The sequence below is a fragment of the Oryctolagus cuniculus genome, chromosome 4 (genome assembly GCF_051225735.1).
Source record: "Oryctolagus cuniculus isolate XC-2025 breed Fujian yellow rabbit chromosome 4, ASM5122573v1, whole genome shotgun sequence".
NCBI lineage: Eukaryota > Metazoa > Chordata > Mammalia > Lagomorpha > Leporidae > Oryctolagus > Oryctolagus cuniculus.
Genome location: NC_142870.1, coordinates 120,616,169 through 121,769,601, shown reverse-complemented (window position 1 = coordinate 121,769,601; position 1,153,433 = coordinate 120,616,169). Strand labels below are relative to the sequence as shown.

Sequence of the window (1,153,433 nt, the reverse complement as noted above, 5' to 3'; positions counted from 1 at the left end):
CAAGATGTGTGTGTGTGTGTATTGAAATATCACATGGGACTCTATAAATATGTACAACTTTTTAAAAGGTTTATTAGGCTGCACTGTGGCATAACAGGTAAGGCTGCTGCCTGCAGTGCTAGCCTCCCATATGGGTGCCGCTTTGAGTCCTGGAGCACAACTTCCATTCCAGCTCTCTGCTATGGCCTGGGAAAGCAGCAGAGGAAGGTTCAAGTGCTTGGGCCCCTGCACCCATGTGGGAGGCCTGGAAGAAACTCCTGGCTCCTGGCTTCAGATCGGCCCAGCTCTGGCTGTTGCTGGCCACTTGAGGAGTGAACCAGCAGATGGACGACCTCTCTCTCTGCCTCTGCCTCTCTGTGGCTCTGCCTTTCAAATAAATAAATGAATCTTTTAAAAAAAGAATTACTTATTTTATTTGGAAGGCAGAGCTACAGAAAGAGGGAGAGACAGAGATAGAGTTAGATCTTCCATTCACTGGTTCACTTCCTAAATGGCTGCAATGGTCAGGCTGGTCCAGGCTGAATCCAGGAGCTTCATTCAGGTCTCCCAAATGGGTACAGGGGCCCAGGAACTTGGGCATCTTTTACTTTCCCAGGCACATATTAGCAGGAAGCTGGATGGGAAGTGGAGCAGCTGGAACCCATGCTCATGTATGATGATGGTGTTACAAGCAGTGACTTAAAAAGCCGCTACACCACAGTGCCAGCCCCAATATGTACAATTTTTATGTGCCATTGGCAAAATAAATTATTTTAAAAATAAAATGATAACTTGAGTAAAATGGGAGCTGATTTCTCCTTTAGCTTCAAGGGGGACCACTTCAGTCTGTGAAAAGGGCAAACCCACCCTACCTTATCAGAAAAGAAACTTCTACAAGTGGTGTTGGTTACTTTATCTGGATATTCACTGCTGGTATGAAGGTACTTCCAAAAGTTTGTGGAAAATGGAATTAAAAGATAAGTTTCTTTTGGCACATTAAAAAATTGAAATCTATGAATAGATTTTTCATAATACACATTTTTAGGAACTCTTTGGAAACTTCTTCTATGAGTATGTTTCAAGAATTTTGCAGGGGCCGGCATTGTGGAGTAGCGGGTAAAGCTGCCGCCTGCAGTACCAGCATCCCATATGGGCGCCAGTTCGAATCCTGGCTGCTTCACTTCCTGTCCAGCTCTCTGCTATGGCCTGGGAAAGCAGTAGAAGATGGCCCAAGCCCTTTGGCCCCTGCACCCATGTGGGAGACCTGGAAGAAGCTCCTGGCTTTGGATCGGCGCAGCTCTGGCCATTGCAGCCAATTGGGGAAAGTACCAGTAGATGCAAGACCTCTCTCTCTCTCTGCCTCTGCCTCTCCTTCTGTCTCTGTGTAACTCTGACTTTCAAGTAAAATAAATAATTTTTTTATTTGACAGGTAGTTATAGACAGTGAGAAAAGAGACAGAGAGAAAAGTCTTCCTCCCGTTGGTTCACTCCCCTAATGGCTGATACGGCTGGCACTGCGCCTATCTGAAGCCAGGAGCCGGGTGCTTCCTCTTGGTCTCCCATGCGGGTGCAGGGACCCAAGCACTTGGGCCATCCTCCACTGCCTTCCCGGGCCACAGCAGAGAGCTGGACTGGAAGAGGAGCAACCGGAATTCGAACCCAAGGTGCCAGCGGCGCTGGCAGAGGATTAGCCAAGTGAGCCATGGCGCTGGCCCTAAATAAATTGTTTTTTTAAAAAAGAATGTTGCACCAACATAAACTTATATTTTAGTTTTATTTTCTGTTAATCTTTGGAAGTATCCTCATTTCATTAAGGTATTTTTTTTTCCTTTTTTGGCAATCAGAAAATAATCCCAGACATTAATTGGTTGTAGTGGTGCAGCTGCTAGTTCTAAAAATATGCCTGAACACCAGTAACAGAAAAGAAAGGTAGATGTGATAAAACAGAATAGAGAACAAGCACAAGCTATGCCATGCTGTGGTGTTAATTTCAGAGAGAACACATTGTGAAATATTATAAGTAATGCTAAGGGGAGAAAAGACTGCATTAAGGCAAAATATGCTACAATGGTTGTAGATTTATGTGGCAGCATCTTTAGACTTTATATATTTATTCCAGAGGGAAAATTAGTCATGAATTATGCAAGTTTTGATTTATGCAAGGTCTTCAGTAATTTATCCTCTACATGAAATCATCTCCATGATTCAAGTGGTATGCACATTGAAGATAGGAGTTTGAAACTTCTTAATCCTAGTGACATTAGATTTTTTTTATTTTTATAATTTATAGAAAGATTTTTAAGTTAGTTGCCATAATTTTTAAAATATTGGTTTGTTTATTTGACAGGGAAGTGACATATTTTCCATCTGCTGGTCCATTCCCAGCTCCAGGCCCTAGCCAGGAGTCCAGAGTCCCAAATAGGTCTCTCATGGGGTTGGCAAGGGACCAAGCATTTGGGCTGTCTTCTGCTGCCTTCCCAGGTACATTAGCAGGGAGCTGGATTGAAAGTGGATCAGGGCTGGCGCCGCGGCTCACTAGGCTAATCCTAATCCTCCGCCTTGCAGCGCTGGCACACTGGGTTCTAGTCCCGGTCGGGGCACCGGATTATGTCCCGGTTGCCCCTCTTCCAGGCCAGCTCTCTGCTGTGGCCAGGGAGTGCAGTGGAGGATGGCCCAAGTCCTTGGGCCCTGCACCCCATGGGAGATCAGGATAAGTACCTGGCTCCTGCCATCGGATCAGCGCGGTGCGCCAGCCGTGGCGGCCATTGGAGGGTGAACCAATGGCAAAAAGGAAGACCTTTCTCTCTCTCTCTCTCTCTCTCTCTCTCTCTCTCACTGTCCACTCTGCCTGTCAAAAAAAAAAAAAAAAAAAAAAAAGAAAGAAAGAAAGAAAGAAAGAAAGAAAGTGGGTGGATCAGCCAGGACTTGAGCTGGTACCTGAATGGAATGTTATCTTTGCATCCAGTAGTTTAGGTTGCTGTGCCAATAATGCTGGCCCCTAGTATACTTTTCTCAAAGAAATAGTCATTATTTAGGAATTTGCATTTATTGATTACTTTCTTTATATGTGTGAGTGCTATACATAGTAGTTCTGTTTTAATTTGGTTCTGCAGCAACTCTGGAGCTCTCATGACCATGAATTTGTAAAATTTCTTCCCAAGAAAGAGAAAGGTTAAGTTCAAGTCCCTTCCTGGAAGGTGGCAGATCCAGGATTCAGATACCTGTCTACTCCAAAGCCAGTGTTTGGTATGGGATCCCGAGGACTTCTGGGAAGTCAAGAGATGGAACACAGAGGTTCAATACCCCCCAAATTATAAGCATTTTGTTGGCCTGTGTTCATTTCACAGCACACAGCAACTCTAGAGATAGGGTTCTTTCTGCCCCATACTTCCTCTTGATACGTTGAAGGGTAAAGTCTGTCAACCCCAAGAAGAAAACCATGAAGACCCTCATGAGACTGGGTGGGTGTCTAAGAGGTCCTAGAATGGCCTGCAATGTAGCCTGGGGCACCATTCAAACACATGGGACTGCTCAAAGGAAGCCTGTCACGTTCCCTGCTGCCCTTCATGTCTCTCTCTCCTGGCACTTCTCTCACACCATGTTGCTTTAAACTGACTGGGTCTCACCTCTGCAGAGTGGAGGCTTAAAAATGCATGGCTCCCAGAATACCCAGGATCTGGGTGACAGAGACAAAAACACTTGAGTGTCAGATTCCTGGAGCCTTTCTCTGGTGGGCCTGCTTTACCTGCTGCTGTGGGGTGGCTGGCTTCCGGGGTGTGGATGAGGTGATGGGTGGGAGGAGCAGAATGCAAGCAGTAGGATTAGAAGGTCAACCTCACTACCAGTGGGCAAAAGGAAACATCTAAGGTGGTTGGGAAAAAAGAGGTTGGAGTGAGGAAATCAGGCATCATGTCGGTGCAGACTGGAGTGTGAACAGTGAAGCAAGGAGCTGGGAGCTGCTCTGATAGGGGGCTTTGGGAAGAGTTGGCAAAGAAGTCCCATAGCCTTGTTCTATGAGTCTTGGGACCCTCCCACCCCCACCTGCTTGCTCCTATCTGGCTCACAAGGTTATTATTAGTGTTCAAGGCTTTTAGGACCTGCCTTCCCATTTCATGTAAATGTGTAGCCAGGCTTGTCATGAGAGGGAGCATGCAATTGTACCTATCTTTTAAGAGCAGAAGAAATGTTTAGTAGTAGAACCATTGGACAAATTGCTTAGGCTCGGTTTTAGCAATCATGTTTGCAATTTTCCAAATTTAAAACTTTCATTATGGAATGTCATACTTTTTCAGAAAATTTATTTTTTAAAGATTTATTTATTTATTTGAAAGAGAGGGGTCTTCCACCCAGAATTTTACTACCTAAATGGTCTCAATGGTCGGGGTGGAGCCAGACCAAAGCCAGGAGCTTCTGGGTCTGCCGTGTGAGTGGCAGGGGCACTTGGGTCACCTTCTGCTGCTTTCCCAGGCACATTAGCAGGTTGCTGAATGTGAAGTGGAACACCTGAGAGGTGAACCAGCACTCATATGGGATGTCAGCATTGCAGGTGGTGGCTTTACCTGCTACACCACAATGCTGACCCCTTTTCATAAACTTTAAACAATAACGTACTTTGTAAAATAAAAAAAAAAGCCTCCCCCCCTTCCTGTTCTCCTTTTCTCTTCCTGGTCCAGGTAACCCCTGCTAATGATCTGAATTTTCTCATCAAACCACTTCGTACAGCACAGTGTTTGTCTTTCCACAAAAAAATATTTCCCCAGAGTTTGGAGAAGGAAAAAGTCCCCTCTTGAGGAATACGACATCTGAATAGTGATGGCTGTAGAATTTCTTCACCCAGTTTGACCAGAAAAAGCAATTGCTCTTCTGTCACACTCTTGAGACCTTGCGCATCTGCCTTGCAAGAAACCATCTGGGAGCACGGATCCAAGGTTTGAGGATTTGAACTTGGAGTGGCGCATGAAGAAATACCTTCAGGCTTTGTTGCCCTCTCCTGACCACACAGAAATTGCCTTTCCCCACTGCCATTCATTTGGTTAAGCTAGGGCTGCTCTTGTGGCTGCTTTTCCTTTCTTCCTTTTTCTGTTTGACAGCATCCTCTCAGTCAAAACGCCTTAGCAGTGCTTTTCTTTGCTAAGCTCCCAAGGCCATGTCAAATAGGGCACTGGGAACATCTGAAATAAAAACAACATCCGTCATGGAGTGGAGGCGAGCCGTGAGTCAGTGCACTGGTGAGGCATACAAACCGTGGCCCGTGCTCTCCGGGGGCTGCCACACATGGGCCAGACTCCTTACCAAGTGGCACTCCATACATCACCAACACTCTCCCTCTACCCTTTCTAGAAGCCCACATTTGGCTTGGCTGGACTCTTGTTTCAGTTCATGGCCTATGTTCAGGTTCGGTCCTTGAACTTGCCGTGTCCGCCTGAAAAGCCCCTATCTTGCTCTCCGTCCATGTCCCGAACTCTCATCCTCTTGTTACCCAGGAAACTCTTAATCCTCAGGTCGCAACTCAGTGACATTTCCTCACCATATATCCTCCCTCCCCATCATGTTAGGCTGCCTTGGCTGCCCTTGCTCATGCCCATTTTTGTGCTTTATCCAACATATGTTCCACTTACAATTTCTTGGTCAGTGTCACTTTTCACTGCTAAGTAGGGACTTTCATGAGAATCAGGACTGTGTCTCCATCACTGTTATCTTACCTGTAATCTGGTACAGTGGAAATGTCCAGCAGATACATTGTCAAATAATGGAACAAAGTGAGAACAAGGATTCAAATTTGCTTCATCAGAATCTCTTGGAGAAACCTTGTTGAGATGTATGTTTTTGGTTTCCTCTATCCTGGAAATTCTGAAATAACAAGTCTAGAATAATGTCTGGAAATGTGTGTTTTTTTTTTAATTAAAAAAATTTTTTTTTGACAAGCAGAGTGGACAGTGAGAGAGAGAGAGACAGAGAGAAAGGTCTTCCTTTGCCGTTGGTTCACCCCACAATGGCTGCTGTGGCCGGCGCACCGCGCTGATCTGAAGCCTGGAGCCAGGTGCTTCTCTTGGTCTCCCATGCGGGTGCAGAGCCCAAGGACTTGGGCCATCCTCCACTGCACTCCCGGGCCACAGCAGAGAGCTGGCCTGGAAGAGGAGCAACTGGGATAGAATCTGGTGCCCCAACCAGGACTAGAACCTGGTGTGCTGGTGCCGCAGGCGGAGGATTAGCCTAGTGAGCCGTGGTGCCGGCTTGGAAATGTGTGTTTTTAACAAGAACCTCTTGTAATTATTATACTCCAGAAACCTGGAAGGAGAAGAGAGGGGTCAGAGACTGGGTGTCTGAGTATTTGCCACTAGCTAATTTTGTGTGTTCTGGACCACAGAACTTCAGCTTCAGTTTCCTTGGACTTTGTCTCTTCAGTCACAAACACAGAATCATGGATGTGAGAATCTGAAGTTCTTCGAGCTCTGACAGTCTGTTTCTTCCACTCCTGGTGGCCCCCATAAACATGTATGTCTTCTATCCCCATGCTTCTCTCCTGTGGTGCAATAACAGATGAATATGAATATGATTTGAAGATAAGCAGGCCGGTGAGAGGTGTCTGGGAGCTTATGTAATCCACTAAGTTGTGACGGAATCATTGGCCTGGGAGTAAGGAGGATGGTAATACTCTGCATTGATGTACTATGGGGAAACCTTAAGTCTTTCCATAACCCCTGCTTCTTGGTGTTCATGCCCCTGTATAATCCCCTCTTCTCTGGTACAGGTGGGACCCGTGACTTTCTTCTATCCAGGAGCGTATGCAAATGAGATGGGATGTCATTCCTACAATCATATTACATTGTGAAAGATTGTATTTTGCTAGCAAACTCACTCCTGAGTCTTTCTCTTCCTGTTGCTGACCTTGAAGAAGCAAGTGCTGAGCAATCTTACAGTTGGAAGGAAGTTAACTCTATGAACAGGGAGCTTGGTAGTAGACCCTTCCTAGTCAACCTGCAGTGAAAACCTGACCCTGCCTTGGCCCCTTGTTCACAGCCTTGTGAGACACTGTAAAGACAACCCATCTAAGTCATGTATGAATTTCTAACCCACAGAAATTCACTGTGGGACACTAAAAGCATGTTGTTTTAAGAATTAAGTTTATGGGCCGACTCCGCGGCTCAATAGGCTAATCCTCCACCTGCGGCACTGGCACACCGAGTTATAGTCCTAGTCGGGGCACCGGATTCTGTCCCGGTTGCCCCTCTTCCAAGCCAGCTCTCTGCTGTGGCCAGGGAGTGCAGTAGAGGATGGCCCAAGTCCTTGGGCCCTGCACCCCATGGGAGACCAGGAGAAGCACCTGGCTCCTGGCTTCGCATCAGCCAGTGGGCCGGCCACAGCAGCCATTGGAGGGTGAACCAACGGCAAAGGAAGACCTTTCTCTCTGTCTCTCTCTCTCACTGTCCACTTTGCCTGTCAAAAATAAACAAATAAAAAAAAAGAATTAAGTTTATGATAATGTGTTATACAGCATAGAAAGCTAATAGCCATTTTGTATTGGGCATTGCCTAAAATAGTCTCTAACAACGTGGCACCTGGCAGATGATTGGGGGGCGTGTCTGCGGCCGCTGTGGTTAGAGCGCACGAGATCAGACCACTGGCAGGGATAGGTCTGCTTTAGTTCCACGTGGACAGTGCGTGATCCCTATACCTCTCTTAAGGTGGTCCACCTGTGCCTGCGTAACCTTTTCTCTGATTGGCTCCCCTACTGCGCATGTCCTTCGTAAGCTTTATAAGCCTGTACGCTTCCTCAGTAAAGCGGTTCCTGCTTCGACAGAACTCATGGGTGCTTGCTGTGGTGTGCTTGACCCGTCATCTTTTTTTATTTTTATTTTTATTTATTTATTTTTATATTTTTGACAGGCAGAGTGGACAGTGAGAGAGAGAGAGAGAGATGGAGAGAAAGGTCTTCCTTTGCCGTTGGTTCACCCTCCAGTGGCCGCCGCGGCCAGCGTGCTATGGCTGGCACACCGTGCTGATCTGAAGCCAGGAGCCAGGTACTCATCCTGGTCTCCCATGGGGTGCAGGGCCCAAGGACTTGTGCCATCCTCCACTGCACTCCCTGGCCACAGCAGAGAGCTGGCCTGGGAGAGGGGCAACCGGGACAGAATCCGGTACCCCTACTGGGACTAGAACCTGGTGTGCCAGCACCGCAAGGCGGAGGGTTAGCCTAGTGAGCTGCGGCGCTGGCTTGACCCGTCATCTTAACTCTCCTGTTCACCTTGTTGGGGAGTGCTTGTACTGCCCCCTGCTGGTCTGGGGATAGTCTCGGGTTTAAGACCCCCAAAATTTTGCATAATGAATGACCCCAATTCAATGGCATACATTGATAAGCTTTTTTTCTCATGTTTATGCATTGCATCTTTAGGTGTCCTGTGGCTTAGATATCTTAAGCTGGCCTCAAATGTGTTTCTCTCCTGGCTGTGGCTTCTGCTCAGATCTCTTCCACGAATCGTGGTTCCAGTGCCTAGGCCAAAGGGAAGCATATTCTTAGAGGACTCACCATGGCTTAAGAACCAAGCCCAGAAGTGAAAACACATGCAATGCCTTTGCTGATGTCACATCTATGTGGTGACTGTTCCTCGCCACCGCTGGAGAATTAGGCAAGCTGCAGGCAGCTTGCCTTGACCGAGGAGGGGAAGTGTGCCACCCGCCACTCAGCCTTCCCCAAACCCGAGGGACAATCAGGCGTGGTGTGGAGCCCAGTCGAAGCAGGGTCTCACTTTATTGTAAAAGGGAGGTGTGCATATAGCTGAGGTACAGAGGGGATGAGGGGATGGGGGCAAGGGGTAGGGTGTTGTGATGCAAAAAGGTCTTAGCCACTCCTATTATACCACCTTAATGATCCTTAGGCAGAAGCGCCCTGGGGCTGGGGTGTTTGCTACCAGGGATTTGAAACTTAAAGTCAGGTTTTCAAATTCAAGGCAGGCTCAGGAAGTTCCTCTAGGTCTCTCCTCTAGGTCCGTCCCGACACATCTACTAATATTTCATTGGCCTGGGACAGTCACATGGCTAAACCCAACATCAAAGGGAAATATTTTTTTAAGAGTTTAAAAATTCATTTATTTAAAAGGCAGAGTTACAGTGAGAGGGAGAGAAACAGATCTTGCATCCAGTGGTTCACTCCCAAAATGGCTACAATATCCAGAGCTGGGCCAGGACAAAGCCAGGATCTGGAATTTCATGTTGGTCTCACATGGGTGGCAGAACCCCAAGTACTCAAGCCATATTTTGCTGTGCTTTCTCATTATCAGTAAGGAATTGGATAAGCTGGGACTTGAACCAGTGCTCTGATACGGGATGCTGGTGTCACAGGCTTAACCTGCATCACCACAGTGATGGCCCCTGGAAAAGATTATTTTCTGATCAATGATCAAAAGCATCATGATCAGTCTAAACTCTTCATTTTGTTTAAAGTACCCTCATGGGGTGGGCACTTAGCCTAGTGGTTAAGATACCCACATTCAGCCTCAGAGTACCTGGTTTCAATGCCCAGCTCCAGCTCCTGACTCCAGATTCCTGACAGTGAAGACCTTGGTGTAGACAGCAGGTGATGACTCAGCTAGCTGTGTTCCTGTCACCCAGGTAGGAGACCTAGGTAAATTCATGGCTCATGGCTCTTGCTCCAGCTGAACCCTGGCTATTGTAGGCATTTGGGGCATGAACTAGCAGATGGGAGATCTTTCTCCCTGGTCTGTTTCTCTGTCTCTGCCTCTCAAATAAAAATTAAAATGCCCCAATGTTTACCAGCAGGTTCTGTTTCCCCGGAAATCTGATGAGGAAGATTGGAAAGATTAGCTGAGTTTTTCAGTGTCAAACAGACTCACACTCACTCATCTGTTGCTTGAGCTCATGGGTTTGTCCAGAGCTAGGACTGCAACAAATGTTCTACCACGTCCAGTGCTCTTGCCATGGCATGAAGATTTCTCTCTCTCTCTCTCTCTTTTTTTTGACAGGCAGAGTGGACAGTGAGAGAGAGAGACAGAGAGAAAGGTCTTCCTTTTCCATTGGTTCACCCCCCAATGGCTGCTGCGGCCGGCACGCTGCGCTGATGCGAGGGCAGGAGCCAGGTGCTTCTCCTGGTCTCCCATGCAGGTGCAGGGCTCAAGCACTTGGGCCATCCTCTACTGCACTCCTGGGCCACAGCAGTGAGCTGGACAGGAAGAGGAGCGACTGGGACATAATCTGGCGCCCCGACTGGAACTAGAACCCATGGTGCTGGTGCCTCAGGCGGAGGATTAGCCAAGTGAGCCGCGGTGCCGGCCATGAAGCTTTCTCTGATGAAACTGATTTATGTTAATAGTCATAACAACACTCTATTGTAAGTGTTTGAAAGTCCATTTAAATATTTTAAGCCATTTGGCCAGTGCCGCGGCTCACTAGGCTAATCCTCTGCCTGTGGCGCCGGCACACCGGGTTCTAGTCCTGGTCGGGGCGCCGGATTCTGTCCTGGTTGCCCCTCTTCCAGGCCAGCTCTCTGCTGTGGCCCGGGAGTGCAGTGGAGGATGGCCCAAGTCCTTGGGCCCTGCACCCCATGGAAGACCAGGAGAAGTACCTGGCTCCTGCCATTGGATCAGCGCGGTGCTCCGGCCGCAGTGCGCCAGCCGCGGCGGCCATTGGAGGGTGAACCAATGGCAAAGGAAGACCTTTCTGTCTCTCTCACTGTCCACTCTGCCTGTCAAAAAATTTAAAAAAAATAAAAAAAATAAATATTTTAAGCCATTTTGAGGTGCTTCATTTCCCTGAGCACCCCATGGCCTCATCCATGGCCCATGTGTGGCCACTGCCTCTGTCTGTAAAAGATTTCTCTGATCCCTTCTAAACCACCATGCGCTGCCTCCACCAACATCTACTTAGCAACTTGCAGATTTTGTTTAGGTCTTCATTCTTTCTAGAAGCCTTTCTTGACTTGGGTTATTTCACCTTCTCTCTGTGTGCCCTGCATTACTCTTCATTGTGTCAGTTAATCCATGGACTCCCTGGAGGCAAGAGCTAACCTGTGCCTCCCTGTACCCACTGTACCACTCGGCATCTTGACATAGTGGGAACATACTCAGCATTTGTCTACCAGCTGACTAATTGATACCTTCTGTTGGAGGCCTCATGAGCCACAAATGCCACTCTTTATCTATGAGTGATATCCTCCTCTGCTGCCTTGGTCCCACTTGCAGCATCTGGCTTTGTTCCTCCAGTTATTACATGAAACCTGGGTAATTCTTAAGAACTAATGGTGCCAACTAATGATTTTCAAATACTTTATGAAGTCTTTTAGACAAAGAATAATAGAATGATCAGAGGTGGGTGTGGCATGAAGCGTAGCTAACCGAATTCCGTTATATTTTGACTGGAACCGTGACCTTAGGATGGACCCTGAGAATCCTTGAAGATCCTACTCAGAAGTTTAGACTCTAATCTGAGGGCAGTGAAGAGTCATGATGGATAGTCTTAATAGAATAAAAGGTTGGGGAAGGTGAATGAGGAGTTGTCCTGCCAAGAAATCCTGGTGGTTTAAGCAAGGTTATGGTGGTGGGAAAGAAAAGTTGATAGATTCTGGAGACAGTGAAACTCTAGAGCTTGGCAAGATTTTGTCTAGGGCTGTGAAGCCCTTGCCTGCCCATATGGGATTCTTTGAAGAAATAGAGAAGCTGGTCCAGAAATCTGTGACCTATGAACACCCCTAGGATGAAATGCAAAAGGAATGGCCTTTGAAGTCAGAGACTAAGCTGTGTGTCCATGAACAAGTTATTTAACCTCTTTGAATTTCAGAATGCACCATGAGAACTCTGAAACTTCCCTTGAAGTAAAACGAAATATATATGTAAATATGATCAATGGATGGTAACCACATTAAACATTTTGCAGTATCCCTCACTTTGCTTTACACACACCTATACCCCTTGTTTGGATCTATTACTCAAAGAAGTCTGCTTATCCTTCATGGATTAGCTGAGCGTGCCCCCCCTTCCCTCACCACTAGCCACCTGAAGTGGATCCTGTTCCGTGCCTGTGCTGTGCTGTTGCTGCTTGTACCTTGCACGTGGTGTCACTGTGTGCCACTTTGTTTTCAAGAGCATACCGAGTTTATTGTACTCCTCACATCCAGTATTATTGGTCCGAGGGAGACAACTCTCCAGCTATATTCAGTTTTATTTCCCTGCTTCCCGATGTCCTTGTCCCCACCCATCTAGGCAACCTTCCAATGTGTTTAACTTTATACCCTTTTGTTCCTGTTTACTATTGCAGGGTGCCTATTGCTGTTCTGGAAACTCGCATACTGTTAATTTGTATAAAAGAAACTGTCTCATTCTGTTTCTTTCCTTCTCTTCAGGACTGTGTTTGCAAGCTCTAGTCATGTTTCTGTGGTGTGCATCTCATCTATTGCATCTGACAGCTGCTTACTCTTCCATGCTGGGCACCCTCACACTTTCCCTATTTATTTTACTAAGAGCAGTCACCAGGGTGGCTCCAACTCCCCCTTTCACAGATGACACCACAATGAACATTGTCACACATGTTCCCTTATGGCAGTGGTTCTCAGCTGGGTATGATTCTGCAACCCCAGGCACAGTGGGCGATGTCTGGAGACAAGCTTGGTTGTCACAACAGAGGGATGGATACTCCTGGCACCTGGTGGGTAGGAGGCAGGGGAGCTCTGAGCATCCTGCCTGGCCAGGACAGCCTTCATACATCAGAGAGTGATTTGGTCCCACAGATAAATAGTCCTGTGGTTGAGAAACTCTGCCTCAAGGACATCATGAGGATTTCTTGGGACAGAGTCCCAGGAGTGGGGTTTCTAGTCTCTGTTTTGTCTTCCTGATTTGAGTGTGGAGTTGCAGGCTGCTGCCCAGCGTGGCCGCCTCAGCCTCTGCTCCATTGCGGGTCTCAGGCTTCAATACCCACTTCCCTGCCAGTGCCTGGATTACTCAGCTTTGACATTTTTTTGTCATAGAGTATGTTTTAAATGATATTTTTGTTGTTTTATTTTACATTTCTCTGATTATTAATGAGCTGTTGCCTTTTCATAATGGTATGATCACTTCTTAGGAGACCAAAATCACGCATCAAAATTCTTGGAGCATGCTGTTTGCCTTTTATAAAAACTTGGATCAATTACTTGCTGTCTTTGAGTACCAATTATCTATAAAATCTGGAACAAAAATAGTGACTTCCTTAGTTTTCATTATCCCATTTTATCCCGTCATCATAATAGAAAAAATAATAAACATAAAGCATTGGCACATAGTAAACACTAAACAAAAGTGCTGTTGTGATAACATTAAGATGATACTTTTTATCACTAAGTTATATACCTCTAGTATTTAGTACATAAAAGTACTTAAGGTAGGGTTACTGAGCAAAAGGCCAATGGCTGAAAGGAGAAGGGAGACTGGAGGAAAACAAGTATGATTATAACAAGGCCCTCCTTAGAGCTGGTGGTTTATTGCTTCCACAAATGCTATAAATTTCAGGCAGTCAAATTCAAGGCTGTAAGAGACAACTTCATTCCTCTCATTTTTGGATGAGAAACAGCATAAAGACAAAAGATCTTGCATGTCAAGGACACTTTCTATTTGCTATGCCTAGCAAGTTTTAGGCATTTCACATAAAATGTCATTTTATTCTTATGACTGCTGTAGGGTAAATACTGGCGTCTTCATTTCATTGGGAGCTTAGATAACCTGTCCCAGCCACCTGGCCTCCTAAGCAGTGAGAGATTTGAACTTGGGATTTTCTGACTCAGCCACATTCCCTTTGACCCTACACTCAAGCCTGCTCTTTTGAATCATGGAATTGTAGAGATGCCAGGGGTTATAACACACAGAACATGATTGGAAGTGCCTAATATCTCAAGTTATTTAGTTTGCAAACTGATCAGATGTGTCTGAGTGTGTGTAGGGGCGAATCTCCTAGGACAATTGTTCCCTAAAGCCAATGTGGGAGAATCTATGCTTGTTGTGATGGGAACTTCTCTAGAATCTTCACAGAAACAAAGCACTAAACAGCAGCATGGTGTATATCAGAGGCAATGTTTTACTTCTGCTGTGCTTTTGTGGGGCTGTACAAAAGATCTTGAACTTGTTCTTGGATCATCCCAGATTCAAAGCAAATGCAATATATTCAGAAATATATACAAGTATTGCACACGGTTTGTGTTTCTCAGCTTCGAATTCCTTTCTTTAGGACTGGGTTTAAAAAACACCTTTATAATTCTGGTGGTCTATTAGAAATGCTGTTTTTCTGATCTTGATAAAAATTGACTTCCATAAAGGTTAATTCTGGGTTATGAAATAACTAAATCAGTTCCTTAACAAGCTTATTTCCTGCCTAACAAATATAATGAGATAATTAATAAACATGAGCTCAATTTGGCCACCCTTCCTGGAGCCACACGGTCAGACTTTCACCTGGAGAGTTACAAAAGAACAAAGAGAGCCTCATTATTTAGTGCTAAGTGGAGTCACCTTCCTTTGTATGTGGCTTTTTGTAACATTCCTCTTATTAAAGGCCAGAAGCTCAGATGTGACATCTAGCAGGTTGAGAACTTGGCGACAGTACCCAACAGAAAAAGGGATGCTTAACGACTTTCTCTCACTCGCCTGTCCCACAAGGAAAGCAGGCCCCAGGATAGTGACACCCGCACCCTGAAAATGGAGTCTTTGTGCATCTTTTTGAGAGCTATAAAATGCACTGACATGTTTCACTGCAAATTACTTCTTAAACCACCATTAACCATAACCTAATAAAGAGACATTTGACAGAATAAAATGGAAGAGGTTATTTTTGTGTAATGAAAAACATTTATGAGTTGATATAAAAATATAGTTTAAGTGCTAGAACTTAGTCTGCTTCAGATTACAGCATCAATAAAGCAGGCATTAGAATGGATTCAGAATTTTTCAATCTTTTCTAACATTACCCAAGATAAATCATACATTTGGTTTTGGCACAAGATTTTTTTGTGAAAGACCCTAGTAGCAAGGATAGTTCAAGGAATGGTAATGAGGTGATAATGGAAACTTTTCCCACTTCAGAACTGCCAAGAACAGTAGGATCTGGAGCTTGGACCGAACATTTTAGGGCTTCTCGGCAAGATCCTTAGTGGGTAGACATTTGTGAATGCCTGGCCTCCCAAATCCAACACTTCATCAACTGTCTGTAGAGGACAGAGCTCCACGCAGAGGTATTTTGCAGGGCCCCTGGTTTTTATAAATAATTAGATTATGAGACAGTCATGTGTTGCTAAACAACAGGGGTGCATTCTGAGAAATGCATAGTTAGGTGCTGATGCAGAGTGCGCTCACACAGATCTTGATGGTGTAGGTCAATCACTTGGCATGGTGTTATGAGACACAGGAAACATGGATGCCTGAGGCTGAAGCTGGTGTAACTCAGCAGACTGTTTTACAGTAAAGTTTTATTTGTAAGTAGGAGGAGTTTATCTTAAAATAACAATAAAAAGTATAGTATAGTAGATTATATAGTACTATATCATTGATTATTATTTTCAAGTGCTGTCTCCTATAAGTAATTGTGTGTGCTTTGTTTTTCCGTGACTGGCACAGTTGTAGGTTTGTTTATGCCAGCATCACCACAAAAACTTGAGTAATGTGTTGCATATGGTATTAGGGTGGCCGCATGATCAGAAGGTGATAGAAAATTTTCAGCTCCCTTGTAATCTTACGGGGCCATTGTCAAATGTGTGTGGTCTGTGAGTGACTGCAGCACTGTTATGCAGCACGTGACTGGGCGGGTGTGAAATAAGATGGTCTGGCAATGGAGATTTAGATACTGGACAGAGAGGCACTGACTTCTGTGTTGGGTTATCATCGTCTTGGTGAAGACCCTGTGCCTGGGTACCATCTCTTCCTCACGTCCAAGAAACCTTTGTTCTTTACTGTGAAATGTGCTGCTCCCCTCACAACCAGGAAAAGGTAAATATGTTGTTTTTGTGTACTCTGCTGTGGCTCTCACCATCTGTGCGTATTGAAGTCCCCACTGGGGGAGAGGATTAGGTTGGGCATGCTGTGGGCAGATGAGAAGAGTGACCCCACCTGAGTAAGGCCTTGCTGTTCCTCACCTGGTGCAGCAAATTGTACGTGGCTGTCTCTGTAGATAGGCCCAGTGAAGACGTGGATCAGAAGAGCCCTCTGGCCTTGAAGAACAATTGCATTTAAAACCCTTGGAGGAGATGGACACAGCCATCCCCAAAGCACTGCCTGGCACATGCAGTGTGAGTGAGAGCCTATAAGGCTGGGGGTGGCTGGTGTGGAGAGTGGGGAGGTTATTCTGTGTGCCGGCAGTGGGGGTTGTGCAGGGTAGGAGGTCCCTGCTGCCAAATGCTCAATGCTCATGTGTTTAGATGGAGGTGAATTGTACTTGATCTGAACACAGGCTGCCAAGAGCTGAAGCACAAACTTTGTGTGCAACTCCAACTCCATTTTGGTAAATTGTGTTTGTCCAGAAATGTATCCGTTTTTTCCAGACTTTCTAATTGTTGGCATATAGCTGTTCTTAATAATTCCTGATGATTCTTTTTTATTTTTGAGGTATACACTGTAACATCTCCTTTTTCATCTCTGATTTTATTCATTTGGGTCTTCTACCTTTTTTTGGTTAGTTGGTCCAATGATCAATTTTATTTTTTCAAAAGATCTTCTTCATTTCACTGATTTTTTTTTGTAGCTTTTGATGTGAATGGGATGGGTGAGGGAGCGGGAGATGGGATGGTTGAGGGTGGGAGGGAAGTTATGGGGGGGAAAAGCCACTGTAATCCAAAAGCTGTACTTTGGAAATTTATATTTATTAAATAAAAGTAAAAAAAAAAGAAAAAAAATGTTTTGTTTATTCTTCAATTCTTTTAAAAAAGTCTTTATTTGAAAGTCAGAATTATAGAGAGGGAGAGACAGAGAGGGAGAACTTCCATCTGCTAGTTTACTCCCCAGGTGGCCACAATGGTCAGGACTGATTCAGGCCAAATTTTGGAGCCAAGAGCTTAGTCTGAGTCTCCCACATGGGAGGCAGTGGCCCCACCACTCGGGCCATCCTCTGCTGCTTTTCACAGGCCATTAGCATGGAGCTGGATTGGAGCAAAACAGCCAGGATACCAACTGGAGCCCATATGGAATGCCGACATTGCAGGTGGTGGTTCTACCCACTATGCCACACATTGGCCCCATTCTCTAATTTTTATTATTATGTTTCTCCTATTATTTTTGGGATTTGCTTTTTCTTATTTTTCTAGGTTGTTAAGAAGCATTGTTAGCTCATTTGTTTGATACTTTTCCAATTTCTTGTTGTAGGCAGCTTCATCAGGGTCTCCTATATGGGTGCAGGGACCCAAGGACTTGGGCTATCTTCCACTGCTTTCCCAGGGGCATCAGCAGGGAGCTGGATTGGAACTGGAACATCTGGGACTGGAACTGATGCCATATATGATGCTTGTGCTGTAGGAACTCCTAAGACACATATTTGGTCATTTGATGGTGTCCCTTAGATCCTAAACACTGTTTTTGGTTTGTTCACTTTTTTCTATTTTTTTTTTTTTTTTTTTGGTCTGAGGTATTTCAAAAGACTTACCTTCTAGGTCAAATCTTTCTTCTACTTAAATGTGTTTTTAAGGATTTCCACTGTATTTTTTACTTGACATATTTAATTCTTTATGTCTATTTTTATTATCACTGTGTGCAGAATTTCTCGTCCATGTCATACACAGATTCCTTAATTCATCTGTTTCTGTGTTTTTTTTTTTTTTTTTTTGAGTAATCTTAGATCATTCTTTTGAATTCTTTTGCAAGCATGTGGTCAATCTCCTCATCTTCACAGTCCAATGCTGATGTATCATTGTGTTCCTTTTGGAGAATCATACTGCCCTCCTTGTTCATGTTTCTTATATTTTTGTGTTGGCTTTTACTTATCTGCAGAATCACTTGTTAGTATGTCCTCTGAAGAATTTGTTCTTGCGAATGTGCTTCTGTGGGTTGGGGAGTGCCTAAAGCTTACAGCAGATATCCAGTGGTGTGTGCTGAGTAGGCCCAGGGAGCTCTGGCCAGCATTTTTGGGTGGGGCAGGAGTCCAGACTGACACTCAAATTGGGCATGGTAGATTTCTAACTACAGTTAGGAGGGGAGGGGAGGTTGGTGCTAGCTGGCATGTTCACAGCCTCAGCCCTTCTTTGCCCCAAGGTGAACCAGCTAATTCACTGCCTAGAGTGAGCTGTTAGTGCCTGGATACCCCATCCACTAATGCAACAAACCACGTGGAACTCTGTAGTGCCAGGTCCTCTGCAGGATCTCTTCCCAGCATGCAGGAAGTTCTGAGCTTCTGGAGTTATACCTGGTGAGTGCCCAGAAGCCCAACCACACCCCAGTCTTAGCAGTTTCATGGCTGATGCAGAACTCGCAGTCACAGTATTCCCGCACTTGCAGGGTGCAGGAGATCCATCTCTGTCCTGCAAACTGCCTCGTTCCTGGAGTGAGCCACCCACAGAGGTCAGTTTGAGCCCTGACTCAGCAAACTGCATCTGGCGCTTTGGTCAGGGGAAGGGCAGGAAGCAAGCCAGGTGGCCAGACTTCATGGAGTCAACTGGACACCATGCTGCCCCACCAGTTTCTCAGGCCAGACTCAAGATCAGTAGGGACCACTGAATTCTCCCTCTGACAAAATCATCTTTGGTGTTTGGGCTGCCGTAGCTGCCTCCTGCTTTGCTCCAGGGAGGTGGTGTTTCTCTGTTGGCCAGTAGCCGTGGTAGTCACTGGTTATGTGCTGCTGGCTGCTGCATATGTTTACATGGTCCTTGCTACTACATAGAATCTTCATTCTATTCGGTAGGTCCACCACTGAAAATCTCTCTCCAACTATCCCCTGGGAACATGGTCCTTTGTTTTTCTTCTGTCTTCCTGTGACTAAAATAAATGTGTTTTCTCCCTGTTCAGCCATTTTTGTTCCTTGCATAACTTCCTACGTGGGGTGATTATGGGAAAAAGGGATTATAGTATTTCTTTTTGACATGAAATGAAACATTTTTATTGTTTATTAGAATATTTACTGAGTGTTTACTGTGCCAGGTACTGTGCTAGATGCTGAGGAGAGAGCAATGAACAGAAAGTATGGAGTCTATTGGGGAGAATAAATCATAAACACATATTGGCACAAAGAAGTATACACACATAAATTATGATAAGACCTAGGAAGGAAATTTAAGTAGCCACAATGAGTAATGATTGTTGAGTGAGAGACATGGATTTGGGACAGAGAGGAATCCTAGAAGAGAGTGGTAAAATTTGAGACCTAAGGAGTGAATAGATGCAGCTGGCTGAGGAGGAGAGACAAGAGAATTGCTGGCTGGGGCAACTGCAAAGGCCCAGTGGACTGTGGCACTAGAGAGCAATGACAGGACCAGGCGATACAGAGCTTTGGAGGCAAAATGAATATTAAAGCTTTAAGTCCATTGAGAAACTGTTAGATGATTTACAATAGGGAGAAGATTTAAAGTTTTCAAAGATCATGTTTTCTAAGATGTGGAGAATGAATTGAGGTCAATTAATAGTGGCCGGTTAGAAGGCTACTGCTGTAAACTAGACAAAGGGCAATGTTGTTTGGGATGAGAGAGAGAGATGAAGGTGGAGAAAACCAAAGAGTTTAAAAGATATTTTGGGGTAAGTATTGCTGAGACTGGATGAAGTATTGGGCATTTGGAGACTGGCGGAGGTGAATGGGTCATTGGGAACTCTACAATTTGGTCTGAGCAATGGGCTGGGTGAGGGAGTTATTTATTGAAATGAGGACCACTGGAGAAAATTTGATGAGAAGATTTACAAATGTGAGTTCAAGATATCTTTACTTTGATATTTAAAAATACATGTGAGTTATTTTTTCTAATTCAACTTTCTGTATTTTCTAAGCAGCTGCAGAATATATTTATTGAGAAGAGAAATTTACATTTCTAATCCTCATGTTTTGATTTTTAAAGACAAACTTGTCATTGATTATGTTATGCTTCTTAGTAGCTGTGATACAGATTCTGAGACAGAAATATATTCAACACCATATACTCATTCTGTCGCTCTGTGTTGAGACAGGCATGGGGAATCAGCTGCACTTCATAATGAAGGCAAGTCTACTTGGCATCATCTGATGGATATGTTGGCTAGAATTCTCATTCTGTAGGACATAAAGAGCAGTGAAAGTGGAAACCTCTCTGTACCTCCCCAGAGAATAAGGAAGATCATTAAGAGTCATTTATGTTCAACTTCTTTCCCACAGGGGGAGGAAAGGTTGAAGGTAGATTAAGTGTTCAAATCTGTCAGTGTTTTTTTTTTTTTTCAGGTCTTTGTTGAGATTTCATCAGAATATTTCCATATTTGGCATCATTAGGAAAATGCCAGTAGGCCATATTTTTGTAAGGAATATGACACTTATTCCTTTGGCTTAAATGGGGCTAAGATTCAATGTGAATTCTCAGTAAAGAGTTTATTTTGAGGCAGAATGGTTTATTTTAATTTGTAGGCCAATAACCCAGTGCTTATTTACTTGAAAGAGAGAAAAATGTATGTTGCATTTTCATAGATATTTTGAAAATATTTTACTTGAATAAAAACTAATTATATTTGTAGATGGGGACAAAATGATGGATTCAAAGGATATTTTAAAGAGAATCATTTAACATGATTTATTTTCTCTGATCATCTATATCAATGACATTGAAACACAATGCTAATCATACATTTAAATGTCAAAATTGGAAGCCAATCACCAACAATTTCAGTGTCAACAAATTTTGGATCACTTAGGAAGTATATCCCAATTTGCCTGTTTATGGATTATATGTCAAAATACATAGATCAAAATTCAAGCTTACAGTCTATTCTTTGGCTATTATTTATGAAATGAAAAAGTTAAGACATTTGAAAAATATTTCATTAACAATATCCACTAAGAATATGTTTGGAATGTCATGCACATTTAAGATATCGTAAGTTATTTAGCATATGAATATCCATCTGTGTTACTGTTTATGAAAAAAGCTTTTCCTCATTCCTTGGCAGTATTAATTAAGCTTCATTTTCCATGTCAAAGCTCAACAATCATAAAATATAGTGTATATACATAATAAATGTCCTTATGAAAAATACCAGCCCTCATTGGTCAATTAATTATCTTGGAGATACTTTTCCATGGAATTTAGAAAATTTCAGATTTCTAAAAGGCTAATTAATAAAGTTAGGCCAACGTGGATAAGAGTGTAGTTGTTGGGCATAGACCATGGTAAAAACTAGTTTTGCAATTAACCAATCCTTTATTGGGAGTGAACACAGGTGGTTAATTACATTCAGAATGAGAGACAAATTCATTTATTTTCGTTACCTGAATAAATTAATTTCCTAGGGCTTTAGTAACAAAGTACCACAAGCTGAGCTTGAAGCAACAGGCATTTGTTCTCATAGTTCTGGAGTGCAGAAGTCCCAAAATAAGGTCAGCACCTCCTCAAGGATTCCAAGGGAAGATTGAGTCTTCCTTGGCTCTTCTAGCTTCTGTGGTGGCTCTGGGTATTCCTTGACTTGTGGAAACATCAGTCCAACCACTGCTTCTGTCTGCTCATGGCCTTTCCCCTCTGCTTCTCCTCCTCTTTTGTGTCTTCTTTTCTTATAAATCACTTGTTATTGAATTTAGGGTCCACGTGGCTATTCAATATGATCTCATCTTTAACTCCTGTACTTAATTACATCTAGAAAGACTTTTTGCAAATAGACCATATTAACATGTTTAAAGAGTTCAGACTTAGGGATATCTCCTTGGGGCTACAATTCAACATACCACAATTAATTAGCATTGCATGAAAATTAATGTTTTTGATCATTTTACTGTGGGTATCAAAGATGCTATTGTATGAAACGTTTGTGTATTCTTTTTACAACTTTGTAGAAAGTTTAATATTACTTCAAAATAAAAAGCTATAGAAAGAAAGAGGGGCCAGCTTTGTGGCATAGCAGATAAAGCCACTGCCAGTGACACCAGCATCCCATGTGGGTACCAGTTTGTGAACCTGCTGCTCCACTTCCAATTCAGCTCTCTGCTAATGTGCCTTGGAAAGCAGCAGAAGATGGCCCAAGTGCTTGGGCCCCTGCCACCCATGTGGAAGACCTAGATAAAGCTCCCAGCTTCTGCCTGGCTCAGCCCTGGCCAGTGTGGCCATTCGGGAAGTAAGCCAGTGGTGGAAGATTCATTCATTCATATTCTCTTTCTCTCCTTCCCTCTCTCCCTCTCTCTCCCTCCTTTCCTCTCCCTCTCTCACCACTCTCTCCCCCCTCTTCCCTCTCTGTAACATTCAAATAAATAAATAAATCTAAAAATAGAGAAGGAAAGAAAGGTCCTTGAATAAAGCTCATCAAACTTACTCAATCCAAATCTCTAGGCGAGGAGACAGGTAAATTTATTAACAGTATGGAGACTCCAGGTATTCCTTACATTGATTCAGAAATTACAGTTCTCCTTTGAGAGAAAAGAAATGCAGCATCAAGTTAATGTCTTATCTTGTCCTGCATGTTTAAAGGAGAATAATAGATCATAATGGAGAACATGGCTTTTACAAATGAAAGCCTGCGGGATGCTTACACTAAAGTTTGTGTAGTGGCTCTGGATTCTGAGAGGTTTTCCAAAACTAGCACTTCACGTTCAACAACATATTTGAGTTTAATCCCTTCCTGTATTATCAATGATGGAATCTGTACTACAATCCTTTGTTTATTTTGTTTCATGTTGTGACTATTGATGACTTTTTGGATGGGTTTCCTTTTTTAACTTTATTTAATAAATATAAATTCCCAAAGTACAACTTTTGGATTATAGTGGCTTTTTCTCCCCATAACCATCCTCCTACCCACAACCATCCCATCTCCCACTCCCTCACCCATCCCATTCTTCATCAAGATTCATTTTCAATTATCTTTATATACAGAATATCAGTTTAGTATATACTAAGTAAAGATTTCAACATTTTGCACCCACACAGAAACACAAAGTATAAAGTACTGTTTGAGTACTAGTTATACCATTAATTCACATAGTACAACACATTAAGGACAGAGATCCTACATGGGGAGTAAGTGCACAGTGATTCCTGTTGTTGATTTAACAATTGACACTCTTATTTATGACATCAGTAATCACCCCAGGCTCTGTCCACTGTCCACTCTGCCTGTCAAAAAAAAAAAAAAAAAAAAAAAAAAAAAAAAAAAAAAAAAGCTGATTCTGAGGCCAGAGTGCTGTTTAGGGCATCTGCCATTCTATGAGTCTGCTGTGTATCCTGCTTCCCATGTTGGATCGTTCTCTCCTTTTTAATTCTTTCAGTTAGTATTAGCAGACACTAGTCTTGTTTATGTGATCCCTTTGACACTAAATCCTATCATTATGATCAATCATGAACTGAAACTGATCACATTGACTAGTGAGATGGCATTGGTACATGCCACCTTGATGGGATTGAATTGGAATCACCTGGCACATTTCTAACTCTACCATTAGGGATAAGTCCCAGTGAGCATGTGCCAACTGTACATCTCCTCCCTCTCTTATTCCTACTCTTATATTTAACAGGGATCACTTTTCATTTAAATTTAAACACCTAAGAATAGTTGTGTGTTAATTAAAGAGTTCAACCAATGGTATTAAGTAGAAAAAAAAATACTAAAAGGGATAAAGTATTAAGTTGTTTCTCAACAGTCAGGACAAGGGCTGCTCAAGTCACCGTTTCTCATAGTGTCCATTTCACATTAACAGGTTTCCTTTTAGGTGCTCAGTTGTCACTGATCAGGGAGAACCTATGATATTTGTCCCTTTGGGACTGGCTTATTTCACTCAGCATGATGTTTTCCAGATTCCTCCATTATGTTACAAATGACTGGATTTCATTTTTTTTTACTGCTGTATAGTATTCTATAGAGCACATACCCCATAATCTGTTTATCCAGTCTTCTGTTGATGGGCATTTAGATTGATTCCAGGTCTTAGCTATTGTGAATTGAGCTGCCATAAACATTGAGGTGCAGACAGCTCTTTGATTTGCCAATTTAATTTCCTTTGGGTAAATTCCAAGGAGTGGGATGGCTGGTTGAATGGTAGGGTTATATTCAGGTTTCTGAGGAATCTCCAGACTGACTTCCATAGTGGCTTGACCAGTTTGCATTCCCACCAACAGTGGGTTAGTGTCCCTTTTTCCCCACATCCTCGCCAGCATCTGTTGTTGGTAGATTTCTGTATGTGAGCCATTCTCACCGGGGGTGAGGTGAAAGCTCATTGTGGTTTTGATTTGCACTTCTGTGTTGGCTAGTGATCCTGAACATTTTTTCATGTGTCTGTTGGCCATTTGGATTTCCTCTTTTGAAAAATGTCCATTTAGGTCCTTGGCCCATCTCTTAAGTGGGTTGTTTGTTTTGTTGTTGTGCAGTTTCTTGATCTCTTTGTAGATTCTGTTTTCCTGTCTCTGTCTCCTCACTTGCTCCTGTTCCTCCCAGTCCTCTCCAGAGTCTCACCCTCCTTTCTGTTCTGTGACATACACTCTCCTCTCTTCTCTTACAATTGAAATCATTGACAAGATATCCCTTATCCCCCAAAGATTCCCCCCACATTTTCTAGAAGTCCAGAAGAAATCTTTTAACATTCCCAGATAGTGAAAGGATGTAGATTTTTTTTTTGACTGCAGCAAAAGAGGGGAATAAGAACACTTTCACTTCCACATTAAAACAGCTAGCATGTGGATATTTACGCATATGCTCTCCTCCCCACCCCAGTCACACACAGAAAACATGGTAAGGAGCCATGTGAGTTTTGAAAGTAAAGTTCATGAGCACAGAGAGAATGGAGCCAGGGTTAAACAAACCTTCCAGAAGAAAGAAGTCTGGCATATCTGAGGGAGAATTCCAGGTAGGCAATGGGAGTCTTGAATGCCCAGGGATGAGCTCTGGGCAGGCTGTGGTGGATTTCGTGGAGTAACTGGGAAAGGGCTGGATGGCGATTAGCAGTGTCTGTGCAGAGTTCCTGGCTCCAGGTTTTGATCTGCCTTGCTTTGGCTATTGTGGTAATTCAGGGGGTGGACCAGCAAACTGAAAATCTCACTTCCTGTTGTCCACATTTAAGAAAAAAAAGATATGCTAAGGAGTTGTAACTTGACCTTCTAGCAAAGGAGAAACTATTCCCCAAAACTCACAGAAGCACCTCTTCCTGCCCTGGCTCTAAATCAGTCTAGATGTTAATAGCATTCTTCAGCCTCACAATAAATAAGGGATCATCCTGTCAACTTGTGCCCAACCCGAGAAACTAGTGAGAGGCTGTCATGTAGTAAATGAGCCACAAGTCCAACAGGAAAGGCCCTGCCCCTGTTATTCCTCCCAGCTTGTCTAGTGAATCAATACTTGTATATCAACAGAGAGCTAAGAAACAGAAAGAAAGATAAGTTATGGCTGTTGAATAAGATGGAGCCTCTGGGTTTGTGGAGGCCTATGGGGAGAAGCAAGGCCTAATCAGCAGTTCTTATCTTCTGGGCTGCAGCTCCGGTGACGGATGGACAGGGACTGATGGACACCGGTGACAGGCCTGCCGTTCCCACAGTGATGAACTCTCCATCACTGGCACCCAGTCGCTTTTCTGGAAAATGAGGACTTGACTTCATGTTTTCCTTGGTTTTCCTCTTGCTGTCAGATAATACAAACCTCATTTTACAAAAGGATTAAGAGTCATCACTTGTCATGTTGATCAAAAGATTAAGTTTTTAAGATTTTGTTTTAAAGATTTAAGTAATCTATGTAAAATAAAAAGGTTAAAATTTTCCAGGAGAGACATATAAGCATTTAAGTTTTACCCTTTTCAGATATTGCCTGGGGGGATATTTATCCTTTCGGGTCTTACTTTATCTACACAATTTTCATCTCTAAACTGTCCTGCAGGCTCGCAGAGCTGACCGGGTGTATTACTGTGGTGAGGCTGCTATAAATCTCTCCCTATGATGGGCACAGCCAGCGACAGCCCGGGTGAATTATTTTGTATGTGAGCACAAGAATGAACTATGTACTTGAAGGGCACAGATGTTGGGAGTTACCTGAGGGCATTTTGCAAATGGCAAGTGTCTGTAACTGTGATTTCATAAAGGACATCTCGTATAATTAAAGGCAATGGACATCACATTAAAGTTGCAAACCATGTTCTTGGAATTTTGTTTAGAATGCTGATAGAAATGTGTTCTAGAAAGTTTACCAGATGTTTGAATCTGGGTGAGATGCCAAATGCCTATGGATAGGCCTGTTTTTTTTTTTTTTTTAAAGATTTATTCCATTTATTTGAAAGGCAGAATTACAGAGAAGATACACACACACACACACACACACAGGCATACAGCATACAAGGAGGGTGGGGAGGGGGATGGGGTGGTGCTGTGGAGAGTAAATCAGTACATGGAAGACCTCTCTCTTTGTCTCTTCCTCTCTCTGTAACCTCCCATGTGGGGCACTGGTTGTTCCAGGTGCTAGAGAGATGGGCAGGCTAACTGTTGGGACTGAATATGATGATGTAGGAAGTCTAGAGATAGAGAAATGTTGCCGGTTCCTTTCTTTTTGTTCTTTTTTGTCCATTTGTACTTCAGGAACATTAATCCCGCTGGTAACAGATGCCTATCTTGTAATTCATGTAAATTGAATACTGGCCTTGTGGGCCTGGGAAGCGAGGGTCATACTGCCTCCAGTTCTTCCCAAGCAAGATAGGAAAGTGCGCAGGGGACATCATTTCCCCACTGTTCTCATTTAGAATCCCCTGGCCTAGAATCTTACTGCCTGGGCCCACACTTGAGACTTGGACTCCATACTTTTAAGTAGAGGAGGTCTATAAATCTGATTTTTAACCAGACCTTCCAGGTGATTGTTTTCTGATAAAATATACATTGTCATCATTATTTACTATTTATTTATTTTAATTATTTCTAATATATTTCCATGTAACAACAAAATCAGAGTAATGAAACTCCATGCACCTGTCATTCATTGACATTAACAATTATCAATATTTTTCATTTCTTTTTTTTTTTTTTTGACAGGCAGAATGGACAGTGAGAGAGAGAGACAGAGAGAAAGGTCTTCCTTTGCCATTGGTTCACCCTCCAATGGCCACCACAGCCGTCGCGCTGAGGCTGGCGCACTGCGCTAATTCGAAGCCAGGAGCCAGGTGCTTCTCCTGGTCTCCCATGGGGTGCAGGGCCCAAGGACTTGGGCCATCCTCCACTGCACTCCTGGGCCACAGCAGAGAGCTGGCCTGGAAGAGGGGCAACCGGGACAGAATCCGGCGTCCCGACCGGGACTAGAACCCGGTGTGCTGGCGCCGCTAGGTGGAGGATTAGCCTAGTGAGCCACGGAGCCAACCAATATTTTTCATTTCATCTGTTTCCATTTTTTCTTTTGTATTTTAAAGTGAATTCAAACATGAAGTTATTTCATGAATAAGCATTTAAATATATGTCTCCAATAACTTTTTTGTTTTTACAGAACCACTATGGCAAGTAATTCTTTACTGTCAATTTTCTTGATTTAATATTCACATTTCATTGATTATTTCAAAAATCTCTTTTTACAGTTGATTTTTAAAAATCTACCCATACAAAGGTCATTCCCTGCATTTGGATGCGTGGTTTAGAGATGATGTCCCACAAGCAGATGGTGAAGATCAGGCTACTTTTGGGGTATGGTCAAATTGTTTACCACATACTTTATTTTTATCTTTTTTTTAAATTATTTATTTGAAAGGCTGAGTTACAGAGAGAGAGAGAGAGAGAGAGATCTTCCATCTGCTGGTTCACTCCCCAAATGGTCACAATGGCCAGTGCTGGGCCAGGCCAAAACCAGGAGCCAGGAACTTCATCCAGGTCTCCCAAGTGAGTGCAGGGGCCCAAGCACTTGGGCCATCTTCCACTGCTTTCTTGGTGAATTAGCAGGGAGCTGGGTTGGAAGTGGAGCAGCTGGGACAGACCTGTGCCCCTATGGGACGGGGTAGCAGGTGGTGGCCTTACCCACTATGCCACAATGCTGGACCCCACCACAAACTTTCTATTAGGACACGGAAAGACCCCATAACTTGCTCACTTGGTTTCACTTGGGATACCTTAAAGAGAAAGTTCATCCATTCTTGGGGGTGAGAAATCATCCTTGGGTCCATTCTAGATTCAGTCCAATGTGTGGGGAAAAGATGAGTCCTTTCAAAGTAGGAATTTATCTTGCTCTGTGCCTCAGTTCTATCAGCACTTTAGGCATGGGTGTGGGGTGAACACTGGGTGAGCTTTGCAAAATCTATTTGATAAATTCGTGTTTCTCAGGAGCCCATGAGATTTTAAATATGCTTGATTTTTGCAAAAGTGATGAAAAGTTTTATATTTATAAGAAATGATAAGGCTGAAGTTGAGGGATTATAAAATTAATGGATATTGTAGTGTTAGGTAGGAAGTCAGATATGAACTTATGTGTGTGTGACAAAGGCCTCAGGAGACATTTAGGTCCAGCATATGCATCTCAAAGTCATCCCCATAACGTTTCAGGGGCAGCCCAGTATTTGCATCCTGCCCTGCTCCTTCTACCTGATAACCTGCCAGGTGGGGGTCCCCACCCCTTCTGCCTGATAATCTTCCAGATTCAGACCAGTATCTGCACTTCAAATATCCTGCTCCCATCCTGATCCTCCAGGGGGTCTTGCTCATTCTTCCTCTAACTGGGGTGGTGCCAGCCAGGCTTCCTCTTGTCTGATAACTTCAGGGGCAAAACTCAGGTAGGAGTTTTTCTATTTACATCCAAGAAGTCTTTTGTTTCAAGAGGAGCAGAGGTGGGTAGGCAAGACCCATCCCCTTAAAAACCCCTGGCCTCAACCAGACTGTGCGTTTGGCCCTCTGCCTCTGTGCTGAGCTGCCTGCCTGGCCTGCCCAGGTGTATTCTCTCCACTCAACTATGTAACCTCGCTCTTCCCCCAGTCTGAGTGACTGGGCACTCTCTCTCAGGTTCTGTCTGGAGAGGTGCCCATCCATTCTAATGGATGTCCCTTCCCTAGTAAACCTTGCTATTTTACTTTCCTACTCTGTCTCATGCCTGAATTCGTTCTTGCATGAAGACAAGAACCCTGCCATTCACCGGTAACAGTAGTATCTTAGTTTCTTTTTCAAACCTTCAGAAAAACTGTGGTGATTTCACCACTAGAATTTTAAAATAATTTAAGGACTTCTTCTTACCTGCTAGAACGTCACTAACTATCTCAGGCAGACAGAAACTCTCCTAATACAAAAACTCTCAGGAAAGGCTGTAGAGAGGGTTCTTTGTCACATTATCAGAACCAGCTGCAAAAATGTGGGCTAACCACAGGCCGTCAAGCATCTCTCTCCTGCCCACTGGGGTAGTAGTGCTCCTGTTCCCAGATGGGAAGGCTGATCCCACACATCTGCCTTCGGCTAGAGGAGGGAACGTGGATGACAGACCCTTACCAGCAGAAACCTTGTCTTACTCATCTGCATTCCCCGCAGCCATCCCAGAGCTTGGCAAACAGCAGGCACTGTCTGTGAGCCTTCCAAAGGAACCCAGAAAATAATGGTTTCTGTGTAAACACCTGCTGTCTGCTGCTTAGAATCTGTCGGGAAGACTATTTTTAAAAGGCTCATTATATTAGTTTCTGGAACAATCCAGGATTATGCAGAGAAAATCAAATGGACAAAATTAAAACATGGAAACTTTCAAGGCATACAATGTTGGGAAACAAAGGTTCTAATTTGTTCTCAAAGTGCTAAAGTATCATGGAAATAACTGTTCAACAGCTATGTGAAGACTGTAAGAATAATAAAATTTATTTAGTGTTTAAGCAAAATAAAGCAAAACCAAACAATTTTCAAGTGATGAGGCATTGTAGCCTTCTTGGCCTTATATTTAAACATATATATATATGTATATATATATATATTTTAAAAGCTTTCTTGAGATTTAACTCATATGCTGTACAACTTACCCATTTAAAATAGGCAATTCACTGGTTTTTGGTATATGTACAGATGTGCAACCTTCAGCCTTTCAGCACAATAAGTTTTAGAAGATTTTCATCATTGTGTATATAGTATATGTGTGTGTACTGTGTGTGTGTGTATGTATATATATATGCTCATTTAATGTTCACACTAAATGTGGAATATATGAATGACCAAATGCATTCATCACCCCTATCATGCACTGGTCCCTGTGGTGAATGCTATTGACTTAATGGTGAGCCAAAAAGACAAGGTCTTTCCCTTCAGAACCTACAAGTAGAGGGAAGGTGACCTTGTTCAGATAATTCCACCAATAAATGTAAATTACACTGAGGTAGAAGCCATGGGCATGATGTCACACATGTGTACATTAGAGGGTTGCTCTTCTAGGGGTGAAATAACTGAGCTGAGAGTTGATAGGAGAGCTTTGTTAGGGGTAGAGGGGTGAGGTGCCAGAGGCAAGAGCAGGAGCCAGTGCCCTACAGCTAGAGGAAGTAAAGTGAGGTTGAGAAACTGAAAGGTCAGGGGCCAGGAGAATGGATCGCCAGGGGGAGTGTGCACGAGGTGCCAGCCTCACCAAGGAGCCCACTCAGTCGTTTCTTTATTCTGAGAACAATAGGAAGTGGTGGAAAGATTGCAGTTTGTGGGATAGCAGCCAATTTCTGTTCCTCTGGCTGCAGTGCAGGAAACAGAGGGGAAGGTACCTGTGGGAACTGGGAAGAGACTCAGCGAGGAAGTGAAGAGGTTCCAGTTAGGGACAAGGTGGATGGCTGTGCTGGCATGATTCTCTTTGGAAGGCTTGGGCATTTGTCTTGCTAGTCATGCTGTGGGCTGCCTTCCAGGTGCCAGCCTGCATCTGACAGGAAAAATCAATTTCCCAGACACACATGCATCCGACCCAGAGGCACTGACATGGAAAGACTGCGCCCGTCCTGGGTGCTCCTCCACAGTGAGCCCCAGGATGACTGACATGCAGCTCCCCTTCTTTGCGTTTATCCCTCACCACCCTGGTGGTGCCTAACTGCTGATTTCCCTTGATTTCTTTTCCCTTCCCTCTGTCCCCTGGATGTTTCCTTTCTGAACTCTGGCTGCAGAGTTGTAATCTCTTTCAAGTTTGGGCTTTGCAAGATCAGTGCTTAGAGGCTTGACAACAATCATGCCCCCTGTTGTCCCCAGGTAAATGTGTTTTCTTAGGGCCCCATGTTTCCCACAGCTGGGCTCTCCTTCGGGAAGCTGGGAGCCAGGGAGAGCAGCCTCCATTGCCTCTAAATGATACCCAAGCACAGTAGACATGAGGACTACCTAACCTATACATCAGCTTACTCGAAAAATCATTGAATTTAAATACATAGTTATCATGGCCAATGAGAGAGAGAGCTTTTGTGTTTTGGTTTGGTGTTTGTTCTCAGGGCTATAATCCAAGCACCTAGAAGAGTGCCTGGCACATGGTAGTTGCTCAATGAATGTGGCTGAATGGATGCAGGAAGGAAAGAAGAAAAGGAGAAATGACAGAATTGAGCACTTTGTAGATGTTGAGCGCTTTTCTAGGTGCTGAAGTTGAATAACTTATTTCCTTTAAAAATCTTTATTTGAGAAGGGAGGGAGAAAGGGAGAGAGGGAGAGAGGGAGAGAGGGAGAGAGGGAGAGAGGGAGAGAGGGAGAGAGGGAGAGAGGGAGAGAGAGAGAGAGAGAGAGAGAGAGAGAATGAACAAGATCACAAGTCGTCTCTCATTTGCTGGTTTGTGCCCCAAATGCCTACATGGCTGTGGTTGAGCTAAAGCCAGGCCCAGGCTAGTCTGGATCTGAGAGCCAGTTCTGTCTTTCATGTGGGTGAAAGAACATCAGTCACTTGAGCCGTCACACTATCTCCTAGGGACTACATTAGCAGGAAACTGGAATAAGACGCAGAGCCCAGGCAGTCTGATATGGGATGTAGATGTCTTAACTGGTATCTTAACCACTAGGCCAAACACCTGTCTGTTACTTAATTCTTATCATAACCCTAAGAGCTGAGTTTATTTCTATCCCTCAAAGGAAGCAGTAGCCTATAGAAATTTAATGTGAAACAAGTATAGGATTTTAAATTCTATGATACCCATATCATTAGAAGTTTTAAAAACATAAAACTTAATTATATAATATATTTTAACTTATATCTAAAGTATTTAACATCTAAGCAATATAAGAATATTAATAACATTTTACATTTTTTGTATTATCTTTGAAACCTGTGTGTATTTCATAATTGTAGGGCTTCTTAGTTCAAAGTAGCTGCCACCTCTGTTTACTGGCTTCCATATTGGTAAGCAGAGATCTAGATGGCTAGTGTGCCCAGAGTCCCAAGTTCACGAGCAGCAGGCCTGAGATTTATTTGTTTTTTTTTTTAAGATTTATTTATTTATTTGAAAGGCAGAGTTACAGAGAGGCAGAGGCAGAGAGAAAGAGAAAGGTCTTCCATCTGCTGCTTCATGCCCAAATGGTTTCAATGGCTGGAGCAGCGCCAATCCAAAGCCAGGAGCCAGGAGCTTCTTCCGGGTCTCCCACGTAGGTGCAGGGGCCCAAGGACTGGGCCATCTTCTGCTTTCTCAAGGCCTGGGATTTAAACATAGGCCACTAGGCTCTGGAACTGTGATCTGAATCTCCGTACATGTTGCCGCCTAGTAGCTGCAATTCAGAGCAGGCTTAAGAAACTCCTAGATATCATTAGACAACTTCATAATCTTTAATTGCTATCAAGTTTCAGACATTGTAACCCTGTGATTCTCTGAGGCTAGAATAGAAGAGATTTTTCTAGTTTCTGCAGAACCTCTTCTTGGCATCAGCCTCCTCTGGGACTTGTTGCTTGTTCCAGGACTTCAGGCCAGCTTGCTGTCAAAGCCTTTCCAAGGGGATGCCTCTGGCAAGATTTCTCTCTGTGATAGGTACACATATTGCAAATGGCCTGCTCCCTTTGTTCATACCGCTAGAAGAAAGAGAAAGCACGGCTCTTCATCCTGTACATTCCTGACCATGAGATCTCTTTGGCTCCCTGATTGTTTCCAATCAATTGTGATCAAACTAACAGGGAAGCAAACCACACAGTTCCTTTGTGAGTGCCTTTTCCATCAGAATGAAGTCTTTTCCTATTACTTTGAACTTAGAGCTGTGCCATTTCAGCATTTAAACTAAATAATTGCCAACCACTGCAACCTTGGATATGATACTTTATTTTGGATGAAAACTGCTTTTTAAAAGGAAGAATCTGGGGAGGAAGAATAATGCAGTGCTTAACACATTACTTGGGATGCCTGTATCTCAGATTGGTATGCCTGGGTTTAAGTGCTATTCCTGAATCCAGCCTTCTGATAATGTGTACCCTGGAGGCAGCAAGTGATGGCTGTAGTAACTGGGTCCCTGCCACTCATGTAGGAGACCTGGATTGACTTCCAGTTTCCTGGCTTTAGCCTGGCCTACCCCTGGCTGTTGCAGGCATTTGGAAAGTGAACTAGTACATGGAAGCCCACTCTCTGTCTCTCTTTCTCTGGGTCTCTGCCTTTTTTTAAAAAAGATTTATTTATTTATTTAAAAGTCAGAATTACAGGGAGAGAGGAGAGTCAGAGAGAGAGAGAGAGGTCTTCCATCTGATGGTTCACTCCCCAATTGGCTACAATGGCCAGAGCTGCACAGATTGGAAGCCAAGAGCCAGGAGCTTCTTCCAGGTCTCCCACGTGGGTTCAGGGGCCCAAGGACTTTGGCCATCTTCTACTGCTTTCCCAGGCCATAGCAGAGAGCTGGATCGGAAGTGGAACAGCTGGGTCTTGAACCGGCGCTCATATGGGATGCCGGTGTTTCAGGCCAGGGCGTTAACCCTGCTGTACCACAGTGCAGGCTCCTCTGCCTTTTGAATGAATGAAAAAAAAAATTGAAAAGGAGAATCTTATTTTATCTGTTATGAATTAGTGCTTGTATCTTGCAGCTATACGAAGTCATTTTCATTTCTATAGTTTAACACTTGGTCATCGGTTAATTTTTTTATTGCCTGTAAAAAACAATAACCCCAAAATTAAAGGTCTAAGACACCCATTTGGTTTCATTCATGATTTTGTGGGCCAGGGATTTTGGACAGGCACAGCTGGGTGATTCACTAGTAAGCCATGCGGCTGGGGAGGCTGGGGAGGGGCCAGCTAGCAGGACAGCTTCTTCAGTTGTGTCTGGTGCCTCTGTTCTTCTTAACCTCTTCTGCTTTCCACGAGGTATCGCATCCTCTAGGGTCTCTCCAGTGCAGCTTGGGCTCGCAGAAGGGAGATTTCATGGAGACAGCCTTACAGAAGCTTCCCAGCCAGCTAAAGGTTGTTTGGGCCAAGAATTATATTATTATAATTATAAATTTATAATTTGTCCATATTTTTCTTCCTCCCCACTTTATATTTTAAACTTCCAAGGCTGGTGCTGCAGCTCAGTAGGCTAATCCTCTGCCTGCGGCGCCAGCACACTGGGTTCTAGTCCTGGTCGGGGCACCGGATTCTGTCCCGGTTGCCCCTCTTCCAGTCCAGCTCTCTGCTGTGGCCCGGGAGGGCAGTGGAGGATGGGAGAGTGTGGGAGACCAGGAGAAGCACCTGGCTCCTGGCTTCGGATCAGCGTGGTGCGCCGGCCGCAGCAGCCATTGGAGGGTGAACCAACGGCAAAGGAAGACCTTTCTCTCTGTCTCTCTCTCTCACTGTCCACTCTGCCTGTCAAAAACAAAACAAAACAAAACAAACAAACAAAACTTCCGGATATAACAGACCATGTCTAATAATTATTTGTGTTCTGTGTAACCTTTTTCATGATGTAGTATATTAGGGAGTACTCCTGGCTCACAGTGTGTGATAAGCGTTCATCAATTTTGGAGTGGTTTTGTCATTCAGGGATGGCAGGGCCAAGGCCTTCCTGGGTGATTAGGGCAGAAGGATTGATTGCTCAGAGAGATGGAGGTGATTTTTCTTCTGAACCATCATCAAGTGTTGAGTTGACAGTGGATGGAACCCAGTTACCAAATGTCTACTTCAAGGTTGTGAGTTAGGAAGAGACATTTTAGGCCAGCTAAACCCATTTAGACCAATATGTGAAAACACTGGGTTCCTTGAAGCAAATTTTCCCTCAAGTTGAGGCGATTCTGGTTGGTGCACTCTTAGATCCCATGTTTGATTTGTTCGGGTTAATTTTTAAAGCAGCTTGTGTTGAATCACTTATCTGTGTTATGAACCATGGATTTCCTTAAATAAATTATTTGAGTCTGGACTACTGAAGTGAATATGAGATGATTTTTGCTTTGATTTTTGTGACCGTAGTTTAGGGAAAAAAAATCTCTACTGTTGTATTTGAAAGTCTTATTTCAGGGCCACATCTATGATTGTTTATGCTTCAGAATTTTATGGCAAAATGAGATTACTCTGCTAGGGGCCTTACTCCTGTGTTTCCCCCCAAGCAACTGTAACAACTGTAATCTTCCATTTTGTCAACTTAATTTCTCCATAATATTGCTTTCCTGTGTTGAAGAATTTCCAAAGCCTGGCCTTTTCAGTTTCTCCCAAGCTTTTACTTATTTAAAGGAGGGCTGTTTCAAGGCTGGCACTGTAGGTTAATCCTCCGACTACAGTGCTGGCATCTCATATTGGCACCGGTTCTAATCCCAGCGTCTCCTCTTCTGATCCAGCTCTCTGCAATGGACTGAGAAAGCAGCAGAAGATAGCCCAAGGACTTGGGCCCCTGTATCTGTGTGGGAGACCCAGAAGAAGCTCTTTACTCCTGGCTTCAAATCGGCCTACTTTCAGCCATTGCTTACATTTGAGGAGTCTCTCCTCACTGTCTGTAACTCTACCTCTCAAATAAACAAATAAAATCCTTTAAAAAAGATAAAGGAGGGCTAGTTCACCTGAACAGGTAAATTCTTCTAATTTCTGATATTGCTTTCCCCAGCAGATTATGAATTTATATAAAATAATGTTTGTAACCAGTGACGATGTTTGGATAATGGGGATTTCCATGGTATCCTTTCTTTTTGGTTAAGCAAATGCGTTGTTTAATATGTTTGGATTGTCATAAGATGGAAGCCATCAGAATAAAACTTTTTAATTTATTTCTTAGTCATGAATCCTGCCGAGCCATACATGCCATTTAAAGAAGGGTTAAAGACTATAGTAGCATCAATGATAATTGCAAGACCAGTCATCTGAAGGGATTGTGCTATGCTGAGTATCAGAATATGCAGACAAAATTAAAAACTCTAAGCCACATAGCTAAGTATTCCTTGGTATTAAAAGGTACAAATTTAATTATCCATTGCTTAAAGTTGGCAATATTATGGATTGCATTTTGTTTGTTTTCATTTCATTTTAATTACATTTTAACTTGAGAAACTATGTCCATGAAATGAAACTCATTACCAATCGTCATTATCCAATTTTATACAGCTGACTACACAACTGTCCCAGTACCTCTTATTTTTTTCCTGGAAAGCTGATTCGTTTGTGTGTGTGTGTGTGTGTGTTTGCAAATAACTCGAGTGCTTTAGTAATGTTTGATGCTTTCTGATTCTAGGATGTGGTTAAAAATAAATCTAATTTATTAAAAATTTAGAGTACTTGCACAAGTGTTTGTAGATCAAGAATTAATAGTGTATCTTGGGAAGATAAATCATGGAACTGAGGCATAGTCCATGGCTATTTTAAAGTTAAGAAGAGATGCCTTTATAGCTTTAAAAAGTGTCTGAAAATTAAATGTTTGATTTATTAGGGCCGTGTACACAGAGGGCTCAAATTATTCATGTATCATTTGGAAAATGCAAAATGCTTAATGTTCTTACATTATGTGATAATCGCTATTCTAATATATAGTGTCTACTAAATCTTTCTGGAAGTAGGCAAGGGTGGCATTGATATACAGGGGCACATGCTTCATGTGCAAGTAAATCATTCTTCCATTGAATTAAGGCCAAGGAGGGAGCATTGAGTGGAACTTAAAGTGATATTACAGTATCTGGTGCTGTTCTAATCAAGAAATATGTAGCAGTCCTTGTGAAGAATGGGAAGAAATACACAAAAATCCACTAAGGAGAAAGTGCAATCAGAGATTTATCAGGGATGCTTTTTGCAAAGTTTCCAGGAATTGTGGTCATCACTCAGCAGATAGCTTTTCAAGGTTGGTACCATCTGACTTTTCCCTGTGGTGCTGGTCTCCTTCTGATGACATGCGTTAGAATCAGTACCTTTTGTGGGTGCTTATTTAGAAGTATGTTAGAATTCTCCTGGCTGTTACTAGCCAGCTGAGTGGAAATGGGCAAATTACTTCAGTTTCCCATGTGTAAGACTGGAATACAGGTTTTAACAACCCTGTAGGATTAGCAGGAATAAATGAAACAATGAGGTAACACACTTAGCACAGGCCTTGGCACACAGGAATCTCTTACTACTGCTGCTATTGGTATTCACCTCCTGCAGATATCTGCCCTCATTTTTGATAAAGAGTACATTATAAAAGGGACTAGAGAAATAGAAGAGACTACAATATTGGTGATTTTATCCCCCAAATATGGACATATGCAATGGATTATTCAGCAGGCATAGGACTGTAGAAGCCAAATCTAGTGAAAGTAGAAACCAATTGACTAATTGACAACTCTGAGTTGTAGAATCACCAGCTGCACCTTTCAGAATATAGTTTGGCTTGCTTCGAGGAACTCAATTCCTGCCTTTGACAATGTAGAGCTAAATACCAGAGGAAGGACTGTATTTGTAAGCTATAATCACCTCAGTCCTTTCTTCAGGGAGGCAGGCAGGACATTTCAGTTAAGGAAGATGATAAGTGAATGTATATTGGGGGTGTAGGGTGAGGGATGGGAGAGAAAAAATTAGGCTAGTTGCCCTACTAAAAAGTGAGTTTGTTAAGCATCCTCAAGAACCAAATCCATTAGTATTTTACTTTATGAATTATCAATAGTAGAGAAAACCCAAAGACTCATCAAAAATGCATCTCTTTTTTAAAAAATTGTTTGAGAGGCAGAGAGAGAGAGAGAGAGAGAGAGAACAATCGCATGCAAAAGAATGACAGTGCTCGCATACGCTGATTCATTCCCCAAATATACACAATGGCCGCTGATTGGGGCTGAACCTGGGAGCTGGGAACTCAATCCGGTCTCTCATGTGAGTGGCAGGAACCCAACTCCTTGACCCATCACTAGTGCCTACCAGGGAAGCAGGAAGTTGGAATCAGGAGCCTGAGCTAGGGAGAAAAGTCGATGAAACTGGTGCAACTGCTGTGGAAGACAGTATGGAGATACCTCAGGAATTTGAATATAGACCTACCATTTGATTAGCCATCCCACTCCTGGGATTGATCCAAACTAAAAGAAATCCACATATAAAAGAGTTATCTGTACCCCCATGTTCTTTGCAGCACAAGTCACAAAAGCAAGGATATGGAACGAACCCAGATGTTCATCAGCTGTTAACTGGAAAAAGAAATAATGGTAAATATACACTATGGAGAATTACACAATCATAAAAAAAATGAAACCCTGTCTTTCACAACAAGATGGTCACAACTGGAATCCATTATACTTAGTGAAATAAGCCAATACCGAATAGACAGATATCTATGTTTCTCCTGATCCAACGTAGCTAATAGAATACCTGAAATGTATTATTGGACTGAAACGGACACCTTAAGATTTGATGATTATTTATAGCCCTCGTCTCCTCCATGGAGGAACAGTGTTTTCTTTAGTTTTGGACTTTTTTTTCTTTTCCTTCATACTACTTGTTGAGCTACATTACTTAAAATAGAGTTAACTATATGATCACTTAGTATACTGAAAATAGATCATGGTGGTCGGCGCCATGGCTCAATAGGCTAATCCTCTGCCTGCGGCGCCAGCACACTGGGTTCTAGTCCCAGTCGGGGCACCGGATTCTGTCCTGGTTACTCCTCTTCCAGGCCATCTCTCTGCTGTGGCCCGGGAGTGCAGTGGAGGATGGCCCAAGTCCTTGGGCCCTGCACCCCATGGGAGACCAGGAGAAGCACCTGGCTCCTGGCTTCCGATCAGCACAGTGCGCCAGCTGCAGCGGCCATTGGAGGGTGAACCAACGGCAAAGGAAGACCTTTCTCTCTGTCTCTCTCTCTCACTGTCCACTCTGCCTGTCAAAAAAAAAAAAAAAATAGATCATGGTAAAGGTTAAAGAAAAAAGAATGTTTTACTGCTATAGTTTTAATGACCTGCATTATTTTAAAATTTACTGTATACAAGCAAAATGGTCACTTTTCCATTCAATTATTGTTTATAGCTTTTGTCTATATTCCCACTAACCTAGGGTCTTTTTGGTTTTTCTTTGTTAAACTTCTTAATGGGTGAAGTATTAACTCTTTTTACTGTAATGTAATTTTAAAATTTATCTCAAAAACTAAAAAAAAAAGAAGAATAAAAAGGGATGAGAGGAAGAGAGGGAGAGGGAAGGAGGGAGAGAGGAAGGGAATATCATTACGTTCTAGGTATATTATCTACAAATCACATTGTGTCTGTTAAAAACAAATAAAAGTTTAAAAAAAGGTAGATACTTTGATGATGTAGAACACAGACATCTCAATTGCTAGGCTAAATGTCGACCTCACATTTGTTGCTTTTGACAGTCTCTCAATGTAAAGGAAATTCTTAGGACTTCCAGAAGCGAGAAAACACACTCACACATATAATGACCTACCAGTGGATGCATATAAGGAAGATAGTGTCGCTTCTCATATACTGATTTCTTTGTCCTTCCTTCCCTTTGGTACCAGAATTGTTGAAGCTCTGGTATCTTATCACTTTAGGCTGGTGTTGGAAGGAGAGAAACCCCAGATTCCTGTAGAGATAAGGTTAGTAGCAGATTAAATGGTAGTTTTCAACTTTTTATTCTAATGACCCATTTGTACTCTGACGAATTATTGAGGAGTCCAAAGAGCTAATGCTTAAAATTGCTGTGTCTACTGATATTAACCATGTTGGAAATTAAAATGTTATTAATTCATTTAAGAATAATGCTTAAAAACTCATGAATGTAAATCACACATTTTTAATGGTAAGTGATTTGAATGTTTGTGGTCCTCTCAGAATTCATGTTGAAGCTTCAATTTCCAGTGCAACAGTATTAAGAAGTAGTTAGGCAGTGAAAAGTCTGCCCTAATGGATGGGATTAGTGCTTTATGAAAGGGCTGGTGGGCACTAATTAGGCCCCTTTTGCCCTTTTGTCTTCTACTATGTGAGGACAAAGGATCAGGTACTGTCTTGGAGGCAGAGAGAGTAGCCCTCACTAGATACACAATCTACTAGCACCTTGATCTTGGACTTCTCAACTTCTAGATCTTTGAGAAATAAATTTCTATTATTTATAAATTACTCAACTGAGTATTATAGCAGTCTGATAGTACTAAGATAGTTACATTTTTCAAAACAAGAGAATTAGAAGTATTACTACTTTATTCTTGCAAATCTCAATGTTGTAATAACACAGCTGAATTCTCAGATTGGCTAGGGCACTCTGTTGGTGATCTCACATCACAAGTAAGGCTCTGAAGAAAATTCTGTAGACTCTTGAGAGATTGTGGGTGCCAAAAGCAAATACCATCTTAGTACTTACATGAAGATAGCTTTCACCTAGCAGACCTCCTGTGCTGAGCTCTGGAGAATAATACTCCTTTAGCTAATTTTCAAGGAAAAAAGCAAGCAGGTGGGTACTATCAGAAAGTTGGCAGATGGTGTCACAAATTGGAAGTAGGAATGTGGCTCTGGAAGCCAAGCCCTGGTTCTGCCATTTACTTTCTAGTTGTGTGACCTGGCAAGTTAACTCACCTCTTTATGACTCAGTTTTTCCATTTTGAACATGAAATTGAATATAACACCCACATATGACGGATGTTGTGAGGCTTAGTGAGATAATGGAGGCAAAACATTTAGCTGATAGTGAAGATTCAATATTACTTTTGTTTCCTTGGTTATTATCAATACGTCAATCCACTGTCAGCCTCAGTTTCCTCATTTCACACCTAAGGGTGGTCTGAATGGTTCTGAAGTTCTTGCCCAGCTCTAACATTGTGTGATCTGCTCCAATGCTGCCCTTTCCATGCTAGAGGGGGAAGTATGGGAAAAGTGTTTACAATTCTAGTGGTAACAGCAGTATTTATATTTTGTTTGGATTTGGTAATCCCCCCTCAAAAAAAAAAAAAAAAAACTAAAGCTTTCAAGGGCTTTAAAACTTGGTAAAAAATGTTGTTTCCTTTGGAAAAAATTAAATTTAGTTCTTTCAATTGGAACCAGTATAGATATCAAAGTAAACAGAAATTTAAAAATTTGTTTCAAGGTCCCAGGTGGTTTCAGGTCAAAGTCATAATAGGGTTTATCTCATGTCTAAATTTAATTGAAGGGTAAATGAAACTATGTTGAGAGATTTTGCTGACTCCTCAGTTCACAGAAACACACAGAGTAGGTAATAGCCTTTTAATGGAAGAAGAAAGCGAGGAGCCTGGACTTGTGGAACAGGGCTGGAGGAGAGAAAAACAGAGGCTAAAGAACATATTGAAAAGGCAAGTGTTGGACCACAGTGTGATTGAGCACCCAGATCAGAAGAAATCAATACAAATGCTTTGGTTTGTTTTTTTTTCCCTCCATTTTCACTTAAGTACTAGTCTCTAATACAATGAAAAGCAGGCACAAAGCATATTAGAAAGGAAATAAGACAAATGGTTTCAGAAGTAATAGGAAGTGCAGAATGTGTTGCTTGCTGCTTGGCTTAAATTTATTGGAGCTTTGCTACACATCTGTGTGAGAAAGCATGAGGATTTGCATATAAGGACTTCACTGGAGAGATTTGCTTATAGGTAAAAGTGGGCACTATTCTTTGTCATGGGTTCAAGGACATTATAATAACAAGGCTTGACTTTGGTATGAAAATGTACTAAAATCCAAATCCCATAAATTTGTATTAATAGCAAGAAGTAATATGCTGATGGCAAATATAATGGGACAAAGCTAAAATTTTATATTTAGAGATAACTGTCAAGATATGAATAATAGAGTTTAAGGGTAAAATTATTCACCTGATATGAAATTTTATTGGTAATTTTGATAAGACTGACACCTCTAGAGTGATGCTTGGTGTTGACTTTTGAATCAAAAGCCATTAAGATGAAGTAATGGAAAGCATGGGGCCTTGCAGCCTGAGAAATGAGCTCAGATTGAGCCAGACAACTCCTTCTGACAAAGAGGGATGTGTTTGTGCTCAAAGGAAAAGGATTATAGCTATAATCAAGTCACTGGAAAATGAATAATATTTTTCAAAAATGTGCAGATCTGAAGAGCAGAGACTGGTTTGTTGCCATTTACAACCTGCAGCGATTGTCTTGTGCCCTCATGCCATATGGAATTAGAATCCATCCACATGCAGTTTGTTTCATCATTAAAGCTGTGATCTGCCACCTATTTTAGAAAGCAGATGGAGCTCTAACTGGGCACAAGGTCACACATGTACCCTATGGGTCCTTCCTCTTTTTGTGCTGAGCACAATGTGCCTGGTTATGGACTTAAAGAGCTCTCCCTGGTGGGGGGTGCTACAGGTCTGACGGATGCTTTCAGAGCATTGGGAAGGGGGAGGATGGTTATGTGATGCTATAACAGGTATGGGTCCTGAGAACTGTGGGTGTCTAGAATCCAGCCAGGAGCCCATCCAAATGACAAAGAGAGATAAATAGCAAGACAGCAGGAAAAACTTTTACCTCTGAAGGACAGGGTGAGTTAACCCGTGGAGCAGACAGAATTCTGTTGATGCCAGGGGAAAGTGCCCAGCATCCCTCTGGGCATATAACAGGTGCTCAAGTAACGGACAGTACAACTGAGCAGGACACATCCATATAATGTATTCCTCTGATGATTAATTTAGCTGGAAACTGGTTTCATTTTTTCTGTTTATCCATTAGGCAATCTGCTTTAGCAAGAAAATGATGACATTTAAATTCTAACACTGTCTGTCCTTTGTGAAAATTGGTACTTTAGCAAAAATTCTGCTAAAATAGAACAGATTTTAAGGGTGTCCACCTCCCTTATACTTGTGGAGAGAAAGAAAGGAGATGGTTTCCCCATACTGACTTCACTATAGATTTGTGAGTAGAGCTTAACTTTTCTGTTCCTCAATCTTAGTCTTTGAAAGGGGCAGATGCTTCCCTGTGGGAGATATCTCTAATGTTTATTTTTCTATAACCTTGTTGTTTACACCTTTTGGGTTAGTGGAAAGTTTACTCTTTTCACTCCATTTTGCAAGTTGTTGGGAACATGAGACCAGTAATGATGAATAAGTCATGGGCAAAAATAATGTGTGACACTGCCCAACCAGAGCATTCCATTGCTAGTGGGAGACCTCAGGCATTCTCTACCTGTGCTATTGCAACCAGGGCTATTCTGAAAGGTGGAGCCCCCATCAGCCTGGGCACCAGTGGGAAGATGAGGAACAGGGCTCCTCCCCATCTTCACTACCACCACCACCAATGCATGCTGGGTAGGGCATGTGAGTGAAGATTAAAGTTTTGTTTCAGATCCCCAGGGTGTGAAGGCCAGATGTCACTATAAAATAACCAAGTTTATTCTGACCAGTGGATTCCCACTGGTGGATTCTTTGGCCATGGTGTTATTGCACTGGTTTTTACCCCTTTGCAATGCATGAGCCTCTGGTTCTCAGGCTTCTGAATGTATCAGCATCAATTCCTGTTGCTTCATTTTGCAGATTCCCCTGTTTGATTCCCAAAGAATTGGACCTCAGTAGGTTTAGTGTGAGCTCTAGGAAGCTGACTTTAACATTCTTTCTTCCTTTCTCTCTTTAACATGATTTTTATGTGATTTGATTCAAGAGGGAAAACCGTACTTCAAGAGATGTTGTAAATTTGTCGTGTGATAAAGACTCTGGCTATTATTTCTCAAGTTCTTCTGGTCAGACATGCTCAGATATTAGTAAAGGTTAAAGGCATTTAGGGCAAGAGTAAGTGTAATGAATATAAAGTTCAAAAGCTCTGTTTCAAGGCTACATGAAGCAGAGATACAGGGAAGACACAGAATAGGTGATGAATAGATTCAGCCACTTTCTAAATCATTTGGAAATTGCAGTGATGACCTGGAAGACATCAAAACGAAGAAATATCAGTTAAGGAAAGGACTTGAAGGAATGCGAGTAGAGAATGTGAGACCATTCCTTCCCAGTTGATTTGGGAGGGACCTGAGAGAGTAGGAGCCATAGTGATGTTGGTGGACTCTGTGAAGGAGCTGGGGAAAGACTGTTTAACTGTACTTGTAGGTTTGTGACATGCATCTAGAATTCTAGGGTTGACTCAACAGCTTGATCAATTTCCATCATTTGTAACGATTTTTGGGCTTTTATGGATTCAAAAGAGGTGTCATTTCAAACTCCAGATTCTCTAAGTTCACAGAAATTGTGCTCCTCTGAATTCTGAAACAATTTTTTTGGGTAAAGATAATGACTTCTATTCCTTCCTTTTGCTGCCAGTTATCTATTGTTTTTCATAATTGCTAGAGAAACTGTAGATTTCTAAAGTTAGTAGAAGGGCACTAATTCCAGAAATTCTGCTTTTGTGGTGGTATAGGCTCATTTAGGAATCATTCCTTTTGCAGTTTTGTGTTGGTGGTGGGTGACTATTTTGGACTGCTAAAATCAATTGTAGAGGTGGGACATTGTTTCCAGGCAGTACAGTTTATTATAACCCATGGAGTCTACTTGCTTCAGAATGTGTCCAGAGAAGAACCAACACCCATAGTAGGGCCATCCATGAAAAACAGAGGCTTATCAGTGTTGGGGTAGAGCAATGCAGGGGGTAATGCCAAACTGGGGCATTAAGGCAAGGAAAAAGTCTAGCAAGGTAGAAGTGATTCTGCCAGATCTAATTTGAAGTCCTGGAATCATGATCTCACACAGTCAGCCAGCTGTTCTTCCTGTACCTTGCTATCTTCAAGGCAGTTCATATGTTCCTAACCATTTCTGATACATTGCTCAGTCTGTCTTTTCCTTTTCCCCTGCAAGGCCACCTTTGATGTTGCTTGTAAACAAATTTTATTTGTGTAAGCATGCAGGAGAGAAATAGTAAAAATTATGGGCAGAATGATTTCTGGGATTCCATGCTGAATATTGGTGTGGGTGTTTCACTCTACAGCACACCTCTGCCATGACAAGGTTCAGAGGATGCCCTCCCAAATTATGCCACTGTGGCATGAGGATTATTTTGAACTGAAAACAACTGCGAGCAAGGAGACAGAGGATGAGCTCTCTGCTCTTCCCCTATCTATCTAAAGACAAAACATAAATTCCCTTTGAGAATGTGTTCCTTACCTGTCCTCCACTTCCCATACCAGACGACAGTTACAACCTTATCACTGGAGACTAGAACTCACAGGGAAAGACTGTAAACAAACGAACCTTGCTAACTAGGCCTTCTCTGTCATTAGTTTCCCCATTATTTGCCTTCCTACAATGTGCTGCCTCTAGAAGCTAGAAGTCTTTTTCCTTAGTCTTGTTGCTTCTCTTCAAAATTATTTTTCTTTGCTAAGAAGCTATCTAAGCCCAAGTTCTAACCACCCTCTTTGAGTTATTCATAACTGAGTACTCCTATGTGAATGCCCAATGAATGGGTTAATAACATTTCTGTTGTTTTTTCTCTTTTTAGTCTGTCTTTTGTCAGTCTGGTTTACTAAAATCTAATATGGGTAGAGGAAAGCTTTTTCTCTCTCCCTTACAATCTGAAATTCTATTTTTCATATCACAATTTTAATGATTTTTTTTAACTCAGGTAATTTAGAAGGAAGATACTTGTTGCAAGAGAGTGAAAGCTTATGTAGAAAAAAAGTGTGTGAGTGTGTGCATATGTGTGGCGTGTGCATGCATGTGCAGGTGTCACATACCTGAAGACTACAGGAGTACTTGAGTCAGGTATGGCTGGAGCCAAGTACCCAAGTGATGTTGTTAGTTCTTGAATCCTGCTTTTCTCTGAGTTGTTTTTATTCTCAAGCAGATTTCCCTTAAGAGATGGCAAATGTTTTCTTGACTTGAATATTTTTCTCTTCTAGACTAATGAAATTAGAGGAGAGTTAAGCACCTATTCCTCTGGAGTTCCAGGAGAAATTACAGCGCTGATGTTTGTAGACTCTGGCCTGTCTTTGGTCACATCCCATCCTTGAATCAGTTCCTTAGAATGTTCAGGTGGACTAATCTCATTGACCAGGCTGTGATTATGTTTATTGACCCAACCCTAGATATGGCTGATAAACCCTGTCTGAACTATATGAAAGGAGATGAGGGTATGGAGTGGTGCCCCAACAGAAAATCAGAACATTCTTACCAGACAGGGGAGAGATGGTTGTTGGAAGCCAAACCCCAAAACTGCCCACTGCTGAGGTATATGGATGTCTCCTGATTTTCAGTGAAATTTGAAGTTTGCAGGTTCTAACAAACAGTTAACCAAGAGAGGATGAGAATTGCATTAAGTTCTCTCTCATCCACTTCATCAACTAGTTAGCATATGAAATGAAGATCTCCATTTCTCAGGAGTAACAGCCTGTATTTGCTGTTTTAGGAACCATAAAATAATTAGTGTAAGTGTGATTATGTTGCTTCTTATTAGTGCCACACAGTCTAAAGCCCCTCAGGATTTCTATTATAAACCTCCATTTCACTGTAGTGTCCTAACTTGTCATTTTTGTCAATGAGAGGTATATTGACATGTGCACATTTCATCACATATTTCATTATTCATATTTGTGTCTACACTATTTATTGATGTCTATAATGAAAATCACTGGTTGCCATTCCTGTGGATGTGAAGGAGTGTTCACCTTGACACTGAAGCATTTTTGCTGGAAATAAGAACTCCTGGCTTCTGAGGCAGAATCCTTTGTATTCTGAGTGCTTGAAGTTCAGTGGTTAGGAAGGTGACTCTAGTCAAATCCCAGCCCCACTACAGAATGAGCAGAGTGATCCCGAGGTTCCATCCCTTAAGTGGGACAATAAGAGAACCTCTGAGTGTTTTGTGAGTATTAGATAAGTGAATGCATCTGAAGACCTTAGAACACTGCCTGATACATGGTTAGAGTTCAGTAATATGAACTGTGTTACATGCGGGAAGCAGAAGTTCTGAATTGTGAAGCCCTTCACTCAAGTGTCTTATTGGAGAAGTTTATGTGCACGATAAAAGGGGCAGCTGTGGTTTGGTATTGACAGACTAAATGTTTCTGACCTCATTCTTTATAAGCGACAACTCCCAAATCCGCACTGGAATGAAGATTTATCATTTTGGAAATTCTTATTTATTTTATTTGAAACGGGGAGAGAGGAAGGAAGGGAGATAGAGCGAGAGTGAGCTTCTACCTGTTGGTTTACTCCCCAAATAGCCTCAATGACCAGGACTGGGCCCAGTGGAAGCCAAGAGCCCAAAATTCAACGTAGGTCTCCCACAGGGAGCCAAGTACTTTAGCCATCACCTGCTGCCTCCCAGGACGTGCAGTGGCATGAAGCTGTAATTGGAAGCCAAGAGGAACTCAAACCAGACACTCTGGATATGGAGTGCAGGCTTCTCAAGTGGTGTTTTAACAGCTGTTCTAAACGCCTGCCCCCAGAATCAAGTTTTATGTGAAGAAAATTGTAACTTCTAAATGGTTGTAGTTATCATAAGAAAAATAAAGAAAGGTAAAGTAGCTGTAAAATTGTGGAAAAACAAAATTCACTCATTTACTACAAGAAAAAAATGCCTAGGCATTTGAGCAATTGGATAAACCTATCAATAAAAATTTTAAAATACAAAACATTCAAAAACTCACACAGTGTAAACTTCTCATATAAACAGTTATATATGACCATAGAGGTGGTATGCAGAGGAAGAAAGGGAGTGTGAGGTACAGGGGTTAAAATGCAGCTTGGAATTCCTGTAACCCATGTCAGAGGGCTTGGATTCAACTTCTGGCTCCACTCCTGATTTCAGCTTCGTGCTAATGTGCACCCTGGTACAGCAGGTTATGGCTCAAGTAGTTGTTGGGTCCTGCCACCCAGGTGGGGACTATAATCGCATTCCAGGCTCCAGGCTTAGGCCTGGCCAGCCCTGACTGTTGTCAGCATTTGGAGAGTGAACCAGCAGATATGAGGCCTCTGTATGTCTGTCTCTCTCTTTTTTGCCTTGTATATAGGTAGGTAGGTAGGTAGGTACGTAGGTAGGTAGGTAGGTAGATAGATAGATAGAGATCCTGGGATACTAATGTGAGGTCTGGTTAGATCTACTCTGCTGTCTTGTCTTTATTCCAGATTCTACTATCTGGTGTCATGAGGTGGTTGGGCCCAGGTTCTTGTCTCCAAGGCAAGAAAAGAATTCATTGATGAGGCATACATAAAGATCATCAGAGAAGCATGATTATTTACAAGCAAAGTGAAAGTACACACTCAGGAAGGAGCATCTGCATTCTGCATTCAGGTCCAGCACTTTATATAAATTGGAAGCATAAGGATTAGTGTTGGGGGCAGGGCTTAGTTGGATATTCAAAGGGGTCAGAATTTTGGGTGAGGTAGGCAAGGATATAGTAGTACTGAGGCTGCAGGGAGATTCTGGCAAACTCAGCTCCTCGTTGCTCCCTAACTCCCTGCCTGCATCACTCCCTTCCCGTCTCCACTGCCTCTGGGGATTTTTATTCCTTAGTCTTTATGGGAGGTTGAGAGATGAAGATGCATCTTCTATAACTTCCTGCTGTGTCAGGCTGTCATCCCTGCCTAGTTACTAAATGAAAGTCTCTGCTAACTGAATCTCGAGGTTCCATTGGAGGATCTAGAGGTTCGCCAAAAGTCATTGATAATGGCTGGAATTCCTTCATGACCAGTATTCACACATGAAACTGTTGAATTTTTATGGAAGAGACAACCTTGACAGTTAGGATGAGTATATATGAACTGAAAAAGGAACAAGAGCAAGAACTGTGTTGGAGAAGGGAGGGTACTTTTTGCTGCTTTCCAGTTGGTGGAAGCTAATGGACTTCTCTTTTTTTTTTTTTTTTTTGACAGGCAGAGTCGACAGTGAGAGAGAGAGACAGAGAGAAAGGTCTTCCTTTTGCCATTGGTTCACCCTCCAATGGCTGCTGCAGCCGGCGCGCTGCGGCCGGCGCACTGCGCTGATCCGATGGCAGGAGCCGGGTGCTTATCCTGGTCTCCCATGGGGTGCAGGGCCCAAGCACTTGGGCCATCCTCCACTGCACTCCCTGGCCACAGCAGAGGGCTGGCCTGGAAGAGGGGCAACCGGGACAGAATCCGGCGCCCCGACCGGGACTAGAACCCGGTGTGCCGGCACTGCAAGGCGGAGGATTAGCCTAGTGAGCTGTGGCGCCAGCTTATGGACTTCTCTTAACAGAATCACAGAACCACTTGGCTTACTTATAAGTCCTTTTGATATCTTCTTCCATGAGCCAACTATTGTAACTGTAAGTAAAATGGTTTTATTTTTTTTTTTAAACTTTTATTTAATGAATGTAAATTTCCAAAGTACGACTTATGGATTACAATGGCTTTCCCCCCATACCGTCCCTCCCACCCACAACCCTCCCCTTTCCCACTCCCCCTCCCCTTCCATTCACATCAAGATTCATTTTCGATTATCTTAATATACAGAAGATCAGCTTAGTATACATTAAGTATGGATTTCAACAGTTTGCTCCCACACAGAAACATAAAGTGAAAAATAATAGATGATTTTTAAAAATGATGATGAAATCAGAGCAGACCTATTGTCATGTTTAATCCCAGTGAGAGTCAAGTTGGGAATTGATAATTTCTTTTTTTTTTTTTTTTTTTTTTTTTACAGAGGATCAGTTTAGTATGCATTAAGTAAGGATTTCAACAGTTTGCACCCCCATAGAAACACAAAGTGAAATATATTGTTTGAGTACTCGTTATAGCATTAAATCTCAATGTACAGCACATTAAGGATAGAGATCCTACATGAGGAGTAAGTGCACAGTGACTCCTGTTATTGACTTTACCAATTGACACTCCTGTCTATGGCATCAGTAATCTCCCTATGCTCCAGTCATGAGTTTCCAAGGCTATGGAAGCCCTCTGAGTTCTCCGATTCTTATCTTGTTTAGACAAGCTCATAGTCAAAGTGGAGGTTCTCTCCTCCCTTCAGAGAAAGGTACCTCCTTCTTTGATGGCCTGTTCTTTCCACTGGGATCTCACTCGCAGAGATCTTTTGCCAGAGTGTCTTGGCTTTCCATGCCTGAAATACTCTCATGAGCTTTTCAGCTAGCTCCGAATGCCTTTAGGGCTGATTCTGAGGCCAGAGTGCTATTTAGGACATCTGCCATTCTATGAGTCTGCTGAGTATCTCACTTCCCGTGTTGGATCACTCTCCCCTTTATTTACTCCATCAGTTAGCGTTAGCAGGTACTAGACTTGTCTATGTGCTCCCTTTGACTCCCAGTCCCTTCACCATGACCAACTGTGAACTGAAACTGATCACCTGGAACAGTGAGATGGCATTGGTACATGCCACCTCGATGGGATTGAATTGGAATCCCCTGGTATGCTTCCAACTCCACCACTTGGGGCAAGTCAGCCTGAGCATGTCCCAAATTATACATCTCTTCCCTCTCCCATTCCCACCACCATGTTCAACAGGGATCACATTTCAGTTAATTTTCAACACTTAAGAATAACTGTGCATCAATTACAGATCTAAACCAGTCATATTAAGTAGAACAGACAAAAAAAACTACTAAGAGGGATAATGTATTTAGTTGTTCATTAACAGTCAGGGCTATGTTGATCAAGCCACCATTTCCCATAGTGTCCACCTCACTCCAACAGGTTTCCCTCTTGGTGTTCAGTCAGTCGTCACCGATCAGGGAGAACATATGGTATTTGTCCCTTTGGGACTGGCTTATTTCACTCAGCATGATGTGTTCCAGATTCCTCCATTTTGTTGCAAATGACTGGATTTCGTTGTTTCTTACTGCGGTATAGTATTCTAAAGAGTACATATCCCATAATTTCTTTATCCAGTCTATCGTTGATGGGCATTTAGGTTGGTTCCAGGTCTTAGCTATTGTGAATTGAGCTGCAATAAACATTAGGGTGCAGACCTCTTTTTTGTTTGCCAATTTCAATTCCTTTGGGTAAATTCCAAGGAGTGGGATGGCTGGGTCGAACGGTAGGGTTATCTTCAGGTTTCTGAGGAATCTCCAGACTGACTTCCATAGTGGCTTGACCAGTTTGCATTCCCACCAACAGTGGGTTAGTGTCCCTTTTTCCCCACATCCTCGCCAGCATCTGTTGTTGGTAGATTTCTGCATGTGAGCCATTCTAACCGGGGTGAGGTGAAACCTCATTGTGGTTTTGATTTGCATTTCCCTGATTGCTAATGACCTTGAACATTTTTTCATGTGCCTGTTGGCCATTTGGATTTCCTCTTTTGAAAAATGTCTATTGAGGTCCTTGGCCCATCTCTTAAGTGGGTTGTTGGTTTTGTTTTTGTGGAGTTTCTTGATCTCTTTGTAGATTCTGGTTATTAACCCTTTGTCTGTTGCATAGTTTGCAAATATTTTTTCCCATTCTGTCGGTTGTCTTTTCACTCTCCTCACTGTTTCTTTTGCAGTACAGAAACTTCTCAATTTGATGCAATCCCAATAGTTGATTTTGGCTTTGACTGCCTGTGCCTCCCGGGTTTTTTCCAGAAATTCTTTGCCTGTGCCAATATCTTGAAGGGTTTCTCCAATGTTCTCTAGTAACTTGATGGTGTCAGGTCGTAGATTTAGGTCTTTAATCCATGTGGAGTGGATTTTTGTGTAAGGTGTAAGGTAGGGGTCTTGCTTTATGATTCTGCATGTGGAAATCCAATTTTCCCAGCACCATTTATTGAATAGACTGTCCTTGCTCCAGGAATTAGTTTTAGATCCTTGATCAAATATAAGTTGGCTGTAGATGTTTGGGTTGATTTCTGGTGTTTCAATTCTGTTCCATTGGTCTATCCATCTGTTTCTGTACCAGTACCATGCTGTTTTAATTACAACTGCCCTGTAGTATGTCCTGAAATCTGGTATTGTGATGCCTCCGGCTTTGTTTTTGTTGTACAAGATTGCTTTAGCTATTCGAGGTCTCTTGTGCCTCCATATAAATTTCAGCACCATTTTTTCCAGATCTGAGAAGAAGGTCTTCGGTATCTTGATTGGTATTGCATTGAATCTGTAAATTGCTTTTGGGAGAATGGACATTTTGATGATGTTGATTCTTCCAATCCATGAGCATGGAAGATTTTTCCATTTCTTGGTATCCTCTTCTATTTCTTTCTTTAAGGTTTTGTAATTTTCATCGTAGAGATCTTTAACGTCTTTGGTTAAGTTTATTCCAAGGTATTTGATTGTTTTTGTAGCTATTGTGAATGGGATTGATCTTAGAAGTTCTTCCTCAGCCATGGCATTGTCTGTGTATACAAAGGCTGTTGATTTTTGTGCATTGATTTTATACCCTGCTACTTTGCCAAACTCTTCTATGAGTTCCAATAGTCTCTTAGTAGAGTTCTTTGGGTCCTCTAAATAAAGAATCATGTCATCTGCAAAGAGGGATAGTTTGAGCTCTTCCTTCCCAATTTGTATCCCTTTAATTTCTTTTTCTTGCCTAATAGCTCTGGCTAGAACCTCCAGAACTATATTGAATAGCAGTGGTGAGAGTGGGCATCCCTGTCTGGTTCCAGATCTCAGTGGAAATGCTTCCAACTTTTCCCCATTCAATAGGATGTTGGCTGTGGGTTTTTCATAGATTGCTTTGATTGTATTGAGGAATGTTCCTTCCAAACCCAGTTTGCTTAGAGTTTTCATCATGAACGGGTGTTGTATTTTATCAAATGCTTTCTCGGCATCTATTGAGATAATCATATGGTTTTTCTTCTGCAGTCTGTTAATGTGGTGTATCACATTGATTGTCTTGCGCACATTAAACCATCCCTGCATACCAGGGATGAATCCCACTTGGTCTGGGTGGATGATCTTTCTGATGTGTTGTTGCATTCTATTGGCGAGAATTTTATTGAGGATTTTTGCATCTATGTTCATCAGGGATATTGGTCTGTAATTCTCTTTCAGTGCTGCATCTTTTTCCGGCTTAGGAATTAAGGTGATGCTGGCTTCATAGAAAGAATTTGGGAGGACTCCCTCTTCTTCGATTGTTCTGAATAGTTTGAGAAGAATTGGAGTTAGTTCTTCTTTAAACGTCTGGTAGAATTCAGCAGTGAATCCATCTGGTCCTGGGCTTTTCTTTGTTGGGAGGGCCTTTATTACTGTTTCAATTTCTGTCTCAGTTATGGGTCTGTTTAGTTTTTCGATGTCTTCCTGGTTCAATTTAGGCAGGTTGCATGTGTCCAGGAATCTATCCATTTCTGATAGGTTTCCCTGTTTGCTGGCATACAAGTCCTTGTAGTAATTTCTGATGATTCTTTTTATTTCTGTGGTGTCTGTTGTTACATTTCCTTTTTCATCTCTGATTTTATTGATTTGGGTCTTTTCTCTTCTTTTTTTAGTTAGTTGGGCCAATGGGGTGTCAATTTTGTTTATTTTTTCAAAAAACCAGCTCTTCGTTTGGCTGATTTTTTGTAATGTTTTTCTTGATTCAATCCTGTTGATTTCTTCTCTGATTTTAATTATTTCTCTTCTCCTACTAGATTTGGGTCTGATTTGCTGTAGGTTTTCTAGATCCTTGAGGTGAATGGAAAGCTCATCTATTTGGTGTCTTTCTAATTTCTTGATGTAGGCACCTATTGATATAAACTTTCCTCTTAACACTGCTTTTGCTGTGTCCCATAAGTTTTGGTATGTTGTGCTGTTATCCTCATTTACTTCCAGAAAGTTTTTGATTTCTCTTTTGATTTCTTCTATGACCCATTGTTGATTCAGGAGCATGTTGTTCAATCTCCATGTGTTTGTGTATGCTCTAGGGATTCCTGAGTTGGTAATTTCCAACTTCATTCCTTTATGGTCTGAGAAGCTGCATGGTATGATTCTAATTCTTTTGAATTTGCTGAGACTCGCTTTATGGCCTAGTATGTGGTCAATCCTAGAGAAGCTTCCATGTACTGCTGAGAAGAATGTAAAATCTTTAGCTGTAGGATTGAGAGTTCTGTATATATCTGTTAGATCCATTTGGGCTATAGTGTCGTTTAAATCTACTGTATCCTTGTTGATCTTCTGACCGGATGATCTGTCTATTTCTGAGAGTGGAGTATTGAAGTCCCCCAGTACTACTGTATTGGGGTCTAAGTCTCCCTTTAAGTCCGTTAATAAATCTTTTAGATAAACTGGTGCCCTGTAGTTAGGTGCATATACATTGATAATTGTTATATCTTCCTGTTGAATTGATCCCTTAATCATGATATAGTGTCCCTCTTTGTCTCTCTTAACAGTTTTTGTGGTAAAGTTTATGTTGTCCGATATTAAGATGGCTACGCCCGCTCTTTTTTCATTTCTGTTGGCATGGTATATCTTTTTCCAGCCTTTCACTTTCAGTCTGTATGGATCTTTGTTGGAAAGATGTGTTTCTTGTAAGCAGCAAATAGATGGGTTTTGTTCCTTAACCCAATCAGCCAATCGGTGTCTTTTAACTGGACAGTTCAGGCCATTCACGTTCAAAGTGACTAATGATAAGTGGTAACTTTGCCCTGCCATTTGCCAAAGATAAGTTCTAATATATGCTTTGAATTCCCTGTGATCTTTTGCTGTGAGGTTTCCTTCCTTGGTTTCCTTCCTTTACCTTCTTTCATATTGATGACCGTGTTTCTGTGTTTCTGTGTGTAACACATCTTTAAGCATCTTTTGCAGGGCTGGACGAGTGGCAACAAATTCTTTCAATTTCTGTTTGCAATGAAAAGTCTTTATTTCACCTTCATTCACAAATGATAGCTTTGCAGGATATAATATTCTGGGCTGGCAGTTGTTCTCTCTTAGTACCTGGGCTATATCTCGCCATTCCCTCCTAGCTTTTAGAGTTTCTGATGAGAAGTCAGCTGTGAGTCTGATTGGAGATCCTCTGAGAGTAATCTGACGTTTCTCTCTTGCACATTTTAGGATCTTTTCTTTATGTTTCACTGTGGAGAGTTTAATTACAACGTGTCGTGGTGAGGATCTCTTTTGGTCGTGTTTATTAGGGGTTCTGTGGGCTTCCTGTACTAGGATTTCTCTGTCCTTCTCCAAACCTGGGAAATTTTCTGCTAATATCTCACTAAAAAGGCCTTCTAATCCTTTTTCCCTCTCCATGCCTTCAGGAACTCCTAGAACCCGAATGTTGGGTTTTTTAATAGTATCCTGAAGATTCCCGACAATATGTTTCAGATTTCTAATTTCCTTTTCTTTTCTTTGGTCTGACTGTATCCTTTCCTGTTCTCTGTCTTCTAAGTCCGATATTCTCTCTTCTGCTTCACCCATTCTGTTTGTAAGGCTCTCTATTGTGTTTTTCATTTGATCTATTGAATTCTTCACTTCAGTCACTATCACAGTTTCCTGTTGTACTAGTTGTTTCGTTTCATTTTGATTCCTCCTTAATATTTCATTTTCACGAGAGAGATTTTCTATCTTGTCCATTAAGGATTTGTGTAGTTCCAGAATTTGTTTTTGAGAACTTCTTAATGTTCTTATCAATTTTTTGAGATCTGCTTCTTGCATTTCTTCTATGTCATCATCTTCATAATCTTGAATTGGGGTGTCTTTTTCATTTGAGGGCGTCATGGTGACTTCCTTGTTTTTATTACCTCGGTTTTTGCGTTTGTTATTTGGCATATTGGAGATATTTGGTTTCTTCACTGTGGTGCTTTTTCTTGTTATACTATGACTCTAGATTAAGTGGACTATCTGTTTTTGATGGAGCCTTAGGGCTTGAGATGGGTGTGGCCTGAGAGCTCTGTTTGGTGTGCCAAAGGTGACACTCCCAGGTTAGGCGTGGTAAATCTCTCTCTCTCTCTCTTTTTTTTTTTTTTTTGATTCAAAAGGGAAGTAATTCCGCACAGCTGAACGAAGTTGGAGGTAGTTAGCAGGCAAATGATACACCCACAGGAGCCAGAGATCGGAAGCTCTTCCCCAAGATCCCCACAGGGAATCTGTTCGGCCCTCAGAGTGGGCTCAAATTCTCCTTCAGCCTCCCACTGGGTTGCCAAAGTTACGGAATTGTAGCATCTCTGGAGAGTGCTCACATGAATTCCGTGAGTTCTCTCCCCCACCGTCTCTTTTTTCACAGTCTCAGTTCAGTAGCACCACAAATTTACTAGCTCCTAATCTCCTGTTAATTCGCCCCGCCCAGAGTCAGGTTTTTCTGCTAGGCTCAGGGCCGGTGCAGACCTGAGGTCGCTCTGCTTATGACGTATGTCCAAGATGGCGCCTGCTCTTTGTCTTGCTCGCCCTTGAGAGGTGAGCGGAGAGAGAGAAACCCGTGTCCGTACTAGTCACCCTTTTTTCTCTCTCTCTCTCTCTCTTCCAGTTAGCCTGGTGAACTTCCCCACCCCGGGGGTCGTTCCCTCTAGTCTCCTCTCTCCGCTTGCCTGCCGGTGTCTCGGGCTATTGAGGTTCGGCTCACCTCGCGTTCCAGCGCTGGTGTGTTGAGTCTGCCGCTGATGTCCCGAACTGTGGGCTCCCACGCTCTCCACGCAGGTCCGCTGTGAGTCACGCGTTCCGGAAGAGTTTCTTGTGCTGTTTCCTCCCCTACTCTTCCTTGAACCTGCAGTATCTCCACTTTTATTAAACTATCTCTCCCCAGACTATCAGTGTGCTCCCTTCCTATTCCGCCATCTTGCCGGACTCCTAAAATGGTTTTATTAATCACTGCACGAACTCCACCCTGTTCTGCCAGCAGGTAATGGTGAGCTAGTCAGATGTTCATGACCAGTTCAGCTATGGAATCTCAAGAATCTTGTAATTGCTCTAGGACCTGGCCAGTGGTCTGGGCTAAGTCATCCAAAACAGCAGACAGGTTTCTTTCAGTGACTTTATGATATGCAGTAACATTTTATCCTTCTGCCATTTCGGTATAAAAGTTTACCCAGGGGGTTTCATGCCAATGGCAGTTTCCCAAGACAGGAGAAGCAGCAGGAAAGGCATATCAGCTGGGAAGTGCCTGAATGTCACTCCTCTCTCTCCTCTAGGGAGAAGTTTACAGCAAAAGCAAAAATTTTACTCATCTTTTAGTTTTTGAAGATAAATTTGAGATCCTCACCTGGCTCACAGGAGTAGAACTGTCCTCTTAGTGTTCCTGTGAAGACTTAAGGCACAGAGGTTTACTTCTTGACAGATGTTCCCAGCTAGAAATTCCTATTGCTTACCTGCGTGGGAGTGCTCAGTAGCAACAAATAAAGTCCTTTCCAATTATGCTGCAATTGGCCAGAGGGAGGATCTCCTGGGGAGGTAGTTCTTTGTGATTTTTGGAATCTGGCAGTGGGAGAATCTTTTTCCCATATTTTGCAAGAACCTTCTGTACCTGACCTAAATTCACAATGTTTCATTTGATCTTGGGTAATCTCAATCAAAGAGGATGTCCAAGGTGAAGAAAGAACTCCCCTATCAATTAAAAAATCGATGTTCTTACTTCCGGCATTCAGGGTCACACCGGGCTCCATGGTGGGACCCATTTGACTTCCCAGGCCCAGCTGGGCTAATAAGGAAACTGTGAGTCATCCTCTTCCCTTGGAGCTGAGAGTAATCCTAGTTCCTTTGTCTCTCTTGCTTCTATCAGGTGCAGGGGCTGGGTGGACTTTCCAGGTGAGGACATTCCCATGCAGTCAAAGGTGCAGGGTGTGTTGAGGGGCAACCTCAGCTCTTCCTTCCCAGCTATGTCTCTGCCTATATCAATGTCTCTGATCCCAGATTCTACTCCCTAGTTTTGTGGTCTGACTTGATTCCCTAGTGTTTCTTTTTCTTAGTGTCATATGCTGAATTGCTTTTGAGTCTGATTTATTCTTAATACTGTGGACCTATGCCCCAAGTGGATGCTTTAATGCAGGATATAGCCCAGCTGAAAAATGCTGTGTGTACAGTCAATTCGTTGAGGACAAAGAAAGTCTTACGTAGTTCTTGAACTTGACTTTTCAATCTAAGAGAATAGTACAGACTTGGATTTCCAAAAGGAAATAGTCTTATTTGACCAATAGAACCCTAAAAAACAGTGTGCATTAAAAATTCATCTGATAATCAACATAATATCACAAATAAGATGATTATCTTTCTGTTGGTTAGGTAATTAAAGCAGCATGTGTTTAACCAAATTGGCCCAGGCAATGTTTGTTCTTACTTTTTTTCCAACAAGGTCCTGTATTTAACAATTGTGGAATTGCCACAGGAAGAACATTTGCTATCCTGGCATCAATGACCAGATTTCTATAAGATCTATACAAAAGCAGAGCAAAACTCCCAAGTTTGTTAAGATAAAACAATGATCAGCGAGTCTGTAATTCCTTATGTGTAAAAGTGATTCATAATGTAGAACAATATTTCAAAAACTGCCTAATATAATATAATGGACTTTATGATTGATTATTCTTGCTTGTTTTAACGTGGATCAGCTTTGCAAAGAAAGCTTTTCAAAGAGTGTGTGTTTTTGTGCATATTTATTTAGAAAAGTGTTAAAGGTGGAACACTATGAAGCTGCTGAAAGCAATGTACACATTTTGCATATAACATTATAGCTGGATTTAAAAAAAATATTATTTACCTGAATGGAGTGCCTGGTTCCTAAATCTTGTTATCATTTCATGAGTGAACCAGAAGATGGAAAATAAATAAGTAAATCTCCACGTATATCTGTCTGTCTGTCTGTCTGTCTCTCTTCCTTCTCCTTCTCTCTTTCTCCCTCTTTCCTTTCTCTTCTTGAGAGACACAGACATGTTCCATCTGTTTGTTCACTCCCCAAATGCAAACAATAACTGGGACTGGACCAGGCCAACGCCAGAAGTCAGGAACTCAGTCTGGTCTCTCACATGAGTGGAAGGAACACAAGTACTTGAGCCATCACCTGCTGCCTCCCAGTTGCATTAGCAGGAAGCTGGTCTCAAAACAGTACTCTGATGTGGGATAAGGGTGTCCCAAGTGGCAGCCTAACTTGCTGCACTACATCATGTGCCCCAAAGATCTTAATAGAATTCTGGAAGAAAAAAAGTAAAAATTAAATGAACTAATTGTGGAATAAAATACATATACCAAAGTAACAATAGATATTTTATAGCATCACAGAATGGTTTCCTGTGGGAAAGAAATAGAAGTAAGAGGGGAATAAATCGAGCGAACAAGAAGGTGATCGGGGCTGGGATTGTGGATGTGGGCACTGGTTTGAGTCCTGACTGCTCCAATTCTGATCCAGCTCCTTGCTAATGCACCTAGGAGAGCAGAAGATGACCGCTCAAGTGCTTAGGCCCCTGGACTCATGTGGGGAACGTGCAGAAGCATCGGGTTCCTGGCTTCGGCCTGGCCCAGCCCTGGCTTTTGTGGCCATTTGGGGAGTGAACCAGTGGATGCAATATTTCTCTCTCTCTGACTTTCAAATAAATTTTTTAAAAAGTCTTAAAAAATAAAAAACAAAAAGAAATGGTGGTCATATTGTGCTCCTGAGGACTCATACAAATGAAAATAATTTAAATCGAAGCAATACTTACTATAAGAAGATAAATAAAAACACAGTCAATCCACTGTTCCATGAATCATCATTCTCTGCTTTTTTTATCATTCATTTAGTCTTCACTTTTTTTAAAAAAAGATTTATTTATTTATTTTGAAAGTCAGAGTTACACAGAGAGAGGAGAAGCAGAGGCAGAAAGAGAGAGGTCTTCTTTCTGTTGGTTCATTTCCCCAAATGGCCGCAATGGCTGGAGCTGCGCCAATCCAAAGCCAGGAGCCAGGTGCTTCTTCCCAGTTTTCCCATGTTGGTGCAGGGGCCCAAGCACTTGGGCCAACTTCTGCTGTTTCCCAGGCCACAGAGGAGAGCTGGAGTGGAAGTGAAGCAGCCAGGACTTGAACCAGCACCCATATGGGATGCCAGCACTGCAGAAGGCGGCTTTACCTGCTACATCATAGCTCCAGCCGTGTTTTCTTCACTTTTTAAGAGAAAAATCTTGAATGCTGTCTGTATTATTTTCAGAGGCAAACCAAGTATTGACTTGTTCACAGCAGCTTGAAATTTGTGAGCCTATGGAGTGAAGCATCCTTATTCTAGTCCCTGCTTCCACCCCTTCTGATTTACTGAACCCCCTCTCTTCTGCCTGCAGAGCATCTGGGTTGATATGCCCTGGGTGTAGTTGGAAATATGGTCCAGATGTCAGAGAAGGGCCAGGGTGAAAATAATGATGTGGGAGGTGTCAGCTTTTAAAGGCCATTAATTTAGCAAACAGTTATTAAGCACTGGATTGATTAACTAATACAATTAATTAGTTCTACAGTTATTTATTGAGAGTTAACAATGCGCCCAGCATTACATTAGTAGAGGGGACTAGGAGACAATTAACACTTCTCTAATTGGTTGATTCTTCGTATTTATTGTGTTCATGCCATGTGCAGCATAGCCAACTAACTTGTAATTTTGTATTTCAAGGTAAAATATTTGCAAGTAGAGTAAATATAAAGTGAGTCTTCTTGCTAGGAGGGAGGCTGTCCTGATGCAGCAGTTTTCTTCTGAGCTTGAAACCGGTCAGGCTCACACAGGTGGGTGATTGAATCTCCTCAAAGGCTCGTGTATACTTGCTTCTTTGCTTAAACTATGAAGACAGGGTGAGTTAAGAAAAAATTTACCCGTGTGCAAAATGATGAGGAAACATTTAAAGCTACCGATGGCATTTCCAAGCATCTTCGTGGATCTTTCAGTTATCTTCAGTACCGTGCAGAATGTGTTGTATGGAAATACCTGACATTTATTATGCAAGAGACGTAGGAGAGAGGGCCATTTCCCCACAGATCCTCATCATCAGCTTGGGGGAAGAAGAAACAGATAACCACGTAATTAGAAAACAATGCAATAGGGAACATTGAAATCTGGAAGAGCATAGAGAAAAGAACTTTACTACATTCAGTGCAAAATATTCCTGTCTACCCATTAAAGAATTTCCCCCAAAGACCTTCAATCTGTGGATTTCTCATCCATCCCAAGGTATGACAGATACCTGCATGCTGATGACTCAAGTTCTTGTCCTAAGGCTGAGAACCCAATTTCCACTTCTAGATTGAACATCACATCCTTGATGTCTTGCAGGTACATTGTAGTCTTGTTCTGGTCATCTTACACATTTAACAATAAAATGTATGAATTTTATTCCTTCAAAAGGTGGAATGATTTACCTCTCCATCAAATCCTGATTGAATTTCTGCCTTAAAAAAATCACTGCTCTTTTTCTTCCAAAAGTCATTCTTGTAACTTTATGATGCTTATATAATATAGAATAAAAATAAAAAGAAATAATTTTGAGCTCATTTTGTGATTGCCATATTTTTAAAGTTCGATCAGATGTGAACTATTATTCATATATGATATGTAGAATTTCTGCAAGACGATTAGTATAAATTTCCTGTGACTTCCAGGTAATCACTTTTACTATCCTAGAAAGATTTTGCTAGAGTAAATGTTTCACTATTTTAAAAGCTGGCAAGAGTTGTTGATCATAAAACAGTATATGTAACTCTATAATTCTAAAGTTAGACTTCAATTTTGAATCTTATCCTTAATTTATTTTAGGTATTGAACATTCATCTTGCACATCCATTTAATAATTGATTTTGGATTGCATTATTCTTCCAGGGAGACCAAAACAGAGCAGATAAGTTGGATTGTTCCAGTGCATAAGTGCTTTCCTGTGAATATATTAGATGTTCAGAATCTATACAAATACTTTCTATAAGGCTGCTTATTATTCATAGATGATGATAAAAATGATGATGGCTAACAGTTATGTGTTTTTTATAGTTTAGAAAGTGCTTTTGCATACATTATTTTATTTTATCCCCATAGAAACCCTGTGAACTAGGCATTGTTACCAACATCATTTCCACTTCATAAATGAGGGCATAGAAGCAGGGAGTTTAAATGACTTGCCCAAGGTCACTGAATACATGTTGGGATTTAACCCAAGCCTGCCAGCTGCAGTCTGTGTGCCCTTCTCAACAACTGGTACATTACCTCTCATCACATTCAGTCCATGAGTTAGCTTTCCTTTAGTTGTTAGCAACTGCAAGTCACACGAAAAAAAATCACATGTGATAGCCTGCAAAGGCTTCTCACATGGAGAAGTTGACTCATGTCATTCATGGGAGAATTTGGGTTATTAATGTGGAAGAAATGGATCCTGAATACATCAGTGGAGTTGCTTAGTTTCTGGTACATGGTCCTGTGTTTTCTGATCGGAAAAGCTCAATCAATCTAGGATACACTTAATCCTTTGTTTCTTAGTTCAACACTTTCTTCCACTGTCCTTCTAAATTTCCAGGGGTGTCTAAACTTTGACAAATGGTAGGCCTGTATTCAGATTTCTGAGGTATCTCCATACTGTCTTCCATAGCGGCTTTACATTCCCACCGGCAGTGGATAAGGGTGCCTTTTTCTCCATATCCTTGCTGGCATTTGTTGTTTGTTAATTTCTGTATGAAAGCCATTCTAACGGAGATGAGGTGAAGCCCCAATATGTTTTGATGGCATTTCCCTGATGGCTGGTGATCCTGAGCATTTTTTCATGTGTCTTTTGGCCATTTGGATTTCCTCCTTTTTTTTAAACTTTTATTTAGTAAATATAAATTTCCAAAGTACAGTTTATGGATTACAATTGCCCCCCACCATAATTGCCCTCCCACTCACACCCCTCCCATCTCTTGCTCCCTCTCCCATTCCATTCACATCAAGATTCATTTTCAATTCTCTTTATATACAGAAGATCAATTTAGTATATACTAAGTAAAGATTTCATCAGTTTGCACCCACACAGAAACACAAAGTGTAAAATACTGTTTCAGTACTAGTTATAGCATTACTTCACATTGGACAACACATTAAGTACAGATCCCACATGAGGAGTAAGTACACAGTGACTCCTGTTGTTGACTTAACAATTTGACACTCTTGTTTATAGCGTCAGTAATCTCCCTAGGCTCTGGTCATGAGTTGCCAAGGCTATGGAAACCTTTTGAGTTTGCCGACTTCGATCTTATTCTTACTGGGTCATAGTCAAAGTGGAAGTTCTCTCCTCCCTTCAGAGAAAGGTACCTCCTTCTTTGATGGCCTGGTTCTTTCTACTGGGATCTCACTCACAGAGATCTTTCATTTAGGTCTTCTTTTTTTTTTTTTTTCCAGAGTGTCTTGGCTTTCCATGCCTAAAATACTCTCATGGGCTCTTCAGCCAGATCTGAATGCCTTAAGGGCTGATTCTGAGGCCAGAGTGCTATTTAGGATATCTGCCATTCTATGGGTCTGCTGTGTATCTTGCTTCCCATGTTGGATCGTTCTCTCCCTTTTTGATTATATCAGTTAGTATTAGCAGACACTAGTCTTGTTTGTGTGATCCCTTGACTCTTAGACCTATCAGTGTGATCAATTTTGAACTGAAACTGATCACTTTGACTAGTGAGATGGCATTGGTACATGCCACCTTGATGGATTTGTATTGGAATCCCCTGGCACGTTTCTATCTCCACCATTTGAGGCAAGTCCTACTGAGCATGTCCCAAATTGTACATCTCCTCCCTCTCTTGTTCCCACTCTTATATTTAACAGGGATCACTTTTCAGTTAAATTTAAACACCTAAGAATAATTGTGTGTTATTTACAGAGTTCAACCAGTAGTACTAGAACAAAAAAAAATACTAAAAGGGATAAAGTGATCAAGTCACTGTTTCTCATAGTGTCCATTTCACTTCAACAGGTTTCCCCTTTGGTGCTCAGCTAGTTGTCCCCGATCAGGGAGAACATATGATATTTGTCCTTTTGGGACTGGCTTAATTCACTCAGCATAATGTTTTCCAGATTCCTCCATTTTGTTGCAAATGACAGGATTTCATTGTTTTTGACTGCTGTATAGTATTCTATAGAGTACATGTCCCATAATTTCTTTATCCAGTCTACTGTTGATGGGCATTTGGGTTGGTTCCAGGTCTTAGCTATTGTGAATTGAGGTGCCATAAACATTAAGGTGCAGACAGATTTTTTGATTTGCCAATTTAATTTCCTTTGGGTAAATTTCAAGGAGTGGGATGGCTGGTTGAATGGTAGGGTTATATTCAGGTTTCTGAGGAATCTCCAGACTGACTTCCATAGTGGCTTTACCAGTTTGCATTCCCAGTTTGCATTCCCACCAACAGTGGGTTAGTGTCCCTTTTTCCCCACATCCTAGCCAGCATCTATTGTGGGTAGATTTTTGAATGTGAGCCATTCTCACCGGGGGTGAGGTGAAACCTCATTGTGGTTTTGATTTGCATTTCCCTGATTGATAGTGATCTTGCACAATGTTTCATGTGTGTGTTGGCCATTTGGATTTCCTCTTTAGAAAAAATGTCCATTTAGGTCCTTGGCTCATTGCTTAAGTGAGTTGTTTGTTTTGTTGTTGTGGAGTTTCTTGATCTCTTTGTAGATTCTGGTTATTAATCCTTAATCGGTTGCATAGTTTGCAAATATTTTTTCTCATTCTGTTGGTTGCCTCTTCACTTTTCTGACTGTTTCTTTTGAAGTACAGAAACTTCTCAATTTGACGTAATCCAAATTGTTAAATTAGGCTTTGACTGCCTGTGCCTCTAGGGTCTTTTCCCAGAAGTTTTTGCCTGTGCATATATCTTGCAGGGTTTCTCCGATGTTCTCTAATAATTTGATGGTGTCAGGTCATGGATGTGGATCTTTAATCCATGTTGAGTGGATTTTTGTGTAAGGTGTAAGGTAGGGGTCTTGCTTCATTCTTCTGCATGTGGAAATCCTGTATTCCCAGCACCATTTGTTGAATAGACTGTCCTTGCTCCAGGAATTGGTTTTAGATCCTTGATCAAATATGAGTTGGCTGTAGATGTTTGGATTGACTTTTGGTGTTTCTATTCTGTTCCATTGGTCTATCCATCTGTTTCTGTACCAGTACCATGCTGTTTTGATTACAACTGCCCTGTAGCATATCCTGATATCTGGTATCATGATGCCTCCAGCTTTGTTTTTGTTGTGCAAGATTGCTTTAGCTATTTGAGGCCTTTGCCTCCATATGAATTTCAGCATCAGTTTTCCAGATCTGAGAAAAATGTCTGTTATTTTGATTTGTATCACATTGAATCTATAAGCTGCTTTTGGGAGAATGGACATTTTGATGATATTGATTCTTCCAATCCATGAGAACAGAAGATCTTTCCATTTTTTGGTAACCTCTTCTATTTCTTTCTTTAAGATTTTATAATTCTCATCGTAGAGATCTTTGACGTCCTTGGTTAAGTTTATTCCAAGGTATTTGATTGTTTTTGACATATTGTGAATGGGATTGATCTTAGAAGTTCGTTCTCAGCCATTGCATTGTCTGTGTATACAAAGGCTGTTGATTTTTGTGCATTGATTTTATATCCTGCTACTTTGCCAAACTCTTCTATGAGTTCCAATAGTCTCTTAGTAGAATTCTTTGGATCCCGTACGTAAAGAATCATCTCATCTGCAAAGAGGGATAGTTTGACCTCTTGCTTCCCAATTTGTATCCCTTTGATTTCTTTTTTCTTGCCTAAAGGCTCTGGCTAGAACTTCCAGAACTATATTGAATAGCAGTGGTAAGAGTGGGCATCTCTGTCTGGTACCAGATCTCAGTAGAAATGCTTCCATTCAATAGGATGTGGCCGTGGGTTTTTGATAAATTGCTTTGATTGTATTGAGGAATGTTCCTTCTATACCCAATTTGCTTAGAGTTTTCATCATGAAAGGGTGTTGTATTTTATTGAATGCTTTCTCTGCATCTATTGAGATAATCATATGGTTTTTCTTCTGCAGTCTGTTAATGTGGTGTATCACATCGTTTGATTTGCGAACACTGAACCATTCCTGTATACCAGGGATAAATCCCCCTTGATATGGGTGGATGATCTTTCTGATGTGTTGTTGCATTCTATTGGCCAGAATTTTATGGAGGATCTTTGGATCTGTTTATCAGGGAAATTGATCTGTAATTCTCTTTCAATGCTGCATCTTTTTCAGGTTTAGGAATTAAGGTGATGCTGGCTTCATAGAAAGAATTCGGGAGGATTCCCTCTTTTTGGATTGTTCTGACTAGTTTGAGAAGAATTGGAGTTAGTTCTTTAAATGTCTCATAGAATTCAGCAGTGAATCCATCTGGTCCTGGGCTTTTCTTTGTTTGGAGGGCCTCTATTACTGATTCAATTTCTGTCTCAGTTATGGGTCTGTTTTTGGGAAATAGTCCTATGTTTACTTGGGATTTCCTTTGTACTTTTACTGGGAAATTTTCTGCTTTCACCTTTCATGGTGATTACCGTGTTTCTGTGTTAGCACATCTTTAATCATCTTTTGTAAGGCTGGATGGTTAGTGAAAATTCTTTAAATTTCTGTTTGTTATGGATAGTTTTTACTTCACCTTTATTCATAAATGAGAGCTTCAGGGTACAATATTCTGGTTTTACAGTTTTTTCTCTTAAGACTCGGAATATATCTCACCATTCTCTCCTAGCTTGTAGGATTTCTGATGAGAAGTCCACTGTGAATCTAATTGGAGATATTCTGAAAGTAATCTGGCATTTCTCTCATGTGCATTTTAGCATCTTTTCTTTATTTTTTATGGTAGAGAGTTTGACTACAATGTTTCATGAAGAAGATCTTTCCTGGTCATGTCTATTAGGAGTTCTGTGTGCTCTCTCTACCTGAATGTCCTTTTCATTCTCCAAATTAGGGAAGTTTTCTGTTATTGTTTCATTTGATAGTATCTTGTAGATCTCCAGCAGTGTTTTTTAATTTTCGTATTTCTTCTTCTTGTTTTTGGTCTGACTGTAAAATTTCCTGCAATTTGTCTTCTAACTTGGATATTCTCTCTTCTGCTTCACTGATTCTGTTGTTAAGGTTTGCCACTACATTTTTTATTTATTCTATTGAATTCTTCATTTCCAAGATTTCATTGTGATTTCTTTTTAAGATGTCAATTTCATGGGCTAAATTTTGTTTTATCTCATGTATGGATATCATTAGTTCGTGGGTTTACTTCTAAGTAATTCTATGATCAATTTTTTTTGAATTCCATTTTTGGCATTTCTTCAGTCTTTTTCATGTTCACCTTCTGGTATTGAAGTGTTGTGTTCTTTTGGGAGTGTCATGTGGTCTTCTTTATTGTTTCTTGAACTGCTGTGTTTATTATTCGGCAATTGTGGAGATATTTATTGGTATCTCTTTGTTTTTTCCCTGTGATGGCTTTAATCTTTGGACTATGCCTCTGTGGATTAGTGAAATGTCTGCTTTTTCAATGAATACCTATAGGCATGTTGTAGGTGTTACCATGGAGCTCTGTTTAGTGCTCCAGGGTGAAGAGGGTGTCCAAGATAATACCCAGGTTGGGTGTGATAAATCTCCTCTTTTTTTTTTTTTAATAGAGGGGAGGTTTGTTCTGCTCTTCTGGGGAAGTCTCAGCTCAACTCCTCTCCTCAAAGGAGACCAGTGCCTGGGTGCTAACCCTAGTGAGTATAGTATTTGTCTACACTGCCACAAGAACCACACAAAGGATCATTGCAGTCCTTGGTGTAATTACAGAATCCATAACAATGACTCTCAGCAGGGAATCAAGGAGCCCTCCAGGTGTGGCGCCTCCCCCAGTGACTGCCCAAAGTCCCAGCCACACCACTGTGCAGTCACAGTCCCAGCATACAAACCTCCCACAGTCACGAGCACCCAGCCCCCTGTCCGTTCTCCCCACCAGACTCAGGCATCTCTGCTTGTCTGGTTGCTGGGCATGCTGCAGCTCTTATGTATGTCCAAAATGGTGTTCTCCCTCTATTGGTTTGTTACAGGATGCCAATTGTGGGGTGATGAGGGAGAGAGAAATGAGTCCCCTCTGTTTTTTCCCTCTAGTTTGCAGGTACACTGTTCTCCCACAGGGCACCTAGCTGAATTCCCACCAGGCTTTTCCCACAGCTTTATTGCCAGTGGCGTATGCTGTTGCAGACTGGTCTCACCTCACCCCAGAACTGGTACTGAGGTTCTCGGCTGCTGGGGTTTTGAATTGTGCATGTCCACACCCTCCAAATAGGTCCACAGTGTCCCTCTAATTTGTGTGGAGTTTCTCTGCCATTTTCCTCCTAACTCTTCCCTGGGAATGCACTCTCTCCACTTTTTTTTTTTCTTTTTAATTGACAGGCAGAGTTAGACAGTGTGAGAGAGAGAGAGAGAGAGAGAGAGAGAGAGAAAGGTCTTCTTTCCGTTGGTTCACTCCCCAAATGGCTGCCACGGCCAGTGCACTGTGACAATCCAAAGCCAGGAGCCAGGTGCTTCCTCCTGGTCTCCCACATGGGTGCAGGGGCCCAAGCACTTGGGTCATCCTCCACTGCCCTTCTGGGCCACAGCAGAGAGCTGGACTGGAAGAGGAGCAACCAGGACTAGAACCCGGTGCCGATATGGGATGGCGGCGCCACAGGCAGAGGATTAACCAAGTGAGCCATGGCACCGGCCCTCTCTCCACTTTTTAAAAACTATCTTCACATAGGCGAGAGCAATAAGCTCCCTCCCTGTTCCACCATCTTAATCCCCTCACTGGTTTATTCATTTTAAATAGCTATCAAGGACTTCGTATTAGACAAGTGCTAGTGAAAAACTCAGCACCAAGTTGTGTCTAATCTTGAGGGTTTCACTGTCGTTGGGTATCACATTGACTGTGAGAAGAACAAGTAGCCTGTCCCAAATCCCAATCCAGGAGGTGAAAGTGTTTTTAGGATGGCATTGCCCAGCTTCAGTGGAGATGAGATGCTGTTGCTGCAGATATGTAAATCCTTGCTCTGCAGAATCTCTGTAGGTCAGTTCCTCTGGAGCTCCCACTCCTGACAGGGAAGGAAGCCAGCTAGTCCTAGAGTGATTCAGTCCTGGCTTACATGAAGGTAAAACATTCCAAGAATCAGCAAGAAATTAAAGAGGTGTGGTGTGTATATACATATTCTTCATCAAACCAAGTTGTAGCGATGCTAAGCTCAAACCTTGAAAGCTGTGAACTTTTGGAGTCGAGCATATTATCACTGTGCTGCTGTGCATAACATTGCAAGGAGAAATGTAATTGGATTTTTCAATTCCTTCAATGGTTAATCATTTTGGCCTTAGTTTCTGGCTGTCAGTATCTGGGCAGCTGTGTGTGTATGGTCAGTATTTGGTTCTTCTGTCTCCTTTAATGTTAACCTGCAGTAAATGAATGGCCAGAAAGGCAGAAAGGAAAAATTCCTACAAAAACAAAGTATGTACATACCCATAACCTCATAATACTAAGAGATGGAATTTGAATGGGGGTCCTGATGAGAGGCAAATGATGCTAACATATGGTGAAAATAGGCCTAGGCTGTTTTTTTTTAATTGTTTTTTTAAAGAGTTACAGAGAGACAGAAATCTTCAAGTCACTGATTTTCTCCCCAAATGGCTTCAAAGGACAGAATTGGCCAGGCAGAAATCAGGAGCCCAGAACTCCTGCCTCTCCCAGGTGAGAACAGGGGTTGTCTTCCACTGTTTTCCCAGGGACATTAGCAGGGAGCAGCATTAGAAGTGGAGCAACCATGACTCAAACTGGAGCCCATATGGAATGCCAGCATCACAGGTGGTATCTTTACCTGCTGCACCACAGTGTAGGCACCAGAACTGTTTTATCTGTAGCCCATCTAGCTTCACTCCCCTTGTCTTGAAAGGATTCTTTCCTCACTGTTCTCCCTGCCTCTGGGGTCCTTCTGACCCCTCCTAACATTCTATGTGCCTGCACTCAGGCACTGCTTAGACACTTGGTAGACCACACCTTCAAAAACCAAGCTGCTTTATCCTTCTGTTCTAGAAGGTTAATTTATATTATTATCTTAGGAAATAGAATGCAGAAGGCTTAGTGTCTGTAATTTGATTTGCATAAAACTCAATCACTTAGGCATTTCTGAGATATTATATTCTAGTAAAAAAAAAGTACAGTTTCTATCTGGGAGTGCAGGATGGTTCCTGTAATAAGTTTTGGAATTTCTTGAGAAATTCAATTGTAAGGCCATCTGGTCCAGGGGGTTTATGTCCTTGTCATGAAGTAATTTTATTACCCATACATCAGCAGTGATATCCCCCTTAGCTAAATGAGTGATCTTACAAGTTCAGAAAATATCTTGATTTGACTTTTTTTTTTTTTTTATAAAGGAGTGACAATATTAACCTTGGAAACCTATGCAAGAGCACAGGCCGTATATCCATGAAACCAGCCCCATTCTTTTTTTTTTTTTTTTTTTTTGACAGGTAGAGATAGTGAGAGAGAGAGACAGAGAGAAAGGTCTTCCTTCCATTGGTTCACCCCTCAAATGGCCACTGCAGCCGGTGCTGCACTGATCCGAAGCCAGGAGCCAGGAGCCAGGAGCCAGGTGCCTCTTCCTGGTCTCCCACATGGGTGCAGGTGCCCAAGCACTTGGGCCATCCTCCACTGCCTTCCTGGGCCACAGCAGAGAGCTGGACTGGAAGAGGAGCAACCGGGACTAGAACCCGGTGCCCATATGGGATGCCAGCACCTCAGGTGGAGGATTAGCCAAGTGAGCTACAGTGCTGGCCCCCAACCTTTATTTTTAATTAAAGGAGTAGAGCGATATAAATGTATTAAGAAAAGCTTTAATATATACTCTGTTCTGGTGTCGTTGTTTTAAATAGAGAGCTAAGAGGAAGGTTTCTCTGGATTTTTGTTGTTGTTCTCCTTCCTCAAGTGTGATCTCATGGAAATTTTGGTAGGGAAATAGACACAGCAGAAATGCAAATTGGTGAATAGTGACCGTGGTGAAATGGATTCTGTCTTTGTAAATTTATAGATGGAATTAATGACGGTAAAACCCAGGAGAATGTTAGGGTGGGCTGCCTTTCAGGTATTTGCGGTACTACAAGGATAGTAAAAGGGCAAGTTGGCACTTACAGAGGTGGTGACTGAGAGAAGCACAGCCCATAATAGACAAAGGCAAGGAAGGAAGGCATGAGGGAAGCAAATGAGACAGGGAGTGAGAGTGAAAATTAGGAGAGGGTAACATGTGAGGCTCAAGCCTAACACAAAAGGAGAAAAAGTCCTATAACAATTATAATATTGTGGAGATTTTTAATTCCATGCTTGTAATTTGCTATGGGTGAATGCAGAAACAGCAAGTGTAAACTTGAGAAGGAAATGACCTAGAGGAGACCTAGAGCAATTCTCTGGCAGCTTTTCTGAAGGAAATGCTGCTATGGCCTCGTTCACATGAAAACCAGTGACCTGGAGTCTGGAGCTATTGCATCTTATTAGCAATTTTTTCTTTCATCTTAAAAAAGGAAATGAAGGCAAGTGAACATGATTCAGAATAACCTGAGACAATGAAGTGAATGGGAAAGCGACTGAGAAACCTGATCTCTGGAAACAGCAAACACCGCATGTGTTTTCCTCCAAGAGGTGCAGCTTTGGCAAGAGAAGGGCTAGTGGGGCCTGGACAGCTTGTTTTGGTAGAGTTACTAAGTTCTATTATCCTACACAATTTCAAAGAGTTTCACTTGTTTTCTCTCTCCCTTCTCTAACCTTCTATGTTGGGTTTTACGATTTGCAAACGCTCTCTATAAATACGAAATTCAGAACAATTCTGTTTCTATCATTTTATTGACAAACTCACATTCAGGCAAATATGCGATATGTCCATCTTTGTAGCTTTACCTGTAATAGCAAAACAGAAAAAAAAAGTCTATCACCCAGGTACACGTCAAAGGAGGAGGTCTTTAGAAAATCATTACTGTGCTTTCCTCTCTTTTCTTCCTGTATCCATGAGTGTCTCCAGTTAGTCCAAGAAGCCTGTCTGCCTGGGAGCCAAGCAGAATCATTTTCAGAATGAAAAGTAGCAAGGTGACATCCTCCAAAGCTGGGATCTTGTCTGGAGGGAGGATTTTGCCATTATCACTCCTTCCCTCCCTGCACATAGGAAGGGTAAAGAAATGACAGTCCTACCTGTGACAGCTGAACTTGTGTCTACACCCTTCAGAGTAGAAGGAACCTCTAGAGGAAGGGAAATAAGAGAAAAAACATACCTTTTTCTACCTTGAGAGAGATGAGGGAAAAGAAGGAACAGAAGGATGTTAGTGGGATAAAATCTGTGAGATCATATGATCTCATCTGTGTGCCAGCTTCCCCCTTTCCTGATTTTTCTAAGTGGGAATCAGAACCTTTGGAAAGGGAGGCCATCCCTAAGAATGCTATGCTTGCCCTCATCATGTAGGGTATGGAGAGATCTCCTGCAGGTCCAGGCCCTCATACACCTGGCCGAGGCTACAGTACCTTGATAGCACATTTCCAGCTTTTACACGGTTTTGAGAAACAGGACAAAAAGAATTGGAGGAGTTCCCTGCCCCCCGTTTATTATTGTTTCTTCTGTATTTGAGACAGAGAAAGAGAGAAAGAAGAGAAAAAGAGAGAAAGAGAGAGAGAGAGAGAGAAATAGCTCCTATCATCTGGTTCACTCCCCAGATGGCTGCAATGGCTACTGGTGGGCCAAGCTGAAGCCAGAAACTCAATCTGGATCTTTTACATAGGTGTCAAGAACCCAATTACTTTAGCCAACACCTGGTGTCTCCCAGCGTGCACATTAGCATGAAGGTGGAGTTAGGAGCTGGAGCTGGAAATGGAACCCAGGCACAATAAAATGCCTGCTCCCCACCCTCACCCCCTGTTTCTTTTCAGAAGAACCCCTTGGTGAAAGCAGAGTTCAGTGCTATCATTCCTATCTAAATGCATCCTTCTCTATGATCAATGCAGCTCCACTTAAGTAACTGACTACTGATGTGAAATTCTACAAAGAAACAGCACAGCATCCAACCCTTATTAGTGAAGATCAAGGTTGTTTACCTACAGTTAACAGGATTATCAAACAGATACGGGCAAACTACCTCCTTTATCATTCAATATGTGTGGGAGGAAGCGGGGAGAAACAGTGGTTTCAAACTATTCATTTTGTTAGTCCTGCTCAGCCTCAGTTTGTCCCGGGGTACCCTTCCCCTGGCTAGGACTCCTGCCCACTCAAAGCAGACAGCGCTGTGTCAGGAGAATGAAGATAAGTCACCACTTAGAACATTCCAGCTACTTAGAGCACCACGATTCCTACTAACTAAAAGGTTTACACTTAGAAATAAGCAGTAGTTTATCTTCATTTTTTTGGCTGTGGGATGGCACCAGCACACAGCCTGACAGCAGCTGCACACCACACGCCTGGACCCAGGAGTCTCTGAGAACTGGGCTCAGTGCCCAGAAAAGTACAGGCAAGAAAAATGAAAACACACCGAAGAAAGTTGGGCAGAAAACAGCCCTGCTCAGAATTAATGAGCCCCAGCAATCCCCTCTCCTAACAGGGGGATTCATGTCTGCTGTGTCTGGAGGTTGATTTTGTTTTTATACAAAATCCAGAACTGTTTTAAAGAAGGCGTGCAGACATTTCTGATAGTTCTGAATCCGGTAGCAAATTCTAGCTCCCAATTCCTTCTTTTTTCCTCTCCTTATTTTTAATTATATTTTAGAAATGCACATAACCCCTCCCCCTCCGGTTGAATATGTTTATCATAAACATTTCACTGACAAGTAGACTGAAGTTCTATTTGTGAATTTCGTATTACCTCATCTTGTGACCTTGAGCAAGCCTCATAACCTCTCTGGTATTCAGTTGCCTCACATAAGAATGGGAGTGGGTTTTGATGACCTTAATTAAGACTCCTTCCAGGTCTGTGAGCCAGTGTACACACACACACACACACACACACACACACACACACACATACCTTCTCTGTCCAAGACGCTCTCAAGCCTTGGGGACATTTTCTTTTCTTCACAGACTTTCCAAAGCCTTAGGCTTACAACCTTTCCAGACCCCCGCTCTTTCCATTGCCAGTTTTTCCTATTCCCACTTTGCCCTTTCCCACTTGATCTCAGCTGGCTGAGGAAGCCAGAAAGCACCTGAATGTTGATGACTCTGGATAGCTGGAGTACTTACGTATTTTGATTCAGGAAAGTGCAGTTTCTTTCCTTGAACTTTTGGCAGCTGTCACCGGTTGGAGCCTTCTCTTTCTTGGATTGTTTACTTGATGAACGCCTGCCTCTCTCACAAATACAAGCCTCAGTGGGCAGATAGCAGGTTTCTGTTGCTTACCATGCATCTGCAGTGCCCAGCACAGTGTCTGGCACATGGTAGTTGTGTCCAGAGTTCTTGGTGTGGATGAATATGTGAGTGTGTCCTTCATAGGAACATACTCTACATCACATTTAGCAGGCAGATCAAGGTCGACCTTGCTGGAATCCTCACTATTTAATGTATGTTCAGCCTGATGCCCCTGAAACAACCACCAGTCTCCTTCCCTCCCTCCCAGCCCTGCCTACCCACCCTTGAACTTTCTCCATTCTTTTATCTTGCCTTCCTTTATTCCCCTGCCCTTAAACCACCTGCATATTTGTATTCCTAGGTTTTGTCTCTCTCCTTCTCTCCTGTAAGCTTTGTGAGGGTAGGCACCTTGTTTACCTTACTCAACACTGTATCTGCAGCAGCTGGAATAGTACCCCAGTAGAGTAAGCTGTTAGTAAATGTTGGTTAGCTGAATGAATGAGAAATGATTTAGTGCTGATAGCCGATGCACACGGCATGGACTCTCTTCCTTGTAGGATCCCAGGCTGTTACCAGGTAATAGCCTCCCTGCTCCCAAAAGCACATTAAGCAGTCGTGTTTTTATGGTTTTTCTCCACAAATCCAGGACATAAGGCAAGTTCTTGAAGGGCAATCAGTTTAGAATAGGCTGCCCTCCGCTTCCCTTGCTTGCTTCGCTCTCTGTCTTTGTTTTTAATTTTCCAGAGCTGTGAGGAGAAAGAACAGAGACTTGAACAGAGTGCACCAACCTTCTATGCAGGACCATTTCACTCACTGGTAGGCAGGCATGCATGGTACCAGACCCCCCTGGTGGCCCAGAAACATCTGCTCTAACCAAGCCTGATGGCTTGCAAAACTCTGAAGGCTGCTCACTGCCTCCAGCACAGTACCCTGGGTACCTTCCCTACCTGCTGTTGCTACTGCCTATTGAGTGCTTGCCTTTCTCATCCTTTTGTGCCTTTGGGTGTGTGATTTTTGTTATCTACAGAGCCTTTGAGCTTTCTTATTGTAAAAGCCAAAAAGAGGAGCTGGATTAACAGATGTTTTTGTTTTGCTGTACAGAGGAGAATTACGTGTTCTCTAGTCAATAAAGAATATTTCCATACTGTTAAATATGCTCCTGTTAATTATGTTTTAAGGTGAAAAGTGTGTGTGTGTGTGTGTGCGTGCATGCCTGTAGATATCAAGGGAAAAGCGGCATAAAGGGTGGGTTGGAGCAGGCACAGTGGAATATTTGAAGCCATTTGTGAGGGAAAGGCTTCCTGGCCTCTTAAGGATATTATAAGCATGTTTCTCCATGCTTTTAACAGAATGTTATGTTTTTGTAACAGGCACCAACAACCTGAATTTAACCCAATCTGGCTGCGAGATTGACACATCTTGCTCCCCCAAACATTGGTAAATAAAAATGGACAAGAATAGAAAATGCTCATGTTGTAAAGTGTGTATCTGAGAATTTAAAAAATGAGAGGTCACTTCCTGACTGCTATTCATATCATGGTTATCTTTGGTACCATCTTTCTAGGGTTGAAGTCACATTTAGTTTTGAAAAACATTCCGTTTATTAAGTACATTTTATTTTCATGAAGGTTTTTCTTTGGTAAAATGGGTTATTCTTAATAATAAAGTGCGTATTGAAGATAATTTCTCATACATATGATGTAAATTTGATAAAAATGAATGATGTCTGTATACAGTAACACCTTTAAAAACTATTGTTTAACCTATTTCCTGTCCTGCTTTGTATTGGAGTCATACCTTACAAATTATTCCCACTGAGGGTGTGCTGTTTCGTATGGCTTTATTGTTAGCCTTCTCCTCCACATTTCTTCTATAGCTAATTTAGCAAAACTGCATTTAAATCAGTCCCTGATGAGAGGACCTGGAGTTCACATTTTTGCTTTTAATAGACACATTAGTCTTCCTACATGGTTAAGATTTCATAAATGGCTTCTTACTCTTTTCTTGGGAGATAGCTATTATATATCACTCAGTGCATTTCTTGTCTTACCTTAGGGAATTTACAGGCAATGTCATTGCTTTGGCTTCAACTGAAACACAGGATGTTTTAAATTGGATTCTGTGTCTATGTTCAGGATGGGTAAAACCCTTTGTATACATCTCAGTGAGAGTCTTTTAAAGGTTATATTAGCTAAAATAATTTGAATCACCATGCATTACTTCAATGCTTGGTTACTTGTTGGTTGCTTTTTCACTCTCAGTGAGGAGAGGAGGTAAAGGAGTGAGCCCATTGGCAGGGTGTTTTGCATGTTGGCGTCGGGGCATTGATTAGGGTGGCTCTGAGCCAGGTGTTATCCTGCCCAGGGAGAAGATTGTTTTTGTATTTTCATTTGAGAGGCAAAAAGGTCGAGACACAGATAGATGAACAGACAGACAGAGCACCCTTCCGCTGGTTCATTCCCCAACGGTCAGGGCTGAGTGAAGGTGGGAGCTAGGATCTAGGCTCCAGGAACCCAATCTAGGTCTCCCAAGTGGGTTGCAGGAACTCAGCTATTTCAGCCATCATGATCTCCTCCCAGGGTCTGCACTGGTGGGAATCCGGTGCTGGGAAATGAACCTAGGCATTCTGACGTGGACCGCAGGTGTCGTCACTGCTACACTGAACACTCACTCCACAGCCATGTGTTTTAGTGAACATTTTATTTTAAAATATTACACAATTTAGTTCATGTTATATTAGGCAGACAGACAATACAAATGAACAAAAGAAGAAAAAAAGATCATCCATACTTCTACCATCCAGAGGAAACTACTGTTAAAATTTGGGGCATATCTTTTTACAGTTTTCTTTTGTATTTATGCTCATCTTTTAAACAAAAATGAGAGCTTCTAGTTAGTAAATAGTGCTAATGGGAACATATTCTTTATCAATGAATAACCTTTGCCTACGCCTCATTAAAAAGACTGTTTTCAGTTGGAACAAAGGAATAAATTCCAGTGTTCTATAGTTCAATGGGATGCCTCTAGTTCCCAGTGACCCGTGATATAGTTTATGAACAAACGGAAGAAAGGAACCCAAAGTTTCCAAATGTGAAGTAACAATAAGGAGAGGGAAGCAAGCAGCCATTGACTGATTTAATCAGCACATTTTATACATTTGTTGAAATATCTTAAATTTTTGTTAATCAAAATAATTTTTGAATGGTTAAGGAGATGGAAATGCTAACATGCTTGATTTGATCACCACAGAAAATACCCATAAATATGTAGAATTAAAACTATTTTTCTAAGAAGATAGTATTTGCTAAAAGAATAGCATAGCTAGCACCCCACGTGACCCATTCCCTCACCGACTGGTCTGAGATGAATTGGATGAGCACATGGAGACTCCCAAGAACTTTCAGAAGACAGTAAAATCATGCAAACGCTGCTTTAGTAAGGTCTTTAGTTATAACAAAACCAAAACATCTTGGTTATACGTGTTCAGGAGTCACACAGCAGGAATGGGACATTTACATCAAGACTCAGACTAAATGTTTTGATGGGAGGAGGGGTGGCATGTGACGGGATGTATGACTCTTACCCATTTACTTGCCATTTGTGAAGAACTAGAAACATCCCGAGGTTTTTATCCTGTGTGCAAGCTGACGACTGAGTCTGCTATTGTTTTATGTGTCAGCAAAACCTCTACCACAAAAGAAGTTTGGATAAACAGGCAGGCTTTATTTCAGCAAGAAGTTTGCAAACCAGGGAGAAGCAGCCTTTGGTACAGAACAAAAGTGCACTGGGGAGCAAAGGAGCAAAGAGAGAGGCTATTTTAGATGAAGTTCCCCCAGCTTCCTACTCCTGGTCTACTCTGCAAATGAGGGCTGCCGGTTTCCAGGCCAGCACTCCATCCAACTGGTTGTTTGAAAACTGCAGAAACTAGAAGTTCAGCCTAGCAATTCAGATTCTGGGAGGCTGCAGTGAGGGCTCAGGTGACTGGGTCACTGCCACCCATATCGCAGACCTGGATCGAGTTCCGGGTTCTGGACTTCAGCCCTGTTGTGGGTACTTGGAGAGTAAACTAGTGGATGGGAGCTAGCTCACATGTGCTCTCTCTCAAATATAATATAAATCAATGAATCTGTCTATGTATTCATTTGACTGCAGGTCAGAGTTCACTGGTCAGGTTCAGGTGCTCGTCAGGCTGGTGCCTGCGGCACTGGTGGCAGGAAGTGCATTTCCCCCTGTTGCTGCTCTTGCACATCAGGCTCTATGTTCTTCAGCTTTAGGCTCTAGCACTTGTATCAGTGTCCTCGCAGGATCGCAATCCTTAGGCCTCAGACTCGAGGCTGCTCTACCAATCTCCTTGGTTCTGGGGTTTCTGGCTTCTTCGAGTCATTGCTAACCTTGTATGTGTTCAGTTTGCTGATGGCCACTGTGATCATGTTTTCAATAGAATGTTCTATTATGTTTTATATTCTCTTATGATCTTTTTCTGGAAAACCCTAACAAAATGTGTAATTATTTAATTGCTGTAAAAGTGAACACATTTTATGTATTTAGTAACTATTTGTATTTTTTTTAGCAATTATTAGTTCACTCCTTAGCTTACTTTTTTTCAATAATGTGGTTCATGTATACTAAACTGATCCTCTGTAAAAAAAAAAAAAAAGAAAAAAGAAATTATCAACTCCCAACTTGACTCTCACTGGGATTAAACATGACAATAGGTCTGATCTGATTTCATCATCACTTAAAAAAAATCATCTATTATTTTTCACTTTATGTTTCTGTGTGAGAGCAAACTGTTGAAATCCTTACTTAATGTATACTAAGCTGATCTTCTGTATATTAAGTTAATCGAAAATGAATCTTGATGTGAATGGAAGGGGAGAGGGAGTGGGAAAGGGGAGGGTAGTGGATGGGAGGGACGGTATGTGGGGGAAGCCATTGTAATCCATAAATCGTACTTTGGAAATTTATATTCATTAAATAAAAGTTAAAAAAAAAGAAAAAAAAATAAAAAGGAGAGAATGATCTAGGATGGGAAGCAGGATACACAGCAGACTCATTGAATGGCAAATTCCCTAAACAGCACTCTGGCCTTGGTATCAGTCCTTAAGGCAATCGGATATGGCTAAAAAGCACATGAGAGTTTCTCAGGCATGGAAAGCCAAGAAAGACACTGTGCAAAAAAAAAATGACCTAAATGAAAGATCTCTGTGAGTGAGAAAGAATGGGCCATAAAAGAAGGCGGTACCTTTCTCTGAAGGGAGGAGAGAACTTCCACTTTGATTATGACATTGTCTAAATAAGGTCAGAGTTTGTGAACTCGAGGCTTCCATAGCCTTGGCAGCTCATGACAAGAGCCTCGGGTGATTACTGATGTCATAAATAAGAGGGTCAGTTGTTAACAGGAGGAGTCACTGTGCACTTACTCCCTTTGCGGATCTCTGTCCTTAATGTGTTGTACTATGTGAATTAATGGCATAACTAGTACTCAAACAGTACTGTACACTTTGTGTGTCTGTTTGGGTGCAATCTGTTGAAATCTTTACTTAGTATATACTAAGTTGATCCTATGTGTATAAAGATAATTGAAAATCATGATGAAGAATGGGAGGGGAGAGGGAATGGGGGATGGGATGGTTTGTGGGTGGGAGGGTGGTTATGGGATGAAAAACTGCTATAATCCAAAAGTTGTACTTTGGAAATTCGTATTTATTAAATAAAAGTTTTCTAAAAAAAAAAAATAATGTGGTTTACTTTTTGAACTGCAGGTATATTGAGTTGAGCTCATTGTACTCATCATCATTATGGCCAAATGAGACTTTCAGAGACTGTTTATTTCACCAGCTGAAATGGGTATCTGTCTGAGCAAGGGACGTGAAGTTCAGCTTGTGTTTTTTTCTAGGGGCACAGTGGAGAGCAGAGCTGAGGTATAGCCTCTGGTCCACAAATGGCTGTTCAGCTCCATTTTGAGCATTATGTCCAATTGGCCATGCACCATCCAACCTGAAGGTTCAGCTTGCCTGAGGTTCACACTTGGATGCTGGTAGAAGACACAAGGTGCCTGGATCAGAGACAAGGACTTTTGAACTCATGACACAGCAAAATGCATGATCTTAATATTTGAAAGAATTCCCTTTGTCTCTCAAGTCCTTTGAGGAGCCCAGTTGGATATCATCTTTGGAAACTAAGGTAACTCTTTTGGTTTCCACACCATGGATGTCTCCTGACACTCTGTGTCTTTTCACACATGTTCCCACACAGCATGATTCCTGCTCTGTGTCCTTGAATCAATGCAGTTAGTGCAAGCCTGATTCTGGTGACTGGGTGGTACCCCTACGTGATGGGTAGAATACTACAGAAAAGTTTGATGTAAAAAATTAATCTCCAGGGTGTTAGCTGTTTTATTTCTTGGAGTCTAAACACTTTTCTCTAGATCAAGAACATTAGTAGGACAATAACATTGTATCACTTGACATTAGATATTGATAAAAAGATTTAGCAAGAAGATACAACAATCATATATATATATATATATATATATATGCACCCCACACAAGACCACCCAGATACAAACAGCAAATACTATTAGACCTAAAGGGAGAGATAGATTTTAATATGATAATGTGGGGGACTTCAACATCCCCCTGTCATCAATAGATCATCCAGTTAGAAAATCGACAAAGCTGCATCAGAGTCAAAACAGACTATTGAGAAAATGGAACTAACAGACATTTACAGGACATTTCATCCCACAGCTAAAGAACAGACATTCTTCTCATCAGCACATGGAATAGTCTCTGGGATAGACCATATATTAGGCCACAAGTCAGGCTTCCTTAGGGGATTAAGGGTGAACGATTTTGCCGATTGAAGTTGGGGCTGTGACATGCGTGATCAGCTTGTGCCCAGGTTCCTAGTTGGTCAGCAATGCTGGTGGCCATTTTCCGGCTGGTCTGTGATGCCATGCTCCTCACGGAAAGTCTGATATCTGGGTAGGATTCAGCTGGTCTTGGGGCTATGTGCAGGTGGCAGTTACATTCTGTGGGGACCTGGAGTTTCCTTGTACAAACCACCCCAGGACAATACTGGCCACCAAAGTTCGTCTCTATTGGAGAAGCAAATGACTCTGAGTCTAGCAATTGGGATCTCACAGGGTCAGTTAGGCTTCTCTTTCAACTTGATGGATTCCTTTTGGTGAAGGACAGGCTAGGATACCTTGAGCTAAGGGACACAGAGAAGAGGCTGGGCCTGGCTTTACATTATATGGGTTCAGTCTGAAAACCAAATCCAAAATTATCAGGAGGGAGCAAATAATAAGGATCAGAGCAGAAATAAATGAAATTTGGGGCCGGCACCGTGGCACACTTGGTTAATGCTCTGCCTGCAGCGCTGGCATTCCATATGGGCTCCAGTTCTAGTCCCAGCTGCTCCTCTTCCAATCCAGCTCTCTGCTGTGGCCTGGGAAAGCAGTAGAAGATGGCCCAAGTGCTTGGGACCCTGCATCCTCATGGGAGACCAGGAAGAAGCACCTGGCTCCTGGCTTTGGATTGGCACAGTTCTGGCCATAGCAGCCATTTGGGGAGTGAACCAATGGAAGGAAGACCTTTCTCTCTGTCTCTCTCTCTCTCTCACTGTTTGTAATTCTACCTGTTAAATAAATAAATAAAAATCTTTAAAAAAAAGGAAATAAATGAAATTGAAACTAAAAAAATTCAAAAGATCAACAAAACAAAAAGCTGCTTTTTTGAGAAGATAAAGAAAATAGACAAATCCTTAGCAAGAGAAAAGTAAAAAATAAAGTTAGAGATAGAAATGAAGACACTACAACTAACGCAACTAGAATACAAAGGATCATAAGAAACTACGATTGACTTTCAAACTACAGTCTACTACTCTCTACTCTTTTTTTTAAAAAAAAATTCATTTATTTGAAAAGCAGAGTTACAGAGAGGCAGACACAGAGCGGGAGAGGTCTTCCATCCAGGGGCTCACTCTTCAGATGGCTGCAATGGCCAGCGCTGTGCCTATCCGAAACCAGGAGCCAAGAGCTTCTTCCGGGTGCCCCACAGGAATGCAGGGATCCAAGGACTTTGGGTATCCTCTACGGCTTTCCTAGGCCATAGCAGAGAGCTGGATTGGAAGTGGAACAGCCGGAACTTGAACCAGTGCCCACATGGGATGCACTGCAGGTGGCAGTTCTACCCACTATGCCACAGCCCAGCCCCAGTCGTCTACTATTTTAAACTATTCTTTCCCAATCTTCTTTCTAGAAGGTAAGGAATTCCAGGTCTTAGCTATTGTGAATTGAGCTGCAATAAACATTAGGCTGCAGACCGCTTTTTTGTTTGCCAATTTAAATTCCTTTGGGTAAATTCCAAGGAGTGGGATGGCTGGGTCGAACGGTAGGGTTATCTTCAGGTTTCTGAGGAATCTCCAGACTGACTTCCATAGTGGCTTGACCAGTTTGCATTCCCACCAACAGTGGGTTAGTGTCCCTTTTTCCCCACATCCTCGCCAGCATCTGTTGTTGGTAGATTTCTGAATGTGAGCCTTTCTAACCGGGGTGAGGTGAAACTTCATTGTGGTTTTGATTTGCATTTCCCTGATTGCTAGTGACCTTGAACATTTTTTCATGTGCCTGTTGGCCATTTGGATTTCCTCTTTTGAAAAATGTCTATTGAGGTCCTTGGCCCATCTCTTAAGTGGGTTGTTGGTTTTGTTTTTGTGGAGTTTCTTGATCTCTTTGTAGATTCTGGTTATTAACCCTTTATCTGTTGCATAGTTTGCAAATATTTTTTCCCATTCTGTCGGTTGTCTCTTCACTCTCCTGACTGTTTCTTTTGCAGTACAGAAACTTCTCAATTTGATGCAATCCCAATAGTTAATTTTGGCTTTGACTGCCTGTGCCTCCCGGGTCTTTTCCAGAAATTCTTTGCCTGTGCCAATATCTTGAAGGGTTTCTCCAATGTTCTCTAGTAACTTAATGGTGTCAGGTCGTAGATTTAGGTCTTTAATCCATGTTGAGTGGATTTTTGTGTAAGGTGTAAGGTAGGGGTCTTGCTTCATGCTTCTGCACGTGGAAATCCAGTTTTCCCAGCACCATTTATTGAATAGACTGTCCTTGCTCCAGGAATTGGTTTTAGATCCTTGATCAAATATAAGTTGGCTGTAGATGTTTGGGTTGATTTCTGGTGTTTCAATTCTGTTCCATTGGTCTATCCATCTGTTTCTGTACCAGTACCATGCTGTTTTGATTACAACTGCCCTGTAGTATGTCCTGAAATCTGGTATTGTGATGCCTCCGGCTTTGTTTTTGTTGTACAAGATTGCTTTAGCTATTCGAGGTCTCTTGTGCCTCCATATAAATTTCAGCACCAATTTTTCCAGATCTGAGAAGAAGGTCTTCGGTATCTTGATTGGTATTGCATTGAATTTATAAATTGCTTTTGGGAGAATGGACATTTTGATGATATTGATTCTTCCAATCCATGAGCATGGAAAATTTTTCCCTTTCTTGGTATCCTCTTCTATTTCTTTCTTTAAGGTTTTGTAATTTTCATCGTAGAGATCTTTAACGTCCTTGGTTAAGTTTATTCCAAGGTATTTGATTGTTTTTGTAGCTATTGTGAATGGGATTGATCTTAGAAGTTCGTTCTCAGCCATTGGCATTGTCTGTGTATACAAAGGCTGTTGATTTTTGTGCATTGATTTTATACCCTGCTACTTTGCCAAAATCTTCTATGAGTTCCAATAGTCTCTTAGTAGAGTTCTTTGGGTCCCCTAAATAAAGAATCATGTCATCTGCAAAGAGGGATAGTTTGAGTTCTTCCTTCCCAATTTGTATCCCTTTAATTTCTTTTTTCTTGCCTAATAGCTCTGGCTAGAACCTCCAGAACTATATTGAATAGCAGTGGTGAGAGTGGACATCCCTGTCTGGTCCCAGATCTCAGTGGAAATGCTTCCAACTTTTCCCCATTCAATAGGATGTTGGCTGTGGGTTTTTCATAGATTGCTTTGATTGTATTGAGGAATGTTCCTTCCAAACCCAGTTTGCTTAGAGTTTTCATCATGAACGGGTGTTGTATTTTATCAAATGCTTTGAAATCCAGTGATTTGCAACAAAATGGAGGAATCTGGAACACATCATGCTGAGTGAAATAAGCCAGTCCCAAAGGGACAAATACCATATGTTCTCCCTGATCGGTGACAACTGACTGAACACCAAAAAGGAAACCTCCTGAAGGGAAACGGACTCTATGGGAAACGGTGACTTGATCAGCATAGCCCTGACTGTTAATGAACAACTTAATACATTATCCCTCTTAGTAGTTTTTTTGTCTGTTCTACTTAATATGACTGGTTTAATCCTGTAATTAATACACAGTTATTCTTAAGTGTTAAAAATTAACTGAAATGTGATCCCTGTTAAACATAAGAGTGAGAATAAGAGAGGGAAGAGATGTATAATTTGGGACATGCTCAAGCTGACTTGCCCCAAATGGTAGAGTTAAAAACATACCAGGGGATTCCAATTCAATCCCATCAAGGTGGCATGTACTAATGCCATCTCACTAGTCCAAGTGATCAATTTCAGTTCACAATTGATCATAATGAAAGGACTAAGAGTCAAAGGGAGCACATAAACAAGTCTAGTACCTGCTAACACTAACCGATGGAATAAATAAAGGGGAGAGTGATCCAACATGGGAAGTGAGATACTCAGCAGACTCATAGAATGGCAGATGTCCTAAATAGCACTCTGGCCTCAGAATCAGCCCTAAAGGCATTCCGATCTGGCTGAAAAGCCCATGAGACTATTTCAGGCATGGAAAGCCAAGACACTCTGGCAAAAGATCTCTGCGAGTGAGATCCCAGTGGAAAGAACAGGTCTTCAAAGAAGGAGGTACCTTTCTCTGAAGGGAGGAGAGAACCTCCACTTTGACTATGACCTTGTCTAAACAAGATAAGAATCGGAGAACTCAGAGGGCTTCCATAGCCTTGGAAACTCATGACTGGAGCATAGGGAGACTACTGATGCCATAGACAGGAGTGTCAATTGGTAAAGTCAACAACAGGAGTCACTGTGCACTTACTCCTCATGTAGGATCTCTGTCCTTAATGTGCTGTGTATTGAGATTTAATGCTATAACGAGTACTCAAATAATATATTTCACTTTGTGTTTCTATGGGGGTGCAAACTGTTGAAATCTTTACTTAATGCATACTAAACTGATCCTCTGTAAAAAAAAAAAAAAAAAAAAAAAAAAAAAGAAAGAAATTATCAACTCCCAACTTGACTCTCACTGGGATTAAACATGACAATAGGTCTGATCTGATTTCATCATCATTTAAAAAAAAATCATCTATTATTTTTCACTTTATGTTTCTGTGTGAGAGCAAACTGTTGAAATCCTTACTTAATGTATACTAAGCTGATCTTCTATATTAAGATAATCGAAAATGAATCTTGATGTGAATGGAAGGGGAGAGGGAGTGGGAAAGGGGAGGGTAGTGGGTGGGAGGGACGGTATGTGGGGGAAGCCATTGTAATCCATAAATCGTACTTTGGAAATTTATATTCATTAAATAAAAGTTAAAAAAAAAAGAAAAAAAAAAAAGAAGGCAAGGAATTCTAGCCTTGGCAGCTGAGTTTACTCAGTAATGTTACTGACACTTTATCAAGTAACCTTCCCAATTTTTATGTTGTATTTCTCCTGTGGGATATTAGAATTCAAGGAAAGACAACAGTAAAGAATTAATAACAGACAAATTTTGTACCAAACTGGGCCTTTGTTCTCTAAATGAAGCATGGGTTGAGTGTTGACCATTCCATTCTTACTCCTTACTCCTTTAAGAATTCCTAAGGCTTGCTACAAAGAAACAAATAAAAAGGAAGAATTTCATTTGTATTAACTTGCTAAATTATATACTAATATCATTTCTTCATATTGAAGACTATCACTACTCAGTTCTCCTGTTCTTTTTTTTTAATATTTTATTTATTTATTTGAGAGGTAGAGTTACAGACAGTGAGAGGAAGAGACAGAGAGAGAATTCTCCCAATTGTTGGTTCACTCCCAAATGGCTGCAAAGACTGGAGCTGTGCCAATCTGAAGCCAGAAGCCAGGTGCTTCTTCCTGGTCTCCCATGAGGATGCAGGGTCCCAAGCACTTGGGCCGTCTTCTACTGCTTTCCCAGGCCACAGCAGAGAGCTGGATTGGAAGAGGAGCAGCTGGGACTAGAACCGGGGCCCATATGGGATGCCGGTGCTGCAGGCAGAGGATTAACCTGCGCCATGATGCTGGCCCCCGGATCTCCTGTTCTTTTCTTTTTCTTTTTCTTTTTCTTTTTTTTTTTTTTTTTTTTTTTTTGACAGGCAGAGTGGATAGTGAGAGAGAGAGAGAGACAGAGAGAAAGGTCTTCCTTTGCCGTTGGTTCACCCTCCAATGGCCGCTGTGGCTGGCGCATCGTGCTGATCGGAAGCCAGGAGCCAGGTGCTTCTCCTGGTCTCCCACACAGGTGCAGGGCCCAAGCACTTGTGCCATCCTCCACTGCACTCCCAAGCCACAGCAGAGAGCTGGCCTGGAAGAGGGGCAACTGGGACAGAATCTGGCGCCCCGACCAGGACTAGCACCTGGTGTGCTGGTGCCGCAGGTGGAGGATTAGCTTATTGAGCCGTGGTGCCGGCCCGGTTCTCCTGTTCTAAGAGTCACTATTCCCTCTTCCTCTGCAACACTTAAGTATTTTAAGAAATACCTTATGATGATTCTCATAGACTTCTGCCAGCAACTGGGTAGAGATGTGAGCTGGAACAGATCTGCCAAGGCTTGGGGCCCATGTGGACTGAGCTTAGGCAATATCTACTCTGGCAATTATCACCAAAGCTGAACTCTAGGATCTGATAGCATCACCCTCTATTGAATTGTTACTTGAATTCCTATCTTTAGTTGTGTATTCAAATCCCCTCTAAAAGGATGATACTGGGGCTGGAGCCATGGCTTACTTGGTTAATCTGCCTGCAGCGCCAGCATCCCATATGGGTGCCGGGTTCTAGTCCCGGTTGCTCCTCTTCCAGTCCAGCTCTCTGCTGTGGCCCAGGAAGGCAGTGGAAGATGGCGCAAGTGCTTGGGACCCTGCACCTGCATGGGAGACCAGGAAGAAACACCTGGCTCCTGGCTTTGGATTGGCACAGTGCTGGCCGTAGCAGCCATCTGGGGGGTGAACCAATGGAAGGAAGATCTCTCCCTCTCTCTCCCTCTCCCTCTCCCTCTCCCTCTCTCTCTCTCTCTAACTCTACCTGTCAAATAAAAAAAAGGATGATACCATGATGCAGTATTGTAGGCAAGCATTAACAGACACCAGAATTTGCTTTTGCAGAACCAGCCAGTAATATTGAAGGCTATGAAATCAGCCAAATGCCCAATTCCAGGCAGCAGGATTTTCAAAGGATGGGATTATTTGCCTTCCTGCACACCTATTTCTGAAACATATGTAGTTGACTTTCAAAGGAAGCTGCTTAGTTCTACATCAAACACACTATTTGAAGTTAGATGAACACATTTGTTATTCATATTGTGTCACTTATTTTGAGCCTGTATCCTTATATCTGAGATTCTGAATCACTTTTAGCCATTTTCTCTTTGTTATGCTTAGTTTCAGGAGGACATGCTAATTTTTATAAGCTAGCCCAAGATTTTGAGTTCTTTACCTCATTTAAGCTTTAGCATGTAATTTTTCCTGGTCTTTTGCATAAAATCATGGGCTTTGTTGGGTAATATTTGTTAAGACTTTTAAAACATTTAAGCTTATTTATAACTGGCATACATCAAGGGATACATTTTTTTTTTAAGAAAGGCAGAGTTACAGAGAGAGAGAGAGAGAGAGAGAGAGAGCAAGCACTTCCATCTGCCAGTTTACTCCCCCAAAATGGCCACAATGGCCAGAGCTGGGCTAATCCAAAGCCAGGAGCTTCTTCCAGGTCTCCCACATGGGTGCAGGGGTCAAGTACTTGGGTGAGCTGTTGCTTTCCCAGGTCCATTTAGCAGGGAGCTGGATCAGAAGTGAAGCAGCCAGGACAAAAACCAGGACCCATATGGGATGCCAGTGCCACAGGCAGTGGCTTTACCTGCTATACTATAATTCCAGCTCCAAGGACACCAATATTAAGTGTATAGTTGGTGGTTTATACATGTGAATATTCCTGTACAAAAACCACCCAGATTAAGGAATAGAATCCCTGAAGGATTCTTCAAGTTCCCTTTTACTCTTGTACCCACCTACTCTTCCTCCGTAAGATAATTTCTATTCTGATCTTTACCATCACAGATTCTTGTGGTCACTTAAATTTAAGGAACTCAACAACATTGAGAAGTAGAGTGGCATGCAGTATTGGTAGTTCTATGTTCTTGTTTTATTAGTTTCATAGCTTCTAGTTCCTTCCTCTGCCTAGTCACCTTCATATTATATAGGAAGAAAAAGAATGGAGGATTCTTGTTTATAGAGGTTTCAGGGACTGCTTCAGCAGTGGAATTTACGCTCTTATTTAGTTCATGATGCCTGAAAACAAGTCAGTGAAATTTCCAGTAAAATAGCTTGTTCCCACATGGCAGTCTTATTGGGGCATCATTGTAAAACAACCACTCCACGTTCTTTTTCATATCACAGCTGGGCAAAAGGACTGGACAAGGGAAAGATGAGGGAAAATTCATTTATTTAGAGAACAGGAGCTGGACAACAACTAACTCTTAGCTACCCTTCTTCCCAGTCATACCTCCTTGCCTCCCATCCATACTATCTTGGCTTCGTGTCTTTCTCGGGCAGTGAACACCTTCTGTTCTTTGATTTTACAATGGTTTCAGTCCTTGTGAGCTCTTTAATATCTAATGCTTCTGTGTTCAGCTACACAGGGCTTGGAATGGCTCACCAGGACTACCAAAGAGGACTGTGGCTGGTGACTTGTAATCATTCTATTCACAACATTTGTCAGAATCGTTGGGGTACAGAGATGGTTGGGATGTTACTACTGGCAGTGGGACATGATTTGAGACGACATTCTTGCTCTTCAGCCAAAAGGATCCATTCTGTTTAGGGAGGATGTTTTAGCATTATTTCTGACCTATATTCTGCCTTATAGAGCCTAGGAAGAATGTAACTCCTTTCTCACTTGTGTCACTGGGCATTTCAAGGTCAGTTTATCTGTGGTTATGGCTGCTGTTTGCTGGGTGAAGGGCTAAGAAAAATTTAAAATGCATTCCTGCTTCTTAATATACTATTTCCCATCACATTATTTTTCCTTGTGAAATCTCATTAAAATTAAAATTAAAAATAACTGAAGCAAAAAAGGAAGGTACCTCAAAAAGGTTTCAGGCAGCCTGGGACTTTGCATGTGAGAGGAAAAGGAAGGGAATATTCAGGCTCCCCAGCATCCTACTTGTATTGATTATGTGAACACGAACACCTCAAGTCTTACTCTTTATGGTCAAGTCCTTACTATTTTCTTTTGTCTTGTTCCTGAAGACTCATGGAAGTTACATATGCCAGTTTGAATAGTCACAGTAGCCTTATTCTGAACTTGAGAAGAATAAGAGTGAGGCAAGAAGATCAATTCAAAGCCTACCCTAACAGACTCAGATGAGAATGGATGGTGTCTTGTACAGGGTAGTTGTAATGGGGATGGAGTCAAGTAGATAACTCTGCGTGTATTTTGGAGGTAAGATTCCACAGGTTTGCTCATGGCTTGGAGAATGTTGGAAAGAATGGAAAGGGAAAAATAAGTGATAACCCCAACACATTGGCTTGAACAACAACTAGGTGGGTGTTAGTTATTTAGAAAGAAAAGATAAGCCTCTTTGTGTGTAGGGGACTATAGGTACAGTGTACAGAAAGCAAGAGTTTCATTTTAGTTGTAAGTGTGAGATGTCTATTAGACATTAAGTGTCTATTTTGAAATAGCAAGTTGGCGTTGGACCCAGGATTTGGAGCTTAGTGGAGACACTGATATGGATGGTAGACATTTGGGAATCATTGCCATGTAGATGATATGTTCAGCCACTGGAATGGATGTGGTCATGTGATGTAGAGGGAGGGGAAAACACAGATGGTGTCTGAGCTCCAGCACTGAGAGGTCAGGCAGAGGAGAAGGAGCTGAGAGGGCTCAGCGAGAAGGGCAAAAACAATACTCACCCTCACACGTGGCATGCAGTCATGGTAGATACTATTACAACCACTGCTCATAAAAGCTAAAATATCATTTGATAAAAGCTAAAATATATAGAAAATCTCTGTTTTCATTTTGTCTTGTAGACATTATTATACAGTGTAGACTTTCATTATACAGTGCCAGAATTTCAAGCATGTTCTTTAATTTCCTTATTTGCCTTCACAGTTGAAGACACAGGCAACTGGCTTCAGTCCATTGAGCTTCCAATTGAGCCCAAAGATTCACTGTTTTCAGCACACATAGTGATTTCCAAGTTTGTACTGATTACATTAACTTTGTAAGGACTGTGCTGCTTATCACTGGTGTCTGCACTTTCATTTTTATATTTTCCACTCATAAACCATTAAAAGTTGAAATATTCATACAATTGCATAAATTGCTATATAAAGATGATGACTGCCAAAGTGGTATAAATGTTTAAAACATTTAAACATTAAAACATCAGGTGAGGTAAGAAAATATGCACATGAAACCAGTTTTTAAGAGGCCTATGTGTCATCTACAAATGCATTTTCCCTGCAGAAGTCAAATATGTGAAAGACAAGATCCAGTGTTGTTTGCTTACCATCAGGTAGACCATTTTCTCTTTTATACACCTCTCTGGTCCCTTCCTTCACAGAAGCTCAGGATCAAGAAATATGACTCCCATTTGTAGCACTGGTGCTTGATTCAGTCATCAATAGTTCAACCATCGTTTAGTGCAATAGTCATATTCCTTAATAAGGAGTTAGAGATTGGCTAACAGAAGATATCACAGATGGTAAGAAGCAGACTTGAAGGGAGCTTTGCCAGCCTCTAATTACTAAGACACATTTGGAGAGCAATGGTACTTGTTTTAACCTACAAGTGAGAGCTTCCATTGCTCCAGGCTTCCTTCCATTTCCACAACATTTGAGGCCTGGTTTAAAACTGAATGTTTGAGCAATTGGCTTGACTTTCCAAATAGCAGGCCAATTTTAATTTTAAAAAATAATCTTTCTTCTTCCACAAGAGATTAAATATTAAAATAATCTTTCTTATTCCACGAGAGAGAAATTAAACTAAATTTCATTAGTTACTCTAAGAACTCAGTTCCCTCAACTTTGATTTATTTGCCTGTATATGAATATGTATATATAGAAGTGGCATGTATACACACACATGTATCTCCCCAAGCAGTGGTTATTGACTGATGTGCAGACTTTTAGACTCCTCTAGTATTTACATTGGTGAAAGAAGTCCTCAAATTTACATAGTGATCCATTTGTGAAAGCTGATCATTCACCCAGGTTATTCCATTTTATATATTTTGCCAGATTTGATAGTATTTATTTACAAGGAGGCAGTATGTGGAGATGATATATTAGTGCTTCAAAAATATAAATTAAAAATGTACATTATAAAACACAGTAACTAACCTAACATTCATGGGTCTGTTCCCTAAGAATGAGAAGTTCACCCATGCTATTGAAGTTTCCTGTATGCTCTTTTTCATCCCAGTCTCTGCTGCCCTCCAGATGGTAGCCACTTTTTTGAATGCTGCATTTTTCATTTCTTTGCTTTTTCATTTTAAATGTAAAAAACATATGTATTTCTGAACAATATGTTGTTCAGTGTTGCTTTATTGTGCATTATAAGAAATGGCATCGTATTGAATGTATCTTTGCATATCTCTTCGACTCAGTATTATATTTTTAAGATTTACTCATGTTGTATCCAGCTAATATGCATTTCTGTTCACTGCTATATGATAGACCATTGTGGAAATATACCATGACTTGCTATATATTTTCTCACCTATAGATATTTAGATGACCCCAGTTGCTTGCTTTAATGAACAAGGCTGTTCTGGAGAATTCTGTACAGAGTCCTTATGGAGCACTTATGTAAGTATTGCCCTGGGCAACGTTCCTAGCACTGCTGTACCATAGAATATATATTTATGTTCACCTTAATAAGGTGATGCCAATTTGTTTTTACTAAGTGATTGTGCAATGCATACTCTTAGCAGGAGGGTACATGAGTTCCTGTGACTCTTCATCTCAGCAGATACTTCATTTGTTAAAGTGTAAAATGAGAATGCAATTTTGATTTTATCATTCATATACATTAGGACATATTAAACAATCTACTTGTGGGCCATTTATGTTTACTCTTCTGGGAATTGCCTGTTTATTTCATTCTATTTTTTATCTATTTTTTTTAATTTGTAATTCTTTAAAAATAGTAATTATTTGTCCTTTCATTATTGTAAATGTCTTTTCCCACTTGTGGCTTCTTTTTTGAACATTTTTGTGATGTTGTTTGTGTGAACAGAAGTTCTTAATCTTATCTCACTGAATTTACAGCTGTTTGTATCTTTCAAAGAAATCCTTCTGCCTACTGTAATCATAAAGCTATTCTAGGTACTGATGTAGTGGCATAGTGGGTTAATCCACTATGCTTGCTATGCCCACATCTCAAATCAGAGTGCTGGTTTGAGTCTCATCTGTTCCACTTCCAATCTAGCTCCTTTCTCATGTGCCTGGGAAAGCAGCATAATATGACCCAAGTTCATGGGCCACTGCCATTCATGTGGGAGACTAGTATAATTATTAACCCATGGATTTTTATGTGTTTAATAGGTTTCAAGCAGTTGCAATCAAAATTCTTTCTAATGCTCACATTGTCGGACAATAGGAGTCCCTTTATGGCAACTCCTGTGACCTGTGGTTAATATAGCATTATTAGTCCCTGGCAGCTTGTGCATTTCCTGCCCCAGGCCTCTAATAACCCAGTCCTCTAAGACGTCTTCATTCCTACTAATGGGAATAATATTTAATTATGATAATCTAGACATTAGGAATTATCATTTACTTAGTCCTTTTCTATGGCCAGAGCTAGGACACAGGTATTTTTTTAAAGAGAAAGATATTTCCAATTAAAATTTAACTCTAAATTTTTACTTATTTTATATTTTTATTCCTACTCTAGGACATTAAATCTTTGCTCCGGAAACCATTAACAAAAATTATTTTGTCCAGGAAAATAATTGAAATAATTTGCAAATATTAATGTCAGTATTACTAATAAGATGCCTACTCTATAAAATTTCTTTGCAGCTCTATTTTTTATTGCAGTATATTCCACTATGGAGGTACATTTATTTATTTAGATAGATTTATTTATTTTGGAAGACAATTACAGAAAGAGATGGCAGTACCTTTAAATGTTGAAGTCACTAAAATAATTGTGCCCTCTGTTTCGGTATGCCACCATCTTGATACTCTGCTAGGGTTAGTTTATTCCTTTTTTTTAAGTTTTGGAGGTTTTTTTTTTAAAGATTTATTTATTTATTTATTTGAAAGAGTTAAACAGAGAGAGAAGAGAGGCAGAGAGAGAAAGAGTTCTTCCATCCGCTGGCTCACTCTCCAATTTGCCACAATGGCCGGAGCTGCCGATTTGAAGCCAGGAGCCAGGAGCTTTCTCTGAGTCTTCCCACGTGGGTGCAGGGGCCCAAGGATTTGGGCCATCTCCTACTGCTTTCCCAGGCCATAGCAGAATGCTGTACCAGAAGTGTAGCAGCCGGATCTCGAACCAGTGCCCATATGGGATGCCAGCACTGCAGGCGGCGGCTTTACTTGCTGTGCCACAGAGCCAGCCCTGAGTTTTCAAGGGATTTAAGGTTGTATCTCACTTTTCTATAATTTGTATGATTCCAAGGTTGACACTAACATTGAAGTATTTATACCAGTCTTTTTTTTTTTTTTATTTTTTTTTTAACTTTTATTTAATGAATATACGTTTCCAAAGTACGAATAATGGATTACTATGGCTTCCCCCCCATACTGTCCCTCCCACCCACACCCTCCCCTTTCCCACTCCCTCTCCCCTTCCATTCACATCAAGATTCATTTTCGATTATCTTAATATACAGAAGATCAGCTTAGTATACATTAAGTAAGGATTTCAACAGTTTGCTCCCACACAGAAACATAAAGTGAAAAATAATAGATGATTTTTTTTAATGATGATGAAATCAGATCAGACCTATTGTCATGTTTAATCCCAGTGAGAGTCAAGTTGGGAGTTGATAGTTTCTTTTCTTTTCTTTTTTTTTTTTTTTTTTTTTTACAGAGGATCAGTTTAGTATGCATTAAGTAAAGATTTCAACAGTTTGCACCCCCATAGAAACACAAAGTGAAATATATTATTTGAGTACTCGTTATAGCATTAAATCTCAATGCACAGCACATTAAGGACAGAGATCCTACATGAGGAGTAAGTGCACAGTGACTCCTGTTGTTGACTTTACCAATTGACACTCCTGTCTATGGCATCAGTAATCTCCCTATGCTCCAGTCATGAGTTTCCAAGGCTATGGAAGCCCCTTGAGTTCTCCGACTCTTATCTTGTTTAGACAAGGTCATAGTCAAAGTGGAGGTTCTCTCCTCCCTTCAGAGAAAGGTACCTCCTTCTTTGAAGACCTGTTCTTTCCACTGAGATCTCACTCACAGAGATCTTTTGCCAGAGTGTCTTGGCTTTCCATGCCTGAAATACTCTCATGGGCTTTTCAGCCAGATCTGAATGCCTTTAGGGCTGATTCTGAGGCCAGAGTGCTATTTAGGGCATCTGCCATTCTATGAGTCTGCTGAGTATCTCACTTCCCATGTTGGACCACTCTCCCCTTATTTACATCTCTATCCCTTCAACTGTGTCCCTTCTTCATTTGTTTAATCATTAAAAAATGGTTTTGGTTTCTTTTCCAATGTTCATTTTTAAAAAAATATAAATATATGTACAAATTCATATCCTCTTCTTTCTTATATGAAAAAAATAACTATATATATATATATATGGTAGTTAGCATAGTACACAATGGCTATATACACTTGAAACAACAAAATTACATAAACATCTATTACCAGATTGTCTGTTTTCTTTTTTACTTTTTTCTCTTCCTCTCTTCTCTCCTCTCTCCACTGCTCCGTCTACTCTCCTCATCTCTATCCCTCTCTCTGTATTTGTTTGGGAAGGTATATGTGTGTGTGTTTGTAGGTAATGAGATTTACTTATTTATTTGGAAGGCAGAGTTACAGAAGGAGAGAGGGAGAGAGAGATTTTCCATCCACTAGTTCACTCTCCAAATGGCTACTATAACTGAGGCTGTGCCAGGCCAAATCCAGGAGCCAGGAGCTTCTTCTGGGCCTTCCACAAGTGGCTGCAGGGGCATAAGCACTTGAACCATCTCCCCTTGCTTTCCCAGGCCGTTAGTAGGGAGCTGGATTGAAAGTGAAGCAGCTGGGGCTTGAACTGGTGTCCATAAGGGATGCTGGCATCTTAGATGGTGGCTTTACCCACTACGCCACAATGCTGGCTCCAAAAGGTTTATATTTTTGTGTTAAGAGTAACCTTTATAGAAATACATTTAAGAAACACATTTTGTATCGTTGTCCTTCATCTATTAAGAGTTGTTACCCAGCATGAGCTACGCTGACGTTATATGCTGATGGATTTTTCCTTTCCCTTTTTTTTTCCACTATCAGTTTTACTCACTGATGAGTTGTTTTAATGTTAATATTTGTAATTTTAATTTTAATTATGTGTATATTTTTTTAGATTTATTTATTTGAAAGTCAGAGTTACACAGAGAGAGGAGAGGCAGAGAGAGAGAGGGAGAGAGAGAGAGAGGTCCTACATTGGATGGTTCATGCTCCAGATGGCCACAATGGCCAGAGCTGTGCCGATCCAAAGCCAGGAGCCAGAAGCTTCTTCCGTGTCTCCCACATGGGTGCATGGGCCCAAGGACTTGGGCCATCTTCTACTGCTCTCCCGGGCCATAGCAGAGAGCTGGACAGGAAGCAGAGCAGCCGGGTCTTGAACCACATGGAATACCCATGCTTCAGGCCAGGGTGTTAACCCACTGCATCACAGCACCGGCCCCAATTATGTGTAAGTTTTTAGTATATGACTCGTCAGCTCTAAGGCTTATGAAGCCATCAGTAATCTTATTCTACTTTCTGTTTGCTTTCTCTCCTTTCCAGTGTTTTCAGCTGTATTATTTTTACATTGTTAGAGCATGTACTTTTTTTTTGCTCTATCTTCGTGTTTACTCTTAGTTCTACACTTATATACATACAGTGTATGTACAGTGTAACCAAATATAGTTGGCTAGGCTAAATTTTTCCAATAATTTTTTTTGACAGGCAGAGTGGACAGTGAGAGAGACAGAAAGAAAGGTCTTCCTTTTCCGTTGGTTCACCCCCCAATGGCCGCTGCGGCCAGCGCACAGTGCTGATCCAATGGCAGGAGCCAGGTGCTTCTTCTGGTCTCCCATGCAGGTGCAGGGCCCAACCGGGACAGAATCCAGTGCCCCAACCAGGACTAGAACCCGGTGTGCTGGTGCTGCAGGTGCAGGAGTAGCCTATTGAGCTGCGGCACCGGCCATCCAATAATTTCTTACTTGTTCAAACTCATGGAATCAATACCCATGATGTTTTACAAATTCAAAATTGTGTAATTGAGGTATTTATGATGGAAGGCAGTAAAGTTCTTGCCTTATATTTTCTTCTCTTGGGTATCTCTTAGGTATCACTGTTTCAGTATTTTCTATCATTATTTCAATTTAAATTAAAAAAATGTGTTTGAGAGGCAGACAGACCAAGGGCTTCCATTTGCTGGTTCACTCCCCCAAATGCCTCTGATGGCCAGGGCTGAGCAGAGCTAAAGCTGGGAGCTGGGAACTCAACTCGAGTCTCCTGTATGGGTCACAGGGACCGAACCGCTTGAGCTATCACTGCTGCCTATACCCAGAGTCAATCTGTCAATTTGGTTTTATGTCCCCTATATGTGACCTGATGTTTTTGTTTAATGCCCAAATAACTCAATTTTCCTTTTCTACAAAGTCTAGTTGTTTTCCTAGAGAGTACTTGGTGTTAACTACTTTGAAATAATTTTTCTGATATACTATTATCTATTTTGTACGAATATGTCTTATTTCAAGCATTTTTTGAATAATTTTTATTTATTTTTATTTGCAAGTCAGAGAGGGAGAGAGAGAGAGGGCATGTACTTTTATTGCTGGTTTACTCTTTAAATGACTACTACTGCCAGGGCTGGGCCAGGTTGAAGCCAGGAGCCTGGAATTCTGTCTAGGTCTCCTACGTGGGTGGCAGGGGACAATTACTTGAAACATCCCCTGCTGCCTCCTAGGCTCTGTATTAGCAGGAAGTTGGATCAGAAGCAGAGACTTGAGTTCATGCACTATAATATGGGATGTCCGAGTCCCATGTGAAGTTATAACTACTGCACCCAGTGCCTGCCCCATCAAGCATGTTTCCATGAATTTTTACTTTAAAAATATTTTTCTTCTGGCCGGCGCAGCGGCTCACTAGGCTAATCCTCCGCCTTGCAGCACCAGCACACCAGGTTCTAGTCCTGGTTGGGGCGCCGGATTCTGTCCTGGTTGCCCCTCTTCCAGGCCAGCTCTCTGCTGTGGCCAGGGAGTGCAGTGGAGGATGGCCCAAGTGCTTGGGCCCTGCACCCCACGGGAGACCAGGAGAAGCACCTGGCTCCTGCCATCGGATTAGCGCGGTGCACCAGCCACAGCGCGCTGGCCGCAGTGGCCATTGGAGGGTGAACCAACGGCAAAGGAAGACCTTTCTCTCTGTCTCTCTCTCTCACTGTCCACTCTGCCTGTCAAAAAATTTTTTTTTTCTTCTGTCCCATTGCTTCAGTTTTCTTTTTTGAGAATTAAAAAATACAGTATATGCATATGTTGGGACTTTTTTGCCTTATTTTCTTTTAATTAGATTTTTTATTGCTTTCTCTACTTATGTTTGCTTTCCTTTATATTTTCTATTATGTTGCGTTTGTTGGTCCCTTGGTTTTAATGGGATCTATGAAGGGGCTTCAAAAAGTTCATGAAAATATGGAAATAAAAAGGTAATATGAGTTTGAAGCCCAATTGTCTTATTTATTTAATTTTAATTATTTATTTAATTTCTAATTTTTTTGGAGTCCTGACAGATTTTAAATCTTATTCACCCCTATAAGAGGTGAATTTAAAATACCATGTTATTTATAAGCACATTGATTTCTACTGTGCCTTTTAAAAACTATCTGTTTTTAAGTTTTCTTTTAGTTGATTTTTGAAATATGGTCATTTTCATTTGTTGGAGTCTACATTTTCCTGGTTCTCATTGTCTATTGGGATATTTTGTGGCTCATATTTATCTTTCTTGCAATAATTTTGTATGGAATTTGCGAATGTATTCCTCTTCCCGGCTTCTGTTGAGGGAGCTAGCTGTCCTGGGCTAATAGGAGTACGTTTCAGGCTTACAGCTTAAAGGCTTCTTCTGTTGTTCCCATGAGACACTGAGTATACAGCATTTGTGTATAGCTGCATTTCTCTGTCTCAGAGTACAGCCTACTTACAGAGGGTTTTCTGCCTTTAACACTGTTTTTCCTGGAGCTTTAGATAGAGACTTTGTCTTCAAAAGATGAGCTGTTGCCCTGAGATGTAGCATTTTTACAGTTGTACTTTCTAGGTTCTGTTCCATTTGTAACCTCTCTCTCTGGAGTATCTGAAAGTTTTCTCTGCATTACCCACTGTGTCCTGCCTATTCTATTGGTTTTTCTTTTTTATTTCCTGCAGTTTTTCCTTAGATGAGACTCTGTCTTTATAGAAGAGAATTTACTTCCTTAAAGTCTCTCATCCTTTACTGATATAAGTGGAGGCACCTTGGTACCAGCATAATATATCCTATTTGTTTAAAATAATTTTTATTTGTATAAAAGCAACCAATTTCATATGTTTCATATACACAGTTTTGAGGGCATAATTATACATCCTACCCCTTTTCTTCCCTCTCTCTCTCACTTGCTTTCACCTTTCCTTTTCTTTTCCTTCTCATTTTCCTTATACTTTTTACAATGACATACTGTCAGTTTTCTTTATAATCACAAGCTTAACTCTCCACAAAATGAAAAAAATTCAACAAGTAGTAAATAGAAAACCCATCATCCCTCAAGAGTATAGACCAGGGCTATAAACGCTAATTGAATCTCAAAATGTCAATTTCACTTATATATTACATTTTTTGTACTCTGTATATAACAACAAATCAGCAAAAACATATTTGTGTTTTTTGGACTGGCTAATTTCACTAAGTATGATGGTCTCCAGTTGCATCCATCTTGTTGCAAAAGACAGAATTTTGTTCCTTTTTAATGGATGAGTAGCATTCTGTCATGTATATATATTCCATTTTCATTATTTAGTGATCAGTTGATGGACATCTGGGTTGATATATCTAAGCTGTTGTGAACTAATCAGCTAGAAATACGGGGATACATAGGCTTATTTCATTTTGTTTGGGTAAATTCCAAGGAGTGGAATGACTGGTTCATATGGTAGATTGATTTTCAGATTTCTAAGGAATCTCCACACTGTCTTCCATATAGATGTACTAGTTTACATTTCCTCCAACAGTGTATTAGGCTATCTTTTCCCCCACATCCTTCCCAGCATTTTGATTTTTGGATAATTGGAGTGAGGTAAAACCTTATGGTGGTTTTCATTTGCATGTCCCTGAAGGCTGGTGATCCTGAACATTTTTTCATGTGTCTGTTGGCCATTTGTAGTTCATCCTTTGAAAAATACCTGTTCATCTCCTTAGTAAATTTTTTACCTGGATTTTTTTGTTTTGTTGTGAAGTTCTTGAGTTCCTTATGTATCCTGGATATTAATCCTTTATCATATATGTAATTTGCAAATATTTTCTCCATTTTGTCGACTGCCTCATTACTTTGCTGAGTGTTTCCTTTGCTGTGCAGAAGTGTCTTAGCTTGATGCAGTCCCATTTGTCTATTTTGGCCTTTATTCCCTGTGCTTCTGGAGTTTTAGCTAAGGTACATGTGTCAACATCTTGTGGTGTTGCCCCCATATTTTCCTCTAGTAATTTGATGGTTTGGTTTCAGGTCTTAGATTTAGATCCTGATCCATTGAGTTGGTTATTGTATAAGGTCTAAGATAGGGGTCTTTTTTCATACTTCTGCATGCAGAGGTCCAATTTTCCAAGCACAGTTTGTTGAAGAGACTGTCCTTCCTCCAGGAAATGATATTAGCTTGTTTGTCAAGGATTAGTAGCTTATAGTTGTGTGGATTCATTTCTGGGGTCTCTAGTCCATACCATTCATTGACAATGTCTGTTCTGCCAGTACCAAGCCTTTTTGATTATAACAGCCCTGTAATATGTTTTTAAGTCAGGTATTGTGATGCCTCCAGCTTTATTTTTATTTTTTAGAATTGTTTTAGCTATTTGGGGTCTCTTGTGATTCCATATAAATTTTAGGGTCATTTTTTTCCAGATCTGAGAAGAACATCTTTGATATTTTATTTGGGATCACATTGAATCAGTAAATTGCTTTGAGTAGTATGGACATTTTAATTATATTATTTCTTTAAATCCATGAACATGGAAGATTTTTCCATTTTTTGTGTCTTCTGTTTCTTTCCTTAATGTTTTGTAATTTTCATTGTAGAGATCTTTAACATTTTTTAGCTATTGTGAATGAGACTGATCGTGCAAGTTTTTTCTCAGCCATGGCATTGTTTGTACAAAGGCTATTATTGTTTGTGTATTGATTTTATATGCTACATCTTTGCCAAAATCTCTTATGTCTTCCTATAATCTCTGTAGTCTCAATTCTCCTTTTTATAGGATCATTTAATCTGAAAACAGGGATAATTTGATGACCTCCTTTCCCATTTGTAGCCCTTTCATTTCTTTTCTTTGTCTAATAGCTCTAAAATTTCCAGAACTGCACTGAATTGCAATGGTGAGAGTGGGCATCTTTGGTTCTGATTCTTAGGGGAAATGCTAGCAGATTTTCCCCACTGAATGTGATGCTGCGTATGGCTTTGTCATGTATTGCCTTGATTATATTGAGGTATGTTCCTCCTATGCTCAGTTTTCTTAAAATTTTTAATCATGAAATGACATTATGTTTTATGAAATGCTTTCTCTCTATCTACTAACATAATCATGTGGTTTTATTATTTAGTTTGTTAATGGATGTATCACATTTATTGGTTTGCTATATATTAAATAATCCCTGCATACCAGGGATAAATCCAATTTGATCCAGGTAAGTGATCTTTTTGATGTGTTATTGGATTCTATTAGCTAGTATTTTGTTGAGGATTTGTGCATCTGTGTTCATCAGGGATATTGATCTATAGTTCTATTTCTTTGCTGTATCTTTTTCTGATTTTGAAATTAGGGTGATCCTCACTTCATAGAAGGACTTTGGAAGGATTACGTCTCTTCCAATTATTTTGACTAACTTGAGAAGAATTGGAATTACTTCTTTTTTAAGAGTTTGGTAGAATTTAACAGTGAAGCCATTGGTCCTGGGTTTTTGTTTGTTGAGAGGATATTCTGCATCTTGGTTATTTGTCTTTTTAGGTTCTCTATGTCTTCACAATTCAATTTTAGTAGATGGCGTATATCCAAAAATCCATTTTGTCTAGATTTTCCAATTTGTTGGCATATAACTTTTAGTAGTAATTCCTAGAAGTTCTTTGCATTTCTATCAAACCCATTGTAACATCTCCTTTTTCATCTCTGATTATTAATTTGGGTCCTCTTGCTTATTATTTAATAAATATAAATTTCCAAAGTACAACTTTTGAATTATAGTGGATTTCCCCCCCATAACCTCCCTCCCACCCACAACCATCCCATCTCCCACTTCCTCTCCCACCCCATTCTTCATCATGATTCATTTTCAATTATCTTTATATACAGAAGATCAACTTAGTATATACTAAGTAAAGATTTCAACAATTTACACCCACACAGAAACACCAAGTATAAAGCACTGTTTGGGTACTAGTTATACCATTAATTCACATAGTACAACACATTAAGGACAGAGGTCCTACATGGGGGAGCAGGTGCACAGTGACTCCCATTGTTGATTTAACAATTGACACTCTTATTCATGACATCATTAATCACCCGAGGCTCTTGTCATGAGCTGCCAAGGCTATGGAAGCCTTTTGAGTTTGTCAACTCCAATCTTGTTTAGACAAGACCATATTTAAAGTGGAAGCACTCTCCTCCCTTCAGAGAAAGGTACTGCCATCTTTGATGGCCCGTTATTTCTGCTGGAATCTCATTCACAGAGATCTTTCATTTAGGGTTTTTTTTTTTTTTTTTTTTTTTTTTTTTTTTTTTTGCCACAGTGTCTTGGCTTTCCATGCCTGAAATACTCTCATGGGCTTTTCGGTTGGATCTGAATGCCTTAAGGGCTGATTCTGAGGCCAGAGTGCTGTTTAGGGCATTGAGTTTAGGGCATGAGTCTGCTGTGTATCCTGTTTCCCATATAGGATCATTCTCTCCTTTTTGATTATATCAATTATTATTTGCAGACACTGGTCTTATTTATGTAATCCCTTTGACACTTAATCCTATCTTTTTGATCAATTATGAACTGAAACTGATCATATTAACAAGTAAGATGGAATTGGTACATGCTACCTTGATGGGATTGAATTGGAATCCCCTGGCACGTTTCTAGCTCTACCATTAGGGGTAAGTCCTAGTGAGCATGTGCCGAACTGTACATCTCTTCCCTCTCTCATTCCCACTCTTATATTTAATAGGGATCACTTTTCAGTTAAATTTAAACGACTAAGAATAATTGTGTGTTAATTAATGAGTTCAACCAATAGTATTAAGTAGAACAAAAAATACTAAAAGGAATAAAACAGCAAGTTATTCCTCGACAATTAGGACAAGAGCTGATCAAGATGTTGTTTCACATAGTGTCCATTTCACTTCAACAGGTTTCCTTTTAGGTGCTCAGTTAGTTGTCATCGATCAGGGAGAACATATGATATTTGTCCCTTTGGGATTGGCTTATTTCACTCAGCATGATGTTTTCCAGATTCCTCCATTTTGTTGCAAATGACCAGATTTCATTTTTTTTACTGCTGTATAGTATTCTATAGAATACATATTCCATAATTTCTTTATTCAGTCTTCTATTGATGGGCATTTAGGTTGATTCCAGATCTTAGCTATTGTGAATTGAGTTTTGTTTATTCTCTAATTCTTATTTCGTTCCTCCTACTAATTTTGGGTTTGGTTCTTGTTTTTCTAGATTCTAGAAATGCATTGCTAGATCATGTATTTAATACCTTTCCAAATTCTTGATGTAGGCAGTAATTGCTATAAAGTTTCTTCTTAACACTGTTTTTGCTGTATCCTATAAGTTTTAATATGTTGTGTTGTCATCTTCATCCATTTCTATGAATTTTTATTGTCTTTTTTATTTCTTTCATGACACACTGTTCATTCAGGACCATGTTGTTCAGTCTCCATGTGTTTGCATATTTCTAGTTTCTTAAGTTGTTAATTTCCAGTTTCATTCCACTTTTAAAAAAGATACATGGAATTATTTCAGATTTTTTTATTTCGTTGTAACTCATTTATGGCCTAGCCTAGAGAAAGTTCCATGCACTGATGAAAAGAATATGTATTCAGCTGTGGAATGAAATGTATTATAAATATCACTTAGGTCCATTGGCTCATAGTTAATAGGTTAGCTATGTTTTTTCTTTGTTGATTTTTTTGTCTATTTGATATGTCCATTGATGAAAGTGGGTTTTTGAAGTCCCCCATTACTATTATATTGGAGCCTATGTACCCCTTTAGATTCATTAACATTTGTTTTAAATATCCAGGTACCTTAGCATTGTATGCATATACATAAACTATAGTTGCATCTTCCTGTTGAATTAAGCCTTTAATATTACATGATGCCATTATTTGTCTCTTTTAATAGTTTTTGTATTAAAGTCTGTTTTGTGTGATATTAGGTTGGCTCTCCCTTCTCATTTTTGCTTTCTGTTACTATGGAATATCTTTTCCCATTCTTTCACTTTCAGTCTGTGTGTGTCTTTGTTGGTGATGTGTGTCTCTTATAGACAGCAATTAGATGAATGTTGTGTTTTAATCCATTCAGCAAATCTGTGTCTGTTAAGTAGAGAATTTGGGCCAGTTATATTCAGGTTTATTATTGATACATAAAGACTTATTCTTGTCATTTTCCCATAAAAATTCCTATTGTTTGTTTTGTATTTCCTTTTTACTTTTACTAGGAAACTTTCTGCCTTCACATGTTATGATGTGGCTTATCTTCCCCTGTTTCTTTGTATCCTCAAGTATCATTTATAAGGCTGGATGAATGATGAAAATTTTGTTCAATTTCTCTTTTGGAGGGCCTTTAATTCAACTGTATTTATAAATGAGAGCTTTGCAGGGTACAGTATTCTGGGTTGACAGTTATTTTTCTCCTTTAGAGTTGGGACTATATCTCTCTTCTCTCCTAGCCTGTAGGGTTTCTAATGATAAATCAGCTATTAATCTATTTGGAGATCTTTGGAAGGTAATCTGGCATTTCTCTCAGGTACATTTTAGGATCTTTTCTTTACATTTTACTTTAGAAAGTTTGACTATAATGTGTTGTGGTGAAGATTTTTTTCTGATCATATCTATTAGGAGTTCTGTGTGCTTCCTGTTCTTAAATGTCCCTATTTTTCTCCAAATTAGGGAAGTTTTCTGTTATTATTTCACTGAATAGGTTTTCTAATCCATTTCTCATACCACACCTTCAGGAAATCCTAAGACACATAAATTTGGTTGTTTAATAGTATTGTATAAATCTTGAATGCTACTTTTTGGTTTTTCTAATTTTTCCCTTTTTTTCTGACTAAGAAATTTTCAAGGATTTGTCTTCTAGCTTGGAGATTCTTTCTTCTGCCTCACTGAGTCTTTTGTTAAGGCTTTTCACTGTACTTTTTATGTGATGTATTGAATTCTTCATTTCTAATATTTCAGTTTGATTTCTCTTTGATATCTCTATCTCCTGGCAGAATTTCTCATTCACATCATGCATGAATTTCTTTAACTCATGTATTTGCTTCTCTGTGTTTTTGAGTAATCTTATTTTTTTAAAAAATTATTTTATTTATTTGAAGGGCAGAGTTATAGGGAGAGGTAGAGCCAGAGAGAGAGAGAGACATTTTCCATTCCACTAGGTCACTCCACAAATGACCAAAATGACCAGAGCTGAGCTGATCCAAAACCTGGAGCCAGGAGCTTCTTCTAGGTCTTCTATGTGGTTGCAGGGGCCCAAGGAATTGGGCCATCTTCTACTGCTTTTCCAGGCCATGGCAGAGAGCTGGATTGGAAAAGAAGCAGCCAGGACTTGAACCAGCGCCCATATGGGATGCTGGCGCTTTAGCCTGGGGCTTTAAACCACTGCGCCACAGCACCAGCTCCTTGAGTAATCTTATGATCATTGTTTTGTATTCACTTTCAAGCATTTCATCAGTCTCTTCATCTTTACATCCCAATTTTGAAGTGTTTTTTTTTTTTTCCTTTAGGGGAGTCAAATTGTCTTCCTTGTTCATGTTTCTTGTATTTTTAGGCATTTGGGGAAACACTTGGTGGTTTTCTCCTCTAAGGTTTTTTATGTTTGAAATATGCCCCTATGGCTTAGTAGAGTATCTGCTCCTTCAGCAAGCATCCAGAGCCGTGTGCTGAATGGGGCCGGGAGCTCTGGTCTGTGCTTTAGGATGGAGTAAGAGTCCAGAGTGACACCAAGTAGGCACAGTAAATCTCCTTTATGGTTATCTGGGTGGAGGGTATGATTTCATTGACTGATGTGATCACAGCCTCACTCTCTCTGTGCCAAGGTGAACCAGCTGACCAGAAGGCCCACACTGACTACACACTCCATCCAAGCAGGCACATAACCCAACAGCACATTTGTACACCGCTCTGTGTGAGCACAGAATCCTCTGTAATGACCCACCCCAGGCACTTGGGGAACTCCGAGCCTCTGATGCCAGACATAATATTTTCCCAAAGACCCGGCAGCACCCAATGCCCTGTTGCACGGTCACAAAATCCCCATGGTTATAGTGTGCAGGGCTTCCATAATCACAGTGAGCCTGTGATCCACTCTCAGTCCCACAAGCCTCCTACATTCACAGAGAGCTATGGTGTTCCCAGAGCCAGCTGCCTGCCTGATAGAAATTGGTAAGTGCTCCTCCTTGGCAATTTGAGACTGGGTGCCCTGATAGAGTGAGGGGAGGGAAGCGCTTCATAGGCCTAAGAGTGTGCCCTGCCCCTCTCTCTACCCTCCAGGCCAGACTCAAGTCACTGGTGGCCCTGGACTTATCCCTCTGATAAAACCCCCAAGTCATGTGTGAACCACAGCAGCCTTACTCATTAAGGTGGCACTTCCTCCCTGCTGGTCACTGGGCACCTTTGTGAGGGGAACGGAGGAAAGCAATGTGCTCTCCCTTCACGTGGTTAGATGGGCACCTTGCCCTCCACTAGCACTTTGGGCTGGTCTTAAGGTCAGTGGGGACAGCGAGCTTCTCCCTCAGGCAATATCACCAGTGATGGGCTGCCACAGGTTTCTTTCACCTCTCTGCAGCCACTGGCTGTGTGAGTTGCTGGGGTGTCTCTCGCTGCTGCATGGTTGTACTGTCCCTGCTGCTCCGCAGCACCTCTTTACTTTCTGTAGAATTTCCACTGCAAACTTCTCTGTAACTGTCCCCTGGAAATGCAGTTTCTCCACTTTTTCTGTTATATTCCAGTGGTCAAAATCAGCATGTCTTTCCCCTATTCAGCCATCTTGGATCCCTCCAAAATATCCCATTTCCACCTTACTGTAGACTTCTCTTTCAGCTATGTATGATATCAACAGGTTATAGTTAATTTTTCTGTTGCAGTTAGACAGCTGGCAAGGTAATTTGCTTTCATTATTTTATTACTGGTAATACCTGGTACTGTTTTAACTATTTTACTATTTTCTATAAAGTTTCTTGTACACAGCTTCTGTTTTGTCTATGCTATTTTCCCCTTGATACTTCTTTTAGTGAATGTTTTCCTGTTACATTTTTTTTCCTCCATATGTGTTTGAGCTTATATGCTATAATCTACCTTTTCTCCTCTTTTAATTATTTATTTTTACTTATTTGAAAGGCAGTAAGGCACACAGAGAGAAAGAGAGAAACAGACAGAGATGGATTTTCTATCTGTTGGTTCACTCCCCAAATGCCTGCCATAGCTGATGCTGAGCTGGGTGTGAAACTCAATCCAGGTCTCCCATGTGCTGGAAGAGACCCAGGTACTTAAGTCACCACTTGCTACTGCCCAGATTGTGATCCAGCAAAAAGCTAAATTGGCAATGGAGCTGAGACTTCACCCAGGCACTCTGATTTGGAATGTGGACATCCCAAGCAGCATCTTAACTGCTGCACAAAACACCCTCTCCTGTAGTCCACTCTTTTCATTTTTTTTTTTTAATTAAAATCTTGCTCCGGATGTTTTACAATTGAGCAAAGTTCATTAGTATGTCAATCCCCAAACAATAGTCAAACATGGGGGGCCGGTGCCATGGCACAGAGCGATAAAGCCCTGGCCTGAAGTGCCAGCATCTCATGTGGGCGCCAGTTCTAGTCCTGGCTGCTCCTCTTCCAATCCAGCTCTATGCTATGGCCTAGGAAAGCGGTAGAGGATGGCCCAAGTGCTTGGGCCCCTGCACCCATGTGGGAGACCCAGAGGAAGCTCCTAGCTCCTGGCTCCTGGCTTCGGATCGGTACAGCTCCGGCCGTTGTGGCCATATGGGGGAGTGAACCAGAGGATGGAAGACCTCTCTCTCTGCCTTTACCTCTCTCTGTAACTCTGTCTTTCTCTGAATTTAATATTGAAATTTGTGAAAACTCAGAAGGCAAAGATATGATATTTTCAATTAATAAAAATGTTATGTCTCCAACAATGTAGGGGTAGAAAAGTAAGATAACTGTCTGCACCCATTATAAGGACTTGGCCAATACCCTCAGTAAAAAACAAATTAGCAAAACACAAGTATAACTCACTTATTTAATCAAAGTTTTGCATGATGTGGGAGACTTCAGAAACAAAGACCCAGGGAAAAATGTCAATTTTTGTGCTTGGGTTTGAAGAGGAGTGAACCCCCATGCAGAAATATCACTGGGACAAGATAGGTGTGATCTAAGCTAATAGATTGAGTGCAGAAGCCAGCAAGGTCTGTCTGTGCAGATTCCTCCTGGCCTCTCTCTGCAGCATTCCTTCCTCCTTCGTATGGGAAATATCAGTATGTTCCTAAATCTATACATGTGAAATGCATGAAATTTGTATACTTTAAATTAAATTAAGTATAGAAATAAAAGAAAATGAGGGTCCTGTGATCTACTCGTTAGAGAGGTCAGGGAATTTCTTTATGGTTGGCTGTTACAGAGAAAGGTGGAGAAAGGTTAATGTTTCTAGGCCTTATGGCTGGTTGTGGAGGAGAGGACCTCTGGTTTCTATGGCTTTCCTTGGGAAAAGAGGGTTTCTAGGCTCTATGGCTTGCTTTGGGGAAGAGAGAGGAGCAGGAAAAAGAGGGGGAGGAAAAGCTCATAAAGATACCTTGCTTTTGAGGCCTTTCCAATGTCCTGTTCAAAGTCCTCAGCATGCCAATGTGCCATACGTCAAGGTGTCATTTACTGAGTCCCAGTACCAACACCACATTCTTCTCTTTGCACCTGTCTTCTAGCATTCCAGGGGTTAATTTATATTTCCAGAGCAGTTGATTTGCCAATTATATCTAGGCATCATTCTATTAAAACATCTGGTTTCTAAATCTTTTTTGAAAATATATTTTTACATACATTAAAGCAAAAAAAAAAAAAGGAAAGAAAAGGAAAAACTACCTGTTACTCTGCCTCTTTGAGCTGAGCCATTCATAGAACAATGATGGCAATGAGGTAAAAACCCTTACCCCAACCACAGGTCAGTTTGCAGGAGCAAGCAAGAACAGCGCACATTCCAGGAGGCCTGGAAGAAGAAAAATCAGGAACGATGCAGAGAAGAAAACATGGTTTTCTTGACTTTTGGGGACCAAGAAATTCTGTTTAGAATGTCTGCTCCTGAACTCTGTCCCAGACCTGATAATCAAGATCTGAGTTTTTGACAAAGTCCCTGAGTGACAGTTGCTCACAATGAAGTTATACAACCACTGACTTAAAGATTCTCACCAATTTCTTCAAAGAAACTAGATGTTAACATAAGAGTCCCACAAAGTGTGATTTTGATTATTATTAATTCTAATTAACTATGCCCAAGATAGTATAGGCTCAGTGTTATGTAGTTCTCATTCAATTTTGGGTTCTGTCATGCTTAGAAACACTGTTTTACACATAAGTCTCAAAGAATCTTCATGTAAATTTAGTTTTTAATTATGATTTAACTTTATAATGAGGAAAATAAGTCATGGTTTTCTTACCCATTCCTGCATTTTTGTACACTTGAGCCATTTCTAACTTTTCGCTATAATATATAATACTGCAATAAATTTGTATGTGCACAGACTATATTTTTGTTTTATGATTTTTTTCTTTACACTTACTTATATTTGGAATTACTGGAAAGAAAGGCATGAATACATTTAAGACTTTTGATGAGATTGCCAAATTACTTTCCAAAAATTTATACTACTTCAAACTGCTGCCAACAGTGTGAGATATTTCAGAGCAGCCCAGCCAGCTCTGGGCATTATCATTTATCTATTAGACAATTAGAGTTCTTATTGATTTTTAATTTTCTACTGTTGGAGTCCACTGAATCTACTTAATGAGTCATCAGAAAGGGCCAGGCTGAGTAAAGAGTGAGGAGATGTAGGGCAAAGGGCATCTATTTGTTTGAACATCTGTTATAGAATCTAACTGACATCTGTCCCCTCTTGATACATCAAAGTGCTGGTCACTTAAGTTTTTCAACCTCTGTTTTTGCATTCATGCAATGAAGATGTGGAGTTAGTGGCCTCCAAAGATTCTATTTGGCTTTCTAGTTCTGATGCATTCCTTGTCGTGAATCTGACATTTAAGATCTGCAGATTTCTCTGGGTATTTTGCCAATAGATGCCAGAATTTGTCTACCATGCAAATTACTTCCTTTTCTTTGGTGTCCTCAGTAGGGTGTAATTCAGAACTTATTCCTCCTATGCTGTTCCCTCTCCCTTTTGAAAATTCTGATTTCAAAAAATGCAAATATGGTATATGAATATTTAAAATGTGATTTGCATTTAACAAATTACACATGATCACATAATTCCCAGTGCGACTTTGCATCAGGGAAGAAGTGAGAATATGTATTTTATATTAAATGCATAGCATTTAAATACTTTAATACAAACAAACTGTATCTGAATAATATTAATCTTGCCCTAAAAGACTTTGCAAGGAACATTAAATATTTAGAACTTTTCCTTGCCACAAAGTTCCTGAATCCCTTGAACATTTCCACTTTGCTGTGTTTATTTGTAAGTTTGAAGAATCTTCCTATTTTTTAAGCATAATTTGAATGCTGAATCTCTACTTCTGAAGCTTTATTTCCTCCCCAGGGAGGAGGGGTGAATGGACAGGCCACGTCCCTCAGGGCAGGGAATACTAACCCATAGTGATAAATATGACAGCAAGGAGAGCTGAGCATGTGGTAAGCAGAAGGAATTTGTACAGTATGAGAGTGCTTCAAAATGTCCACAGAGAAATAGAATTTAAAAACATTTATTTTGTTTTTTTTGAAAAACATTTTTGAAATCCATGCAGTTTTTTAACAATGGGCACTTTATATACTTTCTTTCTTTCTTTCTTTCTTTCTTTCTTTCTTTCTTTCTTTCTTTCTTTCTTTCTTTCTTTCTTTCTTTCTTTCTTTCTTTCTTTCTTTCTTTCTTTTTGACAGGCAGAGTGGACAGTGAGAGAGACAGAGAGAAAGGTCTTCCTTTACCGTTGGTTCACCCTCCAATTGCCGCTGCAGCTGGTGCACTGAGGCCGGCGCACCGCGCTGATCAGAAACCAGGAGCCAGGTGGCTTCCTCCTGGTCTCCCATGCAGGTGCAGGGCCCAAGGACTTGGGCCATCCTCCACTGCACTCCCTGGCCACAGCAGAGAGCTGGCCTGGAAGAGGGGCAACCGGGACAGAATCCAGTGCCCCAACCAGGACTAGAACCCGGTGTGCTGGCGCCGCAGGTGGAGGATTAGCCTAGTGAGCCCCAGCGCCGGCCTACATACACTTTTTCAAGACCTTTTGTATTTATGGATTTCAATTTTTTTGTACCATATAAATATTTTTTAATTTCACTGTCATGAACTTTTTGAATTATCTTCATATATGATGTTCTACCTAATAGAAGCATAAGTCCTTTTATTGGTCATGACCTAGGAAGCTGTTAGTCAGATCACCTACCTAACACAAAGTCCAGAAACCAGATCCATGGGTGGTTCATCAGCCAATTAGTTCTTAGCTTCTCAAAAGCCGGCCCTACCTAGGCAGAATTCATTTTGATGATATTCTTACTTACCTTGAGTCCAGTTCTACCGCTCTGTGAATCAGTAATCTTAGTTTATTCTTCTGGAGCAATTACATGGGATTAAGTAACTCCTAAAGTGATGTTGCATAAAATAATTGTTTATAGGCATGTTTGCTGTTCTTAATGATGATTAGATGTAAGTTTCATGAAAAGGAATGCTTTTTCGAAGTATATACTGAGGGAATTGATTTTTAAAAACAAGAATGATCAATGGTAATAGCAGCAAAACCTCTAGCATGGAGTATTTCTTCTGTAGCCCGCACTGCTCTGCATTTTTTCCACTCTTGGTCTCATTTCATCCTCATGACCTCCTATGAGGTGTGCACGATTCTCTTCATTACATTTGAGGAAACTGAGGCCCAAAGAAGTTGCATTATTAGTCAGGGTTCTCCAGATAAGCAGAGTAAATTATCTATTATCATCTCTATTTATCTATCATTTATGCACTATTTTATATATAATAGAAAGTGCCATTAGGTATAGATATTAGAAAGGGCCATGAGATATTGGCCCATGGGTTGTGGAGGCTGTCAGCAAGCTGGGGACTCAAGAAGGTGTATGGTAAAGGTTGAATGCATGGGAACCAGAGAATTGATATGGGTCACAGCCCGGGTCTGAAGGCTTCAGAACCAGGAGCACCCAAGGGCAGCCCAACCTCCATCTTTTTAAACGCAGCCTTCATCATTTTTTATTTATTATTTTTTTTGTTCTATTCACTAGATTGAATGATTCCTAGCTTCACTGGAGAGGGCCATCTGCTTTACTCACTTGACTAATTCCAGTGCTCTTCTGAAAACACTGACAGACACACCCAGGAGTAATGTTTAACCTGTTATCTGGGCATCCTAAGGTCCAGTCAGGTTGACATAAAATTAATTATCACAGAAGTTAAATAACTTTCCCAAATTATTCCCAGATAGCTAGCAAACAGTGATTGGTTTTAGACTCAACACTTGGCTCCAGAGTTTGGGTTCTAACATTGTACACTAGACTTAGAGTCACCATTTATCATTCAAATCCAGGCAGTTTTTAAAAAAGGTTTATTATATTTATTTGAAAGGCAGAGTTACAAATAGAAAAAAAGAGAGATCCTCCATCTGCTGGTTCATTCCCCAAATGGCCACAACTGCCAAGGCAGGGTCAGAGCAAAGCCAGGAGACAGTAACTTCCTCTGGGTCTCCCGTAGGTGCAGGGGTTCAAGCACTTGGGCCATCCTCTGCTGACTTCCCAGGCTTATTAGCAGGATCTGAATTGAAAATGGAGCAGCTGGGACTAGAACTGGCATCCATAAGGGATGCTGGCATCTCAAGTGGCTTTACTCACTATGTCATGATGCCAGCACACCCAGTCATTTTTGAGACTGAAAAGGGGTGCTGTTAATAACTATTCCCAAATGCCAAAACAGCTATATATGTGTGTCGAATGACAGGCTGATAAAAACACATTCAATAGCAATGGGGAGAGCAGGCATCCTTATCTGGTTCCTGATCTCAGTGGTAATGCTTCCAACTTTTCCATATTTAGTATGATGCTGCTGTGGATTTGTCATAAATTGCCTTGATTGTGTTGAGGAATGTTCCTTCTATATATAGTTTGCTTAAGGTTTCATCATGAAAGGATGTTGTATTTTATCAAATGATTTCTCTGTATCTATTGAGATAACCATATGGTTTTTGTTCTTCAGCTTGTTAATGTGATGTATCACAATAATTGATTTGAGGATGTTGAACCATCCCTGTATACCAGAGATCAACTCCACTTGGTCTGGGTAATTAATCTTTCTGATGTGTTAACAGTCAAATTTGATTAGCTAATATTTTGTTGAGAAATTTTGCATCTATGTTCATCAGGGATATTTGTCTGTAGTTCTCTTTCTCTATTGTATATTTTTCTGACCTAGGAATTAAAGTGATGCAGGCTTCATAGAAGGAGTTTGGGAGGATTCCCTCCCTTTCAGTTGTTTCAAATAGCTTGAGAAGAATTGGAGTTAGTTCTTTGAATGTCTGGTAGAATTTAGCAGTGAAGCCATCTGGCCCTGGGCTTTTCCTTATTGGGAGAGTCTTTATTACTGATTCAATTTCCATCTTGTTATTGGTCTGTTTGGGTTTTCTATGTCTTCATGACTCAATTTTGGTAGATTGTATGTGTCTAGGGATCTATCCATTTCTTCTAGGCTTCCCAATTTGTTGGAATACAGCTCTTTGTAGTAATTTCTGGTGATTCTTTTTTATTTCTGTGGTATCTGTTGTTACATTTCCTTTTCCATCTCTGATTTTCTTGATTTGAGTATTCTCCCTCTTTTTTTTTTTTTGGTTAGTTGCACCAATGGTATATCATTTTTTTTTCCTTCAAAAAAAAAAACAACAGCTCTTCATTTCATTGATCTTTTTCTCTTTTGTGTTTTTTTTTTGGTTTCAATTTTGTTGATTTATTCTTTAATTTTAATTATTTCTTTCCTCCTACTAAATTTGGGTTTGGTTTGTTATTGTCTAGGTTTTTGAGATGCATTGGTAGCTAATTTTTTGGTACCTTCCCAATTTCTTCATGTAGGCAATAATTGCTATAAAATTAACTCTTAACACTGCTTTTCCTGTCTCCATAAGTTTTGTTATGTTGTATTATCATCTTTATTTGTTTGCATAATTTTTTGGTTTCTCTTTTGATTTCTTCAATGATCCACTGTTTATACAGGAGCATGTTGTTCAGTTTCCATGTTTTTGTATATGATCTAGAGATTCTTGAGTTGTTTGTCTCCAGCTTCATTCCATTGTGGTCAGAGAAGATTCATGGTGTAGTTTCAATTTTTTTGAATTTGCTGAGACTTGTTTTACGGCCTAGCATATGGTATATCCTAAATAAAGTTCTATGCACTGATGAGAAGAATATGTATTTTGCAACTGGGGTGTGAAAAGTTCTGTAGATATCAGTTTGATCCATTTGGCCCATAGTATTGATTAGCACTGTTGATTTTCTTTCTAGTTGATCTGTCAGTTGATGAAAGTCAGGTGTTGAAGTCCTCTGTTACTATTGTATTGGAGTCTATGTCTCTCTTTAGATCCATTAACATTTCCTTTAAATAGCCAGGCACTCTGTAATTGGGTGCATGTACGTTTATTATAGTCACATCTCCCTGTTGAATTGATCCTTTAATAATTACCTAGTGCCCTTCTTTGTCTCTTTTAACAGTTTTTATGTTAAAATCTATTTTGTCTGATATTATGATAGCAACACTTGCCATTTTTAGTTTTCTATTAGCATGGAATATCTTTTTACATCCTTTCACTTTCAGTCTGCATGTATCTTTGTTGGTGAGATATGTTTCTTATAAACGGCAAATAGATGGGTCTTCCTTTTTAAAACATTCTTTTAACTGGAGAATTGAGGCCGTTTATATTAGTGGTGACTATTGATAAGTAGTGACTTGGCCTTGCCATTTTCCCATAAATATTCCTATTGTTTACTTTGGATTTTTTTCGCTTTTACTATGGGACTTTCTACCTTCACATTCTTTCAAATGATGGTTATCTTTCTGTGTTCCTGTGTGTAGCACGCCCTTAAGCATCTTTTGTAAGTCTAGATGAATGGCAACAAATTCTTTCAATTTCTGTTGTTTGTGAAAGGTCTTTATTTCACCTTCATTCATAAGAAATCAACAAATGACAAATGCTGTCAAGGATGTGGGGAAAAGGGCACCCTGGTCCACTATTGGTGGGAATGTAAACTGGTAAAGCCACTGTGCAAGACTGTATGGAGATACCTCAGAAATCTGAATAGAGGCCTACCATATGATTCAGCCATCCCACTCCTGGGAATTTACTCAAATCAAAATAAATCAGTATTAGAAAGAGTTATCTGTATCTCCATGTTCACTGCAGCACAATTCACAGTAGCTAAGATATGGAATAAGCCCAGATGGCCATCAACTGTTGACTGGATAAAAAATTATGGTACATATGCTCTATGGAGTACTTCTTTTGCAACAAGATGGACACAACTGGAAACTATTATACTTAGTGAAATAAGCCAGTCCCAAAAAGATGGCTATCATATGTTTTCCCTCATTCGAGGTAACTAATAAAGTACCTGAAATGTAAAATATCGGAGTGAAATAGACATTTTGAGGTTCAATGATTGTTTATAGCCTTTGTCTCATATGTTGAGGAATAGTGTTTTTTTTTTTTCCTCTTCGATCTATTTGTTGAACTCTTTTACTTAGAGTGGGGTTAGCTATACAATCATTAAGTAAACTGAAAATAGATCTTTGTAAGATTAATAGTGGGAATGCAAGAGGGAGAGGGCAGAAGTGTTGGAGTGTGGGTGGGTGGGGAGAGTGTCACTATGTTCATAAATCTGTATATATGAAATATATGAAACTTTTATAACTTAAATAAAAATTTTTAAAAAAGAAAACTTTAAAAAAAGAACAAAAGGGCTCAATATCACCATGAAGGGCAGATCCAAGTTTTCTGTAGCCTGCATATTATACAATTTTGAGGATCCTCTTATATATAAAAAGGATATGAGGCTATGAATGTATTAAATACCAAAGTGATTTTTTTAGAATGAGAAATAAATCATGACAAAGTAGTGCAAACTTGGGGACTAAAGTTCCTTTCTTCCGAGATCTATTTGAGAAATTTGTCAAAAAGTCTTGATTCCAACCTAGTTTCCCTCCTCGCATGGAACATTTTATAGCTCCCGTCTTTCACAGGGATGGTGAAAAATTAAGGGCCTTGAAGCTTCAGTTTCATTAGCTTCCTAGTAGATCTGCCTCCGCTAACTATTTTCAGGACAATTACAGAGTAAGTTGAGCAGCTAGAGTGTTTGAGGTGCTCGCTACTTGATAAGATGAAATAGCATCTAAAATACCTGTCAAAAGATTACAGCAGGTATATATAAATGACCACATTACATTGGTCCTAGTAAGGCATCTTTAGATCCTTTGGAGCTTACAAGGATAGTGCTTGCCCCAGAAGGTGGTCTGGTGACTTGCTAGGAGCTGGTTGAACTTCTCAGCCCAAGTTTTTGGTATGGATTCAGCACTGGCAAGTGTATTATTTTGTCATAACCTTTTCTTTTCATGCTATTAATCTTTGACCCTCTTTCTCAGGTCAAAGATAACTCCATAATCTCAGATCCCTAGCCAAAGAAAAACCCATTCCTGTACAGAAGTATTTGTGATTCTTTTGCAAGATATTGTGCCCCTGATATCCCAGAATCTCATGGTACCCTGTGCATTAGTAACATTAGATTATAACTAGTCAGCGATGATATAGGAAAGGGCTTACTGCAAAATGATCATCTATTAGGAGTTATGTATGGATTTGAATGCTGTCAGAGACTTAAATTATTTTCACTGTTCCCCTCTGCAATGCCAACTCCATTCTTCTTCCTTTCTTCTCTTCTGTTTCAGTCCTCCCTCACCTATACGTTCCCATTGTCTCTTCCCTCTGCCTGAATCGTCCAGGACAGCAGTTCAGGACCTTGGATTCGAGAAGATCAAAATACATTTTGCCTTCTTTTTCTTTCTTTTAATGATGAAGGGAGACACAATGGCACTGATATCCCTGCAGAAAAGAGTATTAAAATAGGAATTGAAGATATCCCACCTTACTATCCTAATAAAAATTTCCCAGGAAGTATGAAATCTGAGGCTAGCTACTGCCTGTCAACCCAAGTTGTTCATTATATTCTTGTTTGTCTTGTTTAGATTATACATCCCTTGGGCAAGAGGCCAGGTGGTTTTTATTACAGTACCCGTTGCTCTGTCAACACCATCTAAATTAAAGCAAACACTCCTCTTGAATGGCACCTTTTGATCATGCTTCCCTGTGCCCAGACTGCTTAGGACTGAGAGGTTGAGTTAGCTCTGACACTGTTAAAAGGGACTGAACTCAAAATGACTGGGATGTTCTTGAGAAAATTCATTTTCTCATCCTGACATGGGATGCAGAAGACACATTGAAGCTGTAAAACACAGCTTGGAAACGACTAGCCTAATTTTAGAATCCGTTTACACAGCTGCTCCACTGAAAAGCCGACTTTCATTGTAATTCTTGCTCTGGGAGGGCTTGCCTTTTTATTTAATTAAAAATGATCGACAAGACAGGCTTTTGATACAGCAAGGTCCACAGTAAAACAGCAAGGCAAGTGTCATTGCAGGAGCTGTCTGACATCCTGCTTTATTAGATGTCAGTTTATAATTAAAAGTTTGAGTGACAGAAATCTGAGTACCCAGAAAAATGGTTTTGAGGATCTTGATTATTTCCAGCCATCTTCCTGGAAAATATATGAGACTGTGAGATCTGACATGGAGAGAGACACGTGGCATCACCCAAACATTCCCTATAACACACACACACACACACACACACACACACAGAGAGAGAGAGAGAGAGAGAGAGAGAGAGAAAGGAGAGAGAGAGAGAGAAACAGAGAGAGAGAGAGAGAAAGGAGAGAGAGAGAGGAAATACTCTAGGGTTAGAACCTGGAGAGGGAAACTCATTCTAAAATGAGTTTCTCAACTGTTGGCTGCTAGTTGAGGGAGTTACATGTTTAAAGCAATAGATAGTAGAAGCAAAACAAAGGGAGCCCGGTATCCTAGGGAAAGGCCCAAGTCTTGATTATGAAGCTGATTAGAAAAGTGAAAGTGCTTTTCCTTTCCAGCTATGCTTGTTTTTACTAGTGCCATAATATTCATTTTATAGGAATGTTTTATAGGAATATCTAGATTTTGTGACAAAACGTTTTGAGATACTTTTCCATTTGTGCAAACTAATCCAACAATTCACTGAAATTTGGGAGTCATCAAATGCTCTTTTGTTTTTTTTGACAACAGGAGCCCAGAATTGAATTAATCCCAGTCATCAGATGTTTTTCTCATAAAAGCTATTTATACTTCTGAAACCTTAACATTTGAAAAGTGAGCTAGTTAGGAATTTCTGGGGAACCAACCAGCTGAATAGTTAATTTGCAAATTACATAAGATAATTATCACATGAACTTTATATTAATAGACTCAAGGCTACTTGTAATTTACTATGAGATTGCTACCTTCAGTATTACTGCATTTTAAAGATCGAGTCATGTTTAACAATACAAATAGCAACAAAGTGCCATTGAATTTATGTCAAGGCTATTTTAATGGGTCAAAGATGAGGTTCAGGGGCTTTATTACTCCTTTGTTATCTAGTATTATTTAATATAAGAGGCTGATTGATTAGTTCATAATGTAGAAACAATGTAAAGATAGATTATACATACCAAATGACAGTAGACCTGTCCCATGGTTTGCAGTCTTTGAATCTTGTTTCCAGAAGGAAATGGTAGCAAGCAAAGGAAAAGCAGCCATTGTCAATTGCCATCATATTACAAATGGCTGAAATTTTTGCAAACTGAATTTGAAAGCTCAGTTCAGAAAATATTAAACCAGGCTAATTTCGAACAACCACAAATTGGCACATTTTTAGAACTGTCTGATAAATTCAAAAGTGAGAGGTAATTTATGGTTTTAAATGAATACATGTGGTGCTTGGAGATGACTTTTTTTCTTATGCATGTCCCTCACTAATTAGCTCCCAGGAGGTGAGTGAAGAGTTTTTGTTGTTCTTTTACATTGAGTTTTAAACAAAGTGAACTAGCAAAGTTAACTATGGACTAGCGTTGAGATATTGTTTAAAATTCTCCCCCATTCCTCTCCCAACCAAATTAAAAAAAAAAAAAAAGAATATGTCTCATAGAAGATGACCTAGCTCTGGACACAGAATATATGTTAAAAATACTGTTTTTATTTCATTTTCTCCATTTTAAGGCTTTTAGAATCATAAAGTTAAATAAAGTGTGTTTTCTTTGAAAAAAAATCTGGCATGAACTTTCAGAATTCTTCAGACTGAGAGTAAGTCCCAGCGGCACTGTGTTTCGGGAAATAAGCTCTGGGAGTCAGAAGAGGTTTTATAAAGTCTGAAGAGAGTGTTCAACACATGATGCAGAGCCTCTCAGCCGCTGTTAGAGAACAATGTCCCTCATTAAGCCCTTATCCAAATTCAGCACTGTCCTCCCCAGTTTGGTTAAGTCCCTCTCATCAGGTTAATCAGCAACATTGGGAAAAAATAAAGGGCTACTGAAGAAATTATCTTCTACAGTGTGTGCATGAAAAACCAGATCTGGCTTCAGAATTCTTGGCAGACAGTAATAATATTCTGTTCAATCTCCTGCTCTTATTTCTCCTCTTTTTTTGTTGGATGCACATTATGTGTTTTTAACTTTACTTCTTTCAATTCCATAAAAATAATTCTCAAGCCCTATTGGGGATGAATAAATCCTCCTTTTCCTTTTAATTTTAATGAGTGTGCATTTTAGTGCATCCACTTAAAGGAGTTACACTGTGTATTAATCAGTATAAAGTACAGTTCCTGCCTTTTAAGGGTACAATGTGGCAGGAAAAGACCTGGAAATAGATTGACACTGCAATGTAAGTAGTGTTAAAATAACAAGACAATGCAGGACACTTAGTAGACTGAAGTGACTACAGTAGGCACTGACATGTAGAATGTTAATCTAATCCCCAGACAAAACCAGTATAGTATGTACCATTATTAACCCCGTTTACCATGGAAGAAGCTGAAGCAAAAGTGGTGAGGCAACTTGTCTGATGTGATACAGCCAGCAAGCTGCTGACCTAGACCTCCTTGTCTCCATTTTGAACCTCTTGATTTAGTGTGCCTCAAATCTTTCCCAACTCCCACACTAACACCTGCAGTAGGACTTCACTCCACAAGACCTGTAGGGGCAAGTTCTGGACTTCACAGCTCTTCTTGCCTGGCCTGGTTTTGGCTAGACCCATGCCTTTTTCCTTCTGATTTTGTACTGCAAGAACTGGTCCAATAAATTAAAATCTTATAAGATGGAAACAAGATAAGCTTGGAACATCAACCTTACAGTTTCTCTCTTGGAGAAAGAAAGCTAATGTGCACGGTAGCAGTAAAATACCACTTTTGGACTTTCAAATAGTACTGGAGTGCGGTTTTGGTGGAACTTGAGATCTGAGCCAAGGACTGAAGAAGTTTATCTTTCTACCATACCTAAGGACTATGAACTGTTTCTAATATAAATTGGAAAATGTGGGGCCGGTGCCGTGGCTCACTTGGTTAATCCTCCACCTGCAGTGCCAGCATCCCATATGGGCACCGGGTTCTAGTCCTGGTTGCTCCTCTTCCAGTCCAGCTCTCTGCTGTGGCCTGGGAAGGCAGTGGAAGATGGCCCAAGTGCTTGGGCCCCTGTACCTGCGTGGGAGACCAGGAAGAAGCACCTGGATCCTGGCTTAGGATCGGCGTAGCTCTGGCCATAGCAGCCATTTGGGAGGTGAATCAACGGAAGGAAGATCTTTCTGTCTCTCTCTCTCTCTCTCTCACTGTCTAATTCTATCAAATAAATAAATAAATAAGTACAAATTTTTGAATTTGTAATTTGCATACTATTTGGTTCTATATACACTTTCAGTATTGTATAAAATCTGCTTTGATTATTGAACATATACCTCAACATAGTTAAAAGTCTGATGGAGAAAGAAATCATGTTCCTGATCAACTTGGGAATATGACTTTCAGAATTACCTTTTCAAAAATGGGAATGTTGTTGGCTTCATATGTATTCTTTGTTTCCTTTCGTATCTTTTATAGGCCTTTTAGAAAATTTAAAAGGAGATGCAGTTGTTTCTGGAAATGTAAACAGTTCTCAATAATTATCCTCAAATGAGTTGCTGGAGTTGTGCTAGCTTCCTCCCTTGACTGAAACTGTTTCTAAGTTTTGGCTTTAAGTTCCAGATTCTTTTTAGGTTTAGAAACATCTATATATTAAAGAAGCAAGGGTCCATTTATTCAGTCATGATACATTAAAGACACACACACACACACACACACACACTGCTTTCTGTCTTTAGGCAATTGACTGTTTATTATGGGAAAACAAGACATGTTTACATTAATTCAACAATAGAACAAATTCCGGGAGTTATCTTAGCAACTAAGTGGAATTGACAGCGTACAAAAATGTTGTTCTGATAATACAAGTAAAATTTCTGATCATCAGTTTATAGAATGGGCAAGGATTATAGAAATAATTTGATTCATAATTTTTCAAACTTGAAGTCAGTGGGTATTGCCTTTTCGAGATTTTTTTCTAATATTTGTGTAATCAGTTAATAGCTTTCTTTATATGAACTTCCTGTTTTTATTTAAATAGCCATATTGTTCCATAAATGAAAAGAAACCTATCTTGTATGCTATGAATAAAGTCAAATGCAATAAGCATACAACAATATTTAAATTCTAGTTAGAGACTTTGCCTGTGGAAGGTCCTGAACTTTAAAGCCTACCCTCTCTTTGTTAAGAAGGAGATTTGCTGTTGGTAAGGAGGTGTGAAAGCTACACTAGCACCAAGCTGAGAATTTCTCCTTGATCTTCACAGAAAAGTTAAAAAGATCATTGAAAAGGAAATAATTTTCTTCCTTTGAGACTCAAATGTTATTTAACACTTTTTACCAACTGGGCTTCTACCCCCCACAAATATAGATCCCAAACTTTGGGACAAGTTAGCTTAATCTCCTTTGTTTCAACACTAGAAAACCTAGGTTCACAGAGCTCAATATTGGGTAAGACAACACCAGAACTTGGGTCTCCTGATCCCACATCTCATCCCTGCACCCTCTCCCTATAATAAAAACACAGAAGTTGGATGCTTTTCACACACTAGCTGTCCACATTGGGCATTGCCAAACTGACCTCTTTCTTGCAAGCAGTAATTTGGTAGTGGATCCCTTTATTATTCCCTTTCCATACCTGCTTGCTTGGTTGTAGTTAAACATAGTATATGTTTAATTAGAATTGTGGAATTCCTTGAAATTAAGATAGTTGATTCAACTTCAGCAAATCAGTGACAAGGCAAAGTACAATCACTTTCCTCCCAGACACTCTACACTGCATGGGAAGTGAAGAACAGGTGGACTTCCCTTGTTAGTCTGGGAACTGTTTATTTCAACCTTGTCACAGTCTACCTGCTTGCTATTCCTAGTATGCTACCTCTCCTCATCAGAGAACTTCAAGCAAATATTCACATTATGCTCTTTAATTTTAAAGCTCAAGTAGGAATTAAGCCTACACGAAAGTAATACACCAGGGAAAGGGGTGGGCCAAGGCTTAGTACCGTTTTCTCTGAGACAATTCTCATCATACTTTTCCTAAGGTATCTCATCATACTTTTCCTAAGGTACTTCACACTTCTCTTGCTGTGAAAGACAAAGAGCCAGGCAGCAGCCCAAGAGGGTACAATTTAAAGTCACAGAAAAGCTTTGAATTTAAAGTCTTTTTTTTTTTTATCTCCAGGAAATAAATACTATCCTCATTGGATCGTCTCCGTGTTATTGTAGCTTTTATTATTCTTTTTCACTTGTTTTCTTGATGTACAGTTTTATTTCCTTTTTTTACAAAGCAAATTTGCTTTTTTTGAAAAAGTGATTAATATCAAGTAAATAGTGGTCTGAAGGCTTTGAAATGTTTGGCCTTTGAATTAGTTTTCTATTGCTGCTATAAAATGTTACCTCACTCTCAGTGTCTTAAAGCTATATAAATTTACTTTCTTACATTTCCGGAGGTCAGAAGTTGGGCACAGTCTCACTGGCTAAAGTCAAGGTGTCAGCAAGACTACATTTCTCTCTCGAGACTTGGGGCAAGAATCCACTTTCCCGATCATTCCTGCTTCTCGGATGAAGCTATCCACATCCCTTGGCTTGGGGCCCTCTACCTCCAAGTTCATAAGCCCTCAGCGGCTGGTGGAGCCTCCCTCACATTGCATCATTCTGACATGAATTCTTCCTCCTTCCACTTTTAAAAGCCCTCATGATTTCATTAAGCCTACTTGAGTTATCCTGGAAACTCTCCCTATCTGAAAGTCAGTTGATTAACAAACATAATTCCGCCTGCACCATTAGCTCTTTGCTGTTTTATGTAACACATGCACAGTATCTATGGACTAGGATGTCCACATTTTTGAGGTGCCTTTATTCTGCCTAGTATAATATTTTCTTTAAAGCTATCTCTTTATATTTTTACTAATATATATCTTGAACAAAATATGAATTATAGCTGATTATAGATCAGTTTTTAAATCAAATATACCTCATACAGATTAATATTTTCTGAATATAATATATTTGTATTACAAATGTTTGAATCTTTATGAAAAATCACATTTTTTATAGTTAGGAAGCTAGCATTAAAATATTTTTTAACTGATTATTCTGTCTTAATCTTTTATATGTGTTTGGTATTTATTTGGATGTGAGGTTCACAGAGATATTAGCTGACCCTTTGGTATGTGAAATTTATGAAGTTTGGTTGTGATGTTCAATCCACTGGTGTTTCCTTCTGATCTGCATCCATCGTTTCTATGTTGTCTCTGCATTTCCTTCTACTGAAAACTTTTCAGCATGTAATTACTGATCTCAACCCTTCCAATAGAGGGGCCCCAGATCCTCATTGTCGGGAAACAATTGTATTCTAACTTGGTCTGGCTTAATTTAAATTTGTCTGGCCTAATCTAAAAGAATTCAGATTCTGAATTAATTCACTGCGCCAACAGATATTACAATTTGTTGTCTACTGTTCACAAAATAACTTTCAAAGAAGTTAAAACATGTTCTCTATGGATTTTCTTAATATTAAGGAAGCAAGATGAAAAATTAAACCAGCATAAGAATAATGTATTAATACAGATCGACAAGACTAGAAATGTCACAGACAGCACATGTATAATGATTAATTTGGAAATCATTGGAACAGAAAATAAATACCATGAGTTCTGAGAAAGGATCACTGCCTTTGGGCTTGGTGTACCTCGTGTCCACATATGACCCATTACCACGTAATTAACTCCATGAAATACGTCCCAAAAGCTCTGAGAATTCCTTATATCATTATTAACCTGTCCTTTTAAAAGGAAAATTTTGGTACCGTATTTAATAAGATTATCAAGTTCAAGCCCAGATTTGGAGGGATGATGACTGTTTTCAGTTATCAGGGTTAACAGGGTCACTGGAAGGAGGTGTTCAGTGTAAAATATTCACAGTGAGTACAAAGCAAATACTGAAATGAAATGATATGGACTCAGCTCTTATTATTTTTTTCAAGTTGATACTTGCCTAAGTTTTGATGTTTACTGTTTAAATAACTTATACATTTATACATTTATTTTATTTGTACAACATTTTCTGACTATTAATGACTATTCAACAAAAATCAGCCTAGTAGTATATTAAGTAATATTTTCTGTAAAAGAAGTATTTGGACTACTTTTATTCATGCCAGACATAATTTTATATTTATCCAGGACATTGTTATTATTGTAGATGTCTGCAAGGGTTCATTTGGCCTCTAGATAATTTTAGCCCATCCTAGAAAATTTAAAACTAGAGAAGATCACTTTTGAAAAGCTGTTTTGGTTGTTAGTTCAGGTTGAAATGTTAAAGTTTTTAAACCACAGGCGTTGTTTATTATTTATTATTTACATCCTGAACTATCCTCTACTAATTATGTTCTTGTTAGATGTATATTGCTTTGGGAAGTTTTAATTGCACTGTCTTTGACATCTAAAGACTTTTTATAGGGCAATCAAATTTCATTGTCTGACTCCTATTTCTTACTTCCCTTAGACTGGTGTTTTCTTTCCATTATCTATAATGGAATTTTATATCAATGATACCTCTGTTTTTTATGTGTAGTCTCTAAATGGTCATTAAAATAATCTTGCTGATGTGAAATGATGGAGTGAGACAATCAGAGAACAACTGATTAGTGGCTTACAGTCAGGTCTTGTGACCCAGTGGAGAAGTGGGCTCTGCCTTGATTTTCTACCTGTGCTCTCTTTCTTCCCCGTCATACCTTTTCTCTGTTTACTTTTTATTTCCATTTTATTTGAACGAGAGGTGACAGGATATCTTCTATGTTCTGGCTCACTCCCCAGATGCCCACAGAAGCCAAGGCTGCACCAGGCCAAAGCCAGGAGCCTGAACTTAGGGTCTTCCGTGAGAGAGACAGGGACCCAAGTCCTTGAGCCATCACCTGCTACCTCTTGGAATGTAGATTAGCAGGAAGCTGGAATTTGAAGCAGAGCCAAGATTCAAACTCACACGCTCTGATATGGGATGCGGGTGTTGTTTCAAGAGGAATCCCAACCACTGTACCAGATATCTGCTCCCTAGATACTGTTTTAAATTACGATTTTCTATATATAAGGTCATGTTGTTTGCAACAGAGATAATTTTATTTCTTCCTTTCTTCCTTTTTGATCTATTAACTCTTTTTTTAAAAACTTGTTTTTTCTTTCTTTTTTTTTTTTTTTTTTTTTTGACAGGCAGAGTGGACAGTGAGAGAGAGAGACAGAGAGAAAGGTCTTCCTTTTCCGTTGGTTCACCCCGCAATGGCCACTGCGGCTGGTGCATCGCGCTGATCCGAAGCCAGGAGCCAGGTGTTTCCTCCTGGTCTCCCATGCGGGTGCAGGGCCCAAGGACCTGGGCCATCCTCCACTGCACTCCTGGGCCACAGCAGAGAGCTGGACTGGAAGAGGGGCAACCAGGACAGAATCTGGCGCCCCGACTGGGACTAGAACCTGGTGTGCTGGCACTGCAGGCACCGGCTGAATCTATTAACTCTTGTAACAACAACAAAATAACACAATCATCAAGCAACCTACCTATTTATTTGGCATCCAGTAAAGTATCTATTGAACAACTGTCTGAATCAGGCGTCCTTGAATGGCCCAATATCTATTAAAGATTATATTTCCTAATTCAAGAATTCATAATCAATGGTGAAAAATTAAATATAATAAAATCAATTTTAAATATACAAAAGCCATATAATCTTTGTCTAGATTGTATTGTCAAATATTTCAGAATTCTAAAGAGTATATCAGTGTTTTATATATATATAAGAATTCTGAAAATGTAATTTCATTTGATTACTCTGCAAAGTCTACTGTTTTTACCTATTCTATAGGGATGGGAATAGTGTATATGGGGCTGGAATGGAAGCTTCCCAAGGCCAGAATCATATATCTCTGATTTACCTATATCTTTTGTCTCTGGCACCTGGCAAACCTTCTGACACAGTAGTGAGGCATATTCTTTTAAAAAATAAGAATGAGTGGAAAAACGTCTCTGTTGGGGCAGTTGACGTTGGAACACACATTTGCTTGAATCTAAGGTCTGTGCTTTCTTCACTTTCTGAGGATGGCAGACATCCTCACTGTGGCACTGTGACCTCCCGACCCCGATCCTGAGAGCAGACTGTTGCTTTTTTCCGTCCTCTCTGGTACTCATGTCTAGAGTTTTTTCATTTCTCAGGCTTCGCCGAGCCATGACCTCAGTACAGAGGCCATTCCTGAAGCCTTGGTTTGGAGGGCAGCAACAGCCCTCTCCAGTTATTCTGTATGCATCATCTGCTCACTGCCTTCATTACTCCTATAGAACAGGCCACTATGTAAAATTAGCTTGTTTGTTTTCTTTTTAGTTGTTTCCCTAGCCTACTGTGTATAAGCTCCATGAGGAGAGTGACTTACCCTACCTTTATTCTGTCTATAGTGCCTGGTGCATAGTTGATGCTCAATACATATTTGTAGCATAAATCAATGAATCGTAGAATAATTTGATCACCTTTGATATTCCCTCTGCCTGTGTTCATGGCCAACATCACTTATCAATCATATCTTTCTCTCCTGCTAAATCCAACCTCATATTCAGAAAAATTTGCAATACGGCCCTCTAGATACGTTGTAGTCAAAGTGTGACCCATTAACCAAGCACCAAAGAACTCATTATATATGCAAATTCCAGGGTGTAATTAAGACCTATTGGAACAGAACACACATTTTGACGGGATCCCTTCTGATTCTTATGCCCATCAAAGTATGAGACATATGACTGTAGGAATTTAAGACTTGTCTAGTCCTTTGGGCTGGGTGAATTACAAGGAGCTCCTTTTACCATCTCTGTGTTCTCCTTCATTTCTTTCATGCAGAGATAGAGCCCCAGCTTGGCATTTTGATGTATTAGTTGGATTGACCAGATATTAGTGGAGCTATGTGGAAAAGCTTTTAGAAAAGAAGGGCTGCAAGGGCTTAAAAATAAGAAATTTGGCTTGCTGTAAAGCTGGACAGAAGCTATCCCATGTCAAAATGAGCAGGTGAAATTGAGATAATCTAACTGTGGAAACAGGTCAATGTGTGTGCATCGAGTTGGAAGGATCCCTGGTCCAGAGCAGAACTTAACCTCAATAGAATGGATAGGAAGGAGAGAAAGACAGAGGAACCAGAATCAGGCTTGAAGGCTCATATGGGCGGAATAAGGCTACACTGGATCTAGGTGAAGATTTACATTAGCAGTTAAATTCAGAAAAAAAAAAAAAAAAAACAAAGAAAATCTGCCTTAAAATTGAACAGAGCAATTGAATTTCATAAGAAGGAAGTTATCAGTGTTTTCTGTGAAAAATAATTTTACTAGGTAGTAAGGAAACATAAAAATTTCAGAAACAAGGGCTTTTACAAAGAGGTTTGATAAATAGCCCATGAGGTAGTTAACTTGTTCAAATTTTGCCATCAGGAAATCACAGAGAAGAGCATTTAGCTGAAAGGGTGCAGGACTCAAGAAGGCCCTCCTTAGACCCTGGCAACCAAGGGTCCCTGTCACGCTTTGAGCCCCAGGGACTAGTTTGTGTGTATCTCTTGTTACACCCTTCCTTTTGGGGTGAATAATCCAAAAGAACCAGGGAGACATGCCCACTGGGAATGTGCAAAGTGACATAAAGTTGTTTCCAAAGCCTATGATGATCTCTCCCTAGTCTACAATCTTGGGGGCAGAACGTAGCCAGGCTGAGGGACGTGCAAAGGGGATGTCTGGGCGTGGAGTCATGATCTGAGTGGAGACTTAGGTCTTGTCTTCTGGCTTAGCCCACACACAAGCATTGGATGCCCCAGATAGTACTGGATGGAGGTTTGGGAACAGGGAATGAGCCTAAGAGGAGGCTGGGAAACTCCAATTACATGATTGCTCTGGGGCTGGTTCCGGACTCATTGATGTTGTTGTCAGTCAATTCTGTATTCCACAAATCTTTTTCCCCCTTAGGAGAAAAGATGTCTCCATAACTTATGAATTTAATTAATTTTACTTTAATCTTCAATTAAGGAAGTTGAATGATACACAGCTGAATGCAATATATTTACTGATTCTTCAAACGTGCAGGAGGCACCAATAAATATTTGCACTCCCATGGCAGATGTGAGACTAATCAGAGGGCTATATGTGAAAATATAGATTAGACTCAGCCCCTGTTCTTAATGTACTTTTTTTATAAATGTACTTTCATTTTTAAAAAATATCTTTTATCACGAGAGGCTTCCTAGGATACTAAAATTAACCACCGTGTGATTGTAGCGTTTACAGTAACATCATGCTTGCATCTGGCATCTGTGTTTGTCTCCTTGTTAATTCCTCAACCTTTCCATTTATTTTTCATGTTCACAAAGGTTAATTGACATCGACTACTGTTTATGTGAGGAATTCCTTGGTGAGTCTTAGTGGCGGCCACTCTGCAAGGTTTCAGTTCACTTGAGCAAGAACTTTGATAGTCAATCTGCAAGGCTCTCTGGAAGCCTAGCACTTAATTGGAGTACTACCACTGACTGGGCTGTATTGTCAGGCTTGGGGAGAAGGTTGATTTTCTTGTCTCACTTTTTCCTGTAGCTTAATCTTGTATGCACTGACTGCCTCTTAGAGTTCTTATAGGCCTAGTCCTCTTTTGCTAAGACATTATGCTGATAAACCAGTAGTGATGTATTAGTGATAACTCTAATACGTTGGGCTGCAGCCTGAAAATATGGCCACGATACATTTGTGTGCTGTTGTTCATTTCACATGGAAATTGGTGTGAATAGGTGGTTTTTCACACAACAATGCTGTGAAGTAGGTAGAGCATCACTTCCTCCTATGCTGGTCCCCTCTACATGGTGAGAGACTTGAGGCTAAGATCCTATGCTAGGTGATGGAGCAGCAGCTGAGACCCTTCCATCCAGTGCTGCTCACTGCACCAGACGGCACACGGGCCGTGCAGTGGAAGCCTCCCTTGCTCTATTTGCGTATCAGCAACCTCATGGATGTCACGCTTTGGGTTGGTAATTGACTCCTAGTCACTCACTTTCCATGCCTAAGATTTCTGTGGCTGGTGCTTGTACGTTGTTCTCATGCAAGTCCACTGACTGACATTTCAAAGCTTGCCAGGATTGGCACCTGCTGCTGTCACTCTAAGCAAAAATACATTTGCCTTATAGCAAATATATAACAATAAATATAGAATGATAAATGTGTATGTGCATGTATTAATCTCGTGATTTTATATCAACTGTCACTGTCTAGAATTGATGTAAAATGACAGATTGGAAGAATTTAACCTAATGTTGATGGTTTGCCTGGCAGGAGATGTGAGGGAATCAGATCAGATTTCCCTTAGATGAATAAGTGCTCAGGGTCAAATGTCTGTTACTCTCTTATAACCTTTGCCCTTTGAATCCAGAGGAGTGACATCTACATGTTAGGGAAGTGGGACTCAATCCCAGCACCGCAGCTTCCCGTTCCAGGCCAGCATAGTGGCCGAGGCTTCACTGCAGGCCCGTGGCAATCTGCCTCTCATTTGTCTCTCAGCTCTCTGGGCCAGGGAGACATCTGTCATTGCTGGCCTGATGGCTGTGCCATAGTCTCTGGGGATGGGTAGAATAGCAGCCTCTGAGCTTCCAGGCCTTCTGTCCGAGATGGCCTGCCCGCTCCAAACAGGTCTGCCCTTCAAGCCTCCCTTTCATGGGCTCAAAATAGGCCCGAGCATGGGTGCACACTGACAAGGGTGTGGGCTTTCATGGCTCTGGAGGAACCTGGGCGGCTGAGGTACTCACTTCCTGCTGCCTCTGACTGGCTTGATGAGTGGGGAATGTGAGGGAGGAGCCAAGCAGTGAGCATGAATTTACAAAAAAACAAAACCCACAGGTGCGATCATCTTGCCAAACTGCCATCTATGCCACTGGGGCTTTGAGAATAGATGCAGTTAGCACTGAAGGTGCTGGCAGGGAGTTGCAGCAGCCCACGTGGCCCCTCTGGATTTAGGTGCGTGCTAGCCAGCTGCCCATCAGCATGTATGGAAGTTCAATTTATGTCTAACGCTGTTTTCTGGGAGTCTTGAAGCCAAAACCTATTAAATCAAAGAGAATCATCAGGGAGAACAAAAGGTAATCTCCTACCCTTAAGAGACAAGCCCTAATGTTGTTCCATTAACTGTCTGCCTTAAACATCTGAATGGTTTAAGTAACTGGAGTGCATTTGTCTCCTTGTCTCTGTTTTATTAGGCAGGATGAACATCAGACACACACAAGAGTGCATACACACACACACACACACACACACATACACACGTGAGGGTATAGCCCATGTCACTATTTATCATTCATCATAGTATATGAGATCTCTGTTATGAAATGTTCTGTCTCCAAAAACAGATACTGATTTTCTTTTAGAAAAATATCCTTGGCTAGATCCGTAGATCTTTAATTAAAATTCCAGTTGCTCTTTAAAAAAAAAGGTTACTGCATTTTAGACAGCTTGGGTATAAAACAGTGAGACCAGGAACCAGAATGTTTTGCAGTGGTTTGGAAGAAACTGTAAGGACAGATCAAAGGGCTTCCTGGGCTAGCCTGATGGGTCTCAGGGGGTGGCTCATGGGGTGAGACCTGCCACATAATGAGGGCCAACCCATCAGCCCCAAGTCCCCAGGTTTGAAGGTAATTATCTGAAGCACTCACAGATTTTCTTGCTTTTGTGCCATTGACATTGTCTGAGTTCTTATGAACAAAAAAAAATGAGAAGGTTGTTATTAACTAGTTAATTAATTCATGTATGTTTTTGGTTATTCATGGCACTATAATTGTCATGTTCCTCACTAGACTGAGCCACATGAAGGCAAGGGGCCACATCTGTCTTGTTTACTTCTGTGCCCTTGACGCCTATCCCAGATGTTCAATACAAGCTCATGGAATGAATGTGGAGGCCTGTGGCATACTGGACACAAGGGATAGGAAAGTGACAGAGACAGTTCCTGTCCTTAAGGGGCTCACAGGCTAATGGAGGTACCAAAGGCCACTGGAACTTTTGATTATTTTAACACGAGGTCCTCTTTCTTGGGTGACTTATCAAATGCCAGGCACTTTTCAGACGTTTAACTTTCAGAATAACTTGATAAAGTAGATAATTTTTTTCCAGGGCAGGAAACACTATAAAGGGATTTAGGTGGCTCACTCAAAGATACGTAGCTACTAGCCGAAGAATCCTGCCAATTCAGATCTGTCTCTACATATTCTGCAGTATTACCATCGCTAAACATGTCCACCTCCTTTTTTTCCTTTTATATCTTTGTGCTTCCAGGTCAAGATTTTCTGATGTCATTGATGGAAAACTAGGAGAGATAGACAAAATTATTTTTTCCAAGAATATTACACAAGACAGTTTATATTTTAGTGGGTCATCTGAGTTCTGTCTTCAAACTGCACGTCAAGGTCCCATTCTTTCTGATTTAATTGACTGCAGAACAATGGGGAGAGGTAGAGGGGACTCTTCCGGTCTTCTGTGCTGACAGTTGGTAGAGGGAGGGGCACACCAGCATCTGAGGATGGCACGGCTGTCTTCTCTCTCACATCTCTGAGGAGTGGCACAAATATCCTCCACCATGAGAGCTTTGGGCACAGAGACAGGGGAGCTGCCTTGTGGGCTCTGAACTTACCTCCTTAGGTTTCCACCTGTTCTCGGCGCATCTGCTGTGGCAGGACCGAGTGGCTTCTAGTTGTGTCACCGCTGGTTTGATAGTTCCAGGAGCTGCCACAGAGGGCTTCTGGGGGGCAGTGGAGGCAGCTTCTGTGGAAAGATGGAAGGAGTTGACAGAGTGAACTTTCCTCATGCTGTGGCTTCCTTGGTAGTCTTTCCATGGAGAAGTATAGAAGGACAAGCCTGTGAAAGCTGGCCTGAAGGTTCCCCCACCAGGCTTCATTTGCTGGACAGGTACTTTAAGCAATGAGAAAACAGAAATCAGGAAGACTGAGTCTACATCTCAGCTCTCCCCTGCTCACGTGCCTGTGGGGTATAGAACTGGAAGTATTTTGGCAGACTAATCAGAGACTAAAGCCTTCCCTGCCCTCCAATTCTAGAGGTAAGAAAACAGAGGCCCAGAGAGGTCATGGGAATAAACTAAAATATTTGGGCTTTCTTCTACCTTCAGGTTTGGCTTCCAAATCCATCTAGAAGCTATGGTCTCAGGCTTTGTGTCAAACTAGTTTAAGTAGAGGCATTTCCTACGGTGGGTCAGCCCACAGATATCCAAAATTGGTTGTCAGTTGGAGGTGCTGTGTTGCTATAGTCTGAAGGCAGTGACTGATGGGCTGCCTTCCTCCCTCAGTGACTTGAAGACATCGTGACAATGGTCTTGAATTTCAGGTGATCCTAGGGAGAGAGGGAGAGGACTTGGCCAGAGTCACCTGGGGAGATTGCTCAACCCACACATGCAAGCTTTGCTGCCTCAAGCCATTGAGGATTAATGCAAAATGAAAGACGTGATGGTGGTGAGCAAGGGTATATAAAGTAATTGTGATGTGCCAATCCCCTACTGAACCTGCAGCGGTACTGTTGGGCGGTCATATGCACCTTGAAAAACAGTCTTAAGTGTCATTATGTTCTGGGTAGCATCACGTGCCTAATTCAGTAGATACTGAAATTGAATGAGTGAAGCAAATGCCACCGGAGAGAGAGAAACAAACCTAGACTGAAAGGACCAATGACCGCAATGTGAGGAAGACTATAGTCTTCTCAGTACAGGTTTACTGAGTCTGCTTGAAGGTGAGCCTGGCCTTCTTTAGCATTCTTCCCATTGACTCTCTCTCAATAAAAATAAATACTGTTTTGCCCTTGACCTTAAGAGTTAAAATAACGAATAGCTTAATTGGACATCATTAATTCCACTTTGAATTTATTATAGGTAAGTGTGGCCTTGGAAAGAATTATGCCTACGCTCAGCCCAGGGATTTTAACCCTGAGCCTCCCAAAAGTATGCCTAGAGTAAAACAAATTCGGTGGGCCTCCCACCTCCTCCCTGCCATGGAGATCACACTTGCTGTTGAGTCCAGGCAAATAGCTATTTGCAGGGTTGGATGGGGAGTTAAGTCACATAGGCACAATGTAATAGGACAACATCCTTCACGGTGATATTGTCCTTCTCCTCATTGCATTTGAATATGGATTGCCAGTGTGCAATGCCTGCCAACCTCATGCTCTGTTTGTAAGGTTTCAGAGTTCTTCAGACAATGTGAAGTTCACATGTGCTCCCCAGAAATTATTAGCCTATTTGTAAACCTAAACAACAAAAAAACCAGCTATTGTCTCTAAGAACTGAATTTGCCAAAGCCTTTTTCCTCCTCCTCCTCTTAATTATGTATGTATTTATAGACTTGAGCCACCTGCCTGCTCAATGCTTGCTTATAGCTGTATCTCTTCCATGCCTGCCTCTTAATGGCTCAGGGCTCTTCCTTTATACTCACTTGGCTTCAAACTCTATATTTAAATATCAGGACTCAACTAAGCTTCTGAGTATTAAAACATTTTTTTAACTTCACTTTCTTGAAAAGCTGTGAACAAGCCTTTTAGCATTTTATCTGGACCAAACAGTAGTGGTTTTACATGAAAAACGAGAACTCTGTAAGTAAATCTGTGTATTTATATGTCTAAAGTGTGTTATAAAAAGAAGCAATAAATCCAGTTTTCTACATAAAAAGAATTAGATTTTCCAGTTTACCTCTGCACTGGGATTAATAAAATGTGCAACAAATAGCTGGTGGAATGATCCATTTGAAGTTTGTAAAGCATCTGGGGAAGCTAGCTGGAGTAGCCTTTTTATTTTTTCAGAAAAGATGCCTGCTAATTTTTTGATTCAGTCTCGTTCCTGAATGACTGTTTAAAAACGAGCTGTGAGAGACTGTTACCTGCCCATTTCTGCATGGCTGAGCAAATTCAGCCGCAAATCCAAGTTTCTCTTCATTTCCATCACTATACGTCTCCAAATGACAGAGAATTCATTCCTGAGCTGGAGAGGAGCCAGAAGTTTCTCATCTAGCTGTCTGCGGGCTGCCTTTTTCTTTCCCCTCTTTGAGGCTTTCTGATGCCTAGAGTGAGCTCAACTCAAAGGTTTCCAGCCTCACACTCCCTCACATTCCCCCACGGTCACATCGAGCTCTGTGATTCGGAGGAATATCGCGTGCCAGCATCCGGCTTGCAGGCTCCTTTTACCTGCAGGTGTTCCAGAAACTTCAAAATGCGTCTGGTAATGTATTTGCTCCTCTAAACATGCCACTTTGGTGTGCATTGTATGCAGCTGCTTATTATGTTTTAAACATGTGTCTTCTGAATGACATGCATGCAAAAGCAGATGGCAAAGGGGCTTTGCAGAACGGTGTGGCTTAATTACTGGCTGAGGTGCGTGTGTGCATGTGTCCTTGTTAATGTAGGCACGTGTGTGTAAATATTTATTATTTATGTGCACATAGGTCCATGCCGACAGATTTCACTAAAGGAATTTCATTGAAAGCTCGACTTTTTATGTACATCCAGGTTTCCTAATCAGATCCGTAAACATCTTACACATCAGCAGCAAGTAGAGGAAAAATACATTTTTCAAATCCATGCAAACAGCATGTTGTAGACACCCATTTAAAAATCCCTCCTTTATTAAAAAGAAATGTATATATGTATGTGGGGTGTGTGTGTGTGTGTGTGTGTGTGGTTGGTGTAGGAGGTATGGGTTTTGAAAATTTGGAGAGAAGAGTTATCTTGCTGCTGCATGAGCATTTCTACCCCGCGTTACCTTCCTTCTTAAAAGTCAGTAATCACTGAGGGAAGAGATGTGGTTCTGCTTTGGAGGAACCCCAGGGGATGCTGAGCCGCAGTGTTCAGCAGGCATCTTAGGTATTCTAAATATTAGTGCTTGAATGATAAGTAGGTGGGGTAGGTTTCCCACTGCCGAGCCCTGCTGCGTTTTCTCACTTGGAGGAACTGTGTTCCCACTGCACATTTAGCATGTGCCTGTGTTGATTGAACTCTGGTAAAGCAACACCAGAGTGCAGGCTCATAAATCACACTATTTATTTGCTAGGGCTGGGTGCTAGATTCCAAAATTAAGAAATTACTTAGCAATTAATAATAAACCCAGCATCCCTTGTCTCATTGGGTGAGATTTACGTCCCCGGGACTGGCTCTTCTAGTTACAAAGACGAATGATTTAAGGTTCAGACTTAATTGCTATTTCCAATCCTTAAGCTACAAAGATGCTTGCAATACTTTATTTAAAAGACTTATTTTGAAAAATGTGTACGTGTATTTCTCACTTTGGTGGTGAGCTAATTATGGCTATAATGTGCTGTGTTCTTAAGAAGAACAACTTGTCTTGATTATTGCTCATTTGTTATAGAAACTTGCTTCTTCATAATAATTCTTGCACTGTGTTATGCCTTTGCTTTTGAGATCAATAATTATTAATTGTTGTAAAGATGATAAAATAATGTAGCAAGTCAGAATTCACAAAGAAAAGTAGATTGAAATAGTGATTTTCTAAGAAATTAAATAAAATTGATTTTCACTAGTGGGTTTTCTAAATGTACAGTAGATATTGATATTTGAAAACAGAAGCATCTTAAATATTCACTTACTAAGGGGATCAGAGTAGGATAGTATTAATGCTCTAAGTTTCTTGCTACATTTAAAAAGATGTAGTAAGTAGACTAATTATTTTAAATTGGCCAATAATTTTTTCTTCATTGTATTGATTATGAAGCACACAGTTGGTGTTGATTTTATTTGAATTAGAGATGACTGTGAACTTTGGTAAGATACTTTACTGAGTGTAACAATAAAAGTGAATATTCTTAAAAGTCAATGTGAAAAATACTTTTCCTTTTTTTGTTCAAGATTTAATACTTTATTTCTTATAGAACCTTATACTTAGAGGATTATGTATATGTCAAAAATTATTTAACTATCAATATTTATTTTATCAATCATCTTCAATTCATAATTACTCAAAGTAGTGCAATAAAAACACATCTCAGTGTGTAGAGATGATTCCTTGAAAGGGCATATTATATTAGGAGCCATTAAAAACATGTGTAGGCTATTAATGTCATCTATTGCTGTATGGAACTGATTTTTATTTTAAGTGTGTTTCATTTCCAGTGTTACAAATGTATCTAAGATCCTGTCCTATTCAGTATGAGAGTCTGGTCTTTGAATGTAAACATACTGGTGAAGGTTTCAAATTGAATGTTGAATGATGTGGGATGACTGAAGACTTAGTAACATTTTTTGGATGTATTACAATATGTATTAATGCGTATCAAAAATATTAAGCTATGTAAAAGCATTCCCGACATTCAACCACATTAGAAAACATTTTCGCCTCACTTTTGAAGTTGTTGGTGATCGTATTTGCAGTCAGTTTCATAGCTGTAAAAACAGGCTTTATTTTTCTGAACTTATATGGAAAACATTTGGTGCCATTTTGTAGCATATATTGTATGTACTAAACAGTAGGAATGTCACACTTGCCATCTGTCCCTAATTAGTATTTCCTACCAGGTTGTAGATATATTATAGACCAGACCTTTATTTTATAAAACAGATTTATATGACCCTAAATACCTAAATTGATTGTAAAACACTCCCCTACCTAATAGTTTCCCCATTATATGACTGAGATTGTCTCAGCAAACATTTCATTTTTTATGACTTACATACAATATGAGGACTTTAAAAGTATAATTTGTAGAGTGACCATGCACCCACTGCTGAAAACATCATCCTTTAAGCATCATGTTGTCAAGCTGTCTCCCTTCCTTAAGGTGAAGGGTAGTTAAGGAAGGATAGGTTCTGTCTAAGGAAACTGGAGATACTGTTCCTGCTGTTTTGTCATTGACAATTGTGTTTGGAAGTGTAAATATCATCAACATGGTTTAAAAATTGTGTTATTCTTTTGTTATTCTTTTGTTTTTCAAGATGTCACAATCCTTTGCATTTGTTGGTGGAGATGAACAATTACATTTTTGATGGGGGAGCAGACTGGAGAAGAAATATTGTCCAGAGAAAGCATATTCTTAACCAAGTTATGAATGAATTGACAGGGAGGACAAAATGCATTTGGGTAAATGGAAAAGAAAGATGGGAAGAAACGGATCATGCAAGATCCAAGAAAGGAGAAGAGAAAGTAATGGGAAATCAAATTGAAAGAAAAAAATTATAGCATAGAGTTTTAAATTTTATTTATTTATTTATTTATTTCAGACTCTTTCTCACTCTCCCTCTACCCAATTAACAAAGCAATAAAGATAATTTATTCAACAAAAACAGAAAAAAAGACAAAATATGTTTGCAAATAAAGATCCATATACTATATGATTGTGACATATAATTGAAAACCCAATTTTCAATGAAAGGAAAATAATAGTAAAAAAGTTGATGCTAAATAAGTTTAGGCACAAAAAGGAATAGAAAGTTTTATATTTGCAATGCTTTATGAGGAGCTCAAGGCAAATATTTAATTGCCCTTAAAACTGAACAAGATATAATCATCTAATTTACATATTGTTCCAGGCTGATTTGTTTTACTATAGAGTACAGGAAAACATTTGTAGTAATATCACGTTAGCATCCATAGTGTCAAAAAAAGCAAACTTTCAAGAGCTAATGAAATTAACCTACAAAGCCTGCTAAATAAAACCATATACACAGACGTATGCTTAAAACTCTGTAGCAATCAAAAGATAAGCTCTGGTAACATGTTGTTTGTTTTGTGACAGTGATAACATAAATTTGATGCCCCATTCATAACTAGGGATGCCAGACACAGAAATACAGGATTTGCTCTCTGACCTCCAGAGAATGGAGGATTCGTAAGCCAGTGAGTAGAAATCCCCTTCTTGGTTCCAGACTTAGGTGCTGCACAGTTTTCCTGATTGCATCAAAACACAAAAGGAATGAGATGCTGAGCCATGAAAGGGAGAGCACCTGGCTCTGCGGGCTTTGGTGACTTTGTGCTTTGCCTTCAAACTTCAAGGCAGTGATCTAAAGCAGACATAACCCCTCATGACAGACTGAGGAAATAGGTACCATTGATTATTACCCATTTTACACATGAGGATACTGTGGTAAACATCCTAGGGACCAAGCCCACGGTTACTACCCTGGTCTTGGTGGTGTGAGCAGAAGGAGTGATTAATGGGGACTTCCCACGTAGAAGCCTTTCTCTGAAACTCTTCTTCATACAACCCTTTTTCACCCCTTATGTCCTTGACTCTTTCTTTATTCAATAAAGAAATACAGTGGTAAGTTCAGGAACCAGCGCCAAACTTTTTTTTTTTGATGGACTGATAATGAATTCCTCACTGGGATTAGAATTATGATGCTACCATATTCTAATGGCATATATCTCGGCAGGGTGGAAATCTACCTGCGCATTCTCACCTATGTCATTATTTCTATACTGGCTTTGTTGATATGTTGAATTAGGAAAAAATAAGTCTGCATTCAGTTTTGGTACACACTGGACACTTTGAGGTGACACTTTATGGGAGGCAGCCAATTGCCACATGCATTTGATTAAGGAAACAAGAACATTCTCATTGTACATAACTCTGATGAAGTGAAAATAGGGTGTGCTCTGTTTGGTGACAGCAACAATCTCCATGTTGCCACCTCATACGTCTCCTGAAGTCTCAGTTTCCTCATCTGTAAATGACATGTAGCTCCTATAAGAAAGCACACTGCAGTAGAATAATTCAACAGATGATGCTCTGGATCAGATGTCCCTGGATACAACTCCTCGGCCTCTCACTTTGGAAGCCACATTAACATCTCTGTGGAATGGGAGAATAGTCCCTTGTGTTGCTGTGAGGGTGAAATTGTGCGTGTGTCATTCCTGGCACAGAGTAGCAACACAGGCTAAATGCGTGAGTGTCTAAACACCTGACTCTGGACCCAGACTCCCTAGGTCCAAATAGGAACTCTATCACTAATCTTCTAAGGGATCACGGGGAATTTACTCAACTTCTTTGTGGCTTAACTTCATATCTAAAATGCAAGCTATAAAAGTACCTTCCCTATCGTCATTGGAATAGGCACCTTAATGCCTGTGAAGCACTCCGAACCGTGCCTAGCACACAGAAAGCACTTCATGACTGTTGATTCCTTCTTTATGGGATTCAGTTTACCTTGACAGTGTTTCTTCTCAGAGTGCGGAGCCTCACATCCACCTGAGGGCAGACATTTCCAGGTTCCTGTTATCTAAGACTTAAAATATCTGTTGTAATCCAGTGTCCACTGAATCATAGAGAGTATGCACTTCTGTTTCATAGTTTCTTCTAAAGTCTGTGCTCATCATTGGCGGAGGTGTGGCTCTCCTCAACCAGTGGTTGGGGGAGAGCAAATGAGCCTAACCACCTCGGGGGGCCATTTTCAGTATCTGTCCACATTTTCAATTCATAGCTCTTTTGGTTTATCAATTTTACTTCTAAGAATTTTCCTAAAGATATGCTCACATAATTGAACATGTGGTTAAGTTGGCTGCAGCATCATTTGTGATGCATAAAAAAAAACTATGAACAACTAAATATCCACTGAGCGAAAACTGTCTAAATAATTTACGGTATATTCATGCAATGCAATGCAGCAGAGGGGTTTAAAACTGCTAGAGCCACACATGTGGATTTGAAAAACCACACAAACAATGTTTTATGAGAAAAAAAGCATTTTTTTCAGTGTAGCTTATAGTATGAATGATACTATTAAAATAGATATATATTTATATCCATTTTTTGAAATGGAAAATTTATCAAAATATATATGTGAGATTATTGGGAATGTTTACAAATTGCAAGTGGCTATGTCTGTAGAGTGGGTGCTTTTGTCTTTGACTTTGTGTATACTGTTCGAATTTTTAAACATGGTCATGTATTTTTACAATTTTAAAGAGTGCTTTTTAAAAATGGCCAAGAAAAAATTTTTTCTCCCTACCCATAGAAACTAGTTTTTTTTTTTTTTGAGCAATTACTCCTTCATGCAAGTATAATCCTAAAGCTGGGTGTAGTATTTTTGGATAATTGAGCCAACTATCATTTTAAGTTAAAACAGAATGTGTATCAACTCTCTGCCAAAGCTCCAATTTGCTCCTAGGGAACAGAAACCAAGAAGACTAAGGAGATTTCTTTAACATTAAGTCACAGGAGAGTCTTAATTCCTGTGGCAAAATTCCTCCTGTTCAAAAGTTCACGCACCTTGAGAGGAAATATTAAATCAAAAGCAGGGGATGGGAGAAAGGAACACTGTGTCCATGCCTTTTCCTCAGGACTTATTAATGTGAAATGCGGGGAAACATTACACATGGGACTTTTTACATTAAGGTTTCTCTGTATTTCTAAAACTTCTGGCTCAGTCTTTTGCAAAATGCTATATAAAAGTTACTTTGCTTTTGGATTTTGAGGGCAGGAGTAATTTATATGCATGGGGTAATCAAGATTTCTTGGCCCTTTGTGCTTTTAAAAATGCTTGCATATACACTGGCTCTTCTGATACTCACAAATGAGGTATTTAGGTGACATATTATCAAGCTCATTTTCTGCACAGGGATCTGAGGTTTGGAAAGGTTAAGTGACAAGCAAGTCAGAGTGGAGCTAAACACCCAAGGCTCCTTGGTTATGTTTTGGCTGTCCTTACTACCAGCAGCCAAGGACACACTGTAGAGCAGAAATACTCCTAGGGTTGAAAAGTGGCTTAGTATGCTCTTGGAATCATTTTCACCCTGATCTGGGAATACCCAGAAATGGCCAGTTGATCTTTCTCCCCAGGTAAATTATAAACACCCTCATTTAACTGATTAAGTGATCCCCAGTAAAATCCAGGTGTATTTAGGTTCCCATTTTGAGTCTGTCCCTTACTAGCTATGCAATTTGAGCACATTGTTCCTCCATCTTTAAAATGGGAATGTGATAGCTTTAATCATCCAGGGCTGCTGTGCAGAGTTTAAGTGAAATAATGTAGAGTGTGCTTACGTGAAAGTGCTTGGCAGGTGCACGGCACATAGCAGAGGGTCAGGGACAATGGTCATTATTCATAGCTATAAATGAATCAGTCCTGGTTGGTGCAGCAGGCAAGACTCTGACAGAGGCCAGAGCTTTGGTTCACCTGGAGGCGACTGCCAGGAGGCATAGCACACAGAAGACACTGATCAGCTTCTTCCCTTTTGAAGAAAACTTACCTAGAATCAACTAATCAGAGGCAGAAGGGTTTTCTGAAACTTTTCTGCACCTCAGTGCAGAGGCTTGGGTACCCCCGACTGAAGAGGCCACCATTAGTTTGAGACAGAGCCCCCTAGTTTGCTAGTTAATAGTGGCGCAAGCTGGGCGAGAAAGGCCAAGTCACCCAGGGATTTCTGACTAGGGAGAAATCACCACCCGTGAGAGCAACTCTGAAATTTCCTTGTCCTCAGAGTTTCTCTTTACCTTCCACAATCTCAACTCCCTAAATCAGAGTTTGGGTGAAGTCTGACAAGCCAGAGCTCAAAATCTATGTGATAATAATAAAGGGGTCTATTTGCTATTTAGCTTAAAATACTTTACTAATTCCTTCTTTGCATTTTAAAGTGAATTTTCTGTCTTATACAATTAATTCATGCTTATCACAGAAAATAGGCAGAATCAAAACAGATAAAACTAAAATCCTTAGGAAAAAGCATTGTTCATATCATTCCATGTCGATAAATATTTTTCTAAAATTCCATTTTCAATAGCTGGATGGTATTCCATTGTGTGGACATTCCATAATTCAATTATTTTTACAATCTTAGTGCTTAGTTTTTTTTCTTGCCTGCAAGAAAAATCCTCTTAAATACATTGTACAAATAATTCATTCTTTACTTAAATAATTCCTAGATGTATAATTTCAAGATCAAAGTATAAATGTATTACTAAGGCTTTTGGTGTTAAATTGTCTCCTAGTTAAATTTTATTATTAAAATGAGCATTCAATTAGATGAATAATTATTTAAGAAAATATGAATTCTACTTACTTATGGTAAATAATAAGCAATTGTCTTTCCTACTATACCAACAATACATAGTACTTTCTATTAATACAATCCATAGTACTTCTTGTTAATTCCAGCTCCTGTTTTTTTATACTTCAAACATAGTATTCTCCTTAAGATAGTGTGTAAATTATATTTGGGAGGTTGGTAATGATTATCAGTAGAACACGTTTAGCTTTGGTAGGGTGTGACAGAAAATGTGAACATAATTTGGAGGAGAAGTTAGTACAATCACACTTCCCTGGAGTCCATTAATTCCACCCACATCCCCTTTTTAAGGTGTGAGAATAAAACAATCAAGGGCACATAAACCCTTCCACTGTGGTTATCATCACATCAATTTTCTCCAGGGCTGGAAGTAACCCTGCCTGATCCCTTCTGCACCATGTGAGCCGTCACAGTAGAAACGTTCAGATTGGAAGCTTTTCAGCAGAAATTACTCTTGATGACACCAGCCCTGCTGTCAGAGTCATTCCTGCTGGAAAGAAAGCATTGGAATTAATGGTCTAATAAACCCAGTTAGTGTTTCATCTTGGCAAAGGACTAATTAGGGGAAGAGAAACTAACATTTATTTGGCTTCCTACTTGACAGACCCTTTATTATTACATTATTACACTTAATCCTTCCCATCCACCTATGAAGGAGGTGTAACTATGGGCATTTTACAAGGAACTGAAGTTCAGTGAAATAAAGTACTTCGCCCAAGGCCACACAGCTGGGGCGCTGCAAAGGTGAGATCTGAACCTAGTTCTCTGCTTCTGTAGTCTGTACTCTTTATACTGCTCCTTTGTTAGTCAACTAAACTTCAGGTTTCCTCGTAAAAATCAATCTGTCGGACTTAGAGTCTCAATCTAAATGCTGTGTCATTTAAGATATGTTTGTAGGCCAGAAACTGAAAATCCACTACATTGGCCAGACAAGAAAGGGTTTATTATCTTCACTAACAAGAAACCATGAGACAGTGTGATTCCTAATGCTTTTCCAGAGGCTGAGGGATTTCATCAGGCACCTGGAGCCTGCCTGCCATTCTCAGTGCAGGCTGTAGGTGACTTTTATGGTTGTGTGATCATTTCAAGAGTTCTGGGCACATCTTCATAAAACAGGATCTAGAGACAGGACAATGCACTGACTCCCTTTCTTTACAGAGCAACACAAACTTCCCAGGGGATCCTCTTCATGCCTTGTTTCCTAGAACTGTGTCCTGGAGGCCCCTTCCTATCTCAAACATTGGCATTGGGAATGGCTTAGGCCAAGATTCACTCCCTGAGACTGGAGACTATTGAACCCCCAAACCAAAGCCAGACTTTGTGGTAGGAAGGGGCAGTCAAAATGCTGCCTGCCAACACAGCTTTTGAGAGTTTTGAGGTTTCTTTTTATTCTTAATTGTGCATATTTATAAGGTTTTTTACTGATATAAAAGTGCACTGTTGCTTTTCTAACAGTTTTATTTTTATATAACCACATCTACGATTGAATATACTGTTTTTTTCTTTGTGATCCAGCGAATCTTGACCATTTCCATCAATTCTAATAGATTTTGATTTTTATTCTTTACTCAAATGGCCATCTCTCCCAATTCTTCTTTATTAGTTCTTCTTGAAATAACTTACTCCAAAAATATGGTGATGTAAGCCTTTAAAGGAAAGTGAAGAGGGTCCCAATAGTGCCTGTCTACAGAGTCAGCACATTTTTTTTGCTGTTTTAAAAAGAAAGGTCTTGTCTTATTGAAGATTTCTAAATAGAAGAAACTTACTTTTTCATCTTGAATAAACATTCTAATTATCTTTTATTTCAGCAAGTGAGTTAATCTTCATACTTACAGTAACACATCATTCTGAGGCCAGAGTTCTGTTTAGGACATCTGCAATTCTATGGGTCTGCTGTGTATCTCACTTCCCATGTTGGATCGTTCTCTCCCTTTTTTTTATTCTATCGGTTAGTATTTGCAGACACTATTCTTGTTTATGTGATACCTTTGGTTCTTAGTCCTATCATTATGATCAATTGTGAACAGAAATTGATCACTGGGACTAGTGAGATGACATTGGTACATGCCACCTTGATGGGATTGAATTGGCATCCCCTGGTATGTTTCTAACTCTACCGTTTAGGGTAAGTCAGCTTGAGCATGTCCCGAATTGCACATCTCTTCCCTCTCTTATTCCCACTCTTATATTTAACAGTGATCACTTTTCAGTTAAGTTTCAGCACTTAAGAATAATTGTGTATTGATTACAGTATTCATCCAAAAGTATTAAGTAGAACAAACAAACAAAAATACTAAGAGGGATAACATATTAAGTTGCTCATCAACAACTAACTGAGCACCAAAAAGGAAACCTGTTAGAGTGAAATGAACACTATGAGAAATGGTGACTTGATCAGCCCTCACCCTGACTGTTGATGAGCAACTTAATATTTATTTATTTATTTGAAAGTCAGAGTTACACAGAGAGAGGAGAAGCAGAGAGAGAGCGAGGTCTTCCATCCTATGTCTCACTCCCCAGTTGGCTGCAACGGCCCAAGCTGTGCCGATCCAAAGCCAGGAGCCAGGAGCTTCTTCAGGGTCTCCACACAGGTGCAGGGGCCTAAGGACTTGGGCCATCTTGTACTGCCTTTCCAGGCCATAGCAAGGATCTGGATCGGAAATGGAGCATCCAGGTTTCGAACCGGCACCTATATGGGATGCCGGCACTTCAGGCCAGGACATTAACCCACTGTGCCACAGCGCCAGCCCCCAAAAGTGTATTTCTGCTTACTGTTGGAAATTTTGATAAACATGCATTCCTGGTGACTTCTTTGTTTCTACAACAAAGATAGACCCAGCAGAGCATGAAAAGAGCAAATATCAGACCTCAATGCTATCCCTCCTGTCATTGTTGTGTGCACACCTACAAAACAGAGAGAGCCAAATGCATCACCCTAGGATGGGTTCACTGAGGAGCAGACTGACAGGGAATCCTTGTGAATTCCTTAGAATCCTTAGGACAGGAAGTTGAGATTGAAGCTATCAAAAGATATCTGATCTCTGTCAGGGCTTAACTTCATGAGGATGAGTTTTGAGAAATAGGCTTTGATCTAGGATGGGTCCAATCATGAATGATGTTTTAAAGCCATCTTCTTTATTATCCATTGGTTGATGTAATTCATTTTCACAGAACCAAGTTGATATTCATCTAGAATGTGCCTGTATCAATAGCTATACTATTGAAATTATTCCATGTCACTCGGTAATAACCATTGCCCCCAGGGAACCCTCACCTCCACTCTCCCAGTATCTTTTCCAGGACTGGTTTCTCCACCTAGTACCCACATCCAGCTGAACTGAAGGATTCATCCTTGGCACAGCAAGGAAATTGATTGTTCCATATTATGATTATCCCCAACCCATTTTAAAAAGATTTTTTTTATTTATTTGAGGTAGAGTTGCAGAAAGAGAGAGCCAGAGACAGAGAGAGAGAGAGATCTTCCATCTGCTGGATCACTCCTCAAATAGCTGCAATGGCCATAGCTGAGCCAATCCCAAACCAGGAGCCAAGAGCTTCTTCCAAGTCTCCCATGTAGCTGCAGGGGCCCAAGCACTTAGACCATCTTCCACTGGTTTCCCAGGCCACAAGCAGAGAGCTGGATTGGAAGAGTAGTTGGGACTTGAACTATGACACATATGGGATGCTGGTGTCACAGGCGGAGGCTTAGCCTACTATGCCACAGCACTGGGCTCATGATTATCCCCCTTTGCCCAGTTATTATTATAGTTCCCAATTTTTTTACAATTATTATACAGTTCTAACTTTAAAGTACTCTCATTTCTAATCAGTGGGGAAAATCTGGTCTGCGGGCCATGGAAGGCCTGGAAAATTATTTAGTCTGGCATTGCCAAGACAACTGCAGGTGGAAATCAAAATTCAATAAATCTATAGCAGGCTCATTTTTGAGTTATCATTTAGTATGGCCCACAAATTATAAGTCTTCAAGTGGCCCTTGGCAGAATAAAAAGGTTCCCCACCTCTACCTTAGAACCTGGCAAACTAAATACTAAAGCTACATTTCAAATTCATGACATCAAGTGAAAACTCTGTTTCATGGTTTATACTTAAAGTAGTGAAGGTAAGTACATTGAGAATGTCCTTATCCATGAATGTTTGCTCTAGAAGCTGCTACTTTTTGGAGTATAGCAGACAATAAAGAATCGAGAGAAATTTAAATGAAGTCAAGCACAGTATGGGCTGGCACACTGGAGGTACTTTCTGCATTTTGAGGGTTTGTCCTGTTGGAAGCAAGATTGCTTTGTGGGGAGGACAGAGCTGATCAGTGAGCCCCGGCAATTATTCTGATGTGTTTTGTTAAAATGGCAACATTCCAGGGCAGGCATTATGGCATGATGGGTTGGGCCACCACCTGTAATGCCAGCATCCCATATGGGCACTGGTTTGTGTCCCAGCTGCTCTGCTTCCTATTCAGCTAAAGCACTTGGGAAAGCAGTGGAACATGGGCCAGGTCCTAGGGTCTTTGCATGCATGTGAGAGACCCAGATGAAGCTCCTGGCTCCTGGCCTTAGTCTGGCCCAGCCCCAGGCATTGTGTCCTTTTGGAGAGTGAACCAGAAGATGGAAGATACTTCTTTCCCTCCCTCTCTCTCTCTCTCTCTCTTTCAAATAAATAAAATGTTAAAAAAATAATAATGGCAACATTCATGGTCATTAGCTTCATCTACTGATTGTCCCAGGAGATGGCCTTAGTTGTCTTCCAGAAACTATCTCTTGAATCACAGACTCAAGTTCATTTTCTGACTTGCAGACTTTGCTTTGACTTGTGTTGTCTTCAGGTTTCACCAGAATCACCAGCTACAACCCCAAGTCCTTCTGGGTTCAACACTTTCTTAGTGTCAAGAGTCCTCGGCCTTGGTTCATGTTCAGTTAAAGATCATTTTTCCGAAGTGTAGGAAAGGCTAAACTCCTTGAATTGTTTCACGGTTGAAATGAAAATATTTCCATATGAGTCTCTATGAGAGTATTCTTCTGCCTACAATTTCATTTGTTTTCTATTTACACATAGCAGCTGCCCATTTTTAGCTGCTATGGGGTTTGACTACCTTATAGATTCAGGAAAAAAATAATCCCAGCTGATATTGGATGTGCAGAATGACTGTCTTGAACTGGATTTTCTCTTGTTCTTTGGCTATAATATCATTTTGATAGCTGGTCAAAAGCATGTTCACGTTTAATGATTCTTTTTACAAACAAGAAACCTGACTTTGAGTGCTATACCTCTGTTGCCAAGCTAATAAGATAATCCACTTTTCATTTCAATGTCTATAATCTTAAAACAGAAGTCTCCTCTCTTTTCATTGCAGCAGTCATTGGAAAAACATTCTGTTGCTATAATCCTATTAAAATGCATTCACTTTTGCAGTACACATTGATGATAGTATTTATCCTTCTGAGCACCTAGGGAGGAGAGTGAAAAAAACAAATCTATTCAAAATTTTAGGAAGAAAATAGATACAGAGATTTAACAGTTACAGTAAAAGCTTAGAAGTGAATAGCAACTAATAGCCACAGCAGGAAAGAATAAACATTAGTTCATCAATTAGGCTTTTATTTAAGCTCTGATTGGGAAAGAGTAATTTTCTCCCAGAAATGTCCCATACTGATCACATATGTCCACACAGGTGAATGTTAGCTAAACTGAATTTCCTGAGCACTGAAATAATTACCAATACTCACCTGTGGCATTTCTAATACACTACCCTTTATTGGCACTAATGGCTTTGAAGTTGTAATTCCATTAAAAAATAAATAATTAGCAAAATGATTAACATTGATGAGATGTGCAAACAGAGCTTTAATTCATTAATTGACTCTCATGAGAAAATTAGGTTTTACTTATTCTTTTAGTTGGTATAGATATTAAGTTCTCATTTTGTACAGGAGCCATTAAAATTCATGGTTATTTCTGGCATTTCTACTTTAAGTGAGGGGATCTCTGTCTCTCTTTCTCCCTCTTCCTCTCCCTCTCCCTCTCCCTCTCCCTTTCCCTCTTTCTTCCTCTCTCTCCCCCTCCCTTTCCCCCACTACTTTTCCCTCCCCCTCTCCATCTCTAAGGGAAACCAAAGTTTAGTTTTCTATTCCTTATACAATTATTCTATATTTCTATATTGATTCAACTTCATTTAAGTAAAAACTGAATAATAAAACCTGCAGTTTCCACAGACTTTCCTCAACTTTTTTTGCTTTAATTTGAAATGCATTTTTAAGCATCTCAGTATCTTAACTGGCCTCTGGAACAAGGCTTTTCATTTGTTTTTGTACCAGAGGTCAGGGTGTTGTGCATTAATGGTCTACAAGATTTCAGATATGTTCATAGTTCCTATCATGGAGAAAATATCCCCTTATGTTCACAATGATTTCTCCTGAAGCTTACTTACCAATGGTTGCAAAATAAGTGTATAATGGTTGAGCATTTTTTTAAAGATTAATCTATTATTTACTTGAAAGTCAGAGGTACAAGGAGAGAGAAGGAAAGGCAGAGAGAGAGAGAGAGAGGTTTTCCATCCATTGGTTCACTCCCCAATTGGTCGCAATGGCTGGAGCTGTGCTGATCTGAAGCCAGGAGACAGGAGCCTCCTCCCACACGGTGCAGGGGCCCAAGGACTTGGGTCATCCTCCACCACCCTCCCAGGTCACAGCAGAGAGCTGGATTGGAAGTGGAACAGCTGGGTCTCGAACCAGCGCCCATATGGGATGCCAATGCTACAGGCCAGGGCGTTAACCCACTGCACCACAGCACCAACCCCAGTTGAGAATTTTTTTAAGATTTATTTATTTATGTGAAAGGCAAAGTTACAAAGGCGGGGAGGGGGAGATCTTCCATCTTCTGGTTCACTCCCCAGATGGCTGCAATAGCCAGGGCTGGACCAGGCCAAAGTCAAACTGGTGCCCATATGGGGTGCTGGTGTCACAGACAGCAGTTTAACACACTTTGCCACAATGCTGGCCCCCAGGAGCTGAGTATTTGAAAAAAACCTATGCAATGTCCATTTTAGGTTTTTGGAAACCTGAATTACTTTTTCGTAGTTTACTTTCCTTTTTTAGGCACCCCCATACAATATGAGACATGTATGAGGCTTTCTAGAATTGGTCATATCCATGCAAACTGGTGTTGTAATAGCTCATGGCTTGATGTAACGTGTTAGAACTCACATTCTCCTCAACTAAAGAGCAATCTTGTTTTATAGGGCAATTTAGGACAAAAAGTCTAAACCACAGCTCACCGTTTTGTAATAAAATATTTATAAAACAAATTTTGTATTTTTGTGGCCTAAGTCTAGAATTCCATAATGCAGGAGGCATTTTTACACAGAAACTTATGGGGACTCTTCCCAGGGCCCACATTCAAGTACCCTCTTGTCTGTGGTGAATGACAACAAAGTTGCTGGTGTGCTGAGAAGGAAGCAGCGTTCACTTCCCTTGACATCAGAAAGAGGCACTTGAACTTCCTAGTAGATGGTGAGGCTTAAATCTGGAATAGATGTGTATTTTTTTTTGAGGTTGACCAATGCTATGTAGTTTGAGTTTACCACTTTTGAAATGGAAATGATCATTGATTTAATTTAACACATTTTCAAATTGCATCCACATATTTGGATACCTTTGTTTTGTTTCAAAACTCTAGCTGGTGAGGCAGAGAGAGCTGCCATCCAGTCTATGTGCTTCACAGGCCACAGTGAGACAGGTTGGTGACGTGTGAGCAGTTCAAACATGAGCAAAGTTGATGTGGGCTGTGATCTCAGGAGCAGTATCAGCTGGACAGGACCATTTGCTCCTCCCCAAAGGGACTTACGTGCTCTTTCCTTGGACTCTTAGCCTCCATGCTTCTCCTACTCCACTGCTCCAATTTTTCCTCCTCTTTGTACCTGGAGTCAGAATCAAGTGAAGTCGCTCCTCAGTTCATTGCACATGTTCACCACAGTCCATGCTGATGTTTTATCAATGCATGCTCCTCCTAATCCCTGATGACCACTCTCATCCCTCCTACTCAAGGCATCCCCTCAAATGTGTTTGATATGAATATGCTATGTGTCATTCTGCATAAAAGCATGCAGTTATTGTGTGTGTTTAAATTTGTGTAAAGTGGAATTGTGCTATAATTCTCATTCTTTCTTGTCTTTCCCATTTGATACATTTAAAGTCTCTATCCATGTACTAAAGCTAGTTCATGATTTATGCTGCGGGGTTGTTCTGGAATAACTGTACCATGCATTACTCATCATTGTTCTTGAGCTAATGACCCCCTCAGTGGTGCACTTTTCCACTATTTGTCTATATCCTGCATCCTTGCTACGTTGACTTCTTTACATTCTGTTAAAGTAGCAGAAGGTCCTTTCAACTCCTCTTTGGCATCCATGCCCACAACCTGAAGAATGCTGTTTTTATATTTCCTTTAGATTTCTCCGTAAATATAATTTAATTCAAGAAGGCTTTCCTGATCTCTCTTACAGAATATGTTTAGGCCCTCATCTGTGTTTAGTACACAGTACTTGTTGAAACCAAGATCATACTTTACTGTAATGCCATAGTAGCCAACAAACTCCCAAGAGCCTGGCTTATGTCTGCTTTGCTCACTGCTGAATGGTTGACTTCTCAGTTAGTTGTCAGATGTTTAGACCAAAATAGGTAAACAATATTTTGTTAATTGAATGAACAAACCTATGAATGAAACCAAAACATAGCCACTGAATCCAAGAAATTCTTAATGCTCCCAATGACACATTCAGTAAGCAATAGCATCCCCATCTTACTGAAGTAGAAGGTGAAGCTTAGAAATATGAAATTAATTGTAAAAGTCAAGCAGATAAATTTTGGAGTTGAAATTTGAACATATGTTTATCTAACGCTGTATGGTAGTATTTTAGATTCAGAAACCTTTTGAACTGATGCATGACTTTATCATGGATGATTGTGCTATAATCACCTCTCTCCTAACTTCTGCTATGTTATGTCACCCATCTCCTCTGCAGCAGTAGGCTGAAAGGCAAGATAACAGATTAAGATATTAGAGCAACTACTACATTCTTGGTATTGTTTTAGGGGTTGAAAACATAGTGAAATAGGTAACACATAAAATTTCTTTTCTAGTAGAGCTTGAATTCTCGTGGGGCACACCATGAACAAGATGTACTTTCAGCTGGTGTTAAAAGACATGAGAGTGATCCTGTGGTGGTCTGGGAGAACCTAAATTGGATGATCAAAACATTTATACGACTGGTTTAGTTCTGTAATTGATGCACAGTTATTCTTAAGTGTTGAAAATTAACTGAAATGTGATCCCTGTTGAACATGGGAGTGGGAATGGGAGAGGGAAGAGATGTATAATTTGGGACATGCTCAGGCTAACTTGCCCCAAGTGGTGGAGTTGGAAGCATACCAGGGGATTCCAATTCAATCCCATCGAGGTGGCATGTACCAATGCCATCTCACTGTTCCAGGTGATCAGTTTCAGTTCACAGTTGGTCATGGTGGAGGGACTGGGAGTCAAAGGGAGCACATAGACAAGTCTAGTACCTGCTAACGCTAACCAATGGAGTAAATAAAGGGGAGAGTGATCCAACATGGGAAGTGAGATACTCAGCAGACTCATAGAATGGCAGATGTCCTAAATAGCACTCTGGCCTCAGAATCAGCCCTAAAGGCATTCGGAGCTGGCTGAAAAGCTCATGAGAGTATTTCAGGCATGGAAAGCCAAGACACTCTGGCAAAAGATCTCTGCGAGTGAGATCCCAGTGGAAAGAACAGGTCTTCAAAGAAGGAGGTATCTTTCTCTGAAGGAAGGAGAGAACCTCCACTTTGACTATGACCTTGTCTAAACAAGATAAGAGTCGGAGAACTCAGAGGGCTTCCATAGCCTTGGAAACTCATGACTGGAGCATAGGGAGATTACTGATGCCATAGACAGGAGTGTCAATTGGTAAAGTCAACAACAGGAGTCACTGTGCACTTACTCCTCGTGTAGGATCTCTATCCTTAATGTGCTGTACATTGAGATTTAATGCTATAACGAGTACTCAAACAATATATTTCACTTTGTGTTTCTATGGGGGTGCAAACTGTTGAAATCCTTACTTAATGCATACTAAAATGATCCTCTGTAAAAAAAAAAATAAAAAGAAATTATCAATTCCCAACTTGACTCTCACTGGGATTAAACATGACAATAGGTCTGCTCTGATTTCATCATCATTTAAAAAAAATCATCTATTATTTTTCACTTTATGTTTCTGTGTGGGAGCAAACTGTTGAAATCCATACTTGATGTATACTAAGCTGATCTTCTGTATATTAAGATAATCGAAAATGAATCTTGATGTGAATGGAAGGGGAGAGGGAGTGGGAAAGGGGAGGGTTGTGGGTGGGAGGGACGGTATGGGGGGGAAGCCATTGTAATCCATAAGTCGTACTTTGGAAATTTATATTCATTAAATAAAAGTTAAAAAAAACATTTATAAAGGTGTAAATGAGAAATAGCCATTCATGGAAAAATTCAAGACGAGTTATCCAGGCAAAACACTGGGGATGGGGAAAGAATCTTGGTAGTTTGAGGAGCAACAAAAAGAACATTGATGTTGCATCTTAGTAAACAAGTAGGACAGTAGAGAAAATGAGATAGATGGGTAGGTAGGTGACATATCAAACAGAGTCATGGAGGGCACGATGACAACTTTGAAAAGCATTGTGATGACAGAGAAACCACTGGAAGGTTTTAAGCCAGAAGGTATGTGTTTTTTTTTTAAGCTTTTATTTAGTAAATATAAATTTCCAAAGTGCAGTTTATGGATTACAATGGCTTCCCCCCCCCATAACTTCCCTCCCACCTGCACTCCTCCCATCTCCTGCTCCCTCTCCCGTTCCATTCACATCAAGATTCAGTTTCAATTATCTTTATATACAGAAGAGCACTTTAGCTTATATTAAGTAAAGATTTCATCAGTTTGCTCCCACACAGAACATAAAGTGTAAAATACTGTTTCAGTACTAGTTATAGCATTAATTCACATTGGACAACACATTAAGGACAGAGATCCCACATGAGGAGTAAGTACACAGTGACTCCTGTTGTTGGCTTAACAATTTGACACTCTTGTTTATGGTGTCAGTAATCTCCCTAGACTCTAGTCATGAGTTGCCAAGGCTATGGAAGCCTTTTGAGTTCGCTGACTTTGATCTTATTTAGACAAGGTCATAGTCAAAGTGGAAGTTCTGTCCTCCCTTCAGAGAAAGGTACCTCCTACTTTGATGGCCCCATTCTTTCCACTGGGATCTCACTTGCAGAAATCTTTCATTTAGATTTTTTTTTTTTTGCCGGAGTGTCTTGGCTTTCCATGCCTAAAATACTCTCATGGGCTCTTCAGCCAGATCTGAATGCCTTAAGGGCTGATTCTGAGGCCAGAGTGCTATTTAGGACATCTGCCATTCTATGAGTCTGCTGTGTATCTCGTTTTCCATGTTGGATCGTTCTCTCCCTTTTTGATTCTATCAGTTAGTATTAGCAGACACCAGTCTTGTTTATGTGATCCCTTTGACTCTTAGACCTATCAGTGTGATCAATTGTGAACTGAAATTGATCACTTGGACTAGTGAGATGGCATTGGTACATGCAACCTAAGGTATGTGTTATGATTTATGCTTTTGAAAAGACCAGGTTATCTTAGTATAGGGGCAAAAGAATAGAGAAATCAGTTAGGAGACTATTGCAATAGCCCAAGTTTGTAGCCATAAGAATTGTGAGAAGAGGTCACATCTAGATATAGCTCAAAAGTACAGCAAATAGGATATGCTTATTCATTGAATGGGTATAAAGAGGAAGAAGGAAGAATGGAGCTGAGGAGGTGAGAGAAAGAAATTAAGGAACCATTAACTTAGATGGGAAATACTGAGGTGGAGAGATTTCAGTCCAGGAGCTCTGTCAGTAGGAAGTTGGATTAACAACCCAGGATTCAGAGGAAAGGTTAGATATTGAGATATAAATGTCAGGGTCATCTGTGTGTATGGCCCTTGGAGGAGGTCATCTAAGAGTGGGAGGAGGAGGACAAGAGAGTCAAGAGCTTACCCCCAGAATACCTCAGCTCTTAGAAGTCGGGAATGTGAGGAGCAACCAGCAAAAGACTGAAAAGGAGCAGTCAGTGAAGTGAGAAGAAAATGTGCATATGCGTGTGTGTGAATGGAGGGGTGGAGTTTACTACAGTTTATATCAGCTTTCACCTGTTGAACCCTTCTATGCCAAATATTTTGGTTCTTTCCTTATCCAACAACCAATTATCCAATGCTGAAACATGAACTAGATTTACTATGGTTTAATTCAATTCTAACACTGTATCTGCAGTTGGCATTGAATTCACAAGGATTCAGTTGCACAAGACTGCCCCCAATTCAGATGCCAATAGATCTTTGGGCCACCTGCCTTCTGACTGTTTAACTATAAACAAAGGTTTTCATGATCACTTCCTTGGGTTTGCTGATTTTCTAGAATGGCTCATAATACTTTGAAAAATAGTTTATGATTACAAATTTATTGTAAAGGCTGTAACTCAAGAACAGCCAAGTGGAAGAGATTTGTAGAGCAAAGTGTGGAGGTGATAGTAGGAGGAGCTTCTGTGCTTTCTCTTGTGGCTCCACCATCACAAAACTTCCGTGTGTCCACCAAACACAAACCTTTAGGGTTTTTATGGAAGTTGCATTATACCGGCACAATTGATCAAGTCATCAACCATTGGTGATTAGTTCAGTCACTAGCCCCTCTCCTCAGATGGGTTGGGCTGAAAGTTCTAAACTTCTAATCATGTCTTGGATTTCTGGCAACCACTGCCTACCTTAAGCTTTCTATCATTAACTCTGGTTTGGTGGAAAGGGACTTATAAATGACAGAAGATAGTTCTGTTACCTCTAGCACTCAGGAATTGACAAGAATTTTGGGAACTCTATGCCAGTAAATCATAGATGAATCACAGTGTTAAGTGTTCAAGAAGGTGAGTAGTCAGCTGTGCCATATATTACCAAGAGATTATATAAGAAGAAAATAGTTACTGGATTTGGCAAAAGCTGAGCTCATCAGTGACCTTCCTAAGACCAAAGACCCATACTGTGCTGAAAATCTACTGTATTGGTTTGTTGTTGTTTGTATTTTTATAAATCAAGTTCTGCTTTATAGACATCCAGAAGTACTATTGTTAGAAAGACTTTTCAGAAGAGATTCCTTTTGTGAAGTTGAATATTTTGTTGTTCTGCCATTTATCACCTCTATCTTTTCTAGGAGTTGTGATTCATATATCAGGTGTTCTTTCTTTCTCAAGTGAAAGTTTCATCCCTTTACCTGATCTACCTGCAATGGTCTCAATGTTGGTGTCCTACCCAAATTCACAGATTGAAGTCTTAACCCCAAAGTCTATGGTACTGACAAGTGGGGCCTTTGGGAAGGTGATTGTGTCACAAGAGCAGATCCCTCGTGAATTATTGCCCATATGAAAGAGACCACAGGGAGCTATCCTTCATCTACTCATGGACACAGCGAGAAGATGCTGTCTGTGACCCAAGAAGTTGCTTTTACCAGTCACCAAATCTGCCAGCCCCTTGGCCTTGGACTTCCCAGGCTCCAGAACTGTGAGAAATATATTTCTTTTGATTACAGCTAGCCAGTACATGGTATTTTATAACAGCCTGAATGGACTAAGATACTATCTGTTTAATGTGCTTAAAATCTTCACATTTCTTTTTAGAAATGTGATTATCCAGTTTGTTTTAGGACAGTATGACCAAGTCTGAGAGTAATATTGTTAGGAATTCAATCACGATTTAGCTGGTGCTAGGCATTGTACTAACTCTGTACATCAGTTAACTAATATACTCCTCACAACAGTCTATGAGCTGAGTCCTGTTTTCACTCCATTTTATAGATGAGGAAACTGGAGAATTGAGAGGGTTAGTAAATTAGACATCCAGTAAGCGAAGGGGCTGAGCGCCCAGAGCCTGAGCTTTCTCACCACCCAGATTGTCTGCATTTGCTCATTTATTGTGCTAGAGGTGTTGGGCGCTGACAATGGAGAAGGGTAGAAGCAGGCAGCTTCTGTACCTAAGAACTCAACTGCCTTCCCCACTTCCTGCTTGGGGTTTCCCCAACATACCTGTGTGACGTGAGACTGCATGTTACACCTGCAGACTCCCAGGCAATTTTCTAGAAAATAAACAATGAGCATAAAAAGAACTTTGATATATGGGTGGCAAAGAGGCACTACTCTCTAGCTTAAATGCATGAGGAGAGAACTTGCATAATGTAAGTGGCCATCCAGGAGTCTTGGGAAGCTGTCACTGTGCTTGCTGTTTTCTTTAGAGACTGGAAATATTGATAAATTGAGATTAAATGTCCCAGCTCCCCTTTTCTGTCAGCAGTAAGGGCATTGAGATTTGGATAAAATTAATTACTTGATTTGCATTTATTTTGTTTATCACTCATTTCTCACAAACCTGAATGTTTTCCCATCTTGCATAATACAATAAAACATAAAGATTACAGCAACACTAGAAGAAATAAAAGCTTAAATCTTTAAGTATTTCGCTTGCTTAGAAGTAGAGTTAATCTTTGGTTCTTAGGTATTAACTTTTTGGATTGAAGGAGAGCGTCCCTATCTTACATAGGATAGGTAATGAGGAAAGAAAAGAAGAAAAAGGGTTTGTCAGTAAAAATACCTTGCACCCTATTGTTAAATCTCTCTTTAAAAAAAGACTCAAGGAGTGATTTACATAGCTGTATTAGCTGTGAAACGGTGGCAGTAATTTATTGGTGAATTTCATCACCCAAGATGGGGCTCAGCAGTAAATCCCCATCATCTTGATACTTCTATCCGCCTACCACTTAGTCACAGGAGTGCCTGTTTGAAGTTTCCAAAACATCAAACGATTATGCTATAAATGCCTTGTGTTTTATTGTTTTTATTTTTGTCTTCAGGTGTCTAGGAAACGACTATAATGAAAAGCGGCACACTCCACCAGATGGTAGAGGAGGGAGTGGGGTTATGTGGGGAAGAGTCTGGGACCAACCCACACTGAATGCCTCATGGGCCCGGGACAGTGCTCTGCACTTTAATCACCTTATCTGATTTAATCTTCCAAACACCCCTGCAAGGAAGATATAATTGCTCTTAATTTCCAAAGACAAGCACTGAGCTCAAAAGGGTTAGTAATGTCCTCACCCAGGAAGCTTAAGCCATGGGGTCCCCAGTCCTACGGCAGCCTTGAGGGGAGTGGAACCAGGTTGAAGGAATCTTGTACCCAGCACTGACAGGGCTGGTTGATGGCAAGTTGTTTCCACGCCTGCTGATTTTGTTATGATTTTTCCCTTTTTTCAGGGCAGAAGGGATTAGCTCCCCTACAAGGCCTTTCTCCAGCTGTGGTGGTTTGAATAGTAACCCCCGCCCCTTCTGTGGAGCTGTCTTGAGCAGTGTAGAGCATTTATAACACAGAAGGAAATGCTCACACAGCCTGCAGGCGTTAACTCCTCGTTTACTAAAGGGCCTGAGTTAATGATATCCACATTCTCTCAACTTGGGAGGCGCTCCACTTGAACTCTCATGTAGCCAATAAGGCTAAGAAGACAGATTTTTGCACTGTGTTAACCAAAAGAACACACCAGTTGGTGTCATTTTGTTTTACTGTGTCAACTAAATGCTCCACTTGTCCAGGAATAAATAATCATATCCTCAATTATTTTACTGATTTCTGCAGAGAGCCTTGGGGTGATTCTATGAATGATGTAGCTGATGCGTATGTGTGTGTGCACATCTTGTATGCATAAGTGGGAATGTGTGTTTGTGCTGTTTTCTGAACCTGTGGTTGGAACCCGAAGACTAATAAAGGTTTTGTCTGATTTGTGAATTCATTTACAGTTGAACAGCTTATAAAGTTATACATATCCACTTCAGTATTTAAAACAGTAAATAAGCAAAGTCCCACCTTCCCTGAGAAGAATGAAAAAAAGAACTGGTATCATAAGAGTCTCTGTTATGTATAAACATTAATAACATGGTTTATGGATGAAGCATCGCCCTAACCGTTGAAGCATTTGAATGGATTTTGCTGTGTTTAATCGTCACATATGTAAGTGTTGATAGCAATGTAGTATGCTAGCGATCAGCTGAGGTTTTACTCTACCTTTGACTTCATGCTTTAGCAATATCAGACTATTTATAGCTTTCTGAATGGTAGCGCAGAGAGGTGGAAAATGTAGACTACAGAGACCTTGTTCCCAGTGTGACCTGGACACTGCTGCTTATTAACTGCAGGTTCTGTCTAAGGCTCACATTTTTCATCAGTAGAAATGGGGATAATCAGTGGGGAAGATTAAATGATCCAGCATCCACAGTGTTCAGCACAGAGCCTGGCACACAGATTCTCTCAATAGAGGTTGTCACCAGTACCATCATCTTTTTTATTTTAAAGATTTTATCTATTTGTTTGAGAGGTAGAGTTATAGACAATGAGAGGGAGAGACAGAGAGAAAGGTCTTCCTTCCATTGGTTCACTCCCCAAATGGCCGCAACAGCTGGCGCTGCACTGATCCAAAGCCAGGAGCCGGGGCCAGGAGCTTCTTCCTGGTCTCCCATGTGGGTGCAGGGGCCCAAGCACTTGATCCATCTTCTACTGCTTTCCCAGACCACAGTAGAGAGCTGGATTTGGAAGAGGAACAGCTGGGACTAGAACCAGCGCCCATATGGGATGCTGGTGCTGCAGGTGGAGGATTAACCTACTGCGCCATGGCGCCGGCCCAGCAGCACCATCATCTTACAGTGTTTTAGACTCATCTATCGCCTCTGCATCTTCTCCCATGCAATCAACAATGTCACTTCTAGAAAGCCTTCCCTCGTGTCCAACCCAGACATGCTTTGTTGTCCTACGTCAGTGCCCCTTCCCCACCTTGCCCTTGGTTCTTCTGTGGCATCACACACCTTGCTGTGTTGTTTCCTGGGCTGCCCTCTCCGTGTGGCCTGTGGTCCTCCTGAGGATGCCAGTACTGCAGGTGGCGGCCTTACCCACAACGCCACAGTGCTGGCCCTAACACAGTTGGGTTTCTAGCAGACGCAGGCCGTGCTGCCTGTGACATGAAAGGGCCCATGGACTGTAAATCTGGGAGTCAGGGATGTTTCACAATAGCCATGCCCCTCTCTCCACCTGCTGCCTCAGGTTGAGGTCTGTTGCCGTACTGCAAAAGTCAGTCTCAGATTGTGGTTCATGGAAAGTCAGCACAGCATTGTACACAATAGAGAGTAAAAGAAAATGAGCTGCATGGGAAGATGATTAGGCTCTTTGTAGTAACAGGAGAGGTGTGCAGCAAAACTTGCTGCTGTGGCTCTGTAGGTTACAGTGTCAAGTATTTGCCTGGGCCTCACTGCTCCTGCTGCAGGTCTCCACTGCTGATGTTCTCACCTTGCATGGTAGGCCCTCAATGTGGAATTCATTTAATTACCACACTGTTTTGATTTACATTTATGATTTTTAAATTCTCAAAGGGCTTTAGAAGCCAGTCTGTATGAATATACAGGATATCCCCTAATCTCTTCACAGGAAATGGGTGGAGCTCATTTTCTGATAGGGGATAAGGTTCAGATATTAAAATATACTCTCATTGGAATAATAGAAAACTACAGAAAACTACCAATGAAACTCTTTTGTCTTAATCATATTATGTTGAATATATTTATATTTGTACTAGCTTTCTGCCCTTTTATTATATGATATTAAATGAAAAATGATGAAATAGTAAATAGATTAGTAGCTCTCATACTGGTCTGGTGCTCTATTCTTAGAGCTTTAAAGTAAAATACTTTGGTTTTATAAAGATATATATACATACATGTATATATGTATGTACACACGTTTATACATACATGAATGTAAGTATATATGTGTGTGCACTCGTGTATGTATATACATGTATGTATATATGTACATATACATATATAAAGGTTTATTTTATTTGAAAGTCAGGGCCACAGAAAATGAGAGATACATAAAGAGATCTTCCATCTGTTGGTTCACTCCCCAAATAGCTGCAACAGCCAGGACTGGACTGGGTCAAATCCAGGAGATCATAACTCTATCTAGGTCTGCCACATGGATGGCAGGGGCCCAAATACTTGGACCATTCTCTACTGCCCTCCCAGATGTACCAGCAAGGAGATGGACCAGAAGAGGAACAGCCAGGACTTGAACCAGTACTCTGACATGGGAAGCTGGCATCACAGGTGGCAGTTCAACTCACTGTGACATAACTCTGGCTCTAGGCTTTTGTTTCAATGAGAGTGTGAAAATTAATCTAAATATTTCCTCAAATATCCTGTAACTGAACATAGGGCTTGCATTCTGTTCATATTGGTTCCAATTGATCCCAGCTTTCCAATGTGGAGGGAAGACTAGAAGCTGGTCACGTGACCGCCCTCTCAGAGTGGAATGGGTCTGCTCAGTGTCCAAGACCTGCACCTTAGCACTGAACACCATGTTCCCATTAACAAAGGTGATTCAGTTGCAGGAAAACCACAGGAATTTGTCATGTTAAAATAATGCTATTAATTGGATTGTATTGGTTTTATAATTTTATTTGCATTTAATCTGAAAATTTGTTCCATGTTGATAGTTGCTTATAAGAACAATAAGCACAAAGGATTTAATTTTACATTTACACATGTGTTTAAAAAGTGTTTTTTTTTTATGTAAGGGAACATTATGTCTTGGATTCTGGACACCCCAATCCTGTGAAAGCAAACCATATTATTAGCCCATTATAGGAAATGCTATATGTAGTCCCACTTATGGTGCTGATTTTTCTAGAAGATTCTGTCAGTGACTTAAGCACTCTTTGGGTGGTACACTGCAAGCCACAGGCACATACTCAATGTTTGGCAACATGAGGAGAACCATCAGCTACTTATTGTACAGCTCTCCGCAAGTGCTAATCTATCTGACCAAACTGGTACTTGTAATTAATGCTCTCTTCAGCTCCTTCCATCTCTACAATTTGAGTCTACAAATGCCACAGATTTCTGCCATTTGTTTACTTTTCTGCCACATAGTGTTACCCAGCCTGACCCATAAAATTGGATTCTTTTATTTTCGCCTTCTTGGGTATCAGTGAAAACTATGCCATGTTTGAGTTCAATCAGTTTTCTTGAAACATGAGCTCACCTGTCTTGTTGGAAGTTTAAAGTCTTTTTCCCCCCTTTGAAAGCAAAGAAATAAAAAGAAAGCACTTAACCTGAACCTTCGGACATATAGAACTAATGCAGCCCATTGCAGAGAACCATAGTGTCTCAGACCAAAGCTGCTGGACAGAAGACTGAAGAATGTGATGATGCCTCCCTGAGGCCACTGGTTTTCTCAGCTGGTGTGAAATCTCCCCAGCAGTGTGACAGACTGATCCCTTGCGTTGGGGCTGTGGGAGAACGGAAGCAGCCAGCTATGATTGGCACAAGGCACATTGCTCGATGAGTGGGAAAGCTTGTTATTGCAACCTTAATGTAGAACTTACCTGCAGAACTGGAGGGAAAATAAGAAAGAGAAAGAGAAGTAGTTCACCAGAGAGTGCCTGCCTCTGAAATGGTCAACCAGCCCCAACTAGAGGCCAAAATCAACCTCAGAAGTTCCCAAAGATATGGCCCATTTAAGAAAACTCACCTCTAATGGGTGATTAATTCGGGCCACTGTGTGCTGGATGGCAGGGCGGAAAAGGGGAATGTAATCTTATAATAACTTTTTGGTTTATGGGCTGTAGGTAAACTCGTTTGATTTGAAGCAAAAATCCATGGCATGAAGAAAAATGTTTTTGGTTGCCATTTGGTTTAAAGAGCCCTGGGGCACCCATCTTTGTTATGAAATATAGTCTTAGAGCAAAAATATTTAGCTGTGTTTCTGTAAATTAAAATCTAGTTTCTCCATAGGCTTATGATTTGAAGTCAAGTTTCTGACCGAAATGAGATAATTAAAAGGAAAACAGAAGCAAGAGGATGACAGATGTGACCCACAGCCTGGGCATACAGAGAGGCCCCATCTATTTTCCTTCTGCTCAGTGTAGACTGAAGATTTATCATCGAGATGACAAACATATTCAAGGGGAGGGAAAGAAAGAAGTTACACACAAGCCTCATGACAGCATCTGTCATGGAGGAGCAAATGAATATTCTTATACAGATATTCCATCCAAAGAACTGTTTTTTAATTTTCCTTTGAGTCACTTTATGTTCATTTAATAAGCAACGCCAAATTCAAAGAAAGCTCTGTCCTTACAACATTCACAGTAGGAAGTGATATTCTTGGAACCTCAGTACAATAGGCTGAGATAGTAATTACATCATCAGTACCTGTCACAAGCCAGGTCAAGTGAGTAGAGGGACTGGGTGGAGGAGGTGTTTAGTGATGGAAGACTCCAGACTCTAATTAACTGCTGCTTACTCAATGATCTCTGACGATATAAATTGTACTGACTCTATGGAGCCTGAAGTCATGAACAAGATGAATGGTACTATAATGGGAAGAAAGGCCCCCAAACATTTCATTTCTACATTGAAAAATTAAAATGCAGTGATAGTTTAAGAACAGATGCAAATATTTGACAGCATAAGCTTGCTAGAAACAATAGAAAGTCAAATAGCAGTTCTGGCTGATTATTCCTTTCAGCTTCAAACTAGGCTGCCAAGAGTAATTTTGTTATTATTTTCTTCTCCTTCTCTCTACCATGAAGAAAAAGAAGAATTGGTTGGAGGTTTATGTAAGATTAACACTGGTTAATTTTCTGACCTCATTTTTGGAGTTGAAGAGTGGGAGAAGCAGAGCCCACATTCTCTGTATGCATTGGGTGTCCAGACAGTCTTCCCATAGAAACAGTAGCTATATTTTCTGGGGTTCTTTGGTGTGTGCATAATTCTTTTGTATTTCACACTTATCAGTAACATAGGTTTAATTTCACGCAAGACTTCTTGTTTCTAAATGGTTTTAAGGCATTCTTTGGGCTGACTTTTGAGCTCCTTCGCACCCTCAGTCTAATGAAAGAGCAACCAGGGAGCTGGGGAGAAAGCCACATCTGCTCTGGAGCTCTGGGTGCTTCTACCAGTAGACGCCGGAGATGGCCAAGTTACTCCTGGTTTCCAAACTGCCACAAAACAACATCACTTTTCTTAGTGTCACCATTTCCTCTCCTCTTTCCCCTCCTCCTGATCTGTTCCTGGAGCCCCAAGATGAAGAGATTTGGCAGTAAAATCAAGCAGAGTTCAGTGGTCATATCTCACTGCCCCTCTCCTCCTGAAGGAATGGCCAATGTGTAGTTCATGCCTTTAAACACAAACTCCATTTGGAGCCAAGAGCTCCATGCAGCGCCTGCAAGATCTTCCGCTTCCCAGTGCTAGAAAGCCCAACCTGTGGGTTTTATTTCATGGCTGGCCAGAAAGTGCTTTTCAGCCACCTTCCTGGGACAGTGTATTAGGGTAGGAAAGGTGCTGGTTGACAGTGGTTACAGTCCATTATTGGTTTTTTAACCATCATGGATCTGCTTCCTCTTGTGGAACTCTATTATCTTCCAGACCTCTCCCTCCGTTAGCACTTAGATGGTGAAAAAGAGCACAGAGGATTGTGTGGTGAGTTTAGAAGCAAGTCCTAGAAGAGGGATATATAATTTCTGCTCAATTATCATGAGCCAAACTTGGTGATGGGGCCCCAAACTACAGGGGCAGCTGGGGAGCCTGCTGTGTGCCCAAGAAAGACATAAGCCGCAGTGAACTTCTGCCATAGGTGGCAATATTTGACATCAGTCTTATGTTCCTAATGAGGAGGATCCGGAGTAATTGGAAGTCATGGTAACAAAGACCTGCACTGCCTTCTTGTCTGACAAGTAACATGTTCTTTGTCCTATTTCATTCTGCTAGTACCCAGTTTTCTGCAATTCACAATGGTTTCATGCAATCGCCTTGTGTTTAGTGGCACTATAATAAACAAACCTTTAAAACACACACAGGGCTCCGGTGGCAAAAAACACAGGCTTTGCTTGTCTAGCACTGTCCACTTTGGAAAGGTCGGTGGGAGAAATGCAAGAAATGGGAACTTTTTCTCAGCAGACATTGTATTTTCAGCTCAGGAAGATTGTGGATCTCCTGAGTGAGTCTGTTTCCCTTTCTGCTATTGCCACTTTAAGGCTCAAAATTCCAACTGAGATCACCTGTGGAACCTGGGAACATGTATTGCCACATTCCTCTGTTCTATCTTAGCTTCCCACTGGTATATACACCCTTCATGCATATTTGCTCATCTGTTCATTTTTGTCTTGAACATCTTGAACATTTTAAATGTGTAAATATTTCTGTAAATCTTTACAGATCTTTTGTGGAGTTGGAAAGGGGTAAAAATACATAAAACCAGCCTGCACAAACACACCACATGGAGATATCTGAGTCTTAAAAGTCTCTTTCTGGGCTCTCTGTTTTATGTAGAGCTGCTGCAGGAAAGGACTGCTGCTCACAACCAGGCCCTGAAAAAGAATTAGCAAAAATACAAAAATGAAATTTGTTCATCCCTTAATTGAAGAGGACCAGCAGTTAGCTACAGAAACAATAATCAATATCATAGGCATTCTCAATTGGTTCTGCCAAGGGGATAGAAGGAAGAAATATCAGAGTCTCCAAAACACTGGAGTTTATATATTAAGGAATTGTTTCCTGTGAATTAATTAATTTTATTTTATTGTTCTGCTAAATACACTGGAGGGCTATTAGCTTCTTACTAACTTCACTTGCCTTGCATTCTCTAATTGCTTAACTCTTGGCACATCCTTCGACTAAAACTTCATGAATGTTGCTGTCATTTCTTTAGTCACTGCATTTCATGGTTTTTGTTTACAAATACACACATTTTTGAAGCTCTCTTCTTCCTCCTTTCTCTCTGTTGCTGCAGATGTTTTGAGAGGAAGGGAGGCAACTGTTGGTTATGATGTTTCAGGTAGAATTCTTGTGTCAGGGAAGGATTGTGCCTCCTAACCCAGATCTCTTAGATTCCTTCTGATACTAAGCTCTTCTATGGTTTTTCTACCCAGCACTTTTTGTCTTATTTTCTGTTTACTTCATTCACTTATTTATTCATTTAATAACACATTGAGTCCTTTGTATGTGCAAAGTATATACTAGCAACTCTGGGGCACATGAAGTAAGTAGAGTTTTGTAAAGAAGAATCCTGGCAATAGTGAAAAAGGCTTTTAAATTGGGTTCTGGCCCTGGATCTTCCAATCAGGAATTTTGCTGTATTAGAAAGTCAATTATCAGTTCACTCACTCAACAAACATGAGACATTTTCAAAAAGTTCACAGAGAATGCATACTTTGAAAAAACTGTGCAAGGATTTCAAAACAGTTTTGCACCAAAATAAACTAACTTATTACTAACTTGTTACAACAATCTGAACAGGATCTAGTTTGGAGCACACAAAGACATCAGTAAGACATCCGTGGAAGGACTCCTATCAGAGAAACATGAATTCTGCTGAAACTGAAGCAAGAATGAACATCCAATTTAGGATGAAGAGTGGGTAGGAAAATGCTAAAATAATTGATGCTTTAAATAAAAGTTTATGGGGGCCGGCGCCGTGGCTCAATAGGCTAATCCTCCGCCTGCGGCGCCGGTACACCGGGTTCTAGTCCCGGTCGGGGCGCCGGATTCCTTCCCGGTTGCCCCTCTTCCAGGCCAGCTCTCTGCTATGGCCCGGGAGTGCAGTGGAGGATGGTCCAAGTGCTTGGGCTCTGCACCCCGTGGGAGACCAGGAAAAGCACCTGGCTCCTGGCTTCGGATCAGCGCGATGCGCCGGCTCAGTGCTCCAGCCACGGCGGCCATTGGAGGATGAACCAACGGAAGAAAGGAAGACCTTTCTCTCTGTCTCTCTCTCTCTCTCACTGTCCACTCTGCCTGTCAAAAAAAAAGTGTATGGGGACAATGCTTCAAAGAAATTAGCAGTTTACAAATGGAAGGAATATAAGATGAGGTTGATATAATCCCACAGCAGCAAATCATGCACATCAGTTTGCCAGCGAAAAATGAAATTTGTTCACCCCTTAATTGAAGAGGACCAGCAGTTAACTACAGAAACAATAATCAATATCATAGGCATTCTCAATTGGTTCTGCCCACACAATTCTGATTGAAAAATCAATGTTGAGAAGGTTTCCTACTTCATGAGCATCAACATTGTCTGCATCAGCTGCAGACAAGACCAGAGGTTTCAATGGAAATGTTCAACAAGTGGGATTGAGATGTGAAGCATTTTCCCAAGAATTGTAACAGGAATGAAATGCCAGTGTGCTAGTATGATCTTGAAGATAAATCACAATCAAACAATAGTTACCAAGAGGTGGAAGTGGTTCAATCAGAGCAAAAGCAGTTGGTGAAGTGCAACAGCTTTTGGAATGCTCAAGGCATTTTGCTTGCTGGCTTTCTACATGGCCAAACAAGAAGAACATCTGCTGACTATGAGAGTGTTTTGAGCAAGTTAGCCAAGGGTTTAGCAAAAAACACCCAGGAAAGCTTCACCAGAGCGTTGTCTCTACCATAACAATGCTCCTGCTCATGCTTTCATCAAATAAGGGCAATTTTGCAAGTTTTGATGCAAAATCAGTCATCCACCTTACATCGCTGATTTGATTCTTGACTTCTTGTTTCCTAATCTTAAAAATTCTTTAAAAAGCACCCATTTTTCTTCAGTTAGTAATGTAGAAAAGACTACATTGATGTAGTTAAATTTCCAGGATCCAGTGCTCTGGGGACTGACTAAATAGCTGGAATCATCACTTAGAATCATGTCTTGAGTGGCATGTACCAATGCCGTCTCACTAGTCCCAGTGATCAATTTCTGTTCACAATTGATCATAATGATAGGACTAAGAACCAAAGGGATCATAAAAACAAGAATAGTGTCTGCAAATACTAGCTGATAGAATAAAAAAGGGAGAGAACGATCCAACATGGGAAGTGAGATACACAGCAGACCATAGAATGGCAGATGTCCTAAACAGCACTCTGGCCTCAGAATCAGCCCTTAAGGCATGCAGATCCAGCTGAAAAGCCCATGAGAGTATTTCAGGCATGGAAAGCCAAGACACTCTGGGGAAACAAACAAACAAACAAACAAAAAAACAAACAAACAAAAAAAACACAAAACCTAAGTGAAAGATCTCTGTGAGTGAGATCCCAGTGGAAAGAACGGGTCATCAAAGAAGGAGGTACCTTTCTCTGAAGGGAGGAGAGAACTTCCACTTTGACCATGGCCTTGTCTAAATATGATCAGAGTCGGTGAACTCAGGGGGCTTCCATAGCCTTGGCAGCTCATGACAAGAGCCTAGGGTGACTACTGAGGCCATAAACAAGAGTGTCAATTTGTAAAGTCAACAACAGGAGTCACTGTGCACTTACTACTCATGTAGGATCTCTGTCCTTAGTGTGCTGTACATTGAGATTTAATGCTATAACTAGTACTCAAAGAGTATTTTTCACTTTGTGTTTCTGTGTGGGAGCAAACTGTTGAAATCTTTACTTAATGTATGCTAAACTGATCTTCTGTATATAAAGAGAATCGAAAATGAATCTTGATGTGAATGGGAAGGGGAGAGGGAGTGGGAAAGGGGAGGGTTGCGGGTGGGAGGGAAGTTATAGGGGGGGAAGCCATTGTAATCCATAAGCTGTACTTTGGAAATTTATATTCATTAAATAAAAGTTAAAAAAAAGAAAAAAAAAGAATCATGTCTTGAATTTGATGAAGCTTATGTTGAGAAGTAAAGTTTATATTTTATTTTTTAAATTCCATTTCCCATGAACCTATTGAAGTCCTCTTGTGCTTATGAGGTGTCTAATATGTGCCTGGTATCAGGCTAGGGCTGGCGATAACGTGCTGAACAAAAGGGAATGAGTCCCTGACTTCAGGGAGCTATAGTCCATCAGAGAAGGCAGTCATTAAATATGAGAGTATGGACTGCTAATTAAAAAACGAAATGAAACAGATTTTGCAATGTTCAAGAATTACCCTGTACCAAATGTACTAGCCACTGTTCTAAAGGCCTCCATACATATAATCACTTGACTTTCCCAGTTACTGTGTGATGTGCTGTTATCTCCCATCCCTGCCTTGAGATGACCAAAGAGAGGAGCAAAGCGATTTCAAATAATTCTTTTGTTGAAAAGATAAAGAGTGATGTTATTCATTTACTCGAAAGCATTGCTTAAATGTATTAATTTTCCTAAAGAAAAACAGCAAGTCTTTTGTCTTGCATTATATAATAGCAGCAATCATAACATGGAATTTTTAGGCACCCAAATCAATTGATATGACTAGGGGTGGGAAAGAGGGCAAAAGAGGGAAGCAGTGAGGGGTTAGAGGGAAGGAGGAGATGGCTTTCAAAGCTTCCTGCAAGAAGTGAGAAGACATCCTGGGGGAGAACCAAGGCAGAACCATCAGTGGGTGCCCCTAAAGTACTTGTGCTTGATCCAGACAGAATTGGGGGTCTGTTGAAGGCTTTCTGAGCTTTTCCAAGACCTTCCATTTCTATAAAACTTCCACGATGACCATGACTTTAATTTGTATTTATAATTGATTACTACCTTCTGGATATTGTTCTGAATATCTTACAAGTATTAGCTTATATAATCACCAAAAACAAAAGAGTATAAAAGTTATTATCATCAATCCTATTTCTTAATTTTGAAAGCAAGTTTCAGAGATGTAAAGTGACTTGCCCAAGGTCACACAGCTGGTGAGTGGCAGATTGAAGATTTGAATCTATCCACTTGTGTCCCAAGGCTGGGTTTTTAATGACTAATCATGTTGTCTTACCCCAACCCCAGCTTCTGTGTTGGTCTATGAATATAAACCATACACAAACAGCACACTGCTTCCGCTGACCTGATCCTAGGTAATCATGGCATATCAACGTGTCAGTAACATCTCTGGCATCTTATATTGTAAATGTCTTGAATAAGAGAATGAAAAGTAGGGCCAGCATTGTAGCATAAGGGGTTAAGCTGCTTCCTGCAATGCCAGCATCCCAAATGGGCTCTGGTTTGAGCCCCAGTTGCTCCATTTCCCATCCAGCTCCCTGATAATGCACCTGGGAAAGCGGTGGGAGATGGGCCAAGTCCTAGGGCCCCTGCAGCCATGTGGGAGACCTGGATGAAGCTCCTGGCTTTAGCCTGACCCAGCTCTGGCTGTTGCAGCCATTTGGGGAGTACACTAGCAGATGGAAAGTCTCTCTCTCTCTCTCTCTCTCTCTCTCTCTCTCTCTTTTCCCCCAACCCCGTAACTCTGCTTTTGAAATAAATTAATTTTTTTTTAAAAAAGAGAATGATAAGCAGAGCCTACCCAATCTATAACACCAAAGGAACATTCATAGCCCTTAATAAGGACCATGATCAAGAGAAACCAATCAGACAACAGCCTTGCTTCCCAGTGAACACTCTGGAACATGTCCTTAAAGCAGAGGAGGAGAGAGAATCTGCAGAGAATTCCCAGGATGTCAGAGACTAGACGGCTGCATTTGTTCCATGTTTTACACAAAAGCAGAACACTCAGCTCTTGTTTGCTACTGTGGCAGAGGGTTGACCACCTTGCTAGAATGTTCCCTGATTTCAAAATCACGACCTTGGAATAATCAGCCTGGAGTGGGAGGCTTCTCAAGGTGGACTTGATTCCTCACAAATGGCAGAGGGCCGTGGAGCCGGGTGCTGAGGATTCCTCTGTGCACCATGGACCTTGCCCTCCTAGTCCTGTAAAGCCACTACCTTTACTGTTTTGCCTGACACAGGACAGAGCAACGAAGCTTGAAATCAAAGATGCAGGATAAGTCCTGGTTTAAATACTCTTAGATGGTGAACATGATGTTCTGTCCGTATCTTCTTTAGGATCATTTAAAAATTACATCAATGACTCACCTTTATCACACATGATTTGAAGGCGCTTAGCACAGAAGATACACTCCATGAAGAAGTAAAATTGCACAGTAGGAGAGATTTGGAAAACTAAAGCCAAGAAAAAGGAGCTAGAGATATGTTAACTTTAAGGGTTGTTAGAATGGCATCAACACTGCTTTGCTCCATAGGTTCTATAAAGCCTGCTTCTAAAACATTAAGCAATATAATTCTCCTTTTAAATGAAATTTTATGCAAAACACAGTACTGAATCTGGCCTCCTTTCCCAGGGGAGCCTCATTCATTAGGGGATAGGGAAGAGATGGGTGGGGCTTTGGGCTCCCCGACCCACACCAAACAGAGAACTGCCCCACCCACCACCTGCTTTCTGTGTAGGCCTCACTTGGAAATTCTCCTTTAAAGAATGAGTGTTGTGGCCTAAAATGTTTAAAACTTACTGTCTTGAACATGGGTACTCTTAGGATATTTACAAAATTCTTTCGAGCATACCTTCCGTATTTTCATTTTTTTATATACATCTATCAGTTTGCTAACATAGTATGTGCATTATTAAATGGTCAAAAATGCATTCAATTCATTTTAAAATGAGGCTAAGTAGCAGTTGTAGGATTTTCTCCCTGGATACCCTCTGCAGCGCTTGGTCTCCACTTTGGTGACCTTGCAATACTTCTGTGTGTAGTAAGCTAACTTCAAAATCTTAGTGATGTAACTTGTGTGTCTCCTTGTGTGTCTGTGTCCAGTTTCTGCTGGTGCTAGGCTCTGCTCCATAATTCAGGGACCTGGGCTTGTTCCTTTCTGTGGCTCTGTTATTCGTGTGGCTTGTCCTCCACATTCAGTTGGAGAATCAGAAACAAGCTACTATGAGGAATCTAGGAGGAGCGTTTTATGCATTAAAACTGCAAAAAGCATAGGTCACTTCCTTCCCTTTTTCCTTGGCTAGAACATGGCCTTATCTGGGAAACGCTATGGCACGTACTGACCTGTGGGCCCAGGAGTTGAGGAAACAAAGCAGGGTGAGCAAGGAGCATTAATTCTGTCACAAGCATAAATGTTATGTTGATGGAGAGGTTCTCTTCTCCCAGTCTCCTTGGATACACAGTCTTACTTGTTAAATGTGGAATTTGGAGAGGTATGCTACTTTTTCTGATAGAGACTGTGTTCTGTTGATTATAACAAAAATCCATCCAGAGTGGTTATTTCATTTTATTAAAAAAAATCATAAGAAGTGCTGGGGTGGGTGGTCTAAAAAATTTGAAATTGTATACATGAAGCGACTTCGAGAGTTCATGAAAAATTCACATTGCGATAAAACATGCATGGCTTTCAAATTCTTTGCATCAAAATCAATACGTTTTAATTATATTTCCCACAAACATTTTGAAGTGACCTTGTATGACCTTTCTAGTTTTTTTTCCTTTGCACTGTCTGCTAGGAAACCCAGAGCCACTTTAGTGCTCACACAAACAGTTTCAGACTCTTGATAAAATTGCTTCCTTTTTTTCCTTTAAAAAGTTTCTGACATCTTTTTCTTAACTTCACTTTTAACTATATTCCATGGTATATGGATTTTTATTGTAAGATGCATTTTAAAATATAGGTGAGGAGAATTGATAAATAAATAAGCGAAAATACAGGAGAAGAGTCCAGATTGTTTATCAATGTCCTATTCGACCACAGTTGTTTCCTTTGGTGGGAGTCATTTAGGCTGCTGCCAGATTTGTCTTCAAGTCTTTAGGTGGCAGAACAGCTTTTTGACTTTGGAAGTAAATAAATAAGCTACATTCTTTCATCTGTTCATCTTTCTGCATGTTAACTAGAGTTTAAATCTTGAGAGGGTTTGGCATGAATGGGTAATTACTACCAAGATGAATGGTGATGATGTTTATTATGATGGTGCTTTTTCTTTTATTTGAACTTTCAGAGGAAAGCAGCATTTATCACAGTCAGTCATTGAATTCGGCAAGGTAGAGGCACTAGATTCTCCCCTTCCTTCAAAGTAGCAAATTTAAATGTGACAGGCAGTAAATATGTTATGCTCAAGGTAACACAACAGAGGCGCTAATGGGGAATGTAATTGAAATTAAAAAAGCACCAGGTGGGACAACATTGTGTTTCAGCAAAATATTTCTTCTGCTCCAAGACTGCAAATTGGGCTTAATATCCAAAATACCAGATGACTTACATCACAATTTAAAACAGCCACCTAGGAGCAGGTGTTTGTTACAGGGGTTATGTTGCAGTTGGAATAACCACATTCCATATTGGAGTGCCTGGGTTCAAGTCCCATCTCCATTCCTGATTGCAGCTTCCAGCTAATGCACAACCTGAGAGGTAGTAATTGAGTCCCTGCCACCCATATGTGAGATCCAGACTGAGTTCCCACCTTCTGGCCTCAGCCTAGCCCAGCTTGAACTGTTGAGGCTTTGAGGAGTGAACCAGCAAGTAGAGATCTGTCTCTCTCCCCTTGTCTGTCTCTCACTTAAACAAAACAAAAAGGAAAACACGTAAAATAGCCATCTAAAGTGAGTTCTGTCCTCAAACCTCAGTGGTAGGGTCTCTCCTGGGCCACCTGTTTGACTCTTGCTCTGCCTCTGTTGTGGCTGTGGCCCTCCCCTTGGTAGAATAGTTTACAGTGCCAACCTGGAATGCACATCCCACTTACAGATTTTACAGCAGAGGCTCAGGACCCTGAACACGCTAGCCCAATCAGCTTCTAGGATCTAGCCCAATCAGCTTCTAGGATCTAGGTAGAGTGGCCACAGAATGGCTGCTTTTCCTGGGGGTGGTTTGGAGTTTGACTGGGTGTTGACCTGCACTTGAGGCACCTCTTGGCACAGGGGGGTGGGACCAACAGGGCAGAGGTTGGGGACCAGTCACTAGGGCTAGATCTCCCCAGACCTCCACATTCACATTCCCCGGAGTCTTAGAACCTCTGTACAGTATATCTTTACAGCTTCAGCTTCCTCAAAGAATCTGACAGGACAATGCTGACGGGGTGAGGACCTGTAGCATCTCTGAAGATAGAGGCTGCCTGTTTTTGACTTGATGGAGTGAGGAAAAGCTGCAAAGTGTGTGGAACTGGGAACTCTAGATTCTTGCCCTTAGCCATGAGACTATTAGGGACAGGGCTGCTTAAAATGTCCCTTTACTCTGGATCATACTGTATAAACTCCAGACTCCTTCAGGTGGCCTTCAAGGTCTGACCTCTCTTTACTCTCTTGCACCTATGTCCCTTTGTATGCAACCTGTGTCCCACTCCTGTTGTATATTTTACGGTCCCACTTCCCCTAAGGAGCCCTACCTGCCTTCTAATTCCTGAAGACAGACAAGATGCACCATCCTTCAGTTCTGGCTCCCTCATCTCTCACTCCCAGTCTGCCACCAAGTGCTCTAGAGCCCTTCCATTTCTCCTTTCTTCCTGGCCAAGTATCTGGTGCAGTTACCTTGATCTCTACATGGACCACTGCAGTTGCTTTCGTCCTCACCACATCTGCTCTGACTCCATCCAGTGCTGATCCATTTCATGGCCAGAGTAATCTTTCTGAGACCAATCATATGACTCCTTGCTTCAGTGTACACAATGGAAACTATGGATAAATACCCAGAGTGTGGTCTATAGCCTCTCCCTGGCCTGGCGTCTGACTACCTTTCCAACTTCCCCTTGCTCTACTCTCCACCTCACTCTCTGCTCCTTGTGCATTGCCCTTGTTACAGGTGCTCCCCAAGTCAAGTGTTCCCAAGGGCTCATCCCTTGTCTGCCAGCTCATGTCACATCTTCAAGGAAGAAATAGGCAGTTTTCCCTGGGAGCACCCCACAGAGCACCCCACAGAGCACCATGGGACTTTTCATCACGGCATAGCTCACTGTTGGGAAGCATATGCTTATTTGTGTGATGACCTCATTAATCTCATTCTCTCTCCTGCTAGACTGTTCTATAAGGTCAGGGACCGAATTTATTTTTGCTCACCACCGTACCACCAGAATTTAACACTGTGCCCAGCCAGACTAGATGCTCAGAACACATTTGTTGAATGGGTGAATAAATGGATAGATGACTATCTCAATATTTTTTTTTTCACAAAGAAAATGCACAAAAGGAACATAACAGGGGCTGGCATTGTTGTGCAGCAAGTTAAGCTGCTGCTTGCAAGACCAGCATCCCATACTGGAGTGTTGGTTTGAGTCCCAAGTGCTCTGTTTCTGATTCTGCTTCCTGCCTACACACAAGGGAAGGCAGCAGAAGGTGGCCCAAGTACTTGGGTCCCTGCCAACCCATGTAGGATACCAGGATGGAGTTTGTGGCCTCATCCCCAATCTGCTGTTGTGCCACTCAGTGAATGAACCAACAATTGCAAGATCTCTCTCTCTCTCACTCTGCCTTTCAAATATATAAATAAATAAATCTCTTTAAAAAAAATAAAGGAAGATGGGGCCGGCGCCGTGGCTCACTTGGTGAATCCTGCGCCTGCAGCACCGGGATCCCATTATAGGCACCAGGTTCTAGACCTGGCTGCTCCTCTTCCAGTCCAGTTCTCTGCTGTGGCCCGGGAGGGCAGTGGAGGATGGCCCAAGTGCTTGGGCCCTGCACCCACATGGGAGACCAGGAGGAAGCACCTGGCTCCTGACTTCAGATCGGCGTAGCTCTGGCCAGAGTGGCCATTTGGGGGGGGGCGGTGAACCAACTGAAGGAAGACCTTTTTCTCTGTCTCTCTCTCACTGTTTATAACTCTACCGTCAAATAAAAATAAAATAAAATAAAATAAAATAAAGGAATATAACAATAAGAGGTATTGACAGTGATTATTCTGTGCTTCTCACTTATTAACTCAATAAACAAAACATGCCCCAAGGTCCATGCCTTTCTTATCATCCCATTGGCTACAGATGAGGGAACTAAGGCACGAAAAGGCAAGGTACCCATTCCTTAAATGTGGGCTGAGTATAGTGACTTTGTTACAAAAATTCTAGTACGGAGAGAAGAGAAAGGAAAAACTTTACAGTGAGTGGAAGCTGACAAATACCACCCCAGCCAAGTGTCTGGGGCTGACACCAAGGCGGGTGAGGCACCTGGTAGTCTGAAGGTGCTTCTAAACTTCCATTGAAAAACAGAATTGGAAAGTGAACTTGGCGCAGGCAATTATCCTAGAAGTTAAACTGTTGGTTGGGTTCCAGTTTTGGCTCTGCACTTGATTCCAGTTTCCTGCTAATGTGTGCCCTGAGAGGCAACAGGTGATAGCTCAAGTAGTTGGGTCCCTGCCTCCTACATGGGATACCCGAGATTGAGTTCCCAGTTCCTGGCATAAGAGAAGTAAACCAGCAGATGGGAGCACACACAAACACACACACACTCTCTCTCTCTGCCTATTAAATAGATGAGATAGAGGGGTTAGAACTATTTTGGTACAAAAATATTTGAAATCTTTGCATCATTTTTTCTTTTCTTTTCTTTCTTTTCTTTTTTTTAAAAAATGTTTCCTAGTCAGGGAAGCCTGGTTAGATGAAACAGAACTGCTTTTTGTTGAGTTTGTACCAGCCAAAACCAGCCAATGAAAAGTTGCTCTAGCATTCCTATTTTTCTAAGATGTATTTTATTTATTTGACAGAATTACAGAGACAAGCAGACACAGAGAGGGAGAGAGAGAAGGAGAGAGAAAGAGAAAGAGAAAGGTCTTCCATCCACTGGTTCACTCCCCAAATGACTGCAATGGCTAGAGTTGAGCCAATCCGAAACCAGGAACCTCTTCCAGGTCTCCTAAGGACTTGGGCCATCTTCCACTGCTTTCCCAGGCCCTAGCAGAGAGCTAGATTGGAAGTGGAGCAGCAGGGACTCGAACCAGCACCCACATGGGGTGCTGGCACTGTAGGCCGGGGGTTTAACCTGCTGCACCACAGTGCCAGCCCCCATTTTTTCATAGTACACATTTTCCATGAACTTTATGAAGTCTCCTTCTATGTGCCCTTGATATGCTGTGATGAAAATGGCACTTAACTCATAGAGACAGCAGGTAGAGTAGAGATTACCAGGGACTGGCAGAGGGTGAAGAAATAGGCAGTTATTTGCTGATTTGGATGGAAGTTTTAAGGAATGAAAAAAGTGTTCTGAAAATGGATAATGGTGATAGTTGTAACAGCACTATGAATGTACTCAATGCCATTGGATGGCACACTTTAAACTGGTTAAAATGATAAAGCTTTTTAAAATATTTGTTTATTTATATGAAAGAGTGACTCAGAGAAAGAGACCTCCCATCTGCTGGTTCACTCCCCAAAGGGCCACAACAGCTAGGAATGGGCCAGGCCCGGGCAGGCTGAAGCAGGTGGCAGGGGCCCAAGCTTGGGCCATTCATCTTCCACTGCCTTACCAATTGCATTAGCAGGAAGCTGGATCAGAAATGGAGCAATCAGGACTCAAAACCGGTGCAGTGGCTTAATCCCCTGTACCACAGTGCCAGCCCCCAAATGGTAAATTGTAGATGATGTTTATTTTACCATAATAAGACAGAACAAACAACAATGGCAATGGTATCACATGTGATATCAAAAATAAAAGAAAATGGCACTTTACTTCCCTGATCTTTCTCCTCAAAACATTTATCTAGTCATGAGAAAACACGAAATCACAACTGGGGAACATCTCACAAGCCACCTGACCAGCGCTCGCTCCTCACAACTGGCAAGGTCATCCAAGGCAAGGAAAGTTTGAGAAACAATTGCAGCCACAAGCAGCCTCAGGAGATGGAATGATTAAATGTACTGTGGTTTTCTGGATGGGATTCTGGGACAGAAAAAGAGAATTAGGCAAAACTAAGGGAATCCAAATGAAGTATAGACTTTGGATAGGTGAATGTGCAATAGTAGTTTTATTAATTGCAACAAATGAAGCAAACTAGTGTTAAGAAGCAAATGAGAGGGGAAAGTGGGTGTGGGCAATCTAGGAACCCTGTATACTATTTTTGCATTCTTTTGCAACTGAAGTTTATTTAGAAACAACGAAGAGACCCATAGCTGGTATTAGACATAGCCAAGATTTAGTGCCCTGTCATCTGCCAATCACTTGCCCCTAACCTCTGTACCACATGAGGTTTTCCTTAGGACTACCTTTGGAAGATATAGCAGTATTCCATATTCCAGTGTTCAAATTTGGTCCAGTCCAAATGTGAACCCAATCATGGCAGGACTGATGCCTGCAGGGGACCATGTGGGATACTTCGAGGGAGGGACAGCCTTCTAACCAGGCTAGAGCAATGTTGTAGGCAGTGGCTAATAGAGAAAGCAAGGTACAGCAACTTCCACAGCAAGTTATGGTGAGAACAGGGAGGGTCACCCTTGAGTATCTAGATGACCTTTTTCTCAAACTCCTTCTCTGTTGAATCCCATGCTGAGCTCTAAAACACATATTGTCCATGAAGCCTTCTCTGATCCTCCTTGGAAAAGTTAACCCTGGCAGTGCGAAGTCAGCTGTGGAAGCATGTAGCTTTAGAGTGTATGTCAGAGGTTGGGGGTGGAAGTGGGAATTGTCTTTGTCAGTCATGAGCATGTGATGCCAAGCCTGGTGTCCTACCTCTGAGAGCCTCAATATGGTCACTAAAAATGGGTACAGAAGTTTTTACCTCTTAGAGTTATTGTGAAGGAAGGACAGGGAAAGGTGAATATGAAAGGACCCAGGTCAGCGCATAATAGATGCTAACTAAGATTTAGTTCTGTTGTTTCCTTACTGTTTCCCTCTCTGGAATCACAACACATTTCTCATGCCATTCTTCATCACTGGCATCAGTCTCTCCTATTACTTATAAACATGACTGTGTCCCCACAAGACCAAAGACTCATTGAATGGGAGGACCTTGTTTAATTCATCTCTTTATTTCCAGCACTTGAAAAAAAACAGGGTAAATTTTGAATGAATCATCAATTGAACTGAATTGAATTGACTTGAATTAAACTGAATTGAAAGGATGGGTGTTTTTCAAAAGACGCTGCTTCTTATGGAATCAGAGGTGGATAAAAGCACACCTGATGACCCCTGAGAGTGCCTGAGGCTTTCTGTCATCCCAGGTAGGGGGTGATGGGTCTAGTAGCACAGTGACATTTGCTTATATTTGTTGCTAGGGGACTTTGATCAACATCATCTGGTGATACAGTGCTTCCAACTGAAGGGAAATCAGCTCACTGTCACTTCACTGCACCCGTCTTCACTCTGGCCTGATCATGCTTGAAGGGCAGACAACTGGGGCAAGCCCAACAGCAGTGATTAACACAGGTGAGTCGGCCAGCAGTTAATGTCCCCTGGCCCAAAGCTCTGGGCAGAGTCAGTTGGCTACTAGCCATACTGGGCACCAACACTGTGTTTTTTTTTTTAAACTCATGCGTGGCATGTATTAGAGGGCTCAGAGGTGAGACAAATGGACGTAATGTTAACATGCTTCTGTGAATTTAGTAACAAGGAATTTTTTGCAGTTAGAAGCGTGTTTTGGATGCCTGCTGTTGGCAGAGCATCGTCGTAGCCAAGTGGATGCCATATCACTTGAGCCATGGTTCGGCTAGAGCCTAATTGCCTTCTTCATTCATCCAGTAAGTGCACAAAATTTCCACCAGATAAGAGGGAGTTGGTGGGTTATGAAAAGGAAACAGGCTTTGGGATTCAGACTTCACTGACCGGGTGTGGGAACGTGGGCCAAGTGCTTGGTTTCTCCTCCTCCCAGCTTTATAGCTCTGTGCAGTGGGCTGATTGCAGTTTGCAGCGACCACTCACGACAGTGCTCACAAAGGCTCCTAGCATGGTGCTTGGTACAAAAGGAAGAGCTCAGGGAGCTGTGACTGCTTCTAATCTTGGCTGGCCTTTTTCTCTTAGCCATAAAACAAAGTGTTTGTGTTTCAAGACTCAACTTCCTAGTTGTACGTTATTCTCAGGGTGAACATCAACTTCACAAGACTGGTGTTTATTAAACCCTACAAATGGAAAGTCTGATTGTTCTGGGGCAGAGAAGTGTACTTTGAGTGTGTCAGTTGAGAAGAGTAGGACAATTAGAGAATTTTATCAAATGTATTATCAGTAATTACAAACTATACCTTGCACTGTTATGATCAAATCTTTAAAGGAAAGTCATGTTATTGATAGTATGCTTATTATCTCAGCAGGAATGACACTTAATTAAAAACCAGTGGGGGGCTGCCTTTGGGTTTCTGCACAACGTGTACAAAAGATTTTGCTGCAATGCAGAAATGTAATAAATGCTTCTCATTTAATCTGAAGTTCTATAAGTCCACAGTGCTTATTTATGTGATAAACGATTATCATTGATCTCTCGTAAGTTATTTCTGCTGTCTATTTAAAAAGAGACCTCGGTCACTTTTATTATAGTGTATTTGAAAGGCTGTGGAGAGAAATATCTGAAATCACTGCTTCCTGACTACCATCTTCATAAACCTATAAACCAATGCAGAATTTTTTTTCCATTTCATTTTGGCTTAATAAACTACAGTCTACAGAGATGGTTTTGTTTTATTATCATGCAGAAATAAGTGTTAAAATTCATGGGACATGAGCTGAAATATCAGAGAATATATTCATAAAAGAAATTTGGGAGGCTGTGAATGTGAAGTACATTCTAGGACTAAAAATTAGTAATAATAGATATTAGAATTGGTTTTGGATGTATCTATATATGAGCCAGAGGAATGGATAAAATTCAGACATCAGGAATTAACTTTAGGTGGCTATGTCATTTCACCTAGTGCAGACAAGACTCTTTATCTGATAATGAAACAGAAGTCTAAAATACATTTCCCTCTCTTGTTATCTAGGAATGTACAGGCAGAGTTCACAAATACTTTTCTAGTCATGTCTTTTGGATTCACCCTCAAGTCTCGTCTGTAACTGCCACATGCTTTGTGGTGTTGTCACATGTGTCTCCCATGTCTAGACTCACCTGCCGTCCTTGTCATGTTTTGCTTGGACTCTGGCAGGAGTGGGCTCTTACTGCCAGCCACACTCATCTTCTAGTTCACAAACAGACCAACCTGTCCTGTCAATGTGCCCAGAGCAGGGTCCCTAGGATTTGCTCTTAAAGTAGCACCTCCATTCCATCTCTCAAAATGTAAACCATCCTTTCTCGCCATAGTGCTTTAGAGAAACTTTCTCTCCTTGAAAAGGGCTTGATTCATGTTTGCCCACCTGTTGCACAATCCTTGCCCACTCCTTTTTCTAGCCAAAGCAAGGTACACTGGACAGGGAGCACCTTGTTTCCTGAACACACTTCACCTTCGCTTCATTGTCTCAGTGCCTTTGCTTTTCCTGTTTTTTTTTTTTTTTTCCAGTTTAGAATACTCTCCTTCTGATCTCTATGTCTGTCTGCTAAAATCCTATCCATGGTTAAAAACAACCACAGATATCGCCTCATCACATGATCAACAAGCACCACAACATATTTTCGCTCTGATTAAAAAGGAGTTATAACAGTGTTACCTATAATTTGGGAAATAGAGGAGACATAAACCCCAAGTCTCTGATGTTAATTATTATTTCCCCTTTACACGTGAGGAAACAAAGTCCCTAAGATATTAAATAACTTGCCTGAGGTCACATGTCTTATAGCTTATAGAAGGTTGGGGTTATAACCAGTCTACACCCAAACTGCACTGGTTGATGAGATAAGACACACTTCTTAAGTCTGTCCTTTTGCTTTTACTTTGTACCTTTTGGAGGCTTAGTCCTACAGAACCAGCCATTTCCTCATAAGTATCATTATGATTTGCAAATCTGATTGCACCTGAAAATATGTCATGTCATTTGTAGATCTGTGCCTCCTGAGGACCCCTGCAGATTGACAGGAGACAGGGTTCTTTGTTTGCTCAGCACCATCCTAAACAGCTGAGCATCTCTGGTGTAGAAGCTGGAAAAGGTCAGATTTCTCTGCATAATAGAAGGCAGAGGGATATAACATATAATCTCAGAGGACAGGGCGAGCCAAAAGACAAAGCACTGAATGGAGGAATATGGTATGAGAGAAAAGGCTCATGATGAAGAAGGTGTTACCATATAGAGACAGTGAAAAAGTTTCATTTTGAGATAATTACAGATTCATGTGTAATTGTTAGAAATAATAGAACAATCCCATATACCTTTCATTCCGTTTTCTTCTATGGTAATGTCTTGCCATAATAATGTAAGTGTAGTTCAGTATCATAACCAAGAAATAGATACTGATAAAATCCAATGACCTTATTCAGATGGCACCAGTTTTATGTGCCCTCATGGGCATGTGTGTACATATGTATCCATGACCATGTGTCTTTAGCCCCATACAGTTTTATCACGTGTGTAGACTGGGGTGACCAACACCACAGTCAAGGAGCAGACAGTTCTATCACATTCTGTCACAGGGTCTCTAGTGTTGTATTTCTGTAGCCAACACCCCTCCTCCCCTTCCTTTGCTTCTGGGAACCACTAGTTTGTTCTCCAGCTTGATAATTTTGTCATCTCAAGAATGTTATGTGAATGGAATCATACAATAAACATAAACTTGTAATAGGAATGACTTTATCTACTTGCTGGGAAGTTTTGTAATATAAACACCCCATCAGTCTTCCTAATAGTATCTTCAGGATCGTATTTGTCATGCAGACAGGTGGGATGGAATGAAAGTCCTGGGTGAGGGCAGGAGGTTTAGGGAGAGCTTTGACTTTCAAAGACAATAGACTTGGTATAACTGTGAGCTGGTAATATCTGGATCTCTGAGGGGCCAAAGGGGCATGATTCACATTGCATTTGAAAATAGTTGGCATAGAGTGACTGGAGATATGAGTGCATCCTGGGTAAGTTCAGCTTCCTCATATATAAAATGGGGATGACATCATGGGGTCAATCTGAGGACGCAGTAACACATGTTGTGTGTCTTGCGTAGCATACAGAATTTGATACAGATTTTGAATAGATTTACTTTACAAGTACATATAGAATCTGCTATATACCTACAAAGTGCCAGGTTGGATAAAAAGGTGAGAAAAAGTAGCTGGATCTCTAAGACGCATCTATTTGTAGTTAAGTGGGGTATGGTTAAGATAATATACAGACCATAATCTAGTTTGATCTACTTTTCTACAGATATTGGGAGTTTTATTTTTTAACAGTAGATCCATACTTCTGGTTAATGACATTTTTGTAAATTAAAATTATTCCTTCTTTGTCTCAATTTAGCAATCTCTTCCATTTTGTTAAGTGACAAAGATTGCAAGCCCATTCTCCTAAGGAGCTAGAGAAATGGGAATGATTTTGCAACCTGCTTTTTGGGTCAAATCTCCAGCTTTACTGGGTGATCTTTTCTTGGAGGTATGCCATTCAAATAGCAACACTCAATCAGCTAGATATTAATCCTTGTCTTTGTTTATAAATTCATACAGAAAGAGAATTAGACTAATGATGACAGACATAAACAAGCATAATAAGGATTATCATATTAAATACCTGTTAGTGCCTTTCTCATTTTAAATTTTAAATTTCATCAAATTTGTGCTTCATCTTTTCTGTCTTGATAATTTAGGCAACCGGCAGGTCCCTACCCTCTATTACCTGATACTTTCTGCTATTTGATCAAAGCCATTAATTATCACGTACCTTTTAGAAGAAAAGTGTTAATTACTTTTTTGATCCTTAATTCCTTTATCTGTAAGATAGAACTAAAATCTTTCTTACCCCTCAAGGTATTCCAGGGAACAGAATTGGTAAATAGTAAAGGGCTTGCAAGCTAATGTACAGCGCATGAGAGTGGCAGAGAGGAAGGGACACAGGCTTGGAGGTAGAAGACTGGGTTCCAACCCCAGCTCAGCCACATTGTGCTGGTGGTGGGACCTGGAGAAACTAATTTAACTTCTCTGAGCCTCAGTGTCATGCCCTGTCAACTAGGGATGACATTGCCCATGATGTCATGGGAAAGGAGGTTAGTGCCTCTCACAAGGATGTGTTCCGTGAATGCTCCCTCACCCCTTCCTCCCACCACAGCCCCTTCTCTGTTTTCCTCTGTGCTGATCCTTATGAATGGTTGTTGATGTCTCTCAAAGAATCACCCAGGCTCCCTGGTCAGGTGGTTACAAGTTGAGTTTGTTCGGTAGAACATGAGAGGTGATCTTGGCTCCCTCCCTGCTTCAGGGCCTCATGTCTGGCAGGATTGTGCCCATCCTTGGCCTTGGCCCCATGCTGGCCTGTCCTCCTGCAGTGCAACTCTCTGTAGGCTCCACTGTATTTTCCTCTTAACAGCTCCATGCTGTTGCTAGTCTCTGGGTGACTGGCCATCCATTCCCCGTTTCCTTAACCCTCCATGCACCTCTGCACTTCATTAAGGTCTGTTCCTTTGAACTGGCTATGCTGAGATCCCAGCTGGTACAGATGGAAATGGATTAAATTTAAATATAAATGAACATTATTTAACATTGGCTCTGGCACAAAATAATAAATAGGGATTCTCAGGCTTTTATTTGTCTACATGATTTTGCTTAATTTTTGTTGCAGAGTAGCTTCTTATTCCTTGAAGCTTCCACCAAATATCCTCTTATTACTCTAAGCACAGACAGAGTGAGCCTGCTCCCCCACAGAGAGATTACTGTCTGCCAGCCCCTCCAGCCAACCTGTGGCTGCTGAACGCTGTGTTTGTAAACTATACACTTTTTGTGCTAAATTCTGAAGAGCATGAGCTAGTTTTCAGAGCTTCTCCTGGAATTTTTATAACCTATTTTTTTTTTTCAGATGAGAATATTTTGTTGTTGTATTTAAGATTTAGGCTCAAAACTGAAAGTTGCCATGATACCATCTCCTTCAGCTTCCCTACTATACATAAATCAACCCCCTTCAATTTCTAGTTAATAAGGAAATACACTTTGGAAAAGAAAATATAAAAAGAAATTAACCTCCTTTCCTATGATATGCAGTCATGGATTAAGATGCTGTCATTTGAAGACCAATCTGGTTAGGTTTCTCTTCTTCCTCTAAGTCATTAAGCAAAAATAGTTAATTTTACAATATTTCCTTTGGTAATCACAATTTTTATTAATCATATAATTACAGAGGGAGTTAGATTGGCAAATAATGCCCAGAGATAAATGCATGCCCAGAGATAAATGATGTGATTGCCGGTATTTAGGATCTAATTCAAATATATTTCCTGCTGTTGGCTGCTCAGATCCCTGGGATTTTAGAGACAGAAGGAGGCTTATTGAGCCCCAGTCAATTCCTCCTGCTTCCAGATAAAGCAGTTGCCGTTGAGTGATGCTCAAAGTTATGGTCTGACTTGATCAATTGGAAAGTTGTTGTTTCTAGTTTTTAGGGATAATGAAATCAAAAGCATAATCTAGGTGTTGCTATTAACCTCAGGAAAATGTTATCCTCTTCATTGACTCTTTTGGAAGGAAAAAAATAACTTGAGAAATCTAATCATATGATTCTCAGTTTAAAATTAAGAAAATCCTGTATGTGTTTGTTTATGTGCGGATATGTAAATGTGTTTATGGGAGGTGGTTGCATGTGCATGTGTGTGTGAACACAAGTTTGGAAGGGTATGCATTTGCATACATGCTTGTTTGCTTTCTTTGTTTTTGTGTTTTGCTAATGGGTTTTGAGAAATATAATCTTTGCCTTTAGTTTTTCCTGCATTTTCATGTGTTCATTCTTTCATTTTTTTCTCTTTTCTCCAATAGTGCTGCCTTTGACCTATGCATGACATTTGCTTGTGTGAAAAATTATAAATTTAATAAGAAAAGAAGTATGCAAAAAAGTAGGTTCCTTTGATTCGTCAGGTATTATTGGCACAAAGCCCAGGACATACAAGGTTCTTTGGCGGAAACAGAACAGACTGAGATCTGAATAAGAAATCGTTGAACCCAAAATTCTTAACCCTTCAAAAATGAAATTAATAAATATTTAATTAAGCATCCCCCAAAATAACATTATGTCAGCTTCATTAATTGTTCCATTTAGTATTTATGAAAATTTTATTACCTTGGACAACATCTGAAGGTGAGATGTTCTCCTTGTGCAAATTCCCAAGTGTGCATGATAATTGCTTAGAAATCATTGACATTCTAAGTTAAATGAGCTTTTGAGCCAACTCAAATTTTTCAATAATTTTCAAGGCAAAATTGTAAATAAAAATTCTCATTTAAATTTTCCAGCAGAGAGAATTATATTTAATATGCAGCATGGGTGAAAATGATGGTATTTATGCAATGTGGGCTGAGGCTTCCAAGCGGAAGGTACATGGGGCCTTTGTGCCCCTTGAAGACCTGTCCAGAGGATGAGGGGGAGTGGGAGAAACATTTTATAGTCTGCTAAAATGGGACTGTGCATCAGTGTGCTACTAATGAAATAAGAGCAACATTGCAAGAGCAACATTGGTAAGGAATAAGTCCTGGTGGTCTGTGTTTCTGTTAGCAGACTGTGTTAGTTATCTACAGATGGGTAATAAAGTACAGAATACTTAGCAGCTTAGAACTACACATGTATTGTCTCACAGTTTTTGTGAATCTAGAGTAAATGTACAGCTTAAATACACCTTCTGCTTAGAGTCTCCCAAGCTGCAGTCATGGTTCTACAGGGCTGTGTTCTCATCTGGAGGCTTGACCTGGGAAAAAATCACTTCTGAGATTATTTGTGTTATTGGTAGCAGTGATTCACCTGTGGTTTTAGGAGAGAACTGAGGGTCCAGTCCTTTTGCTGGCTTTTAGCTAGATGCTTCCTGCTCTCTCAGAGGCTGCCTGAAGCTCCTGGCTGTGCTGGCTGTCTCTTTATGGCTTCCTACTTTGTCAAGCTAGCAAGGATTGTTGCCAGAATAAATCCAATAGCAAGATGCAGCCTTATTGGCCTGGTAAGGGTATCCCACCACCTTTGCCATATTTCATAGGCTAGAAGCAAGTTTAGGTCCCTTCCATTCAAGGGGAGATGATTACACAAAGATGTTAACACCAGATGATGATCATGTAGAAGCCACTTGTAAATTTCTCCAAAGATCAGATAATTCTAAGGCCTATTCATTCACATGGGTTGGTTCAGCTGTTTTGAATCAGCATTTGAAATGTTCTACTTGAGGACAAATTGTCATGGGGTAAATCCAAGGGTGGCTAGACCACACTAGTGTAAAACAACTATACATCTTCCTTTAGGTGGCCTTTCCTGTCTTCTAGGAACTCTGAGCAGATCACTTGCTAACACCCAGCTGGCTAGTGTTTCTCCAAAACTGACCTATCCAAACCTACCTTTCTCAGTGGCTGTCCATATAGAACACAAGCCCCTTCCCATTATCAAAAATTACCACACCATGTTCCATTCCTTTGGATCCCTGACACTTAAGAAGATGTTTGAACATATAATACTGGATGACAGTCCTAGAAAATTACTCATTGTGACAATCTGTTTATGTTGCTGAACACAGGAACTCTGGCCACAAAAGGAGGTTACCTTCTAGTGATGGTTTGAAGCCAGTGTATCTGGTGCTTGTCCTATGCTCCAGATAGCTGGGCCAACAGCAGCCATCTTTTTTTTTTTTTTTGACAGGCAGAGTTAGACAGTGAGAGAGAGACAGAGAGAAAGGTCTTCCTTTGCCGTTGGTTCATCCCAAAATGGCTGCTATGGCCGGCACGCTGCACTGATCCGAAGCCAGGAGCCAGGTGCTTCCTCATGGTCTCCCATGCAGGTGCAGGGCCCAAGCACCTGGGCCATCCTCCACTGCCTTCCCGGGCCACTGCAGAGAGCTGGCCTGGAAGAGGAGCAACCCGGACAGAATCCAGCGCCCCGACCAGGACTAGAACCCAGGGTGCCGGCGCCGCAGGTGGAGGATTAGCCTTGTGAACCGCGGTGCCGGCAAGCAGCCATCTTTTAACTCACCCCTTCTCCTAGAGTGTTGTGCTTACCCTTTGTGTTTGATGTTCCTTGCAAGGCTAACTTGGTATCTGCCTCTGGCCTGCTCATTACTCTGATTTCCTTCCTGGATAAGGCTGTTCTGTGCACCGATGCTCTCCCGACATCTAGGCCCAACCCAGCCTCGACTGTGACTCAGCCAGCCATCTCCCCTTGGTGACTTCACCTCCTTAAGCAGCTCTGTGCAAGATATAGGGAATAGTGTGGTTGAGACAGTATTGGTAACTGCTGTGATAAAATCTCCGGAGCTTAACACAAGAAGAGTTTATTTCTCACTGGTGTGAAAAAATAATGCAGGTTTTCCTGGCCAAGCAGCTCCCCTGCAGACTCAGTGTTGCTGGGACCCAGACTCCTTCCATCTTGTGTCTCTGCGGTCTCTAATGCTTGACTTCCCCCATCACGGTGTTTACCTGACTTGGGCACTAGGGAGCAGATCATGGAAGATTGTGCAGGGAAGGTTTTCTGGTTCAGCTTGGAGTAATGACATCTCTTCTCACTTTCATCGGCTACACCCAAATACAAGAGAGTCTGCAGAATATATGTGATAATGAAGAAGGGGAAATTTAACTGGTTCTGCTGCTTGGAAACTTTTGTCAGCCATGAGGCTGTAATCACATGCACGTTGGGCCTCTTTGGTGGGCAACACCTTCGAGGAAAAGGATTGGTAACTCATGATTTATTTACTGAACATTAATGCAGAATTTATTCCAAATATTCTCTAAAAGCTACTTATTTATTTGAGAGGCACACACATACACACACACATACTCACAAGGGAGTGTGGGGCTTGGTACTGCTCGCTGATTCTCCCCCAGATGCCTACAATGGCCAGGCCTGATCCAGGAGCCAGGAACTCAATCCAGGTCTTCCATGTGGGTAGCAGTGGCCCAGCTACTTGGGGTATCACCAGAACCTCTCAGGGTCAGCATTAGCAGAAAGCTGGAATTGGGAGCAGAGCTGGGCCTTGAATCCAGGCACTCTGACATGAGATACAGGCCTTTTAACTGCTAGGCCGAAGGTTTCACCACCTCCAAATACTTTTGAAATTTAATATTTACAAAACTAACAGAGTGGCTACTGTTATTATCCTCACTGGGAAACTCAGGCAGAGAGTGATTAAATAGATTGCTCAACACAACAGTACAGGAAGTGAAAACTTAAACCCAGGCCCCCTGGCTTAGGAATCTGCACTTCATATTTGTGCAGTATGGACATTTCCAACTTTATCAGAAGCATCACTCTGATCAGAATAGGGTCTGGTGAGGAAATCAGGTATCTTAGTACACATTCCTGAGGCACCATGAAATTATGCCCATTTGTATACACAGTGTAGTCCACAGAAGTAGATAGATCTCAAGAGGAATTCCACTTGGCCACTGAGCAGCTTGATGAAGCTTTGAGTGTGCTCCCCTTTAAACACCATTTTGGTGCTTCTTATGTAGGCAAAATAAGAATATATTTTCAGAGGCAGAAGATGCATATCTAAATCTGTTTGACATGCTGTAGGAAAATACCAGAAATGGGGTAGCTTTATAAACAACAAAACTTTATCTCTCAGAGTTCTGGAGGCTGGAAAGTCCAAGATCAAGGTACCAAGAGTTTCAGTTTCTGGGGGGCACCAGGTTCCTAGAAAGCTGTCTTCTCTGTGTGTCCTTAAGTGATGGAAGGGGAGAGGGAGCTCTCCAAGGTCCCCTTACAGGGGCACTAGTCCCATTCTTGAGGGCTATGTCTGTGTCACTTACCTCCGAAGACGCTACCTCCTGCCACCATCATCGTGGAGGTTAGTATTTAAACATATACATTTTGTGGGGACATAAACATTCAGATTATAGCAACTCATTTAGTCCATGGAGCACAGTGCAAGACTATGAATTAATTTCAGATGTCATTACCTCCAAACTGTTACAGGGGTCTTAAGCTTAGTGTGAATTGACAGAGCAAATGCAAAGGGCATTGCTCTGTCAGGTGATGCCAGCCACCACGGGTATTAAGAAGTACAGTAAGCTTTAGAAAATCCTTCACATGATTCAAGTTTACTTATTGTTGAAAATAATACATAAAGCTATTGATGTGACCTTTATGCTTCTTTATGAGTGAAGATTACAAAGAATATTAAAGAATATTTCACAGCGAGTGATCTGACCTTTATACTTTGTGTATCCATCTATAAAAAATACTTTAAGTCTGTCTTTTAAACTTTTACCTTGAATTTTCAGATTCATAGTTGAACAATGGTGTCTTTAAAAACATAGAATGGAAATATTGGGGCAATATCTCTGCTGTGACATTTTTCTTCCTTTTATTAAATAATTCTTAAATTTTAGTTCTTTAGTTTTGACTTATTGACCTTTTTATTTAAGTTCCATGACCACATATACCTGATTCCTTTAGGTTAAGTCACATGGATGTATAGTGCCTGTTTTATGAGTAACATGTTTCTAGCCTCAATAAAGAATGACTCTGCTTCAGGAAATCTTATTTTTTTAAGATTTTTGTTTATTTATTTAACAGGTAGAGTTACAGAGAGAGAGAGGGGGAAAGAGAGAGAGAGAGAGAGAGAGAGAGAGAGAAAAGGTCTTCCTTCTATTGGTTCACCCCAAGATGGCCGCTACGGCAGGAGCTACGCCGATCCAAAGCCAGGAGCCAGGAGCCTCCTCCTGGTCTCCCATGCAGGTGCAGGTGCCCAAGCACTTGGGCCATCCTCCACTGCCTTCCCTGGCCACAGCAGAGAGCTGGACTGGAAGAGGAGCAACCGGGACTAGAACCCGGCACCCTTATGGGATGCCGGCACCACAGGCAGAGGATTAACCAAGTGAGCCATGGTGCCGGCCCCGAAAATCTTATTTTTTAAAAATTTTATTTATTTATTTGAGAGGTAGAGTTACAGAGAGAGAGAAAGGTCTTCCATCTGCTGGTTCATTCCCCAATGAAGCCAGAGCTGAGTCAATCTGAACTCAGGAGCCAGGAGCTTCTTTGGGTCTCCCATACAGGTGCAGGGGCCCAAGCACTTGGGCCATCTTCCCTGCTTTCCCAGGCCATAAGCAGAGAGCTGGCTCAGAAGAGGAGCAGCCAGGACACAAACTAGTCCCCATATGGGATGCCAGCACTGCAGATAGAAGTTTAGCTTACTATGCCACAGCACTAGCCCATAGAGAAATCTATTTTTTATTGTTAATACTCCCAATATAGAAAGTATAATGAATCTCTAAAAACAAGCAGGGTTTTTGTTAAACTTACAAGATTTTTTTAAAAATTTTATTTAAGAAATAGAAACTTCATGCATTTCATATATACAAATTTAGGAAGATAGTGATTCTTTCTATTCTACCCTCTCTCTCCTCCATACTCCCACCCTTCTTCTTCCTCTCTCCCCTATTCCCATTTTCTTTTACAAAGATCTATTTTCAGTTAACTTTATACTCATAAAATTAACCCTTCACTGAGTTAAGAGTTCAACAAATAGTATCAAGATTAAAAAAAAAAAAAACAAAACTGTTCCTTAACAGTCAAGTCAAGGACTATTCAGAATCATAGCATCTCAAAGTGTCAATTTCTCTTCCACAGAGTACATTTTAGGTACTCTGTTAGTTACTATGGATCAGTGAGAACATGTGGTATTTGTCTTTTTGGGACGGGCTTATTTCACTAAGTATAATGGTTTCCTGTTGCATCCATTTTATTGCAAATGACAGGATTTCATTTTTATTTTACCTCTGTGTTGTATTCCATAGTGTATATATACCATAATTTCTTTATCCAGCCTTCAGTTGATGGACATATGGGTTGATTCCATATTTTAGCTACTGTTAATTGAGCTGCAATAAGTATGAATATCACCACTGAAACACTTTCCATCAGAATCAGCAAATGAGGGCAGGGCCTGTTGCATGTTCTCAGAAATCTGCTGGACACCTAGGCCTCTTCATAAAAAAGTTCATAGTAATCATTTGGAGTTCATATCCTTCTTCTTATATAACACAAAAAAAGATTATAAGACGTATCCAAGAGTTCATGGTTAATACCTGTAAAATCAAAATTTAGGTCTCTTCTATATCAAGTATATCAAGTGTGTGGTTTTCTGTTTTTCTTCCAAACTAAATCTTTAGCTGTGAATACTCTGTGTGTGCTCAGGCCTACCTGTACTCAGTGAAACAGCGAGCCTCTGCTCCTGGCTTAGGGCCTGACCAGTTGCTGAGTGGGGTCATCGGTCGTGTTACCCACATGTGTGGCATTGTGTTACCTGCAAGCATGATTTGATGGAGTAGACTTGTGTGCCTGGATTATGCTTCCTTAGTCCTGGTGTCTAAGCTTGCCTGGTGTAGGTGCCAGTGCTTTCTGAAGAGATAATTTCCTTTCAAAATTGAGATGGACACTTTTAACCTGGTATTTCATGCCATTTTTGTATGCATATTTATTTGTTGAGCTCTTTAATGAGAAGCAATTCGTAGATTGTGTCATAAAGTAGTGATTGATTTTTATATGAAAGGCAGTTAATTGTTTCCAACAGTGAGATTCTGAAGATGGGACCTAGAATCTATTTGTCACATGGCTGAAAGTCAATCATCTTTTCTCTGGTGCTTTGACACAAATGCCTTTATTTCCCTTAGAAACAAACTCTTGTTTAAGTAAATCTATACATTCATATTCATATCATTATAAAATGGATTTTCTAGAGCAAGGAAATGATATGAAAGCAAGGAATGTTTTGTCTTCCTTGGATTCTGTGTGGTAAAGTTGCTAGATTTTTATTTACACTTGTACACTGACATACTGATGAAAAAAATGAATCCTGTGTTAGTTCTGTCAACACATTGGTCCTGAAGTAACAAATTTTAAATAGAAATGAATTAGTTATTTTTGTGTTTGTTTCCTTTTTCATAGAACTGTATTTGAAAACAGCTTTATTTAGAAAATTATGTTTGGCGTGATGACATATTGTTAGCCCTTTTACTGTGAGACTGCATGACGTGGATGTGTCCCAACTTCTCTCGCCTGTGTTATGGACATCACCCCTCCCACCCTCACAACAAATCCCAGCATTATTTACAAGCTTCTTTACTGCAGAGGCCAAATGGTCCTCTTTCATGAGTCCTGGCTCACTGCACTTTCTCCCAAGCTGAAGTCTCTTGCCAAGGACCTGCTTGACTGGGATGGCCAAACTCAGGAGTCAGGGGCGATAAAAGTTTGCCAATTGTTGGGGCCATTGGCATGAAGACTGGCTGGAGAAAGGTGTCATGGCTTGCTAAGGAGCTTCTGGAACCAGTGCAGTAGGGCTGGGACCTTTACTGGTGATGCTGCCTAACACAAAGATCCTCCTAGCCCTCCATGCCCGATGTGAAGCACCTAGCAGTGAGGTGGGCCTAGGAAAAGTATTTATTGAGAAATTAAAGTCTGTACCAGACCCTGTGTGCTATGACGTGATTAGATCTAGGATTCAATGTAACGCCCATTTTCCTACTGCACAGACCACAGCAAGGATGTGCTGCTGGAAGTCTCAGCTCCAGTGATGAGCAGGGCCAGAACCCAAATACAGCTCTTCTGACTGAGCCTACTAAAGCCACTGAATACAGCAGCCTATACGTTTTTTCTTTAAAAAAAAATAGACTGTTATTTTTAAATCATTTTTAGGTAAACAGCAAAATTGAGCAGAAACTACATAGTTCCCATACAGTCACACCCCCCCCCCCCAACACACACACAGGCCATCTCGCACTGTCAACATCCCACACCACAGTGCTATATTTGCTAGAATTAATGAACCTATACAGAGACATCATTAGTACCCCAGGCCCATGGTTTACATTAAGGTTCACAATTGGGGTTAAACAGTCAATGTGTTTTGACAAATGTATGGTGATGTAAACCCACCATGATATTTTCATGTAGAATAGTTCCACTGCATATGTTTAAGGCTGCAGTGAGAAAGGTCTTCTGGCTCCAGGTCTCCTGACGTTTCAATGTGCCTATGACTACCCTAGCAACCTCAGGAGAAGGAGAGGAAGGCCCAGAGATGAGCAACTTTGGATGGAGCACAATAGAGAAGCCATGTGTACAGGACAGTGGGACACACTGGGCTGGTGACAAGCCTTTGGGACATTCCTGCTTCTATATAGTACTATTTGTAAGATACTGTACTTTGTAAAATTATTTGTTTATTTTTTTAACTTGGCATATAAAATTGCACATATATATGGAATGCCATGTACTATTTTGATAAATAAATTGTGAAATATTCAAATCAGAGTAAACATATCCCCTCAAAAATGTATTAGGGCTGGTGCAGTGGCACAGTAGGTTAAGCCTCTGCCTGCAGTGCTAGCATCCCATATGAGCACCGGTTCCAGTGCTGGGTGCCCCACTTCGGATCCAGTTCCCTGCTAATGGCCTGGGGAAGCAGTTGAAGATGACCCAAATGCTTGGGCCCCTGTACACATGTGGGAGATCTGGAAGAAGCTCCTGGATCCTGACTTCAGATTGGTTCAGCTCCAGCTATTGCGGCCATTTGAGAAGTGAACCAGCAGATGGAAGGCCTCCTTCTCTGTCTCTCCCTTTCTCTGTCTATAACTCCGCCTCTCAACTAAATAAATCTTTAAAAAAAAAAAAGGTATCATTTCTTTGTGGCAAAAATACTCAAAACCTCTCCTCTAGCTTTTTTTTTGGGGGGGGGTGGGATATCCTGTATATGATCATCTTCTATAGTCACCTTACTGTGAGTAGAATACCTAAATTTATTTCTCCTCCCTAACTGTGACGTCGTACCTGCCAGCCGATCTTTCCTGATTCCTCCTTCCCTTCTACTGCTCCCAGCCTATGGTTACCACTATCCGGCTCTTGCCTTCCATGAAATCTATTGTTTTGGATTCCACGCATGAGTGAGATCATACAGTATTTGTCTTTCTGTGCCTAGTTTATATCACCTAACTTAATGTCCTCTGGGTATGTCCATGTGGTTGCACACTGCAGATTTTCATCATTTTGTGGCTGGATAAAATATTCTATTGTGCATATGTATCTTGTTTTCTTTAACCGTTCATCAGTTGATGGACACTTAGACTGATGCCATATCTTGGCTAGTGTGAATTGTGCTGAAATAAACTGGAGAGTGGAGATGCCTCTTTGACATGCTGATTTCACTTCATTTGATTCATGCCTAGTAGTGGGATTGCTAGGTCATATAGTAGTCATATTTTCAGATCAGTATGCTGTTTCCCATCATGGCTGCACTACCCGGCATTCTCACCAGCAGTGTGCATGGATTCCCTTTCCACATTCTTGCCAGCCCTTGTTATCTTTTGTCTTTTTGCTAATAGCCATTCTAACTGGAATGTGGTGATATCTGACAGTGGTTCTGATTTGTATTTCCATGTTGATTAGTGATATTGAACATTCTATTTGTATATTTTCTTCGGGACAATGGGTCCTTTGCCCATTTGTAAACTAAGATAACACACTTTTTTTTTTTTTTTTTTGACAGGCAGAGTGGACAGTGAGAGAGAGACAGAGAGAAAGGTCTTCCTTTTGCCGTTGGTTCACTTTTAAAGTTTTATTCTCAACTACACGCTAAATCATTAGGCAGACCAAAGAGGAAAGTGAAGCCAAGAGTTAAACACAGGGGCAAGATTACGCATGGGTTCCAGTGCAGGCTTTGGGACAACAGTACCAACAAAAGCCATGCTTTTCTTCCAAATCAACCAAGGATTATGAGTCAAGGCAACCAAGGAAGATGAGTGCCGAAGACTTAAAGTTAAGACTCATTCATTACATTCTACCCACTTGGGCTTTAATTTTATTGAATCATGAATTTATCCACTTTGATACAACTGCTTATGTTGACATATTAGAACATGTCCCATTGTCCTTTGATTATTGAACATGCAAATTAATTGGCTCCAGTTGAATCTCTTTATGCTAAGGAAATAAAAATAAAGGCTTAGTGTTCTCCTTTAGCCTGCCTGTGTTTTGGATGGTTGGAGTAATCATGGAGTAATCACTTACCTTGTGTTTTGTGAAGGGTCCTGTTCAGTTCTGCCTCTGTAGACTAACTACATTAGTGTTCTGTTTCCTCCACTCGGACAACACAGTTCTCTGGACTGGAGGAGAAGCATCTGTCTCAATTTTGTTTTTAGTTTGTAGTCATAGTCAAAAACTATGACAGACTCCTGAACTGACTCCAGTTCAATCTACTTCCTGAAGACTCTCAAGGATTGTTCTGAGGTGAAAAATCTGTGTTGTTTATACCCCAAGAAAACATGGGCTCTTGTGTTTTTCACAGCAGGTTTCAAAGGCAATCAATGAGAGAGTGCTGTTGTGTAGATACGGATGGTGGTCAATGCTGGACCAGCAGGTTGTCAACTAGAGGCCATGCACTGAAGGGAGTAGAGAATTTATTTCATTTTTGGAAGGTGTTACCAAATAATGGCCAAAACATTGTAATTTTGGCTTTGTCACCTCCCACTGAGTCTTTATATCCCTAATAATTTGGCCATTACAGCTATTTTTTTTTTAAGTTATGGGAGATATAGCCTGAGGGAGCTATATCTGAGTGCACTTTGAAAATGGATTTAAAAGATAGGTTTATTTTGGTGCAAAGATATCTTTAAATCCAGGCATAATATTTTCATTTACAGAATTTCCATAAGCCATTTGAAGTTCCCTTATATAAGCTTTTGATATATATATGTATAGATAGATATATATATTCCTATAATTGATAGTAAATCTTCATAGTTTTAATGGACAGTTTGTCATCATCAGGTCCAAAACGATTTTTGTGGAAACACAATTCAATCACATTTGGACAAACTGCATTAGCTACTTTGTTACATTTGTTAATCAAGAGATTTACATAGTTATACCCATACATCAACTCTTGAGAAGGAAAAATTAAGTTTTGGGAATAAAACATTGCAGTCACCATTTCATAGTCCCATAGGCAATGTTGAGTTGTGAAGAAGTCACTCATAACACCTCTGGTGTGCAAGGCTTAGGAAGTTCTGACTCATGTGGCCCAGATTAGTACCAAATGTAAAGGGTCAGGGCCCAGGTAAGTAAAATCTTTATCTGGATTTCTCCCATTGAAGGAGATCTAAGCACTGGTCCACACAAGTTCCTAGCATTCTTTCTTCTCTCAAGGAGTCTAAGCCTTTCAGCAGCTTCTTACCCTGTTACTCCGAGTCTCCTTTCTTGTTTACACTGACCTTCCACTTTATCATTCAGTTCTTCCTCCTTTCATGGCTGTTTCCTGGGTGATGCCTCACACTATGTTAAGTTCTTGCCTCATTGTAATGCACCATGGACTCAGCACTTATTCTTTTGGTTATAGTTGACAAATTCTTTCTCACTGGACCTCACAGTAACCCTGTAAGGTAAGTGGAAAGCTATTATTAGTCTTTTTTCACTAATGCAAAAATTGAGGACCAGAGATATAAAGTGGCCCATTCACATGGGTGGGTAAATGAACTATGACTAATCCCAGATCTTCTGACTTCTGGTCTAATTTTTATTCCTTGTTTCTATATTCTGTCTATAGATAGACAGATACACACACACACATATAATTTCTGTTCCATTTAAAATCATAGCATAAAATGGGACGTTGCAGGCCGGCACCACAGCTCACTAGGCTAATCCTCCGCCTGTGGCGCCGGCACCCCGGGTTCTAGTCCCTGTCGGGGTGCCAGATTCTGTCCCAGTTGCTCCTCTTCCAGTCCAGCTCTCTGCTGTGGCCTGGGAAGGCAGTGGAGGATGGCCCAAGTGCTTGGGCCCTGCACCCGCATGGGAGACCAGGAGGAAGCACCTGACTCCTGGCTTCGGATTGGCACAGCGCGCTGGCTGTAGCGGCCATTTGGGGGGTGAACCAACAGAAGGAAGAGCTTTCTCTGTCTCTCTCTCTCTCACTCTCTAACTCTGCCTGTCAAAAAAAAAAAAAAAAAAAAAAAAGAGGACGCTGCAAGTTCTTGGTTTTTAACTAGAAATGACAATCTCAATACTTACAGGAGGAATTAAATCAATGTCTCATCATTAAAAAGAAATTTCTTATTCTTGAGAATCTGTTATAAAGAAAGGGCTTCATTTTAAGTAGATAAAATATTCACCCCTTTTAGTTTGCTTCAATTGTTTCCACCTTTTCTTCCAGCCCTGATCACAGATGGTTAAAATCTCTGAGGAATCAGAGTCCCCCCCACCCCACCCCCACGTTTTTTGCCGCTGTCTCACTCTGAGCTTGAAGCGATGAGATCACCTTCTGCTTCCTTTCATTGGTGTTATTCAGGTTAGCAGAAAATTCTGCCTCCTTCATCTGTCAGGAGCTTCAGTATTTTGCTTTCTTTGAAATCTGACCTCTGAACAAGACTGTAACATCCAGAAAATAGTAGCTGAATTGATTTATTTCAGATTGTTGCTATGGTGATTTCCTACCAATATGGACAGAAAATGAAGAGGGGAAAAGAGCCTGTTGAAGAGAGTGATAGAGTAGGGGGTCAGCCCCAGGAAAAAGCATGGGAGGCTGTGAGGTGTTTATGGTGCAAATACCCATGGGCAGAGTTTACTATTAATTCATTCACAGAGACCTCAAACAATCCATTTGCATTTTGAGAAGTAGTGAAGTGTTTTTATCACATGAGCAGCAAAATGTATCATAAGTAGCCTTAACAGTCCCAATTTTTTTTCACAAGAATAATAACTAAGAATGGTGAAATAAATTTTTGTGACCAGAAACATTTTGATGCTTAAAATAGCTACCCTATATTATGCTTTATTGAAGAGATTATTTGAAAGCATAGGAGAAAGTCTTATCTGGAGAAAATGTGAATAACTCAATCCATTTTTATGCATTTGATCATTTATTCATTTCTCCAAATTTCCATCCATCCTTTCATTCAACAAATAGTTACTGATACCAAGATCCAAATATCCATTGATCAATTCAATAAATAGTAACAAATTTAACAAATGTTTCTTGGGTATTGACTAACACAACATACAGGTAAAGCAACACTCAGGTCAACGTGGGATGCAGAGCTGAGAAGGGTCTCTGTCCTCAGAGTTGACTCTGATCTGAAACAGGACAGGGAGTTTAGATCCACAGTCACCACAGAACAAATGCCATGCCAGTGGTGTCAGAGTCATTTCTGCCCAAAAGAATATGCTATATGTAGGAGATTTAGGAGAAAACAGAAGGGCAAATAAGATTTTGATAGGCACAGCAAGGTGGGATGGAGGGAAGAGAATCAGAAAAAACAGAGCTGTGATGGGAGCAGAGCAAATACGTTGACCACCTTTACGCCTTGGAGACTGACGACACCTGGAAAGCCTCAGCGCTCTGCCTTCACATCATTGGTTTTTGGGAGGCAGGAGCTCACCTTGATAGTCAGCAGTTCCCACTTGAAGATATGGCGAATTGATGTGTTGGTTTGGGTGGAGGTGAGGTTGGAAAGGCTTTGGAGCTTCTCTAAATCAAAGTGCAACCAAAAGAGGAGGCAGAGGACATGCAACAGAATGGAGTATCAAGTGGGGTATGGTCACGGGCTTTTCTGGGCCTTCTTCCCCTCCTGTGGCCTTCAAAACTTACTTTAGATTTTAGCCACAGGAAAGAATTAGGAAAAAGAATCCTTCACTTCATAATTCAGTCTTCCTTTGTCTCTGCCCTCGTAAAGGATTAGTGCTATAGATGAAGGATTAGTGCCATAGATGGTGAGGGGCAGGAATCAAGGGGACACTAATGTCTCCATCCTGACGTTGATATGACTCTGTGTTCAACCTCAGATATATCCTTTAACTTCTATGGACCTCAGATTTTTCATCTGTCAAGACCAAACAACCTCTAAGCCCAAATATTTACAACAATATGATATCAGAATTGGAGAGGACTGTAATGGTTTCATATGTGTGTGTGTTAATATATATGTTAATATTTATTTATTTATTTGAAATTCAGAGTTCAAGATACAGAGGGACAGACCGATCTTCTATCCTCTGGTTAACTACTCACATGGCCACAACAGCCAGGACTGGGATGGCTGAAGCCAGGAGCCAGGAACTCCATCTGAGTCTTCCACATGAGTGACAGGAAACCAAGCACTTAGGCCATCTTCCACTGCTTTTCCAGGCCATTAGCAGAGAGCTGGATCAGAAATGGAATAGCCATGACATGAACCAGCACACATATGGGATGCTGGCTTTTCAGGCAGTGGATTTACCCACTATGCCATGGTGCTGGCCCTGGCTTAAATAAATTTGAAGCATGTAAAAAAAAAGCCACAGAAATGCTCATGATAAAAACATTGTATCAGAATTTGTGATTTTATCACATTTTTTTAGCCAAGGTTAAATAATTGAGGGCTGTCAGGTGGGCCCAACTTCCTAACACTTTGTTACCATTAAATATATACTTTGAAGAATTATTGTAAATAATTAAAATCAATATCAGTCATTAAAATAGTTGAACAAAGATTGTATCATTGTTATATGAAGTCTTTTTTTTAAACATCTATGAATTAAGTCACACTCTCCATTCAATGCCAGGGTTTAGCCTTGAGCATTTTATATTCATTTTTCACATTTGTGTAATTTCTCTCTAATATGTCAATGTAAAATTTATGCTAATTTTTACTAGAGTCAAGCATTCATATCAAAATGAGGCCTCATTTGAGCTTTTAATTTAAGAATGGGGAAACATTCGAAGTGCTTATTTATTGGAAAGGAAAATTATTTATTTATTTGCTCCTGGAATTTGGACTGAGTTTAAATATTCTTTCTGGCATAAAAGCTATCATTTTCAGCAGATTGAGTGAAATGTGATCAGCTAACACCTAGGCTTTGCTTGTCCTCTTCCTCGTGGTTCTACCTTGAGACAGAATCATAAGCAATGTTCTCACACTAAGGCAGGACACAGGACCTCTGAAGATCAAATGCCAGTCTCTTTGAGGTATCTTTCTTCTTTCTCAGAACATTATATTCTTAAAGTGCTGAGTTTGACCTCGTTACTGAAACATCCTGCAAACTGACTGTGACTTTAGACAAATCTCAGGGAAACTTCAACAACTGTCTTTTCTGGGGAAGGTTAGGTTGGTGTAGGGAGGCTTAAGAAGAGGGAAGTAAATAACAGCAAATGTTGCGAAGTAATTACTATTACTGAGGTTTTTTTTTTATCAGTAGTTTTGGTGTACTGAGAGATAAGTAATATATGAATTTTGTGTGGTTATCTTGCCTACATAATTTTTTTTATCCAGATCTCTCTCTCTGAAACTGACTTAAAATACATGGCAAAGTTTCCAGGGTTGCTTACTACAGTAGGAGAACTGTAGAATCATGAACCTCATTACTGGTCAATCTGCTAAGAAATCCATTTACACCAATGGTTCTCCAAGTGTGGTCCTTGAACCAGCAGCATTAACAGCACCTGGGAAATCGTTCAAAATGCTAATTTGAGGGCATCCCAGAACTTTGAAATCAGAATCTCTGGGGCTAGGACCCATCAATCTATCCTTTGCCAAGCACTTTAGTCTACTCAGATAAATATGAAATACAGCTTGAGAACCACTAACTTCCAGCCTGGTGTATGTTTTGGTAGGTTCACCTGTTGAATTAAGATTGGACACTAAGAAAGTAGCTTACCTGGGTTTATATATTTTTAAAGATGTATTTATTTGAAAGGCAGAGAGAGAAAGATAGCGATCAATGTTCCATCCTCTGGTTCACTCCACAAGTGTCTACAACAGCCAGGTGTGGCTGGACTAAAGCGAGGAACCAGGAACTCTGAGCTGGTCTCCAACACAAGTAGCAGGGGCCCAATTACTTGTGCCATCATTCAGTGCCTCCCCAGGTGCATTAGCAGGTAGCTGGGTTGGAAGCAAAGCTGCTGGGACATGAACTGGTGTTCAGGTAGGGGATGTCAGCGTCACAAGCAGTTGCTTAATCATTCGCTGCTCTGCAATACCGGCCCCACCTATATTGTTATATTTACTTTCACTTCCTATTTTGTTTCCTGTATATTCTGTGCATCTTATAATCATGTTTTCTTCTTTATTGGAAGAAATTTGAGGCCTTGTACAAGATTTTATTGTCTCTTTCCTGGCTATCATTTTATTTTCCACTCTATTTTCCCTTTGTCCCAATTTCCCCCCTTGCAATTATGTTATCCTGTAAATATTTTGAAAGATGTTGCATTAAGTAAGAAACCTTATTCATTCATGCAAGTAATAAATGAATACCCCTGATACTATTTCCTGGTGTCTGTTCTCAATTTGTTTATTTTATACTCAAAGTGAAAATTTCACTTGGGATATTCTTGAGAGCATCTGTAAGATATATATTTAAATATCCGGGCTCATTTCTTCTGATAGCTCCCACATACTGACATCTTTCTAGAACAAAGTGATCCGTTCACTTTAGCACATTGACTAGAAAAGTCCTACTTACCTCTCATAGGTATCATTTTTTCCCAATGGCTGCAGGATTTTTCATCAAGGATTCCCTTGCTGTCAAAGTCACTGCTTTTGATGCTGCAAAATCAACACTACCTAATGGCTTTAACACATGGTGAGCCAAATGGGACTGGAAAAGATTTCTCTTACTAGTGCTTCTATTTAAGATGAATAATGACAAAGGATATGTACAATTTCAGCTCTCAAGGAAACTCAAATGTCTAGTACCTACCTCTCCTGGTGGCTCTGCCATTTTGGCAGTGATGCCCTGATTAACAAAGCCAGGGTGGAGCCAGCGGTGTGCCGGCTGCATCATCCGGGTGACCAAAGCCCTGTTTGGTTTAACTTATGGAAAGCGTCCATAGCAGTTCTTAATTACGTCATGTCTGTACAGCACGCTCAGATATTTAGGGTAAGATTCACCCTTCTGCGTGCTTTGTAATGAAGCTTGTGAGCCCACTGAATAATTAAAATAAACAAATGAAGACTAATTTGCTTACTTTTAATTTTTGCCCAATCCACATTAGTTAATAATTTACAAGGTAAAAATGAATAGAAGATCAAAATGATTTCTCCTGCAGCTCTCACATGGGCATGATCGCGGGCAGATTCTGCCTTATTGACTGCTCATTTGTACTAGAAATAACCCCAGAGAAAACAGTGCTCGATGTGAACCCGGCTTTAATAAAAGGAGCAGCAGACTCTGGAGGTTTTTTTTTCTATTTCCATATAATCCCAGGATCATTTGTCTGGAGCTGTTTTTGAATTATTCATACTGACGGTGGCTCTTTCGGATATTGGATGAGAACAGCTTCTATCGTACAGTCTCACAGGCAGCATCTTTTTTGCTGGTGTTTTAAAAATAGAACTTTTTTTTCTATTCCAGGTTGCTCTCAGATTGTTCTGGGTGGGGTTATATTAACAAAGCATTAAGAGGCTGTTTGGGGATAACATGAAGACGTTCTCCAAGTAAAAAGAAGGGAACAGAGAACTATAATAGGAATATTATATTCTTGGGAAAGCATTCATTTTGACTCAGCGTTTGAAAATCTCGGCACAGATTCCAGGCATAAGCATTGTTTAGAAGATGAGAGCTAACATTTGTTCTCATTCATTGCGATCTTAACACAAGTAAATTGGATTGAAGGGATTTACTCTGCTGATCCGGTTGTTCTTATGCCCCATTTGACACCAAGCATTGCGTCTGTTTTCAACCTCCAGGAGGAAAATCTGGCTCTTGAGGGAGGACTCCAAGGGCAGGGATATGTGGCCTCTCCGTACTCATCTCTCCCTGCCCCACCGCACTCTTCACACCCCACTGTGCCAATGTCCTTCATGTTCTCCCATCCTTCTGGAAGGTTCTTGTCACTTTTCCTTGCACCGTCTTTGTTTCAAATGCCCAGCAAGCCCATCCACCAGCACTCCATTCTTCCTGCTTTTATCTCCTCCTTCTTCCTTTCAACTCAGAGTAGTGCTCATGGCCCTGCCCCCAAGTGGTTGTTGATTGCCTGGGTTAAAAGTGCTTCCCTGAGCCAGCATGTGAATGCACATAATTTCTGGGGAAATGCTTCTGAAAAGTGCTGCTTGGGAAGAGGGGAAGAAAGAGAGAAAAGTGATGGATGCAACGCAAGGTGGATTCTGTTGTAGGCTTGAACCTGCTGGGGAAGTCTGGAGACTAGGTTGCCCAAGAAGGAGCAAGCTGAAGTAGGAAAGGTCTTCAAAATCTTCAGGGAAGATGCGCATTGTCTTTCAATTCTATTTTCCATGACCTTTTGAAATACTGCTGCATATGTTCCAGTTCGTATCTGTCGTTGGCTGGGAACCGAGTGCTGCTCCTGGAGGTGGTGAATGAATCCTGAGAGTCTGACCTGTGCATAGACTGGTGGAGAATTGCAGATGGATTCAGTAGGACCCAGAGCCAGGCCCCAAGGCCATTAGAGCCAACAGGCTACGTCTGGAATGCATGTGGTGTCTGTTGCTTCATTCCAACACACACACACACACACACACACACACGTACCCCTCCCAGGTGTTGTGCTGATCTATGTCAAGGGTAAGAGACTTCTTCTTGTCCATCTCTGCCAGCCGCATCCCAACGTGGTACCTGCACACAGTCACCAGCCAATGAACATTTGCTGAAGCAGCAAGTGTGGAATGATTGAGTGACCCGCCCTGAGTTTTGGTTTCTGATGACTCCTCTGAAGCACAACTGCCAATCATTTGTGCACCCTCCTCCTCCTTCCTTCCTATTCAGCTCTCAGGGTTCAGAGTCACATCATGTTTCCAAATGACTACCCTGGCACCTTTGTGTCTCCACTCACAGAGGAGTTCTGCAGCCTGTACCATCTCCAACTCTCTGAGCACCCATTCTTCCAGGACTTTTCAAGTCCAGTTCATCAGTAGCAAGGGCTGGGTGGAACATGCAAGCAGGAAGGAGGTGGGAGTGAGTGGCTTTGTGTCTGGGTTTTAGTCCCTATTTCACCTTCATTGGTAACACATTGTGCTGGATGGCAGACCTGGATCCTGCTTTTGGAAGGAACAAAACCTCTCTTTAATCAGGAAGTTTGCTCAATCTAAGGCAACAAGTAGAGAGCCCCTTTCTAGAAACAATAACCTAGGCCACCAGTAGAGGGGGCTGCTGAGCTCAGCCCAGTCAGCCCCACCTTCCGTGAGGGCCCTCCTAGATGCCAGCCAGCTTCTGCATCAGGAGGCCAGGGTGCCCTCAGGAGGCCAGGGTGCCCTGCTTGGGCCTGGGGGACCCAGCCCACTTTGCATTCATGATTCAGCTCTGTCCTCAGATTTCTTTCTTTCTTTTTTTTTTTTTTTTTTTTTTTTTTTTACAGGCAGAGTGGACAGTGAGAGAGAGAGTCAGAGAGAAAGGTCTTCCTTTGCCGTTGGTTCACCCTCCAATGGCCACCGCGGCCGGTGCACCGCGCTGATCCGATGGCAGGAGCCAGGTACTAATCCTGGTCTCCCATGGGGTGCAGGGCCCAAGCACCTGGGCCATCCTCCACTGCCTTCCTGGGCCACAGCAGAGAGCTGGCCTGGAAGAGGGGCAACCGGGACAGAATCCGGAGCCCCGACTGGGACTAGAACCCAGTGTGCCGGCGTCGCAGGCGGAAGATTAGCCTATTGAGCCATGGCACCGGCCTATGCTCAGAATTTCTAAAGCCACTCCCTCATGTCCTCTCTGACCAAGTTCTCCCACCACCGTTGCCACCATAGCCACCAGTCTTTGTCTCCTTGGCCTGCCTCCCACCTGCCTCCTCTCTGCCCTGGCTATGTTCTGTGGAACTGCCCCACCTGTGGCTGGGGCAAGGGAGAGCTCAGTCATTTTCCTGCTCTGATCTCTTTCCTTACCAAACCACACCTAACAATCAGGGCAAGTCACACGAGATGAGCTTACCTCCTTCCAGGTCTCAGGTTCAAATTCTGTGAAGTGAGTCTGGTCTGGTCCCCCTAGCCCTCCCAGCCACAGATACCTCATTTCTAGGTCAGGGACCCATGCTCAGTTGGATGAACTCTGAATTGAACAAAGGCCTCCACTGGGTAGAGGGGTGGGCTGGGTGGGCACAATGGTGTGATTCCTGCCTCCAGGATCCACCATCTGATTGGAGACATGGTCCGGGAAGAGCTGTTCATCAGACCATTCGGTAGCAATACCTGTGAGGCCACGTGCTCTCAGCCTTAGCCAGCGCTTCTGCAGTTCTGGGAGCAATGTGGAGCTGACAGGCACTGTTCATCAGGCTACTTGAGGCCGTGATTTCCCTGCTCCGAGATCCCAGCCTCCACTGTCACATGGTGTGAAGGCCTTGTCCATAACTCTGCAGGGCATTCTGACATAGGTTACAGTGTGTGCGGACTAGGAGAGACCCTGGTTATGAAAGTCAGACTAAAGCCTGGGGTGAAACGCCAATTCAGCCACTCACAGAATGTATAACTTGGACCTCTCTGAATGGCTCTTTCCTCACTTGGAACTCTGCAGAGTTGTATGAGCATTAATTTCATAAGCAATGATTGAGTCCTTGCTGTGGTTGGGTTACTGTGTTAAGCTTGGGGGGTGGGATACGGAGAAACATTATAGTTAGTCTTTACCCCACCCCCAATTTATATTCCAGGAAGAGAGACAGAAATGAAAACAATTGCAACATAATCTGGTAAATGTAACCATAGATTGAGTGAATTAATAAATCACTAGGAAATAGCATGTCTCAGGAAAATTTATTTTCCTTTTCCTGCCTTAAGGAAGAATCTACTGCAAAAGGAGGGATGAGGTTGGACTCACAGGTTGCCCGGCTCTGCACACCTGGAAGGGCTATTTCACATAAAGGCAAATGGTACTCACACTTCACACCAGAAGGAATTATTTCGAGTCCCATATTAATATGTCATATTAATAACCTTGAGTCATTAAGAAAAGGATAATTAGTGTCAGGTAAGTATAGAACAGAGTTTAGAGGAATTTCTATCTCAGCATTAAAAACATATTTTGGTGATCACTTTTCAGTTAAGTTTCAACACTTAAGAATAACTGTGTATTAATTACAGAATTCAACCAATAGTATTAAGTAGAACAAACAAACAAAATACTAAGAGGGATAACGTATTAAGTTGTTCATCAACAGTCAGGGCAAGGGCTAATCAAGTCACCATTTCTCATAGTGTTCATTTCACTTTAACAGGTTTCCTTTTTGGTGCTCGGTTAGTTGTCACCAATCAGGGAGAACGTATGATATTTGTCCCTTTGGGACTGGCTTATTTCACTCAGCATAATGTTTTCCAGATTCCTCCATTTTGTTTCAGATGACTGGATTTCATTGTTTTTGACTGCTGTATAGTATTCTATAGAATACATGTCCCATAATTTCTTTATCCAGTCTACTGTTGATGGGCATTTAGGTTGATTCCAGGTCTTAGCTATTGTGAATTGAGCTGCAATAAACATTAAGGTGCAGATCATTTTTTTTGTTTCATCAAAGAAGGAGGTACCTTTCTCTGAAGGGAGGAGAGAACTTCCACTTTGACTACGACCTTGTCTAAATATGATCAGAGTCGGTGAACTCAAAAGGCTTCCATAGCCTCGGCAACTCATGACAAGAGCCTGGGGTGATTACTGATGCCATAAACAAGAGTGTCAATTTGTTAAGTCAACAACAGGAGTCACTGTGCACTTACTCCTCATGTAGGATCTCTGTCCTTAGTGTGCTGTACATTGAGATTTAATGCTATAACTAGTACTCAAACAGTATTTTTCACTTTGTGTTTCTATGTGGGTGCAAACTGTTGAAATCTTTACTTAATATATGCTAAACTGATCTTCTGTATATAAAGAGAATTGAAACTGAATCTTGATGTGAATGGAAGGGGAGAGGGAGCGGGAAAGGGGAGAGTTGCAGGTGGGAGGGAAGTTACGGGGGGGGAAGCCATTGTAATCCATGAGCTGTACTTTGGAAATTTATATTAATTAAATAAAAGTTAAAAAAATTTTGAAAATTTTAATATTAATTTTAATTTTTAAAAAGTTTATTTTATTTGAAAGGCAGAGACATAGAGAGGAGAGACAGAGAAAGAGATTTTTCATTAGCTGGTTTACTCCCTAAATGGTCACAGTGGTCCAAGCTGGGCCAGGCTGAAGTCAAGAACTCGGAGCTCTATCCAGGTCTCCTACATGGATGGCAGGGGCCCAAGCACTTGGGCCATCTTTTGATGCTTTCTCAGGTGCATTAGCCAGGAGCTGTATTGGAAGTGGAACAGCTGGGACTCAAACCAGTGCTCATATGGGATGCTGATATTTCCGACTGTGGCTTTTATCCACTATATCACAGTGCCAGCCCCTAATTTTTAATTTTTAAAGACAGTGTTTGGCTCATCTGATGAAGCTATGAAAATTATGTAAAAATATATATAAATGTAAGAAAAATAAAATCATTATTTGAGCAGGCATTTCTATGTCAGATTAAGAAAATTGTCTGTTGAAGATCTCCTGGGGTTTCCTGTGTGGCGTAGTAGGCTAAACCTCTGCCTGCAGTGCTGGAATCCCATATGAGGGCCAGTGCCTGGCTGTTCCTCTTCCCATTCAGCTCTATGCTTATGGCCTGGGAAAGCAGTGGAAGATGACCCAAGTGCTTGAGCTCCTGTACCTACATGGGAGACATAGAAGAGGCTCCTGGCTCCAGGCTCCTGGCTTCAGATCGTCTCAGCTCTGTCTGTTGCAGCCATTTAGGGAGTGAACAAGCAGATGGAAGATCTTTGTCTCTCCCTCTCTTTATCTGTAACTACCTCTCAAAAAGAAAAAAAAAAATCTCCTGGGCAACTTTCCCTTAATCAACTCCCCCAAATAATCGGTGCTCCCCATTCTGTCTACAAAATATCGTGGCCAGGCACCCACGGCACAGTGAAGGCTCAGGATTACTGTACCTATGAATGTCTGCTACCACTAGCTGGGTAGTGCGCTTGTCTACAGGGCTGGTTCTCATATCTACTCATTCCGGTTCATTCCTTTATTCAACAAGCATTTCTTTGATCACATATTTTATATTCGACCTTGCTTTAGGTACTGGAGATATGACAGTAACCAATGCCTATTGTATTCTAGCTATATTTAATTTTGTAATTATGCAATTTAGTTAAATATTCTATCAACAAGTTAATGGGCAATAAGCGTGAAAGGACAGTTGCAGTCTTCTACGAACATTTAAAGTCACAGGGGGATTTCCCAGGACCTTTAAATTTCTTCTCCAAGTCTAAAGCTTCCATTTCCCTTGCAGCCTAGGGGCATGAGTCAGATGCCCCTGTGACCGTGCATGGGACTGGGAGAGGGAACGCCTATTTTAGTAACTCCAAGAGTACAGGAACAAGAGCAGAGACTCTAAAACAGGTTACTGGCTTGGGCTTGCTTTCCAGAAGATATTTCCAGGATGTTCATCTTGCACCATTGTATTCAGAAGGATCAGACCCATCTGCATCAGAATTTTGAACACCCAGTGAATGAGGATGTGTGTGGCTTGAGCAGAAAGGGCTGGCCCACTCCCCCTTTCTACATCCAGGACAGTCCCCTAATACTTGTGACCAAAAGCCCCGGCAAAGGGACAGAAAGAGACAGACACAGAGAAAGCTCCCATCTACTGGTTCACTACCAACAGGCCCTCAACAGCCTGGGACTGGGATGGGCTGAAGCTGGAGCCAGAACTCAATCGAGGTCTGCCACATAGGTGGCAGGGACCCAACTGCTTGAGGTATCACTGCTGCCCCCTAGGGTCTGCATGAGCAGGAAGCTGGAATCAGGAGCCCGGCACTATGATATGAGATGTTTGCATTTCAGCCTGCGACTTAACAGCTGGGACAACCACCTTCCCCTCGAGAAAGCCCTTTTAAACTCAAATATGATTTTTCAGCCCTGATTTCTTTGGTGGATTCCAAGCCAAGCCTCTTTGGCTGGAAACCTCTCTGAAATCGTTGTGAATTTGAGTCAGGGTGTCCTTGTGCATTGTAGTCACACTGTCTGGTTGTCTCCCTTGTAACCAGTGACTGTGTTGAACACTGTTTTCTAACTTACACAAACATTTAGCTTCTTGTTTCCTCCACAGTTTTTCTTTCTGTTGTTCTTCCCTCTCCTGTCTCTCCCTTCTCTCTTCTGTATCCCCGCCTCCTTTTCAATCTCTCCATCCTTCTTCTCCAACCCCACTTCCACACTTACCACTTCTGGCCCATTGAGCCTGAGATCCTGGTAAGAAATGAAGCAGAAATTGCCTTCATTGACCACACGGGTGCAGTTTCTCTGGTGAGCTTTGCTAAATGATGTGTCTGGAGATCTTCAGTGAAGGTCAGTGACAAGTCAGCCGTTTATTCTTGTCACACCCTTAGATGGCACTTGTCACGCAACCCTAAGAACTTTACAGATGACCACACTCATTGCCTCTAAAATATTAACACTGTCATCATCTAGTCTTTCAGAGGATCAGACAAGAAAAAAGTTGATTATTAAAAATTTTTAAACAAGATGATTTTTACCTCCTTTGACATGAGAAAGCAATTCTGATGGTGGATTTCTAATCATTAATTTTAATATGCAGACTTTAATTTGTGGAAACAAGCTGGAATCAAGAACCAAGAGTCATAAGACTTAAAAAATATACAAGGAAAATAGCCAATAATTTAGGCAGAAAACACCACTCTTGGGCTGGTATTTTTCAAAAATATTTATTACTTGGATAACCAAATCAACGACATTGCAAACATCAGATGGGAACTCAGTGAGCTTTTATTAAGTATTCTTTATTAAGAATTCTGGATATTTCCAAGGTAGTGAAATTTGACTTTTCTGGCTAGTGTTAAAATTAAGCAACCCAATTGGAAAACTGAACTGTAGTCAGAATATCGATACCTGAAAGCAATGTCAGAGACACTGAACACATGCCATCTCATTTTTAATGCACACACACACTTAGCACTCTGTTTATTTTAATAGCATCCTGTTAAATCTAATTCCTACTTGTTTTCATTTAATATGCCTTAAGCCTTGCTATGTGACAGATCTTGGAAATGAGAGAAACCTAAAACAAATTGAACCTGTTATGGAGGAGATCCTAAGTTTATTGGGAAGACAGAATTGTGTTTATAAAGTGAGGAATACAATGAGGTACAAAGAAGAAAGAGCTAACCAGGAAGATTGCCTGGAGGACATAGTGATTGACTGGGGTCCTGGTCTGGGTTAGGAGGTAGAGAAGGACTCATGAGGAGTGGAGGGAAGGTAGATGGCCCTTCTGGTGAAGGAGCAGAACAGAAGGGAGAGGCTGTCTGATCAGATGGAAGAGGCTGCGCAGTTTGTGTTTGGAGCATCGAACATGAAGAATCAGTGCAGAGAAAGGTCAAAAGTTTGATGAAATAAGAATCTGATTCTGGAGAGCCTTTAATGCCAGGATGAGCAGTTTGATCCAGACCAGAGTTTTTAAAAAAACAAACAAACAAAGAAACCAACTTGTTACAGCATTAGATTTCTCCTGGAGGCTGCTTTAGGCACTTGGTAAGGAGAAAAGGTAGGTAGACAGAGCAGTGGTTGTCCTACATTTTGCTTTGGATGCTTTTGAGTTCATGCATAAAATTTTCTTTAGAAGAAGGTTTCTAGTGCTAAGGTAAAAGTCCAAAAGCCAGAGTCATAAGTCAATGAAAAGACATTAAAGATGTCTTAGTCCATCTGGGGCTTAGTAACTTATAGAGACTCACGTCTCAACTCAGATACCAAAAAGAGGCCAGCCTGGGCCTATTAGAGCCTTTCCAGTCTCTTAAGTCTTTACACTCTGCACGTGGTTATTTTAACCAATGGACTTGGCATTTCAAAGTATCCGATCAGCTTTGCACTATGCTGGATAATCTTTTGACTAGCAGATTTACTTTCTTAATTGTGTTTTAGTTGAATACTGAAATTTGCATTCCATGAGCACAAAAGGGCTTGAATTAGAGGGATTAGGAGGAGATTGAGGAGCAAAAATGTAAAAGTACAAAAGGGTTGTTGTCCAGGGAAGCTGACTCAGGTTTGGGAATTTGGCACATATACTTGCTCTATGGACAATCCTCTCACAGGTTAATTATATAATCAATCACGTGTGGTCAACTGACCAGGGTTGCTTGACATGTGGTGGTCAGTCTGCTGAACACCAATGTGTTTGTAAGTGACTCCCTTTAAAATTCATGAGTGTAAGCTTCACAGTTCATGCCTCTGCCTACAAATGCTTGTTTCTGGTAATTGCCTTTATCTTCTTCAGAAAACAAAAACAAAAACAAAAACCTTCAATAATACTTCTGGTCAGAGGAATCTGTGGGCAATATTGTCTGGTAAACAAACATTTATCTTTATACAATGTAGTAATGAACTCTTTCTGACCTACAAAGAGTAGGCATGAGAGAAAACCAAGAAGGTATTCTCCTAACAACATGTTTAATAGGTGTTCCAGCCGTATGGTCTTAGTTTAAATATATAGATGGAGGTCTAGATATGTATGAAGGTTAAGGTCAACAACTTCCCCCCTGCCCATGTGACTCCCCTGGCTCCACATACAAATAACCAGCTAGTTCCTTGTACTTTTTCTACCTTCTCTATGCATATACAAGTGTATCTTTCAGTTCCTCTTATTCACACAGCAGGAAATGCACTGTGAATATGTTTTTATGCTTGTTTTTTCACATACCATGTCTTGAAAATGTTTCCACTTCAGTGCATAGCCAACCTCCTTCATTTTGAAAAATCCGAATAGTATTCCCATATGGAAAGACAAGAGTTTATTTAACCACTCTTGAATGATTGACTTTTGGGCTGTTTCCAGTCCTTTTCTATGACAAGTAATGCAACAATAAATATTTTTGTGCACCAGTCCAAGTAGGTATGAAAATACATTCTCAGAAATAGAATTGCTGAGTCAAAGTATATGTTTACTTATAATTTTAATGTAAATTACCTTGTATTTGCACATATCATTTTCTCTTAAATGAGTTTTCTGTTTAAAAAATGTTTAAAAGTTAAAAGCTACAAGGTTTTATAAAAAGATGTATTTATTTGAAAGGCAGAGTTACAGAGAAAGAGAGAGAGCAAGAGCGCGTGCTTGCATCTGCATTTCACTCCCCAAATGGCTTCAATGGCTGGAGCTGGGCCAGATGGAAGCCAGGATCCAGGAGTTTCTTCCAGGTTTAACACATGGGTGCAGGAGCCCAAGCACGTGGACCATCCTCTGCTGCTTTCTCAAGTGCATTAGCAGGGAGCTGGATGGAAAGTGGAGCAGCTGGGACTCAAACCAGCACCCAAATGAGATGCCAGCATGGCTGACGGTGGCTTAGCCCATTGCACACACAGCCAGGCCTCTGTAAGTCTTTTCAGAATTAATTTTGAGACTCTGCCTTCCAAGCCCCAATTCTGGAAGATGCAGAGCTGATGGATCTTAGAAAGCTTTTTTGTCAGAGTCCAGTGACAGCTGCAAGGATAATACTGGAAACCCTGTAGGAGGAAGAGCAGAGCAGTTTGAGAAAGAGGGAAAGCGTCTCCCTTCTGATTATGAACAATTTCTGAGCAGTCTTGTGAGTTTGGGTGGTAAATCTCCATGGTGATGTCATTTGCCTTCGTTCCTTGGTGGATGACAGGAAGGGAAGTTTCAGGAGTTCTACATACCCACATCAGACCTGGGAAAGCCACCAGCTTTGTGATCAGCACAGAATCAGTTTAAGGAGTTTTTAACCTGGGATTCACTGACTCTGAAATTCAGAATTGGGGAACTTGAATGGGAAAACATATTTTTTCCTTAAAGATTTATTTACTTACATGAGAGGCAGAGTTATAGACAGAGAAGGATAGATAGAAAGGTCTTCCATCTGCTGGTTCACTCCCCAAATGGCCACAATGGAGCTGGGCCAGTATGAAGCCAGGAGCTTCTTCCAGGTCTCCCACGTGGGTGCAGGGTCCCAAGCACTTGGGCCACTCCACTGCTTTCCCAGGCCATAGCAGTGCTGGATCAGAAGAGGAGCAGCTGGGACTTGAACCCGCATCCATATGGGATACTAACGCCATAGGTAGAGGCTAAGCCCACTATGCTAAAACAGCAGCCCCAAAAATATATTTTTTCTAAACTTTGTCTGCAATGAAACATTTTATTCAATTGCAGATGAAGTAAACTGTAGTAGAATTAGGGCTGGCGCTGTGGCGTAGTGGGTAAAGCCTCCACCTGCAGTGCCAGCATCCCATATGAGCACTGGGTCGAGTCATGGCTGCACCACTTCCCATCCAACTCCCTGCTAATGCACCTGGGAAAGCAGCAGAGAGTGGCCCAAGTGCTTGGGCTCCTGCACCCATGTGGGAGACTTAGAGGAAGCTCCTGACTCCTGGGTTTGGATAGGCCCATTTCTGTGTGGCTATTTGGGGAGTGAACCAGCAGATGGAAGATCTCTCTATCACTCCCTCTCTCTTTCTGTAACTCTGCCTTTCAAATGAATAAATACATATTTTAAAAAAGTAATAAGATTGTCAGTACATGGGACTTTGTCACTAAAGATATCACAGATACAGTTATGCCGCATTATAGTTATTGCAAATATTCCCCCAAAACCATTTACACTCATCATTAATTATGTCAAAATGGTGAAATTGTTATACCGACTGCTAGTATGTTAAGGTTTGTGTTTGAGATTTGTTTCCATCAGGCATGGTAAAACAGACATCCATGGAAATTATTCTTAGGAAGGAAGTTTGTACTCCCAGATCTCTCAAAACAGGAGCCGTGCACGACCATGGGGGGACGCACCAGGGGATCAGCAGGCAGAAGAAGAGAAGGGCAGAGCATGGCTCTCAGCCTTTATTTCATGGGAAGGAAAACGTGAGGCCAGGTAGATGCTGAGTTCCGGACTAGAAGTTTGGATAATTATGGCAAACTCTGGACTGTAATGGTGGTTTATAATTGACTGGCACCTGGCTGTGGAATGACTTAAAGGGCAAGTAGGATGTTGGCTTGATAAGTCACTTTGATAACGTGGATACTGGGGATATGAGCTCTGGATTAGTCTCTGGTTTATATTTCAAGGTCGTGTTTGTAGGGAAATCATTTGATTTTTCTAGGATTAAGATAAAACTTTTGAAATCTATGCATCACTTTTCATAATATGCATTTTCATTAACTTTTGGGATGTTCCCTTAATGCATGGATTTCTATTTTTTTTGCACTAAAATAGCTTCTTTTTATTCCATTTCCCATTAACTTTTAAAGTACCCTCAAGCAATCAATAGATAGACATTTATTATTTAATGTGTTCACAAATAAATTGTATGTTTAAGAATATTTTATAACTAGTTTCCAATATAGTTAGCTTGTTTTGTAATTGATGTACTTATTTATCATTATCCTGAGAGAGATACTATGATGTTCACCAGACTGCCAGTTGGTTGATGGCTCAAATGATACTGAGTTCTGAAGAGTGACCCAGTTTCTTGCTTGAGTAACTCTTCTCTATTTTCTGTTTTCCTCTCTTTGGACTAAAGTTCAGCAAAACTTAGGACAGGATCAAGAGACTACAAGGAAAGCTGCCCTAGTCCTACCACAGCTCTCACATTCACCTGCTCTTCACCTTTGGTACCTGACCTGCGCAGGGTGGAAGAAATAATCATTATGGTCAGGATCTATCGAGCACTTACCACACACCCGACACAATTCTGTATGAATTTTGTGTGTTGCCTCATTTGGTTGTGTAACAATTCTGTTTACAGGTAAATTAATTGATAAATTAAATTCACCCAAATGATAACCTCTTTAAGCTTACTTTATGCAACTTACAAGCTACCATAAAACCCAGAAGTAACAGAGTTATATAAAAATCCTGTCCCTGGGTGTTCTGCCAAGCCATGGTCATTACTTGCTGTTCTGTTACAATAAGGAAACCTCGTCTTAGGCTAAACCTCTTGCTTTTTTAGTGATCAGCCTTATACAGTATTGAATATGTATAAATCAGATGTTCATAAAGTAAGGGATGGCCTTTTCTTCTTTGTTACTAAAGTTCAGATATGTCACTTTGTTGTTTTTAAAGTATAGGGGAAAATGTGCTTACTAACCTCAGTGAAGCTTTGCTTTATTGTATATCCTACTATAATCACTATTAGGTTCATCTGCATATGACAGAAAACTCAGATACTACACAGGCTTGTTTTTCTCTAGTGACTTCAGAGCTGTTTTGGAAGGTGTGTCATGATTAGGTATCTTTTGGAATCTTAGTTCTGCTATCCTAAGATTTGGCCCTTGACTTCATGGTCCAATATAGCTGCTAGAGCTCCAGCAATCACAGCCTCATTTCAAAATACTGAATGGAGAAAGAGAAAACAAAAACAAAAACAAGAAATGTAACCTAGGCCAGCGCCGTGGCTCACTAGGCTAATCCTCCGCCTAGTGGTGCCGGCACACCGGGTTCTAGTCCCGGGTGGGGCGCCGGATTCTGTCCCGGTTGCCCCTCTTCCAGGCCAGCCCTCTGCTGTGGCCAGGGAGTGCAGTGGAGGATGGCCCAAGTGCTTGGGCCCTGCACCCCATGGGAGACCAGGAAAAGCACCTGGCTCCTGGCTCCTGGCTCCTGCCATCGGATCAGCGCGGTGCACTGGCCGCAGCGCGCCAGCTGCGGCAGCCATTGGAGGGTGAACCAACGGCAAAGGAAGACCTTTCTCTCTGTCTCTCTCTCACTGTCCACTCTGCCTGTTAAAAAAAAAAAAAAAAGAAAAAAAAAAAAAAAAAAGAAAAAGGAAATGTAACCTAACAGTGTTTTCAAAGAAGTTTTATTGCTACACAATACCTGTATTTACATTTTGTTATCTAAAATTAGGCACATGGCCATATCTAGCTAAGAAAGACAGAAATGTACCAAACCAAGAAGTGGGGGTTTTATTGATATGGAAAAAGGGTAAAATGGATGTGGACCTACAATTAACAACCTTCACCACAGGAACTGTGTGACATCTTAATTATGAGTGAAATACCTCCAAGACAGTATACCCTACACTCAAACTGCCTTGTGTGGTGACCGTGATACCTACAAGCCCAAATCTAGTGTATTAGCAAGCACACAGAACCAGGTGTTAGTGGTAGCCCTCCCAGGGGGCACAGCTGAGTCTTCTGAATGCAAACGCTCAGCTCAGAGATGCCTCCCAGGGTGCCAACTTCAGGTTCTATGTGTCAGTGGCTCCGGAAGGGCAGGGCCCTGGTTTCTCCCTCTGATTACATCACACAGGCAACTACATATTCTTTTTTTTTTTTAATTTCTTTAATTTTTATTCTCTTTTTTAAAACTTTCATTTAATAAATATAAACTTCCAAAGTACACCTTATGGATTACAGTGGCTTTTTCCCCCCATAACCTCCCTCCCACCCGCAACCCTCCCATCTCCCACTCCCTCTCCCATCCCATTCACATCAATATTCATTTGCAATTATCTTTATATACAGAAGATCAATTTAGCATATATTAAATAAAGCTTTCAACAGTTTGCACCCACACAGAAATACAAAGTGTAAAGTACTGTTTGAGTACTAGTTATACCGTTAATTCACATAGTACAACACATTAAGGACAGAGATCCTACATGGGGAGTAAATGCACAGTGACTCCTGTTGTTGATTTAACAATTGACACTGTTATTTATGATGTCAATAATCACCCGAGGCTCTTGCCATGAGCTGCCAAGGCTATGGAAGCCTCTTGAGTTCACAGACTCCAGTCTTACTTAGACTAGGCCATGGTCAAAGTGGAAGTTCTCTCCTCCCTTCAGAGGAAGTATCTCCTTCTTTGATGGCCCCTTCTTTCCACTAGGATCTCACTCACAGAGATCTTTCATTTAGGTCATTTTTTTTTTTTTTGCCACAGTGTCTTGGCTTTCCATGCCTGAAATACTCTTACATATTCTTTTTGAACACGAAACTGTGTATTTGCAGTTACAACAGAAAAAATAATGAAACTTGAAATTTCTTTTTTGTGGAGCCTGAGGTATTTTAATATTTTGTTGAAGTATCTTTTGGAAAATATTAACATTGTTTTTATAAAAAAGTAAATGTATACATGCCTTTGGAAACGTTTGGAATCTCGCAAGTATATTGTACACCCATTCAAGTCACTGGCTCATTTTCCTATTTTTTGCTGATGTTCAAAGAAATAATTTCATTGATTTTTTTCTCCAACAGGTGGAAGTCATAACAGAATCATGCAATGCAGGATGGAGTTGCTTAGCAACCATTTTTAGTGTTGAATAAAGAAAAATCCAAGCAAATCTTCCTTTTAAATATCATCAGCAAGTGAGAAACTAGATAACTATCCATCCAACTTTAAATGAGCTTTTATATTTAAAAAAATTTGCATCATTCTTTCCCTCTTCCTACTCTGTTCTAACTACCATCAACAGTGTCACACTCTTCAATCATGCAGTTTTAGACCTGGGTCAAGCTAACCGTGAAACACAGTAAAGGCACTTAGAATTCCTGCACCACTCTCAATTATGGCTTTGCCAATCTGACATCCACTGACGCGAGCATTCTTGTAATCTGGATTTGATGATGTTGGATTTAAAGTTATGTCAGGACAATCTTGGTTGCTTCAGAAGGCCAATGGGCCCTGGGGAGAGGGATTATGCTGGACTTGAGTCTGTTAGTGGCTGAAGAAGCTTCTTTTAAAAAGTCCATTAGAACAGGAACCCTTAATAAACACAGATACCATGTAAATCTTGTTACTTGCAAAATTATAAGCAATCAACAGTCTTTAAACCTTTTGTTAGTTGTACATGTAAATTCGTATATTAAATGGTCAACGAAATACAATTGTGGCTCTCGCTCTACCACAACTGCCACAATGAAATGATAGTCGTCATAGCTGATTAGACCTAAGTTTTCCAAAATTCCACACCGAATGTCAGCAGGCAGCGAAGTGACTGATGTCTTCACTGACTCCCATGAGAACTTGTTATCATATCCACAGGTTCTAATAGTAGAAGGTTCTGCCTTTCTACCTCTCATTGCTTCATGAAACAGTTCATTCCTAACGCTGATGATGAGTACTTGTGTAACTAATGGTTTGATTTGTCCTCATGGAATATCCCACAACATTTATTACCATTAGTGACTTTTGTTGAAACAAAATACCTTGAAGCCATATCTGCAGGGTCCCTGGCTCCAGCTTAGATCACTTGATGGCAGTGCTACTCCTGGAACTTGCGGGTTAAATGGGGGGTGTCACATTCTGAGGTTGTGCCAAGGCAGGACTATAAGGTGGAGAGGGAGCCCCAAAGAGTTTATCCATCTTCTTTTTTTAAGATTTATTTATTTGAGAGGTAGAGTTATAGACAATGAGAGGGAGATACAGAAAGGTCTTCCCTCCGTTGGTTCACTCTCCAAAAGGCCACAATGACTGGAACTGTGCCGATCCTGAAGCCAAGAGCCAGGAGCTTCTTCCCAGTCTCCCACGTGGGCCCAGGGGCCCAGGAACTTGGGCCATCCTCCACTGCCCTTCCAGGCCACAGCAGAGGGCTGGATTGGAAGAAGAGCAGCCAGGACTAGAACCAGTGCCCATATGAGATGCTGGCACTGCAGGCGGAGGATTAACCAACCGCCACAGTGCCAACCCCCATCCATTTTCTAATGTGCTTCCAAGATGGTTTAGAGAAGGTGAGGTGTGAAAATCCAGACCAGATTTGTGTCCATCCAACCTCAGACCTCCACATTGTGCCACTCAACACTGCAGGTCATACTTACAAACAGACTGTCTCCTACCCATGTCTGGAATTGACCTGAATGTACTCTGGTGACTTGGTGTCAGGAAGGTTACCATCCCTAGTTCAGCAGTTAGTAGCCTTTCTTGGTGCACAGATATCTTTGCTCATCTGATAGAAGCTATAATCTTGCTCAGAAAAAATAATATTCAACACATCAGCAAACAACTTCGTATTCACAATTTTAAAGGTTTATTGCTTCTAAAGTCTGTCCCCATATGCACTGAGGGATCAAGGAACCCAAGTTAGAAAGTAATATCCAGGGACATTGAGTGTTAGGTAATTTTTCCAGTATTTTTTCAAGATTATAAAGTATATTGGAAAGAGAGGGAGAGAGAAGGAAGGAAGAAAATAAGTCACAAGGAATCAAACAACCCAAACTCCCTCTCCCTTTTTCCAGCTAGAATTCTCTTCCCCGCCACACACACCCCTGTAAGATTTGTCTAATTGGGATGGTTAAAAAAAAAAACTAGAAAGGACACTAATGTCCAGTTCCAGCCAATTTTCTGCCTTGAAATGAGAATTGAGACAATGAGCTTTTCCTTTATACTGTTTAGTGAAGCACCCCAGACTCTAATAAGTAACAAGACCTTGGAAGATGAAATGCCACACCCCCTCCTGCTCTCAGACCAGTATTCTTTGACTGCCTCTAGCTCTTCACTCCTCCCTTTCTTCAATTTTGCTTGTATTTGTGCTGGTTAGTGTCAGAGATCATCTCAGCTGGGATCATGAGCTGTGGCTAGTCCTTGCCACCACAGGTGAGGGAAGAAGTGACTTCAGCCTTCACATATAATGGGTGTATTGGAAACTCAGTCCTAAAGCTTTTTACTGTGGATTTTTCTCTCCAAACCCAGGTTTAAAAAAGGGCAGTGAAGTCATCTGTCATTTGAGTATCATCTAATATTAGCTTCTCACTTCCAGCTAATTAAGGTGCAGTGTTTTCTTTAGTCATTCTCTTAGGCATGATTATATTTAAATAACTTTTGCAGTCTCACGTCATGCTTGTGGAAAGTTTGGTCTCATTTTTCATAAGCTAGTAAATTAGAAATCAACCAATTCTTTAAAGCAAAATCCTATAGCTCAAAACCACCAAACTTTATTTACCTTTGAAGTCATTATTCTTAAAAATCAGTAGGTGAATGGAAGGGGAGAGGGAGTGGGAAAGGGGAGGGTTGCAGGTGGGAGGGACGTTATGGGGGGGGGGGGAAGCCATTGTAATCCATAAGCTGTACTTTGGAAATTTATATTCATTAAATAAAAGTTTAAAAAATAAATAAACAACAGCAACAACAACAAAAAATCAGTAGGTGGAGATGGCTAAGATGCCTGAATCCCACTTTACAGTGCCTGGGCTTGCTCTCTGGCCAGTTCCTGAGTCCAGCTTCCTGCTGATGGAGACTTAGGAGGCAGCAGTGCTGGCCAAGAGAGTTGGGTCCCTGCAACCCATATGGATACTTGGATTGAGCTCCCAACTCTGGCTTCCACCTGGCCCACTCCCAGCTGTTGTGGGCATTTAGGGAGTTAACCAGTAATAGTTGTTCTCAATCTGTGTGTGTGTGTGTGTGTGTCTACCTGTTAAGATAAAAAAGAAAATTATTTGAAAGGAAGAGTTATGGGGTGGGTGGGGGGGAGAGAAAGAGAAACAAAGAGAGAGAGATCAGTCTTCCATCCACTCGTTCACTTCCCAAATGGCCACAACAGCCAGGGCTGACCCAAGCAAAGCCTGGAAGCTGGAACTCTATCCAGATCTCCCACATGGGTACAGGGGCCCAAGGACTTGAACCATTCTCAGCTGCTTTCCCAGGCCCATTAGCAGGGAGCTGGATTGGAAGTGGAGCAACTAGGACTCGAACTGGCACCCATATGAGATGCCAGCACCTCAGTTGGTGACTTAACCTGCTACATCACAGAGCTGGCCCTTATCAAACACATTTTTAAAATAAAAAATAAAAGTGAGAGCCAAAGCCTTTATACCAGTGATTCTAAGACTTGAGCATATGTCAGCACCTCCTGGAGGGCTTGGTCAACACAGATTTCTGGGCCCTGTCCCCAGAGAGTCTGATTCAGCGCATTTGGAGCTGACCTTTCTCTTCTGACACTTCCCAGGTGATGCCAGTGCTTCTCGTATTTTGAGAGACACTGCTTTCAAGTTTAGGTCCTCATGAGTGTGTTGGCAGACTGGATCTTGATACATCGGTGATGTTGCATCATTTTTTGCAAATATTATTGCAATATATACTAAGAATAATCAGTACCTTCATCCTGTTGATCTGGTAATTCCACTTAGGGGAACTTATCTGAAGAAAATAAACTAGATATGGAAAACTGCTTAAGATTGAAGTTCATGGAACCGATTTTATAGCTTAAAATGTCCATGAGTAGCTGATTGGTTTAATAATTCATGGCACATCCTCATAATGGTGTAGTCATTAAAAATGATAGCTGTGAAAGTTAGCAACATGGTAAAGTGTTTATTATTTGAACCTGAATAAAAATGTATAAATGCTATATGATTACAACCCTGAAAGAGAAAAATACTAGAAGGAAATAAAACACAACAAGAAATGTCATGTTAACATTATGAGATTAGGTTTGTTTCTTTGTTTTTAATTACTAAACTTTCTATGGTTATGTCTATCAAATTTGTAATTAGATATCTATGCCATGTATGCATATACTTGGCCCCAAATTATTCATTACCATTTCTTGTATTTTAGTTTACAGTAGAATTTCTAAAGCTTTGTATTTCCTAAAGATCCTAATTGTGACTTTTCCTGAGTGACAGCTCATGCTCTCTCCACCACAGTTCCTGCTCAGATATTTTCTGAGTGATGCTAATTACCTCAGAGATGACATGGAAAGAACTTAAAGGTTCCTGTTAGGGAGGGAACAGCCAAAGGAAGAGGGGGCCAGGGAGGGGCATGCTGGCATATGATGCATGATAGGGCACACAAATGAGACTCATCTCTCTTCAAGATGCCTGCTGTGTCTAAAGGATTTATAAGGAAGTCCAATTATACCCTAGTTCTGTGTTGGTTCACCAGAGGCACTGAGAGGTATTTTTCCAAGTCACTGTGTAAAACAATATATAACAGATCACATTCCATGACCAGAAATATCATCTCAGGAGATTGCTCACTATAATTAAAATAGATCCAAGACCTAGATGGCCTGGGGTGATATTGCTTTGCAGACCTTGTTAAGACTAGATTTCCTGCCCTGAGTACCCTCTCCAGCTTTCACCCTGCCATCCATAGGACCTGAATGCCACACAGAGCTTATACTGGCCAAAATGTGTATATTCCGACATTTAGTTTTTAAACATTCCTTAATGCTAAGTTCCTTTTAAAAAGTGTACCTGTCATTTTAATAGTTTATTTTCTGAGCTGTTGACATTATTGTTTGGAAATGAGCTGTCCTCAGAATTCAGAATATTTTTCTCTTTTTGGGTGAAGTGTTCTCTGCATTTATGGGGGTGTGTTTTCTCTTATGATTCATGCTAGAAACATCCTTATATTTATAAACAAGTTTTACCCATTTGTTTGCTAACTGTTTTTTCCTTTATCCCACTATTACCTTCAAGGATCATTTCCTTTCTTATTGCAATATATCCCTTCATGGTATTCTTTCAGAGATTTATGAGTGACAATCCTCTCTTGTGCACCTGGGAACATCATTATTTCCACTCACTGTAATTAGTTAGAGAGTTCTAGATTTTCCTTCCACATTTTGGAGATACTTTCTACTTTTTTCTTTGTTTTTGCTTCTCATTGCTGTAGAAGGCTGCGTGCCAACTGATCATCTTTCCTTGTGTTATTTTCTCTTTCCTTCTCTAGCTCTTTTCCTTGACAATTGTACTACTAAAGAAGCATTTTAAATTTTACCTGTCCTACCTATTGTATCATGCACTTGTTTTTTGAGAACTTAGATTTTTCTCTACTTCTGGAAAATTCTTAGTCATTATTCTTTCTGAAACTTCTGTCAGACGTCCATGCCTTGGGATGTCTCAGTATCTCCTACAAGTATTTTAATTCTCTTTTACAATTTCCATACCTCTATTGTTTTCTCATGCATTATCTGAGACTTCCTCAATTCTAGCTTTTACTTCATCAATTCTCTCATTACATGTGTTTTCAGTCAACTCATCTACTGAGGTACTTAAATAATTTCAATTACCATATTTTTTATTTTTAAAATGTATATATTTATTTGAGAGACAGCTGTATGTATAGAGAGAGCTGTTATCTGCTGTTTCACTCTTTGAATGCCCACAATGGCTAGGGGTGGGCCAGGGCTGAAGTCAGGAGACAGGAATTTAATCTAGGTCACCCTCATGTGTGCCAGGAACCCAATCTCTTGTGCCATCACCCCTGCCTCCCAGGGTCTGCGTTAGCAGGAAGCTGCAGTTAGGATTAAAGCCAGGCATTGAGCACAGGGACTGTGACGTGGACCACAGGCATCTTCACTGACATCTGAGCTGCAAGGCCAAATGCCTACCCCTCTGAAGCTTTTTAAAACATCTGCTAGGGGTGGCCGGCACCGCGGCTCACTAGGCTAATCCTCCGCCTTGCGGCGCCGGCACACCGCGTTCTAGTCCCGGTCGGGGCTCCGGATTCTGTCCTGGTTGCTCCTCTTCCAGGCCAGCTCTCTGCTGTGGCCAGGGAGTGCAGTGGAGGATGGCACAAGTGCTTGGACCCTGCACCCCATGGGAGACCAGGAGAAGCACCTGGCTCCTGCCTTCGGATCAGCGCGGTGCGCCGGCTGCAGCTGCCATTGGAGGGTGAACCAATGGCAAAAGGAAGACCTTTCTCTCTGTCTCTCTGTCCACTCTGCCTGTCAAAACAAAACAAAACAAAAAATCTGCTAGGTGTAGGTTTATGTTCTCTTATTTGTATTTCATAAGTTCCTGTTCTTGAGATCTTTGAAGATTTTGAACAATAAAATACTTTTCTGATTGCTCAAATATGAGAGGTCTTTGAAAATGGAAATGCATATTATGCATATGCGTAATAAAAGAACTATGAAAGCTTTTCACAAATTTAGGGCACCAAAATAAACTTACCTTTCAATTACATTTTCCATGAATTTTATGGCATATCCTTGTATTTCTCTATCCTTCAGTGTAAAGTATTCTTTTGGTTACTATTTTTAACCTATATTTTTGTGGTTAAAATAATATTTGAAATTATTTTTTATTTAATAAATGAAATATATCCAATGACTACAATCATTTTCCATTACCAAAAATAATAAGTGTTAAATTTTGTCATAAATATTTTTTGTATTCCTTGCAATTAACTTTTTTCCCCCCAGGAAAAAAAGGTATACAAACTTCATGCGTTTCATAAATACAACTTAGGAACATAGTGATTTTTCCCACCATACCTGCCCTCGAACCCACACTCCCACCCCTCTCCCTCCTCCCACTCCTATTCCTATTCTTACTTTTTACTAAGATCTATTTTCATTTAACTTCATACACATACAATTAACTCTATACTAAGTAAAGAGTTCAGCAAATAGTATGAAAAAAAAAAACAGTTCCTCAACAGTCGAGACAAGGGCTGTTCAAAGTCATTGCATCTCAAAGTATCAATTTCACTTCTATAGATTACTGTTTAGGTGCTCTATTAGTTACCATAGATCAGGAAGAACATATGGTATTTGTCCTTTTAGGACTGACTTATTTTACTAAGTATGATGTTTTCCAGTTTAATGCATTTTGTTGCAAATGACAGGATTTCATTTTTTTAACACTGTGTAGTATTCCATGGTCTACATACCCCATAATTTCTTTATCCAGTCTTCAGTTGACAGATATTTGGATTGATTTCATATCTTAGCTTTTGTGAATTAAACTGCAATAAACATGGGGGTATAAATAACTCATAAAATCATTTTTAGAGTAGAAAAAATTATAAATAAGCCTAAAATATACTTATTTATCCTTGACTTCATTCTCCTAACTCATAAGGGATGACCTCTACCCTAAAGTTATAGATTATATTCTTTATCCACATTTATCCATATTTGTGTATATATATTTCACATGTATGTACCATTATGTTTAATATTTAATAATATCCATTTGCCAGCAATGTAGATTTTTCAAACTGTCATTGATACCTGCATTGCTGATTTTTCTTTTTTTTTACCTTTTATATTTCTTTAATTTTTAAAATAAATTTTATTTTATATATTCAAAGTATATAATGTAATGTTATGGAACACATATAGACAGTAGTTACTATGATTCACTATAGTTACTATAGTGAAGCAAATTAGCATATTCCTCATTTCATTTAACCATTTGTTTTGGTTTTATTGAGATATAGTTTACATATGATTGATGTATTACAGTATCTTACAATTTTTTTAAAAGATTTGTTTATTTGTTTGAAAGAGCTACAGAGAGAAAGAGAGGGAGAGACAGAGAGAGTGATCTTCCATCCATTGGTTCACTCCCTAGATGGCTGCAGCAGCCAAGACTGGGCCAGGCTGAAGCCAGGAGCCTCTTCTGGGTCTCCCACAGTGTGGGTAGGGCCCCAAGGACCCAGCCCATCCTCTGCTGCCCCTCCCAGGCCATTACCAGGGAGCTGGATCCCAAGCAGAGCAGCTGGAACATGGACCAGCGCCCGTATAAGATGTTGCTGTTGCAGGTGGGAGTTTCAATCTCTACACCACAATACCGGTCCCTAGATCACATTAACTTTTATGAATGATTCTTTAACAAGTATTTATAGTTATATAACTGCTGCCACTGCTAGGTTAAAGACATTCCCATCACCTCAAAAGGATCTCTCATGTCCCTTTTCAGTCAATTTTAGCCCCCACTCCTGGGCCCTAGTAATCATTGGTCTGCTTTCAGTCACTGGAGTTCGCACTTTACTAGAATTTTGCTTAGCATAACACCTTTGAGATTCATCCAGAGTGTGCAGGAATCGGAGTTTGTGTTTTTGTTTGTTTTTTGTTTTTTATTTCTAAGGAGTATTCTATAAAGATATTCTACAGTATGCTTTCCCATAAGCATTGATGGACATTTAGTTTGGTTCTGGTTTCAGGTTATTATGAATAGAGCAACTATTCAGCTGCCAGTCTTTATGCAGATTAGATGAATACATTATTAGAACTAAAATAGCTGAGTTGCATAGTAAGTATTTGCTTAATATATAAGAAACTGTGAGCTTTTTCTAAAGTATCTCTACCATCAGTTATCCAGATTTCAAGCTGCTCCACAGCTTTGCCAACACTGGAAGAAGTGCAGTCTTCTCAACTGTAGCAATTTTAGTTGGTGTGTGCATTTCTCTAGTGAGTCATGATGCTGAACATCTTCTCATGTCCTTATTTACCACTCATGTAAGCTTTTGGGTGAAATTTTTGTTCAAATCTTTTGCCCATTTTTAACCAAATTGCTTGTTTTTTTAATACTCAATTATAAGAGCTCTTTACAGGTTCTGAATAAAAACCTTTAATAAGATATATATTTTGTAAATATTTTCTCCCAGTATCTGGTTTATCTTTTGATTTCTTCATAGTACCTTTTAAAGTGCTAAAGTTGTGTTTTGATTTTTCTGTTTTTAACATTTTATCATTTTTATTTTTACTGTTTTGATTTTATTATATATCTTATTTTAAGCATCTTTTTCTGTAAAAGTGATATATTCTTTTAGAATGCTGATACAGAATGAATGTGTTTTTTAAAAAGCCAGTGCTTAATTATTGAATATCTAACTTATCTTACTATACCTAATAATGGTGTATATTTATGTAAAAGTAACATTTGATTTTGGAACACTCACATATCTTGTAAGTATGGCTAAAATTTAACTATTTAGTAGCAGTTCCATTTTTCAGAGTCATGTTTTTTAGTAGAAATATATGAAAAAATACAGATAAAAATTTCTAGTATGCTACATTGAACATTTTTAATAGGTAAAAATAATAACATTTAATTTAGCCCAATGTGTCAACAATATTATCATTTCAATGTGTACTCAATATAAAAAAATCAATGAAATATTTCTCATTCATACACTGGTTCAGTTTAAAATTTTAAAATGTAGCACCAGCCACATCTCAATTGCTCAACGGCCATATGTGACTAGGGTGTGCTACCTTGGCCAGTGCAGTTCTAGAGGAAAGGCAAACTTAATTTGAATTGAGTAAGTTCCTCCTGTGTACAGAATACTGTACAAAGTGGTGATAAAATATATTAGATTCAACTGTGTAGCCCAGAGAATATCAAAAAGCAATTTCAGCTTTGAAGATTTCTTGGCAACACTATTGCGTAGTTCATTAAAACTCTCTTTGTTTATTACATGCTGGAAAATGGATGTTGGTTTCCAAAGATCTTGCTAGTGACAACAACACTTTCTACATTCAACAGAGAGCAAGGTAGGGGACATCGGATCAGAAACCCCACACCCAGGTTTCTTACTCCAGGCAAGAGAATTAGTAGTTTAGCAATGTTATTGTTCAATGATCCATTTCAACAGAGCTGTTCTGTTTTGTCTTTGTTGCTTTAATTATCACAAAATCCTGTATACTATAAGAATCTGCATGTGTTCTCTTTTTTGTTCTCCCCCTGCTCAACAACCCACATATAAAAAGTTCCTAGGTCACTGAATGCCTAATAGAATGATGAAAAAGAATAAATGACCAACAGACAAGTCCAAGTACTGGCAAGGTTGTGGAGCAATTGGAACTCTCATACATTGCTGGTTGAAAGAGAAAATGGCACTGCCACTCTGAAAAACAGTTTTGCAGTGTGTTGTAAGGGATGTTAGTGAAGCCAACACATTAAGCGTGTATTTACCATACAACCCAGCAATCCCACACCTGTGCATTTACAGAGGTGAAATGAACACTTAAGTTCAAATAAATCAGGACTCATGGTGAGGAGGATTGACCAAGACCAAGCACGGAGGGGTTTCAGGTGAAAGAATTCTTCTTTATCTTGACTACATTGCCAGGCACATGTTTGTAGGCATTTGCCAAAACTCATTGATCTGTACATTAAAAGGGACAACTTCTACTGCAAATGTTACTCTTTTTTTAAAGCTTAAAAATTGTATTAGGTCCTATTAAATGGTAGAATCAAAAGACTGGAGGGAAGATAAGACAGTCTAAAAGTGAATACAATACCACTTTATACAAGTAATGGGATTTAACTTGGAAATCAGTATTGCCTCAACTTAATTCAGCTCAAGGAATGCATTTTGGATGCCTATCTTGCATTAGGCTCTTGCTTGGTTCAGGGCTGGATGGCAAGAAAAACACCATTTCTGACTTCCAGGAGCAGTGTTCCTTTCTGTGAGACCAATGGGGGCATGAGGAACATTTTTGTAACTTTCCCTTCTCTAAAGCAAAGCAAATGCAGCTCTAACCAACCATGTTTGATGCTTTAAAGCAAACTCAAGAAAGTTCTTCTGAGGGGACACCGTGTAGTGACAGCGTTTGAAGATTTATTTCTGTCCTTACTCGCGTTGGGATGCCATCACCTGCAGAGGGGCTTCACTGGAAGGTGGGTGACAGGAAGCAATAGTCAAGGTTTGCTCCTGGCAGCAATAGTCAGAAGGGGTCCATCGTGGGGCAAGAGCATGCTAGGAAATAACACACATCTCTGGTGCTGATAGTTCCTGACATACTTGGACTTGACTGACAACCCCTTAAGCTTGGGTGAATGACTCCTTACCTGGTAATGAAACCACTCACTCTGATGACTGAAGCTGCTACTCTCCTGCAATCAGCTCAGAAAAGTCATTCCAGGTGGGAATACCTGGGGAGTCCTGCACGTGAATATTCAGAGAGCTAAAAAAATAAGAACTGTGATCATATTCAGAGAGCTTAGAAAAATAAGAACTGTTATCTCAGAAGGAAGCATGCTTTGTGGGGCTGGAGGTCATCCACAAATGACCTTTGCATCAATACCCTTTTTTCTTTTTAGCCCCACAATGTTGCACCTCCATGTTATTTGCTATCACCCCTTCTCACTGTATTCTTCTCAGGAAGTGTATGCTCTGTTGGCATAGTGCTTGATAGGTGTAGAGCATCTTATCCTTAAACAGCACTACACAGTGGACAGGGGCAGTATGATTGTCTCAGAGAAGAAAAAGAGGTCTATGGGGGAGTTTTGGTTTTCCAAGTTTCCCAAAAAGAAAGAGATGCATGCAATAGGTTCTTTTTTCTTTACAATATTTACTTATTTATTTGAAAAGTGGAGTTACAGAGACAGAGGGAGAGGGAGAGAAGGGTAGAAAGAGGGAGAGAGAGAGAGAGAGAGGGAGAGAGAGAGAGAGAGGAAGAGCAAGCGAGTGAGCGCTTCCATCTGCTGGTTCGTTCCCCAGATGGCTGCAACAACCACAAGGCTGGTCCAGGCTGAGGCCAGAAGCCTGGAACACCATCCTGGTCTGCTGCGTGGGTGGCAGAGGCACAAGTACTTGGGCCATCTTCAACTGCCATCCCAGGCACATGAGCAGGGAACTGGATTGGAAACTGGGCAACCAGGACTCAAATTGGCACTCCAACATGGGGTGCTGGTGTTGCAGGTGGCAGCGTAGCTCACTGCACCACAGTGCCAGCCTCCTTCCATGATCTGCCCCACGCTGTCAGCTCCAGAGCCATACCAGGCTCAATGGAAATCACAACAGAAAGATGGCTGCTCTGAATCCTGACTCCTAATAACCAGAAAATGATTTAGGATACTGGGACTTGTATCTGAGTTGACACAAAAATCCACAGGCCTCCACAGCTGTGGAGCTGTGCTAGTGGAAGCTTGAGAAGAAGGCTTTTCCTTGCCTGACCCTTCCTTATCTCACAGCAACACAATCTGAGGGGTGGAATCCAAATTACATTGGGAACGCAAGCTGCCAGGAGTTCCAGAAACGTGGTCGGCAGTACAGGAGGTCTTCCTAGAAGATGCTTTAAAAGGATCCTGAGTCCCAACCCACTATTTTCATAAAACCTGTGGTTGTCAGGAAGTCATCCTATTAGTCATCTATTGCTGTGTAACAAATTCTCCCAAAAATTTTACTTAGAACAATAAACTGTTATGTCTTAGATTCTCAGGTCCAGAGATTCAGAAACAGGTTAGCCAGTGGCTCTGGCTCAACATCTCTCAAGAGGCAGCAGCCAAGATATTAGTTGGGGCTGTAGTCACTGGGGCTGGAGAATCCACTTCCAAATTGGTATCCACATGACTATTTGCAGGATTCAGTTCTTTGCTGGCTTTTAGCAGGAGGTTTCAGGTGCTTGTGGCCCCCACTCCATGGTAGCTGGTTTCCCCTAGAGCAGGGGTTCCCGGAAGGGGGCAGCTGGAGGTGGTCACAAGGTTTGTGATGCCTCTTCTTGGAAGTCACGTACTGTCACTTCTGCCCAATTTTATTGGTTTGAAGCAAGTCACTAACTCCAGTCTATTCTCAAGATGAGGAGAATTAGACTATATTTAAAAGGGAGAAAAATCAAAGTTTGTAGATATTTTAAAGCCGCCAGAGTGAACTTTACCCACCAAGTGTTGATATGGCCGGGGCTAGTCAGAACAGAAATAATACTACCATGATGGTTGACTCAGTGAGGGCTGAACTTCTTGGCTACGGTATAGATCTGATGGATCTAGTTCATCCTGAGTCGTTGGATATCCCCAGCACCCAGCCCACTGTGAATGCTGTGACGCATGGCAGACACTAGGAATACAGAATGAATAAAGCAAGGAAAGAAGGCTGATAGCATAGGCAGATGTTGGCTGCATGAAAAAAAAAATCACAATTTGTATGATTCCCAACCATAATTAAACTAATCTTTAAAATATGGTTATTCACCTGGTAAGTCTGGTTGCATTTGGATCTGTGAGTTCCTTCTTCAAAAATAAGACAATACATTTCAAAGCTGTGGGGAGCAACTGGGAGCAGCTCGGACTAGACTAAGTTACTGGAATTAAGACTTATTCTATGCATCTGCTCTCCCACAATATGGCGCTGAGAAGGGAGAAGCAGCTTCTACACAGCTGCCTCCAGTTCAACCAATAAACTGTAGGACCTGCTCCTGATTGGAGGAGAGCAGCGTACTCGGCATGTGGGCAGCCAAGTTGGGATTGGCGGAAGAGGACTATAAAGGAGGAGAGAGACAACATGCACCAGGAACATCTATCTGAAGGAACACCTGTGCAGCCCCCAAGAGAGCTGGCCGGCGGTGTGCCGCTCCCCCGCGGAAGTGGGGAAAGTGGCAGGGGGAACCGCCCTTCCACGGAGGTGGAAGGGACGGTAGCCAACCCGGGAAGAACCAGCAGCAAACCCGGGGAGGGCCGAGCAGACAAAAGAACAGCGCAGGGTCCTGTGTCGTTCCTCCACGAAGACGGGGAGCGACAAAAGCAGTACACAAAATCCAAACCCTGTGGAAGGCTAGTCTGAACCCCTCATGCGTCTGTGGTTTGGAATCCCTCATGCATCTGTGGTTTGGGATTTGTAACAGCAATAGGAGCTGTAGTCAAGAGCAGGCTAATAACCCCACATGCTCTGGATATTAAGAAGACAGTCATAGCTTTTGAGCAGAAACAAAATGTGCTCACCCTCTTGGCTCAGCAAATGCAGATGGGAGGAAAGGTTACTGTTACTGTTCTATCTTACTTTCTTTTTTCAACAGCCTGAATTGCTTGCAATTTTTGAAAAGTTGCTTCCTGTCTAGGAAGATGCAGTTAATGACAGAGCAGCAAGTTTCTCACTCATCAGTCTGAGACAGCAAGTCTACACTAGCACAGCACTTTTGAGTGCGCTGCTGGTGAAAGAAAATGAACTGTCACACTGGTCATCTCAAAAATGCTTTCTTGAATCATTTAGCTGGGTTTCTGAAGAGGGAAGAGCAAGCCTTAGGGTGAGACCACTCTATCCAGGCGAAGAGTCCTGAAAAATCCACCGAGTTCTAAATGTTGATATTGGGTATCCAGTCTGGCGATTTGCCTCCAAGTTTCTGGTTTGAAGACACTGGGTTAGATGTGCTGTTATAACAGTTTTTTAATCTAGAGAATTTATTCTACAACTAAACAAGGATATTATGACATTTATTTTATTCAACACGTATTTATTGAGCTCTTAGACACTTACTGGTGTGCTAAGTTATGTGGATGAAGGTGAACGTGGAAGAAATGATTCCTGCCTCAACGGCTATTAAAAGCCCACAGTTTTATTCCTAACTGAGAGCTCAAAGTGGAACCCAAATAAGGTCTTAACCTTTTGACCTCTACTTGGTCTGCCTCAGAATTGGAAGATAACTTGCTTTTGGTACACTCTTTGGAATGAAAAACAGAGGGGCCCACTACCTGACATTCCCTATATCTTGTGGTTCTGAGAGTTGTGGCCATGGGTGTCCCTTTCAGTGAACTGGGCTCTGCCACAGGGACCTGTGACCTCAGCAAAGCCTGGCTTCTCTTCAGCCATGTCCTTCTCTGCTCAGTCAGGTGGCCACAGGTAACATGTAAGTCCCTAAGCTGAGTTAGAAGTCTTCATGCTGGGGCCGGTGCCATGGCTCACTAGGCTAATCTGGTTGGGGCGCCAGATTCTGTCCCGGTTGCCCTTCTTCCAGTCCAGCTCTCTGCTGTGGCCCAGAAAGGCAGTGGAGGATGGCCCAGGTCCTTGGGCCCTGCACCCGCATGGGAGACCAGGAGAAGCACCTGGCTCCTGGCTTCGGATCAGTGCCGGCCACAACGCGCCGGCCGCAACGCGCCAGCCGCAGCAGCCACTTGGGGGGTGGGTGAACCAATGGAAAAAGGAAGACCTTTCTCTCTGTCTCTCTCTCTCTCTCACTGTCTAACTCTGCCTATCAAAAAAGTAAACAAATTAAAAAAAGAAGTCTTCATGCTAGATGTCCCACTGTCCTCAGGAATGGTCATTGTCAGGGATGCTCACATAGCACCACAATGACCCTTTTCTCAGCTTTGTTGCCTTTGGGTGTGTCTCCCGCTGTCCTTCTCATTCTCTTCATGGTAATGTGATCAAAAGACAGCCGTCTTCCTTGTCTGCAGCCTCAAACACCCACACTCTAGTCCAGAGGAAGAAGGAAAGCTTTTCCGTCCTAAGTCCTCAAGCAGCTCCTGGACTCTCACTGTTTTGATTGGTCACGCGCCGAGTTTTGGGCCAATCACCAGCCTGGGGTGAGTGGAATACACTACTTAGCTTAAACCAATGAGAGTTCTTCACCAGAGCTGGGCATGGCTAGGGGAGAGGCAATGTCACCATTGTCAGGAAAAGGTAGAATTGTAGATGTCTCTGCCACTGACTTCGGTCTACTCAGGCTTTCTTTTCTCTTCTTCCCTCCCCTTCCTTCCCCTCCCTCCACCCCCCTCCCCTTTCCCTCCCTTTCCCCTCCCCCAGTCTTCTTTCTTTTCTTTCAAACACAGACTTTATAGTTTAGAATAGTTTTAGATTTACAGAAAAACTGGTTCAGATAGCACAGAGTTCTCATATGCCTCAGTCCCAATTTCCCCTATTATTGCACCTTACATTATATGTTATTTTTGCTACAATTCATGAGGTGATATTGCAACATTAAGTTAGGCCCTACTTTATTCATATTTTCTTATTATTGTCTAATGTGCTTTTTCGGTTCCTGGATCCCATTCTGCTACTACATGACTGGCATAGCTCTGAACTGTTCCTCTGGGTTGTGGCAGAGATAAGTTTCTTATCTTTTTGGTATCTTTCTCTTCCTTGTGACTTAAAAATCAAAAATTACTTTTACTAAACTAATGTGTCTAGCTCATAGAAGTTAATGAAATTATTTATATAGATAGTTGAATTTAAAAAAAAACTTCAGGTTCTGAGTTCATTTTGAGGTTTTAGGAATTTTCTGCCCAAGGGGATTTACATCTTAAACCAGTGTCTGAGTGGAACCACAGGGGATGAAGCTCACAGTGTGAAATTACAGGTTCAGTTTGGGGTGACAGTTGGTAGTGGGCTTGAGGAAATGGCACATCTGGATTCACACTACAGAGGCAAGCCTAGGGAAAGACTCATGTCATAATTAGAACTTTGACATAATGTAGCATAGGGTGCAGAAGACAGTAGCTATGGTGGGATGTTTGGGAAGGAAAATTATACTCAGAGAAATAACAAAAGCTCCAGGTAACTTGTTCTATCCCATAAAGGAAAGGTGCATTTGAAAGGGAAGGTTTCTCTCTCATATTCTTTCTCTCTCTCTGTTCTCTCCCTCTCTCTCTCTCTCTAGCCTGGTTCCATGTCCTAGTTGTTCTTTTGCAATATGTTATCAGTGCTTAATTTTGATTTCTTCCTCTGTAAGCACAGGGTTTTATGGTGAGGGTCTCATAATCTGTCATATCCCTTTAAAAACCCATTCTTTAGAAAGGGGCTCTAAAACAAACCCATTTGCACTGAGATATGAGCAACTGGAAATGGTCAATTTTTGTCAAGAGGTGAGCTCTTAATTCTAGAATTTCAGGAATCAGATGATGGTGGCTAGGGCATGGAGGATAGACGCAGTTTTAGGTAAGATCTCTTCCATCTCAATGCTCCTGAAAGATGGCCAGTCCTGACTCTGGTTTTCATGCTGCATGTGGCCGGAGATGGGCACTGGAGTTGGGATTAGCACCCTGCTCAGCTGCAGTAGATGGAGAAGGCCTCTCCTTTCCTCTACCTGGACTCTTCTTGGAATGTGCCATCTTTTCTCGATCCTGGAGCCTTGCGGAGCTCTCCACACACTGTCAAGGAAAGCAGCCACTTGTCTCCCTGCTGTGCATTTCATGTGTAAGTGGTCAACAGACATTTCCTGGGCACCTACTTCAGTCAGATCATCTGAAGCTCTGGGCTATGTAAGGTACGGCTGACTCTCCAGACTTGCAGGGCCTTCAAGTCATCTGTTCAGAGCTCCAGTAAGACCATTAGTGAGTGCATTCTGGTCAGGGATGTACAAGTGAAGGGTAGAACGAGGCCAGGAGTGGAGGGGTGGGTCTAGGCTGCTTCAGATGCAGCTGGAAGTTCAGCAGTGCCTTGCTGGATTTAGTCAGAAGGTATGGAGGACAGGAAAGTCATTCCTGAAAGTAAGACTAGCCATGTGGTGGATGATATGCTGAAGCAAGGCACAGGAATGGAAAGGGAAATGTTTGGAAACAGCATCCTGAAGCTGGTAAGAGTGGAACACACACACCTGGGTTCCAATTTTCTTCCCACGCTTACCTGTGACTCGTGGCATTTTGCTAGGCTTTTCTGTGCCTTATTTTCTCATCTTCAAAATGGAGAATTAAGAGTAGTTCTCTGGTAGGCCTGATGTCTGGATTAATGGAGATATCTAAGATAAATGCTTAGAAAAGTTCCTGGCTCATAGCAATAGCTCCAAAAATGTTGCTGTCTCATTAAGGTAACACCAGATGTTGCATCAAATGAACCTCAGTGCTTAATGTAATACACATCTATTTGTCACTCCCATAGCTGTCCTATGCAGATGTTCCTATTCCCAGGGGTCCTTCCACTCAGTGACTTTACCAGCCCCTGTAACCCCAGAGCTCTTGGCATTTATTCAGTAGATGGGAGTTGGAAAAATCCAACTTTTAACCTTCACCCAGACCTGAAAGCATCACAGATTTGGTAAGAATAGATCCCATAGGCCCACTGGATGCACAAGGAGTGAGGAACACAGTTTCCTGACTGATAGCTGTTTTATAGGCCAAGGAAAGGCACGAGGAGCCTGGGTTTTGGGTTACAGCTAGCCATCCTTCCTCTGTTAAGAAGATGGTGAAGATGAGGAGGAAGAGGATGGGAGCATCTTGGTTCCCAGATTAAGGATCTCAGATGATTTTACCCCAAAACATTGAGGTTTTGGGGTCAGCAATAGTACAGCTCATTAGACACCACCTGAAATTCACTGCTCAGTTCCTCTTTCTCCCTAGGGTGGGACCACGTAGCAAGTGGTCATCTTGTTTTCCCTGTCATTGCTGAAATGAAGTGTGCGATGGGATTTATAGCTTATCTGAGACTTTTGAGTCAGTTTATTAGAGCGAGTTCATGCAGAGGGTTAGCCAAATACCCCTCAGAGTTGAAAAATAATAACACTGTAGCTTTATCTCTGCTTTTATCTGAGGAACTACAAAGCACTTTGCAGAGGTTGACAGCATCCCCCTGAGGTAACTAATATTATAGCTATTTTAACAGGGAGATTTTATCTCTGTTATGAGTTAGTATAAAGCCATTCTGAAAACATCCTGACCAAGGTTAAAAATTCTATTCAGGAAACAGAGGCAGCTGGACACAGCTCTGTTTCCCTCTCTCCCCAACAGGGAGTACAGAGAGATGTATACTTTGCCATTATAATGATTTTCTTGTTGTTTTTCCATGCAGAAGACCAGTGGGGCCATTGAAACTCCCTTATACATTTCAGAAGAAAATGATGTCCCTCAGGAAACTGGCCATTCCTCCCCAGAAAAATAACACTGTGCCCTGTATGTCCAGGAAGGCAACAGCAAAATCTATCCCTCTTAGCAAAGCTCACATGTGAGTTTACACTGAAAGCTTCAGTGAGAGTTTGCTGGCCAAAGTTTCTTTGCAGATGAGCTCATTTGGAAAATTAGAATGTGACTCCTTTAGACATACCCTTTCTGGTCTCCCTGTATGTATTTCTAGTGATCATAATTTCACACTGTAGAGACAAACATACTTCCAGGCATTACCACTACCATCAAGGGCAAAATTAGGGTAGAGGAAGATTATTTATCCACTAAGTACAAAATCCTTTTTTCTTGTGCCATAGGCCTACTCCCACAGACTCTGAAATGTATTTTCACATGCAGGGAATTTATGGGGGTGTGGTCATCTGCATAAGAGAGTGAGAGGGGAGGACTGGGTAAAGGTCCGAGTTGAACTGTGAAGCTTTTGTGACAAAGGCCTCAATCAATCCCACTAGGAACTACAGAGCTAGAAAGGGCCTTGAGAGTCACCCAGGGCTGCAGGAAGAGATGCCTGGCTTTTGTACCTTTGCACTGCCATCCATTGGAAGTTGACTACCTACAGGGAGTGGTATGTAGAGCAAGGAAGCCCTCTTCAGCCGCATGTGATGGCAGGTGGGGGCTGCAGGAGGAAAGGGTTGCTGTGCATCATCAGGGCCCAACACCCAGTATCTGGAGGAAAGGGTGCATCTGTTCTGAAGCGCATCCTGGAAAGTACGTTGCAGCATCTACTACGTTCACTCCTTGCACGCCCAGATCTTCTGTCTTCAAATATTAAGTTCACTTGTTTGGGGAGAGGTTGTCAAGTATTCTAATTAGCCTCTTTCCTGGAGAAGTGTATAAGAAGCAGATCAGAAAATGAATCCCAGCCCTGGGCCACAGCTGATACTTGTTCCCTCCTCTACTCTCTACTCAAGTTTGCCCTCTCCATCAGCTAGCACTTTTGTATGTCAAAGTGGCTTGTCTTATATGGAAACCTAGTCCCTAACCCCTGAGAATTCTGAATCCCTGACCACCGTCCTTGGTCAAGGACTGCTGCATTTCACCTTCAAAATGGGGTAGAAGAGAACTATGAGATACCCCAGTGAGAAAGAAATCGTTCCTCTCTGTGAGCCAGGACCAACAGGCCTAAAGAGCCTAGAGTTGTGACAATGAGACACAATTTCCCCCAAGTAGGTCGCTAGATGTGATGAGAGTTGGACCAGTCCTCCTCCCACCCATCCGTTCCAGATCCATGTATTCTAACCATAGTACCACACTGTCCTATAAGGGTGTCATCTCCAAGCAGATGCCTCACTGAACTTTCCAATGATCAGCTGGGTTATGCAGCTTCTTGGTTGTTCACTATGTGATAGGACCAGGAATCCCATGCTCAAGTATCCTTTGCTGTACCTTATTTGCTCAAAGTATATTTCTTGGTTCATTACAAAGTTATGTGAGCAGTCTTTAAACCCTCCTGTGGTGATATTGGCTAAGACCCTATGACTGGGTGGGGAACATTCAACTGGTGACTATGAAATCACTGATCTTGCCCTGCCAAGGCAATTGCAGGTGAGACTCAAAATTCTATAAATGTATAGCAGGTAAATTGTAAGTTGATAATTTTATATGCCCTATGAATTATGCAGGAAATATCCAAATGACCCCTTGGCCAATGAGCAGAGAAAACAAATCTGTACCCAGAATGTGTGTCAACTCTAGTCAAGATGGATCACTGTCCATTGCAATTAGGAGGGGTACAATGGAATCAATTTGTCACCAGGTAGATGTTTGTTCTTCTCAAGGGAGGGTGCCATATGTGGGATCATCGATCTTTTTTATTAATAGGTAGGAAATTTGTCAGTGGCAAAAATCTCAGTAAGACATATTACAAGGTATCCCATGTGGTTGGATCCATGTGTACTCTCCATCCCTGCCACTATGGATACTTCTTCATATGGCTGTTGTGCTAAAACTTATATGGCCAGTGACAGAGGCTGGCTGACATTGAGTGCCTGTCTATTTGGTTGTCAAGAGATATCCATGTGGGGCTGGCGCCATGGCACAGTAGGTTAATCCTCCGCCTGCAGCACCAGCATCCCATACGGATGTCCCAGCTGCTCCACTTCCAATCCAGCTATCTGCTATGGCCTAGGAAAGCAGTAGAAGATGGCCCAAGTCCCTGGGCACCTGCACACACGTGGGAGACTGGGAAGAAGCGCCTGGCTCCTGGCTTCAGATTGGCGCAGCTTTAGCTGTTGCAACCATTTGGGGAGTGAACCAACAGAAGGAAACCTCTTCTCTCTGTCTCTCCCTCTTATTGTCTATATCTCTACCTCTCAAATAAACTAAATAAAATTCTAGAGAGATATATCATGTTCAAAATATTTTAATATTCCTTATTCCTCTGTGTATGGTTACCTGACTAAATGGTCATAAGGAAAAGTCCTTTGTTGGAGGACTAAGGAAATCACTTTTACTGTGATGTTTCAGAATCCCTTCTCTTAGTAGCTCAGCTTCTCCTTCAGTTGATGGGGTCTAGGTCTGAACTTGCTCAGATATCAAAATTGTTCAAAGGATTTTTATTTTAATTTTTATCGGTGAGTTATTCTGGACCTCTTGATGGTCCATCCATAATTCATTTTCATTTTATGGATTATGCTATACCCTGGTTGCCTGCACATCTGTCTTGCCCCTGGGGATGCTGGGTTCTATTAATCATTTCTATAGCTCCTTGTATGTTAAGTGCCCCTCATAACTACTATGACTTTTCAATTTACTAATGATAATTGTACTCACCTAGTTTCTGATAGTTAATTTCCCCTTCATGGCCTTTATAATGTTGGAATGCTGTCACTTCCATTGCTGTAAGGAAACCCAGTTCTATAACAATGTCTACCATTAGCCCTAGACTGCAGAAAATGGCCACCATTGAGTTTCTTTTTATTTCTTTTTCTTTTAATTTTTATTTTAAAAGTCAGAGTTACACAAGAGAGGAGAATCAGAGAGAGAGAGAGAAAGGTGTTCCATCTGCTGGTTCACTCCCCAGATGGCTGCAGCAGCTGGAGCTGTGCCGATTCAAAGCCAGGAGCCAGGAGCTTCTTCCAGGTCTCCCATGTGTACGCAGTGGCCCAAAGACTTGAGCCATCTTCCACTGCTTTCCCAGGCCATAGCAGAGAGCTTGATTGGAAGTGGAACAGCCAGGTCTCAAACTGGCACCCATATGGGATGCCGGCGCTTCAGGCCAGGGTGTTAACCCATTCAGTGCGCCATAGCGCAGGCCCTGAGTTTCTTTTTATTTCTAAGACTTATTTACCTATCTGAAAGAGTTGCAGAGAAGGGAGAGAGATAGAGAGAGAGATCTTCCATCTGCTGGTTCACTCCCCCAGATGGCTGCAAAACCCAGGGCTGGGCCAGGCCAAAGTCAGGATCCGGGAGTTTCAACTGGTCTCCCACATATGTGGCAGAGACCCAAAAACTTGGGCCATCCTCCACTGCTTTTCCCAGGTCATTAGCAGGGAGCTGAAATGGAAGTGGAGCAGCTGGGACATGAATCAGCACCCTTTGGGATGCTGGTGTCACAGGCAGCAGCTTTACCACTATGCCACAATGCTGGCCCCACTATCGAGCTTCTTGATAATGCTTGCACACCTATCAGGAGCATATTCCTTATCACTTTGGATACTCAAAGTGTTCGCTGAGCCTTTGGAGTTCACTGAATGTAGTTGACTAATGAAGTTTCCAGTCCTATATATACTCTTGTTTTATGATCCTACTTCTCTCAACTCTTTGAACTTTTCTTCTGTCTTCTACTATGGCTGGCAATTATGGTATGACTTAGTGTGAGTTTCAGGCTTCCAAGAGCCATACTACCAGTGTATCAACATTAACTCCTAGGGTCCTTGTCAGGGTTTTAAATTCTATTTCACTGAGGCATGTTCCAATAGCTATAAACTCTCCCCTATACAACCTTATTTTCTGTTCCTTAATGCACCTTCTTGATCCAGTCCTGCATATTCTCCTGACCCTGCTGATACACATGGCCAGGTCCTGCAGCTCCTTCAGACCTCTCCTCCTACAGGCAGCCCAGCACTTTGGTGGCCAGTGTAGGGGTAGACTCTGAGGATGCACAAGTCAAAGTTCTCTGTTGTATTGTTATCACTCCCTGGGGGTTGTGGTACCTTTAACAGGGAGAAATGGGTCTCTTCTGTGAGTCCGGATGGTTTAGGAGGGCCTGGGGTTTTCAAGATCTTCAGGGATGTGTGCCAGATGCCTCTCTTCCAAGTCTCAGAGTCCCATTCTTTCTGAAATAGGACCTGAATCTTTCATTCTGAACTTGATAGGGTACTGAATTAAGCCTTTTTTGGACTTTACTACCTTTATGATTAAGCTCCCAGCCTGATCTTTGGATTTTTTATGACTTCTCTCTTCCTTTCCCCTCCCCACCTCCAGTTTTTTAAATCCTGCCAAGAAGAACCTCTGAATTGTACACTTTTCTTTAAATTAATAGCTTGTCACCCTCAGCCATTCTCCAAGTATTGATCATATCCAGCAATATATTGATCCAATGTGCTGATCACACCCATACAATTTAATTGTTCTTGTAAATGATTCCCTTCCTAGCATATCTCAAATGCGTCATATATGAGTCTGCCAGTACATTCACTTCCACTGATATCCCTTCCTGGTTTGCTACTGGTTTTAACAATTGGGCTGGGGGCCGGTACTGTGGTGCAGTAGGTTAATCCTCTGCCTGCGGCACCAGCATTCCATAAGGGCGCTAGTTCTAGTCCCAGCTGCACCTCTTTCAATCCAGCTCTCTGCTGTGGCCTGGGAAAGCAGTAGAAGATGGCCCAAGTGCTTGGGCCCCTGCACCCACATTGGAGATCAGGAAAGCACCTGGCTCCTGGCTAAAGATCGGCACAGATCCACTGTTGTGGCCATTTGGGGAGTGAACCAACAGAAGGAAGACCTTTCTCTCTGTCTCTCCCTCTCACTGTAACTCTACCTCTCAAATAAATAAATAAAAAATCTTTAAAAATCTTTAAAAAAAAACAATTGGACTGATGGAACTTGTCAGGGACTATTCATTCTTCCTCCTACAAGTGATGGAAATTTTCATTGCAGGTGGCCAGTGATGACCCCTCTCCAAAATCTTTTAAGAGCCTCCAAGGTTGGGTCTCTCCTACATCAATGTTTAGGTCAGATTTCCAGGTAAAAAAAAATGGAGATTCTTTTGTACATAAAAATGTATTTGGTTGTGCTTTTTACAAATGATGCCTATGGTGGCCAGCGTTGTGATGCTGCGAATTAAGCTGCTTTCTGGAATGTTGGCATCCCTTATGGGCATTGGTTTGAGTCCTTGCTCATTTCCAATAAAGCTCCCTGCCAATGTGCCTGGGAAAGTGGAAGATGGTCTAAATGCTTGGACCGCTGCCTCACATGTAGGGGAAGTGGATGAAATTCCAGGTTTCTGGATTCGGCCTGTCTCAACTGAGGTTGTTACAGCCATTTAGTGAGTGAACCAGTGGATGGAAGATCCTTCTCTCTCTGTCTCTCCCCTCTTTCTAAGTCTGCATTTCAAGCAAATGAATTAATCTTAAAGAAAAGAAATGATGCCCTTGAAGGAGTCATGAAAACAGGTCTGGACAGAAGAGACAGGTAGAACACTGAAAACAGTGAAAGGCCTCCAGTGATCCCTCTGGGAACCCCGGAGTGCTGATGTCCCAACAGAGATGTCTTAAATTTGAGCAACGGAATCATGGCTGTGGATCTCCACATTGACCAGTCATTCGGTGGCCCCAGGAAAGAGGTGTGATTTGGGGGTGAAAACCATTCCTTTTAGCCAATGGCAAGTCATGTGGAGGACTACAGCTGTGAGTCATCAAAAGCTAACCACTCCTGGATACAGGGAAATGAGTGCTTAGTCCAGAAAGGGCACCCTAGGCACATACTACAGCATTCACTACACCTATTTGGACCTGGGACAGACAGGTTGTCATCCTCAGAGTGCAAATGAGCACAAGACTCATAAATCAAAGGTCTATCAAACCAACTCTTGAGAGGAAAAGGGAAAATTAATCTTCATTTTTTTTGGTTGAGTCTTCAGTAGGAGGATGATAAGATAGTAGTTTGATCTCTCAGTAAGTCATCCTGTCACTTATAAAGTACATTGTGTACTGTTTGACAAGGGATAAATCTCAATAACTTCAGTAAGTAAAACTTTATTAGGTGTTTATGCCAGCACACTTCTAAGTTCTTTTCACATTCTAATGCATATTTCCCTTACAGGTAGTCCTGTGAAGGTAGCATTATAATCCCCATTTTACAGATGTGAGAAATAAAGCATGGAGAGACAAGTAAAAACAACTTTCTTACTTAACTTTCTCAAATGGTGACACTGTGGTTTGAATCCAAACCTAATTCAAGAGCCCATGTTCATAATCACTACATTATTTTACTCTGATTGCTAGTAAATGGTAGCTATTATTTTTATTGTAACTTCTAACAAGTCCTTGACATGATAATGTTATAAAAAAAAAACTTTGTGGGATTTACATGTTGATGTTTCAAGCCCAATTTAAAGAAATAACCATGGATCTTTGTGTCTTCTAAGGATGTGGTTCTCAAAGCTGACTGTATGTTGGAGTCACCTAGATAACTGTTAAATTGTCCAGCACTCTGGCCACATGCCAGAACAATTCAATCAGAATCTCTGGGGCGGAGACCTAGACATCAATAGTTTTTGGATGCTCTCCAGGTGATTACAATATGCAGTCACATTTGAGAACTGCTGTTCCAAGATCCCATCCGCTGCTCTGCCTCACAGCAGGGCTCTGCACTTGGCTCTCTTCCCTCTCCGTAGGGTCTCCCCAAAAGAGCACATTCATTATCTATGTATGAGTTGGCTCATGTATCTTGCTCTAGTCCCAAACTCTTTCTTGCACTACTCTTATGACAAAAGAAAAATTGTTATTTGCTATTTTTCAGAGGAAATCAAGGCACTGAGAAGTTCAGTAACTTACAGAGTAGTAGAGCTAGAATTCAAATCAAACCCAGACTTTCTGATCCTAGGGTCTGTGTAATTGACCATGAAATTATATCACTACTTACTTACCATTGGTTGAATCTTATCTGCTCCCAAATCTTGATTTCTACCACTTTATTCACCCCCCCAAAAAAAAAGGACAAATATTGCCTGTTCTCCTGCATTCCTTTTCTTCATTAAAGGCACCATGTGGTTTTCCCTCCTACAATTTTAGATTTGTCTCTGATTCTTCCACTTCTTTTGTTGATACATAGGCAAATTATTAGGATTCTAGGCAGAGAGAAAAAATGTTAGCTGTACAGTCTGACTGAAGTGGGCATGAGGATGTAGAAATTTCTGTAAAACCTTTATGGGAGAGTTGAAGGGTAAGAAAAGAGTAAAATACAATCAGCTATTACTTCCAATTGATTCTGCTACCTGAGTATCTACATCTGTCATTTTTCCATTGCTGCTACTATTGTCCTAGCTCAAAGAATCATTCCCTCTCTTCTAAACTGTTGATACTGTCTTTTATCTGTTCTCTCCTTTGCCTAATCTATCTTTGCTTTAGATAAAGCTGGCTGAGACACAGGTCCAGTCATGGAATCTGTGCCCATCCTGGGTCAGCTGGAAAATGTATGAATGGCTTACATAGAATATTAGAAAACTTAGAATATAATGAGAATTCAATAGATTTTTCTCCTGAAGGAATAGGAACTCAGCAAGTAAGAAACCTAGGTATACCTTACAGGACACTGGATCCAGGACAAGGGTCATAAACAGGAGATGGGCTATGTCTGGTGAAACTGAGACAAACTGAGAGTCTGCCCTGTGCTAAGGTCGTGTAGCTGTTCTCAAGTGGGCCCATCACTGCCTTATGGCTCTGTGAACCCAGTTTGGCCAGGTTTTTCATCCCCATTAGAAGACAGAAATACAAATTTAATGTGACATCTTCTGTATTTTAAACCAAAGCAAATGTTCTCCTATTATAGCACAGACACAGCATGCCTATTTCTTTCTAATGTGCTGCGTGCCCTCTCTTTTGCATCCTCTGGTTTGCAACCAGTGGTCCAGACAAGGTTGTTTTCTCCTCGCTGTACTCCCACTCTCTTGTTGCCTTGTAGCTGCCCCAAGGCCGTGGATTTTAAAAGCGGGTTCTGTAAGTCCTAATGAAAAGTGCTCTCCAGCAATTTCTAAAATGAGCTTGAGCCTGTTAAACAGAGACTATGCACCAGAAATGGAGAGGTTTCCTCACTGGCCACAGGGTGATTAGATGGAGTGTGAAATTTCAATGGAGTAGAGAAACGTGTGTACCGCAGTTTTTTCTGCATCACCATTTCCTCACAGAGGCGTTTTTTCTGATTCTAAACAGCTGGTAAAGAGAAAGAGGAAAGAGTGGTAACTAACATTACTGGACATCTAGTATATGTTAAACATGCTGATAGGTAGACTACAGATGGCATTTAATTCTCTCTATAATCTTGAAAATGGTAGCTGAGGGAGCTTTTACTTCCTCTGAGTGTATACTCTGCATAAGTAATAGATGGACATTATGATATAAAAAAACAAGTGATGAGAAGCCATTAGTTAGCGCTTCCATTGAAATATTCATGGCTCAGTTGTGAAATAAATGGAAAAGGGGATCATTTTCTTCCTTGAAAAAAAAAAGAATTAAAAAATCATAACTCCCCATAAATTATAACTAGAAGGGGATGAGTTCAGGATTCAAATCCAGCTCTCTGGAATGCCAAAAGACTGTCCTTTCCATGGCATCCCCACTTTTAATGAGAGGAGTCTGAGAGTTGGGCAATACTATTGTGAAATCATTGATATGAAGAATACCAAAGGCAGTTATGGGTTCTTCAAACCCATGAGGAATCATAACTCTAGTTGTCTTCTGCTACCTTCTAGTACAGAGTGGAGCAAATGGCGCAGTCACCCCTGCCTCTCCCTTAGTGAGCAGACAAGGCCACCAAAGTCCACATTTGCCCCTTTTTCAGAAACAAAACAGTAGACCTGTGTGGTGACAGGACTGAGTTTTAACCATAGAATGTGAGCTGCACTGAGAAAAGTATACCATTTCTGGGCCCCCCAAAAGTTGAAATGTAGCTATAGTCTATATGTGCTCCTTGTCCCTTTCTTGGCTGGATATCAGTGATGGCAATTAGGAGTGGTGATCACAGAGCCACAAGATGGAACAGAAGAGCCCAGGTCACTGAATTACCTCATGAAAGAAAGCCACCTTCCACTGGGAAAAACCCACATTGGCAGGAATTAACTTCAGTTGTGTAGAAGACCTCATATCCATGGAGATCTATTTGATACTCTAATATAGAAATTGATACCATGAAGTCAACTACTACCATAGTAAAATTCTAAGGTATACAGTTCTACACTTGGAATCAGGCTATAAGGAAATAGATAAAATGAGCCTTCAAAAACTTGATGGAAAAATATCCATTATGAGAAAATTTATGTGTGGATTTCAACTTCTTGGCATCAAAACAAGCCATCTTTTAGCTCCATTTTCCATGTGAGTCCCCTTATATTTCAGGCTGAAAAGTTGGAGATCCAGTGGCAGAACATTTGGATGGTTTCACCTCTAACTTGGAAGGCAGACTGCGTGCCTTCTTAGACTGTAGTGCTAAAGGCAGTGGCTGGAAAAAGCCCTCTAGTGTGCCTTGGCTTCTTCTAGCTGTTTTAAAACAAGATACTCAAGAAAAAGTTGGCTAGCTTGCAATTTAACATGAAAAGGAATCCAGAAATTTGGGACTTCACTGGGCTTGAAGGGCCAACTGCTTATGGATTTAAATAATAAAAAGACTGAAGAGTGCATTGAACAATAAAAGCATATAAAATCTTCGCAGTTTAACCAGATGTCTAACTTGCAATGTTCCCTTCTTCTGCCTCCATTTATCTGGTAGTCATTGGGAGGATTAGATCCTTTAAGTAATAATCACTAGAGTGTTTCATTAAATAAGGAGTTCCTCTCCCTATTTCTGAACTTATTTTCCACTGTTGTAGTAGGCTTAACTGTTGTACATTCAGACAATGTAGATGAAAGAATAATGGTATCCCAAATGTTTCTATATCTTGATCTTTGTAATCCATGAAAATGTTATTTTACAAGGCCAGAGGGACTTGGTGGATGTGATTAAGGACCTCAAAATGGGGAGATTATTCTGGATCATTCAGACAAGCCCTAAATAGAATGATGAGGTTTCTTAAAAGTATTATAGATGGGTTCTGGCATTGTGGCATACCAGGTAAAGCCACCTGTGACACTGGCATCCCATATGGGTGCTGGTTCATGTCCCAGCTACTACACTTCCAATCCAGTTCCCTGCTAATGGCTTGGGGAAAACAGCAAAAGATGACCCAAGTGTTTGAGCCTCTGCCACCCACATGGGAGACCCAAATGAAGCTCCTGGTTCCTGGTTTCAGCCCTGCCCCACTCTGGTCTTTGCAGCTGTCTGGAGTTTAAATCAGAGGATGGAAGATACTCATTCATATTCTCTCTCTCTCTCTCTCTCTCTCTCTCTCTCTCTCTCTCTCCATGTCTCTCTGTAACTCTGATTTTCAAGCAAATCTTTAAAAAAAAGTATGAGGGATGGTGTGAAGACAAAAGCATAATGTCAGAATCAGACAAAGACTTGAAGGTGCCACAGTATTGGCTTTGAAGTTGGAGGAAGGGGCCCTGGGCTGAGGAATACAGGCTGCCCCTTCAAACCAGAAAAGACGAGGAAACAGATTCCTCCATGCTGCCTCCAGAAGAAGAACCTTTATTTTAGCTCAGTGAGACCTATTCAGGCTTCAGAACTCCAGAACTGTAAGAGCATAAATCTGCTGTTTCAAGCCATTAAGTTTGGGACAATTTGTCCTAACACTCACAGGAATAAATATAGTTAAGGTGACGATCACTAATGTGGAAAGAAAGCTTTTCTTTCTTGATTAAATGGGTTCTGATGGCATCACTCAAAAGAAACATACTTGTGGAGCTGAGGATCAAGGCCTCGCAAAAAGCGATAAAGCTTCAGGCAATCCCATGTGAAGAGCAGTCCTGAACCTATGATAGGGCGTCATATGGTTCTACAGTTACAGTATACGTCTCTTCCAAACACAGACTTAGTATCCTTAAAGGAGTATAAGCATGACTTAGAATGATACCGAGACCCTTAGGGGCAGAATGGTATAGTGGCTATGAAATACCCTTAAGCCAGATTCCTGAGTTCAGTCTACTTCCTGGCTGTGTGATTTTGAACAAGATACGTAAACTCTCTGTACCTCAACTTTCCATCTAAAAAATGAGACTAACTGTGATTTATTCATGAGAGTTCTGTTGGGAGTAACTAATGACATATTTGAAGCACTTGGCACAATACCTGGCATGTAGGCTGGCATTACCACTTATCACATACAAGTGAATGGCATGGAGCACAGCCAGGGTCAATACCCAAAGGTCTTGCTTCTTGGTTCAGGGATTTTTTTCTCCTCTGTGGACAGAGTGACCTGCTGGGATAGGTTGGCAGAAAAGAATCAGGAAATGACTGTGAATGTGCCATCAGAAAAGGAATGGAATGGCCTAGCCTGCTCTCTGAATTTCTTCAAGAACCCATTGGAAATCTTTGGTTACAATCACAGATGCTACTTGAGTTAAGTGTGAGAGAACTGACTATCAGGATTTGGGGGAAAGGATCTCAGGGTTGATGCAGAAGGCTGGAGACCTGGGAAGCAGGAGCCCCAGCCCACCGATCTCTTGAACAGGAAGGGTCAGGTTAGGGCACAATCACTGTATGAATCTGAATCTTCTTCTCTTGTGCCCTTTGGTCAAGATTCAAAGTCTTGGAAGAGAACTTCTACTTCATGAAGCTCTGGCTTTTCTGGGGCAGAGAAGAAAATGATCTGTCTGGCCTCTGGCCTCCCTGTAACATCAATACTAAAGTCAGAACTTCACCCTATCTTTGCTGATTTCTAAAAATGCTCATGAATAGGTGAGGGGAAAAAACTAAAGGTGTGTGTATGGTGGTGGTAGTGGGGTGCTCCTACATATGACAGAGTTAAATGATGTGGAAGTGTGCTGGGTGTGTAGAGGGTTGGTTACAGAAGGAAGTGGAGGGAGTTCTGCATTCTGGTAAGAAGCTACCATGGTTTAATGACATTTGTGGAATCTGAGAGTGGAAAGAAGGACAAGAGTAAGGAACAAGTGAAGAAGGAATGAAATCAAAGCTAAGGGAAATTCAACAATCACAAGGAGGCTTTGAAATTGACCTGGTTGAGGCATGAAATGAAAAGGTAGAAAACATTGCTTTTCCAAGAAGAAAAGACACTAATAGAAACTGAAGAGTAACAAAGTGATTGCATTTAGTAATTATATGAGGACCTGTGTTTTATGAATAAATACCCACATAAGTTAAAATAATTGTAACATGGTTTAGTAATTCTACTTACAACAGAGGCTATTCCTATAATTCTTCTGAAAGTGAAGATTTGGGATTTATATAGTAGTGTTATTTTGAGAAATTCAAAGATATTCTGTAAATAATTAAGTGTATTTGTGGGAACAAAATGGGATTTAGAAAAAAATAACCTTATGATTAAAATACAATTGTATGATATTTTTAAGGTCTGCATATCTATGTAAGCATCCCTGAGTAAATCTTTGTTGATATGTGTATGTACATGTGGACATAAATCATTTGTTTTGCTACAAGTTGAATAGACATTCAAATCTGCCAAGAATTGGAAGTATTAAATACTATTATAAAAATAAAACGTTTGCCTGCACCCCATGGGAGACCAGGAAAAGCACCTGGCTCCTGGCTCCTGCCAGGATCAGCGCGGTGCGCCGGCTGCAGCGGCGGCCATTGGAGGGTGAACCAACGGCAAAAGGAAGACCTTTCTCTCTCTGTCTCTCTCTTTCACTGTCCACTCTGCCTGTAAAAAAAAAAAAAAAAAAAAAACAACGTTTGATGATGATTTTTAATCTGTTTTTACTTGTCATATTTTTTTGTCTTTTCTCCATTGGGTAGTTAATGAGTCATGTATTTTTGGGGCACTTGGGTGCAAGGGTGATGACAAGCCATGCCTTTATAGAGCTTGGTTGACTCACTTGGAAAGCCTGTTTTCTTCCAATGGGTACAATATGGAAGCATGAAATTCCCTACATTAGAAGAAAGGAGACCTGGTCCTGTCTACATAGTGTGTGGCCCTCACTTTACTTTTAAGATCCTATTGACGCATAGGTTACCTGAAACTGCACTCAAAATTCCTGTGCTTCTATATCTACATGTTGTCCTGGGGGACAGCGTCCAGGTCCCATTAGTCTCTCAAACATAAACTTTAAAGTCTTTTTAAATCTAAGATTCTGGTGGCTCAAATGTCCTCATTCATAAACCCATCTTCCTTTTAGAATGTTCCAAAACAAGAGTAATTGCTAGTCTGAAAGCTGGAAGGAAGGGAAAAATCATTTGGTGGATCAGCATCATTTTCTGAACATGAAAACCAAGGGCCAGATGGTTCATCGCACAGAAGCAAATAGAAATATGAAGACGTGACTGCACAGCAGGTTCCTCACATTTATTTCCTGCGAGTCTTCCCTGTTTCCCAGAGCCTCCTGTGTATCCCTTCACAATCTTTCTGACAGGGCCCACGTTGATTCTCTCTTGAGGCAGGTAAGGGTGAAGTGGTGGCCACTCTCTCATGATCTTGATCCTGTTGTCTCTCCCCAGTATATACATCTAGTACCAGCACATAGGGAGGCATTGGGGCAGCAAGCTAAGCAAATTTTAAATGCCCAATCACTCCGCTTGTTCTGGGGCTAAGTAGCAGGGGAGCATAATTGTGCAGATTGCTGCCTGTGCCTTTGGAGGAAAGGAGGGAACCAACTCAGTCAGCTTTCTTTCCAGCTCGGTGATCACAGCTGAGCCCATACACAAGTAACACAGATCCTTTTTGATAAGGTACAGTGGGTTTTTAATCGACTCTAACATTTCTAACTGCTTTTTGACCCATATCTGATAACTGTTATTGGTTCTAGCATTCCTAGAAATGTGTCATTAGCTAAATGTCTTTGTGCTGACTATTTATTTTTACCAGAAATAAAATAACTACTGATAGCTTTTGAAGTCTTCTTCCTCCTTTATTCAAGAGGTAAACTTGCAGTGTCACTGAATGAGCTGACAGTGGGTTCTACACTCTTCTCATAGGTCATGTTGGAAGGGACACAGGGAATGGATCCGAGCATGTCAACCACTGCTTTGGAATGTGTGTGGTCTGTCAGGGAGATTGTGCCCACTTTCAAGATGAGGAAATTGTAGGTTTGTGAATTGAGTGGTGTTCAGAGCTCAAGTACATAGCAGTAACGTGGGATGGATAGTCTGTTCTTTGTTCTTCTGGTTCAATCTATATCCCTTCTGTCACAATACAACCCCAAATATTCTCAGCTCCTCTCCTTTGCCTGGCAGTCTTCCCCCTCCTCACTTAAGAGGTCTGAAATATCTGTTACTAGAAGAAGTGACTTATGCATAAGACTCCAAATGCAGACTGACTTGTGGTCTCTATAAGACCAGTGCCAAGTTAAAGTTGTAGTTGAGATATAAAGTGCAAACAGGGGCTACTGGATGTGTGTGTGTGTGTGTGTGAGAGAGAGAGAGAGAGAGAGAGAGTGCGCGCAACAGACAAGAGACTTCTGAGGACAGATTACCAAAATGAACACCACTGTCCAAGTGTGTGAAAGGGGTATCTAGGTGTGTGAGAATGCTGAATCCTTGGGTAAGAAAGAATTCTGTCCTTGTGTGTAAGTCCAGGGGAGTTTCTTGTGGGTATAAGAAGGGCATACCCCTGTGTGAGGGCAGGCTCTTAAGGTGAGAGGACTGAATTCTTGTGTATATAGCAGGCTTTTGAAGGTCCCCCAGGTCATGGATCCGTGTGATGAGAGAGACCCAGTTCCTCCCCCCACACATCTAAACATGAGAAATTAGACACCCAGGGGTATAAAAGAGCTGGGTCTCCATGTCTGGAAGGCCAGACCCCCATTTATGAGGGAGTATTACAATGCTCTGCTGTATAACAAACTTCCTGAAACTCAGCAGCATAAAGAAATGGTGGTTTCATTATATTGCAGTTTTTTTGGTTAGAACTCTGAGCAGGGCACAAGAAAAATAGCTTCTCTCTGCTTGTCTTTGACGGCAGTCTCAGCTGGGATGGCTCAGATGATAGTAGATAGTTGCAATGGCTCACCTGGCACCATATGTCTACCCTCTCAGTTCTGGCATCTCCTTGGTTCTTCTCTAGATTGCATCTACTGAAGCTGGAGTGATTAGCAGGGCTGCTTCTCATGTTTGGTGCCTGGGCTCAGATGATGGAAGCAGTTGAGGTTGACCTGTCATATTTTTAAATGGCTACCTTGAACTTCTTATTTGATAGCTGATATCCCTCAGAGGTAATGCTGCAGGAAAGGAGAAATAGAAACTTTTTTTCAAAGATTTATTTATTTATTTGAAAATCAGAGTTACACAGAGAGAGGAGAGACAGAGAGAAAGAGAGAGAGAGAAGTCTTCCATCCAATGGTTCATTCCTCAATTTGCCGCAACGGCTGGAGCTGCACTGATCTGAAGCCAGGAGCCAGGAGCTTCTTCCAGGTCTCCCATGCGGGTGCAGGGGCCCAAGCACATGGTCTATTTTCTACTGCTATCCCAGGCCACAGCAGAGAGCTGGATCGGAAGTGGAGCAGCCGGGCCTTGAACCGGTGCCCATAAGGGATGCCGGTGCTTCAGGCCTGGGCATTAACCCACTGCGCCACAGTGCCAGCCCCAAGAAATAGAAACTCAATTTGTTAAGGCCTGAGTCCAAAAAAATTTCACAACATCATTTTAGGTGCATTGTCTTTAACCAAAGCAGTCACAGTGGCTACCAACTGAAAGGAACATAGGTCCTATCCTTCATGTGGGGAATGTAAAAGAATTTGTGGCCATTACTTTAATGGTCTGTCACATGGATGCATCTCTTTGTAAACAACAGGGCTGAGTCTTTAGGTAACCTAGAGGACAGGACCTGTGGTGTGAGAGAAGACCCCTCTTCTCTCTATCCTATTGAGCGACCTGTGATAAAGATAGGAGAGCAGACAGAACACAGAAACCTCTGAATTGGACTAAATGAATGCTGCACCTCTGCATTGTACATGTTACTTTTTTGCACTTTTCACTTCCTGTCTCCTTGCATGGCCCACTGTTATTCTGAAGGGTTGGCAAGATGGTGTTGTTCTACTGGGGGATTTCAGATTGAACCTCATCAGATGGCAGATCCTCCTCCGTTTATACTCTGTACCTGTTCCTGCTGGTCTCACAGATTTGTTTTTTTTTTTTTTTAACTTTTATTTAATGAATATAAATTTCCAAAGCACAGCTTATGGATTACAATGGTTTCCCGCCCCCCATAACTTCCCTCCCACCTGCAACCCTCCCCTTTCCCGCTCCTCTCCCCTTCCATTCACATCAAGATTCATTTTCAATTCTCTTTATATGCAGAAGATCAGTTTAGCATACATTAAGTAAAGATTTCAACAGTTTGCACCCACACAGAAACACAAAGTGAAAAATACTGTTTGAGTACTCGTTATAGCATTAAATCACAATGTACACCACATTAAGGACAGAGATCCTACATGAGGAGTAAGTGCACAGTGACTCCTGTTGTTGACTTAACAAATTGACACTCTTGTTTATGGCACCAGTAATCACCCTAGGCTCTTGTCATGAGTTGCCAAGGCTGTGGAAGCCTTTTGAGTTCACTGACTCTGATCATATTTAGACAAGGTCGTAGTCAAAGTGGAAGTTCTCTCCTCCCTTCAGAGAAAGGTACCTCCTTCTTTGATGCCCTGTTCTTTCCACCGGGATCTCACTCACGGAGATCTTTCATTTAGGTCATTTTTTTTTTTTTTTGCCAGAGTGTTTTGACTTTCCATGCCTGAAATACTCTCATGGGCTTTTCAGCCAGATCTGCATGCCTTAAGGGCTGATTCTGAGGCCAGAGTGCTGTTTAGGACATCTGCCATTCTATGAGTCTGCTGTGTACCTCGCTTCCCATGTTGGATCGTTCTCTCCCTTTTTTATTCTATCAATTAGTATTTGCAGACACTAGTCTTGTTTATGTGATCCCTTTGACTCTTAGTCCTATCATTATGATCAATTGTGAACAGAAATTGATCACTTGGACTAGTTGATCAGCCCTTGCCCTGACTGTTGATGAACAACTTAATACGTTATCCCTCTTAGTAATTTTTTTGTTTGTTCTGCTTTTTTTTTTTTTTTGACAGGTAGAGTGGACAGTGAGAGAGAGAGACAGAGAGAAAGGTCTTCCTTTGCCGTTGGTTCACCCTCCAATGGCTGCCGCAGCTGGCATGCTGCGGCCAGTGCACCGCGCTGATCTGATGGCCAGAGCCAGGTGCTTCTCCTGGTCTCCCATGGGGTGCAGGGCCCAAGTACTCGGGCCATCCTCCACTGCACTCCCTGGCCACAGCAGAGAGCTGGCCTGGAAGAGGGGCAACCGGGACAGAATCCGGCGCCCCGACCGGGACTAGAACCCGGTGTGCCGGCGCCGCAAGGCGGAGAAGTAGCCTAGTGAGCCGCGGCGCCGGCCTTGTTTGTTCTGCTTAATACTATTGGTTGAGTTTTGTAATGTATACACAGTTATCCTTAAGTTTTGAAACTTAACTGAAAAGTGATTCCTGTTAAATATAAGAGTCAGAATAAGAGAGGGAGGAGATGTACAATTTGGGACATGCTCAAGCTGACTTGCCCCAAACGGTAGAGTTAGAAGCATACCAGGGGATTCCAATTAGGTCTCACAGATTTGTTTCTAGGTTGACAAGCAGCAACCAGTCCTGCACTGTGTAGTGTTTCTTTGCAAGGAGTCTGTCTAACTACAAAGATAGAAGGACCCATGTATTCACTTCACATCTCACACCTCCTATAAGTTTGGGGATTTCCTACAACTACGTTCAATTTCAATAATTTACTAGAAAGAGTTACAAAATCACTGAAAACTCTTACACTCATAGTTGTGGGAAGGATCCACATAGAGGGCAAGTCAGGAAGTTGAGATATGGAGCTCCCTATCCTAGGAGCCTAGGACCCATGTGTGGCAATATACATTGACTTGCCAACCTGGAAAGCTCATCCAAGCCTCAATGTGTAGCATTTTTACTGGGATTCTGTTATGTTGGTAGCATATGACAGCATATGATTGCTGTCATTCTCCTGGTAGGGTATGATCCAAAGCTATCATCTTCAGTAACAATGCTGGCCTTTTGGGAGTGGCCATCCCCTACCCTTAATAATGTTGTTACTTATTAAGTGAGCTCAGGGACCTCAGCCAAACAAAGATTGCCTCATGAGAGCCAAGGACAAAGGCCAGATATCTTTTTCAGTAAGGTTAAATTATTGATCATATAATCTTGTAAAGAGGCAGCCAGATGGGTTTTTTCTCATGTGAATACTCTTGGTGACATCTGAGAATTAAGATGACATATTTCTCTGTAGCATGAGAATTCTAGCAATTTGAATACTTCTGCTTCCAGATTGTAAGATATTTCAGTTCTCCTTCTGCTCCTCCCCTTTCCCATTCCATCTCCCTTCCTCCTCTCCTCCCCCTCCTCTTCCTCATCCCTCATCCTCTCCCACCCTCTTCCTCCTTCTCCATCCTTCTCCTTCTTAGTGCCCTCTGTCATCCCCTCCATAACTTTGAGCACCCATTTCACTGGTTAGAATTGTCAAGAAACAAGCTGAGTAGATGGTGCCACAGCTTCTCTCTGCCACAAGACTTTCCTTCTCTCCTTTGCCTTCTCTTTTCTTCGATTCCTGACTCACAGATGGAGGTATTGGCCTGGGCCAGACCCTCCACTCCTGGAATTCTGTCTTCCACCCATTCCTAGAATTCTTCATCCCCAGTTTTTCCCTGTTCTCAATGTCAGTTTCTCCCTCTTCATTTGAATGTGCTCAGACTCACTAATTCTTCTAGCCCTCATTTTCTATATTTCTCTACCTTCTATTTGTGAACTAAGCCATTCTACCTCTTCCTTTCTTCTCAACTTTTTCCACCCACAGGAGAAAAAGAATTGAAACTAGTACTTATATCGTGCTGTGTACTTAGCCAACACTATTGTGTCTCTCTCCCTTTCTTTGGGTAATCACATCCTACTTTTACAAAACAACATCTTTCCATTTGGGACTTAAAATCTTGCTGGAACTGTCAATGAAAATGCCTTACCAAGGGCTTGTTGTATGATCCTGGCCTTTGGTCAGGCACTCTTTCCCAGGAACAGGCAGCTTAACTAAGGAATATGAAGGACTTAAAAAGATTTGTGAAAAAAAAATTATATCGAAAGATGTTTATTTTAGTGCAAAAAATTAGAAATATGAGCATAGTTTTTTTGTAATACTTATTTTCCTTGGACTTTTTGGAGATGCCCCATATGCATGAATTTAAATCTCTTTTGCTCCAAATAGGAATCTCTTATTTCATTTTTCCATGGACTTTTGGAAGTCTCCTCATACAGGATGGCAAGTGGTCAGTGTGTGTTCACCCTTGTGACTCTGATGGAATGGGCACCTATTAGATTCTGCTACTTACATCCTCTTAACTTTGGATCATGTCTGTTCCCAAGACTTGAGTCATGTCCTTTTCTAAGACTCAGTTATTCTACTTTTAATTCCATATCCTGATACAGTCTCCCTTTTCCTCTAAGTTGGCCAGTCAGCTTCTTTGCTAACAATTAAAGCACTCTGGTGGCACCCTTTATTTGATTCTCTATTAATCTTATAAGGTACACGAAAGGAAGAAAACTGGTTTTTGCTGAGTATATTTTACAGTTTAACCAGTTGAAGTAAATTCAAATTCAAAAAGGTTATGTACATTTTCTAATGTCCCATATGGTTTTGTCACTCCCAAATTTCTTGAGATGTCTGTTACTTACTGACTCCATTATCTACTTCCATCTTGATTGGTTTCTGTATCTTACTCTCCTCTGAAATCCCAGGAGATTATTATTCAGTGCCCAATGTCATAATAGGTTTCTACTAAATTTTAGAATTACTGTACAAAGCCACTGAGTACAGCAGCCTGGAGGCCACATGCAGTACCACAGGAAGTCATATACTTTATAACTCCTTTTTATTTTCATTCCATAGAACTAAACAGCTAGCTTCCTAGTTAATATTCTGTGATTTTATTCTTGCTTCAGAATCTTGCTCCAAAACCCTAGTGATTTCAGCATTCAACTGTGTATAGACATGAAAAACTGTAGACAAGAGCTTTATTGTTTTATTTTCCATCAACTTTTTTTCTTATTAATAAAATATGAAAGTTAAAAGCTATGGCATTTCAAAACGAAGAACTATGGGGAAATTCAAGATACCATAAAGTGATCAAAGAGAAAAATAAATGTTCAGTATACTATTTCGAAAAAAAGAAAGACATGACTTTGAAAATCACTTGACTGTTGCATTGATGGGTTTCAGAACTATTGCTGCTTGCTGTCTTGTGGGTAAGCAGTCCTAAAGGAATCACATTCTCACTCACAGAAGTTGTAAATAAGTTTTCTGATCATTCATCAAAAGCTGATAAGGGAAGTTCAGTGTTTGAGGAATATAGCAGAATAAGGCTAGGATGTGGTTTTTGAAAAGATCTTGTCTTTGGGGGAAAATCTGTTAACAGTTATTAGAAAGTTTGCTCCATCTGGTTGGTATTGGGAGGAGTAATAACTAACTTCATCCCAAACCTTTAGGGCACTAGAAAATTGCACTGATTTTTCCAGTAAGCTTCGCTAGCTGAACAAGTGGAAAAACAAATGCAACTAGATCTCCTGATTTCTACTAAGAAAGCAAGCAGGCAGTAGTTTGGAGGCAATTAGAGTTGTGGTGCAGAGCACCATTATTTTAGAATTTACCCCTTAGCACAGTTGTGACAAGATAATGAATGTGCATTTGCTAGTGTGGGAGTGGAGCAACCTAGAAGGGAGGAAAAATGAGCTCACTGAGTCTTCATGGACCATCAAGCCCAGAGACCTTTCAGAGTGAAAGAGCCCTTTGTTAGTACTTCTCGGGAGCCCCTGACAGATGATAGAAAAGAGTTCAGACTATTCCTAAGGAAAAGCCATTCCCAGAATACCTGTGCTGTGCTCAGCCTGTGCTCCTAACCTCACCCCAGCCCAGCCAGTCCAACAGAACACTCTATCCTCTTCCCTCTGTCATGAAAGGGAGCAGGTCAGCAAACCTCTGCCCCAGTTTGTGTGCCTGCAAGGTCCACAAATTGTCCTGTCCACACTCTGCCTTCCATCAGTATTCTTTGTGGCCCACAGTCTCCCATAGCTCTGCCCTGAAGGGAGGCCAGACACAAACCCGGCCTCTTGGTTCTTGGCATCTTGGGATTCTGATATTTTCCAACCTCCTTTCAGAGCACTTGCCCCCATGCAGAAATCTTGAACAATGAACTGGAGATCTACGTAATTACTTAATTTTCATTTTGTAAAGAGGGTTTTCCTATTTTCTAAATTCTCATTTGTGAGAGGTTCTTTGAATGACTTAATACTATGTTAGAATGCGGCAGGTTAAATAATGGCTCCCAAAAAGAAATGTCCATATCCTAATTCCAGGAACCTGTGTATATGACCATTTTTGGAAATAAAATCTCTACAGATGTAATTTGGGATCTCGAGATCTCTTGAGATGTGACCACCCTGGATTAGAGAGTGTCTTAAATTCAGTGACAGGTATCTTTATAAAAGAAAACACAGGACCAATGTTGAGGTGCAGTGGGTTAAGCCACTGATGGCAACACCTGCATTTCATATCAGAGCATTTGTCCAAGTCCCACTGAGACTGTTTCCAATCCAAATTCCTGCTAATGCTCCTGCGAAGGCAGTGGAAGATGACCCTCTCCCTGTCACTCTGCCTTTAAATCATTCTATAGCTCTCTATCTATCTGTCTATCTTCTAAAAAAGGAAAAGACAAGACATACACGGGGATGAAAAACACAGAGAGAAGGCCATGTGAAGACAGAGGTGGAAATTGGATTTGTGCAGACACAAACCGAGAGACGCTTACAGCTAAAGAGTAAGAAAGGATTCTCAATTGGAGGGATGAGATCCTACTGAGACCACCCTGGGGTAGAGAAAGATGCATCTGTCCCCACCCTTCAGGAGTTCACATTCTGGTTGACAGGGCCTAAATTCAGTTTTAAATGTCATGGTGTTATCTAAGTTAACTATGAGGAGGGACGCAAGGACACTCAGTAGCTGTGAGGACACACAACATAATAACCGGAGAATGCTGAGGAAAATGGAAGCTGTGAAGCCAGAGTAAGGAGAAGCTGGGTGAGCTGAAGGCATTACGATGAGCTTGTGGGATTAGAGTTCAACCAAGTGCGGAGCAGTGCAAGCACTGTGCCCGGTGCAGACAATGAGGGATGATAGATCATTGGCAGGGAATTTTAAAAAATGAATACAGCCAACCAAAATTTAATCTGCTTTTATTTATTTTTTTTATCTCCAAGGGTCATCAACTCAAAACAATGTCAAGAATAAAATACCTCTCCCCACAAATCTTTTACTGATATAAGTTTTAAGTGATTGCTGCAATAGTACTGTGCTTTAACGCTATATTTAAGTCTCAAGTTAAAACCTTTTTGTTATTTTGCCTTCAATAAGCATTGCATTCTAAATATAGAAGTTCATTTAATTTATATGAGTGGTCCCTGATATGTACAGACAAGTTATAGGTTCTTGTCTTAGGAGAAAATGAATAAGGGACAGTAAGTGTTTGCTAATCCTGTGTCTGACCCCTTTGGTGCTCGTATTCCTGTGTGTCATCAATACTTGATGCATAGCCTAAGAAGCAATTATCACCAATGGCTTCCTTTTTTTTGGCGATGCAAAATTAATTTATTATGATATAGTTTAAAACAATGGATTCTGAAAACAAAGAAGCACTTTAAGGGGCTTGTATTGTGATACAGAGGGTTAAACTGCTGTGTAAGACACCCATATCCTATATCAGAATGCTGGTTCAAGTCTTGGCTGCTCTGCTTCTGATCTAGTTCCCTGCTAATGTGCCTGGGAAAGCAGTGGAAGATGGTTCAAGTGCTTGAGTCCCTGCCACCCATGTGAGAGACCCCATGGAGGCCCTGGCTCCTGGTTTCGGTCTGCCCAACCCTGACCATTATGGCCATTTGAGGAGTGAAACCTAGTTTGTAAGATCTCTTCCTCTATCTCTGCTTCTCTAACTCTGTCACTCTGCCTTTCAAATTTTAAAAATCTTAAAAAAAAAACACAATAATTTGAGTGACTTCAATTCTACCACTCTATGCAATCTCTTTAAATTCTTATTTGTGACTCAGTTTGGAAACTGTACTATTTCTTATTTTATTTTTAATAGATGAAACAAGTTACTGAATTTTAATATCTGAAAAATTTAAATGAGTTATTTTAAAATTATTGCTTGAAAACAAAGAATACATCATGAAAATATGAGTATGACTGAATATCAAATGGTTATTTCTGAAAATAATTTTGTTTCACAGGAGGATTAAAAGATGATCCATTCTGGGTGTCAAATATGTGAGACTTGCTATTATGTGGATAAGAAATCAGAATGTGAGGAATGAATGGGGGGGTCTTAGATGCATTCCTCCAAATTTAAAACTGTTGCTTAAAATAAATCAGTTTGAACACTATTTTAACAAAAAATCCGTTAAAATATTTTGATAACTGGGGAGACCACACATCCTGGTTTTCCTGGGACGACTCCTTTTTAAGCGAGTTTCCCAGTGACATTCTTACTAGAACTCCCACTCTCTAAATTGTCCCATTGGTCACCCTTTTAGAAGAGGGGCAAGTTGTACCCATACAGAATAAAGCTCAGAATCTGAAATACTGTTTTTGGTTCTAAATACATGGACATTAAAGAGCATTTATTAATAAGAATGGCAACTGAGCACTTTACTGTCAATTGTGACTTATAAATATTGAATAACCAGTGAACAGTGAAGGGAGATTATGAGTCTATTCAAATGGCAATAAATTGCAACTCTTTTCATTGGTTGGACTTGCAGATGAGTAGTTTTGAAGGAAAGCACTCGTGTGGATCATCAAGTTTCTATTTCTTTGCCTGACAGTTTTAGAAAAATGACAGAGTGATAATACATGATCAAGACAGAAGAGAGCTTTGGGAGTGAAATTTGAAAATTATCAAAGCTGAGGTCGAATCAGGGAGACCAGGTAAGGTACTGAGGGAGGTAAAGAAGTTCATGTTTTAGACAGTGTGTGTAAAGGCAGCCGAAGTCCAGCAGAGGAGTGTCATTGAAAAACCAAATCTATAACCTGAATTTAAAATAAAAACACAGAATGCATTTGATAGCAGATGAAACTAGGGTGATGTAAGCGTTTCCCCCCCCAGGAAGTTGAGAATGAAATCCACCATAACCATGACTTGTTCTTCCATGCTTTCTTGTCTTAGTGCCTGCCCTTTATTGATTAGGAAACCCCATCTCATTTCATCCACTGAGTGAATTCTGAGCTATCTTTTAAAAGGCAGTGTTTTATGAGGGTCTGAAATATGAACTTAGGAAACAGAATTCCTGGGTTCAAATCCTAGCAATATTCTATCCCTGTCCTGGGCAAGTCAATCTCTGTGCCTCCGTTTGGATCATGTATTGATTACTTGTTGAGTGAAGGTAATTTGTTTGTGAAGACAAAATGAGCTAAATGTTTAGTACTTAGAATGAAACCTTAGAATGAAATAATGTTGGCAATTATTGAAGACTTTGTCAACAAATCAGTTCCTCTTGGGAGTATTTCCTGACCCAATTTCCAGGCTATTAGAATCAGTCATTCCAAAAGACCCTATAGACAGCTTGCCTTATATCATTATTATTTATTTCATATTTTATTTTTCCTCTTAGTTTAAACTCCTTCTGTTAAAGAGTAGGTCTCATGGATTCCCACATTTCACTGCCTAATAGAGTTCTTTGCAGTAATGGTTGATTGAATGGGTTAATAAATAAATGCTGGTGATTCATCTCTCCAGAACTTTGTCTTGAAAGGGATAATATTCTTTAAGAAAATGCTAAGCCAATTTTTATGGTAGAAGGCTCTGGAAAGAAATTTGTTCTCTAACCACTGCAATATGACTTTTTCCCTTAATGTATGATCAGATCAGAAGTGTGACCCTTGTTATCCCCACAAACAGCTTCCTACTTGCGAAGCCCAAAGCCCAGTTTCCAATTCTCAGTGTCTTTATCATTTGTGATCTCTCCTTGGAGGTAAAAGTAACTTCCTTCATAGAGGGAGAGAGAAGTCAACTGAACCTGTACTAGATAGTAACAAGTTTGGATGTCTGTGGGCAAAGATTATTTTGGATTGCTACCAGTTTTCTATTTGCAGATGTATAAAATAACTCAAAGGCAATGGATAACTAGATCCAGATAACCCAGAAAGATACGCTGAATGTAGACAAGGCATAGTTTTTCAGTGAAGCACAGTTTCCTCCTACACTATACTGCCATTTGTTTCATGTCTGTTTCCTCTGGAAGATCAAGTTGCTCTCAAGAATAGGGGCAGGTCCAAGTCACATTGTACACCCCTAGTGTTACTTGGAAGCATCTCACTTACTGCACATTGCATGAATGAGTATATGAATGTAAAGGTCTTACAGAGAAGCTGCAGGATTTTCTCCTCTACCTTGCTAAGGAAAAAGTTTGAGGGCAAAAAAGTGTGTGTGCATGTGTGTGTGTGTGTGTGTGTGTATGTGTGTATGTAGGTACTTCAAAAAGTTCATGGAAAACCAGAAATAAAAGATAAATTTATTTCTGGTGCAAACAAATTTTAAAATGCATACCATTTTTTTGAGCATACACATATTCCATGAACTTTCTGTATATGACACAAAAGGAACTGAGAAACTTTTCCCTTCCTGTTCTTCCTCCTGCTGCCACCAGGAATCCCATAAGTTTGCTACTGAACCCTTTGTGTTACCATGCCATCCATGTATCATACTGTTGTAGGTAAACAGCAAATAATGATCCTTCTTAAATTATCTCTCAACCAGGTCTAACTTCTTAAGACATATTTGCTGGACCATCTTTCTTTTGATAAATAATGCTATTGCTCCTCCTGGAATACACATAAAGAAAATTCTTAATTACTTTCTTTTCAGATGTGTCCACGTCTAAATTGCTTAATGGCTGCTGCCCCTTAGGTCCTGCCTTATCAGGGGGATCTTAGAGGCCTTGCCAGCAACACCATCAGTCAGGTAATTTGCATGACTAGTTCTTTAATAAACATCCAGCCCCCTTATCACCGTTCCCTGCAGGATCCTCATTAGTCAGTAACCTAATTCAAGCTTGAAAGATTTCCATTATGGTGCCCTTTGTTTCCTGCCCTTGCCTAATTTTCTGTTCAGCAGGGTATTTTTCTGCAGCCTGTGACTTGTTTCTTGACTGACACACATGCATTTTTATTTTAGAATAAATGAGTACATAGCAGGACACAGTCCATTTCCCATTAATGGTATGTTCGCATTGCCAATAAAATAAAGTGTCAGAGGGCTATTATCAAAACAACCCCTAAAGTTATCTTTAAAAAACAAAATAGAAGTGACTTAAAAAACAGAAGTCAATAACTTGACTTATTTGTATACATGAAAGTGAAAAGATAATTCAAACCACAAAATCAATTTAATCATTGAAACAGTAGCTCCCATTTTACTAATTTAGGAGCTTATTTATTTCTCCATTTTAGACCAATAAATTTGAGTTGAAACAGTAATCTGAATTGGGAAAGAACATTTAATAGAACAATTTAGAATATTTGAAAACCCTTGAAGTCTTACGATAATGTGAAGCCAGTAATTTTCACCCCTGGCTGCACATTACCATTACCTAGGAAACTCTTAAAACATGCTGAACTGGTCCCATCCATGGATTTTTTTTTATTTAATTGGTTTGGGATGAAACTTGGGCAGAGGTAATTTTGATAGCTTTCTAGGTAATTCTTTTTTGAAAGGCAGAATTAGAGAGAGAGAAAGAGAGAGAGAGAAAGTGAGAGAGAAAGAAAGAGAGAGAGAAAGAGGAAGAGGAAGAGGAAGATATCTTCCATCCTCTGGTTCACTCCCCCAAATGGCCGCTTCGGCTGGAGATGGGCTGTTCTGAAGCCAGAGCCAGGAGCTTCTTCCAGGTCTCCCACGTGGGTGCACTTGATCCATGCTCCAGTGGTTTCCCAGGAGCATTAGCAGGGAGGTGGATAGGAATCTGAGCAGCCAGGACTTGAACCAGCAGTGCAGGCTGCAGCTTTACCTGCTATACCACACCACAGGCCCCTCTAGGTAATTCTTTTTTTTTTTCTTTTTTGACAGGCAGAGTGGACAGTGAGAGAGAGAGAGACAGAGAAAGGTCTTCCTTTGCTGTTGGTTCACCCTCCAATGGCCACCGCGGCCGGCACGCTGAGGCCAGCGCATCGCGTTGATCCAAAGCCAGGAGCCAGGTGCTTCTCCTGGTCTCCCATGGGGTGCAGGGCCCAAGCACCTGGGCCATCCTCCACTGCACTCCCAGGCCATAGCAGAGAGCTGGCCTGGAAGAGGGGCAACCGGGACAGAATCTGGTGCCCCAACCGGGACTAGAACCCGGTGTGCCGGTGCCGCTGAATTTTCATGTACTGAAAACAAAATCGAATTTGCAGGGTTCTGGTAAATTAAGAGGGAGTTATTTCTTACACTGGATCCTCAATCTTCATGTTCACCTCATGTCTCTCCTTCAGAAAATATCCTACTTCATTCCCACTGCATACAACATTCTTGTTCTTCTTCATGTCTGCTCCATGTCATTCTTCCTCCACCCCCTCCATCTGCCTGGCCAGCTCCTTTCGTTTCCCGGGTTCTAGCTGTGAAATTACCTTCCTTAAGCAGTCTTACCTGACTGTCCTCCTCCTCCATCCCCACGGTGTTCTGCATCTACCGGTGCGCTCCCGGGCCCTGGTCCTCCGTGAATGGAGACAGTTACCTCCAGTTACTCTGGCCTCTTTGGTTGCCTGAATTTCCTGCTTGAAAGAAAGCTCTTTGAAGATGGGGGCTGTGTTCTCTTCCTTACTGCAGTTTCAGTGATTGTCACACAGTAGTTACACAATAATAACAAACAAAAAATAAAAAGAGCTAACATTTATGCGGTACCTACTACATGATAGTCATAGTTCTAAGTACTTTATATTATCTGATAATACAAGTCTCAGAAATAACCCTACATAGCAATCATTGCTATTCTTTCCATTTTAAACTTGATGAAATGAGGAAAAATTAATTAAATTGAATATTCAAAGTCCTACAGCTAGCAAGGAAAGAGTCTTGGATTTAAACCCAGGCAATCTTGCTGCAGAGTCCATAGGTTCTTAATAAATATTGTCAACTAAACAAGTATATATGTGTGAGGGAGTGAAGGGTTGCAGGGGCTTAGTGGCTCCCATGTTGGAATGCCTCAGCAATTATGCTGAAATTGAAGGACAATGATATTCACAGTTTTCCAAAAGAGAAAGATGCGTATGTTGGGAGGGAAGCGGTGGGTAAGAGAAAAAGGCATCATCAGAAGCTCAAACACAGAGACAGACCAAGATCCTGACTAGTCAATCAGTATGTTTGAGATGGGCCCCGAGGTTACATCAGAAAGGTAAAAATCGCAATACTGTGTCTCAAGTATTTTGAATGAGCAAGAAGAGAGGACACGAAGTAGTGTTAGAATTTACCTGGGCCTTACTTAGAGCATTTGAAACCGCCGAGGTGACCTGGCCACTGGAAAAGGAGTTGCCGGTTGCAAAATCTCGTAATCATTTGCATCCTCAGTGGAGAAAAACAGAGAGCAGGCAGAATCCTCTATCGCACACTGTGTGGGGGGACTGTGTGGAGTAAAGCTGTCTTCCTTTCCCTATTGCTGCTGTAGCAGATTGCCACACATTTAGCTGCTTAAACCAGCACACGTATCATCTCATAATTCTGAAAGAAGTCGGAAAGGGGTTTCACTGGGCTAATATCAAGGTGTGTGAGGGCTGTGTTCCTTCGGGAAGCGCTAGGAGAAAATCTGGACCCTTGCCTTTCCACCCTTGCTTGGCTTGTGGCCCCCTCCCCCACCTTCAAAGCCAGCAGAAAGCATCCTCAGGTCTCTCCCTCACTCGGATCTCTCTGCTTCCCTCGTGTGATGACCCTTGAGATTATATTAGGCCAAGAGAATGCTCCTAGCTCAAGATCCTTAGCTTAATCTTATTCTCAAAGTCTGTTTTGCCATGGAAAGTAATACATTCACAGTTCCAGAGATATCTTTAGGAACTGTTTTTCTTTCTATTAGACCTTCCTTCAAAAGCCTGTAAGAAAAACATACTGATCAAAGTACATTCTGATACATTGTGTCTATTTGGGAGGGGGGTACTGTGGAAAATCAAATTATTGACTCGGAAACTTTTTCACTCTTAGAATTTAAAAGGAAAATGCTGAGGGTGGGTGTTGTAGTGCAGTGGGTTAATCTGCCACTTGGGTTGCCCACACTGTATATCAGAGTGCCTGGAATTGAGTCTTGCCTCCACTTCCTATCCAGCTTCCTGCTAATGTGCCTAGGAAGGTAGCAGAAAATGGCCCAAGTGCCATCCAATGGGAGACATGGATGGAGTTCCAGGCTCCTGACTTTGGCCTGACCCAGCCCCAGCTATTGCTGGCATTTGGGGAGTAAACCAATGGGTAGAAACACATACTCTCTCTGTCACTCACTTTTCAAAGAAAGAAAGAAAGAAATCTTTTTTTTAAAAAAATCACAAAGGAAACTGCTCTTTATAAGAATGTTGTTACAAGACAGATAGAGAGGAGTCTTCCTTAGCCAGAGACTGGGAAATAGCACACTTCAATACTTCAATTCCATAATATAACAAAGTGACAGCCAGCTTCTATATATGAGCATAGTGCAGGGTCCATTCTGAGCCTTGGTCTGTGGCCAGCAGAGAGGACAACCTAATGGCCCTTAGGAGAGATAAGACCATTTTACGCTCAGCAGAGGAAGCCAAGGTAAATTTTTTCATAAATTGTCAAGGTTCAAAAAGGATACTTGAAGAGAGAGCCAATTCCAGATCTTTCAAAAGGGCCACAATGCTTTGATAGTAAAGTATCAACGATCTCTCCTTTGCTTTTTTTTTTAATATTTGTTTATTTTATTTGAAATTCAGAGTTATAAAGAGGGAGAGGCAGACGTGGAGAGAGAGAGAGAAAGCAAGCTTCTATCTACTGGTTCACTCCCCAGTGGCCACAATGGCCACAATGGGCCAGGACAAAGCCAGGAGCCAGGAGTTTCATCCAGGTCTCCCACATGGGTGCAGGGGCCCAAGGTTGTGGGCCATCTTCTGTTGCTTTCCCAGGCACATTAGTAAGGAGCTGGTCTGGAAGTGGAGCAGCTAGGACTTGAACCTGAGTCCATATGGGATGCCAGCAATGCAAGCAGCAACTTTACCTGCTTTGCCACAGCGCCAGTGCCTCCTTTGCTGGGCTTAATGTTTGGCTTCTGTCTGTATTGCAGCCTTGCCTAAATAATACAAAGGGGCTGGTCTCCTGTCAGGAACCACATGTTAGCTCACTCCTGATTCTATACTGAGCAGTGGATTCTGGTCCGGGCTAAAAAAGATTCTTCATGACTCCCCTCACAGCCTAGGTGCGATGCTCTCTCAATGCCCCTCTGTCCGCATGGGGCCCTGGGTGAGTAAGGGTGGGAGCCTACTTAAACAAGATGCTTTCCTGTGCGCTCAAAGTTTTCTCTGGACAAGCTCCACAGGCTTCTCTTTGCTTTTGATGTTTTTAAAATTTTTCTCACTTGAGGCATGGAAACAAACAAAAAACCCTAATGGACAAAGGATGGGTCTGCCAGCACTGTGCTTCCATTCTCCCTGTGAGTGTATCTCAGATTTCTATGACATGTATTCCCTTAAGAGTCTTTGATAATTCCTTTTTCATTCTCACTTACCAGACTTTAAACGGCAGCTTCTGCAGCAGGTTAAAAATAGGAGGAGCTGGGGGGCATGAGTGTAGAGCTGATGCATGCTTCTGTGGCCTCTGAGATGGACTGAAAGGGGTCCCAAATTCATATGTTGAGGCACAAACCCTCAGTACCTTAGACTGTGACTGTATTTGGAGGTGGGACTTTAAAAGAAGTAATGGAAGTTAAGTGAGGTCAAGGGGTGGGCTTCAATCCAGTAAAACTGGCATCCCAATAGAAAGAGGAAGAGAAGTTCTTGCTAAGAGGAAAGGCCCTATGAAGATGCAGCAATTGGGCAGGCATTTGCAAGTCAAGGAAAAAGGACTCGAAATCAGCCTTGATCTTGGTCTATCCACGCTTCAAAGCTATGAGTAAATAGATGTCTATTATTGGTATTTTGCTATGGTAGCCAGAAGCAAACTAATGCAGTCACTTCTTTCTTTTGCTATGGGGACTGGAAACACTGCAGACGGGAGCGCACCATTGTGCTGGGTTCCAGCATCAGCACAACCAAGACACAGTGCCCAGTGATGACTCCAGGATGAACATGGAACTTGAGCAGACATTAACCTTGCGGGGGTGGGGGGGGGGTGCTAAAGATTTATTTTTATTTAAAAGGCAGAATGACAGAGAGGAAGAGCCAGACAGAGAGATCTCCCATCCAGTAGTTCATTCCCCAAATGGCCACAACAGCTAAGACTGAGCCAGGCTGAAGCCAGGAGCCAGGAACTCCATCTGGGTCTTCCATATGGGGGCATGGACTCAAGTACTTGTGTTATGGGCTAGGTGGGGGTCTAAATTCCCATTCTAGGCTCTTGCCTCTTACTTAGAGAAGCATTCTAAATATAGGCACAAAAACAACATACAAAGTGATAAAGTTTATTAAAAGGTGAGGGAGTCACATATACACACGGGCCATGCTCAGGAATAGAGTGGGCTGGAAGGGAAAAGATGAGAGAGATTTCAGTGCCCTGCTTCCTCTGAGTCCATGGGAAGAGAGCAAGTCATCCAGTTGCCAGGCTTCTTATGAGCTTGGAAAAGGGAGTGGTCACATAGTACCACCCCCAGGTCAAGGGAGGTACATCCTGGGGAAGGGAACATTTGATCAACAGGTGGTCAGACAGTATCACATGGGGCAAGAGAGGTGTGGCATCAGGCTCATGGCCCTAATCTAGCTACCTCCCTTATCCCATATCACGTGGGCCATTTGCTGCTGCTTTCCCAAGCACAACAGCAGTAAATTGGGTAAGAAGTGGAACAGCTGGGACTTGAACTGCCACCAGGCCCAACCTTGTGGTTTTCTAACAGTAAAGACTTGAAGACTGCTTAGGGTAGCTGCCTGTGAGGGTTTTGTTGTTATTTTTGTCTTACAAATTAGAAAACCAGCTGCCAGTTCAGGTTACATGCCCAAGGTCTTCTGCATTCTGGACTCCGGCTTCCTTACAGCTCTGAGCTTCTTCCACACCAGTTGTCATTGACATGTTTGGGAATTTCAGAAGTTGAGTCAGAGAAAATATAACACAGAGAAAGTATATGTGTTCTGGAGAGAATAGCAGGCTGTCAGCATTTGAAAAATAACACTATAAAACAGCAGAGAGCAGGTAATTTAGGAAGTTCAGAATAACAACAACACCTTTTTTGTTTTTAAATTCAAGCAGACATTTGTGGTCATGAAATTTAAATAGGGTAGAATTGTGTGATCCATTTATACTGTTGTATAAACCTAGGCAAGTACTAAGCCTCTTGGAGTTTTAATTTCTTCTCCTTTAAAATAATGATGATTAAAGCTCATTTTTCCATGGGATTTAGTAACATAATAAACCTAAGGTGCCTGCCCCCCAGGAGACCCTCCATCGTTCCCAGACCCCCATCCCTAAAAGGGCAGATGCTGAATAGGGACCTTCAAAGGTTAAGGAAAGCTTTTCTGAGTTGCTCTTAAACTGATCACTGCTGTAGTCCTTGAATTCTGAAGGGAAGGGCTGAGGGCGATTGTCCCTGAGTGTTTTCCTGCAGAGAATAAAGTCATTATAAATTACAACAATTTTCTTTAAGTAGAGGCAAACCTCAGTGCTTCAAGGGGCATGTAATGACCTGCTCAGCATCTCAAAGGTGGCCTGGTGATTTGACTGTGGGCCACCTGTCAGCTTTCTGCTTCATTCCCCAGGGTCCAAATTCTTCAAAGTTACAACACAAGCCCCTGCTGTCTGAGCCCTTAAGCTGGACCAAAAAGTTTTAAAGAAGTAATTTTTAAAAGCAGTTTCAATGCCATTCCCTCTCTTCCAATGTATTGGGTTTATCCTGGATTCAGCCTCTCAGCCAGGGAGGTAATAGAACCAAGAAAGATTTTAAAATGAAAGAAAGAAAACCATTTTGGAATTGAACACTAAACCCGAATACACACAAGAGTGAGTAGGCACACAAGGAGTACCTTAAAAGAAATAAAAAGCGTGAAGATGGAACATGCTTAAAATCACAGGAAAATAAAGAGAAAATTGAGAACATGACAAATATTGGAAATAAAGAAGTGAGGAAAATCTAACATATTCAATGCCTGAAAAAGACAATCAAAGCGGAAACAAATACTAAAATCATTTCCCACTGAAAGAAGCCAGGGCTTCATGCAGCAATGGCTACTTTGGGGTTTGTGGCAGGAAATGTGTAGGCCTGGACCATTTTGTCAGGGTGTAGCCAGGAAATTATCAGAGATAAGGGTTGTGTCAGAAGTACTCAGGACTAAATTGAAAGGGCTCTCACTGCCTCCCAAAACAATAATAATTAGATATACCCAATATTTCAATACTTTAATAATAAGGAAAGAAGCATCAAATTTGTTTGCACTCATGAATTCCTAGTGGTGCGGGATGACAAAATGTCACAGGGGAGGCCAGTTTGCCTCAATTGCTTTTTGCTGACCATGCAATAAAGTATAGCTTAGAGATATGGACATAGAGTTAGTAAAGCAAAAATTTACTGAGGTGCAGTATGTTCCTAGTGAGGGACGGGCCCCGTAGAGAACACATACCCTCCTCCGTAGGAGCAGTAACGTGAAGTGTGTTAGAGTACAGAAAGTCCCAAGGCAGGAAGGGGCCAGCTGAGAGAGCACATGAGGAACACAGGGCAACCTTTCTTCCTGGTTTGGGGTTTTAATTTGCAAAGTGTGGGGTGCCTTCACTAGTGGTATGACCTTCAAGCTCATCATTAGCATTTATTGGATTCCTTTGGCCTGTCTTTGCCTGTGTCGACAAACTAGACTTTTCTTGTTTGGCTGAACTTCCATTTTAGCAGGATACTTTAACCACAAGTTAAAGCACAAAAAGTGGGGGCAGACTTAGGTGGGTCCTGGCAAAGTGCAGGGTTCCTGGTCCCTCCCCTGAATAAGGGACCTATCCACCTGATTAAAGAACCACTTCATTTTGGAAATTGGTAAAGAAAATAATCAAGATATATCCTTTATCTTCTGTATGAATTATTCTGTATGAATGTGAAGTATTATTAGGTTAGCAAATAGTAGATAAAGGAAAGTTTCTTGATAAAATTATTTCACATGGCCAGCGCCGTGGCTCAATAGGCTAATCCTCTGCCTGAGGCGCCGGCACACCAGGTTCTAGTCCCGGTCAGGGCGCCAGATTCTGTCCCGGTTGCTCCTCTTCCAGTCCAGCTCTCTGCTGTGGCCCGGGAGGGCAGTGGAGGATGGCCCAAGTCCTTGGCCCTGCACCCACATGGGAGACCAGGGGAAACACCTGGCTCCTGGCTTCAGATCAGCGCAGTGTGCCGGCCGCAGCAGCCATTGGGGGGTGAACCAACGGAAAAGGAAGATCTTTCTGACTCTCTCTCACTGTCCACTTTGCCTGTCAAAAAAAAAGTTATTTCACATAACAATTATAATAAGCATATACCACTGAGAACAACTGCTCCTGAAAAGTTTGCAAAGCGTTCAAAAGATACACTTACTGGCCGGCGCCGTGGCTCACTAGGCTAATCCTCCACCTTGCGGCGCCGGCACACCGGGTTCTAGACCCGGTTGGGGCGCCGGATTCTGTCCCGGTTGCCCCTCTTCCAGGCCAGCTCTCTGCTATGGCCAGGGAGTGCAGTGGAGGATGGCCCAGGTGCTTGGGCCCTGCACCCCATGGGAGACCAGGAAAAAAGCACCTGGACCCTGGCTCCTGCCATCGGATCAGCGCGGTGCGCCGGCTGCAGCGGCGGCCATTGGAGGGTGAACCAACGGCAAAGGAAGACCTTTCTCTCTGTCTCTCTCTCTCACTGTCCACTCTGCCTGTCAAAAAAAAAAAAAAAAAAAAAAAAAAAAAAAAAAAAAGATACACTTACTGAGACTAACTGAGACTTACTGAGACTTTTCTCACAAGTGTCGGGCAGCACTACTAATCTTATCTACCAGGTGAATTTGTCTTGGGTGATAGCATACAAGTTCTGTTTCATCTTAACCATCATGAGCAAACTTGAGCAATCCTTTGTCCTTTACTTATCTGTCTTATCTATTGTCAAAAGTGCCCTCCTTAAAATTAATCAGTAGCCTCCTTTTCAGTAACCAAATTTCAGAGACAATATCCTGTCTCTAAAGATGTTTAAAGGCAATCATATTCTAAAGAAAATGATCTCCAACCTGTGAGAAATTCAGCCCCACTTGCCTAGGCCTGCATTTTGGGCCAAATCAATATATGCTCACTGGGTGACGATAAATGGAAACTTACTGTCATGGAATACATAACTTCTGACTAGAATTTAACCAATTTTGGAACACTTCCCAAGACTCATCAAAAGTCACTGGACTTGGATCTCCTGGGCCTAGGTCATTTATTTTCTGCCCTGAACAAACCTTATACTAATCTTTTATAGAAACCTGATTATTTCTGTTGGCATAATTAACACATAACTATTTTTGCAATACCCCTAAATTATTGTATTTAGGGCCTGAGCTTAAATGACTTTTACAGATATAGAGACCCCCAGGCCACCACAGGCTTCCTGATGAAAGAACACACAACCACCTAAAGTCTTACCAAAGAAACAAAGCTGATCAAACCCCTGGACCCAGCTGTTTGTTGAATTTCGCCATGGATACTCAAAAAATTTCAAATTGGGAGACTGTACACTTCAGCCGGTTCTTCAGCAAACACAGGAAAAGAAAAAGATAGAGGGAGAGTTTATAAATTAAAGGGAATTTAATATTTATTAAACTATTTCAAATGGGAAACACAAAATACTGGCAAGCATGTGTGACTGAACCGACATGAATCTGTTTGTTCCTGTGCATTGAAAGGCCAGAAACAGCGGCTGAGATCTTTTGCAGAGAGAATGGATCAAATTAATCACAAGGATCCAATTAAGGAGTCAGAAGAAATGCCCAAATCTGACTCTTGTCAGGGATCCTGGGTAGGTTTTTATGGATTGGGTAGGAGGGCGCTAATATGCAGAAATGCTGATGAGGCAAGTTCTGATTGGAGTGCTTAAGAAAGTAGAATTACTGGAGAAGCAAAGGGTCCTTGTCTTTGCACAAGAAAGAATTCAGGCGTGAAACAGAGCAGTGGAAAGCAAAATAGCAAGGTTTATAAGGGTAGGGACATCCGTAAGAATGCATGGGCACCTCTCCAGACAGAACCTGAGAGAGAGTGCACAGTTTATATTTAGGCTGGGGTTTTTAAGGGGAAGGGTCTTGACTTCCTGCTTTTTCTCTCCCCCTCTTCTTCTCCCGAACAAAGGATTTGTTGGATGTACATACAAAAAAATTCCTTTCTGAGTTTTTCCCCCTGAAGTTATCAGACAGGGGAAGCCTGGCTGGCATGGCCCCACCTTAGAGGAAGGATGTTTACCAGGCCTGGTAGAAGGGTCAGGACTCCCTGGAAGGTCATCAGGATCTGGGTAGGACTTTGAAGTGCAAGTGCAAGTGCAAGATGCTGGGCTTCTAGAGCTTCCACAGTGGGTGCTGGTCTTCAGGCCTTTCTCATACACACATAGGCTCAATTTCTGACTTTCTACCTAACACTAGGAACTTTAAGATTACATATGATTAGACCCACTTATTAAGGCATAAACAGGGGAAATTGCAAGAAAAGAATGGTGAAATATAAAGAGAGATTTTCGAGTTTGGAGCATCAAGGGGAAGCCTGGTAAGGGGAGGAGAATATCCCAACTGGATGTCAGATGCAGAGAAACAGTGTCACTCATGATTGCTGGTGGGATTGTAAAATAGAACATTCACTCTGGAAAATATTTTGATGATTTCATATAAAATTAAAAATGCACTAGCCATTGCAACACTGAAATGCCACTCTTTGCAAACCTCAGAGAAAAAAAAAAAGCTATGTTGATACAGAAATCTTTATTGAATGTTCACAACAGTTTCATTATGATAGCCAACATTGCAAACACCTAAGTTTTCTTCAATGAGTAATGATTAAATAAACTATGATACTTCTGTATCATGGATTACTACTCAATAATAAAAGTAAACCATACTGTTGATACATACAATGTGAATGAACCTCCTGGAAACTACATTAAGGGAAAAAGAGACACTCTCAAAAAGTTATATGGCATATAAATTTACGCTTGAATGTTTTTCAGTGATGAAATAATAGAGATGAAAGATTAATGGTTGGTAGGGGTTAGGGTTTGGGAGAAGTGGGGTGGCTGTGATTCTAAACAGGAAGTAGAGTGATCCTGGGGTAAAGGGGTAGTTCTGTTTCTTTATTGCGGTATCTACCCAAGGCCAGCCATAATAGATAAAAATTGCCTAGCACTATAAACCCATGCTGACATATACCCACACACACCTACACACATGACTGATGATAGTCAATAAGCTTTCTGAAATGCATCAATGTCAACTTAATGGTTTTAACAGTGTACTACTAAAGAGAAAATTAAACTTTTTTCTCTATACTTACATTTGTAACTCCATATGTGTGCATTTTTTCCCACAGAAAGTGCAGAGTATACCATGATTCAATTCAATTCTGACCTCTCTATCTGGAATTGGCATCAGATCCTACCAGTTAAAAGGTTCAGTTCCACAAGGCTGCCCTCACTTACGTTGTCATTTATAAGTCCTTAGCTGCCACCTATACTTATGATTGGCTACAAATTGAGGGTTCCCATGACATCCTCCTCATACCTGAATATTTGCTATAATGGCTCACAGAACTGAGGGAAACACTTTCCTTAAAATTAATGGTTTATTGTAAAGGATACAACTCAGGAACAGCCAAATAGAAGAGATACATAGGGCAGGGTATGCGAGAAAGTATGTGGAGCTTTCAAGGCCTCTCCAGGTGTGCCACCCTCCCAACATCTCCATGTGCTCACCTGTTCTTTCAGTCCCATTGTTTAGGGGTTTATAGAGGCTCATCACATAGGCATGATTGATTCTATCAATGACCAGTGGGGTTGAGCTCAATCTCCAGTTATTTTCCCCTCTTGGGATATTAAAGTGTAGGATTAAAAGATTCAACCCTAGGGGCCAGTGGTGTAGTAGGCTAAGCCTCCACCTGCAGTGCCAATATCCCTTAGGGGTGCTGGTTCATGTCCCAGCCTCTCCTCTTTTGAGCCAACTCTCTGCCTATGGCCTGGGAAGGCAATGGAAGATGGCCCAATTGCTTGGGTCCCTGCACCTATGTGGGAGACCTGGCTTTGGATCTTCCCAGCTCCAGCTGTTGTGGCATTTTTGGGGAATGGATCAGAGGATGGAAGACCTTCCTCTCTTTCACTCTCTCTGTCTGTAGGTCTACTTCTCAAATAAAAATAAAAATAAGATTCAACACTCTAATCACATGGCTGTTTCTTCTGGAAACTGACACCCTCTTGAAGCCATAGAGGGGCCTGGCTTCCAGTCGCCTCATTAACATTAGAAATACACTCTTTTAATTGGAGATATAAAAGTTCTTAGAAGCTTTGTGCCAGGAGTCAAAGACTAAGACCAAATATAAGAAAAGCTGCTCTTATCACCCCTATCACTCGGGGAAATTATAAGGATTGTCTAAAAGTCTAAAAGTCAGGAACCAAGGTGTAGAGACCAAATATGTACATACACATTACTCACTATGTCACAACTATAGTTTCACAAGATGCTAACATTAGAGGAGGAGGAATGACAAATACATGGAGCCATGCTGTATGGTTTGTTTTTTTTTTTTTTTTTTTTTTTGAGCTTTCTGTGAATCTCTAATTATTTCAAGATAAAGAGTTTTAGAGGTGGGCAAGGCTAAACAATAGTAGTTAAGAGCATGAAAATGGATGAGGAAGCCACAGAGAAATGAAGGAGTTATTATATATGTTGTGATGGCGGTTAGCCCTGGAGGGAAGGAGGGAGTTGTAATCAGGATGGGATGTAAGGAGGGGATTCTGGTATGTTTGGCCAAGTTCTGCTTCTTAACTTGAGTGATGGTTACAGGAGTTGCTTTATAATTCACCAAGCTACACGTGTTGCATATTGAGTGTGCGTGTGCATGTATGTGTACATTCTCTGGGTTTGCTTTTGTTAGTAGAGCAGAGGTAAAGAGGGTATTTAGATTGCTTTCAGCTGATACCAGACAGCTGCTGAAATCAGGGGGCTTAATGAGATGGTGCAGTTCTCTTAGGTTTATGTCTTTGCATTAACAAGGAAAACCTCCAAATGATCCAAGCTTAAGTAATGAAATGCATTCTGAATTGTTAAAATTAGACGATTTGGGTAGCAATGAACATAGAAAAATGCCATGCTTCACCTTGAGAATGCATGTTTTTAAAGATAACAGGAAATCCATAGAGTTGACATTGGTGAAATATAATCTAATGAATTTGCAATTACTATAAATTATTTAGCCACCACAAAATTGCAGCTAATTGGATCCCAAGGTCTACTAAAGCTTATAACCACTTATATTGATATTTTTGAGACCTACTTACCTAGAGTGAGCATCTTTATTATTTTGTGTGTGAAATATCAAGATTGTTTCCCTTTATGGAATGTTCCAGAATGTGTTTAAACCTCACTCAATTTGCATCAGAGTAAAGGCTGGAAGATGTTAGGATAGCCTCTAAATGTGACATTATGGATTCCATGGCTATCTCCCCACCTCAACACTTCAAAGCTGCTTATGGAAGCAGATGGCTAGATCTGGAATAGATCTCAACCAAGGCTACCTGGTTCTGTGTATTATGTTTGCATCATATTTCTCTTGCTGATTCAGGCTGGAACATTCCTCAAAGAGAAACCATTATCCAGAGCCTGTACTGAAGGTGTTTTATGGAAGAAGGATGGCAGTTTCAGAAGAGCTGTCCAACATAGGTGAGAATGTGGATCTTACAGAACAGGCAGTGAAAAGTCGAAGAACCGAGTCACCAGAGAATTCAGGGTGCAGTCCTCATTTACAGACAGTGAGAGGGATGATTTCATGTTGAGTAGAGAGGGGGAAGAGATAGGGAGTAACGTAATTTAATGTGAACAGTGTGGGGAGAGAAGAGTGGTCCCCAGGCTGGCGATAGAGCTACAGTGAGCTATGCACTTACCACTCCTGGACTTAGGCAATCCTGAATGGTAGACACACCGTTCCATGTTTGGTTCCTATGATGTCTGATTCCATATTCTCTCTCCTTCTTTATCCTCCACCTTTGAAAATCACCTCTTTCCCCCGCACCATGTATATTTCCACTTGCTTTTTAGGTAACTATTGTGCCATTATCTTGAGCACATAGAGATTATGTGTCCAAAAGCTATAACAGTAGTTTCAATAGCAGAGAATCCCACTGAGACTTAATTTCCTCTTTAGGGATTCAGGCATTCTTTCTGAACATACTGCAATAGCAGGCTGGAGGAAAAATTCTACAGATACCGGTTTAGCATAATATAGTTCTTAACAAGATTGTTTATCTACTTGTTATGAAGCAACTTGGAAGCAATCACTAAGATCAAGAAATATAGTGGTGTATTTATGCACAATTTTCATTTGAACAGAATGAAGTCATCTCATTGAAAGCTTCTACTTGGTTTTAAAAAGTGGTGATCTATTTATATAAACCTAATACGAGTGGTTTTTCCCTTTTGTGTGTGCTTCTCTATTTTTAAAAGTTGGTAACTCTTTTGAGATGAATGAATACATAGAGGAAAGACCTTGACTTCCGCACTAGGCACAGTTTGTATTCAACTGCTGTTAATACGTAAAAATATGAAGGGTGTACATGGACGGTCTCATTTCTAATGGTGTTACAACTTAACCTATGACAAAGCACGTTTGGACATGCTGTTTTCCTATCTGCTTTGCCTCTGTGTCTGTCAACAAATGTAATTCTTACTGAATAAGCCCCTTATCTAAACCTTGGAATTTTACATTTCAACTTTAGTGCACTTCAATCATCCTTACCATATCCTACACATGGACACACTGAGGAGAACTGTCCTACTGTGAGCACATGGGGCCACCCACCTTGGTGTGACTCTCTGGATCTCAATTTTCAAGTTCTTGTCACTCTCAGAAGAGTCAGCATTATTTGACTTATCTGGATTCTGTACTGAATGTCAGTTTTTAAAATTGGAGATGCAGACAGACACTAAGCTTCCATTCCTTGGAGTCCCCACCTTGTCTCCAAATGCCTGCACTGGCCAAGGATGAGAGCCAGGGACACTATTTAAGTCTCCCACATGGGTGAGCCATCACCACTGCCTCCCAGTCTGCACTGACAGGAAGCAGGAGTCAGGAGATGGAGCTAGGAAAGGAAGCAAGGCACTCCAGGGTGGGACACAGGCATCTTAAATGCTAGACTCAATGTCTTCTTCTAATGGCAAAACTTTTTTTTTGGACTCTTTTTTTTATTTAGTAAATATAAATTTCCAAAGTACAGTTTATGGATTACATTGGCTTTCCCCACCCATAATTTCCCTCCCACTCGCACCCCTCCCATCTCCCGCTTCCTCTCCCATTCCATTCACATCAAGATTCATTTTCAATTCTCTTTATATACAGAAGATTGATTTAGTATATACTAAGTAAAGACTTCATCAGTTTGCACCCACACAGAACACAAAGTGTAAAATACTGTTGCAGTACTAGTTATAACATTACTTCACATTGGACAACACATTAAGGACAGATCCCACATGAGAAGTAAGTACACAGTGACTCCTGTTGTTGACTTAACAATTTGACACTCTTGTTTATGGCATCAGTAATTTCCCTAGGCTCTAGTCATGAGTTGCCAAGGCTATGGAAGCCTTTTGGGTTCACTGACTTCGATCTTATTCCGCCAGGGTCATAGTCAAAGTGGAAGTTCTCTCCTCCCTTCAGAGAAAGGTACCTCCTTTTTTTTTTAACTTTTATTTAATGAATGTAAATTTATAATGGATCCCCCCCATAACTATCCTCCCACCCTCAACGCTCCCCTTTCCCTCTGCCTCCCCCCTTCCATTCACATCAAGATTCATTTTCAATTCTCTTTATATACAGAAGATCAGTTTAGCATATATTAAGTAAAGATTTCAACAGTTTGCACCCACACAGAAACACAAAGTGAAAAATACTGTTTGAGTACTAGTTATAGCATTAAATCACAATGTACAGCACATTAAGGACAGAGATCCCACATGAGAAGTAAGTGCACAGTGACTCCTGTTGTTGACTTAACAAATTGACACTCTTGTTTATGGCATCAGTAATCACCCTAGGCTCTTGTCATGAGTTGCCAAGGCTGTGGAAGCCTTTTGAGTTCACCGACTCTGATCATATTTAGACAAGGTCGTAGTCAAAGTGGAAGTTCTCTCCTCCCTTCAGAGAAAGGTACCTCCTTCTTTGATGACCTGTTCCTTTCACTGGGATCTCACTCACGGAGATCTTTCATTTAGGTCATTTTTTTTTTTTTTTGCCAGAGTGTTTTGACTTTCCATGCCTGAAATACTCTCATGGGCTTTTCAGCCAGATCTGCATGCCTTAAGGGCTGATTCTGAGGCCAGAGTGCTGTTTAGGACATCTGCCATTCTATGAGTCTGCTGTGTATCCCGCTTCCCATGTTGGATCGTTCTCTCCCTTTTTTTATTCTATCGGTTAGTATTAGCAGACACTAGTCTTGTTTATGTGCTCCCTTTGGCTCTTAGTCCTATCATTATGATCAATTGTGAACAGAAATTGATCACTGGGACTAGTGAGATGGCATTGGTACATGCCACCTTGATGGGATTGAATTCGAATCCCCTGGTATGTTTCTAACTCTACCGTTTGAGGTAAGTCAGCTTGAGCATGTCCCGAATTGCACATCTCTTCTCTCTTTTATTCCCACTCTTATATTTAACAATGATCACTTTTCAGTTAAGTTTCAACACTTGAGAATAACTATGTATTGATTATAGAATTCAACCAAAAGTATTAAGTAGAACAAAGAAAAAAAATACTAAGAGGGATAACGTATTAAGTTGTTCATCAACAGTCAGGGCAAGGGCTGATCAAGTCACTGTTTCTCATAGTGTTCATTTCACTTTAACAGGTTTCCTTTTTGGTGCTCAGTTAGTTGTCACCGATCAGGGAGAACATATGGTATTTGTCCCTTTGGGACTGGCTTATTTCACTCAGCATAATGCTTTCCAAATTCCTAATAGGGATCACTTTTCAGTTAAAATTTAAACACCTAAGAATAATTGTGTGTTAATTACAGAGATCAACCAATAGTACTAGAACAAAAAAATACTAAAATGAATAAAGTATTACATTGTACATCAATCGTCAGGACAAGAGCTGATCAAGTCACTGTTTCTCATAGTGTCAATTTTACTTCAACAGGTTTCCCCTTTGGTGCTCAGTTAGTTGTCGCCAATCAGGGAGAACATATGATATTTGCCCCTTTGGGACTGGCTTAATTCACTCAGCATGGTGTTTTCCAAATTCCTCCATCTTGTTGCAAATGACCGGGTTTCATTGTTTTTGACTGCTGTATAGTATTTGGTAGAGCACATGTTCCATAATTTCTTTATCCAGTCTACTGTTGATGGGCATTTGGGTTGGTTCCAGGTCTTAGCTATTGTGAATTGAGCTGCAATAAACATTAAGGTGCAGACAGCTTTTTTGTTTGCAAATTTCATTTCCTTTGGGTAAATTCCAAGGAGTGGGATGGCTGGGTCGAACGGTAGGGTTATCTTCAGGTTTCTGAGGAATCTCCAGACTGACTTCCATAGTGGCTTAACCAGTTTGCATTCCCACCAACAGTGGGTTAGTATCCCTTTTTCCCCACATCCTCGCCAGCATCTATTGTTGGTAGATTTCTGAATGTGAGCCATTCCTACTGGGGTGAGGTGAAACCTCATTGTGGTTTTGATTTGCATTTCCCTAATTGCTAGTGATCTTGAACATTTTTTCACGTGTCTGTTGGCCATTTGGATTTCCTCTTTTGAAAAATGTCTATTGAGGTCCTTGGCCCATCTCTTAAGTGGGTTGTTTGTTTTGATGTTGTGGAGTTTCTTGATTTCTTTGTAGATTCTGGTTATCAATCCTTTATCTGTTGCATAGTTTGCAAATATTTTTTCCCATTCTGTCGGTTGCCTCTTCACTCTCCTGACTGTTTCTTTTGAAGTACGGAAACTTCTCAATTTGATGCAATCCCAAATGATAATTTTGGCTTTGACTGCCTGTGCTTCTGGGGTATTTTCCAAGAAGTCTTTGCCGGTACCTATATCTTGCAGGGTTTTTCCAATGCTCTCTAATAATTTGATGGTGTCAGGTCGTGGATCTAAGTCTTTAATCCATGTTGAGTGAATTTTTGTGTAAGGTGAAAGGTAGGGGTCTTGCTTCATGATTCTGCATGTGGAAACCCAGTTTTCCCAGCACCATTTATTGAATAGACTGTCCTTACTCCAGGGATTGGTTTTGTATCCTTGATCAAATATGAGTTAGCTGTAGATGTTTGGATTGATTTCTGGTGTTTCAATTCTGTTCCATTGGTCTATCCATCTGTTTCTGTACCAGTACCATGCTGTTTTGATTACAACTGCCCTGTAGTATGTCCTGAAATCTGGTATTGTGATGCCTCTGGCTTTGTTTTTGTTGTACAAGATTGCTTTAGCTATTCGAGGTCTCTTGTGTCTCCATATGAATTTCAGCATCATTTTTTCCAGATCTGAGAAGAAGGTCTTCGGTATCTTGATTGGTATCGCATTGAATCTGTAAATTGCTTTTGGGAGAATGGACATTTTGGTGATATTGATTCTTCCAATCCATGAGCATGGAAGATTTTTTTTCCATTTTTTGGTATCCTCTTCTATTTCTTTCTTTAAGGTTTTGTAATTTTCATCATAGAGATCTTTAACGTCCTTGGTTAAGTTTATTCCAAGGTATTTGATTGTTTTTGTAGCTATTGTGAATGGAATTGATCTTAGAAGTTCTTTCTCAGCCATGGTATTGCCTGTGTATACAAAGGCTGTTGATTTTTGTGCATTGATTTTATATCCTGCTACTTTGTTAATGGCAAAACTTTAAAACCAGTTATTGAATAAAAATGGTCTTCAAAAGTAACTGCTTGACTACCTGAACCTCATCTTTCACAGCTGCAGAAGTTCAAGGACTGCCTGCTTATCTTCTCCCCTCCCCAGATTGGATCTTCTTGCCTAGCACAATGCCTAGCATTTGATGATATTTTTGTTAAATAGTGAATGAAGCAGTGATTAAAAGTCTAAGAGAAAGCTTTCTGGCTTGCAACACTTTTTGATGTTCTTTCTCAAGTTCATTTTCAAGCTCATGCATTCTGTGTTGTGGCCTCCATTCAATCTCTATAGTGTCTCTTTGTTCTTTTGATGCACTTTTATTGAGCATTCTTAACACCCTAGGTATTGCTTGGTATTGTGTGCAGAGAATTATGCTGCATGCTGAAATGTATGATGCTGAATGTGCCCGTGACGACATAGTCCAAGCTCAAAAAGTATAACATCCACTGGGGCTGGTGAGCAAACAGGTATAGAAGTGAGCTTTCCATTTCCTAAATAAAGTGATGTCTGCATCATGCACTCTCATCCTGGAGGAAGGCACTAGATGTGGACAAATCTTACCTTCTCCCCTTGAAACCCCTGAATGCCTTAAGAGAAAGATAGATAAAAGACTGTGGCATGTAAAAGAAGAATGTTAACCTTATTAGTATTTTTTTTTACTTTGTCCATTATTGATAGGAGTTGTGCTATCACATCCTTCCAACCCATCATATTTAAAAAGTGCATGCTATTCAAGTTCTATCTTAACTAGAGCAGTGATTATCTAATTTTCCACCAAGAAATATCACAGACAGACAGTAATGGCTTTGGATGTTATTTTTGGGGGTGGGGGTGGGGTGGGGGGATAGCCATATACAAATCTAAACTTTATTTGCAGCCTCCTGATTTAGCTCTGAAATAAAGTCAATCTTTGTATTCCACTTTAAAATCATGTTTTTGCCATCCAGGCAGTAATAACAATAGTTCCAAGAAATGACATGGAATTTGCTGCAGAAGGAAATACTAAAATATGTAAAATCATATTTGAAATTAACTTTGAAGGATTTTAGAAGGTATTTGTAAGAGGAGCAATACTTGAGATAGAGAGGTAAGAGTACTTAAAAATGAGTTTACTTAGAGAGAGAGAAAGAGAGAGAGAGAGACAGAGAGAAAGAAATATCTTCCATCCTCTGGTTCATTCACCAAATGCCTGCAACAGCCAGCTAGGGTACTGGGCCAGGCTGAAGCCAGTAGTCTGGAACTCAGTCCAGGTCCCCCATATGGGGAGCAGGTACCCAAAGACTTGAATCATCTCCCTCTGCCTCCTAGGGAGCACAGTGGCAGGAAGCTGGAATAGAAGAGAACCCAGGACTCAGCTGGAGGCACTCCAATACGGGGTACAGGTGTGTCGTAAGCAATGTCTTAACTGCTAGGCCAAATGCCCACTGTTACTGCCTTTTAAAAATTTTCAAATGTTTATTTTATGTACTTGAGAAGCAGAAAGATAGGGGAAAGGTAGAGAGAGAGGAGGGAGGATGAGAGAGAGAGAGACAGAGTGACAGAGAGAGAGAGAGAACAGACAGTAGTTAGAAGTATTTTTAATCCTGAAGATTATTTTAGCTTAGGCTGGCAGCAGGGTTTGCGTAGGAGAGTTCAATTATTGGAAATTTACTTAAAGCAAAGCAATTAGGCAGCCCAATGCAGAAGTCCTGGAGAGAGCTAACAAGGTCCTGAACTGGGGGGGGGGTGGGGGGGGCGGCTGGAGGGGATGAGACAGAGCTGAGGGGCTGCAGGAAGACTCTTCCAAGCATGCATTTGAGTTGCTCCTCACAGCCTCACTCAATGAATACATAAGAAATATGGGGCTGGTGCTGTGGCATAGCGGGTAAAACTGCCACCTGCAGTGCCAGCATTCCATGTGGGTGCCGGTTCGAGTCTTGGCTGCTCCACTTCTGATCCAGCTCTCTGCTATGGTCTGGGAAAGCAGTAGAAGATGGCCCAGATCCTTGGGCCCCTGCACCCGTGTGGGAGACCTGGAAGAAGCTCCTGGCTTCAGATCAGTACAGCTCTGGCTGTTGTGGCCATGTATGGAGTGAACCAGTGGATGGAATAACATCTCTCTCTCTCTCCCTCTCTCTCTCTCTGCTTCTCTGTAACTCTGCCTTTCAAATAAATAAATCTTAAAAAAAAAAAGAAATATGGACTCATTTTCCAAGTGGAATAAGCAGAAAATTCTAATCTGGGGCTTGTTTTCTACTCTACAAAGCACTGCATTTTGGAATCTGTTATGAATGATTTGGGAGCTGCATGTTTTTCTGATTCCTCCACTTTGTTTATTGTCCTTTGGCACAGGGCACCTGAAGTTGGTGCACGGGTTCACTTATCCACATTTGCTGTTCTGCATACATTTTCAGAAGTGTTTATTCACTCAGCTGTGTGCTTATTTGGATTTGACTTCTCAGCTTGAAGCCTGGTCTCTAAGATTTTCTTTTATTCAGAATGCAGAAATATGTAATATGCAAAAATATACCCTCCCTGGTGTCTCTACCTAGTATTTCAACCTCAGTTGCCTTTTTATAGTTGTCCTGCTGTTGAGCTAAATTAACTTTGAGCAGAGTGAACACTTTAAAAATTGTTACTAATAGTGTTCCCGTGTCTTGTATCCTAGATTTCATGAAAGCAGTTAAACTTTGGAATGAGCTGGATCTACATTCCATAATGCTGACTTTAGAATGTCAGTGATCTAGAACTAGTAAAAGTCCCTGAGACCATGTTCTATCTTAGGGAAAAGATGGGGTTGGGGGTTGGAGGGGACATGCAAGTTGAAGAGTTTTGTTCAAAATGACCTTGGGCTGGCTCAGCTTGTCTGACAAGCCTGGATTGGCTGCAGCTGGGAGCAAGGGCTGGCCTGGGTGATCTGGCTGTTGGTGTACACTCCCAGAAGAACCCCTTAACTCTAGGAGAATTTGACGGACTGAAACCATCCACTTGGCCTCTGTCCAAAGGAGTTCAGGGGCCTGACACTCCAGCATTTGGCAATCAAAAGCTTCTGTGTCCTGATGTCTATGAACATGGCTTCACTGGTCAAACAAAAGTAAAATGACCCATCACAATTCTCACCATCATCTCATGTCTGTAAGTGTCTATGTATAAGGCAGCAATTAATGCCATTGTGAAGAAGCATAGTGAGGCCCAAGACTACCTCACTCAGTGGTTATTGCCGTAAAAGCCCTGCCCCTCTGCATTTCATGGGACGTCCAAAATGCCCTTAATAGGTTAGAAACAGGCAAATCTCTCTTTAAGTCTGTTGCATCCTATATGCCTCATTCTTTACCCAAATGAATCCTTTAAATGAGCTGTTGATGTCCTAATAGCCATTTTTCCCTCCCAAAGAAATTCATGTTCAGCTGCAAGGTAACGTCCCTGTGTGAAATTTACAGGTCTGCCAGCCATAAAAACATTAATGCATAATACATAAACAAAATGTATGTTCTCTTTGGAAAAATTGGAGAGAAAGAACTTTAGTCTTTGCTTTCCAAAGGGAGCAGACATGAGTCTTGCATTTTATTTTTAATGCCTTTTTGCCTTTAAATATATGAGATGACTATTAATGTCCACCTTCACAGCAGGGGTGGGAAGGAAATGGCAGTAAATTGTAAAGCACATTTACATTATAACAAGGCCCATGGAAGCATTGTAATTCACACAGTTATTTCAACAGGGGTTTGGACTCCCTCCAATTTAATTTTCTGAAGTTGGGCTATGCAGCTGGGTCATTCCTGGTCTAATCTGGGAAATGTATCTCTTAAGGCTGCGGATCAGACTGCCGGCCTCCCAGCTGTCACCAAGTAGCATCATTTACAGCCACCAAGGTCTGAGGGCAAAGCATCAGAATCACTTTATGTGGACACAGCAGCCTAGCTAGCTTCATAAATCTGTTGCAAAGAGCAATAATCAATATTTCATGTTTAATGATGCAGACCTAAAATTAGTATAGATTTTATGTCTTCTACTTTGCCAAATTATGCAAACATTAGTAACCCCTTTTTTAGTGCCTTTATTACACTTTCATTCAAAAAAGGGGGTTTCTGTGTGAGGGGGATGTGAGATGAGGAAGCCTGGTAATAACTGAATGATTGACTAGTCATATACTTCAAAAGTAATTTTGGTTTGTAAGTTCTGTTAAATAGTTACCCTTAGATTAATGCAAGGTTACTCTCAACACTAAAAAGTGATTTATGTAGGTGGCACAGGTTTTGTCACCCCTAGCTACACAGTGATGTAAATTGCAGATTGTTTTCAAATTTTAAGTTCCCTTAAATGCTCTGGGATATGCTGGAAGTAAAACGGTTTGGGTAAGAGAAGTTAAAGGGTTGGCATTTAGCCATAAGTACACATTACAGAAAAAGCAATTTTGAGTGGATTTCTGATTTCAAACCTTTCCAGAGTACATATCCTATTTGTTCAGAAAGTAGAAGTGGCAGGGGCAGAAAAAAAACAAGACCAGCGTGCTCTTCCTGGGTTGGTCAAGGGGCCACAGGCATGTGCTCATCTGACTGCTTCACCATATTGCACCATTGGTGCCAGGAGAGCCATCTGCATATTTAAAGTGGAGAGCAAAGCCAGCCACCCAGGGTCCACCATTCCTTCTAATGATCCACACCTAGGTTGCTTTAGAGCAACCCATGACAATCAGATGTACTCAATTAGTCACCGGAACAGCCCAGCTCAAATTTCCTTGCCACTCATTACACAGATTTCACGTGGAGAAATGGGATTAAGGAATTTGGAATGCTGTGAAAATGGGTTCTACCTGAATAATTCAACTTGTGCATGCTTTGCAGGGGAGCTTAGCCCTACAATTTAAAAAAGAAGCAAATTAAAGCATGATAGAAATTGTCCCATTATCTACTGAGAGTCAAACTTAGCCAGAAAGTCGAGTTTAGGCTCTTGGGTGGGGACAACATCAGAGAGACATGTTCTTCTGTTAATTAATACAATTACCACTATTAATTGAATTTGTTGGATTATAGAAAAGTAATGCTAAGAATCTGACAAACCAACAACATAGGGTTCCCAAGGCCCAGCAGTCAGGATCCAGGGGGAGACAGATGAGTCACTGGGAAAGGGCAATGGAAAGAGGTGAATGAAGTGGATGTGGAGAGGGTGCAGAGGAAGACACAGGGATGGGGAAGTCTCTGGAGCTATTAGTAGTTGGATGGGGCAAAGCAGGGGCAAAGAAGTAGACGGGGGGGGGGAGTAAATAGTAGGGAGAATTTGTGGGAATATGACAGGGACTACCACACAGGAGAAGCCACTTTAGGGGAGCTGTGGCCTTCAGTTAAGGCCAGTCCAAGCTCCAGTCAGAGAGGGAAGTGGACAAATTCTGCAACTTCTCTCTTCTACCACCCTCTGATCTGCTAGTACCTCCCACTGCTCACACCCTCTCACGAACCACAGAACAAAGGGACCTGATGGATAAAGTCCAAAGTTAGGACACTCTCAGGGCACAGAGAAGAGAATGTTGGGGGCAAAAGGCAGAGCATCATCAGCAGAGGGTATAAAACTTTAAGGGATTGTTTGGGCCATTAAGTTCTTTTTTTTTTTTAAAGGCAGAGTGGACAGTGAGAGAGAGAGACAGAAAGAAAGGTCTTCCTTTGCTGTTGGTTCACCCTCCAATGGCCGCCACGGCCAGCGTGCTGGGGCCGGCGCACTGCGCTGATCGGAAGCCAGGAGCCAGGTGCTTCTCCTGGTCTCCCATGGGGTACAGGGCCAAAGCACTTGGGCCATCCTCCACTGCACTCCCAGGCCACAGCAGAGAGCTGGCCTGGAAGAGGGGCAACCGGGACAGAATCCGGCGCCCCGACTGGGACTAGAACCCGGTGTGCCGGCGCCACTAGGTGGAGGATTAGCCTATTGAGCCACAGGGCTGGCCTACCATTAAGTTCTTAAAGTTTCTGTCCATCTTAGAACAATATGATCATTTCATTTATTCAACAGGTAGTATTTTAGCATCTTTTAAATGCTTCGTTTTGGGAATGAGCACATGCAGATAAGTAAGTCTTCACCCCTGACCTGGTGGGTCTTGGTTAGGGAGCCAGGTAAGGAGGAAATGCTAAAACAGGAACCAGTGCAGGTTGTTCAGGAAGTAGGACCTCCTGCGGGGTTGGGACAGTCGACGGAGGAGTGCGAAGTTGTCATTTGGCCAGATCTAGAGAAAGAGGTGTGCAGCAGCACACGAACAGGAGCAGAGAAGACAAATGAGACTTTGCCACACAAGACCTTGGCTAGGAAGTATGGAATTGGTCCTGGAAGCAACAGGGAACCATGGATGGTTTCTAGTAGTAAGATGGCATTGCCAGGTACAAAATCAGAGACAAATAGGACTAGTGGGAAAAACCAATGATGAGAGAGTCCAATTTGTGTATGTTTTTAATGATAAAGCACAGCTTTCCCCTAGATGAAATTCTGAATGAAGACAAGTTGAGCAAACGGACTTCCATATCCATCTCTGAGAAAATGAGGAAATAGTTTGCAACTTCCAGGCCAATTGAGTTGAAGTGTCTTTGTATAGTTAGCTTAAATAACCAAATGATGAAATCAATCCTCCAAATTGTCAGCAGAGCAGCTGTTCAGAAAGCTCTTGTTAGTCATTGACCTTATGTTTAATATGATTTCCTAGAACGTGCATAGTCAAATTGAATAAAGTACTGCATCAAAGCTCCTCCCAGCCTACAAGCTCCCTGCGATGAAAGAACCACGGAAGAGAAGGTGGCTGGCACGGAGACAAAACCCCTCTTCTCCCTGCCCCCCAGTTTCTCAGGGAAAAAGGAAAGAAGAAAGGGGCCTTTAAGACATCTCTCAGAAGAGAAAATGCCAGGACTACAATCAGCTCAATCTCCTTTCTAATCTGAATGCAGGGGGTAACAAGGAAAAAGTTCATACCATCAAAATTCACTTCTGTTTTTTGAGAATATTTCAGATTTCTCACTCAAGCCAGTTCCTTCCTATATCAAAAGTCTGACCCTCTATATGACCTAGATTTAACGTGTATGCCAGTGAGGGTGGGATGGTATATGGCAAAGGATTAGGTTGGAGGGCTGGGGGGTGGGAAATACAGGATGGCTGTTAAGGCTTAGTTTTAGATTAAGAAACCAGGGTCTAGCATGCTGCAGAGGAAGTGTAAGGTTGAAAATGATGTTCTGTCTGTCTATCTACCTAACTACCTATCAATCATCTATCATCTCTGGCTTCCTACCTATTCATCATTTATGCTCTGCCTATTTGCTTCCACTTACTGTGAAAAGCCCAAATGTATTAAGAGAGTTATATAAAAACAAAGATGTTCACATCATGGAGTGAAAGAGAGGGAAAATAATTGCACTAACAGCCTGGAAAGAATACTTACGGCAATTGAATATTTAATTTAGCTTAAGCTCTGGCAGCCAAGACAAAATAAATGTCTTCTGTGAGATTTATGAGATGTTATTGTTGATGAAAAAAATGTACGATTATATCAAAAGGAGTAAATATCACCTAATACTGAATTCTAAAATGAATTTCCCTTTTACTCTTTTATACACAAGAGATCCAGCAGCAACATGAATAGTGCATAAGAATACAACAATTTTTCAGAAGATGCAGAAATGTTCTTCACATGAAATTTGTTACCAACGTTTGGTATAAAATCAGCAGCCTTTAATAAAAAGGGATTGGAGACCATGAACTGCTTTATCCATTAGTCTTCTGATAAGATATTTTTTAGACATTGCCAAAATAAGACAAGCAAACAGCAGCAACCAGCATTCAGTTCTGAACTTTTCATTTCCATGGCTCATCTTAGCATGTGTATTCAGCAGTCCTGGGTTATGGCTCACACTATCACTTCCCAAGTAGGATTCTAACAATGGTTGAAAAACAGCAGAAATTGCAACTGAAAGTGTTTTGGGCAAATGAGAGTATCTTTGACACACAAAGCTAACGTCCACCAAGATCTGATTATTTAAATTTATTTATATGAAAAGCAGAGAGACAAGCAGATTCTCATCCACTGGTTTACTCCCCAAATACCCAAAAGAGCTGTGGCTTGGCCAGACCAAAGATGGGAAGAGGAAACTCAAATCCAAGTCTCACAAGTGGGTGTCAGACACATAACTACTTGATCCCTCATGTGCTATCTACCTCCAAGCTATGCACTAGCAGGAAGCTGGAATGGAGCACAGAGCTGGGACTCAAGACCAGGCACTCTTATAAAGGCTGTGGGCTTCCCAATGGCAGCTTAACCTTGCGCTAAATGAACCTCCCTACCCCTGCCTCCCACTACCAACAGCTGGTTTCAGGTTCTAGTTTGATCCAGAAGTTCTAAGCATCACCAGGACTTTGACCCCTTTGTCCTGATTTCTTTTGTTTTATTTTCTTTGCAGTGTTACCCTTTTCTTTCAGTTAGGACCTGCCACAGCATCAAATACTTCAGTTCAACAAACACTACAATTCAAGAGTTACTCATATCTTGAGGTCCAGATAGAGAAATTCTCCAAATCTTAAAGTTTAAATGATTAAATTTGACTGAGTATTACATACTCGGCACTATTCTACACACTGAGAGTCTAGTGGAGCATGTGACAGAAACCTTGCAGCTTACAGTCTAGAGAAGGGGGACAAATAACACATATATAGTGTATAAATAAGTGATAAAGAGCATAAAGAAAGGAACAAAAACATAAATCATGGTGTGTGTATAGCCAGTGATGGGTGCCATCTTAGGAAGTTCAATCAAGGAAGGCTTCTCTGAGGAGGCAGTGTCTGAGCAGACACCTGGATAACATGAGGGAGTGGGAGCCCTGTAGGGGTGTGGGGATCAGTATTCTGTGCAAGGTTGAATGATTTGAGGAGGGAGCAGGCACTGCTGTTTCTGAAATGCCACAAGACCAAGGTTGCTGGAGGGCAGTGAACTGTGTGTATGGAGGGTGGCAGGAGATGAGGTCAGAGAGAGGATGGAGCTCATATTCTGCAGGGCTCTGTAGGCCCCCGTGATGAGGTTGGATTTTATTTCCTAAGTGGTGGAAAACCACTGGGGAGTTATGAACAGAGAATTGCATATTGCTTGTCTCTGTTCACCCATCATGGGTGAATAAATTAGCAGATTAATCATCTTTCATGACAAAGTGTTCAAATGGTGGAAGATCAGAGTTGAGGCAGCAGCACCAGCACCATATTTTCTTCCTTTCTTCCTTTCTTCATTTTTTTTTGGACAGGCAGAGTTAGAGAGTGAGAGAGAGAGAGACAGACAGACAGACAGAGAAAGGTCTTCCTTTCCATTGGTTCACCCCCCAAATGGCTGCTATGGCCAGCGCGCTGCGCCGATCTGAAGCCAGGAGCCAGGTGCTTCCTCCTGGTCTCCCATGTGGGTGCAGGGCCCAAGCACTTGGGCCATCCTCCACTGCACTCCTGGGCCACAGCAGACAGTTGGACTGGAAGAGGAGCAACCGGGACAGAATCTGGCACCCCAACTGGGACTAGAACCCGGGGTGCTGGCGTCGCAGGCGGAGGATTAGCCTAGTGAGCCGCAGTGCCAGCCACTTCCAGCACCATAATTTCATCAGGTCCTCAAGGTGCCTTCTATCTTTCTATTCTATTGTCTTTAATGTGTGTTTTTCCTCCTCATGGGTACAATGGATTCTGCCCAAAGGATCTCATTACTATAGTTCTGGCAAGATGAAGAGATAGAAGCTGTGCACCAGGTGAATCTGTCCCTCTTGCCAAAAAATGATTCAGTAGGTCCGTGATTCACATTCATATCCAGATGAGAAAGAATGAATCCCAGTCCCTACTTCACAACCTGTTAGGACCAACCAACTGCAGATGGAGGACATTCAGAGAAAAGTTGTATCTGGGCTGAAAATGTGCAGACTTTACTGGGGGGAATCACTATTCCCTAAACAATATAGTATGGTAAGTGTTTACATGGTATTTACATTGTATTAGGTATTATAAGTGATCTAGAGGCGATTTAATGTATATAAGAATATGTATATAGGTTGTATACACATACTACACCATTTCGTATAAGTAACTTGAGCATCCTTGGATTTTTGTATCCATGGAGATTCTAGAGTCAATTGCTCCCATAGACCAAGGGACACCTGCAATTCAAACTGTGGCTTCCTCTTGAGAATGAGTGCTTTAGCAGGTTCTGGTGGTGAGGGAAGTGGTGTGGCCTTGGATCCTGGTGGTCATCCCAGGAACAGGGTTTGTGCACTCTCTTGAAATCCTTTGTGATTGACAAGACCAGGGACAAGTAGTCTCAGCAGGAACCTGAGCCAACTTCCCTCACATCCTTGTGGCCAGGGAACTGGAATTACAGACACTACTGATACCTGAAATTTAAGTGTGTGTGTGTTTGAGAGAGGTGGGGGCGGGGAGAGAAAGAGAATATGACTGCACACTTGGCCTACAAGAAAGAGGTTACCAAGAGATAAGAGGGGATGTTGGCTGAATGACTGAACCCAGTCCAGCATCGTCATTCAAGCCTCTTATCCCGCAGCCAGCAAACTGTCAACAGAATTAATTTGGACAGAGTATGGGTGGATTCATATAAACATATCTCTGCTCGGGAAAGTAAAAGGAAGCATTCTCTTTGGTGATTAAAAAAAATCATGAATTTAAGTTATAGTATAGATTCTAATTTGATAAGGACTCGACTGTATTGTGTGTTTAGACATTTAACCATCACAAGATCTATAACTCTTAATGGTGAGTTATTTGAATTTCCCTAACAATTGCCCTCAAATAATATTACCCAGGGGTTATGCTATGGATTTGTAAGATACTTTTTTTTTCCTTTTTTATAGGAAGAACTGAAAAGATTACAGAATCCATTAGAGCAAGTTAATGATGGGAAATATTTGCTTGAAAAGTAAGTAAAAATATTTTAAAAAGTTAAATCATTGGCTATTTTTAAGAAAAAGAAGTTTATTTTCTATTTATTTGAAAGGCAGACACACACACACGCACACACACACACAGAGGTAGGAAAATCTCCCATTTGTTTGTTCATTCCTCAAATGTCCACAATAGCCAGGGGCAGGGCCAGGCCAAAGCCAGAAGCCAGAAACTCCATCTAGGTCTCCTTTGTGGATGACAGATACAAAACCACTTGAGCCATTACCTTCTGCCTCCCAGGGTGCACATTAGCAGGTAACTGAGTAGGGAGTGAAGGCAGGACTCAGCCCATTCTAGACACTTCAATTTGTGATGTGGATGCCCCAGGTGGCAACACTGTACCACAGTGTCCTCCCCTATTTGCTAAGTGTTTAATAAAGCTTGAATGGAAGATAAACTTCTTGGAAAGGCAAAAATGAATAAGGAAGTATCACGGTTTCTTATGTATTCACTGTGGTCAGCATGCAGCAATGTGGCTGATTTGAGATACAGTTCAATTTAAGGGTAATTGAGTGACAACGCACAAGCTCTACTGATGAAGAGTAATATGACGCCTGGAGGTGTCTCTGGTGGTGTTCTGAGGGCTTGAAACTTAAACCTGCCCCGTCTTTGGCTTTTCATCAGGGACTTTATTAGAAGGCAGGCATTCATTCTGCAGAAAGTAACAAGGCTAACACGGAGACCAACAGAGCAGATGTACAAAAATACCAAAGAATAGAACAAAACTGAGCTTCAAAAATAAAAAAGAAATGAAATTAGATGAAGTCTTCCACTTGGAGTTCTAAAAAGTTGTACAATTAGAACATGTGAGGGATACATCCTAATTTCAAATTGTGAATAAATGCTTGAAGACTCTGACATTAATAGAGCTCATGATCTTATGTGCCTCCTAAAAATATTAGCATAATGTTAGACTGATAGGCACACATTGTCAGGATATGAGAAGAAAAAAAGAACTACCATTTATTGAGCATTGACAGTGAACTCTGTGCTATTGAATGTTTATAGACATTTCCTCATCAAATTCTGGCTACAGCCTTTTGGGGTAGGCATTGTTATTTCTATGCTATACATGAGGAAAGAGACTCTAGGAGAATTCATTATCTGTCCAAGTGCACTCAGCTGGTGAGTGGTAAATACGGGAATCAAACCTAGGTTTGGATTCTTACTGAGCCTTTGCTCTCAGCTTCCACTTAAGTCCCAATATATTCTGGACCAGTCAATGAAACCTATGTGGCTGCCATGCTGAGCTCTGGGTACCACTTTTAAAAAGCAAACCAGCATCCCCCAGAGGACCAGAGGAAGGAAATTAAAACTGTGAGAGTTCTAGAAACATGTGAAATGACTCCAGAGAGCTGAAGATGTGTGGATCAGAGAGAAGTCTGAGAAGTATCCAAACAGCCATCCTTACATATTTGAAGGAATATTCCTTTAAAAGAGGACCTGTATTGCTCTCCTTGATCTAGAGAACAGAGCGAGGATCAATGAGTGGGATGCATGCAGAGTTAAGTGACTTGGAGAAACGATGACTCATTGTCTAGAAATGAGCTGATAGACCCCAGAAGTGCCCAAGAAGATGTAAATGAGCAACTGAGGTGTTGTTAAAAATATTCCTGAAACTGGAAGACCTTCAGGCGGATTCTTCTTTCTGCCTTTCTCTAGTTCTGGGAGCCTGGACAGACTATGTAGCCACCCTGAGGCCCTGGTTCCTGATCTTTAAACTGAAGATGATAGTATTGACTTGACAGTCTTCCTGGGGGCATTCAGTGAGACAACCCAGGACAGCAGATCCCTTCACTGCCGCCTCCCTTCCTTCTCCTCCTGGGTGGCAGCCTGGACAGCTTCTCAGGTTCATTCTTTCTCCATGATCCCAAGACCCTGCCGTGTGACCACACTGAAGGGCACCTTCACTCAAAGCTCAAGTGTAGTCCTGGGATAGCTCTGAATTTAATTAGTCCCCATTATACCTGTTCTCTGTAATACAAATGAGTAGAGATCAGATAGTTCAACCACCCCCTCCCCCATCACTAGCCATATGTAGTTAATAACAACGAAAGTGTTTTTAGCTGACATTAGAAAGATTTTTCTTCTGTGGAGGCTGGTGTTTTAATGACATTAGGTCTAGATCAGGGATTCTTCACCCTAACTGCACTTAAAATCACCCAGGAAGCTTAGTAAAAATGCCCTGGCTTGCGTCTCACCCCAGACAAATGGAAACTGCATCCCTGGGGAAGAGGCCAGAGAACAAGGGCTTCCTAACAGCTTCTTGCAGGTGATTCTTTAGAGGAGCTGGGGTTGAGCCCCAGTGCTACGCATGCAACTTAGATTTCTTCCAGGTACTCAGCAATCTCACGCAGCTGAATTCTCTGAGGACGCTCTTGCTCTGTGAAGTTCAGCCCATTTAGTTCTTATACTTGCATATGCTGGTTTTTCGTTATTGATTTTCATGTAGGAAGTGAACTGCAAAAGTTTTTCTTTTCCTGCTAATTGACCACGACTCTATATTAAACCTCTCACTGCTGCCAGCAGGCATCTTTCCCAGCTCCCTGCTCCTGGGAAGATGTGTGAAAATAAATGGGGTATATGTGGGCCTCTGCCTCCCCACCCCCCACACTGCCCGCCTTTTGCCAGCCACAGGCCTGGTAGGCAAGACCCTTCTAGAAGTGACCGGTCTGTTTTTCAAGTCATGGTTGAGGGATTGCAGGGATGGGGACTAAAGTCTGTCCTTAGTACACAAAGGCAGTGGGGTTGGGGGTAACATTTCCTGTCCTGCTGTCCAGGCAAGATGGTCACAAGCCTTGGCCACCGGCCCTAGTAACTTCCACCCATTTGCCTGAATACGCAAAGTTTTCCTGGCCTGCTTTAGAACAGGGCTATGTCCTTGAAAGCTGTCAAATTTGATTGAAAAATGGATGTACTTGGAGTGAACAGATTAGGCATTTCATTAGCGCCACGGCTGACTTAGGCGTTGATGTAAATCATCTCAGCTACTTGAAATGACCGTCAGTTAAGTGATAGTGGTGTCACGGCAGTTGATGGGTTACTCCCCCTTGGAACATTACATTTATTCTGAATGCTTAACAGCATTTTGTGGTAGGCTGTGTGAGGGGAGGAAACGCTGTGACGCCATATTATCTGAGCTCATATGTAGGGCCAGCCTGTATATTTGCTCACACAGGCACACACACACAGAAACCTGCAGGAACAAGCCAGTGCCTTTGTATTTGCCCACACACACAGAGACATGCAGTTCCAATCCAGTGTGTGTGTATACACACACACACACACACACATGCAGAGTCAATCCACGGCATTTGAGTGCACATACACACATGCAGGGCCAATCCAGTGTTTTTGGGTACATACGCACACACATGTATTCAAGGAAACTTGGCAAGTGCCCCAAAACAATTTGTAAGGCTATTACTTAGGCAGCATACAATGCTATTGTTTATGATAACCACTTATTAACTTAAGTAAGTCTTTAGGCTGACTGCCATTTTTTTTTTTAAATAACTATTGCATCAGACTGGGTCTCTGGTAAGAGCTGTGTGCAAGTCGCATATTCTGATATAGAATCACTTTATTACTTGCAGGCAATTATTGATGAAATGCACTAAAGATATCCAATTTAAACCAACAGGTGTCTGAGTTTCTGGGCTGTTGGTATATAAATTATGCTCACAAAATAGAAAGTTTTCTTCTCTTTATGGAAATGTTAGTGATAAGGCGGGAGTTTATTTGTTCATTTCTAAAGATGAGAAAATGCATTTGTGATCCTAGAGATACCTCCAGCACAATTTCTTATCAATGCCTTTCTTTACAATTCCCTTCACACTGTCTGCCACAAAATGCTGTTAAGCATTCAGAATAAATGTAATGTTCCAAGAAGGAGTAGCCAATCAACTCCATATCTATAGCCTCTACAACACAATCACTCTCTCTCTATTATCCAGTTTACAAATTTGCAGGATTAATGGGTGGTTTAATTACTAGGATCTTAGTCATCCAGTCATGAGGCTGCTGTCCCTCCAAACCACAGAACTACAAACATGAGATTTTTCATGCCCATCTACACTGAATTCTTTCTCTGTATTTCCCCTTTAGTGACACCCAATTACTTGTTTAATGTGCATTTTCTCCAAGAATCCAAGGTCACAATGGCATGTCTAATATTTTCACCATTTTTTCCATGTTTTGCATCATCCTTGGCATGTAAAAAAAGTAATCATTATATTTATAGAACAAGAAAATAATGGACCCTTAATGAACAATAATGGACCCTTAATATGAGTGGCACAGATTCAACCAGAGTGTTTCTTAGCCCCTCAACCACCAGGCTGAACAGCCACAGAGCTATCTTGAGCTGATGGCACCACCTAGTGACAAGGAGAGAAATTATTTGTTATACTGTGTTTTTCCTACCTCTTGATTTTTGTTCATTTCTAAAGATGAGAAAATGCATTTGTGATCCTTGAGATACCTCCAGCACAATTTCTTATCAATGCCTTTCTTCACAACTCCACATTCCTGGTCCTTGATGTCTGACTGATTTGAAGGAACGTAATTAATTTTCCTTTACTCTACTTGCTCACTCCCACCATAGACCATCCTGGAACATCCCATTCATCCTATATCCTGTTTTCAGATGCTTTTTGTTTTCCTGTAGCATTGTTTGTCACACTTTAGGTCACAACCCATTGATAGTTTGTTAATCAACATTGTGGATCACCATTAAAAATATGAAATATAAAAAAGTATATCGTGGGGCCGGTGCCGTGGCTCACTAGGTTAATCCTCCACCTGCGGCACTTGCATCCCATATGGGTGCCAGGTTCTGGTCCCAGTTGCTCCTCTTTCAGTCCAGCTCTCTGCTGTGGTCAGGGAAGGCAATAGAGGATGGCCCAAGTGCTTGGGCCCTGCACCCGCATGGGATACCAGGAAGAAGCAACTGGCTCCTCGCTTCGGATAGGCACAGCTCCGGCCGTGTTGGCCACTTGGGGAGTGATCCAACAGAAGGAATACTTTTCTCTCTGTCTCTCTTTCACTGTCTGTAACTATACTTATCAAATAAAAAAAAAAGAGAGAGAGAGGAAAAAAAAGTATATCACATGTAATTACAGAAATAATGTTTCAAACATACATACACACACACACACACACACCTTACCACGTGGCTGTCTACTGGATCAGGATGTAATGGTATATAACCTATGAAACTGCAGTGAGTAGGATGAAGTCTAATAAGGCTGCTACTAAAACCCTTCAACTAGTAAGTACCTCGTGGTGGAGAGAGTGGTAAGACCTGAGTTTTAGTGTGATTCCTCCTGTATAGTATGTTGAACAAAATCTCTCTGGACTTTGGATTTCTCAGCTGTATAATGGGGAAAGTGATACCTAGCTGGTGGAGGCTACTGTAATAACTAAGTGAGATAAGACATGCCAAATGCCTATGACAGTGTTTTGTACATAATCTGCCACCAATAACTATTAGTTTTTTGTTTGTCCAAACTTATTTCCTCTTAACCTCTTACTTTCACCATTCACTTATACCAAATCACTCTATTTTGCAAAAAAAAAAAAAAAAAACAAAACAAAAACAAAGAGCCCTTCACTTTTTCACCTCCACTTTTGTTTTACTGTCTCTCTTAATACAAGTTCCGTTTTATTCTCCACTTTTCTACCTCCTGTCCATTCTGCCAAGCCCAGCCAAGTGCCGTCACCTCCGTAACCATAGCAGTGTCCCATGCGAGGTTCCCAGTGGGAGCTCTGATAAAGCTTACAGATAAAGGGGAAGGGTGGCTTGGCAGCAACACCATCACTTTACTAGTTGGCTGGTATCAGAGGATCTGTAACCTACATGTTTTCCTCCCTCAGGGGTGGTCCAATGTTTTGTTTTCCTTTTTTTGTTTTTTAAAGGAAGGGATATTAATGCCTTAGCCATCAATGTTTAAGTTGAGTTGTAGAGATAAAAAGGACAGCCAAGATTGAAAGCAAAGCAACTTTTCCTCTGGTGTATGATTGTTTATCTACCACTCATGAATAAGACCTTCCAGGACTCAGGGGGCTTCCATAGCCTTGGCAGCTCATGACAAGAGCCTAGGGTGATTACTGATGCCATAAACAAGAGTGTCAATTTGTTAAGTCAACAACAGGAGTCACTGTGCACTTACTCCTCATGTAGGATCTTTGTCCTTAGTGTGCTGTACATTGAGATTTAATGCTATAACTAGTACTCAAACAGTATTTTTCACTTTGTGTTTCTGTGTGGATGCAAACTGTTGAAATCTTTACTTAATGTATGCTAAACTGATCTTCTGTATATAAAGAGAAATGAAAATGAATCTTGATGTGAATGGAAGGGGAGAGGGAGTGGGAAAGGGGAGGGTTGCAGGTGGGAGGGACGTTATGGGGGGCAAGCCATTGTAATCCATAAGCTGTACTTTGGAAATTTAAATTCATTAAATAAAAGTTTAAAAAATACATTAAAATGAATAAAATTATATCTATTTCTGCTTTTTTAAAAATAAATGTGAATTAGCTAAATTGTTGCTATCAATGGTAACTGTCTGGATTGAGCTATATTGAGACATTGTTTCTGCTTCTAGTCACCAGCTGGCCATGGCTATGGATGTGGAGAATAACATTGAAAAATATCCCCTCAATCTGCAGCCCTTGGAGTCAAAGGTGAAAATGTAAGTTATTTCAAAGTTTATATTACATAGTTATGACTATAATTCTTGTGCTATGAACTTTTGAATGGACTCTGGAATTTTGAGTACTAGAAACATGCATTTCTTTATTTCCATTTATGTGCTACACACACCCCTAGTCTAAGCAGCAACAAAGCTGCTTTGGGTACACAGCACCATCTACTGGATAGTTTGGGAAATTATTTGATTGCCCTCCGCTGAATTTTTTCCTTTCAGGTTGAGTATTGTTCTTAAACTTCCAGTAGCATTTCCACTGTCTTTCATCTTACCGACTTGGCTAGTTCTACTTCAGAGTAACTTGGTTATTTCTGCTTCAACCCATCTCTTTCTTTCACACAGATGCACACATGTGCACTCACACATGCACACATAGCCTGCTTTTTACCTTCTTCATATTTCCATTCCAGCTCTTACCCAATTATTTTAGAAAAATATCTTCTCAACTCTTCTCTTTTTTCTCATTTACTATCCTTCTCTTTCTGTATTTTTTTTCAAAATTCCATTTGTTTGTTTGAAAGGCAGAGTGAGAGAAAAAGGGAGAGAGAAAGAGGGAGAGAGAGAGAGATTCCATCTACTGATTCATTCCCCAAATGGCCCTAATAGCCAGGCCGGTCTAGGCTAAAGTCAGGAGCCCAGAACTCCACTTAGGTCTCCCACGTGGGTGGCAGGGGCTCAAACACTTTGGCCATCTGCTGCTGCCTTCCCATGTGCATCCACAGGGAGCTAGACTGGAAGCAGAGTAGCTGGTGAATGAACCAGTTCTTGTGGGATGCCACATCTCAGGCAAGAGCCTAGCTCAGCACGCCACAGTGCTGACCTCTCTTAGTGTGTTTTGATAAAGCCAAATGTGAGCTCCCTTGCCCTGGTACAAATGGTAGAGTAGTAAGATCTAAAGTGAGATAGGTTCTATCATAGAACAAAATATCCAGGTTCTATCATAGAACAAAATATCCATCTTCAGAAACAAACCCCTTTGTACATAGAATCTCTGTGGAGGTGCTTTCAAGCTGTTCATGACTGCTTTGTGGAAGCCTGTCCTGTTTCCTCCAGCAGGGCATTCAAGAAGTACCAGCAGGCAGGTTTTATGGTGTAGTGGGTTAAGCCAACACCTGCAATGCCAACATCCCATATGGGCACTGGTTCATGTTTTGGCTGTTCCATTTATAATTCAGCTCCCCACTGAAGGCCTGAGAGAAGCAGAAGATGGCTCAAGTGTTTGGGCCCCTGCCAACCAGGTGGAAGACCTGGATGAAGCTCTTGGCTCCTGGTTTGGGCCTGGCCCAGCCCTGGCCATTGCAGCCATCTGGGGAGTGAACCAGCAAACAGAAGATCTCTGTCTCTCTCCCTGTCTCTCTGTAACTCTGTATTTTAAATAAATAAATAAATATTAGAGAGAAAGAGAGAGAGAGAGGGAGGGAGAGAGAGTTAGTTAGTTAGTTAGTTACAGAGAGAGGGAGAGACAGAGACAAAGGTCTTCCGTGCACTAGTTCACTCCCCAAATGGCTGCAACAGCTGGAGCTGGGCCGATTGGAAGCCAGGAACCTGGAGTTTCCTCCAAGTCTCCCACATGGATGCAGGGGCCCAAGCACTTGAGCCATCTTCAACTGCTTTCCCAGGCCATAGCAGAGAGCTGGATTGGAAGAGGAGCAGCCAGGACATGAACTGGCACCCACATAGGATGCCAGTGCTGCAGACAGAGGCTTAGCCTATTATGCCACAGCGCTGGCCCCAGTAAATAAATCTTTAGGGAAAAAAAAAAGAGTTGCCAGCAAGGTACATATAATTATCACACATACACACATGTGCACATCTGCACACACATGTGCTCACACAAAGAGACCTTAATGCTCCAAGAGATATTCATTCACGAATGTAAACATGTCTGAGTAAGCTTGGCCAGACTCACTGATCATTGGCAAAGCAAACTCAAGGAGGACGCTTGAAAAAAAAAAAAAAAAAGAAGTCACCTGAAAAAGGTGCCTTGAGATGTCTAACTTTGGAGAATAATTGAAGTTGAAACAAAAATGACACAGATATATACCATCCTGCTGGATAAAATCCAGATATTACCACCCTCCCCACTCCCCCAGCCCACCACAGTTCCTATCTGTTACTTGTGCCCCTGAGGAACAAGCTCACCTCCACCTGAGTACACAGGCTGCCTCTCCAGATAAAGTCGAAACTTGGCTTCTGAGCCAACGGGCTCCCTTGCTGGCGAGCTCTGGAGCCCACTCGCTAATGCATAATGAATCCAGCTATCAGATGGCTTTATGTAAGCAGTGTGTCAGCTTCACTACACAAGACATTTGCTTGCAAACATAGGTTGCCTTATCACTAGGAATTTCTCATTAAGATAAGGTCCTGGTAAATGAAAAAGTACTGGAAAGGAAAGCGGGTGTGTGAAAAATTGGACGGTTTAATTTGTATGCTGAAATTACGCTAGGAAATCTCCCTGGTCTGTTTTAGTCTCCATCATCCTCAGTATGTAGAAGCAGATGGGCAGGTGCCAGGAAGAGAGGCGAAGCCAACGACCCTGTGCCCGAGATTCCTGGCAGCGTGGGGGCAAGTGCTTTGTGTCTGCTGGTTTGCTAGAGGAGGCTCAGCTCAGTGAGGTGCAAAGGAATGTTTTCTGTCTCTCCAAATAATTCTGAACCCCTTTCCACTCGCTGGAGGGCATGAAGGAGAGAAAACTTAATCTTCCCCAATAATGGAATTTGAGTCTCATCGGAGAATTTAGTCCAGTTCAGTGACTTTTGTCTAATCTGGCTATTAAATTCTTAACTCTCACGGTAGCTTGTACATCTCCCTTCCACCCACATGTGGCCTTTCTACAGCTGTGTTGTGGGCCTTCCCGTTCCTTCTCTTTATCCTCTTCCCTTCCCCACTGCCTCCCCTCCCTTTCTCCATTGGTGGGTCCTCTCCCACCTCCCATGAGCAAAGCACCTAGGCTGCACGGGATACTTAGCAATGGCAAACACTTGAACTTCAAGGTAGTCATTCCCTTAAAATATCCCTAGGGCTCCTGACCTGGGGCAGTGGGTTCACTGGGTCTCCCGTCAGCCACCCACCACTGGTATTGGCTGTACCTCCTCACTGGCCTGTACCCTTGATGTGCTGACGTTGTCTCCTGTGATACCCCAGCAATCCCTTCCCCAGCTGACCTCAACACCCTCAAAGGGGAAGACCCCCCACCTCTGCTTCCCATGGGAACTTCTTTAGAATGGCAGAGCATTGGATATGCAAGATGGGCCCATGTCCCAGATTGCAGGGTCATACTCCGAGGCCACAGGCTTTCTCTTGGGGGTCTTCTGACTGCTCTTGGTCTGAACATCCAGCTGAACATCTCCCTCTCCCTGGGGACAGAGAAACTTGAGGGTCACTGCACAGCAAAGTCTACTGTCCCGAAGACTCCCCACCCAGGACTGCTGAGGAGAGACAAGTGGGTCTCAGTGCAGGGTTTCAGGGCAGTGCAGCTCCTGCAAGCCCTGGCACATGTGGTGGGTGCTTCAGCAGGCCAGTCTCTGAGGGGGAAAGAGGGCATGAAGAGAAGTGCTCTCAGGGATGGGCTGCCTCCGCTGGGTACCTGAGTGGGTGGGAGCCCCAGGGTGGGCAGTAGAGTGGCTCAGTTGGCTCCTCACATGCAGGACAACATGAAAAAGGAGAGTTTAATAAGAAAACATAAACCTGTATGTGATATCACAAAGTATCAATGCAAGGAAGTAGAGGCCTGTGGGAAAGCATGACTCAGTGGAAGAATACGCATGTGTGTGCATGTGTGTGTCTAAGTGCATGTGTGTAGAGGCAGTGCCAGGAAGGGTACAACACCCAGCTCACAAATGCAACTGTTCAGAGGTTATTTTGAGTATTAGACATGGGGGAGCCAAGGACTGTGTCTGAAGGGCAAAAGCCAAAAGAATCGCATGGCTATTAATAGAAATGCATTCGGGGAAGGTGAGATACTAACCATGAATTACAGGACTGTCATGAGCTTCCAATGAGAAAATCCAAGGAAAACGTCTAGCCCTATAGGGTACCTTTTCCATGTAAATGTATCTCTTTCCAACATCAACTTAGACTATCAAAATATCACCAATAAAGACACCCAGGAAACTAGCTTATCGTATCAATGGATATGATCTATGCATGTTACTTAAAAATACTTGAAGGCATTTGAATATGTTTTTAGTAGTTACAGTGACTTATCTAGGAGCTTTATTGGTTGACTTTGGGGCCAAATGATGACATACATTAGTCTTGACTTCTTGCATAAGTTACAGAGAAGTTATTGTTATTCCTATTTTGTCAATAAGCAACATGTAAGTCAGCATGATTAGTGTTTTGCCTGAAGCCACAGCTAATGAGAGGTAAAACCAGGCAAGAATTCTGTCACTCTACACAAAATTCCTTGTGAGGTAAAACTTCTTCTCGGAGCTATTTCTGGCACATAGTGTTAGAAGAATGCATTTTCTACTCATCCCCTCACCATGGTCCGTGGGACTGAAGTGACGATGATGCACAGATGTCATCACTGCCCACAAGGGCTTGACAATCTGGTAGAGAAGGCGGACTTCTAGGAATAGAGGTGTTCAGACAGGCCTGACTGGGTTCTCTTCTGCTTGGGGGCCACTGTGCTCTTTCTTAGACTCACTGGCCACCCTCTTCCCATGGACATTATTTCTGAGGGGCCTCCTCAGTCCTCCTGACAGGGGATGTTATATATCTGGGACCCTCCCTGCCTGAATGCTCCTCTGTGAGGAGCTGGGGTTATTAAATGTAAAGGTGGTCATAGACGTGGGTGAAGCTGCCTGCATAAAGATCTAGAAATGTTAAGTCTGTGATGCACAGGACTTGCACATCTATCAAAGTAGAAAGGAAAGTCAAGGGTGACAGAGTGGCGGTGGGAGGGCAGGCCTTTGACATAGTGCTTAAGTCTACAGTTAGGACCTCTCCATCTTGTATCAAGACGCATGGGTTTGGGTCCCAGCTCCACTCTTCATTGCAGCTTCCCACTAATGTGCATCCTGGGAGTCAGCAGTTGATGGCTCGGGTAATTTGGTACCTGTCATCCACCTTGGAATCCCAGATTGAATTCCTGGCTCCTGGCTTTGGCCTGGCCCAGCTCCAGCTATTGTGGGCATTTAGGGAGTGAACCAGAAGATGAGAGCATTCTCTCTTTCTCTGTCTCTCTGCTTTTCAAATATAAATGAACAAATCATATTTTTACAAATAATTATGAACTGGGCAGATGCTGGAGTGGAGGGAAGCAGACTGGAGAGGTGGGGCAAAGCTGTGAGAAACCTACCTATTGCATAGAGTAGCCTTACTGGAGCAGGTTTGCATCAGGACACAAGTTTGGGGCAGACACCAAGTAATGAAAATGTGTAGTTTACCTTACATAAAATTTAAAAATTAAAGAAAAACCTGCAGTGTATGTTAGGATAGCTTTTAGTGCATGTACAGAATTCAATGAACAAGCTTAAGAAAAGGGATTCTACTTACCCACTCAGAGTCAGCATGTGACAGGCCCAAGTGTCACATGTCACACTGTGTGTGAGGACATCCACTGGTATCCAAAGCTTCACCGGCTGTGAGGGCGCCTCATGCACTGAAAAGCAAGCAGGCATGTATAGAGGCCAATAATGCCCTCTCATGTGTGAGAGAAGGTAACTAGGAATTCACCTAACCAACCAAAGATTACAAATTGTACCCTCCCCTGGTTTAGAAGGAATCCCATGTGCTTTATTTATAATTCGAAATATAGCAGCACACAAAGCATATGCCCTCACTTCAACTGGCCTTGAAAGAATTATAGTGATAGTATCATTCAATTTAAAATATGAGTATCAGGGTAATCTGTTGTTCACTCTGCACAAAGAAGACCTGTGAGTTGGAATTATGGTGATTCCAGGATGAGAAGGCTGAAAAGTGATTGCTCATGTCTGCAGGGCAAGGTGCTTCTAGATTTTGTTTTAATTTCCTTTTAGAGTCAAATATCAGTGGGAGATGGTTTTACGAGACTTCTACATTACAACAGTCTAATCTCTGAAGGCTGTGTTGTCAGTGTGATGGCGAGGGAATAATGTGCAATGTAAACATTTTGCTATGATACAGGCAGCACTAGTAACACGGTCCTACCATTTACAAAGAAGCAATGGAGCCATTTGATATGATGCCACTGGCCTGCCGTTTTTGTCCCCTGATGCTAGTTTAACTACATTGTCCAGTCTATCATGCAGTCCTTAAACTTGGGGAAAGCAGTGTAATATGGCTCAAGTGTTTGGGCCCCTGACATCTATGTGGAGAATCGGATGAAGCTCCTGGCCCAGTGCTGCCCATTGCAGCCATCTGGGGAGTGAACAAGTGGATGGAAGATCTCTCTCTCTCTTTTTCTCTCCCTCTGCACCACCCTGTTCCCTCTCTCCATAACTCTTTCAAAATCAATAAATCTCTTTAAAAAAACTGTCGTTATGAAGGACAAGTAGAACATAAAAAATGGAGATCTCTATGTATTTTTACTAAGTCTGAAAAAGGGTAAGATAGTGCAACATGTTTTCAAATAAATTGTTTCTGTGTATGTGGACATTGACTACAATATGCCGCAGCTCACTTGGCTAATCCTCCGCCTGCGGTGCCAGCACCCCAGGGTTCTAGTCCCGGTTGGGGCGCCAGATTCTGTCCCAGTTGCTTCTCTTCCAGTCCAGCTCTCTGCTGTGGCCCAGGAAGGCAGTGGAGGATGGTCCAAGTCCTTAGGCCCTGCACCCACATTGGAGACCAGAAGGAAGCACCTGGCTCCTGTCTTCGGATCGGTGCAGCGCGCCTGCCGTAGTGGCCATTTTGGGGGTGAACCAACAGAAGGGAGATCTTTCTCTCTGTCTCTCCCTCTCACTGTCTAACTCTGCCTGTCAAAAAAATATTCAAAAATAAAAGTTCTTTTATTAAGGTAGCCAGTGTACATAAAATTGTTCAAAGACACATTTTTCTAGTTTTTACTATTGACACATTATCTTTTTTTAACTTTTATTTAGTAAATATAAATTTCCAAAGTACAGCTTTTGGATTACAGTGGCTCACCCCCATAACTTCTCTCCCACCTGCATCCCTCCCATCTCCCGCTCCCTCTCCCCTTCCATTCACATCAAGATTCATTTTCAATTGTCTTTATCTACAGAAGATCAATCTAGTATATACTAAGTAAAGATTTCAACAGTTTGCACCCACACAGAAACACAAAGTGAAAAATACTGTTTGAGTGCTAGTTATACATTAATTTACATTGTACAACATGTTAAGGACAGATCCTACATGAGGAGTAAGTGCACAGTGTCTCCTGTTTTTGACTTAACAATTGACACTTTTGTTTATGGAGTCAGTAATCACCCCAGGCTCTCATCATGGGTTGCCAAGGCTATGGAAGCCTTTTGAGTTTGCCAACTCTGATCATATTTAGACAAGGCCATAGTCAAAGTGGAAGTTCTCTCCTCCCTTCAGAGAAAGGTACCTCCTTCTTTGATGGCCTTTTCTTTCCGCTGGCATAACAATTACAGAGATCTTTCATTTAGCTTTTTTTTTTTTTTTTTTTTTTTTTGCTACAGTTTCTTGGCTCTCCATGCCTGAAATACTCTCATGGGCATTTCAGCCAGATCCGAATGCCTTAAGGGCTGATTCTGAGGCCAGAGTGCTGTTTAGGGCATCTGCCATTCTATGAGTCTGCTGTGTATCCCGCTTCCCATGTTGGATCGTTCTCTCCTTTTTAATTCTTTCAGTTAGTATTAGCAGACACTAGTCTTGCTTATGTGATCCCTTTGACTCTTAATCCTTTCATTATGATAAATTGTGAACTGAAACTGATCACTTTGACTAGTGAGATGGCATTGGTACATGCCACCTTGATGGGATTGAATTGGAATCCCCTGGCACGTTTCTAACTCTACCTTTTGGGGCAAGTCCGATTGAGCATGTCCCAAATGGTACATCTCCTCCCTCTCTCATTCCCACTCTTATATTTAACAGGGATCACTTTTCAGTTAAATTTAAACACCTAAGAATAATTGACACATTATCTTAAGAGTTAAAAAAGATGTCTTTCCATTTGAAAGAAAAAAATTCTTTTCTTATTCTCTGACTTAAGGAAAACTGTATTATGTCATTTTCCAAATTCCATAGAACTAGGAGGGAAGGAGAAGGGACCACTTAAACAAGTTCACCTGTGTAAACCTCACATCGGTTTTGGCAAATGTGGTTTGGTTCTTTAAAGGTGTCACACTGCCCTCTGCTGTTCAACAAGCTAAAAAGTAGCACTACCTCAAATGGCCACTACATTTTCTGAATCATGAAGGCAATTAAAAGAAAGGGGGAAAAAGATGGCCTACAATACCTAAAGGTTTTACTTATTTCTAGATATTCTATAGGTTGTTAATATTTTATAATTTTTAACTTTTATTTAGTAAATATAAATTTCCAAAGTACAGTTTATGGATTACAATGGCTTTTCCCCCCATAACTTCCCTCCCACCCGCAACCCTCCATTTGTTTATTTATTTGAAAGTCAGAGTTATACAGAGAGAGGAGAGGCAGAGAGAGAGAGAGGTCTTCCATCTGCTGCTTTACTCTCCAATTAGCCACAACAGCCAGAGTTGTGCTGATCTGAAGCCAGGAGCCAGGAGCTTCTTCTGGGTCTCCCACATGCGTGCAGGGGCCCAAGGACTTGGGCCATGTTGTACTGCTTTCCCAGGCCATGGCAGAGAGCTGGATCGGAAGTGGAGCAGCCGGGACTTGAACCCATGCCCATATGGGAGGCTGGTGCTGCAGACGGCAGCTTTACCCACTATGCCACAGCTCTGGTCCCAATATTCTCTATTGCTTAGTCTGCCTTAAAATGATGGGCAAATTTACTGATGTGGTACTGTCAAGAGGCAAAACTTGTTAGCTGGGTTCTGGGAGACCATGAAAACTTCAGGTGGTATGGAAGTCACTCACAGCCTCCACAAGTTCATGACTCCCTAATAAAACAGATCCTCAACACACAAGTCTCACAAGCTCAGATAGGTACTCTTACAGGACTTGCTTTGAAAGTCAGATGGAAATTGGAAAAGTAAATAAGGATGTACTTTTAGCAAGCATTGCATAATAAAATGGTGACCAAATACAATTCAAAGTAGGGTCAAATCTCACTTTCATAGAGTTTAAAGTTTTAAAGTATATAGAATTTGGAGAGCCTTTTAAAAAGCTGTTAGAAAAATCTTTTACAATTTCATGCAGGCCAGGATATCCGAAGAGACGCCTGGCCTCTAAGAGCTCCTGAAACTTAAGGTTTCTTAGGTTCAGAGAATTGACCTTTGACTCAAATCAAACAGATTGTTTTCCATGCTATTTGTTTATGTATCCTTGACCCTTGTTGTTCACAGGCTTTAATAAATTAGGGAAATTTACAGATATCAATAATATGGTAGTGTTTCTATATTCTTTATATCCAGTGATTACTGAGGATTGATGGTCTTTGAACCATTCCAGCCAAATGAAGACAAATTAGTTTGTTTACACAGAAATAACTTGAATGGTGTGGGATATGTGTAAGTTACAGATCAAACACATTCAGGGGTCTAGAAGAAACAGTGATGGAATTGATGCAACTATTTTAAAAGGCAAAAGATTTATATGATCTGAAGAGAAGCCAGAGTACAATGCAACTATTTTAGACTATTCTGAAAGGCTGAATCCTGACAATTGGCCTGCATGCCAGGTTTACCCTCAAGGAGAGGTGAGATTTTGCTCACTGACTACCTGTGCAAATCTACATGTTGCTGTCAAAGACTAGAAAGCAGTCTGTGGGAGACAAGTCATTCGCTCTCACACACAAGAGGATTCTCTTGTTCAAAGCAGAAGATGACTGTTCTGATACTAATCACAGCACCCAGAGGAATTCTTTGGGTGAAATCTTAGGTAGCCACCTAATCATAGTCTGTCTTTGTTGACCATGACTTGTTTCCTCCAAAGCATGTAAAACAGTGAGCACATGCTGTCCCCAGAGTAGAGCCTTGGCAGTTGGCCATCCAGATTGCACTGTGCTTTGTCACCTTGAGGTCTTTGCACAAGCTGTGCACTGTACAATCTGTGTTCAGAGCTTGTGGCTAACCTTGACACAGAGGGTCCCTCAGCAATGATCCTTTGAATGGGTGCATGAATAATAGTCGACCTATTCATTATTCTTCATTCGAAACATAAGATGAGAGACTGAAATATTTTGGTTCCTGCAAATGAAAGAACATTTGCATGTGCATATTCATTTGACTTTGATTGATGACTCTTTCTGACTAAATTGATTCTTTTGAGCAGATTCAGCCAAGTCAAGTCTGTGAAAGTCACATCAGTAAAAGACCGTGTCAGTAGCTGAAACAGGGTCAGAGTCCAGGTCTTGGGACTTGCGGAGACACCTTGTATACATCGCACTGTCCGTGTCTCCTCAGATTGCCCATGCTTGTCTGTGTCTGGGGGCTATGACCTGGGACTAACAGTGTGTGCTGGGCTTTCTCACAGCATCCAGCGTGCGTGGCGTGAGCACCTGCAGCGGCAGGACCCCCTGGAGAAGAGGAGCCCATCCCCGCCCTCGGTCTCCTCAGACAAGCTGAGCAGCTCTGTCAGCATGAACACCTTCTCTGACAGCAGCACGCCCGTGAGTGCCCCTTTCCATTTGCATGGCTTGACTTGCCGCTCAACCGAAAGCCTGGGCTTTGGCTCTGAGAGAGAGGAATCGTAATGCGAGCGCATCATTTGTGACAAGGGAGGGTCTGTGTTGCTTGTGTGCTGCTTGGGAACACATGGGGAGGTTTTGTCATCCCCAAACCAAGAAATTTCTTAAACACAAAGAGAAGTTTCTTAAGCCTGGAGAGCACTGAAACCAACCTAAACTACTTATTTGTGAGTTCTCATTGCCTTGTTCCTGGGGTTCTCTTCTTGATAACAGCACGCTGCTTTCGGTATTTTCTCTGGTAGTGCTATGTGGTGCTAATAATAAGCTTAGCTTAGTTAAAAGGATTAGAAAGAGAACTTTTCTAGGAAGAACTGGAAATGGTCACAAACTCAGGGATTGCGACTTCAGTGCATACAGGGGCCAGGTAAGTAACACGTGTGACACAGGTGGGCTGAGTTATACTTGTGACTGATGAGACAGGATTCAACCTGAGAGGGGGGCACCCACTCAGCTCCTGGAAATGTGTGGCCATGTGTGGCTGTGGCAGAGGCTGCCTAATGTAACTTTACTCAGGAGATGCCAGAAATCCAGACCTTTAAATGCAGCAACCACTGAGAAAGTATAAAAGGAAAGCAAGCCATGCCTATAGACCACATGGCCCATAGGCCACCAGTTTAATAAACTTGGGGTACAGGATTAAGGAATCAGTTGAAAGTCTGTCTTTTCAACTATACCAAATGTGGTGGGAAATCACTGGGTACTTATACATGCGAGTTCTGTGGATTTAACCATTGTGATCATTTATCACCAATATCATTGAAATGCTGAAAAGTTCAGGAAGAGAAATGAAGCAATTGTACAAGTTTATTGGTTTCAAAATAGCTTCCTTTGTGACTTTTTCAGGTTTATTCAGTTGTGGAAAGGTTTCCCAACACTTAAAACAATATATTTAGATTGGGATCAACACAAGTTATTTTTTGAAATGTTGTCATATGGCTCTGTTTAGTTGTTGACAAATGATTTTTAGCTAGATATGGGTTTTAAAGAAAGGGGATAAGTTGACTTCATAGAAGTGGCAGAAGAACTGTTTTTAACTGATAGTAGCAATGGAATAGTGAATCCTGTGGACAGTTTCTGGTGGGAAAGGATGTGACCTCAGTGTCGCTAGAGGGCGCCGATGAACCACATTGGAAAATGCTGGGACCAACAGTTTGCATACAACTCAGAATTTGTGAGCAAATAATAAAATGAAGATCAACTGTTTAGGGTCCCTTCGTTGAAAGCTGATAGAAAGTGTAAATTAAAGGATTTTTAAAGATTTGATTTGAGTGGTGGTAACTGAATATCATAAATAACTTTTTGAATTAAAGATTGGGATTTACTTCCATTGTACTTCTCTCACAGTCCTAATTCTAGAAAATGATCAACTGCTGCTGAGCCCGGCAATATGTGATGATTTTAGTGTTGGTTCTGGTTACTTTTGGCTTTTATTGAAATCCTTGAAGAATATATCTTGACTTTATATATATGGATCTTGATGTGAGCACTTCAAATGCTTTGTGTGTAAATGCATGTTCTCATTCACGGGCCATCACATATATTTTTATCTTTGCATAGCTTTGCTAACAACTCTACCTTATGTTACTCAGCCTAGCATCCACGTCCCCTGATGATGCCTAGCAGAGGGGATTTCCTCCTCAACAGGGTCCCTAACAGTCAGGTTTCCAATGGGTGTGTCAGATGGAATTGGGCACCGCCTCCTGCTGCTGAGCTTGTGGGATAAGCATGCCTTTATGCAGATGAGGACCCACTACTGAATGCCTACAAAAAGCAAGAATCAAGATGGAGTTTTCAAAAGGCATTATTTGTATTAGCTGTCAGAAAACAAGCAGACCCTTCCCAGAATTCTAGTAGAGGTAATTGATTGGTAATAATGACTTTGTGATTGGTGATAGTAGTGATATGACAGTATATGTTTGAAATAAAGCAAGAAAATATAAGGTTCTGGGGATTTTCCTACTCTCAGTTTGTCAGGTGGGTTTAAAATATCTGTTAGAATTTTGGAAAGTTTATAAGCATTTGTTTGCAGTTGGTATAGTTCACTTTATCTGCCATGATCAATCATTCCTTTGTCAGGGTCCCTTTCAGGAAAGTTCATGCTTGCATCTGCTGGCACTTGCAGAGAGGCCGGTGATTCTGCTCCACCCTGACCAGCCTGCCAGGCCCATGGGGCTCATACATCTCAGGGAGCATAGACAGGAAGATTTAGTTTTCTTGCCCTCCAGTGAGTGGTTCTTGAGTTTAGAGAGGGAACGGGATGAGCCCCAGCCCACACTGACTGAACCTGTGGTGACGTGAGCCTCCTCTAACAACTGGAAGTCCATTGGGAACTTCAGTGTTAGAAGCCTTCAGTCCTCTAAACAGCCTGGCACGCGATCTGTTAATTACACACACAATAAATCCTTCAGTCAAAGGTAAATGATGTCCAAGAGGCGTTTCCTAAGGAGCCCAGAGGTCCTGGACACCAGCTTGTTCTCTTGTAGCTGGGTGAACCTCAGCCCTCTTTCTCTGGGTTTGCTCTATTGCTGTTGCTGCTAGACCTGTCTGTCTTCTAGAATATCATAAACTGCCTGCCTTATCTCATGTTCCTGCCTTCTAGCCTGGCCACTACTGGATCCCCTCCTCCCCCCAGTTCTTGAGTCTTTCCAGCTGCTCCCCAGCTCTTAAGCTTCTCTAACTTCGATTGCCACCTACCCTAGCTTTCTGTTCCAGGCATGTACCACATGACAGACCAGTTTGCTGATCTGACTGAGTCTCTCTCCTGATCTGAGAGTGGCACTGCTGCAATTCTTCCTCTCCAATGTTTTGGCTTAGAATATTTCTGCTTTAAAACTATGTGACAATGACAACAATAAGGTTTAAGTATGAACTCTCAGATTAATTGTCTTCATAAGAGCCAAGCATTTTACAATGCTTTCCGTGGATTACTTGGTTTAATTCTCTCAATGACTGTATGAAGGAGGAACTGTTATTGTCCCCATTTTGCAGGTGATGAAAATGAGGCTTAAAGAGGTGACTTACTTGCCTCAAGTGACACAAGGGTATGGTGCTGCATGCTTCAGTCTTCCATTTAACTGGACCCCTGGAAAAGGAGCCTTTAAGGAGCCCTTCAAGACGGTCAAGTTAGAGGGCTTGCAATCTGCTAGTGCATTTTAAGACTAACCTACACTTGGGAAGGGATAAACAGTGGATGAAACAATTGAAAAAAATACCATTTGATTTTATAAATTGCCTCATTCCATGCTCTTTGATTAAAACCTCAAACCTCAGCTGCTCAGCACCAAATTAAAGAGCAACAGGAGGGAAGATAATATTAAGTTATGTTGGCAATTTGCATATTAAGTGCCCTTATACCACAGTGTATCATGTGGTAACAGAAAAAAAAATGCTTTAGAGGAATTAGGATAGCAGCTGTTTTTGGTGAAGGGAACTTGTGGGTATCAAAGGGGGGAAAAGTAACTTTTTACCTTATGTTATTGCACAGAAGACAACAGTGGAAAATGCTTTGTGTATTTTTGATTAATTTCATAAGGATAAAGTACTTAAGCTTTTAGTTACCAGCTCCCAGTGATCTATAATTTATCTAAAAAGATATCATAGAGACGAACTATGGAATGGTGTACTCAAAACCATGAGGTTAATAACCTTTCCAGAAAGAATTACCATATCCTTGCTGGTAAATGCAGAAAAATGTTTGGGTTTGATTGCAGACTTTCTCAGTCTCATTTGGCTTGAATTTGTTCCACCTGCCTGGGCCTGCCTCCATGGTCACGCCGGCAGTTTCCATATTGTTATGGTCTGGCCTGCAGAGGGCAGTGCAGCTCCTGGAATGAGGCTCTGGCATGGTACATGAGCACAATTTTAAAATGGCAGCTCTTATCTGAGTACCTGGTTTGATACCTGCCTCCTGCCTCTGCTACAATACCACCTTCTTGCTGATGTGAACTATGGGTAGCATCAGGTGATGGCTCAAGTCCTTGGATTACTGCCACCTATGGGCTTGAGTTCCCAACTCTTGTCTTTAGGGCCATTGAGGGCATTTGGGGACTGAGCCAATGGCTGGGATCTCTCTCACAGCTCTCAAAAAAAAAAAAAAAAAAAAAAAAAACTTACAAAATAATGACAGCTCTGAGCTCTGTCCCTATTCCTGAGCGTCTAAGACATCACGCAAGAGGTTATTCCTTTTCAGAAACTGGAAGAAGAGCCACCTCAGAGACAGACTGGTGGGAAGCTTAAATGACATTACAGATGCAAAACTCAGCCCCTGGCCTGGTCCCCTGAAGGCTCTCAGATAATGTTCAGTCTATTCTGAACCTGCTCTTGAAAACACTCCAAGGGCTTCATCAATGCTGTGCAAGACTTGTGGAGAGCAGAGGTAGATTTTTTTTATTTTGATCCCAATTAGTGGCCTGTTTGTGATTCCTGAGTGAATCTAGGAGAGTCAACTTGTGTCCCGGCTGAATTTATGTATTTAGACTTCGAGATTGGAGCTGTGCATTTCAAAATGAATAAACCAAGCATTTATTTTAGTTGTGCCCTTTAAAGACTAATTTCCAAGTTCCAAAGATGAAACCAGGTTTAATTACTTCTGACTCTTCTGAGATCACACCCATTCATGTAGTATCCCAAGAGCAAGTCTGGATCATTCTCCTTTTCAGACCTGGCACACTGGGACAGATAAGATTAAGCCACCATTACGGCAGCTGCACAAGCCCAATGGGCAGGCCTTGGGCCACTCCTGGTCTAGAAGCACCACAATTCTGAGCAAGTTCAACAGCAATGGTCTGGGCTAGCTGAAGAATGAATTACCTCAATTGTCCTGGAAAGAATGCCATGGGACCCCAAGATTAATGGTACCACTTGAGTGATCCCAATTTTTAGCAAGAATGGCTGAGTAATCAGCTAGATGACTCACCAAATCTATCCAAATAAACTACTAAAAGCCAGTTCTAGCCTGGCTGCCCAAGATGACCTTGGTATAAGGCTCTTTTGTACTTTCCTTTTATAAATAAGAAATCTCCAGTGTTGGTGAGGGGAGGTAGTTATTCAGATCTCTAGATTAGGTCTGCATCCTTCATTCTTCCATTCAACAAACATCTGAGCGAGTGCCTAGTTTATGCCAGGCCTTCCTTTGCTAGGCATGGGGGTACAGTGATCACCCAAATGCACACAACCTCTGCTCTTGCAGTTTACATAGTTTCCTGCACCTACATTCAGACTGCTTCATCACCTTCGAGTTCAAGTTTCATTTCCCTTTTTAGATATACAGCCTCCAGGCTTTAAATACCTCAGGAGAAAGCTAATGACCACAGGAAGAAAGTCTTGTTACAAAATCACAGTAGTTCTGGGAGGTATCTCAGCTCTAAAAGAGGATTTCCAGAACCCCCTTCCAATGCAATGCGGAGAGCTGTGAAATTATACAGAACTGAAACCCTGTGCTTCTTAATAATTTAATAACCTAGATTTTCCAGGTCAGGGGCAAGGTATAACATTGTGTCCAGCTATTATAAATTAGATTCTCTGTGTTCTACTGCTTTAGCACCCAAACTGTGGCTTCCATTCTACCAAAGAACACAAACTTCATTAGTCCAATTGTCTTAGATTTGGGTTCAGAGAATATAGTAATAATATATCAGAAAAAGAAGAGTTCTTGTTCTTGATATTAACATGGAAGCATTTATGCTTTTGTTTTCAAACCAGAGTCAGAATATTCATGTTTTCTTTTTCAAAAGTTTAGGAATTATGTAATCATTTATGAAAGTGTGCATAAATATATTTTTGTATAAAAATAGTGTCTGTACCACAATCTCTTTTTCCTTTTACATCCTTGAATATTGGCTGATAACAGAGATTCCAGTTCCTGAATTATCCTTTTCACTTCATGGTTGGAGGTTATTTTTTCTGTACAAGTTTAAAAATGAGCATGTTGTTTTGGTTTTGGGATTTCAAAGATCTTTTTAGAAGACTGCTAACATTCAATACTGCCTGGATTCAATTTTGTGCAAAATTGACCACTCATTGATCACTGGCTCATTCCTCTCTGGTAACCTAATAAATCCTCCTTAGCAGTCTCTGGGCTTATTGACCTGTGAGTGTAGATGCAAAATCCTTGGATGGCATGCACCTTTCTTTGGATAAAGTCTGCTGGGCATGAGCTTGTTTTCTTTGCCGTTTATTTCAAGTCCAGCCTTGACATTTGTGCTCATGTAGATTTCCTCCTTGTGCTATAGTTTACAAGAGACAAGCATTGGATCTCTAATTTAGATCCTAGTGCACCCCTCTCAGAGTCCAGTATCATCCAGTATCATTTCCCTCATTGGATAAGCATGAAAGATGCATTAGGTGTAAGGAGAAATCGGGTGTTTTGGAACAGGAGATGAGCCATTATTATAACACCCCCTACTGCCCCCCTCCCCATTTTCTGGAAAGCTCCTTGTGTAAGGCTCTGTTGGGCTTTCCTTTTACAAATAAGAAATCTCTGTGGGAGGCAGTTATTCATATCGCTGGATGAAGTTTGCATCATTCATTCATTTGTTCAACAATTATCTGAATGCCTAGTATATGCCAAGCTTTTGCAGGTACTGGGTATACAATGATTATCCAAATGCACACAACCTCTGCTTTTAACAGTTAAGATAGTTTCCTACCATGGCTGCAATTGTTGTAACAGAAGCACTGATAACTTATAGGAGATACTCATTAACTGTTTGTTGATTATCTATACAGAAGTCTTGGGTATTATTAACAAACATACGACTGTTGAAACATCTTAGAGCTGAATTTCCCAGAGTATGGTACCCAGCTGATTAGTTTTTAGATGGTCAATAAATGTTAATTGGAAAAGAGATGAAACAAACCAATTCATTTATTCCAGAATGCCTTAGAGCAAATTTAAATTAATACACATTTTGAGCCTGCAGGAAGAGGTACTGTTTTCATATTTCCCAAACTCCCTTGACCAGGCAGTCCAATATGACACACATTATTGTATTATTAATCCATGGAACATATGTTGAGAAAAACCATTCTAGAGTTAGTAGTTACTGAAGAAAAATTCTAAGAGCTGCAATTTCTTTGACTCCATAATAAAATTAATATGAATTGAACAGTGCATTTTATAAAACTTCCAGTTAAAATTTTACACATGACATCCCCTTTTTTAGTGTAGAAATGTATTATGCAGATGGAAATGTTATTAAGTCAGCTCACATATAAACCTTATTACATTAGCTGGCTTGCAGGATGTGTGTGTGTGTATATATATATATATCTGTATATATATATATATTACACTCAGCAAAACAACAGTATTTGGAATATGAAGTTTTATGAAGTCAGTAAGTAACTCCTTTTTTCTTCTTGGACTAGGAACTAATTTTTATAGACGAGATTTAAGCAGAAGGAGATCAAAATCTCAGCTTTATTTCCCATCCAGGTTGGATTTATGGGTGCAATTCTGACTGTGGCCACACTGGGCCACCTGCTTCCTAAGTGTGGAATCAGATAAGCTTAGCAGCCACAGGAGGCACCGAACTCCGTTGGCCTCAACCCAGGGCAAGGCTGCACTGGATTCTGTAGAGGGAGGCCGATTCTGCAGAAAAACAGATGGAGGGTGAACCTGGGCTGCAGATACTTGATTGTTTTGCTTAATTCTTCAGTCAGTGAGTGAGGAAAGGAAATCACAGGCTGGAGGCCTTTAGGAAAAGAATTCCTCGTGGAAACCTGAGGAAGTGAAAGAAGGAAGTTCCCAATATCAGCCACTTCATGTAGCACCAAGTTGGCTTTTTATCATGATTACCATCATACTATCTTCTATTTACTTTGGTCTTTAGGTGATTATGTGTATTACAGTATATTAATTGTTAGTGATTTCAAGTAAGAATTACTTGGGGACTTTAAAAAAAAAAAAAGGTTGTCAAAACTGTAGCAGATTTATGTTCGAGAAGGGACTTTGTCATTGTTAAACTGTAGAAAACACCAAGTTGTAGAAACTAGGAAAAAAAAGAAATCCGTTTTGCTTAGAAAACTAACATGACTAAGACATCCAGGTAATCATTTTTTTTTCCTTTATTTTTGTTTGGATGCTTTAGCATTGCATAGATATAGTTTGAGGAGGTACTGAAGTAAATTTTTCCTGGTCTCAAGTCAAAATCACTATTACTTTATAGAATTTGCCCAGTAACACTGATTGTGTGAAAAACTGTTTTCTCTTCCTCATACTTATAATTCTCTCTTAAAACCTAACAGACTACTATGCTTTTTAGAGAAGGTTTCTGTTGTTTGGACTATTTTGGTTTTAATTAAAAGAGAGAATACATTAATAGTGATGATTAGACTCATTCCAAGTCAGCTTCATTTTGGCTATAAAGATTATTTATTTGTCTTGTAAAGGAATGAGATGATTTAACTATTAGCTTAAAAGAATATCAATGACAGCTGAAAATCCTTTTTTTAAAAAAAATCCTACATTACAACATGTGACTAAATGTAACTCACTAAATACATCACGTGGTAGTGCTCATTACATAGTCTAAAGTAATACCCATATGTCATATCTATCAGGTAGTTGTATAGAATAATTATAATACAGCTTTGGGGTGGGCGTTTGGTACAGAGGTTATAATGTTGCTTGGTTTGCCCAAATTCAGAATGAAAGTTCCTGAATTTTGATCTTGGCTCTGCTTCTGATTATAGCTACCTGCAGATGTATGCTCTGGGAAGCAACGGGTGATGGCTCAAGGGTTTGAGTCCCTGACACTCACATGGGGAACCTGGATAGAGTTCTGGGCTTTTGGTTCCAGCCTGGCTGTTGTGGGCATTCGAGGAGTGACCCAGTGAATCAGAGGTCTCTGACTCTCTCTACCTCTTAAATGAATATAATAAATCTAGTATAGCTAAAATTTTGTTACTTTATTCAGAGCTGAAAACCTCTAAAAATAATGTTGTAGACAATTTCCCACCAATGTTTGAAAACATTCTAAAATTCTTTCAGAGATAGTAAGATTCATTTGTTTAAATTATTTTATTCCATTAAATAAAGTGTTGTTAGGAACTGAAGACAGTTTGTCAACTTCATGGGTTGATTTCAAAAAGAATAACTTTTAAACATACCAAAAATTCTGAGAGGCATATAAGGGGATCCTATATCTTTTGAGGTCTTCTAATCTAATTCCACTGTATCTCCTCAAGAGGAAAGTTCTGCTTCGCTGTATTCCCCACAAGTTCATTACAAGTATTCATTTCTGAGAACAGTACCATGAGCTGATCCTAGCTCAGAGACTCTGCTTTGCATCTGAGCAGAAAATTGATTTTCTCTTTGTGGTACTGTATTGATAGGGTTAAGTATATTGGTAGAAGACCAAGCAAAATCTAATGCAAGTAGATTTTCAAGAAAATCACGATGCTAAATACTTAATAGAAGGACTTCATCTACATACAGCAGCAACTGTGACCTGCTTTAGAGATGACATCATTGGGTGTCATGTGGCTCTTTATACGATTCAGCCTCAGAAAGAGATAATCTGTGAAAGGCACGAGAGCCTGATTTCTGCTGTGATAGTCTTCAGCAGACAGAGGCTGGGCTACAACGAGCAGACCTGCTTTTGCAGTGTGTGTAGTGCCTTGTGGAATTCTGAGTGTTATTTCAACTGTTTTTATTTATTTTTTATCAAAAAGTAGATGTAATGATAGGGTGGAATGAATTGGCTGCTTTGAACTAACAGGAGCTTGTTTTCTGCATTAAGATCAAGAACTTTTCTGGAATTCTCTGTTTTTTGAGTAGCCTTGTCTTTGTACGTGTGTTTTTTTCAATTTGAAGAGCATAAACTTCATCTCCCAAAGAACTCTCACTCCTTTTTGTCAATATGTGAAGCTTTCTGCTCTGAAATCTACTTTGAGCTGCGTGAGTGTGGTTGTTAATCACTGAAGGGCAAAAGCAGCGTCTTTGTAGTATGTGTTACAGAGATTCTTCAGATCACTTTACTTGCTAACATAGGTGGCCCTTGATGGATTTCTTTCAAAACAACACCTCTTCCCTCTCAAATGGGCAAGAGTAACTCTTCAGCACCATGGAGAGGTCTGGGCAGCATGTGGCATCGTGGGACTGCAACCAGGGCAAGCGAACTGAAGTAAGTTTTCCAAATGCCTGTCATCTATTTTAAATGTCTTGGAGTTTTACACAAGGAGAGAAGAGACTTCAAAATCTAACCGAGTCAAGTTAAATTTAAGCAATAGAAAGTGATGGGCTTTACTGCCCCCAAACTCAGGATTAACTGCTTAAAATATTATATCCTGGAGCGTTGGCATATTAATTTGAAAAAATTACTTTCTCTTTGTCCTGTTTGGTGCCTTGAAATTTTGAGCATTTGAAAACATTTTTATTCACCATAGGTTAAGTATGCTATACCTAGACAAACCAATTGCTTTGGAAATCACATTTCTATTTAAAAGGGTACTTCAAAAAGTTCATGGAAAAGTGGAGTTTAAGATATAGTTTTATGTGGTGCAAAAAAACTTGAAATCCATGCATAGATTTTTCACACTGTGCATATTCTGTGATCTTTCTGAAGACCCCTCACACACAAGGTGAATAATCCCAGATGTGAAATTTATTGCCCTCTGTAAGCACAAGACTCTCTATAGAAAATTGTTTCTGATTTGAACTCGTTTTGAAAAACAATTGAACTTTTGATTGTATATTATGCTTTCAATGCCCAAAAAAGCAAATGTCTAGGTGTTTTAATTTGAGACACGTGGGGGATAGTTGGTGATTTATAAAATTTTATATGTATTGGTATTAAATGTATGCAATAAAAGTCCGTGGTGAGTAGAAAGTACAGATTTTCTCATAAAATGATTACATATGAGCCACTGACATGGTACTATGAATATAGCAGTCCAATTTAACTGTTCAGACAAGAATTTAAAAATATGGTTTCTTCAAAAATAGTTTTTAACATCCTCCTTGAAAACATCACAGATGTATCTGTAATATTCTGATATCAAACAGCCAATGAAAAAATGATATTTGAATCACTACCTAGAATGATCCAACAGATATTTTTACTAACTACTTAAATTTGTTTAGGAGAACATAATGTCATAAAAAAAAATTTAACAACTAATTTTCTTTTCTCTGGCTAGCTAAGTGTAGTTTAAAAGATTTAGTCATGCTAAAGCATTTATTTCAAAGCCTAATAAAGTTATCTTTTTATGTTATTGAAATATAAAATGTATTTCCTTCAGTAGTTCTCCTTATATTTAGAAAATTGGTACTAAATGCAATTATTTAGCTAAACTCCTAATTCATATATAACTAATTCTTTCTGTTATGGATAGTTTCCAAGTGAATTGCTGTTGCTTCTTCACTGTTCGGCAATTTGGCATTTGATTTTCGGATAAATGGTACTTACATTTTAACAGTATATTAAGTGCATAATTTTAAGGGGTGTAACAATTTTATACTAAGGAGATCTTGTAAATTTTTTTGTTAGCTTTACCAAATGGGTCCCTGATGATTTCCTGATTGATATTAATATTTAAAAGCAATATTTTGAAGTAAAAAGTAGATGTATGACTCCAGTTCCTTTAGTTTCATTTATCCAAATTTTATAATTCAGCTTTGATTTTATAGGTGAGAAAACAGTGCCTTTTACCTGCTGTTTGATGTATCTCTATGGTTTTAAACTCTGATTATTTCCCTGTGAAAAAACTGTATCCATTCTCTACTGGTAGTAGATTTGGAGGAGTCAGGCTGTAACACTCTAATTCAAGAGGACATGAGGCCCATGTTATAACACACATGTGCTTTAAGCTCTTAAATGGGTCATGGGGGGAGTTGGTACCTGATTCAGAAATTAATTCTGTGTCTCTTTTTAAGGATATATTCCCTTATGATGTTGTCAGAAGTGTATTTTATACTTGCTGCTTTTTTGTGAACATTTTAGTGATATATTTCTAACTACTACTCACATACACGTTTGTAGTTAAGATACCGTTGCCTTTGTATTTATTTAACCAGAAATTGTTACCACATGACAAACCACAAACACGGACTGGCTTCTGTTTTGATAGCCTTTCAATCATTATTGATGTAGCATAAATCACCTGAGCAGTAGAAAAATGTCCAGGGCTGTTTAGATTGTGAGCTCTCCACATCTATTTCTTCTTCTTCTTCTTCTTCTTCTTCTTCTTCTTTTTTTTTTATAACATTCTGGTGGTAGCAGATGTGTGTGAACAATCTTAACTTTAGTCGAGTGACATTTTGTTTTTCTCCCAATGTAAAAATATGTTCACAGATCTTTTTTTTTTTTCATGGCCCATCCACCCTTGCAAGGGATTTATAACCTTTGGCTACAAAAGATTTAGGGGCATATTTACTTAGTGAAAACCACCCTAGTTGGAGTGCACTGCAAGATGGTTGAACATAGAGGAGCTGATTAATTGAATTGGGTGTTTCTTAATGATGATTTCAACCCTACTGGCAAGAGAAGAGAAATTGATTTTGGAACTAGTTTTCACACCCAAGGTACATGTAGACTTGTTTCTATTGCCTCGGTCTTCTCCACCACAGCTTCCTCCAGAAGCAGGTCCTCTAGCTATAGCCCTGTGCAGACTTGTTCTAGCAGGGGAGATCCTGTGAATGCACTGTTTTACAAGAAGGTGCCAGAAGGTTGCTTCTTAGGCGAACTTGGGAGTCATTTGAGTTCTTTTGGGGAGCAAGGTGCTGATTCTTTCCAGTGGGTTCCAACGTTGTTTGGAGTCTTCCCAGTGTTGTATGTAGCACTCAGTGGACATCAGGGGTCTAAGCGAAGAACTCCAGCTTCCCAATCATCTGTGTTAATGCTTCTGTGTCAAGCTTTCTAATAAGTGAAAGTTTGTCGTTGGTTACTCTGTTTTAGTGTTGATTGGTCCTTCCCTGTTCCAAATATATTCATGAGACATTCCTATTTTATATTTCATCATGGGCCAAAGTAGATATGCCCTGACTGATTTGAGATTTATATTAAATACTACTAGGAATTGTGGAGTAATTTAAACTGCTTTAAATGACTGAATTCTTTGACTTTACACAGAATACATCCACATAGGTAAAGGACCAGAAATACCCTCCATAGTGAAATAAGTGTAGATACCATGATTCTCAGTTTAATTTGTCTTTCAAATCCCAGACCCCTTGGGTGAACCTTGCTCCCTTATGTAAATCAACTTAAGCCCAAGCACAAGCACATTTCCAGGAAGCCAATCGTTGGGAGCAACTCAGGCCATTTCTATCTTGCCTTATTCAACCTATGCTCCTTACTTGCTTTTTGTCACTATCACATCTCCACTTCTTGACTTGACATACTACGTCACACAATGCCTGACTCTCCATTACTAAGACTCATCTTGATGCAATACTCATTCTGAATCCAATATTCTGCAGTGACCTCAGCATCAAGCTTCTTCAGAATGTTGGTTGATGTTTGTCTCTGACCCCTGTGCCTGATCATGGCAAGAAAGAAACAGCTCTCCACTGGGGTTTCATTCTGAGTGTGAGGAAGTGACAGAATTGTACTGGACAGAATAGGGTGTGCACACAGAAAGTATGTGTTTTGGTAACCCATAACAAATTAAATACCTGTATAGTTCTAAAAATGTTCAAAGACTCAGGCTAATGATTTGATAGTTAGAAAAGAAAATCAGGCCTTAACATTTTAGAGCTAGTCATGTATTTACATGTTTAATCTTTGTTGGGATTACTACTAGATTATAAATATAGCCATTGTACATAGACTTTAGTATATTTTTAAAGATTTTTTTTCTGATGTCTTTGTGGAGAAGGTAAAGACCTGTAAATGAAAAAACAATGCAAAGAGATACATTCTTTGCTGATTAAATAACTACACCAAAGTAGTGTTAACAGTGAATCAGTTAGTTTTCAATAAAGTCTCTAGTGCTGTGTAGTATGTTCCTGTTACACACATCATTTTTATTGGTGATCTTCTGTTCAGGAGAGGAAAACAACACATCGCCTCAGATCTGATAGCTGGTCAGCTTCAAGCTGCTTACTGACACCTGGGCCAGGCAATTTCTTATGGGATGTGTGACCACCAGAGAAACCCAAAGTTGAACTATCAGTAGAAATTAATGGAGAATTTTTAAAAAAATTTAGGTATAATTTAACCTTCAGAACTATCTTTCAGTGGTACAGGCTTTCTCATAAGACAGTGAGTTTCCCATCACAGAAGTAAACATGCACAGACCAGAAGACACACAGCAGAGATGCTATAGAGGGGAATTCTCTAACTGGGGTGTGTGGCCATTGCACTGAATGGTCTGTGAGGTCTTTTCCAAGTCAAATATGGAGAGGAGACATCAGTGCAATGTTGTCGCATTAAATAGAGGAAGTAAGGGTAATTTCTTTATTCAGCAAACATTTACTGGGTACATACTCAGGGCATTGTGTGAGCCTAAGAACTGATGTGATTAGCAAAACCTCTCCTAGCCCCCTGAGATGCCATGTACTTAAGGAATAAGAAAGGGTGGTGGTGGTGGTGGTGGGGAGTGTAGATTGTAAAATGAGTTAAAATTTAAAAAAAAACCTCAGGGATGTTTTATTATAAACCTTAGGAGTTGAGGAAAGCCCCAAGAAGGGAGAGTAAGATGTGCCACTTGGATCTATTTGGGATGGGAAAACATGGTTAAAGGGGGGAAAACAGAATGACCATTTCTCCCTTCATTATTCTTAGCATAGAGATCCTACAATACACAGAAAAGAAACTAAAATTTAGAATTTATTGACACCCAATTAATTCTCTGATTCTATCCAGGATTGTTAAATATCTAATTGCTGTTTGGCTTTTGTGCCTAGATCCTTCAACCTATACAGCTATAGCCGCCTAAAACACTCAGAGATTCTGTACCAGTTCTCATCTGTTCTTCTTTAATTGGGAAAAATTCTAAGGCCATACACCATTGATTCAAAGGCTCAACATCAAGTCTGCCTTGCTACTATCCCTGCTCTGAATTTGAATCTTTTATTGATCAACTAGGTTTTTACTATACATGGTATATTTAGACTATACACTAACAAATATGTTTTCACACATATAATAGCTCAATAGAGCATAAGTTATTTCTTTTAAAAATAATTTTTACTCTTAAATTTTATTCTATTTGAAATAGAGCAAAAGTGAGAAAGAGAGAGAGAGATCTGCCATCTGTTGGTTTACTCCCCCAGATGCTTCCAACAGCCAGGACTGGGCCAGGCTGAAGTCAGGAGCAGAAACTCAATCAAGATCACCCATATTGGTGGCAAAGACACAAATATTGGAGCCATCATCTGTTTTCTCCTAGGGTTCACCTTAGCAGGAAGCTTGATCCGAAGTGAAGAAGTTGAAACTCAAACCAGGTACTCTGAAGAGGCATGCAAGTATCCCAAGCAGCATTCTAACAGCAGTGCCAAACTCCCAACCCCATTTTAATTTAATTTAATTGTTGATTAGGTGTCAGTACTAGACAGGTGAGCAATTCAGCGGGGTAACTCATCTTCATGTAGTCAAAGAACCCAGAATCATGGGATTCTGCCATCTTCAACACATCATTTTCAAGGCCACCTTACAAACGTCTCCATTCCAGCAAACCAGAAAGGGAAAAGAGGGTGGAACAGCACACATTGGACATTTTATTGGGCCAGATCTGAAAGAGGCAGATATCACTGAACTCATATTCTTCTGACTGCGCCCAAACTATGTGCCATATTTAATTGCAAGGGCAGACTGGGAAATATAGTCTTACAGTATACATGGAAATAGAAATGAAAATGGAGTTTAGAACACTAAGTAGTTTCCCCCATCCCTAGACTTCTGTGATGTGAAGAGTTCTTCCTCCAAATCTAGTTGTTATTACTACAAACATGGCATCAAGCTCCTGGTTCTGCCTGATACTAGCATCTATAGTCTTGGCCACTGCCTATTTCAGGTATTTTCTAGGCTGGAAACTGCAGAACCTGAGACTAGTTAATTTCAGCTAAAAAAAAAAAAACCAATTTATTAGAATTATGCTGACTAGCTCACTGAATCAACAGGAAGGTTAGACAACAAGGGTGGGAAAGTAAGGAACTAAGGGAAATGAGTGGACCAGAGCCCTACACAAAAGCACACCTACAGGACAACATTGTTGCAATGCTACTTACCTCACTGGATATGGGATGAGATGGCTACAAAATTTTAAAATGTTCCTTGCTCCTGGAAGATACTTCCTCAGGATGATTTTAGATCATGTGTTTAAAGCTAGGCCAATTATTTCTGTAGTGTTTAGGAGTAAAATACATTGTTTATCATAATTTCCAAACCATGGGTTCTGTAATTATGAGAAGGGGAATCAGATGCATGAAAGGAGAGAGAGAGAGAGAGAGAGAAGAAAGGAAGAGAGACAGCAGTCACTGTATCTACTGTTGTGAGCCTCCCCTAAAGCCACATTAGATCTCCTGATGGCCCATTCTGGTTCTCATTGATTCCAGCCAGCTACGTGCCTAGACTACTTTCTTGATAAGCCTTGTTGCCTCTCCTGGGATGTGTTTTGATCTCTTTTGCCAGTTTATTACCCTAATTCGTCTAGTGTCCTATGTGTCCTGCTCTGGCCCTTTTTGATACTAGCTGAATTTTTCAGGTCCTTCCCTGTGACACGTGACCTTGTTTTGAGAACTTAATTCAGACCTGGACCCTATGTGTTAACTACATATGGTCATTGTCCAGACATTTGACCCAGCTCCTGTGGGGCCTTCTCATCTGCAAAATGAGTATCGGCTCATTTCCCACTACACTCAAAGGGATGCCCAGGCTGAACAAGCTGGTGTGGAAGATATTTGGAACACAGGGTGGCATTATCACATTATTATTTTCACAAGCTGTTAACCTGAAGGGGGAAAATAAAGAGTGGAAATTTAATGCCAGAGAGGTTTTTGGCACTTTGTCAATTTGACATTAGCTTTGAGGGCTTTTGGAATTTTGCCTGAAATTTTCAGCACCAAGCAGCTAAAAGCTGTGTTTTTCTGGGCTCGTGATCTTCCTGTCCCCAGGGATGGCATTAAGCATTTGTGAGAGATGAACTGTGCCAGCCCCATCTTCCAATGTCCCACCAACAGACACAAAAAGGCAACACACATTCTGTGAATTGCTGCTCGTACCCACATTTCACACTTGGAACAGCACCTCTGATTTGTGCCAGTAGGAAAAGGGATTGGGAACAAGTAATCCACACGCTCTTGTTAAGTAAGTTCCCCCACGTGAAGCGCAGGCCATTTGTGGCCGGGCAGCTTCTGTGCAGTGATCAGATACACCTGCTGAAGGTCACAAACCCTTTTAAGATCTTGCAGCAAATTCCACATCACTGTATTTCTTGAAAGCGAGCAATTGGTTATGCAAATGTTACCTTTGCCAATAAAACCAGAGTGGCTAATTGGAAGATAGGGAGGAGAAGCACATCCTGTGGAATTTCATTTTAATGAGTCTGGAAGGAAGAGAATGGCCAGGAAAATGCTGGAAACCAGGAAAGTATTTATTCTTAGAATGGTTCTAAATGACTTCTTCTATTTGGACAAGAATCCTTTTCAAATACATAGGCTTCCACATACAAGCCTAAAAGACATATTTACATGTTTTTAAAATAGAAGAATGCTGTTCACATATAAGAATAAAAGATGTTAATTGTTCACTGTCATGAAAGAGCCAAAAAGTACAGTTTTGAACCTGCTTACTCTTATGTACATGCGTTTGGTATCTTCATAAAGGCCAACACATCTGTGGAGGAAGGGAACAATTTACATGTTACAACAGAGACTAGTGACCACTCACTTATCTGAAACTGTTAGGAAACGAAGCTTCTACATAGATGAAATCTATCCACATTGGCAGGTTACTTTTTTTTCCCCCAGTGAATGCATTTTTTAAAAAGACTTATTTATGTATTAGAAAGAGTTACAGCCGGCACCGTGGCACACTAGGCTAATCCTCCGCCTTCGGAGCCAGTACCCCGGGTTCTAGACCCGGTTGGGGCGCCAGATTCTGTCCTGGTTGCTCCTCTTCCAGTTCAGCTCTCTGCTGTGGCCTGGGAGTGCAGTGGAGGATGGCCCAAGTGCTTGGGCCCTGCACCCCATGGGAGACCAGGAGGAAGCACCTGGCTCCTGGCTTCGGATCGGCGCAGCGCGCCGGCCGTAGTGGCCATTTGGGGAGTGAACCAACAGAAGGAAGACCTTTCTCTCTGTCTCTCTCTCTCACTGTCTAACTCTGCCTGTCAAAAAAAAAAAAAAAGTTACAGAGAAGGAGGGAGACACACACACACACACACACACACACACACAGAGGGGGAGAGATAGAGAGAGAGAGAGAGGTCTATTATCTGCTGGTTCACTCCCCAAATGACCGCATCAGCCAGGGTTGGGCCAGGCCAAAGCCAGGAACCGTGAGCTTCTTTTAGATCTCCCACATGAGTGGCAGGAGCACAAGCACTTTGGCCATCTTTCACTGCTTTTTCTGTCCATCAGTAGGGAGCCGGATCAGAAGTGGAACAGCTGGGATTTGAACCAGTGTGCATATGGGATGTCAGTGTTGCAGGCAGTGACTTTACCTGCTATGCCACAATGCTGGCCCCCCAGTCAATACATTTTAAATGACATTTCCAAATTGTGCTATAAAACTCCCAATCTCAATTTATAGCCATGTTACTTATTTTTAATTATAATATGTGTCTGTGTCATTTAGAAAATATGACAAAGTTTAAAAATATATTTCACCCTTCATTGAACAGAGAGCACTCTTGTTAATATTTGAGTGAGTTTCTTTGGAATTATGCCATTCACTAGAAATGAATGTAAATATATATACATATACACATACCTCTTAAAATATTTATAATGTTTTCAACTTTGCCTTTTAAAATCAATATTTCAATTCCAATGTCATTAAATTTTTTCAGTCTTTTGGTATATATGTATTTATATAAATATTAAGTCATATAGATATATGTGATATAATTCATTGAACCATGCTATGGCTGTTATCAGTGTTTATGTTGGAGGTATTTATGTATTTGCACATTTGTTTCCTTACAAGACAGCACCATAAGTAGAATAAACTTTAATAAAGTTTTGTAAGGGCATTGATACAAATTTTTACATTTCTGGAACTGTTCTGCGAGTACCATTAGTTTGATAGACTGAATGTAGTCTGGTTTAAAATCTGAATTTCTTTTTAGTTATTGAGCTTTAACATTTTCACTAGTTTTGTGGCCATTTTAATTTACTCTGGTAAGTGTCTGACCTTTATTTTTATCTATTACCTTACTTCTTTTTTTTCTGAATTATTTGTAGAGGCTCTTTAAGTATTATGTGTATTAAGTTTTTGCTTTATTTGTGGGAAATATTTTCTTAGGTTGTATGTTTATCCTGTTTCAATCTATAGAACTTTAAAAGAGTTAATTTTATAAAATAAAATCTACTTAGTATCCCTTTTCATCTCTATTTTTCTTTATGGTTTTTTCCTTAACGTTTGTCTCAAAGTTCATCTGAAATTTTTATGTACGGCTGGAAGAGAAGTAATAGTCTTATTTTATTCCAAGAAGTTAATTAATTACTTCAGCAATGTTTATTGGCCAGTCCTTTGTTTTCCACAGTTTGTGGCTTGGTCTTTATCACATGTCAAAAAGCTATTAGAATGTCTCTCTGAGCTACTTTCCTGGTTTCACATGTCCACTCTAATCCCTTTATTGCACTGTCTTAAATATTATATCTTTATGATAGATCTTACTATCTACTAGGGATATTCTCTATTTCTTTTCATGTTGTTGGCTAGCCACACTCAACTCAGATCCACTTTGAAATTGTGCAGATAGGGGCTGGTATTGCAGCATTCCACATGGGTACTGGCTGGAGTCCCTGCTGCTCTAATTCCTATCCAGTTCCCTGCTAGTGCACCTGAGAAAGTAGCAGATGTCCCAAGTACTTGGACCTCTGCCATCCGTGTGGGGGACCTGGATGAAATGCCAGGCCCCTGGTTTAGGCCTGACCTAGCCCTAGTCCTTATGGCCATTTGGGGAGTGAAGCTCCATTTGGATGGAAGATATCTCTGTGTCTTTGCCCAACTCCACTCTGTAACTCTGCCTTTCAAATAAACAATCAAACAAATAAGTCTTTTAAAAAATTGTGCAGTTAACTTCCAGAAGAAATCATTTGGAAACTAATTGGAATTCTTCCAGATCTGTAAAGTGATATAAGAATTGATATCTTTATAATATTTATAATATTTTTCCCATCTAGGAACATAGATAGATGCAGGCATATAGATGGATATGAATATAGGTAGATATATCAGGAAATATTTGAAATTTAATTATATAAACTTTAACTTTTTTATTAAGATTGTTCCCATGCAAATTGATTCTTTCCTTCCTGTTTGCAGCTCCAACTGGTTATCATGAGAATAAAGTAAGAAATGTATTTTTTGTTATGTTGATTTGTATCTTTTTACCCTGTTAAATCTTTTATTTGTACTTAACAGTTTCTTTTTACAGATTTATTTTATTTATTTGAAAGAAAGACAGAATAGCAGAGAGAGAGAGGGAGAGACATAGGGATCTTCTATCTGCTGGTTCACTACCCAGATAGTTGCAACAGCTAGGGCTGAGGCAGAACAAAGCCAGGAGCTAAGAGCTCCTGGCAGCTCTCCCTTACGCACGCAGGGGCCCAAGCACTTGGGCAATCTTCCACTGCTTTCCCTGGCACATTAGCAGGGAGCTGGAACAGCTGGGACTTGTACTGGTACCCACATGGGATGCTGGTATTGCAGGCGGTGGCTTTACCTGATATAACACAATATTGGCTCCTATACTTAACAATATTTTAATTAATTATTTGGAGGTTTATAAATATGTAATATCTTCAACAACAAATAATAGTATATGTGCCTCCTCCTTTCTAATCATCTTAGTGCATTGACTTGAAAATCCAACCTGAATGATATAGATTGTCTTGTTATCCCTACTTCATGTATTGAGTTATATTCACACTACAAAACATTCCTGCATTACGATATAATTGCAGTTTAGTTTTAACGGGTAATTTCTTTATAAGCTTTTTATTTCTATTGTATTTTTATGCTATTTAAGTGTTAACATCACTACTTCTAAGATGAAATTCATTTGTAGTTTGAGATATTTTTGTCAAGTTTTGAATCAGAGTTTTGCCAGCTTCATAAAATGAGAAGCTTTCCAGATTTTCCTTTGGTCTCTAGTTTTACATAGAATGGTAATTACACACTCCTTGAAACTTTGAAAAAGACTTCTTAATAAAGCTCTTCCTCTACAAAGTCTTTTCTTACAGGTATTTTAAAATTACATGCTCATTTCTTTAGTGGTTATTTGATATTGTTATACTAATAAGATATATATATATATTCTAGAGCTTATTTTCTGAGATGTATCAGTGAATAGTTTCAGATTAGGTCACATATTTTATTTAAAATTTTCTTTATATATGTTCTTTGACTACTTTTAATATTTTGAATTTTATCATTTTCTTTTCATAACAATCAGTGCTGTTATATTTTCTATGAATACATTTCAATGTTTACATTTAATATTTATTTTGCCTCTTAACCTTAGTCATATTTTATTGGTCAATTTATTAGTCATATTTTATTGGTCAATTTATTATTACTTTAATATGTAGTTTGTCTATTTAAATAAATCAATAATCTAAATAAAAAATTAAGGTTTCAAATTTTCTTTCCATTAAGTTTTGTCCTAAGTCTAATAAGCAGTATCCTCATTTTCTTTATCTTCTTAAGATTATATATTTTTATTTACGTTGACTACTTAGAAAAGCATTTCATAATTTTATATAGTGAGAATTATAAAAATATTAAATATGAAAACAGTAATTACTTATCTTATTAAATCAAGGCCATAAAGAATATCCTTTATAGTTTTTGCTTTGGGGATGGAGTGTTGGTTTCAAAAGCTGGTATGGTTTGCTTTTGTCAACATTCCCTGAGTGCTTGGAAAGAAGTTGTCATCTTCATTTTTATGAAACAAAGTTTCTGTAGTAATTAATCACATATTTCATATTTTATTTTTGTGTTTCATGTTTATTTTTGTGTTTCCCAGATAACTAACAATCAAAATTTGTCTCAACATTTCTTAGTCTTTTTAAGTGGTCACTTTAAAAGTTGTATGTAATTGAGTTTTATTTTAGACAGAAATACAAGAATTTTTATTTAAGCAAGGGATCATTATAATAACAAACTATTATTAACTTTGATTTTCTCTTGCCTTGTTTTTGCTTTGTATTTCTCATATTTCATTACTGTTTCCCTGGCTTTCTCTCATTTTACAAGAGAATTCTGTTTTATTTTATATTCTATTAAATATATATATACACACATATATATCTGATTTTAAAAATAGAAACTGAAATAGAATTTTTGATTTATTATTCTGAAATATTTGAATAAATGTTCATTCATTCAGCAATTATTTATTGAGAATCTACTCCATGCTTGATATTGTTGATCTAAGATTGGGAATACACTAGAAACTAGGATGTATACGATTTCTATTCTCTTTAGCTTATTCCCTCATTAACCTCTCCCCTACTTCTCAGTCTTTACTTATTTATCTATTTGTTATTTATAGGCTAGCTCTCTCTTTTAATTTTTGTTCTTCAAATAATGCTAAGGAATTTTATGGCAACATTTCCAGCAACTTATGTAAACGTATTTCTTCAAAAATAGAAATTCAGAATAACTGAACATGGAAAGAAAAAATTTGAAATAGCCGCGTTTGGATGGTGATTTTTTTTACCCAATAAGAATTTTAATAAATAAAAAGCAAAAAGATTTTGGCTTAGTGGGAATATAGGCAATGGCTATAAACAATAATTGAATGAAAAAAAGACAATTTCACTCATATACAGTATATTTTAAATATCATTTAAAACTGTAGTAGTATAGCATTCTTAACCATTGGGTTGACAAAGGAATAAAGGAAAGTTTAACAAAACTATATCTGCAGCAATATCATTACACAGATATTTCTTTTTTTTTTCTTTTCTTTAAAATTTTTAGCTCTCACATGTAAAGGGGAACATGTGGTATTTGTCTTTCTGGGTTTGGCTTATTCACTCAACCTGATATCCTCTAGTTGTGTCTATTTTGATTCATTTAAAGAAGAAATAAGGGCACAATAGTGTATTTTTTTCAGAAAATAGAAAATGATAAAGAAATACTTTCCAACGCATTTTAAGAGACCAAAATAAACTCTGCCATCAAATCCAATGAGTATAAGAAAGAAAAATTGTGGAATTGTTGTCCTTATCAATAAAGGTGAAAGAAACACAAGATAAAACCTCCCAAAAATCATAGAAAGGAATACCTAACAATCAAAACTAACCAAGATGTTTAAGCCTATATGTAGATATAGGAGACATGGTAGAGTGGACAGTTTTCAAAATGAATCCCCTTTGAATACACCTTGTTTTCGGGTTTGCACATGGAATAAAACATATTAAGAGAATAAAACTGAATACGACTGAAAAGGCAATCCCTGAAAATGTAGAATTAGCAGAAATGAAATTTAATTGGAAGTGCCATAAGTAAGTAGAGAAAGTAATCATTTCAAGTGACTCTAGAACATAATGTTTTGACCATTCATCTATACAGAGATGTTACCTAAGGACACATAATGATTCAAGGAAATCTTGAGCTCTACTCATTTACAATATAGGCAGTAAGCATAAGAATTACTTTATGGTGTTTTAACATAGTTAGTTATACAAGGTAATTAATCATTTTTCCTATTGTAAGAAATCAAGATTTTTAGATATAGGAAAAGGAAGTCTGTATAAAGCCAAATATCTTAAGCTAATCTAGATGTAAAATCATGCATTATTACATTTAAAATGTAGCAGTATAAACCTAAAATTGTATGTTTCTTTTAAAAAAATGTAGATTTTCTAGTTCTATTCAGTGAAGTGAAAAGTCACAGAAGCAATAATAACCTAACAGATATGAGTAAGGCTACATTGTGGTCTCCAAATACCATTAACTCTGGAAGGAACCAGGGTTACTTTGAGAAAAAACTGATTCTATGTCTGAGGCAGAAAACGCACAAGATGCTCAGGGAAGAGTCTCAAAACCAACAGAATTGTGTCACAGACACAGAGGCTCCCACTGGCCAAAGATAGTAGAGGGGCATGAAAAGGATAATAAAATCCAATTATTGGAGACAGAATAAATACGTAAAAGCCTATGAAAGCCTATAAGTTCATAACAAAACCAAGAAGAGAAATTATTGAGCATTGCTGCAATAAGTAGAGCAACAACACTACTCTGAAAATTGGTAATTAATTTGAAAAAAATAAGCAGATATTTGTTTTTTCTAGTCTGAGTTATACTTTTGGGCAACCAAATAAGCCTAACTAATAAGGAAAATGTCTTTTTTACAAAATTCTCAACAAAAAAATGTTAAAAATGATATAATTAGAAAACCACATTCTGCAGTTCCAGTAAAGTAACAGATCATGGTCTAATATGACCATGAATGGATGAAACCACAACAAATACTGAAGGAAATTACACCAAGTAGGCATCTGAATCCAAAGACTGATCAATGCCAGTAGCACAGATTGTGTCCTTTTGATATAATTTGCCCTAACATACCCAGCACCACCTGTGACATTTCCCCATGAAACTAGCAGGAGGAATTTACTCTATATTAAATGAGATATAAGGGATATAACAATCAAATACAATGTGTGGCCCTTTTCGACTCTCAAATAACCAGAAAAAGTAGAAGCCTGATAAGTATTAGATGACACCAAAAATATTATTTTTACTTTTCTCAGTTCTAGTATGACATTGTATCTATGCCAAAATTATTTTTAAAAAGCTTCCATGTTATTTTCTAGATAAGTTGAAATTCCAGGTATAAGACGACCTAATATCTGGGATTTACTTTAAAATAATTGAAGGCTAAGGCAGGTGTTTGGCATAATGATTAAGACCGTAAGATGCTTTCATCTCATATTGGAGTGCCTGCGTCAATTCTTGCCTCCACTTCTGATTCCAGCTTCTTGCTAATGTACAACCTGGGAGGCTGCAAGTGATGGCTAAGTACATGGGTTCCTGTTACCCAGGTAGAAGACCTGGATTGAGTTCTTTTTTTTTTTTTTATCAGCACTCATATTTGTTAGAGGTAATACATATATCTTGCAAAAATTTATTATGTGTAATGCAATATACACAGAAAAGAAAATCATCATAATCCTACTACCCCAAGGCAAATAACTTTTCAAAATCCTCCTGTTAGTTATAAATGATAAGTACAGATATTCAGAATGAGATCACAGCTATATTTTTTTTAAATTAAGAAAGAAAAAAATTTATCCGTTGAAATTTTGCCAAAGCAGTCAGTCCCTTAAATAATAATAACAAAGAGTGCTGGAGAAAGGGGAGTTTGAGGAGCCTGGTAGGCAGCTCCCAGCATTGGTACTGATAATCTTCTTGATGCCAATTAGGTGGAGGTTCCTTTGACATAAAGCCTGGTTGTTTGCAGCTGGTAGTTACAGATTCTTGACCAGGTGGTGATGTCAAATAAAAGTAGGCTTGGTGTGGCAAATTTCTTCAGGTGAGATCTACCATTCCAGCCATTTCCATGCAGTTAACCCTTGGAATTCTTAAGTAGGCCTTATTTTATCTGTAGAGCAAACATTCTGGTTAGTCACAAGATCATCAGTTAGAGAAAGAAAGATGTTCATTAGAGTTACAGAAGGTGCCTGAAAAATGTGTGCTCCATCCAGAGGGATGATTCCTCCGTAGGTTTGGCCCAACTCTGGCTATTGTGAGCATTTGGGGAATGAATGAGCAGATAGAAGATAGATTCTCATATTCATTCTATCTCTTTCTCTCAAATAAATTTAAATTAAAAAATAAAATTTAAGAATAATTTACTAAATAAGCAATTTATAAGGACTAAAGTGAATGAGAGAGAGAAATAGGGAAGAGAAAGATATAGAGAAGTGGTTAGAAAGAGAGATGATACATAGGGAAATCTTGAGAATAGTTAAATATGGGTAATGGATACATGGAGTTTATTGTAATACTCATATTTTTGCATGTTTAAAATTTTTCAGAAAAATAAGGATATTGATTTATAAACTGATGAACAAAATAGTGTCTTGGTTAGTTGCCTAGTCAACTGAGACAAATATTTTCTATCAGTTTGAATGATATATGTTGTTGTTGTCTTTGGCCAGTCATTCCATATAAAGTTGTTAGGCCCATAGTTCTTTTAAAAGAACAGTGACTAACTACCAAGAAAGGGAAGAATTGCTTTGCTTAAACTTAGGAGAGGAGGGAAACCCGGAGTATAGACCACAGCATTTAAGACAGTACATTCTTCATAGGACATCATGAAGACTAATAGGTATCACATGGTTGTGGCAATGCCTGGGACATGTGTGAGTGCTAAATACTAAAATAAATGTTTAACATGTTTCTGACTACTATGTTAGGTGTATGTTTTTAGTTTTGTTTTACTTTCAATTTCATTGTTATAATACAACATACAGACATTCTTCAGTATTGGTGTCATATTTCAGTTTGGCTTAACTTTGGAGAATCATGCAAAGAATATAGGATTTCTTTTTGTAAGAACACTAGTCTTCTTTAGGCTGTGCAGATTTTCTCATCCTGCCTGTAGCTTCCTCTTTGGATTCTTTCCATAGTTGGTTGTCAATAACGGGCCATATCTGAATGACCATTTCATCTGATGATTTTTTCTACACAATATAATGATGGCCATAATCAAAATCCCTTTGTATGTAATGGAAATAATAACTGCTAAGGCCACTTTTCATCAGGGTCAATTGATAGCCAAAACTAAGAAATTTTTCTTGTTCGGTTGGCTGTTTTCTAGATATCATTTATGCTAAATGTATGCACTTTCCAGATATGCTAGAATAAATTCTAGAATTACTTTGAATGCATTGTGAGAATATTTGCTATGTATTCTTTAATAGAGAGAATGACCTCACATACTCTGTCTAGTCATTCTGCACATGAGTATGGTACCAAATCAGAAGGAAAGCATGTCTTCTAAAAAGACTGATCAAGCATCGAAGAGTGTCCTTGAGGCCTCTATGAACTCATTTGGGCAACCAGACATGCTCCATTCATTCATCTTGATGAGCATCAGTGCTCATAGAGATCAGATGGTGGGTTAAAGGGAAGTAGGTGCTGTAGATGTCATAATTTTGTTTCTTGCTTTGGCTTTTACCTGTTCCAATTGGTGGTTAGAAACTAACTGCCACTCTGATGGGAATTGCTGACTATACCAAGTAACAGACTTTCTGGAAGAATTATAAATGAGGCAAAGAGTAGGTGGTTAATGAAAAAGGAATCTCAGACAAATAGGAGGCATAAGTCTTTCCTCTATACTTCCTTTACTCTATTTATTGCTCTAGTATCAAATTAGCTCCTGGAGCTTGAAAGCCTATTATTCTTGGGTTGTCTTTCAGACTATTAACTCAATAGTTATCATTGAAAATAATTGTTTCTTTCTCTGACCACCCCATCCTCTTTGAGGTAAGGAGATGCGAGGGAATGGGGATGAGAAAGAAACCCCCCTGAGATAATTATTTTCTTTAGAGGAAAATTATAGTAATATAGGAGAAATTCAAGAACCAAGGGGCCTAGTTATTGGTGTGAGATTCATGCTTAGAAATTCAGGTCAGAAACTCCAGGGCAAGATGATTATGGACCCATTCTACCTGCAAAGACAGAACTCTGTAGGTATCAGGCCTTTGGAGCCATGTGATTACCCATTTTGAATGGATCAGCTGGTGCTAGGCAGTGTGGAGAAGTTATTTGACCACTTTAGGACTCTATTCCACATTTACATGTTAAGGAGCTTGATAAAATACTCATTAGAATCTTTGGGAAGTGCTACTCTGATGGCTCCACATGCTAGAGTTAGTGGCATGCTCACAAAACCCACACACATTTGCTTTAGCAGCAAAAGAAAAATATGGATCCTACCATCTTCCCAGTGGCAGAATGTGCATGTATTTCCATTTCTGCATCAACAATGAATGATAAATACGAATATTGTTTAGCTGATTTGGAGTTTTCCATGAGTGCTCTACTAGGAACTGCTAACGAGATATTTTAAAAATATCTCCCTTTGTGTGGCAAAACAACTTTGGGAGTAACTTGAGAATATGTAGGTATTTATTTATGGCCCACCTTTTGGCCAAGATTTGAGATGACATTTTTCTTTACACAAAACTCTCAAATGGCACACCATGATTTATAATTTTATTTGGCTATTCTCTGCATATGCTGCGAAGGTTCAAAAATTATTCAAATCCTGACAACTCTGCTTACAGTTATTTTTCTATTCAGATGTCTTCCTTCAAAACATTTTAAAACATTCATATAGAATCTAGATTGGAGTTTTCAGAGAAGGAAAATGTTAATGAGAGAGACAAAGTTTTTGTCTTTATTCAGAGAAGCCTGAAATAGGCCCAGTCTCTTCCTGTAGGTATTTCACACCTATGTCTGGCTGGTCCTTACTAATTAGAAGTATTTCTTCTAAGCATCTTAGAATAGATCAAAGCAGATCATTACCAGGGAGATAAAGGGAACTTTCTCCTGTGTCCTTACCTTATCAGATTGACTTTTGTCACCTGACTTGGAATTCAGGCTATGGAAACAGAACTGGTGTGTCTCTATAGCATTTCATCCTACATGATTCAAGGTCAAAGTCCAAACTCCACATTAAAAGAGAAGGAAGTTTACAACTGTCCCCAGAATCCTTGTTCTATTCCATTTAAGTCCTGATTTAAAAATAACTGTTATTTTCCTGTTCTAAAATATCATCCTTAGCAGCCTCTACTCTCCTGCCTCCCTCAGGTTCTTCCTCAGGATACTCCTTGTTTGGTTTCTGCCTCCAGCAGGGGTCTGTGTTCATCCCTGTTGAATTAACTACCTATGGAATCCTTCTCCCAGCAACACTGGCCCACTTCCTGTTCCTACCACTCAGCCTCGGAGCCACAGCACATTAACTTCTGCTGTTATTATGGCATTTACGTTACAAGTCTCTGCTCTCATTGCCACCGCCCTGTGTTAGAACTACACATGCTGAACTGTTCCTTATGGACTACAGTTTCAAAGGGAACTTTCTCTCTCCCTCCCCCTCTCCCTCCCCCTCTCTCTCCCATTATCCTTACATTCTGCCTTTCAAATAAATAAATAAGTAAATAAATCTTAAAAGAAACGATTATCTACATATGCCAATGATAAGAGGAAAAGATAAAATGAGGTTTAAATATGAAGAGGAAAATGTGAAGGGTAGAAATTTCAGAGATTATCAGTTTGCTTTTGTATCAGATTGCACAGTTAAGTTTCATTGCCCCAAACTTCAGGTTTTTTTTTTTTTTTTTTTTTTTGACAGGCAGAGTTAGACAGTGAGAGAGAGAGACAGAGACAGAAAGAAAGGTCTTCCTTCCATTGGTTCATTCCCCAAATGGCCGCTACGGCCAGCGCTGCGCTGATCTGAAGCCAGGAGCCAGGTGCTTCTCCTGGTCTCCCATGCGGGTGCAGGGCCCAAGCACTTAGGCCATCTTCCACTGCCTTTCCAGGCCACAGTAGAGAGCTGGACTGGAAGAGGAGCAACCGGGACTAGAACCCGGCACCCTAATCAGGACTAGAACCTGGGGTACCGGTGCCGTAGGCGGAGGATTAGCCTAGTGAGCTGTGGCGCCGGCCCACAAACTTCAGTTTCTAAAACAACCAAGATTTGAGTCAGTAGGAACTATACTTGGTGCCTTTCCTCTTAAAATAATTAAAATACCTTTATGTGTGAAAACACTTGAGGCAAAATTATTTTGCATATTAACACAAAAAAATAGAATTGAGATTATCCTTCATTTAGCAGACTTTGTTTTGAACTTTCCAAGTACTGCAGAACATGTAAACAGACTATTATCTTTTAAAATATGTATCTGACAAATAAAAATGATATGTATTCAAAATGTTCAACATAATGATTTGTTACACGTGAACACATATATTGTGTGCTGATTACCACAGTGAAATTAATGAACACATCCATCACCAGCCACAGCTACCAGTTTTGTGTTTTTGTGTGTTGAGGACACTTAAAATCTGCTCTTAAAATTTTTCAAGAAAACAGTGTAGTGTTATTAACTATAGTCACTGCACCATATATTATTCATCTTATAACTAAAGTCTGTATCCTTTGGCCAACATCTCGCAGTCTCCCCTACTTACTGACCTTTGGAAAACCATCATCCTACTCTGTTTCTATACTTCTTGACTTTTTTAGATTGAACATATAAATGAAATCATATAGTATTTGTCTTCCTGTGTCTGGCTTATTTCACTTAGCATAATATCTTCTTCTGTTTTAAAGATTTATTTATTTGAAAGGTAAGGTTATGGAGAGAGAGAGAAGGAGAGACAGAAAAATCTTCCATCTGCTGGTTCATTTCCCAAATGGCAGCAATGGCTGGGAATGGACTAGGAGCCAGGAGCTTCCTCCAGGACTTCCATGTGGGTGCAGGGGCCCACGTACTTGTGTCATCCTCTGCTGCTTTCCCAGGTGCATTACCAGGGAGCTGAATTGGAAGTGGAGCAGCTGGGACTCGAACCTGTGCCTGTATGGGACAGCAACACTGCAGGCGGATGCTTAACCTTTAATGCCACAGTGCTGGTTCCAGCATAATATTCTTTAAACTCATTCAGGTTGTTGTAAATGGCAAGAGGTCCTTCTTTTTTAAGGCTGAGTTATATTCCATTGTATGTATATTTATCACAAGTTGGTTTTCCATTTATCCATTGACAGACACATATATTACTCCCATATCTTGACTATTGTGAATAATACTGCATTGAATATGGGAGGGCAGATATCTCTTCAACAAACAGATTTCATTTGCTTTGGATAGAAACCTGGGTTGCTGAATTATATGGTAGTTCTACTTTTAATTTCTTTAAGAAAACTCCACAATGTTTTCCATGATGGCTATGTTCTTTACATATCCATCAGCAGTTGTACTTGGTGCTCTAAGACTGGCATTGCCATCCTGCTTTTAGGGGAGGTTAACTTACTTGCTCTGCTGAAAGTCAGTGAGGGCTGGAACCAGAATCTGGACTCAGGGCCAAGGAGGCTAAAGGCGTGGCTCTTCCATCACACCGTTTTGCTTTCCTAAACAATGACTCTAAGATGCTTTAAAACAATTGTGCAGCCATACCATCATCAGTCTCGCTTTCTTTAATAGGTCTGCTTCCATATTGAAAGGGCACTAATTCACTGTAAATTCTGATAGGGTAGGATTTGTCATTTCCAATCAACTCACCCTGAGGTTTTTCACCTTTTCTGTACCCAGAATTATTTTTCCATAAGTAACAGTACCCTCACCCTATCACCCCCTCGAGGTCTTCGCTTTAATGTCCCCTCATTGGAAAGACATTACCTGAGCACCTCTTGTAAATCAGTGACGGCATCCCCATGTGCCAAGCTCTCTCTCTCCAGGCTGTAGTTTTCCTTGGAGCATTCGTCCTCTCTGACACAGGACACGCTTGCTTGTTTACTTGTGTGGCACCTGTCTTTTCATTGGAATGTTTGTAAGCTCGGGAAGTTGGTGACTTTTCTCTGGTGTGTTCAAAATGTATCTCTAGCCTCCGGAAGAGTGGCCAGCACGTGGAGACTCCCAAGTTCTTGTTGAATAGATGAACAAACCAAGAACAGTTCACTTAGCTGATTCAAAACTAGTATTGCTGACAATTCCCCAATGAGTAGAAGATCTGGAGTGTTTTTTTCCTCTGCAATTTATATTCTTGTAGTCAAGAGTTTCCTGCCCCTGATAATTCTACTACGTCCCAAAGAACTTCCTACAACTTCTTCCTTGTTTTTGCCACAGGCAATTTTTATCACAAGTCACCCACATCAACCTAGAGGTGTTAATACTTGCAAAATTTTTTGCAGCAAAATATACATGTCACCCATGGGCTTCCCATGTCTTGATATTACTGTGTAGAACTCAGTAGGCAATTTTGAGATTTTAAAAAGAGTGTTTTATTGCAGATTCCCTCCCATTGCTACTTCACTACTCTGATCAAGCTTATGCTGGAAGCATTTACTAAAAGCCCTTTAAGTTAAAGCCAGTAGAATAATTAAAGAAGCAGATGCTTTCTCATTCTTTGTAGAACTCTCAGTCCTAGTTCTGTGGACCAAATCTGTAACTTCAGCCTCCAGAGAACTTCACACCCAAAGCCAAGAGCTGCAGAAGCTGCTGCGGGGAACAATGTAGCAGTGCTTGTAAAGGACTGTTGAAAGGCAGGCAGCAGAAACTGAAGGAGGGCAGGCATTTGGCTCAGCTGTTAAGACCTTGCTTGGGATGCCCATGTGCCAAATTGGAATGCTTGGATTCAAGCCCAGCTCTGTTCCCAATCCCAGCTTCCTGCTAATACACAACCTTGGAGGTAGCAGGTTATGGGTCAAGTAATTAGGTCCTGCTACCCAGGATTGAGTTCCTGGCTTTGGCTGGCCCAGCCTTATCTATCGTGGGCTTTGGAGGAGTGAACCCTTGGATGGGCAATATCTCTCTTTGAGTGTCCATCTCTTTCTGTCTCTATCTCTATTGTCTATGCCTTTCAAACAAATGAAATAAATATTGAAGGAGACTAAAGATATAAAACCTAAAGAATATACATGGTTCTTTTAGGATAAGCCTGATTAACCTATGTCACATTTCTTTTGGAGTTAATCTAGATAAACATTTAGTACAGTTTTTTATGTATATTTTATAATGATTCCTTGTTCATCTACCCCAGCCCTCATTGCATCTCAGTCAATGCCACCACCAGCATCTACCAGATACTTCAGCCAGAAACCTAGGTGTCTCTGCCTCTCTCTTCTGCATCTAATTACCAAATCTCATATTTCTTTTTCGTTTGCTTAGCCTATACCCTTGGCAAACCCTGAACTACTGTGATAACCTCCAATTTGGTGTTCTCTGGCATAATACAAACTTACAAGCTGTCTTGTGGCCCCTTTAAAGTTTTGGAGTCCTAACTCCCATGCTTAGGAATGTGGACTCTTTAGGAAATAGTGTCTTTGCAGATGATCCAGTTAAGATGAACTCATTAGAGTGGCCAGTACCATTGGTTTACTTATAAGAAGGGGAAATTTGGAGGCAGATATATCGGGAGAAGGCTATGTGAATGTGAAGGTAGAGATCAGGGCGGTGCCTCTGCTAGCCAGGGAACACCAGAAGTTGCCAGAAAGCTACTAGAAGGGTGAGAGGCACAGAAAGATGATCCCCAAAACCTCTGGAGGAGCTAACCTTGCTCGAACCTTGACTTCACTTCTAGCCTCTGGCACTGGGAGACAGAACATTTCTTCTGTTTAAGCCACATAGTTTGTAAGACGTTGTTATGGCAGTTTCAAATAATTCATCTTCTGTTATCTCAATCCCTTCATCAATTTTAAAACATTACACAAGTAACACATACACATTTTTATTAAAAATTCTAACAATCGAGTATAATACCTAGCATTATAGATAGCTGGTTCTGTGAGCCAGAAACTAAAAGTTTCATCTATTATTATTTCATTTAGTCTTTATAGTGCTATATTAGAACCATCATCCTACAGATGAGAAAATGGGAAGGGCAAGAAATGGAAGGGTTTATCTGGGATGGCATAGCTATAAAGATACAGGGCAGGGGTGCCGGCACTGTGGTGTAGTGGGTAAAGCCGCTGCCTGCAGTGCTGGCATCCCATGTGGGTGCCAGTTTGAGTCCTGGCTACTCCAGTTTCTATCCAGCTCTCTGCTATGGCCTGGGAAAGCAGTAGAAGATGGTCCAAGTTCTTGAGCCCCTAAACCTGCATGGGAGACCCAGATGAAGCTCCTGGCTCCTGGCTTCAGATCAGCTCAGCTCCGGCCATTGCAGCCATTTGGGGAGTGAATTAGCAGATGGAAGACCTCTCTTTTTGTCTGCCCCTGCAATTCTGGAACTCTGCCTTTCAAATAAATAAATAAATAAATAAATCTTTAAAAAAATATAGGGCAGGATTACAAATTATAGTCTGGGGCTGGGTCCTGAATTCTCAAATGCCATGGCTTATCCTGCTTTAAACATCACTTGCAAGCATGGTGCCCTCCTCAGTCTGCTCAGAGTAAACACCATCAGTCTTAGTATGTGATGTGCTGCATCTACATGTATGAATATATATGTGGAGATTTGCATCTCTATAAGAAGTATGCAAACTTCAAAATTCCTAAAAGGATCATACATATCTTTCTGTAATTTGCTTTTTTCTTGTAATTTATCTTTAATGTTACCCATCCTAATAATCTTACATATACTTTCTGTTTAGTAGTCTATTAAGACTTTTATATCACAATGCTTAGTTAGCTTTGTCTTTTTTTTTTTTTTTTTTGGACAGGCAGAGTTAGTGAGAGAGAGAGAGAGACAGAGAGAAGCTTTGTCTTCTAAGCTGGGGGCAACAGCTTCCCACCGCTATGCAATGCCCTCTATACAGTATCTGGGACAGGAACATACATCTCAATGTGTATGTGGTGGGGGCAGGGTCTGAGGAATGTAAGTGGCACCCCACACCCAGCTTATATGGCTATAGGTTCCTTCAGGGTCAGCTTCTGTTCAAATGAGACTTCAGGAATAAACAGAATATGGCTCTGGAAATCTCAGTGTTTGGGGTCCATGTTCAAGTTCTCTGAATTTTATGTATTACTTTAGGGAAAAATAGATGTAATAGTTCCTGTCCTTCCTTGTCACAGGATTTATTGGAAGAAAAATAAAATTAACTATAAATATGACTTGTGAATACGATTGTTCTCATGGTTATTACTTTCACACTGTTTCTAGATACTAGATATTAAAAATGTCTCTTTGAGTCATTGGAATGGAAGTCTAACTTTTTGGGATGGTTTTTAGTGCCTTTATGGGGTTGTTGTGAGGATTCAACCGGGTGATGCATGTGAGAAGGCCTCAGCACCGTGTCTGCTGTGTGAGAGGCCCTGGTGGGATCTAAGTTCCTTCTCTTCTGTCTGCTTTGCTTTATATCCTCACCGCGTGAGTGTCTTTACCACCTAAACTTTGCTGAAAATTCTTGGGTCTTCCTTCTCATATTTCTGGAAGTTTATATGGAGTCAAAATCTCTCCCAAACCTTTAACATAGAGAACTTCAAATCATTATTTAATTTTAAAACACACAGTTATCTGAGGTTGTCATTGATTTTTACAAACAAGATTATTTGACTGACTGCATGTATGCATGTGTGTGTGTGAGTGTGTGTGTGTACTTTACTATCCCAAATGGCCAAGCTGTCTGCACAGGGAGATACTCCCATTCTGTTCCAGTTATTCAAGTGTCCTTATTTCTGATAGTCTGAGCTTCAGTACAACCTGTTTTATACTTTTACCAACATGAACATTATGGAGCCTGCACGGGTGCTGCTTTGAGTAATAGAATTTACAACAGATCTCACCTCTGTTCTACTACACTGAAAGAAGGATGCAGATGGCTCTTTGAACACAACAGAAATGAAGGCAAGAGAATAGAATTTGGGGGCTACCGCTGTGGCCTAGTGGGTAAAAGCTGCCACCTGCAGGGCCAGCATCCTATGTGGGCATGGCTTCAAATCAGGCTGCCCCAATTCTGATCTACCTCCCTGCTAATGGGCCTGGGAAAGCAGCAGAAGATGGTTCAAGTGCTTGGGTCCCTGCACCCATGTGGGAGACCTGGAAGAAGCTCCTGGCTTCTGCAGTGGCCCAGCTTTGACTGTTGCAGCCATTTGGAGAGTGAACCAGCAAATGGAAGGTCTCTCTTTCTACCTCTCCCTGCCTCCGTAATTCTGCCTTTCAAATAAATAAATCTTTTAAAAAAATTAATAGAATTTGGATAATCTGAAGAAATGCCATTTACATCATGGCAATGGCTCCATGGAGGTATTTACTGTACCAAATAGTTCCTTTAGGTTTATTGCCATTGCTTAAGAGAAATGTGTACCTCTCCTTTCCCTAGCTCTGCAGCTTACCTCTCTGAGATCTGTTAGGGTTCCCATTGCATTATTTTCCATATGACAATGTGTGACCTGGATGGTAGGGTCCCTTTCTGGGTAGGTCATTCCCAGGGGTGAGGGTCCTCACAGTGATCTTATGTCATCTGCAGGCCGCTCTGGCCCTCTACAATGTGTTTCTGGTGCCCACAAATGGCCATGGAATTAGTTCTTCCCTGATGTGGCCTTGGCTACCATGTCAGGGAGTGATGTCCTCCATATTGGACCAGAAGGAAGGTCCAAATTTACACTTATGGGTCCTGATGATAATTGCAAACCCATAAGGTAAGTAGGAGAACAATAATTTGCTGCATCTACTGCCACCGTTTCTTTGTACCTTACAGTGAAGGAAGACCTTGGGGAGGTGGAGGGGATGCAGGGGCTTTAGAATGTGACTCTAGAGTCTGTTTGCTTTCCTTGGGTCACTGCCCTTGGCTTTCTTTCCTTGCAACCTTCCCATTTTCATTTGAAGATCTTGTCTCCCTGTTAAGAAATCTATGCCAAGTTTTTTAAAAAAATTTCGTTTTACTTCTAAACCCAGTCAGTTGCAACAAGATGGAGGAATTTGGAAAACATCATGCTAAGTGAATTAAGCCAGTCCCAAAGGGACAAATATCATATGTTCTCCATGATCGGTGACTACTAACTGAGCACCAAACGGGAAACTTGTTGAAGTGAAATGGACACTATGAGAAACAGTGACTTGATCAGCTCTTGTCCTGACAGTTGATGTACAATGTAATACTTTATCCATTTTAGTATTTTTTTTTTGTTCTAGTACCATTGGTTGAACTCTGTAATTAACACACAATTATTCTCAGGTGTTTAAATTTTAACTGAAAAGTGATCCCTGTTAGGAATTTGGAAAACATTATGTTGAGTGAAATAAGCCAATCCCAAAGGGACAAATACCACTTGTTCTCCCTGATAGGTGACAACTAACTGAGCACCAAAAAGGAAACCTGTTAAAGTGAAATGAACACTATGAGAAACGGTGACTTGATCAGCCCTCACCCTGACTGTTCATGAGCAGCTTAATATGTTATCCCTCTTAGTATTTTTTTTGTTTGTTCTACTTAATACTTTTGGTTGAATACTGTAATCAATACACAATTCTTCTTAAGTGCTGAAACTTAACTGAAAAGTGATTGCTGTTAAATATAAGAGTGGGAATAAGAGAGAGAAGAGATGTGCAATTCGGGACATGCTGAAGCTGACTTACCTCAAACAGTAGAGTTAGAAATACCAGGGGATTCCAATTCAATCCCATCGAGGTGGCATATAACAATGCCATCTCACTAGTCCCAGTGATCAATTTCTGTTCACAATTGATCATAATGATAGGACTAAGAACCAAAGGTATCACATAAACAAGAATAGTGTCTGCAACTACTAGCTGATAGAATAAAAAAGGGAGAGAATGATCCAACATGGGAAGTGAGATACACAGCAGACCCATAGAATGGCAAATGTCCTAAACAGCACTCTGGCCTCAGAATCAGCCCTTAAGGCATGCGGATCCGGCTGAAATGCCCATGAGAGTATTTCAGGCATGGAAAGCCAAGACACTCTGGGGGAAAAAAAAAACCTGAATGAAAGATCTCCACGAGTGAGATCCCAGTGGAAAGAATGGGTCATCAAAGAAGGAGGTACTTTTCTCTGAAGGGAGGAGAGAACTTCCACTTTGACCATGGCCTTGTCTAAAAATGATCAGAGTCAGTGAACTCAGGGGGCTTCCATAGCCTTGGCAGCTCATGACAAGAGCCTAGGGTGATTACTGATGCCATAAACAAGAGTGTCAATTTGTTAAGTCAACAACAGGAGTCACAGTGCACTTACTCTTCATGTAGGATCTTTGTCCTTAGTGTGCTGTACATTGAGATTTAATGCTATAACTAGTACTCAAACAGTATTTTTCACTTTGTGTTTCTGTGTGGGAGCAAACTGTTGAAATCTTTACTTAATGTATGCTAAACTGATCTTCTGTATATAAAGAGAATCGAAAATGAATCTTGATGTGAATGGATGGGGAGAGGGAGTGGATAAGGGGAGGGTTGCAGGTTGGAGGGACGTTATGGGGGGGAAGCCATTGTAATCCATAAGCTGTACTTTGGAAATTTATATTCATTAAATTAAAGTTAAAAAAAAAGAATTTAAAAAAAATTTCGTTTTACTTGAGAGGCAGAGAGACAGCGACAGAGATGTTACATCTCCTGGTTTACTCACTAAATACCAGGGCTGAGTCAGGCCAAAGCCAGACTCCTGGAACTCCATCGAGGTCTCCCATGTGGATGGCAGGGACCAACTACCTGAGCCATCATCTACTACCTTCAAGGGTGTGCATTAGCAGGAAAGTTGATCAGAATTGGAACTGAGACTCAAACCCGGGCACCCCAGGATGGAATGTGGATATTCTAACTATATATGCCAAAGGTCCACACAGAGATCTGATTTTAAACAAAAAATTTAAAGGTTCTAAGGCCAAGACTCTGAGGATGCCATGTAACACACTTGGAGAAATGCTGGCCTATATAATAATACCATGTTACTTATCTTGTTTCCATGGACTTTGCAGCCACCTCCTGTCCTCTTGCCACCTTCCTCTGCCCTTCCTCTGCACACCTTCCATCCATCTATCCACAACTCATTGCAGTTATCCTTTGGCCCAAACTGAACTCTTACCATTTCACAAACATGAAGAGATGCATCCAGATTCCAAGCGTTCACACCAACCAGCATGGCCTCTTCTCAGCATCGGGCCTTGCAAAGCCCTGCTTATCATTCTGAGGGAGTCTGTGAAGAGCCACTCTGTGCCACGATGCTTCATTGGTACCCTCTTTGCTCCTATATGTCCCAGCTGCCTGCCTTCTCACACCAAAATTCTTCACCCTTTCTTCTGCTGTGTGTACTTTGCTCCTGCTTCTCATATTGTCCTGATGATACCCTACAGACCACCCAATTCACCTTTTCCTTGAAACTTTCCCAATATCATGATATCTGCTCTCCTTCTTAATTGTCTTTTGCATGTCTTCTTTTTTAAAAAATATTTATTTATTTATTTATTTATTTGAAAAGTAGCGTTACAGAGAGGGAGAGATAGTGGCAGAGACAGTGGTCTTCCATCCACTGAGTCACTCCTCCAATGGCTGCAAGGCTAGAGCTGTGCCAATCCAAAGCCAGGAGTCAGGAGCTTCTTCTGGGTCTCCCATGTGGGTGCAGGGGCACAAGTACTTGAGCCATTTTTCTGCTGCTTTTCCAGGCACATTAGCAGGGAGCTTTTTGCAAAGTGGAGCAGCTGGGTCTTGAATTGGTGCCCATATTGGATGCCAAAGCTACAGGCAGTGACTTAACCCACTATACAACAGTGCCAGCCCCTGCGTGTCTTCTTAACTTGCCTGATGTTACCTGGTAGATCCAATCTTTAATTTTAATACACCCACACGAATAGCACTTGCTATATGCAGACCTCATTCCAAGCACTATGGAAGGTAGCTCACTTAAGCCTGTGCCATTGGAAGTAGGTGCTGTTGTAACCCCATTTCACAGATGAGGAAATGAAAACCACAGACTGACTTCTCCAGTGGTACCATTACTAAGTGGCTAAATCATAGTTCAAACTTAGTTTTTCTGGATCCAGATACCATGCTCCTGACAGTTACACTACTAAGCTTCTCTTTATGCATTATAATTTTGTGATTATTTGTGCGCTTTTCTTATGATTTTTTTTACCATCTTGGCATCCCAGTGGTTCCTAACATATGGTAGGCACTCTCCAAACACTTGGAGAATGATACTGTATAAAATGACTTTATTTGTAGGACGTCATAGAATTCTAGATTTTTAGAAACTTCGGAAAAAAAAAAACCTTCCAATATAGCCCAGAGTGCAATTTCTGGTGGTGGTTAAAGACAAAGAATAAATTGCTTTTGAAAGTTATCATTTTCTCGTGATTATTCTTCTCCTGCATGCCTCCCCAAGTAGTTTCTCTTTCATTTGTTTGGCGTTTTCCTAAGATATATTCGCACTTATATTTTAAATGATGGAAAGAAAAAGATCACTGGCAAATGCCAACTAGGAAGAGTATTAATTTTAAACAATGCTGTTCCGGTGTACCAGCTGCTGTTACTATGCTTACATATTGGTTGCTAGGGGTAGTGAGAACGGTTATGCTTATGACGTCAAGATGATAAGCTGCTTCCATCCCAGGTTCTATTGGTTAGGATTCTTCTGAGATGAGGAATATTCAACCCCAAGCAATTAGAAAGCTGCTTGCTTTCAACTTGCAAAAATTATTTAAACTACAGAGATAAATACATTACAATCTAGTAATTTTCTAAGGGTAAGAGGAAATTTGACAGTTAATATGGCATCAGTGATTTTAGGTTTCAGAATTTGGATAAGAGTTTTTAAGTTTACATCTCCCCAGAGGATGATGTGACCATTATAGAAGGCTAATAAGTATTGCATGTCTATCAAGGATCTACTGCACAATTTCCTTATCCACTGTGCTCTGTTGATATTTCATTATGCTTTCCTTTCACAAATGAAATTGAGGTGATAGCTTCATGCTTACATTTTGTTACACAGTCTAAGTAGTTCTTAAATGGGCTTTAGATCTTGTGTTTTCTTAGCTACCATGTGATTATGAAGCAACAAATTTCGTTTTTCACATAAACATATCATGCTAACATAGCTAAATGTGTATTGTCTCCTTTAAAGAAACAAAAAGTGTTCCCTTGGAAAAGTACTTACTAATGTCTACATTAGTACATTACTAATGTCAACATTTCTAATAGCTTTGATCTTTTGTATCTGTTTCCTTCTTCATAAATATTCCAGATACCTCTCCAGTCACCTGGAAAAATCAGCCTTGTATCATGTCCATATACTTGACTCCTATTATTCAGCCATTTGACTGCCTGCTTTAGAGGACTGATATGGTTGGAATGATTTGACCCCCCAAATTCATGCAAGGATTTAAACCCCAAAGTCCTAAATTGATGATACTAAGAGGGTGAAAACTTAATCTGAGGTGTTTAGAATTGGGAACTTTGGCAAGAGAATAGTATTAGATTAGGTCATGAGGATGGAGCCTCTACGGTTGGATTCTGATGTCTGTAAGGACAGAGAAAAAACCCATCGCAGACTGATAGAGATATTAACAGATGTGTGTATTGAAATCTTTACTTAGTATATAGTAAATTGATCTTCTGTATATAAAGATAATTGAAAATGAATCTTAATGTGAATGGGATGGGAGAGGGAGCAGGAGATGGGATGGTTGTGGGTGGGAGGGAGGTTATGGGGGGAAAAAGCCACTGTCATCCAAAAGCTGTACTTTGGAAATTTATATTTAGTAAATAAAAGTTAAAAAAAAAAACAGATGTGTGAGCACATTTTGTGTCTCTTGTCATGTGATGACCTATGTATGCCTCCTTTTAGCCCTGCCAGTAAGAATGACAAAGATGGATCCGGGGGCCCATCTGATTGTACACTTTGGACTTCTAGAACCACAAACTTAATGATCTTATTTCCTTGATAAATTAGGCTGCCTCCTGTGCTTTGCTGTAGAACTGAAAAACTGGTAGATACAAGGACTCAGCTGTACATAACACTGTGACACAAACACCTGTTATTACCCAAAATACTTTCACCTCAGAAACTCCTGCCTCTGCTCCCAGCTTCTGACAGCAGCCCACACCTTTGTGTCTCTGATACTCTTATCCTTCCATGGTCACTGCTTTTTGAGGTCATTGAGATCAATGGTTTCCAGACTCCTCTTATTTCTTTGCGTCTTTACAGTAGCTCTTGACTTCCGTATTTTTCTCTCTTGTACTCATCACTTCATCTCTTCTTACAGTGCCCCATTTCCCGCCACCTCTTTCCACTACCCCTATCCTACTGTTTCTGGTTCCTGGACCTGTCCAGCTGTGTGCCTTTTTGCTTCTATACCTGAGCCACAGCTTTACTGGGTTGCATACTTGAGGGGCACCTTACAGATGCGATCTCTTAGCCAAGCTCTGTCCTCAGGGCTGCTCAGCAGTTCTTTCCTTGTAAGGAAGGAGGTGAATGCTTAATCACTGCTCTTTGAGTGAAAATTCTTACCAGTTATGTTTGCAAATTTCGTTCCCTGCTTTAAAAGTCATTTTTCAATTTTTGATTAATATGCACTATTTGTAAATATGCAACATTCCAACAGATCTAAACAGTGTAAACCAGTCGACCAGGCAACTACCCCTTCTATTCCTTATCTTTTTCTTGTGTTTTAAGCCTAACAGCGCCTCTCTTCCAGTCTTTATACAGATTATAATATGTTTTTGTGAGCTATAGCCACCTCAGTGTGCTATGGAAGACTAGAACTTGCTAATTTTATCTGATGTATTTTGGTACCTGTTATCCAACTTCATGTTCTCTCCTACTTTCCTTTCTACTCTCCCTATTTTAAAGCTTCCAAATTTCCACTTATGAGAGTAAACAAGCAGAATTTGTCTTTCTGTGTCTCGCTTACTTCACTTAATGTGATGTCCTCCATTCATTTCCATCCATTTCGCTATAAATGACAAAATTTCATTCCTTTTTATGGTTGAATACTATTCCCAAAACATTACATTTTCTTTTGCTAATTTCTCTAGTGTGAATACTCTTACCATGTATTTAATAATGAGTGTGTTTAACAACCTTCTTGCAAAAATTTCTCAGTATTTAGTAATTACAAGACTTTCCTAGTTGCCTCCAGCCCACCATTAAATTAGCTAACAATTTTTGAATGTACAATAAGTGCTTGCATTTTTATAAGAAGTATTATCTCATTTAATCCTATGATACATTTTTATCCATTTTATGGATGAGGAAACAAAGATTAAACAAAATTTCCCAATGGCATTCTGTTTAGTGTGGGAGCTGGGAGTGTACAGCTATTTAAAAATACTACTTTCCTTTACCAGAAGCTACTAAAACACCTCTCTAGCCTTCCTTATTTCTAATAATTCAAAAGAATCTGGTTTGATTTTGTCATAAAATAACTTAAGAAGAAGATACATATTTAAAATGAGTAATTTTCTGCCTTAGTAGAATAAAGTACAAGGAAATCAGGAGTCCTCTGATGGTTAATTTTTAAACAATTTTTTAAAAAAACAATTCCAAAGGCAGAGTGAAAGAGAGAAAGGGAGAAGAGGGAGAGAAGTCTTCCATCCACTGATTCACTTCCCAGATAGCTGTGGCAGTCAGAGCTGCACCAAGCTGAAGTCAGGAACCAAGGACTCTGTTCAGGTCTCCCACATGGGTGACTGGGGTACAAACACTTGGGCTATCAACCACTGCCTTTTCAGGCCCATTAGCAGAGTGCTGGATCAGAAACAGAGTATCTAGGACTTGAACTGGCATTCCATATGGGATGCTGGCATTGCAAGCAGCATCTTAACCCATTGTGCCACCTGATTTTTTCTACATGTAACATTTATTTCACTTCCCAGCATGTAACAACAGCTTATAAGGATGTTGAAAGAATGTAATATAACAATTCTTGTCCCTTTATTCAAAGTCCTCTAAAACCTTTATGTGATATTTTAATGTATTTAAAATAATTGAATATTTTTTATTTATATTGAAAAAACACTATTACTCTTGGCAACTAATTTGATAGAAAGAAGAAGAAAACAGCATTATGCAAGAAAATGTTAATCGTAATTGTAGCTATGTCAGCAGAGAAATGAGACGTACAAGAATAGTGAATTAACAACATATGTCTTCAAGAGAATTGGGTCAGCCAATAATAAAGACAAGAAACTCATTTAAGCGAGATGGAAGAATAAAGCTGGATATTCATGACTTGATCATGTCACACAGGTGACTATGTTGTAGGGGCAGAGTACGAATCTTAAATTTGGGACAAGAAGAATGGGTTCCAGGATCTTTAGACTTGTCATGCAACCTATGGCTTGGGGCTTAGCTTTCTTTCCCTTTAAAATGGGAACAACACTCCAGAGTGACTCCAGAGTCACTGTGGGGATTAAATGAGCAAATATGGGCAGGTGCTCAGAGTAGCACCTGGCACATGGACCTGTTGTATATGCCCAAGGCAAAGACAGACAGGAACGTGCACAAGGAAAAACAATTGATGCTTTGGGCTTAGCAGGAGTGAATGTTGAAAAGGCTTTTGTAAATTCTACAACATATGTGAAGCAAATAATAACTAGTGGAAAACCAAAATAGCTCTTAAAATAGCCTACAAATTAGGTTTACCTCCAATTTAAACTCCCATCAACCAAACCAGTATAGGCACCCCATTAGAGCATTGCGGCCACTCTCAAGGCAGTCACAGGCAAGACTGACACTTCTGTGTGTCCTGCTATTCAGCAGTTGTTGAGGATTCTGCCACCATTCTCTGCTCACCCAGTGTCTGCCAAACAGATGTGGAATTAGCCTCATTTTCATGCTAAAAGAGTACATGTAGAGTCATGCTCATATGATACAAAGGTGTTGTCTGGTGCTTTGATCTCCTGCTCACGTGTGGACAGTGTCACACACCACTGCCTCTCTTCTTCCTCCTTGTTCATCTTCCTCTTCTGAGACGAAAATGGATAAAGATGAATTAAAGGTGGTTCCATTATTATCCCTTGACCTGGAAACAACTAATAACTTCTTGGAATGTTCTAAGACCAAAACTTTCATTCTAATAAACTTTATTTAGGTGAATACCTTGTGAAGATCAAAGTGTAATATATGGATCACAATTTAATGAAACTTAAGACATTGAGGGCTTAATATATCTGAATTCAGTACAATAGAGTTGCATACACCAAGAACCACTAGTAATTATCTCAGTGCAAATCATTTTCATTCTTTAGGGCCTCAAGACTTGAAGCAATTTTTAGAGAGAATAGTTTTCTGAGTCTTCAGCTCAAGCAAACAGAAAATCCGGAGTGCACTGTAAGCTCAAGGCTGTCACCACCTGCTCAGATGTGCAAGTTGGTGCTTGAGGCATGCTCAGATATGCTTAGCTGCTGCTTATTAGTGGGGGCATTTAATTAAACCAAGATAGTCTTTCTGCCTGACCAGGGCAACTACTGATGAGAATAAAATTGATGGGAGATGAACAGTTAACAGCAGGAGATACATGGGAACAAGAAATAAAAGAGCCATAGTCAAACTGAAGAATATTGCTGTAGTATATTATATTTGACATTTACTGCTGTGTCTCATAATGCATCCCTTACTTCTCTCCAGCAGCCATGTTACTTCATTATTTTAAATTTTGGAAGCTTTTGTTTTTGAAAAATGACAAAATTCTCAGTTATCCATTCCTCATTAGGGTGCATATTTAATTGTATTCTGTTCACTGTAGTTGAATGTTGCAATTCAGCCAGAGGAACACTGGCAACAACCATGTAAGTGGCTATGCCTGGCTTTTTCCAAGGTATTTAAAATTCTATCATTGTTTCCATAAGCCACAGAGAGGGGTTATTTTTCATGGACAGACAGTGCATTCTTCTCTTGGGGTTTTTATGGACAGACTGTATAAAATGATAACACAATGAATGGGGGACCAGCTTTACTATATCAAGGGCTTAAATCAGCTATTTCAGACAGAAACTCAATGTGGGAGAGCACGTTTCAAATAGGTTTGCAGGTAAAGGCTATAACACAAAATTTCAGCATCTTTTGTGATTAATTCTCATGAAAGGTTAATGACTGTTTTATAATAAATTAGCGCTTAGGTGAGAGCGATTTCGGTAATATAGGTTCAGGTAGCAACCTGAGCAAAATCAATAACATTTGCATGTCAGAATTAAAATAGAGATATGATCCACCTACAGAATGGCAGGAGATGTGTTACTGTGAAAGGTACAGAAAAGGTGAATCTTCTACTGACCTAGTCATGGTTTTTATGATTTTAAAATGCCATATTCACTAAAGTTCATCCCCTGACTTCCACATCCTTCTGAAAAAGAAGTTTCTTTACTGTCATTGTTTAACAAGAAGTTATCTTAAGGTTAATTTATAATTAACCCTGACTGAATCATAGTCATTTGGAGCTCCCTTTGTATTTTCTCTTTTTTAAACCTGTGGTGAAAAAATGGTCTAAACTAAAGTGATTTTTTAAAACTGCCTCTAAGGAATATGAATTTATGTCTATTTGCAATTATTGAAGTAGAAAATCAAGAATTACACCCTATTTTTGAATGAAGCTTTTTTAACAAGTTTTAAAATCATTTTAATGGAAAAATTTTATATTGAATCAATTTTTATTCATAGACTTTAATGCAAACTTAAATTCTCAGCAACTCAGGTGTGATATGTGACCCAGATCTCTTTTCTAGTTGTACTTATTATAGATTAAGTTTGTATATGGATTTTCTTTATTCAAAACTATAATGGCCACAGTTTTATAATTATATATATATATATTTAATAACCAGACTCATTACTTAATATCTTGCAATTAGATGTTCTGCAACATACACCAAAAGAATGTGTGTGAAATATTGAGTATATTTGTGCCTTATATTCTCCAGGCTTTCCGTTCAGTCTTTTTCTAATCATTACAATTGATACACTTGTAAAGAAATGATATTTTATTATACAATACACTGGAGAGAAAGTGCCATATTTTTGGATATTTAAAAAATAATAGGGAAAATTCAACTTCAAATACTCACAAAAATGTGCTCTTCGTGATAAATGTATTTTATTCATTCTTTCACTTATGCCTTATCCACCTCTAAAAAGGAGATAAGGTTGTTTATCATTAGAGTGAGCATGTGATTTTAACCCAAACCCAGAAAAGTCAAAGGGTTAATCCTAGCAATCATATTAAGGTAACAGAAAAACTAGCCCTGTCGCAAAAAGACTGAAACACAGTCGTACCACTTACTAACAACTTAAATGCAATAAAGTCATAGCTTAAATAACATAAGACAAAAGGACAAGGAAGGAGTGAGAAAGAAGAGATACTGGAAAAACACTCCATCATGTCTTTCTGACTTCAGTCTATCTAGATTCAGCATATATCACTTATCAGGTTGACAGATGGGAATCTCTTGTATCACTGTGTCTTAAATCACCAGGAATACTATATTAGTTGAGGTAAGCTAATGGCTATAAAAAAAGAACTCCAAAATCTCAGTGACATAAAATAATAAATGTTTACTTCTCACTCATATCACAGTCCATCACAGAGGGATAAGGAAGTAGTGATGTGGGCCATGGCTCAGAAACCTAGGCATACAGAGGCTCCCTTTTCTTGAACTTGAGACAAACAAGGTAGCCTTAGTGTAAATAGTAATAGTGTAAATAATAGTAAATAGTGTAAATAAATACACTTAGGTGTAAATATCCAGCCAAAAGATAGAAGAAAGAGCACGTGGAGGATTGCATAGAACTTTTGTCATGTGCTAATTCTGCAAAGATCACACATTGCTTTCTCCCACATTCTGTGCCCAAAACTCAATTTTATGAGCCATCTAACTCTAAGAGAGCCTGCAGACTGAGGTCTGGTTGTCAACCCGTGCAGAAGTGGAAATGAGGTTTGGTTAACAGAAACATATCGATTACTCTGCACCTCTCCACTGTTGTGATAACTAAGATCTCATCACTCCGCTTCCCACACATAGAATGAGGAAGTCTGAGTCTGCGTGGGAGCCCAATGTCCAAAATCTCTGCAAGGTGCCCCATCCTCTTTAATCCCTTCACGTGTGGCTTCTTAGGGTCTGATAACCTACGAGTTAGGAAGGCGAATGATCATCTCCCCACCGTCCTCCAGACATTTCAGTACACCTTGATGGAATAAGGATAAATGCCGCCGTTGACAATTTCTGTAGGGAAAAGCAGATCATCAGTAGTCAGCTAGAAAGTCTTTTTCTTCCCTTTAGTTTTGCTGAATCTTGCATTATTCTTTAGCTTCAATCACAAATGTCATCTCCTTTTCTCCTTGCTTTTATTCCTCTTGAGAAATCACCAAAGTATTTGTACCATATTAAGAACCTATTAAATCTGTTTGCTCTCATAGTTCAGATTATCTACTGTGAAGCTACTTAGTAAAATCCTCTACAATTCTTATTATTCGAAGCATATAATGGAGTTAACAAAAAAACTTCTTTATCAGTGATTATAAGGATTATAGAAAAAGATTTATGAGCTTTAAAAGAGTTGAGAAAATTACTTCTGAGACAAGATATACAGGAATAGAGAAAATAGTATAACAGCAAAGTGATTTGGCTTCATGACATTCAAATTACTGTTAGCTGCCTCCCTAATCTTGCGTGCTTTCTGGCTGCCTGTGTCTATGTGTAGTGCCAGAGAACCATAATGATACTTACTTCATTTTGTTGGCAAAAATACCAGAGATCTGGGAAAAATTAGTAACATTTTGATATTTATGAAATATTTAAAGTCCTGAAATACAAATAAAATAAGAAGTAAATAGCTTTATTCTTAATTTTATTATTTTCAAAATAATTTCAGAGTTACAAATGAGAGGCAACTGTAGAAGAGAAGAGTCCTATACACCCCAGCGCCACTCACTTTCTTCTCATGTTAACATCCAACATTACCATGGTACAGTTTTCAAAGTAAGAAATTAAATCGGCACAATGCTATAAACCAAACTACAGGCTTTGTTTTGATCTCACCTTTTTCCCCACTGATATACCTTTTCTGTTCCAGAAGCTGATCCCACGTTCCATTTACTGTCATCTCTCCTTATTCTCCTACAATTTGTGACTTCTCCCTATTATTTGCTTGTCTTCTATCACTTAATCCTTCGAATACTACCCAGAACATTTTTAGGATGTCCCATAATTTCAGAAGAAGAATACTGCAGAGGTCTAATAAATTGTGTCATAGAGGAATGATAGCAACCTGACTTATAACTAGTGATGTTATCTTTGATCATCTGAGGAAGTGGTACCCATCAGTTTCCACCATTGAAAGGATACTATTTTTTATTTGCCTTTCATAGATATTGAGGGGTAGATAATTTGGGTCAGTGCTTACATCTTGTCTCTCTTGTGGATACCTGCTTCTCTAGATTCTGGATAGTGGTGGCCCTGCAACCTTAGCACTTTGTGAACTTGCTTTTTTGTTCATAAATTTTCTTATCTGTTTGAAAACAGCACTGTTTCCTAGTCTCAGAAGAAATTGGAAGTCCAATATTTGAGGGTTTAAATAAATACTCTTACTAATAATAGTTACTGTTAGTTTTTATGGTGGTCAATACTCCCTTCCATTCTGAAAGATCAGTCTGAGTCAGATTTCATCATCCCATTTCTCCTGCTAGCGACTTGTTTTGGAGTGGCATAAGCTGATGTTTGGCTATTGAGATATAAAGAAAATGTGTTGTTGTCTTCTTAATGAAAACTTCTTTTCTCCTAATTGGGGGAAGTAAGGAAAAGATTGTTCACCTTCTTCTACCTCTTGACATAGCTAAATCTGAATATAGTACTTGAAACTATGGCAATCATAGTTTCTAAAATGAAAACGAAAACAACACTAAGACATCAGGGTGAAAACATGAAAGAACCCAGTCCTTGATGCATGTCTAAGCTGTTGTTCCAATCAGCCATGGAACTGAGCTTAAAAGTGGATTTGTAGTAATTGGCAATAGAACACTTCTTTATTAAGTTAATTTGAGCCTTGTTACTTCAGTAATTTAGATCCAGTGACTTATAGTAGATAGTACCACTTTAAGTAAAGTATGAGTTTTGCACAAATACAATGCAATGTATTTACCCATTCTACTCTTGCTGGGCATTCAGATTGTGTCTAGTTTTAGGAATGGTGCTTCTATGAATATTCTAGTAAATGTCTAGTAAATGTCCCTTTTATATGTACACCCAGTAATAAAATTGCTCAATTATAAATCGTGTTTATGTTCGGCTTTAACAAATACTACTGAATTTTTTCTAAATGGGTTATTTCAATATATACTCCTACCAGAAATGAGTTACAGTTGTTCTATGTCCTTGTTAATGCTTGATGTTATCAGTATTTTCATTTAAACATTCTGAAGCATGTGCATTTGTAGTAGTATCACACTATGATTAATGATGCCTATATATGTATATTCAGATTTATATTTCTATTCATTCTAAATAAATTTCTATGTATTTAATAGCTTTAAAATCATAGGCTAGGTATATATTGTTGGGAAACCACCAAACTAAAGCCATGTAAACTAAAGACCTTCATGCTATATGTTTTAAAAAGTGTAACACAAGATAAAACAAAATTCAGAAGCCGTAACAACTTATTCCAAGTGAGAAATGAAATATACTAAATAGTAGGAGAGACATAAAAAGGTACAGTAGAAAGAAGGGACTTCATCAAGTCACTCTTTTTGAACTCATCTGTATAGAATGGAGTTATATGATGTCCTCATTTTCTTTACATTCTTTTAAGCCAAATATTGGCTGTCATCCACACCAGATCCTGAGACCACTTTTGAGGTTAGGACAATGGTCAGGGGAGCTCCCTGAATTTAAGTGTTCTCCCATGAACCCTAGAGAGCAGGTGCCTTCATGGTAGGATCACGTTGGTTCACATCTGATTGTGGGAGGAGGTGATATGAGATGCAAATGCTTTCCTGGAATAAAAGTTTCATTTTCTCCTTATGCTGAAACTCAAACCAGTGACTAGTAATAAAGGTCAGTGTTGCGAAGTTGGAACATAAAAAGCTGTAGTTGTTGGTTTTGAGCCATCAAAGCTCACCAAAGGACAAGAAACTATTTGAGCCTAACAACTGGCAAATACCTATCTGCACATAGGTATTAAATACCTGCTATAAGTGTCTATGCAAGTCTGCATATTTATGGATGGTGTTACTTTACTGAGAACTGAACCATAACATTTATCTAGTTTAAATGCTAATGTTCTATTAAAATATCAATGGAAGCCACATTTTTCTGGGCAGTGATATTAACATTAATAAAGTCTTGTTGAATAAGCAGGTAATTTCTCTGATATTAAGGGTTCATTTTCTGTTTGAAATTTGTTTGTTTTTTTTTTTTTTTTTTGAAACACCAATTCACTTCTAGTGAATTTTTGGTTCTAGTGTCCAAGTATAATTAGAGATAAAAGTATTTCCTTCTCTTTCATAATCATGATTGCTTCTTCATTTGAATCTGTCAAACCCATGGAAGCATGGGTTTGCCTGGTGCTCGGGCTGAATGCTTGCACCTTCCAATTCATATGTTGAAATCTAATCACCAATGTGATGATATTAGGAGGTGGGACCTTTGGGATATGATTGGGTCATGAGTCTAGAACCTTCATGAATGAGGTTAGTGTTCTTATAAATAAGGCCCCAGGGAGATGCCTTGCCCTTTACATCACAGAAAGACATAGCAAGAAGTCAACAGTCTGCACCCAAAACAGGGCCCTCAACAAAACTCAACTTTCCTGGCTCCCCAGTTCTGGGCTTCCATATTCCAGAACTGTGAGAAATAAATTTCTATTGTTTATAAGACAGTTGGTCTATAATATTTTGTTATAGTGGCCTGAAATGACTAAGATGCTCTGCTACCTATTTCCAGTGGTGGTTCACCTCTGATCATCACTCAAATGCTGGTTCAGAGCTTCTTGGCATTTTGTCCTTAAGGGGCATTTGTCTCAGACATGTGGTAGTGAGTTCTCCTTTTTCTGTTAGGAATAGTGGAGTCTTAGCTGGTTGAATCATGGCTATCTGTTTGCATAAAGCACATTGTTGTTTATAGAATACTTCCTTAATTTCTAGAGTTTCCAAAAATATGCAAAGGACTGGGTGGAATGAGTGTGAATTGTGGAGTTGTACAGCTGTGCTTCTGATGCTAGCTCCCTTACTTACCAATCAAGTGGCTTTTGGAAATTTATTTCATCTTCCACTGCCAGCTGAAAAAAGTAAAAATGGTGGCATCTACTCAGGAAAATTTTGAAGATTTAGATATAATAAACTGAAAGTACTTGGTACAAAAAGAACTCTCCATATTGGGTGATTCTTTTTGATTACAAGAAACACCCTTCTTCCCCATGCATCACTGTGTCCTTAGTGACAAGACCCTCCATCTTTCTGTAATCTTACATAATCTCTGTATTTCAATTGGTTCAATAACTGGAAATCTGAAAAATAAAGACTTCTGATATTCCCAGATGGCTGAATATGAAGATATGTTTTCCTTGTTTTATAAAACAGATTCTGTTAAAATATATACTTAAATGTGAAGAAATTATGCCAATGGTTTATTCTTTCAGGCAAGAATTGCAGTTGAAATGGAATACAGTGTATTTTAATTTTATTTAGTTAAAGATTTTATTTATTTTCATTTTATTTGAAACACTGAGACACACACACATGCACGCACACACACACACAGAGATCTTCTATCCACAGGTTCACTCCCCAAATGCCTGCAACAGCCAAGGCTGGGCCAGGTAGAATCCTGGAGCCAGAAACTCAATCTGGGTTTCTCACATGGGTGTCAGGGACCCAAGTGCATGAGCTATTACCCACTGCCTCCAAGACTGAGCATTAGAACGAAGCTGAATCAGAAACAGATGAGCCAAGATTGTAGCCAGGCTCTCTGATGTGGTATGCAGACATCCTAAGCAGCAACTTAACCTCTGTGCCAAACACTTACCCCTGGGTTTCTATTTACAAATGAAACTGCTCTTCTAATTGGTTTTTAATTTTATTTCTCAAGAAGTTTGTATTATTTATAAAGCCATTATCTATTCAGATAAAATAAAAAAGGACATATTTAAAGTTTTCTAGACAGTGGTGTGCATCCTAAACATTCTTATCTAATGATAATAATTTCGAATCTTGACCTACAGTAGAGTGATTTCAACATTACATTTACTGATTCCTTTTGACAGCAGTGAGTTTCTCTTTTGAAGCAGTATTTGAGTTATGAATACATCAGTGACATTTGCTTTCAGTCCATTTTATCTGTGTTAAAAGAGTTATTTTTGGCTACACCTTTGCCAATAGCTCATATCATTTGGCCCAAGCAGAAGCCACTAAAGTTGTGTAGCATTTGGGGCAGAATTAGAGGATTAGATTTTAGTAATTAGTTGGTAGAACCTAAGTCCAACTTCCTAAACTTGTGTGTGAGACCCTAGAGCTCCTGAATTGTCTAATTTATATCACACACCCATTATGTGGTAAACCACACATAGAATTTTCAGTAGTATTGGTCAGCAAAACAGACCAAAATCCCTCTCCTGCAGAGCTGGATTCTGGTGTGCGGACTGTCTTTCAAATTTATTTGTAGCGAGAACAGTATACACTCACCGTGTCTGGGGGGAAGCAAGCACTGACATCTTAATATGGCCTCTGTTTCTTTCTTTTTTTTTTTTTCTTTTTTTTTTTGTTTCTTTTTTTTTTTTTTTTTTTTTTTTTTGACAGGCAGAGTGGACAGTGAGAGAGAGAGACAGAGAGAAAGGTCTTCCTTTGCCGTTGGTTCACCCTCCAATGGCCGCCGCGGGCGGCGCGCTGAGGCCGGCACACCGCGCTGATCCGATGGCAGGAGCCAGGAGCCAGGTGCTTTTCCTGGTCTCCCATGGGGTGCAGGGCCCAAGCACCTGGGCCATCCTCCACTGCACTCCCTGGCCACAGCGGAGAGCTGGCCTGGAAGAGGGACAACCGGGACAGAATCCTGCGCCCCAACCGGGACTAGAACCCCGTGTGCCGGCGCCGCTAGGCGGAGGATTAGCCTAGTGAGCCGCGGCGCCGGCTTGGCCTCTGTTTCTAACCTCATGAAATTTCCTGGAAGCCCTGGGATCTCCTGTCTGTTTTGCTGCCTTGTCTTATAACCCGCTTCTGGTTGTTAGAGTCCAAAGAGCCAATGCTGCACCCCAGCACCCACCTGGAGTGCTGAACATCACTGGGGGCATGACTGAGCCTGTGTCCAAAGTGAACATGCCTTCCACTAGGGTCTTGCTGATTCCCAGATGAGCTCCTTCCCTACTGGAGGAGGGTGCAGAAGGCGAGGTGCCTCCACTGAGCAGAATTTAGGAGTGCTAGTGCTTGGTAAATGCTGCCTGGGGCAGAGATCTGTACCTTCAACAACACTCTCTGTAGTGCCCCACCTTTACCAAGATGTAGTGCATCTTTATAGGTCCTTGAAAAATACCATGAGCTCTGCTGTTCCCTGGAGTAAGGGGGAAAGCCTGGTAAAGTGACAAAGTCAGTCTGTCTGTCTGTCTCTCTCTTTCTCTCTATTTTAAATTTTGGGTTTTTATCAAATACTTGTACCTTTTTTTTTTGCAGGATGTAGTACACTATTTCCACAGATACACACAGCATGAACGAATCATAACTGGCAATTAGCCCTTCCATTTCTTTTGTTGGGAACTGTAGTTAAGCTACTATGCTGTGGAATACCAGAATCCACAAAGTTATGTACAATAATGTGCTTGTTACTGAACAGATACAGGACTATGGAGCTCTATTGGGAATTAAAAAATTAGGAAAACCGGGGATTTCTGTGTGGGACTCCCAGCATCTCAGTGATTGCCAGAGTTAACCTGGGCAGTGTCCCCTTTGTCACCCACTGCCCCAGCTGTAATCACCCTGACCCTGAAGCAGTGGGAAATATGCTGCCCTCAATTAGCATGGTTTCCTTACTCAAAGGATTAGCATTGATACTGCTTTTGTAATCCACTGCCATATTTTAAAAATCTTGATATTAATTTGAAAAGTGGAGTGCCACAGAGAGATCTTCTATCCCCCTGGTTTACTCTCCAGGGCCAGCCAGGAGCCTTGATCTCCATCCAAGCCTCCCACATGAGCGATAGGGCTCCAAGTACTGGAATTATGAACCGTGGCCTCCCAAGGTGTGCATTAGTAGGAAACTGTATGGTAGACAGAAGGAGGGACTGGACCCCAGGCACTCCAGTATGGGATACAGGTGTCCCAAGAGGCAGTTTATCCCACTGTCACAATGCCCAGACGTTGCCATATTTTTAATGTGAAAAATTATGTATTGGCCGGCCCCGCGGATCAATAGGCTAATCCTCCGCCTGTGGTGCCAGTACTCCGGGTTCTAGTCCCGGTCGGGGCGCCAGATTCTGTCCCGGTTGCTCCTCTTCCAGTTCAGCTCTCTGCTGTGGCCCAGGAGTGCAGTGGAGGATGGCCCAAGTCCTTGGGCCCTGCACCTGCATGGGAGACCAGGAGAAGCACCTGGCTTTGGATCAGTGTGGTGCACCAGCTGCGGCAGCCATTGGAGGGTGAACCAACGGCAAAGGAAGACCTTTCTCTCTGTCTCTCTCTCTCACTGTCCACTCTGCCTGTTAAAAAAAAGAAATTATGTATTGATTCAAGTGTCTTAAAGGGTAAATGGCCACTCTCCTTTTACTCTGGATATTATAGAAGTTAACTTTTTAAGAAAATTACTTAATTTAATACTTTGTTTTCCTTTTTTATTAAAATTAAAATGTTTTATTATTATAAAGAGAACAGATTTCATGCATTTAATAGATACAGTTCCAAAAGACAACCATATTTCCCCCACTCCGCTGTTCTCCTCAATCTCTCCCCATCCCTCCCCTCTCTTCATCAGTTTTTGCAAAACCATAGTTTTAATCCACTCTATATTCACAGGCTTAATTCACCACTAATCATAATACTCAACAAGTAAAAAGGAGGAAGACCACAGTTCCACAGGCATATAAACAAGGGCTAAAAGTGACAATCAGATCCCAAAATGTCCAATTCATTCCTATATATTTTTTGCATTATATATTAACTGCCAGATATCAGAGAAAACATTTTGAGCAACAAAAATCCTCTCCCCCAAAATTTCAAAATTCAAAGGAAAGAACAGATACAGATACATTTTGCATATAATCTTTATATCTTGATCATTTAATTAATCTCCCCTGAACACCTATCTTTACCACTTTGTTATGAATTATTTTGTAATATATAGTTGTATACTATATTCATTGTTTTGCACCATTTTATTTTTGGAGTTTTATGTGTGTGTATTTGATGTAGTATGGTGATTAGCTCATATTTATACATATTCATCTACTTCTTGTTAATAGTTGGATAGGATTCCATCTATGGATGAACCAGTCTGAAATTGATAGCCATTTGAGTTGTCTTCTGTCTTTTGATATATTAAGCAATCATTGAATAAATGTCATGGTACATGAAGCTTTCTACCCTTGGAAATAAATGAAGACTAACCAAATGAGAAAAGTAAAAGCTATTTACTCAAAGCTTGCTATAGAATAGGAGTCAGCTACTGTCACTCATGCTTGTCAGAGAATCAGAGGCTTGCAGAGGGGAGGAGAATGTTGGGCAGGCTCAGGAATAAAGGCTGATTGGAAGCAGTTGGCATGAGGATGCTGTGGGTGGATTAACTAGAAGTAGGACATCCTTTGTGATTGGTTAAAAGTACATATTTAGCTTTCTCGGTCCCAACTTGGAAACAGGGACAAAAATTAGAGAGTATCAGTTATTAATTTATAACTGGACATTTTGGGCCAATTGTTGCATAGGTCATTGCTTACCTTGCTAGGTTATTACTAAAGATAGCAATCTGGTTTCCTGAAAGTCTGATTTATAGCAAGGTGGCTTCCTGGGTTGTTTGTTGTGGATAAGAGGTTTGTTTCCTGGGTAGATTGTAGTCAGAGCCCTTTTTATTCACATATTGTATAGTCATTGTCCATTTGTATTTTCAATCTCACAGAAATGTAAGTATATCTATCAGATAAACTCCTAGAAGTGGAATTGTTGAATCAGTCAGTCTTTGATAGTTGCTTCTCTCTCTTTCTCTCTCTCTCTTTCCCTCTCTCCGTCCCTCCCTCCCTTTCATCTCTTCCCCTCCCGTCCTATCCCCTCCCCTCCAGATGTCTTTCCCAGACAACTTTTAAAATAGATTATTTGTTTTACCAGTCTGAGAAAGTAAGCTTTATGAGCAAATTGAAAGGTAGAATTGCTATAATCCTGTGTTTTGATGCTCTTCTAATTTAAAAATCTGTATCAGCCATGTATGTATGATTATAATAAATACACTGTCTACTTGATTTGCGAACAACATTAATAATTATATTTTTCTTTGTACTCATCATTTTTCCTTTTTCCTTGTCATTAGCTCAAGAATTTCTGTTCTTCTTTAATCATTAATTCATTCCCAGTGCACCTGCGACTGGTTATAGGAAGGTTGAATTGTTTTCCAAGCCACTGTTTGCATTTGTTCCTTCATTGTTTCCAGTTTTGAGAGAAAAAGCATATTGCTCCTAAAATGTTAATAACAACAATAGGTTTATGTCTTGAAAAGTTTGGATAACTACAGTTCTGGACTTTCACAGCTGAAAACCCATACTGGTCAATCTTTGTTATTTATGATAGAGAACACCATTACACTCATTGTTTCAAGAGACTTACATGCATGAATTCATTTGCTCATCACAGTAATCCTATTTGTTATGTAATATTATTCCCACTTTGTAGATTACAAGGTTGAGACAGAAAGAGATTAAGTAGCCTGCCCAAGCTAAATGGTGAGACTAGGATAAAAATTAATGAAGAATACTTTTTGACTACTATTCTGATTCACTTCTTTAATCACCATTCTTTCTTGTGAAAAGCAGTTTAATTTGATAACCATACCTCATCTAACACTCAGAGACATGGTCAATTAAATACTATCTATTGATGATCAATACTGGGCTCAATATTATTCTAAGTACTTGTATTCTATAGGCTAAAATAACTATTCTAAAAGCACATGAACTACAGTGGACCTATGTGGAAGGTGAGGATGCACACAACTTAGGACTCCAGCAGCTGAGAGCCTCCATACCAGCATTGGAGAGTGAAGTGAGAGCAGACAGAAGCAGCCCAAGCTACTGGTGAAAAAGCTGCAGGAAGAGCATAGAGGGAATCCAGCTTGGAGCTCCATGGGGGATAGTGTACCTGCCAAAGCAGAGGAGAAAAAACAAAGCAGGGAACATGTTTTCTCTCTCCCCAATCATCGTGCAAAGATGTCCTGTAACAAGTTGACAGAGAGCAGGCACCATTTTGGACATATGGAACAGGTTTACCAGCTTATGTCCGTGGCCAGCAATGAGCCAAGCAGAGACTCCTGAGTCTGGTGGGGAGAACAGACAGGGGGCTGGGTGCTTAGAACTGTTGGGAGATTGTGTGCCAGGACTATGAAAATACTGAGGCTGCATGAAAGGACTCAGGGTGTGGCTGGGCTATGGGGCAGTCACTGTGGGAGGCTCCATACAATCAGGGCTTCCTGGTGACCTGGATGGGGACATTGCTGGGAAATCTGAGCTTACACTGAGGACTGCATAGAACCTTTGTGTGATCCTTGTGGCAGAGAAGACGAATAATATACTCACTGGGGCTAGCACCCTAACATTGGTCTCCTTCAAGGAGAGGAGCGCAGCTGTGTCTACACCAACAGACAAGAAGAAACCTCCCCTCTGATTAAAAAAACCTCCCCTCTGATTTGCCATGACAAAGCTGAGTGTGTCATCTCAGATGCACCCTCCACATTGGAGCAATGAACAGAGCTCCCTGGCCACACCCATCACATGGTTCTAGTATTCCCTGAAAGCAGATGCCCCACTACTCCACTCAGACATAGTCTGCAGATACAAGACAACACAGCGAAGAAAAAAAAAAAGAAGAAGAAGAAGAAGAAACCAACAAATATCTCCACAAACGCTGATTAGCAAATGCATCAATTCAAGAAACAAGAATAAGGAAGACAACGTGACACCCCCAAAAGAACACAACACCTCAAAACTAGATTGTGAAGATGATGAGATTGAAGAAATGCCAGAAATGGAATTCAAAAATTGACCATAGGAGTACTTAGAAGTAATCAGAAGCAGGCCAGCGCTGCGGCTCACTTGGCTAATCCTCCGCCTTGCGGCGCCGGCACACCGGGTTCTAGTCCCGGTTGCAGCGCCAGATTCTGTCCCAGTCGTCCTCTTCCAGTCCAGCTCTCTGCTGTGGCCTGGGAGTGCAGTGGAGGATGGCCCAAGTGCTTGGGCCCTGCACCCGCATGGGAGACCAGGAGGAAGCACCTGGCTCCTGGCTTCGGATCGACGCAGCGCGCCGGCCGGAGCAGCCATTTGGGGGGTGAACCAACGGAAGGAAGACATTTCCCTCTGTCTGTCTCTCTCTCTCTCTCACTGTCTAAGTCTGTCAAAAAAAAAAAAAAAAGAATAAGAAGAAGTAATCAGAAGCAAATACACAAACTAATGAAATCCACACATGACATGAAGGAAAATTCTCCCATGGCATTGAGATCTTAAAGAGAAATCAAAATGAAATCTTGGAAATGAAGAATTCAGTAGAACAAATAAAAAATACAGTGGAAAGCCTTAACAACAGAATTGGTGAAGCAGAAGAAAGAATATCTAACTTAGAAGACAAAGCATAGGAAATTATGCAGTCAGAACAAAAAGAAGAAGAAATCAGAAAACTAAAAATACTGTTGGGAATCTACAGGATACTATCAAATGACCCAACATATGGATCCTAGGAGTTCCTGAAGGTGTGGAAAGAGAGAAAGGATTAGAAGGCCTTTTTAGCAGAATAATAACAGAAAATTTTCCCAATTTGGAGAAAGAAAGGGACATCCAAGTATAGGAAGCACATAGAACTCCTAATAGACATGACCAGAAAAGATTTTCACCGTGACACATTGTAATCAAACTCTCCACTGTAAAACATAAAGATTATAAAATGTGCATTGAGAGAACTGCCATATTACTTTCAGAAGATCTCCAATTAGACTTACAGCAGACTTCTCATCAGAAACCCTACAGGTTAGGAGAGAATGGTGAGATATATTCCAAGACTTAAGAGAAAAAACTGTCAACTCAGAATACTATCACTGGGAAAGCTCTCATTTATGAACGAAGGTGAAATAAAGACTTCCATGACAAACAGAAATGGAAAGAATTTGTCACCACCCTTCCAGCACTGCAGAAAACATTGTTATTTCTGCACAACAACATTGTTATCACTATGGAAGAAGGTAAAGGAAGGAAATATCCTAGTAAAAGTACAAAGGAAATCCAAAGTACAGAATAGGAATAATTATAGAAAAATGACAGGGCAAAGTCATTACTGATCGATAGTCACCTTGAATGTAAATGGCCTCAGCTCTCCAGTTAAAAGTTACAGACTAGCTGAATGTATTAGAAAATAAAACCCATCTATTTGCTGCCTACAAGAAAAACATCACTAACAAAGATGCATGGAGACTGAAAGTGAAAGGATAGAAAAAGATACTCCATGCTAACAGAAACCAAAAAAGAGCTGGTGTAGCCATTTTAATATCAGACAAAATAGACTTTAACACAAAAACTGTTCAAAGAGACAAAGAAGGACACTATTTAATGATTAAAGTATCAATTCAACAGGAAGATGTGACTATTATAAACATATATCCACCTAACTATAGGCAACCTGGCTATTTAAAAGAAATATTAAAAGATCTAAAAGGAGACATAGACTCAAATACAATAGTAATGGGGTTTCAATATCCCGATTTCAGCAATGGATAGATCAACCAGACACAAAATCAGCAAGGAAACAGCAGAGTTAATCAATACTATAGGACAAATGGACCTAACAGATATCTATAGAACTTTTCATCCCACAGTTGCAGAACACACATTCTCACCAGTGCATGGAACCTTCGATAGGATTGACCACAAACTAGGCCATAAAGCAAGATTCAGTGAATTCAAAAAACTTGAAATCATATCATGGATCTTCTCAGATTACAATGCAATAAAGCTCAAAATCAGCAGCTCAGGAATCTAGAACATATGCAAACACTTGGAGACTGAACAACATGTTCCTGAATGAACAGTGGGTCATAGAAGAAATCGAAAGAGAATTAAAAGATTTCTGAAAACAAATGAAGATGACAACACAACATATCAAAACATTTGAGATGCAGCAAAAGTAGTGTTAAGAGGAAAGTTTATAGCAATTTGTGCCTATATAAAGAAATTGGAAAGGCACTAAATAAAAGAGCTATCAATGCATATCAAGGATCTAAAAAAACAACAGCAAACCAAACCCAAAACTAGTAGGAGAAAACAAATAATTAAAATTAATGAAGAAATCAACAAAACTGAAACCAAAAAAAATGCAAAAGATAAGCAAAAATGAAGAGGTTTATTTTTGAAAAAAAATGAATAAAATTTACACACCATTGGCCCAACTAACCAAAAAATGGAAAGAGAAGACCCAAATCAATAAAATTAGAGATGAAGAAAGGAAATGTAACAACAGACACCACAGAAATAAAAAAGAATCATCAGAAATTATTACCAAGAGCTGTATGCCAACAAACTGGGAAACCTAGAAGAAATGGATAGATTCCTGGCCACATACAAGCTATGTAAATAGAGCCATGAAGACACAGATAACCTAAAGAGACCCATTACCAAGACGGAAATTGAATTACTAATAAAGACTCTTCCAACAAAGAAAAGCCCAGGACCAGATGGTTTCACTGATGAATTCTACCAGAACAGAATAGAAACACCAGAAATTAATCCAAACATCTACAACCAACTTTTATTTGATGAAGAAGCTAAAACCAATCCCTGAAGCAAGCACAATCTCTTCAACAAATGGTGCTGGGAAAACTGGATTTCCACATGGAGAAGTATGAAGCAAGACCCCTACCTTACACCTTATACAGAAATCCATTCAAAATGGATTAAAGACCAAAATCTATGACTTAATACCATCGAATTATTAGAGTGCATTGGGGAAAACCTGCAAGACATTGGCAGAGGCAAAGAGTTCTTGGAAAAGATCCGAGAGGCACAGGCAGTGAAAGCCAAAATTTAAAAATGGGATTATATCAAATTGAGAAGCTTCTGTATTACAAAAGAAACACTCAGGAAAGTGAAGAAGCAACTGACAGAATGGGAGAAATTATTTGCAAACAATGTAATTGATAAAGGATTAATAACCAGAATATACAAAGAGATCAAGAAACTCCACAACAACAAAACAAACAACCCAGTTACAAAACGGGCAAAAGATCTGAACAGACATTTTTCAAAAGAGGAAATCCAAATTGCCAATAGGCATATTAAAAAATGTTCAGGATCACTAGCCATCAGGGAAATGCAAATCAAAGCCACAATGAGGTTAAGCTCACCCTAGTTAGAATTACTTTCATACAGAAATCAACAAACAACAAATGCTGGTGAGAATGTAGGTACACCAATCCACTTTTGGTTGGAATGTAAACTGGTAAAACCACTATGGAAGTCAGTTTGGAGATACCTCCAAAATCTGAATATAGACCTACCATATGACCCAGCCATCCCATTCCTCGGAATTTATCCAAGGGAAATGAAATCAGCAAATAAAAGAGTTATCTGGACTCCCATGTTTATTGCAGCTCAATTCACAATAGCTAATACATGGAATCAACCTAAATGCCTGTCAACTGAAGATTGGATAAAGAAATTATGAGATATGTACTCTATGGAATACTATATAGTGGTAAAAAAAAAGATGAAATCCCGTCATTTGCAACAAAATAGATGAATCTGGAAACCACCATGCTTAGTGAAATAAACCAGTCCCAAAGGAATAAATACCATATGTTTCCCCTTATCTGTGATAACTGAGTACCTAAAAGGAAATCTGTAAAGTGAAATTGACACTTTGAGAAGCGATGAGTTGAACAGCCCTTGTCTTTACTGTTGAGGAACAGTTTTTTTTTTTTTTTCATAATGGAGAATGGGACTAGTAATGGGAGAGGGAGGAGGTAGTGTGGGAGTAGGGGTGGGAAGAATCACTATATTCCTAAAGTTGTACTTATGATATTTGTACTCATTAAATAAAAGTTTTCTTTGGGGAAAAAACATTAACTAGGAAACTATGAAACTCATTCTTCTCCTCCCTAATTTATTTCTTCCTGACTTTAATCATTACAATTTCATTCAGATTTTATATGATGGCATAAGTTCTCCCTTTTCCCTATCTTTCTATCCCACCCTTGCTAAGGGTCATCTATGTTTTGAGTCTAATATTTTAGTGTGATAAGAACACACCTTACTTTTATTATTTACATATATTAATATCAGAAATTATGAAGAAATAATATATTTAGTTCTTTTTTCCTGTGCATATTATATTCATTTGATTTTCATTCAACCACCCCCACATAGTACCCATTATTATTTTCATTATTGTGTGAATGACAATGGTGAGAAAGAGGAACATGAGGTATCCCAAACCAATATTTGATTAAGTCTATGTTTGTACTGATTAAATTTATAGTTAGTTCTGGATCATTTCTACAAAAGCATTGGTTGATTGCAGTAAAACTCTAAGTCCAATTGCATTAAGGCACAAGCAGGTCCAGATAATATTCTCAAGTTCCAAAGTTTTATCCTTGATGTGATTATAGAGATCTTGGAGAAGTTTACGAATCAAACTTCTTAGAGAAATGTAGAGGTAGTTAGGATCATTTAATCTGAGGATAATTAACCTAAAAGATAGCTTCAAAAGCGTGAATTATGATGATGATGGTTTTATATGGAAGAAAAACGTGATCCCATGTAAAATTTCCCTAGTAAAGAAGAACTAACACCTGGACTCTTGGCTGAAATCTTTGAGAGCCAGAGAGGTAAAGGGGAAAAGACATACTCCAGGGGCTGGGCAACAATGGCTGTGTGACCAGCTCAGCTGCTCTTGCATCTTGGGGATAGCAGTAACCTTTCTCATCCTCCTCTTCACCATAGTGAAATGGAACTATCAGCACCTACTCAAAGGTTCTTAATGCTGGGGGGTTAATTTTAGTACAGTGCCTGGATTGCAGTGAGAGCCTAGTAATTGTTGGCATGTGTTCTTGAATTGGGTATCTTGAGGACTTTCTATCCACTGGAAACCTAGGCAATACTGAGAATACTGGCAAATAGTTCAAGTCAAATCCTCATGAACATGAGTCACAGACCCCAAAGCTTTGCAACTTGGCAGGATTTCTTTAATTAAAGAGTCCCAGTGTTATGGTGGCTGGGGGGATGGGAGTTGTGGCAGACGTGTGTGGCATAATTTTGTTGTGAATGCAAATTAGTTTTCCTGTCATTTGCTAGCAAGCCCAATGTTTATAATAACTGTTCATAATGAATCAGGCTGATATTTTGTTCATATATTTTCCCTTGAGGCTTTAATAATTCTGCTTCCATGTTTTATGGTTACATGTTGCGAAATGAGACTCTGTTGGAAATACAATCCTGTTTTATCGCCTCTGTAGTAATGAGAGGCACAAAAAAAGAATAGGAAAGGAAGCAAATTAGTGGTCAGAAAGCTTCCAAGACAGAGAGGGGTCTCCTTCAGCAGACTTAGTGAGTAGGTAAGAAAAATGAAGGATGGTCCAGAAGGCTCCGTCAGTGAAGTGGGTCAACAGAATTAAAACGAAAGCAGATTCTTGGGCTTAGTTAGGAGAAAACCTTGTGACCTGAACTGAATGAGTCCTGTCAATTTCAGTAAAGTACCTACCATGTTCCAATTCTTTTATAAACCCTGTAACTGCATCATTCAATATTGCAACCATCAGCTACATGTACCTATTTGAACTTAAGTTACTTAAAATTAAATAAAAAATCCAGTTTCTATTTCATGGTAGCCACATCTCAAGTTCCTAACGCACAAAACTGATGGCTGGTTACTACTGCATTTGCCAATCTAGAAGAGCATTTGCTTCATTCTAGAAAGTTCTCTCAGTAAGTAGTGCCCAGAGGTAAATAAAAACATGGCCAAGACCTGTCTAGGAAGGTAGAAGAAGTTAGCTGCTGGGATTGTGAGAGAAGCCTGTCAGCACACTGTTGTGTGGGTGCCGAAAGAGTGAAGGGGCATCCAGGAGACAGTGGTCAAATATTGTAGGATGCAGTAAGGAGAGGGTCTCACAAAAGGCTTCCTAGAGAGAGGAAACTTGATCTGAGCTGTAACAGGTAAGTAGCTTTTCCCCAAGGGCAAAAGAGTGGAGGAGAACATTATAAGCTTAAGTAGAGGAGCAAATTAAGGAGGGTGAAATGCATGCTGTATCCATGGAAGGCCTGGAAGAGTGAGGTTGGAATATGTAGCCAGAGCTAAGCCCAGATAGGTGGGCGGGGCTAGACCGGGGGCGGAGAGTGAGGGCACCACACCAGGCAGGATGTACAGTGAGTAGTGGTTTTAAACAGAAGAGTGAATCGTGATCATATTTGTATGAATTGGAATGGAGAAAGAGCTTTTTGGGCAGTGGGATTATGTTTTGAATGCTATCCATTTCACTGTGTCTTCAGGCTAGGATTTTAACCCTTCTGAGGTTTTTCATCTGTAAAAGGAGGCTTATATTACCTCATAGGGCTAATATGGGGACGGAATAATATTGGTAAAGCAGCCAGCACAGTCCTTGGCGCACAGTAGGTATCCAGCACATCTTTGAGCCTTTCCTTTTGTCCTTACTGTTACAAGGAGACAAATGAATAAGGCCCCTATGCCCTCACATCAGTGGGACTGCTGGTGTGAACAGGTAAGTCAAGGACAAAAGTAACAGCGCACACACACACACACCCTACCACAGATGCACACATGAACCCACACATGCCCCCACACAGTCTCTCCTGTCCTGCAATGAAATATTGTAAGCTATGAAGGAGGCTATGGCATCAGGTAACCCGTGCAAGGATTAGGTTTCAATGAGGCAATGAGTGCTTAAAATCAGACAACAGATGGAACCAAGGAGGAAGTCATGTTGCTGTGAGCAAGAGAGGAGATGTGGTCATGAGATAGGGAGAGTTGGAATCTACAGGGAGCCACCTCGCAACCTCCCTCCTCGACAAGAGGCTGCTGGGGCACTGTGGCTTCGAGGGAATGTGTAGGAAGGGCTCAATGGGGTGGACCTCTGTGGAATGGGTGAGTCTAACATAAGGAGCACTGGCTGTATAGTTAGATAGATTTCCTGTTTATTTATATAAAAGCCTCTGCATTCTGATTTTGAATAAAATCCTGATTGTTTTTCTATGGCTATCATCTCACTTCCATTTTTGTTTCCAATATGTCTTGTTTGCTCTTAACAACAGAAAATTATATTTACATCATGCACTGGAACTCTAGTTCTGGTTGTAAATCTACTGCAGTGTTTCCCAAATGGAAAATTCTCAACTCCCACAGGATAGGGGAGTAAAAGTGAGGACAGGGACACATGCATACCCAGTATTTAAAAATTAAAACAAACTTTAGATAGTGTTCAATCAAGCTAGGGTGGTGACAATGGTTATGTTGTATTCACTTAAAGCTCTGAGTAGCATTTATTTATCTCCTATAATAAAACATTGGAAACCTAACTGTGAGTGTGCACAGTTTAATGATCTTTCAAAATATCTGGTCCACAGATGGGGATTAAAAGGAGCATTAGAAAATGAGTGGACTCTGACTTACTGGCCGATAAGACTATTGAGATGCGCAGAAGCAGCCACGTCATCTTTTATTTTGGATTATTAAAAATCAACCCCAGTGATATATATGCCTCCTGATTTTTAGGATGAGTTGTTTTCAGAGTGTGCACGGATCAAGAATTCCTTTGTCCATTTCTATGTGTTACTTAGAAATGTAACTGGGGAGATGGCATCCTGTACCATTGCACAGGATTTGTCAAGAGAAATAGAGTGAGAATGGCAGGTAAATTTTTAACATTTTATATATGTATAAAGATATATATGACCTGTGCAGCCTTAGAATTCTAGAATTAAACTTCCTTCAATTCAAATTAATATTTTGTTTCTTCTTGTGCAGCAGTTGAGCTATTTCAATAAATATTCTACTTAGAACATTTCACTTAAAATTTTTAATCTTTGTAGATTTATAGTATTGCAATTCCACTGTCAAAATGACAGATACTGACATGTATTTTAAGGTAATCTTATATGATTATTTTTCAGTGCACTGTATCAATCAATGCCCTGACAAGCCATAAAATGTTACAGCTCATAAAGAACTAGTAAATACTCAATATTCCAGGTACAGCAGCAGAACTATAAATTAAATCGATTATATAACTATAAAATAATTAGTCCAGTGTTGCCAGACAACTTTGAGAACTTCTCTGTTACAGGTTTTTGCTTCCAAAAAGGAACAGGTGCCTATTGAGTTTCAAGTCTTCACAGTGTACTTGAAATTTTTCCTCTTGTGCTTTATGGTCCAGTGGCTCCCTTGTACAGCCTTCCTCAAGGTGAGCTCATTCCCTCTTCTGGCTTTGGCTGTTCCCATATGTGGGAATTTCTAAATTCCCACATATGTCTCCTCCCCAGACACCTTTTCCAAACACAGATCCATATGCTCCAATGCCCACTGGGTGTGTCTTGGATGGGATTTCCCCCTAAGCTGCGAAACAAGGGCTTGAGTTCCAGTGGTTAGTTTGTGGAGGTATCCCAGACAGCTCCAGGAAGGGAGTAACAAGTCACAGGTGCATCCTGAAGTAGAATTTCATGGTGCACAACTGGGGCTTGGTCCCCATGGAGAACTCTGGGAGACAGCACTACAGACACCTTCTATTTTTTCTGCCACAGAGGGATGGGGGACCTGACATATTTATGCTCCATCTGTGATTGCACAAAGATTGCTTCCGATGGTGTTCATTCACCATCACTTTCATTGGGTGTCCCTTCAACACAGGGGAATGAAAACCCTCAAGTGGAAAGTCGCAAGTATGTACACTGACAAGCTGAGGGCCAAAGCCACATGAAAAGTGCATCAGTGCCTTAGACGTAAATATCACACAGATTCTCTAAGCTATGCATATCCAAACCTGGCTCTACCACTTCCTGGGGAATGTGCTTCTTTGTATTCCTTGATCTGGGCTGAAATGGCTCACCACCTCCACTCCCTCTACTTCCTCACAGGGACTGACTCTTATCAATTTAACGTCCTCAGGGGCTCCTGCGTCTGTCTCACTGCTGTCACTTAGTACATCATTTTAGACCCATGTTATTTTCCCCACTTCTCTGCCTTAGTCCTCTATTGTTTCTGTGCCTCCAGGATGCCATGTATAAGCCTTTCTTCCTCCACCCAATTATTTTTCTCAATTGCAGATATGACCTTGTCCCTTCCCTGCTGAAAAATCATTAGTAACAGTGCAGTGTATAGTGTATGAAGCCCTTCATGGTACCACCATTCCCATCCCATGTCACATTCACTACTTCATTGTGTACCATAAGAGTAGCCCTGGGCTCTGCACAGGTTCCACCTGGTCTCAGCTCATCTGTGAGAGTTTAGTTCAGTGTCACCCCCAAGAATGTTTTCACTCTTCAACTCTCCCCTCCTAAGGTTGGCAGTATGTGATCCAGTCACTTAGCATGCCTGGATGTTATTGTCTGCTTATTTGTGCAACTTCTCAAGGGTGCTCTAAATTTTCTAAAGGCAGTGAGTGACTATTAACCTCAAATCTCTAGCATCTAGCACAGTACCTGTTCACAATAGGTGCTCATTAAATACTTGTTAGGTTAGTTGATCTACATTTTCTTCTCTAATCCTTAAGCAGTCCTATAAGATAGATACCATGTTTACTTGAACAAAATTTTAGATGTCAGATTGGCTAAGATTACAACCAATAAATGTTCAAATCAGGATTTGAACTCAAATCTATCTCCAAAGTCCATGTTCTTTCCATTAATTTTTATATTGTGAAGCACTTAATGCTTCTGTTATTTCACCCTTTAAGAAATAAATGAACATGTTTCTAGAAATGAATGTGTTCACAGGTGGCTTCTTCTGGAAATGAAGCTCTCAGCCACCAGGAATCTGACACCTGCAAGGTTTGGTGTACAGCTTGCTGAGAGGAACCTGTAACTCGTTGTGGAACCTTCACGTGTGGGTGTTGGATCATCAGAATGAATATCCAGGTTTAGATTGTGATATAAGCACCGATCACTTTGACAAGAAGATATATATGAGGACCTGGGGGGTTGGGCAGAGGAAAGAGACTTGGAAGTACAAGCAGTAAATTTTCATACATCACTGGTTGTGGAAGTGAAGTGATTATCCATCAGTTACAAAGCGCTTACATGGATGTGTTTCTGGGTTCTTACTGCATTGTTTATGCACCCAAATCTCCTGGAAGAGCTACGCACTCACCATAACCCTTGCTTGAGCATCAGCATCAGTTGCAGGGGGTTGCTGGAGAAATAGAATAGTGTTTGGATTTAGAAACAAATAAATGACAAGAGAAAGGCATGATATTGAAATACAGTTATTTTTTAAATAAACTATGAGCCTGGGAAATTATAAGAAATACTCCTCATGTAGGATCTTCGTCCTTAGTGTGCTGTACATTGAGATTTAATGCTATAACTAGTACTCAAACAGTATTTTTCACTTTGTGTTTCTGTGTGGGAGCAAACTGTTGAAATCTTTACTTAATGTATGCTAAACTGATCTTCTGTATATAAAGAGAAATGAAAATGAATCTTGATGTGAATGGAAGGGGGGAGAGAGAGGGAAAGGGGAGGGTTGCGGGTGGGAGGGACGTTATGGGGGGGAAGGCATTGTAATCCATAAGCTGTACCTTGGAAATTTATATTCATTAATTAAAAGTTAAAAAAAAGGAAACAATTTCCAAGATAAAGTTATTTCATTCTCACAGGAATTTATTTTTTTAATGTATGGAGCTCAAAAGATTATAAGAATTTACTTATTTACCAAAGTCATTAAATTGTCTGTAAATCCAGAGTTACAAAATATATTTTTTTAGCATGCATCCATTTAAACTCTCATGATAGTTAGATCCTTGGTACAAAAAATAAGACATGAAAGATTCAATTATTGGGCAATAATTTAGAGGCTGAATAAAGGAGAAAATAAATGTAAGACATTTAATATAATTTCTGGAATAACCAGCCAATAAATGTTTGAGACCATTACCATTATAAGAAAATTCCATCACTGAATGAATTGTTCTTCTGTTGTGTTAAAATTAATGAATGTCCATTTATTAGCAAGCTTTCTCTCCCCTCCATCTCTCTGTCTCTCTCTCGACAACTTTTTTCTACGAGATTGAAATTAAAACACACAATTTATTAGGTGCTCACATGTTCACCTTCAAATATCGAAGCATACACAAATGACAAATAGATAATACTAAAGACTATTACTACATGTATGAGCCTTCTTATGATCTATTTCAGAGGCATTTGCTTGAAGCTAACCTTTAGGTTGATTTTTGCATTAGTGTGATATCATCAAAACATAATAAGATCCCTTTTCCATCAACTCTGTGAAAAAGTGTTTCATTTTAAACTGTGGCCAGAAATTGCTTCAAATAAACATTGAAATTTAGAAAGTGATTTAGTCCTGAAGAGCTGAACCCATGGTCCAAATAACTAATTTTGAATTCTAAAAGTGAATAATATAATCCCTGTTGAGTAAAATAAAAGATAATTAATAGAAAAGACAGCAAGCATGAAATACATATCTACTTTTAAAAAAGACATGTATCTCAATAACTTAGTCAAATATATTGTTAAAAATCATGATCTGTGAAGAAAATAACAAAACAATAATACATACCCTTAGACTTGTTAAGCCACAAGAGAATGTACTGTGAAAGAATTAAGTGTATGAAAAGCCACTAGTGTTTTAAGCAGGGAAGTGTTAGGATAGGACTAGCTCTGTCTTCTATGCAGAGCATAATGTTGGGGCCAGGAATGGGTGAAAAAAGACCAGGATGGAGGCTACTGTAGTAATCCTGGCAAGAGACAATGGGGACTTAGGTCAGGGTGGTGGCCAATGGTCATAGGAATCCAATCAAGCTGAAAGAAGATGCTTTATCTGAATATTCTGACAATGTATTAAATGTGATGGTTGATTTTAAAACTCATTTTCAACATACTGGAATGTTACCAATAATTGGATTTTATCAAATATAAAAGGTTGTGCTTGTAGACTGCACCTTTGCATATTGCAATTCCAAGCAAAAGAAGCTACAACACTATAGAAGCTTGAATCCACATACTCCAGAAAATGCTACAGCTGTAACTTTTAACTGAGGAAGAAACCTTGAAATATGGTTTTTCAATGTGGTGACATACTCCATCCCTGGAATTGAGGACATTGCTCCTATCATTTCACAGTCAATCGTATGAATTCATATTCTCCATGGTCATTCACAGGCAGCCTGGTGTACAATCCACTAAAGCTAACTCCAGGTTTTTATTTCAAGATCTGTGCATGCCTGTAACATCAAATAATTATTATATTATGAGCCCCTTTCAGAAACTACAAAGGCCTCTCACATATTCAAAATGATGAACCAACGGCAAAAGGAAGACCTTTCTCTCTGTCTCTCTCTCTCACTGTCCACTCTGCCTGTAAAAAAAAAAAAAAAAAAAAAAAAAAAAATGATGAAAAACCATTTTTGCCAAGCATAACAAAATTAGAAAAAAAAAATACAAAAAAAAAAAAAACTCTTGGTGTTCTTCACTTACGTGGCAGCACTGTGATTTTTCATCCTATATGTGTTTTTTCTTCTTTTATTATGGTAAAGGAAAAATCTCCTTCTTTCCATATCTGAAAGCACTGATGCTAGTCTCTGCCAAAAGGCTTGAAAGAAATCTTGTTCAAGGTCACAAGCATTGCTTTCTTCTTCATAGCCACTTTTTCCAAGAAGTTTCAAGAAGTGGGAGCAGAATATGGAGTTTTCTTCCTACATAGAAGTTCTCTTTCTCCCAGAATATTGAATATTGAAACATGGAAACTATTTTAGGCAGCCATTTCAGTTAATTATGAAGAATGCCCCTTTTTGGTCACAGTTGGACAGAGCAGCCTGCATGCATGCATTGACTCATTCAGTAACTGTTATAAGCCCATGACATTCACATTAGAGAAAAACAAAAGACTTCTTTTTTTTGGGGGGGGGGGGAGCATTGATAGAATTCAATGGTCAAAAACTACAAGAATTTCCTTATTTCTCTAGAAGTAATCTGCTTGATAATATACACATTCAGATTATTTATCCTTTTCCATTTCCACTTGTATAACTTCCCTTCTTTCACTTGCACCTCAAATTTAATATACTGCTCTTGCCAAAGTATAAAAGCCTCTAAGACATAAAATATTGATGCTGATTTTGAGAAAGGGACTGGTTTAGTGACTAGACAACAAATTGTTTTGCAAGTCAGATAGTTTCCAATTCTTTGCTTTTTAGTGAAATTGAGAGGACCTAATCCACCTGTCAGCTGACAGATCATTAACTATAATGTTTGAAAACAGACACTACTTTTGAGTTTAACTATGAAGAACTTTAGAGACTTGAACAACATTACTACAACTGAATTCCTATCCATTCTCATCTATATATTTGTATAAATAAGATTTCTCAAATTTACTTAAATGATAAGTAGGAATAGATTGATGGAAAAATCCTTTCATCCTGTTAAAAGGTAGGACTAATTTATAGACAGATGAACTATAGAAAAATGACTTGATTCATCTTATTAAATGATACAATTCCAATAAAAATAGTTATCTTTAGTAATCATCTATCAAAATTTGTAGTTATTTTAACTACATACTACCAAAAATTGGAAGAATAAAAGTTATTTTACAGCTAGTAGAAGTGCTAAATACTGGAAGTCTTATAGTCATGAGAAGTAAGGTTTTTTTTATTTTTTTAAACTTTTATTTAATGAATATAAATTTTCAAAGTACAGCTTATGGATTACAATGGCTTGCCCCCCATAACGTCCCTCCCACCCGCAACCCTCCCCTTTCCCACTCCCTCTCCCCTTCCATTCACATCAAGATTCATTTTCGTTTCTCTTTATATACAGAAGATCAGTTTAGCATACATTAAGTAAAGATTTCAACAGTTTGCTCCCACACAGAAACATAAAGTGAAAAATACTGTTTGAGTACTAGTTATAGCATTAAATCTCAATGTACAGCACACTAAGGACAAAGTAAGTTTTTAAAAGTATATTCACATTTTATGAGTAGTCAGTCAAAGACTCAGGCATAAAATTTACATTAAATTCAGATAAAGTTCTATTAGTGGAGTAAAATGTCAGATTCCTCGTTTGTTCTCTCACCTGTATTCTAGATCTTTTAACATTTTTTGTTAGTGATTTTCACCTGTCTTCAAAAATTCCGACCTCTGAGCCATCCTGGAATTTGTTCCTATTGTTTCCTGTCTGGATCATGGGTCACACTTTCTTGTTTTTTTGTATGCATTGTAGCTCTTTAAATTTTTTTAAGATTTATTTTTATTTACTTGAAAGAGTCACTCCCCAATTTGGTCGCAATGGCTGAAGCTGAGCCAATCCAAAGTCAGGAGCCAGGAGCTTCTTCCGGGTCCCCCATGCAGGTGCAGGGACCCAAGGACTTGGGCCATCTTCTACTGCTTTCCCAGGCCATAGCAGAGAGCTGGATCAGAAGAGGAGCAGCTGACACTTGAACCTGTGCCCAAATGGGATCCCAGTGCCTCAGGCTGGGGCTTAAACCTGCTGTTCCACAGCCCGGCCCCTATAACTCTTTTTAGGATGAATATTTTGTGTAAGAGTCAAGTCGAGACTGAAGAAAATGATATTTACCTCTGAGTAGGAGAACACCTCTATCAAGTGTCCAGGGCAGAGCTCTGTTACTCTGAACTGTACTGAACAGATATTTGGACTCTTTTGCACTGGTTGTTGCTTTGGTTCATTGTTGGCTTCAGATATATCAAGGAAATGATCCAAACTTCCCTTTAACCAGGGCCTAGTAGCAAGCACTGGAAAGATTCCAGAAACCTCCCTGCACTTTAGAGTTCAGCTGCCACATTTGGGAACTGGAATTGAGATCTCTCTCTACAGCCCAGCTGGCATAATTTCAGGTCACTGGGGAGTTTTCTCTCCTATCTAGTCCTGCCACCTTGCTTTCTGCAACTTGGGAGATATCTTCCAGCCTGGTTGGTTTTTTCCCATGGCTTTTAGAATGTTGCTGGCTTGTGCTCTGTGGAGACCTAGAATGCTCTGGAAGGAGTTCCCTAGGGTCTCCTGCCCAGTTGTGAGTGTTTGGTGGTTGAGTTTGGAGGGCCTGTGATGTATTCTTCTCATCTCCATGGCAGCAGCCCCCAACACTCCCTACTTTTGAGGGGAATTTCCCTTGAGAAAATCTCTGTGAACCTCAAAGGGAACTCCTTGTTATCTTTCCTTCTCTGATCCCCTTGCTTTGGGGAAATCTCTCCATACTCAGTAAAGACCTGTGACCAACAGCGGGTAGGCGCATGCATATTCACTGGGGATGCAATCCACTGTGCCAGCTCCCCGCAGCTGTTCAGTATGTGTTTCTAGTTTGCTGCCGGCTTCTTACCCCTCTGTGGGAGGGGCCATGACTCTCTTCCCCTTTGTGAAGGACTTGCCACTTTCTGGAACTTAGTGTCTTTTGATATCTTTGTATCTCTATCAAGCGTTTTGTATGAGTCTTTTTGTTGTTGTTGGTAGCTTATTTTTAAAATTTCTATATTTAAAATTTTTGCTTTTTAGGTTAAGGGTAATATCTTTTGTGACTTTCTTCTTGCAAACCAGAATTCTATTCAAATGTGTGTTAAAACTGATGATTGTGGATACAAAACCATTTGCTATTTAAATTGCATTAGTTCTACTTAAAAGTGATGTTTCAACTTAAGTTTTAAATATTAATATATACTTTATGCCAAGAATTACATCTTTCAAAACTATTTAAATTTATGATGAAAACTTTCAGATCTCAAAAATACATAAGGGAATACATAGTTTTTTTTGTTTGTTTGTTTGTTTGTTTTGACAGGCAGAGTGGACAGTGAGAGAGAGAGACAGAGAGAAAGGTCTTCCTTTGCCATTGGTTCACCCTCCAATGGCCGCCGCGGCCGGCATGCTGCAGCCGGCGCACCACGCTGATCCGATGGCAGGAGCCAGGTACTTATCCTGGTCTCCCATGGGGTGCAGGGCCCAAGGACTTAGGCCATCCTCCACTGCACTCCCTGGCCACAGCAGAGAGCTGGCCTGGAAGAGGTGCAACCGGGACAGAATCCGGCGCCCTGACCGGGACTAGAACCCGGTGTGCAGGCACCGCAAGGCGGAGGATTAGCCTAGTGAGCCGCGGCGCCGGCCCGGGAATACATAGTTTTTTAATATTCTGTTAGAGGCATGTGATTGAACTCAAACCTGATGATAAGGATGATATCTTTATTCCTTCTGGATGCTGGAGTGTGTCGTGACCAGCCTGGCTTCACTTCACGCTGCGGGTCCTCTGGCTTTGGCTCCGGCACTTTCTCAGGCTAGCAAGGATATGAGGGCCACAGCCTTGTCAACCTCTTTCTAGATAGGAATTGCAGACATTTCAACCTAAAGTGCTTTTGAAGAATAAATATTAAAAACTATTACTTTTAAAAGTTTTCATTATGTAACAATCACTCTGACATTTTATCCAATCAGAAATAAAGTTAAGAAACTTATATATTTATTTTATATATTTGAGCGAGAGAGGGAGAGGTAGAGGGAGGAAAGGCAAGCGAGCACTCCCATCTGCTAGTTTACCTCCCAAAGGTACACAAGGCCTGGAGCTAGGTCAGGTTAGAGCCAGGAGCAAAAAACCTAATTCAGGTCTCCCAAGTGACAGGGATCCAGCTAACTAAGCTGTCACCTGCTGCCTCTCAGAGCACACATGAGCAGGATGTGTTTGGCTTCAGGGTTACAATTGGGCCTAGTTCACCTCCTACTGACATCTTCCTTTAGTGTAGTATGTTTTCCATGACTAAGAAGCCAAAATGAATACATTTTTATCAGCTAAAGTCTTATATTTTATTAAAATTTTCTTATTTTTACCTAACTTACTTTCCTTCTATTCCAGGATTTCACATTACATTGAGTTATCATGTCTCCTTAGACTCCTCTCGACTGTGACAGATTGTTGGGCTTTCCTCATTTTTGATGAGCTTGACAGTTTTGAGAATTGCTGGTCAGATTTTGTGTCAAATGCCCCTCAGTTGAGATGTGTCTAATATTAGATATGTGATTAGACTGGGAGGAAGATATGTGATTAGATTTTGGGAGGAAGATTGCAGACGTGTTACTTCATCACATCTCAACACATCAATAGCGCATACTACAAAATGACATCACTTTTTATTTTGAATCTCTTTAAATTTTTGCTTCTTTTAAATTTCATTTCTGAGAGAGAGAGATAGAGAGAGAGCACTCCCATCTGTTGGTACACTCCCCAAATGCTTACAGTGATTGGGGCTGGGCCAGGGCTGGAGTCATATCGGGATGTATTGAAATTCTGTATGTATTCAGTTTTCTGCAGATATACAACTGTTCTAAAATTTAAAAAAATACTTAATAAAATATTAAACAATATTGATATAAAGAAACATAATGTAAAATAAACTAAAAAATAAAACCAAATATTAGTGAAAAATTTAAAGAAAATTGCAGTGGTACTAAATATTTATGGCAGTTGGGAAAACCAATAAAAGCTAAAAACTATGTGATTATTGCTAAATTTGTCTCATATGATCATTACTTTTTTACCTTTAAACATTTAGATTTAGGTGTCCTGAAGGAATTGCCCAGAGACTCCCTAGGGTCAAGCCAGGAAGGTTCAAATGTCAATCTTAATGGAATGGAAAGCTCAATTTATTTGCCAGCAATCCTCTCTCTCTCTCTCTCTCTCTCTCTCTCTCTCTGTGTGTGTGTGTGTGTGTGTGTGTGAATTTACACTGTAGTTTCTTGTTTTCTCCTTCTTCTTCTGGTGCCCGTCTCTCCCCCTTGCTCTGCCCTATCCTCCTGTTGACACTCCTGGCTATCTAACATAAATCAGGCGTCATGGTATCTTCCAGTTAAGAGTGTAGACAGGAAAGGGCCCAAAGGAGAGCCTCAGCAATGAGGATACGTCTTGGAACATCCCAGGGTCACCACAATGAGGCTGAACAGCTGAAAACTTTTCCGTAACCATTGGTAGTACAGAATGAATGGAGACCTCCATTAGCTGCATCAGGAAACTGAGGAGTAAACATTCTTTCATTGCTTTCTGAAAACAGTGAAACATTTGAGAAATGATTTGGTTGGATTTTAACATAGCTGAAATGGCTCTGTTCTATATTTTACTGTTTTTCTTGAAAGAAATCATGACATCCCATTTCAGGTTCATATGTTTTAGAAAAAAATGAAAGCATATTGTCAGTCATGTAATTGATATACTGTGCTTCTTGACATGTCTATTTTTAATTAAAACACATTTTAATTAAAAAAGGAGAGAGCAATTTTAAGGAGAGACGCTCTCTGCCAGATGGTGATTCCTAATTTACCTCAAATGTGTTGGGAGCCACATGATTCATTTTGGATTAGCTTGAGTCTATGCACTGTAGAGAATAGTAATTTTGTTATAAAAAATAATCAACCACAGTACCCCTTCTAAGTAAGGTAAGTAGGTGTATGGAGGTGTGGCCATTGAAATTAGTAGGTGTGTTTTACAAATATTCACCCAGGAATTCTAATGGCATGATCAAGATTTTTGTGTAAAACTTTGATACATGCACTCTCAGAAAAAGAAATAGACTTAACGCTTCTTTGTTAGTAAGTAAGATCCCTGGGATATCCACGTCAGGTTGACAAATGCAAGACGACATCTGAGTGCTAGGCCTCTGAGCCGGGAGCTGCTGTTGGGCAGGGGTCCGTTCACAGTGGTGGCCAGGGCCTCCAAGGAGTCAGGGGAGAGGACATGCACAGTTCCGTCTTTGTTTCTTCCACAGCTTCACACCTCACTGCTACAAGGCCAAATCTGAATTTCTCAAAAATGCTGGGCTCTACAGTTCTCTAGCGTGGCACCACAAACTATACTCTAGCAAGTGTGGTTCTACATTTGTGGACCACAAAGAGTAAACAATGCAGACCAGAGGATAGTGTTTGGTCCTACTGGATAAAGGGAGAAGAGTAAAACTAACATGAAAACATTCCAAATCACAATTTCAGCAAATGGTTCAGCCAAACCTTAATTATCAAAATTTAAGTATTATGAAAGAAATTGAACACTAGTCTTCCTTGGATGTGTGATGTGGGTGAACCATTTAACTTCAAAGATCCTATTTCCCCAGCTGTGAAATGGAATAGTAACACCTGCCTGCTATAGTAGTTGCAAAGAGAGAGTGGAATGACAGCTATGAAAGGATTTTGCCTTGGTCAAGATGTAATATGCTTTATTCATAGTGAATACAGAAATACCGTCTGTCAGGTGTGTAGGATTTGAATATTTTACTGGCTGCAAAATATAATTCAGTAGTGTTGATGCTGTTTATTGGTTTTGTTGTTTGGTGTTTGTTTTTAAGTATGTATTTGATGGGGATGGCAGTCGGGGGGAGGGCAGTGTGGGGAGAGAGCAAGCATAGTATTGTAACTTGTTCACACGCCCAGTGCCTGCTATAGCCAGGCACCTGACTGAGCTGAGAACTCAGTCCAGGTCTCTCACGTGAGTGGCAGGAATCCATCCCTAAACCATCACTGCTGCTCCATAAGAAAGTCAGAATCAGAAGCCAGAAGTGGGTACCAAACTGTTACTCTAATGTGGGACATGGGCATCTTACCAGCAGCTTGATCACAAGGCCAAATGCTAGCTTTTGTTGTTGCCTCTTCTTTAAGACTAAGGAGGAATGAGACAAAAGAAGAAAAGCTCGTGGTGTTTTAGAAACTTAAATAAGCCAAAGCTATTATTTCTAATCAAGCTTTGGGATTATAATTTTAATCATTCTGAAGAATCTTACAGTTTCCTTTTATTTTTTTTTTTAATCTGGATCCAATTCCCGAGTCACAATTAGTGTTAACATAGTTTTTAAAAGGAGGATACAAATTGACAGTATTGTCAAGAACAATCATGTCTTTCAAAACAAGATGCCATTGTATTCAAACTCCCAGGATGAAATAAATCCCAATTTTAAGATAAGAAATTGCTCACTGAACTCAGTGAACAGATTGTGCTTTCTAGTGCTGTTTAAAGAACGCTTTGCAGAGGGCTGGTGCTGTGGATAGTAGGTTAAGCATCTGCAGCACTGGCATCCCATAGGGGCACTGGTTCAAATCCTGGCTGCTCTACTTACAATCCAGCTCCCTGCTGATGGTATGGGAAAGCAATAGAAGATGGCCCAAGTGCTTGGACCCCTGCACCCACATGGAAGATCTGGAAGAAGCTCCTCACTCCTGACTTCAGGTCAGTGCAGCTCTGACCATTGTGGCCATTTCAGGAGTTAACCAGAGGATGGAAGACTCTCTGTCTCTCCCTCTCTCTGTCTGTAACTATGCCTTTTAAGTAAATAAATGAATCTTTAAAAAAAAAGAATGTTTTACTGCTTAAACAATGAGTTTCTGACCACAAGTTTAAGAAATGACAGGATTAGAATACAGTATTGATTCCTACAAGGTACTATAATGTAGAGAAATAAAACTGATTCCACAAGTTTTAAAAACTTAACAAATTCCAGGCCTGATGATATTTAATAATAATAAAACTTCAGTTTTCTTGAAACTCAAACATGTTTGTGACACACACCTCAAATTTTTCACTTAGTTTAGGATGCAGTAAATGTGTCACAAACCCTACATCACAGAATATATCAATGAGAAAAATTAGGGAGAGAAAATGGCATAAGAAAGCATCCATCTTTAGAAGTCAGATATTTGACAGATGTCATATATATCTTGAAGTTAGTTAATGTTACTCTTACCAAAGCACGATTTTACTTCTGAATATTAAAGTGTATTTACACAAAGGGGATAAAGACATGGCTCATTACTTTTACCAAAATACAGTTGATATGGCACTGCTGTAATTTATCTAACTCCTATTTTTTATATTAGTTTACTTTGCACTGGCATGATTTCTAGAGTGTTCAGATCTTTTAAATTTGCATTTCAAAGTAGCTATAAAATATGTATTCCATTGCAAAACATTAGCATAAAGCGATTCGATATTATATATTCTGTCGGAAATGCCAGGAAGAATTCCACAACTATTGCATTTCCATCTGGCGGCATCTTCCTGCACTGAATATTTGCATAAATATTTCAGCAATAAAGTAAAATTATGAAACATAAACTCTTTAGGTTATATTCCAAATTGATAACCTCTTCAAAATTTAATAAGCAAAGGAACTATGCAATTGCAAGGAAATTGCTATAGTGCCTTCCACCTATTTTGAACTGTCCTGGGGAAATAGTTCCTTCTTCAACGCATATTTCATTCAGATCTTACCTTTTCTGTCCATAAGGAATGAGAAGTTCAGTAGTTGAAAAGATGAATTCCTGCTCAATATAGGTATGAATGTTTAAGTAGTCTAGTTGCCTTTTCTAGAACATTATTCAGCCTGAATGAGAGTTATGTGCTGAGTTAATGACAGGTGACTATCCTGGAATTGGGATATTATAGAGTGAGAATCCTCCATTTTATTTAAATGAATGCCATGAAGGTTGGTTTTTTTTTTTTTTTTTTTTTTTTTTCAGCGCAAAGATAACATTCATCCTCAGAGATACAGTTTTCAAGATTGGTGATGATTGGTGTGCTAACCAAATATTCAGAAACCATTTTATTTTTCACCAGTGCTAACAGACAGCACCTATTTTGCCTGTGTTCTACAGGGCATGTTCATAGTTCTAGGTGTAAGTGAGGATAGATATAGCTGAGGTACTTTGATGTAACTTTATTTCTTACTTTGTGAGTATCATCATGCTTTAGGAGGTACCTAAGAGTCCTACACTGGAGTCAGGTAGATCTGGATCATCAAAATATTCCAGCCTGTTTTCCTCTCTGACTCTGTGAAGTGAGTCAGTATGTGATGAGCCCAAACTCTACCCCTATCAGAGTTTAAATGATCCTGTGGACAACACTCAGCACTCTTTCAGATTGCCAGGAAAACTTAGGACTGTTGCATCAGGCTTCCCTTAAAGACTACCTGTTTTTCCAAACTGTTTTTGTTTAGTAAGTAAATAAACCTAGTCAGATAATATAATCTTTAGGTAGAGTGTGGACCAGCCAGTTTGCTTGAATAGTTTTACTTCTGTGTGAGTGAGTTTGGTATCTCACAATTACCAAGAAGGAGCCAATTTCCTGAAGGGTGCTTTAGTGACACAAGTTTATATAGCAAAAAAAAAAAAAAAAGTGAATAATATGGGGATTGTGTCATGCTGCACAGGTTAAGCCATGGCTTAGGACACCCATATCCCTGATCAGAATGCCTCTTTTGAGTCCCATTGCCATGTCAGCCTCTGCTTCTGATCCAGCTTCCTGCAAATGTGCCTGGGAGACAGCAGATGATGGCTCGAGTATTGAGTTCCTGACACCCATATGTGAGACCCAGATGGATTTCCTGCCTCTTGGCTTAGCCCTGGCCCAGCCCTGGCTATGGAAGGCTTTTGCAGGAGTGAACTAATAAATGGAAGACTGTCCTATCCCTCTCTGTCACTCTGCCTTTTAGATAAGTTAAAATGAATAAAAACATTTTTAAAAGGTAAATAACTTAAAATTTCTTTGCCAGTCTTTAATTGTTGAAGATGTTCACAAAGTAGACTGGGTCAGGGAGCTGATTGTCAGGCAGGCTTTGACTTGATAATGGCATTGTTTGGGAAGGAACCCTGTAGTCTAAACGTCATGTCCTCCAAAGGGACACTTGCTGTGTGAGAAGGGGAGTTGGGTCTGGTGGACTGGAACAGATAATTTCTATTTATCATCATTATTACTATTTTAGATTGCCTGATCATAGAATATACTTTAGGACTATAATGTTATATACACATAAATATGACATTGTCACCCCTTTCTTCTACTATGTATAGTTATTTTTTGTCAAGTATTTTTGCCATTTTGTCAACCAGGGAGCTCTGAACATCATTATTGCATTATTTGCTAACATTTATTTGCCAACTATTGTGTTCCCATCACTGTATGTAACACAGGCTATATGCTTTATATGTTATTATTATTTAATAATATTCCAAAACTCTGAAAAGTACATTATCCCATTTTACAATAAAACATGTGGAAATTCTGAAGGCAAAACCAACTTGTCTAAAAATGTTCACCACTCGAATAAAGGTCTGTTGAATTCTAGAGTTCTTGATTATGTCGCATGGCTGCTCAAGCTCCGGCATTTTTAAAGCAGTTTGTGCTTGACTTCTACATGTTTTACATATATTATTTAATATCATCTCATTTGAATTTCACAGCACCTCTACAATTAGGAAACTGAAACTCAGAGAAACAAAGTGAGAAACTTGAGATTAAAACCCAAGTCCTTTTGACATAAGAGCTCCAATTTCTTCTGTCAGTGTTATGCCCTCTGGGGTAAGCCTTATTCCTTTTTTTAAAAAATGAATTTATACAACACTTGATGGAAATTTTGTGTGCAAAAACATTGGAACTGTTATTAAAAAGGACTTGTTTCATAAATATTTATCCTAAAATGTGAAAATGGGATTATTACACTTGATAGTCTGAAAATAATTAGAAAATGGCTTTTTTTCTCACATTTAATTAGTAATGATGATGGTTAAATAGGAACTGGAAAAAACTGACAGTTTCCTTTTAATGAACTTGTGGTATTTATTTTTTATATTATTTATTTGTAGTATTTATTTTCAAAATTGCTAGTAAGACTGCCTGATGTTTTTATCTGGGATTTTCTGGGAAAAACTGATGAATACTTTTAAGTTCCTTTTCATTTTTTAAAGCACAAAATCATAAATTATACTACTCTTAGTAGAGATCAATATAAAGATAAAAGCAATTAAAAATACACCCGTACAGTAGTTCAGAATTAGTTGTCTATGTAAAGCAGCACCTTGGCAGTTCTTTAGACTCTCTACAGGGATTCTCAGACCACTGCAGGGCTTGCCATCTCCACTTTTCCCTTGTAGAGAACCTGAGACCTTCCTGACCTAACAGCTCTTTAGATCTGAGATTATACAGATTTTTGAGGATTTTGCCCCGATTCAATATGACTTTCTAGGCAGTGTTGTAGTTTACCAGTGATTCAGCTGTGTGGGTATGAATATGCCCATTTTACAGATGAGTAAAGGTCAGCTTTTGGAATGGTAAAGTGACTTACCAAAATTCTTAGGACTGGTAAGTAACAGAGCCAGGGATCAGACCTAGATCTCTTAAATCCAATTCCAGTCTTTTTTCCCACATGTGCTAGGTATTCCTGCAAAAATCCAATACAGTTATGTTTTCAAATATGTATATAGTTGGGGGAAATGATCAGCATTCATTCTGTGTCCTTGATGGTGCAATCGCCAGAGCGTAACCATAGGAATTAAAGTTATAGTGCTACTGCTATAGGAGTTGATGCATTTCACCACATACATTAGCAAGCAGGAGAGAACTGTCAGATAGTTTCTTGCATCAATTGTGTTCCAATTTCTCCCATTGTTTTCTGTTACGATGAGTGGACAACACAATGGGTGGAGAAACCAGACCACAGGAGTTGGAAAGAACCTTAGAATTTGCAAAACTCTTCCTTATATAAAAAGGGAAAATTGAATCCTCAGACTTGAAGGGAGGGGCCCCAGGATACACTGCTTGCCTAGGGCAGAGTGAGTTGAGAACTCATCTAGTGTCTCCAACAGTATGCGGTGCAGACCATCACCAGCACACTGTATAACTTGGGATGCTACTTAGATGAGAATTTTTAAAAAATTATTAATATATTTATTTGTTTTTCTCACTGTAGAAAAAGGGATTGAAGAATAAAAGTTGTTTTCGTGGTAGTTAGCCAAGTCCTGCTTCATCTGGCTCTGGGCAGCTTCAAGAAATCATTAGGGGGTTTTGTATTGTGGTGTTGGGACCCAGGGTTCCGGTGGATATGACAGTGATTGTACCCCTCACCTGTTTTGGGACATACCTCAAGAATCCCAGATTCTTACAACTCCTTATCTGCTCTGTTTTCCAAAGCCCCTGCAAGACTCCTTCAGTTCCTTAAGTATAGCAAGTTCTCTCTGGCACCAGGCTTGTTGCTAATGTGATTTTCCTCTGCCTGTAATGATTTTACATAGCTAGACTTCTTCATCCACTTCAGATTTTAGGTTAAATGCAGGATTGTCAGACAAAATACAGGACCCACAGCTGGCTTAAGTCTCAGAAAACAACCATCTCTTTAGTTTAGATATGTCCAAAATATTGCATGGGACATACTTATATTAAAAACTGCCTGGCGCTTATCTACAACTCAAATTTAACTGGGGACCCTGCATATTTTTAACATCTTATGTTGGCATACTTGTAGGTTCACATTCAGTGAAATAATATTACAGAGCAACCTTGCATGTCCTTTACCTAGCTTTCCCCAGTGGTAACATCTGGCATCTCTATAATACAACATCACAACCAGGAAAGTGACAGTGATATGATCCAACAACTGTAATCAGTTTCACTAATTTAGCAAGGAGTGTGTGTGTGTGTGTGTGTGTGTGTTCAGTTGATGCAATTTTGTCATTTGAATCTGTAGAACCCTCATAAGCATAGCATAGAGCAGCCCTTTCATAAGGCCCCCTCTTTTTACATTTTTTAGCATTTACCTTTCTCTCCTTTTCCTCCCCCAAACCCTGACAACCATCTCTATCATATTCATTAAGAGATGAACATTTTTAATAGATATGTTTTTATTTCACTGTTTTAGGAAAAAATTAGCACTTCAAAATCATGATTTCAAAATACTACGTAAGATCAAGGTAGTTTAGAAAAGGGACAATTTAAAAAACATAGTAAGAAAACAGTAATTCATGTGGTGCATGACTTTGATAAACAATCGTGAAAGTGATAGATAATGTGTTTGGGAGATAGCAAGTTGAGCAGGATAGAAGAATTCTAAACAGAACCCTTAAATGTGCCTGAATATTCCAAGCCAACACTTCTAGAACAGTGTTCAGGATTCAGCTATAAATTCAGCTAGTTGTTCCCAAACATTTGGGCAACCATGGTAGATTCAGTACAAGAGGGTTTAAGGATACCTTGGCTGATTTACTAGTGGAAAAGTACCAGGTAACAGCTATAATTTGTATTTTATTAAGTTCAGAATTTATTTGGAAATTGAGAGAAATGCACAGGAATGTGAGGGCTTTATTAAGGGCAAGTGGGTTCAGAAAGAGCAAATGGGGTGTTCCATACCAGCCTTTTCCAGGGAGAGCCTGCAAGTGAGAGGGCTCACAGGTGGGAGAGTGCAGGCAGCATGGGACCACAGGCACGAGAAGTGGCAAAACCAGGGACGGTTCAGTGTGCTCCAGCCACTTACCCACTTCTGAAAGGGGAGTAGTTACACAGTCTGATTGGCAGGTGGGTGAGATCACTTAGGTGGCAGAAGGTGTGGTCTCCAGCTCTTGAGCCTAATTCTATGTCCCTGATTGGTCCCACATCATTCCCCACTCAGAGATTCCAGACTCTTAATCTTTAGTGGATACTGAAGGATGTAGACTCATCATATCTTCTATATCTACTTCCTGCCAATCAGGAACCTAGGCCCTGCCTGTCCTGGGTCCAGGACATATTACATCTCATCTAATGAATTAATTTAATGAGCTGGAGAACTTTCAGTCACTGCCAATGGCTGTGTCCCCTGCGTGGTCATCATTAATCTTAGAAGTCGATTGATACAATTTTATCAATCAGCATAAGCAAAACTGGAACAAAACAGATTACAGGTGGAGTGCCCTTTAAAATGGAAAGAACATATTTTATAGTCTCCTATATAGTGGGTGGTGATAGGTTATCCTTATGTGGATTATAAAACCATTTCACTTGAGCATAGACATTTTTAATGTCTCTTTCAGTGAACATACTACTGTTAGAATAAAGGTGGCAGATACCATCAATCACTTCATATGTTACTCCTTGTTCTATTAGTATATATTCCAAGGCCTGTCTATGGTCCATAACTACCTTGGACAGAGTGTCTATAGGCATAACTACTTGCTGTAGAAGCTGGCCTGAAGTGTACACCAGATTGCTTAAAGCAGTGGTCAGGTTTTTTAAGTCAGCTTCAGGATCTTCTGTCTTTATAAAGGAAGAACCCACTAAGGAGTTTTCCTGCCAGTAACAGATCCCAGAGAGAATCCAAAGAAGAGGTAGGTATAACGTGCCTGCCTTAAAGTGCAGCAGCTCTGATATGACAAAAACAAAAGCTTTACTTACATTTTTGCTTTCTGAAGAGGTACTTAAGATCTTCGATTGGCTCACAGGAGTAAGCAAACATGTCTTTCAAGTTCACCTGTGAAATCTCAGGAGGTAGAAGTTTAATCTTTGAGAGATATACCCAGCTTGGGATGCCCTGTAATTTCACTGAGGTAGGCGTGCTCAGTAACACCTGGTAAGGTCCCTCCATTTCATCTGCAGCTGGTCTGAAGGAGTTCCTTCCTTCCAAGTTTTTAATAAAACTAAATCTCCTAGGGAAAATAGGCAATGGTTTAAGCCATGTTTCTGAGGTCACTTGGCAAAGTGTAGCTAGAATTTTCTTAATACCTTGATTATTCATCCAAATCCTGGAATCCATATTCTACAGAATCCTGCCATTCCTAGAAATGTTATTAGCTACTTTTTTCATCTGTAATGGCCCTATACATGGATACTTCATTTCTCTAGGCTTCAAAGAGCCTAGAGAATAATGGACCAAAACTGGGTCCATTATTTTACCCAGCCTACTGAGAGGGGCTCCCAATTTTTTTCCTATATTTTTAAGCCAGCATAAAGGTTAAAACACCATACCAGAATAAAAATAAAATGCTGTCTGGTCTGGGAAACACCATCCCAGAAGGCCAAAGAGAAAACTACCTGGTCCGAGACGAAATCTCATAAGGCCTACTGTGCCTGGGATACCAAACTCCAGGAGACCACTGCCATGCCTGGAGAACGGAATCCCAGGACACCAAAGAGAACCAATGTAAAACTAAAATAAAAACCTAAAAAAAAAAAAGAAAAACAGTAATCCAAGAGGGAGCTGACACATAGCCAAAAAGGATAAGGGAGCCAGTGCAGAGTCAAAATGATTAAAAAAAAAAAAAAAAAAAAAAAACCACCCAAACCCAGGAAATCCAAGAGGTCCAGCAAAAAGCCAAAGTAAAAAGCTAAAATAATAAAAAGTCACCCCACTAATCAGGCATGCAGCATGTGGCTGGCAATAGGGGCCACCATCTCGGGAGTGGAGTCTCTTGCCCACTTTCCGGTAAGGGTGGAAGTCCCCATGAGGGCCACCACCTTGGCAACCACATGTTTTTAGTGGATGCTGCCATCTTTGCAAATGTGTTTCTGATGGAGGCTGCCATCTTGGCAAACACATGTTTCTAATGGAGGCCGCCATCTTGGTGCTATCAGCTACTAGGCAACAGAAACTGGTTCCACCACCAGAAATAAAAGCATGCCTGATTTGAAAATCAAAGAACCTGAGGCCAACCAAAGGTTTTGGTATCGTTAAAACCACCTGTGAAACTTTTTAACGTTCAAGTTTTCCCCTTAGAAAATACATGAATTGTCCTCAAAAACACGTCACAAATAACTTGGAAACTTCTATATATTGGCAAATGCTCATGAACTAACTGCTTTCTCCTACCTTTTCTCCTTAATTCCATTACTGCCAACATTTTTTATCAGCTTTTGCTTTCCTGACGCTACCAAAATTAGGAATGCAAAAAAGATCAAAATCTGCATCTTTACAGTCTCTTCCTAAATCATAAGCACTGAGAGAAAACCAAAAACCATCTGAGGCAAAACCACCATGCATTTGCTCAGGCTCCTTTCCTGAGAGAGAGACAAAACCGTGTGTTTGCTAATAAAACACGTTTAACTGCAAGAGCTGAGAGTAGAGACTGGGAGAAAGAAAGATTTTCAGGACTTAAAAGCTGGGTGAAACTGTTACCATGTTGCTGGTTTTTAAACAGATTTCTAGTCCCATCTGGGTTGCCATTATGTTATGGTTTACCTTAAGCCAAAATTTAATATTTCGAGTTCTTGCCATTTACTTAGATAAGAATTCTAAGCACTGGCCCATACAAAACAGACAACATGGTAAAGTTCAGGATTTATTTGGAAAGTGAGAGAAATACCCAGGAACGTGAGGGCTTTATTAAGGGAAAGCAGGTCAGAAAGAGTAAACGTGGAGTTCCACACCAGCCTTTTCCGGGGAGCAGTCCAGAGACTGTAAGCGAGAGAGAGCACACAGGAGGAGGGTGCAGGCGGTGCGGGAGAGCAGGCATGAGAAGGCAAAACAGGCTAGTTTGTATTTTTTTAAGTTTGCATTGAAAATAGTTTTGCTTTCCCACATGTAATCCATCCTTACTGATTATTAAATCAAAGGGGAAAATAAGGTAGGCATTAGAATACCTGAGCGAACTTGAACTTACTCCACCTAGAAATCAAAGAGAATAATGTGTTTGCTACTGAGGAGTTATGAGTTTACACAACTTGATTACACCATCATACTAAAAAAGGGGAAGGAGAATTAGGCTGAAACATGTGATTCTATAGGTCTAAGATATTACTATTGTTGCATTATCTTGTAGGTGTGATAGTAATGAAAATCCAAAATTTTTTTTAAAAAGAGCTATGTACTGATGTTTAAAAATTTTATTCCTGAAGGTAGCCCTTGTAGAAATGAGAATAGATTCTTTATCCCAAGGTGTATGCATTTGTTTTCTGTTTTGGAAACTGGAACCACCATAGGGGAAACTGAAGGAACTTTTGGTGTAGACAAAATGCAACATCATTCCCATTAAACACTACCTTCTCCTCTGCTGTACACACAGTAGGCATTCAATAACTCTCTGTTGCCCACTTCAATGGTTTAATTTAGGATGAGTGTTACTAGTTTAAGAGTGAATCTAAAAGTTATAGTTTCATTTCCTAGTGAAATGCAAACTACATTTCTTGAAAACTTACCGAGAGTTATTTTTTTATTTGTGTTTTCATTTTCTATGAAGTTCTAGACAATAACAACAAAATTGAATGAAAATTTCTGTTACTTACTGACTTACAACACTAAAAACAAATCTGTTATTTCAATGAGATTCACTCCATGATTTTATTACATTCTAAAAAAGCATAAATGTAGTCAGCTTCAACTGAAAATACACGATGGTAATGGGTTGGTGCTAGAGTTAGTGTAATCTTTAACACAAGTTATTCTAATTCTGGCTCTTAATATAAAAGAACCATTCTGTGTTTGGGAACCTTGGTGCATCTTAATTAGAAACATTATGTTACTATATATCCAGAGGCTATATCTGTAATATTTATCACTGCATTAATTCATAGGAATTTCCCCCTGAATGTTATGAAGAGTGGTAATGTGTATTCACTTTCAGAAAGACGCATGTGGAGAACTTCAATGGTTATTTTTGGGATACAAAAAAGCTTTATGTTATACTCTAAGTTTTATAAGTCAGGCCTGTATAACCTTCTTATTAGAACCCTGAAGAATATAAAGTGATTATTCCCCTGAGGAAAGAATATCGGTGATATTGGCTTACTGGTAATTTAAAATTGTATCAATCAAGGACTGATGATGCCAGAGCAGCTGTTACTTCCAATTCTGATGGAGGGAAAAGGGAAAACTATACAAAGAAAACTAATAATATAAGCATTTTTAAAAACTGTATGCCTGGTGAGCCCAGTAGCTATTTATAACAAACAAACCTATAGCATTCATTTAACATCCAGATTAATACTATGTGAGGTAGGGAAATGCAAATATGACTGTGTTTTGATTCTTTCTGGTGGAATTAAAAGAATAGCACAGGAAGAAATGAATTCCATTGGAAGGATGTCATGCCTTTTCTGTCCTATGAAGTTGCTAAATGCAGACAGATTGACAAGACTGAATATGTACCCTCCAAGGCTGGGTTTTTTTTTTTTAAGATTTATTTATTTATTTGAAAGAGTTACACAGAGAGAGGAGAGGCAGAGAGAGAGAGAGGAGAGAGAGAGGAGAGAGAGAGAGAGGTGTCTTCCATCTGATGCTTTACTCCCCAATAGACTACAATGGCCGGAGATGTGCCAATTTGAAGCTAGGAGCAACGAGCTTTTTCCAGGTCTCCCATACAGGTGCAGAGGTCCAAGGACCTTGGCCATCCTCTACCTCTTTCCCAGGCCATAGCAGAGAGCTGGATTAGAAGTGGAGCAGCCGGGTCTTGAACTGGCACCCACCTGGGATGCCAGCAATTCAGGCCAGGGTGTTAGCCCACTGTGCCATACCACTGGCCCCAAGACTGGTTTGAGTTGTCAGCTTTGTTTGTTGGCAAAGTGTTAGCTAAGGCTTTGAAAAAGTCTGCCACAGCCATGCCCAGCTTACAGATAAAAGGAGATTTTGAGTGACATCTACAGCTGTCTGGCATTGCCGTTCCTTGCAGACATTTCCACACTCCAGTCTGGGCAGTCCGTCTAGGTGCTCTTTCACAAACACACTAACACATGCTCACACACATACCCCAACCCACCTGCGGGGAAGAGTTGGAAGAAACTGAAGAAATACTCAGAAAGGACAAAAGGGACTTATAATTTACTCTCTGGAAGTCTGTCAGAGGGCATCCATCAATGACACTCGTCTAAATACCATGTCCCTCTTACACTGAGTGCCCAACAGTACTACCATGCTAAAGCAAAAGCCAGGAAATGACTAGCTCAAAACAGCCAGGCCTGAGGACATGCGTCTCAGTCATTAGTGCAGGAGAAGGTGACATTACATGAGATCAGATAGCTGTGTACTCAGAAATCTGAAAATCAATTTCCTCAGATGCATGAAATAGAAACTTGATAAGCATCTCTTGCATTTCTGGTGCTCAGTAGCAATCCTGGAATCAAAATTATGTTCCGTTTCTTGGAGAAAGACTTTCTTCCTCTAAAATCCTGATTCCTCCCAGTCCAACCTTTCTTCTGGAACCCTCCAACCCAACCCACCCACAGCCTCATCCAAAGGATCCCAAATCTTTGCCATTTCACACCTTATTATATTGTTCCTGGTGAGGGTAAAATTTTTTTGGCAGAGTTAGACAGTGAGAGAGAGAGACAGAGAAAAAGGTCTTCCTTCTGTTGGTCCCCCCCACCCTCAAATGGCCACTAAGGCCGGAGCTAAGCTGATCTGAAGCCAGGAGCCAGGTGCTTCCTCCTGGTCTCCCATGAGGGTGCAGATGTCCAAGCACAGGGCCATCCTCCACTGCCCTTTGGGGCCACAGCAGAGAGCTGGACTGGATGAGGAGCAACCGTGACTAGAACTGGCGCCCATATGGGATGCCAGTGCTGCAGGCGGAGGATTAGCTAAATGAACCAAGGCACTGACCCCGGTGAGGGTAAATTTGACCTGAACAATTTAAATCAGAATTTCTTTAGGGGAATTGTAAACCACAGTGAGTGTGGGTTACTGCTCTTTTTATGAATGTTTAAGAAGTCATTTTCCCCCATTGCTTTGTTTTTTAAATTAGCAGTGGTAGTTTAATTCAAAATTCTTGAGTGGAGACTGGTCCTTTTCATAAGAAAAATTCCTCTGACCCTTGAGTTGTACTGTTGTTTAGTCCTATGTGATACCTTGAATATAATCTTGTTGGCAATGAAAACACTCAACATATCTAGTATACTGCATGTCCATTTTGATAATGCCAATCTTCCTTCTTTCTGCACTTAAACCATAGTTTATTCATCCAGAATAATAGCTCATATGTAGACTTTGGTGGAAAAGGTTTTTGCTTTGTCTTGGAGGATGCAGATCTGCTATTTGGCAGGTCCCTGTTTCTACTTCTATCTTGAGAGCAGTAGACAGAGAAACTTAAAACATTGTTTCAATTTTGTTTCTAGAGTCTGAATTAGGCATTTGAATATGGAAAAAATTAGTCTGAAGAGATCTGAACTTAACTCCTCCTCATTAGCTAATTAGACAATTTTGACGGTAGAATCAAGTTTCTTGAATCATTAGCAACTTTCAAAATAATAATAATAAAAAAGAAGTCTTTGGGCCTGAAAGAGTTAAGCATCAAAAGATGCCTAATTTACTCCCTAGGACTAGCTTGGGCCCTGGGAGAATTTTCACTCATTATAGTTTTTAACTTTCTGTCTGAAGGAGCAATTCTCATGGAGGCAGACAGACAGAGCAGAGTGTTCATTAAAGCAGAAGTATGCATTGTGAGCCCCCTTTATGTCTCGCAGAGACGATGCAGACGAGAGAGTGCTCTAAATTATACTTCTCACAATGCTTCCCAAAGAGAACGTGGCAAATGAATTCAATTCTTTTCAACTAAATTGAACATCTGAAGAAAAATATACCTGAACAACCAACCTACTTTTATGCGTTCCTCTCCCATAATTTCCCTGCATTCCCATTATTTGAATTGGATTAGATCAAATTTAAGATAAAACACCTTAACACAAATTTGTGGAATGAGTTTCTAAAAGATAGAGCACGCGTTTTGTTTCAGGATGGAGAGATAGCTTTCCTATAATTGAATGTCACTTGTATTCATAATGTTTCACTGTCCAGTGATGCTGGGCTTTGTTATTAAAATAAAGCTAAGAAAATCTAAGTTTAAGAGAGAGACCTTACAGAACCTAAGGTTATTACAGGCATCCAAATATAAAACACAAAGGAGACTAAGCAGAAAGCTCTTTTTAAATGTATTTCAGATTGCTGATAATAATTGAAATTCTAGGGTGATATGCATTTTTCAAATAACAGACTTGGCACAAAAACAGCATGCACACACACAGACAGAATGAACATATGTACATACACACATACATACACAAGCTGGACAACCAGTCAAGACAGAACTCAAGTGAGTTTTACCAGTGAGAGGACAATAACTACTTTTCTTTTAAATAGATTGTTTGAGGGGGAACATTACTGTGTAGAATAGATGACTCAAATATCTAACCAAACAACATAAATGATTTCTGATAGGGGATTTTCTGATATAAAAAGTTGCATTTATTCTGTTTCTGGAATCAGCATATTTATTTCATTGACATTTTATTCCTCCTCTACTATATCAATATATGTGTACAGTTATCATAAGAGGAAGATTTGACTACTTATTAAAGCAGGAAACACTTATTGAGGGTTTGCTAAGCACTAGCTAGCAAGCACCTGCGGAAAATGTGCATAAATATAACACAGACACAGTCTTTGGAATCTTACCAGCCAGCGGGCTGTGAGCTGCAGTGAAATGTGGGGTAAATGTAAGCAGCACTGCGAGGGATGCTGTGCAGAAGGTCACAGAAACTCAGATTAAAGCACAACTGATTCTTCCCTCATGGGGCAGGCAAAGGGGAAAGCTGCCATGGAGGTGAGAGGGTGGGGGTGGAAGCATTTGAACCACATTTGAAGGATGAGGTTTAACATCTGGGAAATGTTGATGCATGAAGAGCAACCAACAGACATGTTTGAAGGCTTTGATTTAGAGCCCCTCACAGCAGTGGTGTAATGGAAGCAAACACAGAGCCTAAAGGGAGGGAGGTAAAGTGGATGACAGAGGGGTAAGTGGTAGGATTGGATTAGAGATTTCTACTGGGGGCTGGTGTTGTGGTACAGCAGGTTAAACTGCCACTTTTGACACCAAGTATTCCATATCAGAGTGCCAGTTGGAGTCCTGGTTGCTCTGCTTCTAGTCCAGCTCTCTGCTAATGTGCCTGGTAAATCAGTGGAAGGTGGCCCAAATACTTGGACCCTTGCTGCCTACACAGGAGACCTGGGTGGAGTTCCAGGCTCCTGGCTTCAGCCTGGCCTAGCCTTGCCCCAGCTGTTGCAACTATTTGAGGGAATGAACCAGTGGATGAACGATTCTCATTCATTCATTCTCTCTCTCTCTCTATCTCTCTGTCACACACACACACACACACACACACACTCACATCTTTCATATCAATCAATCAATATCTATCTTTAAACAACAACAAGAGAAAAGAAATTTTGTTGGATGTGCCTGGCTACTCCAGTGTCTTTTGTTAGTCTCACAATATAGCAGAGTTATTCCCAACCCCAAAGACCCTCATAAAGGATAGGGCAAAGAACATGATTATATACTGATAGATTTCAGAGTCAATCAAATATTAACAGAAATGAGGATTACTGAGCTCTTGCTGTTAATGGTAATCTAGTCCTCATTCTGCTTCTCTGGTGGGTCATGTGACCTTAAGAAAGTTACTTCACCACTTCTGATCTCTAACTGTTTATTTTCAACACAGAAATAAAACCACCTGCATGTCAACTTAATTGATTATTTGGGGAATGAAAAGATGTATCAATGCATCACAGGTAAAAGTGTTTGGTATACTGTAAGATCCATGTTAAAGTCATGGTGTTATCAAAATGGTTAATATTTTAACTTTCCAAGGTAGAGTTTATTTGAAAATGAGAAATACATCATGTAAACTGGGAATTTGAGTAGAACAAAAAATGCAACTAGCTTATGCAATAATCAGAAAGTTGGACGCTATCGTAAGAAAATATCCTCCTGTAAAAGAGCAACTCCTATAAATCATGAGCAGACAACTGTTCCAAAGTTAAGTAGATCCAGCCACATGCAGTTACTGAGAACAGCAGGCCTGTTGTGAAAACAGAGACCCACAGGCATGACTTTTGTGTACTTCCCCTGTTTGTTAGCTGACAACAGAAATGCAAAGGTGACAGGGCAGGGTAGGTTTAATAAATGACACCTTAGAGAAAACATACCCAGAACTTTTCACTGCCAAACAGTGCATGACTGGACAAATGTAAATGTCTGGACCCAGAGGAGCCCTCCATGGTTGTCTAAAGATGCTCAGTGCAAACATCATAAAGAGTCCAGGGACCATTAAGCTTCCACTTTTTTTCCTCAAATTTATAAGCATGTCGCTTTGCAGTGTGCATTCTAACAGAGCATCAGCAGTATCTTGCAAGTGGAGAATGTCATTTTAAAAAATTTACATATGGTAGTACTAACTTTCTGGTGCACAGTTCTCTGACTTTTAACACATGCATAGGTTTTGGTAGCCATTACTGCAAACAGGAAACAGACCAGCCCTAACACCCTCAGAGAATTAGCTCATGCTGATCCTTTGTTATTGGAGTCTTCCATTTTCCCTAAGCCTGGCAATCACTGATTTGCCCTCCCTCCCTCCCCCCTTCCCTCTCTCCATTCCTCCCTTCCTCCCTTCAGTGCAGACTATGATTCAATCATCTTAAGGCAGAGCCTGAGATTCTTCATTTCTTTTAAATTTATTTACTTGAGCGGCAGAAAGACACATAGACAGGTATCTCCTGCCACTAATTAACTCTATAAATACCAGTGATGGTTGCGGCCAAGCCTTTTCCAGAAAATCATATAAATGGAATTATTTAGTATACATTTTTTTGCTAGGTTAGGTTTGGGGTCATGACAAGGTATTATAAAAGCACACCTAGACTAGACTATCAAAAGAGAGGTAAACTAGATTCAGTTGGAGACAGAATTACTTGTGAACCAAATGTTAGTCCTTCATTCTTTCTTGCATGAGGTTGACAGGATTATGTTCTCATGAATATTTTTTGCATTATTACTTTCTTCTTAAGTGCATCAGTAGCTGTTTTAAAAAGATTTTTATTTATTTATTTGAAAGAGTCTTGAGATGGAGAGGGAGGGAGTGAGGAAAGAAGAGAGAGAGAGAGAAGGAGGGAGGGAGAGGGAGAGGGAGATTTTCTATCTGCTAGTTCACTTCCCAGATGGCTGCCAGAGCCAGGGCTGGGCCAGGCAAAATCCAGCAATCTGAAGCTTTATCTAGATCTCCCACATGGGTGGCATGGGCCCAAATACTTGGTCCTCCTTCTACTACTTTTCCTAGGCCATTAGCAGGGAGCTGGATCAGAAGTGGAGCAGCTGGGACATGAACTAGCACCTGTATGAGATGCTGGATTCACACGTGGTGCCACCACATCATAACGTGGGCTCTAAATTTTTTTGTGTTTGGTTAAAAAAGACTTATTTATTTATTTTGAAATTCAGAGTTATACCGTGATGGAAAAACAGAAAGAAAGAGATTTTCCATCCACTGGTTCACTCACCAGATGACTGCAGTGCCTGCACAGAGGTAGGCTAAAACCAGGAGCCAGGAGCTTCTTCCAGGTCTCCCACGTGGATGTCAGGGTCCCAAACACTTTAACTTTCTGCTGCTGCTTTTCCTAGGCCAGTATCATGGAGCTGGCTAGGAAGTAGATTCTGGATAAATTTCTGAGGTAGATCTAGCATGAATCTCCAACTAGTTGGATTGTAGGTTGTGATTTTTTATTAACATATACAACAACGAATTCATTTATTTTTGGGCCAAGGAGCTAGAAACCCAAATTGCCCATCAGATGAAATAAGGAAGACCTGCATGTTATGATTTCAAGAGACAGGATAAGGGCATCTGGGATGGGTATTAGATATCCTGGAGACTGGAGTTTTATCTGGATTTGGGGATTGAAGTAGAAGCTAGAGACCCAAGTGTAAATGTGAGAGTTCTTGGTGTGTAAATGCTATGCATATAAGTCACAAGCCTGGGCCAGATCATATAAGACATGAGGCAAACAGAAAGGAGTAGAGGACCAAGAACTTCCCTTAGCGCCCTCCAACATTCAGAATTTGAGGAAAGGGAGGACCTAGCTGAACATAACCAGAAGGATGGTGATAGAGGTAGGGAAAAAACAATCCAAGAGAAGGTGTTTCCTGAACCCCAGTACGGGATGCCTATCAAGGCACAGAGAATGACCAGTCCTTTCCAATGCTGAGCTTAAGTCAGGGGAGGACTGAGCATAACCCAGTAGTCTTGATGATGTGGAAGTTTTCAAGTCTTTGACAAAGGCAGTTTGTGTGGAGGGAGGGAGGCAAAAGCCTGATTGTAGTGTGTTCAAGAGAGAATAGAAGGAGAGGAATTAGAGCCAGTGAGCATAGACAACTCTTTGAAGGAGTTTTGTTGCCAAGGGAAGCACTTGGCCATTGGCCTTGCTGTCTCTTCCCCCATTCAGCTTCTGGATCATCCCTGTCATCCTCCGCCAGCCCTTCCTTGACAACTCAGCCCCTCAAAGAAGCTTTACCTGGCTAACCTGAGCCAACATGGGTCACTTTTGACTTTTTTAGCTTTACTAGGGAAGCCACAGAAATTGACCAAAACAAACAAACAAACAAACAAAAAAGAAAAACTTCTTACTAAAACGACCTCACAAGGTTGGTGTTATAGCATAGCAGGTTAAACCTCCACCTGCAATGTAGGCCTTCCATATGGGTGCCTGTTCATGTCCCACCTGTTCTGCTTCCTATCTGTCTCCCTGCTAATGTGTCTGGGAAAGCAGAAGATGCTCCAAGTACTTGGGCCCCTACACCCACATGAAAGACCTGGACGAAGCTTCTGGCCCAATCCCTGGCATTAAGGCCATCTAGGGAGTGAATCAGCAGATAGAAGATCTCTTTGTGTCTGTCTCTCCCTCTCTGTTTCTGTAAGTCTGCCTTTCAAACAGAAGAAAAGACTTACCTTCCACTAAGCATAACTAGACTAAAAATGCCCCCAAAGTGACTATTAGGGCAAATGCAATTACTATGAAAGAGAAAGCATTTATGCTTCAGATCTACTCCTGATGAAACATTCTTGTCAAGAGAAGAATGGGATCCTTGAAAATACTGAACCAAGAAAGAGAACTTGACCAGTAAAAATCCTAAAAAGTAGTGAGAGGGAATATGGAGCATGTTGCCAATTTCTTTGTGTCCAGTGTACCATGAAGACAGGTGTTTAATATTTGTCATATAGATCACTGGATCCGGATGGATGATAGATGGGTGGAATTTGGGCCCCTCTACCCTCTGCTCATCAATACAGGGGATGCAGTTGCCTTACATTTTCTGTTGCCCTCACAAGGGCTTATCTGTGTGCTCATTTGTGTGTTAGCACAAACTTATCAGCTTGTCTGACAGTTGGTACCATTCTCTCATCGCATCCCATCTTTTTTCTCCTTCTCTCCCAGGAGACTCCTTGGCTTTCCCCTAGCCTGATATGATTTCCCAGATGCAAAGGTCTGTGCCATTGCCATTTCTTCCTGGATGACAGGAGTATTTAGTACCTGCAGACCAGTGGTTGAGGTCCACAGTGAGCTCATGACCTCGCTGGTTGTAGCAGGCCAGTTGTAGACTTTATTTGTACATTTGGAATTCTTGTGCGTTCTTATTTTCTATAGAATGGGTTGAGCCTTCTGTAGCAAATCTGGCAACTCAGCCACCATTTATAGGATTGTTTATATGGAAAATACTTTCTGAGTTACAAACATCCAGCAGATGTTTTAACCAGGATTCTGATAAGCCAAAGTTTCCTTGTATGTTGTTTCAGCATTGTCATTTTAAAATGAGTTATATTTTCCAAATATTTCTAGTTGCTTATCTCTCAATCCAGGGACCACATTTTCTTTTGGTTCTGTATTTTTTTTTTTTAGCATCTAAAAGGTGATACACACAGAGAAGGTACCAGATTATCTGCCTGTCTTGGATATCATAGCTGAACAAAATTAAAAACCTGAGACAAGATGGGGAGTTTCATTCTCTTATATATTCTGTGTCTCCTGTAGTTATGTTTCTATATCTCTGGTTGGTGATGCTACCTTCCTTTCCCTTCTCCCCTCTCCTCCTTCCTCCCTATTTTCTTCTCTCTCTCTCCAACAATTCCTTTACATCCATCCCCACTACCAACAACCTCCATTCAAAGGAAAGGAAGAAGAATAGAAAAAGGGAAGGGGAAGGAGTAAAGTAGAAGAGAGATTTTTTGGTACTGCTGATAATTGATCATATAATTACATTTCTCCTGTTTCCACAATGAAATACTTGTCAGTCCCTAAATATATATGTGTATCAGTTAATCTGGAAGATGATTTTAAGTTATGCAATTGTCTAAAGAGCCAATGAGAAAAAAATGGACAGTTTTTCTTTCATTCCTTAAATGTGTTTCCAAAAACGATTTTCTAAAAGAAATTATTTGAGAGGAACACACACATACACACACACACACAGAGATTGGGGGTTGGGACAGAGAGAGAGAGAGAGAGAGAGAGAGAGAGAGAGAGAACAAGAGCGCTCTCATCCTCTGGTTCCCTCCCCAAATGCCTGCATTGGTACCTGAGGGGGCTTGAAGCCAGACATGAGCCCAATATAGATCTTCCAAGTGGCTGGCAGGAACTCAGTCACTGATCCATTACCACCCAAACCCCGAGTCTCCATTAATAGAAAGCTAACATGAGAAGTAAAGCTGGATATTAACCCTAGGTACCCCAATAATGGGCACGGACATACCAACCTGTTTCTTAGTCACCAGCAAAATGCCTACCCCAGCTTCCGAAGTTTATTGAAGATGGTGTAGAATTTTCTAGTCTTGGTTGTGAGGGTGAAGACAGTCAGTGATATTAAGTCTTTTGTATAGCTGCTTATTTTCACCGCACTTTCTAATTCTCAAGGGTTTGATCTATTATAATTGGCCAACAGGGCTAAGATTCAGAAATAAGGCAGTCTTTCCATAATGTGACACATTATTAGTTATTTCTCCAAGAACAAGTTTTTCTTCCCCTGAAACCAAATCAGCATTGCAATGGAGTTGGAAATTATGTGAACGTCCCTACATTCGCCTTTCTCTTGTATCTAACCTCTCTCAGCTCTACCTCAGCTGCCCACAGGAGAAGTAGGCAGGCTCAGGAGCAGCCCACTCCCCTGGCTCCCCGTCCCAGAGCAAAGCCCAGGGTTTCCACCTCTGACCATGAGCTTCCCACACCCAACACTGAGTGTGGGCCTCAGTCAGGGGTCACTCTTAACTTTTCTTCTTTCTCCCTGTTTCACGGCCTGTTTTGGAACTGCTCTCTGCATGCAGCTGCTTACTGCTCTCTACATACATTCCAAGAGATTGCCTGTCAGTACATCCACTTCTATATTCCCTGCCAGGCAGCCACCATTCTTGGATGATTGATGTCATGACCTTCTCCTGTACCAGGGTAACTGGACTCTTATGGAAAAAACTACACAAACACAGAGTTAAAAGAGCCTCAGTCACACTTATTTCCCACTTCCTTTCTCTGTTTCCCACATCCAAACATTCCCAATGAAAACCCTTTGAAAATAAATTTGTATTTGCTCTTCTTCCTATTCCAATGCATGTAGTTAGTAATGACAAAGTTCTGGTTTAGGGAGGGTTAACAAGGAAAATAAATAGCCACAGTTGAATTATGTTCACTTTAAAAAGTGAAGAAAGTAGCATACAAGGATTTTTTAAAAAAAAGAAAATCTGGTTAATAAGTAAGTAAATCACTTTAATAAGTAAGTTATTTTTATGTGGTATATAATAAAATATAAAATAATAAATGACCTTGAGTTTAGATAGTAATCAAACTTTCTGCTTTCATAAAGAGCCAAGTGAACTCTGTATAGAGATGACAAATGAGTACAGCAGCTGCCACATTGTGTTGGAAGCCAGTAATGTAATAGTAATGAGACCAAAGGAAGATGGGCCCTCACCGTTTTGCCCAATAGAGAAATATGGAAAAAATACAACAGCAATTGCTCCTCCTCACCAGACAGATACACATCTGTGCACGTAGCCATCTGGCCGGCTTTGGTAGATAAAACTGTCATGCTTCATTATCTGGGTTTCTGTGAGACCCCTATCAAAAAACCCACCAGCCCCTATCGTCCTCCAAACAACTATTTTTATGTGAAAACAGGATGATTACCTGGCGTCTTTGCACTACAGACTGTAATGCTTGGTCACGCATTCCCAACTCATTCCAAGAGAGTAGTGTTTGGAATGACAATTGACATTGTCTTGTTGAAGGTCATTTGTTTGATGTGGTTTAGCCCTGTTCTGCCAGAAAAATACATTATGGTTTCTATATTGATAATGAGTTCTGCTTTTACAAGGTACCTGATAGGGAAGAATAAAAAAGAAACTCAGAATATGCCTGAAGCCAACAGGAAAAAAAAAATCTATAGAAACTCTTCCATATTTTTTAGTGAAAACTATTCATTTCTTCAGACAAGCTAATTATAAGATAGCCAACTTTGTCTCTTCATGTTTCTCACAATGTTGCATGCCTGTTTTGCACATTGCTGGTTCCAATAATGTAATAATGGTATAATACAGAATTTGAAACCTTTGCAAAGGAGGATATTTCCCAATTTCTTTTAATAAATAGCACATCACGCTATCAACACCCTGACTTCTTTTTATTGATCTCAAGATAAGAATTGCTTATTAGTAAATCTGGGACACATGAACTTGAAGTTTAATGCAGTCTTCAAAATGGTCAATAAAACATAAATTGTGAAAATGTTACTTTCACTGGGCTAATCCTCCGCCTGCAGCGCTGGCACCCCGGGTTCTAGTCCCGGTCGGGGTGCCGGATTCTGTCCCAGTTGCTTTCTTCCAGCCCAGCTCTAGTGCAGTGGAGGATGGCCCAGGTCCTTGGGCCCTGCACCCGCACGGGAGACCAGGAGAAGCACTTGGCACCTGGTTCCTGGCTTTGGATCAGTGCGGTGCGATGGCTGCAGCGTGCCAGCTGCAGCGGCCACTGCGGGGTGAACCATCGGCAAAGGAAGACCTTTCTCTCTGTCTCTCTCTCTCTCTCACTGTCCACTCTCCTGTCAAAAAAAAAAAAAAAAAGAAAGAAAATGTTACTTTCTCAAGTTGTGCATGTAGTAGATACTCCTTAAAAATACTTCTTGACTAAACAGGAAAGACTCTACTGCCTTGAAGATGTGGATTTCCTAGCACAGCACAGTATAGAAATTAAAAGAGCATATAATTAATCAATAGTGATAAAATCAAGAATCACAGAGAAAGGAGTCTTTGCTTGTGTTCTTTACACTGCAGAGAAGTTTGCCACTTCAGGACTTTGTTTCTCCGATGCAGTAGGTGTGCCATGAACATTTGTTGGATGGACCTGTGGCAGAAAATGTTTATAGTATTCTCCCTCCAACTTCTTCAGAGGCAGTAAGCCCTCAACCCTACTGTTAGAGATGTAAAAGTACTTTGCGGGGTTTGGACTTGAAAGAAATTGAAAGCTGTCTCCTCTGCAAGTCTGGGCAGAACTAGGGGGCACCACAAGTACTGGGAATTGGGAAGAGCAATGTGAATGAGACTCGAGGCTTCCAAGTTCAGATAAATCCTCTTGTTTACTAAGTAATCTCTGAGTCATCTACTGAGTGTGTGTGTGTGTGTGTGTGCGCACACACGCTCCTTTTCCATCACAGTGAAGCAGAACTGAGGTGAAGCTTGTCCAATTCATGGTCTGTCATCACCTACTGTTCTAGCTAATATTTGTGTATATATGCAGGATTGAAGGAGGAAGTATCCATTCATTACCTTAGATGTTCTCAGTTTGTTGATAATGTTTCTGAACTATTTTAGTGCAAAACAAAGTTCCTAGTAGGCTTAGAGTTAAAGCACCCTCTGCACACTGGCTCTTTTTTAAAAGATTTATTTATTTAGTGTAAATTGAGAGTTACAGAGAGAGAGGAGAGACGGAGAAAGAGAGATCTTCATCCACTGGTTCACGCCCCAAATGGCTACAATGGTCAAGGAACTTCATCTGGGTCTCCCACATGGGTGGTAGGTGCCCAAGCACTTGGGCCTTCTTCCACTGCTTTTCCATACCATAAGCAGGAAGCTGGATTGTAAATGGAGCAGCCAGGTCATGAACTGGTGCCCATATGGAATGCTGATGTCACAGGCAGCGGCTTATCCTACTAGACCACAGTGCTGGCCCTCTCAACACTGGTTCTTAAATCTGACATTTAGAATTGTGGCAAAAATTATGGCAAAAATTGAGCCTGACAGTGATGTCATGGAGTGGTGTCTGTATCATGCTGAATTCATGACCGTCTCCACACCCCAGAGAGAGAAGTAGAGGGGCAGGGACCTGAGAGATGGCAGTTCTGACAGGACTGCCTTCTGATATGAGATATAATCATATTGGCCTGCCTCTATTGATATTTCTCTGTAGACAGATATTCCACTTTTAGAATATTCTATAACAGACACTGAATGTCACAAGCTATCGCATGCTATTGCTCTGTGATGAGCTGGTGCATTGTTATATGCTACATTTCTCCTTGAAAGAAAGAGGTGAGTGGCAGCAGTGTATGATGCACATCACCACTAAGTGTCAGAGATGGCACCCATTCTGTTCTCCACCCTTTATCTTGACCACTTCCCCATATTATATATACTTATTGTTTTTGTCCCTACTTCACACTAGAGTGTACATTCCACAGGATGTGTTAGTTTGTCTGCTTGTCCACCACTCTACCTTGGTGTCTTGAACAGCACTTGACATACCATAAATACTCAAAATATTTGACACATGCATTAGTGACATACTCTGATAGTCCTAGGTCTGAGCTTGTTTGCTTTAATTTCTTTCTCTGTGCAGTGCTTCCAATAGGTTGCTCTGATCTCACCTCATGCGTTGCAATCCAGTGGTGGAATTTGGTTGGATCATTCATCCTCTCTTTCTCTCATGCCACAGAAAAGCCATAAAGTGTCCACTGCCCTTGCCTCTAGTGACCCTAGTGTGGCCAAAGGTGATTTCTCCTGTGCATTGGCTTCCTCTCTCCATGAACAGAGTGAATTATTATTGTGTCCTAATTGTCACCCTATTTTTCTATATTAGTCTTCCTGGCAGGCCTTTTTGTACTGAAGCATTTTTTAAAAAAGATTTATTTGTTTATTTGAAAGTCAAAGTTACAGTGAGAGAGGGGGAGACAAGGAGATTTTCCATCTCCTGGTTCACTCCCCAGATGGCAGCAATGATTAATGCTGGGCCAGGTCTAAGCCAAGAGCCAGGAGATTTATCTGGGTCTCACACATGGTTTCAGGGGTCCAAGCACTTGGGCCATCTTCTACTGCCTTTCCAGGAACATTAGCAGGGAGCTGGATTGGAAATGGAACATGCAGAACTTGAACCGTGCCCATAAGGGATGCCAGTGCTACACTGGCAGCTTAACCTGCTCTGTCACTGTGCCAGGCTACATGCACTCAAGCTTTTCAACAACAACCTAAACACTAACAAAAGTCAATAAGCACCGTGAATGAATAAGAACAGTGAATTTGAGTAAATCATTTTAAAGGATTTATTTATTTATTTGGTAGTCAGAGTTACACAGAGAGAGGAGAGGCAGAGAGAGAGAGAGGTCTTCCATCCGATGGTTCATTCCCCAATTGGCCACAACGGCTGGAGCTGCGCTGATCCAAAGCCAGGAGCCAGGAGCTTCTTCAGGGTCTCCCACATGGGTGCAGGGGCCCAAGCACATGGGCCATTCTCTACTGCTTTCCCAGGCCTAGCAGAGAGCTGGATTGGAAGTGGAGCGGCCGGGTCTCGAACGTGCACCCCTATGGGATGCTGGTGCTTCAGGCCAGGGCGTTAACCTGCTGTGCCACAGCGCTGGCCCTGAGTAAATCTACATTCAAATCTTTATGTTAGCATTTACCAGTTTGTGCCCTTGAAGAAGTGCCTCATTCTCCCTAACGGTTCCCTTATCTGTAAAAATGAGTTCATGGTGATATCTACCTCATATAGTGGCACAGAGCAGGCATTCACTAAACATGGCCTGTTCATGTAGGAATAATCTGTGTCTAGACATATCTCTCCAGATTCCATCACTTGTGGACTCCCCAGACCCATCTCTCACAGTCTCCACTGGATTTAAAGTTAAGAATCATGTAGGAAAAGCTGAGCCACATCCTCCGCCTGTGCACACCCACAATGATGTCCGTGAACTGAGGGGAGTCCTGCCCGAACACTGACCGGGACAAAAACGTTTTCCAAGACACTTTTTAATAGGGAAAGTGTTTATATCTTAGGAACGCTAGCTTTTGTTTGACAAATAATGTCATTTTAAAAATATCAATTTCTACTATCACCATGATTTAATTAAAATATGTCAAAATTCCCCAAACCTAGAAAGGACTTCTCATTGGAATACAAAACAACAAGCCCTTCTCAAAAAGAATATTTAGCAACTATACTATCTATCTATACTTTGCTATCTGTGAATCCATATATTTGTCTATTAAATTGCCTTTGTTTTTCTCATTTCACGGGAAATCTCTGAAAACATGATACAGACAAGCATTGGTCCACAGACTGCCGTTTGAAAACCCTTGCCTATCCTGTGTCAAGTTTTCTCTGAAATACTCCAAGGAAGATTCTGGAGCCTCCTTTGAGAGCTACTACTAATGTCCAGTCTTTCTCCCTGTCAGGAATCTCAGTCAACATTACAATGTGCGTGCTGTGGATTGTGACTTGCTTTATCTCCTTTATATCTCCTCACTGCTAACAAATAATGGATCCATGCCAATGTATCAGGCACTATGCTTGTATAACCTGTATAGAGTTGGGCCATATAAGCTATGCTGGATATTCCAAAGTCCACCCTTGAATCATTTTTTTCCTCTCACAACTGTGATACTTTGCTTCTACTAGTTGGCTTCACCCACAGTGCCCTTACCTCAGAACTTCAGGAAGAGAAAAGACATAATTAAATAAAAAATTAAATAATGCAAGAGGCAATAACCATTCCAACAACCACATGAAAAACAGCACAAGACAGCATATGAGGGGACAGTGTTATGATGCAGTGGGTTAAGCGGCCACTTGCAACCACTTGTATCCTATATCAGAGTGCCAAGTCTCTGTTGCTTTACTTTCCAATCCAGCTCCCTGCTAAAGTACCTGGGAAGGCAGCAGGAGATGACACATGTGCTTGGGCTCCTACTGTCCATGTGGAAGACCTGGATGGAATTCCTTCTGGCTCCTGACTTTGACGTGGCTCAGACCTGACTATTATGATCCTTCGGAGAGTGAACCAGTGGATGAACGATCTCTCTCTCTTCCTCTTACCCTTCCCTTCCTTTTCCTCTCCTCTCCCTGTGGTTCCCCTCTCCCAAACATCACACTGCCTGTAAAATAAATAAAAACATACATAAATCTTTTTTAAAGATTTATTTAATTATTTAAAAAGCAGAATTACAGAGAGGCAGAGAGAAAGAGAGAGAGAGAGAGAGAGAGAGAGAGATCTTCCATCCACTGGCTCATTCCCCAAATAGCTGCAACTGGAGGAGGTGGGCCCATCCAAAGCCAGGAGCCAGGACCTTCTTCCGGGTCTCCCACATGGGTGCAGAGGCTCAAGAATTTGGGCCATCTTTCACTGCCTTACCAGGCCATAGCAGAGAGCTGGATCCAAAGAGGAGCAGCCGGATCTCAAACTTGTGCCCTTGTGGGATGCTGGCATTGCAGGTGGCAGCTTTATCTGCTATGCCACAGCACTGGCCCCGTAATTCTTTTTAAAAGACAGCATGATTAATTGCCAAACAAATGGCATTGAAAATCTATTCTTTACTAACCCAGAATTAAGCACTGTTGATTGGTGTGTGGAACATTTCTGTTAACTTTTTTGTTCATAAGATGGCTTGATCCCCTCCATTTTTTAAACCACTTATTTGTTCTGGTTTCAAAAAAAAAATAGCCTACATTTTTCAGACAAATCTCTTTGTTTTTATTCCAATTTTCTGATTTTTATCTAACTAATGGTCTTAGCATGAATCTTTCTATTCACTGCCCCCCAGCATCAACTCTTTTTTTTTTTCCTGTCTTAAGTCCTTTCAACTCCTCTGATCAAACTTCTCTGATTCTTTAGTGTACCCAAAACAATGACTTCTATCCATTACTACGTTATTATGTCTACCATATCCTCTGTAATTTTTCACAGACTCCCCACTGGCTCCCCTATTGGCCCTTGCATAGCTGGTTTGGTGCTACCATTGAATGTTGCCTCTTTCTCCTTAACTAAATGTGTCTCAGCAAGTCTAACCCCATCTCCAAGTTCCCCCAGCCTCTACCGTGTTTATTTTTTCATTTCACATGTCTCATCAGGTTAACTTTCAGTTACCAGCCTATTGTGTTTATATATATATACACACATATGTGTATACCTATGAATAGAACTAAATTGAACAAACTGCAATTCTTAGCACTGGCTCGGGATTCTGAAGACAAGTCTTAGTTCCTGAAAAGTTCTATTCTGGCTACCTTTGAACAAGTCTCTAAACCAGGAGTGGCCAAGAGTGAAATGATAATATCAGATATTGGTACTTTAAATAAAATATTGGCAATCCCATAAAGTAGGCTTTGACCCTAGCAGTAGAAAAAAAAAAAAAAAAACAAAAAACACAAGACAAAACAAGCCTGGTTTTTGGACATGTGACAAGGTCAAATACACCACAGGTTAGCAGACAGGAGAATATGTGGGTTGAAGGGGTGTGGCTCTGATCAGGTGATGTTTAACTTTAAATCCAGGGAGGCCTGTGGGAGATGGGCTGGAGAGCCAGTGAGTAGCTAAGCTTGGAAAAGCATATGTAGCTACAAAATACTCATTACAGTATCAGGTAAGTTATTCAAAGTAGCCAAATTGATAAATCAACAAAGGAGAAAATGTACGTGCCTACATTTTATAAAGTCTGAGCTGTACACAAATAAGTCAGTACAATGCTCTGCAGCTGATGAAATCCTACTTATATGCCATCCATGTACTTGGTGCTTTTGGAGATGGAATGGAGATGAATATGGGCACCTGAGCCTAGGTCATGGGCCTATCCCTAACCCACTGGAGGGCTTCTCCTCTCTCACAGTTTATGTTCTTACTTTAAAAAAGGAGGAGCCCTTTGTTCTGGTTTCAATTAACATTCAATGTTTTAGTCCATTGTCTTCAACAAAAGCATATCTAGTAGTTGCACCTTTTCTTCTGTATGGTACCACTTAATATTTCTCTCAATAATTCATTTAACCATTATCCATAATATCCTTTTTTCCAATGAAGTGATGGGTTACATGAACGTGCTTCTCAGGAATTTCATTTCAATAAAGTTAATTTAGAAGTACAATACTGCTAATGCCTCACTGTGTTGTGTATTCTGTCAGCTGTACAAGTGGATATTCTGTCTCAGTTTAAGATTAGAGATGGAATTTCAGAGATAAGTGAACAACATTATATCTAAGTTTAACATCAGGCTGACCATCTGTAGCTAAAGGATCCTAATTTGGGGAGAAAAAATAAACCAAATTTTTAAATATTACTCATTGCAAAGATGTTGATTTTTTTGAAAGAAATGAATGGTATGTATCTTTCAAATTCATGGATAACTGCCCTCAAGTGATAGTTGTCATGAATATAAATAAAATCGAAGAGGCCAATTTGTTACATAAATAACCCAAGGGCAACCAAATGAAAAGTGAACAATTCAGCTTCACATCCAAATGTTTTGTTTGGACAATGACAAACTCATGCACATTTTAAATGTCTGACATGTGTTGAATGTTAGGGTTATCCAGTTAAAATATCAGGATTGATTGATTTCTTTTGATTTTCCTTGAGGGTAATCAACTGGCCCTAGATGTAATCAATGAGCAATTTACAAGGAAACTAAATCATTCCTTTCAACCATATTCACATCCCTGAGAACTATTTCTGGGGGAACAATTTATATAAAAGAATATGTAGGCCAGGAAGCCTGAGTTCTGGTGCATTATTTTCTAAGTAGCAAGTGTGTGACCTTGGACAAAATGCTTTCTTCTTTATGCATCGGTTTCTGCACGTGCACATTCCTTTGATGAATGTAATCTTACTGAAATCTAAATCAAGTATGTCACCACACAGAACCCTCTAATGGTTTGGGGAACGCACCCGTATTTGCAAAACACTTTGAACTTGTATCTCTGGCTCTCCATTTTTCCTCCTCCCGCCAATGTATAGATTCTTACTTGCTGTCTCCATCCCAGCTAATCTGGCCCCCAAGAGACCATGCACACTGCCTCCCTCTTTCCTCTGCTTTTCCATGAGGGTGATTCACTTTCTGTCTTTCATAATTCTTTACTTAAATTTCACATTCTCAATGATGCAATGCCATCCCAACACTGCATAAGCCCTTCCCTTCTCAGTTTTTCTCCTTGGCATTTACAATCATCAACCGTAGGTCAAAATTTACTGGCTTTAATGGTAGTTTTATGTCAAGTTAACATCCTTGGTCTAATGGTTAATTTTATATGTCAACTTGACATTCTGTGGGAAGGATTGCCCACATCACTGATAGAACATTATTTCTAAGTGTGTCTGTGAGGGTGTTTCTGGAAGAAGCATTTGAATTAGTAGACTGAAAAAAAAGATCCTACTTTATGAATGCATCATCTAATCCATTATAGGTGCAGATAGAACCAACAAGCAGAGGAATGGTGAATTCTCTCTCTCCCTCTTCTTGAGCTGGGATATTCATCTTCTGTCCTTTGATCCTGAAGCACCTGGTTCCTGGGCCTTCATACTTCAGATGTAAATCAGTGCCTTTTCCTCCAGCCACTTTCTCTATTATCTGGCCTTCAATTTAGGACTGGGAGTTCTACCACTGGCTTCTGTGTTTCTCCTGCCTTTAGGTGGTTTTTATTTTTTTAAATTATTTTTAAAAAGATTTATTTATTTTATTTGAAAGAGTTACACAGAGAGAAGGAGAGACAGATAGAAATTTTCCATCCATTGGTTCATTCCCCAAATGGCCACAACTGCCAGGGCTGTGCCAAGCTGATGCCAGGAGTCAAGGACTTCTGAATCGCCCAGTGGGTACAGCGGTGCAAGCACTTGGGACATCTTCCTCTGTCTTCCCAGGTGCATTAGCAGGGATCTGGATCAGAAGTGGAGCAATTGGGACATGAACCAGCTCCCATCTGGGATGCTGGCATCACAGGCGGTGGCTTTACCTGCTACACCACAGCACCAGCCCCTTAGATTGTTTTTAGACCAGTTTTCATAGTTCATCTGCTTACAGACTGCATGTGTTAGATTATCATAGCCTCCATAATCATATAAGCCAATTTTTCTTAAATAGCTATGTATCTGTATCTATATAGCCTATTCTGTTTTTATGGAGAAGTCTGTCAAACATACTGGCATTTCTTGTCTAGTGTCTGTGGGAGCATCTAGCTTTTCTAGAAGAGACTGGGGAAAGCTTCAGGTTGGGCTTTGTAGCATTTTATCAATTGGACAAGGCCAGAAGTACCAAAAGGAGAGAGAGATTAGGGGTAAAAGTATTCCTTAAATCACAGAGTTCTAAAACTTAAAAGAAGCACTGTACATGCAGGTGTTCTGAAAATAATGCAAGGGCTGGTGTAGCAGGTAAAGCTGTCACCTGCAGCACTGGCAACCAATATGGGCTCCAGTTCGTGTCCTAGCTACTCCACTTCCAATCCAGCTCCCTGCTAATGTGCCTGGGAAAGCAGCAGAGGATGGCTCAAATACTTGGGCCAGTGCACCCATGTGGGAGACCTGGAAGAAACTCCTGACTCCTGGGTTTGATCTGACCCAGCCTTAGTCATTGCGGCCATTTGAGGAGTGACCAGTGGATGGAAGGTTCTCTCTCTCTCTCTCTCTCTCTCTTCTTCTCTCTTTGTAACTCTTTCAAATGAATAAAATTAGTCTTAAAAAAGAAAAAAATTTATTAATATTTACCTGTGTTAAGTTTTCTTTTCCCATTGGAGTCATCTTCACAAAACATTCCATGATTTAACTTTACGACAAAGGATTATATACATTTCAATTCTAATGGAATAGATTATCAAAACTGAGATATTAGTATTGGTCAAAGAATATGTATTAAGGTATATATGAACGATTTAGCATGCCTTAGCATTTTAGACCTGTTTTTCAGTAATTAAAAGCTGTTATCTCTAATTTCTCAGGCTGAGTACAAATTAAGTAGGACATTGTGAAAAAAATTAGTCTTAAAATAAGCCATGCTATATTTCTCAAGTGTACAAATTGTTAATTAGGAATGGGAAGTGAACAGAAGGGGCTTAAAATAAAGACCTTCAATTTCAAATTAAAACTGAAAGTGAACTATGTTTGGCACAGGCATTTATAAAAAGCTAAGAATTACATGGCCCAATACAAAACTTGAGAATTTCTGAAATGCTTAAATAATTTTGATTTACCTTTATATCTATTGACTGAAATGTACATTTTGTCTTTTATTTTGTATATAATTTTGAACATTTTAGAACTGATAGCAAAGATGAGAAACTATTTTTATATCATTACATTTACTTCAATTTCCACTTTTTGTAGCATAGTCAAACCTTGTACACATTGAAATCCATTTCTTGTTTTTTAGTCGTTGAGATCAGTCATCAGCAATTTTTGTTCTGCAGCACAAATTTTAAAACATGCAAAAACTTGGATTCCTTTGTACTAAACCTAAAATGACTATAATTCTCTCAATATCCTCTACATGACTTTTTAATTTTATTTTTAATTATAAATTAACAAGTTATAATTGGATCTACTTCTGATGGGCAAAACAATGTTATGATTTATGAATACAGTGTGTCATAATTAAATCAAGCTAATTAATATATCCACCACTTCAAATATTTATCAGTTGTGAGGATGAAACATTTTAAATTTTCTCTCTTAGATATGCACAATACATTATTATTTACTGTATCTGCTGTGCTGTGTAATAGATCTGAAATAACAGCAATTACAACAACAATGACTTATTCCTCTTGTCTGAGGCTTTGTACCTGTTTACTCTCATCTTCCTATTCCTTCCTACCCTCCCCTCGTTCGGGGGAAATGTGGGCAGAGAATACAGCATACACAATGGGACTGCAGTTTGCAATGGCATGTCATGTTTAGGAAACTATTAATAGTTTAATATATTTAAAGCTAAGATATGTTTGTGGGAATGGGAGAAGTCAAGTCAGATATAGAAAGCAACCACCAACGAAGGGCTTTGAAAGTCAGACATTAAGAGCAGCTTAGAAAAAATTTAGATCTGGCCTTACATCTAAAAATATGCTATCTTCCAATTGTGTTGAAGAAGCACTTAAAATTTTGTGGTAAACCTTTTCCAAAATAGCATATTGTGAATTTTAGAAGTGATATTGATTAGTTCTAAACATTTGTTCCATGAATTAACTGATTTACAGCTAGGTGACCAGATAAGGAGTGCCTATGATATTTTTGTATGGCATTTAAGATGTAAATAATACAAGGCTGGCACTGTGATGAGGTGCCTGTGTCCTATATGGATGCCAGTTCAAGTCCTGGCTGCTCCACTTCCTATCCAGCTCCCTGCTAATGCGCCTGGGAAAGCAGTGAAAGATGGCCCAAGTGCTTGGGCCTCTGTACCCACATGGGAGACTCGGAGGAAGCTCCTTGCTTTGGCCTGGCCCAGCTCCAGCCTTTATGGCCATGTGAGGAGCAAACCAGCTGATTGAAGATCTCTCTCTCTGTCTATCTCTGTTTCTCTCTATATATAACTCTGAGTTTCAAATAAATATATGAATCTTTAAAAAAATGTAATAATGCTTAGAAAGTCCCAAAGGCCCTGTTAGCACACAATGACAACAATAAAGTGGTTTTCCAGAGGATTTAAAAATTACTTGGACAAAGGCTTAAACTTGCTAATTATTTATGCAAAAAGGCGATAATATTCCACCAACAGCTTTCCATACTTAATGTAATCCTCACGAGAAAGATTCAAATGAACATAACCATCAAAGACTTTGTAGACAAAGTCGGGATTCTGGGCCAGTTCTGTGCTGGGAGGGGGTCAACCTGGCCCGACTGCTGCCTGGCTGCTGGCTGTGGTGTCCTCTTCCAACAGCAACGAGCACCCAACTCCCAAACAATCTTTACCTCCATCCTGCAATCAGTTCATTCCTAAGTAAGAAACACTGTAAGGAACTGTACTTTAGCATATTACTTGAATCAGTATCACTTCACATTTTTTCCTACAGTCCTGGGAAAAGTGCTTTGATAAAGCACTTTTGGAAGGTAATCATGAAGTGAACAGCCGGGTCCCAGCCATTCTCTCTCATCTTCTCCAAGAGCTGCATCTCATGGATATGACTGGACTTTCTCCCCTTTCTGCTTCTCTATGCCTGTCCTCCTCCACTAAGTATACCATGATGCTGGGATATGCACCACCTCTGAGCCACTGTAACAATGTATGGACCTGGATGCCTGCTATGTTCATATCAGTGGCCCTAATTTTAAATTCTACATTGAAAATGCTTGCTGACAAGAGCACACTCTAAGAAGCCAGGGAAGCACTTGGCTTCCATTAAAACGGCTATTCTTGACCCTCGCTGTTACAGTTTTTAGATGTGGTAGCTGATTAATTTTATGAGTTTGGACTTTCTCTTCAAAGGCTTAACTACTCCATTGTAACACCAAGATTAAGGCTTTAAAGGAAGCTGAACTCTTCAATTCTCACTCTATTCTTTTGTGATTCCTTAATTCTCTTGAACCAAAAAGTACTCTTGATTGCTGGAGGTTGGAGGTAAACTAGCAAATTGTTTAACTGGATAGTGGAAAATGGAATGAATAGTTTTGAAAACCAAGCACCCTTGCTAACACAAATAGCCCATTTTTTACACATGCTTCTTAACTTGGTTTCCAACCAAGACTAGCTGGAGAACTTTAGCCCATCATAAAAGAGCCCAGTGTCTGGTCCTGGCCCTTATTCATCAAAAAACAGCATGGCAAGGACAGGCATTTGGACTAGTAGTCAAGATGCCCATATCCCATTTTGAAGCATCTGGGTTCAATGCCTGCCTCTACTCCTGACTCCACCTTCCTGCTAATATAGACTCTGAAAGGCACTGGTGATGGCTCTAGCGACTGAGTTTCCAGCTTCCAGCTTCAGCCCCAGTTAGAGGCCATTGTGGCCAGTGAAAGGAATCTCCCTTCTTCTCCACCACACCCCCAGCTTCTCAAAAAAAAAAAGAAAAAAAAAAAAAGAGTAAATAAAGTTAGAAAACCAGCATAGCTGAATCACTTAATTCCAAGTGCTTTATTTGTCATTATACCCTGAGTTTCATGGGTTTACCCCAGGCAAAAACTAGACCTGCTTTCCTTTCTCTTTTGCAGATGATTTGTTGTTGCCTCAGACCTTTGTCCTGCAATCATAGAGAAAATAAATAAGAAGGAGAGGACATTGGGAATATATAGCTTTGTTCAGACCTGGGCTGTCAGTGGCTGGCTCAATTACCTTTTTAGTAGTCATTTGACATACTGAGTGACTCAACGAAGTAACGGCTTTTAGATAAGAAAGGAAGAATATCTCTTTTAGGGATAATGAGTCATTTACATTGGAGCAATTTTTATTTTTTAATTTAGAACTAAATAATGCAAAGTCAGTTTTGTATTTTTAGCCTGTCATCATCTCATGATATTTAAACACTTTTCAAAAGTATGTTATTAAATGTTCTGCTTCTTAGGAGAAATCTTACTGATTTAGAATTTGTGATCCAAAGGAAGTGCTGTGGGAATCACAAAGACCATGTAGAGGAAAGATAGGAGCAACCATGCCCATCCCGACTCAAGGAAGATGGACGCATGATGTATCTTCTGCTCCTCTTCTTCAGGCATTGTCTTTGGTCAGCTTGTTGCAAGGACCTGCCAAGCGGGTGCAGCATAGAGCCAGGAAGTAATGTAGGCTTTGGCACAATTCCAAACACATGAAAGCAGAGTCAATGACTCTCCTTTGAAAATAGGATTCAGCCCTAACAATAATGAAGCGGTATTTTTTTAGACAACTTCAGACTGGAAAAGAAAACTGTCTTCAGCAGCCCTGTACTTCTGCATTCTTATTGTCTGACTAGGGAAGCAGCCCAGGCAGTACTGAAGGTTAATCTCAGGATTTGTGTGGCATCAGTAATTCACTCTGTAGAGCTGGACCTGTGCTCAGGTTCACAGCACACACAATCAGTTGCACCCACAGAAAACAGTACGCTGAAATGTCCGAACAAAAAGAATAATTTCTTCTTGGGACTGAGGTCTTGTTTTTCAAGGATCTTGTCTTTGAGGTATAACACCAAACAGATCATTGACTCTTGGGGTGTTTTAGTTTTTATTTTTAAGTTTAGAAACATTTGGGAACAGATTCATCCCATCCTTGACCCAGTTGTAGAGACAAACGGTCTGCAAGGAAGGAGAGGTGGCGAATCTGCATCTTGCTGTTGTTTGTGATTGCCTCAGCTGGGGTCAGGCCATGGGCTGTGGTCTCCCTGATTTCATGTCGCCCTTACACTGCGCGCTTTGAACCTCCATGCACACTCTCGGGAAACCGCTGAGCTCTGTCAGGCAGTAAAACAGGTCATCAGAAGCAGCTCTGCAAGCTGGATCTGTTTACCATCATCAGTTATTATCACCTAGACACAGCCTCCTGTGAAGGTTTTGTATCTTCTGTTTTGAGTGAAAGGATTTTAATTACACGATGCTTGGGAGCACAAAGCTTCATCTCCCTGGCACCAGACAATGGAGGCTGGGGATGGAAGACCATTAAACCTTCATTGAGGCTGTTGACGCATTTGTAATGGTGCCTGTGGTCCTCTCTGATAGCACAGACAATAAATCAAAACCTTAGGATGTTCTTTTCATTAGCCAATGATTTTATAGCCTGTGGTGGCTTTTTAACCATCCATGTGTAAAATGGAGTGGTATAATTTGTAATTACGGGAAATAACTAGTTTTAATTCCCCCAATCGATACATAGGGCTTTCACATGATTCTGAAGATTCAAGTTGTGCATTGCTAGTCTCCCGTTAGTGGGCACGATCCACTGTGCTCCCTGGGAACTAGCCCAGGTTTTTCCCTCTGCCCTTTAGTGGGGTTCCACTACTCCTGGAACTCATAGTTGCAGTATGGATCCCAACCTGATGACCAACAGGAAGTCTAGTTGGTCTCCTGGACAAAAGAGGGGGTGGGAAGAATTGATGGGGCAGTGCCTTCCCCTTTGAGGAGAAGTACAGAGAGTTAAATCTCTGGAGAAGTAGAACTCTGCATTCTCCCTCTTGCTCTACCCTGGGCCAAGTGTGTGGACCCGGCTTTTTATCTAATTGCTCCCAGTCTCAGTTGCACTATCTGTAAAATGAAAGTCCTAGCACCTGCCTGTTCAGAGGACTAATGAGACCATGTCTGTCACAGTGTTATTCCACATTCCTGGTTCAGGAAAAGATGCTCAGTAAGTCTAGACACCTTGATTTGCTCATGCACCTGTGGCCCGTGCCAGAGTGGTCTGACTTTCTTATCTCTTCCCAGAGAACTGCATGAAAAGCCAGGAATGCTATGGCTCACTTGATGTTCTCAGATACTTTTTGTTTTCTGATAGGGAGTCACAAATAAAAATTTAATCTCATAGTCCTAGTTTGCTATGTGGAATATGAATTTATTTTTTTTTATTTTTTTTAATCTTTTATTTAATGAATATAAATTTCCAAAGTACGACTCATGTGTTACAATGGCTTCCCCCCCCATACCGTCCCTCCCACCCACAACCCTCCCCTTTCCCACTCCCTCTCCCCTTCCATTCACATCAAGATTCATTTTCGATTATCTTAATATACAGAAGATCAGCTTAGTATACCTTAAGTAAGTATTTCAACAGTTTGCTCCCACACAAAAACATAAAGTGAAAAATAATAGATGATTTTTTTTAAATGATGATGAAATCAGATCAGACCTATTGTCATGTTTAATCCCAGTGAGAGTCAAGTTGGGAATTGATAATTTCTTTCTTTTTTTTTTTTTACAGAAGATCAGTTTAGTGTACATTAAGTAAAGATTTCAGTCGTTTGCACCCCCATAGAAACACAAAGTGAAATATACTGTTTGAGTACTCGTTATAGCATTAAGCCTCAGTGTACAGCACGTTAAGGACAGAGATCCTACATGAGGAGTAAGTGCACAGTGACTCCTGTTGTTGACTTTACCAATTGACACTCCTGTTTATGGCATCAGTAATCTCCCTATGCACCAGTTATGAGTTTCCAAGGCTATGGAAGCCCCTTGAGTTCTCCGACTCTTATCTTGTTTAGACACGGTCATAGTCAAAGTGGAGGTTCTCTCCTCCCTTCAGAGAAAGGCACCTCCCTCTTTGAAGACCTGTTCTTTCCACTGGGATCTCACTCACAGAGATCTTTTTGCCAGAGTGTCATGAGAGTATTTCAGGCATGGAAAGCCAAGACACTCTGGAATATGAATTTAATTTGAACTCAGCTCCCAGTGTTAGAGAAAATATGGCAGCAAGGACAAGTGTTAAAGCTATGTTTACTTTGAAGTGCTGAGTGAGTAGCCTTGATTGTCAGAAGGTTTCTGGAAATATCTGTGAAATTCTTTCATTGGAAGACACTGTGACTCATGAAGACAGGAAGTCCTTTAATCCCACTGGGGTGAATGATGGCATAAATCCCATTTCCAGGAGGACTTCTGGCAGTGCAATCTGTCCTGTCTTCTTGTTCTTACAGTCTTACTACTGCATCGGGAAAACAGCTGTTGGTGGCCTTATTTTCCATCAACTGTTTGACATGTTCAAGGCTGACACATTTTCAATTTGTGTATCTCCTTTTCATCAGTGCCACTAGCAATATATGAGCTACCAAAACTATAGACATGACATGGCCTATTAAAGCTTATTTCTTCAGATAAGCAGAGTAGGATTAATTCCACATTGAGTCTGCCTTATGTCATTGCTACATTATTAGTTATTATCATATTAATACAAAGGGCTTATTAAAACAAATATTAAAATACAGTAATTTTGTATAATATGCAATAGTTTTAATTGCATGTTATAATAACATCAATTTGCTCAGCACCCACCAAGTGTCACGCTTTAGGTATCTTCCCAACATCTACGCAAGATGGAAATTGTTGTCTCAAAGTTAGCAATAAGGAAAATGAGCAAAGCTCAGAGAAGTTTAGCAACTCTTTCAGTGTCATATAGCTAACAATGAGCAAAGGTAAGACACAAATCCAGTATGGTTTGACTCTAAAGCCAAGAGGTTTTCACCATATCCTGCTGCACCTCTTGAGCAGTGGATCAGGCGCCAGTGAAAGATGTGCTGTATATGGAATAAAAGAGCCTACAGCAGTTCATAACAGAGCTTAAAGAGCAGTAGCTATTTTAGTCTCTATTAATGCTGTAAATGTGCCAAATAAGTGTCACTTTCATGTGGGAAAATTCTAACTACTTCATGAACTACATTTACAAGGAGTTGCTTAACTTACTACAGTTTGTTTATGAGTGCTCTTGTGTGAGATGAATCATTTAGGGCAGTTTATTTCCAGAGTTATACCAGAAGAAGATTCATAAAATACAAACAAGAAATTCAAGGCAACTCAGCTGCACTAGGTGGACAGAAGATCACGAGTGCCGGCTGCCCTTAGAACTGAAAAGGGGCTGATTCCTGTTTGAACCAGATGCGCAGGTTGTTACCAACTCAACACTTGAAATACAGGCCAGTGTTCAACTTTTATGCTTGAACATAAAAGAAACAACATGGCAGAAAGAGGTTCCACCAACTGGCTCTCAGGAGTTGAACAGGAGTTTTTTTGGGTAGAGGAGGACTACCTGCTCCCTCTGGGTCTCCGGCTTGTCTCTGCAGCGCACAGCACTAGGCTCAATGTTCTGTTCAGGCGCTGCTGTTCATTGCTGCCTCCCCAGGAAGAGAATATATTGGCTGGGCTACTAGCTACTGGGATAATAGCTACTGGGCTATTCTGTGTAAGCGCCTGGGTTAGGGATGTCACTAATAGAGCAGAAGGGGATCTTGTGCTGTTAAGTTCTGGATGCTCATTGCTTCTGATTGGTTTGGGACTGCGTAGAGCAGCCTGTGGTCAGAGAACATGTGCTCGGGCCAGAAGGAGCTTGCTTTTGTGGGTCCTGTTTCTATACTGTCTCAAGATACCTAACATGTTTCACAAGGCTAAGTGATCTTGAAGCTTTTTCTTTAGAAACTCTGAGCTGAATCTTTATGCTACAGGTTTGCTTTCTTCTAAAAAGATTTTGTTACCATATTTAATTTAGGTCGAAATACTATGAGTCATTCTTGACACCTTTGTCTCATATCCGTGCCTAACCCATGCTCACCTTAAAGATATGAGAATATGAGCGCCTGTTCCCACCTAGGCACCTGGTCTCAGCCACCGTCATTTCTTGCTGAATTTCTGCAATAGCCTCTGAGCTGGTCACCTTGCTTCACCCTTGTCCCCTTGGTCTGTTCTCTACACGACAGAGTGGTCACCTAAAACCTTAGTTAGCAAGTTACTCCTCTGCTTGTACCCTTCACTGTGTCCCATGTCTCTCAAGGCAAAGTCCTGCACAACCTATGGACTCTTCTCTCTCCTTTGCCTCTCTGACCTGTTTTCCCCCTACATTTCTTACTCCCTGATGTCTTCTTTGGGTACCCTGGGCATACCTTTGCATTCGTGGTTACAGCCATCTGAAAGACTCTTCCCCCGGTTATCTGCTTATCCAGTGATAGCACGTCACTCAAGTTTTGACTCCAATGTCACCTGTTCTTATTTAATATTACAACCTGCCCCCTCACTCTGTTCCAATGCTTCCTTTTTACAGTGTATGTTAACTTACTTATTGTGTTCATTGGCAGACTCCCCCTGTAGGAAAACTACAGGAAAGCAGCTACCTTTGTTTCATTTACTGATCTATCCCAAGGCCTATAAAAATCCATGGTATAAAGTAAATGATCAATAGATGTCGCAAAATATTGAATAGATAAGGCGAGTGCCAACATAGGGAAAGAAAAAGTGTGGTTTTGCCTTATGTTTTAATATTTGGCAGAGATTTTATAAATATTGTGTATGATTATGCAAGTGGATAATTTCATATTAGACAATGGTTGCACTTGGCTGACATTTTGGACTAAAGTGGCATTAGAATCCTTGCCTAGTCTCTGACACAAAGGACCATTCAAAGCATATAATAGGTTTTGGCTCTTTCCAGGTGAGAGAGGACTGGCTTTCTAGCTGAACACATGGACAGCTTTGTACTTTCCAAGAATTAAATGATGTTCAAAGGAAACAGTTCCCATTCTGTTTGCTCCCTTTTCTACTCTTCTCTGCCTGTAGTAACAGGAGCTCCTCAAAGCAACAGTACTGTGAAATCACCATGACAGTATCAGCAGACATCATAGTTACTCCTTAACCAAGATATAGTCAAATAAAAGTTGTGGAGATTAGCAGCAAACAACTTAGTCATAGAGCTATTCTAGAAAGGCAATGGTGATGGGGCCGGCACTGGTATAGCAGGTCAAGCTGCAACCTGCAACACCAGCATCCCATGTGGGCACTGGTTCTTGTCGCAGCTGTTTCACTTCTGATCCAACCCCATGCTTACGCACCTGGGAGAAGCAGTGGAAGATGGCCCAAGTGCTTGCAACCCTGCACACACATGGGAGTCCCAGATGAAGCTCCTGGCTCCTGGCTTCAGCATGGCCCAGCCCTAGCCATTGTGGCCATTTAGAGTGAACCAGTGGATAGAAGTGATCTGTGTCTCTCTGTCTTTCTCTCTAGAAACTCTGCTTTTCAAATAAATAAAATAAATATTTTTAAAATGGTAACAGAGATCACTGTCTATAGCTAATCAGTTCTAAAAGACAAAAAAAGCAAACTAAAACAAAAAAACCCAAGCAGTGGACCATAGTCTGGGCCTTGTATACTTCGTATATATAGTATGTATAGTCAGTTGTGTCTTCCTCTCTTCATTTTGTCAAACTGAGTCAATCAGTTTAGCCAATTTGACTCAATATTCAGAAATTTATGCCTATATTATTGCACCCCACCCATTTCTTTCTTTTTTAAAGATTTGTTTAACATATTATTTTAAAACATCTACCCCCAAATTTACCCTCTATTATTTTATTATTTTTCACATTTTCTAAAGTTGTTACTTATATTTTTTTAATCAAAAAATACCTCAGCTTCCATAGGTTTGTGTTTTGTTTTGGTTTCATTTGTTGTTGTTGTTGTTACTTTTTTTTTGCCTTCTGCTTTTTTCATTTGTGTTGTGTTGTTTTATATTTTACTGAGTCAGTACTTTTGAAATCAATCTGTTCCTTTTTGTTTGTTTTTAATATCTTTAGAAATAGGTTTAGTAGGGGCCAGCGCTGTGGCACTGCAGGTTAAAGTGCTGGCCTGCAGCACTGGCATCCCATATGGGCACCAGTTCGAGTCCCGGCTGCTCCACTTCTGATCTGGCTCTCTGCTATGGCCTGGGAAAGCAGTAGAAGACGGCCCAAGTCTTTGGGCCCCTGAGCCTGCATGGGAGACTAGGAAGAAGCTCCTGGCTCCCGGCTTCAGATCAGCTCAGCTCTGGCCATTATGGTCATTTGGGCACTGAACCAGTGGATAGAAGACCTCTCTCTCTGTCTCTGGCTCCACCTTTCTCTGTAACTCTGTTTTTCAAATAAATAAAATAAATCTTAAAAAAAGGAAATAGTTTTTCTACTACTAGAAACTAGAAACTAGTTTCTAGTAGTAGAAAAACTATTTCCTTTTTTTAAGATTTATTTTATATACCATATGTTCTCCCTGATCGGTGACGACTGACTGAACACCAAGAGGGAAACCTGTTGGAGTGAGATGGACACTATGGGAAATGGTGGCTTGATCAGCATAGCCCTGACTGTTAATGAACAACTAAATACATTATACCTCTTAGTAGTTTTTTTATCTGTTCTACTTAATATGACTGGTTTAGATCTGTAATTGATGCACAGTTATTCTTAAGTGTTGAAAATTAACTGAAATGTGATCCCTGTTGAACATGGTGGTGGGAATGGGAGAGGGAAGAGATGTATAATTTGGGACATGCTCAGGCTGACTTGCCCCAAGTGGTGGAGTTGGAAGCATACCAGGGGATTCCAATTCAATCCCATCGAGGTGGCATGTACCAATGCCATCTCACTGTTCCAGGTGATCAGTTTCAGTTCACAGTTGGTCATGGTGAAGGGACTGGGAGTCAAAGGGAGCACATAGACAAGTCTAGTACCTGCTAACGCTAACTGATGGAGTAAATAAAGGGGAGAGTGATCCAACATGGGAAGTGAGATACTCAGCAGACTCATAGAATGGCAGATGTCCTAAATAGCACTCTGGCCTCAGAATCAGCCCTAAAGGCATTCGGAGCTGGCTGAAAAGCTCATGAGAGTATTTCAGGCATGGAAAGCCAAGACACTCTGGCAAAAGATCTCTGCGAGTGAGATCCCAGTGGAAAGAACAGCCCATCAAAGAAGGAGGTACCTTTCTCTGAAGGGAGGAGAGAACCTCCACTTTGACTATGACCTTGTCTAAACAAGATAAGAGTCGGAGAACTCAGAGGGCTTCCATAGCCTTGGAAACTCATGACTGGAGCATAGGGGGATTGCTGATGCCATAGACAGGAGTGTCAATTGGTAAAGTCAGCAACAGGAGTCACTGTGCACTTACTCCTCATGTAGGATCTCTATCCTTAATGTGCTGTGCATTGGGATTTAATGCTATAACGAGTACTCAAACAATATATTTCACTTTGTGTTTCTATGGGGGTGCAAACTGTTGAAATCCTTACTTAATGCATACTAAACTGATCCTCTGTAAAAAAAAAAAAAAAGGAAAGAAATTATCAATTCCCAACTTGACTCTCACTGGGATTAAACATGACAATAGGTCTAATCTGATTTCATCATCATTTTAAAAAATCATCTATTATTTTTCACTTTATGTTTCTGTGTGGGAGCAAACTGTTGAAATCCATACTTAATGTATACTAAGCTGATCTTCTGTATATTAAGATAATCGAAAATGAATCTTGATGTGAATGGAAGGGGAGAGGGAGTGGGAAAGGGGAGGGTTGTGGGTGGGAGGGACGGTATGGGGGGAAAGCCATTGTAATCCATAAGTCGTACTTTGGAAATTTATATGCATTAAATAAAAGTAAAAAAAAAAAAAAAAAAAAGGAAATAGTTGTAGTAGTTCTTCTTTAGCAGCGTATAATCTCAAAACCTCAGTGTCATAATATGAGGCAACTTCAAGATATTCATAGAGAAATGGAATTAAAAGGTAAGATATTGATAAAAAATGAAACAATGCATCGTTTTTCATAAACACATTTCCATGAAATTTTTGAAGACCCCCTCATACAGCATGTTTATTTCTTGCTCATGTTATACATCCAGTATGGTTTGTGAGCTGCCTCTGCCTCAAATTTATCTAGCTTCAGCCCAGGCAGACTGGTTTCACCATCTCTTTTCCATAGACTGTTTTTTATCCTATCAGCAAGGGAAATCTATTCACAAGCAGCAGAAAACTGAAGGCGAAATATGAAAGTACAAAACCAGTTCTCACACATCAACATCTCAGTTAAGCCAATACTCAGAAGTCCAGCACTGTGGAGCATTGAAGAAGTGACCTTGATACTAAAGACTTTTGAGCATAACAATTATCATGTACCTCTACCATAAAATTACTTAAATAATGAATTTTGAATGAGACTGGTTTCACCAGGCTGACTTGTTAAAAATGAAACTTTGCGTGATAAAAAAAAAGTAGAAACGAAATGTTCAAAGTTAGTTATCTGGCAAGCAGTAGTTACCAAAATGAAAAATACAAAATTAGCTTTCTGAATGAAGGATACCTTTAGAGCATTCTTGAACAAGGAAGTCAGATGCTCCTTAATGACATCGCCAAATGATCTGATACATGAAAGGCTGGCAAACGTTCTCGGTGAGAGGCCAGATGGTAAATATATTAGAGTTTGGAACCTATGTGATCCTTGTTGTGACTATTTAATTCTGCCATTGTAGTGAAAGACAATCAAACACAATATGTAAATAAGTAGGCATGTGTTCCAATGAACCTATATTCAGAAGACAGGTGGTGAAATGGTATTGGCCTATGGCTGACTATAGTTTGCCAACACCTTCGTTACATAATCAACATAACCGTGCTTTCTCTAACACCGAATGATTATGGTGTAGATTTTAAAGGAAATGCACAGGAGAGGCAACAATGGTGGCCATGTTTTTTCCCCTTTGTAATCCAGTTCTGAAGGAAGAAGAACTATTAGAAACATAAAAATAATTAAATTAATGGGAAAATATTAGAATTGTTTCTATAGCATCAAAGCAATAAATTTGAAATGAATGCAATATCCTACATTATTCAGTGATGTTTTGAGAATTTCAGCCCAAGGAAATAGGAAAGAAAAGAATGCAGTAAAGATATTGGAAAGGAAACTCATCATTATTTATAAGTAATATGGATCTCTACCTGGAATATCTAAGGAGAATCAACTGAAAAGCTCATAGAATTAGATAAATAGCCTATAAAGTAAATATAAAAAGATTAATTGCTGTGCCAAATACCAGAAATTGCAATTAGAAAATGTAAGAGAAAAAACTTTCACACACAATATGTCAGAAATTAAAATTGCCAAGGTGTAAACTTACAAAGAAATGTGCAAATCCTAAATAAAGGGACTAAAAACTTTTCTAAATGGCATATAATATCAGTTTCTCCCTAAGTATATTTATAAATTCAATATAAACTCTCTGAAAGTCTCTACAGGCCATTTGTAAATCTGTACACAATTTGCTCTCAGTGGGGAGAGCAAATGTGAAGGCAGGATTAATTAAAACATGAAAAAAAGAAGAACACATAAGGATACTGGCCTTTTCAAATATTAAAACTTCTTAATCCTACAGTAATTGTGTTTTATAATTTTGAAAAATAGACAATAGATCAATGGTACAGAATTTTCACTTCAAAGGTAAACTCATAAAAAGAAATGTATAATAAAAGTAGTATTGCAAATTGGTTAGGAACAGATAAACTATTTGATAAGTTATCTTAAAATAAGAAGCTTACCCATATGAGTTCTTAAACATTAAATATCATCCTCTCCTCACACCATACATGAAAGAAATCTAAGTATGTAAAATTTATAAAAGTATTAGAACATAGTTTATAAGCTTGGACAGAATACCACAAAATCTTGTATGAAAGGAAAAACACTGAGATATTTGATTTGAATGTATGTGTGTGTGTTATATTTTATATGTTTATATTTATAAATATGTGTGTATATACAAATACACGCATAAATGCACAGTGTATCTTGTATGAAAGCTTAATATTTCTAATGTAGAAAGAGCTCCCCAAATTAATTAAAAATCAAAATCATTTTTTAAAAGAAAATAAAGCCTAAACAGATTGAATTTTATGTAACAAGGGCTGTTTTAAGGGGTTTACTTATGTAATCCTCACAACAATATGTTCTATGATATGTTTTCCCCTAATGTTACTAATTTTCGTAAAAGACATGTTAAAACAAAAATTTTCCTCTCTATGACAGAATTTTTCAAGATTCTAATATTAAGTGTTAGCAAGGTCTGGGTATAGAGTGCCTTCCATACACCTTTAAGTGGGAGTAAAACTAGCAAAGTGTTTTTGAAGGACAATTTGGCTGTTTGGCCACTCTTTAAGTGGTCATGCAATTCCACTTAGTGATTGTGTACCTGGCAATTTCACTGATAGAAGCACTCCTATATAAATGCTAGCATATTTGTACTGAAATATATGCAAAATAATAACCAATGATGTATGATTTCTAATAGGAAAAAGTATTGGGACAATCTAAACGTTGCTGTGTATTACTGTTCTCAAACAAGAATAAGTGTAATTATGCATAAATTATTGGGAAAAATTGCACAAGAGTTGGGAATAGGCCAGTGAGATTACTGGGTATTCTTTCAATGAAGGGTAGACATTGCTGAATAGAGTCTACAGATTATCTAATTCTGTAACGCATCAGCACCTTTTTATTTCTGTTTGCTAGGATATTTTGTAATTCTGAAAGGGTGGAAGTTGTAGAAAATGAATATTAATGCAAATGATCCTTGTCCATAGGAATGCAAATGAATTATATTCCATAGAAATAAAACTGACTTCTGCCCAATAGAAAAGGATACCACCAAATACAATATTTAATTTTCTTATGGAATATTAACCACTTTTGCATCTATTAACAAATTTACTTTGCCATTCCCGATTATCCACACTCATGTGTATGTGTATAAAATGTCATTTCTTCAAGAGGGTTGATGTTTGGTGCAGCAGTTGAGTTGATGCTTGGACTTCCATATCCCTAATTAAAGTGCCTGGGTTAAAGTCCTGACTCCATTTCTGATACCAGCTGCTGCTAATAAAACCCTGGGATTGGCTCGAATACTTTGGTCCTGGCCACCTATGTGAGAAACCTGGATTAAATTTCTTGCTCCTGGCTTCAGCCAGGCCCAGCCCCTACTATTGGGGGCATTTGGGGTGTGAACTAATAGATGCAAGATCTCTGTATCTCAAATAATGAATAAAAATAAATTTGAAAAGCCTTTTTAAAAAAAATGTGTTTCGGGTTCCTCATTGCACTAGTCTTTTTTTTTTAAAGATTTATTTTATTTATTTGAAAGACATAGTTACAGAGTGAGGTAGACACACACACACACACACAGAGGTCTTCCATCCACTGGTTACCTCCCCAAATGACTGCAACGGCCAGAGCTGAGCTGATCTGAAGCCAGGAGCCAGGTGCTTCTTCCAGGTCTCCCATGTGGGTGCAGGAGCCCAAGGACTTGGGCCATCTTATACTGCTTTCCCAGGCCTTAGCAGAGAGCAGGATCAGAAGTGGAGCAGCCGGGACACGAACCAGCGCCCATATGGGATGCCAGTGCTGCAGGCCATGGCTTTAACCTGCTGTGCCACAACACCAGCCCCTGCACTAGTCTTAAGATGTTACTGATTTCCTAATTTATGAATCAAAAATAATCTTTGACATGGACATTTAATACTTGCATAAGAGCCAGGATTGCAATTTTTTGAAAATTATATCTCAGCATAATATTCAAGCAGTTGCTTTTTTATGAGACAAGAAGTTCTTTAATGCATAGTCTTTTCAGTAGTTTAACCATCTGTTCTTATTCAAAATCAAATGAACTTTGCTATGCCCTGGACAAGAACAAGATTTTATTTAGTGATTCAGTTGCACTCTTTGTTGGGACAATGATGTAGCACATCTGTTGTATGTGAAAACAAGATGAGCCAGAAAAGGAACTGGTAGTTTTGATTGTCTTACCCCAAGGTCCTTCAACACAGACCGAAGATAAAATTTATACTAAAGGAGAAGGGGACTATAGAAACCAAGAGTGTAAGGCATTGTATTAAACCCATTTAAAAAAAAAAACACTCTTTTTTTTTTAATTTTTATTTAATGAATATAAATTTCCAAAGTACAATGGCTCCCCCCCCCCCCCATGCGGGTGGGAGAGACGAAAAAAAACACTCTTTAGCTCTTTTGAAAATTAACATATTAAGGCTAGACCCTGAAAGAAAAGAATGTCATCCTTGCTGTTTTTCCCCTATGCCAAGATAAAGCAATTTGGGTATTATACTTCAACAAAAGAGAGCTGTGCACTTTCTAACCCATTTGGCCAGACACGGGATGCTGACACTGGTGTTTGTCCAGGTAGCAGTAGGGTCACCACAGCAAAGAGTTTGTCACACGACCCTCTCCTTTTTGCCACATAAGCAATGCTTTGGGGAGGAAAAAAAAAACTCAGGGTGCTTCTGGAGCAAAAAAATAAATAAATAAAACAGGAGCAAGAACTCAATCTATAGAGCTGGTGAAGTGCCACTTGCTTCTTTTCTTCACACAATCAGTTAATCACCTGATGCCGAAATTGTCAGGGCCTGAGCTGAAACAGCGAATTCAATTTTTTTCTCTCCTTTAAATGTCTCCTTCTCAGTTATACAGTATTTTATGAAAAATTGATGTCTTGCTAGTCAACATGATGAATGTTGGAACATGCAGGGAATAGTCTGAAGAGTTTGTTTTAACAGTTATGCATTTAAATTGTCCCATTATAGTGGACATGTATCTGCTGCCAACAAAAAGTCAGTTCTTAAAGGTCCAGTTCTCCTAGAATTTTTTTTGCTGCTTTCAATCATTTTGATGGCAATCCTGATGAATTCATGAATTAAAATTATTTCATCCAAATGTTAGATTTCAAGGTGGTAGTCTGGGGCCTCTTTTCTTTTATTTCAGGGCTTTCATACATAATACTGAAGATATTGAGAGTGTAAAAATATGATACATTCTCTAAGGAAAACCTTTAGATACCTAGGCTCAATGGGGCATTTGCCTGAAAGCAATTAAGCTGTGCAATGTACATCTGTATAAAAATCATTTCTGCAACTCACTGGACTTTTGTTTAAATTCTGTTCTTAGGTCAAGGTCCTATCTATGGATCTTTGCTCATAGACGATACTTGATAAATATTTATTGAATGAAAGTGCACAGAAAAAATATCATCCATTACTTCATTGCATTGGTGGGAAAATAAAAGAAAATTTTCTTTCCCCTTTCTCCTCTTTAGTTACTTATCCCTAAATCATGGATTTATAGGGTAACATATCTACACCTTAGGAGCCATTAAAACCAATTTCTACATCTTACACAGGAAGTGACTGAAGTCTGGAGTTCTGGAATAGCTTGCCCATGGCTACACTGCAAGGTAATGGCATGGCAGACACATGGCAAACGCAGGCCTGCCAGCTGTAAATCCAATGACGCTCATGCCAGATTCAGCAAAGGATAAAGTGAAACGGGCAACCTGGCCAGGCCTTTTGTCTTTTTTCCCTTCTGGAAGAAGAGAGATATCTCAAAAGACACTTGGGGTTTTTTTCTGTAAGTGCCTATACCTTTGGAAGCCCTACAGAGCTGGCAAACATCTCTTTTGTTACTTGTCATGAGCTCTTACTTATTTCATTTTACAGCAAGCAGAGTCATTTCTGAGCCCTCTCAACAAATCAGCATTAGTGGCAGCACAGTCAGACCAGAGGTACTGTTCTGATGAACACATGTAAACACGATTGAGACTTAAGAAAATGTCCTTGGCAGAACAAAGGTCTTTAGAGCAATGATGAGGGTTCTTGTAGGTCAAGGTTGAATGAGGAGACTATTAATTTAGAGAATGAGACATCGGAGTGGCTCTTTCAAGGGAGTAACCTTGGAAAAGCATCCATGACTGTAATGTGGTGGCATGGCAGCAAGACGGGATGCAGAATAAGAAACTAGGGCACAAACATTTTGATCCTGGTGATTTTATAGGTGACTTGACTCTGAGTTCATGGAAATGTATAAAAATGAAAGGACTTGAGAGGTGTTTGGGGGTAGGATAGTCAGGACTTGGTGATTACTTGAATGTGGTTAAGGGGAGAATGAGAGTTCCAGGAGACTCAAAGATGACTCCGTTTCTGGTTTGGTTGATAGGTAGATACGCCATTTGGAGGCATGAAGAAGTTAGAAGGGGCAGGAGGTGATATGCTAAATTTTGGTTCTTTTTGAGTTTGAGTACCTTATGATTCTCAGGTGGAAATGTCCCATAGGCAGTCAGAAATAGGGGATCCTTTAAAAAGTTCATGGAAAATGGAATTAAAATATATGTTTATTTTTGTGAAAAATGTTTGAAACTTATGCACATGAAGAATTTTCAAAAAGTTTATGATAAAAATGAATATTTAAAAAACCATGAATGGGTTTAAAAATTTTTTGCAATGAAATAAACTTATGTTTAATTCTATTTTCCTATTTTTGACATATCTGCATACTACTTGGAACTTAGATATGAAGATTCTTCAAACAAGGTGAGCAGTAGGCTCAGGCTACAGCACAACTCATAGCACCTATTCCTCCCTAACCTCACATCCTGTGCTCACCCCACCCCACCCCACCCCACTCCAACTACCTTGGCTTCATTGACGTGGCTCTAACACATTAGGCACACTCTGGCCTGAAGGCCTTTTCAGCGGCTATTCTCTCTGCTTGTAATGTTCTTCTCTCCAAATCAGCTTACTTAACTGCATTACCTCCTTCAAGGCTTTGTTCAGTCTCCTCCCCTTTTAACCTTACCAAAACCATACTATTTAAAATTGTAATTCCACGGGTCCAGTGCTGTGGCATAGCAGGTATAGCCACCACCTGTGGTGCGGCATCCCATATGGGCGCCAGTTCAAGTCCCGGCTGCTCTACTTCCAATCCAGCTCTCTGCTGTGGCCTGGGAAAATGGCAGAAGATGGCCCAAGTCCTTGGGCCCCTGTACCCTCATGGGAGACCTGGAGGAAGCTCCTGGCTCCTGGCTTCAAATGAGCCCAGCTCCAGCTGTTACAGCCATCTGGGGAGTGAACCAGTGGATGAAAGACCTCTCTCTCTCTCTCTCTCTCTCTCTCTTTCTCTCTCTGCCTCTGTCTCTCCATAACTCTGCCTTACAAATAAATAGGTAAATCTTTTAAAAAAATTGTAATTCCAATCATTCCTTACTCCTTTTTCTCTTTCCTCTTATCATCTTGTATTAGATCATGTATTTACTCATTATCTCTATTATTTATTATCTCTCCCCTCTGCAGGAATGGAACCCACACAGGAGCGAGGGTCTTTATCTGTTCGGATACCAAGTGTCAGAATAGTGCCTGACACACAGGAGACCCTCAATAAATGTTTGTTAACTGAACGAATGTTTGCTTAGCCCTGAGGTACTCTATTATCTTAGTGAAGCACCATAATCTCCATATAGGAGCCTCCATTTTTCACTACTCTTTGCACATTAATCCAATGTAACAGATCCCTGAATAGTGATTCTCAAACTTAGACACAATCAAGAATTACCTGCAGATCTTGTTAAAATGCAGATTATGATACAATCAGTGAATATGACAGTTTAGATTCTGCATTTTGATCAAGCTTCTAGTAATGCCTATGCTGGTGGTCTAAGGACCAAACTTTGATAACAAATAACTTAAGGAGCATTTAACTAGTGGTTAACACCTGCTAAAAGTCTCAGATACTTTCCTGCACATTAGGAGCCTGGAATTTCTATGGAGGAAAAATACCCAAGCATGATAGAAATCCATGGTCCAGGAAATTTTATGCTCTGACAAGTAAGTTATAGAAGCAATAATGGACCTGGTATTTACATATTGGAGTTAAAGAAACAGAGAGATCTGTGTGGCCCCTAAGAGTTGGAGATGAGAAGATTAGGATGGACTTGAAGAGAGAAACTAGTTGGTAGGTATAAGTGGGGGCACATTTTGGAGGGGAGAATACTATTATGTTTGTGATAACTCATTGAGAAACAACTGGTTAAGAATTATTTTGTTTAGTTCCCATCAGAGAACAGAATGGTGTATCGAGTAGTTAAAATGTTTGTTAAATAATATCTAAAATAAACTCAACGCTATTATATGCCAGGTACTTTGTATCTATTATCCTAATGGCCCAATCATCTGTAAAATAGTATTATTGTCTATTTTTGACAAAGGATATAATTGTCACTCAAAAGACTTAAATAACTGGATTCTGAGTATACAGCCAGTAAATGATTTCCAATGTGGGTCTGTCCAGCCTCAAAGCTCCCTCTCTTTCCACTTCATTATCATGCATTCAGAATTAAATTACTAGAAATGCCTGGTTCCCTGTAGCCTCTGAGTAATTTGAAGTGAGCCTAACATGGGCTCTGGAAAGAGTATTTGGTGACTGATCACTTAATCCCTTCACTTCTCATCTCTCCTTTGTTCTGCCCTAAACTACTCTTTAATTCAGTGTCCTAGCAAGTATTTTAAAGATTGATTGATTGATTTGAAAGGCAAAGCAACAGGGATAAGAGAACAGAAAGGGTGAGAGATTTCAATCTGCTGGATCACTTTCCGAATGGCCACCACAGCCAGGTCTGAGGTAGGCTGAAACATGAGCCAGGAACCCCATCCAGTCTTTCATATGGGTGGCAGGAGACCGTGTACCTGGAGCATTTTTCACCATCTTCTGAAGCTCATTAGCTGGAAGCTGGAATGGGAGTGAAGCAGCCAGGACTCGAATCTATGCTCTGAAATGGGATGTGGACATTGCAAGCAGTGGTTTAGTCCTCTACACTACAATGCCAATCCTGAGATTCCCATGTTTGAGACAGAAGCACATGGAACTCATCTCCAGGGTATCGGTGATAAGAACAGGCCCTAGATATCTAGGTCTGCCCAAACTCTGTGTCTTTAGGCCAGTTGTTTGACCTCTCTAGAACTGGATAGCCTCATTTATTAAGTGAACATAATACTATTTACTAATATGGCTGTTAGTATCCCAAGTGATTATGTACACAGATCTACTGAACTTGTACTTGATATATAGTTTTAAAAAATGAATTCCAGCCAGTCCTCTAGTATCTAGTCTGTCACTAGTCATGAACAATTTGAAAGCATGACGTGTAAGATCTTAATTTTTATATCTTCAAACAATATTACACAAATAAGTTCATGCTTGATAGGAAGTAAACTGACTGTAATTCCACTGAGTCTAGTAAGTATCCAGGTTTTTAGTATATACTTAGCCTGCATTTTATGGGAAGGGATGTACAAAGTTGAAAATCTAAACCAAGTGAATATCAAGTAGGGTATACTTCTAACATAAACCAATATTGAATGACATATATTTGTTGAGTTAAATAATTTTAAGTAACAATGACTACCATTTTTTATACTCTTGCTATTTGTCTGGCATATGTATAATTTCATTTAATCCTAACACCAACCCAAATTTCAGGTAATAAAATCAGTACTCAAATCCATATTCTTTTTATCTTCCTGTATACTCGCATTGTGAATTACTTTTGGAAACATCACCTCAAATTTTAAACACTTGTGAGCTGTGAGGCCCCACATGGATCCTATTGTACCCAAACTGAGGAATCTATGAAGAACACAGAGGGCTGGCATTGTGGTTGGTGGGTTATGCTGCCACCTCAATGCTGGTGTTCTATATGGGCACTAGTTTAAATCTTGGCTGCTCCACTTCCAATCCAGCTCCCTGTAAATGGCTTGAGAAAAGCAGCAGAAGATGGCCCAAATATTTGGGCCCCTGTACCCATGTGAAAAACCAGATGAAGCTCTTGTCTTTGGTCTGGCCCACCTGTGACCGTTGTAGCCATTTGGTGAGTGAATCAGTGGATGGAAGATCTTTCTTTCTCTCTGTAACTCTGCCTTTCAATATAAAAAAGAATCTTAAAAAAAGGAAGAACACAAACCAGGGGTTTTCAAACTGACAGAAGCTCATTTACAAAGGTCAAGATCCCACACCTGCTTACTCTTATTTATTCATTACTGGACAAACAGAATGTAGGGATAATCTATACATGTCTCCATTTAAGTAAACATAAGGGCAATTAGACATAAGGCTATCATATCAATAAGAGTATGGATAAATCCTACTTGAACTGCAGCACATACATTTTAAAGAATATCAATTAAAAAATAACAGGTCAAAAATTAGGTTGATGCACAAATGTATAGTGAAGGATTAACTAAATTATCCAATAAATAAATAAGTCATAGCCCTTAAAAAAACAATCATAAGAAACCCTTAAATCTTCATTGAACTGAAGCTTATGGAACTGAATATCATTTATCCACAATAATAAAATAAAACATCTTCATGTTTGAACCAGTTCTTAGGCCATTATCAAGACCCTCATGACTTGACACCAGGTCACAGATCAGTCACTGAAAACTATGCTCATGTAACCTTGTAAAAGCAATTAGACTTGGAATTTGTGTTCACCCCACCTGAAAGTTGCTTTGCAAAGCTCACAATCTTGACTCAGGCATTCATTAGGCATGAAGACCAAGGATGATACATTCTATTATAAGGAAACCATAACATAAGCATGGGGAAAAGCTCTGAGTTGAAATGGAAGATCAAAATCAAGCCAAGAACAAGTCCATTTATCACTTAATGCTGCTATCAATATATTGTTATTATTGAAGGTAATGATTACCAACTGATTATTACACAGCAGGGAATGTGCTAACCATATATTATCTTGTTTAAGCCACCAAACAAACCAAGGAGATGTTAATGTTGTCCATCCCAGGACTACAGCTGAAGAACTGAGGTTTAGTAAAGTTAAGCAACTTCTCTCAAAATCACTTAGTTAATAAGTGGCAAAGTCAGAATCTGTGTGTGTGTGTGTTTTTTTTTTTTTTTTTTTTTTGGACAGGCAGAGTGGACAGTGAGAGAGAGACAGAGAGAAAGGTCTTCCTTTGCCGTTGGTTCACCCTCCAATGGCCGCCGCGGCCCGCGCGCTGCGGCCAGCGCACCGCGCTGATCCGATGGCAGGAGCCAGGTACTTCTCCTGGTCTCCCATGGGGTGCAGGGCCCAAGCACTTGGGCCATCCTCCACTGCACTCCCTGGCCACAGCAGAGAGCTGGCCTGGAAGAGGGGCAACCGGGACAGAATCCGGCGCCCCGACCAGGACTAGAACTCGGTGTGCCGGTGCCGCAAGGAGGAGGATTAGCCTAGTGAGCCACGGCGCCAGCTTGCAAAGCCAGAATCTGAACTTAAAGCACATGTTTTTAAGTTTTATTTATTTATTTATTTGAAAGACAAGGGTAGAGAGAAAGAAAGAGAGAGAGAGGGAGGGAGGGAGAGAATGACTATCTTCCATCTGTTGGTTCACTCCCCAAATGGCTGCAACAGCAAGGTATGGGCCAGGCCAAAGCCAGGAGCCAGGAGCCTCCTTCAGGTCTCCCACGTGAATGGCAAGAGCCCAAGCACTTGGGCCATCTTCTGTTGCTTTCCCAGGTGCATTAACAGGGAGCTGGATAGGAAGTGGAGCAGCTGGGACTTGAATAGGCACCCATTTGTGATGCCGGCTTCGCAGGCAATGGCTTAACCCACTATGCCACAACACCAGTCCCTCCATGTTCTTAGTTACTAACCAATTGCAGAACTTTAGTGCAAATTTATTGTCCTATCAAAGATCAGACTGTATCTTATAAGGATTATCATTCAAACTGAGATTAATTTGATAGTAAAATGGGACACTATTAGCAATTTTATTGGGCATTCACCAGGACTTTTCCAGGCAAGTAATAAGTACTTAGCGTATTTAACATCTTTCCAATCCACATCCTGACATGATACATAGATAGCACAGTTCAAACACTGGTTTGTAATTGTAATTGGGTACACAAACTGAGGTGGTATACCACAAACACCCACAGGGTAGCCATTATGATATATAGCGATGTGTTAAGAGCTCTCTAGTGCACTTGGAGAAAATATATTTTCTTGACTTGAAAAGGACCAGTCAATTTTATGGGTCCAAAATGGTGCTTTGGGGCTATGTGGATCCAGATTACACTATGAAATTTCAGAGACAAGAACCCTTATATTATGATGAAAGACTGGTGCCTCCTTACAAAGCTAGTTCCCAATGGCCCTGGCCCAGCAGGAGAGCAGTTCTACTAAACAGGTGGCAGGCACAGCTGCAGCATCTGGATCTACTGCCTGGGTTCAGCTGCATCAGGCTGTTGGAGCTGGCCAGAGAAAACAATACAGTCGAGGAGGAGAGGCTGGGTAGGGGAACGCTGAGTGAAAGAGGCTATGGAACTGGACAGAGTCATCCTCAATGGTAATTAGCAGCTAGATATTGACCTTTTTATGGGAATTCATTATTTTTATGAACTAAAAAATAAAAAAAGCACTTTCAAAATCCTTCTAATCAGGTAATCTTTCAAAACATAAGGCCTGGAACATTTGTCTCAGCTGAGGATTCCTACATTGATTCAACAAGCATTTATTAAGAGCGGGCGGGAGGGAAGTTATGGGAGGGAAAAAGCCATTGTAATCCATAAACTGTACTTTGGAAATGTATATTTGCTAAATAAAAGTTTAAAAAAAAGAGTCTGCTAAGTGTTGCAGGAAGTCTTCCGGGTACCAGGGATGTAAAGGTGAACATGATAAATTCTCAGATCTCATTCTTGAGCATTTCTAAATGCTCTGTGAAAAATGACACTTTAAAAACTACTTGTATAAACAGCTGTTTCCAAGTCATGAAAACTATTCTATCCTGTAGTTTTCAGTTCCCCCAAGTTCAAAATAAGTACACTGACCTGGATACCTCCCCAGGCATGTCCCAGCCCTAAAATCCTGTGACCCTCTTATCACTTGCATCAGGTTGGGGGAAGGACAGTACCCTTCATTATTCAACTTCCCTATTCTTAGTGCTAAAAATGAAATCTTAAATCAGTTTCTGACAATTTTCCATGCACAAAACTCATAAGTCAACTGAAGAACAAACCAAGAGGTATGGTTAGGGGACCCAAGTGTAGTCATTCCTTCTAGCAGCCCCCTGAAGAAGCTACAACAGAAAACACCCTGCTTTGTGGGGCTTGTGTGAACCCCTGTTCCAGACAAACCATGCAGTGGCATGGCACCATGGGAAAAGAAGGAGTTCTGTGTCCCTTCCTATTATTCTTGGGTCACCAGTAGAGAAATAGACTCCAAACATTTTGTTTCTTTTCAGAAGAAAAATTTTCACCATTTCACTGTCAGGACTGGTAATCTAAAGTAGGGAGGGGAGAAAAAAGCACATATTAATGCTCTCATTCTCTGTGTCAACACTATGTAGTGGCTTAGGGACGTGACCTTGAAGCCCCACAAGAAATCTATCTGGTAAACATTGTTATCTTCCACTTACATAGGAATGGGGGAAGAAAAGTACTTTACAAATGATTAAGTAGATAGGAAATGGCCAAGTTGAGATGTTCTTTGAATCCAGGGCATGGGAAGCCAGATGCTCCTCTTTTGGGACTATTCCAACGTGTTTGGTCCAGTTTAAAGACACCAAATTTAATTATATACTCACAGTTTTAACTGCTGCTTCTTCATATTTAGCCTGCTGATCTTATTATATTAGAGACAGCATGTACTGTGGCAGGACTTCTGACTGAAGAGAATGCCTTCAAAGTCTTTGTCAGATAATTCTGACATCAGTGCTACATTGTTACTGGCATCCAGTGATTGTCTTTTTCCACATGAAAAGATGATTTTTTCAAGTAATTTTGGATTATACCCTGGGTATTTGAGCACTGTGTTTTGAAGTTCTGTGTCCTTTTTAAGTTTTGCAGGGAGTGTTTTAAAATTTTTCTATTTTTAATTTTTTATCAGTTTTTAACAGATTCAATGTGATTTGTAGATACAATTCTAAGAACATAATGATATTCCATTCCTCCTTCCCTCCCTGACCCTCTCTGCCTCCCAATCTTTACTTCTCCCTTTCTTTTTTTAGTTTTTAATATAACATATTTTAAAATTACATTATAGTAAAAAGGTTTAATACTTCACCAAATAAGAAGTTTAACAACTAAAATGCAAAAAGGCCCTAGTTTAGTGAGAATATAGATAATAATTGAATATAGACAATAATTGACCATTTCACTTATATACAGTAAATTTTAAAGTAATCACAAATCATTAAACTGTAATGGTATAGCATTCTTAATCATTGGTTTGACAAACTTATAACACAAAATTTTACCAAACTACATTTGCAACAATACTGATACACACAGATCTTTCTTTCTTCTCTCTTTTTCATTTGATTTTTACCTGAGTAAAGTTTAAATTTGGGTTGACTCCACATTTAAAATCTTGATTTAGTGTTTTTTCATGTAGAAGAATCTAATGAAAGTAGGAAGGTATTAATTGTACAACTTCTTGGCATCTGACACATGCATGTGGTATAGCTACATGGGGCTCCTAGACAAGGCATTAAATTATATGACAGTAACAGAACACCAAAAACACACCTGAGTCTGCCTCCAATAGGATGCAGTTTTTTCCAGGACCATTTGTTGAAGAGATTACCCTTACTCCACTGTATGGTCTGAGCACTTTTGTCAAAAATCAGTTGGTTGTGCTTACATGGATTAATATCTGAGCTCTCTATTCTGTTCCATTGATCTATCTATCAGTTTTTACACTGGTATCAAGCTGTTTTAATTACTATAGCTTTTGTAATATTCTTTGAAATCAGATATTGTGATGCCTCCAGCTTGGTTTTTCTTGCTCATGATCACTTTGACTATTCAGGGTCTTTTGTGTTTCCATATGAATTTTAGGATTTTTTCTAACTCTGTAAAGAACGCCATTGATATTTTGATAGGGATTCTGTTAATCTGTAAATTGCTTTAGGTAGTATAGACATTTTGATGACACTGATTATTGTGATCCATGAGCAAGGAATATTTTTTCATTTCTTTGTGTACTTGATTTCTTTCATCAGTGTTTGATAATTTTTATTGTAGAAATTTTTTACTTCTTTGTTTAAATATATTCCCAAATATTTGATTTTTTGTGGCTATTGCAAATGGGATTTCTTTCTTGGCTTCTCTTTCTGTGAGGCCATCATTAGCATACAAAAAGCTATTATTTTTGTATGTTTATTTTGTAACCTGCTCTTTGCTGAATTGGTTTATCAATTCTAACAGCTTTTTGGTGGAGTGTTTAGGTTTCTCCATGTACAGCGTCTTGTCATGTGCAAACATGGATAATTTAATTTCCTCTTTTCTAATTTTGATGCCCTTTAAATCTTTCTCTTCCCTAGTTGCTCTTGCTAACACTTCCAGTACTATATTAAATAAGAGTGGTAAAAGCGGGCGTCTTTTGGTTTTTCCCCATTCAGTATGACATTGGCTGTTGGTTTGTGATATACAGCCTATATAATTTGGGAGGATGTTCCTTCTATATCTAATTTGTGGAGGGCTTTTATCATGAAGTGGTGTTAAATCTTACCAAATGCTTTCTCTGCATCAATTGAGATGACCATATGGTTTTTGTTCTTCATTCTGTTGGTGTGATTAATGACATTTATTGACTTGTGAATGTTGAACCACCCTTGCATCTCTGGGACAAATACCCCTTGCTCATGATGTATGATCTTTTTGATGTGGTTTTAAATTTGATTTGCTAGTAGTTTGTTGAGAATCTTTGCATCTGTGTTCATTAAGGATATAGGTCTGTAGTTTTCTTTCCATGTTGTCTTTGGTTTTGGTATCAAAGTAATGCTGGTCTCATAAAAAAGAGTTTGGTAGAGTTACATCCTGTTCAATAGTTTGAAATAGTTTGTTGAGTATTGGAGTTACTTCCTCTTTGAATATTTTATAAAATTGTGTAGTAAAGCCATCAGGTCCTGGACTTTTCCTTGATGGAAGACTTTTGATTATTGCTTCAATATCATTGTTTGCTATGGATCTGTTTATGTTGTCTATATTTTCTTGATTTAATATTGATAGGTTATATGAATCCAGGAATTCATACATTTATTCGAAATTTTCCAGTTTATTAGCATATGGTTCTTCACAGTAGTATTTTATCCTTTGTATTTCAGTGGTATCAGTTGTAATGTCTTCTTTTTCATCTCTAATTTTACTTAGTTGAGTTTTTCTCTTTTTTTCTTTGTTAGTCTGGCTAGAAGATAATCTATTTTATTTATCTACTCAGAAAATCAACTTTTTGTTTTGTTGATCTTTTGTGTGTTTTTTTTTTTTTTAGTTGCAATTTCATTTATTTCTACCCTCATTATTTCTCATCTTCTACTGATTTGGGTTTTGGTTTGTTCTTGTTTTTCTAAGTCTTCAAGATGCAGTAATAGATCTGTAATTTGAGACATTTCTCTTTTTTATTGTAAGCACATAATGCTAAAACAAAAGCATAGCTGAAACTCAAACTTGGGCACTCCAATAGGGCATGCAGGCATCCCAAGCAGGATCTTAACAACTGAACCAAATACCCACCCAGGTGGCTTTTCATTACTACAACTAAAACACCTGAGAGAAGCAAATTTATAAAGAAAAGGTTCAGGGGCTGGTACTGTGCCATAGCTGGTTAAGCTGGTTAAGCTGGTTAAGCTGCTTGGGATGCCTGCATGCCATATTGGAGTGCCCAAGTTTGAGTTCTGGCTCTGCTTCTGATTCCAGCTTGCTTGGAGGCAGCAGATGATAGCTGAAGTACATGGGTCCCTGCTACTCACGTAGGAGACTTATGGAGTTCTGGGCTCCTGGCTTTGGCCTGTTCTAACCCTTGCTGTTATGGGCATTTGAGGAATGACCTGTTAAATGGAAAATTTCTGTCTTCCTTTCAAATAAATTGGAAAAAAAATGTTGATTAACACAGGTTAGTTGGGGAAGGCCTTAAGAAAAAGTTGGAATTTGCACATTTAAGATTAGTGAGGATCATTAAATAGAGTGTGGAAGAGAAAAATGACATTCCAGGTAGTAGAAGAAAAAAAATTGATGGTTCCTGTAATTGAAGATCCTGAAATCCTCCAAAACTTAGAAACATTTTATAATTGTCTGTATTTGATATTGTAGGTAAAATGTCTTAAAATTTTAAAGTATTTGTACACAGTATTTACCTTTTTTTTCTTAAAATCAAAGCTGTATAATGTTTTTGGAAAAATTACCTTTATTGATTGCTTGGCATCATGACTTGAATCTTAACAGTAATCATATTTTCTTTTTTTAAAAAAATATTTATTTTTATTTACTTAGAGAGAGAGAGAGAGAGAGAGAGAGAGAGATTTTCCATTTGCTTATTCACTCCCCAAAATTGCCACAACTGATTGGGCTGGGTCAGGCTGAAGCCAGGAGCCAAGAACTCCATCTGGGTCTCTTACATGGGTGGCAGGGGCCCAAGTACTTGGGCCATCTTCCATTGCTTTTCCAGGCACATTAACAGGGAGTTGGATTGGAAGTGGAGCAGCCGGGAATTGAATAGGTGCCTATTTGGGATGACGGCATTGCAGACTGGTGCTTGACACCAGCCTTCAAATTTGTATCTAAAAAGACATTTAAGGCCGGTGTCGCGGCTCAATAAGCTAATCCTCCGCCTAGCGGCGCCAGCACACTGGGTTCTAGTCACAGTCGGGGCACCGGATTCTGTCCCGGTTGCCCCTCTTCCAGGCCAGCTCTCTGCTATGGCCCGGGAGTGCAGTGGAGGATGGCCCAAGTGCTTGGGCCCTGCACCCACATGGGAGACCAGGAGAAGCACCTGGCTCCTGGCTTCCGATCAGCGCGGTTTGCCGGCCACGGCGGCCATTGGAGGGTGAACCAACAGCAAAAGGAAGACCTTTCTCTCTGTCTCTCTCTCTCACTGTCCACTCTGCCTGTCAAAAAATAAATAAATAAAATAAAAAGACATTTAAACACTTACATATGCCTGTACACACAAATATACACAGATGTTTGTGGTTTTTGTTTGTTTGTTTTTTACATACTCTGGAAGTAACTAGTTCTGTAGGCAGGGCTGGCTTCATAGGTATGACCAGTACAATCCTATGGGACATGATTATCAGCAGAACTTTGCTTTTTAGCTTCAATGTCTACAGTCTCATATTAAAAATATTAATAATTATAAAAAAAGCATAGTTGAATTGGCACCAGCGTGTTCATGCAGAAGGAATAGTCTGTGGATTCAAAGGCTAATTGTATGTTTATTGAATGCCCATGTGGGCATTTAATAGCAAGGAGATTTGGGGAGAAGGACTCCTTTCCCCCGAGTCTCTATTTAATCCTCTTTAAAGCAAAAATTAAGAATACATTCCTGAGTATGTCTGACTACCAGGTAAAAATTTAAAAATTAAATATTGAAATTAAAATATACAAAACTAGTACAGTCTTGGTACATAGTAATTACTCAATAAATGTTTTTATTAACTTAAGATAACACAGAGTTCTGCAATGGAGAACTTAGTAAAATGAAAGAACAGTGACATTTTTATTACACATGCCAAAAATCGACTTTTGAGTTGTTTTGCTTTGATTTACAGCTCTGTTGACATTAGTGAAGCAAGCTGATGGGATTGCAATATAAAGGGCTAACTCCTGGTCGAGGGCAAACATCAAACTAATGATATCCAGGATTTCACATGATCTAGTACCTTCCTCCTGTCTCCCTGACCTTATTTAATACCACTGCCATTTCATTTACTATTCTTTGGCCTTTCTTTCTCTTTTTAAGGCAGAGCAATATGGAGAGAGACAGAGATATCTTCCACTGCTGATTCACTCCACATATGCCTACAATAGCTGAGATGGGGCAAGGGTGAAGCCAGGAGCCAAGAACTCTTCCTAGGTGTCCCATATGGGTGGCATATACTTTAACCATCATCTTCTAACCCTCAAGAGTGCACATCAGCTGGAAGCTGGATTAGAACTGAAGGGGGCTTGAGCCCAGGCACTCTGATATGGAATTCAGGTATCCCAAGTGGCAGCTTAACCTGCTGTACCACAACGCCTGACTTTCTTTGACATTCTTGGTCTCTTTAAATTCTCCAAAACCAAGACCTTTGCATCAGCTGTACTGTCCTCAAATCTTCCTGTGGCTGGTGCATTCTCATTGTTTGGGTCTTATATTACATATGATCTCTATAGAGATCGTATCCATGACCATCCATCTTGGGTCACGGCCTCACCTCTACCCATAACCATCCATCCTATTTTCTCAGTTTTATTCACAGCATTTATCACTATCTAAAATTATTTTTGCATTTATTTGGTTTCTTGTTTATTGTCAGTTTTCACCTGATAAAATATCAACTCTGTGTAGTAGATGTCATTTAATTCTTATTGTGATATCTCTAGAGTCTAGAACAGTATCTGGGGTAGAACAGGCTTTTAACTATCTTTTGAGTGAATGGATAACCAAGCTTCCATTTTGCTACACTTTCTTGAATTGTTTTATTCTACTCGAAGAAAATCCATAAATATTTTGTGTTTTTTAATTGGCTTTTTTCATTTTCTGGTCCCCCAAAATTCAATAATTCATCAAAATACCTGAGTAAAGTTGAAATTTGGATTGATTCCACATTTAAAATCTTGATTTAGTGTTTCTAATGAAAGTAGGAAGGTATTAATTGTACAACTTCTTGGCATCTGACACATGCATGTGGTATAGCTACATGGTGCTCCTAGACAAGGCATTAAATTATATGACAGTAACAGAACACCAAAACACACCTGAGTCTGCCTCCAACAGGATGATATGTGTGTATGCGGTTGGGGCTGCTGCTTACTTTGTCAGGGCCAATGTGGGTCCCCGACAGGAAAGGGTAGCCAGACATAATCACATTTAAGAAATAAAAACTCAGATGATTTGAGTCAACTTCAGTCTGTAACATGACTGAAAATGAAGAGCCACTGGGTGTTCAATTTCAGGATGAAAGAGCTTTCTCAGTGTAGGCTATTATATGTGTCATATTTCAATCCTTTTGAGCCACTTCCTTTGGAAAAATTTGCTGAAGACAGGTCTGTGGTGATTTATGCTCACTAATGAGTTCTTCCTCCAACAGAGCAGTTGTTCCCAAGCTGGGCTCTGAATCACTGGCAGAAAGTTCTGGAAGACCATTCAGAGCTTGACAGAAGGAATATGAGGTTCTAAGTCATCCAGTTGTGGAGAGTCCCATAATCACTGAATCTCATGAGTTCTGATACCACAATAAAAAGATATTCTATTTAAAAATTAATATTCTTATGTTGGGTATTTGGCATCATGGTAAAGACAATTCTTGGGATGCCCACATCCCATAGTGGAGTGCCTGAGTTTGTGTACCAGCTCCACCCCCAATTCCAACTTCCTGTGAATGCACACTCTGGGAGGCAGCAGGTGATGCTTAAGTTATTGGGTCCTTGACAACCACGTGGGAGACCAACATGACTTCAGCCCAGCTTAGCCCCAGCTTAGCCCCAGCTTTGCCCCAGTTTTTGCAGACATCTGGGGATGGAACAGCTGATAGGAGATCTCTATCTTTCTCTCTGTATTTTGAATGAATATGTGAATATGATTTTTAAGCAATGTTTGTTCATGATAATCACGCAAATTATTATTAGAAAATGCATTTAAAAACCTATCCCACCCACTTCCACAAGCCCACATTCCTGAGATAACAACTATTATAAGTTTTGTTGCCATCCTTTTAAAAATGTCCTAGGTATTTATAAACATAGGTCTATGCTTATGCATAGGTAAATAGATGATAGCTGGATAGTAATAGGATCAAAGAATGTGATTCCTCAACTTCTATACTGTAGCTGATTTTAAGGATGGTCTGAGTGTTCATTCTTTCCTATAACTTTATATTACCCTCCTACCAAGGGTAGTTGACCTGCCCCATCACTTGACACTGGGCTCAGCTAAGTCACTTGCTTTGGTTAATTGGTAAATGAGCAGATTTGAGAGAGTAGATTTTCAAATAGGGTTGTGCTCACTTGAACCTCTGCAATCATCTTAAGATTTTGTCTGGGCTGGCTTATCATGGAACAGTTGAGTTGTCCCAGTCTTCCCAGCACAACACAGCTTGGGTCAGCCAACTACCCAGCAACCCTCAGATATATGGTTGAACCAACCAATATCCTTCTAGTTCCCTCTCATACACAACCCATTTGAAACAAGATGCTAGGTGAGTGAACATTTACTATTATAAGGCTACTAATGTTGGTATTTATTTATTAAATAATGTTACTGTGACAATAGTAACTGAAACATATGTCTTGGAGCTGTTTCCATAATGGCATATAAAGACCAACCTCTTCGGTTTGAACTAACTGTAGAATATTCCATTGTATTCAAGCACTCTGATTTATTTAATGCATCCTCTACCTCTCTCTTTAAAGATTTATTTATTCATTTGAAAGTCAGAATTAGAGATTTCATCTGCTGGTTCACTTCCCAAATGGATGCAGTGGCCAGGGCTGTTCCAGGCAGAAGCCAAGAGCCCAGAGCTCCATCTGGATCTCCCATGTGCGTGCAGGGGCCCAAGTACTTGGGCCATCCTCCGCTGCTTTCCCAGGCTTATCAGCAAGGAACTGGATCAGAACTGGAACAGCTGGGTCTTGAACTGGCCCCATATGGGATGCAGCACTATAGATGTCTGCTTAACCCACTGAGCCATGGTGCTAGGCCCAATGCATCTCCTTTCAACAGACATCTAGATTGTGTCCACATTTTCACTAGCCAAACAACACTGCCAAGAATGTACACAGATTGATGCCTTTGTATACTTGCATATTGATACAATGGATGAATTCCTAGAGGTAGAATTGCTAGGTCAAAGAATATGTGCATTTCAAAATCTGCTAGCTATTGCCATTAAAACTTGCTTCTAAATTGTCTGTGCTTGGATATAATCTTATTTTTAAGGATGAATATAATGCCTCTTTCTAAAAGTATTTTATAAGAATTTCATATTATTAACTTTAGCTTATATTATTTTCCTTCAAATTATACAAAATACTGACTATTGCAATCATTATTTATGTTTCTATATAGAGAGCATTTTATTTTTAAATCAAGAATTCATATCCTTAGGTGAAGACTTCATTTGTTCAGCTGGTGTGACCTGGCAAATTTCTATAACGGACATGGAGCCCTTGGCTTTGTTTCTGGGACTCAGTGATGGCTTAAAGCCTCAGAGGAAGTTGATGTCAGAGCTCTGTGGCTGCCAACATTGCATCTCCCCCTCTAAGATTCTCAGCTCTTAGTGTTGGCAATGGAAAGCATGAGAACTTGGGAGTTCACCAGGATTCAGTCTGAGTTGGGGTTTTGTCCTTCAAGTTCTTTGTGATTGTGGACACAAATCCATGGGCCTCTTTTTCCTCACCTCTGTAAGAAAATGAAGTGTTGTTTATTTTGTGGACCCTGGTTCACTTCTCATATCCATTTCACCTACTGAACAAACAAAAACATGAGGCAGCTACACCCCAGGGATAAGGAAGCACATTGAAGGGGAAATGCACCAACAAGCCTGAATTTAAATACTGAGCACACCTCTTCCTGGCTGAGCGACCTTGAACGTGGCCAGTTCATCTCTCTGCACTTTATTTCTGCCATTATAAATGGAGATAGGGAACCTAGGTTGCAGTGCTGGCCTGAGGGGTGGAGGTACTGTGGGTGAAGCACCTAGTACCAGGACTGCCACACAACAGGCCTGCAATAGTGGTACTTAATACTTGTGTTTGGGTGGCACTCATGACCATAGTGAATGGCTGTCATTTTACCTCTCTCTTTTCTCCTGCCATGTTTTATCTGATTTAGGGAATGTATTCTTTCCTCACATTCTCATAACTCTAAACATGGTGTGTGGTTTCAAAACAATGATATTTTCTAGTGCAGACAGCCAGGTACAGTCATAGCGTCACGGTCACTGCCTGGGCCTGCAGGTACTAGGTAGCTGATGGGACAAGTGGAGGTCCTAGATCACAGACTACATAAGGACCATCGCAAGGAGAACTGGGATTCTTGCTTATTGTCTGAAGACCAGTTCTCTCTACTACTGCTACTGCTACTGCTACCACTACTACTACTGCTGCTACTACTACTGCTTTCATTGCTGTTAGTTATAGATCTAAGAAGTTATGTGATCTGCACTAAGACCCAGTAGCACAAAAGCCCCAGGAGGGCACAGAAAGAAAAGAAGTCAACTTATGTTGGGTGCCAAGCAATAGTGCAGATAGTACACAAGGATAAATGCTACAGGAGGTGAAGAAAAAAGAAATCACTAGAAGAGTGAGGGGTCAGAACTGGCCTCTCAAAGAAGGAAAAATATCTTGAGGCTTTGGAATGAGAGGATTTATAGTACAAAGGAGGTTTTGTGGGCTAGGGGATGGATGGAACAAAGGAGCAATGGAGAAAATGCACAAAGGGTATGAAAAAGTAGAAGTAGCCTCTTTAGATGGAAACATCAGGTTCACCAGGTGAAAAGAATAAAGTGTTAAAGAAGGCCAGAGGGTTGGGGACAGCTGGATTGTGACCTTCCAAGTCGTGCATGTCTCTCCTTAGTTGTTATTCCTAAGTTAATGATGTGAATGCCTGCGGATGATTGCCATGTAGGCCGTGGAGAACAGGAGGGAAGTTTCTTCTTCATGGGTGATTTGATCTGATTGTTCAGAAGTAGAAGAGGTCTCAAAAGACAATTTGTCCTGCTATCTGACTGTTACTGGAAACAATGGCATAATTATCAACTGCTCGAAAATGGAGAGCATTATTTTTGGCAGATGTCTTTTAAATGTAATTGGTCCAATTTGATAGCCCCAGGAAGCAAGTTGATTCATTTACTTACTGAGAAAACACTATTGTGCCATTTCTATGGCCATGGTGGGCATTTGCTAAGACCTGCTTTGAAGATCACACAAACCACTGTTATCCTAGTCATATGGTGTGCAACTTTTAAGATATAAGCAATTATTTGTTTGTGTAGTAGATCCAGGCCAATTTTCAAGACAAGCCTGGCTGATGCTGAGAAAGGGAATCCATTGACCCAAGTGAGAGCTCACCTCTTTAGAGTTGTCAGCGTCTATCAAAAATGAGATGGAAGATCTCTTTGTCTCTCCGTCTCTATATATAACTCTGTCTTTCAGATAAATAAATAAATCTTAAGAAAAACATGAAACTCACCTTTTCAGTGAAACCTGAGACCTTGAGCAATCTAATGAAAATTTCAACTTGCTCCGTTTCTCACTGTGACCCTGCAATCTCTAGACCCCTTGCCTGCTGTATTTTTTGTTTCATTGCATAGAGTTTGTCACATTCTAACATATCAAGGTACTTCAAAACGTTCATGGAAAATGGAATGAAATGATGTCTGTTTTATGCAAAAATGTTTGAGATCTATGCATAGGTTTTTCATAATGTGCATTTTCTACACAGTATTTGCAGACCTCTTACATGTAGGGATCTGTAGATGCTGTATATGGTGTGCTCTCAACCCAGCCTGTGTGCATAGTAATATGTGAAGCAGAAATCTGAGGGCTCCTTCTTTCATTTCTCCACTGACTGTCAGCAAGGGAATGGGAAGGTTTGAAGCAGGTTGCCTACATATCTTCTGACTTAGGGTTTTTAAAAAATTCTTGAATTTTATAAAAATATCAGCCAGGTTATATTATTTTCCAGATATACCTAACAAATACTTTGCTATACTTTAAGATATAAGCCAGAAATAATAGGTACCTGGTACCGTAAAACTCAAGCTAATCTAATACTAGTGGGATAATCAGTACTTTTTTAAATTAAATCTTTTATTGACATGTGTTACTTATAAACTACAGTGGGGCAGATGTCTGGCCCAGTGATTAAGGTAGCACATCCCACAACAGAATACCTAGGTTCAATTCCCAGCTCTGGTGCCTGATTCCAGCTTCCTACCAAGGTACTCAAGTAACTGAGTTCTTGGCACCCACCTGTGAAACCTGGATCATGTTCCTGGCTTCAGCTCCATCTCGGCCTAGAATGTTTAAGACATTTGGGGAGTGAATCAGCAGATGGGAATTCATTCTCTCTCTCTCTTTTTCTCTCTGTCTCTCCTTTCTGTCTCTCTCATTTTTTTTTAAAAAAAAGATGTATTTTATTTATTTGAAAGGTAGAGTTACAGGGAGAGAGGGAGATGGAGAAAGAGAAAGAGAGAGATTGTCCACCCGCTGATTTGCTCCCTAAATGTCTACAGTGACCAGGGCTGGGCCAGGCCAAAATTAGGAGCCTGGAACTCCGTCTGAGTCTCCCACAGGGGTGCAGGTACCTAAGTACTTAGACAATCTTTCTCTGCCTTCTCAGGTGAATTAGCAGGGAGCTGTTTTGGAAGTGGAGAAGCCAGACTAAAACCAGTGCTCTATTATGGGATGTCAGTGTCAGAGGTGGCAGCTTAATCCACTGTACCACTTACTGGTCCCATGCCTCTCAAATCTTTAAAAAGTACACAGCTCGGTGAACTGTTGCAACCTGAGCACACCTGTGTTACAGCATCCAGATCAGTAGACAGAACATTGTAAGCTGTTCCAAAGCCACCCCGGCCACTGTGAGGCCTTCCAATCACTAGACCACTCCAAGGGGAGCCACTGTGCCTGGTAATGGCAGTGGGGATTAGTTCTTCCTACTTCTTAGTTCTTTGTATAAATGGAATCATACGGTGTGTCCTCTTTGTGTGTGTTTGGCTTCTTTCATTTTTCATTATGTTTGTGAGTCAGACATTTTGCACTGGATTTACTTACAGATCAGCCAATCTCATAGCTGTACAGTGTTCCCTTGTGTGAATATATCACAATTTATTCATCTTTTCAATTCTCAACGGGTGTTTGGCCAGGTTCCAGTGTAGGGCTATTATGAATAATGTTGCCATGAACACTGTACTACATGGAATAATGGTGGAAACATGGAGGCAATTCTGGGAGCTGTATACCTAAGAGTGGCATTCCAGGTTCTAATGCCCTTCTGTGCGTAAACAGACGGTGCTCCCAAAAGGAAAATATACACTGGCAGAGCGTAAATGATGGCAGTAGAATCCAGTAATAGCCATGAGCTCTTGACAATTTCATAAGAGAACTGCAATGTTTTTGTAGGGTCTCCCACTTTTGGTTCCATGAAGAAGACAAATCCCATATCTCCCAAAGAGGAGTGGGGTGGGCAGTAAATGCTGCCTTCCACAGAGCAACCCACAGAGAACATCACTGTAGAAGCTCAGAGCTGCAAAGTGATAAGTGAGACCATTGCTTCTCATTCCAAGAAATTATCCTATTTGTCTCTGCCTCTCTAGCAAGTGCCAGGGAGAGCAGGGAACCATCATGAAAATCCACAGTTGCATCTTGCTCTCCATCTGCAAAGCACTTCATAGATATTAACTAATTAATCCCCTCTTCTCTCCTGCTCTCCCACCATGAAGCAGGTGGCATCTCCATATAATATTGCTCATTTGCAAAAAGATAAACACAGGAGCAGGTTATGCCATATCTTCAATGAGGTCCAGGAGTGTAAAATAAATACTTGCCTGCCTAGGGCTTTTGTGAAATAAAATTACCACACACTTTAGGTCTGGAGACCTAAATTGCATTAATTAAGCCTCTGAAGGACTTTTGTCACATGTGTCAGGAAAGATGAATTCAGTGTTGGGTTTGTTTACTAAACTGTCACGGTGGCTGCTCCTGAATACCAATGATGTACTAGCTCCTGGGAAGGCCAGGGAGGAACCATAAGGAGACAACAACAACAACAACAACAACAACAGCAACAACAACTAAATGCTTTTGAACATGGGGCAGAGCAAAAGCTATTAATGTGGCTAGTCTGGGCTTCCCACCACCCAGACCAAAGAGAAAAGAAAATTTGATTTCTTAGAAAAGAAACCATTGAGTGAAATGACACTTATATTAGCCAATACAGAGGGGACACAAAAGTGGGGTCTGTTTCTTCATGTGTTTTTGATTTGAATTGGGAATCCTCTGTTTCTTCTGAGTTTTGAGAAAATAACAAATCCCCTGTACATTCCAGTTGTCTCTGTTCAAGTATTAACCACTCCTTAAGCTCAGTTTTAGTTGTTGCTTTCTAAAATGTAGAGTCCTAGCCCTGTGGAAAATTCCCATCATTTTATATTTACAGTATAAAAAAATGCACTTTAATTTTAGACACAACCTACATTTGTAAAATCAGGATCCAGAGAAGTAATCAAGCTTAGTGATTTCACTGGATGGAAACAATTCTTCCTGAGGCTACATTCTGCTCTGGTTCTAGGCTCGCAGCTCAATCTGGTTTCCCAAGAATTGTTTGTGCATATAGGGGCCACTGAAGGCTGCTTAGGGCATTGAATGGGAGAAAATAAGGGGAGGGGTATCAAACAGCTATTAGGCTGAATAAGTTTATTCAATAAAGAAATTAAGATGGTGCATATTAGAATTTTTTTATGATCTGGTAGAGATGGAGTGAAAGCGCTCAACAGAAACCACCAGTTTGGGCAAGCATTTGGCCTGTTGCTTAAGACACGGTTTAAGATGCCTACACCTCACATCTGAGTGCCTGGGTTTGATGCCTGACTCTGGCGCCCAACTCCAGCTTTCTGCTAATGCAGACCCTGAGAGGCAATAGTGATTGGATCCTTGCCACACACATGAGATACCTGGTTTGAGTGACTGCCTTCTGGCTTCAACCCATTGCAGGCATTTAGAGAGTGAACCAGCGAATGGAAGTTCTCTCTCTGTTTCTGCCTCTGTGCAACTCTAATAAATATTTTTTATAGAGAAAACTACTAGAGAATCATAAAACGAAATCACTGGCCTCAGGACTTACAGACAGTGGCAGGGATAAGTCTGATGGATGAGATGGACTGAGAGGACTTTCAGGAGGACCTGCAACTCTGTATCCTTTACTATATAAAAGTGCCCCCCAATAATAGCATATCCAGTAAAAAGACAAGGCAGTGCTCCCAGCAAACAAGGGGTATCTTGAGATTCCAGAAATGAAGAGGAAAGCCGGAGCTACAACAGTAAGTGGAAGTTGAAACCACAAGATCTGAGGAGGAAAATCTACCTTTGTGACAGGGCTTTCAACACCAATTTGAGGTCTATGGTGAGCTTCTCCTAAGGAAAGGGGCTCTTACACGTTTAAAGAGAGTTTAAGGAGCAGCACATTTCATTCAAACAGGAAAACTACAAGAAGTGAAAGCACAAGGAGGAAGCAGCACCAGTGGTGAGGTGGGCAAAGCAGACAGAGCCAGCAGGGAACGTGGCAAGAACGGGGCAGAGTCGCCACAAAGGGCAGGGAGGTGAAGTCTATGAGGCCATTGGAAGTCTCACCGGTGATGCTCAGGAGCGTGGTTTCTGAGGGTGTGGGGTGAGGCACGAGCGGCTAGGTAGTCTCAAAAGTGAGTGGGCCATGAGCGAATAGCGGCAGCTGAGACAGAGGAGGAGTAGAAAGTGAGAGGGAAAAGACAGAAAGGTGAAGAAATAGCCAAACTGAATAAGAAGTCTCATTTGTTGGTAGTCATTTTTATTGCTTGAAGATAAAAGAAATCATTATATAATTATGAGCAAAAGAGAGAAAGGGATATAGATACAGGGAGAGAAAGATTGAAATGAGAATGATGGGACCTATGACACGTGGAGCAAACATGAGGTAGAGGATTGTTGGGCTCAAATGTCAGACTCTTAAAAAGGTAGGTAAAGGCCGGCACTGTGGCTCACTAGGCTAATCCTCCACCTGCTGCACTGGCACCTAGGTTCTAGTCCCAGTTGGGGTGCCGGTTCTGTCCTGGTTGCTCCTCTTCCAGGCCAGCTCTCTGCTGTGGCCCAGGAGGGCAGTGGAGGATGGCCCAAGTGCTTGGGCCCTGCACCTGCATGGGAGACCAGGAGGAAGCACCTGGCTCCTGGCTTCAGATCAGTGCAACACACCGGCCTTAGCGGGTACATGGGGGGTGAACCAATGGAAAAAGGAAGACCTTTCTCTCTGTCTCTCTCTTTCACTCTCTAACTCTGCCTGTCAAAAAAAATAATAAAATAAAAAGGTAGGTAAAAACAATAGCAAAAAGTTATCACTTCATGGTATTGAATTATCTCTGTTTTTAAAAATTTTATTTTTTTAACTTTTTACTATTTTTAAATTTTGAGACAACATATTTTAAATTTACATTATGGTCAAAGGCTTAATGCTCTACTAAGTGAAGGGTCCAACAAATAAGAATTAAGAGACCATAGTTCAATAGGACTATAGGCAAGGTCTATAAACAATAATCAAATGAAAAATAGATGTCTATTTCATTCATATACTGTATTAGGAACTCCACATGAGCCTCTCCATACAACTGCTTGAGTGTCCTAATGACATATAACTGGCTTCCTTTAGAGTAATGATGAAAGACACACACAGAATGAGGGAGTGGTGGAATTCTAAATCTTTCATGATTTGGACTTGGAAATGACATACCTTCACTTCTACCAAATTTGGTTCAGTTAGAAATAAGTTCCTGTAGAGTCCAAATCAAAGAGTATGGATCCTACTTTTTAAGTGAGGAATATCAAAGTATGTGTAAACATCTTTTTAAACTATAGTGACAGGCCGGCGCCACGGCTCAATAGGCTAATCCTCAACCTGCAGCGCCGGCACACCGGATTCTGTCCCGGTTGCCCCTCTTCCAGTCCAGCTCTCTGCTATGGCCCGGGAGTGCAGTGAAGGATGGCCCAAGTCCTTGGGCCCTGCACCTGCATGGGAGACCAAGAGAAGCACCTGGCTACTGGCTTTGGATCAGCCTGGTGCGCTGGCTGCAGTGGGCTGGCCACAGCGGCCACTGTGGGGTGAACCAATGGAAAAAGGCAAACCTTTCTCTCTGTCTCTCTCTCTCTCTCTCACTGTCCACTCAGTCTGTCAAAAAAAAAATATATAGTGACAACTCATATTTGAGATGGACACAATTGAGAAGTTTGGAAAAATCTCACATTGGAGATACCTAATACACTCAGATGATCCTAGATTTCTTAGGTATGAAGTAATGAAGTATATTAGTACCATGTCGCATATACCTGCCTCAGAAGGTTTGTGTAACTCTGAGCATATTATCACTCAGTTGCATCTGCTGAGGTTTCCAAGACAGCACGGAGATGCTTACATTGATGATGGAATGAGAAAAGGGAGGGAGTTGATGGCTCTATGGCTCCATGTGTTCCTTTATTACTATGCAGACTTCCTTCATGTATGCTCTTTCATGCAATATTTCATGGGAGAAACAATGATGTTAGCTACAGAGTTCCTGTAGGGTTTGACCTTGGTTGTCTAGCTGGTTGGGGCAGGGCAGCCCTTGTAAGAATGGAAAGAGTCAGATCTGAGGTGAAGCTTCTAACACAGACTCACAAAAAAGAAGAATCTGCCCCCAGTTTTGTTACTATTTTCCTTCAGTGTACTTGGAAGGAAGAAGGAATTAATGAGACTCATTGTGTATGCAAGGGTAAGCACAGTTTGTGTTGAGCTAAGTCTAGCAGAAGCTGAAAAAAGCATATCTGGCACAGCTAAGTAATTAGACTTCACATCTCTCACATTTTGTAAGGAAAAAATGCCTTAGTGGAAAATGTCTTTAAACTCATTTTGCACAGATAGAAAAGAGACATTCTCAGACCGACCCCAGGGTTGGTCCTTTGCTGGCCACATTTATAATGAAGGTGGAAATCAATGTGGTCATGTTTTAGGTTATTTGTGTGCTCCACAAGAAATTGAAGAACAGAATTGTTGCCTGATTCTTGGATAGAATTAAAATCCAGCAAAATATATGTCCAGATCAAACGCAAGAAGCAGAGAAATGACAAAAGGATTTTTTCCATTCTCCTCAAATGATTGGGAATACCAATAGAACAGTGAATGTGACTTAGGAAGACTGATTAAAATAAGGACTTTTGAACCAGTTTGGCTGAGTCCAATTCTCACTCTGCCACTTACTAGCTGTGTGACACGGGATAAATTAACTTCATCTTCCTCTGTCTCAGTTTCCCCATAATAGCTACTTCCTAGGGATGGGCTGTTGTGAAGAAAAGTCTTTAAAAAAGTACTAGTCACAAAAGGAGTGACTGGTGCATTCTAAGCACTGCAAAGCTTAGCTAAGTTTATAATGAATATAAATTATTATTAAGAAGCCGGCGCCGTGGCTCAATAGGCTAATCCTCCACCTTGCGGCGCCGGCACACCGGGTTCTAGTCCCGGTCGGGGCGCCGGATTCTGTCCCGGTTGCCCCTCTTCCAGGCCAGCCCTCTGCTATGGCCAGGGAGTGCAGTGGAGGATGGCCCAGGTGCTTGGGCCCTGCACCCCATGGGAGACCAGGAAAAAGCACCTGGATCCTGGCTCCTGCCATCGGATCAGCGCGGTGCGCCGGCTGCAGCGGCGGCCATTGGAGGGTGAACCAACGGCAAAGGAAGACCTTTCTCTCTGTCTCTCTCTCTCTCTGTCCACTCTGCCTATCAAAAAAAAAAAAAAATTATTATTAAGAACAGTGCCATGCACACAATAGATGCTGAGTAAATATTTGCTGTCTGAACTGGACACCAGCACTGATAAATAGAGTGATGTCTGTTGGGAGGGTTTTTTCTTTCATCTTCACCTGCCTCCATTACAGCATTGGCTACTCCATACTCCCTACCCCATGAACCATTTCATGTTACAGAACTTTCTTGCTGCTAAAGTAGTTCTCACACTGCATCATCGTTGTTTGAACATGTCTGCCTCCCCTACTTGAACTGTGAGCATATTAAGGGTAGAATGCAAGTCTTATTTCTTTATCCCAGCATCCACCTCAGTGCCTGTCATATAACAGAGGTGCACAGTGAATGTTTGTGGTTGAGTGATTAAACTTATCAACAAATGTTTATTAAATATCTGCTTTGCTAGGTGAAGAATACAGCAATGACCAAGACAGAAGCCATCCTTGCCCTAATGGAATGTACAATTGAGTAGAGCTGTTTTCAGAATCCTGGATCCTTTGACCCTGAGACACACACAGAGAGAGACAGAGGGAGAGAGAGAGAGAGAGAGGGAGGGAGGGAGGGAGGGAGGGAGGCAGTGGATGGTGCTTGCTGATTTCTATTCCATGTCAGTTAGGGTGCATTAGAGAGCAGACATCAGAAACTCCAACTAGCAGTGACCTAAACATCAAGGACATTTATTGCTCAAGGAACCAAAACCTGAATTAGATGGTTCTGAAGACAGTTTTTTAGTTCCCTGATGTCAGGGTGATAGGTTAGTGTATCATCAGTTCCACTGGGCTTCTTTTCAAGATATCAAGAAAGTTACCAAAGCTCCAGGCATCATATCCTCACCCCCCTGTTTCCAAAGGCAGGGAGTATGAGAGGATTCCATGTGCTTCTCTCCTTTCAACAGGGAGGGATTTTTTTTCTCCCAAAACCTCTCCAGTATATCTATCATACATGTCCAAGATAGAACTACATGGCATTCCTACCTTCAAGGGGTAGCTGGGAAATTAAGTTTCTGATTTTCTTAGCCTATAGTGTGGAGCAGGCAGAGCAAAAGGTGGTTGGGAATGGCTTTGGGGTAGTCAAACAACAGTGTGTGTCACTCTCTGGCTTCCTCTACTTTGCTCATTTCCTGTAACTGTTAGCACAAAAATATATGAGCAGGCACTTTGTGATACACTGCACCTCAACCTTGTCCTATTCTGCACCTGTAAAATGTGGAGACAGAGCAGATGTTCCTTAAAGGTACATTTGGCTTTACTCTCCTAGAATCACTTCATCCACGACCATAGATGATGGAAGGCAAAATGCCATCAACCAGCATGTACTTCTGTGTGCAGTTAACTTTATACTCGTTAGAACACAATATTTGGAATCAGTATGTCTAGATTCTAGTCAGGCCTTGGATTTTGGCAAGATACATGTTTTCTCTAAGCCTCAGAGTTCTCATCGCTAAAATGGAGATAAACAAATACTCAACAGCAAGGTTACTATCTGGATTAAATGAGATATTCTGTGCAATGTGCATTTTGTTTGTTTATACCCTGCTTGGTTTCACAGAGGATTTGAGGCAAATGTTCTTTGTACGCTGTTGCTATTATTACATCTTTGTATAACTATGTCAACAGAGTCTCATCAAAGCAACAGAACACTCAAACAAACCCTAAATGCCTCCCACTGCAGCTCCAGGGACAAGTGTTGCCCTGCGTGTGAAGTCTTAGGGTCATGGCCAGCAGAGGTTTCAGTTCTCTGATGACAGGTGCTAGCATGTGAGTTCTTGTTTTAGTATGCCCCCTTGGACTTCTGGGATCTTCAAAATGATTCAGTGTGAACCCAGAGAGACAGGTGAAGAGCTTTGCCTTAGGCACTTCACAATTTCAAGGTTTGTTCATAACTGAAGCTACATTCTTTCAGACACTGTGCATGTAAATATAGTCTTGATCTAGCTTAGTATTCAAAACATGCTAATAAGAAGACTATGTTCTGTTAGGATAAGTTTGTGGAAATGCCACACTGCATGACGTCATCTCCCAGGCATAGTATGTGATGCTCCCCACCATCCCACTAAGCAGGTGTAAGTTTCTCCCAAATTCTTGGAAATATTTGAGGGTAAATAAAGGTATAAAAATTCCATAAAATCTAACTCAGTTTCATTGAGAACTCAGCTTATTGAATGATATCACCCAGCAGGAGATACAGACAGCCATTCCAGACTGAAGAAGGGCAGATTAGTCCTGTTTGCATGATAAGAACCTCCGAAGCCAACATCTTAACTGATGATATCTGACAGCCCAGCCTGAAAGCTTCAGTGGAAAACAAAAAGCTGATAAAAATGCTCCACAGGTGTGGTCACCCAATGAACCTTCACAATATTACAAGTGATTTAATCAGCACCACTCTCCAAATTATCATGCTGAAATTTTCCACACATCTATGCTCACTCTTGAATACAATTTCCTTAACTGTTTGCTACCTTTTAAGATAAACTATTCATGGGAAATAGTACTGAAAACTTTACAGTCAAAAGACTTGGGCTCCGATCCCGTTAGCACCTACTTATTAAAACATATTTATATCTTTGTTTTTTGTTTTTTGGTTTTTTTTTTGTTGTTGTTGTTGTTGTTGTTTTTTGACAGGCAGAGTTAGACAGTGAGAGAGAGAGAGAGACAGAGAGAAAGGTCTTCCTTTTGCCATTGGTTCACCCTCCACCTCGGCCGGTGTGCTGCAGCCAGTGCATCGCACTGATTCGAAGCCAGGAGCCAGGTGTTTCTCCTGGTCTCCCATGGGGTGCAGGGCCCAGGCACTCGAGCCATCCTCCACTGCACTCCCAGGCCATAGCAGAGAGCTGGCCTGGAAGAGGGGCAACCGGGACAGAATCCTGCACCCCGACCGGGACTAGAACCCGGTGTGCCGGCGCCACAGGCGGAGGATTAGCCTAGTGAGCCACAGCGCCAGCCCATATTTATATCTTTGTTAAAAAAAAAGTTTATTTATTTGTTTGAGAAGCAGAGTTAAGAGAGAGGGAGAGACAAAGAGAGAGGTCTCCCTTCTGCTGGTTCACTCCCCCAAATGGCCACAACAGCCAGAGCTGGACTGATCCGAAGCCATGAACCAGGAGCTTCTTTAAGGTCTCCCACATGGGTGCAGGGGCCTAGGCAGTTGGGTCATCTTCCATTGCTTTCCTAGGTGTGTTAGCATTAAGCTGGATCAGAAATGGAGCATGGGGACTTGAACTGGTGCCCATATGAGATGCTGGCACTGCAAGTGGAGGCTTATTCTTTTTTTTTGTTTGTTTGTTTGTTTTTTTTTTTTTTTTTTTTGACAGATACAGTTAGACAGTGAGAAAGAGAGACAGAGAGAAAGGTCTTCCTTCCATTGGTTCACCCCCCCAAATGGCCACCACGGCTGGCGCACTGCGTCGATCCAAAGCCAGGAGCCAGGTACTTCCTCCTGGTCTCCCATGCGGGTGCAGGGCCCAAGCACTTGGGCCATCCTCCACTGCCCTCCCGGGCCACAGCAGAGAGCTGGACTGGAAGAGGAGCAACTGGGACTAGAACCCAGCGTGGCGCCCATATGGGATGCCAGCACCACAGGCAGAGAATTAACCAAGTGAGCCACAACGCTGACCCCAGAGGCTTAATCTTGTGTACCATAGTACCAGCCCCATATTTATATTTCTGTGTTCCATTTTCTCACCTGTGTAATGGAAGACTATGTATTTCATCAAGTTGCTTTGAACATTAAGAGAAATGAACCCCAAGAGGGAATCTGGTAGAGAGTCTCTCTATCGTAAAGTGATCAGTCCTGGGTCCGTCCTTTCCCTTTACTCTGGGACTAGAGGAGCTCCATGCCTTTTCTCGACTGTGCTCTCTTTCCTTTTCCAAATACTAATGGCTAAAATAATTGATTTTTGACAAAGGTAGTGAACACCCCAGATATTTAATTGAGTCTTAAACTTGAAGTATAGAATCCTATTTTGATCACAGAAGATAAAGCATGTTTGGGACCAAAGGTTACCTGAAAGTTATCTGCAAAAGGAATTAAACATTAAGAGTGCAAGTGGCACATTCAATATGTGAGCAGCAATGGTCTCAGCCAGGTCCAATTGAGCTTTAGTGAGACTGAGGTTTCTCAGCTGAGATGTTGGTTTGCCTCCTACTCTGTGTGTGCCAGGATTCGAATCTTCAGGGGGCTCTGCATCTATCAGGTGCTTTATTAGTCCTCCATGCAGTTCTAAGGAACTATCATGTAGAATGAATCATGGTGAGCATGACCCACTCCTTCCAGTTCTTAGCCTTGAGTATAGACGTCCAACTGCCATTGATTAATTGGCAATAGTAACACTGTTAATCCTTTCCACTTCTAATTTGTGTGGTCTTTTGCTAGGTCCACATGGTAATTCATTGGACTCCGTATTGTCTTAAGGAAACAAAACAATCTCTTTAGTGTGTGAGATCTTCCCTCACCAAGTTTTACTGTTCTCCACAACCATCTTCACTAATGTCCTTGGTGCCCCCACGCTTCCAGTCATGTCAATTACTTGAAGATGCCAGAAATACTGTGCTCTTATCTACATGCCTTTGAAAGTGCTCCACCACCATTAGCCAAAAGTGGCCTCCCTGCTTCATTTGGCCATATCTTCCTGTACTCAGCCTGTAGTAAATCTCCCTCAGCCTCGTCCACCTGACTAAATCCTTCGGTTCCATTCTGTAGCACGTAAAACATCCTCCTTTAGGATTCTTTCTTGCCTCTCAGCCCCAAGGATCCTTGGGCTCTTCTTACTGACACACCATCCTGGCTTATGGCTGCCTCAGGTCACATTCTGTGAATTAAAGACATTCATTTTCTCTAGACTCTGAGGTCTTTTGCATTAGGAAATGGAACTTCAATTCTGTTACCTCCACTGCTTAGTTTGGTTCCTGGCCTTTGACAATCAGTAAATAGGAAATAAAAGAAAGAAACAGTAGGGAAGAAAAGTCAATCCCAGTTTGTCTTTCAAAAGTCTACTTCCTGCTAAGGAAAGCCAAAGGCATTCTTTTGCCCACCCATAGCTAAAGGGCAAAAAACCTAAATTCTTGTGCAAAGCAAACCATGTAGTAGAAAGTGTGTGGATACCAAGATTAGTTTGATGAGACCAGGTTTGTGTTTAAAGATGAGACTGAGTTTCTGATACTGCAATTATACAATCTTTCAGAGGGAAGTCGAGAAGTAATATGACATAGGTTTAAGAACATCAATCAGATTGCACTATTGTGGCATGGCAGGTTAAGCTACCCCTTGTGAGCTGCCATCCTATATCAAAGTACCAGTTCGAGTCTTGGCTGCTCTGCTTATTATTCAGCTTTCTGCTAATGCACCTGGGAAGGAGTAGAGGCTAGCCAAGTACTTGGGCCTCTGCTCCCCATGTGGGAGATCAGAAAGCAATTACTGGCGTCTGGTTTCAACCTGACCCAACTCTGGCTGTTGTGGCCTTTAGGAACTGAATAGTGGATGTAAGATCCTCCATCTTCCTCTCTATGTTGATCTGCCTTTCAAATACACAAATAAATATTTTTTTTAAAAAAGTTTATAAAACAAAAGGACATCAATTATGGAGCCAGATTGCCTTGGTTTAATCCTAACTCTGCCTCTTGCAAACTTTATTAATTTGGGTCAATTGCTTAACAGCTCAGTTTCTCCAGCAATAAAATGGGAGGTAATAATATTACTTCTTTGAGGTTGTGAGAGTAAAGTGATTTGATAAATGTAAAGTGCTTAGCAAAGAGCCTGGCACATGGAAAATACCACATGCAGGTTTGGTCCCATGGTTATCTAGACCATAATTGTCCTAAATATTTAGTGGCAATCTTACTCAGAAGTAATATATAAAACCTATACATTCACAGCTGACTTGTGGAGATGAAAGGACTGGGAGGAAGCTACTCCTGAGTGCTCCTTTGGAACCTAAGAGCTGTAGGAGCCTGATTGAGAAGCTCTGATCCCATCACAAAGACCCTCATTTTCTAGGAGGACTGAAACTGTGTCTTGGCCTGAATTGTCCAAGGGCCTATGAGAATGCCCCTCGAGGAGCAGGTCTGCTCCTAGGTCCTGGCCACCTGCTCCTCATTCCAGGGCAATCTCCCTCAAAGGCATCCTCCCACTCCCAGACATGGTATTCAGAACCAAAATGGGCTGAGAAGCAGCACATAGGTTCTCTGCTTTTCCCCTACAACTCTGCCTGATGATATGTTGCACAGCCTTATCTTCTGTAGACTCCAGGATTTTTATCTGGGCCCTTAGAAAAAGGAGGAAAACAGATAAATATGTGATTTTGTATAATTTTCTCTGCTCTTGTTCATAAATTTAGAACTAGAATTGAATCTTTTCTTCTGCCAAGTGTCTTAGGATTTTCTATCTCTAACTTCATCCCCAAGCATATTTTTATGCCTGATTTGCTATCGTTTGACATTCACACTGTCTCCCAACAGAGCATGACCATATTATTTATATCTATACTGTAATTAAATCAAAAGTTTATCTTATTGCAGACATAGGCACACTCATAAACCAACCTAGTCTTTCCTGTAGTTCCCATGGCTCACTTGGTTGGCTCAGTCTTAATGCTCAGAACAGGTTATCATCCTTACTCAACAGTTCATTTGCTAGTAACTAAAGCTCACTTTTATGAGGAAGGCAATGTATCTTCATTTCCCAGAGCACAACCCTTCTGACTGGCTATGCACTGTGGCGTTATATAGGCTATTTTCTCAGGAGACAAGAGTTGTTATCCAGTATGGCTGGGCCTGGAGAACTATAATCACCATGCTTGCAGGGCAGGCACTTCCAACTTCTGTGTTGCATGTGAGATAATGTGAGTTGATCACAGAAGGGCAGTCTTTCCTGCTAGTTTATTTTGCTAGACTCTGACCAGAGGAGAAACCTTCAAATAGCGCACACATGCGTGATCACATGGACACACACACATTTACATTCCTTGGAATGTGTGCTTCTTATTACCCTTAAGTGACTCTCCATGTTTCATTTATAGGTTACTTGTTTTCATCACGTTCCTGGAGGAAGCCTGAAACTGTTTAGCTATTCTTTCAGTGAACTCTTATTGAGCCCTTGGTGGTGATGAGGACTGTCTCCAGACTCTCTTTTGGCTTTACAAACTCCTGTAAAGTAGTCACTATTATCTCCATTTTTAGGTGAAATGATGTAGAAACCCAAAGTAATTTGCACAAAACCAAGCAGTTGGTCACTGGGGTCGGTGGGCCAAGGAGAGCTGGGTTTTGGACCCAGGCATATGAGACTTCAAATCAGTACTCATACTCATTTTTGACTTTTTAAACAATAACTGTGCATATTTATGTGCTACAGTGTGATATTACAGGACATGAATACAATGTGTATGATCAAAATGAGTTAATCAACATTTCTCCTTCTTTGACTTTACTTTATGAATGGAGGCTTGGAGTTTCTTTCTTCTATTTGTTCATACAATATATAACAGGTTATTGTGAGCTATAGTCTCCCCACTGTGCCATGTAACACATATTCCTTCCATATAGTTCTGATTTGGTACTCATTATGCAAACTCCTTCTGTCCCCTCCACCCCTCCCAGCATCTGGTAATCATCATTCTGTACTAAGATTGAATTTTTATTTTATTGTTAGCCCCCATATGTGAGAGACAATATGCAGTATTTGTCTTTCTATGTCTGGCTTATTTCATTTAACATGATGTCCTCCAGTTCTATCTATTTTGTTGAAAATGACAGGATTTCATTTTTTATGGTGCAATAGTATTCTATTCTATATGTGCCACATTTTCCTAATCCATTAATCTGATGATGGACACTCTTGAATGATTTCCTAACTTGGGCATTGTGAAGAGTATTGCAATAAACATGGTACAGCAGGTATCTCTTCGATATAATTATTTCATTATTTGGAATGTATACCAAGGAGTGGGATTGCAGAATCATATGCCAGGTATATTTCTAGATTTTTGAAACTTTTCTGTGCTGCTTTTCATAGGGGCTATACAAATTTGCATTCCTTCCAACAGTTTATTAATCCTTTGTTGGATAAGTAGTTTGCAAATATTTTCCTCTCATCAGATGTCGGTTCACTCTATTAATTGCTCCATTTACTGTTTAGAAGCTTCTGAGTTTGGTATAAGCTCGTTTCTGTAGTGTTGATTTTGTTGTCTGCACATTTAGGGTCTTATAATAAATCATTGCTTGTAGCAATGTCTTGTAGTGTGTCCTTTATGTTTTCTTCTATCAGTGACCTAGTTCCAGGTCCCACATTTAGGTCTTGCTCTATCTTAAAGCTATATTTCTACATCATGAGAAAGAGGACTCCTAATTTCCTTCTTCTAGATATGTGTATCCGATTTTGCTATCACCGCTTATTGAAAAGATTATCTCAAATGCATATTTTGGCACCTTTATTAAAAAGCACTTGGCTACATGTATATGCATCAGTTTTTGGGTTCTTTTTCTGTTCCATTGATCTATGTGTTGGTTTTTAAGCTAGTACCATATTGTTTTAAATATTATAGCTTTGTGGTATGCTTTGTAGTAAGTTTTGAAATTAAGTATTGTGATGTCTTCAGTAGGATTGACATCTTCCACTATTATTGTATTAGAGTATACCTCTCCCTTTAAGTCTACTAATATTTGCTTTACATATTTTGGTAGTCTTGTGTGGGGTATATGTATTTATGACTGCTTTGTTTTCTTGCTGAATTGATCCTCTCATCAACAGATAATGTGCATCCTTATCTCTTTGTACAGTATTTTTAGTTATGCTTTAGTTCATCTGAGTGTAGCTGTTCCAGCTTCTTATCCATTTACGTGCTATTTCTTTTTCCAACCCTTCATTTACAGTCTATATGGATCTTTACCTATAAAGTTTCTTAAGAGCAGTATGTAAAGTTCCTTAAGGGCAGAATGTAGTTGGGTATTTTCTATTTTTATTAAAGATTTATTTAATGATTTGAGAGGCAAAATAATAGAGAGAGAGAGAGACATAGAGAGGGGTCTTCCATCTGCTTGTTCGCTCCCCAAATAACCACAATGACTGAATCTGAGCCAATCTGAATCTATGAGCCAGAAGCTTCTTCCAGGTCTCCCAGGTAAAGGGGCCCAAGCACTTGGGCCACCTTCTACTGCTTTCCCAGGTCATCAGCAGGAATACTGGATTGGAAGAGGAACAGTCGAGACTCAAACCGGTGCCCATAAGGGATGCTGACACCGCAGATGGAGGCCTAAGAAGGCTTAACCTACTACACTATGGCACTGGCCCCTTTTTGCATTTTTAAATCTTCTTGGCCAAGCCCAGTTTTGTGTAGTGGGTAAAGCCGCAGCACCAGCATCCCATATGGGCACCGTTCAAGTCCTGACTGCTCTACTTCCGATCCAGCTCCCTGCTGATGCACCTGGGAAAGCAGCAGAGAATAACCCAAGTTTGGACTCCTGCACTCACATTGGATACCTAGAGGAATCTCCTGGCTCCTGGCTTTGGATCAGCCCAGCTCTGGCCATTGTGGCCATTTGGGGAGTGAAAGAGCAGTTGGAGGATTTCTCTCTCTCTCTGCCTAACTCTTTCTCTGTAGCTCTGCCTTTCAAATAAATAAATAAATCTTTTTAAAAGTCTATTTGGCCAATATCTGTCTTTTGACTGGGGAATTTAATCCATTTGCATTCAAGTTTAATACTGATAAGGACAAATCTCTGGCATTATGTTGGTTGCTTATTGCTTATTTTATTTATTCTTTGTGTTTTTTTTTAAAGATTTATTTATTTATTTGAGAGGCAGAGTTACAGAGAAAGGGAGGAAGAGACAGAGAGAAAGGTCTTCCATTTGCTGGTTCACTTCCCACATGGCTGCAATGGCCAGAGCTGGGCCCATCCAAAGCCAGTTGCCACTAGCTCCTTCTGAGTCTCTCACATGGGTTCAGGGACCTAAGCAGTTGGGTCATCTTTCACTGCTTTCCCAGGCCATTAGCAGGGAGCTGGATTGGAAGTATAGCAGCTGGGATTCAAACCAGCACTCATATGGGATGCTGGCTTCGCAGGCAAAGACTTAACCTAATACACTACAGCACTGGACCCCCTCTTTCTACCTCTCATTATTTTTTTTGCTTTGTTTTGTTTTTAAAATTTTTCCCACAATTTGGAACAATTTCTCTCTCTCTCTCTCTCTTTCTCTCTCTCTCTCTCTTACCTAGAAACCTTTTATTTAAGGTATGCAAACTTTATGCTTTTCATATATACAAATTTAGAAATATAGTAATTTTCCCAAACTATTTTCCCTCTAACCTGCAATCCAACTATCTTACTCCTCTTTACCTATTCCATTCTTATTTTATACAAAGATCTATTTTCAGTTAATTTTATTTTAATTTTTTTATTTAAGGTAAACAAATTTCATGTATTTCATATAAACAGATTAAGGAAAATAGTGACACTTCCCACCCTACCCTCCATTCTGCCCATGATCCCACCCTTCCTCCTCCTTCCTCTCTTATTCACTCTCTTAATTTTTACAAGGATCAACTTTCAGTTTATTTTATACTCCTAATATTAAACCTACACTAACTAAAAAATTCAACAAATAGTAAGAAGAAAAAAACACTGTTCATCAACAGTAGGGACAAGCACTATAAACAATCATTGAATCACAAAATGTCAATTTCACTCCTATACATTACATTTTTGGTACCCTATTTGTTACCACAGATCAGGGAAAACATATGGGATATGTCTTTTGGGGACTGGCTTTTTTTAACTAAGTATAATAGTTTCCAATTTCATTAATTTTGTTGCAAAAGACCATATTTCATTCTTTTTTGTGGCTGATTAGTACTCCATAGTGTATCTAAACCACATCTGGGTTGATATCATATCTTAGCTATTGTGAATTATCAGAAATAAACATGGGGTACAGATAGCTCCATCATATGTGGATTTCCTTTCCTTTGGGTAAATCCCCAGGAGTTAAATTGTTGGGTCATATTGAATATCTATTTTCAGTTTTTCTGAGGTATCTTCATTTTGTCTTCCACAATGGCTGTACTACCTTGCATTCACACCAACAGTAGATTAGGGTACTTTTTCTCCACATCCTCACCAGCATTTATTATTTATTGATTTCTGTATTTGAGCCATTTTAACTGGGGTGAGGTGAAACCTCACTGTGGTTTTGATTTACATTTCCCTGATGGCTAGTTATCCTGAACATTTTTCCCTGTGTCTGTTGACGATTGGAATTTCCTCTTTTGAAAAATGCCTGTTCAGCCATCAAAGAAGGAGGCACCTTTCTCTGAAGGTAGGAGAGAACTTCCACTTTGACTATGACCCTGTCGAAATAAGATCAAAGTTGGCGAACTCAAAAGGCTTCCATAGCCTTGGCAACTCATGACTAGAGCCTAGGGAGATTACTGATGCCATAAACAACAGTGTCAAATTGTTAAGTCAACAATAGGAGTAACTGTGTACTTACTTCTCATGTGGGATTTGTCCTTAATGTGTTGTCCAATGTGAATTGGACACATTTGAGTACTATAACTAGTACTCAAACAGTATTTTACACTTTGTGTTTCTGTGTGGGTGCAAACTGATGAAATCTTTACTTAATATATACTGAATTGATCTTCTGTATATAAAGATAATTGAAAAATGAATCTTGATGTGAATGGAACGGGAGAGGGAGTGGGAGATGGGAGGGGTGCGAGTGGGAGGGAAATTATGGGGGGGGGCATTGTAATCCATAAACTGTACTTTGGAAATTTATATTTACTAAATAAAAAAAATTAAGAAAAAAAAGAAAAATGCCTGTTCAAGTCCTTTGCCCATTTCTTAACTGAATTGATTGTTTTGTTGTTGTTGAGTTTCTTGAACTCTTTATAAGCTCTGGTTACTAATCCTTTATCCCTTGCATAGTTTGCAAATGTTTTCTCCCATTCTGTAGGTTGCCTTTTCACTTCACTGAGTGCTTTCTTTCTAGTACAAAAGCTTCTCAGTTTAATGTAATCCCGTTTATCTATTTTTGCTTTGATTGACTGTGCCTTTGGAGTCTTTTCCAAGAAGACTTTGCCTATGCCAATGTCTTCCAGTTTCTCTGGAAACTAGCAATTTGATGGTATCAGGTCATAGATTAAGGTCCTTGGTCATTTTGTTTTGATTTTTGTTTAAGGTATAAAGCAGGAGTCTTGTTTCTTCTGTGCATGGAATTCCAATTTTCCCAGCAACATTTGTTAAACAGACTGTCCTTGCTCCTTCTGAGTTTAGCTCCTTTTTCAATCATTGGTTGTTTATACATGTGTGGATTGATTTCTGGGGTTTCTATTCTGTTCCATTGGTCTACTTTTGTACCACTACCAGGCTGTTTTGATTATCACTTCCCTATAGTATGTCTTGAAAGCTGGTATTGTGATGTCTTTGACTTTGTTTTTGTTGTATAAAATTGCTGTAGCTATTGGCATCATTTTTCTAGATCTGAGAATATCATTTGTATTTTGATTGGGATAACACACAATTAAATTGCTTTCAAAAGTATAGACATTTTTGATGATATTGATTTTTCAATCCATTAACATGGAAGATTTTCCCATTTTTGTCTTCTTTTATTTCTTTCTTTAATGTTTTATAACTTTCATTGTAGAGATCTTTGATGTCCTTGGTAAGATGTGTTCCAAGATATTTAACACTTTTTTAGTTTTTGTGAATGGGATTGATCTTAAAAGTTCTTTCTTGTCCTTGGCATTGTCTGTGTATATAAAGACTATTGATTTTTCTGCATTGATTTTATATCCTGCTGCTTTACCAAACTCTTTTATGATTTCCATTAGTCTTTCATCAGAGACTTTTGGTTCCCCTTTATATAGAATCATGTTATCTGCAAATAGGGATAGTTTGACTTTGTCCTTACCAATTTGTATCCCTTTGATTTCTTTTTCTTGTCTAATGGCTCTGGCTAAAATTTGCAAGACTATATTGAATAGCAGTGGTGAGATGAGCATCTTTGGTTCCAGAACTTAGGGTGAATGCTTACAACTTTTCCCCATTCAATAAAATGCTGGCCCTCGGTTTGTCATAAACTGCCTTGATTGTGTTGAGGAAAGTTCCTTCTAGCCCCAGCTTGCTTAGAGTTTTCATCATGAAAGGGTGCTGTATTTCATCAAATGCTTTCTCTGCATCTATTGAAATAACCATATGGATTTTGTTCTTCATTTAATTAATATGATCTATCACATTGATTGATGTGCGAATGTTGAACTTTCCCTGTATACCAGGGATAAATCCCACTTTGTCCAGATGAATGATCTTTCTGATATATTTTGGGGTTTAATTAGTTAGTATTTTGCTGAGGGTTTTTAAGTCTATGTTCGTCAGAGTTATTGGTCTGTACTTCACATTCTCTGTTGTATCTTTTTCTGGTTTAGGAATTAAGGAGTAAAAGGCTTCATAGAAGGTGTTTGAGAGGATTCCCTCCATTTCAATTGTTTTGAATAGCTTTAAAGGAATTGGAATTATTTCTTCCTTAAATGTCTGGTAAAATTCAGCAGTGAACCCATCCAGTCCTTAGTCTTTCTTTGTTGGAAGGGTCTTTATTACTGATTCAATTTTGTCTTGGTTATTGGTCTTTCAGGTTTTCCATGTATTCAAGACTCAATTTAGATAGATTGTATGTGTCCAGAAATCTATCCATTCCTTCTAGGTATCCCAATTTGTTGGCATACAGCTCTTTGAAGTAATTTCTGGTGATTCTTTTTATTTTCTTTTTTTTAACTTTTATTTAATGAATATAAATTTCCAAAGTACAGCTTATGGATTACAATGGCTTCCCTCCCATAACTTCCCTCCCACCTACAACCCTCCTCTTTCCCGCTCCCTCTTCCCTTCCATTCACATCAAGATTCATTTTCAATTCTCTTTATATACAGAAGATCAGTTTAGCATATATTAAGTAAAGATTTTAACAGTTTGCACCCACATAGAAACACAAAGTGAAAAATACTGTTTGAGTACTAGTTATAGCATTAAATCACACTGTACAGCACATTAAGGACAGAGATCCTACATGAGGAGTAAGTGCATAGTGACTCCTGTTGTTGACTTAACAAATTGACACTACAATTTTTTTTATTTTCATGGTATCTGTTGTTAAATTTCCTTTTTAATTTCTGACTTTATTAATTTGGTATTCTCCCTCATTTTTGGTTAGTTGGACCAATGGTGTATCAAGTTTGTTATTTTTACAAACAACCAGTTCCTTGTTTCACTGATCATTTGTACTTTTTTGTTTCAATTTTGTTTATTTCTTCTTTAATTTTAATTATTTATTTTCTCCTACTAATTTTGGGTTTCATTTGTTGTTTTTTCTAGGTCCTTGAGATGCATTGATAGCTCATTTATTTGGTGCCTTTCTAATTTCTTGATGTAGGTACCAATTGCTATAAACTTCCCTCTTAACACTGTTTATTCTGTATTCCATAAGTTTAATTGTTGTATTGCCATCTTCTTTTGTTTCCAGAACTTTTTTGATTTCTCTTTTTATTTCTTCTATAACCTAATGCTCCTTCAGGAGCATTTGTTCAGTCTCCATGTGTTTTCATATGTTCTCAAGGTTCTTGAGTTGTTTATTTCCAGCTTTATTCCATTGTGGTCACAAAACATGCATGCTATTATTTCCATTTCTTTGAATTTTCTGAGACTTGCTTTATGGCCTAGCATATGATCTATCCTAGAGAAAGTTCCATGCACTGATGAGAATAATGTGTATTCTGCAACTGTGGGATGAAAGGTTCTGTAGATATCAGTTAGGTCTATGTTTTTTTGTTGTTGTTGTTGATTTTCTGTGTAGTTGATCTGTACATTGAAGTCCCCAGTACTATTTGACTGGAGTCTGTGTCTCCCTTTAGATCCATTAACACTGGTGTTAAATAGCCAGTAACACTGGCATTGGATGCATATACATTTATTATAGTCACATCTTCTTGTTGAATTGATCCCTTAATCATTACATAGTACCTTTCTGTGTCTCTTTTGCTAAAGTCTATTTTGTCTTGGCTAGCACTGTGGCATAGTAGCAAAGCCACTGCCTGCAGTGCCAGGATACCATATGGGTGCTGGTTTGAGTCCCAGCTGCTTCACTTCTGATCCAGCTCTCTGCTATGGTGGGGAAAGCAGTAGAAGTTGGCCCAATTCCTTGGACCCCTGCATCCGCATGGGAGACATGGAGGAAGCTCCAGGTTCCTGGCTTCAGATTGGCCCAGCTGCAACCATTGTGGCCATTTGAGGAGTGAACCAGTGGATAGAAGACCTTACTCTATGCCCCGCCTCTCTGTAACTCTGCCTTTCAAATAAATAAATAAATGAATAAATAAATAATTTTTAAAAAGTCTATTTTGTCCGATATTACAATGACTATACCTGTTCATTTCTGCTTTCTGTTAGCGTGGAATATCTTTTTCCATCCTTTCACTTCCAGTCTGCATGTATCTTTGATGGTGACGTGTGCTTCCTGTAGGCAGCAAATAGATAAGTCTTATTTTTTAATCCATTCAGCCAACCTGTATCTTTTAATTGGAGAGTTGAGACCATTTATATTCAAGGTTACTATTGATAAGTAGTGACTTGGCCCTGCCATTTTTCAATAAATATTTTTATTGTTTGCTTTGGATTTCCTTTATACTTTTACTGGGAGATTTTCTGCCTTCACATTCTTTCATAGTGATGACTATCTTTCTGTGTTTCTGTGTTTAGCACATCCTTAAGCATTTTTGGTAAGGCTATTGATGACAAATTATTTCAATTTCTATTTGTTATGGAAGGTCTTTATTTCACTTTCATTCATAAATAAGAGGTTTGCAGGGTACAATATTCTGGGTTGACAGTTTTTTCTCTTAAAAGTTGCACTCTGTCTCTCCATTATCTCCCAGCCTATAGAATTTCTGATGGGAGTCAGCTCTGAGTCTAATTGGATATCATTGAAAGTAATGTGTAATTTCTCTCATGCACATTATAAAATTGTTTCTCTATGTTTTACTGTTGTTATTTAACTACAATGTGTTGTGGTGAAGATCTTTTCTGGTCATATATATTACGTGTTCTAATTGCTTCCTGTACTTGGGTATCCCTTTCTTTGTTCAAATTGGGGAAGTTTTCTGTAATTATTTCATTAAATAGGCCTTCTAATCTATTCTCTCTTTCTATCTCTTCAGGAACTAGTATGTTGGGTCATTTGATAGTATCCTATAAATCTCCAACAATGTGTTTAATTTTTCTAATTTCTTCTCTACCTTTTTTTTTTTTTTTTTTTTTGGTCTGACTGAAAAAGTTCCAAATATTTGCCTTCTATCTTGGATGTTATTCCTTCTGCCTCACTGAGTCTGTTGTTAAGTCTCCCACTGTGTAGTTTATTTGGCTTGTTGAATTCTTCATGTCTATTATTTCATTTTGATTTTTCTTCAGAATATCAACTTCATGGGAAAATTCCTCATTCATATCATACATAGATTCCTTTAATTTGTGAATTTGCTTCCCTTTGCTTCTGAGTAATCCCATGATTAATCTTTTGAATTCCATATCAGGCATTTCATCAATACCTTCACATTCTAATATTGATGTTTTTCTTCCTTTGGGGGTCATGTTGTCATTCTTATTTCTTGTATTTCTGCATTTATTTTTAAGCATTTATGGAAATATTGGGGTTTATTTTCCTCTCATGGCTTTTATCTTTAAACTATGCCTCTGTGGCTTAGTGGGATGTCTGCTGTTTCAATTAATACCCAGAAGCATGTGCTGAGTATGGCCAGGGAGCTCTGGTCAGTGCTCCAGGGTAGGGTGGATATCCAAGATGCAACCCAAGTTGGGCATGGTAGATCTCCTCTTTTTAGCAGAAAGGAGTGTATGATCACCTCTGTTGGCATAATCACACCCTCACCTCCACTCTTCCAAGTTGATTAATTCCCAGGTATTTCCCATATTGGGTGCAATACTCATCCATGCTGCCCTACGAACTGCACAAAGGATCTGTGCTGTCCTCAGTGTGAACACAGATCCTATTACAATTCCCACCCCAGGCAATCAGGAAACTCTGAGCATCTGGAGCCACTCACAGTGATTGCTGAGAGAACCAGCTATACCCTGTGCCTTTTCATGCAGTGACAGAGATCCCACAATCTCAGCACACAAGGATCCCACAGACATGAAGTACAGAGGAGGCACCCTACTCCACTAGCCTGCCCTGTCCACAGAGTCAGATATCCTCAGTGCCAACTGCTCCACCTAGGTGGTTTGAGCCCAAGAGCCTGTGATAAGTTGAGAAGCTGGGCACACCTCACAGTCCTATGTGGGTGCCCATCCCCTATCAATCCTTCCAGCTAGAGTCAAAGTCAATGGGGAACACAGATTTTTCCCTCTGGTAAAACTCCTGGATCATATGCTTGCACCAGAGCCACTGGTTGCAGCCCCTACACATTTCACAATGCTTCCTTTTCCTCGCTGTTTGCTGGGAACCTGCACTTCAGCTGCTGCCACCACTACTGCTGACAATATGGCATCTTGTCCCAGCTGCAGCTGCTACTTAAGTCCAAAATCACGCTCACCCTCTCTCAGGCAGTTGTCAGGCACCATTGTGTGGGGGATAGAAAGAGAAACCTCTTTTTTTTTTTTTTTGGCTGTGTTAGTAGATACCCCATGGCCCTAAGGACTCCAGGACAGACTCACAGCAAGCTCTTCCTCTGGCTAGATCACCAATGACACAGCTGCTGCAGTTTGACCGCAGTGAACTCTCCAAAGCTGCTGCTTTCTCCAGCTCTCAGATGCTGGGGTTTCGTGTTGTGTCCATGCTTGTGCTGCACTTCTGCCCGCTCTCTTCTTCCTCACAAATATTTGTTTAATGGTATCTTAAATGTCCAATTGCTTTCTTTATTGTTGTAATTCTTTTATTTTTCTTCTTATTATTTTTGTCTGGTTGGACTATTTCAAGTCTTGTCCTTAAGAACAAAAATTCTTTCCTATGCTTGATCTATTCTGTTATTGAAGCTCTCAATTATATTTTTTATTTCAGTAATAAAAGTTTGCAGCTCCAAAATTGATCATTGATTTTTAATGATTTCTCTTTCTGCTAATTTTCTCATTCATATCAGGTATTTTTTTTCTGATTTCTTTGAATTAGCTATCTTACTTTCATGTATATTGAATTTTCTTAGGGACATTATTTTTTAATTCTTTTTCTGGCATTTCAGGGATTTCCTTCGCATTAGGATCAGTTTCTGGAAAACTTTATTTTTCTTTTGGAGATATCTTAGTTCATTACTTCTTCATGTTTCCTGTGTCCCTACTTTGATGTCTGCACATCTGGTTATAACAATTCCTTCTTCTTTATGCTGTAGATTTTGTTGGAAAAGACTTTTTTATTTTTACTTTTATTTAGTAAATATAAATATCCAAAGTACAGTTTATGGGTTACAATGGCTTCCCCCCCCCCATAATTTTCCTCCCACTCGCACCCCTCCCATCTCCCACTCCCTCTCCTATTCCATTCACATCAAGATTCATTTTCAATTACTTTATATAAGGAAGAATGATTTAGTATATATTAAGTAAAGATTTCATCAGTTTGCACCCACACAGAAACACAAAGTGTAAAATATTGTTTCAGTACTAGTTATAGCATTAATTCACATTGGACAACACATTAAGGACAGATCCCATATGAGGAGTAAGTACACAGTGACTCCTGTTGTTGACGTAACAATTTGACACTCTTGTTGATGGCGTCAGTAATCTCCCTAGGCTCTAGTCATGAGTTTCCAAGGCTATGGAATCCTTTTGAGCTTACTGACTTCGATCTTATTCTGACAGGGTTATAGTCAAAGTGGAAGTTCTCTCCTCCCTTCAGAGAAAGGTACCTCCTTCTTTGATGGTCCTGTTCTTTCCTCTGGGATCTCACTCACAGAGATCTTTCATTTAGGTCTTCTTTTTCTTTTCCAGAGTGTCTTGGATTTCCATGCCTAAAATACTCTCATGGGCTCTTCAGCCAGATCTGAATTCCTTAAGGGCTGATTCTGAGGCCAGAGTGCTATTTAGGACATCTGCCATTCTATGAGTCTGCTGTGTATCCCGCTTCCCATGTTGGATCGTTCTTTCCCTTTTTGATTCTATCAGTTAGTATTAGCAGACACTAGTCTTGTTTGTGTGATCCCTTTGACTCTTAGACCTATCAGTGTGATCAATTGTGAACTGAAATTGATCACTTGGACTAGTGAAATGGCATTGGTACATGCCACCTTGATGGGATTGTATTGGAATCCCCTGGCACGTTTCTAACTCCACCATTTGGGGCAAGTCCGATTGAGCATGTTCCAAATTGTACATCTCCTCTCTCTCTTATTCCCACTCTTGTATTTAACAGGGATCACTTTTCAGTTAAATTTAAACACCTAAGAATAATTGTGTGTTAATTACAGAGTTCAACCAATGGTACTAGAACAAAAAAAATACTAAAAGGGATAAAGTTTTACATTGTACATCAACAGTCAGGACAAGGGCAAATCAAGTCACTGTTTCTCATAGTGTCCATTTCACTTCAACAGGTTTCCTCTTTGGAAAACCTGTTGTCGCCAATCAGGGAGAACATATGATATTTGTCCCTTTGGGACTGGCTCAATTCACTCAGCATGATGTTTTCCAGATTCCTCCATTTTGTTGCAAATGACTGGATTTCATTGTTTTTGACTGCTGTATAGTATTCTATAGAGTACATATCCCATAATTTCTTTATTCGGTCTACTGTTGATGGGCATTTGGGTTGGTTCCAGGTCTTAGCTATTGTGAATTGAGCTGCAATAAACACTAAGGTGCAGACCGCTTTTTTGTTTGCCAATTTAAATTCCTTTGGGTAAATTCCAAGGAGTGGGATGGCTGGGTTGAATGGTAGGGTCATATTCAGGTTTCTGAGGAATCTCCAAACTGACTTCCATAGTGGCTTAACCAGTTTACATTCCCACCAACAGTGGGTTAGTGTCACCTTTTCCCCACATCCTCTTCAGCATCTGTTGTTGGTAGATTTCTGAATGTGAGTCATTCTAACTGGGGCAAGGTGAAACCTCATTGTGGTTTTGATTTGCATTTCCCTGATTGCTAGTGATCTTGAACATTTTTTCATGTGTCTGTTGGCCATTTGGATTTCCTCTTTTGAAAAAATGTCTATTGAGGTCCTTGGCCCATCTCTTAAGTGGGTTGTTTGTTTTGATGTTGTGGAGTTTCTTGATTTCTTTGTAGATTCTGGTTATCAACCCTTTATCTGTTGCATAGTTTGCAAATATTTTTTCCCATTCTGTCGGTTGCCTCTTCACTTTCGTGACAGTTATTTTTGAAGTACAGAAACTTCTCAATTTGATGCAATCCCAAATGTTAATTTTGGCTTTGACTGCCTGTGCTTCTGGGGTATTTTCCAAGAAGTCTTTGCCAGTAGCTATATCTTGCAGGGTTTCTCCAATGTTCTCTAATAATTTGATGGTGTCACATCATAGATTTAAGTCTTTCATCCATGTTGAGTGAATTTTTGTGTAAGGTGAAAGGTAGGGGTCTTGCTTCATGATTCTGCACGTGGAAATCCAATTTTCCCAGCACCATTTATTGAATAGACTGTCCTTACTCCAGGGATTGGTTTTGGATCCTTGATCAAATATAAGTTGGCTGTAGATGTTTGGATCGATTTCTGGTGTTTCAATTCTGTTCCATTGGTCTATCCATCTGTTTCTGTACCAGTACCATGCTGTTTTGATAACAACTGCCCTGTAGTATGTCCTGAAATGTGGTATTGTGATGCCTCCAGCTTTGTTTTTGTTGTACAAGATTGCTTTAGCTATTCAAGGTCTCCTGTGTCTCCATATGAATTTCAGCATCATTTTTTCAAAATCTGAGAAGAATGACTTCGGTATCTTGATTGGTATCGCATTGAATCTATAAATTGCTTTTGGGAGTATGGACATTTTGATGATATTGATTCCTCCAATCCATGAGCATGGAAGATTTTTCCAGTTTTTGGTATCTTCTTCTATTTCTTTCTTTAAGGTTTTGTAATTTTCACCATAGAGATCTTTAATGTCCTTAGTTAAGTTTATTCCAAGGTATTTGATTGTTTTGTAGCTATTGTGAATGGGATTGATCTTAGAAGCTCTTCCTCAGCGGTGGCATTGCCTGTGTATACAAAGGCTGTTGATTTTTGTGCATTGATTTTATACCCTGCTACTTTGCCAAACTCTTCTATGAGTTCCAATAGTCTCTTAGTAGAGTTCTTTGGATCCCCTAAATAAAGAATCATTTCATCTGCAAAGAGGGATAGTTTGAGTTCTTCCTTCCCAATTTGTATCCCTTTAAGTTTTTTTTCTTGCCTAATAGCTCTGGCTAAAACTTCCAGAACTATATTGAATAGCAGTGGTGAGAGTGGGCATCCATGTCTGGTACCAGATCTCAGTGGAAATGCTTCCAACTTTTCCCCATTCAATAGGATGCTGGCCGTGGGTTTTTCATAAATTGCTTTGATTGTATTGAGGAATGTTCCTTCCATACCCAGTTTGCTTAGAGTTTTCATCATGAACGGGTGTTGTATTTTATCAAATGCTTTCTTGGCGTCTATTGGGATAATCATATGGTTTTTCTTCTGCAGTCTGTTAATGTGGTGTATCACATTGATTGTTTTGTGCTCATTGAACCATCCCTGCATACCAGGGATAAATCCCACTTGGTCTATGTGGATGATCTTTCTGATGTGTTGTTGCATTCTATTGGCCAGAATTTTATTGAGGATTTTTGCATCTATGTTCATCAGGTATATTGGTCTATAATACTCTTTCAATGCTGCATCTTTTTCCAGCTTAGGAATTAAGGTGACGCTGGCTTCATAGAAAGAATTTGGGAGGATTCCCTCTTTTTCAATTGTTATGAATAATTTGAGAAGAATTGGATTTAGTTCTTCTTTAAATGTCTGGTAGAATTCAGCAGTGAATCCATCTGGTCCTGGGCTTTTCTTTGTTGGGAGGGCCTTTATTACTGTTTCAATTTCTGTTTCAGTTATGGGTCTATTTAGGTTTTCTATGTCTTCCTGGTTCAATTTAGGTAGGTTGCATGTGTCCAGGAATCTATCCATTTCTGATAGCTTTCCCTGTTTGCTGGCATACAAGTCCTTGTAGTAATTTCTGATGATTTTTTTATTTCTGTGGTGTCTGTTGTTACATTTCCTTTTTCATCTCTGATTTTATTGATTTGGGTCTTTCTCTTCTTTTTTTAGTTAGTTGGGCCAATGGGGTGTCAATTTTGTTTATTTTTTCAAAAAAACAGCTCCTTGTTTGCTGATTTTTTGTAATTTTTTTTTGGATTCAATCCTATTGATTTCTTCTCTGATTTTAATTATTTCTCTTCTCCTACTAGATTTGGGTCTGGTTTGCTGCAGATTTTCTAGATCCTTGAGATGAATTGAAAGCTCATTTATTTGGTGACTTTCCAAATTCTTGATGTAGGCACCTATTGATATAAACTTCCTCTTAACACTGCTTTTGCTGTATCCAATAAGTTTTGGTATGTTGTACTGTTATCCTCATTTACTCCCAGAAAGTTTTTGATTTCTCTTTTGATTTCTTCTATGACCCATTGTTTATTCAGGAGCATGTTGTTCAATCTCCATGTGTTTGTATATGCTCTAGGGATTCCTGGGTTGCTAATTTCCAACTTCATTCCTCTATGGTCTGAGAAGATGCATTGTATGATTCTAATTCTTTTGAATTTGCTGAGACTTGCTTTATGGCCTAGTCTGTGGTCAGTCCTAGAGAAGGTTCCATGTACTGCTGAGAAGAATGTAAATGCTTTCTGTGTAGGATGAAAGGCTCTGTAGATATCTGTTAGATCCATTTGGGCTATAGTGTCATTTAAATCTACTGTCTCCTTGTTGATCTTCTGTCCTGTTGATCTGTCTATTTCTGAGAGTGGAGTATTGAAGTCCCCCAATACTATTGTATTGGAGTCTAAGTCTCCCTTTAAGTGCCTTAACAAATCTTTTAAATAAACTGGTACCCTGTAATTAGGTGCATAAACATTGAGAATCGTTATATCTTCCTGTTGAATTGATCCCTTAATCATGATATAGTGTCCCTCTTTGTCTCTCAACAGTTTTTGTGTTAAAGTTTATGTTGTCTGATTTTTTTTTTAAACTTTTATTTAATGCATATAATTTTCCAAAGTACGACTTATGGATTACAATGGCTTCCCCCCCATACCGTCCCTCCCACCCACAACCCTCCCCTTTCCCACTCCCTCTCCCCTTCCATTCACATCAAGATTCATTTTCGATTATCTTAATATACAGAAGATCAGCTTAGTATACATTAAGTATGGATTTCAACAGTTTGCTCCCACACAGAAACATAAAGTGAAAAATAATAGATGATTTTTTTTTAATGATGATGAAATCAGAGCAGACCTATTGTCATGTTTAATCCCAGTGAGAGTCAAGTTGGGAATTGATAATTTCTTTTTTTTTTTTTTACAGAGGATCAGTTTAGTATGCATTAAGTAAAGATTTCAACAGTTTGCACCCCCATAGAAACACAAGGTGAAATATATTGTTTGAGTACTCGTTATAGCATTAAATCTCAATGTACAGCACATTAAGGATAGAGATCCTACATGAGGAGTAAGTGCACAGTGACTCCTGTTGTTGACTTTACCAATTGACACTCCTGTCTATGGCATCAGTAATCTCCCTATGCTCCAGTCATGAGTTTCCAAGGCTATGGAAGCCCTCTGAGTTCTCCGACTCTTATCTTGTTTAGACAAGGTCATAGTCAAAGTGGAAGTTCTCTCCTCCCTTCAGAGAAAGGTACCTCCTTCTTTGATGACCTGTTCTTTCCACTGGGATCTCACTCGCAGAGATCTTTTGCCAGAGTGTCTTGGCTTTCCATGCCTGAAATACTCTCATGAGCTTTTCAGCCAGCTCCGAATGCCTTTAGGGCTGATTCTGAGGCCAGAGTGCTATTTAGGACATCTGCCATTCTATGAGTCTGCTGAGTATCTCACTTCCCATGTTGGATCACTCTCCCCTTTATTTACTCCATCAGTTAGCGTTAGCAGGTACTAGACTTGTCTATGTGCTCCCTTTGACTCCCAGTCCCTCCACCATGACCAACTGTGAACTCAAATTGATCACCTGGAACAGTGAGATGGCATTGGTACATGCCACCTCGATGGGATTGAATTGGAATCCCCTTAAGATGGCTACGCCCTTTTTTTTTTTTACATGCAGAGTGGACAGTGAGAGAGAGAGAGACAGAGAGAAAGGTCTTCCTTTGCCGTTGGTTCACCCTCCAATCGCCGCCGTGGCTGGCGCGCTGTGGCCAGTGCACAGCGCTGATCCGAAAGTGGGAGCCAGGTGCTTCTCCTGGTCTCTCATGGGGTGCAGGGCCCAAGGACTTGGGCCATCCTCCACTGCACTCCCTGGCCACAACAGAGGCTGGCCTGGAAGAGGGGCAACCGGGACAGAATCCAGTGCCCCGACCAGGACTAGAACCTGGTGTGCAGGTGCCGCTGGGCGGAGGATTAGCCTATTGAGCCATGGCACCGGCCAACGCCCGCTCTTTTTTCATCTCTGTTGGCATGGAATATCTTTTTCCAGCCTTTCATTTTCAATCTGTATGCATCTTTGTTGGAAAGATGTGTTTCTTGTAAGCAGCAAATAGATGGGTTTTGTTCCTTAACCCAATCAGCCAATCTGTGTCTTTTAACTGGACAGTTCAGGCCATTAACATTCAATGTGACTATTGATAAGTAGTAACTTTGTCCTGCCATTTGCCAAAGATATTTTCTAATATATGCTTTGAACTCCCTGTGATCTTTTGCTGTGAGGTTTCCTTCCTTTACCTTCTTTCATATTGATGACCGTGTTTCTGTGTTTCTGTGTGCAACACATCTATAAGCATCTTTTGCAGGGCTGGACGAGTGGCAACAAATTCTTTCAATTTCTGTTTGCTATGAAAGGTCTTTATTTCACCTTCATTCACAAATGAGAGCTTTGCAGGATATATTCTGGGCTGGCAATTTTTCTCTCTTAGTACCTGGGCTATGTCTCGCCATCCCCTTCTAGCCTGTAGGGTTTCTGATGAAAAGTCTGCTGTGAGTCTAATTGGAGATCCTCTGAGAGTAATCTGACCTTTCTCTCTTGCACATTTTAGAATCTTTTCTTTATGTTTCACTGTGGTGAGTTTGATTACAACGTGCCGTGGTGAGGATCTCTTTTGGTCATGTTTACTAGGGGTTCTATGAGCTTCCTGTACTAGAATGTCTCTGTCCTTCTCCAAATCCGGGAAGTTCTCTGCAAGTAACTCACTAAAAAGGCCTTCTAATCTTTTCTCTCTCTCCATGCCTTCAGGAATTCCTAGAACCCAAATGTTGGGTTTTTAAATAGTATCCTGTAGATTCCCAACAATATTTTTTAGATTTCTAATTTCCTCTTCTTTTCTTTGGTTTGACTGTATACTTTCCTGTGCTCTGTCTTCTAAGTCCAATATTCTCTCTTCTGTTTCACTGACTCTGTTTTTAAGGCTCTCTAATGTGTTTGTCATTTGATCTTTTGAGTTCTTCATTTCATTTTGATTTCTCTTCACTATCACACTTTCCTGTTCTACTAGTTTCTGCATTTCATTTTGATTCCTCCTTAAGATTTCATTTTCTCAAAGGAGATTTTCTATCCTGTCCAGTAAGGATTTTCGTAGCTCTTAACTCTTTTTTTTTTTTTAACTTTTATTTAATGAATATACGTTTCCAAAGTACGAATAATGGATTACTATGGCTTCCCCCCCATACCGTCCCTCCCACCCACAACCCTCCCCTTTCCCACTCCCTCTCCCCTTCCATTCACATCAAGATTCATTTTCGATTATCTTAATATACAGAAGATCAGCTTAGTATACATTAAGTAAGGATTTCAACAGTTTGCTCCCACACAGAAACATAAAGTGAAAAATAATAGATGATTTTTTTTAATGATGATGAAATCAGATCAGACCTATTGTCATGTTTAATCCCAGTGAGAGTCAAGTTGGGAGTTGATAGTTTCTATTCTTTTTTTTTTTTTTTTACAGAGGATCAGTTTAGTATGCATTAAGTAAAGATTTCAACAGTTTGCACCCCCATAGAAACACAAAGTGAAATATATTATTTGAGTACTCGTTATAGCATTAAATCTCAATGCACAGCACATTAATGACAGAGATCCTACATGAGGAGTAAGTGCACAGTGACTCCTGTTGTTGACTTTACCAATTGACACTCCTGTCTATGGCATCAGTAATCTCCCTATGCTCCAGTCATGAGTTTCCAAGGCTATGGAAGCCCCTTGAGTTCTCCGACTCTTATCTTGTTTAGACAAGGTCATAGTCAAAGTGGAGGTTCTCTCCTCCCTTCAGAGAAAGGTACCTCCTTCTTTGAAGACCTGTTCTTTTCACTGAGATCTCCGTAGCTCAAGCATTTGTTTTTGAAAACTCCTAATTGTTCTTATAAATTTTTTAAAATTGGTATCTTGCATTTCTTCCATCTCATCATCTTCATAATCTTGGCTTGGGGTGTCTTGTTCATTTGGAGGTGTCATAATGTCTTCCTTGTTCTTGTTTCCTCAGTTTCTGTGTTTTTTGCTAGGCATTGTGGAGATATCCTTTGGATTCTTCTTCCCTTGCTGTGGTGTTTTTCTTGTTATACTATGACTGTATTAAATGGTCTGTCTGCTTTTGATGGAGCCTTAGAGGCTTGAGATGGGTGTGGCCTGAGAGCTCTATTTGGTTCCTCAGGGTTAAGGGTGTGCCAAAGGTGACACTCCCAGGTTAGGCATGGTAAGTCAATTTTTCTTTCTTTCTTTCCTTCTTTCTTTCTTTCTTTCTTTCTTTCTTTCTTTCTTTCTTTCTTTCTTTCTTTCTTTCTTTCTTTCTTTCTTTCTTTTGATTCAAAAGGGAAGTAATTCCACACAGCTGAGTGGAATTGAAGGTAGTTAGCAGGCGAATGATATACCCACAGGAGCCAGAGATTGGAAGCTCTTTCCCAAAGAACACACAGGGAATCTGTTCTGCCCTCAGAGTGGGCTCAAATTCTCCTGCAGTCTCCCACTGGGTTGCCAAGTTTACCAAATTGCAGTGTCTCTAGAGAGTACTCACGTGAATTCCATGAGTTCTCTCACCCCACCGTCTCTTTCCACAATCTCAGTTCATTAGCTCCACACATTCACTAGGTCCTAATCTCCTGTTATTTCACGCACCCCAGAGTCAGGTTTTTCTGCTTGGCTGAGGGTGGGTGCAGTCCTGAGGTTGCCCTGCTTATGACGTATGTCCAAAATGGCACCTGCTCTTTGTCTTGCTCACCTTTGAGAGGTGAGCAGAGAGAGAGAAACTCGTGTCCATATCGGTCACTTTTTTTTTCCTCTCTCTTCTAGTTAGCCTGGTGATCTTTTCCCCACATGGTTTCAAGCCTCGTTCCCTCTAGTCTCCTCTTTCCACTTGCCCGCCAGTGTCTCGGGCTATTGAGGTTCGGCTCACCTCGCGTTCCAGTGCTGGTGCGTTGATTCTGCCACTGGTGTCCCGAAATGTGGGCTCCCACGCTCTCCATGCAGGTCCACTGTGAATCACTAGTTCCGGAAGAGTTTTCTCTGCTGTTTCTTCCCCTACTCTTCCTTGAACCTGCAGTATCAACACTTTTATTTAACTGTCTCCTCCCAGACTATCAGTGTGCTCCCTTCCTATTCCGCCATCTTGCTGCTCCCTGGAAAAGATTTTTTTAGATGGATTCAGAATATCAGTTGGGTTGTTGCTTTGGCTGAATGATGCTGGAGTATACAACATCAATATCACTAGTTTCACCACTGGGGATTTGAACTGACCCCTGCCACAGTTCCACAAGGTTGTGCTGGAGATTGTGCACTTGTAGGTATCAGAACAGAGCAGTGAAGGGCAGGTAGGGTCTTCTGTAGATCCCACAGGGTGGTTTCCAATAACGTTGAGAAATTTGCACTAATAACCACAGTCCCAGAGCTGCAGAGCAAGAACAGTAGCTTGTCTACATCCCACAGGAACTGAAGAGGAGGAAGAGTACCTGGTCTACGTTATGCTGGATATTATGCACTGGTAACCATGGACCTGAAGCAGTAGATGAAAGAGTGTGTTCCCCAGGTCCCAAAGGACAAGTGCAGCTGTTCCTGGGATTTATAGAGCTCACAGTCACAGTCCTAGAGCTGCAGGATGCACTGGACACCTTACCCAGGTCTTACGTTTTACATGCAGACCCAGAGCTGCAGATTGCTGTGGAGTACCTACCCAGATCCCTTTGGGTGAACTCAGGTGACTTGAATATAACCACAAAATTCACATCCTAGAGCTACAAGACTTGGAGAGTACTTTACCCAGGTCCCACCCAATGGTCACAAGTTCCTTTGGGAATTGTTCACTAGCAGGTGCAGTCCTGCAGCAGAGGCGTGCAGACTGGGTCTTGCCCAGGGACTGCAGGGGAGCACAGGTGTCCCTAGGATTTATGGAACCAACAGTCATAGTCTCAGAGCTGCAGGATGCAATGGAGTCTTTACCCATGTCTCACAAGATGAGCAACAGTTATGCTGCAGATCATGAACCGAGCCAGAAGCAGAGGAAAGCAGACAGGGCCTTCTACGTCCCACAGATGTCTGTGAGTTATTCCAGGAATTGTAGCATCAGTATCCATAGTCCCAGAACTTCAGGACAACAACAGGTACTGCCCCCAGTTCCCACAGCATGCACAAAGTGATGCTAGGGTTTGTATCCTAGCCACTCAACACCCTGCGCTAAGAGATGCATAGAGGACTTCCCCTGGTCCTCTCCTCTGGGCTTGTACATTTGCTAATGCTGGTGCTGAACATCAAGAAGCAGAGGGGAATGTTTCTAGGTTGCACAGAGTAAGTGAGTTTGACTCTGGGGCTTGTGCCCACCAGTCCTGCAGCTGCGAGATGTGGAGGGGCCTGCTCTGTCATATGAAGCACCTTAGCTCCAGTTCTGGGGGCTTCTGTATGGCTACATGTCCTGTCCAGGGGGTGGTGATTAGTCTGGAGTGGATAGGGTACAATATGAACATGGGACAATGGGAAGGAACTGTGACTGTAAGTGAGGCTTTAGCCTGAAGGCAGTGGTGAGCTTCATCAGCCTAGTTCCTTACTATATGCAATGGATACTGACTGTTTAGCTATCGTGAACTCAAGGGCATACAATGGGCTTTTAGGAAGCCCATAGGAAGGCTGGAGAATAGCTTTGGAGACTTGCAGGCATTGCTTGGAGAGCAGTACCTCCTGTTGGTGAAGCAAGAGCAATGCTAGGAGTGAGCCCGGCAGGAAGGGTCAGGATAGGAGAGCACCAGTCTTCATTTCTGGCCTCTATCTCATGCTGAAAATTTCGAGTTCTGGAAGCCTACAACCAACTGGCTGAGGTGGAGTCCTCTGTGCTCCCTGGGCTTGAGAGGAGAGGACTGCAGGGAGAATATGCAAATGCCCTCTCAGCTTTTTTAAAGTATTTATTTGAAAGGCAGAATTACAGAGAGACAGAGAGGGAGAAAGATATCTTCCATCTGCTGGCTCACAGCCCCAAATGGCCACAATGGCTGGGGCTGAGCCAACCCAAAGCCAGGAGCCTGGAACTCTACCCAGGTCTCCCACCTGGGTGTCAAGGGCCCAGGTACATGTATTATCTTCCACTGCTTTCCCACATGCATTAGCAAGGAGCTGGATCAGAAGTAGAGAATCTAGGATTTGAGCCTACGCTTGTCTGGGATGCTGGCACTGCAGGCTGTGACCTAACCCTGCTATTTCACAACACTAGCCTCCCTTTCAGCTTTTCACACACACAAAAATTTTCTGGTGCTGGGGGAAGAATCAATACAGGATGAGTTAACAAAAAATAAATAACTTCCCCTATAAAGACTGTGAAAATTTTCCGAACAGAGTAATGACACCATCAGTCCCTCTGGCTGGCTGGACCATGACATGCGGTTTGGAGAGGCTGGAAGAGGGCAGTGGTTTTGGTAGTGGGCCACTGTGTGGGTCTACTTGAGAACTACTGAATGAGCCTGGGGACAAAGATGGAGATAAACTCACAGGGTGGTAACAGTGGCTCTCCACTGCCGTGGTGAACTGCAACATCCCTCCCTTGGCCAGGGTTATGTTTATTTGAGGAGAATATTATTGATCTAATGAGGGATTATCCCAAGGCTTATGATTTTATAAATGAGAAAATAACCCACACTCCAGGGAGACTTAGCTGTTACATTAACAATTAATAGGAAAATCTGACAAAGCCACGGCTTGGAAGTCATGCTTATCATGAATAATATAGAGCTAGGAGAGTTGGTCTGAACCCAAATACATTCAGAATCATTTTCCATAAACCTGCCACCTCTAGTTTGAAAATATTTCATGTGTGAGACTGCGATTTTATCTGACAAGCTGGGATAGGAAGAAGAGGAAGTTGGGACAGCAAATTGCTCTTTTTGAATGGTAAAAATGTCATTACTGTGAAGATCATTAATCTTACTGATCTGCTATTATATCTTCAGAGATTCTGGTTCTGTACTCCTCAGCATTATAAGCAGTCATGTTTGAGAACTCCTCACGATATGATAACTGGTTTTATTTTATTATCCAAACAGTAATAGGTGTATTTTTTTTTTCAAGTTGTTCAGTGCAGCCCATCACTTTTATTAACACTGAAAACAGCAGTATTTCAAAGTGAAGCTAGTGTGCTAACACTCTGCCCACTGCCTCAGCTAACTCCGATGGGCCCATTGAGCTTGTGCCCTACTGGTCCTGCTGCCTCTCTTGTACCCTCTGGAACACCCTACCTGTTAGGATCTACTTGAGGGAATGAGGCCAGTGTCTGAGTCTGTCAGTTCATTCACTGGATTCCATGATCTAATCCCAGGTACCACTTAGCCAAGATTTGCTTCTTATTACCAAAGAAGAGAAAGACTGAAAGTTATCTTAGTTTGGGTCTTACAACTACAGGTGCTGAGCTAATGATTTTGGAGCAGGTAGTTTGTTTAGGGAGCACTGAGAAGGGGAGGTAAAGTGAGAATAGGAAGGGAGGAAGACCATGAAGAGTGGGTTAGTGAGCAGTACAGCTGTGGGTGTTAGAAGCTCAGTTCTCCCAGGGCCCTCACCACCTGCAAGAAACCTCCCAGGATAGGCCTGAGTGTGACAAGCCATGACTAGCAGTTGGTAGAAAATGAACTGGAGGGGCCAGTGTTGTGGCATAGTGTGTAAAATCACTACCTGCAATGCTGGCATCCAAGGTGGGTACCAGTTTGTGTCCCAGCTGCTCCTCTTCTGATCCAGCTTTCTACTATTGGCCTGGGCAAAGCAACAGAACATGGCCCAGGTGTTTGTGTATCTGCCATTCACATGGGAGAACTGGCTGAAGCTCTTGGCTCAGACTTGGCTGTTAACAGCCATCTGGGCAGTGAAACAGTAGATGGAAGATCAATCTATCGCTGTCTCTCCATCTCTCGGGGTAACTCTGACTTTCAAGTAAATAAATAAATAATTTAAAACTGATCTGAAAAAAGTAAACTGTTGTACCTTAAAATAAAATCAGTGTCCTTAGAGAGAGTTCCAGTGTGTTAGATGAAGGACTGAATTTCTCTGAGGGAAATAGTCAAAATAGATAGTCAGCCACCAATCATACTTTACATACTACAACTTGATGAGGGGGTTAAGATACATTTCCAACTAAGTCTAATATAAGAGGCTACTGGTGATGGGAATGTAACAAATCAAATGCAAAGTGAGACCTCTGGGTAGGAAGGGAAAGACTAAGAGAATTCCATGGAAAGGCAGTGTTTGGCTTTTACATTCCGAGGTGAGCAGGGCAGACATACCGTGCAGAGGAAACACATTCACCTAAGATGTGGAGATTGGAAAGCCAGGGCCAAGGTTTGGGACAATTTAACCTGACCTTAGGGAACTGAAGGTAAACAGTTGAGGAAGATTAGAAAGTTCTATTGGACCCAAATTGTGAAGACTTTTAAATACCAGGCTCTGGATGTTGGCCTTTGACATTTGTGTACCAAGCACACAGTGGGGGACATCAATACTTACAGCTGTACTACTGCTTTTTTTAAAAAAAGAAATTTTCTGTGGCAGATACACTGTGCGTACTGATGTGATGATAAATCTTAGGCAAAACAAGCAGGTCATATGTCATAGTGGGGATAGGATGTGAGAAATCTTTTTAAAAATCACAAAAATGTATATTGCAAAAAATTATGTATGGATTTCAAAAATATGTTACACAAAAATAAACTAATCTTTAATTCCTTTGTTTTCACAAACTTTTTGAAGTACCCTGGACAATCTGCAAAGATCACATAGAAAGTGGTGGAATAGAATAGCAAGACAATGTTCACTGCAAGCTGGAGAATGCTGCCATGAGTGTATTTACATAAGCACAGGCAGGGCAACGGAATTATCTCAAATACATCTCACATGCAAAAGGCACCCAAGTCAGTAGTTGAATTACTGTGGATCTAATCCACTCCGTACATTCAACTGGGAACCTGCCCTCCCAATTTTCACATTTTTAAATGTGCCAAGAAATTTAAAAAAAATTGTTAATAATTTTAAGGCAATGGAGAACCACCACAAAGATTTTAGAACAGAGTATACTCTGAACATATTTACCCCCAAAAGTTATCATATGAATAAGAGGTTTAGAATTTGTTGTATAAATGTGAAGTTTTCTTGGGATCCCTTTCTTTAGCCACCAACTACCCACATTTTGACTTTTTCTTTTGCGCTCATTTTCAAGCATGTAAAAAGTCGGAATTACTAGGGCCTTGGGGCTATGTGATTACCCTTTCCAGAAGGGAATTAAGTTCTTGTGGTATGCAGTGAAAGAAAGAACATGGGAATCCAGGTAAGGCAGAGAGGGAAATAGAGTTTAAGGGATTGGAAAACTAATCCCTGACTCCATTGGGGCTGTCATGAATATCAACCTTTCTGTGTCAAAGCCCCAAGTGAGGCTATTGATTCCCTTCTTGACTACCTGATGACAACATTACAAGGATCAAATGAGTTTATCAGTGTGTAGCGGCTTGACAAATGTTGGACATTGCCTTCTGTTGTCCTCTTATGAATCACATTCGAGAAGGTTGTTCAGGGTGGGCCATCGGAGTGGGAATACCTGTCTGATGGAGGTGCTGTGAACTGATTGAGTTATATACATTTAAAATTTACCATTAGGGCTAGCATTGTGGTGCAGCAGATTAAGTCACCCCTACAATGCCAGCATCCCATATGGGTACTGGTTTGAATTCCAACACTCTACTTCTGATCTAGCTGTCTGCTAATATGCCTGGGAAAGCAGCAAAAAATGGCCCAAGTACTTGGGCCCTTGCAACCCATGTAGGAGACCTGGAGTTCCAGGCTCCTTATTTTGGCCTGTCGCAGCTCTAGCAGTTATAGCTATCTGGAGAGCAAACCAACAGATACTCCTTGCCCCACTCCTCTCTCTCTCTCCACCACCCCCCCCAACCCCGTTCTTCCCTCTCCCTCTCCATCTTCCTCCCCCTCCTACTTGTGGACTCACAAGGTCCTCACAATAGCATTATGAAATGGTCCAAGAGGGGAGTTGCTTTCACAGTCTTACTCACTCGTGCCTGGTCAGCAGCAGAGTCAGGAATTGGATCTGGATCATTATGACTCCATATATAACCTTCTTAATTTCCTTGTCTATCCCTATTTAAAAATATAATTTAATTTAGGTTCTGAAACTATAATGGGAATGAGAAAGAAAGCAGAAATCAAAATACCAGGTCTTTCCCCCAAATCTTCAGCTGAGTGCCAGAGATTGCACACCCTGGCCTCAGCTGCCTTTGGCTTGCACAATCATGCCCAGCTTTAATCATTGCGTAGGCACAGCCTTACCTGCAGCTAATGTGATGCCCTTCTGCTTTGGCCAAATGGTAGAAGGGACAGATTTACACTTAAATCAATATTTAATCTAATGTACCTCTCTTGACTCGATTTGTAAAATGGTGTGTAGATCTTGGATAAGAACACAAACTTGCAAGCTGAATCAAAGCTTTTTGCAAGGCAGTAAACCAAAGAAGGGGATGTGGTAATAAATGCAGAAGGAGATGGGAGTGTTCCTTGGCAATGTGCTATATTTTCTTACTCTCCCCTCTTTTTATTAAAGATATGGAAAACAGGGTCAATAGTGACTTAATTGTGCCCTATTGCAAACAAGACTTGGGATTTCAATAGGCCCCAAGGTATTAACAATTATGAAGAAAAAATACTCTAATAACACGAGTAGGAATTCTTCCCAGTCGTATATCATAATAGTTCACAGGAGATTTTCATTATTTGGAGAATAAAAGGCTCCATGTTGGTCATTTTTCCATATCATAAAATAAGAAACAAACACATGGAGAGTAAATTTAACATAAACCTAAATATGTCCTTAATTATCTAGAGCCTGAAATCTGTGGGTACCTGTAATGTGCCCCTGATACGAAATGATTTGTCCAAGGCCATTTAGACTGTTACTTTCAAGCTCAAAATGGAATTTTTCACCTGATCTTTCAGAAATAGGTTGAAATTCAATTTTCCAGTCTGGGGAATAAATTGTTGTGTGTGGAATGCAGATGGTGCAGCAAGTGAACTTGAACTATGAAGGGAGAAAGAAAGGAGGAAAGAATGGGAGAGAAATGAGAGAAAGGGAAGGAAGAGGGAAGAAGGAGAGGGAAGGAGGGAAAAAAGGAGCTTCAAATGATCTGAAAGGATCAAAGTCTCTTAAGAGTGATCTTTCATATTGGCAATATCAGACTCATCTTTAACGAACAGAGTTCAGGTTTTTTTTTTAAGTTCAAGGAATTGATCTAGTTAATATAGAAGCATTTTCATTCTCTCTATGCTTATACATTGTTCTCAAGACCCTGTTTTTGATTGACAGTAAAATCATAGTAAGAGATTCATGCCATTAAATTCACAATTAAGTGACTCTATGAGGCATATGAAATGAGCAACATTTCATCAATGAATTCTGTTGCTTGCATCTAAGCATCAACAAAGTGCCTCTAACTTCTGGATGCCTTAAAAATCACATGTTATATTGACAGAAAACTTTGGTTATATGCTTCTAAATGCATACTATGAATTAGCAGTGAAACCACTCATAGCTACTATTTTAATATTACTCATGGTAATTAGAGTTTTTGGAAGTCAAGTCAGGTTCAGGTCAAGGTGTGCATTTTGAAGCTATATCTGCAACAAAGCATGAAATTTGGATTTCTATCATAACCTTCTTTGGCCCCTGTACCCAAAGCCTCCTCAAATAGACGTGATCATTACAGGAGCATGGTGCTTTTTCCTCTTCAATATAATCACTTCCCCTAGTCCCGTATATATCAAGATTTTTGGAATCTCTAAAGTGGGCATTTGGATTAGTGGCTAAGACACTGGTTAAGATGCCTACATCCCATATCAAAGTGGCCAGGTTTGATATCTACCTGTGGTTCTTAACTCCAGTTTCCTGCTAATGCAGACCCTGGGAGGCAGTGGCAATGGCTCAAATAATTAGGCTCCTGCCACCTATGAGAGAGAATTGGATTATTTTTCTGGCTCCTAACTTTGGATTCAGCTCAGCCCTGGCCATTGGCCATTGTGAGCATATGGGAAGTGAATCAGTGGATGGGAGTGCTTTCTCTCCACCCTCTCCCTCTCTCCCTCTCTCTCTCTCTCTCTCTCATGCTCTCTTGCTCTCTCTCCATGTGTGTGTATGTGTTTGTGTGTGTATGTGTTTCTATGCCTCTAAGAAAATGGAGGCTTTACTAGAACAAAATCATTACATTTGAAAATGTACAAAATATCTAACTTTGAATGCATAGTACCCTTGTAATAGCTGAGATTTTAAACTACTTCTGTTAATTCACTGTAATGGCACTGCGATTTTATAGAGCAATGCAATTGGAACACCATTCTGTGTTTGAAAGGCATATGTTAAAGTACACATGGGGATTATTTTTTCTATGTGAGTGATTTTGCATCCCTCTTAACCCTGCTGACACCTGTCTGGTTACATGAATGGCAAGAGAGTGTTAGGCTAAGCCACCGTGGTCAATGTAAAGAGAGGGCAAATAGGTAGACTACAAAGGAATCACATTCACTTAGCTATTTCCTCTTCAAGAGCACACATTACCACTGTGAAAATCTGATAATAATATTTACTTTGTCATTTTAGGTTTAACTAAAAAGATAATCAATTAGGAAAGCATAAACCAGCTTTAACTGACCTTCAGTGTAAATTAGAGTATACATTTTCTGTTGTATACAGCTGAACAGATTAAATCAATACCTTTTGAAATGAATGATTGAAATTCCATGTCCAAGAATTTTTAGTTGTTGTCTGAATTTTTATAATTATTCAACCTTTTGGTCAACACTTGTTCATTGAGTGCTGCTATGGAGGAAGCACAGAAGGAGACTGTCTCTGTCCTTGTGGAGTTCATGCTCTAGAAAGGAAAACATAGCACAGAGAGATTCTGCTCTAATGTGGACTGTGCTAGAAGGGTGCTATCACCAGATGTTGTGAATCTGAGAAGGGTCTGCCTGAAGCCTGGGGAGATCAAAGGGGCGCTGAGGAACAGATAGGATTAGAGCTGATTCTAAAAAGAAGGGTGGATTTTGACCTCCAAATAAATTTACTGTTTTCCTCTTCCAGACAGGGGAATCCAGTTTTCCAAATCTTTACTGTGAAGATTACATTAATTATATATTTAAGAAATTGAATCACATGAGCCAAGGGGTCTGTGTTGTATGTAATTATTTCACCTAACTTTATTAGCCATGACAACAAAGCCAAAATGTCTCAAAAACATTGCTTACAACAGATTTTCTTCAAGGCCAATATAAGAGCCATTTTTAATACAAAAATAGAGTTAACAAACTATTAGGCAATGATAGGTAAATTGCTGGAATTCGGCTCAGCTTAGAAAACTGAACTTCCCTCTGTAAACCATACCAAATGGAGCTGGCTTCTGAGTCAATCCAAGGACAAAAACGTCAAAAAGACTACTGAGTCCTGTCATTGTAGGGATGTCCCAGGAAGTGGCTGCTTTCCCTTCATTGCTGTTCACTCCAGAGGATACTCCGAGCCAATCCGAATTCAGATGCAAGAGAAGCCACATCTGGAGCCAGCCTGAGACCATGAAAGGGAGTGGCCTCCTGGACCTGCATTGGAGGCTCTGCTTTTCAACCAGCTGGACAAGCCATGTCTTGTCTCTGGGTCTCAGTTCTCATCTGCAAAATGCCATGCCTATGTCATAGGGTTGTTGTGACTATCCAGTGAGGCAAGCTACCTAAGATTGCTATGTAAAATGCTGCCTAAATATCAGTGAGTGTCTGTTAACACCATCACATGTGGCAGTTGATTTCTGCCTAAGTTGATTTCTCCCTTCCTGAAGTGAAGTGTTTTAACTTTGTGGTTAAGACCTTCCTTATTGCTGCTTCCGCTTAACTTGTGTGACCTCAGACAAGCCGCTGAATCTTTCTGAACCTCATTTTTCTCATCTACAAAATGGGCATTGTAGTTATTCCTATACTGCATGTTTTTGAGATTTACTATAATAATTAAACAATGTGAAGGGATATAAAACCAAGTTGTAAACAAAAACACACTATGAAAATTGTTATGGCCATACACTGGCTCCTCCTGGCCCCCGATCCAGACTCCTTGATTGAGGGCTTGGCCCTTGTTCAAACCCCCTTCCTGGATGTAGCTTGTCAGCACTCTGACCTTCAAGCTTTAGGCTCACCCTTCAAGTCTTGTTCTAGCCCACTGAGCGCTGACACAGCGCTTGCTTCTCCCCTGATACAGAACGTGCTGTGCTCACTCTACCCTGATCAGCATTTCATGAATCCTGTTTCAGAACCAAGGTCCTTCTGCTTCATGGCCTTGGTGCTCCCTTTGCTGGACAAGAAAAGAATCCTCATAAGTTTGCAAGGTCAGATTTTAGCTTTTTCTGGTTTGTGCACATCTACAAATTTGGATCCACTTTGAGCCCAGGAAGTCTTGTCTTCCCCATGTCCAAGGTCTTTACTAAATAATCAGAGTTGAAGGTAGGAGGAGCTGCAAAGGCCAAGCTTTTCATTTCAAACAGGAGGAAACTGGGGCCAGAGACAATGGCTCGTCCAAGTTCACACAGCAGTTTGGAGGCAGAGTTAACAATAGAGCACAGATCTCCTGCCACTGTCCAGTAAGGGTCATGGAACTGGCTTGGATATTTAAGCTGTGAAGTCCAGAACCATATGGAAAATGATCTTAAAAGAGATTTTATTCAGAAACATTTTGATAGTGCAGATTTTTAAAAAACTCTCCTTTTTGAGATTATAGAGCAAAATACTTGTTAAGAGCAGGATCTCAGCAGGTGAGAATAGGGAAAAAGAGAAAATGAATCTGAATATATCCTTAGATTTATTTTTTCAGATAGCTGGAAATTAACTGGTCAAATTTTCCTAATATGCTTTCTCAGTGATTTCTGGGATAGGGGAAGTCCCTGCTTGTGATGCCTTTTTTATCTAGAGCTGGGGGATTAGTTCCTATAAGATCTCCATGACATCAGATACTAACTAAACAGGTGGAGAGTATTTCCATCTAAGTGAATGTTAGGCGAAGGGTAAGTCACCAGGAGACCCATATCCCATGAAGTCTTTGGCTACACAAGTCTGAGTTGAGAATTTACCTACAGACCCAGATGGCTGGGCAAGACAAAGGCACGAATAATCATATATGGCATACACTTTATTTAAATTGCAAAACACGTTATAGGTATAGTCACATGTTAGAAAATTATATAAGTTGGGAAGGGGTTACAAATAAGTAGAAACAAATTAAACTATTTTAGGAGACAGGGACAATACAACCAAATGCTATATGATTACCCTGTGATTCACAAATCCCACTTCATAGGTGTCAAAACTAAGTTCAGCAAGATCATGTGATTGTCAAGGAGACTCAAGAATAATAAGTCAGATCCTAACGACCCAGTTTCTTATTTCACATCCAAAGTCTGCTTTACATTTGCCTCATAACAAAGAATTTGTATCAGTCTGCTTTGGGTCACTTTAACTAAAATATCCAAGAAGAACTTCTTGGGAAGGAAAAGGTTTATTTCAGCTTACCCATTGGAGATTCTGGTTCAAAATTGGGCAGCCCCATAGTCTAGCATCTCAGATAGGCTGGTCATGATGGGTGTGGAGGAACAATCACACAGTGAGCCAGGGAGCAGAGAGAGCACTAGACAGAACTGAAATCTTCACTCATCTCTTGAGAGTCACCCTCCAAGGGTACACCCCCAGTGCTAAGTACCTCCCATCTCCCACCAGACCCACCTCTCAGATGCCATAATTAGATCAATTACCCTTTAATCCATCAAGCCTTAATATTAAGACTTCAGAGTTTAAACATCTGCATGAATTCTGGGGACACAAGTCCTACCTAACCCATAACACAAATATAGCCAGAGATGAGAAAGCAGGAAGCCAGAGTTGACGAGAATAGTACCAAGAAGTAGGTTTGGTGAGCCCAGTTGGAGGCCACCTGCGACCCACTGTGGCTAGGAGATAGTAAGTGGCTGCAGTTAGGGCATGGCCCAAGGATGCACTCAGTCTCAAGGGAAGCAGAGCTGCCTGGTTGAGTGTTTCTGAACTGTGCGCATACGCAAGCTGTACTTGTACTGAAGGCATCAGAGCCAGCTGAGCAATAGTAAGCCTCTCTCTGCAATGACCACTCAGATATAGCCTCGACCTACTAAAATAACTTAATGGAATTTTTCACTCTGATCAAATGGTTTCAGGCCCAGTTTAGGATGACGGATCACATTCTTTCTGCTGCTCTCTCTTCCTCTCTTTGCTGGAACTGGCCGGATTGGCTGGTGACAGGATTTGACTGATGTTGCCTTAGGGTTTGTGTCTCTTTTTAACTTGAATGAATATTCTGGGACTTACATAAATTATTTAACATAAAAGAAATGAAAGTATTTCTATGCCTTATCTCTAAGATGGGAAAATAGTAAAGTAGAATAATAGACTTCATTTTAGAAGAAAACCAGATAAATTGATCTTTTCATTTGTATGGATGCTGGGAGCTTTCATACTTTGATTTGGAAAGATGAGCCGAAGTAATAGCCAACTAAATGCCTTATGCACTAGAAGAATTTCTTCCATGAAAATGAGATCTTAAAAGAAATCTAGGGGCCGGCGCTGTTGCGTAGTGAGCTAAGCCTCTGCCTGTGGTGCCAGCATCCCATATGGGCATTGGTTCGAGTCCCAGCTGCTCTACTTCCAATCCAGCTCTCTGCTATGGCCTGGGAAAAAAGTAGAAGATTGCCCAGGCCCTTGTGCCCCTGCACCCGGGTGGGAGACCCAGAAGAAGCTCCTGGTTCCTGGCTTCAGATTGGCACAGCTCTGGCAGTTGTGGCCAATTTGGGAGTAAACCAACAGATGGAAGATCTCTCTATCTCTCTGCCTCTCCTTCTCTCTCTGTGTAACTCTGACTTTCAAATAAATAAATATATCTTTTAAAAAAAGAAATCTAACCACTCTTGCTCTCCTGCAAAGTTTGTTATCTTTCCTCACATCTTAAGTGATATGTTTGGGGCTCTAGATCACTTGGGGGTCAGGGAGAATAAGGCAAAAGAGTTCTTACAAGTATAAGGAAATTATCAGAGGTATTCAAATTGAGAAGATTTGGCTGCAACACCATATGAGACTTCTACTTCAGAAAATAATTCAGTATAATCTTAATGGTCATTTTTCTATCCCAAAATCCTTGGACACTCTGATCAGAACTTCTGAATATCAAAGAGTCTTAAAATCACACATAGTAATCCTGAATAGGTGCATATACTCATAAAACTGGCAGAAAATATAAATATAATGATTTTTCATGAAATATTACTTTGTAGAAGCATACAACAATGCCAGGAGGAGTTGTTATAAACAAAATAATGTTGTCTTCATACAGGATGCATTTATTGGCATGATTTTATATATTTAAAGTGGCAAAATAAAACCTTCAATATAATTATTATTTTGGATTTTTAGAAAACTTGTTTATTTGCAAGAGATGGAGAGGAAGGTAGAGATGGAGAGGTAGGGTGAGAAGGAGGAAAGAAGGAGTCCAAGAAAAAGAGAGAGAGAAACACTCCCACCCACTCATTCACTGCTCACAATGGCCTCAGTTGGAGGCAGAGCTAGGACCTGGGAACACAATCCAGTTCTCCCATGTAAGTGGTAGGGACCCAATCATTTGATCTTTATGTTGGTGTTGGGAGCCAGAGATGGGAATCAAACTCAGGAGTTCTGTTGTGGATGTAGTGGTCTTAACTGCTAGGCTAAACATCTATTCCTGGAATTTTTTTAAATAATAATGTCTGCCAAAAATTAAATAAGCTAGTAGGCACCACTACTTCTTTTGTTTCTACAAAATAATATATATTCACTTATGCATGATATTTTTATAATGAGAAATTCTAGATATGGGCATTGACAACCATGCCTGTCATTAGCTCAAATTCCTCGTTAGGAAATGCTGCTTTTAAAAAGTAGGAGGTTTCCAAGAATAACAGCTCATATAATTGAAGATCATTATCAACAGATTAGCATGTATTTGTGAGTTGTGCTAATGATGCATTTTAAATGAATGAAGTGATATTTGGATGTAAAAGTATGGTGACTATCTTTGCCCTCATTCTTAGTAGTGACTGTTTTGTATTATGTTTGTGTTGTTTCTGCATTTTTAGATGTATATGTCATTTAGGGAGTAGAGAAGTTGCAAAATTGATGCTGTACTTTGGGGCATTTTTTGTAGTATGTAGGTATCAATTGGATTGGATAAACAAGAAACAATAGTACTGCAAGATACCTTGATGAAGTTAGGGGAAGAGGCTATAAAAAGAATGCTGTTTATTAAACTCTGGTTTCAACTATCATATATTACATGTTGATTCAGCAAAATATACCATTAATAAAAATATGACATGTCAAAGGAAAGTGTATTTTTCAAGAATGTTGGCAAATATATATTAAACTTCAAAATAGGTATAGCAATTAATACAATTTCTGAGATTGTCTTCTATGCAGAAAATTTAAAGCACTGTGTCCTGTATATGTTTGCCAAGTGCTGCAGAGTTCTGAAGAAATAATCCAAAAGAAACTTAAAAGAATAATATGTGGGTAGTCATTTTGGCACAGTGGTTAAGTCAACCCCTTAGATGCCTGCATCCTGTATCAAAGTGTCTGACTGGAGTCCTAGCTGCTCTACCACCAATCCAGCTTCCTGTTGATGCATATCCTGGAAGGCAATAGTCCCTATCATCCATGTGAGGACCCAGATGGAATTTTAGGCTCCTGGTTACAGCCTGGCCCAATGTTGCAAGCATTTGTGGAGTGAACCAGCGGATGGAAGATTCTCTCTCTCTCTCTCGCTCTCGCTCTCACTCTCGCTCTGTGTGTGCGTGCGTGTGTGTGTGTGTGTTTGTGCACATGTGCACTCATGCATGTATGTGGATGAGTCTCAATCTGTCTTTCAAATGGATGGATGGATGATAGATATATAGGAGAGAGTTCAGTTAAAAACAATTAAAATTATGTTTCACAAAGATTATGAAATCATCATTGGTGATATCCATGATACAAAGGTGTCCATCTGTATGTCTGTATGGCACTGATCCAGTAACACACCCCTGTCTTGCCCAGTGCTTGTCCTTTCTCAGGAGCGAGTGTCCAAGCCTGCCCCACCATATATATCCTTCTCTTAAAAAAGCCCCGCCTCTCCCCAGGCCTCCCTCTAACCCCTGAATCTTCTCCAGGAGGAGTTTTTTTAGATATACCCTTTCCAAAACCAAATTAAAAGCCCAGGAGGGTGATTCTGGCAGGCAGCAGGTATCAGAAGGTGTTCAGGGCACAAACATTGCCTCTCAGCTTCTTTTCTTCTTGACTCCTAAAAACAGTAAAAGAAAAAGTGGACTCAGTGTGGGTAATTGTCAGTAGTTATACGTTTAGTTCAGCGTCATAACAGTGAACTGACTTTTTAAAAATGCTAATGGTTTGGGCTGGTTATAATAGCTCATAGTAATAGGTGGTAAAGGAGTTTTCTGGATTGAAGCCAAACTCACCTTTGAGGGAAAAGCCCAGGAAGGTAATTGCTTAGAGAACCTGAAGAAGAACAGTTCACGACATTGTAACATGATAAATAGTGGTGAAATGCCACTAGGGAATTAATGTTTAACCCCTGTGAGCTAGAAAGCAGAGAAAGAGAGAGGGAGAGAGAGACAGTGAGTGCTAAAACTATTCTTTTATCTGCTTCAGAATGAAAAACCAGAGTCTTGGGGGAGCTATATTATCCCCCAGAAAGGGCAGACTTTTCTGAGCTTGTGCTCCAATGAAACAGGAGTTTTTATAAAATGCACTTTAACACATGCCTTCCCACGCACGTCTGAGTTTTTACTGAATAACTCTATGCTATTTCTGTAAGTATATTATTCATTGTTCTGAACTTTGTCATTTCAAGTTATGCATAGATTTGACAATTCGAGGAATATAGTTGTAAGTTTCTCTTCTCTCTTTTGTGTTATACAAAATGTAAGGAAGGCACATTTCCTATTTCTGTATACATGATACCCAATAATGTTGCTGTCATTCAAGTTCTTCATCTCAGGAGTTTCCATCTTCTGATGGAGGAACTTTGTCTCCTGGGACCTTTGATGGTTTTATCATCCTGGAATCAAAGTTCAGGGATTTAATTGCAGCCACTTGCAGGTTAAGGCTTAGAAAATACTAATCAAAAAATTAATAAAAGAAGATCGAGGGCAGCCTTGCTCTCCCAGGCTCCTTGCTCATAACCGTAATCAGTCTTCATTCATTGGACAGTTATCCTTGAGTACCCATGTGTCAGGGCATGTGTAAGGAGACATGGTGATGTGCACAAGTACTTTCCTGAAGAAGTCTACACACCGTCTAATGCAGTAGGTTGACATCCAAGCAAGTTGTTATGGTACCATGTGAAAAATGCTATAGAACAAAAAAGTCATAGGCCTGTTTCAGACAGGAATATTCCAATGCAAATGACACAAAGGAAAACTCAGTGTGGCCCAAACAGCAGAGCCAATTTATTAGCTTACCTAATGACACAGAAATATTTTTCATCCTCGGCACCCTCCAGCCCCTGGAAGAAGACTCAAAGGACAATCCAAATAAAGGAAAACAGCAGATGTGAGGGCACAGAGTACAAAAGGGCCTGCTGTACTTGGTGGGGAGATTAACCCATACAAGATTGACTAGTACTTACTGGGTTTAGAACTCGAAGAGCCACATCCTGAAAATGCCTCAGGTCTGGGGAGATAAGAGCAAGACTTATAGAAGAAAGTGGTAGAGATAATACTGGAAATATTGGTTGAGATGAATTGCAAAGGGTCTTCCATGCACAAAACACTAGCTTAGACTAGGAAGAAAATCTGTAGTGTTCCTCCACCATGTTGAAAGTTAGTAGGATTTTATTCTACAGTGGTAGAGGTACTCTGGTTAATCATCTGAATTCCATGCACATGTTGAAACTTGACACTTTGGGGAAGTTCAGGAACTTGAGGGTCATCTGGCATGTGGGAGCAGCAGAAAGTTTCAGACTCAGAGGCACTGACCTGTGCAGTGACATCAGGAAGCAGTGGAATACCAACTGATTCTTGCTTAACAGGCTTTCCTAAGAAATATTTTTCTCACTTTTGAAAAAATTTATTTGAGAGGCAGAGAGGCAGAGAAATAGAGATAGAGAGAGACAGACAAAGAGAGCTCCCATCCTTTGGTTTATTGTCCAACAGCCAGGACTGTGCTGGCTGAGGCTTGGAACCAGAACTGAATCCAGGTTCCCAAGTGCATGTCCAGAACTCAGTCACTTGAGCCATCCTCACTGCCTCCCAGGGTCTGTGTTAGCAGGAAGGTGATGTCGGTCACCAGAGCTAGGTATCAAATCCATGCACTTTGATAGGGAACCTGGGCATCTTAGCCATCTTAAACAGCATCTTAACCAGTGCCTTAACTGCCAGTCTAACCATCCTACCCACTTCTTCACTATCAACTGTCCTAAATTCTTATCTTTTTTAAAAAGATTTATTTATTTATTTGAAATTCAGAGTTACACAGAGAGAGGAGAGGCAGAGAGAGAGAGAGAGAGAGGTCTTCTATCCGATGGTTCACTCCCCAGATGGCAGCAATGGCCAGAGCTGCGCCGATCTGAAGCCAGGAGCCAGGAGCCTTCTCCAGGTCTCCCCCGAGGGTTCGGGGGCCCAAGGACCTGGGCCATCCTCCACCAGTTTCCCAGGCCATAGCAGAGAGCTGGATTGGAAGTGGAGCAGCCGGGTCTCCAATCAGTGCCCACATGGGATGCTGGCACTTCAGGCCAGGGCGTTAACCCGCTGCGCCACAGCACTGGCCCCCTAAATTCTTATCTTAGCTGTATCTCTTTTTTCTTTTTTCTTCAACCCCCCTATTTATGCTTAAATGCTTGCTGTCTCTCCAGTATCTGCCTATTGCCTTCCGCTGTTGAGAATGCTGCCATTCTCCAGTTCTGCCCAAGCACAGCCAGGGACCACATCACAGCCATGGAAATGAAGGGGCCAAAGAAACAGAGTTGGTGTCTATTTGCTGTTGTTATAACCATTTCTGAGACTGGGTAATTTATATAAAGAAAAGAACTTTACTTCTTAATATTCTAGAGGCCAGAAGTCTGAGGACAAGGGGCCATAGCTTGGGCTATTCTTCTTACTGGTGGCAGCTCTCTGTAGACCTCAAGGCAGTGCAGGGCATCACATGGTGAGAGGGATCACAAGAGATGACCAAAATGAACTTTTATAAAAGACCTATTTTCCTGATAACCCATCTTCTCCCTTGATAACCCATCAATCCATTCATCCATGAATGAATGAACTAATTTCTGAGGGCAGAGCCACCATAATCCAATCACTTCTCAAGGATCCTACCTCCAAACATCAGTAAGTTTCTAATACATTATTTCTGTGGGACCAATAGTCAAAATAGCAATTGTAAACAAGAGATTTTTAGAATGGTCTTGTGTTTATAAATATGATATATACAGGTATTTTTATTTATTTTTTATTTTTTTGACAGGCAGAGTGGACAGTGAGAGAGAGAGACAGAGAGAAAGGTCTTCCTTTGCCGTTGGTTCACCTTCCGATGGCTGCCCCGGCCGGCGCGCTGCGGCCAGCACACCGCGCTGATCCGATGGCAGGAGCCAGGGACTTATCCTGGTCTCCCATGGGGTGCAGGGCCCAAGTACTTGGGCCATCCTCCACTGCACTCCCTGGCCACAGCAGAGAGCTGGCCTGGAAGGGGGGCAACCGGGACAGAATCCGGCGCCCCAACCGGGACTAGAACCTGGTGTGCTGGCGCCACAAGGTGAAGGATTAGCCGAGTGAGCCTCGGCGCCGGCCTTATAGGTATTTTTATATATAGGAAAAGCCTTTGGAAGCACATGCACCAAACTCAAAAGTTATTGTCTTGGAGGTGTCTGATGGGAAACAGAAGGGAATATTTTTAGTTTACATACACTTTATTGTTTAAACTTTTTAAGAATAAGCATATAGAAAATTTCCAAGAAAAGATAATTCATGTTCATTATAGAAGATGAAATTTGTAGATAAACATAAAGAACATTGTTAAATAACCTGAAATGTCCCCAGGAGAGGTACCACTCTTGCAGTCTGGGGATGTCTGTCGGGCCTTCCTCTGGGCAACAGGGCTACTGTAGATGCAGACTCCCTGAAGGACTGCCCAGCCTGCCTCCCGGCCCCCCCATTGCTCCTGCAGATGCAAGGTCTCTGGAATCTGTCCCTCTCCATTTCCATTGCCCTCACTCCTGTTTACCTCTCCCCTGCTCTGCAGCAATAGCCTTGTAACTGGCTCATTTCTTTCTCCTCTCCCTCCTTACATCCAATCTCCCCTCAGCCTCCAAATTAATCATCCCAAAGCTGAGCTCTCTTCATGTTATTGCCTTGTTCAGACACCTTCAGTGACTCCCCTACCACCTATAAAAGAAGTGCCAAACTCCATGATCTGGACTGAAACAAAACTTTTCATTGCTCCCTTGGCAACTTTTCCTCCCCTCTGTTCTTGTTCATAGTGTTTTCTCTGAAAGGAACACCATCTCATCCAACCATTTCCATTCACTGAAGTCCTTTCTCCGGATATTGCACTAGAGTAAGAAGATATTTGCACAAGGAGGTTCATTGCAGTAAAATCTATGGTGGGGGAAAAGGAAAGGCAACTGAAATGTGCACCCATAAGGGATGATTAGTAAATTACAATCCATGCATATAGCCAGTGGAATGCAACTATTAAAAGTGACATAGGTGTTATCTTACCATATTGACATGGGGAAAAGTCTATGGAATATTTCCAATCAACTTAGTACTTGATTTCCAATCAACTTAGTTACTTGATTGCAAATATGTCTTCAAAGGACACGCAATAGGGCTTTATGGAGAGACATAAAATTATTAGAATGGTAAAGTTTACATGGTCACATTTAGTTGATATTACTTCTTGTTGGTACATTTCTTTTTTTTTATTTTTTTTAACTTTTATTTAATGAATATAAATTTCCAAAATACGGCTTATGGATTACAATGGCTTCCCCCCCATAACGTCCCTCCCACCTACAACCCTCCCCTTTCCCACTCCCTCTCCCCTTCCATTCACATCAAGATTCATTTTCGATTATCTTAATATACAGAAGATCAGCTTAGTATACCTTAAGTAAGGATTTCAACAGTTTGCTCCCACACAGAAACATAAAGTGAAAAATAATAGATGATTTTTTTAAATGATGATGAAATCAGATCAGACCTATTGTCATGTTTAATCCCAGTGAGAGTCAAGTTGGGAGTTGATAATTTCTTTTTTTTTTTTTTTTTTTTTTTTTACAGAGGATCAGTTTAGTATACATTAAGTAAAGATTTCAACAGTTTGCACCCCCATAGAAACACAAAGTGAACTATATTGTTTGAGTACTCGTTATAGCATTAAATCTCAATGCACAGCACATTAAGGACAGTGATCCTACATGAGGAGTAAGTGCACAGTGACTCCTGTTGTTGACTTTACCAATTGAGACTCCTGTCTATGGCATCAGTAATCTCCCTATGCTCCAGTCATGAGTTTCCAAGGCTATGGAAGCCCTCTGAGTTCTCCAATTCTTATCTTGTTTAGACAAGGTCATAGTCAAAGTGGAGGTTCTCTCCTCCCTTCAGAGAAAGGTACCTCCTTCTTTGAAGACCTGTTCTTTCCACTGGGATCTCACTCACAGAGATCTTTTGCCAGCGTGTCTTGGCTTTCCATGCCTGAAATACTCTCATGGGCTTTTCAGCCAGCTCCGAATGCCTTTAGGGCTGATTCTGAGGCCAGAGTGCTATTTAGGACATCTGCCATTCTATGAGTCTGCTGAGTATCTCACTTCCCATGTTGGATCACTCTCCCCCTTATTTATTCTATCGGTTAGTGTTAGCAGGTACTAGACTTGTTTATGTGCTCCCTTTGACTCTTAGTCCTTTCATTATGATCAATTGTGAACTCAAATTGATCACTTGGAATAGTGAGATGGCATTGGTACATGCCACCTTGATGGGATTGAATTGGAATCCCCTGGTATGTTTCTAACTCTACCATTTGGGGCAAGTCAGCTTGAGCATGTCCCAAATTGTACATCTCTTCCCTCTCTTATTCCCACTCTTATGTTTAACAGGGATCACATTTCAGTTAATTTTCAACACTTAAGAATAACTGTGTATTAATTACAGAATTAAACCAGTCATATTAAGTAGAACAGACCAAAAAACTACTAAAAGGGATAATGTATTAAGTTGTTCATTAACAGTCAGGGCTATGCTGATCAAGTCACCATTTCCCATAGTGTCCATTTCACTTCAGGAGGTTTCCTTTTTGGTGTTGAGTCAGTTGTCACCGATCAGGGAGAACATATGGTATTTGTCCCTTTGGGATTGGCTTATTTCACTCAGCATGATGTGTTCCAGATTCCTCCATTTTGTTGCAAATGACTGGATTTCGTTGTTTCTTACTGCAGTATAGTATTCTAAAGAGTACATATCCCATAATTTCTTTATCCAGTCTACCGTTGATGGGCATTTAGGTTGGTTCCAGGTCTTAGCTATTGTGAATTGAGCTGCAATAAACATTAGGCTGCAGACCGCTTTTTTGTTTGCCAATTTAAATTCCTTTGGGTAAATTCCAAGGAGTGGGATGGCTGGGTCGAACGGTAGGGTTATCTTCAGGTTTCTGAGGAATCTCCAGACTGACTTCCATAGTGGCTTGACCAGATTGCATTCCCACCAACAGTGGGTTAGTGTCCCTTTTTCCCCACATCCTCGCCAGCATCTGTTGTTGGTAGATTTCTGAATGTGAGCCATTCTAACCGGGGTGAGGTGGAACCTCATTGTGGTTTTGATTTGCATTTCCCTGATTGCTAGTGACCTTGAACATTTTTTCATGTGCATTTCTTTTTAATTTAAAATTTTATAAACAGTAAAGAGGTTACGTTCATTGAGAACTATTTGCCAATTGTTCTTGGTGTTTTAACTATAATTTAGTTCAGCTTTTATATCAAAACTTTAAAGGTGGTGGCTTTAGCCACTACTCCACAATGCTGACCCCTCCAGGTTTTCCAAGGCTAAACTTAATTGCTCTGTTCCTTAAAACCATCCCCTGTTCTTGTATCCAGACATATGACTTGGTAGGAAGATGAGAGTAGAGTTAGAGATATGTAAGATAGCCACAAGGAAGCACATAGAAATGTCTTTTTTAAAAATATATAAATAGCAGCATTCTATATATTTTCTATAAATTGGTTGTTTATATGTATAAGTGTATCTTGGGCATAGTTATGTCTGCATGTGTTGATATCCTCAATTTTCTTGTAAATGGTTTAATTGGGATCTGTTGAATAGATGTTCTATCCTCAATTATCACATCCACCATGGGTAGCCATTTATATTGTTTGTAAATTCTGCTATTCTAAGCAACACCAGAATGAACATCCTAATCTAACTTTATGTCTGTACAATTATGAAGCTGTTTATGCAAGATGGTTTCCCAGAAATGGAATTTCTGGATTTAAAAAATGGGCCTTTTCCTGTACCAGAATTTCTGAAAGTGTGAACATCAGTAAGAGACTCTGATCTAGGAACCAGCTGGTTGTACCCTTTTGTGTCCTCATTTTTCACTCAGCATCATCATGCAATGGCAACTGTCTATACACTTGTTATTCTAGCATCTCCAAATTGTTTCACAGAGAAAAATTAACACAGGACTGTGAATTGCATGAGTTCTGGTGAATTCTTGGCTGACAAGTTGCTGTGCAACCTTCAGCAATAATTGAAATCTCTGATGACTTCTTTTTTCTTCTACAAAGAAGAAGAGTAACATTCAGTATTTCTTAACTCTAAAGACAAAAATAACATTTACTATTCTGACTTAGATTTTGAAAAATAATATGCATTTTGTAAAGAGTTATCTTGCCTCATCAAAGGTTCAAGATATGATGACAAGACCGTATTAAAAGCATTTATAAAAGTACACGGTAAAGAGTTCATTATGTTTCATTAAATTCCCTCACGCTTTTATCCACTTTAGTTACTGTATTTCCTGTAAATAGGATTTATGCCAGGGCTCCGTTAACACCATTTCACATTCTGCTGTGCTATTACCCACACTGAGCTTGAATCAATTGAATGAAAGAGGCCTTTTCGAGTGTATTGATTTTCATTTATCCAAACTCATCTGTTTGCTTTGCTGCATGTTCATACATGAGAAGAGGGCACAGCTAGCCTCCACAGTGTTGCTTTCTTCCATTTAGCCTTTACTACTGGAATAGGCATATGGTATACCCATTGTACAACATTCACTGAAAATACACTGTCTTATGGCTATGGAAGGGCCTGGATCTCTTTTTTATGTCAGAAACTGTGCTGCCTACAGTAAGATACCACAGCCTCTCTCCCTGCATGGAGGCACCATTTTTGCACCCCCACAACCCCAGCCTGTGGGGCCTCTGTCCAATCATCCTGTTCCCTTTCCCCCAGAAACTAGAATAGGACTGTGATCTGGACTGTGACTCAAATGTTGACTCACTGTCAGGAAGCTCAGTTTTCTACTGCTCTCTTCCAAAGAAACAGCCCTGTTTCTTTGGCCACAGATGGAGCTGAAAACCTGGACAAAAGGAAATGTGCAATAGAGAGACAAACACTTTTTCAATGCACTTTTCCTGCATTCCCATTGTGGGGTGTGTGTGTGTGTGTGTGTGTGTGTGTGTGAGACAGAGAGAGAGAGAGAGAGAAAGGGAAAATGACAACCATTCATTTTGACCCATGGATAGTATTTTGGAGGCGGAGAACATTTTAACTTCATTGATTGAATTGTTATGTTATTCACTGGATAACATGTGGCCGTGTAGTGTAGAATTAAGTGAGATGTCCTAGGCTCCTAGTAAATAGATCTTGACTTCTGTTCAGGGAAATGCGGAAATTTATTTGCCTGGGAAATAAATACTGGGTAAGACAAAGCCAAGGTCAGTGTTTCCTTTGAATTGCAATAAATATTTCTATACTCTGAAATAAGATTTTATGTTACAGCTAATGATTAAACATTATCCAATGCCATAGCAGAAAATAAGACTCTCAGGCTAGTTCTAAGCATCTTTCTTCAAGGCTTAAAGCTGTAAAGGATAATCACTGTCGGTTTAATTAAGATCTGATGGTAGATGTTGGCATAAAGGTTGGCTGAACCTAAGTCCTTACTGTGAAATAGAAGATGAATAAAATTCATCTATGAAAAGCTCAAGAAAGTCAAATATGCCGAAGAGTGGATTTTATTGACCTAAATAAAATGAATAAGTAACAAACATTTGAATATGACCCTGATTCAAGACTAAGCTATTTTTCCCAAAGTATCTCCACATCATTACAGTGTTGTATAATTTGTGAGACATGATTTATAGGAATAGTTTTTGGAAAAAAACTTTCCTTTCAAAAATCATGTCATAGTAAATAAAAAATATTTGACTGTCAGGAATGAGAGAAGGTATGAAAATGTGTCCTTCAGTTTATAATATCACTGGGAGAACAGCAGATACATGCAAATATGAGGGTACTTCAAAAAGTTCGTGGAAAATGGAGTGAAAAGGTAAGTTTAATTTGATGCAAAAAATTAAAAATCCATGCAGTTTTTCTCACAATACACATTTCCACTGATTTTTTTCTGAAGACCCCTGGTACAGTATTGTGCTGTTAATTGAGAAACTGAGACTTGAAATCTTAATAAGTTTGAAACCCAGCTCTGCCATTTGACTTCTGAAAAACTGTTCTAAGCCTTCGTTTCCTAATGTTGTACACATGGAATAGTAACATTTAGCTTATAGCATTATCGTAACTACTCAAGGTCTAGAAAGTTCTGAAAATGTGCCTCTCAAGAGGAGAAGCCTCTATAAGTATGTTAATGCTTATTAAATATGGTAGTTTAAATGTATTGCCTAAGAAACAGATAAAAACACTCTTAGAGATGACTTGAAGAGATATACAACTCCTGGATTTGGAATGAAACAGATTATTTATGTCTTAATTTCAGAGCGCAGAGCTCTCCCAAGTATACTGCATGGTCTGTCAGCTCTTGACAGAAGAGGTAGGATTTGAACTAGAGGTTGACAGAGGTATAGGGTTTCATGAGTTGTAATGCTCTTACAACTGCCAGTGGAATAGCAGTCACCAATTCAGCGAAGGCCCTGAGCATACCCTCCTTCTTAATTCTCTCTCCTGGGTTAATGACCACACTGGCATTTGCTCCAGGTTTCCCCAATATTTCCCAACCATTTCTTCTGGTCCCCTTTGTTGGCACTTAGTTGCCTGTTTTCTGTACTCTCCTATACGAGAAGCTTTTCTGTACCCACCCAGCCCCTTCATTTATCTCTGTCTCTACACACACACACAAACACACACACATTTGTCTAGTCTCATTGTTTCACTCAAAAGTATTACAGGATGCCATAAATACCCTTCTGTGTCAAAGAACCACTCTCTTTAATTTAACTGAGCCCCTCATATTGGACTGTAGAAATATTATCACAGTAATAATAATTTGTATAGACATTTTACTTGTTTCCAGTTTTTCTATCACAGTGCCACAGTGACCATTCTTATACATTAATTTTGCTCCCCTCATTCTGATCAACTCCTTAACAAAAATTCATAGAATTGTGTTAGAGGGACTAAATGTACATTTGCAATCTTGGTAGTTAGAAGCGGAAATGACAAGTAAAATCACCATATTTTTATATTAGAACACTTTTTATTAAAAAGAACTGACCCCAGGCCTAAGTGTCATGAATACATAAAATAACCCTTTTAAAATTAATGCTTCAAAGTTAAACTTGAGAAATAGGAATATATAATTAGAAATAGCCTAACAGTGTTAGTATATATGTAGCAAGGTCTTGACAACAGAAAAAATGATGAGGAGAAAACAAATGATCAAAAAAGGCTTTTGTCATAGGAAGTCTTGCCAATTAAACTAACCAAACTTTTTAATTTAAATGTCTGGCTATGCAATTAAACTAATTGAATTTGTAGCACAGTGGTCTGACATTTTGATGATTCATTGTGGAATGCTGAACTAAACTGAATCCTTGTATAGAGGACCTGAGAACTACACTAATTTGACTAATTCTATGAGCTCTCCTCTCTTCTCATTTCTCCTAAGAATATACTGAATAATTTCTCTTACTCAGCAGTTATCTTGTCACATTCGCATGAGAAGCTTCCTGTCACTGTGACCAAGGTTGCTTTAAGTGTGGCTTCTTGGTATGAAGTGCTTGGTTTTCTTGGCTTATTAGTATTAGCTGACTTTGATAAATTTGCTTGATTTTTCTGAATCTATATAGTTTTTTGATGTAATACTTAGCTTTATCATACTAGACTGGATTTGATGATTCTGTCCTGTTAGAATGTGTGGCCCTATTGTATGAATCTGATTCTTAAATCCTTTAGTTGCCTTATATAACACTGTAAATGTTTTCAGGGAGACAAATTCTGATCCATCCTTTCCCACAGTCTGGTCTTCAATGTACATATGCCCCCATGTTATCCAGAGCAGATATGTAAATGACTAGATATAAATAAATCTGGGAGACCTTGGATGAGCAGCAAGTCTTGTTACTGTTACATTCATAAATCCCACATGTGCTAAAAATCTTGTAATTCTTATTGTATGTTCATTCACAGAATGATTTTACCTTGAAATTCATATTTATAAAGTATTTATTAAAATAGTATTTGTTTCATGCATTCTCCTCATTTTACATATAAGGAAACAGAGCCAGATTAACCTCAAAGTCAAAAAATCCATATATTTTTCATTTCATTTTTCATTTAAAATAAACAGTGTTATATTAAATTGACTGAAGTTATTGCATGTTGAATATAAACTACCAGCCAATAGAGAAATCTTGATCATTTTCATTAGGAAAAAAACAAATTACTAACAACTGCAGTCTAGGCACTCACAAACAATACCGATTATAGAAATTCACAACCCCTGAAAGTCCATATAATTGGAAAAGACATTTAACAGTAAACCAAAATGCAAAAATATAAAGAATTACATACATAAAACACAAACAAGGAGTTAGAAGAGGGGAATTTGCAACCCTACATGTTTAGGATGTTGATGACAAATGGTGTGATGGAGAAAATAATCTGGATGGGAATTCCAGTGCCAACACTGGGGAGCTACAGCTAGGCCTGCATCCTAGTCTCAATGTAATTACCAGTTGAATTCAAAGCAACCTTGAGAAATTTCTTTATCTTTATGAGCTTTCTTTTTTCACATTTTATTTCAAAATAGTTTTAAATTGATAAAACAAAAATCGTGAGGTAGCCATACGAAGAGTCCCCACATATCCCTTACCCCATTCCACCTACTAGTATCTCAGATTAGTGTCTTTAGAACAGGTAGTGAACCACACTCAGCTTCTCCTTTTTTTTTTTTTTAAAGATTCATTTCCTATTTTGTTTTATCCAAACTCTTTTAAGCCTCCCCACCCCTTCCAGCTTCTAGTAACTAACATTCAGGTTTAGTTTTTATTTTCTTCCTTTTCACAGGAGTACCAACAATAGTCTAACAAAGTATTTGTAAGAATATAATGAGATAGTTACTATCACAATTATTAATACTCATTAAATAACTTTGTTTCCTTTCTTGGAGACATAAATGTGTGGGGGCAGGCAGGCCTTAGTGGAAGCTCACCCTGAGCAAAGGGGAACAAGGATATTGGGGAAAACAGCACTGTGAAAAAGTCAGGGGTTATGTATCCCAGGACTCTCTCTCCCTCAAATCAATCCTGAGAAAGCTCCTGGATAAACCCCTGATGAATTCTGTTATTTAGTCAAAGACAGGTAATTGCTACATTACCATAAAATGTTCCACATTCTGAAACAGCTACCCCATACAAACCGTGAAGTAATATAACTGGATAACACAAAATGTGTCACAAAAATTTAAACCAATCCCCCTTATTACCATAAATGTTAAAATGTTAAATACTAGACAAAAGAATTTAACATTTAGTCAAATAATAACCCAACATGATCAAGTAGGTTTTATTCTAGCAAATTAAGGATAATTCCATATAATGAAATATTTACATATAATGCTTCAGCAACTTGTTAAGCATAAAAAACACATGATCAACAATAAACAAAGATAATTTTTTCTTTTTTAATTTATTTTTTATTTATTTATTTTTTATTTTTGACAGGCAGAGTGGACAGTGAGAGAGAGAGACAAAGAGAAAGGTCTTCCTTTGCCGTTGGTTCACCCTCCAATGGCCACTGCGGCCGGCGTGCTGCGGCCGGCACACCGCGCTGATCGGATGGCAGGAGCCAGGTACTTATCCTGGTCTCCCATGGGGTGCAGGGCCCAAGGACTTGGGCCATCCTCCACTGCACTCCCTGGCCACAGCAGAGAGCTGGCCTGGAAGAGGGGCAACTGGGACAGAATCCGGCTCCCCGACCAGGACTAGAACCCGGTGTGCCGGCACCGCAAGGCAGAGGATTAGCCTAGAGAGCCGCGGCACCGGTCAAAGATAAAATTTAACACCATTGTCCCTATGAACATTGAAAAGTAGTAATAAAAATACTTAAATGATATTTTACAAACTACCAATCAGTACCATATTTTTTTTTAAAGATTTTACTTATTTATTTGAGAGATAGAAGCAGAATTACAGACAATGAGAAGAGACAGAGAGAAAAGTCTTCCATCCACTGATTCACGCCTCAAATGGCCACAACGGCAGGAGATGGGCCAAAGCCAGGAGCCAGGAGCTTCTTCCAGATCTCCCACATGGGTGCAGAGGCCCAAGTACTTGGGCCATCTTCTATTGCTTTCCCAGTCCATAGCAGAGAGCTGGATTGGAAGAGGAGCGGCCGGGACTAGAACTAGGACCCGTACGGGATGCTATAGCTGCAGATAAAAGATTAACCCACTGTGTCACAGTGCTGGCCCTAGTATTATATATATATATATATAAATATATATATATATATATATATTTTGACAGGCAGAGTTAGACAGTGAGAGAGAGAGAGAGAGAGAGAGACAGAGAGAAAGGTCTTCCTTTGCCGTTGGTTCACCCTCAAGTGGCCACTGTGGCCGGCGCACTGCGCCGATCCAAAGCCAGGAGCCAGGTGCTTCCTCCTGGTCTCCCATGCAAGTGCAGGGCCCAAGGACCTGGGCCATCCTCCACTCCACTCCCGGGCCACAGCAGAGAGCTGGACTGAAAGAGGAGCAACCAGGACAGAATCTGGCACCCTAACTGGGACTAGAACCCGGTGTGCTGGCGCCGCAGGCGGAGGATTAGCCTAGTGAGCCGCGGCGCTGGCCCCTAGTATTATATTTAATCATAATCTACCAGCATCATTTTCACTAAAATCAGAAACAAAAATGGTTTCAGTCATCATTATTGCACTGAACAAATTCCCAAATTAATATTAAAAGACATGAAAGAGAAATAGCAGTTTTATAAATTTAAGAAAAGTGCTATAACATATATACAGACAACTCAAAGAAATAAACAACTATTTGGCATGATCAATGGTTCAGACAAGTAGCTGCCTATAAGATGAATATCCAATAATTGTATTCTGTATCCTGACAATAATTATTTGAAAATGTCATTTTAAAATATCTTGTTCATATTAATAGCAGAATTATAACATATCTAATACTAATCTTAGCTTTAAAATGTATATCCTATTTGAAGAAAACTGGATGCATATACACACATATACACAAGATAAAATAAAAATTTGAGAAATAGAACAGCCCTGATTATTTACTTTACTGATTGAGAAGACTAGATGCCAAAAGATATTTTTCTGCCCCTCATTTATATAGTGTAATCCCAATCAAATTCCTAATAGGATACTTCTTTGAATTGGATAATATGCTTTGATAATTCATCTGAGAAAACAAAAGACAATACAAAAAAGTATAGTTTTCTATATAGAACCCAGAGTACAAATGTTTATGGAAACATTATTCTTAATTCCCCAAAGCTGTAACAACCCAGATGTCCAATTGTTTGTGAATGTGAATAAACAAACTGTGGTACATCAGTAAAATGCAAATACTACTCATCAATAAAAAAGGTAGAAATCTGGTGCATAAGAGTATTACAACATGGACATAATTCAAATGCATTATTTTTTGCTTTATTCATGTATTTATTTGAAAGGCAGAGCAACACTCCCCCAAGTCCCAAAGCAACAGGGTTGGCCAGGCCCAAACCAGGAACTAAGAGCTCCATCCAGGTCTCCTACATGGGTGGCAGGAATCCAAGTACTTGGGTCATCGTGTGCTACCTACCAGAAATATTAGCAGGAAGGTGATTTGAAAGCAGAAATGAGCTCACCATCCCAGGCCCTCCAGTATGGGATGCAGCTGTTCCAAGCAGTGACTTAATTTACTGTGCATGCCCACCTTACTGCGCATGCCTTAGTTTTATGCTAAGATTGAGAAGCTAGACTTAAAAGGCTACCTAACATGATTTCATTTATATAGCATTCTGGAAAAGGTGAAACTGTGGGTTGGGGGATCAAATAAGTGGTTGACTGGAGTAGATTGGGGCCGGGGGAAGAAACTGACTACCAAAAAGCACAAGACAGTTATTTGAGATGTTGGTTATATGACTCAAAGTTTGTCTACAGTGGCTCATTTACAGTGCAGAGATGTCACTAGGACAGAAGATGTGAGCATGAAGCCAGCCCCATCCTGCATGGCAGTTAAATACATAGTAAAAAGAGTTGTTGGGGCCAGCATTGTGGTGCAGCGGGTTAAGCCACTGCTTAACTAAACTCGGATCCCATATCACTGCACAGGTTCAAGTCCCAGCTGCTCCACCTGCAATCCAGATGATGGCCCAAATGCTTGGCCCCTGCCACCCACATGAGAGACCTGGATGGAGTTAGGCACTCCTGACTTAGGCCTGGCCCATCCCTGGTTGTTGCAGCCATTTAGGGAGTGAACCTATGGCTAGAAGGTCTCTCTCTGTCTCACCCTCTCTCTTTCTGTCACTCTGCCTTTTAAATAAATACAAATCTTTAGGAAAAAAAGAGATATCACCAAAATAATGGAAAAGAGAAAACTTCTTCAGTAATTTGTTGTAGAATACTAACTAATGAGCAGTTTTCCATTTAAATTTACATCTAACATCATACAGAAAAATTAATTTCATGTGATTTTAGATAAAAATATAAAATAATCTTAAAAATTATATACTTTTATAGGAATATTAAAAAACAAATAATAAAAATAGGTTCAGCTGTCTAAAATATACATTCTGATATAAATAAAATTAAAAGAATAAAGAAGAACAATGAGGAGAAGATTGAAGTCCCAGCAAAGGCAACAAAAAATAGCTGTGATTGCTGGTCCAAAATAAAATATAATTAATAAAAAAATATTAAGACTGCAATAGATAGTTGGGCAGAATACTTAACAACCACAACAATGTAAGCCAACTAGGAAACTAAACTTATTTTAACATATTTATTTTAACATGATATTTAATTTATGAATATTTTAACATGATAAATATAAAAGTGCTCATTATTTTCATCAGAACAGGTTATCTATGATATGTTCAGTGTCACTGATGGAATCTGTTCTTATTGCTAATAGTAAATATTTGTACATCTTATTCTGAAAGTCACATCCAAAACTTAAAAGTGTTCCCTCCTCTGGTCATTTTTAAAGCTTTATTATTTTGAATAAAGGAAAACCATTCACATAAAGATCTTCATTGTAGCACTGTTTATAGCAGCAGGAAAGTGAAATCAACTTGAATGTTAACTCTTATACTAGATAGAAGAGTATGCAGTCATTGCAATTTTAATTATGCAAACTATAAAACAGCATGGGAAACAATTGTTATGTTCTTGAATGAAATAAGCATAACACAAATTGTATGCATATTATCTGCTCACCCATGTTTTTAAAGAGTCATGCTTAGAGAGAAAGACAGAAAATACTTCCTAGGAACAAAGGCAAATGCTTGTGTGTGTACAATGTGCCAAGCCCTGTTTCAAATCTTCCTGTAGCTGAGTTCTCTGAACCTTACAACACCACCACTCCTATTTTGTCAGGAATTAGACTGCAGAGAGGTTAAGGAGCCTGCTCAGGGTCACACCGTGTAATTGCTGATATAAGAATACAGCAGTCTCTTAAGTATGTTACTATATTGCCGCGGGATACCATGCTCTCTGAAACAGAGAAGCAAATGGAGTTACCTCAGGCTGTACTTATCTTCATACTATCTGTGACTTCTATTTTCCAATCTTTCTTTAATATTCCACACTAAACATGTACTTTAGAAATGTTTGAGTGGCAGCCATTTAAGAGCCTCAGGAATGGAAAGTGTGAAAGACAATGGAGAAATCACTACCCCTAGGCTATTGTAAGGAAATTGGCCTGTGTGTTCCCTGACTTGACCAATTGGGAAGCTGATTGGTACCCCATGTTAGTGTATGCGGGGGGTGTGATGGAACCAAATGGGCTACCTGCTTTGTGACAGGATCTCTCTCAAGTTAAAATTGAGTAGAAGTATTAAGAGTATCTGTGAAATCACTCAGTGAGTTGGGATGCAGTTAAGTACAATGCTGGATCCTTGCTCATTTACTTGGTCTCATTGCTATCTAAACCCAATGGGTTCAAGAATCTTGAAATACATTGTATAGTCATTATTTTGGATCATACAGAAAAAAATCATCAAAACTACTAGATAAGGTTCAGTTTTTTCAATGAACTCAATAAAGGAACATGTTGCCCGGGTTTATATGAAATAGTTATCCTAATTGTACATACAGCCATATTGCTATAAGCTAAATTACTTATTAAGGTCCATTGGAACAGTATTGACTAGGATTGTGTAATTTATCTCCAGTTATTGAAAATGAGAAGACAATACCAATGCTTCAGGCTGTCACTGGGGAAAGATAAGAATTGTAAAAAATTGTCCATATCTTTAAAAATACCACTAGGAGAAAAAGCATTGACTCTATTACTTTGTCATCTAAATATAAAGCATGTTTCTTTTCTGGCAGAAAAGCCAGCAATTCCTGTAATAAAAGTTACCCTGGAGGATATATAAGAATAAGCTTAGAAAAACATGAATAAAAGAAATCATAAAGAATTACTTGGAGCTAAAGTTGTTGATCATGAGGATTATGTTTGACAGGAAAATATATCCTTTGGGAAATCGTATTAATCCTTAAAAGCAAATTTTTGCTACACTCTGTACAATTGTTGCAATGTGGCTGATGCTGAAACCTATTTTTTACTAAATTTGGAAAACAGGGGTTTCTAATGCCCTGAAATCTACTCTACGGGAAATGAGACTACAGGATTCTAAACGTGCAGACAAAAGGAAAAGCCAAAAGCAGAAAGCAAAACACAGGCAAGTGAAAAACCCATGGAAACATCGAATGTCTAAAAATACATTAACGTTGGATAGATAAAGCTTCTAGATTCTCAGACATTTCACTTTCGATTGATCCACATACTGAGTTTAAGAAATGCTTAAAATCAAGAGGAAATTGCTATGGTGTGTTTTAAATGTTGAGTAGTTTATATGACGTATTTTGAATAGACTACCTTCTTTGTGAATAGTTTGGTTTCCTCTTTCTTTCCCATTCCAATTGTCTTTCGATTTCCAGCGCAGATGGTTTCCCATTCTAAAATGTATGTCAAGATTGTCTAAATTAAAACTGTCTGATTTCTGCTGGGTACTGAGTCACTCTAAATATTAGCTATTTCTTGTCTTCTTATTAAGTGTATTGATCTCCTTTGAATCATGTTCTGCAGTCATTATTCCCCACTGTCTGTCTGAAATCCTAAAGTCCTGTTATTACAGATAGGAAACCAAAATAGTCCAGTTTGTAAAGGACCTCCAATACCTCAAGCAGTGTCTTGATTTGTTAAATGTGATTTCTATTTTGCCTTGTTTCTTACAATTTCATAGACTCTGTCAGACCATGGAGTCTTTAGACAAACAGATTTCTTACAGCAATGCAATTAGGGAAGATAGAGTGTGTCTACCAGGTAATGTTCCTGTTGGTCATTGGTCAGTGGGCTTTGACAATCCCAAAAAGATCTAATGCACCAAAGTCTACCTTACAGGAAATGTGACTAGAGGCTTCTAAACACTGGAGAAGAAATTTTATATTATTAATTCAATGCAACACCCTACAAATTTGTTATTAAGTAAAATTTTGCATTTTAGAAAGCTTAGTGCCTCAAAATTCTTATTTCAATAATCATTCTAAACTGTATCCAGATTCATTGTTCTTCATAACAATAGGCTAAAAAGACATCAGATACAGAAATGGGAAGTATAAACATCTCACACTTGCCTACAGGGGCCAGACCAAAAAAAAAAAAAAAAAAAAAAAAAAATCTGGTTCCTGAGGAATACTGTTCTGAGGCTTCCAGAGCAGGTCGTCAAACTGAATATACTCTGTACCTACTTGCGGATGCCTTTGGCAGTTGCTTTAACAACCAAGCCTTCGCCACAATGAGAAACCGCTTTGTATCCCATAGGATGCTGCAATAAAAATGATAGATAGAAACAAATGTTGGTAAAGATGCAGAAAAACTGGAGCCCTTATACATTTCGGATGCAAATGTAAAACAGTTTGACAGTTCCTCAGGAAGTTAAATATAGATTTATCATATCAGCCAGAAATTCCCAGGGGTATACCCAAGAGAATTAAAAAATATACATCCATTCAAAAACTTGTATTTGAATGTTCTTTGCAGTATTATTCATGGACAAGACATGGAAATAGCCTAATGCCTGCCAACTGCCAAATAGAAAACCAAAATGTGGTATATTGATATAATGAAACACTATTCAGGCCGGCACCGTGGCTCACTAGGCTAATCCTCCACCTTGCAGCGCCGGCACACCGGGTTCTAGTCTCGGTAGGGGCGCCGGATTCTGTCCCGGTTGCCCCTCTTCCAGGCCAGCTCTCTGCTGTGGCCTGGGAGTGCAGTGGAGGATGGCCCAAGTGCTTGGGCCCTGCACCCCATGGGAGACCAGGAGAAGCACCTGGCTCCTGCCTTCAGATCAGTGCGGTGCACCAGCTGCAGTGCGCTGGCCACGGCGGACATTGGAGGGTGAACCAATGGCAAAAGGAAGACCTTTCTCTCTGTCCCTCTCTCTCACTGTCCACTCTGCCTGTCAAAAAAAAAAAAATGAAGCACTATTCAGACATAACAGAGAAATGAAATACTCTTTTCATTTGTGGACATATGCCACCACATGGTGAGCTTTCAAAGTGTTATGCTCTGTGAACGAAGTGGGACACAGAAAACCACATGTTGTATGGCTCCACTGACATGAAATATCCAGAATAGGCGAATCGATAGAGACATAAGCTAGATTAGTTAACATTAGGAAATGGGTAAATAGAGGAATGGGAAATAATTGCCAATGGCTACAGGAGAGAAAGAGAATGTCCTAGTATTAGATAGCAATAATGGTTGCACAGCTCTGACCTTACTAAATGCCACTGAATTGTGCACTTTAAAAGAGAATTTTATAGTTTTTAAGTCACATCTTTTAAAAAAAGATCATTTATTTATTCACTTCTTTCTTTGTCTGAAAGTCAGAGTTATAGACAAAGAGGGAGAGACAGCAAGAGAGAAAGAGAGAGAGAGAGAGATATTCCATTCACTGGTTCATTCCTCAGATGACCACAACAGCTGGGACTAAGCCAGTAGCCAGGAGAGAATGAGTGCAGGGGCCTAAACACTCAGACCATCGTTTGCTGCTATTCTCAGGCCATTAGCAGAGGGATGGATTGGAAGTGGAGCTGCCAGAACTCAAATCGGCACCCATAGGATATGTCGGCCTCACAGGCTGCAGATTAAACTGCAATGCCATGACATGAGCCCCTGTATCTTAATAAAAGAAAATTTTGATATGAATTTATTTACCTGTACTTATTGATTTTATTTTCCCCTAAAGCTTCATGCTCTAAACAGAACACTTTTTTTTTTCATTATTTTTAACTTTTATTTAATGAATATAAATCTCCAAAGTACAGCTTATGGATTACAATGGCTTCCCCCCTCCAATAACTTCCCTCCCACCCGCAACCCTCCCCTTATCCACTCCCTCTCCCCTTCCATTCACATCAAGATTCATTTTCGATTCTCTTTATATACAGAAGATCAGTTTAGCATACATTAAGTAAAGATTTCAACAGTTTGCTCCCACACAGAAACATCAAGTGAAAAATACTGTTTGAGGACTAGTTATAGCATTAAATCTCAATGTACAGCACACTAAGGACAAAGATCCTACATGAGGAGTAAGTGCACAGTGACTCCTGTAGTTGACTTAACAAATTGACACTCTTGTTTATGGCCTCAGTAATCACCCTAAGCTCTTGTCATGAGCTGCCAAGGCTATGGAAGCCCCCTGAGTTCACTGACTCTGATCATATTTAGACAAGGCCATGGTCAAAGTGGAAGTTCTCTCCTCCCTTCAGAGAAAGGTACCTCCTTCTTTGATGACCCATTCTTTCCACTGGGATTTCACTCGTGGAGATCTTTCATTTAGGTTTTTTTTTTTTTTTTCCCCCAGAGTGTCTTGGTTTTCCATGCCTAAAATACTCTCATGGGCATTTCAGCCAGATCCGCATGCCTTAAGGGCTGATTCTGAGGCCAGAGTGCTGTTAGGACATTTGCCATTCTATGGGTCTGCTGTGTATCTCACTTCCCATGTTGGATCGTTCTCTCCCTTTTTTATTCTATCAGCTAGTATTTGCAGACACTATTCTTGTTTATGTGATCCCTTTGGTTCTTAGTCCTATCATTATGATCAATTGTGAACAGAAATTGATCACTGGGACTAGTGAGATGGCATTGGTACATGCCACCTTGATGGGATTGAATTGGAATCCTCTGGTATGTTTCTAACTCTACCGTTTGAGGTAAGTCAGCTTGAGCATGTCCCAAATTGCACATCTCTTCCTTCTCTTATTCCCACTCTTATATTTTACAATGATCACTTTTCAGTTAAGTTTCAGCACTTAAGAAGAATTGTGCATTGATTACAGTATTCAACCAAAAGTATTAAGTAGAACAAACAAAAAAAATCCTAAGAGGGATAACATATTAAGCTGCTCATCAACAGTCAGGGTGAGGGCTGATCAAGTCACTGTTTCTCATAGTGTTCATTTCACTTTAACAGGTTTCCTTTTTGGTGCTCAGTTAGTTGTCACCTATCAAGGAGAACAAGTGGTATTTGTCCCTTTGGGATTGGCTTATTTCACTCAACATAATGTTTTCCAAATTCCTAACAGGGAACACTTTTCAGTTAAAATTTAAACACCTAAGAATAATTGTGTGTTAATTACAGAGTTCAACCAATGGTACTAGAACAAAAAAAATACTAAAATGGATAAAGTATTACATTGTACATCAACCGTCAGGACAAGAGCTGATCAAGTCACTGTTTCTCATAGTGTCCATTTGACTTCAACAAGTTCCCCCTTTGGTGCTCAGTTAGTTGTCGCCAATCAGGGAGAACATATGATATTTGTCCCTTTGGGACTATTTGCTTATTTATTTGAAAGGCAGAGTTACAGAGATGCAGAGGCAGAGAGAGGGAGAAAGGTCTTCAATCCACTGGTTCACTCATCACATGGCTGTAACATCCAGAGCTACACCAATCTGAAGCCAGGAGCTTCTTCCAGGTCCCCCATGCAGGTGCAGGGGTCTAAGGACTTGAGCTATCTTCTACTGCTTTCCCAGGCCAGAGCAGAGTGCTGGATCAGAAGTGGAGCAGCAGGGACTTGAACCAGTGCCCAAATGGGATGTGGGCACTGCAAAGCAGGGCTTTAACCCCCTGCACCACAATGCTGCCCCAACAGGACACATTGAACCCCAAATTTATTACCCATCTGAGAATTTCTTGTTCGTAAATTTTTCATGTACACAGTCTCATTTTTTAATCTCTCTTCTAGAACGTTGTTGCATTATCTGAGAATCACTCCAGTTGGAAGTAATTAAGAAAAAAAAAAGAATCCGAAAACTGGAAATAGAAATAGAAAGTAAGGAAAATGATATGGGGAGGGTTTAAGCTTTTCTTTTGAGGTTGTGAGGGAAATAGAGGAATTTGTCGGCAAGGAAACCATGCCTGCGGGAAGTCAGACGCTGAGCTGTATAAACCAGAGGGCGGGGAGCTGTGTCTTGAAGTTGCCCTGTGGGGCCTGGGCAAGATACTGAAGTCTCTCAAAGTCATCACTTACAGATGGGGAAACCGAATGGCTTCTTGGATGGAGAGTCCCTCAGAACAGCTATGGGCAGTTCATCTGTGACAACTCAAACAGGCTTCTCAAGCATCTCAAAGAGACTGCCAGGGAGAATCTAAGATGTTTCAAAGTAGTTAAAGGCTGGTAAATCAAATTTGGTTGTATTTCAATCACTAGCACTACTTTATGATGTATAGCATGCCATTGACTTGATCCCCAGGCAATAGGGAGTTGAATTTGTTGTTCTCAATATTTGTAATGCCTTTAATCTTCACTCCAGCCCTATTTTTTATAATGTCTTAAATTCCTCAGCTTTAGTTTGCCATAGAGATTTTCATTTTTACAACTGGGGAAGAAGTTGCTGCATTTGGCTAAAAAGGTTCAAAGCAGTTGGATATATCAATGTTTTATAAGAGCAGATTCAATTATTATAATGTTTTTAAACTATGAATTTGCATTATTATGCATAGACTATACCACCAACATAAAAACAAAAGAAAACTAGATCTTTTATGAAAATATATGAATGATGGTAAATTTATTTAAAAGAATGTTATATAGCAATTTTATTTTATTGACAAATCACAATTACATACATTAAGGGGTACAATATGAAATTTTGACATATTCAACAATTTGGAATGGTTAAATCAAGCAAATTGACATATCCATCACCTCTCTTACCTATTATATTTATGGTGAGACATTTGAAATTTATTTTCTAGTTACTCTCAGTGTATGTCTCTTAAAATTATGCAGTGCATTTTCACTACTGACGTTATCCTGCTGTGCAATGGATCTCCAACTTATTTCTCTAGTCCATGTGAAACCTCACGTCTTTTGATCACAATTCCCCTTCTCTCCCTCCTTCACTTCAAGCCTGTGGTAATCATTCTTTCTACTTTTAGGAGTTCAGTGTGTGTTAGATTCCACATATAAGTGAATGTAGTGTTTGTCTTTCTGTGCCTGGCTTATTTCATTTAGGATAATGTCCTCCAAAGGGGTCGTCAACATTATTACAAATGACAGAATCTCTTCTCTTTTTGTTCAACTATTCATTCACTCTGTACTCGTGTATATTTTAACAATCTTATGTAGTGTGCGTGTGTGTGTGTGTGTGTGTGTGGTTAGGTACTAGTGAAACAAAGATGATATCTCTGTGTCTCTGTGTCATTTAAGTTATAAGCAATATAAACTTGAATAATACCCCCACTGTGTTTCCTGTCGTATTTTTTTAGCCATTTATCCATTGCTGAACACTTAGGTTGATTCCATGTCTTGACTATTGCGAATAATGCTGCAACAAACAAGGAAATGAAGACATCCCTTTGACATTTGATTTCACTTACTTTGGATATACACACAGAAGTAGGATTGCTATTTTTGTTTTTTTGAGAAACCACCATACTGTTTTAAAAAATGACTATACTAATTTACATTTCCATGAACAACATACAATAGTTCCCTTTTTTCAGCATCCTCAACAACACTTGTTATCTTTCACCTTTTCAATAAAAGTCATTCTATCAGGTATAAAGTGACAATAGCATTGTGGTTTTGTTAGCATTTCCGTAATGATTAGTGAAGTTGGCCATTTTTCCATGTACCTATTGCACATAAGTATGTCTTCTTTCGAGCAATGTCTGTTGATATCCTTTGTCCGTTTTACAGTCAGGTAATTTGTTTTCTTGATGTTGCGCTGTTTGAGTTCCTTATGTATTTTGATATTAACCCCCGATCAGGTGTATGGATTACAAATATTTCCTTCCAGTCTGCTGTTGTCTCTTCACTTTGGTGTTTCCTTTGTTGTCAGAAGTATTTAGTTTAAAACCATCCCACTTGTCTGTTTTTAATATGTTGCCTGTGCCTTCAAGATGGTTTCTTTAATCGAACCAATTTTGTGAAGTTTTTCTCCTGTATTCACTTCTAGTAGTTTTACAATTTTGGTCTTATAGTTTAGTCCTTAATCTATTTTATAGTTTAGTCTTTAGCTGACTTTTGTATATTGTATGAGATAGCAATCTACTTTCATTCTTCTGATGTGGATAATCAGTTTTCTCAGCACTGTTTTTAAATTTATTTGAAAGACAGAGAGAGAGAATGAGAAACACACAAATCTCCCATCTGCTGGTTCACTCCTCAAATATCTGCAATATCCAGAGTTGGCCAGGGAGAACCCAGGAACCTGGAGTTCAATCCAGGCCACGATGTGGATGGCAGGGATGCAACCATATGAGCCATTTCTCACTGCTGTCCAGGGTCTTCATTAACAGGAAGCTGGAATCAGAAGTGGAGGTGGGACGAGAAGCCAGACATTGCAATGTGAAATGTGGAATATTACAAGTGACATCTCATCTTCCAAGGCGAATGTCTGTCTCCCTACACACTATTTGTTTAAGAGACAGTCCTTTCCCCAAATTATGTGTTCTTGGTATCTTTATCAAAAATAAATCCCTGTAAATGCATGGATTTATTTCTGGACTTCCTATCTTCTTCCATTGGTTAATAGGTCTGTTTTTATGCCCCTATCATGCTATTTTGATTACAATCACTCTATATTTTTAAATCAGGGAGTGTAATGCCCCCAGCTTTGTCTTTTTTGCTCAAGATTGCTTTGGCTAATCAAGTTCAGTTCTTTTGTGATTCCAAACTAATTTAAGGGTTGTTTTTATATTTCTGTATGCAGTAACCTTGTAGGGGGCTGGTGCTATGGTGTAGTAGGCTAAGCCTCTGCCTCCAGTGATGCCAGCATCCCATATGGATGCTGGTTCATGTCTTGGCTGCCTTTACTTCAATCCAGCTCTCTGCTATGGCTTGGGAAGGCAGTGGAAGATGGCCCTGATCCATGTGGGAGATCCAAAAGAAGCTCCTGGCTCTTGGCTTCGGATCAGCCCAGTTCCAGTCATTGCAGACTTTTGGAGAGTGAACCAGCAGATAGAAGACCTTTCTGTCCATCTCTCCCTCTCTCTGAAACTCAGACTCTCAAATAAATAAATAAATCTTTTAAAAAAAGAAATAACATTGTAGTTTTGATATGGGGATTGTTGAATCTGGAGATTGTTTTGGGTGATAAGAACGTGTTTATGATACTCATTCTTCCCTATTTATCTTTCCATTTATTTGTATCTTCTTAAATTTCTTTCATTAGTGTTTCATAGTTTTCAGTAGAAAAGACTTCACCTCATTTTGTTTAAAGTAACGTTAAACATTTTAATTGTTTTGTTGCTGTTGTCATTGGGATTATTTTCCTAAATTCCTTTTCAGATTCATTATTGGTATTTAGAAGTACTACTGATTTGTTGTGTTGATATTGTATTCTTCAACCTTACTGAATTCACTTATAAATTCTAACAGAGTCCCTTGGGTTTTCTGTATAGATAAGATCATGTCATCTGCAAATAGAGACAATTTCACCTCTTCCTTTCCTGTCGGGATGCCTTTTCTTTCTTTCTCTCACCTAACATGCACAAATTTTTAAAATGATACTCTCAAAGGTTTTAAAATGCACAAGGAAATCCATACAACATAATATTAAGCTAGAAAATAGAATGTCAAATTCTATATCTCATGTGAAATTAATAACAGAAAAACTCGAGAATAAAGATCTGAATTTCATGTTGAAGTCTTAACAATTATTATCTCTAGAGAGTAAGATTACTATCATTATTATGTTATATTTTATGTTTATCTGAGTTTTATAGATTTTTCTTATTTTCTTTTTAACTCAGGAAAATAAACTTAAATGTTTGATAAAATAAATTAGATACAATCTAAAAGCTGGGTCTTAGACTTTTGGGTTTTCCAGCTGCCAATTTATGCAGCAGAGCATATACAAAAAGGATAAGATATCATGATTCTGTATTCAGGATGTCACAAGTTTCACAATACTCCAGGAAGATTTCTCCTTTACATATATATGGTCAGACTTGGCTGGCGCTGCGGTTCACTTGGCCAATCCTCCACCTGCGGCGCTGGTACCCTGGGTTCTAGCCCCGGTTAGGGGGCCAGATTCTGTCCTGGTTGCTCCTCTTCCAGTCCAGTTCTCTGCTGTGGCCTGGAAGGCAGTGGAGGATGGCCCAAGTGCTTGGGCCCTGCACCCGCATGGGAGACCAGGAGGAAGTACCTGGCTCCTGGCTTTGGATCGGCACAGTGCACCTGCCGTAGCAACCATTAGGGGAGTGAACCAACGGAAGGAAGACCTTTCTCTCTCTCTCACTGTCTAACTCTGCCTGTCAAAAAAAAAAAAAAAAAAAAAACCATATATATGGTCAGACTGAAACTTGATACAGTTAGATAAGTTGCTTAGTTTGTAAATAATCATCATTTATTTTTCATAATTATAAGCAACTCACAACTAAGTCTTTTTAAAATTCACTTTGTGCTGAATATTTAAACATATGAGCCATATCTTAAGAGAAGGATTTCCCTGAGTGAAAGGCCAAATCTCTACCTCTTTCCACTCACGTTTTATTGATGAGAAAAATTGAGACTCAAGGAAATTAAACAATCTGTTTCAGGGCAAAAGCTGATTACTATGAAAACCAAGGCTGGAACCCAGGAGCCCTAACTTGGCAACTGACAAAATTTACAGAGCAAAAGATGACGACAGACAACAAATGATTAGCATAATTTAAAAGTTAGTGTTTCTTTTCATTGGAGATTGTTTAAACTAACTTTAGGTTTTCTGGCAATTAAAACAAATGCCCACAGAAAATGTTAAGTATTTTTGGTCAGAGAACAACCAAAGAAAGAAGAGTCTCGGCACCATGACAAGCATGTGGAAACCAAAAGTGAGAGCAAGCAACTTCGAGGTCCAAGTCCTCCCAATGGATCTGTTGCCTGTTGTCCACATAAGCTTATATGCGTTGAGCATCTATTCTTTTTTTTAACTTTTATTTAATGAATATAAATCTCCAAAGTACAGCTTATGGATTACAATGGCTTCCCCCCTCCAATAACTTCCCTCCCACCCGCAACCCTCCCCTTTTCCACTCTCTCTCCCCTTCCATTCACATCAAGATTCATTTTCGATTCTCTTTATATACAGAAGATCAGTTTAGCATACATTAAGTAAAGATTTCAACAGTTTGCTCCCACACAGAAATATAAAGTGAAAAATACTGTTTGAGTACTAGTTATAGCATTAAAGCTCAATGTACAGAACACTAAGGACAAAGATCCTACATGAGGAGTAAGTGCACAGTGACTCCTGTAGTTGACTTAACAAATTGACACTCTTGTTTATGGCCTCAGTAATCACCCTAAGCTCTTGTCATGAGCTGCCAAGGCTATGGAAGCCCCCTGAGTTCACTGACTCTGATCATATTTAGACAAGGCCATGGTCAAAGTGGAAGTTCTCTCCTCCCTTCAGAGAAAGGTACCTCCTTCTTTGATGACCCGTTCTTTCCACTGGGATCTCACTCACGGAGATCTTTCATTTAGTTTTTTTTTTGTTTTTTTTTGTTTGTTTGTTTGTTTGTTTTTTCCCCCAGAGTGTCTTGGTTTTCCATGCCTGAAATACTCTCATGGGCTTTTCAGCTGGATCCGCATGCCTTAAGGGCTGATTCTGAGGCCAGAGTGCTGTTTAGGACATCTGCCATTCTATGGGTCTGCTGTGTATCTCACTTCCCATGTTAGATCGTTCTCTCCCTTTTTTATTCTATCAGCTAGTATTTGCAGACACTATTCTTGTTTATGTGATCCCTTTGGTTCTTAGTCCTATCATTATGATCAATTGTGAACAGAAATTGATCACTGGGACTAGTGAGATGGCATTGATACATGCCACTTTGATAGGATTGAATTGGAATCCCCTGGTATGTTTCTAACTCTACCGTTTGAGGTAAGTCAGCTTGAGCATGTCCCGACTTGCACATCTCTTCCCTCACCCTGACTGTTGATGAGCGACTTAATATGTTATCCCTCTTAGTATTTTTTTGTTTGTTTGTTCTACTTAATACTTTTGGTTGAATACTGTAATCAATACACAATTATTCTTAAGTGCTGAAACTTAACTGAAAAGTGATCGCTGTTAAATATAAGAGTGAGAATAAGAGAGGGAAGAGCATCTATTCTATGAAGCACTGTGCAAGGCTCTTTTTCTTATTCTGCCTGGGCATGGTACCATCACAACCATGCTGTGAGGAAAATGTTATTACCATCCATGCTTTGGAGTTGGGTGAATTGATTAGGCTCAGACGTTATAAGAATTTCTTCTACTAATAGCCAAAGCAGAATGTTCATTTTTCCCACATAACTCCAACGATGACACCACCTTAACAGAGAGGACGGCAGGTCCCATGGATGGAGCTCATGGCTGTCTATCACCACCACCCTCAGCTTGGCACCTTTTTCCCACTTGGTAGCTACTTCAGTGGGTCATGGACAGAATCCATTTTTTAAGACTTTTCAAAGAAATCAGAATGAAAGATGGATATTTCCTGTCTGCATCGTATATGAGTCTATGTGTACAATTATCTCCTGCCCTACTTTACTCACAAACTTTTAGAGACTATGTCCATTGGAATATGCCAGCACTGCTTCATGCTGTGTGTGTTCCCTTAGTACCAAAACACTGTGTGATAAATCAGATTTTCTTCCTCTAGGTCCAGATAGAATCCAATTTGAATGATGGGCTGTTGAGAGGGGTAAAATGAATGATGGTTTAGGAGAAGTTGGCCTTATTTCTGTCTGAAATACAATGTCTTTGGGAATTTTTTTTTCTGTTCCTTATTGCTTATTCTCTGAGTACTTGTCATCTATATCCCTCCGTGCAGGTACAAAGAACATCAGTCTCTCATAGAGCAGGAAGTGCTTTAAATGTTATCCCCTTCCCCTTTCTCATTTTCTTCTTTGGCTAAGTCAAACTCGTTAGTGGTGAAAACCCAACTCAGGGCGACCTGTGCTACAAGGCTCACCTTGCTGTCATGAGGACCTGCAGCATCCACACCTCCTGGGATTGTATTAGAACTCAGGGTCTCGCACCTCCCCTCTAACCTGCTGAATGAGAAATGCTGGAGTTGCAGTTTCATTCAACTGGGTGTTTAAGTGGTCAACCAATGATTCTGATGTGCCCTGAAACTTAGGAACCACATTTATAGAAATGAGATCCCTTAGACAAATGTTGTAAGTGGTATAGACCAGAGCTCTAAACAGATCAGATAGACAGAGTGAATCTGGTAATGTAGTCCTTAAATGTTCACTTGCTAGGGCTGACAGATGAAAATACAAAACACCCAGTGAAATTGGAATTGCAAATCAATCACAGATTCTTAGAATGAGTATGTCCTATACAATATTTGGGATGCACTGAAAGAAAACATGTTGTTTATTTGAAATTTCAGTTTAATTGAGTCTCCTGTATCTTTACTTGTTAAATCTGGCAACCCTATCACTAACCCATTCTTTCATAAACAGATTCTGAGAGGAAGAAGTAGCTGTCCTTTGGTGGGATCAAGTGGCCTCTTTTGTTTTGATGCCACAGCAGAGCAAGTTGGAAGAAAGCACCATGTAATTTATGTTTGTGCTTTTTATAAGCACTTTGCTGCATGCTGTGATTTGGGAAAACAGTAATTACTATACTTAACATTACTTGTTTATTTTGTATCATGGAAAAATAGAGTATCTCTTCTACCCTTTTTAACCTTAATAGGAAAGCACAAAATTCCTCTTCATTTGTCCTTCTAGAGAATGTCAGAAAATCATTTTCGAAATGGCAAAAAGCGGTCACCAAGCTAGGGCTAAGTGTTTGGCCAAGGAAGAAGGGGCATGTATATATAGGTGTGTGCTTGGAGGGAGGAAGCCATAAGAAATTAGGAGGCCGGCGCTGCGGCTCACTTGACCAATCCTCCACCTGCGGCGCTGATACCCAGGGTTCTAGTCCCAGTCGGAGTGCCGGATTCTGTCTCAGTTGCCCCTCTTCCAGTCCAGCTCTCTGCTGTGGCCTGGGAAGGCAGTGGAGGATGGCCCAGGTGCTTGGGCCTTGCACCCGCATGGGAGACCAGGAGGAAGCACCTGGCTCTGGCTTTGGATCAGCACGGTACGCCAGCCACAGCAGCCATTGAGGGGTGAACCAACGGAAAAGGAAGACCTTTCTCCCTGTCTCTCTCTCTCTGTCCACGCTGCCTGTTTAAAAAAAAGAAATTAGGAAACAAATACTGTATATCCAATGTGTCAGACATTGTGTATGATGTTTTGTATAATATATATTTAATGTTGAAGCTATAGCAAAGACATTCTTGGGAAAAGTGTTTTAGAGACAAGATGGTTTGGCATGGATGGCATTACTTTTCCCAAAAGTGCATGTCCTTCTTTGTGAACTCATTGTCTCTGTGTGCTGACTTCAGGAAGAAAATATACCCACCTGTACTTAACTCCCATGCCTTTCCTTCAAGGAGACACATGCATATTTGTTTTTGTTAATTTAAAAGGCAAAAAGAGAGCTTCATTTTCTGGGTCACTCCCTAAATGCCTGCCACAACCAGAGCTAAGCTGAGACATTTCAGATCTCCCACATGGGTAGCAGTCACCCAAATACTTGAGCCATCACCAGGGTACACATTAGCAAGAAGCTGGGTGGAAATGGAAGAGCCAAGCACCTGTCTCACATGAACTCAAATATTTATTTAACTAAGTTATTTATTTGAAAGGCAAAGGCAAAGACAGAGATATAGAGATCTTTCATCCATTGGTTCACTCCCTAAATCATTGCAACAGCCAGGGCTAGGCCAGGCTGAAGCCTGGAGGCAGGAACTCCATCCTGGTCTCCCACATGGATGGAAAGAGCCCAGATACTTGAACCATCTTCTTCTGCCTTTCCTGGATCAAAAGTAGAGCCCCCGGGTCTTGAACTGATTCTGTTATATGTGATTCCTGTGTCACAGGAGGTGGCGTAACAGGTTGCACCACAGTGCTTTCCATGCATGAATGTTTCCAGAAAGGACAACCTGGCAAACTGCAAGGAGTTAAATTCTGAGCTTTCCCTGAAGATTCTCCTAACCACAGGCTACTGACGCCTTCAATGATTCTCTGAGATAAAATGCAAGTAAAGAGATACTCCCCTGAGAGTGGTTCATGAATTTGATAACCCTGTTGAATATGCTGACCTACAGGTACTAATTACAAAACACTGTGAAAATTACAGTGCCTGTGTTTCTTATTAAATACTTTACATAAATACATATTTTAACCAGTAACAGAAATACTCATATTTTGAATTTGCTTTTCTTTTACACATACCATTTATCTACTAGGAATTGAGAGTGTGCAGGCATTTGGTTCAGTGATTAAGTTGCCATCTAGGACATTTGTATCGTGTATCAGAGTGCCTGATTCGAGTCCTGACTCCACTGTTCCTGTTCAGCTTCCTGTTATATGGACTCTGGGAGGCAGCCGATGATGTCTCAAGTACTTGAGTCCCTGCCACCCATGTAGAAGACTTGGACTGAGTTTCCCACTACTGACTTTGGCCTGGCCCAGTTCTGCTGGCTGTTGCAGGCATTTAGGTGAATAAACCAGAGGATGGAAAATCTGTCTCTGCCTACATGTATCTTTCTCTCTCTCTCTCTCTTTCTCTCTCTCTCTCTCAAATAAAATTAAAATAAATAATAAATTTTTAAGAATTAAGAAGAAAAAAATTGTCAGCCAAATGTCCACCCCATCTTCTACCTCTAAAATGCAAGAGGAATGACCCGTGGGCTCACACAGAACCCAAGTAGCCTCCTCAACCCTCCAACCACCATCTCAGGGCAGGGGTGACAGTGGAAAAGAGCCTGCAGTCATGCTGACTGTCCTGACAATTTTTAGTCTATTTTTGTTGAGTGACAAGTGAACTAATGGCTAGGTAGTGGGATCAGGAGTGATGGGAAAACAAAAAGTTGTAAGAAAGGGTGGGCAGGCTTCAGGCCTTGGGGAGTCTAGACCGCCTTGTTTTGATTTAAGAAAGGACTGGTCAGGGCTCCTAACACCACTTACAACTCTCCATAAAATTTAACCGATATATTTTGTCTGTCTTCAAAGCAGCCTCCCAAGCAATTAGTTTAACTGCAATTTGGGGATGCTGACATAGCTCCCACAGTTTTTCACTAGCCATTAACCAAGCAGCTGTTTGGGGGGAGCTTTTTTTTTATTTTTATTTTTCTAAACCAATTCAAATTTAAGAATCTCTTTTATGGGCACTCAAATTGCTTTTGTTATTTCTCCTTGCCTACCAAAGATGCAGTTTTTGTGATTTCTAACAAAAAAAAAAAAAAAAACAGAGGATTGCTTGACAGAATAATTCCATTTGCTTTCCTAGCTCTGGATAAGGTTGTTTAATCTGCAGAAAGCAGTGGCAGAAGTGAGAACAATCGAGAGACGGGAAAGTGTGTCCTGTGTCCACTCTGCAGTATGGACGCTAACTGTTAGTGTATCACATTGTGACTCTGCGGACATCCCTGATATTTGTAGAGTGTTTTATTAAGCCAGGTGTTGAAACTGGTGATGAAGAAGGAGCTCCTGATAAAACCAACAAGATATGCAGGTCAGCCATTGTGACACGAGAGGACTTTTCATTTGGGGATGCTCCATAAACTTGCAGCTTATCAAATATAACTTAGTTCGTAATTTCCTGCATTTCACTAAATCAAGGCCCACTAATATTTAGAACTGGGAATGCACTTTGTGGTAAGATTGATAGTGTTTTTCACTTTTGTATATTTGTCCTCTGTATCAGCGACAACCTTGAAGAACTACTTATGCATGGCCGTATATAGGCTTGTAAGTGCCTATTAATGCATGTAAATAGGTATGCATATTTATAGGGGAGTACTTTTAAAAGTTCATGGAAATGGAATTAAAAGATAAGCTGAGTTTGCAAAAATTTTGAAATCTGTTCTTAGTGTTTTCATCATATGCATTTTCCATTAATTCTTCAAAGACCTGCGTATGTTTGTAATTTTCTGGTACATTGAAGTTGCTTAATAAATAGCAACCATTGATACCAATTACAGCAAAACTCCATAATGATGTGGTATATGGAAGCCAAAAAAAACCACCAACAGTGGGGTAGGGTCACTTTGTTTTTACAGTGAATCAAAAGGAAATAAACAAACAAGCAAAAACCTAGTATGTTCAACCAACTATAATGTCTTTTAAAAGACCAGTAGATAAAATAAAAAGAATAAAACTTCTATTATGCCTAAAGACTATACTGTTAACTAATCCTGTCCTAACATCCTTCCTGTGCATTTAAAAATGCAGAAGTGGGCTTGAGGAGTAACTAGAGCCAATCGTCAATTGCATGGCCTGTGACCAGGCATCATCATTGGGCTTCAGTTGTATTCTGCAGTTGCAAATTGTTTCATGCATGTTGTATGTTGGCTGGTGAATATTCAACTAACTGATCATCTCATTCTCAAACATCTAATTCAAATACAAAAATTATTTTTATGATTTTATTAAAATCACATTCTAATTTGTGCCCCTAAGCTGTATCAACAGGACATCATAAAAGCTGTCAAAATTAATGATAAATTTAGTAAGAGAGAAAAACAATGTTTTCAGGCAATCAGTGTTGTTCAAGTACAATAGCCTGCATAGTTATAGACAGAGATGAATTTGTTAAAATAGTTAGCATACTCCAAAAATCAAAAGTCTGTTGCATAAATGCATTCATCAGTAGATACCAAGTTTTTCTAATCCAGAATCAGAATTGGGTAGGTATTGGGTAAGCATTGTGACACAGTGGTTAAGCCCCTGCTTGGGTAACATGCATCCCATATTACAGTGCCCACAATCAAGTTCTGCCTCTGCTTGCAATCCAGCTTTCTGCTAATGCACCGGAAAGGCAGCGGATGATGGCCCAAGTATGCCATGTGGGAAACCAGGATTACGTTCCTGGCTCCTGGCTTCAGCCTGATTGTTGTGGGCATTAGGGGGAATGAAGCAGTGGAAGGAAAATCAATTGATCAATCTCTCTCTCTCTCTCTCTCTCTCTCTCTCTTTCTCTCACTGTACGTGAGTGAGAAAGAAAGACTCTGCCTTTCCAATAAATAAAATGAATTAAAAAGTAAAAGAATTAGGTAGGAATGTTATCAAGCAACAAGAATTTCCTCTATATTTTATTGATAAAGATAGCTTGAAGAAAAGTTTTTGTTTTAATAAACATAGGGATTTATCAAGAAATCAGCTGAGAGGCTCTGCTTAAATGTCACTCATATTGCAGCTTCTGTGAGGAAAAGAACCTGCATAAACAATTTCCTAGACTAGTTAAAATCACATATTATATACACATTGAAACTATTGACTATTTAAAGGAATGACTACAAAGCTTTACAATGCATTGGCACAGAATTCCATGTTTTCTGCCTGAGCCAAGGAAAAATGATTCGTTTCTACAGTTCATTAATTTCCAAGCTGGGTTATTAAAGGTGGTAATGCTTAGTTCTTCAATGTGTTGTCTTCTCTTCTCTCTTATTGATTTTTAAGGAGTAAAAATGGGCCATTTCATATCCAGGAAGTGAATAGTCACTTTATGGCCCTGTGTTTCATACCTTATATTGGGGGAAATTGAGGTTCTTAAAAAAAATTCTTGGAAATACATATCATGAAAAAAAAAGACAAATAGATTTCAAAATTTTTGCACCAAAATTAGTTTATCTTTTAAATCCACTTTCTCATGAGCTTTTTCAAATATTTTCATATATTTGACCATGAGGAACAAGATTTTTGCCTTTCCTCTTGGCCAAATAGAAGCAGAATTTTCAAAAATCATCCTTTGGTTCCAAGGAAATTTCAGGAAATGTTTTCTCCTTTGCTTCCTTGGACTTTCTGGGCAGCCAACCTTGCCTCCACATTATCTTTTAATGGCTTCATAGTGTCTAAGGGATGATGAGGATGAGACAGACTCAGGAGTCAGTCTGCTGGGTTCACGTTCCCACTACCCTTGTAAATCTTTGATTGACTGAGTAATCACTTGCTCTCTGAGGTTCAGTTCTCTCATCTGTTAAATAGCAATAACACAATAGGACCAAGGCAACTAGTTAGAACTTAATAAATATTAGCATAGAAAAACATTCTGGAATTTGGAAGGACTGCCTCTTGGTAGAAAGGCCCTGTTTTTGGAATCTAAAGTGCTTGATTGTGTGATATTAGACCATTAACTAAACATCTCAGAGCACTTTCTCCTGGGTAAAATGCTGAACATAATCACTTTGTGGGCTTCTTATGAAGATGAAATAAAGTAATATTGGGAACCACTGTTGAAGTTGCACTGACTTTGGCATCCAATGGGAGATTTGAATCTCAACCCTTTTATTCACTAGCTTTGTGATCTTGAACAAGGTTGTTCTTTCTACCACTTTATTTGTAAAAGAGGAAGCATAATATCTCCATTGCAGTATCATGAGAATCTGCAGGTAATTTCTCTACAGTCCTTTAATGCATTGTAGGGACTTCATAAATGGAAGATGCATTGTTTTGTGAAATATGTTGACATCTGTATCACTCTACATGGATATTAGCTGCCTACCTCATCATCACTACTTTTGTTCTTCTGGAAGATGGGCCAACAAAACTCTTTCCCCCAATCCCTACTTGCAGACTGGAAGAACCTTTAGCAGTTACTGCTTCCCAAAATGCCAGGTGTATATGCCATAAACTTTCAAACAGAAACATCTCATAACATCTAAATAAGTATTTCCATTTTTATTGAAATTGTATATATTTAAGGTATACAGTGTGATGTTTAGATATACATATATATATAATCAATTTATTATTTCAGTTAAGTTACTTAACACATCCATCTATTTACATAGTTACCATTTGTGTGTGTGTGTGTGTTAAAATTTACCCTTTTAGAAAGGTTAACGCCACAGCCTGTAGCATCAGCATCCCCTATTGGCACCGGTTTGAGTCCCAGCTGTGCTGCTTCCAATCCAATTCCCTGCTAATGTGCCTGAGAAAGCAGCATAAGATGCTCAAGTTCTTGGGCCACTACAACCACCTGGGAGATCTGGAAGAAACTCCTGGCTCTTGACTTTAGCCTGGCTGAATCTTGGTCATTGCAGCCATTTGGGTAGTGAACCAGTGGATGGAGGGTCTCTCTCTCTCTCTCTCTCCCTCTCTCTCCCTCTCTCTGTCTCTCTCTGTCTCTCCTCTCTATCTATTTAACTTTGCCTTTCAAGTAGATAAATAAATCTTCATTAAAAAAAGAAAATTTCAAGTACATAATATAGTACTATTAGCTATAGATCCCATTAGAATGTGTATTAGAATTCTAGAACTTATTGTACATAACTGAAACTTTGTATCCTTTGACCAACATCTTTCCATTTCCCCCAAAATCTCTGTCCTGGTAAGCACCATTCTGCTCATTCTACTCTACTTCTACAAATTCAACTTTTTTAGATTCCACATAGAACTGATATCATGTTTTATTTGTCTTTGTATGACTGCCTTATTCCAATTAGCATAATGTCTTTCAGGTGCATCCAAGTTGTTGCAAATGGAAGGATTTCTTTATCTTTTAAAATTGAATAATATTACATTGTGCATGTGTGTGTGCCTTAACTTCCTTAACCATTCCCCTATTGTTGGACACTTTGGCCGTTTGCACAACTTGACTATTGTGAACACTGCTGCAATAAACATAGGCGGTACACATCTCTTCAAGTTACTGACCTCTTTTCTTTAGGACAGAAACCCAGAAGAGGGTTAAGTGAATCACTGGAAGCTGTATTTTTAATTTTTTTAGGAACTTCCAAATTATTGTCTATAATGGTTACACCAATTTACATTCCCCACAACAGTGTGCAAGGGTTCCCTGCAGGGTTCCCCTTCAGACTTTTTGATAATAGTGATCCTAATAGATAAGAGATGATATGACATTGTTTTGATTTGCATTTCCCTAATGATCAGTGATATTGAGCACCTTTTCAAATCCATTGGCCATTTGTATGTCTTCTTTGGAAAAATGTCTATTCAAATCCCTTGCACATTTTTAATCATGCTATTTTGTTTATTTACTATTGAGTTATATGAGTACTTGAATATTTTGGACATTAACCACTTATCAGACATATGACTTCAAATATTTTCTCCCATTCTGTGGATTATCTTTTCATTTTGTTGAGTATTTCCTTTCCTGTGCAGAACCATTTCAGTTTGATGTAATACCGTTAATTTATTTTTTGCTTTTATTACATGTGCTTTTGATGCCATATTCAAAAATTCAATGACAAGATCAATGTCAATAAACTTGTTCCATATGTTTTCTTCTAAGAGCTTTATGGTTTCAGGTCTCATGACTTTTGAGGTTTGAAACTGCACGAATTTTTTATGGTGCCAATAGAAGGCATTGCCTTAGAAAATGGCTCTGTCAGTGATATGCTTTCTACAGCATGTATCAGAAATACAGATTAAACACATAGAGACTTACCCACGGAGACAGAAGAAGCTGCAGGAAAAGCAATCCAGGACTGGTTCCATGGCTCAACAGTGCCCTCAGCATTGGCTCTTTCTCTCTATCTGCCATTTCTTTCTCAGCGTGTAACTTTTGTCTTTATGGACCTGGTGGAAACAGACTCCGAGAAGGAAGAGGTAGATGGGGCAGCAACTTCTACTTCTATCCCGTTGGCCAGCTCTGGGTCACCTGGCTACAAGGGAATCTGGAGGAAAGGTTTACTTGACATGTTGTTGCTTCAAATGAGATTGGGATTCCAATATCAGGGTGGAAGGGGAGGACAGATAGCATTTGGAAGCTGGCTGGCACTGCCTGCCACAGTATTCTAACACTTAAAGGGGAGGTAATAGACAATGAGCTGGTGCTCCCTGCAGTGGAGCCAAGGTCTGTCGAGGTTGCATCAAAATATCACTTCATACTGAAAAGTTCAATAATTCTAAAATTCAACCTGTCTTCTATTATAAGGTACAGTTTGCTCTTCGTGCTTTGCTCACAGGAAACATGGATATACAATTGAGAGAACTAGTTAATGTCTGTGGTAGCTGTTTGGTTGTGATGCAGTTGGTTTGGATTTGGTTTGATTTAATCATTTTGTTTTTGTGAGATGTGCAATGGCCTTGGACATCTAAGCAAAAATGCTTGTATATCCCATGGCCCAAGGCTGGAGCTACATCTCCCCAAATTAATATGTGAGCATTCTCCAAAACAATTCGGAACCTCTATGGGGATATAACAGCTTGTTGCAACCCGGCTAGTCAGAGCACAGCATGGGCAGCACAATAAGCACCAGTCCTGCATTTCATGACTGGAGCTTTCCTGGAGGTGAAGAGGGGAGCACTTGGCTGAAATATAAATTCTACTCAAAATAAGCTTGACCTAACTACACATGGACGTGAGATGAGATGTTGCGATGAATTCTCTTCCTTAGAAAGGAAGATAAATCAAATACATAAAATCTAGATTGGAGATGTAAATACCAAAAATAAGTCAATGTCTGTAACAAGCCCATATGATATAAGTCAACCCAAGGAAAGTGTCTGCTCTTATTTGTCAGAGGGGATCTTAAAGGGGCTAGAACAATTCACCCCATTGATATGACATTGTCCCTCTCCAGGAGGGAAAACTAAAATATTTCTCCAATGACCTGACCCAGTAGCTAAAGTTTTTATGTTACTTATCAAGTCTTAAATTTTGGATGCTATAGAGGAAAGGAAGATATTAATTTGACTTTACCTCCTATAATAATTGATGTGAATTAAGTTATCAAACTAACTCTAAAAAATTCTATGAAGTTGAAATTTTTCTAGGAATAGTAATTGTGCTTTCCTCCTCCACAAAAGTACCCGTGTGATGCTAGGCACAAGGCAGGTGTCAATGGATGTTGTCTGAAGTTAACAGAGAGAATGACTCATGGGAAAGAAGGAGGGAAGATCTGAGGAGAGCAGAGCTGAAGAAGCCGGTAGACCTCTAGGCAGAAGGATAAGCATTGGGAGCCAAGGGGAAACTACACATCTGGGGAAAAAGGAACAGAAAGAAGGCCAGAGTGGCTCCATGGAAAATACGCATGCCATCTTGTGAATTTGGAAAGAATTATGCTGTCCCTTGGCACCATCATAGTGGATACCAGGAACCAACTGTGCAATGTCACAGAAAAAAAAAATGAAGACGATAAATATTTGTCACCAGGTCCAGTTCTGGCATCTGCTTTGGATTTATTTTTAAATAAAGCAGGTCTTATTAAAGTAATTAGCCTAGCTGTGACAATTTTGCCCCTAATTCTGGAGTTCCCAAGATAATAGACCACATGTTGAATAAAAAGAGAATTCTAAGCCTCCATGTTTCTCCAGGGTCCTTTTTCAGGACATGCTTATTGCCCAAATTCATAAGTGTTGAGCTAATGGAATGTTTTAATTGCTCATGTTCCTCTGTAGGCAGTGCTAGAATGCAAGCCATAACACTGATTAATTTCACATTTTGATTAAATGTTATAAAAGTCCTTCCCATCTTGTATTTTAATCCTTCAGTACTTTTAGAATATGTCCTTTAAAATTAGGCTTAGAATGAGGGGCTAATATGTTTTTGATGAATAGTAAAATGTTTGCCCTCTTTTTCCTCCTCCTATGTCAACTCCTTCTATCTCTGTGATAGTATCCTCCTAAATGAGACCACTGAGTCAGAAACATTTATTTATTTAAGAAGATTTTCATTATTAGTATGATACTTTTAAAATTCTATACCCTGTGTTAACTCATTTCACTACACAGACACACACACACACACACACACAATCACTGAATTTATCTCGTCACACTTGGGATGAAGAAATTAAAATCCATCTTTGTCTTTAGAATTGAAATGCTTCACTCTGGTATTCTAAACATTACTGGCAAGGATATAAATAGTTGACAAATCCTTTTGGGAAAACAATATGTATGAAAATTGTAAGTGGGCTTGTTGTTTGACCAGTATCCATGTCTCAAAATCTGTCCAACTGAAACACTTGCATATTTGAATAACAGTGAATATTTCATACTGCAGTATAGCTTATAAGGACCAAGAATTAGGAAGAAAATATAAATGTTTTCATGAGCAGAATGATTGAATAAACTACAAAACAGCCACCTTTGGGATTCTATACCCATTTAAAAAGATGATTAATATGTAAAGAAATAGTAAAAAGGTGCTGTTCAAACAGTACATATTGGATGATAGTTGTATACTTTTATGTATGTGTGCCATTCTGTAGAAAGTGGATTGGAAATATGTACCCTCAATTGTCAGCTCTGGCTATTCATGGAGAGCACAGGGATTGAGCATGAAGAAGACCCTCATAATTTTGCTGAGATTTTTTTTTATTATATAATTTGAATGTTTTACAACGGAAATGTGTTTATGTGCAAGGGAACTCAAAAAAGTTTGTGGAAATACGGAGTTCAGTCAGTGGCCATCCCACCCTGAATGTGCCTGATCCCATCTGATCTTGGAAGCTAAGTAGGGTTAGGCTCGGTTAGTACTTGGATGGGAAATGTGGAGTTCAAAGTTAAGCTTATTTTGATGCAATAAAATTTTGATATACATGCATATTTTTATATAGTATGCATTTTCCATGAAGTTCTTGAAGATTCCTCATATTTGTTGAGTAATTTTTAAAAATGTCTTATATAGTAATACCAGGAAGATAAAATGAGAGTAATTGAGTGAGTGTTAACAACTTGATATTTTGTTACTAAATAGCACAAATGTACAAGCACACAAACACTGATATACACATTCAACTTCAGTCACTTATCCAACTGATAAGTGTACTTACAACTTGTACAGTGCTAAGATAAATGGACAAGACTTTATGTACAATATAAAAGTGGAGAAATGATAAAACTAAGAATGAGTCAATGTACTATTAAAGTTCTACCAAAGTCATATGGGAGAAAATGAATTATAAGATTTGCACAGAAAACTCCATAGGAGGCCATTTGGGGTTATCCATGTGAAGTTACAGGAATTAATGTTTATGTTTCTACCTCTACGATAACCAAAAAAATGGCTGATTATACAGAGAGATGTCAAGAAAGGAAGGGGTATTAACTCAATAAGTGGGTATACCTCTGTACCAGGAAGATTAGAATCCGATTTCCTTTAAAGATTCATTTTATGTTTGAAAATCAGAATGATAGAGAGGGAGAGAAGAAAAAAAGAGAGATGTAAAGATATTTTCCATCTGCTCCCTCACTCCCCAAATGGCCCCAATAGCCAGGTCTAGGTCAAGCCAAAGCCAGGAGTCTGGAACCCCATCCAGGTCTCCTATGTGGGTAGCAAAGACCCAAATACTTGGGCCATCTTCCGCTTTCCCAGGTTCATTACCAGAGAACTAGGTTGCAAGCAGAGCAGCCAGGACTCAAATCAGCACTTTGTTATGGCATGCTAGCTAGCATCACAAAGGTTGCTTAACCCACTGGGACATAGTGCTATCCCCTAGAATCTGATTTTTAAGTTGCTTGTCAGCTTTAACAAGTAAAATACTGGCTTGAGTTTCAATTTTAGAGTCCACTCAATAATAATGAATCACATTTGATTTGCAAGCTTATGAACTTAATAAAATGACAAGTAGTATGGAAGTGGACATTTTGCAAGTCCTGAGCAAGCAAGAAGAGGGAGCACTGTCAGCGCAGAGCTACACACTGAAGATGTTAGACTTACCAAGATGTCCACATTTCAAGTGGAAACTACAGATTGATAGAGGACTCATAAATGCTCTATCACAACTTCACAGTTATTCATTGAGGGCCTAATATGTGCCTAAGCCATACCAGTTATTTTACATAGACTGTGTTACTTAATTTTTTTTTTTTTTTTGACAGGCAGAGTGGACAGTGAGAGAGAGAGACAGAGAGAAAGGTCTTCCTTTGCCGTTGGTTCACCCTCCAATGGCCGATGTAGCCGGCGCACCGCGCTGATCCGATGGCAGGAGCCAGGAGCCAGGTGCTTCTCCTGGTCTCCCGTGGGGTGCAGGGCCCAAGTACTTGGGCCATCCTCCACTGCACTCCCTGGCCACAGCAGAGAGCTGGCCTGGAAGAGGGGCAACCGGGACAGAATCCGGCGCCCTGACCGGGACTAGAACCTGGTGTGCCTGCACCGCAAGGCAGAGGATTAGCCTAGTGAGCCGCGGCGCCGGCAATGTGTTACTTAATTTTCCAAATTGCCCTGAACATATGTATGAGGGGACTTCACAGCAAGAGCAGAATTACAAGATAAGTTTATTTTTGGTGAAAAATGCTGTAATCTCTGCATAGATTTTTTTCACTATAAGAGTTTTCCATGGTCTTTTTGAATACCCATCCTATTATTGCCACATTAATCTGGAGAAAATGGGGCCCTAAAGTGTTAGGCAAAGTACAAGTATTGTCATTGAGCAGAGTTAGGATGCCAGGAACATTCATCTCATTTTGAAACCAGTATACTATCTCCTAAAAGAAAATGAAGAGAAAGAGCAGGAGGAGGAAACAGTGGCAGTAGCAGCAGAGGGAGGAGAATACAAACAAGAATAGATTCTCACAGAACCCAGCAATCCCACTAGAAATGAAGACAGCATATGAAGGAGGTACCTACATGACCATATTCACCACTGCAGCATTCACAATAGCCAAGCTATGCAATCAACCTAGTTGTCCATCAATGGTTGAATGGATAAAGCAAATGTGGTATCCATGCACAGTGGAATATTATCCCATCATACAAAGAATGAAATCCCGACATTTGCAGCAAAACAGATAGAACTGGAGAACATTATTTTAAGCAAAATAAGACATAGACAAATTCCACATGTCTCTTTCATATTTGGAAGCTAAATACATACATATATACATACATATATACAAGTGTAGCCATGTATGCACATGTGCATGTTCAACTGAATTTAAAATAGTCATTATAGAGGCTGGGAAGGGAGGAGGAAGTGGAATGGGGAGGTTGAATAACAGGGATCATAATGGATTCTGTTGTTTCAGCACAGTGGGTGACTGTGGCTCCTGATGATGCGTTATATTCTGTATAAAGAACTGGAATGGAAGAGCTGGGAGGTTTTAAACACAAAGAAAAGATAAGGAAATAGAAAAGCTTGTTGACTGGGATGGTTAGTTTAAGCTGTGTATGTGTTAAAAGATTGCATTGTACCCCTTAAAAATGTACAAGTAGGGGCCGGCGCTGTGGCATAGTGGGTAAAACCAGCACCTGCAGTGCCGGCATCCCATGTGGGTGCCGGTTCGTGTCTCAGCTGCTTCACTTCCAATCTAGCTCTCTGCTATGGCCTGGGAAAGCAGTAGAAGATGGTTCAAATCCTCAGGCTGCTGCACCCATGTGGGAGACCTGAAAGAAGCTCCTGGCTCCTGGCTTTGGATAGGCACAGCTCCAGCCATTGAGGCCAACTGGGGAGTGAACCAGCAAATGGAGGACCTCTCTCGCTCTCGCTCTCGCTCTCGCTCTCGCTCTCGCTCTCTCTGTGTCTCTCCTTCTCTCTCTGTGTAACTCTGACTTTCAAATAAATAAATATTTTAAAAAGTACAATTATTACATGTTAATCCAAATTTTCAAAAATATTATTCAAAAAGATGTGTAAGGAAGGAAGGAATAAAGAAAAGAGAAGAGAAAAAAAGAAAATGGAAGAGGCACTATTATCAATGACATAATTTTTCATGTCTAAAATTGAGGACCAAGAGGTGGGTTGAGATTGCACAGATCTCAGCTGGGAAGTGGAAAAATCCAGATCAAAGCTTATGTTGTCTAAATACCTTCCCACTGTGCAACTGCTGACTGTGCAATGTCAGAAAATTAAACCACAGTAAATCTAACAATTCATTATGTACTCATTTTATATCTCTATACTTTCTCTAAACCAATACTGTAAAGGTAGAAAAGTTATTCAAAAATATTTTTTCTTTCTCCCTAATAAAAATAGTTTTTTTCTCAATCAAGCTGTAATAGAGAATTGAACAAACTATGTATTATACATTCAGATTACACAGAACAATAAATAATTCTCAAAGGAAATAAGCAATGATTTCCAAAAATTCAATTGACATCCCAAATTAGATCTACATAAAAAGATCAGCCAATTAACTCAGCCAACAGCTCTTTCTATTTTGCTATTCTCACTTGCATTCTAAAATTTTGTTTATATAATTACTTCAGAACCATAGGGGAAGTAAACTCATTTCGATCTTTTAGGCAATAATTGTCTTATTCAAAGGACAGCAATTTATCCATGAATGTGAAAAATATACAAAAGAATAATAACCAAGAATTCCTTATACTATGAGAGGAGAAAATTGTGTCAAATCGCCAAAGAAAGAAAAGGTTAGGAAGATTAACTAAAATAACCTAATCATTTTATTTGGATAAATGGCAGAAGAAATAGAATTGGTCTCTGTTTTCTCCTTTCTAAAGCCATCACCCACAGAGCAGGGTGGACAAAGAGCTGGCCATGTTATGGATTCTTGATGTGGAAATTCAAGAGTATCCGTCCTTTTACTTTGTAAGAGACAGTACTCTGCTCCCACCTACAGATCTTCAAAATCTCCTTTCTTCAGCACTGTTTTGCCAAATCAATAGTGTTATTGGAAATATGTGTATAGCAAAATGCTCATAACAGTCCTATTTGTATTATCCTCAACTGAAAGTTACGAATAAGGAGATTATCACGAATAAATCATGATTCAAGGAAAGACCATAGTTCTTTGATCTTTAGATGCCATTAGATGCTACTGATTGCAAGATGTAAAATTATATGACAGGCTACTTTGAGGAAAAAGACACACTATATCAAATATTCATTGATTTTTTTGTGATTTTTGACTTTTTATTATCTATTTTTATTAATTTAAATTTATAAAACAAAAATTGTGAGAAAACAATACAATGAATACCCATATACACTTCACCCCTTTTCCCCTATTAACATCTCATATTAGCATATTTGTCACAATTATTTTTGATTAATTGATAATCTCATTTAGTTGTATAATTACAGACCCCTACAGTTGAAGTTGGAATCTTCTTTATGTATTCTCTGGTGTAAACTTTTATCTAAGACCTTTGGCTATTGTTCAGTTTGTGTAGCTCAGTTAGGATGGGCTGCCTACCTAACCTAGACCCTGATAGCAACTCCCACCCCATTCATGTCTGTGATTAACCACTTAATTTCTAAGAATTTGAAAGACTACCAGAGTTCTGTCAACATTTCCTCTTGGTTAAACTCATAGTACTTTATTCCACTGAATCACTAATACAATACATTAAAGCATTTCTCTTCAGAGTAATCTGGAAGCTTTTGATGGAGATATTTAATGCCTGAGTGACAGGCCATCACAGTGCATGATCACTCACATCTATTCTCCCAGCTTTGAAATACTACCATGGCCTATTCTCAAGAGCTTGGCAATTTCTACTGTCTCAAATTTCATTGCTTAGAGTTGAGCAGGATTTCTTCTACATGCACCATAACCTTTTCTTTCAAAGCCTCATCATACTGTGATCTTACTGAAGGCATTTAAGAAATCATTAGGAATCCACATTTAAGTTAAAATTCAAATGTATTTGGGATTGTCAAGTCAACTGAGATCATCAAAAGGGAAGATATTCTATACACTTAGTTCAGATCACATAGACTCAGCTATGAATATTTACAGTGTTATCTGCATTTTCCTCTGGCATTTTTTTATTTTTTTAAACTTTTATTTAATACATATAAATTTCCAAAGTACAGCTTTTGAATTATAGCAGCTTTTCCCCCTCATAACATCCCTCCAACCCTCAACCATCCCATTTCTCACTCCCTCTCCCATCACATTCACATCAAGATCCATTTTCAATTATCTTTATATACAGAAGATCAATTTAGTATATATTAAGTAAAGATTTCAACAGTTTGCACCCACACAGACACACAAAGTGTAAAGTACTGTTTGATTACTAGTTATACCATTGATTCACATAGTATAACACATTAAGGACAGAGATCCTACATGGGGAGTAAGTGCACAGTGATTCCTGTTGTTGATTTAACAATTGACACTTTTTATTTATAGCATCAGTAATCACCGAGGCTGCCAAGGCTCTGGAAGCCTCTTGAGTTCTCCAACTCTGATCTTATTTAGACAAGGCCATAGTCAAAGTGAAAGTTCTGGCTGGCGCCGCGGCTCACTAGGCTAATCCTCCACCTAGCGGCACCGGCACACCGGGTTCTAGTCCCGGTCAGGGCGCCGGATTCTTTCCTGGTTGCCCCTCTTCCAGGCCAGCTCTCTGCTGTGGCCCGGGAAGGCAGTGGAGGATGGCCCAAGTGCTTGGGCCCTGCACCCCATGGGAGACCAGGAGAAGCACCTGGCTCCTGCCTTCGGATCAGCGCGGTGCGCCGGCCACAGCGCACCAGCCGCGGCGGCCATTGGAGGGTGAACCAATGGCAAAAGGAAGACCTTTCTCTCTGTCTCTCTCTCTCACTATCCACTCTGCCTGTCAAAAAAAAAAAAAAAGTGGAAGTTCTCTCCTCCCTTCAGAGAAAGGTACCTCCTTCTTAGATGACCCATTCTTTCCACTGGGATCTCACTCAGAGATCTTTCATTTAGGTCATTTTTTTTTGGTCACAGTGTCTTGTCTTTCCATGCCTGAAATACTCTCATGGGCTTTTTAGCCAGATCCAAATGCCTTTGGCATTTATTTTATACCACGTAATTTCAAAAACATTAAAATGAATATTATGAATTCTCAGAAAATGAAAAATCTCAGCAACAGAATCGAAACAGTTTTAGATAGGTTTAAAGAATTTTCAGACAAGTGAAAGTACTCACTTATTAGCTGTTGGATGTGGAATGAGTTCCTGTTGAAATAACATCTATATCAAAGGCCTTCATTGAAGATTAAGTGAAGTGGTACAGGGGCTCTGAGCTCTGGTCCTGGGCTAGTATCATCAGCATCCCTTGGGAATTTGTTAGAAATGCACATTCCCTATCTCCACTCATAGGTGATTCTGATGTGCGCTAAAGTTTATGAGCCACTGGAATAAAGCATTCAAAACATCAGCACATAGTATTGATTATAGATGCTGTCTTTTAAATCTAGAGCCTGTGAACCTTATACTATTTGTTTTGCATACCTAATCTTCCTTAATTGTCACAGTGACCCCATCAGCCATCACTGCATCTATTTTACAGCTGAGGCTTGTTCAGTAGTGTCAAGTGCCTCCTTTTGAAACATCAGTGTAATGGGCTGCAGATTCCATCCCTTGGTCAATCACATGCTTCTTGGTTTCATTTAGTTCATCCTCTCGTTTTACAGACTTAAAAAACAAAAGATGATTTGCAAAAGAAAGTGACTTGCCAAGAGTCAAATCATTATCAGGAGACCCTAAAGTAGAACTGAAATCTTGAAGCTTTCAGCCTGAGATATTTTCATCACCCCACATTGGCCCTAAGTCCATTTCAAAGACTCTGACTTTAAAGTAATAATTGGTATACATGAAAAGTCCTTCTCAGTGTGTGTGTGTGTGTGTGTGTGTGTGTGTGTGTGTTTCTTTTTCAGAATACTTAAGAGCTTAAGTTTTGCCCCAGAGCATTTCAAACTATTTTTCCCAGCACCAACTTGTTTTTAGATTTATATTCTTGGTATTCCTGAAGTAGTTAACTTGGTTACTACATCAGAACTTCCTTGTTTCTTCCAAAACAAGCATTAGTATTTCACACTTTCAAAAATGAAGTACCTAAAGAGTTATTAACCCCAGTATCTCCTGATAAGTTTAAAGCTGTTGGCTGGCACCTGTTTGGTAGTAGCATATCCACCTAAGAACCAAACTGTTATCTCGGGATTCCCTCAATCCTAATTTTCATAGTTTTAGCATATTATCCTCATCTATTGAATTGTCTATTTGCCAGTTAAAAGCTAACTCCTTATGCTGGCTCTCCCAGTTCCCAACCACAAATTAAGTCCTTTGTTTTTGTAGTAAGTTTTAGTTGATAAGTTGTTAATGATATTATTGAGACATACAACAGAAGTTATTATCATAAAAAGTTGGAGACTTGACAGAAATTAATTGCTCATAATTAATGTTTTCCTGAACATTTTTGAAAAACTGGATGGGGGTGGGATTGGAGCTGGCACGGTGGCAGAGTTACAGAGGGAGGGAAATAGAAAGAGAGAGAGACAGGTCTTCCATCCTCTGGTTCACTCCCCAAGTGGCCACAATGGCCAGAGCTGGAATGATCTAAAGTCACAAGCCAGGAGCTTCTTCCAGGTCTCCTATGGGAGTGAAAGGGCCCAAGCGCTTAGGCCATCTTCTGCTACTCTCCCAGGCACATTAGCAGGGAACTGTATTCAAAGTGGAACAGCTAGATTTAAACCAGCACCCATGTGGGATGCTGACACCACAGATGGTGGCTTTACCTGCTACACCACAGCACCAGCCCATAAAATAATTCTTTAAAAAGAAAAAAACTGAACCTGGGGGTAAAGTGTTATTTTGCACTTGAATTGGAAAGGAAGCTATGTTGTATGTTCAGTTTTCAAGCTAGAAACTCAAGGACTATGCAGTCTACTTTGGGCTGTGTTCTCACCTTTTGCTGTGACTTCTCACAGCCAACAGGCCCTCAACCCTTCCATATGACATTCAGATTATTTAGTTATGTGAGTAGATACAATGGAATGACTATCAAGTAAAAAAGGATAATTGACAATTTTAGTTAATGAACTTCTGTTTGACCAAATGACACCAATTATACCCTTTCAATATTCAATTAAGAACCATGACATTCTCAATTCTGTGGCACCAACATTGTTCAGAATTTAGAGTAGCCTCCCTAGGTGGCATGAAAGTAATTCCCTTGACATTCAATGACTCACCTCTGGGTTCCAGGATCATAGAGAAAAGGGGAATGACTCAGGCTTGCAACCTCTCATGAACTCATATTCTACAAAGAGAGAGAAGGCAAATAACTATGATGCAAAGTAAGATATGGTGAAGGAAAAAAAAGTTGGTACAAGAAATAAAGGACCTTCATTATTGCACTAAAAGTCTGCGCTTGGTCATTTAGCCACGAGCTGCTCCTCAGGGGCTACTGAGGAAAGAGGAGAAAGGTAACTGTTCAGATCTGAATGATGGGACTCTAAGTCTAGGGTCATGGAGAACAAATGACAGAGGGTACTGGAAGGAGCAAAAAGCAGTAATTTGAGGAAATGACAGGGGCCCAGATTCAGGCAATGAAAATATGAAACTGCCACTCCCATCATTTTAGAGTCCAGCTATAGAAAACACGAAGTTCTGCACTAGAGATGAGAAGTGATGTGAAGAAATAATGAAAGGGACTAACCAGAAATTGGTCAAAATTTGTCTTCTGAATATCTTACCTCAGAAGCCAGGAACAATTCTTACCTACAATGGAATTAGAGGTTTTTGTAATTTCAACAGATCATTTCAGAGATTACTGAAAACATCAATGGAATTATTTTAAGGTATACTTACATTTAAAATATCAAAAATGATAATAAAACAGCATACATTTAATAGAAAACTGATTCTAATTCTAAAAAACTAGTTTTACACATTAGCACTTTATATGCTTATCCTAAATACAGTAATTCTTACATTCTGCTGTGTACTATAATTTATAGAAGTAAGTTAGAGTCTAAGCTCTCTCTCTGAAGGGCTTGTTCAGGTTTTTGTATCCCTGGTCTTCCAAACTGCCTGCCATAGAAGTTTGCTCCTAGCAGAGCATCTGCATTCCCATATGTATCAATATTCTTTATTGAGAACCAACAAGATGCTAGGTGCTCATCAGTGTGAGAGAAACTTCTGTAAACATTATACAATAATCGCTGCCCTCACTGATCTGACAATCCTTAGGGAACATAGGACGTCCCATTCCATGGGGGAAAAAATCTTATGACGGGAGAGGTAAGGGATGCAAAGGATGCCCAGAGTTCAGTATCTAACTCAGAGAAGCACAAAAACCTTCTCAAGGAAGATTTGAAAGCACTAGGAATTAGAGTTGAAGAGGGAATCAAGAGTGCAGCAGACAAAGGGAGGAGCATCTGTGAAGACCAACAGGACAGACGAGGACATGCTACTAGGAAAGAGTTCCAATGGCTCTGGTACAGAGAGAGCCAGATGTGCATGCAGAGGATGGAGGCGTGATCAGCCAGGCCAGGAACATAACGATTCTTTGTGATTTCAGCACAGGGCCTGGCACAAAGTAAGCAAAACTATTGGATATAAGAACATGCATCACGGCCAGCGCCATGGCTCACTAGGCTAATCCTCCGCCTTGCGACGCCGGCACACTGGGTTCTAGTCCCAGTCGGGGTGCCGGATTCTGTCCTGGTTGCCCCTCTTCCAGGTCAGCTCTCTGCTGTGGCCTGGGAGTGCAGTGGAGGATGGCCCAAATACTTGGGCCCTGCACCCCATGGGAGACCAGGAAAAGTACCTGGCTCCTGCCATCGGATCAGCGCGGTGCGCCAGCTGCAGCGGCCATTGGAGGGTGAACCAACGGCTAAAGGAAGAGCTTTCTCTCTGTCTCTCTCTCTCACTATCCACTCTGCCTGTCAAAAACAAAACAAAACAAACGAACAAAAAACAAAACAAAACAAAAGAACATGCATCAGCTGTTTTAACATACTCTCCTTCTAACCAATCAGTCTGAATTCAACGCAATCCAATGGAAACCTGAACACAGTTTTCCAAATAGTTTGGCAAGGTGATTTGAAAATTTTGACAGAAAAGAAGGAAAGCACAGTAGATAACACAATTATTAATGACAGCAAGGCTAACAGACATGTGAGATCTGAAATCAAATCCTATTATTAAGCTGTAATAATTTTAACAGAGTGGTTTCAATATACTGATAGAGAAATAGATAAGCTGAACAAAATGGAGAGGTTCAAATCAGACCTATGTCTGCATATGGATGTGGCATTGGACAAAGCCTGCATTGCAAATCAGAAAAATGAGAGAACATTTTTGTTGAGACTATTGGTTTTCTATAATGAAAATAAAACAGATCTTTTTATCTGATCATACACACAAAATCAATTATAGATGAGTTAAAAATCAAACATGAAATTCAAAACCAAATCTTTTATTAAAACATGTGCTTGATGCAGGGGTGGCATTGTGGTGCAGTGAGTTAAACCACCAGCTGTAACACCAGCATCCTATATCAGAGGGCCAATTTGAGTACTAGCTACTCCACTTCCAATTCAGCTTCCTGCTGATGTACCTGGGAAAGCACCAGAAGATGGCTCAATAGTTGGACTCCTACCACACACACAGGAGACCAAGATAAAGGTTCCATGCCCCTGACTTTGGCCTGGCCCAACTCAGGACAGACAAAACAGATTTATATATTTATTTGAAAGGCAGAGTTAGAGAGAGAGAAGGAGACACAGATAGATCTTCTATTCACTGGTTTACTCTTGAAATGTGCACAATGGCTGAAGATGGGCCAAGCTGAAACCATGAGCCAAGAATTCCATCCAGGCTTCCCATTTGGGTGGCAGGATCCCAAGAACTTGGATTATCTTCCACTGATATTTCTATGTACATTATTAGGGAGCTGGATCAGAAGTGGAGCATCCAAGACTCAAACTAGCAATCAAATGGAATGGTGGTATAGCAGGTGGAGGCTTAACCTACTGCACCACAACACTGGCCCTTAAATAAATCTTTTTATAACATGTGGTTGAATGTACTTTATGAAGTAGGACTAGAAAAAATTATTAAATAACATGAAGAAAAAAATTGATAAATTTGTGTAAAAATATTAAATTCTGTGCATCAAAACCCACCTTTAAAAACGTGGAAATGCTTGAAGGGTGGGCGTTTGGCTCAATGGATAAGTTGCCACTCAGGATGCCTATATCTGATGCCTAGTAACATATTGATGTCCAGAATACAGAAAGAACTCCTATAGATCAATATCAATTACAAATACATTGAAAAATAATGAAGGGAAGAGAAAGAGAAGGAAAAAAAGAGGAGTGGGGATGACAGGGATGGAGAGAGGGGAAAGGACAGAAGAGGCAAAAAATGATAATTTTACTAATCAAGAAAGTAAAGGTTAAAACCATCATGAGGTAACACTTAACACCCATCAGACTAGCAACAGTTTACAATTCTGACAATACCAAGGGTTGGTGAAAGTTTGAGGCATCTAAATACCACTACAAGTGATATAAATTGTATCATCACTTTGCAAAACAATTTCAATTAAAAAATACTTGCAAATGTGCAGATCCCATAGACCAGTAATGTGACCACCTCCTGGTCAGTGGGAGGCATGGAAAAGATCGTTATTGAAGTAGTACTTGTAGTGCAAAGAAATAGCGTGGATAAATTGAGATTTAGTCATACAGTAGAATACACATGTAGCAGTCTAATGGATGAATTACCTTTAAGTGTCAAACTGTATAACTCTCAACATATATTGTTGGACAAGACAGTAAGTTTCAAAGCCATTCAATTAGATATGATTTGTTTAAACGTAAAGTATGTAAAGTAGTATATATTATTTGCATTATTTAGACGACACTTTTAGAAATACAAATTGAATGGGCAAACTAAATTCATAGTTAGTTATCTTACGCTGATGGTCTGTTGGGGATCTGGTGGGAGAAATAGGCAGCTTCTACTGTATCTTTACTGCTTTATTGTCATGCTGTAGTACATGCTTGTGTGCAATATTATCCTTGATACCTTTTTATATGCTTCAAATATTTCATTATTTTTCTTTAAGAAAAATCTCATAAACTTGATTCAAGTATTCTATTTGAATCATAGGTTGCCTTAACCATAATTATTAGCATTTCACACAAGAAGAATTTTCACATTTTTTATTCCGTTTTGCCTTCCCAGTAACATTAGTCTAGATAGAGGACAGAGCTGAGACTTAGATTAAGTGACTCTCCCAAACCAACTAATTGAATGACAGAAACAGGACTGGAACCAGATGCTTGGCCTCACCATGGCTTCCTCCAGCCAGGCTGCCACTCAGTGTCAGGGAAAGAGCTGGTGCCATGGAGATAGCCTGAAATGGCTTGATTTAAGGGAGAAAAGGGTTCCAAATTGCTCCAAATAGTACTCTCCAGACAGAGCAGAAGAGCTAGCCTGTTTCCATAGCAGATGCTGGCGGCCAGTAGAGTGGGACTGCGTGCTGCTGGCTCGGGCAGTTGCAGAAATGCATTCACAGTTGCACGGCCAGGGGATGCCTGGTCACCCCTCCTCTTTTCACATATTCAGGCACTAATGGGACCAATCTTTGTCAACAAGCATTGCAATGTCCAAATCCCCACTCAGAGCATGATTAAAGATTGGCTTCTCTGGGTATAAAATATTATTTCCATTTGAAAATAGCATCCCATAAAAACAAATTAGGTGATCTTAATTGTAATTCAGGTACAAAATGTGAAATGAATCTGGCATTAGGCAGAATGACACAATAATCATTTCAAAGTGGAGTTAACTTGTGGGCACCTGGAAAGCTTCCCTCTTGTCCAGCCCTAGTACCTTCCACAGGCAAACCAGCTCCCCTCACTGGCAGGCTCAATGTACAAGGGACCAGAAAACTGCTACCATGATGGAAAACTCCAAATGTGTTAGAGAAGCCTTTCCATTTTTGTTTAGCAAAGAAAATTGCCATACACAAAAAAATCAATTGATGATACACTGAAATTCTTGTTTGCTGATACATTTTCATAACCATTAGGCTTCTGGAATTAGTCACTATAATGCATTTAGCTAGTTCAAATGAACTGCTGAAAGGAATTAGTAGCTATTTATACAGTAATTTATAATGAACTATTAACAAGCTTCAGCTCAGTGCACACATGGTTTATTAACACACTGAGATGCTCCTTCATAGAACAGGGTTGGCATGGTACCATTCTGTACCATTTTGAATAAATGGACTCATCAATGTCATTGCCGACAAAGAAGTTCAATGAAGCTGTGACTCATTCTTCTTACTTGATTTCTCTGAGTTGTCACCATGAGTAAAGATGAGGAAAGTCAGAATGCTTTCATGTGTTCATTGCTTCTAAATACAGTTGTAGTTTCAACCTTCAGCTTAGCTTCAAATACAACTCAGGGAGACTGTTCCCTTGAACTCCAGGCTGGAGTATCCAGTGGCCCCTCAGCATTTCCATTAGGGTGTTATTTAACAACTCACTATGACTGTGTCCACCTTCTACTCAAAGACAACTTCCTTCAGGGTCTTCTCTCTGTATCAACTTTGCAAAAAGTCCATCCTTCTCATTGTTCCAGCCAACAACCTTGACACTGTCCTGATACATTTATCAAGAGCTAGACTATATCTCTGCACCTCCAACACTGTGACACTGTCTTAATCCACCATCTTTTATTTAAAGATTTTTTTATTTGAAAGTCAGAATTAGAGATAGGCAGAGACACAGAGAGTTTCCACAGAGAGTTTCACTTCCCAGATGGCTGCAGAGGTGAGCTGCGCTGGGGCTGAGTCAGGCCAAAGTTAGGAGCCAGAAGCTTCATCAGGGTCTCCCATGTGTGTGGCTGAGGACCAAGCACTTGGGCCATATCTTCTGCTTTTCCAGGCACATTAACAGGTATCTGGATTGAAAGTGGAGCAGCCAGAACATGAACTGGCCCATATGGTGCCCATATGGAGTGCTGGCTTCACAGGCATCAGCTTTACCTGCTTTGGCATAATACCAGCCCCAATCCACATCTTGCCTGGATTACTTTAGTAGCCTCAAAACTTCTGCTGTCCTGTCTACCTTTGTTTTCCTTTAGTTTATTCTAAAAAATGTAGTCCAAATGTTTCTTTAAAAAAGCAGATCATGGAACTCCACTGTGCAAAACCCATTAATGGTTTCCTGTTGCATTTAGCACTCAAGGCAGATTTGGGCCCCAACTAGCCTCCATCTATTTCCATCTTAGCCTCTCCCTGGCCCCCTTGAATAAATTCAATTCTGTTTCTGGGCCACAAGGTTAGCATGATCCTGTAGGAAAAGCACAGGGCCAAGTTTAAGATCCAGATCAACCAGCTAATAGTTTATGTTCCTGAACTACTTAATTTCTTGGTTTCCTTATTTGTAAAATGGTGATAATGCATATAGTGGTTATGAAATGAAACCAGCTTTACAAACTGCCTATTATATATTTCACAATCAGTATAAGGGAGGTATTTTTATTATGATTTCTTTTTATTTAATGGAGATACTGGCTTGTCACAACACAGTTCTGAGACTTACATCGGGCAAAAACTTTTTGGAAATAGCCAAATAGCAGCAGTGAACACTATTGAACAATTGACCCATCATGATGTCAGAACACTTTGTTAGTTCTCTTACTCATATGGCAAGAATTCGTTGAGCACTTAGTATGTGTAGGGTACAATTCTAAGCACAGAAAATGGGGTAGTGAGCAAAACAGACAAAGATCAGTGCTCTCTTAAAGTTTGAATATTAGAACAGAACAATAGAAAATAAAATAAATGAGGAAAACATACAGTATATGGGATAAATGCCAAATGAGAAATACAAAGCTGACAAGGGGGAAATAAGGTGGTGGGGCAAAATCCTAGAGTCAGACGGCCACACCTTCTACCTCTAAGACCGTTCCTGGATCCCTGTGGTGGCTCCTGTCTTTCCAGAATTTTAGACACCAGCAGCCCTCCTCTCCAGCTCCCTGAGCCCTCTGTGGGTGGTTTCAGGACACATTTGTCAGCTTAATTTATTTCCTCCAAGAGATAAGCTTCCACATCCTCACCTGGCCGGGGCAGACGCCTTCTCCCTTCTCTCTTGAACATCCCTGAATAGACTTGGAGATTTCATGAGTCTGGAAAGAGCTCATTCACCCACTCCTTTTGCCCAGGTTTCCCCATGACCCTGCCCAGTTAGCATAGATACCACGATCCAGCAGGCCTCCAAAGCTTGACCCCTCAGTGGACTTCAGTCTCTTCCCCTGCTTCACCTGTCTTAGAGAATCAGATATGCAGCTGTCAGACCTGCATCCAAGCAAATCTCACAGTTCCTTCCCCACCTCCTCCTTCTGTTTTATCCATTTATACATTTACTTGCACAGGAAACTGCCTGATGAATCCCTTTGTCTCCATCCCCTACACATCCTCTTTTCTACTCAGCTACCAGAGGAATTTCTTAAAAGTAGAGTTTGTATCATACCCTTATCTGACCCAATATCTTCTCCTTTGGCCTTTAATGTAACCACTGGACCTGGCAATAAGCACTCTCCACAGTCTGCCTCTAATCTTCCTTTCCATTTTATCTCACAAGTCTACAACCCTCTCCTTGCTTTTAAGTCCTCTATTGTGGTCTTCCCTCCATTCCAGCTGAGCTGAGTTCCTGCCCCAAATGCCTACAGCCCGTAAAGCTCTTGCCTAGGCTTACAGTCTTTTCTCTACATCATTTTAGCCAGTGGTCCCCACAGTGAGGGGTATGCGCTACAGGAGATGTCCAAGATAATCCATCAGGGAGCACAGCTCTAAGAGAAAAGTCCGTTTCTGTTTACTTTTTTATACTGAGATATAAGTAACAAACTGATGCTAGTACTCAGGTAGTCTTGGACAGGAGGTGTTCTGAAGGTAAAAACATAGTCTGAAAACAATGAATGAGAACTCCATTATGGTTTCATATACTGAGTACATTTTAGTCTAAAGTGCCAGTTAACTGGCTTTATAGATTATGGTATCAGAAAAAAGGAGGATTTTATTATCCTTACACTGAGATGGGTAATGATCATGAAGTCTTTTCATCATATAAAAGGTCAGCACAGAGTTGGCAAACATAAAGCTGAGTTGGCATTTTTTTCTTTCAGAAAAGTTTTCTGAAATCTCTGGCCTTTTCCATAAGGAAAAGTAGCTATTGGAACCCTGTTGCTTAGCAGATATTGTAAAACACAGAAATAAAGCACACCTTCAAAATCAGGTGATATTTGGATCATGGATGAAAAACTAGCTATTTGTCTGAATCAATTTTTCTATGTAGAGATTATTTTGAGAATGTCAATGTAGGAATCTTTGCATTGTTAAAAGATGCTGTTACTGATATGATGTATATAACCTATTAAAATACCAAATCTGTGTTTTAAAAAATTGGAATTAAATTTCATTTTTTTTTCTTTTTATTATTTTTTTTGGTTTTAAAATTTGACCATTTTTAAACATTTTGCCACATGCACCTTAAATGTAGACATAATATACATACACATTTATCTCCTTAACAACAGAGATATTAATATCATAAAATGAGGGATTCATGAAAGTGATCATAACATGGGGAAAGAAGGGAATGTCATTATTTACAAGATACGATTCAATGAAGTAGTATTTCCAACTATATACTAAATGATATAACCTCTTTAAATATATTCTGTTATGTGTGTATATATAAATATTGTGCACAAAGGGACTTTAAAAAACTTCATGGAAAATGGAAATAAGATGGTTTTTTGGGTTGAAAAGATATTTTGAAATATATGCATAATTTCTGCATAAAGATTTTCTCTAAACATTTTAAAGACCCCTTGTATATAGACAAGTATCAATCTCCCTTTCTCTCTCTCCATATAAATGTATTTATTATATATTCACTTATATTTATACTTTATAGCAAAACCTTTTTAGCAGTATCCAAGAATAACTGATTGACATCCAGTTAAGGTACATATTTAGAGAAGATAACCAATATTTTTTTAAAAAACAAAATAAAGAAGCTTAGCCTAACTAGTGCGAGAGATTAAAAGAAGACTAAATAAGTTTAGGTATCAATGCATTTCTTCTCTCTGGAACTATGCAGCTTTGGGCAAATGCTCAATGGGGCACTGTTGGTAATCATAGAAAAGCTGGATTTACCTAAACATCTATCACTATAGAAATGGATACATAAATTGCTGTCCATCCATACAATGTAATTCTACACAAGTGCAAAAATTAGGAACTAAGAGCTAAATACAATTCCTTGGATAATTTTCAAAAACATCTTTGTGCCAAAAATGTAGTCAGTTGCAGAAAGACATATTAAGGCTGAATCCATTTATGTGTCATTTAGGAACATTAACAAAAAATCTTGAGGTTCTTATTTTAGTACATCCAGGTGTAATGAAAATTAAAACAAGAATGGACATGAAACACGCTTAATGGTTCTTCCTGGAAGATGGAAGAAAGAATGAAATCCAGGAGAGCATCACAAGAGTTAAATGGCTATATTCATGTTTGATGACTCATGTCTGGTGGTGGATACATGGATTTTCCTTTTAGTATTCTCTGTGCCCCTGAAATATTTCATAATAAAATATTTTCTGCTATTGAACTTTAAAAAATCACTTAGAGGAAATCACAGCAGTGACAAATGTGTGGAGTTGTATCTGTGGCAAAGACACCCTGAGGTGCTCTGTTAACTTTAGAGAGCAGTCATGGAAGTGCTATGGATTTGGAAAGTCTATGTTCTTCTGTTTCTCTAACCATGGCAGAAACTCCCTCAAGGTTGAATATAAAATACTGGATATCAGAGCAACCTGGAGAGTTACAATCTGTAGAGCATACAAGCAGGTAAAAACATAGACGACAGGCGTGCAAGCAAGTCAGTATTCTCCACTTTGGACTGTAAGCATCTTTCTGTATTTCTCCAACAATTCCCAGTACCACATGTCTTTCAGATGCATAACAAAATCAAATAAAACTATGTTAATGAAGACAGAACAAATGGGGCCATCACTGTGGCATAGTGGGTTAAGCCACCGCCTACAGTGCCAGCATCCCATATAGGTGCCGGTTCGAGTCCCGGCTGCTCCACTTCCAATCCAGCTCTCTGCTATGGCCTGGTAAAGCAGTAGAAGATGGCCCAAGTCCTTGGGCCCCTGCATCCATAAGCGAGACCTGGAGGAAGCTCCTGGCCTGTGGCTTTGGATTGGCATAGCTCTGGCCATTGTGGTCAATTGGGAAGTCAATCAGCAGATAGAAGACCTCTCTCTCTCTCTCTCTCTCTCTCTGCCTCCCAGGGTGTATAAATCTGACATTCAAATAAATAAATAAATCTTAAAAAAAAAAAAAAAGAACAAGCTATCATCATCAAATTGTTGCAAGGTTGATCTCAGAGAAGACTTAGGGTTTTGGTAGAAAGCCCACATGTCTAAGCCAAGATAACAAAAGATTTCTGACTCTTTAACTTAGAGAAGTAAATAAAAGGAATCAAAATATTCCTTCTTAATTTATTTAATAAGTAACTTTCATTTAAAAAACAAACTCTAATATATTCATAATGGATATCTTAGCACTCTAAAAACAGTATTTAATAAAACACAGCATTACCAACTTTACAGAGGTAGTCTAAGTTCAAAGGCTTGTAATGAAATTTCCCATCTAATGATGAAGTGAAAAATTAATAAATTCTGGACCCAAAGTTTAGGAAAGTTGTATTGGCCATTTTTAAATAAAAGAAGAGAAACAATTTAAGAAAGCTGTAGGTGAGGTTATTTGTGGAGAAGATTTGTGGTTACACTATCCAACAATATTCATGATTTGGATAAATCATTTTAACTTTGTGCAGTTTAGCTCCCCTTACTTGTAAAATAAGAAAAAATATTATTTTGAGGATAATATAAAAGCCTGATATGTGACTTCATTATTATATGCCAGTACTTGATGTTTTCGATTGCCATGTTCCTTAAATGTCTAAGAGATCCCAACATATGAAATTTAAAAGATCCCAACAAGAACTTGTAGCCATTTTCCAAGTTGCTGCGCAAATCTCTTAAGTTTTTTGTTTGTTTGTTTGTTTGTTTTTGACAGGCAGAGTGGACAATGAGAGAGAGAGACAGAAAGGTCTTCCTTTTTTTGCCGTTGGTTCACCCTCCAATGGCTGCCGCGGCCGGCACACCGCGCTGATCCGATGGCAGGAGCCAGGTGCTTCTCCTGGTCTCCCGTGGGGTGCAGGGCCCAGGTACCTGGGCCATCCTCCACTGCACTCCCTGGCCACAGCAGAGAGCTGGCCTGGAAGAGGGGCAACCGGGACAGAATCCGGCGCCCCGACCGGGACTAGAACCCCGTGTGCCGGCACCGCAAGACGGAGGATTAGCCTAGTGAGCTGAGGCACCGGCCAAATCTCTAAAGTTCTAAGGATAAACATAACAGATGATTCAGTTTGAATAGATAAAATACAAACTTCTAATTCTAGCTTCCTGCTAATCTGTACACACCCTGGGAGGCACTAGTGATGGTTCAGCGCTTGGGTCCCTGTCACCCATTTGAGAAACCTAAATTGAGTTTCCTGTCTCCTGGCTTCAGCCTGGCCCACCCCAGCTGTTGTGGGTATTTGAGGAAAAACCCAGCAGAAAGGAGATCCATTTCTTTCTCACTTTCTCCCTCCCCCCCCCACCCTTTGTTTCAAATAAAAATGAGTAAATAAGTAAATAAATACAAACACCATATGCATACAGTTCAGCTGGGACATAGCACACTTCTGGATGGCACAGTTCCCAGAATAGTAGGCAAAGTATGCAGATAGTCACTTTTGTTGGTTACCAGATACTGTACTACTGCCAGGATACACGTGTGGAAGACACAATATCCCTCATCAAAAAAGCTTCCAGCTCAGTGGAGAAGGCAGAATCATAAGCAGACAATGGTAAAAGAAGTTGTGAGTATGAGGACAGGAGTTGTGGTACAGAAGACAACCTGACACAGCTTAGGGAAAGGGACTCAGCTAAGGGTTTATGGAGAGACTTTGCCCAGGTTAAACCTAAAAAATTAGTAACAGCTAATGGACAGAAGGTGGGACAGGGGCTTCCCAGGCAGGTAGGTGGAGCTACAGAGACAAAAAAGCAGCCTAGTGTATCCAGGGAGCTGCTGTGACTACTTATAAAGCCAGATTAGACCTGTGTGATGTGGTCTGGCATTAAGCTCCAGACACAACCACCAGCTTTGGAAGAGCTGAATTAAGTCCTGTCTTCCATATGTGTCCTTTCTATCCTTTGATTAACATGGAGCTTGATGTTCTGCTTATAACATTTTGTCCTTTAGCATGTATTCCATTAGATGTGTTTTTTCTACTAATTACTTTCTGTTCCTAGGTTTACCTGCACAGTATCCGTGGATTCCACATTCATAGATTCAACCAAGATGGGATGGAAAATATTGCATCCATATTGGACATGTGCAGACATTGTTCTTGTCTATTCCCTAAACAATACAATAAAAACCATCTACGTAAGCACTTAGATTAGATTAGGTATCATATGTCATCTAGAGAGGATTTAAAGTATTAGGAGGACATTTGTAGGTTATATGCAAATCCTACATCATTCATATAGGGGACTTGAGGATCCACAGGCTTTGGACCTCAGAAAGATCTGGGACCAATCCCATGGATGCTGAGGAAGCGCTGCACTTCCTTGCATCACGTGCCACTGTCAGCTTTCAACCAAGTCTACCTCCTAATGATTTAGACCTAGCGCTCCCGTATGCTGTTGAACAACATGCCTTCAGTTGAAGACATCTTCCATTTAAAATCTGGTTTTATAAATAATAAAATGATATGCTTAATTACAGAGATGAACACATCATACAGAAATGATTATTTCATAGTTTAAGCAACTTCCTATTGTTAGACATTTTTGTTATTTCAATATTTACTGCCAAGGATAATACTGAGATAAACAATCTTATATAAATCTATGTGATTTTTGAACCTGCATATCTAATATCTGTGATTTCCTCATAAAAACATATTTATAGAAGTGTAATTGTTGAAATAAAGGATATTGAAATAAAATCTTTTGCATATATCAGTAAATTGCTCTCTATAAAAGTTGTTCTGATCTGTGAGGAAAGTGTCTGATTCCCAACCTTCTTAGCTATTTTTTAATAGGAGAGTCTTATAGAGAGAGACAGGGCTCCAATCTTCCAGTTCATTCCCCCCAGAAGCCCTCAACAGCAAGGAGGCCAAAACTGGGAGCTGGGATCTCAGCCTAGGTGCCAGGAGCTCAACTACTTGAGTCATTGCCTGTTGCCTCACAGAGTCCACCTTAATAGGAAACTGAATTCATGAGCGGAGTTGGGACTTGAACCTAGTTATTCTGATACAGGATGCAGACATCTTAACTGATAGGCTGAACATTTACCCCTTCCTACCTATTTTCAATTCATAATCTAGACTGAGTCTATGAAGTGGCATCATGTCTTTCTTTGGCATGTATAGTAATCATGTTGAGATCCTATGAGATGATTAGTGGACATATATTCTCATCCTGATTAAAAAAATAGACACGTGCATTGAATAGTGAAGGAAGTTGTTGAAATTCTAGAGTAGTGGTTGGAGGCAAAATCTTTCTAGTGCTAAGTTAATTTTCCTCCATGCGGATAGTAGGTCTGGTTTCCTTGGCCCACATTTTAAAATAAGAAGATTTAACATAAACATCTTGATTCTTGACTTCTTCAGAAAGATTGAAACATCGAGAAGCATTATACACACCAGGTACAACTGACCAGGGCTAACAAATGTTGCCTTGTCAGACAGCTGGTACCTCCAGGTGCTCACATGTTGCTTCTAGCTGCCTTTACTCTCTTATGTTACCTGCCTGACACTGTCAGCTTTAGGTTGCAAATTGGACTATCAAAATATGCTTCTTCACTGGAATATTGGTGAAACTTCCTGGAATAGAATTAAGACATGGATTTCAATATTTAGCAGATCAAATCAGGACCTCCAAAATACAGCAGCAGTAACAGCAGGCTTGGATCTGAGTTGGTGGATTCTAATCCAGTTCTATATTATTAAAAGATTTTTACCATAATATGTTTACATTAATCTATAAATAATTCATGTGTGAAATATGCATAGCTAGAAATAATATAATTGCTAATCCATTATTAGAAATAAGTGTAACAATAGATTTCAAATATGGAATGCAAGAATTTTGTTCACACATACTTACTCAACCTCAAACGGCATCAAGCACACTTGGAAAAATAATAGCCAATTAAAAATTTTAAATATCTAGCTTGTGATCAGAGGACAGAATTATATTTATTTCATGAAGTTCAAAAGTGTAATTAAACATATATCTGTGCATGGTGTCAGAATTCTGCAGGCACTTAGCTATGCAAGACTGCATTGGAATGAAAGCACATGAAGTAGGCACATGCTGTCTTCAATGGCAACATAAATACAGTCATGCAGAATAAATATGGAAAAGGCCTCAGGAGAAAACTGAACAAATGATAAGGGGATAAGCACATATCTTTGTTAGGAGAAATAGGCCTATAGTTTTATTTTACTAAATCTTAGTCAAACATATCAAGAAGATTTATGCTAAGGCTTGCAAGTAATACAGAATTCTTTTAATGCAAGAGGTATGGGTCTTAAGATGTCCTATATAAAATGATTTACATGACAAGCAAGAAAGGAATGTTTTCAAGGCCCATTTTATGTAAATTACTTTTAAGATAAAAATGAATGCTTTCTTCACCAAGGTATCAATGCCCTGAGAGTGTGCATGCACAGTAATAATAGGTCAGATGAATGAACAATTTAGAAGGGTGCCCAATGTGATGAACTGAAAGCACCACCATATCTGCTATTCCAGTTGTCTAAATTTTCATGTCTAATTTAGCTTGTTTAGTATTTTAATATTTATCAAAATTTCCAAAAAAATACCAAAACAGAGTAGCATCTTTGCACATGCCTATTACTCAGCTTCAACAATCATTAAATTTTGATCCAAATTGTCACAACCATATCACCCAATCACCCTCACCCCTTTTGCATTAACTTGAATTATATTCTAGATATCATTATGTCATCCACAAACATTGCAGAATGCATGTCTAAAATATAAGGACTCTCTTTTTTCTTAAATGTAACCATACTACTATTATAACACTTGGGGAAAAAAAACTTTCCTCAATATTATCAAACATCCTATTAGCATTCAACTTCCAATTGTCTTATAAGTGGTATAATTCTTTCAGCTAATTTTTTAAAATCAGGTTTCAAATAAGGTACTCACATTATAATTGGTGGTTTTTTTGTTTATGTTGCTTTAAAATAATACCTCAATGTTTTTTATGAAATTCATTTCTTAAAGTAAATTGGATTATTAATTTAAAAGCTATATGAAATAAAGTTCAGAGTTTCTGTTTTTCATTACATTAGTATCTGATTAAAATGGGAGAAAGTAATCAACGAAGGGTAGCATATGTATGTAAATGGGTATGTACATGTGTATATATATATGTATAGTAGAACACCCTTTTTAGAAACGTTTTGGTAACAATGTGATAACTCATTTATTCATGGATACATTATTTGTTTGTCCATCCATCTGCATCCATCAATCCACTAACACTCTCTGACCACTCTGCAGCATGCAGCATTCCTCCTACAAATAGGACCTATCAAGTAAAATAAGACCTTGTTTGCTCCCTGCCCTCTTGTTGCTACCTAGGAGTCAGAACTTGAAAGAAATTCAATTCTCAGAATCTACAAATGTCCCTACAGCCCAATTACACAGGGAAGAAACAACTGTCTCCATCTCCATTTCTGAAGCTATGCTTCATTGCTGAATCCCCTAGTAATCTGTGTCCACATAGGTATTTTATGCCTTGATGACTATTTACAGCTCCTACTCAGCATATCCTGGTATAGGAATATCAACATCCTCTTTTTTCTTTTTCTTTGTTAAGTTCAGCATAGGAACCTCCAGAGTTCTATCATGAACTTTTTATTTTTTTATTTAAGGTATACAAATCTCATGTATTTCAAATATACAGATTCAGGAACATAACAATACTTTCTACCTTACCCTCCCTCGTGCCCATGTTCTCACCCTTCTTCCTCATGCTTCTCCTATTCCCGTTCTTATTTTTCACAAAGATACATTTTCAGTTAGCTTTACACTCATAAGATTAAGTAAGTACATACACTAAGTAAAGAGTTCATTAAATAATATGAAGAGAAAAAAAAACTGCTCCTTAACAGTAGAGACAGGGACCATTCAAAATTGGTTGTAATTGCCCTGTAGTATGACTTGAAATCTGGTATTATAATGCCTCTGGCTTTATTTTTGCTGTAAAAGATTGCTTTAGTTATTCAAGGTCTCTTTTGTTTCAATTTGAATTTTAGCATCTTTTTTTTTTTTCTAGATCTGAGAATGTCCTTGGTATTTTGATTGAGATCATCTTGAATCTGTAAATTTTTTCAGTAGTATGGACACTTTGATGATATTGATTCTTCCAACCCATGAACATGAAAGATTTTTACATTTTTTGTCTTCTTCTATGTCTCTATTTAGTGTTTTGTAATTTTCACTGTAGGGATTTTTTACATCCTTGGTTAAATTTATTCCAATGTGTTTAATTCTTTATGTAACTATTGTGAATGGGATTGATCTTAGAAATTCTTTCTCAGCCAAGACATTGTCTGTGTATACAAAAGCTATCGATTTTTGTGCTTTAATTTTGTATCCTGCCACTTTACCAAACTCTTTTATGAGTTCCAATAGTCTTTTAGTGGAGTCTTTTCATTCTGTGACATATAGAATCATGTCATGTATTGAGAAAACCATATGGGTTTTGTTCTTCAGCTTGTTAATGTGATGTATCACATTCATTGATTGGCAAATGTTGAATGATCCCTACATACAGGGGTAAATCCCACTTGTTCCTAGTGAATGATCTTTCTGATGTGTTGTGGTATCAATTAGCTAGTATTTTGTTGAGAATTTTTTTTAACTTTTATTTAATGAATATAAATTTCCAAAGTACAGCTTATGGATTACAATGGCTTCCCCCCTATAACGTCCCTCCCACCCGCAACCCTCCCCTTTCCCACTCCCTCTCCCCTTCCATTCACATCATGATTCATTTTCAATTCTCTTTATATACAGAAAATCAGTATAGCATACATTAAGTAAAGATTTCAACAGTTTGCTCCCACACAGAAACATAAAGTGAAAAATACTGTTTGAGTACTAGTTATAGCATTAAATCTCAATGTACAGCACACTAAGGACAAAGATCCTACATGAGGAGTAAGTGCACAGTGACTCCTGTTGTTGACTTAACAAATTGACACTCTTGTTTATGGCCTCAGTAATCACCCTAGGCTCTTGTCATGAGCTGCCAAGGCTAGGGAAGCCCCCTGAGTTCACCGACTCTGATCATATTTAGACAAGGCCATGGTCAAAGTGGAAGTTCTCTCCTCCCTTCAGAGAAAGGTACCTCCTTCTTTGATGACCCATTCTTTCCACTGGGATCTCACTCGCGGAGATCTTTCATTTAGGTTTTATTTTCCCCAGAGTGTCTTGGCTTTCCATGCCTGAAATACTCTCATGGGCTATAGTTCGATTTCTCAGATGTTTCTTTTTCTAGTTTAGGAATTAAGATGATGCAGGCTTCATAGGAGTTTGGGAGGACTCCTTCCCTTTCAGTTCTTTTGAATAAATTGAGAAGAATTGGAATTATTTCTTCTTTAAATGTCTAGTAGAATTCAGGAGTAAAGCCAATGGGCTTTTCTTTGTAGGGAGGGTCTTTATTACTGATTTAATCTGTCTTAGTTACTGTTCTGTTTAGGTTTTCTATGTCTTCATGACTCAACTTTGTTAAATTTTTATATGTCCAGGAATCTATTCCTTTCTTCTAGGCTTCCCAATTTGTTGGCATATTGCAATTTATAATAATTCCTGATTTTTTTTATTTCTGAGGTTACCTGTTGTTACATTTCCTTTTTCATTTCTGAGTTTATTGATTTGGGTCTTCTCCCTCTCTTTTTTGGTTAGTTGGTCCAATGGTATATCAATTTTGTTTTTATTTTGTAAAAATTAGCTCTTCATTTTACTGACATTTTGTATTTTTTTTCAAATTTGTCTACTTCTTCTCTAATTTTAATTAATTCTTTCATCCTACTAATTTTGAGCTTGATTTGTTGCTGTTTTCCTAAGTATTTGAGATGCACTGATAGTTCATTTATTTGGTACCTTTCCATACCGGTACCTGGTGTGCCAGCACTGCAAGGTGGAGGATTAGCCTATTGAGCCACGACGCCGGCTTGTTATGAGAGGTTTTCATGTCACCTTCATTCATTAATGAGAGCTTTGCAGGGTACAGTATTCTGAGGTGACAGGTTTTTTTTTTTTTTTTTTTTTCAGCCAAGACTTGGACTATTTCTCTCCATTCTCTACTAGCATGTAGAATTTCTGATAAGAAGTCAACTGTGAGTCTAATTGAAGATCCTCTGAAAGTAATCTGGTGTTTATCTCATGTGCATTTTAGAGTCTTTTCTCTATGGTTTACCTTGGAATGTTGGTTACCATGTGTTGTGGTGAAGATTTTTTTCTAGTCATGTCTATTAGTAGTTCTGTGCACTTCCTGTACTTGGACATCCCTTTCTCCAAATTTAGAAAGTTTTATTAATTATTTCACTAAATAGGACTTCTAACTCATTCTCTGTTTTCACCCCTTTGGGAAATCCTAGGACCTATATGATGGATTGTTTGATAGTATCCCATAAATCCCCAACACTGCTTTTAATTTTTCTAATTATTTCTTCTCCCCTTCTCCTTTTCCTTCTTCTCCTCCTCTTCTTCTTCTTCTTCTTCCTCCTCCTCCTCTTCTTCTTCTTCTTCCTCCTCCTCTTCTTCTTCTTCTTCTTCTTCCTCCTCCTCCTCTTCTTCTTCTTCTTCTTCTTCCTCCTCCTCTTCTTCTTCTTCTTCTTCTTCTTCTTCTTCCTCCTCCTCCTCTTCTTCTTCCTCCTCCTCTTCTTCTTCTTCCTCCTCTTCTTCTTCTTCTTCTTCTTCTTCTTCTTCTTCTTCTTCTTCTTCTTCTTCTTCTTCTTCCTCCTCCTCCTCCTCCTCCTCTTCTTCTTCTTCTTCTTCTTCTTCTTCTTCTTCTTCTCCTCCTCCTCCTCCTCTTCTTCTTTCTTCTTCTTCTCCTCCTCCTCCTCCTCCTTCTCTTCATTCTCCTCCTCCTCCTCTTCCTCATTCTCCTCCTCTTCCTTCTCCTCCTTACTCTCCTCCCCCTTTTCCTCTTCCTCTTCCTCATCCTCTTCCTCCTTCTCCTTCTTCTTTTTGTCTGACTGAAATATTTTCATAGATTTGCCTTCTGGTTCAGATATCCTTTCTTCTGCCTCACCAAGTCTATTGTTAAGGCTTTCCAGTGCACTATATATTTGACATATTGAATTGTTTATTTCTAATTTTTGATTTTGATTTTTCTTTAAAATTTCAATATCATGGGAAAAATATTCATTCATGTCATGCATGGGTTTCTCTAATTTGTGGATTTGGCTGTCATTGCTTCTGAGTAATCCTATGGTTAATATTTTGAATTCTATTTCAGACATTTCATCAATCTCTTCATCTTCACATTCTAATATTGAAGTGTTATGTTCCTTTGGAGTGGAGCAGGGAGGGGTCACATTGTTTTCCTTATTCTTATTTCTTGACTTTCTGCATTTATTTTTAGGCACTTTTGGGGATAGTTGTTTTTTTTTTTCTCTAATAGCTTTTATCTTTGAACTATTTCTCTGTGATTTAGTGGAATGTCTGCCCTTCCAGTGAATACCCAGAAGTGTGTGCTTGGGGTGGCTAGGGATCTTAGTTCAGTGCCCTAGTGTGGAGAGAGTATCCAGGGTGACACCCAAGTTGGGCCGGTAGATCTCTTCTTGTTAACAGAAGAGAGGATGTGTTTACTTCTGTTGGCGTAATCACCCCCTCACCTCCTCTCTTCCAAGGTGAGCAGTGCTCGGTTGTTAGCCCTTAGTGGGTGCAACACCCATCCATGCTTCTGCATGAAGTGCACAAAGGGATCTTTGCAGTCTCAGCATCAGAAAAGGATCCCACTGCAATGACCCACCCTAGGCAATCATGGAGCTCTGAGCATGTGGAGCCACACACAGTGACCCAGAGACCCAGCTACACCCTGTCCCCTCTCATGTGGTCACAGAATTCCCAAAGTCTCAGCACTCAGGGCTCCCACAGTCATGGAGTACAGAGGATCCACTGTGCCCCACTAACCTATCCCACCCACAGAGTGTCTGTTATGTTCCAGAACCAGCTGCCTCTGGGTGCTCTGCCTGGGTAGTTTGAGTCCTGGTGCCCCGAAGCCTGTGACATGCTGAGACGCTGGGGGGACCTCTTAGTCAAATATAAATGCCCAGCCTTCTGTCAGTCCTCCCATCCAGACTCAAAGTCAGTGGAGATCATGGATTTTTCCCTTTGGTAAAACCCCCGGATCATACACATTCACAATACCCACTGTCCGCAGCCCTACTCATTTCTTAGTCATGCTGGGCATGTACAAGAGTCTCTGCAGCTGGTACTAATGTCAATATGGCTCCTTCTCCCCACCCACTTCCTCATTGTGCATAGAGAGCTGCTGCATTTGCCTCTGCTGACATAGAGGCAACTGTCCCTGCCAGTTGCTGGGTGTGCACACAAGACCTGCAGCAGTTGCTTCCTACTTATGCCCAAAATGGTGCCTGCCCTCTCTCAGCCAAATTCTGGGCTGAGAGAAGGGAGGGAGACCTTCCCCTTTTCTTTTTCCTGTGGGTGAGTATGCACCTGTTCTCCTTAGGGCTCTGGGCCAGATTCAAAGACAGTTTAGTCCGCCAGGCTCTCCCTCCAACAGTGGCAAGGGCCACTGCAGTCTGATATCACCTTGCTCTCCAAAGCTGGCCCTTTCTCTGGCCTGGGGCTGCTGGGGTCATTTGTTGTATCCATGCATGTTGCTGTGACGTCTGCACCTTCCACAAAATCCACGAGTCTCACTTCCTTCCACAGAATCTCCACTGCAGTTTTCCTTCCAACTCTCCCACTGAGAATACCCTTTCTCTCATTTTTTCTCTACTATTTTTGCCTAGCCTAGAGCATACAGCCCTGTCACTATTCCACCATCTTAGCATCCTCCAACATCTTCTTATTATACAACTTCTGTTTTCCATAGTCACTAATCACAGTCTCATCTTCACCTGCCTACATTATCATTTCAACAGTTAATTCCAATCTTTCTGAAGCATTCATTGAGATCTAGCTCACTTTGCTCCACATTGAAATGTCCAGCTGCTGCACTAGTTGAGAACAGGTTGTCATTGTACTTGAACAGTGCCATGTGTGACTTGTCTATGCTCTTAGAAGATACTTGGCCATGTCCTCAAAACAAAGGTTTTGTTTTATAGTGTTGACACCATGAAAAAAATTACAAGCCTCCTCTCCCTGGGTCTATTCCAAAGCTGTGTGTAAGCCTTTCCAATAGATCACACCTAATGTTGAGGCCACCTTGTCAAGTCAAGAAAGCCTTGTAGTCAGATCAAACTTGCCATGGCTCCATTCCCATATCTCAGCATAGCTCCAATTCAGAGAAGTACAATCAGCTGCAATTGTTTCTCTGATATCTGCTACAGACCTGTCTCAGTATATCCAACCACCTAGCATTCTCCTCCAGGAGCCCTGAAGTTGCTACCTTCCTAAAGCATCATGCCCCATTGATATCCAAACCATCCTTCGCAGAAGATGATTGGAGTCTGGAGTGAGACTCTGAAGCGTGGTTTTAGGAACTCTAAATAAGAGAGAGCTAAGCCCAAAGAAGGACTGGGTCTCAGGCAACCCAAGGTATGCAGTGAAAGGAGGTACAAGAGGCTGGGGAAGTTCGGTGAGCTGGTGAGTTATCCACTCTATGCAGAGCTGTTCTTCCCCTCGCACTCCATATCCAACAGTTACAAATCTCTGGGATCTTCCTTCAGAGTATTTCCAGAACCTGACCATTCCTCACCCCCACTAAAAACTCCACCCTATATACCATTTTCTATCACCTAGATCAGTGCTGCAGCCTCTTGTCTATCTCCCTTCTATACCAGGCACCTTCCCACCTTCAGACCTCTGCACTTGCAGTTCCCTCTCTAGGAAGTATTTCCTTCAGATGCCTGCTGTCCGCTCTCCCAAGGACATGTGCTACTCCAAATGTCACTTTTTTTTTAGTGAAACCTCTTTGGATTCTCCTTACTTAAAATTATAGCACTCACATGCTAACACCAGTTGTCCCTATGTAGTTTCCTGTTCATTTTTCTCCACTTTCAAATCTGCTTCTTTCTTTGTTTATTATCCATCTCATTTCCCATCTCTAGAAGGTATGTTCTACAAGAACAAGGGTTCTGTCCATTTTTTTCACTGCTGTATCTTTAGCGTCTGAAACAGTTCCTGGTACATAGCAGGTACTTGATAAATACTTGTTGAATGAATGAATGAATGTATGAATGAGTGACTTCCTCTGCCAAAAAATGAGGAAGCCTTCTGTGTGACACCAAATTAGACATAACTCTTGCCCTTGAGGTACAGAAACACACATGGATATTTTAATAATGATTGCAAAGTCATAATTGTGAGAGTACTTCAAAAAGCCCACAGGAAAATGGAATTAACAGACAACATACCTCTTCCATGAATTTTTGGAAGTACCCTCACAATACTGTCATTGAACTGAATTTAGAGTGTTGATATGTAGGAAGGGGCTTGGTGAACCGAGAGTAGTTGGCTAATATTCTCAGTGTAGTAAAAATGCTCAAACACAGAGTAAGAGGAAGATGCTGGATGGGAGGCAGGCACAATTAAATGCCAATTGCAGTTTTCTTTGCTTTGAAATATGTATGGAGTGAAGAAGTGCTAGGACCTCAGGACAGTGTCAGGTGGTAGAGTAGCCCAGCTGTCCTTATGAATATGCCCTGGGCAAACTAGAACAAATGGGGTGCCTGGCTAGTCTGGTGAGGCAATGACCCCCCTGCATTAAATATGATTTTTTTCCACATATGTTTGATCAACATCCATTTGATGAGCACTTGGGAAAATATTTTCTATTAATAAAAATTGCAAAGCCTTTTGTTCAAATTCAATGTGAGGTATTTATTTTGTTCCTCGTTATAAACACCATATTTTAACATATTTGAAAATGCTTCACTTCACAGTTTTTCTGTCACTCATAGCTACAGTTAGTCATCAAACTCTCTGAAAATAGGCCTCACTCACATGGGTGTACTCAAGATATATTTAAATTGTCTTTTCTTCCAGTCTTCATGTTGGCAAAATATTTCCAAGTATTCTCCATTTGACTTTTCCATATTCATTCCAATGAGAAAACTTCTTGTAGATCACTGGATCTACAGGTGACTAAATAAACTAAATCACTTACTACTAAGCCTTTGCTGGCTTCTGTTTGAGCTGACTGCCAGTTCTTAACTATGCAACTGTCAAATGGTAGGTTATAGAATTATTGTTACAGGTGTATATCTTCAACATGCACAGCAGACATAGGTTTGTATGATGGGGAGGACTTTTTTCCGAGAACTTAGAATATTGTTCTCCAGCTGCAGTGGGGACCAGCTGAGGTCTTGCCAGTATTGAATAATGCAGCATATGGAAACAACCTCCTCGAGAAAAGCACACATTCTAAACAGCCCTGGTCTCTTTTGCTGTGGCCAGAACTGCAGCTGTGCAGTGCAGACTGGCAGTCCAAGACAGTCAGATGTTGTCTTATAGCTTTTCAGGGTAGAAGAGGGAGCAAAAGGAGCTCTCCACTGGACATCACTCAGGCTTGATCACTTACACCACCATTCTCCTAGGTCCCACCCACTGCCACACACTCATTTTTTCCCAACACTGGGTTTCTCCTTCTGCCTAGATTCGTAGGAATGGGGGACCTTTTTCCTTCCAAGAGCCACTTGGATACTTATAACACCATTTGCGGGCCACACAAAATTATTAACTTAAACATGAGCCTGAATTTTGAATGCTACCTGCATTTGCCCTGGCAGGGAGTGATTCCAGGCCTCATACAGCCCTTGGGCCGGACATTCCACACCCCTGGATGTTGCTAGAACTGGCCCTTTTGTTCATATGCCCTCTTTCTTAAGGTAATTTCCTTTAATAACGCTGAACTTTTTAAAGAAATGACTCTCTGTCAGGGCCACCTCCTTGCAAGAGGAATGCTGAGCCTCACAACCGAAGGCATCAAAATCATAACTCTTCTCTTCCAGATCTCCCAGTCCTGGTGCGAATTTTCCTAGCTCTTCCTTGCCAGTGTGTGATCCTCACAACCAAAGTGGGGGAAACAGTGCCTCTGTGAGGCCAACAAATGTCTGCTTACACTAATACCTACAACAGAAACTCCTGGCTTTCAAGACCAGATCTAAGTCTACACCTGTGGGATCCTTCAACAGAGAACATCTCTGCCCAAGGTGACACTGACAGCCCAATCCTCTTGGCTATGAGCATTTCTGGATTTAGTGTTGCAAATTCCCCTTAAATTAAACAGCTTGTTACTGAACGTTCTTTAGTGTGCCTATTTTAGAAAACTATCAGATGTTCTATCTTTGACTTAGTGTCAACCAACTATTAATAAAGAATTTTTTTCAGGCAAGAACTGGAGTTCAGGGATGGCCAGTTTTTGCCCATCTTAGCTAGACCAGAAAATCTGTTTAACTACTTTATATTTGGGTGAGGAAGATCTTTTAATAAATGGGCTGTGAATTGAGTGGGTTTTAATTGGGAAGGTAAGTAATGTCCAGTGAGATCGATCTTATTAAAAGGATAAATCTTTCATGCATGAAGTTTTAATATTTCAGCCATGAGATTAGCACCATTATGTTGCAAATCTCATTTAAATTGTTTGCCAAGGACTTGAATTAAAAACAGTCTGTGATAATACAAAGTCACCACAGCCGTAAAGCAATGACAGATAACTTTTAGTGGGTTTCAGAATAATTGTTCATTCAACAAAATGATTGCCAAGTCAAATTTGCTACATCTGTTAAAGAAAATGCTTAGTGATGTGCTAATTACCTTCAGTAGTGTACTACTTTTAAAAAAGTGTTAAAATTAGTTGTATCTAGAAAAGAACTCCAATTCCTTTGTTGCAATGAATAATGCAAAGGTTTGTTTAAATTCATGCAGTCCTATTTATGAAAGAACACCTGGGTAGCTTTATTTTGAGCTTAGAACAAAACATAAAATTGTTGAGAACATGCTATTTAGATGTACTCATTTACATTCTTACCAAGATCAGTGGGGGCGGGAAGTGGAGTAGGAGGTTGGGGGTGGGGTGGGAATAGCTTAGCTGAGGACATGCAAATCAGGATCAGCAATGTTCTAACCACCAGTAGCCTTCCAAGTTGGGACAGAGGAAAAGAATACAATCACCAAGATTCCAGTATGGATACTTTCCCACCATGGAAGGAAAAGAAGCCCCATGCTGCTCCTGTTAGTGGCGAAAGAAAAAGAACAACTGGCAGCAGTGCCTCGTTTGTACTGGCTCCTACTCTGCTTTCTGTCTCTCTCCTTTCCCTTATTCCTGGCTTAAATGGACCCCCTCCCACAGCTCCTTCACCCCCTCTATACCTCACTCACACACCCTTAAAATCTTCTTCCAAAGTTCTTTTCCCACATTTAAAAAGATTTTTTTTTTAGTTTAATTGAAAGAGAGGGAGACAGACAATGGAAAGAGAGGAAGAGAGAGAGAGAGAGAGAGAGAGAGAGAGAAAGAGAGAGAGTTCTTCCATTTGCTGTTTCACTCCCCAACGTCCACAATAGCTGAGTAAGTGAGGAGCTGGGACCTCAATCCAGGTCTCACATGGATGGCAGGGACCCAACTGCTTGAGTTATCATTGCTGCCTCCCAGGGTGTGCACTAGCAGGAAACTAAGCTCAGAAGTGGAGCCAGGACTCAAATCCAGATACGTGAAATGAGATGTAGGCACCCCAAGTGGCATCTTAACTGCTACACCAAACCTCTGGCCTGTCTTTCCACATTTTTGGAAACAGTTTCATGAACCACTCCAGCCTCAGAATGCCTTATTCCCTTAGCTGCATCAAAAGGTAGCAGAGCTAGCCCGCTGCCTGGATGGATCACCATGGAATTCATGTGCATCTGATACATTTCCTAACCCATAAAGTCCAGTGTGGTCCTGTCCCCCAAAGAATAGAGACTTTAGAGAAATGTAGAAAATGAAATATAAATTCTCATGCAAACACTCCAACCGCTGTTAAGTAAATTTTCTTTGTGCAAATAACAATTTCATATTCAGGATAGATCATCAATGTGAGACTAACTACCTAATAGCCTCTGGTGTTAGTCATTGGAGTCAATTAAAATCCAGACACTGAATATTGCCTGTTGAAGAAATAAGTCTTAACAATCACATTTGTGCACATTCTTGCCATTATTATAGAGTACTAGTACAAACCACTAAACAGCTATGTGTGATAGAAAAACTATGAAAACAAAAAGAAGTCCAAATGACAAAAAATGGTGGCACTTCATAATCCTTCATTACAGAGTATTATTTTATTAATAGAAAATCACTTTCTCCCCTCTTTAAATTTTGAACAAATACTGAATAATATGAAGTTGACGGCAAATTAAATCAATGGCTAGGGTGAATGGCTGAGGCACAAATTAGAAATTAGGTTGGAAGGAAAGATGTGATAACTGAGCTACTTAAAAAACACCACCATCAAAAAAACCAACAAAACAAAAAACACCACAACACCCACATTTGCCTTCCTCTCGGCCTTCCAAGTAAGATCCCACTCCCAAATCATCTGATGGCCTGGCATTTGTCTCCCCAAATTTTCCTCCATGATGCCTGGTCCCGAGCCTCAATTTCAGGCCTGAGAGGAAACTGCTGAAAAAACCTCCTGCATGTTTGACTGTCATCTTAGACTTGACACCAGCAGCCTTCTCCCCACCCAGCTGTCACTCAGGATTGGGGTGTCTGTCCCTCTGCTCCCTCACCCATACTCCAGCAAAAGCCCAGCCTTCTCCATTCTGCAGTCTCTTCCACCAGCACCCCTTCCACCGTGTCTTCCCATTCAGGGTGCCACTTCCCCAGGGTATGTAACAAGTAGATGAATGCAGCCTTGAACTTCTCCCTACTATGCATCCTTGGAGTGTTCAGTGGAAGTCAGAGAACAGAATCAGCAGCAGGTGCTAACGGAAACCTGCTTCCTACTGCCTTAAATGTATCCACCTGCACAAAATCCACATTCTCACAGTGCCACTTGCTGTGTGCACCCTGACAGGGAGGCCCTTACTGCCTCTGTCCTGCACAGAATATTTTCAGGTTCCACTTACAAAAGGACAGGAGGTTGAAATTCACATGCAAAGTGTCCTGAGTACATATCTGTGTTACCCAGGGAGCAACAGTTTTTAGTCTAATAGGAGCAGTCACATTTCTGCCTATAAAAATCCCCTGAAGTCAAATCCTCCTCTCACAGTCCACTGCCCACATCCAGAACCTCGTCAAAATTAAAACTTTATACTGATTTGTGGCACATAGCACATGCATTTATCCAAGAGATTCTGAAAGAATTCTCACTTATAATGGAGGTTGGATATTTTTAATTAGTATTGCTTTTATGGAATGATTTTTAACTAACACTCATGAGAATCAACACTACTTATAATGATAAATTATCATTAAAATGCAAAGTGTGCAGACATACTAGAGAATAACTACATTAATTACTCACTGGAGCCTTTAAAGTGAATCCTAGACTACACGAAGTCTCCACCACCTGGGGATGCTGCTCTGCTCTCCCTCTCAAATGATAAGTCCATGATGCCCTGAGAAACCCAGCTCAAATCTCACCTTTTACAATAAGCCTTCTTTTTCCAGCCCTGCCATCACACACCTGCACATAGCTTGCTTTGTGACTAAGTTCTTTGGGGATGACATCATCTCTTTGCTTGCTTTTCCTGTGGAGCTTAGTTAAATATGTACCTCGAACACAAAAGAGTAAACACCTCCTGAAATCCAACCTGCCACACCTAGAAAACTGATATGCCAATGAGTAAATGATCAAGGAAACAAATCCATCCGTTAATCAGTCAGTGCAAAGGTATCTAAAATTGGGAACCTGATCCCTAAAACTTAAGTTTATCAAATGATACCATTGTTGCCTTAAAGGAAAGATTCAGATTTGGAGTGATAAGATATGAGTTCAACTCTGACTATTTAACCAAACATTAGATAAGTTATTTTACATGTCTTAGAAATTGTTTTTCTCAGTTTCTTAAGAGTATAATACCAAATCAAGTGAGAGGATGAATGAGCAAAAGCGTCATAAATGATGTAAACATTTGTAATCACCAGTATTATTTCAATGAAGAGGTGGGAAATTAGGCATAGGAAAAATCTATGCAGTAGACTAGATCAACCTGGAGATTCTGAAATATGCACTTGGAAACAGAATATTTGAGTGAAACAAAAGTACTGTTTTTCTCCTAAATATTCAGCATGCTTGTGTTCTCTAGCTTCTTGTTTTATAATTGATAGCAAAGCAGTAAATGACTTTGGGGATTGTTGCATATCTCACATATTGCTTTGCCATAGAGGAGCATAATCAAGTGGAAATGGATAAATTTTTTGTCAAAGATTTCTTTCTGTAGGCAAGATGATGCTTTTTTTCCCTCAGTATCTTTTAGCTATTGACTTTTTACAATAATTGGCATAAATATAAAATGGTAAACAGTGTTTATTGTTTGCATACAAGTGAGTTTGAATTGGGGTCTTTTACTGCCAGTCGTTCCCAGCACAATCTCAAGAATGTAATAGGCAATCAGATGGTGATTTATCTGACCCATTATTGAGAAAAACCAAGAAAAATCTAAACATCATTTGGTTCACTCATGTGCACAATGCAAACACAAAGTGAATTATCCGAGTTTTGTCATTATATTCAATGCCATAAACATATTTAGAATTTGAAAATTTGCTCTTATTACTGTCCTTAATTTTTCTTTGTTCAATCATAGGAAGAAATATAGAAGTAAAGTAAATGTAATAGAGTTTCATAAAGGAAAGTTCTCTATAACAACCAAAACAATGGATGTACCAGAAAAATAATTCTCTGGATTTTCTTTGAGTGTTGTGTATTATTCCAGTGTAACGACTGCATTCCCACTAATGTAATCATTTCATTCGGCTGCTTACAGGAAATGCTTCCTGTGATTTTAGCTAGCTACCAGCCCATCATTCTTCCATCAGTGGAACCGATAGGTAAAGGGTTCTGCTGAACAAGTGCCATGTGGTTGTATGGCAAGGGAACATAAAGTAGGGCTGAGCATTGAGTCCTAAACCCAAAGCAACTCCATATCAGAATGTGTACTTTTAATTATTTCTGAGTATGATCAACAATTATGTTTTGAAGTTAACTTGAAAAAACAATTCAGAGTGTTACACCCCAAATTATGCACTTTGTTTATTGATTTAGAAGTACTCTCATCTCTGCCTCATGGAGTCATAGTTAAGTGAATAAAATGGATGTTTTCCAGGTAACGACACAAGTGCATGCACAGACCACATGCAGAGAGAAGTATGGTGAGACAGCACCTGGCAAAGGAAACCAACCAAGCTTAGGGGTTGAGACTGGAGGGAGAGAGGCAGTGGGGACAAGGCAGAGATTGAGGAAGGAGACAGGCTGCTGTAGTTGTACAGTCACCACAGTGAGAGAGAACACAGCGCACTGGGGGAGGCTGGGGTCACCGTGATGCACAGGTCAAGGGGAGTCATATGTGCAAAGTAAAGTGGGCTGTCAGCATGAGCAGACCATACCCTATAGGCTTGTCCGTATTTCTGGAAGTGCTTTAATATATGGCATTGCTTTTCATCTCTCAGCAACTGATAAGGCAGACAAGTTCCCCTTTGGGTATTAAGGGATCAGACTTAATAACCTGCCCGAGCTCACAACTAACATGTGGCAGGGGAATAATTCACACCTTAGTTGGCCTAGCTCCCAAGTTGTTGTCTATCTCTGTTCTTCATATTTGAAAACTGCAGCAATGTGTGGAGTTGCTCTCACATAGTTCCAAGGAAACTTGGAAAACTACACTTTCAAATCATTGATAGAGTCTTAACACTGCCATTTTAATCTCATGGTTTTTAGTAGACAGCTTTGAGGCCAATTGAAATATACCCATAATTCTGGCATTTTCTAACTAGGCAGAGAATAAAGGCGGTAACCTTAAATTTTTTTAGCATCTTGAATAAGAATTGGCCGTAGAAAAAACATTGGACCGCATTTTAACAAAACCGTGTGTTTAGCAATAGTGCTAAACCTAGATTTGCAGAGTGCCACCAAAATTTCATGTACGGAAGCCAACGTCTGTTCTTCCCTGTGAGTAAAATTGGCTTGCCAATCTTCATTCTTTGATGATCCACAGTTAAATATAAATCCCACACTGTTAAAGTCAATTGGATGCCAATATCAAAGACTTACTGTTTTTCAAAACAATGTGCATGGTTTATTTCATTCAAAAACTCTATTCTTTAAATACATTACCTTTTCTAGAGGTCTCTAGATTGTTGTAGGATTCAGTCAATGGTCAGTATATTTCCAGAACAAAACTCTCTGGTCCTACCCCTGAAGTTTCTCCACGTGAAAGCACTGAATTTATTCATCCTAATTCATAAACTGAATAAAGGTTTGTGGTAACGATATTGAAATGGAACGGAGGGAAGCTTGGGGGAGAGAGGGATTTGTTAAGGTAATATTGGCTGCTATTGGAAATAAAATCTGAAATCTCAATAGAAGTTAATTCCTTGACCTCAAAATCCTCACAGTGGCAGGAGGAGAGTTCCATGCATCAATCAGAGACCCAAGGCCCTGGAGGCTCTGCCATCTCAAGGTTGCCCTGGGTATCAATATCCAACCAGCAGGTGGGAAGACAGGAATTGAAGAATTGCATGGACAAGCCTGAAAGTGGGTTATGTGACTTCCTGCCACGTTCTGTTGACCAGTACTCAGTCACAACCATACCTCGCTAGCAAGAGAAAATGTTATGTGGGTTTATATGGTCCCAGCTGTGTGCCGTGGGAAATCAAGTTGTCAATCTCTGCATTACAAGAATTTTCTTTTCTAAAATCTGTGTTCAGTCCCATAATTTGGGATCTGAAGAAAACATAATTCGCACCTTGACACTAAAGTCAGCTTTGTATGTCTGTGAAGGCCTCCCTGTTCATCCATAAGTAGTGGGGTTGTGATCAGGAGAAATGAAGCAGTGAGCTTACAAATTTGACTTTCATTTCAAGTTATTTATTTTGTGATGATCTGGGCTCTTGATAGAAAGGAGCCTTTGACACCTCCCTTCTAAATCAGAGTCTTGTACTTTTGGTGCTATCCAAGCTTTGTGCAATTTCTAACATTGGTTCAAAAAGTAAACACCAAGACGCCTCCAACCACACATAGCAAATAGAAGGAAAATGAGGAATCCCAGCTCTGTCTATTAACATCCCCATCACAAAAGAGACTGTTATGAGAGAGAAAGCAGGATATTAGAGAAGACACTCCCTCCAAAAGCAGCAGGAAAAGAACAAAGAGGGAGGACAGGGCAGAGAAGCAAGGGAGGGCAGTTCAAGGAACTTCTACTGGCTTGTGAGAGCTGACTGTGGAGTTCTCAGGAATTTTGTTAGCCTATTGGTAAACACATTACTTAAAAACAAATTATAGAAACCTATGATTAAGTAAATTATGTTCAAAGTAAAGGTAATAAGTACATAATACTCATCTCTTTATGCTTATTTTACTACACTTAACTCTCACCTATTTCCAGAGGACATTTCCACCTACTATACATATGTGGTAGAAATACTATACTCATTATGGCTTGGTGCTTCACATCTCTTCCCAATTCTACATTCAAGGATGTCATGTTGGTGGTTTGAAATTGACCATAGTGGCTTATTTTATTTTTACCTAGAGAGTCATTTGTTAAACATTTACCAGAACACATTGCTCCTGTACAATCCAGAAAAAAAGAAATGCAGGGTATTAGAGAGCTGCAAGACTTCAAGGAAGAGAAAAGGATTCAGAGGAAGGAAGTATGAATTTCTGTGCCTGCACACTTCTGCTTCTAAAGTTGAGTGCTGGCTGGAATACACCCCAGTTCCAAAGGAGCATCTCTCCAATCAGAATTGCTCCTGCACCTTGACCCATCCTGCCTCAATGGCTTTCAGCCAGGACACATATTGCTAGGTCTCCTGAGCGCCAAATATCTATCTTTTGAGGCCTCTGCCAATTCCTTGTGTTTGACTTTCCTTCACTCTTTGCACCATCATTGAATGGATAGCACATTATGTATCTTGCTTCAAAAATAGCTAATAATATTTGCCTGCCTCTAGTTTTGCTTCTCTGGAGTAATCTCCCTCAGAGCATCTTCCTGATCACACATTCTCTCAATTCCTAGACGAGGAGGCACTTTGTCTTGTCTGAAAGCCTGGTACTCTGATCCTACCCCTCCTGCTCTGGACAGTCCTTCTGATGCTCTTTCCATGTCTCTTTCCAATGCCTGGGTACAGCTGTGAAACCATAAACATGGCTTCCATGGAAAGGAGGAGAGAGTCAGTCTACATACAAAGATCCTGAATGGTGATCACGATGATCTTTTATAGCTGCATTTACACTTGTAAAAAGAATCTTTATGAAAATAGAATGGAATTTCAAGGGGCTTAGAAGAAATTAGCTGTTATAAGTTTTAAACAACCTAGTCTAAATATAGTTATAAATAGCACAAATGAATATATGTATTCTAATAAAGGTAATTCACAGAAGATTAAATTAAAGTGATGAATAGTACAGTAGCCAACAGGCACAAACTCATTTAACTCTTGACACAAATTATTAAACATCATTGTTCTTTTGTGACCTGATCTGTGCACTGTCATGGATCAGGGGAGATTAACCACATTGCCCAAGTGCGGAGTCAGATGTCTCCATTCTGAAGGAAACCGCGAAAGCAGAGCACATCACTCACATGTAATTAAGATTGCAATGACAGCTGCTGGACTCATAGAGAAAAGCCATGTGATACCAGAAGTCTCCACTTTAAGCAAGATAATCCAAACACTAACCAAGATTGTTGAGAAAAGGGAGGAAACTTTTAGGTTACAGCCATAAGTGACTCAAATAGTGAAAAAGAACTATAATAGCAAGCGGGTGCTGAGGAGGCTGTATTTGATGGAATGTTTTACTATCTTTCTCCACTAGTGCTTTAAGAAATTGACTTCTATTCCCTTGTTATTTTCCCTCCTTATAAATTGCTTTTAAATAATAATTAGCTTAGTAAAAGGTATTTTATGTTCCCTTTCAATTCTTTCGTATTGAACCGAGACCTGAGAACTTTTTAAGGAACAGTTTTTGTTTCTAAGCACTTAACACCTTCTTTTGTGTGACAGTGGCAATAATTTTCTGTAAATAATACCTTACATTAGCCAAGAAACTACAGAAATATTTCATAGCTTCAACGCTGACACAATGAAAGCCCAGCCGTGAGAAGATAAAAGGAGCATTCCAGTAGCCTTAGGTGTTAAGTTCTAGGATGCACTGGCTTTGCATGTCTGAAACTACTGTCTTTATAAAAACATTGTGTTTTGGCCCCATCCTTGAATGCAACCATTTTGTATAACTGCTACAGCTTTATTCATTGACTAGATGATTCAATGAAAAGTCGAGATTTTGTTCTTGTTGGGTTCCTTTTGCCTAACTTGAAATGGCATCCAGTGAGCAGATATTTGATCCTTCATTTTGTATTTCTTTCTTTTTTTTAAAATAATCACTGGCATGTATGCTACCTGAGCCCCTATAAAATAATGCTATATCCAAACAAAGTAATTTCACAGACAAGACCTCTGTCTGCCTTCAATCTGGTATACTAAGTAACACTCTTTCCCCCCTCATCCCTGGATGCTAAGGTGTAGATACATGCTCACTCTAGATGGTATGTATCGCTACAAAAGCCTGGTACTGAGAAGTGCCTTAGGTTTAGGCATCAGGATAAAAAAATCACTCACCTGTAATGCATTTGCAATGCCAGCATCCCATCTGGGCACCAGTTTGAGCCCTGGCTTCTCTACTTCTAATCCAGATCCCTTGTTGTAATGCAGCAGAAAATGGCCCATCTTCTTGGTCCTTTGCCATCCATATGAGAACCCAAATGAGGGCTGGTGCTGTGGCTCAGCGGGTTAAAGCCCCAGCCTACTGTGCCAGCATCCTATATGGTCACTGGTTCGAGTCCAGGCTGTTTCTTTTCCAATCCAGCTCTCTGCTATGGCCTGGGAAAGCAGTAGAAAATGGCCCAACTTCTTGGGCTGCAGCACCCACGTGAGAGACCAGAAGAGACTCCTGGCTCCTGGCTTTGGATGAGCTCAGCTGTAGCCATTGCAGTCATTTGGGAGCAAACCAGCAGAATGGAAGACCTCTCTCTCTGGTTCTGCCTTTCTCTGTAACTCTGTCTTACAAATAAATAAAAAATAATTCTAAAACAAAAAAGAACAACCCAGATGGAGGTCCAGGCTCTTGACTTTAACCTGGCTCAGACCCGCCCATTGCAGCAATTTTGAGAGTGAACCAAAGGATAGAAAGTCTCTCTGTTTCTCCCTCTCTTTGTAACTCTGCCTTTCAAAGAAATAAATACATTATATATATATTTAAAATATACACATACATATATATATACACATACCACATTGTGGGGAGCAATCCGGACTAGACTAAGTTACTCGAATTAGGACTTAGTCTATGCATCTGCTCTCCCACAATATGGCGCTGGGAGAGAAGTAGGCAGCTTCCGCACAGCTGCCTCCAGTTCAACTAATAAACTGTAGGACTTGCTCCTGATTGGAGAGCGGCGTACTCGGCGTGTGGGCAGCCGAGTTGGGATTGGCGGAGGAGGACTATAAAGGAGGAGAGAGACGGCATGCACGGGGAACATCTATGGGGAACATCTAAGGGAACCCGTGCAGCCCCCGAAGAAAGCCGGCCGGCGGTGTGCCGCTCCCCTGCGGAAGTGGGGAATGCGGCCAGGGGGAACTGCCCTTCCACGGAGGTGGAAGGGATAGTAGCCAACCCGGGAAGAACCAGCAGCAAACCCGGGGAGGGCCGAGCAGACAAAAGAACAGCGCAGGGTCCTGTGTCGTTCCTCCACGAAGAGGGGGAGCGACATAATGGTGCCGTGACTCGGATAGGAAACCTAGCTCGGATAGGAAACCTAGGACGGATAGCAAACTTAGGAGGGAAGAAACGGGAAGAAACGGGAAGAATTGGGAAAATATCGGAGAGAGAGACTAGCAAACAGCCTAGGGAAAAGCCGGACGAAAAAGGAGCCGGAGGAAGCTGTTGAAAGCCTAGGCATAGACTCAGATACGGACTACGGGGGGAAGCTGGGAGAAATCTCTAAGGTCAAAAGCGAAAGTGAAAGCTAGAACAAACAGACTCGGATGCGGACTGTGGGGAGAGGCCAGGAGAAATGAGGGAGGAATATTGTTGGAGGAAAGCTTGGGGAAACATACCGGGTAGAGAAAAATGTTAGGGAAATTGAAGCCACGGGGGGCAGGCCGAGGCGGAAACGAAAGCCACTTTGGGGTTCTCAAGTTAGCCTGGGAATAGGGGGCGAGAAGTTGAAACCAGAAGCTGAGACGTAAGCCAGATTGGGATCCGTCTGATTAGCCCGGGGAGCAAAGGACGGGAAGCCAAATCGTGGGGCGGAGACGTACGCTGGGTTGAATTCGCCAGGCTAGCCCGGGGAACTTAGATTGAATCCTAGTGGCGGAGACGCAAGCTACGCTGTGTTACTCGCGGAAGCCGCCGCGTGCAGAGAGAGCACGGGGCGTGAATAGATAGGGAACGCTGGCGTAGGCCGTGGTTCAGACGCGAAAGGGTTAAGCGTGGAGACCGCGGAGCGCGCAAAGCCGAGCCGCGCAAAGCCGGGAAGCTGCGCAAAGCCGGGAAGCTGCGCAGATGAGAGAGGCGCGCAGGCTGAAGCGGCGAGGTGCCGGGAAGCTGCGGGGATAAGAGAAACAGAAGTTTGGAAGTGAAGTAAAAGAGAAATGGGAATGCTGGAAGATAGAAGTGAAATGGGAGAGGTAGGAATGCCCGGAGATAGAGAAATAGAGAAAAATAAGGCCTCCCCTCAACATGCCAATTAGAAGGCTTGGATTCGGTCTGCCCGATTAGTGAGGCCATGAGCACCTGGGCGGCTAGCCGCAGGTCACCGAAGACAGGCACGAATTAACATCAGTAAAGCTTCCCCACAATACCGCAATTAGGAGGCTTGGATTCGGTCTGCCTGATTTAAGGCGGTAAGCGCCAGCAAAGCTCGACCAGAGTATGAGCTGCAGGTCACCGAAGATAGGCACGAACCAACACTAATAAGTCTCCCCCACAATAAGGCAATGAGAAGGCTTGGATTCGGTTTGCCTGATAGGTCTTGTAAGTCCCCTGCGGGCAGAGCAGAGCATGCGCTGCAGGGCACCGAACACAGGCACGCATCAGCGCCTAAAAACCTCCTCACAATGGCGAAGAGAGGACCCGGATTCGGTTTTCCTGATTGATAGGACTTGTAAGAGCCTGTGGCAACTCTAGCAAGTAGAGCAGAGTGTGTGCCGCGGGACACCGAAGACAGGCGCGTATCAACGCTAAAAAATAAAAAGAAAGGGGAATCTGTGGGGAGCAATCCGGACTAGACTAAGTTACTCGAATTAGGACTTATTCTATGCATCTGCTCTCCCACAATATGGCGCTGGGAGAGAAGTAGGCAGCTTCCGCACAGCTGCCTCCAGTTCAACTAATAAACTGTAGGACTTGCTCCTGATTGGAGAGCGGCGTACTCGGCGTGTGGGCAGCCGAGTTGGGATTGGCGGAGGAGGACTATAAAGGAGGAGAGAGACGGCATGCACGGGGAACATCTATGGGGAACATCTAAGGGAACCCGTGCAGCCCCCGAAGAAAGCCGGCCGGCGGTGTGCCGCTCCCCTGCGGAAGTGGGGAATGCGGCCAGGGGGAACTGCCCTTCCACGGAGGTGGAAGGGATAGTAGCCAACCCGGGAAGAACCAGCAGCAAACCCGGGGAGGGCCGAGCAGACAAAAGAACAGCGCAGGGTCCTGTGTCGTTCCTCCACGAAGAGGGGGAGCGACACCACATCAACAAAATTTATATTTTCAATTTTGCACACTTTTTGAAGTACCCTCATATAATTCTATATTACTATATACATGGGGTCTTTAAAAAAGTTCAGGGAAAATGTGAGTTATGAAAAAACTATGCATGGATTTCAAAATTTTTACCACCAACACAATCTTATCTTTCAATCTCATTCTCCATGATCTTTTTGAAGTACCCCCCACCGTGTGTGTGTGTATGTATGTGCGCACACACATTATAAATATTACAGTGTACTCCAGAAAGTAAAGAAATGCTTACTTTTTGGGAAACATGATCATTTATGATATTCTAAAATCTAAGATTTTCTTTAAAGTTAGAACTGCATGTAAGTCTCTATTTTCCTCCCTAAAATTCAGTGCCTTAGTTTAAATACAGATTTGTCTGTATCCATGTGCGTTCTCTCCTCTCCCTTTCCCTTTGAGATTTCTGAAGTAGAGAAATAAAACACTATTTCAAAGAAGAAACTCTTAGTAGCAGCATATTCACCGCCTTTCCTAATGTCACCTCTGGCTCTCCATTCCTTGAATTTCAATGCTGTCTGTGCTATAAAATAAGGTATTTCTCAAAAGAGTACAGAATAACCCATTTCTCTCCACGAACTGTCAGTGGTTGGCTACATTTCCTTCTCATCATTTTAAGAATGTATGAGAAGTCTTCTTACCCACAGGAATTTCCTATCTGCTACCTGAAATAAGGTAATTAAAGGTTAGGCTCTCCTAGGAACACGTGAAGGGATCTTTAAACTCTTTGAAAATTGGATCCACATTCAGTTACCAACTTTAGTCCCCCTTCCATTTTGCCCCCTTCCTCAATATAACTTGAGTTCATTTCAATGAAGTCCCCAAAACACTGCACTACTCTCAAAACTGATCTAGGGGAAGTGGACTGTGATCTTATTTTCCAAATCTTTTCAAGAACAAAATACATATTACCTTGGTGAAGGAGAATTTTAAATTCAAATGAAAGAGATGAGCAAATTTTTCATTAAAAATGAGAGGAAGGCCAGGACCATCAAAGGTCTTTGCTGGGGCTGGCACTGTGGCACAGAGGGGTAAAGCTGCTGCCTGCAGTGCTGGCATCCCATACGGGTGCCAGTTCGAGTTCCAGCTGCTCCACTTCCAATCCAGCTCGCTGCTATGGCCTGGGAAAGCAGTACAAGATGGCCCTGGACCTCGGGCCCCTGCACCCATGTGGGAGACCCAGAAGACAGTCCTGGCTCCTAGCTTCAGATCAGCCCAGCTCTGGCATTGTGGCCATTTGGGAAGTGAACCAGCAGATGGAAGACTTTCTCTGTCTCTCTCTCCATCTGTAACTCTACCTCTTAAACAAATAAATAAATCTTAAAAGGGGTGTGTGTAGGGGAGTCTTTTTTGTTGTACCTGGATATAAATGGCCTAATGCTGCGGTTTTTGTTTTTCATTCAATGGGTGGCTAGAACAGGCTTGGGCATCTTGCAAGGTTCATCACAAGCTGAAAGATAAACTTTAAACTGCCTTAGACACTGCCTGCTGAAGAACCTGAACTTTGACTTAACTACTAGAACAGAACTGGTAAGTTCAAACTAGAAAAAACATTTGTTCCATCTGATTTCTTGAGAAAAGCTCTCCATAGTTCTGCAAGTGACTCCAGCTACATCTGTAAACTATGTATGACGTATCTTGCCTATTGTGAGTAGTGCTGCAAAAACACATGGGAACCCCAATATCTCATTGGTACACTGATTTCGTTTTCTTTGCATATATATTCAGTATGGGGATAACTGGACTGTACGATAGGTATATGTTTAGTTTTTTGATGAACCTCCATACTGTTTTCCCTAATGCAGTACTGATTTACATGCCCACCCACAGTGTATGAGAGTTCCTCTTTCTCTGCATCCTTGTCGGCTTTTTTGTTTTTTGTCTTTTGCTTATAGCCATTCTACCTTGGGTGACATGATAGCTCATTGTGGTTTTGCTTTGCATTTCCCTGATGATTAGTGATGTTCAACATTTTTAATGAGCATGGTGGCCATTCTTTTGAGATGTCCATTAAGAAAGTTTTGTGTCTGTTTTTTCCTTCTCTTCCTCACATCTCCCTTTCTCCTTCTCACCCTGTGTCCTTTCCAGTCTCCGCTCTTTCCTCCCTCACTTTTACTCCTGGTTGATCATTCTATTGCATTTGCATCCATCCTTCTTCAGAGAGGAGGAGAGGTTCACCTTTTGTCCAAAGCCGAGGCCTGATGTTTTAACAGAAAGAGTTATTTATTCCCAGGTTTTTTATTTTTTTGACAGACAGAGTTAGAGAGACAGAGAAAAAGGTCTTCCTTCCATTGGTTTACCCCCAAATGGCCACTACAGCCGGTGCGCTGCGGCGATCTGAAGCCAGGAGCCAGGTGCTTCCTCCTGGTCTCCCATGCTGGTGCAGGGTCCAAGCACTTGGGCCATCCTCCACTGCCTTCCTGGGCCACAGAAGAGAGCTGGACTGGAAAAGGAGCAACCGGGACAGAATCCAATGCCCTAACTGGAACTAGAACCCAGGGTGCTGGTGCCGTAGGCGGAAGCTTAGCCAAGTGAGCCATGGCGCTCTCCGAGTTATTTATTCCAAGCAAACCCAATAGTTGGTGAGGCCCAGAAATGTACTTTCTCTCTTCAAATCTGGAAATTTTCACTGTAGGAAGGGCTATTTAGTGCATTTCTCCACCAGTGTAACTAAAAGAGGCCAATGCATCTTTACCATTTATAATGAACAAAATTTGGTGCCAAAATGTGAGGTTGTGATAAAAATATTTTCAACATATTTAGTTTACTTAACCCCATATGTGTCCTTTGTACCAAGGGAGGCAGATTTTCTAAATGGACTAGCTGATTTTCAGAAACTACAGACAGCACATAAATCACTCAGGAAGACCACGCGGTGCCATTTGGGCTCAGCTGTATCTCCTGTTTCTCTTAGTCTCTGACAACATGGCCCATAAAGCATTAGAAGAGAATTGTTCACTAAGATTTTCCTTTACTTACATATAAGGTGCAGGTGTAGATGACTGAATGAAAAAAAAAAAAGGAAATATACTTTGGGTAAACATTTACATTTTAATTTTCTCGAGGCCCATTATGTGTTTATCAAGGTGTGTAACAGCTTTAAGTTAACAATGCAACAATGCATCATTAAATGTACACCAGATGTTCCTGTTCTAGCACCTATTACTGAGAGCCCTCCACTTGCCTGTCAAGAGGAGGGAAAAAAATGTGTGTTCTCCTTTAATAACTAACACTAAGCCATCAAAACAAGAAGCAATAACAGAAAGACTCTGACACATTGCTTTGATAAAATACTGCCTAGAAACTCATTAGTGTAATAGGCTGCAGAGGAGCCAGCATACCCACTCCTCAGCCCCATTCTTGAGAAGCTGAGTCATAAAGATGCTCAACAGAAGGTTAAGCCTAGGGATGGCACTGCTGGTGCGGTTCCAAATGATGGGCACATTGCTTGCCCTTGTGAATCACAAAGATGGAGGATTTGGGAATTAGAGGAAATCGACAGCACAGAGTATCAGCAAGTCCATTCAGAAAACGGGTAATAAGTGTTTTGGAGGATCATAAACTAAAACGATACAAAAAAAGTTGGAGCAGATGGCTACAGGGGCATAAACATGCTAAAAAAATTTTTAAGGGAGCTTTTTATGGGAGATGTGCGCTTGGATCCTGCGATGGATTAAAAGTGGGGGAGGTCTAACTAGTTCTTGGCTTTTTCTTCTGTCTGATTAATTTACCTCCCAGAGAGCAGTTACTTAAATGGGCTTTCATAGATCCACTGTAGCAAATCCTGCAAAAAGATGATACATTTCCCCCGTGGCTGATAGATTTATGGATATCTCTCCACATCAAATCTCAGTCTGGGGGAAGGGAGGGAGGGAAAGTGGCTAGGAATAAATGTACACACAAAACTCGCGTCCTCCCTTAATTGAACACAATTAAAATAAACATACATTCCTGTTTCTCAGGCCATTGTAATGACTTTTGGACTGCCACTGTTTTCAAAGTAAAGTAGAAGCAAAACCTTCTCAAATGTTAAAATATTCTAAGCAGTTTGCCCTCTATGAGGAAAAATGTTCCCTTTTACCTAAACTGATAAACTCAAGGTTTATTCAGGGAGGAAAAAAAAAGAAATAATAAAGTTTAAAGGAGCTGTAAAATTGCTCTGAAATATGGAGAGCACATATTTCCAAGGCTGAAGCTCTGCCCAGCTACAATTTATGGGTGAAGGTCAGATCTCTGTGATGCTACAGCATGCAAATGGCATCCTGGGACCTTGGGGGTAGAGTATTTGAGATTTCATTTCTCTTCAATTCTCCATTCTTCCTATGTACCCTTATCAATGAAAACATTATCTTAATATCACATTAGTGAATTGAAGCTCTAAGCTCAGCAGTGAAATATGTTTGGACAATGTCCGAAAGTCATTTACACAGCTTTTCAGAGGATACTCCAAGTGCCACTGGGCCTTCTTTTGAAAGGAGCCCAGGATCTGAGTTTGTATGTCAGGAATCACCCACCCACAGGTCTGTTCAGCATGAGGTTGCTAGGATGCTTAATGATAAGTTCCGTAATCCCACAAAGGAATGTCTGAACCTACCAATCGACAGCTATGTCACTGAGCTATGAATCCTGTAATTGAGGGCATGGGGTTCTGCTTCCCACTGAGTGATCTCTTGATCTTTCACTACTGAGAGCAAAATAAAGAAATTAACGTAAATAGTGCAGATGACAAGTGGAATTGTTTCTAAAACAAAATTAATAAAAGCAACTAGCCCAGGTGTTCTGAGAGCTTTTCCAAATTCTGTTGGTTTGAATATATTATTATTCTAAGCACTAGGAACTAGGATGCTAAAAGAATGGCTTTGACTAAAATGAGTTCAAACCATCATATATCTGTGTGTGTGCATGTGCATGTGTGTATGTATATATTTCAATATACTTTTTTTTATTTGACAGGTAGAGTTATAGACAGTGAGGGAGAGAGACAGAGAGAAAGGTCTTCCTTCCGTTGGTTCACTCCCCAAATGGCTGCCACGGCTGGCGCTACACTGATCCAAAGCCAGGAGCCAGGTGCTTCTTCCTGGTCTCCATGCAGGTACAGGGGCCCAAGCACCTGGGCCATCCTCCACTGCTCTCCTGGGCCACAGCAGAGAGCTGGACTGGAAGAGGAGCAGCCGAGACTAGAACCCGGCACCCGTATGGGATGCCAGTGCCGCAGGTGGAGGATTAACCAAGTGAGCCACGGCGCCGGCCCTCAGTAAACTTTAAAAATCATAGATCACAAGTAACAGTTTGATGAATAAAATGAACACAATCATGCAACCACCAATTAGGTGTAGAAATAGAACACTCTGGCATTCAAGCAGCTCTATTTGGTCACTTTCCAGTCACTACACTCATCTTACCCATCAAATTCCATAATAATAGATGAATGTTTTCAGCTTTATACAACTACCATCATGCATCATATATTATTGTGTGTGTATGTATGAGCTAATGTAGTCCACAATGTATCCATGAGATTCCTCCATACAATAGTTTTTCATTTTCATTGCTGTGTAAGTGCCATTGGATGAAATAGAGTTGTGTGTTCTTAAAATTGGGGATACATTCTGAGAAATAAGATACTAGGCAATTTTGTTATTGTGCAAACCTCACAGAGTGTACTTGCACATACCTAAATGATATGGTTCAGGTCAATCAACTGACACAGCCTCTAATGTCATCCAGAACAGCAGTGAACATGGGATAGGTGGGACTGCTGCTGGACCAGCACAATGGACTGTTTGCAATAAACATCTCTTATAAGTAGAAGGACTATACCTTAAAATAACTGAGAAGTGAGAGTATAGTAAATAGATAAGCCAGTAACATGTTCATTTGTTATTATCAAATATTATGAACTGTACATGATTGTATGGGCTATTCATTTATACAACTACAGCATGGTTGGTTTGTTTACATCGGCATCAGAGCAAACACTGAGTAATATGTTATACTGTTACATTACAATATCATTACAATAGGCAATTCGAATTTTTCAGCTCCATTATAATCTTACTGGACTACTGTCTGTCACATAGGTGGTCTGTCAGTGACTAAAATATTGTGGTGTGGTGCATGACATACTACAGTTTATTTATCCATTCTAATGGTTAAGGATATTTGGGGTGTTTCCAGAGTTAAGGTGTTACGAGCAGTGCTTCATATTGGATATATACCTAGGAGCAGAATTGCTGAGTGACAAGGTATGAAAATGTTCACCTTTAGTAGATAAGGCCAAACAGTTTTACAATGTGGGTTATACCAAATGACCATCAGTATAGGAACTCCTCTTGCTCAACCTCATTGTATGGTCAGATTGCCTAAGTGTTAGCCCAACTGACAGGGACGGGGTGATATTGCTTTATTTTCTCTATTGACTGCCCACGTTCTGCATCATTTATATTAACTGAAATTTTAATATTATCTTTTATGTACTCTACTTAAATTCTTGTCAATTTTTTAAAATTTCATTTTAAAAAATTTTATTACTGATGAGTAGAAAATCATTATGTATTTTCTATGTGCCTGTTGTTACTTAAATACATTGTAGATACCTTTTCCCATCATGTAGATTGCCTTTTCCTTCCTAAATGTGTTTTTAATGAATAAAAAGTCTTAATTTTAATGTAATCAATGCTTCTATTTTTTCAGAAAGATTTATATTCCTTTGTCTCCTTTTAAAGAAATACTTAGAGCCGGTGCCGCGGCTCACAAGGCTAATCCTCCACCTTGTGGCACCGGCACACCAGGTTCTAGTCCCGGTCAGGGCGCTGGATTCTGTCCCGGTTGCCCCTCTTCCAGGCCAGCTCTCTGCTGTAGCCAGGGAGTGCAGTGGAGGATGGCCCAAGTCCTTGGGCCCTGCACCCCATGGGAGACCAGGATAAGTACCTGTCTCCTGCCATCGGATCAGCATGGTGCGCCAGCCGCGGCGCGCTGGCCACAGTGACCATTGGAGGGTGAACCAACAGCAAAAGGAAGACCTTTCTCTCTGTCTCTCTCTCTCACTGTCCACTCTGCCTGTCCAAAAAAAAAAAAAAAAAAAAAAAAAAAAAAAAAAAAAAAACAATAATAAAGAAAGAAAGAAAGAAAGAAAGAAATACTTGCTTACCCCAAGATTAGAAAGATATTCTCCTGTTATATTCTAAAAGCTTGATCATTGCAGTTTCCTGTTTAAATCAGTAATTCACCTGACTGAGGTTTGTGGATGAGCAGGAGACCTGTTTTCTTATGCAGCTATCAAATTGGCTTGATGACTGGAGATAATGTCTTTTAGATACTTTCTCATAAGTGCTCACTTGCACATAGATATGTTGGGATATTGAAATGGCTGAAAAGCCCATGAGACTATTTCAGGCATGGAAAGCCAAGACACTCTGCGGAAAATAAAACCTAAATGAAAGATCTCTGCGAGTGAGATCCCAGTGAAAAGAATGGGTCATCAAAGAAGGAGGTACCTTTCTCTGAAGGGAGGAGAGAACTTCCACTTTGACCATGGCCTTGTCTAAATATGATCAGAGTCAGTGAACTCAGGGGGCTTCCATAGCCTTGGCAACTCATGACAAGAGCCTAGGGTGATTACTGAGGCCATAAACAAGAGTGTCAATTTGTTAAATCAACTACAGGAGTCACTGTGCACTTACCCCCTATGTAGGATCTTTGTCCTTAGTGTGCTGTACATTGAGATTTAATGCTATAACTAGTACTCAAACAGTATTTACAGTATTTTTCACTTTATGTTTCTGTGTGGGAGCAAACTGTTGAAATCTTTACTTAATGTATGCTATACTGATTTTCTGTATATAAAGAGAATTGAAAATGAATCTTGATGTGAATGGAAGGGGAGAGGGAGTGGAAAAGGGGAGGGTTGCGGGTGGGAGGGACATTATAGGGGGAAGCCATTGTAATCCATAAGCTGTACTTTGGAGATTTATATTCATTAAATAAAAGTTAAAAAAATAAAAAAATCTAAAAAAAAAAAGAAAAAAGAAATGGCTTTAATCTATAAATTAGTTTGGGAACAATTAACACTTTCAAGATATTGAAAACCCCAATCCACTAACTGAAAATATTTTTCTCAAAACTATTTTTTAGTTCTTTTTATTAGAGATCTTATACATATTTACAAGACTTGTTTCTGGGTATTTGATATTTCTACTCTTGTAAAATTTTTTTTGTTTTATCTCATGTTTGTGGCACATATAGAGAGCAACCTTGGTAAAATCACTTTTTTAAAAGATGTATTTATTGATTTGAAAGGCAGAGCTACAGAGAGGCAGAGGCAGGGGCAGAGAGGGATAAACCTTCCATCTGCTGGTTCACTCCCCAAATGGCTGCAGTGGCTGGAGCTGAGCCAATCTGAAGCCAGGAGCCAGGAGCCTCTTCCAGGTCTCCCATGTAGATTAGGGGCTCAAGGTCTCGGGCCATCTTCTACTGCTTTCCCAAGCCATAGCAGAGAGCGGCATTGGAACTGGAGCAGTCGGATTCGAACCAGCACCCATATGGAATGCCAGCACTGCAGGCAGCAGCTTTACCTGCTATACTACAGCACTGGCCCCAAAATCACTTTATAATTCTGATGGCTAATATGAAAGCCATTTGTATTTTCTGTATATGCAACCACATCATTACTGAATAATAATAATTATAAATTTATCCTTTATTTTGGGAATCCACCACATTTTATTTTTATTACCTCATTCTACCTCTAGCGAAAGTTTAAATGTTAGTGGTAATGGTGGAACAATTGTGTTGTTCCAATTCCTGAGGGATAAATGAAGAGGAAGGGGAGGATATATGTAAGATTATAATAGTAATTACGAAGTGTTCTGTTGTTTCTATTTATCTCTAGAAATAATCATATGATTTTTCTCAATTATTCTGTTATGTTAATTGATTTTTAATGTTAAACCAACCTTGTATTCCTTGAATAAGTTCATCTTTGCTGTGATTATCAATTATCCCTTTTGCATATCTGTGATTTCCTAATACTTTGTTGAGACTTTACATTTATGTTAATGAGTGAGATTGGCCAGAAATTACCTTTTCTATTGCAATTTTAATGTTTTATATGGTTTAAAGATTAAGCTGGCCCCTAAAACAAAACATATTGGGGGGGCAGCACTGTGGCATAGACGGTGAAGCTGCCATCTGGAGTGCTGGCATCCCATATGAGCGCCAGTTCGAGACTCAGCTGCTCCACTTCCAATACAGCTCTCTGCTACGGCCTGGGAAAGCTGTGGAGGATGGCCCAAGTCCTTGGCCCCCTGCACTCACGTGGGAGACCCAGAAGAAGCTCCTGGCTCCTGGCTTCAGATCGGCACAGCTCCGGCTATTGTGGCCATCTGGGCAGTGAACCAGCGGATAGAAGTCTTCTTTCTCTCTACCTCTACATCTACCTCTACCTCTCTCTCTGCCTCTGCCTCTGCCTCTGCCTCTGCCTCTGCCTCTCTGTAACTCTGCCTTTCAAAAAAATAAATAAATCTTAAAAAAAAAAAAAACATATTGGAGGGACCGGCATTGTTAAGCTGCTACCTTTGACACTGGCATCGCATATGGATGCCAGTTCATGTCCCGGCTAGTCTATTTCAAACCCATTTCCCTGCTAATGTGCCTGGTAAGGCAACAGAAGATGGCCCAAATGCTTGGGCCCCTGACACCCACATGGAAGACTCAGATGGAGTTTCAGGCTCCTGATTTTGGCCTGACCCAAGCCTAGCCACTGTAACCCTTGGGGAATGAACCAACAGATGGAAGACCTCTCTGGGTATATCTCTCCCTTTCTTTGTGTAACTCTGCCTTACAAATGAAACAAATAAATCCTTAAAAAAAATCCCTCTTTTATCCTCTTTTATTATGCTTTGAAAGAGTTGTGGAGAACTGGTTTTGTTTATTCCTTACATGCTTGAAAAAAATGTTAAAAAAAAAATCCATGTTGGCCCTTAAGACATTCGAATCCTGTTAAAAAGCCCATGAGAGTTCCTCAGGCATGGAAAGCCAAGACACTGTGGCAAAGAAAAAAAAAAAAGACCTGAATAAAAGATCTCTGTGCGTGAGATCCCAGCGGAAAGAATGGGCCATCAAATAATGAGGTACCTTTCTCTGAAGGGAGGAGAGAACTTCCACTTTGATTATGGCCTTATTTAAATAAGGTCAGAATTTGTGAACTCAGGAGCCTTGGCAGCTCATGATGAGAGCTTTGGGTGATTACTGACATCATAAATAAGTGTGTCAATTGTTAAATCAACAACAGGAATCCCTGTGCACCTGCTCCCCATGTAGGACCTCTGTCCTTAATGTGTTGTACTATGAGAATTAATGGTAAAACTAGTATTCAAGCAGTACTTTATACTTTGTGTGTCTGGTGGGTGCAATCTGTTGAAATCTTTACTTAATATATACTATGTTGATCTGTATATAAAGATAATTGAAAATGAATCTTGATGAAGAATGGGATGGGAGAGGGAGAGGGAGTGGGAGATGGGATGGTTGAGGGTGGGAGGGAGGTTATGGGAGAAAAAGCTGCTATAATTCAAAAGTTGTACTTTGGAAATTTACATTAATTAAATAACAGTTTTAAAAAAAATCCATGTTGGGGTCAGCGCTGTGGCACAGTAGGTTAAGCCTATGCCTGCGGCACCTGCCAGTCCATATCCTAGCTGCTCCTCTTCCAATTCAGCTCTCTGTTATGGCCTGGGAAAGCTGTAGTCCCCTGCACCCACATGGGAGACCCGGAAGAAACTCCTGGCTCCTGGTTTCTGATCGGCCCAGCTCCAGCAGTTGCAGCCATTTGGGGAGTGAAATAGTGGATGGAAGACCTTTCTCTCTGTCTCTCCCTCTCTCTGTCTGTAACTCTGCCTTTCAAACAAATAAATTAAAAAAGCCATCTTATCATGAAGTTTTTAAAGATTTTATTACATATTTGAAGCATTTTATTTCTTTAGCACTTAGAGTACTATACATATATTTACTATTTCTTGTGTATTTTAATTTTTCAAAATCATTATTTTAAAATTGCTTATAACTTCTGTTCATCCTGTTTGTTAGCAATAATAGAATCTATATTAATAATCAACTTTTATGCCTATACTGGCTCTTTCTCTTGCTCTCGCTCTCTCTATCTCTCTCTCTCTCTCTTGCTTTCCCCTACCAAAGATCAATTTTTTTTAACCCATTCTCTATCTCCTTTTGGAATTCCATTGATAGATATCTTAGATTTCAGATATTGTCCAACAGGTCTTTGAAGCTCTATTTATATTTTTAAAACATTTTTTCTAGCTCTTTGTATGATACTATTTCTATTGAGCTCTCTCTAAGTTTATTTACACTTTCATATGTTATTTCTTTTCTAGTTTAAGTATATCCTTTTCAAAATTATTTATTTTTATTTTAAAAAGAGAGATCTTCCATTGGCTGGTTCACACCTCAAGTTCTGGCAGGACTAGGGCTGAGCGAGGCTGAAGCTAGGAGCCAGGAACTCAGTCCAGCAGGTAGTAGGGACCCCACTAGTTGAATCACCACCTGCTGCCTCCCAGTATGCACGTTGCCAAGAAGCTGGAATCAGAAGTGGGGCTGGGACAAGAAGCAGGCATCTGTCTTGTACATGGTTGTCCTAAGCGGTTCACCTGCTACACTCAACACTGCCCCATGCACCCATTTTTAAAATTTAATTCTAGAATTTTATCTATTTATTTATAATTTCTATTTTTATCACTGAGATTACTTTATTCATTGTGGATATAGTCCCTTTTTATCCTTGAGCAGAAACACTGCTCTAAAATCAGATGTTGACAGTTTCAACATCTGAGTTACCTTTAGTTTAGTCTTTTTTTTAATTTCCTCTTGAGAATATTTAGTTTAGTCTTTTTTTTTTTTTTTTTTTTTTTTTTGACAGGCAGAGTGGACCATGAGAGAGAGAGAGAGACAGAGAGAAAGGTCTTCCTTTTGCCGTTGGTTCACCCTCCAATAGCTGCCGCTGCAAGCGCGCTGCGGCCAGAGCATCCCGCTGATCTGAAGCCAGGAGCCAGGTGCTTCTCCTGGTCTCCCATGGGGTGCAGGGCCCAAGCACTTGGGCCATCCTCCACTGCACTCCCGGGCCACATCAGAGAGCTGGCCTGCAAGAGGGGCAACTGGGACAGAATCCGGTGCCCTGACCGGGACTAGAACCTGGTGTGCCTGCGCCGCAAGGCGGAGGATTAGCCTATTGAGCCGCGGCGCCAGCCTACTTTAGTCTTAATTTTTTTCCTCTCTTGAGAATGGGTAAGATTCCCTATCTCTTGCTACATTGAGGCATTTTTGAATTACATTCTGGACACTGTGATTGTTATGGTGTGAGTCCTGGGATTCTGTTATGCTCCTTAGATTATTGATATTTTCATTCTAGCAGGCATTTAGCTTTTACTCCGCTGAAATTTTAAACTCAATCTCTTTGTTTGTAACTCAAAGTTCAGTTCACGTCTTTTCATTCTTTTTTTTTTTTTTTTTTTTTTTTTTTTTGACAGGCAGAGTTAGACAGCGAGAGAGAGAGGTCTTCCTTTTTCTGTTGGTTCACCCCGCAAGTGGCCGCTATGGCTGGTGCATTGCGGCCCGCGCGCTGCGCCAATCCAAACCCAGGAGCCAGGTGCTTCCTCCTGGTCTCCCATGCGAGTGCAGGGCCCGAGGACCTGGGCCATCCTCCACTGTACTCCCGGGCCACAGCAGAGAGCTGGACTGGAAGAGGAGCAACCAGGACAGAATTGGCGCCCCAACCGGGCCTAGAACCCGGTGTGCCGGCACCACAGGCGGAGGATTAGCTTAGTGAGCCTCTGCGCTGGCCAAGTTCACTTTTTAATCCTTGGCTGGAGCCTGTCCCATGTATGCCTGACCAAGTAATCAGCTAGAAATGTAGCAAAGTTTATTCAGTCTTTCCCACTCAGGCATTCTCCTTTCTGGGTTTCCCTCACTCAATTGCTAATAACTGCAGATGTATTTAATTCTGTCTTCTGGTATTTCAGGCCAAAGCTGTGGGCTTTCCATTAGAATTATAGCTACCCTGATTGCTATTTGTGTCCCCACATAATTCATATCTTATAACAGTATTTGGAGACGGAGCCTTTAAGGAAGATTAAATAAGATTATAGGGTGGCATCCTTATCCCATAGGATTAGCGTACATACAAGAAGTGACACTGGAAAGTTAGCCTGCTCTCCCTTCCACATGCACAAAGAAGACACCCCAGCATTCAGTAAAATGGCAGCCATTTGCAACCCAGAGGAAAGCTCTCACCCGACACCAATCCTGCTACCACCTTGATCTTGGACTTCCAGTCCCTAGAACTGTGAAAAAAATACATATCTGTTGTTTAAGCCACCAGTCTGCATATTTTAATATAACAAGCTGAGCAGACTAATACACCCATAGAACCCTGATTTGCTTGTTCTCAGGCTAACAGCCTTTTAAAACCAGGCAAATCATACTAATCAGCCTGTTTTTGCTCACCCTCCAATGACTTCAAGTTCATGGTTTTTGTATTTTTATCCCAAGTTTACACTTGTTATCTGGGAAAAGGTCAAAGCTGGCACAACTTTACTTGGCCATGTTTATCAATTTTATTTGTATTTTCAAAGAATTCTCTCTGTCAGTTTCCTGCATGATACATTTGTTTTCAGTTTCATTAATTTCTGTTTTTATCTTAGGTAAAATATCTTAAGAAAACAAACTATCTAAATCATGCTCCCTTTTATGTATATATGGGAGACTTAACTTACTAAGCTTTTTCCCACCATCCTGATAAAATGGACTTAGATCACTGATTTTTTTCTTGGCCTTTAAAAAATAATACATAGGTTAAAAAATACATTGATAATGTTAGTTGTGCTTTTCTAATCTCTTTATTGTTTATTAATTTTTGATAGTTTGCTCTATTACTTACTGAATGAAGTTGTTAAAATCTCACACTATGCCAATAGAAATGTCTATTTCATCTTTTAATTCTGATTTTTTGTTTCATATATTTTTCAGTATGTTATTAGATTTAGTTGTTCTGCATCTTAATTGTATCATATTTTAGAAAATAGTCTTTATAAATGTGTCACTTTAAAATCATAATGTTTGATAGTCTCATAAATAACTGAGTTTCCTTGTTTTAGTGTTTGAATGATCTTTTTCCATTCTATTTCCATACGGAAAGTCAAAGCTTTCTGTTTCCTTATATTTAAGTCTTTGTTGAAAATAAATAGGATAAAGCTAGGTTTTATATTTGTATTCAAATTTATGTCCAGCCTGACCATCTTCATCTCGCAATTGGAATACTAAGGTAAAATCATAGCAAAATCAATGGAACCCCATTCTTTACTTAAGAAAACCATAAATAAGCACAGTTATAAAGGCAGACTTAACTATGGCAAGAAAATCTATGCTACAAGAAATGGCAGCCTGGCAGACCTCAGCATGTAGATGCACATCAGAGTGAAGCCAAATCTTAGTAATTAAAGGAGAGAAATATCAACTAGATCTATAAATCATCAGAAGTTAATATCATCCCACCATATAATATTGCAACTTATAAATAATTACTAAATATTGGAAGTTAACTTTATCTTCCATAAACAATACTTGCTTATTCTCAGTTAGATCCTGCTGTGTTCATAAAGTCCCTTGTTAAGAACCACCCCCACCTTATCTAACCACCAGAGTGTGTTAACTTGAGGTCCAAAGACCCCTTTATCAGTAGCTGCCAGCTACAAAGGAGTTGAAACTTTATACCAAATTTTATGTCAGTAGGTGGCTAAATATTTTTCTGACAAGAAAGTCTAGAGCTTTTACTATGTTTCTTGAAAGAGTCCATGACCCTAAATGTTAAGGACCACCACCATCCCATCAGAGTACAAACTCAGGTGCCCGCAGTGAATGTGACGGAGCCTTGGCACGGCTTGCTTTTAAGAGTATGCCGAACTATACAAGGGGTTCTACACCTCATCTGAACTACTATTTTAATCAAACCACCTTCAGTGGCCTGCCTTGTAACAGGTTTTTTTTATGAATGTGGATTACTTTCCTCACTTAAGTCACCAAATTTAGTGCCCTTGACAAAGAAAACCAAAACCCAAAGATGGTGATCATGAAGGATTATGAACAAATTTCTTCCAGGAGAATCAATATCTATAAAAATTATTCTTCCATTGCTGACTTAACCAAAAGAATTCTTTGTTTTTAAAGCTTAGAGGATTTTCAGTAGAAATGTTTAAAGCTTGTATATATTTTTCAAATATGATGTTTGTTAAATTTTACCACCTTGGAGATTTTATCTTGATACTGCTACTAAAGTGTTGTTTGCGATGTTCTATTCTATTAAAAAAATTTAACAAATTTGAATAAAGTTGGCTAAAAGTAGTCATGAGGTGAATTGAGTGGCACTATGTTTGTACAAGAAACACTTTAGAGATGCCAGAATTCAGAATGGACACAAGTTATGCATAGTTGATGTTACTATTTTATGGCATTAAAATTATTTACAAAATTAACTATTAGCTAGATATTTTGTAATATTTATAAAAGGAGCAAAATGTCATTACCTAATTTGCACTTATATTTGGTATAGTAATTTCACATGTCTCTTAAGGTTGCCATTTGCATTTTTTTTAAAGATTTATTTTATATATTTGAAAAACAGAGTTGCAGAGAGAGGTAAAGACAGAGAGAGAGGTCTTCCATCCACTGGTTCACTACCTAGATGGCCACAAAGGCCAGAGCTGCCCTGATCCGAAGCCAGAAGCCAGGAGCTTCTTCCAGGTCTCCCACATGGGTGTAGGGGCCCAAAGTCTTGGGCCATCTTCTACTGCTTTCTCAGGCCATAGCAGAGAGCTGGATCGGAAGAGGATCAGCTGGGACTAAAACTGGCGCCCATATGGGAGGCAGGCGTTTCAGGCCAGGGCTTTAACCCGTTGTGCCACAGCGACAGCTCCAACCACATTGCATTTTAATTGGAATCCTTCATTTTTGGTCAAGGACCTCAGAATAACTAGATTGACCTTGAGTTTCTTAATCATCACTTCCTAGTAATGAATGGATCAACAGAAGAGAATAGCTCAAGTTTCCAGCTCTATATCTAAATGTGCTATTGCTTCCATGTTTAATTGCAGTCCACTCAGTTCAAAAAAGGACTATTCTGCACAACAGCTGGGGATTTGAATAGACTAGACACATGCTGTGTGTGTAGTTAATGTGTCCCTGAAAACAAACACTGGAACATAGGTTTATATGATCAGCATATTTAAAAGCACTTAATCTATCCTTCTTACCTTTCAGTTATTTTTAAAGGAATATTACTTTGCTAAAAATAAACAGACACAGACCTAGAAATATTTGAGACAAAATTATAACATTAAAATTAAACCTATAATCAAACTGCAGCCCCTTATATAACCTTACCATTGATTTGAAGAACTTCCTTTATTACCTGACAAGCTTGCTCATTCTAGACATTTATTTCGATTTTGTTGGGCTTTCAGCCATGCCTATAATGTTGCTGAGGAGTAAAATATCTTTTTATAACCAGAATCATAAATCTTTCTTATAACCATGAGACTTTATCTTTATGGCCATAGATCATTTTGGTTACTGTCAAAAAGTGCCATCATTTCACATTACAAATTAGAGAACTGAAAGACACTGTGGCTGACAATACCTATTAAGTGCGAGCAGGAAAGTAATTTTCCTTTCTGATAAACCAGCATTTCCAATCACAAATATTTTACACAAATAGAAATATTTAGACATGTGCTTTAGCCAAGTTTTGGAAGCACAGCCTGGTTAATGTAAGCAAAGTGGATATATGTATAAAAAAGTGCTCACCCGAATGCAGAAGGTGAAAACAGATGTTGAAAAGAAGAGAATTGATCCTTTTGTTTTTGTGAGATACACAAGAAAGGGTTATTTTTTATCTCAGTTGTACACACAAAGATTTTGTTCTGATTCAAAATGAGATAACTTTTGAGCTCTTCGTGGAAAAAACTGATTGCCTAGATGTTCAATATATGACCTTTATTGATATTTTGAATGTGAGGCCATTATTGGTACTCTTTTTGGGAAGAGAAAATAGACATTTTGCCGTAGAACTTTTAAATTTTGATTAATAGATTATCCTTCCAACATGTGTTTTATTTAAAATTTTCTCTTATTCTCAGCTTTAGGTAACAGTAATTATAGTTTTAAATCAACTTGCTTCCTTAGAATCCGTCCCATTGACTCGACACAAATAATGCTGTTTCCAATGAGAACAAGATGCCATAAAACCACAGAAGAGAGTTAGTCATGGCATTTCTTGTATTGAGCTGGTCTCCCCTAACATATCTCTTCATGGAATAGCTTTGGTATAAACTGGGCCTTCAAATAAGAGCAGTGGACTCACCAAAGCTTTTGCACTCTTTGTCTCTTTGTCTTTGCATACATCTATCACCATCCCCTGCGTTGCCCTGCATGACTGGGGTACCAAATCTAGAAAATCCTTCTAAGAAGGTTCTTTTGCCATCTGACTTTCAGGTAGGTTTAGCCAATGAGAGATACTGGAAAGAGATAGGATGCAAAAGATAGGGAGAAGCCTGGGTATTTCTCCTTCTCTCATCCTGCTTCGACAGCTCCCCTAGCAATAGGTGCTCCCCTTCCATGGTTGCTGCTTCCCTTAGTCAAATCCACTATGGTTCTGGCCTCACCTGAGTGGCCTCTGCCCCAGGCTTCCCTGCATAAGGCTTTCTTCCAGCCCGAGAAGTTGTGTTGGCTTTCTGAAGCTGCTCATGGCTGAGCTGCCTCACATCACTGCTTCCTTTTTAGTTCCTCTACCACCTATATAGCTAGGACACCTCCAGTTATTTCCTAAATTTCTGTGAAAATATTGGGCAATTTCTGTCTGCACATTCCCACCTCTAAGTCTCCTTATTGCATCAAAAGGAGTTTACAATCCTAGGACACAGAAAAGAGGAAATGAGAGGATCCAAATGTATATGTTACATGAAAATTTTTTGAAAAGAGGAATCAAAGCAAAGCTGAGACTACCAGCAACACACGCATATACACACAACATTAATTGAATAAAACTGGCACTTAGTCTTCTCAACCTAATTGGTCTTTCCTGATCCTTACTCTATTTTAAATCAAAAGCTCAAGTACATGGATTCAGAATAGTACTGTATCACCATTTTCCATTGAGATCCATGACTATTACAAATTCCCTTCTCTGGCTACCAAAAGATACAAGGTAGACCGACTATTGATAGTGACTCTGGCTCTGGTTGCAGTAGAAGGATAAAGAAGCTGAGGACATGTGCTTAGAGAGTCTGAAACTCCCACTGAGAATTAATTTTGTTTGCCCATTTCCTAATGATCTTTGTCATCATGAGACTTCCTGCTGTTTGGCAGTGCAATGTTATTTTCTTTTTACTTTTGGCTTTGATAGAGCTGAAAGCATGACTTCGAATGGTCACAGTGTGCAAGAACTGGGCAGTCTGTAAAGCAAATGTCATTTGGTGCATATTATACTGTGTAATTCAGAACCAAAATAACATGTTTCTTTTTTAAAAATATAATTTTTTATTTACTAGAAAGGCAGAAAAAGAGAGATAAACATGGATAAAGAAGGGAGGGTAGGAAGCAGAGAGAGAGAGAAAGAGAGCGTTCATCAACTGCTTCATTCCCCAAATACCTGCAACAGCTAGGACTGAGCCAGGCTGAACTCAGCCCAAGTCTCTTACATAAGTGGCAGACACCCAAGTACTTGGACCATTGGCAGCAGCCTACCAGGAGGTATCAGCATGAAGCTTCATCAGAAGCAAAGTAGCCAGGATTCAACCACGCACTCTGATGCAGGATGCAGGCATCCCAGTGGTTGCTTAACTCACTGTACCAGAATACTCACCCCTGTTATTTCTTGATGAACATATTGGAGTGTGTGTGTACAGACATGTGGGGAGTATACATGTATGTATGAAGGTATTTTTAAAAATTTGTAAGAAAAAATAAATCAGGGTCGGCGCCGCGGCTCAATAGGCTAATCATCCGCCTGCGGCACCAGCACCCAGGGTTCTAGTCCGGTCAGGGTGCCAGATTCTGTCCCGGTTGCTCCTCTTCCCATACAGCTCTCTGCTGTGGCCCGGGAGTGCAGTGGAGGATGGCGCAAGTGCTTGGGCCCTGCACCCCATGGGAGACCAGGAGAAGCACCTGGCTCCTGGCTTTGGATCAGTGTGGTGCGCCGGCCGCAGCGCACCGGCCGCAGTGGCCATTGCAGGGTAAACCAACGGAAAAGGAAGACCTTTCTCTCTGTCTCTCTCTCTCACTTTCCACTCTGCCTGTCAAAAAAAAAAAATTGTAATTTAATTTAAAAAAAGAAAAATAAATCAGAAGGTAAGCTTATTTGTTGCAAAAAAATTTGAAATCTGTACATAGTTTTTTCATAATATACATTTTTCATGAACTTTTTGAAGTTCCCTCATTTTACTAGAAGTGAGAGTCAATACTGATTTTTCAAATTGGGTTTTCATTCTCTATTGGAAGGAGTGAATTGACCTAAAATTCATAACCCTCCTTATAAGAGGAAAAAAGTATCCTACTCTTTTAACAGGGATCACTTTCAGTTAAATTTAAATGACTAATAATAATTGTGTTAATTAAAGAGTTCAACCAGTGGTATTAAATAGAACAAAAAAAATACTAAAACGAATAAAATAGTAAGAAATAGTAAGTTGTTCCTTGACGGCCAGGACAAGGGCTGATCAAGCCATTGTTTCTCATAGTGTCCATTTCACTTCTACAGGTATCCTTTTAGGTGCTCAGTTATTTGTCACAGATCAGGGAGAACATATGATATTTGTGCCTTTGTGACTGGCTTATTTCACTCAGCATGATGTTTTCCAGATTCCTCCATTTTGTTGCCAATGACCGGATTTCATTGGTTTTTGTTTTGTTTTGTTTTGTTTTGTTTTGTTTTGTTTTGTTTTGTTTTGTTTTACTGCTGTATAGTATTCTATAGAGTACATATCTCATAATTTCTTTATCCAGTTTTCTGTTGATGGGCATTTAGGTTGATTCCAGGTCTTAGCTATTGTGAATTGAGCTGCAATAAACATGGAGGTGCAGATAGCTCTCTTATTTGCCAATTTAATTTCCTTTGGGTAAATTCCAAGGAGTAGGATGGCTGGGTCCTGTGGTAGTGCTATATTCAGGTTTCTGAGGACTCTCCAAACTGTCTTCCATAGTGGCTTTACTAGTTTGCATTCCCACCAACAGTGGATTAGTGCCCTTTTTCCCCACATCCTCACCAGCATCTGTTGTTAGTTGATTTCTGTATGTAAGCCATTCTAACCGGGGTGAGATGAAACCTCATTGTGGTTTTGATTCGCATTTCCCTGATGGCTAGTGATGCTGAACATTTTTTCATGTGCCTGTTGGCCATTTGGATATCTTCTTTTGAAAAATATCTATTTAGGTCCTTAGCCCATCTCTTAAGTGGGTTGCTTGTTTTTTTTGTTGTTGAATTTCTTGATCTCTTTGTAGATTCTGGTTATTAATCCTTTATTGGTTGCATAATTTGCAAATACTTTTTCCCATTCTGTTGATTGCTTCTTCACTTTCCTGTTTCCTTTTTTTTGTTGTAATTCAAATGAGAAAACCAAGCACATGTTGTTGTAATCTGGGCTATGAATTTCTATTTCTATAGGGTTTGTATTTTCCAAACTGAGATCTGGGATATCTGTTATGGCAAAGAATTTCTCTTAAGATGTTCTTAAATCTTAGATAATCATTCTTAAAAGGTTATAAAGTATAATCATGTATTATGCACATTTCACAGTTATATTTTTGAAAAGAATAAAAATTTTTAAGAGTTAGTCTTTAGAAACACCATGACATTTACTCAAATGGTGCCTTCTTATTCTAAGGATTGATTCTTTCTGTTTGTTGGACTTGTTGAATAATCCACAATGGAATGGTCATTGGATTATCCACAAAAATGATAAAAAGTCTTTGATGACATCACTGAAATAGTGGGCATTTAAGCTAGAAGCTGAGGATCAGATTACTAGAACACTCCCCTTGTTCAGAACTGCAGTAATAGGCTCCCAAGAGTTAAGAAAAACAATCATAGCAGAATGAAAAGAGAGATAAACTAGACTTTCCTCAAAACCAGTTTAAAATCAATGCAGAGAAAGAAGGCAAGTACAATCCATGCTTTTTTTTTTTTTCACAAACATGTCTTCCAAGTTAAAAGTGTAAGGAGGCAGCTTTTCAATGAAATATGTAGGAAAGCTGTTGAGAAGGAATTCACTGGTCCAGAATCCTCGGATTGCAACCAGTTGTGTAAGAACAACATGAAAGGTAGACATGTGACACAGAGTTTAAGTTGTCACTTGGGACACCCGCATCCCATGTGAGAGCACCTGGTTTGAGTCCCAGCTCCTCCACTTCTAACCCCAGCTTTAGACTACCAAGCACTCTGGGAGGCAGCAGATGATGGCTGAAGTACATAAGTCCCTGCCAGCTACGGAGGAGACCCGAATTGAGTTCGGGTTGACCAGCCCTAGCTGTTGCGGGCATCTGGGGAGTGAATCGACAGATGGAAGCTGGCTTTCTGTCTTTCCTGTCTTTCTCTCTCTCTCTGCCTTTCAAATACAATTAATTTTTGAAAGATTTATTTATTTATTTGAAAGAGTTACACATAGAGAGGAGAGGCAGAGAAAGAGAGAGAGAGAGAGAGAGAGAGAGAGAGAGAGAGAGTCTTCCATCTGCTGGTTCACTCCCCAATTGGCTGCAATGGCCGGAGCTGCACTGATCCAAAGCCAGGAGCCACGTGCTTCTTCCTGGTCTCCCAAGCGGATGCAGGGGCCCAAGGACTTGGGCCATCTTCTACTGCTTTCCCAGGCCAAAGCAGAGAGCTGGATTGGAAGTGGAGCGGCCATGTCTTGAACCAGCACCCACTGCAGCACTGCAGGCCAGGGTGTTAACCTGCTGCGCCACAGTGCCGGCCCCCAAATATTTTTTTAGTGTGAGCCTCAGTGAGTTGCTCCCTATAAGCTTTTTGCACCTTTGTTTGGGATGCCCTTACAGGAAAGAGCTTCTGGAACAAAGTGTTAGGAGTCAGGAGAAGACAAGCATCAAAGCCACAAGGAGGTCTGAGGAACTCTGCTTTAGGAATAAGCATAGAAGTTACTTCCCTGTGCTTCTGAACGTAGCTAGAAAGAAAACAGAAAATATGCTTTAGAAACTTTGAGCATATTTTACTTAAACCTTTGTAGCTTCTCCATGCCTATTAGTTTTATCTGCTTTCCTGATCATAGATAACAGCAAACCCCTAAAAGGAAATCCTGCTGCTTCTTGTTTCTAGGACACTAGGAAAAAGACTTTGGAGAAACTACATCTAACTTGGTATCCTAGCTTGGAGGAAAAAGAATTCTGAGCAGTGTCAGAGTCAGATCCTGGTCCTTAAAAAACGGGTCAGCTCCATGACATGTGTCTTACCACAATGTCAAGCTTTATTAACGATTAACAAATTAATTTAACTATGAACTAAGCAGGCTTCAATGAGTAAGCAATGACCTCTGTACTCCCTGTTTCACTCAGTAGTCATTGGATGGAATTGGTGAGGCACAGGCAGTCATGGCAATAGAATAATATCCACAATGATATAGTAATATAATGTATCATTAATGCAGTGGTTAGCAATTGCAATCGCACTATTCGGTGAAGAGCAATAGGAAGAGAGAGAGAGAGAGAGAGAGAGAGAGAGAGAGAGAGAGAGAATGTATGAATGTATTGGGGTTAATGAACCAATGTCAGAGTCCTAAGGTGTGGTCCAGACATAAGCCCCCATCTTGCAGTTGCAAGTTGCAAGGAAGTTCAAACAGAGCCTGCCTGCCGGTAGTTGCCAAGGTGACACTGATTGACAAAGCAATTTGCAAAGCACGCCCAGCAGACAAAGAGAGCTGCAAGCTGGAAAGGTCCTCTCTTTCTGGTGTTTCGGTTTGGACGTTTCCAGTTACACGAGAATTCGAATGCGCATTGTTCTCCCCCTGGCTCTGTCCTAGGAAGCAGTCTGGATTCTGGTTGGCTGTCGCTGAGGTGATTCTCACTGGTCTGGTAAACATGTTGTTTTGAAGACTTGGGGACCTTGTTTGCTTCAGAGATGTCTGTTCTCAAAATGAAGTGAGTCTGTACAATTAGAGTACAATAGGATCATCAGTCCTTAGAGTTTGAGCAAAGGTGCTAGGACTTGGGAAAGAGAGGAAACCTTGAAGTTAAGCATCTGGAAGTGGGCACCTTCCCTCTGTGGGGACCTTGTCAGGAACCACTTACACGATCGCTTTCAAACCTCCCTGACTCCACAAACACAGCAAAGCCAGCACAGTCCTATCAGTGCATTGGTCACCACATCATTCAATCTTGCTTTTTTTTTTTTTTTTTTGGTTTTTTGTTTGTTTGTTTGTTTGTATTGACAGGTAGAGTGGACAGTAAGAGAGAGAGAGAGACCGAGAGAAAGGTCTTCCTTTTTTTTTCCCGTTGGTTCACCCTCCAATGGCCACTGCGGCCGGCGCCCTGCAGCCAGCGTAAGGGGTTGATCTGAAGCCAGGAGCCAGGTGCTTATCCTCATCTCCCATGGGGTACAGGGCCCAAGGACTTGGGCCATCCTCCACTGCACTCCCGGGCCACACCAGAGAGCTGGCCTGGAAGAGGGGCAACCGGGACAGAATCCGGCGCCCCGACCGGGACTAGAACCCGGGGTGCCGGCGTCACAGGCGGAGGACTAACCTATTGAGCCGTGGAGCCTGCCTCAATCTTGCTTTCTTATACACTCCCCCCACCCCCTTCCTTTTTAATCTCATTATGAGCAAAAACTGCCCCATTTCATCATTCCGTTCTCAGCAGTAACTGGCAAAGGAATGTCCCAAGGAACAGCAGAACAATATGGGGCAAAATGGATTGGGATAGCAATGCTCGGTAAAATTTTCAAAAAGGAATTTCTCTCTCAAAATCAAAGTAACTTCTCCAGAGTTACTCCCAGAGGGACAACTGTTTGTGTCTCTAATTCACACTCAAGGCCCAGGTCTCAGATCAATTTTCTTTCATACTAAACTACAGTTATCTTCAGTACAAAGTCATTTTCAAGGTAAGAGTATTTTCTTAACTCTAACATTTTGTTATGAAAAATTTCTTTTTTCTTGTTTATGTTATATGAAAGAGTTGGAGAGAGAGAGAGAGAAGAGAGAGAGAGAGACAGAGAGATTTTTCCATCCACTAGTTTACTCCCTAAATGGCTTCAACAGCCAGAGTTGGGCTAGTTGGAAGCCAGGAGCATCTTCTGGGTCTCTCACGTGGGTGCAGGGGACCAAGCACTTGGGCCATCCTCTGCTGCTTTCCCAGGCACATTAGCAGGAAGCTGGTTTGGGAGTGGAGCAGCCAGGAGTCGAACCAGCATCCATATGGGATGCTGGCCCCGCAGGCTGCAGCTTTACATGCTATACCATGGTGCTGGTCCCTGTGAAGAATTCCAAATGTACCACAAAGTTAGGTCAGATTGTGCACCCTTACGCCCACCATCTGAATTTTATCACGAGTCTATTACTGTGCTTGCTTTGTCATAGATCTTTCCGTCTATGCATACTACAAGTCCTCAAGAAACCACTGTTGTGTGACTCAACCTCCAAACATCAAACCACTTCCCCCTCAACACTTCCGAATACATATAAATAAATAGAAAATAATTTTTTACAAATTTTAATTCAAAATTTACATATAATTAAATGTACAAATGTGAAATCTGTATCTGCTGAGTTTCTTTCATTTGCTGAATTTTCACAAATATCTATATCTATGTGATTAAGATGCAGTATTCTATATTATAAAAAGTTCTCTCTGCATTATCAGCCTCCCAGAGAGGACGCTCAGGCTCTTTCCTGTGAACCCCCACCCTCCCATCCCTGTCAGCTGCATCAGCTCTTCTGAATCTTCCTCCAAGATGAGGGTATGTTCATGCTTGGCAAAGTCACGCCAGTAATGGTTTTAGTGATGAACCTTTGTGGTCAAACTTCTAGGATATTTGGCCATAACCCAAGAAAAATTCATCATTTCTAAATGATTGATTGATTATCTTAGATAAATGAGCAAAAGGAGAATCATTCTATTGCCTCATCCTCACCTCCTGCCCATTCATATCTAATCACCTGAATAAGAAATAAAGTACACATTTTCCCTGCTTGGTGAGTCAGCAGTTTCTCTCATCTCATAATGGAGGGTCAAGCGGAAGCTCTTTTTCTGCATATGGGCCCCGTGTGATTACTGGCCTCAGAATAGGGGAGAAAAGAGAACAAAGTTGAATACCACCAACAAGCTCATTTTGCCACAGTTGTACTTCCTCACCACTAACATCGATAGCATAAAGAGAAGTGTAAACATAAAAATCACATCTTGCCAAAGTAATAACCCCTCCTGGGTGCAAATTACAGACGATGAAAAGTGGATTTCTTCTCCCAAGCCAAGGGGGAAGGTGAGTCGGGAGCTGCTGTTGCTTTGTTGTTGCCTTATGCTCAGGAACTGTACCTCATGCTTTTTGTTCCAAAGATTTATTAATATACTCGAAAGCTGAGTTGAGAGAGAGAGAGAGAGAGAGGATATTCCATCTGTTGGTTCACTCTGCAAATGGCCACAACAGCCAGGGCTAGGTCAGGCCCAAACTTGGGCCATCTTCCACCATAAGGGGAGCAACCTTGACTCAAAGCCAGTGCCACGTGTGGTAGTTCAAACCACTGTGCCACAACTGCCATGCCACAGCCGCTGGCCCCTGTGCCTGATCTTGAGAGCATGAATTCTACTCTTAAAATGGCAGCTGCCTGTAGGAAGTAGCATTCTGATTCATTGCTCTGCGAAATTAAGGGGAAACTTTCTGACCCTTGTGACATCTTTACATCTAACACTGGTCTTTGCTGAGGTGTTGAATTGGGTTCATTGATGGCTAATATCATTCCTACCCGTGGTCCTACTGAATCACCGTTCTCTCTGGTTCATCTTCACTAATCCTTTCCCCCAACCCCTTTCAAATTTCCTTTCCCTTGCATCATTTCATGCCTTATTCCCATGATTGAACTTGCTGCTTCTTAATGTGAATTCCCACCCCTCCCATTCGCCACCATTGTGCTCTGGTCCCCAACCCCCCTTCATTTATGATCCTTTTGTTTCTCTTTCCTGCTGCTTAATGATATTTCCTGCTGAGAAGCTGTGCTCAAAATGCTGAGAGGCCTGCAGCACTTGCAAGCTGGTTCCCTGGGCTTCTCTCAGGGCAAGCGCTCCCCAGCAGATGGAAGTAGGACTCCAGACATGCTCATCGCAGGACAGCTCTGTTGTGATGTGTCACTCTTTTCCACCCTTTCACTTTGTTGGTTAATGAGCCTAGACAAATATGCTTTTTCTACTTATTTCCTTGTTTCAAATTCCGTGTTTGATACTTCAGAAAATATATTTCTGTTGAAAATTTGTCTTTGGTGCCATATTTTGGAAACAGAAGCAGACATGATGTTCATTCACTTCATGCACTAGAATGAATGCGCGTTTTTGCTTGATTCTCAGTGGGAGGGTGCAATAGTAATAACTACTGATATTTGTATCACACTCTTCTTTGTAACGTGCTCTCTCACACAGTGTCCCATTTGAGTCTGATATCAACTCTAGTCATTATTTTTATGACTCTCATTTTAAGTCAAAAAGGTCCCCAAGCATTCATTAGAGTGAGAGAGTGCCTCAGAAAAAGGATACTTAATTGGTCAGCACAGAAGCTAAGCAGGGGAATATCTGTTCACACAAGGCTAATGCAAAATTTGCCTTCCTCCTTCCCCACTGAGCTTCCCCCGACTGAATCAGCCATTATACAGTTTCCTAAGAGACTGGTGTTTTTCTTAAAACACCCAGCAGTGGTCAGAAAGCTACTGCTCCAATCATTGTTATGCTAGAACACTGAGCCACATCAACAACCGTCATGAATACACAGGCATTCCGCTCTTGACCCTGAAGATGTACTCCTAGAGAAATTGTATGGGGATCAAATTGTACATGAAATTGTATTATAAAACACACCAGAGTAATTTTCTCTTTTAAAATAAACCCAATAGTATCTTCGCACAAAGAATTCTTTCATCATGCAAATGATCCGTACTTGTAAATTTAGGGCTGTAGCCATGAGTTTGTGGGAAATGAAGGACGCATCAATTTTCATGGACTTAAGTAGACAGTGGTCTGAGATTCACTTTTTTGCACTACTCAGGGGATCCCCAGCAACTGTTCAGTGAAACAAAGGGACAAATTAGTCCCTCTGGAACAACAGAACTCTGCCATTATTCTTAATATGAGTTGATATGAGAAAAGGCGGCCCTTCCCTCTCCACAGTGGCTTCACCTTTCCCAGTAATTGTTTCCTTGGAGTAAACTCGAGCTTTATATTTGTGAAAAGCACTAGGAATTGTTTTTTTAACAAACCACATGAGCATCCAATATCCTTGAACAAAGCACACAAGGATACGGAAGTGCTTTCCCTGCATTTCCTGAGATGCGGTTCAAAATGTTACCTGTGTGTCTCCAGATACACCTTAAGCAGGCTTCGCAATTCCTAATTTATGTCCTTGGAATCAACTCTAAATTCCCATAATCCTTTGTTTTCATTCTCAGTTCATGGACACACACACACGCACTATGCCTTTGGGTTATTGACTCCACCTCTGTTTACATCAGTGTGTGCCATATTCCACATTCATTGAAGAATTCTATATGTAAATAACAATCACCATCCTTGATAAGAAAGGTATTTCTGAAATGCTCATGGCTGAGAAAGTATAAGGTAGAGCCAAAACCTATTCCAGAGGGTTGACCAATGTCCACTTCAGGCAAATATCTCAAGAACTTGAGAACTATTGTTCTTGAGGGAGGAACTGATTACCCATCAGTTGTATACAGAAACAATTGCGGATGGTGTGAATTTGTCTCATTTACCAGGATCTTTGCATCTAAGTCCTCTGGTTTCTGCAGCAAAACAGAACAAGACAGACCACTGAGCGCCCAGGTATTTATTGGCTATGTAGAGTTGTACCCCAAGATGCGAGAGGTCAGTAATGTCCTAGTTCATAACCAGAGAGGATTTTATTAAACATTTTTATGAATTCATAACCTTTAATGATTTCACAAGTCAGTTCCCAATTTTTCCATACCAAACACAACTATGTGGGAGAAGATATGAAAATTATACTGGAAAAGACAAAATTGATGAACTTGGCGGTACAATTTCTGTAATTTTTACCTTTTTTCCCCAGGAGGTCCCTTATTTAAAAAAATTAAAAAAAAAATTTATTCTATATTAACTGCCACATATCAGAAAAACATATGATGATATGATTTTTGGTTTTAGCCCTTGTTTGTGCTCCTGTAGAACTATGGTTTTCCTACTTTTTCTTGTTGAATATTATAATTGTCACTCCCCGTCTTCGTGGAGAAACGACACAGGACCCTGCGCTGTTCTTTTGTCTGCTCGGCCCTCCCCGGGTTTGCTGCTGGTTCTTCCCAGGTTGGCTACCGTTCCTTCCACCTCCGTGGAAGGGCGGTTCCCCCTAGCCACTTTCCCCACTTCCGCAGGGGAGCGGCACACCGCCGGCCGACTCTCTTGGGGGCTGCACAGGTGTTCCCTCAGATGTTCCCCTTAGATGTTCCTGGTGCATGTTGTCTCTCTCCTCCTTTATAGTCCTCTTCCACCAATCCCAACTCTGCTACCCACACGCCGAGTACGCTGCCCTCCTCCAATCAGGAGCAGGTCCTGCTGTTTATTGGTTGAACTGGAGGCAGCTGTGTAGAAGCTGTTTCTCCCTTCTCAGCGCCATATTGTGGGAGAGCAGATGCATAGAATAAGTCTTAATTCCAGTAACTTAGTCTAGTCCGAGTTGCTCCCCACAGATCCCCCTTTCTTTTTATTTTTGGCGTTGATACGCACCTGTCTTCGGTGCCCCGCGGCACACACTCTGCTCTGCTTGCTAGAGTTGCCCACAGGTGCTTACAAGCCCTATCAATCAGGCAAACCGAATCCGGGTCCTCTCTTCGCCATGTTGTGAGGAGGTTTTTAGGCGCTGATGCATGCCTGTGTTTGGTGCCCTGCAGCGCATGCTCTGCTCTGCTAGAACTGCCTGCAGGTGCTTACAAGCCCTAGCAATCAGGCAAACTGAATCCAAGCCTTCTCATTGCCGTATTGTGGGGAGACTTATGTTGATAACGTGCCTGTCTTCGGTGACCTGCGGCGCATAAGCTGCTAGCCGCCCGCAGGTGCTCACCACCTCCCTAATCAGGCAGACCAAATCCAAGCTCTCTCATTGCCATGTTGAGGGGAGGCCTTACTTTTCTCTATTTCTCTACCTCCGGGCATTCCTATCTCTCCTATTTTACTTCTATCTGCCAGCATTCCTATTTCTCTCATTTTACTTCTAGACTTCTGTTTCTCTTATCCCTGCGGCTTCCCGGCGCCCGCCCCGAGGCTGCTTCTCGGCGGCTTCCCGGCTCTGAGCCACTTCAGCCCGCGCTTCTCTCATCTGCGCGGCTTCCCGGCGCCCGCCCTGCGGCGAGCTCCCAGCTCTGCGCGGCTCGGCTTCGCGCGCACACTCCACGGTCTCCACGCCCTTCGCGCCCGCACCACGGCCTCGCGCCGGCCCCGCATTCCCTATCTATTCACGCCCCGTGCTCTCTCTGCATGAGGCAGCTTCCGCGAATCACACAGCGTAGCTCACGTTTCCGCCGCCGGCATTCAGTCCAAGTTCCCCGGACTAACCTGGCGAATTCCAACCTGGCAGCCCACGTCTCTGCCTCTGGTTCCAGATTTTCGCCTTTTGCTCCCCGGGCTGACTTGAAGAATTCCAAGCTGGCTTACGTCTCCGCCTCGGCCTGCACTCGCGGCTTCAATTTCCCTAACATTTTTCTCTACCCGGTATGTTTCCCTAACTTTTCTTCCAACAACAATATTCCCCTCTCATTTCTCCCGGTTTCTCCCCACAGTCCGCATCCGAGTCCAAGCCTCCTCCAGGTTTCACTTTCGCTTTCAATCTCCTAGCTTCCCCGCCATAGTCCGCATCCGAGTCTATGAAAGCTTTCACTTTCAATCCTAACTTGTTTCCCACAGTCCATATCCGAGTCTATGCCTAGGCTTTTGATAGCTTCTTCCGGCACCTTTTCCTTCCGGCTTTTCCCTAGGCTCTTTGCTAGTCTCTCTCTCCGGTATTTTCCCACTTCTTCCCGCTTCTTCCCTCCTGGGTTTCCTATCCGAGTCACGGCACCATTATGTCACTCCCCCTCTTCGTGGAGGAACGACACAGGACCCTGCGCTGTTCTTTTGTCTGCTCGGCCCTCCCCGGGTTTGCTGCTGGTTCTTCCCAGGTTGGCTACCGTTCCTTCCACCTCCGTGGAAGGGCGGTTCCCCCTAGCCACTTTCCCCACTTCCGCAGGGGAGCGGCACACCGCCGGCCGACTCTCTTGGGGGCTGCACAGGTGTTCCCTCAGATGTTCCCCTTAGATGTTCCTGGTGCATGTTGTCTCTCTCCTCCTTTATAGTCCTCTTCCACCAATCCCAACTCTGCTACCCACACGCCGAGTACGCTGCCCTCCTCCAATCAGGAGCAGGTCCTGTTGTTTATTGGTTGAACTGGAGGCAGCTGTGTAGAAGCTGTTTCTCCCTTCTCAGCGCCATATTGTGGGAGAGCAGATGCATAGAATAAGTCTTAATTCCAGTAACTTAGTCTAGTCCGAGTTGCTCCCCACAATAATTAGTGGTGAATTGTGATTATGGAGTGTATTGAAACTATGTCTTTGCAAAAATTAAAGAGGAAAAAAGGAAAAATGGAAAGTGGGCAAATGAGGGAGGTAGAGAGAGATGGAAGGAAGTATGGTTATCTTCTTAGAACTGTACCTCTGAAATACATGAATTCTGTTCTCTTTATTAATAAAAATATATAAAATAATTTTGGAAATTATTTTGTATTCATGTGGACACAGAAAAACAGAAAGAAAGAGAGACAGAGGGCCGGCACTGTGGCTTATCAGGTAAAGCAACCACCTGCAATGCCAGCATCCCATATTGGCGCTGGTTCTAGTTCCGGCTGCTCCTATTCCAATCCAGCTCTCTGCTATGGCCTGGTAAAACAGTGGAAGATGGCCCAAGTGCTTGGGTCCCTGCACCCGCGTGGGAGACCAGAAGAAGCTCCGGGCTCCTGGCTTCGGATCAGCACAGCTCCAGCTGTTGCAGCCATTTGGAGCTGTTGCAGCTGGATGGGTCTTCTTGTCATGTATCATCACTGGATTTCTGCCTCCACAAGGCACTGGCTGCATTCTATCCACCTCATTTCTCCCATTCCTACTGGACAACACACATATTCCTGTCATCCTTAAGCTACTCCCATTTCTCAGCCAAATTATATGCTTTGCTAATCTTCATCCTCAACTGAAAATTTGCATTCTTCAATAAGTGTTCCTCCATTGGTCTCAACCCCAAATTCACTTTGTCAAGCTTCTATGCTCTGCACTCACATTTATTTGCCTTTATGTTGCTTTTTAAGATAAGCATTTTATTGAAGTAAAATGTACACATAGGCAAGCGCATGAGTCCAAAGTGTGCAGGTGGATGCATTTTTGCAAAGTGAAAGCCACATCAAGGGCACCAGCAGCACCCAGGGGATCTCATGGTGCTCCAGGACCATAGCTTACCTCCCAACCCACCAAGAACCACTGGTTTGAATTTTAACACCATAGATTGCTTTTGCCTCAATAGTATATACTCTTGTATGTCTGGCTTCTTTCATTCACCATTATGATTGTAAGAATAATCTACATTGTACTTTAGGGCAGTACTTTGTTTTCATTGCTATATAGCATTCCATCAGATGATTATTCCTCCCCATTTTCATTTTGATGGACATTTGGTTTATTTTCAGTTAGGGACTATTTTAAGTAGTGCTGCTGTGACTGTTCTTACATATGTCTTTTGGTGAATATAAGAACACGGTTCTCTGAGGTAACCATAGAGGAGTGGAATTGCTGGATCATGTGTATGCATATGCTAAGCTGTAAAAAATCTCAAGTAGCTTTTCAAACGTATGATGTTGTTTTTGAACGTTTTCTTAATCCGGAGTTCCCTGCTGGTCAGTTGTGATGAGAAAGTCAACCTTGACCCCAACCTGACTGACATCCACATTCACACCTGACTCCAGTGCATCCCAAGGGTGACTTAGAAGAGTCTACCTCATCTTTTAACCCTTGTGAGTGAAAGACAAGTCATTTTTGTCTACTCAGAACCACCCATAAACACCTAGAGAGCAAAACCCATGCATTATTTAAGCTTTTAGAAGTTCTAAACCCATCCACACCTCAGTCTATCTGCTTCAAAGATCAGTTTTAAGTATATATAGTGTGACATTGACACCTAACTGTGGACTTTCACCTGGGGCATTATCAGCACATTCCCTACCTTTCTAGCAGTGCATATTCCTATCTACTGCCATGATATCAGTGTGTCAGTCCTTTTTCTCCTCCCTTCTCTACAAAAAGAAGCAACAGTTGTGAATACCAGTGGATAGTATCCACATTTTACACTAAGGGGACTCTTCAGCTTTGTGTGCACTCACAAGTTCTATGGACATTAGTGGCTATTAGGTATTTTTCTTTTTAAAAGATTTTATTTATTTATTTGACAGGTTGAGTTACAGACAGTGAGAGAGAGAGAGACAGAGAGAAAGGTCTTCCTACCGTTGGTTCACTCCCCAAATGGCCACTATGGCCAGAGCTGCGCTGATCCGAAGCCAGGAGCCAGGTGCTTCTCTTGGTCTCCCATGCGGGTGCAGGTGCCCAAGCACTTGGGCCATCCTCCACTGCTCTCCCGGGCCACAGCAGAGAGCTGGACTGGAAGAGGAGCAACCGGGACTAGAACTGGCGCCCATATAGGATGCGGGCACTGCAGGTGGAGGATTAACCTAGTGCACCACAGCGCCAGCCCCCATTAGGTATTTTTCAAAGTTTGTTTGAATGGCAGAATGACAGAAAAAGAGGGAGAGACAGGAAGAGGGAGATCTTCCATCTGCTGGTTTATTCTCCAAACAGCTATAACTCAAGCACTAGTCTAGGTCAAAGTTAGGAGCCAGGAACTCCATCTGAGTCTCCCACAGAGGTGGCAGAGGCCCAAGTACTTGGTTCATTATCCACTGCTTAGCAGGTAGCTGAATCAGTAGCCTGTACTCAAACCAGTGCTCCTTTATAGGGTGCCGGTGTAACTCACTCTACCACAATGCCAGTGCTATTCATTACATATTTTCATGGAGTATGAAAGCCTCTACAGTTTGTAACGAAAAGCTAAATTGAATCTTCCTTTAAATGCATATTTTTTCTTTCCTTGATTTTAGGTTTAAGCATAACATGAAATGATACCAGAATAGTGGTTATAGGAAATGCGTGTGTACCACATTTGTATTCCCTGCATCTTTCACATGCCTCCCATAATGAGCATCTTACTATAAATGTACTCACTAGCAAAGCTCACGGTAGGGTAACTACTTCCCCATATGGGTGAGCACAAGCATGACTAAGGCTTTTCCATTTGATTTTGCTTGCAGCAATTCTTATTTATGAAATAAATAGAGGAATTCTCTCCAAAGTAAAGCATTTTCTAGGAGATTGCATAATATTTAGGTGAATAAACTGATTTTCCATTCTAACATTTTTCTTCCTAGGACATTTTAAATGTAGAAAACATTCAAGACAGAGATAAGGCAGCTTTATTACATACTTGAAACTGCTGGGTACATGTTCCAGGATTTCAGGCAAGCTCCTTAACCCTCCATATCTCAGTTCCCTCTTAGTGTGCAAATGGGAATGTTCCATGCCTTACCCTAATTTACAAAGCCCTGGAAAGATCACAAATATGCTATGAAAACATTTTTATGCATGTTTATTCATATAACAAAAGATTACTGAACATCTATGTAAAATGTTCTAGATTTTGTTCTATATACTAGGTATTGTTCTAGATACTAGAGAACAAAACAACTCAAAATTCTGCCTTAATGAATTTATATTCCATAAAAATAAATAAAATGTTAGTGATAGTGCCAACATATGAACAATGTACTCCCTTGAAGAGGAGTAGATGAGGGAAATACCTTGAGGAGGAACAGGAGAGGCAGAAGAAACAGCAAGTGCAAAGATCTGGAGGCAGAAGTGTTCCTGGGAATGAGGAAGCCAGTGTGGCTGAGGCAGACCAAGTAAGAGGAAGAACAGTAGATAATAACATCACAGAGGTAACGTAGGTGCAAACCACATGGGCCCTGGCTCCTGGAATGCACCATCCGTGTCTTCAGGGTCCATCCCCAGGAGTGGTAGTGCTGCATTATAAGACAGGAGCATCTACAGTTTGACTGGATACTGCCAGCTGCTCCTAAGTATACATTTTTACACTTTCACGAATTTTTATTTAGGTTCATGTTGTTCCATACTTTCTAATTCTTGTTTTTTTCAGACTTGTAAGTCTTTGGCAGATAAGAAATGCTTGTATTATGGTTTTGAGATACTTTGGCTGGCCCTAAGATGCTATTCACTGGGTATTAGTATTGTGGGTATTTCTTCCTCCAGAAACGTGTTACATTCCAATTTCCTATCATATTTATTTTCCTATTGATATGGATATCTTTATAGTTTCCCACTATTAATCACTGTCAGTTAAATGCACTATTAGTATACTTTCCAAGCCGGTGCCTTGTATTCTTTGTTCTTATGTGTTTATAGATCCACTGAAGTTTTAAATTTTTTATTTTTTGCCAGGCAGAGTTAGACAGTGAGAGAGAGAGAGACAAAGAGAGAGTTATAGACAGTGAGAGACAGAGAGAGAGTTATAGACAGTGAGAGAGAGAGAGACAGAGTTATAGACAGTGAGAGGTAGACAGAAAGGTCTTCCTTCCGTTGGTTCACCCCCCCAGTGAAGTATTAAATTTTAATGTACTCTGGCCGGCGCCGCGGCTCACTAGGCTAATCCTCCACCTAGCGGCGCCGGCACACCGGGTTCTAGTCCCGGTCGGGGCGCCGGATTCTGTCCCGGTTGCCCCTCTTCCAAGCCAGCCCTCTGCTGTGGCCAGGGAGTTCAGTGGAGGATGGCCCAGGTGCTTGGGCCCTGCACCCCATGGGAGACCAGGAAAAGCACCTGGCTCCTGGCTCCTGGCTCCTGCCATCGGATCAGCGTGGTGCACCGGCCGCAGCGCGCTGGCCGCGGCGGCCATTGGAGGGTGAACCAACGGCAAAGGAAGACCTTTCTCTCTGTCTCTCTCTCTCACTGTCCACTCTGCCTGTCAAAAAAAAAAATTTTAATGTACTCAAATGCATCAATATTTTTTTGTGATCTTATTTAAGAAATCCTTTATTATACACAATAAATTTACTATATTTTTTAAAATTGTCTAAAAATTTTAGTTTTTAGACAATTTTAGTTTTTATATTTAGGAATTGTATATCCCTTGAGTGATGTGAATCAGGGATTTTTGTTCTAGATGGCGAACAAGCTGTCCTAGTACCACTCTCCTCTTTGGAGAAATATAAGCTTTATAGTTAAGTTTTAATATGTGTATGGGTAATTTTCTGGGTTCTTTAACCTCTCCCATCATACCAATTTTCTTTCCCTATAATAATATCACTGTATCCTGACTGTTAATGCTTCGTAATAAATATTGAAATATGTACAACTTTTTTTAAAGTTATAATGGAAAAATAGAATCAAAAGTGAGTTTATGGGGGGATTTCAAATTGATGCAATTTTTCATAATATACATTGTCTATGAACTTTTGGCTATAGAATTTTATTGTACTTTATTTGAAAGATATTCAGGAACAGACAGCTCCCATCTGCTGATTCACACCGCAATTGCCTGCAATGAATGGGGTCAGCCTAAGGCCAGGGCAAGGAGCCAGAAGCACAATCTAGGTCTTCTATGTAGGTGGCAGGAACCCAATCACTTGAGCCATCACAAGAGGCAGAATGGGAATTGAACCCAGGTACTCCAGTGCAAGATGTGGGTATCTTAACTGCTAGACTAAATGGCCACCCTTCTATGAACTTTTTGAAGACATCTTGTAAACAAGTAGACAGTTTCCTCTTATTCTTCCTCAAAGTTGTCTTGGCTATTTTTGACACTTTGAACTCTCATGTAAATTTTATATCCATTTTTTTCAAGTTCCATGTGAAAATCTTTTGGGACTTTTACTGGAACTGCTTTGAATTTAGGGGTATTAATGTCTTTATGATGAGGTTTTATTTATTCATCTTATTTACAAAGGCACCATAACATTCATTTGTTTAGCTATTTTTAATGTTAGTCATTAAAGTTTTATGATTTTCACCATGTACTTCATACACATCTTTTGTTGGATTGTTTTCCTCAGAGACATTTTTGCTGTTGTCTTTATAGATGGTGCCTCTTTTTATGTTTTTGTATTTTGTCTCTATGTGTTCTTTGTGAATAACGAATGCAATTTTTTAATATTGATCTAATATCCAGTAAGCTTGCTGAGCACTCTTATAAATCCTAATCACTTCACTGTAGATTCTCTTGGGTTTTACATGTAGAAGATCATATCATCTGAGAATAAGAACAATTTTATTTATTCCTCTGTGATTCATATGCAGTTTATTTCTTTATCTCATTTTAATTCATTGACTAGGCCCTCAGTATAATCTTAAAGCAGAGATGGAGCATTTTTGTCTTGTTCCTCATTTTAGAAGAAATGAGTCTAACATTTCTCTGTTATGTACTTACCATGAAGGTTTTTATTGATATCTTTCATAAACTTAATGAAATTCTTTTCTATTCCTAGTTCAGTAAGATTTTTTTTTCATAAATAGATACTGAGTTTTATCAAATGACTCTTCTTCTTTTATTGAGATGACCGTGTTTTTCAGTTCCTAAATTTGTTAAATTTCATTAATGAGTTTGTTAATTATCATAATACATTTCTAATAGATTGCTAGAATTGATTTATTGATACTCTGGGTGAAATTACTTTTTAATATTCTTTTTTGTTTGAGAAAATAATATGTGTTTTCTGTTTGGTGAGTGAAAGTATGTGTGTGTGTTTGTGCAATAGACCAAAGTGGTTAATGCATGGCTAAAATTATCTGCCTCATTACCAAATATTCACCCTCATCTATCAATTACTTAGAGTGATACATTCAAATCTTCTTCAACAATTGTGGATTTGCCAATTTCTCCTTATAAGTGTGCAAATTTTACCTCTAAATATCTTATTAGGCATGTAAAAGTTAGAATTGTTATAACTTTGCAGTGGAGTGAATCATTTATCATTATGTGAGTATTATGCTTTTCTTTAGCTCTGACAAGGCTTTTTCTCCCAAAAAACTATTTTATTTAATATTTATTTAGCAATAAAAGCTCCCTTTGATTAGATTCACCAGTGTTTTCTTTTGCGTCTTTTTGTTTTCAGCGTTGCTGTACCCCTGTGTTGTAGAGGGGTTCCTCATAAGCAGAAGCAAAGTAAATTTCTTATAATCCAATAAAACCCTTTAGCTAGTAAGCTTAGACATGTAATATCTTTTAATTTTCATTCAATTCTATCATAGTTTCTTTGTTCTTTTTTCCCCTATATTCTCTACTTGATTGGAAGTTACACACTGTTAATTTTTTAAAAGCTATCTTTAAAATGTTGGGTTTTAAAGTCCAAGTTGAGCAATAGTTCTACACTTTCTGAACAATAATCAACTCTGATCTTCCTCTTATTTTTTCATATGTCACTGATTTTCACTATTGTCTGCAACCTTTCTCATCACAAATTGGTCACATATCATTTTGGTTACTGATTTATGCAATTATCATTTGCTTCACTTTAACCTGGTGTGCAGTCATCATTAATTACGTGTTTGGGATTTGTTGTTGTTCTTGATTTTGAGTCCAACTGTCCATCAGTTGTGAATGCTATCCATCAATATCATCTTAAATGCTAACCCTCTTGCATTCTCTTCATTTGCTCCTTCCAGTACTCCACTTGGAGGCTTTGTTACCTCCTTTTGCCAATAGACAGAAGTTTTTAGTCTACTCTTTCTTTATGGGATCCTAGCTTTATGAAGAGGCCTCAGTCTCAATTCCTAATATGGGGCACTCCCAGGGTTCTCAATCTTTTCCCCTCACTACCTCGCCCACTGCAGGTATCTCTGGAAGCACACATTCTCATTTGCTGACATAAGCAAATACCCTGAGAGCACCCCTAGCTTCCTGCGTACTCACCATTTTATTTCTTACTTTTGCTCCTGTGATCCTGGGTACCTTTTTAAGAAGATATTTTTCACACTGTATTCAGCATGACTACATGTTTTATAACTGAAAGGTACTCATGTAAAACCTAGGTTGCAATAGGACAAAAACAGAACTCTACATCATTAAATAACACAATTTTCTTTATGCTTATGCACTTTTCAGGTCTTAAAGATATTATAGGACTTGCTTGTCTTTGCTGACAGCAGAGAATTCATTTCCCAACTGCTCAACAAAAGGAACAAAAAAAAAATGAATCAATGAATCAATGAAACGCAAAATTTCCATCCAAAGGATGAAGAGTGATCCTTATAAGATTTATATTCTGGGGCCAGCATTGTGGCATGGTGGGTAAAGCCATTGCCTGCAATGCTAGCATTCAATGCAAGCTCCAGTTCGAGTCCTGGCTGTTCCACTTCTGATCCAGCTCCCTGCTCTTGTGCCTGGGAAAGCAGCAGAGGATGGCCCAAGTGTTTGGGCCCTTGCCACCTTTTTGGGACACTTGCAGAAGAGGCCCCTGGCTCCTGGCTTCAGTTTTGCCCAGTCTTTGGCCTGGCCCAGCCACAGCCATCGCAGCTATCTAGAGAGTGAGCCAGCTGATGGAAGATTTCTTTCTGTCTCTCTCTCTCTGTTTCCTCACCCTACTCTGTAACTCTGACTTTCAATAAAGAAAGCGAATTTACATTCTACTTTATTAATCTTGCCCAGTTGCTGAAGTTCACCTGAGGTTTTAAATGGCATTAATTTGATCAGATAATTCTAACATTTTCTAACCATCTAGATTTATTGTACCCAGTTTGCTGGTGAGTGATCTGGTTCAAAGTGTGAATATCATAAAATTCCAGAGAAAAGATACCAAACTAAGGAAAAAGACATATTAGTATTCACCATTCCACCCTACAGGTAGTCAGAAGGGAGATCAAATTTTGGTCATTTGTAGGTAATTACAGTCCTGTGTGGGTGATGTCTACACCAGTGGTGTTTCACTATGCAACCAGATGAACAGCAGAATTCTCTACAGAAAATCCTAAACTGTCCCATCAATGGTTAACGTTTTGCAAAGAAATCACCATAAAATGTTGATCATTTGAAAAAGAAATGATTGGAGGAAAATATTTAAGCAACTTTTATGTGGAGAACGCAGGCAAATGAGAGAAAGAGAGATTTATCCAATATCTGGAGAAGTCTTTTTAAAATTTAATGTGCATAGGAATCACCCAAGGTTCTTGTTAAAGTGAAAATTCAACTTCTGTAACTTAGTGCTGAGGTTTCAATTAACAAACTGACAGGTGATACTGACACTGCCAAAGAACCTCACTTTGAGTGGCAGGCCCCAAAAGACTCAGTAAATGGGTATACTTGAAAAACTTTAAATCAGGGCTATCCAGTATAGTAGCCACCAGCCACTTGTGGCAACAGAGGACTTCTGATTTCTGCACAAATTCAGTGTAATACAGATAGATTTGGTGGTTGTAAATACTAGTATTGCAAACATCCAAAAATCCAGATTCTTCTAATCGAGAGATTTTCATGGACTTCCATTAATTTGCTCTATTAATTAGCAAATAATGGTTAAAGCATAAAAGATTAATGGATATAAAGTATAGGCAGATAAGATAAAATATGCTTGTGTACTATGTTGAAAAGACAGTATCTTTGGGGGCCGATTCATCTTGTAAATTATAAATTTTTTCAACAAATATTTAGGGGGCACTCTCATGTACAGGGCATAGTATGGAGACTCTAGATTCTCATAATCTAGCAATGAAAGAAGACATGAATGTCAATGACAGGTGATAGAAAATGAAGAATACCCCTGTGTGGTGGTGATGATAGGGAGTTGAAAAGACAGCATCTGTAGTCTCGTATGGTCCCCTGGGATGAAAATGACTGTGATCTGGAACATTAAGATGGAAATGAATCAGGATACTTTAAGTGTGGAGACCAACAATTTTCTTATATTTTGTTTAAAGGGTACGTTTTTGAGTGGTAGACTTGATACCACTGTGTTGGCCTTTTTTTTTTTTTTTTTTTTTTTTTTTTTTTTTTTTTTTTACTTTCCATTTCTTAAACTTAACCTTGGAGTTTAGATCAATAGAGGAAGTGAAGGACATGGAAAATGAGGGCAGGGAGAAAAAAAGAAGAAATGGAAATTATTGCAGGCTTTTTCCCCACATGCTTCCTATCTTCATTACAAAATAACTTTTGTTTAGATTTGAGAAATGCAGCCATAAACCAGCTTTCAAAATCACAGAAACTATCCGATTTTCAGGACATTGAAAGTACATGCTCTAACTATACATTTCAAAACATTTAAAATTCAGAGATGGTCTAAATATACCATCCTTGCAGCAAAATTTCCATATTCATAAATTATACATAGACTCACATTATCCTACTATCTATGTATTCATCCATCCATCTATTAAATAGCAACTTTATCCTGAGGGCTCCACCAGCTTTCCAATTTGAGGAATCTGTGGGGGACAGCCTGAAAATCCAAGGTCCTATTTTGTCCTGGTTATTAATTAAGCATCTCTAAGTGCCAGGCATTTCCAGAGTGTGCACAGACATAGTGCCTCACACTTTGGCTTGCACTGGAGCTCGTGTAGGGAAGGACAGAAACTTGTCCCAACTGGAGGGAGAGGCAGGTAAGGACAGTGTGTGTGCAGAGCCCAGAGGGTGAATGCTGACCCTAAGTGTTGGAGCTGCTTCAGACAATCCAGACTAGAATAAATACCATATGTTTACAAGGCTATTGAAATACTTCATAAAATATTTATCGGATGAAGTACAGACTATGCCACAAATGGCATCAAATATTTTTAAAACAAAAATGAAATAAGGCTAAAGGAGAAAATGACTCATGCCCATGGAAATTCAGTTTTGTCAGGATACAGCCTCAGCAGGATCTGGGCACCCTCTTGAGGTGCAGAGACAGAAGTTGTAAGTGCCCAGTGCTCTCCACACGCCTTCTTCAATGGCTTAGCATAGGCTGGGCCTCCCTAAGAGATGATTGTCTTTTCTAGATAGAATCAAGAGGGAGCTGAAGAGAGTCAAAGCCAGGCCTCCTTCCTAAACACCTTCCATGATCCATGGAACTTCTCAGCAAGGGATCGTCAACTTCACGTGCATGCTGCATCTGGTGGCCAGGGTTGGCAGAGCATTCTGAAGACATGTTTCTTTTCAGAACTTCAGCCTGTGCTCTGAAAATCCTCTTAGGTGTATGCCTCACCTCCTCTTTTTCACCTCCACTTAACAAATTATAGTGAAAGCTAAGCTATGTTGATAGCACTTTCTTGGAGATATGTATGAAAGTTTGCAAGAGGCAGGATTGTGCTATTGAGAATATGGGAGACTTGTGGATTTGTCCCTATTCCTCTCTATAAGTGCAACTGGAATCCCGGGACGTTGTCCATCATCAGAGAAAAGAAGGCAGCATGACTGGGAACCTCAGGTCCCACAGAACGAGTGTTAGATTTCCTGGGTTTTCTCTAGTTTCATATGTCCCAGCCTTGGGGCTGAAAATGGCAGCAATCCAGAAACAGCAATATGTGTAAAATAAAAAAGCCTCAACAAGAGCTTGTTCTCTCTCATCAAAGGCACAGTGAGGAGACATCTCTAAGTCAGGAAACATTTAGACCATTACTGTTGTACTGCAGCCTAACACTGCTGAAAAACACCGTGACCCTATGCACACCCACACCAGCACAGACCAAGAGAGGAGCCTAGACTTCCACCTTCTCAGACCCAATACCTCACCCCCAGTGGCAGGATGGTGTTTGAAAGAAAGCCGTGTAAGGTGCAGAAACTCCAGTTCCCTGAGTGGACAAATGGGGTCACTTTGCTTGCAGTGCCACCAAATAGCCTTAATCAGCTGTTGCTCAGAGAAAAGCCTTATTTACTTGTGACATAGAAAGGAGAAGGTAGAGTTCCCTAAGGAAACTGCCTCCCAGAGAAGCAGTTTGTCCAGGCTTTTATGGCTGTGGTTGGGGGCATGTCCAGGATGTGGAAAAGGGGGAGCAGTATGCATCTTTATGCATTGCATGTCCAAAATCTGACTCAAAACTGGACTCCTGCAGCATTCATGGTCCCTTGTTTACGATGGGCTTGCCCCCTCTGAGCACAGTGGTGCAAGATAAGCTTCCCTGGAGCCTCCTCTGAAAAACAAGCTCATGAGAGTAAACTTCCCTGTTCTCTGTCCCTGTTCTGGTGCCTGTGTTTGCCTAAACCTTCTCTAGCTTTACAATGCTTTCCAAGTGGTAACCAGAACCCCCTACCCCCATGATATCCTAGGACACCAGACACGGAGGCGAGACTCCCACTCCCATCTGGAGATAATTCTAAAATTTATATGGAAAGAGAAAGGAACTCAAATATCTAAAACAGCGTTTAAAAGGAAAAATAAAATCTACCCAAATCCAAGACTTAATATATAACTACAATACTCAAGACTTTCTGATATTGGCATAACTTTAGACTTACAGATCAACAAATGTAAATCCACAATTATCGCAAAAGGTTTAACTTTTGGAAAGTATTTGTGCTACAACCAACTTCATAAAGTAGTAGTACAAAATCTTCACAAGTTGGAGAAATAATTATTTTGGTATAGACATTAAAACTGAATTGTAAGTCATGTTTAATTAAAACTTAGCCTTATGCTTTTAAAATACTTTGAGTATAATTTATCAAGTCAAAATCCAGATGTAAAGCCAGAATTCAATTGGTGATTTAGATACTTATAGTTGAAACTAGGCTAGATAACCTAGATAATTTTGTAGTATGACCAAATATGAAGAATTTGTAAATTTAGAAATAGAGCTTCTATTTATAACTGTACTCTGAAAGTTAATTTATTAGCTTAAGTAAAACCCTGACTCTAAACTACCTGTGTCAAGAAATAATAAGGGGAGCCAGCGCCATGGCTCACTTGGTTAATCCTCCGCCTGCAGCACCAGCATCCCATATGGGCGCCAGTTCTAGTCCCGGTTGCTCCTCTTCCAGGCCAGCTCTCTGCTTTGGCCCGGGAGGGCAGTGGAGGATGGCCCAAGTGCTTGAGCCCTGCACCCTCATGGGAGACCAGGAGGAAGCACCTGGCTCCTGGCTAACTATCTGTCAAATAAAAAATAAATTAATAAAGAGCTAGCATTGTGGGATAGCAGATAAAGCTGCTGCCTGCAATGCCAGTATCCCATATGGGCATCAGTTCATGTCCCGGCTGCTCCATTTTCAATCTAGTTTCCTGCTAATGGTCTGGGAAAAGCAGGGGAAGATGGCCCAAGTTCTTGTTCTGCCACCCACTGGGAAGACCTGGGAGACTTGGAGGAGGCTCTTTTTTTTTTTAATTTTTATTTTTTGACAGGCAGAGTGGACAGTGAGAGAGAGAGAGACAGAGAGAAAGGTCTTCCTTTGCCGTTGGTTCACTCTCCAATGGCCACCGCGGCCGGCGCGCTGGGGCCGGCGCACCACACCACACTGATCTGACGGCAGGAGCCAGGTTCTTATCCTGGTCTCCCATGGGGTGCAGGGCCCAAGCAATTGGGCCATCCTCCACTGCACTCCCGGGCCACAGCAGAGAGCTGGCCTGGAAGAGGGGCAACCGGGACAGAATCTGGCGCCCTGACCGGAACTAGAACCTGGTGTGCTGGCGCCGCAAGGCAGAGGATTAGCCTAGTGAGCCACGGCGCCAGCCTTGGAGGAGGGTCTTAACTCCTGGCTTCAGCTTAGCCCAGCTCTGGCCATTGCAGTCATCAATGGAGTGAGCCAACAGATGGAGGATCTCTCTTTTTGTCTCCCCTTCTCTCTGTGACATTGACTTTTAAATAAACAGATAAATCTTAAAAAAAAAAAAAAAGAAAAGAAAACGTAAGATTTGGATGGCCAGAATCATATTGTAAAACACGCATACATGTAATATATACAAATGTGGCAAACTATTCTTAAAAATATTAAAAGCATACTCACAAGTTTCACAGCTATTATTCTTTTAATTTATTTATTTGAGGGACAGGACTCCCATCTGTTAGTTCACTCCCCAAATGCCTGTGAAAACCAGGGATGGGCCAGTCCAAAGCAAGGGTCAGAACTCAATCCAGGTTTCCCATGTGGTTGGAAAGAAGCCAATTACTTGAGCCATCACCTGTTGCCTCTGCAGATCTGCATTGGCAGAAGCTGGAGTGAGGAGTCAGAGTGGAGAATTGAACTCAGGCACTCTGATATGGGAAGCTGGCTTTTTGTTTGTTTGTTTACGACTTATTTATTTATTTGAAAGAGCTACAGAGAGAGAGGTAGAATTACAAAGAGAGAGAGAGAGAGATCATCCAGCCACCAGTTCATCCCCCAAATGGCTGCAACAGCCAGGGCTGGGCCAGGAGCCAGGAGCTTCTTCAAGGTCTTCTAGGTGCGTGGCAGGGGCCCATGCACTTAGGCCATCTTCTGTTGCTTTCCCAGGCACATTAGCAGGGGACTGAAACAGAATTGGAGTAGCTGGGACATGAATGAGTGCCCATTTGGGATTCTGGCATCACAGGTGACAGCTTTACCCATTACACCACAACACTGGCCTGGAAACTCACATTTTAATCAGCTCTTAACCACTAGGCTACATGCCCACCCCCTTAACTATTATTGTTAACTATGGGAATTAATTTTAACTCAGAAAAGCTTGCCAAATGCAAATTACTGTTAATTAATATAGCTGATAATTATTCTTTTCTGATACAGGGACCTATATTCAAGTTTAATCAGTTTTGTATCTTTCAGCAATATTTCAGAAAAACTATAAAAGTTATGATCCTCAAATGTTGATAACACTAATATCAAATATTTGTATAGCACTGCAGGATTTAAAAACACATTAAAATGAGTTAGTTGTGTTTGACCTTTCAGCAAACCCTTGACTGAAATCCAGGGTCTGTAAGGGACCTTCCCAAGGCTATGCAGCAAAGACTCACCCAGTTGTCAGGTCCAGCGCTTTTCTCAACTGCCAACCTGGCTTCCTATTAGTGAATATTTCAGACCCAGAAAGTGCTCCAGCCCATTGAATAATTCTTTAGTTAGAAATTGATACTCCCATGGCAATGCCTCCACAAAAGACAAATAATTCTATTTTAAAAGTAACGCTCGACTATTTCTTTTGATGAGGACAATACCAGCCCAACATTATTGATGTCAGAGCTGTGAGCTTATCTGAAATGAATAGAGTTTAGTTGCCTGACTTCAGCTAGGAAAGGAGAACTATCTCCAAGTCCAGAGCAGAGCAGAGAAAAATGAAGAGAAACACATATTTGAGAAGGACTTGGTAATTGCTTCAAAATATGAGTCACTGCTTTATAATTTAACTCTCCGTGAGGCCTGGCATTCCTTAATCAGTCATGCTCGGAAATCAGTATCCAAGTCAATGAATGCTTTTGGCTGCTCCTGCTTCTCCAAGGTAGGAGCAGTAAGTGTCATAAGGAAATGATTACATCAGTTCCGTGCATGTTTTAAATCATGGCCCGGTTGCCCTCTCTTGCCCACTGGAGCATGTCTGTGTCCTCATTATTTGCATGCTTAACATGCCAATTGCCTCTTTATCCTCTCGCTGAGTACCTCTTCTTGGAGGTGTCCCGGTAATGCATAATTACCCATGTCCAGCCTATAGATCAAACTCCAATCTAATTTGCAAAACCAAGGAAATACAAAGGAGGCTGCACATAATTCAGACCTCATGTGGCAATGATTAAGTTATCTGATTCTTGCTTTCACATTTTCCTGTTTGCCACTTAATATTCTCCCCACTATCTTTTCACAACAAACACTTGATAGGTCATTTTGTTTGTGCTACTTGGGCTTCTTTAAAAAAAAGAGTCCCACAGAGCCTTGTTACATAGAAGTCTCAGGGTTTGGATGCCTCCTTTCCCTTAACTTCCCAGCACAATCCTGACCAGAGTGCGTTGTGGCACTGCAGATCCTCCATCTCCCCATCTTGAGACGTGAACAGGGCCATGTCTTATTTTTAGAAGGTAATAAGTCAGGCCAATTATGTGCTCTGTGGAAAGGCTTTTAGTGATTCAGAACACTATCTTTCAAGAGGCCCAAATTTGCTTTGTGAATTCCTCTTCAGTGAGCAGAACCAAATACATTTATGGCAGGGCTGAAGAGCCACTGTTATGGCCAAGAACTGAAATTTAAAATGTTATCAGAAGTTCTTCTAGCCTAATCTGAGTTCAAATTATCAGGCTCCCCATGTGGCTGGAAAGATGAGACAGGACACAAGGCCATCAGAGTGGTCTATGTGGAAGGATGCAGTCTAACGTGCCCTAGAACCAGGATACCTAAATGGGGCTCTAAGATGGACTTTTGGAGCCCAGGAACTTCATCTAAACAAGTAAAGAGAGCAGGGCTTTGGTGCAGTGGTTAAGACACTGCTTGAGACACTGGCATGCTGCATCAGAGCACCTGGGTTCTCGTCCTGGCTTCACTCCCAATTCTAACTTCTTGCGAATTTGCGCCCTGGGAGGCAGCAGATAATGGCTCAAGGACTTGGGTTCCTGCCACCTACCTGGGAGACCCAGATTGAGTTCTGAGCTCTGGGCTTCAACCTGGCTCTGCCCTGGCTGTTGTGAGCATTCGGGGAGTGATTCAGCAAATGAAATCCATCTCTCTCCTATTCTCTTCCCCCTCCATCCTCCCTTGTCCTATCCCTCTCCCTCTTGCTCTCCCCACCTTTCAAATAAATAACTAAATAATATCTTAAGAACGATATGTAAAATAGTGTGCCTTTGCAGCATCGATATCACCTGGGAATTTGTTAGAAATGCTGGAAGCTCTGGGAATGAGGCCAACACCTCCTGTGTTGGCATGAGCCCTGATGCTGAAGTTGGGAATCACTGCACCATAGAAAGGGTGGCCAGCTTTCCTCTCATGGCCCTCGCTTGTCTCCTCCCACTACCTGCCTTGTTCAGCTCCAGCCACACTGACCTGGCAGCACCCTGGGCATGCTCCACCTTGGTACACTGGCACTGCGAGGATCCATCTAACTCATTCTCCTTCAGATATACAAGGGTTCTTTGAAAATTTCACAGAAAAAAAAAGATTCATTTATTTTGATATAAAACATTTGTAAGGTCATGCAGAGCTTTTTCATAGTAGGCTTGTTCCATGAACTACGTGGAGTACCCTCAAATGTGTGGCCAACTACCTGGCCTTCACATCCCTGCCCAAATGTTACCTTCTCATTAAGCTCTGCCCTATTGTACAGGACGCACTGCCCCAGCCCACGCCACCAGCATCCCTGACCCTGTTCTATGGCTCTCCTCCATTTCTCTAAGGCATGACACCTTAAGCAATTAACTTGTGTGTGAAACTCTTTGCTTATTGTCTGCTTCTCTTGTCTCCTAGAATATAAGATCCACAAGGACAGCAGCCTTTGCTTTGTTCCCTGAGTGCCTAGAATAATGTTTAGCACATAGTGGGTTCTCACTAGGTAACTATAAAATCAATAATGAATACTTAAATGAATCCAGGTCTGACAAGGGAGAAAAGCTTTCTTTAGAAGCAAATTTGTCATCTTCTATCCTAAGGGAATTCTTTCTGACAACCACATTGCTTCCACTGCCTCCACTGTTATGTGGTTCTAGGAGTGCACATGTGGAGAAGGATGGGGTGGAAAGTGTGGGAGAGGCTCAGGACTGAGGCTGGGCAGAAGGGAGAAATGCTTGTGCAAAGTCCCGCTTGATTATATTTTTGCCTTTCATGTTATGATTTCTGAGTTTTTATAATGAATATGTATTAACTCATTTAATCCTTGTATGAAATTTATCAAGGTAGAAATCTCATTTATCCTTTTATAAATGAGAAATTTGGGCATAGAAAGGTTAATATTTTGACCCAGTTTACACAAAAGAGGTAGGACTTGAACATAGGAATCTTTGTAGTATGACTGTTAACAGCTATACTATATTTAACCATTCCAAAGTCAATGACTTATAACTTTATGTTAACATTCAGAAAATGTTATTACAATTTTCCATTATTATCTTTTCCCAACTAGGCTGCAAAAATCTTAAAAGAAGTACCATATCTAATTTATCATCACTACCTACCCAAGGCCCTGCGTGATGTTGATGGATGGATGGATGAATGAATGGATGGGCAGATGAAATTATGGATGGATGGAGGGGTGGATGGATGGTGCATGGATGGATAGATGGACACACAGATGGACAAGGGTATAAATTTCAAGCTGGCTGATCCATTCAGCTCTAAGATAACTAAACAGCCCCTTGAACTCCAGAAATGAGTTAATAAGCTTTGGTTTTTTTCTCAGCTTAAATCTGTCAAATGAGCCTGAGGTTTTGTAATTGAAAAAGTATGTAGGGGATCAGATAAGGAAAAGTGAATTATAAGGAAGTTTGTTTCTAGGTACTTTTGGCCACAGGAAGATCAATTTCCCCAGCTAACCTGCTTCCTTCCCCTGCAGATAAAGAGCAGTCACAGAAGGGGAAACAAAAGGACTCTGGGCTGTGCCCTTTTCCTCTGCGCAGGGCTGGAAAGATGAACCTGCTTAGCCTTGATGACTGGACCTTAATTTCCAAGAGTAATCACGACCCAGTGATAAAAGTAAATTAAAAAGAAAAACTTTCTAGAGGAGAAGGAATGCTGAAAGAATGTAAATTGTACTGTGGCTCCCTGACTATGCTCATGAGTCCTTTAACCCTATTCTTCCTTCCTTCTCTGGCTCTATTTACTAAATAAACACAATTTTCAGAAGACATTCGTTGATGCTTAAGCATAAGTTCTTACAAATGGATGGCAGCTTAGTAGAGGCCCTGATGATGTTATCAGGCTCAGCCTCCCTCTTACCCAGGAAACTTTCAACTTCCTTCATCTCCTGCCTCTGCTCCTGGTATGGCTGGAACAAGGAATGATCCCATTTCCACATGGGCCTGAGGATGGTCCAAGCCCTTCCTCTGCAGCCCCCATGGCTGCTGCCCTCAGCTGGAATAATAAGGCTCGGAGCCCTTGTCAAAGACATCAGTGCCCCCTTAAAATAAGCACAGAAGCCCAGCTTGACACTCTGCACACTTTGGAAGCTTCCCTTGCATCAGGTAGCTTTAGAAAGGAAGTTGTTGATCTCATCAGGACATCACATGCATTATCAGCAGTGCGTGGGAGCTTCTCTCTACACCATGGGAATCAGAACCTGCAGGCACTGTTTGTTTCTGTTTCCCCAGTCCCAAATTCTAATCCAAGGGCAGTTATCACTTGGGCTCCATAAGAACCACCTTTTAAGTTTTCAAAAAATACTGATATTTGAACCCAATCTAGAGATTCTGATGCACTAGGATGGAGGTGAAATTCAGGAAGCCATCTGTAATTTTTAGGAGCTCGTGAAGTGAATTTGACAAACAACCAATTTCAGAAAATACTAGTAAGAGTTTTTAATCAGGTGTCATCTTACATTATCATTGACTTTTTTAAATGAAGGTATCTTTAAATTTATTACGAGATGTTAAATTCTCCTGTTAGCACTTCATCAATCTAGAAAAATAAATAAGAAACTATCATCCCATAGTCTTATTACCAAGAAGTAACTATTGTTAACATTTTGGGGAGTATTTTTCTGAACAATTCACCTTGCAAATATACATCATTTTAAGCATATGTCAGCTTTCTAAATAAACTTTACACACACATAATAATCATTCTATTAATCAAACATGTATCATAATGACAGGCTTTGGCAAAAATTTTGTAGAAAATTGGAAATAATATAGGAGATTGCATAGGAACTCAGACAGAAGGGGATATTTTGTGAAAAATTATTAGACAGTTCATGTTTACTAAGTGATATTCTTTTTAAAAATATTTATTTATTTATTTGAAAGAGTTAGAGAGAGAGAGAGAGATCTTCCATCTGTTGATTCACTCCCCAGATGGCTGTAATGGCCAGGGCTGGGCCAGGCTGAAGCCAGGAGCTTATTCCAAGTTTCCCACATGGGTAGCAGGGGCCCAAGCACTTGGACCATCTTCCACTGCTTTTCCCATTACATTAGCAGGGAGCTGGATCAGAGGTGGGACAGCCAAGACATGAACCAGCACCCATATGGGATGCCAGCATTGCAGGCAGAGGCTTTACCTGCTACACCACAATAAGAGCCCTACTAAGTGATAGTCTATCTCATCCCATGTTAGAAGTTTTTGGGTTAGTGCCAGCCAAAATTCCAGCAAATGAAACAAAAGCCTTCATAGAAGTGTATAGGAGCCATAGAAGGAAGTGAACACAAGTATTAGGTAAAATATAGGGCAAGTGAAAGAGTAGAGTTGGCAGATATAATACAGGATTTCAAATGTCAATTTCAGATAAATAATTATTTAACAGTAAATATATTTTAATTTGTTTACCTGAAATTCAGGTGTAAATAGCAATCTATGTTTTTCTGCTAAATATGGCAACCCTAGGAGGAGGGAATCTATACCTTTGCTGGGACAGGACTAAACCATGGTAGGCAAATATGCAGCCAGACTCCAGGTCAAGAACAAATTCAGCACAAAGGTTCATTTCCCTGATCTGTCCCAGAATCTGACACAGCTCTGACACAACACAAAATCAATCCCTAACCCACCCCGTACATCCTATGCTGTCCAGTTCAGTGCAAGAAATAGGCAAACCAATGGAACCTATCATGAATCTAATGCAGTCATCCTTTAACCTGCACTCCCTCCTTTGCTCATGTGGTGAGTCTCCCTCTTGCAGCTTCTTACCTAAATCCCTGTTTCGATCAGGAAAGTTTCCTTTAAAAATGACTTTGATTATTCATTTATTACTATTTCTTATGCTTCCTTTCTCAAAACAAAACTTAGAAATTTTAGGTGGGAGATCTGCTTACTATCCATTTTCTCTATCATGATTTTTATCTTTACGCCTTCCCCTTGCACCTTGAATAAGTTTCTCAAGTTTGTCCAGGACTTGATTTTATTGTTTCAATTCTGATTTTACTGTACCCGAGATGGATTTTCATCTTGCTATGACATTCTTATTCTCCCTGCAGTCCTGACTTACCTTACTCATACCACTTCTCATCTCACCCTGTCTCTTTCTTAATGTAACCCTTTCTTATGGTTTTTGTCTTGTTTCTTGGAGGCTATACCATTTGTACCCTAATAAAGACCACAAATGGCATTGTAAGACTTCTTGTTTCTAAAGCCTAGTCTAATATTTGCCAATAGAAATTAAGTGTGGGTTGCACTTAGCCCAGAATTTTGTCAGCTTGGAGTCTGACTAAATTCCTTTCTCATAGCTATAGCAAAAGCAGGTAGGTACCTATCTGCTGCCCCAATATTCTCAGCATCAGGTATCATAACCTCAGCATTTTGTCATCTTTTCATCACTATAATTTAAATGCCTAAGAGAAACTAACTCATAAAAGAGAAGGTTTGATTTTTCTTATGGTTTTGGAGGTTCCCAGCCCAAGATCATGTGTCCCCATTGATCTGGCATCTGATGAGGGTGGTGGATAGCAAAACACAAGCAGAGGAAGGTTCCCGTGGTGAACCAGGAATCAGAGAGACAGAGAGTGCACTCAGCCTGTCTGTGTGATATATCTTTATAAAGCCACCATGATTTGATTATTATGATTGTGCTCCTCTAAGTGGAAAAAATATTCCCTACCGACCCCTTGATCTGGAATAGGCGAAAAAGTGAACAAAAGCAACTCGTAGTTATTGGGTGTTACTCTACAAGCACTCCCCTGGAATGGGGAAAAGAGAGGCCCAAGTTCTATTACGTTTTAACTGTGTGCCCTTGAGCAAGATTCTTCCCGGTATAAGTCCCAGTTTTCTCACCTGAAGGAGAATAATAATAGCAATGTTTTAAAGATTACTGTGAAAATTAAAGGCAGTATTGTAGAGCACTTAGAAGTCTTGGCAAATAGCAAATGTTCAATAAAAATTAACTGTTAATCAATTGGAGAAGAGAGACAAGTTCAATATTTGTGGGTGTCTAAGTGAAATTGCAGAACTTTGGAGCTGAGGGACAACGTGCCAGAGGAGTCTCAGTGTTGCAGTGCCCTCCTAGACAACCGGGCTGCTCTCCTTGTGGGACACTTCCCTCTGGACCAGCCTGCCCAGAAGACTAATCTAATTTGGGCCCTCACTCCCTAGGGATCCATTGCCTCAGCCTCAAACATCCCAGGCCTAGAACAAGAGCTAGCGATTCTGGAGAAAGCTCCCTCCAACACTAATCTGGGGAAGCAGTTCAACCTCTCTCTGGGTTTCCAGGGCCTCTTCTGTGATGCTTCTGGTAGTAAGAAATAATGATACCATGAGAAGTTCCCATGGGGCCACCCTTAGATCAGGTGACCCAATTTAAAGAACAGGTAAATGAGGACTGTTTTGGAGAGATGGTTCCTGACAGTTTGCTGTACTTCCTTATCTGGATGAAAGAGTTGTAAGAGAAGGAGGCCATGTTTGGAAATGGAAAATGCTGTGCCCTTCTCAGTAAAAGTCAGAATAGAAAAGCAGGCGAGGTTTCATAGAATGGATTTGGGGTAAGTCACCCATTCTTTCCTTCTAAGATGTTTCTCTCTGAAGTAGCTATGGCAGCATCCTGAGCTGCTGGCTTGGCTGGGCTGATGTACTTCTCTCCTGACTGCCTCTGTAGCCATCTCTCCTACTGGCCCACCATCACCTGCATAGCAGAGAATGCTCCAGGATCACTCACAGATTCATTCTGGAGCTGCTCAAGACATTGCCCTCTGCTGACCTTTGGCTACCCTGTACCCTGTGTGGAGTAAGGACCCTGAAACATGTCCAGAAGACAGAAGAAGCTCAGAATGCAGATGCTTCAATCTCTCTGTCAAAGTGGAGATTAGAATGATTCTCTGGCCTCCTGTATCTACAAGGCTGAAAAAAAAATGGCAACTGATAAAAATGAAAAGTGGCTACCCAAAGCTGTATGCAGGCTTTGATGGCTGGGAAATTAATTAAGAAGGGAAAATCACCAAGTAATTTTTCCCGAGTGTGTTTGCTTTGTCTTTGAACATTTTTTTCTTGTGTTATGTCATTGGGTTAATTGCCTTCTGACACTGAGTGACAATAAGACATGTTCACCTGCTAAGATAAAGCAAAGTTAATTGAAGGAAGTTAGTAATGAAAATATTGGACTCAATCCATTCCCAGTAGCATACAACACTTGAAGTTATAGCCAAAGTGATTCTTTCACTCTCACATAATATTTCTAAGAGGCTGGTTCCCAATAAAACAGCTATCAGTCATCCAGGGCTCTGTGTCCATCACAGATGACGCAGGAATCTATAAACCATGAATCATGAGCATCACTGGAATACAGAAAGCTATGGTGCTCATCTCTAGAAAATGCATTAGCAACATCTTCAGCATAGATGGAAGCCAATTGTTTCTATGTTTATCCATAATTTTATTTCTGAACATAGACTCAGATGGCTGAGTGCATTCATTTCTGAAATATGTTTACCCCAAATACACAAATTGTTTAGTTTGCTAAGTCCTTCAGTGATGGAAACAGCGCCTGATAAAGCATGAAGCCTAGTTGTTGGCTTAATTGGTTGTTTTGTTGTTAGATCTGTAAAGATGAAAAATGAGGAGGATGCCAGGCCTCCAACTTTGCGTAAACCCAGAGCCTCATTCTCTTAAAATACCAAAAATATCCCAACTTCTGAGGTACTCTTTGGCTAGCATCTGTCACAAATTCAAAGGAAAATGTTACAATCACCTAGTCAATGGCAAAGCACACGAGATTCAGTTAAATGACTGCAACAGTCTGCTAGTGGCGAAAACTGCATGCATGCAGGAGCTTCTGTAAATGCTGGTCCAGGAAGGGCAGACCCTGCACTGCTGATCAGGTGTACTTCTGCCGCAGATGCAGAGCAATCCTCCTGTCTCTGAGCTGCTGCCCTTCCAACTGTCCTCAAGAAGCAACAGATGTCTGTGTTTCTCAAATCAGGAACAGGAGAGTGGCAATCTATATCAACTGTATAAACTGTCATGGATGTTCTCTATTTATTCAGTAAGGATTATTCCTGCCTCAACAGCGAAGCCAATGACAGACCAAGCAGACAGTGTTCCACTTTATTTTCCTCGGGGCATTATTTAAGCTTCTTCAGTTTCTAAGGGATCCATAGATTTGTTCTAATACCTGAAATTTAGATTAGACTAAAACCTTTAGTTTATAATCAAAAGCAAAATGTAAAAGGTTAAAGTTAAAAGGAGACTAGTATAAAAAATGACATCTATTTTATGTATGCAAGGCATTCTGTATATCTATATCTATATATTCCATATATCTCACAAGTATCTTCTCATGCAAGTATCACAGCATATAGGAAGTAGATGGTACATTTATGAAAAGAGGACTTTGATAAAGGTATTATTTCCAAATTTGTGGAGCAAGATTTAGGAAAACTAAAAAGTTTAGTATCCTGGGTCTGGTAAAACCAAATGCACCCTCAGTTCTAGGCCAGAAGGCCAAGAGTGGAAAGTAGTTTGTAGAACCCGAAGAGTATGGCCATAAAGACAAGGGATATGACCTGGTATAGAGGACAGATTTGTGGCCAACCAGGAGAGCTTAATGGACAACAAATACCCACACTTCTCTGCCCCAACCCCCCAGCACCTGCCAATGCTCTCCATTGGCCAAACCTAACCAGAGGCTGGAGGTCAGGGACGCCTATGGATGCACACCCCTCAGGCAGGGTGGAGAACTGAAGAGAACATCTTGAGGAAAACGTGGACATGCCCAGTACCTGAGGTGTGAAATTATCCCCATTTTACAGAGGAAGTCTCTGGGGCCTGGACACAAAAATGTCCACAGTCACACCACCAGGATCCAAATTATAGCTACAAGAGTCCACGGGAGCCACTGGGCCACTGAGTAAAATAGACAAGTTCCGAGTGAGTTGAAGGACAGAAAAGATCACACTAAACCCCTCTACACCTGATGGTGAGAGTGGAGGGGAAGACAAGCAGGTGCTAAAGAATAATAGGAAGGAGGGAGTTGGAGCCATGGAGGGCAGGGAAGATAAGAAAGGGAAGGCCAGGGGCCCTGGGCAGGCAAACCGCCAAGGCCTGGCCCTAAAAAGGACCCTTTCCTCCAGGAGCCATGCAAACCTGGTTCTCAGGGCACAGGACAGCCATCATAATTCCACCATCAGACCCATGGCCAACTGGATCCCTGAGATAAAATCTTTAGATGTCTAAGCCAACACATTATTCCCCAAATTTGCCCCTGTTTGAGGACAGAATACAAGGTGTAAAAAAAGAAGCTTCTTTGGTCCCAGCCAAAAGAGGAGTCTAAATGAGAGTCCTCTGTAGTGAGGTCAGTATGTGTCATGAAAATGCCTGACACTCATTGTCCTTGGTACAAACCAAACCTACCACAAGCCAGAATCTAGGAAGTTGGGGTCCATGGAAGAGTAAAAATGAGCCCTCAGCTTGAATTTAGGAACTTGAGTTGAGGTCTTGATAAGTCATTTTCCAGCCTACCTCAGTTCTTCGTGCCACCATCAATTCAGTTTCTTTTTATACAAAATGGTGTAATCATGGGCCAGCCCACAAATGCCATATAAATTTATTGTGAAAATCAAGCAGCATAGGCATAATTATAAACTATAAAATATATGAAACACAAAACGTATTTATATTACTCAAACCTGATTTAAAAGTAAAATTTTTTTAAAAAATTAGCCCAAAAATGAAACCCAGGGATTGAGATGGAAAGTATATCTATCTTGTTTTCAGAAGTCTCCTGATTATTGAATCATTTCCAGTCCTACCATCTCTCACCCCATGACCTAGTAGAGGGTTGAAAGGGAAAAAATTACATAAAATGTAAATGTGACCGTGACTCACTTCTTGGCAATTTTCCTGAGTGAAATATAATAATAAACTAACATCTGTCTTTGTCTTTCCTCTGCAATGTGCCTTTCTCTAATCCCATGTTCCTAGTGAAGTTCTAGGCAGCTTGCGAATTCCAGGCACATTCTTTGGTAGGGATCATAGCATCTCTTTTGAATGGGTATGTTCTTGGGACCCAAGAAAACCAGTGTAAAAAACTGGATCCATACTTTCCTTCTTCTGCTGTACCTTTGTGCCAATAAGATAGGCACAGATGGACAGAGGATGATTCAGGCACCAAGAGTGAGGTCACTCACTTAACCAGCTTTACTGAGTGGTTCCTCAGTGCCAGGCACTGTGCCCAAGGGCTGAGGAAAATGAGATAAGTGAAAGCAGATGACAGTGCCCTGCCCAAGCTCATTCACAGGTTAGTGGGGAAGCTGTTCAAGTTAACCATCAATCGAGGTTCATTGTGATCTTTCCATGAAAAACTCAAAGCAGGCAAATAAATCTACATTTGAAGGCTTTCACCATCTAAACAGGACTACAATGTAAAATTTGATACCTTGTCAGTACATTTTGCTTATGTCAGATATTTCTTATCATCAGAATATTTGACATGACATGAATTCAAGTTGAAATCCTCAGATCTGGATTTTTACAGTAAATTATCTGTGAAGTTATTTGAAGATGGTTTGGGCACAACTCAAACACTTAAGTCCCCATGGATAATCAACAGTAACTACAAACCATAAAAATGACCAAATTGTGAAACAAAAACAGGATCCTCCTTGGTCTGGGGAATTTCCAGTGACATTGGTGACAGAAGCACTGATTTAATTAAAATTTGTCTCTTATTGGAGAAAATCAATCGAAGGGCACAGGATGAACAGAACATGTGCCCATCAAGGCTGCTGCAGAATAACAACTAGAGAGTTCAGGGTAGAGGAGTCAATATTTATATGAGGCCAAAACCTTGTGTTCTATAATCAAAGATGAGAGTTCTATAATCAGAGGGAAAAAGGACTGGAAGGAGGATAGGAACAATGAATATAGGGCTTCAGGATGCAACCTCCTTTAGAAAAGGAGTTCAATCTCATATGTTATTAATCTGCCAAATTGCCTTTCACAGTGACACATGACATGCATTAAAATGTTGTCAAAAAATGAATTAAAATCTCACTAATTAATTTATGCATTCCAACTGGTTTTGAACTCCTGGATGAACTCAGAGATGGGCAGATTGATTACAGACTTTCAGAACTGGAAGAAAATGTAGACATCTTTTCTGGCTAACCTCATCACCCTCTCAGGTGAGGAAACTGAGTTTCTAAGGAGTTAAGGGACTTGGACAAGGTCAACCAGATAGTTGATAGCAGGGCTACATCTAGAAAACAGGGCCTACATTTGAGGATGATCATAAAAGCCTAACAAACCAGGATAGGAAATGACAGCTGGCCCACTCACACAATCAAATGTGTCGGAAAAACTAGCTTTCATTATGCTAAAGTTTGAAGAAGTACAGTTAACCACGCAAATTAAGGTCCATTTTAATAATCAACTACAATCCTTTCATTGAAGACAACCACTCTTGTCAATTCTGATCGTATAAAGAAATTACATGATGAGTAGGTAGCTACAGAGTCCCAGAGGGACAAAAAAGCAGCCTACGTTGAAGGCTGTGGCAACTCATTCTCCAGGAAAAGCAGCAAGAGTAAATCTGCCCCATTTCCCTACCACAGGTTTTTAGGAAATTCAGATACAAGTCCTACCCTACAGAGCTCTTCTCTGGGAATCTCCAGATTTCAGTCCTGGCCTTTCATGTGAAAAACACAGAGCTAGAATGCAGCTGCCTCATCTACCAGGGAAATGTTAGAGCTGTGACATTTGGGGTAGAGTGTTCTTACATGCATGTCCCTAGGCAATTTTGTTCATGAAATACTACAGAACTGGCAGTCTTTGTAAATGTCTTTCTGGGAGAATTGATTCATAAACACTATCGGCGGCATAGAGTACAATGGTCCCTCAGCTTTTGGATTTTACAGACTAGTAAGTTTTCAAATACATTCAGGCTTCTCACTAGTAACTTTCTAGTTTGCTAAGTAAGGACATTTTTTAAAAACACATCTAGATCATAAAAGAAGGATCATTTAAGTCTCAACAAGTAGCAAGGATATGTATACTCAAAAAATGTGGTACTGTAAGTTGAACCAGTTCAACTTTATGAAAACCTATATTGCCTTTATTTTTAAAATTTCACACTGGGGCAGTGAAAACTTTGACATGGTTATTTTCAGTGAGTCCACAGACAGCATTTGGAAACCATGATCTTACTCTATCAGAAAATACCTCTGTCACCACAGATATTTTTTTGGACTAGCTACTAGCTGATTTAACAGGAAATAGATTCTGAATACAATGGTTTGAGAGATTTTACCCATGGGACTACTCAGAGGGCTGTGGGCAGAGTCAAGGAAACAATGAGGATGGTGAGACACCTAAGACAAGCACCTCCAGGAAGCTGTTAGCACCCAAGGCCCAAGGGCCATGAGCAGGAAACAGTGTTGACAGATCGCAGGAGAGCTTAGGCCACAGAAGAACCATCAGGAAGCCCTTGTAGTCATGCAGTAATCCAGCTACTTTCAAAAAATACCATTCAGAGTAAGGAAGGAGCCAGTAAAATATATCTTGACACCTCTCACCTCTTGTCCCCCACATTCTTGTTGGACCCTCCATTGGCTGCACCAAACTAGAATCCAGGAGGCAAGGGAACTCAGGTGATGTGACCTACAGGGGTCATCCTCCTGGGGCTAAAGCAGCTAAAAAGAGAGAGAAGAATGGGTCTGGTGATAAGCGTAGGGAGGGGTTGGAGAGTAGCCAATACAAAACAACTAATTACAGAGTTATAATAAGTGGTCGTTCTACATGGGGGCACAAAGTTGTTAGAAATATAAAATCCTTTCTTTAGGCTAGACATCAAAAGAACAGGCTGGAAAATATTTTCATATGTTTACCCTTCTTATACCACTGTTTTCTTTCTGGTGCCATTTTCCTGTTGAAGATTTCAGTACCCAAATTAAAGTCAAGGTACACATAAACTTTGTTCTCTAAAACTTTCCTGCCCTAAATATGTTTGGGATTTATAACTATTAGTCATTCAGTTCTGATTATTGTTTATATACTTGTTTTCTTAATTTTGTTTAAAAATTATACAAGGGTTCTTCAAAAGTTGAAAGAAAATTGAATTAGAGCATTTTATTTTGACATAAAGAATTCTTAAATTCTGAACATAGTTTTCTCATGTATTTTCCATGAACTTTTGAAGTACTTCATATGTATTAATCTAGAGGAAATTTTCATATAAATTAGACCCGATTTGATCCACTTCTAAGGAGGAAAGAGGTCAGTAGCATAATTTGTATCAGTAGAAAACGAAGTCCCAAAATCACGACCGAGCCTGATGAGGGTGCAGTTAAGGAGATACTCCACTGTCAAAGCCCCTATCAATTGTTCTTACTCTAAAAAGTGGAATATCTTTCTTTGCTAAGATCATTAATTAGGTTCTGTGTATACAGAAGGAGACACATGGGCACAAAGAATGGATACAAAATTGCTTAGCATAAGAATGTGAAAAAAAACTGACTGTCCAGAAGGTGTCAAGGGTCAGAAAAAAGAGGAAAGAGAGATAGGAACCCCCACTCAGAGGGAACAAGCAATATAGCATGAAGCTAGAGACCATGTGGTACAGTAGCCACCTGTGACAGGAGGGCTCAAGGGCTTTGATGAACAGGTAAGTGGTATGTGGTATTTAGTGGCTTTGTAATTCATGTTGTAATGTTTCTCCACAGACTTCAGTAAAGTCTGATATATACGTAATGTATACAAAAGGAAAAAAAAAAGAGCTGAGTTCCGCTTATAGGCTGAGTATGAGCAGAAACACAGCAGTGGTAGGAAGAGAGACACTGGCACAGTTGGGAATCCAGAAGCAGAAGGCACTAGGGCTATAAAGAACTGAGACAAGAAGAGCCATCAAGAATTCACAGGACTCTTGAAGAAGCCATTGGGTTGCCTTTAGAATATCAGACAGTCACTCAAGTCAATGTTATATAGTACATGTGAATTAAACACTAAGTTGAGAGAGCCATTGATCACTGAGACTTTGGGGACTCCAAGTACTACTGTTATCCAATTGAAGTAGAATCTAAATTCATTGATGGAGTGTTTCATGCTGCCTCTACTTCTGATACTTCACATTTTATAAACACATCATGTAAAATGTATATTTGCCAGAAATTAGCCCTCAAAATATATGGATGGAAATAGTCATAAGTAAAAAGAAAAAGTAACAGGTGTTTCAGTTTTTAGGCCACTACTAAAATCTTTGGACAGAGAGCTACTGTTTTACTACCCACAAGACACTAATTGTTCTCTTTTACTCTCTCTTTGAAACAATAGTGTGTCATGCTATGGTTTAGTCTTAGAGTCTTGTAAACTTTCTTAAGGTTTTCAAAATGCTTTAAGATAAACCCATCCAACCTCAGTATCAGAATGTTAAATGTTTTGTTATTTGCAGTTGCACATAACATTCTTTTTAGAGCAATGGAATATAATGGAAATAGTCCTATAAAAGAAGTCTGGAGACCTCAGCAAGAGTCTAGCTTTGTTTTGAAGTCTTGGATGACTACAGATTTGCCTTTCAAGACTTTAACTTCTCTCTCCTAAAATGAACAGATTAAGTAGTTTGATGGCTAAAGACAATGAGTAAAAGTTGGCTAGCATTCTAAATAAGCCCATAAATTCATTGGATTACCTTTCCCTTTTAATTCTTCTGTGCACCTGCCCTATCAATTTACCAGCAATGATTGGAGAACTCAGTGATCAGCCACCTTAGTGTTTATAGCAGTCAATGTGGAATCATTGACTTTACTACACTACTTTTATTTAAACATCACTCATACATCAAATCTAGATCAAATATGAGATTGGCAAATATTGGTTTTTAGGAATTCAAAATAAGAATAAAATATAACTCCTACTCTTGAGGAGTTTCCATCCAAGTGAGAAGATGGATCTGTAAACAAAGCCATATGATCAAGTTATATAAAAAGCCCAAGGGAAGATAAGTGCATTGGCTGAATATTCCAAAAGAGTAGGGACATTGAAAAGGGCTCCACAAAGACGGAGTGGGAGCCCATAGCAGTGGGAGAGGAGCAGCCCACACACAAAGGTATTTGGGAGAGCAAACAGGTGATGTGTTTGGAAACTAGTACCTAGTGCAGCATGAAAAACTGTGAGATAAGTAGATGGGAAGGAAAGTGAAATAAAGTTGCAATGGTAGGTAGAAGAATGATCCACTGTGGTCGAGGCTGATAACTCAGAAACAACCAGAGTTTCTGTGGTAGCCGAGTATGTGGCCACTCAGCTAAAGATTATATCTGCCATTGGCCTTTCTGCCAGAGTGGTGTAGTCTGTGACTAAGTTCTAGCCAATGAGATTGTAAGTGATAAATGCCACTAAAAAGCCTGATGTGAATTCTTCTGACCCTGTCCCCTTCCCACTGGATGGAAAAGGGAAATAACAAAAGTAGCTTCTTAACCTAGAGATGATAGAATTGCCCTACTGTACGTGGACCACTCATACCTCTGAATGTTACGTGAAAGATGAGTACTGCATGAGAGGTAGACAATCCTATGTAAGTCATGGTATTTTAAGTCTTTTTGTTGTAGCACTGATAACTAATTGGAACAACCACAGCAGGCAAAGAGGTGAATGGCCTGACTAGGCACTTGTGAGACAAGGGAAGACATGAAGGAAAGAGCCTGAAAAACAGAAAGCAATGAAGCACCGATGAGGGAACATCATAAAGTTTACAGAAAATGGAATTAAACGATAATGCACATTTCCATAAACTTTTTGAAGCTCTCTCCAACTGAGAGAGGCTCTGAAAAGAACTTTGTCTCATGTAATCCTCACAACTACTTTGGAGATATTATTATTTGCATATAAGAGATGAGGGATTTCCCACTTACCTAATTTAGGTGTGCTCAGGGTCTCGCAGCCAGTAAGCAGCAAAGTTGGGATGCGAATTTAGTTTAGTCTGTCTTTAAAGCTGGTGTTTTCCAGGGCCTGCCTTCCACCTAAGTACTAGACAATCTGGAGTAGGGGTGGAGTTGACCACACTGAGGTAGGGTGAAGTGGTAAACAGACTGCAAATGAGGCAGAACTGACGGGAACTGATGACTGACAGAGTGTCTCGGAAGACAAGAAGAATTGCTTATTCACTTATTCATTATCCGGGAATGAATCCAAGATTTTGTGGCGTGTGATGGGTTGTCACTGACCTGTTTTTGTTTTTTCCTAAGTGGGATTCACTATTTTATTTTTTTTTCCTTGTTCTTGTCAAGGCTCATTCAGTTTCTGTTCACACTTTGCATGCCAACTGTGGTTCAAAGACACTTGCAAGGAGTGTCTCCAAAGGCTTCTGCACTTCCGTTAGGGTGTCCTTGATTTCTTTTCCACATCAAACATGGGAGATTAACCAAATCTGTTGGTGGATGCTGTGCAAAGCGGGAAGACTGTTTCTATCACTCCTGGCCATCATTACCACGGCATTTCATCTTTTGCTTGAATCAGTGGTCTAATATGGAATGGCAGTTAAAAATTGCTGCTCATTGCTTGTAGAGAAAATGGTTTAACTGAAATGTGTTATCTAAATAGTACAGTAACATTGAGACAGAAAATTGTGGTCATTGTTCAGCAAAGATCTCATGGAAACAGCCAAAAACAGTTTGGAAATCAAATTGACCTTTCAGGGAAGGTGTACACAGTGACATCTTACTTTTATCTTTGTATTAGTTTCTTTACTACAGTGAAATACCTGAGACAAGCTGCCTATGAAGGAAAGAGGTTTATTAAGCTCACAGGTTTGAAGGTTCAAGTCTAATATCTGATGGCCACATGGGTTGGGGGTGTGGCGAGGGCAGTGGAGGGCAGTGAAGGAGCACTTGAGAGGAAGGAGTGCATGGCAGGCAAGAAACAGATTGATCGCTGGCTCAGGCTTTTCTAATGAACCCTCCTGAGAGAACTAGCCAAACCCCTAATCATCTAAGAACCTCTCACTAGGCCCTCCTAAAACCATAATTGGACTACATTTCTACCTGTGTAGTATCATTTACTTATTACTTTGGGGTTTAAATTCTTGCATGAATTTGGGAGCAAAGTCATTTTCAAACTATAGCAATCTAGCACAGATTTCAAAGCAATTCTGTATTTATTGCGAACTTTTCCCTCTGAAGTACTGTAGGTAGCAGGCCAGGTAATGGCAGGTAGGAAGATAGAAATCAGCCCGTGTGTGTGAGAAGGTCCTAAGGAAAACAAAGACTGTAGAAATGTAGCAGTCTTGGAAGCCTGACTTCAAACAAGACTTACCCACACCCCAGTAACTTTGTAGGCTTTCCCCCAAGGAAAGCACCCCAGGGAATCCTCTCTGCCTGGTGCCAAGAGGGCTACCAACTCTGAGACTACTGAATAATTTCACAGGAAGCAGGAAGACCTGGACCCCTTGCCCTTTCCAAGCCCCAGTCTAGATGCACACTGTGCTCTCCGCTTTCAGTTCTTTGCTGAGATGAGTGGCTAGCCTGTCAGGTGTATCCTCTCTATTAAACTTTGTAACCTTGCTTGCTCCAGTCTGAACGGTGGGGCACTCTCTCAGATCCTTCTAGAGAGGTGCTTATCCATTCTGACAAATGCACCACCTCATTAAACATTGCTGCCTTGCTTACCACTACTCTCTGTCTCACATCTAAAATTCTTTTCTTACTGGAAGAAAAGAATTTCTACTGCAGCTATGTCTGCTAACAGGAAGAAATATCATCTCCGCTTACAGGATTAGGATCAAGCAGTTAGGTGTCTTGCCCAAACTGTCTGAGCTTCTGTGGCCTTAGAACTCACAGTAAGTAAAGTATGACTTTAAAACCTGTCACAACTATATAACAATATGTGATAATGTCAGCAAAACAGTAGAATCTTCTATTTCATGACAGTCTCTGCTTTCTAGAATTTGTTCTCTTTCAAATATCCTCCATCATTTTGCAAAATAATTATAATACTGATGATGATGTTATTCTCAAAGAAATGAAAGCACTGACAATGTTAGAGAAATGCTCTCATGGAAACTCAAAGTTTTTTTCAGATCATGAAAAGGTTGTTTCCAGGGCTCATGTTTCTCCTTACAGAAGCTGATGACTAGGGAAGAAACTTCAGCAACTGTCTAGGGCACATGTGGTATCAAGAATGTGTAGACAGATCGGAGATGAAATTCAAAAGTTAAATGCTCCTTCAAATTTCAACTACTGGGTAGTAATCTCATAAACTTCTGAAAGCCATATCAACTCCCTCAGCACTGTCCAGTCCTGGGAGCCAAGCTCACAGTGCCAGTTCTTGTGTATGTCAGACATCAGGCAATTGACAAACTGTAGGGCACACTCAGAGTACAAGCCTTAGATGCTGCTAGGTCACTCCAGAGCACAGACGCTGTCTTATTCATCTTCGGATTTCTAATGCATAGGATACTCATTAAATGTTTGTGGGATTATAAGTAATCCAGATGAAAAATACAAAGTCTGCCAATATTTTGCCGAGGTAGTATAATAGGTGAATCTACTTCTATTTTTACATATGGCCCCAGCAGTGCACTGGAGAGGGTGTTTATCAAAGTACCAGAAGGGCCCCTGCTTCTGTCTCCCCCTACCTCTCTGGGTCTCACTCTGCTGTAGTCTCTTTTTCTATGCTTTTTTCCTTAACTCTTTGTATTTCTAAATGTTTCTGTCCTTTTCCTCTCTCTCTTCCTATCCCCCAGTAAAGTCCCTTACAATTCCATGGGTTATCTAAGAAATAAACACAAATTGTAAGTCACGAATTACCTAAGAAAAAACACAACTTATAAATCATGGTAAAATTCTTTATGAATTATTCTGAGTAGGAATGATCAATATTACTGTTAGAATCAAAATTTTATAAGTACTAAAACTGTACTCCATAAAACTTGCTAACAAGAATTAGTGAAAACAGAAAATACTCCAGAGAGTATGTAGCTAGGAAAAAGCTAGCCCAAGAAAACTTCACTTTGTAGAAAAAACATCCATAGGAGAAAAACTCATTATGGCCCAAGCTATAATCATTTTTTACAATAACTTAGCAGTGCCAAAAATGAATACTGGCATAAATTAACTGAAAAAATTAATCTTAGTGAAAATAATTTTAGTAAAATAAAAATGAAAATGGAAAGAATATTGAGAACTATTAAATGAACTCTATAGAAAATTAATCAGGGAATTAAATTGGCTAAATGGTCTGTATTCCAGAAATTGGTTTCATGAACCAAATTATTCAATATTGGAATAATTCTGACTGCAGTTTTTTATTAAATATATTCTTGGAGTCAAAATAATAAGTTCAAAACAGTGGACCCTAAAATTCTCTACCAATAATATCAGAAATTTGAAATCCCACAAATTATTTCCTTAGCTAAGAAAATCTGTTCTTTGAATATGAGTTTTCATGTCTTTCAGGTAAAGGGATGGTAATAGATTATTTTCCCGTGTTTATTTAATTATTGATTACCCAGATATAGTTTCCATTGTTTCTATAATTGTAATTTTATAATTATTATTGTTTCTAATGTTTTAAAAACTAAATTTCAAGTCAGTATAAATGAAATCAGATCCAGGCAAAAAAAATATTATTTTGGGTCACATAAGATAAAGTCTTAGATAATTAAACCTATAAATGACATAGTTAGAACCATATAAAAAATGTTCTCACTTTGAGAAATAAGAAATTGTCTCACTTTACAAACTGAAACAGAAATTTCCATCTTTTCATTTCTGAGATTCTGTAAGATACTGTCCGAGACATCACAGAATCTCTATGAATAGTGGAGTTTGAAGTAAAGTCCTCAAAGGCAAATTTTTAAATTTTATACATCCTGCTTTGGAGAGTATTTAAATTACACATCATTATGATACACTTCATTCAGTGCAATCATAAGAAAATAAAACACAGTAAGTCAATGAGCAAACAAGATTAATCAGATAATCAGTGTAAAATTGGATTAAGTAAATAATCAAAAGGTTTATGAATTTGTGTCAAAAATTTTTTCCTCTGACTTTAGTATGTATATTTGATTTCACTTAAAATATTAAACATTGTTAAAAATATTTCTATGTAAAAGCATTTTCATGAATTTCCATTTTCTGTGTGCGATTGGCATGATCCATACGTTGACCTTAAAGTGCATCTTAACAGCCCTTACAAAATACACTAGAAACTCATTCAAAAGTCACTGTTGTGCCACAAATGGTTAGAGCAGCCAACAAGGCTACTACTTGGTTCCCATTATTATTAGCCAATCTTCCCACTTCCATGTATAGATCATCAAAAAGAAGTTAACAAAAAATGACAATTTTTGCTCATTTTCCTGCATATATAATATCTTAATCATATAAAACAAACCCATCAAGCAAAAATTTGGATTTCATGCAGAATCATGTATAAAAGAAAAAAAAAAGATTCAGAGACCACTGAAGCATTGTTCCTTGGCAAACTTTAACTTATGACATTCAAATAATGATAAAAATGACAATAACAATATCACCATAATAAATAGGAAATAACAATATATTAACACCAGCTAACACTGAGGCACTCACTATTCTAAGCATGTGTGTATCAAAGTTTTACTAAAAGCGGTAGAATAGGTGCCACTGTTGTCTCTGCTTTAAAGATGATGTCTTCAGAGAGGTCATATAACCTGCTACATTCACACAACGAGGGAATGTCCACCCAGGACCTGAGTACAGCTGGTGTAGCACCAAAGTCTTTGCAGTTCAGCCTCCCCAGATTAGTATGTGTTTGGAGAGAAGGATGATTGCATACAGAAACTAAAATTCCATTTCTATAGCAATTGCTTGTGAACTTCAGACATAAAAGTTTCCATTTAACAGGAAAGGCAACTCCCTTAGAACTGTAAACTGAAGACTGTGAACTCTTTGGCCAAATCCTAAGAGTAATGTCCTACCCTACATGGGAATTTATTGTCTCATCTTAAAATTTTCCTTCCCTATTTGACTACAACCTGCTTGCCCTTCAGAGTTTAGTCCCTCAAGAATTCTGGGTGAATGTCTTTATCTTGTTTTCTTCATTGCATTTGTGGGTCACAGCTGCCTTATCTCTTTAAACCTAACACCCACCATGGTGTTGGTTTCCATTTGCATTTTGAAAGGATCATGTGAGACAAGGAATGGAATAATACCAGCATTCTCAATTATGGTTCCCTCATCCTAACACCTCTCAACTCTACCCCTCACAACTCTAACAAGTTCAGCCAGGCAGTTGTGCAGTCGAAACCACTTTGTGTAAATGAAAAAGTGAGGAGGAAGCTGAAAATTAAAATATATCCAATTAATGTTAACTTTCACTAGAGAATCAAGCATTTACTGCCTAAAAGTAACATGGAGCAGCCTTCACTCATTTACTGCACAGATGTCTCGGGAGAGTCTGATGTGCAGGGGACACAACGTGAAAAGGGCCTGGCAGACTCTGCCTTGAGGAGTTCACAGTTCAGGCAGGAGATTCCAACAGGAAGGCAAGGGAGAGAATTAAAAACCCAGAGGTGCGGAGATGCCGTGGCAGCGAGGTGCGAAAGGGGAAGAAATGTCAATTCTCCTTGTTGATGGGCAGGAAGAGCTTCATGGAAGCTAGGATGCTGTGGCTAAGTCTCCAAGGAAGCGATCCTAAGGCAGTGCAAGCAGGTGGTGGAGGCAGGAGCATCCCAGGCAGAAAGTGCAGGACAGAGCTCTACAGACTTAAAACACAGCGCCCTCTGAGGGGTCTGCACGGAGTTCAGAGGCTCCAGTGTCCTTCAGCCTGAGCAGCAGTGTGCAGGGAGGGGTGAGGCCGGCGAGGCCTCGCAGGCCCCATGTACACCTGTGTGCTTTCTCTCTGGGAGCAGCATGGACAGGAGGGGACAGGCACAGAGATTGCTAGCTGATTAGGAGGTTGTTTCCTGAGTGAAAGATGCTGAAGTTAAACAAAGGCATTGAGAGAGACTCAGTTGGCCTCGCTGGCACCTCTATGGGATTTAGAAGAACCCCACTCTGAGTTCTGCAGCCCCCCTGGCTGGGATGCAGCTGGCCCTCACCACCTTCTGCCAGGTACCTTTGCACAGTGCACAAGACGCCTAGCCCATAAAGTGGCCTTGGCAGCGGTGTGGGGCAAAGAGGAAAGGACTTCACGATTGAATGGAGTGTGGGAGGTGAGAAAAAGACAAGCCTAGGATGACTCCCAGATGCCTAATTTGGAGGAATATGTGAGTGGTGGCACCATTTACTAAGAAAGAAAATTGATAAAAATAGATTTGTAAGAACAGAGAACCAGGTGACAATGAACGCTTTGAATGGACAGTTGCTGGAGAATCAAAACCTAATTGTCTACCCAGGGGAAGCCTCTCTTTGATCAGCAGTACCTAATTCTGCTAGGACATTGCTTCCTTTGCACTGCTACAACTGCCCTGCGGCTGCAGAGTCTTCAGCTGAGGCCTGCAGTGGCTTGTCTGCTTCCAGTCTCATGGTGGGAACCTAAAGGACAGGTCCTCTCAGAGAGCCAACCATGCACGATGAGAGCTGACCTGGGACACTGGGAGCTGACTCTGGGCTTCCCCAGCCCTGGGGCCAGGAAGAATTTCTGAGGCTTTCTCTGTGCCTATTTTTCTCTGACATGGTATAATAACCACACCAGCAGTTACCAAGCAGACCATCAGTCCCATCATGGTTAGACAATTCCTTCCAGGAGCTCCAGGACTAGACACAAGTGTCATATAGAGGGGTGCCCAGGGATCATTATTGCTGATTGATACTGGACTCTTGTGAAAGTAACAATATCTTCCTCAGGACAGTGTATCCATCAAGATAGGCTAAGCCATGCAATGGGAACAAATAACCCCCAAACCTCAAAGGCTTGGAGAACAGAGGTTTGCTTCTCAAGGAGGCAGGTTAGCTGCAGAGCATTGTCTCCACTCCTGGATTCCAGCTGATAGGCAGCCATCATCTAAAACTGTGCTGCCCATTAATGTAGTCCCTAACCGCATGTGACTACTTGCATTCATTAAAATGCAGTAAAGTTAGCAATTCAGTTTCTCAGTTGCCCTAGTCACACTGCAAGAGCTCAACATCACCTGTGGCCAGTGGCTACTCTATTGGGTGGTATAGAGAACATTTCCATTATTACAGGATGTTGTTCTGGTCGTGCCAAGTTACAGCACTGGGGCTTTGGAATTCTCCCACCAGCAGTTAGATAGCATGCGTTCCATCCAATGTTAGGATACTAAGAATGAATTCTTCCTTGTGCCCTGCAGACAGAAAACCAGAAATATTTGGTGAACAGCGTTTTTGTTCATGATTCCCAAAGAGATCACCACCCTTCCTTTGTCATCATCCAGGACAGGAGCAAGGAAAGCAGGACTCGTAATTTGGACCTGTGAAAAGAATAGAAAAAATTCATCACTTGATTTGCTCTAGGATGTCACAAGTAGGTTGTAAGTTGAGCATTTAAAGAGTAACAATGACAGCAATGACATTTCTCTGAGCTCTTCTTCTGCCTTGTGAGCCTTATCTTCAAAATGACCCTGTGTAGGTCTATTGTAATCCCCACTTCAAGTAGGAGGCAACTGGGGCTCAGAGAGGATGAGTGATTTAACCAGAAATAGTCTACCTGACTTCCAAACAACTGCCATGTTCTAGACAGAGATGGGAGTTGTGTATGTCAGTTCCATAATGATGACTTCAATCCTAACTTCTAATTCTACACAAAGACCTGCTGTGCTTTGAATATGGTTGGTCCTCTCTGAAATCCATGGTGAATTTTAATCTCTATTATGCCACATTAAGAGGTGGGGCCACACAGAACCTTTGAGAAGTAATTAGAGCTTTGCCCTCCTGGAAGGATTAATTCATTCATGGATTAATGAATTTGTGGAGTAATGAGTTAACTGGAAAGTGAGTCTGCTATAAAAGCCAGTTCAACTAGGGTTCTCATGTGCTCTGTGATGCCCTGAGCTACCTCTGGATTCTGATAGCCAGAAAGCCATCACTGGATGTGGTCTTTGACCCTGACAAACGCTGTGAGTCAAAGTAAACTTCTTTTCTTTATAATTTACCTTGTCTGTGCAATTGTGTTATGAGCAGCAGAAAATAGCCTGAAACCAGTCTAAATGTGCTAGATAAATACTTTTGGCTTAGTTACAAAACTATGCCATTAAAAGTATCTGTGGCCGGTGGGTATTTGGCCTAGTGGTTAAGATAGCTGTTAGAACTACACTCACGGCCAGCGCCGTGGCTCACTAGGCTAATCCTCCGCCTTGCGGCGCCGGCACACCAGGTTCTAGTCATGGTCGGGGCGCCGGATTCTGTCCCGGTTGCCCCTCTTCCAGGCCAGCTCTCTGCTGTGGCCAGGGAGTGCAGTGGAGGATGGCCCAAGTACTTGGGCCCTGCACCCCATGGGAGACCAGGATAAGTACCTGGCTCCAGCCATTGGATCAGCGCGGTGCGCCGGCCGCTGCAGCCATTATAGGGTGAACCAACGGCAAAAGGAAGACCTTTCTCTCTGTCTCTCTCTCTCTCACTGTCTACCCTGCCTGTCAAAAAAATAAATAAAAAAAAAAAAAGAACTACACTCAAGTCCCGCTTTGGAGTACTAAGATTCTATTCCCAGTTCTGGCTCCTGACTTACTTCCTGCTAATGCAGACTCTGAGAGGCAACAATGATGGCTCAAGTAATTTTTTTTTTTACAGCCATGCTGATTTCCCAGATCCCAGATTTGCCCTCCCTCACCCCAACTGTTGTAGGATTTAGGTAGTGGATGTCTCTCCTCTCCTCTCCTCTCCTCTCCTCTCCTCTCCTCTCCTCTCCTCTCCTCTCCTCTCCCCTCCCCTCCCCTCCTCTCCTCTCCTCTTTTCTTCTCTTTTCTCCTCTTCTTTCCTCTTCTCTTCTCTTCTTCTCTCTTTTCCTCTCTTCTCTCTTCTCTTTTCTTTTCTTCTCTCTCCCCATATCAAATAAATACATAAATAAGTAATATGTGAGTAAGAACTGTCATAAACATATCAATATGAAATAGTAGTCTATTTTATACTTTGGCTTGTAAAAAGCATATATGTACACATATATGTAATTGATTCGTGTGTGGTTAAGCCTCTTGGAAGTACTGTAAATCTAGGAAAAGAATGTTTAAATTTTGTTATTTGAAAGGCAGAATGACATAAGAAGAAACAAAGGGAGAGAGAGGGAGAGAGAGAGAGAAAAAGAAAATGAGAGAGAGCATGCTATCCACTAGTTTGCTCACCAGATGGCAACAACATCCATGTCTGGGCCTGGCTGAAGTCCAGAGCCAGGAACTCCACCCAGTCTCCGACATGGGTGGCAGGAGACCAAGCACTTGGACCGTCCTCTGCTCCTTCCCAGGTGCATTGGTAGGAAGCTAGATCAGAAGTTGAACAGCCAGAACTCACACCTGCACTCTCATATGGGATGCCCACTTTGCAAGCTGTGCCACTGTGACCAGCCCCCAAGAAAACAATTTTGTAACAAGTGTTCAACTATTAGGTATGCAACATCCTTCTCTTCCTACTTATTTCTTAACATTGTCCTGTGCCAACTTCCCCTCGCTCAGAGGCAAAGTGGCAGTCCACACAGTTCCTAAATATGTGCTTAGCCTTGAGGTTGGAATGTAGGTATCTGCATAGAGCTGGGGAAGCCGCAGCTGTGCCCCCCCCGCCCCGCAGTGTCCTGCTTGCTAGCAATGAGCTCTCTGGCCGGCCACCCCGGTCTCCGGAGTCCTGCTGCTGCTGGTGGCCTGCAGATGGCATTTCCAAAGCGGCAAGACCTAGGCTGGCCATCCCTCTGATTGGCCAGATAAATCACACCCTCCCCTGGTGCTCCTCTTCCCCCTCCTCAGCATTCCTTAGCAGGGTAAACAGCGCCGTTTCAGCAATTTTAAAGGTGACTTGCAATAAAATATGTATGTAGATTTACTTCAGGGCTCATAGGCTGGGCAATAAATTCATACCAGGTCAACCATGGAAAGCCCTTCAATTAAAAAAGAAGAAAGAAAATACAGAAAGTAAAGTTTCCATCAGCATTTATCTTTGGATGAAAAGAAAAAAAAAATGAATGTCTTTCTTCTCTCCTCTTTTGTAATGGAAAAGAGAAAAATACCCGCGGAGTATTTCAATAGCCTGCTTCATAAACCTCTCTCGGAATGCCTAGAAATAACAAACAATCCTCAGTGTCACCAACCTTCGCGGCCCATCCTCCCCTGGGCTGTGGGCCTCAGAAGTGCACGCCTGACAGGTCTCACCTCTTGGGTGCAAATCTGAAGCTTTGCTTTGGTTTTCTCCCCCTTCCCTATGAAAACTGAGGGATTAGTAGAGCCAGACACGGAACCCCGCTGATCCACCCCCATTGGCGGCTCACCAGCTTTCTCCTAACGCCAGTGAGAGCCCTTCCAACTCTCAGTACCCCTGGCTTTCGAGAAAAACTGTCTTCAATCCCCATAAAAGGGTACCCTTCGACCTCTGCCGAACAAAGGCTGCGATTGCTTCATACTTTTTATTTGCCAAGAATTTATTGGGACCCATCAAACAAAGTTCTATAGCTGGAGAAACTGTACCCTTTTTGTCGTTATTGTTGTTTTTAATCTAGGCTGTGGTCCAAGAGTTTGCAGCATGAGTGAACTGTTAAGCTCTGCTTTCTAGTTTTATTTGGCTTGGGAAAAACAAACACATGGCAGTGCTTTGTGTAACATCATATAGTAGAGGTTTCTAGTGGTTGGTATTTGCTTTAACATCTTCAGAATAAAATCCTAAAAAGAAGCTACTAAAACATTAAGTCCCTCATGGATAAAGTAGTTCTTTGGCAAGTGGGAAATATGTTAATAAAATCAAATTTATCTTCATAAAAACAGTGTCTAGGTACATGGAAGAAACTTTTTATGTACTCAGTGTAGGACCCATCTCATTCTAAGGTCACTCACCGTAAGATCACAAAAGCAGCTAGGGTGGAGCAGTGTCACCACTCCAGAAAGCTCCCTCTTTGTGCTCATATACTGCTGGCAGTGTGTTGGAGACTAATTTAATTTTGAAACATAATATTGCATGCAAAAGCCACCATAGAAAACTTTGTGATGATGCCCCTGTTGATTTTACAACTATTAAAATATATCCCTGATGCCACTGAGATTTCCATCTTAATCGGAACTTTTGTTTTTAGTCCATAATAGGAAATGGGTAACAAAGAAGATGGGAAAAAATGACCCTGAGAGCTGCAATGATAGGCAGTGCCTACTTATTTCTATAGCATAGCCCGTTGCTTTGAAGATTAAATTCACCTGGTAATTATGGCATGCATAAAACTCTGTTTGCACTGGACAAGGAAACAGGCAATGACATTCATCCAAAGTTTATGTGGCTGGAAAGACATCTCTTCTATCCCTCCATGCCCCAGCACTTCAAGGGACCCTGCAATTCTTAAGAAATAATATACGTTGTGGGAGATTGTGAGGAAGGACAATTGGAAGTGGAATAGATGCTGTGGACTGCGTCCTTCTCAGCCCTGTCCTCACACCTGGCACATGCTGCGTGATCATATGTATGTGATTCTGCTGTGTGGTTTGTTAGATGTAGAGACTGGCTACCCATATCAAGAAAGTAACAGAAGCAGGAGGAGCATGAGTAAAACCTTTCCCTTTCCCTAATTGTGGTATCAGAATTGACCCCCTAAAATATATACAAAAGTGTGGCCCCTTAAAGTTCCCCAGAGGTCGAGTCTGGGGTGCCACACGATATCACCATATGCTTATTAATAAATCCCCAATATTAATAAGCCCAAGTGGGTTCTTGCCTAATATTTAGAGAAGAATTCTAAATGCCAGCATAAATGAACAAGGCAGCATGGTACATTTCAAGCTTTTATTTAGTGAGAAAGATGCACAGGAGAGTGAGAGCTTTATCTATGAGAGAGGTAGATCTGGGTTCATACCAAGTACCAGGAACCAGCCATGTGGAGGAGTATCTAGGCCAGGAAGCCTCGGGCAGGGGGGCCGGGAAGGCCATGCACCCTAGAGGCACAGGGCTGCAGCCAGCCCCCTCCTGGCTAGAGGCCAGGGAAAAGAAGAGGCCAGACATACTATGTCCCAGGCTTTTAACCCACTTCCAAAGGGGAGTAGTTAATTAACCTGATTGGCCGGTGAGCACTCAGGTGTGGCTAGGTAGGGACATGAGGTCACACAGGGGCGTGGCAAAGGTATCAGGTAGAGCATGAGGTCACACAGGGGCGTGGCAAAGGCATGATCTTCCAGCTCACAAACCTAATCAATTTTAACCTGTATGCCTACCTACTTCAATTGTAGCATCAGGCTTTGTTTAAATTGTTTTTTAAAAATCTTGTTAGGATGGGCATTTGGTCCAGCCACTAAGATGCCATGTAAGATGGCCATGTACCATATTAGAGTGCCTGGGTTTGATTCCCGTTTCCAGATACCAGCTCTAGCTGCTTGTGGTCTCTGAGAGGCAGCAGTGATGGCTCAAGTAATTGGGTTCCTGCCACCTACACTGGAGACCTGGATTGAGTTCCCGGCTCCTGATTATGACATCACCCCAACCATAGTCATTGCAGGTATTTGGGACTGTGAATAAATAAATAAATAAATAAATATTTCTTTCAAAATTTCTTTTCATAGCATCCCTTAAGATATCTAACAGTGGAATTAGCCTGACAATCAGCTTATACTTCAAAGCTTGTGTTTTCTATTTGCACAAATATGTTAGACTTATAAAATGTGTGACATTTTAGCATTCTCTTTAAGTAAGGAAATGTGCAAGACCTTTCTGACATCCCAGCTGAGTCATTGATCACACATTATGCCTAGAAGAAAAGCTTAGGCATGCCAAGGGATGATGTGTCCCATCACATTCCTTGCTGGTATATGCATGTTGTCACCTGGAACTCGGCAATTCGAGGGATGGAGAAATATGGGCAGATTGGGAAGGCAATGAGAAGACAGAACTTACAAGAGTTATATGTGCTGCAAAGAAGCACAGCTGTGTCTATACCAAGTGCACCATTACTACTGTCATGGGAGGAAATTTGACAATTTCAAGTTTTCAACACTACTTCTTTTTCTGAGTCCTTAGCTAAAAGAATTCAGTGTTTCTGAGGGGCAGAAAAATTATTCCAAGGCACTGAAAGTTCCTAATCTTCTACAATTCCAATATAATTCAACTTGCTGTTTCTCTCATGTTATTCCCAACTTGGAGTGAAAGCATTGTGTTGCCCAGAGGCTGCTAAATCTGTGATTTTCTACCAAGCCAATGACAATCTTTGCTTCTTTTTAGAAAAGCAGCCTAAGAAGGGTTGTGTGCATGTCTCTTAATAAGGACATCAATCTCTCAGTAGCACAACCCCTAGTGCAGCCTCTGACCCTTTTCTCCATCATAGCACTGCCCTGTTTTATCTCAGAAGTGAAGAAATAAAGTTTCAGAAATTCAAAGATGACACAAAGCAGCTCTGTTCTCAATCTTCCCAGACACCGCTAGCTTCAGGCTTGGGCCTAGCAAGCTGAAGCTGTGCCTCCTAAGCAGGCAGAGAGCCACCAGAACACATGGGCAGGGGCACAGCTGACCAGGAACTAATGGACCACTTGAGGTGCAAGTCCAAGACAGCAGTATCAATACATCTGCCAGCCTGGAACAGTCCCACTCCAGGTTAAAGGGTTCTGCCAATTTCAGACTAACATAATTATATAAACAAATAGCATCTGTAGGCATCGGTGAGGTGCATGATCTGAAAGAAAATCTATTTGTTTCTGATGAGTTTTCCTGGAAGCTGGACATAGTTTTATTTCAGAGTAATATGCTAGTCTGTAGAATAGCTAGAGTTCTCTTTATCCCAAGATCTTAAAGACCTTCACAATCTCATTAATTCTCACAAAATGAGTGCTCAAAAATATTGGCTTCTATATAAATGTTCCCAGTCTCTGACTTAATAAACCTAATTGTAAGAAAGCTTTGTAAGGAAATAATCCACTGGGAGACACATATGTGCACATAGATGTGTGTAATGTACACCTGCATATATAAAATGTATTTTGTATGCACATAGACATTTATTGAAGAATCATCTATAATATTAGGAATATGAATTCCTTCTATTAGAAAATCATTGACTGAACCATGAAGAATTCTCTCCATTGAATAATATTGAAGCATTATGAAGAATACATTTGAAGCTCTTGATAGACATTTAAAATTTTTTATTAATATAAAGAGAACAGACTTTATGCATTCCATAGACACAGTTCCAAAAAGACAACCACACTTCCCTCACTCCCCTGCTCTCCCCATCCCCTCCCTCCCTCATCTTTCTTCATCAGTTTTTGCAAAGCCATAATTTTAATCCACTCTGTGTTCGCAGGTTTAATTTGCAACTAATCATAATACTCAACAAGTAAAAAGTAGGAAGACCACAGTTCCACAGGCGTATAAACAAGGGCTAAAAATGACAATCATATCCCCAAATCATTTAATTCCTATACATTTTTGGTATTCTATATTAATTGCCATGCATCAGAGAAAATATATGATACTTGCCTTTTTGAGACTGAATTATTTCACTAAGCATAATGGTCTCCAATTGAATACCTTTTGTTGCAAAAGACAGGATTTCATTCTTTTTTATGACTGAGTAGTATCACATAGTGTATATATACCACATTTTCTTTTTTAAAAATTTTATCTCAGTTATACAGGTCATGTATTTCATATATACAGATTTAGGAAGATAGTGATACATCCCCCTCCTGCCCACACTCCAAGTATTCTTCATCTCCCTCTCCTATTCCTACTCTTAATTTTTATAAATTTCCATTGAAGTTTACTTAATGATTGTAAGGTAACCCTACACTAAGTAAAAAAGTACAGCAAATAGTATGAAAAAAAAAATTCGGCAATAAAAGACAAGGACTGTAAACAATCATTGAATCTCAAAATGTCTATTTCACTCCAATACATTACATTTCAGGTACTCTATTAGTTCTATCAGATTGGGGAAAACATATGATATCTGTCTAGAGGGGACAGGCTTATTTCATGAAGTACAATGTTTTCCAGTTGCATCCATCATGTTGCAAAGGACAGAATTTCATTTTTTTTACAGCTGAGTAGTACTCCATAGTGTGTGTGTGCATGTGTATACACCATAGTTTCTTTATCCAGTCAGTAGTTGATGGACATCTGGGCTGATTCCATACCTTAGTTATTGTGAATTGTGCTACAGTGAACATGAGGGTACAGATAACTCTTTCATATACTAATTTCTTTTGGTTTGAGTAAATTCCCAGGAGTAGGGTGACTGGATCATATGGTAGCTCTACACACAGATTTCTGAGGTATCTCCATATTGTCTTCCACAATGGCTGCATCAGTTTACATTCACACCAACAGTGGGCCAAGGTACCTTTTTCCCCACATCATCGACAGGACAGCATTTGTCATTTGTTGATTTCTATATGAAAGCCATTCTAATGGGAGTGAGATGAAAACTCGTTGCAGTTTTGATTTGCATTCCCTGATGGCATTTTCTCAAGTATCTGTTGGCCCTCTGAATTTCCTCTCTTGAAAAATGCCTGTTCAAATAATTAAGGGAAACAGTGTTGGAATGCCCAAGAAGTGAGAAGATGGAAATTGAGGTGATCATGTTGAAAGAAAGATACATTTGCAACTAACCTGAGTATGTCTGAAATAATCTGAAACATCTTCCTGTGGAGTACCTTTAATTTGTAGATCTGCATTGTAAGTAATAGGTGATGACTGAAAAGAAGCTATGCCACCAGTTTTCAGCAGAAACATTTGGTCTTCAAAATGCAAGGCGACTGGTGCCTAATGTGTGTTGCAGTGGAAACTCCTTGCAGATCAGAAAAAGTGGACTTTTTTTACAAGTGACCTAAAAGATTTCATTGAAGAGAACATTCACTAGACATAATTATTGTTCTCATTATTACTGTTGGACTGAATCAAAGGATCTGGAAAGTCAGAGAAGCTCAGAGAAACTCTGGATGATGGAATTACAAGGGTTTCATCTGAGTGCTTCCATAAGTATGAAGTGCATGTGTTTATAATTATCAGTTACCACAGAGTGAACTCATTCTATCTCAAAGGAGATAGAATTTTATGGAATGTAGTATTTTTATACCTTATAAGTGTTTGCTTTCTTTATAATTCTACTCCCCAGTGATATCTACTATTGATGAGTTTTGTGCATATCATTTGGGAGTTTAATTTTTTTAACTTTTATTTAATGAATATAAATTTCCAAAGTGCAGCTTATGGATTACAATGGCTTTTTGGGAGTTTAATTTTTTGCATGAGCTGTGTATTAGCTACAGAGTTCCTATGTAGGGAGCAGTCTCAATTTTTATGTGTTGCAATTTCCAGGGCTAAACATATACAGCATCTATATTTAAGTGGTTTTCTAATTGGAGACAGTCCAATTGTGTGTATACATGTATATAAATGTATATGTACATTTCCTAAAATTATGTATGTATATATGCATAGATATAGATATCAATATTTTAATAATAATGCATCATAACTATTTTCTTGTCATATTAATGTTGAGCGAGGTCATCTTCATACAGCCTTATTTTCTTTGATGTGAATTGTAAGGGTTCATTTGTGTTTAAGTATGTTAACATTTTGGCATTCATTACAAATGAAATAACATGCTTTTCCCTTTTATTTCAATGTAGTGTTACTTTTGATTGATGGAATTTATGTATTGAAAATACAACCATGTTTCTATTGTGGTTTTATGAGTTTTATTTTTCTTTGAAATCATGTTTATGTTTGTATCATTTTTTTCATTTTCTCATTTATTTTTGTCATTTTCTCAGTGATTGCTGTAGTATTAATGAATTCAATATTATTATTCATCTTGAAAAGAAAAAAAAGAAAAATGCCTGTTCAAGTCCTTTGCCCCTTTCTTACCTAGACTGTTTGTTTCGTTGCAACATTTCTTGAGATCTTTATAGATTCTGGATGTTAACCCTTTATCACTTGTGTTCTTTGCAAATATTTTCTTCCATTCTGTCAGTTGCCTCTTCACTTTGCGGAGCATTTCTTTTGCAGTGCAGAAGCTTCTCAGCTTGCTACAATTCCATTTGTTAATCTTGACTTTGATTGCCTGTACCTCTGGGTTCTTTTCCAAGAACTCTTACTTTATAAAGAATTTATTTATTTATTTGAGAGGTAGAGTTATAGAGAGTGAGAGGGAGAGACAGATAGAAAGGCCTTCTGCCAGGTGGTTCACTCCCCAAATGGCCACAATGGCTGGAGCTGAGCTGATCTGAAGCCAGGAGCCACTTCTTCATATCTCCCATGCAGTGCAGAGGCTCAAGCACCTGGGCCATCTTCTACTGCTTTCCCAGACCATCACAGAGAGCTATTAAAAGAGGAGCAGCCGGGACTACAACCAGCACCCATTTGGGATTCTAGTGCTGCAGGTGGAGGATTAACCCACTGTGCCACAGGGCCACCCCTTTTCCAAGAAATCTTTGACTATGCCAATATCTTGCAGGGTTTCCTCAATGTTCTCTAATAATTTGATAGTATCAGGTCATAGATTTAAGTCTTTAATCCATTTAGAATGAATTTTTGCATAAGTTTTAAGGTAGCACTCCTGCTTCATACTTCTACATGTAGAAATCCAGTTTTCTCATCACAATTTGTTAAAGAGATTTTCATTGCTCCAGGGATTGATTTTAAATCCTTGGTCAAATGTAAGTTGGTTGTAGATGCTTGGGTTGATTTCTGGCATTTCTATTCTGTCCTATTGGTCCATCCATATATTTTTGTACCAATTCCAGGCTGTCTTGATTATAACTGCGCTGTAGTATCTTGAAATCAGATTTGTGATGCCTCTGGTTTTGTTTTTGTTGTACAAGATTGCTTTAGCTATTCAAGGTATCCTGTGTTTCATATGAAGTTTAGTATCATTTTTTCTAGATATGCAAGAATGTCATTGATATTTTGATGGGGCTCACATTGAATCTGTAAACTACTTTTGGTTGTATGGATATTTTGATTATGTTTACTCTACCAATCCATGAACATGAAGGATTTTTCTATTTTTTGATGTCATCTTCTATTTCTTTCTTTATTTTTGTAATTTTCTCTTTTTTAACTTTTATTTAGTAAATATAAATTTCCAAAGTACAGTTTATGGATTACAATGGCTTTCCCCACCCATAACTTCCCTCCCACTCGCACCCCTCCCATCTCCCACTCCCTCTCCCATTCCATTCACATCAAGATTCATTATTTTTTTTTTTATTTTTTGACAGGCAGAGTGGACAGTGAGAGAGAGAGAGAGAGCGCCGTGGCTGGTGCGCTGCGGCCAGTGCACCACGCTGATCTGAAGGCAGGAGCCAGGTGCTTCTCCTGGTCTCCTATGGGGTGCAGGGCCCAAGCACTTGAGCCATCCTCCACTGCACTCCCTGGCCACAGCAGAGAGCTGGCCTGGAAGAGGGGCAACCAGGATAGAATCCGGCACCCCGACCAGGACTAGAACCCAGTGTGCCAGCGCTGCAAGGCGGAGGATTAGCCTAATGAGCCACGGCGCCAGCCAAGATTCATTTTCAATTATCTTTATATACAGAAGATCAATTCAGTATATATTAAGTAAAGATTTCATCAGTTTGCACCCACACAGAAACACAAAGTGTAAAATACTGTTTCAGTACTAGTTATAGCATTACGTAACATTGGACAACACATAAGGACAGATCCCACATGAGGAGTAAATACACAGTGACTCCTGTTGTTGACTTAACAATTTGACACTCTTGTTTATGGCGTCAGTAATCTTCCTAGGCTCTAGTCATGAGTTGCCAAGGCTATGGAAGCCTTTTGAGATCGCTGAGTTTGATCCCATTCCAACAGGGTCATAGTCAAAGTGGAGTTCTCACCTCCCTTCAGAGAAAGGTACCTCCTTCTTTGATGGCCCCGTTCTTTCCACTGGGATCTCACTTGCAGAGATCTTTCATTTAGGTCTTCTTTTTTTTTTTCCCCAGAGTGTCTTGGCTTTCATTGCCTAAAATACTCTCATGGGCTCTTCAGCCAGATCCGAATGCCTTAAGGGCTGATTCTGAGGCCAGAGTGCTATTTAGGACATCTGCCATTCTATGACTCTGCTGTGTAACCTGCTTCCCATGTTGGATCGTTCTCTCCCTTTTTGATTCTATCAGTTAGTATTAGCAGACACTAGTCTTGTTTGTGTGATCCCTTTGACTCTTAGACCTATCAGTGTGATCAATTGTGAACTGAAATTGATCACTTGGACTAGTGAGATGGCATTGGTACAAGCAACCTTGATGAGATTGTATTGCAATCCACTGGCACGTTTCTAACTCCACCAATTGGGGCAAGTCAACTTGAGCATGTCCCAAATTATACATCTCCTCCCTCTCTTATTCCCACTCTTGTATTTAACAGGGATCACTTTTCAGTTAAATTTAAACACCTAAGAATAATTGTGTGTTAATTACAGAGTTATACCAGAACTACTAGAACTACTAAAACAAAAAAATACTAAAAGGGATAAAGTATTAAATTATACATCAACAGTCAGGACAAGGGCTGATCAAGTCACTGTTTCTCATAGTGTCCATTTCACTTCAACAGGTTTCCCCTTTGGTGCTCAGTTAGTTGTCGCCAATTAGGGAGAACATATGATATTTGTCCTTTTGGGACTGGCTTAATTCACTCAGCATAATGTTTTCCAGATTTCTCCATTTTGTTGCAAATGACCAGATTTCATTGTTTTTGACTGCTGTATAATACTCTATAGAGTACATGTCCCATAATTTCTTTTTTTTTTTTTTTTTTTTTTGACAGGCAGAGTGGACAGTGAGAGAGAGAGACAGAGAGAAAGGTCTTCCTTTGCCGTTGGTTCACCCTCCAATGGCCGCCGCGGCCGGCACGCTGCGGCCAGCGCACCGCGCTGATCCGGTGGCAGGAGCCAGGAGCCAGGTGCTTTTCCTGGTCTCCCATGGGGTGCAGGGCCCAAGCACTTGGGCCATCCTCCACTGCACTCCCTGGCCACAGCAGAGGGCTGGCCTGGAAGAGGGGCAACCGGGACAGAATCTGGCGCCCCGACCGGGACTAGAACCCGGTGTGCCGGCGCCGCAAGGTGGAGGATTAGCCTAGTGAGCCGCGGCGCTGGCCCATAATTTCTTTATCCAGTCTACTGTTGATGGGAATTTGGGTTGGTTCCAGGTCTTAGCTATTGTGAATTGAGCTGCAATAAACATTAATGTGCAGACAGCTTGTTTGTTTGCCAGTTTCATTTCCCTTGGGTAAATTCCAAGGAGTGGGATGGCTGGGTTGTATGGTGGGTTTATATTCAGGTTTCTGAGGAATCTCCAGACTGCCTTCCATAGTGGCTTAACCAGTTTGCATTCCCACCAACAGTGGATTAGTGTCCCTTTTTCCCCACATCCTCGCCAGCATCTATTGTTGGTAGATTTCTGAATGTGAGCCATTCTAACCTAGGTGAGGTGAAACCTCATTGTAGTTTTGATTTGCATTTCCCTGATTGCTAGTGATCTTGAACATTTTTTCATGTGTCTGTTGGCCATTTGGATTTCCTCTTTTGAAAAATGTCTATTGAGGTCCTTGACCCATCTCTTAAGTGGGTTGCTTATTTTTTTTTTTTTGTGGAGTTTCTTGATTTCTTTGTAGATTCTGGTTATCAACCTTTTACCTGTTGCATAGTTTGCAAATATTTTTTCCCATTTTGTTGGTTGCCTCTTCACTTTCCTGACTGTTTCTTTTGAAGTACAGAAACTTCTCAATCTGATACAATCCCAAATGTTAATTTTGGCTTTGACTGCCTGTTCCTCTGGGGTATTTTCCAGGAAGTCTTTGCCAGTACCTATATCCTGCAGGGTTTCTCCAATGTTCTCTAGTAACTTGATGGTGTCAGGTCGTAGATTTAAGTCTTTAATCCATGTTGAGTGAATTTTTGTGTAAGGTGAAAGGTAGGGGTCTTGCTTCATGATTCTGCACGTGGAAATCCAGTTTTCCCAGCACCATTTATTGAATAGACTGTCTTTACTCCAGGGATTGGTTTTGGATCCTTGATCAAATATGAGTTGGCGGTAGATGTTTGGGTTGATTTCTGGTGTTTCTATTCTGTTCCATTGGTCTATCCATCTGTTTCTGTACCAGTACCATGCTGTTTTGATAACAACTGCCCTGTAGTATGTCCTGAAATTTGGTATTGTGATGCCTCCAGCTTTGTTTTTGTTGTACAAGATTGCTTTAGCTATTCGAGGTCTCCTGTGCCTCCATATGAATTTCAGCACCATTTTTTCCAGATCTGAGAAGAATGTCTTTGGTATCTTGATTGGTATCGCATTGAATCTATATAAATTGCTTTTGGGAGTATGGACATTTTGATGATATTGATTCTTCAAATCCATGAGCATGGAAGATTTTTCCATTTTTTGGTATCCTCTTCTATTTCTTTCTTTAAGGTTTTGTAATTTTCATCGTAGAGATCTTTAACATCCTTGGTTAAGTTTATTCCAAGGTATTTGATTGTTTTTGTAGCTACTGTAAATGGGATTGACCTTAGAAGTTCTTTCTCAGCCATGGCATTGCCTGTGTATACAAAGGCTGTTGATTTTTGTGCATTGATTTTACACCCTGCTACTTTGCCAAACTCTTCGATGAGTTCCAATAGTCTCTTAGTAGAGTTCTTTGGATCCCCTAAATCAAGACTCATATCATCTGCAAAGAGGGATAGTTTGAGTTCTTCCTTCCCAATTTGTATCCCTTTAATGTCTTTTTCTTGCCTAATAGCTCTGGCTAAAACTTCCAGAACTATATTGAATAGCAGTGGTGAGAGTGGGCATCCCTGTCTGGTGCCAGATCTCAGTGGAAATGCTTCCAACTTTTTGTAATTTTCATCATAAATATCATTGGCATTCTTTGTTAAATTTATTCCAAGGTATTTGATTCTTTTTGGAACTATTGTGAATTGGACTGATCAGATAAGTTCTTTCTCAGCCATGACATTATCTGTATATACGAAGGCTATTGGTTTTTCCATGTTGATTTTATATCTTGCCACTTTACCAAACTTTGTATGAGTTCCAATAGTCTCTCAGTGGAGTCTTTTGGATCCCCTATATATAGGATCATATCATCTGCAAATAGGATTAGTTTGAGTTCCTCCTTTCAAATTTGTATTCCTTAGATTTATTTTTCTTGCATAATGGCTCTGGCTTCCAGGACTATATTGACCAGCAATGGTGAGAGTGGGCATCCTTGTCTGATTCTGGATCTTGGTGGGAAGCTTCCAGCTTTTCCCCATTCAAAAGGATGTTGGCTGTGGTTTTGTCAAAAATTGCCGAGGGGCCAGTGCTGCAGCCCAGGGGGTTGAAGTCCCAGCCTGCAATGCTGGCATCTCATATGGGCACTGGTTCAAGTCCTGGTTGGTCTATTCAATTCAGCTCTCTGCTAATGTGACTGGGAAAACAGCAGAGGATGGCCAAAGTCTTTGGGCCCCTGCATCCATGTGAGAGACCCATAAGAGTCTCCAGGCTCCAGGCTTCAGATCGGCTCAGCTCCAGCTGTTGTGCCCATTTGGGGGATGAATCAGTAGATGGAAGACCTACTCTCTGTCTCTACCTCTATCAGGAACTCTGTGTTCCAAATAAAATAAATCTTTAAAAACATTGCCTTGATTGTGTTGAGGAATGCTCCTTCTATACCCAATTTGCTTAATGTTCTCTCTCATCAAATGCTTTCTCTGTATCTGTTGAGATAACCATATGATTTTTGTTCTTCAGTTTGTTAATGTGATGTATCACATTGATTGATTTCCAAATATTGTACCATCCTTGCATATAAGGGATAAATCACACTTGGTCAAGGTGATCCAACAACTTGATGTGTTGTTGGATTCCATTAGCTAATATTTTGTTGAGGATTTTTGCATCTATATTCATCAGGGATATTGGTATTTAGTCCACTTTCTCTATTGTATCTTTTTCTGGCTTAGGAATTAATGTGACGCAGGCTTCACAGAAGGACATTGGGAGATTCCCTCCTTTTCAATTGTTTTGAATAGCTTGAGAAGAAATATGGCTCTTCTTTAAATCTCTGGTAAAATTCAGCAGTGAAGCCATCCAGCCCTGAGCTATTCTTTTTTGGGAGAATATTTTTTACTGATTCAATTTCCATCTCAGTTATTGGTTTGTTTAGATTTTCTATATCTTCATGACTCAATTTTAGTAGACTATATGTGTCTAGGAATCTATCCATTTCTTCTAAGTTTCCCAGTTTGTAGGAATACAGCTATTTGTCGTAATTCCTGATGATTCCTTTTTATTTCTGTGCTATTTGTTGTTAGATTTCCTCTTTCATCTCTGAGTTTATTGATTTAAGTCTTTTCCCTCTTTTTTTGGTTAGTTGGACCAATGGTATTGCATTTTTTTTTGACAGGCAGAGTTATACAGTGAGAGAAAGAGACAGAGAGAAAGGTCTTCCTTCCATTGGTTCACTCCCCAAATGGCCGCTATGGCCAGTGCACTGCAGCCAGCGTGCCACCCCGATTCAAAGCCAGGAGCCAGGTGCTTCTTCCTAGTCTCCCATGCAGATACAGGGCCCAAGCACTTGGGCCATCCTCCACTGCCTTCCTGGGCCACAACAGAGAGCTTGGACTGGAGGAGGAGCAAGCGGGACAGAATCTGGCACCCCAATCGGGACTAGAACCCGGTGTGCCGGCACCACAGGCATAGGATTAGCCTAGTGAGCCACAGCGCCGGCTGGTATTTCATTTTTTTTTTTTCAAGAAACCAGCTCTTTGTTTTGCTAATCTTTTGTATTTTTTTGTTTCAATTTTGTTTATTTCTTTTTTAATTTTAATTATTTCCTCCTACTAATTTGGGCTTTGATTTGTTATTTTTCTGGGTCTCTGAGATGCACTGATAGCTCATTTATTTGGAAGCTTTCCATTTTCTTGAAGTTAGACTCAAATTGATATAAACATCCTTCATGACGCTGCTTTTGCTGTATCCCATAAATTTTGATATAATGCATTGTCATCTTCATTCACTTCCAGACATTTTTTATTTCCTTTTTGATTTCTTCTATGACCCACTGTTCATTCAGGATCATGTTGTTCAATCTCCGTGTGTTTCCATATGTTCTAGAGATTCCTGATTTCCAGCTTCATTGCATTGTGGCTCCATCTAGATGTCTTGATTCTGGGAGGCTCCAGGTGCCCCACCATCCTTCCTGGTTGCCTGTGTTTTGTTTCTTTTTTTTTTTTTTTTTTTTTTTTTGGACAGGTAGAGTGGACAGTGAGAGAGAGAGAGAAAGAAAGATCTTCCTTTTCTGTTGGTTCACCCTCCAATGGCCGCAGCAGCAGGCGCGCTGTGGCCAGCGCATCGCACTGATCTGAAGGCAGGAGCCAGGTGCTTCTCCTGGTCTCCCATGCAGGTGCAGGGCCCAAGCACTTGGGCCATCCTCCACTGCACTCCTGGGCCACAGCAGAGAGCTGGACTGGAAGAGGGGCAACCGGGACAGAATGCGGCGCCCCGACCAGGACTAGAACCTGGAGTGCCAGCACCGCAGGCGGAGGATTAACCTAGTGATCCACGGTGCCAGCCCCCTCCTAGGCTCAAAGTCAGTGGGGACTACACGTTGTTTCCTCTGCTAGACTCTCTGGGTCATACATCTAGAAAAGAGCCACTGGCTGAATGTTGCTCTCTCTCTGCTACTGCTGCCAGTACTACTGAGAAGATGGCATCCTGTCTGAGCCAGTTACTATGTGCATGCAAACCTAAAATGTCTTCCACCAAAATCCAAAATGGCACCCACCCTTTCTGAGCTGGGGAGTGCATACTGTTGTTGGAAAGAGCGGATGAGATAAACATGCCCCCTCTACTTCCACTGGGTCTGCAGGAAACTGGTAGCAATCACTAGCCCCAGAGCTCCAGTCCAGACTCATGCCACACTCCTCCTCTAGCTGTATCACCACAGGTTGCTAAGTGCAGTCTCACCTCTGTCTCCAAGCTGCCACCTGCTCCTGCTCTCAGCTGCTGCAATTGTGCTTGTGTTTGAGTTCATGCTGCATGTCTGCACCCTCCACACAGATCCACAGTGTTCATCATCCTCTTGTAGGATTTCCAATGTGGTTTTCTCTCCAATTCTCCCCTGAGAGTATACTTTTTTTTTACTATTTATCCCTACCTAGTGCAGTATGTCCTTCCCTGATCTGCCATCCTGGAATCTGACCACATTTTTTTATCCGGTCACAATTGCTGGGCATCTGAGTTGATTCCTTATCTTTTTTTTTTTTTTTTTAAGGCAAAGGGTTTATTGGGGAACACCCTACAGACTGGAGTGAAGGGGCGGCGAAGGAAAAAGAGAGAGAAGAGAATGTAAGAGAGAAACAGAGAGGAGAGGAGCTAGCAAGGAGAGAAGAGAGCAGAGAGCAGGAGAGGGGAGCTAAGAGAGAAGAACCGAGAGCCAAGAGAGCACGTGTTCCGGAACAGGCCCTTTTAAAACTTCGCCTGAGGGCGGGCAGTGAATTGAGCTGCAATAAACATGGAAATACAAATAATTCATATACTGATTTCATTTCATTTGGATAAATTCTCAGAAGTGGAATGGCTGGGTCACATGGTAGACATCTGTTCAGATCTCTGAGGAGTCCCATATTGGCTTTCATAATGTTTGGACTAGTTTATATTCCCAGCAACTTCAGATTAGGCTACCTTTAACCCCACATCTTTGCTAGCATTTATGTTTTTTTTTGTTTTGTTTTGGTTTTTTTTTTTTTTTTTTTTTTTTTTTGGATAATAGCCATTCTAACAGGTGAGATAACATCCCATTCTGGTTTTTATTTTCATTTCCCTGATGGCTAGTGATCCTGAACATTTTTCATGTGTCTGTTGGCCATTTATATTTCATCCTTTGAAAATTGCCTCTTTATATCCTTTACCCATTTCTTAACTGGGTTGTTTGTTTTGTTATTTTCGAGTTTCTTCATCTCTTTATAGATTCTAGATATTAATCCTTGTCAGTTGCACAGTTTGTAAGTAGTTTCTCCCATTCTGTCAGTTGCCTCTTCACTTTGTTGAATGTTTTCTTTGCAGTGCAGAACTTCTTGATGTAATCCCATTTGTCCATTTTTGCTTTGATTGCCTGTTCTTCTGGGATCTTTTCCAAAGTGTCTTTGCCTATGCCAATGTCTTGCAGAGTTTCCTCTATGTTTTCTTTTAATAATTGGATGGTATCAGGTTGCAGATTTAGTTCCTTGATCTACTTTGAGTTAATTTTTGTATAACGTGTAAGGTAGGGGTCTTGTTTCACATTTCCACATGCATAGATCAAATTTTCTCTCCACCATTTGTTGAAGAGACAGTCCTTTCTCCAGGGATTGATTTCAGCTTGTTTGTCAAAAATGAGTAGATTATAGAAATCTGAATTAATTTCTGAGATTTCTATTCTGTTCCATTGGTCTACATGTCTACTTTTGTGCCATTACCAGGCTGTTTTGTATTATTCCCTGTAGTATGTCTTGAAATCTGGAATTGTGATGTCTGTCTGTCTGTTGTATAGATTGCTTTAGCTAATCAGGGTCTCTTGTGTTTCTGTATGGATTTTACTACCACTTTTTCTTTTTCTTTTTTTTTTTTTTTAAGATTTATTATATGTATTTGAAAGGCAGAGTTACAGAAAGGCAGAGAGAGAAAGAGAGAGACAGAGGTCTTCCATCCACTTGTTCACTCCCCAGATGGCCGCAACAGCTGGAGCTGTGCCGATCTGAAGCCAGGGGCCAGGAACTTCCTCCAGGTCTCCCACATGGGTGCAAGGGCCCAAGGACTTGGGCCATCTTATACTGCTTTCCCAGGCCATAGCAGAGAGCTGGATTTGAAGTGGAGCAGCTGGGACTCGAACTGGCACCCATATGGGATGCCGGACTGCACATGGGGGCTTTACCTGCTACGCCACAGAACCAGCCTACCATCACCATCACTTTTTCTAGATCTGAGAAGAATGTCATTGGTATTTTTATTGGGGTTACGTTGAATCTGTAAATTGCTTTTGGTAGTATGGACGTTTTGATGATATTAATTCTTCCAATCCACAAACATGGAAGATTTTCTCATGTTTTCGTGTCTTTGTCTATTCCTTTCTTTAATGTTTTGTAATTTTCCTTATAGAGATCTTTCACCTCATTGATTAAATTTATTCCAAGATATTTAAGTTTTAAGTTTTTTGTAGCTATTTTGAATAGTACTGATCTTAGGAGTTCTTTCTCAGACACAGCAATTGTCTGTATATGCAAAGACTATTGATTATTTTTATGTGTGTGTTGATATTCTGCAACTTTACCAAGCTTTTTTATAAGTTCTAATAGTATCTTAGTGGATTCTTCACGTTCTGCTATTTATAAAATTGTATCATCTGCAAACAAGGATAATAGACTTTCTCCTTTCCAATTTGTATCCTTTTGGTTTCTTTTTCTTGCTTAATGTTTCTGGCTAAAATGTTCACAACTATATTTAATAGCAATAGTGAAAATGGGAATCCTCATCTGGTTCTAGATCTTAGCAGAAATGCTTCCAACTTTTCCCAGTTTAATGCAATGCTGGCAGTAGGTTCATCATATATTGCCTTGATTGTGTTGAGAAATGTTACTTCTGTACTCAGTTTGGTTAAGGTTTTTATTGTAAAAGGATGTTGTATTTTATCATATGCTTTCTCTGCATCTATTGAGATAATCATATAGGTTTTATTCTTCAGCTTGTTAATGTAATATATCACATTGATTGATTCACATATGTTGAGCCCTCCCTGCATACCAGGGATAAATCCCACTTGTTCCATGGGAATGATCTTTCTGATGTGTTGTGCGATTAATTAAACAGTATTTTGTTGAGGATTTTTGCATCTATGTTTATCAGGAACATTGGTTTTTCATTCTCTTTCTTTGTTGTATCATTTTCTGGTTTTGGAATTAAGGTGATGCTGGCCTTCTAGAAGGATTTGGGAGAATTCCCTCACTTTCAAATGTTTTGAATTGTTTGAGAAGAATTGGAATTAATTCTTCTTCAAAAGTCTGGTAGAAGTCAGCAGTGAAGCCATACAGTCCTGAGCTTTTCTTTGTTGGGAGGTCTTTATTACTGATTCACCTCTGTGTTGGTTATTAGTCTATTTAGGTTTTCTACATCTTCATGACTTGATTTTGCTAGATTGTAGGTGTCCAGAAATCCATCCATTTCTTCTAGATTTCCCAATTTTTGGCATTTAGCTACTTGTAGTAATTCTTCATGAATTTTTTTTTTGTGGTATCTGTTGTTACAACTCCTTTTTCATCTATGATTTCATTGACTTGAGTCTTTTGTTGTTGTTGTTAATTAGGCCAATGATGTATCAATTTTGTTTACTTTTAAAAAAACCAGCTCTTCACTGATCTTTTGTATCCTCTGTTTTGTTTGTTTCAATTTTGTTTCTTCTCTAATTTTAATTATTTCTTTCTTCCTACTAATTTTGGTTTAGTTTGAGATGCATTGATAGATTATTTAATTGATGCCTTTCCAATTTCTTAATGTAGGCACTGACCGCTAAAAACTTCCCTCTTACCACTGCTTTTGCTGTATACCATAAGTTTGATGTATTGTATTGTCATCTTCATTTGCTTCCTGGAATTTTTAGATTCCCTTTTTGATTTCTTCTATGGCCTACTGTTCATTAAAGACCATTTGTTCAGTCTCCATGTGTTTGTATATTTTCTATAGATTTTTAAGTTGTTAATTTCTATTTTATTTCTACTGCCATCAAAAAAAGATATATAGGATAATTTCAAATTTTTTGAATTTTCTGAGACTTGCTTCCCGGTCTAGAATATGGTCTATCCTAGAGAAGGTTTTATACACTGATAAGAATGTGTGTTCTGCAACTGTGGGATGAAGTGTTCTATGGATATTAATTAGGTCCATTTGATCCATAGTGTAGATTAGCTCTCTTGTTTCTTTGTTAATTTTTTTGTCTAGTTGATATATTGATTAAAGTGAGGTGTTGATGTTCCCCATTATTCTGTTGGAGTCTGTATCTCCCTTTAGATTCATTAACATTTATTTTAAATAGTCAGGTACCTGACGTGGCATACATATACATTTATGATCATCACATCTTTCTGTTGAATTAATCCCTTAATCATTACATAATGCCCTTTTTGTCTCTTTTTATAGTTTTTGAATTAAAGTCTTTTTTGTCTGATATTAGGATAGCTACACCTGCTGGTGTGTGCTGTACATTAGCATGAAATATCTTTTTCCTTCATTTCACTTTCAATCTTCATGTATCTTTGATGGTTAGATATGTTCTTGCAGCAGATAGATGGATCTTATTTTTTAATCCATTTAGCCAGTCTGTAACTTTTAATTAGAGAATTTAGGCCACTTACATTCAAGGTTATTATTGATAAGTAACCACTTGGTCCTAGTATTTTTCCATAAATATTCCTATCATATGCTTTGGACTTCCTTTGTATTTTTACTAGGAGATTTGTTGGTATGCTTTTAAATGCTCATGATATAGTAAGTTTTTTTTTTAAAGTAAAATGCAAAATTATGCTTTTGTTATATATAATTGTAAAAAATAATAATAAACGCATATGAACTAAACCTGGAAAGAAATATGAAAAAGTGGGGAGAAAATCTTCATAGGCGTAGGAAACTTGAAAGGGTATAATGATTTTAAGTATTTATTTAATGTCGACACAATTTTATTTGAGTAACAAAATGTGAAAATCAGAACAATGATATTTCACTTTATGTGCAACTGCTTTCCACGTTATCTCTAGTGGGAGAAGTAAAGGTTCAGGTGCAGGCTCTAGGATGCTTGTGTGAAACTTGGAAAGTTTTACACTGAAAGAATCCTGCAGAGAGAATACATGTATAATATCTCTCAGAAAACCCTACTTGGGATGCCTTTAAGCTCTGCCTTGATCAAAAAAGGATCGCTCTTCTACCCACACTCACTATCACACAGAACAGGACAACTCCAGAATACTGGCTCAATAATAAATGTCTTCCCCCTACTCTTACCCTTGCAGCTTCCCTGCCTTGTGATTTTAAGAGTGGCTGAATATTCCTATCTAACATTTCCAAGTTCAGGTACAAGCAGCCAATCAAAGCACAAATGGTTACTGATCATCTCATGTATAAAAAGCATCTTGGCCAGCACCGCGGCTCACTTGGCTAATCCTCTGCCTGTGGTGCCGGTTCTAGTCCCGATTGAAGCACTAGATTCTGTCCTGGTTTCTCCTCTTCCAGTCCAGCTCTCTGCTGTGGCCTGGGAAGGCAGTGGAGGATGGCCCAAGTGCTTGGGCCCTGCACCCGCATGGGAGACCAGGAGGAAGTACCAGGCTCCTGGTTTCAGATCGGTACAGTGCACTGGCCATAGCGGCCATTTGGGGGGTGAACCAACGGAAAAGGAAGACCTCTCTCTCTCTCTCTCTCTCTCTCTCACTGTCTAACTCTGCCTGTCAAAAAAAGAGCATCTTATAAAATAGTATGTATAGTGCTACATCCAAAGAAGCTTTATTTTGATGGTTAAACCTTGTGTTAAGCATTAGTCATGTGTTATCACATTTGATCCTCACTGCAAGCCTTGTATAGTTCCATATTACAGATAAGAACATAAAAATTTAAATATGAATTACCTGTTCAATTAAACCAAAGTAAAGTAACCAAATTACTGTAAGATCATATTCTGGTGACCTATGTTTGCCTTTCCTCATAATCATTCAGGTACTTTTTAGCTTCTTCCAATATTCAAGCCCTCTAGGTTTTCCTTAAGCCAGTGGATTATTTTGCCTGGCAGAAGTGTAATATGCACCATGGATTCAGGACACTCTAGAACAGGGTACAAATTCTCCTAATGTGGAAGTGACCTGTATCCAGTTCACAAAATGCTTGGAGGTGGAGAAACACATGGTAATTAGAGAAAACTACCCAGCAAAACAAGCTTGCAGAAGGTGGAATAATGGCTGGGCCTGGAGGTGTGTGGTTTACCCCAAATTCACCGACTATGGACTCTTCCTTCCCCTCTCCAAAAGAAACCATTTATTTAAGGAATACAGATCCTCAATCCAGCTTCCTGCCGATGCAGTCTCTGTCTGTGTGTGTGTGTGTGTGTGTGTTTGTGTGTGTCTGCCTCTAAAATAAAGTAAATTGAACATATAAAAGAATGTACACAGGGGAAGCTATGAGCTTTGCTAAAGTTCCATATTTTGATCCAGACCCTCAGGGGCTGTGACTTGAACATTTTTGCTTGAAGTCTTTTATAGCCCTTCCTTGGGACCTTAAAATTCTATATAGCAAATTCCATGCATTTCGTAAGTACAACTTTAGGAATATAGTGATTCTTCTCACCATACCTAGCAGTCAAGACAAGAGCTGTTCAAAGTCAGTACATCTTCAAGTTAATTTCACTTCTTTTTTTTAGAAACTTAATTAACTTTAAAGAAGCACCCAAGAATGATACACCTTTTGCAAGCACTTAGACATAATTGTAGTACAACTCTTTGAGGACAGAGATCCTGCATGAGAAATTAGTGCACAGTGACACTTGTTCTTAATTTAACAATTAACCCTCTTATGTATGATATCAGTAATCACCCGAGGCTTTTGAGATGAGCTGCCTAGGCTATGGAAGCCTTTTGAATCCACAAACTCCATCAGTATTTAGATAAGGCCATAAGCAAAGTGGAAGTTCTCTCCTCCCTTCAGAGAAAAGTACCTCCTTCTTTGATGATCACTTCTTTCCACTGGGATCTCAGCCACCGAGGTCCTTCATGTAGGACATTTTTTGTCACAGTGTCTTGGCTTTCCATGACTGAAATGCTCTCGTGGGCTTTTTAGCCAGAGCAGACTGCCTTTAGGGCTGATTCTGAGGACAGTGAACTCTTTCTTAAAAAGTGATGCCTAAACTGATCTTCTGTAAAAAAAAAAAAAAAAAAAAAAAAAGAAATTATCAATTCCCAACTTGACTCTCACTGGGATTAAACATGACAATAGGTCTGATCTGATTTCATCATCATTTAAAAAAAAATCATCTATTATTTTTCACTTTATGTTTCTGTGTGGGAACAAACTGTTGAAATCCTTACTTAAGGTATACTAAGCTGATCTTCTGTATATTAAGATAATCGAAAATGAATCTTGATGTGAATGGAAGGGGAGAGGGAGTGGGAAAGGGGAGGGTTGTGGGTGGGAGGGACGGTATGGGGGGGAAAGCCATTGTAACCCATGAGTCGTACTTTGGAAATTTATATTCATTAAATAAAAGATAAAAAAAAAAGTGATGCCTAAAGCCATGGAGATTGTGGGTAAAAGGCAGGTAGGTTTCTCCCTACCTGGAGATTAGAATCCTAGCTACATACAATGACTCAGTTTGACCCAATGAAGTAACCTTGAGCTAAGGTAATAAGAAGAACCACGATATAGAATTTTAAGGTCCCAAGGAAGGGCTATAAAAGACTTCAAGCAAAAATGTTCAAGTCACAGCCCCTTAGGGCCTAGATCAATATATGGAACTTTAGCAAAGCTCATAGCCTCCCCTGTGTACATACTTTTGTATCTTCAATTTGCTTTACTTTAGAGACAGACACACAGAGAGACAGAAAAATAGAGAAACTGAGAGCAAGAGAGAGAGACTGCATTGACAGGAAGATAGATTGAGGAACTAGAGCCAGAAATGTAGTCTGTATACTGAGATGTGGAATGTGTACATCTTTAACCACTAGAGTAAATGCCTGCTTCTGGGTGTAAGGTTTGGACCTTCTAAAACCTTCACACTGGGATGAAACTTCACAGTACACTTGTTCAATTCTATGTTTTGGACTTTGGAATAAAAGGAGAGAATGAGGACATTAGAGAAAGCAAAATGGAGGAGCAGGGGTTCCTCTGAGTGGAAGTAATGAATGGGAAACTCAAGACAATTCAGTGACATCCTGGGTGCTGGACCTTTGCCTGGAGTCCCAGTGGAATGAGGAGTTTGTGCATGACTGTGTGGTGAACTAGGCATGAGCTGAATCTCCTACTTCCCATCTCTATGAACTTAAGGAATTTACTGAAAATATCTTAACCTGCATTTCTTCATCTGGAAGAAAGACTCATCATGTGAATCTGTGAGGTTGCTGTGAGGCATGAGTGGCATAAGTTTCAGCAAACCTGACACACAATAAATACTCAACAAATGTAGATTTCCCTCTTGCCTGCTGAAAGTCACTCTTTTTCACCATAGATGCAGTTGGACCAGTCAGAGTAGCATTACATTTCAAACACAGAGTCCAAGAATCCAGTGTAACAGTATGCTTCTTTAATCATCTTTCTCAAAAAATATTAAAGGTGATTAAAATTCTAAATCATCTTTTTCATCTTTATTTCCTTTCCAGTTAATGGTATGCTGAATTTTTCTAGGTGGTTCACTTCATATTGCTAGCTCACAATCAGCTGTAGTGGGAATATTTTCACTAGGGAACTCATCAAATGCTACAAATCAGGGCACCTTTTGATTCCAGAGAGCTGGCTTATCAGCTGCTGCAAACCACAGCTACTCTAAAACCCTTCTTAACACCCAATGTATCCCCACCTTCCTAGCCCTGAATAAACTCTTCTTCCTCTCTCAAGCTGCACAGCTCCTCCCCTTTCTACAATCCCCTTTCTTCTATCTCAGCACATTAATGTGTACACCAACAAGGATTCCCTCTAGATGTAGAAGGCAGATGGGAAATCCACAGCTATCTGGTAGAATAGGAGAGAGATGATAATAAAAACCATATCCAGGTTAATAGTAGTTAACCCTCAGAAGGACTTGACATGAACAGAAATCATAGTTACTCTTTTATAATTAGGTTTTTTTTAAATTCTTAAGGTACAAATATTTGATGTATTTCATATGTACAGATCTAGGAATATAGTGATACTTCCCATCCTACACTCTCTTCTGCCCATTTTCCCACACTTCCACCTCCTGCCTCTCTTAATTTTTTTTTAAAGGGAAGAGTTTATTGGGAAAACGTAGCAGACTGGAGGGGTGGCAAAGGGAGGAAAAAAAAGGGGAGACTGTAAGAGAGAGAGAGGAGCTACTGAGGAAAGAAGAGAGAGAAGAGAGACGAGAGGGGGAGAGGAGAGCAGATGAGAGGAGCCAAGAGAGCAGGAGAGAAGAGCCAAGAGAGCAACATGTTTAGGATCAGGTCCTTTTAAAACTTTGCCAGAGGCGGGCCAGGAAGCAGGTGCAGCGAATCCCATTAGGATGGGGGTGGAGCTTGACTACAGCGGTTAGGCCATGTGGCCACCTGGCTTCTAGCAATGGCCATGGGGGCTAGAGCCTAGGATGTAAATCAGGGTGTAGCTGGCACCATAGATAAAACTGCACCAGTTTCCTAACATTCCCTCCTTTTGTTTTTTATAAAGCAGGAGTGGTATGGAATTACATTAGTCCCAAAAGTCCAGGAGGGGTAGAGGGACGATGATCTGTCTTTAGAGCTACTTCCTGCTGACATGGGGCAACGAGGTACTCTTGGCTGGCATGGGACGATGTCTCAAGCCACTGTCTCCTGGGTGTGGAGCCTAGTATATCCCTGTAGCAGCATTTGGTTTACTGCCTGGTTGCTGAAAGCCTTCGTTTTTCCATTGTTACCTGCTGTAAACACTTAAACAGACACTGTAGTATAAAAGACAGGGTGAGAATAGTAACCAATGATCCAAAGAGTAGCATTAACCAGGCAATGAGAGGATTTCATAGAGGGGAGGAAATAGGGGGGGGGGGGGTTCTCTGGACCCTTGTGGGGACAGTTTTATGGATGTGGCTTAAAGCTGATCCCAGCCAAGACTGGGAGAAAAGCCACTCAACTTTTGCAGGTAGAGGGGTTTGTCTGTAGAGAAATTCTGAATAGTCATACAACATTAAGTGTGGGAGAGGACCATCAGTACACACATATTGGGAGTAAAGCCATTGATGTTAGAGTAGAGGTTATGATTACAAAGGAATGAGACCCAGGAGTGGGCTAAACAGGATCTAGAACAAAGGACAGAGTCATTATTAGAGGAGCTAAGAAAGGTGCTGTCTAAGCTACGAATACGTTTTCTGATTGAGTGCCTCTCAGTTTTTACAATGATCTGCATTCAGTTTATTTTATGCTCATAAGATTAACCTTAAACTAACTAAAAAGTTCAACAAATTGTAAGAAGAAGAAAAACTTGTTCCTCAACAGTAAAGACAAGGCTGTAAACAATCATCAAATCTCAAAATGTCAATTCCACTCCTATACATTACACTTTTGGGTACTCTATTAGTTACTACAGATCAGGGAAAACATATGGTATTTGTCTTTTGGGTACTGGCTTATTTCACTAAGTATAATGGTTTCCAGTTGCATCCTTTTTTTTTTTTTTTTTGCAAAAGACAGGATTTCATTCTTTTTTATGGCTAAGTAGTAGTCTATGCTATATGTATGCCACAATTTCTTTACCCAGTCATCAGTTGATGGACATCTGGATTGATTCCATGTCTTAGCTATTGTGAATTGAGCTGTAATAAATATGGGGGTACAGATAACTCTTTCATATGCTGATTTCATTTTGTTTGGATAAATGCCAAGGAGTGAGATTGCTGGGTCATATGGTATATCTATTTTCAACTTTCTGAGGTACCGAGGTACCAAACCTGTGGAAACTTCTAAAACTAAGACTGAATTGTTCCCAACTCTGTATCCAAGGTCATATACTTTATCTATAAAAAAAGAAGAAGAAGATTAGTATTAGCAAAGTGTCCCATGCAAGACAGCTGCCACTCAGCTGTCATTTGTTGGATGTGTGTGTTGGGGGAGGAGGGTTGCCATTTTTAGTGAAATTACAGACCATGGGCTTCACAGAGTTACTGTGGGAACAAAGAATCATCAAAGTTATCCTAAAAGGCTTATTAAAATCTTTGTGGGTTTACCGTTTTTTGTTTTTGTTTTTGTTTTTGTCAAACTGCATGGTAAGGGAGATATATTTTTTCCTCAGGGATGGCCTTAGACGAAGGAAGGGAAGGAAAGTAACAGTTACATGTCAGTCACTCTCTGCCAGGCTCTGTTCTCTTTTTTTAAGTTTTCATTTAATATATTACAACTCATTAAGGACAGAGGTCCTACATGGGGAGTAAGTGCACAGTGACTTCTGTTGTTCCTTTAACAACTAACACTCTTATCTATGACATCAGTGATCTCCTGAGGCTCTTGCGATGGGCTGCCAAAGCTATGGAAGCCTTTTGTGACCATAGACTCCATCAGTATCTGGACACAGCCATAAGCAAAGTGGATGTTCTCTCCTCCTTCAGAGAAAAGTACATCCTTCTTTGATGGCCCTTTCTTTCCACTGAGGTCTCAACAGAGATGCTCTGTAGGATCAGGCTCTATTCTAGATTTAGTATCTCATTTAATCCCAATCCTACAAGTAACGTACTATTATAAGTCCCATTTTTAAAGACAAATCAGGGCTCAAAGGTGTAAAGTAGGAGTTGAGCTAGGATTTCCACCTAGGTCCCTTTGGCACAGAGACCCATATCTTCTCACACAGTTCATCTACTGAGATAGCCTGGCTGGATAGAGCCTATAATGGAGAAGAAGCTCACCTGGAGAACAACTAAAAAAGCTGAATAGAGATATTTTTAGAAAAGATGTTGGAGAGTTTCTGAGACTAGGACTTGAAGGCCATGATCCTGAAGAGAAGAAAAATTCCCTGAGGTAATCCCAACATTGTGTGCTTTGGTTTACTCCTGTGGTATTTACTAATTCTTAAACAGCTTAGGACAGAAGACAGCTTATAAAATGTGGGTAAATCCACATAGCTTTTCATAACCTTACGGGGCTAGAAGAAGAAGTTTGGGCTTACTTAAAGCAGCCAGAAATTAAGGGACCAAGATCTTAAGAAATTAGGATGAAATAGAAAGTGAACTCAACATTCTATGTAAATTTCGATCTTGAGGTATTTGCTAATTCTTAAGCTTTACAGAGCCAAAGGCTAAGACTGCAAACAGAAACTGAATGCACTGGGAGACAAATAGTGTTCAAGGCTCACAAAGAAGGGCTTTATTAACCCTCTAAACAGAGAACTACACTGGAGAACTATATTCAACAAGTATGTATGTGTTCAGAGGAGGAAAACCTCACAAAGTTTAAAACCAGTCTTAAACTGTTGATTGTGGAGATTTGATTCTGCCTACTGGAGTATAGAGAATTTTTGAAGAAATTAAACATTTTCCAAAGTTTCTACAACACTTCATATGCAATGTCTAACATTCAATCAAAAATCATTGGGCACATTAAGAATAGGATCAAGAGGAGGAAAACAGACAATGGAAACTGAAGCAAAAGTAGTACATATATGGATTTTTCAGACATATTCTTTAAAATAATCATGGTTATTAGGCTCATGAAAACATACAACAAGATATGGAATCTCACCAGAAAACTGGAGTATTTTTTAAAAATCATATGAAAATTCTATAAATGAATAAATTAAGAATGGAATCAAAGATGTACTATTTATTTAACACCAGAGTTTAAGAAAAATCAACAACACATGTGGACACATGGATATTAACAGGCATTTTCTATGTATAAAACAAGAGGAATAAAATAATGTTAAAAATAAAAAATCACATAAATGACCTCATAACATGGATATAAAATCTGAAATGTTAAAAATATCAAAACAGCACCTGATTATTATCAACATTTTGGCAGATTATTTTATTATTATTATTTATATTAATTATTATATGTTATATTAATTATTATATTATTTATTATTATATATTATTTATTATTATTATTAAAAGAATTTCTTCTTTTAAAGAACTTCTTCTTCTTCTTTTTAGCTAATTCTCTGCTTATTTCAGAGATTCACTTTTCCAGAGAATGGTTCAGTTTACTCTGTACAGAGACTTTCACCATATCTTTGAGCTTCTGGATTAGCATCTTATTCTCACTGTTCAATTTGTTCAGGAGTGAGGCAGTTAGCTGCAAGTATAAATCAAGCCTATCAGCAGGCATGGTGCTTAGAGCTGGCAGCAAATTGTGATTGACAGGAGAGTGCTTTGCTGCAGAACAGCACAAGCAGCTGTGTAACTTGGGGCCAATCACAGCCTCCCTGAGACTCTGTTTCTGGAAAGAGGGCCCAAGTCACCCCCCTTTGCAAGGTCCATGTGCAAACCAAGCAAAATAAAGCATGTGAAAATCCTTTGCAACCACAAAGCCTTTTTCAATGGTTATTTATGTATAACTACTTTTGTTCCCTGGTCCATACATATAAAGGGATACTTTAGCATTTTTATGGTTATTTTAAAATTCTATATTTGTTAAACAAAGTCCCACATTCCCTTTACTCAACTTACATTTTGTAAATAATTTATTTTCCAGGATCCCAGAGAGGCACTTCAGATGCAAAGACCAATAAGGCATCTACTATGCTCTCATGAACCAGACATCCCTGAAGGGAATACAGCCCCCGTAGATGAAATACTGCAATGCAATGTGCTAAGTGGTGAAATGAAACAGAGTTCTCAGTTATATTCCAAAATTCAATGAAGGCTAGGTTTTGAAGTATAGGTAGGAGATAAGACAGATGAAGAGAACTGGGAAGACTATTATAGAGTGGATGTGCAAAGATCCTGGGGCATGAAAAAGGATCATATATTTATGAAATGAGGATGTTTCAATTTCCCTTTTATTAAAATATGATGTACATGTTAGAAATATTAAAAATGAGGCAGAGACAAAATCTTGGTCATTGACCTTCAGGGGTTCTGTCTGATGGAAGGGAAAAAAGCACACATACAAGTAATCTCATTGGTTGTATACACAATTAAGAAACTAAATTACATACTGTTTGATCTTATCTACGGAATTTTTAAAAACTATGTAAAAATGATTGGAAGCAAGCAAAAGTAAAACAGACAATTAAAAAATAGACAAAGGACTTGAATAGACATTTCTCCAAAGAAAATACACAAAAACCAGGATGAGTACCTGGCTCCTGCCATCGAATCAGCGCAGTGCGCCAGCCGCAGCGCACCAGCTGTGGTGGCCATTGGAGAGTGACCCAATGGCAAAAGGAACACCTTTCTCTCTGTCTCTCTCTCTCACTGTCCACTCTGCCTGTCAAAAAAATAAATAAAAATAAATAAAAAATAAATAAATAAAAAACAAATGTCAAAGAAACACACGAAAGTAGTGAGGAGCTGATGTTGAGGTACAGTGGGTTCAGCCATCGCTTGGGATGCCTGCATCCCACACCAGAATGCCAGTTCAAATCCCAGCTACTCTACTTCCAACACAGCTTCTAGCTCATGCCCCTGCCAGGCAGCAGATGAAAGCCCAAGCACCAGGGTTCCTGTCACCCAGGTGTGAGACCTGAATGGAGTTCCTGGCCCCTGGCTTCAGCCTGGCCCAGCCCTCACTGTTATTGGCACATTTGCAGAGTGAACCAGCAGATGAAAGATCTTTCTCTGTTTTTCTGTTACTATGCCTTTCAAATTAATAAGTATATAAATCTTTTTTTGAAAAAAAGAAAGAAAAAAATGATTAGGGAAATGCAAATCAAAGCCAGTGACATAGCACTTCCCACTTACAGGATGGCATTTAAAATATATAGAAAATAAGAGTGTTGGAAATGACATAGAAAAATCAGAACATTTATGCACTGCTTGTAGAAATATTAAACGGTGTAGCTTCTTTGGAAAACAGTGGTGATTTCTTACAAAGGTAAATGTGGGATTGCCATATAACCCACTAGTTCTGTTCCTAAGTATGAACACAAAATAATTTAAAGCAACAACTCAAACACAAACTTGAAGACCAATATTCACAGATGGTCATTTGACTGACAACAGTCACACCATGGAAAGAAATCAAGTATACATCAGCAGATGAATGGGTAAACAAATGTAAATACATGCAATAGACCATTATTGAACCATAAAAATGGATTAAATTCTGATACATGCCACAACATGAATAAACTTTGAAAATATCATGCTAAGTCACACACACACAAAGAAAACGGATCTTGTGTGATTCCTCTTATGTTAGCTGTTTAGAATAGAAAAATTTACAGACAGAATAGAGGTTGCCAAGGCCTGCAGGAAATGCAGGACAGTGAGTTATTGCCCAGTGGTTAGGGCTTCTGTTTAGGACAAAAAATTTCCAGATGTAGTAGTCATGGTTGTACAACTCCGTGAATGTACTTAACACCACTGAGGTGTACACTTAAGCTTGATTAAAATTATAAATGTTATATTATGTGCTTTCTACCACAATAAAAATATTTTAAAAAATAAGCAGTGAGAAAAGAATAATTTTTCCCATCTCTAATTGTCAAAATGGTTTTCTCTGGGTGGTCTCTCTCTCTCTCTCTCTCTCTCATTGTCTCTATTTTCTCTGTTTTCCTTAATGCATTTATATTTTATAATTTTTAAGTATCTATAGATTTCACTTCTCAAAACACAGAGGGGCACAAATTTGGTCAGATAAAAATCTGTGTTTCATCTGTGCACAAAGCACTTTGGGAATGCAGAAGACATCCTCTGGATTGTACCAGGCCTGCCAACAACTTTGCAGCCAGCTTGTTTGGAGCCTCATAAAATGTGACCTAGGAAACCTCTCTTGGAAAGGAATAAACCCTGGGTCCTAATTATTCTGATCCTTCTGCAGAGCGTCAGCATGTGCAAAACCCCATACAGGGTAAGACATCCACAGCCTCCAACTTCAAAGACGTCCTTCTCCCCAGCAGTGCCACTGCCCTGCTGGTCTGGAGATCTCCGCAGAGATTAGACGATCCAAAAAGAAACTTCAACAGAGAGGAGGACAGACGCAAGCAGCAGCCAGATTTTCCTAGTTCTCCCTCTCTCGGGATACAGGCATCTACTGTGCAGGAGTAAACACCTGGCAATGAAGCCTTTCCCCTTTACAGGGATGGACAGGAGATAACATAGCTTTGTTGTCTTCTCAACTGACCTCTGCTGCCCTTCCTTGTGTCAGAGAGAAAATGTGAATGGTGTTATAACCCTGTCTCAAACTTGGAACAAGTGGTTGTGGAACTGGGTCCTGTCAGGCAAGGACCTGGAGTACTGCTGGTTCACTCAGAGTTCTGCTGTGACTTGGTTTGAACTGCTGGGGAAGAGGGACTTGTGAAGAGCTCTCAGCAGATCTGTCCATTGTGCTGCCGATGCTCAGGATATGTCAAAGGAAGATGCATTTAAGCCACAAGTCAAGGAGATGTGTACTCTTAATTTAAAGGCCCTTCATCTGTTAAGGTTAACTTCTGCAAAAGGTGCTGACGATGAAAATTGCCTTTTCTTCTGGGTTTTGCCAGAAGGTTGACCCTGACTTTAGTTCAGTCATCCAGTATAGCTGAAGAGAAGAAGCACCAACAGCGAAACCCTCTCTGGCATCTGAGAAAACTCCTGGCCACACCCTGGAATTTCATTTTTTTCATTTAAACCCTTAGGTCCTGTGATTTTAGAATTAAACTAATAGTTGGGACACAGGAGGTTTTAATGCTAAATATAATTTTCCACGCATTTTTCTCCTTTGAGATATTGAAGATATTGCAAGAGCAATGACCTATGCAGAGACATTGTACAAGTATTTAGAAGTTGGTTCTCTAGGGAAACTCAAGTGGAGATTCTTCAGACTCAGGACCTAGTGGCATGGTAGAGACAGCTCATCAGGGTTTGTAAGATCCACTTGTGCAAATCTCTTCCCCTGTGAACATTCATGTCGCATTGGTGGCTCACAGTCAGCCCTGGGAGAGCACTACAGCACAGAAAGCAGCAGAACCTATGAGTGAGAGTTTGTTGGCTTCCTGGTTTGTTTAGGGGACCAAGTAGAAATCTCAAAACTAAAGATAATCTTGTTAAAGTAAGTTAAAAATAGTTACATTAGAGTGAGCATATTTATGGTAGTGGCCTCAAACCAACCTCTTCCCATTTCCCAGAACTTAGAAGGCAGTGACCCCACCAGGTGGGGATTAGAAGTATATTTCTGGAAAGCCAAATGGCCCATAGTTATTGTCATTTAGGACTCCCTTAACAAACAAATAAAAGCTGATGTGTCACTGATAGTCCATAAGTACTATGGAACTTTTAAAGTTGCTTTTTAGTATCTTGTTTAATTTTGAATGTTCATACATATTTTATTTTTTGCTTGTTTGTTTGTTTTTGACAGGCAGAGTGCACAGTAAGAGAGAGAAACAGAGAGAAAGGTCTTCCTTTGCCATTGGTTCACCCTCCAATGGCCGCCACGGCTGGCTCGCTGCGGCCAGCGCACTGCATTTATCCAATGGCAGGAGCCAGGTACTTATCCTGGTCTCCTATGGGGTGCAGGGCCCAAGCACTTGGGCCATCCTCCACTGCACTCCCTGGCCACAGCAGAGAGCTGGCCTGGAAGAGGGGCAACCGGGACAGAATCCAGCACCCCGACCGGGACTAGAACCCGGTGTGCTGGCGCCACAAGGTGGAGGATTAGCCTAGTGATCCGCGGTGCCGGCCACATACATATTTTGTTGACTGAAGCAAGTCACAGGACCTGCTGGAGTTCAACTGGAGGAGTTTGTGTAGAGCATGGCTCACTGGGGTCACCATAGGCTATGTATACAACACCTGCTATGGAAGTCAGAGAATGAGAAAGATCCTAAAACATAAGATGTTAGTAATAGAAGGTCTCAAAAGGGAAAACAGGAAAAAAAGAGGGAGAAAATTTATCAAAGATGTAATGCAGGAAAACCTAACAGACCTGGAAGGCACAGATCTAGAGACTGAAAGGTGCCACTGATGCCGAACACAGTAAATGGAAGAGACAGAGAAAGAAAGGGAACAAAAGGGCCCAGGCAACATCAAAGCAGGCTGTCTCATGAAATTTCAGAACACAAGGAGTAGAGAGAAATCCCGAATGGTTTTCAGAGAGGAAAAATAGAGATGATAGAAAGGATTAAAAGTTAAAATGGGAGATGGGCATTTTTTGCACTGCTTGGGAGGCCGGATTCCATATTAGAGTGTCTGGGTCCAAGACCAGACTCCACTTCCTCTTCCAGCTTCCTGCTAATGCACACCTGGGAGGCAACGGATGATGGTTCAAATAATTGGGTCCCTGCCATACATGTGGGAGACCTGGATTGAGTTTTAGGCTTCCGGTTTCAGCCTAGTCTAGCCCTAACTGTTGCAGGCATTTAGGGAGTGAACCAATGGATAGGATTCTCTCTCTCCCTCACTCTCTTGCTCTGCCTTGCAAATAAAGAAATAATTACCTTTAAAAAGTGTTAAGTTGGCAGCAGGCGCTGTGGCTCACTAGGCTAATCCTCCACCTTGCGGCACCAGCACACCAGGTTCTAGTCCTGGTCCAGGCGCCGGATTCTGTCCCGGTTGCCCCTCTTCCAGGCCAGCTCTCTGCTGTGGCCAGGGAGTGCAGTGGAGGATGGCCCAAGTGCTTGGGCCCTGCACCCCATGGGAGACCAGGAGAAGTACCTGGCTCCTGCCATCAGGTCAGCTTGGTGCACTGGCTGCAGCGCGCCAGCCGCGGTGGCCATTATAGGGTGAACCAACGGCAAAAGGAAGACCTTTCTCTCTGTCTCTCTCTCTCACTGTCCACTCTGCCTGTCAAAAAAAAAAGGAAAAAAAAAAGTGTTAAGTTGGCAACTTCATTTTACAAGACAAAAAGGGCGTCAAACTTTTCAATGGTCACACTGAAAGAAGAAAATATAGCAATTCCTTTAGAATCCTTAGGGAAGTCATTTCAATATGAAATTTCATACCAGATATACCAAAACTCAAGTGTGAGGGCAAGAAAAAGATATTTTTCTATATACAAAAGCCAAAAACATTTTTAAAATATTTTCTGTACCTGCATGTATTGGAAGTATATTGAGAATTCATTTTTGGCAATGCCAGGGGATAAACCAGAAAACGGAGGGCACATGGGATGGAAGAAATGAGAAATCCTAGTCAAAAGAAAGACTTAGGGAAGTCCCAGACATTAGCATATATAGGCCAGCAGGGAAACAGTCGGGTTTGGAAAAACAAAATAGAGGGCCATGGGAGAAAAGTTTCAATAAAAAAGATTTAGAACAATCAGAGTATTTGCTATTGCTGAATATTTAAGAAAACATTTGTGGTAGGCATCTGACAACTCTGTTGAAAAGTTTGGAGTGAGAAGAATGTGAGGGGACTTCAAAAAGGTTGTGGAAAGATGAAATCAAATAATAAATTTATTTTGGTACAAAACATTTCAACACTCAAGCACATTTTTCATAACACATTTTTCCCTGCAAGTTTTGAACACCTCTTAGTAACACATGCCTGGACTTATTCAGTAAGGGGAAGAAGCAATTGTTAATTGCTGGGAAAAGATCTGTAATCTAGAATACTACTTTTCTTAGTAGTAATACTTAATTACAAAATATAAAGATTGACATAGAGCTTAACCAAATATGAGCTATGAAAAAAAAGTTATGAAAAAGCTATGCATGGGCCAGCGCCGCGGCTCAATAGGCTAATCCTCTGCCTTGCGGCGCCGGCACACCAGGTGCTAGTCCCAGTCGGGGCACTGGATTCTGTCCCGGTTGCTCCTCTTCCAGGCCAGCTCTCTGCTGTGGCCAGGGAGTGCAGTGGAGGATGGCCCAAGTTCTTGGGCCCTGCACCCATGTGGGAGACCAGGAGGAAGCACCTGGCTCCTGGCTTCGGATCGGCCCAGCTCCGTCCATTGAGGCCATTTGGGGAGTGAACCAACAGAAGGAAGACCTTTCTCTCTTCCTTTCTCTCATTGTCTGTAATTCTACCTGTCAATTAAATAAATAAAAATCTTTTAAAAAATAATATAGAGTTGAAATCAGCTACCTCTGAGAAGTAGCAATGAAGTAGGAGAGTGACCTGGTTTACCTTTAGTACTGTTCGAAACAGTAAAAATCATAGAAAACTATTTAACTAGTTTATTTGCTTATTTATTTGTATATTTTTTGTTTAAAAATGCTTTTTTAACTATCATATCATATTTCATCAAAATCTATAAGAATCAAAGTTTTTCCAGACAGAAGAAACAAACAGGAAATGCTGAACCATTCAAGACCCACCCCTGTCCAAGTATTCTTGATTTTACAAAGACAAACAAACCAAATTTATCTTCCTTTTGTTATGACTTCCACACTGATTTTGACAGATCTCCCTGAGTGCCTGGGCTCCGCTGCAGATTAGTTATTTTTCTGAGTCACTCTTGTGTGGATCACAGGAGCGGCCCCTGTGCGGTTCGGGCTGATGGGGATTGCAGGTTCTGCTCAGACTTCTTTGTGCAGAACTTCCTGCCTTGCCGCAAGTATGCATTATATGTGAATGAGGCTCGTCACAGCTCCATGTAATTACCGCATTTGGAACTATTCTTCTCTTCAGAGATTTTCCCCTCCTTCTTCTTTTGATTTCTTATATTTTGCAGCAACCGTCATCGTTATTTTGATGCTACGGTTTAATAGCGCCTTCAAATGCAAATTTGACAACACGAGCTGAAAATTACAGGTGCCAAACAAAGGAACTAAACTTCCATTTCTGTGTTTGAGAGCTCCACCTGATCCATACAAGCACACATGTTTGGGAAGTAAGCCCTGCACACAGCCTTGGTTTTTGTATCACAAGAAAAGCCAGAATTGTCTGAAGACAATCTCCAAACCCGGGTTCCCAAATGGACTCACATCATTTCCTGTTACTCTGTAGATGGCTGAGATACAGTTGGAGATGATGTTTCCCAGTAAAGCTGTTCTCCTTATAGTATCTGTTCAGTAGTGACAAGGAGAATATTTCACAACAGAACAATCCAGGCAACTGCCAGTCAGAGTCGCAGCACGGCTGGTTTTCCCTGCTCTTAGTTGCTGGACCATGGGAGAAGTGGTAAGGAGGTGTCTTGGCCAGTGACTGAGGGGCAGTGTTGGGTAGGGAAGGGTTCTTGGCAGACCTGGAAAACAGCTACAAGTCAATATGGAAGCATTTAGATGTTGGAACCTGGACCCCATCTGCATGTACCAAGATGTCCTGCTACCATGATTCCTGTCCTGTTTATAATGTACTTATATTTGAAGATAATTTAGCCTCTTCTTCTTCTATCTGATAAATTCTATAAGGGGGGTTGAAAATCAGATTCTTTTCTATGACAGTGCTTCCAGTAGATGACTGGATGAATGAGTAAACAAATGACAAATGATTTCTTCTCCTAAGTCTGGCTTCTCTACTCTCATTTGAAAACATTTCAGTGTTTCAAGTTAGCCTGGTTTCCACTTTTCAGCTTAACTTTCATTTGAAAACATGTTGACACTTAGGTAAGAAAGAATTTTCAGCACCACAAACACAGCCCTTTGTGAAGACGAAAGGACTTACTAATAAATATGCAGGAATCAGACTATCTTCTTTTCCAGAAAAAAGTTATCATTGGCATATTGAATGTTTGGGAGAAAGATCAAAGTATGTTCCTTGTAGTTTGCTAGTTTTGTCGTTGAATGTGCAGTGCAATGAAAAAGATTTCATGCTAAATCTTTTCATTTTGAAGAACAATGGAGACGTCATTGGTGGTGTTTTAATTCTGTATACTTTAGGTTTAAATTAATACAAGTGAATCGAATCATAAGCACCACATTGGCAACCCTTAGACTTTGCCACTGAGGGTGATTGAAGGACTGAAAGGAAGGGAACCCCATAAATAGTATGGAAGAAATGAGATTTTTAAAAATCACTTCTCAAGACCTAAGAAATTATCAAGCTCCATTGACAAGGGATTATAAAAGAATATGATTTTTATCTAGGTCATACAATTTACCACTGTTTTCTTCCCCTCATTTAAATGTAGAAGTGATAGGCATCTACAACGTGCCAGCCCAGCAGGCTCTGAAACATGGATTCATAGGTTAAAACATTTATTTGTCACCCAGAATAAAATTGGCATGAAATAGATTTATCAAGGGAGTACACTTTTAAAGCATGCATTGCATGGCTACCTAGCACAAAAAGGGAATTCCAGTATATTAAAGTAATAATTCCTTTTGAACTACAACTATTAATGTAAGATGATAGAAACAGACCAAAACAAATAATTTTCAAAGAAGAGACTGAGGCCATGGTATCACCTTGCTTCTCTGATACTTTATGAGTTGTCATTTTAGGTGCTTGTGTTCTCAAAAGATAATTACCTAGAATTCTCTCAGCTCAATATGAAGCTTTGAGCAGAGGCAATTGATTGATATCACACTATTGATATTAATCAAATGCAGGATGCTTTGTTCCAAGTGGCTGAATGGTTTATTTAATGTGAGAGCAGTTGATCATTTGAAGTAAATAGTAAATTTCTATAACCAGTCCACAGTAGACTTCAGGATATTTTCAGTTGTGCTTTAGTACGGTTCTAGAATTCGTGTTTCTCTAATAACACATATCAGGAACTACTGTGTTAGACCATTGCTAGACACTGAAAATATAAAAGTAAAGAAGATACAAACTCTGTTAGCCTCAGTGACAGGCTGACAGGCTCAGTATAGACAAGACAATTCCATAGGTAATTTCAGCAGAGCCTGAGCTTAATTATAGAAGTACCTCCATCCCCAAAATAAACACCAAATGGAATCTCCTCCTCTCTGCTAAGGGTTGGAGACAGGAGTAGCCAAGGGAAGTTCTCTTGAACAACCCTTGAGGTAAGTCTGCAAGGAAAGGGAGACATTATCCAGTCAGGGGGAATGGAAACTTCAGAAACCTGTGTGGAACTGCAGAAGCATGAACTCACACTGACAGTCCTTATAGGAAACCTAGTATTTAAATTAATGGGAGTCACTTTTCTTCTAGAAAAGTCATGGAGAGTAAAACAATTAACATTTTCCTTTTGAGAGTTATCATTGCATTATGCTCTCAGCTGCTTTCCATAAAAAATAAGGAAAATTGCATAAGTATTAACTATAAAAAAAGCTTGGAAAAATTCCAGCATTGGCCATAATGAGTTACTTCTATAATATTTAAAATTTCTGTCCCTGAGAGGGTAAATAAAACACTGAATGGCTCATGCCCATGGAATTAAGAGTGAGATTTGCTGTGTTTGGATCTCTGTAGAAGAGTTACATGCACAATAGACATTCATGTACAATGTAGACTCCTCAAAATTGTCTCCCCACAAGTCTCCCCACACAAATGGAGAAAGAAAATGTTAAAGGGAATCATTGTTTACATTCCTTACAAAGTAAAATGTGTTCATGTCCTCACATACCAAGTCCTCCTTCTGAACTCAGCTAGGACCGGGCTGTCCTCGCCTCCTACATTAATGAGATATACTTATTCTGACTCCAAGGACTTGCTTTTGTTTACTATACACCGAGAGGATGGGTCCCATGACCTCTGAGGTCTCTCAGCTCTAACAGTCATTACACAAATGTATTTCATGCTCCACATCCTAATGACTTTCCCAGCACCAGTCAATGAAACCACTTCTTCAGCAAGAGTCCCAGCCATGAAGATCAAAGGGCTTATATGATGTAGCCTGCTTTGTCTTGCTTGGGTCATAATCTTCTTTCTCTACCCGCGAGGGGAGCACATTAAATGGGTACTCTTCTTCTGGGCTTTCACCCAGCCAGGGTGGCTCATTCAACTGCATCAATTTAAGTCCAAGTCACAGTGCACAAAGGATAGGAAAGAATCCAAGGTGATAAATACTCAAAGCTTTAAAAAGCTTTCTCCGGACTACCTCCTATGACTGTATTATGGACAAAACCAGTCATCAAGAGGAGGTGCTGCCTCTGCCACTTGATAGCATTGTCTGGATACTGAGCCTGCCCCACTTAGTCTCTCCCGGAATGGGTCTGCAGCAGCGGTCCACAGATTTTGACATACACCACCTCACAGGTTAAGATATACAGATATATCATTTTCATATTCTTATAATTATGCATTATATAAAATATTTATGAGTAATATTCACATAATATTGAATTAATAGGTAATATGGATTACAAAATATGAACAGAAGTAGAATCTTTAAAAGCCAGAGGTTTTTTTTTTAAAGATTTGTTTATTTATTTGAAAGGCAGAGATACAGAGAGGCAGAGAGAGAGAGTTAGTTCTTCCATCCGCTGTTCACTCCCCAGATGGCAATGGCCACAACAACTGGAGCTGTGCTGATCCAAAGCCAGGAGCCAGGAGCTTCTTCCAGGTCTCCCACGCGGGTGCAGGGGCCCAAGGACTTGAGCCATTTTCTGTTGCTTTCCCAGGCCATAGCAGAGAGCTGGATCAGAAGTGGAGCAGCCAGGACTCAAACTGGCACCCATATGGGATGCTGGCAATGCAGGTGGCAGCTTTACCTGCTACGCCACAGCACCAGCCCCAAAGACCGAGATTTCAGTAAGTTAATATAAATGGAAGTTGCGCTGCTCTGTCTGAACTCTTGTGGGTTATCTTGAGTGCCGCCCTGGAGACTGTCGATTTAAAATGTTAACTCTTTGGAACAACCTAAACATTTACCCATACAGCATTAAGCTGTTCATCTCTAATCTTTGTAATTCTTAAGTACTTCTTATTTAAAATTTTAAAATATTTGAATATTTTTATAAATCCTTGAATTTTAAGATTTTTGTGAAAGGCAGTTGATTTTGCCTTTTGCAGTGAATAAAAGAGGAGCTGAGGTCAAGTTCATAAGGCACATAATATCAGATGCAGTCATTACCAGTAAGATCATTGACCCATCTGGGCTTCCAAAGTTTCACCCTCAGCACTCATTTTTCTCTATTAGTCACTGGATCTTGAATGTGGTTTCCTTCTTATTGGAAACTCCTTCTTTGCATGCATTTGAGGTATGACAGTAAGGTGGTAATGCTGGTTCAGGCAAACATTCCAGGAAGGATATAATTGCATTTTCATTATTTTATGATCACACTTTATTTTTCCTTTTTAATTTTGTTACCCAGCTCAATGGCTCAATGCATTTACTGGATTCAGCCACTAATCATTTTTTATCATTTCCCCAAATTAGACTCATACAAAAGATATGTTTTATGTGTGGAGATTAAAGATCAAAAATTTACTGACCCCAAGGCTGTTGAAAGCTGTGTGTCCTGGAGTTCCTATAGTAAATCCAAAGAGATTGACATGCTTATAATCAGTATGCAAACAATGTGTGCATTAAATAAACCTATGAATCCATGATTTATTTTATTTTATTTTTAATGTGAATTTTTTTTTTAATTTAGGAAGCAGAAAGACAGAAAGCTCCTATCGTTTGTTTCACTTCCCAAATACCCACAATAGCTAGGAGACCAAAGTTGGCAGGCTAGATCTCAATCCAGGTCTCCACAAGAGTGGCATGAACCCAAGTACTTGAGCCATCATGCTCCTTCCTGGAGTCTGCATTAGCAGGAAGCTGGATTTGGGAGCCAGAGCCAGGACCTGAAGCCGGGTTCTCATGGATTGATACCAGCATCTTCACTGGCATCTCACTCACTAGCTCGAACATCCATTCCCAGCCCATGGTTTTTAAAAAACTGTTTTACTTCATTGTCGATCTTGCTTATGAATAGTAGCCTCTCCACCCAAATTGGGAAGCCTTGTGGTATGCTGCACAGAGCTGTTGGAGGACTTTAAATCAGTGTTCCAGTCTCCACTCCATCATTAACTGTGTGACCTTGAACACTTGAATTTCTTAACCTCTATCAGTTTCTTTCTCTGTGAAATATGACACTATCTACCCCTTAACCTTTTGTAAACACATAGTACTTATAAAGCTCTTAGTTCAGTGCCCAGATCATAGCAGGTACCCATTAAATGGCAAATAATTTTGCTCTTTTTTAAACCCCTTAAAGATTCTGATTTGTATCTTTTGCCTTCCCATTTAGTGCCTAGCAAGTATTTTATGTAGAATTAATGTTCAATATTTTTTGTGGACTAATACAGGTATCTCCCACCCTTTGATAATTTTATTTAACCTCATAGATGTAAGTATTGCACTGATACATCTTATATTTGGAGATTAAAGATAAAATAGTCAGACAACCAGATATAACAATAGCAACAAAAAACCTATTTTTGCAGTCTTGTCTGCTCTTCTAGCACATGGACCATCGATTCTCAGGGTATAAAGTTATCTGAGTTTTGAAGTACAAATGAGAAATTGAGGTGCTCTAATCCTGATTCTACCAACAACTGTGTGTGATAGATCCACAAATCCTTTCTCAGGGTCAGTTCCACAATGTAGGTCTCTGTGTCTAGGGGTCAAGTTTAATCCTCTCCATTTGGTGATTTGGGTAATCCTCTCACCTCCATCTTTGGGGATAAACCTTATCTCATTCCTGGGAGGGAAGCAGGTAAGGATGGCTTCTCTGTCTATATATGGCCAGTTAGATTCTTTATGTGAGTGGCTTTGCAGAAACCGCAAATGGAGTCTTCTGTGTCTGCCTTACCCTGTGAGAAGCCTGGTGCTTTAATTGTTACCCCCCAAACAAGAAGGCAGATTCTGAAAACTTTCAGACTGAAAGAAGGCACAGCCTCACGGTCGAAAAGCAGAGGTACTGACCCGGCTAACCTATCTCTGTTGATTTCATCACCGCTGAATGGTCAGGAAAACTGTACTCCATGCCCCCGTGGGGACTGATCAATGCTGTGAAAAGATTAGCTTATCTGGCTGATGGCTCCCTCTGAACAGAAATGCATGGTAGTTAAATTAGTTTTGAGACAGTTCTTGCCAATGTGAGAGCAATGATGGTTAAATCTGCGTATTTGGAAAGTGGCAGGTCACAATGGGTAGGCTTTTTTTAATTAATTACTTAGTTTATTTAGTTGAAAGGCAGAGTTACAGAGAGAGAGAAAGATCTTCCATTAGCTGGTTCATTGTCCAAATGGTCTCAATGACAACCGGGGCTGAGCCAGGCCAAAGCCAGGAGCTACAAGCTCCCACATGAGTGCAGGAGACCAAGCACTTTGAACATCTTCTGCTGCTTTCCCAGGCACATTAGCAGGGAGCTGAATCAGAAGTAGAGCAGCCAGGACTGAAACCAGAGCCCATATGGGATACCAGCACCGCAGGCCATGGCTTTAACTCACTGCACCACAGCACCAGCCCCTGGATAGACTTTTTAAATTTTTATTGATTTATTTATTTATTGAGAAGCAGAGAGAGAGAGAGAGAGAGAGAGAGAGAACCAGATGGAATGAACTCCCATCTGTTGGTTCACTACCCAAATGACTACAATGGTCAGGGCTGGCCTGAGACTGAAGCCAGAAGTTAGGAACTCAATCCAGGTCTTCATGTGCATGATGGGACCCAATGCCTGAGCCATCACTGTTGCCTCCCAGGTTCCCCATTAGAAGGAAATTGGAATCAGGAGCCAGAGCCAAGAGTTGGACACGGGTACTCCAACGTGGGACACAGGCATTTGAAAAGATAGGCCAATCACCCCAGACAGACATTTCTGACTGAGAATCAAATCACTAATTTAGTGAGTGAGATTCTGATTTTTTTTTTTATTGACAGAGTAGGACAGTGAGAGAGAGAGACAGAAAGGTCTTCCTTCCATTGGTTCACCCCCTAAATGGCCACCACGGCCAGAGCTAGGCCGATCTGAAGCCAGGAGCCAGGTGCTTCCTCCTGGTCTCCCATGCGGGTGCAGGGGCCCAAGCACTTGAGCCATCCTCCACTGCCCTCCCGGGCCACAGCAGAGAGCTGGACTGGAAGAGGAGCAACCAGGACTAGAACTCAGCACCCATATGGGATGCCGGCACCATAGGCGGAGGATTAACCAAGTGAGCCACAGCACCCGCCCTAGAATTCTGATTTTGTTTTCACTCTCAATTTATATAAGCTTGAAAATGATGTATAAAATAAGAGTCCAACTTTCCAATATGTACAATAGGGGAACTAATAGCTACTTCATAAATTTGTTGGGAAAGCTGATTGAAAGAAAAAGTACAAAAAATTGCTTAGACTGTACCTACACACTGTGGCCATTCATGAGGTGTTGTTAAATCTGCATTAGAAGTGAAGTTCCTGGTTTTGGTTTATATTCCTATATCTAGTTCATTCCTCCAACCTGGAAACTTGACAAAAATATCAAGTTCTGCTTTTATAACCATTTATCATTGATTTGAATTTATGTTCTCTTGGATAATTAATTAGTCAACATTAATGATTTTTACTGCATCAAAGATAGGTTTTGAAGATTTACTTCTGTATGAATTGTAATAATTATAACATTTGCCCATATCTGTGTAGAGCTATGTGCTGCAGAAGGCTTTCCTGTCTATTTTCTCATTTGTTCAAGAGTTAGTACAGTTATGCTCTTAAATTTTAACTTCAATTTCATGGAGATAGAGTTTAAATGGGTTTCTCTGGCTGGATACGAATAGGGCTTTTTATTTTCAAATCTTCATTTGAAAATGGTAACCATATCCCATAACCTACTGAGCAATGACACTCAAATAGGGTAGTGTTTCAAAGGAAATTCAGAAAGATTGCAAGTGTGGATTACGGAATGAATGTCTGACATTTGCCTTGGCTCCTAAGTGAGTGTAATTCACCCGAATGGGTGGCACGTGTACAGTTTACAGCACATGGGGAAATACCCAAAAGCCTGCTCTCCACAGTCGATAACCTGCCAGGGAAGAAAAACAAATGGCAGCCTCTAAGAAAATAAAATATTGATGCTAAATTCTTTATGGGCATTTTATTGTAGCACAAAGGAAGTCCACATTAAAGCAGAAGGAAATGATTTTGTTATACTTTTACATTAAATGATTTTTATCACTTGTGATCTCTACTTCAGCTGGATCTCCAAACAGAACTCATTTTGCAGCCTTATTGTGTAAGCAGTGCAGCGGAGGGAAAAGGTGGAGGAAGAGATTTAGAGCCAGAGGACTCGGTTTTAAATCCTACTCCTGCCATTTACTTGCTCTGTGATCAGTGACTTTTAACTTTTTGGAACTTCTGTTTCCCCGTATGTAAAATGGCAAATGCACAATAAAGATTCTTTCAGTGTTTACTAGGGGGGCTAAATGAGATAATACTTGTAAGTAGTCCTCGATACACCATTAAGATCTAGATAGTGACGCGACGCCGCGGCTCACTAGGCTAATCCTCCGCCTAGCGGCGCCGGCACACCGGGTTCTAGTCCCGGTCGGGGCGCCGGATTCTGTCCCGGTTGCCCCTCTTCCAGGCCAGCCCTCTGCTGTGGCCAGGGAGTGCAGTGGAGGATGGCCCAGGTGCTTGGGCCCTGCACCCCATGGGAGACCAGGAAAAGCACCTGGCTCCTGCCATCGGATCAGCGCGGTGCGCCGGCCGTGGTGGCCATTGGAGGGTGAACCAACGGCAAAGGAAGACCTTTCTCTCTGTCTCTCTCTCTCACTGTCCACTCTGCCTGTAAAAAAAAAATTTAAAAAAAATAAATAAATAAAAAAAAGGAAGACCTTTCTCTCTATCTCTCACTGTCCACTCTGCCTGTCCAAAAAAAAAAAAAAAAAAAAAATCTAGATAGTGACAATAGCCATACCAATACCAAGGTCTATGCACTGTCCTGTTCTGAGGAAGTTTCACTTTATCTAATCCTTGTCCCCTGCCTCCACATTTAGATCCACCTCTGACTCCAGGATTCTTCTGTCTACCTCTGCCTCAGGTTCAATGCATAGCAAGTGTTCCCTATTCACATGGCATAACACCCAATGTGTGATCACTCCTGCAACATCTCTCTATGGCTTCTCAGCTCTGTTTAACTGTCTCCAAAATGGTAACAGATTACCCACACGGCATTATTAATTTATTCAGTCGATGAACAAACGTTTGGTGATGGGTTATTCTGTGGAGGTCACCACAGCACCAGATCACCTTTTCCAGGCAAGCAAATGTTCAGAATCTGCTCCAAGAGGCAGGTCAGAAATAACCAAACACATCTGGGGATATAAAACGTTGAGTTGGACTCAGGGGCAGAATACAGCTTGCCTGTGAATTGCAGGCTATAGAACCAGTAGGAGAGATGGTCTCTTGACCCATTTTACAGTAGTAGTCAGAAAAACCAAGGTTGCTTGACAAATGGAAGAAACTGTGAAAGACACAGGATCAGAAATGGGGATGAGTATGCGGTGTGCAGCGTAAAAGTAGAAGGAGCCTCGAGAGCTGGCTGCAACGCCCTGTGAGCTGACTGTTCTCAGGCAGGGGTGGGAGACTGCTGAGGAAGGAGCTACTTCTGCTTGCTTCAACAGGGAAGGGAGGTGGGAGGGAAAAGTAAGTAGACACTGAAACGGTGAAAAGTGGTAGTCAGGTCCCAGATGGTTAGGGCTGGGCTATTGGTTGGTTGGTGAAACTTACATGTGCTGATCTTGTAAATGATGCGAAGGAAAATCCAATTTAGTTCCTTCAGGAAGTCAGGATTTAGAGAAGCAATATCTAAGAATCAAATGACAACCTTCCACAGGTGTTCACAAGACGTTTATTGTTCTGATTTCCAGAAGTCAGAGTGAGATTGTCCAAGTAGAGCACTGGCTGTTTCCCAAGAACTCTCAACGAGGTAGAATTTGTTACTGCAGTGAAATGACCATGATCCAGTGTTTGTGGCTCAGCTCTGTAATTTCTAAAAGTAGGTTCTGTAAGCACAGCAAGAGTGGTCTGACCCTCTGGGGCACATTCCCATTAGCCAACCTATGAGATACAGAATACCAACAGACTCATTTACAAAGGGAGCCATTACTGTCACATATCCCAGAGTCCTCAGCACAAGCAAGCGTTCTGTCCCTGTTGGCCAGCCTGTGCGGAGAATCAATTTGTAACCAGAAGACAGGTTGGTGAGCACAGAATCACGACACAAGGAGAAAGATGATTTGAATGTTTAATGGCGTCAGGCTATAGTAGCTGATTGTGTCTTTAATTATAATAGAAATATCCTTTACTATCTACAAAACTCCATAGCTTTATGTCCCTTCTTCCTTGAACTGGGTTTAGCTAGGCATGACTGACCATTTTCTCCACGATTCATTATTTCCTGTATGCCACCTCTTTAATTGGAGTTTTCTTCCTTCTTTGTTTAATGCTTAGTCAATCTATCATAGAATCTCTCCCTTAACAGCCAGTTTTGATGTTTTGACTCTAGAAAGTCAATTGTATATCCCTAGTTTCTCAATCTGAGAGCAAATGTTAAGCAGACAGGGCAGAGAGTACATCTTACCAGAGCCCCTTTTACAATAAGTCACAGTGAATGTGAATATACATCTTTACTTCCCCACTCAGCATCAGAACATTTCTATGTTGTAAATGTCTGTCTTGGAAACCCACACCATACACACAACATTCCAGGCATGATGTGATGGACTCACAGAAGCTACAGCCTGTCCACTCACTTTTCTCAGGTTCTAGACTTCTAGTAATATATATAAGTTAGAATTTATGTTCTCAAGAAAGGAAAAAGGAAGAAGGAGGGAGAGAGGGAAAGAGGGAGAGAAAGAGAGAAGAGGGAGAAATGGATTATCATTATGATCTTCAAATTATATCTACAAATCACATTGAATCTGGTAAAAACTAGTTAATTTAAAAAAAATAATATAATAGATAAACTGAAAATTTTAGTAATCTAAGAAATATGACTAAACATTAAATAAAAATCTTTTGCAGGCCTAGATCATTAGAATCTTGAAAAAATTAATTAAAATGCATACCTGACTAACTAGAATATATTTCATATATTTTAAACACAGAGAAGGTATCATGATTTTAATCACAGTATTGCCTTTTTAGATTGACAGTAGTGATACATAAATAATTTATGGGGAAAGTGCATAAATAAAATATATATTTAAAGATAGGTTTCCACCATTAGTCATTCATTCAATTGTTTGCAAAGACTATATCTTATTCACTGATGCTTAAGATTTGGTTCTTTCGTGTTCATCATTATGTCATTTTTCCATTGTATTTTTCTGAAGATATGTAAGCCTGCAGTATGTTCCCTCAATACCATCCTCAATGAACATGTCTTAGTGAAATAAGACAGTCACAGAGAAATGCCACATGTTCTCATTATAGGTGGAAACTAAAATAGTTGATCTTATGGACAGAATATAAAACAGAGGTCAGCAGAAACCTTGTATATACCTGGGTACGTATTGTAGACTGATTTGTACAAGTGATTATTTGCTCTAATTTTCCCAGGCTGTCGATAACTCCAGGGTAATATAAATGACTCAACCACATTTCTTCTTGACCTTTTTCTCCTTATCCATTTGGACATTGTATGAGCCATTTTTCTTTTGCACTGGTGACCACAGGAGGGTTGAAACAAGATTAGCTAAAATGCTCATCTCACACTGATCAATAAACAGGGCTGTAAAAGTACTTATTGCTCTGAAAGCAAACTAGATGGGACACAATTATGCATATTGAGTAATGTCCACTAAACTCAAATTAAAAGCTAACTTCATTATTTTACAAAATCACAAGGTTATCAGTTTTCCTTACTTTTTCAAGTTCAATGCTTATCTTCAGGCTTATCTAAAACAAGAAACTGCCTATTATACTTATCAACATACCTAAGTTCTAACACCTTGGTAAGTCAAATAATGCCCTTTTCATTGATTTCTGCAAAAACATTGGCTTGACTCTTGACTTACATCTACATCATCAGAAGGGACAGCCCAAAGCTTCTAAGCTTCTTCCCAGAATAAAATGAGAGGCTACTGTCCCAGTCAGATCCATTTGACATTAGAGAATGGAAAGGCTGTTTGCAACACCAGAATTATTGTTCTAGTCTTTCAGCAATTTACAGATTCTGCCTCCACCAGGTACCCACATCTCATTCTGGCTGTCGTGGAGAATGACTGGGGGAGCCTTTCCTGGAGGCCAAGACCAGTGAGGGAGCCATTGCCATAATCCAGCAAGAAGATGGTGATGTAGTGTCTGTGTCTGGAGGATTGGAGAGGAGAGATGGATCTGAGAAATGTTAATGAGCGAAGAGACAAGACTGGGTCATGTATTGATATGTAGACCAAGGTGAGAAAAAAAATCAAAGATGGTGCTCAGCTTGCAGGCTTGGGTGACTGGGTGGAGGAGGTACCACTTACTATGGAGAAGGGAAAGTCTAGATAAAGAAACAATGTGCTCAGTTTTGCTATGCTTGTGTAAGCAGATCCTGTAGAATATGAGAATGGATTTGTCCATATCTTAGATTTGGGTGTTTAAAGTATTTTGTAAGTCAAGAATCTGTGTGTAAGTGATTTGTAACAGAAGTTCACCCAGTAGAGATCAGCAAGAGACTGGGACAAGCAGGACAGGGAAGGGGTAGAAGCCAACCAAGAATGTGATCGTGAGCAAAAGTTCCACATAGCACAGGCTGTTATCATATTATCTCATGGCTCCCTTGCAGAGCCATGGAACAAGTAGCTCCCTTCAAGGGACAGCTTCCGTAAGATGCAATTAGCTATTAGCAGTTAGCTATTGGTGCTTTCAGCCTCGCTTCTAGCTGAGACCACATGCTTTCCAGATGCCTCTAACCAACAACTAAGCACAGAAGCAGCTTAATGACTCACCATTTCTGCAGCTCCTCTACAAGCAGTCTTTGCCTTGGGGCACCGCATTGGACTGGCTGACTTTCTCAGAGCTGAACTACAGTTTGAGGCTTATTCTACCAGCCCTCCTTTCTTCTTCATCTTCCTCACAGGTATCAGACCTGTGTCATGGCCCAAAGCTTTCTCTGCCTACTCTTTCTCTCCTCTCCCTTTAACCTTCCACAGGCGTTACTCCCAATAAGATAGTAATAAGGTAAAGTCTAACTCCATGCCAGCATCTGCTTCCTGGCAAACACAACATACCCCTCAATGCAAGGGAGCTGGTCCTTTATCTCCTGTACTAAACAGTCACTGACTAAGAGTTGACAATGACAGTCATCAAGATTCCACTTGAAAAGCCCACATCTCCTATCAGAGTGCCAGGGTTCAAACCCCAGCTCCACTTGCAATTCCAGTTTCTTGCTAATGATCATCCTGAGAAGCAGCAGGTGATGGATCAAGTTGTTGGGTCCCTGCTATCCCATCTGGGAGAACTAGATTGTGAACTGCCGGCTTCATGACATTTGGAAGTGAACCAGCAGATGTGATCTCTCTCTCTCTCCATTCTTCACAAGTAAATTAAGTACATATTTAAGACAAACGACTTGATAATGGGGAAGAGTGCATAGACTTTAAGAAATGTACAAGTCTCTGTGGGTGTCATGTATGTAGGCAAAGATGTTCCAGCAATCTGAGGATAACCCTCAGGAAAGAAAAATCTGCACATGCAGGCCTTGGGGGTCGAGTGGAGAACTGTGGCACAGGAATAGCAAACAGGAATCCTAGAAGGTCTGGAAAGAGCTCTAGCATTATCTGCTGCATCCAGCAAGGAAGAAAGGAAGCTGGGTACCAATACTGTCCTGGAACAGAGGAGAGAGATCTGGACTAGAGATAAGAAGTCATTGGTGTGTGTGTGTGTGTGTGTGTGTGTGTGTGTGTTGGGTGAAAACCAGGAGAAGTAATTAAGACTGAATACATATAGGGTGCCAAGAGAGCAGAGACAAATGCCTAGGAGAAAATCAGAAAGTAGGTAAATCAGCACTTTCAGGACATAAAGAGATAAAAGAAATTAGTGCAAAGGAGAAAGGCAGAAGGAAAATAAGAGAGTGTTGCCAGATAAAAGCCAAGAGGCAAGAACAATCCATAAATAAGGGAGTGGTGGACAATGAGAAATGCTTCCATGGGCTAGCAAGGTTGATACAGTGTGTGGGGAGGCAGGCAGAGGGTTGAGTGGGCAATGAGATGGGGACCCAAACTCCCCAGTGCTCTTTCAGGAGCCGTGTCACTGAACTGAAGGCCAGAGACAGGACTGGGGCACCGTAGATCCTCCTTCAGTTCTTTGTGGCTGGAGGGACACAATGTGCTTGTGAGAATGTCTGAAATGGCTATGAACTTCACAGGGAGAAAGAACTCACCAAGCAAACGGTATCCCCGCGCTCAGGGCTGGCCCACAGTGTCCGTCAGGACAAATGACTGCACTAATTGTGCGCCTTTAGAGTCACTGCCCTTTGCCCTGGAAAGCCATTATAGCTAATGTGCTGGTGCTGTTTACTACTCTTACCCACTGGACTGGTCCCAGCTAATATTGTTCAGCACTGTTCATTTTCCTCTGTGCTGTCTGGAAGCTTAATTGCATGTAGTTGCTGACAGAAACAAAAATAGGAAGCCCTGAAAGCTAAATCGGAAATTCTCCTCATTTGTTTTGTTTGGGTGGGTTGGGGAGCAGGACAGATTTTGAAATATTCAGAAACATTTTATGTTTCTTCAAGATGCTCTCCTCAACATGCAGGCCTTGTGTGCTACAGGGGCATGAGGAATGGAATCACCTAAGGTCAGGGCCAGAGGAAGGCCATGAGGCCAGGAAGAGGCAAACTGCTCGGTCACTCAGTCCCACAAGACAAACAAAATGCATTTGCCCATGACCCAGGCTTGTTAGAAAGTGGCCACAAGCTGGCACTGAGGATGGAGGATGCAGGAGCCTCCTGGAAGGAACAGAAAAGGAAAATGGTTGACTGGGGTTGGTGTTGTGACAAAATAGGTTAAGCCACTGCCTGCAACACTGGCATTCCATATGGGCACCGGTTTGAGTCTTGGCTGCTCCACTTCTGATCCGTTTCCCTGCCAATGACCCTGAGAAAGCCGCAAAAGATGGCCCAAGTGTTTGCATACCCAAGTAGGAGACCCAGATGGAATTCCAGGATCCTGGCTTAGGCCTGGCCCAGCCCCGCCCCAGCCGTTACAGCCATTTGGGGAGTGAACCAGCAGATGGAAGATCTCTCTTTCTCTCCCCCATCTCTCTACCTTCCAAATAAATAAATAAATTTTGGAGGTTAAAAATGAAGGGAGGAAGGAAGGAAGCATGAAAAGAAGGAAAGAAGGAAACCTGAAAGGAAGAAAGAGAGAAAAGGGAAAACAAACTGACACATGACTCCAGCTGCAAACTGCTGGCCTGAAGCCATGCACTCCTGCTTGACCTACACACAGGAAGTAGCATCCTGATTGACAGCAAGACTGGAGTCAGGCTGACCTTGTTTAGAGCTCTGTCTCTGCCTCTTGCTGTATTAAGTATCAAGTGACTGTACATTTGTCAGCCTTAGCTCCTATTTCTGAAATAAGAACCATGTGCATACTTACCAGATGGTCAGGAGGACTCAGTGAGCTAGGCACATAGCTTTCAACCAAGGGTGGCTAATAGTTTTATTATAGAAACTGCTAATTTTCTTAAGGATTCCATTGTGTATCATCTCACCTTGTTGCTAAGGCTTTTCACATCTCCTTTCCTTCTGAGGGTGCGTAGCTGCCAAGTGCACACATTCCCAGGGCCCATTCTCTGTCCTTCTCTGTGCCCAAAAATCTGAGCCTCATGGACAGCTTGAGCTATGCTCCCTTTCTCTCAGTCTCAGTGATGTCCAGATTCCTTTAATAGAATATATCACAGTTCAGAGAGGAAGATGAGAGAAAGGCCCGAAGTTTTACCCCCCTTCTTTCTTGGTCTTCACAAGACAGTTCTGGGTGTGGCTGGGTCCCTATCTTGGTCTGCATCGACTTCAGCAATGTGAAGCAGGACATGTGGGTTCTGCTATTTTGACCACAAGGGAGTTTGCCTCCAGTACTTTCTGCAGACGGGTGGCCAAACCCCTCTATACACTCAAACACTCAGCAATAATTCGTCAGAGCTGCCACAGTCTCTCCCGACACTTATCTCTCAGCCCCTACTGTCTATTGCACACTCTTTCTCTCTATCACAAAAGTGCTTACACTTTTACCATGGATAAATGCAAACCATTGGTCTTTCATTCAAACTCATAGTAAGCAATGAATCCTGCTGTTTGAAAGATCAATACAAAACTCACAATCACTAAAAATGAACATTGTGAAATTAACATTGAATAAAAATGACAAAACAGCCAAATCATCTTAACAAAATTTAGACCTGCAAAAGTAGATCAAAGGAACAAACAGAAATATACCATCAAAAAATACTGGAAGATAGAATCTGTTAAACAATATTCCACAGTTAGAAAACTAATTGGTGAATCAAATCTGTAAAATTTAGATGGAAAAAAATTAAACCTAATGCAAATAACTTCAATACACTAAAAATGTAAATTAAACAAAATAGATATGTCAGTACATCATATAGAAAATTGATCAACAGGTTTATGATGGCTTATGTAATTATATCTAAGGATTGGTTTTCTCAGTGAAAATTCATCAATATTGTTATAATCCTAACTAAACTATGTACATTGAAGCTATCCTTTAAGTCAAAATAATAGGACCAGTTGGTTGCTGGCATTTAACCTATCAAAACCATGTGCCGAATCAAAGTACCTGGGTTTGATTCCCAGCTCTGGCTCCTGAGTCCAGCTTCCTGCCAGTGCATTCCCTGGGAGGCAGCAGCTGGGGCTTAAGTAGTTGACTTCCTGCCACCCACACAGGAGACCTGCAATGCATTCCTAGCTCCTGTCTGATACAGACATTTGGGGAGTGAACCAATGGATAGAATGTTTGTGTTCACTCACCTTCTCTCTCAAAAAAAAAAAAAAAATTGAAAAGAACTTTAATTAAAAAAAAAAGCCATGGTGGAAGGGGATAGTGTGGCCCCTAAAATAAACCCTCCACATAGGTCTAATTTAAGCTGCATTTCCAGAGGCTTCAAGGTATGGGTGAACTCTGCTTGTTTTAATGGCATAGCTACAATTTTTTATAGAATCACGCGCGAGCCCTATAAAAGCCAAGCCAGCATCCTGGAGTTTGTAGCTTGATTTTTTAAAATTCATATTCTCAAAGAATCATTGAGCTGGAAGGGACTTTGAGACATCATCTGGTATAAACTCTCCAGGACAGATGGTGGTCTGTCCCCTCTTGGTCCTCCCTGGAGTGTGAGAGTGATGGACAAGAATGAATAATAAGAAATGAACACTGCTGCCAAGGAAAAATGGAAACACTTAAAATCATGAGAAGGGGGGAATGCCAAACTGCTGTTTTTAATTCTACCATTACATTGTTTTACTTGTGTTTATGTCATCACTTTACGACTAGCCCACACATGTTTTCTCAGAAACACGACATAATATCAAAAGCCATAATACAGCAGCATGTTATGAAAGTTGCATATTCACAAAATTACTTTTATTCAAAATATCGAGTAGTGAACAAAGACCTAGAGGAACATTAGAATATCAGTGCTCTGATTCCTCTTGGAACCAAATACCTCTTGGTGCAGCTATAAATTCCCACAACATTCAGGGAGGATAAGCTGGTAGCATTTGTTAAGATGTAAAGTGTATGTATTCTTTGACCCCAAAAGTCCTATAGTGAGAAAACTAGAAGTGCCAGTGCATAGGGATTTATGCACAAGGCTGATCGTTATATCATTGTTTGAAATAGCAAGCGATCAGAAATGGTTTACGTGCTCATCAGAGGACAGAAGGGAACAAAGAAAGGTGTGTATGATTGAAGGTGAAGCAGGTGTACAGAACCATGTCTCAGATCTGTTGGAAAATGATCAGTAGCTTTTTATTAGGTATGTGTGAACATTATGGGAAACACAAGACATAATCCATTCTGTGTAGCTCAACCAGAAAAGCTAAGTGTGAGAGACAGTGTAGTAATTAAGATTACTTACATTTGAATGTTATGCCTATCATTACCTGTGTGAACTTTGACAAATAATTTGATCTCTCTGTACCTCAACTTCCTAATCTATAAAATGGGATGAATACTGGTACTAATCTCATATGTATACAAATAGCATAAAATACTTGTATATCATGTCCTGTAAAAACACCTGGTATATTCTAAGCACTACACAAGTGTATTTTACTATTACTTTTGTTATAATGTTTATGCTTATATAAGCAAAAGAGAAAACTAGGAATTTATAACCTAAACATCTAGCATCAATTAGAAGAAACAAGAGAATTAAAGGAGGAAGGGAAGACTACAAATTCTAAAGAGATCCTTTGTTTTTGTTTGAACTATTGCAACAAATGTCTTACTTTTGCAATTCAGACACTGCAGATGCTGAAACTTTTAAAAACAAAAAATAGAGATATTTTAAAATAAAGTGTATCAGATAAATGTAGACGTGTCAGCAGCACTTGAGCCTGCCTTCAGTGAACAGTACAGACAGATGAATTCCTGGGAGCCTTTTTATAACAAAAGATGGTGGCCATCATTTCTCCCACTTCTAAGAGTGCAACATCTTCAGCAGTTTCACTCCCATTATCACTAACAATATAGTTGTTTGATGATTGCCTCAACCACATTAAAATGCATTTTTGTTTCTATAAGTGTACTGGAGATTTGACAATTTCCATTAGCACCTCTGTAGAGAGCAGTTGCAAAATAAAAGGCCAGTTGTATAATTATGAAAGCATTAGACTTGATTTTTCTTATCATTTTCTATTACATTTTGGTAAGTAAATTTTATTTTACTAAAAACTCTAACATAAAATAAGTTTGAAAGCTTACAGCATGTTATTGTTAAACTATACAAAATATTAGAAATTTAACAAAATTAGACATCAAGCAATTTAAGAGTCTAGGTAAAATGTACTTTTGCTACTTATTTGACTCATATTTACTGTCTATAAACAGTTTAGTCATTATTCAAGCTACTGTCTTTATTAAGATCTCCTAGAACATCCTCAAGGTATTTATTAAGCATTATGGAAAGAAAATATATTTATTTTTGCTAGTGATTTTTTTGCTACTTCTATTATTTTTTGCTAAGAAAATTATTGGGGCTGGGGTGCTGCTGAGATAGCCCAATTCAAGAGGTATATAGTCACTACTCATGGTCAAGTTTGGAAAAATTAGCTTTACCTGAGTGACTGTGTGAATCCAGATGTGCACTGTGCCTGCTGGATGCCTACCCCGCTGGGTGGTCCCTGACCTAGTGGATGCCCATACCAAAGGGAGAGAAGTGGCCAATGTCAAGTGTCGCTAAGGATTTATGGGGGATGAAACAAGGGAAAATGGTCACAGAGACAGGATGACTGAGGGGTGACTCTCGGATCTTTCAGAGGAAATGACATTTGAGCAAAGCAAGAAGGATTGAGCCACATGAAAGGGTGAGAAATCAAAAAAGGAGGCCGGTGCCGCGGCCCAGTAAGCTAATCCTCCACCTAGCAGTGCTGGCACACCGGGTTCTAGTCCCAGTCGGGGCCCCGGATTCTTTCCTGGTTGCCCCTCTTCCAGACCAGCTCTCTGCTGTGGCCAGGGAAGGCAGTGGAGGATGGCCCAAGTGCTTGGGCCCTGCACCCCATGGGAGACCAGGAGAAGCACCTGGCTCCTGCCTTCAGATCAGCGCGGTGCGCCGGCCGCAGTGCGCCAGCCGTGGTGGCCATTGGAGGGTGAACCAACGGCAAAGGGAAGACCTTTCTCTCTGTCTCTCTCTCTCACTGTCCACTCTGCCTGTCAAAAAAAAAAAAAAAAAAAAAGGAGAGGAGAAAACAAGGGTGAGGTGATCTTTAAAATGAACCACATTAGGTTAGCTTCTAATCGTTATGCCTTCTCACCTCTATAAAAATGATCAAGGGTCATGTCTCCAGTTTTGCTAAAACACACCTTCTGGAGAAATTGCTTTCAATACTTGATGTCAACTACTACTCCCTGCTTCTTTTCTTTCTTAGAGAATTTCATTCTTTTGATCACTCACTTATAAATGATTAGGAAGCTAGGAGTATTCACTTGCAAGTCACATAGCTATGTCGGAGAAACTCCCCAGCCCAGCTTCATAAATTCTTCTTTGAGTTAGGGAATTGAATGAACCCCCTTTGGCTGTCTGGCCCCACACTCTTGTCCTACCGCAGCCTCACTCACTTGTCCTCCTGTTCACAGTTCATTTCCCCTACTCTTGCTCAGAGTCCACATTCACTTTTCTTTTATCCCATTGAATTTGCTGAGATACCTTAGACCTCTGCTTTCTCATCTATAAAATCATATAACTGGTCTAGATTGTCCCTAGAATCTCTTTCAGTTCTAGCATTTTATGGTCCACAATTCCTATCTACAACCCTCTGCCCCCACTCCTGTTACCCATCGTCTCTCTATCACCTTACTTTCTGAGCACAGAGGCCTCTGTGTGATCTTTGTGCCTGTAGTCAGAACACAGGTCTGTAGGAAGGCGGAGCTTGAAAGCAAGTGGGGGCCGGCGCTGTGGCTCACTAGGCTAATCCTCCGCCTTGCGGTGCCGACACACCAGGCTCTAGTCCCGGTCGGGGCACCGGATTCTGTCCCGGTTGCCCCTCTTCCAGGCCAGCTCTCTGCTGTGGCCCGGGAGTGCAGTGGAGGATGGCCCAAGTACTTGGACCCTGCACCCTATGGGAGACCAGGAGAAGTACCTGGCTCCTGCCATCGGATCAGTGCGGTGCGCCGGCTGCAGCGCGCCAGCCACGGCAGCCATTGGAGGGTGAACCAACAGCAAAAGGAAGACCTTTCTCTCTGTCTCTCTCTCTCTCTCTCTTTCACTGTCCACTCTGCCTGTCAAAAAAAAGAAAAAGAAAGAAAAGAAAAGAAAGGAAAGGAAAGAAAGCAAGTGGGTAGGTGTGTTGAGTGTATGTGAGCTCCGCAGAGGTAAGAGGGCACGTAAGGGCCCACGTGGAGGGGGGAAGTGAGCATGGTAGAGTTACAGGATGCTTCCATTTCAACCACTCTCTCATTGAAAAGTGAAGAATGCTTCATATATATATATATATATATATGTATATATATGTATACATATATATATTATTTGAGAGGCAGAGAGAGACAGACACAGAGGATGAGCTCCTATTAGTTTATCCTCAGTTGGTCACAATGACCAGAACTGTGCCAGGGCAAGAGCTAGGAGACAAGAATGCAATCCAAGTCTCCCAAGTGGGAAGCTGGGACCCAATTTCTTGAGCCATAACCACTGTCTCCCCGTGTCTGCATTGGCAGGAAACTGGAACCTGGAGCTAGGAGCTGAAATTGAACCCAGATACTCCAGTGTGGGGTGTGCCTGGATGTCTTAACCGCTAGCTTAAATGCCTACTCCTAAAGCTATTTTACAACATAGTCTATGACTTTAAGCAACAAAATTCATCATAAATCATGCAAAGGCAATCTGTACACATTCAAAGTGACACACAATTTGTCACCAAGGAGTTGACAGTGAACAGTGCTGACCAGCAGTGATGGGAATGGACACTCCCCACAGGCACTTCCTGTCAGCTGAGAGCCTGCCACTCATGAACTGCCTCCCTTTCAGAAGCCAGGAGGGCAGTGTTGCCTGTCTCTTATAGTTCTGCTCAGCACAGTACAGAACTGTAGTGCAAAGGATGGATTCTGGTTCCAGTCCTGATTCCACAACTTATTTGTTGTGTGAACTTGGGCAAGTCACTTGAACTCTCTGAACCTACTTCATAGATTTTCTGAAAATCAAATAAAAAGCATCTGGCATGTAGTAAGTGCTAAATTCACCTTATGAGGATAAAGTAGACTGAAAATAGGTCTTTGTAAAAATTAAGAGACTAGGAGAGGGAGGAGGAAGAAGGGTTGAAGCATGGGCTGGAGGGAGGGTAGGGTGGGAAGTATCACTATGTTCCTAAATCTGTATACATGAAATACAGGAAACATATACCATAAATAAAATTTAATTAAAAAATACTATTAGCTATTATTATTGTGTAATAGTTGGACTTTGCTATGAATTCATTTGCATTTGCATCTCCAAATGTGATGTGAAAGTTTGTGAAGTACTTTCAGATGTCAAATGGTGGGTGGAAAGATATCTTGGGGTAGAAGATCCTGAAGCTCGTGGCCATGGTGGCAGTCCCACAAATAACAACCACTCCCACTTCCTAGGTGGGAGGCCAGCCACTGCGCCCGGTTTGAGGGCTCAGTTCCATCAGATAAGGCAACAAGAGGTCCCTAGATCTTTCTCAGGATCAGTGATGATCTGCCAGGAGCTGGACACAGGAACATCACTGAGAGAGGAGGGAAGACAGACCCATGGAGGGAGAGGCCGAAAGGCAGCAGGGGAGGGCTTTAACAGATGGTTGGTGGACTGGGGCATGGAGGAGGAACAAGAGGCTCTCAGAAGGCAGAGTGGGGGAGGAAATTTGGTAGCAAAGAGAACAGCAGGCTCAATGCATAAGGCTGTGGGCTCCTGGCTACTCCGGAAAGGCCCTGTGTTTTCTTGTGTGGCGGGGACAGCAGACACATGAGGACAGAACTGGTGTGATGAGTTTTCTATGCTGTGCAGAGTGGGAGGGAGTGGAATTTACCAGGAATCAGCCCCTACTCCCTACCGTCTTTCAGGTGCTCTGGGCACTCCACGTACATGATCTCATCTGATCCCCAGACATCCCTATGAGGGAGGACTCATCCTCTCTCTTTCGCAGATGAGGAAACCAAGTTTAATAAAGCTTAACTTCCCAGGATCCATGGATTTGTAGTGAACCCCTGCTATTTCTGACACTTAAGCCAGGGTTCTTCCAGATACCACCGTGGTGTCCTCCCACCCCCTGGAGAGATCCTGAAACAAGGAGGGCCCTCCTAACTCAGCCTGTGCTGCCCAGGCTCCTGCACCTCCAGGGTGACAGCCAGATCATCTGTTAGTACTAATGCCAGTGATGCTGGCACCCTTAGCTATCCCAGTCAACAGATGGCACTCTCTAGATGACGAAGCTCTTTGGTGTGTGACTTTCAGCAAGTGACTCAACCACTCCGTGCCTCAGTTTCTTCATCTGGATTGCATGCCTCCCCCTACAGGTAAAATGCTTAGAAAGCTCCTGTCCATAAGAGTCAATCAAGTATTACTTGTGGATGGCCAACCATTTCTTTAGCTCATTCAAGCTTATATGTAAAGCTATGATCTCCATTTTATAGATGATGAAACAGGCTCAGAGGAATTTGTCAACTATCCAATCACACACTTCGGAGTGACAGGGACAAGATCCCAAGTCCAATCCTCTGCCTGCAGGGCCGCCTCTCTTCCACAGCCCCATATCTGGTGGCGATGTGCGCCCACAGGCTCAACTGCTTCCTTCAAGTGGCCCCTGGGGGGCCTGTGGACACATGCCTACCCAGTGACCCTTGAGGTTTGTCTGTATGAGCACGGGAGCTGTTTATGACAAGGCTACCCAGACTACAAGGGTAAGAAACAGCCAGCCAGTCATTTTCACTTAAATAAGCTTCAAGGAGCAATGGAGTCACTGCAAAAGAAATGCAAGTGACCGGCTTCAAGCAGAGGCGGTGCTAACGGATGGTGCAGGACATGGAGCAGAGAGCTCTTCAATCACCCCAGCCCCGCTACTGCAAGGGCCGGGTCAGCTGCCAAAGAACACTCAGGGATCTCTTTGGACTCGTGCATGGCAGTGGCTGTAATGTTCATTTAGTTTCGCCTTTCCATAATTAGCCCACAGGTATTATTAGGTGGTAATAATGCACACGTACCCCATGCTCCGTTTACAGACTTGTAGTTAAGGCTGTTAGTCACGCTGCCTGTGACTACAACCAAATCCGTCACCGAGTCTAAACTGACCAATAAATCTGTGTCAAGTGGAGAGAATAATTTAAGTGATAATAAAAGGCACCCGGTACAGATTTTGATTTTATTGGCAGAAGTTCCCTGCTGCCTGAATGTCATTTAATTCTTCAGGAAACAGAGAGGAGGGCCTTGAACCTTCCAGGCATAAGTGTAACAGTGGGGATTAAAAGAGATATTAGCCTCCTGAAGACAAGCTAATTGTTAGATCTGATTTTGAATTAACAAGTGTCGTCAAAGGAGGAGAAGCGACAGAAAGGAGCTGAGGGGCACTTGGTGGTGCATTATGTGGATGCAGTTGCTATGGTGATGCATTTGCTCTCCCAGAGACAGAAGCTGGAAAACAGGATGCTTGGAACCAGGGAGTCATTGTCCACATGAAGCCCTTCGCCCCAGCTCACAGCTATGAAGCTTCCAGGGTCCCGCCAAAGGCCATTTTACTTCCATCATTGGCCTGGGATCTGGCAGAGGCAGCAGCCATGGGCGGAGGCTGTTGAAGCCTGGCAAATGTTCCAGAAGCTGCGCCTGGCCCACTTCCTCCCACAGTTAGTCATCAGAAAGGGCAGCAAACCACCTGTGAATGTGAAAGGAGAGGAACAGGAACCCTGACATCACGCGAGGAGGTGTATGAATTCATGTCACGAAACTCCGCACTTCCTGAGACTGAAATTCTTTCTAATTCTCAGAAAAACACGGCATCTGGCTTTTTCACCAGTCTCCATTCTGTGACTATGATATCCAGAAGACAATAGCGTGCAGTGATTTCCAAAGCTGAGGAGTGGGGGCTAGACTCTCGAATCAGTGAGAAAGATAAAAATGGCAAATATTAAAAATAATGGAGGGAGTGACGCTGTGGCTCAGCAGGTTAAGCCACTGTCTGTGGCACCAGCATCCCATATAGGCACCAGTTCGATTCCTGGCTGTTCCACTTCTAATTGAGCTCCCTGCTAATGGCCTGGGAAAACACTGGAAGATGGTCCAAGTCCTCGGGCCCCTACACCCACATGGAAGACCTGGAAGAAACTCCTGGCTTTAGCTGGCTCAGTCCTGGCCATTGCAGCCATTTGGGGAGTGAACCAGCAGACAGAAGATATTCTCTCTCTCTCTCTCTCTCTCTCTCTCTCTCTCCCTTTGCTCTCCCTCTCCCTCTCCCTCTCTTTCTCTCTGTAACTCTGCCTTCCCAATAAATAAAAAATAAATCTTTTTAAATAATGATAGTAAGAAACTCCTTAAAATGGAAATCAAGTACTGTGTGCCCAGTGTTATACATGCTGATCATATATTCTTATGTGTATTAGAGTCTGAGGGAATCTGATAGACTACAGAAAGGCCTGAGACTTTGTCTTCACTTGCTTCCAGATTTCCTACCCTGATAGCCCTACTTGCTCCTTCTAACTGACTCCCCGGTCTTCTAAGTTGGATCATCTCCAGGTCAGTCATTGAGCCTGTGTTCTCATCTGTTCAAACTCACTCTCCTTGCAGATCTAATGCAATCTCGTGGCTTTAAATCCATCCATGTGCTGACTTCTTTCAAACAGGCATCCTAAGCCTGGACATCCCATTTGAACCCTAGATTTATGTATCTAACTGCTTACTCAACGCTTCTATTTGAATCGTGATCTGGAATATTAGGCAAGCCCAAAACAGGATTTCTAATCTTTCTCCCACCAAACTGTTCTTACACCCTTCTCCATCTCATTAAATAGTTATACTTTAGTTGTTAGAGTCAAAACTTTGAGGTAATTCTCAACTCTTGTGTCCCACATCTAATCCATCAGCAAATGCCACTGACTCTTTTACTTTGCAAAATATATCAACATGCATAATTGATGCCCCAACAATTCACACCCCAGGTGCTTACCTCTCCAGTGTAAGATAGTAATAGGTGCATTTGTGCCGGCGCCACGGCTCACTAGGCTAATCCTCCGCCTTGCGGCGCCAGCACACCGGGTTCTAGTCCCGGTCGGGGTGCCGGATTCTGTCCCGGTTGCCCCTCTTCCAGGCCAGCTCTCTGCTGTGGCCCAGGAGTGCAGTGGAGGATGGCCCAAGTGCTTGGGCCCTGCACCCCATGGGAGACCAGGAGAAGCACCTGGCTCCTGCCTTCAGATCAGCGCGGTGCACGGGCCACAGCACGCCGGCCGCGGCGGCCATTGGAGGGTGAACCAATGGCAAAGGAAGACCTTTCTCTCTGTCTCTCTCTCTCTCACTGTCCACTCTGCCTGTCAAATAAATAAATAAATAAATAAATAAAAAGATATTAATAGGTGCATTTGTTATGTTGTGGGTTAACTGAGGTTGTGTTTGCGGAAGGTTTATAGGACACAGCATGTAGTATGTACTCAATAAATATTGACTGGATTTGAATCTAAAGTTTGCTTGATTAGATACACAACTATCCATAGTCTTTGTGAAAAGCTACCAAGAAGCCCTGATCCTGTTTGTTGTTCCTAGTGGGCATGCCTACAGCCTTGTTTCCAGAACACCTGATGGTATGGTGACTGAGTCGATCATGGGAACTCTATGGGGTCAGAGACTTTGCCTACCTTTCTGTCTGTCAGGGCTGTACAAAGCTTACCCCACTGTGGGCACATAAGAGGCACATGAGAGAAAGCAGATTGCTAGTGAATGAGGGAAAGCATCACTAGGATTAGACTGGGCCCTCAGCCTGTTGGAATAATGCAATTTTTCCTGATGTTTGTGAGACTGCAGCAGGTAGATGAGATATTTATGCACATAGCACTACTCCATTCATTGTCAAACCATGTGGATTCATATCAAAGTGCCATCATGAGTCAGGTAGGATTGCTCACAACAGCCCCTAAAGGTGAACAATTTTCACTGCCTACCTCATCAAACATTCAGTACTTCTAAAATCATGCTAAGAAGACTAAGAATAGTCAACTAAGAATATAAAAATAATATTCTTGTTAATGACTCATAATGCTTTTTTGTAGTGCTTCATGGTTTTAAAAAAATCTGAGAAAGCTAGATGAAGGAAAGTCATGACATATTAATGATTTCAGATGTGTGCTGGAATTGGCAGAACAGAAAGTGGCATGAATAATTCAAATAAGACACCATTTTTTTTTCTTCTTGCAAAAGGTTGAAGCATGGAAAATGGGGGAGGGGGATGGCTGGAAAGATAAGTGCACACATTGTGTTGCCCAGAGATCTTGCGTCTCAGGAGCTAACATGAGTTCAAGCAACATAGGACACCACCTAGTCGTTTTGAATGGATTACCTTGAAGTCTTTTGACACCATGTTCAGTTCCTTCTGACTCTGGCAGCTGCTGGAGAGTTAAGACTGAATGTTTGATGCCCATTGAATTATACTTCATTTTTGAACTCAAATCTCCAAATCCTGAAGGAATGGTCCCTGAGAAGAAAGACAAGCCGGAAAACGGCTTTGGGACAGTTGTTGTGGGGCACCCTCTCCTTATCTCTACCATGCAAACAACAATTGGGAGTGGGACCTGCAATGGCCTGAAAGGAAGCTCTGAGGACAGAGGGTGACCGTGAGCAGGCCAGGAATAAAAGCCAACAGGGCTACCACTCTGCTTTAACGTTTTTTCTTTCCTTAGCATACTTTTGAAAATATAACTTTAGTGTTCCAAAGAAAATCAGAATCTATTTTACCTGTCCATAGATTGTCAAAGGTTAATATATATGCATAAGATTGAGTTTCTATAATATCTATATATTATATGTTCCTACATTGTTTAGATAAGACATGCATGAGTGTATATACACACATATCAGCACAAACACACACACACATACACATACACACATGAGTATCCTTCAGAAAGTTTGTACAAGAGGAAATGAAAAGATAGTGCCAAAAAATGTGAATTCATACATAGTTTTTTCATAAGGCACATTCCCATGAGCTTTTTGAAGACCTCTCACATGCAGGAGGTTCAAAATTTTTTACAACAAAATAAACTTTTCTTAAATCCATTTTCCATGAGATTTTTAACATAGACATACACATAATGAGTATGTGTTTCAAGTACAGGAAATTTTAAAGCAAAATTGCTTTGAGTTAACTCAAGGTTCAAATTAAGGATTTAAGTGATTAGGGCAAAGACTAAACCTCAGGAAGACCATGAATTTAAATTTCTCTTTCAGAGGTTCAGTAGAGAAGATAAATCAATAGTTACATGAGTCATTCCATAAATTATCTGCTGCAAGTTTGTCTCTTAGAAGGAGGCCCAAAGAGTTTAGAACAAAGGGAAAAGTAGAGAAATCAGCCCTCAGAATCAGGCAGCAGTTTGCAGCCAGAGAAAGGGCACTTGGCTCACTCATCCATCATCCATCCATCTGTCCATTCATTTACATACTGGTAAGAACTGGCATAAATGACTATTTTTCCATCTCAGTCACAACTATGTATAAATTATAGGAATAAATTTATTTATTTATTTATTTATTTATTTTTTATTTTTTGACAGGCAGAGTGGACAGTGAGAGAGAGAGAGACAGAGAGAAAGGTCTTCCTTTGCCGTTGGTTCACCCTCCAATGGCCGCCGCGGCCAGCGCTCTGCGGCCGGCGCACCGCACTGATCCGATGGCAGGAGCCAGGAGCCAGGTGCTTTTCCTGGTCTCCCATGGGGTGCAGGGCCCAAGCACCTGGGCCATCCTCCACTGCACTCCCTGGCCACAGCAGAGAGCTGGCCTGGAAGAGGGGCAACCGGGACAGAATCCGGCGCCCCGACCGGGACTAGAACCCGGTGTGCCGGCGCCGCTAGGCGGAGGATTAGCCTAGTGAGCCGCGGCGCCGGCTATAAATTTTGTTAAATACCTCATACATTATTTAAAAATTGACCATGCTCACAATCAAATACTACTTGTAGATTTATTTGAGCACCTATTATGTGCCAAGCCTGGTGCTAGGAAGTTAGGATCTTCCCATCAGAATATATGTTACAGCTGATATCTTAGTTACTAAAAGCCTGCAACCTAATACACGTGACAAATATTGTTATCTAGAAAGAAATTAAAGATTACCTAATTCAGAGTGGCTTGCAAGTGAAATATGTCCAACCTTTTTGACTAACACATGGTTTTCCTTAGTTTATTTGGACGTTTGCTGTAAGTATTTACAAGGAGGTAGAGAGTAAGGCTCCATGTCTATTATTTCCCAGGCCATCCACCCACAGCCTAGTCCCGAAGACTTTGAGTTAATGATCCCTGAATCCTGATACAAGAAAATGATGCCCAGGGAAATTGATCTGCTTCCCAAAGTCGAGACTCAATGGTCCTTGCCCTCAAGGACTTTGGTGAGCAGAGTTGTCTCTGAACCCAGCTCCACATAAGCTGCTTCTGTTTATTTGTTTTCTGTAAGTGTTTTCTGAATGAGTGCCCTCTGCATTTTATTGGGGGAAGCATAATATATGCACTATTTTTTAAAATCAAACCATTGAAAGGGATATACAATCAAAATTCCTAGTCTTCTATCCTTTAGACCGCATCCACTAATAATTGCTTTATATCCATCTGTAAATTTTCCATGTTTAAAGAAGCAAATATGAGGGCACTTCAGAAAGTTTGTGGAAAATGCATTTTGTGAGAAACTAGGCATGGTTTAAAAATTATTTGCACCAAGATTAACTTATCTTTTAATTCCATTTTCCATAAATTTCATATATATATATATATATATATATATATGAGTCTGCTCAGTTCCTTAAACACAAATGGCACAATGTTTTTCTTCATACTATATTTTGTGGATTATAAGAACTGGTAATAAGACTTTATGGGGGACCGGCGCTGTGGCAAAGTAGGTAAAGCTGCTGCTTGCACTGCTGGCATCCATATGGGTGCCAGTTCTAGTCCCAGCTGCTCCACTTCTGATCCAGCTCTCTGCTATAGCCTGAGAAAGCAGTAGAAGATGGGCCAAGTCATTGGGCCCATGAACCCACATGGGAGACCCATGGGAGGCTCCTGTCTCCTGGTTTCGGACTGGCACAGCTCCAGCTGTTGTGGTCATCTGGGGAGTGAAACGCAGATGGAATACCCCCCTCTCCCTCTCTCTCTCTCTCTCTCTCTCTCTCTCTGCCTCTCCTCTGTCTGTGTAACTCTGACTTTCATATAAATAAATAAATCTTTAAAAAAAAAGACTTTATGAAAGTACACATGGATTTACTCTTTTAATTGCTACAGAGTATTTCACTTATTGAAATTTGCATAATATATTCAATATACACATTGAATACCATGCACAATATACATATTGACCATAAATTAAATAAAATTATATAGACATAATTAATATGTTTAATATAAATATATTTACAATATCCTATTGATAGTTATTTTTAGTCTTTCATTATTACAAATACCTTCCTAATGTATCTTTATCCTTATCATATTTGTAAGTGTTAGTGGAAAAAATCAGAATGTCTGAATCAGAGAAAATATATTTTTTTAATTTTGACAGATTTCTTTTTTAAAAAAAAGATTTATTTTATTTATTTGAAAGAGTTACAGAGAGAGGTAGAGACAGAGAGAGAGGTCCTCCATCTGCTGGTTCTCCCCAGACGGCTGCAATGGCTGAAGCTGCGCTGATCCAAAGCCAGGAACCAGGAACTTCTTCCGGGTCTCCCACGTGGGTGCAGGGGCCCAAGGACTTGAAGCATCTTCTACTGCTTTCCCAAGCCATAGCAGAGAGCTGGATCGGAAGAGGAGCAGCTAGGACTAGAACAAGCACCCATATGGGATGCAGGTGCTTCAGGCCAGGGGTTTGACTCACTGCGCCACAGCGCCAGCCCTGACAGAGATTTCTTAATTGGCTAAAACTGGAATGGTGGAGCCAGCTTGTCTAAAACCTAACTGTTAATATTTAAGAATTTTGTGAATTTTTTGAGCCAGTTGTAAAACTGCTGGTAACTCGAAATCAGCCATAATAAAGGTATTAATAGGGTGAAAGTCTAGACTTTCAAGTTGCTTTGGTTTTTTGTTTTGGTTTTTGTTTTTGTTTTGCAAACCAGTTTACCAGCATGCCACTACCTATAAAGCTAATTAACACTCATTTTGGGGGTGTTTTTAAAAATTCACATTGTGGGGTCTACTGTGGACCCATAGCATCAGAGCATCTGGGGTGGAAATGGAGAGCCTAGATGCATAGTCTCTCGTATGTGTCCAGAGTAGCCCAGCTGGAACCAAGAGTGAGGGCCTCCCTGTAGTGTTCAGAGAGGGGGTGAAAGTGGTCAGAGGGTACTTTTAGGAACAAATACAAATTAGGGTTGAGGACTATTGTGGAGTTGTACACACAGTGGATCCTGGAGGGAGACACCCTGGTGCAAAATATGTTTGCTCAGCTGTATACAAAAACTTCTGGGAAACTGAGGTCAGGTGTGGGGACACAGAGCATCACCCTGAACCCCTCCTCACCTGTCCTATCAACAGGCAGTGTCACTGTGCGTGGCTTAAGTTTTTCCTTCTCTCTGCCTTCAAAATTCTATGTCTGACCTTTGTGGGTTAAATTTGAGTGAATGCCTTCAAGGATATTAATTGATGTTTACGCCATGAGAAGTTATCTCTATACCCTAGTCCTAAGCTGCACTTATCCATAGAGACCTAGAATTCTTGAAGGTCAGATAGGACCTTTCTTACCAAGAGCACCAGAGTGACAGAGGAAACTCCCTCCCAGTTCCTGCCTTCCCAAAGGTCAGAGGGAATGCTCAGCTGAGAGGCTACAAGGACGTCCCTAGCCAGGACACACACCCTCCATAGAGCAGCCCCAGTGGTGCTTTAGCTGCAGTGCAAAGCAGATGTAAGTAGAAGCAACACAACACAGTGAAAAGTGAAAATTCTATTGTCCAGACAATTCTACCATCTTCTCATTAAGTTATTATTTGGAGAAACAGATAAAGATGGCCCAGGTGGCAACTTAGAATGGCAACGTAGCACCTAGACTCTAAAGATGGGCTGTGCCCATCAGCTGTGCCACATATGACTGTGTGACAGCTGTGCCACACATTCGCTGCGTGACATTTTAACTACATGATGCGTTGCCCAACCTCTGTGCACTTCCATTTCCTCCAGTGCAAATAGGGAGAATAATAGTGCCCACCTCACAGTGTTAACAGTGTTTTGTGAAGCTGAAATACAATTACGTATACACATATGCACTATATATGTGACATCCACATGTATCAGAACAATGAATGATATTAACAATGGCTGTGTACAATCACTATTTTCATTGTTCAAAGTCAAATATTAGCTTTCCATTTCACATTGTTTTTCCTAGATGGCCAAATTCTAGGATAGGAAAATTAAAGCCAATTTTATTGTAACAGGAGAGGTATAACATAGATAGATAGATAGATAGATAGATAGATAGATAGATAGATAGATAGGAAAAAAGTGATTAAAGCATTTTATCTTAGTTCATTGCTCATAACAAGCACATCCATTTTTTTTTTCATTTAAATAAGCAGTAGTGAGATATAAAGTGCAGAAATAATAGCTTTAGACGATAGTTTTGACAGACCTTGGAAATGTTTTACTTGCTTTCAAAATCATTAAGTCAGTGAGGGGAAAAAAAGCAAAGTCTAGGGCCGGCGCCGCGGCTCACTAGGCTAATCCTCCGCCTAGCGGCGCCGGCACACCGGGTTCTAGTCCCGGTCGGGGCGCCGGATTCTGTCCCGGTTGCTCCTCTTCCAGGCCAGCCCTCTGCTGTGGCCCGGGAGTGCAGTGGAGGATGGCCCAAGTGCTTGGGCCCTGCACCCCATGGGAGACCAGGAAAAGCACCTGGCTCCTGGCTCCTGCCATCGGATCAGCGCGGTGCGCCGGCCGCAGCGTGCCGGCCGCGGCGGCCATTGGAGGGTGAACCAACGGCAAAGGAAGACCTTTCTCTCTGTCTCTCTCTCTCACTGTCCACTCTGCCTGTCAAAAAATAAAAAAATAAAAATAAAAATAAAGCAAAGTCTGAATTGAACAGTAGCTCATATTCTATCATTTGATAGGCTTGTGTCTCTCTTTCTATTGGCCCTCGAGATGAGAGACAACGAAAGCAATGAGGTCCAACGAGGATTATACAGCACTAACTGACCAGGAAAGCTTGCACAAGAAACTGCAGGGCAAGGGGGCTTTTCCTTCATCTCTTCCCTACTCAGCGCTGGGCCTCTCCCCAGAGGCAAAGCCACTGCAACAGAAAGGAGTCTCTGGCTAGGCAAGACTGCAAACTATTTTATGTTTACTTTTACGATACATAGTCACCTGATGTCATATCTGATTTCATTATTAATAATTTGGCAGTTCTATTCTCTTATTTATCTAATTTACAAATTATGAATTTTCTGAAAGGCATATAGTGATATTTTACTTTGTGTCAATGTTTTATAGAAGAGTATTTCAAAAAGGTGCATTGAAATTGGAATGAAAAGACAAGTCTTTTATTTATTTATTTATTAAGATTTATTTCTTTATTTGAAAGTCAGAGTTACAGAGAGAGGAGAGACAGAGAGATATTCCATTCACAGGTTCCATTCACAAAATCAAAACTCAGCCAGGCTGGAGCCAGGAGCCAGGAGCTTCATCCAATTCTCCCAAGTAGGTAGTAGGGGACCAAACACTTGGGCCATCTTCCATTGCTTTCTACAGGCCATTAGCAGAGAGCTGGCTCAGAAGCAGAGTAGCCAGGACATAAACTGGTGGCATGCTCGCTCCCAGATGTTTATTTTTATTTTTATTTGTTTTATTATATGAAAGCCTGAGAGACAGACAAGGACGAAAATAGAGATCTTCCTTCCACTGGTTTACTCCCTACATGCCTGTAAGAAGCAGAACTGGAACAGGCTAAAGCCGGTAGTCTGGGATCCAGTCTGGGTCTCTGTCTCCGACAAGGGTGGCAGAGACCCAAATACTTGAGCCATCACCAGCTGCTTCCCAGGGTGCACATTAGCAGAAAGATGAAATCAGAAGCAGAGCTGGAACTAGAACCCAAGCACTAGGATATGGAATGCAGACATTCAAAGTTACATCTTAACTACTGAGCCAAACACAAGTTTATTGTGGTACCAAAAAAAAAAAAAAAGAAAAGAAAAAAAGAAATCTGTGGACTTCAAAAATGCATGGAAAATGCATATTATGAAAAGAAGTGCATGGATTTCAAAATGTTGGCACCAAAATAAGCCTTTCTTTTATTTCCACTTTTCTGCAAGTGTCTGGAAGTACCCTCACACACATCATCTCTCTCAAGGTCTGTCTCATGAGGCAGTATTATCATGATCCTATTTTCCTGTAGCACCAGATTGAGACACAATGTGTGCAACAGTAGGACTCAGACTCACTGTTTGCCTAAAGCAGAGCCAATTCTAGAATAATTTTTCTTCAGTGGAGTTTTTTTTTACCTTCATATAATTTCCAGGAAAAATAAACGTTTTCAGAGCAATTCATTATAATCCCAGCAAAATTGTAGCGGTCAGTGCTCAGCAATCAAGTCTGGACTTGGCCCCTTCCCTCCCAGAGCACAGCCCCACAGTCCCCAACCCTTTCCCAACAGCAGGTCTCAAAACAGTCTGTGTTCCTATTTTGCATTGGCCAAATGTATCATATGTATATATGGTGTTACATATATTTATACGTATCTTTTTAAGGCCATACGTTCAACTCTTTATAAAATCACTGCCTGGTGGGCCCCAGGGAGGGGCAGCCTGGTTTCACAGGACTTGCCCTGTAGCTGATAGCCACACAAACAAGTGCCCCAACGTGAGGCTCTGGAGAAGAAGTAGCGGGGGATGCCCACAGTCTGAAAAGGGATCTCATTCCATCGCAGCTGCCCAGTCTTAACTGGAACCTTCTTTCCTTTCTAGTGAGAAAACAGACTCTGCGAAGGGGCAGGCATTTACAATTAGTGCCTGAAATCAAGTCAGAAGGAGCTCAGGAGAGCTTCTGGGATGATTGATTGTCTGCTCAGTGTAGCATCTCCCTCCTCCTCCTCCTCCTCCTCCTCCTCCTCCTCCTCCTCTTCCTCCTCTGGCCTCCCACCCTCCTTGCTACCGTACAGAGGAAAAGGGGTGGGGGGAGGGAGCTGCCCTCATCACACACATTAATCCAGGGCAGAATAGCTATGCCTAGAAAGATAAACAGAAACAATGGAATAACACCCTGCCCCACAACAACCACCTTCAAACAGCAGTCAGCAATTACTGAAAAGCAGAGAATGGTAGAAGCTCAATGAAACCCTCCATGCTACTACATACAACTCTGTAGATTGCACACTGAGCAATTGCATGGTTTCAGTGTGAGTATCCTTCCATGGAGTTGTGCAGCACACAATCTGCATACCCATGACGTGACAATCTTGGCAACCATGCCTGAGACTTGGCCAAAGAAAACAGTAAAACACAATACTGCACACACACTGCTTCTGAAGCAAAAGTGTAGAAGACCTTGCTGGACATAATTTTCTATAATGATGTTGGTAAGATTCCTTTTAAGTAATTCAAAGGCTCACCTGCCCAAGGAAATTAGGTATCTTTCTGAAAAAAAATAGAATGTTTATTTATTTCTTCCTTGTTGCAAATTCGAAGTAATTTAGAGCTCCTTTAGTACCAGGAGCCTACAAAAATTTGTAGAAAATGGAATTAGGACATAAAAGCATAAATTTCAATTCTCAACATAAGCCCCATCAAGGTCAGGATCCACTTTTATAAGTGATGATACCTGTTAGTTAGTCCACACCTTTAAAATGAAGGTCCTGCCAAGACACTCTGGCAAAAAGATCTCTGTGAGTGAGATCCCAGTGGAAAGAACAGGTCTTCAAAGAGGGAGGTGCCTTTCTCTGAAGGGAGGCGAGAACCTCCACTTTGACTATGACCGTGTCTAAACAAGATAAGAGTCGGAGAACTCAAGGGGCTTCCATAGCCTTGGAAACTCATGACTGGTGCATAGGGAGATTACTGATGCCATAAACAGGAGTGTCAATTTGTAAAGTCAACAACAGGAGTCACTGTGCACTTACTCCTCATGTAGGATCTCTGTCCTTAATGTGCTGTACACTGAGGCTTAATGCTATAACGAGTACTCAGACAGTATATTTCACTTTGTGTTTCTATGGGGGTGCAAACAATTGAAATCTTTACTTAATGTACACTAAACTGATCTTCTGTAAAAAAAAAAAAAAAGAAATTATCAATTCCCAACTTGACTCTCACTGGGATTAAACATGACAATAGGTCTGATCTGATTTCATCATCATTTAAAAAAAATTATCTATTATTTTTCACTTTATGTTTCTGTGTGGGAGCAAACTGTTGAAATCCTTACTTGATGTATACTAAGCTGATCTTCTGTATATTAAGATAATCGAAAATGAATCTTGATGTGAATGGAAGGGGAGAGGGAGTGGGAAAGGGAAGGGTTGTGGGTGGGAGGGACGGTATGGGGGGGGGAAGCCATTGTAACCCATGAGTCGTACTTTGGAAATTTATATTCATTAAATAAAAGATAAAAAAAATAAAAATAAAAATAAAATGAAGGTCCTGGGAATTTCACCATGTCAGCGCGGTCTTTTTTACATCATTAGCTGAAAAAAAATGGATGTTCTTTAAAGATTCTTTAAGATTAGGAAATAAAGAAAAAAGAAAAAAGAAATCGGAAGGAACATTATCGGGACTCTAAGGTGGAGTCCTAACAATTTCCCATAAATCTCTCCCCAAACTGCCGTTGTTTAACGAGAACAATGAGCAGGAACATTGTCATGCTGGAGAAAACTCTCTGGGAAGCTTTCCCAAGCATTTTTTTAATAAGATCTTAGATAACTTTCTCAAAACACTCGCGTAACAACTTTCTGGCCCTCCTGAAAGTCAACAGCAAAATGCCTTGAGCTTCAAAAAATAAAATAACAAAAACAACTATTGCTATGACCTTTGCTTTGACTTTTTTTTTTTTTTTTTTTTTTGACAGGCAGAGTGGACAGTGAGAGAGAGAGAGACAGACAGAGAGAGAAAGGTCTTCCTTTTGCCATTGGTTCACCCTCCAATGGCTGCTGCAGCCGGCGCACCGCGCTGATCCAAAGCCAGGAGCCAGGTGCTTCTCCTGGTCTCCCATGGGGTGCAGGGCCCAAGGACTTGGGCCATCCTCCACTGCACTCCCGGGCCACAGCAGAGAGCTGGCCTGGAAGAGGGGCAACCGGGACAGAATCTGGCGCCCCAACTGGGACCAGAACCCAGTGTGCCGGCGCCGCAAGGCGGAGGATTAGCCTAGTGAGCCACGGCGACAGATGCTTTGACTTTTGCCACCTCTTGGTAGCCACTGCTTTGTGCTTTGTCTTCCTAATCATACTGGCAAAGCCATGCTTCATATCCTGGAAGAATTCTTGGAAGAAAGCTTCAGGTCTTGACACTTCTGGTTTAAAATTTCCATTGAAAGCTCTGTTCTTGACTGTAGCTGATCTGGGCACAACAATTTGGGTACCCATTAAACAAGAAGTGTATTTCACTGTCAGTTTCACTCCGAATCCTGTAAACTGAACCAGTGGAGAGAGGGATGGTGTTCACTTTTGTTTCTGCTAGTAATCATCAGTCCTCATCTGTTCGGGCGTAAACAAGATTCTCTGCAAGTTGATGTGGCTGGTCCGCTGCTGTGAACTTCATCTGCAACATCATCTCTTCCCTTCCAAAATAAGTTATCCAGCTTTTTTCAAAAAGTTGTATTTCATTATTTGGATGTCAGAGTTACAGAGAGAGAAGGAGATACAGAAAGAGATGTCTTCCATCTGATGGTTCACTCCACGTGGCCGCAATGGCTAGGACTAGGCCAGGCCAAAGCCAAGACAGGAGCAAAGAGCTTCTTCCAGGTCTGCCAAATGGGTGACAGGGGCCCACCAACACTTGAGCCATCTTCCACTGCTTTTCTCAGGCCACTAGCAGGGATCTGGATTGTAGGTGGAGCAGCTGGGACACGTACTGGTGCCCATATGGAATGCTGGCATTGCAGGCAGTTTCTTTAACCCACTACACCAAAATGCCAGCCCCAAATTGCTGCTTTCTTTGGAACCGTGTCCTCATAAACTTTTGTACAGCATCAATGATTTCACCATTCTTCCACTCAAGCTTCACCATCAATTTGATATTAAACAGTCGCTTAATTTTTACCAAAAATCATGTTGCTCTAATTCTTTTCAGACTGATATCTTATCCTTACCCTTCTTAGTGCCTCAAACTAAATCCTGTTCAGTCATGTTATAAAAAGTTAGTACAGGTTTATTTTGGTGTAAAAAAAAATTGCAATCCATCCACAATTTTTCATAAAACATATTTCCCATTAAATTTTGAAGACTCCTTATCTATGTACATATATCCACATAAATAGAATTGAAATATTGAAGGAATGAAATTATGCCAGCCACAAAATTAACACACTTACTATAAATATTATGTTCAAATCTTATTCTGAGCCTCCTAGAAGCCAAGGCAAAATAGGGAAATGTACCATTCATAGAGTGAAACTCTTCTTCTTAAATCCCAATCTCTAAAGAAATGAATTAGGATGAAGCTAATGTACTCTCCCATCCATTTCTGCCAGGCAGAAATGTTGAGACAGGTGTGGGAAGGCAGAACTTTGATACCTTCAGACAACAAAACCTGCCTGGCGTAGTGCTCAAGGTTGCAGGCCTACAAACCAGCCAGCCAAACTAAAGGCTATTTAGTGGGGCTCCAGTTTCTTTGTCTATAAAATCAGGGTAAGATGTTACCCCCTTCATGGGCTGGCTGTGAGAGTAAGTGGAATAATAGCCACAGTGTGGTGCTAACACAGTGTGTGGCTCATGGTGAGCCCTCAGTGAATGTCTGCTCTCTAGAAAGAAGCCCAGCACAGTAGGAAGGCAGATGGTACTTGTGGCTGGGCTCAGATGCCAGAGTTACACACTGAGGTGCCTAAACCAGTAACATCTCAATATCAGTGGATGCCTGAGCAGACAGGTCAGTGAAGCCAGGGTGAGCAACCTTCCAAAGAAATCCCGAAAGATGTGCAGCCTTTTTTTTTCTCCTCCAGTCATCACAGGGCCTGGTTTCTACCCTTCAGAAAAGCTTTGTTTTCCTTAAAAGTATGACTCTCTGCAACCAGTGGACGACATTGAAAAACAAAGGAGCAACGCTTGGGCTGCAAATTCAGAAGGAACCGGACTATAGAGTTGGTACCAGAATCATCCTACGTGTGCTCAGGATACCTGGTGATGTGGCCACCTGTAGTCTCAGGGCATAGACCCACGTGTGTAATGGATGGCAGGGTGAGGGCTGGGCTGGCACAGGTAGTGAGTATGAGGTACACGGCAACCAAAGTCCTCATCGTGAATCAGTTGGCCTCTAGAAGGAAGGAAAGTTGAATTCAAGGAGCAGTCACATCAAATGACCCCCAAAGAGATGTGTCTATAGTGGAGCGTCACTAGAAAAGAATATTTGGGGCAGTGGTAGGAAGACTCCCTCCATGGAGTACTTTGCAAACTTTTCAGATCGTGGCACATAGTGAGAAATACATTTTACATCCCCCAAGGACACACACATACTTACAATTAAACAAAATTTCACCAACTGGCTCTTGCTCTCGCCCCAGCATTTGGAATTCCTCTTTCAAGTGATGAAGTCTCAGTTCTTCCCTCAGGCCTTCTTCCAGTGCTCCCAGAGGACCTGAGCTTTACCTCTGGATGTTCCCATCCTCAAGAGGAGAGAGAGCCAAAGACCAGTATTCTCATTTCTGGAAGGGCTACAGTGGATGTTGGTACAAACTGAGCCTAACCTCCAGCTCTACCCCCTGAGGCAAGTTACTGAACTTTCTGACATCCCATTTCTTCTGGTAAGCTAGGAGAATAATAACTAGCTTGCAATGCTCTTGTACAGGTGAGAAGCAATGTATGTCAAACAACAGAGAGTGAGAGGCAAGTAGAGGTGCTAGACAGTGTGCAGTCCAAGTGGTGGACTTACTAGTCAGTCATCATTGTAATAAGTTTCTTAGGCGAACCCAGGGCAAGTCAGACTTATTTTGACTGCAACAAAATAGAAAACGGAGCACGATTATCCCCACCATTGCTCAATATTTATGAGGAAACCTTTGGCTCCCAACACTATATAAACAATGTGAGACCCAGTGACTATCCAGTAGGAAGGTCTTTAAAGTGGGTAGCATGGATGTGAAGTGAGAGTAGTGCATGTCGTAATGTGGAATGAGCAGTTTACAGGAAGCAGGAATTACGCAGCTGGCTTCACTGGTAGAGATTTTATGCATAGATCTTCTCTCTTCTGCCAGATTAACAATCCTCCCTCTCCATGTCCTCTTCTCATTTGTCTTCAAATTCTTCCCACCTTTTCACCTCACTCTGCTCCATGTCCATAGAAGGTATTTGGCAAAGACAAGTTAGGTCAATAAACACAAGGTGAGTTTACACAATTCTATGCCACTACATTTGATACCCATACTGCATTCTTGATGGCAGGTTATAAAGAGCAGGTGCTGAGACCCATATTGGGAGTAACTGCCTATGTTCTGTTCACAAGCCATAGAAGGAAGCAGTGGAGTGAACCTTTTCAATTCAGAGCTGGTAAGAGGCGCACGTGAGGAAGACGATGCCAGAGCCTATCATGAAAGAGCCTGTATGAGCCAGTATCTACGATGGGCAGTGAGTCTCTTGGTTAGGGGCTCTCTAGGGAAGAGAGGTTTATCAGGCCATGAATTCTGGATGGTAAAAGCAGCATTCACTTTGAGGGACAATGTCAACCAAAACTCTAAGAAGTAATGATTTCATTTGGGTGAAGTTTGTGTCTGGAAAAGGGACTCTATGCTCTGCTTATGGGAAAAATCTTGCTAATATAAATACATGTCTGTGTTTTGGCTGGATTAGGCCATCAAGGAATTGGGATCATTATATCTGCTTTAAGATCAGCTGAATATACAAACACACCACAAAGAAGCTCAAATGGTTTCTTCTCAATAATTTTCAACAGCATCCCACTCAGATCTCAGAGCCTGAGGGCTGCTTTGTTTTCAATTAGTTGTCTTTCAACTAATCACGAGTGAAAGAGCACCTTCCTTTGCTCTTTTGCTAAGTGTCCAGTGTTGGATTTATACAGTGCAGAAAATTCTCTGAACTGAAGAGAGACCAACAAGGACAAGGTGACTGCTTCCTTGTGCTGTCCAAAAGAGTTGGAAAAAAATTATCACAGACTGTGTTTCTTCCATTCCAGAGCACACCTTTCTTTTCAATACAAAATTTAATGTTGCTTGAATCAACATTGGTCAGATATTCTATATGGACAGTTAATGTATTTTTTCTATTAAAAAAGAGGTGTCCTCTAAGTCAATGGATTATCATATTTGATGATATCTTAGAATTATAAAAATAGGGCTCTTCATTGTGTTCCTCTAAGAATTCCAAGTATGATGTCTTGTGCATAAAACTCGAATTACAAATGAGCTACCTCCCAAACAATCCTATCCTCCCCAGGGTTCTGGAGTAATATAGACACAAAAGACCTCAAAGGCATATCAAGATAGGGTTCCTGACCAAAGCCAGCTATATATTTTGCAGAAACCAGTGCCAAATGAAAATGCGGGTCCCCTTGCTCAATATTTATTAAGAATTTCCAGATGGCAATAGCAGAGCATGAAACCAAGCATGAGGGCCTTCCAAGAGCCGCCCCTGTACAATTGCACAGGTCACATGTCTGTGAACCTGGCCCTATGTGTTGTGCTGAGCTTGCAACATCATAAGATCTCACATTTCCAGTTCTTCCTTACTCACACGTGAAGCTCTCCCCAATCCTATGCCCCAGCTGAATCCCATGAACTCTTGCACAGCCTATTAATTCTACATATGCTCAATTGACCAATTCTGCCTTATGGAAGGGTGAGTGAGTGAGTAGGCATACTGAAGCTTCAGAGATTTCCCAGCATGATTTGGGTTATTTAACAAACACATGTACATGCACATGTATGCACGTATGCCTACACATGCACACCAAGATCTAGCCAACTTTGGCTTCTTTTTTTCATCCATTCTTTGCCTCTTTGTCTCTCTTCTTACTAGTCCCAGTCTTCTGCTTTAGAACCATAATCCCTGCCCTGCTCTCTTAGTATCTTTTTTCTCCCCCTCCCTTGTTCAAATCATTGTTCCCATAGAGCAGCTCCAATTGTATATTCAATAAATATTTCTGGCATGATTAATTGCTATGTAAGTAGAAATTCTTCTCTATGTGAACCATAGATTATAATTGAGTTCATTATCTAGTTATTAGGACTACTTCTGAAGCAGTCTATGATTTATGTGGAGCATGGTGTCCATGCTTAAGCTATCTTCTTATGCTGGCACTGGACTTGAATTTCTCCCCCCTGAATTGATCACTCTTGAGGCATTGGCTTAAGTCCAACTAGTGAGTTTATAATCACAGTTTCCCCCAGGACTGTGACTTTAATTTAGAAAATACTTTCAAAACCAAAACACTTCTTCAAAGAGACCATGTAAGAGAATCAAGCATCTAAGAAGGTGCAAGAAGCCAGTTTTGAGCTGATCCCACTTACCCAGTAGACTCCATTCACATCCCCCCAAGAGGAGAAGACATGTTTTTCCAGACCAGAAGAGTGTCTGGTGCCAAAAAGGATGCGTGATCCTATCAATTAAGTGATTGGCTCCATGAAAATTGTTCAGAACCATCCGCTTTTTGACAGCTCAAGTTTAACCAGATATAATCCAGAGTTGGGGATAATTGGAACCTCAGATATCACTAAAATCTGATCTCTTACCAGGATTTCAGACTTGAACTTTGAAAATGTATTAGCCATTACAGACCCTCTCCTGCTGCTACAGTGGCAAAATTTCCTTTTCTGAATCTACTTTCTGATACTTTGAGGCTGCTGACATATCATTCCTCACAAGCTTGTGGAGATGATCACATAAGCAAATGAGTGTCAAGTGCTTAGTTAAATTCTTGAACCATAGTACCACTCGGTAAGTGTTAGCAATTATTGTATTCTCATTTATTTTGAAACTAATTGGTATGGCAATGAGAGTATATCAAATCATTCTTCTGTTGTCAAGGTGGTTTTTTTCACATGAATGTGTCTGTTCCCAAGTCTCTTTAGTTTCTGGCTAAGGGAAGAGTTGACTTGGAAGACAAACAAATTGCACTCATAATCCAGGTCATTTATTCCATGTCCAGTGGTTCTTAACTTGGGGCCATTTTGCATCCCTCCACTAGGGGTATGTGGCAATATCTGGAGACATTTTTGATCTTCATACTGGTGGAGTTCTACTGGTATCTACTACATAGAGTCCAGGAAAACCACTGGACATACTACAATATACAGGTCAGCTCTTTGCCTCTCAAAAAAAAAAAAAAAAAAAAAAAAAGAGGATCATTTGTGCCAAGATTAAGAAAATCTGCTCTGGGGTGGGCAGCAGGTTAATTCACTGCCTGGGAAGCCAGCATCCCATTTGGGTGCCTGTTCAAGATCCAACTGCTCCAATTCTGGTCCAGCTCCTTGCTAATGTGCCTGGGAAAGCAGTGAAAACGCCCAAATACTTGGAACCCTGCCAATCACGTAGGAAACCCTAATGAAGCTCCTGGCCCCTGGCTTCAACCTGGCCCAGCCCTAGCCATTGCAACCACTTGGGGAGTGAACTAGCAAAAGAAGATCACTTTCTTCTCTCTGTCTCTCCCTCTCTCTCTAACTCTGCCTTTTAAATAAATAAACAAATCCAGAAATTAAAAAAAAATCTGCTCTATGAGAGACCTTGTAGGGATATTTTAACCCACTCCTCAGTTTTCCTCATCTCTATAAAGGAAAAGAAATAGCATCCTGTTTGCAAAGCTGTTATAAATAAATAAAAATAAATAGCAATGGCAAAAAAAAGCACAATAGAATCTTGGCACAGGGCCAACCCTGACATTGACCCCCAGCAGTAACTGGAAGGAGTGGTCATAGCTTTTTATGCAAAAGGCTCCAATTCACACATGGATGAACAGAGAGAGGATTAGATATCATGTATACTTTTCTGTCATCTGTTAAGAAAAATACCATAGAAATCTGCTTCTCTCCTTTTGCTTATTGTTCAGGTTGTTCAGAGGTATCTAGAAAAGCTCCTCTCTGCTCACTGTTTCCACTGCTTCTCAATACAAAACCCCAAGTTATCCAGTGGTTTGGTCTTGCAAGCATTTCACTCTGATATTAGTACCTTAGTTATTATCTGCCTCAAGACAGTCAAAACTTTTCAGAAAAAATGATGTGTTTGAGAGCATATGCTTGGGTACAATAAGGTGCAGCAGCTCCACTGGTTCAGAACAGCTGAGCCCAATGTGAGTTTTCTGCATGTCCCAGCTCCTCAAAACTAGTGCACTATACTCCTTCACCCTGCCAGCTAAGAAACATGTCTGTGGCTCCTTGATCCTGCTACAGACTATTTCCTAATTTTCATATGCAGATATCATCATTGTTTTGGGATTTAGTGATTGAATTGATCAAAAAGACATAAGCAGGGCTGATTTGCCAATTTTCCCACCGGATTCTTTGTCTCTTATCAAAAATGTTAGTCAACTAATAGATTTATACAAGAAAGAACTTCATAAAGTTCTCATGTGGACGACTCTGCAGGCCCCGGGGGACAGGATTTTCTGCTGGGAGGCAAATGAGCCTTATCGTAAATCCTTCTAGATCCCCCAAAGAGAACGAGGCATATCTTCATAAATGCATAAGCCAGTTTGCCCTGTATCAGAGGAGAGAGCTGGGGAGAAACTTACTTACCATCTAATATGCTGTTTCCCGCTGGGAAATGGCTTAGCATGTAACACACCATGCACAGGCCTCATTTAACACTCATTCAATGAAAAACCCATTTGCCAAATGTTGACCATGTCAGGGCATTGTATTGGGCCAACCTACCTGAAATAGCACTTTTTATATTTGGATCAAAATGCTTCCTTTGTTCCGCATCTAACTCATCTAGGGGTAGTGTGTGTTCTCAATTCATCTCACATTTTCCTTCTCTTCATCAGCCCCTTTCTATTCTCTTCATATGAAAACAAAGCATAACTTAGAAATTCATGTAACCTCAGGCTTATTTATGTTATGAATTAGCCACAATGCCTAATTGCTGATTCCTAATAACCAGGAGCTGTAAAGGTCAGGGAGAGGAGTACCAAACAGAGTTCCACTGACTGGTTGGAGAAGGCCTGAAGAGGACTGGCCCAGTTATAGAAAAAAGGTAGCTGGGCAGCCCAGGTAGACTGTCAAAGGGCCTAATTGCCACTGTGTATTTCTGGTCTATCCAGCAGATGAAATAGATGCAGCAACTGGGAATCCAGGCTGCCTGTGAAAGTTCAAGGACAGACTCAAAACACTTGGAGGAGACCTATTTATGCACAACAGGACCCTTATCAACTGTCCTTAGGTACTGGGTCAGAATCCACACTTCCAGAAAGCATTGAGGAGAGCTGGCTCTAGGAAAACAGATTTGAATTGCGAGCAGCATGATGAGAAAGGAATGGTGTATTTAAGCCAGGCTGCTTATCAGTGAATGAGAATCTAGAAAAAATGAAATCCCAAGAGGTGGACCAGCTCTGCCTACTGTACTATTCAAGGTGACCTGGACACCTTTGGAATACAGGTCCATATAATCCCCAGTAATTCACAAGGTCCGAGCAGGAGCAGGAAAAGATAGTACAGAGTCCCACAGTGACAGCAGAGTCTGCAGAGCTCCAGTGTGGAAGCAACTTTGTTCCAACACCAGCAGGAGGGAAGAAGAGGATGCTGTTGAGATACCTCCTACATCATACCAGACTGGCTCGGAAGGGAGCCCAGGCCACAGACAAGGGTTTGTGCTGAAGAAAACTCGCCTGCCTGCCTTCAGAGCTTGGCAAGTGCAGATGTTGAGGTGGAGAAAACAGTGGGCAGGTAGCTGATTTGTGTGTCTTCAGATGTGATGAGGCAGAAAGGTTGACCTTGGTTTGACATGCTTGTGTAGCTCTTGATCCAAATTGAAAGACTCTTAACATTACAGGACACAACTTCTCTAGGTTCTGCAAATGCCATGTTTGCCTTGGCCGGTGGTAATGTTAAGCAGGACTGTAGCATATATTAAAGTACATAGTCCCTGGAAATTAAGAAAGACAGCACAGACATATTGCAGTGCTGCCCCAGAACACTGACATCTGAGTGGATGAACATAGCAAAGGCTGACACTACCTACAACTGAGTGTGAGGAGTGAATTAGCTTAAGGGCTTGTCAAATCACGACCTTCATTTCTCACATCCGAATAGTCACAGTAAGTAGAAGATGCAGTGAGCGTCACTGTGCAGTCTTAGGACACTGTGCTATGCAAAGTCCAAAAGCCCTCTGGATGCACATAGATTTGGTCCGCAGCTTGGGTTTGGCCAGGACCGTGTATCTGAGCAGCCTCAGTGAGGGCAAGTCAAGAACACCCACTATTCTGAATAGCTGTGTTCATTACATAGTGCCTGTTTTCATGAAAATCCTCCCTAGAACACCTAAGTAAAAGACAAAATCACTCCCACTTGGAAATTAGTACCTGTGCAAAAAGAATCAGTGATGCTTCCCCATCTTGCCCATGGCAAGAAAACCTGGAATCAGAGCTGAGTTCAGAAACATAGGTCAATATTTACATAAGGAATTTACTGACTTCTTTAGATAGAGGTTTCGTTTTTGTTTTTCTTTGTTTGTTAATTTGTTTTTGACAGGCAGAGTGTGAGAGAGAGAGAGACAGAGAGAAAGGTCTTCCTTTTTCCATTGGTTCACCCCCACAAGTGGCCGCTGTGGCTGGCGTGCTGCACAAATCTGAAGCCAGGAGCCAGGTGCTTCTCCTGGTCCCCCATGCGGGTGCAGGGCCCAAGAACCTCAAGAACCTGGGCCATCCTCCACTGCATTCCCAGGCCACAGCAGAGAGCTGGACAGTAAGAGGAGCAACCGGGACAGAATCCGGTGCCCCGACCAGGACTAGAACTCCGGGGTGCCAGCGCCACAGGCAGAGGATTAGCCTAGTGAGCCATGGTGCCGGCCATGGGTATTGGCTTCTAGGAGAGTTTCCCCTTCATAGTTCTTCCTGTCAAAATATTTTTCCTTAAAATGCAGATGGTAGCTCCCTGTGTCTCCATCAAAGTTCGAGAGCAATCAATTACTCCGATTATGCTGAATAGAAACACTGCTACTCTTTTCAGTTCTTGAAATAATCTCCTATTTAAATCATAGCTAATTACTATTTAGCAAATTAAACCTGTCGAGGACTTCAGAGACATCTATTTCACCATCAGAATAAGGCTTTAGGGATCCCCTGTTGTGAGGAGTGTTGCTTGTTAAGTAGAGTATTATCAAGTTGATGGAATCTGCAACCAAGAGGTTTTTTTCAAGTCCCTTAAAACAAACAACACAAAGCATCTTGGGAACTTAAAGTCTTCAGGTAGACATTCCTTTAGCACATGGAGTTTCCTTAGCAAGCAGAAGACCTTGCCACTGGCTCTAGCTGTGGCACATAGCAGGTGCGGAAGGACTGGCCTGGGAGGAGTGGGATGCTTGCGGAAAGGTGCCACCCACTGGCTGGAGGAGAGGACAGGAAACACGCTCCCAGAAGGCTGCTGCCTGGGCTCTATGCTTCAAGCTCCACGATCATTCAGTCACCCGGCTTCCCCACAACCCAAAGGAAGTTTGTCAATTCAAGATTTTGCAAAGATGGTAATGATTCCTTGAGAAGAACTGAATCTACATTATGGAATGAAGTCCATTTATTAAATAATTGCCATGTATAAGGCAAATGCATCATACACACAGCAGACGCAGGACTGCAGTGGGATCATGCCTGCCACCAGCACCACCCTTAGACCCTAACAAAAAGGGCTATGTGCTTTAGCGATCTGTTTCTGGCCATCCTTTTGTCACATTCCCAGCCACATCTCTCACCTCCCAATCAAGGTGTCTTATTTACCCAGGACACCATCCCTCCTTTCTAAGCCATCAGACCCTAGAATTCCCTGCTCAAATGATTCCAAGATAACAGCTCTTCCTACACAGCCCCTACCCCACGTCATTTCTCTCAAGGTCAGATTGAATCAGTTGTGTACACACGTGAGGATCAAGGAGTGGTTGAAAGGGGTTGGAGGGGGAGGAGTGCTTCTTACATGGAATGTGAATGGAGCTCAGACGTGTAGTAAGGGGTTGGGAGTGTCCACACACATACACACAAGGCCTACAGTGCAGACATGGGAAGAGAAGGGATGTAGACTGCAGTCTGAGGGCCAGGGAACCAGCCACACTCTTGTTGGTGCTAAACTCCAAAAATTCCTAAATCTGAGCCCAATCTTTCATCTGTTTATAAAGGTGTATTTGTGAGGGTGGGAGTCTAGCATATATGTATGTAACACTTCATCAGCTTAATTGAAAACTTGTAAATGTTTACTTTTGCTTATTTTATTTTTAACTGGACTCCTAAAAATTTTATAGATATTATGTGATGTTTCTATACATGTATACACTGTACAGTCCAATCAGAGTAAATACTTCTATCTCCTGAACATTTTAATATTTCTTTATAGTGAAAACATTCAAAATCCTTTTTCCTAGTTTTTTTTAGAGAAAACAATAATACATTAGAAATAACTATGGTCCCCCTACTGTGCAATAGAATACTAGAACTTCTTACTCCCATATAACTATAACCTGGTTCCCATTTATCAACCTTTTCCCATCTCTCCCTTCCCAGCCTCTTGTAATCAACATTAAACTTTCAATTTCTATGAGATCACCTTTTTCTTTATTCCAGATACGAGTAAGATAATGTAATCTTTGTCTTTCTGTGCGTGGGTGTTTCACATATTGTAATGACCTCCAGTTCTATCGTGTTGTTGTAAATGACAAAAATACATATATTTTTGTGACTTAGGAGTATTCCATTGTGTACATGGACCACACTTTCTTTATGCAGTCATCAGTGGAGGGACACTTGGGTTGTTTCCTTTTCTCAGCTATTGCAATAAACATGGAAGTGCAGATGTCTCTTCCAGAGGGCTTCCATTTCCTTGGCTATATAGCCAAGAGTGAGATTGCTGCGTCGTATGATATTGCTGTTTCTCATTTCCTGATGAACCTTCACACTATGTTTCCACATGGTTGTACTAATTTGCAGTCCCAGCAACAGTGTGCAAGGGTTCCTTTTTTTCACATCCTCACCAGCACTTTTATCTGTGGTCTTTTTGATAATGGCCAGTATAAATGGAGTGAGGTGATTTTTCATTGTGGTTTTGATTTTTATTCCGTGATGATTAATGGTGTTGAGCATCTGTTTGTGAACCTATTTTCATGATCCTATCTTTTCATGAACCGGCTTTTTTGTCTTCCTTTGAGAAATGTCTGTTTAAATTTATTGTCCACTTTTAAACTGGATTTTTGGGGTTTTATTATTGAGTTGTTTGAGTCCCTCATATGTTCTGGTTATCAACCTCTTGTCAAGCAAATAACTTGCAAATGTTTCCTCCAATTCTGAAGGTTGTCTCTTCACTCTTTTGTTTCCTTTAACTATGCAAAAGTTCTTTAACTTGGTGCAATTCCTTTTGTCTATTTTGTTTTTATTTCCAGTTCCTTGAAAATATATTCCAAAATATTGTTGCCCATTCCAATATCCTGAAGCACCCCTGTATTTTTTTCTAGTAGTTTCAAAGTTTTAGGTCTTACCTTTAGGCCATTAATCTTTCTTGAGTTGATTTTTATACACTTTTTTTCATATTAAGGTACAGTCTTTGTATGCTTAATTTGTTCAGAATTTTTATCAGGAAGAGACATTGGATTTTATCAAGTGTCTGCTATAAATAACATTTTCACCCAAAACAGAAGTCCAATAGGATGTTCTAGTCTCCCCTTCACATTCAAAGTCCTATTTCTTCATTGATGATTTCATCCAAGTGAAAGAAAAGCAGGGTGCAGAGACTCATTAACATTAAAGTGTGAGTGATTGATAGCCACCTTTTTATTTCAAGTACAAATTGACCACTTCAAAAAGCTTTGGTAAGGTAGCATTGTGGGATAACAGGTTAAGCTGCTCTTGGGATGCCCACATGTCATATCAGAGCACTATTTCAAGTCTTACTTGTTCCATTTTTGATCTAGCTTCCTGCAAATACATCCCGGCTCGAGTGTTTGGGCCCCTGCAACCCATGTAGGAAACCCAAATTAAGTTCTAGACTGCTTGTTTTATGAGATCCCATGAGATACTGACAGGTGCACTTCCCTTCTTGAAGGGAATCCTTCTTCTTAACATGTATTTGGGGAAATCTGTACAAGGGAACTTCAAATTTTCTTTAAAAATTAAGTTAAAAGAAAAGTTTATATTGGTACAAAAATTAGAAATAGTTTTTCATAATAAGCATTTTCCATGAACCTTTTGATAACGCCACATATTTGATGTTTGTAAAACTTATTCTCTCTGGGGCTTGGTTTCCTCTTCTTCCCTCCAGATGAGATAACATATTTAGAATACCCAGCACTTGGTAAGCAGTCAGTAAATATTAGTTTCTTCCCTGTCCCTTTTCCTTTTGTATTTTAAGTAAATCTAAAAGGGACAACTGCTAAGACTCAGTATTTGCTGCCAGAAAAGCCAAATGAGCATGGGATGACTCTACAGGACAGGCCTCAGCTCCAGCTAAGTAACATGGGAAAGTGGCTGCTGCTCCTCCTCAAAGTTCAGCTGTTTGTTTTCATTATGCCTGTTTACATGCTGGTTACTATGAGGTTGGTAAACTCTAAATTTCAAGAAGATTTTAGATGAGTGGATGATAAATTCAATATGGAAGATTATTTGGTACATGCTGAATCTCAAAAAAAAAAAAAAAACCTAAATATTAGAGAGAAACTATGTACTTCTTCACATCATCATGGAAAAATTACTGGAATTGCAAGTCCATCCAGTGTCCTAAGCCTACCCAACAAAGCTTGGCAGCCAAGCTTTGTCCTACTTGAACTTGAACTTGATCCTTGGCAACTGAAGCTGTTTCTACCAACATGTTTCGTTTCTTTTCTTTTCTTTTCTTTTCTTTTCTTTTCTTTTCTTTTCTTTTCTTTTCTTTTTTTTTTTTTTTTTGACAGGCAGAGTGGACAGAGAGAGAGAGAGACAGAGAGAAAGGTCTTCCTTTTGCCATTGGTTCACCCTCCAGTGGCCACCGCGGCTGGCGCGCTGTGGCCGGCACACCGTGCCTATCCAAAGGCAGGAGCCAGGTGCTTCTCCTGGTCTCCCATGGGGTGCAGGGCCCAAGCACTTGGGCCATCCTCCACTGTCTTCCCGGGCCACAGCAGAGAGCTGCTCTGGAAGAGGGGCAACCGGGACAGAATCCGGCGCCCTGACCAGGACTAGAACCCGGTGTGCCGGCGCTGCAAGGCGGAGGATTAGCCTAGTGAGCCGTGGCGCCGGCCACCAACATGTTTCATTTGGGATCAGATTTCACAACTTACATTCAAACCTTTGTTTCATTTGTATATTGACTTCTTAATGCAGTGTTGACTTAAGGAGTTTCTCCTAATTCCTGATAAGCTTTTAACTATAAAATTGACAAGAAGGATGACAGTAGAAGTGAGAAATACATAGCTGCAACAGTATTTCACTACATTTGTCCTTTAAAACCTCTTACATCAGAATTATCAAGGATGTTTGTTAAAATTTAAATTCCTGAGCTTCATCTCAAGCCTACTGATGAAGAGTTCCTGGCAGTAGGATAAGGGACTCTGCATTTTAAATAAGCTACTCAGATAATTCACATGAACATTAAAGTTCAGACCATCACAGCTCCTGCCAGAGTCCTTGGTGGTGTCCGTGTGCTCTGGAGTCTTCCTCCATTCACTTTTGAAATACTTATTTTCAGGTTCAAGATTTTCCTTGTCATTGCTTCAATGAGAATTTAGCATTGCTTCTTCCAGTCACCTCATTATAGTTGGGCCTGTCCATTGAGAGTGAAAGCCTTTCTCTCTGCCTCCCAGTGCCATCTCATTAGCCTGTCCCTAACTCATCTTCTACCCAGTTGTCCACTTGGGTTAGTCTGTAGAAGGCAGAAAGAAGACGGGGTCTAGAGCCCTTCATTTCTGCCCCAACCAGAGCTCTAGTTTTGCTTCTTCATGAAGAAAATTTCAAGGTATGACTCTGGGGGATAGCATAATTTTTTTAAGAAAACACTATCCTAAGTTAAATTTCCTATGTTCCTTTCTTGTCTGTAAAATTTGATTTGATTTGCGTTAAACTCCTTCCCTCTGGATTAATCATAGTTTTCATTTTCTGTATGTTATGATGCCTTGACATCTTAAAAATCTTGTAGATCTGGGAGAAAATTCCATCAAAATCCTTAGGGATAACCAGAGGCTCAGTCGGGCATTTCTTTTTATTTATTTTTAAAAATGTACTTATTTATTTGAAAGGCAGAGATACAGAGAGGAAAGAGAGACAATGAGAGAGATCTTCCATCTGTTGATCACTCCCCAAATGGCTGCCAACATCCTGGCTGGGCCAGACTGAAGCCTGGAGCTTCTACACAGATGCAGGGGCCCAAGTATTGGGCCATCTTCTGCTGCTTTCCCAGATGCATTATCAAGGAGCTGGATCAGAAATGGAGCAGCCAGGACTCAAACCAGTGTCCATTTGAAATGCCAGCACTGCAGGTGGAAGCTTATCCTTCTATACTACAGCACTGGCTCCAGCAGGGCCTTTCATAGGCAAACCAAGTAACCTGTGTCTACTGACCCAAACTCAACCCCAAACCTAAGGCTCATGAATCAAGCCAGTATTTCTCTGCCGCTAACTCATGTCAGAACCCAAGTAGAGCCCAGAGCCCATTGGAGAAACCTAAATGTTTGCTCGTTCGCGCGCGCTCTCTCTCTCTCTCTCTCTCACACACACACACACACCAGTAAAGACTCTAGCCCAGGCTCTCCCCTTGCTCATTTCTGCTTGCTGATCACACTGGTGCTTTCCCCTTGTGGCCAGGTGTGGTATGGCACTCCCTCTTCTCTGCATTAGCCTCTCTATGCTGCACTCAGTGACACTTTTATAAATTAGATCTCTCTCTAACTTTGAGGTTTCCTTGTCAATATCCCATGGTCACCCATTGAACTTCAGAATCTTCCTCAAGATACAGTGGGGTCCTACCTAACATGCCAGCCTAACGGTGGATCTGAACATGCTGAGCTCAGGTGCACTCAGTGTAGGAGGGGCCCATTTCATTCCCAATGTATTGAATTATACTTGGCTCAATTATTTTATTTATTCAACAGATATTTATTGTACCACTACCAGATACTAGGACCTGCAGCAGGCCCCAGAAATGCAGTACTGAACAAATCACAGACAAAAATTCCCACTCACCCTAAATGAACTTACATTTTTGTGTGCATGTCTTCCCCAAAGAAAATGTACATCTCACAATAGAAATTCAGTCTCCTACATTTTTTACATAAATAGGGTTTAGTAAAAATAATTATATCCGTTATAGAAAACATAACACAAAATCCATGAGAAAGATGTTCCATGGCTCTATGTTAAAACCCAGAGTAAAAAGTTTTTTTATTTTTCTGATTATTTAAAAAATAATTACCAGTGATAGCTTATTTAGATTTTTCCTTCCTGTGTTTCAGATTCTGACTGGAATCAAAGACCTAAAATTTAGGGGTGAAAATAAATACTTATTTACAACTCTTTACAGAAGTGACAGTGTGACACCATTACATTTTTTTTCACACTTTGTTCTTAAATAGCTCCAATACCCTTTTAAGAAGAGCTTGCTTAAATTCCCAGATTTACTCAACAATTCATTTCACTTTCAAAAACTGCAAAAGCATGGGACCCAGCACTGTGGTATAGCAGATTAAGCCTCTGTCTGCAGCGCCAGCATTGCATATGAGCACTGGTTCAAGTCTTGGCTGCTCCACTTCTAACCCAGCTCCCTACCTAATGGGCTGAGAAAAGCAGCAGAGGATGGTCCAAGTGCTTAGGCCCTACACCCATGTGGGAGACCCAGATGAAACTCCTGACTTCAGATCAGCCCAGCTCCAGCTGTTGCAAACATTTGGGGAGTAAACCAGCAGATGGAGGATCTCTCATTCTCTGTCTCTTCTCTCTCTCTGTAACCCTAACTTTCAAATAAATAAACAAGTCTTTAAAAAATAGCTACAAGAGCTTTAAAAGATGGAAATTATATTCTGTCATCTCCTTCTTTCCATTCTGAGTTTGGAACAGTATTTTTTTTTCTTACCTCACCATAGATAGAATGGCATTAATTCTATCCACATATAATTCAGGTATGACTTTTTGATGTTCAGGAATGATGAGCTAATTTATTCAGACCAATCTTCTCAATGAAGATTCCTAAAAATACCTAATAAAATATAGCTTAACTTTTTCTAAAAACATCCATAAGCTAAAGGATATTAAGGCATTGATTATAAGGACAAAACTGAGAATAAATGAGAATACAGAAAAATGGGTCAACTTCTGAAAGATGGTTTTGTGCCAAGGACATGTATTTGTCTATTTGGACTATGAAACTGAGCTAAGGGTTCCACGGATTCCTGAGGTGAGGCAGATGAAAATCAAATTCCAAGGCCCACCAGAGATGGAGGAGCCCATATTAAACTGGAAGAGGCTACACCAGGAGCAATTTCTTCCCCTTGCATCATCCTCAGAGAGTCACAGGAAGAATTGCTGTAGTACAACACAAAGCAAGGCAGGAGGGGGAAAAATGGAAACCTACCTCTGAGCAGCTGTAGCCATAGGAATTTTTGAAGTCCAAAGATGCAGCCCCAAGATGTCACTGGCAAAAATTAAAGTTCATAATGTTACCAAATTGATATTGTACCTAAGTGCCAAAAGAAGAAAATGCAAACTCTCAGCAGAGGAAGTTACCCTCATTTTATTGGGCCTTTGAGAGTTTTCAGAAATACAGCACAGAATCAACAATAACTGAGCACATAAAGAAACAAGGCACCATGCACAAGAATCAGCAGAAAGAACAGACAGTAAGTGTCGCCTCCCGTCTTCGTGGAGGAACGACACAGGACCCTGTGCTATTCTTTTGTCTGCTCGGCCCTCGCTGGGTTTGCTGCTGGTTCTTCCCTGGTTGGCTACCGTCCCTTCCACCTCCGTGGAAGGGCGGTTCCCCCTGCCACTTTCCCCACTTCCGGGGGGGAGCGGCACACCGCCGGCCAGCTCTCTCGGGGGCTGCACAGGTGTTCCTTCAGATAGATGTTCCCCTTAGATGTTCCTCGTGCATGTTGTCTCTCTCCTCCTTTATAGTCCTCTTCCACCAATCCCAACTCTGCTACCCACACGCCGAGTACGCTGCTCTCCTCCAATCAGGAGCAGGTCCTGCTGTTTATTGGTAGAACTGGAGGCAGCTGTGTAGAAGCTGTTTCTCCCTTCTCAGCGCCATATTGTGGGAGAGCAGATGCATAGAATAAGTCTTAATTCCAGTAACTTAGTCTAGTCCGAGTTGCTCCCCACAAGTAAGATCCGACACTTACAGACTTGAGATATTAAAATTACCATATGTAGATTATTAAAGCAAAAATGCTTATAATATTTAAAGAAAGCCTGAAGATACGAGAATGATATAATAATCCACAAAATTTGTGAAAGCAAATAGTATCTCTAGAAATTAAATATATACTAATCAATGTAAAAGTATATTTCTGCAGCTGATGAAAATTTCACATGTATTCCTGATTAAAGGTAACTCAGTCACCTCCAGGTTCAATCAGCCTCTTGCGTGTAGATATTCTGTACTCAGTAACTTGGAACTGAGTCCCAGGGTCTGGCACATAATAGGATAGTGGTTTGATCTGTGAGATCTTCTGTCCTTTGCTGAGTATTATCTTACTTCCCCTACCCATAGGCATTCATTGGCCTCTCTCCTCACTGCCTCCACTATAGAAGTGCCCACTCCCCTCTCTGCACTCTGATCTCCTGGGCAGCTCCTGCTCACCCCAGCCACAAAGCTTATTTAAGTCGAGTGACCTGCACCTAGTTGTAGTCTGTGCCTCTAGAAAACCTGGAATATTTCCAACTGCTGGGCTGCCCTCTGGGCCACATGATCTCTCTGGGACTGTCTCAGCTCTTTGTCTAAAATACGATCTGGGAAGCTCTATTTTCCCAGACGGAAAGTGGGATTCTTCTATAATCAGATCTGCAAACTTATCTGGATGTATTTTCTCTTGCCCTTTTTTCCTCCCTGTCCAGATTCAATCAGAATGAGAAAGGGAACACCCCTTTTCTCCTCTCCATCTCTGTCAAGCCTTTCACACACCCCACAAATGGTTCTGTCTCTCTACAGTGCAAGGAAACGCTATGTTTATTGAATGATTCTTCTTGTTTTATGTTTATTGAATAAAGTATACTCTGAGAACTCCAGACTTTGTGCTAATCGTCAAGTTTTTGAAGTTAAGAAACCATTTTTTTTATTGGGGCCAGTATTGCAGCATAGCAGGTGAAGCTGCCACTTGCAATACTGGCATCCTGTGTGGGCATGTCTCTGATTTTCAAATAAATAAGTAAATCTCTAAAAAATATCTTTTGGGGTGGTGCTGTGGCATAGAAAATTAAGCCTCTGCCTGCAACTCCAGCATCCTGTATGGGTGCCAGTTCATGTCCCGGCTGCTCCACTTTCAATCCAGCTCCCTGCTAAGCAGTGGAAGATGGCCCAAGTAGTTGGGCCTCTATACCCACGTGTGAGACCCAAAAGAAGCTCCTGGCTCCTGGCTTCAGCCTGGCCCAGTCTCATGGCCATTTGAGGAGTGAACTGATGGATGGAAGATTCTCTCTTTCTCTCTCTCTCTAGCTCTTGCTCTCACTCTCACTCTGTCTTCCCTTCTCTCTATCTCTGCCTTTCAAATAAATAAATCTTTAAAAAAAAACTTTTATCCAAAATTTTGCTCTCCAAAGTGGAAAGAGCTGGCTTTGAAGACTCTCTTTTAAAACCCAAAGCTAAGAGGAGGCCTCTGTCCTCCTCCGGCCTCTTTGTATTCTCTGTTCTGTGAAGGAAGGGTTTCTCTCAGACTAATGGCAAAGGGAAAGTACTAAGAAGGGCAAACACATCCAGTGATATTTCAAAACATTCTGTTGCATGCACAGCCTTTCTTATAAAGATAAAGCACATTTTAAAATGAACTTGATATAACCAAATTATCTTGTCACATAAAAAGTGTGTGGAGATCACAGAGTTCAGATAAGAATTTGATCAGTCTGTAGGTTTCAAGAACAGGCCACTGGAAGAGTGTATTATTGAGTGTATTATTAACCATATATTCTTACAACATAGTTCAGAAATAGTGCTATTGAGATAGTTGAATATTTGCAACAAAGAGATACTTACTTTTGCTGGTAGAATGAAACTTTATAATCTCAAAATTAAGAGTACTATACCAGTAGGGATAATTATGTCATCCTGAATATCAGTAAGGAGGAGTTATTTTTAATGAGAGTTGACGCTATGAATTGACAGTTCAAACATGACTATTCATCACCTATGAATATCATAATATCTAACATTATTATAAGATTTGGGGGTTTCATTGAAGCAGAAACTGTTTTCATACAAAGGGATGGAAATTCTAAGATCTGCCTTTCCTTCAATAAGAAGAGAGACAAAGAGAGAGAGGGAGAGAGAGGGGGAGAGAGAGAGAGAGAGAAAGAGAGAGAGAGAGAGGAGAGATGATTGAATCTCTGTACTTTATATTTGGAAAGAAATTCAGAGATGATTTTCCTGCCAGCAGTCTTGGTTGCAGACCAAGTAAATAAAGTTATCAGGAAGGATTAATTGGATCCCAATCCATGCACGAGAGCTGCCACTTTTGGAATGCTGGCTATTAATGTTTTAGACGCAGGAGTACAGTGTGTCTTTCAGCTAGAATTGAAATGTCTGCAGAGACAAACTGAAAAGCGATGAGACTATGCTGAGGCCTCCATGATTTTGTTTGCGTCTTCCTGATCATGACTTCAGGTGGAGTCCACGTTCTGTACAACTGCATTGAAGCAAATGACAACAAAGAGGCTCCAATTTTCAGGGGTTTAGAGAGTCAGAAAAATTCATCTGGTGCTGAAATTTACAAAAATAAAACACAGAGCTTTTCCATCTCTTACAATTTCGGTTAATAAGTTTTAGAAAGTATCTCAAAAATTGAATCCATCCATTATTAAGTCATTTACAGAATGTTAGTGCTAAGGGCAGGCATGTCAGGGAGATCAGTACTATGGTTTCCACAGCAACTACAGCTCTGTCTGCTTGTGACCTCACTTTGTGCTTTATTCATCCTGTGCTAGCAATTTTAGGTCCATGTAGAATACACGTGAGTGTGGATGCACACACAGCTATCTGTAAATAGGGTATTTTTCCATAAGAACTGGGGTTTCCTTTTCATCATGTCATGGTCTACTTAACCTTTAAAGTTATAATCCACAGAACCTTTTCAGGGCTTGCAAATCCCATGCAATGTACCAAAATATTTTTGTAATAAAATGATGACCAACTGCACATTGGAAAACCAAATGATCCCATGTTGGAATAACCTAGGGCCTTAAGTTTACAAGAGCAACAGGCCTGTCACCGATTCAACAGAGAAAACTTTTCTCTTGAGCCCACTGCTAATTCTAGAAATGGGGCTGATGGAACAAGGGGATATTCTGGCTCAATATGCCTTGAAACCAGATATCTGGGGCTCATAAAACAGCATTTCAGTCCCTTCCAACTGAGCTTCTCAATTGTTCTGTGATTCTCAATAAATTGGTTGATTGGGCGCAGTGTGTCTAACACGCCAGGTCTCAGAGCTTGGCTGACTGCTGTGTGGCACAATTAGCCTACCAAGTTATTTAGAAGGCTTATCCTCGACAACAAGTCCCAGCCCCATGACTCTAGAGCTTCTTGTTCCACTGTTTTTTTGGTTATGAGCTTTCCTCCTAAATGAAGTCACTGTTTGCATGTCTGTTGTTCATATGTTAATATGTCCAACAAATATTTGCAGAGAGTCTGCCATGAAATGAGGGGCTGGGCTGGGCACTAGAGGTCCTGTGCTGACCCTTAACCAAGCACTTTCCATGGCGTCTAGTAAGGACCCATTGCATAATAAACAGTGCTAAAGAAGGTTCTCACTCAGCCACCGAACCCTTTAAATTAATTTTAAAAGGCTCCTGCCATGTTTTCCTCTTCCATTACAGGGTTTCCTCTTCCACTTCAAGGTACTCCGACCTGGTCCTCCCTTTTCTCCTTGTGCATTTTTTTTTTTGACAGGCAGAGTGGCCAGTGAGAGAGAGAGACAGAGAGAAAGGTCTTCCTTTGCCGTTGGTTCACCCTCCAATGGCCGCCGCGGCCAGTGCACTGCGCTGATCTGATGGCAGGAACCAGGTATTTATCCTGGTCTCCCATGGGGTACAGGGCTCAAGCACTTGGGCCATCCTCCTCCACTGCACTCCCGGGCCACAGCAGAGAGCTGGCCTGGAAGAGGGGCAACCGGGACAGAATCCAGCGCCCCTACCGGGACTAGAACCTGGTGTGCCGGCGCCGCAAGGTGGAGGATTAGCCTAGTGAGCCGCGGCGCCGGCTCTCTTTGTGCATTTCTGTCACCAACTGAATTGCCATTTGATTCTCACTCTCACCCCAATGCTACTCTCTACCTTCTGGCTCTTAGAACCACACAGGTACGCTCGCTTGCTCATTCTCTCTCTCTCTCTCTCTCTCTCTCTCTCTCTCTCTCTCACAGACACACACACACACACACACACACACACACCTGATTTCCTTTCCTTCTACCCTTATCTCTCTTCTCTCTGAGAATTTTTGAAACATTCAAGACACAGGAAGACTCAGATACCACGTGGCTTTTGTCTCCAAGAGTACAGGGCTTGATGGGGGTACAAACAACAAATCTGGTGCTTAGATTGGAACCTTCCTGGTTACTGGGTACGTTGGCTCTGTGTCCCATTGTGTCTATAGGTGAATGTCCCTGTGTTCCATACAATCCATTCATCTTCGGATCTTCCCTGCAGACTCTGAAATCTCAAGGAGGAGACACCGCAATAATCACCTGCGCCAGAATCCTGAAAATGACCCAAGACCTTCCCTGCACGCTAGCTGTTCCTTATCCACTCCATCACCAAGTCCTGTGGGTTTAACCTCACTGCCACTGCTGTATCACTTTGGGCCTGAATTACCATCCTACCTCCCTTATTGAGTAGTCAAAACTACCACCACCTATCTCCAAAAATTATACTGCTTCCCTAGTTCCACCCATCAAATTGACAATGCCCCTCTACCATGAAACCACAGTATTTTTTTTTTCAAAACATATGTCACTTCATGTCCTGAATCCCCATAACCTTCAGAATAATGTTCAAACTGCTTGGCTTACGGCACATTGTTCACGGTCAGGTCCCACCTACATTCATGGCTTCCTTTCCCACCAACCTGCTGTAGAACAATGCATCCTTCGTTGTTCCCACATAGAACAGTGCATAGCTCCTGTGACCCCTCCGGCAGAGTCCCACCTCCATCATTTCCTGCATGCTGTTTTCTCTACATGGAAGGCCTTCTTCACAAGAATAATAAAGCTAACTCTTAGTGGTTTTATTGATCATTCAAACGTGTTTCCCGTGTTTTGTACTATTCCAAAAGTAGTACGCATGTCCCTTGAACTCCAACTTTAATTGGATGCCTCTCATTGGGAGTCCATAGCACCCTGAATAACTCTATCAAGGCAACTATCATAGATAACATTTATTTTGTCAGTCTCACCCATTTATTCAAATAATACTTATAACTATGTGTCTTATAATAGTGGCCAACCTAGACAAGTTTTCTATTTGTAGTAAATGTCTTTCAATTTCCTGAAGAGGAGCCACATGCCTGTGCTTTCTCATTTCTTGGTCTTTTCTGGGCTGCTCCCTTTTCCTGGAACATGTCTCAGACTACACTGAGGGATGGCTCCCTTGGGAAACCCTCTGGACCTCCTGGGTTGTGTTACTACAAATGGAAAAGGGCAAAAGAGATGAAAAAACCTAGAGGTCAGAGGTAGTGGCTAGTGGAAGGCTGTGGAAGCCTTATATGAAAGTTTACTTCCTTCTACAAAACAATGGGAAGGCCGCTGAGCAATGTTAAGAAGCAGAATGACAAGACCAGGTGCCTTTTGGAAAGGTCACTGTGGCTGCCCTTAAGAGAGACAGGGAAACCAATCAGGACCCTGTCACTGATCCCAGTCAAAGACGGCAGCAGAGCAGATAATGCTGGTGAGAATGAAGAAATGTGGACATACTTTAGGGCTGCTTAGGAGGTAGAATTGACAGCTTTTATTAACCTATTAGAAAAAAAAAACACTCTAGAGGAAAGAAAGAGTCAAGGACATTCCCAAATTTCTGGATTCAGGAGGTTGTGGATGCCATTGCTGTTAGCTGGGACTGTTTGGATGTAGAGGCAGTTTTGAAAGGAAGAGAATAAGCTCAGTTTGAGACAAGTTGATTTTGAAATGCCTTTAAAACAAACAGGTAGGGACAGGCATTTCCTCTAGCAATTAAGATGCCATTAGGATGCCCACATTCTACCTCAGAATACCTGGGTTTACTACCCACCTCTGCCTTTGATTCCTGCTTCCTGCTAAAGCAGACCCTGGGAGGCAGCACATGATGGCTCAAGTAACTGGGCTCCTGCCACCCTGTGGGAGACCTGAACTGAGTTCCCAGTTCCCAGCTTCAGCCTCCAGCCTCAGCCATGGTGGGCATTTGGAGAGTGAACCAACAGACACGTGTGCTCTCTTTCCCCTTCTCCCTCTCTCTTCTTCTTCCTTACTCTCAAATAAATAAAAAACTGTAAAAATAAAATTAAAAAGAAACAAACAGAGTTTTCCAGTAGGTATCTGAATATGCATAGATCTAGAATACAAAGGAAAGGATGGAAACAGCTCTGGAAATTTGAAAATCATTATCATATAGGTTGTAATTAAGGCCAAGGAGAAAGATATAATCCTTTAGACTGTAGGGCTAAGGAGGTAAGGACCATACATCAAGACCTCTGTATGTCCAGAGCCTAATAATATGCCTGGAAAAGAGTGGGTGCCTTGGGAATTTTATTGAAAAAAAATGAATGAATGTTGATTAGTTAATTAATTAAGTGAAATAAAGTCATTTTATTTTTAGAACTTCCAGAACACAAAGTATTGAAACATAAAAATCAATATGGTATTGATATGTATCCAACGACTTTTTAAAAAAAGAGTACAAGAATGGTAATCTTACCAAAAAAGTTGTATAGAACGATAAGTATTTTGAAGACAAATGAAATGTATTCCATTTGTACAAATTAAGACACAGTAACAGTCCAAAAATTACCAAAGCAGAATTGCAAATGCTATTTTATTATCATGTTTACAGTGTCTGATGTGTAATTAAAATTTGATAATCATATTTATCTATGCATAATAATCAGCAAGAGACAGAGATTAAAAGGAGAGCTAAATTGAAATCAACAATGAGCAACCTTTAAGCCATGCATTTGGCACCACACAAACCTGCTCACAGCAATGCCTGTCCTGGTGACTTGATTTCCATTTTTCACCTGTTCCTTCATGGAGCTTAAATTTGGGGAGGCAACAAACCTCCTCTTGTGTATTATCATGTAAAGAAAACTCTGGAAGATTTCTGTTCCTTTATTGAATAGAACATTTAGATGTAGGAATACATTCTCTAGCACCAAACAGCGTCTACTCTGATGGAGTGGATAGCAGCTCCACTGCACAAAGAAGCACTTTGTAAGCAAGTTTCTTTTTTTCTATTCTTGATCAAATTACTCTTGACTTTTTCATTTCATTGGATAATCCAGAAGGTACAACTCAGAGAATTCTTTTTTCAATTTTTTCAGATGATCCCAGTCATTAGTGGAAGACTAAAAGATAAATCTCGGCCGGCGCCGCAGCTCACTAGGCTAATCCTCCGCCTAGCGGCGCCGGCACACCGGGTTCTAGTCCCGGTCGGGGCGCCGGATTCTGTCCCGGTTGCCCCTCTTCCAGGTCAGCTCTCTGCTGTGGCCAGGGAGTGCAGTGGAGGATGGCCCAAGTGCTTGGGCCCTGCACCCCATGGGAGGCTAGGTTAAGTACCTGGCCCCTGCCATCGGATCAGCGCGGTGCACTGGCCGCAGCGTGCCGGCTGCAGCGGCCATTGGAGGGTGAACCAACGGCAAAGGAAGACCTTTCTCTCTGTCTCTCTCTCACTGTCCACTCTGCCTGTAAAAAAAAAAAAAAAAAGATAAATCTCTCCCATGAGAGTATTTTAGGCATGGAAAGCCAAGACACTCTGGGCAAAAAAAAAAAAAAAAAAAAAAAAAAAAAAATGACCTAAATGAAAGATCTCTGCGAGTGAGATCCCAGTAGAAAGAACGGGGCCATCAAAGAAGGAGGTACCTTTCTCTGAAGGAAGGAGAGAACTTCCACTTTGACTATGACCCTGTCGGAATAAGATCGACATCGGTGAACTCAAAAGGCTTCCATAGCCTTGGAAACTCATGACAAGAGCCTAGGGAGATTTCTGACGCCATAAACAAGAGTGTCAATTTGTTAAGTCAACAACAGGAGCCACTGTGTACTTACTTCTTATGTGGGATCTCTGTCCTTAATGTGTTGTCCAGTGTGAATTAATGCTATAACTAGTACTGAAACAGTATTTTACACTTTGTGTTTCTGTGTGGGTGCAAACTGATGAAATCTTTACTTAATATATACTAAATCGATCTTCTGTATATAAAGAGAATTGAAAATGAATCTTGATGTGAATGGAATGGGAGAGGGAGTGGGAGATGGGAGGGGTGCGAGTGGGAGGGAAGTTATGGGGGGAAAAAGCCATTGTAATCCATAAACTGTACTTTGGAAAATTATATTTACTAAATAAAAAATTTTAAAAAAAAGATAAACCTCAAGGGAGTCATTATCAGCAGAACATTGTGGAGGAAAACATCCTGGCCAAAGCCAGATATGAGCTAACACTGTAATGAACCTGCTGGGTGGACAGAAGATCTTATAGAAAATCCTACAACAGATCTGGGCCTCATTGTCTCAAAAATTGAGGGATTGGATTGACTACTTATAAAACCCATCCTAGTTCTATATTTTTGTTCTATCTTCAGGAATATTTTATTCTATAAACTATGTTTTATAAAATTTTATTTTATTATGGTTGCTCTCCATTAAATACCAATTTTATTAATATGAGAACAGATTTCAGATCTCATGTATTTCATAGGTACAGTTCTAAGAAGATAACTATACTTCACTCCCTTCCTTCCTTCTTCCCTAATTCCCCCTCATTCCTTGCCCTCTTTTCTTCTTTAATTTTTGCAAGGTCATGTTTTCAGTCCACTCTATAATAAATCAAAACTAGCCATATATTCAACAAGTAAAAAGGAAGACTACAGTAACACAGAAATAAAAACAAGGGCTACAAACAACAATCATATCACAAGATGTCCATTTCATTCCTATACACTTTTTTATTCTATATTAACTGTCACATTTCAGAGGAAACATGATATTCATCTTTTTGGGGCTGGCTTATTTCACTGAGTATAATGGGTTCCAGTTGTGTTCATTTTGTTCTAGAAGACAGGATTTCATTCTTTTTATGGCTGAATAGTATTCCATAGTGTGTGTGTGTGTGTGTATACACCATATTTTCTTCATCCAATCATCAGTTGATGGACATCTGGATTGATTCCATACCTTAGTTACTGTGAATTGAGCTGTAATAAACATGGAGATACAGGTAACCCTTTCATATACTGATTTCAAGTTTGTTTGTGTAAATTCCCAGGGGTAGGATGGCTGGGTCATATAACAGATCTATTTTCAGATAATAAATCCCACTTTTTTATATACTCTGTCTTCATACCCAACAGAAACTGAAGGGGTAGAGACATAGCATGAACATGGGAGGATGGTGCCACCAATAATGCTTGCATTCTTTGGGCATTCACAGTCCAGGTATTGGCCTAGACATGTGCTCTATCTCATTTAATCTTCACAACAACCATATATAGTAAGTACTATTATTCTCATTTAATTAAAAAATGAAACTGACTTGTGTATGTTGGAAAATTGACAGCTAGGAATTGCTATAGCTGAATGTCTATCCCTTCCCCCATGGTCTGTGTTTTCAAGCACTGTGTCATATCTGGATTTCTATATATGTCCCACTTTGAGGGTTGGAATGAATCAACCGTAGGCAGGTAACACCTAGGGAGAAGTGTTAAAGGGAGCCATCAGGAAAGTTTACATATAAAATGTAGTCTTGAGAGGAGAGCAAGGAAGGGAAAACAAAACTGTGCTGCAGAGATGCTCAGATTGTGGTGTAACCCTGGATGAAGCGTCACATCCAAGGCAAGACATGGAAAGTGAGCTACGGCCTTGGTAACCTGCAGAAGCCTTAGCAGAATTCTCTCCAAACGGTCCTCCCCAGAGTACAACGGGGTCACATAGAAATTCTCCTTCAAACAGTACCTAGTGGTGCTATAAGGAAATACAAGATTTTCTGTAAGACCATGGAAATAGATGCCAGGAAACAGCTAGCAAATAGTTCATGCTGGAGTACACCAAACAGGCTCTCCAGATTGGTCAAAGAGGAAAAGGAGAGGTGGAGAATGCATACTAGGAAGAGATCCCATGTGCCTGATACTTAAAATTAAGATGACATAACAAGTGCATTTGCTGCTGCCATTCGATAATGCCAGGCCATTTGTTTCACCTGCTGCAGACCTCAGAGGCAACCATGCTGACCATTTAGAAAGTTTTTGATCTTAATGAATGTTGACATTGAAATATCAGAAGTGGATTGCCTTCATCATACATAATTGGCTCTTATGAAGAAAGGATTATGTTGAACCTACTCAAACCTTTATATTAACTACCAGTTTATTGTATATACAGGGGATAAAGAAGCAAATGATATCAAAAGGAAGCTACAGCCAAATCCTATATTCTCTGAGACAAGTAATACAATTTCTGCAACTACAAGTGACCCCGTTTCTCCAACAAATTAGTGGCATGAAATAAGGAAAGATTGATACAGCATAAAAGATACTTAATAGATAGTAACATTTAAAAATTGGTGTAATAATACAACTTCTAGTAATTTCTCCTGAGTATATAATTGGACAAGAGAGTATGGATATTGTATTGTGTATTCAGTGTGTGTTTCTTTCTAATGGTAGAAATATTAAGTATTATGGAAAGAGATGCAATATCAAGACAGGAAACATATTAAGAGAGAAAGGACAGCAGGTTACAGGCATTGGCTACTAATGGAATGGTATAGTAATCAGAAAACCTAGATTTTAATGCAAAGACTACTTCCTACTATTGGCTCTTAGACAAATTAACTTTCCTTAGACTTGGTTTCTTTATCTTAAAATGAAGATGATTAAAGTTCATATTCCATAGGGATGCTATGAGATGAAATACAATAATATGAAGCGCAGGACCTGACAGAGGAACGGTGTGATATATCCTCCTCGAATATACACCAGACTTTTTAAGAGAAGAAATTAGGGAAAGACTTTTTCCCCTTCTCTTTTGGATAGACTTTTATTATCATTCAACTCTAAAAGTTTTGTAATTTTAATTGTGGGTATATTTTTAATTAATAAATTTTATTTTCAATTTATTTTTATATTTACTTATCTGTAATAAAATTGTACATGTTTATGAATACCATATGATTTGTCTTCATACACATACATAATGTGTAATGTTCAACTCAAGGTAAGTATCTCTTCTCTTCAAACATTTATCATTTCTTTGTGGTGAAAACATTCCAAATCCTTTCTTACATCTGTTTATGAGATTATAATATATTATCATTATCTACTGTCACCCTATGGTGACTCATTTCTCCTATTGAACTATGCCTTGGTATCTATTGACCATACTTTCCCTTTCCTCCCTTTCCCCTTTTCCCCAGTCTTTGGTGACCACTATTCTTTATTTTTTTTGACAGGCAGAGTGGACAGTGAAAGAGAGAGAGAGAGAGATAGAGAGAAAGGTCTTCCTTTGCCATTGGTTCACCCTCCAATGGCCGCCATGGCCGGCGCACTGCGGCCGGCGCACCGCGCTGATCTGATGGCAGGAGCCAGGTACTTATCCTGGTCTCCCATGGGGTGCAGGGCCCAAGCACTTGGGCCATCCTCCACTGCACTCCCTGGCCACAGCAGAGAGCTGGCCTGGAAGGGGAGGCAACCGGGACAGAATCCAACGCCCCGACCAGGACTAGAACCCGGTGTGCCGGTGCCACAAGGCGGAGGATTAGCCTAGTGAGCCGCGGCGCCTGCCTGGTGACCACTATTCTATTCTAAATTTATTTGAGATCAACCGTCAAAAAAAAGATTTTATTTATTTTAAAGGAAAAGTTAGAGAAAGAAATCTTCCTTCTGTTGGTTCACTCCCCAAATGGTTGCAACACCTGGGTCTGGACCAGGCCAAAGCCAGGAACCTGGAAATCCATCTGGGTCTCCCACTTGGTGGCAGAGGTCCAAATTCTTGGGCCATCTTCCATTGCATTCCCAGGTGCCCTAGTGGGGGGCTGAATTGTAAGTAAAGCTGGGACTTGAACTGGTGCTCATGTGAGATGCCAGCAACAGAGGGAGAAGCTTAGCCCACTGCAACACAATGTTGTCCCTGAAATCAACTTTATTAGATTCCACATTTGAATTAGATCATATGGTAATTAATTGTATTTCTGCACCTCGCTTAGTTCAGCTACCATAATGATGTCAGTTCCTTTGACAGTGTTGCAAATGACAGGACTTCATCTTTTTCATGACTGAATAGTATTTCATTATGTATTATTACCTAAATTTCTTTATCCATTCATTCAGTGCTTGGGCACTTAGATTGTTTGCATTTCTTTACTTTTGTGATTAGTTCTGCAACAAGCATGGGAGTGCAGATGTCTCTTAAACAGAATGACTTCCTTCCTTTTGGATATAAATCCAGTAGTGAAATGGCTGGATCATATGGTAGTTCTATGTTTAATATTTTGAGTAAACTTCATACTGTTTTCCACAATGGCTACACAAGAGTTCCAACTAGTGTGCAAGGGTTCTGTTTTCTCCCCATCCTCACCAGCACTAGTTATCATTATCTTTTTAATAATAGTCATCCTTACTGGCATGAGATGATATGCCATTTTGGTTTTAACTTGAATTTCCCTAATGATTAGTGATGACTTTTTCATATACCTTTTGATCATTTGTGTGTATACTTTTGAGAAATGTCTACCTGAGTCTACTGCCCATTTAAAATCAGATAATTGGAGATTTTTTTCTGCTGAGTTGAGTTCCTTGTATATTCTGGATATTAGTCCTTTTTCGAATGCATCACTTGCACATACTCTCTCCCAGTCTGTTGGTTGTCCCTTCATTTTGTTATTTCTTTTGCAGGGAAGGAACTTTTTAGTTTGATTGCAATTCCATTTGTCTATTTTTGCTTTTGTTTCCTGTTTATTTGGGGACTTATTTTTTTTTAATTGTTGCCTATTCCAGTGTCCTGAAGCATTTCCACCATGATTTCTTCCAGTACAATAAACTTCACTTTTAGAGGAGTTTTCTGTTCATGACGAAACTAAACAGAAAGAAAAGAGTTCCATTATATCCCCATCCACACACAAGCACAACTTTCTCTACTATCAACAGTGTATCCTTTCCAACCATGAGCTATTTGGGGGTGTAATTAAATTTTCAAGTAAAGGAGTATTTAAAACTACTAATTTTATATTTAATTGCACAGTCATCAGATGTAATTTGTATAATCTTGATTCTTTAAGAATTTACAAACATTCATTTTCCAATGCAGCCTAATACATGATAAATATTTGAAAAGGAACTGTATTGTCTGAATGCAAGGATCTTAGATTTTCTATGTGAGCTACAATTTTGGATATAGACTCATATTTTAAAATCTCCCACTGTGATGCTGGACTTGTCCATTTTTCCTATTGTTTTCTTGTATTTTCAATGGCTCTTTTCTTTTTTCCCAAAGAAACCTTTCATTTAAGAAGTACAAATTTCATAAGAACAACTTTATGAATATAGTGATTCACCCCACCATATCTGCCCTCCCACCCTAATCCAAACCCACCTCCTCCTCCCTCTGCCATTCCCAGTCCTATTCTCCATTAACATTCTTTTTTCTTTAATAAATCTTTTTTCTTTTTTTTTCTTTTTCTTTCTTTCTTTTTTTTTTTTTTTGACAGGCAGAGTGCAGAGTGGACAGTGAGAGAGAGAGACAGAGAGAAAGGTCTTCCTTTGCCGTTGGTTCACCCTCCAATGGCCGCCACAGCCGGCACGCTGCGGCCAGTGCGCCGCGCTAATCCGAAGGCAGGAGCCAGGTACTTCTCCTGGTCTCCCATGGGGTGCAGGGCCCAAGGACTTGGGCCATCCTCCACTGCACTCCCGGGCCACAGCAGAGAGCTGGCCTGGAAGAGGGGCAACCGGGACAGAATCCAGTGCCCCAACCGGGACTAGAACCCGGTGTGCTGGCGCCACAAGGCGGAGGATTAGCCTAGTGAGCCACGGCGCCGGCCTCCATTAACATTCATTTTCAATTAACTTTATACAAAGAAGATCAACTATTTACTAAGTAAAGATTTCAACAATTTACACACACACACACATAAACTGTTTGAGAACAAGTTTTAAAGTTAATTCTCATAATACAACTCATTGAGGACAGAGGTCCTGCATGGGAAGTAAGTACACAGTGATTCTTGTTAATTTAACAATTAACACTCTTATGTATGACATCAGTGATCACCTGAGGCTCTTGACATAAGCTGCCAAAACTATGGAAGCCTTTTGAATCCATAATCTCCATCAGTATTTAGAAAAGGCCATAAGCAAAATGGAAGTTCTCACCTCCCTTGAGAGAAAAGTATATCCTTCTGTAATGGCCACTTCTTTCCACTGGGTTCTCACTCACAGAGATCCTTCGTGTTGGACATTTTTTTTGCCACAATGTCTTGGCTTTCCATGCCTGACATGCTCTCATGGGCTTTTCAGCCAGACCAGAATGCTTTAAGGGCTGATTCTGAGGTCAGAGTGCTATTTAAAGTGATTGTCATTCTATGAGTTGCTGTGTGCACTGCTTCCCATGTTGGAACATTCCCTCTTTAAAAAAAAAAAATTGTATCCATTAATTACCAGACACTTGATCATATTTATATGATAACTTTAACACTTAATGCTATCTATATGTTCACTTTAACACTAACATGATCACTTTAACATGTAAGATGGAAATTTTACCACCAGCTTAATGGGATTTGGGGTCTCATGGCAAATTTTTAAACTGTACCCTTAGAAGTAAGTCCAGCCGGCGCCGCGGCTCACTAGGCTAATCCTTCGCCTAGCGGCGCCGGCACACCGGGTTCTAGTCCTGGTCGGGGCGCCGGATTCTGTCCCGGTTGCCCCTCTTCCAGGCCAGCTCTCTGCTATGGCCAGGGAGTGCAGTGGAGGATGGCCCAAGTCCTTGGGCCCTGCACCCCATGGGAGACCAGGATAAGTACCTGGCTCCTGCCATCGGATCAGCGCGGTGCACTGGCCGCAGCGTGCCGGCTGCAGCGGCCATTGGAGGGTGAACCAACGGCAAAGGAAGACCTTTCTCTCTGTCTCTCTCTCTCACTGTCCACTCTGCCTGTCAAAAAAAAAAAAAGAAGAAGAAGAAGAAGTCCATAGAAATGTACGTAGAACTATACAGCTTTACAGTAACAAACTTCCTCCTCCCTCTCTTATTCCGACTCTTATTTTTTACTGAGATTTATTTTCAATTGACTTTATACACATATGATTAACTCTATGTTAAGTAAGGAGTTCAACAAATATTATGAAGAAGAAAAAAAAAACTGTTCCTCAACAGTCAAGACAAGGGCTCTTCAAGTCATTGCTTCTCAAAGTGTCAATTTCACTTCTACAGATTTCCTTTTAGGTGCTCTATTAGTTCTCACATATCAGTGAGAACATATGGTATTTGTCCCTTTGGGACTACTTATTTCACTAAGTATAATGTTTTCCAGAGTCATCCATTTTGTTGCAAATGACCAGATTTCATTTTTCTTGCCTCTGTGTAGCATTCCATTGAGCACATATCCTGTAATTTTTTTATCCAGTCTTTGGTTGACAGCCATTTAGGTTGATTCCATGTCTTAGCTATTTTGAATTGAGCTGCAATAAACATGGAGGTGAAAATAACTCTTTTATTTGCTGATTTCATTTCCCTTGGGTAAATTCCCAGGAGTAGGATGGCTGGGTCATAAGGTAGGTCTGTATTCAGATTTATGAGGTATCACTGTACTATCTCCCATAGTGGTTTTATCAGTTTACATTCCCACCAACAGTGGATTAGGTTACCTTTTTCCCACATCCGCACCAGCATTTGTTGTTTGTTGATTTCTGTAGGAAAGCCATACTAACTGGGGTGAGGTAAAACCTCACTGTGGTTTTGATATGCATTTCCATGATGCCTAGTGATCATGAACATTTTTTCATGTGTCTGTTGGCCATTTGGATTTCACTTTTGAAAAATATCTGTTTAAGTCTTTTGCCCATTTTGTAACTGGGTTGTTTGTTTTGTTGTGTGGAGTTTCTTGATCTCTTTATATATTCTTATTATTAATCCTTTATCAGTTTCATAATCTGTAAATAATTTCTCCCATCCTGGTTGTCTCTTCACTTTGCTGAGTGTTTCTTTTGCAGTACAGAAGCATCTCAATTTGATGTAATCCCATTTGTTAATTTTGGCTTTGATTTACTATGCCTCTTTGGTATTTTCCAAGAAGCCATTGCCTGTGCCAATATTTTGCAGGGTTTACCTAATTTCCTCTAATAATTTGATAGTACCAGGTAATAGATTTAGGTCTTTAATACATTTTGAATGGATTTGTGTTTAAGGAATAAGGTAGGGGTCCAGCTTCATACTGCTGCACTTGGAAATCCAGTTTTCCCAGCACCATTTGTTGAAGAGATTGTCCTTGCTCCAGGGAATTGATTTAGCTCCTAGGTCAAATATAAGTCAGTTGTAGATGCTTGGATTGATTTCTGGCATTTCTATTCTGGCCCATTGGTCTACCCATCTGTTTTTGTGCCAGTACCAGGCTGTTTTGATTATAACTGCCTTGTAGTATGTCTTGAAATCTGGTATTGTCCTTTCCACACCACCCTGCAAGGAGTCCATATGGTGTTGTTCTTGAGTCCTGGCTTAACTTAAGGGGAAGCTGTCATGATGTCCAGAGCCCTTGATGTCCTGAAAATGAAGGAGGAGGATGTCCTCGAGTTCATTGCAGCAGGAACCCACTTAGGTGGCATCAACCTTGACTTCCAAGTGGAACAATACATCTACAAATGGAAAAGTGATGGCATCTACATCATAAATCTGAATAGGACCTGGGAGAAACTTCTGTTGGCAGCTCGTGCTATTGTGGCCATAGAAAACTCTGCTAATGTCAGTGTGATATCCTCCAGAAACACTGGCCAGAGGGCTGTGCTGAAGTTGCTGCTGGCACTGGAGCTACTGCTATTGCTGGCCCCCTTCACACCTGGAAACTTCACTAACCAGATCCAGGCAGCCTTCTGAGAAACATGGCTTCTGGTGGTTGCTGATCCTAGGGCTTACCACCAGCCTCTCACAGAGGCAACTTATGTGAACCTGCCTACCATTGCTCTGTGTAACACAGATGCTCCTCTGCACTATGCAGACATTGCCATCCCATGCAGCAACAAGGGTCTGATGTGGTGGATGCTGGCCCAGGAGGTTCTGTGCATACATGGTACCATCTCCCGTGAACACCCTTGGGAGGTCATGCATGATATCTACTTCTACAGAGATCCTGAAGAGACTGAAAAAGAAGAGCAAGCTGCCACTGAAAAAGCTGTGAGCAAGGAGGAGTTTAAGGGTGAATGGGTGGATGGCCCAACACCTGAGTTCATTTCTACTCAGCCTGAGGTTACAGACTGGTCTGAAGGTGTGCAGGTGCCCTCTGGGCCTATTCAACAGTTCCCCACTGAAGACTGGAGTGCTCAGCCTACCAGTGAATATGGGTCTGCAGTGCCCACTGCTCAGGCCATGGAGTGGGTAGGAACAACCACTGAGTGGTCTTAAGCTGCTTTTCATGGTCTCTGAAGCAAGCATGAAAATGAGATTGATGGAAAATATACACCAGTTTATACAGAAATAAAAATCCCATATGCGCACCAGGTTCTAGTTCTGGTTGCTCCTCTTCCAGTCCAGCTCTCTGCTGTGGCCTGGGAGGGCAGTGGAGGATGGCCCAAGTGCTTGGGCCCCTGCACTCACATGGGAGACCAGGAGGGAGCACCTGGCTCCTGACTTCAGATCGGCATAGTGCCAACCGTAGCAGCCATTTAAGGAGTGAACCAACAGAAGGACTACCTTTATCTCTGTCTCTTTCTCTCTCACTGTCTATAACTCTACCTGTCAAATAAATTTAAAAAAAAAGATGGCCAAAGAAAGAAAGAAAGAAAGAAATGTCCCATTACTATTGTATTGGAGTCTATGTCTCCCTTTAGATCTCTTAACATTTTTTTAAATAGCCAAGTGCCCTGTAATTAGGTGCATATACATTTACAATAGTTACATCTTCTTGAATTGGTCCCTTAATCATTGCATAGTGCCCTTCTTTGTCTCTTTTAACAGATTTTGTGTTAAAGACTATTCTACGTGATATTAGGATGGCTATACCAGGTCTTTTTTGGTTTCTGTTCACATGGAATACCTTTTTCCATCCTTTCACATTCAGTACGTGTGCATTTTTGTTGGAGAAATGTGTTTCTTGTAGGCAACAAATAGATGAGTTTTGGTTTTTATATCATTCAGCCAGTCTGTACCTTTTAACTGGAGAGTTGAGGCCATTTACATTCAAGCTGACTATTGATAAGTAATAACTTTGCCCTGCCATTTTCCCATAAATAATCCAATTTTTACATTGGATTTCCTTTGTACTTTTACTGGCAGATTTTCTTCCTTTACCTTCTTTCCTAGTGATAACCATGTTTCTGTGTTTCTGTGTGCAGCATATCCTTAAGCATCTTCTGCAGGAATGGATGGGTGATGACAAATTCTTTCAATTTCTATTTGTCATTGAATGTCTTGTTCATAAATCAGAGTTTTGCATGGTATTGTATTCTGGGTTGACAATTCTTTTCTCTTAAGTCTTGGAATATATCTCACCATTCTCTCCTAGCCTGTGGGTTTTTGATGAGAAGTCTGCTGTGAGTCTGATTGGCATTTCTCTCATGCATGTTTGGAATCTTTTCTTTTTGTTTTATTGTGGAGAATTTGATCACAATGTGTCATGGTGAAGATGTTTTCTGTCATGTCTATTAGGAGTTCTGTGTGCTTCCTGTACTTGGATGTCTGTTATTATTTCACTAAAAAGGCCTTCTAATCCTTTCTCTTTCCACACCTTCAGCTACTCTTAGAACCTGTATGTTGAGTTTGATAGTATCCTATAGATTACCAACAGTGTTTTTTTTAGTTTTCTAATTTCTTGTTCTTGTGTTTGGTCTGATTGTATAATTTCCTGTTCTTGTCTTTGAAGTTTGATATTCTTCTTCTGATTCACTGATTCTGTTGTTAGTGTTTTCCACTGCATTTTTATTTGTTCTATTGAATTCTTCATTTCCAAGATTTCATTTTGATTTCTCTTTGAGATCTCAGTTTCATGGGGGAAATTTTCTTTCATGTCTTGTATGGATTTCATTAGTTCATGTGTTTGCTTCTGATTACTTCTAAGTAATCCTATGATCAATTTTTTGAATTTGATTTCTGAAATTTCTTCAGTGTCATCAGCTTCACAATCTAGTGTTGAAGTGTTGTGTACTTTTGGGGGCATCATGTTGTCTTCTTTATTTTTGTTTCTTGAGTTGGTTCATTTGTTATTCAGCATTTGTATAGATACTTGTTGCCCTCCACGTAGGTTCACTGTGTCCCTCCAATTTGTGTAGAGTTTCCTCTGCTGTCTTCTCCCTAACTCTTCCCTGAGATTGCACTCTCTCCACTTTTTTTAAACTACCTTCTCCCAGACTAGAGCAGCAAGCTCCCTCCCTACTCTGCCATCTTAATCCAATCTGGCCTTTTTAATATTTAATATTTTTCACCATATATGCAGTTTTCCTACCTAAAGTGTTTGTATAAGGTATCACAATGGAAGGAATAATGGAACAGATTGGAAGACTGCAAGCAATGTGAGAGGACAGTGTAGTGGTTCCTAGCATGCCTTTTTAATAAAAACTGATCCATGCTCTGAAGGTGATTACCTCTAAAGGTCAATTTATTCATCTGTAAAGTGGGGATGATGACAAAAATAGTATCAACCCAGATCCAAATCCACATCTTTGAGGTCATTTGGAGTAAAGGTCAGGATGTAGCAGAACCTTGACAAGTTTCCTGAAAGTCCTAACTGGGAAATAAATCAATGCTGCTTTTGAATAATACATAGATTTGAGAGAGTTCACTTACTTGTAGGAAGGTAAAGGAAATTGTAAAACACATTTTCCTAGCTGAAATCCCCAGGTGGTCATTGTAGTGTTATATTAGTCTGTGTTCCTGAATCATTGGTTCATCACCCCAGTGTTCAGAGGCACAGGAGTAGCCATGGATAAAGCAGAAAGTCTCCAAATTCTTCATGTCATTACCTGTTCCAAAAGTAAATGGAAATCTTTCCTCAATTATCTTGTGAGTTCCAACAAAAACAAAGTAATTCATTAATTCAGTCATAATATTGCTAACATCCCAAGAACTTAGACAAAATGACAGCACAATCTTATTTCATGTCTGTTCTGTTCACTTCTTACATAAATTAAGAACTTTTTCCATCTCTTTTTCCACAAAAGTTCATGAAACCAAACCTAATCTTCCCATAACAAAATATATCCCAAGAAGTGAGCCTCAAAGTCTGAAGATGGCTAAAGGAACACACTGCCCAGACTGAACAAAAGTTATAAGAATTAACTCTCTGAAGAATCCAAAAATATTTAATAGACTTGTGTAGCTCTTAAAATCTGCCTTCAAGGTGAGCATTGTGGACAATGGGTTAAACCACCACTTGGGATGCCTGCATGCTGTATCAGAGGGATGAGTGTTGCCCCGCTTCCTATCCACCTTCCTGCTAGTGCACACTCTGGGAGGCAGCAGGGATGGCTTTAGTGCTTGAGGCCCACATGAGTGTCTAAGATAGAGTTCCAAGCCCCTGGCTTTGATTTGTCCCATTCCTGACTGTTTTGGGCCTTTGGGGAGTGAATCAGTGGATGGAAGATCTTTTTCTCTTTCACTTTTGAGCAGATGAAAATAGATAAACTTAAAAAATAAAAATAAAAAGCATCCTGCTTTGACCACGATTTATCCAGAGCTCAGTTCAGTTGAATAACAATTGTGTGTGCCTCTGCTATGAGCCAGAAAGTGTTCTAGAATTTGGGGAAACCAAAATTGGTAAGACATGGTCCATAGTGAAGGAAATCCTAATCTGTTTAAAAATATGTTAATCAATAAGTGCAATTGAAAGCAGAGAGCCTCCAGGTGTTTGATGCACATGGCAGGTTTATTTTTAATCCAGAGACTTCAAATAGAAACATGACTTTGCAGGTTCTCCCAAAGACTCAGCAGTACTCAAAGTGCAATGTTTTAGAGCTATATTCCCATATGGCTGCAGTGCTTAGAAGAAAGTTCTGTTCTCCTTTGATGGCACAGGAATTCTTCAAGTGGCCCTGGTCAGCAGCCAGCTGGGCTCACACACTAAGACTATCTTTGTGGCTGCTGTGGGATCAGAACCTGTGACAATTGTCCTAATCAAATCATCACAAGCAAGATGGTTTTCTAAATAATTCATGTTCATGTTCACAGTACTTAACAGCATGTGTCTTGACCCTTCCCTGTATCTGAAGGCAAGATCTAAACAACATTATTTTAATAAATACAAAAACCCATGCAACATGGGCTGCAGGAGACCTTAGGGCAGCAAGGAGAGTTAGTTTCTTTAGTTAGGGAGAAAATGTACTAAGTATGGGAATCTGTCTATAGTGAGCTGGATAAAACAGCAGGTCATGAACTGATTTTTTTTTCATAATGGCAAACCTATATGTTTATAATTTTTAATCCTTTCAGCAAATAACCTGTAAGAATGAAAGGGAAAAATTTGCTATTAAACAGAGAACATCTATGAAGTGATTGCCCATAGTCATATCCTAGCTTCAAATTTGTGATATGGTGTTCTCTATATTGGGAAAGTGGGAAAGAGTAAGAAGCCAAACTGAATTCTAGGAAGGAAGAAAATGCAGTTTGAAAATAAATTGTTCAGAGTCCTCCTAACAAGTGAATATGGAACCTGATGTTAGTTTCTGATTGAAATTTCCAGAAAATGAGTAAAGCATTTGAAACTTCAAATACATTCATGCTCTTAATTTCCAAGGTTCAACTACATCAGTTTATCGCACATGGATTTTAGATTTCAAACCTTGAAAAATATTCTTCCTAGGTTCATGGAAGGGTTTAGTTTCAAAACCGTGGCACAGAGGGTTTCTGATTACCTTTCGAAACAAATAGCCTTATTGGTTCAAAACAATCAAGGGTCTCCCTTTATTTGCATTTCCATTTATAGAAATAAAAATTCTTCCTTAAACAAATTTCAGTGTAACTACTGAACATATGCATTTCTTCCTTATTTTTTTTGTCATCCTCTGAGTACTGGGGTATAAAGGAGACTATTATATGGGAGCTTGAGCTGAATTCGTGGCTTTGATGTTAATTTATCCAATGATTAGAACCCAGTGTGCTACCTTTCTGCTAGGAATGAAGCAGAAAAGAAGGGTTAATTGCACTGTACCTACAAATATGCACAATGGGAACCATAATAAACAAAAGCATATGAACTGCATGGTGCTGTCAAGTTCCAGGACACTTAGAGTACATGAATAAAAACTTTATTCCATCAACTATTTACATTGTTAAGAACCTGGTTTTTCAAATTGTCCTCCATGAATGTTCACCTTCCAAAATTATTCCCTTTTATTAACCCAGCAACACATAGTAAAAGAAAACTTGAGTTAAAGCTTGACGGTAAGTGATATTTACCAACAACCTGGGAGGGATTTAGCCCAAGATTTGTAGCTGACCTACCATAGAGATAAAGGTAAAAGATGTCACAAAAGAAAACTACAGGGTTGAGGTGGAGGTCCTGCAACAGGACATACCACAGTGTTTTATAGAAATTGGATCTCTAAGAAACCTTGCTACTGGAGCAAACCCCTGACACTTCTCTGCCTTCCCGTGCCCTGAAATATTTCTGAGGTACCAGTGTTTCTCAGCATAATACAGTTCATCCATACCAGCATGCATTTGGATGGCATCCAATTACACTGTCAAGTTTGTATTCTTGTTAAGAAGGAAGAAACACAGGAAGTCAGAGAATTTGAATTCTTTCTTATGTGTTGAACTGTGTTTGGACAAAAGCCATCTTCCTTGGCCTAAATCCATGCAATTTGTCATTCTACAAGCGTATGCCTCACTCTCTTGCATCTATGTTTTGCAAGTTCTGGAATCTCCATCCCATGTTTCCCCTGTTGATAAACTCCCACTCATCCCCACAAATAAAGCCCAAGGCTCACTTCTTCTGAGAAGTCCCCCCTGATTCCCTTTCTTATGGCTTCGTTTATCTGTATCATATAACTTTACAAACATAATTGTTGACATGTGTGCTTATCTGTCTACTACCAAATGAGTGCAGGTGCCTTGTCTTTCCTGGGCTGAGTGCCCAAGGTTGATCTGGGGCTTAGAAAACATGTTGAATAAATGAAAGTATATATTCGTACTAAAATTGCACTGGAATGTTAGCTTATGAGAAGAGAGACTAACTTGTTCATTATCAAAGAGTAGGTTAATAGCTATGATTTCTAGGTACATTTTCTTTAAATAACTAAAGTAGATAGATGAATGTCCTGGCACCTAACAATAACAATAAATACTTCATGATGGATTGTACTTTTAAAAATAAAATATTTCTTGTATTAGGCAATTCTGTTGGAAATTAAAATGGGAATTTCCTTTTAAAAAAATACCCAATCCTTTCAACAACATAAAGACTTCCATTATAAAGTATTTGGATCCTTGTTCTTGAGGCCAAAAGAATTCATGGCACAAGTACAGTTACACTTAGCAGAAATCCAATTGTAACAAGATAATATCTTTAAAAATTAATTTTGTGCTTTCCTTTTCCCAGCTTCCTTTTATGTGACCACATTGTCTAAAGGAAAGTAGGATGATTAGATTGAGAATAAAAGAAAATATATCCTATGTCTTCAGTTCTCTGACTCTGAAACAGGCTTCTGAGAATCAAAGAGACATTTTGAGGAAGCCCAAAAATTGTGACATAGAAATAGAATAAGATTAGATGAAGGGCCAAGTCACCCACCCTACCCCTCCCAATAAGGACGAGCAGATACAGAGATGGAAGAGCTCTTGGGTCAGAGGATGGAAGAGAAGAGGACCCATTCTGATATACCACAGGGAAGAGACTTGGTATAGGAGAGAATGGCCAACATTAGAGGACCATCCAGAACTGTGGGGGTTCAATGTCAGCAGGAAAACTGTGGTCATCAGTCATCAACTGAAAGAGCAATGTACACAACATCAGTGGAAGAGCTATTTTACTATTCCTTCTGTCAACATATATTTTCATGCTACTTGTGATTTTTCTCAGCCTAAGAATATTCCCTTGTATTCCAAGACTTTTCTGAACTCTGTGAATGGCCCCCATTTTTCCATTATCCAAACTAGCCTTATACCTTTAACCAGCTCTTTAAGTAAAGTGAGAATCCTTGATGTCCAATGTGGCAAATGGAATAGAGTGGTATGAAGGAGAGAAGCCAATAGAGGTATGGGAAACACTGAACACTGGATAAGGATCAAATTTATATGTATACATACAAATATACATTTATTTATTTAAATGGAAGTTGTCATTGTCTGAAAACTCTTTGTGAAGCAGTAGTGAATTAAATTAGCAGATATCAGAATTAAATGAACCTGGTCAGATCCTACCTAATAATCAGATATTTTTGTGTTTAGTATTGAACACAGGAGCACATGTTAAGAATATGCACAGGAGGATCATATTAGATAGTCTAAGGCACTGGGGTGGAGGACTGGAAGACATACAACCTAAAGACGAGGCTTAGGACAGAAAAACGGAAGAGCACTCAAGATTATCTGTGACCTTCCCAAAAAATGGCTGACATTAACAGAGTGGTCCAAATATAGAGTGTTCATGATCAGCAGGTTGATGAGTTGGTTAGAGTGATGACAAAGGCCTTCTGATGAATGAGTGGGACACTGAGCAGCTGGGGTGACTTCTGATTCTGTGAGTCTCTTACTTTATGAAACAAGGATAATGATTAATTCAATCAGTTAACAAGTACGTATTGCATAGTCATTATGTATCAAGCACTGTGTCAAGTGCTGGAGATGTAACACAGAAGAGTCAAATAAGAGCTGTCTCATACAACTTACGATCTACAAGACAGATATCACATAAGCAAACATGAATTTCAAATATTGCTAAGGGGAAATCTAGTACTATGAGAACTTTTATTAGAGGTATACCTGGGCAGGAATATGAGGATGGGTCTTTCAAGATATATAACTCTTTATCAAAGATGCAAGGGGAAAGGGAAGAGAAACCAAGGCTATTGGATGGCACAGTCCTCTCTTTCCATTTCCAGGTGAAAAACTATATGCCTAATTGAGAGGCAGTGTAATCTAATCATTTGAACATAGAATTGAATTCAATACTTTCCACTTGTGTGTTATGTGTCCTCATACAAATTATTTAAACTCTGTGACCTAAAGGTTATTATCTTTAAAATTAGGAAACTATCACAGGGTTGTTAGCTAAGATAAATGGGTGTAAAAGATTACTCCCCAAACCTAATATATAGTGTTTATTAAACTCCATGTGTAAACCAGAAATGGATACGGCATGACAATCACTACTTATTTACTGAAGAAAGAACACAAGCCTTTTGGGGGGGGGGGGGGGACAGGTAGAGTTATAGACAGTGAGAGAGAGAGAGAGAGAGAGAGACAAAGAGAAAGGTCTTCCCTCCCTAAATGGCCACTGCAGCTGGTGCTGTGCCAATCTGAAGCCAGGAGCCAGGTGTTTCTTCCTGGTCTCCCATGAGGGTACAGGGGCCCAAGCACTTAGGCCATTCTCCACTGTCCTCCCGGGCAACAGCAGAGAACTGGACTGGAAGAGGTGCAACTGGGACTAGAACCCAGCGCCCATATAGGATGCCAGCGCTGCAGGCGGAGGATTAACCAAGTGAGCCACGGCACCAGCCCCAGAACACAAGCCTTTTAAACTGTAAACTCACAGATTTCAGGTCACTGAGTATCCTAGCATTAAGGCTGTGAGCACCAACCCATTAATGGTAAGGAGTGTGAACCATAGTCCACAGATTTATTATGAAAAAAAGTTCCATGATTCTTCACTCTTTTTTGGTTAACATTCTTTTTTAAAGATTTACTTATTTATTTGGAAGCTGGAGTTACAGAGAGAGAGGGAGAGATAGAGATATCGTCCATATGCTGTTTTCACTCCCCAAATGGCTGCAACAGCCAGGACTGAGCCAGAATGAAGCCAGGAGCCAGGAGCTTCTTCTGGGACTCCCACGTAGGTATCAGGGGCCTAAACACTTGGGCTATTCTCCACTGCCTTTCCCAGGCTATTAGCAAGGAACTGAATCAGAAGTAGAACATCCAGCACACAAACCAGCACCTGTACGGGATGCTGGTGTCACAGGCAGTGGTTTTACCTGCCATGCCAAAATGCCAGCCTTTCATTTTTCTTTACATCTAATTGAATCTTACTTTGACCTAGATTAAGAATTTTCTTTCCTAGATTAAAGAATTTGATCTCAGTTTTTTACTAGATTTCTTCATCTTCCCTGATCTTCAGTCTATCAAGATCATTACTGATAAAGTAATTATCCAAGATATATTCATGCCTTAATGGTAGGCAACTCAACTGGCCAAAGTCTCTGTTTCTTCATCTGGAGCACTCTCCTCCTCCTGCTGTTCCTCCTCCTTTCTCTTACACTCTCTTTCTCTCTCTCTCTCTCTCTCTCTGTCTCTCTCTCTCTCCATCTTTTTCTCTCTCTCTTCCCCCTATCACCTTCCACTGTTCCTCTTCAAAACATCCTTGTCTCTCTCCATCTTCTGGAACACAAAGCCAGTGTCTTTGGTGGCCCAAGCTAGACTATCCCTACTGAGTCAGAGGACACAAAAGGCCCTGCTTCATTCTGGGAAAGGGGAGAATGGAAAGTACAGAAATCAAGCACATGACAATAGTTCAACATATAACCCATGTACTCATTCAAATGTAGGTAACTGTGGAGAAACATATTTGTCGTGTATTCAAGGTGAGTCTCCAGAGACAACTTATTGGACCCTTTCCTCCAGGACAAGGAAGGAGGTGGTTAAACAAAAGGAGCAAATATCCCCAAATTACCTAACTGTAGCATTTAGAATTGGGCCAGTGGTCAAGAAGATGAGAACATGAAGACAGATGGAGACAGAGCAAACTAGAGATAATGAATACAAATGAATGGTTGGATGGATGGAAATTGCAGAAATGAAAAGTTTCTAGCTCTTAAAAACTGTAAACCAAAGGATTTCAAATAAATCCTTAGTGACTCCACCAATGAGATCTTGGCAAGAAAAGATGGCTCACTCAAAGAGCTAGGTTGAAGAAGGCTTCGTGAAACCCTCACACATCTGTAGAAGTGTGGGCAAGGCTAAAGAAATTAACCTAGAATTTCAGGGTACCCAGAAACTAGCAAGAATGAGGAAGCTGGTAGGATCCTTCCACCTGAAAGGAAATTAACCACATAGCAGGAACCTACAGAGAACCTCAAGTTGTGGAAATAGCACTTCCTAACTAACGACAACCTTTGCACACAGTGACTGCAGCCAGTGTCAAAACTGTGGTGAGAAATTGGGCAGAAGAGTGCATAGGGGGATGCACACTGCTGCTTCTTTCTTCTTCTACTCCATCTTCCTTCTGCCAGTACCTCCAATGGCTGAGCCTAACTGGAAGTCAGAGAATAAGGGAGACTGTGTGATGCAGGCCTCAAAGCTCAGTCTTCTCAGCACAGTGTAGGGCAGTGAGGGAGAGCAAATAATGGATCAAAGGTCTGAGGGTGGTGGCAAATGTAGTATAGCCACCTGCAATGAATATTTATGCTATCAAAAGAGACTAATTCATTCTTGAAATGAAAAGCAAAGCAGATATGAAGAAAGATTAGTGGTTCCAGGAACTAAGGATGGGAAGGGGTTGAAAGGGAAGGGGGTGTGCCTATGAAAGGACAGCATGAAATACCCTTCTGAAATATCCAGCATCCTGACTATATCATTGTCAATGTCAGAGCTGTGATATTGTACTATACTTTTGTAAGATAGCTCTTTGGGGAAACTAGGTAAAACCTAAACAAGATCTCACACAATTCTTACAACGGCACGTGAATTATAATTACCTCAAAAAGTGTTGCTTAAAAAAGAAACAGGTTAACTTAAGATCAGATGCTGGATTTTTCCTGGTCTTATTATATCATCAAATGAAGTAAAATTATTCACTTCCCAAAAACACTGAGTCTTCCATTTGATTTACACAGAAATCTATAGCTGTGTGAATTTATATTTAATAATAATAACTGAACAAATCAATTTTTGCTGAAACTTCATCACTTTTTTACTTGATCACTTTTTAAAGATATATTTATTTATATGAAAGGCAGTTACAGAGAGACGGATAAATGGTGGGACACACACACTCAGAGAGAAAGAGAGAGAGAGAGGGAGGGAGAGATCTTCCCCAAATGACTGCAATGGCCAGAGCTGGGCCAGGGAGAAACCAAGAGCCTAGAACTCCCTCTGGGTCTCTCACATGGGTGACAGGCGTCCAAACACTGGGACCATCTTCCATTGCTTTTCCCAGATACACTAGCAGGGAGCTGGACTAGAAGTGGAGCAACCAGGACTCAAACCAGCCCCTGTATGGGATGCCAGTGTCGCAGGAGGCAGCTTAACCCTCTGGGCCACAATGCCAGTCTCAACTTGCCCACTTATTTAGAATGTTTACACAGTACTGAACATAGCCATGAATAGCCCTGGTCTGTTCAGACCCTGGACAGAACACACCTGAGCACAGGAAAGCAGAGCAAATTGAGGAATGGATGGATACCTGTTAGACAGGAAAAAAGGAATAGAGCAGTGACAGGATTTATTCGTTCTCTATCATTACAGTAAGATTTAATATGATTTCACAAGTGCGAATACAATACGACCTGTTCAAATGGCTATTATCAGAAAAAAATAAAAGAAAGCAAGTTTTGATGAGGATGTAGAAAAAAGGGATCCCTTGCATACCATAAGTGGGAGTGTAAATTAGTATAGCCATTTGGGAAAGCAATATGGAGTTTCCTCAAAAACTAAAAGTGAAATTACCATGTGATCTATCAAACATATTTCTGGGTATATGAGGGGCCTTCAAAAAGTTCATGGGAAATACATATTATGAAAAAAAAGACACATGATTTCAAAAATTCCTTGCATGAACATTTTGAAATATCTGCTTCTATTCAAAGGAAGTGAAATCAGCATGTCCAAGAGATGTCTGCACTCTTGTGTTCATTGCTGCATCAGTCACAGTGGCCAAGTTATGGAATCAGCTTAAGTGCCATCAACAGAAAAATGGTAGATGTACATAATAGGGTACTTCTCTGAATGGAATGGAATAAAATTATGTCATTTGTAATGACATGGGTGCAGCTAAAGGACAGTATGCCAAGAGAAATAGTCAGGCACACGAAGACAACATGATCTCACATATATGTAGAATCTAAAACTTCAGACTTGCAGAAGTAAAGAGTAGAATGGTGGTTCCCAGAGGCTGGGGGTGGGGAAGAGGAAATGTTTGTGAAAGTGCTCAAAGATTCAGTTAGACAGGAAAAGTAAGTGCTGCTGATCCATTGCATAGCAATGTCACTGCAGTGAATAATAATACATATTTCAAAACGGCTAAAAGAGCAGATTTTAAATGCTCTCCCCACAAACAAGCGGTAATTATGAAAAGTCGGGGATACGTTAAGTAGTCTGATGGGCTTATTCTACAGTGTACCTATGTGTAAGGATATCAAGTAGTAACCCACAAATATATACAATTGTTTGTCAATTAAAATTAAAGAAAGAAAATAGATTAAAGACTTAAATAAGACCTGAAACTGTAAACCTAAGGCCAAAAAAAAGATGGTACAATAGAAATTTACTTATTTTTTAAGATTTATTTATTTATTTAAAGGCAGAGTTATAGAGAGAGAGAAAGACAGAGAGAGGTCTTCCATCTGCTGATTCACTCCCCAAATGGCCACAATGGCCGGAGCTGGGCCAATCTGAAGCCAGGAGCCTGGAGCTTCTTCTGGGTCTCCCACAGGGGTGCAAGGACCCCAGGACTTAGACCATCTTCCGCTGCTTCCCCAAGCATATTAGCAGGGAGCTGGATGAGAAGAGGAGCAACCAGGACTCAAACCAGCACCCCGTATGGGATGCTAGCACTGCAGGCAGTGGATTTACCCACTATGCCACAGTGCCAGCCCCTAGAAATTTACTTCTAAGTGAAAATCACATCAGGGCAACAACCAGAAGACATAGTGAGGAGGAAAGTTAGGATAGAATGTGTAAGTATAGAGTCATATACAGTTGGAGAAGTCAACCACTCCACTGGATTTTGGCCCTTCCTAACAGAAAATGCAAAAAGCAAACTGTGTTGTATTACGTGGTTATAAAGACTTGAAAGAAACCTCATTTTTCTGTCCTCATAGACATGACATTAGTTTTCTCGACAACATCATTAAGGAAACATAATTCTAACAGAGATGTTAACAATGTAGTTTAGGTATACAGCTTTCTGGCTTTGATTTGGGGATATTATGGGGAATATGTTCAAAACAGAAGAATTCCATCCTCAAAGAAAAAAAAAATTTCAGCCACCTTTGTATGATTATCAGTGGGGTGACAAAGTCAAATCCCTTTAGGGTTCAAGAAGGTAAAATAAGAGAAGTGGGATGTATTTAAAAAAAAAAAAAAAACAGAAATACTACAAATGCAATGAAAAAATGACATTTGACCAGTGGCCTCCACAGGGGGTACTGTGAGGCACAGCAGGACCCTGTGAGCCAGAGCCCACCGCTCAGTTCCAGCACACTGTTCTGGTAACTGACTTAGGAGCCAGATGCCTCCAGATCTTTTATTTTTCCTGTGTATTAGTCACAGTTCTGTTAGAGAAAACAGAAACCACTCTAGCTATTTTAGGCATAAAGGGCAAAGGGCTTCAACCCAGGGAATTAAGTGCTGACAATGTGTGGAGGTGGTGCCTCCAAAGCTGACCACCAGAACAATAGAGAGCCAGGCTCTGAGGAAGCGGCCAGCCCTGCCTCAATCAGAAGCTGAGAAGCCAGGAAGCTTGCCCTGCACTCCTAGCTGTCTTGGCTCCGGGAGCAACCTACTGCTTCCTGCTACTCTTCTGTTGGCTCCGGAACCAGTCCTTACCTCCAGAACCAGGTCTGTAAGAAGAGCAGCAAAAAGATGCTGCTGACTTCACCTGTTGACCCACACAAAGCAAGGGACAAGAGCACTGCTCCCTAAAAACCCCAGTGTCCTTGGTCTGATCACTGCTGCCACCTGGCGCACCTGGGACTGTTACCCTTAAATTTCACTTCAAGACGTCTCATTGGTCAAAGACAAAGCTAAGCTGCACCTGAATGCTGGGCTTTAGAAATGTCATTTTTTGGCTGCCCAGTCTCTGGGGAACAGAGGGAGTGGGAAGGCAGCGTACAGAATGCGTGCCAAGTCATAATCTATTTTATTCATCACATTGCATTTTTATGCAAAACCCATCTGAGCTTTTTATTGCTGATCATCTTACTCTGTTTTCTGTTGCTAAAGGCACAATACCACAGACTGGGTACGTTATATAGAAAAGGGGTTAATTTTGGCTCACAGTTCTGGTTCAAAGTCAAGGGGCTACCTCTGGCAATGGCCTTCCTGATAGCAGAGTTCTGAGGAAGCACAGGGCATCACATGGTGAGGGAGGGACCTAACCAAACTGTAAACTGGCCTTTATGCAGACCCACTCTTTTTTTCCCCAGAAACCTTTTATTTAAGGTGTACAAACTTCATGCATTTCATAAATACAACTTTATGAACACTTTGATTCTTCCCAATGTACCCGCCCTCCCACCTGCACTCCTACCTTTCTTCCTCCTCTCTCTCTCCTATTCCCATTCTTATTTTTTACTAAGATCTAATTTCAATTAACTTTATAAGCATACGATTAACTGTATACTAAATAAAGAGTTCAACAAATAGTATGAAAAGAAAAATTTCTTCAACATTCAAGACAAGGGCTATTATAATCATTGCATCTCAAAGTGTCAACTTCACTTCGATGGATTACCATTTAGGTGTTCTATTAGTTACCATAGATCAGGGAGACCATATGGTATTGGTCTTTTTGTGACTGGCTTACTTCACTAAGTAAAATGGTTTTCAGTTTCATTCATTTTATTGCAAATGAGAGGATTTCATTTTTTTCACTGCTGTGTAGTGTTCCATAGTATAAAATCCCATAATTTCTTTATCCATTCTTCATGGGATGGATATTTGGGTTGATTCTATATCTTAACTATTATGGATTGTGCTGCAATAAACACAGGGGAACAGATAATTCTTTCATATGCTGATTTCATTTCCCTTGGGTAAATTCCCAGGAGTGGGATGCCTGGGTTATATGGTAGGACTATCTTCAGATTTCTGAAGTACCTCTATACTGTCTTCCACAGTGGCTGCACCAGTTTACATTCCCACCAACAGTGCATTAGGGTACCATTTTCCCTACAACCTCACCAGCGTTTGTTGTTTGTTGATTTCTCTATGAAAGCCACTCTAGCAGGGGTGAGGTAAAACCTCACTGTGGTTTTGATGTGTATTTCCCTGATGGCTAGTGAGCCTGAGCATTTTTTCATGTATCTGTTGGCCACTTAGATTTTCTCTTTTGAAAAATGCCTGGCTAAGTCCTTTGCCCATTTAATAACTGGGTCATTTATTTTGTTGTTGTTGAGTTTCTTGATCTCTTTATTGCCTGTGTCTCTGGGGTCTTTTCCAAGAACTCTGCCTATGCAAATGTCTTGCAGGGTTTCCCCAGTGTTCCCTAATAATTTAATGGTGTCAGGTTGTAGATTTAGGTTTTTAATCCACTTTGATTGGCTTTTTGTGTAAGATGTAAGCTAAGGGTCTTGCTTCTTACTTCTGCATGTGGAGATCAAGTTTTCCCAGCACCATTTTTTAAAAAGCTTGTCCTTGCTCTGGGGATTGGTTTTTAGCTCCTTTGTCAAAGATAAATTGCTTGTAGATGTGTGGATTGATTTCTGGTGTTTATATTCTGTTCCATTGGTCTAACCATCTGTTTTTGTACCAGTACCAGGCTGTTTTGATTATAACTGCCCTGTAGTATATCTTGAAATCTGGTATTGTGGTGCCTCTGATTTTGTTTTGTTGTATAAAAGTGTTTTAGCTATTTGGGGTTTCCTTTGTTCCCATATGAATTTTGGCATCATTTTTTCTATATCTGAGATGAATGTCCCTTTTATTTTGTTTGGTATCACATTGAATCTGTAAATTGCTTTTGGTAGTACTGATTTTGATGATATTGATTCTTCCAGTCCATGAACATGGAAGATTTTTTCATTTTTCTGTGTCTTCTTCTATTTCATTCTTTAATGTTTTGTAATTCTCATCGTAGAGATCTTTGATGTTCTTGTTTAAATTTATTCCAAGGTATTGATTTTTTTGTAGCTATTGTGAATGGGATTGATCTTAGAAGTTTTTTCTCAGCATAGCATTGTCTGTGTATACAAAGGCCATTGATTTTTGTGTGATGATTTTATATCCTGCTATTATCCAAACTTTTCTATGAGTTCCAATAGCCTTTGGATCCCCTATATAATCTTGTTATCTACAAATAGGAATAATTTGACCTCCTCCTTCCCAGTTTGTATCCCTTTGATTTCTTTTTCTTTTCTGATGGCACTGGCTAAAACTTTCAGGACTGTATTGAATAGCAATGGTGAGAGTGGGCATCCTTGTCTGGTTCTGGATCTCAGTGGGAATGCTTCCAACTTTTCCCCCATTCAATAGGATGCTGGCTGTGGGTTTATCATAAAATTGCTTTGATTTTGTTGAGGAATGTTCCTTCTATACCAAATTTGCTTAAAATTTTCATTATGAAAGGATGTTGTATTTTACCAAATGCCTTCCCTGCATCTAATGAGATAATCATGGTTTTTGTTCTTCAGTTTGTTAATGTGACGTATCACATTGATGGATTTGTGAACGTTAATCCATTCCTACAAACTCAACTTGGTCCCACTTGGTCCAGGTGAATGATCATAATGATGTGATTTTGAATTTGATGACCAGTATTTTGTTTAGGATTTTTGAATCTACGTTCATCAGGGAAAATGATATGTAGTTCTTTTTCTTTGTTGTATCTTTCAGGTTTAGGAATTAAGGTGATGCAGGCTTCATGCATGGAGTTTGGGAGGATTCCCTCCTTTTGATTGTTTTGAATAGCTTGAGAAGAATGGGAAATGGGAGTTAGTTCTCCTTTAAATGTCTGATAGAATTCAGCAGTGAAGCCACCCAGTCCTGCACTTTTCTTTATTGGGTGGGTCTATATTACTGATTCAACTTCCATCTTGGTTATTGATCTGTTTAGGTTTTCTGTGTCTTCGTGGCCCAAATTAGGTAGGTTGTAAGTGTCTAGGAATCTATCCATTTCTAGGTTTCCTGATTTGTTGGTACAGCTCTCAAGTAATTTCTGATGATTCTTTTTATTTCCATAGTATCTATTGTTCTTTCCTTTTTCATCTCTGATTTTATTGATTTGGGCCTCCCCCCCTCCTTTTTTTTATTACTTGGACCAATGGTATGTCAATTTTTTTTTTTTTTCAAAAAAACACCTCTCTGTTTTGCTGATCTTTTGGGGTTTTTTGGTTTCAATTTTATTTATTTATTTTGTATTTTTAATTGTTCCCTTTCTCCTACTAGCTTTGGGTTTGGTTTGCAGATGTTTTTCTAAGTATTTGAGATGCATTGATAGCTCATTTATTTGGTGCCTTTTCAATTTCTTTTTTAAAAAATATTTATTTACTTATTTGAAAGGCAGAGTTACAGAGAGGCTAAGGCAGAGGTAGAGGCAGAGGCAGAGAGAGAGAAGTCTTCCATCTGCTTATTCACTCCCCAGATGGCTGCAATGGCCAGAGCTTTGCTGATCCGAAGCCAGGAGACAGGAGCTTCTTCCAGGTTTCCCATGTGGGTGAAGGGGCCTAAGGACTTGGGCCATCTTCTACTACTTTCCCAGGCACAGCTGAATTGGAAGTGGAGCAGCTGGGATTCGAGCCAGCACCCATACAGGATGCCAGCATGGCAGGTGGCAGTTTCACCCACTATGCCACAGCAGCAGACCCTCAAATTTCTTGATGTAGGCACCAATTACTATAAACTTTCCTCTTAACACTGCTTTTGCTGGCTCCCATAAGTTTTGATGTTATATTGTTGTTTCATTCTTTTCCAGAAATTTTTTTATTTCTCTTTGATTTTTCAGTGGCTTACTGCTCATTCAGTAGCATATTGTTCAGTCCCCATGTGTTAGCATATGATCTAGAGATTCTTGAGTTGTTGATTTTGAGCTTTATTCCTTTGTGGTCAGAGAAGATGGATGGTATGATTTCGATTTTTTTTTAATTTGCTGAGACTTGCTCTATGGCCTAGCATGTGGTCTATCATAGAGAAAATTCCATGCACTGGTGAGAAAAATGTATATTCTTCAACTCCAGGATGAAAAGTTCTGTAGATATAAGTCAGGTCCATTTGGTTAATGGTGTCAATTAACTCTATTGTGTCCTTGCTGACTTTCTGTCTGATTGATCTGTCTATTTCTGAAAGTGGGGTATTGAGACCCCCATTACTATTATATTGGAGTCTATGTCTCCCTTTAGATCTCTTAACATTTCTTTTAAATAGCCAAGTGCCCTGTAACTAGGTGCATTACATTTATAATAGTTACATCTTCCCATTGAATTGATCCCTTAATCATTGCCTAGTGCCCTTCTTTGTCTCTTTTAACAGATTTTGTGTTAAAGACTATTCTGCGTGATATTAGGATGGCTATACCAGGTCTTTTTTGGTTTCTGTTCACATGGAATATCTTTTTCCATCCTTTCACTTTCAGTCTGAGTGCATCTTTGGTGGTGAGATGTGTTTCTTGTAGGCAGCAAATAGATGGGTTTTGTTTTTTTATCCATTCAGCCAGCCTGTGTCTTTTAACTGGAGAGTTGAGGCTATTTAAATTCAAGCTGACTATTGATAAGTAATAACTTTGCCCTGCCATTTTCCCATAAATATTCCTATTGTTTACTTTGTAGAAGTACTTGTGTTTTTTTTCTCTGTGCTGGCTTTTATCTTTGGACTCTGCCTCTGTGGCCTACTGATGTGTCTGCTCTTTCAGGAATACCCATAGGCATGTGCTGGCTGTGGACAGGGAGCTCTGTTCAGTACTCCAGGGTGAGTGTCCAAGGTGATACCTAAGTTGGGTGTGTTAAATCTCCTCTTTTTTTTTTGTTCAATCAGAGGTGAGGTTTGATCAGCTCTGTTGGGGTAGTCTCACACCGACCCCCTCTCATCCAAGGAGACCAATGCCTGGGCGCTAGCCCCAGTGGGTACAATATCAATCCACACTGCCACAAGAACCACAGAAAGGATCTGTGTTGTCCTTGGTGTGAGTAGAGATCAGGGCCCAAGCATGTGGAGCTGGCCAGTGACTTCCCAAAGACCGAGCCATACCCTGCACCCTCCCATGCAGCCACAGCATTTTCACAGTCCCATCAATGAGGCTCCTACAGTCACAAGCACTCAGCCCCCGTCAATGCTCCCAGCCAGACTCAGGCATTTGTTCTTAGCTGCTTGCTGGGCACATGCACACGTGCTGGCACATCTGTTATTTATGTCCAAAATGGCACCTGCCCTCTCTTAGCTAGTTATAGGATGCTGGTGCTGGGAGGTCAGAGAGAAACCTTCCCTTTATTTTCCTCTAAAGGGCTCCAAGCCAAACTCACTCCAGGCTCTTCCCACAGTTTTATTGCCAGGGTTTGGGCTCCAGTAATCTGATTTTACCACACTCTCCAAAGCTGGTGCTGAGGCTCTCAGCTGCTGAGGTCCTGAGTTGTGCATGTCTGCACCCTCCATGAAGATACAGTGTCCCTCTAATTTGCATGGAATTTCCTCTGCCATTTTCTCCTTAACTCTTCCCTGAGATTGCACTTTCTCCACTTTTTTTAAAACTATATTCCCCTAGACTGGCATAGTAAGCTCTCTCCCTATTCTGTCATCTTCAATCCCCAGACACACTTTTGAGATAACCAATTGACTTGCATCAATCCATTAATCACATAAATATGCTCATACATTCCTGAGGGCAGAATCCTAACCACTGCTTGAAAGTTCTACCTACTCTCACCTCTTAATATCTCACAGTGGGGATTAAATTTCAACATGAATTTCAAAGGGGAGCAATCATATTTAAACAATAACACTAACAATTCATTTATTTAAAAAAATAAGGAAAAGGCCAATGATGTGGAAACTGAAAAAATACATCTATGTACATAATCAGCTTCATGACAAGTAATTGGAGGGTCCTTTTTGGTTAATTTCAGCACAAGGAGGAAGAGAAGACCAAGCCCTGTCCACTAGCCTTTATGTGAATAACAATCTGTATAGTGCCAAGCTATTTTCAAAGCACAGGTAGTAAATGCTTTATGTAATAACACTCCAAAATCACAAAGGTGCACACAAGTTAGTTTCTCTCACTACCCACCACCACTCCCCAGATGTAACCTCAAATAACACTGTGAAAGAAACTGAACTTATGTGTTTAAAGGCAAATATTCTGGAAGCACACTTCATCTAGAGCCCAAAAATCTGATCAATTAAAAAACTCACCCAGTATATATGATGCAGGGGTTAATGTGGACTGCGGTGTGCACTAGTTCTCCAAAGTGGAGAGTTCATAGCCAACCTGGGAACAGATAGAATTTCTTAAAACATATTTTACAGCCAAGCAAGCAAATACAATTTCCTGTATCAGAAATGTTTTACAAGCTTTGTGGTCCTCTCAGATGTTGTAGTGAATGGTCATGTATATTGTTAATATTTGAATATCTTACAGAATGCCTTTCCCACCTTAGTAAATATTATAAGAAAGGAACTACAATTTATTATATTCTGAGACATTGTGGGCAAATATTTAAATTTAAATAAGACCTTTATTCCCCTAGTTTGTCTTTCAACAATGTTCCTTATTTGTTGTGCTCCTGTTTTCACCAGAAAGTAAATATTTTTAAGCTTCTCTTTCTTAACTTATGGAGAAGGGTAATAATAAATACTTCTCAAAGTACTTGAGTCAACAAGACATTTCCTTCTTAATGTATCTCATAAAATCCACAGTGATGTATAATTTCATTTACATTTAGCCAAGGTCAAATCAAGGGTTTAAGCTGCTAATTTTTTCCCAGCAGTTATTTGATGTATATATTTGATTACGTTTTGTGTGTGTGTGTGTGTGTGTAGACATATCATTTTTTAAGATTTTTTTTTATTTATTTTAGAGGTAGAGTTACAGACAGAGAGAGGGAGAGAGAGGAGAAAGGTCTTCCACCTGCTGGTTCACTCCCCAAATGACTGCAATGGCTGGAGTTAAGCTGATCTGTAGCCAGGAGCCAGGAGCCTCTTCCAAGTCTCCCACTTGGGTGCAGGGGCCCAAGCACTTTGGCCATCTTCCACTGCTTTCCCAGGCCATAGCAGAGAGCTGGATCAGAAGAGGAGCAGCCGGGACACAAACTGCTGCCCATATGGGATGCTGACACCACAGACAGAGGCTTAGCCTACTACACCACAGCGCCAGCCCCAGATATATCATTTTTTTCAAGCACTTTTATCTCATTCAATTTCACAACCACTATATGCAGAAACAGGTTCCCTATTATTTCCATTCTATTTAGGCTCAAAAGGTTTTAGTGGCTTTATTAAGATAATCTAACCAGTAAAACATCAGATCTCAGAATTTCTGAGTCCAGTTCTCATCCCTAAAATGCATAGCTTCATATAGAATCATAAAGCTGCAGGGCTTTAGCGTTCTGGAGGAAAGTGATGAGCAGAGCAAGTAGGTGAGGGATTCGTCTCCGCAGTGCCTCCTCTCCTGCCAGTGGTGGCAATGTGAGCAGCTGCTGCTCAGGACCAGAGCCCAGGTGTGCCCAGTGCTCCAGGATTTGGGTGCTTTGCAGCCCCTCAGCTGTCTCTGACTAGAATCTTCAGAGCTTGGGTTTTCTTTGTTTCTCTTCAGTCCTCTTAGGGTTTGGAAACTACTACTGAATGTGAATGTGTTTTTCTTATCAAAATACTTTTTTATGTTAACTCTAATTAATTTTGAAAAGAATGGTTTCATAAAGATAGGAAATTAGAAATCAATAGTAATCCCAGCATCCAAATATTTCTACCATTACAGTTTTGCTATATACCTTACTTTTTTTTTTTTTTTTTTTTGACAGGTAGAGTTATAAACAGTAAGAAAGACAGAGAGAAAGGCCTTCCTTCTGTTGGTTTACTCCCCAAATGGCTGTCACGGAAAGCGCTGCACCGATCCGAAGCTAGGAGCCAGGTGCTTCTCCTGGTCTCCCAAGCGGGTGCACTCCCGAGCCAAAGTGCCAGCCCCCTTACTTTCTTTTATCAGTATGAACATTCCAAAAATAAAATGATAGTGCATTTCTCTTTTTTCCAATTTAATTTTGAAGTGATATCTCCTTATCTTAGTTTGCATATCTATGATCTCTGAGTAATGGAGAACATCCATTTGTATTTCTTCTTCTTTTTTTTTTTTTTTTTTTTTTTTGACAGGCAGAGTGGACAGTGAGAGAGAGAGACAGAGAAAGGTCTTCCTTTTCCCTTGGTTCACCCCACATGGCCACTGCAGCTGGTGCGCTGTGGCCGGGACACCGCGCTGATCTGAAGCCAGGAGCCAGGTGCTTCTTCCTGGTCTCCCATGCGGGTGCAGGGCCCAAGCACTTGGGCCATCCTCCACTGCACTCCCGGGCCACAGCAGAGAGCTGGCCTGGAAGGGGGGCAACCGGGACAGAATCCGGCGCCCCGACCGGGACTAGAACCTGGTGTGCCGGCGCCGCAAGGCGGAGGATTAGCCTAGTGAGCCGCGGCGCCGGCCCTGTATTTCTTCTTTAAAAAAAAAAAAAGATTTATTTTATTTATTTGAAAGCCAGAATTACAGAGAGAAGTAGACACAGAGAAAGACACAGGGCTATGGCAAGCCGAAGCCAGGAGCCAGGAGCTTCTTCTGAGCCTCCCACATGGCTACAGGGGCCCAAGGACTTGGGCCATCCTCCACTGCTTTCCCATGTGCATTCGCACGGAGCTGGATCGGAAATGGAGCAGCTGGGACTCAAACCGGCACTCATATAGGATGCTGGTGCCACAGGCCAGGGCTTTAACCCACTACACCACAGCAGTAGCCCCCAAATTGTATTTTTGGACAGTTTTAGGAACTTTCTTTCACCTTCATTTGCCTATCTTTCCCTGTTGGAATAACAGTTTTCTCATTTACTTAAAATAACTCCTTATATGTTACGTATTATAATTTTTTAAAGATTTATTTATTTGAAAGGTACAATGACAGAGAAAGTGGGAGAGTCTGAAAAAGAGAGATCTTCTACGCGATGGTTCACTCCCCAAATGGCCAAACCAGGCAGGGCTGAGTCAGGCTGAGTCCAGGAGCCAGGAATTCCACCCTTGTCTCCCACGTGGGTGGCCAGGGCCCACGTAATTTAGGCATCTTCTGCTGCCTTTCCAGGTGCATTAGCAGGAAGCTGGATAGGAAGCAGAGCAGCCAGGCCTCAGACTGGCTCTCTGATACAGGTCACTGGGTCACAAGTGGCAGTTTAACCTGCTGGACCACAAAGCTGGCCCCCATGGATTTTACTCTTGATCTTCTTACCTGTGAGCTGGTGAGAGCTAGAAGGAAGGACAAGAAATGATGGAGCAAAGGTTTGGGTAAAGTTCTGCAGCCAAGAGAGGATCAGATCAGGAGACACTTCCACTCCTGCCTCATCCGCCTCTTCCCCAGACCAGCACCTTGAATATGGGGTCCAATACCGGTGGAAATTCACAGAGACTTTCAGAGAATATGTATTGACATAGACATTTATAAGGGAGTTAATTTCTAGATTTCATATAACTTGTTTCTAAATTGACTGCCTAAGAAGTTCTTTCCTACCTCCCTTTCCAACAGTGTTTTCCCTATTTTACACAATCTTGCTATGGTAATTTGCCTTGGGGTGGAAAACACTATGGAGCTCTAAATAAAAGAATAATTTGAAATATGGGTAAGGATGTTGAGAAAATGAATGATTCTAATGCCTGAGTAACAATTTGCTTTGCAAGTTAAGTGCTGCTAAATCTTTGCCTTCAATAAAATTGAAAAGGGACCCAATTCCTTGTATAATTTAAATAAAATTTTTAAAAACTATTATAAAAAGGAAAGGGACCCAATTCAGTTGCCAGTTGATAGATTATTAAAATTTTTGATTATAGATCACTATGTGAATGTAACACAATGGGAATTGAGTGACATTGCTATAACTACCTTCACTCCCATCCACGTGAATACAACTTCTCAATGTTTTTATTAGAGATGTATTTTCAAGAATTTAAAAATTTTTAGCCTTGATAACTACCTATGAAAAGTTGGAATGTGTCCATTTTTTATTGTTAATTATGCCTGTATTGGGGCCAGCACTGTGGCATAGCAGTGCTGGCATCCCATATGGGTGCCGGTTCAAGTACTGGCTGCTCCACTTCCCATTCCAGCTCCCTGCTGTGGCTTGAGAAAGCAGTGGAGGATGGCCCCTGCATCCACGTGGGATACCTGAAAGAAACTCCTGGCTCCTGGTTTCAGATCAGTGCAGCTCCAGCTGTTGCAGCCAACTGGGGAGTAAACCAGAGAATGGAAGATCTCTCTCTCTCTGCCTCTGCCTCTCTATAACTCTGCCTTTCAAATAAATAAATAAATAAATAAATCTTTTTTAAAAAATGCCTGTATTAATCAGCATAGTATGAGCTACCTTTCTGTAACCAATAAACCAATAATAATAAATAAACCTAAAATAAACCAATAAACCTAAACCAGTCATTTGGCCTGGTAATTAAGATGCTGGTTGAGGTACCTGCATCCCATATCAGAGTGCCTGGGTTCAAGTCCCGGCTCTACTCCCAAATCCAGCTTTTTGCTAATGTGCACCCTGAGAGGCAGCAGTGATGGCTCAAGTAGTTGGGTCCCAAACAGTTCCCAGCTCCCAGCTTCCACCTGGCCAAGCCCCAGCCTTTGCAGGTATTTGGGGAGCAAATCAGCTGTTAGGAGCTGATTCTCATTCTCATTCTCACTCTCTCACCCTCCCTGTCAAATATAAGTACAAATTTTAAAATAAAAAGAAATAAGAAAGTAAGAAAAAACTCAAATGGATCAACATGACAAAAGTGTATTGCTCAGGGTCTGGTGCAGATGAGCCTACCTGGGAGCTGTTCCCAGGGGCTCCTAGACAGCTCTGCTTCTGCCTTGCATCTCTGCCATCTCAGTATTCCTAGTGTCCAACTGGGAAGGTGGGAAAGAGACTCAGGCCACTCCAGCTGCCTAGCACAGGGAACAATGCCTCATTTCTTCTCACATTCCCATGGAAAAGTGAGAACTATAAACTTCCTGGACCTCCAGGGAGAAAAAAGGCTGTAATGCATACAGAGCATTGTCTCTGCCATGGTACTTCCTGTCCCTTCATTTCTTTGACATCTTAATCTTGGAAAACCATACTAAGGTAAATAATTAATTTCCTGACACACAAAAAAATGCATTTTATTGGATAAAATTCTATAAAGGAATGAAAATAAGAATTCAAGGAGTAAAAAAGAAATTATGTAAAATCCCCAACGTTTCCCTAGTGGATGATAGTAGGTGTGAGGTTACTGACCCATTTATATTCCATTGAAGACACTATAACAAGTTGGGTAAACATATTGTTTAAAGTCAATATTTATAACAGACAATAAATTATATCCTTTGCAACTATTTAAGATTTTGATGAAATGTTTTAGATTTCATCATAAAACTGAAGGAGGGTACATAGTTTTTCAAAATTCCTTTAGGACATACTAAACAAAAATGTTGAACTCAGTGCCTTTAGGGAAATACTCATCTAGTTTGATTTCATTATTAAAAAAAAAAAAAAACTAGAAAAAAAAGGAAATCAATTGTTTGTGGGATTGCTTCTGCAGTGCAGGATTTGCATGCCTATGGACTGCAAACCAGAGCCCTTTAGCATGGCAGCTTTCGAAGAAGGCCAGGGACAGGGAGTTCCAGGTACAGAGATGCTCCTTGTCTTGATGGTGTGCACGTGTAATGGTAACTGTTAGTCCACAGTCTGCCACACCCTGCTTAGCTTTGCAGTCGAGGTATCTCAGGCTGTAAGTCTTCCACTCTGAAGTCAGTGAATTCTTACTGCCTTACTTACACTGAACCACTGGTTCATACTGAACCCCTCTCCCAGCTAAGTAAACGTCCTACCACTTTCCAGAAGACTCTACAGCAGCCCGTCTTTTTGACTGCCGAATATGGCAGCTTCAGAGAGGGGTCCAGCTCGCCTCCCTAAAAAGGCCCATTGACCTTTATTGCAAGTGAAATAGCTTATGGGAAGAGTAAATGGCTAACCTGACTGAACCGTAAAATAGAGCTCCTTGCAGCCTCGCCTCCCTGCGCTGCGGAGGAGCCTGTAATAGCATCCCTCGTAAAAGCCTCCATGCCATTTCCCAGGTGCAAGTCTTTACCAAAGTACAGCGAGGGAGTTTCCAAAATTGCTTGCAGGGAAGATTGTCTAAAGATAATGCTAACTATTTAGCAGGTGTTTCTTGCCTGGAATTTGAGATCACTTTATTTTTACATTTGATCTTTCATGACTCGTCCAAGTGACACCTGCCAAGGGGCTGGAAATGTAGGAGAGGAAGCTTATGTTGAAAGTCCATGGAGAGCATCGTCTGATGGAGACATAAAAGACAAATCAAAAGACAAAACCAATGAAGTTAAAAGCCACACAAAAGAAACTTTTGTCAGGTTTCAAAGAAGTTTTATAAATGATTCTACAGGATTGCAAGGTGAACTAGTTGGTAGTTGCTGCAGAAGCTAGGAAGAAAGATGTGATCAGGTTAAAATCTGGAATTCAGAGAGGTCTTTCCTGCCCAGTACCCAATCACCCCCTGCATGTAGCCTATTTCACCTTCATCGCAGCATTTTTGACTACCTGACATTTGCTTCCATTTACATTTTGGTTTATCGCCCCACAAGAACATAAGCTCCAGAAACATTGGGATCTTGCCTATTTTGTCCATGCTGCCTCCCCAGGGTTCCAAACAGAGCTCAGCTTGTACATTTTCTACAAGTCTTGTCAAAAGAAGGAATAAATCCCTGTCTTAGGAAGGGACATCGACTCATAAGGGGCAGAAAATGAAACCCCAAACATTAACAGTATTCATGCATGTATTTATTCAGTAGCAAAGGTCAAATAAAGCAAGAAGGCACTTGGAGAATTGAAGGATTTTATTTCACAGAATGAGTGAAGTTGCCTGGAGGAAGTGGCTAAGTTGGACTTCAATTTCCTTTGCTAGTGTGGAGCTGAGAGACAAGGAAACATGTAGATGACACAGAGGAAATATACAAGGTTTGGTTCCATGCCTGTAACTTTACATGAAATAAGGGCTTGTTAGCAGAGCCATCTGAAGGTTCAGTGTCTCTAGCCTGCATCATGCACTGGTCAGTGCCTCCCTCCCCCAAAAAGGTGACCAGATGATTCCTTGTTCTGCCCTCGTGGCACCCATGACATCACCAAATTTAAAACTCCAGTCTCTAAGGAGAAGGCAGTCTGTAATCTAACAGGAACTGGACTAGATCTGGACCTGTGTTTCCTCCTAGGAGCCTAATAAAAATATGTCATCTCTGTGATGTCAGACCATGCTGTGATTGTCTCGCTGGTGCTGTGGAAGAAGAGCATATGCCTGTGGATGGGCAGATAAGTACTTTCTAGAAAGAAATGGGTCTTTCCACTCTCTCTCTCTGGGAGTTGATACATCCTACGCAGGAAATAAAGACCAAGTAAATAGGCCTTACACTTGTCAGAGGGTTTCTTTCTCCCCTCCTTGAGTGGATGCTCCATATCACGAGAGCTCTAAGAAGTAAAGGTTCACTTGGCTTCTGGAGGTGGAGGAAGAATGAGGCGGATAACCAGCCCTAGAGGGACCTTGCAGTCAGACTGCGATGTGCTGGACTATTCGTCTTCTATCCACTTCCCACTTTGAGTATTACCTTGTCCAGGTTATCTCAGCATTAGCTGTCTCACAAGATAAAGGAGAGAATCCATCTCACAATGGTTGGGGTGACAAGAAGTAAAGGAGCGTCCCTTTCTTTCCTATCCTCAGTGAGGCTGGCGTGGACAAGTGTAGGACTGCAATGGCCAGGGGCAGAAGATCCCTAGGCTCCAAAGCATCCCTGGGTCACTTGCAGTGGTGGCAGCAGAGCAGAGAGAGCAAGGAGGTGGTGCTTGACCTGAGTGTGGTTAAGTGACTCCCTGGAGACAGTGAGGGACAGGTAGAGGGAGAATGGTCCCAGAAAGGCAGGTCGGGAGTCTGAGTCATCATGGCTAGTCATTAAAAATACATGTGTTCCACAGGCACTCTCCTGATCTAACACTGGCATTTCATACATCAGTAATTTTTATTGTGGTTGTGGTAAGGAATTACCTACATATTCTTGTTTTTCCAAGGCAGCATCTTGATTAATGCTGAAATACAAAAAAAAAGCTTCCTATTAAAGTGAGAAAAAGCCAGAATTATTTAACATATTTAAGTAGTAGTGTTTAAGTATTACCCAATTAGATGAGAGAAAAAATGTACAAAACGTTGAAAAGCCAAAATGGTAATTATTTATAGATGAAATAATCACATAACTAAAAAAGAGTCACATAGAAAACCACTGGAAATGCTAATATAATTCAGTCGAGAAGCTAGCTATAAAATGTAAAACCTAATAACCAGTAGCAATTTTATATAAATGCAAGTAAGAAAATGTAATAAAACATTTTCATTTTAAAAAGCTTCCAGAATAATAAAATGCATGGGAATAAGAAAAATAATAAACATGCATGATACATGATGGAATCTTGAAAACATGAAGTGACATTCTCTATGTTCAGATATAAAGACTAGATCTAAAGATGTCAACTTTCCCTAAATTATTAATTGGAGAATAGGTATTAGCCAGTAGTTAAGACACCAGTGTCCACCACTGGAATGCCTGGGTGGTGTTCCCTGCTACGGCTCCTGATTCTGGCTTCCTGCCATTGCAGACCCTAAGAGGCAGTGGTGCTGACCCAAGTAATTGTATTCCTGTCCCACGTTGGGAATGAATCAGTAGATGGGATATTTCTCTCTCTCTCTCTCAAGAAAAATTAATAAGATAAAATTAGTGGAATAAAAATATCTCCTGTCATATTTTATTTTTAAAAGTAGAAATAAAATTGAGCAAACTTTTGGTGCCACAGTTAAGTTGCTGCTTGAGTTGCCTACATCCCATATCAGAATGCCTGGCTCAAGCCCTTGCTACTCCACTTTTGATCCAGCTTCCTGCTAATGCATCCCGAGAGGCAGCAGGTGATGGTTCAAGTATATGAGTCCCTGTCACCATCATGGTAGGCCTAGTTGGAGTTCTTGGCTCCTGTCTTCAGGCTGTCCCAGCTGTGGCTATTACAGGCACTTGGGGAGTGAACCAACAAAAAGAAGATTTCTCTGTCCTCTGTCTCTTTCCCTTTCTTCCTTTCAAGTGAAAGATATTAATTGACTGTAACACCAAAAAATATGCCAAATCACATGTAGCCAACAAAGATATTCATCACACAATTATTCAGCTGCAAAAGACTAATAATAATCTGAATGTACATCAATAGAAAACAGGCTAAATTATGGTTCATTTCTGGCAGATAATATTATGATATTCTGCTATAAAAAATAAGGGAGATGCAGGCCTGGATATAGAATATTTTGAAGATATGTTGTTAAATGAAAAGATCCAAGTACAGAACAATATATAAGGGGTCTTCAAAAATTTCATAAAAAAGTATATTATGAAAACAGTATGCATGAATTTTTTTCATTCCATCATTCCCTGAACATTTTAAAGTACTCTCAAAATGACATGATATATCTATATATGCGCATATAGAGACATTTTTATATAATTTGTGAACACACACACACACATACACTTTGTAGGGCACCAAGAAACTGCCACTGGTGCTGAATAATGTAGGATAAAGTGACAAAGACTGCTTTTACCATATGTCTTCTTTATGCCACTCAGTATTTTTATCATGTGTGTGTCTTAGCTGCTCAAAAAAGTTGCTTTTAAGCAACAAAACGAATAAAAAGCATAGACCTGAAAAAGAATACTTGCTCAGCTTAACAGTGTCTATTACAACATATGTAGGAATTCTCATGTACCTGGCTAGTCAACTTCCAGTCACAGCCTGGAGAAGTCCTTGCCCAAGTGCACAAGTAGTCGTGTGGCATGGAGGCAAACAGCTAAAGCAACTTCTTCCTATTTAGGACATACTATTTATAGTACTCATATTTACAATATCAAAAAAGTGAAAATACATATCCATCAGCAGGGGATGTTGGTACAGGTAAATATCCCACAGTCCTTCAAAGGAATGCAACAAATCCCTATGTAACATGAAAAGATATCCATGTTATAATGTTAAATGATAAAAACAAACCATAAAACAATATATGTAGAACAGTATATTATCATTTTTTGATATAAGCATACATAGTATATAAAAGGAATCATAGTAAGTGCCTGAGAAAGGCCTCATTTTACGCAGTTTGACCAAGCCACGCCTGCTTCTCCCCATTGCCTTCCAAGCCACCTGCTAAGAGAAGGGATTTCTGATCTGGCCCAGGAATGCTAGTGAGCTGAGACCATAATGCAGCTTTGGTCTTTGTCGCTCCCCGTCTTCGTGGGGGAACGACACAGGACCCTGCACTGTTCTTTTGTCTGCTTGGCCCTCCCCGGGTTTGCTGCTGGTTCTTCCCTGGTTGGCTACTGTCCCTTCCACCTCCGTGGAAGGGCGGTTCCCCCTGCCACTTTCCCCACTTCCGGGGGGGAGCGGCACACCGCTGGCTGGCTCTCTCGGGGGCTACACAGGTGTTCCTTCAGATAGATGTTCCCCTTAGATGTTCCTGGTGCATGTTGTCTCTCTCCTCCTTTATAGTCCTCTTCCACCAATCCCAACTCTGCTACCCACACGCCGAGTACGCTGCTCTCCCGCAATCAGGAGCAGGTCCTGCTGTTTATTGGTTGAACTGGAGGCAGCTGTGCATAAGCTGTTTCTCCCTTCTCAGCGCCATATTGTGGGAGAGCAGATGCATAGAATAAGTCTTAATTCCAGTAACTTAGTCTAGTCTGAGTTGCTCCCCACAGTCTTTGGCAGCTTTGGATGCAGAGCTCACTTACAGCCACTGGCAGCATTGGTCCCTGGTTCCTAATGTGCCTCTCCTTGTGGATCTTGGCTCCTGGAGAATTTTTCATGAGGGAGAAATGATGAGACTATGTGCCCCAGTGGCCTGATTGTGATGTCATCAAAACGTCATGGAAGCCCCACTACGACTGCTAACATGTTCCTCCAGGTCCTTCCAGGAGGAACGTTCTCATTGCCTCTTTCTCTGCCTTCACCATTGGTATGTGTGTAGTTTTTGGAAAACAATTTCTAAAACAGCAAAATAAGTGTAAATGTGCAAAAAAAAAAGTTAATACCAAAGAGTGAAATTAACCTGAAGCATGGCATAAAAATAATGCATGTAAGATGGTTCGCCTTTACTGACGCCTTCTCGTAGCATCCACAATCCTATGTGAGCATAAGGGGATTAATAACAACTCCACCCAATCTGATGTTTAGCTTATTTTGTTTGCTAGTCTCATTTCTTTTTGTTTTCCAAAATGGCTAATAAACTATTACATGATATGCATTCAGTTAAGAATAATATGAAATAGATTGTCTCACCTTATATCTTTACTAGATGCAGTTTACATTATTAATTTTTTTAAATTTTATTTATTCATATGAGAGGCAGACAGGAAGAAATCATATCCGCTGGTTCCCTCCCCAGATGCCCTCAATGGCTGGGGCCGAGCTAGGCTGAAGACAGAGCCAGAAACTGAATCTAGCTCTCCCATGTAAGTGGCAAGAACCCAAGTACTTGAGCCATTATCACTGCCTCCCACTGCATGCATTAGCTGGAAGCTGAAGCCAGGAGCCAGAGCCAGGTATTGAACCTGGGTACATCTGATATGTGACACAGAAGTCTTAGCTGCTAGGCTAAACATCCTCCCATCCTCCCATCCTCCCATCCTCCCAATGCTGTTAACATTTTATCAGAAAAAAACCTACCACTTTCCTGCTTTTCATCACATTTTGAAAACAATTTTTTTTAAAAATCTTAGTTTTTTTACTCATTCATCTGGAATCATGTGGTATCATCTCCCTTTCCTTTTTCTCCCCCAGTGAGAGAAAAATCTCTGAAATAATTTTAGAAAACATGGTTATTGGAGTCAAAGACCATAAATACCTCCTGACACAAGATTTCAGTTTGCTTTTATAGCTTACCCTCTTAGATTTTGTAATCCTCACAAGATATAAATGCATTAATTTCTCACCACCCTCAACAGAATTAAGCATTACACATAATATTTAATTGCTAGTTAATTTACATCACCGAAGTCTTCCCCCTTATTCATAAAATAACTTCATCTTCTGAAATGCACCTGTTCTTTGATAAATATTTTTAGATATAGAATCCCTTATTCCACCCTACATAAGGAAAATTTTTGGAGGCCCTTTCCTTAAACATCACTGTCACATAATGTCTTATCCTTACTGGGCTTACAAAATAATAAAATGTCAAGTGAAAATGGACAATGGATGTCCCTTTGATAACAGTCAACTTCAGGGCGAATGAATGGCAGTTCTGGTGTGCAGTCTGTTCTTCTGTGCAGCCCCCCAAACCCTGTTACTGTTAGCCACTCAGCAGAGATACCCACCCCTTCTGATGATACCATCACTCACTGAGCTAGCCCAAGAGCATCAGCAAGACGGACAAGCCAGAAGCAGTAAGAATGTCAATGTCAAAGTTTTGTAGCAAGAATGGTTTTTATTAAGATGAATTTAAAAATGAAAATGGCAAAAAATGAAAATAATTTTAGAGAAAGTCATAGCCCAACACTGTTTTATTTCTTTCAGTTTAATATAACATCTTCCGTTCTTTGGTCATAGATTTTTAGATAGGCGCAATCATAGCTATTTTATACTCTGCTTCTCGCTGCCGGCTTCATGTCATAAGCAGTTCCCACATCTGTATACAGAACCCATAGTGGTTATTTTTAAGAGAAGCACAAAGGCTGAGCCCTTTTTGTGTATCCTTGGTGCTTGTTATAATGCTTAGTAAATCTAGATGAGCACATAGAATGATGCTAAGACTACAAGTACTGATGACATAATACCCAATTCAATTTTAAGTTTCTTAACCTTTGTGCCTTAGTTTTCTAGCCTGTAAAAAGGGGATGATGACAATTCCTACCTCACAGATTTGTCCTGCAAACATTCAGTGAGTTAAACTATGTGCAGTTCTCAGAGCAGTGCTTGGTACATGGTGCTTAATCAATAAACATGAACTATGCTATGCATTGAATATGGTTTAGTTCCTGAACTCATGCAGACATTTAAACTCCAAAGTCAGGAGTTAATGGTGGAAACCTAATCTAGTGAAGGTGTTTGGAGAGCGGATCTTTGAGAGGTGATTGGGATGGATTGGGTCGTTAGGGGCAATCCTCCATAATTCAACCCTGGAGGCCATTTAGGAGACTGCAGAGACAGAAACACACCTTCCCTTTTACCACGTGTTGCTCTGTGCTGCCGTACTGGGACACTGCAACAGGCCCTGACAATTTTGGATTATGAACCTCCAAAACTAATCTCTCCTTTGTAAGAAGCTAGGCTCAGATATTTCATTGTAGCATCAAAAATCTAACTAATACAAGCTACTGGTGTTGATGCATAACACGACCTTGGGGCCTTTAAGTCGTTTATTGTTTTTGCTGTTACAGAGAGCAGTAGAATGAGCATCTCTACTTGTATAGTGTTTTGCTTCTAATTATTTCCTTAGCTTATTCCTTAAGTCCTTAGATTAAACTCCTGGAAATCAGATTGCTAGATAAAAAATTGTTATAATTTTAAGAAATCTCTTACCCACACACCTCTGCCCTTGAGGAAACTCTGGTGATATGGAAAATAAATACTCGTTGGTATAAGAGATAGTAAAGCAAGTCATGTAGTTATTTGAGAACAAAAATAATGATGTAGAAAACACCCATAAAACTATGTAAATTTCATACAAAATACCTAGACTCCAGTCAACTAAGTTCATCCCATAAGTTATTACCCAGTCACATGCTTGTTCTGTACTAGGTATTTATCAGTAGAAAGGAATAGGAAGTAAAATGTCCAAATTGATAGAAGACAGGAAGAAGTGAAGGTACTCTGAGCCCACACCATTAGGTGCCAAATAAAATTTTTAAAGAATCCCAAATGTATGATGCAGACACTATTAGGCAACGTTCGCTGAGCAATAAAGAGTAGGTGCTGGCCAGCGCAACCTGGCAGATTTCAAAGCATTTTCACAGACTATCTCCAGTTGGCAGCAAAGAAAGAAGCATGCAACCATCCAAGAGATGACTAAATTAAGCTCTACTTTCTTCTTAAAACCTAACATTTCATAACTGCTTTTAATCCACCCCACACCAACAGGACAACTTTGCAGTTAAATATCATCAACAGAAAACGTTTGCTCTTGCTAAAGAGCAAACACATGGTCATCCCTGCCATTTGGAAGCAGACGCAAACTTCAGCTGTGGCCTTTAGCCAAGGGAGCCCACGAGGAGTGCTCAGGGACAGGAGTGGCCTGTGGGTGGCCTCGGGAAGAGCCCACATGTTGTCTATTTAGGGGAAGGAACACACCTGCCAGCTGAGGGGGCGACATCGCTCAGGTTCAGGTGCACGGCCAGTGTGTCACCATCAAAGCCTCACGTGTCACAAGCTGCACCACTTCTCAGTCTTCTCCCTTTCGCCTCTATGTCAGGAGGAAGGGTTCAACCAGCCTCGTGGAAGGTATGCGAGACCTCTGGTTTTAGGAGCCAAGCCCGAGACAGAAGCAGAAACCCCTTCACAGAATTGAGGAGGACTCCTAGTTACCAGAAACCCTGTTTTTGTAAGGAGACAAGCCCAGTAGAAAGGGATTTCTGGCCTTTAAAATCATCAGCCAAACATCATTCTTGTGCCTTCTCCAACCATTATTAAGCTGCCTACTACAGAAATCCTCAGGAGCTGACAGGTTCCAGAATCCCCCAGAAGGCATAAGCCTCCACAACCTCAAAAGAGGGAGTTGCTTTGCCCATACAGGCTCAGAAGCAGCAAGTGAAGCTGTCTTCCTTATATGGTGAAAAGCGCCCCTGTCCCTTTAAGGCCAAGAGATTCAGCTGCAGACAATCCCTGGGAAGTTTGCAGGCAGCCCCATCCTGTGTCGGATCCACGCTGCTGTGCAGGTGAGTTCCCCAACCTTCTCTCCCCAATTTGCCCTCTATCATTGCTCTCTGGGCTGGAAAACACTGCTAAGATAGGGTCAGAGAATTTCAGGGTCAGCCGGGATGGTGTTGTTTAGAGAAGTTTGAGGTGAAGGAAAAAAACAAGGTTATTAGGGAAGTGTGCAGTAATGCAGCCACTGAGGATGCATCTAACTTCCAGCAGGGAGGAAGCAGCAAGGTTACAGCAGGCCCTGAGGCACTTCCAGAACAGAGCAGGGCAAACAAATTCACTGGAGGAAGAGGGACAGATTCTAGGTGAGACCCTGCAGGGCTAAGTTTAGACTCCTGAGGTATAACCCAGTGAACTGCAAGTTTAAGCCAAACAGGGCTGGGAGGAAACAATGCTTCTGCAAGGGCTGAAGGCTTTGCAGGAGCAGCAGCTACAGCTACAGGACTGACTGCAGAGGAGAAAGTACAGGGGAAGGTTTGCAACAGCCTGCAGGCATGGGAGGCTGCAGCCTTAACCCTTTGTGCAGCCTGGCAGGTTAGCAGGTAGGCTTTGGCTGCCACCAAGTGTGGGATGGGGGTGCATGTATGGAGTATTGCAGTAGGAGACTACATAAATGAGCAAGACGACTACTTTGAAAATGTCTCTCTGGTATTCCCAAAGTAACACTTAGAAGAGAGAGTCTCTAAGCTCAGAAATTGTGTAGTCTACAGCAAAAGGCAAAAAGTCACATGAAGACTGTTTACTGCTCCATCATTTAGTAAGTCTGATTCATGATCCCTCCCCCCTAATTGTGGTCTGCAGTCTCCTGAGATATTAATTTGAAATTAACTAACCTGGGACCAGCCTTGTGGGGTAGCTAGTTAGGCCACCACCTGCAATGCCAGTACCCCTGCTCCACTTCTGATCCAGCTTCCCACTAATGTGTCTGGGAAAGCAGTGGGAGATGGCCCGAGTACTTTGGCCCCTGCACTCACGTGCGAGACCTGGATTGGGTTCCAGGCTCCCAGCTTCTGCCTGGCCAGCCCAGTCCAGGCCATTGTGGCCATTTATGGGATGAATGGGGGATAAATGGAATCTCTCTCTCTCTCTCCCCTCTTTCTGTAACCCTGCCTTTCAAATAAATAAATATTTTTTAAAAAGAACTTACCTAATAGAAATTGCTAATAGCAGATTTCCTAACAGAAGTGTATGTTTATGAAAGACTGAGATGCATATGGTTGGGACTGAGATTTTTGTTGATAGAATAAATATTAGTGGGTGTGGTGTGGGAGAAGAAACACTTGATGGTCATTTTACATTGTCTCCAAAGCCCTTTAACTAGGCCCATTCATCAGCCACAGCCAAAAATGAAGTCCTCCCAGGAATTTAAACAGAGAGAGGCTAAATCACAGAGCTTGGGTCTTCTTCCTTCCTGATTGGGGGTGGGTCCAGTCATCTGTCAGAGACCAGTGATTTCTCTACAGTTGTTGTGTGGGGGAGTAGACACAGGCAAGATTAAAATTCCTTACATACTCCATGTCTTTTAAAAATATTCATTCATCTGAGTAGTGACTCAGGAATTCTTTTTATTATTAACTAACAAGTGCTCTATCCACTTGTTGGTGTTTAAAAAAGACAGAATGTTCTTGAAAAAATAAGTTTGTTTTATCAACAGAGATTTGGTAGTGCAAGGGTTCCCTTTCTCTCACTTCTGATGGGTGGGCAATGTAGTGATTATTGCTTGCTGAATGGAAAGATCTGTTCTTGACTCAAAAATCATGAAGGAGTCCACTCGGGCCTTACTTATTCAGAGATGCAGGTGTTCTGAGCACAAAAGTCAACGTATGCAGTCACAGTGTGGAAGAGAGCTGAGTGCCTGGCAATAGATTTGCTTCATTTTGTATGACACTAAATGGAGAAAGCAGTGTCACATATACTGCTTTCAAATATTAACTCTGCCAAGGAAAATAAAATCCCACCCCAAAGCTGGAAAAATCTCTAAAAGTAATATACTGTGACCTTATATAAATTACATCAAGGCATTGGAAAGCAAAAAAAGAGACACATATTTGGCTGATTAAGATGCCTTGTCCCATACTGGGGTACCTGGGATTGAGTCCTGACTCTGGCTTCTTATTTAGCTTCCTGCCAATGTGGATCCTGTGAGGCAGCAGGTGATGGCTCAAGTAGTTGGGTCCCTTGCACCCACATAAGAAGATCTGGATTGCACCTCGCCATTACAGGTGTTTGGGGAATGAACCAGTGGATGGGAGCACTCGTTGCCTGCCTCTCTCTTTTTCTGTCTCTTTGCCTCTTGAATAAATTTTTAAAAAATAGTTTAGGGTCAGGCATTGTGATATAGGCCACCATTTGGGGACCTCATTGTCCCACATTTGGTGTGCCAGCTGGAGTCCCAGCTACTGATTCTGATCTGGCTTCCTGCTAATGAACAGACAATGACTCAGATGTTTGGGGCACAGGTTGGGTTCTTTGCTCCTGGCTTCAGCCTGCCCCAGCCCTGACTGTTGCAGGCATGTGGGAAATAAACCAGCAATTGGAATCTGAGTTAAAGTTTCAGTCCCTTCACTTACTCTATAACCTTAGGCAAGTTACTCAGCCAGTCTGAGCCTCAGTTTCCTTATTTGTAAAGAGAGCAAATAACTAGCAAGTGGTTAGGATTAGAAGAGGCCAGTACCCAGCAGAGGTTCCATAACTGTAATTTCTCATCTTGTTTCTGTGACTTGGGAAACTATTGTGTTCCTTGGCAGAGGAAATGAGTCTTAGAAACAGAAGCCAGTTCTGTGGCACAACTTGAACAGCAACACAGTTCATCTTTACCTCCCCACACTCTCGTCAACACCCTCCACCCATCCCCCAGAAAACCCATTCTCAGTTATTAACCAGGCTCATTTGTTGGAAGTTCCTTGGAAAGCAAACCCACTACCACTTATTTTACGTTCAGAGACATGAAGAATAGTTAGTATTTTTTCTTTGGCATAAGATCTCATATTCTGCAAGGGCAAGTCAAAAAGTTCATGCCAAAATGGAATTAAAAGATAACATGCATTGTCCATAAACTTTTTGCAGGCCCCTTGTATATACCTGAAGAACAGTATATCAAGAACATTTTGAAATATCTGTGAAAGTGGGCTTTTCTAAAAGTAAGCTTAAAAAGCATTTGGGAAGGAACGTTTATTGTTATTCTCACAAGCGTTTCAATAATAACCAATTTCTACTTATCTATAACATATCCTAATACATTCACAAAGCTGTCTTTGAGAACACGATTATAGTAAATTTTGTCAATGTTTAACAGTATATTTGCTTTACTTGCAGTGGGACTGTATGTGACACTTCTAAATGGAAAACATTCTTCCCACCAGCTTTGAAAGGTCCTGACCAATGTCAGTAGCAGAAACAATACTGAAAGTCTTTAAAAAGTTCATGGAAATCCATATTATAAAAAATTTGCATGAGTTTCAAAAATTTCAGACAAAACTAAACGTATTTATTTCCATTTTCCATGAACCTTTTTGAAGTCCTCTGATACATTAATTAGGAAACGAGACTCATCAATTCTAAATAAAGTAAGGACGGATCACACACACAGCTGATCTTCTAAGCAGATTAACATCATCTCCGTCAGGAGATTGGCATTAAGCACCTGAACTTGACTATTTGAAACAGCTGTGGACTAAGGGCTGGTTCCTTTCTGTGCTTGACCCTCAGTTCTAGGGTCTACATAATGGGATGATAATAACACATATGCACATGAGTGGGGCAAAGGCATGAAACCTGAGTGAACAGGTGTTCCATAATGATGTTGACTCGGAATGCCTAATAATCTCTAACAAAATCTTTGCACCTCAACAATAAGATCCTGGTCCTGAATCTTAGGTACACACTGTACAACAATCTTCAATATGCTAGGTGTCTAAGAATCTCTAAATTCAATTTTTAGCCAAGATAAAGGTTTTTAATTAGGTGGAACCAAAGAGATCATAGATCTGCTACAGGGATTAATGCAGGAAACACCTTGCCCATGCAGACCTGATTTAAGAGCTGCTTGGTCTCCAAGGATTTTGGACAGATTATGTCCTTTAAAAATGTTTTTCAACTTTTGACCCCAGCAGAAGTATATCTGTGCCTGGTACACTGGCAGACAGAGTTGGGATGAGGAAATGAGCAAATGAGCTGCACTGAAGTTCAGAGATCCTGATGGGAGTGCATCTCTAAACACATCTTTGACTCTGCTCCTCCCCACCCTCTAACTATTCATGTCCAGCTTGTTTGATGTCATTCATTCATTCATGAAACCACCAAGCTGGAGAAGCTTGCAGAAGTGTCTTGCCCAGCTTCTTGCCTTCAGATAAAGCTGCACTCAAAACAGTCGGGAACAAAGGCCACCTTCTTCTTCCCAGGGAAAGAGACTGAAGCTCAGTGTGTTGTCTGCCTGCCCTGGGACTCCATCTGGGACTTCTGTCTACACCTAACCTTGTAATCCAAGCCCATGTCCTCCAGGTCCACGTTCCCTTAGTGTGCCCTGTCTGTCCTCGGTGTTTGTGGACGGCCAAACCCCTGCCTATGGGAAATGCTCTTGGGGAGGGGAGTGCTGCCTTGGCCTGGCTTCCTGGTTTCCTCCCTTATTAGCTGTCAGGTGAGCAGTCTTCTCCCCTGACTCCAGCACTTCTATTCTGCTTCCAGCTTCCCTGTCTGTTGTGGCAGCTCCCAGGCCAGAAGAGAGCCTGGGAGGTGTGCTAGGAAACAATTTGCTGGGGCCCATCCCCAGAGTTTCTGATCTGTAGGTCTGGGCTGGGGCCTAAATATTTACAATTGCTTCACGTTCACAGGTGCACTGGGAGCCACACTTTGGGAACCACTCCTCTAGTGCAACACTGAGTCTCCCTTTGGTATTCCCAGGAACCTGTATCTCCTGCCAGTTCTGGGATAATACTTCTTCCAGTCTTGGGGGTCAAGCACAGCCTTCTCCTTACCACAGCTCCATATTAACTTTTTATTGCATCCTAACCTTAACAAGCACTGTACTACATACATTACAGTATTATTTGTAATTCTCCCAACAACCCTACCAGTTTGGGGTCATGAAACAAACAGAAAGAGATTAAGTAATCAAGATCTGACAAGCGCCGGAAGACAGAGATGGTCTTCAACTCGTATTTGTCTGGAAAGTTAATACTCTCCATTATTCCAGGGCTGGCAAATAGATTTCCAACTTGTCAGTGCTGATTCTTTGGTAGCAGCTGCCGGGAGCACTGGGTTGAAGAGTTCCAGGTGGAATGGGTGCTCAGCAGGAGGCATTCTAGGCTGGGTGAGCTCTACCTGCAAGGGGCAGGAGTGGAGGAGTGGCCACGCTGAGTGCCATGTATTTGACATCTCCACACTGTGTCTTGCCTTGTGCGTGATTCAGTTTGGTTAGGACATAGAATCAGATGAGAAATGTGTATTCAGATTATTTCCATAAGGAACAATAAAGCTTCCTTCCTTTTTCTCTCCCTTTCTCTGAAGGATGAATCTAAGTTTTGGGGCCCAAGTTTGAGACAGTGTAATAAACTGGAAAGAAAAAGGAAATTCAACTAGCATTTAGATAGAAGTACCTGTGAGGGACATTTTGCCATCACACTGTGGGGACACAAGAATTATAGAACTTGTAGTCTATGCATGTTAATATTCTATGCCTTTCACTGTGACCTAATGGATTGCCTTATAGTGAAACAATCAGCGGTGACTTAATAAGGAGCTAATGACATTTTTAGTTTTGTTCCTCTGACCATCATTAATATTTTCAGTAGGGGATTTATTTTTAGTGTCGTAGTCCTTTATATATGAAAAATGAATTTGGGAATGCTCTTCTGCTTCATCCTAACATTCATCATGATGAATGTGGTAAGGTGCCACATAACTTAATGGTGTCTATTTTACTCAATCAGCAAATATTTATAAAAATGTATCCCCACACATTAGGGGCATAGCAGCAAATAAAACAGCTTGATCTCATGGAACACACATTCTGTAGACAAGAGACAGTAAACAAAGAAGAAAAGCATGTACAGTAATAAGGTATACAGTGAAAGAGAACACGTGTGTGACTGTGTGAGAGTTTTGCCATTTTCAGCCAAGGAAGGGCTCTCTGATGAGGTAACACTGAATGTGGAAAAGAAACCAACATGAGTAGGTGTGGGAGTAGAGCACTTCAGGCTGTGAGAATCGGCAGTGCAAAGATCCTGAGGTTGAAGGGAGGCAGGGGCCTGATTAAGTAGGCTAATAAGAGTTTTTAGCTGCAGGTGATGCAAACCTTCTCCTTCTGTCTAGAGCGAGCTTGAAAATATGCAGGTGGTGATGTGGATGCAAAAGGCTAGAGTTGAGGGCAGAGCACTATTAGCTTCCAGTAGGCGGGGACAGAGCTGTTGGACATCTTCCCCTGCTTTGGATAGATTCACATCAGACTTGTGTGGCTCCTGGGCTCCTGCAAAACTCGTCTCAATTGAGAAATCCTGAAGCACATCTTGGGCTGGGGTAAGACTTCTGACATGTATCCTAAGTACAGCGGAAAGCTATTGGACAGCTGCAAGCTTTAAAAGATGAGCTGTATAAGATCACTGTAGCTACTGAGAGGAGAGTGACCCATAAGGAGATACAGGTGAAAGAAGGGACATTCAACAGGAAGCTTTGCAGTCCAAAACAGAGTGACGGTGGCCTGGACAAGGGGAATGTGGAGAAGGTTATGAGAAGTATTTTTACCTCCAAAAAGGCTACTAAATAAATATAAAATGTGGTTCATATGATTTCCTTATGTTATTTTTTCTGTTTTTGAGAGAGAGATTTCAGTTTCAGAATCAGCTGGCTTCCTCTACATTCATTTAAGAGACTTTTGCAGCACCAAATTACAGAAGACCTTGCTCTTTCAAATGCAAGTCCTTATCCTCTTGCTCTTTACCCTTGCGTATGTATCTGCATTTCAAGTTGCTCATTGCCCAGAAAGGTAATCTATTTGATTTGAGCTTGTAAAAAGAGATAAAATTACGTGTGCTTCCTGAATAACAATATGTGATTTCTTTCTCTGAAGGGTCAATAGGAATTAGCCTACATATATCATTTTACAAGACCGGTGCCTAATCACATGAGTCACAGGGACCAAGCCTACATTTATTCTGCTGAAAGAGTAGCACTAAGTGAGCATCAAAATCTCTTGAAGAGATTACAGGCATTTCAGTACTGATTTTTCTTGGGTATTAAAGCTTTGCAAACAGTTTCCAGGTGCACCAGCACCTCCTCCACAAAGGCAATTCGACTTCCCAGATGGGGAGAATCCTCCTTAGTGCAGTGCTCACTCTTCTTTCTGCACCCCTACTGCAAGGAGTCTCTAGACTGCCCCGAAGTAGCCCCCCAAATACAGTGCAAAGATCCTGAGGTTGAAGGGAGGCAGGGGCAAGATTAAGTAGGCTAATAAGAGTTTTTAGCTGCAGGTGATGTAACCCTCCTTCTTCTGTCTAGAGGGAGCTTGAAAATATGCAGGTGGTGATGTGGATGCTAAAGACTCCACTCCAAATACAGAGATGCACAAAGCAACACAATGGGAACCTGTCAGTTCACCTGTAAGACAATCCACTCTCCCTTGGAGCCAGGAACATTCTGTCCTCAGGCGGAGTAGAAAGAAGAAGGAGGGGGCAGCTGGCTTCAGCTTGCCCTTGTGGTGGTGCCTGGGTCCCCTGAGTAGTGACTGCCTATGCAGCCAGGACATAGGCCTTCCTCATCAGAGTCCAGTGTACTGAGAGCAGAGGGGTGCAGTGACCACAGGAGCACCTGGGTAGATGCCAGGCAGGTGGAATAACATAGGCTGATGGGACAACAGCCCACCTCCTGCCTGGCAGTTTCCAGGGGAAACAGAAGAAGAGAAACAGAGAGGCGGTAATGATTCTGATTCCCCCAGAAAAATTAAATCTTCTTTAACTTAAATCCATGACCCAGTCTACACAAGCCAACCTCCTCCCAAGAATTTAAAAAGCTAGTGTCCTCACTTTGCTATAAAATTCAGTGAAGAAGAAGCTGTGCTTCCATCTCAGGACCACACAACAGCCTGGCAAGAGACAAGCCACTCACTACCTAACCAAAAAAAGGGAAGAAGCCAGTATTGTGATTTAGAAAGGAAAGAGTGAATGTCTTCTGTTAAGAAATCCTGATTTGTGTTTGCTTTTGGTTTTGAGAGGCAAAGAAATAGCTCCAATCTGTTCAGTTCCCAAGCACCTACAACAGCTTGGCGGAGGCAGGGCCAGGCCAAAGCCAAAAAATGGGAACTCAACCCATGTGGGTAGCAGGGACCTAAGTACTTCTGCTATGGGGTGCTGCCTCCCAGATGTTCATTAGCAGAAACTTGGAATTGAGGCTGGGGCTTGAATCTGGGTACTTGGATGTGAGACCCAGGCATCCCAATCAGCCAAATGCCCACCCCAGGAAATCTTAAGTAACTAGCTTTACAGATTTGGACAAGGTCACCTTCTATGGCTTCAGAAATAAGGGTTTGATCAAAAGACCCTGATTTGTTCCAAAATATTCATAATTAAATTCAAGATCTCCCCTGCTTCCCTATAGCTCATGCAAACCAAACCAAACAGTCCGCCTCACCCAACTGCCATCTTTGATCTACTGCATTCCCTTCTCTTTGCAGCTGCATCTGCCTCTACTAGCTCTTAGGTTCCCCTGAAGGAAGGAAGTACCAATGTCATGGCTTTTTCCTTTGAAACACCAGTGCTTAGCACTGGATCTGACACTTATTAGCTGTTCGATACATGTTTGTTGCTGAATGGATAGGGAAGATATAAAAATGGAGAAGAATGAGCCCATACCAGTTCAATGCCCAAAAGCCAGCTTTTGCTAAAAACCATATATTCTGCCCAAGAGATCTGGACTTCTCAGAATTAAAAAAGGAGAGAACAGAGGTAGTTTTAGATATTATAGCAATAATTTTCAGACATTACAGTTTCTAATACCTATGTCTCCACTGAGATGCACCAGCTTCACAGGATTTTAGAAATACTAGAGTTTTACCTTGCTGCTATGCAATGTTTTATGTGTACAAAGAGCTAGAATAAAAGTGCTGAGTAGAAATTTTCAGATCCCTTCATGACTTCATGCCTCTTTAAGCTCTACCCGCAAAAATAAATCAGAAATTTAAAAACTCCCTGCATCTTCTCTACATAAGCTTTGATCCTTTCATTTATTTAAAATGTGTAACCACCAAGGCCTCATAATTAGAATTGCTAAAGACCATAGGGAAGGCAACGTGGGACCTTGGCCTGTCTGGCCACATTACCAAAAATGGTAAATCCTTGTCAGTGTGCTGCTGGGAATCGGGAGGGGTTGGTATGGCAAACCCGTACCAGGTCCTGTTCCAGGAGTTGGGTGTGAGGGGACCAAGCTAGGGCAGCACTCTGTGCCAGAGGCCAGTTGTCTGAGTCCTGGAATAATCAGACAGGACCATGCCTGAGTGACTCCAGCCTCAGGAAAAAGACCAGAAGGAAAAGGAAGCACAGCTAATTGTGCTTCTTCCTTGTTCCCAGCCCTCTGCTGAGCGGATGCTGACACGGGCGTGCCAGCAGGGCTGGGGCAGGAATAGATGCCTTCAAAAGTGTGGAACCTCCGATGGTGTCCCCAAGTGATAATGAATGAGCATTTCTTCCAAAATAGTGTTGACAAGGCAAAGAGGGGTGAGCAGCTCTGCTTCATCACCAAGATGTACCAGGCATGGCTCATGCATTCATTTTTCTAAGCTCTCTTTGCCCTGTAAGTAGCAGACATCATGAATTGAATTGCATTTAATTTTCCTGTCCACTGTATGAAGAAGTTAGCTTCTTGGACTCTTATTATTTAAAATATTTCTTTATCTGTTTGAAAGGTAGAGTGACAGAGAAGGTAGAGAGAGAGAGAGAGAGAGAGAGAGAGAAAGAGAGAGAGAGAGATCTGCTGGTTCACTCCCCAAATAGATGCAATGGCCAGGGCTGTGCCAGGCTGAAGCCAGGAGCCTGGAACTCCATCTGGGTCTTCCACATGGGTGACAGGGACCCAAGCACTTCACCTTCTGCTGCCTTTCCAGGCTCATTAACAGGGACATGGATTGGAAGTTGAGCAGCCAGGACTTGAACCAGCACTCATATTGGATACATTGGCCTAATCCACTGTGCCACAAAACCAGCCCCATGCCTTTGGGTTTTAATCCGTCCCTTCTTAGCCTTCTTTGCCCCCAGGCCAGATGGGTTCTTAGTCTTTGCCTGAAAGGTAGTCTGGACTCTGATTTTGTTCATTTATTTGATTTACAAAATCTGGACTACAGACAGAAAATTAAGACATTTATGATGTCCATACACATGAACAGTACCATTATGTGTTTTAAAAATAAGGAGCCTAGGAGGCACTTGGTTTAGCAGTTAAGACTCTGGATTAGATGCCCACATTCCACACCAGAGTGCCTGGGTTTGAGTCCTGGCTCTGCTCCCCATTCCTATTTCTTATGGACGATGTGGATGGAATTCCTGCAGTGGCTGGTTGGGGATGCATGACAGATGGGAGCTCCCTGTCTCTCTCTCTCTCTCTCTCTCTCTCTCTCTCTCCTCTCTCTGAATCAGTGAATGAACAAATGAATATTAAAGAGGCTGCCAAAACCTGGCAAGTGCCCAGATGTCCTTTGGTGGGTGCTGTGGTGCAGCCACCACGTGGAGCACCACTGGGCAGTGAAGAGGTGTGAACTATTCACTCGAACAACAACCTGGGTGAATGTTGTGCCTGCTTCAGCAGCACATATACTAAAATTGGTAAAGTGAATGTCTCCGGAGGACGACGCTGAGAAAAGCTACCCAGAAATTTCCCAGTTTTAATCCACTGGCATCTCATTCCTGAAATGACAAATTACAAAACCAAGGAACAGATGAGGGGTTGCCGGGGGTTGAGAAGAGACTGGGGGAAAGAAGGAAGTGGTGTGGCAGTGAGAGACAAGAGAGGGACCCCTGCTTGTTCCCTGGGCAGTGTCAATGCCCGGGTCTGGTAGCCCACTGCACTTTTACAAGATGCTACCATGAGTGGGAAACTGGACAGAGGGCGCGAGGACCTCTGTATCCTTTCTCAAAACTGCCAATGAATGGACAATGACCTCCAAATAAAAAGTTTAAAAAGTAATTAGCTAAACAAATGGACATAAATGAATCTCTAAATCATGGTTTCATAAAAAGAAAAAAAATGTAACTATGTATACTAGACCTCATATAGTAAATCTATAAAGAAAGGCAAAGAAGCAAACCAAATTTTAGGACAGCATTGAGAGGGAAGAGGTGGAGAAAAAGATATTCATTACAGTGAGACACCCCAAAGCCCCTCAAAGGTGTCAGAATATTCTGATATAAGATGGAGAGCTAGGAAATGCTGGAGTTCATTTAACCATTATCCTTTAAACTGTGCACATGTTTTTATGCCTTGCTTTGTATGTATGATTTATTTTAAAATACATAGATATATTTGAACTCCTTCCAAAATATGTAAGATCCAGGATCTGAAAGAAACTAGTTAACAACTTTAAAAAGTTGCCAAAATAGCAATAAGATCTTCAGCAAAAACTTAAAACATAGCACAAAAAATGAGAATAGGAAACACCCACTAGCTCTTCCCCTCCTTCCCTCACTCCCTCCCTCCCTCTCCAAAACCTCGCTGATGGTGAGGGTGGTCTTTACAGGAGTGAGGAGCCTTAGAACTCGCCCTCTGTGCATGCTGCTCTAGCTCGCTTTCTCTTACAAAGCCCAAAGCTTGAAAAGCACGCCCACCTCTCTGGAAGCCCACCTTCTAACCCAGGGCAGCTGCTGTACGGAAGCCTGTTGAACACCAGAAATGTATACAACCTGGGGCCAAATGGGCCGCCTGCCTCTCCCTGCGTTTTCCTTCATCCTAGAGCTGCTCATTATCCTCTACTCTTTACCTGCCTCAAATAGCTCATTTTCCCCAGCCCTTGCTTAGCCAAGTTCCCTGCATTGGATTTCTTTGATCCCTCCGTGGAAATCAATCTCTTCCTCTAATTATTTTCTGGTTCACATCTTTGAACCCCTTCCAGTTGCCTCCATTTCTCAAGCAACCAGGTGTTTAATAAAGAATCTGGACGAGGTTCAGGCAGAATGGGGAGAGGCAGCTGCTTGCCCCCAGTGTCATGAGTTGACTCCTCTTGAAGCAGGAACGGTGGATTATGAAGGCCTGTGACACCCCAGCACCAGGCTGGCACAGGGCGGGTGTGCAGTCATTACCAAACAGCCCATATTCCAGCTTGCACTAAGTTGGCTTCCCCTCCCACCCTCTTTCTGCTTCCAGGCTTTTTTTTTTTTTCACCCCAGTCCAGTAGTTATTCCATAGCTTATTTCTTTGATGCTTCGGTGTACACATTTTTAATTGAATTTCCTTTTATTTTCTGCTCATTTATTTAACCTCATTAGTTTAACTTGTGCATAGGATTTTGCTTGTAACCTTGTTTACCAAATTAGCATTATTTGTAAATTATTCTATTTTATTCCTTTCTCTAAATGACTCATAATCTCATTAATGCCATTTTCTTTTTTATTTTTCTTGATTAGAGAGTAGACTTTCTGCCCGTATATTTGTTAATTTTCAGTGTGTTCCTAATTATCCACAGGGCAAGGCCCGCGGTGGCTTGTGATCCTGACAAGGTTTGGGCTGAGAAGCATAAAGATCATTGTTTTAAAGAGACATGATATCTTGGACATGCTTCAAAGTAACCTAGGGAGGGAAGTAGGAGGCTATAGGTGAAACAAGATTGCTATGCCTTGATATTTGCTGGGATTGAGTGACAGGGACGTGGGGGTTCATTTTACTATTCAATTATGTAAATGATTTAAATATTTCCATGATAAAAGGAAGGTTAAAATTAAACATTATTTTTTAAAGCAAGGAATGTAGGTATATAGTCATAAAACTGACCCCAGTGAATCTGCTGAGGATTTACATCCCATTATCCCCTTGCTGTTCCTGTCTTTGTCAATTGGTGGTCCAGCCATTCACTGAGAGGTTTAGCACTTGCTCCTCCTCTTCCTTTTTTTCCCCAGTCTCTGGTTCTCATGTGGGAAACGACATTGTCCTGTATGTGGCTTATCCAGCACCTCACATTCACATCCTCAACACTAATTGTCTGCACTTCCACTCCCTGCCAGCAACCACAATCTCTTGATTCTACCCTAAGTTATTTTAAAAATTTTATATATTTATTTACTTTTATTTGAGAAGCAGACAGACAGACAGCTCCTATCTGCTGGTTTATTCCCCAAACACCTGAAATAGCCAGAACTGGGCCAGGGTGAACAAGGGAACAGAGAACTCAATCCAGGACTCCGCCATGGGTGGCAGGGATTCAACTGTTCAAGCCATCACTGCTGCCTCCTGGGTTTGCATTAGCAGGAAGTTGCAGCCAGGGACAGAGCTGGGTATAAAACTCAGTCTGATAAGGGGCACAGACATCTTAACTGTGTCTTAACTGCTAGGTCAAACACCTGCCCCTAAATCATTTTTTAAATGATGCAGCTCTTTATATGCTAGCTGTTTAGCACTCTGGCCAAGGCCTTCAGGTTACATAGATTTTTTTGATGCAAAATGTACTTTTGTCAACATCATTCAACACATAAGCCATATGTAGTCCAGCCATGCCTGGCTTCATGTCACCTGTAAATTCAAGTTCAATATCCTTCACATCCATCCATGCTTTCTTGCCACTTCCAGCCTCTCTCCTGAAGCCCTCCAATGCTCACTCTCTTTCCAGCTACACAAAAATCCTTTTATCTGGGCTCAGAGACCGTGCTTTCCTCCATCGCCAAGCCTTTGGATGTACTGTTCCCCCAGAATGGAATGTCCTCCTGTCATTAGCTTCTGGGGAACTTCAGCAACTTTTGCTTATTTCCCAAGGCTCAATTCAAAATCACTCTCTCTGGAAGCCTTCCCTGATCTGTCCACATTGAATTGAATCCCATTCCAATACCTTTTTCAAAGCACTCGGACTATTGCCCACCCTAATATTTTGAAAACCAACTGTAATTTCTGGTATTCTTTGTTTTCTTTTTAGACCATAAGCTCTTTGACCTCTTTCAACTCTATCTCCCGAGAACCCAACCCAGTGCATGACACGTGGTAGGTATTGGATGAATGAGTAACTGAGTAAACAGAGGAATGGATGACTGAATACTGTGTAGCTCCTCAAGGCAGCACCTGCCCACACAGTAGCCTTCTCTAGTGGTTGGGGTCACTGCTTTGGTTATGGGAAGTCCCTCTAGACTTTGCCTCTTAAGTGCACCCCTTAACCCAGCTGACCCACCTGGCTCCACCCATAACCCAGTTGTCCCTGCCTCTGCTGAGTCCTTCCTATTGTGTTTCCCAGAAAGTGCTACACAGTAATTTTTAGGTGATACTCAGATGCCTTTGATTGTATTTCTGTTCATTTATAGTTACACATAAAACCTGTGATTCACAGAGAATATTGTTTAGGATAAGACAAATGTAGACAGTGCCATGGGAATCAGTCTTACCCAGACTTCCTAAGTCAGGGGCAGAATGCTCAGGCATCATCATAATTATGCCAAGCCCTCAATAATTGAAACTTGGCCATGCCTTTGCAAGCATAGAAAGCCAGGATCACGGACAGGGAGGGACGCCCGTGCCCTGAATCCCACAGGCTTCTCTGTTTCATTTAGGGGATATGCTGAAATGTCTCTTCCGGAAGTGTCACAGAGTATACATGTACATTTAATTATAACAGATGAAACGGTTCACTATCTTTTGAGCTGTCTAACCACATCCTCATGTGAACTCAGATCTTGAGAAAAAGTGACAGATGTGTCTCATTGATGTACATCCTCATCATTGTCTGAACTTACCCAGTAAAATACTGAGCTATTTTGATCACAAAGTTCTGTCCTTGAAGTGAGAAACTTGCCTTTAGCCATACATTTGAGTCAATTTAATTTATTCTGTTTTTTCATTTGATATTTTTACTCTTTGTTTTTAAAAGTTTAATTACATGGTTCTTACTGAATTACTATATTTCATCAAATCAAACACACCACTGATATATAAAACATTGTATTATTTTAAGTCCTATTAAGAACCGAGGAGTGGATATTTGGTGCAGTGGTTAATGTGCCAGATGCCTCTTAGGTTGCCCGCATCCTATATCAGAGTGGGTTCCAGCTCTGTTTCAAATTCCAGCTTTCTTGGAGGCAGCTGATGATGGCTCAAGTACTTGGGTCCCTGCCACATGTGTGGGAGTCCCAGATTGAGTTCCTGGCTCCTGGCTTCAGCCTGGCCCAGACCCAGCTGTTGCTGGCATCTGGGAAGTAAATCAGCATATCAAAGATCCTCTCTTTTTGTCTCTCTACCCTTCAAATACATAGATTTTTTAAAAATGTTTGAGACCGTAATTGTTGCCAACTATAATTGCAAGATGCCATTGATTATAAGACCCATCCCAATTTTAGAGATATTGAAATTATTTTAAAAGATTATGTTAAAATTGAAGAAATTAGGTACACTGTTTGTAGAAGATGATGCTTGTATTCCATTGACAACAGTGACAAATTTTCCTTTTTGAATGAATTTAATTTAGAAATGAGTAGATTTAAAGAAAAATACCCAGTAAATAGTAGAGGTAGGGTATAAATAATAAAATCCTGGAGGGGGCAGCAGGTGACAGTGCCTGGGCCTGACTGTGTAGGCCCAGGTATACCAGTTGGCCCCATGTGCCAGCACAGGCCAGTCTGCCCCTCCTTTAGCACTGTGTACAGCTCTTCCCTGAGACAGGACATGATTACCTGATAGTTTTATCTGGTAATAATTATAGCGGTGATAATTTTCATCTCTCTGAAACTGAGCTATGTCTTGTAGTCAATAGCATCTTGCAATTATAACTGGCAGCATTTCAGTTGCTCTTAGTGACACATAAAATGTGTTTTACACATCACTGGTATGTGAAATTTGATGAACCAGTGTAAATTCTACAAATACAATGTTATCAAACTTTTAAGAACAAGGAGTGAAAACAGCAAGCCAAAAAAAAAGCCAGAATAAATCAGAGACTTGTAAAATATACGGCTTTGGGGCCTACCTTGAGCATGGGTGAGGGGTTTGGCTGTGCCAGTGCTCAGGTTGGGGAGTATGCCAGTAACTCCCTCAGTTTATTTTCTGAGAGAAGAAAATTCCTGGGAAACTGACTCATAAAAGGCATTGGAATAATCTGGATTCGCATCTATTAAAACCACAGCTTGGCAGGCGCCGCGGCTCAATAGGCTAATCCTCCACCTTGCGGCGCCAGCACACCTGGTTCTAGTCCCGGTTGGGGTGCCAGATTCTGTTCCCGTTGCCCCTCTTCCAGGCCAGCTCTCTGCTGTGGCCCGGGAAGGCAGTGGAGGATGGCCCAAGTGCTTGGGCCCTGCACCCCATGGGAGACCAGGAGAAGCACCTGGCTCCTGCCATCGGATCAGCGCGGTGTGCCAGCCGCAGTGCGCCAGCCATGGCGGCCATTGGAGGGTGAACCAACGGCAAAAGGAAGACCTTTCTCTCTGTCTCTCTCTCTCACTATCCACTCTGCCTGTCAAAAAAAAAAAAAAAAAAAAAAAAAACCACAGCTTACTTAGAGATTTCTTTATAGTTGCTGTTTTGTTTTGTTTTGTTTTGAATTTGTTCTGCAAGAAGTAAAGAGAAAAAACAGAGTTCTGATTATCTGTTGCTGTTAAACTGTTTACTAATAATGGCTAACTAAACACTCTGTTTCAGTGACTAGCAAACCCAAAAGTAGTATGTTTTATTTTTCCTAGTAGATTTAAGAGTTGAAAATGATTATAAGTAACTTGGAGCAAATGTATTGGCATAAGAAATTATGAGAAGTAGTTAATTTCTTATTTCCCGAAAAAGAAAACCAAAGAAAGAATCACTTTACATGGAGTCCAGGAGAACTATGCTTCCATTGGGAAAACATTGTTTGTTCCTGACATACGATTTGTGATCCTGCTGCTTCTAGCTCCAACCCTGGTCAGGCTTCAGACTGCTGGGCACTGTGTGCAACATTTCCCGGATAGCCTTGCAGAATGCTTTGATTTACTGGTGCTTTTTCTTGAAGGTTATTGTGAATCATTAACCGGAATGCAATAGAGCAGGAGGTCACAAGTCATATAGGTTCTGCTGCTTGCCCACATAGCCTGTTTTTGCAAACTTAATTTTGAAGGTTTTAATACAAGTGTAATTGAGACGATGAATTGAACACACATGCATATCCTAATAATAGTATGCTTTGGAGTCAGCAAATATTCACATCATATTAAGCATCAATGAATCTATTACAGTATAATAAAATGGAAAGGTCTTATAACAGAAGATTATAGGCTATTATTTATTAGTGTAATTTTAAAATGTAATCAGTAACAATTAGCAAAATTGATAATATCAGATCTGCAGCTGTTTTCAGTCACTAGTGCTAATAATACTAGCAATAATTCTATATTGTGATGTCATTTGAAAGCTATACCTCTTCTAAAGTCTTTGATCTTTATCCTTATGGTTGTTCTTGTTCATCAAATTTGCTGCATAACTTTACAAGAACTATTTCCTGTTACACATAAAAGTTATTGACATTACACATTAAATTTTCAAGTTTATTCATAGAATAGAATAAAATTACAAGAGTCCCCCAGTCCATTATCCTTTCTCTGAACAGATGTACTAACAATAATACATTTAGAAGGTATAATCCTTGAGACTCAGTGTTTTATGCTGGGTTCCCCAGAAGCAAAGCATGCACAGAGATTTGAGTGCAGATAGTTTATGGAAGGATAAACTTATAGGAGAGTGAATGAAGTAGAATAGGGCACGGGGAAATCCAAACAGGAAGTGGAATCACATCACCTATCCTTGACCTGAGGAAGACATAGAGGACAGCTGAGTCCTTGCATCAAACCCAGCAGCTGGAGGGTGGGTATGGAGGCCAAGAACAGAGACCTGCTTGGACTAAGTTTGGTGATGGGGCCGGGGAGACAGGACAGGGAAGAGGCTCCCAAATGTGTGGCATGAATCACTGAATCAATTCTTGTGGATAACAACAACACTCCCCTCAAAATACCCAAGTGTTGAGTGTTTTTGTGTAAGGTGAGCCCTACCCTCATGAACTCATCTAACCCTAGTCACCTCCAAAGGCACCACCTCCAACTATCGTTCAACATATGAATTTAGGGGTTAAGTGTTCAATGCATGAACTGTTGGAGAACATATTCAAACCATGGAGCCTAGCTACAATCTCAATATTTCATTAGCTTTTATTTAGAAGTAGTTAGGCATTGTTCTTATGTGTTCATCCTTTAGTCTGAAGGTCAGCAAACTATGGCTAAGGGGCCAGATCCAGGTAGTAGCCTGTTTTTGCATGACCTTGGAGCTAAGAGTTTTTCCATTTCTAAAATGCTGCTTTAATTTATATGCATTTTAATTTAATTAAAATGATTTATTTATTATTGAAATTATAATTTCAATTTAATTAATTGTATGTGTTAATTTTATAAATCAATGTATATTAATCTTTAATTAATATATATCACAGACAATATGGTCCATAAAGCTAAAAGTACTTACTATCTTGTCCTTTATAGAAGAAGTTTGCCAACCCCATCTTCAGTTCATTATGATCCTGCAGATCTTTTCAGAAGTGTGTTTCTGAAAAATACAAAAGTATTTTGAAAGAAATTGACACTCAGAAACTCCAAATTAGCAGGTGATTTATAGAAACATAAAATTTAATTATAAAAGAACTCATCACAGAATTCATAAAAATTAACTATACCTTTTCTGAAAACTATTTTTAAATGGAGTTCCTCAACAAATTTCAGAATCACTTATTTTAACTAAAATAAATATGCATACTTTCCCTTTGTTTTATAAAATGTTGCCATCCATTTTGTAATTACTGTAAAGAAGTAGAATACAAATAATGCAAAGGTTAAAAAACCACCTACAATCCTTTTTTTTTTTTTTTTTTTTTTTTTTTTTTGACAGGCAGAGTGGACAGTGAGAGAGAGAAACAGAGAGAAAGGTCTTCCTTTTGCCATTGGTTCATCCTCCAATGGCCGCCACGGCTGGCGTGCTGCGGCCGGCGCACCGCACTGATCCGAAGCCAGGAGCCAGGTGCTTCTCCTGGTCTCCCATAGGGTGCAGGGCCCAAGGACTTGGGCCATCCTCCACTGCCTTCCCGGGCCATAGCAGAGAGCTGGCCTGGAAGAGGGGCAACTGGGACAGAATCCGGCGCCCCAACCGGGACTAGAACCAAGTGTGCCGGCGCCGCAAGGTGGAGGATTAGCCTAGTGAGCCGCGGCACTGGCCACCACCTACAATCTTACCACTCATAGTTACCCCTCCCACTGTTAACATTCAGCTACATATTTTCCTGAGAATATAACCATTTACTTTATTGGTCACTATATGCATAATATTACTCTCACTTTTACTCATTTAACATAATTTTCAAAAACATCTGATTTGACTGCATTTATTCCTCAGAATGAGTACGTCAAAAATTTCCTTAAACAACTTCCTGTTTGACATTTAAGTCGAAGCCTGTTTTTTCAGTATACTGTAAATGTTCCAGTGAGCACCTTGGGTCATGCATGTCCTTAGGCTAGATTGTTAGCAGAGTCACTAGGTCCCCTCCCTGTCTCTGTCTCTGCTCTCCTAACAGACATGTGCTCCTTCCCTTGTTCCGTAAAGGATGGAGCTCCTCAAGGCTTGAGGCGTGGCCTTCTCTTCTCTATCTGGCTCCACACCATGTCACCCATGCACAAGCTTTCAAATGCCGTCTCTCTGCTCTGACTCTCATATTTCTGTCTCTAGCCCCAGGTCTCTTGTGTAAGCTCCAGTTATACATTTCCACAGATCTACTTGTCATGTCCATCTGTGTGTCTTATGACAGCTCAAGTACAGAATATCGAGAAAGGATTCAAGGTTTTCTCTCTTTTTCTTCACCACCGAAACCCCTCCTCATTCCCCATTTCAGGAAAGTGACAGCAGTTTTCCACTAAGTTGCTTATAAAACAAACCTGGAACCATCAATGATATCTCTTTCCCCCTAACCACTGTGTCCAGGCAGTCACCTGGCTCTGTTGTTCCTACTTCCTATGTATTTTATTTTTATTTGACAGGTAGAGTTATAGACAGTGAGAGAGAGACAGAGAGAAAGGTCTTCCTTCCGTTGGTTCACTCCCCAAATGGCCGCTACAGCCAGCTCTGCACCAATTCGATGCCAGGAGCCAGGCACTTCTTCCTGGTCTCCATGCTTGGGCCATCCTCCACTGCCTTCCTGGGCCACAGCAGAGAGCTGGACTGGAAGAGGAGCAACTGGGACTAGAACCCGGTGCCCGTATGGGATGCCGGCGTTGCAGGCGGAGGATTAACCAAGTGAGCCATGGTGCTGGCTCTGTATTTTTAATATTTAGATTTCTCTCAATCACCCTAACCCCCACCTCAGCTGCCATTCTGTCCCTCCTGGGCTGCTGAAGGTGCTTCCTAATTGGTCTCTTCCCATCCACCCTTATCCTGCCCTTTCTATCCCCTTATCAATTCTTTACCAAGCACAGAGTTTCTGAACATGCCAGTCTGCTTTTCCAACCCTTGAGTGCTGTTAGGATAAAATTCTTAATGCAACCCCTCCTCACCTTCCACGCTCATCTTGCCCTTTCCCCTTGACTCTCCTGCTCCGATCTCATTCCTTCCAGTTATATGATTGGCCTAAGCTTCTTCCAGCCTCAAAACTGACAGCCGAGCTGCTGCCTCTGCCTGTAGTGCGCTTCCCTTCCTCATCAGGTGGTCACTCCTCCCCCGACCCATACCCCGACGCTCACAGACCTATGTGGTCTCTCAGCGGCCTCCGGATCTACTCTAGGGGAACTTGTTATTGACTGTAATCTACATTTTTGGGTACTTTATCCCTGTAATGTCTGCTTCTCCACTAGACTGCAGTTCCATTCTGAGCCAATAGCATTTCGTGTCTCTCACCCCTGTAGTCCCCAATGCCTGGCAGGTAATGTAAGTGCTCAATAAATACTTATTGACCTAAAAACAGGTCATAAGTGTAAACTTTGTAAAGGCTCTTAAAGTATATTCTCACATAGCATTCCAGAAAGTTTGTATCAACAAACTTATAAACCTACCAGAAATAATTGAGGGTGTTCTTTTAGTCATACCTAGCCTAACACTGAGTATATTAGGTTGTTTTTTATGATTGGATTCAGTTTATTCTTCAAAACTTTTATTAAGTGGATGTAAGTACATTGCCAAAACATTGGCACAGTATTTTCCTAGAAGGCTTTTATTTAAGGAATACAACTTCATGCTTTCCATAAACACAACTTTAGGAATATAGTGATTCTTCCCACTGCACCTGCCCTCCCTCCAACACTCCCACCCTTCTTCCTCCTCCCTCTTCTATTCCCATTCTTATTTTTTACCAAGATCTATTTTCAAATAACTTTATATACATATGATCAATTCTATACTAAAGAGTTCCACAAATTATACGGGAAAAAAAAAAAACTGTCCTTCAATAGTCGAGACAAGAGATGTTCAAAGCCATTGCATCTTAAAGTGCTAATTTCACTTCTATAGATTACCTTTTGGGTGCTCTATTAGTTATCACAGATCAGGGAGAACGGATGGTATTGGTCCCTTTGGGACTGGCTTATTTCACTTAGTATGATGTTTTCCGGTTTCAGACATTTTATTGCAAATGAGAGGATTTTATTTTTTTATTGCTGTGTAGTATTCCATGGTATATATATCCTATAATTTCTTTATCTTTCATCAGGTGATGGACATCTGGGTTGATTCCATATTTTAGCTATTGTGAATTGAGCTGTAATAAACATGGGGGTATAGATAACTGTTTCAGATGCTGATTTCATTTCCCTTGGGTAAATTTCCAGGAGTGGGATGGCTGGAGCATATAGTAGGAGTATATTTAGATTTCTGAGGTATCTTCATACTGTCTTCCACAGTGGCTGCACCAGTTTACATTCCCACCAACAGTGGATTAGGGTACCTCTTTCCCACTTCCTCGCCAGCATTTGTTGTTTGTTGATTTCTGTATCAGAGACATTATAACGGAGGGTGGGGGGAGGTAAAACCTCATTGTGGTTTTGATTTGCATTTCCCTGATGGCTAGTGATCCTGAGCATTTTTTCATGTATCTGTTGGCCATTTGGATTTCCTCTTTTGAAAAATACCTGTTTAAGTCCTTTGCCCATTTCGTAACTGGGTTGTTTGTTTTGTTGTGGTAGAGTTTTTTGATCTCTTTATATATTCTGATAATTAATCCTTTATCAGTTGCATAATTTGCAAATAATTTCTCCCACTCTGTTGGTTGCCTCTTCCACTTTGCTGAGTGTTTCTTTTGCAGTGCAGAAGCTTCTCAATTTGATGCGATCCCATTTGTCAATTTTGGCTTTGATTGCCTGTGCCTCTGGGATCTTTTCCAAGAACTATTTGCCTATTCTAATGTCTTGAAGGGTTTCCCCAATGTTCTCTAATAATTTGATGTATCAGGCTATAGATTTAGGTCTTTAATCCATTTTGAGTGTTTTTATGTAAGGTGTAAAATAGCAGTCTTGCTTCATACTTCTGCATTCAAAGATCCAATTTTCCCTGCACCACTTGTTGAAGAGGCTGTCCTTGCTCCAGGGATTGATTTTAGCTCCTTTGTCAAAGATAAGTTGGTCATAGATGTGTGGTTTCATTTCTGGAGTTCCTATTCTGTTTCATTGGTCTATCCATCTATTTTTTATGCTAGTACTAGCACACAAGCCTCCCAGTCACAAGCACTCAGCCCCCTGTCAATTCACCCAGCCAGACTCAGGCATCTGCTCTGGGCTGGTTGTTGGGCACGTGGACACAAGCTGGCACAGCTGTTACGTATGTCCAAAAGGATGCCTGCCCTCTCTTGGCTTGTTACAGGATGCCAGTGCAGGGTGGCTGGGGATAGAGAAACCTGCCCCTTTTATTTTCTCCTCTAGGTTGGCAGGTACACTGTTCCCAACAGGGCTCCAAGCCGAGCTCATTCAGGGCTCTTTCCTAAGTTTTATTGCCAGTGGCTTGGGCTACTGCAGTCTGGTCTCACTGCACTCTCCAAAGCTGGTGCTGAGGCTCTCAGCTGCTGAGGTCCTGAGTTGTGCACGTCTACACCCTCCATGTAGGGCCATGGTGTCCCTCTAATTTGCACGGAGTTTCCTCTGCCATTTTCTCCCTAATTCTTCCCTGAAACTGCACTCTCTCCACTTTTTAGAAACTATCTTCCCCTAGACTAGAGCAGGAAGCTCTTTCCCTAATCCACCGTCTTGACTCTCTTGAGTATATCAAATACTTTGACAGGCAAAATGTTATCTCATTATTATTGAAATTGCATATCTTTGATTACCAGTGAAATTAAACAATTTTCACATATTGATAGCCTTTCATATATTCCCTGTGAGTTTTGAATTCATGACATACTGATTTTATTCAATCACTTTGATTGATATATGTTGTAAACTTATTTCTTTTAAAGACTTATTTATTTGAAAGGCAGACTGACAAAGGAAGAGACAGAGAAAGCTTCTATCCACTGTTTGACTCCCCAGATGGCTGTAAATGGCTGGGGCTAGGCCAGGCTGAAGCCAAGAGCCAGGAATTCCATGTGAGTCTCCCACGTGGGTGCAGGGACCCAAGCACTTGGGTTATCTTCCACTGCTTTCCCCGTCCATTAGCAGGGAGCTGGCTCAGAAATGGAGCAGCTGGGTCTCAAATAGGAAGTCTGTATATGGGATGCTGGCATTACAGATGGTGGCTTAACCTATAGATTATCTTTTTTTAAAAAAGATTTATTTATTTATTTGAGAGGCATAGTACAAGGACAAGGAGACAAAGAAGTTTTCCATCTGCTTGTTCACTCCCCAAATGGCCACAATGGTTGGAGCTGGGCCCATCTGAGGCCAAAAGTCAGGAGCTTCTTCCTTGTCTCCCATGTATGTATAGGGGCTCTAGCACTTGGGCCATCTTCCACTGCTTTCCCAGGCTATAAGCAGAGAGCTGGATTGGAAGAAGAGCAGCCTGGACATGAACTGGCACTCACATTAGATTAACTTACTACACCACAGCGCCAGCCTTGATTATCTTTTTTTAAAAAAAGATTTATTTATTTTCTGATAGGCAGAGTTACAGAGAGAGAGAGGAGAGAGAGAGAGAGAGATCTTCCATTCGGTGGTTCACTCCCCAAATGGCTGCAATGACCAGGGTTGGCCAGGCCAAAGCCAGGAGCCAAGAGCATTTTTTGGATCTCTCAATTGTGTGCAGGGGCCCAGGGATGTGACATCCTCTGCTGCTTTCCCAGGTGCATTAGCAGGGAGCTGGATCAGAAGTGGAGCAGCCAGGACTCGAGCCAGCACCCATATGAGATGCCAGTGCTGCAGGCTGCAGCTTAACATCCTATGCTGTAAGTGCCAGCCCCAGATTAGTTACCTTTTTACTCACAGAACAATGCCACCAAACCTACCTAACTTCATCAATGGCATGGCAGATTTGGATAAATGAACCACCTCTGAAGGTATATGTCTTGTCATTGATTCCTCCTTATTTCACCTGATCATAAGCTTACCATGGAAACCAGGACAGTTTTGAGAATGAAGGAGGGCACCATTAGTAATTAAGCCAGGACAATGGGTGTAAAAAGCAGAACCATCCTGCACAAGTCAAAAGCTGTGGTCTCCCCAGTTCTTCCATTTTTCATGTGGACTCAGAAGCCTGGGGATCTAGAACTGGGAGTGAAGGTCCAGGTGGTGACCCAGTGGCAAAGTCAGAATCAACTGTCTTCAGCTTTCCTGTGGACGCCTTTCTGTTATGCTGTGCTATGCAGTGACTCAGACTTGGCCCTGGTACCCACCTCACTCATTTTCCTAGCTCTTGAAGGTATCTGAGGAACAGCCCATCTAACTCTGGCAGCTAGGAAGACTCGGGCAGTGTCACACAACTCTCCTTTAACGATGAGGCCATTGGCCCGCTGAGCACCAGGACTGCCTCAGCCATTGATTAGAGCTACTCACAAGCAGAGCCAAGTCACTCACCAGGGTTCTCTCTTGTTCCACCAAGGTACCTCCACTCCTCCTGCTAGCATTGCGCTGACAACGCCAGCAGTGATTTCCTAAAGCTTCCGAAGCCAGGAAGTGGCCAGAACAGTTTTCACTTCCTAGAGCACCTTGTGAGCATGTAACTCTTTGACAGGCATAACATATCAAAGTACCAGGCGTGCACTCTCTCAGGCACTTCGTGTTGGACCGAATTCCTTGCCTATCACTTAGGTTGCTTTTCTGAGCTCTTGCAGAAAGTGTCTACAAACTTCCCCAACTTTCCCTATGAGCCATTTTATGTACTATATACCTGCAAGGAAGCTCAAAAAAATAAACTCACAGTTGCTTAGAGGTTGGCATTTATTTCCTAGAATTGCTGGCAAAAATCTTCTGGAGAAGGCCAAAGGAGTTTTGATAATTGGATTTTTGTCATTGCCATCCAGTCTGAGGTAGGACCATATTAGTTAAAGAACAACAGGTTCCCTGCTCAAAACTCATCACTAGAGAACAAATTTCCTACAAACTGAATCCCAACAGAGCCCCTGTGTACCACTGTGCAGGTTGTACATTGCACAACTCCAGAGGGCTCCATTCACAAGTGGTCTGTCCTGGCGGGGGCCTCCTGTGCTGTTCACAACCCGGCACTGTACAGGACACAACCCATGTTGCCATCTGCTGAGGTCCTGACTGACACCTCTGTGTGACTTTTCTCTGATAAAGACACCACCTTCTGCCAGAGTTAGCACTGCTTCCCTTCCCAGGATTAATCTTCACTTCAAACATACAGTCCCTGCATTTCTGTAAGCACTGTGATATTTGGCAAGCTGGGTGTCCAGGTTTTGGATTTGGAAAAGAGCTCACTGGAGCTATCTTTTAAGTACTATTTCACCATTTTATTTTTATTAAGGAAAATGTAGGAAACATACACAATGTATGGTTTGCTAGACTATCACAACATACAGAAAATCATTTTAGGTGTATAGAGGATCTATCTCTAAAATATATACACATACCAACTGGGAAGTTAAGATCAAGTCATTGGCCCTACAAAAATGAAGGGGCAGGCCGGCGCCATGGTTCAATAGGCTAATCCTCCACCTAGCAGTGCCCGCACACCGGGTTCTAGTCCCGGTTGCCCCCCTTCCAGGCCAGCTCTCTGCTATGGCCAGGGAGTGCAGTGGAGGATGGCCCAAATGCTTGGGCCCTGCACCCCATGGGAGACCAGGAGAAGCACCTGGCTCCTGGCTTCGGATCAGCGTGGTGCGCCGGCCGCGGCGGCCATTGGAAGGTGAACCAACAGCAAAAGGAAGACCTTTCTCTCTGTCTCTCTCTCTCACTGTCCACTCTGCCTGTCAAAAAATAAATAAATAAATAAATGAAGGGGCTATGATACCCACCCAAGAGGGCCCACCTGCCTAACAAGATAGACCTTTGTGGATTTAATTTTTTTAAATGAATTTTTTCATTTGAAAGGCAGAGTTTTCAGAGAGACAGAGGAAGTGGGGGGTGGGGGAGAGATTGAATCTTCCATCCACTGGTTCACTCTCCAGATGGCCCCAAGGGCCAGGTCTGTAGACCTTGATTTTGAATTAGTAGAGGAAATAACTGTACCTCCTGACAGGGAAGGTGATGAAAAGATGCAGAGGCATTTTATACTATATTCCCCATACTCTGTAGGATGAAATCTATAAGTTCTTTAGGCTGGAAGAAGCCTTTTAGTTCATTAACTTATTCATTCATTTAATTTATTCTATTTACCAACCACCATGATTATGCAGTCTAGCCCCCTTATGAGAAAACTGTGGTCATAAAGTGAGCTAGAGACAGGGCCAAAACAAAGCCCAGATGTTTCATAGCCAGGACACTTCACCCCGCAGGGCTGTTAAATATCCCCTTGCAGTTACACTCAGGTGATGAAATAGGAAAGCATCTGTGTACTGCATGTGACTTGCATGTAATTCATGCAATAAAGATGAAATACAAACCCTCTGCCAGCCATGTCTTTATTACTCTAAATGCCACAAGAGAAAGAAGGTTCAGTGTCAGGGCTAATAATTTGAGAATTAGTTTGGGGTTTTTGCAAGTAAATCTTTTCCTACCTATTTACAGTCTTTATGACTCAAATATTTCAATCATGCCCTTTCTCAATTGTTGCCTTTACAGATTAAAATCTATAAATAGCACTGAGCCCTGAACACAATGTTTTTATCCCTACCCTTGGCCCTCGAAATAGTAATCCAGACAGTGTTCTATGGATGATAGAGTGCATACCCCAATCTCACAGTGGCTTCCTTCTTAAAGGATTTGTTTGGCAGGGGTGAGGGCGGGTTCTGAAATTGTGCTGTTTCATTTCTTGATGGGTCCATTCCCTTCCTTTGCACCACGGCATTGCCCAAGTTGCTGAATTGGGTGGTGGCTGAGCAAGTCCAGCACATGTGAGCAAAGGAGAACAGCTGCTCTTGCCAGCTGCCTTCTCTTCTGTATAGGCACAGATAACACACACGGAGCCTATGTGGTGCAGGAGACTGACGTCTTGTCTGAGGCTGCTGTAAGCAGACCCTCCGTGACATTTTTGCTTGGCAACCCATCTATGTGCGGCAAGACCAGGAGTTACTGAGCCACTTAGTCACTTAACTGAGTGACTAAGAATAAGAATTCTGAGTCCAAACTACCCAGGTTCAAATTCCTGCTCTGCCACCTCCTACCCTCCCAGTTTTCAGACATTTGGCAAATTTCTTAACCCCACTGTTCTCAGCCTTCTTACCTGTAAATGGAGATAAAAATGATTTCTGTACAGGGTTCTTGAAGATTAGATGAGTTAGATATAATTAATTCCAGCAAGAAATATCTACTAAGCTTCTATTCCATTGCAGTTACTATGAACAAGAGGGAAATGGCCCATCACTACATGAAATTTAGAGTGTTTTTTCACGGGGAGCCCTGACCTATTTAAGGGTTATAAAGTCAATGTAGTGAAGTATGACCAGATTTCATTTTATTTATCTTTTAAGTTTTTATTTATTTTCATTTTATTTGAAAGGGAGAGAGACAGAGAGAGAGAGAGAGAGAGAGAATCTTCTATGTATTGATTCATTTCCTAAATGCCTACAACAGCCAAAGCTGGGCCAGACTAAATTTAGGAGCTAGGGACTCAAACTGGGTCTCCCACATAGGTGGCAGGAACCAAGTACTTGAACCATTACCTGCTGGAAGTTGGAATTGGAAGCAGAGCCAGGACTCCAACCTAGGTACTCTGATATGGGATGCCGGTGTCCTAAGCACTCTCTTAATTGCTGTGTCTAAAGCTTATCCCCACGTTTAATTTTTTTTGTTGTTTTAAATGAATTAGAATAGGATTTTACAAAAAAGTTTCATACACCTTTTTCTTTCTCAGTTACATATATTTGCATAATATATGTGTGACCTGGGTCTTCAGATAAAATAGATTTCTTACTATGAGTCTAGAAGGGAAGAGAAGCAATTAAATAGCAATCTCAGTACAATGCAGCGAGTGTCATGGGCACACAGGAAGGTTGCCTGATCCAGTTGGGTAGGAACAGAGAATCAGCCGAGCCTCCCAGGAAGAAGTGACTTTTAAGCAGACTTATAGGATAGGTTAAACATTGTCAAAATCACCTAGGGATGACTGGGAAGCAGGTCCTATAAGGGCAATGAGGGAGAGGCTGATAAAGCAAGCGAGAGACTTGTTCAGATTCCCGTTTTTGTAAGGCCACTCTGGCTGCAAAGAGGAGAATGGGCAGGGATTCATTGGGAAATGATTTAGTAATTTCAGGACACAGTGGCCTAGACTAGGGTAAGGATGGTGAGTCTTTGAGAGATGGAATTGACAGGTCTTTAACAATTGATGGAAGGTGGTGCAACAGGGGTCTGGGATGACTGCCACTTGTCTCACACTGCTGATGTCTAACTTACAAAGGTTTCAGAAGGCTGTATTAGTTAGCTCTGAAACATTATAACAAGGCTTGGGCCCCTGCCACCCATGTGGGAGACCCAGATGGAGCTCTTGGCTCCTGGCTTCAGCCCGGCCCAGCCTTGGCTGTTGTAGCTATCTAGGGAATGAACCCGTGGATAGAAGATTTCTCTCTGTGTGTCTCTTCTCTGTGACTCTGTCATTGTAATAAATAAATACTTCTACAAAAATAATAAAGTGTTACAACAAAATATCTGAAACCAGCTACTTATGAAGCAAAGAGGTTTGTTTTCATTCATGGTTCTGGAGGTTCACAGTCCAAGATCAGCCAGCCACATTTGTGTGGCATGTGATGAGGATAGTGGATGGCAACAGGGCGGGGGCGGGGGCAGGGGCGGGGATCGCAGGGCAGAGACAGAGACTGAGCCCCACTCAGCCTTTACACTCTTGGGAGAACTGCCTTCTGAGGACACACTTCCAGTACCCAGAGGACTTCCCCCTGGACCCATCTCCTAAACACCATAACTGGATGAGTGCAGTTTAAATGCCTGTATGAGTTCAGGAGCCAAATCGCATTCAATCCATAGCAGGGACAAAGTTCCAAGGCCCTAACTTGAGGACATACTCCTGTAAACAGTAAGACAGGACCTTTCAATCACTTTGCAAATCATCCTTTCATTCTGCTGGACGTATTTGCAGACTGTTGCTGGCCTAGAAGTTGGCAGGGCTTCTTGTTCCAAAGTGGGAGGGTTCTTGGCATGAGATGGCAGGCTGGAAACAAGGGTGGAAAATGAGCTAGCCAAACACCTTGCAGAGAAAAGGAAAAGGGAAACCTGGTACTTTCTTATCTGATCCAGAATATCTGGTCAGAAAATAATTTAAAAGTACAGATAATTCAAAGATGTTTATATTTGGCTTTGAAATGCCATGCATTTTTGGCAGTGGGTTTACCCTGCCAAATGTTTTTCTTAGGCCTTATTTTGCATTTCCTGAGCACAGACCATCTGGACAGCAGGGGGATAAGCTGGAGCCCAGGAGGGAGTCTGGGTGGCTAGCTGGGGAGGCCCCAGAGTTTAAAAATTGAATTGGGACCACAACTCTCCTTTATGCCCTAGTTGGTCAACACTTATCTACCTGTGTCCTGCCCAGAGCAGGAAGCTACTTCTGACCTAAGCCTTGCCAGGTCACACAAGGATCTCAGAACTAGCTGCCTTGTTCCCAGCATGCGCTGCTTCCTACCCACACCTTTGCCAACTCCACCTGCTACCTTCCACCCCTCCCACCCCCCATCCAGGGTGGCAGCCAGGGCTCCAGAGCAACCTCAGAACCAAGCCAGATTTGGAGATGATGCAAGCTGTTTGCAGATGTTACCATAAACCAAGGACACTTTAAGTCACCATGGTCTGGTCCTGTTATGCAGAACTGACCAGACCAGAAAGCCTCTTTTCCTGCTATTCATGAGACTGTTGCCTGCAGACACTTAAGAGGTTAGCTTATCTTCCCTGTCTCAGCCCTACTTAAAGGAGGAAAGAAAGGCCTCATCGGAATGACTTGAACAAAGGGTCTCTGCACCAAATCCCTGCTAGGGCCTGGAAGAATTGTCAGGGTGGCAGTCACTCCCCACTGAGGAATCCCAAGCATTCCCCTGTGCCTCTGTCTGGAGTGTGCCAAGCAGGGTGGTGGCTTGGTTCCAGCTAGAAAGTACTGGGAATAACTACTAACAGGCCCACTCCGGCTGTTCCTCTAACTGCCTTTCCTCACAGTGTAAGGTGGGGTCTATTCTATGTAATCGCTGCAGAAGAGGAGGGCATTTCCCATTTCCCAGCGTCCCAGTCTCTCAGGTGAAACTCCATCCCAGAAAACGCTTCATTTTTCAAAGGCGTCCTGTTGATCCTTCCGCGTTTTCCAAGCCTTGGTGTCTTTTCACTTCACGCAAACTCAGGCAAACCCGCGTGTGCTGTTGAAAAACCCAGCACAGGGTCCTTGACTCAGTACCTAGGAAAAAAAAAAAAAAAGGAAGCAAAGCCCGCGAGTGTGCCAGGAGCACCGGGATATTCGCCTCTTCCCCTCCCTCAAGGTTTCCATGGCAGGTGGTGGAAGACCTCCACCGCCCTGCCGACCAGCCGCCTCGAACATTTCTCTCTCCTCGCCCCAAACACGCACCTCTCTGAGGTCATCCTCAGCGTGCAGTCCGGAGGGAGGATGGAGACCTGAGCTAAAGCAACAGGTCCCACCCACAGTGTAAACTTGGAAAAGGGATCGGCGAGGCGACTGGAGCCGGGCGGTGGAGGGGAGGAAGAAGGTGGGAGGGAAATGATGGTGCTTGACCATCGAGCCCACGTCACTCGGGCTCCCGCCTGGGCAGTGTATGTGTACGGGGGCGGAAGGTCCTTTAGGAGGTCACCCGGGCACGGCCGCGTGGGTTAGGAGGCGCCGGGCCCCGCGCTTCGGGGTGCCAGGAGCGGCCGCCGGGTAAATGAGCCCTGCAGAGAGGCCTTGAGGCGCGGCCAGCGAACGGGAGTGTCTGGGGCGGAAACGCACCACCCTCCCCAAGGGACAGCCCTGGCGAAGTGGCTGTGTCTACTCCGCAAGCAGCCCGGCCCCCTGCCGGCCGGCCTTTCCCCGGCCTCTCCAGCCCATGCCAGCCCGGCTTCCAGCTCCAGCCGGCGACCGCGAAATCCGGGATCGGACTGCGCCGCGCCCGGCAGCCTCTGGGCATGCTCGGTGGCGGGACCGGCTCCGCCGCTCGGCAGGCAGGCGCGTCCTCCCTCCCCCAGGGCGGCGGCGGCGGCCGCGGCGCCTGCAGGGCTCCGGGCACGCGGGCCGACACACCTCCGGGGGAGGCGAAGCGGGGGACCACCCGCCCCGCGCGGCCCCCACCCGAGGCTCGGGGCGGGCAGGAGGCGGGGCCGGCGGGGCGGCGCGGAGGCGGGAGGGAGCCCGCTGGTGCCTGCGGCTCCTTAGAAAGTAAAGCTCGCCGAGCCGGCTCCCCGCGGCCGCGGGGCGGGGCGGGGCGGGGCCAGGTGGGGGTGGTCGCGGAGCCGAGAGCGAGGTGCGAAATTAGTAGCCGCCCACCATCTTCTGGGTTCCCGCCTTCTCCCCCCCCCCCCACCCCGCACCGGGAATTCGGATTCTCTGGGAAAGTGTCTGATTCTCGGAGAATCCTCGGGGCGGGGTGCAGGGGCGCGCCTGGCGCAAAATGGTTAAAACAAAGTCCGCGCGCGCGCCGGGATTCCGCGTATGAAAAGTGTGCGCGCCGTGGCTGGGCTCCCCTTGGCTAATTTGAGGGTTAGTTTCCCGCAGGAAGTCTGGGTGTGGGAGGGGAGGCCGGGCAGCAGGGACGCTTCGGGCTGGTGCGGTCTCCCGCTCCCAGGCCTCCCGGGAGGACGCACCTTGGACCAGGCGGGCGCGGGGCCCGGGGCGTTCGCGGCGGGCGGCGGGCGGCCGGAGCAGGCTCGGCCCGGCGGCTCACTCTCTGCCTCCTCCCCCCAGGATTACCGAGAGGATGGGATGGATCTAGGCAGTGACGCCGGCAGCAGCAGCAGCAGCAGCCGCGCCAGTTCGCAGTCCAACTCCACCAAAGTGACCCCTTGCTCCGAGTGCAAATCCTCGTCGTCGCCGGGGGGCAGTCTGGACTTGGTGTCTGCCCTGGAGGACTATGAGGAGCCCTTTCCGGTCTACCAGAAGAAGGTGATTGATGAGTGGGCGCCGGAGGAGGACGTGGAGGAGGAGGAAGAGGAGGACGAGCGAGGGTACCGGGATGACCGCTGTCCGGCCCGGGAGCCGGGGGACGTGAGCGCCAGGACCGGCGGCGGCGGCGGCTGCGGGGGCAGGAGCGCCACCACCGCAATGCCGCCCCCGATGCCCAACGGCAACCTCCACGCGCACGACCCTCAGGACCTCAGGCACAATGGCAACGTGGTGGTGGCCAGCCGGCTGAGCGGCTCCCGGGGCCCCCGCCGGGCTATCCAGAAACCCCAGCCGGCAGGGGGCCGGCGCGGCGGCCGGGGCCCAGCGGCGGGGGGGCTTTGCGGCCAGCCTCCGGACAGCGGGACCTGCGTCCCCGAAGAGCCCCCGGTGCCCCCTATGGACTGGGAGGCGCTGGAGAAGCATCTGGCGGGGTTGCAGTTCCGGGAGCAGGAGGTGCGGAACCAGAGCCAGGCAAGGACCAACTCCACCTCCGTAAGTTGGCCGGGGTGCGTGCCCACGCGCGCGCTCGCGCACACGCCCCGCGCGCAGCTCGCGGCCCCATTCATCCTTCCCCCCCGGGGGAGGGCGGGAAGCCTGCCTTCGGCGCCCCTGGGGTACGCTGTCTCGGTCTGGGAGCTGTCTGGCTTGGCAGGATGGGTGGGGAGGAGGGAGGGACAGCCCAGAGGGCAGCGGAAAGTCGGGCTAGTGGAAGCGGCGACTCATTTTGATGGAATTACTTGTGGAGACGAGGTTGTGAGTCACTTGCCTGAAAATAAATCCGGGGAGATTTTGGCACGGAAGCCAGCGCCTGCGTGGGAGATTTCCAGTCGTAATAGTTGTGGCTTTGTCGATCGTGGTGGCTCTCCCTTCCTTGCCGCTGATGTCTCGCCCATAGCTAGGCTGCCCCTGTGCACACGCACGCAGTCGCCTGCTCGCACCTCCGCTCTGGCCCCAAGATTTGCTCCATGTCGCGTTTGAGCGGCTGCTCCTGTCTTTGGATGGATTGACCGCCCTCCCCTAAGACTTCCCTTCCTGCGGAACCTGGGCTATTGTTGACCCTGGGGGAGCTGGATGAACTGGGCTGCCAGGATGAGGGACGGGGTCCCTGCTGGTGTCGCCTGACTCACTCCCTCCTTGATAACGGAGCCACTTACAGTTCCTTCCTGGAGGCTACTGCCTCGGTTCAGGAGTGCCAGACGGTGCGGGGACGAAGGGCTGCATCCCTAATAAGAAGCCCTGGCAGGTTCCTTCTTGTCTCGAGATCTTTTTTTGCCCCGGAGAGGAAAGCAGATAAATGACTTAAAAGCATCACGAGTGTAGCTCCCTCATTTATCATTGTTTGGAGATAAAGCAACAGTTGTAGTTTGAAGTCGTTAATGATGTTCCTAAATGGGGCCTGGGGGCACGGTTTAAATGAGCGGTGCTGGGTGTGGGACAGCTGTGCAGCAGGATGGGAAAATGCTTGCCTTGCAGGTGTAATTTTTCCCTGGCTCCGCGGCCCCAGGGCTCCTGGAAATTGGGTGCGTGCACTTCTGACTTTAAGGGTGAGGATGGTAACTGCGTTTTTACAAGAAATTGGCTTGGCTTCTCTGGGAGCCCTTGGCTGGCGAGCCCACTGGTTAGTGTCCCTGGAGAAACTACCTGTTAAATTAACGCATTCATTTTAATCCCAGCTGTTGGAAGTTTACCATGGCCATGAACAGACATAGAATCTTTCCATTATAGCCACTGTGATGTCTTGTATGTACCTTGTGATAGAAAAAACATCCTTTTCCTCTGTACTGCCTGAGAAAAATACCTCCTTAACCTCCCTGGACCTGACACAGGACTTCCTCTCCACGGCCTTTCCACATTCCAAGAAAGTGCAGTAATTGCCCATACAAGTCTGTGCAAAGTTAGGCTTTGTCATGGTGACAAAAGTTAGGAAGGGAAACATTCAGGAAGAGAAACATTCACTTGTTACCCCCTGTGGTTCTCAGGGCAGCAGTTACTCCTGTGTCCCTGTGGGTCCTCACTCTGGTGAGGGGAGGTGGGAATACAGGCGGCCTCTCCTCCCGGACCTTAAAGGCAACGACTTCCCTGAGAGACCCCTGCCAGCCCCTCACCACACACACACACACACACACACACACACACCTCTTCTCTTGTTATTGTGAAGAAAGGACTCTTTCCTTTTTTGGTCAGTCTTCCTCACCTACTGAACCGTTAGCATGTTTGGATTTCTTCCTCCCACCCCACCCCACTCCGGATGTTTCTTCCACAGGTTCCGTAGCTTTTTTTTTTTTTTTTTAAAAGATTTATATATTGGGGCCAGCACTGTGGTGCAGTGGGTTACCACCCTGGCCTGAAGCACCAGCATCCCATGTGGATGCCGGTCCAAGACCTGGCTGCTCCACTTCTGATCAGGCTCTCTGCTGTGGCCTGGGAAGGCAGTGGAAGATGGCCCAAGTCCTTGGGCCCCTGCACCTGCATGGAAGACCTGGAGGAAGCTCCTGGCTCCTGGCTCCTGGCTTCGGATCAGAACAGCTCCAGCTATTGCGGCCATTGGGGAGTGAACCAGCAGATGGAAGGCCTCTCTCTCTCTCATTCTCTCTCTCTCTCTCTCTCTTTCTGTTTAACTTTCAAATTGAATAATTTTATTTGAAAGGCAGAGTTACTGAGAGGCTGAGGCAGAGAGAGAGAGAGAGAGAGAGAGAGGCCTTCCATCTGCTGGTTCACTCCCCAGATGGCCACAATGATTGGAGCTGCGCCAATCCAAAGCCAGGAGCCAGGAGCTTCTCCAGGGTCTTCCATGCAGGGATCTGGGCCATCCTCCACTGCCTTCCCACACCACAGCAGAGAGCTGGATCGGAAGTGGAGCAGCCGGTACTCGAACTGGCACCTGTATGGGATGCCAGCACTGCAAGTGGCACCTTTACCCTCTACACCACAGTGCCAACCCTGTTCCATGGCTTTAAAGCAAGTCTGTGAATAGGAAAATGGGGGCAGTTAATATCAAACTTTCCCATATTTGAGTTTGTGTCTGAATGAAACTGCTAGTCTACATTGGTTTAAAATGTGTGTTTCAGACTTCAGTTACCTGTGAAATCACCTTAGCATTTAAGGTAGAGAAATAAGAGTGGGCTACCATACTACCATGTCTGCCACCTGGTCACGATAAGCTTGGTGGATTTTTAAAAATTTATTATTTTTTTAATATAAAGAAAACAGGTTTAATGTAGTTCAATACAGATTTCTAAGACTATAGTGATACTTTCCTTCCTTGAGCGTGGCGGTTTTGTTTTGGGTCACAATATGAAGTTTAATTCTCACTATGGAGTGCTGTCAGAAAAGTTTGAAAACCACTGATTTAAAAAAAAAGGACGGGAGATTGTACAATGATGAGTGCAGAAAATCTGAGGCTAGCGAAGGAGCCGTGTAGAAGACAAGGCCTGTCTTGAGGGCATTGTTAAAGCACATGTGTTTTTTGCTGTTCTTTAAAATGGTGTGTATAAATACACCTAGGAGGCTGTCATGCATACCAGGAGGAGGGGGAGAGCAGATGAAGGGGTAGTTTTTCTTCATCAAGAGAACTTCTCCGCCCCCTCCACCTTAGGGCTTTTGCGCTTGATGTTAACTGTGCTTGCCATCTCTGCCTTGCAGATCAGCTCACCTCTTGCCAGCTCAGAGAGGTTGCTTCTGGCCTGGTAAAGTACCAGCACTCCACCCCAGACCAGGACTCCTGTGTGTTGTCTTCCTAGTGCTTGTCACCCCCTGACATTGGCTTGCGCCATTCTCCTTGTTTGCGGTCTTTCTGAAATTGAGGTGAAGGGATCTTGCCTGTCTTTTCATTGCTACAGTCTAGTGCCTGGAAAGTAGTAGACTTTCAGATGTGTGGGGAAGGGAGGAAAGAGGAGCAAGGGAGAGAGGGAGTTTTGTAAGTCGCACACGCCCCATTTTCAATCTGGCCCCCTTGTTTTATAGTTGAGAAAACAGGTCCAGGAAGGGTAAGTGATTTGCCCAAGAGCTCAGTGAAAAAGCAATGGAAAGGGTTTTGACCTTGCTTCTGGCACAAGAACATGTGTTTTTCTCTCTTTAGTGGTAAAACAACTTGAAGTGAGAAGTAGGAGCGCCCACTTTCCTGAAATAACAAAGGATTTCCTGATGACCGGTTCCTTAGGATGAAGCAGAGAGGCACTGGGGCGGGATTGAAATCCCAGGACTGCCTCTGCTCACGGGCAGCTTTGTTTTGTTTTCCATAGCACAGCGCTGAGTTCCGCGGAGCACGGGGCCCACTCTTCCTCACCACTGCCATGTCACTCTCCAAAGGAAGACTGAGGCCTCAACCGTGTCAGATGTCAGCTGGCCCTAATCCAGGCAGAGTGAGGCAAAGATTGAAAATCCACAGTGAGTGGGTGGGATTTAAAACCTCAGGCCAGGCCAGCGCCGGGCTCAATAGGCTAATCCTCCGCCTGCGGCGCCGGCACACCGGGTTCTAGTCCTGGTCGGGGAACTGGATTCTGTCCCGGTTGCCCCTCTTCCAGGCCAGCTCTCTACTATGGCCCGGGAGTGCAGTAGAGGATGGCCCAAGTGCCCGGGAGTGCAGTGGAGGATGGCCCAAGTGCTTGGGTCCTGCACCCCATGGGAGACCAGGAGAAGCACCTGGCTCCTGCCTTTGGATCAGTGCGGTGCGCAAGCCGTGGTGGCCATTGGAGGGTGAACCAACGGCAAAGGCAAAGGAAGACCTTTCTCTCTGTCTCTCTCTCTCTCTCACTGTCCACTCTGCCTGTCAATAAATAAATAAATAAATAAACCTCAGGCCAACCTCTACCTTGTGATGAGTTTGAGCAACTTAATCTCTCCTTTGGAGCCCAGATGCTGTCTGGAACTGTCAGAGCTCAGAGGGGACCCGAGGAGCCCTGAAGCACACACTCTGGTGACTCCATTCCATGCTGCCTTCTCTGGGGGCACCGTGACAGGCCTGTGTCACCCCAGGTGGCCCAACCCCCAGAGCAGCAGGTCTGTGCAACTCACAGTAACTCACATTGTGCCTGGCACAAATGCTTGGCTTATGCAGAGAGGGTGAGAGGTTCCACCCACTAAGCCAGACTACTGCCAGAGACACCCTCCTCCAGGTGGGTGGCCCTGCTCCTGGGCATCCTGCCCTGTCCAGTGTCCCTGTGAACAGTCCTGCTCACGGGCCATCCACAGAGGGAAGAAAGATTCTGCATATCAGGGCCTTTGATGTCTTTGTTCAGACGCAATTCCTACCTCCTTGCTTACTCAGACTCTGGTGAGCTGGCTTGGATTGTCTTGGGGAAAACCAGGAGCTTCTGTTCAAGTTTCCCTGTTTGGCCCCCAACAGTAGACTTTCTCTTCTCTTCTGCTTCTCTAAGACCTTGGTGTTTCCCTGCATCACAATCCCTCCTGTTCCTGGGACTTCTTTAAGTAGAATTGGAGAACTCCCTGCCTCAGTGTCCTCCTTTTCCTAAGTGGAATACTGTTTCACCTCTTTTTCTCCATGGTTTTTCTTTTAATTAAATTGAAATATTTTTTAAATTTATTTGAAAGGCAGAGTTACAGAGAGAGAGAGAGAGAGAGAGAGAGAGAGAGACAGACCAGGGAAAGGTCTTCTATCCGTTGGTTCAGTCCCCAAATGGTCTCAACACAGGGGCTGTGTCAGACTGAAGCCAGGAGCTTCTTCCAGGTCTCCCATGTGGATGCAGGAGCCCAAGCACTCGGGCCATCTTCTGCTGCTTTCCCAGGTGCATTAGCAGGGAGCTGGATCGGAAGTGGAGCATTCCCTGCTGCCTTCTCAAAGAACTGGTGCTCATATGGGATGTCGGCTTTTGCAAGAAGCTGCTTAACTTACAATGCCATGTCACAGGCTCTGCATGGTTTTTCTGAGGGCTCTTCTTCTGCTCCTCCATGCTTAGCCTATTCTGTCAGTCTCTGGGAACTCAGTCCCTTTTTTTCTCTTTGTGACTCTTTTCTTTAAATATAGTTGCATTGAAGTATAATTGGCATACTATCAACTGAAATCAATTATATTTTGATAAGTTTTGACTAATGTGAGTCATATGTATGGCATATGCATGAATTTTGAGATGCCCGTGAAACCATCACCTAAATGCAGATAATGAACATACCCAGCACCCCCAAAAGTATTCTCACATCCCTTTGTTATGCCCCCATCTTGCCTCTGCTCAATCATTGATCTGGTTTTTATACTGTAGATTATCTTACACTCTCTAAAATTAACATGGAGTAGAGTCATACAGTATATATTCATTTTTGTCTGACTTCTTTCATTCAACAGGTGATTATTTTGAGAGTTACTACGCATGTTATGATATTGATCTTGTCCTTTCAGTGGTGGAGTAGCCTTCCATTTCATGGATATACCTTATTCACTGGCTGATGGATGCTTGGATTGTTTCTAGATGAGGGCCATAACAAATAAAAGCACTATGAACATTCACCAAGCCTTTGCGTGGAAGTACCCACTTCATTTCTCTTGGGTAAATATCTAGGAGTAGGGCAGCAGCATCCTGTGGCAGGTGTGTGTTTAGCTTCATAAGAAGCTGCCTCACTGTCTTCCAAAGAAGCCGTGCTTTCTGTTGCCATTGCCATGACTCTTAGTGCACGGACTAGAACCTCGGCCCCCCTCCCTTCTGTCTCTCTGTTCCCTCAGCATCTTTGGTGCTCTGCAGCATGTCTCCCTTCAGGTGACTGGAGTAGCTGTTCCCCTCCCTCTTAATGACCGCACTAGAGAAACAGCAATAGGATCACATGTTGTACCCAACCAAAGTCATTAAACCAGTTGTTTGAAAACAAAAAGAAATCATTTTAAAATTATAGATGAGTTCTGCTTGTAAACCTGACACATTTTAAGTGTTGTTTTATTATATTTTAGTGCCCCGGACAGGTGCATTTTCCTCACTTAATGAGAAGATGAGAATAATTTTAATTGACACGTTAATTGAAAGCAAATTCTCCTGATGAAGTTACTTCCAAAACGCTTGAAAATAATTTGTCTTTTTATTTGTTTATACTATTAGCGAGTAGCAAACTTTAAACTACCTACATTTCGTCCTAGAATGATACTAATTACAGGTTATTTTCCATGTATTATTCTGTAAGAATTACAGCCTGGTTACTCCTTCCCTGTCAACGGCAGCACTAAACAAGCTTGAATGGCTGAATAGTTTGTTTCCCTAGTTACTTGGGCTATGTTTAAATTACGTGAATTCCTGCTTTTATAGCCAGAATAAAGATGTCTTTAGTATTCCTGCAAAATATAGTGTGGTTTATAAGTTTAATAAGTTACGTGACCCGGCAGCCTAGGACGTGACATTGCAGACATTCTCTGTGCTACGCAGCTGTCACTTGTTCCTGGTAGAGGGCACACCGTGTGGTAGGTTTTTACTGAAACTAGAAATTTCCCAGGCTAAATGTATTCTGTACTACAGCCTTTTCCCTTCAAGTATCTTTACCAGAAGGAAGAGTTCTTTGCCTACTTTTCTAATGTAGGCTGATTTTTTTATTTTTCATTAGCATATACTCAAGATTTCTGAACAGAGATGGTTGGGCTTTTAAAAAAATAGGTTGCAGGTAAAACACAACTGAACAGTTTTCCAAATTTTAACAATAGCATATTTGTCCTGGGGCTATGTGTGTGTGTGTGTATGTGTGTGCGTGCAGTTAAGCTGCCATTGAAGGGTACATCATACTGTAGAACTGCCTTTTGAAATGTTGTAGTTGGATTAAAAGAAATCTTCACCTATTAGTTGGTTTACACATTATTATCCTTTTTTTTTTTTTTTTTTTAATTCATTTGAGAGGCAGAGAGACAAAGAAAGCTATCCAATCCCCTGGCATTCCCCAAATGCCCCAGTGGCTCCTGCTGGACCAGGTTGAAGCGGGGAGCTAATAACTCCATCTAGGTCTCCCACATGGATTACAGGGACCTAACTACTTGAGCTATCACCTGCTACCTCCCAGGGTACACATTAGCAGGAACCTAGAATCAGGGTAGAGTTGCAACTTGAGCCCAACCAATCCAGTATATGCCAGATGTTTGCCTCAACAGTCAGTGGACCTTTTAAACATCCCAAGAAGAAACTTCAGGGTGTACATCTGAAAGTCATATGTTGTCATCATGCACTTGTTGAGTTCTTTGAACATCTTACCACAAGCATCGTGTTGTCTTCCTCCTTCTCTTTCCGACTTTGCCTGTATCTTCAACTCTAGCTCCGTTGCTCTCTGGCATTCCCTAGTTCCTCACTCATTGGAAGCCCCAATAGTAGCTCAGTAGCAGGTCCACCACCTGCTGTCCACCTCATTGCCCATCACTGGGCTTCCCTGTGGCCCACCTCTTTGGGACTTAAGACCCCACCTTTGGGAAAGCTTGGCCAGATCATCTCAACTTTGAACAGGCTCTCTTTCTTTCAAACATCTTACTCCATGTTTACTTGTACATGCATTTTAAAAGGCTTTCAGAAAACTGAACAAGGCAGTTACAATTCCATTTCTGTTTTAGAAATGAGAAAACTGAGCCCAGCAAGGTTCAGGGTCTTGCCTACAGTCTCCTGCCTGACAGAGGTCTGCCTCTGCTTCCAGCTTCCTTGGGGGACATCACAAGCATTCGTTGGCTTGTATTCTCAGTTACCTGCCCATGGGTGATCTCTGTTCTTTGAAGCTGTGTGCAGTCCCTTGTCCCTGTCAAACACCTGTACACACATACTACAGTCACATTCCCTTGAGAACCTGGGTCAAACTGCTTAATACATTTTGTACCAGCCTTTCTGTTTAGTTCTTTAACTCACTCAAAGCTTTTACACTGTTAACTTTCTTATTAGTGCCCATAATAGTAATTTCAGGTGCTTTCTTAAAAGTTTATCTAGGGGCTGCCGTGGTGGCATGGCCGGTAAAGCTGCTGCCTGAGGTGCCGGCATCCCATATGGGCACTGGTTCAAGTCCATACTGTTCCACTTCCAATCCAGCTCTCTGCTATGGCCTGGAAAGCAGTAGAAGATGGCCCAAGTCCTTGGGCCCCTGCACCCATGTGGGAGACCCAGAAGAAGCTCCTGGCTCCTGGCTTCAGATCGGCCCAGCTCCAGCCATTGTGTCCATTTGGGGAGTGAACCAGAGAATGGAAGACCTTTTTCTCTGTCTCTCCCTCTCACTGTCTGTAACTCTACTTCTCAAATAAATAAATAAAATCTTAAAAAAGAAAAAGCTTATCTAAACATGATGGCATTGCATTTGCATGGAAAAACAGAAATGTGTTTATGCTCCTGGACCTCTTCCCCTGAAGAAATGAATGATGTTGTTTTCTTATTTTCAAAGTGGTCTTACCAAACAGTCTTTTCCAAATGCCTTTTCTTCCCTGCTTTGTGCCACTTGAGCTGTGAGGACAGGTGACACTTTTTCCTGTCATTTCCTGGGAGTCTCTTCTGTGCCCAACTTCTGTGGACAGGAGTATTTCCCATGGAAAAGCAGTAGGATTTCAGAGAGAGAAAGCATCTGGGAAGTCACGATCAAACCTTCCCTGTGCTCTAACGAGGAAGCCTGCGCTGCTCCCTCTGCCCAGGCCTGCCCCAGCCTGCCCCCGTGCCAGGCCCCGAATCCCACTCAATTCCCACTTTTAGTGAACTCTGCCCTTCTTGGCTGGTGGTGCCACTTTTTTTTTTTCTTTGTTTTAATAACAGGTGTTTCCAAAACCAAGTTCGGAGGACAGCTCCAATCTCAGCATTTAAGATCTTCCAAAACAGGGAAGTAGATTCTAATTTTCATCCCTTGATAGGAAAATTTTCATTTACTGTTTCTTCTTTTTTCTTTGTTCGAAATGGACGCTGTCAGGAACGGTTGAGAAAATCGCTTTCTTCTCTTCCTTCCTTGGGGCTTCAGCTCATCACTGTGCATATTTCTACCAGCAGAGCAGGGCTCCCTGGCCTGGCATTTCTCTCCCCCGTGGCGCCTTTCCTTTTCCAGCTGTCAGCACCTTGGCTGAGCTGGACAGCCCCCTCCTTTCTCAGCATTGGGCAACTCAACAGGGGCTTAGGGACGACTGAGACTGGACTTTGCAAGGAACCCAAAAGTTGCAGGGGGCAGAGGAGGGAGCACAGAGGGTTCGAGTCACCTCTCTGCTTGTCGCCTCCATTTACAAAAGCCCATCACGACACTCAGGGTTGGGGGGTCCTGGAATCAGAGCAGGGGAAGAGAATGTCCCTGTGTGGCTCCTCCCACAAGTGCAGGCTTACTGTGTTCCTTCCAGAGTGTTAACTGGATATTTTGTTGTACCCCAAGAAAAATAGCAAAAGCAAAGAAGGACTAGAAGCCAAGTATTTGTGGGGTTCATGAAATAGTCTAAATTCGGACACACCTAGCATGTTTAGAATACGGCTGGAAGTGAGGAATAGAAAAGGAAACGTAAAGACAAGGAGATGTGTTTGGGTGTTTTTTCGCCTGTGGGATGTTTCTGGGGTTCCCAGTTCCATTTGTAGGGTTCAGCCCTTACTAATTCTTCTTGTCGGGTCTGGGGTGGCTTAGCTGTTACTCTCCCTTCAAGTTGTTTCAGATACTCGCGGCTCATTGGGTTTTTTGCTTTGCTTTGCTTTGCTTTGGGCTGCTACTTCCCTTTTGTGAATAATTGCCATTTTCTGTATATATTTGTTGTAATTTTGTCAAGAATATTTTATCACCAGTCTTTAACACCTGTCATTATCTTCTAGTTCATGCATACACTTCACCTAATTTTAGTCTCTCCACCTGACCTGGTTTTCAATACTTGTATCAGTGTAGGTTATTCCTATTTTTTTCTAGTGTGGTGATATTTTCTTCATCAAATATCAGTAATTCAAAAAGATGAAGGCTTAGGCTAGGAAATACCCAGGTGCCAGGATTGAGCTCCACCAGTGTTTGTACAGCCCAGGTTTATAGTTCTTTTAAAGTCCTGTAAACCTATTTTTTATTTACATCTGATAGGAGGTTATAAGAAAGCAAAACTTACTGGAAGCTACAGGGGTATCAATTCTGTTCAACCTAGGGGTGGGCATTGTGGCATAGCAGGTAAAGCCGCTGCCTGTGATGCCCTGGCATCCCTTGTGGGCACTGGTTTGTGCTCTGGCTGCTCCACTTCCAATCCAGCTCCCTGCTAATGGCCTGGGAAAGCAATGGAAGATGGCCCAAGTCCTTGGGCCCCTGTACCCACATGGGAGACCCAGATGAAGCTCCTGGTTCCTGGCTTCAGCCTGGCCATTGTGGCCACCTAGGGAGTAAACCAGCGGATGGAAGAACTCTTCCCCTCCCTCTCTCTCCCCTTCTGTAAATCTGTAAGTCAAATAAAGAAATAAATGCATCTTTAAATTTTTTTTCCTTCAACCTAGTTGTGTATATCAAATTTCCTAATAATTGCAACTTGTATCTGCACATTTTACTGATACCCATGCATCTGCACCCAAAGAGCTTATATTTATTTGTAACTGAATGCCCTTTTTGGTACATCCATCATCAGCAATATCACATTCATCTTTTTCTTTCTTCCATCCCTCAAAGCCCCTTAGTATTTATGGTTCATGACAGGGACTGTGAATCTTTCTTCCTTGAGACATTAGCATGATACACCAAAAAAAAGAGAAAGCTTCCATTTTTATGGATTACAAGAAGCAGCATATTAGTCAGCAGCTGATTTCTGCAAATTTGTCAATTCCAGAGGGTTTTATTGCCCATGTCCTAATAGGGATGATTGATCCCTCCAAAATGTCCTTGTAGAACTAAATGTCTTAGTTATTTATGGAGTTTTTTTTTTTTTTAACAAGATATTACAAAAAGCTGCAAAGTGTGGGTTGGGCCTCCTTCTCCAGATGGAGGGACAGTGATGCTGCATTATCCTCGGGTGGGTTCCTGGATGTTCAGAGCAGAGCACCCGGCCTCCAGTGAGTGCCTCCTGCATAGGCCTCAGCTGAGCAGAGCACTGCCGCCCCTCTGCAGAGCGTACCCACTGCTTCCTCCTCTAGAGTCCCGCCTGCCTGCTCATGAGCCCGAGTGTTTGCCCTTCTGTGTGTACACGGGACCAGCTGAGTCCCTAGGAAAGCGTCTCTTCTAGTGCTGGGCACCTCTGGTGGCCAGGCCCTTTCCTGCTCTGAGGATGCAGAGAGGAAGCCAGGCCCCCTCCCTGGCCGGCCGGTGGTGGTCAGGGTGCACTTGCTCACCACTGGTCTGTGCGCGTGCCTGGACAAAACCAAGGTAAGTCACGGCAGCCGCTGAACTCCTGTAACTTGACGCTGCTTTCTTCTTGGTTTGCCTTATATGGAGAGAAATTTGCTGTCTGGGAAAGTTTAAAGGGATTGAAATAATTTCCTCATAATTCCTAAGATCTCCGGCAGTGTTACAAATTTAGATTTGAGATCACAACATTATAAAATAAAGCAAAAACAGAGAGGTTGCTATGTCATAAAATGCCTGGGATATTTTTAATGTCAAGCTCAGCAGCGTAAAAGCTCGTACCCTTTTTACTCACCCAAAGGAAGAATAGTGTTAAATTTATTTCCAAAATAAGAAGGGGCTAACCCTCTGGGAGACTGGTGCAGTATCTTCTTAGAAAAGAACTGAGAGGCTTAATCTACACTCTTCTAAAAATAACGTGTTTTCAAATAGTTTCAAAACCAATTTAGTCTGCCTGTGTTTCTGTTCGTGGCACCAGTAGCTAAAAGCTATCCTACTTAGGAATATTGCAGACAGTTTTTTTCCCTTTGTGCACTGTTATGTAATTTTGGGTCCATTTTGACCTTGTCTGACACTTGATGAGCAACTACATCGCACATGCTCTGTCCTTTGTGTTTTTCGCTTCAAAATCAGTTCTGTGGGGAATAAGAGAATGGAGCACTGGGATTTTATTTTTGAACACTTAAGTTATATAACCAGTGATCTGAGTCCTGTCTGGCCCACAGTGGCCCCATAGTCTGACCCAAATAGCCCTTAAAATAAGATCTCATTCTAGAAGGACAACTTTAGGCAGCATCAATTTTAAAACCTTTGGGACCCCTGCTCTGCTATGATGTAGTGATTTAAATGTTAGCTTTATTTTCCTTGAGTTTCATACAGAGACTCTCAGAGTTAACGTACCATTGTTGTGCCTGTAGTGACACATGAAAACCCCCTGTAGAAGTCCCACTGTGCGAGAAGCTGCATCGGAGCTCTGCCTCATTAGTAAACAGTCACCCTGGGAGTCAGTATATGAGAGCTGGAAGGGACTCCCGAGCAAGGGTGGCAAACTCACAAGCTTTTGTCGCCATGCCAGAGCAGAGTCAGCATTCTGATAGGGGGAAGTCCATGACCCGGCAGTGGATGAGAACCATCGTGGCTGTTAAACATTGGCAAGTAACTTTAAATGCATGCAGACATTTGTGGGGCTAACTGGTCTGTGGTTGAAAAGACAGCTTTTAGGGTACTAGGTTCCCAGCGCACACCTCACCCGACCTCCAGTCACCTTACAGATGAGGAAGCTGAGACCCAGAGAGGTGAAGCGCCTCTCCTGAAGTGGGGGTGAGGTGGAGCAAGGCGGGGTTGGTGACATTCTGGAAGGGAGCGCTCTTCGGGCGGAAAACCCACCAGAGTGTTGTTCCTGTTCATTGACAGCAGGGTAGCTTTTTTTTCCCTTTCCATCAGTGCTTAAAATAATTAAAAATAATAACATCCAGGGGAAAACACAAGAGGTACTGCACACCTATCTCTCTTTCATTGATTTTTTTATACACATCCCATTAGCATTTACTTTTCTCTTTCATCTTCAAAGCAGTTCAAAAGCTAATTTATCATTTGGACTCGGGGAAGTGTATCATGACTTATTTTTCATTATTTATGAGTAATGAAAAGGGAAGCACTCTTTAAGACCAGGTTATCTTAATGTAAACACACACACACACACAGAGACACACACACTGACTGCAGGAAATGTGTGTGGCCTCAGCCCTTTTGTCTACTGGAAGCTTGTCTGAGAGCATTTAATTCCAAAAGTGGTGGTAATGAGTTTTGACAAAATTGCTGTTACTCAGAGTCCAATAAAACTTCATTGCTGCATTGTATTGAGATTTTATTTCATTGCCCCATTACTGCAAAATATTGAGGAGGGCCCATTGAAAGTATGGAGTTTGGGACTTTTTTCCTGCCTAGAGCCTACTGGCTTTAAGTTAAAAAGTCATCATAGATTTCAAGTAAGCCGTTCAAGTTTGGGATATTTATTCGCTTTTCTTTAGGAAAGTAGGAAGCATACCTCATATTAACGTTATTAAAAACGTTATTTTGGCATAGTTTTAGATTTATAGAAAAGTTACAAAGATAGTAAAGAAAGTTCCTGAATACTCTTCACCAGATTCCCTGAATGTTAAAATCTTACAGAACTATGGTACAGTTGTCAGCACTAAGACATGAATGTTGGCATGATACTGCTGCTTCAACTGCAGACTTTATTCAGATTTATGTTGAATCTTATTTTTAAAAAAAATTATTTATTTTGAAAGAGAGAGGGAGAGACATTCTATCTGCTTGTTATTCCCCAGATGGCCTCAATGGCTAGCGCTGGGCCAGCCTGAAGCCAGGAGCTTCTTTTAGGTCTCCCATGTGGGTGCAGAGACCCAAACACTTGCCCAGGCACATCCACACATAGCTGGATCAGAAGTGGAGCAGCCTAGACACAAACCAGTGCCCATGTGGGATGCCGGTGTCCCAGGCTGTGGCTTAACCCGCTGTGCCACAGTGCCAGCTCCTATGTTGGATTTTAAAGTTAATAAGTCTGTGTTAAACTGTTCAACAAGCCGGTGCCGCTGCTCAATAGGCTAATCCTCCGCCTGCGGTGCCAGCACACCGGGTTCTAGTCCTGGTCAGGGTGCCGGATTCTGTCCCAGTTGCTCCTCTTCCAGTCCATCTCTCTGCTGTGGCCCGGGAAGGCAGTGGAGGATGGCCCAGTGCTTGGGCCCTGCACCCACATGGGAGAACAGGAGAAGCACCTGGCTCCTGGCTTCGGATCAGTGCGGTGTGCCGGCCACAGCGGCCATTGGGGGGTGAACTAATGGAAAAAGGAAGATCTTTCTCTCTGTCTCTCTCACTGGCCATTCTGCCTGTCCAAAAAAAAAAAAAAAAAAAAAAAAAAAAGCTGTTCAACAAAAGTAATAAATAGTATATCCTTGTAGCTGTGACTTGAAATGGGCAGAGTTGGGTCCCTCCATATTTTGCATCACCTCTCCCCAAAGTCGTCTCAAGCAAGTGTGAAGTCTAAGTAAAAGCATGCTGGTGTATTTGCTTTGCAAATGCCTCTTGAAGAGGAGTCTGTAATCCCATCTCCCACCAGGCTGCCTTGCCTGGAACTCTGCAGCTGCCTGCTGGAGAAGACAAATGTTAGGAGGAGCGAGTCCAGAGAGGAACGCACCCTCCCTGCCTCCTCAGGCTTCACCTGTGCCGCAAGTTCCCAGGACCGGAAGTAAGCCCCGCCAGTCCACTGCCACCGGTGTCGCTGTTTGGAATGTTACCTGGCACCCCAACATCCAAGCCTTTGGGCAACAGCTTTGGCCTTTGGAATGGGTTTCTTGAACATTAAGTTTCTGGTGGGATTGGGAAGGCTGTGAGTGTGTAGGTGAAAGGTGTGGCAGAGGGGCCAGGGGACCGTTGACTGACAGATGGATAAACTGCCTGTGGAATGCTTGCTACCTGCTGTCAATGAAGTCTTGAGGATGTGTTGGGAGCTCTCTCTCGAAGAGCAGGAATGGTGGGGAAAGAGGTGTGAGACTCCAGCAGCGGGGGAACAGGTCAGGAAATCACCCCATTGGGATGTCCAGTGTTTGTTGACTGAGGGGATGACCCGGATTTCCAAAACCAAAGGACCAGTGGGCACGAGGCATCATTTTGTTGCCAAGAGAGGAGAGCCCCAACTCAGTGAATTCTCGGACAGAGGCTCTTCTAGTTCCTCACTCTCTGCCTTTGGATGTCCTGGTGGGGCTGACAGGATCGGGGGTTTCCTCCTGAGGATGCTTGGACTTCTTTTACTGATTACACGTTGAACGTTTTGTGGAGTATGGTAGCGCCAACTAAACATTTCTGTCTCCAGAACTCTGTTTTCTAGACCAGGAAGTTTTGAGTCCTGTGCTCTCTTGAGGTTCATCAGGTGCTGATTGAGGGCAGGGCACGCCGGCACCACAGCCTCCCTATGCTCAGGTTCTCCCTCCTAGAGCGGATGTGCATGTTTTTTGTGCCCAGCATGAGTTATCCTTCCTAATAACTCCCAGCCACCTGTTAGGCCCTCTTCCTGGTGGTGCGTGTTTTAGGTGGGAGGGCACTCATCGCTGGCCAGCTCGTGTCCTGGGAACCTCACCCCAGCTCCTCCTTGCCTGGCCCTGCTCCAGGTGAAAGAGCCCCCGGGGGACTTTTAAGTGTAGGACTCTGTGCCAGGTCCCGAGGGACAGTAGAGGCCCTTGCAGTGGTGACTGCTGCTAACTGCGTGACATAAAGTGTGGCCCTGACTTCTGCTGCCTGACTTGCCCTTGGTTTCTTCTGCTTCCAAGATAGCTGCTGCGCTGTCCACCTCCTGTTGATTTTTGGGTTGCAGTTGGTGCTGGTTGTATCACTTGCAAATCAGGGACCAGAGCAGTAACAGCAAGCAGTCTCTGACTCAGAACCCAAGTTGAGATCTGCAGAAGTGATGTTCAGGGTGTCATTAGTGGATCTTGCCACATCGACATCCTGCCCCAGGGAATCTTGTCCACATAATCCCTCCTTGACCCCCGCAGTCCCCACCCTGCCCATTTATGGGGTGGTAAGCCAAAGCAAGGGAAGGCAGCAATAACCTTGGGAAGGACGAAAGCCTAACTGACCTATGTAGGGATTCAGTCTCTGGATAGGGTAGTGTTGACACCTGGATACAAACACGGAGCCGACATAGTGCTTTCAGCTGAAGTTGCAGATGTACCCAGTACTCTGATTTTGTTCCAGACACATGCTCTTGACGCAGCTGAGACTTTGTACACAGACGTCATTATCTACAGGCTCTGGAATGGAGACAGCAGCCTCTTTATGTTTATTAAGGTAAACTGGCTAGCATTAGGATATAAATCTTGTATTTTAAATTATTTATTCCGTTGAGAGATACAAAGACCTCCCTTTTGCTGGTTCGCTCCCCAGATGTCTACGTCAGCCAGGACTGGGCTGGGACTGAAGCTGGGAGCTGGGAGCTCACACAGGTCTCCCATGTGGCTAGTAGGAACCCAACTACTTCAGGCATTACCTGCTGCCCCCGAGGTCTGCATTATTAAGAAGCTGGAATCGGGCTAGAGCTGAGAATTGAGCCCAGGCACTCCGATGTGGCATGTGGGCACCTTACCCCATGTTTTACCTCTAGGCCACAAGCATACCCTACAGCTTGTATTTTTAATGTGAAATAAATTTGTGGAAACTTTGTATTTTACGTGTAGCGAGTCCCTGAATTCTGAAGGGGTAAATGTTCTGAATCCATTTTGGAGCAAGAGTTAAAATATTTCAAAATTGCGTATATGAAGTTTTTCAACAAAGCATAGTTTGCAAGATGATGTCTGCCAACAATTTCCTTAATGTATGTCATTATCTTTTCTTCATAGCTTGAGTCAGACACTGAATGCCTAGTGTGTGTTAGGTGTGGAAGGTGGGAGGAGCTACAGCTGACAGGGAACTGTGATACCGCACAGCGTGCCTCCTGGAGCCAGCATGGGAGGCTGATGGAAGTCACAGGAACACTCAGGTGTGGCAGGCACTGCCTGAGAGAGCAGTGATGCCGTGAGGAGGTGCAGCAGTGAGCACTAAACCTGACCTGCAGTTACTTCCTGGGACAGGACCTGTCCGTGGCACAGGCCCGTCCACCTTCACCACTAGAAAATGGGCAGGAATGGTAAAACAGCTGGATCGGAAGTGGAGCAGCCAGGACCTGAACGGGCGCTCTGATATGAGATGCCAATGTTGCAAACAGTTACAAACTACTGTGCCAAGTACTTAGCAGTTAGCCTCTCTGACCTTCATCACGCAGTAACTGGTTGTTTTACTTATACCTGTGGCCAAATCTGAGTATCTCCAGATACACAATACTCTCTTAGGCCTATGTGTTTCTATTTGAGGATTTTTTCATAAGCAAGACTTTTTCCTTTTAATTGAAAATTGATTTGGACATAAATGCGTGGCATTATGCTCTTCTTTCTGCTTTGAAGCCCCTACTACCACCTCTGTCCTTACTTCTAACAAGTTGTGTCTGTCCAGACCTTCAGGCTTCAATAAAAACTCACCCTCTATACTGGTGTGAAGACATCGTAATCATCCTCAGGTTTAGGGGAGGCCCAGAGAAGTTAAACGGGGCATTCAGAGTAGTCAGAATTCTGTTCTCTTTCTCTCTCTCTTAATTTTTATTTCTTCCTTAGAAAGAGAAAGAGAAAGCTCCTATATGCTGCTTCACTCCTCAAATGCCCACAGTGGCCTGGGCTTTGGTGGATGAAAGCCAGGATCCAAGAACTCATGCCCCACACCAATAACAGGAACCCAGTTACTTAAACCATCACCACTGCTTGCCAGGGTTTGCATTAGCAGGCAGCTGGAGTCAGAACTTGGAAGTGGGGATAAAACCCAGCCATTCCCCTATGTGCTGTGGGCACCTTAAACACAGGCTGAGTGCCTGCCCCATGAGATCCTGCCAGCTGGTCCTCGCAAATTGATGTCATGTATATGTAGAGTGAGACTGTGGGTCCTTAAGGTTACAGGCAGCCGGGGACGTGTGCAGCGAGCTCTGGGAGCCAGAGCTCCGGGAGTGCTCTCTTCCCAGAAATCTCGAGACTGCATTCAGCAGTGGCAGTGGCAAAGGGTCTTACAAAGAGACACTCGCTCGAAGGACCAGGAAGGGAGACAGAGTTGGGTGAGGAGAAGCCGAGGAGCTCAAGCTGCAGCTGCACCCACTTCCCTCTGGGATTTTTTGGGGGGGTCCATTTGTGTACTTATTCACTCAACAGTCATCTCTTTATTTTTTCAGTAGTTGCACTGGGCATGACTCTGGCAGAGACGAGTGAGCTGTGATCCCTGCCCCAACGGCATATTTATTTTGGTGAGGGAGATAGACGGCAAACACATTCCGCGGTTAGTGTTTAATGTCTGTAATAAGTGGACGAAAGAGAGACTCTGGATACTTTGGAGACCGACTTGGCCACCTGCGGAGCAGTGCTGGGGGGACGACAGCTGAGTGGAGACCCCAAGAATGGGATGGCTGGAGCCGTGCCAGCTGAGGGCCCTGGGGCAGAGAGAGTGTGCGAAGGTTCGAGGAATCTAAGGCCACAATACCCTCCTCGCTAGCACACACGTCCCTGGCCTCCCAGTGTGCACCTTATTAGTGGAACTTCCCATTGCTTCTCAAAGCCTTCTCGTACCCAATAAGACAATCCTGCAGTCTTCCTGAGGTAAATTAAAAAAAAATTATGCTGCAGGAAGTTTAATAATAGGCACAATTCCTGCAATGCTGTTTTCTTTTCCCCGGAGAGCTGGGGCAGGGTGGAGAATGGAGGCTTTTAGGGAATCAGTGGGAAGAAGCTCTTGGAGTTTGGGAGTGAATCCGTGTTAAACTCCTTGGGCTCCGAGAACTTACTGAATGTTTTGGTTCTGTCAGGTCTGCTGACTGCTGTGCGCCGAGGCTGTGTTAATGCAGAAGTCCCAGGCTTTGCCCCAGTGAGTTGCTCAGGATCTACCTGAACCTTAATGCTCACTAACCCAGGATGGGGCAGAGGGGTTGAAGTGCCAGGTACCAACAGGATCGGGGCCAGGACGTCGAACATTCGGATGCCAGCCACATGGGTGCATGCTCCAGCCTGGGACTTCCTTCTGGGATTCTCGGTGCTTTGCAGGCAGGTGCTGGAAGGTTAGAGGACACCCCTCCTGCCCCCATGCAGCTGATGTGTGATGATTGGATTGGGGAGCCTTGGTTAGGAGCCAAGGGACATACATTACTATGCAGAGCGTGACCAGTGAATTGTAATGAGCTGAAGTAAGGCTTAATTTTCTCTTCTATCCATCCACAATGAAAAGCTGTTGAATGTCAAATATGGTTTGCAACTTTGAAGTGAAAATGTTTCCTGCCACATGCCATGCAGTTGAGCAAGTCCACACCTGTTCATCTGGTCGTGGATTAGCAGAAAGAATGAAAGAGAAAAACTGTGTGCCTTTGAGCTAAGGTGTTTTCAATACTTATTACCCCGATGCCCTGCATGGCGCTCACTTTCTCTGCTGTTTTCCTTTCATCTTGATGCTGTAAGCAACGTGCCGCCTTCCCTATGGAACAGTGCAGGTCTCGTGGAAAGGGCTCAGTGACTCCAGTTCAGCTGACCAGATCTTCAGAAGAGCTGTTTACTACACAGGAAGCAAAGGCGGACGAATTCCCCGGCACAGTGGCATCTCCCAAGAATTTCCTTTACTCTTCCCCTTGAACCTGTGGCTTGTGTTCTTCAAGTTAGCCCCTAGAATAAGTGGGAAAGTAAGTGGCTTTATAGCTTCATGCTAGATCTGAGAGAAGTATTTACAAATCTCTATCCAGAACAAAACTGTGAAAGCTGGTTTTTAAAGATTTATTTACTTGAAGGTAGAGTTATAGAGAGAGAGAAAGAGATCTTCCACCCACTGGTTCACTCCCCAAATGGCCACAACAGCTGGGACTGGTTCAAGATGAAGCCAGGAGGCTGGAACTCCATCTGGGTCTGCTGTGTGGATGGCAGGGCCCAGCCACTTGGGCCAACTTGCATTGCTTTCCCAGGTGCATCAGCAGGAAGCTGGATCAGAAGAGGAGCAGCCAGGATTCTGACTGACTCTCATTTTGGATGCTAGTACTGCACGTGGTAGCTTAACCTGCACAATACTAGCCCCTTGTGAAAGCTTTAATACTAAGTCAAAGTAGCAAAGCTGACTTCTCCTGTCTGTGGCTTCTTTGCTTTTGTAGCCTGGAAACTGAACTGGTGCTGTTTTTGAATTAGAAAAAGATTTTGTGGTTTTTCTCCAAACACCTGTCTCCATTAATAAATAAATAAAATAAAAAGATTATAGGGAAAACTCAAAGTTCTGTAATAGTTAAAAAAAAATCACAAGTATTATTCATTTTATACACCTACCAATGACAATGTACTTAAAATGCCGTATCGGAACAGTTGTGCAACTTCTCAATTTGATAGCTTTTCTAAAAAGCATAACCAGCCTTCCATAAATGTAATGAAAGCTTTTTTCATATTAGAGGCATGTTATTGGGAGATGGAATGTTTCCTTCTCTCTCCGTAACTGCGCTGTGATTAAATATTGACTAAGAGCCAGGAGTTGACGGCCAGCGGCCTCGCCCTGGTGAATGCTGCTGTGTGGGGCTGAATATGAACACCAGGCTGGTACCCCGCAGGGCCCTGGCCTTCTTTGGGAAGTAGGGAGCAGGCGAGTTGTGTGAGTTATGCATGACGTATCCATTCAAGTGCTGCAATAGAAGGGTATAATTCGACACAAGTAATTCCTTAAAAAGCAGCTCCCATAGGGTCCAGAGAAAAATGTATTTCCCTAATCAATCTGAATAATAAAGAGGCTTTTAGAAATCTTAACAAAACATCCAGGCTGAAGGCTGCTGTTTGCAGAAACAAAAGAGCTGTCCATCATAGGGACAGCTTCTGCTTTCATAATGGCTGCTTGGTTTATGTGAAACAAATTGGTCGAAATCATCAGGTTTATTTCTGGGACACAAATATTTGGGAAATTTCAGCACATCTTCTGTGTCTTTGTCATATGTGCATTTCTTTTTCCAGAGTCTGACCGTTTAAAATATGCACTTGGTCATGTCTGTCTCTCTGAAAGGGAAAATTAGATGTTTTGCTTCCTTTCTGAAAGAAAATAATCATCATTGCATTCTTTGCTGTTAATAAGGCTTAATATAAGATCTAATTATTTTTATTCTAAGACTTTTAAACTCTGCAACAGATACCTGGAAGACTCACTCACCAGCTGTCCCTTTCTGTTTATAGACAAAATGAAGCCAAATCTGATTATTCTATGTAAGTCAGAAAGATTTCAGCATGGATCTCCTGTTTAGCAAATAAAGTCAGCTTTAAAGTCCGCTTTTTATTCCAGCAAAATTTTATGGACATTTCCTAACCTCTAAATTGGCTCGAACTCTCTTTTTATAACAGTCGTCTAAGCATCTGTATCACCCTCGTCAAGGTGTAGTGTAATTAAAAGATACTTCTCAGATGACTCAGGGTTAACCAGAAGGGGATCCCTGTGGATTTGAGTTGTCGCTAATCCCTCTAAGAGGCATTTGCATGCCTATGAAAGTTCTTTTCTTTCCCTTAAATGTCCATGAGTCTGTCTTCCCCAGGAAATGCGCTGAGAAATGCATTTGGTGCAGCTGACATGTGATGAGAAGCAATGGTCATAAATCATGCTTTAGTTCCTCACTTTCAGTCAGAAGCACAGAACTGACTCAGAGACGTCTGAGTTAAGTGTGCATGTGTGGGGGTGGGCGTCAGCAGAATTAACCCTCAGCTGGGCCAGTAACAGTGCGCAGACTCTTCTTTGGGGTCTTGGTGCACAAGAAAAAATACAGATAAGTGAATGATCCCTTTCTTTTGAAAAACCCCAAATTTTTGTAAAAACTAAAGGGAGCATTGAGGTCAGATTTTTTTAAAGATACATTTATTTGAGGGACTGGCATTGAAGCGCAGAGGGTAATGTTGCCATCTGTGACACCAGCATCCCATATGGGCACTTAGTCCCAGCTACTCCACTTCTGACCCAGCTGTCTGCTAATGCACCTGGGAAAGTAACAGAAGATGGCCCAAGTGCTTGGGCCCCTGCCACCCATGTGGGAGACCCCATTGGAGTTCCAGGTTCCTGGCTTCAGCGTGGCTCAGCTCTAGCTCTTGCAGCCATTTGGGAAGTGAACCAGAGGATGAAAAATCTCTGTGCCATTCTGCCTTTCAAATAAGTAAATCTTAGAGAGAGAGAGAGAGAGAGAGAGAGAGATCTACTTGCTGGTTCACTCCCAAATGACTGCAACAGGCAGGGCTGGACCAGGCCGAAGCCAGGAATCTGGAACTCAGCTGGGTCTCCCACCTGGAAGGCAGGGGTGCTTGGGCCATCTTCCGCTGCTTTCCCAGAAACATTAGCACGGAGCTGGATCGGAACAGGATAGGAAGTGAATCAGCCAGGACTCAAACCAGTGTTCATGTGGGATACTGACTTTCCAGGCAGAAGCTTTACCTGCTGTGCCACAGTGCCAGCCCCTTGAGGTAAGTTTTGAAGGAAAAAAACTTTCGGGCTGGCGCCATGGCTCACTAGGCTAATCCTCCGCCTGCGGCACCAGCACACCGGGTTCTAGTCCTGGTTGGGGTGCCGGATTCTGTCCCAGTTGCTCTTCTTCCAGTCCAGCTCTCTGCTGTGGCCTGGGAAGGCAGTGGAGGATGGCCCAAGTGCTTGGGCCCTGCACACGCATGGGAGACCAGGAGGAAGCACCTGGCTCCTGGCTTCAGATTGGCGCAGCACACCGGCCGTAGCAGCCACTTGGGGGTGAACCAATGGAAAAGGAAGATCTTTCTCTCTGTCTCTCTCTCTCTCTCTCTCTCACTAACTCTGCCTGTAAAAAAAAAAAAAAAAAAAAAAAAAGGAAAAAAACTCCCAAGCAGACACAGCCTGCAAAGGGAGTGTGGATAGGTGTGCGACTGACTAGCTTTGGTGTTGACTGCCGTAGAGAAGGCTTGTTGGGGATTGACTTTGGTTCTGATCCTGTACCAAGGAACACAGTGTGTATCCATTTTTTCAGTAAAACGATTGAGAGCAACAAGACCTAGGACGATGTAGTGACTTTCACGCAGCTAGGAAGTGGCTGAGTTAGAATTCCACATCCACAGTGCCATAGTTCAAGATCTATTGCAGAGTAGCTCTCTAGTGGTGTGATGTGGAGTGGGAACCTGTGCCTGCCCTCCTGTGCATTTTGCTGGGTTTTGGTTGTCTTTGTAAACATTAGATGCTGCTGAGTGATTTCCCTCTGCTTTTTCAATACTATTTACCCCCGCATATCTCACACACACCTGCTGAATCCCGTGTGTTCCTTCTCTGGATGAGGAGTGGTGGTCAGCCTTACCTGGGTCCTGCCCAGAGCCTGCTGCTGGGAAGCGCTCAGTGAGCTGAATGGATTCCTACTGAAATAATGAATCCCTTTGCTCACACACACACACATGTATGTTATATACATGTTATACATATATATGTGTATATGTTATGTATGTTATACATATATATATATATATGATTGGAGAACAAATCCAACAAACAGATTCTTAGCTTTTTTTTTCTTCTGGGAGAACTGCTTTTTGGTTTAACAGGGCTTTTGAAAATTCAGCCTAAGGGCTGACTTCTGTACTGAGAATACACACGTGGAGTCCCCCTTTTTGGCCATCTACTATGTTTGCACCAGTTCCCCTCTTCTGAGCCTGAATTTGGCCAGCCAGCACCAAACACCTGTCATAGTTTCAAAGAACCCTGACTTAGGCTTAGGTCGAAGGAATGAAGAAAGTTAACTGAGGCATGTTTACATTTTCTGATTGTGTGTGGCAACTAGAGTTACCATCCCAGAACGCTTTAAAATAATCTGATCGAGATGACTTTTGGCCCACTTTCAGTGGTGTTAGGTGTCAGCACAGTCCCTGCAGTCTGGAGACAGCCCTGACTTTGCTCCCAGTTAGCTGACCCCTGTTGAGTGTAACTGGAACATCTGTGAATTCTGTGCCCTTTTCAAGGAAGCACATTCTTAGATTACTGTCTTGGGGCAGACCTAAAAAAGATACTATTTGACACTATATTTTCAATTTTACTCTTTCCAGAAAAATAGCATACTGGTAAGAATCTACTGTAAATGCTTTTTCTAGAGACAAACTAAGCTTAATGGAAATGACAAGAGGTAGTCATTGCACTGAAAACAGTGGGTTCTGGGGCTGGGACCAACAGCTTCAGAATGACTTGCTGAATGTCAAGCAGTCTTCTCTTGTAAGACATTAAACACAAAGATATCACAGGTCCTGAGTGTGATTTCCTCCTGATTCATCCATACACTCTAGAACATTCCTATGATAGGTTTATTGCCCACAGGAATTTATTGGGGGTATCCTTCAAGGTGAACCATTTTCCATTGGCCTGTCTCAGGGTCAAGTTATCCACTTCCCTTTCTCAGTGAGTTTACCATAGTTCATTCATTCATCCAGAGTTTATAGAGAGTTTATCTGCTGTATAGTAGGCACTGAGCACACATGCTGGGGAAAAGAAAAACACCCCACATGTAAAATCTTCCTCTTAATGTGGGACACATGTATTAAACCTGTGAACCCTCCTCACCCCGTAAGAGTTAGGGTGCTTCAGAGCAACAGCATCACTAGAATGTGTGTGTGTGTGTGTGTGTGTATAGAGGAAGAAATTTATTTTAAGGAATTGGCTCATGCGGTTGTATGGGGCTGGCAAGTCTAGGTGGGCAGGCTTGGAAATTCCAGTGAGTGCTGTTGCTGTCTTGAGTCCAGAGGCCGTCTGGAAGCAGAGTTCATTCCTCTTCAGGGGACTCAGTCTTTGCTCTTGTCTTCAATTGATAGGATGAGACTGACCCACTTTCTAGAGATTAATCTGCTTTCCTCAAAGTTAACAGATGTAAATGTTAATCCACATCAGGAAAGTACCATCGCAGCCATGTCCAGCCTGCTATTTGACCAAAGCAACTGTGCATCTTGACCTAGCCAAGTTGATACATAAAGTTAACCATCACTTGTATTCCCTCCCTCATCTCCAAACCACTGTGTCCGTTCAGTGTTTAGTGGCTCTCGAATTTGAGCATGTGTCAAAATCTCCTGGAACATTTGCTAAACACAGATTGTTGCTCCCCACCACCTCCTGGCCCAGTGATTCAGGAGGTCTAGGGTGTGACGTTTCTGACACGTCCCAGATGATGCAAATGCTACTGGTCCAGAGACCACACTTGGAGAACCACTGGTCTGTTTAATCCAGGGTCTGTCCCCTAACTTCATGACTCAGAAACTGATCTTGTGATTCTAAGGACTGTTTTATTTCTGATAGGTGGCCCAAATCAACCAAGAGTACGGTGCTGTGTAAAATGTCAATCCAAATTGATTAATTTATAAAAGAACTAAAACCACCCCAGTAAGCAGAATAATCCTATCAGTGTTAGGTGGACCGTGTGCCCTGGGCAGCTCGATGGGATGCTACAGTCCAAAGGAGTTGGGGATCTGTTTGCTGCCATCGCTCCCACCACAGGGAGGGTCAGATGCTCATTGCCCACTGCCAAAGTCTGTTCTCTCTGGATTATGATGAGGACATTGCTTGGGGAATGGATGCTTGAAGTGGGGAGGCTCAACTTGGACTAATCTGAAGAATGCTTCTCTCTGCTCTGCAGACCTTACCCAGTGTAGGGCTCAAAGTCCACAGAGACTGGCAATGCTTTTAGCGTATCATTAAAAGTTAGTCTGTATAAAAACTTTTTGTTAGGTGTAACATACACTGTTTGTTTGAAAGGGGAGCTTGGGCAGCATGAGAATAAGTGAGCCTATATTCTTTCCAGGTTGGGTTTCCTTTCTTAGGTAGAATTTGAGTGAAGTTACAATCTCCCTATAAAACATTGTTTGCATCTTTATACATTGAGGGCACTTGACTTTGGAAAAACATTTGTACATATCATATTTTGAAAACTTCTTGTGTTCATTTAGAAGGCATTTTTTCCCACTAAGCTTTGGCTTTCTGACTGTGTGTGCTATTTGAAGGTTTTATATTAAGAACAAAGCTTCTAAATAAAAACCATTGAACCAAATTGTGTTACAAAAATATTTTGTATATATTATTGGTTTGGATCTTCTTTTTTAAGAATCTTTTTAAAAAATATTTATTTATTTGAAAGGCAAAATTAAAGAGAGAGAGAGAGGTGTTTTCCGTCTACTGGTTCACTCCCCAAATGACCACAACAGCCAGGGCTGGACCAGACTGAAGCCAGGAGTACAGGGACCCAAGGACTTGGGCCATCTTCTGTTGCCTTCCCAGGCACATGAGTAGGAAGCTGAATCGGAAGCAGATCAGCCCAGACTTGAACCAGTATAGTATGCCAGTGTCATAAGGGGTGGCTTCATCCTCTGTACCACATGCTACCCCAATTTTGGCCTTTTGAATAAAACTAGTTCTGAAAAATCAGAATGTGGGCTGAATCCACATTGACTCCACACCTTGCTTGCATTGAACAACAACTTCTTCTTCTTCTTCTTCTTCTTCTTCTTCTTCTTCTTCTTCTTCTTCTTCTTTTTTTTTTTTAAGATTTCTTTATTTATTTGAATGTCAGAGTTGAGAAGGAGAGGCAGAGAGAGAGAGGTCTTCCATCTGCTGGTTCACTCCCCAGTTGGCTGCAACAGCCAGAGCTGTACCAATCTGAAGCCAGGAGCCAGGAGCTACCTCTGTGTCTCCCACAGGGTGTAGGGACCCAAGGACTTGAGCCATCTTCTACTGCTTTCCCAGGCCCTAGCAGAGAGCTGGATTGGAAGTGGAGCAGCCGGGACTTGAACCAGTGCCCATATGGGATGCCGGCGCCTCAGGCGGCAGCTTTACCTGTTATGCCACACACCCCTGCATTCAACTTCTTGTGAAAGACAATTGAATAAACATCCTTAGACATGAGAATGTAGTGGCCTTGGAACTCCCACGACTTTATTGTCCTCAAGATGCTGGAAGAGGACAAGGAGGGCCAGTCTAGCACAATAACAAGTAGATTTGCATCAAACTCAGCTGTGTGGTATAAGGGAGGTGCATTCTCCTATTTAACCTTCCAGTCTTGTTGTCATGGCAGTCCAAGCTCCAGACAACAAACAGACCATGCTAAGAATTTCAGGGAGCAGTTTGGATACAAGGAATTGGCTGTACAGGGAAGGAAGACTCAGAGAGCAAGACGTGGACGCTGAGCTAACCAAGAGCCTCGGAGCTGCAAGAGGCAGCCACACCCCTAGGACTGAGGTAGCAAAGGGCAGAGGTGACAGTGCCAGCTCCTTCCTGGGAGGTGCCTCCCGTGGCATCCCAGTCTGAGTCCCATCACAGGAAGGTTGCCCTGCCACACGCGCCCTGTGCAGCTGCTGGGGTGTCCACAGGGCCTGGACCTCACCAGGCACATCCTTCCTCCCTTCCCACAGGCCAGTCCTCTGCTGGTGTCCCCCACCGGGCAGATCCAGCAGGGCGCCAGGCGACAGAGGAGCCTGGGAAATGTCCCTTGCACAAGCTCGGTGGCACGGAGCAGAGGCCCATAGCTCTTCCTTCCATACAAAGTGTCTCGGGGGAAGGGGTGTTAGTGACAGAGGCTCTTATTTACAAAGGCAAGGAGGGAGCCTATTAATCTGTTTCAGTTACCCTACAGAGTCTTCCCCAGTCGTTACTGGGAGGTACTTGTAGATTAATGAGGAAAAGAAAAACCTCAGCTCGCTTTTAAATCCCACAGGATAGATTGCTATCGAATATTACAGTTCCCAGAGAATGGGACGCCGTGTAATATCTCTCATTTAGATTTTGAGATATTTCAAAAACTTGTGTCCATGTTTGGGCGTGAAACTGCACCCTCATAATAGCTATTCTTATCTGTATGTCGATCCTGTGCCTTAACAAAATGGTTTCATTTTCTTCTAAAGATTAAAATTCCATGGGCATCTTTTTGCTACAATTCCTTTGTTCATTTCTAGAGATGATGGAGTTGGTACGGATAGGGTTGTCCTTGTATTGTCTTCAGCACTGTTCAATAAGCCTTTATTAAGGCCTATCAAATGCCAGGCTGTGTCTCAAAGATGTGGAGGCAGAGGAGAGCTGGGTGGTGGGGAAGAGCTTGGCTTTGGGCATAGGACAGACTTGGCTTTGAGTTCCAGCTTTGTCCGTTCAAAGCTACTTACCCTGTTGAGCTCGATGTCTTCGTCTCCAACATGAGTCTAGATGCTAGTAATGAAGTGTTTGTGCACTACTAGTGATGTGGTAAGGTACAAAAATTTGTGCCAAAATAAAGTTAGCTTTTCATTCTATTTCCTGTGAACTTTTGAAGTTCCCATGTGTGGTAAAGCACTTGACACCATTCTGGAACTGCTTCATTAAGTATATCATGTTATTTTTATTGTCATTTTGATAAGCAGTCATAGTTTTGGTAAACTTTCTAGACACTATTAAACTTAAAATTTTTTTTTTGAGAGAGGTTCTTTTCTTAAAAATTAATTTATTTGAAAGGCAGAGTTACAGAGAGAGAGGGAGAGACAGATCTTCCATCCACTGATTCACTCCCTAAATAGCTGCAGTGACTGGGGCTGGGCCAGGCAGAAACCAGGAGCCAAGAGCTTGGGTGCAGGGGCCCAGGGACTTGGGCCATCTTCTGCTGCTTTCCCAGGCCATTTGTGGAAATGGGCAGACAGGACTCAAAGTGGCACCCACACGGAAAGCTGGTGCTGCAGACAGTGGTTTTAATTGCTACTCCCCAATGCAAGCTTAGATGTTTGTATTTCATTCATGTAGCTAGCATTTTAATTTATTGGTTTTTAGTTATTGGCCTAGAGAGGCTTGTTTATTTTAAAATTATTTGTTTTGGATCTATACAGTTCCTTGCTCTCAGAAGGATTTGAGGTGATTGGCTTGTCATTTATAAAGTTTTTGTAAGATAATTTAAAAAATAATTCAAGTACTTTAATCATTTTTCAGGCCTTTGTTTTTTTATATTTACTTGTAGGTTGATAGCCAGTTCATCATAATGGAGATTTGGTGTGGGGTTGGATGGGGAGATGTGTTCCGTTCTAGTGAATTGAAATTATTAAGGGGCTGGCACTGTGGCATAGTGGGTAAAGCCACCACCTCCAGTGCCACCATCCCATATGGGCACTGGTTCAAGTCCCAGCTGCTCTACTTCCAATCCAGCTCTCTGCTATGGCAGAGTGGAAGATGGCTCTGGCTCCTGGCTCCTGACTTTGGATTGGTGCAGCTCTGGCCGTTGTAGCTAATTGGAGAGTGAACCAGTGGATGGAAGACCTCTCTCTCTCTCTCTCTCACTCTGGCTCTCTCTGCCTCTCCTTCTCTCTTACTTCAGATAAATAAACAAATCTTAAAAAAAAGAGAAATTATTAAAAGGAATTAGGATTCTGTTTTTAACTAAACAGAAATTTGGCCACAACCTTAGGCAAACTGTTTTATTCCCTTTGCTTGTCTCCTTTCCGTGTTTGTTGTTTCCTCGAGTTACAGTGGTCTTCTAAGGATGGATGAGAAGACTTATAAATAGCATAGAAGAAGACTTGGAAGTAACTTACCCTGCTTTTGTTAGTATGGAGTTGGTCCTTACACCTGCCCATCTGCCATAGTTCTTGAGAACTTTTTACCTATTCATATCCAAGGCATCTCTCCTTTACCCTGAGATTCATTTTGGACCCTGCCATTGCGAGTGTGTGATCTGCCTATCTATCTCTCCATCTGTTGTCTGTCTGTAGCTAAACTCCCTAGGTGGAGCCAACATACATCCAGTCAAAAGTAGTGAAATAAAGATAAAGCCATTTATTACATTGTATCTCTTACCCATTCCATTACTTACTGAATATAGGAACATATACTAGTTTCCAGTGGCTGGTATAATATTTTACCACCAGCTTGGTGGCCTAAAACAGCCCATAGTTCTGGAGGCCAGAAGTCTGCAGTGGTTTTACAGGGCTGAAGTCAAGTTGTTGTCAGGGTTGATTGCTTCTGGAGGCCCTGAAGGAGAGCATGTGCTGTGAACTTTTCCAGGGCCCAGAGACTGTCTGCATCCCTGGGATCATTCATGATCTGTCTTACTCCATTTTTTTATTGTTATAATAAAGTACCTAAGATTGGACCATTTGTAAAGGTTTTTTTAGCCCATGGTTCTGGAGGCTGGAAGTCCAAGGGCATGGAATGGGCTGGGGAGGGCTGCTTGATGCATCCTAATGTGGTGGTGAGATAGAGCAAGCAACCCTGCTAATCCATTAGCCCATGAATGAACTGATGACCCAGTCACTTCCCAAAGTTTCCATCTCTCTACATCGCTGCACTGGGGACCAAGTTCCCGACTCGTGGAATCTGGGGCACACGTTCAAACCACAGCATGGCCCACATCACTCCCGATTTCTGCTTTTGTGTTCCATCTCCTAGGCTCTCCTGCTTTCCTTTTACAACAGGGGTGGGAACCTTTTTTTCTGCCAGGGGCCACTTGGATAGTTATAGCATCGTTCACAGGCAACACAAAATTGCCAACTTAGAAATTAGCCTGCTATAGATTTATTGAATTTTGAGTCCTGCCTGCAGTTGCCTAGGCAAGGCCAGACCAAACGATTTTGCATGCCTTATAAAGACGAAGGGCTGGGCGTTCCCCACCCCTGTTTTATACTCACCCATGTAATTACACTGAGGCCAGTTTTATAATCCAGGATACTCTCCTCATCTCCAGAACCTTAATCTAACCCACGAAGTCCTGATTGCCGTGTAATGTAATATAGTCACAGGTACATGGGATTAGGTCATAGACATGGTCTGGGGACAGGGGGGAGCAGTACTCTGTCACAGCAAGAGAAATTCAAATCCCCCCACTTTTTGCATTTGAGTACAGAAAACTTTTGTGTCAGCCAAGCTTCCTTTCTCTACAGTTTCTAATAGGCAAGAGGAGAATAGTGTTTAAAAACTGGAGGTCAAAATACCAAGTTCAGAATTTTAATTTTACTGATTTTTTTTTTTTACAAAACTCTTACCAACTTAAAATTTCCAATGCCTTAGGAACTTGCTTCAGACACAGATCGCATGGGGATAGGCATTTGGCACAATGGTTAACATGCTTATTAGCACACTTGGGTTCCCATATCAGAGGGTCTAGATTCAAGTCAGAGTTCTGTTTCTGATTCTAGCTTCTTGCTAATATGAACCCTGGGAGGCAGCAGGTGATGGCTCAAGTACATGAGTCCCTGCCATGCACATGGAAGACCTAGCTTGAGTTCTGTGCTTCTGGCTTCAGCCTGGCCCAGAGTGAACCAGTGAAAGGGAGCTTTCTCTCTCTGCCTCGCTGCCACTCTGCCTTTCAAATGGAAGGAAAGAATATAGGAAGGGAGGGAGTGGGGGAGGGAGGACAGGGTAGATTGCATAGTATTTGAATCTTACCAGCTCTGAAATTGATGCACTGTTGAAGTTTCCCTCTGGTAGGGCACTTTCCTGTTACTAAACAATGGTTCTCAGCAAGGAGTAGTAGCTATGGCTTCTTCTTGAAATTCTTCCTCCAGCAAGTATTTATTGAGCACTAAGGGGTATTGGGTCACTGGACTCAAAAAGACTGGAATCTTGATCTCCAGCTCAAGGTCAAATAACCCACCCCAGTGGTCAGTATAGTTGTATTCCAATAAAATTGATTCTCTTTGTAATCCATTGGTTTTTACCATGCTTGTGAAAATATCATCGAGAGAAAGGGGTCCTTAATCACACAAAAGCAGTTCAGGACTTCTGTGAGAGGCCAACAAATGGGATTATACTAAAATGGTGGATCTCGCCAGAACAATGACTAAGAGATTCAGGAAGCTGCCTAAGAGGGGGAACAAGCTCCTGGCAGCAGATCTCAACTCCACTTGCTTATTGGGATGATGATGGGTGGCCATGAGATGGTACCCTCTTTTTTTATGATTTTATTTATTTATTTGAGAGGTAGAATTACAGACAGTGAGAGGGACAGAGAGAAAGGTCTTCCATCTGCTGGTTCACTCCCCAGTTGACTGCAATGGCCAGAGCTGCACCCATCCAAAGCCAGGAGCCAGGAGCTTCTCCTGGGTCTCCCACATGGGTGCAGGAGCCCAAGGACTTGAGCCATCTTCTACTGCTTTCCAGGCCACAGCAGAGAGCTGGATTGGAAGAGAAGCAGCTGGGACTAGAACCGGCACTGACATGGGATGCTGGCATCGCAGGTGGAGGATTAACCTGTGCCACAGTGCCAGCCCTAGATGGTACCCTCTTGAGAGTACCAGTGCCTGGGACCTACCCCCCCCCCCCAAATATTCTGGTTAAATTGGTCTGTGGAAGGGAGTGGTTGACATCTATCACAGTGGAAGTGGTGCCGAGTTCTGTCTTGTAGAAGTGAAGTAGAATGATTAGGTATAAGAAAATGTGGCAGAAGTCAAGGGCTCAGCAAAGGAGGTGTGACCAGTTCTCTAGAGCTGGGACATAGACAGAGTCAGTAAGTCCCTTGGCTGACCCTACTTCAGCCCCAGTTCTGCTGCACTCAGCTAGACTGTGACCTTTGAGTAGAATAGAACCAAACTTGGCCACTTGGCAGCTCCACAAACTTCTCTTCCTTCTTCAGCCAGCTCTTTTCCTTGTAGGGAAGATAGATTTCTGATGGTTAAGAATGTGGGCATGAGCTAGCCTGCTTGGGGGCTGATGCCAGCTCCAGCACCATGCAGTCTTTGGAAATTTGCTTAATCTCTCTGCCTGTTTCATTTCCCCATGGATAAAACTTCTAGGATAGTATGAACACCTGACTATTGCTGGCTTGCAGATGCTAAGTACCCAAGATATCTCAGGGGTTAGGGGGCAGAGGTGGGTGTCTAAGTGGCAAACAGTCAGGATTGGGAGATAAAGTATGCAGTAGGCTCAGAGGGGAACCAAATGAAGGATTCACGTCATTTAACCAGGTCAGAGGAGCATCTGGAGGTGGGTCTCAGAAAATAGTAAGAATTTATCAGGAGGCTGTGGGAGACATTCCGGGCAAAGGAGACAGCACATAGTGAATTGTGGAGGCACAGGAGGGCAGGATGCACTGGGTACCCTGAGCCGTGAAGTAGGTTGTGTTGAGGAAAGCTGATGGTGAGAGAGAGCCGCGGAATAGTGTTTCTCTGGGGTTTGGCTGCATCCAGTGTGTATTGAAAACATTTGATGTGCCGGGGCCAGTGCTGTGGCGCAGCGGGTTAACACCCTGGCCTGAAGCACTGGCATCCCATATGGGTGCTGGTTCTAGTCCCGGCTGCTCCACTTCCTATCCAGCTCTCTGCTGTGGTCTGGGAAAGCAGAGGAAGATGGTCCAAGTGCTTGGGTCCCTGTACCCACGTGGGAGACCTAGAAGAAGCTCCTGGCTCCTGGCTTCGGATCGGCACAGCTCCGGCTGTTGTGGCCAATTGGGGAGTGAACCGTGGGATGGAAGACCTCTCTCTCTCTCTCCTTCTGCCTCTCCTTTCTCTGTGTAACTCTGCCTTTCAAATAAATCAATAAATCTTTTTTAGAAAAAATTTGATGTGCCAATTCCAGGCCTCCTTCCAGGCAAAATGAGGTAGAATCACTGAGGTTAGGCTGGATGTTTGGCAAAGCAGTTAATAGACTGCTTGGGCCACCCACATCGCATGTCAAAGTGCCTGGTTCAAGTCCTGTCTCCACTTTCAATTCCAGCTTCCTGCTGCTGCTTACCTTGGGAGGCAGCAAGTGATGGCTCAAGTGCCTGGTCCCTGCTGCTGTGTGGGAGACATGTATTGAGTTTCCAGTTCTTGCTTTGGCCTTGACCCAGCCCTGGGTGCTGCTGGCCTTTAGGGAATGAACCAGTGGATGGAAAATCTCTCTGCTCTGCCTCTCTGCCTTTCAGATAAGTAAAAAATAAACATAAATTAAAATTTTTAAATATCCCTGAGGTTAGAGCCCAGCAATTTGAATTCTAAATGAAGCAAACTATTTGAATATAGGAAAACTAACGTCTGAGCCACAGACAAGGATGCAAGCGACAGACGGCTCATAGGGACCTGGTGTGTTGTGCTGGAGTCTTGGACTTGGGTAGAGCCTCTGCAGGCCACCTTTAGGTCTTCAGGATGATTACTGTGGACACACTGTAGAAAATGAATGAAAGGAGTAGGCAGGGGTGGCAGGGTCTGGTGGTAGCATAAGAGCATCTAGCAGGAGGTAACGGTCCTAGTGAAGACACCTGAGCCAAGATTGGTGGCGGAGAGAGAAGGATAGAGGCATGCCTGTGAATTATCAGCACCTGTATGGCAGGGAGCATTGGGGAATCAGAGAGGAGGCTGGGTTGCTGGTTGGCATGAAGGGACCAGTTGGAACTCAGAGAGTCGAAGAGTTACAGAGAGGCAGAGAGAGAAAGAGAGAGAGAGAGAGAGAGAGGTCTTCCATCCACTAGCTGTCAGAGAGAGAGAGAGAGAGAGAGGTCTTCCATCCACTAGCTGCCGAAGTGCCACCAATCTGAAGCCAGGAGCCAGGAGCTTCTTCTGGGTCTCCCATGCGGGTACAGGGACCAAGCACTTGGGCCACAGCAGAGAGCTGGATTGGAAGTGGAGCAGCTGGGACTTGAACCAGCGCCCATATGGGATGCTGGCACTGCAGGCAGCAGCATTATCCATTATACCACCACACCAGCCCCTGATACACATTTCTTGCAAAGGAGAACTGTCAGGGAGGAGTAGTTGTGCACCCATCTGTCCACGCTTCCCCAGGGGTTAAGCAGACGTGTAAACAGCATGACTGGGGTAATGCCATGGGACATCTGTGGAGAACAGAGAGAAAGCCATCAGCATAGCTCTGTCTCCTCCCCTTTCTGTGACACTTGCTAAGTAATGATAAAAATCAAAAAGTGATTTGAAGTTTTGGTTCAGGACACAAGTTTCAGTGCAAAGAGTTGAGAGCCATTGTACTATAGCAAAGTATTGATTTATTAAATACTCTGATGACAGAGAAACCTGACATTGACCATGGAGAAATGATGTAATAATCATTCATCGAGAGTACCAAGGTCAAAAACCATGAAAGGGAGATAAAAATTAAAACCAGCCATGTTGTATGTCAGGGAGGGAGACTGACACGTTCTGGATAACCCCCGCAGTGTCTGTCTTTCAGATGATGTCATCTCGTTGGAACAAGGACCTAAATGACCAGCTAGTGAATTATTCCATTTTTCCTGTGGTCTTTGTTCTTGAACTTTCTGTTGCTTAAGCGATTCAGATCTCCTTATTCAGCTTTAAAGTTACATTTAGCAAAAAGGGATCATTTTAGTTCCTCTAAGATAGCGGGAGGCAATGATACGACTCATTTCTGTAGGCTGGTATTGGTAGGTTGATTATGTCATTGCATGCTTTTGAGCCTGAATATTTAACCCTGTTGCTAGCAATATCTGGTAGTTCATTGTAAAGTGTGGCTTTATTAGCTGCCCTTAGGTTTGAATTTGCAGACATTTGTAATTTCCTAAATCTTAAGTTTGTTCTTTATTCCTTCCCATTCTTGTTTTTGAAAGGAATTAAACATAATATTGATTTCATGAAGTGTCTTATTGTAAACAGCACATTTATAGAAGTTATTACTGAAATGTCATTAGACTAATTTTGTGTTACATTTTGAAACAAAATGTTTTTTAAAGGTTTTATTTATTTATTGAGAGGCAGAGTTACAGCAGACAGAAGGAGAGACAGAGAGAGAAGTCTTCCATCCACTGGTTCACTCCCCAGATGGCTGCAACAGCCGGGAGCTATGCAGATCCAGAGCCAGGAGCCAGGAGCTTCTTCCAGGTCTCCCACGCAGGTGCAGGGGCCCAAGCACTTGGGCCATCTTCCACTGCTTTCCCAGGCCATAGCAGAGAGCTGGATTGGAAGAGCAGCCAAGACACAAACTGGCACCTATATGGGATTCTGATACTTCAGGTGGAGGCTTAACCTACTATGCCACAGCGCCGACCTTGCAAACTTTTTTTTTTTTAAATAAAAATCTACTTAGAAGTGTCATTTACATTAGGATTATAGACTCTAGAAAACTGGAAGTGCAAGGTGATGAAAGCAAGTTTTGGAATCAGCTGGATGATTCTAGTTCTTTTTTTTTTTTTTTTTTTTTTTTTTTTTTTTTTGACAGGCAGAGTTAGACAGTGAGAGAGAGAGAGACACAGACAGAAAGGTCTTCCTTCCGTTGGTTCACCCCACAAATGGCCACTATGGCCTGCTGTGCTGATCTGAAGCCAGGAGCCAGATACTTCCTCCTAGTCTCCCATGCGGGTGCAGGGCCCAAGGACTTGGGCCATCCTCTACTGCCTTCCCAGGCCACAGCAGAGAGCTGGACTGGAAGAGAAGCAACCGGGACAGAATCCGGCGCCCCAACCGAGACTAGAACCTGGAGTGCCGGCGCCGCAGGCGGAGGATTAGCCTAGTGAGCTGAGGCACCTGCTGGTTCTAGTTCTTTCTGTGTCTTCTAGCTGTGTGACTTTGAGCAAATTACTTGACCTTCTGTGCCTCAATTTCTCTATCTATAAAATGGATGTATAAACAGTACTTACCCTCAAGATAAAAAGATAAATTATTTTTTACCACCATCATCATCATCATCATCATTTACTCCATTTTTGGAACAGCCACAAAAAGCTTATTTTTTCCAGAGGCCTACTGTGGTTTTCTGTACCTAGCTGTCTGTCAACAAATTAATGAATCTCAGCTTTGGAATTAGAATGATCCAGAAACTAAAGAGAAGGTGATTTTTGAAATCATTTTCTTGATTTCTTGAGCCTTTTTTTAGAAGGCCAGTTGCTGAGTTCCTGGAGTGTCCTACCCAGTTACCCTCCCCTTCTGACCCCGCATATGCAGATGAGAAGGGTTGGGCAATGGAAAGAGAGCCTGGGTGGGGCAGTTCCTGGATGCTGGTGTTCAAGGGGCCTGACTGCTGTGTGTGTGTATGCAGTCTGGGGCAACCACCAGCAAATTCCATCCGGAACTAACAGAGGCAGACCTGTCAAGGGTATGCAGCCTGATCTGCCCTCATGGGAAAGGAGGGTTAAGGGCCATCTCATGGCACAGTAGGAAGAACGCAGACCTTGGGGTTCGTGGACTTGAACTTGAAGCCTAACCCTCAGCAGATTACTTCAACTTTCTGAGCCTCAGTTCTTCCTCTGTGAAATCAGCACACGGAGGATTACAGAGGATGTGGCACTGCACCTGGCACAAAGTCATATTTTTATGCAGTTCAAGCTTCCTCGCCACCTCAAAGCACAGTGGGCGCAGACTTTGATCTGTTCCAGGAGCCCCCACTGATGGATGCGGGAAGGAGCCTGATTCAGACCTGCTCAAAGCCGGGGTCACACTCAGACACCTACAGGCGCAGAATGTCATTATTGGTTTTATGTTACACAGATGGTACCTGGTGCTGGAAGATGAACTGTGAAAGGAGCACTTTGGGTTTTGCTCTGAAGCTGTGTGGCCGTGATTCCACCCTGTAGTCTCAGCCCACTGGTATGCTGCCAGGGTCCCATGACAGGAGAGTTGAACTGTGCCATATTTTTCTTTTGTTGCTGGAGGCCTGTGACCTGCAGTTGCATGCACTTTCATTTTTATACTTGCACAGGTATGTGTGCAAGTTCAAAGGCTTCGAATTCACATATGCAAATTTCTATGCCTTAAATCTAGCCCAGGCAGACTTTCTTGTTTGTCTTTTTTTTAGAGATTTATTTATTTGAAAGTCAGCGTTACAGAGAGAGGGAGAGACAAGGAGAGAGGTCTTCCATTCACTGGTTTCCTCCTTAAGTGGCTCCAACAGCCAAGGCAGAGCCAGGCTGAAGTCAGGAGCCAGGAGCTTCTTCTGGGTCTCCCATATGGGTGCAGGGAGCCAAGTATTGAGTCATCTTCCACTGCTTTCCAAGGTGCATTAAGGGAGCTGGATGTGAAGTGGAGAACCAGGAAATTGAACTGGCGCCCCTGTGGGATGCCTGCACTGCAGACAACAGCTTTACCCGCTATGCCACAGCGTCGGCCCTGGCAGACTTCTAAATAAGGAGGCCCTAAGGGGATTCCAATTCAATCCCATCAAGGTGGCATGTACCAATGCCATCTCATTAGTCCAAGTGATCAATTTCAGTTCACAGTTGATCATAATGATAGGACTAAGTCAAAGGGATCACATAAACAAGACTAGTTTCTGCCAATACTAACTGATAGAATAAAAAAGGGAGAGAACGATCCAACATGGGAAGCGAGATACACAGCAAACTCATAGAATGGCAGATGTCCTAAACAGCACTCTGGCCTCAGAATCAGCCCTTAAGGCATTTGGATCTGGCTGAAGAGTCTATGAGAATATTTTAGGCATGGGAAGCCAAGACACTCTGGGGGAAAAAAAATAAAAAAATAAAAAAAAAAATAAAAGATCTCCGCGAGTGAGATCCCAGTGGAAAGAATGGGTAATCAAAGAAGGAGGTACCTTTCTCTGAAGGGAGGAGAGAACTTCCACTTTGACTATGACCTTGATCGGAGTCGGCTTAGGCCGGCGCCGTGGCTCAATAGGCTAATAATCTTCCTTGCGGCCCCGGCACACTGGGTTCTAGTCCCAGTCGGAGCGCCGAATTCTGTCCCGGTTGCCCCTCTTCCAGGCCAGCTCTCTGCTATGGCCTGGGAGTGCAGTAGAGGATGGCCCAAGTGCTTGGGCCCTGCACCCGCATGGGAGACCAGGAGAAGCACCTGGTTCCTGGCTTTGGATCAGCGCAATGTGCAGGCCACAGTGCGCCGGCCGTGGTGGCCATTGGAGGGTGAACCAACGGCAAAAGGAAGACCTTTCTCTCTGTCTCTCTCTCTCTCACTGTCCACTCTGCCTGTCAAAAAAAAAAAAAAAAAAAAAAAAAGATCGGAGTCGGCGAACTCAAAAGGCTTCCATAGCCTTGGAAACTCATGACAAGAGACTAGGGTAATTACTGACGCCGTAAACAAGAGTGTCAAATTGTTAAGTCAACAACAGGAGTCACTGTGCACTTACTCCTCATGTGGGATCTTTGTCCTTAATGTGCTGTACATTGTGATTTAATGCTATAACTAGTACTCAAACAGTATTTTACACTTTGTGTTTCTGTGTGGGTGCAAACTGTTGAAATCTTTACTTAATATATGCTAAATTGATCTTCTGTATATAAAGATAATTAAAAATGAATCTTGATGTGAATGGAATGGGAGAGGGAGTGGGAGATGGGAGGGTTGCGGGTGGGAGGGAAGCTATGGCGGTGGGGGGGAGCCATTGTAATCCATAAGCTGTACTTTGGAAATTTATATTTATTAAAGTTAAAAAAAATAAGGATGCCCCAACAGCAGAAAGCAGAATGGACTCTGTCTGAGGGCACCGGGTGGCACTGTGCATGAGCAGCTGTTTGTGCAGTGCTGAAAACACTGGACTTTTCTGTGAAAATTGCTGTTTATTTATTTGAAAGAATTACCAAGAGAGAGAGAGATACAGAAAGAGAGAGAGGTCTTCAATCTGCTAGTTCACTCCCCAGATGGCTGCAATGGCTGTTGCTGAGCTGGTCTTAAGCCAGGAGCCAGGAGCTTCCGGGTCTCCCACATAGTTGCAGGGGCCCAAGGACTTGGGCCATCTCCACTGCTTTCTCAGGCATGTTAGCAGGGAGCTGGATGGGAAGTGGAGCAGCCAGGATTCAAACTGGCACCCATATGGGATGCCTACACTGCAGGCTGGGGCTTTAATCTGCTGTGCCACAGTGCCAGCTCCAGAAATTGCTATTTTAAAATCTTGACAACTGAGTCCATTTCAAAAAATCTGTAGTTTTTAATCATCTGTGAAGTAGATTCTCCCCAATCACTTTTTTTTTTTTTTTTTTTTTGGACTGGCAGAGTTAGACAGTGAGAGGGAGAGATAGCGAGAGAGAGAAAGGTGTTCCTTTTCCATTGGTTCACCCCCCAAATGGGCGCTACGGCCGGCATGCTGTGGCTGCCGCGCTGCGCCAATCCGAAGCCAGGAGCCAGGTGCTTCCTCCTGGTCTCCCATGCGTGTGCAGGGCCCAAGCCCTTGGGCCATCCTCCATTGCCTTCCCGGGCCACAACAGAGAGCTGAACTGGAAGAGGAGCAACCGGGACAGAACCAGTGCCCCAACTGGGACTAGAACCTGGGTGCTGGCGCCGCAGGCGAAGGATTAGCCTAGTGAGCCACGGCACCCGCCTCCCCTGATCACTTTCAAGATTGTCCTGTGAAAAGTCTCTGCTCTGGCATCTGCTTCCCTTCCCTTTGCGCTCCCCCATCCTGGGTTCTTTAGGCCCTAGTTCCTTCTCTCAGCCAAGTACTAACCAGGCCAACCCTGCTTAGCTTCCGAGGTCAGACGAGATTGGGCGCGTTCAGGGCGGTATGGCCATCGACTAGTCCCTTATTCCTTCTAATGAGAGTGACTCAAAATTGGCCAACATTTTCTTGCATTTATTGAAAAGGCATCTTAAAAAATAAGCATCTATAGTGATATTTTTAAGGTGATATTAAACAATGAGCATATACATAAGGGTTGTAGATGAGGATGAATTTTCCGTTGGGGGTGATAACAGTTGTTTATATGAGGGGGAAAACTTTGAATTCCATTCAGCTTACAAATGCATGTTCTGGAACATAAACATTTACTTATAAGTAAACCTGCAAATCAGCTACCTAGAAGTGTGTCATATATTTTTCTTAGGTATTTTCAGAAACTTGTTTTTCCCTGAGTCAAATACTCCATTCTGTGTAAGGTAGATAAGAAGGAAAACCAGTATGTAAAGACATATTATCACTTCTTTAGGGAGCAGTTTCATAAATATGTGCCTCTGTTTTGGCATCATAGAGTTTTTGGTTACTTTTAAAATTTAACACACGTTTTATAAGGAGTAATTTTTAAAATCTCTTATGATTAAGAAGTTTTGCTTCCTAAAAATTAGGGTATTTTTTCAACTTATCTATCCAGTCAATAATAATTCTATATTTGTTATATATCATAATTTTATAAATTTCTTTGACACATACCTCCTTAAAATCACTTTCTTGTTTTTAGATATAGCTTAAAAAATCTTGAGAATGTAGAAAAACAGGTTTTAATAAAGTAATGATAATAAAGGATTTGGTGCAATGTCTGACACTGATAATCATGCAGTGCACCACAGTTGTAATTGCTATCATCGCTATCCGTGATCCCACTGTTATTTTTTTTTTTTTTTTTTTTTTTTTGACAGGCAGAGTGGACAGTGAGAGACACAGACAGAGAGAAAGGTCTTTCTTTGCCGTTGGTTCACCCTCCAATGGCTGCTGCGGCTGGTGCACCACACTGATCCGAAGGCAGGAGCCAGGTGCTTCTCCTGGTCTCCCATGGGGTGCAGGGCCCAAGCACTTGGGCCATCCTCCACTGCACTCCCGGGCCACAGCAGAGAGCTGGCCTGGAAGAGGGGCAACCGGGACAGAATCCGGCGCCCCGACTGGGACTAGAACCTGGTGTGCCAGTGCCGCTAGGCGGAGGATTAGCCTATTGAGCTGTGGCACCGGCCTCCCACTGTTATTGTCATGAGCCTGATGAGCAGTTGAAGATGCTAAGTCTTAAGTCATGAAAGTCACTATGACTATTTGTAAGTTTTAGAGACAAAAACTTATTAAAATGAGTTCTGCCAACCTGAAATCCAACAAAAGTACAAGGATGGGAGTTTAACAGAGCAATTATGATGTGTCTGTCCCACATCAGAGGACCTGGGTTCAGTTTCTGGCTCCAGCTCCTGGTTCCTGCTTTCTGCTAGTGCACACACTGTGGGGGCAGCAGTGATGGGTCAAGTAACAGAGTTCCTGTCACCCACCTGGGGGTCCTGGATTGAGTTCCCAGTCCAGTCCCCCCCCTCCCCAGCCCTGGCTGTTGCAAGCATTTGAGAAGATGGGAATTTCTTTCTCTCTCTCTTCTATCTTTCTCTCTCTCTCTCAATTAATACATGAAAATCTTTTTAAATGTGCAAAGACAACTTTTTTGTTGTTAGGATACCTAAGAACCTGTTCTATGCTGGGAGCAATGCACGTTAGTTCATTTATTTATTTTATTTTGGGCAACTGCTGTATAAAGTTTTCTTTTATAGATGAAGAAACTTGAAATGCTACAGGGTTAAGTGACTTCTGAGGGTCACATTACAAGTAAATGGCAAAATAAAAAATACTGGGATTCTCTGGGCACAGGCTGGGGGTGGGGGCCGGCAGCCTTCTGGTGTAGCAGGTTAAGCCACTGTCTGTGATGCCAGCATCCCATATGAGTGCCAGTTCATGTCCCGGCTGCTCCAGTGCTCATCCAGTTCCCTGCTAATGGCCTGGGAAAAGCAGCAAAAGATGGCCCTAGTGTTTGGGCCTCTGCCACCCACATGGGAAACCCAGGTGCAGCTCCTACCTCATCCCTTTAGCCTGGCCCAGTGCTGGCCATTCTAGCTATCTGGGGATTGAACTAGGAAGATTCTCTCTCTCTCTCTCTCTCTCTCTCTCTCTCTCTCTAACTTTCAAAATGAGGCTTTTTCAAAAGTGTTTATAAGTCTGACTGTTAAGGTCCTGGCTTTCCTCTATAGTACACTGCATCTCATTGATGCTTGCAAGTTATAAGTGTCTTCCTTTCAGATGAGAGTTGGCATATGAGAGATTTGTGTCACTTGCAACAAGAGAGAATATTCTTAGTTTCCTAAAACTGCCAGCTAAGGAAAGAGAAAGCAGTCCTCTAAGATAGATAGAGTTTTCTATAAAAATAAACAAAGGAGTTTTGTGCCTGGTTAAAAAAAATCTCTTCCTGTCCGTGTTTGAAAGGTGACCTTTCTGATGCGGCACTGCGAGTGGAATTCATTCTGTAGGATGGGAGTGGGATTTGGGGAGTATGCTGGGAATGACTGATGAATCCATGCCCCTTTTGTAAGTGGCTTGTCATGTTACAGACACTGCAGTGCTGATGTCACAGAGAATGGAGAAAACATAAACGATGGGTATAGCAATGTACCTATTCAGATTCAGTTTTGCCGGGAATGACAGAAAACCCAAATGCTAATGATTCAGACAAGAAAGCGTTTCATTTATCATGCATGTTATTAAAGAAATGTGGAGTGGACGGCAGGGATTTGAGGCAGTTTCAAGATGGTTGAAGTTGCTGGTCTTTGGTTTTTATTTTGTCTTCTTATCCTTAGTTCACGGCTTTCTGCCTCATGGCGCCAGCTGCTCTCATGTTAGGATTCAGCCTGTAGGGAGGAGAAAAGGAAGGACCAGAGCACATCCCCACTCCCTTTACCACACCCATGGGAGTCACCTGTGACATCTCTGCTTAGACACGGTTAGTCAGAAGTTAGTCACTTGTGTGGTTGTAAGAGAAGCTTAGTATTATCCTAGGTATCCAGAGCCCAACCGAAAGGGATGTGTGTGTGTGTGTGTGTGTGTGTGAGTGTGTGAGTGTGTCCGGGGTGGGGATGGGGTTCTATCAGTAGGGGAGAAGGGCAAGACAGACACTGGGGGAAACTGGTAAAGACTGCAGTAGAAAGAAAGAAAAGGAGTTACCCCCGCGGTGTGCAGAGACGGCTTCTGTTCCAGTGTACCCTGTGTGTCCTTTGTCTAGGACAGAAGTCCTGAAACACACACCTAGGTGTAGGTCCTCAACTCTTCCTCTGAACACCTGATTTTGAGTGAATGATAAAAATCCATAGGAGCCCACATCTTTGCAAAGAAAAACAAAGACAGCCATCAACCTTTATATTTGCTGCTTTGCACGTTGCTTTGCTACAAATAAGATCTGCCTGTGGAATGAGATCTTTCATAAATTGCTACTCCAGACCTGCAATTACTTTCAGCAACTTAGGACTTCCATACGGAAGTCTAAGCTCCCTCACAGCCATGCAGATCCCGCAGAACAGACATAAATGTCAACATGCTTGCGGCCTTTCATCAACGTACGCCCTGGGAATCTTGTCATGCCTGGGAAATCAATAACTGAGCACATGGGGGATGTGTAGGGAGCTGGTGGCTCCTCAGCTGTCTTTGGCCACAGTGCCACTTCCTCTCAAGGAGCATGGAAGCAATAATCCTAGCAACTTTTTTTTGAATGCCAACCCCCTTATGTGTGCCATGACACAACCTGAAATGAAGCTTTGTCCACTCCCATTGTAGAGATGTAGAAGCTCAGGGATGAATTCACGGAACTTTGCCAAGATTTAGACTTGGGTCTCATGGTCTCTAAAATCCGTATTCTTTATCACCATAGCCTTGTACCTTAAAAAAATGCAAGGATCTGTTTTGTGTTTCTTTTTGTGTAATAACCTAAAGAAATTGGAGAGTTGACTTTTCCTGGTACTTAGAGTTTTGCAGGCATTCCTTGGTGTCTGAGGAGGATTGATTCCAGGAACCCCTGCTGTTGGATACGAACATCCATGGATGCTCAAGTTTGTCATTTAGAAAGATCTCCGTGAGTGAGATCCCAGCGGAAAGAATGGGCCATCAAAGAAGGAGGGACCTTTCTCTGAAGGGAGGAGAGAACTTCCACTTTGACTATGGCTTTATCTAAATAAGATCAGAGTGTGTGAACTCAAGAGGCTTCCATGGCCTTGGCAGCTCATGACAAGAGTCTGGGGTGATTACTGACACCATAAATAAGAGTGTCAATGGTTAAATCAACAACGGGAGGCTGGCGCCGTGGCTCACTAGGCTAATCCTCCACCTGCGTTGCCGGCACCCCGGGTTCTAGTCCCAGTTGGGGTGCCAGATTCTGTTCCGGTTGCTCCTCTTCCAGGCCAGCTCTCTGCTGTGGCCCGGGAAGGCAGTGGAGGATGGCCTAGGTCCTTGGACCCTGCACCCGCATGGGAGTTCAGGAGGAAGCACCTGGCTCCTGGCTTTGGATTGGCACAGCGCGCTGGCTGTAGTGGCCATTTGTGGGGTGAACCAACGGAAGGAAGACCTTTCTGTCTGTCTCTCTCTCTCTCACTGTCTAACTTTGCCTGTCAAAAAAAAAAAAAAAATCAACAACGGGAGTCACTGTGTACTTACTCCCCATGTAGGACCTCTGTCCTTAATGTGTTTTACTATGCAAATTAACAGTAAAACTACTACCCAAACAGTACTCTGTACTTTGTGTGTCTGTGTGGGTGAAGTCTGTTGAAATCTTTACTTAGTATAGTAAGTTGATCTTCTGTATATAAAGATAATTGAAAATGAATCTTGATGAAGAATGGGATGGGAGAGGGAGTGGGAGATGGGATGGTTGCAGGTGGGAAGGAGGTTATAGGGGGAAAAGCAGCTATAATCCAAAAATTGTACTTTGGAAATTTCTATTTATTAAATAAAAGTTGAAAAAAAAGTTTAAATTTCAATGGCATAGCATTTGCATATTACCTATACAATCCTCCCATATACTTTTTTTAAAGATTTTTTATTTACTTATTTGAGAGCTAGAGTTCCAGACAGACAGAGGGAGAGACAGAAAGTTCTTCCATCCCTTGGATCACGCCCCAAATTGCTGCAATGGCCGGAGCTGGGCCGATCTTAAGCCAGGGGCCAGGAACTTCTTCCAGGTCTTCCACATGGGTACAGAAGCCCGAGCACTTGGGCCATCTTCTACTGCTTTCGTAGGCCATAAGAAGAGAGGTGGATCGGAAGAGGAACTGCTGGGACATGAACCAGTGCCCATATGGGATGCCAGCGTCACAGGCGGAGGTTTAGCCTACTATGCCACAGCACTGGTCCCCCTCCAATATACTTTAAATCATGTCTAGATTATTTCTGCTATCTAACACAATGTAAATCTGTGTCAACAGTTGCTATATTGTATTGTTTAGGAAATAATGACAAGGAAAAAACTGTACATGCTCAATGCAGATGCAATATATATTTTGAATATTTTTGAACTGCAGTTGGCTGAACATTCACATGCAGAACGCAACGTCGACAGAGGGATGACTCTGCCGGGGCTCCCTTGACGCTATCACCGATTGTTTCCTGAGTTATAGGTAAAGCCCCATTACAAGGAGCTGTAGGAAATCTCCCTGCTTTAGATCTGAGCGGATTTGGAAACCCTTTAGAGCTGAGCTGGTAAGGGAGGTGAGTTGTAAAGAGCTAGAGCTGGAGGCCTGTTCTGTGCCGGTCACTGCTTTCAAAGGCCTGGGACAGGGAGCCTCCTGATCCATCCAGGGGAGGGGAATACAGTTGCGACCAAAGTCTTCTTAAAATTATAGCTGCACCACTGAGGGCACGGCCAAAAAGTGGAACCGGTTCTTAGGAAGGGCTTCATGGCCTTGAGTATTCAGTGCCCTCTTCATCCTGTTTCTCTTCCCAGGGCAAGTGTTGGGGGTCCAGAGCTCCTTACCTGCTGGAGAGCTTTGGTGTCTGCAGAGTGAGCTGGCACCACACACCACAAGGGTAGGTTGTGGGCCGCTTGGATCCACATTTTCCAGAGCTTGATTGTAGTTGCCACCTTTGGCCCCTCTTGTGTCACTTAGGGTGTCTTCAGGTCCAGGTCGCAGAGAGCCAAACCCAGCCTCGCTTCCCACTGAAGTTCGTTGGCTCCCACAGCTGGAAAATCTGGTTGGGAAAGGCTATGATGTTTATTTGTTTCATTGGCACAGTAGGACTTCACCAAGTGCACTCTGACTTTTGTGTTTGAACCTCTCTGCCCTGTTTTTGCAGTCAGCTTCATTTTATAGCTGTTCCCCCTCCCCGCCCCACATACCTGGTGGGTTTCTAGACAACTCCTCATCACCATGGCTTCACATTTCTTCCTCCCCTCCAGGCAGAGAGGAGAAAAGGCCACTTCCAGGGCGTCTTTCAGAAGATCCAGGAAACTAGTTTTCCAGTCATCTTTAGAAAATTTGCCCTGGTCTCATTGGCTCAGAGAAGGTCTTATGGTTATCCCTGAGCTAGTCTGTGAAGCCGGGAGGTAGGTTAATGCAAATTAACCTGGGCTGCACCACAAGCCCACAGCCAGCCAAGCATTCCCAGAAACACCTGGGCTTTGCAAGGGTTGAGGGTCTCTAAATAAAGAAGTCCAGGTTGCTACTAAAGGAGAGTGGGGTTGGGAGAGCAACTTCAGTCCCTATGAAGCTCTGCCTGCCCTGAGGGTCAGCCCCTACCCACCCCCGGCAGCTCCCAGGAACTGGACTTAGCTTCGCTCACTACTCTTGGAAGGCTGCTGACCCCTAGTGTCTGAGCAAAGCATTAGATCTACAATCTCAAGGCTTGGGTTTAACTCCTCTCACATGGGGATTCCAATAGCTGTGTCACCTTCACATGCAATGAGGTGTGCAAAATAGAACATCTGGAATTGCTTTAAAGAATAAATGAGTTGGTTGGCCAGCACCGTGGCTCAATAGGCTAATCCTCCGCCTTGCGGTGCCGGCACACCGGGTTCTAGTCCCGGTTGGGGCGCTGGATTCGGTTGCCCCTCTTCCAGGCCAGCTCTCTGCTATGGCCCGGGAGTGCAGTGGAGGATGGCCCAAGTCCTTGGGCCCTGCACCCGCCTGGGAGACCAGGAAAAGCACCTGGCTCCTGGCTTTGGATCAGTGCGATACACTGGCCGCAGCGGCCATTGGAGGGTGAACCAATGGCAAAAGGAAGACCTTTCTCTCTGTCTCTCTCTCTCTCTCACTGTCCACTCTGCCTGTCAAAAAAAAAAAAAAAAAAAAAAAAAAAAAAAAAAAAAAAAAAAAGAATAAATGAGTTGGTGCTGGTGTTGCAGCACAGTGCGTTAAGCTGCCACCTGAGACTCCAGCATCCCATATGGGTGCCAATTCAAGTCCTGGCTGCTAGTGCTTGGGCCTCTGGAACCCCACATGGGAGACCACAAAGGAGTTGCAGGCCCCTAGCTTCAGCCATTTGGGGAATGAACCATCAGATGGAAGATCTCTCTCCATCTTTCCTTCTCTCTGTAACTCTGCCTTTCAAATAAATAATTTAAAAATAAATATTTAAAAAAAAAAAAATAGGGGCTGGTGCCATGGCACAGTAGGTTAATCCTTCACTTGCAGCGCTGGAATCCCATATGGGCGCCGGTTCTAGTCCTGGCTGCTCTTCTTCCAATCCATCTCTCTCCTATGGCCTGGGAAAGCAGTAAAAGATGGCCCAAGTCCTTGGGCCCCTGCACCCACGTGAGAGACTAGGAAGAAGCTCCTGGCTCCTGGCTTGAGATCGGTGCAGCTCCAGTCTATTGCAGCCATTTGGAGAGTTAACCAACGGAAGGAAGACCTTTCTCTCTGTCTCTCCCTCTCATTTTCTGTAACTCTACCTGTCAAATAAATAAATAAAATATTAAAAAAAAAATAAATGAGTATAGGGGTGGGCAAAGGTACAGCGGTTAAGACACTGCTTAGGACATTTGAGTGCCAGCTTTGCTCCGTAATCCAGCTTCCTGGTAATGTACACATGGGAGACAGTATTGATGGCCTGAGTATTTGGGTTCCTGCCCCTCATGTGGGAGACCCGGATTAGCTCCTGGCTTCAACTTGGCCAAGCCCTGACTGTTGCAGGCATTTGGGGACTGAATCAGCAGGTGGGAGATCTCTGTCCCTGCGCCCATACTCTCTGCCTTTCAAATAAGTAAGTAAATGAATAAATTTTTTTTTAAATGACTTTAATTTGAAGTCTCTCCAAGTCACTTTAAGATCACGTATGCAGGCTTCCTGTGCCTTTGCTGACCCGCGTTCCACAGTACTCTCTGTAGCCCTTGTCCCACCTGTAACTAGTCATCCAGGTGCATCTTCCTCCCCAGATGGAGGTGTGCTCTCAGAGGGTGAAGGCTGGGTGCTAAGCACCCAACTCCTCCACGCTTAGTGAGCACTTGCGTAAGAGCCCAGCTGCTGCTCAGCTCACCTTTCTCCTTCCTCAGCCACTGCTTTCACTTATAAGTATCAGGTCCATCAGCCTGATTGTATTCGCAATAAGAAAACTCAGCAAATCAATTGTTTTGAAAGTGCATGTTATACAAATATGAAACTGTTCCAGCAGCCTGCAATGCACATGTCAGCAGCTGTTTTGATATAGTGCAATAACCACAGTCTGGTCAGATGGCAGAGAAAGCACTCATTGTGCAGGGCTTTCTGCTTTAACAAGATCAACGCGCATTGCTACTTGGAGCTCTACCTTGAGCTAAGCTAGAAGGGCCCTTCTTTGGACTGTGCCATTGTAGTAACAAACAGGGCTTTTCATGTGCTTTGTGACTTGGGTTGGGGTAGAGAAAAAAGGCAGGGACATGGTCATTATCACATAGAATGACTCTCGAGAGAATAAAGTTTTCGTTTTGTTTTGCTTTCAGTTGACTACTGATTGGAGCGTGTGATGTGGCAGCTCTCGGGCTGGTAGGAAATTTGCATCAGTCCAGGAGCAGACAGGAGCTGCATTAGCCCTGCAGGGCACCAGAGGACAGATAGGGTTTCTCGTCTGGAGTCTGAGGGTGAGTTGTGGGTAACTGCGGCAGCGCCAGCTGTGGAAGGGACGACAGCTGCTGGGGTTTGGCAGACAGAGCTGTGAGGTCACGCTGGGAGAGGAGGCACAAACCTTCTTCCTCCTCCCCTTCTCAGAAAGGAGAAAAACCAGCAAGGAAGCAACACAGCGACCAGGTGGGCATGGAGGAAATGACTGATAGAATGGTGTGGCTTGAATTTCCTGCATCTGCCCCTGAACTCATGAACTAATATAGTCCCCAGTCATATGCTAATTGTACCAAGAAGGTAGAGATGTAACCCAGTTATGTGAGCGGGAAAGCCTTTGAGAAGGGATTGGCTTGGCTTGGCTTGGCTTGACTTGGCTTGGCTTGGCTTGTTAGCATAGAGCCCTCATAGTTTGAATCCTGGTGACTTTATAAAGAGAGACAGAGATCACATAGACAAGTGCGTGCCCTGTCACTTGCCACGTGATAGACTAGGCCACATCAGGACTCCACCAGCAAGAAAGCCGTCACCGGGTGAACCCGAGAGGCCCTCAGTCTTGGATTGTGGACGCTAGGACCATGAGTCAAAAGAATCCTCTTTCCTTTCTGAAGGCAGCCTTCCTCCTCCAGTAATTTGTTATAGTTGCAAAAAGCTGGCTACTACACAGAGTGACTAGAAAAAAACAATGACTAGAAAAAAAAAAAAAAAACAAACTGTGACATTGTGTCCTAAAGTATTGTGTCAGTTTTGCCAACCTGATGTTTTCTCTCACTTAAGTAAACTAAATGCTGTTCATTATCAAGATTATCATTGTTACAATTTTGGTATTTTGTAAAGAATAAATATATGTTTTATTCAGTAAACAAATTTTATAGTTTGACTTTGGAGTCCTCTTTTGAGATAGGTAGCTTTCCTGCATAAATCAAGATTTTATTATTTTATTATTTCAGTCGTTGTTTAATGGAGATTAAAAAAAAAAACTACTAAAGTTGTAAGCCACTTAAAAGTTGCCAGCCGAGCACAGTTGTCAGTGTGAACCACATCACCTGTTATGAGCAGTATTGGTGCTTCAAGGAGGAAGTGATGGAAGAGGCTCCATATTGGCTCAGTCGCACTGTCAGACCAGTGATGGGATAGTAATGGATGACCCGGTGCTCCTGCAGCCTGCCTACCTGCAACCAGCTTTCCTCCCCTCCCCTCCCCTCCCCTCCCCTCCCCTCCCCTCCCCGGCAGAGTTAGACAGTGAGAGAGACAGAGAGAAAGATCTTCCTTCCATTCGTTCACCCCCAAAATGTCCGCTACGGCCAGCACGCTATGCCAATCCGAAGCTGGGAGCCAGGTGCTTCTCCTGGTCTCCCATGCGGGTGCAAGGCCCAAGGACTTGGGCCATCCTCCACTGCCTTCCCGGGCTACAGCAGAGAGCTGGCCTGGAAGAGGAGCAACCGGGACAGAATCCGGCGCCCCAACCGGGACTAGAACCCGGTGTGCCAGCGCCGCAGGCGGAGGATTAGCCTAGTGAGCCACGGTGCGGGCCACAACCAGCTTTCATATATATATATATTTTAATTCCACAGAGGGAGCACACCATTAACAGAGGCACTGCAATGCCAGGTTGATGTGTGAAATGGATAGAGATCCCTATTCCATCTCCCTGCTTCAAAAAGCCATTTAAAATACTGTTCTCAGAGACAGGATATATCTGATATTACACTGGATGGAGCAACAGGTACACTTGGTCTTAGTAAGAAAGCCAAGTAGCAGTGGCCAATGTCTTTTTCACCCTCTTCTCTTTTTCCTCTTCTGGCCATGAAGGAGGTTGACATGTGACCATGAGGGCAAGTACCTATGCTAGGGATAGCTGAGACAAAGATAGAAGCCTGGGACTGTTATGACTGCAGATACACACACACACACACACACACACTGCCCTGGACTTGGCTGCCTGTAGACTCTTATTACATGAAGATAATATGTTCATTGTTTTCTTTTTTTAGAGATAAGAGAAACCAATAGAGGGAAGGGAGAAGGGTAGGACAGAGAATTTGCCCCCATCTGCTGGTTTACTGCCTGAATGTCTGCAACAACTGGGGCTGGGAATGGAATCCAGGTCTTTATGTGGGTGGCAGGGACCTAACTATTGGAGCCATCACCTGCTGCCTACCAGAGTACCCGTTAGCAGGAACCTGGAATCAGGAGTAGAAACGGGCCTTGAACCCAGCCACTCTAACATGAAATGTGGGAATCCCGAATGACTAACTCAAGCTTTCTAATTTCTTAACAGCTTTACTGAGATATTATTTGTGTACCAAAAATGTTACTTGTCTTAAGTATGCAATTCAGTGATTTGTGGTACATTTGCAGGGTTTTACAAACACTAGAACATTTTATTCCCCAAAAGTATCCCTGCTACCCATTGGTGACAAATTCTCATTGCCTGCCCGCTCCCAGTCTCAGGCAACCACTGATTGCTTTCTGCCCATACATTTGTGTTTTCTGCACATCTCATGTGCAGACTGATCATTCCTAACCCCAAATACAAAATCTGAAGCTTTTGGGATGGTGACATGACACTCTAAAGGTTTGAGATTTTTGAAGCATTTCCGAGTTTTAGATGATGGCTGCTTTGTCAATAATGTCTGTGCAAATACCCCAAGCTCCAAAAGTTTAGAAATCCGAAACAGTTACTATGGTCCCAAGCATTTTGGATAAGGGATACTTGACCTATCACTGAAGTCATAGAATATGTAATTGTTTACATCTGACTTCTTTTTTTTTTTTTTTTTTTTTTCCGCTATGCTGGCATTGGAGGCGGTGGCTTTACCCGCTGGGCTGCAGAGCTGCCCCCTTAACCCACTTTTATAGCCATCACTCTCATGTGTTTTTTTTTTAATTTTTTAAAAAAATTATTTGACAGGTAGAGTTACAGACAGTGAGAGAGAGACAGAGAGAAAGGTCTTCCTTCCATTGGTTCACCCCCCAAAATGGCCACTATGGCGGGTGCTGAGCTGATCCAAAGCCAGGAGCCAGGTGCTTCTCCTGGTCTCCCATGTGGGTGCAGGGCCCAAGCACCTGGGCCATCCTCCATTGCCCTCCCGGGCCACAGCAGAGAGCTGGACTGGAAGAGGAGCAACCAGGACTAGAACCTGGCGCCCATATGGGATGCCAGCGCCGCAGGCGGAGGATTAATCAAGTGAGCCATGGCGCCAGCCCCTACATCTGACTTCTTTCACTTAGCCTTTTGTCTTTACTGTTATCTCAGGAGTTTGTTCCATATTACTCCATTGCATGGCTGTACCACATTTTGTCTATTCGCTTACTGGTTGTTGAGTGTGGGTGGTTTGCGGTTTTGTGGATGTTATAAGTAAGGCTGCTATGATTGCACACAAATCTTTTTACAGGCAAATGTTTTCATTTCTCTTGAGTAGATACAGAGGAGGGGAATTACAGGGACATTCGGTAATTTTCTGTTTAGTTTATTAAGAAAATATCCAACTGTCTTGCAAACTAGCTATACCATCTTACATTCCCACCAGCAAAGTATGAGGGTTTAGTTTTTCCATACCTTCAGCCATGATTATTTTGTCTTTTTGTTTATACTTTTTCTAGTGGGCATGAGGTGGCATCTCACTGTAGCTTTAATTTTCACTTGCTTTCTGACTAATAATGTTGAACATCTTTTTCTTTTAAGATTCATTTATTTATTTGAAAGGCAGAGTAACAAAGGGAGGGGGGAGAATGGGGAAGGATGAGAGGGAGGGCAAAGCGGGGAAGAGAGAGGGTTGGGGAGATAGAGAGAGATATCAATCTTCCATTGGTGGTTCACTCCCCAAATGGCCACAACAGCCAGGTGTGGGCCAGGCTGAAGCCAAGAGCATGGAACTCCCTCCAGGTCTCCCATGTGAGTGGCAGGGGCCTACGCACTTGGACTGTCTTTTGCTGCTTTCCCAGACTGTTAGCAGGGAGCTGGATCAAAAGTGGAACAGCCAGGTCTCATATGGGAGGCCAGTGTCACTGCCGGTGGCTGAACTCTGTGTCACAGCACTGGCCACTGAGCATCTCTTCATGTGCTATTCAGGTTTCTTTGTGAAAGTGTCTGCTCGACTGTTGCCCGTATTTAACTGGGCAGTATGTCTGATTGTTGATTTGGAAGAGATCTTATAACTTACGTCTGGGTACAAATCCTTGACCAGGAACAAACTTATGTTGATTTTCTCTGGAAAATATACCTTTGGTTTACTTTGCATTTTTTTAAACTTTTTAAAGCATGGACGTTTTTAGTTTTGAGGAAGTACATTTTTTCAGGTTTTTTTTTTTTTCATGAATCCTGCTTTTGGGGTCCAGAACTTTTCTGTAACCCAAGATCACAAAAACCTGTGTTCTTCTGTAAGTTTTATAGTGTTAGCCTCTACATTAGGTATATGATTCATTTTGAGTTCTTTTCTTTTTTGGTACGAGGTATTGAAATTCATTTCTCTGCATGCAGACATCCAGCTGTTCCTATACCATCTGTTTAGAAGACTCTCCTCTCCCCATTGAATTACCTTGACACCTTTGTCAAAAATCAATAGGCTATAAATGTAAGTTTATTTCTCGACTGTCAGCTCCATTGATCTTCATGTCCACCCTTATGCCAGCATCACACTACCATAATTAATGTAGTCTCATAGTAAGTCTTGAAATTGCAAAGTATAAATTTTCCAACTTTATTCTTTTTCAAGATTGTTTTTGTTTTTCTGGGTCCTTTGTATTTCCTGTGCATTTTTTAGGATCAGTTTGTCAATTTCTGCCCAACATTCCACTAGATTTCTTTAAAATATTTATTTATTTATTTATTGGAAAAGCAGAGAGAGAGAGCGCAAGCTGTCATTCATTGGTTTACTTTACAAATGCGTGCAACAGCCAGGGCTGGTGCAAGCTGAAACCAGGAGCTGGGGACTCAGTCTGGGTCCCCCATGTGCTGGCAGGGACCTGACTACTTGAGACATCACCTGCTGCCTCCCACGGTGCATAACAGCAGGAAGCCAGAATTAGGAACACAGCTAGGGCTTGAACCCATGTGCTTCTACATGGGACGCAGACATCCCGAGTGGTATATTAACTTCTAGGCCAAATACCCACCCCGCTGGAATCTCTGTAAGAATTGTGCTGAATCTGTAGATTAATTTGAGGAGCATGGCTATCTTTCAGCCCAATTACTTAAAACTTAAAAAATTCTCAGCAGCGTTTTATCTTGCACTTACCTTTTGAAGCTGCCAAACTGAAATTCTGACACACTCTTAACTGGATAATAAAATGGACAATACAAAGAAATGGAGGTCGACTTAATATTCATATATGGCAGTTTTATGTGGAGAACAAAGGCTGTATTATATAAACAAGCAGCTTCACAGTGGAGAAAATGGGGAAAAGTGAACTATTATGGTGTGGGGAGCAACTTGGACTAGACTAAGTTACTGGAATTAAGACTTATTCTATGCATCTGCTCTCCCACAATATGGCGCTGGGAGAGGAGTAAACAGCTTCTACACAGCTGCCTCTCGCCAACTTGACAAGCTGCAGGAGCTGCTCCTGATTGGAGGAGAGCAGTGTACTCGGCGTGTGGGTAGCAGAGTTGGGATTGGTGGAAGAGGACTATAAAGGAGGAGAGAGACGGCATGCACCAGGAACATCCGAATAACATCTGAGCAGCCCCTGAGAGAGCCGGCCGGCGGTGTGCCGCTCCCCCGTGGAAGTGGGGAAAGTGGCAGGGGGTGGAGGGACGGCAGCCAACCCGGGAAGAACCAGCAGCAAACCCGGGAAGGGCCGAGCAGACAGCTCAGGGTCCTGTGTCGTTCCTCCACGAAGAGGGGGAGCGACATTATGGTGCACATAACACAGGCACACTGAGCCCAAATGCACCTTTCCATACCATTATAGCACCCTGTGCATGTGAGCCAATAACCCAGCATCACCCAGATCAATAATCAGTGTAATTCATTAAAATTAATTGTAGGGGGGGACTGGCGCTATGGTGCAGTGAGTTAAGCCATGGCCTGTGGTGCCGGCACCCCCTATAGGCACTGGGCCTGGCTGTTCTGCTTCCAATCCAGTTCCCTGCTAATGTCTCTGGTAAAGTGGAGGATGGCTCAAGTCCTTGGGCCCCAGCACCTAAGTGGGAGACCCAGAAGAAGCTCCTGACTCCTGGCTTCAGCCTGGCCCAGCCTGGGTCACTGCAGGCATTTGGGGAGTGAACCAAGAGATGGGAGACCTCTGTCTCTCCCACACTCTCTCTCTAACTCTGGCTTTCAGATAAAAAAAAAAAGAAATTGTCACTTCTGTTTATATATGTTTATATATGTTGGATTTTCCTAGTACTGTCAGCATAAGGAATTTATACACAATTTCACACATAGTGGCCTAGTATTTTTTCCCTGTGATAGGTGTCTGTTTAGTACTTATTGCTTTTTGTTTTTTTTCAGTTTGCCAAGTATATTCAGTTCCCTGTCTTACTGCTCTTTTTTTAAAGATTTATTTATTTTTTCAAAAGTCAGAGTTACAGAGTGAATGAGGGAGGGAGGGAGGGAGGGAGGGAGGGAGGGAAGAAGGGAGAGAGAGAGAGAGAGAGACAGTCTTCCATCCACTGGTTCACTCCCCAATTGGCCACAATGGCTGGAGCTGCATGGATTCTTCCAGGTCCACACTGGTACAGGGGCCAAGGACTTGGGCCATCTTCTACTGCTTTCCCAGGCCATAGGAGAGAGCTGGATCAGAAGTGGAGCAGCCAGGACTCAAACCAGCACCCATATGAGATGCCAACGCTGCAGGCCAGGGCTTTAACCTGCTACGCCTCAGCACTGCTTGCCCTCCTCCCGTCTTATTGTTCTAACAGCAACACTACTAGGTCTTGGGTAAAATGAGAGTTTTTATTATTCTTGTATTAAAAATGATGAGATGAATATTCACAGAAATTAAATGATGTGTTTAATTTTTGTACATCTGTCTGCAGCAGTTCTTTGCTTTAAAATGTGGAGCTCGGACTTCAAATCCCTTCTTCTTTTGTACTTCCACAGTGACTATTGACCACTTTCTTAAGCCGTGCAGGGCACAAGGGAATAGAAAACTTTTGGAGGGAGGCTTTTCAGTGTGTATGGGGATATAAAACCCATACTCATGAAACACACTGAAGCTAAAAGTAACATAACAGCACCCACCACCCAGAGACCAAGTTCTGTTGGCACCTGTAGGAGGCAGACAATGATATGGACCTGAGGGGGAGCATGACCTGAGCCATATGGAAGAAGATGCTATCAGACAGCTCACATCCGGGATACTCCCTCTCCTGGCTTGGGGAAGGAAGGGCTTATTCCTTCAGCTGCTGGGAATGTTCTCAGTGAGACCCTTGTCAGGATTGCCTGGGCCTAAGGAAAGCTACCCGGCCCAAGGTGGTGTGCCCTTGTCAGGTGCAGCCCTTATCCGGGGACTGGTTGATGCTGTGCCCCATTTTCCCTTCTTGGGTCAACACTGAAGGGCCAGCGTAGCTCCCCACTGGATCTGCAATCCTTGCTTTGTACCTGCAAATCAGACTCCAGCGCCACGCTCTGCCCTGTCCCCCTGCCTCCCTCACCCTCCCCCACCCCGGCCAGGTGTTGATTCCCAAAGCGCTCCCCCTGTGTGTTTTTTTTTCTTTCTTCTTCTTCCTTTTTTTTTTTTTTTTTTTTTTTTTTTTTTTTTTTTTTTTTTTGGCCAGGCAGAGTGGACAGTGAGAGAGAGACAGAGAGAAAGGTCTTCCTTTACCATTGGTTCACCCTCCAATGGCCTCTGCAGCTGGCGCGCTGCGGCCGGCACACTGTGCTGATCCGAAGCCAGGAGCCAGGTGCTTCTCCTGGTCTCCCATGGGGTGCAGGGCCCAAGGACTTGGGCCATCCTCCACTGCACTCCCTGGCCACAGCAGAGAGCTGACCTGGAAGAGGGGCAACCGGGACAGAATCCGGTGCCCCAACCGGGACTAGAACCCGGTGTGCCGGCACCGCTAGGCGGAGGATTAGCCTAGTGAGCTGCAGTGCCGGCTCCCCCTGTGTTTTAATAGGCTTCTCTGCCTGTGTTTTAATAGGTTTCTTTCCAGGCAGCAAAAACTGTGAACAGTGGCTGAGGGGCAGAAGTCCTCTTGGGGGTCTAGCAAAGAGGAAACTGAGTGAAAAAAAAGGGGGGGGTGCAAAGGAGGATTTTGAAGACTGGAAGACTTTGTAAGACTCAGTGAGGGGTCAGCCTAGGTGGGGAACGCCCCGGGAAGCTGGTGTGCCCCACTGTGCTGTCTGGGTTGCTGAGTGAGAATGTCGGAGGTGACCTCGATTCCCGTGCCAAGCGAGTGTGTCGCCCGTTAATGAATGTTTATTGCTGTCTTGTCGCCAGTCCTGTGAATCATCAGGCCCCGAAGCCAGCAAGGGACAATCTGATTTTAGATTTCCTCGCCACCTTTGTGGCTGTGTGACTTTAGAGCTTCCATTTCTCATTGGGAAAATCGGTGTTTTGAGGACAGAAATAATCCTAATTTCAGGGGCTATTCCCTAGAGTTGTGGCTGAAGAACTGTGGGCGACACTGGGCTAAACTAAGTTGAATGAGTTTCTTTGCTGTAGGAGTTCTGCCTTCCGTACACTGCTGTGACTTGTGACTCTCAGGCTCACCTTGCACCTCCAGGGAGAGTTCTCCTGCTCCCAGCACCTGCCAAGGATCATCTAACAGGCTTGCGTCCTGCTGGAATTATGTTGAGAAGGCCTGGCCTGTCACACAGTAGGCAGCTGACAGGTGTCAAGCTGATCTCCATTGTCACTGTGTTCTTAATGAGAGAACTTAGTCTTGGCCCGCGCCGCGGCTCACTAGGCTAATCCTCCGCCTTGCGGCGCCGGCACCCCGGGTTCTAGTCCCGGTCGGGGTGCCGGATTCTGTCCCGGTTGCCCCTCTTCCAGTCCAGCTCTCTGCTGTGGCCAGGGAGTGCAGTGGAGGATGGCCCAAGTCCTTGGGCCCTGCACCCCATGGGAGACCAGGCGGAAGCACCTGGCTCCTGGCTTCGGATCAGTGTGGTGCACCAGCCGCGGCGGCCATTGGAGGGTGAACCAACGGTAAAGGAAGACCTTTCTCTCTGTCTCTCTCTGTCTCTCTCTCTCACTGTCCACTCTGCCTGTTTAAAAAAAAAAAAAAAAAAAAAAGAACTTAGTCTTACAGTAAGCTGGGATCTCCCAGAAACATGCCAATACGTCCCCCTGACTGCAGAGCTTGAAATTCCATGTGGTTGTGCTTATTTAAATTTGGCAACGAATAATACACCTCAAGGATGCCTCCAAATCACGTATCCAAGACCCATCCATGTCTTTTAAAGAGGGAGACCGTCTCAAGCCTGGAGACCGGGGAGAAGCCTGGGTTCCCAGGGCTCTCCATGGGACCAGCTGTGGCTGTCAGCACGCTGTGTGGAAGCATACGGTGGCTGCCAGGAACTAAAAAGGTTGCCGCAGCTGTGTCTGCCCTGGGGGAGCAAGGAACGCGACTGCCGTGCGGATTTGTCCCTTGACAGCACTGCCATCTTCACCGGAGGCCAGAGTTAAACGTGACTTATCCACCCCTTTCGCTCTGGAAGGCAGGCCAGGAATGGGGAACGCACCTGAGCTGTGTCGAGCATGGCACCCCAGCCTCAGCTTCTCTGGCCTGTCTGTGCCAGCCCCTCCACTGCGGGCAGTGGTGGCAGCCTGCAGGCGCACGCCCGTCATCCCTCCCTGCTGATTGTTCCCCAGAGCCATCACCAAGTCTTGACCGTTTTACCTTCTAAATGTGTCTCAACATTTCCCCGTCTGTATGGCAGACACCTTCCCAGTTCTACTGACACTATCACCTCTCACCTCTACCGCTGCAGCCTGTCCCTCTGGTCTAGCAGCCTTTAAATCCCTGCTGTAGTCTGCCTGTCTGTCCGCCTATTCAGGTGTGACCCCTTCCCAGACTTGCTGGGAGACAAGCCTGCACTCCCAGAGGTAGCATCCCAGGCACCCCTGTCTGGACCTACTCTCCTCTCGTCTCATTTCCTCCACTCCCTTGTGCTCTGACAGAACCAGTCTGCTAAACTGCTCACTGATGCTGATCCTAGCTTTCAGGGCTGGGAAACTATGCCCTTACAGAACCTCTGCCTCAGTGTTCTCTCCACCCCATCCTCACCTGCCCACGTAACCCCTGCTGATGACTGAAACTTGGCTCAGCCATCACTTACCCCAGAAAATTTCTCCTGATCCCTCCTCCCCCAGGCTTGATTAGGTACCCTCGCCAATTATATTAAGAATCATGATATAAATAAATGATATAAATATGTGAAATATAGTGCGATGTGCATGTGTGTGCATGTGTGTCTGCATGCGCACATGCCTTGAGAGTGGCTATGTCTTGTTTCACTTTTGTACTCCTTGCACCTGTTACCATACCTGCTTTATCTGAAGCACTCAACAAATGTGTAAAGGAATTAAACATCCACAATGACAGAAACCCAGCTCCCGGTGGACTGTCGGCGTCAGGACAGAATTCTTTTTCCAGATGACAAACGATCGCCGTGCCTGGCTGGTGAGGCCCAAAGGGAGAGAGCAAGCAGCCCGGCGTTGCCAGTGAGAGCAGTGCTGGGTGGATTCTAATAACCTCCATGTCGTCCAGAGCAGTGTGGACACCGAGTTGTTATCTGGTTTCCGGTGAAAGAAAGGTCACTCTGAGAAGTGCTTAGCTGGGTTTAACGTGATTGTCTCCCTTTTGTGTGGCCTTTCTGTGTGTCAGCCTGCGTCTGCACCTCTGAAGATGTCTTTCTGAATGTCTGCCATTGGGTTCGGTTTCCCTTATAGTTTTCTAAGAAAAGAACATGTTCTTACTACAGATTTGATCAGAATCGAGTTAAACCGTGTGACCCCGTGGTGAAGTGCTGATTCAATTAACGTCTCCCTGAAAGCTCTCCTGTGACGGCAGAGGAGGAATCGCATGTCACTGTCACCTGGTTAAACTCCTGCTGTGCTTGTCACTGTGTCCTTCCCAGTACCGCATTCTTTTTGTTTTGCTTTAAAGATTTTATTCACTTATTTGAAAGAGTGACAGAGAAAGGGAGAGGGAGGGCCAGAGAGACAGAGATCTTCCATCCACTGGTTTACTCCCCAAATGGCTGCAACAGCTGGGGTTGGGCCAGGCTGAAAGCAGGAACCCAGACATGTGCGTGGCAGTAGCCCAAGTACTTGAGCCGCCACCTGCCGCCTTCCCAGAAGCATTAGCAGGGAGCTGGATAGGAAAGAGTATCCAGGACTTGAACCACAGCCTGTATGGGATGCTGGCATACAGAGACAACTTAACCTGCCGTGCCCCCATGCCAGCCCCTAGTCACAGGTTCTGAGACTCATTATTGAATGGCCAGAGACATGCCATTTCCCAGTGCACACGTTGTTTTGCTTTTCTGTCTTATACCTATCTACCTGGGCTGCGTGCGGTGTCCAAGAACCCAAACTTAAAGTACTGTGTGGTCCTCTCCCACTCAAACTGTGCTAAGATAGACCTGGGAGTTAAGCAATCAGCGAACAAGTACCTCTGTTATATTTTAAATGTGGCAAGTGCTGTAGGAAAAATCAAACTGGGTCGGGATGGGCAGTGTAAGGACAGAGAGAGGCAAGGAGGAGGAAGTACATACAACTTGACACAGGGTGGCCAGGGAAGACCTCCCACTTAAAGCGACACTGAGGAGAGATGGGAAGAAAGTCTGGGAGCAGTCACAGAGACATCTGGGCAAGAGACATCTGCAGCTGAGTGCGAAGGCCCTGAAGAAACGATTTCACTTCATCACGGATTAAGAAGGCTTGTGGGCAGGGCTGAGTCTGGAGAAGAGCAGGTCATTTTGGTGCTGGAAGACCAGTGGTATAGGTCCCTGCAGGCTCTTAGCGGGACTGTGGCTTCTATTCAGTGATTTGGGGGCTGCTAGAGGATTCTGAGCAGAGTGGAGAGGGAAGTGTTGGAATCGTTATCTTTCCAATGAGGTGCTCTGGCTGTTTTGTTGGATAAGCCAAGGTAAAGGGCAGGAGCAGGCAGTCTGGATGGAAGACCTTAGTGGTAACCCAGTGAAAGTTGATGGGGTGGTTCAGAGCAGAATAATAACAGTGGAGGTGGGACAAAGTGAGAACATTCTGGATAGTAAGATTCAGCCAAAAGGATGCCCTGATAGGTTGTGGGACCTGAGAGTCAGGGAACAAAGTTCACCCTCAGGCTTTATTTTTTATTTATTTTTTATTATTATTTTTTTTTTTTATTTTTTGACAGGCAGAGTGGACAATGAGAGAGAAAGAGAGAAAGCTCTTCCTTTACCGTTGGTTCACCCTCCAATGGCCGCCAAGGCTGACACACTGCAGCCGGCGCACCACGCTGATCCAATGGCAGGAGCTAGGTACTTATCCTAGTCTCCCGTGGGGTGCAGGGCCCAAGTACTTGGGCCATCCTCCACTGCACTCCCTGGCCACAGCAGAGAGCTGGCCTGGAAGAGGGGCAACCAGGACAGAATCCGGTGCCCCGACCGGGACTAGAACCCGGTGTGCCAGCGCCACAAGGTGGAGGATTAGCCTAGTGAGCCGCGGCGCCGGCCACCCCCAAGCTTTAGGCCAAAACAACTGGAAGCACAAAGCTGTCGTTTCCTGAAATGGGGAAGGCTGTGGGTATAAGAGTTTGAGGAGGTGAGAGTTAGGTGAGATCCAGAGTTCTTTGAGTCTGATGAATTTCAGACACCTATTAAATGTGCAAGAGGAAATGGTAAGTACACAGCTGGATGGAGAAGTTGAGTTCAAAGAAAGGTGTAGGCTGGAGATAGAAATTGTGGGGTCACCAACCAAGAAATTGGATGACATTTCCAAGAGCGTGAATTTAAATAAAGAACAACTTCCAGGACAGCTTAGGATATTCTAGTGCATCATCTGCCCAATAAAACTCCTAGGAGGTAGAAATCTCTCAGTCTTCACTGTCCAGTTCAATGCCGTTACACATGTGGCTATTAAGCACTTAAAACACAGCAAGCACAAATTAAGGAACCAAAGTTTCAAGTTTAATTAAATAGCCACACACAGCTTGTGGCTACCATATTGGTCAGCGTTGCTCCAGTGGGTGAAAGTGACAGAAATGAGAAAGGATCAGCAGAGGAGAGCCCTGTACTGCAGGGAAAGAACCAGAGGACAAGGTTGTCTCAGACACTGACCGTGTTGGGTACTGCTCATAGATACATATGAGGAAGGCTGGGAATTAGTCTTGGGACACAGGAAGGTGTGGCAGTTTCACTGGCAGGGTGGAGACAAAAGCCTCACTGAAGAATACTCAAAGGAGAATAAAGGAGAAGAGAAACTATAGACAGCAAGTTTGGGCCACCGTTTCAGGGAGTTTTGTGGTTGTCTAGGAGAGCATGAGAGTGAATTGGCCAGGGACACATAGAGGAGGCCAGGCAGCACCACAGGTGTACTTGAGGCTAGGGGTCATGAATTTAAAATGGGATCAGTTAGTATTTTTATATATTTTCCCCAGCCACACAAAGTAGCCTGGAAGCAGACACAGAGTAGCAAATAACTGAATTTATTCACAGTTGGGATTTAATCAAGCGAATATGAAGTGAGAGTGTGGTGGTTCCATGGTGGGTCATGAGACCTCAGATTTGTAGAGAGAGGGCAGGATATAATGGGGACAATACAGGGGTGAATTTGAAGAATTATTATAATTGGGATAAGTGGAGTGAGCTGGAATACCAGTGTGAGATTGTTGGAGAATGGGAGACTTGACAAAATTAAGGAGGACGTGCAGTTCTTGGTTTGACAAGGTCAGTGGTTGACCACGGGGGTGGGTGTAACTGAGATAGATGGGGCCGGCGCCACAGCTCCCTTGGCTAATCCTCCGCCTGCGGCGCCGGCACCCCGGGTTCTAGTCCCGGTTGGGGCGCCGGATTCTGTCCCGGTTGCCCCTCTTCCAGCCCTGCTCTCTGCTGTGGCCCAGGAGTGCAGTGGAGGATGGCCCAAGTGCTTGGGCTCTGCACCCGCATGGGAGACCAGGAGGAAGCACCTGACTCCTGGCTTTGGCTCAGCGTACTCTGTCCATAGCGGCCATTTGGAGGGTGAACCAATGGAAAAGGAAAACCTTTCTCTCTGTCTCTCTCTCACTGTCTAACTCTGCCTATCGAAAAGAGAGAGAGAGAGATGGAAGAAGGAGGAATTTGCAGACCCAAATTCTGGAGGGATTGTCTAGCAGATTCCTGGGAAATCCGCAGGGATTTTAAGAAAACTGATGTTGGAAATTGACTCTTGTATGCAGCAGAGAAACCGGAGGAGGAGTTGGTGGCTATCACTAGGCAGGCTGACTAGGGTGGCAGCAGGAGTCTGATGGAGGAGATGCAGAGCAGAGTGTTGGGGAAGAGGAGCAACTGACTGCAGCCAAGGCAGCAGCAAGGAAGACACCTGCCCACCCACAGGCCCTGTGGCAGGAGAGAGCTGGCAGAAGGAAGAGCCACCATCTGAAAAAGCCTTGAGGGGAAACAGCGCCTTCAAGTTCTTCCCGGGGAAAGGCAATGGAGGCAGTGTTCCCTGAAGTAGGCCCACTTTATGGGCATATGGAGGCTGGGGGAAGGCATGGGAGGTAGCCAGAGAAGGGATGTACAGAACCCCAGGGAAAGGAAGTTAAAGTTGAGGAAGCATAACTTGGAGTCAGATGCGCTTTGTGGTAGCTAGATAGTCTCCAAGATGGATAGTGGAGGTGAAGCTGCTGGCATCTGAGGTCAGGGAAGAGTTCCTTCCCAGAGCGTGCAGATCGTGGGGGTCTTTGGGCCAGCAGCAGTGGGGGATGTGTGGCATCATGAAGAGAGCGTGGGCCTTGAAGGAAATCTCGTGCAGAACTGCAGAATACCCCCAGATATCCTGTAGTAGCTGTATGTCTTAATCTACTTCTTCTCAACTCGAAGCAATTAAGCCTCAACTCCGTGAGCTCCTGCTTCTGTAGTATGGAACTAATCCTGTACCGGAGCTCAATGTAGGAGCAAGAAAGAAAGATGGCCCAAGTCCTTGGGCCCCTGCACCCGCATGGGAGACCCAGAAGAAGCTCCTGGCTCCTGGCTTCGGATCAGCTCAGCTCCGGCCATTGCAGCCATTTGGGGAGTGAACCAGTGGATGGAAGACCTCTCTCTCTGTCTCTGCCTCTCTCTGTAACTCTGTCTTTCAAATAAATAAAAATAAATCTTTAAAAAAGAAAAAAAATTAGTGACAGTGCAGGGTCAACCTGGAGCCCAGCAACTGGCAGATGAGAGCTTGGGAGAGTCAATTGCTCTCTCCTCCCTCAGATCTCTGTTGAATTTCATTCCTTCTGAGGCAGGTTCTAGCTTTGATATTTGCATGCTAAAGTCAAAGATACTTTTTCCTTTCAAGGCTCAGAACTCCTGTAGTTCTCAAGCTGCATGTTGGTATGTCAGTTGGGTGCCCATCTCCTCCCCATGTGCCCACCTGGGACAGGCTTCATGAACACATGACTTCTGCCAGTGTTGAAAAGCTTTGTTCTTGGTTTAATGCTCAGCTGTTGCTGGGCTGAAATTCTTAATAACTTTTAAATAAGGAGTCCCCTTCTTCATTTTGTTCAGAGATCTGCAAAGTTTGTAGCCAGCCCAGTACCCATTCTAACACCTAAAAAACAAATACCTGGGGGCCGGTGCTGTGGAAGAGCAGGTAAAGCTGCTGCCAGCAGTGCTGACATCCTTTATGGGTGCCAGTTCGAGTCCTGGCTGCTCTACTTCCAATCCAGCTCTCTGCTATGGCGTGGGAAGCAGTAGAAAATGGCCCAAGTCCTTGGGTCCTTACACCCACCTGGGAGACACAGAAGAAGCTCCTGGCTCCTGGCTTCGGATTGGCACAGCTCTGGCTGTTATAGCCAATTGGAGAGTAAACCAGTGATGGAAGACCTTTCTCTCTCTCTCTCTCTCTCTCTCTCTCTCTCTCTCTCTTTCTTTCTCCCTCTCTCTCTGCCTTTCCTTCTTTCTGCTTTCTGACTTTCAAATAAATAAATATTTAAAAAAACAAACAAATACCTGGGGTGGGTATTTGGCCACTTGGTAAAAATGTTGGTTAAGACTTTCATTTCACATATTGGGATTTAATACCCAGCTCTAGGTCCTGACACCAGCTTCCTGCTAAGGCAGAGCCTTTGAGGCAGCAGTTATGACTTTATTGACTGGGTTCCTGTCATCCATATGGGAGATCTGGATTGCATTCATAGCTCCCAGCTTCAGCCTGAACCAGCCCTAGCCATTACAGACATCTGGGGACTAAGCAAGTAGATGCCAGTGCTGTCTGTCTCTCTGTTTTTCTTCCAAATGAATAAATTTTTTAAAAAAATGACTGGTAAAATGTGACCATGAGCAGCTGGGTAATTTGATTTATCATTCCATCCATGTGTCAGCATTTCATTGATGAAGGATATTTTGAAAGTAATGGAAAACACGTTAGCCATGTGATTTGTAAATAATATCTAAAACCTTATGAACTCCCAATTTTTAATTATATTTTTTTCAGCCTAAAGAACTAGTGTCACTTTCAGAAGAATTCTTCATCTATTGTCATTAGCTCCATGTATTAGTAAGTCAGAAATCTAAAAATTATTAACTACAAGTGAAGCATGACTGAATTACTATCATTCATGCCAAACTACATCGAATCCTTCTTTGAGAACAATTCTGACTGGATGTAGGGGCTCCTATTGTTTCTACAGGAGACATTGATTTGCTCTTGGGTGTCAAGAGCCATGGCCTTGGGGTGAAGAAGGAGATACCCTGGACACAGCCACACAGGCACCCATGCCAGACTGGATCATCATTAATCCCAACAGACAAGATGCTGGCCTTACTCCGCTCGCCATCTTGGAAAAGCTGAGTCCTGACACACATCACATTGCCATCAACACAAATTAGGGAGACTAATGCTAAGTGAAGACTCCACACGGGCTTTCTTGATTCAGCAGTGCCAGACCTGTACTACATGCACTCTTGACCTGGAGTCAGGATTAATTTATCACCAAGACAAGGCAAGCAGTGCCTGGAATACTGAAGCTTTAGAAGTTCTTTAATGTGGAAATCACAGGTGGTGATGATGCTGTACTATGGAACTTGGAAACGTTTCCTAGCGAGAGCACACATTGGGATTAACGGTTTACACCACGTGCGGCATTTCTTCTTCAGATGTTAGAATTCTTTCTGGAAAGCCACAGCCTAAATGCTTTTTGTTTTAGCTGTTTTTGATTGTTTTCCTGCCTGAGAAAGCAAACGTGCTACTGCCTTTTTTTTTTTTTTTTTAATTTCCTTTTTCCCCTACTGTAAGCCTCCACAAAGGCTGGTAAATCTACAATTTTCAGTCTTTGACAAATCCAGTTTGTCTTCCTCCTGGCCGTCTTGCATTCTGTTCTTTTGCTTAGAAGACTACTTGGGACACTGTATGGCTCCTTACATGGAAAAATTCCAACTCTGCACTTATTAGGCTTTTGGGGGTGCCCAAGTTGGCGATATGCAATTTCTTGCCTATTTTTCCAGGCTTTTCCTTGGAAGTAAAATGTCTTCACCTAAGGTGACAAATTGAGATAGGAAAAAAAAAAACCAAAAAACCAACAACCACACACACACAGGAGGCCTCTCTGTCTGTCTCTCACTGATTTCAAATTAAATTGGGGGTGGCTGTGTCATACTGTACTTCAGTAAGTGTTGACCTTACTTGAGGGGCTGTAAATGATTCTTTTTTTTTTTTTTTTGACAGGCAGAGTGGACAGTGAGAGAGAGACAGAGAGAAAGGTCTTCCTTTACCGTTGGTTCACCCTCCAATGGCCGCCACGGCTGGCGCGCTGCGGCCGGCGCACCGCGCTGATCTGATGGCAGGAGCCAGGTACTTCTCCTGGTCTTCCATGGGGTGCAGGGCCCAAGCACTTGGGCCATCCTCCACTGCCTTCCCGGGCCACAGCAGAGAGCTGGCCAGAAGAGGGGCAACCGGGACAGAACCGGCGCCCCGACCGGGACTAGAACCTGGTGTGCCAGCGCTGCAAGGCGGAGGATTAGCCTAGTGAGCCGCGTTGCTGGCCCGTAAATGATTCTTTAGCTGGCCCACTAAATGCTGTCCCTAAGGCAGATCTGCAAAGTGAAGGAACCCTCCCCACCCCCAACACACACACACACACACACACACACACACACACACACAGGCTGCCAAAGCAACCATGAGGAGGGAAGTGCAGCCCAAAGGCCTCCCCCAGCCAAGCTCATAAACGGCCACCAGCCACTGAGCCCCCAGCTGAACTTCACCTGCTGCCTTGAGATGAACGAGTGGACATTTGACCAGCTTGGCCGTGTGCTGAAGTGAGTTAGTAACAGATGGTCCCAGGCACCCTCCTTCCCTGGAAGGCTGTGAAGTGGCAGAACTTCTCTGGAATTCCATTCATTCGTTCATTCAGCTAAGTAATGCCTATCTATGCCTGGCCCTGTGCTAGATGCTGGAAGTGCAATGACAAGATAGACAGGGCCCCTGCTCCCTCATGGAGCAAATCATCCATACAGATCCCCCCAGTGAATTAATATTACCAACTGTGGTAACTGTGGAGAAGGAAAACAGTGTGTGCGCTAACTGAACTTCAGGCAGGGCCTTCTTTCCACTGAGGTCTCCGGAAAGGCCCCCTACCAAAGCAAGAGAAGATTTGTCTTGGGTGCAGGGGGCTGGGTGACCAGATTGAAAAACAGCTTGTGTGAAGGTCTTGAGGCAGGGATGGCCCTGGCTCTGCCAATGTGCTTAGGGCTTGGTGAGCATGATTTTGAGAGGTGCCACAGGAGTCTGGAGGGTATACAGGGCCCACAGCAGCCTCAGGGATTTAGGATTTCATGTTAAAGTTGCAGAAAACCACCGAGGAGCTGTAAACCAAGATGGACACAATCTGATTATGCTTTTCTAAGTATTTTTTAATTCACACAGGGAAGACTGCAGGCCCATAGTGTTTTATAGCACCTTGGGAACTACACCAAGGAGCGTGAAACCATTAAAATGATTCAGTCAAGGGCATTCCAGTAGTATGGGGTGCTAAATTAGTTTGAGTGATAGTTTAGATATTTATGCCACCTAAAATTAGGGTCAAGGATCTGAGTTCTTCAGCTGTAGCAACACCTCCACCAAAGAAGTCACTTCTGTTCTTTGGAAAATGAAGTTGATTTTTAAAATTTTGCAACAAAGTACAAGGAGCTTGAACTGTCCGTCCACATATCCAGTATTGTGTGCAAAGCACAGGCACACCTGTTCAGCTGGTCACACTCAGGCTGGGTGTCAACACGCTTGGAGAGAAAGAAAGGAACAGGTGTTTGGGCATCATGGATCATGTTCATTTTCCTGATGGTTTTTCCCTTGAATGAGTGTCAAGAGTGAGAAAAAAAACAACCCTACAGTCCCTCAGCATCCTGTCAGATGAAGGGAGAGGAGAGAGAAGTGAGGTCAATAGGACTGGACTCAAAGGGACTGCCCATTTCAGTCTTGTCAGTCTTAGTGGATAATGAAAAAGCCCAGGAACATTTTATGGGCCTAGAGGCTGTCCTTGCTATCTGCAAAGGAAATGGCATTAAGCTGGAGAGTTCCAGAGGAGTGAGGGTATTAGGTGTACTTTACCGCTGAGGAATCTCCACAGCTGATTTTAACATTCCTCTCTGACAGTGAGCTCATTCATTGTCCACTAGTTGGAGTAGCATAACTGCCTAAGCAGTACCTTTCTGTGCCAAAAGAACTTGTTTCTAAAAAAATGAGACTTTCTTAATTCAACCGCTTGAGGTTAAAGTAAGTTCACGAGGCCATTAAATGTGTGTTGGGCATTTTTTACTAGGCTCTGGAAGATTTCTTGGATGTGTGTTTGTTCTCCCATCTTTCAGCAGCTGAGGTCATTTGAACATCTCTCCTGGGGAGATAAAAAAAGAGAAGGATTGTAGAAATGCCTGTGTTGCCACTTCACTTGCCCTGGAAACATCAGCTGGGGACTGTACCTGGAACCCTGCGGACTAATTCCCATTCTGACTCATCACAGGTCAACACCTCCCCTGTGTTTTTAGTAAAAAGATTTAAGGGCCACTGGTGAATTTTGGCAGTTCCTTAGAGATTGTGTTAATAGCTTAATCATAACATATGATGTTTCTGTCCTATGTTCAGTAACACACTTAGGGGGCTACATCATTAGTTGATGTGCAGGTAGTTTCAGAAAGACAGGCTGCAAAAATTATTGTTTCCCTTTTTCTCATCATTGTCTTACTTTATGCTGTGAAATAAACCTTTTAAAAATAGTAATTGTGATTTTTATAATAAATTAATGATCTAAGATGTCTAGTTTCTAAAATGTTTTACATGCTCGGTATAAGAAACATGGAAAAAGCTTGCTACCTTTATGTTCAATACATTTATGTAAGGAAGACCTTGAATTGAAATCTACCTCTTTTTATACCTTTCTCTGAAGGGAGGAGAGAACCTCCACTTTGACTATGACCTTGTCTAAACAAGATAAGAATCGGAGAACTCAGAGGGCTTCCATAGCCTTGGAAACTCATGACTGGAGCATAGGGAGATTACTGATGCCATAGACAGGAGTGTCAATTGGTAAAGTCAACAACAGGAGTCACTGTGCACTTACTCTTCATGTAGGATCTCTGTCCTTAATGTGCTGTGCATTGAGATTTAATGCTATAACGAGTACTCAAACAATATATTTCACTTTGTGTTTCTATGGGGGTGCAAACTGTTGAAATCTTTACTTAATGCATACTAAACTGATCCTCTGTAAAAAAAAAAAAAAAAATTATCAACTCCCAACTTGACTCTCACTGGGATTAAACATGACAATAGGTCTGATCTGATTTCATCATCATTTAAAAAAAATCATCTATTATTTTTCACTTTATGTTTCTGTGTGGGAGCAAACTGTTGAAATCCTTACTTAATGTATACTAAGCTGATCTTCTGTATATTAAGATAATCGAAAATGAATCTTGATGTGAATGGAAGGGGAGAGGGAGTGGGAAAGGGGAGGGTTGTGGGTGGGAGGGACGGTATGGGGGGGAAGCCATTGTAATCCATAAATCGTACTTTGGAAATTTATATTCATTAAATAAAAGTTAAAAAAAAAAGAAAGAAACTAAAAAAAAAAAGAAATCTACCTCTTTTTAAAAAGATTTATTGATTTATTTGAAAGAGTTTTTTGTGTGGGGGGAGAGAAAGAGAGACAGAAAGATCTTCCTTTTTCTGCTTTACTCCCCAGGTGGTGCAACGGCTTGGGCTGGACCAGGCCGAAACTGAGAGCTTCTTTCAGGTCTCCCACATGGGTGGCAAGGGCCCAAGCACTTGGGCCATTTTCCATTGCTTTTCCGAGGGCATTAGTAGAGAGCTGGATCAGAAGTGGAGCAGCCAGGACTTGAACCAGTGCCCATACAGGATGCCAGCACCACAGGCAGCAGCTTTACCCACTATGCCACAACACTGGTCTCGAAATCTGTTTTTTCATGACTCATTCAGTGCTACATACTGTGATATTAATTTTATAGCTGATTTAGCAACCTCATGATTTAAAATGAACTCAGTTTAAAAAGACTACCACCTGCCAGCCAGAGAATTGCAGTGGTGTGGGGGATGGCAGGGATCTGTTTGTGAGTCAACCCATTAAATAGATGAAGAAATAGAAGTTCATGGATAGAAGCAATTGTTCAGGAGAACACACTTAATAAGAGGAACAATCAAGCCCAGAACCAGGCCTTTCTGCTCCAAGGCTGTATCAATTCCAGAACCATCAGAAATAGTCTAGATTGTAACTTTATGTGTAATATTTTAAATTCTACTAATGTAACTTAAGACTTATGTATTTATATAAAAATCATTATTAAAAAATATTGAGATGTCAATAAGACGGTGCATCCTGTGTGTTGTAATCTCTGCCCAGTTTGAACTAGTTGAAAATACAGTTGTCCACTAGAGGGCACCTTTCCTCAACAAGAGCGGCAGTCCTCCTTTTCCCCTGATGCTCTGTTAACCTGGTTTTCTTTAACCACCACCATCTGGGAGAAGTGTGCAGGTTTTTTTTGTTTGTTGGCTGGTTGGGTTTTTTTGTTTTTTTGTTTGTTTTTTTAACGGTCAGGCATTCCACGCATTGCTTTAGCTAAAAACACTTAATATTGGTAGGCAAGGGTTTCTGGGCTACTAAAAGACAGGGAAAATGGCTAGAATAAGGCGTGTCCCTTACACATATGCACACGCCTGCACGCACACATATGATGCTCTGCAGCTTTGGGCAAGCCAAGTTACTTCATTTGGAAAGCCTTTAGATAGTGCTGGCAGGTTACCCTACTTTTCCTTTTCTATCACGGCTCTCTCTGACTCCGGAAGCTGGTAAATAGAGACTAAAAGGAACAGTCCTCAAAAGCTGACACAGATTAGAGACGAGACATAGATTTCATCCAAGTTTACCTATGTGTCTGTTGCTGTTTTTCTCCAGCATGTGAATTTCAATCAGCACCAGGCAGAAAATACTATGGGGAGAGGAGTAGGACTGTGTCCAATAAGCAAATCCTTGGGCAGGTTCTATTGAAATATAAACCATCTCATTATTCTAGAGAGAGAGGGAGGCTGCCTGCTACAGCACTGCCCAATACATCAGATTGCAGAATGTCTGTGAAAACCTAGGCTTGAGGGAGGTATTAGTAGAGACTAATTTGTACCTATTGTGTGATCTGTTAAACCCTTTATCTCCAACCCCCAAAAAATCCAATTGGAAATTCAAGAGTTCTGAAATACGGAAATAATTCAGAATATATCTAGAGATGAGATTGTCTACAGGGTTTTGGAGATGAGTTGTCCTGTAAAGCTGTGGAAAGAAGAATATATCTTCCGTCCGAATTGGAGTGAGTCCATCCCCCTCATCATCTGTGTGAAGTTGTTCTCTTCACTTCCTTACTTCTGGCAGCGGCACATTTTATTTATCCTGCTACATAAAGCAGTCTTTTACAGTCCTCAGAACAGTTGAATTTCTAACCATGCCAGTGCCTGTGAAGGTGGTGGTTCCGTCGTGTCCTGTCTAGAAACGTCACGCTTGTACACGGCCAAGCAGGAAAATGGTTGGCGCTGCCCAGGAGCCCCCGTTGGGTTCAGTGCTGGGTCAGGGTCAGGCACAGCTGTTTGCGAGTCTCTCATCAAGCCCAAGGGTGAGTTGTGCCTGGCCAGAAACTACTCAATATATCAGATGAGAAGGTTTTTGATGACCTTTTGTAAGTGTAGGTAGTCTGCCTTCTCTTCTCTTGTTTATAGTAAGAAATGTGAGGAATCACTATATATTGTTAGTACATAAATTTTGAATAAATCTCTTACTACTTTGCTGTCAAGCTTCAGAATGTGTTTCATGAAGACTATCCAGGGATCGCAGGATACGCTATTAACGAGAACTCTGTTATCTTTTATAACTGCTTCTCTGTGAAACAGGATTCTTTTGATGTGGCATAACTAATGTACAAAGTAGTGAGAAAAGTACAGTTGGCACAAGATTCTGGCATCCATAAATTCTATTTTTATTTTTTTTTACGTGTGACAAAAGAGCTTTATGTTCTCACTGAAGGACAGAATAGGTACATATAAATTTGAACTCAGAATGCTATCCTGATAAACATATTTTTCCTTATTTTATTTTATTTTTTGACAGGCAGAGTGGACAGTGAGAGAGAGAGACAGAGAGAAAGGTCTTCCTTTGCCATTGGTTCACCCTCCAATGGCCGCCGTGGCCAGCGCGCTGCAGCCGGCGCACCACGCTGATCCGAAGGCAGGAGCCAGGTGCTTCTCCTGGTCTCCCATGGGTTGCAGGGCCCAAGCACTTGGGCCATCCTCCACTGCACTCCCTGGCCACAGCAGAGAGCTGGCCTGGAAGAGGGGCAACCGAATCCGGCTCCCTGACTGGGACTAGAACCCGGTGTGCTGGCGCCGCAAGGCAGAGGATTAGCCTAGTGAGCCGAGGCGCCGGCCTATTTTTCCTTATTTTGCATAGTGATTTTCATTTTAAAAGTAGATTCCAATACTTAGAAGGAAAAGTGACAGCCATTGGTTCATACTAAAAATTTGCACAGGAAACTGTTTTTTAAAATAACCTGCATAAATGTCACTAGGATCAGTCTAAAACGTTGGCAGAAATTAGTTCACACAGTTCGTAAGACTCTCAGGTGAGTTGCTTATTTATAAGAATAAAAAATCATAACCTGTCTCATTTTTATCTTTCTCCTGTCTTCCACTTCAGGCCTCAGAGTGTTGCTGGGAAATGTGTGGAAGTATCTCTGGAGGCTTCAGTCCCGTGTCTGCAGTGTGGAAAGTGACCCCTATGCAGCCATGGCCACAACAGCCTCTACCAGGCACGCTATCCCAGCAGTCACAGACCACTTAAGATGCTCAGATCACACAGGTCATTAAATCTATTTAAAATGCAGAGCAAGAAGCAAGGGAAAGAAAAGGGCTGGCTGCCAGACTTAGGCTATGGTACGGGCATGAAGAGGGACGACCCCACCTGTACCTTGGGCTATGTGGTATCTCCGCATCCAGCCTCTGCCACAACCGCTTTCTGTGTTGGTGATACAGAATCGAACCAGAAGTGAGCTTTGAGAAAGCATTCTGAACTAGACAGAGTTGTCTTCTATTGACACATAAGATGATTGGTCAGACACAGGGGCAAGTCCTGCCAGCTTCCTCTGTAGCTTGCCTCTTGATCAGAAGTTGGGAGCTGTGTTTGCATTTCTTGGGCATAAAACACGTAGGACCAAGTTGAATGTCACCAGCGGGCAGTCTTATTCAATCTAATGAATATGAGTGCCCCATGTGCCTCTGGTTATTTGATATGTCATGAATATTAGATGCTTTTTCATCTTTCCATCCTTTTCTGTGCTCAACAGACACAGAAACATAATACACACCTGATCTAGGACTAACACATCCAGTTTACTAACTTATTTGATATTTCATGCATGAATTCTATGTCCACTTGCTTACTCATTAACTAAATCTAACACATCTTAATCATTTCACCTGTGTCTTGCAGGCTGTCACATGTCCTTTATCTATACTTAACATGTCTTAAGAGTTTCATCCAGGGCCAGGGCTGTGATGTAGTGGGTAAAGCCATCTCCTGCAATGCTGGCATCCCATATAGGCGCCAGTGTGAGCCCTGGCTGCTCCACTTCCAATCTGGCTCTGTGCTGTGGACTGGGAAAGCAGTGGAAGATGGCTCAAGTCCTTGGGCCCCTGCGCCCATGTGGGAGACCCGGAAGGGGCTCCTGACTCCTGGCTTCCGATCGCCCAGCTCCAGCCATTGTGGCCACTTGGGGAGTGAACCAGTGGATGGAAGACCTCTCTCTGTCTCTCTGCCTCTGCCTCTCTGTGATTCTGCCTTTCAAATAAATAAATAAATAAATCTTTAAAAAAAAAAAAAAGGAGTTTCATTCCTCCTGACTTTCCTGTCTTCTACAGTGGAATTCAATCAATACTCTTAAATAATACAGCAAAGCCTTACAAAATCTCTTGGAAAAGCTTCCCTACCATAGTCCAAGCACTCACATATACTCCTTCCAGTGAGCAGCCTACAGCTGTTCCTTTACAGACCCAGTCGAGGCCACCCAATCATCTTCCTCCCTTGTATTCCCCACCCCCCTGCCCCACCACCACCACCACAGCTTCCTCCTTACTCCACATGTCACCCACCACATTCTAAGAGCGAATGGAGGCTGGCCCCATGTTCCTGGTCCAGCTCTTGCAGCATCTGCCCCCTTCAGTTATTTTCCTATCCATCATCATCACTCTCTGCCTTCTGCTCCCGTCCTTCTGCTCTGCCCACCTAGACCTTTGGGTCTCTTGTATCTCAAACAGCCACAACAACCACCACCTCCATGATTCTGTTACACATTCAAGCTACCACTCTAATGCTCTGATTCACCAGCAAACTTCTTTACTAATTGCTCTCTCTGTTCCTCAACTTCTTAACTACAACCACCTGGCTTCCAACCCCGAAACACCACTACTGAAATTACTCCCTGTGGTAAGTCATGACTTCCTATTAGTTAAACTGATGGCCTCTGGTCGTCTTTTTCCTCTCCATCCCTGCAGTATTTGAAGAATCTGCGCTCTGCCCGCCTGCCCTCCATCTCCTTGACCCCTCACTGTGCTAGTTTTCATCTTGCTCTCCCCTTGTTGATCATACCTCTGCTGTATCTTCTTGCCCTCTAAATATGGGCTGTCATTCAAGTGTTAGTTTTCTATTTCCACTGGCACAAATCATCACAAATGTAGTGGCTTACATCACACATTTATTGGACTACAACCCCAGAGTTCAAAGGTCCCAAGTGTTCTCAGAAGACTGAAGTCACCAGGCTGCAGCTGCATTTCTTCTGGTGTCTCTAGGGAGAGTCCATTTCCTTCTTCTAGAGGCAGCCCACCTCCGGGCCAGGGAGCCTCTTCCTCTGTCTCCAAACCTAATGATGTTGGGCCGAGTCCTCCTCATACTGCCCTCTCTGGTTCTTCCTCTGGTGCCTCCCTCTTTTATCTGGTGAGGGTCCTTGGGATGATTACAGTACCTCACTTGGGTAACCCACTTGCTTTTCATCTCCAGAATCATCCGGTCAACAGCCTTAATGGCCCTTTGCCATGTAAGGATTAGGACCAGATTAGGCCAACTGCAGTGGTACTTTGCTTCTCTACAGTCTCTCCCTTCCAAATACACTTCCACAGCTTCAATCAGCTTCTTCCTGCAAAAGCTCACCCAATTCTGATGGCCTGACTTCATTCTTGAGCTTCAATTGCCTTTTGTACCTTCGACTGAAAACTTTGTGGGTAAAAAGTAGAAGAAAAAAAAAACCTCCTTCCTGCACCCCAACTCCCAAGAATTAATTAGTTTGTTCTCCCATCACCCGTGTTTCTTTTCACAGCACAGATTTCACTCCAGTTCCTGTCCCGTTCAGTCCCCAGTGTCGGATCACTGCCCGAGTGCTACCCATTCTTCTTTTGCAGTGTCTGGAATGCATCCATCCATCTTCCCCTTCCATTCCCATTCCCATTCCCACCTCTGTCCTTCTGGCCTCTGTTCCTTGAAAGCTTATTATTTCATTCTGTTCCTTTTCTGTGTCCCTACCAGATATTTCTACAGGTTACTGTAATTTCACCCTCTTATCAACCCAGTGGGCAGGGAATAAACATCTCTAATTTATAGATGAGAAAATTGCGTGGAAGAGAGATGAGGTAATTCTCCGAAGGTCTACTCATTTATACTCATTTATGCATTCATTTAAAAAATATTTACTAAAAGCCTACCAATATATGAGCTCAGTAAAATATGTTGTCTATTGAGAGCCTGTTCTATACCCGATAGTGCTATTTCAGCACCAAGGAAAATCAATCAAGATCCAAGTTCTAAGGAAGCCTACATTAATCTATATCTTGAAAAGACAGACATTAAAGGAATTAATAACCCAATGAACACAATTGTTGCAATCTCTTCGTTCACCCTAGCTTCCTCTCTTGAATTCCTAGTGAACAAAGTCTCTTTGGAGATACTGAAGTCATTCTTCATCATACACAGTCATTTGTGTGTCACCAGCATCCCTTACCAAACTCCTCGAGGGCAGAAACACTGATTCACATGGCACATAGTAGGAACTTGTTTCAACTGCAAGGTTGTAAGAATCAAGGGAGATGTTGAGGAAAGCACTTTCACAAACTGAAGCGTGTTCAGAGGTGTGTTCTCGTTGATGCTGCTGCCTGGGCTGGGGGCAACAACAGCGATAGCAGTTCTTCTTCAGGTGGGACATTTACAGACTGGGTTCCCCTTGTAGCCACAGGATCCATTTTCCCCACAGTTCCTTTTTTCTTTTACCTTGTAAAGAAGCACAAGTTAAAGCTGTGTGAAATACCTGTCTACTTTCCCCAGTTTGCCAAAGAAAAGCTTAAAGTTGACTGCCTAAGACAGCGACTTCCTGTCCAGCTTCCCCCGCCCCAGTACTTCCTTTTTCCCAACATTTCACTGTAAACATTTTCCAATGGGAATTTTTTCATGAATGCCCAGTGATACCAGCTCCTACAGCTGAGGTTCTTTTTTTCTAAACTTTCTTTGTCACAACTATCCATTGATCTGTCCCTCAACCCATCCATCAATTCCTCGCATTATTTGATGCATTTCAAAGTAAGTTGCCAAATCAGTAATTGTCCCCTTAAATTCTTTAGCCTGCATATCATAAACTAGACTTTAAAATTTGGTAGCAAGCGCTGTATTATTTTCCAGATGCAATTTATTCTTCAGACATAAATTTTAATATTATATAAATTTTATAGCAGACCATGAAATGCACAAATTTTAAATGTTTTATGCAATGACTTTTGACAAATATACATAAACCAACTGATGCCAGAGAATTTCCTCTACCCTTTTCAAATCAGTCCTTGATCCCAGTAATTAACTTTGGAGACTACCCTCAGATGGCCCATGGGTGTATTTTCTTACCACTGTGTTTATTGTCCCCCAACATCTTCCTCCTGTTGCTACTAATTGCCACAACTTTTTCTTACTCAGATGCTTTGTGCTTGTTATTGGTCATGTCACAGTTTTCTGGGGCCTCAGTTTCTCCATCTGGAAAATGACAGTGTTGGATTAAATGATCTCTTGAGGTCTCCTCGAAATCTGTATTTAGTGACACAGTGGTTTGTATGATGGCAGAAACAGGAACAATATTTTAATCAGGAAATACTTGAGTTTTTTTTTTTTTTCTCTTTAAAATATGCCTTGGGTCTGGATTTAAGTAAAACTGCACTGCAACCTTGCTCTTACTTGATAGATTTTTATTTTAAGGCCAAACTGCTTTGGCTCAAACAAAGGGAGTTTATTTCTCTATGTCTGGTGGGTCTTCCTTTAGCATTTGTCTTAGGCAGTTATATAACAAAATACCATAAACAGGGCCACTTAACAAGTAACAGAAACGCACTTCTCATAATTCTGGAGGCAGGGAAGTCTAAGACCAAGGCGCCAGCAGATTCAGGGTCGGGTAAGGTCATGTCCCCTGATTCGTGGGTGGCATCATCTCACTGTGCCCTCCCCTGGTGGAAGCAGCAGAGCGGTCATGGGGGCCTCTTTGGTGGGGATGTGCATCTCGCACGTGAGGGCTCTGCCTCTGTGGTCCGAGCTTACAGGTCCCACCTCCTCACAGCATTTCAGCCTGGGAATTCTGAGGGCAGACAGGCAGCTCTCTCTGGTGCATTCTCACCTGGTGCCAGTCCAGGAAATCACTTTTGTTTCTTTGTTCTACTTACTTTGATGTCTTGTTTGTTGCTGGGCATGTCACAACTTTCTTGGGCCTCAGTTTCCATATCTGGAATTTAACAGCGTTGGACCAAGTGATCTCTTGAGGTCCCATCGAAATCTGAAACTTAGTGCTTTTAATGAGAAGAGAAGCTCTGAGGATTTAAGAAGTAAAAGGAATTATGCTGCTAGACTGTGCTGAAAAATAACAAGTTCATCAATATTTCTCAGTCAGAAGTAACAAATGGGACTGCCGTTTGGTAAGTTATTCTAGCCTGAATGTTTCTTGGAACAACTGGTTGCTGTTCAAAGTTTTTTGTGCTAGCAAATCATAATTCAAATGATAACACAAAGTCCTTTCCAATAAATGGCTATAAAGAGAAGCCCGCTTGATATATTCCTTTTTTCTCCTTGTTTATACCACTTGGGAGGGTTTTTTGACAGGATTTGGGATACAATTGTCATAAATCTGTTCTCCCCAGAGCCACCTCTGAATCACTTCCACTATTTATGGAACTGCAACTGTGAACAGTAGAATCATGTTTAGACTTTTTTTTTTATATAACACATGATACATGTCTTTAGGAGCTTATGTAATATATCCCAGAGCCTTCAGTTTGGGAAGAGAGCAGAGTTCAGAAAGTAGCTTTGTAAACTTTGTGCAGCTTGGGTGCCTGTTCTGAGTCTTAAGGTCATAGATGGTGAGAGCAGGAATTTGAGCCAGGTCAGACAGCCTTTGAAGTGAGAGCTCTTCTGTCATGGAAGGTGGGAGGATGCCTTCTGTATTAAGCCCAAGGTTTTCATTTCATCTTATCAGCTGCCTTGCAAAAGGAACTTTTTCTTTGGCCTACCTTTCCTTGCTGATACTTAGGATTCCAGAACCTTCCTTTGGTGGCTGGATGGCAAGGCCCTCTGCATAGAGGGCTCTGTGTCTGTAAGGTGTGGATTACCCAATGGCGAGGTGGAGTGTGGGATGGGCGAGGGTATTGATTGTTGCCTTTCCCTGAAAAGTTACTGCCTTCTTTTCTACTGAAGAAGATTCTGCCTTCCAAGACTTGTGAATCATTCATCAGGCTTTCCGTGTGCTTCTGACCTAAGCGCAGGCCTGGAAAGCCCTGCACGTGTTTCCTGGCCCACCTCTGCTGTAGCAGAGCCCTGCAGGGCCCTGCCCCTCTGCAAGAGCTATCCCCAGGGTTCTCCTTTGAACCTAGTGCTGAAATAGGAGTCTGTGAGAGCACTAAGGGTTAAGCCTGCCCTGCCGCCTTTTCATTCTCCTAAGAAGGCTCAATGAGTGTGCATATGAGTGTGTCAGTGGAGCTGAATTAAGGGAGCAGACTTTTCTCCTCATTGAATCTCAAATAGCAAAAATTAAGAATATTTATAAGGGCCACTGCTATGGCATAGTGAGTTAAGCAGCCTTCGCCTGCAGCATCAGCATCCCATGTGGGCATCGGTTCCTGTCCTGGCTGCTCCGCCTCCAATCCAGCTCCCTGCTGATGGCCTGGGAGAGCAGTGGAAGATGGCTCAAGTGTTTGGCCCCCTTCATGCCTGTGGGGGACTTGGAAGAAGCTCTTGGCTCCTGGCTTTGGATCAACCCAGCTCCAGCTGTTGCAGGCATTTGGGGAGTGAACCAATGGATGGAAGACCTCTGTCTCTGTCTCTCCCTCTCTCTGTCTATGACTCTGCCTCTCAAATAAATGAATCTTAAAAGAAATTTATAAAAATAGGCATTTTTCTTTCCAAATAACAGAGATGTTGTTGTAAAATTTAAAACACATTAGCAGATGTGGCCATTCAGCCTGGTGCGTGAAATGCCTGAGTCCCACGTTAGAGCACCTGGGTTCAGTTCCTGGCTCTGGCTCCTGGTTCCAGCTTTCTGCTAACATAGACCCTGGGAGGCAGCTGTGATGGCTCAAGTGATTGGGACCCAGCCACTCACATGGGAAACTTGGGGGTTGTGTTCACAGCAGCTCTCAGCTTCAACCCCAGCCCTTGCAGACATTTGGGGAATGAGCTGGTGGACTGGGGCTCCCTCTCTGTCTCTGTCTCTGTCTCTGTCTCTGCTTCTCAAATAAATTTTTTAAAATATAATAAATTACCAAATATTCCAAGCATGAACTCTCACCATTCATTAAGAGAGCGTGCTTCATCTGAGAATTCTTGCCAGCCATCTCAGTAGTGTAACGAAGACTCTATGGTTACTGACGAGAAGGGAAAGTTTTGAGAAGGGTGATAGGGAGATATTAAAATAATATTCCTTCTCATTTTTAAGGAAATTTGATTAAATTCAGTCAAGTTTTTAGGGAGTGCCATTTTTGTATTGGAATCATTTTATTAAGAAAAAATGCAATGAATTGCTTGTGGCAAGTGAGGAATATAGATAAAGAAATTTTACTTTACTGGGTTTTCTATTTTTCTTAATTTTCAGTCATTAAGTTGGCTTGAAGCGTTTACAGACCTGCTCATTGCTTTTTATATTTCCTGAAGTCCTACTTAGAAGGTCCCTGAAGCTGCTAAGAGGTTGGGCCCAGTGTTTTCTCAGAATTCTGGATTATCCAACGTGCATTGCCTTTGCTTGTTCTATGCAGGGCCATTTCCATTGCTGTCTCTTGGGTGGGATGGTCTGATTCAGGGGTCATGTGTGCTACAGTGGGAGTGTGTATATATTCACATTGCAGCATGTGCATATATATATGTACAAAGCCACACCTTTTTTTTTGTAAAAAAGATTTATGTATTTATTTGAAAGGTGAGTTAAAGAGAGGAAAAGACAGAGTGTGAGATCTTCTATCTACTGGTTCACTCCCCAAATGGCTGGGACTGAGCCAGACCCAAGCCAGGAGCCTGGAGCTTCTTCTGGGTCTCCCACATAGGTGCAGGGACCCAAGCACTTGATCCATCTTCTGCTGCTTTCCCAGGCACATTATCAGGGAGCTGGATTGGAAGTGGAGCAGCCAGGACTTGAGCTGGCACTCATATGGGATGACTGTGCGGCAGGCAAGAGTTTAACCCACTGTACCACAGTGCCAGCCCCACAAAGCCACACTTTCAAAATAAACTTAAAAGTTTAGTTTCCATGAAATGAATAAATTATACTAACAAATATTGTAATATGTGTTCTCCCTACAAAAATTACAGTAATAATTATTTCATCTTATGTCTAACTTAAAAATAAGCAAAGAACCCGAGATACTTGTTAGTGGGGAATTAAAGTATTACCAAATAATATGTTTTTAAAGAGGGAAGACACTCCTTTAGGTTACAAACTTGACAGCCCCTTGAAAACCTAGCATGGAAGACATCCTCTCAGTGTGGGTATTCAGAATGGAGTGTTTTCCTTGTAGCACGTTCAAAGTTCTGAAATGCTCTTTCAAGCCTTTTTTTTTTTTTAAATAGCACCAACCAACCAGCCTCCATGGGCAAGAAGATGATGCCGGAGGTTAGAAATGTTCAACTGCAACATTGATTTGTGCCTGTCCCTTTCCCTCTCCCTTGCTGGCCTTTTTCTCTTTAATGAGGACGAGAATGTTTCCACATCAGTTAACTGCCTTCATAAAGCACCAGAAGGTCACACCAGCCCCAGACTGATCCTTCTCTTTGTGCCCATAATATAATTGGCTGATTGTGCGGGCGCTGCGCCCCCTCCCCCCGCCGGCCGCGCTCCCCGTCGCGGAAGCCGGCCTCGCTGCCTGGCTAGGCGGGGAGCGGCGCGGCGCGCCTCCCGGCACAGGCAGTGCCACTGCGCAGGTTGATCAGCGAAACAGCATCCATTTTAATCTGCGGGGAGCCCCTGCCTTTCCAGGGCGTTCTCGCCGCCGCCCGCGCGTGGATGCTCGGAGCTTTCCCTTCGCAGCCTCGCTGAGCAGTCCTGCTTTGGGGTCTGCGCCCTAGGATGCACTGAGATGGTACATCAGGAGAACTGCTCGTATCAGGTAGGTTTTAAAGCCTGATTTTGAGGCCGGCATCCTCTGGGAGAGGAGGCCTTCCTCTTCCAACGCAGCAGGTTGCCTCTTCCCGGATTTGCAAGGGATTTTGCCTTCCTCCGCTCAGCTCCGGCCTTCATCACATACAGTATCTGAATTGTAATTAGGTTTTCTGGGGAGTAATGGGCCAGAAAGCACTGCTTCCTTGGCCTTTAAAGCATTTGTGAAATCCTGGCTGGTGATCTGTGCTTTGCACATTTTGTATGTCTGTGCAAATAAGAGGAACTGCTTTGAACTGTAATTGAATGTAAGGGGATTCAGAGGACAATCCGATCAGAATTTCACGTTGTAACATTCAGTGTGATTTTTTGTTTTTGTCATTGCACAGGAAGTGAGTTGTTTTACATCCAGTTTGCAGGATTGTCTAAGAATAGTGTGTAAGTCGGAAGTCATAATTGATGGTCCTAGAAATTTTCAAAAATCAACCGGCATGCACTTGACATTTAAAGTTGTACTCCTCTTTCCAAAGTTATTTTTACTACTATGCTGTTTTAAATGGTTAGTGAATAAGAATTTGGTACCAATATGCATTTAAAACTCCAAATAGGAAAATTTTAATGAATGTTCTCAGCTGTGTGCTAATTTGCTATGTAGAGGTATGAATTCAACACTGATCAATTCCTGAGTGTTGAAGAACTCCTTCCTAGGACTTGAGCTACTGAGACAGCGTTGAAAAGAGCCTGGATGTAAACAGACAGCAAGAGCATCCTAAGAGAAAGCCCTGTTTGCCACAGCAGGCATGGCCAGTCTCCGTCTGGATAGTTAATATTGGGATATTACTCAACCCACTGAGTTTAGAAGCTCTCCAGTTCTCTGACTTAAGGATGCCTCTTCCTCGTGTGAGGTCCGTTACCTGCGACTAGCAGGTGTTTCTCCGAAGGTCAGATTGCACAGTGCAAAATGTGGGCAGGCAGAATCGTGCATTTCAGGAGACTGAAGGCAGTGGTTTCCCAGCTAAGTCAAGTGTGCCTGTGAAAATATACCTGGGCACGTTTCCTCTATGTAATACTTGGAATTTTATCAGGGTAGGCGTGTTTTGTAGTATTTTCATTTTATAGCATATTTAGGTCCATAGATTCTAAATATTGAGATGTGTGCTGCACAGGAATTCCTTCTATGAGAAGGAGGTCAGAGACGCTGAGAGGACAAGCAAGGCATCACTTCCACGTACCAGAGAGCTCAGGGCCGGGGATGGCAAGCACTTCTGTAGGGCCTGATCCATGAGTGGCGCGGTTCCAGGTGATCGCATGGCTGTAATAATTAGAATTATTTTCCATCTTCCTCGCTAAGAAGCTGTATAGTTTAAATTTTAAAGGGTAAGATACTGTGAGACTGTCTCCTGTCTCATAAGCATTCTGTTGAATGGGAAATTACTATTTCTGTAGGTTGAAGAATTGGTCAAATAGCAGCAGCTTCTTGCAAGGAGGGGTTATGTTAGCCTACGGCTTCTTGCAAAGGATGGCAAATTGATTCTGTTTTATATGAGCTGCACTATGTAACAGTGGCTTGTGTATTTAATAATTTTGAAGTATTTATTGCCTATTTCCACAATAAAATTAAATGTATTCAGTGGCTAATAATAGTTAATAGATTCTGCATCTCCATGGGGTTTTCTAGTAGAACTACCTTCATATGTATGGTCTTTTTTTTTTTTTTTTTTTTTTTTTAGTGCTCTTCTTTTATGCACAGCTTAGCAGGAACAGAAACATTAACCTTGCAGTCAAATCTTAATCCTCCTTAGGAACCTTAGTGTTAGAACCCAGCAGGCACCAGGTGAGATTGGATTCTGAAGCTGTGGCTTCTTTAAGGTCTTAGATTGATGTTGCCTTAGTCTCTAGTGATAGCCACAGTTTGATGTTTTACAGAACTCCCTACCCCCATTTTTTTTTTATGAGGGCTTCTTTTTTTTTTTTTTTTAAACATGCTAATGCAGTGGTCACAGCAAATTCCTTAGGTTAGTATTTTTTGGTGAATCCACAGCATGTATTTGGACGGCTGATTCCTTCCCCTATCTTCCCTTCCCCCATAAATTATACATGCCAAGAGTTTTAAATGGGGAGTTCATGGTTGGGGCTTCAGGAGCCATTCCTTCCAAAATTCCATGCACATTCTAGTGCATGCATATAGATGTATTTATTACTATTCTCATCATCGTCATTATAATGATAATGGCCTTTTTTTTTTTTTTTGACAGGCAGAGTGGACAGAGAGAGAAAGGTCTTCCTTTTGCCGTTGGTTCACCTCCCCCCCCACAAGTGGCCGCTACAGCCAGTGCGTTGTGGCCACTCACTGCGCCAATCCAAAGCCAGGAGCCTCCTCCTGGTCTCCCATGTGGGTACAGGGGCCCAAGCACTTGGGTCATCCTCCACTGCACTCACTGGCCACAGCAGAGAGCTGGCCTGGAAAAGGAACAATCGGGACAGAATCCGGCGCCCCAACCGGGACTAGAACCCGGGGTGCCAGCGCCGCAGGCGGAGGAGTAGCCTAGTGAGCTGCGGTGCCAGTACAATAATGGCCTTCTAACTAGTTTACCTGCCCCTGCCCTACCCATAGTCTCTGCAGAATGAGCTTTTAAAACTCAAATCAGACCAGTTCCCACAGGTGAGATTTTTTTTTTCAAAAGTTACCCGCGGTGCCGCGGCTCACTAGGCTAATCCTCCGCTTGCGGCACTGGCACACCGGGTTCTAGTCCCAGTCAGGGAGCCAGATTCTGTCCTGATTGCCCCCCTTCCAGGCCAGCTCTGTGCTGTGGCCAGGGAGTGCAGTGGAGGATGGCCCAAGTACTTGAGCCCTGCATTCGCATGGGAGACCAGGAGAAGCACCTGGCTCCTGGCTTCAGATCAGCGTGGTGCGCCAGCCACAGTGCACCGGCCACAGCGTGCTGGCCGCGGTGGCCATTGGAGGGTGAACCAATGGCAAAAGGAAGACCTTTCTCTCTCTCTCTCTCTCTCTCTCTCTCACTGTCCACTCTGCCTGTCAAAAAAATAAATAAATAAATAAAAAGTTACCTGCATTCTCCAAGGTCGCAGGTGGCTCCTGATTCCTCCTGGACACCTTTCCCCTGTTCCTTCATTCCCCTCCCACCACGCTGGGCCACCCTGCACTTGGTCTTCCTGTCTGTGTGGGTTCACTACACCTTCCCAATCCCACCTTCCCACCCCCACGTAGGGTTGCAGATTTAGCAAATAATGCTTAGTGTTTGGGATGTATTAGCACCAAAAAATTGTTCTTTGCTTAAATTTTGAAATCCACATTCATGTAGGCATCCTGCGTTTTTGTTTTGTTTTGTTTTGTTTTGACAGGCAGAATGGACAGTGAGAGAGAGAGACAGAGAGAAAGGTCTTACTTTGCCATTGGCTCACCCTCCAATGGCCGCCGCGGCCGGCGTACTGTGGCTGGCGCACCGCGCTGATCCGAAGGCAGGAGCCAGGTACTTATCCTGGTCTCCCATGTGGGTGCAGGGCCCAAGCACTTGGGCCATCCTCCACTGCACTCCCTGGCCACAGCAGAGAGCTGGCCTGGAAGAGGGGTAACCGGGACAGAATCCGGCGCCCTGACCAGGACTAGAACCCGGTGTGCCGGTGCCGCAAGCGGAGGATTAGCCTAGTGACCCATGGCACCGGCCGCATTTTACCCAACAATCCCCAAGCCCCAGGCCCTCAGTCCCTCTCCTCACACCTTGCTCAAATGCCACATCCTGAAGAGACCTTCTCTGACCTACTCCGTGAACTTCTGTCTCCCCAGTTCTTTCTGGCCCAATATTTCTAGTATGCTTTCCTGATTTTTTTGCTTGAGAGACAGAGAGACAGAGCTCCTATCATCTAGTTCACTTCCCCAAAGCCTGCAGCAGCTAGGGCTGGGCCAGGCAAAAGTCAGGAGCCCAGAACTCAATCCAGGTCTCCCATGTGAGTGGCAGGGACCCAAATCTTTGAGCCATCACCTGGTGCTTCCCTGGGTGCCCATCAGCAGGAAGCCAGAATTGGAAGTCAGAGCCCATATGGAACCCAGGTCTTCCACTGTGGAACGGAAGCATCTTAACTGGCTTCCTAACTGTTGGGCTACGTGTCTCCCCCCTCATTTCTTTCTATATCTAGTCACAGTACGTATTTCACTTACTTATGTGCCCATTTTCTGTGTCCCTACTGTGTGTAAGCACCATGACAATGGGGATTTTTATTTTTGTTCTTGTATGGGTGGGCAAGCTGCTGTGTATAAAATGACTAAGAAAAAGGGCATGGCATCCTTCACAGTTGTAGTACTGGGGCTTCTTGAATTATGACTTTCAGCCCCTTCTCTGCCCTCCCCCAACCGTGAACCTGCAGTTTTCATTGTCTGTGGGTCACATCATCCCCTTGTTTCTTGTTAGCCTTCCCATCTGTGAAATGGGGTTTTCCCAGTTGACACCTGGCCTGAGAGTGGGCAGATCCCCTGGCAGAGGCCGTTTCTGCAGGCACCAGTCAGCTGGCTGTGAGGGGATTCAGAGCCACGCCCCTCCTGTCCTCCGTTCCCCTCAGCCCTTCAGTGTTTCCGGGAGGATTGCTCATCCCCAACTGTTGGTGGCTAATGCATAGAAATACAATTGATTCTTCTCTCTCTCTCACTGTCCACTCTGCCTGTCAAAAAAAAAAAAATACAATTGATTCTTGTATATTGCTTTTCCAAAGAGATCATTGTTGTTGAGTTTGGTAGTTACCAGGAGCCTGACCCTGAATGAGCAAATGTTTGGGTGCTCTGTGCTTTGAACAACATAGGCCAAGGAGTAAACAGAGGGGAACTGCAGTTTCTTGTGGTGGCTTTGGTCTTCAAAGCCCTCCGTGGCCTGTGTGTCCCTTCTCCCTCCCAGAGTTTACACCCACGAGGAGGTGGCCAAGGCATGGGTTGCCATTCTCTCGTAGCCCGGTTCAAAGATTGAGCTGTCGACCTCCATTTCCCAGTCTTGGGAGGAAGCCAGTCTCTTCAGGAAAGAGCCCTGCCCACAGCTTCAAGCCTGGCAGCCTGGAAGAGGCCAAATTAACTTGTGAGCACAACTTTAGGTCACAGGGTCCATTCTGCTTCAAAGCTCCTAGATAATGTCCGCGTTTACTTGCAGTTGAGTTTGGGAACGATGTGCATGTTTAAAAACAGCAGAACGCTTTCATCCCCTGTGGCCGTCCCCTCCCTGCGCCCAGTACTGTCTCAGACACAGATCACATCCTCTCATTCTTGGCTATTGTGGGAATGGAGGTCGACCGAGAGAAAGCGGTCCAGTGTGTGAATGACTCTCCTCTTGTCCCTCCCTTGGGAGCATGAGAGTCCCTTCTTCAAATGCACACCTGGTGATGACAATCTTTCCTGCCGCCTCGGGTTCCTGAGGGTAAATTCCAGACCCCATTTGCACAGCATTCAAGGCTTAACAGAAATCTGAACCCTGGGCAGCATTGCTGCTCCCTGCAGGTCCAGCACGCCTGCCTTGTCACTGACATCAGCTCTTTTCCTTTGCTGAGACACCTCCCACCCACACTCCACCTGCTGTCACCTGTCACAGGCTCCTGCAGCTTCCCAGGCTCCAGTGCCACCTCCTTCAGGAGATTTTTTCCTCTCTCATCCGCCAGTCAAACTGTCTCCTTCGCGATGCACTTTGTGTTTTCTCTGGAACCCATTACAGCGATTCACGTGGAGCTGTGTTTCCCACAGGAGAAACGCTAGGCTTCTGGAAGGCAAGGACCTTATTGGAATCAACACGGCCTCGGCCATACGCACGTCCTCAGGGTGTGTGTCCAGTACACATTTGCGGGGTTGAATTGCTTTTCCTGCAGTTGGTGCTGGGCTGAATCCCCAGGATCAGGTTTCCCTTCACAGCCCCAGAGAGAAGCTTGAAGCTGTGCACTGCAACAGGGAGTTGGTGTCGGGGTCTCTTGGCCAGCTGCCAGCCCCTCACACATCCCATGTGCCAGAATGGGGGACTCACAGAATAAGAGACTGAGTGCATTGTCCATGACGTGGCACATGAAGAAAAGCACTCCCTGCCTGCTTCCTCCCCCAGAGAACTTTCCCAAGGTAGATTTCATGGTCTATCCCCAAGCCCTTATGCAAAACACCTGTATGCATCCCCAAGATGCCTTTCTTAATAGATTGAATGTTGCCAAGTTTTAATTCATCCTTTTGCCATAGAAAGGGATCATTTCCTTGCCTTGTAGAACACCAGATTTTTCTGGGGTAAAATATTTCAGGCCAATAGGAAGTGTCATACCCAGTATCTACAATAAAAGACACCCTCTCTTGGTTTCAAATGATAAAACTGGGGGCTGTATCAGTTGAAGTAGTACATCAAGATATTTTGAAAGTTCTTGCTGGAGAAAGAGGTAAACAGCTCTGCCTGCCCAGATTGGAAAGGCCCATTTAATGGTTAACAAAGGAAAGGAAATATCCCTGTTGACATCAGGCCAAGGGAGGGCTCATTTCCAGATCCCTTCTTCCTGTGAATGAGAAAACAAGGTATCAAATTTGAGTTCATTTAAGATTCCACCCAATTTAAGCCTGGTTTCACCCACAGCAGGAAAAAAAATGTATTGAAATGGAAGGAGAATTTCAAAGCATTTTAATGCATTATTTGATACAGGCTTTTAAATACAAGTTCAGTGAAACAATTTTCTGTGTTGTTCTATAGTGATTTTTTTTCTCCCTTGGTTGATAGTTCTGCAGAGTACTTCATCATCATTGTTTGGCTCGATTAAAGTATAGTTGTGTTCTGCTCTGTTGAAATTGTTTTTTTTTTAATAAGGAGGTGGTAACCTTAAAAATAAAGAAGCTAATTCTGAATATAAATTCATCTGTATTTGTTCTCAGCCACAATATCTGAAAATCTGATTTATGTGTTTTAGCACAAAAGGAGCATGGTGATAAGTGCTACAGATGGGAAAAACAAAATTTTCAACAAAGTGTCAGTGTGGGCATGATATGAAATAGAAATTTTGTACAAGCACATCATTCCTAGTTAAAGTATGGTTTGAGGCCTCAAACTTTCTGATTCATACTTCAAGTGGTTTTAAGAAATAAATAGGTAAGATACATTTTAAGCCCCAGGTCTAGTATTTTCTCTTGGGAAGGTCAGTAGTGTGAGGGGTGGTAAGAACATGGGCTTTTCTCTGTGGCACACAAAACTGCATTGATGCTTTTTTGAAGAATAGAAACCCCACATTCGTGTATGTATGTGTATATGTAAATATACATATGGATAATCTGGGTAACTCATCACAATTTCACACACAGAAGCTCAATATTAATAGAACCATACCCTGTAGAGCCATATCCCATTTTTTATTTCTCTATACCAAGGGGAAATTTGAAATCTTGGTAAACTTAGAATTCCCTTGTGCAACAGAAGCATCAGAAGCTACTGATAGAAAATAGTTTGACAAAACAACTTGAATTCAAAAGAAAACAGCCTTGGAGAGGCATAGTGACAGTCAGTGTCAGAGAGCCGTGAACAGGGAAAGAACCCACAAAGAAATACTACAAGGACATGAATGTGGGTCCTACTTGGAATCAAGACCATGGCCATCAGAGTGGCCGCGGTTGAGTTGGTGTACTCAGGGTTCTAGTTTGCTGGAAGGAGTTAAAACCATAGGACTGAACCTTTTGAAAAACACTTGAAACTCTGCCTCCTGCTAGCACTGCCACCTTCCCCACCCTGGACTCCAAATGCTATTATTTTGATATCTTTTAACTCGCACTGAAAAGTCCATTTAGAAATCACCTGCGTGGGGCAGGCGTTTGGCCTACTAGGTAAAATGTCAACATCCCATTTGAAAGCACCTGATTTCAATACCCACTTCTGGCCCCTGACTCCAGCTTCTTGCTAATGCAAACTCTAGGAGACAGTGGGTGATGGCTCAAATAACTGGGTTCCTGCCACCCACGTGGGTGACCTGGATTGAGTTCCTAGTTGGCAGCTTCTGCCCCCTGGCCATTGTGGGCATTTGCCAAGTAAACCAGCAGATGGAAGCATTCGTTCTTTCTGCCTTACAAATAAAATACTTTTCCTTGCTCAAAAATGCAGCATTCCATTAAATAAAGGCAACAAATAAAAGATTGCCTGCATAGTTACATAGCTTTTCTAGCTATCAAAATACCTTCATTGAAAAGCAAACCAAATTTAGATACGCTTTACACCGAAGAAAAATTATTTGAGAAGAGATGATAAATCTAATACACAGAATTGGATGTCCAGGGTGAAGAGGAAGGAGTGGGAGACTGAAGGGTTAATCAGGATGCAAGAACGTTTCCATGTATGAATAGAAAAATCTTTTGACAATGCATAAATGATTTCCCATTAATGTGGTCAGTGTGCACAGAGTCAATAATTTCCAGCAGTGGCCGATAATGATCATTTAAAAGCATTGGCTCACGTGAGCTGTGTGCCTTGCAGTGCTGATCCTGGCTGCACAGGAAGTGAAGCTCCATTCTAGTGCTTGAATTTCAGGGTTGGGGGAGGGAAGAGAACCTTTCAACCTCAGGGATTCTAAGTGGCTGTGAGTACATTTTCTAAGGGAGAGCATTAGCATCAGGGCTGTCTTACTCCTGGACAGTTCCTTTTAGAGCAGGCAGCAGCAGAGGAGGAATAGAAGAAAATTCCAGTGGGAAGGATGTGCGTGGCTGTTAGCCCTCGTTTGCAAAGCTTCTGCCAAACCACCAGACCTTGCATTCAGCCCCAGCATCTCCCGAAGTGGTGTTTGGTTGGTTTATATTTTAGCTCTCTTGCTTTCATTTGGACCTTGTAGAAGTACAATTAATTACAATGTTGGTCCCAAGTATCTAAAGGCAGAGCCTTGCCAGGCTGCCTGGAAAGATAGTTGGAAATAGAAGGACGGGGGCTTACAATGATTTTTTTTTTCCTTCAAATTCTAGAACAGTGCTTCTAAAAGTTAAGATGCACTAAGAAAATCCTAGAGCTCTCTTTTTCAGAAGCGTAATTTCTTACTTGGTAGGTTTGGGATGGGACCTGGGGACTTGCATTTCTGTTCCATTGCTCTAGTGGGGGAACATACTTTGAGTAGCCAAACTGTAGAGATTATGGAAGATGAGCCCTGTGTCACAGATAGGAAATCATCAGCTATTTCCAGCTGGTACTGTTCCATATGGACAGGCAGTGAGCAGCTCTCTGTGCTCAGCTCTTCTCTGGGTGTGATGCAAAGCCATTTCACCTGTGCTGGGAGCTGCCCTGAAAGCTCTCGAATCACATTTCAGAAGAGGTCCCACTGCCTATCTATGTGTAGTACTTAGGAGAGAATCCTTTATGGTAAAGAAGGAGGTGGGGCAGGGGACTGAAATGGTCTTTTAGTCCTAATTCTTGTCATTCTTGTTTGGTTGCAAAGTTTCTGTCTTGGACTTTGAGCTATGTTCTCCAAAAGATAAAATATTAGTAATGTATGTATGTAGATACATACAACTATGCATATAGTTAATATATTAGCACATATCTGAATTTCTATAAGTATACACATAATTAATAATGAGAGTTTAGTTTTTCTCATTTTAACTGCATATTTAAGACCACCCAGTTAAAGTTGAAGTAAAATGATGGTATTAACTAGGCTTACAGAATTATGTATCTTACTGAGCCTTGTAATTTCTAAATTCATCATTTCATCCACATTTGCTCTGATTATAGGTTGTTAAGTGGACTACGATGTTGACCAGGGGTGAGACTGGGAATTATGTAGTCGCTGAACCCTAGCTAGAGTGAACCAGGGTCTGGAAACGAGTGCAGCCACAGGGCCGGGAGCAGTGCAGAATGGAAGAGCCAGTTATGTTCCTGGAGCTTTATTTCCCAGGGGGCTGGCCTGGGGGCTTGGGTAATAGGTGGATGGGGCATCCAGCTAAAGCCTGGTACCCCCTTTCCATCAGAGCAGACCCATTTTTACCTTTAGAACACATGTGGGTTTCATAGAAGAGGTCAGCTGGAAAACACAGATGGAAACTATTAACTTTTTGCGTTCTGAACAGCATTTCAAAGAAGCATTTTTTTTTTTTAAAGATTCATTAATTTACTTAAAAGTCAGAGTCACACAGAGAGACTAGGGGAAGCAGAAAGAGGTCTTCCATCTGCTGGTTTACTCCCCAGTTGGCTGCAACGGCCAGAGTTGTGCCGATCCGAAGCCGGAAGCCAGGAGCCTGCTCTGGGTCTCCCACACGGCTGCAGGGGCCCAAGGACTTGGGCCATCTTCTACTGCTTTCCCAGGCCATAGTAGAGAGCTGGATTGGAAGTGGAGCAGCCGGGACTCGAACCAGCATCCATACAGGATGCCGGTGCTGCAGGCTGCCACTTCACCCACTGTGCCACAACGCAAACCCTTTGAGGAAGCATTCTGAACAACACATTGATTTCTCCTCAGTCACATGGTTATTCAGTAACTCTTCATTGTCAACTTATCGTGAGCGACACAGTTTTCTAGATGTTTGGGGTAAGCAAATCCCCATCCCCTTAGAAAGCCTAAAACAATAATGACGTGGGAAAGAAGCCGCAGTGGCACTGACAACACCGTGGTAAATTGGAAAGCAGCGGTGCAGCCGCTGTCCTTTGGTTGCTTGAGGCATGAGCAGCGGGCATATGTGACCTTGGGTGCTGGGTGTTCCAGATGTGTGGTTTAGAAAGCACTGCAGTGTTAATATTCTTACATGGGAACGCTACTGGCTAGTTGTGTATTGAACTCTAATTTTTGAAAGCTACATGAACTTATTTGACTGTGTGCAATTGTTTCTTCAAAGGGAATCAGCTGGGCGTGGTCCGGCATGTGCATTTAGAGGGCCCAGGCTTGCATTGACTAACACACTGTGCGCACTTAACCACACTGGGTTCTCTTGCTCAGCTCCAAAATGCGACTGGGAGCGTCTGTTTATGGGGTGATTGGGCCTGTTAAAGACAAGTGGAAGTGCTGGCACTTCCCACCCCTCAAGAAAGAGTGGCTGTTGTTACAGTGCTATTAGACATCATGTAAGAAGGTGAGTGCTTCCTTCATTTTAACTAACCTGCTGTGGCAGGATTTCATGTACACAGGGTCCTTCAAAGTAGAACCTACAAGGATATTTCAAAAAGTCTGTGGGAAAATAGAATTAAAGGTCATTAAGGTGAAAAAATGTTTGCAGTCATGCATCATCTTACCATAATCCACATTTTCTGGGAACTTTCTGAAGACCTCATGGAGGTATGGATTTCACAATATTTTGCACCAAAATAAACTAATCTTTTAATTCCATTTTCCACAAACTTTTTGAAGCCCCTAAAGCTTTATTATTATTATTTTGTTTTTTGTGGGCCTTTCTTTTTAAATTTTTATTTTAAAATTCTTCAAATAATAAAGACAATATAAAGAAGAATTCAGTGAGCACACTTAGCTTTAAAAAGTTTTAACATTTTGCCATATTCACTTCATACATATGTATTACATACACACATTGAGTTTTTATTGAAAGCAGAGCTATTAATATCACCTCAGGTGGAATTGAAGACAAGAGTCTAAAGTGAAGAAAGATGGATGTATCTTGAACTTGAACTTGATCTTCACCCTAAAGCTTTGGTGAATTCTGCATTGTAAATGCTGCCAATGGGGTGGCTCCCATTGGCCAATGTTGCTTTACCACCTCAGGAAGTGTTCTATGCCTCCTGCATGCAGACAGTGGGACCCCCATCTAGAGAGAGGGTCCTGGGGAATGGAGGAGAGTAAGACAAGGGAGAAGCCCTGCCCACATGCAAAAGTAGCTCTCTGGGTCCTGGTCATCATCATGTCTGACAAACGCACAGTGCCTTCCCTTGGGAACTGAGTTGAAGGGATTGGATTTGGATCAGGGTTTGCAGAGAAAATGAGAGTGAGGAGTGAACTAAACAGACCACTGGAGGTGAGCGTCCCCTTGGAGTCCAGGCACCCTTTGAGCGCTGGTCCTGAGCACTGTTGCAGGTGCTCAGGAATGCACACAGAAACACCTGCTGACTGGCATACCTCCTGCTTCCTCCCTAAGCATGTCAGACTCACACAGGCCTTGTCTTTGAATTCTCTTCTGGCCGCTTCTCCTGCGGACAGTAAAGCAGCCAGTGGATGTTTTAGTTGGTGGCAGTAGGACCTCAGTTCTGACCAGCATGTGTCTGAGGATGCACTTGTTTGTCTGCTTCTTGCACCAAAACATCCTCCAGCTGCAGGCCATTCCCCTCGCTGGATGTAAAGCCTGTAAACAAACTCTGAAAGCCTGGGGAGGGGTGCGGGAGTGGCGGAGAATGTCTACTTTGTGAGCAAGCCCGCCGCTGGCTGGATTTTAAAGAAAAGTTGATGGCTCTTTTTCTCTTGCCTATATTCGGAGAACAAAGCACTGCTCCGGGGCAGAGGGGTCCTTCTTTGGGCAGGAAATCAATGTCAGTCTCAGGCTGGAGTCTTTCCAGAAGGTGAACTTTTACGTTTGATTTTAAGAGTAAGAGATGATCAGTTATGGAGAAAAGAAGGGAAAAAAAAAAAAAACCACCACACCGTGTGTCTTATGGGTCAGCCTGTCTGCTGTCATCCTTCATTCTGGGATACACGGCCTTGAGCTCACTGGAGAAGTCAGCGAGGCTGGGAGTTTTTGCGTCTATTTTTATCCCACACAGTCCACCCCTGGATCCAAGCAAGATTGCTGGTTGTCCTCACAGAGCTCCAGTCCACACTCAGCCCTTCGCTGGGCAGTCGGCTCAGCTGGATGAAGCTGAGTGCCTCTCTTTTCCTTTATTGGAAACAGGAAAGGTGCTGTGGGGAGGAATCTGGGCAGGATCATTCAGGGGAAGGTGACAGCAGATGGTGGACGGCTGGGCTCTCCACAAGCAGAGCCGGCGTCAGGAGCTGAGGGAGCCTCTGAGAACGCAGCTGCCCAGCGCCAGAGCAAGGCCAGACCAGAGAGGCCGGGTGGGATCTGTGGGACAGAGGGGGCAATTAGGCTCACGGCCAGACACAGACTCGTAGCTACCTCTCCATGTCGTTATGAGCAGTAAGCAGGACCCTGGGCAGTTGGCACATCAGCCCATCACAATTCATGGGAGGTTATTTAAGTGAAATTCTAAAGAGTTAAAGAATGAATTTGGACAGTGATGGAATGGATGACATCATCAGTCAAGAATCCCCATTGGATATGCAGGGGAATTATAAAAAGGTAAGGAGGGGGCGCTCTTTTGTTGATCAACAATTGGACCATTTTTCTAGCTGGGAGAAAGATCACTCTTGAGAAGTGGCCAAATGCCACACTCTGGCCATTGCCTAACACAGTCAGGAAACTGAATGCACAGAATCAAGTGCATTGAGCTAGGAGAGCTGTTCTTTCTGTTTTTCCTACCTTGTATTCATTAATATATTCTAACAGGGAAAAAATACATGTTGTTATTATGCAGATGAAACATTCTATTCTGTAGTGAATTGCTAGGCAGACTTTCTGTATGAAGAATTTTTAAGATTGTCAACATGTATCGACAGCTCCTCTTGTTATAAGTAGTTGCCAGAATGTTGAATGTAGCTTTCTAAGCTTGGCTTTTTCAGTAATGAGAAGTATGAAGTTTTCCTAAGAAAAGTTTTTTGAGCTTTTAAAAATTGCTACAGTATCTGTTAATTCTTTGCTTGCTTTTTAAAATAAGTAAATATATTTTGGGAATGTTTTATATGGTAATTGTCTGGTAATAACAGGCCCAACTAAAAATAGCTTTAGTTACATGGGTGAGGTCAGGAAATCAAATGACAAGTATACGCTTGTCTGTCCACAGAACGCTAAACACACCCTGTGTCCCTCCCCCCTTCATTATTTGCCAGAAGTCAAGTGCAGTTCATAGCACAGGTCCATGTTCCCCTCAGGGGCAAATACCAGTTACAGTATAACCTACTGGAACAGTAAACTTGCTGCAGAATTTTAATATGATCAAATATATCACTAACATTTTTTCCCAACATGAGATGCAGAAGGAAGTTTCTATCATGCTAGATCCTTAAGTATAATAACGTAAAATACAGCAGTTTTAGCTAACATCTAATTGTGTGTGGGTGGGGAGGCTCTTTTAATTATACAGTTTATTTCTTTTTAAAATAATGTCAAGTCTTTTTTTTAAGATTCATTTTTGAGAATAGTTATAGAGAGGGGTAGACGAAGATCTTCCATCCAGTAGTTTACTCCCCAGATGGCCACAATAGACAGGTCTAGGCCAGGCCAAAGTCAGGAGCCAGAAGCTTCATCTGGGCCTCCCACACAGGTGACAGTGGTCCAAACAGTTGAGCCATCTTCTACTGCTTTCCCAGGCACATAGCAGGGAGCTGGATTCGAAGTAGAGCAGCCGGGACACAAGCCGGTGCCCATATGGATGCCAGCATTGTAGGTGGCAGGCAGTTTTATCATGCCACAATGCCAGCCCCTATAGTTTATGTCCTCCTGCAGTCCACAGTAGTTAATGTTCTTTCTCCAGAAGCGGAAACTTAAATATGAAAGGAGGTTTCAGTGACCTGCCATGTTGCCCCTGGTGACTCCCAAGAAGGGAATGAGTACACGAGGTGATAAGTTCGTGGAGTCATAAGACCGTAACACTTACCTCCCAGCTGGCCCCTCTTGCCAGAAGCGAGTGTGCACCAGGCACTTGGGACACTCTACCATCAGAGTCGGATCACTTAGCCAACCCTGCAGAACAAATGTACAGTTCTCCCACTTCCTCTGTTTTAAGTGCCAAAGAGCAGGTCACGGTTTTCTTTGTCAAACTGTTTGTTGGGTAGAAAAGTGAACGTCCATTTGCACTGAGGAAAAACAAAAGATATACCATTGAGAATGCATTAACCAGAAAGTCATGACCAATGTAGCTTTCTCCTACGGAGAAACTTGGAGAGGGAGACCAGATGCCTGGAATAAGTGAGAAGTGATATGCCTGCAACCTGAGACTAAGATGCTGACGAAGGCTACAGACATGGAAGGCTTCAGAGGCTTTGAAACAACAACAAAGCAGAGTTGCATTGTGCAGCCATTCTCCAAGGATGTGGTTGCAGGAGAATTAGGATCTGATAGGTTTGTAGAAAAAAAAACCCACATGATCAAAGTTCTGGGTGGGTGGAGTGCTCGGAGAGCAGTAGTCAGAGTTCTGGATACATCTCAGGCTCTTCTCTTATCATCTCAGCTTTTAACTGCCTTTGTCAGGCAGAATGCTTCAGGTTCTTGTGTTATGGTTACTATAAAGGCTTCATTGGGCTTTAAAAAAAAAAAAAACGAGTTTGTAATTACATTAAGGGCTTCTAGTGAAACAGGACAACATGTGTTTTTTTTTTTTTTTTTTAAGATTTATTTTATTTATTTGAAAGAGTTATGGAGAGAGAGGTCTTGCATCTGCTGGTTTACTCCGCAAATGGCTGCAACGGCTGGAGCTGTGCCGATCCTAAGCCAGAATCCAGGAGCTTCTTCTGGGTCTCCCGTGTGGGTACAGGGGCCCAAGGACTTGAGCCACCCTCCACTGCTTTCCCAGGTGCATTAGCGAGGAGCCAGATTGGAAGTGGGGCCACCAGGACTCAAACCAGCACCCCTATGGGATGCTGGCGCTGTAGGCCTGGGCTTTAACCCTCTGTGCCGCAGCACTGGCCAAAACATTTGCTTTTTATAAAAAATAAGAAAACAGTTACCTAGTATAAAAATCACTAATTTAAATCTTCCTAATTAGAATCCTGATGTTTCCCTAATTAGAATGTTTCTTTTTAAAATTTTTGTCTAGTGGTTCTCCTCTTTGGGTGGCTAAAAAATGAAATCAGATGCCATAGAGCTGTGGCTGTGGCCTTTTTGTCCCTGCATCCATCAGTGAAATGTACATATATTTAATTTAGAAATATGGGCCTAATGAATAGACCTATATTTTATTCAGAAATGATGCTCATTACCACTGTAAAATTTTATTGCATATGTATAAAACATACACACAAATAATTGCTTTTGAGAATAAAATGTTTGCTATAAATAAAAATAAAAGTTCTAATAATTTCTTCTTTCATATCCTGTGATACCCTAACCCCACTTAGTCAATTTGTCAAATTTTTTTCATACAGTTTTTTTTGTCCAATTGTCAAAAACATTTGGAAATGTGGTACACCCCTGCCTGGGTGCCATGGAATTCCCTGAGCTAGTTGCGCTAATAAATACCACATGCGTTCAGGGATTATTTTGCAGGGTTGTTTTAAAGTCAGACAAACAGCCTTCAGGGGAAAGGTCACTTTCCGATGACTAAAATTAGATTCCGCCAAGGCAAAGGAAGAAAAAGATTGTGCATCTGTTTCTTTTCCTTGGGGAAGTTCCTGGTTGTAAGGAAGAGGTTTCATTAAGGACCTCTGGTTTATTCAATAATCATAGGAAAACTCTACTCAACAGAAGACAGATCTTAGGATGGAGGAAGAGAAGCACAGACCTGGGCAGCATCCGAGGTGTGTGTCCAAACCACACACACTGCCCTTCTGCGAGCAGCTTCCGGTCCCCTGGCAAAGACTCACAGCCCTGACTGTCTTTCAGGACCGAGGTCCACGGAGCAGCACGGGAGTCCTCCTGGTTCCCTGCACCTTCCCTTAACCAAGAGAAGCCCACGTTCCTGGTGTGGCGCGCAGCCCAGGACCCCAGAAGGGAGACTGAGCTTTCCCTCTGGGGGACCGCAGCCCACACGAGCAGGCACAGAAGCCAACAAGCTGTGCGGAGTGGGTGCCTCCTGGAAGAATGTTCAGATTCATGTGGACTTGCAGAAGTTGCAGCCTAAGTCATCTTGAGCTAATATAGAAAAGAAAAGAAAATTCAAGGAAATGGCATACAGAAGTTGGCAGAGAAATGTCCCAGAGCAGAGAAAATGCAGGGAAGCTGTTTCTGCCTTCTGTCCCCAGCTTCCTGTGCCCAGAGCAAGGGAGCTGCGGGGAGGCCCAAGGATCCGGCAAGCACACGCCTTGCTTTGTTCCTCAGAGGTTCTGTCTCTGGTGGTGTGCATCCAATTACGGTGAAAGATTAGGGAGGACCCCGGGAGAAAATGAAAAGGCTGCAAGGAGCAATATTTAAAGTGAAGCCGCAGCTGCGCCTCATGTTTTTTTAAAAGGTGAATGGGAATGACGGCTTGAGATAAACTGCAATAAACAGGAGCACAGAATGCCAGCTGCCATTCCAGACAGGCGCTCTGCCCTCCCCGCACGGCGATGGAGGAGAGGCAGCCGGCCACCCCCATTAACCTCCTCCTGTCTGTGGAGTTTGGAGCCTCGCCCCACCTCAGCCACCTGAGCAGATGGCGTGTGTCCACCTTCTGGGCCAGCTCTCCTTTCTGTGAGGGAGAAATTGGTCTGGTCGGTGTTAGACGCTGTGGGTGCGCAGTCCCCTGACTCCTGGTTCTGGGTTCTTTCCCTCCTGTCTCCCTGTGGGCACCCCTGAGTGAGCTTTCATGGTCAAGGTCATTGTAGGTACCTAGGAGTTCCTGCTGAATGCCCAGCACACTAGGTTTATTCTTGTTCTTCCATGCACGGGCACAGGTGCTCGCACCAGGCTGCCCCTCCCCGCTCCTCTTACCAGTCTCCTTAGGTTCCCAGCTCCCTCTCACTTTTGTGTCTGTGCCTTTCTTGTCCATTAAGATTTAAGTCACATAAAATTCACCATCTTTAAGCATACCCTTTTGATGGTTTTTAGTGTATTCCTGAAGTTGAACAAACCATCACCGAATGTCCATTTGCTAATGGGCAGTCACTCCCAGACCCTCCTCCTCTTAGTCTCTGGCTTTGCTTACTGTCTTCGTGGATTTGCATGTTCCAGGCATTTCTGGCTCATGTTTCATCCCTTTCTTCACTCTTTAGCACCCCTCCCACACGCACACGCCCTCTTAATATTCCCAGCAGCTACCATTGAATGAGTTACCCCTCTGTGCCAGGCGCTTTGCCAAGCAATTTCTATATAATGTTCCTTTTCATCATTAACACAGCCCAAAAGGGATTGTGGGCCCCTTTTCCAGAAGAAGAAACTGGGGCTCAAAGAGTGTCAGTAACTTGCATAAGATTAACTTGGGCCTTCTCAACTCCAAGCCTGTGCCCTGCTCTGCCCTGCCTCCTTTCTGATCATGTGTCTGTGTCCAGCGGCTGCCCTGGGTGTGAAGTTGGTTATGGTTTGGCTGTTTCCTAGCCATGAGATAGGTATTTGGACTGTTCTGTTCCCGGCCGTGACGTGAATGACTGTGATGGGCTTACAGCCTTCTACAGTGTCACTGTTAAAAATAGAGCCGCCAGATAACGCCGTCCTGTGTTAAAAAGCTGTCTCTGTAGGCACTCATTTGAGAGCTAGAACGAGCTCAGGATACTCCCAGAAGTTTGTTTTGGATATTCTTGCTCTTAGGGCAGGAAAACCATTTAGTTTTCAAGTGTATCCCTTTAGGATTTAATGCTGAAACAGCTTCTTTGCAGAAGGTACTTTGGGCTCCTTTACCTCTCACCAAATTCCCATTCTGAGTGGCTACTGAACTTGTCACGTTCAGTACATTTGCTCTGATCTTTAACAGAACGTTCAAGCATCACAGCTGTGCACAACAACACTTCTGACTGCCCGCTTCTGTTTGCGTTGCTTTCCTGTGTAGAGAAGAAGTGTAGTCAGCACTCAGGCAGAGCCGTCGGCACCCTCAGGCTGATTGGAAGTGAGCGCCGCCAGCCTCTGGACTGGCATCCCAGCACTTGTGATGTCAGCCAGTTCTCACATAAAACAAGTGTAGACGGCCCTAGGCCACAGAGTCCTTGCCCTTGGACACCTTGAGCTTTACGTAATGAGGGCAGCTCCCTTGAGGACTAATTGGTCCTGAGCAAGTTACATCCAAAGGCCTCAGCAGGGCCCATCAGCCCGACCTGACACCTTGCTAATGTAGATCGGGAAAGAATGCAAAGACAAGAAGCTTCAACAGCGTTCCAGGCAGCCTGTGTACTGTGGCTTATCGTGACCTTTCTAAAATGCTTAGTTTAAATGTCTGAAGTCGAAAATAGCAGCGATGCACAATAAAAAGAAAGTGTGCAGACTTAATGTCCGTTCAGTGATACAGTGGAAAGATACTATGTTTGTTTTCCACTAATAATTCAGTGCTTCCCAGGGGATACAATCAGATACAAAACTGGAAATAATCTACATGATCCAAGTATTTATGCACTGGACATGCAGAAGCATACAGTTTCTTACAGAATGCTGTTTTCCTACTTTGATCTTATAGAAAATCCATGGTTGGCCTCAGAAGATAATTAGCAAGTACCCTCAGAATATTTGTATTTTCTTTTTTGCCTTTGTGCTTGAAAGAAAATTAATATGCTTTTCCTTGAACAAGTAGGTTCTGGACTTCTGATTCATGATATTTCAAAGCATCAGACTGCCCCACGCTGGAGTGGTGCCTGTAATTGTTAGAGGAAAGCTGTCTTACAAACAGGAGAGGAACAAGAGGGACTCCTGTTTTCCAAAAGGAAGAGTAGTCTTCACAGTGAGCTCCAGAATCCCAGTGGCGTTCCCTGGTGGATGCTGCTAATGGCAGTGATGCTAGATGTCACTAGGCAATAGATTGCATGGAAGCAAAGGGATCGTTAATTGCTTCCAAACAGGCGTCCTGGCAAGGCCTTCGCAGAGGCCAGGCTGCTGCAGATGAAATCCACCTGGCTGCAGAGGCTGACGATGCCACATGGAACAGATGTGCACACAGTTCAAGAAGCGCCAGCTCTGTGCTGCAGCAAGCTACTCGCTCTGTCCAGTTGTTTAAAAAGCTGGGCCTGAACCACCCACTCAGTGGCAGCAAACAGCATCTGGGAGACGTGCATGTTCTCAGCCCCACCCCAGACCTTCTGAAAGAGAAAAATAGTCTGTGCTTTTCCAAGCCTTCCAGGTGATTCTCATGCACAGTCAAGCCAGAGAGCTGCTGGCTTCCAGAGATGTGTGAGAGACACCACCCCCCCCCCGGTGTGTGTGTGTGTGTGTGTGTGTGCATGCGTTTCTCCTGGCATCCTGACTTTCTGAGGAACCAGGGTGTTCATCAGCCCGCCGTCCTTAGGAAGCTTTTCCTCAATAGCATGTTGTTTTCTTCATCCTCATTTGAGGAAAGCAACAGTTGTCCCTTCATATCCTGCTACAGACAGCAAAATCTGTGGGTACTCAAGACTCTTAAATAGAGCAGCATTTGCTTGTAACCTACACACATCTTTCCCGATTCTTTAAATCATCTCCAGATTACTTGTGAGACCTCATGCTATGCCAAGTGCTACGTAAGTAGTTATTAGACTGTATTGTTAGGGAATAATGGCAAGAAAAAGAAGTCTGTATGTATGTAGTGCAGGCATTTTTTTTCTGGGTATTTGCAGTCTACCATTGTTAAACCCATGGATGTGGCTAATTGTATTTGCTTCAGGTGGAGAAAGAGCAGTCAAGGCCTGGAAGCTCCTTAACCTCAGAGAGCATCTTCTTTGCACCCTCTAACCCCTTGCAACTCCTGGGGCTTGTTGCAAATGCAGACTCTCCCGCCTTGCCTCTGGATCAGAATCTGCATCCTGACAAAATCCTCAGGGGCTTTGTATGCACCCTGAAGTCTGAGAAGCACTGAAGTAAGTGCAACCTAGCCATGTATAAAGGAGAATGCCAGAAATGGTGTCTGTGAGGGTCACTAGCGAATTGGGTGCTGAGACAGTCAGCATTATAAAACAAGTATGTCCAAATCGTCAATGCATCCATTTCAGTTCCCACGGTGAACCTTCAGAGTTAAGAAACAAAAGGAGCTGAGGAGAAGGGAAACTCACTGCAGGCAAGAAGTGGACGGCTGGCAATGTGGGGGACACCTTTCCTTTCTCTGCCTCCCATTTCCCACTATAGAGTCCCATCCAGGCCTGGACAATTCCTGCTCCAAACTGCGTCTGCTTTTCTTCCCGTAGCATCTCTGTGCCATTCTCTTCAGCAGGATCCTGTGATTGTCCAGGCGGAGCTTCCTTAAATGTCTTCATCCTTAGTTTAAAGAACCCTTCCTGCTGGTCCAGGAGGCCCTTTCCGGCTGTGTGGGATCCATCCTCAGTGCGGCAGTCAGAAGGAAACAGCTGCTGGCAGTGTCCTGGTGTCCAGATGGCTTTAAGCTTAGGATGTTATTCCCCAAAGTGTGCTCCTGAGAACCCAAGAGGCCCTTCGGATGCCCTCACAAAGATACAGTTTGTCTTTTAAAGGAGTCTTAGAAATGCAGAGACTAGTCAGCCCTCTGCAGGTTAGTGTGTTACAGGTGAGGGGCACCAGGCTGCAGCTAACAGGACCTGAGGCAGTGCAGGGGTGATGTTGGTGTCAAAGGGCAGGATACCTGCTGCATCCCGAAAACAGAACGGAAAGGACTTGACACACTCATTTGGAGAGCTGTGATTCTGACCCAAGCCCATTTTGCTGCTCTTTCTTATCCTAAATGCTCCCTCTTTGTGGTTGCCTGAGAATTGCAGCGGCCCACTGGCACCCTAGGGGAGGCTGAGCATTGGCCGGCAGAATCTGTGGTTTGTGTTCCAAGATCGGGGCAGCGTGGTACTCTGGGAAGTCATTGTGAGCCTTACCTGCTCACACACAGGGGTTGGCAGTACGGAATTAAGCAAAGGCTAAGACGGAATCTGCCTGAGGCTGAATAGTGGTGAGTGTCTAAGCACGGGGTTCCTCTGTCACGGTGGGGAGCCACCAGGCCTCGGCTGCCCTTTTGCGTTTCCAGCAACAGCAGTCTCAGATGTTTTGCTGTTGTTTCCTGAGGGTATCTCCCCAGGCAGTTTTTTGGGGGGACTTGGCTTCCATGAGCAGATGTGTGCTGAACAGTTTGGTTCTTGATACAGCCCCCCCTTTTCCTGTGCACTTGCTGCTCCCCAGGATCTCTGGGCCTTGTGGGGCTGGAAGACGTTAATTGCCCAGCAAGTGCGAGTCCTCAGAGAACAAGCAGCCTTGGAAACCACACACACACATTATGATGGGAATCATATTTGTTCCAAAATGAAAACTGAGCCATGGAAATAAGGAGAGTGGCTGCGATGAGAAGCTAGGTGTCCTGTGAGTACGTGTGGTTGTGACTGGTCTGGGATGTGCATGCTTGGCAGTCGTTTTCTGAGAAAGCATCTCATTCATCTCAAGGAGGAAGTAATTTGTAACTTTTAAAAATATTTTATTCTTTATTTGAGAAGTAGAGTTACAGACAGAAAGAAAGATCTTCCATCTGCTGGTTCACTCCCCAAATGGCTGCAATGGCCGGAGTTGAGCCGATCCAAAGGCAGGAGCCAGGAGCTTCTTCCAGGTCTCCCACGCAGGTGCAGAGGCCCAAGGGCTTCGGCCATCTTTTTTTTTTAAGTTTGTATTTAATGAATGCATTTTTTTCACAGATACAACTTTAGGAATATAGTGGTTCTTTCCCCCATACCCACCCTCTCACCCCACCTCCCTCTCCCTCTCCCATCCACTTTTTCATTATGCTTCATTTTGAGTTTGATTTTATATACAACAACAACTCCATGTTAAGCATAGATTTCAACAGTTTGCACCCACGCACACATACAACATATAGAGTACAGTTTGAGAACAGGATTTGCAGTCTATTCTCATAGTACAACTCATTAAGGACGGAGGTCCTACATGGGGAGTAAATGCACAGTGACTTCTGTTGTTCCTTTAACAACTAGCACTCTTATCTATGACGTCAGTGATCACCTGAGGCTCTTTCCATGAGCTGCCAAAGCTATGGAAGTCTTCTGTGACCATAGACTCCATCAGTATTTGGACACAGCCGTAGCAAAGTAGATGTTCTTTCCTCCAGAAAAGAGTACATCCTTCTTTGATGGTCCTTTCTTTCCACTGAGGTCTCACAGAGATCCTTCGTGGATATTTTTTGCCACAGTCTTGGCTTTCCATGTTGGGCCATCTTCAACTGCTTCCCTAGGCCATAGCAGACAGCTGGATCAGAAGAAGAGCACCCGGGACATGAACCGGTGCCCATATTGGTTGCCAATGCTGCAGATGGAGGCTTAGCCCACTATACCACGGTGCTGGCCCCCTAGATCTGTAACTCTTTAAGTCTCACAGTATATCCCCAACATGGTGGCCACCATTGTGAACCTGACTATTCAAGATTAAAGAGCAGAAAAATCTGGAACCACAAAGCGTGAGCTTGAACCCTGCCTCTTCTACCTAACACATGACCCTTCGTCACCTCCAGTTTCCTCACCTTTAAAGCAGAAATTGTTGGAGTATTAACCGTTTATCGAGACTTAACAATGCCTTGGGCCAAGTACAGCTGCTATGTAATTTAAATTCTTTGATTTATCCTCCAACATCCAATGAGATCCTTTACATCTGGACTGGGAAGAATTTTCCAGGCATGAAAGCCATCAGGAACTTGTCATAGGAAGCAAGTTATTAACTATGTAACAAAAGCTCAAAAGGAAAAATACCTGCAATACAAGATTTTGAAAACTCTCAGACCTTTGTAGAAAAATAAGCAAAGTTTGGAATATTAATTCAGGAAAAGCAAAGTACAGTAACTAAAAACATTTAAATATTTACTGTCACTGACAAATCTAAGAAATTAAAATAAAAAGAATAGTACTTCGTGCCTGTCAAAACCAACAGCATTTTTCAAGTGAAAATGCTTGATGCTAGCCAGGATATGGGGAAAGCGGCAGCCTTTCACATCGCTGTTGGGCATGTGAATGGGAACAGCTTTTCTCTAGAGCAATGTGACAAAATGTGTCAAGAGCCTCAACAAATGTTCCCACACAGTTGATCTGGTAATTCCACTTCCAGGAACTTGTCCTGGGGAAATAATCAGACATGTGGGCAGGGATTTATGTAAAGATGCTAACTCCCCTGTTATTTTTAACTTGACACAATCCAAATGGCTCAACTGTTGAGGGCAAACTCCAAAGGGTGGAATGATATGCAATCATTAAAAATCATTTTTGAAAAACATATGAAGTAGCATAGAGGAAATTCTCAAAATATAAAAAATATGATCTCAACAATATGATTCCTATAAAAAGGAAAAAATGCACACCTGAGATAAAACTGGGATGAACACTGAAATGTTAGTCATGATCTCTAAGTGGCAGGATTTTGCATGATGTTTATATTCTTTATACTTTTCTTGATTTGGTTGGGGGCCAGTGAAGCAGAGAGGAAGGGAAGGAGAAAAGAATGTGTTATAAAACAGTCGTCTTTAAACTATTAATGAAATATTCACATGTAAGAAATTATAATTAATGTAAATAGAAGTATTTTCATGCCTCCCATCTGTATAACTGTAGCGCACCAAGTGAGTCAGGACAGACAGACCCGGAATCTGGGGCCTGTTCCCACATTCACACCTGGGAGAGGTGTCTTTGCAGAAAGCCTCTTTACGACCCCAGGCTAAGTTGGACCAGCATGTTGTTGAACTTTAATCATCAACACCCATGTGGCTCCCTGCTGGTTTTATATTTGGATATTCACTTGCACCCAACAGTTTGGCGACTGTTGATGACACTGGGTGAGAATCTCTTTTGCCTGTTAATATGCATTGCGAAATAGGTTTGCTGACTATTTGAAATGAATTTGTTGTACGTAGAGACATCAAGCGACATGATTCGGTTTTAGCTGGAACATCACAAGTGGCAGCCCTGTGTATTAGGAAGGGCTGTTGTGGTTTGCTGTAATGAACATTCCCAGCGGTACAGTTCCAAGAGGTTAGTGACTGAATGGCATGCACGCCTTCCTTTATACTCTTATGGTTACTTCCTTAGGGCTTGGCTCTCTGCTAACCCAGTAAACAATTTGAAGTGAGATTGCATCTGAAAAATCTGTATCAAAGCTGTCTTTGGCTTTGTGGCTGTATTACACACACACACACACAGTAGCTGTTAGTGTGACACAGGTCCATTGGTACATGTGAAAATGGGAGGTGATCTCTGTGGATGAGTATTGATGAGTGTGAAAGCTTAAAAAATGCTTCCAGTTTTTAAGAGTGTTAAAGGACAGCAGAGGTGGGCTTCCTATGAACTACGAGTTCTCAAACCGACAGAAAGTGAATGTCTGGTGCTTGAGCCTGGGGATCTGGATTTTTAAAGCCCTCCTGGGTATCCTGATACAGGATTTTGGAGCTGGAGCTTAGGAACTACTTAGCTGCATCGCCCTGTCATTTATTTTATTCTGAGCTGTTCACAGCCACCTGTGACTACTGAGCTCCTAAAATGAGGTTAGTGTGACTGAGGAACTGAATTTTTCATCTTACTCAATTAATTATTAAATGCAAATAGCCATGTGACTAGTAATCACCATGTGAGACAGAGCTGCTTTAACCAACTGTATACTTCACTCAGGAATGAATTCAAGTCATTTCTCAGTTCACCCTTCCAATAAGTTGTACATTTCATCATTCCAGCACAATGATGCTCCAAACAGCTCTACTGAGAAAAGCCAGGCACCTACAAACCTTCAGCAGCCACACGCAGGCAGGGCCAGTGTAGTCTGTAACCTCCTGCTCAGAATATGAGACCGTGGCCTGCTCACAGCCTTCCTCATTTCACACAATAGAAATCAAAATCTCATCCTCAGCCCAAAATTTCTATTCATTGTGTTTGGGTCTTCCAGTTGTTTTATTTTTCAGTTATTTATTTCTTTAAGATTCATTTATTTTATTTTATTTTTTTTTTTTACTTGAAAGTCAAAAGTTACAGAGAGGAAGAGAGGGAAAGAGTGAGCTTGCATCCACTGGTTCACTGCCTAAGTGGCCGCAAAAGCCAGGGCTGAACCAGGCCGAAGCCAGGAATCAGGAGCTTCATCCAGGTCTCCCATGTGGGTGGCAGGGGCCCAAACATTTGGGCCATCCTCTGCTGCTTTCCCCAGGCCATTATCAGGGAGCTGGGTAGAAGTGGAGCAGCCAGCGCCTATATGAGAAGCAAGCGTCTAGGATAGTGACTTTACCTGCTATGCCACAATGCTAGCCCCAACTGTTTTGTTTTTAACTAAGGAAATTATTTCTAATCTTATCCCATGCTATTTACAGGGCTTAAAAGTACAGGAGGGTAAGTTTCTCTGAGGCTTTTATGGGAGGCTGAGTGTCGTAGATATACCCAAATGATCACAGCCTTGGAGTTGGCCAAATCATGTGCCCACGCACACTGACCTGAGTTCTCTGCAGAATATGAAACATGTGACCCAATTAGAATGGTCCAGGTTTTCCAGGCATTATTTTCAGGCTTCGCCCATTCTAAATATGGTAAGATGAGAAAAGCAGCAGTCCCCAGCAAGGCTGTAAGCTCAGGGGAGCCAGGCCATGTGTCTGTCTCGTCCTGGGTGTTGTTCCAGCATTGCAATGCGGCATCTGCCAGCACATTGAAGCCCTGGGCATGTCAGTCAAGTGAGTTAACGTCTCAACATAGAGAAAGTGGCTTAAGGGACATGTATAGAAGAAAGGGGGAAGGCTGCGATTGGGATGGAAGTGATCTGATTGAGGAGAAAGTGCTGGCCCTTCGTGCCTTTGCTCAGCCGTATTTAGCAGGGAAGAAGACGGGGTTACAGTGCCACCTAATCTCGTTCTACCTGGTGAACATCAGTGAGTGCTTAGAGTAGAGATCTTGATGGCCTCTGAAGAGTTGAAGTTGGAGCCAGAAGAGACTGGCTTAATTTCAGCCATTCATGATTCAAATGTTCTTATGCCGCGGCCCACGTATTTATTTTTGTCTAATGTTACAATTCTAAGACACATAGCAAGTTAGGCTGCCTGTGGTTGTGATGGATCTGCCCACTTATCAGCACTTTTTATTTTCTTGAAATTTTAGGCACAGAAAAATGAGAGAGAGTCTATCAGACAGAAGTTGGCACTTGGAAGCTTCTTTGATGATGGCCCAGGAATTTATACCAGCTGTAGCAAAAGTGGGAAGCCAAGCCTTTCCTCTCGGTGAGTGTTCTTTTGAGTTGATGTTCTGATATGTACCTAATGGATTTTGTTATCTGACTACATGTCTATGAAAAGGTAGCCTTTAAATCCTGGAGTGGCTTTTCCTTCATAAAGCTGCCATCTTTACTTAGGTTTGAGAGAGAGACCCTTCCCTACCTTGATGCATTTATTGTTACTGCTTCTGGCCCACTGCCCAGCTACTTGCGGTCAGATTTTGTATTTTGTATTTTTTTCTGGATGCAATGCAGACTTTGCACAGGGAAGGGGGAATCAAGCCACACTGCCAGGCAAGCTGACTGATGATTAGAGATGTGTGGCAGACCACCAGATTTCCCATTAAGCAGTCGCAAAGCGCCCAGAATCACCCCCTCGATAGATTGGATTGCAGTGAATACTGGTAACTGAGAAATGCGATTCCCGCTTCGCTCATTCCATGTTTATTACTGTTCTCCACTTGATCTGAGCCAAAAGTCGTTCTTACGCTGTCCTCCAGGTGTTTGTTCTTTACCTTAACTCATTTCAGGATATCATTACGCACTTGTCATCAGCAATTTCAGGATATCCTGGGTCATTTGCATAGATTTTAATGCCAAATTTTAATTTTTACCTAGAAAACACAACTACAAACCAGAGCATCTCAAACTTTCTCTTGCTCATGAATCATCTGGAGATTTTGTTAAGATGAAGATTCTGATTGTAGGTCTAGGTAGGGCTCAAGAATCTGCATTTTTTAAGATTAATTTATATGAAAAATCAAAGTGACAGAAAGAGAGAGAAATATCTTCCATCTGCTGGTTCACTCCACAAATGGCTGCAATGGCCAAGGCTGGGTCAGGCCAAAACCAGATGCCTGGACTCCATCCAGGTCTCCCATATGGGTGGCAGGAGCTTAAGCACTTGGACCCTCTTCCACTGCTTTCCCAGGCACATTTGCAGAGAGCTGGTTTGGAAGTAGAGCAGATGGGGCACAAACCAGCACTCGTCCGGCATGCCGGCAGTGGCTTAACCTGCTGCACCACAACACTGGCCCCAGGATTCCGCTTTTTCTTTTTTTAAGATTTATTTATTTGTTTGAAAGGCAGAGTTACAGAGAGGCAGAGGCAGAGAGAGAGGGGTCTTCCATCCACTGATTCACTTCCCAGATGGTTGCAACAGCAGAGCTGTGCCCAAGGACTTGGGACATCCTCTACTGCTTTCCCAGGCTATAGCAGAGGGCTAAATCGGAAGTGGAGCAGCCGGGACTTGAACTGGAGCCCATATGGGATGGCAGCACTGCAGGCAGCAGCTTTACCCGCTGTGCCACAGCACCAGCCCTGGATTCTGCATTTGTAATGAGCTCTCATCTTATGTCCTTGCTGCCATTCCACAGGCTGTTTTGATTAATGGAGATACAGACAATCTGCAAAATTAACAATTACAAGTATTCCAAATGATGCAAGCACATAGAATATCGTTTTATTGAAGACAGTATTAAATGATAACTCACCAGCCATCTCTTGATTCCCCCACCCCTCCCCCCACCACACGACACCCACAGCCTCCAGTTGTTTTCTCACCATCTTCCTTTGAGCTGAGAGCAAGTACACCCTGTTTGGATCTTAGGTGCATTTACCATGTGAAGCCAGATGTTGGCAACAAATGCTAGTACTCATGCACTCACCCAACCAACAGATTCCTACTGTCTCTGCTTTGTGTGAGGCCTGGAACTAGGTGTTTTCATACCTTACTACATCAATTGCTTTTGAGTTTCAGTAAGCTTTACATTTCAGTCTAATCCTTAGGGATTCATCTAAATCAGCAAAAATCAGAAAGCAGACACAGCCTCAGATATTTGCCTATATCCAAGGCACTGCAGGCAGGTCAGCATAACGAGACAAGGGCTCCAGTTTGGCCATGCAGTGTTCAGGCACCTCTTCCTCAGCTGGGTGCTAGCCTGGTCTTAGAATAGCCTCTTGCTGTTCCCACCTGTCATTCCGTGGCTGCGAGGACAGCCTTGACCTTTGCATTGGGAGCCCCCTCTTTCTCCCGTCAGTGGATCGGGGCAGATGGAGCTCAGGCTCAGGGACCTAGAGACCTGAGGATTAATCCCAGTCTGCCTGTAATTTAACAATTTAGTTTTTCCATGCCCCATTTTCCTAATTTTTGTGAAATGAGGAAATTGGGTCGTACAACCATATAGATCTCTGTCACTGTTCTCTGATAGTCCCCAAAGTGCCAAATGTCTGTATTTAGAAGCACGGTCTTTCTGTTCAGCAATTTTATATTCATGTGGCACAAATGGGAAGTTTTGTTTTTAAAGTCAATGATAAACACACACACACACACACAGTATATAAGGGAGGGCTTCAAAATTGCATGGAGAATGGATTAAAAGATAAGTTTATTTTGATGGAAAGAAATCTGAAATTCTTGCATACTAAGAGTCTTTGGAAAGTTCATAGAACATATGTAGTCTGAAAAAAAATGCATGGAGTTCAAAGTATTTTTGCATCAAAATAAACTTATCTTTTGATTCTATTTTATAGGCTCTTTGAGTCTCCCTGTAAAGATACTATCTTTTTTTTTTTTTTTTTTGGACTCCCTGGCTATTTCTTCTGCTGTTTACCTATGTATCTCCAAATAAAATGCTCATCTCTTGGTTTTAATTTTAAATAATCCTTGAACTACCTACTGTGGAACATGGACATTGAACTCATCTTTACAGCTCTCACAGACACATAGCTGTGTATTTCCTCATCCTACTCCAGCTGTGTGGTTGTCTCCCAGTTAAATCACTGTTGTTAGGATCAGATATTTGGAGTCATATAGGAAACTATGATTACTTGAGAAATTTTATTGGTTATCTTGAAAATAGAATTGCTTTCTTTTTCCCTTTGCTAGTCCAGGATTTGAGTGCTATATTATAGTCCACTTGTGAATATCTGCAGATACTTCAAAAAGTTGGTCAAAAACTAGAATCAAAACATGTTTATTTTGTTGCAAAAAAAAACTTTGGAATTCTTGCATAGTTTTTTTTTTTTTTAAGATTTATTTATTTATTTGTTGGAAAGGCAGAGTTACAGAGAAGCAGAGGCAGAGAGAGAGAGAGAGGTCTTTCATTCTCTGGTTTGCTCCCCAAATGGCAATAATGGCTAGACCTGGGCCAATCTGAAGCCAGGAGCCAGGAGCTTCTTCTGGGTCTCCCATGTGAGTGCAGAGGCCCAAGCACTTGGGCCATCTTCTGTTGCTTTCCCAGGCCATAGCAGAGCGCTGGATCAGAAGTGGAGCAGCTAAAGACTTGAACCAGTGCCCTTATAGGATGCCAGTGCCACAGGCATTAGCCCCCTAGTCAGTGCTTTCTACAAATTTGTCTTGTGTAAGAAATCTTCTGAAGTCCAATAGACATGTATTGGATTTTCAAGTTGAAAATATTTCTTGTTTTAAGTCTATAATCTATCAGGAGCTGATTTCTTGATGTGGTATGTAGGAAAAGTCCAATTTCATCTTTTTCCTTATAGATGACCATCTTTTCAGCACATTTACTGAGTAGTCTGTCTGTTGGTCACTGATATGATAGAGTACTATTGTATATACTTTCCAATAATGGGAATGTATTCTATTTTATTAGTTATTGTTTCTATCCCTGCTCCAAAACTAAAACCAGTTACTACTGCTTCAAAGTAAGTCCTGACATCTAGACAGTCAAGTTCCTTTCCTTCCTCTTTTTCTTTGGAAATATCCTGGCTGTTCTTGCTTTCTTATTCCACCACATATATTTTAAATCACAGAATCAAGTCCAACAGAACATTCTCAGGATGTTGACTGGAATTGCATTAATTCTATAGACTAATTAGGAACAATTATATAGTCATAATATTAAGTCTTCTTATCCATGTACATAGAATGTTTCTCCATTTTTAGATATTTTAGATAATTCTGAATATTAATAAAGTTTTGTAATTCTCCAGAGTACTGTATATCTTTTGTTACTTTTTGTAGGTACTTGATATTTTGGCATCATAAATTGTTTGATAATGTTTTCTTTTTATTTGATGCTGGTGAGCAGAAATACAGCTAAGTTTGTACAATAGATTTATTTCAAATCTTTGTTATTGCTCCTATTACAAGTATTTCTCTGCTCTCCTGTTATATCCAATAAAGTTGCCTGTATATTCTTTGGGATTTTAAAACAATGAGACTATCTACAATTAACAGCAGCTTTATTCCTTTCTAACTTTCATGCCTCTGAATTGTTTGTTCTTTGCCTTATTTTATAGGATATGTGCCCTAATACACTGAGAATTAGAAATGGTGTTAGTTGGGGTCCTTAGCTCATTTCTTTTATTAAATGGAATGATTCTACTATTTTTCCATTTAGGATGTATTTTCTTTAATGATTCTCTTTATGAAATTGATGGTTTTATTTTCTATTCATAATATACAGAAAAGTTTTTATTATGAGTATTTAAGTATATCACATGCTTTTTCTCCATCTGTAGATGATTATATAATTTTAGTCTATTAATCTATTAATGTAGTAATTCATTACACTTATAACTTTTTTAAAATGTTAAACCATCTTTACATTCCTAAATTGGTTGGGAACTGTTATCTTTTTCCAGACACTATTGGATTTTATTTATAATATTTTGTCCAGAATGTCTAATTGTTTTACTTATGCTCGTGATTGACTTGAGTCATAATATTTCTATCTGATTTTATTATAAGGGTTATGTTGGCTTAAAAATGGGTTAGAAAAAAATGCTTCTTTCACATCATTTATGAAAAGTCTGCATCATACTGTGGTGATCTGTCTCTGTAAAGTTTGCTAGAATGCACTGGCACCTGGGCCTGGTGTTTGTTTCATGTGTTTGCTTTCATTTCTGTTTCCATTTCTTAAGTGGTTGTAAGATTATACATTTTATTTCCTCTTGAGTCAATTCTAATGAATTATGCTTTTCTAGGAATTTGTTTTGTCTAAGTATTCAAAATTGTTAGCATGATATTCTCCGATTTCATTGAAAGTGTTCATTTCAGTATTATGAAATGCTTTCTTCTGATCTCCCCACTGCACGTAATTTTTTCTGAGCTTTTTGTTTTGTTTTTATTGTTGTTTTCTGTATGTTAATAATTAAGTGTAAGACACTAAAAGCTATTTGTTAACTATGATTAGGACTCAACATTGCCTCCTCAGAGAGACGTTCCCTGACTGTCTTATTGAAGGTAAACATCCGTATGCCCATCACTTTCTCTCCTCTTACCATGCTTATCTTCTTTCTTTGATTTGTTTTTCATTGCGGTTTTTATCACTGCCTAACATTGTGTTATTTGTACTTTACTGTGTTTCTTTACTTTCTTCAGAACTAAGTTATAAGCTCCAAGAAAACAAGTCTTTATCTATTTTGTTCACCTCTAAAACTATTGCCTAGAATAGCATTTACTACATAGTCACTAAATATTTGCTGAACAAATGAATGGTGAACTTCACTTTCCAGTGGTTGAATAGGGATGCAACTCTTTCATGGAAGGCATCCAATTAAAAGCGTCTAAATGTCTTTTCTCTGTGCTGTCAGTTGTGGCGGAGGCCCCCACCTTCAGCTTGAGGAATTACATGCTTGGCTGCCCGTGTTTTAAGACTGGCATGGGAAGGGTTGGAGGATTAGCATGTAGACTTTCACTTAATTCCCTTGATCTGAGTAAAGTGCTCACTGTCCCCTGCTCAGTACCCCAGCATGCTGCACAGAGCCCCTGTGTTTCAGCCTTTTAAAACAGTGACTTCTGGTTCTGCCTGGCTGCAGGTGGATAGTGATCCTTTCAGGGTTCAGGCAGTCTTCCTTTGTGTTCAGTCTTACCCCATTCCCTTGTCTTCAGATGTGCCTGAGCCTTTCTGGGACTCTGCAGTACCCCAACCACCCTGCTGGCACCTAGCATCTTAACTTCCAAATTATTGTCAAACTCTCTTGTGTGGTGGTGTTCTCTCTTTCTTTTTTTTTCATTTTTCTTTCTTTCATATACTTTTATTACAATTTTTAAAGATTTTATTTATTTGAGAGGTAGAGTTACAGACAAAGAGAGGGAAATACAAAGAGAAAGGTCTTCCATCCATTGGTTCACTTCCCAGATGGCCGCAACAGCCGGAGCTGGCTGATCCAGGAGCTTCTTCAGAGTCTCTCAGATGAGTGCAGGGGCCAAGCACTTGGGCCATCTTCTGCTGCTTTCCCAGGCCATAAGCAGAGAGCTGGATCAAAAGTGGAGCAGCCGGGACACGCACTGGCACCCACATGGGATTCCGACAGCGCAGACACAGGCTTAGCCTACTACATCATAGTGCTGGCTCCTATTCTGGTACATTTTTAGAAGAGAAAATAGATAGCAGTGTTTGATATGCCATGGTTATCTGGGAGTCTCGTGAAGGTTGTCAGTGTTTCTAAAAGCAGACTTATCTTCTTAAATAAAAGCCAGAGCAGGAGCCCCATGTGGAAACAGCAGCCCTTCTCTGGTTCAGCAGTGAAGGGGAGGGCCTGGAACCCCCGTCCTTTCTCCCTGTTGGCCTCCCACACCTCTCTTGGATGCCCCTAAAGCTTCCACAGCCCCAAAGCCCACTTGAACTCTTCTGGCAGAGAAAAGCTTGAAAACCACTGAGTCACGCAGCCCCTTTGGAGATGCCGTTATCTAAACACATATGTATTTCTCAGTAGCTCCTAACAAGCGACACTTGCTTGTCAACTCACCATAAGGGAGATTATTTATATCCTGTTCTTTCAGATGTTTTCATCGCCACCTTTTGGGATGAGATCATCCTCTGTGAGAACATGATGACTTTTTGGATCCCCCTCAGGATGATGGTTAATAATGAGACTAAATGTTTCTAAGAAATATCACTTTACCCCCCCGTAAATTGAAAGTCTGCAAAGACAGACTGTCATTGCTCTCATCGGCACAGTACTGAAAGCTCTTCTCGCCTTTGGGAGTGTTCCGGTGCAATTATGTAATCCGTATTCCCTGTCGCTGTTAGAATTTTTATTAATGCTGTCTCATCTCTGAAATTCTTCAGTGAACTGGACGTGCTTTACCTCTTACTTTCAGAAGTACTTGAAGGAAGTCAAAGCTTGAGATCACCCACATGGAACCCCAGAATGCACCAGTGCACATATGCTGAATCAGTTAAATAATCAGAACCAGGTGACTCTGACAAATGAATTTACTACTCTGAAGCGCTCAATACCCAATTTTAAAGGAAGCTGAGAATTTAAAATTAATTGGCCAAGTAATGGATTCTGGGCAGGATCTGTGAAAGAGGGTAGTAGGACCTTTGGCAAACTGATGGAGTTCTGCTTGTGCTTTTTTTTTTTTTTTTTCCTTTTTTAAGATGTAAAAATTCACTTCGTACATAGTATGGGAGAAATTTTGAAGTGGCATGAGAGCCCGAGAAGATGGGTGTTTAAGTTCTTCCCAGGTGTCCATCAGTGGCAGCCCCACCGGGCTTTTCCAGACAGTGCTATCCCCTAAGTCACTTTTGAAAGGAGTGGCAAGCTGATAAATGCAAGCTAGGCTTACAGTAATTCCATCAAGACATTTTATGCCTACTGCTGCAGCAAAAGAATGCTTGATAGTGCTTCATAACCCAGCTAATTAAATTTGACTTATACTGAAATGTGGCAACTGTGAGTTTAGGATATGTCATTTTTTTCCTTCAAAATTTGCTAATCTACATATAATTAACCTTCTCAAACCAAGACTGGGCGACCTTTGTCATTTTACTCTTTTTAAAAATGCTTCAGCAAGAAAGTTTTGGAAAGCTTAGAAGGAAATAAGAAAAATGAATTACCTAATTTTTTGAAACAAGCTTCCTAAGAAATCCTAAGTTTAGTCCTGTTCTGTCATTACTAGCAGAGTACTTTCCTTTAAAATATTTTTTCATCAACCAGATTATCAGCTGTATAGTTCAGATTCTGAGCTTGATCCGCTCAGTGTTGTTATAGGAACAGAAACCGCCTTAGGTGCTGTGGGAACACAACACAGAGTGACCATTGGCATCAGACACTTAGGAAGTCTTTGTTTTTATACTCATTTGTTTAAATTGACTCATAAAATTGTACATTAGGAAATCTTTCCTTTTGCAAACACTGCAGCCTGTTCTGGCAATGTGGAGCAAACTTTCACTTCTTCTCTCAGAGTATTCACAACATAAATATGATTGTCACCTTTTATCTTATACTACCACAAGATAGATTTTATCTACATGCATATAAATGTGAATAGAATCTACCGTAGTCCTTTTCATAAAGTGTGCAATGGGATGGTATAGCCTAAAATAGTCTATATACTCTGTCTCCAAATGCTGTGAATGTTATGTAAAACAGAAATTCCCCAGAGAATTTTTGGAGCAGCTGCTTTGAATAATGATTACTGTTTACGTGTCTCAACCATTCCAACATCCCCAAATCAAAACTCATTTCCTTCCCAGCCTTCGAGGTTTATTGGTGAGTGACTCAGACAAGACTAATAATGGACAGCTGCCTCTTGCTTTGTGTTTTGGCTGGAGGCGGGAGCTAGGGGCACTGTGGCCCAGGGAGTTGTTATCAGCTGGACCCAATAACACGGATCTAGCAAGACTGTAAAGAACCAGCATCTCCCCGGGGCTTTGGATTGTGAGGGGCTGAAAATCCGCATGTATGGTCTGCCACAGATCACAGGCCAGTGAATCATCCTCTTGTCTCTAACAGTAATGTTTGCATAATTTCCTGGAAGAAGGAAGCAGAGTGGTCAGATCTGCCCAGCATGGGTGAGAAAGAGAAGATGCCACATTGAAATTCACTGTCTAGGACATCTTCTGGAAATAATAGATGCTAAATAGTAATGCTAAAGCAACCTATTGGTGATATGCGCACCCCATCTTTAAACTGTCCTGTTCACCTCATGCATGTGTACTAATGATTTGTTTAGAAGACCCTTCACATAAGTAGTTCCAAGGTCTATGTCACTGCAAATGATACCTTATGAATTCTCTTTTTTTTTAATATACTTTTCGAGCAGTCGGTGGTTTATTATCTACAGAAAACCTATCATTCTTTATACCCTCCTCTAAGGATTACCTCTGGTATTCTAAAATATTGCACAATTTCAAGAGTGAAGCAAGATTCGAAGGGGATCTTTTGAGGAGTAATAAGATTAAAATGGTAAAACAAATTTAATTATGTGAGCAATTCTTCTCTTTCACAAACCTGAAAGAAAAGCAAATTGGTATTTGTGAAATTTTCTTTGTCTAATAAATAGCCTCACTTTACAATAATGCCAATGACCCCAGTTTAATTAGGTGCAATTAATTTTGTGCAAGCTGAATTTGACATCTTGCTAGAGGCATAACCAGCTGTACCCTGTCTTATGAATTCTTTTTTATCACCAATGAGAATTCAATTGCCTGCACTATTGCAAAAGAGTGGGAGGCAGGAAGAAAAAAGGCCACAGGGCTGCATTTTATATTTAAAAAATGGCTCTGGTGGACAGCTGAATGTTTAATTAAAAGAGCGTCTAGGAATTATTTTTCATTGGCACATCATCTTTGACAAGTTATCATGGCTTCATTACTACAGTTTGTACTCCCTTTGGACAGTGGTCACACCCATGTCGGGACACACATGGCTCATATGAATTCTGGGCTGCGTTCAGAGCGCACAGAAACATTTGTGCTATGAGAAAGACCCCAACTGCAGGTGAGCCGTGTCATCTGGAGCTCTGACATCATCCTTTTGTTCAATCCTGTTCATTTTCTGTGCCCCTAGACTGTTCTCAGATTATCGAGTGCATTAAAAAACCATGTATGACATTTCTGGTGAGGACAGAAACGCTCTTAGATTACAATTTACAGTAGATCCTGAAGAGGATAAAAATATCCAGTGGCACTAATTTGTAAAGTATTTGGTGGCTGTTTCTGTTTTGTTTTGGTAAGTAGGTAAATTATACATTGTTTAAAAAAAAAAAAAAAAACAAATCAGGAGCAGGCAGACCTCACCTGGGAGGCTGCATCCCATTTTGGAGTGCCTGAATTTGGGTCCTGTCTCTGCTTCCAATTCCAGTTTCCTGCTAATGTGCACCCTGGGCTGGCTCAAGTATTTTGAGTCCCTGACACCCACACGGGAGATGCAGATGGAGTTCCAGAATTCTAGCTTCTGCCTGACCTAGCCCCAGTTATTGCAGGCATTTGGGGAATTAACCAGTAGATGGTAGATCTTTCTGTCTGCCTGCCTGCCTGCCTTTCAAATGAATAGAAAGAAATAGAGGACTTCTAATAGGAAGCCATTCAGAACGTTTTTAAAAAATCAGAAATTATTGGCAAAAAATGCTGTAAAACTCATGTCCCGTGGGCTCAGCCTTCACCACCCTGTCTTGCCAGAGACAGCGCCATTCCCAGGTTTGTGTTTGTCTTTGTGCCTCGTGCAGTCTGCTGTAGCACAGCCTGCTGCACTCTGCTCGTCACGGCCCTCCTCACCCGGAAGCACGTGCCAGAGTCCTTCTCACAGCCCTTTCCTGGGAAGGCAGTGATGGGCTGGGTAGGAGCAAAGTCTTGAGAGCCTGAGGGAATGGCCTGGAATCTTGACCCTGCCACTTGCTAATGAAACTTCACTTGTGGCTCAGTTCTCTTATCTGTAAAATGGGGTAATAAGTGTGCCTACTTCATGGATTTACTGTGAGGAAGACAAGAAAGCACACATGGACCAGAGTCTGTGCTGCATTAGTATTGGCTATTATTATGTTTAAATCACCTTAATTTTCTTAGACCCCATTGATCGTGAGACAAATAGTTATTTTATGTGTTACTAAAAAAGAAAAGCAACTGCCAATAACACAGGTACCTTCTTGGCACTTAGAAGTTTTAGTTTGGTTATTGCAGAAGTCCTTTTAGGCTTGAGTGGACAGACGCTTCCAGCATGCGTGTCTCTTGAGAACTCACCCGAAAGAAGAAAAGGTGAAGTGCGTTGGGAAAGGTGCCCCCTGCTGTCTGTGCCCCCACCCTCCCCGCGAGCTGTCAGGTCTCTGCCTCCCCCACAGCCTTGCCCTCCCAAGCCACTGTCCCCATCCTGTTCTGATACAGGAGCCCCGTTGTTCACCAGCATACAACAGCCAGAGCCCAGCCCAGCCCTGCCCCAGCGGACCCTGGCCAGTTTGTCAGCTGAGAGTGACAGCACTGCAGTCTTGGCAGCCACCTGGCTGCCCGTGGGATGGCCACTGTGAGACCCATCCCAAGTTTGAAGATGACAGAATGTGAATAACGTCGCTTTGTAGAACCAGTGCAGCTCCGTGGATCCACCACAGTCTTTTTAATGACTACTTAGAATTCAAATGCTCACAAATTAAATCATGAAAGAGAATGTTTTTGAGATAAAAGCTTACTATGGAACCAAGCCTAAATGGCAGCCCCAAAATGTTTTTAAACATGAACATAAAAAGTGGTAAAAGCAGTGCTTCAGTGTTCAAAAGAGTAAGGGAATTTGCAATTAAAATGTTCACCTAATCCAATCATGCCCCTCAGAAACGCACACAGGCACCGCCCCTCCTCCCCAGCGTTTCTGTGTCTGGCCCATGAACATTAGCAAGGGTCTGGAGGGGACAAGCCGATATTCTGTAATCCACACCCCACCAGCAGCTGAGACTCACCAGCCAGCAGGGCAGAGAGAGGTTAAACTCTGAGCTAAGTGGAATACATAGACAGATTGGCTTTAAAAATACAGTCAAGGGGGCCCAAACATTGTGGCACAGCAAGTTAAACCACTGGTTGTGAAGCCAGCATCCAATGTTAGAGTGCCAGTTCGAATCCTGGCTGCTCCGCTTCCAATCCAACTCCCTGCTGTTGCACCTGGGAAGGCGATGGGCCACCCACGTGGGAGACCAGGCTGGAGTTCTTTGCCATTGTGGCCATTTAAGGAGTCTCTCTCTTTCTCTTCCTTATGTTCTGCCTTTAAGATAAATATTTAAAAATTATGCAGTTAAGGGAATGTTACCATAGTGATTAGACACCTGCATCCCACATAAGAGTGCCTGGGTTCCACTCTAATTTCCCACTAATGCAGACCCTGGGAAGCAGTGTTGATGGCTCAAGTAATTGGGCTCCTGACACTCATGTGCGAGAAACTTACTGCATTCCTTGCTACTGCCCTGGCATTGTGGCATTTGGGGAGTGAACTAGTGAATGAGACTTTCTCCCTCTCTCTCTCTCTCTCTCTCTCTCTCTCTCTCCACTCACTCTCTGTCTCTTCACCTCTCGAATAAATAGTGACATTTATATCAGTTACTCTAGAATATAGTTTCCTGCAGATCCAAGGAGGAGAATGGCATTGCGACTGGGTTGGGAAACCATATCAACAACAGAATCAAAGAGTCCATCTACAGAACTGTTCTCTTACAAGAAAATATGTTTCTTGCGGCCCACAGGTCTCCCACCACCTCCAGCACCCTGCCAGAATCAAGCTCAGCCTGACTCATGCGTGAGTCACAGTGCCTGCATAGACCAGCCTGAGTCAGACACGCAGTCCCCCTCTTCCAGCTGTCAAACAGAGTCCCACTCACCTTTTCTCCAGCACATAAGTGCTGATCATCAACACTCATTTTCTCTCCTTTCCCTTTTTTAATTCCTGCTAAATGCCCACACGTGGCAATTCAGAGGGACTCTAAAAGAGAAAAATCCAACATCAACTGAATCTCATTCACCAAAAGAAAAAAGACTTAGCTATATTCTCTAGCATTTTCTGTATGCATGCATCCTTACATTATTGCTTCTAAAGTTGAAACCATACTAAAGCTACTGTTTTGCAACCTGTTTTTTCCACTTAACAATTTATTAGGAACACTGACCTGTATACATAATTGGTCTTCTGTCATGAATATTTTTAGTAGCTGCATAATGGCCATAATATACTTAGTCAGTGTCTTATTGTTAGGTATTTGGGTTGTTTCCAGCTTTTTTTTGTTTTGTTTTGTTTTGTTTTGTTTTTCTTTCTTTTCTCATCTTTCTTCTGTTCATGAGGTTATTCAGTCCTTAAAATCCCATGGACTCTTAAGCCAGGCTGCCCTCTGAGTCAGATACCAACTTGATGGCCTTGCAGCACTTAACTGTCTGAATCTTTGTGTTGTCATCCAAGGGTGCATGGATTTCAGAAACATTTTGCTCCAAAATAAACTTACCTTTCAATTCAGTTCACCATGAACTTTTCAAAGTCGTCTCATACGTAAAACGGGTTCCCAGCGCTTAGGCATGTGAGGGCGGAAGTCAGGTACCTGAAGTGCCTGGCACCCATGGATGCTCAACAGGGTCACTCCTTATATTTCCCAGTGTGTTGCTTGGTGGTTATCTAACCTTAATAAAGATGAAGTTGGCACCTGCACGAGATGGCTCTTTTATTCCTTGTAGCAGAAGAGACCTCATTCTGGTTGTCCATTCATGCTGGAGAACGTTTCTGTTGAAAATGCATTTTCCCAGCATTAAGATCCTATAATTCCAAATTTAATTACATGAAAGCGGTCATCAGTGAAGGAAATGGATACTGATGTGGAATTAGAACCAACAGCTGTCTGAGGAATGCGAGTATTTATAGCTCTCTAGAGATCTGGGTTAGGATACTGGGGCTGCTGCTGCTGCTGCTCCAAGAAAATGCTGGGCAGGGTAGTTCCCCTTTTCTGTTGGTTGCTTAAACCGGTGGGGAGATGGCGTGACCATGTGGTGTTGGGTGCCTGCCAGCCATCTTCTATGTATACACATGGAAGGATCCAGAACTAGCCTTAGAAGAGGAAGCAGGAACAGAGAGTTCATGTATGATTAGGAGAAGAAAACCCAGGGAGGGCCATTTGTACTCCAGCTGCTTTTGCAGGTGTCTTCCTGGGCTTCTGCTGAGGAAACCAAGTGCCTGAGTCCTGTAAGACATGGGGTGAGGACATGAAGAGACAGGATGCCTTCCCCCACCCCACCCTCTCTTTGGCACATAGTTAGAACCGACCTTAGCTTTTCTAGCTGTCTCCTCCAAACCCCAAGTCACCAAAACCTCCCTTCTGCATTTCCTTACTCTTTTCTTGAAAAAGATTTATTTATTTACACTATTTAGGTATGTATTGAAAGGCAGACTGACAGAGAAGGGGAGAGAGAGATAGATAAATGTCTTCATCCACTGGTTCACTCCCCAAATGGCAGCAACAGGCTGAGCCAGGCTAAAGCCAGGAGCTAGGAACTCTATCTGGGTCTCCTGTGTGGGCCATCATCCACTGCTTTCCCAGGTACATTAGCAGGGAGCTGTATCAGAAGTGGAGCAGCCAGGAGTCGAACCAATGTGCCAGTACGGGATATCAGTGTTGCAAGCAGCTTAGCCCACTGTACCATGATGCCCACCCCAATTCCCTGCTCCTTCTCTCCTCTTGGCTAACATGTCCAGGTGGCAGAAGTGTTTGTTTTCCTATTGAGGCGCGTACTTCAAAAAGTTTTCAGGAAATAGAAGTAAAACACAGGTGTATTTGGGTGTAAAGTTTTTCATAATACACATTTTCTGTGAATATTCTGAAGACTCCTTGTATGCATGGATTTCAAAGGTTTTTTGCACCCAGTTAACCTATATTTCAATGTCATTTTCCATGAACTCTATGAGGTCCCCTCATAGAAGACAGGAATGTGGATTGCACTTTGAATTCATTTCTCCATGCTCTGTATATCCCACATTTCTATGTATATGTGTTATGAGCTAGTGCTCAAAGCACTTGGTACCTCTTAGAAGACCTGCTTTTTATTGCTGTTTCTGCTACTGTGTTTCTATTAATGTGAGGGTCCTGAACCATAAAATGCCTTCAGAAGCTATGAAGAAACAAATGACTAAAGTAGCCCAGATGGAAAGCAATAAGGAACAGTGTAGACTGTGGCAAACTGGAAAGTGTGTGCCCTGGCCAAAGTGTGCCGTGAGTAATAAGCACCAGCCTGTTGGTGTCATGGAGCTTACAGCGCTCTTATTACCTGATTAATGAATGAGTAAGCAAATGATTAAATAACTCTTTTCTCCACTTTAGATAGTTATAAAGATATTTTATGGTACGTGTGTGTGTGTGCGTGTGTGTGTATGATGTGACATGTGTAATATTTGCTGCCACTATTACAAATACCAGTGTTTCTTTAAAGTTCACTCAATTATCATCCTACGTTTTACATACCCCTCAGCAAAAGACAGTAAACACAATAAAATACAATAAGAAGTAGCATTGTATTTTCATAACACTAAATGCTGGAAAGCAAAAACTTTGCTTTTCCTTTCTTCTTCATTTTTCCCAAACAGTAACATGCATTAGCATAATTCTCATGGTAAATGTATAGAACAATCAGGAGGGGAAAGAAGAGGAAGGGGTGGAGTTTTCAGAATGGGAAAAGGATTTTACAGTTTGTCAAGGAGGATCAGGACCTCATTTTAGCAGACAAGATGCAGTCACACATACGTTACCTACTGCTTACCCAGATTTCAGTCATTGCCACACTCTTTCTTCATGATGATTCTCAGAAGAACGCAATGAATTTATAGCTACCTTTGAGTAGTTACAATCCATATTTTATGTTCTATCCCCTTTGAAATTCTCATGAAACAGAAAAGGCTAGGGTATGAATATTTGGGCAATTATTAATTATATATAAAAACCTTTGAATAATGCATCAAAGATCCATTAAAATGAATGGAAATAATGTATTTTAATTGTCTAGCCACAAACTATTTGAGGATAGTGAGTAATAGATGGAACAGTGAGGCCAGTGGCTCTCAAACCACGCTGATTGTAGATAGATAATGAGCAATGCATGTTTGAAATCCAGAAATACGTGGGAAGTCTCCTCTTGCTGTGTTTCCGAAAGAAAACCATACAATTGCTTTGAAATTATAGCAATTACAAGAGCTATATGCCCTTTAAAATAGTCCTGGCCAACATGGGTGGTACCTCTAATAAATCCAAACCTGAAGTTAAGTGTAGTATGGGAGGAAAGCTGGATTCAAAAACTCAAAGTGCAGACTGGAGACTTGCTTTGTGACCTTGGAGTACAGTTACTTATTGCCACAGTTATGATGTATAATAAAAAGCCACTCACATCAGTAACATACAGCCAGCCATAGCATTTTTCTGTTTAGGAGCCTGTAGGTCAGCTGGGCAGCTCTGCCAATCTGAGCCAGGCCTGGGCAGGCCTCCTCGGGTGTCCGCAGGAGTTGGTGATGTGCCTGTACTACTCGTGGCAGGTTTGGGGCTTCAGTGGGGACAGCTGGCAATTGAGCCCTGTGCCACAAAGCGTCTTGTCGCCAGCAGGCCAGCCTGAGGTGACAGCAGGGTTCCTTGGGGGGAGTTGGGGAGATGGATCACCGTCCCTTTCTTTGCCGTCAGTTAGCCAAGACAAGTCACAAGTCCAGAGTTAGGGACATGGACTCCACCTCTCCATAGGAGACCGTGTAGAGTCACATTACACAGTGGGTGGATACCAGGAGAGTCTGTCTCAGGTCTGGGGCAAGGCATTGACTTCTCAGAGTAAACATTATCTTGCCTGGAATCCACAGTGATTAGACAGCCTGAGGAGAGAACGGAAGTGAACATACTTCTAAATTAAAATTCAGGGCAACATGTGAAGTGAAGTGAAGTGAAGTGAGATGAGAAGTGGAGTGAGGAGTGGAGTGGAGAACAGTGGGCAGGGAGGAAAATCTTACCAAAGGATCTTAAACTTTTGTGCTTAGGTCTGTGGTCTAAGCCAGGTCCGGGAGATCCCCAATGGTGAAGTCAGGAAACAGCTCAGAGCAGCTGGTCCCCATGACACAACCCAAGGCCAAGGATGAAACCTCAGTTCGCGGTGGGGACTGCCCCTCCAGAGCCACTGACAACCAGCATTGTTCCTCGCAGGGAGTAAACTGGTCTTGTCGCTGTGCTTTGGAAGAAGTGGCACCTTTATCCCAAATCCTATTACCGTGTGGCTGGATTTCTGCAGTATCCTCTGAGTCGGCAGCGTCTTGCTGCCTGCCCTCTTCCCAGGTCCCCGCATGTGTTAATGATGTCCCTGGTATCATAGCCGGAAGTCAGCACAGGCGTTCCCTGAGCAGTGGTCGTCCTCACTGGCAGGGCCTCACCGAATGCCCACGCAGTCCTGGCCTAAGCACTGTCACACCGGCACCACCTCCCGTCCTGTCAAGATGGCCAGCAGGCATCATTGTCTGCCTCTCCCTGTTTCTGAGCATTCCCCATCCAGATCCTCCCTCTTTGCACACCCCGTTGGTGCTCTGTCTCTCGGCAGCAGCATTGGTTTTCCCTGCTGCGTGAGGTTGTGCTTAAGGGAAAAGAGGTTTCTGGGGGAACCAGGGCAGAGACGTTTCAGAAACGAGATCGACAGGCAAGGCTGACTTCCAGCAGCCTTTGTGCTCACTGCTCTGCTCCGTGCATCGAGTAGCCTTGAATTGGATACCTGAGAATCGTATCTGTACGGAACAAGATAAGCCTGCTGTTTTGTTTTCATCTCCGGCTGGGCTGGAGAGATCCAGGCCAATCAGCCCCCTGCAGCCTGCATCTTGCCAGACTGGTTATCAGTGAGGCCAGACAGACTTCAGAAGGGAGCACTGAGAACAGCCCCCCAGCCACAGGGTGGGGTGAGGTCCGGGTTTCCAGTTGCCTGTTCACTGTTGCCTGTTCACTCTCGCTACCAAGGCTTTCAGCAGACCTGGGTGGCCTCACTGAGCCTGCAGCCAGGGGTGGGAGCTGCCGCTGCGCTCCCCCCAAAGCCGTTCGTCATCTTAAAACCCGCTTAAAGGCTAACAGCAAACAAATCCTCCTTGAAAGCTGAGCCTGTTTTAAGACGTCTTTACTAAAATCCCCTGGGGAAGCATTCACTGCTGTGTCCTGTCAGTCCCTCTTCCTACAGGGAACGCCGTGGTGATTACAGCATAAGGAAGTGTGCGTCTGCCCAGGGCCCCGTGGTGATGATGTGGGACTGAGGTGGTCTTCTCCATTGCTGCCTGCCACCTCTTTGTCTTTCCGTCTCACCCGAGCAGTCCTTTCTCTGCCTTGCCTCAGTTAGGCACGCTGGGTGAGATGGGTGGTACAGGGCTGGGCAGGTCCTTCACCAAAAGGCCACGTGGAGACAGAATAACAGGATGCATAATCAAACTTCCTTCAGAATCAACAAGTATCCTCGGACATTGTGACATTTACTGTTACGGTATTCTGGGCTCTTTTCTGTGTGTGTAATCTTGTATCCTATTGCCAGACACTTCTTTTCATGACTTTATCTACTCAATAGACAGAAAAGGCTATACGATCCTACATTTGGATTTGACTAGCCTTTACAATGTACAAAAGTACTTAAAAGTACATTGGTGGGGGGAGCTGTGTTGTGGCGAAACAGAGTAAGCCACAGCCTGCCATGCCAGCATCCCATACAGGTGCTGATTCGTACCCCAGCTGCTCTACTCATGATCCACCCTCCTGCTAATGTGCCTGGGAAAGCAACGGAAGATGGCCCAAGTGCTTGGGACCCTGCACTCATGAGAGACCTGGATGAAGCTCCAGGCTCCTGCCTTCAGCCTAGCCCAACCTTGGCCATTGTGGCCATTTGAGAAGTGAACCAACAGATGGAAGGCCCCTCTCTCTCTCTTTCTCTCCCTCTCTCTCTCTCTCTCCCCCCACCCCCCTGTGTAACTCTGCCTTTCAAATAAATAAAGAAAAATCTTTTAAAATATTGTTTAAAGTTCATAGGTAATGCCATTAAAGATAAATTTATTTTGGTGTGGGGAGCAACCCGGACTAGACTGAGTTACTGGAATTAAGACTTATTCTATGCATCTGCTCTCCCACAATATGGCGCTGGGAGAGGAGAAAACAGCTTCTACGCAGCTGCCTCCAGTTCAACCAATAAACTGTAGGACCTACTCCTGATTAGAGGAGAGCAGCGTACTCGGCGTGTGGGCAGCCGAGTTAGGATTGGCGGAGGAGGACTATAAAGGAGGAGAGAGACGGCATTCACCAGGAACATCTACGGGGAACATCTAAGGGGAACACCTGTGCAGCCCCCGAGAGAGCCGGCCGGCGGTGTGCCGCTCCCCTGCGGAAGTGGGGAATGTGGCAGGGGGAACCGCCCTTCCACGGAGGTGGAAGGACCAGTAGCCAACCCGGGAAGAACCAGCAGCAAACCCGGGGAGGGCCGAGCAGACGAAAGAACAGCGCAGGGTCCTGTGTCGTTCCTCCACGAAGAGGGGGAGCGACATTTTGGTGCTAACAAACTAAATCCATGCGTACAAGGGGTCTTCAAAAATTTCATGGAAAACCTATATTATGAAAAAAAAACTGGATTTCAAACCTTGTTTGCACCAAAACTCTTGTATCTCTTTTTTATTTGTAGTTTTTTTCCAACCCATCTTTCAAAATACAGATCTTGCATTTTATTAAATGTGGGTTGATTTTATTCTCTTAGACCAACTACACATTCAAGCTAAAATTTGATGGGATCAAAAAGTAACCTGAACATATTAGATTTTTCCAGAAAAGAAAAAACTCAGTGGAAGAAAGTTTTAAGGAAACAGGTCCCGACTCTGTAGAAGGATGCCTCTGTCAGAGAGGTGATGCGGCATCAGGGGTTGGTCTGGTGAAGCGGGAGGTGTTAGAGTGGGTGGCTTTGGCAGTCCCTTAGAAAGTCACAGCACCTCCAACATTCAGTCTTCCTTTGTCTTGGATCTGAGTGAGTATAAAAGGGAAGAGAGCTGACATGCAGAGCCCCTGCCTGATGCCAAGCTCTAAACTCTGTTCTCTTTATTAAAAAAAATTTTTTTTGTTATTTATTTTGAGAGAGAAACAGAGATAAACCTCTAATTTGCTGTATCACTCTCCAGATGCCCACAATAGCTGGGGCTGGACAGGCCTAAGCCAGGAACTCCATCCACATGTGCCCCATGGAGGGCAGAGACCCAAGTACTTGAGCCATCACCCACTGCCTCCCTAGGGGGGCAGAAGCAAGGATCTTGAATCAGAACTGGAACTAAGATTCAAACCCAGACACTCCCATACTGGATGGGGTCATCCGAGTAGCTTCTGAGCCACTGCACCAAACACCTGCCCTGATCAAACTCTGTCAGTCCTTCTTCCAAAACATTGAATTGAGCAGTATTCACCCCATCTTACAGGTGAAGAAACTTGAAGGTCATAGAACTTACAGACTGTTCTTAGAGAAAGAAGTGAGGATGCAGAAGCTGAGTCCAGCTGACTCCTAGCACCCTGAGCTAACTACAGCAAAACCTGTTGCCTGCTTCCCGCCAGCCCTTGGTGGGGTTCTCCCTGCTTGTGCTGGTCCCCTGGGGATCCTGTTTCCTCACTGTGGACAGAGCTGGAGCTTTCAGTCATTACAGAGTCTAACAACAGGTGGCAGTAACTCCCTGTAACAATTGCCGTGCCTATGTTAAATCAGGTTAGACACACAGAGGGCTGAGCCTTTGTGACTGTGCTTCCAGCAGCAGCACTCCCGGCGGCGCAGCACTCCGGGACGGCCACGAAGGGGATGGGCTCCCCAGAGCTCCCTGCCTCGGAGGCCCTGCGTGTGGGAGGCAGCCCGCAGGGCTCTGCAGCAGGTGTGGGGTTCTTTACATTCCTCAGGGGTGAACCTGTGATATTGTTCAGTGACATCACTTGTCTTTTGGCAAGTGCCTTAAATAATGCCTTCTTTCAGAGGACCCTATTCTATTTGAGAAAAAAAAAAAAAAAGAGGAATTTGTATTCAGAGAGCTATGACCGTGGGATGCCACCTCTAGTGAGATTCTTTGGATTGTCCCCTGGGATAGGACCCTTGGTGACACCAGGCAGCCTTCTGCGGCTGAGGAGTCCATTCATGTTGACTGACAGGACTGTACACTCAGTGACTCAGCACACTTGAATCGTAGGTCAACTGTGTGTTTGGTATTGTGCTGGTTGCTATACTACGCCAGTCTTAAAGCGTTTTTCACTTAATGTGGAAGTTGCATGAAAAATCTAACGTTAGGAAACCTTCTAATAAAAATTGTCATTTGTAAGTGGAGGGTAATAGTGGCCCCTCACTTTTCTTATGAAGAACACATAAAACTACTTTCTGTTCATAAACATCAGCAGTCCTTTTGGCTGTGGCCAAGCAACAAATAGCAAAGAAGAATGTGTGTTCTGTTTGTTTCTTCCTAGACTGCAGAGTGGGATGAACCTGCAGATATGCTTTGTCAACGACAGTGGCAGTGATAAGGACAGCGATGCTGACGACAGCAAGACTGAAACCAGCTTGGACACCCCCTTGTCTCCCATGGTGAGTCCAATGGTCACCAGCCAGTGTGCAGTGTTGCTTTCCTGGCCATTCAGCTGCTTTTCTGTTGTGAATGTGGAACAAACCTTGCAGAGGTTAACAAAAGAAGCATCTCTTGAAATTGCATGCTCCTAAGATTGGACAGTGATTGAAAAATCAGAGTTGTGACTTAAAAGAATACATAAGCTTTATTAAAGTTAATGATTACTTTCCTATGAAACCATAAATCAGATATGTTCCAAAAAAATTATCAAGGAGAAAATATGCTGAATACCAGTCCCCATTCCCACCATGGCTTAGAAATGTGAGCTCATTCCTTCCGTGTGTATCACAAAAGTTGCTTGAATTATCATTGGTGCTTGTTGGTAGAATTCTCTCCTCTGTGTGAGAAATGTTTGCATCACTCACCTTTCCTACCAAAGACCAACAAGTAGAAACTGTGTGAGTCATTGGATACCTGAGATCTGAGGTCCAACACAGTGCCTTCACTTGGCAATGAATACTTAGTTGTGTCTGGTCACTTTAGGAAACTTGAGACCCAGGATTAAAGAAGTGTCTCAGGCTTGTCATAAACATGAGAGGCCTTCAAAGGTCCATGGAAGATGCATTATGGGAAAACTATGGATGAATTTCAAGAATTTTTTGTACCCAAAGCACCGTATTTTTTTCCATTATTACATTTTTCATGGTCTTTTTGAAGTATCTCCTGTAGTATATTTTCTTATTAAGTATACTCTTGATTACACTATTATTTTTAGTGCCCCTCCTGTTGGTGTGAAAATTAGATTGTATTGCATGGTAGACCTCTTGTATGTGACTTGAGATTCATCTGGGTCAAATCCAGCAGCTCAAGTTGGAGTGATGGAGGAAATTCAGCCCCTGAGAGGGCCCCAGGCACGTTGTCACCCTCTCCAAGTGATGCTAACTGGCATGGAACGCTCAGCCTGCTGTTTTTCCCCTTTGCAGAGCAAACAGAGTTCTTCCTATTCTGATAGAGACACTACTGAAGAGGAATCTGAATCCTTGGATGACATGGACTTCCTTACAAGGCAAAAGAAATTGCAAGCTGAAGCCAAAATGGCCCTTGCCATGGCCAAACCAATGGCCAAAATGCAAGTTGAAGTGGAAAAGCAGAACAGGAAAAAGTCTCCCGTCGCTGATCTTGTAAGCAGCAAACACTGAAGCGCAGGCGGGTGAGGGCTGCCAGTGGTTGACGCTGTCCCAGTCCTTTCCCAGAGTTGTGCAAACTGGGGTTTCTCCAAGGCAGTTTGTAAAAAGTACTGTCATTGAGAAATAATGAAATCTGTTTCTTTTCCCTTTCTACTGTACCTTCCACTTAAAGACAAATCAGCAACAGATTTCACAAAAGCAGACTTTGCTCTTGATTCATATCTACCATGTTTGTTGGGGGCAATATCAGCTGTCATGGGCCTAGTTCAAAAACCTCTTAGTGGTGGCCAACTCACAATTGCTCTAGTTCTTACTACCACCTTTCAGTGGAGACAGCATAGCATAGTAAGTAAGAGCCAGGGCTTTGGAGTTTAAGTCCCAAGCTGCCATTGACTGCCATTGCGTTCTAGACAAGTCACTTAGGTCTCAGTTTTCTCATAAAATGAAAATAATCACACCTATGTCAGTGCACAGTCATGAGAACTCAACCAGATGAAGCCTTTAAAGTATATCCTACAATGCTTGCAGCTGGTACAAAATGATTAAACAGTAGCTGATGCCATTAATTTTATCCACATCATTGACATTAATTCATGGGCTATAATAATTATGGTTCTCACAGCCTGTATCAAATCACAAGGCTTTTGTTGCTGGTAGTGTAGCATTGTGGTACCAGCAGCATGCAAGTGGTAGGTAATGGAGCGTGTGTAGGTAGGGCCCTGCGTTGGGCCGGTCACAACCTCAGAAGCCATTCAAGCACACAACCTGAATTGCAGTGAGTGAATGAGGGTGGGTCTCCTAAGGGAAAACCAGTCTTGTGTTCAGTGTGCTTGCAGCTCTGCTCACACCTCTGTTTCTTCCCCTTTGTGTCTTCAGCTGCCCCACATGCCTCATATAAGTGAATGCTTGATGAAAAGGAGTTTAAAACCCACTGACCTGCGAGACATGACTATTGGGCAGCTACAGGTGATAGTGAATGATCTCCATTCCCAGATAGAAAGTAAGTGTGAGATATGCTTGTCATGGGGTCTTAACAGTAAAACAGTGGGATGGTGCTGCTTTGTTGGTTCAGCATTTCACTGGGTCCCTCCTTTGTGCTTCCAAGAAAAGGAAGAGAATCACAGGCTCTTTTGTTGTTGCTTAGGGATTCTTTTTTCTTAACTGTCAAATATTCAGAGACTTTAGGAGTTTTTCAAGGTTCCAAGAGGTTGCAGGTCCTTTTTACTTATCTTATATCCCCAGCTCCTAACACAGTGCATGTATTTGACTCACAACATATGTTTATAGAATATAATTCAATGATTATGAGTCACTTATTATATAATTATGCCTTCTTCTTTACTTGTGCATACATTTGTTGTAGGTATCATCGTCATGAGTCAAATCAAATTAGGCCTATTTTATGAGACTCCAAGTGGTGGGAATTTATTTGAGCAATATGTGAAAATTACAGGGTGATGAAGAGTGGGCCTTTTATTCCCAGAATGAAGAAGCACCTCTAACAGAAATGTCCAGAGGGCTGTGAGTGCTACTCACTCGAGATGATTGGTCCTGCAAGGAACAGGGAGTTGCTTGGCCTAATCAAAGAACAGTCTCACCTAGACAGTGTGGTTAGGCCACATGTATTCAGCATCTTTCCAGCCTCTGGAATGCATGAGTCTATAAACTCCTGTGGATTTACAGACTAAAAGAGACATGGCAACCAAAAGCACTCAAACAAACCAACTATAAAAAAGCATTTATGAGCCAAGTGGGAAATTTTGAAACCTTATTGAATGTTTCATTGAAGATTGGTTGATTAGCTTTAGGTATGATACAGGGATTGTGGCTATGTGATTTTGTTTAAAAGTCTCTGTGTTGTAGAGATACATACTAAAGCGGTTAAAGACAAAATAATGTGATGTCTAGATTTTGCTGTAAACTCACTCAGGGTTGGATGTTTGGCCTAGCAGTTAAAACTCTATAAGGGATGCCCACAGCCCATGCTGGAGTGCCTGCATCCAGTTCTGGCTCTGCTCCTGATCCCAGCTTCCTGATAATGCCTGTCCTGGGAGACAGCAAGTCCTGACCCAGAGAGTTGGGCTCCTGACCCCCAGCTTCAGCCTGGCCCAGGCCAGCCATAGCCATTTTCAGATATTTGGAAAATGGTGAGTGAACCAATGGATAGAAGCACGTTGTCTCTCTTACTCTCTCTCTCTCTCTCTCTCTCTGCCAAATAGAATAGACTAGAATAGAATAGAATAATCCAGTATGAGAAAAAGAAATGTGATTCAAGATTGACCATGTGTTAATAATTGTTTAAACTGGTTGGATCCATGTGAACTCATTAAACTGGTTTCCTTTACTTATCATTGGGTTTGGAAATTTCCATAACAAAAACTTTAAAACTTCATTGAGGGTGGAGGGGTGGATTCCTTTGTAGTAAGGTTTCAGATATGCAGGTGCTTTAATGAGTGGTAGTATACACAGCCAGCCCCAGAGCCCACTGGAACAAATGAAATGTTTGCAGTAGGTCTGATATGGCTGTATTCAGAGCCAACTAAACACATTCAATATTATTCTAAGATCAAGAGAAATGGCTTCACATTTTAATTAAGAAACCTTGGGTTCACAGGGTTCTTTTGCCTTTTAGTTGAGAATTACTTATTAGCATTGTCATTCTTTCCAGGCCTGAAAAGCTTTTCTGGTATTTTACCACAAAAACACCTTCCTTAGATTTTTAAATAATAAAATTGCTCTCTAGTCCTTTTCAGGAATAGATGAAATTTTAGACCTCTTTTCGTGTGATTTTTCTCTTTTTAAAATTGGAAGCTAGTCTGAACTAAAGGCAGGAGAATGTATCATTTGAAGCTAGGATCTCTAAAGGCACTAAGGGTGAGGGGCAGGGATGCCGTCTGAACACTGCCTTCTGTGTCCTGTGTCGCTGCCCAGAGCTCCTGCTAGACAAGTGCTCTCCCCCACGTCTGGACCTAGAAGCTCTGATTCTTAGCTTCTCAGATGGGGGAATTCAAGAGCGAACCCTCCCCCCCCTTTTGTTTTTTGAAGATTTATTTGATTTATTTGAAAGGTAAGAGATATATATAGAGAGAGGGAGAAACAGAGACACAGAGATCACCCATCTGCTGGTTCACTTCCTAAGTGGCTGCAATGGCCTGGGCTGGGCCAGGACAAAACCAGGAGCCTAGAATTCCATCCTAGTCTCCATTTGGATGGCAGGGTGCCCAAGTACTTGGGCTATCATCCGCTGCCTCTCCAGGTTCATTGGCAGGAAGCTGGATTGAAAATGGCGCAGTTGGGACTTGAACCAGTGCCCATGCAGGATGCCATTGTTGCAGGCAGCAGCCTAACCCATGAGCTACAAGGCTAACCTCTGAATGAGAACCTTTTACTAGTTCATATGTTTAAGAGGCAGGAGCCACATTAACCCAATGCACTGACTTAAGAAGATTAGATAGGTTTCTGTCTACATACAGTTTATGCCCAATATGAGCCTGAGGAACATTGTCCTTGGCACCCTTGCTGTGCAGATGTTTGAAAGGCTGTTTCTTCAGGTCTCACACATCTGGCTACTCCGGAAGTCTGACTTAGCCCTGGTACTCCTCCGGGCCAGGGAACCGCAGAGCCTGTGAGCCTCCCCAAGGGGCAGCCCCTCCAGCTGGGCGTCTGGGGAGGTACTGGCAGGTGCCAGGGGCCCCTCCGACTCTCAGTGTCAGGAACATCTTGAGAGCAAAGTGCTGCAGACTTGGCTGTCCACTTTTCTTCCAGACAGAATCCCACTGCTGCTAACAAGCTCTTCTCCTAACAGCTGATAGTTGTTGCCCTTGTAAATGGGAACATAATCTGGAGCTATTTCTTACTCTGTGCCTTTTCTTCCAGCACCTCTCTGGTTCTGTAAACTGGTCATGTTTTTCCACTTGGGGACTTCGGGGCTTAAGAGACATTAATAGGAGCATCTGCGTCTTCACGGGAATACCTCTGCCTGCTGGGCTTGGGTGCCTGTCCTTTGCGATGGGCCCGTGACACACATGTGAGGATGCCTGTGTAGTTCCACCTTCTGACATGGCTGTGGTTTCCTGTCTTCGTCGCAGGCTTGAATGAAGAGCTGGTGCAGCTGCTCCTCATCCGTGATGAGCTGCACACAGAGCAGGATGCCATGCTGGTGGACATCGAGGACTGGACCAGGTCAGTGTGGCCTCAGCCTCACCAAAGCGGGCAAAGAGCCCAGGGGCAACAGTTGGCTCTGACCAACACAAGGCAAAAGTTTTTAAAAAGTATATTGATAAAACTTAATCTTTTCTTAATGAACATGACCAAAAAAAAAAAAAAAAAAGAATTAGCTCTGGAGAGCTTCCTCCTTTATTTCTTTAACTCCCCTGAGCTTTGTTGATATCAGCTGTTTAGACAGAGGGGGCACAGCCAGAACTCCCTCTTACCAAATGCATTGCCTTGGTTTTTTTAAATGGATGCATCCATGGATGTATAATGTTCACATTAGGGTAAGCATGTCATCTTCTCCAAGGCTGATCGTGTCTTTGTGATGAAAACATTCAAATAGCCTTCCTTAAGCTTTTTTGAAATACACAGTACATGTATGGTCATTCTCTCGTGCCAGCATAATGCTGGGGCTTATTTCTCCTGGCACACTGTAACTTGGGACTCATTGGCCAATCATCTGCTTCCCTCCCCACTGTGACCACTGTTCCACTCTCAACTTCGATGAGGTTGGCCTACACAGATTCCACATATGAGTGAGCTCTCTCAGTATTGGTCTCTTTGTGCCTGGAGTATTTTGCTTTGCTTTCTGACAGCCAGCCTCCCCTTCTGATGGACTGTCAGTGCATTAGGAGTTCTTATACCTCCACCTAAATCAGGTCAGCAGTTCTGACCCCGGAGACCTTTGCCCTGAAGGACTGTCCCCCCGGGGAGTTGGCCCAAGCCATTCAGTGCTGGCGTGTTGCCAGCATGTGAGCGCCACATGGCGGATGCCACAAAGCAGCACCAGCTGTTATGTGAGCCAGCTCTTGGGCATCTCTGCCATGCCCAGAAGGCAGGGACCCTGGCATCTTTCCACAGCCCCAGTGCAACCAAATTGTTCTCACCAGAAAACTCCAGGACTTGGATTTCTAGCTGGGCTGGGCTCCAGTCACCTCTCTTAAAGAGGGAAGGAATGCTTACCCCGCTAAGGGATAAGGAAAGTAAGCTTAAGTTGGCCCAGGATCTTGCATTTCTTAGTAGTTTTCCTACTAGGAAATCCCAGCATATGTGTACATTATATATCATGTATGTACATTGTAAAGCATGCATGTAAAGTACATGAAATACTGTAAATAGTCTTATAATCATATTTATAATTCATATTTCTTAGACAGTACATGCGAATTCATTAAACCAGAAGACAGAGGCAGTCTTTCAGCCTAATGGTTAAGACATCTGCTTCCCATATCACAGTGCCTGGGTTCATTTCCTGGCTTTGGCTCCAGATTCCAGTTTCCTGGTCATGCAGACTCTGGGAGGCAGCAGGTGATGGCAGGTTGGGTCCCTGCCAGCCACATGGGAGACGTGGGTTACATTCCCAGTTCCCAGCTTAGTCCTGGCCCAGACCCAGCCATTGGGGAGTGAACCAACACTTGGGAGCTCTCTATCTCTTGATTAATGAGAAAATAATAATAAAATTAATAATAAGCCAGAAGGCAATAATTGTATTCAATCCCAAGAATCGTATTCAGAGAGTAGAAATCTTCCCAAGGGAAGCCAGAACACTCCTTGTCACAGTCACATCCAGAATCATCCCTGAGAAGCCTGGAAACGTGAATGTTGATGCTGCCCTCAGCACCTGCCAGAGGGCTCCAGCTCAGTGGGAACACTGGTGAAAGTAATTTGCTGAGGATGCAGTGTTAAAAAATAGTTTGGGTAGCAAAACAGTTGCTGCTGCAAAACTGGGTTTAGCCTTTTCTTTGAAGACCCATGGACAGCCCTCTGTTTCATGTCCTTTAAATATTATACAGCCTCATCTCTAACCAAAAAAAGAGGTGGGGGTGGGGGGACAAAGGACGCCAGTAAGCCTCCTCATGCTCCCTGAGCACATTTGCCTGCAAATGAAACACTGAAATCACAGTAACACTCAAATGTATTATTGCCATCTACAGACATACTGAGGCACTGCACCAAACACAACAGTAAAACTGATTCCGTTTTGTGAGCCCAATAAATTTGCACACTAATATTGAGTTGATGGGAAATCAGTGGTGAAATAGAGAACCAGGACCGAAGTTTCCTGAAAAAAAATATATATGAGCTCTTTGGTAAGCGCTTTGATTTGCCTGTGATAGCAGAGACCCTCTGCCCTCTCTATATGTCTAGTTCTATATGGCAAGGCTGGCATTTGTCATTAAGAGGGACATTGGGAGCCCTCTTCCCGTTCCTCAAAGTGTTGGGCTCATGCTTAGGTTTCTGTACCTTTCAGATTGTGTGATCATGGAAATCAGGGTAGGCAGGACTATGAGGTTAAAAGGAAAGGAGTCACCAACTTAATTGCTTCTTTATACTTAGAGAGAGGAAGCTGCCATCTGCTACTTCACTCCCCAAATTCCTGCAGTGGCCGAAGCCAGGAGCTGGGAACTCAATCCAGGTCTCCAGTGTGAGTGGCAGGAACTCAATTATTTGAGCTGTCACTGCTGCTGAAGCTGTAGTCAGGAGCAGGTCTTTGGAAGGGGACTGAGGCTTTCTGATGTCGGACGCCAGCGTCTTAACCACTAAGCTAAACACCTGACCCAGGGGTCACAAATTTAAAGCTGTCTTGGGAACCCTTTAAATTTGAGTAATTCTGCAATAGATAGGACATGGTGCCTCTACAATGCCCTTAGTTTGGTGGAGAGAGGTTCTATGTCTAGTCCTGGCTACAGAAGTTATCTTATTACCCAGGGTGTGCAGATGAGGGGACAGGGGCACCTAAATATTCCTAAAGGTCATGGTCACAGAGTCCTGTGGCCACATAGTGAAAGGCTGAGAGGGTGGCTATGGGGACTGCTAGGAAACTTGGTTCTCCTCTTCCCTTTACCTGTCCAACTCCTACAACTCCTGGTGTCAGCGCCCATCAGTGTTTAAATTTAGAGCCACCTGGAGAGCTTTACAAACTCCCAATGCTTGGGCCCCTCCCCTAGAGATGCTGATCTAATTATTAGGGTGGAGGGGGAGGAGGTATCTGAAGTTTTCAAAGCTTTTAGCTGATTCTAATATACAGTCAAATTTGAGAACCACTGATTTAGGTGACCCCTATTTAGAGAAGTACTCCAGACCTCCAGAGACTTTGCTTGCCAACAGTCATGCTCCCTTGTGGTGCGTTGTCAGTGTAGGACTGTACTCCACCTCATCAGGCGGCACTTGTGGCATAACAGGACGTTTTCCTAACGGATGACTCCCACACGCAAACACCTGCTGCAGAGTTGGCCCTAAGTCAGTCCATGTTAGCCTATTTCCAGAATATGAGCAGTCACAGGGTGGGTGCGACAGGCTCCACTGGCTGTTACATGAACCAGACTTTGATCACCAAGATCAGATTAGGACCCCCTTCTCTGTATTCTTGGCCTCATCCTGTTCCTACTATGTGGAGTCCAGTCACACTGAGTTCTATGTGTGTGCCATCCCCATACAGTCCCTGAAAGTAGAGACAGCACCACTTTTCATTCATGTTCCCAGAGCCTAGGTGGGGGCTTGCCAGATGCACAGTAGGTCCTCACGAGCAATTCTTATTTAAAAAACATCCTTTGGGGGTTTGAGTACAATGAGTCTTAATAGGATTTTAATGCAAATTACTGATGAGAACCTTTTAGTTTTATGAACTGAAACCCTTCTCCTTTGTTTACAGTTTTAGTGAAATTCATCTTTTTGTGTCTGTCTTAGAATAACATTCAACTTTTGATATTTTCTGAGCTGTTTACTGTCTTCATTTCCTTCTCAGAAAATCCTTTGATGTTTCTATTTGTGCAAACACACACACACACATTTTAAAACTGATGAACTGTAATCTAATTAGCTGCAGTAGAATTGTAGCTCACTAGGTAGCAAAATAGTGTGCTGAATTTACTTATGGGCTACATTATGAAAATGACCTACGTGCTTTGGTCCCCAGGAACAAGACCCTGACATCTGCTAAGAGGGATGACTGTTTAAGGAGTGGAGAGCAGATGTCTTCCCTGAGTAGTTTATTGTCAGATGAGTGTCACCATTTATTTGTGGGCTGCTGAGTGTGGCAAGGACACTGGAGTCACTTCCCTATTTCTGAAAGTATTTGTGGTTTGTCTTCTCTATACCAGAGAAAACAGAAATTCAGCCTAAAACCAATGAATTAAACTTGACGTCACTAATACCCCAAGTCTAGGCACACACAGACTATCCCTAAACCCTTGATGACAGATGGAAACCACAGCCTTAGATGTTTTTCTCTTGCCTAAATTTATCATTTCCTATGGTCTTCCTTCAAAACCATTGTCTTTCACAGTCATCATATCCTTCTCTCCAGGAAGTACCCATTCAAGTGATGTAAACGGAGCGGCCATTCCTCCTCTTCTGACTGCACCATGCAGCTGCTGGGTGGGCATGACTCTGGGCTCACGGGTCATAAGACTTATCCCAACCCGCCCCCACCTCACTACCATGATCATGCCCAGGGGATTAATTGGGCGGTGTGGGGTAGGGATTAGGGGACGGATGGTACTCACTCATATTTGGAAATTCTGTACATCCATAAGGGCTTGCCATTGGAGAAACATTAGTTATGTGAGAGGGAATTCAGTTATTAGCCCTAGGTTCTGTCAGGAGCCTTGATGCCTACATCTTGGTTGAAGCCTACATCTGCATCTCTATGTACGTGTTGTTTAAAGCAGGCACTCAGCCTCGTTTTAACTTTCTGATCAGCATTTATTTTCTCTCTGCTGTCTCTGTGTTTGCTGTTTGTCCCCTCAGCACCGGGATCAGTGCCTGCCTTCTAGAAGGCACTTGTCAAATGTGTGTTGATAAAAATATCCAAGACACTTCACCTCTTTTCATTTTTAAACACAGCACTTTGCTTGTCAAAGGGAGTGGCATCTTTAAATCTCAGGTTACCCCTATAGGGTACCAGTAAAAGGCATTGTGTGTATTATAAAACAATTAAAGGGGTAAGTAGCTTGGATAAAGTACTGTTTCCTAATCCTCCTGTATCTCCCCTTGAGCAGCTCTGAACCTCAGTTTGGAGGAGGGGCCGGCGGTGGGGCTGTTTCCTCCCTTTGCTCAGTGGCTGTTACTCATTTTACAGACATGCTGAAAGTCAGCAGAAGCACCTGGCAGAGAAGATGCCTGCGAAGTGAGGAGAAGCCGTCCAACCGGAGGACACGCTAGAATTCATTTTGCTTCTGTGGTTGTAAAAATGCTGTTGCTAAAGGTGGCGCAGAAACAAATATCAGTGTTAGTCATTGATAATGTCTGAAGCTTAATGTCCAGTGATTGGCCTTTGCTTCTTAATTTATTTTAATTTTTTACTTGTGCCACTTAATATCAGGCATTTTAATAAAATATTGTTACAAAAAAATGTACAGTACTTACACCATCACAAATCATGGTTAATCAGAGAAGGTAGTTTTAAATTTATTTTTATTTGTTTTAGAGATTTTCAGTTGGAGCAGTATTTTACCATTGACTACTTTCATTCTTCACTGTAGTTTTAAAGAACTGTAAATGACGGTGCTATCCAAGTCAAAAAATACCTGCCTGCCTCCTAGTGAAGTTGTAGCTCCCGTAATATATATATTTTAATCAGTTTTCAACATTTTGTGAATGTTGACTACCTGAAGTTCATTTTTAGATGTGCTATTAACATTCTGTTGGATTCAGAGGGTTCCTTGAGAGTTTTATGTATAAATATGTAAAATAAAAATTAAAACTTTGTTTCATATGATATGTCTTTTTGCTCACTAGCTGTTGCATCCACTCATCAGCCATCAGCTAAAATAGAATATTAGAAAAACCAGTGACCATCACACATGGATTTTATTGAAAATGAGAGGCAAGACAGCTGATCAGGACCGACTCCTCACCAGAGTGTGGCCCCCAACAGCAAGTTACACAGCTTTTTATAGTATCCTGTCCACTAGGGCTCACAATTTCAAATCCCTGGTATGCAGTGCACAAAAAAAAAAAAAAAAAAAAAAAAAAAAACAGAATATGGTTGTAAGATAACAGTTAACAATAACAAACCCAGGAACAATAACAAACCCAAGATATGGTTGTAAGATAAAAAGTGCAGGGCCCATTTCTGTCAACTCAGGCACAGGCAGAACACTCAGGTTGTGTCCTTTCTCAGTTCCTTGGAATTTGGGCCTGCATCGTTTCACAAGATACACCCTCAGCCATTCGCAAGCAAAGTTAATATATACAGAAGCAAGAGATCTGCAGTTAGCTTTTAGCCACACTCCATTTTGATTTCTGACTCTACACAGCAAGCCCTCTATCGGCTAGCTTTCCTCACTCCTCACCGCTTCAGAACCAAATCCCCCATGGGGAAGTTAAAATCAAATTGCTCCAGAAGATAGGCAAGGCGGTAAATGATCAGGACAACTGTGTGTGTGTGTGTGTGTGTGTTTATGTGTGTATGTGTGTGTGTGTGTGTGTGAGAGAGAGAGAGGTATTTAAAAAAGACCAAAGGAGATGTATGTGATTTAAAGAAGGCCCAAGGTCAGCGACGTCAGAACCCACGCTTGTTTCTGTTCAAAGGCACATGTCAAATATTTGTTGATAAAAATATCCTATAACCTTAACCTCTTTGCATTTAAAAAAATAATACTTTTCTTCTCAGAGGTAGTACAATCTGTAGTCTCAGGTTACTCCAGTGGTTTACTCAATGAAGGGAATCATACATCCAGTGTAAAAGCTAAAGAGGTCAGGGAAGTTGGCATAAAGTACTTACTCTCAATTCTCAGGTATTTCCCTGTGCGTCACTCTGAACCTCGCTTTGAAGGACGTCATGAATCTGGAATTTTAGCGTGTTACGATTCAATAGCTGCTGGTTCTGTGAGAGTCTCTTTTTGCCTCAAAAGTCCATTTGCTGCGTTCCTCATGTGAACACTTGTATTTATGCGATTTCCAAGGCCAGTGGCTGCTATTCTAAAACTTTTAACCACTTCATGAAAAAAAATCCAAGTCTAAAGTAGATGACACACTTCTCCCACCAGGTGGAGTTTCAGAAGGTCGCTTTCATTAACGCATGTTCCTGCCGGAATTAGAGCGCTGGCAACTAAGGCAGAGGTGAGAGAGTCAATGCCTGAGCCTCCCACAGACCCCCTGCTGTCCCTGGACAGTCGCGATGGCATCTGCAGACTGAACTTGAGAATCTGCCCTGGCTCTGTTTCCTTTCTCAGAGATACTCAGAACAGTACGGCCCATAAGAATCAGAGTTGCTGCCGGCGCTGCGGCTCACTAGGCTAATCCTCCGCCTTGTGGCGCCGGCACACCAGGTTCTAGTCCTGGTCGGGGCGCCGGATTCTGTCCCGGTTGCCCCTCTTCCAGGCCAGCTCTGCTGTGGCCCGGGAGTGCAGTGGAGGATGGCCCAAGTGCTTGGGCCGTACACCCCATGGGAGACCAGGATAAGCTCCTGCCTTCGGATCAGCGCGGTGTGCCGGCCGCAGCGTGCTGCCCGCGGCAGCCATTGGAGGGTGAACCAACGGCAAAAGGAAGACCTTTCTCTCTGTCTCTCTCTCTCACTGTCCACTCTGCCTGTCAAAATAAATAAATTTAAAAAAAAAAAAAGAATCAGAGTTGCTTTTGTTCATAGACAGTCTTACATGTCACAATACAAGCAACCTTAAATTCTCACACCGATCACTTATCATGGGCCCAAGTTATTTCCCTTCAGAATGGAAAGGAATGCAGCCCGTGAGTGAGTGTTGGTTTCTGTGAGCTGGCTGTTGAACAGGACAGGTTGCTACTCACCTCTGAGCTTAAAACTTAAGCTACCCAGCCGTCTCTCCCTGGACCCCAAAGTGCCACACCAGCTGTCGGGGATCTCCTGAGGCAATCCCAGCCCTGAGCATCCATTGCAGCTTCAGACAGCCAGTGCTTCATCTTCAGTGGTGCAGTGGACTTGCCTGGGGCCACTGGAAACCACTGATGCCAGATACGCAGGTATTGGCCAAGTGACCATAGATCTACTTGGTGTCAGTGTGGGAAAAACTATGGTTTCTACTATATCTTGAATCCACACTTTGCTAATTGACACCCCCAGCTGAGTTCTTTTTTTATTATTATTTAAAAAATATATTTAAAGACAGAGTAACATATATAGATAGTCTAGGGGCTGGCGCTGTGGCACAGCGGATTAAAGCCCTGGCCTGAAGCGCAGGCATCCTATATGGGCACCAGTTCTAGTCCCGGCTGCTCCTCTTCCAATCCAGCTCTCTGCTATGGCCTGGGAAAGCAGTAGAAGATGGCCCAAGTCCTTGGGCCCCTGTACCCATGTGGGAGACCTGGAAGAAGCTCTTGGCTCCTGGCTTTGGATCAGCGCAGCTCTGGCCGTTGCGGCCATCTGGGGAGTGAACCAACAGATGGAAGACCTCTCTCTGTGTCTCTACCTCTCTGTGTAGCTCTGTCTTTCAAATAAATAAAATAAATCTTTAAAAAAGAGAGAGAGAGTCTATCCGCTGGTTGACTCCCCAAGTGCCCACAACAGCTGGGGCTGGTCCAGGTCAAAGCCAGGAGCCCAGATCCATGTGGATCTCCCACTTACATGACAGAGCCTAAATATCTGAGCCATCACCTGCTGCCTCCCAAGTACATAAGCGGAAAGCTGGATCAGAAGCTGAGTAACTAAGACATGAACCAGCCCTCCAATAGGACATGCAGACATCCCAAGCTGCAACTTAACTGCTACACCACAACACCTGCCCACCCCCTCCATCTGAATTCTGATGCTTCCAAAATGCAATTCCCTTCTGCACTGGCACTCATTTATTTGTTTAAATAAGACATGACACATTCATTATGAGATGGGTTGATGGATAATGAGAGTTTTTTAGGATGTTTGAATTGAGGCTTATAGTCTGGTGGTATAATTTAATATTATATTAAATAATTTAGGAACTAATGGTGTGGCCATGCAAAATGAAAGAGTCCTAACTTCTGAGACTGCAAGAAGCCTCTCATTTACTAGCTTTGGTAAAAATGATTCACCAAGGCTAACTGGTTGTAGGACATTCCTCCCCATAGCATGCTTCTCTTTACGTGTCACTGTCTGGAACAGTGCTCTGCCTATGGTTATAACACAGGCTTTGTTTTAAAAACTGTACAGTTGAGGGCTGGCACTGTGGCATAGCGAGTTAAGCCACCGCCTGTGACGCACTCATCCCATTTGGGCGTTGGTTCGAGTCCCAGCTGCTCCCCTTCTGATCCACGTCTCTGCTTATGGCCTGGGAAAAAGCAGTGAAAAATAGCCTGAGTGCTTGGAACCCTGCATCCACATGGGAGACCCGGATGAAATTCCTGGCTCCTGGCTTTGGCCCTGGCTGTTGCAGCCATTTGGGGAGTGAACTATAGGATGGAAGATCTCACCCTGTCTTTGTAACTCTGCCTTTCAAGTAAATAAATAAATCTTAAAAAAAATAAATAAAGGAGTGTTGAATCCACTTCCTGCACACAGTAAAAGAGCACAAAACATGGGAAAAGTGATTTTATTTTCACTCTCCAGTCTCAGCATTCAGACCTTCTTGCTGCCTATTTATTATCAGATTTTCTAATCTTTTATACTCAATCAATACCTCATTTGCTTTCTGACTTTCCAGAAAATGGCAGTGTGTATCCTGACTGGTTAAACAGAGACAAGGCTGGAAGTGGGTTCTTTAATTTTCTGCCTTATAAAGTTACTTCCCTTCCAGATGCCTGTTAGTTCTCAGGAGAACTTAGTCTGTGCAGAAGTGTCAGCTCACCTTCCAAGAGGCAGCTTAGCTCACAGAGCTTCCCCAAGTGAGAAATGGCATCGGAAAGACGGCTGGGGTCCCCCTTCACCTTGAGAGCATTTTTGGAAGCAAGGGTCCAAGGCACAAGAGGTATCGCCTGTTACAAGCACTGGGGGTGGGGGTGGGGGCTGGGGGGCAAGGGCTTTCCTAGTTCTCACAAAGCATCCGTTTCCTCTTTCCAGTGAACCAAAGCCCTCTTGTCCCAGCTGCTCAGGTTGATTCTAAAATGCGTCATCATCTCACATGCAAATCACATTGCGAATAGAGCACCAGGCAACTGTGTTGGGCTCAGTAATTTTTAAGGGAAGTAATGAATGCTTCAGGAAGGATAGCTATGCGTGGGAATGTTTGTATGGGAGCAAGAGCTCTGCCTCCCTGCAGTTCTGACCAGAGCAAGAGCGGGAGTGAAACACACAGGGACCTCTCTGGAGTTCCCAAACCAGCCTCAGCACAAGGCAAGCGAGAGGTCTGGCTCTCCAGGGAGAGGGCGACTTTGGGAAGAGCTACTCATCCGGAGTTGTCGGGGACCCCAAACGCCAGCAGCCCCCTGCAGCTATGGCCAGTTTCTCCAAAAGCCTTCCCCAAGGCTTAGCCCCTTAGGCCAAGCCATTGCCTGGGGGAAATGCCTCCTCTGTGAGGTCAGAGAGCCCCAGGCTGCCTCTCTCCATGAAGATGTCACAATGGGACCCTGTGAGGCGCAGAGTCAGGCCTACCCTCAGGAGTACTGGCGCCTAATGGCAATTTGTCAAAGGCAGCCTGGAAGGGGCTGAGTCATTGAGGTTTGATGAATTTTGCAGGCAATGAGAGAACAACTGAAAATTCTTTTGAGTTTCCCCCACTGCCCAAGCCAATCTCTGAGCTACCCCTCCCCACCTCAGACGCTTGGGCAAGAATTAATGTGGTTTGGAGTGAAGGGGCAAATCCAAAAATGAAAAGTCAAATGTAGGAACAGGGAGTGGGGGCAGGGCACAGAGGGTGAGGCACCATTGGGACATCCGCATCCCGTATCCGAGTACTGGGATGGAGTCTCACCTCTACTTCCAATCCTATAGATGTACCTGGGAGGCAACAGGTGACGGCTCAAGAATTTGGATCCCTGCCACCCATGTGGGAGACCTGAATGGAGTTGCTGGCTCCTATCTTTGGCCTGGCCCAGACCCAGGTCTCTCTTCTCTTACCCCCTCCCCTCCACCACCACTCTGCCTCTCAAATAAAATAACTTAAAATATTTAAGAAAAGAAAACATAAAAGTCTGAACTTCTGGGGTCACACTTGAAATTTGTTATCCATTTGCCACCAAAAGAAAGAGTCCTAGATAATATATCACCTTGATTTTGAAATCTAAACTTTACATCAGGTCTCCTTTCCCTTGTGTTTCTTTTACAATCAACCCAGTCCCCTGATTTGCATAGCTGGTGTGCCAGTATTATACTAATAATGCCTTCTCCAATCCACTAAGATAAAAAGTCAGAATGTCCACTTCCTTTTTTAAAAAGTACACACATGTGTATCACTTCCTAAATTGCACTCACTGTCAAGAATACTGGGCTAGAAAAGCATCCAGGAGTTGGTTCATGTCTGTGGCAGTTAACGGCTTCGGGGAAACCTCCCAATTGTCTCCACTCCACTCCTTAGGCGCCTCTGACCTGCTGGAGCTTTGGCTCAGCCTCCTCAGAAGCAGGCAGTTCACATACAAATAACTCTCATTTCAGGTGCTGGTGTGGATTTTCCTCCACTCCCAAAGACCAGGCAAGCAGCATTGCTTTCACATCCCACCAAAAATGAAAGCCAAATCTTAGGACTACTGCAGTTTTCTGACTCAAGGACTCATGGTCATTCCCAACTCAAAGTTACCGCAGGCTTCTGGGCTCAAGATGAAAACATTTTAATTGGGAATTCCTTTGGCTTCGGTTTCCAGGCCAGTCATCCAAACCATCCCAAAGCCTGGATCAGACTTAGCCCACTGCAAGTAGCAGCGTTGTATGTTTAGAAAGACAGCGGTTCTACTTTCCAGACCGCACAGCCAAGTGCAGGAGAGGAGTGAATGTGAGAGCCTCTTCCTCAAAGAAGACTGAGGGAATGGAAGTCTTTGATAAGATGAGTACCAGAGGGACCTTAAGCCCCTGCCTGCTATGCTGGCATCCATATCCCAGCCGCTCTGCTTCCAGTCCAGCTCTCTGCAGGTGCACCTAAGAAGGCAATGACCTTGTCTAAACAAGATAAGAGTCGGAGAACTCAGAGGGCTTCCATAGCCTTGGAAACTCATGACTGGAGCATAGGGAGATTACTGATGCCATAGACAGGAGTGTCAATTTGTAAAGTCAACAACAGGAGTCACTGTGCACTTACTCCTCATGTAGGATCTCTGTCCTTAATGTGCTGTGCATTGAGATTTAATGCTATAACGAGTACTCAAACAATATATTTCACTTTGTGTTTCTATGGGGGTGCAAACTGTTGAAATCTTTACTTAATGCATACTAAACTGATCCTCTGTAAAAAAAAAAAAAAAGAAAAAAGAAAAAAAAAAAGAAATTATCAACTCCCAACTTGACTCTCACTGGGATTAAACATGACAATAGGTCTGATCTGATTTCATCATCATTTAAAAAAATCATCTATTATTTTTCACTTTATGTTTCTGTGTGGGAGCAAACTGTTGAAATCCTTACTTAATGTATACTAAGCTGATCTTCTGTATATTAAGATAATTGAAAATGAATCTTGATGTGAATGGAAGGGGAGAGGGAGTGGGAAAGGGGAGGGTTGTGGGTGGGAGGGACGGTATTGGGGGGGAAGCCATTGTAATCCATAAATCGTACTTTGGAAATTTACATTCATTAAATAAAAGTTAAAAAAAAAAAAAGAAGGCAATGGACGATGGCCCAAGTGCTTGGAACTCTGCCACCCACATTAGGAGGAGAACCTGGATGGAGTTTCTGGCTCCTGGCTTAGGTGTGGCCCAGCCCCAGCCATTGCAGCCAATTGGGGAGTGAACCAGTAGATGGAAGATCTTCCCTGGCCCTTTTCTCTCTGTCTGCCATCAACCTCTCTGTAACTGCCTTTCAAACAAATAAAATAAATTAAAAAAAAAAAAAACTAGAATCAAATGCATCTAAGAAGAGGCAAAAGCACATGAATATTCATACATATATTGAATAGTTTAGAAAGGAAGCAGTTGGACCATTGACTGTGCCCATACTTGCAGGGTTCATAAATCCAAATAAATTTAGGGTCCGGGGCTGGTGCTGTGCCGCAGCAGGTTAAAGCCCCGGCCTGCAGCACCGGCATTCCATATGGGCACTGGTACGTGTCCCAGCTGCTGCACTTCTGGTCCATCTTCCTGTTAAGGCACCTGGGAAAGAGTGGAGGATGGCCTGAGTACTTGGCCCCTGCACCCACGTGGGAGACCCAGATGAAGCTCTTGGCTCCTGGCTTTGGCACAGCCTGGCCCCGCCCTGGTTGTTGCGGCTGTTTGGGGGAGTGAACCAACAGATGGAAGGCCTCTCACTCTCTCTCTCTCTCTACCTCTCTGTAACTCTGCCTTTCGAATAAGTAAAATAAATCTTTAAAAAAAAAAAAAAAAAAAGAATCTAGGAGCCAGACTACTAATACAAATGATGTAAGCAGGCCGGCGCCACGGCTCAATAGGCTAATCCTCCGCCTTGTGGCGCCGGCACACCAGGTTCTAGCCCCGGTCGGGGTGCCAGATTCTGTCCCGGTTGCCCCTCTTCCAGTCCAGCTCTCTGCTGTGGCCTGGGAGTGCAGTGGAGGATGGCCCAAGTGCTTGGGCCCTGCACCCGCATGGAAGACCAGGAGAAGCACCTGGCTCCTGGCTTCAGATCAGCGCAATGCGCCGGCCGCGGCGGGCATTGGAGGGTGAACCAACGGCAAAGGAAGAACTTTCCCTCTGTCTCTCTCTCTCACTGTCCACTCTGCCTGTCAAAAAATAAAATAAATAAATTTAAAAAATGATGTAAGCAAATTGGGATTAAGACTGTAAGGAGTGATAAGGAGCTCATACTCTCACTAAAGTGATTTGCAGCTAAGGAAATGCTGACTGCTTACCTGGGACAGGTTGACCTGGCTTCTGCTAGACTTTTCTAAGATTTCAAAATATTCTGGATTTATTATACAGAGTATATGACTTACATTAGCCAATGCTTTAGTATACGACATTGGCCACCACTGAAAGTTATTTTAGGAGAAGCCTCACAAAATGTATTGAGGCCAGCATTGTGGCATAGTGGGTAAAGCTGCTGCCTGTGATGCTGGTATCCCATATGGGTGCCTGTTCACAGCTGCTCCACTTACAATGCAGCTCCCCGGTGATAGCCTGGAAAAAGCAGAGGAGGATGGCCCAAGTGCTTGGGCCCTTGTCACCCATGTGGGAGAAATGAAAGAATCACCTGGCTCTTGGCTTTGGCCAGGCCAGCCTTGGCCATTACAGCCATTAGGAGAGTAAACCAGTGGGTGGAAGATCTCTCTCTCTCTCTCTCAAATAAATCAATAAATATTTTTAATGTGTTATTATGTTTACAGACGAATAGTTACTGCATGACACAATGACAACTTCGTAAGTGCCTGGGGAAATACTCCTTTCAGGTGCTAGTAGGAACAACAGTCAAATTTCCCTATTGATTACCCTAAATTCTTTGCTTCATAATGTTTCCCTTTTTTCATTGGCTTCCAAGAATTTGCAGCACACGTAAAATGAGACATTAGCTTTGGGTAATGTACCTATTAGTTTACTTAGTCCGTAGATGCCTCAAATTGTTTTGGAGAACCAGGAAAGTTATCATATGTAAGTCTATCATCTATATATACTATGATATGTGTAAATTTTTTTTCATCTATATCTTTAACCCTCTCTGTCTACCAACACCTGGAATCTACTCCCAGCACAGGTGGATATCCAGGGAGCTGCCAAAGTCAGGAATCAATATTTTTTAGAAGATAAAGTAAATAAAAAACCAAGTCCTGATATCAGTTATGCCTCCCTACACATACTTTGTGTGTCTCTATTCCACTATCATATTGTAGCCAAATCCTGCTCTTGTGGTCAGTGGTAGCCATAGTTGATGTATTCCCAGTGCATGTTCCCATTCTTCTGGCTTCTTTGGTGATCTCTACTCAGCTCTGTGTGGTTCTGCTGGGGCTGTCAGACTTGTCATCCTGCCCCTTCTTATCACAGGAGTGACCTGGGCACGTTAATCAGAATACCCATGCTCCCACACTTCTGTAAGAGTTGGTTCATTAATGTGCACGTGACCCAGCAAGGAACTGGTATATAGACACTGGGATTGCTAAACTGAGAACCTAAGAGCCTGGCAGCCATCTCATCCACTGTGTGGAAAGACAGCTTACATCCAAAGTCAAGAAGGGCAGCAGAGCCCAGAGGTGCGAGGAGAGACAGACAGAACCCTGATGACACCCAGGGAGTTCTTGGATTTACTCTGAATCATATCCTCATCTGGACATTTTTGTCGCAATAGTCAGGATATCCCATTTTGTCTCTATTTGTTTAAGTAGTGCCTCTGTCAGGACTGAAAGTGTCCTGACTGTATTCATGTGTCTAGGCTCATAATCCCATCCATCATCTCAATCATCTCTCACATGGCTGCCAAAGTGACCTTGCAATGTTTCTAGCAAACACCTGCTCTTGATGTGGCCCTGCTTAATTTCTAAGAGCCCATTACCCTCAGGATAAACTCTTCACATAATCTTCAAGGCCTGTTACGACCTGTCTCTGGCCTTCCCAGCCAGCCTACCTCTGGCCACTCTCCTTTTTGGACTTGGAGCAGGTGAAATGTAAGCTCCTTGGTGATCCTACTTTCTCCCTGACAGCCAAGCCTTTGTGTACCATGTTCTGTATTCCTAAAATGCTCTCCCACATTTTGGGCTCAAATGTCATCTCCATTGGAAAATCTTCCTTTGCTCCCATAACTGGACGTGGCTGTTTACTCTCCTTTACTTCACTGTGGGCTCATTTCAGTAACTGCGTAGAATTGTCAGGGGTTTTGCTTTTCTGCAACCAGACTACAAGCTCTCTGAGAACAGGGAAGATCATTATCTGTGGTTCTTCATGCCCAGTCCAGCAACTGGTACTTACCAGGAGCTAAATAACTGTGTTGAAAAGGCCAGTGAATGAATGAATGAATGTGTAACATCATCTTACAGAGAAATTCTACTCCGGTTTTTCGCTACGTTGTTTTCCTAGATGTTCTAAGATTTTTGCAACAACTTAAAGCTCCACGTCTTTTCGAGAAGTCAAGTTTCTTTAAAAGTCCTCCTTTGAGATTCAGTATCCTAAGGTCTCTGAGGAAAACGTTAATCATGAAGCAGATTACATCCTCCAGTTGTAAAGATTGTAAAGAACCCAATGTACTTTATAAACTGGGATGAGAAGCTCAAGTTCTGACTTTTCATTAATTGTTTATAAAATTATAAGTAACTTTAAGAAGAAAGAAATTGACTGTGAGATGATGGCAGATGGCCCACCAAGCTGCAGGGGGCACACGTGGGTTGGGCTGACTGTCTTCGTTCTCCTGAACATGTGTAACAGGGACCCTCAGTCAGCATCCTCCGGGCTGAGATGCTTGGCTTCCATCATTCTTTGGAGAAAGGAGTATCGGCTTGTTGGCTTTGCTAGCACGAGTTCCATGCTTTCTTTTCCTGAACATCAGAGTAGAACAGTGGACTTAGCCCTGAAATAGAGTCAGGGCCCTTTTTGCCAGCTCTTTGGTGCAGTGATACAGAGACTAACTCTATGAGGCTAGATTGCTTAGATGAAGTTTCAATGGCTGAATCAAAGCTGGGGAAAATGGAGAAGTTATGATAGAGTAGAGGCAGTAATAAGAATACTTTTCATTCATACATTTTGGGGAACTAACTAGTATCCTGTTAGTCTGAAAAAGTTATTGAAACTTCCCAGAGGTGTTCAACTTACCCCCAGGAAATAATCAAGAAGTTTTCACATTATTTCATTACAGCATATGACCTCAGAAGTTTCCTAAGAATAAGAAAAAGCAAGCAAGTGTTATTTTTTATTTTGCAGAAAGAGAAATGGGTACAGAGGGGTTAAGAAGGGCATTTCCCAAAGTTTATTAGTAAACATGGACTTAGGATTTAGAATATCACTCTCATATTCTTCGTCCAATGGTTTGCAGAGCCCTCCAGAAAAATATTTAAAACAGATGCTCAAGCATGGGATCAACCTAAATGCCCATCAACAGAAGACTGGATAAAGAAATTATGGGATATGTACTCTATAGAATACTATACAGCAGTAAAAAAAAAAAAGAAATCTGGTCATTTGCAACAAAATGGAGGAATCTGGAAAACATCATGCTGAGTGAACTAAGCCAGTCCCAAAGGGACAAATATCATATGTTCTCCCTGATTGGTGACAACTAACTAAGCACCTAAAAGGAAACCTGTTGAAGTGAAATGGACATTATGAGAAACAATGACTTGATCAGCCCTTGTCCTGACTGTCAAGGAACAACTTACTATTTTATTCCTTTTAGTATTTTTTGTTCTATTTAATACCATTGGTTGATCTCTTTAATTAACACATACTTATTCTTAGGCATTTAAATTTACCTGAAAAGTGATCCCTGTTAAATATAAGAGCGGGAATAAGAGAGGTAGGAGATGTACAGTTCAGCACATGCTCACTTGGACTTACCCTTAATGGTAGAGCTAGAAACGTGCCAGGGGAGTCCAATACAATCCCATCAAGGTGGCATGTACCAATGCCATCTCACTAGTCCAAGTGATCAGTTTCAGTTCATAATTGATCATAATGACAGGATTAAGTGTCAAAGGGATCACATAAACAAGACTAGTGTCTGCTAATACTAACTGATAGAATTGAAAAGGAGAGAACAATCCAACATGGGAAGCGGGATACACAGCAGACTCATAGAATGGCAGATGTCCTAAACAGCACTCTAGCCTCAGAATCAGCCCTTAAGGCATTCGGATCTGGCTGAAGAGCCCATGAGAGTATTTTAGGCGTGGAAAACCAAGACACTCTGAAACAAACAAACAAACACCTAAATGAAAGATCTTTGAAAGTGAGATCCCAGTAGAAAGAACGGGCCATCAAAGAAGGAGGTACTTTTCACTGAAGGGAGGAGAGAACTTCCACTTTGGCTATGACTTTGTCTAAATAAGATCGATGTCTGCAAACTCAAAAGGCTTCCATAACCTTGGCAACTCCTGACAAGAGCCTGGGGTGATTACTGATGCCATAGACAAGAGTGTCAATTTCTTAAGTCAACAACAGGAGTCACTGTGCACTTACTCCCCATGTAGGATCTCTGTCCTTAATGTGTTGTCTAATGTGAAGTAATGCTATAACTAGTACTCAAACAGTACTTTACACTTTGTGTTTCTGTGTGGGTGCAAACTGTTGAAATCTTTACTTAGTATATACTAAATTGATCTTCTGTATATAAAGATAATTAAAAATGAATCTTGATGTGAATGGAATGGGAGAGGAAGCGGGAGATGGGAAGGTTGTGGATAGGAGGGAAGTTATGGGCGGAAAAAAGCCACTGTAATCCAAAAGCTGTACTTTTGAAGTTGTATTCTACTTTTTTCAAGTGTCTCTTTTATAACTTTCCTTTAAATGGGCCCTGTAAAGTCATTCATAAAATCGTAGCATTTTTAGATCCAGAAGAGAACTTGGAAACCTCTTGACCCCCATTTCTTCTTTCTTGAAAAAAAAAATGGAGCCTAGGACAGTGAAGTGACTTGCCAAGGTCACAAATCTGGTCAGTGACAGATCCTGAATGTGTGGCCAGTGGACAATCTCTGGATGGCTTAAATCCAGGCAAATTCTGCACCCAGTGTATTTTACCATAGGCTCAGTTTGATAGCTGCCAACTAAGAAGATACCCCTGCCCCACACCCACGTAACTTCCCAACAAAACCTTAGCATCTCATAAAAAGTGAAATGGAATCCTTTTTTGCCCCACTAGTTCATGAATTCCTTGGGATTCACAAGAATTGAACCTCATAACACAAACAATTGGTCGGTTGGGCCACTTAAAGGGACTGCCTCTACAAACCAAATGTGGTTTTAGCATGAATGGGATTTTTAATGAATGGGAGCCTTCCACAGTTTCACTGTGAATTTGATATCTGTAATAAACGCAGAGGCCAAATTTCCCAGAAAGGGTTAGTGGGATGACTGTCAGGAAGACTCCTTAAGTGGAGAAATAACTGCGTTTCAAGTAGAAATGCAGTTGCTTTTGTCCTGTGGTCTCTGGGGTAAGTCCTTGGAATGGCTACTGCCCTGACCAGAGGGAAGTCCCCAGCAGTCAAATAAGGAGGTTCCAAGTAAAAGAAAACAAAGCTTGTTTAATTACATTGGCACAAGTGGAAACCAAGTGAGTGAATAAAGAATGAGCTTCTGAGAGGGTTTGGTTTGGTTTCTGAGTCTGTCCCCAGCGGTTTCACTTTTCATTTCTGTGGCACTTGGTTGAGGTGACATGAATGGGAAGTTCCTGCTAATCGCCTTCGAATAAGAAACCCTGGAAACCACACTCAGAGGGAGGGAGCAGAGGAGCCCAAAAGGAGAGATCATTCCAAAGCTGTTCTTGAACCTCCGTGGATGGCTCCCAGCTACTTGCCTTCATCCCTGAGTTCTCTTGCATTGCAAGCCTGCATTTTCTATTTGTTTCTGGAAGCCTCTACTTGAAAGTTCCAAAGATGCTTTGAATCTATTCCCATCATCTTTGTCCTTGAACCTGCCCCTACATCTCCTTTTTCAAAAACATTTTTGTTAACATTTATTTTATTTAGAAGGCAGAGTGACTCAGGGAGACAGATCTTCCACATCCTGGTTCACTCCTCAAATGGCTGCAGTGGCCAGGGCTGGGCCAAACTGAGGCCAAGAGTCCTGAATTCATCCAGGTTACCCATGTGGGTGACAGGGGTCCAAGCAGCCATCATCCGTTGCTTTCTCAGGTGCATTAGCAGGGAGGTGGAGCAGAAGTGGAGCAGCCAGGAGTTGAACTGGCACGCTGATTTAGGATGCTGGCATCAAAAGTGGCTTAACCCACTGCACCACAATGTTGACCCCTTCTGCTTCCTTGTCAGCACACAGCCCTACCACTTGACTCTGTGTCCTGCATCACCTCGAATCCAGTCATCACCAGCTCCTGTCACTGCTGCCTTTTTGCCTTTTTTTTTTTTTTTTTTTTTTTGGACAGGCAGAGTTAGACAGTAAGAGAGAGAGAAAAAGGTCTCCCTTTTCCATTGGTTCACCCCCTAAATGGCTGCTACGGCCAGTGCGCTGCGCTGATCCGAAGCCAGGAACCAGGTGCTTCCTCCTGGTCCCCACGTGGGTGCAAGGCCCAAGGACCTGGGCCATCCTCCACTGCCCTCCTGGGCCACAGCAGAGAGCTGGACTGGAAGAGGGGCAACCGGGACAGAATCCGCACCCCGACCGGGACTAGAACCTGGGGTGCCGGCGCCACAGGCAGAGGATTAGCCTAGTGAGCTGCAGCGAGAGCAACTGCTACCTTTAAATAAATTCCACACCTTCCTCCTCCTCAGCAGGCTCAGGGCCCACGCATTAGTGGGCTCATGAGTTCTCGCGGGGCTGCTACAAAACTTCCTACCAAGGTCCCAGCCTCCAACTGGGTCACCTCCAGTCCTTCCTCCACCTTGTTCCTGCTGGTCTTTCAAAAAGGAAAATCCGATTACCTGCCTTTCCACTCCTGAAAGCCTTTCCGTGGCCCTGGCAAGCGAGGCATCTGTGCAATAGGATAACTTGAGGAGGGAGCTTGTAAGTCTGGGCACCTGCGTAGGAACTCCAACCCTGCCACTCATCTTGAGCAAGCGGCAACGGGGGCCTGTGGGAGTCGCCAGTTCTATTTCAACAACCAAAACGCGTGTGGGGAATAGCTTTTTGAAAAACGTAATACTGTGTGTGACAGATCTCTCTGTATCAGTATATTCAAATACACCTCTGTTTTGATGGCTGCATTGTATTCTGTTATACAGATAGAGCTTTATTTAACTAATTCCTTATTGATGGCCATTTCTGCTATAATGCATACATCCCAGAAAGGGAAATCCCTGGAACAAACAGAACATGCGGTTTCCATTGGACAGATATTGCAAGCTCTTGTCCATGGAAGTTTCACAAACTCATTTCTACCAACCACAGGATCTGTTTCCCAGATCCTCCACGACATTTGCTTGATAGCAACCTGCATGAGGTATTTGATCTTGAATATGTTGCTGCTGAACCACTCTGGGTCTCAGTTTCCCTGTCTTTGGGCAATATCCATGGGTCATTATAAGAATTAAATGTAGGTAAAGCTGCTGCCTGCAGTGCTTGCATCCCATATGGGCACCGGTTCGAGTCCCGGCTGCTCCACTTCTGATTCCGCTCTCCACTATGGTCTGGGAAGGCAGTAGCAGATGGTCCAAGTCCTTGGGCCCCTACACTGGTGTGGGAGACCTGGAGAAAGCTCCTGGCTCCTGGCTTTGGATTGGTGCTGGGGAGTGAACTAGCAGATGGAAGACCTCTCTCTCTCTCTCTCTCTCTCTCTCTCTTTGCTTCTCCGTCTCTGTGTGTGTGTATTTCTGACTTTCAAATAAATAAATCTTTAAAAAAAATAAGAATTAAATGCAATCACTTGCTCTAGGCAATGGTCAACATTCCTATATATGACACCTGGGAACTCTATAACCCTACCAATACTACATGAATCTGCCTCCTGATCATCTGAACCAAACAGCCCCCAGTCTAATAGACAAACTCAGTGATACATGCTTGGCATAGGGCAAAACTAGAATTATTCTAAAATTCAGTACTTGCTTAATGCTGTGTACAACATCACAAAGTATTTTAAATGATTCTTAATCTCTTAGAAATATATATGAGCCAAACCTGGAGATTAAACACACAGCTCTTATCACAAAGAATCCCTTTTTTGTGCTGTATAACATGAGATCTATACCATCAGGTGTATACCACATGGAATATCACTTGCTCTCTCTCCTCTCTCTCTCTCTCTCTCTCTCTGTAACTCTTTCAAATAAATAAATAAATCTAAAAAAAAACCTCATGGAATAATGGAATTGAAAGATAACTTGATTTTGGTGCAAAAAGTATTTGAAAACCATGCCCATGGATTTATAACACATATTTTCCATAAATTTTTGAATGCATTTTGTGTGTGTGTATATATATTCACACATACAATAAGTATACATATACATGTACATATATAAATAATATATATAATATTTTTATAATACTTTTTAAAAATTTACTAATTTGGTGCTGATGCTGTGGTGTAGCCGATGAAGCTGCCATCTGAGGTGCCAGCATACCATATGGGCGCTGGTTCTAGTCCCAGCTGCTCCACTTCCAATCCAGGTCTCTACTATGGCCTGGGAAAGTAGCAGAAGATGGCCCAAGCACTTGGGCCCCTTCACCCATATGAGAGACCCAGAAGAGGCTCCTGGCTCCCGACTTTAGTCTAACATAGCTCTGGCTGTTGTGGCCATTTGAGGAGTAAACGATGTAAGAACTCTCTCTCTCTCTCTCTCTCTCTCTCTCTGTATCTCTATCTTTCAAATAAATAAGTAAATCTTAAAAAACAACAACAACAAGAAGGTGACAGACTAGTGATTGCTTAGGCCTCAGGGAAGGGGAGATTGAGAGTTGACAACTAAAGGGCATGCAGTTAATTTATGGGGTGATAAAAATGTCCTAAAATTTATTGTGGCAATGGTTGTATAACTGTAAATATACTAAAAGTGCATACCATAAAATTGAAGTGGGAAAATCGTATAGTATGTGAATTATGTAACAGCAAATGGAAAAATTAAACAATTATAAATTAATTACAAATAAGAAAACTGGATCAACAATAGGAGGAAGAGTAGAACACAAAGGAAGTGAACAGGGTGAGGGAGACAGAAAGAAAAGGAAAATAGTACAAGTTCTTTGAGTGAGAAGGCAAATACACATGGTTTTTTGCTTATGGTACATTGTTTATAGAGAAAAATTGACTCTTCAGATCTCTCTTTTGTTGCTGAATTCAAGGTTAGTACTCTAAAATCAATATACGTCTGAAGGAGCCTGAATAATTTCCCTCAAAGGTATCAGGTCCTAATCCTTGGAACCTAATGACTGTTACCTTATTTGGTAAAAGGATCTTTGCAAATGTGATTAAATTAAGGACATTGAGATAAGGAGACTAGTCTCAATTATCTGGCTAGATCTTGTGTCATTATAAAAGGGAAACAGAGGAAGATTTGACACGCAGAGAGATGGGGGTTTGAAGACAGAAAGTGAGAGATTTGAAGATGCTGCTTGTTTTAGTCCAGTTTCAGGTTGCTATAAAGAAAATACCACACACTGGGTGACTTATAAACAACAGAAATTCATTACCCACAGTTCTGTTAGCTGGAAGTCTACAATCAGGGAGCCAGCATGGTTGGGGTCTGGTGAGCATCCTCTTCTGGTTGCAGACTGCAGACTTCTCATTGCATCCTCACATGGCTGACAGAGGGTGGGAAAGCCCTCTGGGGTCCTTTCATAAGAGCACGGCTCCTATTAATAAGGGTTCCACCCTCATGAGCCAAAGACCCTTGTTTCAGGAAAACTCAGTGTTTGTCTGGGAAGATTCCATGAGACTGAAGAGGACAAACCCAAGGTTACACAAAGCAACGGATCCCTGCACTCCCCAGTCAGTAGTGAGGAGTTTACATATTAAGCTGAAGGTGTCCCTTGGCTCCTAGACTTTCTCCAGAAACATTAACAACTTCATCATTCTATAAGTGACATTCCAGGATCCACCCTGGCAGGTTACCTCAATGACTTTGCTTACCCTATCATTAAGCTCGGGATGACCGTCAGTTACCTAAAGGGCAAGACGGCAGTTACAGCTAAGATGACTGCAAGCACATCGAGCTGTATTAATCAGCTTTTCATCACTATAACTAAATACCTGACATAGGCTCCTTATCAAGGAAGGAGGTCTATTTTGGCTAATGGTGTTGGGGATTCACAGTCCACGATCAGGAGTTCTCATTGGTTCAACTGCCTGATGAGGCCAGAGGACGGCCATAGCAGGGTATATGGGGTGGAACACGAGGTGAGCCAAGAAGCAGAGAGAGGGGTTGGACCTAAGCTGGCTTTTCTAATGACCTAAGGACCTCCCTCCAGGTCCACCAACCAAACTCCGTAATTGGATTAAGTCTCTACCACTTTGGAGAATCCCGAACTAATACCCAACCATAACACAAGCTGAATTACTACAACCATGCTTCCAGTACTGTCACACTGGGGGTTAGAATTTCAACATAAGAATTTGGGGAGGATACAAATATTCAATCCATTTCACTAACCTTGAAAACGGCAACTGTGCTGCTACAAGCCAAGGAGTGCCATCAATCACCAGTAGCTGGAAAAGGCAAAGAACATACCCTCCCCCAGCACCTCTAGAGGGAGTGAATCCCTGCTGACACCTTGCTTTTGGCCCAGTGATACTGATTTTACACATCTCGCCTCCAGTTCTGTGGGAAAATAAATTTCTGGGGTAGGTGCTGTGGCACAGCTGGTTAAGTTTTTGCTTGGGATGCCTGCATCCCATATTGGAGAGTCTGGGATCAAGTCCCACCTCCACTTCCAATCCAGTTTCCTACTAGTGTGCCTTGGAGGCCAAAGATGATGGCTCAAGTTCTTGCCACCCACATGGGAGACCCAGATGGAGTTCTGAGGTCTTGGTTTCAGCCTGGTCCAGACCTAGCTGTTGCAGGCATTTTGGGGAGTGAACTAGTGGATGGAAGATCTCTCTCTCTCTCTCTCTCTCTGCCTTTGAAATAATAAAGGCTTTTTTATAAGAAAGAAAGTAAATTTATGTAGTTTAATGCCACCACATTTTTACAAATTTGTCACAGTAGGCATGTGAAACTAATACACAACCCTGTTCCACTCACCAGAAGAAACCAACTGAAGTTCCTGCTTTCAATAGCAATGAGCATTTAAGATACTGGCACCATGCAGTACTAGCACTATGTAGCACTAGTAACATTATGTAACACAGACCTCCTGGTACATGTGCCCAGGTCTTGCCTCCTTATCAAACTAAAAGTCCTCTGAAATTAGGGAATGTGTCATTGTTTGTAAGGTATCAAAGCCTTCCATGAACTGATTAGCTCAAATCTAATCTCTGAATCTAGAAATAACTAAAGACATAGCTCCTGTCCTCAGAGTAAGCAGACAGGTGAAATCAGTGGAACACAACAGTTACCTCAACAGCAGCATGAACAGATTCTTTGGGAGTTGGCAGGGAAGGGGAAGAAAGGGAAGCGACTAGCACTACCTTAGAAAGTCAGGAATGCTTCACGAAGGAGATGGTGCCTGAAGCAATGTGTCAAACTCCAGGCAAAGCAGAGCGGTGGCAGAAGCACGATCAGGCGGGAAGAATAATGCAGACTCTGCAATTCAGCAAAGAATGTGACCTGCTTGGGGAAGGGTAACGAGCTCACTGCGATTATTTACAATAAGGGCAGTAAGAAATTAATTTTAATCTAAACAAAAGTATTATTTGGTAAACAGGAAACTAGAGAAAGTTTTTAGTTATGGGACAGAACTGATTTTTTTTTCCTAGTTTATTCTGGTAGATAGCGGTAGCAGACTGGATCTCCAAGTAAGAGATGGTGTGAATGGAAGAAAGGAATGGAATGGGGCAGAGGGAACAGATTGGAGAGATTTCAACCACCAAAGACATACAGACTGTAGGCGTGCATTAGCCCATTTTTATTACTATAATGAAATACCCAAGGCTAAGTAACTTTAGAAAGCTAAGAGGTCTACTTAGGTCACAGTTTTGAAGGCTGAGTCCAGATAGCCTCGCACTTGGCTCAGTCTTTGGCTGCATCACCTCATGGCAGATGGCACAATTAGTGGGAGTATGGGTGAGAGTGAGTTCACATGGTAATACAGAATGCCGGAGCAAATTGAATGGGGCCAGCATTGCTCTTTTTGTAACAACCCTTTAGCAAGAACTAACTCAGGGTTCTATAAGAACTGCCTTAATCTTTTCCATTGGCAATTCTTCCAATGGCCTCCACTTCACTCTACATCCTCCAAGTCTATCACCTCCCCACATCACCACACTGAGGACCACGCTCCCAACACATTAACCCTTTGTAGACACATTCAAATTATCTCCAAACCATAATAGAGACCAACTGCACGTGGAAGTACAAAAGCAGAAGCAATCTTCGAGAATGGCAACTCCAGAAGTGGGGAGAATTACTGTCTGTTTTGTTCGTTGTTGTATCCATGGCATGGATACAAATCCTGGCACATAGTAGATACTCAAAAAATGTATTATAAATATATTAGGTATGAATCTCAGTTTCCAGCTTGGAATATTGATTCAATGAGAAAACCGTGGGAGAAGGAATTTATTTATGGATAGAAGTGCTGTGTTTCACTTGAGCCTTGATGGTTTATGCATCTGTAAGTGGTCGTTTGGGTCAGATGCTCACAAAGAGTTTGAAATCATGGGGAATAGGTGAAATTTCCAAGGAACAAGCATCAGAGTAAGAAGGAATGAGATAAAAGATACATCTTCCTCCCTACTGCTATCCCAAACCTGGCGCAAACACTGAGTTTCCACCAACTCTCGAGAGGTCGATATAGAAGACACCATCAACAAAGGAAACTTGGGAGCAGTTCCAGGTGTAGGAGGAGAATGTTCCATTGGTGCTAAGTGATGAGAGCTAAGCAGTAGAGTATCTTCCTGTGGCTTGGCTGAAGAGAAGCCACATAGGATTACTGATGGAACAAAGACATAAGCCTCAGCCATTCTTGCTCATTCCCCAAAAGAAAGATAATATTGGAATTTATCCCTGCCCTTGAATCTCAATTCACACTTGTCTTCAACCCTTCACTCCCCTTTCTCCCCACTCCCACCCCTGCATTCTTCCCCAGGTAGAAGCCGGCTGGGGGTGGGGGGCAAACTTGAAAGATCAGTATGAAGAAATTCACTTCCACCTATTGCCCCCTCCCCCCATCCCCACCCCTAGTCCACCTAATATATAAAAAGGCCCAGCCTGATGGGGTTGGGGCCTCTGCCTTGTGTTCAGTCTGTGAGCATGATGGCAGTTGGTCAACCTCTGTGGATTTATTTTCTCTGAATAAATTCGGTCTGGCTGTTAGTTTGTATTCTGTCTCTTCTCTGTTCTGTGCTTCTTTTCCTTTTAGTGCCCAGTGTGAAGCGACACCAAATCTGCACTTTTTTCCTTACAATTAGGACAATGATTTGGCAATCAGGAGAATGTATTAGTCAACTTGGGCTGCCATAACAAAATATCATCATATCATGGGTGATTCAGGCAATTGAAGTTCCACATCAGAGTGCCTGGTTTCAATTTCTGGTTCCTGATTCCAGCTTCCTGCTAATGCAGAGCCTGGGAGGCAGTGGCGGTAGCTCAAGTAGTTGGGTTCCTGCCTCCAGCTGGAGACACGGATTGAGTTTCCAGATCCTAGGTTCTGCCCCCTGGCTGTTGGGGGCAGCTGGGGAGTAAAGCAGTGGATGAAAGCTCTCTCTCTCTCTCTCTCTCTCTTTTCCTTCCTCCCTCCCTCCCTCTCTCCCTCCCTCCTTCTTAGTAAAATAAATAACTATTTTTTAAAAAGATAAATGAAGAAGAGTTCTGCTACTACACAATAAGTAGTAAAATTTGGAACCTCATTAATCACCAAGGCACAACTACATTGAGAATTTTAAAAGCTTCCCCTGGGATCTGGCATTGTGGTGTAGAAGGTTAAGCCACTGCCTGCAATGCCAGCATCCCGTACTGATGCCAGTTCAAGTCCCTGCTACTCTACTTCTAATTCAGCTCCTTGCTAATGTGCCTGGGAAAGCAATGGAGAACAGCCCATGTGCTTGGGGGGCTCCTGTATTCATGTGAGATACCCAGACTCCTGGCTTCTGACTTTGGCTTGGCCCCAGCCACATCTGGGGGGTGACCCAGTAGATGGAAGATGTCTCTCTCTGTCTCTCTCTCTGTTTCTCTCTCTCTGTAACTCTTGCCTTTCAAATAAATAAAATAAACATCTTTAAAAAAAAGCTTCCCCTGAAATCCCACTAAATTCATAGAAAACATAAGGGAAATTGGAGTGGCAGAGGGCACGCAGCATCTCCCTAACTGCCCAGGAAGGCCTAGCAGGCTGTTGACCCCATGGCTCCTGTGTCCCCATCAGAACAGAGCTTGAAGAGGAACGCACCCCATCCAGGCTCTCACTGGGAGCAGGGGAAGAGCCTTGAAGGGGCTGGGGGTGCTGGAGTGGAGAGTGGTCAGGAAAAGCCATGGACTCTATTTCCTTGGCTTCCCACAGCCTCAGTGTCCTCATTTATACAAAAAGGGGCCACGCCAGAGCCTCTCTCAGTCCAGGTGGTCTGAATTCATTTCTCCCCTTGCTGTGACAGAGCTGTTTTCCTACCAGCAGGAGAAAGCAGCACCTCCTGGACTTGATGAAAAGCTGCTGCTTTGGGCCTCAACCAGTCAGAGCTCAGAATGAGCGTCTTGAGGAGGGGTGGGAAGAGGAGTGACGCAGTGATGAAATTCATCTTCATAACCAAACAGTAAAGTCTGGCAAAGGAAAAAAATAAGACTGAAGGGAAGAAACAGGTGTTTTGCACTTGGCTTCCTTTTCTTTATTAAAATGGGAATGACAACTTCAGGAAAAAAAATCTTGCTCTGGGGGACTAAACTGCACTCATGTATTCATTCAATCATTCACTCCACAAACACTTGGCAAATGCTCACATGTCTACATGCTCCAGCCCCTGTAGGGAGGAGGGATGCAGCCAGCCGCCCTGGGAATGATTGTTAAGCTGGCAAGTGGTGAAACAGTAACTCACAGGAACTGCTCAGGAACGGAAACAGTAATTCTAAGAACTGAGTCACACAGAGTTTAGCAAGTCCTAGAATTGGTCAGAAGGCCAGTTGGCCATAGAGGGTGGACAAGAGGCCTAGTAGACAGCCGGGCTCCTGGCTCCTGACTTCGGCCTGGCCAGCCCTGGTTGCTGGCAGCCATCTGGGAAGTGAACCAACAGATGGAAGATTTCTCTCTCTCTCTCTCTCTTTCTGCCTCTGATTCTCCCCCTCTATAACTCTGCCTTTCAAATAAATAAATCTTTTAAAAAGATATGTAGCTAGCTATTTTTTTAAAAAGGCATTTTGAAAACTAAGAGAGTGTGAAATCCATGTAATTCAAATTTAGAGATGCTCCTGTCATTCATCCCCTCGATACTCTACAAACTGCTTTATACTCATTGTCCAGCTTAATAGAATAGTCATATGGCATAGTATGTGCCCTGCCTCAAGGCACACAAAAGAGCAGAGCAACGTTGTGTTTAACAGGTCTCTGGGTTCCAAGTCCACACCATTTGCTGGGCAGCTGGGCTCCATGTCAGCTGGAAACAACTCCCTGCTGAGGGGGCCAGGCCATAGTTTACAGTGGATCCCCTGACACAGTCCTCTACTCTTGATCTCCCCAACCACAGGGGGCCCCTTTTCCTTCAAGGTTTCCATGTTCTTCAAGAAAACCCATCTGCCAAGACTGAGAAGGCCTCTTCTTCCTGGAGGCTTTGGCCCTGGGGCTGTGGTCCAGCTGTTAGTAGCAGAGGGAAACGGATAATGTGTCATTTCTCAACAGTTCTTTACACCTCTTTACAGGATCTTTGCCAAGCAACATTCATGAATGCATTCCCCCATGCACAATTTCCTGAGTACACCCCATGTGCCAGGTGCTGTCCCAGGCCTTAGCGGGGTACCAGAGTTGACTCAGATGCAACCCCTGACCTTGAGAACTTGCAGCTGATGAGTTGTGGAGTCAGATTTGAACCAGGCTGGTCATGAGCTTTATATTGAAAGTTTTTGGTGTTCAGTGAGCCAACTCCTCATTTTCCACAGGAAAATGTTCTTTGATATCCTAAGTATTTATAGTATTCCAAAAGATTTTTAAGATATGAGATAGTACCAAGGAAGAAACTTGTAGGCAGCCTATGTAAGATAATGTAGCCAAGTGCATGTGGCGGAGTTGGGATTCACACCCACACAGTCCAACTTGAGAGCACCCACTACTGAGCACTGCCCTGCACGACTTACTAGGTGAGGAGAAGAATACAGGTGCCCTGGGAGCTGCAGGTCCCAGGCCTCTGCAGGTTGCCAGCCCCTCCCCATACACTGGTCAGGATGCTCTACCTGCAAGGCCAGACAAAGCCTAATCCTGAGAGAGCAGAGAGGGCATCAGTGGCACACTGGACAATGAACAAGAGGGGAGTTTGCCCTCTGCTGTTTTTTCTCCAATCCTCAGTCAGCCAAAAAGAGAAGGTTCCTTTCATCTCCTGAGTCACACAGTAAAGCCCCCGGAGACCCAATGGAGAAGCAAACAGGACCCATCCTTCCAGCTGAGTACTTTCCACTCCTCATTCTCATTTAGTCCTGCTGCCTCTTTTGCCCTTGCTCTGACTTTGAGGGAAAAAAATAATCAGTCTCCAATTAGGTCTGACATTTGAGTGGAGAAACTGCAGCAGATGGGTTGAGACAGATATGCTGATTGGATCCGGGGTCTCATGAAATGTGGTGTCAGGAGCACCCTTTGGGGGCTTCCCAGAAAGCAGTGCAGCTGGCTCTGGGCAAGGCGAGCCCTGGGATCTGGACGGCCCTGTGTCGCAGAGCCATTGCCTTCTGCCTTGAGCACGTTTTTGCAGCAATTTCCTGCTGTGGGAGAGGAATGGACAGGTGTCACTCTCCTCTGTGCTGATCACCGGGTCCCAGCCGTGTTCGCTTCAGCCCTTCTCCTGCCCCTGAAATACAAGGAATTGGTCTGAAAAGAATCTGAACTCTGCTACTGCTTTCAGAGACTCATAGCTGCTTTCAGGCTGTCATTCATCTATGTTTATTGAGCATCTGCTATGTGCCAGGCATTGAGCTCAATACCAGGGATTAAGTGGTGAATACAGCAAATATGATCCCTGGCTGTAAGGGACTATGGCCCTGTGAGAACATAGGCAGTCGCAACAATGACTGACAAGCATGGTACCAGGGAACCTAGCCTGGTCTGGATGGTCTGGAGGAAGATGTATCTAAACCGAGATCTGAAGAATTTAAACAAGAATTTAAGCAGGCATTTAAGCAAGCATGAGTTAGAAGAAGAACTGGGTGGGAAAGTATTTGAGATGGAGAAAGGAGCATATTCAGAGGCCTTGGGTTGTGAAGAAATTCTTAGCTTTCAAGAAATGAATGTTGTGAGGAATGTGAAGGCAGGATGGTGATGGGATTCTGAGAAAGGAAGCTGGAGAAACATAGACAGACAGGATCCCAAAGGGCTGGAAAACAAGGAGCTAGTTAGAAGTGATTACTAGGACTCATGGAAGCAAGCCTGTGTCTGAATGACCCTCACTATACCTTGACCATGGTCATGTAAGTGAGCTGCCCATCTACTACGTCACGTCCTCAGAAAGGCCTTCTTCACCTGGGTAGCTTGCACGGAGAGCAGAGATGAGTTTTGATTGCAAAGTGAATTGGACACTTATATTTTAAATTTTACTTAAGTTATACATGGACTTTTTTTAAAGCAACGAAATATTTAATGGGCATATTTTCAAAAATGAGTACAATTATGTACAATTATGTGTACAATTATGTAGCTTCCTCAAGAATCCTTATTACTAAGAGCTATTTAATCAAACCCTAAAGACCAACTACACTAGTCTTTCTAAAACAAATTGGACACTCAACTTCTGCTTACTGTAGATTTTCCTCTTTCTCTCTTTCTCTGTCTTCCAGCAGGATGGACATGTCACGAGAAAACATACAAGTAGGGTTTTGTGCACAGCAGCCCCACAGCCCCGGATCCATGGACCAAGCCCACATCTGCCGACACAGACCTCCAGGAAAGGCTCTGCACTCAAGACGACAGTCCCCTTGGGGTTGAGCGGGTGTGTGTGTGTGTGTGTGTGTGTGTGTTTATTCTTTGATGGGGGAGAGGCTAAAGAAATGGAGCCTAAACTCTTCCTCAGGGGGGACCTCAGTGGCCGTGGCTCTTCCCACCAAAAGGGAAGAGATTTTTTTTTTTTTTTTTTGACAGGCAGAGTGGACAGTGAGAGAGAGAGACAGAGAGAAAGGTCTTCCTTTGCCGTTGGTTCACCCTCCAATGCCCGCCGCGGCTGGCGCATCGCGCTGATCTGAAGCCAGGAGCCAGGTGCTTCTCCTGGTCTTCCATGCGGGTGCAGGGCCCAAGCACTTGGGCCATCCTCCACTGCCTTCCCGGGCCACAGCAGAGAGCTGGACTGGAAGAGGAGCAACCGGGACAGAATCCAGCGCCCCGCCCGGGACTAGAACCAGGTGTGCGTGCCAGTGCCCCAGGCGGAGGATTAGCCTAGTGAGGCTCAGCGCGGGCCACTTTTCGGCTCTTCTCTCTGGCGGCCTCACCCCCAGGCTGCACCTGCGCTGAACGCGCTCCAAGAGCTCTCAGGGCCTGCTAACACCCTGCTTCCATCTGAGCCCTGTCGTCTGCAAACCAGGCGTGCCTCAGCCTCCATTTCCGGAGCTGGGGGGTTCTTTGGTCGCGCAGGGTTCACAGTGCCCCAACAGCCGGCGTCGTCTGCTTTAGAGTGGGTTTCCGCGTCTTGAGGCCCGGCTCCAGCTGCTCCACGCTCCAAGCCGGTTCCCTGGCCAGCTGCTCCGTCTGGACCTCAGCACTTCCGGGGCTTCCTCCAGAGCCGGCGTTTCTAAAGCCTTCTTGTCTCCCCTCGCCACGGAAGCCCTGCTGCGGATTTTCTTCCTCTCGGCTTCCTTCGACATGGCGCTGCCTTCACGGCCTGTGAGGCGTGCTCTGAAGGGCGCTTCACACCACTTACGGTGCCCTGAACCTCAGGCTGCTGAGGTCTCCGGAGCAGGAGGTCGTGGGGCCGCCATGCTCCACATTCGCCTCCGGAACCACTTGGAAATTTCCGCTAGGCCTCGGCTGTGGCCGATAAGCAATGGGATCCAACTGGGCCGTGTTTAAGGGGGCTCCAGCAGGGCTGAGGCAGCCACGCCTTTGGGAACACCAGAGCCTTGGCGGCTGGCTGATGCTGTTCCCTGGAGCCAGTCCAAACACCAGAGGGAAGCCCAGCGGCCTTTGAGGAAGAAGACTCAGGAGAACAGCAACGGGCACTTTCACTTTCTTTCAGCCTCAGGACAAGCCTAAACAGAAACACCAAACATGGTGCCTTCCTACCGAATCAGCGCTGCTGTCACACACGGAGCGCGCTCAGTCTCAGTCCTCAAAGCTAGCGCCTGAGAACAAGAACAAAAACAAGCGCCTTGGAGGCGCTTCGGGGAGAAAGGAGGCCCGGGAGTTCAAAAGTTCCCGTTAGGGGCCCTTGCTGTGGCATAGTGTGTTAAGCCTCTGCCGGTGGCACCGGCATCCCATGTGGGTGCCGGATTCGTGTCCCAGCTGGTCCTCTTCCGATCCAGCTCTCTGCTTATGGCCTGGGAAGGCAGTGGAAGATGGCCCAAGGGCTTAGGCCTCTGCACCCACTTGTGAGACGCAGAAGAAGCTCCTGGCTCCGAATCAGCGCAGGTCAGGGCCGTTGTGGCCATTTAGGGAGTGAATCAGTAGATAGAAGACTTTTCTCTCTGCCTCTCCCTCTCCCTATAACTCTGCTCCTCAAATAAATAAATAAATAAATAATTTTTTTAATAGAAAGTTCCCGTTAGTCTTTGCCCTTGGAAGGTCATTTGAAAAGGCTAATGACAGCTTGACCAATGTAAACATTAGGTATGCCTTGAGCTATATGTACAGAAATGAAGAGCACATCTCAGTGATGAAAGAAGCAGGGGTTTTACAGGTGTGTTTAAAATAAGGCTATGTGGTGAAAGCACGTTTTCTCTTGTCAACACCACAGCTCAAGTGCCAGTTTGAGAGCACTGATAGAGTATTTTACATGAGTGTGGTTAGACATGGACCAGCCTAGACTACGTCTGGCTTCTAAAAAGCTTGGAAATGAGGAGACTCCTGGTGATCAGTGAAAATGATAAATGGGTTGGTGGGTTAACCATTATGTGGGAAAGCTACAGAAATTGAATTGCTTTTTGACTTGGAGAAATAGAGCGAAGAAGAAAGACCTACAGGAGTTCATGGAGCTTTGCAGGAGGAGAGCACTTGTTTAGAGTCACTAAATAAAGAAAAATTTTGTGAAAGATGATAGCAAGATCGTTTCAGACCCACACGAGGAAAATGAGAAATGCCTTAACTAGCTGCTCCACTCTCTAATGTATTTTGTACACTTCCTTCCCTCAACTACTATCCTCTGCTCCAAAAGCTTCTTGGAGAATCTAGAAGTTTGTGTTTCAAGACCAGGTATAATTCATCCTATGACTTTATCTCTTTAGCTGTCATTTAAAAAAATGGCTGTCCTAAAATTGTTGACCTCTGTTTAACAGAATATGAGATCATCAGTAAAATACAGGATTTCATATGGGTAGACAAATTATCTTAGCTGTCACTTGTAGCCTCAAAAGTCCCTTTGCCACCATGGCCACTAGTACCTTTTAAAATTACTAGTAATTAGGTTTCAAAGATTTAGGGAACTTTCTAGGCTTTTATGACATCACATTTGGATCTGGGCCACCTCACCCTAGTCTGGCTTCCTAAGATGCCACTCTGTTCCTCCAAATTTATCGTCTCTACACAGCCTCTGGATGGATGACTCAGTCATCCTGAGATGCTGGTTTTGTTTTCATCTCAGCCCTAGGTTACTTGCTGTCTCATTTTTGGTTTCATGTTTTACAGGCTATGAGCAATCCCACCCAACATCACCCAGCAGGTCCAGCACCACCATTCCACTCCCTGAAGAAAGTTCTTCTCTGGGAAGAGAAATCCACGAGTACTGTCGGCCAGAACACTAACATCCCATCTAAAAGACCTGGCCAGCTTCTCCAAAATGCATTGCAAAAATCAGAATACTATGGTCAGAAAAGTGACAGAAATGCTGGGTTTAAGTTCATTATTCTATCCACATTGTAAGTGTGTAGTAAGTATCACTGATTAAAGTTTGAGCTAAATACAAATATGCAGGACTTCTCAGAAACTTCCACATACTGGTATACATTATAAATCTCTAAGAGGGTGATAATTGGCTCAAAACCTGCCCAAGAAGTCTCCCTCTGATTTCTTATGAACACCAGTTAACATATCATGAACCATGATTACGTAAAGAAAATTAGAAAAATGTTGACCTAGTTCATTTATTCACTTTTTTGTAATAAGATATATTTTCTCCAAATTAGGAAAGAGAGGTTCTTACCTGCACTCTTGGCTTTTCATGGAGTCCCCCAGGAAAGAAGGACTGGTCTTTTTATTATATTTTAAATTTATTTATAAAAGGCAGAGAGGGAGATAGAGACAAAGAGACAGAAATCTCCCATGTCTTGGTTCGCTCCTCCAAAGGCCTAGAAGAGCCAGGGCTAGGCCAGCTTGAAGCCAGAAGCCAAGAACTCAATCCAGGTCTCCCAAGTAGATGGCAGGGTTCCAACACCCTGGGCCATCACCAACTGCCTCCCAGGGTGTGCACTAACAGAAGCACTGCCAAGACTCTGACCTAGAACTCTGATATATGATAAGAGCATCCCAAGCAGTCTCCTAACTACTGTGGCAAGGACCCACTTTGGTATTCACAGTGTTTAAAATCAGTATGATTTTCTTTTTTTTTTTTAAGATTATTTATTTGAAAGTCAGAGTTACACAGAGAGAGGAGAGACAGAGAGAGAGAAAAAGGTCTTCCTTCCGTTGGTTCACCCCCCAGCTGGCCCCTACAGCAGGCACGCTGCGCTGATCTGAAGCCAGGAGCCAGGAGCTTACTCCGGGTCTCCCACGTGGGTGAAGGGGCCCAAAGGACTTGGGCCATCCTCCACTGCCTCCCAGGCCATAGCAGAGAGCTGGACAGGAAGTGGAGCAGCCAGGTCTCAAACAGGCGCCCATATGGGATGCTGACGCTTCAGGCCAGGGCATTAACCCGCTGTGCCACAGCGCCAGTACCCTAAAATCAGTATGATTTTCATGCAGTGGCTTTACTTTGAGGAGCATCTATCCTAGAAACTTAAGAGCCACTTACCATAAGCTGAGACTCAGTGTCTCATGAGTCTCCATACACATCTGCCTTCTATGGATACCAAGAAAATACATGAGCAAATAGATGTAAAAGATGTAAAGCAATTATTTATACTAACAGCACATCTACCCAGAAATTACTTATAAGAAATGGAAAAGAAATATTAAGTTGAAAGGTCCTCAGAATAGTCAAATTAGATATTTTGTGGTTGATGCCCTGAAATTTATAGAGCTTTCTTCTTGTAGTGACCCTCATACCTTCATTCAGAGCCAATTTGGTTTTTTTTTTTTTTTAAAGATGATTTATTTATTTGAAAGTCAGAGTTATACAGAGAGAAGGAGAGGCAGAGAGAGGTCTTTCATCTGCTGGTTCACTCTCCAATTGGCCCTAATAGCTGGAGCTATGTCAATCTGAAGCCAGGAGCCAGGAGCTTCTTCCAGGTCTCCCCCATGGCTGCAGGGGCCCAAACACTTGGGCCATCTTCTACTGCTTTCCCAGGCCATAGCAGGGAACTGGACAGGAATTGGAGCAGCCGAGTCTTGAACCGGTACCCATATGGGATGCGGGCACTGAAGGTGACAGCTTTGCCTGCTACTCCACAGCGCCAGCCCAGTCACCTGTTTTTATGCCACACATAATTCTAACAAGTTTAAGAACAACTTTAAGATTCTAAGATTTTTTTTTTTTTTTTAGAAGAGCAGCCTAGAGCTCTTTGGCAGGATGGGCAAATGTCCCTATTGTAATGATCTGCTTCCCTCCTTGTCACGTTCCTCTTTTGTTTTTTTAGCTGTGGTCAGGATCGCTGTACATCTCTAAGTTTCAGTTCCTGAAGCAATCCACCTTGGGAAGGACAGACAGGAAAAGGAGCTCTGGGCTGAGGATCTTCCTGGTTTTACAGAGTCCTGCTCTGACAGTGGGACAATCCACTGTCTGACTTCTGCCATGTTCTGTGGATAAGCCCTGCCTTGTACCAATCTGATCCCTAGGAAGTTCTTTTGGGTCAGTCTACCTTTAGGACACTCTAATTTGAACAATTGTGTGTTTTTTCTTCCAACATGATGTGGCTACATTTTTCAAAACTAAAAATAGGACACAAAACCTAATGATAATTTTGTGGTATAGTATATAAATTATCTTAATGAAACAAAATCCATGCAAATAAAAAATTAGCTATATATTTATAAACAATCAGGTTTTTGAACATTATAAGTTGGAGTTTTCCTTAAATATCAGAGTTATATGACCACCTGCATTCCATCTAACTATAGACAGACATATTTGATTTTTCTGAATAACCTTTATTTCTCCATGTCATCAGAATGTTTTGCAGTTTGCACAAGCATTTTGGGTTCTATGTACTTGGGGGGAAAATGAAGCTTATTTTCTTTATTTAAAAAAGTAGTCTGTATCTATGATTATAGGTATAGGTGTCTTACCTTGGAGAGAGGAAAACTTAAACATGCTGATTCGGCTCAGAGGCCTTTTCTAGTCTGGAGATCTGGGCTGCGTTGGCCTTATCTGTAAAAACAAGCACAGAGCAAGGGCTGCTGTCAGTTTCAGACGAAATGGTGTACATGCAAGTGCTTTGAGAGGAACTACAAAAATAAAAGTATGCAGTGACCACTGGAGCAGGGATCCCAGCTGCGTTGTGTGGGATAAATGTGGTGAAGAGATGAGGTGTGAAGACTTCCAGGAAGCCCCAGCAGCCCAGGCCCCACTAGTTCTTAAAACAACAGAAAGACACCTGTGGCAAGGATGCAAAAGGGATTCAACCTTTTTCTGCCTCTGGCTCTAGAACCCTAGCCTGACCACACCCTGAGGAGAGGGTAAAGTAAAATAGGTGGTAACTGAGAAAGGTAGTGGGTACTTATGAGCCTGGATGCATTAGTACAGATCCTTCTCTGGGACACTCACCTTACCTGTAAGTCTGGCTGATCTCTCAGCTCTGGAAAAATGGGGAAGATAAAGAGATTTTATGTTGCTGCTAGAAATAAGCATATTTATATATAAGACATATACTCGACTTATATGTTTATATGTACAGATATATATTTATATATAGCATTACTCAATGTATATATACATTCTACACACTTACATATATCCTCAGTATTCATGGAGATCGGCTCTCATATCCCTGCGCATACCAACATCTGCAGGTGCTCCAGTCCTTTATATAAAATGATGTAGTATTTACATATAACCTGTGCACACCCTCCTGTACACTTCATATCATCTCTACATTATTTTTTTTGACAGGCAGAGTGGATAGTGTGAGAGAGAGAGAGACAGAGAGAAAGGTCTTCCTTTGCCATTGGTTCACCCTCCAATGGCCACCGCGGCCAGCGCACTGCGGCCGGCGCACTGCACTGATCCGAAGCCAGGAGCCAGGTGCTTCTCCTGGTCTCCCATGCAGGTGCAGGGCCCAAGGACTTGGGCCATCCTCCACTGCACTCCTGGGCCATAGCAGAGAGCTGGCCTGGAAGAGGGGCAACCGGGACAGAATCTGGTGCCCTGACCGGGACTAGAACCCGGTGTGCCAGCGCCGTAAGGTGGAGGATTAGCCTATTGAGCTGCGGCGCCGGCCGTACATTATTTTTAATATCTAATACAATATAAACACTATGGAAATAGTTGGTACATTGTATTGCTTAGAGAAATAATGGCAAAGAAAAAAGCCTACACATGTTCACCACAGATGCAACTCTATTTTTGTGAATAAATTAATCTGCAGCAGTGTGGGTTGAGTCCATGGATACAGAACCCGTGGATCTGGAGGACCACCTGGAGACCACCAATCAGGCGATTTGTGTGGTGGTCAGCCAGTCCTGTCACTGGAATCATGGACACCTTGTACTTCTACAGTTCTATTGATGTCTCTCGGCAGTTGGGCCAACTGAGGTATGTGACTACTTCTCTACCAGGACAGTGTACACAGACAGGAAACCACCCACCTGCAGCAATTTCTACAGCAAGAACACCTCTTAAGTCAAGATTGACTTCATTAGTGTTTCCTGTGTACAAAACTTACTACCAATGATGAACTGCTTCTCTCCAGACTACATCAGTGGGTGAGATCAGAAATCAAGACATCCCATAGGGGTTTCACTCTCAGCTATCATTTAGCAACTGTCTGTCCCCTCCTATACACACACTCAAATACTTCTCTCTGCCTGTATTTTTTCATCACTCCTTTCATTCAACAAATTATGTTTTGGTCATTAATGAGGTCAGCTTTGTCTAAGATGATTTTTTTTCTTTTCAAAAATCTTTTTGCTTTCTCTCTTCCAGAGCCAGCCCACACATCACCTCCTGAGGGCAGCTTCTTTGTGAACCTGTGTTCCTTGTGTTTGCTATGCCATTTTACCTTCTCATACACCTGCATCTCCCAAATGGGAGCTCCAGATTGGAAGCATCTCAAAGCAGGCCCAGGTCTTCCTTGTATTTTTATTCCTAATTCTGGCTGCTGGCATGGACGGACAACCAACACAGACTTGCTCATTGAATTCTGTCTGATGGATTCTGGTTCAGACACTGAGAATAAAAAGATGAGTGAGACAATGGCCTTGCCCTCAAGGAGCTGACAGTTACCCACTCTTGAGTTTTTGGGGTTCATTACCAAAGCCTGGGAGGAAAGCATTTATTACCCTTCATTCTTTTCCTTGTTCTTCCCAGCCACGGACTAAACATTAAGCAAAACATTAAGCTTAGGGCACCAAGGGAAAGGAGCTTTCTCCCTCACTCTCATGCACTTAGTCTTTCTCTAACAATCTGGACTTCAGCTGATTTTTTCTGGTAATTGTCTCTATCTGCCATGTTCAACTTCAGGCTCACTGCTTAAATAAAAACATTTTCTTTGGAACGGTGAGTGACTAAAGTTTTAAAGTCTGTTGTGAAGGTGTCATTGGATACTTCATTTCTTTCCATTTCATAGCGTGAGAGTTTCACTTCCATCTGGTATAAACACAAGGCCTGGCTCTAACGTTTCACTCATCAGCTGAATTATGTAACTGGCCCTTTATTTTAAGCAATGGAAGAGCCAAAGAGTGCCATTGTTGTACTGTGCTTGGGGCATCAGTTGTCCTTAATCTAGCCCTGTTCCTTTCATTGCCCGTTAGTAACACTAGTGAAAGGCTGTGACAGGAACATCAACGAGGTGGATTGTAAAAGACATCTTGGTTATCTTCTGCGAGCTGCCCCAGGCTGACTGCCAAGTCTTTTACCTGCAGGTGACAATCCTGTGCCCCATTCAGTTGACATTCTCTTTCTCCCAAGAGCCCTCCTTTCTCTTCATCCTGTCCTCCCCATCGGTCTACTCGTCCACAGCTGATCTCTCTTGAAGTCTCAGCTTCAGTCCTTCCTCTTCTGGAGGGCCCCTTTGGAAAATGTCCAGGACTCAAACTATGGTATACAGCAAGACATACCAGTGTGCAAGGGTCCATGAGTTCTCTTGGGTTATTGTAAGATAATTAATGTGTATAATTATATTTTTTTAACTTTTATTTAATGAATATAAATTTCCAAAGTACGGCTTATGGATTACAATGGCTTCCCCCCCATATCGTCTCTCCCACCCGCATCCCTCCCCTTTCCCACTCCCTCTCCCCTTCCATTCACATGAGGATTCATTTTCGATTCTCTTTATATACAAAAGATCAGTTTAGCATACATTAAGTAAAGATTTCAACAGTTTGCTCCCGCACAAACATAAAGTGAAAAATAATAGATGATTTTTTAAATTATGATGAAATCAGATCAGACCTATTGTCATGTTTAATCCCAGTGAGAGTCAAGTTGGGAATTGATAATTTCTTCTTCTTCTTCTTTTTTTTTTTACAGAAGATCAGTTTAGTATACATTAAGTAAAGATTTCAACAGTTTGCACCCCCATAGAAACACAAAGTGAAATATATTGTTTGAGTACTCGTTATAGCATTAAGTCTCAATGTACAGCACATTAAGGACAGAGATCCTACATGAGGAGTAAGTGCACAGTGACTCCTGTTGTTGACTTTACAAATTGACACTCCTGTTTATGGCATCAGTAATCTCCCTATGCACCAGTCATGAGTTTCCAAGGCTATGGAAGCCTTTTGAGTTCACCGACTCTTATCTTGTTTAGACAAGGTCATAGTCAAAGTGGAGGTTCTCTCCTCCCTTCAGAGAAAGGTACCTCCTTCTTTGAAGACCTGTTCTTTCCACTGGGATCTCACTCACAGAGATCTTTCATTTAGGGTTTTTTTTTTTTTTTTTTTTCCAGAGTATCTTGGCTTTCCATGCCTGAAATACTCTCATGGGCTTTTCAGCCAGATCCGAATGCCTTTAGGGCTGATTCTGAGGCCAGAGTGCTGTTTAGGACATCCACCATTCTATGAGTCTGCTGAGTATCTCGCTTCCCATGTTGGATCACTCTCCCCTTTATTTATTCTATCAGTTAGTATTAGCAGGTACTAGACTTGTTTATGTGCTTCCTTTGACTCTTAGTCCTTTCATTATGATCAATTGTGAACTGAAATGGATCACTTGGACTGGTGAGATGGCATTGGTACATGCCACCTTGATGGGATTGAATTGGAGTCCCCTGGTATGTTTCTAACTCTACCATTTGGGGCAAGTCAGCTTGAGCATGTCCCAAATTATACATCTCTTCCCTCTCTTATTCCTACTCTTATGTTTAACAGGGATCACATTTCAGTTAAATTTCAACACTTAAGAATAACTGTGTATTAATTACAGAATTAAACCAGTCATATTAAGTAGAACGGACAAAAAAACTACTAAGAGGGATAATGTATTAAGTTGTTCATTAACAGTCAGGGCTATGCTGATCAAGTTGTATAATTATATTTTAACCCCCATTTAGATGGCAAATTCTTGGAGGTTTATGTTTTTTAGTACAAGGCAAAGTGAACAGCAGGTGAATAATAAGTGTTTATAAAAATGTTCTGCAGGTTCAGTTACTTATATGATCCTCCATATCTCTTCATTCCTCCTCTTCCCAAATTCAGGCAGAGTCTAATGTTTTCTCTCGGCATCTCCCTCTTAAAGTCAAGTCTACTGCATGGAAGATGGTTTCAAGAAAATCTGAATAGAGACAGTTATGGAAAATCTGAACCTGCACCTTTGCTGACGTGTCCTCCTGAAGAGCAGTGGGGGACTTTCCCTTCCTTGTTAATGTCAAGTTCTCTCCTGTCATTCAACAATTGCGGGATGGTAGTCTGGAGGAGGAACCGAAAAGGATTTCAACAAGGAAGTCTCACTATCTCTAGTATTTATGGCCTTCAGAACTGAGTCTCCAGGGCAATGGGCAGGAATTGCTGATGTCAGCTAGAAAGACAGGAAAATTAGTTGGAGTATTTCAGGATGATAGCAACCGTGAACCTCAGCTGTCACTGTGTGCCTACCATGAGCCACCAAAGGTGTTAGAGTCAGGCCATCACTGAATCCTTACATCAGTCTCAGTCATACAGGACTGTGCTTATCCCCATTTAATGGATGAACAAACTGAGACTCAGACTGTTTAATTATATCAAAGCCTAACTTCAAAGCTTGTTAACTCCACCACTGTACCATACTAAGCAGAAGTTTTCATACAACTACTGAAGCTCATTCCAAGAAGTGAAATTATATATTTCACTTCATGCCATTTGCTAGGACATCCATATCCCATATTGGAGTCCTTGGGTTCAAGTCTCAGCTCCAGTATTGATACCAGCTTCCTGCTGTGCAGATCCTGGGAGGTAGTAGTGATGGTTCAGGTATTCAGTTCCAGCCACCTACATGGGGGACCAGGAACACGTTCTTGCCTGCCACCTTTGGCCTTGTCATTGCCCTGGCCATTGAGGGCATATGGGGAATAGGCTAGCAGATGGGAGTTGTGTCTGTCCATCTCACTTTCTCTTTACCTCTCTGTTTCATTAATTAATTAATACAATTTTTAGAAGAGAAAAATATATGAACCATAACCCATTTATGATCCTGAACTGATTCTGAAGCTGATTTCCTGAAATGGCTCCAAATGCATTTTAAAGTAATTCTCAAGTGTTTGAGCTCATTATGTTCCAAAAAGCTCTAGGGATTATCTAATAACATTGTTCTGTAACACAGCAAGGCCAACTTCCTGCTTTGGCCAATCCTCAAGCCTCACTAACCACAGAAAGAAAAATTAATTTACCTACTTGGGGCAGACTGGAGCAGAGCAGAGCAGGGCTCCAGGTGAGGAGTCTTGGTACACCCCGTGAGCCAACCTTGGCTTCTGAGCCCTGTTACCTCTGCTGTAGACATGACGGGTGAGGCTACCGCTACAAAGTCAGTATTTGATTATGTATCATCCAGCTACTGAAAGGTGGTGAATGGCAATTCAAGAAGATTCTTGGCCCAGTGTTCTAGAGCTGTGTTTTTTTTAAAAGATTTATTTTTATTTATTTGAAAGTCAGAGTTACACAGAGAAAGGAGATGCAGAGAGGGAGAGAAGTGTTCCATTCGATGGTTCAATCCCCACCCCAGATGACCACAACGTCTGGAGCTGCGCCGATCCGAAGCCAGGAGCCAGGAGCTTCTTCCAGGTCTCCCACATGGACTTGGGCCATCTTCGACTGCTTGCTCAGGCCATAGCAGAGAGCTGGATTGGAAGTGGAACAGCCAGGACTAGAACCAGCACCCATATGGGATGCTGGCATTTCAGGCCAGGGTGTTAACCTGCTGTGCCACAGTGCCGGCCCCCTAGAGCTGTGTTTTAAAAAACCATTAATTTTGTGTTAAATCATTTTGATGAGCAGGAACCAACATAAAAGAAAAAAAAAGAAAGAAGAAAAAGGCAGAGAGGAAAGAAGGAGGAAGGGCTAGAGAGAAGGAAGGGAGAAAAAGAAAATAGAGTACATTCTATACCATATGATTAATTATTGTTTTATAAAATAATTTTCAGTTGAAGTAATCTTTAAATAGACAGATTTACTGGAAAACAACAGGAAAATGAATCTGTCACTGTGATCATAAATACATTGAGAAGCACTGGCCTTGATCTTTGAAATTAACTTTCTTTAAAATAAACACTAATTTTTTTAAAAAAAATTAAAGATTTATATGTTTATTTGAAATGCAGAGTTACAGAGAGGCAGAGAGAGACAGAGACAGAGACAGAGAGACAGAGAGAGATCTTCCATCCGCTGGTTCACTCCCCAGATGGTTGCAATGACCAGACCTGTGCCGATCCGAAGCCAGGAGCTAGGAGCCTCCTCCAGGTCTCCCGTGTGGGTGCAGGGACCCAAGGACTTGGGCCATCTTCGACTGCTTGCTCAGGCCATAGCAGAGAGCTGGATCAGAAGTAGAGCAGCTGGGGGCCAGTGCCGTGGCTACCTTGGCTAATCCCATGTGGGCACTGGATTCTAGTCCTGGTTGCTCCTCTTCTAGTCCAGCTCTCTGTTGTGGCCCAGGAAGGCAGTGGGGGATGGCCCAAGTGCTTGGGCGCCTGCATCCACATGGGAGACCAGGAAGAAACACCTGGCTCCTGGCTTCGGATTGGCGCAGCGCCAGCCGTAGTGGCCTTTTGGGGGGTGAACCAATGGAAGGAAAACCTTTCTCTCTGTCTCTCTGTCTCTCTCTCTCTCTCTCACTGTCTAATGCTATCTGTCAAATTAAAAAAGAAGAAGAAGATGAAGGAGGAGGAGGAGGAGAAAGAGAAGGAGAAGGAGAAGGAGAAGGAGAAGGAGAAGGAGGAGAAAGAGAAGGAGAAGAAGAAGAAGAAGTAGAGCAGCCGGGACTAGAACTGGCACCCATATGGAATGCCGACACTGCAGGCAGCAGCCTTACTGGCTATGCCACAGCACTGGCCCCAAATACACACTATTGAATTGCTACACTTGCTATCAACCTAACTTAGCTCACCATAGAAGTTCAAGAATAACCTTTCAGGTTTGCTCTCTGTATCATGAAGATTCTCTTCTGATCCTCAACCCTGCATCCTAGGAGGGGAAAACACAAGTCACCATTTTCTCAATTCTTTTTTTACCCACCTAACAAGACTTTGGTTCTTAATTTTCTGGTCATTTCTTGAGCTGTGCAGTGAGTCCTGGACACAGGTTCTCAGTGATTCCACACTGAGTGAGTGACATCATTAGGTGCTTCAGTCACAGCCTATCCATACAGAGTTGTCACAGTTTCTTCAATTACTTCTTATCAAATTGTGAAGCCCCCTGTGTTTGGAATTGTGTTTTCTACCCTTGCATCCCCCATAGTCCAGTGCCTTGTATGTACTAGGCACTTTCTAAATGTTTGGTGAATTAAAAAAATAAGCAAATCTGCTGTCATTTAAGAACAGGTAGGAGAAGAGCCATGTTTAAACTTATTAAGACCTTTTATTAACCAAGGGATCAAAGAGAGTTGCCTGCATGGTAAATGTTTGGCTTTGAACCCACTTAGAATTCCTCTTCCTCGGATTACCAGGATTAAGTGGAGGTCTCCAAGTTACCATGAAAGAGCTAAGAGATATGTGCTCCCATTCCTTCCTCGGTGGCTGCAAATGTTGGCCTCCAGTGAGAGTTGCCCAGAGGCCAATTATTTGGACGAGAAGGCAAAGAATGCCTGGAAGAGGAAAAAAGGATTTTGTTCAAGATGGCCAGTCCTGAATGAAGGTCAAAGCCAAGTTCAGTCTCAGAACCCTAGAAGATCAGGAACACAGAGCAGTGAAGATGCTGGCATGCCACACTGGAGGCCGGGCCACATCGGAGAACAAGTGAAGGTGGTGAGGAGAAACACTTCTGGGGTCCACCTGCTTGATGATTTCAGCTGTCCCCTGCCTTCGCCCAAGGGAACTTACAGCAGTTCTTGAGTGATTTGTTAAAAACAGAGACAGTACAGCACCCTCTGTGCTAATTCAGGAGATGTAGTAATGGAAGGGAGGGACCTTCGGTGTGGACTCCCCCAACAGAGAGAGCCATCAAGTTGATTTTGGGGTGGGGGAGTCAGTGATAGCAGCAGCTCTTGTCCAGATTCCCCCACCCCTGCCAACACCCCAGCATGAGACAGAGGATAGAGACGACACTGGCCACAGAAATACTCCAAGAGGCACAAAGAAGAACTAGGGAGACTCTCAGAGACTTTTATGCAAGTTTGTTCCTGAGAGGTATTCTGGGCCTGAGTGTTGCGAAGCAGCCCAAAGCAAAAGTTAGCTTTTGTTTCTGTCACCATTATGAGCCAGCCCTTCGTTTGACTTTCCCCAGCTGATGTGGCTTGACAGAAAATAGGTCTAGTTAACAGTGTGGAAAATCCTTCAGCATAAATCAGCCTCTTTCCAGAGAATTCAGGTATCTGCTAGATGAACCCCAGGAGGCTCATTCATGTCCAGGAAATATATTAGTGAGTCAGGCCCTGTGAGCATAATTTCATTATTAAAAAATGTTCCTATCCTAAGAGGAACTATAGATCTGAGCTCTGTCCCTCTCGGCCTACTCTAATTTTAGGATATGTGGTTCCATGGTGCAAAGCACACTTCTCTATGAAGCCACAGAAATCCCTCCTGAAGTTACAGCACTTTTGTTTCTATTATGCTATCACATTAATTCATTGACAATTTGTATCAAAACATCTAGGAAATTTTCAAGCTTTGTATAACTACTGGAAGAAACTTACACAAACTAATACTACATTGACTCGTATTTCTAATAAGAGGGATTAAAAACCAGACTCTTTATTTCTTATGAATAATCTATCCAGAGACATCATCTCCTTGCTGTGTTAATGACCTTCATAATGCTTCATGGTACATGAGCTTTTGGGAGGTGGTAAGAGTCTGGCCTCATGTTAAAAGACAGAGAAAATATTAGGGCCTCATATTTTTAAGATTTTGTTTTCTATGCCACATATTAGTATGGAAAATTATCAAAATGAGCTACAAAAACAATAACTGCCATTTTTTTATTTGCCATGTGTCAAGTGTTTTCTATGTAATATCTTATTCAACCTTCAACATGACCCTATGAGGAGAGCTGATACTCAAGTATGCAACAGTAGATTGTCAAACTTCTGAAATATTTCTTTTTTTTTTTTTTTGACAGGCAGAGTGGACAGTGAGAGAGAGAGACAGAGAGAAAGGTCTTCCTTTGCTGTTGGTTCACCCTCCAATGGCCGCCGCGGCCGCGCTGATCCGGTGGCAGGAGCCAGGAGCCAGGTGCTTTTTTCCTGGTCTCCCATGGGGTGCAGGGCCCAAGCACTTGGGCCATCCTCCACTGCACTCCCTGGCCACAGCAGAGAGCTGGCCTGGAAGAGGGGCAACTGGGACAGAATCCGGCGCCCCGACCGGGACTAGAACCCGGTGTGCCGGCGCCGCTAGGTGGAGGATTAGCCTAGTGAGCCGCGGCGCCGGCCTGAAATATTTCTTTTCTCATTACATGTATTCACAGAGTGACGTCCCCTTCTACTCATGCATACATTACCCTACCTTCCATGATCCATGACTGCAACGTTAACGCCAGTGGTTGGTGTGATTGGTCAGTGTCCGCGCTGTGCCTGTGGTTAAGCATCTCTAATGTGACCCCTGCTATGAGGTAGCTTTGGTTAGCCTTATCTGCAGAAGCTTTAGTGAATACGCCAGACTCTGTTTTCCAAAATTGGTTACAGTAATATTCCCAGTCATGCATGCTCTTCTAGAGCCTTATCACGCCCCCATCAAGAGCTGGGATCTTCCTCTCCTTTCCTAGACACCGAGTGGATCTTTATGGCTCTTTCATTGACAGAATGCAGTGGAAAGGACGTTGTGTAACTCCTGGGGCTGGGTTAGCAAAGGGGATGCAGTTTTCTCTTGGCTCTGACTCTTGGGACACTCACTGTTGGAATCCAGCCACCACAGAGAAGGCTCCGTTGCAGGAAGAGGTCGTGTGGAGTTGCTGTGGCTGAGAGCCCCCACAGAGGTTCAGCCACAGCCAGAAACGTGAGTGAATCAGCTTTAGGATGATCTCAGGCCCCAGCTGTTGAGTTACCACTCAGCCTTTGAGTCTTCTGCTTAAGGCTGCAGACATCATGGAACGCAGATACACTGCACTGGTGTGCTCTGTCTGAATTTTGGAGCTTCCAATTTATGAATATACAACATTGGGGGAAAACTGTTACATGGCAACACATGATCATAAGAGAGAAATTAAACAATTTACTCAAGGTCATATACCTAATAACTGGTGAAGACAAATTCAACCTAAAATCATCAAACTTTGAAAGCTAGAATTCTTATTTTTTTAATTAAAAAAAATTTTTTTATAGGCAAGAGTTAGACAGTGAGAGAGAGAAAGACAGAGAGAAAGGTCTTCTTTTCCGTTGGTTCACTCCCCAAATGGCTGCCACGGCTGGCACACTGCGATGATCTGAAGGCAGGAGCCAGGTGCTTCCTGGTCTCCCATGCAAGTACAGGGCCCAAGCACTTGGGCCATCCTCCACTGCCTTCCCAGGCCACAGCAGAGAGCTGGACTGGAAGAGGAGCAACCGGGACAGAATCCGGCGCCCCGATCGGGACTACAACCCAGAGTGCCGGCAATGCCAGATTCTTAACCACAGGTAACTGCTGTGGCTACAACAGAAGGGGCAGTATGTAGGGTAAATATGCTAGATAGACCACCTTTCATCTGGATTTATGGGATTAATGGATGTCTCAGGGCTGCTGGCATCACTCTCCATTGTGTTAACCAAGGCTCCTTCTATCTGTCTGGCTCGGCTATCTGTGGTGTCCATTCCTAACATCTCCTGTTCCCAAATGGCTGCTTCAACTCTAACCATCACACCTGAGTTTCAGTCACCAGGATGATGGAAAGAGAACAAACACTGCTCCCCCCACCCCACCCCAAACTCGGCCTTTGAAGAAAACTTTTGGAAATACATAAATGTCATTTCTATGGTATCCCACTGTCCAGAACTTAGTGACACGGCACATCTATCTGCAAGGGATGCTGGGTGACTGTGTGTCCAGTTAAAAACTAGAGACATCTTTGCCTAGATTCCTAAGTCTAGAGCTGATATCAGGGCAGCCAGCAAAACTCTGCAATAGAAAAAGAGAGGGGACTGAGTAGGAAACTAACAATTCCCAGTTTGGAACTTTGTTAATCCCTTTTTCCTCAAGTGCCCCCCTACACACACACTTTAAAAAATATTTATCGGTTATGACTAATATCTCTTAGAGAATTTAAGAGTTGTGATACTCTGAGACAATAGAAATATCCTTGATTGTGTTGCAAGAGTAGATTTGATTGAAAATGATCTAGGCTTAATCTGCTATGGCCCATCATGACTCAGAATAACAGAAATGCTAGGCAAGCCAAAAACCTTAAAGAAAGTGATGTCATGTTGAAGCATCACTTCACAAAAAGCCACATAAAAATCCTGGCTGAGAAATAAAAACTGCAATGAACATTACAGAAACCAATTTCCAGTGAGCCAGGTGTATTTTCTCCCCTTGTGAGTGCACTTTTAGTGAGTATTTAGATGCTGTCTGCTCAGATGGCTAACCTGATGAACTGACTGCAAAGACTGCACTGATTACTCCTTAAAATTTGAATGTCTACTCTCTTTCTCTCTTTTACACTTCCCAAGAACCTTCTCAACAGGGAAGACATTCAGATGAGTGAGGAGAGAAATCACAAGTTCCTTGGAAAAAAGACATCACTTGAGCCTCTTGTCGCAGGACTCTAAGCCCTACATTTTTCAGTGCTTGATCGCTCAGCCATGAAGAATTCCATAAAGATGGGACATGAAATGCAAAAACCAATGGAAATGAGTGTAAAGGAAGCAAATTATAGTATCCTTAATAAATGAATCTGGCTTTATATCATTTTGACTTTGGAGCTGAAAATTTGCTACCATGTAAGTGAATAAGCAGAATTTCAAACATGGCTTAATGGTAGGGAGTAGGGCCACATATGACAGCTCTTTTGTAACAAAAAATGCAGAATATACTTTTTGAATTGGAGTCTATGGAGCCTTCATTAGAGATGCCTTCAGCCGATTTATACAAGAAAAGGGCCACAGAATGTGTGGAATGCTCTACGCAGGCCTTCCATGGAGCTCAGGAAAGGGTAAGCAACAGCAAGAAGAAGGTTTACCCCGTGAACTGCTCCTGGCATGTGATACTGAGATCAGCCTGGCAGCTACTCTGAAAATTCACTCTGTGGTGAGAAAGGCATGGAGACCTAGGCTCTGCTCACGGTGGAAGAGGAAACACTTGAGTGTGCCAAAGTGTTGCTGTGGAAAGCTTCCTTCTTGTTCTCTGTTGGACCATGGTGCTAGGGGAAGCCACAGGCCATGCCATGAGGACACTCAAGCTACCCTGTAGAAAGAACGAAAGCCCCCTTTAGCTCCTGCAAATAGCCTTGTGAGGGAGCCCTCTCAGAAGCAGCATGTCTGGGTCCCATCAAGTTTTTGGATGGCTGCAGCGTTGGCTAACATCCTAACTGAAACCTCATGAGAGATTCTGGATCAGAACCAGTAGCTGAGCTCTTCCCACATTCCTGAAACATAGAAACCATGAGATAATACTTACTGCTTTAAAGTAGGTTTAGGGGTAATTTGCTGCACAGCAATAAATGAACAATATGCCAGACATACATAACTAATATCTTAAATTCTGTACCTTGGTCCCCAAAGACTATCCTTCCTACCCCATCATTCTGCTGCTCTAATTAGAATAGAACTAGCAAGTTAATATTTAATCAGGTATATCATCGCTTCCAGATACTGTGTTTTTAGTTTAACAGAGAACATCCAGATCTTACCTGAAAAGACAGTCTTAACCTAAGGCAGAGTGAGAGGAGAATTCTTGGCATTTGGAGAGCATTCCCTGAGCTCTCTCTCTCTCTCTCTCTCTCTCTCTCTCTCTCTCTCTCTCTCCACTCCATAGTTGTTAGACTATGTGATTACCCAAGATACCCAGGACCCCCAACACTGGAAGAATCCAGCAAAAGAGATAATTAAAAGATGAAAGTAGGAGGTAGAATCAGAAATCTATGGTTCTAACTCTACAACATTCTGGAAAAGGTGAAGCTAGAGACAACAAACAGATCAGTAGTGATAAGGGGCTAGAAGAGACAGAAGAATGAACAGGCAAAGCACAGGTGATTTTTAGGGGAGTGAAAGTATTCTGTGTAATGCTATAATGGTGGATATGTGTCATGAAAAGTTGAATCTATAGAATGTCCAACATCAAGAATGAATGCAGGTTGGCGCCGCAGCTCACTTGGCTAATCCTCCACCTGCGGTGCTGGCACCCTGGGTTCTAGTCCCGGTTGGGGCACTGGATTCTGTCCTGGTTGCTCCTCTTCCAGTCCGGCTCTCTGCTGTGCCTGGGAAAGCAGTGGAGGATGGCCCAGGTCCTTGGACCCCTGCACCCTCATGGGAGACCAGGAGGAAGCACCTGGATCCTGGCTTTGGATCGGTGCAGCACGCTGGCCATAGCGGCCATTTTGGGGGTGAACCAACAGAAAAGGAAGACCTTTCTCTCTGTCTCTCTCTCTCACTGTTTAACTCTGCCTGTCAAAAACAAAAGAGTGAATGAAAATGGGAACTTTAGGTGATAATGACAAGGCCATGCAACTTCATCAAGAGTAACAAATGTATTGCTATGATGTGAGATGTTAACAGAAGCAGCAACAGCTTCTAGAAGGGAAAAGTCGCCAGAGGAACCCACACAGCATTCAGTGACAAACATACATCTTGACAGCATGTTAGAAACTCTCAGAGAGCATCGTGCTGAACTGATTGCCTTCTGCTTTAGGGGATGGTGCGCTCTGGCCAAGCCCCCAGAATCCTGCCAGCCAGAGTCCTGCCTCACCCCGGGTTTGAAAAGCCACGGGGGCTGCCCAGCCTTGGGGCCTCTTCATCTGTGGCAGCATGAACCATGGCACCCATCCCCCAGCCACAGGGCCAGCCACAGCCCTCACCCTCAGCTCATGGTTGGCAGGAAATGCTTTCTTCTTGTAAGAGAGATGTGACCTGAGAAAATCAAGTTGCCATTATCTCAGGCACAGACAACCCTGACGCCAGCAGCAATTCCCTCGGTTGATTGAAGGAGCGGTTCCCGGAGTTATCTTTAGAATTCACACTCCAAATGCTTGAGCCAGGACAGAATTTTACTGATCAGCCAAGAGATGAAACTGCTTCACTCTAGTCATCACTGTAACAGAAGGAGGAGCCTTGGCTTAGCCTGGGACAGAGAAAGCAAATCGCTTTTAATTTATTTTTTTGATCTTTAAAAATTATTTTTTCACTTATCTGAAAGGCAGAGCAAGGATCGGCAAGGGGAGAGAGAGAGAGAGAGCTCCTCTCCCATCTGCTGGTTCATTCCACAAATGCCTGCACAGCAGGGCTAGGCCAGGCCAAATCCAGGAGCCTGGAACACCATCCAGGGTTCTCACATGGGTGGCAGAGGCCCGAGTACTTGAACCATTATGCTCTGCCTCCAAGGTGTGCATTAACAGCAGGCTGGATAGGAAGTGGAGCCAGTACTGAACTCCAACACTCTGATACGGGATGTGGGCATTCCAGGCAGTGGCTTAACCCTGGACCACAATGCCAACCCCAATAAATGTTTTTTAAAGAAGTAGATAGCACCCCCAGAGAACGCGAGCTTCATTCCTGCTGATTCAACTCTCTTGGTAACCATCTGGGTTTTGTGTGGCCAAGAGGGACAGATTCAGAAGCTTTGGGACACTTTTCCTTTGCTTTATGGAGACCCTTTATCCGTAATCATTCTTGGACCACCATCTGTGTTGTCTTCCTTGCCTCTGCTGACTTCCAGACTTGGAAGCCTTCAGCAATGTCAGTCATTCATTCAGATACATTTATTGAGGCTCTGTCCTATGCCAGGAGCTATCCTAGGCCTTGGGAGTAAAAAGATGGATAAAATAAATTACCTTCTCTCTGAAATATCTGTCCATTTGGTGGGGGTCACAGGTTTATTTATTTCTTTGAAAGGCAGAGTTACAGAGAGGTAGAGGCAGAGATAGAGAGAAGTCTTCCATCCACTGGTTCACTCCCCAAATGACTGCAACTACCGGAGCTGGGTCAGTCCGAAATCAGGAGCCAGGAGCTTCTCTGAGTGCCACATGTGGTTGCAGGGGCCCAAGGACTTGGGCCATCCTCTACTGCTCTCAGAGAGCTGGATCGGAAGTGGAACAGGTGGAACTTGAACAGGTGCTCATATGGGATGCTGGCAATGCAGGCTGCAGCTTTACCCACTGTACCATAGCACCGGCCCCCTCTGTTGTGTCTTAACCAAGTACTCAAAAGCAAAAAGGAGTCTTGGCAGCAGGGACTCCTCACCAGGAAGAGATTTAGGGACAGGGATTCTCACTGTACTTCTCAATTACCTACATCCATCTCTTAGAAGGCCATCCCGAGAAAGGGCCCCCACTCATGCCAAGTGTCTCATCATAAGAACTACCCATAACAACACTTTTCTCCATAGTGAGAGGTTTGCCTGCTCCTGCAGAAAGTAAGGTTTTTACTATATCTTTGCACTAAAGACACAATTTCACCCAAGGCTAAACTTTTTCTGGGGAGAAAGATGTCAGAAGTCTATTACCGGTACATCCTCACTTATCTTGGAAAATGAAGGCCATGGAGGGAGATTGCCATGGGCCTTCCCAGTGGTATTGGCTAAAATTAGGCATTATCTCAGCTGGAGAGGTCTTGGTCTCTTGTGGAAAGTTGTTATGAGAGAGAAAGAGATCTAGACCTTGCCCTTTCAGAGCCAATTTCTGGCTAAGGATGACTTCACTGATGATCTCAACCACAAAGGAAAGGGGAAGCCCCTTATACACTTTGGGCATCCTGGAAAGAGCTCCAGCTTTGAATTCTGCCCTGACCACTGTCACTGTGAATGACCACGACCAGAGTTAGGGTCAGACCTTCTTGGAGCCTTTTCTTTACTACAGGTATACACTCATTCTGAAATAGGTGAAACCAGGGTAGTTGGGAACCCATGACAGTTGGGTCAACTGTAAGTCAACAGGAAATCCAAAGGACAAATGCTGGGTGAAAAGGTCCAAGCCAGAGCCCAGGGAAAATAAAACACACAGATCCTCACCCTGGCCTCAAAGATGACAGCCACCCAAAATACAGTCTGGGGAGCAGTCTGGGGACCAACAGCCTCCTCCATCAAGGGCCTTCCAAGTGAGTGGCCAGCTGAGTGCCACAAAGGAAAGGGGAGGGGAGGAGAGTGGCTCTTCAGACGAGGGTGGTCAAAGAAAGCTTCCAGGAAGACATGGGACCATGTCAGGTCCCCGGAGCCCAGAAAAAGGCAAGGCAGTCCCAGCACTGACAGTTATGACTCAAGTCACATGTTCAGGTATCTCAGCCAAGGACTTTAATTTTACAGTTAAGGTATAACACACTGACTCATTGAAGCCTGAGCTGGCTCACACAGCAACTTTGATTAAACCATGAACTGACCTTAACTGGGAAAGATTTGTATTTATTAAAGGAATTGAATTCATTCAAGTGGAAATAAACCAATATGTTTTTCTAATAGGATCAACTTAAATTAAAGCCTAAGAATTTTTCTGCTAAAATTTTTCTCTTAGAAGGCCATCCCGAGAAAGGGCCCCCACTCATGCCAAGTGTCTCATCAGAAGAATCACCCTGTTCTAGGCTCAAGAGACAATGGAGGCCCAATGGAGAATAAGGCATACAAGTTTCCTGCCCGATGAACTTTAAGACAGACAATAAAACAGATCAAATACACAGGGATTTCAAAAAGTTTGTGGAAAATTGAATTCAAAGGCAAATTTATTTTGGTGCTAAATAGTTTGCTCATAATGCATGTTTTTTCATAATATGCATTTTCCATGAATTTCTTGGAGCTCCCTTGTAAACAGGGAAATATCAGGAAATGATAAGATGAAAAGAAAATCAAGTTACATGCTAGAATTACTGATTGGGTAGCCAGGGAAGGTTCTCTAGGGAAATAACATCTCAAAAGAAACATAAATGACAATGCAGAACTGGAAGGCAAAGATAGGGCAGCAGGGTCATTCTAGCCGAAAGGAACAAGTACAAAGCGTCCACAGGTAGACACAATTTTAATGTGTTCAAAAAACAGTGAGAAGCCCTGATCTGGAAGACGATGGGCAAGGAGGAAGTGATATAAAACTAGTTAGGTGGGACCAGCGCTATGGCATAATGGGTTAAGCTAACATCTGCAATGCCAGCATCCCATACGGGCACTGGCACCTGTCCTGGCTGCTCCACTTCTGATCCAGCTCACTGCTAATGCACCTGGGAAAGCAATGGAAGATGGTCCAAGTCCTTGGGCCCCTATACCCACGTGGAAGACCTGGAAGAAGTTCCAGTCATCTGAGGAGGATGAAACAGTGGATGGAAGATCTCTGTCTCTGGCCCCTTCATAACTCTTTTTTTTTTGGACAGGCAGAGTGGACAGTGAGAGAGAGAGAGACAGAGAGAAAGGTCTTCCTTTGCTGTTGGTTCACCCCACAATGGCTGCTGTGGCCAGCGCACTGCACTGATCCGACCCCAGGAGCCAGGTGCTTCTCCTGGTCTCCCATGCGGGTGCAGGGCCCAAGCACTTGGGCCATCCTCCACTGCACTCCCGGGCCACAGCAGAGAGCTGGCCTGGAAGAGGGGCAACCAGGACAGAATCCGGCGCCCCAACCGGGACTAGAACCCGGTGTGCCGGCGCCGCAGGTGGAGGATTAGCCTATTGAGCCACGGCGCCGGCCATAACTCTTTCAAATAAATTAATAATTATTGAAAAAGGCTTGTTAGGAAGGTTGGACATGTAAAGGAAGGCCTTGGAGACTCAATTTTGTTCTCAATGGCATCACAGAGAGTAACACTGGAGAACAGGAAATGGGTTTTAAGTATTGTAATGATTAATTTTGTGTGTTGACCAGACTGAGTTAAGGGATGCTCAACTAGTTGATAAATTTTTCTCGGTGTGTCTATGAGGGTGTCTCCAGAAGAGATTAGTATTTGTAACAACAGACTGACTAATGTGAGTGGACACCATCCAATCTTCTGGGGACCTGAACAGAACAAAAGGCAGAGGAAGGGTACATTTGCTTCTGTCTGAGTTGGGAGAGTCAATTCTCCTGCCCTCTGACATCAGCACTCCTGGTTCCCTGCCGCTTCCACCAGGAGCCCCCGCCACATCTCCAGTTGGTTCTGTTTCTTTTCAGCCCCTGACTAACACAGTCATGGGTCCCCTCTGGCTGCCCCTGGCTCTGCAGCACGTCACTCGCCAGCCTCAGTCTGGTTCATCTAGGTCAGATGGGAAAAGAAGGGATTGGCTCTCATCAGTCATTGTGTGCACAGAATGTCATGGGATCTTCTGCAAGGTACACAGAAATTTTAAAAGGAATATTATGATTAGTCAGAAGTTAACCATATGTATAAAACGTCATTTTCTTAGCTAGTGTCTACATTGTAAATTCAAATTCCATTTTGTGCTAGAAGAGGACTACAGATGAGACTAGCACACTCTGTGTAGGGCTGTTTCTAAAGGACTAAGAGTCAACATTGTGTTCTTAATGCCCATTTTAAATGCATGGCTTGAGCTGAGTCCTTTATGCATAATTCATATGGTCATTTACAGGCTTTTACATGACGACTCCATTAAGAGTTAACTAACACAGAAGATGGTATCAGCCATGGCAACCAGGATATTATGCAAATCTTTCTATCTCTGAGCCAACAGAAAAAGGGGTGGGCTGATTAATTTGAAAGTAGAGGAGGAAGAGGGGGTGCACATCCCTCTTGCTGTTACTTGTCATTTATTAATGTATTTACCTGAAAAGAATTCAGAAGGGTAAATGTGTTTGTGCATTACCTCTGGGTGTGAGGGCACTGCTTGACCCTCTGAGCAACCCTTTGAATGAAAGGAAAATGCTTGAGTTCATTCATTTCAATTCCTCTCCTCCTGTGGAAAAGCATACAAGGTGAACACAGCCTTGGATTTGGTATCAGATGACACCAGATTTTTGTCCTTTTATCCTACATTACTAACCAAATCACTTGATTTTATTAGCGTCTGCTTCCTGGTACACACAATGTGTATGAGTTCGAATGCTCCAGAGAAAGAGTCAATAGGACATACATAGACTGTGAAAGAGATTTATTACCGGATTGGGCTCACACGATTAGGGAGGCCACAAGCTCCTCCAATCTGCCATCTACAACCTGGGAAGCCAGGAAAGCTGGTGACACAATTCAGGCTGAATCCAAAGGCCTGAGAACCGGTGCTGAATGGGACAAAGGGGGATGAGGTGAGGAGCAGAGGAGGCGGGAGTGGGCACTGCGCTCCATGTTTCTGGAGGCATGAGAACCAGGAGTGACTCCGTGCCCAAGCGCAGGGAAAGATGAATGTCTCAGCTGAAGGGATGAGAGAATTCACCCCTCTCTGCTTTTCTGTTCTGTTCCCCAGTGGATTGGATGGCACCCAACCACACTGGTGAAGGCGGACCTTCTTTACTCATTCTGATTCAAATGCTAATGTCGTCCAGAAACTCCCTCGGGAACATACCCAGAAACAATGCTCTCCTAGCAATCTGGGGATCCCTTAACCCAGGCTAGTGGACACAAAATGAAGCCTCATGCAATGTAAACACATACTCATCCCTGTTTACCTTTGCACAGAGTGGAAAGAGACTACCCAATAGCATGAATACGAGGAGGCAAGACTCACTGTGGGCCATCTTGAGGGCAGGTTTCCACAGTGTCTGCCACAATCAATCCTCCCTGTCAGCCCTGGGCCATCTATTCAGATGTTTGCATGAGAAATAAATAACTATCTGTCTTACTTATGTTACCACCCTGGGTGGTTTTTCTTTCAGCTGCCTAATCCATCTCCTAACTAAATCACTGCCCCACAACATCAGAAAGGCCAGCTGAATGCAGCTCACAAAAAGCTGCAAATGCTAGATTCAAAGTTTGAGCAAACCACTGAAGATGTCTAAATAAGGAAACAGCTGTTTTCAGTAGATTAATCAATCTTCGAGAGGGATCACAGTAAGGAGAAACCAAAGTGAAGTAGGTAACTCCAGGGGCCACGGCCTGAGACTTAGATGGAACAGATAGGAAGACACCATGGAAGAAGAAGCCCCAGGACTCTGGGAGTGAGCAGGTGTGAGGGAAGGAAGGTGGAGGAGACAGCATGGTTTAGAAGCAGGTATCTGGGGGATGTGAGGTGCTATGAGCTCAGTTCACTGACACACGTGCCTGTTGTTTTCTTTTTTTAATTTGACAGAGTTAGTGAGAGAGACAGAGAGAAAGGTTTTCCTTCCATTGGTTCACCCCCCAAATGGCCACCACAGCCAGAGCTATGCCGATCCGAAGCCAGGAGCTGGGTGCTTCTTCCTGGTCTCCCATGTGGATGCAGGTGCCCAAGCACTTGGGCCATCCTCCACTGCCCTTCCAGGCCACAGCAGAGAGCTGGACTGGAAGAGGAGCAGCTGAGACTAGAACCCGGTGCCCATATGGGATGCCGGCACCGCAGATGGAGGATTAACCAAGTGAGCCACAGCGCCGGCCCCCAAGTGCCTGTTTCAACCATTCACTGGGGTAAATCCTGTGATTTGCTAAAAGAGTGGGCTATAATAGCACTGGCCGGCAGTAAGGAGGACAGCCAGTGCAGGAGCTAAGCCAAGACAATCTCTTCAAACCCCACCTCGTTAGACTGCTGTTAAAGCCAGTATTGATTACCAGTATGTGGCAAATGAAGTCACCTTATCAACTGCCATGGTCACACCCATCTCCTTCCTCTCAGATCTCCCACAACATTCCCGACTGTCACCTGGCTTCTGACCACCAGCTTCCTCTCCAGGTCTTCCTTTAATCTATATTTCTTTGGGAGTAAGGGCAAGGTGCTTTGCATCGCTCAGTCTCCATAGTAAGCCAGGGCCCGGAGGAGTATGCATCTAATAGACATACGCTTACTGTCTTCAGAGTCTGGTCCCTGGAAAGTGATGGAATTGGGGTCACTCTGCCCTACCTTGTGCCTGACTCAGTGAGCACTGGGGATGTATGGCAAGCCACGAGCCTGCCCTGATGGAGCTCGCACTCTCACAGGAAGGCCACGCTGCTCGAACAAGAGCACCCCAGAACCCCATCTAGAAATACTTCCAAGGAGATGAGAGAATTTAGAGAAAGCAACAACTGGAGAGCTGGTGATGCCTGATTTAAACCTGGAGGAGTGATGGGGGCAAATAAGGTGAAGAAGATTACCGTGGGCAGGGCCAAGGGCACAGAAGACCATCGTGACTTAGGGAAGAGTGATGTTTGTGCAGCATGAACACAGGGGGTTAGCAGCAGGATGACGGGGGTGCGGTGGTGGTGGAAAGTAGCAAGCAGTATGGGAGAGTGGCAGGCTGAGGCCAGATCATAAAGGACTTTGAACCATTGTTAGAAGTTTCAGCATGTTAGCTGGATGCAATCAAAATCTAAAAGAGATACTGAAGCGGCCGAAAATTATAAGGACTTGAGTTTGGAGAACAAGGGGGATGATCAAGCTGAGCTATCTATATTTTTCCTTCTGAAGCCCACACAATTCAACCAAAATATGAATGCAGTGTGGAGACTGATATATTTTATGCATATTGAAAACCAGCTCAGAAAGAGACCTTCCCAAAATGATTAGAGCAATTCTAAGATTTTGAGGATGAGTGTACAGTCGTATGGGTGACCATTGGGCAGAACAACCATCAGATGCATGGCCATTCTGGGAAGGTTTATGAAAAGCAATTCGAGTTGTTTATTATTTTTAAAATTAGTTTTGTAGCCATATAGTCACCCAGTGAAGAGCCTTGTGGTGAGGAAATAGCAATGCTATGCAGTGTATGGACTGTGGTTGGAACAGAATGAAAACATATTTTTCGGAGAAGGCTGATCTCAAAGCAGGTCCAAATCAGGTCTTCACACATGAGCTTCCTGATTCCAGCATAAGCATACAAAATCAACAATGAATACTCAGGAACTTGCTCAGGCTTGCGACTGACCAGAAGACTTCACCACACGCTGTACCTGGGGAATAACGAGAGAATGAAGAGCTCTGAGAAGCAAAAGCACGGAGCTTGAGGAGCAGATACCAGAAGTGGAGACCAAGACGGGGGCTCTCCCAGAGCCCACAGGGAGTGGTGGAGAGGCAACAGCAAACATCCAGCAAAGTCTTCCCACGGCACACCTCCTGGCATGACTGCTGTTTATTGAATTGCTAGAGAACCACAGTGGAAGACTTGAAAGTTTTCATTTCCAAAAGCCGAACCAAAAACAGTGGCATGAGCCTTTAAAATATTTACCCTTTACCTGAAGAACAGTTATTTCCTTCAATGGAATTACAAAGCAAGACTGATTCAAGAAATGAGTTAGTCTTCCTCCACTCCCTCTCTTATCTGATTCTGTCTCCCCACTCCCCAACACCACCGTGTGTGTGTGTGTGTGTGTGTGTGTGTGTCTCACATCGAGGCTTTCAGTCTTGATTGATAAAAGGCTCCTTCCTAGGAGAATCTTTCGAGGGATGGAGTAAAGCCATCACAGGTCTTTCTGGACTCCAGAAGGAATAAACAGTCCAAGACGGCTTCAAATCCGTGGGTGATTATTGCTAGACAAGCACAATCCCTGTGGACCAAACAGCAGCTGCATTTCCAGGCAAGCTGCTCACTTTTGACCATATTTCATATAGCTGAGCACAAAAGATACTTTCTTCTACATTCCTAATACCCTCATTATAAATTACGATGACATTGCATTCTAATTTCATAGTGCAAAGGGTCTGTGGTTGCTTTGATTCAGGCATGGAATAAGCAGCACCTTGTTTCTGTTCCAAAATAACCTCTATTATTTTTTATTAAATAAATAACATATATTTATTGTATAATTTTTTAAAAATTCCCTTGAAAACTTGATGTGTTTCCTTAAGGCATCTTTAATGTACGTACTCATATGTGAATATATGAAATGATGCTGTTAAGAAGCATGATCTACTTTCCCATATGAACAATGTTATGATTCAGGTTGTCTTCTGATCCAAACCTCAGTATTTTATACATCACAGAGACAAACACCATGCCGTAAAACACTGCTACAGCCACAAGCTTCTGTGGCTGCTTTTAGTCATAAAGCAAATGCTTAGTCTTTTAAAGTGTGCAATGTTCATGGTTCCTACCATAGACAGCGTCCAGAAAGACTGAGAGCAAGCAGAGGCTTCCAAGCATTGATGGCTAAAATTTTCAAGAGGTGAGCATTCCTGGAATGATGAGTTCCTTTCCCTTCCAGGGAGAGGAAGCACCAGGATCCTGGAGCAAGGCCTTTCCAGGGCTTTGTGGTATTTCCAGGAAACTGGGTATCAAGTCTGCCCAGTTACCAGACTGATTCTACTGGGGTCTTTGCCTTTGCTCTCTGGGAATGAGAGGCCAGCTCATCACATAATCCCTCACATTCCTAAACCATAGCCCAGCCAGCAAGCCGCTCTGGGCTTCTGGTATCTCACATAGCCTTAATGCTATATTTAGGTGGGCTTCCTTCCCCACCTCCTGCCACTATGATCTTTCAAAGAAAACATCCCACCATTCCCTCTGGAGTTTTTACTCCATGTAAAGACACTTCCCGACACCCTGTCTGTAATAACTCCACAGGGATTTGGAACAATCTCCTGCTTAAAGCAACTGAAGCATCTAAATTCACATTTAAGTCTTCTTAAAAGCATCAAAAAGCTGAGAAGACAGCAAAAAAAAAAAATGACAAAGTGGAAGAGAAAATGGGAAAGTGAGTTAAACAGAAAAGCCAGTGGGGCATTTGCCCATACTTTAAACTTTGGTTTAGATCTTGAATTCCTGGCTTTGATCTCCTTGTGGGGTGCAGGGACTATTATTAATCCCAAACCAGGGGGATGGAAGGTCAAGCAGGTGATGCACCAACACACCCCATAATAAACTAGAACATCAGAGGACTACAGCCTCAGAGTGGGACGCTCAGTCCTTACACTCAATACAATATGGTCCTAGACTATTAGTTGCCTGAGGTCCTGACTAGAAGCATAAACAATTCTATCTGGTGATTTATGCTCAGCCTTGAATTATTATTCCAATTTTAAACACAATAACAAATACACAATCAGATTTAACTTCAGAACAATAAGCACCAGGATAAACAAAAATTCATATGTATGACTTCAGATATCAAAATTGTCAGATTAAAAACTTTCTGTCACAATTTTGTTTATGATGTTTTTTTTTGACAGGCAGAGTGGACAGTGAGAGAGAGAGACAAAGAGAAAGGTCTTCCTTCTTGCCGTTGGTTCACCCTCCAATGGCCACCGCGGCCGGCGCACTGCAGCCGGCGCATCGCGCTGATCTGAAGCCAGGAGCCAGGTACTTATCCTGGTCTCCCATGGTGTGCAGGGCCCAAGCACTTGGGCCATCCTCCTCTGCACACCCGGGCCACAGCAGAGAGCTGGTCTGGAAGAGGAGCAACCGGGACAGAATCCGGCGCCCCCACCAGGACTAGAACCCGGTGTGCCGGCGCAAGGCAATTTAGAGGCTGGCATTTGACACAGCACTTATGACACTGCTTGGGATGCCAACATCTCATATCAGAGTGCCTGCATTTGAATCTGCTCCTGTCTCCAGCATCCTGATAACGTGTATCCTGGGAACATCAGATGATGGCTCAAGTATTAGATTCTGCCCCTATGTAGAAGACCTGGATTGCATTCCTGGCTTCGTTCTGGCCCAGCTCTAGTTGCTGTATGCATTTGAAGAGTGAACTAGAGGATAGGACCTGTCTCTCTGTCTCTCTCAAAATAAATAAAAAGTTTTACAAGGCAAGCATAACAATATCTGCAAAAACAAAAAGCCATAAAACAGCATAATAAATTTGAAAAGAAATTATACAGAACCTCTGAGAAAAAAAGTGCAATAACAATGAAAAATCCAGTGGATGAATATGGACTCTTCCAGTTTCCAGATGGCACCAAGCTTTCTCTTCAGTTGTCCAGACACAGTTGAAAATTGGTGAGCCAGGATAGAAAACAAGTATTCACTGTGCAGCACAGAGAGATACAAAAAATGGAAATCACAGACAAGAAGGTAAGAAACACAGAGGAGGCCGGCGCCACGGTTCACTGGGCTAATCCTTCGCCTTGCGGCACCAGCACACTGGGTTCTAGTCCCTGTCGGGGTGCCGGATTCGGTCCCAGTTGCCCCTCTTCCAGGCCAGCTCTCTGCTGTGGCCAGGGAGTGCAGTGGAGGATGGCCCAAGTCCTTGGGCCCTGCACCCCATGGGAGACCAGGAGAAGTACCTGGCTCCTGCCATCAGATCAGCGTGGTGCGCCGGCCACAGCGCGTTGGCCGCAGCGGCCATTAGAGGGTAAACCAACGGCAAAGGAAGACCTTTCTCTCTGTCTCTCTCTCTCACTGTCCCCTCTGCCTGTCAAAAATAAATAAATAAATAAATATAAAGAAACACAGAGGAATGACTTAAAGTGTCTACTATACATTTAATAGGTGTCAGAAGAAGCTACCTATGTAGGGCAGTGATAATATTTAAAAATAAAATGGGTGTAAATGTTCCAGAATGATACTAATCCACAGATTTGAGAATCACTACAACCCTCAATTAATAAAACTAAAAACATTTGCTTTAATGTACTCTCACCTCAAAGTGAGAGAACAGAAAATTGAAGACAATGCCTTCAAAAGCATCCAGAGGACAAAAATGTTAGATTTACTTCAAAGGAGCATCAGTTAAACTGACAGATAGTTTTTGAACAGCAGTAATGGGAACCAGAAGACAATAGAATGACATCTCCAATGTTCTGAGAGAGAATTACTGTCATCCAGCATTTTATACCCAACAAATACATCCTACAAGAAGTAAGGAGAAATGAAGACCTTTTAGCCTTACAGACACTGAGAGCCACTACCACCATCAAGCCTATGAAAAGAATTTGTAGAGGATGCACTTTTCACATTAAAATGAAATAACAGGTCTGACCTACAAGAAAAAAAAGATTAAAGTAGTATTCATGTGGGTAAATCTAAATGAAAATGGACCGTATAAAAACTTAATAATGTTAGGCTGGCGCCACAGCTCACTAGGCTAATCCTCTGCTTGTGGCGCTGGCACACCGGGTTCTAGTCCCAGTCGGGACGCTGGATTCTGTCCCGGTTGCCCCTCTTCCAGGCCAGCTCTCTTCTGTGGCCAGGGAGTGCAGAGGAGGATGGCCCAAGTCTTTGGGCTCTGCACCTGCATGGGAGACCAGGAGAAGCACCTGGCTCCTGGCTTCAGATCAGCGAGATGCGCCGGCTGCAGTGCGCCGGCCACGGTGGCCATTGGAGGGTGAACCAACGGCAAGAAGGAAGACCTTTCTCTTTGTCTCTCTCTCTCACTGTCCACTCTGCCTGTCAAAAAAAAAAAAACAAACTTAATAATGTTTAGTGTTTTAAAGTATGTAAAATTAAAATAGATTACTAAAATACTATATTACTGTATTATACTTTTAAATATATCTTAATTATATATTTAAAAGTAAAACAGCATATAGGCCACAAAAACAGTAAATGAAAGTAATGGGTCTGAGGGTGGAGCCAAGATGGTGGAATAGTGAGGGTGTGCACTGATAGTCCGGGAAAAGATAGTTTAATAAAAGTGGAGTTACTGTAGTCTCAGGAAAAGGCTCAGGAAAAAATTGCAGAGGAAACTCTTCCGGATCTAGTGGATGTGACACAGAGGACCTACGGGGAGAGCAAGGTCGCCCACCGTGTGGAAGCCGAGCCACAGAGTCTGCGTGCCAGCGCTGGAAGGGGAGGTGAGACAAAAACCTCGGTAACCCAAGACATTGGCAGGGAAAGGCAGAAAGAGCCTAGAGGGAACAAGGCCTGAAGCCCCGCTGGGGAAAGTTCACCAGGCTGACTGGAGGAGAGAAAAAAAACGAATAAATAAGGAGAACCAGCACGGACACTAGCCTCTCTCTCCACTCACCTTACAAAGCCGAGCAAGACAAAGAGCAGGCACCATTTTGGACATACGTAAAGTGGTGCCCACCATCAGCCAAGCAGAAAAACCTGACTATAGTGGGGAGAAATAACAGGAGGTTAGGACCTAGTGAAAGTGTGGAGCTAATGAACTGACACTGTGAAAATCTGAGGGTGGGGGGCGAGAGAACTCACCGAGTACACAAACTTGGTAACCTTAGCAACCTGGTGAAAGACTGCTGAGAAATTTGAGACCACACTGAGGGCTGCATAAACTCTTTGTGCGGTCGCAGGGGTAGAGCAGACGAATACCCACAGGGGCCAGATTTCATACATCAACTACCCTCAATTCCACTCAGCTGTGTGGAATTACCTCCCAACTGAGTCAAAAAAAAAAAAAAAAAGAGAGAGAGCAAGAGAGAGAGAGAACAATCTGGGTGAGTCACCTTTGGCACACCCTTAACCCGGAAGAACCAAACAGAGCTCTCTGGCCACACTCATCACAGCCTCTAAGGACCCATCAAAAGCAGACAGTCCACTTAATCTAGAGTCATAGTATAACGAAAAAAAGCACTACAGCAAAGAAACCAAATATCTCCACAATGCCAAACAACAAACACAAAAACCGAGGTAACAAGAACAAGGAAGACACTATGATGCCCCCAAATGAAAAAGACACCCCAATTCAAGATTATGAAAATGATAAGATAGAAGAAATGCAAGAAGCAGATCTCAAAAAATTTATAAGAACATTAAGAAGTTCTCAAAAACAAATTCTTGAACTACAGAAATCCTTAATGGACAGGATAGAAAATCTCTCGCGCAAAAATGAAATATTAAGGAGGAATCAAAATGAAATGAAACAACTAGTACAACAGGAAACTGTGATAGTGATGAGAAATCATAATGAAATGAAGAATTCAATAGATCAAATGACAAATACATTAGAGAGCCTTAAAAACAGAATGGGTGAAGCAGAAGAGAGAATATCGGACTTAGAAGACAGAGAACAGGAAAGGATACAGTCAAACCAAAGAAAAGAAGAGGAAATTAGAAATCTAAAAAATATTGTTGGGAATCTAAAGGATACTATTAAAAAAAAAAACAACATTCAGGTTCTAGGAGTTCCTGAAGGCATGGAGAGAGAGAAAGGATTAGAAGGCCTTTTTAGTGAGGTACTAGCAGAGAACTTCCCAGGTTTGGAGAAGGACAGAGACATCCTAGTACAGGAAGCTCATAGAACCCCTAATAAACATGACCAAAAGAGATCCTCACCACAACACATTGTAATTAAACTCACCACAGTGAAACATAAAGAAAAGATCCTAAAATGTGCAAGAGAGAAACGTCAGATTACTCTCAGAGGATCTCCAATTAGACTCACAGCAGACTTCTCATCAGAAACCCTACAAGCTAGGAGGGAATGGCGAAATATAGCCCAGGTACTAAGAGAGAACAACTGCCAGCCCAGAATATTATATCCTGCAAAGCTATCATTTGTGAATGAAGGTGAAATAAAGACCTTTCATAGTAAACAGAAATTGAAAGAATTTGTTGCCACTCATCCAGCCCTGTAAAAAATGCTTAAAGATGTGCTACACACAGAAACACAGCCATCAATATGAAAGAAGATAAAGGAAGAAAACCTACCAGTAAAAGATCATAGGAAGCTCAAGGCATATACTAGAAAATATCTTTAGGAAAATGGCAGGGCAAAGTCACGACTTATCAATAGTCACATTGAACATTAATGGACTCAACTCTACAGTTAAAAGGCACAGACTGGCCGGCGCCGTGGCTCACTAGGCTAATCCTCCGCCTAGCGGCGCTGCCACACCGGGTTCTAGTCCCGGTTGGGGCGCCGGATTCTGTCCCGGTTGCCCCTATTCCAGGCCAGCTCTCTGCTGTGGCCAGGGAGTGCAGTGGAGGATGGCCCAGGTGCTTGGGCCCTTCACCCCATGGGAGACCAGGAAAAGCACCTGGCTCCTGGCTCCTGCCATCGGATCAGCGCAGTGCGCCGGCCGCAGCACGCCGGCCGCGGCAGCCATTGGAGGGTGAACCAACGGCAAAAGGAAGACTTTTCTCTCTGTCTCTCTCTCTCACTGTCCACTCTGCCTGTCAAAGAAAAAAAAAGGCACAGACTGGCTGAATGGATTAAGGAACAAAACCCATCTATTTGCTGCCTTCAAGAAATACATCTTTCCAACAAAGATGCATGCAGACTGAAATGTTGGAAAAAGATATTCCATGCCAACAGAAATGAAAAAAAGCAGGTATAGCCATATTAATATCAGAAAAAATAAACTTTAACACAAAAACTGTTAAGAGAGACAAAGAGGGACACTATATAATGATTAAGGGTTCAATTCAACAGGAAGATGTAACTATTATAAATGTATATGCACCTAATTACAGGGCACCGGTATGTTAAGGGACTTAAAGGGAGACTTAGATTCCAATACAATAGTACTGAAGGACTTCAATACTCCACTCTCAGAAATAGACAGATCATCCGGACAGAAGATCAACAAGCAAACAGCAGATTTAATCGACACTATTGCCCAAATGGATCTAACAGATATCTACAGAACTTTCAATTCTACATTTAAAGATTTTACATTCTTATCAGCAGTGCATGGAACCTTCTCTAGGATTGACCACATACTAGGCCATAAAGCAAGTCTCAGCAAATTTAAAAGAATTAGAATCATACCATGCAGCTTCTCAGACCACAGTGGAATGAAGCTGGAAATTAGCAACTCAGGAATCCCTAGAGAGTATGCAAACACATGGAGACTGAACAACATGCTCCTGAATGAACACTGGGTCATAGAAGAAATCAAAAGAGAAATCAAAAACTTTCTGGAGGTAAATGAGGATAACAACACAACATATCAAAACTTATGGGATATGGCAAAAGTAGTGTTGAGAGGAAAGTTTATAGCAATAGGTGCCTACATCAAGAAATTGGAAAGGCACCAAATAAATGAGCTTTCAGCGCATCTCAAGGATCTAGAAAAACTGCAGCAAACCAGACCCAAATCTAGTAAGAGAAGAGAAATAATTAAAATCAGAGAAGAAATCAACAGGATTGAATCCAAAATACACTGCAAAAAATCAGCCAATCAAAGAGCTGGTTTTTTGGAAAAAAAAAAAAAAACAAAATTGACACCCCTCTGGCACAACTAACTAAAAAAAAGAAGAGAAAAGACCCAAATCAATAAAATCAGAGATGAAAAAGGAAATGTAACAACAGACCCCACAGAAATAAAAAGAATCATCAGAAATTACTACAAGGACTTGTATGCCAGCAAACAGGGAAATCTATCAGAAATGGATAGATTCCTGGACACATGCAACCTACCTAAATTGAACCAGGAAGACATAGAAAACCTAAATAGACCCATAACTGAGAAAGCAATTGAAACAGTAATAAAGGCCCTCCCAACAAAGAAAAGTCCAGGACCAGATGGATTCACTGCTGAATTCTACCAGACATTTAAAAAGAAATAATTCCAATTCTTCTCAAACTATTCAGAACAATCGAAAAAGAGGGAATCCTCCCAAATTCTTTCTATGAAGCCAGCATCACCTTAATCCCTGAGCCTGAGAAAGATGCAGCATTGAAAGAAAATTACAGACCAATATCCCTGATGAACATAGATGCAAAAATCCTCAATAAAATTCTCACCAATAGAATACAACAACACATCATAAAAATCATCCATCCCGACCAAGTGGGATTTATCCCAGGAATGCAGGGATGGTTCAATGTTCGCAAATCAATCAATGTGATACACCACATTAACAAACTGCAGAAGAAAAACCATATGATTATCTCAATTGATGCAGAGAAAGCATTCGATAAAATTCAACACCCTTTCATGATGAAAACTCTAAGCAAATTGGGTATAGAAGGAACATTCCTCAATACAATCAAAGCAATTTATGAAAAACCCACGGCCAGCATCCTATGGAATGGGGAAAAGTTGGAAGCATTTCCACTGAGATCTGGTACCAGACAGGGATGCCCATTCTCACCACTGCTATTCAATATGGTTCTGGAAGTTCTAGCCAGGACAGTCTATTCAATAAATGGTGCTGGGAAAACTGGATTTCCATGTGCAGAAGCATGAAGCAAGACCCCTACCTTACACCTTACACAAAAATCCACTCAACATGGATTAAAGACCTAAATCTATGACCTGACACCATCAAATTACTAGAGAACATTGGAGAAACCCTGCAAGATATTGGCACCGGCAAAGACTTCCTGGAAAAGACCCTGGTGGCGCAGGCAGTCAAAGCCAAAATTAACTATTGGGATTGCATCAAATTGAGAAGTTTCTGTACTTCAAAAGAAACAGTCAGGAAAGTGAAGAGGCAACTGACAGAATGGGAAAAAATATTTGCAAACTATGCAACAGATAAAGGGTTAATAACCAGAATCTACAAAGAAATCAAGAAACTCCACAAAAACAAAACCAACAACCCACTTAAGAGATGGGCCAAGGACCTCAATAGACATTTTTCAAAAGAGGAAATCCAAATGGCCAACAGGCACATGAAAAAATGTTCAGGATCACTAGCAATCAAGGAAATGCAAATCAAAATCACAATGAGGTTCCACCTCACCACGGTGAGAATGGCTTACATTCAGAAATCTACCAACAACAGATGCTGGTGAGGATGTGGGGAAAAAGGGACACTAACCCACTGTTGGTGGGAATGCAAACTGGTCAAGCCACTATGGAAGTCAGTCTGGAGATTCCTCAGAAACCTGAAGATAACCCTACCGTTCGACCCAGCCATCCCACTCCTTGGAATTTACCCAAAGGAAATTAAATTGGGAAACAAAAAAACGGTCTGCACCTTAATGTTTATTGTAGCTCAATTCACAATAGCTAAGACCTGGAATCAACCTAAATGCCCATCAACAGAAGATTGGATAAAGAAATTATAGGATATGTACTCTATAGAATACTAACAGCAGTTAAAAAAAAAAATAATGAAATCCGGTCATTTGCAACACAATGGAGAAATCTGGAAAACATCATGCTGAGTGAAATAAGCCAGTCCCAAAGGGACAAATATCATATGTTCTCCCTGATCGGTGACAACTAACCAAGCACCAAAAAGGAAACCTGTTAAAGTGAAATGGACACTATGAGAAACAGTGACTTGATCAGCCCTTGCCCTGACTGTTGATGAACAACTTAATACGTTATCCCTCTTAGTATTTTTTTTGTTTGTTCTACTTAATACTATTGGTTTAATTCTGTAATTAATACACAGTTATTCTTAAGTGTTGAAACTTAACTGAAAAGTGATTGCTGTTAAGTATAAGAGTGGGAATAAGAGAGGGAAAAGATGTATAATTTGGGACATGCTCAAGCTGACTTGCCCCAAATGGTAGAGTTAGAAACATACCAGGGGATTCCAATTCAATCCCATCAAGATGGCATGTACCAATGCCAACTCACTAGTCCAAGTGATCAATTTCTGTTCACAATTGATCATAATGAAAGGACTAAGAGTCAAAGGGATCACATGAACAAGACTAGTGTCTGCCAATACTAACCGATAGAATAATAAAGGGAGAGAGCGATCCAACATGGGAAGCAAGATACACAGCAGACTCATAGAATGGGAGATGTCCTAAACAGCACTCTGGCCTCAGAATCAGCCCTTAAGGCATGCGGATCCAGCTGAAAAGCCCATGAGAGTATTTCAGGCATGGAAAGCCAAGACACTCTGGAAAAAAAAATTACCTAAATAAAAGATCTCCACGAGTGAGATCCCAGTGGAAAGAACAGGTCATCAAAGAAGGTGGTACCTTTCTTTGAAGGGAGGAGAGAACTTCCACTCTGACTACGACCTTGTCTAAATATGATCAGAGTCGGTGAACTCAAAAGGATTCCATAGCCTTGGCAACTCATGACAAGAGCCTAGGGTGATTAGTGATGCCATAAACAAGAGTGTCAATTTGTTAAGTCAACAACAGGAGTCACTGTGCACTTACTCCTCATGTAGGATCTCTGTCCTTAATGTGCTGTACATTGTGATTTAATGCTATAACTAGTACTCAAAAAGTATTTTTCACTTTGTGTTTCTATGTGGGTGCAAACTGTTGAAATCTTTACTTAATATATGCTAAACTGATCTTCTGTATATAAAGAGAATTGAAAATGAATCTTGATATGAATGGAAGGGGAGAGAGAGTGGGAAAGGGGAGGGTTGTTGGTGGGAGGGAAGTTATGGGGGGAAAGACATTGTAATCCATAAGCTGTACTTTGGAAATTTATATTCATTAAGTAAAAGTTAAAAAAATAAAAATAAAAAAAGAAAGTAATGGGTCCTAAATTTTATTTACTTTTTTGTTGTTCTAATTTTACCCTTGAGGAAGTTAGCACTAGACTTTGGTACATCAAGGATACAAGTTGTCATATCAAAAATTATGTGCAACTTCTGTGTAATTAAAGGGGAAAAGTTGAATTAAAAAAAACAGTAATAACTACAGGGGAAATGCAGGAAAGAACTGTCCTAAACATCAGCGCAGCGAGGCATTCCAGGGGTGGCATAGGAGGGGACACACCGAGAATGACTGATGTGCAGGCTGGTCATTACATGGCTGTCTGCTTTATACTTGCTTGTGATACTGCACAATTAGGTTTGATGTACCTGTTTCTATGGGTCATATTTCAGAGTAAAAGGAATAAAATGAAAAAAGAAACGTCCATATATCTTCACCCTGCAAACAAAATCTTCACTCCGTCTCCTTGTCTTGCGGGAGCTCTGGCTCTCATCCGTATCCCTCCACCTTCAGGGCCTCATTGCCACTCTCAGAGCCGCACTCTTCCATACACTACTGGCACCCACACTGTAAAGCCTGCACACCCACTCTCCTATTTCATTTCTGCACCCTCCCACCCCTGCCCATTTATTGAAGACACTGGCCCCTAACTCCCACTTTCTCTCCTATTTCAGGCCATTGGCAGGAGGGATTTCATCACCCAATCTGGCCTGAAACTTAGCTGACAACTTGGCTTAAATTTTTGACGCCTGTCCTCAACTTCAATAACTTTTTGCTTTGATCCAACAACTGAATCCCATGGTCATAGCTTGGACCTTGAAATCCTTTTTAAAAATATTTTATCTTTTGACAACCTATTTATTTGGAAGGCAGAGGGACAGAGATGGAGAGACAGAGAGGTCTTCCAACCACTGGTTCACTCCCCAGATAGACACAACAGCCAGGTTTGGGTCAGGTTGAAGCCAGGAGCATGGAACTCCATCTAGGTCTCCCACATGGGTAGCCTGGGCCCCAAGAATTTAGGCCATTTCTACTGCTTTCCCAGGCATGTTAGGAGAGAGCGGAATTGGAAGCAGAGTAGCCAAGACTTAAATCAGTGCTTCTATATGGGCTATGATGTCATAAGGGCTCAATCCATCATGCAACAAGGACAACCCCTATTTTATCTTAAAGGTCAAGAGAAATTGAGGGGGCTGGCACTGTGGTGTAGTGGGTAAAGCCACCACCTGCCATGCCAGCATCCCATATGTGTGCTGGTTCTAGTCCTGGCTGCACCACTTACAATCCAGCTCCCTGCTAATGTGCCTGGGAAGGCAGTGGAAGTTGGCCCAAGTGCTTGGGCCCCTGCACCCACGTGGGAGACCCAGAAGAAGTTCCTGATTCTTGGCTTTGGATTGGCCCAGCTCTGGCCATTGCAGCCATTTGGGAAGTGAACCAGTGGATGGAAGATCTCTCTCTCTCTCTCTCTCTCTCTCTCTCTTCTCTATCCTCCTCCCCCTGTAACTCTTCCTTTCAAATAAATAAATGTCTTTTTTTAATTCTTTACTTAAAAAATAGAGGCTCATTATAGCAGGAATAATGTAAGTACTAAGAACTTTTTTGCAAAAGGAAAAAGCAAAAAGAAAATTTCAATCAACCATGAGTCCCTCACCTCCCATAGCAGTAAGAGCACATGGTTGTGTGTGTGTGCTCCCAGGAACCTGTTTGCCTGGGACTAAGAGTGGCCTGCCTGTCACAGGACGGCCATGTCCCCTCCGCTGAACCTGCGCCGCTGTCTCTGATAGGTGGGTTAACAGATAACAGCGTGTTTCAGGCAGACAGCAGGGGCAAGAACTCAGGTGGGAGCTCTGGTGGCCTGAGTTCTCCCGGGGCCTCTGGCATAAACCATCACTTTGACCTCAACAGGTTGCTTCCTCCCTGGGTTATATTCTTTCCCCTATGGAATAAATGGGTTGGACTTGAGGGCTCCTAAGGTCCCTCCCAGCTAGGAGCACCCATAGCCCCAAGACTGCCACAAAGGTGAAGTTGTGGGGAGGAGCCAGCCCCGCTACGCCTCCTGCAGAGACAGCCCCTGCAGCTGGGCCAGGGAAGAGGTCTCATCTGGACCTGCACATTTACCACGCAGAAGACCCACCGCATAAAGGCCTGGCCCTGCTGGGATTATCGTGATTTTTAATTAGTGGCTGTTATGACGAACAGCATTTCTCCGTTCCTATTCTCTGTGCCCCCTTGACACTTCATTTCCATTTCCAGATGATATGGAAGCAGCTCGCTTCACTTCAGATGTCAGTGCTTATTAACACCAGGGCAGAGGGAAGCACATCTGAACTGGCAGAGATGAAATAATTGAGACGGACATAAAAGCTTTTTATGCTGATGTTCTTACACACCACTTATTGACAATCCAATCCTGTTTAATGCGTTCCAGACCCATATCAGGGCTCATCAGGAGCATCCTGAGACGTTGTTTCACAAGCTATTTTGTACCAGTTCCTTGGTAAGCAAATGAGACATCTTTGGAAGATGGCAGTCAGTGGGGCCGTGTCGCAGAATGCGGTCTCTGGGCGCTCTGTTAGGAGTGGAGAGGGCCTTTGCTTGCCTTGCACCTTCTTCAGAGAGCTCCCAGACTCTCTCTCGTTGTCTCCCCACACTGAGCCCCTCCAGCCCACTCAGTTTGCCTACTCAGGTTTCATGAATGATTGGCAAGGCTCAGGACTGTGACGGAAGTCTGTGACAAAGTGACAAGTGTGGGAGACAGATCCACTCCTTGTTCTCTGGACACACGCTCTCAAGAGCAGACATTGGACCTGGGATAAAATGCAAGAACTCAGGTAGAATACTAAAACCCTGAGAAATAGGGAAGTGCTTACTTAGTACATCTAGACAAGGGTCAAGTGCATCCTTGTGTAAAGACGGGTATAGAGCTGTGAGGAATATGAGGTGTGGGGCCTCTGGAATGCGTGTAGCTGCATCAGAGATGGTCTCGCACCCGTTTACACACCTACACTGAAATATGTGACATAGAAATCTATTAAAATGGTGAGGCCAATCATGCTCATATTTGATACCAAACTTCTTCACATTTGGTGAAAGAACATACAGCACAGTGGTTAAGAACTTAGCATACCTGGCTTCAAACCTTACCTTCATCAACTACATTTGTCTCAAGCCAGATGGGGACAATAATAGTTCCTCTCCTAATATAACTGTAAGAATTAAAATATAAAAAGTACATAAAATATGGCATGTCGTGCCCAGCAGATCCACAGAACTTAGTAATTATAAGTTATTCTTATTACTGTAGACGAGGTATAGGTGAGGTCCTTTTTAGCTACTTGAGATAAAGGGTTAGAGCCAGCTTCCTTGCATCTCCACCAATTCCAGCAAACACATTTAAGATTAGTTCCTGCCAGCACCGCGGCTCACTAAGTTAATCCTCCGCCTGTGGCGCTGGCACCCTGGGTTCTAGTGCCAGTTGGGGCGCTGGATTCTGTCCCGGTTGCTCCTCTTCCAGGCCAGCTCTCTGCTGTGGCCCGGGAAGGCAGTGGAGGATGGCCCAAGTCCTTGGGCCTTGCACCCGCATGGGAGACCAGGAGAAGCACCCGGCTCCTGGCTTCAGACCGGCGCAGCTTGCTGGCCGCAGCGCACAGGCCGTAGCAGCCATTTGTGGGGGTGAACCAACAGGAAGGAAGACCTTTCTCTCTCTCTCTCTCTCTCACTGTCTAACTCTGCCTGTCAAAAAAAAAAAAAAATTAGTTCCAGCCCTTTTGATCATAATATATAATATACGATGTATGTTGAAGGTGAGCTACAATTTTTTTTAACATTCCACCTCTTTTTTTTTTTAACATTCCACCTTTTTTAATCTTTATTTTTTTGTCCTGCAAGGTTTGGGGCTTGCTTTATTTATTTGTTTATTTATTTATTTTTGTAACTCTGCTTATTTGACAGTCCTGTTGGAACAGAATGAAGAAGAGGCAACAAAGCCCCAGCAATGCTGCATCCCCTTGGTCAGTACTTGGTGACCACCACTGCCACCATGCCCATGAGGCTGAAGAGGATGCCAACCAAGAGGAAGCAAGGCGCAGGTGCAGGACTGACCACAGAGAACAGCACCAGGCTGCCTACTAGAGCTGCCCCTCTGATGCCACAGTCCACCTGTCACAGGCTCCTGCAATGAAGGGGGAGAAGGTAACCAAAAGCAAACAGAGCAGGAAGGCTGATGCAGGTGAGGAGGGGAAAGACCCTGCCGAAAGTAGGGACGCTGACCAAGGCCACTGTCAGCAGTACCAGGTGAAGGGTTTGTGGTTTTGATAACTGTGTGTTCTTGGTGACTGTAGAGTTTGAAGTAGCTTTTCTGATCAATTTTGTTAAAAGTGCAGTTTTGTTTTACTTTTTTAAAGTTATAAGGGCACACTGCTTTTTGTATGGGGGAGGGGCATGGGTCGCTAACAGAATGTCTTGGGAGCTGGATAGAGTGGGGGAGCCCCTTTCCCCTCTAGTCTTCAGAGACTTCCTCTGAGCTCTCAGGAGGAGGGATTCCCTGCCCTTGACACAGAGTCACCATGATACAAACGCCCTGTGGGCTGGAAAAGCTCAACATTTTTTTATGTTCCTCTCTCTCTCTATTCGCCCTCAGCATAGACTCTACTCCTTAAACCTGTGGACCTGTCATGACCTAACCCCCAAAACTGGTCACCAGCACATCAGGTCACCTGGATTTTTCCAGGGACACATTGAGATGGCGACCCTCAGAAAAGCAATGACTGCTTTGTCAAAGGTGCACCTTCAGATCGCCAGCTCTGCCGATTTCATTTCATTTCCTCAAAGTCATCGTTGGCTCCTGACAACTGTTAAAGAGGCTAAATGTGAAATGTCAGCTTTCACTATGAAGTTTCTTTGTTCAGAGCAGCAAATGAACACTTCATTAGGCTTTTTTTTTTTTTAATTTAATTTATTTATTTGAAAGAGTTAGACACTGGGGCCAGTGCTGTGGCGCAACAGGTTAAAGTCCTGGCCTGGGCACCGATTCTAGTCCTGGCTGCTCCACTTCCGATCCAGCTCTCTGCTGTGGCCTGGAATAGCAGTAGAAGATGGCCCAAGTCCTTGGGCCTCTGCACCCACCCACATGGGGAGACCTGGAAGAAGCTCCTGGCTCCTGGCTTCAGATCTGCGCAGCTCCAGACATTGCGGCCATCTGGGGAATGAACCAGCAGACAGAAGACCTCTCTTTCTTTCTCTATATCTCTCTGTAACTCTGTCTTTCAAATAAATAAAATAAATCTTTAAAAAAAAAAACTTTTTGGCCGGCACCGCGGCTCACTAGGCTAATCCTCCGCCTTGCGGCGCCGGCACACCGGGTTCTAGTCCTGGTCGGGGCGCCGGATTCTGTCCCGGTTGCCCCTCTTCCAGGCCAGCTCTCTGCTGTGGCCCGGGAGTGCAGTGGAGGATGGCCCAAGTGCTTGGGCCCTGCACCCCATGGGAGACCAGGAGAAGCACCTGGCTCCTGCCATCGGATCAGCGCAGTGTGCCGGCCGCAGTGCGCCAGCCGCGGTGGCCATTGGAGGGTGAACCAACGGCAAAGGAAGACCTTTCTCTCTGTTTCTCTCTCTCACTGTCCACTCTGCCTGTCAAAAAAATAAAAATAAAAATAAACTTTTTTTTTAAAGAGAGAGAGAGAGGAGAGAGAGAGAGCTTCCATCAGCTGGTTCACTCCCCAAACATTGGCAACAGGACTGGGCCAGGCTGAAGCCAGGATCCACAAGCTTCTTCTGGGTCTCCCATGTGGGTTGCAGGGGCCTAAGGACTTAGGCCATCTTTCGCTGCTTTTCCAGGCACATTTGCAGGGAGCTGGATCGGAAGTGGAGCAGCTGAGACACGAACTAGCACCCATACAGGATTCTGGCGCTGCAGACAGAGGCTTAACCCACTGTGCCCAACCCTGTCCCTTTTATTGGGTTTTATAGTGGTTTTCTGACTTGGAGAGTCCATAGAAGGGAGTTTGAAAGTTATGCTCTCTTAACGATTGCCTGTCCATATGCTTTCTGAAATACCATGACTGTTGATGAAAACAATCTTTAATAAAGCTGGCTACGTTTTTTAAAAGTCCTTGCAGAAATTTACATAGTCTTACTCATTTCTCTAGTTATGAATTCCTGAAGCAACTAGCACGTAATAATGTATTTCTTTAGAGTGGTAACTTTTCATGTGTCAGAATTAATATTTGAAGTTATAAAGCTCTAGAAAAATATTAAGGGCTAATTTCAGTAAAGTCACCTTTTCTTTCAATAATTCTGTGCATGCATTCATAGTTGAAAGGGCCATCAATTTTCAGGTGGCTTGAAGGACAAAGCACATTGTCAGTGCTTAATAATCATGTCTGTCATCATCAACGCTGACCTTTTTCTGTGCTGTTAGACTTTAGTGTGCCTTGGACAGAAGACATGCCGACTTGGGCAAAGTTGTGCAAAGTGCTGGAATGTGGAAGCCCCAGATGCTCACAGTGTGTCCTGAGGTCATTTCACAGAAGTGGACTGGAGGTGGGTCAGTCCTGGAGTTGGTTGATTCAGTGGTAGATCATGTGAGGCTCTGAGTCCCCTTCCATTCTGCTATGCTCCGTGAGTCACCTTGATCCCTAGGCCATCTGCATTTCTGATAACTCTTTGACCATGAATCTGTGCTAAGGGAGAAGAGAGAATGGATGTAGGCATGATTTTTAAATGTTGATTTGAGAAAGAAAATGACTTTGCTGACTTCTCTCCACCAGCATGGCTCTTCCCAGTACTGTATTTTTCCTGTAGAATTAGACCCCAATTTTGGTTCAAGGGATATTCAGTATTTACCTTCTGATAACCATTTAGAGATTATTCAGAGCTGAGCCAGAAGTTATACTATGACTTGTATTCCCTTTCCTGTACAACTTTGTGTTTTTGGTAAATAATGACTGGATTTATTTGCTCATTTTTCAATGCATTTAGGACTGATTCAATTGCAAAGTTTTGGTAAGTCATCTGAGTTCTCTTGGAGATGTTTGGAAGCATCAGATATTTATCAAACCATATTCCTGAAGGATTTTCTTTTGGAGACTACTGATTGGTTCTGATCTGGGCTGGCTCTCATTTGAGGATCTTTCTTTAATATCACCCTAGATAGTCTCTGTCCTATCTCTGCTTCCAGCTCTTCTCTTGGTCTATTCCCTAGTTTTTGTGGCTAACCCTCCAATAGCCTTTCTAAGAAAGAATGAACTGGCTGGTGCCACGGCTCACTAAGCTAATCCTCCACCTGCGGCGCCGGCACCCCAGATTCTAGTCCCAGTTGGGGCGCCAGATTCGGTCCTGGTTGCTCCTCTTCCAGTTCAGCTCTCTGCTGTGGCCCGGGAGTGCAGTGGAGGATGGCCCAAGTGCTTGGGCCCTGCGCCCGCATGGGAGACCAGGAGAAGCACCTGGCTCCTGACTTAGGATCGGCAGCCGCTTGGGGGTGGACCAACGAAAAAAAAAAAAAAGAAAGACCTTTCTCTCTCTCTGTCTCTCACTGTCTAACTCTGCCTGTCAAAAAAAAAAAAAAAGAAAATAAAGAAAGAAAAGTAAATTCATGAGGGTTTTGAAAATGCCTTTATTTTTTCTGCATTTGATTGATAGTTTTATGGGTATAAGATTAAAGGCTGTAAATAACTTTGCTTTTGATATTTTTGAAGCCATTTCTCCATTTTCTTTTAGTTTCCTATTTTGCTATTCAACAATTCAGAATTGTTTTGATGCCTGAACTCTCTCTTTTTTTTAAAAAAAATTTTTATTTATTTATTTGAGAGGTAGAGTTACAGAGATAAAGAGACAGGGAGAAAGGTCTTCCATCCGCTGGTTCACTCCCTAGAAGGCCAAAACTGTCAAAGCTGGGATGATCCGAAGCCAGGAGCCAGGAGCTTTTCTTGGTCTCCCGCACTGTACAGGAACCAAAGCACTTGGGCCATCTTCTACTGCTTTCCCAGGTCATAGCAGAGAGCTGGATCAGAAAGCAAGCAGCTGCAATATGAACCAGCGCTCATACAGGATGCCAGCGCTGCAGGCAGAAACTGAGCCTTCTACACCACAGTAACTGGCCCCTCCTGATTTCCTTTTACATAAGCTATTTTCTTTTCTCCCCAGATATGTGTAGGATATGGTCTATATTCCCTGTGAGATTTCATGGGGGTATGCATTGATGTGAGTCTATTTTCACCTATAGCAATGACCACTGGGTAGATTCTTTCAATTTCTTTTCACATTGGAAAATTTTGTAATTGATCATTTCTTTGCCTCCATTTTATTAGTTCCACTTTATTAATCTTTTGTATGTTAATCTAATGAACAATATAGGCTAAATGTCAAAAGTTTCGCTTTTTTACTTCTTCGGTTGTTAGTGGTGTTGAGTGTATTTTCAAGCCTTTCCTATTTTCATTTCCCACGTGAGTTTTGCGTTTTTATCCTTTCTCTCCTGCAGGACTATACTCAAACCAACACTGATAAAACCCCACCAACTTTTAAATAAAACAAGTAGAAACGAAACTTAAAAGAGCTTGGGTAGCCTCACACCGGAGCTAGTGAGCCATGGCTACTTTGCTGTTTCCTTCAGTTCTCTGTCTTCTTCCTATGCATGCGCTCCTGGAAGGTGTGGTCACCTGAAGAAGTTATGATTACTCTCATTTGTACAATTTTGAGCCTCACAAATCTACCACGATTTTTAAACCTATAGAGAAGGCATCTTTGAATGTATGACCCACCCAATTATTTTCTTAAGTTTTTAATCAAGCCATTCTCTCTTACAAAATCTTAATTTCCACTCTCTCCATCTAGCGCTTTTTCTGAAGTCAAAGCAGAGAGAGGGCTACACCTCTGCAGACAGCTGCCATTTGAAAATTTAAAAACAGCTCTGTGGGGAGAAGGAGTGAGTTGGAGATAAGTTCTGAAACTCCAGTTCCAAGCTCAGGAATCCCTGTGTCTTATTTCTCTCTTTCCTTCAAGGGCTATTCCTAGTCCCAGTCTTTTTTCTCCAATGAAAACTTGGGTCCCTGCCTCACCTTTCTTTGCTCACCTAGGTGGTCTGCAGGATCTCAGCCCTCAACCTTCTTTCCCAAGATGTCACCATGACTCACACCCTTGCGTCCTTGGCCTTTATTGCCCAGACACTCGCACACACATTCTCTCTCTCTCTCTCTCTCTCCTTCTCTCTCTCTCTCTCTCCCAAATCTCTACACCCTGCTCCACAGTTTCTTTTGTTCCCAAGATTCTATGTCCCTACCTCTCCCCACCTCCAAGCTTAGAGATCTTGATGTGGTCCTAGAATGATGGAGACAATGCCCAGAACTCAGCATTTGACTTTCTGTTGGGAAAATGAGAATGGAATGGCCATGCCTTGTGTTTGCCACAGGGTGCTCTGGGCAATTGTGGAAGTTTCTCTTCTGCTTTTCCTTCTGAACACCCTCATCCCTCGTCACGACAGAGTTGTCTGAATATATGTATAAATGTGTATATATAAATATTTATGAATATGCTATATGATTCAGAAAAAAATTACCTTCTAACGAATAAATGACTGCTCAACCAAGCACCGCAGACGCCTTCGCCACCCCAGCTTCCTCCCATTTCAGTGAGTCCATTTTCAAACTCAAATGTACCCAGTGCTCATTTTCTCAGCCTCTGACACTGTGGCTTCTGCTATTCTCGGGCAGCTGGAGTTGCTGGAGAAAATCTCGGGCATTCGCCCACTGGATCCACTAGAGAATCCTGTTGCCCAATTCCACATGTGCTCAGTCACACCTGCCAGATCTTGTACTCATCTCAGTTTGTCTCCTCAGCAAACCCTATCCTGGCATGGCCTACAACACCTTTCCTCTTTGGATTTATATGAAGTCATATATTTCATTTTTCCCTTTATTATTTGAGAATACAGAGAGACAGTGCTCCCACCTGAAGGCTCAATCCCCAAACACCCGCCACAGCTTGGCTAGGCTGAGGCTGAAGATGGGAACTGGGAAGGCCATCCAGGTCTCCCACATGGATAGGAGAGACCCAAGTGCCTGAGCCTCTCAGAGTGTGCATTAGCAGGAAGTTGTAATCAGGAGTTGAGCCAGGACTCAAATCTGGGCATTCCAATATGGGATGCAGGTGTCCCAGGTGGCATCTTATCAAATGCACCAAATGACCACCCCAAAATTAAATATTTTAAATCAGCAACTAACATGAACAAAGTTTCTCATTCATGTTCACTAGAAAGAAATGTTCATTAAGAAGTCAATCTCTGGGCCGGCGCTGTGGTATAGTAGGCTGAGCCTCCGCCTATGGTACCAGCATCCCATATGAGTGCCGGTTCGTGTCCCAGCTGCTCCTCTTCTGATCCAGCTCTCTGCTATGGCCTGGAAAATCAGCAGAAGACGGCCCAAATGCTTGGGCACCTGCACACATGTGGGAGACCTGGAAGAAGCTCCTGGCTCCTGGCTTCCGATCGGCTCAACTCCAGCCATTGTGGCCATTTGGGGAGTGAACCAGCAGATGAAAGACCTTTCTTTCTGTCTCTCCTACTCTGTCTGTAACTCTATCTCTTAAATAAATAAATAAATAGAAGTCAGTCTTGAGAAATATGGCTAGCCCTTCAAGGCACAAAATCTTTCATTAAAGTTTTCTCCACAGAAGGACATTTAAGTTTGTAATAAAACAATGTGAGAATACCTTACTTGGAAGTTTTATGTAAATGTAATATTTAATATCTTTTTATTTTATATTTACTATTATAGGTTTTTTTTTACAAAAACACAATGAGTTTCTTCCCAAGCCACAAAAATTAGCATCCAATTCCTTTCTGGTTCACTCCAATATATCTTACAGGTATAATTTCTTCCACATGCCAAATGTGGAAAAGGTTAAAGCATTGTTTGAAGACAGCAACTGCATCATTATGAACCATGTAACCTTGCATTCTCTGATAATAAATAGACTTTCAGTTTCTACTTTTAAGCCATTGCACCAAGAAGAACTCACACACATATGCACGTGCATACACACACACACCACCATCACCACCCCCACCACAAAAAGCAGCTACAGGAGGAAGCCAATCATCTCCTGCCCTCTGAAGGCCTGGAGCCAGCCCAATTCTCTCCAGAACCATTACTCCCTTCTTCTCCATTGCTGCTTCCCCTCACCTTAAGAAACAGGAGCAAATTCTCCACCTTAAAAAAGAAAAAATACCCCATCTGCTTTGCATTCTCAAGCAAGTCTTTTTGAAAACTTGCACCTTTTTGAAAACTTGCACCTTCCCTTCACCAGTAATCCTTGTTAGAAAAGTGTTTACTCTGACTTTCTCTCTTTCCTCTGCTGTTACTCTCTTCAGTTCAAGACAGTCCAGCTCCTCCTGGGCCCGCACTGCCAGCGTGACTCCGGATATCATCTCCACCTTGCAGGGAGGTCTCCCAGAGCCCTCATTGTCCCTGACTTCTTTGCTGACCACTTCCCTCCGCTTTCCAAAAACTCTCACTTATTCAGCACTTCCTGTGAGTCAGGAATCATTGTAAATGCTTGATTTAGATTATTTCATTCAATTCTCACAATAGTCCTCTTTTTAGCCTTATTCTACTCATGTTACAGGTGAAGAAATTGAGGCACAGAAAGGTAGATCAAATCCACCAAAGTCACACAGTAATTAAGGGCAGTATTGGGCACTGATATTCCTGAAATTCCTCCAATCTTTGGTTGTCTTCTATGCCTTTTTTTGTTGCTGCTGTTTCATGGTTTCTGTTGTTGTTGTTTGTTGTCTTTTTCCTTGCTCCTATCATTAATCTCTGTTGTTCGCTTTCAAAGTTTTGGAAACTTTTCTACCACTATTCTCAAATATTTTCTTTTGCAGCCTGCCCCTTCTGCTGTTTTTCTGGAACTGAATATGAATCTAGAGCTTCTGGTGTTCTCTCACAGAACCCTGCCAAGTCTTGTTTCTCTCTGTCACCAGATTGAGTAATTTCTGTTTCTCTGTTGTCAGATGTACTGACTCTTTCTTCTGATACCCCTTGTCTTCTGTTTGGTCCACCTGAGGGGGTTTGGCTTTGGTTACGGTATGTTTCAGTAGTAAAAGTTCTGATCACTTCTTTTTATATCCTGTGTTCTTTGATGAGACATTCTAGCTTTCCATTCATTTAAAAACTGCTTGCCCTTACTTCTAGGAGCATTTCTGTAATATTTTCTTAAGATGTAACTCCAAAATCTATGTCATCTCAGTGTTGGCATTTATTGTTTATCTTTTCTAGTGTGAGTTGATATTTGTCCTGGTTCTTTGTGTGCTGGGAAATTTTGGATTGTACTTCGGTCATTCCAGATATTATATTATGATACTCAGAGTCTTGTTAAATCCTATGGGGAATTCTACTATGCTTGTTTTTGCAGGTTACTGAATTAGGTTCAGGCCAAAAGTTCCAACCAGTTTCTGTGAGTTGTAGCCCTAATCACAATTTGATTTCCAAAGACTTTACAAATTTATTCTAATCTGCCCCGTGTTTTTGTCACTCAAGCTCACGGTCCCATTCTCATAGTCTCTGGCATTCTGTGTAGGGTGACACCTTTCATGAGTGTAGGTCAAGACTTTATCAAGTCAGAATTCACTTCCCTATCTCTTTAGTGTTTTTGGTCATCCCTCCTAAATTTCTTAGCACATTCTCCCCGAGTTATGCCCTTTTCCTCATCAGAACAAGAGCCCCTGAAGATTCGAGATCTTCTCTTATTCTCCTTTATAGCCACACATTTTCCATCTGGCCCCGTACCTCTTACACAGTAGACATTCAAGACATGGTTGCCTAATTAGCTTCACTTAAATAGGTTGATACTTTAGTCTCTAGTATAACATTCTTGGGATTGATGGAACCAGAAAAATCATTCTGCTTCTCCCAAACTTCTGAGGGTATCTTATTCAGAAAAGAATTTAATATGAAAAATTATTCTCTCTCCAATATGATCTGGGAAACTCATCTTTAGTCTGCTCTACCTCCCTGTACTCCTCATTTTATATCATTCATCATTTTTAGATTGTTTGATCAGTATTCATTCCCTCATCTCACCCCTGCATGTCATTCCTTGAAGACAAGGACTGATCTGTCTTGCTCTCCACCATAGCCTGACACACACCACAGTTTCAGGTTGACAAAGAGCACTCACAGATATTAACCCCATTAATAAAATACAGTAACTAAGAACTACAGAATAAAAATAAACATAGGTTTAAGTTTGCTATACAGTGACAAGAAATAGACCCTAAAGTCTAGAATCAACTGCACAACACAAAATGAGAAAACCCGAGGACATAGCCTATACTCATCAAGGTGAGCTTTGTCCCTTTCCCTATTCTTTCTCCTTCTTTCTTAACTTTCCAAATTTTTCTACTTTCCTTTTGTCTTCTTGCTTGTGTTAAGGGATGGGAATACCAATTGCCCCCTACTTTGCCTTCTTCTAAGTGGATAGTTTTCAGCCTGTCGTATGGCCACCCAGTAAAGTCGATGTGTCTCAGCTCCTCTTGCAGCTTAATGTAATCCTGTAGTTACATCTGGCCAATGGGATGTCAATAGAATGAAGGATTCAACTTAGAGGACATACTCTGGAGGAGGAGTGTGCTTTCCCCTTTCTCTTATCTCAGTCCCATTCACTGACCCACGAAATGATGGTCGGAGCTGGAGCTGTCATATTGATTTACAAGATGAGAGCTGCATGTCAGGGTGGAGTAAGAAGATGAAAGAAGTCTGGGTCCCGAGCCCCATGTAGCTACCTGATTGCCTTCCCACACTGTTATGAAACTGAACTACAGAAATAATTGTCTATCTTATTTAAACCACTGCTACCTTTGTGTCCAAAATAATGCCGATACTTAACATCTTTAATGCTACAACATATGACCATCTTTACAGCCATTTTTTACCAGTAGAGAACAAAAAGGGTGATGTCACTTTTGGAAAATCTTACACACATAGGGCAAAACTCTTGGCTATTTACCACATGACAATAATTCTTCCATCTGGAACCGTTATGAGAAGAGAATGGCATGGACTGTGAGTGCTCCACATAATTTATATATGACCAGAGAGGAATTAATGCAATAATAACATATCTTGCAACATTTTTATCTCTTGCTCTGAGAAACTGGGTGCTTGCTACTTGGTGATATTTTTTATTAAAACAACAGAGTAAGTTGACCTTTTGGCATCTAATTGAGAAAAGTTATAATTGAATGCCTACTGAGAATCAATTGAGTTTTCCAGAAGAAAATAAGAGATTATTCCCATCTGGACCTTTGAGACAAAAAGAAAAAAACCAGCAATAATATTACTGATTATGATTTAATGCTATCTTGAGGAAACAGCAAAAGAGAGCCTGTGAGGGAAAATTTTTGAATTGTATTTGTCTTTCACAGTTCTGAATCTTCCATTCACTAATCAATAAAAATAACCAAATTCTTAATTTATGGACTGCCGAAGCAAGAGGAGTCATTAGCCAAGAATTCCCCTAGAATATAAATATGTGTTGAATAAATGATAAACAGGCTCTGTGACTAATACAAGGGAGCATCAGAAATATTTCCCAGCGTGAGTATACCAGTAATACCTATGTAATGCAATTTTTAAAAGGAAGCCAATTTTTAGGAAACAAAGGATTAGAGCTGACTGTAAATGCTGTAGCTCTTTAGGGCATCGGTGAAAAAGTCAAACATGAGGGCAGCACTGTGGGGTAGCAGGTAAAGCCACCCCCTGCAGCCCCAGCATCCCATAGAGCCGTTGGTTCAAGTCCTGGCTGCTCCACTTTCAATCCTGCTCTATCCTATGGCCTGGAAAAGCAGTGGAAGATGGCCCAAGTCCTTGGGCCCCTGCACCCACGTGAGAGACTCAGAAGAAACTCCTGGCTCCTGGTTTTGGATCGGCATAGCACTGGCCATTGCAGCAATCTGGGGAGTGAACCAGTGAGTAGAAGACCTCTCTCTCTCTCTCTGCCTCTTTGTAACTCTGCCTTTCAAATAAATAAATAAATCTTTGGAAAGAAAAAGAAACAGTCAAACATGAGGTGAACTTGAAGCAAAGGATGTGTGGAGGAAAAAAACAGGCATTAATGTGTAAAATTCAGACACAAGACCAGGCCGATGAAATGGCAAGAGAAGAGGGTGTTTGAGGATGAGGTTAGAAAGAGAATCTGGGGATGCTTGGGGAAGCCCGAGACTGCCAGCCAAGAGCGTGGACTCTCTAAGTCATAGGGAGCCACTGCAGACTGCAGGTTGCTGCACTGAAGCAGAGGCAGGAAGGGGCAGAAGGCGAGATAGGAGGCACCTGCTCTCTGGCCTGCATGACCAGATAAGGGCTTAGGCTGGAGCTGTGACACGGGCAATGGATAATAAGAATGGCAGCGGCAGGAAGCTCTGTGACCCTCCACGGCGGGGCTGTGAGCTCACCTGCAACCCGTTCTGCTGGACTCACAGATGTGAGGTCAGTGTGGGCTGCTTTGATACAGGCTGAGCCAGAGTCAATTCTAAAGTTGAAAAAACTAGTTCTGCTCCTAAAATAACTCAATTGGCTTTGAATAAGATTTTTTCAGAAAGATACAAGCTCATATTTTTATTTATTTATTTATTTATTTATTTATTGACAGGCAGAGTGGACAGTGAGAGAGAGAGACAGAGAGAAAGGTCTTCCTTTGCCGTTGGTTCACCCTCCAATGGCCGCCGCGGCTGGTGCGCTGTGGCCGGCGCACCATGCTGATCCGATGGCAGGAGCCAGGTACTTATCCTGGTCTCCCATGGGGTGCAGGGCCCAAGTACTTGGGCCATCCTCCACTGCACTCCCTGGCCACAGCAGAGAGCTGGCCTGGAAGAGGGGCAACCGGGACAGAATCCGGCGCCCCGACCAGGACTATATTTTTAATACACAAGAATATGAAGAAACAGTAAAAATTTTCCCAAACCACACTTGAAACCACCACGATCATTGTTATTATTTTGGTGATTAACCTTGTACACTCTCCTGTATGCACAGACACAAACAAAATTGATAAAAATCTTAACAAAATACAATCACACCATATATGTTGTCCCAGAATCAATTTTACTCACCCCTTATATTTCATAAGCACTTTTCCATGCTGGTAAATATTGATTTAAATATCATTTGGCTATATGTTTGCCTATAAGAAAATTTACACTAAGGGATATTTAGAGATCTATCTCTCCGTGTGTGTTTCCATAAATAATCCTTTCAGTTAACTGAATACGTGTATCATTTCCTGCCTATATAGTTACTTCCCTATAATAGATCTAAGAAGTTGAATTGACTACATCAAAGGTATGTATCGTTTACTATTTTAATAAGTATTCTCAAAATGCCCTCGATAGAAGTGTACTTATTCATTCATTTACCCAATAAAAATTTCTTGAGAGCCTACTACATTCCAAAGACTGTTCTATACACTGAGAACACAATGGTGAACACAGTGGACAAGCCCCTGCTCTCATGGAGTGAGCGTAAACAAGCAACGACTAACTAGAATACACTGTTGTCCAGTGGTACTAAGCGCTAGGAAAGTAAGATAAAACTAAGTGAGGGGCTGCAGAGTCATGCATGGGACTGGGGTGAGTTTCGGACAAGGTAATCACAAAGGGACTAAGAGGAAGACACACGAGGTCAGAGAGCTGACAGGTCTATGGGAAGAGTGGTGCAGAGTGAAGGAACACAAGGTGGAAACCTCTGAGTTGGAAACACGCATAGCACTTCTGAAGCACAGCCAGGAGGCCAGTGTCTCTGTGGGAAATGATGGGGGAGCCAGGCAAGTGCAGCAGAGAATACATGGAAGGGTAGCCTTGTAGATGAGGGCAATTCGTGGAGGCACTTGGACTTACCAGGCTGCTGCCGAGCTGAACCTGAGATTCCAGCCTGGGAATAGTGAAAGGAGAAGGAGGCGAAGATGGGACCAGGTCTGAAAGGAAGAGTTTACAGAGAGGCAGAGGCAAAGAGAGAGAGGTCGGTATTCCATCTGCTGGTTCACTCCCCAAATGGCCACAATGGCCAGAGCTGTGCCAATCTGAAGCCAGGAGCCAGGAGCTTCTTCTGAGTCTCCCACATGGGTGCAGGGTTCCAAGGACTTGGGCCATCCTCTACTGCTTTCCCAGGTCACAGCAGAGAACTGGATGGGAAGTGGTGCAGCTGGGACTTGAACTGGCACCCATATGAGATGCTGGCACTACAGGCAACAGCTTTACCCAGCCCACCCCACTATATCTTAAGAGGTACACTTGGTTCAAATCCCAGCTCTACTGCCTTGAAAGTTAACCTCAGTAAGTCTCAGTTTCTTTGTTTGTAAAACAGATAGTAAGTGTAGCTAGCTTGTGGGGTTGTTGGGAGAGTTAAATGAAATTACAATGTAGAATCGTCTAGTACAGGGGCACTTAACACATTGACAACCAATATTAGCAACCCTTACCCATAACCAGTAAAATCACTCTTCCCCAAATCACTTCTGGCCAGATAATATCTAGGTGCAAAATCCCCTTAACACAGTGGGAAAAGTACCAAGCTTCCCTGTTCAATAAAACTCTTAACACCTAAAGTCACTCAACTATTGTATCCACATGCAAGTATTCTAAAAATAGCGGCTTCTTTGGTTACTACTGGAAGTAAAAAGACCCTTCAAAAGTCTCTTTTTGCATTATTTTAACAATGGTATAGTTTTCGTTAGTATTTTGAAAGGAACAGATTTTTAAGGAAAAATGGCTCCAGTGTGGAAAATATATTTTTACAGAGAAGTGAAATCAACAGAAATGACTTTGTAATTCACATCAGAAAGGGGCCTTACAGGCATCAACCTGCTACATTTTGGTCCTCAGCTCCCTGAAAGAGATATGTTATAAGCTTTTAAAAAAATAAAACCCTCAGCCGGCGCCGTGGCTCAATAGGCTAATCCTCCACCTTGCGGCGCCGGCACACCGGGTTCTAGTCCCGGTTGGGGCGCCGGATTCTGTCCCGGTTGCCCCTCTTCCAGGCCAGCTCTCTGCTATGGCCAGGGAGTGCAGTGGAGGATGGCCCAGGTGCTTGGGCCCTGCACCCCATGGGAGACCAGGAAAAGCACCTGGCTCCTGGCTCCTGCCAGGATCAGCGCGGTGCGCCGGCTGCAGCGGCGGCCATTGGAGGGTGAACCAACGGCAAAGGAAGACCTTTCTCTCTCTGTCTCTCTCTCTCACTGTCCACTCTGCCTGTCAAAAAAAAAAAATAAAAAAAAAAAAAATAAAACCCTCAAGCAATTTAACTCAGACAAGCCATTTCAATTAACTTAAAATTTCCTGAAAATCTTCATAGCAACAGGTGAATATTTTGTTTGGCTGTCCCAACAAGTTCTGGTTAGGATGCAACCAAGATAAACAAGATCGCTTGTAGAGCAGTGTTTGTCAGATGGAGGCCGAGATGATGATATGAAATCAATTTAACTCTATTTAAATACAAAACAGATGATTTTCTACTGTAGTATGGGAGCGCATTTGCTTACTCTTTTTTTAAAGATTTATTTATTTATTTGAAAGGCAGAATAACAAAGAGAAAGGGAGATACCGAGAAAGAGAGATTTTCCATCTGCTATTTCACTCTCTGCTGTTTGACTCTCGGCTGTAAGAGCCGAGGCTGGGCCAGGCTGAAGCCAGGAACTCCACTCAGGTCTCTCATGTGGGTGGCAGGGACTCAAGCACTTGGGCTATTTTCTGTTGTCTTCCTAGGCACATTAGCAGGGAGCTGGGTCAGAAATGGAGCAGTCAGGACTTGAACCAGCCCTCTGATGTAGGATGCAAGTGTCACGGGCAGCAAACCTGCTGCACCACAGCACTGGCCCTGTATATGCATACTCTTTACAGAGCTTCCTATTTTTTGGGTATGGGAACATTAGGATACAGCGTCTAACCCAGCCAAAACTGCTCCCTATCTGTGGTTTAAAAGGATATTACCGCCGGCGCCGTGGCTCAATAGGCTAATCCTCCACCTTGCGGCGCCGGCACACCGGGTTCTAGTCCCGGTTGGGGCGCCGGATTCTGTCCCGGTTGCCCCTCTTCCAGGCCAGCTCTCTGCTATGGCCAGGGAGTGCAGTGGAGGATGGCCCAGGTGCTTGGGCCCTGCACCCCATGGGAGACCAGGAAAAGCACCTGGCTCCTGGCTCCTGCCAGGATCAGCGCGGTGCGCCGGCTGCAGCGGCGGCCATTGGAGGGTGAACCAGCGGCAAAGGAAGACCTTTCTCTCTCTGTCTCTCTCTCTCACTGTCCACTCTGCCTGTCAAAAAAAAAAAATAAAAATAAAAATAAAAAAAAAAAAATAAAAAAAATAAAAAAAAAAATAAAAGGATATTACCATCAGTGGGATAAATCCACAGAACTGATTCTTCCAAATTCTTTGGAATTCCATATCCTTGGGTGAATATGTGTCATGACTTGGGAGAGAAACACTGGGCCTTTTTACTCTGTAAAAATCAGCACAGGAAATAAATCTGGAAAAGCCCCAGCTGTTGCCTCCCCCCGCCCCCGGCTCTCCCCGCTCCCCCTGCAGTTTCTTCTCTGGAGGCCTCCTGGATAAGAAGTTTTAGTCTGACACTGAAGGAAGCATTTTCTTGGAAAACTGAGTCACCTCTTTCCTTTCTAATGCACAAAATGCACTCCTTGGCGCTGTTGTCTTTCTTTCTCTGAGATTGGCGTCATCTGACCCTGTACATTTCCCATGCGGTGAGTCGCCACTTAGGCAGAGGTACATGATGTTGAACACTTGGGTTTCAACTGTCTTCCTAGCCAATTTTTCACCTAGCAAAGATGTGCAACTACTCCAGGGAGATGGGTTAGGGGAAAATTTCTACCTGCCAGCTGCCCAGAACCTGAAGAAGAAAGAGGCATCTGTTCATGAACACTGCAGTAAAGGTCACAGCTTGACAACAAAGCCCAAGCTAGACTCTGCTGCAAAGTGCCTCCTTGCCTGTATTATGCAACCCTGAACTTCATTTTCACTGTGCCCAATGCATTGCAGAATTCCTGCAGTAACACAAGAAAAACGGTAGTAAAACATAACTTCAGATCTCTGCTCTAACTTGGGAATCAAAAAAAATTTTTAAAGATTTTATTATTTATTTGAGAGGTAGAATTACAGACAAAGAGAGGAAGAAGCAAAGACAAAGGTCTTCTATCCACTGGTTTACTTTCCAAATGGCTGCAACAGTGGTGCTGAGCCAATACGAAGCCAGAAGCCAGAAGCTTCTTCTGGGTCTCCCATGTGGATGCAGGGGCCCAAGGACTTGAGCCATCTTCTGCTGCTTTCCCAGGCCATGGCAGAGAGGTGGATCAGAAGTGCAGCAGCTGGGACTTGAACCGATGCCCAAATTGGATGCCAGTGTCGCAATGGAGGATTGACGTATGGCACCACAGCACCGGTCCCAATCAAAGTGTTTTTATTGTGAATCTCCATGTGCTGAGCTCTGAGCAAGAGTGGCAGGGTATACAAATGGAGAAGGGTCCTGTGTGTTCCTGAAGGCTGCTGTGATATTACAGGGTTTCTGCTTTGTTTGCTTGGTGTATTTCTCATAGCATGTTACAGATCTGGGGAGGGCGGGAGGAGAATAACATTCAGGTTGCCTCCTTAACAATAATAACTTGTATAAAGGTGACCTCGAGAACGGATCATATGAATTCAAACCCCACACACTGTAGGAATTTTAGGCACTGACTTAGACCTCCTGCTTCTCATCCACAAAACAGGGATAATAGAAACACCTATGCTATATGCTATTACTACTATCTGTGTCTCTCACAGTTCTTCTAGTATCAAAAACAGCTTGTGTGTATTTTTTTAAATGCACCATCAGTTCTCACAGTCACTCTAAAGTTGATGCCTCAACTTTGGAACATCAAGTAGACCCTATATTTAAAATGCCTCTTTTGTCTCTATTTTCAACAGCTACCTCGTTGCAGATATATCCCCCATTAAGAAGTAGAAGAGTCAAAATAATTTTTTTTTCAGTCCTGAAGGCTCTGAAGACCCAGTATTGTTGGCAGGGTCAAGATCCCTGAAAGAAGGAAAATTCCCTGATCTACACCTAACAACCTACCGTCCCTAGTGAGTCATCTGCTGACTCATACGCAAAACAAGCAAAGGTGGAGGACTGAGAAGTTGAGTAGAAAGTGGCCGGTAAGAAGCAGAAAAGGTGAGCGGAGGTTTCAGGAGACTTGTCAGGGAGAAAAATTAGACCACCTAGAGAACTAGAACTTCAGATGCTAAAATCCTGGAGGCAAACACAGTGAAGAAGTGATTCAAATAGAATGTGTGCTTTCTGCCTTTGTCTATTTGCCAAATAGTAAGAACTCATGGTAGTACATCATAGAAACAAGGGTAGGGTCGGCATTGTGGGGCAGCAGATTAAAACTCCCGCCTGAAGTGCTGGCATCCCATATGGGCACCGGTTCAAGTCCCGGCTACTCCTCTTCTAATCCAGCTCTCTGCTCTGGCCTGGGAAAGCAGTAGAAGATAGCCCAAGTCCTAGGGCCACTGCACTCACACGGGAGACCTATAAGAAGCTCCTGGCTCCTGACTTCTAATTGGCTCAGCTCTGGCTGTTGTGACCATTTGGGGAGTGAACCAGTGGATGGAGGATCTCTCTCTCCCCCCATCTATCTCTCTCCTTCTCTGTAACTCTGATTTTTTTAAGAATTATTTATTATATTTGAAAGTCAGAGTTACACAGATAGATAAGGAGAGGCAGAGAGAGAGAGAGAGAGAGAGAGAGAGAGGTCTTCCATGCGCTGGTTCACTCCCCAATTGGCTGCAACGGCCAGAGCTGCGCTAATCTGAAGCCAAGAGCCAGGAGCTTCTTCTGGGTCTCCCACGTAGGTGCAGGGGCCCAAGGACTTGGGCCATCCTCTACTGCTTTCCCAGGCCATAGCAGAGAGCTGGATCTGAAGTGAAGGAGCCAAGGCTCAAATCGGCACCCATATGGGATGCAGCACTGCAGATGGCAGCTTTACCCACTACACCACAGTGCTGGCCCCCGTATCTCTGTCTTTCAAATAAATTAAAAAAAAAATAAAAACTAGAGTTCTAGTTTGGCAAAAGATGTAAATTCTGGGGCCAGCTCTGTGGCGTAACAGGTAAAGCCACCGCCTGCAATGCTGGCATCCCATACGTGTGCCGGTTTGAGTCCTGGCTGCTCCACTTTTGATCCAGCTCTCTGCTATGGCCTGGGAAAGCAGTAGAACATGGATCATGTCCTTGGGACCCTGAACCCACATGGAAGACCCAGAAGAAAATCCTGGCTCCTGGCTTTGGATCAGCGCAGCTCCTGCCATTGCAGCCATCTTTGGAGTGAATCAGTGGATGGAAGATCTCTCTCTTTCTCTCTGCCTCTGCCTCTCTGTAATTCTGCCTTTAAAATAAAATTTAAAAAAAATGAAACAAGGGTAAATATATATACTACATATATCACTATATATGTATATATCATATATATCACTATATAGAGAGTATATTTATACTAGTAAGCAATGAAACTCAGCTTCAAATCAGCTTGCTCCTTGATTGGCTAAAGGTACTTTGTTTTTATTCAGACTGATGTTTGAAAGCCTCTGCAACTTTTCGTACAGAATGTCTGGCATTCAGTGAAAAAGTACCAAGCATACAGAGACAGGGTTAAGAGAAAAAAATACACACTAGAAACAGAAACATAGATGTTCCAGACACTGGAATTGTCAGATACAAAATAACCATGAAAATACAGAAAATCTCAAAAAACACATGTAGTACATTTTGAAAAGGTCTATTATTTGGGTAATTAGAGCTCCAGAGGGTAGGAGTGAGTGTGAAACTGAGTTAAGAACAAAAAGTACACTATTTGAAAAAGTAATGACTCAGAATTTTCCAAAGCTGATTTAAAGAGATCAAACTATACATTCAAGAAACGCTACAAACTTTAAGCAGAAGAACATGCGTAAGAATGTAAATAAATTGCTGGGGTGTGGGAGTACTCAAAAAGAATAGCCTATCAACAGTCAAATGATCCTCCCAAGGAAACAAATGACCTTCAAAGAGGCAACAAAAAGACTGACAGCTAACTTCTCCGGAGAAACAACTAAAGCCAGAAGACATTGTGACATCTTTAAAGTGCTGAGAAGAAAAAATTTCCTAGGAAAAATCATTTCAAAAATGAAGGCAAAGTAAATACATTTTCAGAAAGAAAAGTCAGGGAATTTGATGCCAGCAGACCTGTGCTTTTAAAAAGCCTAAAAGATAATCATTTTTGAGACAGAAAGAATATTATCCATGATGGCAGAGCAGGTAAACATGGAATAAACAAGAGATACTGGTAACTAAACATAAACTTTCCACACAAGAGTATAGAAAAATGTAAATTAAATCATACCATGTTCTCGATTACAGTTTTATATTTTTTTTCCAAAGACTTTTTTTAAAGATTTTTTATTTTATTAGACAGGTAGAGTTACAGACAGTGACAGGGAGAGACAGAGAGAAAGGTCTTCCATCTGCTGGTTCACTCCCCAAATGGCGGCGACTACTGGAGCTGGGCCGATCCAAAGCCAGGAGCCAGGAGCTTCCTCCAGGTCTCCCACGTGGGTGCAGGGGCCCAAACACTTGGGCCATCTTCTACTGCTTTCCCAGCCCATAGCAGAGAGCTGGATTGAAAGAGGAGCAGCCGGGACAAAAAACGGCGCCCATATGGGATGCTGACGCTGCAGGCGGAGGGTGCACTGCTGGCGCTGGCCACAGTGCCAGCCCCAAAGATTTATTTATTTTGAAAGTCAGAGTTACAGAGAGACAAAGAGAGATCTTCCATTCACTGGGTCACTCCCCAGATGATGACAATGGCCTGGGATGAAGCCAGGAGCAAGGAGTTTCATCTAGGTATCCCACGTGGGTGGCAGGGGCCCAGGTACTTGGGTCATCATCTGCTGTTTTTCCAGACCATCAGCAGGGTGTTGGATCAGTAGTGGAGCAGCCAGGATATAAACTGGAACCCATATGGGATGCCAGCATTGCAGGCAGCTGCTTTATCTGCTATGCCACAACACTGGCCCCCAAAGACAGTCCTATTGTCGTATTAACTCATATAAAAAAATCACAGCTCTACACCACAGGTATTCTTATCATCACCATTTTCCAGATGAAGAAACTGGACCCAGAGAGACTAACTTACCAAAATCACACAGCAACTAACTAGTAGAACCTGCATTCAGACAGTTTGGAGTTCATATTCTTCTTTTTTTTTTCTTTTTTAAATATTTATTGATGTATTTGAAAGCAGCACAATGTGGGGTGGGGGGAGAAAGAGAGAGACAGAGACAGAGATCTCCAATCTGCTGGTTGACTCCCCGAATCCTCACAACATCCAAGAGTAGACCAGGTGTAAGCCAGGAGCCAGGAATCCCATCTGCGTCTCCCACATGGGTGGTAGGAATCCAAGTATTGGGGGCTATCATCCACCACCCCCAAGTGCATTAGCAGAAAACTGGACTGGAAGTGCAGAGTAGCCAGGACTCACACTGGCACTCTGATTTAGGATATAGGTGTCCCAAGGAGCAGCTTACCCCACTGGCTCATAACACCTGCTCCTGGAGTACATGCTCTTAACCACGGTGTGCCTCCCTGTCTAAGGCAGATCTTTCTAGGTGGGTTGCTATCATGAATGGCTATCTTCTTTTTCAGCATATTTTCTAATAGGTTGTTGTGGATGTAGAAAAATTTGGTTAATTCTTCAAAGTTGGTCATTTATATCCAGTGAGGTTGTTAAAGCCTCTTGTTAGTTCTAGTACTTGGTTTATTGATTTTGTGTTTTCTTGACTTTTGTTTATATCTACCATAAAAAATGACAGTTTTGTCTTTTCTAATGTTCAAGTCCCTCATTTCTTTTTATTTTTTAACAGAAATCTAAAAATTGTACATGCTTATTTTGATACATGTATACATTGTATAATGTCCAGTCAGGATAAATATATCTTATCTTCTCAAACATTTAACATTTCTTTGAGGTGAAAAATTCAAAATCATACCATCTAGGATGTCTTTAAATAGAGAAGTATAAGATTCGTCATCTCCAGCTTTCCTGCTGTGCAATAGGACTCCAGAACTTCTTGCTACTATCTAACTTTAATTCAGTCCCCATTCATCAACCTATCCCCATTCCTCTCTCCCCACTTCCCTCCTCAGCCTCTGGAAGCCACCTTTACACTTTCTTCTTGTTTTAGACTTCACATATAAGTGAAATCACACAGTCCTTGTCTTCCTGTGCTTGGCTTATGTCTCCTAATGTAACAACCTCCAGTATCATCCATGTTGCCGCAAACAACAAGAGCTCACCCTTTTTACACACGAATAATATTCTGTTGTGTATATTGCCCCATTCTCTTTCTCCAGTCATCAGTGGTAGACACTTAGGCTGTTTCTATTTCTCGGCTACTGTAAATAATGCTTCAATAAATGTGGGAGAGTGGATGTCTCTGCAAGAGACCCATTTCATTTCCCTTGGTTAATCTCTCATTTCCTTTTCTTTCCTTACAGCATTGGCCAAGACTTCTAGAACCATGTTAAATACTTTGTAGTAGTAACCATGAGCAAATAGTATCTCTTATAGAAAAGTAATATTATTCCAGAGGACTTGTATTTCATCTAGGCTGCAGAATATGCAACATATCAGGAAACTGTTTCAGAAAAATAGAGGTTAGAAACTGTGTATGGTGGCCAAGAATCTATTCTGAACAGAGGCTCTGTGCTCATCTTTGCAGTAGAAGTTGCTTTTCCACAGGAGATAGCTCTTCTCGGGGAGAAACTGCTTAGTTGGGATAAACTGGACTTCCTTCTGACTTTAAATGCACTGCTCTACCCTGAATTCCTACGGCAACTTCGCATCTGTCATTTGCTTCACACATACCACTAAACCCGATTGTTTCTGACCATAGATTGTCTGGGTCCCTATGAGGGAATTCAGAGACAACAACATTGGAAGGGGCCTTAGAGCCCAGCCATCTCTCCATTTTGTACACATCTGAAAGTCCCTGCTGGGGTGCCACATGATCTTGGAGCCAGCTGAGGAGGGCCTGAGACAGCAGGTGCCACCACAATTTCCTCTTCTCTCATCTCCTCCCGCTGTGGCCAGCAGAGGCACTCCAAGGCCTGCAGTGACCTCCTGCACCCAGGCTTCAATGAGAACCAAAGGCGAGCAGAAGGAAGCACCCACTCTTTCCTGCACCGAAAAAGCTTCTCCCTATCTGAGATCGGTGCCCCTGCACAAGGATGGTCCTAGCAGCTCTGCCTGCAGCAGCCGTACAGTCACGCCCACGAGGAGCTCAGAGCTGGGGACCAGACACACGCCTTCCTCCTACACACGCAGGGTGACTAATGCACGGGAAAGAAATGAATGCACTGAAGAGTACCGCAGAAGCCTCACACCTCACCCCTGCAAGGTGGAACTTCTCCCACCTGCTCCACACGCACCCCCTCCTACAGCGGCCCTGTTGCAGGCACGCAAATGCCTCCCTTCAGTCATTCTCAGCACCGTCTCCTCCCTCCCACCCGAGGAGTCACCAAGCCTTGGTCACGACCCTCCTGAGAGTCCCTCCTGCTCATCCTCACTCTCCTCCCTGAGTGGGGACGTGGCCCCAGCTGCCAGCCACTCCCGCTGCTCCGCTCCTGACTGGTGGGATCCATCCTCCACGCTGCAAATATGACCATGTTTCCCCATCTCAAACCCCAGACTACTCCCACCACCCTCTGAGCAGCATGCAGGCGCTGCCCCCCTGCCATGGCCCATCCAGCTCTCCACCCTCGCTGCACCCCACCCCTGCTCAGGCCCCTGTTTCCCCTGCCTAGAACCTGCCCCAGCCAACTGAAGCAGTCGTAGGCCTAATGTCCTTTAACACCCAGGCCAAGCTCTTCTCCTGGAACCTTTCACTGTCTGCTGGACTCCACAATAACTCTCTCTCTCTCTCTCTCTCTCTCTCTCTCTCTCTCTCTTCCTTCCTCTTTTTTAAGCCTTATTTATTTATTCATTTACAGAGAGAGAGGCAGAAAGAGAGGTCTTCCACCCACTGGTTCACTCTGCAGATAGCCACAATGGCTGGGCTGGCCCAAGATGAAGTCAGGAGCCAGGAACTTCTATCAGGTCTCTGATGTGGGTGCAGGGGCCCAAGCACTTGGGCCATCTTCCACTGCTTTCCCAGGCCATAGCAGAGAGCTGGATAGTAGAAGGAGCAGCAGGGACTTGAACTGGCACCCATATGGGATGGCAGCATGACAGGCAGCTACTTTACCAGCAATGTCACGATGCCTCCTCCTCCTCTTATATTGATTTATTTGAGAGGCAGAGCGACACACACACACACACACACACACACTCACACACATATCTTGCATTTGCTGGTTCACTCCCCAAAAGGTCACAATGCCCAGGAAGAAGCCAGGAGCCTGGAACTCCATCAGGGCGACAACTGCCCACGCACGTGGGCTGCCTTCGAGTGCCTTTCCAGAAGCTTAGCAAGAAGCGGGATAGGAAGCAGAGCAGACAGGACTCAAACCAACACTCTAAACGATGGATGCCAGCCTCACAAGGGTGGCTTAGCCCGCTGCACCATGCGCGCCCCAACAGCATTCATATCTCCCCTCACCCCTCCCCCAACACCCATCCCACCAAATCACCACTGTTCGCTCCCAGAAATTGGGTGCTCTAAGAGAGTAATTATTGCTTGGCCAATCCGGCTTCCCCCATCTGCATGTTTGAGAGAGGACCCATGAACACAACACATTCAGGCAGGTTGGCCGTGGGGGAGGCCCCGAGAGGTCCTGTTGACTCTGGAGCCCAGCGCCTGGCACCACGGCGGCCCGGCATACAGTGGGCCATCTTGAAGGACTAGGAGAGGCATGATTGAGTCGGGAGGCCACGATCAGGCACATCCCACATCCCGGCAGAGATGGAAAAGCGCCTGGCGCTGCCCTTGAGCGCCTTCGGGAGGGGGCGGTGCCCGGCGCGGGGCGGGGAGGGGCGGGGCCCGCGCCCGGAGCCAAGTGTTGGGGTCGGGCCTGCGGGGAGACTCGGGGCCGCGGTGCCGCGGAATTTCACTTTCGCTTCGGAAAAGTCAGAGGCGACGGGGAGGTCCCCAACGACGGCGGCCGGGCCCCCGGGAGTTAATCCGAAAGTGCCGCAAGCTCGCCGGCCCGACGCACTGCACGTGGCACCGGGAAGTTGATGCAGAGAGAGACAGAGAGAGAAAGCAAGAGACCTGAATCTTGGGAAAGTCCTGCCGCGCCTCCGCGCAATTATAAAAATGTAGGCTCGGGGGCCGCCCAGCAGCATCCGCCCTCACCTGCTGCGCCCGCCGGCACGAGTCCACCCGCCTGCTCAGCGTCCGCACTCGACCGCTCAGCATGTGCTCCCTGCGCGGTGAGTAGCGGCGCGTACCGGCTCGCGGTGCTGGGGAGGGGCGGCCGCCGGGCCCGCGGGGTAGAAACTCAGCCCTGGCTGAGCCGAGACCTCTGACGACCCGCAGTCTCCGCCGAAGGGACAGGCTGCTGCGAAGGAGGATCGGGCGCTCCCAGTGCGCTTCACAGGCATGGTCTCTTCTCATCTTGCCTATGAATTATGCCCATTCCATAGATGAGATACTGAGACCCGGGGAGGGAGGTGGCTTGCCTGCCGTTGGCTGCTCAGCCACAATCACCCACCGATTGCCCTGGCCTGTTTCCTTGTTGCGGCCCTGGGTGAGCACCCAGTGCAGCATCTGGGCTCCAGTACCCTAGCTCAGCACTCCGGGGTTGGAGAAAGAGTTGTTAGAAAAGTACGCAGGTAGGTGGGTGCCAAGAGCGATGGGCGATGATGGCCAGAGAGGCAGGGTGGCAGAGGCAGGCAGCGTGGGCTGGCAAGCTCAGCCGCCCCTTCGCTTCCCTTCCAGGCCTCCTCCTTGTGTCCACGCTTGTCCTTCTGAACGGCCTCAGTCTGGCCAGGAACCTGCCCGTGGCCACACCGGACCTGGGACTATTCCAGTGCCTTAACCACTCCCAAAACCTGCTGAGAGCCGTCAGCGACACGCTACACAAGGTGAGCTCGCCGGCTAGGGGGCTTCTCTTTGGGTCCCCAAAATTGTGGAAATCCATCCCCGGCTGTCAGGAGGCAGGGAGGGAGCCGTATAGTGACTCAATTGTTAGCTAAAGAGTCAAAGAATTCGCGACTCCAGAGAGAGGAAGAATGGTGATAAATTATAAGGCATCTGTTCTGCGCCGTCTACACAGAGGAAACGAGGATATTTATGGTGTTCCCTGCAGCCTGCCAAGGCAGGAGGAATCGTGTCGGCTCTACAGTGGCCTTGACACCCCTTCTCAGTGCAGGTGCCTCTTCTGTAGGGCCTAGAGTAGTCCCACCTGCTGCTCACCGGTGGTCTGCTGAGGAAGCTGGGTATCCAGGAGCACTGGGACAGTGCACGTCCAAGCTTCATTTTCTAGCAGGAGAGAAAGCAACTATTTACAGTTGCCTTCTGTTTTTTTAGGTTTTATATTTGAATACAAAAAATTTTTTTTCTTTTCATTTTAAAACTGTTCCAGGAGCTTTTGCGCCAAAGCTGTAGCTGAGACTGGTGCTTCAAAAGGTGTCCCTTTGTCTTCCTGCACCTCAGTAAATCTATCTTGAGTATTTCTAGTGGGTTGCCTTGTTAAAATAGTAAAGTAAGCCCCGTGCCACAAGACTTTTTGCAAGAACTCTTGTCTTCCCTTCTGATCTTCTGTAATGTGCTGTCAGTTGCTCCTGACAATTCAATCAATTCTAATTAACAAGAGGGCTCAGCAAGGAAGGCAGCAGTGATAGGTGCCCTGTTTCCTAGAGAAAGGGTCTGTGCAGATGAAAGCATCGGTGTGGGCAGAATTTGCATGGATGCTTCACATGACGCTATGTTGAAGGTCGACAGATCACAGGACTGATTTGATACTGTTGAATTACTCATTTTTCGAAGTTTTCGGAACAAGCCAACTGGCTTCTGCTGAGAATGGCGGGGGTACGTGCAGGGGATGCAGAGGCTGTAGCCAGCCCACATCTATCCAGTTTGGCTCATATGTTTATGTTTTTGAGTTGGATGCCATTGAAAGATCAAGCCTTTCATGGAAGAATCCAACTCTTCAGTTCCCTTAAAAACTGCAACATGGGGTCCACATCTCCAAACCTGCTCAAAGCAGTGGTTGCCCCAGGGCTGCGACACCCCCAGGAATAGTGCACTAGCCTCCCGAGGCTGCCATCACAAGTTACCCCTGCCTTGGCGCCTTAAACACACAAAGGTGTGATCTTCCAGTCCTGGAGGTCAGAGGTCCAAAGTGGGTCTTACTGGGCTAACAGCAAGGAGTTGGTGGAGCTGCACCCCTTCCTGGAGGTGCTGGGGGAGGAGCTATGTTCTTGCTTTTTCTGGCTTCTGGAAGCTGCTGCATTCCTTGACTCCAGGTCCTCTTTTGTCTTCAAAGCCAGCCAGTGGCTGCCCTGGTCTTCCGCATGCTACCCTGAACTGATTCTTCTGTCTCCTTCTTCCATTCACAAGGACCTGTGATTACACTGGGACCACCCACATAGTCCAGAATAATCCCTCCACTGATTGGCAGTTCCACTGATTGGCACCCTGAATGTCACCTGCACCTTCCCCTTTGCTGTGTCAGGTTCCAGGCGTTGAGAGCTCTTGGGTGGTAGGGGGGTGAGGGAGCATTAGATTAGCTGCTACAGTCAGTGATGTTGCTACTTGTGCCCAGCCCTGTGCTGCACTTCCAGGCCTTGAAACAAGGCTCCAGCAGTTCCCTCTGCCTGAAATCACACCCTCCCCCAGCCCCTCAGCCTGCTGATCCCCTCCTGCACACGTCCCATCTCCAGGAAGTCCTGGCTTTTCTGTCCCCCATCTTTAGCGCCTTCATTCCTTCTCACCTCCTGACCCATCACTACTCTCTTGGGCCCTTGCCTGACACTGCAGCTGGACTCGGAATTCAGGGGGCCCTAACACAGTCCTCTTCCTTGGCGTGTTCACGCCAGACTCGGTGAATGGCAAAATGAGCTCCATCTTCAGTGAGAACGCTGTTGACGTCACAGAACTAGTCCATAGTTTTCCCAGAACATCTCCATGTGTGTATGTGTTTGTGTGGGTATGTGGACAGTAAGGCAAACCTCAGCTGGTCTTCAGCTTATATCCATCCAGCTGTGACTTTATCAGTTCCCCGCTTGGGATGTCATACTTGAAAAAACAGTCATAAAACACAAGCACTTTGACAAGAGAAAAAACTGTTTTTAGCAGAAGCAGGTGTCACTGTGTGGCGTGGGGCTGGGCAGCCTGGCCTTGGGAAATGTTTTATAGTGTTTATGTAATAGGAAAGGATGGTATCTGAAGATAAGGGTCCTAGGCAAAAAGCAAGGAGGGGGAGAGAGAGAATGTAAATGGCCTGTTTCCTGTTGTTTTAGCAAGAGCTTAAATTTCCTGCAGGCCAAAGAGATGGAGGTCAGAGGCAGCCCAGCCAGCTCCAGCCTTGCTGGCACCCTGGGGCTCCAGTCTCATGGGAAGCCAGGAGCCTTATTAATGTTAGCAAGCTGAAGTTCTCCTTATGTTTATTACAGGCCAGACAAACTCTAGAATTCTACTCCTGCACTTCTGAGGAGATTGATCATGAAGATATCACAAAAGATAAGACCAGCACGGTGAAGGCCTGTTTACCACTGGAGTTAACCAAGGTACAGAGGCCCCACCTCCCAAAGCATGGACTACAGTTAAAAGCTGGGCCACTCCAAACCTCAGCTGCTTCCAACATGTGCTTGTTTCTGATGTCCATCATCGTGGGACTTCAAAAGGTCCTGCTTTAGAAGTCTGATTTCAGGGAAAACATTATAAAAGCAAATATGTTTTTTACAACAATGTGAGCATACTTAACACTCCTGAACCATCTTCTTAAAAATAGTTCAGATATGGGGCAGGTGTTTGGCCTAGCAGATAAGACACCCACTGGGAAGCTCGCATCCCATATTGGATTGCCAGAGTTTAAGGCCAAGTTCTGTTCCCAGTTTCAACTTCCTGCTAGTGCACACCCTGGGAGACAGCAGGTGATGGTTTAGGTGATTGGGTCCCTGCCACCCACGTAAGAAACCTGGACGGAGTTCCTAATTCCTGGTTTTGGCCTGGCCCCAGTTGTTGCAGGCCTCTGGGCAATGAACCAGCAGATGGGGGAGGGGGAAGGGAGCCCTCCATCTGCCTCTTTCTCTGTCTGTTAAAAAAAAATACATAAAAGATGATGAGTTTTGTGTTGTGTGTTTTACGATAATTAAAAAACTCTGTGTTTGAGATGAACCATCAGAAAGATTTATATTAAGGATTAACATCTTTGATATATGCCTTTTCTCTTTAGAATGAGAGTTGCCTGGCTTCCAGAGAGACCTCTTTAATAATTGTAAGTCAAAACTGAAAGGGTTCTGCCCATTTGATGAATTCATACTATTGAGGGGGGATTATTATTTTCTTCTAGAATGGGAGTTGCCTGTCTTCTGGAAAGACCTCCTCTATGGTGGTAAGACACACCACTGTTTCCTCAAGTGTAAGGTGGGGAAACGTTTGTGGGCTGATCAATGACTCCTTCCCCATTTTGTCATGTCACCCAGACCCTGTGCCTTAGTAGTATCTATGAGGACTTGAAGATGTACCAGGTAGAGTTCATGGCCATGAATGCAAAGCTTCTGATGGATTCTAAGAGACAGATCTTTCTAGATCAAGACATGCTGGGAGCTATTGAAGAGCTGATGCAGGTAAGGCCTCACCCTCTCCGTGACAGCACCTGCCTCATTCTGAAGATGGCCAGCCAAGGTCCCTTCCTCAGTTAAGAGAGGCCCGAAATCCGTTCCCTGAAAGCCAGGCAGAACTTCATTTGCAGGGAGAAAGCCTTAAGAGCGGCTTCTAGCAGAGGGCACCTGTGAGCTGACCATACTAGGTCAGCCTCCATTTATTGACCACATGGTATACACAAGGCTCTCTGTAGATGTTTTCTTGAGTTTTCAACATCATCTCCACAACAATTGGGATTTGCACAAAGGAGGAAACTAAAGTTTAGGAGGTTAAATCACTTGTCGGAGGCCACACAGCTCATAAGAGGCAGAGACAGGTTATAAACCTCTGGAAGAGGATTCTGCTACCCTCACCTTCTCACTCAACTCTGAAGGCTCCAGGATGGGCTGGCAAGGGATCAGCTTGCATATTTACAGATATTGCTGGAAAAGGCAGGCAGGGCAGGTGCCTGCTTTGGGCCCATTATGAACCAAAATGTAAACAGAAGAACAAGCAATCACCTGAGGATCTCTACATGTCCTCATAGGCAAGCACTTGCCTTGTAGTTTTCTTTGTCATCATGGTACAGAATGCTAATATAAAACACAGAAATACACACATAAGGGGAAGGGAGTGCCTTGGTGACAAGAGCATGGGATAAAACTGGTGGCAGAAATTGTTGTCTGAAAAGTAATTTGCTCTCATTTCTTTATTTCATTTTTTTTATTTGTATGTGTGAAGTGAACTTCAAGTGACTATCAAAGTATGTTTTCCAACCAGAGAGTTGTAGCTGATATTTTGTTTTGAGGGCCAGAAGTCATGTTTTGGGCACTTGAATCAATTCTACCTGTAACCAGACAATGTCCTGGTCACTTAATTTCTCAAACTGCAGTTTCTTTCTCTGTAAAATGGGATGATTTTGCCTCTCCTACCTTTCTTTTACGTGTGTGTGTGTATATATATATATAGGTGAGAAACAATTGAGAATATTGTTCAGTGTGCAAATAGAAGTTCTTGCATTGTGTTATCAAATCAAAGGGCTAAAATTGGGGTAGCCACTGCCAAGTTTATCTGACACACAGCTCACGTCTTAACAAATGGATCTGTTGCTGATACAGAGGTCAGATCAGTAGCATTCCATCCCTCCTGTGTTCTAAAAAGGACTGGGCTTCTTAATGTAACCTGGATAAAAATTAATTAGCTGCTGCAGCAGATGTCATTTTAACAGAATTCTGTCTTTCTGAAATGGAACTCCTGCTGGTGATTTTCTAGAGAGCTGTAAGGCTCTTTCCATAGCTCACCCAGGATGCATGTATTTGGACAGTTGGTATTTCTTCTCTCAGGTTCTGCCGGCCAACCAGCTGGGACTAGATCTGGGTGGAGTGCGGATGTCTAATAAGGGCCTGGGTTGTGGGCTGTAAGACATGTACTGACTTCACCCGTTTTCACAGCTGAATGTTTTATTTTGGAATACCATCTACCATATTGTCATGCTCTGTGTTCATTCTCTTAGGCCTTGAATTCCAACAGTGGAGCTGTGCCACAAAACCCCTCCCTTGAAGAGCTGGATTTCTATAAAACAAAAATCAAACTCTGCATTCTTCTGCATGCTTTCAGAATTCGTGTGGTGACTATTGATAGAATGATGAGCTATCTGAGTTCTTCCTGAAAGCCTGGGTCCCTGTCCAAAGTCATTTTTATAAAAATTAGAAGGAATGTGGGTTGAGAGTTGGGGAGGGAGGGTTGACCTGGTCCTACTGAAGCTCCCACAGGAGTTTTCCTTCTTCTGTGTACGTTAATGTACCATGCAGCATTTGAAGGATGACCCCATGCCTTGGCAGGAACACATTTGCTGTGCACGTTGTTTTCAAGTGTCTGTAAACAAATTGCCCAGCGGGAAACATGCCCACCCTGATTGGGTTTTTCACACCCTCTATTAGAAGAGCAAGAACCTATAAGCTATTTCTGTACCCTAGTGTTTATAGCAACAAACACTTAAGCATCATTTATTTAAAAGCTATTTATTGATATAATTTTATATTTATGAAAGCATGTGAAATAACTTATATTTATTTATGTTATATTTATTTAAACTATTTATTAAGTGGATTTGAAAAATACCTACTAAATGTTGTTCTAAAAATAAACTGATGGGATGAAAATTCTGTTGTTTTTCTAAAGTGATTAGAACATGTTCAGTGTTAAAATACACATTGTGGAAATGCTGAAAACTCCGATGAAGTTTGAACAAAATGACCTTAGAAACAATGTCACAATATTCTTAACTATCTCCTGCTGTCTCTTAATCTCCTGTTTTAGAAGGAGCCTAGTCAGAATAGAGATGTTTTAATAATGAGGCAACCAAGTGACTTGGTTTCTGAAGTTTGCTACATTATTTTTGCAAAACACCTAAGTCTAAAAGTAAAATACATAAAAATACTTCCCTATCAATAGCAGGTCCCTAATGCACTGTACATTAAACAAATAACAGTCTCATATTCTTCAACTGGGCAAAATGTTCCTAAGAAGTCTTCAGTTAGGTTACTCTAGTTTTTTAACTCTTTTGGGCTCTCCTAGGGAAGTTCTTTTTTCAAATTACATACGGCAAAACTCTCCATTTGCTTCACGTTACAGAGAACTTTTGCTGGATCATGTGGATAAGCGCCTTGCTTTGGTTTAAAAGATGCACCCTTCATGAACTGAATAGTGAATTCATCTTTTTTAAATTCTTTAAACCGTGAGAATTTAAAAGATTCATGCCTTGGTCCATCGTGCACTGATATAAAAGAATACCTAAATCAGGTGGCTGAGAGAGAACAGAAATGCATTTCTCAGGGTCCTGGAGGGCAAGAGTCCAAGATTATTGAGGACCTCGCTGCTGTGTGGCCACGGGCAGAAAGCAGGAGGGCAAGATCAATGGCATCCATCCACTGATGAGGACAGAGCCACCACGCCCTAACCACTTCCCAAAGGAACCACTTCTTACTACTGTCACAGGGGTGACAAGGGACATTGTCACAATGGATAAGCCATATTCAAGCCAGGACAATTCACCTGACAATGCCATGTAACTCTAGTGTTTGGATAATTCTACCCCTCATTAATATGAAGGGGCTCTATATAAATATTTGTGTAAATGTTCATAAATATTTATATTCCTAGAGTGACTTCTCTTCAGATGTCTATCCCCACCGAATACCAGTCCTCAAGCTGGTGAACTGGGAAGGGAAAGTGTGGTCACCCCACACTTTGAATAACTAACTTCTCCCTTTTCAGATCCTCACTCCCAGATTCAAATAGATAGAACACAGCCCACCCCATGCCTCATTCCCTGAGGGCTTCCTCCTGTCTGAGCAACCTCAAGTGCTCCACAGACAGGGCTTTCCTTCCCTTCAGGAGTCAACCTTGGGGTCTCTGCCCCCAGATCTCACTGGGCTGCTGTGTGCCTGTCCCTCCTCGCCGAGAATGGCACCAGCTGACTGGACACAGAAACAGGCAGGGGCAAGCAGATGGTGTCTTACACGGACTGGGTTTATGCAGAGGCATACAGGTGTGCTTTGGTTCTAGAAATTACCATGACATCAGCTTCAAAACCATGACTGGCCCAAGAAATGTCTTCATGATTAATTCCATTTTTTATTACATGGTAAGTTTTCCACTTCTGTTTTTTTCCTTCTGAGCCTGGGTTTGCATTGTTCCAGGTGTGTAGCATGACCAAGCAGGTTGCTGTCTCCCTACCTCAGTCTGTTTCTCAGAAGTGAAGGTAACTCGACCCCACCTCAAAGGATGAGAGCAAAGGGGTTCAGTGGGACCTGGGCAAAGCATGGCCTTGCACTGCTACAGAGTCAGCTCACGGGAAATGTTAGCCAATGGTGAAGATCATGACCAGTCTCTGGGCCTGGTCACCAAGCCCCCTGTGCTGCTCTTTTGTCACTGGTGGAAGCCCCAACACTATAGAGCCCACCTTATGATGCCTTGGTGAAGATTAAGTTAACACAGCAGGGTAAAAATGGGAAGCTACTGGTCAAGAAGCTTGGGTATAAAGTTCACTGGTGTTAGAGACCCGAGTAACTGGATTCCTGCCACCCATGTTGGAGACCTGAATTGATTTCCTGGCTCCCAGCTGTTGCCTAGCCCAACCTAGCCCCGTCCTGGCCATTGAAAGTATTTGTGAGTGAACCAGAAGATAAGATCCATTCTCTTTATTTCTTTCTCTCTCTCTCTCTCTCTCTCTCTCTCTCTGTGTGTGTGTGTGTGTGTGCGTGTGTGTGCCCTGTGTGTGTGTGTGGTATATGTGCTCTGTGTGTATGTGTGTGTGTGTCTTGGGGTTTCTCAAATAAATAAGTGAATAAATAATTTTAACAACCTTATGTGATTATTGTGATACAACAGGTTAAGCTGCAGCTTGGGATGCCCACACCCCATATCAGAGTGCCTGGTTCAAGTCCAAGTACTCTGCACTTCTGATCCAGCTTCCTGCTAACACAGCTGGGAAGGCAGCAGATGATGGATCAAGTGCTTGAGTCCCTGCCACCCACATGGCAGGCCTAGATGGAGCTTTTGGCTCCTGGCTTTGACCTGGCTCACCCCGGGATATTGTGAGCATTTTGGGGAGTAAACCAGTAGATGGAAGACGTTGTGTTTCTCTCTCTCTTCTCTCTCTCTCTCTGTTTCCCTTTCCCTCTCCCTCCCATTCCCTTTTTCTCTCCCTCTGTATGTGTGCGTGTATCTTTCTCTTTCTGTCACTCTATGTTTGAAACACATAAATAAATAACCCCTCCGTTTTTTCTTTTTAAAAAGGACTCTCTAACTTACCAAGAATTCTGAAAAGGAATACCACATTGGTTAACTATTGTAACAATATACAATAACCAAGTTGTGAAGTGGTTTAAACTCAGGTATGACACTTGCAAAGCTCAAGCACAGAAAAAGAAGTGCTTGAAAACAAAGGAACAGGGTGGTGTCCGGCATAGTGGTTAAGATGTGTCCCTATCAGAGTGCCTGCGTTTGCATCCCAGTTCCACTCCTGATTCTAGCTCCCTGCTAGTGAGCACTGGGAGGCAGCAGGTGGTAGTTCAAGTACTTAGGTTCCTGCCACCCACATCGGAGACCCAGATTCAACTGCTGGCTTCTGGCTTCAGCTGGGCCCCACTGTGGCTGTTACAGGCATTTAAGGAGATTAGTAGGTGAGATTTCTGTGTGTGTGTGTGTGTGTCTTTCAAATAAATAACCTTTAAAACCTTAAAATAATTTATATTCAAATAAAATAAAAACATTTTAAAATACATACATAAAGGAAAAAAAATACATAAAGGAAGGTTTCTGGATTGAGACCAGATATATCTCACTCTCCCATCTGGGCTCAGCTCCTCCCCTCAACCCCACTTTTTGCTGTTTCAACTTCTCTGGCGCCACCCAGTGGCCCAGAAACCCTAAAGCTTCAGTCTGGTCTAAAGTAGAGGAAGACACTGTCTCCCTCTGAGTCTTCCCGCCTGCCTGGGGCCTGGCGTGTCCAGGACACAGGGTTTTTTGCATTTATTTCACAGACACTCACAGTCACAAGGCTCCGAAGCGTGTGAGCTGGATCAAACCCTTTCTCTGACTCCACACTCACACCCGGAGATGAGGGAAACTCCGCATTTCCTGCTGTATTTGCTTGAGCCCAAGGTTATTAATAACCAAACCACACATTCTGTAATAGACATTCGCTATTCCCAATGACACCACTTGATTCCAAGTCAATTATTAGAATAAGTTCCTGCTCACCTCCCAGCACAGCCTGGACCTCAGCAGAGGTGATGTCAGTCCAGGAGCCGTGTACATTCTGGGCAGCGGCACTGCTCCGCTCCTTTTCTTGCCGTTCCGTGGTCATCCTGAACTTGCAGGTTGTGCTATCTTCTGTCCTGTCCAGGATTACATGGCCACCACTAATCTCCATCTGCAGAGAAGCACTGGCACTTTATCCATGCTTTCCCCAGCTTGCCAGCAAGAGCAATCCCCTGCGTGTCCCTTAACACGGTCTAACCTTTGCACCATCTAAAAGCAGATAAGAAATTCAATAGATCCTCTGAAGACTCCACTCATCTATAGCCATTTACAATGAAAATACACTCTCTTTATTTAAAAAGTGCACCTTTGTGGTTTTTTTTCATTTTAACATGATTTGTCATGCTAGCAACTTTTAAAATATCTTTAAGCAGAGATTGAAAGGTGTCTTTCATATGACATGGTACTGTTAGTGTATAATATTCACGGTGAATATCCAAGTAATAACACTGTTTTGCAAGGCAGCACAAATTAAGATGGAATAAAAAAGAACTCACACACCAAAAATAATTAAATGACTCAAAAAGAAAAAGTGACAGCTTTGCCCTTTCCCACTTCTGTTTCTTTATCTGAACACTAGCACCACACCCAGGCAGATATTCCCCCAGGATGACTGAATCCCAGTGTCAGCGTTTGGGTAGAGATCACATCCAATAGAAAAGGCGCAGGGTGGCAACAGTTCTCCCTGATTTGTACTTGACTTGTAATCTCTGTTACTCCATTAGGTACTGGGTCATAGACTCAGAGAGCATGTTAGTCATGCAAGCCATTAGTCCCATAAAAAAACACTAGCCCTATCGTTAAGCTAGTTTTCCTTCTGTCACATTTTTTAACTGTTGTACTATGGTATGGCAAAGCTCACTGTTTGCAGAGTTTCAGTTAAGGATTCTCAAGGCACTGCAGAAACAAGGTACTTTTAAAAGTTCATGGACAATAGAATTAAAAGATAAGTGTATTTGGGTGCAAAAATTTTTTTTGAAATCCAGGCATAGTTCTTGCACGCAGTTTCCACAAACATTTTGATTTATTAAATATTTTACTTCCATTTTCTTTGAACTTTCTGAAGCTCTTCATGGCATTGAAGTTCACCTCAAGGAGGTGAAAATAGAAGGGGATGAGAAGTGAGAGGAGCACTTGTTGCCTTCATCCAGGACCCTGATACCTAAGTTCATCTGCAGTGAGCAAGTTATTTTTTCAATTTTTATTGATACTCATTTTTAATTTTTAGATTGGAAAAGCAGAGAGACAGAAAGGTAGTGTAAGATCTTCTATCCAAATGCCCACAACAGCCAGTGCTGAGCCAAGCCAAAGTCAGGAGCCAGAACTCAATCCAAGTACTCAGACCAATAACCCTGGCTTCTTGGGGTGAACATTAGCAGAAAGCTGGAATCAGAAATGGAGCAAGGCTTTTATTTTAAAGGATGTATTTATTTATTTGAAAGTCAGTGTTACACAGAGAGAGGAGAGGCAGAGAAAGAGAGGTCTTTCATCCGCTGGTTCACTCCCCAACTGGCTGCAACGGCCGGAGCTGTGCCTATCCGAAGCCAGGAGCCAGGAGCTTCTTCTGAGTCTCCCACGCAGGTGCAGGTGCCCAAGGACTTGGGCCATCTTCTACTGCTTTCCCAGGCCACAGCAGAGAGCTGAATCGAAAGTGGAGCAGCCCGGACTAAAACAGGCGCCTATAAGGGATGCCGGTGCCTCAGGCCGGGGTGTTAACCCACTGCGACACAGTGCCGGCTCTGAGCAAGGTCTTGAACCCAGGTACTTCCATTTGGGTTGTGGGTCTCTCAAGTGGCATCTTAACCACTGTGTCAAACACGCCCACTCACCCAATGATTTGTTAATGTGAATCTAACATTGGTACTTGAATCCTCCTCCATGTCCCAGATTTACTCTTTGACAACTTCCTAGATGGAGGAATGAGTTCTAAGGGGTGGCCCATGCACCCGTCTGCCTCATCGCTGGCAGTTACCACCGTCACTGGCCCGCGTGTAACTAAGGGATACGAGAGGAGTGGGAAAGGCATTCCAAAGTCGCTGAGCAGTAGAGCGCTGAACAGAGCACTTAACTCATCCCCGCTGGTGCTACACACATGCAGCCAAAGCCACATTCTGCAGGACAGCAGGACTAGAGGGGCGAGGCAAACTCCCTTCACGTGCAGCAGCTTCACCACGTGTGCAGCTCAGAGGAGCAACGTGGAGTCATCCCTGGATGATACGTGATTCTGAGAAGGAAGTCCTGTATTCCAGAGTACAAAGGATGCAAAAATCGTCTCCATTGCCACTTGTGGTAACGGCAGGAGGCCTCTCTAATCTCATTTGCAGATGAGATACTGCAGGCCCACATGGGTGGGTGGAGAGACTGTCCCAGGCGCCCATCCGCAGCCTGAGAATTCCCAGGCAGGAACTGGAACCCTTGTGACCTCACTTGAAACCACTGCTTCTGGGGACCAGCACTGGCCTGAAGCGCCTGCATCCCATGTGGGCACTAGTTCTAGTCCCGGCTGCTTCTTTTCTGATCCCGCTCTCTGCTATGGCCTGGGAAAGCAGTGGAAGATGGCCCAGGTCCTTGGGACCCTGCATCCACATGAGAGACCCAAAAGAAGCTCCTGGCTTCGGATTGGTGCAGCTCCGGCCGTTGCAGCAATCTCGGGAGTGAACCAGACTCTGTCTCTACCTCTCTCTGTAACTCTGTCTTTCAAATAAATAACAGATCTTTAAAAAAAAAAAAAAAAAAAAACACTGCTTCTGCCTCCCTGTGGGCTCCAAAATGTGCTCACTGCACACACTGCTGCTCTGAAACATCCCCCGGATTGGACCCAAAGCTCAGGCTGAGGCCTCCTGGAGGAGGAGGCAGAGTCGGGACTCATGGACCACAGCCTCCCCAGCTTCTCTCCAGCACAGGAGGATGGTAAAGGGGAGGTTGCCACTGGGCTTCCTGGCACCAACACAAAGAGTAGGCAGTAGGGGGACTGCAGAGGCTGTGAGCACACAGAGCAGGTGCTAAACACCCAGCCAGTGGCATCAGGCTAAGTAGTCGCCAGCCAGACAGCAGATCTGCCCCCAGGCCATGGAGGGGACCTTGTCACAGCACCATCACTCACACGAACGGATCTGATGTCCATACTTCTCTGTCATTGGAGCCAAACAAAACCACATCAACTCTGCTACTGGCTGAGGTGACCCTCTATCTGAAGGGTTCCCACACTGCTTTCTGACTCCACTGACCTCCAGGGACTGGACTGGGGGTGCCTGGGGAGCCAGAGCTGTCACTTCTGTCCCAGAACTCAGGGTTTTTGCTTCTCTTATTCAAACCTCCAAATGCTATAGTGATGGGACAACTGCTCTCTCTGCTCTCCCACCTCTCTCTCTTCCCTCTCCACCCCCACACCACAGCAAAAGTTTTAACCAAAATACAAAAGAAAAAGCATGTTCTCTAAATGTTGCTGTCTGTTCAAATACTCAGAATCCATTTCTCCCTAAAATAATGTAAACATCATTGTTTGCTGTAGATACAATATACTGTAAATTTCCCATTCAAAATTGGACTATTAAATTCAATTTTTAAATTTATTTTATGTGGGCCGGCGCCGCGGCTCACTAGGCTAATCCTCCGCCTAGCGGTGCCGGCACACCGGGTTCTAGTCCCAGTCGGGGTGCCGGATTCTGTCCCGGTTGCCCCTCTTCCAGGCCAGCCCTCTGCTGTGGCCAGGGAGTGCAGTGGAGGATGGCCCAGGTGCTTGGGCCCTGCACCCCATGGGAGACCAGGAAAAGCACCTGGCTCCTGGCTCCTGCCATCGGATCAGCGCGGTGCGCCGGCCGCAGCGCGCCGGCCGCGGCGGCCATTGGAGGGTGAACCATCGGCAAAGGAAGACCTTTCTCTCTGTCTCTCTCTCTCACTGTCCACTCCGCCTGTCAAAAAAAAAAATTTATTTTATGTGAAAGACAGAGTTAGAGAGAGCCAGAGAGAAAGAGAGAGAGTTTTTTTTAATAAGATGTATTTATTTGAAAGTCAAAGTTACACAGAGAGAGAAGGAGAGGAGGAGGGAGAGAGAGAGGTCCTCCATCTGCTGGTTCACTCCCCAATTGGCTGCAATGGCTGGAAATGCACTGATCAGAAGCCAGGAGCCAGGAGCTTCTTCCAGGTCTCCCACGTGGCTGCAGAGGCCCAAGGACTTGCGCCATCTTCTACTTCTTTCTCAGGCCATAGCAGAGAGCCGGATCAGAAGTGGAGCAGCCGGGACTCAAACCGGTGCCCATACGGGATGCTGGCACTGCAGACGGCGGCTTTACCTGCTACACCACAGCGCCAGCTCCCTCTCCAATTTTTAAATGCATTAGAATTACCTGGGAATCTTTTGGACGCAGCCTATCATGCCTGGGGACCCATCTTGCTGAGTTAATTGGTCTGGGAATCCACTCCTGGCTTCTAGATTTAAAAAATTCCCTCTTGTTTGTGCAGCCAAGCTGGGAACCACTGGTTTCCTCCATCCTTCTCTTTCAGACCAAACAGCTGTTTATCAGAAGGCAAGGAGCCTCCTTCCAGACACTTGCATTTAAGTAGACCTAGAAGAGAATTTCAGGGAATTCATGACTCTCAAGAAGGAAATTAGGGAATCCTGGGTATTTCATCGTCCCCAGGTGACAAATCTCCGAATGTAGAAATGGTCATGGCCAAGGGGCCAGCACTGTGGTTAAGCCTCCACCTCTGGTGCCCACATCCCACATGGGCATGGGTTCTAGTCCTGGCTGCTTCACTTCCAATCCGCTCTCTCCTTGTGGCCTGGGAAAGCAGTAGAGGATGGTCCAAGTCCTTGGGCCCCTGCACCCACGTTGAGAGACTCAGAAGAAGCTCCTGGCTCCCAGCTTTGGGTCAGCCCAACTCTGGTCATTGATCTCTCTGTAACTCTACCTCTCAAATAAATAAATAAATCTTTAAAAAAAAAAAAAAAAAAAGTCGGCCGGCGCCGTGGCTCACTAGGCTAATCCTCCGCCTAGCGGCGCCGGCACACCGGGTTCTAGTCCCGGTCGGGGCGCCGGATTCTGTCCCGGTTGCCCCTCTTCCAGGCCAGCCCTCTGCTGTGGCCAGGGAGTGCAGTGGAGGATGGCCCAGGTGCTTGGGCCCTGCACCCCATGGGAGACCAGGAAAAGCACCTGGCTCCTGGCTCCTGCCATCGGATCAGCGCGGTGCGCCGGCCGCGGCGGCCATTGGAGGGTGAACCAACGGCAAAAGGAAGACCTTTCTCTCTGTCTCTCTCTCTCACTGTCCACTCTGCCTGTAAAAAAAAAAAAAAAAAAAAAAAAAAAAAAAAAAAAAAAAGTCCACCCCTACTGACTGTGACAGGAGCTCCCTGTCCCCTCCAGAGTGGCGCTGGCCCTTTGTCGTGGTACTGCTGTGCTGTATTAAGGACATATCCGCATTTGGATAATTTTTAAAGAATGGAAATTTATTTCTATTTTTCGGATGCTTTTGGATTCTGGAAAGCCCGAGATAAAGCAGGAATCTAGGTGTCCCCAAATGACGGAAGGGCAGCAGGAGGAAAAGGTGCAACCTCGCTCCCTCAATCCCTCTGACAAGATCCCTGATCCACAGGTGGGCTCGCAGCCCAAGGAGCCAATCACCTCCTGCGGCCCCACTTCTAACGGTGTTACAGGGGCTGGGGTTTCCGCCTGAGCTTGGGGAGCGCCCCAAACACTGAAACCCAGAGAAGCTCCCGCGCGTCGACACGAATCGAGCACGTGTTCCTAAAAAGGCGGGGAAGCAGCCACCAGCGCGCGCACGTGATCTTGCAGGTGTGCGGGCAGGTGTGTCTGCCAGTGTGCTCGCCAGTGCGCGCGCGGAGCAGCCGAGAGCCAGCGTTTCCGTTTTTGTGGCCGGGACAGCCTTTGCTGGCTGCGGAATTCCAGAGCGCGCTGGCCCCTCTGGGCTCAGCCCCGGCTCCCGGCCGCCGTGTCAGCCTCCGGGAGCGCCGCGCCCTGTACGCAAGCGGGTCCGTCCTGCAGGCGCCCCTGACCCGGTCCTCATCCCCATCCCCATGCCCATTCCATCCTCGTCCCCTGCCCTGTGCCCGTTCTCTTCCCCTCGTCGCGTTATCGCCGTCCTCACCGGGAGCTCAGCGCGGAGCCCCACGGCTTCCCAGACAGGAGCAGCGGCGCGGCGTGGAGAGCGGGGAGCGCTGCTGCCCCGGGGGTGGGGAACTGAGAGCAGAAGGGCGGCGCCGGCTGGGGGCGACCGCACCCACCGCAGGCGTGTGCAGGGCAGGCTGTGCCCCTCCCCAATCCGCTGCTCCTGCTCTCGCCCGGACTGGCGACCCCGCTCCGGATCCACCGACCGAGCACCCTTCACTGGTGAGGGGGCCCAGAAAGCAGGGTCCTCTCCATCTACACAAAGCCGAGCCAGCCGCGGCGCCTTCCCCAAGAGGGGCCCGGATCGCGGGGAGGCGGTGCTCCCCGGGCGGGCAGCCGCACCTGGGTGCGGCAGGGTCACCGTCTGTTAGGAAGTCGGGCTACCGTGAGAGCTGCCCTGCAGGCGGGAGGTTCTGAAGTCTGTGGTCGCGCAGCCCTTTCCCAGCCGGTGCGGGCTGGGCCAAGCGACGTCTCTTAGCCGAAATTACCACATTTGCACCAGCAGGTGGCAGTGCTGGTCCTGCGATCCAGGCCCACTTGCCGTAGGGTCAGGGGTGTGCAAGCGCTTTGGGAGCGCCGAAACACTGTGCACAGCCATGGTCGGGTCCCTCTCCCCACTCCAGGACACTGCAGACCTTGCCACGGATTCCATTTCTTCGAAGGCTTCCTTTCTCTGCAGCGGTGACTTAATTCCTACAAGAGCAGGTTTTGTGTGCGTGCACAAGTTTGAATATAATCCTCATTTTTCAACAAGCATGCAATAAATCCCCTTACTTATTATCCTCCACTTTGGGGCTGTAAGCCATTTCTGTTGGACCTGGAGTTAGGAACTCAAATAACCTGATGTAGGGTTTTTGTTTGTTTGTTTGCCCCCCCCCCTTCACTAAGAGTGCAGCCTAAATAAGATGGGGCCGGGATGCTGATGGGCAAGAGGTGGCACTTGTATTTAATCTTGCAGTTGGAACTGCAGCAAAAATTACATCTAGAACAATGATCAAGTGTAGATCAAAATGTAAGGAGCTCTCAGTGCTAGTAAGTCAACACACAGGCCTCTTCCTTCTAACCTTGGTCACTAAAGCCAGGATGTTTGGGTTAAACAAGAACTGCCTTCCCAAGAGGGTGCAAATAATGGCCAATATGTGCATTGAAGTTTGGTACCATTTCAGCAGCATGCAAATCAAAACCACAGCAAGACACCACTTTATACCCTCTAGCATGGCTATAATAAGAAAGATCACAACAGGTTCTGGCAACAATATGGAGAAAATAGAACCCTCCTGTACTGCGGGAGGTGTGTGCAGACACCACACTGCAAAAACAGCCGGGCAGTCCTCAAACAGCCAGTGTTCCCTTCTGGCCTGGCTGTTTCTCCCCTATGCATAGACCCAAGAGAAATGAAAACATATGATGTCACAAAAATCTATACATGAATGTCCCTGGACTACTCATAAGAGCCCAGAGGTGGAAACAAGCCAGAGTCCAAGTCAGGAACACATTGGCACAATCTATTTGGATTAGTTTGCCAGAGTGCCTGTGAACTGACTTCAACACCAGAAACTTATGGCCTTACGCTTCTGGCAGTCAGGGGTCTGAATCAAGTGTCAGCAGGATTGTTGTCCTGAGGGCTGGGAGGGAAGGCTGTCTGTTCCTGTCCTTTCTCCTTGACCTGTAGATGGCTGTCTTCGCACTGATGTGACATTCTCTTGACTGCATCTTGAGTATGAATGACCCACCAGCCATGCCGGAGTAGGTCCCTCTCTACTCTCCGCATGTTAACTTGGTTACCTTTAAGGGGTTTATCACCAAATAAGGCTGCCCATTGAGGTATGGGATGCTAGGACATCAGCATAAGGATGTCAAGGCAGGGGCACAATTTAGCCCACAGCATTGTACAGTGGAGTATTATTTGGCCGTAATGTTGTAAAATGATCCAATTAAGACTTACCATCTGGAATGGGGTGCACTGAGTCTGAGCAGTCCCATTCAAACTTATTCTCATGCAATAGGCTTGTGGTAGGACTCTCAAACATGGTAACGTGGCCTTGAATTGACTCCTCGGGATGCTAAATGCCTAGAGCTATTGTTCGTGGTGGAGCTAGAGCCAGGAATTGGGGTATACAATTGTACCAGTCCATGAATGTGACAGTATCTTTCACAGCTGAACAATGGGAGGATAAAGCATTGCCCACAGAGTGCTCTGATTCAAGTGTAAACTTACACTTTCCAAACTATTTTTTTAAATGCCAGTATTGACATGTATCTTTGGAGCAGAGCAATATGGGCATATTACATGTATTCATTTTAAATTTTTTATTTTAAAATGACAATATAAATACAAATATAAAATAAGTGAAGCCTTTTCTCTATCATTTAGAGTTTAGTAAAATCCAATCACTGTGGACATCATACTTCTGAATAGGAAAATATCTTTTGATCATAAAATAGGATTCACTAATTCACTTTCAGAAAACAGTTGTTCATATAGTACTTGCATAAGATTCATTTTATACTGAGGTACATGGTGAACAAGTGGCCTGCAGGCTACTTTCCCAGAGATAGCTTTTATAAGAAGTTGTGAACATGATGTCAATTGTTAAATCAACAACAGGAGTCACTGTGCACCTACTCCCCATGTAGGATCTCTGTCCTTAATTTGTTGTACTATAAGAATTAACGGTAAAACTACTACTCAAACAGTACTCTATACTTTGTGTGTCTGTGTGGGTGCATTCTGTTGAAATCTTAACTTAGTATATACTAAGTTGATCTTCTGTCTATAAAGATAATTGAAAATGAATCTTGATGAAGAAGGGGATGGGAGAGGGAGTGGGAGGTGGGATGGTTGCAGGTGGGAGGGAGGTTATGGGGGGAAAAGCTGCTATAATCCAAAAGTTGTACTTTGGAAATTTATATTTATTAAATAAAAGTTGAAAAAATCAAAAAAAGCTGTGAACAGAAAACACAATTTCAGTAATTCAGTCTTTTACATAAAGATGATTCTGAGAAGGAGAAACAGGCCAGCATAGCCAATGTTCGCACATCTTATGGATGCTTGTTTTCTTTGATGGTTGTGCTCCTTCAGAATGCTATGGAGTTCCCCTTAGTCTTTTGAATGAAATTAAAAAATCTAAATAATTGTGCCTCTCCTAAGAAGACACAAGGACTAGGCAGGCGTTCTTATCTGTCCAATGCAGACCAGTGTGGACACAGAGAGGCTTACCATCACAAGGGAACTCATCTGATACTTGAGGTGGACAGAAAGAAGTTGGCATCAAGTGTTCTGTCCTGGAGCAGGTGCACAGCCCTTACTGCTAAGACCTGGCTTGTTACTGGACCCTTGTTTTTATGGTAACTGTGACTGAACCTGTGCTTTCTGTGCTTAATTTACACATTCCTTGCTTAAGTACTGAGAATAGCAAGGTACCTGCATGTTCCAACAGACTGGCATGCCTACATGGCATCCTCCATAGTGAACGTTCTGTAGCCTCATTAGAAGATGCTGTGGATCAGGCTGCTACCACGTCGAATAGCACTTGAGCTCTCTTTGTCCTGTAATCCAAGCAGAGATGCAATGTATGGCAACAGGGCTGTGGTTCTGCACACAATAATTGACCACATGCTCAGAGGCCTTCTTTGTCCTGTACACAGGCACCAGTGGCAAGTCCTGCATCAACGGAAAGCCCCTGAAAATGAGTAGCGTTGAGTAGTCTGCACACAAACCCAAGTCTATCTTCAGGAGAGTACCATGCCTATTGATCTAAGTTCCCTTTCACTGTGGGTCTCATTTGACACTTCCCTACAGAGACCATGCATACCAAATCCAGATTCACAGAGCAGGGTTGTTTTAACACGTGGACAATGTCAAAGATGACAGACGGGCTGACCTTGGAGAAGGCTGCTCCATAGATAGCCTAGGTCATCTATGTGCTGCAGCCACTCAAAATGTGGTCTGGGAACTGGGGTACAGCAGCATCATCAGCATCAATGGAAGCTTGTTAAAGTGAAAAATGTGGCCCCTCCCCAGGCCTGTGGCCTAAGAACCTTCACTCTGCGGAATTTCCAAGTGACTATATACATGTTAAAGTTTGAAGACCAAGTGCTCCCTCATACATTGGAGAGCCACTTTGGGTCTTTGGGTCAAGTACAGGGTCAGGTCACTTGAGATTTCTCTTTGGTCTAAGTTTTTTCAAATAAGATGAGCCTGCCAGGTTAAGGCACTTCAGACCAAATTTTTTGCTTAAAAATTCACCTATAGTTCATGACTTCAGCAACCTGGGTTTTGTAGCAGCAGATAATTTATGAAGTACATTAAGTGTAAAACACTGTGGCCTGCAGGGAAGTGGTTTGGCTATTCATAATGGATCCAGTTTTCCAGAATATACAATAAGGCTAAAATGTTCAGCCCATTTTCTACACTCCTCTATAAATCAGAATAATAGTCATTGAATTTCCTTCATGCCTTGACCCAACATCAGTGAGATTGTAGTGGGGTGGAGTTGGATGGAGGGATGAAATAATCAAAGAAGACAGATGAAGCAGAAACTAAAATTTTGCAATTTCAGATATGAAACGGGGGTTTGAAAGAAGTTAAAATATTAACATGAGATCTGGGGTGAGTGTTTGCAGCAGCAGAGGGCCTAATTCTAGTCCCAGCTCCTAATGAATCAGCTTTCTGCTAATGTCCACCATGGGTGGCAGTGAATGATGACTGAAGTGCTTGTGTCCCTGCCACCCATGTGGGACACCCAGTGGAATTCCAGGCTCCTGGCGTTGGCCTGGCCCAACCATAGCTGTTGCGGGCACTTGAAAAATGAACCTTTAGATGAGAATCTCCCTCTCTCTCTCTCTCACTCTCTCTCTCTCTCTGTGCCCGTGTGTGTGTGTCTTTTTCTTTTTCTTTTCTCTCTGTCTCTCTGCCTTTCAAATAAAATAAATTAATAAAAATGTTTTTAAGGCATGAGATCCATAATAATTTGTCTTAAGTGATGAATTAAAATTTGAGTGCCAGAATTGACAATCAGCTATCCAGAACATTTCAAGCCTGTAGTGTTTCCACTTATTTACAAATAAGTTCTACTCACTCTAATTAGCAATATAGTGAAGTTTTAATATTTTAGTAAGTAATTGGTTTTTACTTTATATATGCTTCCTACAATTTCATTAAAAAATATTTTCCGTTAGGAAACCCTGTCAAAATAGTCTAAAAATAATCCCAGCTAATCCCATCTAACGTATAATTGGAATAAATTCAGATTAGTACTATTACTGAATGAGTTTCATATTTTTAACAACCCAATTAAATGGATTAAAAGGGCCTTCTTGGGCTGGTGTTGTGGTGTAGCAGGCTAAGCCTCTGCCTGGAATGCCGACATCCCATATGAGCAACTGGTTCATGTCCTGGATGCTCCTCTTCCAATCCAGCTCTCTGCTTATGGCCCAGGAAAGCAGTGGAGGATGGCCCAAGTCCTTGGGCTCCCACACCCATGTGAGAGACCCACAAAAAGCTCCTGGCTTCGGATCTGCCCAGCTCCGGCCATTGCAGCCACTTGGAGAGTGAACCAGTGGATGGAAGACCTTTCTTTCTGTCTCTCCCTCTCTCTGTTATTTACTTCTCAAATAAATAATAAAATCTTAAAAAAAGAGAGACCATCTCCACAGTTCCTGGGGAGCCAGGGAAACAGCTGATGATATTGAGAAATGTTGAAGAGGTCCCCCAGAATAACAGGGAGAGTGGCCTGGGGCAGGCAGGACATCCTTTCAGGCCGATGTTTTACTTTTACACCTTCTTCTTGGGTTGACATTTTCCCCCATGTAGGAAGAGATTTCCTTGAACTTTACTTTCAGTAAAACTTCAGACCTGAAGTTCAAGGTCGCCTCCAAACTTCTTTATGAAAGGAATCAGAGCCAACAGTTACATTACCCTCTTTGTGGCATTCAAACAGCACATACAAGACGGCAGAGGGATGCATGTGAAAATGAAGATTAAAAGCATGTGAAGTGGCCGGCGCCGTGGCTCAATAGGCTAATCCTCCACCTTGCGGTGCCGGCACAACGGGTTCTAGTCCCGGTCAGGGCGCCGGATTCTGTCCCGGTTGCCCCTCTTCCTGGCCAGCTCTCTGCTATGGCCCGGAAATACAGTGGAGAATGGCCCAGGTCCTTTGGCCTTGCACCCCATGGGAGACCAGGAGAAGTACCTGGCTCCTGCCTTTGGATCAGCGCGGTGCGCCGGCCGCGGCGGCCATTGGAGGGTGAACCAACTGCATAGGAAGACCTTTCTCTCTCTCTCTCTCTCTCTCTCTCACTATCCACTCTACCTGTCAAAAAAAAAAATATATAGCATGTGAAGTGTTGGATGGAAAGAGACTCTGAGGAGGCTAGCACTGTGTAAGTAGAGCAGTCGCATCCTATTCACATGATGGTCATGTCGTTAGTCCAAATGCATGAGACCAATGCTCATTGAATCTTTTCAGATCCTTTACAGGAACGCTGTTGGTGCCACACAAGCTTACTATGTTGCTTTTGACTGCAGTATTTGGGAAGGAAGGCAGGTGTTTGAAGTTTAGGAGCCTGATGCACGGAGAAAGAGTGCCTTGGCCAATGTGGCACATCTCCTTAGGGTTCTCTGTGAGCTATTCCATTGCTGACATTTTGTAGAAGGAAATGAAAATACAGGAGTATTTCACAAAGTTCATAGAAAGTACAATTAAACAATAAGTTTGGGGCTGGCATTTTGGCACAGCAGGTTAAGCAGTGCTTGTGCTGCTGACATCTGATATCGGAGTTCTGGCTGAAGCCCCAGCTACTCTTCTTCCAACTCATCTCCCTGGGAAGGCAGTAGATTATGGCCCAAGTGCTTTTGTCTCTGCCACCCATATGGGAGACTGAGATGAAGGTCCTTGCTTCTGGCTTTAGATTGTTCAGACCTTGCTGTTGCAGTCATTTGAGGAGTGAGAGATCCTCTCTCTCTCTCTCTCTCTCTCTCTCTTCTCTCTGTCACTTTGCTTTCAAATAAGCAAATAAATAAATTTGTAAAGTTTATTTGGGTGCAAAACCTTTTGAAACCCATTTGTACTGAGATTTCCAACAATTCATGGGAAATGTGTATTATGAAAAAGCTGCCTGAATTTCAAAATTATTGCACCAAAATAAACTTATCTTTTAAGTCCACTCCTCATGAACTTTCTGAAGTATCCTCATATAATGCAGGCTCACACGTGCACCGCTTGTACTTAAGTTCTGATAGAAGTTGCTGATGCATCTCAAACCAAACCCTATTTCCAAGACTGCAAAGCACCCCTCTAAGAAAGTCATCACAACTGGGAAGCCTCTTGTTTGCCAGAAGTTATTACAGAATGAGAGAGAATACAAACAGGAGCTAAAATCATACTCAAGGTATGTATTCTGAAAACCAGCTTGGAAGAGTGGCAGGGACGTGCATTTCTTCAATGTGGTGTTTTGAATTTTGAAAGTCATACTTGGGCTTTCCTTTTCACTCCCCTACTTATAAGAAAGTAATTGCTTTGCTAAACTTTTAACTTATTCCACAGATGCTATTGAATTTCCCAATTAATAACTACTACAAAAGCATTCTATCGAGTCTTTTCTTCTTCTGAAAAAAGAGGTTAATTGTCTGGAATTTTAATTAAATTTTCTAAACGTTATTAACATCAAAGGAATAAAAACCCTTAAGTTTGTCACACAGCATTAAAGTTTAGTAGAAAGAAGTTGCTAATAAGGAAATATGGGGCTTTTTTTACTGGAAAGCATTTGGAAAAAGTTTCTGGGAAGAAATTGTCACTAGATTTGCTTGTATTCACTATCCATGCTATGACTTTTGTTTCTTAGAAATGGCTAAGTTGTATTGAAAACTCATTTCATTACATGCTCTGAGTACATACCTTAGTTTACCTAGCTTAGAAGTCTGTGTGTAAATTCCTTTTGTGTACCCCTTTCTGATGCCTGTTTTCTAGAGAATCATTGTTAACATGTTTTGGCTTCACTAAATTAAACTGTGAGGTAAGAAGGTGCCAACGCAATGGATCGCATTGCACGGTTTTCTCATAGGGACCTCATGCCCTCTGGAAACCGTCAGCTTGGTTTGAGAGTGACCTTCACAGTTTCTGAGAGTCTGTTTCTCCTTAGTTTCATTTGAACCTCACCAAAATGCAGCTGAAGAAAACAAATGTGCCAACCAGGCTGGTGATCTGCCTGTCACCCCCGGGCTCAGCAGCAGGGCCTGGCCCAGAGCCCAGCCTGCCTCTGGCTCTTGATATCACATTCTTTCTCCAACACAAGGGAGGCAGTGGTTGGGATCTGAGAGGCCTATTCTCTGTCGTTCCAAGCCAATACACCCAGAGAATCACACAGAGCCAACTGTAGTCTTGCCTGTGCAATGGGATCCAGCCTGAAGATGGGCAGATTTGCATATCATGCGTTATCTGGGAGCTTTTGGAAGGACGCTGGCCTGGATTCCATGTCCAGAGATGCAGACTAAGCTGCTCCGGAGATGACCTGGGTGTCGGGTTTGTGATAAGCTCCAAGTGATGATCATGTGTTGTCAAGATGTAGAACCCCTGGGAGCAGAAATAATACAGATAATATGGGTCAATCAGCCCAGCAAGGGACCATCCCAAGAGGTGTGTCTTACAAAAGACATTGATGGCAGACTAAATAAAATTTTTTTAATTAACGATTTATTTCATTTATTTGAAAAGCAGAATGAGAGAGATATCGGGAGAGACAGAGGAAGAGATCTTCTATCTGCTGGTTCATTTCCGCAGTGGCCTCAATGACCAGGCCTGAGCCAGGCCAAATTCAGGAACCTGGAACACAATCTGGATCCCCCATGTGGGTGGCAGGGAACCAAGTACTTGGGCCATCCCCTACTACGTTCCCAGGTACATTAGCACAGAACTGCATTGGGAGTGGAGCAGCTGGGACTCACTTCAATATGGGATGCTGGTGTCTCAGGCGACAGCTTAACCCACTATGCCACCACACCAGCCCCAAAACATTTTCATTTTTATGGATTTCTTTTCCCGGTGGCAAATGATCCCAGTGTTCCATTTATAGTAATTATAGATTTAAAGAATTATTGAGGGAGTCACATCTCAGCTGGCATATATGTGTGGCCAAAACCATGACAGGGATAATTACTTATGGTTGGGAAACACTGTTTTAGAAGAAGTGATACAATCAAGTTAGAATCCTGCACTCCTATTTGAGCATTGGAAAGATTGCGAAGGTGCTATACCTTTGCACTTTTCCACAAACTGATTTTGTTAATTCAAATTTCACACCACTTTTTTTTTTTTTTTTTTTTGAGAGAGAGAGAGAGAGAGACAGAGAGAAAGGTCTTCCTTTTTCCATTGGTTCAGCCCCCCAAGTGGCCACTAAGGCTGGCGCCTTGCCGCCGGCACGCTGCGCTGATCCGAAGCCAGGAGCCAGGTGCTTCCTCCTGGTCTCCCATGCGGGCGCAGAGCCCTAGGATCTGGGCCATCCTCCACTACCTTCCTGGGCCACAGCAGAGAGCTGGACTAGAAGAGGAGCAACCGGGACAGAATCCGGTGCCCCAATCGGGCCTAGAACCCTTGGTGCCAGGGCCGCAGGTGGGTGATTAGCCTAGGGAGCCGCGGCACTGGCCACGCCACTTTTTCTAATTGATACTTAGTGCAATTTGAAAAGTGGCTGGATCCAGAATTGAACCATTTTGAAAAGCAGCTCAAATGGTGACTGCAGTGATGGAGTTTTAGCCCACTCTTCTGTTCCTGCCGTCTGCTAGAATTTTCATTTCTCCTGGTCTCCCTCAACAATGCTCATCCAGTGCATGTGCTTCCTCAAGCCACATCTGGCTCAGAAAGGTCACATTTTCCCTACCGTTTTTGGAGGTGACAGCATGATATCAAAACAAATTAATACAGATTTACTTTTGTTTAGCTATTTTTACAATGTTCTTTGAGATAGTGAAGTCACTCTCTGTAGTTTCAGATTCAGTATTTCACTGCAATGCTATTAAAAATATGGTCAGAACTGGACCTTAACAGAGTTACTTTGAGATTGTGAAAGTTCCTAGAATCAAATTGGAATCACTTATGTCAACCCTAACAGAAAAATAAATCGAATCAGGAGGCTATGAAGGAAGAGTTGGGAAGGTGGACTGCCTGCTACTGTCACAGAACACTCTGCCAGAAGCTCAATATTGCACAGAAGTCACCGCAAACATTATGCAACCCTGTACTACAGGACTCTGTAAGGCATCTGCCCAGCAACTGTGTGCTCAACCTCAGACTGGGGCCACCATGTTGTTAATCCTTATGATCCAGGATTACTGATTCAAAGAATCTAATATAACCCTCTTTGTTTTTTATCATTAAACACTTTCCCTTTCCTTAACCTCTTGCCTACGCTCATAAATAACTGTGCCATGTGTCCCATTGCAATGCTATTCTACTCCCAAATAAATGTCTTTATTCAGTGGAGAACCCCTCTCTGGCTTTTACTGAGGTTGACAAGATCTTGTTGAAAATTTAAGTCCTGCATTTGATACAGGCTTTTTTTTTTAAAGATTTATTTATTTATTTATTTATTTATTTGACAGGCAGAGTGGACAGTGAGAGAGAGAGAGACAGAGAGAAAGGTCTTCCTTTGCCATTGGTTTACCCTCCAATGGCCGCCGCGGCTGGCGCGCTGCGGCCGGCGCACCGCGCTGATCCGATGGCAGGAGCCAGGAGCCAGGTGCTTTTCCTGGTCTCCCATGGGGTGCAGGGCCCAAGTAGTTACAGAGAGAGAGGGGGATCTTTCATCCATTGGTTCACTCCCCCAGATGGCTGGACCAGGCCAAAACCAGGAGCCAGGAGCTACATCCAGGTCTCCATGTGGGTGGCAGGGACCCAAACACTTGGGCCATCTTCCATTGCTTTTCCCAGGCCATCAACAGGGAACTGGATGGAAAGTGGAGCAGCCAGGATACAAACCAGCGCCTATATGGGATGCTGGCATCACAGATGGCAGCTTAATCTGCCACGGCTCAGGTCCCTATGATACAGGTTTTGCTATGGCCCTGAGAACCTGTGTTATTAATAGGCCCAGGAACAAGTTTCTCTGAGACAGTTTTGAGAGCTCAGAGCAATCTACCATGCATCAAGGAACCACTAGATGGCACAGGCCATCCCTTGGAATCCATGCCTCAAAGAGGTGTAAAAGGAAACCTCTGAAGTGGGGATGGGTCCAAGTATCAGTGTCCAACTTACCTTAAACATTGTTGGCTGCAGGTGAGCGTAGGTGTTGGGATAATGTGGGTAGGGCTTCCTTCCACTGTTACCCCCAGCGTTTGCAATGCCTTGAGGATCCTTAACTGCAATGCTGCAAACAATGAGCTTTTATGTGCCATAGCACAACTTGCTAAAAAAGGTGAAAGTGGAAAAACTAGTTTGTGATAGGGCTGATGCTTGTTAAGGGCCAGTGGTTTGCACTGGCAGACATACCCTCTTTTTGTGGTACAGGAAGCGGAAGGGAAAAAAACCAAACCAAGTATTTTTTCCTACTCTCACTCGACATCCAATACAGAATACTTCTGGAACAAGCAGAAGTATTTTTTAAAAAGATTTATTTATTTATTTGAAAGGCAGAGTTACAGAGAGGCAGAGGCGGGGGAGGGGGAGGGGGGAGGGAGAGAGGGAGAGAGGGAGGGAGGGAGGAAGGGAGGGAGAGAGAGAGAGGTCTTCCTTCTGCTGGTTCATTCCCCAGATGGCTGAAACGGCTGGAGTTGTGTCGATCCAAAGCCAGGAGCCAGGAGCTTCTTCCAGGCCTCCCATTTGGGTGCCTGGCCCAAGGACTTAGGCCATCTTCCACTGCTTTCCCAGGCCATAGCAGAGAGCTGGATCAGAACTGGAGCAGCCAGAACCTGAACCGGCACCCATATGGGATGCTGGCACTGCAGATGGTGGCTTCAGCAACTTCACCACAGCACCAGCCCTAAGCAATCACTTCTCCAGGAAGTTCTCTAGTGGATACCAGCTGTGCATTCTCTAATTAGGTTCAATTCTCATCCCATCTACCTCAAGGAAATGACAAATCCCACAGATTAAGGGCTTAGTGTCACAAAACTGCTCTCACTTCCAGATGCCAGTCACAAGTCCAAGCCTCCAGACCTTCTGACTGACCAGCTATGATCCAGGGTTCCCACCATCCCCTCCCTGGATTCAATTAATTTTCTGGAACAGCTCACAGAACCAGGGAAACACTTTTATTTCCATATGAGTTTATTCATAATGTATACAATAAAGGGGATGGGTAACCCACTGGAAATAGGAGACAATAGACTGAAGTCTGGAAGGATCTGGATATAGAACCTACTGATTGTTACCTAGGATGACAGAGCCTACATGACCTTCAGTTTCTGCTTTTCTGGATACAAAGAGGGTTATTAGGAGGTCATATAAATTTGTGGTTAACCCTTAGAATTGTGCTTGGCATTTAGTAAGCACCCAGTAGGCATTGGCTACTATTTTTTCTAGAAAAGGTTCCATGAATATATACCCTCTGACAGTACAGTGATGTTGCAATTCATACTCCTGTTATTAATACCAAACCTCAAATTACATAAATAGAACTAATGCTTTTGTGTTTTCCCTACCAAATACATTTCAACCAAACATTGCTAGGCATTCCATTTAAAATATTTTTATTACAAAATATTTCTCGTGCACACAATTCCATTTTTTGGGAAGTGTAGCTTTGAAATATTGTAGTGTCCTTTAGATTAAGCTAGGAAGCCAAATTATCCCAGGTTAGTCTTCAAATAAGCACCACAACTCAGTGGCCCTGGGGTGAGCACTTGACAGCTGTCAGTGTAAGCCCCAGACAGAATTTATTTTTCTTCCATTTTTTCCCCTTTTTCTTTCTTCCTTGGGGTGTCTAAAGCCTTTTTTTTTCTTTTGCATCTTTTGAGCTCTTCAGTTCCCCCTCCTTTTGATGTCTGCCCAGACAACTGCCCAGAAATAACCTCTGTCCCCAGAGCTCTATCCCTTCCATGGGGCAGTTGCCAGCTCAAATTTTTCACGTTAATGATGAAGTTATTCTCAGGTGGGAGAAACACCTGAGGCATAGTGTTCATCAAATGAGTCTCATTAGCGTGACTGGGGCAGATCGTACGGGGCCTTATCTCTAAGTGGCCTCACTCCCACCTGTGCTCCTGAAGGCAGGGACCCTGTCTGTCTGCCCTGCCTCTTCCCCACGCAGCCTCCTGTGCTGACCAGGCTCAGTATCTGAGGGACACGAGGACAGGGCATTGGTGAAGTCTTGGAGCAAACCATGTAAAGGCTCCAACAACTGGCATTGGGCACCTCCTGGGTGCCAGACCACTTTAAGTGTCACTTAATCCTCACCAAAGCATCATATGGTGCGCTATACAGCTTGGAGGCTTTCAACAAATAGAATCCGGTCAGCAGGCGATGGCTTTACCTGCTACACCATAACGTCAACCCCAGATTTAAAATTTTTCTAATGCACAGTGTCTTGTGGGCCTCAGTTAAACACAGCAAATATTTGTATGGAGTTTACACATGGACTCAGATTGTGGACAAAAATGATGGAGCAAACTCGAAAGACATAAGTCACTTAGTTGCTTTATCATGAAGCCTATCTAGTCTGACTAGACTCCCTTCAAATGATGAGATTAAGGGAATGAAGAAATGGGTTAGTACTCTGGGCATTCTTTCAAAGATCACTTTTTCAAATTTCAGTATTCCTGCAGTGTGCATTTTAACACTGAAGTGTTCCATTAACATTAGAACATTTTGAGAATTACTTTAAATCAATCATTTTATGTTTAGGACATTTAAAATGTCATTTTCCAATCCATTTGATGATAAATATTTTATCATGACACAAGACCTAATCTTTGCACTATGATCAATACTTTCACTTGTTCCTCATAATCAGCTAAGAAGAAAGGTAGAGCAGGTAGAGACAGTCCCTCAGCGGACTGGAGTACTGGTCTGCAAAGAACGCACCTGCCTGCAACTCCATCCTCTTGGTCTGTCCCTCATGTGGACACCTCTGTGGCCAGGTCCCATCTGCATGTGCCCTCTTGTGGCTTCCCACTGTTTCCAGGTAAATCCCAGGTTCTGTGACAGGACCTCCATGAGCCATGAATCCCCAGCCCTGTTCCTGTGCATTGCATGCTGTGTGTTTCCACAGAGTCAAAGAACTTCAGTGTCCCCGACATTCCCTGTATCTCACCAGCCAGCCAGATGCATACATACAAATACACTCTCTGCCCCAAATGCCCTTCCTCCTGGGTTTTTCCCCACTGTTGCTGCCTGTGGCCTTGAAGGTCATGCCTCCAAACTCTGGGTGCACCATGAGGGGATACACAATGATGTGGGGGCGCCAAAGGACTTGTGTACATGACTTTAAGAACTCGGTGTGGAGCAGACATTTGGTACAGCAGTAAAAATGCCACTTGGGACACCCACACTCGTGTAAGAGCACCTGTTCAAGTCAGCACCTCCACTTCGGATCTAGCTTCCTGCTAACACTCACCTTTGGAGACAAAAAAATTATGGCTAAAGTACTTAGGTCCCTGTAGTCCATGTGAGAGATGTAGGCTGAGTTCCAGTTTCCTGTCTTAGGCCTAGCTGAGCCCTGGTTGTTGCAGGCATTTGGGGAATGAACAAAGATGGAAGATCTCTGCTCTCCCTCTTCCTCCTCCCTCTCCCCTCCATCTTTCAAATAAAATGAAAAAAAGAAAGAAAGAAAGAAAGAAAGAAAGAAAGAAAGAAAGAAAGAAAGAAAGAAAGAAAGAAAGAGCCCAAGGTCATTAACATTGTAGAGGCTGGGTAAGCACCAGATACCCTGTGTTCTCTCACTCCTCACCTCTCCACTCCATAATCTCAGCCCCGAGCTGGTAAATAAGGAAGAAAAGGACAAAAGCAGCCAGGGGTTGCCCTGTCCTTTCTCTTCCTCTTCCTCACTCAAGTTAGTCAGGGGCCAGATGGAAGATTTTATACGGTTCACTTTTCCAAATACTTATTTCCCAAGCATTATGGTTCTAGGAAATACACATATTCTCTTTCAAACAGAAATCACCCAGCTTTTAATCCTAAACTCCTGTTCAAAAGGTCTGGGAGGGGCAGAGACTCTGAAACAGGGAAATGCTGCCAAAACCCAAGAGAGGCTAAAATAAGCTTGTCCATGCAACCCACAAAGAACAATGTAATTACGCTATCACTTTTCTCTAAACTCCTCGCTCTCCCAACGCAGTCACTAGACCTTTCCATTTTAAAATAATTATGAGAAGAGCCTGTGTGGAGTTACCTTCCCTACCGTACAAAGTAGGTCTGCTCCAGACCCACTTCGGGTCCCCAGTGACAAACTGCATTTCTTTTCTCTTCAGCACCATTTCCACACTGCCCTTTCCTAAGCCGCTTCCCTCCCACTCCAGATACCCACACCTGCAAAGACACGGGCACTTCTGCTAAGACCCATAAATGTTTTGTGGAAGACCTTTGTTGTCCTCCATGAGGTGGATGAGGGTGTCCAGGATGAGATGGGCAAGGCTGTGTGCAGGGCAGCAGCCAGTGACCTGCACAGAAACACCCCCAGGACTTCAGGGGTGACTCCACAGAGAGCCCCCCCAAGCAGTCCCCTTCAGCCCAGGTGGAAGGATCAGGATTGCCCCCACCTGGTGTTAGTGCCCCACAAGCTCCTCCTTCTGCACTTTGCTGGTGGATTGTAGCAGTGCGAAACCGCCAAGGGGTGGCAAGCCCCCAGTGTTTGCCGCTGTGATTTAGTGACTGAGGTCAGTGGAGGAAAGAGACCTGCATGTTTACTTAATAGCACTGAAAGCTCCTTGCATTTTGATCTGCACTAGGTCATTGTTTTCGGTGTAATTTTGCAGCAGTTCCAGCCACAAGATCAAATACAAGTGCTACCTCATGCCCGTCAGCCTCCCAGCCCTATCTTACTGTAGGCAGCCGTGTTAGTGGAAGGGGAGGAAATAATCTCTCTCTCTCTCTCTCTCTCTCTCTCGCTCGCTCTCGCTCTCGCTCTCTCAGTGTATTTGAAGTCTCTGAGCTCCTAACTCCTTCCTAACTGAAAGAATAGGCTTGAGGGCCCCAAAGGGGTGATAATAAGTGAGGGGATTTACTCTAAGGTTGCTGAAAAATGTGGATTGTATTCAAATTTATGCACATAAATAAAACCTATTCTTGCAATTAAGTCACCGCTGCAGAGAAAGGAAACCTCACAGAAGTGGAATCCGTGGCAAGGTCTGCAGAGATACTGAGCTGGTTGGATCCTGGAGTGGGGAGGAGGAACAGTCAATCACTGGGCTTCAGCGCTCCCAAAGGGCTTGCAAACCCCTGACACCACCTGCTCCCGCCAGCAAGTGGGCCAGGATCGCAGGACCAGCACTGCCACCTGCAGGTGCAGATGCGGTCCCTGCGGCTCAGAGACGCGGTCGCTAGGCCCAACCCCCACCGGCTGGGAAAGGGCGGCTCCGGACTCCAGTACCTCCTGCCTCCAGGGCATCCCTGGCTCTAGCCCGACTTTGTACAGACGAAGAAGCCCCCGGCACAACTAGGCGCAGCTGGCAGCCTCCCCGCGATCCGGGCCCCACAACCGATAAAGGGCGCATGCTTCGTGCTTCCGGAGCGGGGTCGCCAGCCCGGGATAGGGCAGGAACAGAAGGCTGGGAAGAGGCACAGCCAGTCCCGCACGCGCGGAAGGTGGGCGCGGTCGCTCCCAGCCCGCTCCGCCCTTTCTTCCCCTAGCTCCCCAGCCTGGGCTGCGCTCTCCGCTCCCCTTCTCCCCGCTGCGCCGCTGCTCTTGTAGGGAAAGCTGGGGGGAGAGGGGTGCGCGCTGGGTACGCGACGAGGATAAGGATGAAGCGCTGGGGGTGACGCGACGGGGGAAAGAGGGAGGGGACAGGTACGGAGTTGGGAATACAAACGGCTGCCGAATCGGCTAGCCTTGGGTACCACGGCACTCCTTAGAAGCTGACGCTTCGGCCGAGAGCCGCGGCTGGGCCCGGAGGGGCCGGCGCGCTCTTGAATCCCTGAGCAGGAGCTGCCCCGCCTCCAGGAACCGAAACGCTGCCTCGCAGCGGTCCCGGTGCGCGCACCGGAGAGCACACCTGCCCCGCACACCTGCGAGAACACGTGTGCGCGCGCGCTGGAGGCTGCTTGCCCTGCCCTGGCCTTTCAGGAACCTGCTAGGTTCGTCTCACGAGGGAGCTTCTCTGAAGGCGTGGGGGGTGGGGGGTGAACGTTTGCGTCGCTCCCCAAGCTCAGGCGGAAACCTCGGTCCCTGTACTGATGCTGTGTGCAGGACAGATTCAGGGACCGCAAGTGCAGGCAGCGGCGGGACTCCGAGGCGAAGGACTCAGCTCAGAGCCTCCTCCCAGGGCCACAAAGCCGAAGTGCTTTCCTTCAGACTGCAGGGACCGGCGTCAGAGAGATGCAGGCGCGGAGTTTAATTCGGACTGCTCATTTCTAGCCAGATGTTTACAGAGGGGAGGGGGCGTCGTTGCCAGGACCCCCCCCCCCCACACACACACACGCACACGCCGGCGGGAAGTTCTGGGTGGAGGGATTGCTGCTATTGGCTGGGAGATCTCACCGGGACCTCCGGCCAGGGCTTCTCTGACCCAACGCCTCTTGTGTTTCTCACAATTAGCTTGAGCTGCTGTCTCCGGGTTTGGCCTGGGTTGGGCTTTATCTAATGCAAGCAGGTGGGCTGGCTTTGAGCTAGCTGTTTTCTCAACTGGCATTTAGCGGTTTAAAGCAGGCTCAACAGTTTTAGCTTTTTCAGAAACCTTTCTCCTTCTTGCTCTTTCCCCCGGATTCTAGCTCTCTCCTGCCTCAGAAGCTGGGCTACAGGTGAGGCCGCAGGAGGTGACTGGCTCCCTGGGCTGCAAGCCCACGCATGGATTAGTTATTGTCAAATGGGTTTTTGGGGGGGGCAAATTTGGTCCTTTTCCTGCTCTGTGCTTTTCAACAAGTGAAGACCCTTGGAACTGCCTCACCTCTGGAAATCATGACAAATACATTTCAGCTCTTTATAAATTAAGCAGTCGGACCTATATTCTTACCACAGTACAAATGGACCAAGACAAGAGACCAGCACCACTTTGGGAAGACAGAGAGCTCCTGTCATTCCCAGTGGGGTTAACTATTCCTGTATCTAGGGATTTTTCACTTGAGGACCACAAGACTCTCAGGGATCCTCTCATTTGGCTCACCCCTTGTGGGGAACAACCCGGACTAGACTAAGTTACTGGAATTAAGACTTATTCTATGCATCTGCTCTCCCACAATATGGCGCTGAGAAGGGAGAAACAGCTTCTACGCAGCTGCCTCCAGTTCAATCAATAAACTGTAGGACCTGCTCCTGATTGGAGGAGAGCAGCGTACTCGGCGTGTGGGTAGCAGAGTTGGGATTGGTGGAAAAGGACTATAAAGGAGGAGAGAGACAACATGCACCAGGAACATCTAAGGGGAACATCTATCTGAAGGAACACCTGTGCAGCCCCCGAGAGAGCCGGCCGGCAGTGTGCCGCTCCCCCGCAGAAGTGGGGAAAGTGGCCAGGGGGAACCGCCCTTCCACGGAGGTGGAAGGGACGGTAGCCAACCCGGGAAGAACCAGCAGCAAACCCGGGGAGGGCCGAGCAGACAAAAGAACAGCGCAGGGTCCTGTGTCGTTCCTCCACGAAGAGGGGGAGCGACAACCCCTGTGAAGTCATAGGTCAGGTTATGTCTAAATGCAAGGATCGACTAGAACGTTCATTGATCCAACAGCCATGTGCCACATACTTCTAAGCCCAAGAATAATGGATTTAGAATGCATTGTGCAGTCATTAAGATGTCACTTGTGATGGTGCAACCCATCTCTGAGTGCCTGGTCCTGTTTCCCCTTTCTAGTGGCAAGGGTGCCCTATATTTTTTCCTTTGTTTGATGTTGTGAGGCCAATAACAAAACTGAAGCTGAGCATCAGCACAAGTTTCATTCAGTGGCCATAGAACCCAGGAGTGGGAGCCGAGATGGCAAATTGACTTCTTCATCTGCTGAGGGCGAAGGGCTCATCGACACAGGGGAACAGGGAGGAGGGGTGGGACATGCTCATGAGTGAATGGTGCGATTTTTTTTTTTTAAGATTTATTGATTTGAAAGAGTTAGAGAGGCAGAGGCAGAGAGACAGAGAAAGGTCTTCCATCTGCTGGGTCACTCCCCAAATGGCCACAATGGCTGGAGCTGAACTGATCCAAAGCCAGGAGCCTGGAACTTCTAAGTCTCCCATGTGGGTGGCAGGGGTCCAAGCACTTGGGCCATCTTCCACTGCTTTCCCAGGCCACTAGCAGGCAGCTGGATCAGAAGTGGAACAGCCTGGGACTGGCGCTGTGGCGTAGCAGGTAAAGCTGCCACCTGCAGTGCCAGCATCCCATGTGGGTGCTGGTTTGAGTCCTGGCTGGTCCAGGCTCCTGGCTTCAGATTGGTCTGGCTCTGGCCACTGTGGCCATCTGGGGAGAGAACCAACAGATGGAAGACCTCTCTCTCTCGCTCCCTCTCTGTCTCTCTATAACCCTGCCTTTCAAATAAATAAATAAATCTTTAAAAAATAATGATAGATTAAAGCAGTGGTTCCCAAATTTACACATTAAGTCATCCAGAGAGTTTTTTTAAAATCTAGAAGCCCCACGTAGTGCCCAGACCTTCTAACTCACTGGGATGGTTACCAAGCATTATCGTTTTAAGTTTCCCAGGTGATTCCAATGCATGAGAAGCATGGGTACCACTGTCTTGGACTGTGGGTGGCCCATATTACATATTGGTTCCTTTCCTACCAGTTTCACCATGAGTGTTTTCTTGTCTGCCTTTACATGAGAGAGTGGGGGTCACAATATCTGACCTGGCTCTGGCACACACTACTGTTACATGAAGGAGGCAAAAGTAGGGTCTTCTCACTTACAAGCCCCTCAGGGATGTTTTTGAAAGGCTGCCTTGATGGAAGCACCCTGACCTCAAGGAAATGGCCCCATCTATAATACATGAAGCTGGGGAAGAAATGGGTCATTGAATTCCTGCTCCAGAAAGCAGCCCCCGTGTCAGTCTCTCAAATGCTAGCAGTGTGGGTGAGTACCAAAAGAGTCCTCAGCCCTGTGGATCAAACACCCATGAGTCCATGGCTAGTGTCACTGGACTGCATCTCAAAGCTGTTTCTTGCCCCTACAGGAGATAAGAATTCAAAGCAGGGACATAAGTAAAGTGCATTAATGAGAGCAGGATTTATCTGAAGTGTGAAAGAGTATACATTTGGTATAGTGAGTGTTGGCAACACCACAGGGAGAGAAGCGCTCAATGAAGAGAGAGAGAGGAAGAGAAAGCAAGTGATCACCCATGAGGAGAGCATGAGAGAAGGCAAGAAGAATGGAAGGACACATGTCCAGTGGGCTCCTCTAGCGTGTGGGGTCTGTGTCCTAACTGAATATACAAATGGAGTGGAGTTCAGGCTGGATTTACTGTGTGTGAGGCCCAGTATTCACATGCTGGTACTGGAGGAGACTTGAGTGCATCATGGGAAAGAGGGCATGCCAGGTTGGCATGTGAGGGCACGGAGGTAAGGTACAGGGCAAAAGAAAAACTGGAAATTTTTCCATTCCTTTATTCCTTCTCTAACTCCATGCCTGCTCTCCCTCTACCCATATCACTAGGAAAGATTCTTTGTACTCTAAGAACTGGCCTGGTACTATCCCTGGGCCTTGGTGTTTTCCTATAGAATGGGAACATGAATAGTTTTCCAGAACATCAACATCAGACAGGATCTGTAACCAGCATGAATCTAGACAAGAATAAGAATGCTTTGTTACCCTGTCAGATATAACATGAACACCGTCCAAGTCACAAAATACCAAATACACAGCTGTCCTGGCTGATAAGACTAGCTGCTGCTTCATTGCCAATGGCAATGTTAGCCTCCCTGTAGTCTGTCCTCCTTAAGGATAAGACCTCTGAACACACACTTCCTGACACTGTTATGGAAATATGTATCCCAATTTTTGCTCCGAGTTCTTGCCAACACAGGGATAATAATTCAAAGCAGAAGCATAAATATAGTGCAAAAGTGACAGCAGGATTTATTTAAAAATGAGAGTGAATATGCATTCACGTTTGAGTGTGGGCAGCACCACATGGAGAGGTACCATCATGAGTGGGCTGGAGAGCTGCTCGTGAGAAGAGAGCATGGAGGAAACCACAGAAAGACCTAAAAGCATGGGCCAGATGCCAAGAAGCAGAAGGGACCACTCCACATGTAATAGTACCCTTTATGGGTAAGGGTGATGCTCTAATTGAATATACAAACAAGTAAGCTTTGAGTTTTGCATGCATGCCTGAGGTTATCTGGGAGTTTCATGGTATTTTCACTAAGAGTTTCACTTCTATAATGCCATTTCTTCCTTCATGGACCCAGATAAGACACAGGTGCATCATGGGAAAGTAGACATACTGGATGGGCATAATGGAGTGGCATTATAACATAGGGCTAGAGGCAGAAATTATTAGGAACATCTTCCAGGTCATCCATTCATACTTAATCTTGTTGCCTATCTCCCCCATATCAGCACCATCCAACCAGAGCAAAGCCATGCTTTCTCCAGCTCTTCCCAAATCAGTTAACAAAAGCCTACATCCATTAATACTTCCTAACATCATCTCTCTTAGGCACCCCAGGGATCCCCATTGTTTGCATTTTCCTCATTGCTGTGAGTAAGAAACTCAAACGGCTTCGTTATAGGTGTGTCTTTGGGTGAAGAGCATTGATAATAAAATTGGTAAAATGTCGTCTTTAATCATTAGGATGACAATACTAGGAAAATATTACACTGCATTCACACATGATCTAACTGAGGTTTATAGATAACATGACTTGCACAAGGCCACTAGGTTCTAAGTGGAGAGCCAGGAATCATGTCACATTGCTTTGTGGGAAATCAAGGTAGCACACGGCTTACACACTCAACCCTTAGCAAAAGGATGATCTGAGTTCCAATCCCAGCTCTGCACTTTTCTGGGTGTGAGAACTTGAGCAAGTCATTTAACATTTATCTACTTCTTTACCTAAAACAAACAAACAAAAAAAGAGTGGGAATAATGTTCCAGTCTTAATAATTTTAATATAGAAATCATAAGAAAAAAAAACAGAAGGTCTGTCTGTCACAGAGCTATGCTTATACTTCTTCCCTCAATAAAAATACCAATGGTGAAGTTGAGGAGGTGGGAGATGGAACTGCTATCCAGCCCTGGCTCATTCTGCACTATCTCACTCCAGCTGAGTCTTGCAGATTTGGGTGTAACTGATGTGATGGTTCATTTTACACATTAACTTGACTGAGTTAAGTGATAGCTGGCATAGCAGTGTTTCTGAACATGTATGTGAGGGTGTTTCCCGAAGAGATTGGCATTTAAATTGGTGGACTCAATAAAGAGGATCCTCTCTCACCTAATGTGAGTGGGCACTATCCAATGGGTCTGAGGCCCTATTGCAGAATCCCAAGAAAGTTGGATCCATACTCCTAGCACACAGCAAGTCAACCACTGAAACTAGGGTTGGTAGTGACAAGTGGGAGTTTATTTTGCAATGCACAGAGCTTTGTTTTCAGACGTGATGACAGAGTCTTCTTGTCATTGTCTAGATCCACACCGATCATGGAGGGGTCCTATCTGATGCTGATGTTCTAGAAAACTCTTCATGTTCAACAGAAAAACATCAAACCCCGCAGAGAGTATCAGGCCTGTTCTTAGAGTATGAAATATGTATCCCAATGTTGGAGGTGTCCACAACTCCCTGTGAGACTAAGGTCAGTGCATCTTGTAGATCAAAGTGGAGTCTGAACAGTGCAATATCAGTTCATGTGCAGGTCTCTGGCTGCTTCCCAGTACTTATGGCTTTCTTGTGATAGAAAGCTTGAATATTCTTTTGTGATGGCAAAATGGCTCTTTCCAGGGACTATGGGTAGATTGAGTATTGCTTTGTTTGGTCAGGGCTTGGAGTTCCTTGGAAGCATTCCAGAACAGAGCCTAGCATTGGGATGTTAACCATAGAAGTGATAACTGAATTTTGAGTGTTCATGATTTGGGATCCTGAAGGGGTTAGAAGGAAGTTTATCCATGGTCACTCTTAATTTAGTGAGTTAAGCATGGAGCTGATTTACAATCATCAAAGGGAAGACAGAGGAACTGCAAGCTGAGAGAGACACTGGGGCCTGAGGAAGTCAACATCAAAGGCATTAGGGGAGAGGCAGGATAAATAACTGGTCAAGGGCAGGTGACCCACTATGTGGCAAGCATTAACAATGCCACAACTATCTCTTGACAAGACACAGATCCTAGCCAATAACAAATAAACAGCCAGGCCCCAACCACTCTCTTGCACTGGTCAGAGAAGCAAAAACTGGTTTTTCCCAGATCAAGTAATCACTATAACTTCAGACCAACCTTTGCTTCATTACAAAGATAAAAAATAAACACACTCCTGGGAGAAGAATCAAAATACTATAAAATATAATGTATGTTACAACACACTATCCCAATTGTACTTGTATGAACAAAGGTCCATCCTGAACATGGTAAAGGACCCTCCTATCAGGAAAGAGTGCTGCCCTGTGCTGACAAAACCTGACATAAGAATGTACCTCAGCTCCTTGGCATATCACTCACTCTCAAGGATGCCTGCACTCATTCCTTCTGTGTGACTTTTGCTCTGTAAATAAATCCTATTTTCCTATTGACTTTTGTCTGCATCCTATTCTCAAATTTCTTCCTGTATCAATGACAAGGTCCTAGACCTTCAGACTCCCAACAGAGCTAAGTGCTCAGCTTCAGCCCTAATAGAACAAGAAAGCACAGGAAATGAGACTCCCTATTGGAGTTGGGTTGTTCTATGTGTCAGTGCTGCCTCCCCATATAATTTTTCCTCTAAAGGAATCTATAGATATTGGGGCTGGTGCTGTGGCACAGTGGGTTAAAGCCCTCGCCTGAAGCGCCGGCATCCCATATGGACGCTGGTTCTAGTCTTGGCTTCTCCTCTTCTTATCCAGCTCTCTGCAATGGCCTGGTAAAGCAGTTAGAAGATGGACCAAGTCCTTGGGCTCCTGCACCCACGTGGGAGACCCGGAAGAATCTCCTGGCTCCTGGCTTCGGATCAGCACAGCTCTGGCCATTGCGGCCATCTGGGGAGTGAACCAGCGGATGGAAGACCTCTCTCTCTGTCTCTACCTCTCTCTGTAACTCTTTCAAATAAATAAAAATAAATCATAAAAAGGCAACAACTATCATTATAAAAAAGGAATCTATAGATGTTAATCGTGGTGTTAGTTTAAGCTGACACACCTACAGATATTCACTGAAAGCAGACACTTCACTAATCTACAGAGGCATAGCACAAAGATAAAAGCCACCACAGTGAAAAAACAAATAAGAAACTGATGAGTATCTCCACAAATGCCAAAAAACAAATGCACCAATTCAAGAACAAGAATAAGGAACATAACATGACACCCCCAAAAGAACACAATACTTCAATACTAGATTGTGAAGATGATGGGATGCATGAAATGGAATTCAAAAAATTGATCATAAGATTACATAGAAGTAATCAGAAGCAAATGCACGAACTACTGAAATTTGTACATGACATGAAAGAAAATTTCTCCCATGAAATTGAGATATTAAAGATAAATCAAAATGAAACGAAGGATTCAATAGAACAAATAAAAATGCAGTGGAAAGCCTTAATAACAGAATCAGTGAAGCAGAAGAAAGAATATCAGACTTAGAAGACAAAGCACAGGAAACTATACAGTCAGACCAAAAACAAGAAAAGGATTAGAAAACTAAAAAACACAGTTAGGAATCTACAAGATACTATCAAATTACCCAACATATGGGTTCTAGGAGTTCCTGAAGGTGTGGATAGACAGAAAGGGATAGAAGGCCTTTTTAATAAATAATAAAAGAAAACTTTCCTAATCTGGAGAAAGAAAGGGATATCCAAGTACAGGAAGCACATAGAACCCCTAATAGACATGACCGTAAAAGATCTTCACTATGACACACTGTAGTCAAACTCACCATAGTAAAATATAAAGGATTCTAAAATGTACATGAGAGAAATGCCAGATTACTTTCAGAGGGGCTGCAATTAGACTCATAACAGATTTCTTATCAGAAACCCTACAGGCTAGGAGAGAGAGAATGGCAACATATATTCCAAGTCTTAAGAAAAAACTGTCAATCCAGAATACTAAGCCCTGCAAAGCTCTCATTTATAAATGAAGGTGAAATAAAGACCTTCCATACAAACAGAAATTGAAACATTTTTTTGTCATCCATCCAGACCTGCAAAAGATGCTTAAGGATGTTCTGCACACAGAAAAACAGAAACATGATCATCATTATGAAAGAAAGTAAAGGAATAAAATCTCCCAGTAAAAGTGCAAAGGAAATCCAAAGTAAAAAATAGGAATATCTTTGGAAAAATGGCAGGGCAAAGCTGTTACTTATAAATAGTCACCTTGATTGTAAATTGCCTCAACTCTCCAGTTAAAACACATAGAGTGGCTGAATGGATTAAAAAGCAAAACTCATCTATTTGCTGCCTACAAGAAATACTTCTCACCAATAAGACACATGCAGACTGAAAGTGAAAGGATGGAAAAATATATTCCATGCTAACAGAAACCAAAAAGCAGCTGGAATAGCCATCTTAATATTAGACACAATAGACTTTAACACAAAAACTATTAAAAGAGACAAAGAAGGGCACTATATAATGATTAAGGGATCAATTCAACTGGAAGATATAACTATAATAAATGTACATGCACATTATTACAGGACACCTGGCCATTTAAAAGAAATGTTAAGGGATCTAGAGGGAGACATAGACTCCAATACAATAGTATTTGCAGAGGCAAGGAAGTGGGAGCGGCAAATCCTGTTAGAGTGGAGGTGGAGCTGATGCTTGTGATTGGGCCATTTGGTCACCCTACTTCTAGTAAGCCAGGCTGGGCTTAGGAAGATGGCACCATTCAATTAGAGCATCATCCCCTTTCTCATAAAAGAAACAGATATGTGTGGAAACACCTTTATTTTGTTTTTGGCTTCTGGACCATGCTTCTGGATTTGTCTCTGACCTCCTCTCCTCCCCCTGCCTTTCCTCAGAGGCAACTCTCTGGCCCATGGGCATCTCTCCATGTGTGGTGGTCCACACTTACATGTGAATGTATATTAATTCTCTCTCCCTTTTATATAAATCCTGTTCTCATTTGTGCACTCTATTTATGCCTCTGCTTTGAATTCTTATGTTGTGGAGGCAAGAAATTGGCATAGAAATTAAAACAGTATGCTTGCAACATAAAGTAGTGAGCCAGCCAGGAACAGGAGAAGTAAGACTGCAACCCCACAGGTGAAAGGCAGTTGGTGAGTTCAACTCTCTCTCTTGGTCTCTTTCTGTCCCACAGAACATAAAAGCTGTTGTTGTGATGCCTTTTAAACTTTTTTCTCTTCACTCTCAAAGCCTCTCTATGGGCCTTTGAAATGAAATCTGGTTATTTCTTTATTTTGTCTTGCCAACTAAAAAGCAGCTTAACCACATGTAAGAGCCCATATGACTGCCACAGGTGCTAGGATCCAGGTTAAAACAGCTGAGGGAGAAATATTCTCAAACATGGGAACAAGTGGAGGGAGAAAAGTTTTTGGGCATTCACTTGGAGAACATGGGCACTCGGTTGGGCTGTAGCCTGTTTCCAGAGCTAGTGTATGTCTACTGTGGGAGATGCCAGTTCCTACCACGGAGCTACCACTACTGAACTCCACGTAGTGGACTGAAGCCTTTTCTGCCCCTTCCTCAGCACATGCATTTCCTTAACTTCTCCTCCCTGCTTCTTCCCAGACTGAAAGGGAAGGAGGAAGGGGAAGATCAGGTTACTGTTACCCAGTTTCTGCATCCAGCCACAAGGAGCAGGACTTTCTACTCTGGTGGAAGATGCAGTCACTACTCCTGCCCTTGGGGCAGAGGACAGGTTTTCAACTTGACCAACTGACATGTTTGAGAGGCAGGACACTCCCACCCTCTTTTGCCATGTCAGCCAGCTCAAGCCTCAACAGCTTCTGTGTTGTTTGCTTGGGCTAATAGGCCCAGTGCCTGGCTCACAGCCTGGATGAAGCATTTGCACCAGGGCCTGATGTGCATTGACCCCAGAGGCAGCCTCTGAAGGCCTCTCCCCATGGCTAGGGAGACAGGTTTAAACACACCTGGCATCTGGCATGGGTTTGGGGACTAACAGCCAGCTGGGGCTTGGTGTCTCTTATGACCAAGCACCCTTTCCCTCACTGCAGGAGTCATCTTCAAGATCCAAACAAACCTCAAATGCTAGTTTCTTAGTTCCAACATCTGAAGATGTTTGGACACTTGTCTCTAGCTCCAACATACAAATGCATTTGGATATTATATTGTATCATGCTTGGACACAGATATTACACTGGTATATAAATCCCAGGTATGGGTTAAATGCCTAGTTTTGTTTACATTGAACCTTAGGCGCAGTGTAGAAGCCCTTGAAAATAATTGGGGCACTAGGGCAGTTGCATCTCAGATCTGGGAGGAAACGCCAGATCTAGATCAACTTGCAGGGAGCCCTGAAGAGGGCTGGGATGAAGATCTACAGGGAACCCCACCCTGGGGTACAGAAAGGAGAATCTGGGATGCCAGATCTCACCTACTACAGAGGTTCAAGCCAAATGTGTGAACATAACCAATCACACAGAGTCATGTCTACCTTTTCTTTTTCCAGGTTATGGAGAGACTTTCAGCTATGGGTAACTCTACATCCATTTCCATGCACTCACCCCTTAGGTACATCTTAATAGTTGGGAAATTCTTTATTTTTAAAATTTTATTTATTTATTTGAGAGGCAGAATTACAGACAGAGAGAAGGAGAGGCAGAGGGAAAAGTCTTTCATCTGCTGGTTCACTCCCCAAATAGCCGCAATGGCCAGAGTTGAGCCAAACAAAAGCTAGGAGCCAGGAGTTTCTTCCGGGCCACCCATGTGGGTACAGAGGCCCAAGCACTTGGGCCATCTTCCATAGCTTTCCCAGGCACATTAGCAGAGAGCTGGATTGGAAGTGGAGTAGCCAGGACTTGAATCGTGGCCCATATAGGATGCTGGCACCATAGGTGGAGGCTTAGCCTACTATGCCACAGTGCTGGGTCCTAGTTTGGAAACTATTAAGCTAGGCAATAAAACTAAGAAGAAACTTATTCTCCTTTGCAACCCAATCTGGCCTAGATACAACCTAGAGAACAGAGAGTTCTGACAACTAAAAGGGACTCTTAAGTTTAACACTGTCTCACAACTCAACCTCTTCTGCAAGAGACAGCAAAAGTGCTCAAGAATTAGTTATGGCCGGCGCCACAGCTCACTAGGCTAATCCTCCATTTGCGGCGCCGGCACACCAAGTTCTAGTCCCGGTTGGGGTGCCGGATTCTGTCCCGGTTGCCCCTCTTCCAGGCCAGCTCTCTGCTGTGGCTCGGGAGTGCAGTGGAGGATGGCCCACCCCATGGGAGACCAGGAGAAGCACCTGGCTCCTGCCATCGGATCAGTGTGGTGCGCCGGCCGCACCCATTGGAGGGTGAACCAACCGCAAAAGAAGACCTTTTTCTCTGTCTTTCTCTCTCTCTCACTGTCCACTCTGCCTGTCAAAAAATAAAAAATTAGAGAATTACTTATGTACAGGCCTTTCTGGCACTAAACCAACACTTCACTCACAAAAGGAGCTGCATGCTCTATTATGTCCCACATTCTCTCAAAGAGAAGGGAACAACAGATATGGTGAATGGCCCACTATTGGTGGTCCTCTACAACCCCACACTCAGTGTGTCCCAGCACTGGGATCCTCCCTATTGGGTACTAGATTCCCCACTGCACTCTCAGAACCTGATTTTTCTTTACCTCCTGTTACCCCACAACCTGTCTTTCGATCCCTCCTGTCCCCCTCTACCAGAGGACAGCCCAGTGGGAGTTACTTGCAGCAGAACCCCCTGCCAGCCAATTACAAGGAAATCTCTGTCCTCGGAGAGAAATGGTGAATGGATACGCCTAGACAATCAGAGCACATGCCCTGTCCTCCATGTCTGATATAAGTCACTATAAGCAAAAGCTAGGGTTTTTGAAGGACTCTGCCAAAAACATTGAGAGGTTTCAGGCCCTAACTCTGATCTTTAACCTGATCTAGGCCAATTAGCACATTATCTTATTATACACTTGTTGTACCCTAGGAAAGAAACAGCACTTCTGGGCAGAAGCTCAAGACTGCTGACTCTCTGGCAGCTCATCAGCCTGAGAACTAGGTGGTAGTGCTTCAGCACAGCTGCACTTGGTTGTAATTATCAAAAGGGTCATGAGGATTTATGGTACTGAGTCCATATGATTTCCTGCCCACTGGCAGGGAAGATGAAATATATTGTCTAGCTGTAGATTATAATAAAATCATGGAACTAACACAGGAAAAGGATGATAATTCATCCTTATTTCAGGGGTGATTAGTAAAAGCATTAAATATGTTTAATAATATAGACCCTAGCACTCCGTAAGGACAATTCCTACTTGGTAACCATTTCTTCAATCAGTCAGCATCAGAAAAGCTTCAGAAACTGGCCATGGGACCCCAGACTCCCATAAACTAGGTAGTAGATATAGCATTTCAGGTGTTTAATAATAAACACACATTATAGCAGAAAGTTACTCCAAATTGGAAAGCAGGCTCATAAGGTGGCAGTCACTGTAACCTATCACCTGTACCTGGTGACCTCAGAGTCAGTGCAGAGGGCATCTTTCTATGGATGAAAGGTCCAAGGAAGAATGTTTCAGTTGTGGGAAGCCATGACTGTGGTGGAAAAAGGAGTGTGCTTATCTGGAGAACCCTCCCCCAACCCAGTCCATGCCCCCAGTGAAAAAGATGTTGGAAGAGGGACTGTTGTCAGCTCCGACGGCAGAAAAGGGTTCCAAATTTTCTCATGGTCTGGTCTGAAGACTGATGGGGCCTGGGTACTCAGGAAGCTCCATAACTATCCCCCTACACACACACACACACAGACACACACACACACACAATCTTGATACAAGCCCTGGGGATTTGTTATCATCCTTTGGTCCTTCTCTCTGTTTAATTGCTCCCAAGTCCAAGATATTTATTATTATACTAACAAGCATGGAGATAAGCGCAAGCCTGTATGATCCTCCTGCTGAGATAAAAGAGTAGATGCTCAAGCCTGGGATGAGAGAATACCTGGATAAGCCATTCTACACTACAGTCATCTTAAAGGGCAAGACAACATTTCTCAATGATGTAAGTAACCCTTAAGCCAAAAGTAAGTGAATACTGTGGCACTTGATTGACAAATTATTCAACATGAAGTCTTGGTTTTATGACCATATCTCTGTAATACCCCCATTCTGCCTATTTTAAAGCCAAATGGAGAATATAGAATGGCTCAGACTCTTAGGGCTATTAATGAGTCAGTTATTCTACTTCACCACATTGTGCTAAATCCTTACACTATATTAACACAGATATAAAAAGTCATCACATGGTGCACAGTCCTACATCTTAAGGATGCCTTTTTCTGCATATCATTAAGCCTAGAAACCCAGTAATTGTTTGCCTTTTAATGGACTGATCCATCACAAATATAACTCAACAGTACCCTTGGACAGTCCTTCTTCAAGGCTTTATAGACTACACTCATTTGTTTGGCAATGCTCTGGTAAAGGAACTCACAGAGTTCCAATTAGAGACTGGAGTCATTCTATAATATGTAGATGATATTCTCACTTGCAATCCCTCCGAGGAGGACTCAGATGAAAATGCTATCTAGGCCTTAAATTATTTAAGGAAAGAGGGATACAATTTTCTCCCACCCTAAAATTATATAAACAGGAAGTAGCCAATTTAGGATATTTCTGACCCCACGAAAGCATGCTCTTTCACTCAGGTGAAAGGAAACTATATTATGTATAGGGCCACCACAGAGGAACAGCTAAGGATACTCCTGGGAATGGAAGATTTATGTAGGATTTGGATTCCAGGATTTGGATTAACAGCCAAGCCTTTCTACAAGGCTTTAAAAGTTCCTGACACAGACCCACTTACTTTGACAGAAGAATGGTGGGAGGCTTTCAAAGGATTAAGGAGCTACTAATAGAGTCTCTGGCACTAGCAATATCTAATTTAGACAAGCTATTCACTTTGTAGTAGAGAATCAGGGACTAACTGATGGGCTCACTCAGAAACTGGGTCCACTTTCATAACCAGTGGCCCATTTTTTCTAAGTAACTAGATTCAATGGCCACAGGATGGCCTGTAAGCTTAAGAGCAGTCACTGCTACAGTTCCTTTAGCAGAAAAAACTAAGAACCTGACTTTGGGCCAGCAGCTTGAAGTTCAGACTCCACAGGTACAAAGAGTTCTAGAGATTAAAGGACATAAGTAGTTAACAGGCAGACGCTTTACTGAGAACCAGGCTCTTAATTAGACTCACATGAGGTAACTCTCAAAGTATGCCAAGTCCTCAATCCAACTGTACTCCTGCCATCTAAAGACACTAAAAAGCTTGCTCACTCTTGTGCAGAGACCACAAAGTAGGCCTGTTCTAGCAGGCCTGATCTATGAGATGAACCTTTGGAAAATCCAGATGTTGAATGGTTCACTGATGGGAATAGCTTCATGAAGGAAGGAGTTAGAAAGGCAGGATGTGCCATCATGGATGTCACTCAAGTGAGAGGATCTTAGGCATTGCAATCCAGTTTTTTAATTCAAAAGGCTGAACTCATTGTCTTAACTAGAGCCTTACAATTAGGAAAAGACCCAAGAATAAATATTTATGACTCCAAATATACTTTCCTTCTATTACATGAACATGCAGCAATTTGAAAGCAAGAGACTTATTGACTGCAAAGCACTTTTCCCATTAAACATGAGAAAAGAGATTGTAGTTCCTTCAGGCAGGAAGTGGCTATGGTCCACTGCAGTGGACACCAAAAGGAACACTGTCACATCGTCTAAGGGAATACACTAGCAGATGGCAGCAAAGAAGGCTGCCACTCATGAGGTTTTATAAACAGCTTCGATGCCTCAGCCTATAGGAGCAACAAGAAATCTCTACTATACCATGCTCGAGATGAAGGGATCAGCAATAAGGTTACACTAATGATGTCAATGGGCAATGGATATTAGATCATAATGTCATGCTCCAAATGACTTCTCAATGCAAAACTGCTAAGTAAATGTATGAATCTACCCATATGGGAAGAGGCACCCTAATGTAAATGGTTTCTCAGGTATTTGTTGGGAAAGGACTACACAATGTTATATATGGGAATTAACTCCATCCTGTCCCCCTCTGTTTACAAAATCATCCAAGTGGGCACATCAGATCACATCCCTTACTCACTCCTATATGGAGGAGAGGAAAAGGGGAAGATCGGAAGATAGACTTCATTAGAATGTCCCTTGCAAATGGTCTTGGATACCTGTTAGTCTCTCCTGATGCTTTAAGGATAGTTTCATGGGATGGATAGAGGCTTTTTTCAACCCAAACAGAACAGGCACAGGAAGTGTCTAGAGCCCTACTACAGGAAATAGTTCCTTGGTTTGGGCTCCCCAAAACTCCAATGTGACAATTGGCCCCCTTTTGTGTTGACAACTAAGCAGTCACTCTTTTAGGGGCCTCTCACCATCACCACACCTCTTGGAGACTTCAATCATAAGTTGGGTCAAAAAGGCCAATCATGATCTTAAAAGGACTCTGCTAAGCTTTGCCAAGATACTTCAGAATCATGGCTTAAGTTATTGCATTTTGCCCTACTTAGGATAGAGATAGTACCTTAATATACTTTAAAACGTAGCCCTTTTAAGATGGTCTATAGGAGGTACTTTCTTTTATTCACATATCCAGTGTTAGATAAAGCATATTGTCAAGTAAGATCAGATACAAAAGTTTGTGACAGTATATAGTAACAAAATTCTCACAATGCCAGATTCCAAAAGCCACAATCTCCCCAGGAGATCTAGTTTTGTTAAAATCTTGGAAACAAGGATCCCCTTCTCAACAATTGTAGCTTCAATGGGAAGGACCTTATCAGGTGCTACTCAGTACTCCTTCTGTAGTTAAATTACAGATAATTTCTAACAGGAATTAAACCTCTACCTCTTTAGTCTTCACAAGTGCACACATGGGATAAATCTGCCAATCTTGTAAGCCAATTGAAGACTTCAAATACCTCTTCAAAAAGCAAAAAGTAAAATTTTTGCTTTTGTTATATCAAAGCTGTTACACTTTATAGCAGACATGTTTTACTTTCCTCTTCTCATGATGCCTTCAGGAAGCTCCTATTGGCAGGAGAACTCCCTGGTGAATTTTTCCACTGTAGTAGGAGAAAAATCCTGTACCTTATGAAGTCACTTAAAAAAAATCTGTCTTGGGCCGGCACCGCGGCTCACTAGGCTAATCCTCCGCCTTGCGGCACCGGCACACCGGGTTCTAGTCCCGGTCGGGGTGCCGGATTCCGTCCCGGTTGCCCCTCTTCCAGGCCGGCTCTCTGCTGTGGCCCGGGAGTGCAGTGGAGGACGGCCCAAGTGCTTGGGCCCTGCACCCCATGGGAGACCAGGAGAAGCACCTGGCTCCAGCCTTCGGATCAGTGCGGTGCACTGGCCGCGGCGGCCATTGGAGGGTGAACCAACGGCAAAGAAAAACCTTTCTCTGTCTCTCTCTCTCACTGTCCACTCTGCCTGTCAAAAAAAAAAAAAAAATCTGTCTTGGGGGACAGCGCTGTGATACAGCAGGTAAAGCATCCCATATGGGCACCGGTTCCAGCCTGAGCTGCTACACTTCTGATCCAGCTCCTTACTAATGTGCCTGTAACAGTGGAAAATGACCCAAAAGCTTGGGCTCCTACACCCATGTGGGAGACCTGGATGAAGCTCCTGGCTTTGGCCTGGCCCAGCCTTAGCTGTTACAGCTATTTGGGGAGTGAACCAGGAGATGGAAGACCTCTCTCTCTGTCTCTCCCTCTCTCCCTGAAACTTTGCCTTTCAAATAAATAAAATAAAAAAAATCTGTCTTACATCTTGGTCAGCTTAGCTCAGACTATAGCCATGTTTTAAGGCACTACCCAAGTCTGGATTCTCTAACTAAAGTAGTCATGGACAACTGATTAGCTAAATACCCATTGATTAGCTAATGAATAGAACGAAGTGGAGTATTTTCAGTAACTAACAGAATTTGTTACATTTACATTAACAACAGTATGGTCATGGAAAGAGATCCCTCAGGGATTTGTATCCAAGCTAAATGGTTCAATAATTTTGGTAAGGAAAGTCTACCAGCTCCCACTATCTGGGAAAGAATAGAAAATATTCCTCTTTTTCTAAGAGGGATCATACACTCAATCTATCTTTATCTAATTATGCTAATCTCAACTGCCAATTTGTTTCTTTTAGAGTTTTTTAAAAGCTCTATTTATTTAAAAGGCAGAGTTGGGTCTGGCACTGTGACATAGTGGGTAGGCCACTGCCTGCAATGTCAGCACCCTGTATAGCGAGTCTCCACTGCTTCACTTCCTATCCAGCTCTCTGCTATGGTCTGGGAAAGCAGTAGAAGATGGACCAAGTCTTTGGACCCCTGCACTCATGTGGGAGACCCAGAAGAAGCACCTGGCTTCGGACCAGCACAGTTCTGGCTGTTGCAGCCATCTGGGGAGTGAACCAGCAGATGGAAGACCTCTCTCTTTCTCTCTGACTTTGCCTCTCTGTAACTCTGCCTTTCAAATAAATAAATAAATCTTTTTTTAAAAAGGCAGAGTTATAGAGAGATGGAAAGAAAGAGAGAGAGAGATCTTCCATCTGTTGGTTCACTCTCCAAATGACTGAAATGGCCATATCTGGGCCAGGACAAAGCCAAGGAACTTTATCCAGGTCTCTCACGTGGGTGCAGGAGCCCAAGTACTTGAGACATCTTCTACTGTTTTCCCATGTGCATTATCAGGGAGATGGATCAGAAGTAGAGTGGCTGGGACTTGAACTGGTGTCCATTTGGGATGCTGGCACCACAGACAGTGGCTTAACCTGCTGTACCACAATGCTGTCCCCTCTCTTTCAGAATCTGATAGTTTCTCAGAGAAAGGATAATCCTGCAGGGACCCTGGCTCCTAGAAGTAACTTGAAAATCTTCCAACCCTTGAGTTGGATCCATTAGATCATTTAGCCAGGGATTGTCATACCCTGGATGGGCAGGGCCAATGATGCGACTCTGCATGAAGCAGATCCAGAAGACAGAACTTCCTCCTTCAAACTCCCATTAAAATTATGAGTTGAAAATCTCTGAAGGGGGAATGATACAGGGAATCTAGTCAGGGAGTTAGGTAGGAATAGATGAGACTGGAAGCGGTGTAGCCCTACCATGTAACTCCACCCCTTACCTGTTGATCCAGAATGCCCACTTTCCCATGATGCACCTGTGTCTCATCCAGGATCAAGAAGAAGGAAATGTTATCATGGCCACATGGGAGTTAAATTCAATGAGGAGATGCCATGAAACTCCCAGTAATTCTCATGCATTCTAAATTCCACCTCATTGGTATTTTCAATTAGAGCACCATCTCCTGTCTCATAAGAAACTTGTGTACATGGGAACCCCTTTCTTTTACTCTTGGCTTTTGGACCATGCTTCTGGATCCTTCCCTGGTCTCCCCCTCACCCCCGCTTCTGCTCATAGGCAATTCTCTGGCCTATGCATAATGGGAATCTCTCACACTCCTGCTTGACTGTATATTCACTCTCTTTCCCTTTTAAATATATTCTGCTCTCACTTGTGCACTGTATTTATGCCTCTGCTTTGAATTCTTATCTCTGTATGGGTGAACATTTGCAATAAAAAATAGGATATGTAAGAGCCAGCGCCGCGGCTCACTAGGCTAATCCTCCGCCTTGAGGTGCCGGCACACCGGGTTCTAGTCCCAGTTGGGGTGCCGGATTCTGTCCCGGTTGCCCCTCTTCCAGGCCAGCTCTCTGCTGTGGCCCGGGAGTGCAGTGGAGGATGGCCCAAGTACTTGGGCCCTGCACCCCATGGGAGACCAGGATAAGTACCTGGCTCCTGCCATCGGATCAGCGTGGTGCGCCGGCTGCGGCGGCCATTGGAGGGTGAACCAACAGCAAAGGAAGACCTTTCTCTCTGTCTCTCTCTCTCACTGTCCACTCTGCCTGTCAAAAAATAAAAATAAAAAAAAATAAGATATGTAAGCCCATAACACTCCCATGTGTAACATTCCACTTCATGGGTCAAAGAGTGGTACCCAAAATTGCCCTACATGAAGGACCTCTCTGTGTGAGACCCCAGTGGAAAGAAGTGGTCATCAAAGGTGGAGAAAAATTTCTGGGATTCCTCAACACAGGAACCTAATGTACTGTGTTTTCAGAACCTATTGATGAGGTCCACATAGGGCTCCAGCTTGGGAGCCTTAGATGAAGATTGGAATGTTGGAATGTTTGGATAGACTTACATGAAGTGGCATGTGTCCTCTACTTGGCTGGACAACTGAGATGGACATTATGTTTCATTGAAAAACACTTTGCAGTCTGACTTCACTTACTCCAGACTTCACTTTGCATATTCAATAGATACAGTAGATGCAAATGCTTAAAACACAATAAAAGGAGCAAGAAGATACTGTATCCCTTTGGACCACAGAGTTACATTTCTTCAGATCAAGGGACACATTTGACAGCTCATGGGGCCCAACTGTAGGCAGAGGGATCAAATCATATGAACACATTATCTGGCTTATCATCCTTAGAGTAGAGGTTTGATGGGAAATTGGCAGGGGCAATGTGAATACTTGTTGTCTAAAACAAGAAGAGATAAAGTCATGCAGAGCTGGCTTACACCCTATTATAGCTTGGAAAATAATGTGGGTGTCCCTCAAAGGCCTTTGTATTAAAATCTTGATCCCAGAGTCTTAAGCTAATGGATAAGAATGAGTTTAATTAAATTGCAGTGTTTGAAAGTGTGTTCTTAGAAAGTGATTGGATTGGGTTGGGTTGGGTTGGGTTGGGTTGTTTGGGTGGAGCCCTATGATTGAATCATTACAGCATTATTAGGAGAGACTACGTGGAGAGCAGAGGAAGAGGACACACTCTGTGTTATTTCCTGCTTACCATGTGGTCTGCCCTCTGCACATATTCCACCATTCACCATCCTCATTAGGTGCCAGATCAATGGGGCCATCCCATCTTGCATTGTGAATCCCCAAACTACAAGCTGAAATCAACTTTCTTCCTTCCTAAGAAGCTCCTCTTGGGTATTTCAGTTAAGGTGACAAAAAGCTGACTAACATTCACATCATCATGAGTATGTGCTCAAACTCAACATGTCAGGGGCCCCAGGAAGGTCCTCATCCAGTAGATTCCTCTGTTTTTCTGGGGGCTTGGAGTGAGGGGATGAGGAAGATGCAGGTATGACTATAGAATTATTCCCACATCACATCAACTTTCTTCTTCGTAACTGGTGCAATGGTGTGGAGACTAGGCCTGCATCTCTGGCTACCAGAAGTAGGGATGACGCTAAGGCAGAAATGATAACTACACCTTTCAATCTTGATGCTACAACTACAAAGGACTTAGTGGATTTAATGATGCTTTTACCCTACATGACAAAATTGGGATTGATGGTGACACAGCTGTATTTCCCAGTGGCTGAAATAGCCCACTAGTCTGTACTTAAGTAACCTAACTCCATATAAGTGGGTGTGGATTAAGAAAAAATACTTGTTACAGTATTATTGCTGCCTGCAATGTGGACCAGCACAATGCCTGAAACCAACAGCTCTTCCACAGGTGGAAAAGTCTAGTTTAAAAAAATCATTGAAAAATGGAGAGAAGGAGAAATTATAGCTGAAGGTAAAAGAAAGAAAAAATGAGTTATGCAACCCAGGAAATCCAATATGACACTGATACCTCTCAAGAGGCTCAGAACAGAAAGATATTTTCTCTTCATACAATTATACTGGATACCTAAAAAGATAGTGCCATATATTTGCCAAGACTACCCCTTATTTTGGAAGCTGAAAATGAAATTTTGAAATGGGAATATGCAAAACTGAATGACACTGCTCAGGGAAGTATTTTAGTGGACTTTTTTTTCATTTATTTTTATTATTGTTTTTTATACAATGATAAGGTGAAAAAGTGTTAATGATTGAAATGAGTTCTAGTAACATTTCCTTATTCTTGGCTCTTATTTTTCAGTTACATCTCCTACAAACTATGTTGTTAGGGATTTCTGGGAACTACTCCCTACTGTGCCGTTGGAGAGATTCCTTGTGAGAATCTATGGACTCCAGTCTTAGGGTAATTCTCCAGGGGCCTTTGTAATTTAAACTAAAGCACTGTGACAGCCCTTGCTCCAAGAATAGATAACAATCAGACATAGCGTGCTTCTCCCTCAGTCTCTGTCACTCCACCTTTCAAATAAATAAATAAAACTTTTAAAAAATAAAAGCATAAACTAAAATGCCAATCACACAGAAGTAGTTAAAATGCAAATTTCAGACAAGGACCATCTTACTAGTTTTCTTGTTATTATTAATCAAATAAATTGATAACTTTTTAAGACACAATGGTTTGGATATTGCTTTGAATATACCCCAAAGACCCATGTGTTAAAGATTTGGTTCCCAGAGTTTTACAATAATAGTTAATGGATTAATGCTAACAGCTAATGAATTAAGGTTGAAAACTACTCCAAATATAGAATCTGAAGCTGGGGTCTTTGGGAAGAGATTAGATTGGATTAGGTTGCTGGGGAGGAGTCCCATGATCAAATCTGGTAGCTTCATAAGGAGAAATAATCACATGGACATAGGCAACAAGCATGCTCCCTATCTCTGCTTCCTGGCTCATTGTATGATTCTTCCTCTGCATACACTCACCACTGCTATCTCCTGGCCTTACCAGACAGATGAACCAATAGACCCACCTGATCTTGGACTGTGAGCCTCCAAAACCATGAGTCAAAGTTTAGCCTCCTCTTTTTTTCACATACTTTGTCCATCATATTCTGTTGTGCTGATATAAAGCTGACTAATTTGTAAGATAATATTTTTCCTAAAGAATGCTACTGGCCATAAGTTTGAAATGAAATAAACACAAGCAGGTGCATAGTGATAGAGTTTTATTATTGCTAGCATGAAAGGTAGCACTATAAAGGCCTTTTCTGTCATGAATGACAATAAATGACATTCAGGCCACTGATAATTAAAAACACTTTTGGGCTGCTGGCAATTTCAAAATTAAAATCCCACTTTTTAAATTAGGCAAGTAGCCAAAAAAATATACCCTATAAATACAAGAATCAGTATCAGTTAACTCACTTATTGTTTTTACAGCTTGAGTCCAGGATATTCTTATAAATTCTTGAATTTATTTGTGTGCAGTTTGATTTTACAGTTTTATGTCCTAAACATTGAAGGTCCATGTACATCAAAGACTATTTCTTTCACTAATCCATCTAGGAAAGCAGTCTAAGACAACTCACGTCCCTGTGCCCCTGCATCTATATGGGAGACACAAAGAAGGTCCTGGTTCCTAGCTTTGGCCTATCCCAGCCCTGGTCATGACGGCCATGAACCAGAGAATAGTCTATCTCTCACTCACTCGCTCACTCATTCTGTGGCTCCGCCTTTCAAATAGATAAATAAATCTTTTAAAAATAAAAGGCTCTTTTAAAATTGGCTTTAGACTCATTTCCTGTCCTTCTGTTTCAGAAAGCACCAACCAACTTTATCCCTCATTCCCTGAGCTACTGCTTAAACTACAGAGTTTAATTGGGTTGGCAAGAGGACAGCAAGAGTTCCAAACCATGAAGTAAATGGTAAACAATAAAATATTGATGCCACCAAAAAGAACCTGCGAGAATCACAGAGGGCTCATATTACTAAAAAGCCCTGTGGGTTTTATAACATTACTTAGCCACCTGTCTAAGGTAATAAAACACAAACAAACTTCAGAAACCCCAATTGTGAGGCATACCAAGACTTTCAAGCAATAAAAAAAATTAAGATCAATTTTTAAAAATATTTTTCACTTTCATCTTTTAGGTTCCATAAGTAGATAAATTAAAGAAATAATTAGATTGGAAAATAAAAACCAAAAAAATCTCTCAGACTCAGAGCTGTCACACAAGAAGGAACGTGGTTGATGTATGGAGACAGAGGGAAGAGGGCTTCTGGGTAACTTTTTTCTTTTCTTCTGATTCATGTTGCTTTTACAATTTCACAGCAACATTTTCACAAGTATTTCTTGTGCTGCAGTTCCTGTAGGGCTGCAGATCCAGTATTGTATAGAAACAGTTGCAGGGCAAGCAGGTCCTTACCCTGCCTTATGTTAAACCCACACCTAGATAAGAGTCTAGGATTTTGAAGAAACTGAAGGTAAAGATAAAGACTCCCAGAAAAACTTGAATATCTAATAACTTTAACATAAGTAAAAAGCTAAAGTAGATTTGAATCATTGGATTTTGATTTTAGCCACACAACAGAATTTCCTCTAAAGGTTTTAAAACACAGTGCTGACATGTCTTGGTACTGTGATCTGGAACTGGGGCTACCAATCTGTAGTTTTCATATCTCCATACTTTGCACTTGGGAATGAGAGCTTTTGGCTTGGACAGAATCAAACACTTCTGGTGGGGAAGCTACTTTTCATTTTTACATCAAAACATATGTTTTGATTTTTTTAAAGCATGTGAACATATTATTGTTATTATTATAAACGTTTCATTTGTAAGCATAATGTATACATAATTGAAAATCATATATTTATACATAAATCAAATGTACTGCATCTTTCCCCTTTCACAGATTCCCAAGCTGCAAAAACCAGTAAACTCAGTTGCTTTTCATCTTTTTGTTCTTTTGCACTTTTTTCAAATCAACAACATACGAAAAGCCATGACTTTCTCCTAAGAAGCAGAACATACTAAATTGTGTTTCTGAGAGCAAAGGGCAGGGTGGACACTCAGCCTTCCCAGTTTCGGAGGTGTGACTGAGGGCCCACCTATTTCCTGCATAGGTCAACTGAGCACTAGAAGTCCATGAGCCTCCTGGTTTTTATTTCTAGCTCTTCCCCCGAGTGTGCCAAGACAAATCATTCACCCAGGGCCTCCATTGTTTTTTGTGGTGAACCAACAAGATTTTTTTAAGCTAATCCCCTTAAGTGAAAGTTGATAGAAAATGGAAATCTTGTAAAATATAAGAAGAATCATTTCTAAATATCATCAGGGTTGAGTAAGATAGGTTGAGACTAGAATAAAAATAAAGTCCAAGATAGTTTTCAAAATCCCACAGAATTTGTGGACATTGAGTAAGAATGGTTTTTAATTACAATCATGAATCTCTTAATGTCATGGATATATTCTGAGAATTACATCATTACGGAATTTCATCATTGTGCAAAAGTCATAGAGTGGAGCCGGCGCCATGGCTCAATAGGCTAATCCTCCACCTTGCGGCGCCGGCACACCGGGTTCTAGTCCCGGTTGGGGCACCGGATTCTGTCCCGGTTGCCCCTCTTCCAGGCCAGCTCTCTGCTATGGCCAGGGAGTGCAGTGGAGGATGGCCCAGGTGCTTGGGCCCTGCACCCCATGGGAGACCAGGAAAAGCACCTGGATCCTGGCTCCTGCCATCGGATCAGCGCGGTGCGCCGGCTGCAGCGGCGGCCATTGGAGGGTGAACCAACGGCAAAGGAAGACCTTTCTCTCTCTGTCTCTCTCACTGTCCACTCTGCCTGTCAAAAAAAAAAAAAAAAAAAAGTCATAGAGTGAACTCACACAAATGGGTATAACATCACTAAGCCATATAATCTACCATAATACATACAGCCCTTCATTGACTGAAACGTCCTTAAGCAGTATGGACCTGTATTTAAAGGGCTTGTGAAGCTGTTCATCATTGTAATATGATATAAACGTAAAACATAAAATAAACTGCTTTGGACTCCAAACTGAGAGCACCAGATTCAGGGAAGAGCTTTTCTCTGAAGATCCCTTATCTACCTACAAACTGGATGCACCAGAAGGGAACAAAATTGCCGCCTATCCTCTCCCTGTTATCTTGTCTCCAAGGAAAATGAAACTTTACAAACGAAGAGACTGAATGTGAACCACCACACCTGGAGCCCAGATGAACTCTGCGCAGGCTGTTGTCTGCTCTTTGGGCCCATTCACCTCCTCTAGAACTTACTTACTCCTCTTCTAAAATTGCCTGCAGCTCCCTCTCCTCCTATCCTGTGAGAGAGTTATTTAAGTTTCAACCATCTGGCCTTTTTTTGAGTTTCATATTTTGGTGATTCCTGCGTGCTTACATGTAAATACATTTTATGCCTTTCCTCCTGTTAATCTGTTCATTGTCAGTTTGTTTTTAAACAAATGATCAAACTTTCAGGAGGTGGGAAAAAAGTTCCTTACCCCCTACAACAGGACAGTATCAAAGCTTAGAAGAATGTCTTTAAGCAAATATTTTAAAGATATATTTACTTATTAGGACATATTTAGACTCAAACAAGATTCATGAAATGATATGTATGAAGGTCACACTTAAATAACATTTAAATTTCTTTTTCAAATGGAGAGCTCTCACTTTTTTAAGCCATATATTTTGGTTCCTAGTAACATATTTTCTTTCAAATCCACTCACCTGGTTTAATTTTTAAGAGTGCCTTTCTCCACTAGCTTTCAAATAAATTATTTACCCTTCTGAAAATGTTTTAAACATGAGTCCAGCCAAAGCTGATGTAAGTAAACCCAGAGGAATTGAAAACTCACAAAATGAGAACATTTTTTTTCTTGTTCTGAAATAGGACTACAGAAAAATAAGGAAAAATTGATGGAAGAATAATCTTCATTTTCAGCTTCCAAGGAAGGAAAATATGTACAAGACAATTTGGGACATGATAATTGCTTCAATTTTTCCATTTCTTTCTAGAGGAAATAAGTAGCTTAGTCAGGCCTTATTGTAAGTGCGTAAGTTGTTAACTTACAAAAGTTAATTATTACATAAAAGAGTGTTAAGGTGCTTTTGTCACAAAAAGGAACTCTTCCAATGTACAGTACATGTTTAATGTGATTGAGTTCAGACACGGATTTAATTAAAGATGCTTTAAGAAGCAAGTTATCAGTAGGCATAAATTTCACAAACAAGTTTCATTTTGTAGCAAGAGACCAAGGATAGAGAAAAATGAGTTGTGATTTTTCTTGCATTCACAAGCAAGAATAGGACATTTTGCACTCTGACTTTTACTCTAAAAAAAAGGTAGAACTGTGTACAGCTCTGGCCAAGGGAGGGTTATGAATCTGGGTGAGCTCCCAGAGGATAAGCACTAAGCCTTGTTAACATCTGCCTCACCACCGCTGAGTGCGAGGGAGCCAGGAAGGAGAGACACAGAGCAGGGACCAGAAGAAATGGGGCAGGGCTTCTTCCCAGAAGTAAGTGTGGGCGAAGCAAGGAGCTGAGGTCTATTCCCATAGGCAATGCTTGTATCTTCATTAAAGCAGAAGCTCCAGCCAAAGAAATGCCTCCAGGGACTGGGGATGGAGATTTTTGTGAATACTTCAGCTTATAATGAACTACTAAAGAAATAAAGCTGATGCGGGAGGACAGCCAGTCTGGATGTCTGGATATCCTTTTTTTTTTTTTTTTTTTTTTTTTTTACCTCTGATCCTTAGTTTCAGAATGAGAAGAGATCTTTGATTCTCAACTCCTCTACCTTTTTTTTTTTTTTCCATTCAGAAAGCTGATGACATTTTTTTCTAAATTTCCAGTCTCTCCTCAATGCCTGACTCTGGTTATTTGCTAAGTACCCTCTGCTTGCTACAGTTTGGCCACCGAACTGGAGCCCTCTCAGTCTTGATGTTTTGGGACAGCAGCACGCTCAGAGGGAACTAAAGAATTCTCAACAAGTTACCTACTCCCTTTTACACACGCACACAGAGAGAGAGAGAGAGAGAGAGAGAGAGAGATCTCTGGGAATATAACCACAAGGGTGGTTTCGATAAGAGGTTCCAGTAACCAACCCATCTCCCCACTCTTCCTGCCCCTGGACTCCAGTGAGGACAGCTACACACACAATAAATCACCTTCGCTAGAACTACAGAAGCCAGACCAGAGACCACAGTGCCTCAATTTGCTATAATCCTAAGAAAAAAAATGCATTGAAGAAAGCAAGAAGAAAGAAGTTGCCCCATCACTCCTCTCCTAGCTCCAGTGCCAGATCTACTGAGAAAAATATTTGGTTGGATGGAACCCCCTACCCTGGTCCCCAGGCCTATATCTGTGGAATGTATATGTGGAGCTCCCACAGCCAGGTAGACTCTGCTACCTTTCCCACACCGGCCAACAGAAAACAAAATTCTAGCTGCACAGAGAGACCAGGAGAGGGAGCTTACGACACAACTAGGAGCTTGGAGCCCTGCCTACCTGAAACCTGATGAAGCCCAAAGTCCTATGGCCTCTGGCCAGAGTTCACAGGCTGAGCTTCTAGACTTGTCTGGAGGATGGATAAAGAAATGGAAGTAATTAAACAAAATCAGAAAGAAATCCTTCAACTGAAAAGTACACTAAGTGAAATTAAAAATTAATTAGAAGGCATCAATAGCTGAATAGACCAATCAGAAGAGAGAAGCAGTGAGTGTGAAGACAGGCTATTTGAACATCCACAACTGGAGAAAAAAGAATCAAGAGGAATAAAGAGAGACTGGCACTGTGGTTTAAGCCACTGCTTGTGATGCCCGCATCCTGTATGAACTATATGAATGCCAGTTCAAGTCCCAGCTGCTCCACTTCCAATCCAGCTCCCTGCTGATGCACCTGGGAAAGCAGCAGAAGATGGCCCAAGTGCTAAGGCCACTGCCACCCATGTGGGAGACCCAGATAAAGTTCCTGGCTCATGGCTCATGGCTTTGGCTTGGCCAATCCCTGACCATTGCGGCCATTTGGAGAAATAAATCAGTGGATAGAAGACATCTCTCTATCTCTCTCTTCCAAATAAATAAAATAAATATTTTTTTTTAAAGAGAAATGAAGAAACCCTTCAGGACATTTGGGACAGCATGAAAAGAGCAATCATTAGAGTTATCCGAATGCAAGAGAGACTGGAGAATGCCAAAGGAGTAGAAAGCATGTTCAAAGAAATAAAAACAGGAAACTTCCCAAACCTAGAGAAAGATACAACTATCCAGGTACAGAAAGGTCAAAGATCACCAGTCAGATTCAACTCAACCAAGTCGACCCTATGCCATATCATACTCAACTTTCTAAGGCTAAAGATAAAGAGAGGTGGGGCTGGTGCTATGACATAGTAGGCTAAGCCTTTGCCTGTGGCACTGGCATCCCATATGGGTGCCGGTTGGAGTCCAGGCTGCTCCTCTTCCAATCCAGCATTTGGGCCCCTGTACCTGCTTAAGAGACCCAAAGGAAACTCCTGGCTCCTGGCTTTGGATCAGCACAGCTCCAGCTGATGAAGCCATTTGGGAAGTGAACCAGTGGATAGAAGACCTTTCTCTCTGTCTCTCCCTCTCTCTGTTTCTAACTCTGCTCTCAAATAAATAAATACAAATCTTTAAAAAAAAAAAAAAAAGGTAAAGAGGATTCTCAAGGCTGCAGAGAAAGAAGCAAATAACACAGAGTGGTCCCAATTTGCCTGACTGCAGACTTCTCAGCAGACACTGTACAGGCCAGGAGGGAGCAGGATGAGACTTTTATAGTATTGAAGGGAAAAAAATTGCCAGTTAAGAATAATGTATCCAGCAAAACTGAAGGAGGATAAAGATATTCCCAGACAAAAGATGAGAGAAATTATCACAAGATAAGAGTCGGAGAACTCAGAGGGCTTCCATAGCCTTGGAAACTCATGACTGGAGCATGGGGAGATTACTGATGCCATAGACAGGAGTGTCAATTGGTAAAGTCAACAACAGGAGTCACTGTGCACTTACTCCTCGTGTAGGATCTCTATGCTTAATGTGCTGTACATTGAGATTTAATGCTATAATGAGTACTCAAACAATATATTTCACTTTGTGTTTCTATGGGGGTGCAAACTGTTGAAATCCTTACTTAATGCATACTAAACTGATCCTCTGTAAAAAAAAAAAAAAAGAAATTATCAATTCCCAACTTGACTCTCACTGGGATTAAACATGACAATAGGTCTGCTCTGATTTCATCCTCATTTAAAAAAAATCATCTATTATTTTTCACTTTATGTTTCTGTGTGGGAGCAAACTGTTGAAATCCATACTTGATGTATACTAAGCTGATCTTCTGTATATTAAGATAATCGAAAATGAATCTTGATGTGAATGGAAGGGGAGAGGGAGTGGGAAAGGGGAGGGTTGTGGGTGGGAAGGACGGTATGGGGGGGAAGCCATTGTAATCCATAAGTCGTACTTTGGAAATTTATATTCATTAAATAAAAGTTTAAAAAAAAAAGAAATATTAATGGGAATTCTTCAAACTGAAAGAAAGAGATGCCAACAAGTAAGAAGAAAATAACAGAAGATTGAAACTCATTGGTAAGAGTAACTATACAAACTCAGAATGTTCTAATACTGTCAACATGGTATGTAAACCATTTATATTTTTACTATGAAGACTAAAAAATTTTAACCACTACATTAAAATGTAGAGAGATACACAAAATACAAAGTGGCCAAATGAAACTTCAAAAATTCAAAATGTTGGGAGGAATGAAGCACAATTGTGAAATTCTTTACCAGGATTTCTTATTTATTTTCTGGCCTGTTTTTTTATCTTTATAGTCAACATTAAGTTCTTACCATTTTAGGAAAGCTTGTCATAACTAAAAGAAGCTTTTTTGGTAAACCTCATGGTAACCAAAAAGTAAGAACCTATAACAGATTTACCAAAAATGATAAGGAAAAAAATCAAAGCACACTACTAGAGCAAATCAGTTATCTACAATTGAAGACTGCAACAGAGGCAGAAGGAAAGGAACTACAATAAAAATGTAAAACAAGCCTTGAGATAACAGTAGTGAGAACTTACCTATCAATAATGACCTTAAATATCAATGGACTAAATTCTCCAATAAAGACACAGAGTGATCAAACAGATTAAAAAATAAGACCCAAATATATTCTGCTCATGAAACTCACTTCACCTCTAAGGATTTAGATTGAAAGTGAAAGGATGGGATAAGATAGTCCATGCAAATGGAATCCAGAAGAAAACAGATGTAGCCATAGTTCTACCAGATATGAAATCAAAATCAGTAAAGAGACAAGGAAAGTCATTGCTAGCAAGAGGAAATAATGCTGACAAATATATTTGTAGCCAATATTGGAGCACTCAAATACCTACAACAAATAGCAATAGACCCAAAGAGAGAGATAGACTCAAATACAAAAATAGTAGGGGACTTTAACACCACAGTTTAAAAAATGACAGATCATTTAGATAGAAAACCAACAAAGAAACAACAGAGTTACATTTCACCACAGATAAATTGTATCTAAAAGACATAGACCAAACTTTCCATCCAACAGCTACAGAATACATTCTTCTCAACAGCACATGAAACATTTTCCAGGATACATCATATGGCAGGTCACAAAACCAGTCTCAACAAATTTAAAAGAACAGAAATCACATCATGGCCGGCGCCGCAGCTCAATAGGCTAATACTAGAACCCGGGGTGCCGGGTTCTAGTCCCATTTGGGGTTCCGGATTCTGTCCCGGTTACCCCTCTTCCAGTCCAGCTCTCTGCTGTGGCCCGGGAAGGCAGTGGAGGTTGGCCCAAGTGCTTGGGCCCTGCACCCGCATGGGAGACCAGGAAGAAGCACCTGGCTCCTGGCTTCGGATCAGTGCAGTGCGCCAGATGCAGCACGCCACCGGAGCGGCCATTGTGGGGTGAACCAACAGTAAAGGAAGACCTTTCTCTCTGTCTCTCTCTCTCACTGTCCACTCTGCCTGTCCAAAAAAAAAAAAAAAAAGAAAGAAAGAAATCACATCAAATATCTTTTCTGACCACAATGCAATAAATGTAGGAATGAATAATAAGAAAAACTTTGGAAACGGCATAAATCCATAGAAATTAACTTATTACTTAACAATAAATGGATCAAGGAGGAAATTTAAAAATTTCCTGAAACAAATGAAAATGTAAACACAACAGATCAAAATCTATGAACTACAAGAAAAGCATTACTAAGAGGAAGTTTATAGCAATCAATGCCTGCACCAAAAAAGCAAAAAGATCTCAAATAAACAACTTACCACTGTACCTCAATGAACTAGAGAAACAAGAATAAATCACATCCAAACTTGGTAGAAGAACAGAAATAATACAACTCAAAGCACAAATAGATGATAGGCTTAAAACGATATTTTACAACATCAGTGAAATAGACAGCTGGTTCATTGAAAAGATAAGCCAAAGAGAGAAACTCTTGGGTGGACTAACCAAGAAAAAAAATAGAAAAGATCCAAATACATCAGAGATGAAAATGGAAACATTATACCTGACACCACAGAAATACAAAGATTTGTTAGAAATTACTATGAGCAACTATATGGCAATAAATTCCATAACCTAAAAGAAATGGACAAATTCATAGACATGTATACCTTACCAAGATTAAATCATGAGGAAATAGAATATCCAGAATAATAATGAATAGCAAGATTGAATCAGTTATTAAAAAATTCCTATCAAAGAAAAACCTAGGCCCAAATAACTTTACCACTGAATTTCACCAAACTTCTAAAAAGAATAAACAATAATTCTTCTTAAATTATTTCAGAAAACAGAAGAGGAGGGAATTCTTCATTCTGGAGTTCAGCATTACTTTGATATTAAAACCAGACATGAACAGAACAGCAGTAACAAAAAGGAAAGCTATAGGCCAATATCCTTGATGAATATAGATGCAAAAATTATCAAAAAAATACTAGCAAATGGAATTCAACAGTACATAAAAAAGATCATTCACTGGGTCAGCATTGTGGTAGGGTGGGTTAAATCACTGTTTGCAAGGCTAGAATTTCATAACTGAATGTTAGTTTGAGTCTCAGCTGCTCCACTTCTAATTCAGCTTCCTTCTAATGTGTGGGGTGGCAGCAAATAATGGTCCAGTTACTTGGATTTCTTCAATCCCCTTTAGAGGCCTGGATGAAGTTCCTAGATCTTGGCTTCATCCTGACTCAGTCCCAGCCATTGCAGACATTTGGGGAGTGAACAAATGCGTAGAAGATATCTCTCTCTCTCTCTCTCTCTCACACACACACACACACACTCATTTTCTGCCTCTCTCTTTCCCCACCCCCTCTGTCACTGCCCTTTCAAACAAATAAGTGAATAAATCATTTTTATAAAGAGATCACTCGCCATGAGCAAGTGGAATTCCTCTCAGTAATGCAAGGATGGTTCAACATATGCAAATCAATAAGTATGATATACCATATCAATAGAATGAAGTACAAAAATCACATAATAATCTAATAGATGCAGAAAAAACATTTGTTAAAATTCAACACTGCTTCATAATAAAATATCTGAACAAATGAGATATAGAAGCAACATACCTCAATATAGTAAGGGCCACATATAGAAAACCAACAGCTGGTGCTGGTATTGTGGCACGGCAGGTTAATCCACCTCTTTTATTCCAACATCCCATATAAAGTGTAGGTTCAAGTCCCAGCCAAACTACTTCCCCTTCAGCTATCTGGTAATGTACCTGGGAAGGCAGCAAAAAATGACCCAAGTACTTGGGCCTTGCCACGTATGTGAAAAACCTGGTTAGAGTTTCTGGTTCCTGACTCTTCAGTCTGCTCCAGCCCCAGCTGTTGCAGCCATTTGAGGAATGAACAGTAGATGGAAAATACCTCTCTCTCTCTCTCTCTCTCTCTCTCTCCCTCTCTCTCTCCCTCTCTCTCTCCCTCTCTCTCTCCCTCTCTCTCTCCCTCTCTCTCTCCCTCTCTCCCTCTCTCTCTCCCTCTCTCTCCCTCTCTCTCCCTCTCTCTCTCTCCCCTCCCTCCCTGTCTCTCTCCCCCACCATCTTTATTGTTCTGCCTTCCAATTGAATAAATAAATCTTTTTTTTAAAGCCAATAGCTATCATCACATTGAATGGGGAAAAGCTAAAGACTGTTTCTAAGCCCTAGAACAAGACAAGAATGACTACTTTCACCACTTTTAATCAACATAGCAATGGAAGTCCTGGCCAGAGGCATTTAGGTAAGAGAAAGAAACAAGGGAGCCCAAATTAGAAAGGAGGAAGTCAAGCTGTCACTGGTTGCAGATAACATGATCTTGTATATAGAAAACTACAAAAATCCATCTAAAAGCTATCACAACTAATAAACAAATTCAGCAAAGTTGCAAGATACAAAGTCAATCTATAAAAATCAATAGCATTGGTATAGATCAATAAATCTGACAAAGAAATCAAGAAAGCAATTCCAATAACTACCCCCTCAAAAGTTAAATACCTGGGAATAAACATAACCAAACACATGATAGATATTGTCTATGATGAAAGCCATAAATTGGCGATGAAAGAAATTGAAAAGGACACAAACAAATGGAAAGACACCTCATGTTTCTGGATTGGAATATTCAACCATTAAAATGCACATACTGGGGCTGGCACAGTGGTGCAAGTGGGTTAACGCCCTGGCATGAAGCATCAGCAACCTATATGGGCACCGGTTCTAGTCAGATGGTTGCAGCTCTGCCGTTGCGGCCATCTGGGGAGTGAACCATCAGATGGAAGACCTCTCTCCTTCTCTCTCTGCCTTTCCTCTCTCTGTGTAACTTTGACTTTCAAATAAATAAATAAAATCTTTTTTAAAAAATTTATTTGACAGAGTTACAGACAGTAAGAGAGAGAGAGAGAGAGAGAGAGAAAGGTCTTCCTTCCATTGGTTCACTCCCCAAATTGCCACCATGGCCAGCACTGCACTGATCTGAAGCCAGGAGCCAGGTGCTTCTTCCTGGTCCCCCATGTGGGTGCAGGGCCCAAGCACTTGGGCCATCCTCCACTGCCCTCCTGGGCCACAGCAGAGAGCTTGACTGGAAGAGGAGCAACCAGGACTGGAACCCAGCACCCATGTGGGATGCTGGTGCCGCAGGCAGAGGATTAACCAAGTGAGCCACAGTGCCGGCCCTTAAATAAAATCTTTCAAAAAAAAAGTGCATACTACTCAAAAACAACTTACAGATTCAATGCAATCCCAATCAAAGTTACAATGACATTTTTCACAGAGCTAGAAAATATATGACTAAGATTTGTGTGGAACTGCAAAAGACTCTTAATAGCCAAAAGATCTAAATCAGAAAGAATAAGCATTAGGTGTTATACTACCTGACTTTAAAATATAGTACAAAGTTACAGTAATTAAAACAGCATGATATTAATAGAAAAATAGATCTATAGACCAATGGAACAGACTAGGAATCCTAGAAGCAAAACCCACATGTACAACCAAATGATATTTGACCAAGGTGCTAAGAACATACTCTGGACAAAGGACAGTCTTTTTAAAATGGATATCCACATGAGAAGGATGAAATTAGACTCCTATCCCCTCACCATGCACAAGAATCAACTCAACATGGACTAAAGACCTAAATATGAGACTTGAAACTTGGAAACTATTACAAGAAAACACTTCAGGACAATGGAATGGACAAGGATTTTCTAGGTCAAATTATAATTAAATTATAATAAAAGCGGGGCTGATGCTGTAGCGCAGTGGGTTAACGCCCTGGCCTGAAGTGCCTGCATCCCATATGGGCACCCGTTCTAGTCCCAGCTGCTCCTCTTCCAATCCAGCTCTCTGCTATGGCCTGGGAAAGCAGTAGAAGATGGCCCAAGTCCTTGGGCTCCTGCACCCACGTGGGAGACCCGGAAAAAGCTCCTGACTTGCTTCAGATGGTGCTGCTATGGCCATTACCGCCATCTGGGGAGTGAACCATCGGATGGAAGACCTCTCTCTCTGTCTCTACCTCTCTCTGTAACTCTGTCTTCCAAATAACTAAAATAAATCAAACGGACAAACGGGATTTCATCAAACCAACGAGCAGCAAAGGAAATAATCAACAAAATGAAGAGACAACCTACAGAACAGAAGAAGACATTTTCAAGCTACATTTCTGACAAGGAGTTAGTATCAGGAATACACAAGGAACTCAAAAACTAAATCACAAGAAAACAAATAATCCACTTTAGAAATGGGCAGTAAATCTAAACAGACATTTCTCATAGGAAGACATACATATAGCCAATAGGTACATGAAAAAATGCTCAACATCACTGATCATAAGGCAATGCAATCAAAACCATAATGAGGTATCATCTCACTCCAGTAAGATTGGCTATTATTCAAAAGATAACAAGTGTTGGTGAAGATATGGAAAAGAGGGGACCTTTGAATACTTTTGGTGGGAATGTAAGTTAGTACAGCCATTGTAGAAAATGGTATGAAAGTTTCTCAAAAACTGAAAATAAAACTACCGTGTGATCCAGTGATCCCACTCCTGAGTATATATTCAAGGAAAATTAAATCCATTTGTTGAGGAAACATCTGCACCCATGTTTATTGCAGCACCATTCACAATAGCCATAAATTAGAAACAATTTATGTGTCAATCCACCAATGAATAGACAAAGAAGATGTGTTACATACACACAATGGTGTACTGCGCATCCATAAAGAAGGATGGAATCTTGTTGCTTTCAACATCATGGACATAACTGGAAGTCATTATGTTAAATGAAATAAGCCAAGCACAGGAAGACAAATATCACATGATCTCATTCATATTTGTGATCTAAAAAACATGATCTTATAAGAGTTAAAAATGCAATGCTAGTTACCAGAATCCAGTGAAGGAAACAGGAAGGGACAGGGGAGTTTGACTGGTGGTTTCTAGGTTTTAGCTCAATGGGAGTAAGACATCCTGGTGTTTTGTTGCACAGGACTGAAGAAAACCCTCTAGCATAGAGTTTGCAAAAGTAGGTTTCTCTAGGAAAAAAAAAACTCATTCTATGATAAAACAGTTGGAAAATATTGCACATAGCTTCTGTTAGAAGTTCATCAATGAGCCATGAGCCGGCGCCGTGGCTCACTAGGCTAATCCTCCACCTTGCAGCGCCGGCACACCGGGTTCTAGTCCCGCTCAGGGCGCCGGATTCTGTCCCGGTTGCCCCTCTTCCAGGCCAGCTCTCTGCTGTGGCCCGGGAAGGCAGTGGAGGATGGCCCAGGTGCTTGGGCCCTGCACCCCATGGGAGACCAGGAGAAGCACCTGGCTCCTGCCATAGGATCAGCGCGGTGCGCCAGCCACAGCGCACCGGCCACGGCAGCCATTGGAGGGTGTACCAACAGCAAAGGAAGACCTTTCTCTCTGTCTCTCTCTCACTGTCCACTCTGCCTGTCAAAAAAAAAAAAAAAAAAAAGTTCATCAATGTACATTAACACACTGAAGGTTTTGAGAAATACTACCATAAAGCCTGTCCTTAGGGAAATGCCATTTAACCCAGTATTGCAGAAATTATTTGGTCAGAGTGCAGACATTTGGTGCAGTGGTTAAGATGCCACTTGGGATGCCTGTGTCTCATACCAGAGTTCATAGGTTTGCGTCCCAGCTCACCTTTGGATTCCAGCTTCCTATTAATGCACACTCTGGGAGACAGCAGGTGATGGCTCAGGTAGGTGGGGCCCCGCCACCCACATGGGAAATCCAGATGGGGTTACTGACCACTGGCTTTGACGTGGCCCAGCGCCAACAGTTGCTGGCATTTGGGGAGTGAACCAGTGGATGAAAGGCCTCTGTCTGTCTCTCTGCCTTTCAAATAAATGAAAATAAACAAGATTTTTTTAATTAGGAAAAAAATAAATTCTTGACCATGAAACACTTTGTAGAAGATTTCTATTTACAAGTCTCTTTGTGAAATGTTGCTTTGATTGAAACAACTCCCCACTTAGCAATCATCCAATGCATTATTTCCTCAGAAATCAGTTAATGTTATCCTTTCTATTCCAATGTTGTTGTGTTTTTCAGAGGATGACATTTCTTGGCTGCCTTCCCAGATTCTTATACTTCTAGGCATGCAAAACAAAATGAAAAATGGAAACCATTTGAATTAGTATTGTCTTGTCACATCGATTAACTGAAAAAAACTTTGTTGGGGGCCAAGAGAATACAAGAAGTTCTCATTTTTTGAAAAGTACTTTCCTGGGAGGATTTCTTAGATTCACTAACTGCAGTTGGTAAATTTTTAAGAGCCCAGATAAATAAGATAACCAGTGGGGAAGTGTAGGGGTGGAAATACGTGACCCGTATGTCCCATGGGGGTCATGGCTGGCAGTCCTATAACAGAAGACTGGTTAACCAACAGAGGTGTCAATATTTTATGTGACATGGAAGCCTTGAGAAATGAAGATGCAAGAACCCAGGGAAAACTGCCTATTTCTCTGCTCAGTTTCACTGAGGAATAACAGTCAGGTAGACCTGCGATTAAACAAAAGGGGATAATCTCAAATGGACAGGGAGGGGAAATCCAGAAGGGCCTGTCTGTTCGTCTTCTGTATTGATTTCCTTCTTCCTCCTGAGAGTCCTCTGGAGTGAGCCCCTTCAAGGGAGAAGAGGAGGGGTCACATTTTTAGGTTTTATGGCTGGCTTTGAGGAAGAGGCATTCTAGTTTCTATGACTCTCTTTGGGGCAGAAGGAAGGGCAAGACAGAGGATGACAGGAGCAGTTCAGAGAGACCTCACTTCCAGCACCCATCAGTGTCCTTCTCTTCGGAGTTCTCAGCATGCCAAAGTGCCATGCTGTGGGGTACAGGGTTCAGAACACAACAGATGTCATTATATGTAATTGCTGAAGGATTTCTCCTGGAAATCAAAATCTGTTCTACTCCAGCTATCCACAGCTTTACTTTTACCTTGATTATAAGAGAAAAGCTAACTCAATGAGTTAAATGCTGTTGCTATTTATAGTTGATTTTTGTCTTGCCCTTTAGCCAATAATCCAGAATGATTATTCCCTTTTTTTGGTCATTTCTTCACCTTCATCTCTCCTAAGGCCCTGATTATCATTTTAGATTCTGCACCACAAGAGAAAGCAGCTTTTGAAAAACTAGCCAACCAGCTTGAGAGTGACTATAAAAGCTCATTTTCTAAAATGAGTGAGCTAGGATATAAGTTACAAACCTGCTAAATTCTTCCTTGGAATTGGAAACTGAATTAGAGCATATGCCCAGAATTTCAGACTTGAGGCAAAAAATGATGACTACCCCATTCCAATTATCTACTAATGGAAGAGGAGATAGTGGCCAGACTCTTAGAAGGCTGTGTGACTCTAGCAGTCTGTCCAACTGCTCTGCAACTGTTTCTCCTACTGTCATAAATGGATATTGTGCCTCCTAGGAGTCGTTGCAAGGAGTTAAGTAAGATCAAGTGAATTCATAATTGGGAAACATTTAGATGAGAGGTTCAATTTGGTAGCCTGTCATTTCCCTCATGTGTGTCAAAAGACAAATTACAAAAAAAAAAATCATTCAAAATCTAACTGGCTTTTATTTGTAATTCTACAACTAGGCAACATCTCACTCTATAAAATAAAGTGAGTGTTATAATGAGCTGAGCAGAGCAGGTGGGCTTTATAGACAGAAAAAAAGGGGCTGAAGAAAGCATAAATAAGGCCAAAAAGCAGATTAATCATTTCAAAGTTAGTTACTTTCTTTATTAACATTATAGCAATGGGAACTTCCTGATTGTGCAGGCTAAAAGTGGCTTGTTTGGAGATTTAGTGTGTATGTGCTCTCTCTCCCCTGATTTTTGGGAAGGTCACATGACTTGGTTTCAGCTTGATGTTATGTAACTTCAGCAAGAATTGCTACTGTGTCCAAACTGGTCTACCCATCACATGAAAAAGCCAATAA

The 1,153,433-nt window shown here is 41.9% G+C and overlaps 2 protein-coding genes, 3 long non-coding RNA genes and 1 other non-coding gene across 15 annotated transcripts; 3 read left to right on the top strand and 3 right to left on the bottom strand.

The window, feature by feature from the left end:
- Nucleotides 1-300,236: 300,236 nt before the first annotated feature.
- Nucleotides 300,237-987,113, top strand: SCHIP1 (schwannomin interacting protein 1). 10 transcript variants are annotated; one of them, XM_089332151.1, is made up of 9 exons: nucleotides 300,237-300,319; nucleotides 310,871-311,006; nucleotides 844,173-844,841; nucleotides 954,631-954,749; nucleotides 975,903-976,020; nucleotides 976,984-977,181; nucleotides 978,064-978,187; nucleotides 981,276-981,369; nucleotides 986,480-987,113. In XM_089332151.1, exons 1-9 carry the CDS (start codon nucleotides 300,246-300,248, stop codon nucleotides 986,529-986,531), a joined length of 1,584 nt encoding a protein of 527 aa, XP_089188277.1. In that variant the 5' UTR covers nucleotides 300,237-300,245; the 3' UTR covers nucleotides 986,532-987,113. The 10 variants fall into 10 exon arrangements, with proteins under 10 accessions (XP_089188277.1, XP_089188276.1, XP_008264626.3 ...); XM_089332150.1 differs by having other exon boundaries at nucleotides 844,173-844,862; XM_008266404.5 differs by lacking the exons at nucleotides 300,237-300,319; nucleotides 310,871-311,006 and adding exons at nucleotides 811,561-811,615; nucleotides 825,697-825,761 and having other exon boundaries at nucleotides 844,173-844,862.
- Nucleotides 839,723-844,201, bottom strand: LOC149127092 (uncharacterized). The gene is made up of 2 exons (XR_016233231.1): nucleotides 844,073-844,201; nucleotides 839,723-842,675 (listed from the first exon to the last, which is right to left on the bottom strand). It is a non-coding gene; the product is annotated as an uncharacterized LOC149127092 (long non-coding RNA).
- LOC149127091 (uncharacterized) lies at nucleotides 887,859-895,700 on the bottom strand. The gene is made up of 3 exons (XR_016233230.1): nucleotides 891,847-895,700; nucleotides 891,484-891,698; nucleotides 887,859-888,376 (listed from the first exon to the last, which is right to left on the bottom strand). It is a non-coding gene; the product is annotated as an uncharacterized LOC149127091 (long non-coding RNA).
- On the bottom strand, nucleotides 896,113-896,300 carry LOC127483009 (U2 spliceosomal RNA). The gene has a single exon (XR_007909000.3). It is a non-coding gene; the product is annotated as a U2 spliceosomal RNA (small nuclear RNA).
- Nucleotides 987,114-1,080,669: 93,556 nt separating the features above from the next.
- IL12A (interleukin 12A) lies at nucleotides 1,080,670-1,087,569 on the top strand. The gene is made up of 7 exons (XM_008266409.5): nucleotides 1,080,670-1,081,029; nucleotides 1,081,538-1,081,683; nucleotides 1,084,216-1,084,329; nucleotides 1,084,998-1,085,039; nucleotides 1,085,115-1,085,156; nucleotides 1,085,248-1,085,391; nucleotides 1,086,921-1,087,569. Exons 1-7 carry the CDS (start codon nucleotides 1,081,014-1,081,016, stop codon nucleotides 1,087,074-1,087,076), a joined length of 660 nt encoding a protein of 219 aa, XP_008264631.3. The 5' UTR covers nucleotides 1,080,670-1,081,013; the 3' UTR covers nucleotides 1,087,077-1,087,569.
- Nucleotides 1,087,570-1,114,270: 26,701 nt separating this feature from the next.
- LOC149127090 (uncharacterized) lies at nucleotides 1,114,271-1,121,676 on the top strand. The gene is made up of 3 exons (XR_016232115.1): nucleotides 1,114,271-1,114,577; nucleotides 1,120,050-1,120,214; nucleotides 1,121,454-1,121,676. It is a non-coding gene; the product is annotated as an uncharacterized LOC149127090 (long non-coding RNA).
- The last annotated feature ends 31,757 nt before the right edge of the window (nucleotides 1,121,677-1,153,433 follow it).

Excerpts from the sequence above, each read along its gene's own strand:
- SCHIP1 (XM_089332150.1), top strand. The coding sequence starts at position 300,246 with ATGGCTATGGATGTGGAGAATAACATTGAAAAATATCCCCTCAATCTG. Across the intron at positions 300,320-310,870 it reads TTGGAGTCAAAGGTGAAAAT|CATCCAGCGTGCGTGGCGTG; the intron begins GTAAGTTATTTC and ends GCTTTCTCACAG. Across the intron at positions 977,182-978,063 it reads AGTCTCCCGTCGCTGATCTT|CTGCCCCACATGCCTCATAT; the intron begins GTAAGCAGCAAA and ends TTGTGTCTTCAG.
- IL12A (XM_008266409.5), top strand. Across the intron at positions 1,081,684-1,084,215 it reads TCAGCGACACGCTACACAAG|GCCAGACAAACTCTAGAATT; the intron begins GTGAGCTCGCCG and ends TGTTTATTACAG. Across the intron at positions 1,085,392-1,086,920 it reads CTATTGAAGAGCTGATGCAG|GCCTTGAATTCCAACAGTGG; the intron begins GTAAGGCCTCAC and ends TCATTCTCTTAG.